At 24.4% G+C, this 1139371-nt stretch overlaps 28 protein-coding genes, 2 long non-coding RNA genes and 2 other non-coding genes across 89 annotated transcripts; 12 read left to right on the top strand and 20 right to left on the bottom strand.

The window, feature by feature from the left end:
* Nucleotides 1-3484: 3484 nt before the first annotated feature.
* On the bottom strand, nucleotides 3485-3793 carry LOC107965470 (the record flags this gene model as incomplete). The annotated part of the gene is made up of 1 exon (XM_016915994.2): nucleotides 3485-3793. A coding segment is annotated over one exon (309 nt), but the record flags the coding sequence as incomplete, so codon positions are not given.
* On the bottom strand, nucleotides 3662-166044 carry LOC409711 (kazrin). 21 transcript variants are annotated; one of them, XM_026444916.1, is made up of 19 exons: nucleotides 165660-166044; nucleotides 154630-154768; nucleotides 72929-73077; nucleotides 63120-63232; nucleotides 36572-36977; nucleotides 33848-34213; nucleotides 32661-33049; nucleotides 25179-25385; nucleotides 22243-22603; nucleotides 19981-20070; nucleotides 17614-17830; nucleotides 16905-17193; nucleotides 15797-16144; nucleotides 15042-15165; nucleotides 14741-14885; nucleotides 11121-11310; nucleotides 8955-8981; nucleotides 5981-6001; nucleotides 3662-4027 (listed from the first exon to the last, which is right to left on the bottom strand). In XM_026444916.1, the coding sequence occupies exons 3-19, from the start codon at nucleotides 73020-73022 to the stop codon at nucleotides 3794-3796; spliced, it is 3621 nt and encodes a 1206-aa protein (XP_026300701.1). In that variant the 5' UTR covers nucleotides 73023-73077; nucleotides 154630-154768; nucleotides 165660-166044; the 3' UTR covers nucleotides 3662-3793. The 21 variants fall into 21 exon arrangements, 19 of the variants coding, with proteins under 19 accessions (XP_026300701.1, XP_026300703.1, XP_026300699.1 ...); XM_026444918.1 differs by lacking the exon at nucleotides 72929-73077; XM_026444914.1 differs by lacking the exons at nucleotides 154630-154768; nucleotides 165660-166044 and adding an exon at nucleotides 151830-151969.
* Nucleotides 166045-167696: 1652 nt separating this feature from the next.
* LOC413878 (glutamyl-tRNA(Gln) amidotransferase subunit A, mitochondrial) lies at nucleotides 167697-169426 on the bottom strand. The gene is made up of 2 exons (XM_397317.7): nucleotides 168799-169426; nucleotides 167697-168744 (listed from the first exon to the last, which is right to left on the bottom strand). Exons 1-2 carry the CDS (start codon nucleotides 169322-169324, stop codon nucleotides 167714-167716), a joined length of 1557 nt encoding a protein of 518 aa, XP_397317.2. The 5' UTR covers nucleotides 169325-169426; the 3' UTR covers nucleotides 167697-167713.
* A 1482-nt stretch (nucleotides 169427-170908) lies between these two features.
* LOC410100 (eukaryotic translation initiation factor 3 subunit B) lies at nucleotides 170909-174305 on the top strand. The gene is made up of 11 exons (XM_393588.7): nucleotides 170909-171080; nucleotides 171302-171497; nucleotides 171558-171870; nucleotides 171958-172314; nucleotides 172402-172544; nucleotides 172614-172749; nucleotides 172828-173023; nucleotides 173112-173292; nucleotides 173367-173607; nucleotides 173694-173802; nucleotides 173883-174305. The coding sequence occupies exons 1-11, from the start codon at nucleotides 170945-170947 to the stop codon at nucleotides 173981-173983; spliced, it is 2109 nt and encodes a 702-aa protein (XP_393588.2). The 5' UTR covers nucleotides 170909-170944; the 3' UTR covers nucleotides 173984-174305.
* Nucleotides 174306-174467: 162 nt separating this feature from the next.
* Nucleotides 174468-177688, bottom strand: LOC413879 (CDP-diacylglycerol--glycerol-3-phosphate 3-phosphatidyltransferase, mitochondrial). Of its 2 annotated transcripts, none has more exons than XM_026444940.1 (8): nucleotides 177672-177688; nucleotides 176382-176577; nucleotides 176191-176313; nucleotides 175844-176121; nucleotides 175491-175759; nucleotides 175174-175410; nucleotides 174879-175088; nucleotides 174468-174808 (listed from the first exon to the last, which is right to left on the bottom strand). In XM_026444940.1, coding segments are annotated over exons 1-8 (1518 nt in total). In that variant the 5' UTR covers nucleotides 177674-177688; the 3' UTR covers nucleotides 174468-174605. The 2 variants fall into 2 exon arrangements, with proteins under 2 accessions (XP_026300725.1, XP_397318.4); XM_397318.7 differs by lacking the exon at nucleotides 177672-177688 and adding an exon at nucleotides 177018-177170.
* Nucleotides 177689-178101: 413 nt separating this feature from the next.
* Nucleotides 178102-183232, top strand: LOC551100 (endophilin-B1). Of its 7 annotated transcripts, none has more exons than XM_006557542.3 (9): nucleotides 178102-178256; nucleotides 179037-179178; nucleotides 179252-179380; nucleotides 179479-179641; nucleotides 179733-179796; nucleotides 179886-179921; nucleotides 180233-180423; nucleotides 181888-182023; nucleotides 183019-183232. In XM_006557542.3, exons 1-9 carry the CDS (start codon nucleotides 178194-178196, stop codon nucleotides 183130-183132), a joined length of 1038 nt encoding a protein of 345 aa, XP_006557605.1. In that variant the 5' UTR covers nucleotides 178102-178193; the 3' UTR covers nucleotides 183133-183232. The 7 variants fall into 7 exon arrangements, with proteins under 7 accessions (XP_006557605.1, XP_016771796.1, XP_006557606.1 ...); XM_016916307.2 differs by lacking the exon at nucleotides 183019-183232 and adding an exon at nucleotides 180517-180540 and having other exon boundaries at nucleotides 181888-182026; XM_006557543.3 differs by lacking the exon at nucleotides 179886-179921.
* A 306-nt stretch (nucleotides 183233-183538) lies between these two features.
* Nucleotides 183539-184951, bottom strand: LOC552726 (40S ribosomal protein S18). Its single transcript, XM_625101.6, has 4 exons — nucleotides 184812-184951; nucleotides 184266-184451; nucleotides 184047-184148; nucleotides 183539-183752 (listed from the first exon to the last, which is right to left on the bottom strand). The coding sequence occupies exons 1-4, from the start codon at nucleotides 184899-184901 to the stop codon at nucleotides 183585-183587; spliced, it is 546 nt and encodes a 181-aa protein (XP_625104.2). The 5' UTR covers nucleotides 184902-184951; the 3' UTR covers nucleotides 183539-183584.
* Nucleotides 184952-211769: 26818 nt separating this feature from the next.
* On the bottom strand, nucleotides 211770-217152 carry eve (segmentation protein even-skipped). Of its 2 annotated transcripts, none has more exons than XM_006557536.3 (3): nucleotides 215534-215617; nucleotides 214901-215082; nucleotides 211770-213798 (listed from the first exon to the last, which is right to left on the bottom strand). In XM_006557536.3, the coding sequence occupies exons 1-3, from the start codon at nucleotides 215541-215543 to the stop codon at nucleotides 213016-213018; spliced, it is 975 nt and encodes a 324-aa protein (XP_006557599.1). In that variant the 5' UTR covers nucleotides 215544-215617; the 3' UTR covers nucleotides 211770-213015.
* Nucleotides 217153-246323: 29171 nt separating this feature from the next.
* On the bottom strand, nucleotides 246324-247845 carry LOC550981 (coatomer subunit zeta-1). 4 transcript variants are annotated; one of them, XM_006557547.3, is made up of 7 exons: nucleotides 247727-247827; nucleotides 247528-247637; nucleotides 247068-247313; nucleotides 246868-247001; nucleotides 246701-246791; nucleotides 246558-246566; nucleotides 246324-246467 (listed from the first exon to the last, which is right to left on the bottom strand). In XM_006557547.3, the coding sequence occupies exons 2-7, from the start codon at nucleotides 247612-247614 to the stop codon at nucleotides 246420-246422; spliced, it is 615 nt and encodes a 204-aa protein (XP_006557610.1). In that variant the 5' UTR covers nucleotides 247615-247637; nucleotides 247727-247827; the 3' UTR covers nucleotides 246324-246419. The 4 variants fall into 4 exon arrangements, with proteins under 4 accessions (XP_006557610.1, XP_006557612.1, XP_016771931.1 ...); XM_006557549.3 differs by lacking the exon at nucleotides 247528-247637 and having other exon boundaries at nucleotides 247727-247845; XM_016916442.2 differs by lacking the exon at nucleotides 246558-246566 and having other exon boundaries at nucleotides 247727-247825.
* Nucleotides 247846-248207: 362 nt separating this feature from the next.
* LOC100577145 (sulfide:quinone oxidoreductase, mitochondrial) lies at nucleotides 248208-251090 on the bottom strand. Its single transcript, XM_003249091.4, has 9 exons — nucleotides 250869-251090; nucleotides 250074-250188; nucleotides 249854-249962; nucleotides 249549-249773; nucleotides 249278-249478; nucleotides 248982-249191; nucleotides 248718-248904; nucleotides 248413-248659; nucleotides 248208-248328 (listed from the first exon to the last, which is right to left on the bottom strand). Exons 2-9 carry the CDS (start codon nucleotides 250184-250186, stop codon nucleotides 248256-248258), a joined length of 1365 nt encoding a protein of 454 aa, XP_003249139.1. The 5' UTR covers nucleotides 250187-250188; nucleotides 250869-251090; the 3' UTR covers nucleotides 248208-248255.
* Nucleotides 251091-255484: 4394 nt separating this feature from the next.
* LOC410174 (cyclin-T) lies at nucleotides 255485-274451 on the bottom strand. Of its 4 annotated transcripts, XM_006557556.3 has the most exons (8): nucleotides 273771-274449; nucleotides 271699-271909; nucleotides 271499-271622; nucleotides 271250-271295; nucleotides 269591-269681; nucleotides 269296-269493; nucleotides 266269-269208; nucleotides 255485-256052 (listed from the first exon to the last, which is right to left on the bottom strand). In XM_006557556.3, the coding sequence occupies exons 1-8, from the start codon at nucleotides 273914-273916 to the stop codon at nucleotides 255981-255983; spliced, it is 3828 nt and encodes a 1275-aa protein (XP_006557619.1). In that variant the 5' UTR covers nucleotides 273917-274449; the 3' UTR covers nucleotides 255485-255980. The 4 variants fall into 4 exon arrangements, with proteins under 4 accessions (XP_006557619.1, XP_393658.4, XP_006557620.1 ...); XM_393658.7 differs by lacking the exon at nucleotides 255485-256052 and having other exon boundaries at nucleotides 264763-269208; nucleotides 273771-274451; XM_006557557.3 differs by lacking the exons at nucleotides 255485-256052; nucleotides 271699-271909; nucleotides 273771-274449 and adding an exon at nucleotides 270770-270894 and having other exon boundaries at nucleotides 264763-269208.
* Nucleotides 274452-274866: 415 nt separating this feature from the next.
* On the top strand, nucleotides 274867-278376 carry LOC552703 (KAT8 regulatory NSL complex subunit 2). Of its 6 annotated transcripts, none has more exons than XM_006557552.3 (8): nucleotides 274867-275480; nucleotides 276328-276460; nucleotides 276618-276726; nucleotides 276810-276978; nucleotides 277229-277544; nucleotides 277634-277756; nucleotides 277825-277965; nucleotides 278048-278376. In XM_006557552.3, exons 3-8 carry the CDS (start codon nucleotides 276627-276629, stop codon nucleotides 278294-278296), a joined length of 1098 nt encoding a protein of 365 aa, XP_006557615.1. In that variant the 5' UTR covers nucleotides 274867-275480; nucleotides 276328-276460; nucleotides 276618-276626; the 3' UTR covers nucleotides 278297-278376. The 6 variants fall into 6 exon arrangements, with proteins under 6 accessions (XP_006557615.1, XP_006557614.1, XP_625082.2 ...); XM_006557551.3 differs by having other exon boundaries at nucleotides 276552-276726; XM_625079.6 differs by having other exon boundaries at nucleotides 274876-275480; nucleotides 277244-277544.
* Nucleotides 278377-283568: 5192 nt separating this feature from the next.
* On the bottom strand, nucleotides 283569-290195 carry LOC552697 (zinc transporter foi). 5 transcript variants are annotated; one of them, XM_026445071.1, is made up of 11 exons: nucleotides 287432-288140; nucleotides 286472-286536; nucleotides 286079-286319; nucleotides 285818-285987; nucleotides 285444-285656; nucleotides 285200-285329; nucleotides 284819-285088; nucleotides 284575-284751; nucleotides 284322-284509; nucleotides 284057-284233; nucleotides 283569-283916 (listed from the first exon to the last, which is right to left on the bottom strand). In XM_026445071.1, the coding sequence occupies exons 1-10, from the start codon at nucleotides 288138-288140 to the stop codon at nucleotides 284087-284089; spliced, it is 2310 nt and encodes a 769-aa protein (XP_026300856.1). In that variant the 3' UTR covers nucleotides 283569-283916; nucleotides 284057-284086. The 5 variants fall into 5 exon arrangements, with proteins under 5 accessions (XP_026300856.1, XP_026300855.1, XP_006557622.1 ...); XM_006557559.3 differs by lacking the exon at nucleotides 283569-283916 and adding an exon at nucleotides 289849-290195 and having other exon boundaries at nucleotides 284087-284233; nucleotides 287432-288150; XM_006557560.3 differs by lacking the exon at nucleotides 283569-283916 and adding an exon at nucleotides 288231-288285 and having other exon boundaries at nucleotides 284087-284233; nucleotides 287432-288150.
* A 201-nt stretch (nucleotides 290196-290396) lies between these two features.
* Nucleotides 290397-291009, top strand: LOC107965474. Of its 2 annotated transcripts, none has more exons than XR_001705467.2 (2): nucleotides 290397-290637; nucleotides 290748-291009. It is a non-coding gene; the product is annotated as an uncharacterized LOC107965474 (long non-coding RNA). The 2 variants fall into 2 exon arrangements; XR_001705468.2 differs by having other exon boundaries at nucleotides 290398-290637; nucleotides 290760-291009.
* A 1101-nt stretch (nucleotides 291010-292110) lies between these two features.
* Nucleotides 292111-293939, bottom strand: LOC409202 (40S ribosomal protein S9). The gene is made up of 4 exons (XM_016916361.2): nucleotides 293864-293939; nucleotides 293306-293539; nucleotides 292926-293112; nucleotides 292111-292332 (listed from the first exon to the last, which is right to left on the bottom strand). The coding sequence occupies exons 2-4, from the start codon at nucleotides 293526-293528 to the stop codon at nucleotides 292161-292163; spliced, it is 582 nt and encodes a 193-aa protein (XP_016771850.1). The 5' UTR covers nucleotides 293529-293539; nucleotides 293864-293939; the 3' UTR covers nucleotides 292111-292160.
* Nucleotides 293940-294602: 663 nt separating this feature from the next.
* Nucleotides 294603-298467, top strand: LOC411790 (mitochondrial glycine transporter). 4 transcript variants are annotated; one of them, XM_016916360.2, is made up of 8 exons: nucleotides 294603-294666; nucleotides 295162-295254; nucleotides 296574-296692; nucleotides 296783-296867; nucleotides 296950-297129; nucleotides 297318-297489; nucleotides 297576-297835; nucleotides 297929-298467. In XM_016916360.2, exons 2-8 carry the CDS (start codon nucleotides 295201-295203, stop codon nucleotides 297953-297955), a joined length of 897 nt encoding a protein of 298 aa, XP_016771849.1. In that variant the 5' UTR covers nucleotides 294603-294666; nucleotides 295162-295200; the 3' UTR covers nucleotides 297956-298467. The 4 variants fall into 4 exon arrangements, with proteins under 4 accessions (XP_016771849.1, XP_006557627.1, XP_006557629.1 ...); XM_006557564.3 differs by lacking the exon at nucleotides 297929-298467 and having other exon boundaries at nucleotides 297576-297921; XM_006557566.3 differs by lacking the exons at nucleotides 294603-294666; nucleotides 297929-298467 and adding an exon at nucleotides 295391-295428 and having other exon boundaries at nucleotides 295048-295254; nucleotides 297576-297921.
* Nucleotides 298326-302647, bottom strand: LOC411791. 2 transcript variants are annotated; one of them, XR_003306032.1, is made up of 8 exons: nucleotides 302296-302647; nucleotides 301934-302182; nucleotides 301595-301801; nucleotides 301361-301522; nucleotides 301107-301288; nucleotides 300919-301007; nucleotides 300719-300829; nucleotides 298326-298721 (listed from the first exon to the last, which is right to left on the bottom strand). It is a non-coding gene; the product is annotated as a luc7-like protein 3 (transcript). The 2 variants fall into 2 exon arrangements; XR_003306031.1 differs by lacking the exon at nucleotides 298326-298721 and having other exon boundaries at nucleotides 299382-300829.
* Nucleotides 302648-303438: 791 nt separating this feature from the next.
* Nucleotides 303439-309770, bottom strand: LOC724464 (cuticular protein). Of its 2 annotated transcripts, none has more exons than XM_006557535.3 (6): nucleotides 309632-309770; nucleotides 305971-306214; nucleotides 305194-305295; nucleotides 304560-304748; nucleotides 303855-304088; nucleotides 303439-303778 (listed from the first exon to the last, which is right to left on the bottom strand). In XM_006557535.3, the coding sequence occupies exons 2-6, from the start codon at nucleotides 306211-306213 to the stop codon at nucleotides 303563-303565; spliced, it is 984 nt and encodes a 327-aa protein (XP_006557598.1). In that variant the 5' UTR covers nucleotide 306214; nucleotides 309632-309770; the 3' UTR covers nucleotides 303439-303562.
* Nucleotides 309771-314081: 4311 nt separating this feature from the next.
* On the bottom strand, nucleotides 314082-317076 carry LOC413688 (DNA-directed RNA polymerase III subunit RPC5). The gene is made up of 8 exons (XM_397129.7): nucleotides 317026-317076; nucleotides 316529-316788; nucleotides 316259-316452; nucleotides 315959-316131; nucleotides 315679-315883; nucleotides 315344-315546; nucleotides 315094-315257; nucleotides 314082-315016 (listed from the first exon to the last, which is right to left on the bottom strand). Exons 1-8 carry the CDS (start codon nucleotides 317074-317076, stop codon nucleotides 314749-314751), a joined length of 1518 nt encoding a protein of 505 aa, XP_397129.4. The 3' UTR covers nucleotides 314082-314748.
* A 497-nt stretch (nucleotides 317077-317573) lies between these two features.
* On the top strand, nucleotides 317574-322766 carry LOC413525 (vacuolar protein sorting-associated protein 18 homolog). Of its 2 annotated transcripts, XM_026444977.1 has the most exons (19): nucleotides 317574-317866; nucleotides 317987-318170; nucleotides 318246-318403; nucleotides 318517-318693; nucleotides 318801-318848; nucleotides 319096-319285; nucleotides 319379-319500; nucleotides 319595-319810; nucleotides 319927-320043; nucleotides 320131-320243; nucleotides 320315-320426; nucleotides 320498-320680; nucleotides 320761-321078; nucleotides 321153-321288; nucleotides 321352-321567; nucleotides 321638-321789; nucleotides 322014-322111; nucleotides 322173-322484; nucleotides 322555-322618. In XM_026444977.1, the coding sequence occupies exons 1-19, from the start codon at nucleotides 317786-317788 to the stop codon at nucleotides 322616-322618; spliced, it is 2997 nt and encodes a 998-aa protein (XP_026300762.1). In that variant the 5' UTR covers nucleotides 317574-317785. The 2 variants fall into 2 exon arrangements, with proteins under 2 accessions (XP_026300762.1, XP_026300763.1); XM_026444978.1 differs by lacking the exon at nucleotides 318801-318848 and having other exon boundaries at nucleotides 317583-317866; nucleotides 322555-322766.
* LOC724157 lies at nucleotides 322664-325428 on the bottom strand. Its single transcript, XM_016916299.2, has 7 exons — nucleotides 325293-325428; nucleotides 324833-324987; nucleotides 324426-324576; nucleotides 324147-324356; nucleotides 323847-324056; nucleotides 323410-323745; nucleotides 322664-323258 (listed from the first exon to the last, which is right to left on the bottom strand). Exons 1-7 carry the CDS (start codon nucleotides 325348-325350, stop codon nucleotides 322870-322872), a joined length of 1509 nt encoding a protein of 502 aa, XP_016771788.1. The 5' UTR covers nucleotides 325351-325428; the 3' UTR covers nucleotides 322664-322869.
* Nucleotides 325429-325439: 11 nt separating this feature from the next.
* Nucleotides 325440-327845, bottom strand: LOC100576734 (odorant receptor 13a). Its single transcript, XM_026444979.1, has 5 exons — nucleotides 327132-327845; nucleotides 326726-327029; nucleotides 326280-326540; nucleotides 325762-326125; nucleotides 325440-325590 (listed from the first exon to the last, which is right to left on the bottom strand). Exons 1-5 carry the CDS (start codon nucleotides 327349-327351, stop codon nucleotides 325537-325539), a joined length of 1203 nt encoding a protein of 400 aa, XP_026300764.1. The 5' UTR covers nucleotides 327352-327845; the 3' UTR covers nucleotides 325440-325536.
* Nucleotides 327846-328073: 228 nt separating this feature from the next.
* LOC412007 (facilitated trehalose transporter Tret1) lies at nucleotides 328074-331483 on the bottom strand. Of its 3 annotated transcripts, none has more exons than XM_395473.7 (5): nucleotides 331286-331483; nucleotides 330675-330854; nucleotides 329882-330078; nucleotides 329096-329402; nucleotides 328074-328716 (listed from the first exon to the last, which is right to left on the bottom strand). In XM_395473.7, exons 1-5 carry the CDS (start codon nucleotides 331359-331361, stop codon nucleotides 328088-328090), a joined length of 1389 nt encoding a protein of 462 aa, XP_395473.4. In that variant the 5' UTR covers nucleotides 331362-331483; the 3' UTR covers nucleotides 328074-328087. The 3 variants fall into 3 exon arrangements, with proteins under 3 accessions (XP_395473.4, XP_016771786.1, XP_026300761.1); XM_016916297.2 differs by lacking the exon at nucleotides 330675-330854 and adding an exon at nucleotides 330323-330441 and having other exon boundaries at nucleotides 331286-331304; XM_026444976.1 differs by lacking the exon at nucleotides 331286-331483 and adding an exon at nucleotides 330323-330441 and having other exon boundaries at nucleotides 330675-330803.
* A 2603-nt stretch (nucleotides 331484-334086) lies between these two features.
* Nucleotides 334087-711783, top strand: LOC411617 (inactive rhomboid protein 1). Its single transcript, XM_016916296.2, has 16 exons — nucleotides 334087-336116; nucleotides 366188-366424; nucleotides 485854-488745; nucleotides 652405-652743; nucleotides 654187-654373; nucleotides 656326-656415; nucleotides 694370-694680; nucleotides 695044-695130; nucleotides 695833-696006; nucleotides 700757-700940; nucleotides 701697-701933; nucleotides 702062-702088; nucleotides 702748-702938; nucleotides 703625-703921; nucleotides 704444-704597; nucleotides 709829-711783. The coding sequence occupies exons 3-16, from the start codon at nucleotides 485885-485887 to the stop codon at nucleotides 710258-710260; spliced, it is 5571 nt and encodes a 1856-aa protein (XP_016771785.2). The 5' UTR covers nucleotides 334087-336116; nucleotides 366188-366424; nucleotides 485854-485884; the 3' UTR covers nucleotides 710261-711783.
* LOC102653697 lies at nucleotides 526829-528087 on the bottom strand. Its single transcript, XR_407512.3, has 2 exons — nucleotides 527733-528087; nucleotides 526829-527066 (listed from the first exon to the last, which is right to left on the bottom strand). It is a non-coding gene; the product is annotated as an uncharacterized LOC102653697 (long non-coding RNA).
* An 11346-nt stretch (nucleotides 711784-723129) lies between the features above and the next one.
* Nucleotides 723130-725084, top strand: LOC409198 (26S proteasome regulatory subunit 6A-B). The gene is made up of 3 exons (XM_392722.7): nucleotides 723130-723308; nucleotides 723708-724841; nucleotides 724912-725084. Exons 1-3 carry the CDS (start codon nucleotides 723267-723269, stop codon nucleotides 725020-725022), a joined length of 1287 nt encoding a protein of 428 aa, XP_392722.1. The 5' UTR covers nucleotides 723130-723266; the 3' UTR covers nucleotides 725023-725084.
* Nucleotides 725085-725397: 313 nt separating this feature from the next.
* Nucleotides 725398-726649, bottom strand: LOC411778 (RNA-binding protein 8A). Its single transcript, XM_395245.6, has 4 exons — nucleotides 726351-726649; nucleotides 726064-726210; nucleotides 725666-725927; nucleotides 725398-725571 (listed from the first exon to the last, which is right to left on the bottom strand). Exons 1-4 carry the CDS (start codon nucleotides 726409-726411, stop codon nucleotides 725541-725543), a joined length of 501 nt encoding a protein of 166 aa, XP_395245.2. The 5' UTR covers nucleotides 726412-726649; the 3' UTR covers nucleotides 725398-725540.
* A 536-nt stretch (nucleotides 726650-727185) lies between these two features.
* Nucleotides 727186-728951, top strand: LOC411779 (testis-specific serine/threonine-protein kinase 3). 3 transcript variants are annotated; one of them, XR_003306041.1, is made up of 6 exons: nucleotides 727186-727356; nucleotides 727461-727630; nucleotides 727797-727946; nucleotides 728009-728290; nucleotides 728415-728594; nucleotides 728661-728787. XR_003306041.1 is itself a non-coding variant. In XM_026445019.1 (6 exons), the coding sequence occupies exons 1-6, from the start codon at nucleotides 727201-727203 to the stop codon at nucleotides 728766-728768; spliced, it is 909 nt and encodes a 302-aa protein (XP_026300804.1). In that variant the 5' UTR covers nucleotides 727186-727200; the 3' UTR covers nucleotides 728769-728951. The 3 variants fall into 3 exon arrangements, 2 of the variants coding, with proteins under 2 accessions (XP_026300804.1, XP_026300803.1); XM_026445019.1 differs by having other exon boundaries at nucleotides 728138-728282; nucleotides 728661-728951; XM_026445018.1 differs by having other exon boundaries at nucleotides 728009-728282; nucleotides 728661-728951.
* Nucleotides 728725-732004, bottom strand: LOC409199 (glycerol kinase). Of its 2 annotated transcripts, none has more exons than XM_392723.7 (10): nucleotides 731603-732004; nucleotides 731069-731327; nucleotides 730767-730984; nucleotides 730447-730647; nucleotides 730258-730368; nucleotides 729935-730191; nucleotides 729621-729826; nucleotides 729381-729518; nucleotides 729239-729316; nucleotides 728725-729164 (listed from the first exon to the last, which is right to left on the bottom strand). In XM_392723.7, exons 1-10 carry the CDS (start codon nucleotides 731681-731683, stop codon nucleotides 729067-729069), a joined length of 1647 nt encoding a protein of 548 aa, XP_392723.3. In that variant the 5' UTR covers nucleotides 731684-732004; the 3' UTR covers nucleotides 728725-729066. The 2 variants fall into 2 exon arrangements, 1 of the variants encoding a protein (XP_392723.3); XR_407514.3 differs by having other exon boundaries at nucleotides 728881-729164; nucleotides 729381-729522.
* A 1026-nt stretch (nucleotides 732005-733030) lies between these two features.
* LOC411780 (zinc finger protein 578) lies at nucleotides 733031-737347 on the top strand. Of its 2 annotated transcripts, none has more exons than XM_006557572.3 (12): nucleotides 733031-733287; nucleotides 733977-734209; nucleotides 734280-734453; nucleotides 734585-734773; nucleotides 734875-735203; nucleotides 735276-735517; nucleotides 735643-735823; nucleotides 735895-736132; nucleotides 736227-736367; nucleotides 736446-736565; nucleotides 736646-736801; nucleotides 736857-737347. In XM_006557572.3, exons 2-12 carry the CDS (start codon nucleotides 733988-733990, stop codon nucleotides 737088-737090), a joined length of 2226 nt encoding a protein of 741 aa, XP_006557635.1. In that variant the 5' UTR covers nucleotides 733031-733287; nucleotides 733977-733987; the 3' UTR covers nucleotides 737091-737347. The 2 variants fall into 2 exon arrangements, with proteins under 2 accessions (XP_006557635.1, XP_006557637.1); XM_006557574.3 differs by lacking the exon at nucleotides 733031-733287 and adding an exon at nucleotides 733337-733557.
* Nucleotides 737348-810453: 73106 nt separating this feature from the next.
* Nucleotides 810454-810589, top strand: Mir3756 (microRNA 3756). The gene has a single exon (NR_039449.1). It is a non-coding gene; the product is annotated as a microRNA 3756 (primary transcript).
* A 22706-nt stretch (nucleotides 810590-833295) lies between these two features.
* Nucleotides 833296-1012327, top strand: LOC725840 (lachesin-like). 2 transcript variants are annotated; one of them, XM_026445142.1, is made up of 11 exons: nucleotides 833306-833886; nucleotides 910136-910227; nucleotides 935712-935738; nucleotides 951759-951865; nucleotides 964100-964285; nucleotides 981741-981824; nucleotides 993527-993650; nucleotides 999144-999281; nucleotides 999394-999513; nucleotides 1006590-1006757; nucleotides 1011758-1012327. In XM_026445142.1, exons 2-11 carry the CDS (start codon nucleotides 910158-910160, stop codon nucleotides 1012045-1012047), a joined length of 1314 nt encoding a protein of 437 aa, XP_026300927.1. In that variant the 5' UTR covers nucleotides 833306-833886; nucleotides 910136-910157; the 3' UTR covers nucleotides 1012048-1012327. The 2 variants fall into 2 exon arrangements, with proteins under 2 accessions (XP_026300928.1, XP_026300927.1); XM_026445143.1 differs by lacking the exon at nucleotides 935712-935738 and having other exon boundaries at nucleotides 833296-833886.
* The last annotated feature ends 127044 nt before the right edge of the window (nucleotides 1012328-1139371 follow it).

The raw sequence follows: 1139371 nt of genomic DNA, 5'->3' as shown, positions 1-1139371 counted from the left end.
TATAAAACATTTGAAGAACGTGCACCGTCCCGCGAATAAATTCATGAAATATTGTTGCCCATCGAATCTTATTTAATCTTATGTATTGACGGGATGTGTGACGTTATAACCTAAATTAATTTATTCAAATAAATTACTTAGGTATATAACAGACAAAATGAATAAATTACACCCTCATAGTATTAATTCGTCATTTATTGATCACTAAATGACGATAATACTGAAACTCCAAGGGTTAAACAAATTTACGGATCGAAAAAAATCTAATTTAATTATATAATTTATAACTGAATATAAATACATACAATAAGAAATTCTACGAATAAATATTAATTATTGAAATTTTTTTTTTATCTACAAAATATATCGTTTCGTTACGCAAGCGTTCGTAATTAGAAGAATAAATCTTGACGTGCGATTCGATTCCGGCAATTTTCTCTAAACTTGAGTCAAAATATTTTACGTTGATATTAATTATTATAATCGTTTTATAATAATTAATACCGTATACATACGGCGTATATAAATACATCGTTGATTATAATCGACACATGCACGCTTTTTCTTTTTTTTCTTTTTTTTTGTTTTTAACAATTATATAATTAATTACATCATAACACGTATTTTTTTAAACGATGATCACCATTCGAACTCTGGTGTTATACTCTGGTGTTTCTGTAAATAATATTACTTAATTCGCTTATCTATTATCGTTTATTCGCAAACATCATTTACCTATGTGCGTTGGAAGAGATAAAAGAAAAAAAAATATTTTATCTCTTTCTCTCGCATATCTGCATCTAACTTTCGTTTCGTTATATATTATGTACAAGTATTATGGAAACGAGAATGCAGGAAAAAATAGGTTTCTCGAATAAGATTATGCACGATTTGTATTCGCAAAAATGCAGAAATGTGTATATCATATTTCGATTATTTTCTTTTCTTATTTCTTTTTTTCTTTTTTATTTTTTTTTTTATTTTTTTAAATTTTTTTTTACATTAAAACTGACTGCAGTTTGGTCGTCGATTTATTTTTTAGCTAACTATTCTAAATTTCTTCATCGATAAATAAAATAGGTTTTTACCTATTCTGTTTTTGTGATTTCTCTCGAGAAACAGTGATTGGAATGTATATATATATATGTATGTATATGTGTGTATGTGTTCATTGAATCTGTATTGAACGTGTTCGAATATAATAAATTTGATGGAAGCCCCTGCATGCTTCTATTTCTTTGATTTTTGCAATTTTTAAGTAGATACAGATAGATTTAACTTGCAATCGAATCATTAAATATTATTACTATCAATATTATCAATATTAAATAATATTTATATATTATATTTAATATGTATATTATTTATATTAATATTATTAGAATAATTATTATTAATATTGATAATATTAATTATCAACATTTTTTATAATAATATATCAATTAGAATATACAGAGTATCTTAATTACTTGATGAATTTTTTTTTTTTTTTTTTTAATCTTTTGAGCTTTTATTTCAAAAGATCAAGAGCTTCCAAATTCGAACAACAGTCTTATAATTAATTCCAGAATTCAATGCTGATTAAATAACTTCCTAACATTATGTGAAAAAGTGACTGATATTATGTGCACGAACGCGGCTATTGATTATGTTATTATACAAATGAAAATTTTGAAATGGAATGAGTAATAAAATTCGAACTCGAAAAATCGCACAATTGATGTACAAAGTACAATTCTCTAATTGGTCGTATAAAAATTTCGTTGAAATTTGTGTGTTTAACAAAAATAGAAAATAAAGCAAAAAGTAAAGATATAATTAAAATATAGAAATTGATAAAAATATAATAAAATATTGTAAATATATTGTAAATATATTCTCGAGTAAACATTATATTTAAACAAAATAATTTTTTCATTTTTCTCAATGAATAATTTTATTATTTGATGAGAATTGTTTTTTTTTTTAAATTCCACAAATTGTAATTTTTTTGTCTTCAAATAAAAAAGAATTAATTAAATTAATAATCAAATATTTAATTAAAATAACGATTCACAAAAAGATTTTAATCTTTATCTTAAATTTATTTTTTTCTTTTTTATGAGAATTTATGAGAATTCTTTTTCTTTTAAATGAACAAATTTTTTTTTTTTTAAATACGATTTATGACTATAAGATGAAACTCAATGAATATTAACCTATTATTAAATTAAAACTTTAAACATTTAATATGCATCGATCTAATACTTTGAGTGCTTATACACGCAATAAAAGTGTAAAACAACATATTAAAAATCGGGAATTCCCAAGTAAATAAATTTATTATTAATTAATAATTTATACCAAGATATTCATATCATTATATTATATCAACATATTTGTAAATCATGATGACGAATTAACTCGTTTAATGGATTAAATACTTACAAAACTGATTTTTAATTATACATATTTGGAGTGCATTCAATTAATTTATAGGATAATTCGCTTCGTGATATTAAAATTAATCGAAATTAGATGGAATATTCTCTTCCTCGTGACAATGTTTCAAATCCTTATGTTATGATACAACCAGAGTCGAGGTTTCTTGTTTTAAAATCTCTTTCATACGATAGATCGAATTACTTTTCAACTAATCATAGTTTCGAACGTTCGAAATAGATGATTATTATTCTTATGTCCCCGTATAGGCACAACAGGTTTTTTTCATTTCAAAGTTTGCCGATTGTTAACACAATTATTTTGATCGTATTATTTTTGATACCACGATATGATACTATTAAAATTAATTAACCCTTTCACCTTTATCGAATTATTTTAATAATGTTAATAATTTTATGTTGAATTATTATGTTTATGTTAATTTTTATTATAACAGAAATATAGTTTTTACATCTAATATTCTATATAATAACAGAATATAAATTATTTGTACGAAATAAGGATGATAATATAGAATTAATAATATGCTTTATGATTTTTTTAAATAGGTATGATATATATTATAAACATTATGTTATATTAGAATTTGTGTTATAATAAAAAATATGAATTCTCTTTTAATCGAATTAGAGATTTCGAATGATTTAAGGGAATTGTTGCAATATCTTATCGTATATATATATATATATATAATTTAATATTAAAATACATTATAAATAATACGTATCGTACAAAGTTTCATGAGTCAAGTTACAAATATAATAACACAATAACAAGACAAATCTCAAGAAAAATCATCGAAAATGTACATCAATTATCCCTCTTATAAATCATAAAACCATCGATTCATTGGTGAAAGAGTTAAGAATTCCATCATCCAACAATCCCAGTTCTCGTTCCAAGCTAAATCACAGCTCAGGCAACACCCGATTTGTCACCAACGAAAGAAACACGGTAAATAAATAACGCCGTTGGAAACGAGATCGTCGCGAATCGTCATCGTACAATAACACGCCACCTCTGTGTACATTGTCGAAGCCAGCTAAGCCAGATAAGTCCTGGGGCTCGGCTTTGGATTGCCGGAATCGTCTTTCGTGGTGCACGACCAGGCTTCCTCGGCCAAGCTTCCGTATCTTTGAACACCAGGGAACGGCGGCCCGGTGCTTTGAGGCGAGTAATAGCCGCCCTTCAACTGATAATAATTACCAGTCTGTTGATATTGGTATTGGTCGCCGTGTAGAACGTTGCTGTATCCGGAATACGAGCCGTATTGCGAGGAGGAGTACGACGAGGAGTACCCTCGCTCGCTCAAGCTTCTATAAGGCCCCGAATGTTGGGGCCTACCCTCCTGTCAAACGGGGGTGCTCACTGCCGCGCTCGTTATATAGTCGATGTCCCCTATGCTCTTCACCCTACGGTGTCTCTTGTTGCCCGTGATGGGTCTGGGCGGCAGTTGCGGGGGTGGCGGTGAGTTGCTCCTGGCGCTGCTCATGTACTGGCTGGCGAGGCTTCCGGTGTCCGACGAAGACGATGGCGAGGCCTTTTCGCTCCTGGGACGTAGACCGAAGGCTCTGCTCAACGATCCCTGTTGATAGAAGTGAATTCGTTGAATCAGTTGGTTGAACGTTTCCAATTTTTTACGGTGGCCTCCATCTTTAACGTAACATGGGAAATACGGTAGGTCTCATATATATTTGAATTTTTGACTGTAATTCCTGGACAATATTGAAAATTTTTGAAATATAAAGGTTTCCATTCATAGATCAATTTTTGAACTATTTACATGTAACAGAAATTTTATTGATTTCTAAGAAAATCAAATTTAATTCAATTTAAAAGATATATCGTTTGTAATAATAATAAAATACGAATGGAGAGATTTTAATATTTAGATTAATAGAGGATTAAATTTTTTTTACAGTGATAAACAGAAAACATTAAGAAAACGTTTAGAAAATTTTTCATTCACAAATGGAAATTATTATTTCTTTTTCTGTAATTTGAAATTATATTTTCTTTTTTAAAAATTTTTTCTTTCTATTCTATTAAATATATATAGAATTTTTCAATTATGTTTAGGAATTACTAGAGAAATTTTCCAACTATGCTGATATAGAGGCCTACTATATTTCGAAAGATCAGTGGATCTCGACTTCCTCGAGGGGACGATGCTACGAGCAAACGAGCTATTGAGGTGTTCAAGATGCCGGGTCTGTGAAATTTGAGAATAGAAGAATTGTATGGAAAAATGATTGTTTGTAGCTGAATTGGTTGAGTCTGCAGTTTCGAAATGTTTCGAAACTAGATTTTTTTTCATAACTCTTCGTTTTTTTCAAAAGAGATTCGAGAATTCTTGTTGTTTTACGTAAGTTTCGAAACAGTTTCGTTGGAAAAAGGTAAAGAGGGAATGAGGGATGATTGAGTGCGATCAGAAGCTAGGGATGCATGTGCAACGATAAAGTAAACAAAAAAGTTTCTACTTTTTATTATTCTAATTTTTTTTTTTTTTTAAATTGCTCGACTAATTTATCGAATAACATAAGTCATCACGATCTTGCAAGGTTGAAAGGCTAATAATAATTCATCACACTAAAAAATTCATCTCGACAATCGGTCATTCATTCATTGAAAAAAGGATAACTAAAGAAAGATTAAGAGAATTAAAGAAATGATTATAATTTTCTAAAAAGGAGAGAAAAGAAAACAAGCAATGAAAATTAAAAGTATCTTGCATGTAATGAAAAACGTTAAAGAAGAATTAATCAAAAATTGGCTAATGAGGAAAATGTAATTATTGTGAAAAATTTTCGACTATCTATCTTATTGATCTTATAATAGTAATTAAATAAATAAATATATTTTTTGAACATTTCTTTATATATTATATAACGAAAATTATTTTGGAAACTGTAATAAAGAAAATTAATAAAGGAAAAAAAGTTAAAAATTGAAATTACTTTTTTGATATACTAGAAAAATAATAACATAAAATATGAAATAAAATTATTAAAAAGGAAAAAAAATTAATATAATATTTTAATTATTTTAAATTAATTAATAATTTTTTAAAGTTTTTTTTTTATTTTAGATAAAAAATATTTCAAGATATAGAATTAAATGACATTATATATGTCTTCATTCATTTAAAAATAAGATATAGAAATAAATAGTTTTTTTTATAATAATTAAAAATGTTTATTCTCATATAAATACTTAAAATATTCATACTTATACATTTTTTTATTCCATAAAACTTTATAAAGTTATTCTTTACAATTCGACTAAATTAATTTAACAAAAATTTTTGCTATTTCTACTTATTAATAATAAAATTTCAATAATTTATATCATATTTATTAAATAGCCTGATTAGCCAATTTTAATGTGATTATATTTGTAAAAAATTCTAAAAAAAAAAAGAGAGACAATTTAAAATCGATAATCACAACTACGAAATAATTCATAAAGGGAGAAGATTGCAAGAAAAGAATGAAAAAAGTATCAGTCATATACGCAAGTAGATTATAGACAGGCATACCTGTGAGCTCTTCCACGACAACTAGTAAAGGACGAAACAAGGCGGATTAAGAACCCACATCGTGAATTCCACATTGAAATCATCAGTTTATATTTACACAATAGCTCGTCATTGTTATAATTAATTATCTTTAAATTGCTAAAAATTCGAGCATTCGTACGCTTTGCCTTTCGTATCCTGTTTTTTTTCTTTCTTTCTTTCTTTCTCTCTTTCTCTCTCTCTCTCTCTCTCTCTCTCTCTCTCTCTCTCTCTCTCTCTCACCCCTTTTTTTATTTACTACAATAATCAACCTTTAAAAACAGGACACTCTGGTTAACATACATGAAAAAGGAGAATGTGATAATCGATAATCGTTGCTTTTGTATGTACAGTGTATACAATATGGCGGCGATGTATCAGCCTTTAAAAGAAAATTTATTATATAATTGTTAATTGATAATTAAGAGTCGGCAAACTACACTTTGCATCGTAGTTCATCGAACATTTCTAACTAAAATAAAATTACAAATAATAATTATTTAAATAAAAATGGAAGAAAAATTAAACTCAAATTTTTGACGCAATTCTATCCTTACTTTTATGGAACATTATATATAATTGATGAATTATTTTTAATTAAGATAAAAATAAAAATGTTAAATTATACGATAAATTATTATTATTTGATTTTTATCATAAAAATAAACATAGAATATAAATTAAAATAAAATATTTAAAAATTAATTAATTTAATTTTACAAATCATTCGCGATCAGTTGAAAATATAAATTAAATTATTATTTTCGATCGATCGAATTTTTCAAAAGAATGAGAGATTAAGATTAAAAAAAAAAAAGAAAAAAATTGCATTTCTTCTGAGATTCGATGAATTACGATAAAATATGTTCAATATATAGTTCGTATATATATATTCATTAAATTTGACTAGATTAAGCTCATCTTTTGCGAATTTCCACGATGACGTGCTATAATATAATTAATTCGCTGCATTCGTATTCGAAGAGAATCGTCAACGATAGTTTACAAGTTTTATAAAGATGGATAACTAAAAGTACAAGGGTCGACTGTTTTGCGTAATTCCTACAAATGCAGGCGATACGATTACGCTCGCACCCCTGAATCAATCAGTCTTTTTCTTTTTTTTTTTTTTTTTTTTTTGAAGAACAATTCCAAATTATGTCGAAATCGAAAAAGAAACAAAGTTTATCTCTCAGGCTCGTCGGACTGACGACGAAAATTTTCCACGAATTTTCATTTAATTCTTTTCGTATATCACATCCCCGCAAGAAAATATTTAGTTTTTATTTAGTTTAGTTTTTAGAAAAGCAAAAATAATATAATATAACATATTTTTTAGAGATTATTCTGAGCAATGTATGTTATACAAAGTGTTAATATATTCATGAAAAGGTTGATCCATTTCGCTTCTAAATTCTTAATAAATAAACCTCAATTGGAATTTTTATTTTGAGTCCTAGAATTGATACTTTAAAAAAGTTATTTTACGAATATTATACATATATTCATGAATTAATTCTTTTTTCTCGAAATATGAAAGTGATATAAATTATAAATAACCAAATATTACTCGAGTTGTTTAATTTTTAATAATATTTATTTCCAATTATGTTCTATACTGATGTTATAATATTGATTTACGAAATAATTAATATCAGACACGTAACTTTTCTCAATGATGTACATGATTTCTTTGTCGTCATCAATGTAAAATCAGAATAAAATATTTCGGAATATCTTGAAAACGAATTAAGCCATGATAATATGACATCTTTCACTCAAAATGATCCCTTAAATATGTTGGTAAAATTTATTGATTTTTATCTGAATATCCTATATATGAAACATGCAATTCTATTCAGTTTCTATCGAATTATTTAATTCTTAAATGATTAAGAATTAAATTAAACAAAGCATTAAATTTTTTTTTTAGAATTGATCAGTAATTCGTATTACTGTAATTCGTATTATTAAACAAAATTAAAATATTATCTTAAATATTGAATTGAGATTAAGTTAAATCGTACTTTAATGGGTCAGAAGATATTTCACGCGATGAGATGAAATGAGAATTGAAGATTTTAGTTTGGTCAAATGGACAATTCTCTTGTGGAAGTGTGATATGATGGCGACCATTACGTACGAATTGTTGTAATGCCGCGTACTCATTTACTCGTATTTTCGAAGTCCGTACGATCGAGGTCGAGATCCATGAGAATCGTCTAAATCTCAGCCGAGTGTCCAATTAATCATAACATCATGGATCGAAATCCAAACGAGCATTACAACATTATTTGAATGGATTGTCGCAAATTTTTTTTTTTTTCTTTTCAGACACTTCGCCAAAATCCAGACATTTGAAATTTTACGAGGAGACATCCGAGAGGGCGCGAAAGATGCCTCCTCGTATTGAAGAATGCTCAAAGACATGTGCATGAATATCTACTATGCTCTCGATAAAAATCTGGAACGTGTAAGATCGCGATGAATTGCTTCAGTGAACGAAAGTATTTATTCGAAGTATCATCCATTAGAATATTTTTGAATTTTCAATAATTGTATATCCGAAAAATAAATTCTATTTTATTAACAGAATATTTTTAAATTAAACTACGCAATAGCAATCATCGTTTCCTTTACTCCTTCCTTCACATAGCTGCTCTCTCGAAGCTTCCTCGTATTTATATTAACTTTTCATAATTTCAAACTTGATGTATAAATAAAAAAAAAAGAAGGATGATCGTAAGAAACGTATAATTTCTTATATAAGCAATCAAAAGAGGAAACTTCGAAGGGGTAAATGAACGCAACCTGAATCGGGTCATCAAACTCATCATTAAGGGGCCTATATGACGATATATTGATGTACACACAAACGTGGCGAAAGAAACGATGAATTGATACAGATCTAGATACACATATACGTATATAATGAATATATACATATATACCGAACCTTTTTCAAGTAAAGAAGACTGCAGGTCTGCGACGATCCACAGGATGCAGGGACAATGATTAACGTTAGGTTAAGCACATAGCTCACAGCTTTTAACCCTTATCGTATGTTTAAGAATCGGTCACACTTGTAGCTATAGAATAGTCTCTATTTTTTTTTTTTTTTCTGGATCCTTCATTTCGAAATCGTTAATCCTTGGTTCACGTGGAAGAACGACTAGAAATTTAATATACATATTTTCCTTTTTTATTTTCTCACTGGATCTCTTCGTGTTGCAATAACGACGAGCTTCGTGGTTTTTTTTTTTTGGAAAATAGCCAATAATGAATAAAGCTTGATGCTTGCGTGATATTTAGCCGTTAATAAAAAAGTGATGTTCTTCTGGGCAGCTTTGTTGGTATAGCTATTCGAGATATATATATATATGTATTATATATATATATATTCCCTTGCGTCTATATCTACAAAGTGTACGCTACTTTCGATAAGGATTAAAGTTTTATTCGAGGTAATAATATCGAGAAAGGGAACTTTTGTTTTTTTTTTTTTTCTTTTTTTTTTTTTTATCTGGTGGAAAATACTGCGCGAGCGTCCTTAACTAAAGCGATGCCATGCAATCGTGCTAATGAGAAAATCAAACGAATAAAGAAGTCGATATATGTATATATATATATATATATACACAAACGAAACGATGAGAAATTAATACGATGATAATTTAGAAATGTGTATGAAAATTCTTAATCAGCAGTGGCTCGATTTATGTTATGGAATATCAAAAAAGAAAAATATCAAATAATTTAAATAATAAATATACAAATTTGATAAAATCGATTCGAACAACTGCTGTAAAAATGATCATTACGTAATATTTGTCAATGATGGCTCTCAAAATGTACTTTGTTTCACTATTTCTTCAAAATTTATTTTATTATATGTAACGATTTTAATTAATTAATATATTATCGAACATTGTCGAAAGTCATCCATGACTGTAATAATAATAATAATGATAATAATAATAATAATAATAAATAATAATAATAAATAATAATAAAGATGATGATGATTACGATACGCCTTTCAAAGCAGATCGCTTTTAATCGAATTGTTTAATTTATAATTCTTTTGTAATATCAAAGTATATGAATATTCCCTAATTAAAATATTATTCAATGTTATATAAAATTTTTACAACGTTAATAATATATAGAAACATCATCACGAATAATATTGTTTTAAAAATAAATGCATTTATCAAGAGTTATTTTCTAAAAATATTAATAAATATGTATTGAATCTACAATTAATTTAAATTTACTAAATACTTCGAAGTTATTAACTCGAATCAAATCATATAAATTGCAAATCTTTCTCTTTAAAAAAATGTCCTTTGTTTCATTTCGATACGATTTTTCGTTTCCAAGATATCATTGTTCAAAGCGAATAATATTTTTTCGTTATCTCTCTCACTCTTATACACGGCGCTGACCTATCCAAGCTCCGCGAGCATATACTATACACATAGCGATTAAATAAACAGTGAGTCAGCGTTTTCTTTTACTATTACTACTAGTTGTACGTATTTCTAAGGAAGAAATGTAGGTTATCGCGCCATTCATTACTTCTTTTCACTTCGGAGCGATTCTTAAAAATCAAATAACTCAAGTTCTTGAATTGAGTCATCAAATTTGCCAAAGCAAATAGCATGCTTTTATATACTCAAACTATTCTATTCTAAAATAATATAATTTCTTATCGAACGAAAACAAAAGATATCTCGTGTTTTCTTACTTACTGTATACAGTGAATCTATATTTAAAATATAAATCAAAGAATTAAAAAGCAAAAAAGAAAGAAAGAATCAAAGAAATTTGTTTCGATTAAATCACTCGATCCTCCTCTTACGCAACGTATCTGTTATTTTTCTAACAGCAATGTAAGGAAACAACAACAAATGAATAAAAAAAGAAACTGATTAAAAAGATAGGAAAAGATAAAAAAACGCGTCCTGCAATTAGCGATCTGCAAAGAAAACGAATCGTGTCCTGCATCAGCTCGAGGAAGAATGCAAGGAGAAAAAAATAAACGGTAATAAAAATACCACCGAGTTCCCGGTGCAGTGGTGAATGGACCAGGTGTCTTTGAATCTATACGGTACGTTACCCTGAGGCTGGATCTGCGTCTATCGACCGTGCCCGAGTGATTGGCCGTCATGTGTAGGGCGGACAGGGAGCTCTGATGATGCTGAAGGTGCAGCGCCCTGCTTCCACGACCGAGGCTACCACCCGCGCTCACTGTGCTCATAGGACGGCCACCTCCGGTGCTGTTCCTCGGGACCACCTCCAGCTGACTTCTACACACACGCACACCACGCGTTCATGCACGCCTTTCTGCGTACCACGCATCCTGAACCCGCTTATATGCACACACCTTGGCGACACCGCGGACACACACACGTTCGGCACGTTTTGCAGCGAACCTCTCTCCCATATTTTCATCTTTGTCTTATTTTATTTTATTCTTATTTCTTTTCTATCGTTCTTTCGTACGCGCTTCGTACGTAATAACGCTTGACTTTTCTCTTTTCTTGTTTCTCTGAGCACAAAGGAGTGTGAAGCTATGGGAAGAAGAGGTGTGATTTGCGTGATTTCGTTTAACACGTTCCACTGAGCTATGAAACTGAGATTATTATGGGAACGAGATGTTTTATTAGTAACGAATAGAAGTATTCTTTTCTTGAATCAAGAAAATTGTAATTTTGCATATTTGTTAGTTTGTATGTAGCTATAAGAAGCTTATTCAGAAGTTATATGATAGGTGAAGAGATTAGATGAGTTTGATGCATTTGTTTTAATCTCTGAAATTACTTGATATTCGAAAAAAGCATAAAATATTCAAAATATAGTATTATGATATTTAAAAAAAAGAGGAAATTCTTTTTTTTTTAAACGTGAAACGTGTTAATATTTGGCAAGAATAAGTTGTAAAAATTTGGAAATAATGTATAATAAAAGATATTCTGAAAAGAGGTACGGAGTTGTTATCTATAAAATTTGGTAGAAGAAGAAGTATAACTAGTTTTTAGCGGATGTGAAGAAATTTCGTATTTCTCTTGTATTTGTGGAAAGGGCGGGACTTGGTATTCTAAGAAAATTGAGTCAAAGTTTGCGACAATCCAATAACAAGTCCTTTTTTCATAAAGTGAAAAACTTTACTATGGCGGGAACGGTGCGAGGGGGGGGAAAAAACGTGAAAGTTAACTCTGAAACTCTTGTCTTGGCACACAAAATATATCGTGATCAACATCGTGGATGGATATAGTTGGCATAATTGAACAGTGGCTCGCTGCAAGTGCTCGACAATAGAGAACGAGATATGTATCATAATGAATATCTAGTTACAACATAAATATACATACACAAGCATTTTGTGCACCATCGATATATAAGAATGTATATAATGGATACGCAGCAGGGTCGTTCACGAGGGATCGACCGAGGCGCGTTGCTGGTCGGTCGATTGGAATAAACACCGAACAATCAAAAAATGTAAATATCAAATTAGAAAAAGATGAAAGGAACCATAATGCATTACTGGTGTAATCCGTGACAATTCCATCAACCCCTTTTTTTAAACTTTACCCCCCATCCACTTCTTACTTCAAATAAGAAAACTTCAAGAGAAATTGGATTGGAGTTTATTTTTACTAAAAATACATTTTGAAAATCTCTTGATACTGATATTTAATAAAATTCCAAGTAATCGACAGAGATTGTACAATTGGAAGAGCAAGAGTCCAGGTTAAGAAGAAGTCTAAACTCTTCAACTTTCTACAACATCTTTGGAAGCAATCTTTAAATATCCTAAAGAATTAAGAATAGCTTAGCCATGAATTACACCAGAAATTACTAATATTAACTGTGTGCTGTACATAGCGCAGTGCAGTGCAGGCAGCAGCTGTGGGCTACGGCTCAGCTATGAGAGACATTACCGATGGATCCGCGATCGAGTGGACTGCAGACCCAGCGAATCGCTGCGGTGCCGAGTACAATGTTATTATCAATAAGAAGAATTCCATCGAGTATATTGCATATGTTTGTATATGTACATTATGTCGAGATTGTACTGTACTGTATATACGTGTGTGTATTCCCGATATATCCAAGTATGGCGTGTGTATTACGGATGAGTACTTACTATACTAGGAACCCAGTCGTAAGCGATCTCGACCGGATCGTTCATTTTATATAGGATATTTCGCCTAAAGGGGTCGAGATTGCTTGGACTGGAAATGCACGTTTACCTCTTTTATATAGCTCTTTTTTTTCTCTCTCTCTCTCTCTCTTTTTTATCTTTAACGTGTGTTTGCAACATCGTCATGTCAGTGCTCGTCCCCTACTCGAATCTCTCCTAATGTCTTTATGATATGTATTAACGTCCAAATATGTCGAGTCTGAATGTCGAAACGAACAGTTACCAATAATCTTAATTCTAAGCTAATGCAAAATGATTCTAAGAATTGGAGCAAGCTTGTCGTATTCCAGAATTGGAAACATTGTATCAAGATTAAAATAAGATTATAAAATGCTTGACCCCAATTTTTAGAATATCTTTCTCTTTATATGTATAAAGTAAATATATTTTTGAGGAATAACCGAATTTTTATAAGGTAAATCTTAGAATCGTGATTTAATCTTACTTATCTTGTGCACATCTTGATTATTTACAATATCTCGATAATTGTTGTAATGTTCTATTAAAAAAAATGCTTCGACTGGAAGCTGAAATTCTTAATATCCTAACCCTAATGATACTAATGCAAATTACTTTTTTTTTAAGCTCGCCCGTTACTATGTACAATCCTCGAAGATAGGAAGTTTATATCATATCGATTAAACTATAATAGTCCTTTTCGAACGTGAACATCAACGAGTATATTAAATCGGTAGAAACCCTGAAAATGTGAGGCCTGAAATCGAGTCGACTTTCGTATATGTATAATAACAACAGTTTCTTTTTTAAAGCTAATCGTTACTTTGCAAAACACATGAATATTATTATTCCCGCGATTATTATTATTTCAATGCTTCTTAACGAACGTTTTCTCACTCTTTGGTTAACCAAAATTTATCCAAGATTAGAGAAATAACGTTACGTAGGTACTCGCGTTTTGATCGTCTCTATGCGTATAAACGTGTACTAACTATTCCGTATAGATAATTGACAATATTTCAGCGATAATTCCTAAATTATCTTCTATTTTTCCGTTAGATAGAAAATGATCCACGAGATCCTCTAAACATCCTATCATTTATCAAGCGAAATTTCGATTTAATCGATGCACTTCATCTCTACGAAGCGACTTCATCTCTAAAATATACTGGCAAGCTGCGATATTAGATTGTCAAAGACGTATATTTTTTTCTCGATTCTGAAAGAGGGAGCATTCGCAGAATGTCAAAGAATTTCTACAATTTTACATCTTCTATATCGAATTGATCGAATTAATTAATTATTTCTTTCACTGTCAATGTCGTCCGGTTTACTCTGATTTGAATGTGATTATAACGACAGTGAAGTATTATGTTAGCGTGAGCTGAGTGCTTGAATAGAGCAACCTGTCGAGGGAAAATAAAGAATAATTAATTGAAATGAGAGCACGAAGACGAGGATGAATCGTGTTTATCGACGTCGATCTCGTTTGCCGAACGAGGGACGACGTTTATTATGTCGATTAGTGAGCGTTGTCCAATGTGGCCTCTGGATGATAGTAGACTGAGTACCTTGCTGGAACGACGAGGGCTTCCAATTCGGCGGTGAGGTGTCGTCTGATCATCTGTTTAGCTGGTGGTATACCCAGGGCTGTGGCCATGGTATCGCCGGTGAAGGATGGTTCTAACACGACCAGAGCACCGTGCACACCCGAATCTGTATCGTTAAAGTAAAGTATTCTCTTAATACTTTTGCTTTTATCAAGATTTTTTTATTACTTAAATCTAGAGGAAAAATTTTGTCTGAGAAATCAAGAGGATTTTATGTTTCATATGTTTGTGATATTTGTGAAAAGATTTGTTGGAAGGCTACCTTTTAAATTCTCAGCATATTCAGTCAGATCAATATTCCTCGCCCACCGAATGAACCTTTGGTTCGTCCAAACCAGAGGATCCGTATCCACTTGCTCGCACTGGTGTCTTCTAACTGCGAGTGCCTATTATAAAAATACAAAGTGTTTCTTATTATATTATCTGTTTGAATAGAAATAATTTTGAATAAAATAATCTTGAATTAATAATTTTTAATTATTGATAATGAATTTATAGTTATTTTTCATAATATAAAAGATTTTCTTAAAATTAACATCAACATTATTATTTTACAATAAATTTGCAAGTAATCATAGAATTGCAAATAAATTTACTTTACATTACGAAGTGTTTCTTATTATATTATCTGTTTGAATAGAAATAATTTTGAATAAAATAATCTTGAATTAATAATTCTAAATCAATCTTAAATTCTAAGGTTAATAGATAATATATGTTACAAATAATTCATTTAATTATTGATAATGAATTTATAGTTATTTTTCATAATATAAAAGATTTCTATAAATTAACATCATTATTATTTTACAATAAATTTGCAAGTAATCATAGAATTGCAAATAAATTTATTTTTCAAAATAGAAATTAGTATCTATTATTACAAAGAACTTTGTACATTAGGATAAGCAGAAAATTTATTTTCTAAGGAAACACAGTTTTTAAAACATTTTTAAGCTCTTTTTCTCCAAAAAGAATTTTAAATCAATTGAATTACTTAAATGTATTCGTTCTCACCTGACGATCGTAGTTCAGCATTCGCAACAGATGAATTCCGTGCACGATACTGGCCTGATGAAATTTCCTGGTCACCCCGAGCAACTTCTCAAGTTCCTTTTTACTCAGATGATCGAGCATCCGTGCGTCCACCATATTAGTCGCGAAACTTTCGGAATATTGAGCGAGTCCAAGGTCAGGCAACCATTCCGAGCTGACCCAAGTGTGACCCAATTGAGCAATGCACGGGTATCGAACGAGACTCGGATGTCGATGCTCCTCGATGGCTAAACGAAGCTTCTTCCTGTGAAGGGGATGTGTCACTCCGAGACCGGCTTCTAATTCTGCGTCGCTTAGCTCCAGCAAAACCTGGAAAGAATATATCATAATTAGAGAAATTATCAGCGTATAATTAATTTTTAACGATTTTATTCAATATTTTATGTTAACTTAGCTAGTCTTTCAGATACATTAAAGAATTTTGTAAGAAAAGACACTTTTTTATTATTATGTATTTTTATTTATTACAATTATAATACAATGATTTTTTGATAAATTGGTATTATTTACCTAAAAAAAATGAATAGAGAATTTATCATATTGATTGTCTATTCATGAATATAAAAAGTCCTATTTCAAAATTCGATACATTTAAATTACTACTTTATTTTACTTTACTTTTTATTATTTATATTAGAAAAGAAATATCTGATGTAGTTATTTATATTCTGTTTGTTTGAAATATATAGAAAAATGTGAGATATGAGAAATAAATATTTGGATAAAAATCCACAATCTATTTTACTAAAGAATAATTAAAAAAGGCTACAAGTTTCTTCAATATTAGATATTCAATTCAATCCATCAATTCATGTATATTATAAATTATATAAAATATTATAATATATAATATATATAATATTATATTATTAATATTATATAATATATTATAATATTATAAAATTTATAATAAACTCCAAAAGTTTTATTGATTTTCAATTACAAACACGTTATTCTTGGAGCAACAGAGCATATCTTACTTATATCTTTTTTATTCAGGACGCAAGAAATGTCTCGTTCGATTTACAGAATTGCAATCAATTTTTCATTGCTCTGAGAGCCCACTCACCTTGCCAGATTTAACGTTTTCAGCGCATCGCGGGCCATACTGTGGCATACCAAGGGCAACCTCTAACCAAGCCAACACAGTCGGTGCCCTCCATCGTTCCATGGGCACGGATGCGGCTTCTCTGAGCAAACGAAGCTTCTCCGCGTAGCCTTCCTCCGTGAGCGGTGACCATGATCTGTAGGGGTCGAAGCCGTCAGAGCCCTCGTTACTTCCGCTTCCGCCGCTCGAGTTGTTCGCTGCCTTTCGATGCCGCGTACGTGCGAACACTCTGAAAATCGAGACGAAGAAACTGTCCTTGAGCTAAGAAGATGCTATACACTTCTGTGAAAGCACTAATATTCGTCTATGTATAATGAATCCTCGAGAAGATAAAATTAGAACAGAAGGTTTTTCTTAACGTGATAATAATTTAGAGAAATTGTAAATTATGTTTGGAACGAGTCTTATATAACTGGTCTATTAGAGAATTGAGAAATGCTTCTTAGTAAAATTTTAATGGATAATTTAAAAGAGATTGTTAAAATGATAATGAAACCGTTTAATTTATTAATAGACTGGTTACAATTATTTTATTCTTTTTAAAAATAATTTCCTTATTAAACGGATAAAATCGCGAATTAATTCGTGTAAATTCAAAGATGATTGACATGGTTGGGAAGATATGTTAATCCCGTCGAACCGATGCATTATGGCAAATGCAGTCACTCACCTCGAAATAGAGCCCCAAGTGCCTCCACGAGTGGCAGAGGAGCGTGAATGGGCGGCAGGTGCCGCGACAGGTGTGTTTTGCTTGTTTCTCCTCGGCTCTGATTCCAACGGGCTTGACAACTGTTCCACCGATCGCGATAACGAGGAATTGTCCATAGACCTCGAGAAAGCGTTGAGAGGCGACAACGTTGGGCTGCAATCCTTTGGCGTTGTAGCTGCTAAAAAATATAATATCAACGATATATATATAAAGCAATAGATTAAATTTCATCTTGATGAATTCCTTTCTTTGAATATAGACGAGATATATATTCATATATATTTGAATATAAGAATATTGCTATTTATTTTAACATGATAATGTTAATGTGAATGTACAGAATTTTAATGTATCTGTGAGGATCCATATACTTGTGGAGGAACGAGTCTAAAAGCCAAAATAAACGCAAAAGTTGGTAGAGGTTCATTTATTAAATTATAAGCAATTAGAGAGAGGCTGAGATAGAACGAGATCTTTCTGTCTCTCTCGCACTCTATCTCGTTCCCTCTTCATTTAAAGCAAATTGCTTAATTAATAAATTAATTAATAAACCTCAATTTTTGTATTCTGATACTTTTGTTTTTACTATCGATTTGAAAAGTGTCTCAAATATATATTAATTTTGTATTATTATATTTGGATCACTTAATTATAGATTCAATATATTATTCAATCGTGAAAACGATTATTTTAAGACACCACCTTTTTTTAAAACTTGAAGAATAAAGATAAAATATAAATCAGATTAGAAAGGTTAAAGACTTCCAAATCTTTGAATTATATTTTGTCTCTGTTTCTCGAATATTAGCAGAAAGTGGAAAAAAAAAATATCCTCTCGAAACAAAATTATTAAATCTTTCTTCTTATCTCTTCATCCTTATTTTTTTTTCAATTTCTTCTGACATGAAAATCATTACTTTAATCCTTCGAAATTTAACGATCAAAAATGACTCAGCCATCACTCAGACAATGAGAATTAACAGGCATACTTGTAGCAACTTTCCCACGAATTTTCCTTTCGTATGCACTTGACAACATTCGATGCAACGTAAAGAACACACAGCGTACCGAGAATATTGTACAATATTTCTGCACGCAGAAGCAGAGTGAAAATTTCGTTGGTATCTCGCTTCATCGTCGAGGCAGACCGTTTTCAGAGCTTAGATGTTCGTCGAGGCAGGACGAAGGGTCTTTGATGAGATTACGATGAAAGTTTAGAGGAGGAGTTTCAGGAAACGGAGTGAAATGAAACTAAATTGTAATCGAATCAGCGGAAAGCGAGCCTAATTTTCCACCATTAAATATAAGTGGAAAATATAAATGTATATGTATAAATATATATATATATATATACTGTTAACGATATCGCGTTGCAATTTTGATTTTGCAATGAACATTCTTGGCCAGCGTGTAGTATAATATCCGGATATTATGAAATATTTCTGACTGTTCCAATGTGCATGCGCATGCATCGCATCACACAACGCACAATTAACCGATTGTTAGAGCGAAACCACGACATAATGGACCTTTAATATTAATTGTTTGCCGGATTGAATGGATAAATAAACGAGCGACAGAGATTGCAATTCTTACGATCAATGACCATTACTTTCAAAGAATCTATGATTATGCATACACATATATACGTACCATGAATTGCAAAATTACTGCTTTAAAGAATTTTGCAATTCTCTTCGTGGAAGTTATTTTAAATAATCGACAATAATTTTCCTTTTTATAATACAATTTTTCATGAAATTGTTATTCATGTTTTTAAAATCTTTAGTACAGTAAATTAAATTAATTAAAATTAATTAAATTCTTTTTAATACTCATATTTGTTGTAGTTTCTCTTTTACAATGAATTTTATATATTTTCGAACTCTCTGAAGTACTGAAATTCTCTTAATTAAAAGAAATCAAATCTAATTTTCCTCAATATTCAAATCCATCTCGTATTCAATCCTGCTCCCTAACACAAATTTCAAAAGATCGTTTCAAGGAAGAAGCGTACATTCAAATCGTAAAAAAACAGAGCCGAATAAATAATCGAGAAAAAGAAGAAGAAGAAGAAGAAGAAAGAAAGAAACACAGTTTGCAGGATACTAGATATTTAGTATTAATAGACAAGAGGAGAAACACTGAGAAGAAGAGAGAAAAGAGAAGCAAAGGAATTCTTCAAAAGGTTCAAAGGGAAAAGAAAGAAAGAAAGAAAGAAAAAATACAAAAAGAGAGAGAGAAAGAGAGAGAGAGAAATAAAAGGAGGACGACGATGAAGATACGGATAGGAGACGACGATCAACGATTTATGTTTTGGACACTTACACTGGTATATGTGGGATGGTGCAATGGAGGAAACCACGGAGATGCTGTCCATGTCGAGGCCGCTTCCCTCGACCGTAATTGTCGGTGTGCCTGCGCGGAAATATATAAGTAAAAAAAAAAAAAAGTATTGCGTTCGAGATCGACATCACTTCTCCGTATTTTCTCTGTATTTTTATTCTTCTGGTACATGGAGTGTAAAAAGGGAAAATTGGAGAGGATTTAAACTTTCTAAAATCTCTGTTCATTAACATCCCTATTGTTTTTTGAACCCGAATAGAAAACGATTCGTCGTCTAAAATCTAAACTAAGATTGGATGAGAAATTAGAATAAATGGATTATGTATTGGATAAATAGACGAGATTAAATAGATTGTTTCTAAACTGGTTAAGAAAATTTGAAATAAATTTGTTAAGATTTTAGAGAATGATCTCTTAAAATTGCTTTTTTTGTTTGTTTTTTATGTTGCATATTTCGACTGTAGTGAGTGCATATACCTTGCAATTTTTAATAAATATCATTCAAATGTGTAATAATTTGATCAAAATAATTTTGTGCAGAGAATTTATTAAAATTAATTTTTCAAAGGTATTTTTCACTGGTGAGAAAAATAATTATTTGTCATCAAAGCTATGTCAAAGCTATGTTTTGATATAAAAAAGTTAACAAATAAATCTTTTTGTCAGACACAGAAATTTAAAAATATCAAAAAATCTATGTCAATGATTTGTAACAATTATAACAATGCATTAATAATAATATAATTAATATTTCACTTTCTGTTAAATAATATATCGATTGAGCTTAAACGATTATTAATTAATTGTACAACGAAGAGTATTTTTGAAATTTTATATCAATACAGATATACACAAGAAAAAATTATGATAAGTTTATTTTCCTTGATCTTTATAATATAACATGCAAAAAAATATTTTTCAAGTATAGAAATATCAATTTTTAAAAAATAAGTTTACAAAGTTTGGTAAAAATTCAATGAAATATATCAAAATTATATAAAAACATAATTTTAATAATATTTTCAAATTAAAACTTAAAAATTTTTTTATTTTAAATCTATAATAAAAGAATAATGAGAGTTACAATATCTATAAATTCTTTTATTACTTCCTTGTTTCAGAATTTAATTGAAAAACGTTGGATTAAAAAATATTATTTAATTTCACTCATATATATAAATCAGTTAAAATAAAATTATACAAAAATATTGAAAATCGTCGATATTTTCGTAAAACACAATAAAATTTATATATAATATCTATAAGATATCGTATAAACAAAAGTTATTAAAGTTATTAAAAAAAAAATTAAATGTTAAACAAAAAATCACATCATAAAGTGTAAATTATAAAAATAAAAAAGAAAGAAGATTTTTATTTATCAAATATATATATATATATATATATATATCCGCTCTGATCTATCGACAAACACGGAAAGATTTACGGACGGATTGGGATTAAATATTTTGTGTAACGTCTAATTCAGGATCCGTGCACATGCATCAGAATCACAGCACGTACTGTGAGTTTGTTCTAAACCAAATCGATCAATCGCGTGCTTTAATGCACAGCCACGAGGATTGGTTGAATAATATACGAAGTAAATGCACTCGATTAACCGGCCACCTTCGATTAGCATTCGTGGCTGATGGAACTTGCCCTTCTCTTCTCTCTCTTTCCCTTCCCCCCTTCCTCCTCGGCGGATCGACGGATGCGCCGTAATGCGCTTTAACAAGACGATTAATCTCGCCGACCGTTGCACCTTAAGCGCAAGAAATCATCGTGATCCAACCGCTCGACACTCTGATGAATAATAATGGCGATTGTATTATACGCGAGATAGCTTAGCCGGCAGGAATGCTACCTCATTTCCTCGAGGAAGAGGGTGGATCACAATGGCCGAGATTCTTGATGAATAATCCGGAAATCATATAAAAATATGATTCTTAACGAGTCTCGTCGATGCGTTTCGCATTAATTAATTAAATTGTTGAATTATAATTATCAAGTGATAAATGACCCCATTTTTCAAGCCTTGTATATCAAAAATACTATAATTTTTTATTTCAATAATAAAATCTTGGAATTAATAAAGGATACGATCTAGTTAAGAGTTAATTTAAAACTTCTAATCTTCAATTTTATATAATGAAATGATATAATGAAATGGATATTGAAACAGTATGCACAGGACAGGAAATTAACGACGCAACGCGAAACAAAGATGTAATAATGCCTTACCATCCGTGGTAGAATCGGAAAGATTCCCACCCACGCTGGTCGCGCCACCGCTCTCCCTGTCGCTGGATCCACGAACCCCGCTATCCGCGCTGCAACTTCCTCGATCGCCCGCCTGCCCGCCGGAAGAGCCAGCACCTGCCGCATTGCCGACGTTCCCAACGGTCACTCCTAGCTCTGTGCTGCCTAATGGCGGTTGAGAATTCATATGAGGGATGATACCACAGCCACCGCCGCCGCTGCTGCTTCCTGCGCCCGGTGTCGCGGCCCCATTCACGCTGCCCCTCGGGAACGAGACCAAGGATTCCTGGTCGCTCAAGCAGATACCACCTCCACCACCTCTTTCCGCCAATTGACGCTGCAACTGTACGTGACAGTGTTCGAGACAATGTTAGACAATTCTTGGGATGGATCTGTGAGGAAATTGAACGAGGGAAAAGATATTTTTGTGGAATGTAAAATTCTTGGGAATTTATTACCAATATGTATTCATTTGGTAATAATTTAATTATTTGTTGTTTATGGAAAAATATTTCATCCAAGAGTTTTTATGCTTTTATTAAACAGAATCACGTATTTTTTTAAATACAGGTTATTAAATAGTTAAATAATTATAAAATTAGAGAAAATTAAAGAAGTGTTTGAGACAATATTAGACAATTCTTGGGATGAATCTATAGATCTGTGTGTAAATTGAACGAAGAAAAGATATTTTTGTGGAATGTAAAATTCTTGGGAATTTATTACCAATATGTATTGATATGGTAATAATTTAATTATTTGTTATATGGAAAAATATTTTATCCAAGAGTTTTTATGCTTTTATTAAGAGTCGTGTATTTTTTTAAATACAAGTTGTTGTTAAATAGTTAAATAATAAAGAAAATTAAAGAAGTGTTTGAGACAATATTAAACAATTCTTGGGATGAATCTATGGATCTGTGTGGAAATTGAACGAGGGAAAAGATATTTTTGTGCAATGTAAAATTCTTGGGAATTTATTACCAATATGTATTCATATGGTAATAATTTAATTATTTATTGTTTATGGAAAAATATTTCATCCAAGAGTTTTTATGCTTTTATTAAACGCGTATTTAAGAATCGCGTATTTTTTTAAATACAGTTTGTTGTTAAATAGTTAAATAATAAAGAAAATTAAAGAAGTGTTTAAGACAATATTAAACAATTCTTGGGATGGATCTATGGATCTGTGTGGAAATTGAACGAGGGAAAAGATATTTTTGTGCAATGTAAAATTCTTGGAAATTTATTACCAATATGTATTCATATGGTAATAATTTAATTATTTGTTGTATGGAAAAATATTTCATCCAAGAGTTTTTATACTTTTATTAAACAGAAACGCGTATTTTTTTAAATACAGGTTGTTATTAAATTATAAAATTAGAGAAAATTAAAGAATTATTAAAGAAAGATTATTAATTTAAGAGATATTTTAATAAAAAAGAATATCGTTTTAAAAGTTGAAATATATTCTCAAGTAATCATTTATACGAAATGACAATCTAAATTTATTAATGTATTAAAAATTTATATATTTCCTTTTTCATCATACATACTTTTCTATGAAATATCTTTTCATAGAACAAAGTTAAAAATTTAAACAAATCCAAAATACAATTATAACTTAATAATTTATAAGTTTATTATTTAACTTGTTGTAAAATGGATATAATAATGAAAAAAATTATTTTCGAATTTACACATTATATAAATATAAATAAATCTGATTTGATATAATTGTAAATAATTCCATCCAATTTGACTTTTGCTCGGTTCAATTTACCATCATCATCGTATCGATCGCGGTATAGTTAAACCGAAACTCTAAACTAGAAATTTTCGGCTCGTGCGTGACTTTCAGTCGACATAGCCATCCCTCGAGCCATCAGTTTTAAACTCGTTACTCGTCAGACCGTTTATGCACAGCGTGAAGAACAATTTCAGGAGCCTCAAAGCGGGCTCACCCCTCGTTTAATTGCATGCGAGGGTGAAGAGATGCTTCTTACCTAACTGCACGTAATAATATTAACATCAATCGTTGCTGGTCCAATCTTTCTCTCCCCCCGTCTGATCGTTTTTTTTTTTTTTACGATACCGTGTCTCTGTATCGTCTTTCGATAAAAATAGCATCATTCACGCGTCGAGTGACACGATAATTTTTAGGAATATTTACGTTCAGATGGGAAAAAGTGAAAAGTTTTTTTTTTTTTTTATAGATCGTCAATGATGTAAGCGTGAATCGAAGCGTGTGTATGTAAATTTACATTAACCTTTCTCGTTCAACTATTCGAGAATCTAACGGTGAAAGAAACAAAGGAAAATACTTTTAGCAGTTTCCACGCGGTGGAAAATTTCTTTGACGCTTCAGGGAGGAAAAGTGTGTTGATAATAATAATTTCGATTTCTTTTTTATCATTATTCAATATCGAAATCATCCTAATAAATAGAATTGTTATCATTCGTAAATAATACTTCTTCATCATGCATAGAACGAAAGAAAAAAAAAAATACGAGACAATTTAAAGAAAAATCCCCTGAAAATTTAGCCGAATTAGCAGTTTAGACCCGTTTCACCCGAAAGCTGAGTCAACGAAATTCGAGCAAATAATCCAAAGTAAGCTAAGCGACAGTCATTGCGTAAACATGAGAAAAAAATGTTACTGCTGACTCGAGGGAATCGCCATTCTTTTTTTTTTTTCTCACTCTTTCGAACCTCTCTTTGCAAAACACTTGAACACACAACCCGGTAAAAGAGATTAAATTCATCAACTCGACTCCCCATGGTGCGCAATAATGCACACACGTAGGGGACACGTAGCCAGCTCGAGAAAGAAAGAAAGAAAGAAAGAAAGAAAGAAAGAAAGAAAACAAGAAAAGAAAGAGGGAGAAGAGAGAGAAAAAAAAGGGCTCACCTCTTTTATAGTCGCGTGTGCGTGCGAAAGGGCGGCCTCTTTGTCGGCCAAACTAGCCGCGAGGCTGAGACTTCGATCGGCCTCGTCCCTCGCAGCCCTCAGAAGGCTCCAGCGTTCCCTCTCCCTCTCGCGCTCGCGCTCCTCCGAAGGTATGCCGACTCCTTGCTGTTGAAGGCGTCCTAAAGTCGCCTCGTTCTCTCGCATCCGCTGTAATCAACGGTCAAAGAGACCCATATCCGGGCAGTAATTCCACCCGAGAACCACCACCGTTTAACAATGCATGCAGCACGCGCACAAAGTGTCAAAGAGTCCCTTTGAAACAGTCGGAAACAACAGTGCGCAATGTATGATTAAAAGTTGAGCCGAGTAATTATAGCGAGGGGGGGTCGCTGCGAAATCGTTCTACGATGTTTCTTGATTAATTGGGTTCGAGTGCGTGGGATATGTTTATGAAATATATATTCTTTTTTAAATAAACCACGAATGGAAAGTACAAAGTATATGAGTTTACGAGTATAAATTCGTTATATTAATATTCTGTTAAGGCATTGAATATAAATTTATGTATACTAGCTTCCCAATTGACTTTTCCCAATTTCCCCTAGATCATTAAATCGAGCACAGTGACATCTTTACGTAGATTTCTGAAACTAGCGAAACTACCAGATTATCAATAACCACAATTATTCCAAAAAATTTGTTTCCTTAATTATTCTTGATTCCTTATATTCGTTTATTTTTCATTATGCGTTTTGAAAATTTTGAAAAGTTAAATCTAACCTAAAACTCAATCTCTCGTACGCGTCTTAGAGAATCACCAACTTTTCCCAAAGAATTTCCCCTAAATCTTTTTTCGACACGGTTGATCGACAACACGGTAACACGATACAGCTGCAACTTGTCACTTATTTACAGGTGTCATGTAGCTTCACCTATTAGCCGCTAGGATATCGGCTACGGAGAACTTAATCCACTTATCTCTCCCTCGGGCGCAAGGAAGTTCACGGTACGTATAACAGGTGTTGCTGCTGGTTTATCGGTTAAAGTTTGGGACAACGCGATTACTGCCACTCGAACGGGTCGGTCAGGTGTTGCCCGTTGGCGGGTCAACATTTTCGAGTTAAAAACTATCGATGCATCGCCGGTCACACAGCTTTGCCGGCTGTCGCGTGGAAAATTGTTTGCGTGTGAAAGTACGAAAAGTTTCGCGTATGCCCGAAATCTCGAATTTTAATCCATTTAACGGTCACAATATGCACGATGTTAATATATTCGTGGAACACTTTTGGAAGATCGGATTACAGAGTACGAAAGTTAACTCGATCGAGGCTTGTTTATTAATTTACGTTGTAAGCAATTTAAATTTGCTTTCAGACGAACAGAATGAGATTTTTGCTTCGAAGTGTACAAAATACGTGTATTTTATTTATTATTATTTTTTTTTTAATAATTAGCAACGTAATAATTTAAACTTAATAAGTGATATTTGCCAAAAAAAAAAAAGTGAATTGAATTATTTATATTTATTTTTATCCACTAATCTATTTCATTTTCGAAAAATTATTTTAAATCTCATCTAGGTTGTTTCGAAATTACTATTATTACTTCTATTCCTGGTTGTAGATTTTTAAATAGAAATTTGGATTTTTAGATCAATTGCTAAAAAAATTCATTGGTTTAAAATATGTGGATATCTTTTATAGTCTACATTCTATTTCTGAATAATAGTTCCATTTCGAAAATTACATTAGCAGACACGAATATAAATCACATCATTTCTAAGAGTTCACGTTTATGACCGCCCTGGCAAGATTCTACGAAATTCTTGTAGACGTTTAATGATGTAAGAAGAACCTTGGAAGACTGCCTTTTATAAAACATTCTATCGCTGCTATTTTAACTTTTACAAAGATTGCTGGATTATATTTTTTTTTGTCGTCATTAATTGTGAGGAAAATTTATAAGAAACTTATATTGAAAATTTTTGTTCTGAAAATTACGGAAATCCTTTTTTAAATTTAGTAACAAGATTATTATTATATAAGATAAATTACATGATTTTGTTGTTTTAACAAAATAACTTTTTACTTACGATATTCAATATTCTTTCAAATTACAGGCTTAAATCTCATATTTAAGTCATAAAACTTATGGCTTTTTATGCAAATACATACTTGTTTTTTATTAATATTATGTATATATTTTTCATATTTTTCTTCTTGTATCAATTCTATTTGCTGATGATAATTTATAATTTCAAATGCTTGAACGTATCAATATTTGCAAATATTTTAAGAGGCATCTCTATAGCAAGATCAGGACAGATACTCAAGCAAATTTAAATTATTAAATTATTCCTATTCACTTTATAATGCAGCATTTTCAATTTACAAATAAAATTATACAAATTTATCAATGAAAATTTTTTAGTAATACCAATATTTTGTAAAAATACATGTAATATATTTCTATTATTCATGTATCTCACATAAATTTTTTTTATTTAAATATATTATTTATAATTACAAAACAATCATTACACTTTACATCTTCCTCTCTTTAAATTAAATTTTTCTTTAAAGAAATTTCTTCACATATCTTCACTATATTAATTCATTACATCCGTAATCAAAAACTATTATAAAATAAATATTAATCTATTTCTTTCAATCCGAAACTGCAAAATTTAATCAATCTTCAATAACTTGTTCCAATTCCAAACTACGTAGAGATTTTTACGTTCATTCTGAAACGTGTTCCTAATTCATTATGCAAATGTTGCACGTTTATCACCAAGCCGTCTCCGCAGTAATCAATTCCGCTTAAATACGGGGGAAAAACATGGTGTATACATCATGAGGCTGGCGGATAAAAGAGCACAACGAAGATTTCCACGTGCGGAACGGTGTCACGTCGTTGCTCGTTCCTGATGAAGTGGATTATGCACGATGCGACAAGACGCGGAAGAGGATAAAACAGAGGGGGAAAATTGAAGAACCGTGGCCAGGGAGGGGAGGGGGGGGGCGAGTGGGGAATCTGTTCTAAGACCTCGAAGCAACCAGCATTTCCTTTCATGTCCTATTATGCAGAGGCACGAACACACATTGGAAAATGTCTTACGGCTCTTTGTCGACGATGTTTAACGCGATCGAGAGAGAATATTAAAACGCGACCGATCCCTTCTACGATTCCTCACAGGATTGATTTTTCTCCTGATTTATTCAATCAAACCTCTTTCTTATTCTGTATATTCATTGGGAATATCGATCGACGGAAGGATCCATCTTAATAAAATTTCGAGTTTAAGAATTGACAAATTCAGATTTGCTTCCAGATCTATTCATTGTTTGAAATAATTCGAATTTGAATGATGGTGGTTTATGCTTTCGTACGTAAGCTCGATGTCTTTGATAGAGCAGAGATATATAAATATTGTTCTGCACGAATATTTTTATTTGAAAATTAAAGATGAAATTTTAAATGTCTATTGTGATATTGTTATAAATCGAGAAAAATGTAATATGATAAGAAAGAAAAATAAGAATGTCATCCATAATTCAAAGAATTAATCTTAAGAAGAAAGAAGGGATTTACACTAATCTATTCAACAAATTTTCTCACAGGAATTAATCAAATTGGTGTCTCGTTGGCTTCCGTAGTTTTGTTTTCGAAACGACGACGCGACATCACTATGTTCTTTCGGCTTATAAAGCATATTTACGATCGTTGATATAAAACGTGCTACTGGATATTAAAGTTTGTCTTTCTCCTTGCAGAGGATCATGTGCATGATGCATCGCTGTGTCCTTAAGAAAATCCTTTTTCTCCCTTTCTCTCCCACCAACCCGAAACTCATCGTTTCTCGCTCGAACTCATCGACAGGCCTCCAGATCCCCGAGCTTTTTGCAAAGGAACATTAAATATGGTCGATCTCGCGATACGTGCCGTTATTAATCTTCTCTCTTCTCTTTTTCCCGTATGCAAGAGATCGTTCTCAGGAAGAGGGATAAAAAGAGAGAGGAGGAAGGAAGGGATTTTCAATTTTCCTTACCAAATACTTTAAACGGCCTGTTTTGTACTTCCTTCTTATTCTGTACTTTCTTATTCTCATCGTTCTTACTTGGATAGATTATATTATATACACAGGATGATCCAAAAATATAGGAATTGGAGATTCTTAAAGTAATTTTAAGCAAATATTTTAAAAAATTCATTTAACGAATTATTAAAAAGCACTGCTTGATTACGTGTAATCTTAGTCGAGCCGCTAGCGTTGGCTACGTGCCGCCACTGAGCACGAACAAATCCAAGCAATATACGAGGAATTTAAATATAAGGAATATTTTTTTATCAACAAGAAAAATTATGTCAAATGTATAAATATAAATATATAAATTTCAAATATTCACGAAATTCATAATGATTCTTTACAGTAGCAATTTTTTTTAGAAATTAGAAGTATCTATTCGTATGAAAATTTTTGCAATACTTTAGTGAATAATGATAGTAAATTTTGTAAGGCTTTCATTTTTTTAATTAGAAGATAGTACTCTTCACGGTATCTTTCGATATTCAATTCTTTTGAATTTATTTAAGACGTTATTTGTACGGTTGACTTAAATAAAAAAAGATTTGGCAAAATCATATGAATCATCAATCAAAATAAATAGTGGAAATTAAAGACAACCGATTAATAATTTCATTAATAATTCATTTTTAAATTTTAAAACAGGAAAAATATTAAAAATCGCGATCAGTTCTGATTCTTTGTGGCTCTAATCCTACTTACGTTGCTTACAAAGAATTACGAATATCATTACCATCACACCCACGACCTCAAGAACGATCTTACCACTATCCATTTTATTATCCACCACTTGAGAATAATTCTTGAGAATTATTGAGAAGAAAAAAAAAAAACAGGAACACCGAAAAGGATGGCTACGTTCCAGGCGATCCGCGTTTATTTACGGCCGGAAATCGGCGCGGGTTGTTCATTTGGCGGAATTGGAATGACCGACGACGTTGCGTCGGGTCGTCGCCATTGCAACGATAACGGTGTCGGGAAAATGAGAAATTCCAGCGAGTTTAATGAAAGTATTTAACAGGCAAAATTGCTGTACCGGTTTCCGTGTTTCCAACCCGCGAACCGGAAGTTGACGTGGGCCACGGATGAAAATTGAAATTGCGTTTTCACCGGGTATTCGTTAAATAAATTTTTTTTTTCTTTTTTCTTTTTTTTTTTGTGCGCGCGCGTTAAACTCGAGAGAGTTATTTTTCTCTTCGACTAATAACGTCGGGTCATAGCGTGGCCGCGTCGAGATATTTAAAAAAATACTTGGAGCGTTAAACATCCTATTAGTTCTGTTTAATTATACTTTCTTTTTTTTTTTTTTTTTTTTTTTTTAACGAAGTTTACAGGCGGTGGGAGCTTGGATCTTTTGAATTGAATGGAATTTAAATTGAAAGGATGTTGTTTTTATTCGGACGATTTTTGTTGATAAAACTGTGTTCGAATATTGTATGGATTGGACGAACGATTGTATTCCGTTGTATTAAAAATATTTCTTTTTATATGCAAATCTTTTTTATCCTTTCTAAGATATTTTATTTTTTCTTCAAAAAAGTGAAATTTTATGTATTTTATATGTAATAATGATCTTTCTTAATTTTTTTATTAATTCTATTTTTTGAAATGATTTATTTGCAAAATATTTAAGATGAAATTCAATTTCTATTTGGAGAAAGTTATTTAATTATTTGATGCATAATTATAAAAATATATTCTGTATATAAAGAAATCAATAAAATTTATCAAATAAATTTTAATGTCATCATAAATCTAAATAAAAGAATTTTTGTCATGATTCATTATAACGAAGATTTCAATAAATAACTTAGAATTTTTTCAGATTTCTTAAGATCCAAGAATATTAAAAAAAAATAAAATAAAAAATATTAAAAAAAATAATTGTAGATATGAATGATCCAGATTAGTATAAAAAATATGTTTTTTGATAAAAATTTAAATTATTTAAATTTATTAAAAATTTATTTAAATGATCCTACAAATAAAAATTACAAATTAGACAAAATTGCAATTTTGTTATTTTATTCTTGTGACATGCAAAATATTTGGAGAAAGAGATGATTCTAGAAAATAATTAAGTGAAAGCTTAAACGAAAGCTGATGTGCAAGAAATAAATTATAAAATAAAATTAGTTGAAATTTCTTTATTAAATTGTAATATAATTTAATTTTCTTCTAAATGGAGCAATGCATCTATAAAATATAAAATTGAAAGTATAAAGTATAAAATTGAATTCATTTATAATTTAATAAATAAGCTTCTAGCAACATCTTCACCATCAATTTGTAATTTTTAGAATCACTCTTCATATTTTTTATCTGCTTCATCAAATATCCTATAATATAATATATATAAATATTTCTTTTATAAATAAATATGTATATTTATAAACACATTGATGGATAGAAAATTATAGTAAATCATATACAAAAAATTTTGAAATATAATATTTAAAAAAATAACAATTTTCTTTATATATTTTTATATTTTTCAATTTTATTGATTTTACAATTTAAAAAAAATTTTAAATTTGTATTTTTAGCTTTCCAATTATGCCAATATATTCCAAAAAAACATTTATCAAAAACATTTGCCTATTTTTAATCTTATATATATATAAAAATGAAAAATTCAAAATAATTTTGATAAATTTGTCTTCTACCGTCAATTGAATATTGTAAATGTTTTTAAATAATAAAATTCATATAATATAATTCAAAATATGATATATTAATTAAAACTAGTCTTTTCCAGTTTTTTTTTAGGTTGCAACCCTTTTATATAATATTCAAATGATTCATAATTCTCTTTCTTTCTCCACATAAGACAAGGAAAATTAAAAAAATTTAATATTTACCAACTTTATTTACAGAATGATTAGCAGCATTGTTTTTGAGTTAATTAGAAAAAGGATCGTTTCTACAGAAGACGGTAAAATAATTACGTTCTTATGCGTCATACACGTGACATTAGTTGCTTTTCTCATATTACGTTTTAATTTTCTTTAGAATTGCATGATACGAAACACTTTTGTATATTATAGACAACGAAAAATTATATCATAAAAATATATTATTTTTTGTTATTTTAAAATTATTTTGATTAACAAAAATTATTCCATTAAATCATGAATGAATTTTGGACGTGAATAACGATTTTTCCTTTAATGATAGACAAAACCATCAACTAAAAATAACAGCAACTACTCAAAAATCAATTTACAAGAAGAAACTCACTCGCACAGATATAAAAACGTAAAATAAGATTCTACGAATTTATTTATCTAACAAATTCATATTTTTTTTTTTCACGCGTCATGAAAGCACCACGTTTCTCAACACAGCGTTGCACGCATGCAAAAGCAATTTTTCTACGAGAGAAGGAGTATTACCTGTTCGTAGTTCCTGATAAAGTCCCGTAATTCTCGCTCCTTGTCCTCGAGGGTGCCATAGAGTGCTTTCATTTGATTAAGAAGATCGAACTTTTCAGCCTTGAGCCTCTTGCGATCGGCCTTAAGTGCCTGGAGGGCTTCTTTGGCGTGTTGCAGTTCCATTTCAAGAGCAACAAATCGTGCCTCGTCCTCGAGTGCCGCATCCTCGGAGCCAACCTCGCCGCGTGCCGCTCCGCTGAATAGCAATCTTCTCAATCTCGCTACCTCAGCTACCAAACGTTCGTTCTCGAGCCGTAGTCGCCTCGTGCTGGCCAATTCCACCGAACCGGTGCTACCTCCCCCGCCATGAATGTTTGATAATCTCGACGCTACCAATGGATCACCGATTCCTGGATCAAATATCGATATTTTAATCGTGTGAATTTAGGTTTAAAAAGTGCGAGAGTTTGTGAAACTTTTGTTTGGGTTTAATCGATATGATGCTATTGAGAAATTCGTAAAAACAATATCAAATTCCAAAAACTGAAGGAGTATATAATATAGTATATAATAAATATAATAGTATATAATAAATATTTATAGATGCAATCCAGTTTGCAAAAGTTTTCTTTAATTTTGTAAAATTTGAAAAGCTTTTCCCACGATTTCAAAATAGAAAAACAATTACAGATTCCCAATAAAAGAAAGATCGCTTTCAAACAAACATGAAACACCTAAAATTCGCAAAGCAGCCCAAGGAGCAGGCCAAGATTCAAAGAAAACAAATTCTCAATAAGGAGAAGCAAGAAAGCTTCTTACTCCTCAAAGAAACTCTCAACTCGTATCTCCCGTTTGAGACATTTTAAAAAAAAGAATCACAAAAAGAATTCATCATCGAGCATAGCTCCACACCTGAAACGTGCGTTCAAAGAACTTTTCAATCACAATGCTCAACGAGGACTCATATCGTTCTCAATAACCCAGAGAATCCAACGGAATCTCGAAAAAGCCCTCCTCCCTTTCCCCTTCCTTGGCCGTAACTCGTTCGTTGGAGAAAGAAACGTGGGACGTTTATCTCAAGTTCAGCTCCGTTTAATTCCGTCGGAATGGTCGGAAAATGGTGGCGCGCCCGTTCGTTGGAACAATCGACAAAGGGGCGAAGGGGCTGAAAGGGAAGGGTTTCCATAATTAAATGCAGGGTTACCCACCCAGGGAATTAGCCGGCGACGAGGGTCTGCTGCCCGGGGCTGGTCCAGGTGGTTCATTGTCCTCCTCGGCCCTCGCATCGCCGTCCACGAGATCCTTGTCGATGTCCTTCTCGTGGTCGTTCATCTCCTTGGTGGATCGCAGCGAGTCGCGATTCGTCGATATCCGAAGCCTCTCGACGCTGGATCGATCGGTGGCGCCGCGGTGAAAGAACGTCCTGTTGCTCGATCCTCGGTCGGGGCTCGCGCTTCCGGAACGGGAGTCCACGCTTCCGCCGGAACCGCCGAGCCGGGTCTTCTCCAGCGCGGGGGCGTACGGCCGTCGAGCTTTCTCGCTTGGGCTGCGACTCGGCGATCCATTTCGTTTCTCTGGAAAATTGGGGATGCGTTCGTTGGTCAGTGATCCTTGAAAATTCGTTTCAACAATTCTCTGTTTTTGATGATCTTGGAATTTTGGATAATTCGTGTAAATAATGAAGTTTTGTGGATTGTAGCTAAGAATAGACATTTGTTAAATGATTTATTTAGTATTTTAGTATTTTATTTTGATAAAATATATTCCTATTTTTTGAAATTTATATTAGTTATTATATTGAAATTGGATAATTTTAAAATGGATTTAGATTTATTTAGATTTATTAGTTGTAATGATTTCTTAGTATTTTTTGAGATGATATCTTTTTAAATAGTTATTTTCATATTGAAGTTTATGAAAATGTGAATTGAATTTATTTTTTAATATTAATGCGTATTTGTGGAAATAAATTAAGTTTAACGTGATTGATGATTGGATATGGAATTTTGTTTTTTTGAAACTTAATGCTTGGATTAATTGATAAGAAATTTGGAAATATGAATGAATTTTCTGTAGATAATATATGTATTCTTTTCTTTTCAAATTTAGAAATTGAAAATATAATAATTTTGAATATTTATATATCTATTTTATAATCTCTTTCTTGGCCTTAGAATAAGTGGATCAGACAAGTTTCCAAGTCTCTCGGGAAAATAGTGGCTCATGGGTAGTCATAAAAATGACATCAAGTAACTGTGTGATATATATAGAAAGTACAATATGTTCCGGAAATCGAGATAAAGTTTTAACCATGAACTATGCATGAACACTACTTTTGACTTATACTATATACAACTTTAAACAAAGAATTACGTATGTCGCCAACATTTATGGAAAAACTTTGATACACGTACAAATATTTTCTTGTTATATTGAAATCTATATATAATTTATAGTTTGTTTTTTGAAGTTTTGATACAATAAATATTATAATAAACAATGAATAATTGTAATATTGATAAAACATTTATTAATAATATAATGTTCAGTAATGTTTTAAAATGTATTAATAATTCTTGAATCTTATTTTATTTCTTTTTTTCATAGATTAATAAAATTAATAAGCGAGATGACTTTTGAAAAATTGATTTTTCTATAGAAAATGGCCAAATTATTTGACTGATATCTATATTGTAAAATTTTAAAAATGTAATCTATAATTCAATTAATAATAATTTTTTAATTTTTCAATATTATTAACTGTTAAATTTCATAAAAATACTTATATATATATCTAAAAATACATACAGTGACATTTCAATATCAATAAAAAATAAACCAGACCTGACATTTTTAAAACATCAATCAAAACCACAAATTTCCTCGCGCAAATAACTTTCACTTTCATCCAATATAATAAAAAATCTCTCACCAATCAAAAACAATGAAACTCAAATTCCAAATGATAAATCTATAAAATTAATTCTTTTTTTCTATTCACAAAATTAACTTTGAAATCTTTTATTAATAAGCAATAAAACTCAAATTCCAAATGACAAATTTATAGAATTAAGGATTCTCTTTATAAAAATCAATTTTCTCATCAATTAGAACAGAACTCAAATTCAAATGACAAACCTTCTTCTTTCTAAAATTAGTTTTCTTTTCCAAAAATCAAATTTCTTATCAATCAAAAAAAATAGAACTTAAATTTGAAATGATAAGTCTAAGATTGATCCACAGGATTAGCTTCAAATCTCTTAGCAATCATAAGCAAAATAACTCAAATATCAAATGACAAACTTAAGATTAATCCTCTTTTTTCTATCTAAAACTAGCTCTCTTTATCGATCCAAAAACCAAATTTTTCATCAATTAGAAACAATAGAATTCAAGTATCAAATAATAAATCTATAGAATTGATCCTCCTTTTTCTATTCACAGAGTTCTTATCAATATAAAAATTTTTCAAAAGGCAACAGAACTCAAATTCTAAATGACAAACTTATAGAATTATTCTTTCTCTTGCTATCTAAGGCTAAGCTCTTTTTAAAAATCAAATTTCTCATCAATTACAAGCAATAGAACTCAAAACAAATTTCAAATGATATTTAATGAAATTTAGGGTTGATTCACAAGATTAGCTTTCAAATCTCTTAACAATCATAAGCAATAGAATTCAAATTCCAAATTCAAAACAAACCTATACGATTTTGCTTTTTATCTAAAACCAGTTTTCTTTATCGACTCAAAAACTAAATTTCTCATTAATCAAAAGCAAGAACTTAAATTTCAAATATCAAATATAACTATAAAACTATAAAATTGATCCTCTCTTTTCTAAAGAACTCTCATCAATATAAAAAATATAAAAAGCTTCCAGCTTAGAAATAATCGGAAATAAGAAAAATTCAAATTGCAAAATGACAAACCTATAGGGCTTGCGCGTCGATCGATGGGACTCGTCCTCTCCTTCCTATCCACGGGGCTGGTTCTCTTATCGATAGGGCTGGCCGACTTGTCGCTGGCCGAGCTCCTCTTCTCCACGGGGCTGCTTCCGGCGCTCAGCCTTTTCCCTTCCTCCTGCGACTGTTGTTGCTGCGAATCGCCACCCTCCTGTCCAGGGCTGCCGCCATTGTTCGCAGCGTTGTTGTTGCTCGTGTTACCACCGTTGTTGTTCCCAGCTCCGTTGTTATTGTTCAACACGACCGGCAAAGCGCCACGGACGTCCCTCAGCTCGCCTCGAAGCGTGGCGCACTCGCCCCTCGCTCGTTCCAGCTCCCCGTCAAGCCGGGCGCCCGTCGCTGCGTTCTCCTCCACCATCACGCGAAATTTTGCCTGGAAACCGAGGGAACAATGCACGTTAGACGGTGGCCGAAAGTGGGAGAAGGTTGAATATTGGTTGAAAGGGGAGAATGTTAATTCCCCGGTAATGAGCAGCAGCAGGAGTATCTTGTTATCCCCAGGAAAGAATTATTCGTTCTATTGTGGATGCGAAGAATGTGAAATCTGTTTGAGTTGACAGATGGATGGATTTTGTGGATATTTGTATTCGATGTGATAGTGATGTGGTGAAAATTGAAATGGAATATATCTGAAAATAAAAAGTTTAAATGTATCATAGGATAGAAAACGATTATTTTTATATTAATAATTTAAGAAAGGAAATTTTTGAGTTATGATACTTATAATATTTATAATATTACATGATGTATATAATGTATTGTAATGATTGATCAATTTATTATTATGATACTTATAATATTTATAATATTACATGATATATGTAATGTATTGTAATGATTGATCAATTTAAATCATTTAACTTTATATAAATATTATAAAACTGTTGTATAATCTTGGTAAGTGTTTTTCTCGAGATTGTTGTATTTTAATAATTTTATTATATCGTTAAATAACTATGTTCATTCGTTATATTCATATAAAATTAAAAATTATCTTCTTTGTGTTTAACTGTTATGACTTGTTATAATTTATATCGTTTTCTAAATTCAGATAAGAATATTTTATAATCATATATCATAAAATAAATTTATTGTAAACAATTGTATAAAAGCTATTTATCATAAAGATTCCAAAAATTAACATAACTTTTCTAACTTAATAATGTACTGATATCATCCCTGTCAGATACAAGAATGTCTTCTTACAGGAGTAAGGAGATGAGATGAATTTCTTTATATTATTTTTCTTTGAAAAAATTAATTAAATTGTTTCTAAGTCTTTAAAAATATTCTAAAAGATTTACGTAAGATTTTCAATTTTAGTTTAAAAGGTGAAAGAAGTTCAAATATTTTACATATATTGAAAAAAATGCTAAACAGGACATTGTAAACTAAAGAGCAAGTAGTTATTATAAGTGATACAATCTTTTATTTGAGAAAACTTTGATTAAAGTTAAAATTTGTTTGAGATAAGAGTTGAATACTTAAATTTATACTATACTTACACGAAATAAAGCGAACAATATAGCGGTTGTAATATGGTATTAGACTAGTATCGATCTTTTGATGAATTTTAGACTTTTTAGCAGTAAAATTTTCTAGTTAATTCTTTGAACTATAAAATTTATAACTTCGAGTACGTAATAAAACAAGTAATAAAAGAGTTTCACTACCACTGAAAGTATTGACTCCTTATTATCTATGTGAGACGTAGGTAAAATAAATATTTACTATTTTATTATTCACTTTTTTATTACTGATCTCTAATGCCATTATTTCAGAAATTATTGTATTTTATAAAATTTATTTATTTTTTAAAAACGAAGATTTTAAAAAATTGAAGTTTTAAAGAATCACTAAAAATATTATATTAATTTTTCAAAAATAATAAAGAAAAACGTTTTTTCCTTTATTTGAAGTTCTTAGATAAAAGAAATATGTGGATTAAATCAAAATCAAATTTAAATCATTAATGTATCGAGTTTCGAAAAAAAAAAAAATAAAAAAATAAAAATTGAAATTCTACATGATCCAAAAATCTTCTTCCTTGTACAAAGAATCATAAACCTCCCCAGTAAAAATCAATCTGCTTGACAAATGCCAACTTCCATCACTCAAGATCTCAATAAACATACATCGTGAAGAACCTATCAAAAACCGATTACTTCCAATAAAATTTCGTCTAAACTTAAAAAAGTTTTTACTCAAAAGTTTTCTACGAATTTCCAGATAAAATGAAATAATAGACGCAAACCCTTATTTGCTTACGTATAATCAACGTGAATAAGAAGGAAGAAAAAATGCAAAAAGAAAAGAAAGGAACGAAGGAGACAGAAAGAAACGTTTAAGCGAAAGAGAGAGAGAGAAAGAGAGAGAAGGAGAGAAAGAGAGAGAGAGGAAGTATTGAAAGTTCCATGAAGTTCCGACAGGGGTCTATAACGGTCCCTGGAAACTACGTTATGCACCGACGTTTCGCCAAGTTACGAAAACGTTAATGCCGGAATCGAAAATAAAACGAACAAACACCGATACAGAGATAAAAGTGCAGAGTTAAAAGTTTACTACGACGCGGAGCCGTGCAATATTTAATAAGCCTACTGTGGTGACCGTGGAACACGAATCTCATTGTAAGCTCCCTATTATACCGGTCGTTCCAAAACCTCTTTGCGCATGGCTATATTAACTGTACGTAGAAGTTCGTGCCTGGTTTCCCTCGACACGTGATCCCAGTCACGGAACAAAAGATCGCACATATGTTTAATGTATGCTTGCTGTGAATCGACGATAATAGATGTGTGGACGAAAGGAAGAGAGGAATAAGGTGTTGGGGCCAAATTTTTATAGATTAATTTACTTATCTATTGCAATTAATTTATTTTTAGATGAATGAAATTTTTCATCGAGAATGAGAATTTCGTGTATTATTGGTTGATCGATTAATAATGAAGTTTCGTGAGAATTTATTTTGATTGGACGAAATATAATATTCGATTGGTTTCGGAGAAATTGCGATGAATTGGTGAATAATATTGTTATCGAATAAATTTTGAAATTTTTATTATTCGTTAGCTCGATTCACGAAAAATATTATCTATATAATTCGAAAATTGAATTGGAATAAATAACAATATATGATTGCTTTTTAAAAAAATTGCGATAGATTGAAAAATGAAATTATCAAAAAAATTTTTATTAATTATTACTTTTATAGTTTCATTCGATTGATCAGAAAAGATGATTAAAATAATTTTAATTTATTTTAATTGAAAATAAATAATCCTTTATTAATATGATTATATTTGATAAATACGAGTATTCAAAATTAATTTTTGAAAAATTTTGACAAATTATTATAAAAAAAACTATTATCTTTTTGCGAAAATCTATTTTAAATTTAGAACAAATAATTGTCGATCGATATAATAATCTTTAAAGAGAGTGTTCGATTCAATGACAATTGAAGTAAGGCAGTGATGTGACCAAGTCTCTAGATAAAGCCAATTCTCAGGAATTATCGTGGAAACTCTTGAATGGAATAATAGATAGGACCTCTCTTGTTCTGGCTAACTCGGCAGCTAGTCCATTGAGATAGGTCAATGATTACGGAATGTAGTTGGTGCGGTTAGATGGGAATATTGAAACGGCCATCATAGGGATGTCTGAAAGGCACGGTAACCGAAATCAATAAAGCATAGTATGACGCTTGACCTTCGAATTGAGTATCTTCTATTGTACAAACAACTTCTATATATTATCATTGGAAACTCAATCTTGCAAATAAACTTACGAATTCTTCTATCGTTATAGTTAATAAACGATAGATTTAATGCCAACTTAAAAAAATGAAAGATATAGGAGGTCAAATATTAGATGTAATATTCTATGAACTTTGAATAATCGAAATACGAGATGAAAATTACATTTTCTTTTTTAGATAAAAAATTCTATCTTATTAAATCTCACAATCTCGATATAATTTGTAAACAAATTTGAATTATCTAATTTTTGAAACACCTACTTCTCTTTCTATCTTACTAAACTTGGCATTTATATTTTATAAACTCAATGTGAAATAAAATTATTAAATAATTATCATACATATTTCTCAATCTAATCGAGTTTTTCATTCTCTCTGAAAAGCAATTAATCATCAGAAGGTGAAAGAATCAACTGTCTCGATCTCGTTACACGGTCAACGACGTTTGATCATAATCCTCGTAACAGGCTGATCAACCAACCGAGATTGCATTTTCGATCAGATAAGAAGCAAAAAGGGGAGAGAGAATAAAAGCAGAGAGAAAGAGAGAGAGAGAGAGAGATTTGATGGGCAGCGGTGAACCAGCATCGTTGGCCAAGTTCCAGAGACACAAAAGGGTAGCCGGTGAGGATAAAGGCATCGCGAACTTGTTGCGTTCCCAGAGGCGCCTTCCGTTTTCCTTTCGTCGCACCAAAGCCACCCTGACGACTGTATTCACGCCCTTTTCACACCCTTGAATCGTAGGATCGTCGATAAATTTCTGTTCAATGGAGCTAGGCTTCGCGTAACTATCTCTACGACAGGTTTTCACCACTGGTCTTTTGATTCTTTAATCTCTTAATCCTTCAGATCTTTCATTTTACTTTATTTTTATTTCAGAAATTGGTAGTAGTAGTAGTAGTGGAGTTGAGGATACGCATACATTAAATTTAAGATTCTATTTAATTTTTATTACTTTTAACGGAGAATTAAGTTTGAATCTCTTTTATTTAATTTCCATCTCCTTCTCTTCCTTTTAAGAAATAGATAGTATATATATATATATACTTGAGTCGAGTAGATTGAATTTGAATATGCAAAATGCATATATAAAGAGACACAAAATATTCAAATAATAATATGTATGTTATGATATTTAAAAGTAATAAAATTTCTATTTAAATCTTAATTTTCATGAAAATTTGATTTTGCATAAAAATCCGTGGCGTGTTAATTAAACGTGAGTTTAATAAATTACAGGCGTTCAAAAGACATAATCTAAACGACAAATAAATAAATTTCAATTTCAATCTTAATTTTTCAAGAAACATAAATCACGATACTCGTAAAAGTTAAAAATGATAATGTTAGGGGGAATTGCAAAGAAGTTCTGTTCATTCCGTGTAATCCTAACAATTGGAGAATTTTTATCTCGCAAGAAGATAAATAATTCATTCAAGCATTCTTCCGTATTACTTATCCCCGCTTTAATTCCAATTTAGATCGGACATGGAATACAAATTTTTATGGAAAAATATCGGATATAACCAATGCACCCTTCGGGATTATAGGGGTAATTATGATCGAAGGGTCTGGAGTTACGTCTGCGACGACAACAGAGTTCAATCTGATTTTTACGAGAGATTTTCATCTCGTGGCGCAACGCGCCATGAAATATGCATTACATCCGCGATTTCACGCTCGTATTGAATTACATTGGTGTTGACTTTTCTATCCATCTTTATCACACAGATTTTCTCCGTACGAATATTTAATATTGAATCTCTGTGTGCCAATTATTGCGTGTTATAATAGTTTAGAAAAATTTTAGGATATAATTTTCGTTTTTGATCGAATTTTTGGAAATTTTCCAAGGACATCTCGATATAATTTTTACAGATATTCTACGATTTTATTCAATTAGTTACTCTTATTGTGTCGTACAGAATGTAATATAAATATTACAATATTAATTTTACTTATTTTTTAAGAGTGTAATAATATTGTATATACAAATACATATTTTGTATATTTTACATAAACAACAAATAAATAAATATATCATCTTCTTTTGATATTAATTTTATTTGTATGATAATTAAATATTATTAAATTTAATCATATTCTAAATAAAACTTTTTGTTATGATATAACATTGAAAACTGGTTAAAGTTTGAACAGTTTATATCAATTTTTCAATTCATTGAAAAATTATGATTTTATATATAATTATAATTTTATGTAGATTAATTTACACTTTCAAAATATTATATAATATAATATATTTTGAATAACATATTTCTTGCATATTGTTGCTTTGACATTGTGCATATAATAATTGATCAATAATTATATACAATAAATAATAACAATTAACAAGATCTATTTAACATTTAACAAAAGATATAAATTTTAAAAATCCGAATTTGTTTTTTCAGTAAAAGCTAGTAGTAACATCAACAATGACGTGAAACACAATACCACAATGGATAAAATATGAAGAAGACAAACTACTACGGTTATAGTTTACCACACGACTTGGTCACAACGCTGTTTGTGCTCTACATGCTCAAGGAGCGTACATACGCACACACGGTTGCAGCATCCGCGGTTAAACGTTAGTTGCCAAGGGTGGTTATCAGCAGTTTGCTTCTCGTATATAGGTCAACGTTTCAAAGATTATACATCTTTCATGGGAAATAAAACCTTCGGTGGTTCTGCAATCGAGCCGATATGCGGTCGATGGTATCGACGTTATCGAGAAACCGAAGAATCGATACCGTTCCGCTATGCTTTTCTTTCTAATTGATTATTGATAAACTAACCGACGAGATGCAGTTCCTGGTATGGACTGGTATTGTGACTTGAGCAAATCGAACTGTGAGATTCACGTTCGTCGATTAAACTCTTCGATTAATATTTTGGAGAAAGGTTCGAATAGGTTAAAATTGGACGATAGAGGAAATGAAAAAAAGGATATAGTAGAAAATCAAGCTTTTTAATTGGAATTGTATTAAAGTAAAAAGATGATTGTTATTTCAAAGAAACTTTTTTGAAACATTTTTTTTATATAATAAATATATAATAATAATTTATGAATTATTTAAAGTGATCATGTTATATGATACATTTAAAATTTCTAATAATGAAGAACACTTTTTAATACTTTAGATTTTTCAGATTTTGTATGTAAAATATAATTTTTGTAAAATTAAGTTTTGAATTATTACAAGTTTAAGTTGAAGTTTTAATATTTCTCTTTGAAATTAAGAGATTTATTAAATTAAGAGAATTATTTCTTGGAAAGTGATAATTTTTTTTGTTCCATTTCAAATCTAGTTGAAATTTCTTAATTTATAATTATTTTGATTAAATAATATAATTTAATTATTAAACCATTTATAACATCAATGAGAATAATAATTTTTTGATCAAATTCAACATATAAGAGGAAATAAAAGATAAATGTATCTATTATAAAAAGCAATTTTTGTTTGTTACTATAAAATGTTTAATAAAATTATAGAATATCAAATTTAATTAATCAAATTTCTATTTATCCATTTTTAAATCTACTATAGAATATTATTTCAATGAATGAAAAAAATAAAAACAATTTATTCCATAATTTAGTAATTCTATCTTATTGCACAATATTGAAGTGCAAAAGAGGAAAGATGAAAGAAAAGAAATATTTTAGCTTTTTAGTTATATTTTAGATTTCAGAAGGTTAGGTCTTTTGAGAATTCTGTTGGCGTGAATCCTTCTGGGAAATGTAGGATAGTTGCCACAATTTATTACGTGTGATGTAGAAATTTCAAGATCTTTCTGAATATAATTTTATCGCTATTTTCTCTGAACTGTTGTCGAAATTTATTCTGCATGCATTTTAATTCTTATTTTAAATTCTTATTAAATATCTATTTGTTCTATAGTAAATATACTTTTCAAATAAAATTTTTCAATAAATATTACTTGTTTTAAATATTTTTGTCAAAGTAATTTTAAATAATCAATTCATTCTCAAAATTTTCAATTAATCCTAAAGATTAATTTTTTAAAATATGTGATAAATATTTAATTCTTTAAAAGTCAAATTATCAAATATATATACACAGGTATTTTTTAAAGATTTTTAATTAATAATAACTTCGATTTTATTTCTTCATATTCTTTATTTGAATTTTATTGTTTTTTAACAACACTTTATTATTTAAAATTTTATTTCTAATCGTGACAATGACATCACGTTTCAAGTTATCAATTGACATTTTTTATTTCATTTCTTGATGATAAAAGACGAAAATACTTTTTACATTTTAAAATTTTTAAGTAAAATATACGTATGCAATATTGCCCCTACAGATTACTCAATTTTTACAAATGTCGTGTTAAAAAATTTCTATAATCGTCAGAACGAATATGAAACATGATAAAACCAAAAATTACTTTTGGTATGGAATTTCACTTCTCTTATTTCAAATTTTTACATTTTTTCGTCACTTTTTTTTTTGACTGATGTCGCATACAGAAAGGAAAACTCATTCAAAATTCATTCAGATACAAAAAATTTGCACGAGAAATGTTCCACATATTATAACGAATGATACAGTAATTATCATGTTCGCCGTTGCATAGAGCAAGGGAAATAAGGGTTGAACGAGCAAAAACTAAGAGGAGCTGTCGGATAACGAAGAAAGAAGGGAGGGGAACCACTCGAATTTATGAAATTGCAATTTCAGCCACCAGTTTCATCGCACCCGGACCAATTTATCTCGTAACGCGGCCAAGGAAACTAATCCTTTTCCTTATTCCCTTGGATTTTCTTTCTACTGACAATCTTAAGGATCCCTTGCAAAATTTAATTAGCGAATGTATTTTGGAGAGAGGAAAAAAGAAAAAAGGTACATGTACATTATGCATTATGTATTAAAAAAAAAATCTGGAAATTTTAAGAAAAGAGATAATAACGATAAAAAGAGAAATATGAAGATTTTGTAATGTATATAATTTATTTTTAAATGATAAATGTAACCTTACCTTAGTTATTTTTAAGCCTTGAATTTTAAGAGAAAGTTTTTAAGGGAAAGTTTGTAAGTAAAGTAGATGAAGAGTAAAAAGAAGATAAACAAGAAACGTGTATTTTATTATGTTTAATAAAATTAAAATTAGTGAAACATTAGTTCATTCATTAATTAAATTTATTACATGTTGTTTTATCTCTAATGTTGTCTTTTCTCTTTATTGTTCATGTAATCTTCTTGGAGATAATTGTTTAATAAAATTAAACTTGCTGAAACATTATTTTTCATTAATTAAATTCGTTGCATATTGTCTTGCCTCTTTAGTTTTCAAGACTGATGTTCTTGGAGATAATTGATTGAACGTGAATTTAAATTATATACTATATAAATGTTTGAAATCATTTTTTTACTTATAGCTACAATGCATTCTATTTATTTTAATAATGATAATAATAGATTTTACTCGAAAAAATTTTCTGAACTAACAAATTTCTAATCTGAATTTTTTTTTCAATATTTTTGAATAGTAATCTATAAATATTCCAGATTCTTTAATCATAAGATTTAGATTTTTGGAAATAAGTGATATAAAATTGAAATAATTTCTCTTAAATAAATAATCATTAAATAAATATATCATACTCAATTAATAATTTATTATTTAAACAACAATTTATTATTAAAAAATCTTATTATATTATATATTTGATGTGAGGACTTACAAAATCTAAAATGTTTTCTGTTTCTTAGAAGAAACTTTTTATCATAAAAATATAGATTTTCGAGAAAATAGAATAAAATTTCTACAAGATCCAAATAGCTTCGATTATTTTGCTTATGGTTCTTCACAACAATAGCAAATTGTCATTGTTCCAACAGTTACGCAATAACTATTCATTTCGTTGTGTTGGTGCCAAGACACATTTAATTCCGGGCAGGATACACGAAAAGCATAGTTGTACGTATAAAGTACGGAAGAATTATGGCCATTCATAACCGCGGGAGCTTACAGAATTAACAGGAACGAGGCTGCGTGACACGAAACAACAGGAAACGTGGACCGCCATGCTATTTAAATCATACGTCCCTTGACGAGGCTCTAATGTAGGTCAAACTCAAATTACACGCGACAAAGTATCTCGTGGTGTAATTTCCACAAACATTACCTTGTACCTCGTTGAAGAAAATGTTAAATTTCCAAGAAAATTCGAAAAAAGTTCCCAAGATTTGATGATACTTATAAAAAGTATCACAGTGGAAAAGTGTGATTTAATTTTAAAAATTAGATAAATAGAGTGAGATCTCTATGTATGACAAAAATTTCATTAAAAATTTCCAATGTATTTTATACAACTTTTTTGTTAATTTTTTGAGAGACATTGATACATGTGCATATAGGTTTAATTTTCTTTTTAATTTTTTAAAAGTATTTCAAAATATGTTTCAATATTATTTGTCATATTTAATATTCATTGTTATGTTTTAAATAAATTTTATAATTGTATATATTTGTTGTTCATCACGTTATTTAATAATAATCGAATCTAATGAAATGTATTGAAATTAATTTGCATTCGTGAGTGTAAATTAATTTCAATAATACATGTAAATAATTAAAATGTTATTTATAATTAACATTATCTATAATTTTCTAAAATTAATAATTTTTTTTATTCGTCACATTTCCTCTTCCTCAATGAAATAAGATATTTTCCTGATAAAATATCCTCTTGAATGTTCTTTTCATCCCTTGTATTTAATTAACCTTCACGAACCATTTCTGTCTCTTCCATGCTCTACATTCATTTTTTTTTTTTGTTTTATTACCTTTTTTCCAATATAATTAAAAAACTACTCTTATAATTAACACACATTTTTAATAATAAAATATTAATATTACATAATAAAATATTAATATGAATATATTATTGTATAAAATATTGAAAATATAGATAATAATATAAAAAATAGTTAATAATATAAATACAGTTAATATTATATATAGATTATATGATTATATAATAAAAATTGAAATTATATTTATTTTAATTATTACGTCGATTAAATTGTAGCATTTATCCTTTTTTAATGTATAATATATTAGTTAATTAGTTATATAAATAACATCACAGCTAAAATTAATTACTAATTTGAGATTTCATTGGTATCTGAATTTGTTTTCACAACTTAACAATTGATATTAATATTAATTTAACTAAAATTAATTATTAATTTGAAATTGTGTTGACATTTAAATCCGTTTCTTTTTACATTTAATTTTATTTCTTTTTTATTTATATTTATCTATTTAAATAATTAATTTTGTTTTAAATTAATTATTTTTTCAATGTAATTATAATATAAAATATTAAAATTATTATAACTATTAAACTGGAATCATTTAAATTTAACATTTAAATTATTAATTTAAACTATATTTTAATAATTCACTTATATAATTAAAAACACAAAGTTAATTTATTCACTCAATTTAATTCTCCATTTACTTATTCATATTTTAATTATAAATAATACTTTTCTCAATGCCAACATTATTCAACGTTATTAATATTTTTATTGTTTTTAGCTAGTTTCTGCTAAATAAAGATACAAGAAAAAAAATTTGAAAGATTTGAGAGATTTGAAAGAAATCCAAAATTAGAAAAGAATTGTTGTATATAGTATCTTCATAATTTTTATAAAAATATTATTTAGTGGTTAAAAATATCATTTGTTATATTTAAATTTTTACATAAAAATAAAACATTTGTATGAAGTCGTGTATATAAGAAATATAATTGGCATAACTTGAAAAATTGTAAAATCAAAGTTTTTGAAGCTTCAAATTTCATTGCTATAAACTGATACATTAAAGGAATGAAGCTGGCAATCTTCTTATCATAATTAACATTATTTATTCTTGATTTCTATTATAATTATATCACACCTATTATAAAATATTATAAAATAAATATTTCTGCGAGATCAAATTGATGCAGAAAAAAAAACGAAGTACAAGTAAAACAATTTAAAACAAAACAAAAAAATTAATTGACATTTGTCTAAAAATTTCAAGAAATGATTTATTTTCATAACACGTATTAAATTCGATTCAATTGTTTTTCCTTTATTTTCCATTTTCACAAATAATTTAATCAATACACTCACACATTACATAAAAAAAAAAACAATTTACGAATCAAATTTTATAAAGAAACATATATTGGAACCTTCTCCTCCATCAAAAGTGAACAAAATTAAGGAAGAGTAAACGTCACGATCAATCCAATTAATTCCTACCGACTTAATCCCTCGCTTAGAGGCCATTGTCAAAGGTCTTCTTGCAACGATTCTTGTAATTCCAGAAATTACTTTTCCACCGTCCTTATTCCGGATATTCGGCTGGATTTCCGCTTTCTCGCATCGCGATTCATCGGCGCAATTAGAAGGGCGGGGATGGAGATTAACGCCGGATTATAACCGGATGTGCCAGTTTAAAGCCGAATCGAGGAGGAGGGGAAAGAGAGAGAGAGAGGTTGGAAAGCTCGATACGAGGAATCTCGGCGAAAGCACGATGACATTTGCGTTTCTGGAAAACAATTGAATCGGTGGCCGCCGTTAATTGGAGGAGGTTGGCTAGCTGCATTTATTACAGAAACGTCGTAATCATTACGAAACGACGTGCTCTCTGCACTCTTGGCCGTCTTCTCCGCCACGTTCTCGTTTTTCCTCATCCCCCCCCCTCCTCTTCAACCCTTCCAAGTGTACGCCTCTTTTGCGCTCGTTTCATCCTACTTTCGACCTCTGGGTTAAACCGTACTGGCTTCTTCCACATTGTGGTTTCAATGGGCGCGGTCTCAATGGGTTTTACCCTTTCGTTGTGTTTTAAATTGGGCGCACGAGGAATTGGGAGAGTAATGCGGAGGGCGATGTGTTCTGATGAGTTTCTTTCTCGCCAAGATGGAAACACGTTGCGGTTTGCTAAGTATTTGGGGTAATTTGATAAGGGTGTGTGTGTATATATGTGTGTATATGTGTGTAAGGGAACGAGTCTTGTACAGGATTTGGAGCGTTTGATTTATGTATGGAGCGATTAAAGTAATGAGTTTGAGAAAAATTTTTGTTACCGTGTTTTTGATCTTTTAAACGTTCTGTTGTGATTATTTTATATATTGTATAATGCAATATAATGAGAATATAAGAATAGTATGGTTGGTATTAAAATACAAAGAAAAAGAGGGTTTATGTTTATAATGATGAAATATAAATGTGTGTTCTTTTGTTTGTATGAATTCGAGTCATTAAGAGTAATTTTTATAAGAATTAATTCTTTGTCTTAAATTATATTATGATCTTTCAAGATTAAACATTTCATGCAATTTTGAAAGCTGCTCCTTGCAAATTTTATTGTATCTTGTTCGTTGATTCTTTTAATAATTTAAAGGCAAGGAGTTAATTATGTTTTTTAAATAGTTTTTTTGTATAAGAAATTAGTATTATTTAATTTTATTTATATTTATTATAATGTATCCATGTATATTTTTTTAAACAAGATTAGATTTTGTTTACATTAACTAGATTATAAATTCGTTTTTTGAAAATCTCATTTCTTTTATATTTAGCTTATGCAGTAAAATTGATATCATTTTCGAATTTGAAAAATTCGCCATAATAAATGGTATTATTAATGAATGTGTTGAAAATATTGGTCAAGAAATATGAATAGATTTTAAAATATAAACTGTAAGTTATTTAAGTAAAAATTTACTATTAAATATAATTTATTCGTCTGCTTAATTTTTACTAAAAATAAATTTTCTCATTTATTTAGCGTTTCATAAATAGCCCATACGATAATACAAAAACACATATCAACAAACAACAAGGAAGATTAAAAGGATACTGCAAAGAGCACAAAGCAGAAAAAATATAGAGCACATAAAAAAGAAAACATTGTAAAAAAACATAGCAATATTACAACAGTAAAAACAATGAATTTAACATATTTAACATGAATAAATAAAAAAATATTGTAAAAATATGTATTGTAAAATACATTATTTTCTTATTTTTCACATTTATCAAACAGTATCCCATATTTATTCTTTGAAATATTTTTCTCAATATTTTATCTCAACATTTCATCATCCTGATAATATACACGTCATATTTCATTTCTTGTTTAATATTATCCGTTATTTCCGTAGACGAATGCAGAAAATTCGATAAATCTAACTTGAAGAAATTTTTCAACATACTTAAAATATATTTTAATATCAAGCTTTAAGATCTTTTCTCATCCATGCGACACGAATTAAATCCGAAAACTCTGGTGACCTCGTTTCCTGAATGGATCTTCCACCTATTTTTCACGATTGTATCGACCATAAAAGGATTTTGCAAGTACTTCTTGCAAGCTACATGGTGAACAGTAATGATGGATTCAAATTCGGTACGTAGTTAAAATTCAAATAAAAAAGAATTTACTTCAGAGGATTATTATTTGGAAATATTAAAATATAATTGTTTGTTTTAATATTGATAAGTATTTGGACTTTTTGTAAGATCTTAGAATAAGTTTCGAAAATCATATTTAAAATACAAATTTTAAATATGAATAAATGATCTTGAATAACTTCAAAACATATTTAAATCGATGAATTCGTCATTGGAAGTCTATTTAAATAAAAATATATAACTCTATTAAAAAATAAAGCAATTTTTATTTGAAATATCTTTTCCCGAAAATAATTTAAAAAGTAATGGATCGCTTCAAATGGAACATCTAATATTTATACTCATATTTATAAATTGCTTGATATAAAATAAATCGAATCTTTCATAAATAATCGAATTATAAGAAATCAGAAAGGTTGAAAAAATTAAAAATTAAACAATAAATAGAATTACTGTAGCTTTGTTTTAATTTTCGAATTTATATTTATAAAAATAATATTTGATTTGCAATATAATTTCGTTAAAGAAGCTAAAGGAGAAGCGATATTATTTCACGAAACAGATATATAATATCATTTATTAATGTACAATTAAATTAAATGCCCTTTTCACGTGGTGGAAAGTATCTGTAACCTAACCTAACTTATTTACGCTCTCGTCCCCATCACTACTGAACAAGAACTACTTTTACAAGAATGCAACGCATTCGAAACGAATGTGTAACGAGGTGGAGGAATCGAGGGTTCGTCGTTAGCAGTGGGAGTTAATTATAGACATCGGGCGCATAATTTCGGCCCGCGTTAAGTTTATATTCATCTGTCACGCTCTGAAAAGGTTCATTGCACCCGGGGGTTAGAAACCGTGCGCCGACTGATACGGCCACAGTTTGCGAATTTGCAATTAAATGTTTCGCCCGTCGTAATTCCTTGCAGAGAATTATGCTACGCGCCTTTGCTCGGCTAACTAGGGGGAGGGAGAGAAGAAGGAGGGGTGCACGCTTTGATCTCCTTTCCCGCGTTTAACGCTTTGCCTGGCGAAGTTATATTGCGACAATAACGCGAATCAACGAAATTTTGCTTTGTTATTTAACTGCCAATTATTCTCGATCAGAAAATAAAGTTTAATAACAAATATTATATATTTTGTCTCTTTATTTTGGGCTAGTTTTTCTTTACATTTTTTTGAATGTGAGAAAAATGTCTGTTTTAAGTTATATATATGATTATATAATTTGAAAGAGCAATAATTAATTTGGGAAACTATTGAATGATAAAGTAGAAATGTTTAATTGACTGTTTGATCAAGAAGAAGAAAATTTTGAAGGTTTGATAATGGATATTAGATAATATGTCTTTTCATTCTGTAGATAATAGATTTGGATATAAAATTTTTAATAAGAATGATTTAAAGGATGAAATGTTTCTTAAAAAAAAATTATTTATTATTTGATACAGAATTTTAGAGATTTAATAACGAATATACTATACGTAATTTTATGTCTTTTAATATTCTATAAATATAATATAAAAGTTGAATTTTTTTGAAATATAAGAGAAATCTTAATTTTAAATATTAAAATTAAAAGAAGCTATTTAAATAAAAATGTTAGGAATTTTTATTTGAATTTTGTTGAAATTTTTATAAATTTGGAATATTGGAAGAATTTTATATAAACCTAACTTATATGAATATTATAATGTTGATAAAAAAAATTTAATAAAGAATATATTACAAGTAATTTTATGTTTCTTCATCCTTTCAAAAAATTTGTGAATGAAATACTTGAGAATCTACAACATCAAAAATATTTCTTATTAATCATTGGAAGACTTATAGTACATTCAAGAATTTAATCCTTACCTTCTTAATTATCCTAAAATTAATTCTCAACTACTATAACATCAGTATCAATTATTACTGTATTTATCATGATTCTATAACAGTAATTATTTAATTTGATAATTCTCAACTAAATTAAAAATATTTTAAATAGTTAAAAAATATTCCAACAATTGATACATTTTATCATCAACATTTTATTAAAATAAGAGAAGTAAAGAAAGAATATATGGAAATTTTAACCGATCTTAATTTGATGGCCGGAAGATTCGACGATCCAAGACTTTTGCCCATTACTCTACTCCCACACGACGTGTATATGGGCCATATGAAATGCATTATACCGAACGATCGATTCCGTTGCATATTCAACGGCGCTCGAGAAAGAGAGAAAGAGAGTAAGAGAGAGAGAGAGAAGCGGAGAAAGCTAAAGGTGCATTGTTAACGCGCGTATAAAGTGCCGCGTGCTCAGTAAACATATCGGGAAAAGACTACTGGGTCACGATGTCTACTGCCTTTTTAATCAGGTACATTATCACCGTCGTAATTTCCAGGCGAAATGCGTTCTAATGCATTAGCGCGACGATTTCCGTTTCCGTTGCGAACCCGTGCTAAAATTCTCCGGGGAAGTGGCCTCCTCGAACACGAAGACGCGTGAGATGTAAGGAAGAAATTTGCGCTGCGGTTCGGCAGAGTGCTGGTTATACGGAAGTGGGTAAATGGAAACCGATGGAGCAAAATTTTTCACCAACGAAACTGGTGCTTTTTTGAGAGTGAGAATTATAGTGGTAGTGTAGTTGGATGGTAAAAAGATTTTTTTTTTTTTTTTTAATGGAAACTTTGATATAGATATAATTGTTACATTCGATGGAATAAAATTTTAATGGATTTTGTTGGGATTTGTTATTAATTAAGTAGTTTTTAAAATTAAATTATCATTATAGATAGGTATATAAATTTTGTAAATGAAATCATAAAAATTTCAATACTTAGAATATCGAAATACGAATTTTGAATCAAGATATAATATAAATTTTATTAATATTCAACAAGGATCTCATTGCATATTTTGTTGCAAATTCCAACAAATTTGCATATTAAGTATTAATGATTTAGAGAAAAAGATTTTATCAATAAGAATATGAAAATATTGATTTTTAATACGAAGAGTATCTCTTGATTCTGAATTAATTCTTAATTGACATAATAAAAATTGTATTTTTTATAGGAATATTTTGTGACGTATAATATCAATAAATTTCAAAATTAAAAATATATGGTATTAATATAAATTATCTTTATAAATTTTATTATAAAATTATATTAAATTTTAATATAAAAAAAATGTGTTTTTCATATAATGATTTGTATTAATATTTGGACATCAATATATGACATACGAAATTATTACTCCGTATATTTGTTCATAACATTACTTAATTAATTATCATTAATAAATTTCATTTATTTAATAACAATTTCTCGTGCATGCAATAAATTAATGATGAAATTTAATCACAAAATCAGAAAAATATTTGAACACAACAATTTATTATAGTACATATGTGTAATGTACAATATTTATAAAAATAAATACAAAATCTATGTTTTGTATATATATTAATTTTCATTATCATTTAATTTTTTTTTATTGTTCAAAAAAATTATATGTATTAAACAAATTAAATATATATTTTTAATAACAACATATTAAAAAACAATCGATAAAACTATTTATAAAAAAATATATAGAATAATAATCTCGTACACGATGATACCCAAATATAATTCACTAAATCACTAAAGTCACTAGAGTCACTAAATCAATCTAGTTTTGAAGTGTAATATACATATTTAAATGTTATCATTATAAATGTTATCGAGAAACTATTAAATCAAGTAAAATTTCTACATTAGAAATCAGTTGCAATTAAACGAATTGCACAAAAAAGCAATACGAATAGAAATATCCTTCGAGATGGAAAAAAGGAGAAAAAAAATGTAAAAGACGAAAAAAAAATTCCTAGTAAATAACATTCTGCTTGAACGTGCTAGAAACGTTAATTTTCTCGCGGATTATGCACACCATTAAATGAGCAATTCTCTGTTTCGTTTTAGCCGGAAAAGAGGAATCCAGAAAGAGAGTCCACGTTTCAAATGCAAATAGAAACACACCTTGCTTTCGAGCTTAGCACTTTTCAGAGGAACTTTCGCGTTCGATAAAGAGTTCCGAAAAGCAATTTGACGAGTTGCAGCGACGCGGTGTGGCGTGTCTTGCAAACAGAGAGGAATAAGTATGACGAGGAATGATGAAGACGAGCCATAAATTATACGTAAAACCGAATTTCACACTTTACGAGTTGCACGAGGCAAATTGTGGCAAAAGTTGTATGTTATGAATTACATTTATATCTTAGTCTAAATTTCCTACTTGCTTTGAAGACAATTGTTGTGACGAAAATTATTTCTTCTTTAAAATATTTTAACGATTTAATTTTAACGAAATAGTTAATAGGTTAATAGATTATATATAATATATATATAATATATAGAATATATTTGTAAATTATTTTTGTATGTGTCTTTTATAATGTAGATTTTACAAACAAATACAAAAGTTGTTGTACAAAAATGTCGATCAAAATTTATTTACTAAACAATTTAATTTTATATCGGATAAAATTAATAAAGATAGTATCATATTTAATTAATTCTGTCTTTATTTTATTTTATCCAAGATAAATTTCAATTGTTTACAATTTAATAAATAATTCTTAACCGATATTTTTATATATCAATTTTTATGTTTATTTATTCTATAAAATTAACATCTCGTATTATTATTATAGCATTATTTATTGATTATTTTAGATATAAGAGAAATTAATAAATTATTTAAGCGTTATATAATATTATTTACCGATCACATTAGATATTGCAAACGTAAAAAAAAAATTATTTTTGATAAAGATTCATCTTTTATTAAAAAGTTTGAAAATAAATTTTTGAATAATTCATTAAATAATTTGTATAGAATTGGATTATACTTGTGATCATTTATAGGGAAACAACAATTTCCTTTTCTTGATGATCTTTAATGATTCTATGATTATTATTATACATATTTACAATTAGCAGTTTGAAGAACGCAGAATGTAAGGTTTTTATGCTTCGTATTTCCTGTAGCTATTCACGAGAGGGATAGAGAAGGATGTATACACAGATAGACAGGTAGATAAAGAAGAGATGAATGTGCATATAGAGGAGTGTTTCGAGTGGTCTTTTTCCTCCGTGGCCTGATTCAACTCGCTTCACCGTTGCAAAAATAAAAGAATGCAAATTTAATTACCGGAGTGCCAGGACAGGAATACCATTTCACCGGTACATATACCCATGACATTTCCCGAAATTTTAATTGAAATTAATCTTGTCACCATATTTCACCGTGTTCATCCCTTTTTGCAAGATATCCCAACGCTGGCCCGCGTGTAATGTTATTATATAATATTACAGTGAACAAGAATGCCAAAGTGATTCGCGTTAATTGACACGACAGCCACGATATAAATGGATAAATTACCCCTTTTAGTAACGCTTTAATTTTTTTCATCCCCTCAACATCGATTTAATTATTCCTTCGTTCTTCGTATCTAAAGGTGATTTAAATATATAGTTAAATGAACGAAATTCAATTGAATTTTAATAATATTTTCGTAATTTTTTTTTTTAAATTTTATTTTATACGTAATTAATAAAAATTATTATATTTTTATATTTTATATTTTCGTCTCGTTCATTCTTAAAAGTTCATATCGTCAAAATTGAAAGAAATCCTTAAACTAGATCAAGTTTAAAATTCCGGATTATTAATTTTTTGTAATTTTAAAAGAAGAAATAAAAATAAAATGCAAAAAAAACAAAGAAGAGAAAAGAGAGAAGACTCTCTTTTTTTCAATTATGCAGTAATAAAGTGGCTAAATCGTTTTTATTTCCGCTCGAATAATCGTACAAATCTATGAAAAAAAAAAAAAAGAGAGAGAAAGAAAAATCAAATTAATGCGTTACAATTTATGGGGCTCGATTCTTCGCGTGCGTGAATTCACGCGTCGAGTATTATGCGTGCCTTAACACTGGCCGTAATGGATTAACCCCCTTTCGGATGAGCCTTTTATACAGAATCGTATTCCCAACGCGATTCTCCGTTGCATGGAAGAAAATGTCATCCATCACTGGGTCTGTCTCGAAACTGTTCGTTCCAATGTGTTCGAGAAAAGGCTTGACAGACGAACAGGATTCATGTTCAACATAAGCCGATTTGATAGGGAAAAGAAGTGTCTGTATCCGTTTCGCAGCACGTACAGTTAGAGATACGGGAATGAGATTGTACAGGATGATTCAGGAATACATATATTTAAGTGAATTTATTATACATTAAGTTAAGATGAATAACTGTACATCAGATAAAATGAGTCATATAAACATATGTTAATTTAATTATTTTTTTAATTATATGTATATATTCAAAGAAAATATTCAAAATGTCCAACTTAACAGAACCATTTTTTGAATAATATTAGTGAATCGATGGATTACATTTATGTAATAAATCTCTTTATTTTTTAATTTCATTAAAATTTTAAAATTTTTATCATTGTGTAAGAGAATTCATTAATACTGATCATTTCTAGTTTATGATTTGTACAATTTTGATAATTACAAAGATTTGCTAATGTGTTAATTACATTGTTTAAATATTCTTCAAATAATAATATTTCACAATTCATTTGTATATAATAAAAATATAATAAAAATCTAATGGTTGAAATTAGATATCAAAATTTTTTTTATCATCCAAACATTTATTCATATATTCATTTTTTATTCATTTTAATATATATTCATCTTTTGAAATATGGACATGTGTTTATGAATCATCCTGTACATTCGGTTCTTCAAGGATAAGTAGTATTAGACTGTCACTGAACGGACAACGTTCTACTAGCTACGATTCTACTAGGAATGCTAATATAAACGTGCATCTGTTGATTTTAAATTTTTATTCAGTAATTTTTATTATATTTAAAAAAATGTTTGTGTCAATTATTTATAATTTTTATTTTTATTTGATGAAATATCACGTTTGAAAAATATATAGAATTAAAGAAAATCGAATAATCTGATCCTATAAAATATTATGTAAAAATAAAATCTTTAATTATAAATGATTGATGATGTTTGGTAGAATTAAAAAATAAATTTAAATTATATGAATTCTTTAGATTAAAGATTGTGTTTACACCTGCAAGAAGAATTTTTTTTTCCTGTTAATTATTTATAATACGAAGAATTTAAATTTTTCTTTACGAATTTTTAATTTTTATATTTTTTTTTAAAAAAATAACATCACAAAATCCACGATCACAATTCTATTATCGAAAAATAATTTCTCGAATGGCAATTGAAATGCGATGTTTCAAGCATTGGCACAAAAATAAAAAATAATTAAAATAAATTCCCAAGATTCTTCGAGAAATTTTCAACGTTGTGAAGCATCGCCATATCCATAAAATCGTGAAATGTATACGGTGAAAAATGGAAAGGGAGGCGGAAAGAGAAGAAAAAGAGCACGACGATTCATACGACCAGAAGCATAGTAGGATACCACTTAGCAGCTCGATGAATACGCGCCACACGAGGAAAAGGTTGGTGGAAAAGAGGGTGGTGGAAACGGGGATGAAACGGAAGAGCGTCTCCTGATTTTGCATTTTTCATTTAGGCTCCTTTCGGATGAAAACGCATTAACTGGTACGCGAATAGAGCGTGAATCATGCTTACACTCCGCGCGGATCAACGGTGCACGGAGGAATTAGTGGACTCGAAATAATAATAACAATACAAACGGCATTTTGTGCACACGCGTAAGCAGGAATGTGGAAAGAGGGGCAAAAAAATATATTCAAATTTTTTTATTCTCCATTTGAACTTCACTCCATTCGCCTGCTTCGTTCTACGCACGACTTTTGATTTTCGGTGAAAATAGAAATATTTTAACCGAAATATATTTTTAAAATAATAATATTCTTTTGGTATGTATGTGTTATTAAGTAATTGGAATTTATTATAAATATTATTACAATTTTATTATAAATATTTACATATATACATATTTATTATAAATATAACTGTAAATTTTGGAAATTATGAAATGTTAGTATAAATATTTAAAATAATATTCATCATTTTTATGTTATAAATAAAACGATTGAGTTAAATAATATTAAAATGAATAATATATTAAAAATAATAATATATGAATAATAATATATTAAAAATATTTATTATTTAAACATCTATATCCTTAAATTTATTCCTTAAATTAATTTACAAAATACAACAATTTGTAGAAAAAAGAAAATAATCAATCATTTAATAATCAATCACAATGAATAAATATTTATAATAAAATTTATAATCTATCGATATCCTCAATGCTGTTATAGCGATGAAACAATCTTGATATATATATAAAATGAAGGAAATAAGAATTATTTGTCCAGAAAACAAAGAAAATAATTTCTCTTTATTCGAATTTGTTACGATAATACAACGAACTTAAATTTACAAAAAAAAAGAAAAAAAAATCGATCGTCACGATTTTAAATTCGAGATTCTAGCGTAGTTTCACCTCCCTCCCCTCCTCCCGAATATATCTCATCTGTGTTATTGATCATTCCGCCGACAAGATTGAAAATGTGTCTTCCCCTCGTACAATTTCCTCGTCCACGTCCTCGTTTTTGTCTCATCTTTTTGTTAATTTCAAAAAGAATTGTCGCACGAATTTTCACCGAGAATCGTGATCAGAAAGCAAGACGATAGATCTCTTGACCGGAATAAAGCAGAAGAGAAGACGAAGAAAGAACGGTAATGGTATTAAAGATAGCGCTTGGCTGGGCATCGATGCCTGATTAGTTATTGACTTATACCACTTCTTCCTCGTTTCCAACGGGGGGAATCACTGTTGTGAGGAAATCTCTGTCCGTGCAAGAAATTATTATCTAATTTTGGAATTATTTCTACCACTGTAACGTTTCTTCGCGAAGATTTTGATCTTCGAATCAAAAATAAATCGAGGGATAATCTTGGTTGTTAGGCAATTAAGAATTGAAAATCGTTTTTCTCGGTCGACAGCTGAATTTGTCTTATTGAAATTATTTTATAATCGAATTTTATATTATATGTTATTTTTTTTCTTTTTGTTTTATATCATTGTTTTATTTACATATAACAAACTGTAACGATTGCATAACAATTCGATGAAATTATAATTTCACATTAATTTTTTATTTTATGTATTATTTAATATTTATTTTACTGTTATTAAAATACGTTATTGAATTATGTAAATAAAGATGGTACAATTAAAAAGTTGGCATCTATTAATAATAGAAAGAAAAAGTGTTAATCGAATATTTCTAAAAGGAACTAAAGGCGAAAATAAACACAAAAATTGTATAAAAATATCGGTCGAAACTTATGAAATAATCAATTCAAATTTATGTTAAAGAATACGAGATAGAACCATCTCGCTTGATCTGATGCAAATTTAAATCGCTCGCGACTTAATAAAATCGACATTTTCGTAAACCAATTTTTACATTTTGTTTGTTTCATTTTTTAAAATGAATTCTCAAAAAAAATATATTAATATTCCATATATCGGCAATAACGATTAATAAATTATCGAAAAATATTAATTATAAAAAAACAGAAATAAAAAACGCTTCAAAAATAAGTCAGGCGTCATTAATGACCGAATTTGACGTACTTTCGAAATGAATGAATACACACACACACACACCATTAAATTCTAAAGAGTCAATTTACCGTAATTGCACCTAAATTGCAACATTCAAAAGAAAAAAAAAAAAAAAAAAAGGCACTATCCCCATCGTGATTTCCCACGTGTCAACACGATCCTAATATATCCTATCCCACGTCCTATGACCCGTTCAAATCGGATCGAACAATGGCCCGCCCTGATAGAGAGAGAGACCCGATTTGATTTTCGAACAAAGAAACGCAACGACGCGTCCATCCCTCCCCCTCGAATCGAAACATCAACAACCCGCAATCCCGCAATCCAATGGAACTAATTACTAATCACGTGTCGGCCGTTTAATCGTGTTAATTTCGGACTAACCGCAATAATGGCCGGGCAAGATTCGCCGGATAACGGTGTTCAACGGTGCATGTGATCCGCGACGTTTCGTTTAATTGCCTCCCCCTTCCGCCATTTCCTTCAATTTTTATCATTTTTCCCGGCCACGGGTTGCGATTCGCCGCCGAATGCCCGTGAGCAAAGGGTGGAGAGGGGGAAGGGTGAAAACGTTGGAGAGTCAAATGGGGAAAAAAGAAGAGAAGGGAAAGGAAAACAAACGAGTGGAAAATTCACGAATTCGCGTACGTGAGACGTGTTTGGTTTATTTCATTTTGGGTGGAAAAAAATATACAGTGTACAGACTGTTTGATAAAATCGATCCATTGGAAAATTTTTAGAGAAATATTGGAGATCTAGAAATTATCATTATTTGATCTTTTTTTTTTTCTGATCATTCTTTCTTTTCTCGAACAAATTTCGAATTGTTCGATGGAATATCATGTCTCCACATCAATGTGAGATTTTGATTTATGTGTATATTATGTTTTTCTATTTTCTTTTACGTTCGTTTCTTTTACGTTCTAATGTTCGAATATTATTACGAATTACATAGAAACGTAAAATTTAAAATACATGAAATAAAGTCCGGTTAGAGAAGTGATTCATAAATATATTTCTTATTTACGGGAAAATGATATTTCTTTTTCTTGCAAAGTGCGTGCTGGAAGGCTTGCCTTGCTTATTCTTACGACCAGTTTTTTCCGTTCGAATTCATTACCTCGGAGGATTGGAACAAATAGTATATTATACACACTTCTTGTGAAACGAGATGTGTTACAAATATTTGAATCAGAGTTATAAATCATTCAATGGATATATATATCATTTGGTGCAAGAGATATGTTTTAAAATAAAATTATAGAAGATGTATATAAGATCAACGTAATATTTTTTAATGGAATATTGTAATGATTTCATCGTTTATTACATTCTCGAAACGATTAATTTATAATATTTTACAATTTTATCTTTAATTTATATCAATATTAAGATTATCGTAATTTTATATTGTAATAATAGTTTAAATATTTACTCGAGATTGTTATAAGTGAGCTACATTTACATACTCAAAAAATTCTTTCTTATTACAAAAAAGAGAAAAAGAGCAAAATTTTATATCCTTCCAAATTTTCGTATATAATATTTTCCATTAATAATTTCCAAGATATTCGGCACGGATCGATTCAATTTGGACAGGCCGTATATCGGAGGAAAGGGTTGAATTGGCCGTTTTAATTAAATCAATAATAAAAGGATAAATAAACTGCGTGATTCCGCGCGGACGAGTTTCCATCCCCCCGATTTTCGCGCGATGGAACTCGTTACACGAGTCGATGATAATTAAACGGAAATGGCGTTGAAGTGTATCCGATATATCTATATAAATTTTTCATATATATATATATATATATATATATATATATATCAACCCCCGATGGATTATTGATTCGATGATTCGCGAGTGATTATTAAAAGCGCGGGGGAAAAATATCATTGGGATCCGCTCGATTTATGCATATTAAAATTAATATTCGTAATATTCACGAATGTGGAGGGACACTCGAGGCCCGATTTATTAATATTTGAATATTCGTAGTGGGGCCACGATTCGTTAATAATTCACCGTGAAAATGATCGGTATTAATTTCGGTATTTATGTAATGTTTAATTAAGAGTAAAGATATTTGATTCTTTCATCATGGTTGAAAGTGTGTTATCGAATGCTCGCAAGTTTAATTTATTAATATTTGTAATTTGTGAATGGGAAAATTTTGAATAGATATTTAATTGTTCATCGTATTATTGGTTTCATGGTTAATTTAACGATATCTATTTATTACTCATATAAGATTTTAATTTTATGTATATATTAAAAATAAATTATTATACGAATTATATAAATTATTCAATTAAAAGTAAATATATTTAATCCTTAATTTTAAAAAAATATATTTAAAAATAAAAGATATTAATATTTAGAATAAAATAATTTTTCTCAGATTAAAAAGTGTATTATCATAATTACTAAAATTCAAAAATTGTTATTTCAGATGGTTAAAAATTTGTTTTTATTTCTCTTTGATTGCAATTTGTAATTTGAACATTAAAAAGAAATTATTATTAACATAAAAATAATTCTTTAATAACTATGGAAGTATGGAAGTATTAATATTTTCTTTTACGTTCACTGTGTATAAAATATACAGTGTATGAAATATCGAAAGTAATTGTGGGACTCACCTGTGCATCTGCGAGGATGCGTCGCATCAAAGCCAAGGTGGGGTGCGTTGTGAGGTCATCCTGGAGGGCAAGTGCTTCACCTTCTTTGTTTAAGCGGTTTAAGGTATTGAGGGCTGAAACAGAATACAAACAACCTCATAACGTCATCTGGCACAATGGATATAAATAAAAGAATGTAAGAATAAAAGGTAAATATCGTACACTTGTTCCAACATAATTTAAAATTTACAATTTATCGACATAGAAAAAAAGAAGAAGAAGAAGAAATATCGTTGCTTGTACTTTTTCAATTTGATTTTATTTGAAATCGTTTTTATCTTAAAATTGTAATTTTTTTGAATTATTGTTGCAGCATGTGTACGAAAGAGATGAGAAATATAAAGAATGAAGAAACAGAATGTATAAGCAAAAGCGAAATTCTACTATCTTCTCATTACTTTTATTTGAAATGTAATAAATTGTAAGTTTTATAAATTTCATGATAAGATTTGTAATAATAAAAAAATTGATTGTTTAATTCTGATTGAAGTTTATCATTATTTTCATGTTTTACTTCGATTTAAGTGAATTTTACCAATTCGTTCTCATAAATTAATTGAGGAAAGAAAAAACTTTTTGAAATTTAAAAATAATTTACCTTGTTTTATAAGACAGAATAATTCAAACAAGCGAAAAATTCGTGAAACTTCTTCAATCCTTAAGTGAACTTTACAATAATCCCAATCCAACGTTCTAATTTCCAATATTAAGAGGATTTTAATTATTTTCCTACATTTTTTTTAACCTCTAAATGCAAAAAAACATTATAATTCTTCTTTTTATCATATATAGCGTTATATTGAGAATCATAAGATTATTTGAAACATTTCATAATTTCACTTTTATAAATTGTTATTCTTAATTGTTTCTTAATTTCAAAATAATTAATTTTTGTAACATTATTGCATATTTTATATTCGTTTTAATTTATAGAAAATGAATTATTGTATATTATCTTTAGATATAATAAGTAATATCCAAAAAGAATTAATAAAAAAATTAATATCTAAATAGAAAATATTACAAATATATATGATAAGAAAGTAATTTTTTTGTTTTTCTAAAAAATATTTTTATTTAAAATGGGAAAGTCAGATGTTTCTTTATATTTTATACTGATTCAAATGATCGAATTAAATTAAAATAAATAATAATATTTAAGCATACTAAGCTTAAATTTATTTTCCATAACTTTATATATTAAAGCTACTATATAATATTAAATATTTTGGGTTTCTGAAGCAAAAAAAAAAAAATGATCCTAATTTATCAAATTATAACATATCAAAACTTATAAAAATTAATTTTCTTTTGAAAAAATTTGAAAAAAATTTTCTTTATCCTGTAATTGTGAAAAATATTTATTAATTTCTCATAAAATCGATCAAACCGCTTTAATCAACCATATCTATCGAGTTTGTTGGTCAAAGGTTACCACGAAAAACTCGATACTAACTACAAAGTCTTATGAATGTTCAATAAAGGAAAATTTTACTGAAAGTTTAAACAGTTATAAATAATTTCAAACACTTATAGATCAATGAATTTCACTCAAAATGTTGTGCTCGTTTAATTAATAAAGTTTATACAAGCTTTTGAACAATGATTTATAATAGTCTATTCTGAGATTTTCAATAAATAGTGTAACGATATTAATACCTTGATCCAGTTACTTCCTATATGAAATTTTCTTTCACCATTTTGTGCAAGATAATATAATATGATTTATAATTCGTAAAGTTTGCTAATAAATTTTTGTTTACTTCATTTCAAATTTATTATTTGTATTAGATTTATACTCAATTTAATTAAAATTTCATTAATAATTTTAATTTAATTATATAAAATAGTCCAGATATTTAATACAATATAATTATTGATTGAACAATTGTTAGAATTTTTTATTTTATTATATGTATGTAATAATTTTAACAAATTTGTTTTATTAATTTATATTTTGAATTATAAATGAAATTTATTTGATAAATAAATTCATTTAAAATAACCATTATGAAATATAAATTCACATTTATAATAATAATAATAATAATGAAATAGTTTTCATAGAATTTTACCATTAAATTATATGAAAATTGCCTGTATTTAAATTTAATTTATAAAAACGTGGAACATAAATTACTTTTACAACCAGATATTTTCCAATCTTTTTTGAGATCACGATCTTTTTTTATAATAGTCAAATAACTTTCCTCGTTCATTCTCATAATTACACAGTAATGCATTTTTAGTAGAACGAAATAAATATAACGTTTCACTTTGATAAAAATTTTTAGTAAATACGAAACATTTAAACAATATAACGTAGTCACGAATCTTTAATATTTTTTCAATATTCACTCCAATAAATTATAAGTTATTTTCATTCATTGATTTTTACATTGAAATAAATTGATAATGCTGAAAATTTTCCTCATTATCGCTAAAATATTTAATATATAACTATTTGAAAATCAAATCTTTTTTAGAAATGACAACAAATATACTATACAATATATTATAAATTATTTTCATTAATTAATTCTTACATCGAAATAAATTGGTAAATTGTTGAAAATTTTATCACCAAAAAATTTAATATATAATCCTTCGAGGATTAAGTTCTTTTTAGAAATGAGATGACAAATGTTTTTTTAATGACAAATTACATCGAGAATATTTATGCATTCATGAAAAATTTGAATAAAAATCTAAAAGAATTATCTCTTTCATACGCTCAAAAACATTGGATGCAAAAGAATAAAAATAACCCAAGAATCCTCAAAAACCAATTTGCTCCCTCCTCGCGCAAATTTGAAATCATAATCGAGCCAAGGACACAGGGGCAAGAAGCATGGGATCCCTGCCAGCAAGATGGCCGTCGTCTCGTTCATCTCGCATTACCGAAGTCGTTGCTGCGACGGGATAATTGAATTCTCGGAGCATGGTGCTCGTGGCGCGAAGGTGGAAAGGCCCGAGGGGTGCCAAACTGTTATCGACAAGTTCGTGAGAGGAGCTCGTTTCGGATACAAGGGCAGAGGACGTGGCATCCTTTTCTCACACGTGCCCTCCTATATCGGCGTCCGACTTTCTCTCGAGCGTGCTTTGATGTAGAACTCGTGCGAGAGAGAGAGAGAGAAAGAAACTTCCGGTTCTCGAAATCGTTCGAGACCGTTTGACTCGTTTCGGACGGATTTCCAAAGCGTTCGTGATCACGATCGTTTGTGCTTTCCTATCCTGTTCGTGGTGGAAAGTTGGAAACGCGTGATACTTCGCGGTATAAACGTAGGGAACTCGATTTTATCGTTTCAGATCCCGATTCTAAAACGATTCTGGGATTTTAAGGCTTCGAAGCAATTGAGATTTTACGAGGAGAAATTGGAGATTGATATGGGTATTGGAAATACGAACGATTCAATGGGTCGATCAGTAAGGGTTAATTGATGATTCTTGAAATGATTTCAAGCAACTTTTTTCTTTGGGGAAATTTTCGTCTTGGCTTTGTTAACGAGTTATTAGCAAAAAATGTTGACCAATCACAGAGCGTGTACACGAACGAACAATCGAAGTGACATGTGTCGAGTTCGACAATTCGCTAACAGTTCAATCGACGTGATAAATTTATGTGATCTGTGTTTTTTTTATTAATAATTGATTAGAAATGAATATTTTTGTAAAAGAAAAAGTTGCTTAAAATCATATCAGGAAATTTATTTATATAATACAATAATTTTTATTTTAATGAAACTTTTTGCATGCAGAGTATTATGAATTATATATATAAAGTATTTTGAAGTTTTGAAGTTTCAACATTTTGTCGAATTTTGAATGTAACTTATAAACATTTTTTAGATTAAGATATATTTTTTTATACTCGAGGTAAAAGTCTAATGAAAAATTAGAAAATTGAAATAGATTAGAAATATAACATTAATTATTGAAACGTTGAAACCGAATTGAAAGTTAAAAGTTATGTGGGAGTTCGAAATTTTGGATCAAGATGAAATGAAAGGCATTTGAAGAATTTGATATTCAAATAAGTTAGAAACTTAGAAATTGAAATTGATTGGAAATATGATGCCAAGTTAAAATATTAAAATCTGTTGGGAGTATATGGGAATATGGGAATTGAAATTATAAGAGAGTTTAAAGTTTTGGTAATAGAAGTGAATTTGAAGAGTTAGATATTGAAATGAAGTTTGAAGGTAGAAATGAATTGAAAATCTAGAGTTTTGAAAGCTAAAATGAATTAGAAATGTAATTATCAAACTAAAACATTAAATTTAGGTATGTGAATATTATGTGAAGATTTAGAATTGAAGTGAATTAAAAATATAATATTAAGCATGTTAATTATATAAATGTGAAAATATGGGAATAGAAATTATGAAAAAATTTAAAATTTTGAAAATCGAGATAAGTAGTGCATTTATGATGGATTATACTATTAAAATAAATTGTGAATTCAGAATTTGTAATTTCTAAATTTCAAAATTATGAATTTTGAAGTGAATAGAAATATAATACCAAGTATAAACGTTGCTGATATTGGATATATGGAAATATGAGTATTGTAATTATGTGAGAGTTTATAAATAGAGCTTTAGATATTGAAACAAGTTAAAAATTTAGATATAAATTAGAAATTTTATTAAAAATTTACAATTCTGGAAATTAAAATGGATTTGAAATATGATATTAAGTTAGAATATTGAAATTGCTTGGATATATAATGATATGAAAAATTGAAATTATTGGAGAGTTTGAAATTTTAGAAATTAAAGAAATAATAAATAGAACATTTGAAGAGTGAAATACTGATATGAAACGAAAATTTAGATCAAATTGAACATTCAAAATTTTGGAAGTTAAAATGAAAATAGGATATTAAACCAGAAATACAGAAATCGGTTGAATGCGTAGGATTATGGTAATAGAAATTATGGGATAGTTTGAAGTTTTGAAATTGGACATTCAGACGTTTAGATAGGAGTTAGAAAATTTTGAGAAATACATTGAGAATTTGAAATTGAAATTGGTTAGAAATTACAATTAGAGAACTAAGATTAAAATTACAATTGAGAATTTAAACTTTTGAGAATTTAAAGTTGAAATTTAATGAATTTAAAAATTGAAGAATTGACGTTAAAATAAGATGAAAATTTTAAATATGGTAAAATGGATAAAATAATTTAATAATTAAATACTGTAATGTATTAAAACTTTTGTTAATATTTATATTTCAAAGTTATTCCAATAATATTATTGGATTTATTATTTTGGAATACAATAAAGTATTCATTAGAAATACAATAACAATACAAAATTTTATTTATTATTATTATTTATTTTTTTGTATAATAAACGAAAAACTAAATAATATGAAAATGTTACATTAAAATATTTGAATATTAATTGTACTTCATTAACTTGTAATTGTATTTTAGAATCAAAATTACTTGGAAGTTTAACATATTTGTGGAAAATTGTGGAAATTTTCAGATAAATTTAATAGATAATCTCTGATTTTCAGAGAATCAGATATTGAAATGAATTCGAAATTATTGCAATTACAAAGCAATTTTGTTTTTTTGAATAAGAAATAAGTTAGAAATATCTATTTTTTATTAAAATTGGAAAACTAAAAAAAAAAAAAAAAAAAACGAATATTGAAAGCAAGTAAATATTTCAAAAATCAAGTCAATAAAAAAAATTAATATATAAATTGAAAAAGATAAAAAAAGACAAATAATAATGTGTAATGTATGTAAAATTAAATTCCATGTGTTTCTAATTAAAACTATGAAACTTCTTATTAATATTCTTCTTCTTCTTATTAATATGTAACATGTGTATATTCTTTGTAATTTGATACATGTAAAGTTTTGTTAATAATTTACATAGAGATTAATAATAAAGTGAATTTGGGAATACTGAAAATCCAAATTTCATTACAAATTTTCATACACGATATTGAAATGAAGACAATGATATAATGTACATATATATAACTGAGAATTCATGAATAAAATAAAGTGATGAATAATTAAGCAGTTCATGAAACAGTAAAATAACAATTACTTATGCAAGTAATAATCAATATAATATATGATCAAAGATATTTTGCAAATATGAAGGAAATTGAGTATAAAAATATAAAACAAATATAAAAATCAAAGATATAACTTATTTTGATTCATTTTCTGATTTTTTAAAAACCAAAGAATTTATATTATTATAAAATAATCGAAATTTGAAAATATTAATAATGATTCAAACTATATTGTATTTTTAATTATGATATAATGATGAAAAATAAAATAAATCTATACATATATATTACAAGATACTTGATATTTATTATTAAATAATAAAATGGATTTTAATCTGTATAAAAATCTTACCAATTTCAATTATTTTGTAATATATCTGCTACTAAAGAAAAGAGTGAAAATATAAAATATTTTTATTTTTCTTCCCCAAGCAGTCTCAATATAATTATCAAGTATTCCCATCACAAAATTTCTCGATCGATCATCCAACTACATTCTATGAATATTTTTCGGGCAAAATTTCATCTCGTAGGAAGATTCTGACCTCTGGTAATTTCATTTTCCACCTTGTCGGACGAAACAAATAATTCACAAGGTAATTGCATTAAGTTTATCCCGCTCGCACCTACGCCCTAGATGTAACATCCTTTCATCAAGAAGTTGCTCGTACCGAGTAATTAAGCGACGAGATAAGAAATTCGTTTCGTTGCGCTTCACGCAACGAACCTTTAACATTCTGGCTTAATTAATTTTCAAATTCGAGCAATTACAGTATGGCCGAAAGCGAACAGCCGCCAATTACACGTACAACGAAGTTAACGGAGAATTTTCTCTCGTGTGAAAAAGATTGTCATTTAGATGAAAATCAAATGTTTATTAATATTTTGACTTTTATTCCTGTTTTTAAATACGGTAATATTTTTATTCGTTATAGTTGTTTGATTGGATATTGGTAACAAGATTTGGATGAAATTTTTAGATCTGGAGCAGATATCCCGGAAATTCTAGGATTTAAATATTAATATCGTTTTTCAGGAAATGAAATTTCTAGGATATTCTAAGATATTTCTAGGATATTTCAAGACAGTTTGGAGTAGAATTTAAAGGTATCATTTTATTTTATGGATTTGAAGATGTTATTTGATCGTTAATACTGCATGAAAATATCAAATAGGAAAATATATCTTGTAAGATATTTTAGTTAAATTATCTTTGCATCGAGATTTATAAGAAATTTTATATTTTAATTTCGCTTAAGTATGAATTTAAATATTATACGTTTCTCGTTGGAGTAGATTTAAAAATATTAGAGAATAAAGTTTGTCGAAACTACAGCAAATTTTATTCTCTAATATTTTGCCACAGCAAACTTTATTTTTTTTATTTGCAGCAGAGATTTATAGGATAATTTTAAATGATATTGATTTTGTCATCATATGGATTTAAAATTTCTACATTTTAAATATTAACATATTAAATATAACATATGAATTTAGAATTGTATTGATATTTGTTACAAGATATTTTAACAAGATTTATAAAAAATTAAATTTGAATATTATCTCTAATATTATCTATATGAGAATATAAATTAATCACAATAATTAAAAAAATTTTATACAAAAATATTCAAAGATTAAAAAAAATTTTAATATGATACTTCATTTCGTTATATAAATTTAAAAACATTATACAAAATTATACATAGAAAAAATCTTACAAAATATTTCTATAAAATTCTTTAAATATTTTTTTTATATTTTCATAAAAATATCAGGATATTGGATAGACTATCCAATTTAACATATTACTAAATTTTCTACCAGTTAATTCGTCTATTCAATATTACATTTCATAAATAACAAATAGAAAATTTTAAATTTAATAAAACTCGAAAACAAAATTATAACTATTAAATCAAACTGTACAGACAATTGTCAACTGTGAACAATGTCACATGTTATACGAGATTATACACATTAAGAAAATGAAATGTCAATTAAATTAAATTAGCATCATCCTCGTTAAATATCCATCAAAAGTTTTACTTTTATACCATAAGAAACTTAGAACAAGTTAAAAGAATCATCATGATCCGTCTTTATTTTTATTTTCCATCTATATTCCATTATAACAGATGATAGTTTCTCGTTTGCACTTAAGTAAGACGGCGAAGTACACGCATCGGGTTACGGTCAGGCATTAAAGCACATAAAGGACTTACGTAGGCAACCCTCCCAGTCGGTATATAGGTCTACGTGCAAACACGCGAGCACGTTAAGTGCGCTTGCAGCACGAGGTCGGTATGAGACCAGCAGGGAACCGCGAAGGGGTTAGTCTGATATATGGGATAGCCCGATATTATACGGCTGTGCACAGCCGGAGGAATATTCTTTACGATCTTTCATGGAAAATGAAACCTATTCAATACTTCAAGATATGACGAAAGTTGAATGGTGAACTTTTGGCGCGCGATTCAAATGATGCACGTTGATGGAAGGTATTCTGATAAGTAATTTCAGATATTTGATATTTTGTTAATATTTAAATAGTGATACGAAAATAGAATCATTAAGAGAAATAAGCGAAACGATATTTTTTTAGATTCCAATAATAATAATGAAATAAGAGAGGGAATATTTAATGCGACTGTTTAAATATTGGGAATATTTATGCAATTTTAGCGTGCGAATTCAAATGATTTTCTTACATAAAAGTTAATAGATTTCATTCGAAAACAGAAAGATTTGTAAAAGAAACAAAATGAATATTTTTTGATAAAAATTAAAGGATGGATCATTTATGTAATATGATCATTTCAATTTTTTGTGATATTTTATAGAAAAAGAAATCTTTTTAATAAATCGAAATATATAAATGTAGTACTGAATATTTTAACGTGCAATTTGAATGATTTTTTTATTATTATTGTAATTAGATTATTATTATATTATTCTTAAAAAGAATAAAGTTTTTATAGATTTAAATGAAATTAAGGTAATTATAACTTAATTATTTCAATTATTTTTATTATTAATAGATCAATTAAGACCTTTTTTATTATACATGGATCCTCAAGAGATGACATTGAAGTTTTTCTATACCGTTCTTTTTCTTTTTTAAATAAATCTTCGAGGTTATCTATTTATGTATACGCTTATAACATCTTTTATCCATCCATTCCTTAAGCTTAATAAAATAATGATGCGGAAAATGAAACAAAAAGGGAAAAAAATTAAAACGTTACCTTTACTTTTTCAAAGTTATATCGAAAATAATTAAAATGCCCATCAATCTCGATGATCCATCTTATATAACTGTATCAAATTATCTCCTAATAAAAACAATAATAATCAAGAGTATAAATAAATAAAATACAATAACAGCTACAAATATAAAAGTAAAATGAAATAAAAAGAAGAAAAAAGGAAAATTAGAAAATATAAATCAACAAAGCAACAGCTACATTCTTTCTTTCCGTTAAAGAAAAACGCGATTTTTCTAAATAAATCTATGCATCTTTCTCGCAAGCGATTCACTATTTTTTTTTTTTTTTTTCAGAAGAAAAGCCATTTTTATTAGAAGAATTCTTCGCAGTTTCACCACTGCGTCCACTACCAAGTTATTGTGCTTTATGAGGTAGCAACGGCCAATCACCAAAAAAGCCCCATGTGCACCGCGGTAATCCCTGTGCCATTTATTTTTCCCCGCAAAACTCACCTTCCTCGAAGGGTTGCGCCCGTTTAGCGAACGCCCTCGAGAAAACGCCGCGCGGCTTCGAGGCATCCACGCCGTTTTCTACGGCTGCGCTCATTTTTCTGAGTGGTCCTTCACGGAGCTTGTATTGCCGGGATGGATAAAGGGACCATCTGAAATTGACGTGACACTCTACATCTTTGTCTAAAGAAACCGCGAGGTATACGAAGCGAGAGCTTTAAATAGGAATCTCCATTCGGCATTCGGCCCTGTAATCATTTTCTTACTCGTTAATTGATCGTATAAATTCAGAGAGAGAGAGAGAGAGAGAGAGAGAGAGAGAGAGAGAGAGAGAGAAAAAGAGAGAGAGAGATTGAAGAAATTATAAATTAAGGATAGATTTGATTTCTTCATATTCACATATTTTTGATATCTTATTTTATTAGATTTGAACTTTAGGAAATTAAAAAAATGTTTGTAGATTGTTTAAAAAAAGTAATGAAAAATTTATAATTCAAAATTTGAATGGTAAAAGATGATAAAAAAAAATTATTTTCGATGCAATTCGAAAGAATTGGTATATTATTTATTCCCCTGGAGGGAATAATTAATTGGATTAATTACTTTATTATAAATAATGAAATATATTTTCTCTTATTTATATTCTTTTTTTTTTTACATCATTTATTATTTTAATTTCCTAATTCGTTTCATAACAATAGAAAAGCAACATTTCCTACACGATTTTCACTTAATGTCGGAAATGAAAAAATTAATTTTGTTTCACATATATTATTTTCAACTATACGTATAATTTATTCTTTTCATAACAATGACGTTCTGCAATCTATTACTCTGCTATGTGTCATCTTGCCAACCGAACAATGCGTTATATTACATCATGATAGATATTCGCACAATATACCCGTTAATTCCTATTCTTCAATTAAGAATTTCTCTTTAATTAAATGTAGATCATCTGATTATGAGAGAAGAGATCACAAGAGAAGAATCGTCAAAGATGGAGAGCAACAAAGGGTGAAATCATTGCATTTTAGATTCTCTTCTTTACGTCACTTAAATAAGTCGCCTTCATAAATTTTCATAATGCAAATATTCAACGATTAATGAAATATCCTTACAAAGATCGCTTTAATGACAAAAATTAATAAATCTTTAATATTTACTTTTACTAAAAGACAAAATGTTGAATATTAAGAATATTAATGAATTTTATTATTTATGAAAAATATGATTATTAATTGATAAAAAAGATTTAATTAATGAATACATAATCTTAAATAAGAAAGATTCTCCAAGAAAAGAGTTAATTATAATTAACAGATAAGATAGCATATTTTAATTAAATATTCATTTTATTATTTATATATTTTGTTACTATAACAAGATAAAATATAATAGATAAAAAAAATTGAACGAGTTAGTTCTTTTTTTTATTGCTATGTTGATAGATTAAATTAATAAAACGAAATTGTAAGTGAATTACAATATTTAAAACAATATATTACATAATAAACATGAAGTCGAATAGATGTTTGCAATAATTATATGAATCTCTAAAAATTGAATTATATCAGAAACATTTATTTCTTTAAATAATCTGATACAAAAATTTATTTTTACAAAAAAAAATTGTCTAAAAAATATACCAAGTATTTAAACTTTAAATTTTCTAATAAAAAATTAAATTGAAAATATTTAATCAATCCTGTATCTGCTAATTTAATGGGATAATTGCTTAACAATTACACGAAACTGACTAATATTTACATATAGGCTAAAAGCTATGGTAAGTCTTATTTATCGACTAGTCGTAATCATTATAATGCGAGCTTTGACAATTTATAGTTATAGCTTGAAGGGAACAAGAGCAGGGTAACATCCCCTAAAAAGGAAGCTTATACCTCCCCTACGTTACGAGATAGGGTACTGTGTGCATTCACTTCCTCCCTCGAGAAGAAACTCGATATTCGATCGTCATAATTTATGATTCTCGATCGTTCAATAAATCTTCGTTGTGTACGATCAAATTTGCTCATTGATTTATAACTTAATTAATTGTAATCACAGGAACAATAGCTTAAAATATCGTAGAAGAAAAGTTGATAGTCAAAAGAAAAATTATTTATTTTTCTTTTTTAAATTGATAAATAATGTATAACTATTTTTATAAATTTTAACTATTAAATTATTTAATGTTTATATTTTTTAATTAATAAGTTTTATATATTTAATTTATATTTTAGATTTGTTGAGACTTATTAAAACTTTCAGGAATTTTAAATATCATGTTTCGTTTCTCCATATAGTAATTTAACATATTTCAAAATGCTTTATTTATATTATAGATTTATTATTACATAATATTAATATTCTTTTATATGTAATATATTTGTTATTTATAGTTAGATTCATATAATAATATTTATATAATCACGTAATCAGAAAATGTAATTATTATGATCATTTAATCATTCAAGCAATCATAAAATATCCATACGTTATATATTACATCATATATATATAATTATATAGCTATTTAATAATATACATAATATAACAGTATAAAAATTTTTTACATTAGATGATTATAAATAATTATCATCAATAAAGAGTATTAATATGACAATAAATAAGTCATAAATAAAAGAACATGAGTTTAATGATAATTTAAAGAGTCACAGATAGATTAGAATTAAGGTGAAATAACATTACTGCAAATATACAAACATGTTATAAAATGGGCGAGTAATTTCGATTATTACGGGCAAACGGCTGCTGTTGTCACGTTTATTCCAGCCATAGCTATTTCTAATGTGCACGACCCCCCGGAGTTCAATTCTGAAATGGACATATACTGGTTTGCCGATCCCTTTTGTCAAACGGAGGGAGTGCTCGGTGGATGACAGTTTCATCTACAGAATCGAGACCAAAGCCTGCACAAAATACTGATTTCTCTTCTTTTTACCAGGTAAAAATGTTGTCTGATATTTGTCCATGAAATATTTTTAAACTATTATGATATAAATATAAATATTATACGTTATATATACATATAATATAACAAAAGTCTAATTTTTAAATGTTTTTAAAATGATTACAACATATAATTACGAATATTACATTATAAAAGATAAACTGAATACTTAAAAAATTTATAACAAAAGTTTAATTTTTAATCAAAAAATGTTTGTTGTTATTTCTATAAAGATGTATTATATTATGCTACTATTATATTTAAACATCATTATATTAACTCTTTATTTTTATTATATTAATCTTGTATTCTTGTTATTATTATTTACTTTAACATAAACACAAACAATAAATAAAATAATTTATAAGAATTTTCATAATATGCATAAGTATATCTATACAACATAACCTCAAAGTGTCCATAACTCAAGATATTAACTAAATACGACATAAATATAATTTTGGTTGAAGAAAGAAGAATTTCTATATACATAAGAAGAAAAGAGTTTAAGTTGATAAAAATTTAAGAAACTTTCTTCTCTCATCTAATAAAAAAACACAAAATTCAAAATTCAAACCGAACGAAAGGAAATATTTGATTTTCCAGGACGAAACAAATGATTTCGAGACAGGAAAATCTCGTTAGAAAATTCCATTTTTGTGCAAACAGTGAATATACCATTCCATCGGTATCTATACCATTCCATCGACTCCTGTTTCGCGTGGAATGCAAGTTGGATCCTTCCTCTGTCAGAAGTTTCAGAATGGATGATAATTCTTGAAACAGAAGCACCTGATATACGTGAACGCGAAGCGAAAACTCGCGAGACGTAAATTTCGTGGATTGGCTTTATACCAGTTCGCTTGTACTTCGTTGCCGGGGGATTTGAAGTGTAAAGTTGCTTCTTTGTCAATTCATCTGGATATACAGTACGTGCGAAGGGTATGAAGGAAAGATTAACGAGATTTCCCCTAGGAATCAATGTATTGCATTTCGAATAAGAAATCGTGACTTTATTATTAATTTTTAAATGACAAATGAGCATAAGATTATATCCATCTATTTATTTAGTTACTTTTTTTGTTTTTATCTTTTTGTCATAGATATATGTATACATGTACTTTAATGTGTTGATATTAAAAGTTTTTTCTATTATTTTTCTATTATTTTATGTATTTTCACTATATTAAATTTTTATGCTCATAAGAGAGTACTATAAAATGATATGATGTTTAATGAATAAACTTGGATCTAATTAAGTAACATGGAATTAATATGTAAATAATATACAATGTTATTATTATCTAATACTATTGTAGTTATAAATATATATATGAAAGTATAATATAATAATATTATATATGAAATTATATAACATTACTAGCAGTGAGTAATTAATATTAAAATAATATGTAATAAATATAATGATTTACAAATTCTTCTTTTGTGTGTAAATAAATTGCATACAATAGACTATATACCTTTATTATTCTTAGGTAGATATGGCTTTACATATAATTAAAGGCAAGAAACAAGAAGTTAATTTTAGTCAAATCATTTCTAGTGTTTTTCACAAATAGAAAATATAAATATGTATAAAGCAACTTAATAATGTATAGAAAAACTTAACGATGCATTAAAAATAGAAAATTGCTAAAGGATAAATAAATTATGAAGTTTAAATTATTGGCAAATTAAATGATGAGTTAATAAGTTATTTTTACTTATCCTTGAACTTTTTATAGTAAAAATATCAATATTTTTAAATAGGTTAACAAACAATTATTGATATGCATTATTGAAGCAAAAAAGTGAACTTTAAAAAGAAAATACTACCAAAATAAAATAAATGTATATTCTATCTGTGTACGTAATAAAATATCAAGTTTCTATTTTCTAACATAATACATTCTTAAATAAAAAACAATCATGCTATATAGAAATTTATTATTACAATAATTAAAATAGAAGATTTTAAAAACTAAAAAAACTATTAATTATTATTGCTTTAATAAATATAATGGATATATTCATTTATGTGTTATAATATATATTGTTATATTCACATTTTATTATTATTTCTTTAATAAATATAATGAACACAGTCATTTATATTGTTATATGTATTTACATTCTAAATTTATTAATCTTATATAGAGTAAAAAATTAGATGAAAATTACTTGATTTCATTAATAATCTAATCATTTTTTTCTTCAATGCTATTTTCTTAATTGTAACTTATAAAGAAATTTCAAGTTTATATTCAATTACAAATTTATATTTCAACAATGTCATGAAATATCACCTTATAACAAATTACTATACAATAACTTTTTAATCATAAAACGAAATTATCCTTTTATCATATCTATCATTTCATTTAAAAGAATATATATTTTCAGATTTTAAAAGTATGTACAACAAAGACAAATTCACAACCGCCTGTGAAACATTAATTCTAATCTATACATTGCAGATTCCCACTATCTCAGAATAGGGTGGATAATGCCTATGTAATTTGTATTTACGAGCCTCTGCAGAACCATTGCATCGTATTGCTCAATGGACCACACATCCTTTTAAAAGAATTATATCGATCGATCGGTCGTACAAAAGGCGAAGGGAAGGGTGATCCATGATTTCCAATGACACGAGAAATTTCTCGCGTCGGGAAATTTTCATTGCAATTTTTTTTTATTATTCTTTTCTTTTTATATTCGAATCTCATTAACAGAAATAGGTTCGTCTCGTATAGATCAGCCAGAGTGCATGATTTACACTAAGGTTTCGCGACATAAGGTAATATCTAGGTCGACCAATCCTTGAGGAAAGTTAAATTAGAATTAATACGATTAAGGAATAGTAAACAGGCGTCGTTTCTTTTATTCAGTTACGTTATGCAAATATTTTTCTCCTCGTTTATAATAGGAAAAATCAAATTAAAATTAATAATAATACGTAACGCAATGATATGTATCGTGTGCAGTATGATTTTGAAAGTCTACAAAAATATTAAAATTTATTTATAATTCAATTGTTTGTAACTTAATAAATAAATCTTAATCAATATTTTTGTGCTTTTTTTTTAACTTCTAGAATCAATTCTATAAAGATATTATATATATAAAATTATATAAATGAAATAAATAATATAAATTTGTAATGTAATATGATATAATAATACAATGCTAATATAAATTTTCATTTTAAGAATATTTAAAAAATTAAAAAATTGGATATCATAATTTTTATTTGTTTTCAAAAGAACAAAAAGATGCTTCATCATCAACAATTTTTGTTATTTAATAGATTTAAATTCTTTTTTACAAATTTTGTATTGTACAAAATATTTCTTTTTTTACATTCGTGCGAGTAATATCTATAATTACATTACAAAAAAAGTTATATTTATTTCAAATAGTAAAATTTCATTATTGTGAGTATTTTTTTTTTTTTTTTTTTTTTTATAACGATGAATTTATCTCATAGACGAGAAACTAGATTTATTATCCCGAACAAATTATTTTATCTTCCTTAAATATCTGGGTTAATTATTTTTCGAGTTATTTTTCGAGTATAATTACATCTGTACATTGCAGAAGCTCAACAAACGAGAATAAAGCCCTTCGAAATAGGTAGGAAATGCTCGAGTCCTCAAACTTAATCCCAGTACACCATTAACAATTAATTAGCGACCTCTATAGCATATTCCCTTGTATTACGTTCGCTAAATAGAAATAGGTCGTGCTTGTGCAAAGAAAGTTTTCCGTTCAATCTTTTTCCAGCCTTTTCGAGAAAGACCCTTTCTTTTATTCAAGGAATCCCCGCTGCAATATCTGGCTTCGAGTTAGATTTGGGTTACAAGTCTGTACACTTGTACTCGTAAAAGAATACAAAGGATTAAATTTTTGAACGGAATTTACATCGACTATTATGCTTCTCTATCTTGTTCATTCATCGAAGGAATTTTTTAATTTAAAGAGAGATATTAGTGAGATAAGAAAATATGCGAGAAAGAAAAAGAAAAAAAGAAAATGGTAATAAAGTTTGTAAATACTAATCTTAATTTGTAAAAATTTTAAAGATACTTTTAAAAATTGTATAAATACTTTCAAAAGAATGGAATGTCGATCTGTCTTAATTTTATTTATTTATATAATTATCGTATAATTCATCGTATAATTTCTATATCTTGTTCTTTTTAAGTTTGCTGAAAAAATTATATAAATCTTTTTATCGAAAATATTTTTCATTTGATCGATGGAATTAAATGGATTGAGTTACAAAAAAGAATTCTGATAAACAGAATTGATAAAAGATAGTTCATTGATAGATTTATTTCTTGTACATGTTCAAAGAATGTTGTTATCGTATTCCGTGTTACATGCGTAATCTCATTTAATATTCATGAGATTCTGTGATTTAATTATCACAACTGTAGACCGTTCTTGCAATCTTGCGAGTGTAAAGTTACATTTGAATAAACAGAAAAAAGCTTTTTCCTAACATTTCTTTTTCGTTTTCACGTATCGTTTATTTTAATAGTTGAAAATTATGATAAGAAAATTACTCGTTACATTATCTTTTAAATAATTGAGATCTTACGAAGAAATATTATTAAAGTATCCAATGACAATTTGTTCCTTTTCTTTTTTATATAGATTTTATTTTATTTTAAACATTTTCAATGATAAATTAGATTCATATATACCATTTACATTATTTTGATTTTAAATTAATTATAAATTAATAATTCGTGAACATAGGAGTGTATATGTATATATTTATCTTCAATTTTATAAAAAAGATTTTGAAAAATTTATTAAAATATTAAGCATATTATTATTTTGTTTTAAATTTTCAAAAAGAATTCTTCCTTTTTCTTAACATTTTAAAAAATTTCTTATAACATTAATTTAGACTTTAATAGCAATAATAATTGCTACAATATTCACTCTTTAATATTCTACGGTAAGGAAATTAAAAAACTTCACTTTCGTTAAGAAAAGCGAAACGAGGAATTTTAATTAAAAATTATTATGACGTGATACTTTCTTTCCGCAAAAAAGAATCACGAATTTTATTAGTTTATTCATAATACAAAAATGAACATGTAAAATATAATAGATATAATAGATATAAGCTAATATATTCCAAGAATTAATGAGCTTAACGAATTTAAGTTAAGTTAGAATTTTATAACCTAGAAAAATTCTTTCGCGAAATTATTATAATATCTAACATTAATATTTAATCAGTGACAGAATTAGCAAAGATCAGATTCTACAATTGGAAAAACTTCAAATTTTTAATCTAGTTAATGTAATATATTTAACGTGATAATTTTAAACGCGCCTTTAGGGTTGAAATTATTACACACAAGCTTACGTGGGACGACTAACAATGTCGTATAACCTCGATACTTGAGAGAAAGAAAAAGAAAAAAGAATATAACGAAAACTCTTAAAGTGTTTTCTTTGCGTTTTAAAGAACATTTCATCTTTGTGACTTCCCTTTCATTTCTGTTTGAGCAAAAACACGAGATGGAAGAAAGAATAAAATTTGAAAAAGGCAAGAAACGGGGGGAAGAAAGAATTCGGATGGAGCGTGTAAGAGAATCACGTCGTGGATTCCGCCTAATGTAAAAGTAACGTAATAATTAGCGGGTGGGTAGCTCGCTAATTAAGGAGAAAGCAGAAGAAATAAAAGACTGCCTCGTTTTACCGGGGATAGTTAAAACGCCGCTTTCGTTCGCGCCTATTTTCCTCAACTTTTCCTATGTTTGTTCTTTCCACGCCTATTCGGGTGCATCCGACACCTGTTCCTTTGACAACTCGACGCTATTGAATCATCATAATTGTCGTTGAAAAGGAAAAATACAACAAGGGGAATTCGACACTTCTATTTACAAAAACTAGCAAACGAAGAAATTATGGATGATGATAATTAATAAGTGAAAATAATATATTTATAAATTTTAATGTGAAAAAAATTGTATACTTTTAAATCACAAAAAGGTAAAGATATCAAGAAAAATTCGACAATTAAATTTAGAAAATAATTTACACAAGTTTTAACTTAGTAATAACTTTTAAAATAAAATATGAGATTCAAGAAATTAGATCTAAAAAAATAACAAAACTAAAATTTGTAAATTGGAAATTGAAAAATTATAAATAAGAAATTATCAAATTAAAAATTACGAAATCAAAAATTACGCAAATAAATTAATATTTGAATTGATTCTTATATTACAACAAAGAATTTTCAATGATTAGAATATCTTTTAGTCTTTTTAAACATAATCCTTAATAATAAGATCAAAATTTTATAAAAAATCGTTTCCAAATCGAATATTTTGAATTTTATGAATTTTATTCGTGAAATTAAATTTTTCTACTATTTTAAATCTCAATTCCCAATACAATTAGTTTTTCCATTTCGAAGCAAAGATAAAGATTCAAACTTATCAAATTAAATTTAATAGCTAATTACAACATTGATGTTTTAAATTTGAACTTAACATTGATACAAAAGAATAATGGAAGGATAAATTGTCCAGGAAATGAAGATCAAAAGATCAAATATGGAACAGGAAATTAGAATCAGAGTGAAGAAGGACAAAGATGTCTGCACAGAGGAACAGTGCACTTAAGCTCGAAGAAGGAATTCACGATCAGAGTGGTGTTCTCGATCAACCTGCTTGATTTATGTCGCACGAGAACAATAAGCGTTGGAACAATCTGTCTCGCTCGAAAGAGCATTCAGGATGAGCCTTAACGGTGAAAGCTGGACCGGAAGGATCGACGATCCGTGACCACCGACACGACAATGCAAACGGTACCTAAATCTTTTCCTAGCAGAAAATGCACACTGATACTTTCAACGCGACACTATCGTTTCGATAGGGAGAAGATTTGTAGGATAATAACGATTACAAAGTGATATAAATAGAATTGTGAATTATTTTATCTATTATGCAATTATATATTTATTTAGAAATTTTTAAACTTTTGATTTTAGAATTTTCATCTCCCAATTTTAAAACTTTTAAATTTTTAGGTTAGGTTAGATTATTTTTCTAATTCTTTAGATTCTTTTTATGTCATTAATTCTTATATCACTTTTAGATTAAAAATTGTTAAATTAATTATTTTAAATTACTATATAATTTTAAATATATATATTAATTATATTATATTAATTATATTCACACTTTTTGAATCTATTAATTTCCAATTAATAAAAATCCTTATTATTTGCTATCTTCTAATCAGATCTATCTTAATAAAACATATTATATTTTCCAAAATCTTAAATTAAACTTCCTTTATTTTTCTCTTTATTTCTTTTCTTCAATATTATCCATTACGTTATTACATAGAATCAAAAATAAAATGTATCCCGATACGATCATTGATCCAGTAAGGCAATTATCGCAAACCATATCTGCAAAAACTCTTTATAGCTATAATATAAAGTCTGTTGGTGTGACACGAGATGAGAGAAAGGTAAGAGGAAAAAAAAAAAGAAAAAAAAAAAGAAGAGAAATGGAAAGGTGCAGAGATACTGGCGCACATTTAACGGATGAGAGAAAAATGACATGGACGTGAAACAGAGATGAGTGAGGGAGAGCGCAGCCACAAAATTCATGAATATTTATACCATGGTTATATCGTAGGCAGTAGCATGCGCTGAAAAAAGAAAAAAAGAAGGAAACGAGTTGAACGAAGCGCAAACGCAGAAACTAGTTGGCACACCTTATAAAACGATTTTGAATTTAAATATTTATAAATACTAGATAAAAATAATTAATTATTTATTACTTTATTTTTCTCTTTAAATTTATGCGCAGAAAATTTAGAAAAAAAAATCCTCTCCAATTAGAAATTATTATAGATTAGTACTATATTCTAGTAATCTACTTCGGATTTGTTTGATTTAATAAAATTTATTCCATCATTTAATAAATACGAAATAATATCAATATTCATTAATTATATCTATTAATAATAAAATATTTTATCAAAATATTTGCAAGTTAATATTATAATCAAAATAATTGAATTAAATTTGTAAAATAATCCAATTCAATTTCGAAAATTTTCATAATGTTGCAATTGTATTTGAACAATTGATTTTCTAATGTGTACAATTAATATATTATTTATGATTAATCGAAACAATAAATCAAAAATAGAGAAATAAATAATTTCGAAAATGATCAAAAGTCGTTCAAGTTTGATTGCTATCGTATTTACAGGGATAATTTTGATCAATTTGAGGTTAATCAATTCGATTTCAAAATTGGATTCACGTAATGATATAAACAGTGGTTTTATAATGATGAAAACAAACAATTTATCACCCTCGAATCGATAACTTGATTTAGTATTCACAACATGTAACGAATCGTATGAACACTTCTCTAATTATAGAATTATTAGCTCTTATTAAGGTAATTATTATTAACGAAATCTATTATTAACAATTGTTATTGAAAGTTCTTATCTTTGTTTTCATGTTCGTTAATTCGTTGCAACGATTTTAATTGAATTAATTGATTACAATAGTGATCATGATCGTTATCTATAATAGAAACTCTTTTATAATAAAAAAGATATATTGGAATGTTAGAACAAAATTTTACAACATGATTCGCGAAATTATTTTTATTTAATTTTTGCATAATTTTAAGAAAATAATTACATGAAAAAAATTATAAAATTATATTATATGTATTAAAAATTAATCAAATTCAAGTATATCTTCAACAAATAACATGTTTATATTTCTTCTAAACTTTCTCTAAACCTCTTATTTTAAATTACACATTTAATTTAAGTTATATTATATGTATTAAAAATTAATCAAATTCAAGTATACCTTTAACAAATAACATGTTTATATTTCTTCTAACCTTTCTCTAAACCTCTTATTTTAAATTACACATTGTCATAACCTAAAAATTTTTATACCAGATTATTTCCCACATAATATTAAAAGAGCAATTACAATAATAAAGTAAAATTATAAAACTATATATATTAAAAATTAATATACAAATTCATTTAGCAAATAACATATATTTCTTCTAATCTTCCTCTAATAAACCTCATTTTAAATTACACATTACCATAACCTAATAATTACAATATCTCTGCACCATACAATTTCCCCTATATAATAATATCCAATCACTATAAACAATTCAAATCACACACTTCAAACCGACAACTATCGAAACTAATTACTCCTTAAATCAAAGCTGATCGATCTTTATCAATTTTTCATATCATCGTCACCACGATTTTCCTCTCCAGGATAAATTTAATACATAGTTCGAGTTCCACACGAATGATGCTTTATCATCACGTACACGACGTGTCGTGAAAGCTCGTTCCCTGGAAGATGCACTAAATTGCTTCTTAATTGCTCGCCACCAACTTGCCTCTCTACGTGTATACACGTGTTTGCCCCTCCCTCTCCCCTTGTACACCGTATGCCTGCGCGTAAGCGAATGAACGAGGGACGACGAGGACGGTGCGAAGATGTAGAGGAAGAAAGAGAGAAAAAGCGAAGAAAGCTTGTATGCAAATCCGTTGCATCGGTCGGCGCACGAAAGGTTAACGTAATATATATATATATATATATATATATATACGAAGTTTGATCGTGTTTATGCGATTGGTCGTTTCAAAAGGCGTGGGAGACGGAGCAATTACGACGTCAGGATCCAATCTGATTATATTGTCCATTTCCTTAATGAAACTGGCATTATCTTAGAAATTATAGATCGAGACTCCGTTTACAATTAGTTTAACCGTTCAGCTCAATCGTTGACTCGATCGTTGACTGATTATCGAGTCTCGTTTATGGGGTGTGATATTATTTATTTGCACGAATACATGCGAGAATGGTGTTACTCGTATTTCAAATAATACATTATGAAGTATCATTTTCTCGTATTCATTTGAATAGCAATTGACTTATTTTCATCGTTGCCTTTTGTCTTGCAAAAATCTTTGTCGTTAAAAATAGAGGATAATGTCATCCCTATTTTTTCATATCGCAAGCTCTCTAAGAATCCACATATTGTATCACACATTCATTTTGTATGTAATAAATATATCTATTATAATGTTTATTTTTTTGTAAGAATTACTTGATCTAAAGAGATGTAAAAATGATATAAAAATGATATATATAATGAGCTGGCGAGAAAATTTGTTCTTTTTTTTAAAAAGTGATTTTTTTTTTTAATATTTTACCACGATTGAAACACAGAGAAGAGAGAATTATGATTTCAGAGTAGAAAATAAATATTTCTTGGATATTTAAAAAATATTGATTTAATATTTAATTTAATTTAATTACAATTTTAATTAACAATTATTAAATCTTTATAGAAACTTTGATCATAATTCTCAGGAAATTATATGTACATACCTATTGATAAACCTCTTCCTGGAAGTCGAAAAGTTCGCTAGTACATAACGGAAGTACGGTTCGTGAGTTCATTAATAAACATATGAGCCTAATTATACGGAACACAAATTAAACGATTGATATAGATGCGTTCGAATAAAATTCTCTTCTATAAAACGAGAATTTCGCTATACTCATTATCATCCTTGGATAACCAAAATTATTCATAAATTTATCATAATATTATTTTCCCTTTAATAATTCAACTTTGAATCTCACCAATAACTGTCAAATATAAAATGTATCGTCCTCGAAAAAAATTTCAATTCAAACAACGATTCTTTCTAATCAACTTTCATAAAATATTATTCTTTACTTCCTACAAAAAAAAAAAAAAGTTCGATCGTATCTCTCGAATCGATCAAAATAAAAAAAATATTCGCTATAAAAAAAATTAAAATTTCACAAAAAAACTTTCATTCCCAATTTTCACGTAACAAACTCCTCGTACGTTTTAATCGTACGATCACTCTCTCGCATCCAGCATCAATTCTGGATTCTACACGCGGCACGAAATATGATATCCCCAAATACGACGCATGTATTAAATGTCGGCGGTGGTTCGATCAGTGTACAACGCGACACGAACGATTTCCGGTCTCCGTAAATCCAAAACGGAACATTAGTGTCCATCTGGGGATGTTAAATTGCGCAAAACGTGCACCGTGATTGCAGGAAGCAATGCACGTGACGCACAATGACGGGCGATACAGTTCACCATTGCGCCTTCGCTGAATGTGAATATTGTATGAACCTTGTTGTGTATAGGAAGTTCATCGTGCTGTCACATCGTGTTTCGATTTTTCTTTTTTTTTTACGATTTAACGAAACGCGAGAAATTTTCGTATTCCAATATTCGCAAAAAAGCTCGTTAAACTCGATTTCGGAAACAAGCGCAAGTAAGGTTAATCGGTTGGGATTTATATTCGAGTTTTTTTGAATAATATTAAAATTATAATCGAGAACGGTTTTAAAACCACGAATTGGATCGAATAAATTCGATGATAATACTTATAATGAAATCATCTTAGATCGATATGAATTTGAACGATTTTGAAATAAATTTAATTTAATTGGATTAAAAATACTTTCCCTCTCTCTCTTTTTTCACATTATGCAAAATTATTCCAATCAAAGTTTTCTTCCTAAACAACAAACATATTGTAAAAAAAATACCATGTAAAAATTAGAAATTCTAATTAAGAATCAAGAATTATATTGTATCCTCCTTTAAAGAAATTACATTTCATATGCATCAACCTATAATTTTATTTCATTATTCTATACTATATAATTTCCATTTTAATGCTTGTTCATCAACTTAACAACTTAACATTTCCAATTCTCGTAAACAAGGAAAAAAAAAAAAAGAAATATCAAAGCAGAACATCCAAAGCATCTTTCATCCCGAAGATCATTTTCGAATTTCGTGTCGAAATAACAAGCTAACTTAATTCAACGTGTTGTAATAAATCTTGTGGCAAATCTTCTTGCATCTCCTCTACAACAAGAAAAGTTTTTCCAAGATTCCATCCATGCCTTTCCATCCATTAACGTACGACGAAACTCAGGTGTTCGAGTTGGAAAATATGCAAATGAACAAGACACATCGACGAGAGGCGAGTAAAAGCTGCACGGTGTTGCGTGGAGATTGAAGGGGGAATGAGTTGCGTCATATTCTCGTCGCGGCATTGAAAACGAGCAAAAGTACCGCGGGCCATTTAAGGTACTTGTCTCGTCGTGTTCCCGTTTTACGGTAAAGGTTGCGCTCTCGCAACACCTGGTGAAGGTTTCCAGGGTGAACAAACGTACGCGGCGTGGTCGAAACGATCTTCGATTTTTTTTTTCTTTCTTTTTTTTTTTGAAGGTCTTCACGAAGGTTGTACCTCGAGGTGATTCGGATTCTGTTTTCCTGTTTCTCGTCGCGATTGTTAATGGAAATGGATTGGAGGAAAGGTTAATTCGATCGATGTGAATATATGTGAAATGACGATACATTCGAAAAGGAATTTTAAGGTGAGTTTTGACAATCTTGAAAATTTTGTTCGATCGTTATTTAAGGTAAATTAATGAAATGAAACGGAGGCAATTCTGTTCTGGATCTTGTGTCCGCAAGCGAGACGTTGAATTCGCTGATAGTCTGTAAATAATGGAAGACAAAGTCTGAGACAATTCGAGCACAGTGTACGAACAAGTATTTTGCTTTGCATTGGAAATGGATGCATTCGTCTGCATGATGAAGATACGTTAAATTAGTAAACGAATTTCTTTATTTTTAGAAGCTTTTTCAGATCAATCTTCACAAAATATTTAAATTCGAAAATTATTTAAGTTTAATTTTTTGGAAGAAGATTCTTTCTACTTTGCAAGTTAAAATATACATGTTATTAGATAAGATTTCAGAAACCAAAAATTGAATTTTTCTTTTTTTAGATGCTCATGATTATTCGTTTGAAAGATAAAGCGAAACTTTTAATCCACTTCTTCATTTCCTGATTATATTTCATCGATAAAAATGAAATGCAGATTTTGAGTCTAGAAATATATTAAAATATCTGAAATTAATATTTTCGACAAAATAATTCACCGAACCTTCTATCGAAATCCTCATAAATAATTCGAATTATAAAGAATATATTCTCCAACCTAACAAAATATTTCGACAAACACTTTCCATTCCAACGTTCTTACCAAAATTCAACCACGATCAAATGCACGATGCGTATCGGAAACCTTACCCTTACGCGTCATCTTAAGTTCCCGATACCCCTTGGAGAAGTTACACGCGTTTCGCCCCTAATTTATACCGATGGCGAAATTCAGACAGGCCCCGCCGTTCCTCGAAAGATCGCGGAGACACACCGGAGAATAAGTAATGGATGTAAATACAAGGAGAAATCCCTACGGGGCGGTGACGATCGATATGCAGATACCCGATTCTCATAAATATTAATCAAAGCTTCTGTACATCCTTGCCCATCTCGATTTTCCACTCGGTCGTCTCTTTATTATTATTACCTTTATTGTCGTGTCTTTCCTCTCTTTCTCTCTTTCTCTCGTTTAATATCGAGGAAATTAAAAAGGAAAGAAAAAAAAGAAAGAAAGAAAAAAGAAGGGAGTTGTAATGTTGCATCTTATCGGGCGCAAGGAAGTGTCGACCGAGATTCCAGTTCCGAGCAAGTATCGATTTTTCGGTGACACGTAGCAGGAGAGGAGCCGGTGACACCGGTAAATTCTAATAAATATTTATTGCCCTGTAAAGCTGCATGCAAATATGCACGCGCGCGCGCGCGCGCGATGGAATCTCGATTATCGAAATACGTGTTAACTTCCGGTTATCTGAACATTCGACAACGTGAATCCTGGGGGGATGGCCCCGTTTCTTTCGTTTCGATTATGTTTACACCCGAGGGAAGATTGATTGGTAATTAAAGTGGATGAAATAATGATGAGCAAGTTGAATGGAGGTTATGTTTGATCGAATAGGCTGGGGATTAATTAAGTGGTGTTCTGATATTGATGGATGTATGAAGGTAGATTGGAGAAAAATGTTGGTGTAGAAAAAGTATGAATTATGAGCAATTTAGATGAAGAAAGGGAGAAGATGCAGAGAAACAATTTGATAAAAATAATTATTTTTTAATCTTTAAAATTGAAATTTTTCAAACGTGTTCCAACACCGAACACTGTGATTAATATTTTATGATAGATGTTCAACGAGCAATTGGAAACGATTATTACGATTTAAAATTGAATAGCGTGTAGTGAAAAACATTTCTGAGAAAGTCGTCGCAGGAGAGTGAAGATGTCAAAACGTTTAATTCGTCTCGGGTTATAAATAATCTGGACGACGAAGAATGAGCGAAGAAGAGTCGAGAGTTGAAACATAAATGCATTCTTAAAAATACATTTTTTTGTATATAATGTAAAACTAGATTAAGAAATAATTCATAGCCTGAAAGGAATTTTAAATTTATATAAGTACGTTGACCTATTTCCACATTTATATAGACGCGCCGTGAATTTTATTATAATTTTAAATTTTTATTACAATCTCTTTCACTCGAGAAAAGTGCATTCGATTAACTTTCTGTATGGGATTAAATTTTCCTCTTTTTATTAAAAAGTAAAATTTATAATTCGCTGTTAACGTTTTTTATTCCGTGTTACCGATCGATCATTATTACGACGATTTTTTTATTCATTAATCTTAAAAAAACACAAGTTTGATTTATAAAAAAAAAAGAATTAAGATCGTTAAAAATCAAAAGCGAAAAAAAGAATTTTTATCATTGAATAATAAACAAATAAGATTTAAATTATACATGCAAAATCGAATAATCGAAAGAAAAAAAAAAATAGATCGAATAAATTCATCGTAAATGCAATTCAACCAATTCTCATTTTCTCGCCAAGACAATAAAACTAATCTAAAGAAAGACAGGAAGACAAGACTTTTGAATATAAGAACAAAAATCGGAGAATCTATACATAACCTGTACATAAAACTAAAAGTAAGAAACACGCAATAAGAGTGACACAAAGCCATCCAATAAAGAACGAGAAAGACGTCACACGACTCGTAAACGAACGAGACATACCCAACAGGAGGACGTTTCGCGACGTTTATCAGTTCGAACTTGACGACCAGATAAAACGAGCAAACGCGTCGACGCGAGGATATATGTACCGGGTGGCTCATAAATAAAACAATATTCCTATCGTACTTCAATGTAGATCACATCGAGGAAAAAAATGTTATTTAACCGAGGATAGAATTTCACCGATTTTTTCTTTTTTTATATGGATTAAAAGATCACAAAAATGTATATTAAAAGTGCCATCAAAATTTAATCTGACTTAATCTCCAGAGATTAACTTGAGAAAGAAAGAAAAAAGAAAAAAAATAGAGAAAATTATTTGTTCGTTTATATTATTTTTTAAATTTGTTATTATATTTTTCTTTAAATTTTGTCAGCTTCCAAGTACCATTTTTAATTTATATTTCTAATAATCTTTCTATATAAATTGTCGACACATTTACAATTTACAAATCACATATTATATAAAAAGAAGAAAGAGTAAAAAGATTGGAAGAAAGAAATAAATATTCTACGACTCCACAGAGATGCTACCTTTTTTAATTTATATATTCACGATCTTCGTAACGCATATTTCGTGACTTCATCGATTGAACAGTATTTTTAAAATATATACGCATTTACGAGTCACCCTGTATAGAAAAAAGAAATAAACATATTCCACAAAGACATCTCTCTTTTAATTTATATTTTCATGACGTATATTTCGTGATTTCATCGAACAATCTTCTTGAAACATCAATACTTATGAATCACTCTGTATAAAAAAAAAAGAAAATAAAGAAGATCGAAACGAACATTCCAAAAAGAGGTGATCTTTTTTAATTAATATTTTCACGATACAATCTTCGTGACGCGTATTTCGTGACTTCATCATCGATTGAACAGTAAAGTATCGATATACGCGCTTACGAGTCACCCTGTATAAAAAGAAGAAATGAACATATTCCACAAAGACATATCTCTTTTAATTTATATTTTCATGACGTATATTTCGTGATTTCATCGAACAATCTTCTCGAAACATCGATATTTATGAATCACTCTGTATAAAAAGAAAATAAAGAAGATCGAAACGAACATTCCAAAAAGAGGTGATCTTTTTTAATTAATATTTTCACGATACGATCTTCGTATGACGCGTATTTCGTGATATCGTGATTAATCGAACAGCGTGTTCTCAATGTGTCGATACGGATTTACGAATCACCCTGTATAAAAAGAAGAAAGATAGAGAAGGAAGAAGTCACCGGTGAACATTCCACGAAGGCACGGCTCATCCAGAGCAGAATCGTTCCCACGGTTCGCGAATCCGCTTGGAACACCACGCCGCTCCTCCTCCAATCGCGTTTCCACTTCCGTTCATCTTGGTAATTATTCATTGATGCGGAAACACAATTTAAAAGCGCGACACTCTCCCTCTCCGCTCGAAAGGGGGAGTGGATTAGGCTGTAAATCGTTCGGCCGATGAATGGAGGCACGGTACGTGATTGGTGTTTATTAATTCACGTGTCACGATTTTGGTTAGCGGTTAGTCTGGGACAATGATGAACGTATATTCTTTCATGGATTGTTATTATTATTATAGTTGGCGGTGGTGGTGATGATAACCTTGGTTATGCATTGATGCGGTAGGAGAATGTTCTGTGACATGTGTGATGCAAACGATGTGGAATGGATGATATAATTGTACAGATAATGATATTTTGTGTTACATTATGTTCGTATATCGTGATTATTGATGATTATTGATATGTATACTTTTTTTATGTTGATGAAATTTCTACGTTAAACAACACTTGCAGAAATATTTGAAGAGTGATCGAGTTAAATAATATTTTATATTTGTGTTTATAATATACAGATTTTTTCAATTTCCATTATTTTATTTTCCAAAATAAACTTTGACTTATTTGCAAATCTATCAATTGACACATAATTATACCTAATTTTCTGATAATTTTCAATTGATAAATTTTGCAATGTCAATGGAAAATAAATCAGATTACACATTTCTTAATGTTTGACCATTACAATTATAAATGCAAATAACAAAAAATATTTTTGGGACATCACAATATAGTATTAGCTTATTGTGATGAAACTATAGCGTTCGATATACATAATCAATACGATAGAGTAATAATTTCTGATACATAAATGATGAATATCAATGCAAATCATTGCACAGATTTGAATATAGGATCGTTGATGATAAATATATTCTTTCATTCATTATTATTATTAATCTTGACTTGTATGAAGATAATAGAAGAATATTTTGTGTGAAAAAATGATAAATATGAATTTTTTGAAAAATTTTTATTACGATTTAATTTTTAATTCATTTTAATCCTAATTAATCTTTTCAATCTTTTTATTATACTTCCATTTTTAATTAATTGATCAAAATAAGATTTGTGATGTAGATAAATAAGTTCCCTTTGTACGAAATGTTTTTACTTTGAAGAAAATAAGAATCCATGGAAAGTGAAGAGATTAAAAAGTCGGGTAAAAAGATTTTGATGTGTATCTGAACAAATGGAAGTGGATGAAAATACGAGTTGGAAATGTAGAAGTTTAATTTAAGGAAAAGTGAGAATAAGAAGTAATAAAAGGAAGACATTAAAGTCAAATCGAAGAAAGAAAAATTGTGCAATGCAACGGAGCAAATAAATGAATTTCTTCCCCGCGAAGTTTAATTCCTTTTCGCAAAACGGAAATAGTTAATAGAAAAAATAAATAATTAAAAAGTCAAAGAAGATAAAAGATTGTACCGTAAATGGGAAAGAAAAGTTAAGTAAATGAATCGAGATGAGAAAAATAAGTTGAAAATATGGAATAATATCTTTTCGTATGAAGATTGTTTTTGTAGAAAATAATAATGGAACATGAGAAAACGAAGGAAATTAAATTGAGATATCACGAAAAATCTAATATATTCTATCTTATTTTTTTCAACCTAGTTTACATAATGAATTGAAAAAATATTCCTTCTTCATTATGGATACCTAGAGCTATTATACAATTTTTTAATAAAATTTTCTAAAAAAAACATGTCACAATTATACCTTCTATCCAATTTGTATAAAATAATTATCAAATATTTGTTGCAATAAAAGATAGAAATCTATTATAATATCCGATAAAGATATCAATTTATATGAAAGCTTCTATTATTCACTATCTTCATCTTTCCAATTTTGCACAAACAGAAAATCTGATAGGAAAAATAAATTCTTTTATTTTTCCCCAAGTGAAATAAATCAACTTAAAATCAATTATAGATATTGCGAACGAAACAATCAAGGTATAAAGCTGTTAATAGATTTTATATCTCAATTACACAAACATAAATCACGTTTGTTTCATAATATATATACGTGATAGATACGTGTAAAGATTTAAATTGCACGCTCTACGTATCGTAGATGACAATCGTACGATGAAATATAAGATATTTAAAGCGAAAAATATTTCTCAATTATTTTCATATTCTAGAAAAAAGCTTCCAATGCTTTCAGTAATTTTTGAAAAATTATCAACATCTTGATTAGAAAAATCTACAATTGATTCTAATGATGATAAATTCACAATACACTTTTGTGATCATAAATTAAAAAGTATATATTTATACTTGAATTTTATTTTTATAATAACTCATCAAACATTTGGCAAACTTGCTCGATTTTTCTTTGAACACCCTATATGTGCATGCAAATCACACTGTAAGTTATATCTTATCGTAAGAAAAATGTGATAAACTATTATATCATAATTTCCAAATTTCTTCCATATAATAGCTTCAATCAAAACGAGCATTATTTGCATAAATAATTTTTCCAACTTCTCTATTAAAATGCAATTTTAATTTAAAAGAGTATTTAAAAAGGAGAGGCAATAACTCAAGATTGGTAATCCCGTTGTTCTCAAGCAATTACCAGTTCCATCGAAGGGAATGCAATTTAAGGACACGTTTTTCTCGTAATCCAGGAACAAAGATGCACTATTTGTTGGGGCAGATAGAAATGGAAAAAGTAGACGAACCAATCGTAACACATTTATCAGTAGAGTCACATTTACGATGCCCAGGAGTCTGCGGCTGAAACTCGATTGACGAGAAACAAAGTGGTGGCGATTCTTATATCCGATTCTTTTCCTTTTTTTCTTCGGTTTCTTTCGCCACCTCCTCTCGCAATTCCATCCCTTTCAATCCCCACTTCTCACGCGTTTTTAATATCTTAGTCTCTATCAACTTCCTCCCTATCTCCGTCATCCTTTCCACAATCTTTTCTAATCTACTTTCCACGACTTCTTATTTTTCTTCTCATCTCTTCATATCTTCTCCTGTAATTTTCTACTTTATACATATATTTTTTATTCTGAATTTTTTTATTCATTTTGTTTTAAATTTTACTTGGCGAGAGAAATACATGAATTGTATTATTATCATCTTTATTTCGAAATTTTTCTGCGTTTTCAATAATTGATAATTTCGTTTTTTATTTTACTCAACATTTCTACTATTTTTTAAAATTTTCCTTCTATTTTTTTTTTTCATCCGATATTCCACATTCTCTTTACCATCGTTCTAAAATTTCGCTCCTTTCAACCCTCACCTTTCCACCTTTTATCCTTTCACCAATTTTTTCCTCCAACATCTCTCTCTCTCCCTCAATTCCCAATATTCTACAATTCCTTTTATATTTTATACGTTTCTGATACGTTTCTTTTTCAACTTTCCCTTATCTACACGGTTCCAGTTCCATTATTTCGACAATATATATTTTCCACCATCCCCTTTTTTTTATTTTATATTCCCCCCTTTCGTGATATCCTTCCCCAATTTCATTTCTTATTTCCTTATACCTTTTGCCCTCCATTTTTATTCTACCCCATTCTCTCTTTCCACTCAATATTCCTCTTCTTTTCTCTTTTAATTTCTCTCCATTTTCCTCCTCTCTCTCTCTCCCTCGATTCGACTCGCTTATACTCGTAATATTGTTTATTCTGTCCCGTTCACCAGACCCACTTGTAACCCATTGAAACAACCACGATACGATAGAGAGGAGAGCAGTGGCACACAAGTTAAATCGAATCTTTCCCTACGGATGTGCCGCCGAGCAAGATACGCGGTATCGATTTGCGACGAGGGAAACGATAGGATCGAGACAAATAACACGGAATTGCACGTATATTAAAATTCTTCGCGCCCCGGGCGAAGTGCAGATGTATTGTCGGAGGGGAAATAAGTCGGTCGATAAAGGAAATTATTCGCGGAACGAGCGATGGAAATTAGATCGATATCGCGTGGATATGGATGCCATATTTGTGTAAATATTTGTGTAATCCCTCCACCCCAATATTCTTCATAAATAAATATATTCGCGAAATTATATTTTCGAATCAATTACATAAAATGTTTTATTTTTTTATTTTATTTTTTGAATAATATAAGATTAGAATGCATGTTAATGGAATAACATGTATAAATAAATAAATAAATAAGTAGAATTGTGCATATTTGAGGATCAACATTTTTGGGGAATAAATGTAAAAATGATATTAATAATAAAGTTGAATTAAATAAGCTTCGATATTTGTTTCGCTTTTGCAATCGATACTTCAAAGGCGTGACAGGGATACGTTAAGAAACAATAAAATCTGATGTAATAATCAATTAAAAATCAAGGGATTCCATGGGAGTGATATCGTTGAGAAATATTAAACGAAGAAAAATGTCCTTGTAGCGTTAACTCGCTTCCGTTTTATGAATCCACTTGTGCCCCATCTGGCGGAAGGGAATCTTGCCACGCAAATGATAATGATGAAACAAGAGGGTGACATTGATATAATCGGCTAAACTGAAAAAGTATTTGAATACTATTACTTTAATATAAAATTCTAGTTTTAACGAAAGTTGTGTGCAATTCAAATCGATGGAACATCTTTTAAGAGGGGAGGAGATGTGATCCCCAAATTTTCAGAATTGTTCAAAATTATAATTCATTACATTTTATAAGAAATTTTATTAAAGATAAAAAACTAACATTTCTTTAAGAAGTAAAAAAGTTCCCTTTAAAACTCTTCAAAATTCGAATTTCTTTCGAGAGAGATGTCAAAGTGCGCATGCACAAAGTTTTAATTTCTAAACGTAAAACGTGTTCACTCTCCAATTTATTAGTTTCAAACAATTAAAAAGAACAGATTAAAAATTCTTTCCCCTCAGAAAATATTTTATCCATCCAGCTTGATAATTGAAATATCTTGATTGAAAATTTCCTTTCTAAAAAAAAAAGGAATATCTATAACTTACAAATTACTGACCATCATCATTTTTTCTTTTTTTTTGTCATCCCACAACCTCGATTGTTCCAAGAAGAAGATTTCTTGAAGTGGATGGACCGTAAATAATAACGTTTCACTTGAAAGCACGATTCGTGCCACGCCGTTAAAACGTATCGGGGCGTAACCGAATCCTGGAGCCAGGATTTCGATGAGATTACACCATGCTACGCCGTTTTCATTGATTAAAGAAAGAAAAGAGGGGAAAAAAAATCACGAGATGCATTGTTAATCCAGGTAACAAGATTGAAATCGATCGAGATAAAGCAAACAATCCCAAGCCACTTCATTTCGTGTCCGCGTTAAAAAGAAGAAAGGAAAGGGGATAAAAAAAAAAAAAAACGAGAAAAATACTAATATTTACGTATATATATATATCATCTTGCGGCTAGCATTGTCAATTTTGTAAATCGATTCGTTGCACCTCGTTGAAATAAATTTTTCTATCGATTGATTATGCCACCATTGATATTTTCATTTGAATATAAACAGAATGGAACGTTCGATATTCAAATATTATGAAACGATATGCCAATTAGACAGTATCTTCTTTTTAAAATGCGTACCATCCTCAAACAAATCCCCCGTTGTATTTCGTCGCAACGTATATAAGACTGCAAACATGCTCGTATTCGACTAATATTTGCCTCGAGCAAATAAAAAAAAAAAAACTCAACATTTCCGATACGTCTTCTTTGTAACCAGAGTGGATAAGCAAGGCAGGTATATCTCTGCCACGTCGATTTTATATTATACATACAATACGATCGAAATATTTAATCATTTTCAACGTTGAAAATCGAACGTTGAAAGCTGTGGATTTAATTTGGAGAGAATAAATGTAATTGTAAATGTATTTTTAAGAACGAAATAAATATACAACGCGTGTGTAAAGAGGATGCAAAATTTGTATTTATTTAAGATATAAAAATTTTGTCACTTTTTTCCATCCGAGAATTAAAAATTTCTATTTCATTCATTCAGAAGAATAGAAACTGGAGATATAAAAGATTTAAATATTTTTCTATCGATTTTTCTTGATAAATATTGTACGTATAATTTTAATTTTTGTTCGATTCAAATGTGATTTCAAGATGTGAAAATAATGGCCAGATATATTTACATTTACTCTTTTTTCGATATAATCCGTCTCGTATTTATGACGAACTTTTTTCTCTTAGCTTCGATAAATTCGTCCCAGAAGAATTTAAAAATTTCATTCGCTCGTGCAACTTTTTCCCCGATTTCCTCAATCGTTTTCTCGTAGAAGATCACAAAATTGTTGTTTCACTTAAAAAAGAAAAAGGAAAATGGCACTTAATAGCTGTAAAATTGCATGATAAATTTAGAAAACTGTAATATCACCATCTTTTACACTATTTAATTTATGGAATCGATGTAACTTTTGTTCATTTTTTTTCACATAAAATATCTTTCAAAAACTTTTAAAAGACGCTTCAATTTATTAATCTTAAAATTATTATATTATTTCAATTTTTCTACGTCAAAAATGTATAAGTAATAATAAGGTTTCACGACGTTCTAATAATTTAATAAAATTCTTCACATTTAATTAAACGTAAAGTGATTGCAATTATCTTTACAACGTTTGAATAAGATTATTCGAAAGATCGAGTTTAGGGAGAGCCATTTCGCTGAAGATTCTCGTTTCTGATATACACAATTCGAAACGAGTTTAAGACACATGAGTAGAACGCCTACGTTTGCACTTGGAACTATACGATCCTACACACGTCGGGAAGGAAACTCGACGACTTATACACGAAATGCAGTTTGTACGTTGTATAGAAAATTTTCACGCTCGAAGAAAATTGGCCTTGAAACGTTTCTAAGATTAAAAAAAAAAAAGATATTATTATACGCGACACGTTTTTGAAAATCGTAAAAAAAGTGTTAAATGGGACATTAAAAAAAAAAGAGAGAGAAGAAAAATTATTTTAAGTCATTCGAAACGAGATTTCAAAATATTTTTCAGGATTGTTACAATCAGAAATTGTATATCTCATTTTATGTATCAAGTACTCAGTGTATTTTATCTTTCAATTTATTTTATTGTTATAATCGTTGCACTCACTGCTCAAAGAAAAATTCTGTTCAAAAGGATTAGATTTAACTCTTAACTGTTACATTTATATTTGATGTTTTTAAGATCGATTCAAAATTCTTTATTGTTTCGTCGAAAGATTTTCAATCGAATCATTGTTATCAAACATTAAAATGAAAAATTGAATAACGTGAAAAACTATTTTCACGCGAAAATAAAAAAATCTTCAAACATACACTATCACAAATATTATTTATAAAAATCGTTTCCTCGAAGATAAAAAAAAAAATTCAGGATAAACCTGAATTTTACTATTTGTCCAATTTGCGAAAAGACAAAAATTCAAAAAAAAAAACACGCATATTCATGTTTCACCCTTCCCATCTCTGATCGAAAAACCAACGAGAACCCAATTGACACGGGATCTTGGAATCGAGCGGAATTAAACGTCAAAACCAAAAAACCAGATTCGAAAACACGAATCGGTGGACAACGAGAAAAAAGAATTTCTCGAAATTCATCGAACACGTATTTCATTACACGTCGCAACGTTGTTGGGAAGGCAATTTTCGAAGAACGAAGAAAATTCGAGCAAACGAACCATGAAAAAAATTCCATGTACGATACGTTGCCCCAAGCCGAATTCCGTTAGAAAGATTAATTGGATCTCTCTCTCTCTCTCTTTCTCCTCAGTTAAAATACACGCCAAGGAGACCTTTTCAAAGCTCTCGAACGTTCATACGGTTTTCTTCCATCGGTTTCGGTATTGATTCGCCTCACGTACCTTTTTCACGATCGTAGGGAAATCGATCCGCACTGTTAAACCGCGTACAAATCGTCAACTCGAATGATGAATATCGAACGAGACGAGGAACGGCAACGTTAAAGGGTACACAGCATCGATGAGAAGGAAAACTGTTTAAACGTTTGAACAGTGGCGCACGGCACGAGCACCGGTTCGTCGACGACTGAGGACAGCGGAGGCGAGATGATGTCGGCCGACCTGACTGGGCCCTACATCGGGCCCTCCGCGTGGTGGGGGAGTCCCCTCGTTTCCAGAAGCACCCGAGCAGCCGCGGCTGCGGATCGTGGCAGGGTTACCTGCTGTCGGGGAGTAAGGAACGGCCGAGGTACGCCGAGTTATTATTAAGGTTATTATCGTCATTATTCGACCCGGTTTTTGCCTGCCTCTCGTCCACCATTCGAGACGGATAGAATTCGATGAATCGGGACTTTTGGGTAAATGATAATCAGGGAACGTTGTCGTCCAAGGATTTTATGTTTGACGTTTGTCGATGTTGACGGTTATCAAGTTGCGTAATGATTTCGTTTTAATGTTTATTTGTATTATTCGGTGCGTTTTATTACTTTTTTTTTTCTTTGGAAAAGGAAATATATTATCAAGGAATTTTAGTTTGTTGAAATTTGTGCGATACGGATATAAATATATATCTGATGTGTATGATTTCGAAATTTGTTTAAATCTGAAATATCTGATAATGAAGAAGTTAATAACAGTTGATAGTTTTTGATTCAACATTTTTATTATATTATATTTTAGAAATATTTTAATGATGATCGAGAGATTAATGTTTTTTTTCTTTGAGAAATTGTTTGAAATACAATTAAAATTAAAATACAAATAAAATTAGATGTGATAATTGAATGGACAAAAATTATTATTGTAAAATAACAATAAATAAGGTATAATATATTAAAGTTAGATGTAATTGAGATGATACCCAGGCAAAAATTGAAGTTAATAAATGTATACATCATTAATACACAGATTAAATATTTTGAAAAACAAAATAATTGAAGAAACAGAATAATGTAAAAAAACATTGAAATGATTTATTCTTACGAAATTATCATTAGGATAATAATTAAAATAATTAATAATTCGTAATACTGAAACAATCGAAGAATCATTATCTATAAATAGAACGATCATTGAGCTAAATGAAATCAGGATAAAAATTTTAATTCGTCACAGAAAATCTTTTTCATCGATCTTCTATATTCTTCCAAAAGTATAATAATCACGCGGAATCAGATCGGATTTACAGAAAACAACAAAAAACTCGTTCAGAACAGAAATTGAAAATAAGACATTGACAAGACGGCCATATTATTTGATTAACGACGTCGGGGTGTGCAATTGGGGAGAGCTAGAAAATATATATCTTTAATATAAAAGCCGAGATAAATCCTCGCGGCTTTTAATTAAACTGAGTCGCCCTTTGAGGCGCAGATGTTTCGGTTTTAAAACGAAGGTGAATATACACATATATATCTTGTAACAAAACAAAAAAAGGAGGAAGGAAAGAGGGGAAAAAAAATGAAATAAAATAAAATGGAATAAAATAAAAGAAAGTGAGAGAGAAGGGAAATAATAGAAAAGAGAGAGAGAGAGAGAGAAAAAGAAGCAGAGTAACATTGCAGAACACCAAACACCTGAGCCGAGACCGGTTCACGATATCCACTACCTGACGCCAAACAATACATTATTGTGGGTGCACACCCGTGTCAGCTTGCATTCACGAATGTACACACACGGAACATTTCATTCGCGCCTCTGGTATACATTTTTCCAGTGTTAATGTAACGACGATACCGCGGATCGAATGGCGGCCATTGTCTCTCTTGATCATTCTCTCCACGACGTGCATTATGTTTCCACGCGTTACAAGTTGCGTTACTATCGTATACGAATTCACGTATTTATGATTTTTTTTTTTTCTTTTCTTTTCGTTTCGTTTCAATCCTCGTATCTTCTTCAATCCAGGTCACTTCCTAGCTGAGTAATTTTTTTTTTATCCCTCGAGAATTTAAAGATAGCGATGATATTTGTAAAATCTGTTCACGATTAATTTATTCCAGAGGTTATTAATATATTCTCTCTGTTTCAATCTGTGTCACGTTATTTAATAGTACTTTAACGGTGAATATTATAAAATGGAAATGTAGAATATAATAAAGGGGTAAAAGGGAGCAATCATCATGAGAGTTTCTTTAGAAAAATATGTTGGTATGATTTATCGGTGAATGTAAAAATATTGTTTTACTCGAGATTTGAAGGAAAAGAAATTTTTGTAATTAATTAATCGAAATATTAGAATTTCATGGTTGTATTAATTTAATTTCTGAAAAAAGGTGTATGATAATTGGAGAATTGGCGGGAAAAATAAATTTATCATTTAGACGGAGATACGAATGAATTTCCAATTCATTTAAATAATTTTCCAATTAAAAAACTTTCTTTTAAAAGAAAGTAAAGGAATTAGAAAGCTAAGAAAATTAGAGAAACTTTTAAGATAAAGAATTGCATTCTAAGATTTTTTTTTTGATTTCTTGAATTGATAATTCTTATAGATTTGGAGTAATGAATGAAACAGTGCTTTAAAGAAACGAAATAATCAATTGCTTTGATGAACGTCGGTGTTTCGAAGAAACTATTAAAAATTTCCTATATTTCCTATATCTTTCATTTGTAATTTTCATTATTCAATTAAAATCCTTCAAATTTTTTTCAATTTCGAAATTCAGTAAGTATCACTTGTTTACTCACTTTCTTATATCAAAATTAATTCAATTTCTAAATTAATAATAATTAACAAATTTCTTCGTAATAAGAATCAAAATAGAAAGGCGTATGTTTAAGAGAAATCTATTTTTTTTATTTATCTAATATTAAAAGCCATCCTGTTAGTTCGAATCTTGTTGCGATTTAGAGCGATTCGTTTCGTATTATACTTTTCAATCTCTTACCTTACCTGGCCTACGAGAATACGTATGAATTGAAAAATGAGAGGAAAAGCTGTAGAATTTTTTTTCATTGAAATGAAACTTCTTGAATGGATCACACTCACCATACGTATATCTAGAGTAGTATACCAGCTTTTTAAAATTTAAAATTCTAGCTTTCTTGAAAGAGATGTTGGATTGGCGTATACATACCTGAAACATAAAGAAATAATCAGTCAGTAATTTAATTACGTTATTCCATTTCATTATTTTTATTTTATTTAAAATATATTTATTCGAAAATATTATCTTTCGCGTGTTATTGTTTCAATGTGACAACAAAATATGACGTTTATCTTTTTATCTCAGAGTAAATATTTTTATCGAAACAAGATATGAATCGAGCTTGATAAGGGAAATAATAAATTATAATAAATAGCTGCTTATATTATGAATTAATGATTTTTTTTTGAGCATATATTTTTGAGATAATATTTTCAAAAAGAAAATTCAATAGTGAAAGAATGATATATGATTTATCTTCTTATAAAACTGAGATATTTATAGAAAATAATGATTTTTTTTTATTGGAACCTAATTTTATCTAATTTTATTTTCAAATAATTCGCGAATATAAAAATTATAATTATTCAATTCAATCGAATAACAAATAAATTCTTTTTTTAAAGAGGAAAACTCTTCAACAATTTCTATTTCTAAATTTTGTAGATGATTGTATAATAAAAGAAGAATCTTAGAAGAATGAGTATTGATCAAAAAAAATCTCATGACATTCTTTTCCAGGGAGAAATCCTCTTGAATTCATTTTTATCAAACAAATTATACAACCCATCTAACAACTCTTAACAATTATTTGCAAATATTCAATATTAACAACGTTGCACAGATTAGTATAAGAATAATTCTTTACTTTACTACAATACGTTATTTATCACGTTATTTATTTTTCTATCGCATCCAGTGGCCACCTAATCGAAACGGTTCACGTCAAACAACAAATTGGGCATATCCCAACTAATTCCTCGGCCAATAAGATTTGCGTTATCGGCACTGCAAGACACTCTCCGCTAATTCTCAAGCTGTTCGAGCCCTCTCGACTTCCTCGATCTTCTCTCCAACCCTTATCTCGAGTAGAAAGTGGCAACGAGGCGCGATGCCAGCTCGAGCCAATGCTTTTCCAATAAGCTGGTGAAATTCTGTACGAACGAGAGGTTTGAATCGTCGAAAACGGTTCGAGCTCGAGAGACGAGAATGTTGGGAGGAGGGAGGGAGAGAGGGAAGAGGAAGAGGAAAAGGAGAAAAGGATGGATCCGGGCTTGAATAATGCACCACGCGTATATCCTTCGTCGGACTCCTCTTGTGTCTCTTTGGACTTTCGACAACAGCGTGAATCAGCTTTCGCGAATTTCTTATCCCCTTTGTCTGCTTCTAACCCCCGTGGCTGTCAAAAAGAGCAGGTTGATTTTTAAAAGGTGGAAGGAAGGAAATTGCCGGCCAACTTTTCGGTCCATACGCTCTTTGGAATTAAATTTGCCCCGTTATTTTCACCAAAGTTGGCTGATGTAAGGAGGATAAATTGAAACGTTTGAAAGGTGACGAGAAGGTGAAAAATATGTCGTGAGATAAAATGAAGAGATGTACAGGGTGTTAATACATTTGTGAAATAGCTTTGAAAGGTTCGTTCTAGAGCTATGATTAAAGGATTTAAATGAAATGATGATCTTAAGCACAATATAAAAATATTTCAAAATTTACTTTACTTTTGACCATCGAAAAAATTGCGAGTGAAAAATAAAAATAAAAGTAATACGAAAAATGAAAATGTCTAATAAATATTCTATACTCTTAACTCTTTTTTTTTAAAGAGATGGAATCAATCAATCAATTAAAAAATAAATAACAATATAATTACAAGAAATATATAAAATTATAGAATTCTCTAGTTCATGGCAAACAAATTGATCAAAGAATTTGTTCGATGTCGAAATCCTTTGACAAAATCGATGATTACTTTTAAAGAAAAACACAAACTATTTAGCTAAGTTTGCGTGATAATTACTTCTTATTAATTCCTTTTACAAAAATAATATAACGATCTAATGTTTACGTTTATGAAATTTTAATATCAAAATGAACTTTCTTGCCAAAAAAAACAACCAAGTTAACGTGTTAAAAGATGAATAATATAATGGCGTCAGTTCTGACGCTTATTGGCGCAAAATTCAAGCGTCTTGCCTCGGTAATAGGAGGGGGGCTGACAAGGGGTAATAAAATTTATGAGAAACATGTAGTGGTATAGTAAATATCGACATAGGAGGAAAGAACACAGCAGCGCACCGATGACTTTGTGAATTTAAGTGCACTCGTATTTATGTACCTACAAATTATACAGGACACTGTGAAATGTTCGAAACCACCCATACATAAATCGATATGTCCATTCTCCGGGGAGAAGCTGTAAATTCAGAGCACATTATCGATTGATCTTAACATCAGGATCACAGTCACCCTCGCCATTATGCTAATAATGCAATTCATTTTCGTGGAATTAAATGTTTAATCTCAAAAACAGTTGTTAATAAGAATAAAATGTATTAAAAATTAAATAATATCATCAGTTTAATATTGTTGTTATTATCTGTATATTGTCTATTCTATAATAAAAAATATAGAGAAAGAAATAAATTATGTAATTAATATGAAAAAAACTTGTAATAATATGTTTGCATATTATTATAAATTATTGAAGATATGATAATAATATTATAATGAATTTATTCAAGTTACTCAAGTTAATAGAATCAACTTCATTTATGATATTCATCTCGCATTAAATTTTTAATTAATGGAGAAATAATTACATTAATAAAAATTAAGAAATTTCATTCATCATTGACTTATTATATTTGAAAAAGATAAACGCGAAAAAAAGAATTGAAACAAGATCTAAATTCAATAACAAATTTCACTCATCATCATGAAAGAGACATTTCACGTATCTTTTTATTTTCTTCTACAAAAAAATATAAAAACCAAGAAAAAAAAAATAACTTTGAAAAAAGAAATTTACAAATAAATCTTGCAGTTACATTGATCACCGAAAATGTTCACGAAACCAGGTAACAAATTTCACCCATCATCGGCTTATCGAAACCGAAACAGAAGCACCCAAAGTCCCGTTGCCTTTCTCCAAAAAGAAGGAGATCAAGAACCGATACGTATTTTTAAGGGCTATCAGTGTCTCGGAACGTGGCTTCCTCCCTTCCCTTTCCAAAGAGCCTGGCGATCTCCAGATGGGCTCGTTAAACATTGCCCACGGAAAACAAGCCCACCCCTCTTGTCTCTCGTAGCAAATGGTACAAGGTTTCGAGGAGCAGCTGTCGTTCCACGGTAAAAACCACGGAGGCAACCAAGAACGTTCTCCTCGTGCTCCTTGCGAGCATCTGTATAGACTTACATACACAGCTTGTATCCGGAGGACTGTATGCGCGCGCATCCTATTGGCGAGGTCGGTACGGAAGGTAACTTCACCACCTATGAATAACATGGAGGTGTTTAACGAGATCCGACATGTTTCACGTACTTGTGAACTACCCACGCTCGATTTTCTCGTCACTGGCAGATAACGTTTACACACATATATATATATATATATATATATATATATATATATATATATATGCACGAGACGATCCTAGAAATACGAGTTGGTCGTGAATCGTGAATGAAACGAAGCGACGTTTTCTCTTCGACGTTGTACTCGTACGAAATGTAAGTAGTAGATATTACGTAATCCAAGCGTGAGAAATATCTATAAATATACTGTATATACATATGAATTGATGTTTGCAAGAAAGGTTTTTTTAACGAATTTCCAATATTTGATGGGCATGTAGAACGAGTAAAGATATAATAGATTAAAGCATATGCATGCAGAAAGGACTTAAGATAGTCAGATTGCAAATGGAATATAAAGATTCTATAGAGAAACGAAGAAAATGTATATCAATGAGATATATACCTGGAAGACGTATTCTGTGGAATAACTTTAATAAAATGTTACATGTTACATTCAGGATCAAATTTGATTTCATTCAGTATTTAATAAAATACAAAATATATGAGGTAATAGAATTATTTATTTTATTAATCTTCTTCTTGATAAATCTGTTATTCTATATATTATATATATCTATCTAATACGTTTTTATTCACCAACAAAATAGTTTAAAATCTTTCAATTTACAATTATAATAAATGCAAATAACATAACGCAATCCAATAATATAACATTTCACTGAAACTAGTTTTTGAAATGTTATATTCTAGTTCGATATAGTAACGCTTGAATAAATTTAAAAACAAGTTTGATAAGTAACGATATTAATACATTAATCAGAGTTAGGCATCAGACTTATAATTAGCTATTTATAAGTTTCTAATAATTAATTTAATTCAAATATTATATGTGAAAAAATGAATCCGTTCTATATTAATATAGAAAGTAAGTATAAGTCTATATATATATAGTATAGAAAGTAAGTACTTATTTATTGAATAATAATATAGACCGGGATTATATTGATAATTATAAATTGACAAGGAGATTTTAATTAAGATTTATTATTGGATTTTCATCAAATTTCATTAAATAGTACATAAAAGCGTAGACAATAATTGAATTTAAAATTAACAAATGAATAAATAAATAATAATGTATCGAACATAAAAACAAATTTAAGTGTTTATTTTAAATACTTTCAAAGATTGATATAATCTTAAATATTAATGCAATTTATATATAACGTATCAATGTGTATCTATCGTTGATTGATCTTACAAATTCTTTTTAAAAATCTTCCTCCAATTTATAACATATAAAACTAAATTGAAATAACGACTTCCCATAAAATTTAATTTTTCTTAAACAATATTTAAAATTATTGATATTCCAACTGAATCAATACATATTTTTCATTGATCCATAAACAGAAGAATAATCTTTTGTTTTCACTTGTACTTGATTCTTCTGAAATAATGATATCGCATGAAAATAATTGCAAACATACGCATATCGTACAAATGCAGTATTGTATTATTTTTCAATAGACGTTGAATCAAAGCTAACAGTCATATCTACTTTTATACATATTATGGATTAGTGAATAGAAAGACATTCTTTTGTCTTTCCTGCGATACATGCAAAATGCACACATGTTTGAAATAATAACGTGCCTTGAGAATACTTGCAAATTTCGAGGTTGACACATTCTATATTTACCGAAACCAAAACTGGATTAAGGCTAAGATATGATGTAATTTTGTCATACGTGGATAGAATAATAGTTAACGTTTCCGTTTTTAATACGTAATGATATTCCATGGGAATACTGATAAACTTTCAAGTCGTATATCAACAATGATACGTTTTCCAATAGGGACCAAATCAAAATCAAGTCGTTTTCTCGGTCGAGGTAACGGCACTCCTCGGGAATACCAGCAAACATTAAGATTAAGTGCAATATTTCAGGTTTTCTGAAGGGAATCGTATCGAAATTGTCGAAATTATCTGGATGAAAATTGCCTTTTGTCTTCATTTCTGCAAGATTTTAATAGAGAATAAATCAAAATTAATACTTCTCATTGATCTATGAGAGACCTAACTTTTATGCCAGAGAAAGATTCCAGCAATATATTTCTTTATTGGAAAATTCACTGAATTTTCAGTAAAATTGAAAGAAAACAAATTTGTAAATTTTTCAGAAAAATAACTTTTTTATCGGAAAAATCTTTTTGAAAATTCCAAAAATTTTAAATTCCAACATTCCAAGTTTCTGCTACAATAATATTCGAAAAATCAATTTTCAAAACTTTTAATTTAATTTAATTTTCTTACAATTTATTCTCGACATTGACAATCTTTTCTCTAAAAATCATAATTTTCAAATATAAATGTGTATATGATATAAAAAAGAAATAAAAATTTTTATACTTTCTAAAATGGAATGATCGAAAGATTATCCATTAAATCATAAAAGACATCATAAAAGAAGACAAATATCTTCACCATGATAATTGGCCGTTTGTCTAGCAGATAAATTATATATCATATTTTAGTTCAGAAGCAGAAATAACGAGAAATAAGATACGAGGGAACGAGTTCGATTCCTATTTCGTTAAATCCTTCTGGAACGGATTAAACGGAGAGCCATGAGATTCAATTTGAAATGAGGGGGGAGGAGGGCAGTTCCCGTGGGAACATTGGGAGGAAAAATAACAATAATCCATCGGTGGAAGTCGAAAGTAGCTTCGCGTGTCGTTAATTCTCATTGTCCCATTCCGAGGCGATTAACGAGTTCGATAAATTGGGGCGGGAATAGCGTGGCAAATGGATTAATACCGCGCCGCAGTTTGCAGTTTTGAGGCGGATTCGACAAGTTCGGAGTGGAAAAGACCACCACCACCGCGCCGTTCGAGGGAAAATTCGTTATTTATGAATTCGGAAACGCCTGAAATCCGAAAGGTCCAGGTGAAGCCACGGGGCACCACCTGCTGCCTTCAGGGACGGTCCACGCGGGCCACGTGGGTCTCTTGTCCAAGATTCGTGAAAAACTGCCCGGGACCCTCGTTCGAACACCTGCACGCCGAAAATTACTTGGCAAATATCGTCCACGAGGACGGAATATTTCGAGAAGCGTTCTTCTCGAAACACTTTTACAACGTGGAGATTGTTGATAATGTTTGACATTGATAACAAATGTTGAAAATGTAAATTTTTATAGAGAAGTATTATTAATTATTGATTGATTATTATGGTTACTTTTTTTAGAAATTTAATATGCTCGATGAAAACAAATTTTTTGAATCAGTTAATAGTTAATGGGCAAGCAACGATATGTAATATTTTCGAAGAATCAAAATTCTGGAAATGAAAATTTGATATACGAAAATAGTTGAGACTTATTTATAAACGTTTTTGTTGGGAAGAATGGAATGGAGAATGAGGTGGTTCTATCTCCGTTTCGTTTAATACAATATAAACTTAAAACGTTTATAATTCTATAATTAAATTTAAGTTGCAAATATTAAAGAAATCATCTTTCGTGATGATTTATAATCGAGTTGGACTTCGGTTATAATTATAAAAGTTAATAATATATTATTCTAAAGTAAACACTTAAAATAAGAATTAATTGGAATTACCTTATTTGCTTTATATCTATTTATTTGCGGAAGCATTAAATAGTAAAAAATAAGGAGAACAAATCTGAATCTCTGTTTGAAGAGTCTGATATCCTTCTAGATGCTTATGACAATTGTAAATAATTAATAGGGAAAGAAAAAGATACGAGATGAAGTTTCTAATTGAGCAAAAGCTTCAAATACTTACTTTCTCGGCTTAAAGATAAATTTAATCGTTCACCAGTGAATTAATTTATCCCGAGACAGAAGCAAAATAAATTCCTTGGAGCGAGCTAAGCTCGATCGTAATGAAGATATCGATCGCTTTGTGACCGTCTTTTCTCTCTTATCGTCAACTCAAATACTCTTGTTTTAATTACGCGCGATTTATTCCGTAATTATGGATTCCAAGCCCCTTCGTCGAACTTTCGATACGATAAACAATTTATTAATTATAATAATAATTATCATACTTCTACAAAAACGATACAAATCGTGAAATTTTTATATTTTAAATAATAATGTACTGAAATATCATATTGTTTATATTAATGAAGTGTAATATTTCGATAAAAGATGTATATTTAATTAAAATGAATAACCTAATAATCTAATTTAAACAATTAATTAATATTCTAAAATTGCATCAATTATGAATTAAAAAGTTTGTTAATAATAACTAATTCTTGTTTAAATTGGATCGATGATTAATTTGAAAAGCAATCTCTTATAAATCTATAACACACATTTTTCCCTTTTTAATTATTAAAATAATAATAATAATAACAAATCTTAAAATAATTATTATTTATTTTAATAATACTTGTACTTTATCAGAGAAAATAATATTTCTTTGTTATTGAACAATCATTAAAGACAAATGACCAAAAATTTCCCATTAAATATAAATAAACTTTTGCTCTTTCTGACAAGAAGAAAAATTAATTTTTTTTGTCAAAATTATTTCATATCATATTATTTATATTTCAAACCTTCAAAAATTATATTTAACAAATTTCATCGCATTATCAAACAAATTAAATATCCAAACAAACTTGACCGATCCCCGTTATAGATCACGTTCATCGATCACCGATTAATTCGAAAAAGAGAGCAATAAACGGTGCGTATTTGCGTAACAACGAAAGCATTCGAGCTTTCCCTCCGTAGTACAAGTCACGTTTATTACTTTTCTCGTCAGACGCAATATCCTCTGTTCCATCACTTTGCGTAACTTCACGAGACGATGGCAAAAGGTCGGCGTTACTCTTGAACTGAAATGAAACGGAGGAAAAGCTGGAAGAAAGGAAAATGGAGGATGGAGAGGAGGAAAACTCCGGAGGAATCCACCGGATATCGTATTTTCTCGCAATGCATTACACCAGACTCTCGTTCCCTCTCTCTCTCTCTCTTTCGCCCGCTCGTCCATTCTCTCGCTGTCTCTCTCCCTCTTTGTTTCACCCTCGCACCCGACGCGCCCTTTTCGTTTGGATCCTGTACCTCTGGCACGAGTGGAAACGAGGTTAGGGGAGAATGACTAAGTGCGCGCGAGGGGTTAGGTCATGTGAAGAAGGGTGATCGAGGGGTGGGATCGAGCTTTCCTGAAATTTCCCTAAGACTCGTTTAACCTCCTTCCAAGGCGTTCGAACGACGTGTTCTCTGGTGAAAGAGAGAGAAAAAGAATTTGCATGGAGAAGAGAATCGACGATAATAAGTATGCAAAGGTTGTAGATTTTCATATAAAACAGATATATTTATTATTCGTTGAATGAAGAATGTAAGTATGGAGAAATGAATCGTTTAAAAATATTTAATTTTGCGTCAATTTGTTTGCGAGTGAAACGAATTTTTTTTAATATGATAATTTATTATAATGATTTGAATTTTGAAAATTCTGTTTATACTTTTCCATATAGGATAATATTAATATATAGATTTATGTACAGTTATGTACAAATTAATAATAATAATTAAATTTATGTTCCATTCTATTTTTCTCTGAATGAAACGATTTTTTTCATATAAAATAATAATTTTCAATTTAAATATCCATATATTTCATTTTGTCTATTTATTGCTGCTATTAATTTTAATGAAATATATCGTGTATAACGTTATTAAGTTATTCGAAAATTAATTACAATTTAATTACAATTTTAGTATGATGTTTTAAATTAATAAAGTTAATATTTTAAGTTTAATCAAGAGGAACTTATTTAATTAAAATGAAATCCATCATAATTTACACGACACTCTAATGAAGTACAAACTCTTCTTTCTCGCTTCTCTTTACGAAATTTGTAATCAATATTTTAAATAACTTGTTCTTCTCTCTTGTAAAAACAATCTTAAAAATCTTTCTCTCTTCTTGTTCAATAAATCATACTGACATCAAAATTATATATTTATATATTGCACGAAGCCTTAAATATGATATATTATTAAAAACTACAATTTTTTTCTAGTATCAAATTATTATTTCATAATTTTCAAATTAATATAAAGACTATAGATTTACAACTATTTAAGAATTATTTTAAATCTAAGAATCTAATGAAATATTCGTCACAAATAGATTGCAGATGTTTATAAGAAATTTAAATGTACATATAATATCTATATACAAAATATTTAAACTAATATAAATCATCACACGAATGAATCAAATTTTCATTTTCATTTTTATTTTTATATATTTCCATCTTCTATAATTTTAACGAAAATATAAATTTACTCGAAACAATATAATCATAAATAAATAAATATTCTTATCGTGAATCGTGTGAGAAAGCATCGACAATTGATCACGCAATTATGACCGAACACTTAATCCTTCTTCCCGATTTTTTTTTCCTTTTTTGTCTCGTTTCCAATCTCGTCGCAATCACCGTTGAATTTCCGGCAAAATCAGCCTGCTTTTCCGACTCGACGCTCGTTTCCATCGACGTGTTTTCGAGCCACCCTATATTCGATGGCGAGGGTGGTTGGAAAATCGAGGGGTGGAACAGGGTGACTAACTGCACGAGCATAGAGGAGGGTGGCTAAGAGTACTTGCCGCGAATACCAAGTGTCTCTAATACAGGGTGTCCCCACGAAATATTTGTGGCACACAGCTCCACTATCGCGAATCCTCCCCTTCTCACTTATGTTTTTAATGGGTTCGTGTTTCTGGTCTTCTTACACCCCGGATCGAAGGAATCGTGATATAAATTACACTCGAAGAATAACAAGGGTCCGATATTGGCGCAATATCCAATTAAATATTAAATTTGTCGACAAAAATTCATTCCTAAAATAAATTTAACAATATTCATTTTATAAATACAACGTATCTTTGCACTTTGTACAATTTATAAATTATTTTATTATATAATTTTTCTTTAAAAAATTTATCCAACTTTCCGTCTAAAATAAAAATTACTTGCGTATCATTTTTCAAGTGTTATTTTCTAGATTTATCGTTGGAATACTTTATATCCTTTTTTTAAAAATCTTTCTATATTTCTTACTTAACCAGTTATGTATATAATTGTAAGCACATGTAATACCACAAATATACGATGTACAAAATAATGGGATAAAATGAAAAATATAGTTTATTGTTAATTATACTTCAAATAAACTATTGTATTTTTAATTTCGTTATATCATTATTACAAGCAAGCATCGAATAATACTTTATTTACACCGGGCAGTTATTCTTAAAATTTACAATATCGAATTAAAATGAGAAAATGATAAATGATAAATTATAATCCTCTTTTCATAAAGATAGAGAAGAAATCAATTACAGTGTGACAGAGTTAATCTCAAGGTAAATAAGTAATCAAGCCCGAGAAATTTATTTTTCGGTTAACAGTCCGCCAATATGGATCTGAAAGCATAATCCATCAGAGACGTATGTATCAACAGCGTTGAATGGAGCCACGTAACACTCGGCACGTGAAGAACACACGACCCTCGCACCCTCCATTCTTCCCCCTTCCCTTCTCTTCTCATTCGTCCCTTTGTCTATCAGCTTCCTCTCGCTCAGATTCCGGATACCTTTCTGTTATTTTATCACCATTTTCCCCGATATAAGATTTTTTACGTATTACAATTTTTGAAATTCACTAATTTATTTGATCATTTGAATTTATTAAGACTGCGAGAAAAAGAAAATTATTTTCAATTACTTCTTTCTTTTTCTTCATTCAAAATATTCGCAAATGTGAATGAAACAAATAATATTGGAAAATTTGTAATCTATTCTTGATTTAAATAAAAATTAAAATACAAGATTAATGAGAATTAATCGTATAAAAAAAAAAATTGAACGATTATGAAAATATCGATAATTATTCTTACAATTTTTTTGTTTTAACATCGATTTAAGAGAGATCTGAACTACGTTTTTATTTTACATCGTGAAACGTGTCTCATTAAAAAATAAGGTTCTTCGATATGGATTCACATTCACGAAGATTCATCATTGGCGAAACGTCAACTTACATTCATTCCTTTGTGGATAAACCCGTAATACAAACGCGTGAAATTGATTTATTGGACAGAAACTGATGAACGACTCATTCCCTGCATTACTTTGCAGAAACTGGTCTGCCGTTAACAACGCGACACAAGGGACAGTTCCATGACTCACCCTGAACTGTTCTCTCCCCTTCTCCTATTCTCATAGAAATGTGACTTTCGAAAACACTGATACATCGAAAAATTATAGGATACAACATTAAAATGATTGTAACGATAATCAAATCGTTTTCAAAGAAGAAATTTTCACCGAGCCTTCGTATGATAAATGTCTTTATTTAAATGATAAATTGATAAATAAATATATCTTGTAACGATAATTGATGCAATAGAAATTTTTTTCATTAAGATGATGATTGTATAAATAATAAATTGAATAAATAAATACAGTTGTAGAGTTAATAATCAAATGATCGAAATCAGTTTTTTAAAAGTTGTACGATGAATCAAATGATTGTAATAGAAATCTCTTTTATTTAGGTAATAAATTATTGATTAACAAACTTTCTAAAGCAACATATAATATTCATTCATTTCTGTTTTCAATTGAATAGTAAAATCACATGGTGATTTTAAGCATTTTTTCAGCAATAATGCGTGTAATAAATAATTTAGAAAATAGAGAAATTTGTTTACATATATTTATTATAATATAAGCAATGTAGATTGAGAGAAATCTTGTTCTTTTTTTCATGAAATGTAAATCATATAAACATATATTTCTAACAAAATTTCTCACAAAGATTTTCTACGAATTTAGAAAATTTATATAGAGTAGAAAAAATATTATTCTTATTTTAATATTAATTTTTATTTTTCAATCATTACATTATGCACACAATATTGTCAATATATTCGTCGAATTCGTTTTTAATATTTACCAAAGATATCGATATCCGGAAAACAAATGTTGTTTTTGTCACTTGATGATTAATATCTCCGATTCTTTAATCATTCAAAGTTAATTTTTTTCAAAGTTTTCCATATCTACGTATCTGTATTTGTACTTCTAATATTGATTTACATTTAATTATCTTTAATCGCATTTCTTTGTCATCATATATAAAACAATTGTATTACATAACCCGTCATTTTTTCTCGATATTTATAAAACAAATTTCAATAGTTATTCGACGCAAGATTCGTCGCTCATATTAATACATTCAATATTTTTCCAACCCTTTAATTACAAATCTCTTTCGGACGAATAAACAATCGTTTCGTGTTTACCTTTCAAATTTTCGGGGTTCGTGAAACGAAATGTCAATGATCGTGTTCGATACATGTTACGCCATTTGCTTTCGAAACACCCTATAGACCAAGCCACCCCACCGCCAGATATTGATTTAGTATTAGCAGAGAGAGCGAGAGAGAGAGAGAGAGAGAGAGAGGGAGAGGGAGGGAGAGAGAATGAGAGCCCTCCACCATACAACAGAACCATTCTGTCGGTCTCATTTCTAGCATTCAACCGGCGTGTTCGCCGCTTTTTTCGAAAACGAATTCGACAAAGCGTGCATCGATCACAATGCCACGTGTTTGTAGGCTTACTTCCGGGTAACCACTTTTCTCCACTTTTCTCTCCCCTCATTTCTCCCTTCATCTCCGAGCCTTCACAGGATTTGTCTGCGTTTACTTTACTCCATCATTTCCACTTGCAATCCACTTTTAAATACTTTTGAATTTAACGTTCCTCCAGATTCTTTGGAGGACGATGGAACTTTAATTTTTTGCCTGGTTTTTGTCTCAAAAATCTACGTTTCAGGGAATGTTTCAAGTTTCTTAATATTATGAGGCTTTATCTGCGCAAAAATAAATCAATTTATCAATAATATAGTATGTTCTATTTTTATAATATTGTCTACTAACATAAAAGATTAGTTTCTTTGTTTTTAATTTTTAAAATTGTCTTTTGAAATAATGTCTTTAAAAATAAAAATAATAAAATTATATAATGATGATTCATCTTTAGCATATATGTGCCAAAATCGAACAAAGTTGTATTAAAAGAAAATTCAAAACCAAATATGGAAAATAAATTTTTTTTTATACATCAAAAATTATAAATTGAATTAACTAAGCTGGAAGTATTGCAATCTTTAATTCTTCTATTATATTCAAAACTATATTAAATGCATAGTATAATAAATAATGAAAATACAAAAAAATCTCATGATCAAATTCGAAGAAATAAAATATTTAAATGATAAATACCAAACAAGATTAAAAATTATCCAAACAATTTGACTACAAATCTATATTCAGAATATTTATCAGGTTTCATAGGAAACCTTCTTACAGCAATTTTCTTCCCTGATCTATCTATCTCTACATTTTAATTATAAAGAATAATTATTGTACAAATGTTTCCTTAAGAAAATATCTACGTTATATATAATTTGATGGTTACAATCATCAATTGGCTAAATCAAATAATAAAAATAAATTTTACAAAAGATTCTAACCCTTCTCAGATATCAATACTCTTTTTTTATAATAAAATATTAAAAAAAAAATCATTGATCGATCTTCTTCTAAAATTCCACCGAATCTGTTTTACAAATAAACTTTCAATTTTTCACGTGATAATTGCGTTCTTCAACCGATTTATATATTCAAAAAAGACTCTTGAACGCGCAAATGTCATATCGACACTTTTTTAACGTCTACTTAATGTCTATCTATTTATACCCAATTCTATCATAATTTCAATGGAAGAAGAAATTCTGAAGCGTAAAAATTTAATTCAATTTCTCGCCTCGCGTTACGCGTTACGATCGGTATACGTGTAATCCAGGGGAGGAACGTGGCAATAACGATAAAAATAATCGAGAATGTGCGGCCAACGCGATGCCTCTCGGCCATGGTCACGTATCCATTCGGTTCACAAGAACGAAAACTCGCGCCATATCGCGGCCTCAGATTCCTCCGTCCTTTGAAAAACTGGACGGACTTTTACCAGTATAATCCATAAAGATGGGGAGATCGAGCCCGGTCACAGGGAAGAAATTCACAGGGAAAGGATAACTTTTCCAATCACTGTGGAGATTCAATTTACCAAAGGAGGACTGCGAGATCGACGCGTTTTAATCGAAATGAAGGGAGATTCGAAATCCTTGGAAAGTTTTGATGATCGAATATACAGTGGACGATCGAATTACGAATTTTCGAAATTGTTATTCATTTCGAAGTTTCAACGTGGGTCGGTGTAGAAAGTATATAATTAAATGTCTATTCGGATCGTATTAGAGGATGTTTATGTGTTTATGGGAAGTTTAAATTAAAGTTTAAAAATGTTTGCAGATATATATAAGATTTTTTATATAATTTATTCTCGATTTTCTCAATAGTTTACTTGTTGTTTTATTCTTTAACTTTTGAAAACTATTTCTACTAAATTTTGTATATTTTAAATCTATTTTTCCTTTTTTTTTTGAAGATTTTAGATTAATTATTTATATTGTAAAATATGTTTATATATATTAATATAATTTTTTAAAAAATAATTATTCAAAAATCCCTTGCATGATAATTTAATATAATTTCATAGATCTATCTTTTATAATCAAATTATTATTCTTTCACAGAAAAGAAATATATTTATTATTTAGTCACTTAATAAAGTATTAATTATTGTTACAAACATAAAAAAATTAATAAAAACTTTATGTTTTTATCTAAAATCTTCAAAAAGAAAAAAATAATAATAATTTAATAAAATATACAAAATTTATAGAAATTGCTTTTAAAAAATAAAATAAGTAAAATATTGAGAAAATTTAGAATAAATCTAGTATAAAATATATTACTAATATTTATCATATTTGTATAATAGAAAAATCAAAAAGTGAAGAGATCTTTTGATCTTCTAATTAAACGAACGAGAGTATTAATTACACTGCAATTAATATCCTTCAAAAGTATCATTGTGTGTTCAAATGTAAATGTAAATATTTTTTTTTTTTTTGCTTAGCCTTCTTTTCTTGTGATCCCTAATTCCCCAAAAAATACTTCATTATTTTAATTATCTAATTGCCAAAGATAAAATCAGATTTAAATTTTTCTTTAATTCCTCGATCAATATTATATTTAAATCAAATGATCTTTCCAAAGTTTAATGAAAAAAAATATATAAAAATTTGTAAAATTAAAAAATTCTCATATTATTAATAACACAATGATGTAAGGAAATCCAAAATGGTGTATACAAGAGAAAAACCTCTCCCAAATATTAACCCTTGATCATCTAACTTGAAAAAACCAAAATTTTTCCAAGATTTCTTTGCTCTACGCAAAACACGTATATCTTCGAGAATTAAAAACAAAGCAACTGAATTAAATTTAAATGACTCCATCAACATGACAATACGAGATTTAAAAATACCGTGACAAAGGATTGTAGGATCGAAGGAAATTCAAGAACGAAATAGCAATCTTAAAAAAAAAACAAAACCAATTATTTCCTCCATAGTACATAATTCAATCTGAACAGATGTTTGCAGCGCAAGAACAACATTTCGTCTTCTTAACATCCGTGTAGAATAGCCAGGTGGTGCCAATCCACGGAGCAGAAAGGCACGCGAAATTGAAAAGATTCTCCTCGATTTTTCCTCCCTGCATTCCTCGTGAGCAGGGCGCAGGGAATCCGAGGATTTTCAATCCTCTTCGGGATGCACGATTTCACCTGACGAAGCGGAACGATTATCCTTACTACGGAGAAAATATATGCCGGGGGGAGGGAAAGAGCTTATGCTTGTGTGTACGGAATCAGTGGCACAACTATTTTCTCTACAAATGGATTTGTTCTAAAAATTCCTTCTTGAAAGATGAAATGCTTGGTTGAAATAGGTAAAGTCTTAATGGATGATTAATATATAATGGATAATAAAGATGATAATGGATGAGAATATTTATTATTAATTTTAATAGATAATATTTTATACACTTGTATAAAAAGTGGAAAATAGAATTTTTGTAAATATGATTGAAGAAAGATGGAGGTTAAGATTAGAGATTTGTCTTATTCTTTAAATAGAATGTTACATTTTATGCATGTGTCATATGCATAAATATATAAAGATCAGTTTAATCTTAACATATGAAGTTTTTATTTGTTATATATAGAATTAAATGTATTTAATTAACATTTTATTTATATAAATCTTTTTCTTGAAGTACTTTTTGATCTTGATAAAATTTAATTATTTAAGTAGAGATTATATATTTTAAATTACATCTACTTTTTTTTATTACATTTTTAATATAGTTCATCCGTTATATAACCTGAAACATCAGGTCGAATAATTTCTTTTCATAATTTTCATAATTTTTATTCTTTTATACATATTGTTAAAAGACTTTCAAATGTAAAGTAAGATTTAATTTTCTCTGATATGAAAAATTTTGCTGAAATAAGAGATAAAATAATGATTGAATTAGTAAAAGCTTTCAAAATTATTAATAATTTTTAATAATATCTATGGCAGCAAATATTCAGATCATTCTTCGAAAATATATATTTATATATATTTTAAAACTTTAGAAAATTATAGAATATTTATACAATTATACCTATTATATATATTTTTTCTTTTTATCTAAAAAAATTAAATAACTAAAAAATTTTGTTATTCTATTAATATTGTATAATTTTACAATAAAAACATATTCCAAAATAATTACACATCTCTAATATACTATAAATAGAATTTTTCCTTAAACTTTTGTAATAAATCCAAGAAAATAATTCAAAAATAAATCGTGAAACATTGATAATAAACATTTACTTTGAATATTCTTAAAATTAAAATGAATTTTCCATTACTCTTTCGAATATAAAATACAAATTTATTCAATAAGTATCTAGAATAAATAAACAGAATAATTTTTAATTACTAAAACTATTATTTTTCACAGGCAAAGAAAAGAGAAACTAAAAACTAAAAACAGATTCTTCCAATATTTCCATATACAAAAATAAGAAAGAAGCACAATAAACAGCAATCATAAATAACTGACATTTTTCGATATCATCCACGAAATTGAAATGAATTTTCATTCGTTTCCACGTAAAATTGATTATTATTTAAGCCATCATTTAATCCTGCATGGCTCCAAGCCGCAAACCCGATTAATATTTCAATCCTGCTATTAGACAATATTAAACACGATATTCCATTACGTTGCACACGTAGTATCCCAGAAACAACTTGTTTGTGTTCGAGGCTGTATCCCCATTTATCGCGGAAATCTCTCCGTTTTCGTTTGCTCTGCCCGACTCGAAACAACAGCTTTGCGATACATGGATTTCCGTGCACGAATGATACTTTCATTTCACTCAATAATAGTGTTTATGTCACGAATTTCATCGTATCACTGTTGATTCAACACAGGGCATTATTTCCCTGGGCGATCTTTCCCTTGGATCCGATGATTCTCATCGAGTAGAAGAGTATTACAAACTTTCTATAAACAACGCGTCTTTCTTCATTTTTTTTTCTTTCTTTCTTTCTTTCTTTCGTTGAGAGAAAACGATTGAATCGTTTTATTAACGTTAATTATTATTTAGAGAGGTGATATTTTTTTCTTCGATAGATTTTAAATCTTTGTGACAATGTAGAATATGGTGGAATATTATTTTGAGGAAAGGATGAGGAAGAATTGAAAATTTAAATTTCGAAAAATGGTACAGCTGTTATTATTGGGCCGAATCGATAATAATTCAGTCGTTATTAATTTTTAAAAACTGTTGACAATTTAATTTTGACGATGATCGATTATTCATTCCTCACGGGTATTTTAGTTTTTCCTTTAAAAATAAAATTAAAATTTTGTGTAATAAAAAGTTCATTCGTTCAAAATTAATTTATTTATCTAAAAAGTATATTGATTGAATTGTGAATTTAATAAATCTAAAAATCTATTTTTGAAATAATGATAATAATAAAATTTTGGAAATTTAAAAATGTTAATAAATATTGAACGAAATGAAGTACTTTCATAAAAATAAATTAAATTTGTATATAATTGTAATTCACATTGAAAATAACAATAAATTTGAAAAATTTGAAAACATTAAAACTGAAAGAAAAGTAACTATTGATCTAGAATATATACATTTTAGCAGAAAAGGTAATCAAATTGTTAACTGAACGAGAAATTTTTTTCGTATTTGCTCTTATTAATTTTCAAAATATACTTTCAAGTATATTTGAAACCGTTGAAGAATTTAAATTTAGATTTTCCTTCTTCTCTAATTATAAGCCATTAAAAGTCGTTAATAGATTTCGAAAATCTATCCATAAAATATAATTTCCAATTAATTTCTTCCAGATAATCTCCGAAACGAAAAAATTTAGATTTATATATAAAAAAAAAAATCTATGACTAATTTGTTTATCAATCACTTGTAACAATAGAATTTTAATTAAAAAACCATGGCTGTGCGTTGAAAGTGAAAAAATGGAAACGAGAGTTCGGATCTATTTTCATCCCTCCTTTTTTTTCCTGTCCAATTTCACGAGCACACGAACAAGTACTTTTTCACAGAAGCATCATACGGAACTAATTTAGATATAAAGAGAAAAATGGTATTGCGCAGCAAGTCAATTTCCTTGCTACAGACTTATCTTTTTTTTAAAGAAAAGAAAAAAGAAAGGAGAAGAAGAAGAGAAAGAGATGAAGAGGGGAAAAAAATAACAGTAACAGATTCGCGCAAGGATGAAAATCCTCGTGAATTTACGAGCTCGGTGGAACAACGAAATTCACAGCCGTGAAATGGAAGAAGAAGACGAAACGTTCCGAATGGCAATCGCGTTTGTTTCCTGAGAAGAAGGAACAGATGGAGAAAGAGGGTAATCCTTGGATAATCCTAATCGACGGATTACCACCTCTGGGGAGGAGGGGATGTGAATGGTTCGTTCAACTTTCCATAACAATTTAATGATGATCTACTTCCATTATTTATATTTCGACATAATTTAAGGATGAAGTTTAATCCTTTAATAGTTTAATCCATAAAATAATTATAAAAAGATGATAATGATACGATAAGAAATTTGTAATAATAATAAACTTCATTTAATTATGCATTTTAATTTTCTATGACCCTAATGTTTAATGACTTTCACGATTCGTACTTTTATAAATTAATTTTACAAATGCAAAGATGAATTTTAACTGTATGAAGAAATAATAGGATATGATATAATAATTAATGGATATATTATGAAAGTTACAAATTTCAGTTAATATTAATATAATAATAAAGTTTCGTTTAGTTGTATGATTTATTCTTTTCCATAATGTTTTAATGATAATTTAATTCTGTAATTTATATTTCTGCGCGTGAGAGAGGTCCAATGAAAAGCAAACACACGTTTATTACAATTTATTTTCTACCATTATTTTATTTCTTCATTGTAAACTGAATTTTGTAAATAAAATTTTATGAAAATTTGTTACTTGCTATTTAATTTATGAATTAATTAAAAGAAATAAAAAATTATAATTCTATATTTAAATTTTCTATAAAAACACATGTTGGCTTAAATTCTGATAATCTCTTCTGTTTCTCATTGGACTTTTCAAATACATTTAGAGATGAGCTTTAATCAATTAATATTAATGTAATGATAAATTTTCGTTATATATTTATACAGTTGCTACAAAAATTATTATAATTAGATTATGCAAATTCATATTTTCACAATTATTAAAAAAAGAAAGAACATTTCATTTATCTTATGAATAATACTATTTTATGTAAAGAAATAGAAGGGAAAAATATATCGTATACATATTATATATTAAATTTTGTTAAATTTCGCTTAAAAATACTTTCATATAATTGATTCGATATTATCAAAACAAGATTTGATAAAAATTCTTCGTTTGAAAAAAATAACAACACGTGCAAAAGCTTTCTGTAACCGCTATAGGTGCAATATTAAATGTTACACGATCCAGGGAAAGAAACTAAACTAAAAAAATATATTCTCAATTTTTCATTCAATCGAAAAAGTCGAAAAAATATTTTCGTTTATCGAGAAATTTTTTTCCCGCAAGATCGGGGGGGGGGGGAAAAAAAAAGAAAAAACAGAAAATTTATTTCCACGAGAAATTTTCATCTCGCAAAATCGAAAAAAAAAAACTTGTTCACTTTACAAAAGACGAAACAACAAACATTTCAAACGCAATCAACGTCACTCGAAAATTCCTTTCCGCTTAAAAGAACGTCTCCTAAAAATTACATTCCTCTTCCTATATACGTGGCATCCAGGATTCTTTAAATTATTCTAATAAGCCAGAATAGGTGAACACGTCGGAAAACATTTCCAGGTCGTGGCGAGACATGGAGACGTAAAAATAATCGCGACAGAGAGAGAGAAAGAGAGATTCTTTTGCATTTTTCAACGAAACAACGTGGAGGAGAGGAAAATTAGTTGAAGGGAGAAGAATCATTTTCACACTACATTTTAGAAAGAATAATAATGGAGAATTTCTTTCAATGGTCTACGATTAACACGATCAATATTATTGTTGATGTTACATAATCTAATAATTGTCAATATTTATTGTTAAGATAAACATCAGTATTATAATACTGACAATAATATTATTTGTTGTTATTAATATCTATAATTGGCAATATTATTTGTTTCTTAATTCCTTTCTTACTAAGGATGTCTTTTCATTTTCTAAAAAAAATCTTGTCCAACATGGAGCAGAGTAAAAAGCACTTTTATTTCTTTTGTACCTGAAGTAATTCAAAACGATAATGCACAATTCTTGGAAAAATAATTCTTCTCTTTAACTGGTATTCAGTAACACAATGCTCGTTGTATCTTACGAATTAACTTTTATCCAATGGACCTTTGTCCAATTTTTCCTTTGGTCCTTTGGCAATTGTTGAACGAGATAGATTTTAAGAAAGACATTGCGTACCGAGATATCTCGCTCTTCATAGCGAATATAATGCGCGTATTTATGTTTTTTTACAAACAAAAAATTTTGAACCGAAAGATATTCGCGTTTTGTCAAAATTCGAAATGTCTACTGATTTTAAACAATGCCCGAATCACAATACCTGCGAGACTTCAACCAAAACAGACAGAACAAACACGGTGTGGTAGATAAAAGCGTAGCTGGCGGCCTTAAAACCAGTCTATGTATATATACATATTGACAGAGAAAATTTTGTTTTTATTTCTATTTTATTTGACGTTGCGTTAATCGTTTGTCTGAATTATTAGAAATATTCAGAATACTCACCTTTTCATAATTCTGTTTGGTTAGGACTGAACCTCTTAACCCTTTAACCCATTTTAGCATTTAACTGTATATGATATAATAATATGCATGATTTGACTGTACATTGATAATTAATTCCAAGGTATCTTTTCTTATATTTATAAATAATAATACTGTAAGAATAGAAAACTCTTCGGTATCATTCTCTATAAATTCTATTTTTTGTTACCTTAGCTCTTGATTTGACTGTACATTGATAATTAATTCCAAGATATCTTTTCTTATATTTATAAATAATAATACTGTAAGAATAGAAAACTCTTCAGTATCATTCTCTATAAATTCTATTTTTTGTTACTTTAGCTCTTGATTTGATTGTACATTGATAATTAATTCCAAGGTATCTTTTCTTATATTTATAAATAATAATATTGTATGGATTAGATTAAGAAAACTTTTCAGTATCATTCTCTATAGACTTTATTTTTTGTTACTTTATCTCTTCATTAAACTAATAGTAATTTGAAATATTTAACAATAAGTATAAAATTCTGTATCAGGAATAAACTGTTACTGAAAAAGCTATAGCTTCTACAAGATAATAGACAATACATGAAGAGTATATATGTATACATTCTGTAAGCAGAAAAGAAAAAAAATTCCAATCATTATCAATCTTTATATTAATGGAATTAAGAGTTTAATACATTTAGTATTAAGAATGATAAAAAACTTAGAAGTAGTTAAGAACTGTTGTAAATATATTAACATTAATGTATTAAGATTTTATCTGTTTACAAGACCTGCATTAAGAAATAGAATGATTCAGAACTAATTCTGTATTGGTACGGTTTAGGTATTGCAATAGCTCAGCTATTGTTTCTCGGTTCTATAGATTATTTATTAACGTGACTTTTATATTGAATTGTCTATAAAATGGATATACAGGCTAAAGAGGTCAAATGTCACCGCTCTGTTACACGAATTGCAAAATGGAAGATCTCCTTTGTCGAGCAAATACTGATAAAGTCAGTTTCATATACATGCTCTTAATGTTTTAATTCATCTCTCTAAGAATAAGTAATCTTTTCTATAAATTGTTTTGAATAATACAAAAGGAAAATTGTCATAATTTGATGAAAAATAAAATACAATTTTTTGCTGTAGATCATGGATAAACATTGGCCCATATTTTAGCTTAGTTCACGTTAGATGCGGAGGAACGACACTATCTGTACTTACACAGTCTGCGTGCATAATCTACTGGCATTGCTCGACTGACACACAATGTACGCGAGCAATGTCTGTCAGAGAAGATGAGCGGCAGAGGATTAATATCTAATCTATAAAACTTAAACCCAATACGAAAGCGAAGTATTCATTCATGTTAGCGCAAACAATTTCCTTTTGATATAAATTCTGATGGATCATTGATAAAACCAATAAGAATATTATTTATATTCTTATCGATATGATATGATTCATGTACAAGAAATTGATTCATTAAACCAAATTATATTCATCTGCAATTAATTGTAAATATTATTATTTGTTGATGAAACAATTGTTCAAAAAAAACTAAACTACTGGCACAGATCTAAGACAAAAGTAATCAAATACATAATTAATTTACGTTATTAATATTTAAATGATGTTGATTCATTTTTACATATGTAATATTATAAAGAGTCAACATCTCTCCAGTTTATTATTATAATTGGATATAAAATCGTTTAATTATCATTATACAACCAAAAATCAAATTATTTTTCTTACATTTATAACCACACCACACTGCCCCTCAAAAAATTAGAATTGGAGAATAGTTTGGAGAAAATTAGAAATTATCTCGATCCCGTTTGTAACAATTACACAGCGTTAATTGATGCAAATGAGAGGCGTCGAAGGCGATTTATTATAGCGACAGGGCATTAGTTATTCACCGTTTGCGGTGAAACCAGGCCGAACGTCCGTTATCCGTCGTTCCGATTTTACTCTCAGGATCTATCGATCGAAACCGGGCTACGCTTCGATCACGACTCCGGCTGACTTCCACTTAGCTCTTCCTTCGACATACCGATCAAACTGGTTCGACCAGGCGTGCATACACGTTGTGGATATCTTCGTGACGAGCAACCGTGTACGCGATTAGCCACGGATGATAATGCTCGCTGATTTAACGCTGATCCATTTCTTGTGTACTTGTTTATCGATCTGCGTATCGGGAAACTTTGGGTTACTACGTTATTCAGGATGACACGCGTTAAGTAGGCTATAAACCTAGGAGAATCAGATTCTGCCAGTGAAACGAGATTAAGATGAGGATGCGGAGGATGAACAAGATGTTTTTTTTCGTTCGTTCGAACCCTCTTTGGAGAAAATCAATTTGGAATTTTGTTAAGTTATATTCTAGTTTGTAAATGTTAGATAATTTATAGAAAAATATAAATATATTTGTGAATAAGTATTCCAATTTGACCGAGTTGATAATAAAAATATCTAATTGCTGAATTAATGTAATTATTTGTAATTAATTTATAAGAGTATTTAAATCTAAACTGAACTGTTATTACATAATCGTCTTTTTTCTAAGTTTCTTAACGTAATTTTAAATTCGTAAACAGAATATCTCTTAATAGCAGAAAGATTACTGAAAAAGAAAAGCTTCCATTAAAAGTAAAAAATTTTCTCACTTTAATTGCTGAACGTTACCTCGTAAAAATTATCTCGTCAACCGAAAGGAAGCACCTCGAACCAGTTTTTCTCTGCAAACCGCAATACACCGGAAATAAAGCGATTCGAGTACTACTCGCCGTGATCATCGAGAGTCCAGAGATGGGCTCGTATCCTAGTGATACATTGACATATGGAAGGGGCAGGGAAAAATCGAGAGAGAAAGAGGGAATGGGAGGAAAAAGTCGCGAGAAAAGGGTTCGAGTATCCTTTGGTATGCGTTTAACCCCTGAGAAAAAAGACAAAAAAGGGGGAGGGAGAGAAAGAGAAAGAAATTCATCGTGAATCCACTTTTAGAGAAAACGGCTTCGGGGGGTAAGGGAGGTTCAAAAGGCTCGAGTATTGTTTACCCTGACGTGGGGTGGCCTCGGGGAGAGAAAAAAGGAGAGGGAGAGAGAGAAAGGAGAAATTCGACTCGATAAAGGGATGACAAGGAGGGCCTGCCTCGAGTGCCTGACTTTTTCCCTCCCTTCTTCCTATTCCGCGAATGAAAGGCGTGTAAACGAATGAAAATGAGAGGAGGGGGTGGGGGTATTGGACTGTTCCTCGCGATTCTTGTCCGTTTTTCCTGGGGCGACGATCGAGAGACTCCAAGTTAAGATCGATTTACTCGTTCAACGGGTAATTGAAGGTGGAAGGAGATGGATCCGGCGAGTGTTTCTTAAACAGTCGAATGCGTAACGTGTCAATGATGTTCTCTTGCGACGATTGTAAAAGGGAATACTAATATTAATATAATGCAGATCGCGTTTGATATTATTCGAATAATTTAAAAAGATGCTCGCTGATGATCTTCTGCTTAAATCGTTAAAATGGATATGTATATAAATCGAATCGAATTCCTACAGATATACTCTCTAAACTAGCTTTAAACCACAAGAATTTACCTGGCAATCTATCACAGAAACTAACCCAATCCCCGAAAGAACGTAACCATCCAAACTATAACCACTCAAACGTTTCATTTTCGAAATATCAAAACCTCGTCTCGATAATTACATCTCGATCGACCGTGCGAAACTTTCCTCCAAACCCGCCCAATTCCGCGTCCTTCATAGCTCGAAACACGATTTCACCGTTGAACAGGGATCGCCTAACCGCTCGTATCGCCGATCCTCGCGCAGAAAGTTAGAGGGATCCTATCGCCCCATGGTGCTCCCTGTGCCTGGACACAGAAAAGAAGAAAAAAAGAGTAGAAAAAGCACGTACAGAACTATTCACACTGGATCCCGCAACCACCACCACCACCTCCACCACCACCACCAGCATCGGCAAAGCCAACTTCTCTCTCCTCGAGTCACCTCCTCCACTTCTGCATATTACATACAAGCAAACACGGGCACGCAGCGTGTCCATAAAGCGACTCCCACGCAAACGTTTTTCTACGTCTGCACGCGTGGGTGTGCATGGACGAGGAGAGGCGAGGAACGGGGGATATATACACAGGGGTGGTTCACAAACCAGCTAGTAGGGGTAGTTCGGTTTAGGGGCCGCTGTTGGTTCGGCTCCCTCCACAGCTGCACTACCACCACACCGTTTCCCCTCCACCACCGCCACAATCCTGCTCCCGCAGGGGCGGAACTCGATAGACTGAGGGGGATGGGGAGGGTTGCCTGTGGAGCGATCAATACCACGGCGGGTTGCAGGGCGTGCAGGGGTTGCTACGTGGTTGTGGCACGCGCATACGCTGCCATTCCTCGAGTGGGACAAGGAGCGACGATGGAAGCGAGAGAGAGAGAGACGGGACGCTATCCGGGCAACGGTTGGAGGAGAAGGAAGGAGGATCGGACGAGTGTGGAACTGTTGATTCGTGTTTGAAATACTCGGTTCGGTTTTAAAGCGATTTCGCTAGTTTATTAAGGATCGGAGGGATGATATCCTCGCGTGCTGAACCTTTCGAGCTCCTGCTAGGAATCGCTAGTGCCTGGCACTGCCATAATGCTATCGAGAGCGGATTACAGAGAGGGTCGGTCAGGACAACGCTGACGTATGCTCGACTCGTGACACTTCACTCGCATCATTTCACGATTTTCACGAACGTAAATGTTGAAATACGCGTGTTTCGAGTTGATATTTTTAATTGAGTTTGAAAAATTCGAAGACTTTTTTTTACGGGGAAATTTGTCGTTCAACGGATTGGATAAATTGACGATTCTCAAATGTTCTAAGGATTTGGGCATCGATCGATTTTACGGCCTCGTTAACGCTCGACATTTTCGTTAATTAATCCGCACTCGATAAGCTACTTTCGAAAATTGCTCGCATATATATTCAGATTTCCGGACACGTTTATTTACGTCGAAATATTTTTAATTAATCGAGTTACAACTTATGTTAATAACGAAATAAAATATTCGATTCGACATAATTGTATAAATTAAATCATTAATTTATTGATTTTTGGAATTGATAAGTAAATTCAATCGATTTTATTACACTTGAAGTCGAAAAATATCGAAGAAAGTCGATTTTGATTCGAAATTCGTTATATACGTTTTATAAGAAATATTCATTTAATTTCGACAACAAACACGTTTGACGATAAGTTTGATAAGAGCATGGGATATTTTGCGAGGAAAGGGAGAAAGAAGGGATTTTTATCGACGTCAATTTCTGAAACGAGGTGTATCCTTGTTAAGGGGAGACCATTCAAAAGAACGTTCGTGTGTAATGAGACATGTGCCCTTTAGCCGTGCAGCGCATAGAAGTGCAGTACACCCTTGTCAGTATCAATAGACACGTTTTCCCTCTAACAGAGCCACTGTGTTCCTCTTACCTCAATTTTCCTTTGCCTACTACATACTTTTCATTTCAGAATCTTCGTGCGGACAAAGGACGTGAAGTACGTAAAAATTTTATATAACAATTCTCTTATCTCCTTTACAAATAATATCTCAAATAATATCATTATATTGCATACGAAAAAAGTTTGAAATGTAAACCATCGTATGTAGAATTTAAAAATAAAATAAATAAAAATTAGATTGATGAATAATGAATAAAATTACTATTTGATATTTAATTTAATTTAATTTCGAATTAGGAATAAAAATTGGAAAAATATTCGATTTTAAAATAAATTATTTTTTAATATGCGTAGCTTATATTGGATTTAAACTTAACGTGAATGAACTTGTTATAAGTGCAATTCTATGCGCTATAGAGAGGAGAATAAACGTAGCGGTGCAGACACAATAACGAAATTGTCTATAGTCCAACTTAACTTCATTTCAACTTGGAAGTACATTGAACAAATCGTAACAACGACTATTCCCTGCTTATCGAACCGAAATTTCGCTGAAACTTGTCCCGAAAACAAGCTCTTTAATTCCAACCGATTGTCAACTTGAATCAGACAAAACTATGCATGCGCATAATATAATTGTATAACTATACGTAGACAGATCTGCTGTGTAGGATTATTTGAATTCAAGAAGAAATTTAATATTTTCCAACACTTTTATCTAAAAAATATCGAATATTCATTATAAAATACTCCAAAAATTAATTTCAACAAATTTGTGCAATTTTTTGATAATAAATAATTCAGCAATCTTTTCTCATATTTTTCTCTTCTCTTAGATAAAGTAGATATTTAATCTAAAAAAAAAATTTCAATATTTCAATTTGATTGATGTTACAAATTAACATTACGCGATAAATATTTATCAAATTATTTTCCCAATTTAACAATAACTCGTTAAAACTTTTAATAAACGTTCCTCCCTAATCCCTAATTCCACCCTACCAATTTAAACCGACCCACCACGAAACAAGGGATGAAGAAGAAACATCCCCCGTTAAACAAACGTAAACGCGCGCGTAAGGCGAGAAAATGTTGAAACTCGCGGCTCTCGGCCTCGGCCCATGCCGCATAGCACAAGGTGACCATAAAATCGTGGCCATACTGTACCTTCTTTTCACCACGGTGATCCACGCTCAGGTATTAGCTCTAAGCCTCTTTACGAGCCGGGCGCGACAGTGAAAGAACGAGCGAAGAAGGCAAAGCGGGGAACGAGCACGATTCGACACTAACGCGGAAGCAAAGGGAGGGGAAGAAAAAAAGGAGAGAGGAGGGAAGGGAACGCGACGACGAATGGAGAAAGAAGGAGGAAGGAGGAGATGAGTGAGGTCCGCTGAAACGACCTGTAGGGTACGCGGTCCTGGGATACCTGTGGCTCCACGCGACCATCGCGTCGATGCCTTTTTTTCCCCTCTTTCTCTCTTTCGCCCTTTGTCCATCTTTCTTCTTTTTTCCTTCCTTTCGCTACCCTTTCCATCGAACGGCTCCTCTTTCACCGCGTCACACAAGTCGACGCGAGCATTATCGTATAATGCGAATATCGACCGCAGATATTCGAACACGAGTGGTTTTTTGGTTTCGGTGAGAATGGTTTTTCTTTTTTAAATTCTTGTTTTTTGTATATTTGAAAGGCGAGGAAATTTGATCAGAGAAAAATTAATTGTGAAACGCAAAGAGTTGTGTAGCGGAGAAAACTTTGCTCTGGAGGAGGAAATTAAAGTTTCGAATGGGTTTTAAATTTTTTTTTTTTTTAGTATTCTTGAATGCCATTTTCTATATATCTTTCTCTTTTTCTTTTTTAATTTGCAAAAATGATTCGAATGGGCTGTATACCAAAATAATTATAGAATAGATTTTAAATTCTTCTATTTTTTCGATTATATATATTTTTCAAATTTTCAAAAATCATTTAAAATTAAAAAAATTAATATATTTATTAGAGGATATTTGCACATTCTATTTTCTAACAAAGTGTTTTTTTATGAAAATGAATATGAAATATAATATTTAATAAATAGTACATAATGGTATGATATATTTTTTATATTTAATCTCTATATATATATATTTAAATAAAGTTCAATAAAAAAATCTAATTTTGTATCAAAATTGTTTCATAATATAGGCAATAAAAGTATTTTTAAATTTTCAAATTGAAGTTCTTTTTTCTTTTTTCCTTTTTTTTTTTTTTTTTATTATGGTGTGGTGTCGATATTTTTCCGTTCTTTGATCTATTTATAAACGATTGTATACGTATCTATCTAAAAACATTGGACCCGCGCGAATAAATAAACGGATAAATTCAACAATCAAAACATGAAACGTGAAACATGAAAAACTATACATTCGAGATTTATTAATCAAAGTGAAGTATTTACGAGGCACGACTGAAATTTCGTGGTCGCAACAAGAAATTCGATCACTTCATTCATTTTGTTGATTGCGATTGACCAAACTGTTAATATTCTTTCGATCGTGATTGTTAACAAAACAAATGTTGCAAACAATGTCGCGTGATCGAGTTCCTCGTTGTCATTTTAAATTAATGAATAAGAATTATGTTTTTTTTCTACACGTTTCATGTATATAATGTCTAATATAATTGTCCACGAGAGTGTAATGTAATTTCTCAAATCGTACATTAATTTTATATAACATATTTTCGAAGCGAAAATGTAAATTTTTGAGGTAAGTAATATAAATTTAGCAGATATCAGATTAGTAGTACAGCAAAATCGAAATAAGAATTGAATTTTTTATTTATTTGGATCAAAAGATACATGTTAATGATTCATATTACTTGTATTAGAAAATTAAAATTAAAAAATTACATATATAGATGTAAGATAATTAATGAAAATAGATAAAATTTAATAAGAGAAATTGAAAAATTGAAATTATAAAATATGAAAAAGTTTTCAAATCTTGAAACCGTTTCGCTATTTTTGCTATTTTTATGAATTAAAATTTTCGAAACAGAGATAAAAATAATTTACATAAATAACTTTTGAGAATATTCTAACAATATAAATTTATTCTTATTTAACTAATAATAGTTAATAATCCAATTGTAAATTTTATATTTATTTTAAATAATACAATTTTATTATTTCATTACAGTGTGGAGAAAAAAATAAATTTCCTGCGGAAAAAGCCAAAGAAAGAATTTCGAAAGATCGTAAAATCTCAAATTCGAATTTTACAAATTCCAGTTTCGATTCATCTTTAAAAAAGAAAGAACATCGAAACAAAATTTTAAAAACAAAATTATATTATTAATAAAATTTGAAATTTTTAATACGAAATGCAAACACAAAATTTTCATAATGAGAATTATAAATAAAATAATATGAAAACAAAATCGGAAATATTAGATGAATTTCGTAAAAGAGAAAGTAATAGAAGTCCGAAATCGAACTCAATATTTCAAAAGAACAAAGGCCTATCGAGTGCAACGACGACCTCGATATCGCCCATAAATGGGGTAGTTTCCAATCAGGCCGTCTTACGTCGAATTTCCAAGTTTTAATCAGGCTAGATTACGTTTCTATCAATCTGGAAGATCCTCGATGTAAAAAATCGTTTCGAAAAGTTGCATAGAAATTTCATTAAGATCGTATTTCATGGCGAAATGAAGTACAGCAATTAACGATTGTTTCATCGAATATCTAGACAAGGCAAAAGTTATTATTCAAGCTTTTACTATTCAACGGCACAATCAGAAAATTAAAAGCAATTTTTACGTTGTTACGGTATTATAATATTGATCATTAAACTCTATCATAAAGTAATGAAATTCTTTACGAAAATAAAATTTCTAAATTATCTGAGATAAATTTAAAATTATTTTAAACGATATACATCTATAACAGAGAACAAGAAACAAATTTTACTCGAAATTAAAATAAAAGATAACTATTTATTTCGAATTGTTATTTCCAATATTGTTATTTGAAAATATCAATTTGAGATAATAATAATAATATTGAATTTATTTTAAAAGAATGTCAGAATAATCCAAAATAAAAGTTATAACATTGTATCGTGCAAGTAAATATAGCAATTACCCAAATATACAAATTAATTAAACATTGGTAATATTTATTTTTATTTTTTATTCAAATTCTGAACATGTAAAAAAAATTATTTAAAATACTATCTCAAATTACCTAATTATTTTAGCGTTTGTAATTTTCGAACGTGTCCAGGTCTGCTATAATATTATTTTTTTAATCGAAGTAAATATGGTGATAAAAGAAATTACAATTCCGTTACGTGTCAACATCTTTACGAGGGAAAAATTTAATACGGAAAAAAGGAAGTTTGATGAATAACAAAATAGCAGAGGTTAATGGGGCGATAAAGATATACCTTTTTTTCTCTGGGAATTTACTAGCGAAAAGAAAAATGAAATTTTTTTACTACGGTTGAATTATTAATACTAATTAATTTCTACAACAAGCGGATGAAAGTAGTTTCATCACGCATTCATTATTCTTCTTTTCGAATTTATGAAGTTTTAATAACGTCAAAGTTGTCACATTCTTTATGCAAATTGAACCATTTTTTTATGGACGATTTTAACGACCAAAAGCTTAATTATATCGACGATAAAACGAAGATTTTAAAAATTAGGAGAAAGACATTATGTATAATATATTCAATAAAGTAAACATTTTACTTTATTGTAAATTAATTTTTATTATTATTTTCTTAATTTCTTTATTTTTATTTATATCGTTATTTTCTTATATTTATACAGCAATATGAAAAATTATATTTTTGATTTACAAACATTTACATGTATTTAAAAAATTCAAAAACATTCGTGATATTTTTTTATGAATATTATTAATTTTGACATTGAAAAACAAAAATTAATTTCTTCAGTTTCATATGAAATAAAAAATTTATATCGCAATATTATTTATATATTGTGACATTGGAATCTAAAATATCTATCCTTATTCCTTAACCACTCAGAGATAAAAATTTTCTGATTTTTATAATAAAAAATATGCATATCAAATTTGCTCTTCTTTTCCATGTATTGCCATTTTGTAGCCCAAATATCATTTTCATTTTTATTCATTTTTCATACCATGTAATAAAATATTCATACCAATATCACGAGCTTTATCCAAACTTCCAAAATTTTAAATTCTCAAATTTATTCCAGATTCATCTTAAATTTAAAATCGTGATTCTGAAAATTACATGAAAAATTTAAAATTCTCATTTCAAAAATTTTACACTCTCAACTTCGTCCAAAAAATTCACTTTAAATTGTAATTTAAAATAGTAATTCTCTGAAAATTACTTTAAAATTTAAAATTTAAAATTCTCATTTTATGCGAAACAAAATCATAGAAATTTGCAAGCAAACGCTACTTTGACTAAGAAACTCGAGGATTCTTAGTCGAAATACTTTCTGATCTCGACTAAGTTCTGGTCTCGACTTTAGAAACAGACAGGGTCAATTATCGTGCAATTTATAACATCCTTTGAGAGCAACATCAATGCATAGCACTGTGAATCGAAGCATGTGCTTGCGGAAAGCCTTCGAATAACATCGTGGATGCATATGTGATCGGGCTGAGTGCATCTTTCGGTCCCTCGCCTCGAACGAACCAACACTGGTCTGACTGGAAACACATTTTCCCGATCGAGATTTCCACCAGTCATCCACCATCTTAAATATTTGCACGCGTTCGAATATGAGCATTTTAAAGAGTTCTTCTGATCTCTCGAAATATTTCTGTATTTCGATGATTTTTGATTAACAGAGTAAAAAAATGAAAGATCGATTACAATATATTTTGAATTTCCTTTAAAACAATTACTTCTAATAATTGTTTCATATTTGTAATATAATTATTTTATATAATAATTTTTTGATATAATATCAGTCAAAATTCAAAAATTTCAATATCATCAAGATATCATACGAGAATTTAGAATTTACTTGGTCGAGCTTTTATAATCATTTCTTAAAATTTGTTCCATGCAAAAAATTGAATCTTTGTATAATGTAAAAGCTAATATTGAACGAATGAATTTATTCATTAATAATTTTTTAAATTATACAATTAAATTAAAAATAAACTTACTGTATATATGCAATTTATTCACACTTTTTAAATCATATTTTAGTTAATACTTACTTATAAAAAATTTAAGTAAACACATATAATATGTATGAAATATTTAAAATAATGATTATGATATTTAATGAATAAATAAAAATATAAATCATCATTTTTTTCTAGTATCTTAATGAGATTGTTTCAATAGAGAAGATCCAAAATAAAATTATAATTGTAAAAATTAGATGTGACTTATCAAATTTTTCTTTTATTAATAGAATATATTAAATTCTTCTTTACACAAAAATAGAAGCTTTCTCACTCATCAAAATTAAATTATCGATATCCGCGAGTAAGTTTTTCTTTTTTAAAAATTGATAAAATATATTTACATGGATCGATAAAAGGAAAACGATAAATTCGTAAAAAGGAAAAAAAAAAAAAGAAAATATATCTCTTCCGTGAAAACTGGGTTACGAAATTCGCACGATGAAGATCGGACAAAAGACAGAGCGTTCGATAAATTAATATCGAGTAATTAGTTTGAAACTCGTAATTAATAACTTAACTCTCGGCCCATCGGATCTAGGTCACCGTTGATGCAATTACATTTAATTTCGTTACAAGTTCGGGAACATTAACGCTTCGCCTAACGTGCACTCGGGAGAGTAAGCGGCAATCGTTCGCAATCGGTTGAAATCTTCGATTCCTCTACCGCGATAAAACCTCTTTAACGATTAATAATTTCAACGTCTTGTAATTTCATACGTTCGACACCGTCACGTGAGTCACGAATAATAATACTACGATACAACTTTCGTTATGCAATATATTCTAACGTATCGATGTTTTGTATCGACCAATTATCCGCACATTAATTTCTTACTTACTTACTACTTCGTGATATAATAGATATCTTTATATCTTCCAATACAGTACCGAAAGTAAAATTCAATTTATTTAAATCATATATCGAAATATATTTATAATGTGTCGATCATTGAAACATAAAATGTTTTAATAAAAATCGAACATTTTGATTATATATACAACATATTGAAATACTTATTTCAATGTAAATACTAATTTCAATATCTCAAATAGATATCTTACTTGAATATATATATATATATATATATATATATATATATATATATATATACAATGTGTCAATTGAAATTGAAATTAAAAATTCCTCACGATATTGGAAAATTTACTAGTATTAAAACAAAAGAAAAGAACAAAATTATTTGCAAGATGAATATATATATATATATATATATATATATATATATATATATTTCCTTGTACATTCGCGCAATTTAGCCAACTGTGGTATACTTAATATAAAACGAATACAAATTCAAAAATCGAAAACTCTAAAATATCCTCCCCCCAACAATTTCAATTCTGGAATATCCACAATTCCCCTTTACCAGTTTTGTTTGATAAGAAAACAAAACAAATGAAAAACGCACGGCGGGGAGGAGGAGGAATACATATTCACATATCGCGCACGATGAATAAATAAAACGACGATCTGAAATTTCGTTGCGTTTCGAAATTATCCGGTGTACACGTGCACCATGCCCATACACACGCATCTTGCGCGCATCAAGCGGGGACGGATGGACGGGCAAGAAATTAATTACTTTTTTGCGCCGGCGACCACGGATCCGCTCGCGTGTCGTTTTACAGTCGGCGATCAAAAACCGCCGAAAAACCGTCCGCATCTCTCTTTATTCGACCATCGAAATTACGGTGTGCTCTATCCGGGCACAAAAATTCACCGCACCTCTCCCTCCTCCTCCCCTCCCCCAATCCTTGCCGCGATTAAGTCAGCCGATGCGCTTTGACATTCGAGCACACTGCCAATAAACTTGATCCTTCGTTCGATACAGGCTTCCGTTTTACAGGTATTTTACGATTTTTTCTTTTTTTTTTTTTTTTACGATAACAATATCCGATCGTTACTTTAATTTTTGAAATGGATTTTCCTTTCTTTCTTTTTAATACATTATATCTGAAACTTTAGTACTTTTGATACTTTTTATCCAAGATGATATTAAAAATATGTATTTTTATTTTATTAAATTATTTTATTATATTATATATTGGATGAATTCAATCGAAAATATTAAAAAGATAAATAAAGATTGAGAAGAAAAAATTAATTTTTAACTTGAACACAATCTATATACGTATAAATCAATTTGTCCCTATGCCTAGTTTCTTTTCACGAGGAAGAAAATTAGCTCCCGGGTTTAACAAAGATTTACGTAAAAGTAAAACGATTCTTAGGTAAAAGCACCTGCCGTGATGCCCGGTAGTATCCTACGAACCAATTTATCCAGGTGGAAGGTCGGCGATCATCTTGGCTCGCGTGCATCAGCCGTTCATGATGCACACGGTGCAAACGTATAAGCCGAGAGAGTGCAGGATGACTGCATCCCCCGCACGAAACGTAAACGAAACTTAAATGAATACCTAAATTCCCCGAGTCACGCGAAACAGTGGATCGTTCGGGGCTGAGCATTGACTTTTAGTTTCAACTCGACGTTTTTAGATAATTTTATCGTTCGTTAACTTTTATTTTATTGTTTAGGGAAAATTATTGTAATTTTTCTTTCTTTCTTCACGATTTATTATTTTTTGTTGAAAGTTTAAAGTTTGTTATGTTATTTCAAGGAAATTTTGTAATTTGAATAACATTTTTTTCGAACAGATTATTTTTGAAATGGATTTTATTTTGGTTGAATAATTTTATATATAATAGATCTTGAAAGCAAAGAATTTTATTCGTTCAAAATATGTGAATCGAAGCAACGATGCTTTCAAAATTAAAAGTCAATTGTATTAATTTTGAATAGTATAAAATGTATGAAAATGATTTGAATATTAAATTGCTCTCAAATTTTGTTGCTTTCAAGGAAGTTTCGTTAGAAATTCTGACTATGAAATATGGAAATAGATTGCACAGTATATATTCTGAATGTTAATTATTCAGAAGAATTTTAATAACGAATGAATTTTCATCTGAGAGAGGCAAGGGTTAAGTGATAAATTTTCCTAATCATTAAATTTTTAAATCTAATCTTTAATTAATCTTTAAAGAATGGAAGATAAAATTAAACTATTCAACTTAAAAACCTCTGTTTTATTTATTAATTGTACAAATAGCCAAACTAATAAATTTTTTTAAATATTATTTTATCCTATATATACCCTAAATCGAATATAATGAAAAATAACAATTTCTTTTGTAAAAATTCGATACCAAATTATTCTAAAAACAACATCGAAAAATATTCTTCGAAACAACGACCAAAAGATATATCGAAATATAATTTCAATCTACACTTCATCAACTTCAATACCCTTTCGTCGGCTACAATCATTTAGATGATTAATCCCTTCACCGGCTTTATCATCCTAATTGTCGATCCTCGCTACCGTGTCTCATAATTTAGATACAAAATGCCATTGTCTCGTGTATGACGTAATCGTTATCTTTTAAGAACGAAAGGGTTAAGGGCGGTGATTACGCCTGGCAGGAACAACGCTGATAGATCGTATGTCCCAAGGGTGTAAAACACTCCCTCCTCAAGAGGAGTGCAAGTACCTTCAACGGGTGAACAAGCATGATGCTGCAGCAAGTATAAAGCGCTATCTAGATTCGCCATCCCTTTAATTACACCCTCTGGTTCGAGGTGGCCTTTTTTATTCTTCCCTTCGAAAAAAGAAGGGGAGGATATTAGGGGCTCCTAAATCTCGTATCACACGTATGATTTTTATATTTTTCGAAATGTATCTAATTCGAAACAGATCGAAAATTTTCGAATATTTTAATCATTTCTGACGTGTTCTTTTTTAATGTAAAATATTAATTTTAACCAGAATTTGAATTTTTAGAATTTGGATAGTCAAATTCAAAATCTCTTACCTTTTTAAAAATATTTTAAAAATATCTCGTGAAAAATTTTCGACAAATAAATGTGATAAAAGATATTATAGATATTAATAAAGTTAATTTCTGATTATTTAGATACATTTAATCATTTATTATAAATACATGAATTTGAAATTCATTGTTCAAATTGATTTCAATTTGAAATCGCTCCCAATTAACATATTGTAATTCGACAGCACAGTATTAATTAATTAATTAAATGCTCTTAAAGCTAATTGCCGTTTTAAGACATTAACCTGTAATTAATAAATATTCTTTACGAAGATAAAGTGTTATCCTGCAAAGATATTATTCTATCTGCATTCGCCATATTTATTATATTCCATTTCCTATTATAAAATCCTACAACAGGAATGATGATATAATACAGGATTAATATACAAATTGTGGAGAGAAGGAATGCCCCTGTCACCGACAGGATCGAAATGGATGCAATTGAGAAAATTGCCGGGATATCGATTCCACCCTCGTATCAGCAGGGGATGCTGGATGCGAAATGCAAAGTTAACGCGGAGGAATCTTCCGGTCTAACGCCGGCTGACGTGGTTGCATGCCACCAAAATAAATTTTCGCGTTACCTGCCAGATATTGCGACGTTATTGCAGATTTTTCGGAAGGAATACGTGGATTATTGAAATTCCATCGATACAAATGCCCCTTTATTTTTAGGTTATTTGCTATTTATTTCATTTTTAGATTTAGATTAAAAGGATGATAACAAAATTTTTGTTTTTATTTTTAAATTCATTCTAGAATATTCAGTGTTGAGTTAAATGTTCCATTTAATATTTTATTATCGATGATAATAAAATATGTATAAAAAAAATCTTTATATAAGAAAATTCGTTTTTGGAGAATCTGATTTTAATGAAAATATGTGTATACGTACAATATAAAAGATTGTGCATACACCAATTTGTTTCTCAATGGAAAATCTATTTGAGTGTGTAAAATCAGTTTTATATTTTTCATATTTTATATACAAATTTTCCTAGAATTATTTTTATAACAGGATAAAATGGAGCATTGAAATCTAATTAGTATTACGAGGATAATACTTAATACTTTAAGGTTTGATTTTCAAGTGACTCAAAATAATATTCCATATAAACAAAAGAATTATATTCATACATAACTCGTTATAGTCTAATCATACTCATAATATTTCATTAACGTAATATATTTTTCTTGTTCAGAAAGAAAATATTAACAAGAAATATTGTAAAAATACTAACGTTTAATTAATTTGCAATTTTGATAATGGGACGGATAGATTAGCAACAGTCCATCACTAGTGCAATATGTCAAGAGCATCGTACAGATCCTCTGCAATTAATACTTTATACTTTAAGGTTTGATTTTCAAGTAACTCAAAATAATATTCCATATGAAAAGAATTATATTCATATATAACTCGTTATACTCTACGTAATCATAATATTTCATTAACGTAATATATAATTTTTCTTCTTTAGAAAGTTATTAACAAGAAATACTAAATTAATTAATTTGCAATTTTGGTAATGGGACGGATAGATTAGCAACAGTCCATCACTGATGCAATATGTCAAAAGCATCGTACAGATCCTCTGCAATTAATACTTTATACTTTAAGGTTTGATTTTCAAGTAACTCAAAATAATATTCCATATGAAAAGAATTATATTCATATATAACTCGTTATAGTTTAATCGTAATCATAATATTTCATTAATGTAATATATAATTCTTCTTCTTTAGAAAGTTATTAAGAAGAAATACTAACGTTTAATTAATTTGCAATTTTGGTAATGGGACGGATAGATTAGCAACAGTCCATCACTGGTGCAATATGTTAAGAGCAATCGACCATCGTACAGATCCTCTGCAAACTTTCTTCCATTCCGTTATCACCGCTATTCCATCGGAAAACTTTGGCAATTCACTGGATTTATCATCGAATCCCTATTCTTATTCTTACCCCAACTGACTTTAAAATTTACTATCGCGATCGTCTCCCTTAAATAATCCCCCAAGATGTTTCGTCTTGATTTCGTTTGAATATCGATCTTCTTCTCGCCAGATTTATCAACGAACGGAAACTTGATAAGAAGATAGTACCCCTCTGTCTCTGTCAATTATTTTTACGAGTTATTAACTCTCCCCTCGACTACCGATAATTCAACGTCTAACATTAAAGAAATCTCTTTCTAAAATTCTATATCTTGGAAAATAATTTATCGATCTCCTCATTTTTCTACTTTACTTAGAATAAGTGAAGAAAATATTTTTGTAAATATTTTATTCGTAATTACGAGGAGAACTTAATCACTTGACGCACGATTAATAACGAATAAACAAAGAAAGCAATTAAGCACGATTTTCAAATATTCCGTAAATTTTTTCCGCGTTTGTCATATCAATTCTACGAAAGTCGTCGCAAACGTGTATTTGACAGATCGAGATCAAGCTTTTAAAAATTCGCGAAACAACGATGAGAATTCTCACGAATTCTGCCCGTTATCGAAAATTCATCAACGAACCGATGCGAAATTCCCAATATTTTTCCTCCTCGCTCTATCGCATACTCATTAAATCTTATCACAGATCGTTGAATTCGTATCGGCAGCTGTATCTAATCGTACTGCATAAAAAATATCACAGATATCAATCAGGAAAGATATGATATTGTCATTGTAAATTAAGAAATTTTATTCTGATTATCGTGTTATAAATAAAAACTTTTACTTTCTTCTTCTTTTTCGAAAATCTATCTTCCATCTACTTTCTTATCTACTTTCGATAAAAATGCTAATTTAATATAAAAGTATAAAAATATTCTTTAAATAAGATTTTAATTAAAATTGGCCTAAACAATTTGAACAGAAGAATCAGTTCAATGTATAAAAATTAATTTTTAAAAATTGCTATTATATCTTATAAAGAAAGAAAAAAGAAAATTTGTATCCGAGTCTACAAATTTCTACGAATAGCAATATTTCTTTACACTCTGTCTAAATAATTTCTAAAATTTCAAAAGAAAGAGAGAAAATATTCAAATCGTTTGCAATTTTAGAAAAAAATTAAAAAAAAACACTTTTATCAATTACCTTGTATTCCTTGTTCAAAACAACATTCGTTCCTAATTCGGTACGGAATCACTCGCCACTGTAATTAACCCGAAACTCACCATTACAAATGAGCGGGATATTCGTGGAACAAATGGGACCGACACGGTCCGATGCGCTTCTGATTTACGGGGCCGCTTAACGCACGATTAGCGGGCGCATGAAACATCAGAGAGAGGATGCCGTTTCAACAATGATAGGAAAACAATTGGGTACAATTCGAAGACTATTCGATCGGGTGTGGGATCGAGATCGTCCGTTCAATAGAAGCCGCGAAAATCCGTCCGGTGAAGAGGGGGGGAGGGGTTGAAACGCTGCGGTGGCCGATCGACCGAGAAGGGTAGTTATTTTCGACGCACCGCGTGGTGTAGACTCGATTTCAGGGGGTTCATTGGCGAAATGAACGTGATCCGTGTAAACGCGGCCCAGGGGGTGAAGAAACTGTTCAATCTGTCGGCGACCCCGTAATTATCGAAGGGTGTTCCGTGTTGAGGGTGGAATCGAGTATCGGTATGGGTTAAAAGTAAATTGAAACCGTGGATTAAAATTTTTTTACTTAACTTTCGAAAATATTTATTTTAAAATAGTGAGTAAAGTGGCATTTTATTTTTTTCATAATTAATACGAATGAATGAAATGATTCCTTTTCCCTCTTTTTGTAAACGATGATAAGATGAATACAAATAAAATTATGGAGTATATATAATATTATATTTATGTAATTTAGTTTATGAGGCAAAAATATGAATTAATAGAAGAAATCTATTTTTTTTTCCTTATCTATGTTATAATATATATGCTATATTTTATTATAAAAAGATAACGAAAATTAAATCTCTGATTCTTCAAAAGAAAATCTGAGAGTATATTTCGTTTAATTTTTATTTTTCTCATTTTTTTCAAAATATTCTTCTTCTTTTCTGAAGTAGAAATTGTTCGATAAACAGATAATTACAAACTTACGTTTGTAATTACGTCATTACGTTTCATAAGCATAATTTCAAGAATGAATACTCAAATCCAGGAAATAAAAGCGGAACATTTCACAAACAAGCTATTGAATTTCCCAATCGATGACCAAGAAATCAACTTACTTTTCGCCACGTAGAGCCAATTGAGTATCAAGCCGTAAATTCACCTCTGGCCAAGTTTAAAAAGCATTCTGCGCCATTGGCACGATTCTCAATGAGGAAAGCTGCGTTTCTCCGGAATGATCGATCCGCGAATCGTTAATTGGATAGACCAGAGAATAGCCCGAGAGAACTCTTGATCCAACTTTGGAGAGATCGTTCGATAGGAAAAAGCAGACCGGTTTTACGATTCGAGGAAGGGACAAGGATTGTGATCTGTGAAGAACACTGTCAAATAATTGTTTATGGAAAATATCCCACGACACGATCGAATAAAATCAATTATCTCTTCACTGTCGCTTCGAAAAATAAAGATATACATTCTTTTCTGTTAAAAAAATATTTTTGAGCTTTTTTCACGTACGTTGTTTGTCATTAGTTTGTTTGGAAAATTATCGAAATGCAAAGATAAATATTTTATCTTTAAATAATTGATGCAAATATTGAATTTAGAATTCAAGAAGTAGTAAAAAATTGAAAGAAAAAAAAGATGAAAGTTGAAAATTGTTGTTGATAATTATAAACGTCTTATATTTTTCAAATTTTTTTGTTTGTTGAGAAATAAAACGATTTATTTAAAAAAATCTTAAAATTAAAACCTTATAATTCATGATTTAATGAAAGTAAAGAAAAATGTATAAATATATTTTCAATAATTGAAAAGTAATTCTGAAATTCATTTGTATAATTATTTTTCTTGCTATAAAAATAATGCAATATATAAATCATTAAGAATACAAATCTAACAACGATAAAGATATGCATAATTCATATTTCAACTTTGATTAAAAATTATACGAAATTCTAACTAGAAAATTTTTCCCAAAAATAAATACTACAAAATATATAAATATATTCTATCTATTAAAAAAAAAAAAAAACCACTAAGTCACTTTCATTATTACAAGACTTAAACGCACACAATGATTAAATATAAAGAAAAAAAAATTCCAGACTCCACGAAAATTCCGGATATTATTTCATTCTCCCATCCATCCAAACTCCTATTACGTAATCTCGTTCCTCGTTAACGGGGTTCAAGAGGAGGGGAAAGGAAAAATTGCAACTTTTCGCAACCCTCAAACCGTGCAGCCTCCACCCTGTGACAAGAAAATATTTTCTCTATCCGGCTTGTAAACACGGAGCAAGATTAACCCGTGGGTCTCTCGGTTCAAGGGTAACTTTTGGAGGATTGTTGGCACGGTAGAGAGGACGACGACGAGTGAATCAATGGAGGTTGATTGGCCTGGTCGACCTTCCACGAGGTTGGCCGATTACATGGTCCATCGTATAACTACAGGCCACAATGACACCCGTGATTTTCGACTTGAACGGAAGGGTGGCGGGGTGCACGTGCGTGGTGGCCGGCTTTTTCAAGGGCCGAAAAGCCCTTTAGATATGTATATATGTATACATATATGTATACACCACCGAATCTCTGTGTGTGCGCAGCGATAAAATCTCGCGTTGGAACAACCCCCTCGTCAAGGGAATGCTAATTCGTTTTGTAACGAAGAATTCGGTTCAGGTGTACGCGCACCTCATTCGATTACAGTTCGTTGCTATCATTGAATTTGTGGGGATTCAATCTGCCAGTCTTTCCGCCATATACGGATTCCTGATTCACCTGTTTCGAGTTCCGGTATTTCTATCGATAGCCCCCTGTCTATCTCGTAAAATTTTTCCTCTTCTTGTTGTTGTTAGATGTTTGTTCTTAGATTATTTCTTTCATATAGAATTTTATCTTAGAGGATACACATGTTATTTGCGATATTTTTATTTTTTTTTTTTTTTTTTTGCGTTATTTTTTCAATTATGGTAAAATTATTAGATCGTTATGCTCATTGTGAAGGGAAGTTGTTCTTATTTTTTTAATTTCGGCTGGTTTTGTACAATCTGGACGCGAAATACACAATCGATGATTTGTCTTAAATTTTTATCGCTATAAAATAATATTTTTATGAGCTATAAAACGATTTTATACTTTTACTGGATCGATTTATTGCAGTTGCGAGTGCAATCTTGGAAAAATATTTAAATAAAACGTGTAAAACTATAATTGCATGATTTCTATAAAACTTTTTTCATTGTTTATTTTTATCATTCTATCTTTTAAAAATTGTTATTATAAAATTATTTAATTCTTAATTATTGTTTTTTTAATGGACATAACATAATTTAAATGAAAAGAAATTCCACTTTTTGAAAAGTAAAAAGTGATTAACTTACATATTTTGAAAATAATGTATTTTGTAGAGGAATTCAATCATTATCAAAAATAACAAGAATTAATATTAATTAACTGAATTATTTTTTGTAAACGAAAAGAATCACACAATCTCTTTCAAAATTATTGCCTAATCTAATAATTTACTTATATTTCAATTTAAATAATCTTATTATCACCACAAAAATTAAATTAAATAAAATTTTATACAACGACAATTTTCATCAAACAAAGTGCAACTTCGATGAAATATTGATGATCCCGAGAATCGCGTTGAAAAATTTTTTCGCGAAATAAGACCAAATTTCGAAAATGAATGGCGCAAACTTCTGAATGAATTATTAAACATTCCATCAAAGATCGTATTATTAAAAATTTGAACACAAGGTTATCGTACTTACGAGACCAATATCCCATTTTGATCTAACGATGTAATATATGTACATACACGATGTTTTAGCTGAAACTAAGTACCTCAACGCTTGTTACCACATGCTTCGTGGTAATAGATGACCGCTCGTTTTGTGGTAACCCATTAAACTCTACACGATAATGAAATCACTTCCCGCTGCATCGTATCGTATCAAACAGAAGAATGCATAAATGTTCCGCGTAGATAAAAAAGATGTATTATATTAACAAGAAATGTCGAGCAATATATAATTTATATTAATGCGTTTTATACGTTTTCTTGATAAATCGATAATACGTAGAGAGAAGAAGATTGACAGGGAGAAAGAATTGTTCTTCAGAATTGAGAAAAAACACGTATTCGTATATAGTTCAATTCTTGACAATGACCTAATTTAGACACGATATATCGATTCTCGATATGGGTTGGTGTCTTCAAGGTACAAATATAGCTTTTAGATATATTCAATAATGTTTATTCGGGGTACGCGTATTTTATTAACACCATATAATTAATTTGAAAGTTTATATACTCATTTATCTATTTATAATTTAAACATATCGTATAATATTAAATTATCCTATTTTATTAGGCAATAAAAACTGTTAATGAAACTGTTAACTGTTTGTTAAGTTTAAATTTTTCACATCAATAATAAATTGTTTATTACTATAATTTCATCCGTTATAACTGTTACTAATTTTTGTATTTGATGAAATAAATTTTATAATTAATGAAACAGTACTCAAGCTCAGAGTTATTCATTTCGAGGTTCGAGTTAATATCTATTAAATATTATTCCGCGTTACTTAAATATTAAATTTTTAATGCTTTTTTTTTTTTTTTTTTTCTTTTACATTTGTGAAATCAGCTATTTCATATCCGATAATTCAACAACCGTAGAACATTAATTAAAAAAATTAACTTATTCTAATTATTCTAATTATCAATTAATATAAAAACATATAGAGAATCTATACAATTTTTAATTACAATTAAACGCATAATATTACACGATAATGAATCAATCCAATTCTTTATTTTTTTTTATTCTACACAACATCCTACGAGCAATTTTGACTATATCGATTAATGAAACATTACATTAAAATTGCATTAAAAAATTACCTCATTCCACATATCAAATATCTTTGCAATTCTTTTTAAAAAGATTAAATATATTAATTGGATTATTATAAGAGGAAATTCGTGGAATAAAAAGGGGGCGCGCGTCGATAAAATTTTATGGCAGAAAATTTCACGTTTAGAATTACAGAAGACCGCTTATTCTTGTTCGTGGAATTACACGGAAGAGTGAAAGCGGTCTTGAACGATGAATTTCAAGACGTGTAACGTAAAACCGTGAAAAATTCGCCCGTGCGGGCAGTGGCCACTTTCCACACACCGGAAACCTTTCATTGCCGACAATTCAGACAATTCGTCGGTGACAGGTCGGATTTGTTGCGGACCGTTTATAATTCCTGGTGTTAGCGCACAATTTGGTGACGTAATTGAATTTTCATATTATCATTATCATGCGTCACGTGACGCTCGCTTTCCGATTTAGATGACCCAAAAAATTCGCTTTAACCGATTATCACTATCTGGTTCAAGTGAAACTTCGTTGTAACATAACCTATATTTTGAAATAAATAAACGAAACGAGCATTGTAACTAATGAAATGAAGAAACAGATTTGTCAGATTTGTCATTAAATTTTAAGAGTTTAGATGATTCAAAAAATTGTCTTGTAATATTATAAAATAATCTGTATTTTGAATCTAACCTAACCTATATCGTGATTCTTGAAAAGAAGAGAGTTTTTTTGACAATTTGGAAATTTTGTTTTGGAATTTTTTTCTGTAATAAGAATATAATTTGTTTATTATAATTTTAAAGTTTCTTTATTTATGTTTATTTCTTTATTTATGTTTATTAAGAAAAAAATCTGAGAAGAATTATTTAATCGTTCTTATTATATCTAACAATGGAATTGGCAACATTTTATTATATATGGGTTTTGAATGAGCAGCGATTAAAATTACAAAATTAATAGATATGATGAAAATAATTATATATGTATAATTACGTTTCTATTTTAATGAAAGTTAATATTGATTCTGTCAAGAACACTTGTACATTTTGAATTGCAAAAACAAATAATCTGAAACCTGTTAATTTGACTAGTTAATTGTAATAATAATGTTAATTATACTATATTTTCTACTTTTCTCTCTATTATAATTTATTATTTTTCATAAAGAAAGAAATATGAAATTCCATTAATGGTTTTTAAAAAATTTTGCATTCTTAAGCCTTCTTTCTCAGCAATTATGGATTAATATTATTAATAAAATTTTGCAAAATTTCACAAATTACAAGTTATTTAATTAATCCATATTATTAATATGAAATTATAGAAACTACAAAAATCTATGATCCATAATGTGTTTGATGTGTTAAATTATAATGAAATCGTACTCTTTAGAGAATGCGTATTATTTTTCATAGAAATTTAAAATTTAAAATAACGTTTTTTCATCCATTTAATATTTTCATATTTTGCTCCAACCTAGTAACCCTATCCGTTTCCATTTCCATGAAATTATTATACTTCCGTGAACGATTCCGATGTAAATATTCATATTGAAATACAGAGAGATTTTGTTTTGGCTGTTAGCTTTGATATTTTTGATAGAAGGAATAAATACAGTAATATAAATAACAGCAATAAATAAATTCTGTATAAAGGATATATGCACACATAATATGAAACATATTATAAGGATAATAAAACATTCCGATAATGGAATATTCGGCTGATAAAGAGTTCGAATAATGGATGGTTGTAATGATATTTGAGATCTGATTTTACATTTGTTTTTTCGTGCAACTCGAAATATTACGTTTCGCTTTTCCTCTAACAAAAACATTTATATTATTATTAATACGAAATGAAGCTTATTACCTTATCTTATCACAAAAACTATACGATGCAATGACAATTATATCATGTACAAAAAACAAAAAGAATTTGATGAAACTTTAAAATATAATGAAAAAAAAAAACACATTTAAATAATCAGCGATGAAATTATTAGATTCTAAAGTAATAATTAAATGTTTTATTAAATATTATTCGTTTGTATCAATTTAAAATTAGCTTAAAATTATTGAATTATAAATAAATTATTATTGTATTATTATTATTATACTTGTTATATTTATTTTCTCCTACAAATTCTAATTGCAATAATTATAAATCTTGTTATCTTTTATCTTGATCTTGTTTTTTAATAAGAATACACAAAGTGTGTACAAAAATTATAGAATATTTTTTATTTTCTTATATTACAGCAATTTTTTCTATTGGGCCAAATAATGTAATTAATAACATTCTCCATTGTTAATTCAAATTTTATATCCAGCAAATTTTAATGAAAATTTGCTCTTAATTATCATCACAAATAAAACAACTTATTAATTGTTAATTTAAAAAAAATTAAGATAAAATTAAAATGAAAATAGCACACTATATACATATATAATATATCTTTATCTTCATCTCCAAAAATCTTTTACTCATTTTTCATTTATTTTTTCAAAAGATTGTGTAAAGCATTCCGTTTTAACGACGACTAAAAAACAAGTATTCACTAAAATTATCGCCGCACATAACCTATGAATCGTGTAATCGTAAAATTTGAAGTAATAATAGGGAACACTATCAGTAACACGGCCTAATAGAAAAGAATAGGTATAGAATATTATCGATATCGGAAAACAAAAAACATTCCATAAACTTTTTGTCTCGTATCTCGTATTCTTTTTCCCAGTCAAATTCTTTCTCATAAAACAAAACGTTCCAACGTATCGTTTAACCTTTTCTTAACGAACGAGACGAATTTCTTTTTCTCGCCAATGAACATTAATTCAATAAAATTACAATATTCGAATCCAATTTTCAAAATCCACGTAAAAATTATTTTGAGGCGAAATATCTTATTATTCTCGAATCATTTCAGGAACACTGTAAGAAGTTGAATGAAAAACATTCGTTCAAAATAAAATAACATCACTGAGAACAGATATTAATTTTTTCTTTTTTTAGAATAATTCCAACACGCATCCCTTAAAAATGTTTTGATCGTGGAATCCTCGATATGCCGACACAAGTAGCGCGGCATAAAAAAAAAAAAAAAAAAAAAATGGGACAAACGGATGACACACTCACCGAGGCCGAGCAGATTGTAGCAAAGGCGACACAATAGCCATCGACACCACAGGAAAACCCTCGGTCTGCCGCGTTTCGACGCGACCACGGTCATTGTTTCGCGCTCGCGTTGTTTTTTACTCGGGGATAGTTCCGCCTTAAAGTGTATCCTATGCCTGATCCACGCATAGAAGAACTGAACGTACTGAAATGGCCCACATATTAAACAGCGGCATATTGCCTGGCCTGATGCATAATGTTGAACCATTGGGAGAGAGCGGTGTAAAAGAGGAAAGGAGGAAGAGCGTGTGTGCACGAGGCGGAGGAACAGGGATGGAAGAACGAAGGAACGAGCCCGTATGATTCCCCTACTTGCGAACGAATGAATGACGCCATTCGTTAAATTGCGACTAAGATCCGGATGTGTCGAATATCGAGTGTTTGTCAAGGCTTTGGGAAACACGTTGGAATATTTCACCCCCTCGTTGTTCACGGATAAGGCAAAAGTCTCGTTAAGTGTCGCGACGATTCCGTTACGAAAGTCTCCATGCGAAAATACGTGGATGGACATGTTTCATAGAAGGATTTCGAGAGATGTGATAGATTGAAGTAAATTTTTGTTACAAGGTGACGTATTTTCTTAAATTTCTAGTTGGTAAAACTTTTAAATGGCAATTATATATTTTAAATTAATGAATGGTTAGTATTTTATAGAAATTTAGAGTATCTCATTAAAATAGAAGAAAATAATATTTCGAATTAATTTAATTTAAAGAATGCTGCGCCAACAGGAAATAGCAACATGGAACACACACAGAATGGAAAAAAAGACCAGAGGAAAACATCGCGTGACTTGTCATTATAAGTTTATGACGCGGTTATTCTCTTTGGGAGCATGCACTTTATAGAACGTATTATCGTACTATAATATCCTTGTCTCTCGAAAAGCAAAAGAAAAAAAATTCATAAGAATCCTGCGCGTGTTGAAGAAAGAACTGGCAAAAATTTCGCGGCCTCCATTCGAGAAATAGAAAGCAATACAGTCTCACTTACGATCGTTTTTATTTGAATTGGAAATAATTTTCTGTTGAAGAAAAATTCTCCGATTTATAGATCGTTCTTAATTTCTTTCTTAGAGATTAATGCTGTTACAAGAGAAACGTCATTATACGGTATATAACGAGAATTATAATTTTTGTTTTCTCTGGTACATATATTTGTAGGATAAATGATACAATTTTTTTTTTAATGAAATTTTTGAAGAAATAATAAATGATAAATTATGGTTAAAAAAGAAAATGATTCTAATTGTAATATAAAAGGAATTCAATCTATAAGTAAAATTTTTAAAACTTTTAAAAATAAGTAAGATATTCTTAAGTAAGTTAAATTTTCAAAAATAATATATAATTGATAAGTCCATGAAGTTTTGTAAAAAATTAAATGAAGAGTATTGCGATATTTTTTTGACTTGAAACTATGTATTTAATTTCAAATAAAGATATTTTTTAACGACATAATTGACAGCATATTAATATTGAATATTAATCCTTTGAAATTTATACAAATAATATTTTTGAATTTCATATTCACATAATTATTTTTCGAATAAAATAGAAATTTTAGAAAATAATTTTTAGCACAAAGATATTTTACATTTTTTCCAATATATAAGGAAGATTTCTTCATTTCTTGAAGACTCAATCGATTATTCTATTGTAAAAAGCATTTACAATCTATTTCTCATCTTCGTTTGAAAGCAATAAACGAAAAGTTTGGTTCAAAACTTGGATGAAAAAATCGATATTTAATAAGAATATTTTTAATATCAATTTCAATGCTATTTCAGATATATAATGATTATGACTAGATGGCTAATGCGTGTTTGAAACACGATATTACCGGAAGACATTTTATGCCAGATCGAACAAGTAATACTAGACTTGTGGTCTCACCGCGGATCTAAGGAAAAATTCTAAGTCAAAGATTGATTGATCCTTGTTCAGTTTTCACTAATGCAGAATCGTTAATTTCAAGCGAAAAATTAAAACAATTTTTTCGTCGATCTTGAAACAATATTTCTAATATTTCTTTCCATCTACAAAAATATTTTATTTTCTTTCTTTTTAAAAAATTAAAATTTTTATTTTTTTTATATTAGATATTAATTATATAATTAATATTATCCTCATAATTTTAATATATTTTTCGAAATTATTTAACCCTTTTAAGACAGATATTTCTTTTTAACAACGAATATTACGATAGTATGAAAAAGAATTTTAATATACAAGTAAATAACCGAATTTCAAAAGTGGCCAATTTAAACATTTTTTAAATTTTCTTAACTTCAAGAATTTATTTTGAAAACATGTTAATGTAAATTTTCACGAATCACGTTAAATTATAAACTTATTCATAATCTGTACAAGAATTATATTTCTAATATTTTTAGCATGCAGATTAACAACTTAAAACTAAATTTGAGATGGATATTAAATAATAAAATTTAAATAATTTATTTTCATGAATTAATAATTCAATAATTTATAATAATTAAAAAAAAAAAAGAATTAAATTTTAAGTCAAATTTTCAAAACTAAAAACCTATTAAATTATTATCTTAGAATGTGTTAGAAAAATTTTCTGATCCTTAAAAAAAAAACTCATTTTGTTATTCTGTTAATCTCAAAAGGGTTAAAATTACCGGGCATTATAATTATATTTTTCCGGTTCCAATTGCATCAAATCATATTGTTAGTGAAATATTAAGATATCTGACATTATTAGACAGATGATACAACGTCCTTAAGATACTTACCTAGTTATTATTTCGCAGAGAACAAAAATGTGGTGATTACTTCAGATGATTTCTACACGTTGCGATGAGTTCACAACCGCGAAATAAGACACTCTGGTACACAACTACACTGCCCACCGACTTCAGAAGTGGTTTCTTCCTGGATAAAAATGCATTGTTAGTACAAAGTGTATCAGAATTCATCTTCGATATTATACAAAAATATTGGAAAGATTTAAGAAACGACAATGTTTTACGAATCTTTTATTTAATATTAATATTTTTTTATTAAATATTGCGTATGAAAGAGTCGATTAAGTATAATTTTTGAAAAATTATAATTAATTAATAAAAAATAAATAATTTAAATAATTAATTTTGATAAAATTGATTTGCTTTCTATGTAACTCTTATTGACATTTTTGAGAATAAAATTATCATAAGTTTTATTTCATCTTTTTTTATTTCTTTATTTTATTATTTTATGTTATATTCTTAACACAATACGAATAATTACATTTCTATTCTAATAAAAGTCAATATTAATATTAATATTATAAATTATAATTTCTTAAAATTAACGAAATACTTTATCAAATTATCTAACATTTCTCGATAATATTTATATCTTTCGTGGAAAATATGAAAAACAAATTCTATTTATTCAAAATACAATAGTATAATTTTCTATTCCATCTTATTAATCTTCCACTACAATCAATTTATTTACAACGATCATTAGCTTTCAAATTTAAAAATTATCATCAATTAATTAAACTCTTCCTCCTCCAGCGAGCGAGAAAAAAAAATTCTGCTCATGAAGAGTCAACGAAATTAAAAAAAAAAAAAAACACTCGAGGACCACTCGAGGGAACGATCGCTCCAATTTTTTTCCTTCCCAGGTGAAGCAATTTAACCGTACACGTTACAAACGAGGAAGGGTCGTTGCACTATTAACTCGGTACGCCTTAGTTTTGTCTAGATACTCGGCTTCTTGACCCTACTTTGCATCACGTGCCAACCGGGATCGGGTACCATTTATCCACTCCAACCGGTTGCCGATGCTGTAATTCAAACCGCTTCGAGGGTTGCCATTGTTAGAGAACAGAGACATCAGTGTTGCCTTTGAAGTTGGCGTAAATAATAAACGTTTTACTAGGAACTAAAAATACTCTTTGTCTATCACCAGAGATGGAGATTCTCTCTGTATAATTTATACGTTCTACGATTGGCCGAACGATCGGAAATTATCGTGGAGATACAAACTCGAGGAGTAATTACACGATCACCTATTTATAAGTGGTGCAAGAAATATGGGCGGGAGATTGGTTTAAATGTCAATTAGTAGTACCGATTGATTCAATAACAAACAATTATTGTTAGGGTCTGTTATGCTGGCAACGCTCTACTTATCGGTAGGGAATGGATTCTGATTCTAATCCTGATTTAAGTCTTTTTAAGTTTTTATATATTCTCAACGGGTTTTGAAGAAATTGTATATATGCGTTTAATATATTCGAATAGGATTGAATCTAGAAGCGAAAACAAATATAAAAGTTAAATACGAGTTGGTTGAAGTTTATATATTATTTTAGTTATAAAATAGAGAATAAAGGATTTAAACTTAATTGTAATTTGTATATTTTGATCTCTAAAATTGACTCTCCAAAAAGTAAATATTTTAATATCCTCATAAATAAATAATTTTGTTTTTTATAGTTTATGTTTTAATGCTTTTTATTTTAGAATGCTATATTATTATTATGCATAGTTATATTTTTATTAAAATCCTTTTTATGTTATAACAGTATTAAATAGTATTAATACTTCATTTTATATGAATTTGTTAAAGAATAAGCAATATAATCAGATTGTTAATTTATTGCAATGATAATATAAAAAAAATTATAATTATAAGATAAGTTAAATTCCAGTTTAAAATTTAAAATATTTATGTTCAATTTTCCTATAATAACACATCGTATTAAAATTAAATTAAAAATATTTGAAAAGACATTTAAATAATAATCTCGAATAAATATAATATTTTTAAAATTATTATAGAAAAAACTCCAAGTATTTTATTATATTAGAAATGCATTGTAAAAAATTAGCCTAATCTTTTTAATTCTTCCTAATTTAATTAATAAAGAGTTCATGTTCATATGAAAGAATTTCACAATTTTAAACTTAACTCTAAAATATATAATAATGTATCATATATTACAAATGATAGATAAGAAAACATAATAGGCAAACTATTAAAATTTAGTTCATATAAAACAAGTTACACTATGCATTATTTATCTGCAAAAATTAATTTACAAGTTAAACAAATCATTCTATAGAACCAATACAATATTTTCATATATATTGTTCATTTAATTATTCAAAACACATGTATTACGTGTATTATTTTATGTATGGATAAAATTGATCCATTAAGTAAATTTTCGAAACTTGCAACTACTTGCATTTCAAAATTGAAAACGAAAACTTGACACCCAAAATATTTAAATGCCTACACAAACAAGCACAACGAACAAATTACTACATCTCACTTAAATGAATCGTTTGTATCATAGAATTTATAACTTTAACGTGTCAAACTTGATCCTATTCCCATCAGAACTTTTGAGAAAAGATTTTCTATCTCAGACTACACAAGACTATACGTACGAAAGTCTAAATGCACCTGAGAATTATACCTTACATATTTTCCTGCATTTAACGACTCTTTTTCTTTTTTTTTTTTTTTTTTTTTTATCAAAACACGTGGGAAAAGGGGATGAAAGATCGGGTGGCATTTATCCGTTCTATCCATTCGCAACGTCGTAATTCAAGCCTCAGTGTGGAGGGTAACCATTGTCAACAGAGAAAGATATCAGTGACAGTGAGTTTAGGTACTTAATAGTGAGCCTATCAAAAGGGCGAAGCCATTCCGAGCCATACGGTGATACGTATTGTCCGTAAACGTGCCTTTTGTACTCCAATTGAACTACGAATGGATCATCTGCGTCAAGGTACGGCACATTCCAGACCTTCCCTTTTGTTTACCACGGATAAGGACGAGCAGGAAAAGATGGATATATGTATATAGATACAAATTCTCGACTTTTTGCATGCTTGTTTCCTATATTGGTACAGATAGATGATGAACACTAATACAAACATTGCCTAATTTATTTTTTTTTTTTTTTTTTGGTTTTCTTCATCTCTTTGAATTCTTGATTCTTTGGTTCGAATAACGATGTTTTTGAAATTATAATAAAAATTAAATAATTAAAGATTAATATTGAAATGTTTTGTTGATCAATTTGTTGAGTTATTTAAGGAGATATATAATATAATTTAACGAGATTTATAATATTTATTACAGAGATGTAGCCTTTGTGCAGAATTTTCAATGAGAATCAATGAAATACAAGTTTAATCCATTCTTTGTCACACTATTGGTTATTTAATTTTGATAATAAAAAGATTTCAATTTCTGTATTGTTTTTTAACTTTTATACAATTTTAAATATTGACAAATATTCTTATATGAACCTATTCATATTTCTATTAAATATAAAAACTGAAAACTCTGAAAATGAATAAAAAAGATAATTAGAATATTATTAATCTTTCAAACGAAGAAAAATCCTATAAGTATATCTTGAATACTTTATAGATTATAAATCTAGATCAGTGGATCAACAACACATTTAATTTACGTTAAATTATATTAAATTTGTGTTACATTTCAATTTCTCTTTATTTTATACAAAAATAAATAAAAATATATTTTTCAATCTAATTGAAATTTGTTTTAATAATAGATATTGTAAAAATTGGAAAAAATCACTAAATTGAATATTTACTTCAATTATTTTTCATTCACTACTGCAAATTTTAACTGCAGTAAAGTTCATGAATGAAAATTAAATATAAAAATTTAAAGTATAATAAAATTTTATTATATATATATCCTCTCCTTTATTTATTTGAGAAACCTGATCAATAAATACAAAACTAATAGTATATAATGTTATGATTAACATTATATCATAACAGATAGCAAAGAATCCTATTTTTAATATTTCTAATTAAAAAAATAATACGAAAACATTAAAAAATATGAAGATGAAAAAAAAATGAATAAAATAAATATAAATGTATTGACAAACTTATAATCATAATGTTTCTTATGTTAAAAATATATTATTTAATATCTGAAAACACATGATATTCATAAATTGAAATATGCCAATTGTTTTGATTTTTAATGAATTTTTTTGAAATATGAAATAAGTTATTGTTTTATTATCTGAATTCTCATATCTCCCTATTAATATGAAAGATTCTACTGTATTGATATTCGTTTCGTAACAAGTTAGATATTGGTTCTTCCTTATTTTCTTTCTCTCTTTCTTTTCATTTTTTTTTTTTGTTTTTTTTATTTGAAAGAAAGAAAAATGAATATCTCAATTTTTCAAATTGACTATAACAAATGAAAATATTTTACGTAACAATTTGTATTTTTTTTTTTTTAGCACGCAACGCAAGAGAATTATTTTCTTTTTCACTTTTAATTTGAAAAAAAAATTTTTGAAAAAAAAATAAAATGAATCAGTAATATTTTCCAAATTGAAAATGAAAATATTTTTCATAACAATTCATAACAATTCATAATATTTTTTTTATTCGAAATACGAGAGAATCATTTTCTTTTTCTATTTCTTTTTTCTTTTTTTTTTTTTAAAGATAGAATGAAAAATGTCAGTAATATTTTCTAAACTGCGATATTTTCTGAAATGAAAATGTTCTTCGTGTGCTTTATTTTCCTACATACATCATGGAGTATTTTTCATTCGAATAAAATAGAATAAGCGAGAATAGTATTTTTGAAAATAGAAAATTGAAAATATTCTTCGATAATAATTTGATAACTTTATCGGAATTTATTTTCGTTTTAATGTGCAAACACAAGGAAATCATTTTTCACTTTCTCTTTCGTTCGAATAAAACAAAACGTACGATTAATATTTTATAAACTAATACAATTGAAATCATTTTCCATAGCAAATATTTTTTGTCTTTTCAATAAAAGAAAATCTTTATTCAAATAAAATAAAATGAACAAGTGATACCTTTCAATTCTCTCTTTCTGTTTTAAATTTAAAAATATTTATTTTTCGAGGTGTATATAAATAAAAGTATAACTTTTTGAAATTATAAAAACAATAAAAATTAACTTTTGCAATTATAAATATTGAAAGATTTATTTAAATATCTATATTCGACGCAAAGAGGGTGTAAAAAGAATTATTTGACGCAAATTACTTGGGGAAAATTTAATTTCAAGAAAAAGTGAATAGATACCAAATCTCTAAGTGAAATTTAATATTCAGTTGTAGACACAAGTCTACTGTGGTAAGAACGTATAAAAATACACATGATACGAAATCGTGCGTTTTCAGGCCGCACATTCTGACCTCTCTAAATATAATTCTCATCGATAAAAGTGAATTTTAACTCACTTGAAATTAATTTCGATAAATAATGTAACATGACTGTACAACATAAATTGAATAAAATGGAAACATCTTTCACGATGACTCGAATAAAAATAAAAAAAAGTGACTCGTCCTGTAACAAAATCTCGAATTGAATGGGTACAGTACTGAAAGTATCGACAATATTTTTTCAAACAATATATTCTGAGATGGAAAATAAACTTGAAATCAAAATGATTTGATGCAAATTTAATGGAAGAGGAATCAAATCATGAATAAATTTATTACTTATTTGATTTTTCCCTTTTCTCAAATAAAATTATTTATTTGTAGTTCCTTTTTAAATATTACATATTTAATCAAAATAATTTGTCATTACTTATTAATATATTAGATAAATAATCTTATAAAAATGATCAAATTCATAAATGCATAACATTTACAATTTTAAAACAATTTATCAATTGCAAAATCTAAATATAGTAGAAAAAATATAATAATATCATTCAATTTTCATTCACATTTTATTTTCAAATCGCTAAAATATAACTGTTAAATAAAATAATAAATGATAATCAAAAATATATTTTGAGTTGTTCTATTATTTTGTTGATAATTATGAAATACTTTATACTTTTGATCAACAGTATAAAGCAAACATAAATGTAATGGCATTAACCCATTAAACTCTAACTCAAAAGACATTTCACCAGATATACCAATTTGATGTCTTACTACTCTCTTTTCTCATTCCCTTCAATTTACTTCATACAGAGTGTTAAAATTTTACACACTCGTATAACAGTAATAAAGATACAACTATAAAAAGAATGTTTCGGCTTTATTTATTTTTCTTTTTTTTTTTTACACACTCGCATAAAGGTAATAAAAATACAACCGTGTATAAAAGAAAATTTTTCCCTCATTCTTTTCCATTTTTTGCGCAACACTTTTCTCTATACGCAATTACATTAAACGAGTCATAAAATAACAAAAAAAGGAAAAGAAAAAAAAAATAGAAATCTATCGTGCCCATCGTACTCGTGATAACGAAATTAGTCGATTACCAGCAATTTGACGGTCTGTTATCGTTAACTTGTTACCTTTATTTCTTTTCCACGTGCAAAGGCATGGCTTACACACTCGCCGTAACGCAAGCTTTTCAAGTCGTAATGCACGTTTTTTTGTCACGGCACATAAACGAAGATTAGATTTAGCCTCTGTCTTTCCGCAAAAACAAGGTCGACGCAAAAACAAAAGTACATATACAAAGACAAGAAACAGCCTAACTGGTTCAAATAACAATGCCTCTTGAATAAGTATTACTTTGTTCAGAACAAAGTTCAGAACCGGAAACATTATTTTATATGTTCTATAAAGTTTCAATGACTATATTATTCTATGTATATGCATCTATAGTATACAAAATTATCTATATCCTGTACAGAATAGTATACATATATATATATATATATATATATATATATATATATAATTATTTTTCCATATAATATATTCGCAAGATATTTTTATAAAAAAAGAAATTTTATTAATAATACTATAATCTATTATTGTAATATTATTAATAAATTTTACAAATAGATATACATTGAATAAATTAGCACAAAGTTGTACACAATAGTTATAATTTTATAATTTTCATACTGCATAAATCGATTAACTGGGAAAAGATTGTTCATTTGATTAAAATCTTTACAAGGAATTATTTTCAAATTAAAAGTTATATTACACGAGTTACAAGTTACAAAATTACAAAGTTATAAAGTTAGTCAAAGTTCTAATGTATTCTCTCACGTAATAGCAACAACTTTGATAAGGAAACAAGTGAAATTCTACAAGTGGATAACTTGCAATAATAATAACTTACAAGTCAGCTGATTGTTTTGTTTGGTATTATCACGAAACGATTGCTGAATTGATTAATCCCTTTCCCTTAATTATCGATTTTTTTTACTTTCAGCAACCATTAATACTTAACTTCTTATAAAAATTATTCGTTTTCCAAGATTTGAGGGAACGTTTTGTTATAATTTTATAGTCTGTAAAGTTTTAATGAATATTTATGGAATCTTTTCTTACAACAGACAGTTTAAAATTTATATATTCGATAATATTATAATTAATTATTAATTATTATGTAATTGGGTAATAAAAATATGTCTTTGAATCCTAGATAAAAGTTCTATCATTTTTCTTTAAAAATATATGCTGAAAATATTTATTGAAACTTTAAAATTGGTAAATTATGATAAATTATAATTAGAATTATGCATTTCTGCACAACTTTTATGTTCAATTAAAATTAATTCAATTCTCATTCTCTTGAGAAGCTTTCTCTTCAGATTATTAATCTGAATATTATTCTGATTAGATATCTGAATTAGAAATCTGAGTAATCATCACGAGAACCGAAAATAAACAATTAATTGAAAAAAAGATTTTCTACACTCCAAACTCATCATTTTCATTTTGATCAAACAAGTTGACGTTTCTTTAAAAAATTAAAAGCATTAATTTATCAAATAACGTATACAAAAATTTTTGAAAAAAATTGCAATTGATCAGAATCGTGAAGAAAATAATAAAAATCGCTTTTTACAATTTTTTTATCTAAGTCTATAATCATAAGTTAAATAATTTTGTAAATGTATCAATTATATATCAATTATATACATGCTTGAAATTTTATCAAAATCGACAGATGCAGAGACAGGCAAAAAAAAAGAGAATGATAATTGAATGACTTGTAATTGTTGATTCAAATCATTCAAAACTATTAAAAATCTTTCAAAATCTTAATCATTGTGTATCTCTTTCTTCCCGAATGCGTGGAATAAAAATCATCATCAAGCAATATCTAATATCCTCCGGAAAAAGAATCGTTATCATCAAATTTCTCTCATCGGAGGAAAGCTGTCACTGGTTTAGAATAGAAAGAACTTTGATCGTGTATATAACGTATGGTGTTGCACGAGAGCAATCGAGAGATGAGGACGCAGATTCTTGGGAAAGTTTATAGTGATCATGGTTAAAGATATTAAGGTCGAGCGTAAAGCAACGATGTAACTTTCCCTCGAAACCTTATATTCTCATATGGCATGAAAGCCGATCAATATCCTCAAAATAGAACGAATGAGCACACGCTTCATGTCGCGCAAATAGAAAGAGAAAGAGAGAAAGAAAGAGAAAGGGAGTGGAAAAGCAAAATTTTCCGAGCCTCTGTTCATCTAATATCGACAGAACTCCATTACGAGGAGGGCGAGAGTCAGGAATACATGAATGGCAATAAGGGTGCAGTGCAAATTGGTATTTCGAAAATGTATCAGAAATACGCGGTTTTCTTAAAAATTCAATGATCTCTGTTTTTCTTCTCCATTTTTTTTTTTTATTATTATTATTTCAATCGTGTCAATATATCATACGAATTATATGTGAATTATATTATATTATATATTTTATTAATTTATTAATTATATATATTATATTATATATTTTATATCAGTTCTATGTAAAATAAAGGAAAATAAAGAGAAATGATGCATTTCTTTCCGTTACTTTTCGTCATATTAAACTTTTAAATTAGATTACTAGCTACGTGAAAGAATGAAGAAAAAAGATTGTATTAACTCATAAACTTGATTCAATTTGGATCGTTTTCGAATCAAACAATTTGTATTGTCAAACAAGTTTTTTTAGAATTATTTTTTTGAAGAAAAAATTCATTTATATTTAAGCTTTTTTTAAAGATAAAAAGAAAAATTTATTATATTGTGTTAACTCAGAGATTTTATATTTAAATGATTTTATTCGAGTCATTTTCAAAATATGTATTTCTAAAAAATTTTATATTTATTTCTGAAGTTTATATTTTTTAAGTTTAAGAAGAATATGAACGATTAAATCGTTATTAGTGTTTAAATTTTTCTCAAAGATGAAGGAAGAATGTTAAATTTTAAATTAAATAAATTAAAAAATGTTTATGTACTTGAATGAATTTTCATTGATCATTCAAATGTATTAAAAATATTCATTATTAATTTAAATTTTTCTTAAAAAGCAATAAAAGAAAATTATGTGTTATACGAAAATTTTATTATCTTTTTAAGTTATCTCTTTTCTCTTCATTCAAGTTATTTTTAATCGAATTATATTCTTTTAAATTTGAAAAGAATACTATTTTAGTTTCAATTTTATGCTGTAATTTTTCCTAAAATGTTAAAAATTTTTATTTCAATAAGAACAAATTTAAATTATAACAATTCAAATTGTTAAATAATATAATAAAGTGAAAGTAAAGATCTTAACATGAAATGATTCTCAAAAGACGAAATTTATTTTGTTTATATTAATTTATTAATAATTAAATTAAATCAAATTATTAATATCAAAACTTGATAATTATTATTTAATTTAATTATGATAAAATAATTTAGCTAATGATTTAATTTATAAATTTAAAAAAATGGAAATATTAATTTATTTTTTCAAAAGAAATTAATTTTTCTATAATTAAATATTCTATAATTAATTTCTTTTAGTACCATTAATATTTTAACTTATTCTTTACAGTATTAATTAAATTAAATAATATCTATGGAAAATTCTTAAAATTTAAATTAATTCGAAAAATTAATTTAACAAGAATATTGTATATTATTAAAATTAATAATAATATATGTGATGTATATATATTAAAAATTTTTAAATTATATAATGCATTTATAAAAATTTTTGAAATTTATGAAATAAAATTCTATACGAAAACTGTTTGTATTCATCTGTGTAAAAAATCAAAAGAATAATGCAAATATTTTAATTAATATCGCTAAATGTATTTTTTATAAGGATATTAATAATCATATTATTTATTTCATTCATTAACAATCCTATCTGCTCGTTCTAATCTCTCTTTCTCATATCAGAAATATTGTAATAAAATCACTTATTCCGTAAAATAAATTCGAAAAATTAAAATATGAACTTGTAATTCAAAATTATTTATTATTCGTAGATTATTCAGTAAATTTGAAAAAAAAAAAAAACTGAACCGAAATGCGATTTGCATTAAATTACTAAATCATTGTATTAAATTAATCGAATAAAACAATTATATATATATATGATAGATGTTTCTACTGAAAATTTGATTTTCTAATTTTTTATTTTATTTTACTATTTTATTATTCACATATAATGATATTGTCATTTACTATTGTGCAATATATGAAAAATTTTAATATCTAAGTATTATACATTAAATTATCATAAAATTTATTAAAATTAATTTAAAATTAAAAATTAAAATTTAAAATTAAAAACTATTTATTATAATAATTATGATATATTTGAAATTTATATTTAAAAAATTTATTAAATTTCTTATAAGTATAAAAAATTATGCATATATTTCAAATCATAAACAATGCATGTAATTACATGTAATTTTCACTTTACGCAATTCCTTTTATATCATTGAATAATTTTTATATATTAATATAAGTTAATTTATGGCTATAATTATAAAATATTTACCTTCATATCTGACACGTTTAATTGGAATACCCTTATTTGCGCACACACCTGTTTAAATTCCCAATCGTCCGTATTCTGCGCAACAGAAACGCGCCTACACTATTCCAGAGAATCGCAAGAATTCGAGATCTCGATCTTCGACACTAACGACACAGCCGATACTATTTTACATTCAAATTACGACACTACCGATCTCGGCGCGAATCCGACTACGATTTAAACCGCGCCACTTCAACATTGTTCCATATTCGACATATTCGACCGAATAACCGAAAAAAAAAAACAAAAATTAAACAAGTAGAACCGAAGGAGAACGAGAACGAACAGGATAAACCGATTCAACAAAAACCACGATTCGCGACACTGACGGTTCGAGGTCGTCACGACGACTGGCGGAATCGTCGACAGAGAGCGACACGACAGCCCTCGGCCGGGTTAACGCATGCGCCCTTTACACCCTGTGCCCAACCCTATTTTTCTAAAGACCACCCTTATATTATAAATGTGCTTTTGAATATCTGCTTTCTTATTTTTCATTGCTTTAATATTGAAACATTCTTGATGCATGTCAAACATTACATAAGAGAAACAATTTCTCTAATGCAACTTTTTTTCATTGTCTTTGCTTGGGGTTGCTTCGTACAATGACACATATCATTCATGGATAGCATCACGATCGATTTAATTCATAAGAGGCAATATCGATTAATTGAAATTCGAATCTCTATTTTGCAAATTTTGTATTTGTGTTGATAAATTATTTAAAAATTTATTTGAATATTTATAGAAAATATTACTTAAAGTTAATACAAACTTCATATATGTTTCTATTACTTTATTATTTATTTTATTATTTTATATGTATATGATATAAATTTATTTATAAATTATAATAATTTATAATAAAATAAATAAAAAACGTAGTTACAAAAATCAATTTTATTATTTTGGTGCTATTTTATCAGTTGAGCAACATTAAAGTATACAATTTTGTTTTTTGAATATATAAAATATATTTAAATATTTACATTTATGTAATATTCTGTAATTTTTATATTTTTCTAATATTCTATAAAATTTATTTTCTAATTTTTATAAAATATTACCGACAGAATTTTAATTACGATTTACCTAAAATTTTTGCATAAATCAAAATTGATTGTGAATTTAAGAATTACAGTATTTTTAATAAATACAACATTTGATTCATTAAATCTCTCATGTACAAATCTTTTAAGAATAATAGGTATCAAAATATCAAAATATTCAGAATATTCAAAATATTTACTATTCAAATACAATATTTTCGAATGAAAAAATATTATTAATCATATAATCAATAAACTTAATAAAATATAATTATTTAATAATTAATAATATATAAATATAATTAATAAATCAATAATATTCCTATAATAAAAAATAAAAAAATAAACTTTTTTTTCTAAATTATTGCAAAATTTCTATATATCATTATAATAACATAAAATAAAATATAATGTAATATTAAATTTAATCAAATATTAGTATTTATAAATAATAAAAAATTTAGATATTCATATTTCCATCTTTCGATCATGATGTTATCTACTTTACATTGAAATTTTATCGTTTTTATATTCCAAACAATTTATAATCATATATATATCACTTTACATTTATTTGTAAAACGCGTAATATAATAACAGAAAAATCCTTTATTATAGTAAGTAAATGCGACTTGATTATGACTTGATTATTAACGAGTAGAATTTCAAATACAAATATCTCATAGAGTATAATTTATATTTTACACAATCACAATCATTTTTTAAAAAATAATTACATTTATTTAAATTTCATCAATTATAATATTATTTGAAATTAAACTATAAAAATATCAAGCATTTTTAATATATGAAATATATATATAAATTACATTTTATAATATAAATTAATTTCCAAATTAATAATTAATAATTATTAATCAAATAAAAAGGAAAATTGAGAATTAAATAATAAAAAGAAGATATGGAAAAATAAAATGAATCAAACAACATTTATATAAAAATATTTTATTCTAACAAATAAATATCCTTTAATTCGAGTTTTGGAAACTGTACTCTTTGTTCAATCCATTTTGCTACTGTAAGAAGTATTTTTTCATTAAAAGGAGATGCCATAAGTTGTAGGGATAAAGGTAAATTATTTTTAGAAAGTTTAATTGGTATATTAACAGCTGGTATACCTGCCATATTAGCAGGCTGTGTACAATAATCTTGAATTGAACACTGTGTCTGATTATCCATTGAAATAAAATCATTATATTTAGGAGCTTCTGTCAAAGTGGTAGGCGTAAGTAAAAGATCAATATTATTATTCCATATTGCATTGAAATCTTCTGAAATTAATCTTCTTATTTTCATTGCTTTAACATAATACTCTTCATAATTTTCTTCCAATAAGAAATAATTTCCAACCAAAATACGTTCTTTAACTATTTTACCAAAACCTTCAGATCTCGTTTTTTTATACATATCATACACAGAATTCCATTCATTTGATCTATAACCATATTCTATACCATCATAACAAGCAAGATTGCTAGCAATATCACAACGATTTAAAACTGAATAACACATTATAGAATAATTGGTATATGGCAATGATACTGTAAAAAGTGATGCACCACCTTCTTTCAAATATTGAGAAACTTCATCCCAACATTTTTGTATTTCAGGACTTAAATTTTTCTCTTTATATTCTTTTGGTATTCCAATTCTAAGATCACTAATATTTATTGTATCTGCTATTTCAAATGGTATATATTCCTTTTGTAAACAAGTAGAATCAAGTTTATCTGGACCAGCTATAGTATTTAGTATTAATACAGAATCATCAACATTCCTTGTAAGAATACCAGGTACATCCATTGAATTTACAAGAGGAATAAGTCCATAACGTGATACTAAACCATAAGTAGGTTTTAATCCAATTAAACCACAATAAGATGCTGGATTTCTTGTTGAACCTCCAGTATCAGAACCAATTGCTCCATAACAACTTCCACTTATAACAGCCACTGCAGAACCACCACTACTACCACCTAAAATTGGAATATTATAAAAAAATTTGAAAAAAGGAATTTTGTAACATATACCTGCTATATGCCATAAATTTGCATCTGTATTTTGTTTTATACATTCTTTGTGTTTATTACAAGAATAAAATTTTGTTAACACATCTGAATTCCATAAGTTTTTGGTTGGTCCATAATATGAATCAATAGTTCCAGAACCCATAGCAAATTCATCAAGATTAGTTTTCCCAATTAATACTGCTCCAGCATCTTTTAAACGCTGATATACAGTAGCATTATATGGAGGAATAAACTTTGATAACATCTTTGATGCACAAGTTGTTAAATGTTCCTTTATACAATAATTATCTTTAATTGCAATAGGAATTCCATCAAGTCTTCCCAATAAGTTATGATTTTTTTGTCGTAAATCTGAACTTTCAGCATGTTTTTTTGCTGTTTCATCAGTAACAGTAATGTAAGCATTTAAAGGTTTAATGATTGATGTAACTTTAACAGAAGCTTTTGTAATGTCAGATGGACGTACATCACCAATACTTATTTTTTGACTTACTTCTTTAATTGATGTAGTCAATAATTTATTCATTTTTTTTTTTATTAATAATAACAAAAATAATATATTCGTAATAATAACCTATACATGAAATAACTTACATGACATAACCTTATTTTATTTTACCGGTAAAAGGTATTTAAAAATATATTACTATACAAATATAATTTTAATTCTTAAAAAATTAATAAAATTGAATTGAATTTTAAATTGTTGTAAAAATATATCATGATTATACTAAAAATAATATTAATTAAAATTATATCATAAACTGATTAAAAAATATACATAATTATCATAATAAATAATTTATAGCACAAAATAATTCATTATTGTATATATTATTATTACATAATTTATTATTATATTATATTCTTTATAAAAACTATTTAATAATTATATAATAATTATAACATTTTTTTTTAATAACAAAAAAAGTATTCATTAAGATAGTAATTATTAAGATATAAATTAATAAATGAATTATTAATTTTTAAAAACTTATATTACAATTATATTATATTTGAAATATTAATATATAATAATATTTATATATTTTTATAAATATTCTGATTTATAATAGGAATACACTAATTTAATAATTTTATAATTACTTCTTTATATTCTCATTTTATTATAAAATATTATTTATGCATAAAAAATATGATATTACAATTAAAGATAATTTTAAATTACTTATAAGTTACTTTACAAATATTTTAAACAAATATCTTATATATAATTTTAATTATTGATAATTAATAATAAAATCATTTACTACAACTAATTTAAAATCATTTATAATTAATACGAAAAAGAACACTTCAATAAAATTAATCTCAAATTATGTAAAAAGAAGTAATTTTTCATTCGGTGCCGATAGTTTAAAAATTTAAAAGTTAATATTTAAATTTTTCAATTATCATATAAAGATTAAATTTATCTGTTAATTATTATAGTATTTTAATATTTCGATTGTACAATTATTTACTTTCGATTGTACTATTGTACTTATATGTACTTATCATTAGTTGTTTATAATTTTCATTCAAAATTATTTGATTTAATTTTCAAAACTAAAAAATTTTAATCTAAAAATTAGCTATGTTTAATTTTATTTTAGAAATGTAACAAAAATTTAAAGAAAAATTATGTCTTAATTAAATAATAATTTATTTTATTAAATTATTATATATAAAATTATATGTAAACTATATAATTATATATAAAATTATAGTTCATGAAAAAAGTTTTTATCATATGATAAAATAAACAAATTATAGTATTTAAATTTATGAATATTCTATAATAATATTTTTAATATATTCCATTTTCCAAATATTTAATAATTTAATAGATATTTTATTATTAAATTATATAATTAATCATCATATAATAATTAATCTAATTAATTATTATTTTTTTATATGTATAAAAATTTTTATAAAATATATATTTTTTTATAAAATTGTTATAAAATTATTATTTACAATGAATGTAAATAGCAAATATGAAAATAGAAAAAAAAATTGGTTAATTTTACTAAGAAATGGGTATATGTTTGACTTCCACTTTTCAAAAGTTGCATTCAATGCAGAAAGACAACATGCTGCCATTTTCATTTGATTCTCTATAAGTTCAGAGGTTTCCAAGATGGCGAAGAAAATGTTAGCAGATAAAACTCCTCAAAATGAGGATAATATTAAAAATAATGATGATACATTTAACGAAGATGAAGAACCAAATTTTAGTGATCCTGAAGGATTTATTGACGATATTACTGACGAAGGTAAATAAAATTTTTCTTCAATGACAAGACAATTAAAGCTATGCTATGATGTCTGAAAGCATGGCTACGTATAATCGCAAATGTGGCATGCATACCTAACCTAAAAAACCACGAGTGTTTTATATTTTTCATTAAATATTGTTTTATAATTTATATTAAATATAAATTTTTTTAACATTTTAATATAATACTTATATATTTTTATTTATATATTTTTTCAGAATTACTTGGCGATATTTTGAAACAAAAACCCTCAGAGACAGATGGAGTAGAATCAGTAATTGTCATTGATGGAGTCCCCCAAGTTGAACCAGAAAGATTGGAAAAACTTCAATCTGTTATTAGCAAAGTATTGGGAAAGTTTGGAACAATAGTAAATCAATATTACCCCAAAAATGAAAATGGATATACGAAAGGGTACATATAATGATGATATTCTTATATTTCAAAAATTATATGTAATTTATTTCATTTCAGATACATATTTCTAGAATATAACAATCCTCTTAATGCCTTAGCAGCTGCGCAATCTGTAAATAATTATAAAATTGACAAGCAACATACATTCAAAGTAAATTTATTCACTGATTTCAAGAAATTTGAAGAAATTCCAGATGAATGGGAACCTCCAAAACCACAAGAATTTAAAGCAGCAGCTGATCTTCATTATTATCTTTTAGAACCAGATGCTTATGATCAATTTTGTGTGCTTTGTGGTAATGGTCCTTCTGTTACTGTTCAAGTTTGGCAAAATTCTGCCCCTGAACCAACGTTACTTGAAGAACGTTCTGTAAGTTATTATATATTTTATTTAATATACATATATCGATTTTAATCAATAATTTATTGGTATGAAATTTATGTATTTTTCACATAGCGTTGGACAGAGACATATGTTAAATGGTCTCCATTAGGAACATATTTAGCAACATTCCATAAATTGGGTGTTGCATTATGGGGTGGCCCTCAATTTTTGCAACAAGCTAGATTCAGCCAAAAAGGTGTTGAATGTATAGATTTCTCTCCTGGCGAGCGTTATTTAGTAACATATACTCCAAGAACTGATCTTGGTTCTGAACAAAAACGTCTTGTAATTTGGGACATCCTTACTGGTCAAGAAAAACGTGCGTTTTTCGCAGATGGTTCTTCAGTATGGCCTATTTTCCGTTGGTCACATGATGATAAATATCTTGCTCGTATGGGAGAAGATATTTTGAGTGTTTATGAAACACCTGTATGTATTTTTTCTTAATATTATGATTTAATTATTTGATAAATATTATTGAATATGTTATCTTTGATAAATTCATAAATATTACAGTCATTTGGATTATTGGATAAGAAAAGTATAAAAATTCCTGGTATCAGAGATTTTAGTTGGTCTCCTACAGATAATGTTCTTGCTTATTGGGTACCAGAAGATAAAGATGTTCCAGCAAGAGTTACTCTTCTCGAAATTCCAAAGTAATAACTCTTAATATTATATAATTCATATTTCATAAATTATATAAATAATTAAATATATATTTCTAGTCGTAATGAAATTCGCAACAAAAATTTGTTTAATGTGGCTGATTGTAAAATTTATTGGCAAAAATCAGGGGATTATCTTTGTGTAAAAGTTGATCGTTTCGCTAAACGTAAAGAAAAGACAGAACAAAAATACACGGTATTTATATTATAAAATTATTAAAATTATTGATATTAAAATGTACAATTTAATGAAAATTTATATATTTATCTATAGGGTATGTCATATAATTTTGAAATTTTTCATATGAGAGAAAAACAAATACCTGTCGATAGTGTTGAAATAAAAGAACCAATTCATGCATTTGCTTGGGAACCTGTGGGAAGCAAATTTGCTATTATTCATGGAGAAATTCCAAGTGTTAATGTTAGTTTTTACGAAGTACGATATGGTCATCAACCAGCTCTTCTCAGTAAGTTTTTTTATAATAATTATTTCTTGAATTTATCAATATTTTATTATATTATATTATATATATAAATATTTATTCTATTCAATAGAAAAATTGGAAAAAAAGGCTTGCAATCATCTATTTTGGTCGCCATCTGGTCAATTTATTGTTCTTGCTGGATTAACAACCATGGCAGGAGCTTTAGAATTCATTGATACTAATGATTTTACTATCATGAATTCAACTGATCATTATCAAACTTCAGATGTAGAATGGGATCCTACTGGACGGTAAATATTTATTTTAATATTTATGTTTAAAGTCTTTAATTATAAAAGTTGCTTAAGTATGTATTTCTTTATAGATACGTGGTAACAGCTGTTTCCAGTTGGAAAACCAGTGTGGATAATGGATATTGGATATGGACGTTCCAAGGACGTATATTAAAAAGAGTTAATCTCAATCAATTTAATCAACTCTTATGGAGACCAAGACCACCAACATTATTGACACCGGAACAAATTAAAGAAATTAAGAAAAATTTAAAGAAATATTCTGCGCAATTCGAAAGTAAAGATCGTATGCGATTAACTCGTGCTTCAAAGGTACTTATATTATTATATTATTATATCATATTATATTAATATATATTTATTATAAATTGTACATTTACTATAAAATTATTTTTTAGGAATTAATTGAGAAACGTTGTGCAGCGATGAAAGCATTCGAAGAATATCGTTCAAAACGCATACAAGAATGGAATAATCAAAAGAAGAGACGTTTAGAATTACGTAATGGTTTGTATTAAAATGAATATTTTTTCTAAAATTTAAAAGTATTTTACTTTTTTTTTTTACATTTTTTAATTCTTTTTCAGGTATTGATACAGACGAATTAGATTCTGATTCCAAAAATGTAGAAGAAGAAGTAATAGAATTTTTCGTCAAAGAAGAAACATTTATCATCGACGAGAAATAAAACTTTGTGGAAGAAGGTTTTATCTCTGCCATTTTTGGAAATCTCTAGTGCAAAACCAATACAGTCATTTGTGAAAAGTGATATCAGAAGTAATTATCTTCCAGAGTCACATAAAATTGTGACTCTCCATAGTGAACTAAAATGACTATTTTAAGTGGTTATGAACAGTTTCTCTTATACTATTTCTGCATCTCAATTGGAATTGCTTCCACCTTTCCGACGTTGCGTATGAAACGTCGTAAACATAATACCATAAAGTTTTATCACGTTCCATACAGGATAGTATGTCATTCAACAAATAATTATTATCAGTATAAATATATACAATGTACTTTATTTATCAAACCCATATGGCATAATCTATTTAGTTTTATATATTTATAAATAGAAAAAAATTAAGATTTTTTTATTTATATCTTTTTACTAATTTTAAATGTGCTTAAATGTAAATGAACAAATTGTAAATTATTAATCTAAATCCTTATTCTTTTTTATAGTTTTTATTTCATATAAAGAAATTGGAAAATAATTAATATGAATAAATATTCATATATAGGTTTTATGACTTAGATTACAATGATCATTCCATGAATATAATACTAAAGAATAGATAAATATAAAATTAAAAATAGTATCGAAATAGAGCAACAATAGCACATACCCAAGTCGGAGGAATTCTATCTTGTTCAAAAAATGTTTTATTCGTTACACGTGTCGCACACGAAAATAAACGTTCATGCTCTTTTTGTAGTTCATGTTGTAAATTTTTATTTTTGGTTAAAATAGCAATTTGGGTTTCTAAATCTTTGTTAACTGATCTATAACCTAAAATCAATATTTTTTTTTTCACTCTTATTATTTTAAAATTAATTTGTTTTTAAATTTTAGATTTTACCAAAATTAGGAGATCCAATAAGAGTAAGACAGGGTTTTTCTTGATTTGGTAAGAAATACCAAAGTCCTTTGGCATGATAAGTCCACCCTGGTCTAATAAATTCCCATAAAGTTATTCTATTTTGTTGTCCTAATTTATTGCAATTTTTAACAAATGATTCCTCTAATTTCGTGTATGCTGCTGGGATACAACCAGCAATACCCTTTGCAGCTGTATAAATGTAACATATTATATTAACTATTTAATTAAAAAATTAAATAATTTTCATTTGTTTATTTTTAAAATATAAACTTACAGAAGAAACCATTAGTAGATGGATGTGCTGTTAAAAGATGACATGTTGCTTGGCAATGTTTAAGTAATGCTTCACTATATTCTGAAGTTAAATTGAAATAACCAGTTGCTAATTTAAGAGTTGAGCCTGGTGGAGCTGTCTGTAGAAGTTTACATGTTATTTGGCTATCATGATAAATATTTAATTGACCCATTTGTATTAAAGGAAAAACCCAAGTATCTACATCTAAATTTTTTTCTACGAAAACAATTTATTTCAATTATATTTCAATTTGAATTTACTTTTTCATAAATATACACATAGTTAAATATATATACCTATTTTTTCAAGATCAGAAGATTCTTCAAATTGTTTCTGAAACAAAATTCTTATACTATATGCTGCTTCTTCTATAAATGTGATAGGATCTTTAAGAGGATCAATTTTCATAGAATTTAATATTGTACTTCCATCTGATTGAAGCACAAAACTAAATTCTCCTACTTTTTGAACTAACTCATCATAAAAATCACAAAGTTCTTTACAATTCTCAATCAGAAAATAACGATCTTGTCTATTTGTAAAATAATCATTACTAAGATTAGCACTAAAAAATAAAATTAATTTAAATATTATAATTTTTTTATTTAATAATTAAATTTAAAATAATTTTAAATAATTAAATATTTACCCACTAATTATTATATCATCATCTATCATATATAATTTCATATGTTGTAATCCTATTAATTCATTAAAGCGATCTGGAATAATCATTTTTAAGAATCCACGAAGTTTAGGAGTATGATATAAAAAAATCTGACAACTATGGCTATATTTTCCATTAAGTAATGGTTTCAACATTTTACGAGAATTTAATTTACCTCTGGATCCTCTCATAAAATCTAATAAAATTTTAACTTCAACATTACCATTACTTGAAATTAAAGCTTCATTAATAGCATTTACCTATATATAAAAAAAATTATTTATCATATTAAATCTTTAATTAATATTTAGATTTTGAAATACACTTACTAAATTAGATTCTAATTTTCCTGTGCCTAAATATAATGATGCAAATGTTATTCTTTTTCTTGCATTTTTACATTTTTGTACAAGAACAGAATAAAATACATTTGGTTCATGAATTATTTTGACCTGAAATAAATAATTTTTATCATATATTTTATAAATTTCTTTTAAATTAAATACATTTATACATTCACCTCAGATCCTCTTAAGGCAAAACAAGGTGTATTTTTATGTAACCATGTTAATGTATGCAATTCAGAGTGTATTGTTTCAAATTCTAAATCTTTTTCTTCAGTTGTCATAGTAATTGAAGTAATATTTTTTATTATAGATGAACAAGAAAACTTTAATTCTATTTGATTTGATATTAACAGTTTCTTTGTATGAAACCTAAAATTCATTAAATCATAAAAATATTAATTTTTATTAAGAGTTATTAATAATAATCATAAAATTTATAACAGAAAATATAAAAATATAGCAAATGAAATATTACATAACATAATAAAATCATTAAAAATACATGAATTTCATTCATAAAATCAATCAATTAATCTGACAAAATTTTCATAAAAATTAACAACATGTACAGAAAATATATTAACATGTTACAAATTAATCGTTATTAAATTTATTTGTCAAAATAATTTTCTTTTAGAATTTTTTTTATTATCAAATAAAAACTTGTCAAGTCCATAAGATATGTCATAACATGTGGTTAATTCTTATGTCAAATTAACATATATAGGTTAAGCTATCATTGTTTGCTTTAATAAGAATGAAATTTAATAAGACATCCATATTGCTTGAATCTTTTCAATTCTACTCACCACTTTACAGTTTTAGGAATTAAATTATGCATGAGTAGATTCTTAAATAATAAATCATTAATAAATAAACTTTAAATTGCAAATAATTCTTTCCTCCTAACTAGAAATTGCAACATGCGCAATCTTCTGGACTTTTATCGAATTATATGTAAAAATATATTCGCACGTTTTTCTTTTACTTTAGATTTAAATACAAACATTTTTATGACAAATTATAATATATGTTCATATCAATTAATTCCATTAATATATTAAATATTCATAATAAGATTTAATAAAATTTCTTTACAATATAAACATAAAATATTTATATTATGTCAATATTTTCTAATAATTTCAATTTTAATAAAGTATTAAATTTGTCAAATAATTTATTTTTTAAAATTTCATTTTGTATATTTTTAAAAATATAAAATATTTATAATATAATATATATAATTATAGTATAATTATAATTATTAGGTTAGTTAAAGTATTTTTATAGAACTTATAATAAATTATTAATGTATTTAATTCATATAAATTTTAATTCAAATAAAATTAAAAATTATATTTTTAATATTATCTATATCATGCAACTTATTTAATAATAATTTATATTTTTTCAATCACTAGATTATGAATTCTTATACAAATATTTCTTATATTACATACATATATATCTTTTTCAAAGATGAATATAATTTCTATGTTGATCGTAAATCACAAAGAGTAAAAACACACTTTTTTTGAGATCGCTATTTGAGATATGAAATCCTATAAAATGTAATGTTTTCTGTGATAATACCTACAAACGTGTGATCTGATGAAAAAGAGATGGGGCTACTTATATATTCTATTATGAATACAAAAAAAATTTTTCAACTGTTGGATAATTCAGTATTCACATTCATAATAGAACATATAAATGGCACCATCTTTCTTTCATTAAATGTATTTGTAAGTAATACTATTGTAACGAAAAATGTGCAGTGGATAGCAATTTGTCAACTATCGAAAAGTCACGTGACTATCCCTCTTAAATACTATATATGTATATATATATATATATATATATTCTTATATAAATTGCAAAGGAAGCGCCTCTTCACGGAGATACTTGGAATTAGTGATCGATAGAAAATAAAGAGTGTCAGAGGTGATTGTCGAGGATTCACATCGAAATAGATATAAAAAATGGATTTAAATGTTAAAAAATTAGTAAAAGATGCTGGTGCTGCACTTAGTAGGGTTGTGCAGGTAAGATATACTTGATATAATAATTGAACAGATTTTTGTTGATAAAAGAATATATTAGTTAAAGTACTTGTAACTGAACGCTGTCACTTCTGACATTTTATATCTTTTTCAGCGAGAAAAACATTTAAATAAAATAAGCATTACTTGACACTTACTATTTTATTTATATTCTATGAAATAATTAACTTTTATTTGCAAAACATTGTATATTTGTTTATTATTTTTTGTTTATATATTAAAATTAATTTTTAAAATATAAGGTTAGTAAATATATCATTTTAATGATTGTTTGTATTCTATATTTTTTATCTTTATTTCCTTACTTTTTATATTTATTATAGAATTTCTTAATTTTAAATAATTTCAGAGAATAGATATGCAATATATGTATATTAATTAATTAATCATTTAATGACTCAGAGTATATCAAATAAATGTAGATGACTAAGTAAAACTGTTATCTATTTTAAAATTAATGTCATTATAATTTAGTTAAACAAATATATTTTAAGAAAAATATAAAAATATAAAATTATAAAATTATATTATTATAAAAAATTAATATATGACAATGTAAAACATTATTTATAGTATATATAATATAAAATATAATATATATATATAAAAAATTATTATAATTTTCCAAATTAAAAATGTTTATTTTTAATATCTTATATAATATAACATTATATGATTTTTTATTATAATTTATTATAATAATTGAATAATAAATTATAATAATAAAACATCATATAATGTTTAAAAATTTTTTTTTTTTAGTTAACAGAAGAAACATTAGGAACATCTGAAAAAACTGAATTAGATGCACATTTAGAACATCTTGCAGATAGAGCAAATGCAACTAAAACATGGACTGAAAAAATTCTTAGGAATATGGAAGCAGTACTTACTCCAAATCCAGGTAATATAAAAAAATTATATGATAATTTTTATATATAATATAATATATTTATAATATAATAAATTTGTTACAGGCAATAGAATTGAAGATTTTTTTTATGAAAAAATTGATAAGAAGAAACCTAACAGATTGAGTAATCTGGAATATGTAGGCATGGATATGATAGAAGCAGGAAACAATTTTGGTCCAGGAAATGCTTATGGTTTGTATAAATATTAATTTTATTTTTTGATTATTTTGTAATTTCATTTTTCCTTTATTTTATAAATATTGTAAATATTATAAAAATTGTTATTTTAGGTAGTGCATTAAATAAAGTTGGACAATGTCAACAAAAGTTAGGACAAATTGAAAGAAGTTTTATTAAAGATGCTGCAATTTGTTATATACAACCTTTAAGAAAATTTTTAGAAAGTGAAATGAAAACTGTTACTAAAGAAATGTCAATATTGGAAAATAAGCGGTATATATTTTATTTTTTCTGCATATTTAAATGTTTAATATATATTAAATGTTTAGTATTAATTAATTAAATTATTATTTATTATTTTTAGACTAGATTTAGATGCATGTAAAAATCGAGTAAGAAAAGCAAGAAGTATGTTGGGTCAACAGAGTGTAAGTTTTATCATTTATTATTTTAATAAATTATATATGTTATATATGTTTACAATGTGCTTTGTCCTATATATTGCTGCATATCATAGGAGTCTGGGGTATCTCCTGAAGTATTACTTGATCAGGTATTAAAGGAGTTGATACCTTCAGTGATTCAAAATTTATAATAAAACCTAAATTTTCTTTATATATATTTAATATATATATAAATATATATTTAATATTATTATGATGAAACTTTTAAAATCTCTATATATATATTATATTATTTTATTATTTGCGTTATAATAAAATTCATAATCATATATATTTTTTATTTTAAAATTCATTTCATAAAATTCAAAAATTATTTTTATTTTATATTTATATTTAAGTTATATAAAAAATTGTTGATATTCAAAAACAAAAAATAAAACTATTTATTATATGTACTCAGGCAGAGAGGGAGTTGAGAGTAGCACAATCGGACTTCGATCGTCAAGCAGAGATTGTAAAGTTATTATTGGAAGGAGTTTCAAGTTCTCAGGCAGGACACTTGCGTTGCTTACATGAATTTGTTGAAGCACAAGCGCGATATTATGCTCAGTGTCATGCAACAATGCAAGATTTACAACGAGAACTTGCTGGGTAAGAAAGAAAATTTATTTTCAAAGTTCGTTTTTTTTTTTTCAAATATTATTTCATTATCCTACACATTACTGTACAACTATCCTTATACAGCTATCCTACTCTTTGGTGATCCGAGTGAGTAATGCTTAATAATTATTGAATGTTATGTCACATATGACATGTAAAAGTATTTAGAACAAGCTTATAGAACCATTACTCATTCGCAAAGATCATCATATATTAATTTGTATTGTCTAAAACTTTGCTTATTTTTATAAATGTGCTATATGTAATGTTTATTTTCCTTTTTTCTTTTTTTTAATAATAATTATGTTACCTTAATTGTAGATCCTAAAATAAAAACAGTTATGTATTTGTTGCTCTAGTTCTGTGCTTATTATACTTATTTATTCTTTCAATATATTCTTTCTATTTTCTATCTTTGCCTGCATGATTGGGATTCCAGGACACGTCAACCAAGTCCTTTGCTGCGACTCAACAGCGAAGATGTGATCGAGTTAACACCTTCAAATTCACAATCCCAAAATTCCTCTATACATCCACCACTTGCTGGTTCTACCTATGTTACTGCTACCTTTGATACTGATATCTCGAAAGTTTAGCTTTAAGACTAATTAATCGCGTTAATGAAAGGCAATAATTACTTCATTTATTTATGATCTGAAATCATAAATAAAAGCTTATAGGGCATTTCTTCCTATGTATACATAGATATACATATATTCGTTAACTTATACAATTTTAAAAATATGTTGAATGATTCTTAGTCTATTATACTATTGCATTATGAACTTGTAACTCTCAAAAATCAGTAAATAAATTATCTTTATGAAATGTTTATTTACTTTTACACAATAAAAGAAATAGACAATTATATTAGCTAATAAATAACAAAATTAGGAAAAAATTTTTATTAGATTTTTTTTTATTTATTTAATACTCTTACTTGTTTAATATATATTTAAATCATGTTCTATTATGTGTTGTCTGTATAGTTGATTAATGTTTGTTTGTAATGCATGATGCTAAATTTCTTTAATATTAGCAAATTATTTGTTAAAAAAGATTAGAATTCTTTTTCCAAATCTTTTAATATGTTTTTAACATTATTTTTAGATTATTATTTATTGTTTTCCTATTTGCCAAATCGCTTATGCTTCTGTATGTGTACTAATATAATTTTACAATAATTTTAATATTTATTTATATATCTAGTATATAGATTATATAAAGTATAGTAATAATTCAAAATAAGAATTTATATTTCTTTTTTTTTTTTTTTTTTTAAGTTCTTTGAAAAAATTAGAATATTTTATCAATTTTTTAATTTAAAAAAAGAACAATATAATTTAAATACAATTAAAAATTCCAAAAACAATTTTACATACTTGCACAAATAGTCGATTCATTTTAAAACGCATGTTCACCAAACTCATCCAAATTGTAATTTATCCTACCCAGCTTATCTGGGGGTCCTTATCATCCGACTACCTTATCAACATCCAATGTATCAGGGAATGATGATGAACAACTTGCAAGGGTATTATGCGATTTTTCTGCGAGCAATTCTGAAGAATTAAGCGTCGTACAAAATGAGGTAACAAAATTCGTGATTTAGTTAGAAAGAAGCATGTTTGCAGCATAGCTAAATAAATGCTATGAATTGTTAGTTGAAAGTGAGTTCATTTATTAATTCAATTAGAAGTAATTTTTTTCGTTTGAAAATTTTGATATAATTAAGTCAATTTTATAAAATTTTATTCAAATTTTATTTCAAATTCAAATATATAACAATGAAATCTCATTAATAATAAATATTAAAATTTTATGTATTAGAAATTTATTAGAATTTATAAATCTATTTATTAGAAATCTATAAATAATTGTGCACTTTATATCTTAAATTCAGTGCAATGCAAATGTATTTTTGATTTATTATAAATATAATAGAAAGATAATAGTGTTACTTACATAAGAATTTTTTATGATATATTCTCATATAGTTTAAATTTTTGTTTCTATAATGTAAAATAAAGATAGAGTGCTTAAAATGAATAATGTAAATAAATTTTTGTAACAAAAATAAGATGTTATAAAGCAAAAAACATATATATATTCGGATTGCATATAATACTCAATTAGTTTAAGTCTCCGTTTTAAAATAAACATTTTTATATACTTGACATTAAGTCTCTAAGAATTTTGCATGATATTTGTAATATTTAAGTATATGTTTTTAATAATAAATGTATAATTCGTTTTCCTATTTTTGTTAAATTTTGTTTTTGATGCTTAATATATATATTCTGATTTTATTTGTATATTTGTTTCTACATAAAAAAATTAATGTTATATATGTATATGCATATAAAAAAATACATATATGCATTTATTCAAATTTTGCATGTAATAAATAAATTATCATTCATTCTGTTATGTGTATTTTATTTGTTCATAACCTTAAATACCTTTAGTTTTTTTATAATTTTTATTTTTATTTAATTCAATTAAATTTTTTGATATTTTGAGATTTATCAAATTAAAATTTTATGAACTTGTTTTAATATTTTATGAAATTCAATTATCTTATAGGTAATTACAGTTATTGAAATACCTGGTGATGAGGACTATGTAATGGGGATAAGTGGATCCAAACGAGGAAAAATACCCGTAGCATATTTAGAATTGATTAATATTTATAAATGAAAAACTTGTCAATAATTATTCTTAATGAATATTCCTTATACTTATACTTTTTGCTTCTACTTTCTATTTAAATTAAACACTATAAACATTTTATTTTGTACAATAAGTTTTAGAAATAACTGCCAAAGTGTGATTAATCAAAATCACATTTTAGGTGTATTTATTTAATTTTTTACAATCTAAATATATAATGCAATATACTGTACAAAGAAAAGAACTGAAAATTATTAAAATTATTAAAATTGCATATTAAATAAATATTTTTAAATTATGAAAGCTATTTTGAAAATGTTTCTGCAATTATAATTCAGCTGTTATTTAAACAAAGAATATGTTTCATAAATATGAAAACTGTATTATATTGTCTATAATAAATATATTATTCAAAATAATTAAAATAAAACCATTAATGTTATTTTATTAATTTATTGATAATCAAAAAAAATATAAAATTACTTCTTTTTCGATACACCCACTGTACGTCCACGACGACCTGTAGTTTTTGTATGCTGACCACGTACACGTAAACCCCAATAATGACGCAAACCTCTATGAGCACGAATTTTCTTCATTCGTTCCAAATCTTCACGAAGTTTTGAATCCAAATAAGAACTAGTGAGCTATAAAATATAATATAATAATTGAATTATATAATTTTTTTAAAATAATAATTAATTTATAAATCTTGGAATTTATATGTTGCATAATTAATTAAGTTTGAACATACTATTTAACTTATTGTTAAATAGCAAACTATCATGCAGTTTCTCTAGCACGAGCTACCAATTAATCCATATACAAAGTACATATGGTTAGTCGTGAAATCGTGCTTACAAAATTATTTAATTTTTTTCATAAGTTTACAATTAATAAGTCATATCAATATTTTGTAAGAATTCTATAATTATACATACCTGTGAATATTTACCATCTACAATATCTTTTTGCCTATTCAAAAACCAATCGGGAATCTTGTATTGTCTAGGATTAGCCATGATTGTAACAATTTTTTCAACCTTATAACAAAAAATATCAGATAAATATATTATTTATTGTTAGTTATTATAGAAAATTTGATAAATTTTATTTTCTATTTTCTAAAAAATATATAAATTATTTAAATTAATTCTTACTTCTTCTTCTGAACATTCTCCAGCACGCTTATCTAAGTCAATGTCAGCTTTCTTTAAAACTATATTAGCATAACGACGACCAACACCTTTAATTGCTGTCATAGCAAACATAACTTTTCTATTACCGTCAATATTCGTGCCCATGACACGAAGAATATGTTGGAATTTTTCCGGAATGACGAGAGACTGAAATATAATGATATATCTATTAAGTTTACAAATTAACCTACATGTATCAATATTTATAGTATTAGTTAATTGTTCTCATATTTATTTTAAATTATTAAAAATTATATGAAGATACACAAAATATAGTATGAGAAACAATTAATTAAAGATAATTTTCATATATAACAATCATAAATTTAAATTATGCAATAAAGTGAGTGATATGATATTATATAATTTTCATTTAAAAGGTTATAAAATATCTTTATAATTGGTTACATAAATAATTATTTTATAATTTCTTATTTAAAAAAAATATATTTTATATAAGATTCTATTTAAAATTAAGGATTTAAAACTTTGACATAAAATACTCACCATCTTGCAAAACTGCTTGTTACTGAAAGAGACAAAATCAGAATTACACTTTTCTTCCTGTAGAGGGCATTTATGATATATAGTGAGCATTATAATAATTTAGTAAAATAAAAATATAATTGGAATAAAAATTTATATAATAAAATTGCATGTAATAATTATTATATAATAATTATTACATATGTTATTATTTCATAAAATAGAAAATAGATAATAAATAATTTTAATAAAAATTGTAAAATGATATTTCATTATAATCTTGTTTTTTTAATATAAAATAATATAACAATATTTTGAAATTTCCAATATAATATATTTAAAAATAGCGACATATTGAAAATAAAATAAATTATAAATATAAATTATAAAAATAAATTAATACATAATTCAAAAGAAGTATACAAGAAATAATTATTTTAGAATAGTATAATATCATGAAATTATTGATTTTATGCACAATTTTATAAAAAATTATTTAAAATCTAAATTCATAATTTTTATTATATGATAATTATATATAATATTAAAAAATTCTTTTTAATATATTATATATCTATATATATATTTATTTCGTATTATATGACGATAGATGGCGCACTATGTACTATATTTGAAAATATTGGATATGCATAGAGTATAAAATGAAATACAATATATATTATTCATACATGTATGTACTTTTTAACGTTGTTTTACAAATATTTAAAATTGTGTTTTTATTAAATATGAACTATTTTTTATGTGCAAATTAAATAAATTATAAAATATTACAATTTTAAAGTTGTAAAAATCTATAATAATTAATATAATTAGTAGTAATAATAATAATTTTAGTGATAATCCAAATAACAAACAGAATATCATGATTTCTAGTAACGAAACATTATTTCATCAGATAAAAAGGATCATTTCTCTTTTCAATAACATAAAGAAATTCAAAGATAATTCATTAATAAGAAAAAGTTAGAATTTTGAAAAAACTGTACGTATTCGTCATATATTTTTTATGAAATAAAAATAATAGATATATTAATTTTGAAACAAAATAGGTTAACTTTAAAAACTAAAATCTTAAAAAATTTAAAAAACAAATAAAAGAAAAAGTTTAAAATTTAGAACATAAAAATTTAAAATAAATAGATAAATATAAAATATGCATACAATATTCGGTATACGAATATTTATGTTTCGTTTATTCTAATTTAAGTTCGATAAAATTTCAATGGAATTTATCGTTACCAGAACTTAAATATCATTTAATATCGAAAAGGGAGTGTTTTAGAAAAATTTTCGAACGTAATACAATAAAATCTATCTCACGGGTATAGTTACGATAACTCAATAAAAAACAAAAGAGTAAAAAGTAATCGTGTATGTATGTATGAGAATTGCCGTTTTCTATAGGATACGATTTCCTGCTTGGTTTTCCAACGTTTTCCTTCTTTCATCCTTGAATCCAAGAGGGTGGAGCAAAAACGAGCGTCGAGAGGATAATAGGAAGAAGAAATTCCGAGGTATGATACCCCTCTGATTCGTTTTACGATGGTCGTTTCCTCGAATTAGGGCGGAATAAGAAAGAATTCGTGAATCCGCTGATCTCGACTAACCCTCTTTTATCTTGTTCGTTGGAACGTGGAATATAAATATAAATTTATATACATCAAATATGCAAAAGTTCATGTATACAAATGCACGATCATATATTGACTTAAAATTAAAAAAAAGAAGTTAATACAAAATTTTTTTATAGAGATATCAATGCATCTTCATTGATAAAATCATAAATTAAATTAAAATTATGCGATGTTTAATTTATTGTAAAATAAATTTGCTATTAATGCATTTTCTTTTCTTAATTCTTTTATTATCATATTATTTTTCAATTTATAATTTTGTACTATCTATAAATAATTTACAGAAAATATTATCTATAAAAAATATTTCAATATTTAGAAAGAAATAAGTTCAAATGAAATAAAAGTTATTTTTCTAAAATTTTAACTTTTAACTTTTGAAAAGTCAATTTTATAATTTTAAATATATATATATATATATATATATATGATGAGAATAAAAATAATATAAAACAATTTTTTCAAATAGATATCTTAGAATTTCTTTATATTTAATAAATGTATAAGTTAAAATAAAACATTCAAATAAAAATTTTTTTGATTTTAAATTTTTAAAAGATTCTAAATCAATTTATTTAAAAAAAAATAATAGAATTTTATTCATAGAGTAGCAGATGAGATTATTTACAGATCATTCTTGCTTTTTTCTTTTTATAGTGATATAATATATCATAATTATATAATCTCAGATATTAATAAAATGTTAATAGGTAGTGGGAAATAGATAAAGCATTGTAGAAAGAGATTTAAACTTAAGAAATTCTTGGGATTCTAGAAAATGAAAAAATTTTCAAAAATCATCGTTCGAAAGTGTTAACTTTTACCATACGTGAGATCGTGATGTTTGTGACGAATAAACAGTAAGCTGACTATTCTAACAGAATGAACATTCAACAATACCTATGGTCACTGGCACGTGCTGACATATGGGCTTTAGGGCTTTGTCGGTATCCAGTGGTCTCTTTGCGGGGGTGGTAAATGGGGTGTCATCGTGTTAAATGGCCCTGACACCCGCGAATCTATTCAAGGCGTGCCTTTAACCAAGATTCAAAACCAATTCTTGCGGCTAATTTCCACCGTTTATACGTTTAATTGCTCTTTCAAGCCACCTGGACTACCAGCAATGCACGATCTCGTTCAATAGAGTTTCAAATTGTCGCATTTATAGTTTCCTGAAATCTATTGATTTCTATTCCCTATTCGAAAGTAAGATGTTATTTGTCATACCATCATATATCTTTTATTGATCCGTGAATTGAATATTTTGTGAAATCTAATCTAAAATTTAAGGTATATTATAACATTCTGGAAAATTTAAGTTATATTAAATACATTTATGTTTTTAAAAATAAAAAATAGATATTAATTAGATATCTAACTTAATTCAGTTTAAAATTAAAATTTTTAATCAAAATTAGATTATTGATTCCAACTTTGTAAAAACTTAATTTTCTTCTTGTTATGTTTATAAAGAAAAATATAAAAATATATTCAAACATCACATTTTTGAACTTTAAACTTTAGAAAAAGGAAAATTAATTATTTTAATAGATATAAGATATTATCAATCGATGATAATAACTAAATATATTGATAACTAACTATTTTGAACAAATTCATGTGAAGAAGAAATATTTAGATACTTTTAACAATCTAATTCTATCATATATACTATTATATATTATTTTAAGTAATTATTCTGTTAATTATTTCAAAAATAGACAGCAAAATCAAAATTGTAATTAAAAAATTGAGATTGCTTTTGTGTTTGAAAAAAGAGAAATCTGTAAAATTGCAATGCGGTTTTATGACGTTGAATGAAAAAAGTCGTTTCTGTGATGAACAAAGATCTCGGAGTATACATCATCTTTTTGTACTTTACATCTTTGTTACCAAGGTCGTTCTTTTTTTTTTTGAAAATCGACTTTCGAAACAGCTACTGAACGCCCTATTACCTGATGTTACTCTTCCTGTAGGTAATAACACACTCTATTACCTAATGTTACTCTTTAGGTAACAGTCGTAAATGAAGTAACGTCTGTAACGTTAAGATAAATGTGCATAAATCAATCGATTTGATGGCGATTATTATTTGAAGAATTCAGAGAAAATTCAGATAAAATGATAAAATTTTTTAATTTAAAAAATTAATTATTTTAATAAATATTTTAACTTTTGTAAAAATCTTTTAAATATTACAACACATATATCGACTATTAAAATAATTATCCATTTTTTTGGATATAAATATAGATATGAATTTTATGTTTATTTTATATTCATTTGCTATGATTTTTAGATAAAGATATTTTCGTTTTTTTTTTAAATCAATTTTTCCTTCTTTTACATCATTTAATCTAAAATTTCGTTAGTTTTCATCAATTTTCTTTTTAATTAAGTTTATTTTTTGTAAAATTCTTATCTTGCTCGAAATATAAATAAATATACTATTAAAAGTTAAAAAACGAATTAATCAATTGCAAATTTCTTTATTATATTTTACCCTTGGTCTTCATTTAAGCATATTCGAAAAAAAGAAAAATTGATGCATGAACTATTACCTCTTTATCCAACATTCATTCATCCGAAATGATGAGAAATATTAATATAATTAAATTCGCAAACGACTATTATCAATAAATATAAATATAATTCGATCGATATTTTTATTCATACAATATTTATATTTCGAATATCCTATCCGATCGTATCCATTTTAAACAAGATATTTCTATTTTTCATGATTGATCAATTTTAAAAAAGAAAACGCAGCTGCGAATCGATAGTGTCGCAGCACGTACAGCAACTTTCTACTCCTCATGGAGGTATGATCGGCAATAATGCACGGTACGATCGTGTTCAAACGGTGACCGTGACGAAAGCTGGTTTCCCAGCACGATACCATTTCCAGCAGCCTCTTCTGCTTTGCAAGAGCCACCCGCAATCTTTGTCGGCAAACAGGATCTCGTAAATTATGGTAGGGATGTCTCAATGTTGGCAGGACCCTCGTTTAGTATTGTCTACGAGGTACCGACGCGTTAGACACGCAGCCTGAAGTTAGCTGAAATAGCTCTTTCAGACTGTGGAGACCGACGCAAGAACTATACTGCTATCAAATATTTATCAAAATTATATTCTTCGATCCCGTACGAATTCTTTTAGATTTTAAAAATAATTTCGTAAGAAGCATTTTCTTTAAAAAAAATTGCTCCAATTGGATTCGTCTTTCTTTCATCTATTAGTAGATTATTTTTTCTCTTTTTTCAAACTTATTTCAAATTTTTCTTATGCATCTATCGAAAAATTAATCAATATATTGATATATTTTATTATTAAGATCAAATTGAAATTAATGATGATGCTTTCTTTATATAATTTTTCATTAAAATATCAGAATTCTAAATTTATAATATAATAATAAAATTCTTATTTTTTATAAATTACTACAAATTTTATCACCTTCGATGTGATCAATCCAATTCGATAAGAAATATCCCATTTCAAATTCTCATAATTTTGTTTATTTCTCACAACGAAAGGAAAATTTTTAAACGCACCAAACGTCCAAAACGCTAACCCCGTCTTCTGCCCGATTTCTCCGCCTCGATTTCATCCCCTCCTTTATCGTTCTCCTCCGATAGATACGTTTCCACGCGCACACAGTGATAACGCTCATTGCCTGTATACTCTTGGACACAGAGGCACGTAAGGTTGTGGGCTATAGGGGCGCAGGTGGCGGCGCTCAAAGCCAATTATGCGAACGCGCCCCGACGTCGGCGTCGTTCTCGCAAATCCCTATCCTCGCGTTTAAACCCGCGGGACGTGAGCCAGCGAGAGAGTGGGAGAGAAGTTTAACTTGTCTACGCTATAACGGATTAACGGCCGCGATTTATTCGCAAGTAATTGCTTTCGCCCTTTAATTAACTCGCATTTATTTCACGTAATGGCGACCGCTTGCCAGACGTACACGGACTTTTCAACGGGAAAGAAGTCTTTTCACCGTGGAAACGCGTTTCTGAACTCCTCTATCGTTTACGAATTTAACAGAGAAGACGTATCTCTAATCTCCCTTTTTTTAAAAAAAAAGAAAAAGAAGGGGGAGATTTTGTCTTTCGAATGAAAGTATAAATACGATAAGTAAGATAATAATTGTAATATATTGGATGTGATTTAAATGTGATTGTCATTTTTAAAGATTTTATTTGTAATGTAGTGAAACTTTTTTTTAAGAAAAACTTTTTAAATAGAGATTTTCTTTGAATAGGAATTATAAAATAAATTTTTTTTATTACAGAAATAATTTTGTTGAATTATTCAGTATTATAATAATATTAAATAATATGTTTTATTTTATGTAAATATATTTGTAGTATCTATTTAACAGTTTAATAATTTATCTATTTTATGGAATCTTTTCTAATAAATGTTAGAGAGAAGAAATTAGTTTTTAAAAACTTTTCAATGATAAAGCTTCTTTTCGTAAAAATTTCTTTTCAAAAAGAAATATTCTTTTAAATAAATTAAAAAATCTTCTTAAAAAATATAGAACAGGAAAAAAATAAATAAAAATGATGATGAAATAATAATGAATTTCAACAATATTCTTTCACTAAAAATCTTTTTATTTAATGGACATTTCTCATTTAGTGAAATTTATTCTGATCCATTATCAATAACAATATCTTTTATAAAGAAATATATAAGAAATGTGCTTCCAAAGAAATTTGATTAAAATTTTTGCACATAAAATAGTTGTTTCTGTGAACTTATTTTATACTACTATTACACTACTTATTACTTTTTTTTAAAATTAATTGTCTGTTCAAAATCTTCTTGTTTCTAAACTTTTTAATGAAACGAAAGAAAATGAAACAATCTATTTGCCAAAAAAAAAAAACTAAAGAAATTCGCTGTTTATACTTGGTGCAAAATTTCAGTAAAAAAGAAGCTCGATTTAAAATAAAACTCTCAAAATTACCTGTTTTCTTATCTCATTTGTTGGAGTACATTTCATATATACCTAGAGTCCAGTGTTTCTTAAAAAGATGGAAAAAAATTTAATTATCAATATTTGTATATACAATATTTCAAAATAAAAACGATCTTATTGTAAATAATTATACAATTACATAGTAATAATTTATTTTGCTTTGAATGAACATCATTCGAACTCGGGAAACGTGTTTCATAAATAATTCTGTCTTGATTTCTGTCTAGTTCCTCGTGTGTCATGTCATAAAAATATATTGTAGAAATTATCAATGAATGAGAAGTGGAATTCGATTGTGAACATGGCATCGTTTGAATCCAAAAAAAAAGAAAAGAAACAGAGAGAGAGAGAAGAAAAAAAGATCAAATCTTGGACAAACTAGGAGACTCACGGTCGCCATTTCCAGAACGATAAAGCTTCTTGAGGGTTGACTCTTATCTTTCCTATTATCGATAGTTGGCGAAGAACCAATATGGCCACAACACAGTCGCCATGGTTACTTCAGATATAGTTGGTTTAGGAACGGGGATCCCATCATCCGTGTTATTATCATGCTTTGCTATAAATAAGAACAAGCTACTCTCTCATCTCGCTCCAAAGATCTTCCAATCTGTTTTATCTTCGACGATTTCTTGCGAGAGAAATTATACCTCAATGTGATTATCGGAGAATGAATTGTGTACTATCGTTCGAACAGATTTGTGTAAAAAAAAAAAAAAGAACAACAAAACTAAATATATGGAGCGTGATTTAATATTAAAATCGTCAAAAATAATTTTATCACATGATTCATTCAAAGTCATTTCGTTTTTGTCTGATAAAAATTCTTTTCGAATTTTCATTTTTGCATTCGAATATATATTATTTATTTTTTTTTTTTATATTAGATATCTATTGTAATTAATATTTTCTTATAAAGATGTAATATGCTTCTCTGAATTTTTAAATTTTGTCGAGAATGATTATTCAAATTTTCTATAAAATTATAATTATTTCTAAAAAAAAATTGATAAATTTTTGAAATTTTCTCGTAGTCAATAAACGTAATATTAATATTATATATCTCTTATTACTGATATGAAAAAAATTGTACTAATTTTACAATATCTTATTAAAATTTCGAAATATTCGAGAAATTCCATCATTTATATTATTTTCACATTAATTTTGTTTCGCATATTCAAAATTTCAGATGATAATCAAACTATATACAAGTTCAATTTCCTCGTCAAAAATTTTCCAACGATTATAATCAGGCAATAGATAATCAGATAATTAGAAATCGCGAATAAATCCTGGCGGGGCGAAGGAAATAAAGTTCTAGCGGTGTTCACGCGTCTGACAGGCGATTCGGCCATCGCTATAGTGAATCGATTGCGGGAATCTTTTCAGGGGGTGCTCTTTCAGAAAATGAAAAGGCCGGAGGGCGATGATATCACTGACGAGAGCCGCCGTATTGGCTGCCACCCAATCCAATTGGGTTGGCATACTCCCTCTGAACGAGTGATAACAGTGCGTGCCGCCATCTTGGCTATTATGTGCTCACGAACGGACTTTCGTTTCACCCTCTAACAGGGGTTCATGAGAAAGATAAGGAAGCTGCAGTAATAACACTGACTTTGTACCCAGTTTTCTTTTTTTGCACACGTTCAAAATTTTCGAAATTGAAAATTTCGAATATTCGTTGGTAATATCTTTGATAAATTCATTTAAAAAGGTAACATTTGACATTAAGTTAGTTTTTAATTAATGATTCCTCTTCTGTTGATGATTGTGATAATTCTAACTTATGTTTTTCATAACATTTTTTCGAGATATGATTTTAAAAATGCATTTTTAATAAATGATATTTCATTTCATATTTAGGGATGAATTGTTAATATACTCATACTTGATTGAGAACACTAGCTAATGTTAGCAAATATCTTAATCTTAATTAAGAGAATGTTAATATATTTAAATACCTTTGAAGAATTCTAAAGATTGAAACAAATACAAAAATATTAATTAAGACTTATTTCTTCAAATCATAAATTAAAATTCGTTTATATTGAACAAAGAGAGATGGAAAGAGAATGACTCTTGCCACACATCTTACTAACATTAATAAGTTTTGGTTAAGAAATTTGATGTACATCTCATCTCTATAATTCTTAAAATTTTCCTTTCTACAAAGAATAGAATAGAAAACTGTTCAATTTGATCTTTGATTAACAGATTAAGTTTGATTATTAATAAATTCTTTCTTCAATATTTTGTAATGCATAAATTTTAAAAAGAGGTTTCCTCCAATTTTGAAACAGTTTAAAGATTCGAGCAATTCTGTGTCACGATGAAATGTGGAAGGTCCGGATAAACGAAGACACATAGCAATTGCAGCTCGATAAAGTCGATCCTGTTAGGATCGTGAATCACGAGGAGCAGGGTAGATGGTAGATTTATCATTGTCCACGTTCTCGTTTCTTTGCTGGACCAAAGACATGATATCTACCGATTGTCCCGTCTCGTTTCGTTCTTTACAACGAAAAATAATCTCAATTTAAACAGCTACGATTACAATACACAATGCTAAAATGTAAAAAGAAGCATAGCTTTTAATTCTTTTCAATTTATCTTCTTTTTCTTTCCTTTTCATACATGATATTTCTAATTATAGAAATTGTATACTGAATTTATTAAATTTAATTTGTAAAATACGAAATTATCAGATTAATTAAAATTAATTAGCAATTTATTTATCTTGATTAATTTTTAATATTTTCCATGTACAATAAAATTTCATTTGTCGAAAATTTTCCATTACTATATTAAACGTGATTTTAATTACATATATTTGAATATTTAATATGATTAAAAAAAAATAAGAAGAAATAATACTCATCCTATTTTCATTTTGCTTTTAATGTAAACTTTTACTCTACTATATATATATTTACTGAATAAATAAATAAAACAATAAAACTTTATTTATATAAAGGCATTTGACTTCATTCATGAGAAATTTACAAGGATAATATAAACTAATATATAGATATTATATTATATAGATTAATACATTATTACATTCTAAAGTATATATTATTATGTAGTATATAAATTATGTAGTATATAAATATTTATGAGAGAATTAAATCAACTTTAGATATCAAAACAAATATATAATAATTGATAAATAAAAGTGTCAATTGATTTATTAAATGAAATCAGACGTGAATAAGCAGAGAGAAAGAGAGAGAAAGAGAGAGAGCTATGGAAGTGTAACGAAGACAGAATGACTTACTCTGGTTTCCTCTAACGCAAGCTTCATTCGCTTATAATTCAAAGAATAAATTTTAATTTTCGACATTTTTCTATATTCATTTTCTGTATTCTTCATTTTCTATTTACTTGGATCCTTCAAAGACATTCCATGAATATATCAATCCATTATAACTAGGACATTCATGTAACAATCTGTCAATTATTACTACTTGTAGTTTTTCATTCAATAACTGGATGTTAAAATAAATGGATACAGATTTAATTATGTAGATAGATATTATTACTTATTTTTCGAATCATTTGCTTAATCATTTATTTTTATTCGTAGCAGATGTTCATGTAATTAGATTGGCGTTTAACAATTCAAACAATAGTTCACTCAATCAATTTGAATCCTGATTAAAATTTCAATAAATGAAATTCTAATAAAATGAAATTTTATTGTAATATTTCTTGAATTCTTGAAGGAAAAATCACAAGTAAGTGGAGAAGGAGACGAACTACTATTATATGAACAACGTGGTTATTAAATTATTCATTCTCCAATGAAGTTCTACTTATATTTCTACCTTTCTATCTGATCTATTGAATCTTGAACTCTCATCACGATCATATCCATTGGAATAAAAATTCCTAACATTGTCGCTACACGCTCTTCTCCTTTTCTACCACGATTTCTTGAAGAAAATTGTTAAAATAAAAAGTAAAAAAGCATCGCCATCTTGAAAACTTTTAATTGCTTGCTGCGAGGATAACATGGTGCACGTTTCGAAATACAATTTTTTTGTATGCTGCATTAACTGGCGACAATGGCTCACGTGCCCTTGACACAATATTTTGACGTGCCATCGTTACAAGTATCCTCGCCCAGGAGGTGGGCCATGTTAATCCTAAAAACGAGAGAATCTTAGCCGTTACACTCGATCTGGTGAAAGGACTCCTGGGAATTTTCACTTCGACCTCTTTCTGATTTTGCAGATTAGACCATGTCTCCCGGTGTGATTGTTGTGACTACTCTAAACACTGTTTTGTCAACGAAATATCCTCCCACTTTCGGATAATCTAATCGAGAAACTTTCCAGTTTAATAGTAGTTCGATTTTACTTTCTCTTTAAGCGAATAATTGAAAGTCGATTTCATTTCATTTTTCTCTCCTCATATTTCGAATAATTTCATTTCAAATTTCATTTTTATTGTTCATTATTGTTTCGTTGATTCGTTGAATGAACGTAATCGAAATTTACAAAGGATTTCCAGTTAGAACAAGTTAGGAATTTAAAGTCTGATTTAGTAGATAATAGAAATTTATCGATATATAAATAGATAGTTGTTTCAATTTAAAAAAAAAAAAAAAAAATTTTATATCATTTTTAAATAAAATTTAAATGAAGAGACGTTGAAAAAATATCATACTTTTATCTATTTTTACGAGATGAGAAACATTGATCTAGATTTATATTTGGTATTTTTAGTAAAGTTGATATTTTTTTCAAATTTCTTTAATTAAAATCTATTTCAATGTTTTTTTGTAAACGAAAAGAAACTTTTTAAGAGACAAGCACAATATTATCAAAATGAATCAGTAATTCAATCATCTTCTTGACTTTCATCACCTTTTCAATTTTAGCAGAAAGGAAAAAAAATAGTAAAAAATTTAAATATTCTTTTTATAAAAATTTCAATTCAAAAGTTCATCAATTGCATATTGCAAAAAATTGTTCGGACAAGCAAACATTTCCAAATCGGATAGATAAGAGGTGAAAGAGGCGATGCTCATAGGATTCGTCCTTGGAAAGGTTGCAGTTCTCGATCTTCGTGAAAGAAAAGTTAAATAGCGAAACTGGGTTGGTGTGTCGAGAACAATAAATCTTCTTTTCCAGGGGGGGGGACTCGGTCAATATTTCCAAAATATTTAACAGGCTTCCTGCGGTGTGGGCACGCGCCACTTTTAGATCCAGCTTCCAGCTTTTCCTTCTCTCTCCTCTTTTTCCGGTGTCGAAGAAATATTTTTATCTTCCCCGATTTGTAAACGAACGGCCTTGGCCGAAAAAGAAAGTTTTATTGGGGCATAAATACTTCGTTGACCAGCTCAAGAAACATTTATGACCCTTTCATTTTTCTCCTTTGTCATTTCTTGCTCCCTATTTGAAAATCCTGCTTCCGAATATTTATCGAAGAATTAGGCTTCTGTTTCTTCTCATCTCTCTAACGAGATTTTAAAAATTTCCCTTTTCTACAACACATTTATGTATATAATTTTCTACTGCATTGACGAATATCGATGGATTATACATCTTTAAGTGGATAATTTCTTATTTTATAAAGATATGACGAATAATAAGCATTCTCGTGTTCTTTGAAATTTTGAAAGTCGTTGGTTGAAGAGAATAAGAATGGTTACAGTAAATCTGTCCATTTGTTTCATAAAACGAACAAAGGGTACATCTTATTATGTATCAATTGAAGTGAAATGACGTCCATTATACAATTCGTCTTTCAAGAAGTAATATTCTAACGAAACTTTTGACATATTTCATATCCATAATCGTATAGATAATAGCCCTCGTTAATCATTGTATTTCGATACAAATCGTTTCTAAGAAGCTAATTGATGTTTTCTCTATTGAAGATTTCTTTGAAAACCGCAAAAGTGTAAAGAAATTTCAAATTTGCAGTTAATCTTCTCATTAAGTCGAACGAGTCAGCCTGTCGAAGTAATTTCTTTCAACAAAGATAAGAATGAAAGAAGGATGAAATTTTTTGCTTCCTTATCAAGGATTAATATTTTTTAACGATTTGTTTCACCGTTTCATAGGTTTCACGCGTTGCTCGATTGATTATTTTCTAGATATTTTTCACAAGCGTTGACATTCTATTCTAATAAAAAAATTTCATTAAATGCCGAAAGAGTGATCGATTTAATCCTGAATGGAATTATCAATTGGATTGTAACGGAGAAAAGTGGCGAGTTTGAAAAATTGGAATTTCGAAGATTGATTCGTAGAAGCGGGTGATAACTTTTGCAGAAACGGGTGACTGAAAGCGTGCACAGAAATATAACTCGTAAATCTTGAAGTTGCACTTTCGATTTTTAGTGCTGTCCCGCTCACTCACTATTTCTGAAACTTTCATCCCTCAAAATTTGACCGGTATCAAAAATTTTAGGAGACAGGTAATTAATTGAGAAGAAATATGAAAGAGACCTCTGTGTTTAATATTTATAAAAATAGCTAGGTAAATGATTTCTTAAACTATTAATACAAAGATTAATAAATTTCACTACGAGATATTTTCATCGCGAACAATCGAACAAATAATATATTTTTATTATATTTTTTTAATAAATAATGGAGAATTACCATTGAAATGTTAAATTGATTAATTGAATCGTAAATTTTTTGATAATTATTGCGCAGCAATGTGAATTCAATATTGAATATTTACGTACAACTCTTTCTCTAAACTTTTTTTTCAAAGATTTGAAACACAACTTTTTATAATTTTCAAATTATTAATCAATAGTTTAAATTTTTTGCTGCTAAATATTAAAAAAAAAAATGTTCCTTTTAATTTCCTTTTAATCCTTGCTACAATAGTTTGATCAACAGTGAAATTATAATAGTGAATCGATATTTTGACAATTGCGTTTAAAAAAAAAAAGAACGATAATAAAGAGAAAGTTAAATCTGCATAATAAACTTGCGTAATAATCTACGTAGAACCGTGTATGATTGAAGTTAATATACTATTATACTTGCACAATATGAATATTTCAACAGTCTCTTAAATCTCTTCACAATTCTTTGCAACTTTCTCCACAAGGCAAATCCTTTTACAAAATTTTTCTTTTCAATTTTAATAAAATACACAGGTACTCCAAACGTCTAGACAATTCCATTAAAAGTTAAAGACCCTCTTAAAACTCTTTTCAATAGTCATTAAATTAAACAAGATTTCCCTTCAACGAATCTTTTCCTTATTCCTTAAACAATAAACGCTAATCTAAACGCCAATCCTTCCCAGCCTAGAAATCTGCGGAAACAATGGCCCATCTTCCTCATCATGTTCTACCTAGCTCTCCCCCCCCGCCGTCCTCCTCCTCTCCATCTTGCCTCTCTCCCCCTCTTTTCCACCCCCGTATCGTTTCGTGTTAACTTTCGACAATTTTCTCAAGGATAATTCGTCGGCTGAAAGATGTAACGGAAATGAGGGATGAGGAAAATGTGAAAACGGAAAAATGGACGGTGCTCGAGGGTTGGTTTGCGTGAAAGCTACCGTGCGTTCAACATTTTGTTGATTTACGAAAGTTTCATAAAGCACAAGGTAGCCCCATAAAATAATAAACCATCTATTAGGCCGTTTCCTCAACGAGAGAGATTGTTAAGAAGGTTGCACTGTTACGGTTATAGGTATGGCGCATCTTACTTAGGTACGACCAGTAGAACAGCTTCTTGTTATTTACAACGGGTGGAACTAATTCGTCGAACCGTCGGAAGATGGCAACTGTCCAGCCTTTTTCCCCTTGATTTCCTTATAAAATCTTGTTTACCATTTTATTTCATACACTTTTCAAATTCTCTCGGATAAACCATTTTTGTTTTGTATTTTTATTTTATACATACATTTAGTTAGTATAAACTTGCGATGATGGGCTTCAAGGATATAGGTTATGTCTGAAACGAGTGGAACATGAACTTTCTTTTCTATGCTTTTCTATGATCATTGTTTACTGTTTTCAGAAAATTGTAAATGATAAAATCAATTTATTATGCTTTATAAACTTATTATTTTATCATTTCAAATATCAATTATTATCATTATAATCGAGCAATTTTGTGAAACTGAGAATAGATAAATTATATCAAAAGTTATAATAAGTTATCTGCTAGAATTTTTTTTTATCGAAACAATAAACAAAAAAGTGTACATTCGATTTCTATAAAACGCATATTCGACGAGGAGTGACAGTTAAGACTGTACAGAGATGTGCAAGAGACGAATGCGCGTCGTTTGGGCGATGTGTAAAAAGGTTAAGTAAGCTAAAGCCGCAGATCTCATCAGGACATGCGTGGGTCGATCGTAAAACGAGACGAAGGGCTTCTCTCGCGCTCCTCCCTCCTCCCTCCCCCTCTCCCGCAGTGGAACCTAATAAAGGTTAGAGAAGAGAGAAGCAGAGAGGGGGAGAGAGAGAGCAACATACAGGGCTATAGGTGAGTTAATTCCATCAAGGGTGACCTGATTCATTATCCAATATCGGATCTCGTAAATCCTGGCTAGGCCAAATAAATTATCGCCCTGAAACCGTCGCTCACTTCCAAGGATTTCCACATCGGACATCTGTGGGCGCTGTGTTCGAACCTCCCTATCTCCCGTTTGATCTCTTATTAACCGACCACGATTTCAACGATGTTGCGCCCCGCAAATTTTCTACGAATTTCTCTTCATTCATTCGTAAAATTTTATCAGTAGATTCGTATTAATCGAAGGATGTATATTTTGTTTCTCTTCTTTCAATGTATACATAATGATCTGAAATATCTGAAATTCGATGGTCTTCCTACTATCTGTTTATTCCTTTGTTTTATTATTAATTTAATTAATTAAATAAAATAATTTAATTTATTTTTTTAATTTAAGAGTAGTTTATATAAGAAGTTGAATAAGTAAGTTAAATAAAAAGAATGTGAATATTTTTATTTTTATTTAAGATATTTTCAGAGAATATTCTTTATAAGTAGATTTCTCAATAATTTATTAAGTTATAAATATTTTCTATTGTGTTTTAATTTTCGTAATATCGTAAAAATGGTTAAACTGATCGAAAGTTTAGATTAGAAGCAACTCAATCAAATTTATCGATTTCAATTCATGAATCGATACGTCGATCAAAGTTTTAAATACTACTTTTGATACACTTTTTAAATTCTCTCAAATAAACCATTTTTGTTTTGTATTTTTATTTTATATATATTTGTATTTTATATATACATTTATAGTAAGTAAACTTGTGATGATGGGCTTCAAGAATATAGGTTATGTTTCAAACGAGTGGAACATGAACTTTCTTTTCCACGCATATGATCATTTACTGTTTTCAGAAAATTGTAGATGATAAAATCAATTTATTATAAACTTATTATTTTATCATTTCAAGTATTAATTATTATCATTATATTCGAGCAATTTTGTGAAACTGAGAATAGATAAATTATATCAAAAGTTATAATAAGTTGAATAAGTAAGTTCAATAAAAAGAATGTGAATATTTTTATTTTTATTTAAGATATTTTCAGGGAATATTTTTTATAAGTAGATTTCTCAATAATTTATTAAGTTATAAATATTTTCTATTGTGTTTTAATTTTCATAATATCGTAAAAATGGTTAAACTGATCGAAAGTTTAGATTAGAAGCAACTCAATCAAGTTTATCGATTTCAATTCATGAATCGATACGTCGATCAAAGTTTTAAATATTACTTTTGATATCAGTTTTCAATAAAAATTCTGCTTAAAGCAATATTAAATCAATCTTACCAATTATATCGAATCAATAACTGACCGATACTTTTTATCGAAATCAAATTTTGCCTTATCTTGATCTTTTCAAATATTTATTCTTTCATTTTGTCGAATTATTGAGAAGTCAATAAATGGATGTTTAGAAATGAATTTCAGGTATCGAAATACCTTTTGGATAACTGTTTAACAACAGGTGTCCGAATCATCAATCTCGACAGTTTTTTAATTTAAGAATATATAATATTTTTAGAACAATCAAAGGCAAATAAACAAATAATAATTTTTATATTAAAAAAAAAAAACAGAATATTTCTGAAGAATCCTTAAAATTGACAGAATGTCAAAATTCGACGATTTTGGTCTAGAAAAGACACACATTGGCTAGGAAGACACACATCTGTTCGTTTTTGTGTATTTATGGATTGTTCTTAGAAATTGAAAAGAAAATGTAATTTCCTCATACGAAAATTATGGTACAATCGAGGCAGTTTGTTTGAAAAATCCTGTCTATAAGGTTTATGCATTTATATCTTCATTATTTATCAACACTTCCACTAAGTTTTCTTGATTTTATATCATTTAATTGAAAACACGTGGAATAGATCAAACATTCTTCATTGATTTTTCATATTTAATATTTTTTTTAATATTTTTTCATATTAACTCAAAAATATTAATAATTTCATTTATTATGTATATTTTGTTTTTAATAGAATAAATAATTTAATGGAAGCTTACACTAATGTTTACTTTAAAAGATTTTTCTCAACGACAAAATGAATATTAGATGTCAATGAATATATTGATGTTTGCAAACAAAAATAATTAATAAAAAAATTATAAGATAATTATAGTTTTACAAATTGTTTCGATAAAATTATAAATTGGTTTTCATCAATAAATTTAAATGGAATATAAATATTTGATTTTATAGTAAATAAATTGAAACCAGTTGATTTCCCAGATAGGATGTAGATGCATCTCTTGCATTCTTATCTCAGCAAAAATACTGAATAAAACTATTTTTAAAATACTTTATATTAAATTTATATTACATTTATAACGTAAATAATTAATTAAATAATTCTTAAAGATTTGAATAATCTTCTAATGATTTTTCATTTTTTGATCAAACATGACATAAAAACAAAAAAAAAAATATAATAAATTTATATTTTATATACTTATGTCTCTTTAAGTTAATAGTATTCTTGAATTTAGTCACATTATTTTTGTTAATTTTTTATTTTTCTTTGTTTTGTTTGATCAAACAATATCAAAATGTCCAACTAATTCTAATAGGAAACATCATATTTTACAGTTATAAAGAAAGTATACTAAGGGAACTTTAATGGTTATAAAATAATGAAAAATATTTGAGTAGTAAATCTTCAAATAGTTTTATTTTGGTTTATTATCTGTCATACCTTTTCCATTCTTCCCTCATTTCTCTTTCATTTCTATATCTTTTGATGATTTTTCAAGAAAATTAGTGACACTACACCATAATATTTTCTATAAAGGTAAAGGAAAATAAGAAGAAATTCCTCGCTTGAAGATTCGATTTTTCTCCTTTTACTACTAATTACTTGCAATCCGTTTTTCGATTTTTAAAATCCATTTTCGACATTTCATTACTTTAGGACAAGTGTATTTCCTAGTATGTACTAGTGTCTATGAATCTTTGTTTGCAAAATGAATCAGAAATTACACATTTTGATCCATACTGTATTACATTAAATATATTATTAGAACAAAATATTGAAATCGAAGACTTTATAAGATTCTATGTATTGTAAAATGTCATATTGAAATTTTTTCAAAATTAAGTTAAAATTTAAAAATTTTTATTTTTTTAATCATCATTAGAAGAAATATTCTTAAAAAGAAAATAAAAAAACAAAATATTAATACAACAATATTTGTAGAAAAATTTCAATTATTTTTAGAAATTCTGGAATCGAAAGTCTCAAATAATTGAGAATTCTATCTTTCAAACATTTCCCTTTTAAATAAAGGATATAAAAGTATACAAAATTCTCATAATTTCGAAAGAAAGAGAGATAAAAATATAAAAGATTAGATATTCATATTTCTTTCTCATACCAGATGTTAATTCTAATTTTCCACCAGGATGCATAAGAAAGCAGAAATATCGATTTTTGAAATTAATTCCCACAGTAGACGGTACCAGTTACCGATAATCGATAAAAGTTCATCGAATCGGCATAAAGGAAGTTGAAAAGATAGGTCACGGTTCGTATCGAGGATCAGCTCGGAACTGATACGGCACAGTTATTTATTGGCACCCGCCACGCATTAGGATTCGGCATGCTTGCCGTTTATGAGAGAAATATTATGCTCGTACCAGAGATCGAATTGCCGATTAGAAATGCAGATCTTAAGCGTGAAATTGATTCCAAGGATCGCTACGAGGTGATCCTATTGATTATCATTATTTGTCACTTTCCTCGAATTCGACGCAGATTTTAGATTACAAATGTGAAAAATTCGATTCGTCTTTTGATATCAAAGAAACGTGTGTTTTATATCGTGTAATATGTTCGACGTGAATACTTTAGAACCTTCGAGATTTTTCGTAAATTTTTCGTTAATTTGAAAAATTAACGTCGTGAAAATATAAATTATATAAATATTTTTGTATTATAAGACTTTTCATTATATTCGAAAATTTGTAAATATTTATGAATGTGAAAATTTTAATCAAGATTTTTAAATTTTAATTTTGATTCCTTAGAAAAAAAAAAAAAGATTGAGAATTTTAAAAATTTCGAATTCGAATTTTGCGAATCTAAAAGTCAGATTTTGACCTATTTTTATCTTTTACTCGATAATATCGTAAAATTTTGAATGTAATAAAAGCGAAGAATACTTTGCTAAATTTATAAATTTTATAATTATTGAATTAAGCGACACGATTCGAAATAGATACGAATACTCACGTTTGAAAATATTTGAAATTTCTTTAAAATTTTCGTAATTAAACAAAGCGTTAATATTTTTATACACCAATTTTCGTTTTATTTGCTTTAGAATTTAATTTCTTCAAAAAATAATTAACATTAAATTTCATTCTTTTTGATATTTCTTAGAACCTATTTTTATGTTAACTCTCGTACAAAATATCTCCGCGTTTCAAACTTTTTAATTAACTTTCTGTCGCGTGGATCGATAAAAATCTACTCCACTCGTAATCTTATCCTTCTATAATCGTTTAATACAATATTTACTCCAAGCTGGACTCGCAAAAAGTCAGTTGTTTTCAGAAAAAGTGACTGTTTTACTGAGAGAAAAATACAACTTGGACGAAACACGCCGTAAAACTGTGTGAACTGTTCCTTCATTCTTCTCCTCCAAAATTCTCGCGACCCTAAGCGGTACTATTTTTTCTGGGTCAAAAAACTGTGCATCGGATCTGTTGAGGGAGAAAAAAACGGTACAAAAACTGGAGCAAAAAGTGTCTGCAATGGAAACAGAAATGGAGCTTCCGTGCTCGGTTTCCGATTCTGCGTGAAAAAAAAAAAAAAGAATTCGGAAAGGGTTAACTTCTTCGAACGAGCGCTAACAGGATGTTTTATGGCTCTCATAAAGGCTCTCCGTTTTTTTCTTCCGCCTCTTCCTTCTTTGTCGGAGGAAAGACCGACCGAGCAGGTAAATCGTTTGGTTTGTACCATTTATAGCTATAACCGGCTATATAACGTGCCTCGTAGCTTCTGTTACTTAACAGGAGGGTTTCTATGGGGGTCGTAGACCCTAAGTCGAAATATCATGGGGATTTAATTGAGAATAACTTTGTCAAAAGTGTATTATATTTCAAATTTTATTGAAATAATAATACCTCTTTTGTACGAAAAATTTAATTTTAACGTATATAAATAATTTTGTAGATATATTAATATTTCGGATAGATGGATGATAAAATGATAAAATCGAACGGAATCTAATTTTTAATTGGATTAATTTTCCTTAATTATTAAGAATTTTAAAAGATTGAAAGAGAATAATGGATAACGGATCTCAAACTTAATGCAATAAAGTTCGAAATATTTTTATGGTGTTAATATAAATGGAATACCGTTTCGAAATCGATTTTACCTAGATAAATAAAGATACTGTTACCTTTGTTTACTGTTTACCTAGATAAATAAAATTACTGTTAAGGGAATTCAGCTGTTTACTTATTAACCTAACCTAACTTGTTAACCCAAGACGTATAACCTAAGATTGCGTTGGTTGAAGTGAGACAGGAAAGATAATGAAGACAGAGATATTCCTTTTTGTTTTCATTCTACTTCCCGCTAATAGAAACAAATTGTTACAACAATTGTTTATAAGTTAATAAATAAGACTGAATTGATATTTTTATATGCTATCTTTTGTACTTGCTCGACCTTCATTTATTAAAATTCTTTGTCTACAAAAATACGCACAAACTTTTGACACTTTGTACGGATCGAGAGAATATTATCAAAAGAGGAATTTAATAAATTTTTCCTTGGCGATATTGTAAGGAAACGTTGGAAGGAAAAGTTGGAAGGAAAAGTTGAAAGAAATGCCATGCTTTTCATAATGGTTCAATCACAATGGGCCATAGGTCATTTTATAAGAGACGCCACAGGATATCCTATAGTGGACTCCCGCCTCTACGCTTTCACGGCTAATAGGATGCTTCTTTCAGCAGTTTTGACTTTTCAATTAGCCACAGGTTCTCCTTCACCCAAATATTGTGACTAATTTTCTTTCGTTATGGAACGTTAAAAATCTCTAAAATTCAGGAAAGACGAGTTTCAACGCTTCGAATCGATGATTTTTACGCGGATTCGTAATGCCAGAAAATACTGAAAAACTTTAAAATATCGAAAAATTGAAAAGAACAAGAAAACAATGATTAATATTCAATTTAAAATTGAAAGGAAATTTTTAAAATTGGCTATTAAGATTAAATTTTTATCGTATATTAAATATATCTCTTTTAATAAATCGAAATTTGATTGAATATATTTAATTGTTTATACATTAATAATACAAAGCATCATTTTTATAAAATTAACTATATTAGACTATAATATTGAAAAGGTTCTGAATATACTGATTCCAGATATTACTTTAAATTTGAGAAAAAAAATATATAATTTATAAAAGAAGATTAATAACATATTCAAGTCATTCTTATATAAATTATAAATAAAACAATATTTATTATAAATTTTCTTTCATATTAAAACAAAAGAGGAAAAAGAAAAATCTTACTCCCTGCGAAATTTTTCATTTCTTTTTGACAAACACCGTTTCATCCATACTTCGTTAAATACTTTTTCTCCCTTTAGCGTGTCTGGGACGTGTAAAATTTGAAATTCGATTCGCAAAGGATACGTTCCTCTGCCTCGGGGCTACCCCTGTTTCAATGTAACTCGTGCTACGCTGTAGCTTCAGGCGCAGACATGTAACCTCGTGGATCTTAGCCACGGGAGGTCTATGGAGACGTGACCAAAAGCTGTCAACATTTCTTTACGCCAACGAGACAAACTCGATCACGGTTTAAAATTGGCCCCCAGAAAGGGCCCCCTTTTCTTCCGATAGGACAAAAAAAGATTCGGCTTGTGAAACGCTTCCTGCGGTCGGAACAAGACCCATCGAACCCACTTACGATCGCCGATAACGAAACAGTGATTCTGTTCTCCTAACAAGCGTTTACATTTGTTCGATTTTTTCCTTTCTTCATCTTATAAGGAATTTTTACTTAGGAAGGAAGAATTTATTCTTTATTTGATAAAATATTTGTAGATCGAAAACGAGATTATTTTATTCAATATCACGTTAAAGATGTTAAAGATATTTAAATGTCAAAATTCTTTGATGTTTATTTTAACTTCAGAGAAAATCATTTTATGTGTTAAACGAATTTATATTAATATTAAAAAAATTGCAATATTTTTCTTAAAAATAAACATATGAAAAATTGTAGTTAAATTAATATTAAATAAAATATTTGATTTAAGTTTGATTATTTTTATTTATATTATCATTACCATATATTATATCTTAAATCGTGTTGAAATAAAATATTAAAATAACTATTTATAACTTAATTTATCAATTTATCGATGTGTAATACTCTCACAAATTTTAATTATTTTTAATTAAATTGTCATAGAGAATAAAATTTTAAATAAAATTTTTCCTACTATGTAATCATTCGAAATATTTGCAACAAACGACGTTACAATGAATTTCGCCTGTACGTACACGAGATACTGTGAGAGCGTCAGATATGACCAACACTTACTACTTACTGTGCATCATGGCGGCAGCCAAAACGTGTTTGAATCACTTGGTCGGTAAAGAAATATAACTATCGTTATTATTTCGTTTCGATTCGTAATTTCGATCTGAGAATTGTTTTATATTTTATTTTGTTCAAAATATTTTGTTCTCTAATAGTAAAAAAAATTATCAAAATCCATTAAAAAATAAATTTCAAATCGAACGATCAATCTCACGATCATCAGAGAATTAATCTAAAGATTTTGTACAAAAAAGTACACGTTATGTTACGTGAAGTATAGAAAATTCTATACAGAGCGTGTTTCCATAAATAATATTACGGAGGAGGATAAAAAGTATCGTATGCTTATTATCTTGACGCAAGAGGACTGTTCTCAATCTACCCCTCGCACAACATTGCAAATAGATTGTTAGGAAATAGTCGTTTAAACGGCACCTAATGGCTCGTCAGATAAGATAATCCAATTCCACGATCGACTGTGATTCCTCGAAAGATGGCTACCATCTAAACTGGAGGGTGACGATCTATCGAAGCGAGGGTTCTCGATGTAATTTCGAAGGGACGAGCTTGTATATTGGGGGAGGAGGGGATGATCCTTGTATCGAAGGTATAAATTGGATATTAATATTTGATGAACTCGTATGGATCGTGGGATAGGAAGAAAATGATCGATCTTGCGATAGGGATTCATTTTTATTCACGTATGTACATTTTCATAAAAATAATTTTCAATGTATATGCTTTATTTTAATAATTTTTGTTAAGTAATATTTATTACAGAGAAAAGATAGATCATAAATAAAATTGTATTTAATTTTTTGTATTATTTCTATCATTTTTCTATTCTCTTAATTATTAATATAATAATTATTTTAAAATAATTTGAAACAAATTAAAATATTAAAAATTTTTCAATAATGTAATATCATTCTCTTTATCACAATTAAAAATTCTTTTTAACGTTATATCTCTACTACGACTAAAATCAACTATTTCTTGAATAAAAGAATGGGGAAAGTGCTTGAAAAAACACAATAAAAAAAAAAAACTATGTATTTATATATATACGTTTCTTAACGATGAGCCAGATGAAATAGTGTGAGGGACGTGAGAAATAAAGTTTGGAGAAAAAAAAAAAATGTTGGGTGAGAAAATTGAAGACACTAATAGTTACCTCTGTGACTATTTGACCATTGAAAAGGCTAATCGCTTTACGGCAATAAGTTTTCGCCTAGATAATATAACGCTTAAATATTTTATAATATTCTTAGACAAAGCTTGGGTATCTCCTCTCGGTTGATAGTCTTTCTCTAAAATTTTTTCGATAATTTTTTTACAAGCGACCAACAAAACGGCTCCTTTTATATTTATGACGGTAGATTAGCGTGGCGATTTTTTTTTCCCTCCAGGTTAGAAATTTTATGTTTTTATGAGTGCAGGCAGGTATCTTGTCTCCTCGTTCCATCATCCTCCTGTCATTTCTATCTTGCATCCACGCAATTAATATTTCTTATTTTTTAAATTTTTCTAATACATTTTTGATTTTCCAATTTAAATTAATTCTCTTCGAAATTTTCAATTAATTCGTAAAATTGTATGATAATTAAAAATTATCTCTATTTACGCAAAGATTATCTTACTTCTATCACTTTATATTTGATCATTTTAAAAATAATGCAATTTTTTTGAAACTTAAAAGAAAGATAAAAGTGTAAAATAATGATAATCGTTATAATAAAAGTTTCACGTTTCACGAGAAATTGTTTCACGCATTCTATCCCAGAAATCCTATCCCAATGCAGTTCCCCAAAATGTGTTTCAATTCGGCCATGTCAAATAAGGGGAAACGGGTGATAGTATACTCATAGTTAAACCCCAATGGGTCGTTAAGCTGGTGGCGTTTATACAGAATTATCTTGTTTTCCCATCAGAATCGTTCGAAGAGTTAATTGTCTACTGTACCCTCAAGTATAACGTAAACGATATCTCTGAGATCAAATGAACTCGTAGTTTTCACTGTTTATATTTATGCAATGGCATCTATTTATTGCTATCATTGTTATTATATGGATATAGATTCGATCTATATTGCACAATAATCATATTGGTCATATTACTTGGTCTTTGGTGCAATACATATTCATTTTGTAAATAGGCTTCGATTATTGTACAAAATTTCTTACAAAAGAAAGAAGAGGAAGGATTTAGAGAAAATCAGCATCGATTTTGGTAATCCTTTTAGAAGAGAAAATAATGAAAATTTTCAATGAAATTTTATTTCTAAAGCTTCTAAAAATTTAATATGATATAATACTGCGTTCTATAATTTTTAATCATTAAAAGGGAAAATAGAAATCTCTTTTATAGTTCTTGGACAGTTTGAAAATAATTATAAATAAAAAAATCGTGATAAATAATTTCATAAAATTTCATTAAAAAAATGTTATAAGCCTAAAAAAAGACTTGTGAATTTTTTATTTTTTGTTTATTTAAATTAAACGAATAATAATAATACTTAATAAAATATTTGAGAATGAATTATGAAACTGCGTAAAAAATATTTTGAGCGATATAAAATGCAACTACGCAATATACCATCATAATAGATCTATGATAATAATTTATGAAATTGAATCTATAATTCCACTTTTATTAAACGCGTATTTCTCTTTTTCTTTTTTCAATTTAATTCCTTCTTCTTGACGTCAGATCGTTTTAAGCGAAATCCATTTCATTCCTTATTCATAAATATTAATTGTCTATTAATTCATATTCAATTTTCATTTCCCGTCATTATACCGATTTTCAAATCGCTATTCATATCCTAAGAGTACGATTATTATACAATATTTTCTTATGACATAAAATGAATCAGAATAAATGAAATATGCAAATACAGAAAACTTCCTGCCGAGACGGCAGAGACGAGAAATATCGATTAAACGAAAACGAACGTTAATGGAAAACATACTCAATATCTTAGAGAATACATATTATTATACAATAATATGTTTCTCTTTGCTTCTTCGTATACCGTTAAATGATTCGGAATAAATATGCACACTTGTTGTTTTTGCATTTAAAACAATCCATCAAACGACAAAAGACAATAACAATGTTAAAGTTCATCGAGATTTTTATTCTAGTTTTGAATTTTAATTATTAAAAAAATAAAATTTTCATTATACTACGTATAAAATCAAATCCTTGATATATCTCATTTTTCTATCATAATTTCTCATAGTTTCCTCTGTTTAATTAAAAATTAAATTATCATTTACGTAATTAAGTTTATAGTTTTTCTTTAATAATAATCGCAATATTTTTAAACGAAAATTTAATCATTCTCATCGGACAATAAATTATTAAGAAAGGATAGATATATCGTATAAATATCATTTTTTTTTATTAAGTTTATCGGGAAGACAGTGTATATATGTAATTATTTGATTACAATGAATACAAGCTATTAAGTTCAACGATTAATTTTATTGTTGTTCACATAAAATATAAACAAAACATAACAACATAGGAATAATACAGAAATTATTTAGAATAAGTACAGAAACATGTACATACAATATGCTTAAGTAATAATATTTCTAAGACACGAAGGAAAAAAAAAAATAAATAATATAATCTACTTTTGGGGGTAGCAAATATTATTCCCTTGACACATGACACGTAAGTAAAGTAGGAAATAAATACATAGAATTTAAAATCACTTCCTATAATATATATATTTTTTATTTATTTATTTATTTATATTATTTCACTATGAATAAATTTATTTCTTAATTCGATTGTATTAATTTTAACAATTTTGCGAAATCGTACGAATTTCATTTTATTATTGATTAATTACCTAATTACCTGTAAAACGACTTATTGAAAGTTTAATAATTAGATTTTTGTTTATTATTCATTTATATTTATTGATTATAAAATGGTCACATTATTCGATTATTATATATTTGGTACAAAATAGGTCGAGGAATCAGAACAACCAAAAGATTTATCAGGTATGTTTCTCTATTTTCTTTCTTTCTTTTTTTTTTTTTTTTTAAGGTAGATACTATACGCAAATTAATGAAATTCAACAGCTTGATAACTTAAACGATTTTTGTGACTTTTTGGTGTAACTGTAACTATACATATATATATATATTTTCTTTTTTTTTTTTTTCCGAGTACTTATCTTACATATATATCTTATATATATTTATATTTATTCTTTATGATTTTGCCTATTTTTCGAACGAACACGGATACTTAATTATAAATATTAACAATATCGTGAATATAAATACTTTGGTGTATAGACGATTGATCGCGATGAATATACATATATATATATATTGCTCTAAATAACGAATGGATTACGTACAATAACGATACAACGTATTCTTCTAATCGCAAATACTTTCTACAAAAGTTTATCAGATAGATAAATCGATTATAAATTAATTAAAATTCTTACGTTCTTATGTATAAATAATCGGAGGTAAAAAAAAAACGTTAAGCATCTAATTATATTGAAACATTTAACTACTTACTTTTGTATATATATATATATATTACAGATTCGAATTATATAAAATTCGGACGCCGATTTCGTATTACCGTATTAAATTATTAACAGGTACAATTTTCATTTTACGATTAATTATTATTTACATTCGCATTCAGTCTCGATCCTATTGGCAGTTCAACATTCATTCCCATTTATCTTTCACACAAAATTTACTACAATTTCGATTCGAATTATAAATAAAAAAAGGTTCTCGGCTTCTTCAACAAAGGTTCTTTCTTTCAAAACACATTCTCACGTTGTTCGCAACAGTATGTTCCTAATATGTATAATAATAATGTAAATTTCAATATAATCAGATTAAGAAGAATAAAAAAGATTAAATTATTCTAAATCTGTGTATCTTTGCCTAAAAAAATTTCAATATGAATAATCGATGATAAAAAAATATAAAATAATCTGAATACGTCAGATTAACGGTATTAAATTAAACGTTCGTCAACGCTTCGTTAACAGTCTTTTCGAGTTTTTTTTATTATTAATTTCCTATTTTTCTCTAATAAAAGAAATTCCTTCGGTGCGACCAGATTAAAAATCGAATATCTTGGTACTCCAATATCAATTTTTCTTTTTTTTTATACGACATGTATTAAATAAACACCGACTATGTACAATACAGTTATGTGTACATATACATATATATATATATATATACACATTAACACAACCAGCTTTGAAGAACTTGATTTTTTGCTTGATATTTTGAAAAATTCAACGGGGAACGGTTCCCCGTCGTTTTCTCCTACTCTTGCGGTTATTATTCGAACCGGAGAGGGGAAAAGGAGAGAAGAGAAGGAAAGGAAAGAAAAGAAAAGAAAAGAAGGAAGAAGAAAAAAAAAAAAAAAAAAAAAAAATATGGAAAAAAAAAAAAAAAGAAGCACGTCTTCCGTCCAATCGTTCTTACGCCCTCTCGGATATATCGTTCTTGTATGGCTGGAATAACTTTGGTGGTTCCATCTTCGTTGGGGACGCCATTATAGCACTGTACGTATTCTTCCCCTCGAACACACCGATCGTTTGAATGCTGCCCGGCAAACCGTTAACACCGATCCCGGTCGGCTGTACTTTGGATGGTACTTGTTGGTTGACGACGACGTGGGCCATGGAGGGGGATGGGGGAGCACTCTTCCCGTGCTCCATGTGCTGTTGCCCGTTGTGGTGGTGCGGTTGCGAGCCGACGCAGTCGCAGTCGCTCGACGCGTCCGAATGGACGGGGCTCATCTCCGAGTGCAAGCTCGGCCTGTACGTGGTGTTGGTGGTGGATGCGTTCGAGGGTGGGCTGTTCATCTGGAAGGCGGTGTTGCCGACCGTGGGAACGCCCAGCCCGGACAAATGCAGGGGTTGGAGCGAGGGGTGAGGTTGAAGGATGTGGGGGTGCGCCGGGTAAGCGGCCGCCGTGCGCGGATGGGGCCTGTGCAGCGCAGATGAGCCAGTGCCCGTGACGGGGGACGGGTACGGCGTGTACCTAGCCGCGTAGTAGGCCGCGGCCGCGGCCGCGGGGTAACTCGGGGCCAGGTGGGCCGCTGGTATGCCCGGTGGCCCGTGGTAAGGGGGCGGTGGCAAGGTGGCCGTCGCCGCCGCGAGGAGGGTAGCCGCGAGCGCTGGATCAGTGTACATTGCGTAAGGCCAGGCCATGGCCATCCTTTGACGCTTATCTTTCATTCGACGATTTTGAAACCAAACCTGGAAATTATAGAATTGCTTACTTTGGATGTATTTATTATTGAAATTATGATGTATTAATATATCATGTTACGACAAAAGAATTAAAAAGAATGTTTGAATTTCAAGTATTTTACGATATATATATATATATATTTGTTGGAGATTTTGTTGTAGGAGAAGGCTAACGTTTCTACCATTTAACACCTCGATCATTTCCGTCGGTAGATGGTTTTATAGCTATTGTGCGGTCAAGGTAGCGCGAGATGAGAAATTAAGGGATCCATTAAAGTCAAAGGTAACCCGGGAAAAACCGCTAATTAAAGCGCTTAACACCTCGGACCGGATCGACCGGTCCTCGCCCAAAGAAATTAAGAAGTCACGGAAAAAGGATCAAGGGGGGGATCGAGGCGAGGAAATTTTTGTTTGCCCTTCGTGATTGACTGTTTGCTCGCCTGTTGGAGAGAGAGAGAGAGAGAGGAGAGTAAAAAGAAAGGAAGAGAAAGAATCGATAACGGGAGACTCTTCTTCCTCGTCTCCACCTCTTTTCGAATCATAATCGACAGTTTAAAAATAACTAATTTAATAATTTCCCGAAACTCGGCTCGATAATTAATTGTCTCGATAAATCCTTTCGTTTTTAAAAATTATTTTTAAAATGTATTTAAAAATGTACGCTCAGTTAGTCCAACGAAATTAACATTTTTAATAATTCTAATATGTATACGAGTAGCTTCATAGTTTTGAGTCTCTTTGATTTAGCGTGAAATATTCGAATTATCTTTTTTTTTCTTTATCGTTCGATAAAAATATATTTGAACAAATTTTCGTTCCTTCGAACGAAAAATTGTATAAAAGGAAAAAAAAAAAAAAAGATTTATCCTGTGTATTTTCGTCACTGTCGATTACAGATATTAATTAAACATGGCTAGGTGTTAATAAAACATTTTTCTATATGTATAGGCCGGAAGATGAGCTCATTGTTTACCTCATACTTTACACTGAACTTCATTACGTTTACTTATCCTCGATAAATATTCTATTCGTATATTGTAGCGGATATGGTATGGAAAGCGATTTATCTAAAAATTGATCGTTCGAGTAATTAAAAGCTCTAAGCTACCTTGATTGTGGATTCCGGCAGGTGTAATTGTGCGGCCAATTCACACCTCCTTGGCCTGCTCACGTAATTCTCTCTGTGAAACTCTTTCTCTAATCTCGACAACTGTTCCCTAGTGAAAGCTGTCCTGTATCTTCTGATATTCGGGTCCATTGAGGACAACGATTGGGTCTGCGATGGTGAATCTGAAGAAATTGACAATAATACATACTTGTTAACTCGATGTGTCACAATAATAATAATAATAACAATAATAATAATAATAAAAAGATAAATATCAATGTAACATTATTAGAAAATTAAATTTTTAAAAATTTAAACAATTTGACGATCCTTTGAACAAAATGATGATGCAAACGGATTCGAAAGAAAGAAAGATCGAAAGAAGGAAAAGAAGATGTGGAAAAATATTTTGGATGGAGAAAATCGAAAAATTTCCAGTGGAGTATAGAGCGAGTATTTATCGTCGGGCACGCTACAAATTTGTCTCTGTCTGGAAGAATGTATTGTCACGTTTTCGCGATGCGGTTACACACAGCCGAACGCTTTAAGGTGAATGGCAGTGGGGGGGCCGTGTAAACGAGATGAGAAAGGACGAGAGATTGAAAAGATTTCAGAGGGGCGTTTGAACCTCACCTGAACTCATTTTCGGCAGTCCCACAAATCTCTTTTATCGCAATTTTCCTCGGTTTGCCGATGCATCTACTCGTTTTCTCTTTCGTGGGATAAGAGGATAAATGTCCCTTCTTCCATTTCCACGACTAGGTATACACCTAAACAAATTTCTCGTAAACCTTCGAAAACAAATAATTCGAATTAATTCGAACTATTCGAACAAATGAGAATATTTTCGAAATTGTTTCGAAAATTTATTTAACGACTTAAATAAATTAAGCAGAGAGAGAGGAAGGGAGGGAGAGAAGGAGTATATTTTACGTTTCAACGTCTATTTAAGAAATTATTACCTAAACAAACTTCTTGTAAATCTTTGAAAAAAAAATTTGAAATCTAATGAATATCCAATGATACGATATATTTGTCATGTTGTGACGTTCGAATAAGTTTCGAAAATTATCTAACGATTTAAATAGATTATAGAGACAAAAAAGAGAGAGAGAGAGAGACGCAAAAAAAAAAAAAAAAAAAAGCAAATATTTTATACTTCAACACGTATTTAACGTGTTATTATTTAAATAAACTTCCATTATCGCGAAACTCCGAAAAAAAAAATTTGAAATAATGAATATTCAATAATATTTGTCATCCTGGTGTTTGAATGATTTTCGAAAATTAACGATTTAAATGATCGGGATGATGAGAGGTAATGAATTAGAATGGGAGAAAAAGGAATATCGGTGCTTTTAATGTAAATCTCAATCGATGAGAAATTACCCTGTTTGACGAGGGAAAGAGAGAGAGAGAGAAAAAGGCATCGTGATCCGATGAAGATGTATATTAACCGATCATCACACCCGATTATTGTAATTCCTGATACGACAATAAAATTTTTGAAAGGGACTTGGCCATGATCGACCATAAAATGATAATAATTTACTCGATAGATCCTACTTTCACGGGCGAAGGGATTGTACGTTAACAATAAGAAACAATGTCCGTTTATTTATTTTCATGACCGTTCTTACGTACAGTTCTTGAATAGAAAGGCCACTTGAACCTTGAAAATATATCATTATGTATTACACTCGGATCCATTAGCGACGAAACGTCCATCCATTAACGATGAATCAGATTAATTAATTAATCGCGATTCCCCACGATCATCCGGTGAATATTTTATTAGCTTAGGGTACAATGGATCCGTACTTATTACAAATAAGAAGATAATTTTTCTGAAAGAAAATTCTTTTACCTGCGCCGAAAACGAGAGATAATTTATTGTTATCTTCTACCTGCCTGGCGTTCGTTCATCGAAAGAAATCGAGACATTTTTAGCGAGCCGACGAAAGAGGGGAGACGGTTCTTTTCTTTTCTTTTCTTTTATTTCTACTCTTCGAATTACTTCGAATGAAGGCAAACGACAAAATCAAGATCGATTTTCTCCTAAACATTTTAAAAACGTGTGTCATGGGAAAATTCGTGGACTAACCTTTTTCAGGTGTTTTCGGCATGTTGCCCGGCGGTGGACTTTCCGGAGGACTGAGCTGATACTGAGGCGGTACGAGGTCCACCACTATCGTCTCTTCCTCCTTCGGATCCCTTTGCTCATCTTCAAAATTCCTCTGATAACCTTGCATTCTCTATCCTCAGAATCAGAGAATCTCACACACACACACACACTCCCTCCCCAAAATATACGCACTCGTTTCTTGAGAGGTCACTTTTTTTTTTTTATTATTTTATTCTTTTACTCTTTTTTTACTCTTTTTTTTTTTTTTGATTAAATACACTACTACCGTTTCGAATGAAATGGAACTCGACAATGTTATTTACCTGAGAATGTCATTTCACTACCGAAAAAACTTACGTTAAAAGGGGGTTGTTTTCGTGGAGAGAGAGAAAAAAAAAAAAAAAAAAGGGGGCCGAAAACCAAAACCCTTTCGAACGATGGACTTTTAAACTTTTTAAAAAAGCAAGTATCGACGACGCGAACGATACTCCGAGAAGAGAACTAATATGAAATGAAGGGACCAACCAGAGAACCACGCACATTTATACAACCTTGCCGTCGGCGAGGAGCCATCGTTTCGTCACGGTCCGTGATTGGCCGCTATCTTGTGCACCGACGCCTCATTGGTCGCGAGGGCCCCGCGGCTCTGCCTATTTTCTCCCATTCAACCCTGCTCTCATCTCCCTCTCTCCGACCGAAGATGCATTTTTTTCACTCGAGATGAGCCAACAGCAACGGCTTATGCATGCAAGCTCACGGAAATTATCTCGTCGTTATTTCCTCGCGCAAATTTCGGTCGAATTGGCCCTCCGTGAAACTTCCAAACTTCCGTTGATGAACTTCAATTTTGCAAACGGATGTATATATTCTCTCTCTCTCTCTCTCTCTCTCTCTCTCTGTATGTATGTATGTAGTAAGTACCTTACCTTGGATTATACACCAGGTTCTTATATTATTAAGAAAAGAAATTTGAAAATTGGTGATATTTGAATGACAGGTTAGATTTGAATAATAATTTACGATTTAAAAGGAAAGTAAGATCCTTTCCTCTTTTCGCTTCAAATATTTCGGAGATAAAAGAGATTGCAGATTGATTTGAAGGTCGACTTAAGAGTTATTCTGTCAGAATTGTATATATAATAATGATTTACAAGGATATTTAAAAGAAAAGCCTACTGGAACGTATTCATTATTCTTCATATATGAATATTTATTTCTTTTTTTCTTCTTTTTTTTTGTATGAAATTATATTATAATTTATAGATATGTATTAAGTGTCTAACTTATGTTTGCGTTGTTATTAGGATTAGATTTTGAGAGAAAATAAATCTAAATTTTCCTATCATTCTTTCTCTAATAATGAATATCCAATTTTTAATCAGAGAAGAGATTTAATTGATTCTCATATTTCGAAAATCTAGATTAAACGTATTGCGTCATTAAATGTAATAAATCTGATTGTTGTTAAAATACAGTTTTATAAAGTATAATGATATTTTATTATTAAAAAATTTATGAAGCAATTTAGGATTTTTTTATTAAATAGATCTCTCGTTTATTTCGTTTATACAAAATTAAATTATATTTTCAATTAATAATTCGAATGTTTTTCTGATCTAGAAAATAAAATAATAATTTCATAATATGTTTGTAATATTTTTCTCAATTTTTAAGATTTTTAAAATTTCTTGGAACGACAATTTGAAAGCAATTTGACATTTGCTACGATACTTGTATACTAATAATTGAAAAACGATTATCGGCGTGACTGTTAGCTTCAAATCATCTCAAAACAAGTATAGGGACACTATATAAATACATGGATAAAGTAAATATGATCGACCTTTTGTATTCTATAATGCAGAATCCGTTATTACATCAGTATTTTAGTCTGTCATGAAACTTTTATTCCTACAAAATTTTTCCCTTTTTTTCATTTATGGATCTCGTATTCTTTCCTTTATTATAAACGTTGAATAAAACATAAATAAATAATCCATATTTGCCTCGTATTTTTATTTATTTTTAATCAAGCTTGATTTACTTATTTATCATCGTATGAATATAAATTTTAATAAATCAAAAATTTTTATAAGACTTACAATTTCATTTATTTGTTTTGAATCTATTGTGCTATAAATCATGATGAATTCAATTTAATTGAATTGAAAATTTATGTTAATTCGAATTATTTGCCCCGTATTCGGATAGATTATTTTACAATTATTTAAATTTACAATAATTATCTTCTACAAAGCAAAGTTTTTTTACGAAATTTATAACTATGCACCACAAGATGTTATCATAAATCATTCGATCAATCAATTATCTCAGACGTTATGAGACAAAAAATATAAAAAGTATAATCTTATCTTTTCATCTTTTCGATCATATGCATATCCATGGAATATCTTTATATAATATTTATGTAATTATGATTTAAAGATTGAATTTTCTTCTCTTGAAGCAATCACAATTGAAAAATTATTAATTTTTGTATGTCAAATTTTCACTTGTTAAATTCGAAAATTTCGATAAATTCTGTATAACTCGGATTTTAGCTCCATCTTTGAAATTTGAGATATCCAGATATCAATTTTTTCCAATTTGAAGACATACACATTTTCAATTAAATATTAATTTAATATTTAAATATCTAAATAATTAAATTATTTATATATTTGAAATGCAAATATTTGTGTAAAAAAAATATCGACTTCGTATTAATATTTCAATATAAAAATATGGATAACTATTTTCTTTATAAAGATATATTTTATTGAAAATCACGTATTGGCAATAAAAGAAATTCGGAAAGTAATTATTTTCAATCCATAAAAATACCTTTTCTTTTTGAAAAAGCATCAGAAAGTTACAGAGCTATTGTAGCAAAGATAGCCTAAAGATGGTAAATTTTTCTCTAACAAACTCGACGTGCAATAACGTCATAAAAAGCAAAGAATTTCTGACTTCCTACCACTATTACGGCGTTTTCTTCAAGCACGATTGTCCTCGTAAAAACTTTGCTCTATTTTAAATGACTGTACGATTGTAAAAATTGCATCGTTTCGTTCCTCTGTTACGTCTCCTTTTCCTTTTCCCGGTGCATGCAAACGAACTTTCGTAAAACATTTATTTTGTCTACCAAAATTTTCCTGGAAATAACAGCAACGTTAGGTAAGAAGGAATAAAAGGTTGATTACTTTCAGTTGGAATAATTTCATTGTGTAATTTATAATAGAAAATTGTTATTTATGATACTTGTACTTATCTTGTTAATTGTTCCTGTTTAAAAATTGAAAATAGATTTTATAAAAAAAAGAAATTAAGAAAATTAATAATACCTTTGTAACAATTTGACCAAACTTGTTCAAAATTTACGTAACTATTTCAAAAAATTTCGCCATTTTTCTATTGTATATTTGTATAGCCTTTGTACAAGAATCTAGAAATCAAATTTAAATAAAAATAATGAGAAAAATGTCACAAAAGATAATTCAAAATACTGCTTCAAATAATATTATTATAATAAATATTCTACGTACAAATGAATATTATTAACATTACAAATGAAATTTAATTTGAAATTATAAGATGAATGAACATTATTTAAATTATAAAATTAAAATAAAATATATATTTCAAATTTAACAATTAATTAAATTACATATTTGTAAATGTTTATATATTGATTTGGTAAATAAAAGTCACTTTATTGACACATGTGATATCATATGGTTATGATTTAAGTCATTAATAATAATAATAAATAATAATTTCACTTAATTTAAATAAATAATAAATAAATTTAATTGTAAATAATTATTCTAAAAAATCATTAAATTTATTATATTTTTAAATATTCTAATTTTTTATTTGACTATTTTTATAACAGTTTTTACATAATGCAGTTTTTTTATAATGCTTTGATAATTTTGAATATTGAGATAAATTATTGAGATAAATTACACGATATTTATATTAATATTATTTATTGATATTATATTTAAAAAGTTTTTGCTACTCATTTCATATTTAGTTACTATATCTAGTTACAAAAGTTATATTCATGTGCGATTCATGGTCATTATAGAATACAGTTATATAGAATAAAGCCAGTTCTCTACAAATATTAATATTAAAATAAAATAAGTACTTACTCGAAATTTATTAATAAGCTAAAATTTTAATAAATATCTATTATTTTTGTTATTAGTTTTTTAACGATAATGATATTGACGATATTTATAATAAAAATTTTAGAAAAAATTTCGTTTTAATTAGAGGTAATAAAGTTATGCGATTGTTGCGCCGCCTAGCGGAACGCGTACGTATTAAAATCTATTTTCATTTTCAGGTGACATTCTGCAAGTCTAGAGCCAAGCGTCAAGTGAAGCTCGTTACTCGCTATTTAAGAAACTTAAAATTTTTTTCCATTTTGTAACCTTTAATAAATTTTTTGTATAATAATTATAGTGTATTGAATGTGTAGTGAATATATAGTGTATACGAATGTGCAAACTGTTTATGCCGGAATTTATAGCTTTTGAAAAAGTTTGATTCTGAAAATTTTTTTAATGTGAAAGTATTTTTGTGTTTTTATAGTGATAAATAGTATAAGTTATTCATTTGTTTTTAAAAAATAATTCCATGGATTCTCCAAAATAAAATGATATATGTAAATAATTATTAAATTATATACAAATATGTCAGCCATTTTTACTGATATTTCAATTTATTATAAAATTTAATAAGGGAAATTTAATAAGGGAAGGAAAATTTAATTACATCGTGTATATGATACAATAAATTTTTTTAGGAAGAAAAAAATTAAGAAAAATTATATTTTTATTTTCATATAGAATATAAAAATAGAATATTTTGGTAAAACACGTGGTGATACTCGATAATGGCGTTGTAGACAGACAAGTATGGCCGTTATCACACCACGTGTTTTTAAATTATTTCTATCTCTATAACAAAATTTATTATTGATATTAATTATTATTTATTATTAAAACTAAAAATAATTTTACAATTTTCCTTGATTGCTTTCCTTAATAAGGAAGTCTGTTCTATCGCAAGATGAAATTTTTTTTTAAATTATTTATTTTAATTTTTAAAAATAATTTTAAATTTTTAATATAATAATTATTATTATAAATTTATTATATTATTTATTATAAATTTATGTTATTTTAATTATTATAAATTTTTAATTATTATTTAAACATATTAACATATATATAATTTTATAAATTTAAAACATTTTTATAATATGTGTATAATATATTTTTTTTAAGCTTTCATTAAAAGCGAGAAGAAAAAGAGAACGAAATTGAGAATACTTTTTTCGACTTCTGATAAAACGTATCCTTTTATATATATTTTTTTGTTTTACTTTATTTGTATGAATTTTTATAAAAAAATTAATTACTGAATTTCGTTATTAAAATTTCAAGATAATTATATCAATTATTTTAGATTAAAAAGTTAATTTTAAATTTGATTTATTTGAAAACAAAATCTTAAAATATTTGTTTTCTTTTACTAATTTTTGCACATAGAAACCACCATAATTTTTTATATTATATTATATATTTATAAAGTGAATTAAAAAAATTATTTTTCTTTATTTTTATATTTAATAAATTACACAATGATTCACTCATTTATGGATAATATTTACAATAAAATATCTTTCCATTAGACATCACAGAATAGCATAGTTATCTTTATTACAAAAATACAAAATATATATATATACAAGAAATTAGATCAATTTTTGTTTTCTATTCTTCCGTCCAGTTTTCAATAGAAACAAAAGAAAAAAAAAATAACACGTATCACGCATGTGTCAATAAATCATCGATAAAAATTCAGATATGGAGTGGCAATTTCTAGGAAAACGAGCGCCATGTTCAAAATTGGATCAGAGATTGCTAATAATTTTTGCACGACCGGGACCGTTCGACGTTTACGACGACACCGAAAAACTCTACTTCGCGTTAATCTTTAATCAGCCTTTTTCATCACCTACAAACTACGAAGCACGGTTTAATTCGGTTTTAATTCCCTGGTTGCAAGAAAAATGATACATCATGCTATGTCAATGAATGTTTACATTAATTGTTTACTTCGTGAAATAAAAAATAAAAAATAAAAACATTTGATGATCTGAAAAGTAGAATCATGACTGTTTTTTTTTTTTTTTTAATAGAATCCTTGATAAAAGAATCATTGTTTTTGTAACTTCAATTTATGTTCAAGATCCTGATGCACATGAAATCTTTCATTTGAAAAAATTTGAATAATCTTTAAAAGAAGAAGAGAAGTTTCAAATTTATATTAGTGTCGAAAAATTAATTACTTTTATATTTAATATAAAATGGAATATTTATAAAGAAAAAATAGAAACATCTTTTAGTAGGATAATTTATTTATTTATTTATTTATTTTCTTTGAAACAACTTGAAATGAGCGTCTAAAAATTTAAAATTCAACAAACAAGATGAATATCAGTCAGTTTTTAATTTGAAATTGACAATTCTCTCGCGTCGAGAAATTTTATTAATATCAAATTTTTTCAATTTCGTTCTAATTTCATTTTTCAAAACATATATATTCATTTTTTCATATATTTTTTCATATATCTACTTCCATTCCGCTTTATCCTCAATAAGTATTCATATTTGAAATATATTTTCAGTTGTATCCTTATTATATACCTGGTGGTGTAACAACAAAGTGAACAAGTTCATTTCAAACCAAATCTAAAGTAAGTATTCCATAATTCATTCTCTGGGTAAGAAAAATTTAAATATTGACCTTTAAAAAGACCGATCGATAGGCAAAATGGGATCGATCTTTTTTTCAAATAATGAGCATGAATTTTCCTGCATATTTCACAGCACAATAACTTTTTGCTTTTAGTTAGAAATACAGCCAACAATTAAATTTGTAGTATTTTTTCGTTGTTCCGTTTTGCTCGTCCAGTTCCTCTCAATATTCGAAAAGAAACATTTCTATTCTCTCGTTGGTCAAACTTGAAATGGACGACGTCCATGAAAATAGAAATCGCGATTAAAGCCACACATTTTATGAAACTTTTACGTCAGAATAAACTATGGATTTAATAGCTCGTTGTAGATGAAACGGTTGAATTATTAATGAAACTTTTCACGTTTACAGAGGGGAAGGTGATAATATATCAATTTGATACTATAAAAGTTATATTTTTAGTTTATATACTGTATTTTAATTGTATAACACTTTATTGTATTGTATAAAAAAAATAGGAATAAAATTTTTTGAGACATGGATATTAATTGATAAAGTTAAAAATAATTAATTTATTGAAGAACTTAAAAAAAGGAAACAATATGTCAATGACTTAATTTATAAAATATTTCCAGCTCAGCAAATTCTTCAATATATTATAAAAAAAAATTTTTCTCAAAAGAATAATGCTGTGACATTAACTTTTGAGATAATGACATTTTTAAAAGATAGTTATATAACAATGTTCAAAATTGAAGAATGATTTACAAAAATAAGAAAAATTAACTAATATAAACTATTTAATTTGCAAATCTTTATTATAGAATTTGAAAATTTTTTCATCTCCTTTGAGAGATGAGTTTTAAAGAATTAATTCAACAATTCTAAAGCTAAACACTAGTGCAAAGACACCAAATCAATTACTTTCCAATTTATTTATACAAGAAATAATTGTTTTTTATCTTTTTTATCATAAAGATTTCTTTATGGTTGAAGAAAATCTAAATAAATTTTTAATGATTATTTTTGTCTGATAATTAATCGTACTAAAATAAAATAAAAATTATGAAAATTAAAACGTTATTATATGTGTACGAATATTGAATCTGATCGATATTTTTCTGTTGAAGAAACTTTATTTGCATAGAGATATATGTGAAATTGTAGAACGATTGATTTGCGAAATTTGTGAAACCAGCATGGATTTCAGAGCGTTTTATGTGTTGGACAATCCATAAATGAATTGATTTTTTATAAACGTCATTCGAAATCGATGATAAAACGAGCTTTTCAAGGAAATGATTGATGTTGCACGTGAGAAGTCAAGATATTTACAAGCCTTTATTAGAAACATTATTTTTAATGTAGATTGTTATGGAAATTATAAAATAAATTGTTATAAAATTATTGAAAACAATATTTTTGTATGAATTAATCTTATCCTATTTTAACAAAAATATATTGATCCTTTTCTCTCCATTTTCACACAGATTTAATAAACATCTGTATGTAAATATTTTTTCATTAATATATTTTTTTAAATTTGAAAAAAAAAGAGAGAAAAAATTAAATCATTATTTTATAATCAATACAAAAAGTGAAATGATAATAAATTAAAAGAATGATAATAAGAGAAGAAGATTCTTATTCTTCATTAAATAGTCTAAAATTCATACACAATTTAAAATAATAATATATCTACAATTTAATTACTAATAATAATTACAATTACTAATAATAGAAAAGAAAAAGATTTTTGTATAATGATGAATAAAATATCATCTATTTAGCCTTCTTTATCCATTCTTTGTTTATTTATCAAAATTTCATTCAAAATTAACTAAATCATTATCAATAAATTTTACAAGGATACGAAATAATAAATAATAACGGAAAGAAATCGAATCCAATATTTGGATATTTGAAGTTTGGAAGCGGCTGTGTTGGTAGTCGCGCAACCGTAGTAGAGATAATTGGTGTGAACAGCTTGTGCAGATGCGGTCGCAATCATGCCGCTGATTAAACGGTTTGATTAAGCGCCTAATTTACTTGCGTGTGCGGTGTAACGTTGGTTTATGCGAAATCTATACGCCACTCCCTCCCCCCTCTTCGCTCCCTCCTCCCTCCTCGTGTGCGTGAAAATTACGTCCACAACAGAAGATCTACAGCCATCGACCATCGGTGTGATGAGCTCGTTTCACGTGTTTTACGTTCTATCGAATAATGTTACCTATTCGCACGATCTATCTCCTGATCATTGTACCTCAAATGCAGTATGTATCGTATGCTTCCATAAGCGTATACGAGTCGTATATCGTTTCATAAAAAAAGAAAGAAATATGCAGATATTAATATTTGTTTAGAAAAAAATTTATTGCAGTTTAGAAATATTTGAGTATAATTATTCGATCATTATTTGCAAAAGAGAGGTTTAATTTTGTTAAATTTATGTTGTACAAGGAAAAGTATTTTGAGTTATGACAAAAGAAAATCATTTGTCTTATCTTAGGTTATTATTTGTGTACTCTTTTGAATACTCTTACAGAGAATCTCTTGCTACAACATACCCAAAATTAAGCAAATTGTGATTTCCTTTTGCAAATAAGTATCAATAATAGAAGAATGATGTATGTACTATTCAAAAGTTCTACATCAATTGATAAATTAGAAGAAATTATGATATATGATATTTAAAAGAATTATTAAAGAAAATAATGAGAAGAGAAAAGTCAAATGCTTTAAAGATATATTCAACTTTTAGTATTGGAAATTTAGTATTGATATTATGTGATGAAAAGAATGTACAAATGGAAATACTTAATGGAGATATGTTTTCAAAGAATTTTTTTGTTCGAACAATTTTAAAAGTTTTTTTTTTTCTTTATTTACTCAAATAGAAATAAATGATCAACCTTTAAAAGTTACACCTGCAGTATTCAGGTAATATTTTCTAAGGTCAAGCTTAAAGTAATATTAGGTACTAATAACGAGTCCAGTAATATCTATAAAATTGACCAGTCTCAAAACAAAATTGCCTTTATTCGACAAATCGGATTAGCTGACATCGTTTACAAACACAATAAAATTGAAAAAGTTTACTATTCTTTACCTGATCTTTTAACATTTAATCGGATAATAGCCGTAATTATCAACCAAAATTCCTCTTACAACAAAGAAACATTTTGAAAGAAATTTTAAAATCAATATAATATTTAAGATCCTTAAATATTATTTAGGTATTTGCCAAAAAAAAAAGGAAGAATCTCCACTATCTATCCTTCATACTTGAATAGCGTAGTACTTGAATAGTTTCTGGTAGATTGAAAATAAAGTTGGTTGAAAATTACTTGTAATCACTTCAGAAAAATGGAAAGATTATTTACAACGATTGTAAATTTAAATGTGCTATAATTAAAATATTTCAATGAATTAAGTTTGATTCTGAAAATGTAAATTTGAATTTTTTACTCTTATTCTTATTACATTAAGTTAAAAAGAAATAGAAAGAAGCATGAAAGAAGGATGAGATTCTAGATTTTCAGAGTTTGACATCAGACTCTGATCTAATAAAAAAGAGAAAATGCGTTACATATTCGTGTAATTTTTAAGATAAACTTTCCTACTCAAACACCAAAAATATATTTTAAATAATAACGAAAATGAAATTGTTATAATTCAATTATTCAATTATTATTTATAAATATCCTTTATTCAATCACTTCAAAAAATAAATAATGAAAAGAAAATCATTTCTTAAATCTTTATCATTCAAAGTTCAAATTGATTTAAATTCTAATACAATGTTCTTACATGAAAATAAAATAAAACCATTTTAATCTACTCTTTGAATATTTCATAATATTGTTACTAAAAAAGAAAAAAGAAGAAGAAGAATTAATAAATTTAATAATAAAATACGAAGTTAAAAACGTTTTAATCAAAGTTCGATTAAAATCTCGCGTTACGTTAAATCCACGAGAATGGAAAAAGGAAGAAGAAAAATACGCGGGCAATTGAGAAAGGACAGGACAATTTGGCCAGAGTGAAAAAAGGCCGATAACATTCACGGGGAACAGTTTTCGAATTAGCCGCGCAAACAACGCCTGATACACGCGTATATCACGGTGAAAGCACCGTGCACGGCGCATCAGTTGTTGCAGATTATTGGCTGGGCACGTGGTGTAGAGTTTGAATTAAGCCAATTATCGGCGAATATCGAGAAATTAGTGTATCACGTGGCAGAGGGAGGTTTATTGGGCCAACGAAATGCGGCTTTATGAGCATGCTAATGGGTTTGTAAATGTCGGAGTACAGGTGGAAAATACATCGGAGTCAGCTGTTTCCCCGATAAACGCTCGAATTAACGCGAATTCACGCGTGCAACCCCCAATAGAAACTCTTTCTCCGTCACCTCGATGGCCAATCTACGCGTCCACTCCGATTACTTGGGCGTTTTCACTTGCCTGTTACTCTGCTTAAAATTTAAATTTCGTAGCTTTTTATCTGATCTGGTATCTATAATGTAGATATTGTTAAATTACATGAAGAGAATTTTTGCATGAATTTTGTTAAAATTTAGATAAAGTAAGAATAATAAGATGATACAATATGTAGAGAAATGTTAAATTAGGATTTTTAATTAATTGTACATATATGTTCAATTTTCTTCCTTTTTCCCTTATTAAAGTTTTGAGATTGTAAAGGATTTTAAATTCCTATATATATTTATACAGAGTACAATAATATTTGAACAAGAAAGAAGATTTATCATTCAAAGTGATCTGAAATTAAAATATTTGTTAAACTATAATTAATAAAATTTAACTAATAATTTTTAGGTTAAATATGTGGAGATGTAATATAATTCCATTAAAAGAACAAGCGATTTCCAACTTATCTACTTATCTTCCCACGAAAGGATTAATAAGGGAGTGAAACTATTGAGTAATAATATGAGAATCAAAGCGTCAAAATAAGCTTAGCCAAGGCTAAGCTAAGAAAGTTTCTCGCAAAAATGATTTACAATCTACTCGTTTATAACAATCATCGTGGTTCAATGGTTGCCGCGCTTTCTCCACCTAAACGTCGCTTATTGATATTTCGACGATAATTCGAGGGGTCGAACCGTTTACGAGATCCAGACCAGCCGTTTAGCCTGTGTTATGAAGGATTCTTGAAAACGGACAATAAGTATTGCCAAATTTGAGAAGATTTGCTTTGTGCTTTTGATCATAATCTATTTAACGATCCCAACCATTGTTTTTTCAATGGTTTTGTGAGTATATTTGCACGTCTTCGAGTACAACCGTGAAGCCTTAGCGCAAACCTTGAAGAAATTTGCTTTTAAAATCAATGAAATAGGACTTCTTCCGGAGACGGAATCCTTCCAATCCTTACTTTGAGGAAATACACTGGAAATCCTGACTTGGAATAACATTCTGAAACTTTTTCATTTAAATTTATAATGAATCAATTTTATTGTATGATAATTTGTACTGTAATAAAATTTCAAGTAATTATTTTATCATTTTAAGGAAAATGTATATTATCAAGATTATTTTAAACAATTTTTTATATATCTATACAAAGACTAGCATTGTATTAATTAAATAAAATAAAATATTGATATTTAATTCTTCCCTATTGTAAATATTTGAATCTGTTTCAGGAAATTTTAGTTTTTAATATTTCGATCTTGATTTCTATTTCTGAAAACATTTTCTATATTATGGAAGGGTAAAAATAAATATGAAAATAATTAGATGCTTTTCTACTTCTTTTTAATCAAAGATATAACTTTTTTCTCTCGTGACAGGAAAGTGTTAATTAAATGATATTCAATAAAAAAAGAAGAAATTGTAAGAACGGGTAACGGTTCGTTCCCAAGGCTTTACCGACTTTGAACGAAAGTAATTAAAAAAGAAGGTGCCATTTTAACATTTGGGTAGGCACTTATACGTTGATAAAGGGAAAAAATCGGAGGAAATACTCGCATATGGATATACTTGAAAAGAGTCGTGCTGACTTCTTCGTATTCTCATTTCTATCGTTGTCTTTTGCAGTTGTCTCTCACGGTACGTGACTACTCGAAACCCTCGAGCTAATCGTTTAGAAGAATCGTTTAGGAAAGGGTGAAATGAAATAAAAAGTATATATATATATTTTAAATAATAGTGATTTAATTTTTGTAAAAAATTGTAGAATTTTAATTTTATAACGATTTTCCAGAAGGAAAATATATATTTGGAATATATTTTATTTAGTTTGCTAAATTATTCTCTTAATTTAATTTTGTACAGCTTCAAAAAAAAAAAAAAAATAACAAGTTTCAACGAATTTAATATTTTGTCCATAAATTTTTTGCACTTAAATTGTTATAATTTATCGAGATTATATAATGAAGAATCATGTTCATCTTGCAAATATGCTTGGATTCTCTATTATTTTGAAAAATGAATATTTTTCAATTAGTCAATGATTTTCAATGATTTCTACAATTTTTAATATTAGACTTAAAAATTCATACGTTGAATCATTTTATCATTGATATCCAATAATACTACCTGTACATTGCGAAACAATACCAGCATGGATCTTCTCAAAGTATATATAAAAAAAATTATCACTTTCTCCAAAAAATACTCGCATATCCACATGTTAAATCTATCAAACTATTAATTGGTTAATTCATATTAAATCACGCTTAAGTATTTAATATTTATATAAAATTAACCTATTATAGAATCCAATTCAACTTTCAATAATTATTTCTACAAAGAAATGAAAGTGAAATCTTATTCAGCTTTAACAATAAAATAACAATAATATATTATTACTTTATTATTTTACACTCTTCGATATCACTTTATATCAAATTCGAGAGAAAGTGGGGAAAAAAAAGTGATCAGCTCGGAACACGTGTACGTACTCTCTCTCTCTCTCTCTCTCTGATTCCCGTGGAAACCATCGAGGAAGGTGGCAGAGAGCGTAGGCGGCAAGATGAAAGGGACCACTCGATCCGCGTTTTTCAGCCGCACGCTTACGAGATCTTATGCGTGACGTATTCGTCCACCACTACGGTTACACGCGTGTACGTGTGTCACATCCACGCGAAGGTTGGCCGTATTTAGTGCATCGGCGCTAATTGGAAGACGCCACAAGAGGATGAAACTGAAGAACACCCGGTAGCGAGCGGTAAAACGTTCGAATTTCGAAACTCGAGAATCCGGATGTCCGTTTTTTACTTCATCCAAATCTTCTTCTCGTGTACTCTTGACTCTCCTACTTTCAATCATTCGTTTTCGTATTGGCAACAATTAATTAATTGTTTCGAATTTTAATTTTATTGAAATAATTTATAAAGATAAATATTCGTTTAAACGAATGATTACGTATATGTTGAAATAAACAGCGCGTTGAAGGAGAAAAAAAGGAAACGAAAGAACGAAAATAGAGGGCCGTTTTTCTCTTGCCGATGCTCTCGATGCAGTGACTTTGGGGTAACTGATCGCATTATTGTTTGGCTATATATATATATACGCAGGTAGATGGAACAATGTTAAGAAAGAATAGATCATGCTATCTCGCTCTGTCAATTTGCGCTCTTCTTTTGTTATTTCGAACAAGGAAGGGATAACAATGTAGTAATTTTTCAAGTTAATAAGATGGAAATAATTGGAAATGAAAGATAAAACGAAGGAAATAGTGCATTTAGACGAATTTTAAGTAAAATAAATTTAAATATTTTTTTTTCTTTTTTTTTAACAAATTTGGTAGATAAATGACGAATTATGTATTATATATAAACGTATAGAGAAAATTTGCGAATAAAATTTTGTATATTATTCATAATTTGATTTATAACTTTCCAATTATAATAATTTGATTTGACATTTGAATTTTTGCATAACTCGTCAATAATTGATAGTTAATAATTTATTAATTACTAGATCTAGAATAAAATTCCATAAAAAAAAAAAAATAATAACACAAATAATTTGGTGAGATGAGATACAGGAAGAGAGAGCAGATAAAATTAGAACGGAATTAGGCAAGCCACTTAAGCATCTCAATTGAAAAGCACTTCTGCATCAAGGTGTTCCTTTTTTTTTTAAGGACCGAATATCCTGCTTCCCTATTTCCTGTTCTTCCTTCTTCTTCTTCTTCTTCTTCTTCTTTTTTTTCTTTCTTTCGAATGCGTTAACACTCGAGGAAAAAATTTGTTCTCATCTAAGCAATCTCTTATCGTGACAGACGGATGCATCAAAGTGCAAGATGCGCATTATGAAGGAAATAACTTCCTAGGTTTCCTACACGAAATCTCACTTTCGGCACTCTCAATAAGCGACACCATGTTTGATTATCTTTTTACAGGAAAAATCTTTATCTATTTTCTATTCTACATAATTGACACTAGACGCAGATATTGCTTCTTAAAATTAGTTGCAATGTTAAAGAGAGATATATATCTGATGCTAAGAAAGTCTTTGTTAATTCTTTTTCATTTCCTTCGTTAAACATTTCTTTTTTTTAAATTTTTAAACGAATTCTCTAGAATTTCCAATTTTCTCTATCGTTTTCTTTTTATTTCCCTTTTTTGATCTCTCGAATTCTTATCTTCGCCAAATTCTTAAATAGATTAAAGACAAAATTTGTTCCAAAAACTAAAATTAACACGTTTTTTGAAAATGATCGTGAAAAAAGCTGCTTAAAACTTATTCGAAAATCTTGTTGTATGAAATCACGTTCAACATTTTATTATTTACATTCATACATAAAGTAAAAATTTTTCCAGAATTATTTTTCAAAATTTTTCCGAATTTTACTTACAAATCCTCCAATCCTATTATTTTGCACCAAGAATCATAAAATCTCGCGCGAATCTATACTCATAAAAACTAAACCCAGCTAAATGAAAATTTTTTTCCCAATAATACGCACATCTCGCCTATTCCACGTGTTCAATCACGTATATTGCATGATGAAAGCAAAGGGTTGAACTTCGTTTCACGTGTTTTTTCGACAAACAATAATAACTTGTTGGGCAAAGCTGTATCATGGCTGCCATTATAACCAGCTATGGAGTGGAAGGCGCGCTCTGAAAGGGAAGGGGAGGGAGGGGGAGGAATTTATTCCCAGACATAATATCGAGTTTATAACCAAGTTAGCGAAATCGGCTTTCGCACCCCGCTTATTCCATAGCCGGAAATAACGACGGTGCAAGGACTATGGGAAGGGGGTGCAGGCGGTGAACGGTGGCTTGATTAAATTAGGGGATGATCGCGCGAAATTAGAGACATTAAATTCTATACTCTGGCACGGTCGATCTCGCCAACATATTCAACTCTGTTAAACTTTCCCTGATTTTCCACTCATATATACACACACACACGTATTCACCTTATGCCGTGGAAATCTTCGAAATCTATTTTTTTTTTCTCAATCATGGCTTTCCCAAATTCTTAACTGGATTAAAGTGGAAAAAATTTGTTTGAGAACGAATAAACAGTTCATTTATTCTTTTTAAAATTTATTTGAAAATCTATTGTCTATGCTTTGATCAATCTTGTTGTATGAAATCACATTCAACATTTCGTTATTTACATTCGATTAAAAATTCTAGAAATTTTCAATAATCTTCAATTTCATTGGTTGATTCATTTTTCACTTTTAAGTTAAGATATAGAATTTTTATTAAATTGAAATTAATAAGAAAAATTTTAATAGTTTTTTAAATTATTTGTATTATTTTTTTCAATTTTTAAAAATAATCAAACCAACGATAAGAAGAAAAAAAATAGGATATCAGATTTTTCTTCTTTTGAAGGCGGGGGAGGGGGGAGTGCTAAATGAAGACGTTTCACACAGTCGAAGCGACGATTATGAAAATAAATCGTATCGAAGTAAAAAATTGCACGAGTGGCATGCTGCATCTGGTCGAGAGGGATAATGCGAATCTCGAGACTTGAGATACTCGTGAAGTTTTCGTCGTATAAAACGAGTGAAGAGGTTACGATTGGCTGTTGAAATTGTGAAAGCTTTACGACGTACCGACAGGGAGATTGACAGACTGTTTACTGTCAGACAGACATACGACATCGCTATATAGGCTCGTTAATGGTACTTCGTCGCTTATTGCAGGTTTGCTTTTCCACTCGAATAGCTCGGCAGACTGATAATGTTATCCGATCGCTCTCTGGGAACTATGCTATAATTGGGAATATTGCTTTTGCAATGAAATACCTGTACGTATTTACTTTTGTTATTGAAAATTGAAAAAAAAAAAAAAGAAAAAAAGAAACATTAAATTTCTTTTAAACGAACTCCCTTTTCACGTCGATTTTAATAATCTTGAAATATCATTCAATGGTGGTCATATTTTTTTCGTATCGATTTACTCTTTTATGTGTTCAGAATGTAATCGTTCAATTTTTGTTCGAAATATTTTTCAATACTATGAAAAATAAGTGAGATAAATTTACATACAGCATCTTCTATATACATATTCAATTTCTAAGAATTAAGAGAATTGTTAGAAAGTGATTAATTTTTGGCAAAATTAAAATATTAATCACGATTATATAACATATAACATATTTTTTTCATATCAATTTAGTCTTTTATGTGTTCAATTTTTTGTTCGAAATATTTTTCAATACTATGAAAAATAAATGAGATAAATTTACATAGCATCTTCTATATACATATTCAATCTCTAAGAATTAAGAGAATTATTAGAAAGTGATTAATTTTCGGCAAAATTAAAATATTAATCACGATTGATTAATATTTTAGTGTAAATATATTACTTGCATCGATAAATCCAAATTTCCTTATTTTTCTAATTCTGATTTCCTAATTTTCTGGCTCGAATCAAAAATATATAGCGTAATAAAGCATAAAGCTTGGCGGATAATAAGATCAAAAGGAAATCTGAAAAGATAAAAACGAGGGAAGGGGAGGAGGGGAAGAGATAATAAAATCGATCCCCGTTCTTAAAAGTCTCGTGATTTTTGCGTTAATCTTTCAAATATTTCACTTTAATTATACGGGAGGAACGAAGAAAAATGATGGCAATGTAGAAAGAAAAAGGAAAGTGGGTGGAATAGCCGAGTCGAAAGCAGAGCACTGGATTAAGTTACCCTCTCAGCTTAGGGAATATAGGTAACAGATCGTTAAGGAGGAAGATCGAGGAGGTCTGGTGGTGAAATTACATTTTTTAATTATGGCCGGAGCAAGTTCATAATTGGTGCTCACTACGCGGGGGATGAAACTTATTAGCAGGCAAGGCTTTACCGCCCTGGGGGATGTAACACGGCCGGCTTGCGGAAGGATAACGCCTCTCTACTTCCAGGGACGCGTCAGGGCATCTCGGAGAGCCTGCAAAAATATGCACGAGGTTAATTAATTTCTCTCACTCGTTCTTCTTAATTTCCCCTCTCCCTTGCTGTTCCTCCCTTGCATAAAATCTAACGAATTATAAAGAAACTTTTGTTTAATTATGATATATAATAGATATTATATGCACAATACTTATCATATTTATAATATTACGAGATTAATTAATTTCTTTCATTTTTTCTTCTTAATTTTTCTTCTTCCTTGCTTTTGCATAAAATCTAACGAAAAAAAAATTTTTGTTTAATGATATATAATAAATATTATACTTATTATATTGCACAATACTTATTATATTTATAATATTACCATTAATTAATTTCTTTCACTCTTTCTTCTTAATTTCTTTTCTCTCTTGCTCTCTTACTCTTGCTGTTTCTCTTTTGCATAAAATCTAACGAATGATAAAGAAATTTTTGTTTAATAATATATAATAAATATTATATGCACAATACTTATTATATCTATAATATTACAAGGTTGCATAAAATCTAATGAATGATAAAGAAATTTTTGTTTAATGATATATAAATTAAAAATTTCTTTCACTCATTTTTTTTTAATTTTTCTTCCCTCTTGCATAAAATGAATGATAAAGAAATTTTTGTTTAATGATATAAATTAATTTCTTTCACTCGTTCTTCTTAATTTTTTTTCTTCCTTGCTGTTCCTCTTTTGCATAAAATTTTTGTTTAATGATATATAAATTAATTTCATTCACTCGTTCTTCTTAATTTTTTTGCTTTCTTGCTTTTGCATAAAATCTAATGAATGACAAAAAAATTTTTGTTTAATGATATATAAATTAATTTCTTTCACTTGTTCTTCTTAATTTTTCTTCTTCCTTGCTTTTGCATAAAATCTAACGATTAATAAAGAAATTTTTGTTTAATGATATGTAATAGATTATATATACAATACTTATTTATTTATAATATTATCTATAACATAATATTAATAATATATATCTATATATCATAATAATATATATATATATATATATATATATATATATAACATAATATTTTATTATATCTATAATATATAGTTAATTAATTTCTTTTACTCGTTCTTCTTAATTTTCCTTCTCTCTTGTTGTTTCTCTTTTGCATAAAATCTATGTTTAATGATATATAACAGATATTATATGCACAATACTTATTATATCTATTAATTAGAAAAAGTATTTGTGTTTACTAGCATTTGTATACTAATTAATTTAGTAATATTTATTTTTATATGATTATTAAAATTTGTTATTACGAAAGTGGAAAAATTGTAGAATAGTAATAAAAAATATTGAAGATTGAAATTATGTACAAATATATATATATATAATAGCTGAACGTATTCCTTTTTTGAAAAATAAAATATTTACAAATAATATTTCTTTAATTAAAATAAATATTTTCATGAAATATAAAATATATATATATTATCCGTATATTTTCACAACATAAAATATTCTATTCTTCCGAAAACATTAGCTTAAATGGGTTATACTTCGAATCTAATATTTATAAGTAAATGGTAATTTAATTTCCTCGTAGAAAAATATTTTAATCCACTGCAATAAATAAACGTTGGAGATCGCGTATCTCTAACTCAAATATTCAACTATAATTCAATAACGAAAAATACGAATCAAGGAATTAAAGAAACGTGCAAAAAAAAAAGAAGAACGATTTATGAATCTTCCAGCTGTTTAAATCACAATTCCTCGAATAGTTAACAAAAGTTCCACGATATTTTGAAAAATGATGACAAACGGATCGAGCGAGGGAAAGGGTAGTAGCTGCCCTGACACTAATCCAGAGTTAGATGGCAACATTTCCTCGTAGACGAAGAATATACGAAGCTTGTAGTTGCATGCTCGCTTCCTACATACTCACGTATATATATATACAACGTAAAAATCTTTGTACATACATATTTAAACGCGACAGTGTTGCGCACGTTACGAACACACGTTGGATAAGATACAGAGGGCGCTTTAAGGTTTCTGAAAACGCATTTCATTTTTCCATTTTCGTTTTCCTCTTTTTCTTTTTTTTTTTTTTCCCCTCAACGAAAACATTTGAAAAAGCACAGGATGAAAATGACCGTACCACTCGAATCCGCGATGACACGTGTTTGTACACCGAAGAAACTGGTCTTCAAATCAAATTGTTGCTTTCCATTTTAAATATTAAACACGGGAGGTGTTAATTTCGTTGATTAACGCTAGCCAACTTAGTAACATAGAAAAGTTCTTTGTGCGCTTCAGGAAGCCACGAAAGACTCGTGAAGGTAATCATTCTCGCGTTAATGCTGTAAAAACGTTTCGAGGAATTCTTTTTTTATTAGCCTGAAAACTATCCTGTTGTCTTCGGATATATAGGGTGGATCGATAATTCTCATCGTCTTAATACATTGATCAGTGAGAAAGAAAGGATAAACTTAATTCCAATAATTTTAAATAAAGTAATCTTTTAATCCTTGAAAAGGCTGGCACGAGTGAAATTCCATCTTAAACAAATATTATCATTATGTAACTTCTGATAGTTTCCAAATAAATAATATTATTAAGTAATGGAAATTGTCATTATTGCACACAGGTATCTTCGAATCCAAAGTTTCCTCAAATTAAAAAAATATTCCATATTTCATAAATATACTTAATTGTTATTTAAATATAAATATCGGATCTGAAGGAAACTCGATATATTCCATTCCATTTGAATTGATAATGAAAGAAAGTCGACATTCTTTTTTCTTTTTTCCTTCGTTATAACGTTTCCTTTCTCAATTCCTCCCCTTCTGTTTCCACGACCACCGAGAGGTTAAACGGGGGTTGAGTCTCGTTACGGCTGCGTTGTCCTTGTGTAAGTAAGGGGAAGTGCATGAAGAAGTAAATAGACAGGTGGCGTGCACATGTACACAAGGGTATCGTTGGTGAAGGGTCGATGGCGTGGTGAGAGATTCACGGGTTGAAAGGGTAGCAAGGTGGTGGATAGCAATAAGGTGCTGGGCACCGCGCTGTTACGACCCCTGATCTAGTGATGTCATGTATGAGGAAACAGCTTCGTGTAGCTCCCACCTTGAAAATTATACGAAACACTTGCTACCCATTTCATCCGATTTTCCATCTTAATAGTTTCAACGCTTTGATGAAATGCGCAATAAATCTTCCTTTTTTTCCTTCTTCCCTTATTTTATATTAAGATAAGAATATTGATCAATTCAGAGAAATAAAAAAGAAAAGAAAGACACTTATTATATGAAAGAAATATTTTTATATTAATTCTTTTCAAAGTAATCTCGCGATCATTTATAATTAATGGACAAAAGTATCTCTTCTCTAAATGAAGATAATTCGAAACGGAAATAATTTAATAAATGAGTGGATGATAATTTGAAAACATGATTACATGGTTGAATTTGCAAAATTAATTTTCCATTTAAGAAACTCTCTTATAAAAAAAAAAGAAAACTCTTTCAAATGAATAGAAGAGAGAAATTGCAGTGATATTTTTCAAATGAAATTTTTTACGCGAGATAAAAAAACTTGTGTGTTGGTGGTCGAGTATTTGGAATGGAATAAGCGGTAAGGTGTGGAAGATATTGTTATAGCATTCGAGATAGTAGCACGGTTTATGTAAACTGCATTTATGCAGCTTCTGAATTTAATTATATTCGGACGAAACTATCGCGCAACCCTGGTCCTAATTGCCGAAATGCTTACTAATTAACAAGCTCGCACAGCCCAGATCATTATATCGGTTACTGAATTCTAAACACTACGTTTTACCACCTACGTACATATTATACTCATCCAATCTTTATCTTATATATATCCCCAATAAACATAATAGAGAATTAACGTTTTTGTTTCCATTCGAAACAATAATCAAAATTAATTGAAATGAAAGAATTCACGAATAAATAAATCAATTTACAAAATAATATCTGATAAATGATAAAGGATGATAAAAATAGCTCAAGAAAACCAACAAGTTTCAAGTTTGCTTTACAAAGGAACAAGAGGAAAATTCATCTCAGAAGAAATAAATCGATTGAAACGGAATTTTTCTCTTTCCTTAAGAAAAGAATTGTATATAAATAAAGATTAAGTGAAAAAAAAAAATTTTCAGGATAAATTATTATTAAAACTTGGCATGGTGGGGAATAATCGAGGAAGGTAGCCAGTTTCGCAGAACGATTTCCAAGGCGTAAAATCTTGAAAGGAGCGTCAGGTAAAAAGGAACAGCCGCCGGGGGCCATGATGGCTCTGACCTTTCTCGCTTATCTGCGAGGCCAGAGAGAGAAAGAGGGAGGGAGAGAGAGAGAGAGAGAGAAAGAGATATCCCGGGTCAATACTTCTCGGGAGGGTTTCCACGAGAAAAGAGGGGATTGCTTCGCCACCCCTCGTTTCTCTGCTCGCCGACGATTGGCGGTGGCAGGAGGCGGGATGCTTCTACAAGGGTGGAAACAACAGATAGATATTTGATTGTACGAAACAACTTTACTGAACCATCAGACTACGCTTACGTTTGCATCCGATAAACTGGTAAATAATAGAAGGATATATCATTCTTGGAAACACAGAATTTTCTAGTATTATCATTCACACTTTAACGTTTTCCCCGCATTTTATAATATTCGTATCTCGAAGCAATGGTGTTGTAATGCTGATTCAATTTTTCTAATTCCTTCTAGTTTTCTTCAATTTTTCTAGTCTTCTTCTTCCAGTCACTTTAGAGATGTAAACAAGATATTTCATTACATCGATTCACAAAATAAAACGTTTGTTGACAATTCTTCTTCCATTAAGAAGAGAGATTTTTTTTAAATTTTATACAAGTTATTTTAATTAGTTAGAATTCGATCGTAACAAATTCTTATATATTGTATTTCGATTACAATTCTCTGCAAATTCAACACGTCAAAATTAACGAAAAAACGTTTAAATCTTACGAACAAGCTTATTCCTCTTATTATTCCCGTCTCTCATCGAGGAATATTTAAATTTAATTTCAATCATCGTGATTTATCTTTTCTCGGTTAAAGCTGGCGAGAGCGGAAAACGACTCACCACACCTCGTTCCAGTGCTCGACGACGATTGGTTCTGGCAGATCCCGGAGGATGGAGATAGAGAAGGTAGCGCCAGAGTGGAAAACGGTTGCGGGGATGTCTTCGAGGAAAGAGGAAGGAAGGAGGAGAGACGAGGACAATGATCCGCCCTTGAGAACGAGGGTTGAAACGCCTCGTGAAACGCCATCATCAAGTATTCATAAGCAGCTTGTTTATTATACTTTACACAGGATTCCTTTGAAATAATTGGTGCATACGAGCTTACGCCAGAAAAGAAATCTCTATTGAAATTTAATATTCACTTTCTTTGCTGTGGCAGCACTTGAGAAATATGAATTTTATGTTTTGAAAAATATATAATATTAAATAATATATTTGATAATTAGATATTGAAAATTATTGATTCATAATTATTTACAAATATCAAAGTTTATAAATATTTTGATACTTAATTGAAAATTGATGAGATAAATAAGTATTTATATATTTAGAAAAAAAATAATGTTCAGTTATATTGTATTAATAAATAACGTTGCTTGATGTTTATTCTCTTTAGAGATATTGTTTATAATGAATATGAAATTTTTCATCAACTTTTAAATTAATTATTGAAATTTTTATAAGTTTAGAAAATTACTGCTATTAATATATATATATATATTGCATAATATTAAATTTACTAATAAATAATGTATATATTTAAATACAGAAAAAATATTTCTTCACTTTACTGACTGAATGTAAGCAAAGAAAAATAGTTGCTATCGTTAAAACTCTTTTTATTTAATTATTAAACAAATTATTTTGTTTACTATCTATTATTTTGTATTTTTCTGTGCAAACTTGAAATCTCTAATATAAATTAGATTCTTTTTTATCAAGGTATCTACCATTCAGCTGTTCCTGTCTATAAAATTGATGGTTCTGCGAGATGACTCTTTTATCCTCTCTTTCAGTAACTAATGATGTGGGTTGAACGATGCTCCATCCTACAGGCACAAGGAAAATGATCGTCATCCATCAACATCGAATCGATACCATGACACCCTTCAATTTTTCTTGCAGAGAGAATAATTCTAATTCAAAAGAAAAAAAAAATTATTTAATTTATTCAACTATATTCCTCAATTATCTCTTCAATTTACCTATCATCATTTAATTTATTAAATTAATTCATAAAAATAAGTTTTTAAGAGATATAACTTTTCTTAAATAAAATCTTCCTCTTCCCAAACTATAATAAAGAATTTACATTTTCCAAATTGTATCATTCACTATATTTAATATTCACAAAAAAGATCCTCTTTTAATACATCTTTTAAATATCTGTCTCTTGTTTAAAAGTTATTTAATTTAACCAAAATCCTCCGAATCAATTTCACTATAGCGAACGAGAAACTTTCAATAACGTTCGTTTAAGCAATCCATAATCAAAGCCATATCGAATCCCATTCGTGTGCAATGATTAAATTTCACAGACGAGGGATAATTTCGATCGGTTTTAATCACGTTTCACTTACAACCGTGTCGTTTCCGCTTGTCATCCATGGGCAAACGGCAATTTGGAATCTCCGGCTCGCATAAAACTCGCAAATGGCGTAGCATATGTGGGTATAACACTCCCCAATGTGCTGTATAAGGGTGTTGTCACCACCGGTGGCTGTGTCCGTTTTGTCATTGCAATTTGATGATCCAACGTCCCACCGGGGTTACATAAATATTTGCCTGGTAATCCCTTCATGAATCCACTTGCCTTCTCGACAGCGTAATCCCCTTTGTTCCAACTTTTACCATCGCACCCTTTCGTTTTTATTGCAATCCTTGTCAACGATGCTTTCGCGTTCTGGGATAAAAATGTTGGCAATTGGATGGATGTGTATGATGAATATCTAGTATTTTATTTTCCATGTAAAATACAAAATGTTACACCTTTGTCTTTCGTATTCTTGATTTTCTTTTCTTTTTTTTTTTAATATAAATAAAGTTAGGTGTAAAATTGTAGAATCGTACTGAAACATTTTGCACAAATTGTACAAATTGCACAAAATAATAAATAAGTAGAAAATTTTTTCTTAAAATAAATTTGAAAAATTTCCAATATTGAAATTCTGAAGTGTAATAAATGGTAAATTTTGAGTAATCGAAACTGGTTTAAAAAATAATTATTATTCATTGAATGAAACTTGAGATTGTAGATAATTAAATTACAATAATTTGTGTAATTGTTTTGCCTGTAATTCAATATATCATAATAATAAAAATTAATGGTAATAATAATTTTTTTAGAGTGTGAATCGTCATGGACAATAAAATCTGGATCACAGATTTTACGCCACATTAATTTCATTAACAAGACTCAACCCTTTCCACACCCCTGTTTTCTGGACAACAGCAGGTATGGATTACCCTTTTGACAAGTGCAACAGATCCCCCCAAAATAATAAACAGGATTGTTACCATATGTAAAGAATATAGATGATGTCACGAGATGACAATGAGGATGAACAACAACTTATGTCGATCAATTTATCAATTTGACGTTAACCATTATCATTTGTTATTAGAATTATAAAATTCTAATATTTTTCGTTATTTCGATATCTTTTTAAAGATATTATAATAGTATCATCATTTATATCATATTTACATCATATTCGTATAAAATATTGAATATTCTTTATTTTTAAGATTTTCTGATATATTTATATCATTCTATATACTTCTTTTCTTTGTTTTCTTTTTTACTATTTTAATGTTTTTTGTGTAAACATAATTTCAATATTATTTGTCAATAACAATAACATATATAATACTAGTGGCATATGTCAATAAATTCTATAAATCCTCATCTAATCCCATTTAAAGCGATGATCATGTATAATGCAGTAACTTCATCTATCGGATACAGAGTCATTGAAACATGATTAATGGCTTTTATGTTTCTCTCGTCTTCTCTTGACGTTATATATTCCCATAAGAGAGTTATATCATGAGGATTTATATCGTATATTACCTTTATACGAATTTTGAATTTCGTAGAGTAAAATAAAGTTTTGATAAAAAAAATTTAACTATCTGTAATATGAAATACTATCTTTGTATAAAATTTCACAGGCTGAGAATTATAAAAGTATAAGCTCAACCATTAAAAAATGAAATTATACTATAATTTCACGTTATTTTAAATTACTTTACAATCAAATACAATATCAAAACTAGAAAATATGAAATTTTTTTTAAATATCAATTTATAAACTTCTTATGTACATTATACCATTACTCTTCTCAGTTCTCCATTTCTAGAAGACAGAAATAAAAATAATATTACAATAAAATGAATAAAGTGAACCATTATAAATCTTTCTGTTTTACCATCAAAGGATAAATCATTATAGTCGAATCAAAGAAGCAACGCTGGATCAAAAGTATTTCGTTAAATATTTCTTTTCACGAAAAGTGCAAAAGTTGTAGAATTAATTTGATCGCGAGACCGGCACACGACTCTCCACGTCAAAGTGTCGTCGTTATCAACGTCTCGTTCACCTCTCAGCTGACATACAATAAATCGTGGATCGACATCCTGCCGCAAAAAAATCGCGCCAGAGCGAGAGAGAGAGTGGTCGTTCTCTCCTGCAATCTCCAGGAAAATGAACGCCATAAATAAGCACGGTCGGCCAATAATTCCGTCGCGATCGAGCAACAAGAGTTTTTCATCGGTGCAGTCAGAAAGGGGTGGCGGACACGAGTGGAAGTAGCGATGGATGGAACCGACTCGATTCCTTCCTTGTCTCGTTCCATTTCAAACAATCCAAGGATCCTCTTAATTGTATTAATATTATTGTAAAAAATTTTACAAATTTCAAATGGAAAAAAAAATCTTTTTTCATTATAACAATAAAGAAATTTGAAACGGAAATGGAATTTCATAAGTAAATTTTATGAAATTGAAAGTGTCTAAGTTTGTCTTATATATACGTGAAATTTTAAAATTATAAAAATTGTTTATACAACTTATCACTTATTAATAATAATTGACAGATTAGTGATTTATAGGTAAATTATATTATAATAGTGGATTAATTAATAGATATAATAGTCTGAAAATAAATTATTTAAATGAAAACATAGTAAATTTTTATATTACATATATATTTATGAATAATATTTGAAGATTTATCTAGCAAAAATTACGTATAATTTTAAAATTAAATTTGACATTATACCAATGCTTATGTAAAGAAATAAAAAGATAAAACCTATAATTCATAATATTTGCACGTTAGAAATAAAATTAAAATGAGTTAAATTAAAGATCGATGAATTTTTTTTTTTTTGATATGAATATAAAAAGTGAAAGCTTAGGACAAGAGGATGTTGATCCCATCGCTAGCAACAAGGGCAAAAGTGCGATTGTAGCAGAGGTGGAGATGCCAATGGTAGGAGGATAGTACGACGTGTATTGTAATCAAATCTAAAATTCCCAGCGCGGAGGAACCCAATGAAAGAGTAACCAACGGACACAATCGAATCGGGCTACTAGCTTGTCACCTGACTTCAAATAAGCGACCACTGTCCCGTGCTCTCTACATGCAGTTATCTGCACACCTTTAGCCCTTCTTCCACTATAGCTCGACCTCAGATTTCCCTCGGGATTGAGAACAAAAAAATTATCATACCCCTTTGTTTTCTGGAAAGAGTTGAAACAACTCTCACTCCTTCAAAACTTTGAAAATTACAGAAAAGTTTATTTTCTTAATGATAAGAGAAAATATATTTTTGAAATTGAATATTTGTCTCAGTTAAATTTTACTTATTTTTCTTATCACTTTAAAAAATTGAATAGAAAAACAAAAATATATATATATCTTGAAAAAATAATTTGTGAATTAATATTTTATTTATAATCTTTCATTAAACCTAAGATATTATATCAATGTTTTGTTTCATTTCATCATTCATATTTGATAACGGTTAATGCTTAAATAATTAATTGCATGTTTTTTGATATACTTTAGAAGATTACAAATAGCGAAACAATAGATTCAAAACAAACAAATTATCAATAGCATTGTTTATCGATAGAATGACTCAAAATTTTTTATTGAATCAAATTTTCGCTAAATTCCACATTGTTAAGAAATGTTTAAGAACATTAAAATATTTCCATCATATTAATATCAGGATATGTATGCCAAATGTAAATAAATAATGAAAGAAAGACAGAAATAAGAAATGAATTGAATAATCAGCGCTATCTCTAGATTATCATACAGAATTAATATAATATAAATAAAGAACATATAATAATGTAGAGTAAGAAATAATTGTGAACGCCATCTTTTGAGTACCAAAAATATTTTTTCGAAAACAGGATAAAATAGAGTAAGAAATGAGAATCAGCGCCATCTTTTGAAGTTTTAAAAAAACTTTTAGAAAGATGTCTTTGACATTCGAAAAACGACGTTGATAGTCAATTCTTACATTTTTTTTTTATTTATTTATATCAATTTATAAATCTAACATTCTAGATGGCGGATTTTATAATTCGTTTATATATTTTTTAAACATATTATATATATTATATTATAATTTTTTAAACATAATTTTTTTTAATGAAATTATAGATATAACATAGTGATTATTTATAGCATATACTCTTTATAAAAAAATTATTAAATCATTTGTAGCAAAAAATCAATAATTTCAGAGATATTTAATTATTATAAATAAATATTTCAAATTAATAATTTTTCAATTTACATGCTTAAATACTTTTTTATAAAAAAATGAAATATATTGATTTATGCAAAAATATATAATTCTATTTAAAAAATAAAATTCTCTATGTATCTAAATACAAAAAAAATTAATATCATAATATAATTTCTTTGATGCATTCAAAGCATTTCTTAATAGTATTCGAAATAAATGAAATATTTTAAATATAAAATTAAAAAAATAATATAATTAAATAATTTAAAAAAAAAATTAAAATTAAATGATATTTATTATTTAGAAATATTAAATTTATAAAATTTAAACAAAACTTTCAGAACATATAATAAGCAATTTTTTACTTTTTTATATTTTAAAATAATATCTCGTACAATTGAATATTTCATACGATTTTTTATACATAAATCTTATTTTAGTAATGACCACTTGAGTTGTTCCTTTGCAGATTGCAAAACCTAGAACAAAAACAGAATATTTAATGACACAAATGAAAATCTTATAAAAAAGTGTTGATAATTCTGCCTTCTAGGATCACAAAAACTTACAATCAGAGACTGTGCGAAGAATGTAGAATGATGCATGAACACAAAGTAAAAAAATCGAAAATGTTTCTATGTGGTATAAATGGACATAAACTTTGCTATGCCATTAAATCAATAAATATACTATACCTAATACTAAATATTACCTGTGCGACTGTTTGTTCTCCAAGTGGAATGTCATCGGTTCTTAATGCCACCCTTTGAACTACACTTGTGGCATCAGCATCAAGAATTATTCTAAAAAAAGATTACATAATTATAATGTTCTTTTTATTAATGTTAATATTTCATTTCAATATACATTTTTATTTACCCTCCATCACAAATTTCATCCATTGCTAACATAACTATATCTAAACTATCTAAAACAGCTTTCTTTTCAACATTTTTTCTTAAAATTTGACTTACTGAATCATATAAACAATTTAATACACTCATTAAAATCAACTAAAATAAAAATTAGAAATTATTTAAATAGAAATATATTTTATCATTAAAATAAATAATATATACCTCATTTTCATGAGAACTTCCCATAACATAAAAATATAAATCTACATTACTCCTATAAACACATGTTAAACCATCCAGCATAATAATTTCTGCATTTGCTCTGTGTGTTTTGTTGAAAAGATTTTTTTCAAATGTCTTTTGCTCTTTTGATGTAGGAAATATATTTTTATCATAATATTTAGCTAATATTCTATTGCCATCATTGTCCAGAATGGCCATACCCTTAACAGTATAAAGCGTTGGTTCCTATAAATATAAATATTTTATATTAAAACAAAATTCATAAAAAAATCTTTCCCATGTATGCACCCATGTTGCACTCAAAATTTTGTTAATAATCACGCATGCTACAATGAATTAAAAGAGGTTAGGAAAATTTTCATTTAATCATTGTCTATAAATAACAATACGAAATGGGAACAGATATGGAAAATAAACTTAAAATCAATAGAAATCATACGCGTTGCCGAAAATCGCGATCCTGGTCACTCTGAAGCATTGAAGGGAGGTTATGTTGCACGACTTTCGATGATCCAGCACGATTCATGATTATGATTGCACGAGACAATACTTACATCAAGAATATATTATTAAGAAATGGACTTTGCTATGCAATTTATGTAAAAAAAAAAAACGTAAAATGCACATTAAAAACCTACCAATAACTGACCATCCATGTTTACATCAAACTTGACGTGTCAATATCCAAGCAACTACATGAATTGGATTTTCTAATCGAGTAATTCGATTGTTAGATATATCGAAATTGTTATAATATAATTTTTAATTTCTAAAGAATTATTATGTTCAAATTAATAAAATATAGATTATTTAAATTATAAAATTAATAATAAATATTCATTAATAAAGAAATAATATTGTAATAAATTTAATATATCATTTATATATGTAAATATAATAAAAATATATAATAAAATATAAAGTATTTAATTATATTTTAATTAAAAACATCACAAAATGAATAATTAATGAAATAATAATTATTTTGCAATAATTATTTATAGGAAGAAAAATGGACATTTTTTATTTTATCTTTCAAATATATATATTTATTTTAATATATATAAACTTGTTAATAAATTATTAATTGTAGTAGGTTTTTAAATATTATATACAACTAAATCATATTTCAAATAACATGCATTTTTCATTTGATTAAAAATTATTTTAATTTTTGACTTCTTTCCTTTTTATTATTTCTGAATATTTTCGTAAAAATTCAGGTCCATCCCATTTGCCACTATAAATTATAATAATATTACAAAATTATATTTATTCTTTTCTATAAGAATCATGAATTCATTTTTATATGTAATAAATTTACCGAGTCATTAAAGTCCAATATAAAAGCGGAAATATATAAGCCTTAAGTATAAATGTGAAAAAATATTCTCGGCCTTGATTTACTGGAAAAGTTTCCAATGGTTGTAAATTATAATCAAATTCTGCTAATATGCACTTCTTATAACCAGTAACTAAAGGACACGATGAATAACCATTATAAATCATAGTCATTGGTTTACCAGCTAAATCATCCGTAATATTTTTATATAATACTTTTCCTTGAGCCGCTATAAATAAAAAAAATTTTAAATAATCTTTCATAATTATTAAAAAATTATATTATACCTATTGCTGCCATCGTTTTAGAATTTGGAGCGCTAATACAATCTCCGATTCCATATATATTCGAATATTTCGTGTGACGCAAAGTTTTAGGATCTACTGATAAAAATCCTACTTCATTCGTTAACGAAGGATGTCTTTTCAAAACATCAGGCGGACCCATTGGTGGACATACATGAAGTAATGAAAACTAAGTAAAAATATGTTATGAGTTATAACTTGTCTATTTATGATATATATATGCATTTTACAAATAATAAAACATACCTTTTCGACAAATGTTTCATTTGATCCATCTAATTTTTGAAATACAGCTTCTTCAGTTGCAGGATTTATTTTTACAAGATTTGTTTGAACATTCACAGTAATATTTCTTTTTTTGCAAACATCCCAAAGTGCATCAGCATATTTTTTAACTCCAAATATAACTGGTAAAGCAGTATTATATACAACTTTTATATTATCACGTACATTTTGCTTTAAAAAATAAATATGAGTATAATATACGTACAATATAATATACATTCAAAAATTTAAAGTAATCTAAACATAATTATATTTACTCTTTGAAAATATTCTTCTGCAATATATGCAATTTTTTGAGGTGCTCCAGGACACTTAACAGGACTATTTGGAAAGGTAAATATTGCAGTACCATCCTTAATTTTTGTAATTTTTGGAAACACATTTGTAACAGTATCAGATCCATAAATTGAACAAACTCCTGACATGTTATTTTTAAGACTTTCTACTAAACCTGGTATCTATACATATATATAAAATAAAAAATGCATTTTTATTCGTTTTAATATAAAATAATTTGTCCAATCTCACTTTTTCCCAATATAATTGTAAACCCATTGCAACAATCATGATTTCATACTGTACAGTGTCTCCATTGCTCATAGTCACTTGATTTTGTGTAGGTTCAAAACTCATTACATTATCTTGAAACCATTTTGCATTTTTTGGTAAAGTATCTTTCATTGGTTTTTTTGAATCTTCAAAAGATCTTATACCACCACCAATCAAAGTAAACATTGGTTGATAATAATGTATCTAAAAAAATATTATTCTACTTAATACAAATATACATAACAAGAAAGTATACAATAATTAAAAAAAAATTAAATAAATACCTCATTTGGTTCTATTATAATAATTTGATTTTGGCCTTTAAATTTATCAACAAATTTTGCTGCCATGCTGCAACCTCCAGTACCACCTCCAACTACTAACAATTTACACCTAAGATATTTTTCATTAACATTAATTCTCATATAGGTGTGAAATTTTTAACATATAAATTTTTATATATATATATATATATTTTTTTATGTAAAGTAGCATATTACTTACGAATGATGAACATTTCTATATTTATTTTTAATTAATATATGTCTTTCAAAAAGTTTCAAATTATAAATTTTTAAGCAAGATATAGTAGAACGTAAATTTCTAATATGACTCATTTCTGAAAAAATATATAAATTGAATAAATTATAAATATATTTATCTAAAAAAGAAATAAATTTATAAATTTTAAATTATTGACCTATTTTGAAATCATTAATTGAAATTATAAAATTAATTAAAATAATGAAATTCAATTGATTAAAATAATTGAAATTAATAAAACAATTAATATTTTAAAAGATTTTAAAAGAAAATAATAATAAATCATTATCATATAATTATAAATGATTAATGAAAAAAAGTAACCAGTGTAAAAATTCATGAAATAACTTTTTTTTTACATGTTTTATCAATACGGATTAACTTTACGAAAATCATTATGATATCATCTGTTTTTAATAGATTGAAATTAATGATTAAAATCTAAAATTCACGAAACACAAAAAATTTCATTCATTATAAAAATTCAATCAAAGAATCACAGATCGTATTATATCATCGCATTATAAATTGTCGAATTCATTTGGAAAAAAAGAAATACATTATTGTTTCATGACCATTATTGTAAATTTTAAAAATTTACACGATCATGATATCATATTACGTATAAAAAACAGAAAAATTTTTATTTTTTTCCATCATTTTTTTATAAAATCTAGCACTTGCGAGAAAAATATTAGAAATTAATAGTATGAACATTCTCTATATTTCTAAAAACTTAAGAAGCAAATAAAATACCTGTTTCTTTTTAACAGAAATGTCAAACGCTCAAAGTTGAAACACGTTTGTCGAAATCAAAATTGAAACACGTTTGTTGAAATCAAAGTTGAAATCCCTTTAAATTTATAAATACGTTGTTTTATATCTTTTAAATTATAGCTTAATGCGATATTTAATTATATGTACTATTTTTAATCATAAACAACCAACACACAGTATTAAAATCTATTACAAGAATCTACACACTGTACGATATGCACACTATTAAATAGTATCTATTTAATCTTAGAAGAAATGCGCATGCGTACTTTTGAATTTCGAATAAGCATTAACCTATTCTATTTTTTTTTTTAAATTAATATTTAAATATTATAACATAACTATTTTTTTCGACTTATAATCATAAAAATAAAAAATCTTATTTTATTAAAAATAAATTTTATTAAATTATCATTTGTTATTAATTAATTTATATATCTTACTTGTAATAAAAATTCAATAAATTAAAATATTGTAATATTTCCCGTTTCTAATATCAAAATATATTAATATATTAATTATAAATTGAATTGCTACCGAAAGGAATCTTTATTTAAAGGAAAAAAGACAAAAAATCAATTTTTATAATACTTTCCTTCATTAATTTTTATATTGAAAAGTACAAAAAAAAGAAAGTTTAAGATAACTTAATCCTAGTAAAGACTATAGTAAAAGATAAAAGTAAAAAGGTAAAATAATAAAGACATATAGACATAGTTCTTTTAGTCATTCTTTTGCTTCTCTCTTTATTAAGGATAACATTTTAACGCCGCCTAAAACTAGGCAAGCTTAACTCAGATCTTGAAAATCATCAGTCATGAGAGAGAACACAAAGATTTTTCACATTTTTTAAAAATTTTTCTTAGAAAAGAAGAAAGAAAGAATATATATAAACATATATTCAAGATGAATGTTCATTCATTATGAAATAACAATTGCACTCATAATTAAAAAAATGTATAAACCACTCATTAATTACAGAGCGAACTGAGTTGAAAGAAAACCGTACAATGTTAACATTTATTCTATTTTGAAATTAACTTTTCAAAATTCGTAATATATTTATTCTTTTATTATTATTATTATTATTATTATTTCTTTAAATATAATTATATAATTATATTTATTCAATAAAGAAATTTTCTCACGACCAAAGACTTCCAGATCGAGCGTGTATCCACAATACGCAGGCTTCGTGGCATGCATATGAAATACAAATGCATGACAAACGATGATGATGACAATAATAATAATAAGTATACACTCTTCACGAATTGTCGCTTCTGTTTAATTCCTTAAGAATAAATTTATTTACATCGCAGACACGGTATTTTTTCGATTATTTTCTATTCGTCTTTTAAAAAAACTTCTTAATCTTTTATACCGATCAAATTCGTGTATGTTTTTTTTCTTTTTCTCTTCTTTTTTTTTTTTTTATTCTTCTCTTCCGAAGAAAGAAACGGAAGCGATTGTTTCCAAAGAAGAAACATATTTTTTCGTTCTAATCGAGAATTTATAGCTAAATTTAGACTAATGATCTCAAGCGAGTCCGTTTCGATCTACGAAAAATCGATCGATAAACGATATTACTTATTCGGCAAAACAATGCCGAGCATTCAACATTATTTCAATTGGAATTTTCTACATAATTATTATTTTTTCTTTCTTTCTTTCTTTTTTTTTGTTTTTTTTGTTTTTTGTTTTTTTTTTCAATTTCACTTTCACCGTGTCGCTGAACTAATAAATGGCGAAACAGTTGTGTTACAATTATTACGCATTATTACGCTTGAATTGAAAAACGATTAGCAATAAACGTCGTTTGTACCACACAGCCAAGAGAATACTAGAAGATGTGTAACTACCATCATTTCTTAATGATTAAAAAGAGAGATGTGTCGAAACGAAGAAATTCTTGGTGCAATCACTCTATCTGAGATAAGTATATAATAACGTTTACATAAAAAATGTAATTGATTATATTATATATACGTGTTAAATTGTAATTGTAGAGCTTTGAATTATACTCTCGGCTACGGGACAATAATATGATATGTCGACACGATAAAATAAACTCGTCGTTCCCACCTATCGTATATATAATAAGAATGAAAAATATTCTTGCAATATTATTCAATGAACGACAAGCCGGTATTATTTTATCGCGCCGAGCGAATGTCGGAACATTTATTGCTAACATACAATTTTGTTCTCTTCTTTTTTCTTTTTTTTTCTTCGTTGAACAATCGTGTCAAAGGCATTTGACATAGTATAGTTGAAATACGATTCACGAATCTAAGTTTACATTCGATCGGCTTATTTATAATCAATAAATACATTTCTCCGTACACGTTTCTCGAACTTGGTGCAATCTTCGATATGCACAATAAAAAGAAGAACGACGAAGAATGGCTATGTGTGAATTGTCATAAAGTTCACAAACGATAAAGGCATTTATCGTTTTTGCCTTATTATTTGTTACAATGTGTGTTGTGTGTTATTATAATTATCGTTATTTAATTGTTAATTGATATTAATATTAATATTATTATTCTAACTGCTCGTTTTTTTTTTTTTTTATAAGATAACGCAACAAATGCTCTCGGGTACGAAATACGCGTGATGAAAACCAGTGATAACACATTTTCTTCTATTTCCTTTCGATACAGTACGCACGGCCGTTCGCAATATAATTGATACTATAATTCTATTATCAGTTTCTCTTAAAAAATAATACCTACGGAGAATAGAATCGAGTATTAACTGTGTGTTTGCTAAATATACGCGTGGTTCCTTTATTCTTTGAACGAGTGAAGATAATTAATGGAATCTGTTTCATTATATCATTGCGCGTACTGTAACTTGTACCATTACTCTGTTTCTTTTTTTTTTCTTTCTTTCTTTCTTTTTTAATATTCTTACGTTTTGTGTGGTATAACGCGATTGTATAATCTTATAGTGTGTCGAGTCATTCATTTGGTTTATTTTGGCATACAAAATAATTTTATTTACAGTCTGACAATAATATTAATTGTTTATCTATAGTCCTTTATACTAAGTGGCGATAGAATAATTCAAATTACTTACTATATTATGCGGTCTTTTCGGCTATGTACATAACAAAACGGCACGAATAAATATTATTTGACATGGACCAAGTTTTTCTTTCAGTGTGCACGCTCATTGCTTCGCACAAACGATTCGTTTCTTAGGGACATTCGAATCTAGTAGAAAGGTATATATTCTTTAAGAAATTATTCTCAAAGAGTGAAAATAAGGTGGGCCATTAAAAATACTAATTATATTATCATTAACAACTATGGAACTATGGTACTAAATTTTCATCGAAACGAATCAATTTTTATGATTTTAATTCATTCAAAAAGAAATAATAATATGGAGATATGATAATAAAACGAAACTTCGTTAAATGCATTACATGAACAAGTAACAAGAATGAAATGATCTGTTATTAAAACGATGATAATGAGAAAATGTATATAATTAAACGGTAAAATTATTAGATTCCTTAGCTTCATCGAATAAGAACATCAGCTCAAAGCATTGTTCTATTAAATAACGAAGAAAAACTTGTCACTTAAAATACGTACAAATATTCTATGTTCAGTTCATCATCAATCTTTCAAATCTGTTCAATCACGTCCCTGTCTAACGAATCGATCGACGATCAATTTTAATACTTGTGAATTTGATAATGCATTATGTTCTTTGATACGTAGGGGGAGAAAAAATGGCAGTTCAACGGAAAGGAACAAGTGGAAAGACGAAAAAAAAATTAGCCCTCGAAACGAAATCAAAAGTTCGATACATATTTCATTATAATGAAAACAAATATCAAAATTCGAAAATCTTATTTTTTTTACCATGCATATAACATAGTAAATTTATAAAATAAATATTTATACAATAATCGTTTAAAAAACGATGACAATTATAGCAAATAATATTTAATAATATTGCAAATAATATATCACGAAAGTTTTTAAATTCGAACGTTATTTTACAGAGAAATTTATCTAACTCAAAAATCCTAATTATAATGAAAGTTTGTTTGTAGATAAAACACTTATATATGGAATAAATTTTTTGTCGCTGGAAAAACTTTTTTGAAGAGATAATATCAATTTCTAAAAATTTTAATTCTTGGAATTATCTTTTTTTCTTTTTAGCTAAAATTGTTGCTCAAAACAATGAAAAAATTTTAAATAATCGAAAATTGAAATTGATTTCATCTCAAAATGAAATTTTCTATCGACAAAAAAATTGTTTCATGTATAATCTATTATGTACTACGTGCACATAAATTCCTATTAAAATTAAGATTTTTGGATCGATTCCCTGCAAGATACTTTCATGATATGCAAAATATCATTTATATCGAGTAGAACTTTGAAATTGATCCTGAGGGCTATATATCGATACGAGACGCATTCTTACGAGTATTTTCACGTCAATGAAGAAGAAAAGAATTCATCTCGTATCTCGTAATATATGTACTTATATAAAAAAAAAAAAAAAAAAAAAAAAAAAAAAAAAAAAAAAAAAAATCCAATGACCAAGGATGAAGTGAAATTTTCTTTTCTCTTAGCTTACCGCATACCTAATTTCACCTGAGTAAGAATATTATTTTCCTTTCTCTTTTCTTCTTTTCGTTCTTTTCTTTTTTCTTTCTCTAGTCAAAATCATAAATCGCTGATCGATTTACGTTAAACTTTGGCTAAAATATTATAAGGCGCCAAGCCTGCATCTTCACGAAGTTCTGTTCCTCGAGGCAGCCATGTACGAACGATCGCCGCGAAGAAATGTCCCCTCCCTTTTCAATTAGAGGGCTACATAAAAAACAGCTACGAAGATATCTCCCTCTTGATCGTTTGGGACGAGTGTGAGAAACGAGGGCAATGATGAAAGCTTCATAGATGTTCGAGTCTCAACACAGTTTCAATGAAGACGACGAGGAAGCAAAACAAGATGAATTCCTCCTTTTAGGCGGATATCAATTGTTGCGCTTGGTCGCTTCGGATGGCTTCCTTGAAGAGATTTTTACCGACATCCTCTTCTACCGATGTTCCGATACTACGAGGCGTGAGATTGCTGAGATTGCGACAACTTGCTGGAACTTTTGTGATGGCTAGATGTGTGTTTCTCCTGAAAATACAAACATAAATGTGGTGCTTGATTTTTTTTTTTTTTTTATAATATTACAAAAGAAAAGAGTTTAAAAAATTAATATAATCAAAATAATTGGTATATTTGTTGTTTCTCGTTTAAATGCAAACAAATCCCTCTTTAGAAGTTTCCTTTAGAAGAACATAATTCTGTTCTTGGCAATTATTCCTAAGAAAACAACTTCATCAATTAACGATGTTCATCAATTAGACATTGAAATTCTTTTCTTTTATTTTTTTTTTTTCTTTTCTTCTTCCCTCGTTGTAGAATAAACAAATGAGGAATGCGCTATTTGTACTATAGTTTATTATGAAAATTCAACGAAGAAAAATTAATGTGAAGTGCGAATGATTACTTATCGAGATACATTAGCAATTCTACTTCTACCAATAATGAATAAATTAAAAAATTAAAGAACAAAAACATATTTCCTCGATGCATGTTTCAAACACGTATAATAAGTATCCATATAATAATAAGTGAATGAATAACACTATAAATTAAATTAACTATGATATTGATATTCCAATCGATATTTTGAAAAATAAAATCTCAAATGAGAATAAAAAAAAAAAATGGATGAAATCTAATTCTTGTGAATATGATCGACCAACGATTAAATAATAAAAAAAAAAAAAAAAAAAAAGTGAAATAAAAATCATGAACGATGTTAAAGCTTTTTCAATTATATAAGATAACAATTACAATAAACAAATACTAATGCTTACTCCGAAAAATGAAATAAAGATCAAATACGTAAAATTGAATGATTCGAATACAACAAGAAATGTGCCATGGTAATACTAATAAATTGCATCCAATTCTCAAATTGAAATTTGAACTTTTCGAATAAGATTTAAATAAAATGGATATTAAAACATAATTCTTGGAAAAAAAAAAAAAGAAAAAAAAAAGAAAAAAAAAAAAGAATTGAATACATGCATACAACACAAAAAGCATTGGTACTGCGCGCATGCTCATGCAAAATACACGCACACAATACATTCGTAACAAATAACGATACAACAATAGCATCGATGTTTCGACAATAATAATGTAGGCAAACATCATAGATACCCTCCACCAAGCGAGATAAAAATCAAATAACATGTTTTTCTTTTTTCTTTCTTTTTTTTTTCTTTTCTTTTTTTTTTTTTTTTTCTTTTTTTCTCGAAATTGGCCGTCATTCATATACTGAGAACCATTCTTTTTACGTATGATGGCATATAAATGAAGAACTTTTACACATGATAATAATCGTATTACATACTGATAGCTGTGATATAATGTTAGTACACAAAAAAGATGCGGCGAGATGTGGTGTGCGATATTATATCTAAAATATATTCAAATATATAAAATATATGTACGTATATACATGCACATCATTTATACACGTATATTTGTCTATGTATATGTGTGTGCGTGCGTGCGTGCGTGTGTGTATATATATACATACATATATTATTTTATATGGTGTGTTAAGAAAGAGAGACAAAATAATCACTAAGGTACTTTTCGTTTCCACAGAACGTTTATTTCCGTTGATTAAGTTCTTTTCTTGGTCGAACACGTGACGCGTACGATTCCTGCCGTATAATATGTAATAAACCGCCAACGTGTCGGGATATATAACAGTCTATGATATTTTATAAAATTATATATAATATTATCCTCTCTATAAAATTAAAATATTATATATAATATTATATATGTATATATGTATATATATAAGCACCTGCGTAATTTTCTGCGCGAAAACAATGGTTCCGATGATCCAAAATGTTTTCAATGCCGTTTCTTGAATAACCCACGTTCTTCTTGTGATAATCTTCTTTCCTTTCGTTTATCTTCGTACGCTTCAAATCGCATATAAAGAGATAATGAGAAATGTCGAATGAACATGAACGTATTTTTACAAAAAAAGATAATATCATATGTATTTAATATACGAAATATCCAATTTTTTTTTTTTTTTTTTTTTTAAGCGTATTTATAGTAACATTCAAAAAATTCTATCATCACACATTTGTAAAGACGCAGGTGTCTATCGTATATAGAAAAAAGTGCAGGAAACGTACGCGACAAGTGATAGTAGATACATTGTGTACAGTATTGATGCAGTGTTCGCAATGTTATACATCTTGTTCCTCTTCTATAGTTGAACGTTTCGTAAACATCATATCACTCATGTCGATTCGCTGGTCACATACGTGGGCTCATATTAATTATTATTATTAATTTTAATTATATATGTATATGTATATATATATTTAAATATATATATATATATATATATATAACTCTCTTTCAATTTCTCACTATCGGAGAGTACAAAACCTATATAATTTACCTTAGCAATTATTTTGTCCTCCATACAACTTGTACAATTGCAACAATTTTAACTAGGCCGATCCTGATTTCTCGCAATTTTAATAATTTTTTTTTTTTCTTTTTTTTTTTTTTTTTTGTTTTACTAACATCACACATATATCCTGTGAATCCTACATTGAATCTTTATTTTTATTTTTTTTTTTTTTTTTTTTTTTTTTTATTTTTTTTTTTTTTACAATATCGTTTTGATTATATTTATGATTCGATTAAAAGCTAAAGCTAAGAGGTTTTTGTTCTTTCCGTTTGCTTGAAATATATTCAGGAAGAACAAAGCATTAAATGATTCAAATAAGATAATAATACAAGATAATCAAAATAGAAATATATTTTTTTGTTCGTACAATTGTAGTCGATTAAAACTAAATTCGACATTTAAATTTATATATCATCTACAATTAATTAATTAATTAAAGATGTAATTCTGAAAATAAAAAGTATAAATCAGTTTAATATATATATATATACATATAATAAAATACAAATTTTTGCACACATTCTTCCTGAATGTTCTTTCTCTTTTTTCTTACTTTTTTTTTCTTTTTTCTCTTTTCTCTTTTTTTTTTTTTTTTTTTTAAATTATACTTCATATGTGTTATATGTTGCTTCGAACAATTTATGTGTTGTTTTACGTATCGACTGAACAATTTGGTGTTTCATACTGTTTTAACAATCAATCGCGATATTTCGTAACAAATTTTACGAAAGGCCCACGATAAAGTTTTAAAAGTATACACGTGCCTTTGAAAAACATTTTTTTTTTTCTCTCTTGTGCAAATTTCTATACATTGTGTATTCATCGTTCTTTTAATCCATCAGTGACACATGAGAAATAGTTTCGTGATATTTTGATGATATACATATATTTCTTTTTTTCTTTTTTTCTTTTTTCTATTCTAATTTATAGAATAATAAAATTCTTTATCCCTCGCTAAAGAACAATATAAAATGAAACAAAAAAATTTGATACAGAATTTTGCACTGAGAAGCCTAAAAAAAAAGAGGTAACGATCATAGCAATCACACAGTACACATGTAATGATTTAAGTTGAAAATACTAGGTACTAATTGTGACAATAATTATAACAATAACAACAATATATCGATGCGCTACACACTAGCGCGATAAATTCTTATTCGTCACAATGGCAAATCACGATACACGCGTGCATATACGTGCGTATGTGTATATATTTTACGTAAATATAAACGCATTCTTCATATATACATATATATATATATATATATATAAATATATATATATATATACATTTCAATATATTAATCACACTATCTCTCTCGCTCTCTTTCAACACGTTCCTGAGATAATATCCATTCTATATCAACGATTATTTTTATTTTGTTGCACATATATATACACATATAATATATATATATATATTATATGTGTACAATATACATATATTGTCAAAAACGCGAAATATTCAGAAGAATTTAAAAAAAAAAAAAAAAAAAAAAAGAAAGAAAGAAAGGAAAAAACTACGCCACGATTACTCCAAATAAATATAAAAAAAACAATCTAAATACATTTACAAGACGCTCAGTGATCAAAGCTCGAAGCATTGTACAAGAGAATGTAAAAAATAAAAATCTATAGATATAGGAAATATAATTCTTAAGTAATCCCTTGAATAATAGACCATTTCACTTCGATAATATTTTTAAACTTCGAATACAAAAACTACTTGTCTCCGATTCAATGAGCTTCGTGTGGAAATCTGATCATCTCTTTATCATATAGAGTGTAAGAAACTAAAAGGCTATGCATCCTTTATCTGTCGTGTGTTTCCATCTCGTTAATCCTTGACACATAATCTATTTTTAATCCTATAAAAGTTTGTAAAAAAATTTCTCTATATTATACATTCGTGTACATACAGCTATCTGAAGTTCGCAGAAATGCCTTTTAAAAGGAACGAGCAACTTGAAGATATGCTCATCGATTCGATGCAAACTTAACAACAAGCTACGGAGAATTAAAAAAAAAAAAAAAAAGAAAAAACGTCGTTACATCGTTCTTCTGATTTTTTTTAACATTAGAATTACCAACCTATTATATATATATGTATATATGTATATTATTATATAGATTATATTACATAAATATATTATATTGACATCCTGATTAAAAAATTTGTTAATTCCAAATTTTTTAATACTATAAAAAAAAGGTTTCTTCTTTTTCTTTTTTTTTTTTTTTTTTATATGAAACATATTCCTTTTTTTAATTAAAAGTATTTTTATATAAATATAAAGTATTAATTTGTAAGACACCTTTGGAGAATCGATTTTAGAAGTCAAAACAATTATAAAAATGTCGATTAAAAAAAATCTATTCGTGTATCTATTTATTAAATTATAAAGAATTATAAAAAAAAGAGCTGGAAATAGAGCGACTGGGTGATGAAAATAGATTTTATTCTATCTTAAATTTAAATTGTAACTTGGAAAATAATTCTCAACCGACATTTATATATATTTCTATGTTTGTTTTAAGTTCTAAAATTGATTCTCCAAAAATATTTTACAATATAAAAACAAAAAGTCTAATATTTTTGGTAATTCTAATGTTGAGATTCTGATGTAGACGAGTAATGTACGCAATTTTTCGTTAATGATGCTGAATAATTTGAGAGAAATTTATATTTCTAATGATATAATACACAAACTTGCAATCTTTGTAATTAAAAATAAATAGTTAATATACAGAATCATATTTCTACTTAGTTTCAAAATATAATTTCTATAACCTATTTTATTTTGAAACTTAAAATATCACAGTAAAATAAAATAATAAATATATTTTAGTGAGAAATAAATTTTGAATTGTTTTCTATCTTCTATAGAAAGAGATATGTAAAATTTTGTATAAAAAGAATATTTAATATAGATGGATACATTTTTGATTAATTGTAAACATATCAAATAATATTTAATCGACATGATAAGATTGCAATAATGTTATATCATTAATTTTTGTATAACATTCAATATTGGATTGGCAAATATTTTATTTTGTGTTTTTTTCAATATATTTATATTGATGACATAAATACAATGAACTCCAAAGAAACTATAATAAAATTACTTGAAATGTAGCAGAAGATTATTAAAAAAAATTTATATTAAGAAAATGTAAAATAATAGAATTTCTTATTATTACACATGGAAATAATTTCAATTTCTTTTAATCTACTAATTACATGAATTTTTAGTCAAAAATTCATTATCACATGGATTTTAATTAATTTTAATTAGATTTATCTTAAATTCTAGAATAGAATGGAATAGAAATATCACGTTGTATTTAAAAACAGAAAATTTCTGAATAAATAAATTAAAAAAAAAATAATAATAAATTATTATACAAAGAAATTAAATTTTTCTCCTATTAATAAATCAAAAAAAAACAAGCAAATTTTTTTAATAACCAATCTTTCCAATAATGAAATTGTATCCTAAATGTGCAATGCATCATCAGCAATATAAATATGTTAAATCACACAGCATCATCAATGTAAAATTATAACATATAATTCAAAAATGATCAATTATGAATATTTGTTTAAATTTTGATGATAATATTTTCTAATTCGGATACGAGAGAAAATGAATAACGCGATATTAACAAATATATATATATATATATATAGTCGTCGTCGTATACTAATAATAAGAGCAAATTCTATGAAGTCTATCAATTATTTCACTTCACGTGAAAAGCATCTAATCATAATTATATTCCGCAATCATTGTTTAACAATCTGTACTTTAACAAATGGCCGTACAAACGTATCGGTATCATTCAAGAAAAATTACGTAGAAATAGAATGTCTCGAAACCTAAAGACAGTCATATCGGAAGTTGCATTTTTTTTTTTTTTTGAGCGGTCGTATTCAACATTCTTCATTGTTGTTCAAATTTATATCGTTCATTCATCAATGCAACTTCCTATTTCACGCAGAAGAATATAATAACCCTTTGCGTTCCTTTTGTGAATCCTAAGATAATCTAAATATGCTATAATATTGATACATTAAGCATTGTACTCTAAATTTCTTTAGATTTAATTAAAGAAATATATATATATATATGCAAACGTTACATTGGATGGCGGTTTCGGTGCTAAGATTAAGAAGGAAATAGTATCAAGAATAAGAAGGGAAAGTGTACAGTAAAGAAAAGCATAATATTAGCTTAAAAATTAACTTCGATTGACTGACACGAAGCAGCAAACAGATAAATCGGACTGCAAAGGGTTAGTCGGAAATTATTTTGTTAATATTATTCCATTCGCATATAAAAAACAATGACAATTTGATACAATGTGTTAGTTTAAACAAAATTATATGTATCTTTACAAATATATATACGTACATCTTCAAATTCGTATTAATAATACATTTATATTTTCTGAGCACTCTCATCACTTTCACTGCATATAATATACATTAATTCTTTTTTCTTTTCAATTATTATTTTTTTTTATTTATTTTTTATCTTTATTTTACTTAATTTTATTCCCTTAAGTAACTTTGTTGTAAGTTGTTCTAACCGTTTATATAAGATGTGTCTAAAAAATAACGAGACTAATTCCATGCAAATCTATAATATATTGTATAAAATATGAATAACATATATATCTCTTATTTTATTTCAGTATCAATAACTTGATAGAGCTAATTATTATAATTATAGGATAGGAATGAAAATGTTATGAAAATTAAAGAAATATCAAGCAATGCTTAAATTGCAAGCACAAATTTTTTATGATATTTATATGATTAGAACGTTCTAAATAAAACTTTAAAAAACAAAATTTATTCTGGATAAATATGAAATGAATTTATGATTCTCATCATATGTAATCATTTAAGAATTAATGATAATGTTAAAATGATCGGGAATGAAATAAATTCATATCATCACACTGTTTAATGCACACTTTGAACATGCGAAAATTTGACGCAAATAATTTTATTTAAAAAAATTTTATTTAAAAAACAAAAGAAATCCAAGAGTTTATGTACTTTGATCTTCTTCAATATATAGAAGATAATTCAAAGTAACAAGTGATGAAACATGAATTTTTGAATATAATTCAAAAATAAAACGTCAAAATGGAACACACAAGCAACTCACCACCATACTTAAGAAAAATAAAAATGAACGAATTGAAAATAAAATCTATGTTCTTTTATTTTTTTCAATTTTAAGGATATTATTCATAAAAATTGCGAAGAATATCAAATAGATAGAAAGTAAATCAAATATTGTCGTTGAAAAATTGAAAAATTAAAAAGAAAATATTCAATTAAAATTGCTAAATTTAAATCAGAGCATTATTAGGATAATGTGCTTCTTATGAATGAGTTTCATAAAAAAAAAAAAAAATTGCTGTTTTTTTTATATTCTGTTTACTTTGATTTGAATCGATTTTTTTCCAATTATCAATCTCTTATCAGTATAATATTAATCATTTGGTTGTGATCAATGAACCAAAACGAATTCCAAAGAAGATTTTTCCAGGAAATCAATGATAACATCAATAATTGTTTTGAAAGAGATAAGATTAATTTATCAGTAAGTAGCAAATATTTTTAGTCTCATTAGTTTCTATACACACCTTACATATCCGAAATCAACGATTTAATTTCGTAAACGCAACACTGTGCACACCACCCTTTCTCCGAAACCCTTTGCCAGCAAAGGAATATTTTTCTAACTACTAAGACGAGTTTTATTTAAAGTAGTTTTGCAAAGATATTTACTCTTTGATTATCGTTACCATGATACATAAAGGAAAAAAAGAAGAAATAAAATTAAGAAAGACTACTTTTTCTCGATTCTTTAACATTGAGCATTCGTTAATTAAAATCTATCGACGTTTGACCATAAGCGCAAAATATAATTACCTTTTCATTCTCTGGCAGTGTTTCGTGCATTTATCTTCACGACAACTTTTTTTCTTTATTTTTCTTGTTCCCATCTTTTTTTTTTTTTTTTGAATAAAAAATTAAAAAAAGAAAAAAAACAAAAAGAAAATGTTACCTCGAAGAAAATTAGTAAATATTCTTGAAAATTATATTTTTTTTTTTTTTATATTATAGAATTAATTGAATTGAAGTATAGATTAAAATAAAAAAAATGGTTGTCGTGAAATTCAAGGACCTACCTTGAAAAATATCTCACGAAGTATATAATCGAATTCTCAATTCACTTGACAAAGAATGATATAACCCAAAAACTTCTCTGATGTTTTTAAGATAAAAATCTATTTTTTTTTTTTTTTTTTTTTTTCGTTTTCTTCCTATATATAGCATGTCATTTCGCGACTTCATCATCTTCCTGATGCAGTTACTTGATCTTTCCAAAATCGCGAATAGCTCGCAATATTATTTTTTTTCTTTTTTATTCTTGAACGAAGGCTCACACTCATTAACTACTCTAAGGAGATGCGCTACAGGTACAAAGGTGGAAAGATCGATAATTTGTAACACTAGGGGAATAGAGATCGTACGATGTCATGCTGCTACTTCTACCATTCACAAACTGGAAGGGAGAAGAAGAGAGGATAGAGGCAAGGTGAAAGTGTATTTTTTTAAGAATAAAGATTGATTCTATGGGAATTTACAGCCACTTCCTCTTCTCGTTTTACATCCTATTATTTGCTTCTTCCCAAAAAATTGTTCCATTATTGTAATATTTAATAATCTATTGAAGGATTAATCTAATACCTTTCAAAAAGATATTTACAAATATAATGATATTTAAACTCAATGTATGCAAATACATTTAAATATAAAATCATCAATTTTATATTATGTTAACATTGCAGATCGGATTTTCTTCTTATAATGATACAAATTCTATACCTTAACAAGTAATTATAAAAATTTTATATATATCCTATATATGAATTGATATAATTTCTTTCTGTAATTTGTAGATTTTTAATTACCTGAATTAAAACCGGTATCATACATATTTTAAAGGTAAGTACCGACTTTGATTCTACACAATATTTGTGTTAAATATCCAATTTTGAATTCTAACATATAGAATTCATATATAAAAATGAAATATTGCACAGTTACACATAATATCTGTGTAAAATATTAGCTAACATAAAACAGGAATGAGAGAAAGAAGACAATTGCCGGATAAAACGACAATGAAGCAAGAAGTGGCTGTATTATTCTAATTTGGAAACTACCTTTGAAGTCCACTACAAGACAGGATTTCCGTACGAACGTTATTCCGGTGGAGGAGGTGGTGGTGGTGAGGAACTAGGAGGTGGTCCGCTCGGCAATGGCGGTGGTGTCTTGGGTTCCTGCCGAGCAGACGGAACTGGGATCATGCTCTGATTGTGTCGTATGTTCGGTGGTAACGATGGTGGTGGTACGGACGTATCAATGGCACCATCTGGTGTCATGATAACGTTACCCGCCGGATACATTGGGTATTGTTGCTGATATTGCGAGTAATACATGACAGGATCGTAAATGTATCCGGCAGGATTGAATATTGAGGGTGGCGGATAATTAGCAAAGAAATAAGAATCTGGCTGCGATTGATTTACATGGCCAGCCCTTGAGTAGCCTGGATCACCACGAGCTGAGGATGGATGGGGATGGTGTGGGTTACGGGCATTGTTACTATTGTAGGTTTCTTGCTGATAGTAGCCGTCGCGCTGGCCGGGAGCACTGTAATGGCCCGCCGATCCTGCTGGTGGTGGACCACGCCCGATATACTGGCGGCCGCCTCTACCGCCTCCACGTACCTTGTTATTGCTGCCTGAACTATAATGTCTGCCGTTCTGCCGCTCGCCCGGTCGATGCTGTCCGTAACCCGCCGAAGAGACCTGCGATTGCTTCTTTGCTGGTGGAACACTAGTTGGGCTCTCCTTCATTTCAGAACGATCGCGTTTTCGATTCTCATTGGCGAACTCTGCAGGAACGATGGTACTTGAACTGCTTGTCGTCGAGGGTGCACCGGAACTTCTCGAGATCCCATCCGTACGAATTTTGATTTTTAACGGAGCCTGAACGACAGAATGGGCCGGCGAACTCGACACACTGTCGGTACCTTTCAGTCGTTCCTTAGGAATAATAATCTTGATACTTGTGTTTTGAGGAGATTTATTCTTATCAGTTGGCACTGTACTTCCAGCAGAGCTTCCTGTCGATTCAGTACTTAGATTTAATTTATCTTTAGGAATTGTAATTTTTATAGGTACCGCAGGTACAGCCTCTTCTCCTTTCTCTTTATCTTTATCCCGATGTTTCTCTTTATCTTTGTCTTTATGTTTGTGTTTATGCTTCTCTTTGCTCTTTTCTTTGTCTTTATGTTTATGTTTCTCTTTTTTCTTTTTCTTTTCACTTTTGTGGTGTTCCGATTTCTTTTCTTCTGCAGGAGGTGCGACTGTTATAGTTGTCGATGTTGGGACAGAAAGAATGGATTCTGTAGTAGTTTGTACAGGGCCAGAGATAGCACTTATATCAACAGTTGAAGCTACCACAGGTTCGCTGACCGATGATAAAGGCAAACACTGATTTTGAGCAGATTCTTGTTGCGTAAGCATCATCGAATGAGATACAGGTGGCTGATGTTGTGGTTGTGATGTTTGTTGTTGTTGAAGCTGCTGCTGCTGCTGCTGTTGTTGCTGTTGCTGCTGTTGTTGTTGCAATTGTTGTTGAAACTGTTCTTGATGAACTTGTTGTGATGGTATTTGATTGAATGGTTGCAATAACGATGGCATAGTTGGTAAAGGTTCTTGAAGCAGAGCACTTATACTTTGAGCAGATTTCATTGGTGACAAATATTCGCTTTTAATTTGAGAATGTTCAGCTTTTATCGACATATCTGTCTTATAAGATTCCTTTTTAATTTGGAATTCTTGAGGTTCTTGCTTTACTATATTATTAATATCTAATCCATTTGTCAAACCTTGCTGATTCGAAGAAAGTTGTTGATGTGTAGGTATAGTGCCAAATCGTGATATTGTTGGTTCAGAATCAAATGGTTTAATGAGTTCTGGTGGTTTCATATCGTTTGCAATTTGCGTAGCTCTGCCATTCGCCGATGGATTGTCTCTAATAGGTTGTATCAATTCTGGTACTCTACCAAGCATTTTAGCAGCTTCAAAACTGGATGTATCATCCATTTTCACTTTCACTTGCTGTCCACTTTCACTAGTGCTACCTGTACGATGCCGTTTGTGGGACGTTGTGGATACATCGCTAACCGATCGTTTAATTGTTTGTGTTTCTTGTTGTAAACCTGGTGGACTTGCAAAAGGTGATACTATATTAAAGCCTATCGATGTATCTGGTACACGTTCTTGTTTAGGAACTTTTGCAGCCGAAAGTGGCGTCTTTTGTTTAGTTTTAGGCCTCTGTGAATGAGATTCTCGAGGCGTTGGTACTTTTTCTGGACTGAATAATGATTTCGGTTTACTAGGAGGAGTTTGTAACACATTCTGTTGAATATCGGACGAACCTTTATCTATATCATCATGTCGCGGTCGCTTTTCAGTTTTTGGATCGTCAAGATTATTTAAAGATGTTAAACTTGATGATTGTGAATTATTACTATTTTTAATTGTATCCTTTAATATCTGAGATACACCATGAGCAGTATGTTGACTGGATACTGTCTTCGAAGTTAACGGTTTCTGAGTAAGTAATGAAGTTGAAACCGAGCTACTCGGAGATTTTTCTTGCGAAAATGAACTTTGGCTAGTACTCAATTTCACATCAGTAATTGAACTTGTACTAGTCTGTAATTTATCTGATTGATTATATTTTGTATGGTGTGATGGCTTCTGTGTATTTGAAGTATAAGTTACATCAATCGATGGTTTTGGTGGAGGTAATGGTTTCTCAATAAGTTTTCTAACTTCCTCACATCTCTGTTCCAATGAATCAGATTTTCTTTGTCGATCGATTCTTGTTGGATCTGGATATTTATATGGTTTTTGTTCACAATCTTTTCTGTGTTCTACAAGTTTATGCCTTGGATCATACATTCTCTTGTCATGACCTTGATGTTTATTCTCTACACCACTTAATCTGTGTACACTATGATTATTATTACTAAGTTTTTCTTGTATATTTCCATGAGATGTTGGCTCTTGTAATGTTCCAATATCTGATCTATGAGTAGAATCGTTCAAAGAATTATCCAAAGTTGGTTCCTTCGGTACAGCATGACTGTGAGAATGGAGAGTACTACTACTACTACTACTACTGCTACTTGTACCAGTATTTGAATTGTACTCTCTTTGCAACCTTTGTCTATTAGGATCGCGTCTTGGTTCTCTAGCTTGAGTACACGAGTGCCTCTGAGGTACTGGTTGTCCAACTTTTATATCTGGTCTATGATGATGATTATGATGAAGTGTTTTCTGTCCAAGAGGCAATGGATGTTTATTTAGCACATTTGTACTAGATACAGGTTTATGGTGATGTGAATGATGCTTATTAATATCTGACACATGACTTTGCGCAACTGTTACTGGAGCTGATGCTTTCTCTCTTTCCAAACGTTCACGTTCTTTCTTTTCTCGATATTCCCGATAATCTACAGGAGGTCTCGCAGGAACAGGAGCATTTTGCTTCTTTTCTTCTTGTTTCTCCGTTTGATGAGGTCGATTTGTATGAAATGTGGGTCCACCATCGACCGTCGTCGCAGGAGACTGTACCTTGCGAGGTTCCGCATCCTATAAAATATTAAATAAAATTTATATTAATTTTAATATGAATTGATAATTGTTGTAATAAAATTTAATATGATATAATAAACTTACAAAGGGTGAATTTGGTAAACTAGGATGATTAATGCTTGGACTTTGATTTGCAGATATGCTCATTATTTTTCTTTTTAATCTTGATGGACATTTATCAAATATATGAAGAAATTCGGCTGTAAGTTCTTGTAAAAGTTCCGATGTCACAGTTCTGTCGACGTACCAGAACCAATGTTTCCCTTCAGTACTTTGTGGTATCTATAAACAAATAATCATAATATTGAAATTAATCAAATACTTTTCGTGGAAAAAATGGAATTAAAATACTGTTTTATTAATATATAATGATATATACCTCCCAATTAGACCATTTACATGCAAGATGAATACAAAAACAGGCGACTACTGTTGGTTTATATTGCAGACACATGGTCGTCAAGTGTAAACTGAAAAGGAAAAATTTTTCTATAAATCAACATGAGAACAACAATATATCTTAATTGATATTTTTTGATGAAATATAACCCAGGGTATAAAAAGAACTGTACTATAAAAACAATGTACTAGTTCCATTAAACATGGGTAATATCAGAATAAAATCAGAACGAATTTCTTACGAATTATTGAAAATAATTAACAATATTTCCAATTATAACTTTCGTAAACGGAATTCAATTCCAAAGAGTACGTTTCCAAAACAGTTAAAAAAGAGTATATTTGAATGTAATACTTTCAATATATCCAAATGCTTGATGAGCTATACAAAAATTTCTATATAGATATTATTATCTAAAAAAATATTTATGCAATATTTTTCTAAGTGATAATATAAATGTAAGCCCTAAGACATTCTGTTATATCGTAACAAATTTATCAAAGTTTCCTCTAATATAATCTCATAATTCATAATGATAAAAATTATTTTAATTCAGTAGAATATTTTAGTTAATATTAAATTGTATATAAAATATTCAATATTGAAATAAATTTTCAAGTTATTAAATTTTTCTTAAACAGAAAATATATTTAAAATAAATATAAAAATTTATAAATTTAATGTATTTTCATTAAAAATTATTTCTTGATAAAAAATATATATATATTAAATATGATATAATATTATGTAATATATAAAAATGTCAAAAAAAAAAGAAAATAATTTCAATTTTTTGTAACAACAGAGATAAATTAGGGCTTAATCTACACTAATACTTTAGTCGCAATTATGATCTATTTAAATATTATTCGAATAATAATATTTAAACAAATTATAATTAGACTGCATACCATACCATAATGGATTACTAATATAAAATATATTCTAATAGTATGGTTATTTATCCTTTTTTGTATTGTTAAATGTTTTTGGACATTCATTCATCATTACACTATTTTCACATTCATTTCATTCATTCTTAATTTGTTTTGTGCATCTACAGCTTAAAAATAAGTGTATATAAATATAAAAATAAAAATTGGACAATATACCGTAATGTAAGAGAAAACGATCAGTCCTTAAGAATATTTCATTTACCTTCAATTAAGCAATCCTCATCGTGAACTTAGTTTACGAAATAAACTTCGTTTCGCTTTGGCATACGTTCTCTTTAGAATCAGACATTACCGCGACTGCAACGCAACATTCCTCCCCAAAAGTTACTGTTGACATTTAAACATTCGCATTAGAATTTAGAATAAAATATGAAATCAAAGTAAACTTTTGTATACTAAATTTTTATTTTATATTCATACTTTAAAATTAATAATTAAATTTACTTTTTTTGAACCAAAGAATGTCTATTGACATATTTTTGTATTTATAAAAAATATAATAAATATTAATAAATGTAATTTTATTTCACGTTTACTTTGCTTTCTAAAAAGAAAATAGGTCAGAATGTTGCGCCAGTGGCTATTGCCTGACAGTCTTAGTTTGGAAATATGCTCCAGCTGGCATCTATTTGACCAGAAGACTGCTAAGAGTAAGAGATACTAGGAAATAATGTGTAGCCACCTGTTAGATGCCATGAAGTATGAAGTCTGGGCTAAGTCCTTGCTCGCTGTAAAAAGAGTTAAAATAACTGAATGAAAGTTTTTATTAATTATATTTGAAGATCTAATAATTATTAGTAATGTAATAATTTATTGAATTATTTAAACTTACTATTATAATAAAATTTTCACATAAAATATAAAAAACTAAAATCTAAAAAAAAAAATAATATTATATAAATTTCTGAACATAATTTAAACATAATCTTACCTTTAACCAGTTGACAACATCTAACAACATGTGTGTGGGGATGATCAATGGCGACATCAAACCCCAATGTTTGCAGTAGAACATTTTCATTGAAAACCAAGTCTTGAGCTTGCTCAAGATATTGCTATAAATAAAATAAATAGTTAATACTTACATATTTATTATAAATATGTTAATTAAATTTAATTTCTTATATTTACCTCAGATCTGACATCAGGTGAGGGCTGATCTCTGTGGAGACACATGTGAGCTGTTTTGATAACATGTTCTAACTTGCGTGGTTGTTCTTCGACTTTTGCTGCCAAAAATAATGCTGCTGCTGCAATTGCATTCCTGTGGAAATGTGACAGCGAGTGGAATACGTAAAACCTGTGCATATATACTATTGCTGTGTTGATACATAATTGTGACCTATTTATCTAATTAAGGAAAATATATTTAATAAAACATTATATTTAATATATTATTAATTGCATAATAATAATAGATTATGGTTTATTATATGGTTTATGATTATTTCTTTTAATTATAAAAATTTAAAAATTTTTGTGCTATTCAATATAGATTTATTTTAAGAATTATCATTTTTTCTTAATGCATTTCCTCAATTATATTTCAATATAGTTATATAATTATTTCACATAATTAAAAAACTTTAAATTATTTAATATTATAATATGTAAATAAATAGAATAATGAAAATAATATGTATGTATTATTTTAAATATTTTTCATTGGAGTATTAATCATATATATATGTATGATTAATACTATACATAAATTTATATAATTATCTACTATGCAATATTTTAATTTTAATATTACAATTAATTTAAATAAATATTATTAAAACAATAAAAATGATTACAACATAATTTAATGATTTCCTTTTAAATAATTAAATTAAATGGTAAGATTAAAAAATAGAGGCTACAATAGATTATATGTAAAAAATTTTATTTAATTTGCTTATTACATTAATATGAAAAACTTAATAAGAAAGTCATAATTTTAAAACATCAACTTCTAAATTTGATTTGATACTTTATTTATATCATGATCTTCATTTATGGTTTTTATTATATTATTAATTTTCATATCTTATAGTATTTATTATTCTATTAAAAGAAGAATATATCAATTAAGAATTCAAACTAAGTTATAGTACAAAAAAACTTAGAATACAAAAATAAATATTACACTATATATTATGTATTTTATGTAATATAAATATTATATACAATATAAAAATAGTTTACTAATATAATTATTTTTAAAATTATTATTTCATTAATCTCTCATATTTATAAATTTTTAATTTAAAATAAAATTGAAGACTATGTTGAAGTTCTCACAACTGGAAAGATAATTAAGACATTTATAACTTTCAAATATATATCTGAAACATAAAAATATTATAGAAAATATAAAAGTTTTCTATATATTATATTTGTAAAAATATTCTATAATATATTTCTGAAATAAAAAATATTATTATATATTTGCATAGTGTAATTAGTACAAGTTTAATATAAAAAATAATATAAATTTTATAATTAAACAATGATCCAATATATTAAATACTTTACTTTAAAATACTATTCATTATATGTTTATTAATCTAAAAAAATATTAGCAATATATGATAATTCAATATTGACAAATTTGCGTTAGTTCTGATCTGATCATAAACATTACTTACATATAACACACACATATATATGTATATATTTATGTATATAAAAATTAAGATATAAAAAAAGATATAAAAAATAAAATATACTTGCATAAAAATTATAAGCAGAGATTGTAGCTTTGGTTGGTAATACTGTCAAATTTAGCTTAGCAAACAATGCTCTTTTCATGACCCTATTCTTTGTTCTCCTTCTTCATCAAAAAATTCTGATGGTCATTTTAGTTCATTCATATTATTTTATGATCAATATAAAAATATTGAATAGCACAAAAATTCCGAAATTCATTGTATATTAAAACTAACAATAAGAAGTTCAATATGGAGAATCGTAATCATGACGCGTGACCTCTTCTTTTGCACGTCACTCATGTTTACAACACGTTATAAATTTTATGTTCCTTTCGAAATATGAAATATTAAAAGATCAGTATGAAGAGAATATAATCACATGATTATATGTATTCATTTAAAATAATTTAAATGAATAGGAGAAAAATGAAAAGAAAATGATTATGGGGATAGGGGGTAAGGGAGGTTGAGAAACACGCAACTAAACATGCACTTTAAAAAGGATACACCACAAGCCGCTGTCCCATATCCTGAATGAAATTTGCTGCCTGCTGCCGGTAGCTTAGTTCCTTATCCGCGTCGATGCCGCATCTTCTGCTCGGCGTGTTTGTAAGCTGTTCTTTCGTAAAGTACCATTTTTCGTCAGCCGCCATTTATATGTACACACAACACGGTACTAACGATGCGCACTTCACGGCGGTCGCGATGGTGGCGGCGAGCACACAAGGCATGCACAACAGCAACACGTTGAGAACTTCACGTCACTACGCTAACCGGAAACTCCCCTCCAAATTCATACCCATAGAACTTTTCACAGTAAAATAATCACATATTAATTATTAAATAAATAATTTTATAATCTTGCTACTTTACTTCATAGATATTTAATTGTCTCTTCTATAAATTACTTTTTGTTTATTTTATGTATTTTGCATTTTATGCAAAAGTTCCATTTTGAATTCCGGAAATAGTATCTTCTTTTTTTAAATTATTTGATACGTATCCAACTTCACGGCACTGCTTTAGAATTATGCAGTAGATGAAAAACCAACTTCAGAAATTCTTCAGTACTTTTACATATATATTTATGACAGATTGTCGTAATTTATAGGTTAATACGAAATTTTGCAATACCGTTAAAATTATTTTATGGACGTTTTTTATTATATTTGTTTAATATTTTACAAAATAAGTTTTTTTTCCGTATAATAACCATAATAAATTAATAATATCAATTTTTCGAAGTGCATTACATTAATGAATTTATTTTTGATAATTTGTTATAAAAACCGCTTTTTACGTAAAGTCAGTAGATTTTCTTAATCTCAATAAAATTTTAACAAATTTAAAGTCGATCGCAATTTCATTATTATTTAAAACGCGATATATATTAAATATCAAGGATAATTAATTAATATAAATTACTATACAGAAATATCTTCCGCATGCATTTTTATATTATTGTACACCGATTTATGAACTTTTGGCAGGCCATGAGGTTGGTTATATAAAAAATTATATTATTTCAATATTAATTCACTATATAATTTAATAATTTCAATTATAATAATAAAATAAAAATTCTATATTTTATAGTTGAGGTATTTATATCCATGTAATAACTTTATATACTATTGTAATTTACCCCATTTCATATAAAAAAATTAAAAAATATTACTTGTCATTATGTTGCACAAGAAGTTGCAATTTTTCTAACACAATAAACATGTAACAAACTAGTACTGTTTAATTCGAAATAAATATTAATTTTTTATGGCGAGCACGTTACATTGGTTTATTTTAATAAACACGCGTGCATAACGTAAAACCAACTTGGCTAATATTTTATGACCAACGTCATAACCTACCTGAACTTTTTCAGTCTATGATAGGTATGAATCACGTAGTTTATCAATTAGAAGTTTTGAGCTTTCAACTCCCGGAAGTGACGCAATCGTTGAGCTAGTATGTGCACGCAACCAATATTACCCTTGTAGTAGCGTTCCGTTATCTTGATCCTATCGAAGGATCCAGTGTTGTCTTTCGAATATTTAGTATTTATTCAGATACAACTTCAGACTTGCACAATTGTTAATATTTTACGTTTCACAACATAATCTTTTTTACTCTTGAAATAATCAGAAATACATCGATGGTGATAAGCGTGATTGGATTGGCACTGCCTTCCTCTTTGAAGATTTGATATAAGAAATCACAGTAAGTCTCTAAAAAAATTATATTTCGCGGCTTTCTTAAGTCCCGCTTCTTTCGTTTTATTACAATTTTCACAAAAACCAATCACATGTCCGTTTCATTCGTTCGAAATCCGTACATACATCAATGAAACTTCATTCAACATCTCACGTACAAAATGGCGACGATTTACCACTTGTTACAAATACACATTGTATTAAAATTTTATTTTAAAAAAATGATTATAAATTTAGATATATATAATATTTTATATATATTATAATTTTTATATTCAAAATATATTCTTTAAATTGGAAATTATTTTAAATTAATAATATTAATAGAGTAATTTTGATTTCCAATGTAAGTTATCGCGCTAAATTTAAAATTATAAAATAAATATATACATTGTAACATTTTATTTTAATAAAAAAGTAATTTACAAAATATAATTTTTTGATATTTTTCAGAATATTATGAAAAATTAATATTTCATAATTTTTAATTATTTGATATGTAATTTTTTGAATATTTGAAAATATATTGAAAAATGTAATATCAAAATTTTTATCTCGTAAATAATTATAATAATTGAAAATATAATAGGATTTTATTTATATTTATATAGGATTTATATTTATCGATTTATACTCTGTTAATTTCTCGATATTATTTTGTATTCGATATATATTCATTATAGAGATTATACGATATTATAATCGCAGCTTGCAATTCTTTCGTATTTTATATTTCACATTTTTTTTAGACATTTCTCACATACATATTTAATATATTATAATATTTTTTTATTTTTTTTAATTTATTAATAACTTATTATTAAATTATTAATAATAGATACTTAAAATTACAGAATGCTAATATGAAGTAGACACTTCTCAATATAATTTATTCTGTCACTTGAATTCTTCATCAAATACAAGATTACATTATAATGTTAAAAAATATTAAAATCTAGCATTGAAATTGGATAAAAAAGATATTTTGTATGTATCAAATCTAAATTTAATGAATTTCATATATTATATATTTTTTATTATATATAAAAATTTTTTTAAATATTATACTGAATTTTAGATATACTGAACTTAAAAAATCCAAATAGTTTGTATAAAGTCAAGAGCTAGATATTCTTTATTACAGATATTTGAAATGCTATTACTTAATTTAAGCCACTATGTTAAAAAAACAGATTCAAGTACTGAAGATACTGAAGATGAAGAAGGAAAAGTCAAAGCATTAGATCCTTTTAGTAAGTTTTGATTAAATATTCTTTTATTTTTATAAATAAATTAAAATTTTTGTAAAAACTTTATATAAAAAATTCTTTTTTAGCTGAAGTTGATGCATATAAAGTAAATGCAAGTGGACGTGATATTTTGGATTATGCAAGTTCCTCTGATAGTGATGTTGAACCTACAACAGTGAATGATACTTTAAGAGGAAGTTATCTTGACGATAGTGATAATGAAAGTTTATACAGTGCACAAGAAGATCCTTTAAAGTAAGAATATTCTTATGTATGAATACTTACAATTATATATATATATATATGTATATATATATATATATGTATATATATATATATATATATGAAAATTTTATTAATTTGTTTTTTCTGTAGAATATCAGCTAGCTTGCTTTGGCTTGAGCAAATTTTAAAAATGAAATTTCAATTATCTGTATTTTTACTTATATCTATTTTGTAGTTGCTTTTTGCAAAAATGAAACAGTAATTTCTATTGAATAATTAGTATTAATTTTTTAAGGCATGCTGGAATTTTTACTGCTGAGGAGGTGATCTATATTGCACGAGAAAAACTAATTAGATTACAATCACTTTATATAGATCAATTTAGAAGATTACAATACATATTAAAAGAGAAAAGAAGAAAATATTTACATGCACTTAAAAAGGAAAAGGAAACATTATGTAGTATATATGATCAACCGAAAGAAACTGCAAAAGAAAAAAAAATTTATGAAAAATTGAAAGCCTTAAATCGTTATCATAGACGTAGTGGAGTTGAAGCTATACTATATAGAAAATCTTTAGAACGTAGAGCACAAGTAAAATACAAATTTTATGATTTTATATGATAAATAATATCATATAGTATATATATGATAATATTAAAAATTATATATTTTTGTTACAGGCAACTGTAGGTCCTACACAAAAAATACCAAGTATATCAAAATGTATTTTTACAGAAGGTGGAGTAAAATGTGGAGAAAAAACCCTTCCTGCTGCAAAACATTGTCGCAAACATATTCTTAAAGTAACATATTTATTCAATAATATCATATCATATAAATACAAATTGAACAAATTTTATCATCTTAATAGGATCAACATCAAGTTTTGTTTAAAGCATGTGGTGCAGTTCGAGCAGATATAGAATGTCATGAGCCAGTACCAGTGATTTTTGATACAAATTGTGTATTTCATATGAATTTACCATCTGAATGTAAATTGGAAACTATGAAAGTAAGATTTTAAAGATATATTTTCTATAAATGTATAAAACAATATGATGCAATATTAATTCTATTTTTATTATAATTATTAGTTTAAAGAATCAAAACCTGAAACACAGGAAATATCAGCAATAGATAATCAGTCTATAGAAATTGATGTGGTAGGTGAAATTCAAGAAATTGATCCGGATGATGACATGGCAGGATTAATGAGAGAGATGAGTGATGCTGCACACATGAAACCAGTATTTAATGAAAGTTTAAATAGTGAAGCTAGCACAGATACAGCATTTAGTTTATCAGCTCAGATGAGTGATAAAGATGATCTTGTCTCTGTTTGATAAACTATTTTGTTTGTTATAATATAATTATTCTAATATTTGTATAAAACTTAATATTTAAATAATATTTATAAATTTTATTTGACCTGTATTATTAATTATATGTTAAGTGCCTCAATATTAAAAGAATCATATTAACTCATATAACATATATAACAACAAAAGATTGTAAAATATTATAAATATAATTCACAAATATAAAAATTTTTTTTTTTATATATATTGTACATACATACATACATACATATATATGATTTTAAAAATAAGATATATCATTTTCATTTGTAAATATTACATGATCATTGCATAATTTTAAAAATAATAAAATAATTAATCTTAAATATATAATATATATATTATTTTTTATTGAATTTATTTCTTCATTATTTATAATCATATTAAATATTTTTTAAATATACAATTAACTTAAATACTAACTATTATTAAATATAAAAAGAACATGATTATCATAGTTTTAAAAAAAATTTTAAATAAAATATTAATTTACAAATTATTTTTAGTTTGAAATTTACAATAGATTTAAAAAACATATATTTATCTTATTATATTTCATTTAATTATTTTTTAATTTGATTTTTAAACATTTAAAAAAATATAATTTTATTTTTGAAAATTTAATCCATGATATAACTTTTATAATGAAATTAATTTATAAATACAATTATTATAATCCAAATAAATATTAATTCTAAAAAATAAATTATAATATATTTTCTAATTTTTAAAAATATTTTATTAAAAGAATTTCAAAAAAATGCATTGAATATTATTCTGTCTTTTTGTCTATGATTGAAAACATTTTACAATTCATAAATATTGAAATATCATTTAATAGAAGAATATTTGTATAATTGAATATTTGAAACAAATATATTGAACTGTATTTGTGGTGACATCTCTCTACTCAATTGTAATTTTTGTGATAGGCAATTGTATTAATAATGGCGGAGATGATTGAAACTCTAAATTAATATTTTTGCATAAATTAAGTATTTGAATATTATAATTTTTAATATTGTATTAATGATTTATTATTATAAAAAAATAATTAATTTATAATTCATAGATATAATACAATGATTTATAATTTAATGATTATTATAATTATAATTATAATTTAATTTAATTATTAATATTAATTTAATAATTTAATTATAATTTATTAATTAAATAAATATTATTTAATTAAAATTTATTGTTCTTTTAATATTTGTGTACTAATATTATGATTTGTTAAATTATATCAAAATTATTATTAAATTAAAAATTTTTATTTCGTATTAACGAATTTTAATTAATTTTCTAACAATAATTCATATATTTTTATTTTTATTAAAATTTGCAATCGTTGAATGTACATATATATTTCGATGCTATACAAATTGTTCAATATATTTATATCATATTTTTTGAAATTATAGAAGTAAAATAATAATTATAATACTTAATAATATTAATAATTTTAATTAATATTAATATTTTATTAAATATTATTATAATTAATATAAAAATTAAAATATTAAGTATTTCATATATATTCATCTGAATTTTTAAAGTACATTTTTGATCAAATTTATGAAATTTTTCAATGAGAAAAATAATCTGGATAAATTAAATAAGTAATATTAAATTATTTCTAAGAATTTAAATTTTAATTTAAATTGATCTAAATTAAAATTTAAAAAATTAAAAAATATAGTTTAATATATTAAGACATTTTTAAAAAATCGCTTCTGAAGATGAAAACAAATACAAAAATTCATTGAAGTTTATTTATTATATTTATTATATTTATTATATTATTATAAAAAGATTGCAAATGTTTATAAAATAATATAAAATAATATAAAAATCTACATAATATACATGAATGATATAAATATTTAAAATATAATATTTGAAGAATAAAGCAAATCTTAATTTAAACTTCATTTCTTTTTTCATGTTCATAAAAATTTTATTTCACATAAACATTCGAATCCGTATCTGCTTATTAAATTTAAATTATTTACATTATGATTGATACTGAAGACATGGTTGGTATTATTACATTGCTACTTCATTTAATAAATAAATATCAATTGTTATTTTTATATATTAACTTTTATGTTTTCATCTCTAAAATCGATTTTTTATGAAGTATTCTATGAATATATTGACATTTTATACAGGTTTTATTATTAAAAAATTTTATTTAATTTATAAATTTTAATTATTATTTTCTTCTATTCACCATTTTTTACAACATTTATATATATATACTTCCATATATTGTACAATAAATTATATTGTTTTGATAAGTATTTATCTTAATGAAAAGAAATATTTATATAAAATTAACCAAATTATTTTAGAGTTTGAAGTTTAATTTAAAAATTAATTATTACTCATAAAAATTAAAAAATTTTTTGAAAATAAAAAAATATAAATTTTTCAATGTTGTTATTAATTATTATACTATTGATTGAGTTTTACTTTTATTTCTATTATTATTCTACTACTTGATATTTCTAGTACTTAATATATTTAATGTTCATGAATTATACAATTTTACAGATTGAATTTAATATAAAAAATAAATAAAAAATTCGACATATTTTGTATTCTTAATGTACAATATACAATAACAAATATTGCACATGTTTGGAATACAATTAAAAAAATTTAAATCTAAATAACTTAATTCTAAAATAATAATCCTAAAATATTCAATAATTTTTATATGTACTAAACAATTTTTTTAATGAAAACTTTTTATAACTCTAATTAATTTTATATATAATTCTCTAATTAATTTTAATATATAATGAAATATACTTTCAAATAATGTTTTTAAATTATCTCTTCAATTAATAAAATTATTATTGGCCATAAAATAAACAATAATTATAAGATTGTATTATAATTTAATAAAACATTTATTAATTCATATTATTAGAATCAAAATTCATCATTTTTATTATTAAAAAAGAAATACTGAAATCTCCAATTTTTATATATAATCCATATTTTATAAAATGAAATATAGAATGCTATAAGATAATAGGTTTATTCTATATTTAATTTATGTGTATAGTACATATGTTATGGAATATTATTACATAAATTATTGATAAAATTTATTAAAATTTATTACTGAAAAATAAATTCATTTTAAGAAATAATAAGAAATCAATAATTTAAAATAATCTTTTTTTTTTTAAATAAAAACCATTTTACTATCTTTATATTATATTATATGTAAAAAAAAAAAATCCTAAAATCTTTCAGGATATATAATAATATAAACATATTTCAAAAAACTAATGTTTATGCTTAGCATTTAAATTTTTACAAAAAGCGCAAATCATTTAGTTAAATACATCAGTATTAATATAAGATATAATTTAAGAAAGTATTTTGCTTATAAGAATATAACACTTTTTTTCAATTTTTACATTTTCTGTAAAAAAATACATTGTCATTGATCATGGCATTAATCATTAACATACAAAAAAAATAAGTAACTTACATCATTTAATTGTTTAACACATTGAATGCCATGTAATTAATCAATTCACTTAATGTGAGCAAGATTGTGAAACTGGTATTCAAAGTGTTACAATACATTTTTTAAGTAACAAAAAAATGTGTAAAATATGTATGTATATATTTTGAGAATGAATATTCCATGTCATTAGCACAATAAATGTATATATATAGAAATAATTTTATGATAATAAAAAAATTTTGTTAAGATAATTTTAGAGAACCAAAGATATTTCAGTATTTTTACAATTATAAATAATAATTTCTTTTACATAAGTACAGCTAAAAATATTTAGCTTTTATATTTTAATTATGTATTATCTTACGACATGCAGATATGTACATATAATTGTAAGTAATCACCAATTCAATGATTGATAATTACTGTGGCAGTATAAGTATTTTTAAAATTTTAATATATTCAATCATGAATAGTGATTTACCGCCTCTATTTATCTGCATCAATATATTTAATGAAATTATTTTGTGCACAAGTGCATTTATAATTGTACAAAATTAAAATATGTTGTTTAGGTATCATAATAATCTTGTTTGATAATTTGTTAATTACTGAAACACAAACTTATATATATATATTTATAATATTTAAAATATTGTGCAAATGCAGAATAATTACAATGAAATAACTTGAAAAAAAATAAACATAGAAATTTCAAAAACAAAATTGTAAATTTTTATAAACTTATTAAAATGCATTTATGATCAATTGATAATATTTTCTATAATTTGATATTAATTTAATACCATTGTTTTTCGTTTTTGATCTTATAATTAATTTGATTAATATATAACTATTTCGACTTAAAATTATTATAAAGTATAGAGCACTTTGTTAACTTTAATAATACATTTATGATAGAATTACATATAACACTGACTCAATTATAAAATATTTATCTGAAGCATCATTTATTTAAATTGTTGTATCAAAATAAAGAATGCAATTATTAAATATATCACAATCAAACTTGTGTACAAATACACTGACAACTCTAAAATACATACATATTATGTAAATGCCAGATATCTGACAAGTAAAGAGGTAATGCAGATTATAATTAATCAATATATAATTTTTATATAGGGTGTTAATATATTCGTAAAATATCCGAAAAATTAATTCTGAAGAAACAAACAACAAATAAAAATTGATACATAAAAATTTAAGTTTATTTATTAAGTTATAAGCAATTTAAGTTTGTATTAAATGAAACAAGATAAAAATAAAAACAGTAGTGTAATGGAGAAAGTTTGATTCTCTTTCCATTTCACTTCTTTCAATTTATAATTTAATAAATAAACTTTAATCAACATTTTTGTCTTTTTTTTGATCTCTAGAATTGATCCTTCAAAAATATTTCACGAATATATTAATATCCTGTTATAACAATTAATACATTTTTATAGTGATTCATATTTAATCTAAATATAAAACCGAAACAATTATATTTTCTATAGAAAATTGAGTAAATTTAACTAAAAATGTTTTAACTAAAATAATTGTCAATTTTTCTTACATGCATTTAGTTGGTGTTACATGTGTTTCAGTATTACATTTTATGATTTAATGATTTCAATATTAGATTTCTAATTTTTTTATAATATTTTTTTATAATCATTAATTATCATAATTATTGATAAATTAAAAAATAAGAAAAGAAAAAAATATTAAAAAAAATCGCATGGTATTTTTGCAAATTTATATGATTTTAATAATAAAATATCAAACATTATTGAGTAAAAATTGACTACAATTATCTATCTTTATAATAACCTATCAAAGAAATTGTAGAACATTGAAATTTTACTGAATTATCTGACTGTTTTTATTACTTTCAAAGAACGCAATATCTCAAATATAATTTTTAATAAATATACTTCAAATATTGTCGTTGCATTTGAATTACCTAACTTTCTTTAAATTGTTAACTCATTTATTCTTGTGCACGGAATACTCTTAGTATCGTAAAACATTTAGCATTTATTTTATTATAGTACATTCTTAAGTTTTTAACAACAGACAATGTTGTTATCAACAAGAAATCTTATGCTAAATGTGAAAAGAAAAAAAAATTAATTTGTTTCTATTATTATAACAGTAAATATTTTCGGTAAGAATGCACAGTCAAAATTTTATTGACTTAATAGATGACTGTAAATATGGATCTATAGAAAATATTGCAAGCTTACCATTCAAAAAAGTTGTCAGTCTTTATAAATTTAATCACTGAATATATTTTTAAGATCGTGTTCATAGAGTGCTATAATTAACATTATTCCAAGGCCACATGATAGCCCTAATGCTTGTAAAATACATTGCCATTGAGAGCTACGCTCTACAGAGTGACTTGAAGATAATTCTGGAATCTATATAAATATTTAATAGTCAATTATAATTATCTTATTACATTAAATAAAAAAATTAAATAAAAAAAATATACTATACACTACTTACCATGTCTACTAAAGCTATATATATAAACATTCCTGCAGCAGCTGCAAACATCCAATTACTTATAGAAGGAGTACTTCCTAATAATACACCAAATATCATACCAAACAAACAAAGTACAGAAGATAACAGATTATAGAAAACAGCTTGTTTAGCGCTCATACCGGCTTTTAATAAAACCGCAAAATCTCCTATTAAAACAGAAACAAAATTTAGTTAAAAATTCAAAATATTTAATATATTTAATATAATATACCTAATTCATGAGGTAATTCGTGACAAAATACAGCTATTGCTGTGGAGAAACCACCCGCTATATTTGCTGAAAAAGCTGCACCTATAGCCATACCATCAGTAAAATTATGCAAACCATCACCCATTACTACCATCCAAGCAACACTCGACATAGATTCAGGTGCAGAATGAACATGACCTAAATAAATTTCATTTATAAAATATATTACAAATAAAATAGTATATTAAATCAGAGTAGATAGTACCATGTGAATGGGTATGACCATGATGTTTTGTTTCATGTTCACGTATAATAACAGTATAACTTTCTGATTCATTTAATGGTATATCTGCTCCATCTGTATTTTTCTTAGTATTTACTATTGAATCGTCTAGTCTCCAATCTTTACTTGGTTTTTTTTCTATATCATTCGTCATAATTTTTGAAACTGAATTACAATTTGATGTTAATGGTTTTTCTTCTTCTATCACAGGAGGTCTTTCATGATTATTATGTTGACGATTATGATGATTATCTGAATAATAAATATTCTTTTATAATAGATTATTTATACTTTTAACATCGTTCAAAAAATAAAATTAAAAACTTTAAGTCAATTATTTCAATAAAATTTTTAATTAATTACCTTGAATATCTGTGCTAATTTCACCATAACAATATGGGTATGATGAATATTTATGTTTGCAAAGTTTCTCTCCAACAACATTACTATTTGGTCCATCAGTTTCTCTCATTACTCGAACACGTGGTGGAAGCTAAAATTCAAAATATAAATAGTTTACATTTATTTAAAAATAAATATATTTTACAAAAATTTATATATTTTTATTCATGTTTATTTCTAATGTTAATTTAAACGAAATAATTACTTTATTACGGCGTTGCCGAAGTTTTCTCCATTCTGCTAACATTGTTAAAGCTTTCTCGGTAAAAAAAAATAATGCTAGTCCCATCATTGCAACTAATCCTTTCCACATATTCATATTATGTTGCTCTTTAAAATTCATATTATGTTGCTCTTTAAAATCTAACTCAACATGATCATTATGAATATATTCATGATTATGATGCGACATCATTGCCTAAAAAAAATAAATTTTTTTTATATAATAAAATATATAATAATTATATATTAAATATATATTAATAATTAAATATATAATAATTAACTCAAATTAATTTCGTTTATAATAAAAAATTTTTAGAGTATATCTTATATCTTATAATATTTGTTATATCTTACATGTGGCAAAAGATGAATAAGAGCATCACCGCATAATGTTCCTACAGCAAGAGCAACTAAAAATTGTAATAATTGATGATAATAAATTTTACCCATGAAAGGTATAACAGCAACACCAAGTAAACCACAAAGACTGATTATTAGAATACTGATTGTTGAGTAGGCCCACACTGAATAATAAGAAAATTGTATACTTAAAATTATATTAATATTTAAAATATAAAATTTTTATTAATATTCATATTTATATTGATTATATACCTTGAACCATATTACGAGTTATATCTTCTCCAAGATATTTGTTAATTGTTGTTAGCTTATAATTCTCTGGTACACGAATACATCCATTTCTCTCTGAGCTTGATTCACCAGCTAATTGATAAACAAGAGCTGGACATACACGTTCAAAAAGCCAGCTTGGTAATGTTGAATTATTATTAGTACTCAAATTGTATGGCATATCTCTTGCAACAGTACTTAATAATTCTTTACTACTTAAGCACTAAAATATTGATACAGTTATTTATAGAATATATTTAATTAAAAATTTAAAAACAAATTAACAAAATTCAAAAAATTTGTTTAATTTTTTACAAATATATAAATAAAATTATACATGCAATATTACAATATTAATTATTATAATTATCTTACCCGTTCTTTTTTAATTCCATTTTCATATTCTGGTAAACCATTATTTTGCAAATTCTTTGACTTGTCTATAACAAAAAAATTCATATAAAAATTTATACAATAATATATTATTCAAAAATTTATTTAATAAAAGTTTTTTAATATAATTATTAAAAGTTATTTAATAAAACTTTAAATATTGTCTAATATGAAAATATAATTCATATAATAAATAAAAAGTGTTTAAAATATGATATATAATACATAAAAAAGAAGATATTATCTTATTTAAGATAAAATATGCATTACTTAATAGAATTTTAATAAGAATTTTGTAATATGATTTTACTGATAGTAAAAAGATGTTGGATATCTACATAGAGGATAACATTACATGTGATATGATTATTTAACCATTGATATCTCATGTAATCAACAAGAATAGTATCAAATTTTGTTTACTCATTCATAATTATAAAATAAATGTTGCTGATTATTTCTATTTTTTAAATATATTTTTTTTATTTTATACATTGAATGCATTTCATTTAAAATATTATAAAAATATTAGAGTTCAATAAAATCAATAAATAACTCTATAGGTCAATTGAAAAGGAGTTTGAACTCTTAAGTTACGCTAAATTATAAATCAAGATGATTCTTATATTGAATAAAGATAAAATATTATCAGATATATATATATATATATATATATATATATATATATATATATATATATAAGAATAAATAGTTTCATATCTTATTATGATTGATAGGTTCATAATTGATAATTAAAAGTCATATACTGGTATTAGCTTTAAAAGACAATATTTATATAAGTTGATCTTGAAATAAGATTTTATTTTCATTTTTTAAACATATATATTCTTTTCTTTTCTTAAATATTATTAAATTAATACAAAATTAAATTAAAAAAAAATATTTCTAATAATGAATAATCAATAAATGAAAAAAATTTACCGAGTGGATTTTCATTGTGACTAGCAACAATATTATGATTTTCTAAACTTGATATATCAGTTAATAATCTCAATAATCCTAATTTTTTTAATAACTTTTCAAAACCTTCCATTGTTATACTTGTACCATCTCCATAAGTTTCAAAAATTTTCTTCATGAAATATTTTTCATCTAAAACATCTACATCATTTCTTTTTGTCCTGATTTTATTAAAAGGACTTTGATTTTTGTCAAATTGTATTACATTCAATTTACTATTATGTGTAATTTCAAATTGGCCTAGTCTTTCTGATATTTCTATATCCTTCAAATTTGTAGAATCTTGTTTCATTATTGGTATGTGGTTATTTTGAATATTAATTTCTACATTTTCTAGATTTTTCTTTTTAGTATGGACTTCATTTGTGGCAACTGACATCAATAAAGTAGTTTTGTTTCTGGTATTTTTATCTAATATATTATAAAATTTAACAGCACCATTATTATAATCATCTAAATTATTTAAATTTAATTTTCTCACATCCTTTTGCTGTATTTCTTTGAACTTCATTAATGACCAAGATGGTTGTAATTGTTCATTAGGTCGTAATAATTTTTCAGAATTATGAGTTGTTTGTCCTGAGGTTGAGAATTCAGTATGTGCTGAACATGGAGTATGTGCAGCACATAAAACACAAACTACACAAACTGTGACAAAATGATGTGACATGTCGTATATCCTGTAAAATGAAATAAAAGATTTTAATTTATATACAAATAATTTATATACATATGTATATGAAATATAATATTTACCAACCTTTATCATATTTTAGTTTATTATGTAATAATAAAATTATTATTATTAATTACTAATTTATTATAAAATGAAATAATATTAAAGATATTCAAATTACATATTTTTGTATTATAATCTATTCATCATTAGAAGAGAGGTAATAAAATACATCAAGTAGTTATCTATGCACAAAATGATAATAATGATAAAATTCAATTTTAACTAATACTATTCTTAAGTTATTACATAAGTTATCATTGTAAACATAAAATTATGTAGATTATAAACGTAAATTCAAAATATAGTGCAGTTAATTATCTGTATTATTATATCTCATAATTTTTATTATAGAAAATATTAATGATGATAAATAATCACAAAATTAATTTTTTCTTTATTTAATATTTAATTTTTTTATATAAAAATAATAAATATAATTTATAATTTTTATAATTGCAGAAAAAAATTTATCATTGTTTATTATAAAAATATTATAATCATAAATCATATACTTGTCATAATAAAAACATAATTCTTTTATATAAATTTTACAATAATTTTAAAAACTGTACAAGAAATATTTTTCAACCTCTTTTTGCATTACAACTCTTAAGTGAAAATTCTAAAAATATCATTATTTCTATTTATAAAAAAAATAGGTAATTAAATTTCAATCAGCATATTATTAAATGTATTATAAATATCAATATAATAGATAAAATTGACAGAATAATTATCTATAATAATAATTTGTTATTAATTTAAACTTAAATAATAATTAATTTTATTTTAAAATGTATTATGTTATATTTTTATAACACGATAAATATAACAAAGTTTAATTTTAAAACTTTGATCAATTTCTCAATATAACTTGAAAATTATTAGAATTATCATATTAAATGAAAATCAATTATTTTATCATTATTTTTATTATACACTTAATTTTTTATTTTATACAAAAACAATAAATGTATAATTAATTTTTCTTACATATATTGAAATGTCATTTAATTTGAAATTTAAAAATGAAAAAATTAAAATTGTATATAAGAATATTTATACATTTTGTCAACTTTTATTGATAAGAAATATATAAGGAAAGAAAAAAACTTATTTCTTCTATAATAAATTATTTTCAATTATTGTAGTTCATAAATTAGATATTATGGTTTAAATATAAAATGAAAAAATTGTGAATGCATATTAGCCTTCATTCGAAATATGATTTTAACTAAACAAATAAAAAATAATTACAACTATAAGAAACACATGATGTACTAAAAAATGAAAAGCGCGCATTTTATAAAACAAATCTATGTAAACGAATCAGGATGCGTGCGCGCTGTATCATATCCGAAATAGTCAATGTTCGATGTTGCAGTCGCTCCTTCAAAAACCGTATTTTTAGCTGTCAAAAAGAGAAGGAGATTCGTGGTTATCGCCCTCCTTGCCCTACCCCGCATTACGGATCCATGACAGAATTTAGAATTTAGGTTAGAAAGGCGGTCTCTTGCTTTAATATAAAAAAAAAGATGTGTCAAATTTTAATATGGAACCCAGTTGTTTTTTGTCAGTATACGATATCTGATGAGGGGTTACCGGATTATAGTATGATAACACACTGTCATGTAATTACCTTTATTCGATCAGTGAAACAAAATTCCCGCTAGGAAGTAGCATATGTTAATTGATCGAAACGCGCTCACTAGCTTGCGGAAAGCTCGCGAAGTCCCACGTTAACGTAAGAAGAATCCTTCGTTATTCTCCTCTATCCCCTTTCTTCTCTCCTCAACCAACCGTTGATCACCAATCCCGCCGCGTGCAACAAGTATACTCTGAACATAGCTGAATATTGGACTTCGACAAGATCGACAAACCTTAAAAAATTCTTTAACGTTACGTAATCGTAGCTAAAGCAACACTATCGTATCTCGTTAGGTTTCAAATTTCAAGTCATATTGCCAACACTGTTATCATATCAACTCTTTGTTATTATGCCATATTCAAATCAATTACAGTAAGAATTTTTAATTATGTAAGTTATCACTTGAAAATAATAATGGAAAAAATAAAAAATAAATAGAATAAATATCTTTTTTTAAATTAAATTTTATTTTTTATAATAATATATTGTTGTAGTATAATGTATTTATCTTTATTATTATATTTATTAGATTGCGTAATCATATTAATTGATAATATATTTATTAATATATAGTAATTATTATTTTTATTATTCAATAAATATATAAAATATATCACAATGTACTTTGTACTTTTTGATAAAATTAAATTAAAAAGTTACGATTATTGTTATGAACAATCTGTTTTCGATTTGGATAAAATTTTGTAAATTTTAAGAATACCATAATATATAATATATAATGTATAATATATAGCATAATAGCATAATAACATGTAATAAGTAAGTAGATATTTTTCATTTATTCATGTTGTATGTTTTCATATTATATATTCAAATTTAATTTATTTGTAAAACGGTTTGTTTTATATTTTATAATTGAATATCATAAGTTTTTGCTCCAGGAAATAAAATGCTTGCAACCGTTTTATCCCAACTTGCAAAAATCAATGATCTGCTAGAACATAACGCTGCGACCAATGCTTTTTTAAAAAATATAATAAAAATGCCAATTGATGTAGAGAAATATATGTAAATTTTGAAATTCAATTTAATGACACATATATATTTTTATTCATGATTGTAATCTAATGAAATGTTCACGAGTGGTTTAAGAAATAAAAAACTATTTCTTAAAATTTAAATTTCAAAAAATTATCTCGAAAATAATTTAAAATATTATTGAATTGAATATAATATTAAAATCTAGTTAATGAAAACTTTTCAAATTGGAAAATTTAAGAAATTATTTATTTGAAAAAATATCAATATTAAAAATATTATAAATAACATATTTAACATATTTACATAACATATTAACATAACAGATAACATTTTTTTATTGCAAAAATAATTAATTCCAAATATTTTTAATAATAAAAAAATTTTTGATACGGATTATCAAGAATGTTCATGTCACGTAAACGTTGATTGCTGCGATATTCTCATATTTCCATATGTTCAAGCATTGCAGATATATATTATCTTTTCTTTCCTAACTTCTATTCCTTAATTCCCTATTTACTACTATTTCTTCTTTATTTCTATCAAGAAATTCTTCTTTTAACTAATTCTTTCAATATTAATCGAAATTATATAACATTTCATTATAAATAAAGTACCTAAACAATCCTTTCTATAAAAATATATATATGAAGCATTATTAAGAATTAATAAAATTGACAAATTGATACAACTATTTTATTAATAAAAATTATACACATTAAATATTAATATGATAAATTATGCAATATTAAAAATATTTAGTATTTTGAATATTTAATCAAATTTTCATATAAAATAATGAATAAATAGTAATTCAATTTCTAGATATTAAATACGATATTGATACAAATAAGATATTATATAAATAATAAACTATATATTAATTACTATACTAAAATTTGAGAATATTTTTCAGCAAAATCAAATCATTTTTTTTCATATATTATTATTAATAATATTTATTAATAATAATGTACTAATAATTTTATTATTATTATGCAAGAAATTTTTATTGGTTAAATTTATTGTACTATAAATTGTAATATAAATTATAATATAAATTTATTATACTATTGTTTTCTTAATATTTTTATCTTTATATTAGAATTAAACATTTATTTTTTACTCGTTATTGAATATAATATTTAGTTGATAAAATTTTGTATTACATATAGAAATGTAAAAATATTTGTTGATAGATAATGGTAAAAAATATAATCTGAAAATCATTTAATATTTAACAATATAAAATTTAACATTTAAAGCATACTTTTATTAGATAAAGTATTACAAAAAATTATTTAATCTTCTTCTTCTTCTGGAGCAGCTCCTCCACTTCCTTTACGCAAATTCTTCCTCTTTACACGGCCAGGTCTACCACCACCAAATGGAGATTTTAGTGAAAAGTCAATATGTTTTTGTGAATCCAATCTTACAATAAAAGATGGAATGTTCACCACTTGTTTGCGTACTCTGAAATAAGATATAATAAGTTACATTTTATGCATTATATTCTTATTTCTCAATATTCTGTATTTTTAGTATTTCAAAATATGAGTTTATAATGCTATTTAATATATAAAAAAAATATACCAATTATTTTTAAAATGAATTTATATCCATTAATATATATATAACAGACGTTAAGTGTAGTTTCACTAACACTTAAGTGGCCTGTCTGAAAGAAAATATTATAATATGTATTGCTCCATATTCTTGAGCATCTTAGCTACCCATCCAATATTTAAGTCACATTTTTTTTTATCATTTTGAAGAAATAATCAATCAGGAAAAATATATGAATACCTGCAGTAGTCAAAAGACTATTACTATCATATTTTATAATTAAGTAAAATTAAAAAAAGCGATTGAAATACTTGTTTCAAAAAAAAAAAAATAAATAAAAATTAAATGTTTCCAGATATGAAACCAGATAAATATTTATTTTTATTTGGTGATTAATCAGGAGATTAATATTGCCTTAAAGATTAGAAAAAATCTGTACATAATCAGATATTTCTTGCCCATTTTTTAAGGCATATAAAACTAAGTTTAATAAAATTTACCTAATATGACGTTGACGAATAAGTACACGAGCATGATGTATAGACTTGGCAAGCCCTAATTTAAATACTTGAGTTTGAAGTCGTCTTTCTAAGAAATCTTCAATCTTCAAACCAAGAACATAATCAAGCTTCATACGGCTTTCATCTAACACTCCAATTCTTACCAAACGACGTAAAAGAGCATTTCCTAATAAATATATATTTCAATGAATAAAATGTTAAAATATGAAGTAATAATATTAATTATATGATTTTATCAGTAGAATATATCATCAAAACTATCAGACAAGAGGTGTCAAAAATATACATTCATCATAATTATTTTACCAAAAAGTCTTAAAAATTTATTGACTTAAAAATATATAGAATTTATTTCATACCCTCAAATAAACGTTTAGGATCCTTCTCTTCTAAAGTAAGAAGTTCTCGAGCAGCTTTTCGGATATTTGCTAGAGTATATTTAACTCTCCATACTTCACGCTTGTTACGAAGACCATATTCACCAATAATTCGTAATTCTTGATCTAAACGAGCCTTTTCATAAGGTCTTCTTGGAGTAACATAAGTTTTTGAGAAAACTGAAGGTATTCTTCCATTTACCATTTTGTACAATCCTGAGATGTATTTAATAAAAAAAAAATATTTCTCTTATATATTATATATGCATCTTTTAAAAAAATAAATTTATTATAATTTTGTGATATATTTTTTATATTGATATATTAGATATAAAATATATCGAATGCATGTAAAACTTATATTAACATTATATTAACACGTGTACATTTAAAGATAATTAAATGTAATTAAAAAAAGATTTAATTTGTTTAATAATTCTTTTTAAAAAAAGTTAATAAATTTCATAAATCCATATTATAAATATTAATTCTAATTAAAATAAATTGAATTTTTAAATAATTTTTAAATAAATATCATACCTTACTCTCAATCGCACAAGAGTAACGACCACACTGCGTTGGAAGAAAAGTCGAAATGGCCGAACTCATACTGTAAAGTTATAATTCTAAAGCGAATGCAGCGCTTAAACAGGAAGTTTGATACATTTTAACTAGCGGGTTTTTTAAAAAACGTACAGAAATATTAATGTTTAGTAATATCTTATATAATATTAAATTATTAAATATTTTGATAAAAAATCTACTTATATTACTTACATTATTATATATAAGAAATGCTTATTTAGTTCTTATTTATTATATTTGAATAAACATATTAACAAAAAAAAAATTTAATATTTTTTTTAAGTATTTAAAATTATTTGAATATATTTCTATTTTTTTTAAATATTTTTATAATATAATTTTCTTTATACTATAATAGATTAGTTTATAGTTATATTTTAGTTAAATAATTCAATATTTCAATATTTAATGAATGATATACATGTATATATTTTATCAATTTTTGTATTATAATAAAATTTTTGTATTACATTGAAAAATATATTTCGTATTTCTATATAAAATAATTAATAAATTATTTTCATTATTTTTTAATTATAAATATAAATTTGAAATAAACAAATTTATCCATTATTTATTTATATGTATTTATAAATATATTATGAAAAATATTGCAAACAAATTTATTTTGAAACAATTTTTAGATAAGAAATTAATTTTATAAGCCTTGTGATATTTTTATAGAATTTTGTATTCTTCATTGTTGTTGATATTATTTTAATTCTATTTTTGTTTTAATTTTTTATTTTTCATATAAAGTACGTACAAATATAATAATAAAATAACATTTGCAATATGTATATAGTATTTTATAGCAAGCAATAAAATTGTTTTTATCTAACTTTTTTAATTCTAACCTAATATAAATTTTTATGAATATTCGAAATTTTGATATTTATAAATTCTTTGATTAATTATAAATATATCACATTTGTTATAGAATATTATGATATATACATGAAAATTTAGTATTTAAAATAAATATTCATTTTTTTTTTATATAATATTGTTCCAATAGAATAAATTTAAAAAAATTTTTTTTAAAACTTTTTGAAAAATTATTTCTAAATTTTATAATAATTAAATGTATTTTATTAAATATAAAAATAGGAAATGATAATTTGAGATTAAGATCAATAAATAATATAGTTTGTATTTTTATATTTGTATATGAAATATAATAAAACGTTTCATATTCATAAGTCACGTTTAATTCACGTTTCATATCAAGTCACGTTTAATTCACGTTTCAGTTTAATATTTTTTGATTTTTTGCTGGAGAATGTATCGATATGCAGGGTTATTCTATTGACCCCGAACATAATGAGATGAAGATAAAAGAAGATGTAAGTAACAGTCACGTTTATAACATAGTCAGTATCTTGGTGACATTAAAGTAAGCATTAAGAAAGTATCTTTTGTTTCACTATTGTGTTATATTTAGAAATAGTTCAATTTATTATAATTTCATTCATTTTTAAGCTTCCAATAAATTTTATGTTATGGAGATTTTTGGAAGTGTAAGTATTTCAATTTTATTATTTTTGAATAATAATTATTATAATTTTTTATTTTTTATATAATGAATTTTTTTTTTAATTGTAATGAAAATGTCTGATAAAGGGTAAATATTATTATAGGTGAAGCTATATGACTGTTTAAATAATTTTATTTAACATATTTGTTTTATATCAACAGTTATCTTTTAATAAAATTAATTATAATATTTTATACTTATATATTATATTATATTATATAAAAAATATAAAAGTATTGAAATAAATATATTAAGTAAAGTTATTTTGACAAAATTTATAACTTATAAATTGAATAAAAAGAGAGAAAGAAAGAGAGAAAGAGATACTAAAATATTTGAATAAAAAATACCTCTAATTAGAAAAAGAGGTGTACTGGATTGGAGATGATTTATGTGGAGCAGTATCCACCATTTAGTATCTCATGTGTTCATTTGCATTATGAGATTGCAAGTTTGATGTCCCAAATTTACAAGTATAAGCTGAAAAAGAAAATAAAAAATTATCTATTCTACGACTATCATAAATATTGATCTGTTATACAATTAAATATATTAATGATTTTAATATTGAAAATAGTATTTAATAATATTAAAAATGAAATTTTAATATTTAAAAAAGTATTAAAATACAATAATTATTAGAAATATTATATTTATGTCAAACTATTAATTATTATTAATCTTTTTCATAAATTAATTATTATTTATCTTTTTTATAAAAAATGATCATAATTTATTGTTTTTATACTTTTGAATATAGTTTATGACTAAAATAAATATTTAATAAATAAAAAAAAAATATTATTTTGTAATATATTGATGACCCAAGGAATTGCATTTATAGATAATTATATTGACCTTTTAAAGGAAATTTATAACTCACGTGAGCAAACTCGTGCAAGATATGACATATATTTATTACAATAATAAGAATAATTTATGTATTAATATCTATATCTATTGTATGATATTTTTCATATACATTATTTTTTTGATTATTTTTATGAATATAAATACATTTTTATAGTATCTTAAAAATATTTAATTAAAAATATATCGTTTATTAAATATATTTATATCGTTTTTTTTAATATATTTTTGAAATCGAAATTTTTTTTTTTTTTTTAGTATCCTATTTTGAAATCTTTTCTCGCGGGATCATTATCTGGAACATTTTCAACTATTTTATTTCAACCATTAGATCTTATTAAAACCAGACTTCAAAGCAAAGTAAATCTTCATCTTGAGTAAGTGAAAAATTTTATTTTCTTCATTATTTTATAAAATTATATATAAAATTTCTTAATTATTACTTTATTGTTTTATGTTTGATCTAGTACTCCAAAAACTAATACTTTAGGTACAGTAATTCATATCATTAAAAATGAAAATATACTTGGACTTTGGAAAGGTATAACTCCGGTAAGAATTTTAAATTTTAAATTTTAAAAGAATTATAAAATTTAAAAATTTTATCAAGATATATTAAGTAAGAATTTTTTAGTCCATTACAAGAGTTGTACCTGGTGTTGGATTATATTTTTCATCATTACACTGGTTAAAGCATACATTGCATGTAAAAGATCCACTCACACCTACAGAAGCACTGTTATTAGGCATTACTGCAAGATCTATGTCTGGAGCTTTATTAATTCCAATAACAGTAGTAAAAACACGTTTTGAAGTACGTGAAATTATTATAAATATATTTACATTTTTTATATAATATATTATACATTATAGAAAGAAAAATATACAGAAAGTAAAATTAGATATGTGATTAGGCATAAAAATACTAATACTAATAATCTAGAATATTCTACTTAATACGAGTTGCATGAAATTACGAAAATATTGATTTTATTTTCACAGAGTGAAATTTATAAATATAACAGTGTAGGAGAAGCATTGAAAATAATTTACAAGCAGGAAGGAATAAGAGGTCTTTCGAGTGGATTAGTACCAACATTACTAAGAGATGCTCCTTATAGCGGCCTTTATCTCACGTTTTATACACAATTAAAAAATATTGTTATAGAAGCAGGTAAATTTTTCATTAAAATTAAGAGAAGTCTAAAATCAACTTATTTTTATAATAATTATATGTTTTAATATAAATTTTGTTTTTAGATTTGTCCTATGTCAAATCATCTGCTCCAATTCATTTCAGTTGTGGAATATTAGCAGGAATATTTGCTTCTACTATAACACAACCTGCTGATGTAATCAAGACAAAAATGCAATTATATCCTAATGAATTTAAAAATGTTCGTAACGCAGTTTTTAGGATTTACAAGAAATATGGTATGTTAGGATACTTTAAAGGCATTGTTCCACGAATATTGAGAAGGACATTAATGACTGCAATGGCTTGGACTGTATATGAAGAGGTAGCAAAATTATTAAATCTTTTAATTTTTTATTATTAAGACAATATAAATTCTAAAACAAATTATACGAATTAAATGATATATTATTTTTAGGTTACAAAATTTATGGAACTTAAGTAAAATTTTTTCTATTTAATGATATAATTCTTTGATTCGTTGACATAAAATTTAAAAAAATGAAATAATTTACGCATGATAAAATCAGTCATTCAGCCAATACGAATATTTACACTTGATATACAGTATTTTAGTTTTATACAAAGATAATTTGATTATCTTATTATTAGCAAATCATTGTATCATAGCAAATATTACTACTATGTACAGTATTCAGATAGAATATCCTATCGCTCAATAGTATATTGTTCATGTATATACTTATTTAGTAAATTTTATAATTTAATGTTAAAGATTGTACAGTATCTCTATTATTTTGTTTATAATTCTGACTATTTTAATGTTTTGTATGTTTTTCAAAATAACCTGATACTTTTATTGTAGTACTGTTTTATTAATTTTAATTAACAATTTTAAGAGTATTACAATGCAAATTATAGACAATTTACCTTGATATTTTTTATCATATGTAGCCTAGAGTAACATTTGCAAATAAGAATAAATTACTAATAAATCTGTTTTTAATTTTTTCCCTATATCATAATATAATGTTGATAACAATAATTATGTATTCAATTCTTTTAATTTTATGATTTTTCTTGTAATTAACTTCAAGAAAACGCGATGTAATAAAAATGAACCAAACGCAGGTGTATAAAATTCATGATTGGAATTTTTAGATTATGCAAAATCTTTACCTCAATATTATATTAAGCAGTGTGCAAGTGAGCCTGTTGCATTGGTTACATCTCCATGGCATGTCTTCTGTCTGAAAATAGACAATACAACTTTCAAATGTTGATGATCCTTATTATTTTTTCTTTCATATTAATTTAAGTCGTTACCAAACAGCAGGATAACGTACTCGTATATTATTTGTTAACCTTGACCTAATACATGACATATTTAACAAAAATATCATACTTCTGTCGGCTACATGTGTGAAAGGTAAATTACATAATTAAAATTGATCATCTTTGATTGTGATATTGGAAAAATAAAATTATTTTTTAAATTATATAAAATTAAAATAAAAAAAATTGATATATATTGCAAACTGTTATTAAGCATCACAGAAATAATAAATGATAAATATTATTGATCTATTGTTTGTTGATAGAAAAATTTAATACAAATTAAGAAATTTATTTTTTGTTTTGTACAAATGTAATCTATACTAAATAATATTTTCGTAAATCTATTTTTAGTAATGTCATAAAAGAATCTAAAATATAACAATATAAGTGAAAAATGAAAATCTATCATGATGAAGACAGCAAATTTTAATTTTGTAATTTTGTAAACAATTAGAATCTTTCACTATTAAGATTCCTTTCATCCCAATGTAACAATATAAGATGATCGTTTTTTTAAAATTGTTATTTTGATATTTTGTTTTTTCTTAAAAAGATTTTTTTTTTTAATTTAGTTGGTTCAGAAAACAAATTATTAAATGTATATAAATGATTTATTATGATTTAATATGAAATACACAAATGTAGTACGCGCATAAAGTATGAGTTCTCTATAAGCCGAAATGAAGGGCGCGACAAAAGAATAAGATATGATTAAAGGAGATGTCCTCGGAGCACCATAAGATACATTCCACGTGACCTGTCATCAACCTTCAAATCGCTGTACCATGATACTATGAGATTTATATGTATACGACTTTCTAATAGAAAAATTTGACCGAGCTTCGCCATGTCCTGTCTCTCAAAACTAAAAATAATGGAGAAAAAATGCATGCAAAGGGAAGAATGCATCATATATGATACATGTTACTCGAACTTTTACAAATAAAGTTCAAATGACGACGATAAGACTATATGCCAAAATTACATTCTGAATCAATAATAGCCACATGGCTGTTAAATAAATATACATTTCTGGACTATACATATGAATCTGTTATAATAAACTATTACTTTATTCTCTTAAATTCAAATATTAAAATTGTTCCTTTTGAGTTCATAGCAGAAATTTTCCCTGACTAATTGATAATTTTTCGATTTTTAAATAGAATATGCTCCAATAAATTGCAATCAGGGAATAAGGAAAGTAAGAGTAGGAGATTATTATCATAACTTTATAACTTTATAAGCACTCGAATATCGTCGAAAATAAAGATCACCATTTTGAAAAAGTCTAACTTTCCTAATAAAAGGACATGTTTGGTATTATCATTCCGATATAAATACCTCAGAAATGCGTAGTAGAAGCTAGGATTGTATAGTCACAGTCACACAGGGCACTGTTGTGGCAGGTCTACGGAAGTAGGCACTGTTTCCTCCACTAAACCACTAATTTCTTTTCGACAAAAAAGCTATGCAGTCGTTGAAATTATATAATTGATTTACCCTATGAAGACATTATACCGATCAAAGCAAGCATAGGTATACCTTCTCCTATCTTGCTCTGTAGACAATATCTATAATACTACATGATAAAAATACCTTTCGTATGGGAACAATATTACTATTCCTTGCTCGACATTACCTCGATGCACCGTTTTTCAGTAATATGTTACATAGAGCAAGCTCGTCACTTTCAAAATTAAACGCTGTACAAACAGGTCCATATGAAATTTAGTACAAGTGTTTCTCCGATTAATAGGCAGGACCAGAGACTGGCTCGCTGTGACTATGCCATTCTTCAAAATTACAGATAATTATCATGTATATATTATGTGCATCTAATGAAACTCACCTGGTAAAGAACCTGTACAGTAATTGAGACGAATATGCTATATTGTTTAGTGCATACCTGGCTTACTTCTCACTCACTAACCAATCAAGAGTTGTTACTTGTGACTTCGACTTCTAGATCGATGGCGTCGCCGGTTGTGATGACTCGAGCTTCGATGATCACGATTTCCTAAAAGCATGTAATAAATTTCTAAAATTCCTAAAATTTTCTTATTTGATAATGATTAAAATTTTATAATGTATGTTATATTTAAGTACCTTTATCTCGTGCATGACGTCGGTGATCATCATCTCGATGTCTCTCATGTTTATCTCTTGATCTACTTCTACTTCTGTGTCCCGAATTTCTGAATACAATTAGTATCATGAAACATTATTATATTTTACATTTGATAAGTTAAGAGGAACATTTTAGTAATTTTTTTTATTTTAATTTTTTATTTTACCTATGACTGCCTGAATCATGTCTGCCTTTATCATCATCGCGTCTACGGCGTTTATCTCTTTCTCTATCTCTATCTCGATCATCTCTTCTTCGTCTATCAAGTTCTTCATTGGCACGTGCTCTTTGTTTCCTATCTTCTTCTCTTCTTTGTTCTTTTTCATCTCTAGCTTTTTCACGTTTACTCTAAAATTGTTTTTATAATAAATATTATTTTGTTATTTAAAAAAATCTATTTGTATAAAAATTATAAATTACCATAATTTCTTGAAGAGCACTCTTTAATCTAGCATATCCAACATGTTGTTTACCCATTAGATGATCGTCAATTCGTTGTTGTGCATCTCCAACAATAAGAAATGCACCACATACATCACATACTTCCATTTGTTTTTCTTGTGCAGCAGCTAATTCGGCAGTCTAAAATAAGTTAAAGTTTAATTTTCTCTGTTCTTTCTTTACAATATTAATATAATATATAACAATATTTACCTGATTATAATGACTATTGTCATTAGATTTCCTTAATGTTTCTCGTTCTTCTTTTAATTGATCACATAATCTCATTAAACCTTGAGCTTGTTCCACATTACCTTGTATACCACTTTGTTCTGCTTCTTCTACTAATTTATTAATTTTCTCAGTTAAAAGTGCAATTTGTTCTTCATTTCTCTGAGTTTGTGCTGGTGTTAAAGTAGGCTAATAAATAAGAATTGATAATCTTTTCATCACTCATTTTATCAATGCATGTAACAAGATTATTTATAATTAATAAAAAAGAAAAAGACCATAATATTTTAAATAACAAATGATTATTAGAAATTTATTTACCGCTTCAGTTCTTCCAATAAGAGCTAATCGTTGTTTTCCCTTTATTATTTTTCTTTCGACTTCATTTAACATACTTTGACAAAATCTAATAAATTCATCTTCATATTGTTGTTTTCGATATGAATATGGAGCTTTTTCGAACAGTTCTCTAGCTTCATCATCATGTACTCGAGAACATGCACCCAAATCAGCTCTTGTATTAACAAATAAATCATGAGGACAAAATTTAACTAAATATAATTTACAAAACTGAAATAGAAAATAAGAATTCAATGAAAACTCATGATGAAATGTCAATACTCCGGAATTTGACTTTCTTAATGACTAATGTCATTGAAATATCAACATTTTCAAAAACTTACTTCAGGATCTTCCCAATTAAGTTCTTTAGGTTTTTCATTAGGAAGAACATTTCTGTTTCTTCCCATAAGTTCATCAAGCAGGGCAGCAGCAGCAGCAGCAGCCATTTCTAAAATTCTTTATTGAATGTCGTTTATTAATGGTGTATGAAAGCCCACTGATAATTTTTATGTTGACACTATTAAATTTATCGAGTTTGTTTGTATTTCACTTGAAAAATGTGATAAATGAAATTGTATAAATTCATTCCAAAATAAAAAGAGTACACAGCAACACTAAATCACTCAAACGAAGTGATATCTTGATTCTAACCCTGAACCCTTTTTTACTTCAGAAGGCGGTAGTGTAGCAAACAATATGGCGAAATTCATAGAAATACTTACATATTACATGAAAGCAAACAAGAGAAAATCCAAATTTGTATTCCTTCAATTCAATAAACAATGCATATTAAACGAATCCTAATTTGTTTTATATTTCAATTGTCTATTTTTTATTTAATATAAATATCTTAGAAAATTTAAAAAAAATATTATACAATATAACGCGAATCACACTATACGCTCTCACAATCTTCATTACTACGTGATATAACATGAAACATCAATGTTTTGTTTCGCTACAACAAATATACAATATATACACATATATTTATTTTGATATTGTTTTCTTTATAAAAATAAAAAATAATTGAATTATTTTTAATTATATTTGATACATAATAGTTTATCAATTAATTTTTTTATATATTTCTTATTACATAAAACTCTAAACAGATAGTTGACTATTTCTCCGTACAAATTTAAATGTATTTCATTTAAATTTTATATCATTTTAAATTAAAAAGATTATTCGGTTTTTTTATTTTTTTAGATATTTGTTTAAAAAAATATTTTTGTTATTAAAAATAATGTAATGACAATTTATTAATTATCACTTTTGAATTAATATTGATTATACATATGATCATAGAATGTACAAATATAATTTTACATTCAATATAATTAAATACAATTATCAATTATTTTCAATTTAAAAAATATTAAAATTTTTACAGAATAAAAATATGGAAATGATTAATATTGGACAATTAATTAAGAACTATAAACTATATTTTATTTGAATAAATAATAATTATCCCGAAGTGTTTTCTTCCTTCTTTTATAATTTTAACGCAATATGAATGATGAAACCACACGTAATATAATTAACGACAGATTTGTGACGATGAATGTAACAATGAATGACAATTATCAAATGAATGTCGTATTATTCGTATTCTTCATCATCAGGTCGTACTTGAGGGAATCTTCTCACAGGTTGATGTTGAGGTTGCGGGCGTCTGTGCTGAAGCGGAATGTTCACTTCCTCGGGACTACGGAAAACTTGATTCACTGGTAAACGAAATTGTGGAAGACTGGTTGACTGTGGACGCGCTGACGGTGGAATACTATTCAACGTAGCCGATTGTGGATTCGCATATATCTACGTACATATATATTTATTATTTATCTTATCCTTCATATCATTTCAAACAAGTATTATTTTAATAAAATCTTACTGGAGTGGGACGGCGAATAGGCGCAGAAGGAGTAATCTGATAATCGCCAATTTCACGCTCATCCGGGTGAATGTCTGCCGGGAAATATCTTTCACTGTATCTCAAGGTCACATTCGGTTTGTTTTCAGCTTCAGCCAAGTTCAATGGTTTATAAAGATATTCGTTAACGAAGTGATATTGCGAGCTTTTCTTACAGTTTATGTCCCCACTTGGTGGCATGCAAATCAGATGAACCTGTAATAGAGACACACTGTCGATGATCCCGGAATTTAAAGAAAGAAAGCGTGGAAATATTTCATGGAATAGACAGAGAAAAACAGACGCGATACATTTTAATATTTGTTATATCTTTACCGAGAAAAGGAATGTGACTCGATTAACCCGGAAATGCATAACAGTATACGAGTATTAGATAGCTGAACAATTTATGATTAGCCTCTATTTAATCGAATGGAGAGAACCAGAAATGTTAGGGCAAAAATGCATGGCAAAGTATATGAAGAGAAGTGAAACTTGTTTATCAATAAATGTTTGAATTTGATTAGTTGTATGGTCAAGAAAAATATTTATATTCGGTGAACGTTTTCACCGAACAACTAGAATTACATATAAAAGATCACGATTTGTGTAATTACGGAACAGGTATGGAAAGTGTTTCGCACGTTGAAATATAAGAAAAATAAAAGTTATATTGTTGAAAATTACCTGATGGAATGTAAATCCTTCGGGACAAATCCAAGAATGTTTCGCATTATCTTGACAATAGTGGAAGACCTCGCAATTAAGATCTTCATCGGCATAATAGCCCGTTTGTTTGTTCACACAATCGAATTTACTTTGCGGTAAAAGAAGGGTCAAACGATCGGGTTCTTCTTTTTCTTCAAGTTCTTCCTCCTTTAATTTTGAGACACAATTAAACGCAATTATGTATTTGAATTTAATAAATAAAATTGTTTGTATAAATTGTTTTATTCTTTTTTTATAATATTCGTTCGAAATATAGATTTTTCGAAGTAATTTCAACTCAATTATCATAAAATGATTATTTCGGCAATCATCGTTTTTTGGGATAAAGATATAATTATTCGAAATCACATGCAAAAAATAAAACGATTTACTTTTTCGCGAAAACATTTCTTTCTTTTTGATGTAATTTGCTATTACGTAAGCTTATTGTATGAAACTGAAAATAATAGATGTAAGAATTTCTTATACTACTTTCACTTATTGTAAGATATAAAACGTAACAGTTTCATCTGTTACAGCTTCCAAAGTTTTATAAAATGTTCTTTCTTCGATAGATATTAAAAAGATTTTAAATTATAAAAAAAATTATTACTTTTGGATTTTGTGGTTGACCACCACGAAGAATACCACGCGGAGGTCCATTCACTCTGATACCTGTTTGATCGAGAGATGCTGCCGATGGTTTGCGATAAAGCTATAAAGAAAAGAAAAAGTACTTCCTGGACAATTTAAAACAATTTAATCTATATTTATTTTGTGTCTATTATTTTAAGTTCTAATACGAGTGTCTAAACGACATTTCGATAATATATTTATAATATAATTATTGTTCATTATCTTTATTATGAAAAAAATAAGTAAATACGTTCAGTATTTAATCTGGAAATTTTTTACTGTAAAAATTTGCAACATAAAACGTTCAACAGAAATTATCTTCAAGTCGTTTATAGGTTATCATACATAGGATATCTTTAAGACTTCCAGTAAGAAGTTTTTGAGCTGTCTAGCTCATAAATAAAATATACTCGTATTCATACTTGTGAATGAAAAGTAATCGAACTCTTCCTCTTCAAATCATTCAAATGGAAGAATGAATGGAAGAAAGAAATCGTACGATTTTATACGATTACTTAATAAATATTATATACTTTAAACCAATTGAAAGTAACTTATTTTTACGTAAGTTGTTACGTAATATGTTACGATACAAAGTAATTGCGATATAATGGCGTAATATACTTTCATTGCAATTAATAATATTAATCGAAAAATATATTTTATACTTAAATTTATACTTATATTAAAATATATATATATAATAAAATTTATTAGAAATTAGAATAAAACATACTTATCACGAATACGTTACAATTTTATTGCTTACAGGTTGTTGACTGCTTGGATTTCTGTAGGCAGGCGTTGGAGAAGGGGTAGGTGTTACAATGTTATCCTCGTAACTGTTATCGCGAAAACCTTGACCAGCGTTAAGGCCGGACGAGTAGAGTGGCCCTAAGCTGGGCGATTTGCCGGGAAAAGACACTCTTGGCTCCAAATCGTAAGAAGCTTGCGCTGCCACGGTCGCAGTTAATGCCGCAAGACACAGCCAATACATTCTATGCAAATGGAAAACGAGAGAGTTTTGTTAAAGTGATGGCCATGTCGATTTTTCACTCTCTCAAGACGACGAGATGGATTTTTATAAATATATATTACGCAGAGAAAATTTATCCTATTTACGGTGAACATGTGGCGAGGGAAAGCGACCTTGGTTTTTGTTATGCCCTCGATAAAGTATGGTGATCGGGGGGGACGAAGTGAAAAGCGACGTTATTTCATTAGATAGATTCACGTAAAAAACGATGTTAATCTTTCGTAAAATATTACGAACGTGATATTTAATTTGATCTTTTTTATTATATTGCAAAAGTCTGTCACAAATTGTCATCAAGAATTTTTTTGTATTGGTTGATGATTGATGATTCCAAATATAATAGTGATTCCATTCGATATTAAATAATTAAACATTGATGATTTCACCGGCAAATAGATATCAAAAATGAGGAGCAGCTGTTGGAGAAAGAGGAGTATAAGGAGAAATATGATGAATCATCATTTAGAGAAAAGTGATATCTTAAGTTAAGTTTTAGCAGATTCATTCGCAGCTGACCGTGTGCAAATGCATCGAAAGCATAGATGTCGATGACCTAGAAATATCTAGAGCTAGGAGAAATGTGGTGAAATAATTTAATCTATATATATATATATATATGTTCAAAGGAAATTGGTTAACCGACAAATGTATTTCAACGGATGAAATTATCGTATTTATCAAACACGGAAGAAATTCATTCGCGTCTGTCGAATCTTTGGTGAAGATCTATTGTTTGCCTTGAATGAAACACGTGCGTTTACACTTCTATCGATAATGATTGTGGAAAGCACCTTACTTTCTAAGTACGTAAAACATGGATAGTGGTTTCACGAATCGTTGAAAACATCTCATTCGTAACGGTGATGATGATGTATGAGAGATCTGGGGCTTTCGATAAAAAATTTGAAAGGCTTGATATTATATACTAATTTCTCGTTTGTTAAAAGAAATTTCTTGTATATTTTTTGCGCAACTATAACAAATGTAAAGAAAAAAAAAATATCAGAAAAAAAAAACGATTCAAACGATTCAATAAAATAGATTGCAAATAGACATCGTTTTATTCTTTATTTTTTCATTTCTTATGGATTGAGTGTTTCGAAAATTTAAAAGTTCATTAAACAAAAAAAATTCTTTTATTTCATTCAAATAAAAATAATTATTCGCTCAAATTAAACTTCATTGCAAAGAAATATCACTGTGAAAAAAATTACACGCTAAGATAATTTTAAATTTTAAAATTAATGATCTATATTTATCAGAGAGATATTAAAAGTAAACGTAGAGATCACTGGTGGACATTGCTTTCTTTAAAACGAAAACACGATATGGAAAATAGTGCTAACATAACGTTTCTTAAACATACAAAGGTCGAATGTAACCCGGTTTTTTCCTCTGCTTTTTTTTTTTTAATACAACTTTTACGCAACCTGTTTCTCAAATGATCTCGGGTCATCGGCGTAATTTCTATACGCCGATTTACTTGATCAAGCCGGTCCATTTAAAGAAACAAAATGGCCGTTAAACGGCGACGACAGGGTGTACGGGGGAAAGAATGTAGTTGTTGCTCTTAATGAGAATCTTGTCTTTACTAGGCGCAAGTTCGCAAACCGGCCGATCGTTAAGATATATAGTCGCAAACTTGGTTCGATCGGTAGCTCGAGTGAAAGTGAGAGGGTCTGCGTGTAAAAATGTGTACTACTCGGAGAAAAATGGGAGCGTGTATCTGTCTTGAGCGTTGCGAATTAAGTTATGGTGTAAAAATATGCAGATCGAGAAGCGATATCGTACAAGGTAGTTGGAAAGGAAAATGATTGCGAGTGGTGATACGAAAGAGGAACCATCAGGAATTCGATCATTTCGATTAGTTTTTCGTGCTTCTACGTCGGTTTCTCTTATTGAATCGTTGATTCAAGGAAAATAGTAGAAACTTTCTCTACATGATGGATACATGATCAAACTTAATAATTGGAGCAATTTTGGAGAAATTATTTTGAACGAGTAATTGGAAGAATTTTTCTTTCTTTTTTTTTTTTTTTCATTAAGACAAATTTATTAGAATGGCCAGTTTTAATGATGATTAATATTTCCTTTCTCTTCGTGAAATGAATTACACTTGTTTCAAGATTAATCTTTAAGAAATTGAAAATAATTGTAGAGGTATCAATCATGTGGCTTTGAATATGGATTTAATTGAAATTAATTTGTATTTGATTTTTATCAAGGTATATATTGATAAATTAATATGATATATTGAATCATTTTAAATGCGAAGAGATAATTAGAATTATTTACGAATTCGAACGAATTTTAACGATTTCTTAATGCAAATTTACTTTTTGTTTTCGATAAGTGAAATAGATAAAATGATTGAAATTGAAAGTTGACGAAGATTTTTTTCAAATTGTATCAAAGAAAGTAATTGCATAATGAGTAGAGAGATAGTTGTCAGACAACTACAAACGAGAAGAACGCGGTGGTATAATATAATCAGTGGAGGGTACACATAACTGGTCGGCCAGTTGTCGCACTTATATATGCTATTAATGGAAATCTGGAACGGATTTTATGCGTGATGACATTTTTTTCCGATTCCATGAAAGAAATCTTGTCCTTAGATCTGTGTTTAATCTTTAATTCTCGTATATTGAATATACTATATGATACGTAATTCCAGAATTTCAAATATGCAAAATATGTATTTCGATCGCCTAGAATAAAATGAAATTTAATTATTTTATATTACGTATAGTGAATATAGTTAAAAGTTTGAAAAGTGATATTATAGAGATTTACATTTTGTTTGTAATATTATTTGAATAAAACATTACTTTTAAAATAAATTGTATTGAATAATTCATAAAAAACAATATAATGTTAGCAATATTGATCTACTAATATTATTAAAATCTTATACATAAATTCCTAACTGCAGTTCCTGCTCGCCCTCGCACAACCGGTTTCCTTTCCCGTTTCCAAGGCACGTGCCATAATCTTTGTTCCTTCGTGCATAACGATAATTTCGCAAAATTTTTCATAACATTTCATGAGACGTGTGTAATATCAAGATACATAAGATACATTAAAATTTATTACGTTTATTTGGATACGTTTTAAATTCGTTTCGAATGGTATATATCCGCACGTTCAAAAAAAAAAAAAAAAAAAAAAAAAAAGAAAGAACACCAAAGTAATACACAGATGAAAATTCAGATGATAATCATCGGACATAAAGAAAACACTTTCACTGTTCAAGTTTTCGTCACTAATCTCACATTTTTTTCCCCCGATGTTCCTTCATCCCTTCTTTACTTTTTCTTTTCTTTTTCTCTCTCTCTTTTTTTTTTTTTTTTAGAAACGTACTTTTTACCCCACTTACCTGTCAACGACGAAGGTAGAGGAGTAACAGCACGATGAATGGATTGACAATACACAAGCTTTATCTTGGCCGGCCGGTTCTTCATTCTCTTATATAGCGTGTCTCGCTGAAAGTTACCTCCACCAAGTAATATCTGGGTTTACTTTGGGGTAGTGGGAGACACTGACCGATGTGTATTGTAAAAACAAAGGTGTTCTTGAAAATTTTTGGTTCCAAAGATGATCTTGAACGAGAAATAATTAGGCTTATAAATGTTATACATAATAATATAAGAGCATAATTGTAGATTATGATAATTATTAGATTCATAGATTGTGAAATGATATGGAATTAAATAATATGGAATAATATGGAATAATAACGTGCAATTTATTTCGAATTTAAATGGACTGATATGTAATTGAAACAATTCTGATAAAAACTTTCTAAAGAACTTTTGAAAGAAAGAATTGAAGTAAAACATAATATTTCAGAATTGTGCTTAATAAAGAAAAGTTTGGATTTTAAGAAATTGCGTGGAAGAGTAGTTATTTTTAGTTTACTATTTATTATTTTTTTGCTTGTTAAAATCTTTTCTTTCTGACTTTCTATTTTCATTTAATCATTAATAAACTGTTTTAATTTTATTTGTAAAAAAAATTACTTTCATCCAACTTTCATCCAGTTTTTTTTTTGTCCATTCATTTTACAAAATGGATAGAATATACAGAAATCTCAAATGATATTTTAATTTCTATTTTATGATTAAAAAGTTTTTCGAAACACAATTCATGAGATAGCTTCAACTTATAGAATATGTGACATGTAGATTGTAAAAAAAAACAGAGATAATCTTAATTATGTTGAACACAGAATTTTCATGTATGTAATAAACCTACTAAATAATCAAACATCCTAGTATGAACATGTTTACAATATGATGAAGATGAAACATAATAAGTATTTATAATTCTATAAAGTGAAAAAGAAAAGTTGTCATCAAGTTGGAAACTTTTAAATGAAATTCCTCACAATTTTTTTTTTTTTTTTACATAAATGGCGACAATTTATCAATAGAAATGGAAAGATAGAAAATAACGTATAATTATTGGCAATGTATACATATTTGTACATTAATAAATATTTTTTCGTGGCTAATGAGATTTTAACTAACGAAGCATCGGAAGAAAAAGCAACAAATTGATTGCACGGTTGAATGCAATTCTTACATCACCGATAGCTAAAGTCTTTTGATATTTTTTATCTCCATATACATAAGACTTCACACCGGATCGTTTCCGTAAAGTACTTTCAATACCAATGGGATCCCAATGAAATCGAATGAATTGACTTTCGACCACGCACTACATGAAAATTTCTTTTCAATAGTAGGTCGTTGTATTTCGATGTCAAATTTTACAATGTTGATTTTATTTGTATTCAATAAACGTGACTTTAATTCTGATATACAACAATGAACTTTTATTTTCAACATATAATGTCTTATTTTGTTCATTTTTTTATTCTATACTTTTCATTTCATTCTTTCATTTCTTTATAATTATGATAATTAATATATATAATATTATATTATTTGTAATAAAGTTATATGTATATGTATATTTATGATAATTATTTTCTTCTTTTTTTTTTTCTTTATAGTTATGATAATTTTTAAAAAATTTTAAAGCTAAAGATTGACGTATTAATGAATTAACGTTACTTTTTCGCATATAACTTAATCTATTTTCTATGCATTTTTAAATTTGTTTGCGCACGCTATAAACATAAGTTTTAATTGCTTTTCATCTAAATCGTACGTTGTACACTGTGCTACTAAAATGATGAAAGTAGGTGGATATACTTAATTTGATAGCCTTTCACGCAGAATGCTATTGTATCTTAATCGTATTTTCAAAAAAATGTTGTATTCTTTTTATATTTGTTTATTTTTATTTTAATAAAAAAAATTCAATTTATTATTCCAAAATATTGATTCAATGTAATATTATGTAATAATATTACAAAATATTAATACTGTATAATATAATCGTATAAATGAATCATTTTAACATTACTAATTAATTCAATTAACCGATCGAGAATGCTGACAGGAAGAGAAAAATTCACATCCGTTAAGAAACTTTCAATCTCTTTTCTTCATTTTCTTGATTCTTTGGGAGTGTAAATTGTCGCTCCTCTTCGTGGAATTCAATGCACTGTTTAGCGTGTAATTTATTGAAATTGTATGGAAATGGATCGCGTGGACTTTCTTTCTTTCAGAGACGTCCATCGAAGGTCATTGTTTTCACTTGACGGAAATCCAGGGAGTGATTACTTTCGATTGAAGCCATCGACAAGATCGTTCCAGGATTCGGCTGTCATTCACTTTCTTCGGCTCTCCTTGTTCTTTGAACAGTAACTTTTCCATTTCCTATCAACGTAGCTTTTAACATACAAGTAACTGTGTATCAGTATATGTTTCTATCTAAATAGAAAATAAAAATTATATTAATTTTGTCGAAAATATCTTCGTGTATTTATTATATATTTTTGTAAGAGACGAAAACTAGCAAAGAAAGATACTTTTGTTGACACTCGTTTTTATAGGCTATGACGAATAAATGTCAATAATAAAGATATCTTTTTTTTGGTTATAATTAATTATATAATTCTAACATTATGCAATCAACTATTCAATCATTCATCAAACGATTAATATCGTATTTTTGAATTTGTTCCTCGAATAAAACAAGTTCCACCTACGCATTCGGCATTACTTTGTCCGAACGATCAAACTTTCGATATATAACGGTTAACACTGTCTGTTTCCTCCTATATACTTCAAACCTCGGTGCGTTCGTTCCTTAGAAAATTGACCTCGTCGAAGAGAATTGACTTTTTTCAGATATCGAACCGGTTTCTACTACAACTGAATTTAGATCGCGAAGTTAAAGAATAAAATGTATTCTTATATGGATGATTAATGTGTACTTAATCATACACGTATCGTCCATAGTTGTATAATGTATTAACTTTTCATTGTTCTCAATGAATCGTTCCTTTTCATATAACTCATCATTAAATATTTAATCTTAAATCTTTAATTTTCATATGATTAAGTTAAAATTTAATTTTAAAAAATTAAATTAACTATATGTATATTCATTTCTTTACAATGCAAAAGTATATAAATGTCGAAAGTATATAAATGCCATTATGAATACTTAATAATTGAAAAATAATTTATAATTACATATTTTTCTATTGATTAATATGATTTTAATGAATAAATATAATTATTTGTCAAACGATTTTATTGTAATGACGATACGATTTGTATTACATCATAAATTACTATTTCAAGAAAAATTTCTCTTATTATTTATAGGAAAGTGATATTGATTAGATTAACAGATATTTGGGTGTTTTAAACGTATAAAAATAAGAAATACTTTCACCAGTTGTCAGATCTATAGGAGAAAGTATGTTCGCCCTCCGTTTCGCCCCTATAGTAAGCAAATGGACCATTAAAGAAGAAAATGAGGAAAACAAGATGAAAATTGTAATTAATAATAATAATAAAGCGGAAGTATATTATTGTTTAATATTAATGAAACTTGTTTCATTTTGTTTAATTTTGTCAACTTCTTTTCATATTCTATTTTATATAGTAATGATTAGGTGAATGATCGCCATCTTATAGATACATAGATAACATTCTTCTCATTCACAAGATATAATTTATATTTAATACTTTGTGATAATTCTTTGTGATAAATATAAAAAAATGAAATTATAAAAAATGAAAATATAAAAAATGAAATAGTGCATTGTTTTATTAATTTCGAAATTTATTTTTTAAGAAATATACCAGAATTTCTTTCTTAATTTACTATAAATTTTGTAATTGAGTAAACAAAATTACAAGGAAAAAAATCTTATGCTTCTCTTTTTATTATTTTTTTAAAATTATTCTATAAATTAATTGCAATAATGTATTTTGATTAGTAATATTTTGAAAAGATTTGAAGAAAAAATGAAACTTATTAATGTATTAAAATTGAATTTATAAATCAAAATTTTAATTTTTTTAAAAAAATTATATATATATTATATATTTATTGTCTATGATTAATGAAATATTTGCATAACTGTATTGAATTTTATTAAAGTTTTACATAAATACATTCTATATATATTAAGAGAAAGAAATAATTTTTAAAATATAATAATAAATAAAATATAAGCAATTTTCTTTAATAAACTTATTATATCTATTTTTTAAAAATATTTATTTACATATTCAAATTTGAATAAAATTAAAATTAAAATTTTATATAATATTATTAAAACAACAAATTAGAATAAATAAAGGATATAAGGAATTCATGGAAATGTTTTTTATCTACAAATATATAGTATTGCATATCATAAAAGTATCATAATAATAAATAAAGTACATATTGAATAGATTTTGTCAGATTTTGATATTTTATATATATTTCTATGCAATATTAATCATGATTTCACATTATACTCTTTTTATTGGTAAAAATATTTTTACTAAAGTAAAAAACATCAGTCATTTCTCAGTCAATGTTTTCAGTGCCTCATCGATCAACAATGTGGCGGAACTATTGGAAATAATAAATGAATGTTTTTTACAATTTTGTTATAGTAATCCGGTATTCATTCACTGTCGACAGTGTAACATTTCTTAATAAATTTTTTATGTTCATCATACATAATTGAAGAAATATTTATCATATTAATTTTTGTACATTTTCAATAAACAATATTTAAACAATGTTTAAATAAAACTGAATTAAATTTACATTATATACGACATACAGAAACCAAAGATACACTTACTAATTAAATAAATAAGTAAGGTAACAAAGTATAAAATTTTTCTATAAATATTTTTTGGAATCTGTATTGTCGTTTGCTATGTTAGTTAATGAAGACTAGAATATATTTTCTAAATAATTTAAGAATATAAGTATATCATACAATTTTGTAATGTATCGAAACAAGTATTTTGTAATAACATGATCCAGACGATTTTTCGTAATTTTAAATACATCAACAATATATGTATAGTAATATCATACATTTTAATGACGCAACTTTGGTCACGTGGTCTCAGATATTTTGCGAGATCGAATAGTTTTTTTATGTTTCACTGGTTCCGTTGCACTATCATTATCGGATATTGAAGAATCTCTTAACGTTTTTCTTCCGCGTCCCACATTTCTTTCTTCATTTTCAGATCCAATAGATTCTCTATTTGATTTCCGCCTTTGACGTTGTGGAATTTGATTCTGAACTTCCATAGCTTCGCGGATATGTTTTCGTTTTGCCTCCCAAAACATTTCTTGTCTTTGTGTAATTTCAGGATATCTATTAAAAAAATTTAGTAAATAGAATAAATTTAATATTTTTCATTCCCATCTATAATAATATAAAATTATTGATACCTTTCAATAAACTCTTTAGTAGGTGGAATAATTAAATGCCATCCTTTTTTAGGTTCATGTACTGCTAAATTTGTAAATATTTCTTTAATTTCGTCAGGAGGTAATTTAATAACAGATGAAATTGTTTTCCGATCTAGGAATTCATGTTCCGTAAATGATAATAACTGAAATTATATAAAACAATAATAATTGTTTTAAAAATATAATAATAATTTTTTTTTATAAATCATTTAATGGATATAACACTTACAATATAATCCCTAGCTCTACACATAAATTCTGCTGGAATGCCATTCTGTGATGATACAGTATCCTTTGGATATATAAGTTCACTATTTACAACCCAATTTCCTTGTACTAAAACTGCTACTTGTTGTAAATATTTTAAAATAGCTGCTGTTTCTTGATCTGGTGATAATATTGATCTTAACTGTGTAAAGGATATTACTTTAGCTATAACAAAAATTTATTATTAAATTTATTAAATAATAATTTAAATATTAAATATATTAAATTTTAATATAAATTTAAAATAAATTAAACTTTAATATATTAAATTTTAAACATAGATTTTAAAAAACTAACCATCTTTCATAAGTATTCTAATTTGATCAAGAAGAGGTAAAGTTCTAATATAATTAAGAGATGTAACATAATTGGAAACATCTGATTTTAAATAGTGTTCTTCCTTTATACGTGGTGCTAACAATTCTAAATATTGCTCAGTTGATACATTTAATGTATTTACAGTTTCTTCAGTAGCAGAACAAAACATTTCTAAACGTGTAAGCTAAAAATATATGTTAGCAATTAATATAATAAATATTTCAATAATAAATTTATAAAAATAAATAAAAATATTAACCTCTGATTGAGTGCTATTTACTGGAACATAATTTGTATGAATCCATCTTTCTTCTAAACTTTTTTTAGTATGATGTTGAAAAGATTGTTCTTGCATCTTTTTCATAAATTCAGGTTTCTGTCTAGCAAAAGTTACACTAACTTGCTTTGGACCTTCTTCTTCTTCATCATATTCTATATTATAGATTATTATTAATAAATAAATTATTATATATATTATAATTATTATTAACAGATATCACATAATAAATTATATCACATAAATTAAACTAAATCAATAAAAAATTATTAAGATATTTACCTTCACCCATATTTTTGGCATCTTCTCTTACACGTTTATCAGTTTTATCTAGATAACTAAATTGGGGCCGCATTTGAATAATTCCTCTCAATGGTGTTATATGTAATTCTCCATCTTGAAATATACCAACTCCATAATTAGAACAATTTGGTAATGCTCGAGAGGATTGTAATACTGTTTTGTCCATAACATTACTATAACATAAAATTTATAATATGTATAATAAAATAATTAAATAATTTATTTATGTAATTATAATTTTTCAAATACCTATCAAATGCTTTTTCATCATCTTCTTGTTCAAGTAACTTTGAATCTCCATCTGCATTTATTGCAATTTGCTCACCTTTACTCTGGTCATAATTGACACTATGTGTATCTATTGCTACTTCTATGAGAACTTCCTGATTTTCTGGCTTTATTGAAGTTTTTAAGAATGTTGCATTGTCATAACCTTCCTTTGCGGGCCGGACAGGATATTGAAAAATAAATAACTTATCTGCAAGTGTTTTTGATAGAAATACTGGAATCTGAAAGAAATTCTTTTCTGCATATCTTTAAATATATATGTATTTTTTATATTTTTATTTTTTTAGTTTATATAATAAAATATAATTGTATAAGAAAAATTTATTTAAAAACAATAAAAATACATAAATTGTTATTTATTATAATAATAAAAAATTATAATTATAAATAAAATATAATTTAAATGCATAACCTAAAATTAACCTAAAAGTAAATAATATAGGAATGTATTTACATACCTCTTTAACCACTGGATCGCTTTCATTTTCCATTGCATTAATATTAGACATTTAAATAATAAATATTTTATATTTATTGTTTAATGCTATTTAATGCTTTTAATACAAACACTTGTTTTCTACAACACGTTTTTAAAGTAGATAGTTGAGATAAAACATATGTAATAGATAGATAAAAACAGTATATACTATCCAGAAATTAAAGTGCAATATTTATATAAATTTTTTCATTAATTATTTATAAATATAAAGCTATATAATAATAACTATGAATATTAAATAATATATAATATTAAATTATTTAATTTTCATATACATTTTTATCTAATGTTTCTATAAATGTATAATTTTGTAATGTTTGCACTTTATCACTGCTACCAATGCAACTAAATTTCACAAGTTGTTGTCAGATACTGTTTCGTATTGGAAAACGTGAATTTAATGTTTATAAATTTAAATATAGTGATTTGATTTGTTATAAACCATATTTAATTTAAAAATGATTTATAATTATGTGTATAATAAATTATAAAAAAGTTCAAATTTAAAATTTAATAAGACTTATTATTATGATCATTGTCATAAAAGTGCACTAAAAATTCAATACGGAAATTTTATATTATATTAAACAGCAATATAATTATTTTAATTATGTTTAAGTATAATATTATAAAGTATTATTTTTTGAACTATCAATTTTAATTATAATATATTTATTTTAAATTATAATTAAATAAAAAATATTAAATAAATTAATAAAATGACATCAATGTTTGATCAGTATGAACAAGCATCTCAAAGATCAAAACAAGTACATATGCCACCAATTCGTCCAGATATTGTAAGTTTATATGTAGTATAAATTTTATTTAATTGTATTAACTTTTCTTTCTTAATATTTATAATGCTTTAACTTTTATATTAAAAAATCATTTAAAGGAAAGTCCTATTTAACTTTTAGAGTACAGCTGGATTTATCCAAATGAAATTTCAAGATGATGGGCCAATATTTATTAAGCAAAAAGTTAATTTTTTACCATCTGACAAAATTTTACATTTTGTTGTTAACAATAATATTATTGTTATAGCCATGGCTAATAATATTCTTTTACGTATTGACATGAAACAACCAGATTCTCCTGAAGGTTTATTTCTCCTGATATTTTTAATAAAATTTCATAATATAAAACATAAATTCATATAAAGATATTTTTTTTCAGAAATTGATATATCCAAATATGCCATAAATATGGATATGTCAGGAATGTTTCTTGATCCTTTTGGTAATCATTTATTAATAGCTTTAGTTTCAAAATCTCAAGATAATCCTCCTCCTGAATTATTTTATTTACATAGAAAATCAACAAAATTAAAACAGGTAAATATAATATAAATCTATAAAAAATATAATATATCAAATATATTTATTTATCAATTTATATAAATATTCATTTTTAAAAGAAATATAGTTTCCAAGATTTATTCATTTAGGCAAGTAAATTCAAAGGACATGAGATCACTGCTGTTGGATGGAATTTCTCAAATTCTTCAGATACTACTACAGGTCCAATCCTTTTAGGAACTTCAAAAGGTCTCATTTTTGAAACAGAAATTGGTTTAGATGGTGATAAAATATTTAATACAAGCTTGGAACAATATTGGCGTCAGGTATAAATAAAATATAGAAATACATTTTTAATATCATTGTCAATAAGCATTATCATTTCATAATAATAGAAGTGTTTCCTTTATACCATTATTCATTATGTCCAAAGCTTCCTAACTATTTACCTCTTTATGGTGTCAAAGAGGTAGAAGGATTGGTGAGTTAGAAATTATACTTTTTGCATGTGCGATACATCTGTATGCTAGAAACACAGATATTTATGAATTCTTAAAAATAATTTGATAATAATGAAATAAATATTTATATAAAATTATAATCTTTAATTATTTTAATCTATGCTTATTATAAATTTTGCTGTTTTCATATCATAATCATATTTTATATAATACAATATTGTATTGTATATTTATGTACAATTAATATTTAATTCTTATTTATTTTAGGTATTTGATATAGGAAAAGATAGTAAACCACCAATTACTGGTTTAGAGTTTCATAAAATACCAAATACTGACAAATATGTGATTATTGTTACTACTCTTATGAGAATTTATCAATATATTGGGGCAGTACAGAATCCAGAAGAAAAACCTTTATTGCAACAAATTTTCAATAAATATTTAAATGTGCAAGGTAAATTATTATTAGTATACATATATAATTCATTAAATTATATTTATAATATTTATAATTTATATGATATATAATCAAAATAATTTTTTATAGAAAGCTTCAATGAAGTAATAAATCATTTATCTTATTCTAAAATTCAATTTTATTATCCTACACTTGGTAGTTTACCAAAATCTTTTGGTTGGTTAACTGAAACTGGTATATTATATGCTCAGGTAATTTTATTGTTATTTATCTTGAATATATATTTTTTTATAAATTTTATCGTATATAAATTTTATTTTTAAATAATATATATTATTTATTTAGATTGATCCAAAAATAGATCCAAAAAGTGTATTAACAAATCAGCAAATGTTAATTTTTCCTGAAGCAAGTCTGATGGGAAGCAATATATCAAAAACAACTTCTGCACCATTATCTTTTGTTTTTACAGAATTTCATGCACTATTACTTTATACAGATCGTGTAAAAGGCATGTCACTTTTGAATCAAGACTTAATATTTGAAGACATTTATAATGATGTATGTAATGCAAAATGCAAAATTATAACAAAATTATATAAAAACTAATATTATTGATGTAATTGTTATAAATTAATAATATGAATATCATAAAAAAAAATATTTAATTTTTATAGGCAGTAGGAAAACTTTTAAACATTACTAAAGATTATGTAACACGTTCTATATGGGCTTATAGTGAAAGGGCAGTATTTAAATATAAAGTTAATAAAGAAGACAGAAATGTTTGGCAGGTAAAATGAAATGTATATAATGTTCATTCATATAATGTAAATTAATAATTAATAATATGAAATAATATATATATATCATTTAAATAGGTTTATGTTGATAAAGGCGAATTTGAACTTGCAAAACAATATTGTAAAGATAATCCAGCACATATAGATCAAGTACTTGTAAAACAAGCAGAAATGCTTTTTAAAAATAAGGAGTAAGTTAAACATATAAAGAAGTGTCATTTATTTGAAACATTATAAAATTATTTTATATTTTATGTTATAGATATGAAAAAAGTGCTCTTATTTATGCAGATACTCATTCATCATTTGAAGAAATATCTTTAAAATTTTTACAAGAATGGCAAATAGAAGCTTTAAAAACATTCCTTAAAAAGGTGTTATATTTATTACTTTAAGCAATTAAATTTTTAAAAATGTTTAAAATAATTGAATTTTTTACATTCAGAAACTTGAGGGATTAAAAACACAAGATAAAACGCAAATAACCATGATTGTTGTATGGGTAATTGAATTATTCATGAATCAAATGGGCGTATTACGAAGTAACAATACATCTTATTTACATGATTCACAATATTTAGAATTACAAAAACAATTTGATAGTTTTCTTGCAATACCAAAAGTTGAGGTATTAATTAATAGTCTATATCTTCTAAATATTTTTCTATTAAAAAAAATTTGAAATAAAAAAAATTATTTTAATTTTAGGAATGTATAAAAAGAAATCGTAGTACTATATATGATTTAATGACAAGTCATGGTGATAAAGATAATCTTATTCGTTTAACAATAATGCACTGTAATTATGAAGAAGTAATACGTCAACATTTATATAAAAATAATTATTTAGAAGCTCTTGAGCTTTTAAAGAGTCAAAATAATAAAGAACTATTTTATCAATTTGCTGGTATTCTTTTACAAGAATTACCACGTCCTACAATGACTGCCTTAATATCACAGGGTTCTTTATTAAAACCATCTAAGCTTCTTCCAGCTTTAGTATCTTGTAATAGTGATGAAAAACATGTAAGATATATATTTTTTTTAGTTTTATGTAGATTTTAGATTTTATAACAATTAACTAGTATTTAATATTATAGGCAAAAGAAGTAATCAGATATTTAGAATTCTGCGTTTATAAACAAAGCTGTCAAGAACAAGCAATTCATAATTTTTTATTGTCTTTATATGCCCGTTATAAACGAGATGAAGTAATGCGGTATATTAGTTCTCAAGGTGATTTTTTAAGTGATATATTTTCATTAAAAGTGTAATATTTCTAATGAAAATTTAAATTAGGACAAGATATAAATATGGTACATTACGATGTGCATTATGCATTACGATTATGTCAAGAAGTTGGTTTAACAGAAGCTTGTGTACAGTTATCTGCTTTACTTGGATTATGGACAACAGCAGTTGATTTAGCTTTAACAATTAATGTTGATCTTGCTAAACAAATAGCTGCTATGCCTTCAGATCATGAATTAAGGAAAAAATTATGGTTAAAAATTGGTAATTAAGAATATAAATATAATTTTAAATTTTATATTTTAATCTAAATTTTTAATTATTTTAATTTTAGCTGAGCATGTAGTTCGAGAAAAAGATGATATTCAACAAGCAATGGAATTTTTACAACATTGCGATATAGTCAAAATAGAAGATATACTACCTTTTTTTTCAGATTTTGTTACTATAGATCATTTTAAAGATGCTATTTGCAATTCATTACAGGTAAATAATTTTACAAATAATATATATGATAATATGATTGTAGTTTTGATAGTTTTCTTTAATAATTATCAATATAAATTAGAAAGAAAAGCAAAATCAATTTTTAAGAAACTTAAAATCTTTTTATTTATTGAATGTGATATACAAATAATTGAAAAAAATTAGCTAAAAAATCTTTATTATTATTATTATAATTAAATATTTATTAATATTATATTTAATAGGAGTATAATCAGCATATTCAAGATTTAAAGGAAGAAATGCAAGAAGCAACAAAAGCAGCTGAACTTATTAGAAAAGATATACAAGAATTTCGAACGAGGTAAATAAATAGAAATAATGATAAATTATTTATCATGATAATATTATTAAAATATTTTTAGATGTACATTCGTAAATACAAAAGATACATGCAATACGTGTAATGTTCAATTACTATTGCGACCTTTTTATGTATTTCCATGTGGACACAGATTTCATAGTGATTGTCTTGTAGCTGCATTAACACCTATGTTGTCAATGGATCAGAGAACAAAGTTAGCTGATCTTCAACGACAACTTACTGCTCTTTCAAACAGACCTGAAGATACTAGATCAGTTGGATCTGTATCTTTATCTACAAAAGATCAAATAAAAACTGACATTGATGAATTAGTAGCCTCTGAATGTTTATACTGCGGAGAACTTATGATAGAGTAAGTTATTTTATTAATTTATATTTAATATTTCAGATAGATTAATATAAAGTCCATATTTTATATTCAGATCTATAGATAAACCATTTATTGAAGAAGAAGATTATGAAAGAGTAATGAAAGAATGGATATGAAAAATATGAAGTATTTTAAAATACTTTAAAACTTTCTACGTTGTATAAATGTATTTATTTAGTATATATTGTATTTTATTCATACTTAAAGATTATTTATTTCATACATGCATTATAATTATTTGTAACTTAAAATTAATTTTGAGTATATTATTAAGTGTGTACATTCAAAAATATAAATTTTTAAATCACATTAAAAAATATTAATTTAATATTTAAATATGTTCAAAATAATAGATAATAATAATTTTTTAATTCAATCCCAAATGTAATTCTGCTTCTTTATTTCTTTTACTGACAGCTTTATTTCCATAAATATAATATCGTAAAGGTTTATTTGTCCATTCTTCTCCATAGTTATCTATGCCTATTCTACGACATTTGACAATGTTGATTTCTTCTATTGTATCACTTTCAATCCACAAACTTTTCCAAGAGCATAAGGAATATTTACTATGATTTTTATGAAGCTGGAAGGCTATACATAACTTTGATGGGCCATTACATAACTCATATGTTTTTAAAACTTTTGAAAGTTTTTTAGATGTATTTGATAATCCCTTTGAAGTTCGTTGATTAGTCATGTATTCAATACCTTCTAAGGGTTCAACAGCTCTTATTAAAACAGCACACCCTTCACCTAAAATCTTACCAGATTTTTTTTATGGAAGAGAATTAAATATTAAAATGAAAATCATCATTAAAATGATTACATTTAATTATATTTTTTAATTATTATATATTATAAGCATGTTCTTCACATTTAATATCTCTATGACTAACACTAGAACTTCCTAATACATAATATCTCCACATTTTTTGTTCATTATTTGAATCATCAGAATTTGCTGCTACAATAGTAGTTGACTTTATATGAGGATCACATTCTATCCATAAATCACTACATTCATAAATCTTTTTTTGATTGAAGCTATCTTCATCAATAACAAAAGCTGTACAAATTTTAGTTGGACTGTTACAAAGTTCATATCTTTTAAAGCTTCTGACATTTTTTACAATTTTCTTTTCTTTTTTATTTTTTTCTGATTGCATATTTCTTAGTAATTCCATATAATCAAGGCCAAGCATAGGTTCAACTGCTTTAATTAATACATGTGCTCCTGACTCTAAATATTTTTTAATACCAACCAGTTTTTTTTATCACTTAATATAATATTATATTGATTTTGTTTGTATTTTTTAAAATTAATTTTTATTTTTCACTCACCTTGGCTAGATATGTTGAAACAATGATACATTCCATATGTCATATATACATATATGGTACCTGGTGGCATATACATTGGTATATTGCGAGGAGTAACTTTATTTTGATATGTATGAGATGCTTTATCAATTACTCCTAAATATCCTTCTGTTTCAACAATTCTACCTTTTAAAATAGTTCCATTTTCTAAACAACGAACTAATATTTTTCCTGAATGTATAAGCATGTATTAATATTAGATTAATATTATATTAATATTAGATAATATTATATATAAAAATTAAATAATTATTAAATTACCTAATAAACTTTGAGCTAATTCTTCACAGGGACAATCAAAAAATGAATATGGTAGTCTATTTGAACATATTTCTTTTTCCCATACAGTCAATGGAGGATCTTCTAATTGTTTTAATTCTTCTTTCATCATTTTAAGATCCACTACTGCTCTTGCTTTATTTTTTGGAGGAGGCATATTTAATTCATATTCTTCATTAACTTTCTTTTTTCCTATATACATAAATTATATAAAATATATATCGAATATAAAATGTAGATATCACTTCTAAAGAAACTTACTATCTCTTAAACTTTTTAAATTAAGTTTATTTTTTTCATTCTGCTCATGATTTTGAACATCTTTTGATGAAGAATTTAATATTTCTGCTACATTAGTTATTTTCTGATTTTGTAAATTTTTATTTTTGACCAAAGAATGATGTTCAGTATCCTATCAAAAATATTTTATTTTATTTTATTTAAGAATAATTTAAATAAATAATTAAATAATTATATTAAGAAATACAAGAAATTATACATAATTTAAATTTAATAGTTTAAAACAACACTTTTAAAAAAAAGAAAATTTTTATTATTCAAATTTCATATTATTCTTAATAGAAAAAGAGATATTAAAAATTAAATGTTAAAAAAACTAATATTTAATTATCAAAAACAATAATTTTAAAAATTAGAAAATAACAAACCTTTAAGTTATTTTCCAATTCATCTTTATTGAATTCATTATTTCTTTTTTCGGCAGAATATATCTTTGATGTTGATCGTATTCTCTTCATTAGTAAGATACAAATCGTGGAATGAAACGTTATACAATTGTCAAACGTTTGCCGATTAACGATTTCTATAGAAAATAAAATAAATTATAATATAATTTTTAATATTGTTAGGTTAGAGCGATTTATAAAGATTCAAACGCAATGAAGTTTTCCCGCAAAATATAAACATCAATGTTACCACTTTAAAAATAGTTCAAATAATCATGGATGATCATAGATAATTTTTATCTATTTTATTTATGTATATTATTAATTCTTATATTGAAATATGTAAGAAAAAAAACATTACTTTAAAATTTAATGCAAAATGTAAAATAAAAAATAATATATGCGAATATAGCTTATTTATAGCAAATTAATTAATACATACGATTGCTTAGTATTCCACGATTGACGAACGTTTTTAGATTGGATATTATGGACAACATTCGATTGAAAAATAACGTCAGGTATGATAAGAAATTAAAATTTACTTCTTTAATTAATTACAAAATAGTATCTGAACTATTATATAAAGATGTTACACGGTTAGAGATGTACATTTGATTATCTTTTCTATCATTTGTTTTTAATGAACAAAATCGTAGATAGCGTTTATCATTTTTTTTTTATGTTCACTGTTGCATTTGTCGTAATAAAGTAAAATATGAAACACTAGTGTTGAATACCTGAAATAATTTTTATATATTTATTTTAATTTTACTAAAATTTATAATAAAGTAAAAATAAAATTTTCGAAATTCAATAGTTTACTATGAAATTTTTTTATTTTGATTTTTTAAAATTTTTTACGTTTTTTCTTTCTTCTTTAAAAAAATTAATAAAATATTTTTACTTACATTTGACAATGTACAAATAGATAATGTTTGGAAAGTTAATGCCGTGATTCGACAATATTGTTGCGACCTAACAATCATAAAATAAAGATATTTTTGATAAATCGGGGGAAGATTGTACCACGGTATATTGAGATAGATTACGTGTCCTATTTCTTGGCTTTCTTGAATAAGAATTTCACCAGGCCAACACCATAATAAAAGTTGTATTCCCATGGAAATGAAATAAGATATAAATTTCAGTAGATCAGCATTCGCTGAATTATTATCGAGTACTGCGTATCCACTTAAACAAATTTCAATTCCGCTCGTAAGAAGTTGAATAAAAATGATGGGAGTAAATAAATTATTCACATTATTCACCACACTGTATAAAATTAATATCATTATTAAAGATAAAAATTAAAAAAAACTGTTATAATTTAATAGTATTAAGATATACTTAATAATATCTATAAATATATATATATATAAAATAAAGAAAAATAAAAAATAAAATTGAAATTGGAAAAAATATTTACTGTATTAGTTGTTGATGATGACGAATACATTTGATTAGATCTACTTTTAATTTTCGCATGTAATTAGGATTGCAATTTATTTCAATTCCAATATTATTGATCCAAATATTGATCAATTTAAATTGTCCAGATACATGTAATATAATAGTCATAAGCGAAGTGTCCAAGCCAGAGATGACAGAGGCACAAATTGAAGATGATATAATTTGATAAAAAAATACAATTTCGAAGCTTGGAGATGCGGAAATGTCTGTTCCATACCTAATGACAATATTAAGGTATTATAAATTAAACAGGACAATTACTTAAAATATTTTAATATTCATATAAAATAATATTTATATAACATTTTATAATTATAATAAATTAAATATTTTAGTATAATAAGTCTTTTTATTCAATAAACAAAGAAGACAAATATTTTAATGGAAAAGGATGATCTGTACCAAACAATAAAAGGTAAATGTCGATTATTTTCAGTGTTATTGGCATTATATTCGAATTTAAAATAATCAATAGCCGCAGCAATAGAGAATGTGAATACATTGCACATGCAAGATGAATAAAAAATTATCGAAAAAATTCGTGCCCAATAAGCGAATTCTTCGTAAGGTCTTTCTTTAGAATCATTAGAAGAATTCCACAGATTTCGTATTTTGTAGTAAAGCGAATATGTTTTTTCTCTTCTCGCTATTAGATATATCATTTTAAATAATACTTGTGTAATTGTTGTTAAAACACATCCTATCCCTAATTTGAGAAGAAATTTAATTTTTATTATGAAAAGATAATTCGAAGAAATGTGAAATTTAAATATATTTAGTTATTATTATAACTCTATTAAGTACTTACCTGCTATGATTTTTATATTTTTCCAATTCATTACTATTATTATAATTTGAGGTATGAAAAAACTATTAACTATTATTAATCCAAATATCAAACGAACATATGCAAATATTTTACTGAATATTGAACTTTTCTCATCGATAGGCCACATTCCAGCTATACTACAGAAAATCTTATTTGGTAGTATATAATAATCGATCGATTTATTAAACGGTTTTTTCATATTTTCCCTTTATACAAAATTTGATGTTTGCAAGTAAAATATTTCCTTATATGCGCATTTCAACAAAGCTTCTTCACAGGAAATTCTTTATAATTTAAACTAGATAAAATTATAGATACCAAAACATAGAATTTTATTTCCCTTTCATTCAAAACATGTTCAATATTATTGTTATCGTTTTGTATATCCTTCTCTATTTCATATGATTTTTTATTTACAGTGTAATGAATAGCTAACGTTGTAGAGGGAACGAACATTGTAGTCGTAATATAGTTGAAACTTCACTCTGTGTTTAGTGCGTATCGAATTGTAATATTCTATAGATTCTTTAAGAGAAGAATAGTAACAGTAGAGTTATTTGTAATTTTTTGTGATATCTTTTAAGAAAAATATAACTTCATTAGATCATACATGAAAGGTAAAATAATAATAATAATAAATTTAGATTAATTTTTTAAGATTTAATCTTAAAGAACTTTTTTCATATTTCTTAAAGATATATTATTATGTAAGAATAAAATGAAAAATAATAAAAAAAGAAATGAATTTTTTATAATCTAATTTATAAAATACTAATTTATATTTATTTTTATAAATATAATATAATATATATTTTATATGTACAAATTATGTACAAGATATAATTTTTTTATTTTTGATTTATTTATATTTATAGGTAATATTAGTATTAAATAAAAGAATATAAATTATAAAATTAACAATTTTTAATGTATTATTATTTTTTTATTGACTGTTGTTGAATTTGTAAAAGACTTTGGCCTTTTGTTTCTGGGATGAAAAAATAAATATATGGTATTGAAATTGATAGGCAAATACTATATGTCCAATACACAAATTTATCATCAACCAAATCTAAAAAAGGTTGGTAAGTTTTTGTACTTGCAAAAGATAATAAAGCGTTTATAGAACTTATGAATAATGAAGCTATGTTTTTCAATTTTGCATTAAACATTTCACCTAAAAGTGTGTTTGGAATCGGCATTAGCCCAGAATAAATGAATAAATTAAACATTAACAAAGAAATGATCGGTAACCATGTCAAATTTTTAGAATCATATTCTAATGAAAGAAGATGAAAATGTAATCCTAAAAGTGCTAAGGATACTGATGTTCCTGTACAGGATATTATTAATAAATATCGTCTACCTAATTTGTCAATTAATAATGTAGCTAGCAAACCTGAAAAAATCGTAGACAATGCAAGAATTGTCACTATTAAACTAGGTGTGATGCTAATTTTACTTTTTGTCAGAATTATTTCTGAGTAAGAATTCATGGCACTGTATCCACTTACATAGGAGAACAAGTAGAGACCAATTATGATGAAAGGTTTCTTTAAATTACCTGAAATAAAATAGAAAAAAATTTGAGATTGATCATATATTTTGTCATTAGTTATTAGTTTTTTCGATATTTTAAATTTTCAATACGAGAATAGAATAGAAGTATGAAATTTTTTAAAGTTATTCGAAATTAATTCACAGAAAATAAGGGAAAACTAAACTATCAGAAATATAATTTTTAATAGATATGACCAGGATAAGTTAACGATATTAATTTCAAAGAAACAATTTCAAATATTTAATAAATATATCGAAGTGAAGTGTTAGTAATGAAAAACATGGAATTTCTGGAACAAATTAAACTTGTTCTTTGTAAATGGTGAATTCTTTTGTTGTTAACTTTTATGAAAACATTCAAGTAAAAAGAGAATCATGGATACTTGGTGTGAGGAACTCCTTCAACTTTAGGAAAATATTAGTTTCAGCTCCGTCGACGAATTCTTGAAGATCTTGCATCTCGGCTTTGACGTCAGCTTCTCGCCTAAACCACTTCAAGGATGCCTCGGCCTTGTCGATATCCCCATGCAAGAGGTAATGGTATGGCGATTCAGGTATCAAACTGAAGAGGATCATGAAGAGGATATTCGGAACGAGGCTCACGTACCCGAACATCTCCATGGACAGATAAGGACCCATTGCATTGCCCAAGAACATACCAATGGAAGACGCATTCACGTTCATGGATATCTAAAGACGTGACCACAGATATGATTTTATCAGATAGAAATATTCATATGAGTAAAAAGAAATGTATCTTAAAATATCAGTTTATGAAACAATTTTTGACTCCTTAAACATTATGGTTTATCATTGAAAATACTATGTTTAATATAATAGCTAGTAAATTTTATATGTACAATATTATTTATAATAATTAATATTATTTATGTAATAATACTATAATTATTTTATTATATTATTGTACATATCAAATTATATGTGTATATCAATATATGATATATTCATATTTTTATAACGTGAATGTCTCTCATTTTTGTAGAGTATTGATTTTGATATCACGTTTAAGAAGTTTAAATAATTTAATTGAAATTTAGGAAATAAGATTATCTAATAATTTTTGACAAAAATAGAAAGAAAAGAAAATATTTTTTATTCATTTTAATCTCAAGTAAATGCTCATTATTTTATATGATATATGAATTTACCAGTGATCCACGAATTTTGGGATTAGCAATTTCACTTAGATATAGAGATATTGAAGACCATATCATTCCTGATGCGATTCCTGAGCAGAATCTAGAGATGTAAAGCCATATGACCGATGTAGCACATATACTGAATATCCAGCTGATTGTCATTGGTAGTGCACTAAATAGAAGCACTATTTTTCGTCCCATATATTCTGAAAATTATGTTATGACAAATTAAAATTACATTTACCTGAGAACAAGATCACCACAACTCAGTCACCACAATTAGTGGATCACTGAAATTTTTAATTTTTTATTTCTTATACATTTTATCTCGGGATTTTTTTTTGAAAAATCAGGAATATGTTTTAATATATTTCGAGTATATGTACGTATTTCAATAATAATTTCTTATCGATATTACAATTATTTGTTTGCATTTGCTTTTCTACGTACCACAATTTCGTATCATGTTTTTCTACAAGTGCTGAGTCGTGGCTGCCTTGTTCTTATTCAATTCTCGATTAACAATGTTGATCACCATTGTTTGCCTTGCTTGGTTACTTGATCGTGTGCTGCAAGAGAGTATCGATCAGATCAACTATGAATATATATGTACATGTGTTTATAAAAATTATTGAACATTTCTGATATATTGAACAATTTAAATTACACAGATTTCATTTATTAATTTAATCTAATACATTACAGACATCCTTCAAGTTTAATCTTCATGATTTGCGACTGAAGAGGGCAAAATTAATAGATCAAGTGAATCTTCTTTCTGACAATGAAGAAATGGCCTTACCTTGACACAGTGCACTGAGCAAAGCCCCGACGAAGCGACCAAGATTTAAAAGGGATGCTACCCAGGATGCTTCGGTATCTGTCAGTCTCAAAGGCATGTTCGCTTCCGTTGATGTCAGTTGAGCCAAGTATGGCGATGCCCAACCATTCGCGAGACCACTTCCGATAATAGCTAAGCAGACTGTCACAAACGGCCATGAAACAGTTGTGTCAACGGATGCGAGAGTAATTTCATTAGCTCATTCATAGACATAGCTCTACAGGCATCTTGTGTATGGAATACGGCGCATTTTGATGTATACCAGAGATTGTATTAGAATGTCTTGATCAAGTTTAATGTTAAGCAAACATTGCTTTTGAAACGTGAATTTTCAAGAAACATGATTTATTTGATTTGACAATAAAATAATATATAATCGTTTAACAGAATTATTAAATTTATAAAAAAACTAATAAAATTATTAAAATATTTTATTTCTATAATTATTATAACATATGCAGTTAATCAAAATTTATATTAATTTTTATTGTTTGTTTTTATATATTCTATTATATTTATTGGCATTATTGTTAAATTGATAACTCTATTATTATTTTTGTTTTAATACTTACGTATAAATGCAGTCAACTGTTGTGGCCAAGTTGTGATCTTTTTATCTGCATCTTCTTTAGGATTTTCAATGGACATTTTGTTCTTGGGATCAAACGAGATCTATCCTATTAGGTTGGGTGAAGTTATCGAAACTGACTCATATAATTCATGAATCTTATAGCAGGAAGACATTAGTCGAGATCGGAAGATTTGCATCTCGATAAGATACTTGATATATTTATGCCATACCCATGTGATCTTTATGTATGCTATGCCTTCATGTATGTATATTTGTTTTGCGAGCATGACGCATAAAAATTCATTATCTTGGAAATTTCTGTTACATTTAGTTAGATTTTTCTTATCTTCGACTATACTTTTCTGGTAATAATCAAAGTACGCTTTGAAATTTCTGAAAGATATCAAGTCATATAAATATTCATCAACCAGGATTGACAGTTTTGCACCGTTATCACAAAATCACGTTACAAATAATTAATAGCAATATTAAGAATTACAGTTTTGAAATTTATTGCAGCCATAGAGAAGATTAATGTGTGAAGATGAAATTATATCATTTGAGAACATTGGAATTTAATTAAAATTATTTTATACAAAAAAGTACAAATATTATAAATTAGATTAAAAATTTTATATATTATATCATATTTTAAAAAATGTTATGAGATATGTAAAATGTAAGGAAAAGGTAAAAATGAAAAAATATAAAAATCTTTTTGATTTTATATTATTTCATTGCAAAATAATTAAATTTTTTTCATAAGAATTTTTCATATTCTTGATAATTCTTAAGAAGATTAATATCATAATCATCACTATCGATATTATAATTTATCATTCACCATATATATTTGCAAAATTCTGATTGATATTAAATTGAACGAAAATTTGACGATTCAACATTGTTTTACTGCAAATTCAATATATATATATAAATAATTGTCAATAGTAATAAATTTGATAATTAATAATATTAAATTTTTTCTTTTATTTTTATTTTTTATGATTTTAGAATAAAGAACGTTTAAAATGAGGAAGGAACAATGTTTATCAAGCGATACAAGCATTCCAGATCCTTTAAATTTTTTTGTAAAGAAATTCAAAGAAACAATTCCTGAAAATAAAAGGTAAGATTTTTTTAATTGTATCATGGACAAATTAGGTTTTATTTATCTAATATATTTTATTTTTATCATTACATTATCTGTAATTTATATTGTAAAATATATTGTAAAATATATGATTTTATTTACATTATTTATTATAATTGTCAGTAAATTAACCGCCAAAGAAATGTTAATGCTATTGACTCCAACTTATAGTCAATTAGATTGTTTACCAATCTCAGAAAGACATAAAAACAAAATAAATAATAAGGAAAATCCTAAAATTTATGATGATAATTATGAAAAAATTGATGAATCTCTTAAAAAAATATTTGGTAGGTTAAATAAATATATTAAATATATTAAATAATAATATATTTTTAATTATATTTATATATCATTAAATTGATATTTATATATATGTATATCATACCACAATTATTTTCATTGTTAATTATAACTTAAAATATTATTTGATAAAGTATAGTAACAACAAAATATTGTAATAAGATAATTGCAATTTAAAAGAAGAAGAAAGTGAAACACTATCTTCCACTAGTATAACAGATGAAGAATTATCGTTTGATAGCATGTGGCTAAAAAAATATTTTAAATTGCCATTAAAGATGGCGATAAAAGAAATTATATCAAAGAAACCTTATGATCCTGTTGGTTATCTTGGATTTTGGTTATTAGATTATAGAAAATTTCAAGAACGTAATCAATGGCAATTAGAGAAAGATAATGAGCTATATTATCTCCGATCTTTAATCAAGGAAGAAGTATATTTTCTATATTTATTTAGTGATTTTTATATTATATTTTATTATATTTTATTTTATATTTTTTATTTTATTATTCTTTTAATTTGTATTTAGATATATTTACTAAGCAATGTTAAAGATATATTAAGATATACTTATAAATTTTTTAAACTATTATAAATTATAATATCATTATTTTTTTCTCATTAATAATAAATAAAAACAAATCTCTTATAAATAAGAGGTAAAAGAAGATAGTTTAAAATAATGTTTCAGATACCTAAAGAAGAAAAAGTTTCAATAGATAGAAAAGAAGAAGAAGAAGAAGAAGAAGAAATGCACGATTGGAATTTTAAACATTACAAGACTATAGTGAAATAAAATTATAATAAAAAAGTTATCTTATCATTTTATAATCTTTTTTATCATTTTCAATATTTATAAAATAATAATATTAATATATTTCGATATTAATTAAATTATACAAAAGTAAGTTTTCATTATGGATAATGAAATTAATAACTTGATTATTAAACAAATAATAGAATATTAATTGCAATGAAAAAAAATAATAGGAAGTTTTGAAGATACATTTTTATATCATATCATTGATATGAAGTTTTATTTATTTTTCTATATCTATTCATTTTATAATATATATATTTATATTTATATTTATAATATATATATATTTATATTTATAATATATATATTTATAATATACAATATATATATATATATATATATTTGTATTAACAGGTCACTGTCTGACCATATGATAGTGTTCATCCCTTCGATCGACGGAACAATCCCTTTAAATTTCAATATATCGTTCCTAGGTGTCTCGACATTCGACTGTTCAGGAAATCGCATTCGTACAGTCTCGTGTATTTCCGTCGTCGGGTCGCGGTTCCCATGCGAAATTGTGCTCAGTTCGAATCGCGCAGCCGCCCCCATAGTTTGGTGCGCGGTTAATCGAAAAAATGCACTAAATCGCGAGTTTGGATGGAAAGAAAAGATTTCGATTTTGTGCGATCAACATTGCTCCAGATATAATGAGAATTGGCTAACAAGAGAATGACGTTAGCACATCTCGATGCGAATGATATAGCGAAAGTCGCCTTGAGTGCGATTCGATTGTTATTGACGCGAGGGTTGGTTGCGCGGCCATGCCAGTTGTTGGGTCAATGGCTTAGCCGTCAGATGGCGCGGTGTTCGTTTCGGTCCACCCTGCCTGCGCTGGAATGCCCTCAGCGAGGAGCTTGTCGACGCTGCCGTCTTTCGTGGAGCTTTTTTCCACGCCACGATCAGGTGACTGGGCCAAGAACCTTTTTAGATCCTATCACCCGTTTCCTAATCACTAAGGAACATTTGTGAATAGACGTGTAATTTGGGAAATGGATATGTGAACGCGCCAGCCGGGTGGTCCACTTTACGCGTACGGAGGTGCTGTGTTGTGTTGTGCACCAGAAGGCGGTTCCAGTGCACTCTACTTGATCGTATCTCATCATTTTATCGTTCGACAGTGTGATTATGTTCAAGATCCTGTGTTACTTGTATTTCAAAGCTGTGTTATAATCGACGATTATTAGCTAAGAGAAGAAGACGAGGACGCGGCGGGCGACCGAGTTAAAGCAGAACACGGGAGTGTCGTCCACCATTTTGGCTGCGCGAGGTTATTCGATGTGTGCACCATTCTCATCGCACGTTCGTTGTTTTCGTGCTTTGCATCACATCAAATCATTCACGATGCTTATCGAGTTATCTTGTGAATCGGGGAACGATTGGAAATAGTGTGTGAAAAAGTAATTGTAATAAGATGATCTCCTAAAATCGACGCTAAATGGAGCAAGGCGAGGGCTGTTTTCCTCGTCGCAATCTCGATGCTGTCAGCTGGTCATCGAGTGGCAATGCTGGGAATTAACTGAGATCCGTGGAATTCAATTATTGTGCGATCGGTACGTGTTACGAGTGATGATAAAATTGAAAAAAAATATTGTGGATCTAGGAAGTAAACCACAGTGGAATAAAATGATGTCGCTTTGAAAGTGGGTTACTATAAGTGCCGTCCCTGCTACTGATGAAAAGCGACGTTCGCTTTAGGATATCCTGTGCTTCGTTATTGTCATTTATATTTGGTTCTGTCGTATTTCTCGATACTGATTAATTTGTGAGCTCGTTTCGGGATTGCAGCTGATCGACATACGACGTGTCCGAGGTGGCAAACTGTGTGGAGCATCTCGAGTGCCATTAACCTCGTTTCGTGGCCACCTCGCGGCGAAACGACTCCCGTTCCGCGATTTTTCTGCGGACTTATGTTCTCGAGGCCCGCGTTTTAACGGAATGGGAAATGGGCGCCGTGATTAACGATGAGGAATCTGCTATGGGACGAGTCCTGGAATCGTGGCGTTTGGACACGATCCGTATAGTAAATTCTCTGTGTTAAAACGCGGGAAACGATGAAGACATTCGCGTTACTTGCGGATTCATATCGAACTGCGCGCGTGTCACGATTGTAAGACGATAAAAAGAAGCGTATTATCGTCGTTCTAGTGTTCTTAATGACGTTTTTTTTTTTCTTTTGATCATAATGATCGAATATACATGGATGATGTTGTTATGCATGCGGTGAAATAATGTTTTGTAGGTAGGAATAAACAGTGACGGAAGGAATGGTGAGGAAGGAAGGAGGATAGGATGAACTTATTGTTATCACGGATGAAACGAAACAACACGATGGAAACGAAGTGACTATACTTTTTTTTTTTTTTCTCTTGATCTCCTGGATGGGATCTCCCATCGACGTAGTTTTAGATGTATCGTGCGATTATTCGACTGAAGTGAACTGGTTCGGTGTGCTCTCTCTCTCGATCAGTGTTCCGTGTGTGTGTGGCGTTTTTGCCGCTGTTTTAACGAGGATTACGTGTGCTGTGCACGTTACTCCAATCCATCAGAGACATGTGAGTAATGTTATCAGAATTTCTTTTTTTCCCGCTGTCTTGATAACATTTTCAATGGATAACGTACATTGCTAAATATAATTAAACGATTACTTAGTCAAATATTTCCCGGTTGATATTCCTTCAGATATTTTATTTTTCATTTTTTTGATACTTACATGAAATATTGTAAAAATTTATGACACATAATATATCAATAAATTAAATTTATAATTTATTCGAATGTATTCTCGCAAATTATAAATCTTTTTTTTTATGTATCTAATAATATGGAATTACGCAATAAGTTTTTAGAAATAGAATTTTTATTTTTATTAATAAGTAAATAATTAATTTATTTATTAATTAGTTAATTGCATAATTCTGCAATACATTTAATCTAATTTGTTATTAGATGTATAAAAAAATATAGTTATAATTTGCGTGAGTATATTCGAATAAATTACAAACTTAATTTATTAAATTAAAATAACGAGTTTTTATACAAAAGTAAAACTATTCTTAGAGAATAAATTGAACGAGTAAAAAATAATGGATATTAAAGAAAAATGATACAATTATGTAACACAGGAATAGAATACATTATTAATAAGAAATAGTTTTTAACATGTTAATTTTTCTTTTGTTTTAAAATATAAACAAAAGTAATATTCATAAATTTTTATGAAAAATTATTATTTTAATTCTTTTACAATTAATTTAAATTTTTTAATTGTTCTTATAGTTTAGTCTAAAAAATTTATAAAGTGAAAATTCATTTTTTCATCATTTTTTTTAACATTTGTGATTTGTATTGATTTAAAAAATTTTATTTTTTAGTTTTGTTATTTTATTAATATTTATTTTAAAATCAAAGTTTAATTAGTGTCAGAATATATATTTTTTTAATTTACTATATATTTCTAGTAATTAAATAATATATTAACAAATATAAATACGTGATTCAGTAATGGATCTAAATTCATTTTTATATGATTAAATGAAGTTGTTAATTGTTTAATATCAGATGTTTTTTTAAATTTATCATGATATATTTGTATAAATTTTATAAAGAATTTCATTTTAATTTTCAATCAATATTTTTAAATATTAGCTGATTATAATAGTTTGGATTAAATTTGAATTAATTTATTTAATGAAAGATTATTTAATTTTATTTCTTATTTATATTCTATATGTCAAGTGATAGATGGATCTTTATAATGTAAAATATAAAATTAAAACGAAATACTATGAAAGTAAATAATTTACACTAATCATTATCTATGATCTAATAATTTTAATTAAAAATAAATGAGAACAGAATAAATCAAATTATAATAGACTATAGTTAAATTGAATTGTAGAAGAAAAACGAAATATAAGGGAATTTCAAAGGGAAACAATCTGTTTAAGATCAGACATATGATAATCCTATGGAAAGTTTTGTCATTTTCTTTTTTGGATTATTTTTTTTACAATTCTATATCTTACATATAATTATCAGATGCTATATATCATCATCGCATTCATTATTTATTTATTTTTAGAATAAACCATATTATACGAGAATTATAAAAGTATTAAATATGATTTTCAAAAATACACATTGCATTAATCAAAAGACAAAATATTTGGAAATCAAAAATAAAAAGTTTAGTTTCATTTATTATAATTTATTTAGATTATCAGGTTTTGAAACACAACTTGAAAAATAATATGCTTTAAAAATAAATCAAACTCTGTATTCTAGTTTTTCTAAATATAAAGAAAAATTACATAGCATGTAATTTTAGAAATTCTTTCTTTTGGAAATATAAACATTTTTTTCACTTTAAAATTTTATATGAAGTATCATATAAATAAGTAGAATTATAAATAGGTAATTATAAATAAGTAGAATTATAATAGTATCATATAAATAATAGAATTATAAAGATAATACTTTACTTTGTTAGAAATAAATGTTATAACAGAGCAAGTCTTAATATTAAAGAAAACTTATGCTTACTAGTAGTTTATTTTTATCTAGAAGTTTGACAATTCAGTCTTATTAGAATGGTTTATTCTAATATTGAATGAAAAAATACTCATTTATGCAAAGTCAAGAAATAGTAGAGAATATCAATGTGATGTTTGTATTATTGCAAAAAATCACATAAAGTTTTTATATATCAAAAAAAAAGAATTTTGTACCTTTTTTTCATCTTTCAAGAATAGAATACAGCATTAAAATTTGACTATCTATTCTCTTATTTTAAACAGAAAATTATATTATCAAATATAAAATCATATATCAGTGAACGCTACTAATATAAGATGAAAGATCTTCTATGAGATTTGATATTTTAATGCAAAATAATGATTTGTTATAATTCTTATATGTTATAACAAAGAAGTAAAAATATTTACAATAACTACAGAAACTATTTGCACTTGTTCCCATTTTCCAAAAAGTATTTCTTTAATAATATTCTATATTTCATTTCCAAAGTAAATTTTTATAATTATATCAAAAATATATCAATAAAGTATATGAAATATAATATAACTTGAATCTTATATGAACACTTATTATTATACATCAATATAATATAAGATAAATATCAAGTGTAACAATGTTTTGCAAATACTTTTCGTAGTGACAATAGCGTTTCTATTTAAAAATTAATTTTTATAACAATTTCACGATCTTTCCTTACACCGGGTGTCTTCGAGTGCTCGCCAAAATGCGAAAAAAAAATTTGTTCAAAAACTTTTCCGCCATTATCCCCAACCCATACTCGCCAAACATTGAAATATGCATGGGGGAAAAAAAAGTTCATACCAGACTATCCATGTGGAAACAGCCGTCCGTGCACTCTTTACATAAAGTGTTTCTCTGTTGCGGGAGTTGAGGTAGTTGTTACTCCTTTATGAACGCGGATGGCTTTTATAGAACAACTTCCGCGTATTGTCTTCTTCATAATGTAACGATGGAAATGTTCTCGCGGAAAGACTCTTTAATAAAATGCCCGTTTATCGCCGCTTTGCTGAACCTTCGTTTGTCGTTGTCCCCGCGACATCCGCCGACGCGGTCGTACATTGAAAGTTTAATGTGAAATCATCGAACATGGAAAGTTGGCGGCATTCCAGTTCCTCCTGCCGTCTCTCAAATCCTCTCCCCTACAACCCTTTATACAGTACCGGTTCACGTAACACGTGTTCAACTGTGTATGTGACATACGTTGCGGGATGCAATAGGTTGTGCTGCACAACTGCACATGGGACTGAATTATTTAAAATGCAAATTGAAACTCAATATTATTTAGGGCTCTCGATGGCTAGATGGATCATTGGAGCATCATTGCGTAAAAAATTGTGCGTAAAAGTTTCTATTTTTTAATTAAAAGTATCGTCGTATATATTGATTTACGCGAGATTATATTTTTGAGTACTATTTAGATTTTTTTTATATTTAAATTTTATATGAAAGCATACTTTAGTTTATAATCTGTTCTTGGTTAATTATCAAGTTATTATAATTGAGTGATTTGTGAAATTTTATCGATAATATTGGTTTAGTTATTCGAGAGGTTCTTAATTATTAATTGAAAGAATTTATTTTGTTAATTATTGTAATATGAAAAGTGCTTTGGTATAGATATAAGTATTTTTTATTATTTGGTTTATTATTTGGTTTATTTCAAATTGTTGGATCAAGAAGAATGTTTTTATATTATATACAAATAGAGAATTTTTGTTGACAATGACATTATATTTTGAAAATACAAATAATAAATTGATGTAAATGGATGATAATAAAAGAGACGTGAAGTGAAATTATATTTTCTATTCAGTTGTAAAACGTGTTAAATGATTAAGGAAATGATAATTTATTTTCACGTTTTATAGTCGATTGTGTTAGAAAATTAAATAACTTTATCTAGTTATCTGAGTTTGATACTATTCGCAACGAAAAATTTAGGTTCATTACTTTCAAAGGATAATTAGAGAAAGAAGGCTATAACGAGATTTACATCCATATTATAGGGAGGTCTTTCAACAAAGCAAATTTCTTGGAGAAATTCACTTAAGATTGCTATTATTCAGAAAGTATTAAGAATATAACAAGTGGCATGTAGAAGTTTGCAACAGATTTGCATTACTTTTTTTCTGATAGAAGTTTTGAACCAAAGTTAGGAAGTTTTGCATAAAGTGTTTTCAAATTTCCTCCTAAAAGATACACTAAAATTTTTTGAACCTAATTTTCATAAATAGCATGAATTTGTGAAAAATTTCTATAGCAATTCTTCTTCTTCTCTTCTTTATAATTGTATTCGTTTAAATGAGTTTAATAAATTGACAAATATATTGAGAACATTCAAAATTGAAAATCATGGATACATCTATGTCTTGTTTTTTTAACTAATTATTAGTTGATGTCTAGAAGAATATATTAATATAATTGAAAAGAGATATAATCAGTTAGATTATTCAAAAATTTATTTAATTTCAAAATAAGAACCAAATAAAAAATAATAAATATATATGTTTGATATAATTATAAAAGAAATGAGAAATTTAATTGCCAATTTATCATTTGTATGACACATTTGCAGACTGATAGTTTTTTATATCGTGTCCCTTCATTAGGATGAATTTTTCTAGGACGAATATTTTTTTGATTAACAATGAAGTTAATTGCAGGAAATAATTAAGTTCTAATTACCAGGTCTTCAGATTTTAATAATTTCATTTGTGATATATATTAGCACTCTTTTAATAACTTTTTGTAAGTATTCTTTGTAGTGAAAGAATAATTGATGTCTATTTAAAGATACAATTGTATTTTATAATATTGTTTGACTTCTTTTTGAGGTTATTTATTAGCAGAAAAATCTCTTGATTCAATTGGCTGACCTACTTTAATGTTAACTTACTGTATTCATTGCATTGCCCATTCGTCCTTGTTAATTGTTAATTTTTTGATTTGATTATTTTTAATAACTTTGGATTGAATTCATGAAAAATTATTGTATAATTACTGATAATTTTTTTATCACAAGTTTTTTTTGATATTTTTTCTTCGTGATCCACAATGGTAATAAAGGAAATATTAAATTGATTGATCTTTAAATTTTTTTAGTAATTTTTAAATCATTTCGCGCTTATTTTGTCCTTTTATCAATTTTCGATATTTATATTTATTGCATATATAAATTACATGCAAATTGTAAAAAATTGGATATCTTTAAAATTCAAGAAAATATTATAACTATTTTGATATCTAAAAGAATTTCATAAAAATAATATTTTTGAAGAAAGCTATATTAAATATATATGTAGAAATAAAATTTTCCAAATCTTTATAAACAGTTGAACTCGATCTAATATTGAATCCACCTAAACGAATTATTTCTTTTTTTAAAAATATTTGTGAAACTTTTCGAAAACTCAATTCACTTATTTTACAATATACAAAGTATTTTTTATCCTATTATTATTCTCTTGCAATTTCGTTTTACCGTCGCATAGAATATATATTTTTATTCAAAATGTGCAAAAGATACATATCGAGGGAACGATGAGACTTGACATCTAGATGATCATACCTTTGAGACTTGACATTTTGCTTGCAGTTTCCGTTAATATTCCAAGAAACTACATATTAAAATTTCATGCAAACTTTTCCTCCTTTCCTACAATTTGACAGAAACAAATCACTGTACAGAAATATTCCTCCTAACGAGAGGAATAATGGCATTTTTCTCATACATCTTATTCCCCACATTTTCATCAATCGTTTTAATTACGCAATCGATTATCTGTAGAGCAATGAAATTAATGATTGTTAATGCACTGTGCTACATATTTAAAAAAATCAATGAAAAAAACAACTCGCGTGTTTATTGACCGTTCCCATAGTGAATAATTTAACATTATTCTATCGCGAATAATAGTTTCGTTGATATCTAAATACAGGCATCAAAAATGTAAACAAGAATAGCAGTAAAAATGTTTTTAACAATATTCTTGGGTCGATATTTAGATTTAAAGGAACTATGAACCAATACAAAGTCTTAGAATTCTTTTTTTCTAATTTCTCTGTAACAGTTACTAGATTTTGTTAAACGAGATGAATAGGATAATATTAGAGATATGCAAATGAACAGTATATAGAATCTAGAGTAAAATTAATGATTGAAGTTAGTGTGTGAATTAAACGTGCATGATTAATTGATTTGGATGCATATTGATGATTAGCTTTGCTTTGAATATTTACTTTTAATTTAATTATTAATTACTGTATCGAGTGAGTTAGAGAAAAATGAAAGAGAATTTAATTTCTACTGTTCCCTATTTTTTTAAACAAATCTTCCAAATCTTTGAATTATTCACCAATCATTTGAAAAATTTCATATTTGAAAAAACTCAAGTATCTCTTTTTCTAAACCAAGCGAAATATCAAAAAGAAAAAGATAATAATAAGACGAATATATCAACCACGTCCAACTAGATCCAGGACAATCCATCTTTTTATTAACATTTGTCATCGACACTATTCCTCATCGACCACAAACTGTTCACCCCTCTTCATCCTCGAGTATCGTGCTAGGCCAAGATTTATGAACGGTCCAAAACAGACGTAGATAGGCGGAGAAGAAGGAAAATATTTTTCAGAACAAATTTTTTCTCTTTCCCTCCCATGATATTTGAAGTTAGCAACGTTTGATGCAACATTTCCTATCGATAACGACGCAAGTGCACATTTAGCACGGTATTCAAGCGGATAGGTGTCGGATGGAAATGTGGGTGGGTTGGATGAACGTTGGAGGGTATATCACGGCCCGTTTTCATTTTGCCAACTGAATATGATTTGCCATGCGGATGGGTATGTAGGTTACCGCTTTCGTACTTTCAGCTGTGCTGTAAACCATTATAGAGGGTGGTTCATAAATATATGTCTATAATTCAAATCTATAAAATAAATAATAAGATATCGTGCGAACATATGCCTTAGCCGTATTTCAATTATAATTTTTAAGTTAACTTGTGATTAATAACATCCATTAAGACGTTACGATTAATTCTTACGCTGATCATTTCAATCAGAATATAAAAGATTTGAAATAGAAGTTTTCTTCTATTAATTTATAGTTTTGTATTAAATTAAGAATAAGTGAATTTTATTTCATGTAAGTTTCAATAAATTATCGTTGATTCATCCTAAATATTCAATTTTTAATAGATATTAAATATATAAATTGATTCACAAATGCATGTTTATAAAGAGATAAATCTACACATTGAAAAATGTCATGTGAATATATATAGTTAGTTGTAGAGAAAAAGTTCCAAATATCTGCTTTGTGCTTTAACATATGCTATTTTTGAATATATCTTAAATTCATTTTTTATAATTTTTTGTAAATTGTTTTGCACATTATTTCCTTAGATTGATTATAAAAAAAAAATTAACGGATCAAGAAATAATGGATAAAACATTCTCTTTAATCATAATTCGAAAATTAACAATAATATAGGTTAAATAATTAAAATAAAAGTTAAAATTTTTTCAATTGTGATTAAATTGAATCCTCAACAAATATTCTTATTGAAAATTAGCATCACAGATATCAATTTCATTTAAATTTTTCCTAAAAGAATTTTTCAAAGTTACAGAATTTTATTTCTTAATTTCAATCTTCTGAATTTTTATATTAAATTCTCAAAATATTGTTATTAATACAAATTAGCGATAATTAATTGTTATTAATTTATTAATGATATATGACACTAATAAATTATATTTATATATGTAAATCTCTCTTAAAAAAATTTTTCGAGGTTATAAAAATCTAACCTAACTTCGAGTTCTTGAATTTTTTTAATATATTAATGATTTTCAACTTTCAATTAATAATATATATTCACGTAACGTTTTATTAGTTATTTTAATATGCAAATTTAACTCTTCAAATTATGTATTTATGAATCATTCTATACGGGAAATGGAGGATATTCCTCGAGAATAAAACGAGCGATGCTTCCTGTTCGAGGTCACACGTGAAACTCGAGAAAAGATTGTAAACATCTACTAATGATTCTACTAATGGTTCTATTTTTGAAATACCAGAGACAGATTGGAGAATTATTGGAATAATGGTTATTTATAATTTATAATCGTTCTAGAATTTTGGTATCTTTCGTATCTCTTTGAGATATTTTTATTTCTTTTTTTGAGAAATGTCAGTGGTGTGTGTAAAGGATAATTAAAGTCGTGTTGGTAATTGGATTTAGAGAAAAAATATTAGTAGCGATAAGATCTTTAATTTGAGGTGAAGTTAAATTTTAATAGAAAATCTGTATACTTCCATTAATTTTGAAACACATGTTATTTGTATTTATAAAGGCTTGAAATGTTTTGAATTTATAATACAATTCTTCAAAGTTCTTTCGCACGATAATTTACTATTTTTTAATTTTTAATGTGACAAATTCTCTAATAAGGATTTCATTAAACATTTTCCAATTTAATGCCAAATAGAAAATGATTTAGCAATAATGTTCAATATATTTTAGAATGAATATTATAAAATCAATATAAATTAAAATTATTAATTAAGAGATTTAGCTATTTTATTTCATTAGTTTGAATTTATTGTTGAAGTCTGTAATGTAATTGGAAAAGATATTTAAGTAAATTACTTATATTTTCTAAGATTTTGCATTTATATATATTGTTAATTTAATTTTAAAACGTATTAATTTTTAAAAATCAATCTCATAATATTCCAATATATACATATAGTTTTAATAATAACAAAGTACAAAATCATTAAAATATTATTAAATTATCAAAATTAAACAAATATCCTGATGCTAATCCTTATATTAATCATATAAAAATGAATCTGAAATCTTATATGTATTTTATCTTATTTTTAAAAAAGGCAATTTGTACTACTAATTTCCTCAATCATCTCAATCGAATAATTTGATCTTTGGAGACGAAGGAACAAGAGATTCTTGTAGAGATTAGTCTTAAACAGTTGTGTCGATACAAAGGCATTTGACCCCAACTTCTGTGGCGATGAACTTTGGAGGGAGTTATAGATCAGTCAATTCAGTCAATTGAATGAGAGACACTCCAGTCCTCGAAGATATGGACTTCAAAGAAACTCATAGCTGAATCGCTTGGCTTGATGTTTTATTCGAGATATTGTATTTCTCATTGTCGTATCGTTTGTGTGCTATATCTTGAACATATTGCGATCGTGAAACTATATTATTATTAAAGTTTCTAAAATTAGAAAAATTTCAGAGAAATTCAAGAGCGGATAATATATTTTTATAAAATGAATTTTATCGAATAATATCGTCCTTAAGAATTTTCCGTCTATTGAATAACTTCTATGGCCTTTTTTTTGAAAAATTTTTTGACTTTTCTCGTAATTAATTCCTTCAAGTAACTTTTGTCGGTATTCAATTTCTGTGTGCATCATTCAATTTTTCTCTATTAAAAATATATTTCAATAAATGGAATAAATGAAAATGGAATATCTGATGAATAGGAATAAAAAATTTCAGTTAGGATATGATATTTTATGAATTATAGAATTTTACTTTCAATATTATCTTTTCACTGACTAATTTTAAATGTTTCTCTTTAATTGTTTTAAAAATTAAAAATTATAAAAATATAAATCTATAATATACGTATATATGAATACTAAATTTGAAATAATATTATAAAAATTATATTTCAAATAATTATATAATTATATTTTCGTTTCAATGAAAACCAATATTAATTTTGTTAATACGTTTATTAATAATCGTGAAAAATTAATTATTAATTTCATCAATACAAATTTATTAGTAATTGGAAAATAAAAAATCTGAAATCAATCATTTTGTTTTGATAGCTCTATTGTCAACATTTAATTTTTAATTTTAGTAAAAATTTAACTAACAAATAAATCTTGATCTAAACACACAACAAAAGTTAACATTATTTTTCAAAAAGATTTATGGTTTCTCTAAAAATTATTTTGCAATGCAATAATATAATTATATAAATGCAAAACTTTTGCACTTTATAAACGTGTAAATTGTAACAAATATTAATTCGCGTTAATTATAAACTTCGATTTCTTTGGAAATAATTTTTCATTTGATTTAATTATGAATAAAAGGGGGAATAAAAAAAGGAAAATTATAATTTGAGTGGAATCATCATATATTCCTCGTGAATTTAATTAATAAATAGTCTGTTGGTGCCTCTTTTCCATGCCCTTCCTCGGTAGCCTTCGTTTTTGCACGCTCGTACAGAAATAGGAATACGATTGCAACAAATTGAATGCTTTCCTCCTCTCTCTCCTATTCCATCCCCCGTTCTTCTTCATTTCCTTTCTTTTCTCTACCGGTCGGTCTTTCGTAACGCAAGCACTTCTCGTCTTTTCGTTCTTTCATTTTCTACTTTCTGGTCCTTTCTTTTAATTGAGACTGCAAATCTGAACAGCCGGCCCCGAACTTTACGACTTCGCCTGGTAATTCCGTTTCTGTTTAAATACAATTTTAACCCCTTTGTTTATAACTTTTCAACTACTTTATTTCCTGCTTCGTAGATGTTTGAGTTGTGATATAGCGAGCCCATTCCCGACAATTTAATATTAAAGTTGGAAACTATCAGTTATAGTTAGGATATACAGCTTTGTTCATAAGTATTGCTAGAACACTTGATTTTCAACTCGTAATTCGCGAAAAGATTTTTAGAAAGTCGCTACTGTCGCTTTTTATTATTTAATTAATAACTTTTAGCATTAACTTTAATATAATTAAATATTAAAATTATCATATTTTAGAAAGATATCAAATTTTCTTGTTATTTAATTCAATATATAAATAATAATGATAATTATTATAAATTTCTATATAAGAGAATTGCGAGTTACTACAAAAGAAATTTTCAATAAAAAAAGAAATGAAAAAACATAGTATTAAAAAAATAAACTTGAATATCTGTTGAGAAATGAAATCAACGATTCAATCAAGACTTTGGAATACAAGATGTATATATTATTATTTTATTATTTATTTATTATATTACTTATTCATGTATATATATATTTTTACATATATTTTTATATGTACATAAATATTATATTATATTATTATTATTTAGAATTGATGAGATTACATTATATATTATATTATTTAGAAATAACGAATGATTTATAATTTAATTATTATAAATCACAAAAAAATTAGCATAAATAATATAAAACACATAAAACAATATGAAAATACTTTCACGATTTTTTAACATAAAATATCTATTATCTAGTAATATCTAGTAACAAAACTAAAATTTATAATAAAATATTTAATAATAATAGTAAAATTTTATTTATAAAGTAAAATATAGTTTAAAATAAAACATATCTTAATTAATAGAAGATGTTCTTTTTTTAATTTTAAGTATATATAAATGGAAAGTTATTTTCATCATGATTCAGATTATTAGAAACATTATACAGCGTCGAAAATAGTGAAACATGTGCCTTTCTACGATATCGATTACGTACCAAGACAATCCCGACTTTGCATAGTCTCTACATTTATGTACATAACCTGGCTCGTCCTTCGTTAGCAACGTTTGTCTAGATTAATAATCCCTATATCCTAGCCTAGGAGTCTTTGTTGGAGTTGCATTTAAATGTTTACCGATTGTAAATATACCGATATATGAAAGAGATGAAATGGATTATCCTCGGTCCTTTCTACTGCGCCAATGAATATTTCAGATACTATCGTTTTTCCTTTTTTATTTTTATCTATTGTCTTCGATACATTTGTCTTATTCGAGAAAAGAAAACGAATCGAAAAAGGAGAATTTATCGATAAAGAAATTTTCGAAACAGAGAATGATTTCAATTGAAAGTTTTGATCAGATGAAATTTGACTGAATATTTTTTAAGAAAGGAAAAGAATATTTTTTAAATACTTTTCACATTGTTCGTTTCTATTAAAAAGATTTCTAAATTTAAATAAATGAAATTGTTTGAAATAATTATTCAAAATATTATTTTAAAAGTTTCTGCAAGTCTGTTAGAAATAATATTATCTCAGTCTGGCTTACATTGATATTCTTCTACTTGATTCTCTAAAGATATTGTAACTATAACTGTAATATAAGTAATACAACTGTAACTATACTTGTAATATAAGTGAAAGAAAAAAAAGAGAGAATGTATATTTTTTCTTAGCCAGACAAAGCTACAGATTATATTTAATGTAGTAGAAAATGGATTATAAAATATATTTGTGTGTGTGAAGAAGGATAGTGAGATAAATCCATCTGGTGGCAAATATAGGAAGTTACATAATATTGCAATTATTGGCGTACAATTTGATGATTATTGGCAATTATTATTTTTTTTTTAAATTTTTTTATATTCTTTTTCCATATTTTGAAAATAATCGTTTCAATTTCGAATAAAATTGATCGAAATCTAATAATTATATTCAGTTGCGTGAAAAATTTTGTCTTGGAAAACTCAGCGAAAGATTTCAAATTTTTGATTACGAAATATCATGGCTTTCAGCCTATAATAGCTTTAATAATTTTAACGTAAACTGGAATAATAGTAAATTGAACGAGCACAAGCGCGTTATCCAATTTCGAAAATAATCTCTCGTCGTAAAGAGGAGTAATGAAACAAGTTCGTCGGTAGTTGGCCAAGGAAGTTGGCCAGCGTCGTAAAACACGCGGAATTTTAATGAACAAGTTGGAAAATTTCAGTGAGGAATAAACTACGCCTCTCTCTCTTAAGCGTTCGTAGATACTCTCAAATTATAGTGGAAGTACTGGCGAGTGGAACTCAAGAAAACGATGCCAGATGGAAAAGACCATATTTTGCTTTATTACAGAATATGTACAGGGGACAGGGTTTCCATCCCTCGTTTCTTATAGTTCTAAACAATGCTTTCTATTTCCTCTATGTCTTTCTAATATTTTATTTCGATCGCCTATAGTATTTGATCTTTAATTTTTCAGATATTTTTCAACCACGATTCTTTACAAATTTCAAAGTTGAGTCTTTGTTGAATTCTCTTGAAAATCAATTCTTCTAATTCATTTTGTGTTCATTTTAAATAATAATTTTCAGAATAAATTCTTCAAAATTATCACCAATATATAACTAAATATATTCAATTCAATAGAATTAAAGATTCAATATATTCGTTTTAATTAGATTTAAGATTTTAAATATTTCTTTTTAATTCACATCAGATTAATAAATTACACATTGCGTGCACATTCAAAAATTATATTTATTTCATCTTCTATTAAATGTGTATTTTAAGAAAATAGAATTGGATGTCACGTCCTAAAAAAGATCGTAACGTGTCATATTGAATGAAGGAATCGATGTAATTTTGAGAAATTTCTTACGTCGTTTGTAAATTATTAAAATCGGTTGGATCATCGGAATGGAAGAAAGTCTGACAAAATCATTAAGGAAGTATGGTTCAAGTATCTCGAACAACACCGTTATTAGATTCTTGAAACGTTTCCTTGACCTGTTTACACTAGCAGTTTTAACAGTGGTACGAAGAAGGCTCGTGGCGATGTAGTTAGCTGCATGAAACTATTTTGCACAGTTATCGCAGGCTCGAGTGGTTTCTTGAACATTGTGAAACGAGTACACCGTGTCCCCGTATTATTTCGAGTCTTTAAATCTATTTCTTCTGATAAAAGTCGAGTTTTTTTCACTATGAAGATTTTTTCTTCATTCGATCTCTCAACTTTTGAATATTTCTCTCTTTCCTTTTCTTTTTCCTTTTTCTTTTTTTTTTTCGTTTCAAATTTCAAACGAACTCGCGACATAGTAAAATTATCAGATTCGAGGGGAAATGTCGTTGTTTGTACAGTTTCGAAATAAAAATATTAAAGGGATAGAACGTAATTTTAAAGTTGGGCTCTTCCTGTTTTTATCTGGTAATACTAGAAACGTTGGATTTAGTTTAAATACTTTCTTTTTTTTTTTTTTTTTTTTTGAAAAAAATGCTTCTATCATCGTCCTGTAATTTTAGAACAATTTTCTATTGGCTCTTTTTAGACTTTTTCCATTTACTTAGTGTAAATCGATATTCAAGAACTCGGTAAAATATTATTTTAAGAAATGGATAGTAAACAGCGTACTTTATTTTGTTATGTGTACTTTTGAAAATAAAATATTTTATTTGTTGGAAAAAGTTTTTGAAATAATATTTCATTTGAAGTATGTTTGAAAATATTTTTGGTTTTATCTTAAATATTATTGGCAGAAATAATAATATTCAATGTATTTATTTTATTCTTTCCAATTTCTTTTCTAATATCTCGTGATGTATATGTATTCTCTTATTTAATTATTATAATTATTTTTGTGTTCTCTTTCTTATTTATTTTTATTTATTATTTTTTTATTATTTCATTATTTCGATATTTTCATTATTTTTTCATTTATTTCGAATCACTTGGGTAATTAAATATATTGTAAAGTAATAATTTGTGCTTAATAAATTTTTCTCTTATCTTATTTTTTAAATTAAATTATTTTAATATTTATTAACAAAACTGTTCAATATTTTAATATTTTTAGTACATTTAAAATGTTAAATTTTAGAAAAATTCATCCTAGTGATCATTAATCTTACGTAGATTTCATAGAACCTTAAGTTTTTTAAAGTCTACACTTTCAAGAAAAAAAAAAAAAAAAGAAAAGAAAAAAGAAAATGAAGGAAAAATCCAATTTATCAGGTTAAAGATTCATCAACATAATCGTTCGATCAGTCTAATGCTTTTCCAAAAGGTTAATGACCTCAATTACTTGGATGATTTCCAATTCAAACATTTACCTGTGCCTGATTCGCGAGTTGATTGACACACGTCCAGTATGGAATATTGTACGGTTCGAATACTATTATTAGGCAAATCAAACGCATCGTTGCATTGACGATATTCTGCACTGAGTGTCGTTTCTCCCCCAAGCGTGTCTCGGTCTCGTTAGCTTCGTATAATCATGTTTGTCCAGATTGCAGTCCAACTGCAACCCGTGGTTAGTGTGCATTAGCGTACGATTCATTATTGCGAGATAACGATAATTTGACAATACAGTTAAGTTACAATGATGTAGACGAAATTTGTTTTAAACGTGTTTGTTCTTCCCAATGAACCTTATCAATTGCAATTATCTTATTCTCTCTCATATTGGCAACATTTTAATTCTTCACTGATATTTAGAGCTCGTAATTTTAGACATGTAAATACGTTATTTATTATTTTTGCGAAATAAATTATATGTTATTGTTTATTGTGGAAAAACATTTAGTAAAGAAAACAAAAATATAATAAAATAATAAGAATAATGTTTTTTTATTTTAAAAAAATAAAAAAATAAATGTAAAATAAGGTACAAAATATTTGATTTTATATATAACATCATATTATTAGAAATTTAATTATGCATGTAAAGCAAGATAGATGTTCATTGGCTTAAGACAATCATTGGATTAAGCAATCTGTATTCATTATGTAAGCTCTGTGACAGACTCGTCATTTGGGGGATTAATCCTAAAAGTATGAATAAAATTTAAGCCTGATTTTGGAAACTCTTTTATATTGTTTATAATTTAATTGCATAATTTAAAAATTAATATAATATTCTTTTTTAATTGTAAATCCATAAGATTTATTTTGAATTTTTCAAAAAGATAAATCGTAATAATAAAACGTAATTAAAAGAATTTTCCAATAATATGAATTTGCATAATTGATGTGATTAAAAAAACAACGATTTTTAAATTATTTTTAAATTATTATCGCCAATGATTTCAAATAACATCGTAACTGTATCTGCAAATATACATTGCAAAAATAGATGGAACGACTGCCATCGAATTCATGTTCTTCAATTTCAAGTTTGAAGTTCAACTTGAAAATTTGGTTATAACTTGGTGAAAGCCTGGTTGCTAATTAAGCCGATTTCCTGTAAGATTTAACCATAATTAGAAAACTTTGTCATGTTTCTCTGTTTATTATCAAGTATCTTTTTCGATCTTCTTCTTTTTTTTTCAACTTCGAACGTGGATGAATTATAAAAGCTCATACCTTCGCTCGAAATACAAGAGAATCGAATCTTTACGATCTCGAAACTTGTTTTTTTCAACACCATTTTTTCGAAACTTTATATTTTATCAGGCAAGCACAGTTGTTAAAACTGCGAGAAGATCTTTCATATTTATCAGTGTGATGAATTAGTATGCTGTTTTTTCTATTATATATAAAATTACTTCTTCAGATACTTTCTCTCCTTTAATTATCCTGGAGTCTTCATTTTTCTTGAACTTACATTTTAATTGCTCTCTTGAAACATAATTTTTCTTTTTCTAGAGGATTATAAAGATTGAAATATTTTTTATATTTTTAATATTTTTCTTTTCAAAAAATTATACGAATAGAGAATTTTAAAAATAAATTGAAGAAATTAATAATAATATAAATATAAAAAATATTAATATAAAAATAAAAAGTGAATATATTTTATTACTTTATAAATTGAATTACAATTAATTCTGTTTTCTCATCTTTTTACGAATACGTAATCCATATAATAATTTAAATTAAACATAATAAAAAATAAAATGATATGATTTTATATAAATGTAAAAATAAATATATAAATATTTAACATATAAATAGATATTCCTATCTTGAAAAATAAATAAAATAAAAATGTTTATCTGTGATTAATAAAGAGTATTAAAAGCAAAGTTTGTGCTTATATTAGGCTGCAAAAGAAGAGTATATTAAAAGACATGAATGGATGTTTTTTTAGGAATGTTTGCAGACTTGATTATTGATTTAGGAAGATAAAAAACTAAAAAAAAAATATGAATCATTTATAGCCATACAAATCCAGAGAATATTTAGTTCAATAAAAAATTATTATTGCAATAAAATTTGTTAAGACTTAATTTAAATAACAAATTTTCAATAGTTAAAATTAGGTACAGATTAATAAAAAATATATAAATACAAAATATGATAGATATTTTTTAATTGATTTTGGATGAATTTTATGAGAATCGAAAGAGTCTAAAAAATTATAAATAAATGAGAATTAATTGTACTGTATTCTATTAATTATATTCTATTAAAATCTAAATAGAACGTAAAAATATTTACATATCAAAATATATAAATACAATATAGTATAAAAATTATACAAATATAAATATTCACAAAATCATTTCATAAAATTCAAAAAATATTCATGAAAATTATTTCAAAATATATTTTAAAATTTTACAATAGTATACAAATCCATATTCACAAAGTATAAAATTTAAAATCAAAAAATCCTATAATTTTTCTCTATTTAATAAATTATTTGAAAATATTACTCACGAAATTTCAAAAATATGCAAAATATACAAATTCTGCAAACATTAACAAAAAACAATATATATAAAGTACCACGATCTCTTTAACATAAAATTAATCATTTATACATTTTTATTTTTCCTTATCAGTGGGCAGACAAATTATCTGGAAATGCCACTATCACTATGCCTTGAAATGACGTAATTCATAAGCATCCATACACAGAAGCAGACCGGATGTAGGGCGCATAGTTCCGCAAGAACGGAGTTAGCATTCACGTAATCCATGGATCCTGTTTGCGAGGTTTTATCGAAGGGCTGCGAGAACTCGATAGGACATTAGGATATTGCGAACGAACGAGCCACACACCGTTATTCAACGGCAAATCGAACACCGGCCGTTCCATCTATGCGACCTTCCTCATACCGTTCGTTCCAATAATTCATCTTGGTAGCATGTAATAGCTGTATGTTGCGGAGATACCGAGAGCAAACCGACCAACTCTGTCTTCAATAGAACTACCATGCTCGATGTTTCTTGGATACAGATGCTCAACCAGTATAATAATTTGTGAGTGCGAGTATCTCAAAGTTGCGTGGAATTCATTTATTTCGTTCTTTGTTGGATATCGAGAACTTTGCTCGAAATATCGCGTGAGAGTTGGTGATTTAGGATTGATAAAGAACGTTTGGTCGTTGTAAATAGAATGCTATTGATCCTTTAATTTAGCTTTTGGAGAGGGATTTTTATTTATTTTTTTCGATTAATATTTTTTTTTTATTGTGTGTGAATAGATATTATTAAGTGTTTTTTATTAACTCAGAATTGGAAAGGAACGTTGATTGTTATTAATAAAAAAAAAAAGGGGATTTTATTGATCTTTTTTTATTTAGAAAAATATTTTTATTTTTTGTAATGTTGTTTTATTAATTGTAGTGGATTTTTATTAAAAGAGTTTTTTTCGATAATTTTAGGATTGCAAAAGAACATTAGTTAACTTTTTATTTTAAAAAAGAATTACTGATCGTTCTTTTCTTTTTCTTCGAAAAGATAACTTTATTTTTGCGTGTTAATAAGGTAAATAGTGAAAACGTTTAAATTGTATAAAATTTAATATTTCTTTGATAATTTTCCTAATTTCATGAATATAAATTATTTTGATATATATTGAATAAACATTAATCACACAAAGTGTTAATATATTTGTAATATCTTTTAGAAAGTTAAGATTGAAACAAAATATAATTAATAAAATTATTGTTTGAAGTTTATTCATTAAGTTTATAATATTATAAATTATATTGTAAATATAATATAATAACTTAATAAGTAATATTATTTAATCCAATATATATAAGCAATTATTATAATGTTTTAATTTAATACAAAGTTTAATAAAAAGTAATAATTATATCGGTAATTTTCTAATAATAAAATCATAATCTTAAAATTTAAATCAACAGCAAAAATATATCAAATACTATTTATAATTTAAAAATCTATAAATGGAAAAATGAAAAATTTCAAATTCAATTTTAAATAGAAGAATATTTATATACTCGAATATTAACCGAATAATATTGATTAAACGTGAAACAAAATAAAAAAGAATCGACAGATATTAAATGATGTTAATAGAATGTTAAAAATTTCTTTTCCGTAAAGAAAAGAAAATGAGAGACCGTGTTTCATCCCTCTGAAATTGTCACTTCTTTATTTTAAAGGTTAGGGCGAGCTTTCACGATAAAAGCTCGATAGCAAGGCGGATATTTGTCGGTCGATAAGATAGGTCGTTTTAATGGTTACCAGGAAACTTTTTCACAGATGCTGAGTGCTCGATAAACAGACGGTCTTTATTTTGGCTGATTTAGTGGCGGCTATGAATTTATGCTATTTCCTTATGAGAATACTTCTTCACTTTGTGGTTTGTGCGAATAAATTTAAAAAATACGGAATAGCACGAAACGAAACTTTTCAATGCTCCATTTTTCAAGTTTCTTTAGCCTCTTGCTAAAGAGGCATTCTTCATTGTTATTCTTTCCTTGATAGACATATAATGTGATAAGATAATCGAGAAATCAAAGTATCGATTTTTCTGTTAACAGAGAAGTTTCATCATTGAATGAACCATATATTTGTAAAATATATTATATTTATGATTCATTCGTAAATTAATATTTGTAAATTATAATTAACGATGATATTGTCATTATTGACGTTTATTATTAAGAAAGAAAATATAATTTACACTAAAAGTTTTAACAAATAAAAAAAATGATCGTATAATTTTGATCGTATTCAAAACATTTAAAAAACATTTAAAGCTTAATCACTTTGACTAATGTATTTCCTATATAGTAATTCCAGTTTAATCGATTAATTAAAACAGAGAAAAGATTTTAACGGCAATCGAGCAATTTGTAGTAAATTAGTTCGTAACATATAATACAATAAGTATTGTTTTCGTAACACGAGCCCAATTCCCATTGTTTACATTTTCTAAAGGAATTTAATTGACTGTTCCAATGAAAATTACTGTCCTTTTTTTTTTTTCTTTAAAATCATTTCAATAAAATGGTTTATCGCTAATAAATCTCTATGTGATGAATGTAAACAATTTTTATATATAATTATATTGGACGAATAATAATGTGAACGTGAACGATAAATTCCCTTAATAAGTATATTTGAAAGTTGAAGGCGTGAAACTTTACGTCGCTGGTACACGGTGGCCGAAATAGATTTAATTAAATTTTAACGAAATTTATGTAACTCTCAGAATAATCGAGGAAGATGTTCACTTTGTAATTATATACACATTAATTATTTTCGTGGATTGAAATATTGATCGATCAAATTACGGAGTAATTTAAATATATACAGAGTGTTAATAAAAATATAAGGAGTTTAAAGAATTGAATCATTGGATCAAAAATTTTTTAAAACATTTAATCAATTTTCAAATTCAATTTTTTAAAAATGACATTCTACATTTTTTTTAGCATATACTTACACACAATTATTTATTCAATAATTCATTTATATAGAACCGAAAATCAGCTAAATTTTCAAACTCAATTTCTTCAAAAATGAACTTACTTTTGCACTTTTTTTTTGTACTTCTATATCATTGCTTACATCATCACTTAATAGATTGTGATGTATTTGTAAGTAAAAAAAAAACACTTATCATTATTAAATACTATAAATATTTTCATGTCCTTCACTTCTAAATCTTACTTTGTATGCTTCACATATACATGCATACATTGACAACTAAACGTACGCTCCTTTTTTTCAATTTTGAGATTCGAGACGAGAAGGGAGATATCGGACGTGAATTGATTTCGTCTCGATTTTCGTCTAGTCTTTCGCGAGAAGAGTGCTTTCTTCGCACGTATGCACGTTTCATCAATGTTATATAAGTATGAGAATGCTCGAAGCTCGAGAATGGATTTGATGCACGCGGCAAAGTGGTATCACTGGCCTCCTTTTTCGTGAAATCGATACACCACTGTATCGGCTGCACGCGTGTATTTTACACAGGTGTCTGTATAGGAAGAGGGGAGGAGGGGTGGTCTGTGTGTACTACATCCGGGGAAGATGGAGGGATGCTTTACCTTTTCAACGAAGGCGTGCCATTTCGCTTTTCCCTTCTATCGTTTCTCTTCCAAACTCTGGCTTCCTCTCCTCGCTTCGTGTCTCGACACCGTTACTTTACAACCTTTTTCCTTCGGAAAAATCGTTCGAATATATCGTTGTTCGAAACTTCTAACGATCCGAAACTACCTTCTTACGAGTATCACGCCTCTTGAATAATATATTTTCATCCCCTTTCATCCCCGCGAAGTGAAAAGGAGAAACCAGCTTTGAACGATTACAATGATCAATTTGTAGTTGAATGAATCTTGAAAATGATTGGACAAAAATTGGTCAAAAGTGACATAATTTTCTTTATTGTGGTATTTGTTCGAGTAAATATAATCGAAATAGAAAGTTAATGAATTATTTTAAAGTAATAATGTAACTTGATAACTGTAACTCGAATTTCCGATATCTTCGTGACGATTTAATGGCGTGAGAATGGTTTATATTACCCACGATGGATAATATTAAAGATAAGAATATTAATGACAAATATTTATTTCTCTCATAATTCATGATTTATTTTAATTTAAATTTCTTTATGTTATATCATATATCACGTTAAACGAATATATACGTATACAGTTCCTTCATTACATATTATTGAAATTTCTTTGAAATTCTTATCTTTATCCGTTTCAAGAAATTTGTCTCAGAGGTATTCTACAATAATTCTAATCTAATTCTTAAAATTATTTTTATTCTTCTTCCATTGCTAAGACCGTAAAAAATTAACTCTCATCATCTCTCGTAACAAATAATCATTTCGACAATTAATTTCTGACGAGCAGAATCCCGCGATCCCTTTCTTATCCTCGACTAATCCCCGACAAAAACACAGGAAAAGCCCCCTCTAACAATTAGAAATTGCGAATGAGCGAATACCTCGCAATGGCTCCGTATAATCCGAATAAAAGCTACGGGAAAAGGTAAGGTGATGAATTATTGCCATCCGTGGAAGGTTTGAAACGTACTCCTCTCTGAGCATCCTTCCAACTAGATGCCATCGTGCATCTATCTATTCGTTCCGACAAACTTCTGTTTCGACCGATTCGAAATCTCGTATCCGATTTGAAATCAAACTTTTTAATGGAAAAGACGGTTACGACGGTTATTTTTCGAAAAATGACATCCACGGAGTTTTCCACCCCACTTTACCTTTCCCCTTCGAGGTGGACGAGGGACGGGAGGAGGGGGGAGAGGTGAGGTGATTTACATCGTGGAAGGTGTCACGGGAAAACCAGGAATATTACCGGTTTCTGCAGGATGGTGGTCATGAATTATCCTGAGCTGCGTGAAATATCTCCAGACAGGTCTCCAGGACGTTGGTTGTAAGACCTTAATGCCATTAGGAATTTCGCCGCCCGTACACACAGTCAGTTGAATTAAGCCAAAGAAATATTTTCGTCATCCGGGATATGTAACTGAAATGTCGTGTTAAGTTTCGTACTACGTGCCACGTTTATATATATATATATATATTCAATGCAATCGTGTTGTTAAATTGTGCGGGGATTCGCGATTTTTGCGAGGGAGGGATTAAGTGTTTTAGGGCGTCTGTAAGGATTAATGGAAATTTGGTGGAGGGAGAGAGGTTGGGAAGTTTCGTTCTTCTTGTTCGAATTTAGATTGTTCGAATTTAGATGGATGCGATTTGTCCAAATGATTAATTATTATTTTTTTAATATAGAGAGAGATTTGATAGAGATCTTTTTTAGATATTTAAATATTCGAAGATTTATATAATTATTTCCATTAAAAAATTTGATGTAAATATAGAATAAAATAATCGTTTGGATTTTCTATCTATTTAAGGGTCGATGGAATATAGACAATATAAGTAGCAAGTGATATTTTTATTAAGAAATCGTGAGATTTCTTTTAATTTTTATAAATATTTATGAGTCTAAGAATATTATTAAAATTTTATTAACATTCTGCATTATAATTCTGTGACTATACAGAATAAAAAAAAATGATTTCAATAAATATGATTCAATTTAATAAAGCTTATTAGAATAATAAAAAATTAATATCATTTCACTCGAACAATCGTTTCAAAAAACATTTTATTGTAAATTAGTTCTTCTGTAATTAAATTAAATTAAAAATAAAAAAAATAAAAATATATATATATACCAGTATATATTATTAATAATTTATTTGGGACATCCTCTATTTTATTACTTTCTTGATGGTCAATGAAAAAATTTAATACGCAATGATAATATAATTTCTGAAAAATTTCATTTCTTCCATTACTTTTATATCTTGCACTCTCGTGGGATTTGCCACGAAGAAACCTGTTCCTTATTCTTTCTTCGTGGCTCACCCTACAACTTTCCAAAGTGTCGCATACTCATAAGAGTATGTGCTCTTTGTAAAATATTAATCAGTGAAATGGTTATTGTTCCGTTTTCAATTTCCTTTCATTTAGTCGTTGTTGATTTTATGCGCTGCGCACTCGTTGTACTTTTTTCGTTATATCAATTTATTTAATAATACAGGTATTGAACGGTAAATATAAGGTATATTTGGCTAACCTCTTTCCCACATAATTAATCTGACGAAGCATTATTTTCACAATCCGACAAAATTTGGATACGTATCGATGAAACTAGGTCATTAATATAAAAATTCTTATCGAAATATTAATATTATATACATAATATACATTATTATGAAACTATTCGAATTATAAATAAAACTTTTAACAGTAAAAATATACACGTTAAATTTACATTTGCACATTGTATAAAAATTGTAAATCTTAATAAGTGAAATAATCTTTAATGTAAAGTTTCAATGTTTTTTTTGTACAGTGTTTTTGATTGTACGAGATAGAGCAAAATTTTAAACATACAAAATGAGATTCAGATTTTGTAACATGAAAAATAAAATATATTGCCAATTATATGTAGATAATCTCTAAAATATAAAGGAATATCGAAAGAGAATTTCACTCCCTCAAAGGATTTTCTGTCAAAAAAAAAAAAAAAAAAGTTATTCCATTATACTCTATATACACACGAATTTTCACCAGAATTTTCGGTTTAAATAAATCTCTCTGTAAGATAGCATTTGAATATTTTCGTGAGCTATTGCATAAATAGGATATTTATGCAAATTCATATTTTTATGAACGTAAACGCGAAAGTAGAGTGTTTTACATTTAACATTTTACGTTTTTAAACCTCCTAAACAGAATTTTTCTCGTTTATGAGAAAAAGTTTTAAATTTCATTTTGAACATAGAAATTATAATTATTATAAATGAATGAACGAATATCGTATGGATATGACAAAAAACTAATAAAAATAATAAAATGTTAAAATAAAATAAAAAAAAAGATTGAAAATATAAACGTATGAATATTTCGAAGTTGTAACTTATCAAAATTATAAAATTAATATCATTATATAATTCTTCCTATTTCTTAATTACATTTCAATTTCTCTAATGTACACATAACCTAAATATATTTATTCTTTTAATAATCATTATTATTTCATTTAAAAACCAATAAAAACTACTTAATAAAAACTATAAAAATATTCCGCGATATTGTTCCGTATTTAATAATCGTGACGATCGCACGAAATAATTTAATAATTCCTGGAAATGAAATTTCGTAGCGAGGTCGGTATTGTTTTGCGTTCTCCTCGAAAATTCGCGGAACTTTCACGAGTTTTTAAGAGGAAAACATATTCGTATATACGTCCGTGCTTTCCCTCGAAAATTCAATCGGCCGATATTGAAATATCCAACGAAATTTGATTGAATCACTGCTGTAACTCCGTTCATGCAGATTCGTTGATTAAACCGAGGTAGTCGAAGCTCGCATTCGCGTCGATATCGACTGTATGGATATTGAGTAGTAACTTTCCACGTACTGGAGAAGAACGATTAGTAAAGGCAAATTGCATATTAATGGCAATATTCAATGAGACTTATAGCAATCTATATTTGGCTATTGGCAAAACACGCTGTTTTCCTATTGATATTTTTGATAGGTAATTTTTATGATAATGGAAAAAAAAAAAACGCCTGAATATAGATTTATGTAGCCATTTAAATAGCAATTTTTATTTTATCTTTTATGGATTCTTTTTATAGTTTTTTTTTTTTTTTTAATTAATATTTTGAGAATCATATGGGAATAGAGAAAAAGAAAATTGCTTAATATATCCTTGTTTGATAGAATTTTTGGATAGATTAGGATGAACATATTTGACAGAAGTAGGATACAGATGATAAAATGATTATGTCTTTGTTAAATGAATTCTTTAGAATTCTTTAAATAAATTAGAATCTTGAAATATATTTGAAAAGAAACTTTAGGGAAAAGAAAATTTAGGGAATTAAGATGGCCATTATATATTTATTTCAGATTCATTAGATTCTTTGATAGATTAAATTTTTGTCATCAGGATTATGATATGTCTGTCATAAAAATAAGAAAATATCTCTATTTTTTAGACTTTTTACATAGATCAAGGTTAAGTTCATATAAGATGCAAATATTTTTATATTTGACTGAGAAATCAATGATTTGAAGTTGGATTTTATTAATTTTTGATTGAAATAAGATACAAAACTGGTCATATTTATTTGTTAGAATTATTTTTATATGAATTATGGTTGATAAATATCCAGATCAATTCTCTATCTATTCCATCTTTAATTAGATAATTCAGAAATAAGAAAATAAAAATTATTAATTTTTTATATGACAAATTTCTTGAATGCTCAAATGGATTAGGATTGTTTTCATGATCCTATAAGACATACACAGAAAATATCTTTAATTTCAAGGGATCAACAATTTCTAGGTATAATATCTAACAAATTCTCTCCTTATTCAACTTCTAAGTTATTAATTTAATTAAATAACATATAATATAACTTCCCAATACACCATCTCGAATAACAACTAATAAAACACTTAAATAACCAATTAGCCAAAGTTCTACCACCGTTCCTCTCTGAAAAGATCAATAGCACTACGGTGCACGCACACGTTTATCCAAGATTACGCTCTGTTTGCAAACTGCGCACCCTCGAAAATGTGTAAACGTCAGGACGATGCGATGAATGTATCCGAGCCCCTCGCTTTATTTTTCCTCGCGGCTGTGCCGGGCAATTCGGGTGTAAGTGGTGGCGCCAAACCCTCGTTCAAGTTTAAACGACTTTCGAACCTCTTCCAACCTCTTCCACCCATCAGCCGACGCGACTGTCCCCCTTTGTAACAACTCAGTTTGCAAAGTCGAGATGCTGGCCGATAAAAGTTACGTCGTTTAGCGAGCATCACGTTCTTAACCGAAGCGACTCGTCGATTCCTCGTTGTCGTATTGGGCGAGGAGAAATTGAGATAAATAGGATTCTTCCTTTTCTCCCTTCCTTCCTTCCTTTCTTTCTTTCGTTTTTTCACACCTCGAAACGAGATAAATTTTTATATCCCGCCCTCTGTTCCTTCCTTCTGCACCTTTCTCAAAGAGGGTGAAAGGTAATGGGAAGTTATGTCGGGACGTCGATCGATCGAGGCTGCCACACCGTTAGCAGTTAAGTTTTCAGATAGAGGTGAACGGTCTCGACGATCATTGCCCATTCAGATACGCCCTCGGCGTTTTCTTGAAATGTTGCCTTGGCGACAAGGGCTTAACTTGGGCCTCGCAATAGAAAATGTTTAGTTAATTTAACTTTCGGTTGATATTATCGGATAGTAAATGGGATATAAACAGATTGGGGATAGATTTAGATTGGGTTATTCGATGGGAGGCGGTTTAAATTAATATAATAATCGAAGCTTGCGTAACAAGGGTATTGAAAGATTTTGAAAAATCTGATTTTTTGAATTTGCGTACATGTAATGGATTATAGCAGAGAGAATTATTTTCTTCGAGGAAATAAATCTCTTTGAGAGTGAGAAATTAAATTTTTTTTCATGTTTTGCATTTCAATTTCAACTGGAAATATTTTTTATAATAAGTAGAAATGTTCAAAGTTGGATATTTTACAGTTTAAAATAATGAAACTTTAAGGATTAATTTCAATTTAAAATGATATTCCATTAATAAATAATTGCTTCATATATAATTTCGTATATGTTATAGTTTTCTATATAAAATAAAATTATGACTGTCGACGAATTTTTTATATGAAGTTATTATTTGTATTTTATATAATTTGTACCACGAAGATTATTAATGAACTATTATTTATGAATGTTTACACATTTAAAAATCTATAGAAAGGTGAAAAATATTCATAATACATATTGATATGATATTCGAAGGATAAGTCAAGTCTCTATTTGAATTTCATTTTTTTCAATTATCAATATCACGTTATATCATTTTATAATTAATTATCTTAAAATAATAATTACCAATTTTTTTACCAAATCATTAGAAAATTTTATTTGTCAACTAAATGAAAATTATGTAATTACAATATTTAATATCTCAAAGATTCTCGATTAAAAACAATTTATCTTCGGATATTTAAATCCTCTTTCGAGGACAAGTGTCGGCACGAGGTCTTTAAAATTATTGATTTTCGATCCGCGGACCAACGGGTTAAAACGAGGTTAATTTTTTTTTTTTTTTTTTTGCCGCGAAATAGAGGCAAAGCTTAGAGATAAAATTGAGCATGTGTGCCGAGCGTTTAATAGGTCGATGAGAAATTTCCTTGAAATTTCTAATTAAATTTAAATTAAATTTTAAATCGTTCGAAAAAAGTAATCGAACATTGAAAAAGAGATATTATTTCGAGACATTTAGAGAATTACCATCATCCCCATGTAATGATACAGTTATTAATTTTTTCCTCGTTGGATACACGCTTTTACGAGGAAAGAATCGTGTGTGTTCCACGATTACATAGTGGAAACTAATAAAGAAACGTTGATATCGCGTGATACATGGAACATGCGAGGCCCGGTTTTTTTGCGTGAATTTATGTTAATCCCGATCCCCGATGGTGAGCCACGATTTTACCGAAATATTAATCTATCCGTGTATCAACCCCTTTGTAAAATGTTAAGCTTTAAGGGTTAGGGTGTACGGTTAAACAACATGGCTGCTCGGCTAATGAAATTGCTTGTACCTGTGATAAAATCGATTAAACATTCAGCTTCTTCTTGGGGGCCGGGTTTATATTGCGTTAGGTGTAAAGAAGGGTGTACACATTAGCATTTTAGCTACATCGAAAGGTATACGAGTGGTGTATACTCTTCGTGCAAACTGACTTTGATCCATAATAGCGTTAGAGCGTAATAATATTATTATTTTAATAATAAGGATTCGTGTTACATCGTATTGAAGTAGAAATATTTTTCGAATATATTCCATGGCGTATTCAAATAATTATAGAATAATTATTCTTAAACCTGAACAATTTTGAACAATTATACATCACAACAGATTATTTAATTATTTAAATTTGAGTCGAAAAATTATTTCAAATAGTATTATTTCTTAAACGAGTCATAAATTAAATGGACCCTTAAATTCGAAATAAAAATTATTTCCAATTCACAAATTCGCATTCTTCGATTGGATCGATGAGGAAAATTATTATTTTTCACGTTATGGATTCAAATGAAGTTCGAAGACTAAAATGAATTAAAGAAATTAAGGGTATTTGAAATTCCGGGGGCGTGTTTCAAGATTCCGTTTCAACACACGCTTTCAAGCGTCACGATTCCCGGAACAAAACAAATCTTCCTCTCGAAACTGGTGTTGCTTTCACACAGGCTGCTGGTAATTACGTCCCCGCACCTGACAGTTATTACAGCCCTGTACCGATGTTTCGCATGGTAGAACCACGTGGAATCCGTGGATATTAACGAGAAGGACATTAACGGGATGATGAAATGGTGCACAAAGGAAGGGTTAATAATTGTTATTATGTGACGAGTTTCCTTGCCCGTGTGTATATACGTGCCGAAGATGAATGGAATAATGAAGGTGTTGTGAAAAGAGAAACGTTCAAGCTTGTGATGCATTTAATTTATTTGCCGTCTCTATTATTCAACTGTCTGGCTATGATTAAATTTCTTTATTATATGCCGAGAGAATAGAAGATTCGTCGTGTTTGATCGAAACAATCGATGTCCTCATCGCTCGATATTCGAGGGTCTCTTTTTAGGGAGAATAGCTTCGATTTATTTTTTTTAAAATTCTAAAATGAATTATTGAAATGTTTCAAAATATTGTTTTATGTACGATTTTGATTATTATTTGAAAAGCATGAAATTTAACGAGGATGTTAAATGTGCAAGATTCGAGATATTTTTAATTTTTTCGTGAACGATTCGTGATTAGATTATTTAGAACGCTGTATTATCTATGATCGTTTAATTCGAAGATGATTTGTAATGATTGAATTTAAAAGTCGATAGATTGGAAAATTTTTAATAGATTTAACTTTAATATTGAGATGAAATTTTGATCAATAATAAGATAATATTTGTTATCCTTATATATTAAACACAATAAGAGAATTTTATTTTTTATCGTTTCAATGAAATCATAAGAAAAAGAGAATATTTTTATTTTATTTTTAAATATTTAAAAGATTAAGAAAAATTGCAATCCAAATAATCTAATTTTCCAATTGTTTTAATTTTAATTAATCTCGACAGAATCTCAATATTTTAAAAATTCAAGAATTTAAGATTTTTTAATTAAATTCAAAATGAAAAAAAAGATAAAGAAATCTCATTATCATTAAATAAATTATACTCGATAGATTAATAAACATTTTTTTTCAATTGTTCAATCGAGATTCTGTACTTATATAATTATAGTCCTTTTATTTCTGACAAGAAACGAAACACTGTATAAGGAAATATTGTAAGCGATTGAAAAATTGATTCCAAATTTTCGTAAAAGCTTGTAACGTATTCGCGGGAAACATCGTTTCCATCTCTCAGATTTCTCTCCCCAAGAAAAATTCGTCTTATTCGAAAAGAAATCCATCCGCTTTCACGTTTCTCACGTGTTCCTTCCTCTAATGCTTTCAGAATTCTTGGCATGCGTAGGCCGAAGGAGGAGGAAGGGGGTGAATTGAACAGGACCGAGGAGCATGGTGTAGTGCTCGTTTTGGGGGTTGCTGGCAGATCAAAGGACGCGAAAGAGGGTCTGGCCGCTCTCGAGCGATTCGAGGGCCGGTGAGCATCGCGACGGGGCGAGCAACCCCGTTGCCTCCGCCAACGTCTAACAACCCTCCCGTCTGTCACTGTCGACGAACAACAGAACAGGTAGGGATGCAGTTTCGTTCAAAAGAATTTCCTTTCGTGTATTAGCTTGTAAGGACAAACGGTGGATCTGGGCGATGAACTTTTAACTTCGGTTCAATTTCGTCTTCCCTTTCGTGCTCTTTATTTTGTTTGTTTTGAAATGAAACACGACAGAAGAAATTGAATAAAATAATGTTACGACTTGGAATATATGTTTCTCGATGATATGATAATGCTTTAGATGAGAATCGAGTGATATTCAAATATAATAATTTGATAATTTTAAAAATTTTTAGAGATCAACTTTGCTTTTTTTTTTTTGAATGAGTTTGTGTAATTTTTAATGCATTCATCGATGCAGCACGTTGTTCTCTTTGGAAGAGTATTAACCTATTTTCAAGGAAAAAGTTTTGGGAGATGCTTCGACTTGGATAATTTTTTTGAAAAAATTTATATTGTTCTATATTGATATGATATGATACGTTGAAAATTATTCGAAAGAAATAAAATTGATTTTTATATGATTTATAATATTTGCAAAGAAAATTATTAATATGAAATTATGCATTTTTTATTTCATTTTATGGAATTAACATGGAAGATCAGTTTTTAACGATATTAGAGAATTCTATATCGTATCTTTAAAATTTTCTCTGTTTATTATTGTATATTATTATGAATAAATTGTTTATAAATAAATTCTTATGGAAATATGATTTTATCAAAAAGGTAATAATAAAAGTTTTTTATGATTAAATTATTTTATTCATTCTAGAATTAAAAGTAAATTATATTTTTTAAATAATGATTTTAATATAATTACCAAAATTTATCTTTGTCTTTATTGTTTTTATAATATTTGAAATATATATTATGAATTACTTAAAATTATGAATTACTAAGTCTCACTACTATAAAATAATTAAGATCACTCATAATTTCCAATTATAGAATAAGATATAATGATTTATGCAGATTATTAAAAAAAAAAAATAATAATAATAATTATATTCTAAAATATGTATTTATAGTATTTAAATTTAACGATTTATAGAGCAATGATTATTTTAATTTATAGATCACCTTTGAAAATTATTTTTAATGATTTTTACCATTTATTTCAATATAATTTCATTACTATACTTTATATAAGAGGATCAAAACGACTTTCTTACTTAATTCAAAATTTCCATTCTTCTTCTATTACAATAAAATTATTAGTTAGATTTTCAAATTTTTCTTATTTTGAAAAAAAAATCGTAACTCAAAAGATGATTAAGAAATATCTCATTCTTAATAATACTATATTTATGAACAAGAATATACATGTATATACGTGATTTGTTATTCAAAACTGCTAAGGCATTCAATTCTCATTATTTTACTTACATTTTTTTTTCATTCTCACAATTGTGAGAAAATTAAACATTTATTTGGAAATTGAAAAATTCAAAAGATCAAGGCGTCATTAGCAGCGTTAGGCCCTCAAGTACGGGCATCGTGGCTTGTAAAGTGAATTTCGTGGTTTAGCATGTCGACCTGACATACCGCCATGGAACGTTTGGCGACATGGCGACCACAATTGCGGCTGTGTCGTTCTAACACCTTCGGTAAAAGCCACATTATCTATGCTGTAATAAGGATTCTAATGTCACGGGTGAGAAATATCTGTAATTGACGTAAATCAAAGGATGAAACATGACAAAAGGAACGAGATGGTAAAATCGTGAATAGGAATAATATTATAAAAATGAAAAAAAATAAATAAATAAATAAATGAAAATTCAAAGAAAATATGTTTCTGCTCCTTTGCATCTTTTGCATGAGATATGGTTATGATGAATGGAAAAGAATTTTTTTTCAAAGATTATTTACAAACGTTAATTTATAATAATGGAAAATATATTTTTCTTCAAGAGTTTTTGAGAAATATTGATACGTATATTTCTGAGATTTATTTAATTCAAATACGTTTCTAATATACAAAAGATGCAAAGATAAAGTAGCTTAATATATTGTAAATTAATTTTCTCAGAAATTTCAAAATATTTTCCAATATTATATATCTTATTTAATATATCTTTTATTTTTATTTAATTCAAGTATTCAAATTTTAAAGAATGTAAAGATAAAATGATATATTTTTCTCATCTAAATTTTTATTCATCCCAAACTCGAATTTAAAGAATGCAAAAATATTTTCTAATTATCTTAAATAGATATAAATCAAAGTTATTTTTTGTTCGATTTTAATAAAATTCATTTCATATTATTAAATAACAATTTAATTATTTTTAGTAAAGCATATATTTAAGCATATACCTTTTAAAATATTATTACCTATAAATGGTAATAGAAAAAGATTTCTGGACTCGTTTTGAACACGTTCTACAAAAACAAAAGATGTGGAAACCGCGATCGAAGTGGAGCTGGCTATACAAGGGTAATCGCGGTTCAAGGCTAATCCAAAGTTCATTCGTTCCCCGGTGCGCGTTTCGCGTAGTTGATTTCTCGTTAAATCGCGATTGTGAAATACTTTGGAGAAGTTTTGTATTTAAAGAATGCTAAATTATTACCAAGCACGCGATTGTATCCCAGTGGTGAATGCCAATCGATACCGCAATGCTACGACGGTGTTCCATTTATATATAACTCGCGAGAGAAAAGGATAGATATAAATTAATATGCATTTGATTGAAATTTGTTTCTTGCTAATTATTTAATATAATTAGTGTATTTCCTTCTCGAATTTTTATTTCATAATAATAAATGTATTAATTGAAGAATGACATTGTATACAATAATACGTATCGAAAATTACGATTCAGAGAGGAGGTCGATACTTCGTGCAAAAATAAATCGAAAATGTAGAAATGAGAATTTTTGATACGAGGTCTCGTTTTTCAGAAAATTCACTTTCTGAAATTCTATGCGAGAGCACTTGAGAAGTTTTGGCAGAACGTATCTCTTTGTATTTGTGCCAATAACTCGAAAGATAATTAGACGTAATTATAGGAACGATAAGAGATTGTACATTGTAATATATGAGTGATGGCATTGTTTAAAATTATGAATACAACGCGAAGAAACATCTCCAATCGTTTCTCTCTCAAGTGCACGCTCATGGAACTTCAATAATTAATTTACTCGAAAAGGAAGCTTTATATCGAAAATTGTCATTCTACATTTTCGACTTATTTTTGAACAAAGAATCATCTTCTTTCAGTTTATATTGCTTATTATGCACATTCTGACGCAGATTATCGGCAAGTTATTAAAATATTCGCGAACAAATCTAAAAAGAAAAAATTATCGATGATCATAATAAAATTCGATTTTATTGTAATTGTAATGTATACGAATATTATATGCATGTTTGGGGAACAATGGGGCAATTCATTTGCATTTATAATGTTCACGGTACGGATTGTGCTCTGGAGAGCGATAAACATTATATAATAAATCGAGGAACGTAATGGGCAGTCGTAATTGGCCGTTACATATGAGTAATTTGTTTTATAGATATATAAGACCGACCGTTTTTTTTTTATTACACTCTATGATGAATTATAAATCAGATTTTTCAATTCTTTTCTTGCCAAGTCTGAGAAAATAACGACGTGACGATTGTTAGAATTCGTTCATCAAATTTTTTTTTTTCTTATTTTCAAAGTCTCACTTAAAGAATATAATATTATGAACGCTTATGATTATCTTCTTTTTTGTAATTTACGAAATAAAATAAATAACAACGAGGAAAGAAATCTTTTATTTATTAATTATATATTAATTATATATTAATTATATATTAATTATATTATATATAATTATATTATTATATATTATATTATATATAATTATATATTAATTATATTATATATAATTATATATTAATTATATTAATAATCAAATAAAGCGATATATATAATTATTTAACTTTTTACAAAGAAAATGTTGAACTCGATAATCTTTTATAATTAAAAAAAATACCCTGCTATATTATATATTATTAAAATTGCAGGTTTCGTTTAATTAATTAACTAATTTCTATTCCTTTAAAAAAATTAATTAATTTATTTATTAATGAAATAATGCAATAAAAATAAAAATAAACGAAAATATTTCTTTGATCTTAATAAAATTCCCACGATAATTTAAATTTCAATAATAATGTTTATTAAACTTTTTTGAATCGAATTAAAAGATCGGATCGAAAAGAAGTATTTAAATTCGCCCATTTCTCTTTCAATCTCCTTTCGTCAAGACTACAATAGGACCCAGAGGTTTTATTTACGATTTTATTAGAAACCTACCCCGTTCCTTTGTCATGCGATAACGAATAGGGGAATGGAAAAATAAATCATTTTTGATTGCACGACCGTCGCGTTAAAATCCATCGATTTTATTCAACCAACTCGAAGAATGGAAAAAAAAAAAAAAAAGAAAAAGAAGAAAAAAATGTTAGGAATAAATGAACAATAAGTACATCTGTCGAAATTGGAATATAAAATTATTTACAAAAGATATTTACACGCTAATGTATGCTTAACATTAACGATCTGTATTTCTGTTAATTGTAAAAGAAACGAGCTTGAGTTTGTTTCTCTCAACAGAGTGTTTATTTTATATTATTTATTGTGTTATTTACAAATATGAGCAACTTATTTAATTAACTTGATGTGTTGAATGGATATCCTTATGCAAACAATTGAACCAACGAATAACAACAAACTTTTGATTCATCAAAATTATTTTTATTCCAAAAAACATTATTTTTTAATTTTCTTCAAGTTTAATATTATTTATCGCAAGCAATTATCTTTGTAATCTTTACAAAAATACTTTTTATTTCGAAATATGTTTCTAAATGATAACATTAAGATTTCTATCAATGAATCAAACTAAAAGAATTAAAAGATTAAAGGATTTGCGAGAAATTTAATTTATACGCATCGAAAGAATCGCGAAATTTAGATTAACGAAAGGAAAAAAAAAGTAATCGAGGGACGTTTGTCTTATTTCCGCTTCGAGTAACAACGAAAATGAAAGTGCTTCCGGTTTAGTCGATCAATGGATTGAAAAGGGAGAAAACTTGCTGGGGTTCGCAAATTGCAAATCTTTCTATATTAATCAATATAGAAAATGAACCGCGAGTCAGAGTGAGTCAGAATGATCCGAATTCAAAGTCGGAGACAATTTATCGTTCCATTCTATTCTATTAGAATATCTAAAACTATTTTATTTATTATCATTCGAACATGGAAACGATTCATTCTTATTGTATATCTAAAGATTATTTTAATGTTTTTATAGATTAATTAAAAAAATGACTAAAGACAATATTATCATTTATATATTTTGAATAAAACTATTTTAACAAATAAACAAATAAAATGAAATTAATTTAAAATTATTATTATAAAAATATTGATTTAAAATTAACGTATTCCAAAATCCAAGAATAATGTTAAATTTGAATTTTGTAATATCTCGTGAAATTATTGTTGAAATTCGCGAAAGATTCGATATAACTAATTGAAAAAAAGTAATTCCAAATTTTAAAATGTTACTTTTCCCTTTTAAAAACTAATCCCTCGATCTCAATTATTCTTTAAACTTTTTATATATTTTTTTATATTTCGTTATTCGAATTATTCCAATTCGTTATAAAAAAAAGTTTTAACATTAACACAATTATTCTCGCGAAACCGCCTATCACTGTCCAATCCGTGCAGATCTCTTTCGAAAAAAGTTCCATTTCAAACAACACGATAAAACTGCACGTATCCGGAGAAATATTTTGGTAGCCGCGTTTCACGAACGATTCACAACGAATAAAATAATCCTACAGCCCCTTTTTACAACAGCCCCGTTGAAAGAATACAGATTTCCCGGCTCGACTTGCAAAGGGGGTAGCCGAGCAATTCAGAGAAGCGAGCTTTGTTAGACAGACGTGTCCAGGGGTTGGAACCCATTGGTTGCAGGTTCGCTCATCAATCAGTGCGTTTAAAATGAACTGCGCACCGTCAAGCGCATTTCACCCTCTCTCTCTCTCTCTCTCTCTTTTTTCATCCTTGATTCTTCTTTTTACGCTTACACCTTTCTCTCTCTCTCTCTCTCTTTCTCTTTCTACTCTTCTATCGTCGTTCGATAGATTGTAGTAACTCGGTTGAAATACAAGAGGGAGAAGGAGAGAGGGGAGAGGAGGGGGAAAAAAAATCTCGATTTTTGCTAGTTGCTAGTCCACGAACGAACCGTAAAATTCGCATTCGATGGTTAATTGCGCAGACTTGCAGCTCTCGGGGAAATTGATTCGTTCACCCCCCTCCCCCTCCCCCCGCCGTTCCTCCGGCTCTCTCGCCCGAAAAAACCTCCAAAAAATGGGCCTACGTGTTCGTGTTTCTACCACCACTTTTTTTTTTTTTTTTTTTTACTCTCCCGGATTTTTTTTTTTTTTTTTTTTCCGCCATGGCGAAATTTCCCGCATTACACGAGATTGCATCGGTATGTCGCTATTGAAAAACGGTATAATGGCTGTGAGTAAATGAGTTTCGTTTCGTATACAGCGCGTGTATATCAGTTTTCCACTTTCTCATTGTAATTAAATGGAGTTTCGCGTGTAGATTAGAGAATTTTTTTTTTCTCTCTCTCTCTTTTTCTCTCGTGCATCGTTGCACGGTCCAGTAGTGGTCTCCGACAATGAGAAACAAGTTTTGATACGTGATATGAACGTCGTAATTTTTTTTCTTGGAAAATTTAGTATCTCCTTATACGTATAATGAAAAGTTTTTTTTGAATCTACGAATATATCTAGATAGTTGTTGATCTGAAAATTTTCTTTTTTTTTTTTTCAAGGATATTATTGTACAAACAAGTTATTTGCAAATTTATTGAAGAATTAATAGATACGTATCTTTTTATTATTTTTCAATATATATTTCTTATTATTTAATATTAAAATCGAAAAATATTTTATCAAGGATGTATATATTGCTTTCAACTTTTGAATTTAAAAAAAAATTATAATAATTGTTTGTTTCTTGGTTATTTTGCGAAAAGTTCTTTCAATGTAGAAATATAAACCAGAAATACAATAATAACAAATAAAAAATTCGAATTTTCTCTTTGACTTTTAATTAATTAATTTGATATAATCGCGAATAATAAACGAAAAGTACGAGAATATAATTCGTTGGAAATTAAATCGAGGTTAAACGATGTATATTTAAACTGTCTCGAAGTATGTAAAGGATTTTACATACAGTTTGAAAGATCAATCCTTAGTGGAAAGTATGATGAAAGGAGAGGTTTGTAAGAGAATAAAGGTCAGGGGTAACTGAAACGAAGGAAGGATTTTATTATCTGTTAAACACGTGTTTATGTTTATGTCTCATTTTTAGTTTACACGTCTATAAATATAAATAGGGAGAGCGAGTATAATTTTAAACATTGTCAGTTTTCTTTCTGCACGCGAGGATTAAAAATAAAAAATTCTAAAATATTTTTTTTTTATGAAAAAAATTGTGCAATATATTTTTAATCAAAATTTATTGATATTAAAATTATATCATTATTAAAATAACAAGAGAGAATAATAATATAGAAGAGAAAGGATTTTAAAATAAAAATAAAGAAAAAAGTTTAAGAATAAACAAGTTTGTTTTAATCCAGTAAAAATATTTCTATTGTTCACAAACAATTTTTTAATAAAAAATTCTTTAATAGAGTCTAAGATATAGTAATATTTTGAATATTAATTTAATAACTGAGTTAAATGAAAATAATGATGTTATAGCAGAGAAAATTATAACATAAAAGAGGGAGAGACTTTTATATAATGAAATTTCTATAGAATTTCATAGAGGAAAAATTGTATAGAATAGACAACGTATTCAAAAGGATTGAAACAAGTTAATTTTTAACCATTTAGAAGAAGTTAGAAATTCTTTAAACTCCGATACGTGAACGTTCATTATCATGGACGTTCATTATCATTATCAAAGGAAGGCTCGAAGAGAAGATTCCAGATAGGATGAATGTCTCAGAAAGTTGGAATACTTTCTAGAGACAAAGTGATTAGCTTCTATCGATGAATAAAGAGGAATTTAGAGGCAGGGAAGTTCATTTTAATCGTTGGAATTTCTGGCCAATTAATTTTCTTCGAACATTTAATAATTTGTGCATGAATTATGATTATTAGATTAAATTACATTCAGTACTCCTTCAATTTTTGAACTTTAATCGATGTTATTTTCATGCTTTATCTTTGCTATATTTTTTTCGTTATATTTTTCAACTTCTTTATTACGTTCATAAAAGTATTAATTGTGTTAAATTGATGGAAACTCGATTTATAAGATACATTTACAAAATAAACAAATAATCTCTTTACAGTTCGATAAGTAGTATAAATCAGTCGTGATTAGACAAGTAGAAGAGAAGTAGATAAGACCCGTCATACTAAGAAAATAAGAAGAAACCAATAGAAAATATAAATCAAATAAGATATACATACGATTAAACAAGTAGTATTAGTCGTGAAGAGATAAATAGATGATAAATAAATGATATGATATTCATACCTAGATTGAATCATTTTTATAATAATTAAAAATCTTTATTATAAAAGCACAGATTTCATTCTATAAAATAAAGTTCAAAGCAAAAATCAAAATTATGTTAAAAGGAAAGATATTGTCATTCAAATAACATTACTTAAAATAAAGTAACAGACAATAATTTTATTTTAATAAAATATTATTTTAAAACAAAGATATAACAAAGAAAAATTGTATTTCGATATAATTTTATTTGAATACAAACATTTATCTAAATAAAAATCTGTGTTTTAGATATTGTAAATACTACCAGCATTATTCAGAATGTTTACGTATGATTCAATTTCAATTTAATTAACAATATATAAACCGTGTTATCTAAACTATAATAAATTCAATCGAATAAATTAATTCATTGATTAAATAAATGTCTGTCGATCGCGTGGATGAAATGATCGATTCGATTCGATTCGATTCGATTCGAGAGAGATAGAGAAAAAACAAAGAAAGAGAGAGGTAAATTCAGCAGCAACTCGTGTTATTGGAATCCGTACTGATTCAATCGTATTTTTCGGATCAAAGTGTATTATAGGGGAGGTCGATACTCGACTTATAACCCGGGTAAATTGCATAGCGAACTAAGCTCCCTAAGCGAAGCGGCTCGATCCACCGTTAGAAATTACATTATGTCCCCGAAGAAAAGGGGAATTGTACGATTCCGCTTCTCAAGTTCGCTCGACTTATTCGTCGTAAAACCGTTATAGCCCGGTGATACGAGAATTTACATTTTTATCCACGTTAGCTGGAATTCCATGGCCTTAAGCTGGATTTCTCTTTATTGCAAAGATTTTTATTTTAAAATCTACGAATCTACTTACGCGCCCCGATAAATGGTGTATAATTTTAAATATCGTACACGCGCGAGATTCTCATTGGTCCAATTGGTATCGAGTTTATATCGATGCGAAATGTGAGAAAAAAGTCAGATGTAATAAAATTATGATTTCTGATATTGATTTTCGCAGAATAACAGTATTTTAAATAAGAAATTACATTTTGACAAGCGTAAAATGTTTTTCATTTTGATAATTTTAAATGTCTATCCAAAATATTTCTAAATTGGAAAATTGGAGTAATTGTGATATTTGTGAAATGTTAATTAAAAAATTTTATATTGAAAATTTGCGTGCGTAACGAACATTTGATTATTAATTTTCGTGAAATTTTCATGATTTTTTAAAAAATTAATGCAACCAAATTTATTTATTCATTTCTTTTTAAAACAATATCAACGATTTAAACGTGTGTAACACGAAAATAAAAAATAAATAAGAATAATTCGTCAAAACAATTCAATCATAAAACGGAGAGAAGAACCATTGAGGAACAGTTTATCGTGGGAAGATAAATCGTTTTTACACTCCGGATAAGTGAGATAGAACGTTATCCAATCGCCATTCGAAACTTTTAAACCGGGCCGGAACAATTGTTCCGCCATCAACTTTCCTTACTTGCCCTGAATATCTGAAACTGTTGATCGAGACGAAAGCGTGGAAAGTGTTAAAATGGTCCGCAACGCTCGAGATGGATCGAATCCTTCCTCGCTCGTTAGATGAGGAGCCACATCGATACCGAATAGAAGACTCATACATCCTAAAGGTAAATTGCATCCTAAAGGTGAACTCACGATAGTAATTTACTGTGGAAAGTAGGTCCCGGCCGAGCCATAATGCTCTTTCATCCGCGGAAGACAATTTAAATTGTCTGAAATCCGTGGTGGAATTACAATCGGCGAATTGCACGAACATTTTGCTCATTCTTGTCTTCATTGACATTTTCATGTTTCGGCAAATTTTTAGTTAGATCTTATACGTTCGTTCGTTGTTAATTGTGTCACTTTTTGAAAAAATACTACGATATTGGTATTTATGGGTATTTGTTTATATGGGTATAAGATTTGAAGGAAGAGTGCGAAATAGAAGATAATAATACGACGTTTTATTTATAATTTTCGGGTTTTCTTTTTATATTAGATTCAAACTCGAAGAAAAATTAGAGGTTTCTTCTATGCTCTGAATAAATAGAATGGACGATTTAGATTCGATACAGACGAACAATATTTATCTTTATTATTTTTTAATTGCAAAAATAAATGAAAAAAAATATACATAATCTAATATACAGAGAAAACAAAAAAATATACAGAATTTTTTTAAATAGATTTATATTTATGTTTTTAAAATTCGTTGATTACACGTGACGAATTCTTGACTCTGTGAATATTGAATCTCTGAAGAGTAATTTTTTTGTTTTCTTATATTTTAAATTTCTTTTTTCTTTAAAATTGATCTTTTGACCAATCAATTTGGCTATTTAAATAAATATTTTCTGAAATATTATTCTCTTTAATATTATTAATTTACTTTAATTTTGTATGTTGCTTTTATAAGTAGAAATATCATCAAAAGTTTCATCAAAAGTATTTTTTTTTTATTTTTATACTTTTATATTTATATTTTTTTATTTTTATTAGATATAAGAATTTCTTAATTATAATTTTATCTGAGAAACATAAGAGAGCATTCATTTTACTAAGTTTTCTGTATAATATGTATGGATTTATTTTTGTCAAATATTATCTTATACTATTAAATTCAGATCAATCCTAGAAAATGGAATAGTTGGACAAAGAATGAGAAAAGATTAATTAAATCACTATTTCTGAATTAATATTTGAGAAGCTTATCTAAAAAGAAAGAATTTATCGAAATAAGTGAAGTTATTATAGATATCTATAATATTAATTCTGAAATAATATTTTCAAAAGAATTTTAGAAATAAATTTTTTATCAAATATTTTTCATCAAATATTTAAAATAAATGAAATCAATATTGATATTAAATAGTATCAATTTTCAATTCATAATTTTGAATTAATTGGATGTGAAGATGGTATAAAAACATAGGAATATATGTAAATAGTGAAGATTTTGATAATGAATGTATACTCTTTTTTATAAATTCAGTGAGGAATTAAAAGAGTTTAATGCTCGCATGTTTGTTATTGACTAAAAATAGAAAAAGTCGTGTTTGATATGGTAATTTGTGTACCAGATCGTTCTTCCTTATTTGTTATGACTAGAGTTATATTCGTAATCGAAAGAGAGAAAATTCGTGCAAAAATTGGAATGATAAACACAGTGCTTCTTTTAAATATATTTTTTTGTTAAATAATGAATTTCATTTATGATAGATAAAATCTACGCGTGAATTTAATTAATTTGAAAAAATTTTAGATATCAATTACTTTAATATACGAATACAATTTTAATCTAAAATTTGAATATTTATTTTAAAATTCACTCAATTAATTAGATAGATTCGCAAAAAATTTTCATATCGAGAATATTATATACATTGCATATAACATTTCCTTTCTTTTTAGAATCACATCTTAATGCTTGTTTTATTAATTAATTTTCATTATACACATGTTTATATTCCAAATATATCGAATAAATTATTTTGTTGAAAGCATATTTTCATTAAAATTATTTATTTATTTTCACTTATATGTAATTAATTATATAAAATAATATATTTAACGCATTGATTGAAGTGGTCGGCAATGATAAAATTAATTAAAAATGTTTATTGTATTAAATGTAATAATGCTTATCAGTAAATTTTACAGAATCTGATTAAATTAAACAATTAAATTTTTTAGATTAAATTCGATTCTTCTTCTATTATTCATATCGTTCAATTTACTACATTTTAAATATTTATAAAGTCAAATATTTAATTTAAATAATTAAATAATTAAATAAAAAAATATTTATTAAAAATATTTAAATGATTCGAAAAAGCATAATATTTATATAATATATTTCACATAATTTTAAACACTCTCTCCTACATCAATACAAATATCCGACAAGATATCCAAGAAGAAAGCGATTTCGTTTGCTATTCTTTGCAATTCGCAGAAAAAGTCGCAGAACAAGAAATTAATCAATCACGATCGATCGATCCATAAGAAAGGGGGGGATCGAGATCGCCTTTTCAATACTCTTTTTCAATCTCCATTACAACGTAACACCATGCTGATACATATGTACCGCACTTGCAACGATTGTTTCCTCGATATTCACCGTCCCTGGTAAATGGAAAAAGCACGCTCGCTCTCATCTTTCCAACGTTCAAACGTATCGAGGGTTATAACCCCCGCAAACATTGCTCTCGTTGCACATAAGTATACTCTTGGACTACGCCAAGTTATCACGAGCGTGTGGGTAGCCTTGAAGGGGGGAAAGGGGAGGTTTCAGAGTCGAGTCGAGCGGATGTTTGCGTCTGGAATAGAGCGGAAACGGGGCGTCGTTTTCGAGTATCGAAGACGTTGGCTGCGACCAGCCAGTGAGCCTTATCTCCGGCCGAGAGAGGATTTTCTCCATTATATATACGTTTCTAACCATGACTGCACAATCGCGCCGATGCTCGTAGCTTGGTCACATCCATTGTAAACAGAGCCATTTGTCAGCTGGCGGTCGTGAAACGCAAACTATAACCCTTCCCAATCCTGTCCTCCTTCCTTTCGAACGGCCACGTGGACGAGAAGTTTCACGCTCATCGACCGCCACAGACAGATTCGAATGAACCTCTCGAACAATGGGATTATTGGTCAGAGTGTGTCCATTGTCCAGGCGCCACGTGTGGACGCGGCTTAACGAGCAATCCTCATTGTTCCTCACTGGCTGAAGCCCGTGGCCGCTTTAATAAATTTTCACCGTGCCGTAACACCACCTTTTTTTTCTCACACATGTGGAAATATTGCCGGGGATGATAGATCGAAGGTACACGCGAAGATTGGGGGAAGATTTGGGGGAAATTTCCGGAAACTTGGATCTTGTGGAGGGTGATTATACGTGACGTGCTGAGAGAAAAATTCCGAGAGTTAGGATTTATACGATAGAGGGGAGAGGATGGTTGTTTGTACCGTTTTCGTTTCTCGAAGGGGCGAACTCGAGGAGTTATTGCTGATGGAACCGAAATAGCGAGGTCGTAAATTAACGCATTCGGAATGTTGTTACATGAACATGGTCATAAACTGGGATATAAGGCAGTAGTAAATAATAAAAATATCGAGATCGATAATAATGTTACAGTTAGAATGGTATTGTAAATTAGAAATTATTAGGGACGTTGGAGAAGGAAAAAGAAGAGATTTTGGAATTTCGATAATTTTATGATTGTATTATTAAATACTGGAACAGATAAAAGTTAGGATAGAAGTGAATGGAAAATGAGTAATTAGTGAAAAGGATACCTAACATGTGAAGAGAGAAGAAAAGAATAAGACATGTTATTTTACACGTTATTTTATAATTTATTTTCTACATAATTTTTTGTTGTTTTTAAGAAGCAATTCCAAATTGATATTGTATTGTAAGAAAATGAATTTTTAAACCTGTCCTTTCTCAAAAATATTAAAAATGACATACGGAAAAATAATTTTTTAAAAAATTGGTTTGAAAACTTGTATAATAGAATGAATTTTTAAATTCCAAAAATTTAATATCAAATGTTGTCATGATGTTTTTTACCAATTTAAAAATTAACTCTTTCGTAGTTAATTTTCTCCAATAAACTCAAAATTAATGATATTTATATATGCAACACTCTTTTTGAAAAAAACAACAATAGATATTTTCGTTTTATTTTCACACTGTGTAAACGTGTAAACTTTAATATCTTCTAATCGATTTCATCTCGTTACTATTTCGACTCCATCAAGTGTACATTCAGAGTACTCGTGTAAAATTCAAATATCTCTCAAAGTTTTCTAGTCACAAAGTACTCGATGAATGTCGAGTGAAGTTCTTGATGTGTACACATGCGAGAATTGCATCGTATGATCATCAAATTTAACAATATTCTACGCTCGGAGACTTTTTTTTAAAAATTAAAAAAATCACTAACGTGTGAAAAAAACCCTAAAACGGATCGCAATTCGAAATCAAAAATAAAGCGATTTTTAATTATTCGAATCTATATGAAGAGAGAAGAGAAGAATAAGTCTAATATTATACACGTTATTTTATAATTTATTTTCTACGTAATTTTTTTTTGTTTTTAAGAAGCAATTCCAAATTGATATTGTATTGTAAGAAAATGATGAAGTTGTATAAAAATTAAATTCATATGTGTATTTGAATTTTTAAATCTGTCTTTCTCAAAAATATTAAAAATATTAAAATGACATATGGAAAAATTTTTTAAAAAATTGTATAAAAAATTGTATAAAAATAATTTATAAAAATTTAATAATAAATTTATAAAAATTGTATAAAAATTTAAAGAACTTTGAAGACTTATTATTCATTGTTATATATGCTAAAAATTTGACAGAAAGATGTCGAAAGGTGTAAAATCTATAAATAATCGATCGAATATTTTCTTGCAAGCCGACACGAAATCCCGAAATCACAGCGAGCGTTTAAACTTGCAAGATGCATCAAAGTTAAAATATAATGTGCACCGCGCCATTTCTTGACGATTTCGAGCACATTATCAACGGCTGCAGATGCTTTTACCGGCTCGTTTATTTTACGCTCGATATTATTTCTCTTTTCATGCGACGAAGGCGCATGATAAATGAACCGTGGAACCGTGAGGATTCAACTCGAAAACTTTTCCTGGAGCGAATATCAGGCCGAGATAGAGGCTATTTCATGGAAGACTGATTCCAAATTTAACCTTCATTCTTGTTTATTATCCTCCATCTTGCCCGTCCAACGATACAAATCCAACGAGTAAACGCGATTCCTTGGCGGCTACGTGTTAAGCTTTCGGTTATCCGGAGCCAACCGATTTAACGGTTAATTCTTATCGAGTCGGTTCGCTCTTTCAAATGAACAAGGGGGAAAGTTTCTTCGTTTTTTACCAACCAACAGTCTTGGGTTTCCTTCGCAAAGTTGCGAAACAGAGGGAATTTTTCGCGATCCGATACCAACCAAAGTCCACTTGTCTTTCCAACCTTTAATTGCTATCCAAGTTTCGTATCGAATTTCGATCGAAGCTACACCGTTTCTTTCTTCTTCCCTCCGCCATGTTTCGAACGATCATTTTTTTTCAATCATTCGCTCGACTAATTAATGTGCGAGTTTTCAGTAACAAATTATAATCGAAGCTAATAATAATTTTATTTCGGTAAAAGGAAATAATAATTTGTAGAGTAATGAATTAATTTTTTTATCAAATATTAAAATGTACTTTAAAATGTAATGATTTTGATTTTGTTGGAAAAAAATATTATATAAATAATGTAATTAATTTTCCAATTTTCTTCAACGTTTAACGCAAAAATATTCTTCTCTCAAATCGAAATATCGAGTCAAATTATTTGAATATTTTTCAATTGATTTGAAATTATTTCACAAAAAGTTTAATGAGTACAATCTGACAATTCTTCTCTTTCAACGAGCAAAATAACAATATTTTATAATATTTTATTAATTATAATTATATAAGCTCATTACGTGAACTTTTCTTTCCTCGAATTCATATCAAATATTTTCCAGATGTGAAGAGATGCACAATATAAATTAATGAGAGAAAGATCTGGGTGAAATTGATCTTTTTATCCACGGGAGATTAAACTATTGACGATTCGAAGGCAAACAAGGGACGAATTTATTAAAAAAATTTCGATACCCGAGAATCTCGTTGAGACGGTTGAAACTTTTTCCAGAGATCTTTCTTTTATTTTTCGGCGTTTTAAATCGATTAGACGTATCCAAACATTTTTGTTCCCTTTCCTGAAGAACTCTTTCTCTTTAGGAAACGAGAATTGGAAAGTTTCTAGAAACTGGATCAGCTGATTGTTCACCAAAGGCTTGAAAAACTCGTTGAAATGTAGAGGTCGACAAAGCTGCCTCTCTCGAGTATCGTTTCACTGGGGTCACGAGTCGTTCTGATCGAATTTGATGGTACTAGTAATATTCTGACACATCTACCAAATCTTTATACTTGCATGAGCTTACATGACCTTACATTTGCACTCTTATGGCTGTTGTGATAAACTCATGATTTCTCTTAAATTGATTCTCGTTTTACTTTTATCGATTTTAATAATAAAATTTTAGATTACGTGTTGCAAGTTTCTTAAACGTTAAATGTATACGAATAAAGATATTATTATAAATTTGCATAACGTATGCAATATTTGTATATATATGTAATACACATATTTACATAGCATACATTATCTGAATCGTTAGAAAAAGAAACAAAATTATAACGTCGTTTAATAAATAAAATTACAAATATTTAATTCTTAATTCAAATTAGTTACAAATTAATTTTATTATTTGATATATCATTTTATAAGAATCATTCTAAGATTCAAAAAATATATATACAACTTCCTCATTTACAAGTTGTTTTTAATTTATTAATTAAATTTCAGTATATTTCTTCTATTTCTATAAGTTGAAATTCATATAAAGACTCGTGTAAATATCTTGAATATTCGTGATAATTTATACTTCATATATGCCAACCTAATATCAGAGACAAGTACTGAATAGACTTAATCATCTTATCCTATGAAGATCCATTGACGTCCCATGGCGGGTATATAATGTACTTATAGTTTAGTCTGTGCAGCCAAAATACCCAAAGGGAATCTTGCAAGGTTTAGTCTGAACTGTATACGCATGATTCTTAGTTAGTATCGCTTTCCAACTAATCTTTATAATATAATATATTTAGTGAAACATGATGTGGAAACGAGATCTTGCCTCAAAGATTATTTTGATATATTACACTAATAAATTTGATAATTAAATTTATTAATAGTAAAATTATATGTAATGTAATTGATGTAATTAAAATTAATTCTATAAAATTAAACAAATTAGAGAAGCTAAATGTAATAGTAAATAGAAATTATAATTTTATAATTAATTATGTGTCATTTATATTAACTTTTATTAATTCTATATAAGTACTTGAGATTTTTGAACATTTATTTTAGAAATTTTAAACATAGCTTGTTTTACGTGAATTAATATAATGAATTATTCATAAATGGAAAAATTTTCTTTGTAGAATATTCTTTTCTTCTTCTATCTAAAATATCCACTTTTGTTTTCCAATTAAAAAATTTAGTAATATCAATACAAAGATAAATCTGTGATAATTCTTTCCAAGATAATTCTTTTAGGAATTATTTCAATAAATTTTAAACAATCTAGATTGTTGTTGATCCTCCTAGAAAAATGATTCATGTGAATTGTTAGAAAAGATGGAATAATCAATTTATATCAATATCATCTGCGTGATAAAAGCAATTTCTTCCTGGGACATAACTTCTTTTCACTTTTTTCCATTTTCTATTCTTACGATGATACCGACTATGTCGTTCAGTTTCATTTTCAGGGAAATGGTGGTCATTCGTATATCCGACATAATACTTTAGATGTATTGTTCACAATTGCGTTTTACTATCTTTTATTATTTTCCCTTTGTTTACGAATATTTCATTGAAATATGTAAAACGGGAATGTAAAATGCATTTTAAGTTTACGTTTATTTGAAGCGAAAAGATATGGTAATAACTTTTCTTAAAATTGCTTTGAGACGTTTATTGCAAATTTTTATTATTCTAGAGTTATTATTGTTGAAGTTTCAGCAGATAAAATTTTTTTTTTTAAATTGCTTGATTGGCTAATTAAAAACATAGATAATTCAATTAACATAAACAAAAAAATTTAAATATTTGTTTTATCAAAGAATAATATTACTAATGTGTTTTTATTCATGATGAAATGAATAGCAATGCAAATATTAAAATGTAAGAATTTTTCCAAAAAAAAAAAAATATGATTTACATTTTGGAAGCCTTAATATTAAATTGAATTTTTATGGAAATAAATATTTTTCATTTAAATATTTTTATTTTAAATAAACGAAATAAATGATTGTGTTATATATTTTTCTTTTCATATCAGTTTTATTTGTTGTTTTAAATATTATGAATAAATTTATTTGTAAAAATTGCAAATGCCACATCCATAGAGAAAAAAATGAATGATATTGAAGCTTTAATTCCCAGTTGAAATAATGCGAATAATTTTTTATTTAAAATTAATATTAATTAAATCAATTAAATTCTATTTTTATAAATAATACCAATTTATCAGGAAATCATAAAAAATCATGTTATAATATGCAAATTATGAATAAAATCATTGATATTTATATATAATATGAATATTCTATATAATTTGACATATGACATATTTTCTACACATATTTTAACGAGTTTTAATTATATAAAATTCCAATTTTATTTCAATCTTTTCCTCTCTCGATATTTTAATCACGTTTATGTCTCTAAATTTTTATCAAATCACAATAGAAGCAGCGATACAAATTTATCGAAAATTATTGAAATCATATCAAGGAATCTATTTCTTTCATTCTTGATAAACTCTATAAATTTTAAACAGCTATAAATTGCAATGTAATTGGCTGACAATTGTAGAACAAAATTCCTAATTAGAAAAATTGTTCCCCAATTTTGATTTTTTAAATAGATGTAATTGGTTATCATCATTCGTTATTCTAAAAAAAAATTCGCTCGAAATATACTTAAAAGGAGTTTTCAATGTGAATGTAAAATTAGACCAGAGTGTGTAAACCGAGAATATAAACTCAATTAAGGGTACGTCAATCTTAGTGGAGCTCGTGATTCAATGAACCAACAACCATCCGAGGATTGGAATTATTCTGTATTCCCATGTGATCCAAAATTCAAACTGAACTGTGTGATGTTCATCTGTGACAGAGATAGCATAGGGATATCGTCTTATCGAATTTACACTTCAGTGATCTAAATGGCATGATAAAAAAAAAAAAGGAAAAAAATGTAGTACATATTTTTATTTTGAATTATTTATCTATTTTTGACAATTGTTATTCTATTCTATAATAATGAGATGATAGTTTAAAAATAATGTAAATTGTATATAATAAAAAATGATATTTTGAATTAAAAAAATTGAGTAAAGTAAATTTTATATTATTTGTATTGATATTATGACTAAAATATAAAAATTCTATTCAAACTGAAATTTTTATTTTCAAGAATTTCTTTTTATCTGTTATCTCATTGAAATTTATAGCTTTTATTTTTTTTAAAAAATCCCAAGTTTCCATTATAAATAGAATTTGTAAAAATTTTCCACAATTCCAATATTCCAAATTCTGATTACATTCTATTGAATTTTTTATAAAAAATATACATTCTGAGATAGAAGATGATTAATTGTACACATATAATTTTGCAATATATAATTATTTTCTCCATCGTTCTATTTTTAACTTCTTCAAATCACTCTTTTATATTCCTCATTGTCTATTATATTTAATAAATTTCAAAGTAAAAAAAAAAAAAAATTATCTCTCTAAAAAATTGATCTAATACCACTATACAACCTTGCCATCTTCTATAGAGGATAGAAAGTAGCAAAGAGCGGTTTTTATAGGATGGACGAGGGTTATTTAGTCTCTTAACGTCTCTTAGATGCCATATTCTTTCCTCCATTAGGGAAATGAATTTCACTTCCGATCTCTCTTTCGATCAGCCTTCTATGATAGACTCAAGAAAAACTCGCTTTCTGGACATTTCTAACCCCTCTGTAAGCATGGTTCATCGCTCATAGATGGAACTTTTTCCACCTATGGAAAAAATCTCTACCTCTTCCTCAATTTGTAGAATATTTATCTCATTGCCATTCGATTCCTATTGTTAATTTAATAGCTATTGTTAATTATTAGATATTTACAAAATTTCATTGAATTGTGAATTAAATAAATTGGAACCTATTGCAAGTGAATAATTTTATTTTTTAATAGATCTTTAAAAATTAATCTTTATATATATTAACTAAACTTTTATATTTAGATTATGCAATCTATGTATTCTTCAATATTCTACAATTCTTTTTTTTTTTTGATGAAGTAATTGCAATTTAGATATTGCAGCAGCCCCAATTTTAGTAATCAAAGTAAAAAGTAGTCGTCGAGGAATAAATTTATTTTAATTAACGCGTTACACGTTAAATTAAAACAAACGTTTATCATCCATTTACCATTTAATTAAACAGATATATTTAAAAGGTTCAGCAAGCATGAAAATATTTTCTGTAAATATACGAATTGTACATATGTATTTCTCTATCGGTGAGTATTCGATGCAAGGACCAAACGTTCGATCGATACATTTTCACGAACAATGCGATAATTGTTTACCACCCTTCTGTTCGGTGAAATTTGAAGGGTTTCCTGAATGACGTGAACGCAGCTGTGGAACGAGTGGAGGGTATGAGAGAATGTATTAGTAGGCCAGGGTAATTGTGCGATGGGGTGAAGGTAAAAATCGAGGTGGAAAGTGTACGTGACCGGATTGGGATTCTGGTGGATGGGGAAGATGGGGAAGAGGGTTGGGGGTGGATGGAGTTAATTTTGATCTCTCGTGGATGCATTAATCGTCGAGGGTTTTTTATTTGTGGAATGTGGTTGTTGGAAGATTGGAAGATTGGGTTGCAGATAGATTTGATCGGATATAAAATAAATCGGGAATGTAAGTTGAATATGGAATAAAATCCATATTCCGAATGATGGATGAAGAGGAAACATTTTGGAAATTATAATTTAATGTTATTCGCTATTTATTTTTGCATTTTAAGTAACTTTATGATTATTGGCGAGCTTTTCGGTTATTTTAAATATAATAAGAAGAACATATATGCGCGATATTTATTTAAAAATAATAAAATGTGATTCATCGAATAATTTCTTAAATCGATTGATTTCAAAAAGTTGATCTTTGAATTTTTCTTTTATTTTTAAAATAATTACGTTAGTATTAATATAGTATCACGTTGGATAATATATGAAATGTACTTATTTAAAAATTTATTATATTTTTCTTTCTTCTTATTATTTTTTACAATAAATGTTTCATTTATTTTAAAATGTCGTAAAAGAAAATAAAATCCAACAAACATTTATAATTTATCTCATGATACAAAATAACTTCTTAATAGAAATAATCTTTTCTTTATTATTCACTACAACATAAATATCGTGATTATAATATTATTTACATATCATTTAAAAATTACTATACCACTTATACATTAGATTAAATTAGATTGAGTTAAATTGAGTTAAATTATTCACGTATCCATTGTTCTATTCACTCCTTCACTTAAAAGAAAGAAAAAAAAAAAAATTCAATCACAACTTGATGGTTCGAGGAAATGTAGTTTCAGCGAAGTGATACCGGTTTTTGATACCGAGAGTGTGCTTTAATTGCAATAAAAAGAGCGTAGGAAAAAGGTAGAGAGTGCCTTTTCTTGCTTTCGGTAACGGATTTCACCGGTACACGAAACATGGTTTAGTGTTCTAATTTGCGTTAGAATCGAGATTTATAACCTCTTTTTTTTTTTTTTTTGCATTTATTCAACAAACACCAACGGTTATAAATCTCGAAATACGTATCGAATCATCCCTAATTTGCGATCTTTTCGTTCTCAATTATAAAGTTATATAAAAAAATCGAAGTTCAAGGTTCGATTCTTAAAGTTAATATCCGATATTCCGTTTCGATTTCACTGGAGGAATCCATTATTGAAATCAGAAGTTGCGCGCTCTTTTTCTCCTCCTTTATTTTTTTTTTTATTTTTTTCTTTCCCACGTCAGGAAGAGAGTCATCGTCTTCAAAATAGAAACTCGATCGATAAGGAAGTTACACCGAGACTAATTGGATGTCGTAAAGTTGGAATATCGAGATATCGGGGAGGGGAATATCGAGATTCGATATGTTATAGGCTCTGACGTGCGACCATTTTTTTCTTTCATCCAAGTTTCATCCAAGAGTTGCTTGTTCTATTAGTTCCGAGGAAGAAAGTTTTTATGGGTCGCAATTCCGGAACGCCTACTTTCCCCTCTTCCCATTCTTCTCCTGCTTGCTGCAATCATGAAGGCTTCCGGTAGATTGTTTGGTTGCATTTATACGGGCGCAACTTGGAACTCTTGGTCTTTATTTTCATTAAAAGTCGGTGAATCATTTTGATTTTTATATCGATATCTAAGGGTAATCGAATTAAAGGGAAATTGCAATATCTCGTCGTTTTTTTTAATGAAAAATCAAATTTTCGTGGAAATATTTTTTAATGAAAAATATTATATATGCACATATAAATTATATATATTTTCATCCAAAAATTTCAGGATATATATATATATATTTTTTAATAAAATTTTAATATACAAGTTATTTTAAATTTTAAATTTCCATCAATTTTTAAATAAAATTGAGCAATGAATATAAATAGAAATATAAAATGATATCATAGATTCTTTTATCTAACGTGAAAATATTTTAATGTATTAACAATCATATTGATACATATTGGTCGAATCAAAGATTTGTTTTTTTCCCTACACTTTATTATAAATAAATCAATTAAATCTATTAATATAATTATTTAATTTATTTCAATTTGTTGCATCCATTTCGATACTTGTTCTTCCATAATATATTTCTATTTGCAATTTTCACAATAGTTACAATAATTAATTAATTTATAATTATTTATTCAAAACTAATTAAGTTCAACAATATTCTTGCAAAAAGCAGAGAGCAACACATCCGTTCTTCTCCGTGTCCGGAACACAATTCCGTTAAATCGATATTTTGGATATCAATGACAATCGATATTGTCATTTCTTGCGTTGCAGTTCGTGTTGGCCAAAACGTTTCACACTATGATTTATAAAAGGTCGTAACGATATAATAAAATATCGTCAACATTTTTTTCATTATTTTTGATTTTTAAACAAGTTTAATAATATAATGATATTTATACAGAAAAGAGATAGCAGATGTGTTAATACTTATAAATACAGGAATATATTCGTTTTTTAACGAGTGAAATGTCACGAGATGATAGCATGGTCAAAATATAATCTGAATTTCACAGATTGATTACATTTATTTCAATCGTGCCATCGTATCAAAAATATTAAATTATGAAATAAACGCGTGGAAGAATTTCAAGCTTTTTTTACCTATCGATTTAATTTTAATTTTAACTTATCGATATCCCTTTTATATCCCGCTTGAATTTTCGTGTTGAATTTTATATACTGATATAATGTTATTCCAATTCTGCGTACATGCGTATCATTGAGAATTAAGTTTAATCAACTGAACGAGATGATTTAATGATGCTGGTTTTCAAAGTTTAATTGGTTTGTAAGCAATACTTTATACTCGTATTTCATAAAATATGTCGATGCAATGAATGCCGACGATAAAATCGTGTTTATAAAACATACATTTTTAGAATATATATAATATATAATATTATTATTATTTGCTTGAAAATTGAGAAAGATTTGTATTTGCATATCTAGTTAATAAAAGTTACTGATAAATAAAAATAAGATAAAATTATTAGATATTAATATATAACAAATAATAGATGATAAAGATCGAGAAATATTATGAGTATATATTAAATTTAAAATTTTTAAGGAGAGAAGATTATAATTACCAAAATGTTATTTTTTTTATAGTTTATCAAATTTTATTTTATACTTATATCTCATTACTCTAATATTTTTATTTTAAGAATTTAAAACAACAATTTAAATATTTTTTATATTTTGAAAGTACTCAATAATTAAAATTAAATGTATAAGTTATTTTTCAAAATTGAGCGGAAAAAGCATCCAAAATCTTGAAATAGGATACGTACAGAAAATATTGAAAATGATTTGGAATCTTAATCAAGAAGAATCTTAATGAAGAAAAAAAAAATTATGATATAATTATGGCATCTCATTTTTAATTTTGTTAAAAAATATATACAACTAAAATTTATTTTTACAAATTTATAAAATATTCCATGTCATGTAATTCATGACTAGAATATTTTATTTTAAGAATTTAAAATCACAAATAAATAATTTAAATATTTTGAAAGTATTCAGAAATAATTAAAATTAAATGTATAAGTTATTTTTCAAAATTTGGCAAAGAAAACATCCAAAATCTTGAAATAGGATACAAAGAGAAAATGTTGAAAATGATTTGGAATCTTAATCAATTAATAAAGAAAAAAAGAATTATGATCTAATTATGGTATCTCATTTTTAATTTTGTTAAAAAATATATACAACTAAAATTTATAAAATATTCCATGTCATGTAATTCAATGACTAGAATATTGACTGCTTCCTATATAATTTTATAATATTGTATTAGAAATTAATATATAAATATTATTACAAATAATAAAGTTCTGTTAGAAAGAAAATTTTTTCCAAATATATTTTTTCTTAATATAATTGTAATATAATTGTTCTTGCGATACGATAGATTCAAAGACAATTCGATAAAAATTTAAGAATTTAAGTAACATGAGCACAAATTCTAAACTCTAAAATATGGTTAACTCGAGAATTCAACGTGGTGAAATTGATAACCCCTGAAGTAGAGAGACTTGAAACTTCGATATGAACTGACCTGAAAACCCGGGACCTGACGAACTCGAAATAATGGAACGGAAGGGACTCGAAACAGGGAGATTTAAAGATCTTCGAGGGATGAAGGAGGGATGAAAGAGCGAATTGAGGTAGTAATATGTTAATGAATTTTATAAAAGGAACATTTTGTGAAATAAGAATTGCTTTAATATGTAATACGTATCTAATGAGAAAACACGACTTTAAAGAATCTTGATAATTTAAGATAAATTAAACAGAGATTTTAATAAATCATTGAAAAAAAGAAAAAAAAGATAAAATATATAAAAAAAAACTAGTAGTCTGAATTTTTAAAAAAATTTTGAAAAAAATATTATATATCTATGATTAAATAAATACATTGACTTTATTCTTTTTGATTATTCTCTAAATATAATATAATTATAATTATAATTTGTAATTTGTAGAAAAATATTTAAATAATTTGAAATGTTTATTTCTCTCATTAAATCTTAACCCAGTTTAAATAATTTTCTAAAAAGAAACAAACTTAAGAATTTTAATAAAGTCGAAATATTTTTTAATTCAACAAGATATCTTAAAGTATTAATTCAATAATTTTAATAATTTCTCATATAAAAAAAACCTGGAGATTTTTTTTACAACTACAATATTTATTGATATTAGAAATATTATTAATCTTGTATAAGTTCTTAGATTTTTTTTTTAACAATCATATTCGAATTGATTACCGAAATCGTTCCATTATGTTACTAATTAATATTGACGACAACATTGTCAATGCAGTTATAATACCTCACTTCTTTTAAATACCCAGCAACTTTATTATACTTCTTTATTTTATCAACCACAGGTCCTTAAACAGATTTCTTAATTGCAACAATTGTTACAAATATTCAAATTAATTATCACAATATAATACAAATTTACAATACTTGCAATATACAATCACATTATATATATCAGATTTCTTAACAACAATCACTGGAATATTCGAATTAATTATCTTTTCAATGCGCGTGACAGTAATTTCATTATAAAATACTCGCGATACTTACAATCATCGGCCGATATACGATTGTACAATTGTATACAGATTTCTTAACCAGTCTCCGCCACCAGAATATTCGAATTGATTATCCCGATCGTTCCATTATACCAGCCGGAGCCGTAATGTCGCGCATTAATGAGTGCAATTAATCCGGCAGAATTAATGCGAGCGACAGCCGTCACGTATATTCGCGTTCAATGCAGAAGCGAGAAACATCGCCTCTACCCCCTGCCTCACCCCCAACCTCACCCTCCCGCGATATTATTTATTACCAACGGACGGCTCGCGTTATATTTCGCCCACCCGTTATACCGCGCCACCAGGAGGAAGTGCCTTTTACATTTCCCGGTTTGGACGTTGCATTTAATTGCATTCCCTCGTCAGGTATGTCGCCTATGAGGACCCTTATTTTACGCCGTTATTACGAGCCCCTGGGTCTTCGCCCTATTCGCCACCGACAACGAACAGGAATTTCTCGTTTTGACAACATAATAGTCGCCTCTCGCAATCGTCCTTTTTTTCCTCTCTCTCTCTCTCTCCCCTTTTCTTTCTCCCCTCTCTCTCTCTCTTTAATTTCCAACACAGGGCAGAATTTCGCGGCATTTCACCCCCACGAAAATCGCTCGTTCCGGAGATTGCGACGAAAATATTGTTGATTCACGGCACGAACGAGGGCAGCTCGTTGATATTGCTTGAAAAATTCAGAAAGGAGAGGGGGAAAAGAATAAATCGGTCCAGTCCAATGTTTAATTATCGAGTTTTAATTTGTATTGGTACAAATACCGGGGGCGGTGTAAGATCGAGGAAATCGTTGTTCGAATCTTTTCGTTTCCATGCATTTTCCTTTCTTTCTTTTCTCCTCGCTTTTGTCCTTGCCATGATAATATTTTATCGCGCCCCTACGGCCGATCGATCGGTTTCGAGTTCGGTAAACGCGACAATTTTACAGCCCCTATACAACGATCGTGTTTATACAGGAGAGGAAGTGTATATATATATATATATGCGCGTGTATGTGTGTGCATGTGTGCGTAAGGTTCGTTTCGATGTCGCGTTAAAAGCATTTCTCTTTTTCCTCTGACGTGTAACTATGGCGCATACAAGCGGACGAATCGCCCGTGTTCTTGGTCGGTCTGCAAGGGCGTGGTTTACTATGGATCGCGATGGAACATCGAATTGAACCGCGTTTTAATAGTGGTTTGTCGCGATGGATACACGAATGGTTAGGGAAAATCGCGGCTCAGGAGTGATTCGCCCGTGGATTACTCCTATCCATCAAAATGTCAAACTTGCTGTCTGTTCCCGTGTTACGGTTTCTAACTTTTTGCTTCATTTTTTGGTTAAAAACGTGTATTTTTTTTTTTTTTTTTTTCAGGATTGATCTTTTGCACTTGTGTAGGGAATAACTGTGTATCTACGCGTAGATATTGTGTATCTGTTTCAAAGGAATTGAATTCAATTTTAGACTTCTAATTCTACATTCTGGAAAAAATCTATAAAAATTTAATTCACGATTGTTTCTAAAATTTAAAATTATGTTAATATTATATTGTTTAATTTGTATAATATATCGAACAGTTTCATTAAATACTTTTAAATTTAATTAGAGCAATTTATGTAATAAAAATATTATTACCTTAATTAAGTTACTTAAGTTTCTTGAGATCTTGATAGTTAATGCTTTTTACAGTAATTATCCTACAATTCTATTAAATTCTTTTATTCATTTCAATTAATTCTTATTCATTCAATTAAAAGAAAAAGATAATGTAATAAGTTAGTTGAGGACTAAAATAAGTAAAAAGTTCGAGTAATAAATTATTATAATGGTATAAGCTGTAAATTGGTTAAGAATATCAGAAAAGTCAATGTTAATATCATAGTATTATAGAAATTTTATCAAAAATGTTACAGGATATTTAATTTTGCCCTTCTTTTGTCAGAACGTGAATAGATAAATTTCTTTCAATACGATCAATGTTATTTGCTTATTTTTATTTTCAGATAATATAACAATGAAAGAATATTTATAACGAAATTGATCTCCAAAATAAATACTACTTAATTTATTGATAACACGAATAAATTATTATTCACATATTTCTCATTCTTTAATCCCATACTCAAATTCTTTTTAAAACTTCTTGAGATTCAAAAATGAAGAATCCTGATGTTATATATTAATATTATTTATTGGAAGTATCGTTCCTGATATAATTGGATTTTATCTCACGAATTAAATGATCTCTTTGTTAACTAAAACGAGAAAATAATTAAGCGGAAGAGATGAAATAACCGCGGCCGTTCGTGATGAAATATCGCGTTATTATGCTGGGAAGGTTGCCTTAAATTGAACAGGTATTTGACAGAGACGGTGACAACTGTATTGTGTCGTGCACGCGTTGCGCTTCCGGTACCGGATAGAATAATACAGGAAACAAGCGCAAGACAAAAGGCCAGCCAGAAGGCCTTTAGATGAAAGTGTTTCATAAATGCGCAATGCATCGTGGCTTCTGTCGGAAGCATGGAAAATGAGAATATTCGCCCCTTGCAAGTATATTAATTACATTAAATTCTTTGATCTTCTATATCCTTAAATTTCCTTTCTTTTTTTTTTTTTTTTTTATTTTTAACCTTAATATATTATGTCAATAATATAAACGAAATATCACAATAAAATATATATTAAAATAATATATTATTGCAGTAATACAATGACAACGTCTTATATTCTTCATGACAAAATATTTCTTTATTTTTATTGTCATTTACTGGATAGTACAAAGTTTATTTGAAAAATAAAAAGAAGCAAATGCAAAATAATTTGGTAAAATCGTTGAATAAGTGATATTCAATTATAGAAATAAACAAGGCAGTATACTATATATGCGTCATATTGCGCATGCGCAAAGTCGATATTCGGCGAATCGGTTATTTTCGGCAGTTTCCGCCGAATCATCGGTTGAGCATCGCATTGGCTCCAAATTCGCAATCATTCCACAATTATTGTAATCATTCAAAGCAAATAATTAATCGTTCATAATCAGTAAACAATCGAATCGAATCAGAAATGATCTTGATCCTTAGCAAATCGATTCCACGATTAAATTAAATTATCATTTAATTTGACCGCACTGTGAATGCTCTTATTGAATTGTGAACGATATTAATGATATGCCTGATTTGATGTGATTTGTACTATTAATTATATTATTAATATGAATTAAATTTAAACAAACTAATTTTCTATAATACGATCAATAATTAAAAATTTTTGCTTATTGCGGTCCCGTGAAGAATTATTCATATTATTTATAAATTGTAAACGTTCTTTACAAATATTAAAATGTTCTGTCCATTACGACGAAATATCATTTACAATATATAAATAGTGAGATATCTTGCGAATCAAAATCGTGAAAAAAGCAAAATCCATTATTATCCAGAATTATAAATATAATTTAATAGCTTTATTATGCTTTTAAGAGAGAAAAAAAGAAATTCAGATTTTCAGCGAAAGGAAAATCGAGTCAAAATGGAAATGTTATTAACCATACTGGGAAATGTCGTTTCCCGAGTTTCCACTTACACTCACGATGAAAGAAAAGCTTTTAAGGGCAAGGTTCTAAGAGATGTAAGACGTCATTACGTTACCTTGACTAAAACTTCACCTTTTGTACGAACTGGAACTTTCGGTTTGAGTATGCTGGTTAACATTGTTACACGCTGTTATAAATGTAAGAAAGCTCGTGTAAGATGAGATCTTACGTAGAACACGATACATTGAGGTGTATATATGTCGTATTATGAAAGAAAGGCGTTATAAAGAGGTGTAATTTTATAAAATATAAGGCACGATTGTGAAATTATACATAAAGTACACTTTGCTTTTTTATTAACCTCTTGTCGATGTTGCCAGCTGAAATTTTCGTAATCTGATAGATTCTAGATTTAAATACCAAGTAAGAATATTTATGACTGGAATGACAGTTGTATGTTGTTGTATACTATTCTTTTAAAAAAAATATTGAAGATATAAGAAAAATTTTTTGTGAATTTTATTGATAATTTTATTATTATTCAGATTTATTGTTAGATTTTTTAGACAGTCAATTAACTTTACATGCAAAATAATCAAACAATAATGTAAGAATATCAAGAGAAAAATATGAAGCAATAAAGGAAAATAATAAAGTCTTAAAAAGAGGAGTTTTTGTAATAAAGAAGAATAGTATCAGGATAAGGAATATGAATAATAAAAAGGATAGTATAGGAACATGAAAACAGAAATTCCAGATATAGGAAAAGTGCAATATTATTATACTGACTTATTGTTCTTACTACCAGAGGGACGCAAGCTAAACATATTCTTTAAGTACTCGTTCTTCATTTGTTTTCCGATGTATCAACCAAATATTTGGAATTATTTTCTTAATTGTTATATCTAATTTTTGTGCAAGTTTTATTCCGAAAATAAACGAAAATTAACGTCACAGATATCAATAATAATTTCATTCACATTTATATATTTTTTACGAAAGAGTCTTTTGAATCTTTGAGGTTATGAAATTCTAACCTAACTTTTGATTACATTCTTGAATTCTTGGGACATGTTAGTGATTAAAACTTTTGTAGATCTCTTTGATCTGATTTTTGACGTTTGAGATATGATTCTGTGTAAAAATTTTTACTGATGAGTTCTCTTACAAGTCCAAAAAAAAATTCATTCTTTTTTCTTGATATTTTGAGAACTAACATTTAGTAAAGTACAATAGAATAGAACTTTTATTTAGCAAAAAGAAAAGAAAGTAAGAAAAAGAATTTTAACAATCAAATGATAGAGATAGATAAAAAAGATGAAAAAACGAATTTAAAAAAAAACTCTTATCCAATTTCATAAATTTTAATTTATTAATTCTATATCTAATATAGTTTTTCTGCAATTTAAAATAAGATTAATATTATAATGATATGTAATAGATATATTTAAAAAAAATTAAAATTTGTTAAATAAAATGTCTATAAATATTTTTTTTCTTTTTTGGAAAAAGATATAATTGTTTTTGATATAAATTTTTCAATTTTAACAATCAATACAAAATATAATTTATAATAAAATACAATTTAATCAATTATATGTCATAAATGATATCTTATATGAACGAAATTTAGTTTAATGACCAGTGTGATCATTTTCTTTAAAATAGTTTCTGTCAACCGATGTAATCGTAGATATATCTAAAAAGTCCATTCCGAAGTTTCAACTATCTTCCAATGTTCAGTGTCCATCCTGGATCAAGGACGAAATAATTTATCATTCCATTCTACACATCTTTTCTGCAATGGAGTCACATTCTACTGTGACAAAAATGGAACTTTGAGAAATTTCTGCTTTCAAGGAAACGATCCTATTACGGGGAAGGGAAAGGGTAGAACTGTAGTAGTGAAAGAATCCAATCTTCAAAAATAACGCAAAACCTGCAAGAAAGACATTGTACTAATATAAAAGCAATGAAGTTTGAAGAAAGAAATGCCAAGAAAGGGAATTCCAACAATGATAGACATTAAATAATGTAGACTTATCAGAAAAAAAGAATTAGAGACATAAAGAAGAAACATTATTTGAATAAAGTTTTTAATACATTATGTATTTTTAATACATTAAAAATACTATCATTTTTATAAAATACTATGATAATATTAAATTAGATATGAAATGAATATAAGAATGATAATTTAAATTTACATTATAAAAAGAATATGTTATAAAAAAATAAAATAATAATTGGAAAAAAAATAATCAGCCGAGAGAAAAATCCCATAATATTTTATAACAATATTTCTATATTTATTATTAGTATATTTCTATATAGAAATATAACTACTTTCTAACTATGTTGGTATAAAAATTGTAATTATCCAATAAAGATTTTGTTTTTTTTACTATTTCTATTTAATAAAAAAAACTTTAAATTATCTCTTTCTTTTATCTTTCTTTCTCTAATATTTATTTGAATATTAAACTTTATATTAAACTGATTTAACATCTTTCTGTGTTTATAATATAATATCTTAATGTAACATCTCAAAAATTATTAGTTATTTTTAATAAATTTCGTATATTTGCATTTAACCAAAAAAATTATTTAATAAAGATAGTAGAACTATTTTCAAAAAAAAGAATTAATATGAAAATAGAAAGAAAATTCAAAAATTTCAGTGAAATAATGCAATAAAAGTAGCTTGTAAAAGAACTAATTATAAAGGAATAAAACTGAGCGAGAAAATTGTAACAGATATTTTATCAAAAAGAAAAATTCGAAAATACAAAAAGTAACATAAAGGTTTTTGCTTGTAAAGCACTTTCCGGAATCACTGTGAATCTGTATAATTATACCATGTTTCATTTGCAACTTAAAACTGATAACATCTACCAAATGTAATTTGTAAAGTAATTTCAAAGAAGAACTAGTTAGCTTGAAAATATTAAAAGACAAATCTTGACAAGATAGCAATTTTTCTCTGAAAGTAATTTCTAGAAATTAAGAATAACTACTTTTTATTTTGCTCTTTATGTTGATTTAAATGTTTCCTGTTCTGAAATTACTTATCGTAAAACTTTTAATATAAATCTCATGATTGATATAATTTATACCAGTAAAATAGAATAATATTAGAAAAAAATAAACAATTAAAATAATCCAAATACTTAAGAGTAAACAAACAAGAACAGATCATGTTATCATATTACTAGTAATAAATATATTATAATATAAATCAAATATTGCTAGTAATAAAATATTTTCTAAAAGAGATATTAAAAATATTTTTATTACTTATCAAATGATCAAAAAAATTTTCTCACATAAAGATACTTTAAAACTCTAAAGTATATATATATAGAAAATAAATAAAAATATATAAAGAAAATAAAATGTAAAATTTAATGGAAAATAGATTTTCGATAATTACAGCAACATGTATACACATTTGTAACAAGGGATGCTATCTTACAAGGTGAACTAATAACGTAGCTTAGTATTTTCTGAAACGCAAACCCATAATTGTGGTTCATTCAATCATGATAGTGGATGTTGCTGGAAATTGGACGCTCCTCCGCTTCTCATTCTCTTGATGCGTTACCTGATCCTTTCGTTGCCACGCTAAAAGCAAGTTTCTGCGACACAATCCACAGTTATACACAGAGGTTAGGTGGTTGCAACCTTTTCGACAAGAAATAACGGTGCACATAATTCCACCTGTATAGTCCCCCGCATTTTCACCGGAGTTATTCGTAAATTACTTCACTTTGCGCAATGTTCATATAAATTTCATTTTATTCTGAAAGAAAATTCTTCTTTTTATCCTCATGCGCCTTCTATTTTCGTATACGACGTTTTTATACGATGTTTAGAATGGAACAATGTATTAAAACATATTTCTTCTCGTTTGTTAACTTTATTATTAACTTGTTGATAATTGATTGTTAATTTTGGTCAGAAGATTTTTTTTTTTTATATTTTGTTGACATAATTTTAATGTTTTGATATTACGTCGATTCATAAGTTGCAAATTTGAGAAAGTTGAATTGTAAACAATTTGTAAATATTTTTCAAAAATGTTTTTCCGTTGTGATTAATTAATTTTTTTTTATTTTGTTTTTTTTTTATTAGATGTAAATATATTGAAAGACAAAATATAATATTGAATATTGTCTATATAAATATATTTTTTTTCAATCATATTACTATAATATTAAATTTGATAATATTTAATTAATTTCTTTAGTTTTAAATTAATTGAATTTCTTGCATCTCTTTCCAAATTTCGATATTTTTTCGTTAATGAATAGTGAAATAAATAACAATGTCAATTAACATTATTCATAATGAATTTGTTTAAATAATGTCTATTATTACAAATTGCAGTTAGTAATAATAAATAATAATATTTATTGATTTCATGTAGTAATAATTGATTCGGTACATTAATCGACCATAAATTATATTTACATAGAATAATAATTATATGTAACAAAAATAAAAATAAATATAAGATATAAAATATATTGATAAAACGTATTATTAAAAATATGAAAATAAAATGAATTATGTAATATTTTCTGTAATTTTTTAATTTAATCCTCATTGAAATATTTGTTATGAATCATATGGAAGAGTTACTGAAATCTGTTCAAAATTTGAATTTATCTTGTGGAATTATTTATAACATATATTAGCAACGAAGAATTTAATAATACGAATACTAAAATTAGTTAATACATGAATTTATGATTAGTGTGAACATAGATGAGGAAACTTTTCATTTTATCACACATAATTAACGAGATAGAATTTAATAACGATTATGAATCTCTAATGACATTCCAATTTAACCTCATTTTCTCACTTACAAATGAGGGAATGTATAAATATTTATAGTAGCAGCATAACATTAAATTAAATAAAGTTAATCAAAATATTCTTTAAATTCAATATTCAAAACTATAATAAACAAATTAATTTCAAATAAATTGCTTTTGATACTTATACAAATTTAAGAAAAAGTTATACGATATGTAAAAAAATAAGAAAACTACAAGTAAATGAATGGATTAAATCTAAAAAAATTAGCAATTTAAGTGACTCAAAGCGAATATAAATTGACTTTTCATCCAGATTCTTATATTTAAAATTTTAACAATTTTTAACATAAACAAAGCAACTTCATTTCTTGCTTTCAATTCTTCTAAACATAAAGATACACTAATTTACCATAGAAATTATAAAAAAATACTGAGTTTATAGATAAATAAATATAATATAATCATAAAAAAATATTGATTTTGTAAATTATTTTAGAAAGAAATCATCAATTCAAGTGATAAGTTAACTTTTTCTCCCTCAAATCTATTAATTTATACTTATAAAATTTAAAAAAAAAAAGTAAAAAAAATGAACGCAAAGCCAAGGTTTGTCGAAATAAAATAGAAATCAGAATAAATAGTGATAAATGAGCAGGAAGGGGAGTCGAGTTGTAGGCAGACTTGGAAGGAACAAAGACGTAGATCGTTTAAAATAGGGGTTGTATCGAGGGCAGGTTTCGAGGGGTGGCTCGGACAAAGAGCTGGCATCAACGAGTGCTTCGATTCCTTTCCCCTCCCCCCTCTTCCTATACGAAAACGCATTCCACCAATCACCGACGAAATACATACACGGTGACCCGAAAATATCGAGCCGGTCCTGCCCTTCGAAAACTTCCCTCTCTCAGCAGAATGGCTGTAGGGTCTTTTCCATGAAATCTGTACGGTGGTTGAAGACGAACGGTGCCAACTGTACGCCTCGAAGGAAGAGGAAACCCCCCCCCCTCCACGAGCTTTCTCGATCGTAAATTTTCCTTTCTTCGTATCTTATCCCGGACGATATAGCTGTCGTCTAACTATTGCCAGACTCCATAAGGAAATCTGCTTTCGCCAGTCTTCCATCCCTAATGTCTAATACTGGTAATGGTATATCTCGTGAGATTTTGTTTCTTTTCTCTTTTATCCGCCGTTTTCGCGTTATCTCATCGGTTTTATCTCGAGGTCGTCGCCCGATCGAACATCCATTCGAAGGGGTGACTCGTGTTAATAGATACTATTTGTTCTTTGGATTCGATATAGGTGGAGTTTGAATAATAAGGGTGCGTGAACATTCTAGCTGCCATTTTGGTGATATTCAGATATCCAAAGATTTGGATTACTTTCGATATTATCGGCTTGGTATTATTTTAGTAAAATAAGGAAATCCGATTATAACGGATATTTGTAGAATTGAATTCGAGTTTTGTGTAACCGTTCGATTCCTTTTTTTTCTCTTTTGGATCGATTCTGTGAGAATTCGAAACCCATTCGCCATATTGTTATGAATTATATCGAGGATGGTGGACACGATGACGGATTTACAATTGTCGATCGATCCCTGTTCTGGAAGCCGAAATCGGGGGAGAGAATTTTCATCGATTTTATTCCACCACCGTGAAATCAAGGAGGGACGAATTCCGTGGACAGAGCGCCACTAAAAATTTTATCTCTCGATAAAAAATAGAATACACGGATTGGAATGCAGGCTTCAATGGCGGCGGTTTATGCTCCGCCGGGAATATGTGTTTTCGCGGTGAGAAAATTAAGAATTTGTAGGAAGAATGTTCGTAAAATCGTAAAAAAAAAAAAGAAGAAAGAATAATAAAATCAGCGATGTTGCGTTGCCCTTTATTATTATTTATGAGGTGTAGGAAATATTATATTTTAAGTTTATGTTGGAAATGATGATCGAAATGATTGTTTTTTTATATTTAATCTTCTAATTTATTCTCATGTTCAATTTTATATCAGAAATTTTTTCAACATTAATATTCATACTAATTTTAATTTTAATCTTACTGTTCTTCTCATAAAGTGAGATAGAAATGTTATACGACAAATATATTTTAAAGAAATGATGAATGTGAACTTTTTCATATCATTTATGAAATGTCACTGACTTAAATTAACATATAGGTTCTTTTTTTCCTTTTAAATTAATCAAATTAATTAAATTCGATTTGTTATTTCCAATTTCCATTACTCAAGATGTCGAGGAGGTTTTTCAAATACATCTGATCAGGATGAAATTTTAGAAATAAGCATTATTTTGAATCAAAATGTGCTTAGTTATATAAAATTGTTAAATTGTTTTTGCTTTCGTATTATTATATAATTTTATAAAATAAATTCATTCCATTCCATAATACACTCTATGCTATATTTTATCTATATTATATTATCTATACTATATTTTATCTATACTATATTTACCATATCATGGAATATCATGACGTATCACCGAAAAGTTTCGTAGAAAGGGAAAGAAATACGTTGAGTGTCGGGCCACTTTATTCGAGTGCACACGAAGCTCCCAATTTTAAATAAACTTTCCACTATTTGACAGCCATTTTTTTTTTCCAGATCAATACAAAATGCATCGGAAAGCCATCTTTCACCGTTTCTTCTTTTCCCTCAGTTCCCTTCGTCCCGTACACACTCCAAGTAGATTGTGCATGGTTGCTGGTTTGCATATGCCGTTCACATGCCATTTCAGCAACGTCATGGTGTTTACATTCTATTATACTTGACGCGACGTCTGTTCGTATTCTCAACACCAATGCACGAAACTTTCTATTAAGATACTTTTCCACGGGAGGAGGAAGTTTAACCATATATTTTTCTTCAAGCCTCCCCCAATCGTTGTTTGTATTCTCGAACGATGTTTTTATACAGTGATACGGATTTTTATTTACTCGTTTTTCTCCTCCTCCTCCTTCTCCTTCCTCCCCCTCCCCTCCTCTCTTCGTGATGAAACGCGATATCAAAGAGCATAGAACTTAGTTCTTTCCATTGGAAAATCATGGAAGAAAAAGTTTGAATCAATTTTGCATTTCGTTTCTGTTGCAGGTACGATTTGGCGATTTCTCACAAAGACGTTGAATGATTCGAATATTCGTGAGTGAAAAAGAATTCTAAGAAGGAATCGAATTAAAGCAATCGATTCTATCCGCTTCCGAGTGAATAAGCATTTTATGGTAAATAGAATCTGTACAGTTTAAAAGTTAGATTTTCATATTCTGTAAAACGATAATTTAATTGTGTTTAATTTTTTAATTGAATTTTTTGAGTTTCTTATTTATAAATTTAATTATGCATCAGAAAAAGAGTAAATTAATTAGTATAGAAAATTTAATTATAAGAAATATTAAGAAGGCAGAAATATTCTATTAATTTCATGGGACAAGAATATTGTTCTATAATTCTATATAAAATCTTTCAATTGAAAACCTTGAAATATAAATAAAAATTACAAAACAATAATAACACACAAATAAGATTAAAATTAGAAGGAGAAACTAGTAACAGGAAACAATTTATACAATTACTTTTTAATTCTCAAATTTGTATAATAAATATATTTATAACAATTACAATACAGAGAAAGAGAGAACTATTCAATTAATATGAATATATTCTGCTGAACACAATTCTCCATTAAATAATATTTCCAAGCTTAAACAAAATCTGATTTCCATTATTCAACAATGTTTTATTATATAAAAATTCAATATAATAGGAAACAATTTATTCCATTATTTAATTTTTAATTAAACAGAACCCTTCCTCACGTTATTTATAAATTTACTTCTAAATTAATTTACTCGCCAGAAAAGAAAAAAAAACGTTTCTGATCTTCTGATTTTCACGCTTCTCTTTATTATTCTCTTTTCGCGTATATTTTTCTCAACTATCCAGACTATTTTTTGCCCGTTTCCCAAACTTTATTTCGATATCGTCATCGACATTACGATACAGGAGGGGTACGTGAAGTGGACGCTCAATAGAAACCGCTCTGTTGACCGGAATTAAAAGGATAATTAACGTCGCCGGGCGAATGCACGCGATTAATTAGGATAGGTACCGTGACGGTTTCACGACAAATTGTTTCCCGACCACCGTCCAACTTCCCTTCTTTCCTCGTTTAATTTATGCGCCACGATTCGATTTCCTCGCTAATTGATTTCATTCGCGCGATACCGATCCGATTAGCGACGCGGCCACTGCGTGATCCGATCTACGATGCAAATCTAAATACCACTCGTGACTCTTGTGTAATCTCGGCCTCGTATTTTTGATCTTTTCGAAACTTCGAATTTTGGGAAAAATTGAGAATAATTTTCTGGTTGATGAATTTTATTAATCTACTTATTAGTTTTATGTTATCAATCAAACTGATAGAATTTTTATACAGTATATGTGTTTTAATGTTTTGTACAGATATGATTGTAATTAAAAGTATGTAAATATTGAGTTATTATCATCATTTTTTTAAAAATTTCATCAATATGTATTTTTTTTCATTGATTTTTGGTTGATTCGATTAATTATTATATTTTTTATAATTAGAATATTGTCCTAATTCGTTAGAATTATTAATCTTTCATTTTCAAAAGCCAATGTTAATTTTGTTTTAATGAACGAAATGTTTGAAACTTGCTGTTTTGATGAGATTTAATTATAATTTTCCGCGGATTGTTTTATAAAATTCTAGTTTCGAATCGTTTTTTTTTTGTTTTATTTGGCACGGAAGCAATTCTATTTTCAAGTGTCTGATTATGAACGGGTTTATTCTACTTAACTAGTGCGCGTTGCATCAAGTGTTTGACTATATACGATCTTACTTCTACTTACTTTTATTCCACGCGTGTTATTTTTGATTGTGTATATTTTTTATCTTTGATTTTCGATATTTTTTACACATATATTTTTATGTTTACTGCTGATTTTTTATTGCTTTTTTTTTTATCGTATCCATTTCATTTCTCCTTTATTTTTATATGTTTTAAAAATCTTATTTTTAGACAAAAATTTAATGTCTTTTTTTATATAACTTTATTTATTTTCTTTGTTTAAATTTATTCTATTTATTGTATTCTATTTTAGTCTACTATTTATTTGTCTATATTTTTCTTTCTCTTTTCAGATTGTGGAATTTGTTATACTTTTTTGCATTTATAATTTTTTTAATTGTCTAATCATATATATATATATATATATATATATATATATATATATATATATTCTTCTTTAATATTGTGTATATTTTTATATAATTCTTTACATTATTCATTTTATTGTTTTTATCATAAATATTTCATATTCCCACATTAATATTATTACATTTCGTTAAATTTTTGCATAAAATATCATCAAATTAATTTCACTGTTTACACAAGAATATTTTCTTCCAATGTAAGATGATTTTAGGATTCTTAAGAAATCATGCATTTTATGTATTTTATGTCGATAAGAAAAAAAGAAGAAATGAAAATAGATCCAAATAACATATTTATTTATATATTCATTTTCGTAAAATTCTCTTTTAACCATTCACTGGATCGTCAAGTCAAAACAACCTCAACAAGCTGTGAAAGTAAAGTCCCTCCTTGTCCATTGGACGAGCACGATTGGAAGTACCCTTGGTCGAATTATCCACGCTTCGAAATGGCAGATGGTTTCAGTGCACTTCACGTCAAAGACACGATTTACATCGAGCAGATAATGTTCGATATTTCAACCTTGGCTCCCAATTCACTACCTACACAGTACCGTAAATCTTCGTGGCATCGTTCATTAAAAATTCACACTCAGTTATTAAATTTTTTTCTCCTTCTGTTCTCTTACACGAAAGATGTGTATGTATACGAATCTGTCGAAACTCGTTTACTGTCAATTTCTTCCTTTTTTCTCGTAATGCATCAATGCGATAAATATTTGCGTGCTTAATAGATTTCGATGGAAAATTTCACGTTTGCGTTTGGATCAGTCGCTTTGAGAGATTCACGAAACGTTTATCTTGCGGTGTAACCAATTTGTGGCTTTTGTTCTGTAATTACACCGTCCACCATAATTCGATGTTAAGCAGAATCCCTTCGCCCAATTCAATAGCATCCACGTATCGTCGATTATATAATGACAATGGGAAGAGAAATATTATAGGTTGATTTATTTCTGATCTATAAAATATTGAATATTTTATATTTTTTGACAGTCGGTCGAGTTATATTTTAGCGATTGTTTTTAATAAAAATTCTGATATAATAAAATAGATAATTCTGAAATTTATATATGTATTATACGTAAATGATTGGAATATAATATTATGAAAATAATTAGATGTAATTATGTTTTTATATCTAAAAAAGTTAATATTAATTTTTTAAAAATATCTGTAATTTCAATAATTTTAAATACAGAAATTTAAGATTAATCGATTTATATATGGTTTATGTTTATTGAGAATTTATAATGATACAACTTTTATTATTTAGTAATATTTTTAAGATTTGTAAAAATTTTTATATTAGAAAATAAAATTGATTTCTTAATTTATAAAAATTCTAAGACTTTTTAAATTGATGTATCTAATTTCAATAAATTAAAAATATTATATTATTTTTTTTGTCAAATTAACTTTTAAAAGATATTTCGTTTTTTTTTTTAAATTAACATTCTAATTTAAGAGATTTTTAATTCTCGAAAAATTTTATAATCATTCATTATGTTGCATTCATATATAAAATATTTATTAAAAATGTTATATATATAATAAAAATAAAACATCATTCGTCCATTATCAAAATTACATAACATTTTATTTTAATGTAATAAGAATTTGCTTTTAAATTTAAAATCCTTTTCTCTAAAAAATTAACAATAAAAACAAAATTTAATAAAATTTAAAAACTTAAAACATCGAATTCTCAAAATCATATTACACGATTCGACTCCATATTCATTTATTTCCTTTCATTTCCCTTAACGCCCCAGACTTAAATATACGTTCGCCTAGAAAGCAAGAATTAACATTGGAAAAACTAATCCCGTCCGAAGGGAAGCGAGTCGCAATATCACTGTAACAATCGGCGTAATCGCGAGTTCGCAAGCAGAACGATCCTCGAATATTCATAAGCGGTGGAAGAAGATCGAGTTCCATGGGAAACAGGTCGAGCAAGCAGCGTAGAAAAAGTAATCCACCGTTGGAACTCGAAAAACCTACATTCTTATGTCCACCGGTGGTAGTCATCACCCTCGTGGACCTATTTACCTTCTCGTAGAATGCGGTGCGATCCCTTAGAGGGCGAAGGTGAAATTTCCTTCTACATTTCTTTCATCACAAGAATATAACGTAAAGATAAAAACCGATAGAACGAGAGCCGGCATGAATTTTCAAATCAAACTTTTCTAACTCTTGCGTTCTCTTCCCTCAAGTGCAAGTTTTCTTGATTGAGCGAAATTAGAGGGACCGCTCTTACCGACCGGTGCATCTTGGTGGGATGATAAATACAGTCCAGGATGTGACGATATAGAAGGGAGGAGTGGGGGAAGATCTGTAGGCGGAGAACGCTTAGCTTGATATTGATCGACCTTCTCCCTCCAGGCCCGTCTTATCCTTTTCCATGCTTCCTCGCTCTTTCTCTTTCTCGCTCGCACACGTTGCAACTACAGGCTGCTCCGTTTCCGTCGATCAACGTGGCTGTTTCTTTTCACGCCTATCCTTCGGGGGAAAACGTGGACTTTTACGATGTTGTCTATGGGCGCGATATTAATACTGTTTGTGCGATTTTTATTTTATGGATAGGAAGATTATATGGAGGATAGACATATGGAGGTATATAGACGTTTCATCTAGATACCGTGAAATATCTTTTGAAGAAAGAAGGTTATGAAAAAAGTTCTGATAAAAGTTATATGGTATTATATATTAGATTATATATATATATATGTGGAGATTATGCATGCATAGAAAAATGATTTTTTATTTTTTATAAAAAATTATTCCATAAAAGAATTCTTCATATTGAAGAATTAATTGTTGATTTAAAAAAATATTATAATTTGAAATTATGAAACTTATTATATGAAACAAGTAGAGTATAAATAAATAGAGATATCTCTTCATGTGTCCCTTGTTTTCATACGATAATTCTTATTCATTCCAAATCTAAATATTTTCTAAACTAATAATTTTTGACATGATTATGATTCCAATTACAAATTTAAAATTAATATATTTCCTTTTTAGCAAATAATTTTTTATATTTTTGATATTTGATATAAGACACATTTTTTATATTTTTTTTCTTAAAAGATATTTTATTACAATACATTTAAATAAAATAAAACAAACTAAAATTCCTTCCTGAAATTTTTAATAACAAAAAAATTTAATTTCAAATTTTGTGTGGAAAAGATAGTTTTTGTAAAATTATTTTCGAGAAGTCTCAAGAATTTTAAAATTCAAATATCTTTTTTAGTTTTATTTTTTTTATAATTTTAGAAATTTGTAAAATTATTTTACAAATCGAAATATCAGTTTCGATCTTTTTAGACATTTTAAAAATAAAAATTAAATCGATGTTTACACGTTCTATTCAATAAAATGGATCGTAGATCGACAATTTTCCATGCTATCTTTATCCATTGCTTCTTTAAACTTCTCTTAACTGAAATTTCCTTATCCAAAGGCACAAAGCCTTTCTCTGATACAATTTTATAACGTGCCATTGTCTGAACTTTTTCATGGTCGACGTATAAACTCTTTTAGATCTTTTTTATTTATGAAGTTTCAATACTTACCTTTATCGCGAATCGTTTCAATTTCTTCTTCAAAACGTAATGTACACACTGTAACGAAGAAATCAACATCGTAATATCGTAATATCGTCGTTTTTAAGATAAATATTATGTTTTCATCTTCTTTGTTTGTGTATTTTACACTGTAATCACTAAAATGGAGAAAAATAACGAAAACTATATTTAATATAAGATTGTTAACTTGCTTTGATTACATCATATGATAACTATATTTATGCATTTATGAAAAGTTCAAAATGCACATGATATGTAAAATATCCAAAATAAAATGTATATTATGATATATATTTAAAGGATTCATAATTAATAAAGTCTTCGAGGATTTATTTTAATATTCTAATTGTATATGTATTGAAAAATATCTGAATATTTTCATCCCTTTATAATTTTATTTTGGTTTCGTTTATACATAAAATTTTGGAATTAAATTTAATACCTTTCCACTAAATTATAAAATAGGAGATTAACTTGCACTGGAATTATGATTAAAATACTTTGAATTATGTAAATTAGAATTACTCTCAGAATATTCAATCATGATGCTATGATACGATGATTAATTCTATCATTCATATTTCAAAATCACGTCATATCATGTTATTACAATAATCATATAGAACCAATACACTACAATAAATCAATTAGAGATTATAGTGTGTTATGCACAAATATAATCATATATAATATCATAAATTTAATTCTATCTGCTGTCAATTATGTCAATTATATAAACTTTTTGACTTCAATGAATACAAATATCTTGTTATAAAATTTATTTCAATTTTTCTATCATGACGTTTTTAATTAAATTATTATTATCGTGTATGATCATATTCATATTCATTCTATGATTTTATTTTGTTATAATTTTTATAGTTTAATGAAATTGAAATTTATAATATTTTATTTTGTGTTAATTAATTATCAAGTTGTTTATATATAGGTTATTTTTTATATATACAATTGCAATATATTTTGTAGAAGATAATCTCTGAAATTTCATGTTGTAATTCAGTGTATTTGATTCTGGAAGAGTCGATTAATTCCGCGCATGTAACGTGAAATTCAATACCATCCAAGTATGTAGTACCATTTCATTAATCTACTTGTATATTCATCTACAAATTCAACGAATAAACCGAATGCGTAAATTAATGGTAAATCAGAGAGATGAAATGAAAAGCATTAGAGATTATACAATTTTCTTTAATTTCATTCATTTCGTAAATTTATTAAGAGTAATATTTTAAGAGTATAATATTTCAAAACGAAAAAAAAAAAAAGAAAATAGAAATATTTTTCAAATATTTTAAAATATCTTAAATCTCTTTTCATTATGTTTATAAAGATATGCAACAAAATTTTCAAGATTTTGATAAAACAATACAGAAAAATAAACAGTCGACTAAACTAACATATATTTTTCAACATATATTGATGTTAATCGATAAATTGTCAAATAAAGCTAGACATAATAAAAATGATTTATTAAATTTTAAGATACTATCTTTAATTTCTATTTTTATATTAAGAAAGATATATGATAAATATTTAATGTTCGCAGTTTGTGATTAAAATCAGTATCTTTGCCATGCAATATTACAAACAATTTCTTGACAATTATTTTATTAATAAATTATCAATTTTATTTATTTGTAGTTTCTTTTCATTGCATTACAGCAAACTTTCTTAAAATTATGAAAAAAAAAAAATATATAGATTATACTATTATTCAATTCTAAATTCATAATTGAAAATAATTTGAAATTTATTTTTATAAAATATATCGCTATATCAAAAACTTCTTATTAAAAACAATATTTTTGTCATAAATTATCAAATTTTTTTTAACATAGATATATTTTTCTAACGAATGAATCCCCAAACGAAAATATAAAATGACAAAATTGAAAAGTATATCACTTTCCAAAAACTTTTTACTAAAAACAATATTTTTGTCATAGACTATCACGTGATATAATTTTTTGACATATATTCCATTAACCAAACATACCTATCGAATGATAAAATTGAAAAATGTATCAAACTATCAAACTTCTTTTTTTTTTATTCGAAAACAACATCTACATCATCAACTATCACGAAAAACACGTTTTCGATATATATCTATATTACTAATTGATAAATTTTCAAATGAAATAACCACGAGATATAAACTGTTAACACAATATTTCATCCGAAACCAATAAAAGGTTGATAAAATTTTGAAATATTCTATTTCATACAACAATTATGCAAAGTTTTCCAAAATTAAAAATAATATTGAAAATAATGCTCTCTTAATCATTCCAAAATGAAATTATCAAATGATAAGATATATCGTTTCTCGAACTTTTCCATTAATATCTTTATCATAATATCACATGTATTTCGCGAAGAAATTCCTAAATGAAGCGAAACCCAGCGAAAGATGGTTGATAAAATTTCGAGATATTCCTTTTCATCGCGCTAATAAATGCACACGGCAATTATGCGAAGTTTCCCGAAGCTATGGAGGAGGCGACACAGTGTGTCCTTAATTCCATCACTCGGTCAATGCATGCCCTCGGGCGTTGGTGCATAAAGAACTTAATCAGGAGACTTCCATCTCTGTTTTAACGTGAATGCAACTTTCCCAGAGCTCCAGAGAGTGGAAAGTTTCGATTCTACGCCGTAGTTTCGATTCTCTCCCCCATCCAAGACTTCTCTTGAACTTGCAATTACAGGAGCAAAGAGCAGAAGATCGCGGCTGGAACAATTTTGGACAATTTTCCATTCTACCATTTTTCCATTTCCCTTCCCTATTTACTCGAATTAGCTAAAACGTATAGCTCGCCCGAAGAGCTAATTAGGGATCATTAAGTTTTTGGGGGGAGGAATTTCAATTTTCGCATCGGTCATGTCGATTCCCTTCCAGAGCTACGAGTTTCGAGGGGTCGTTGAATCGTAATGACTTTTCGCGATGAGTCTCACTAATCATGGCGAAATTGCTTGGCCTCGTTCAATTTAGAAATTATGCGATTTGTCATTCTTCGTTTTATACGTGTACAAATGTGTAGAAAGAAGTTTTCTAATTGAAATCTCCTTGTTTTATTCCGTGTTTGTAAAACGATTTGCTTGATTAAAATTTATTTATTTATCGTACAATTTATTTTTCGAGAATCTTTGCTACAGGATTATTGAAAAATATTTTAAACAATGAATATTAAAATGTTGGAATAGTAATAAATTTATAGAGTGTTAATGTATTCATGAAATTTCTTTGAATCTGGTTGATATAAAAATTGGTAAATAAAAATATCGAAAAATATGATTTATTTATTAAGTTACGAATAATTGAAATTTGAATTAAATGAAATGAGGCAGATATAGATAATCTTAATTTAATAAATAAATTTCAACGATATTTTTGTATAGAAATTTTTGTGTTTATTTTGTGGAATCGATTCTATCTCTTATATAAATATTTATACAATTTTTTAGAAGATTAATTTAGATATCAAACAAAACAAACATTGATATGCAAAAATGATTATAATACAAATATTGGTTAAAAGTAGTTTATTAAATTACAAACAATTTATTTTTGTATTAAATGAATTGATATGTAGATAGAATGAGACAGTTTTATTTTCATCGTGTTTTATATAATTAATTTATTAAATTGTTTGTAACTTAATAAATAAATCATATATCAATACTTTTGAATAGCAATTTTTATTTTTATTGTTTATTTCGATGCTTAAAATCAAAGATCTGTGATTATAATATTTAATATACTATATACTCACTGTAAAATAAGTAAAAAGAATAGAATACAATTTTTTTAATTAAAAAATTCAGTTTTAAGAAAACATAAAACATGTATCTTATTAATTCTTGACTAAAAATTTAAACATGTCCGAATTAAATTTTCTAGAAAATGATTTAAAATTTTATTTTATATTTTTAATTTATTTTCGTATGTAGAATAACTTTCTATCAATCATCCTTGCATTCAATCACGAATAAACGAATTTTACAATTTTTTAATTAACAAGTTTTGGTTTTTAAACTTGATTTTCCTGGGAAATGGGATATTATGTGAAAAAATTCTTATTTTATATTTCTAATTTATTTTGTACTACAATGTGTACTACAATTATTAATACATTCAATACATTAAAATAATATAAAAAAGTATGTTATTCAACACGTTAATAAAAATATTATCTAATATAATATTAAATAACATCTAACATAATGACATAATACGTTATTTAATATAACAGTAATAAAATGATATTAAATAACACATTAGCAAACTATTAAATATATTTATTATCAGTGACCTTAAAGAAAGAAGAAATGAAGAAATGAAGAAAATAATTCTGAATCTGGTGTACGAGAAAAATATGTAACAGCTTTTACTGGCGCGGGACGTTTGAAATAAAATACAATAAAATGGAATACGATTTATTTCCCGGCCGCGTTTCCACCGTTTTTCAGGCTTGCCCTTAATGTTCTATGAGAAATTGGCAGTGAATGTCCTGAAACGTTGCTCCTGCTGGATGAAAGGATCGTTTAACGACTATTTTTTCGCGCTCCATTAAATACATTGTTCGTGTCACGAGGGGTCTGTCTTTAGAGAGATTTTAAGGCGTATTTACAACACTAAATCAATCGAAGCATGGCTATTATCGTTGATTCATTTAACAAGAAAGGAAAGTTTGTTCTGTGAAAATTATAAAGAAAACGTTATTATTATATTAATTTATTGAATATTAATTTATGTTCGACGCATATTTTTGTACAAATTTTGTGATTATAACTGGGAAGAACATTTTCGATAAATTTCGATTATGGATATTTTGTTAATATTCAATTACATTGCATCAAATATTGTTTTATCAAATAAATTTATCGAATGATTATTTCGCAAAAATATAAATTAAAATTAAAATTTTAATCGCGAAAATAAAATTTGTTCTGATGGAGGAAAAAAATATTGCAAAATTTTAATCAATTTGAAAAAAAAAAATCGTGTTTCTCTTTCATAAAATTGAATTACAAGGTAAATTTGTATTTCAAGAAGCATCAACTTGGTTATTGTGCAGTTATTGTCATTATTTATTATTTTTTATTCCAAGTTTTTCAACGAGATATTGAAAATTTTTATTACTAAAATAAAATTTATTTGTTCTACTTTGATGTATAAAAAAATTTAATCATTTTCTATCAACAAAATCGAATTGAAATTTACAATTTTTAATTCCATTCGAAAATTTATTTGTAACGATCTAATCGTTTAATGCCATCGTTCGTTCGAATCTATTTTTCAAAATAATATATTATTCGAATATAATCTAATCAATGACCCACGTTTTTATTCGAAGATTAGCATTGATTATAAAGAACAATGGATCCAGCAAAACTAACATTGTCCAATAATATACAATGGCCGGTATAGTTTAAACTCAGGATATGCTGAACTATCATTGTCCGAATCTAGCATAGTCCATATCCAACGCAATCTAGATTCAACGTATGTCGAAGTTTGGGGACATCACCTATAACTGATGTGTCCTGAATTTCATCTTTGCTAAATTCATCCTCTTCCCTTATGATATATACAAAATTATATGCATCCCGCTATGCTATTTAAGCTTCTACAAATATTCATAATATTCATGTTATTCAAATTTGATTAAGGGATAATGATTTCCTTTCTTAAGATATGATAAATATTAATATTGACAGGATTGGTTATAGATATTATAGACATATTAGAGAACATGCGATATCGAGTCGTATATATTTTTAAATTTATCTGTATATAATATCTGATATCGACATTTTGATTTACTTATTATCTGTAGAGAAATAAAATGTTTCGAGAGAGGCAGCATATTCTGCTATTGGCTTTCCGCATAGGCGGATGCGTAAAGGTTATTTAAAGATCAACTTAGTTTTTTCAAATGGAATCAAAGTATTAATCCACGTGTGTTTAAAATATTATATTAATTTTGAAGATATTTAATTTAAATTTTGTTTAAATGAATTTATTGTTTAAAAAGTAAATTTAAATTACATACAAAATTTAAAATATTTCTTAAGATAATAATTTTAAATCATAACATGAGATATAATATTTTTAAAGTAAATAACAAATTTTTCAGTTGTATTAAATACATTAAAAAACATATGATTGAATTTGAAAAGAGAAAAGTTGTTCTCAATATAAAAAGAATTAATAATTTCACTTTTATTTAAAATGTTTTTTTACAGATTACAATTTTCTCATTGACAAGATTTAAACAATTGTGAATTTTTTCCTGTTTAAAAATTGAATTAAAATTCAGAGAATAGATTCAAAATGAATCAAAAAGATTCGATTAGATTAAAACATATTAGCAATTGAATCATTCTATCTATTTTAAAAGGAACTATCGTAAATACTATTTATAACTATTTAAAAGTATATCGTTTTTTACTTATAGTAGATTTAAAAAGTGAAATTATTAAAAGATTTTTTGATTAAAAAGATTTAATTTAATTTTCTTTTTTCTCCATCAATTTATAGTAATCTTTCTTATCTTCGTTCAGAAACTATTCAAGTTACAATTATTCATAAATTTTATTATTCAATAATTCAGAATCGTAATTATATTATATTTTTCAATCGTCAAATTATTAGACATGTTGTAATGAATAATATTAATTCCACGATTAAATGAAAGAAACGTGTTAATGAGCGATAATAATTATTTAATAGTCGCAAATTGGTTGGCATTATCGATTATCCATTAATTTATGTATATCCCTGGAAAATACAGCCGGTTAACTATGTATTCAATCGAATTTAACTTTACCTATACTCGAAACTTTACACCCTTTGTATGCACGCGATGTTGTGCACAATTATACGCGATGCAACTTCATCGAAACGATTCATAGACACGAACGAACTTAAACCGAAAGTGAGTGTATGTGTATGAGAGAGAAAGAGAGGGAGAGATTCAAAAGAGAAATCAATTGAACGAAGTTGAATATTCTTGATCATTTTCATGGAACAATAGGAGTTTCATGGAATCTGTTCGTTGTATTTGTATAACATGAGGATCCATTGTTGAAATTTTGGGAACCATTAGATATTTTCATTCAATTCTCTCTCTTTTTTTTTTAATATCATTTTTTCATTTCATATAGTATTTTCATGATACTAAAATTATTCGTTATAGATTTTAACTTTATATTAATCCTTCTTGAATACATTATATTCTTGATACAAATGATATCAAAAATATTTTATATATTTCTTCGACAACTCTCGACAATAATTTTTAAATCATTGGCTATAATTGATATATAATTCATAATCGAAAATTGGCACAAACAATATACAATATTTTTATTATTCTTAACATTCTTCTGTTACAAGATTTAAAGTTGTATGATTGTAAATTTTAAAGTTATATATGCATTTTTAAGAAAAGAAGAAAAAAAAATTCACATGTAAAAAATTAATCAAAAACAATTTATCTAATTATTTCTTTTATCGTAGAGTTTGTTATATAAATTTAAAAATTCAGCTTAATAAAATTTCATTTGTTTATTTTTCTAATTCAGTTATTTAATATCTTTTATTAATATTTTTACGAGATAAATTGTTTCCAGTTTCGTCCAAATTATTTCTACAAATTTAACCTCCTAATTCAATAATTCCAATCGTTGATAATAATGTGTTGATAATAATTCTTTTTTTAAAAATATAATTTATTTCTACACGTTTTTAAAATATTTTCACGCGATTGTGAAAAACTTTGGTATATTTCCGTTGAAATATCCCTCCGGAGGGCAAGGGAAAATATTTAAGGATCTTTTTCTTGCAGAAAGGATAGAAGTACTCGTTCAACTCGATAAATTTTAAATCACTTTATCTCCGCGATACAAAGCTGACAGAGTCATTGTATTTATCCCTGGAGGTTGCACTTGCCCCAAGGATACTACGGTGCATATTTAACGTTGGCTCGCAGACTGTTTAATAATGTGTTATGGAAAGATTAATGCGACCGTGCTTTGCTAATAGAACGATGCGATAGTCTGTAATTGGTGGAAATTATATAGAGTGTTCCAAACGATCACAGTACCTGCATATGATTATAGGGTATGATGATTATATGGAGTTTCAAATCGAAATGTTTGAATTTCTGCGTATCCTTTGACTTTCACAAGTAGTCAAGCTTTAGTAGTGTGCTTTGTAGAAATTTAGAATAAGAAAAGAGGAATTTATAATTTACTTTTTCTAATGAGAAAAAATAAGACAAAGATAATAATAAAAATGTTGATATTCATCTTTAGAAATGATAGACAGGAAATTTTAAATTTTAAAATTCTTCTCTCTATAAATTATATTTATAAGCTATAAAATTTTAATATTTTTTTTTATATTCTCACTTCATATCTCAATCAATTGATCAAGTTTTGATTAAAACTGATTAAATTATTATTACTATATATATCAAATGATCAATAAGAATTACGAAAATAATTACTAATGCTAATCTTATTCGAGAAATTTGTTAATATTTTGAGTATAATCTTCGACAAGAATGATAGTTTCAATTTGAAAATATGGATTATATTAATTATTCGTATGAAAGTTTCAATTACACTCCCTTTCCTCTCCTAAAGTTTCCTCGTATTTATTTACGATCTATATGCGTGTGCACACACGCAATGTGTTCCATAAACACGCAATGTTTGTCAACGATATGGCTTACAATTAGGTGTTGAAAAATTATTGATTAATCAATTATACCAACAAAATTGTTTGCAACATTAACTATTCTCTATTACGCGATTTAGCGAGTATATACTACGAATTGTAAACCATTTACATATGAATTATGCTTAGAAATTCGGTTTATGCTATATTTTCGGTTTATCTGCTAGTTTAGTGTTGAAATCAAATGGATTAGATTACGTTTAAATTATATTACAAGAAAATATTCTGATATATGCAAATTTTTATGAAATTCTGTACAATTGATTATTTGATAAACTCATAAATTTTAATGAATTTTTTATTCTAGTTTTTCATTTCAAAAGATTGCCCTTTTTATTATTCAAGTTGTTTACTCTTGGTGAGTCATAAATAACGAAAGATAAATGAAAAATAGTGACTGAAGATTTGCAATATCAATGAGGGAAAAATTTTCAAAAATATCAATTTTTCACAATTATTAAATACTCAATAATTAAAGGTTCCTCGAAACTTTTTTAAAAATGATATAAAGCTGATTTTTTATTGTTTATAATTTCAATTTCTGAGCGTTTAAATATTAATAATCACTCGAATAAATGAAGTAATTGTTTTTTGAAAATAAAGAAATAGTATAGAAAATTTTTAAATAAATTTAATATACAATTTTGTAAAATCATAATAAATGTCTATTAAATATAGATATTTTCTTAATGATGAATTTTTCATATTCTTTTTAGAATAGGAAACTTGGAGTAGAAAGCATAGTATTTCTATAAATATTTAGCATTCTTTATGGTGTAATTTAAATTGAAAATTGCAAATTTTTTATTTAAGAATGCAATTATTCTTAAATATGCAGATAGCAACTGAACATTGAAAAATCATAATTCTTAAAATTTTTAAGAAACCATTTAAAGCTGTTTACTTATATAAAAGCTAAAAATGAAATTTTAACGTTATCAGTATATAATGGCATTTAAAAATATTTGATTATGGATTCTTTTAGTAGTCACATTTTAAATAATAAATTATACAGTATTAATCTTGACAACTAACTAATGAATCGATAATCAATAATGAAAATAGATAAATAACAGTATAAATATCTGTCAATAAAAATATTGAAATTGCAAATAAAAATTATTACAAGCAAATTAAATAAAATTTAATAATAGGATTAATATTAATATTATATATTCTTAATTAGGAATTATGTTAAAAGTATTTATAAAACATTTTCCTAATAAAACTAATATTACCAATACATTGCATCTGATAATCAATATTTGTTATGAATTGTTATAATAAATAATAATATAATAATTATACATATCTTTCATAGATGAAATTGCAGAAATACCTACAAATATTTAATATATATAATACGATTATTATTATTCTTCTTATTTACAAAATAACTTGCTACGTATCATCTAAAATAAATATTTTATTAATTTTTTAAATAAACTCATTGAATCAAAATTTTAATAACAATCTACGAATATAAAAATATTTATATCTATAAAATTTATATTCATAAAACAAATCTTCAATCTCGCTCTAGATGAAATCACGACAGGCAATAAATATTAATTTTTTCCAGTAAAATATTTTACTGTTACTATCGTCAAATCAGAAATACAAAAACAAAAATTATATTCACAGTTATTTTTTTCGTTGCTTTTTTTTCGATTGACCAAATCTATGCCAATGAAACAATAATAACAAACAAACAAAATAAAACTTACTAAAAGTGCAATCAATATTCAAAATATCCAATCAAATCTCGCATAGACGAAACGATAGAAACGTTCACAATCCGTCCAATAAAGCATTAACATGGCATTAGTTAAGTTTCCGTGGATGTAGCCCCCGGAGCGAGCCAGATACTTTCCCCGCGATTGTGCCCTGCCATTTGCATAGCAGGCTCGAATCTTCGATTCGACGGCCGCATTCTCGCAGGAATATGCATTTCTCCCAGGTATACAGCGAATTATAGCGAGGGGGGAGGGGGAAACTAATGGCTGGCACGCCGATTAATTGACAACTGTCCTGTCCACGTCAGTGGAGGAAGCTTTCTCGGGCAGCCGATGATTCCGGCACGCATAGCAAGGACTGAGTGACTCGATGTGTGTCGAGTATCGAAATCAATTCGATCGGCGGCAAATTAATTGGCAACGGAGCGTGTCGCCAACTGCGTGTACCGTGCACAGAGATTGCCTTGGCCGAGAATTGACGTATCGCTCTCGGCAGAGCTGCAATTTCCGGATTACTCGAGGGCTCCGGATCCGCGAAAATTTCGTACCGTGACGGCGTACTGTTGTAATCGAACTTCCGTCGAGCAGAAGAAAATCGTGCGCGGATAGATTGCGTGCGTCTCTATTGTGCAATTTTCGGTTGGCGGCGATGGCGTTCGATGGGATATCGAAATACTTGTGTGTGCGTATCGAATTTTGGATTATGGTTATTTCGATATCTTGGATGGTATGTAGACAGTATGTGGATGGTATATTGACTATGAGAATAGACTATAGGTAGAAGGAAGTGGTACGGTATATATATGTATATACGTTGCAGTAAAAGCCTGAAGCAAATTTATCTAAGATTTTAGCGAGAATGTTTTAAGTTCCTAACAAATGTATACGCGATACTGTTTGTTACAATAGATTAGTGAAAATATCAACTAAATTTAAGATAAATTTATCGAATGATATTTTCATTTATACTGAGTTAGTTATTTTGTAAATAAATTATTTTTGTTTCAATATTGAATTAATTCATATTTAAACAACAATTACTGTAATTATTGTATTATCATACTTATTGTACCAACATCCAATCAATTATATTATGGAATTTTATTTTGCGTGTAGTTTTGTTAAATCAGAAAATGTACATATTTACTAGTCAAAGTTTATATTTGATTGATCGTGAATACATTTATTTTACAAATTATTGTGTATATATATATATACACTAGTAATTGTGTTTACTGAGTTGACGTTTCTACTGCGTACGTATACATTGGATGTTCGGTTATATGTTTATTTAAAAATATAATATATGCACAAAAGTTCGTAGAATGTTTCTTGTTTTTCTATATTAAAAATATTGCAGTGATTTTTTTCTGTTGAACCGTGTGACAAATAATAGTTTAAATTTTGTGATCATATTATTTATGATTTGAATGTAGAGATGATCTTTTTAATTTTTTATAAACAAATAATTCTTTTGAAGTAGAAATAAAAAGTATTTTGAAGATTATCGAAATGAAGATACACCACACAAAATATTAATATATTCATAAGATACTTATATTGATTGAAAGAAATTAAAACAATTGATCTATAAAAATGCCAATTGAAGCCAATTCAAATTATAAGTTTTGATTTAAGTTCGTATTAGATGAAGCGAGATATGAATAGAATGAAATCATCCCAAAAATCATTTATTAACGAGTTGTTAATGAAAAATATAATTTTGTATTTCGAACGACAAATAAATTCGATTTATTCTACATGAATGACAACTAATTAATTTATTCATTGTTGATGAATATAATTTAAATATCATAATTATAATATATATACATAAATATTTAACATACTTGTTTGAACACACGATGCTTAAACTTGTTCGTTTCTCGCTCGTTGGTTCATACCCAACACTATCGGTACTCGCTCTGTAATTCGCCGATATTTCTCGTTAATAGCTCGTTAATGAAGCAAAAACGGGAATTTCTGCAAAGGAAAAAATTGCTCGAAATCACTTCAGCAATCAGTTAATCAGTTAAATCTTCTTAATCTGACTTTTCCGATATCCTGTGTACAATTTTCAAATTTTTAATTTCTAATCAGGGATGAGAATGAGAAGCGAGATTATTCTTCTAACGAGGCTGTCATCGTTCGAAGTTGATTCTTGAAGGATGGCAGAAAGTTTTGCATGCAATTTGTGGCAAAAGAGATGCATTCGTACGAAACTGATTTCGCGGCTCGTTGAGTCACATTTTTCGAGGAACGTTTATTGCGAAATTATAGCTGTCGTGAAATTTATTTCCGGCCAGAGTTCCGACGGATTTCCAGCCCGAATTCGCATTCGTTTATGCCATATACCATTCCATTTTCCACGGCGTGTACGGCAACCGATCCACGGTAACAATCCATCGTTCAGAACACGTTTAGCGGAGAAGTTGCTTCGTTAACTTGTTCAAATGTCTCTCGTTGTTGCTGATATTCCATCCGACTGTCCGGTTTTAACCTATTCGACTGAATATTCTCGAAACCGACCAAATGAAGATATTTTATGCTGTTAAGTCAGCATAAATTGAAGACTTTGCAGCAAGTGAATGGTATCTCCATATTCAGAGAAATTAGAAGAATTTATAAAATTATTGCTTTAACTTAATGCTAAGAAAATACTAATTAAATATACATATATATTACTAATTAAAAATTTTTCTTGGTTTTTGCTACATATCTGTTTAAGAATATTTTTAGATAATTATTAACAAAACTTTGTATTGAAAGTAATTTTTATTTACAGATAAATGATAAATAATTCGTTGAAGACTCATTATCTGATAAATTTCATAGAATCGTATTTTCTGGAAATAGATTTGTATCTATTTTCTTTCTCTCATTGTTAATTTCTTTCAAGTTAAAGTAAAAAAAAAAAAATAATTAGCACTTATTTATTTGAACAATAAAACGTATAATTTATTGATTTATTATCGATTAAATATGAGAAAAATATGTTGATATTTTCTATAGATACCAAAAATGGAATTAAATCTAAAATAAATCGTACATTTTTTATTCGATGTTCATAAAATTTGGAGCAAACGATGTGGAATATTTGTTTACGTATATTACACATAATAATTCGAAAATCGTCGAAAAATAGAGGATTGCGGGATTTTAAATGGTTTTGGTGATTTCTAACCAATATTGTTTATTTCCTCGAGTTTTAACTGAAATGATAGTTTGCTTGTAAAATTAATTTTTTGTGTTAAATTGAAAGGAAAATATTACGAGCATGATTAAGTGATTTTTTTTCTTTCCTTAAGGAAAGTAAGTGTGATATAGTGCTAAATTATAACAACTGAAATCATGTTTTATGTATGTATTATATGCTTCATTATATATATTATATGCTCATGGAACTTTACAGTTAATATAATATAAAATTTCATAAAATAGTTATCAAGATATATATTAATGTTTTTAAATATTTAAGATATTAGTATAATATTAATAATATCCTAAGTTTAAAAAAAAAACTATATTGTATCATAATATATAACTATACTGTAACATATAATATAACTATACTGTATCATAATATATTATATCAAGCAATAAAACAGAATGATATGATATAATCTTATTTATTTTAAAATACAATATAATATGTATAATATTTATTGATATAACGTACTATAATGTTATACATATTAATACAATTACAAATAATATTGCACAATATAGTAATACTATTATATAATAATAGATAATAAAAGTAATACATGATTTTTTTAAATTCAATTCACATTTCCTGTTACAATGTAAATTACACGATACATAATATCACAAATCATTCATAGCAAACACCATTGACCATGATCATATCACCATGTCTAATATTTTTACAAAGAACAAACTGTCCGCAAACTGAAATATGCAAACAATGCGAATCAACGTATCGTAAATCAAAATATATATTTCACTATCGTTCCTCGACATTTAAACTGACCATTTCCAAAAAGCACACGTAACCGGTTTGATATCTCCTCCTCCTCCCCTCCCCCTCCCAACTTGGAATCTTTCTTCTGAAATGTTTCCCGCATTTTCATCAATTTTTGATGCATCATGTAAATGGATGGCCACGTATGTCGTGCACAAGACGCATAAAAGCGGGGGGGAGGAAAAAGGGGGAGAGGGAGATAAGAAATATGGGAAATTTCCCTTTCCTCTCGCAGCTAGGAATTTCACGATGACTGTTCTTTTATCTGTAAGGGGGCCAGAGGAATAATTTTATCCCCGGCCAACTTTCCCCTTCCTGCGTATCTGGTCGAGTACACTCACGGATGCATAGAATTTTTCAGCGTACGAGGAAAGAAAGTATCCCATTTACCTTTTTCTATTCACCGGCGATGGCAATTCAGTTGTCCCTGTGGAATTACACAGATTACGACGGATAAATTTTCTTGGTCAGCTATAATTGCGTCTGATCCCAATTTATTTTCTGATTTTTTATGAAATACTCTCATTTTCGAAATTTCATTTGTGAAAGATGAACGTTATCGCTGTGTTCTGTTGGTTTTTTTTCCCTTTTTTTTTTTCTTTTTTGCGGAAAGGATGTAAGAATATTTGAGAATAAAACTTTCAAGAGTTGCTCTTTTGAGAGTACTTTTTGCAAGTGGAAAATACGAGAGTGATTATTCGAAATTTTCATTTTCAATGCAATGCGTTTTGTAAAAAATACTTTCTCGATAACTTTACTCTCGAATTTGGATTTATATCTTAAAATGATCTCGAGATTCTTTTTTTTTTTTTTTGTAAATAGATATCGCGTGTTGAGATTATCCTAAAGTAATTTTCACTTTCGAAATAATGTTCATTTCCAAAAAAAAAAAAAAAAAAAAATATTCTCCATTTCTCGAAAATTTCACTCTTAAAATAAACGTGCACATCTTAAAAACATGTAGGTAGTTTCTTGAAGGAAGAGGGTTGTAAAAATGGAAATGAGACCCGCAAATGGAACATATTTGGACGTGAGTAAATGCATATATGTATAATATTACGGTGCGTATGTTAGGACCATATTTAAAATCTGGGAAATATTATATGTGTATGGTGGGAAGAAAAAAATAATTTTTTTTTTATACAGAATTTTGCCTTGATTTTTTAGTCATGCGTATAATTCTTTAATTTAATTTTTTTTTGTATTTTGTTTAAGTAATAATAAATACGTTTCTTATTAAAATTTAAAATTTAATTTAAATAAAAATTTTATATATTATATTTCTAACTGTATTATTTCTAATTACTGTATATATTTTACTTCATATCATTATTTATTTCATTAATTGTGAAAGAATAGTGAATAATATATTTCATAAATAATATAGAATAGTATAAAAAGTATTTGCATATTTTAAATCATTTAATTTTTTCATATAATTATAAAAATTTGATATTATGAAAATAAAATATAGAATATAATAAAAATAATAATATTTCTGTATAAATGCATGTTGACACAATATTGAGAATATAATTTTAGAAACAAATGGTGAATAATTTTTTATATTAAATGATGATTATTTATATTTATAAATTGTTCAATCCAATGATTGTTTTCCAAACATTTCCTTTTTTTTTTTTTATTAAACACTATATTCATACAGAAATCAAATTTATAAAATAGGTCAAATATTTCATCGAAATATTTCATGAAGAATATTTTATTTTTATATTCAGATGTTGAGATTTATTAATAACTTCGTCAATAAATTAAAATGATCTCGTATGATAATATCGATCCCAAGCGAATCGAAATAATTGGAACAATTTTCTTCCTCCAGATTGAAATAGTTTAAGATATATATGGATATTCGTCCTTTCAATTTAAACGCATTACCCATGCTACCCTACTTTTCCACTCGATCATATATCTTGAATGCATCTACGTATGCTTGGCAAATACAAAGTTTCTAGAAAGCGTCCCCGAGGCAAGGAAAAGAAAGAGTGTACGTGTACAGGACAAGGTCGAAATGAAACATTTTGTTGACTCAACTCTATCCAAGGCGATGCTTAATGAACTATTTCTTCAAATCTCTACATTCGTATATCACCTCGCCTCTCTGTGAAAACGTATGACAGAAATATTGTCCCGATTTTTACTGGAAACTCGAAAATGTGTACAAAGAACATCCTCCATACTTTCAAGATGTATGGCATTGCTTTTGTGTTATGAATTCGTTTTAATTCGTGACCTTTGAGCCTAACCTAATCTTCTTTGTGCAATTTCTTCTTTTTGTTAATACATTTTGATACATTTAATATAATTTTTAAATAGTTTTCCACGACTATTATAAATTACAACATTTATTTAATGAAATATAAAGAAAATAATAATGTAATAAAAAAAAAAAAAAGAAACTTTGAATTTTTCCATCCCTGAGAATATTTTGTTTACCATCAGATGGTAAAATCGATTGGTTCGACTGATTAATATTGTGCATTCAGTGCATCGTGCTTCACAATTTTATAGTTTGATAATTATAGTTGACTTTATTATTTTTCTAAGAGTTTCAATTTGCAGCGAGTTACTTCGTTTTACTTTGACGTAGTTCATTGGGTTTTTCTTGGTGAAAAGTTTCGTTCGGTGAATTTATGGTTATTTTAATTAAGGTTGGGCTAATTGAAGGGTAAAGAAAAGGGAAAAAAACGAAGATTATCATAAAATAGTTTTGTTGAAAAAAATAATTTTTTTCAAACTTGCAAAGAAAGACAACACGTGATGAATTAATTGTTAATAATCATAAAATAAAGTACACTTTAATTAAATATAAAAAGAATGATTAATAAAATAATATTTGTTGTAAGGTAATCTTAATTTTACTAATTGGAAAATCGTAGAAGTGAATATTTCTTGATTTTTTTCTCTTATCCATCAATTGTTATTATATGTTTTTATAAAACTCATTCAAATTCTTTTTTATATTTTATTAAATATTTAATTTAATATCTTTGTTAAAATTTACTAAAGTTTATTGAAATTTATTTTATTGGATTCTGATATTTATAAAAATAAAAATAAAACTCTAATAATGAATATGACTATAAATAATTAGAATCAAAATTTGTAAATCTTAATTTCTTTCATATAATTTAAAATTTAATTTTGTTAAATAAAATTTTTATTTATCTTTTGTAATTTTTTTGTTTTTTTAGTAGTATATATTTTTTTAAATTTCTTTTTTTAATTATTTAAAAAAGTTGTAAATAATATATAAACATATTATAATATATATATAATTTTATTCTGTATTTTAATTTCATAATGATAATAATTTTCTATCGAATATAGTTGAATTCAGCGACATATTTATTTGAATATTTCAAATGTTTTAGATAATTTTCAATGATAATATATATCTATTATTTCCATTAATATCTAAGTACTTGAATATCATTGAGTTTATTAATAACAAGATAATTATTATTCATTAAATTATTGATTTAGATTTAATCAGTAACATATTACTTACATATATTCTCTATTCATTCTTAATGAAAAATGAAATGAAATAAGTAAATGGTGTCCCATTTAAAATACAGTCATACTAGAAAAATGAAAAATTTTTCAAAGTATGAAAACATTAATAAAATTTTTATAGACAGGAAATTATATTGGAAGTTACAAACTAATGAGTACATTTCTATTAAGATAAAAATATAAATAAATAAAACATATAGTTAATTATTCCATAATTCCATAATTAAAAATAAATCAATCATATGGATAAGTAAGTAAGAATAATAAAAAAATAAATTTTCATTTTTAACTGCTAATGCTTTACATGTATGATTTTAGTATACTAATTGTTTAGTATAGCAATAATTAATATATATCTATTAAATAAAATAGATGATAATAATTTTATACATTTCTATATTCGTAGGATAAAAAGATATAATGTTATAATTGGATATTTAAAATATATAATATAAACATAAATGTCTGAATTTTTCATATTACATAACAAGATATTACGAAAATCTGTTAATCTTTCGCAGTTAACGATACGATGAAACTGATGTTTTCATAAATCTGTCAGAGACAAATAGAATTATATAATAAAGTTACGTATCACGTGAATAGGAATTCATTTAATTTTCTTCATCGATGATTTTTCATTTTGTTTGTTTATGTGAGAAGATTTCACAACAGATTTTCAGAATTTCAAAATACACAACAATATATCTATTATATAATATATATCAAATGTTATGAATTAATTTATTCTTTATTGTGCAAGAAAAAACAATGAATTGAATAACACTATTGTAAAAAAAATATACACGCAAAGCAAAATAATCTATTGTGGTATCCGAATAATATAAATCTGTAAAAACAGGATTTGTATTAAAAACTACAATATAACCAATATTCATTCACCAATATCAGTATTTTTCAGCTTGTTATGTAAAAAATTATGAATATCTAACTATAACGAGTGCTTTAATATATTAAAAAAACAATCAATTCAATAATACTTTTCTAAATGCATATAAATAATAAATAATAAATAATAAATAATAAATAATAAATAATAAATAATAAAATAATAAAATATAAATAATAAATAATAAAATAATCATGATTATAATATTGTACATATAATAATTCATTTGTACTAAAATTCGTACTAAATAAAAGTATGGACCACTATTCTAATTAGATAGAAGTACTTCAAACTTTAATTTTATAAAAACTAGATTGTATTGTTAGTCAACAAAATGGAGGTTACACTAATTTATGTAACAAAAATAAATGATTTCATAGAAATTTCGTAATTTTCTATTGAATTATATTTTTTCTTTTCCAAATAAATGTTATATTTATTTTTTGAAATATGTGACACATGACCAATTAAAAATTCGTAAACAACAAAATCATAGATTAAAGTTTGAAGAAAAAAAACAGAAATGAACAAAATTTTAATGATTGATAATAGAAAAATTACTTCTGAGTCACTTTAATAATCTATTATTCCTATCAAATATCAAATTATAATAGATACGAATGAATATTATTCACTCATTTTAAATAAACTTATTATTTAAAGTAACTTTATTCGAAATTTTAACCAGATTAATTATCAACTGTGGAGAAAAATGTATGCTAACTAACCGGATATACCGAAAAAAATTAAAAAAGTCGAAATTTAAAGGATTTACTACCATTTGATTCATACTTTTCAACGCTTTTAACGTTTTCTACCGTTGCAACACATATTTTTTCTATCCATCCACGATCATCCCATACATTCGGACGAAAAATTTTTGCCCGAGCGAAATTTCCAAACTGGCGCAAAGGCAGACAGTGGCAGTTTCGTAGAAAACAAGGCATAGAGACGCTCCGTCAATTAACGGTGTGGTCCTCTGGCAACGATGCATCAAAAGCGCATTGCGAGTGCGCGTCAAAATCCGAATCCATACTTTTCCCAGTTTCCAAGGCGCGAAAACTGGGTCGCTTATCCGCGCCATCATAGATTAAACGGTGGATCAGGGCCGGCTCGTTGTTACCGCGGCATTAATAATTATTAATACCGGCAATTATTGTGCCATGCTACCGGAGATAAAGCGGAAACGTCACATCCGTATCCCAGTTGTTAAAACACGATCGAGAATGCGCATGTGCGAGAGATCTCCTTGTTATTTGTTTTTTTTTATTTACAATTTTCACAAATATCAGGGGATGTCTCTTCCAATTTTTCTGATCTTTGGCTTTCTTTGAGCAACAGCAATTGGTGAGAAGAATCTATGACATGTAAGATGTTGAATTTTTAATGCGATTTGATTTATTGCAGGAAGATTTTTGATAATTAATTTTCGATAATTACTCGTATTAAATTTATATCCTTTACACACGAGGAATATAAAAATTGATATATTTCTATTAATATATAGAAGTATTTATAAAGTTATATTATTCAAAATAAGGTCAAACAATCCTGCAACAAGATAATTACTGCAAAATTATATTTCAAATAACAATAAATTCTTTTCAAAAGTGTCTATATCTCGATCAATCAAATTTCGAATTTTCGAAACATAAAAATTCCTGCATTTCTCTCTGAAGCCATTAAACACCATCCACACAATCAAGCAACACACGACAAAGATCATCATGTACCGATTGTTCTATTGTTATCCCAAATCATCGGTCCTAATGGACTTATTTTCCTCGTTGAAACGGACGCCATTGTGACCAAAATTCAATTCGAGTACTTGAGAATTGGTGTGTAGTCGATTTGCCATTGGCATGCTCTCTTTGTTAATTTTGCTTTGTTCGTCCCTGTACACAACATCTTCTCATTGAGAAGGAAAATTAATTTTTCGCGTTGGAGCATTGGACAACCAGGTGGATTCCACCGGTTTTCTATCCCAAGGAAAATTTCGCTAGGTTGTCCAGGTTGAACCCCTTCGTTTCCTCTCGAGTGGAAGTAATCGAAATTCGATCTCAGATCCGGATCAGAAATGAAGGGGCCGGTTATCGGGTTCTTTGGTTGAAACGCAAGGGTGTAGAATGATTGGACGAACCGAGGGTGAAAGTAATTCGATTCTGTTGCTTCCAACATATTGGATGATTGGAGGGAAATTTATGTGATTCGACTCACCCTCGAGTTTCGATTCTCTCCCTCTCTCTCCCTCTCTCTCTCTCTCTCTCTCTCTCTCTGTTTTTCTCTTTGGTTGGATAGAAAGTTTGAAAACGCGGTTGAGTTAAGGAAATGGTAGACCATTGTATCCTGTTTCTCTCCTGTTCTCTCTTGTTCGTTCAATCGTGATGGGAATTTCCTAGATTTTAGTGATTTTTAGAGATTGATAGGCAGCTTTTCATTTTGGGTGATTGTTTGTTTGGTGAATTGGCATCGGCTTTTGGATATTGGATAGCTCCAGTTTTTTGAATTCGTGATTTATTTATTCGTTGCGCTGTTGTGTTTCGTTTAAAAGCGAAAAATTCATATCGGGAGTATTTTCGTATAAATGTAATTTTTATTTATAATGATATAATTTATAATTATAAAAGTGTTGGCATGTTTGTCGTAGATTTGAAAATATTAATTGAGTAATATAAGACACGAGATATATAGAGGTATATTAAAAAAAAAAACATGATGAATAGCTTTCAAAATATAATAAATATAAAACAAAGAGTTTGATTCATAAAGATATTTCATATCATAAAAAAATAAAGTGTATCAATAGAGTTTTAAGATAAAATCGTAAACTTTTAACATAAAATAAATAAATTCTTAATATGAACCTACGCCCATTATAAATAGCGATAAGATAAAGTATCTACTTCACAACTTTGATTAAATTCATATCCTCTCTATAAGTATTTTAACAAACGAAAACAATACTTCCAATTATACTCGAACGTTGATCGAATAAGTTCGAAACTTATACGAAAATCTTACCAGGAATTCTCTGACCTTCTTAATCATTTTTTCTAATCAATTAAAAAAAAAAGAAATAAACTAAAATCAAACATTGTAAAAAAATAAAATATATAACCTAAATTTTTAAAAAATTACAATTAATTAAATCAAATATGTTATTTATACAATTCTGATTTCTAAAATTTAAGTATTTGTAAAAATTCTGATTTTTTTCATTCAAAATTCAAAATTTTTGCAAAACAAAATTGATTCACATTCATAAATATATACACATCGAAGTTGATTCAATCTATAATTATGAATCATTCTATAACCAATCGTAGAAATCTTGAAAAATACATATCATTGACAATATTAATGTACCCTTATAAAAAAGCCGCTAATAAAAGTCACTTTAAATTTAATCTCGAGAAATGACTGAAACTTCAAACGCGCCTCTTAAAGCATGTAACCAGCCTAATCTCGTAGCAAGGACTGGACACCGAGTACTTTGTGTCAATTGGGCAGTCGGAAGAGAGTCGTTTGCGTGTTCAAATATCTCCAAATTCTCGTATACGAGTCAGATGCGACGTTTGGCACATGTAGTCGAGAAAGATGTTTGTGACAAACGAAACTGGACGTGGATTAGGTGAAACTGCACGCAGTTGTCCCTTGAGAATTCTAAACAATAGGAAAGAGAGAGAGAGAGGGAGAGAGATGGAGAGAGAGAGATGGAAACCACGATGCAGCAACGCGGCACTCGAGCACGTTTGTTAATTAATGTTAATTAATTAAGGAGCCTTGCTGTCCGACTGCAGGTACTTTTTTCTGCAATATATAACCGCCAACGGGATTACAATGTTCTTGCATAACCACTAAATCGTTTCTGAAATTCCTCGGGGCTATGCCGAAACTTTGAGGACATATAGTTTGGAAATAAGAATCAAATAAATATTAAAAAATATTGTGAAATGTTTTTATCAAATTTTTGGGATCTGAATTATTCTAAGAAAGAATTAAAATTTAAATTTAAAATTGAGTTGATAAATAGTTATACAGTACAGTTTGATTAAGATTATAGAGACTTTTAACATAATCCATTGTTTAAGAGCAATGTTGTAATGTTTATAAGTATTTTAAGATTTTATAGAAATAATAAGAAGTTCATTTTTGTTAGAAAATATTCATGAATTTATAATGTATGTAGATTTATGAGTGTTTATATCTTTCTTTATGAATTGTTTTCTTTTTCTTGCCACTAGAGGGACATACATATCGAGCGCTTTTCTCGTTAGTATTTTTCTTTATGGGAAATATTATATTGCTCATATACAAAAAAATATTAGGTGAATATAAAATTAAATATAATTTTGTTATATCAAACTTTTTGTATCTTGACAGTTATACAATAATAATTATTCAAACAAATTTTATTTCGTTCTATAATATATTTTAAGTGATATTTGTGTGATATTGAGTGAATTTTGTGTGATAAATATGCAAGTTTTTAGTATAATACCTGTATTATCACATAGAATATCTGATGTTTTCTTTTATTATGATATGGCTTTTTTTTTTAATTCTTTTTGCAAATATAAAAAAAATATAATTATTTTTTGATAAAAAAACAATTCATAATAAAAAATTACTTTTACAATTGAATTATACATTTATGTATTCAACATAAATGTATAATTTCATTTAATTTTCAATGAAATAAAATATTCATAGTATGAAAAATAATTTAGATAATAATAATATAATAAACATAATAAAGGAAATCATATAATAATAATATAATTAATAGACAAATAATTATAATTACTATTGATATATTTCATAACAATCATAGGCTAATGATAAATTCTTTTGGATAATAACTAACTAGTAATAGAAAACTCTAATACGAAAGATTTATTAATATACTATGATATTTTCATCTTTTTTATAATTTATATATTTTATTTCTAACATTATTTCACATTAAAAAAAATATATCTGCATTTAAATAATAAAAACTCTTTATTTTTTTTATTTATTTTTTTTATTTATTTATTTTCTCCTCACATATATGTTAGTTCGACAAATTAGAAAATCGTCGTAAAATATACGAATGCACATGGAATCACGACTTCAGATCTTCTTTGGATAAGAATTCTCAATCCGAGCAGAATATTGAGCAAGTCACACGAATCGAGATGGATGTAAAGCCCTTAAACCTGCCAGAAAAGATTGCATTTGCCTCGGGATCGCAGTACGTCTGTGAAATTAGTTCGGAGCTAACAACCTTCCGACTAGCTAGAACAGATCTCTTAATTAAAGAGTCACGCGGATGAATTGGCCACTCGAGCGGCGAGATCCGCTGCGAATTCACCGGTTGAAATCGAATTTTCGGTGGAACGTTGGTATTTTGGAAATTGGTGGAAGTATATTAAACTTCACAAAGACATGGACGAATTTTTTTTTCCCCAGTTTCTAGTCTATATTAAATTCTCCGTTATAGTAATTTATTTAGATTCAAACTGATAAATTTTTCGTGGAACATTGGTTATGTTATTAACCAGTTTGTTTGTTCATTGGATTAGAACAATATTTCATTTCATTCAAACTTGCCTTTCAAAATGTCGTAAACGAATGATTGCATAATAAAAAAGAGATTGTAATTGCGTATCTCAGAATATTTTCAGATTTTTCGAAGCTATTATTTAAGATAATAAAAAATAATTGTAGATTAAAAAATTGTTTATGAAAGACACAATGGAAAAGAGTTTATTAAACTCTTTGTTGTATATTTAACATAATATTACATGATAAAATTTTGTACATGTCAAAGCAGTTAATTTAAATTAACGGAATTAATAAAAACATTGTTAATTTGAATTAATTTTTTTTATAATAAATTACTTGAATTTATTATCAGATTGAGAAAACAATTCAAATCAATTCTATAGTCAATTTCATTCGTATAATTTTAATAACAGAAAATCATAAAATTTAAAATCACTCTTGTAAATATCAATTTTAAAAATTTGAGTAATGAACTGCATTAAAATTGAGATTAAGTAAACTACTTTTATTTTGAAATGGATCAAGATTATCGAATTTAAAAAACATTGATTTGCTTTGAGATCGAACAAACTTGTTGTGAAATGTTGATATTTTGGAAATTGATAAAAGTTTGTTAAAATTTACAAATTTTTAGTATATATTAAATTCTCTATTTGTTTGGAGATTAAGTATTCGAGTTTATAAATATTGATTTTACACAATAAATTTTTCGTGGATCGTTGATATTTTGAAAATTGATGGAACTTTGTTAATTTCTACAAAAATAAATTTTTTTTCCATCTCTGTTTTGTAAATCTTGTTACTGTAGCACTCGTTAAGAATGGATCAAGTATTCCAGTTTACATAGCCCGAATTTACATGAAAAATTTCTCGTGGAACGTTTGTATTTTAAAAATTGATAAAAATTTGTAAAGAAACGAAACAATTTTATTTATGTATAACAAAAACAATTTTATTTTTGCTTTTTGTTTACTGTTTCTAATATTAAATTTCTATTGAGCAGTTTGTTTTATATAGAATTTGTTTTTTTGTTGTGAACTTTTTGTCGTAATCAAATTTTTGCAGGGGTGTCGGTATTTTGAAAATTGATACAAAAATGCAAAACTGTGGGAGAAGAGTGGGATAAAAAAATATGTTTTCTCTTGTTTCCATGCATATTACGTTCTTCACTGTAGTATATTGTTCAATAGATCAAGTTTGTACGTAGTAAATTTCCTGCGAATTTGATTTCTGATAAAATCAAATATTTGTGAAACAGATTGCATTGAATTTCAGAAATCGATCAGAAATTGTAAAATTTTGCATAGATATTGCAAATTCTTTTTCTTTTCAAATCTTCAATATAATTTAATTGATCGAAAAATAGATAGAAATTTATTTTATCTATAATTTCTCTTTTCTAAATTTTGTGATCAAATTTTCATATTATAATAGTATTTTGAACATTCTAAATACAGTTTTTATTTTATTTTATTTATACTATTTATTAATATGAATGAAATATTAATAAATTTTATACATGTTATATTTGATCTATATTATTTTATCTAAAAATAAATATAAATTGTTAATAAAATAAATATAGTTTTTAATTTAATGATTTTATTTAAAATTTTTATATAGGCCATCATATCATTGACAAAATGATATTGATGTGCAAATGCAAATTTGACATTTTTCGATTCGTCCAATTATCATTCTGAAAGAAAATTCATTTTGAAATTTTGGTCTTAAATAATCGAAATGAAGTAAGGGATTATATTTTATTCTATAATTATTTCTGTACAAAATACCAATATTTTTAACTATCGAATATCTTTATTATATTTTCTATGCAAATATTGTTCATCCAATATTCTGAGGATATTGAAATATGTGAGAAACTAATAATAACTTTTTATGCATATATGTATAGTGATCGAAATAATCAATAATTGAAGTATTTTGTGATTCGATTTGATATTATAATTCGACATTTTACATTTCTTGAATTTTTTATTTTTACTTCTATTAAGCATTGGATTAATCGTTTTTTCCAAACTTTAAAAAAAAATTTTTCTTTTCTTCTTGGAAAGAATAAGTTTCTTTTAATATTTTCGAATATAAAATTTAATGATAATTAAATGATCGAAAAATTAAAGTATTCAAATATATATAATATATATAATAACATTTCATTTAAAAGATTTTCAATTGTTAAAATATTTTTGTACTTAATAACTATGGAATATTAAAACTAATATATATAATGGAAAATATGAAATTTCTTTCAATCCAGTTCTCTTTTTAATAATGCTTCGAACATCGTAATTTCAATTAATTTAGTCAAAGGTCAAGGCCTTAATTCTTTTTTTTTCTACTGAATACGGTTAACTGATGAATCACCCGATGGACCTAGTTTCTTTAATGAGGAGAATAAAGTGAAAAGATACATTATTATTACGATTTCATTATATTTCTCAATTTTTTAGTTCATTTAAAAACGTTGACGTGTGATCTGTGTCATGCCTAACCCATTTAACCAAAAAGACAGGACGTGCGTCATATGAAGGAATTTTAACTTGTTAAAGGAATATCAGTTTCTGGAATGTTAGTTTCAAAAATTCATTTCGTTGAAGCTATAATTTTTTTTTATATAATTAATTAGATAAATTTAAATATCTCTTTTAAAATATTTATCCGTAAAAGAAGAGATTAAAAAAGATCTGAAAAAATGAAATACAAGTACAATAGAATCTTCCTTATTTGGATAAGAGAATTTTTGGATAATAGAATAATCATTTTTGTTATATTAAAAATTTATTTAATTGAAAACCAACAAAATTGATACTTTCTTTCGTTATTTAAATATTCTTTTTAAATTATAATTTTTTTTGAATATATAAATAACTGTACAGAGTTATATTTTTTTGTGCTTTAAATCGTCAAAGCATTCTTTCAAATATCTCGAATAGTTTGGTCTGAAAAAATATGTCCTTATATTATTTTCGCTTTCTACTTCAGTTTATATAAAATTGATGTTATAATTTTTATTGCATTGAAACGATTTTACGAAATCATCACATAAATTTCTTCAGTTTCATTTAATGAAAGTTTTCTCCATGCTCTTTTCAACCTTACTTCTTTTTAATGGAAAATTACGCATCTGTCATCGTGAAAAAAGCAATCTTTTAAATTTATTTTTTTAATGTTAAAACATCAATGAAAATAGTCGACAAAATAAGCGATAATAGATTCGAGAATAATCTGTTTCTGTAAGCTATCCTTCAATTAAGGATTCTCGAATGAATTATTTCTCACGCTCAAAAAAAAAAAAAAAAAATATTTCAGAATTTCTAATGTAATGATCAGAAAGGATCGCTGGAAATCTCATAAAGTAAAAATGCAATAAAGAAAAGAATTTCTACAATCAATGCATCGTCGAAAGGATAAAACGATTATCGTCGTTCAACCTTCGTCAACCCGAGATCCGTTTTATCTCAACTCGTTGTCAAGAAATCGGTGTAATTGAGGTCTGAATTGCGGGCTATCGTGAATGGAAAATTCGCAATGCGAAGAGATTTAAACCGCGTGATTATGAGTTGATATCTGGGCTATTGTAGACAGACATAGGATAAGAATGGAGGAAGAAAAATGGGCAAAATTGGGGGTTGCCAACTTGGTCACGCGAATCACCCTTTAACTCGCGGGAAGACGAAACGTTAGGATTTTTAACGAATCCTACTGCCTTCTCTCTTTTTTTTTTTATTCCTTCGAGGTACACACGTGTTACGAGTCACTTTCGAGACGAAACTAATCCTTGGGAACGTTAAGATAAGTGGAAATGTTGGCAAAGTTGAGATTATGAACGAGAAAGGTGTAATTTTTTCCGATCGTTGCAGAAAATATGAAGGAATTTGCAATTTTTTTTCTCAGATATGTTACTCAATGTTCTTACGGTGTAATAATTACTGGTTACGAATCGATGTTTTTGCAAGTGCAAAGTATTTCATAAGTAAAGATAAAATAATTCCATCTTTTTTTCCTTTTTTTTCGTTGCTAATAAATTTGATCTTTACGTGTAAATTAATAATGTAATTTAACTTGGTGAAATAGACATCAGAATATTAAATTGAGATTATTATTTCGCTAATATTGAAATTTAAATTAATAAATAAAAATTTAAAGAAAAGAGGGTTTTGTAGGCAGTAAATTTTGTGTTTAAAAAGTACAAAATAGAATATCAATAATGCTTCGATTTGTTTGAATTTCATTTTGATATTATTTATTTATATAATATGAGGTTAAGATTATCAACTTATCATTTTGTAATAATTAATTTATGTATTTCGTAATGAAATGTTTTTCCTTGAAAGATTATATAAATGCTTAACGTGTTTACAAAATTACTTTTATTAAATTAATATAATATATCTGATGCAATTGCTTTTACTCAAAGATTGCATAATATTAAATTTAATTTTTTTTATTTTATATCAAAGATAACCATAACATTAGATTTTGTTTACCTAATATGTTATTATATTTGTGGAAATATTATATAATTGGAAAATAAATTCCAATATCGTTTTATTAATATTAATAGCGAAACATTATTGTGCCATACTCATTCTTAACCTATAATTTTCCTATAATGCGAATCAAGGAAATATCATAAAAGAAATTGCATCATTATTAAGCAAAATAAAACTTCAAAATCATATTTTAATATAATAATTTTAATTTTTTAGTAATTTATACAAGTTAATATATTCATGAAATATATTTGAAAGACTGACAAACATAAAAGATATACAAAAATATTTTTGGACTTATTTATTAAAGATAAATTTGTGCCAGATGAAACAAAATGAAAATAAACAGTAATGCAACAGAAATAGAATCATTTATTCTCTTTCCTTCTGGTTCCTTTTAATACAAACTTTAGTTGTTCATAATTTAATAAACAAGCCTTAATTATTTTTACATATCAACTTTTGTATTTATTTTGATTCTAAAATTGTCACACGAATATACTAATATTCTGTACATTTTATAAGAAATCATGATTCTCATTTACAAAATGCTTTTTTCTTATTTTTCCCCACTTCCTTATATTTAAAAAAAATATAAGATTATTATAATATTACGTATAACAATATTGTCACGTAACTCCACGATCCATAAATTATTTCGATAAAATCGTCGCATTAGTAACAGTTGATGGTATAGTAGGGGGCAATGGAGGATGGACTCGAGAGTTGTTATCGCGACTTTTCGCGATTTATAGCAGAGTCGTGAGGTATACGCAAAAAGCACGTACCCGTAAATTCTGCGGTTCTAGAAACGAACTAGAGAGAAGGAAGTAAAGGAAAGTAGGGAAAGAAGAGCAAAAAAAAAAAAAAAAAAAAAATAAAATGATTGCGTCACGATAACATCCAAGGAATCTTTGCATTTTTTTTAAATGTCTTTTTAAATCGTTCGCCATTGTTGGCTTGTGGTAAGTGAACAGCAATTAACGCGGAGTAATTAGTGGCAATCGGTGGGTGCAATTAGTTCGACAGTTTTATATTTGCTCGTCGAGCGCCACTGTCGAGCGCTGGTGGCGCTTTTAATGAACCGACACGCGAGAAGTTTTACGCGTGGAAAAAAGCCGCGGTGAAAATTGCTTGCTTGTGGTTATTTCATAAATTTTGCAATATCGCGGCTTGGAATCAACTACAGTTGGGAGGGATGTTGCGATTTCGGTGTGTTTCTGATTCTACAATGATTCTCGCCAAAGCGTATACCGAAGCCAAAAGATAAATTAGGTTATGAAAAAACTGTGTTGCGGTAATTCTTGGTAATCACATCAATTAATATGGGATAATTTCGCGATATTAATGGGAGTGATAATTGTGAATTATATTTGACGGAGAAAAATGTAAAAGGGCATTTTCAACAAGAATTGTAAGGTAGATTTTTGTGTACAGTGGAAATCATATTGATAATCATTCACAATTTTAATTCTATTGTTAATTACTAATATTAAACATAAGAAAATATGTAACACATATCTTGAAAATTATTTCAATTGTTTCGTTTTATGAGAATATTCAAAGATTTTTTTGCATTATTATAGCATATTTGAAATGAGAGTGAAATGTTGCAGATATTGCTTACCATTTTTTATCACTTCATTTTATCTTGTTTATCTTGTGAAATAATTATTCTATAAAAAATTTTCATGTTAAATTTAATTTGAATCAGATTCTTTAATTTTTCTAATTTTTATATTTATATATTTTAAAATATAATAATAAATTTTTCATTTGATTTATTTAATGAAAAGTACAATCATGATTATTATACAAATAATATATTATATATAATATTATAAAATTTATAAAAATTATAATATAAAAAAAATATGAAGAAATTTTAAAATTCTTTCCATTAGAAAAATTAAATAATAAAATAATAAAAAAATTAAATACTAAAATATTATTATTGCGTTCGATCTTTCACAACGTTTCTTTATTACACAATTTTTTACAATTATCACTTAATTTATTTATAATTATTAACACTATACTTATTTATTTGGCAAACGATAATATTCGTTCAAGAGGAGAAACACAACCATTCTATTCCGTGTTCAGAAAGCGACTGAGTTTTAATCAATATTTCCAATATCAACCGATGTTATTAACCTCTGTCGTGATTGACTATGATATTCTATATTATTAAACCATCAAAATGTTATTAAGTATATTTTTAATTGTTTTTAAGTAGTGTAACAAATTTTTCTAGATCATTATATATCACATCATTTCAATGATTTAACAATTTACCATGAATATCCATTTAATGTTCTGATTAATCGAAAAATCGTGCATTATCCTTCTACTTAAATGCCAATTGCACGAAAGAGGGATGGAATGATTTATGAGCGTGATATGTAATCTTTAAGCATCGCGTCGACTGTCAGCAAGTGCATGCATCAACTGATCGTTAAAAGCGATGACAAAGAGTGACACTGGCTTCCTGGTTGACGGGGCCACCCTTCGCTATCGGGGATGAAAACGCCAGTCACGCATACGTGGACAACAAATTTCTCAGTAACCATTTCCACGATATCTGCTTTTATCAATCGCCCCAGTACACGTTTCGTGCAAACGTGGCTTTCATTTCTAGCTGGGGAATCATCAATCTTTTATGACTCGTAGACATTCGGTAATTTGCACAATAATTCACCGTCGTGATGCTAAATAATATTCTAAATAACATGTGCATAATTACGATGCATGTAATTATGAAAATATTTGAACATTATCTTAGTTGTTATCTTTTAATTTCTTTTATATTGAAATTATTCTGAAAAAAATTAAAATCTGTCGCAGTACTCTTCGTAACAGAAAAATCTTTTCATAATAAAAACAAAAAATTCGAAGTATTGATAATATTTTTTTTCACTTGAGAATCGTTGCTTTTAAAGAATTGTAATGGTATTTTTGATAACATTCTTGAAAAGATTAATGACTTTTTAAGTAGAGCATGATAAACTTTTTTTATTATTGAGCAATTTATTTGAAGGAAAAATCTTTTTAAAACAATCAAATCAATGGTCAAAGTTTTAGTATCTTTTTATTTTTTAGATTAATTTATTTATTAAAATATTTTAGAATTATTTATTAGAATAATTTAATTTTGCAATTATTGCAGTTTTCTTTATAATAGTAGAATTACAATAAATAGAACATTAAATTCTAAATATTTTGCAATTTAAAATTTTATTACATCTTCAATTGTTACATTTAAAAAACGAAAAATTTTTGAACATTAAAAATAAAAAATTGTTCATTAATATTTCATTAAAAAATTCATACACTTTTATAAGTCATACGATAATACATGTTTAATTTCAATAACGTTCAAATTATTTTATGAGATTTATATTGATTGTTTTGTTCAGAAATATAAATAAATAAATTTTGTAAAAATTTTGTACATTTTTCAGTTTATTATTAATTATTAATCTTATATATTTTAAATCTGCGATAATTGAAATATTTACAGATTAATATTTATTCAGAAAAATCATTACATATAAAAATATAATAAAAAAGTAGTAGTAGTAAAAAAAAAAAAGAAATCTTATATATATGTAATCTTATAATACGTAGAAAAATTTTTTTAATGAATGGAACATCATAATGAAGAAATGAAATTATTCTTAAAGTTTCTTTTCTTCATATTTTTAAAATTTAATATGATACGAAAGAAAAACTTATAATTAAAATAAATCTATCTAAAATCTATTTTTAATAATATTCACAAAAAATGTTAAAATAAATTTAATTAATAATGTTTGTAAATTTTAGTTATAAATAAATCGAGATACGATTGATTAAATTATTTTATTAAATACTTTTAAATGTTAAAAAAATTTAAACAATATTTCAACTTATTAATTTAACTATTTATTAATTTATAATTATAATTAAATTATTTTATTTATATAATACGAGATCTAAGTTGGCTAGAAATTTAAGAATTAATTTTAAATATAATAGGGCATTTTAATTGCATCCATTTTGATCATCATTGAATGTAACTTTAAAGAATTCCACTAAAGAACTACAGAGAATATAATTAAAAACTTAAGGTTCTTTCAATGCAATCGATAGACTTTCAACGATCAAAGTTTAGTTCTTGATGAAACAAGATAACTTTATTATTTTCGAAGATGCATCATGATTCACAAGTGCTTTTCTTTTTTATCTTCAATTAGTTATATAGATTCATGGAATTATTTATTAAAATTTTCATCAAGTATTAGTTTAATAGAGAATCGAAATCAATAGAATTTTAAATAAGGAGAACGATATTCAAGCTGTAATGATATTCAACTAATCCATTCAAGTATAAACAGTCTCTTTATCTGTTGTCGTTGATAGTTCGTGTCAATCTCAAACTAATAATCTCAAACTAAAATCGTATCGAATTTTATTCGTTATAATTTTCAAATAAACTCATAAATTGCATGTTGCATAAATTTTATCTCTAAATTCGTTAAATTTATTTTTTCGCAATAAAATAAATATTATTTTTCGAATCGATGATTATTCGTTTTCAAAGACTAGATTTACTTTACGATATTTATTATATATAATATATTATTATTTTAATAATTTTAATAATAAATAAAAGATATATAACTCAAAAATAAAAGATATACAAAGCAATATGCATAATAAGAAAATCTCAGATATATAATTTACAGTGATTTCGATTTCACAAATAAAAAAGATTGTAACGGAAAAATAAAAATAATTGCAAAATAAATGTTTTCCACATTAATAAAAATACATAGAATATGAAACATTGAAATAAAAATAGAAAAATTTTGTATTGTATAGAAAAAAATTTCTATTTATAACAATCTATTACATTATTGTTCAGAATTTTGTTATTTTAAGATTCTTAAATAATATAAAAGCTAAAAATATATAATATTCCAAACAATTATATTCTATAGAATTGAATAGCTGAAAAATGTATAATTATGTAAATTTATGTTAATTAAAAAACATAAATTCTTAAGAAAAAATATAATTGTACAAATACAAAAATTTAACAAAAAAAATTCATTAGTAAAATTATATTGATATGAATAATTAGTCATGAAAATTTTAATGCATTATGTTATAAAGAAATTCATTTAATCCTGATTTTTATAAAAGTTTATGTTTAGCAAATAATTATATTTGCACAAATCTTTTTCATGAAATAAATCTAAATGAAATCCTCCAGTTTTCATTTCATTTTGTTATCTTTTGAATGCAATTTCATCTGGGGATATTTTTTAAAACAAAATAATTGATGATAAAAACTAAAATCTGCACGAATGCATGAATGTAAATAAAAAGTATTGAAATATTGATTTCATCTTTTCAAAATTATGTTATTTCGTTGGTAAAAATTCGATGAGATAAAACTCACAATCACATAATCATTTATTGTTTAGTATTAACAATATTTTTTTTAATTGAACTCGAGATATATAAAAATTTTTATCATTAATTACATATTTATACAATATTTCAAGAATCAATCTATCTAATAATACGCATTTATTTTACCCTAAAACGATTTCTAGAAATAAAACAATAATACAAGAATATAATAATATCTTGACAAATTCTTTTGTACAAAATAAAATAAAAAAAGCAATTGAAAAATTTAGAATCAATCAAACAACAAACAATAATAATATTAATTCAGTAACGATTAATATTTTCAAATTTATCACATTTCTTTGTTCCAAATTTTCCAAAAAATATATTTCGACGTGAAAATTATTCGAGTTTACTTTAATAATATTTCCAATTCTGTTCCCCCGTTTTTCCGACTCTCCAAAAAAATTTCCACAGTTTACCGTATCTACAATTAAATCACACGAGCGGTGGGATTTTTAAAAAAAACAGACGAATCTTTTCTTTTCCATCTTGACGTCCGTTTAAATCGTGGAAACGATTACGCGAGGGGCAGAAAGAATGGCGGCTGATTTTTCAACGAGCGGAAGTGGATGAAAAGGATTTGATGGCAGACGAATCGATTGATCTCCTGTGAGGGAATCAACTTCCGCTTCGATTTTGGCAAAAATCATATTGGCTCGCGTGCATTGGGCATATCAATTTGATCGTGATCATCCCTCGTGTCACCCTGATAAGCGTCAGCTCTCTTATATTTTTCTCTTTTCCCTCTCGCATATTTTTTGGTAAACTTGTCAGTTTTATCGAGAAGTGAAAACGTAGTTGCTGAAGATTGATTTTTAAAATTTCATCTAGGATGTCCTGGAATTTAATAATACGCTTTGAACGTATCTCTGTAAGAGATATTTTTTAATAAATTGGTATTTTAGGTGGATTGTAATTAGGATATGGGTTAATGGCTCACTTGAGGTTGAAAAGAAATCAGGATTATAGGGGAAATATTATTTCAGGTGTAAATAGTAAATAATAAAATTATACTTTTAAATTATAGATGTGATTTTGAAAATATTTCATATGTTGTATTTAGTTAAAATTGATTAATTGATTATACAAAATAGTTTAGGATTATTAGAACTGAATTTCTCATTTTTAAAACTTTTAGTTTTTGATATATATATATACAAATATTTTTTTTATTTTTTTCCATCTCGTTTGAAAAAAAATATTTTTAACAATTTTTTAAAATATCTTTCTGGATAATTAACACATTTCAACGTTGATTCTGAACCATAGTTAACCGGACTATTATAAATTTGATTGTATTAAAAATTTTTAAAAATTCCAGATTTATAGACTCAATCTCTTTAATCTTTTCGATATAGTTAATATATATGCGACAAGCAAAAGTCAATTACCAACATCAACCGTCGGATTTTTTCGCTTTGACGTAATTGGTGGCTATCGTTTATACGATACCTATTATTTCCACGGTGTCAATTTCTGCGGTATCAAAACAGTGGCTGACGGTATAATAAAGCTACGTTTTAACTTTGATGACACCGGAACAGTGAATTATTGAAGTTCACAAACGGTGGATCAACCAATTTGTGATGATATTCACGAAACATTTACTATGTCGAGGCACGAATATAACGAATTTCTAAATATATAAAACGTGAAATATTTCATACATTCGGAAAAATTATTGATCTTTAAATATTTTTTTTTTTACTCGAAACAATTATTATTATTTTTTTAATATTATTTAAATTATGTAATAAATTTGTAAATATAATTAATATTCGAGAAATAATCTTGTTATTTATCGATGCATAGTTAATTATTTTTATTTCCAAACAATTAATTTCTTGATTATTTATAGATGTGAATATAAATCATTTCTATTAATCTATGATCTAAATGATAGGAAATTTTTCTTCCAAAATTACACAAGAATGACAAGATTAACAATTAAAGTATCATTATACGTTAAAAAAAAATTATGATAAATTTCTATAATTGTATAATTATTATATATATCGAGAAGATTAAATAATTTGTGAGATTAATAACGCGTTTCATTCATAATTTTGCAAAATTCGTGAAATATTATATATCAGTGAAATTATATGTAATTCCAAATTCGATTAAAACAAAAACAACGAATAAATCCAATCCAGTTTGTCTTTGCTAGATTCCCCTCCCTCTACCTCTCCTTTCCCTCCTTCGCCAAACCATCGGAAGCGTGGTTCCGACCTACAAATGGAAACGCAATCACTCTGGGCATCCAGTTAATTACCGATCAAACAATATATCATTCGAAAATAATTCTACACCGCAACGAGTGGAAGATTTATTCATTGCCGCCACAGTTCCTTCATTTTCACCCGCCATTAATTAGTATCGTCCATGCAAAACGCTTCTCTTTAAAAAAAAAAAAGAGGAGAGAATGAAAAAATACATGCAAGGACATTTTCATTCGTTTCCAATATTGAGATGTATCTGTTAAGAGGATGAAAAAAGAATTTTTTTTACTTAAGAAATGTTTTAAAATATAAATAATTTAGTTAAATTCAAGAAAATTGTTATTTCTTACCATTATGTAATGTATAATCTCGTTTAAATAAATTTTATAAAAACACTTTTTTGATAGTTTCACTCTCAGATATTTGTTAATTATAGTATACGTATACCTTTCACTAATTATCTAGAATATTCTATCTCAAAGATTTAAAATTACGATATTTAAATTGCTAAAAAAAAAAAGAGGAAGGAAAAAATAAAATTTCGCCCATACGAGCGTTTCATGGGAACACAGATCAAAATCATAAAAAAATATAACGGTATTCTAAAAAAAGGGAGGAAAAAGAATCGCGTAAATTCATCGATTTTACCGATTCCCATTTCACGATATGTTTTCGCAACGACGAACACGATAGAAAAAAACAAAAAGGAGAAAAAAAAAAGAGGAAAAAGAACATGTAAGTACACACATACTCACGTACACACGCGAAAAAAAAAGAGAAAAGAAAGAAAACAAGCAATGGATGTCAACACAGCGTGGTGGCTAATGAAGCGTTAATAAACCCTTTTATCGAACGAACAGCCCATTTTTTCCAGAGAATAAAATCCGAACTGACAACTAAAAATACCCAACCCCTATTCTGAAATACATTCGCTGAATGCTCAATGAATGGATCATTCTTGTGTGCATGTCTCTACCTCGTAGTAGTGATGAAAGTAAGTTGGTTGTGAATTTAAATCAAATTACAAATTATTACCAATGTTTGAATAGAGTGTTATTGTACAAACATGTTGTTCAGATGTTATTCAAATGTTTCAATACAGTGGAGTTTATGTGAAATTAATTAAACGAAATTTTATATAATGTCTGATTATTCGAATTCATATAAAATGACAGAGTTTTTATTATTTGAATAAGCGTCTCTCCGTTTATTTATATAAACGTTTTTATAATATAATGTAATTGGAAATGTATATCGTATTTATGGTAAATAGAATAAAAAATTAATTGATTAAATATTATTATGCAAAATTGTATTTAAATTTATATAATATATTATTATATATTTTAAAGAAAATATTTGATGAAATCTTTTTATGCGAACGTGAACTTTTATTAATTAGACGGAAGATCACAGTCCATAGGGAAATTAGACTTTTATTATATGCGAAAAGTCTAATTATATGAATGTGCTTATAGATAAATTATAAATGGAGTGTTTATGTATACAATAGAGTATTTATTATCTAAATATGAATGTATTCAAAAAACTCGAATATAACATGAATTATAATATGAATTTCGATTCTAAAACTAGATATAAATATAAATATTCAAAATATTTATAAATCTATGTAACTGAATATCTACATTCAAGTTTTTTTTTGTGATTTCTCAAATATTTTTTTTCTATATTTTTAATTTTTCTGGTACATTTTTGTTCAAATTAAGTAAATTATATAATTAATAATTATAATAAAGTATTAATTAAGTTCTTTTAAATTTAAATTAAATGAATGTACAAGATGTTCTGTTATTCATAATTCATAATTCTGTTATTCATAATTGGATAGAGAGGTGATTTTTTAGAAAAAATAAGTCGAAAAGAAAGAATTCAAATATTATTACTAAGATATAAAATTTTATTTTAATAATAATATGTCAAGTATTTGATATTTATAGTATTATATTTATAGTAATCCTCAGAATTAATAAGAATTAGAATATAACTTATCCATTCTCCTTAATCATTAATTAAATTTTAAAATTTTATTTACAAATATTTCAATATGAAATATTAGAAAGATATATATCATTTTTAAAACATATTTATCACTTTTGATTTGTTTAAATTATTGTTACAAGTGAAGATTTAATAATTTTCTTAATTTCATTAAAAACATAACACGTGATGCTTCCAAGGAAATTAAAAAAAATAAATAAATAAAAATATTTTCTGAAATAGATATAATACAACTCATTGTTATTTCACAATGTGCAAAGATTAAATTTAAACAAGCGAAAAACTTAAACAAGATATTGATAACTTTTTCGACAAACGAATTCTACTCTTAATTCCACTCGAAACTACTTCTTTCATCCCCCTCCTCCTCACAGAGATTCAAAATTTACCTCCTTTAAACTTCCCTCCTCCTTCGAAATTTCACTTTACAAACGATTCGAATCCAATTTGTTAATGTTCGAACCTATTTACGATATACTTGATCCCCATCTCTCCATCTTATAGTCCTATTGACACGCGACGAGGTGGGTGGTGTGCAGAGATACAGGCGTGCGCCACGTCGAAACTTTCGTGATAACGGCGCCCGTAACGCTAAGGTGTAACTTTGAACGTAGTTGCGCACCACGTACACCCGTCTGATTACCCTGCAACGTGTACAACAGTGTGTATACATACGGGGCTGGTGCATAAGGGAAGACTCTGCTGTGTCTATCCGCGTCTCTACGCGCGTGTAACACACCCGTCGCCCCGTCTTTTCCACGCGTGCACATGCACGAAACCGATTGCGCCGGTATTGGAAACAATATCACGTGGCAAACGTGGCTAACGAGACTGCTGCTGCGGCTACAGGAAGCACGATCTTACCGACAGAATACAGCTTCCGTTTTGTAATTAGAGGGAGCACCGCGTGTATTCCAACAGGAGATACGTTTGCGTGTGCTTCGAACGTATATGGCCAACAGAAAGAGAGAGAGAGAAAGAGAGAGAGGAGAGATTAATTCCAAAGATAATTAAAACGGAACCGGTTTATGCGTTATTTTTCCCCCTCCGCTTCTTTTATCGCCAGTTTGATTTACGAAGACACTAGTACAACCCCTCCTCCACCCTTGTGGCGGCTGTATAAATTTTACGTTCTTTTTAGCCCCTCTTGGCCGCCGTTCGAACCTGTTCCCATGGTCGTTCTGGAAATTTAGGATGGCCACCACCGAGCGGTCGACGAGCTTTCGACCCCTCGGTTCCCATTCTTTTCTTAGAGGGTGTTTCGAGGGTTTCATGGCTGTTACGATGCAACGCGATAAGGGAATTCGATGTGATATGTTATCATTATTATTTTCGAGAAAGATATAAGTGAAACATTTCGTTGTGAAAATTTTATGAATGATTCAAAACAGATGAGATGTAGTCTGCGTTTATTTGATTTTTTCCTGGAGATTTAAATATGGTAATTTGTAATAGTTGTTCCACGAATTAAAAGAACTGAAGAAAAAGTTAGGTTAGGATATTTTAATCTTGAAAGATTATCATTTATATACGTTGTATTAATTATTATTGCTCTCGATTTTTTTGTAGACAATTTTAATTGGATTTAAATTTATTTAACTATTTATTATGTAAGTTAAAAGTTTGAAATTATAATGTATTCTATAAATTAAAAAATCGAAGCGAAAATTAAATTAAAAAAATTGGAAGTAGTTACAATTGGAGAAGTGATTTTAAATTTTTGTTGAATATATAAAATCAAATATTTAAATCGTTTTGTTAAATATAACACTGTTGATTCTTGTCTCCTAATATCGAACGTTTAGAGACACGGTTGCACTTAGGACGATTGTTTCTTCGAAATAGTAAAGTCAAATGTTGCGGTCAGTGTAATTTAGGTCGATTGATATTTGACTTTTAAAATGGAGAGATCTCGATATTTGTCTTATTAAATATTAAAATATATTCGGCGACAAAATATATAAATTGTATCGAAATATGTATATTTTGTTTATATATGTATACATATATAAATAATTATTTATTAATCAAAATAAAATTTGATACAATTTATATATGCAAATTGTAAATCATCTATACATTTTTAAAAAATAATTACAGCGACATCTATTTACAAAATAACGTATAAATATATATTCTTTGAATTTTTTTAAATCATTGACAAATTAAATTAATTGAAAAGGAAAAGAAATTGAAAAGGATAAAATTATTGAAAGCTACGATTTATTTCTTGCCGTAATATTATATTATTAAAAATATAATTATCATTATTTTATATTTACTAACCTCTCCAATTTCTTCAATAAATTATTTCTGTTATTAAAAATTCTTAGTAACTTTCGAATATCCTATATTCAATATCTATTATTAAAAATTCCTAGCGTTATATTTAATTTTGAAGTATCCTTACGATCTCAACTTACAACATTAATGAACGTAAAAAAAAAAAAGAAAAAAAAAAAAAGAAGTTAATGGAAGCCAGTGAAAGCGTAACACGATTCATCCGGGGAAATGGAGAAGGAAATCGCACGCAAGAGGATCGTCTGCGATTACGTTTTCCAGAATAGGCCAGCCGGAAGACTCGGAGAAATCCTCGGGTTTCCGGTGATTGCGAGGAAGCGAAACGAAAGTAAAGAGGGTAGAGGGAAGATTTTCAGTGTAATTTTCCTTCGTCCTTCAGCCTGCTGGATATTAAAAAACAAAAGAAAGCTGTGAAATGGGGGAGAAGAATGACTATAGCGGGGGGTGGTTGTGGGCGTGCATGCAAATACTAGGTCATACATAGTTGCCAGGACAGCAGTTGCAGCGGTTTGGTCGTCTTTCTTTAGGAAGATAGGGATCGTGGTCGATCTATCAATGCCACGTTTAGTCCCATAGTCAACGCAGAAACGATATTAATAGTCGTTCTAAATACTGGACGAGTGTTTATCGAGGAATTAGCGGCACCGATCTGAAGAATTTGTGATTTTAACGGTGGAATAAAATCTTTTTCTGGCGAGGATTATCGATTTCGGCCGGCTTTTACACGATGTCGAGGACATTTTTATCACGCCAACTTTCTTTTTGTTCTCTCAATTCTCTAATGGTTGCGATTGAAATGTGTTGAAGAGGATAATTCAATTGTCAAATAAATTCTGACTATTATTGTTTTGATTATTAATTAATCGTAATTAACGTGATATGTAAATTCATCTAATTTATAATTCTGTGAATTTTTTATTTATAATGTAAATCATATAGAAATTAATATAAAGGTTTAAAATTATAGTAAAATATTTAAACGAAAATAAATAAATTTTTTCTTGTATAAAAGATGAATATTTTATTATAAAAATTGTACAGTTGTTTTAATAATATACACATACATATAAAAATTAATTTTATAATTATCTTTGATGTGAATTAAAAAAAAACTTGTAAATAATTTGAATAAAATGATAAATATACTGGTTATATTATATATAGAACAAAAATTCGAAATAATTACGCGTAGTCTCGATCTCATCATATTTCATCGAATCATGAGATGTATAGATAACCCATTGTTAGTTTGCAATACATACAGACATGTCTATGATGAAGGATCACTTGATTCTAATTGGTCAGGAGTGATGTATCCTGAACGAGATATTGGAAATATGAATTTCAGATATTGAAATGTATATGATGGAATATTATGGATAGTGAATATAAAATGAATATAAAAGAGAAAGAAAGAGATCGATATATGGATAGAGAACTACTTTCTGGAATTATCTTTCCAATGATGAATCAATATCATAATAAGAAAAAAAGGTTGAATTATATTGTAATGTAAATATTTTAAATTAAGAAATAAAAATCAAGAGAAAAAAGATGAAGTATATCATTTAATATACGGTAACCCGATTTTTTCGATTATCTGATTGTGAATGGCGTAAAATATGAAAATCTATTCTGACAAATCTCACGAGGCACTTTTTTAGCACTAAACTATGTTGACTATGATTGATTTGTGTGCTACATATTGTTATACCAATATTGTCATCAAAAATGACTTTGTGTACTTAAAATTTTAGTATTTTTCGTAAATTAATTTTCTTTCTTTCATCAATAAATTTATTTATTCTATCATTTTTTCATCGAAATCTTAATATTGTTCTTGAACAATAACCTCTATAACGAATAAAATAAAAACAGAATATAAGCATTGAATAAATTTTAATATATAAATTGAAATAAATTATAGAATTTTAATAATTTTCCATTACAATCACAAGAGAACCTATAATCAAAATAAAATAAAATAAAATTCTTGTAAATTCAAAACTTAACTTACAACTCGACTTACAAACTCAATAAATATTTGATTTCCAACGTTATAAATAAATAATCGACGATCCAATTTTAGCGAAACCTGACATAATTTCTTTCTACGAAAGATGAATCGCAAAAAATCATCCCCTTCAACGGATGAAATAAATTCATCATCCTGCTGCAACTCAATCTCTTGCAACTTTTATAAACGAGACAATCGATGAAACGCAATATCATAAACCCACCCTCCTCGCGCATTTACATATGCAAATCTCGGTAGGAAATCTCCTCGGTCGGTAAGGATGGAATTTTCCTTCACCGAGAAGGAAATTCTCTCCCGCTATTTTATTTATATATACGCGAATTCGTAAGTAAATTTTCGCCAAGAGGCGAAGGTAGGTAGGAATCTCTATATAGCTTTTCGCCACTCTCAAATCACTTTTCCGCGCGCACAATTGTTAATGGCGGGGTTAACAGCGCGCGGGGAAACACTGTAGCGGTGGGGGTGGTAAAAAGCGCGGCAACCGCGATGACGATGGAAGAAAAATGATATATTTATGAGATACGGCAGGGTCGTTTCCGCTTCATGCAAACGAGGGCGGGAAAAGTGTTTTTGAGATGCCCTGCCCCCTCCCCACAGGCCGTTCGAGGAGTAATAACTGGCATGCTGAAAAGTAGGTCGTTCGGGGACGCGAAAGGGCCATAACATTTTATTTGTTGACCGTGTAACTGTACCAAGGCATACGTATCGCGTATTCTCTCTATTATGGAGTTGCGTTGCCCGCCCCCTGATAAACTGGGTCGGCCATTGTTCCATATTATTTATCACCGTTCATTAATTCTTCCATTCGAACGACCTTCCGATTCGTTTACAATCTCGATCGAAATTATGTTTAAGAAGAAAGAGAATTTTTAAAATTTGTGCGAATTTTTTAATAATGTTAAAGTTTGATAGGATGTTTGCTAATATTTTTGTTCGAAGTTTCGATCGATTGGATTCCTTGGAATATTGATTAACGATTAACGTTTGTCTCGGTACAAAATTTATTTTTGTTTATTTTGTTACTGTATTGTAAAATTATCACAAGTATAAAATATATAGAAACATATAGTATACAAGATATATATCAAAAATATTGGAATCCGTTAACTGAAGATTTCTGAGATTTTTGTTAATTTTAAGTAACAAAAGATACTGGACAATCATTGAGTGCATACTCGAACTGCAAGAGTATTAGTTATATGCCATCAATGAAGCACTAATTTCATTTATTTTTCGATAAAAAATTCGATAAAAAATTATATCGAATGTTTATGTCATAAACAATGAATAAATTATAATATTCAAATAAGAATTAAAATGAGTACTTTAAAATAAGTATAATTAAACATAAAATAATAACATTTTTACACATAAACTAAATCTTAATATTTGAAATAATCTCCAGTTTATTTTATTATTTAATAAGTTTAATATCAAAATAGTTTATTATCAATAATGCAACAAAGATACTAGACATAACAAAATGTATAACATGTATAAGATAAGTTATATAACTTGGCGAGTTATATGACATTTTAAACAAATAAAGTATATACTTTATAATATTACAAAATATATTTTCAAATAAGAATTTTAATATATTGCACTGAATCTTAAATTTCGAATTTTAAATAAAAATTGCAATTTTGTCATTTAAGTTTAGTTAATTATATGTAATAAAATTATTGTCAATTTAAAAAATATTTAAAAAGTAATCATAAGATTTATAAATTATTTATTTAATAAAATTATTTATTTATTTAGATTTTTATTTATTATCATTTGATATACCTTCTTTAAAAATTTAATAAATTAAATTTTACTAATCTTAATTGTTATCAAATAACCAAATCATTAATCTATTTATTATAAAATATATATAAATATTTTTTTATTGAAAAAAAAAATATTAAAGAACACTTCAATATGTACAATGCTTGAACCAATTACTCTCATCAATCCTAATTCATCAAAATTAAATATAAATCAATTACAACGTATATATTCGTTATAATATAATACTTTTTATTCAAATTATAAAATGAATCTCTTTTAAACATTTCAATTATTACAATATCATATCATCCTCATAAAATTTCATCCTTTAACATCATCTAACAATCTCGCCAAATCCTTCCAAACACATCATCGACATCAAAAAAAAAAAAATCCCATTCTGAAAACTTCAAATCTCGTTCATTACCCTCCAAAAAGAATCTTCTCCAACCAACTTAAAAATGAACAAGTAATGATCCTCAACATCCCCTCCACAACATCTCTCTACAATTTCCTTAAAAAAAGAAGAACTTCTCGAGTTTTAAGCAACATTTAGGAGTCCCCATCAATATTTTTAGATATCTCTCTCCCATAATACGTTCTCTGGGCTTCTCTGATGTGGGAGCTCGATTGTAAAAAGCCTCCCCTTGCCGAAGATGTGTAGTTGGGCGAGCGCGATGGGGGTCGTTGGATGTCGTTCCACCTCTTCGAGAGAGGACGTGAATTTATCGAGAGGAGACTGGAAGCAATCGGCGATGAAGCCCATGGGCGTGTCGCTTATTATACTTTCTTATTATTTATCGATCCCCATAAATACCGATTCCAACGATGGCTCGAGATTTATGGAGGTCCTGAATTAGTGTCACTATTTTTCATCGGCATATTAATTTGGACACGGTTATCCTCCCTTCCCTCTCCCCCTCCCTCCAGAAAGCATCCTAAGGGGATGGAGAAATCCATTAACGGTGATCGCCTCCGTGGTCCTGATTCTTAGCAACGCTAAAACGGCGAGATAACACGAAAGGAAGTCGGGTCGATGATTACCCCGAGCTTTTATCCAGTCCTTTCGGGCACGATAGCTGGTTTAGTGGATTATAATGATGTTATTCGAAAGAGGTCGGGGAGAGTGAAGGGTTGGCGATATTGTTACGACACTCTTCTGTCGTTTAGATTTCTTTCGCGGAGATGATGGAGGATGAATTGGAACGTGTACATATACGCGTGTTAATATAATATTCGTGGAAATCTTTGGAGAATCGATTTTAAAACGAAGTTAAATTAATGAAGCGAGATGGAAACAGAGTATATAGAGATTGGTCTTGAGAATTGATTTAGTTTCAAAAAATATCCCGTGAATATATTAAATATCATGTACTTAAATTGGAATAAATGAATAAATTATTTAAGATATTGTTAAAAATAACTCGTTTCAACAAGGATTAAAATAATTCACGAATATCATTTGTATATTTGATATGATTATTGGATTATTTATTTAGCTATACATGCAGTATAACTTTATCCAATATACACCAAAAATATTTCTTTGGTTATGGTACGGATTATTTTTATAAAACATATATTGTCAACGTTTAATTTATTTTTCTTGATTAATTATTTTTTGTCAAAACTATTTATGCAGCTATAGCTCTTAGCATAATTTATAAAAGGTTGAATTCTCAAAGTTTTTTGGAATATTTATCTAAAATGTCTTTAATCTTTATATGTAGATAAAAAAAATAAATATTATTGAAAGATTTGAGTTCTACAATCGGAATAAGTTTTTTTTTTCGTATTAAATAATATTTATTATATATTATTAGTAAATTCATTTGAAAAATGCATAAAATCTTCGATATATTAAATTGTTATAACGATAGAGAAAATAAAAAATGGCATTGATTGATATTGACTTTTAGGCATATTGACTTTTTATATTCGTTTGAATAAACTATTTATTCATGCAAATTTAGAGTGACAATTTTTCATCAAGTGTATATTAAATGAATATGTGCATGACTGAATAAATACCGTAGAAATATTCATCTAGATGAAAATTAATCTTGTTTCACTTATTTCACTTACAATTAGAATTTATATTTGAAAATATATAGAATATATTATAGAATATAGCCAATATATAATAATTTCAAATTTTTATTTATTAATTTTCCTCTTCTATAATTGTCAAGTTTAATTGTTTAAGTTATTCATTAATACAGAATTTGTAAAATGAATTTTTATAGTAATAAAAGAATCGCAGCAGAGATAAAATACGCAAATATAATAAGGAATTTTAGAAATAAAGGAAATGCAGATGAAAAAAGAAATTTCAGAATTAACAGAAAGATAAAAAAAATTATAAAAAAATTCCTTATAAAAAAAGGAATTAAAAGTTAAAATATGAATATTAAAATAAAGAATTTCAACAATATATTAAATTACATTAAATTAGATGCTATAAGAATCATTTTAAAAATAAAAAAACAAAGAAAATATGAATTATAAAATATATTCTATTAATTTTAAATTTCTAAGATAAAATATGGATATTAAAATAGTATATTTTGACAATAAAACGATAAAAACATTAGAAAAAGAATTCCAGCAATAAATAAATTAAAATAAAGAAATATTAATACATAAAAGAAATTCTTGTAATAAATAAGAATAAAGGAGAATTATATAAAAGGAATTTCAATAGTAAAGCAATTTAAATAAAAAAGAATTTCAATAAGAAAAAGAAAAGGAATTAGATAATTAAATCCATTGAATGAAGCATCAAAAGGAAAAAGGATCCAATAACAGAAGAAAAAAATCGAAGAAATAAATAAAAAATACAACCAACAAAATAAAATATTCGTCAAATCCTTGCTATGGTGATAGAGCATACTATAAAAAAATTGATAAAAAAAATCCCTAGGACGCCCTATGCATCCACTATGTATTCATAAAACGATGTTAAAATTCACACACGTAGTTCCCTCTTGAAATGACGAATATTTCATTTCGTATTTGCCAAACGACGAATGTAGATCCAACTTTTATAACAAATTCCCAAACCAAACACAGAAAACTCGCCATTTTTCTTGTTCCAATAGTGAAAAACCACTTTTGAAAAAATTCGATCTCTCCTTTTGAATCCATTCGTCATTGTCCAAAATGGCGATCATAGAAACAACTATACTTAAACGATCTGAATATACTGAATATACGGAGTGTCTAAGTAGTCACTGATTTCTGCGAATTCAACCAAAGAAAGAAGAAGAAACGAGTATGACCGAGATATCGATATTTGATAAACGATACTCGGTAAAACGATAGGCGTCGAATAGTACAGACGATTGCAAGACTTCAAGAATTGGTATAGGAACAGCTTAAGTGGACGTTTAAATGGGCGATAGCACGTATATTCGTCGAATACGGTGCTCGAGATTCTATCGTTACACTATCGAATTGATCGATCGATTCTTTCTCGACGCATCGCTAATGACGGCCATTTTGCCGGTTGAACGCCTCGTTTCGAATCGGTTATACATTGAAACTTGGGTCATTCCGCGACATTGGAATAAATGGCGCCTACAGCATTGATTTAATACGGGGCGCGTTATTATACGCGCGCAGGCCAAGGAGGAAGCCAGGAGTAAATCTATCAGTGGGAATTATCCTCGTGCTCGAATTTGAATTCGCTGTTATTTTCCCTCAATGAAATACGACCACCGACGATATTTCACGTCACAAGCTCGATGCTTGTGCCTTTAATAATCGCCCGGATGAAAGGGTTGCGCGTCACGGATACAACGATAATCGTGGAATACGAATTCTTTTACCCCTTTTGGCCTCTTTTTCGGTGTAATTCACCGAGTAATATAACAGTGCATCGTTAACTGCACTGGTTTTTCTAACTTCGTTAAACGGTTCTGATTCAGATAATAGATTGATGTTGTAATTTTTGTCGAATCGTGAAAATGATAAATGTTTGAATAAATTTGAATTATATTTCAATTTGTTGTTGTTTCATTTATTTTTATCCTTAATGAGTCTAGGGAATAATTGAAATGAAGTAATAGATTAGTAATTTTGAAAAGTTTCTGGAAAAAATATTTTTACAATATTCTATTTATTATGTGCTTTTTACGTACTAATTAATTAAGTCAAAGTATCGTCGCTCTGAAAGTTTTTTCATCTATTCTTTTTTTTAGAAGTTTTATATTACGTTTAATATTTTTCCATTGTTCCATTTTCAAGCTTTGGTTTTGACTTACTGTGAAAAATATGATATAATATTGTAATATGTATGTAATATTATTAATTGGTAAATGTATAAAAAAAAAAATCAAAAAAAATTTAGCTACTATTAGAAAATCAGGAGACAATTAAACGTTTCTAAATCTTGACTAATGTGAATAAAAGAACTTTTATAATATTCTAATATATAATATTTGATATTATTTAATAATACTTATAAATATAAGAATTAGATATGAAAATTGAATATAATGAAAATTAAATATAAAATTTAAGAAAAAAACTTGTAATTATTACTTTAACTCATTTACATAACCACATACATATATATATATATATATATATATATATATATATATATATATATATATATATATGTATATATATATATACATATATATATATGTATGTATATGTATATATATGTATATATATATATGTATATATATGTATATATATATATATATATATATATATATATATATATATATATATACATCCTTGATAACTTTTAAATTACATACATTGATCAATTCAAATATTATCATATCGTGCAAAACAATTAATTTAGGTTGTTTTCATTATCATCAATTATTATATATTTCATTGTTATTATAGATGAATATATTTAGATGTAATAATTATTTTTATTATAAAATATTGGATATTTATCATAAAAATAATCATGATGTATATATATTTTTAAATTATTTGTGTAAATTATTTATATACTTTTATATTAAAATAAGAAAGATTTAATAAAAAAGATTTATAAATTTGAACATATTTTTCGTATCATACAAATGATCGAATGATGCAATAATTATAATATTAAATTAAATTAATAATCATAATATTAAATTTATTATATTGTCACGATATTATCAAAATTAAAAGTTTTAATATACGAGACATTTTTAGTTCGTATATGCATAATAATTATGATTATGAATATTTAAGTAGCTCGTATAACTATTACAGTTCAATATACATAAATGGAAAATGCTTCTAGATTGCATAATATATGTTTGCTTTTAGCGAATAACTATATAGATGTGTTGTTAATGGTAAAAGCTTTCGTTAAATTGACAAATGAGAAATGGACAAGAGAATCATCGTAATTTCTATTTTAAATCAAACATGTTTCATTAAGCTTACAAATCGTACGAATATCATATTACATTGATAAAACATAATGAAAATTCATTTTCTTTTATTTTTTTTCCTAAGAAAAATTTACATTTACAATTTGAAAGTGGAGGAACGACAAAGTTAAAGTTATCTGAAAAAAGATAAAAAAAAGGGAATGATCGATGAAAAATCTATTTTTCTCGATAATTTCCTTTCAATTTCGTTGCAATTTAATTCTGCGACGAAAAGTTTCGGTGAGAAAGAAAGCGCTCTTTTGTTCTGCGCGTAAACGTCCTGTTAATTCAAGGAAAGCTCCATCGAAGGGAACACAATTAGGAGAAGAGCAACGAAACAATACGATAAAGTGCTTCGCGATCGAAAGGAAAGAAGGAAAAAAAAAATGATCGTCGAATAAAGAACAAGAGGCGTTCTTTTAAAAGATAAATTAATAGATCATAATTATCATTAAGTTGAAATAAATTTAATTTTAAATATTTTCATAATCCATAGAGTTTACTTGTTCAATTTTAAAAATAATGATTTCACGTGTGAAGAGATATTAATTCTTTATTGATTTGTATTTGTTTTTAATGAATTAATAATTTTTCGATTTTATAACATATATCGAAAATATAATTTTTGTATAGAAGATACATCGATTCATTCATTAAAAAGCATATAATTCTATTTAAAAAAATAAAATTGAACTTTACAAATGTAATAAAAGCTTGTAATAAAGCTTTATTCGTCCAACTGTAAAAAAATTAATTAGTAATCTCTTTAAAGTCAAGTTTTTAATCTGAAAACATTCTTTAATATTTCCATAAACAAGAGAGATATTCAATATTAAGATAAAATTTTATTCTGATTTCTTCGTACCTATTTTTATTACCTTAATTCTGGAATTTTAATAACATTTCAGCCATTGCGAATTTTTGCAATTAGATGAACATGAACGTTTATAAAATATTAAATATGTTTTAAAGATTACTTCCTTTAAAATTCGATTCTAAAAGTCAAAACAAAAATTAATATAAAAAACAAAAATGTTGTTTGATCTTATTTATTAAATTATAAACAATTTAAGATTGTATAGACTCTCTTTCAATAATTTTTGTATACCAACATTTATTTTAACCTCTAAAATTCATGCTTCAAACTCAATGTTTAATGAATATAAATTAATATTCTATATTTCATTATTGTATATATTTATAATTAACAACTAGTTCACCAATTTCCAAGTTTAGATTTCTAAAATTTCACCAATACCAATAATTCCATCACTGTCACAAAATCCAGGCTCTAAAAACTCTTCTCTTCATCGTTCGACTCTTTCGAACGAACAAACAATGAACACGGATGAAGCGAGAGTAAAATAGAAACGTAGTTTCCACTCTAATAGCTTGTCGTAAATGCAGGGTATTCCGCGTATCGGTTTGCCTCGAAGAGTAACCGCAGTTAATGGCGACAGCCTTCGCAGAGAATATCTTCATATAGAAGGACGAATACGGTTTTATGGAACCGTCTTTGGCGCACGCATTTGTAATTGTGAACTAAGTTGGAAACGATTCAATGTTGCACACATTTCGACTGTCTTCGAGAGAAGTTTCTGGTGCAACTTTAGCCATGTTGCTGATTAATTTAGTAACTTGATTAATTTTTTAACGAAAAATTACAGAACGATGTAATCCATGTTGCGAGAGAATTTTGTCGGTAAATGTGGGATACTTCAAGGTTCTGTTCTATACTACTGTCTATGTGGAGAAATTGAGAGTTTGATTTATGATGAAAAGAGAACTTGATAGGGATATTGATACTTTCCTTTAAAAGAAGGAAATTGAAACTTTTCATTTGTTATCGGATAACCGAGAAAGTTTCGTCGTTCCTTTGTCGTGAAAAATAGAGGAGAGAAGAAAACAAATTTTTATTCGATGAATTAAATATTTTTCCGTTTAATTGAAGAAAAGAAATTGTTGTTAATGATTTTATGAAAATTTTGGAAAGTGAAAAAATTTTTTTTATTTTTAATTTTAAAGACGATTGCTTTGAATAATTAATAAATCTATAAAATTTAATGTTTACTTTTTTATTACATTTATTTTTTTCTCACACTCGAGTGAGAAAATTAAAAAAAAATATATTTTTTTCTGAGCAATTGCAATTTTTCCAAAAATTTTTTTACACGTCATGTAACAAACTCTTTTAACTTTAAAAAAAAAAACTCATTGATGGAATTTCAAAAAAGTTATTGTATTTTAAAGAATTATTGAATTTTATTTTAATTATAATTCAGAAGTAGATTCTCAAGGGAATAATAGAATTGAAAAAAATATTTTCATTTACTTTCTTGGAAATTTTTTTTAATTTTATTGTAATTGAGCACAATAGATATATGTAGAAATATTCAATTTTAAGTTTAATCCAAGATATAAAATTTTAAATCTTAATAATCGTTTGCAGTATAAATATAAATTTTATAAAATTCATTATTCTATTAGACATTTTTTTATCAAAAGAAAAATAGAATATTTTTGATTATCTAATGTAAGGTAAAACAAAAATTTAAATATTTAATTTAAATATTTATTTAAAGCAAAATATTTTTATGATTCTTATCTGTGATTATTTTTTAAAATTTTTTTAAACAAATAATTGTTTCAATATTTGTTATTTGATATTTTAATATTTTTTCATATTAAAGAAATAAAAAATTTGTTTTTCTTTGAAAATTTTTTTTTTAAAATCAACTTTTTGTTTTTATTATTTTTTATTTGAATATTTCTTTTTTTTATATTTTGATAAAAAATTGTATTATTGTTTCTTATTATTTACAATTATTTAAAATTATATTAAATAATTGTAATTATATTTAAAAATGTCAATTATTCAGAAATAATTCCTCAAATTTATTTTATTTCTCTTTTTTCTTTTTTTTATTTTCATTTCAAATAAAATATATTCAACCGTGTTGACAATGTAATCATAATACGATCATATATAAATATTATAATCATGTTATCATCATATTTATCTTGTTTTTTTCACAAAATGTCAACTTTATTTATAATATGAAAAATAATCTGAAATTTCATCTAAAATTTTGATACACAAACTCTACAATATTATAATAAATATAATAATAATAATAATAATAATATTATCATTATTATTCAAGTTAAAATTTCGTTTCGTGTTACGTTTTCTATATAAAATTAAGTTTTCGAAGACAGTTTTTTGAATACAAATTTATAATATTATAATAAATATTACAATTATATTAATGTTATAATATTTTGCTTTATTTTTCAAAAAATTACTTTTATATATTTTCATTTCAAAAATTTATTTTATATTTTTTTTAAAAAATCGATCTCATTGCAATATTTCTCGATAAATTTTTGTTTGAATTACGAACTTCATAGTATTACGATAAATAATATAATTATATTACAGTAGAAACATTTTGATTATCTGAATTAATTGAAAAACAAATCCATTTCGATAAGCGATTTTTCGAATAATCAATTAAGAAGAATCAAATCCGTCAATTAATCATCAATTAAAAATTTAGAATATTATTAATTTAACAATTTTTAAATATTTTCATACATAAACGAATTTATTACACGAATTAATACATAATTGCAAAAATATAAATAATACATATATGAATGTATTACAGAAATATTTTGCAAAAAATTAATTCTTTTTAAATACCGTTTTTCAATTTAATTGTAATATGATACATCTTCAGATAATCATTTGAATAATCAAAAGTTTAAATAATCGATATCGCATTATATTCTTAAACTATATTAAAATTTCATTTCATATTTTTTTCATTAAAAAAACTTTCTTATCTTTTATTTTTTCTCAAATTTTCAACTTTTTCCATCAAAATACCAATTTTATATTAGAATAACGATTATAACGAGGGAACAGATTCATTTGAATAATTGGAAGAATTTGTCAAACATTGTTAAATACATCAATTCAAATACATATTCATAAGATATTCGTATAATCAATTAATAAATCACCAAACTTGGAATAATCGGATATCTTCACTGTATTACTACGTCAAAACTTTTATATTTTATATTTTTCTTCTCAAAAAAATCAACTTTGCTAGCTTCAGATTTTCAACTTATCGAAAGCCTTATCGAAATTCATATTCCCCTTCACGACAGCGAAAAGAGAAAAGGATATCGTCCACGGATCAGAAAGGCTAGACCATGGATACTCGATAGCCAGATCCAGATCCCCAATTTATAGCGTGTCGACGTTTGTTCTTGTAAAAACTGTCCTCGCACTCTTTTACCTATCGTTCCTGTCCCCAGGACTCTCGTCGTTACTTCTGCTTCACAACGCAATTTTACGAGGGAATTTACGCGATTTCCAATACAAAGCTCGTTCCAGTTTTATCGTTCCACGGCCGTGTCGTGAAGAAAATCCGTTCTGGTGCCCCCTCGTTGCCCGTTGTCAGTCGTCACGATTCTTCGGCCGATCCCACGAATTACCATTCCGCCATTTTGGAATTTCTCTTGGAAGCCTCTGCCGTAGACGAGATGGAAACGATCATCTGCAATGCAAATGATTTGATAAACTATGGATAGATAATCTATTTCCGAAATTCTGAATGTGTTACGAAAGTTTCGAAGCTGTAACTCGTATTTGGTCGTCTGATATGTTTTTGAATTTCCATGTTCAGTCCAGGATTTGGAAGGATGAAAGAATAATCTCGAGAGAGGATTGATTAATTTTAATAGGAAGAGAAAGAGTGAAATATTTTAAACGTAACATGTTGGTTGTTCATAATTGAAAAAAGTGAATTTTATTTGCTTATTAAATCTCTTTCTGATGTCTGATGCATATTGTTTGAAACTTATTAGTGTCCATCGAAAAATTGGCTATATAAATAAATATTTCTATTGCAATGATATTTTTTTTAATAATTTAAGATTATAAAGACTATTGAATTAAAAACAATTTTGATAGAATAACATTCGTTTTAATTGATTGTATCTCCAATCAATCAATTCTGACCATTTATGGATATAATATGTTAATATGGAAGATACTAAGATATAGAAAAACGTTAAAATATTTCAATTACATTAGCTTATCTTTAATTATTCAATCAAATATATTGTCTTACTAAATACATCAACCTTAATTATATATTTTGCCCGCACAATTGCCTCGACCTCTTTCTGTTCTATCCTCCATTGTTCACATTTCTTCGATATAAAAACGAAACAAAACTAAATATCCAAAAAGAAAAAAAAAAGGAAAGAAAATTATATATCCGAATATATTCAATTACGAATTCAAAGCGCCTCGATTAATGTTACAATATCGCTTCCAACGATCGTCAGCTCGCGTAACGTCCAACGTTCCATTGAAGAAATTTACGAGAGAATTTTCCTCCCTAGGCCCGTAACGGTAAGAAAGTTGAAGTGCCCTCATAGTCCTCGTGGAAAGATTATCCTTGGGCCGTGCCACGTTCCTTTGTTATGCATGGAACGAGGACGCCCTCGTGGACGACGCTAAAACGGCCCTATTTCTTGACAATCGCCTCCCCCTCTCTGTATCTTATCCGTAAGGTAACCTTCTTCCTTGCCAAACACGAGATCCCATTCCTTCGTATATATATGTATATACCTCCGTTTCCGCATTCCTCTGGTTTTATATCACGGAGAAAGATAAGAGGTGCGCGTACGTTTCTGAAGGGGATAATGAATACGCGAGAAGCGTTCTTTTGAAAGAGGAAAAAAAAAAGAAAAAAAAGGAAAGGAGAGGAAAGGAAAGGAGTTGGTTCCTCGTTCGAATAAGTTTGGATTCTTGCACACAGGGGAGAGACTTTTGGGACGAGTTAATAGCAGCCATGGGCTTTCTAGATTTACTCCGTTCTGGGTTAAGTCGTCGTAATTGCCCTGACAATTTTTCATCCATCTTCCGCTTTTCGCTTGCTCAAGATGGAGGGGTGAACCCTCCTGGGGGTTTATTCTCGATCGTTAGTTCTCGCGATTTTCTGATTATCAATGGAGGAATTATTATAAACGCGTGTAAATATAGGCGAAATGAAAAGCTGATAACATGATAAAATAACATATATGTTTAATAAGAAGAAAAAGAATCATCAGAGATTAGTATAAAAATCGAGATATTTCTTATAAAAATTGATATTATTAATCTTAACTGTTTTTATATTTATCACTGAAAATGTGCAAATAATAAAAAAACGTAATTGAATATATAATCTTACATCATATAAATATATGAGTATATACATATAAAATTAAAATTTAATTTACATAAGCGAATACACATAGATTGACTAAAAATTGATTAATATAAACACAGAATGTTAATATATTCGTGAAACAGTGAAAATTGGTATACAAAGATGTGAGTTAAGATTTATTTTATTAAGTTACAAGACAGAATCATAATTTGTATTTGTTTTGATCCTTAGAATCGACTCTAAACATGTTGTATGACAACTATAAAATAAATCACACGATCTTGCTTCATCTTGCTTATAAATCACATTAACTTTAGCTCTGAATTGTATTCAATTACATTAATTACAATTTTACAATTTCAAACCGTAAGCTTAAATCGTTCAAAAAATTAGAATCCAGAAACCAAACGACAATGGTACACTTTCAAAAGAAAGAAAGGAAGAAAAAAAGAGGAGAAAGTTGTGTCGAAAATCTAATCGAGACCCAATGAAAACGGGTCCTCGCCTCCGGTCCGTATCTCGTTACAGTCGGATTACGGGCGTTCGTTGTAAAAGGGTTGATTCACCTCTCTACTTTTTATCTTCCCATCGGGCTCGTTACCCATAGACCGTGGGAACCCGTGAACCGTGCAACAAAACCGGGGAAAAAGGAAGCGACCTCGGACGTATCGGCCGTACAATCGATACGTGCCAATAACCGCAACGACGACGCGCTCTCGTCGTAATTTGCCGTCTCTTATTTCCGCCCTCATTAACCACCGCCTCTCCGCCCGACGGAACGGATATATATTGTCGGCGGAGATTTTTCAGAAAATTGGACCGATGTTTTCTCTCCTGTGCACTCGATACGATTACAATGCAAGACGATTCTATATACGCGGTTTGCATAGCATGATGAATAGACCGACATCTTGCGACACGTTGTTACGCGTTGTCCAGTCAAGTCTGGTTTCCGTTGTACGGTCGAAATAAGATTCGTCGAGCAATTAGTTGATTTAACATGACGGAAATTAAGAGTGGAATATAACTAATGTGGTGATTTGGTAAATAATAATTGGACGATTATTTAAATGTTATTTTATTACGGTAATAATTTTTTTGCTGTGATATTGGCATTAGACATTTAAATGTTTCGTGTAATTAATTATAGTATAATGTATATGATTGAAAGTGAAATTTATATTTTGATTATAATATATTGGTATTTTTAGTAAATTGTTAATATTCGAAAAAAATTAAACGTATTTCATTTCTAAATGAATTATTAGTTTATTTAAATGAATATTTGGTTCATACTATTCACCTTTAAATAAATTGTTTATCTCTATCCAATATTAATTTCTAATACTTCAGAAATTCAGTTGAATAAACTGTGTACATTATTTAGAATAATCGAGTTCTAAAGCTGCATTCGATTCAAAAGATTTTAATCCCAATTAGGATTTAGTTTACGTTAAGCGCAATAATTCGATGATTAATAGTTTATCTGATATCCAGTTATCGTTATTATCATATTTAATTTTATTTTATATTATATATAAAATTTTAACTCTATATAATAGCTTTGAATAATAATCATGGTTATTCAGTAATCAGTAATTAGCAATTCTATCTAATAAATATCTTCTATTTTACACAATATATTAATTCTAATCTAACTTCTTGAATTTCTATTAATGATTTTCTATAAATATCATATCATATTATTAGATATCAAAAAAATACCATATAATCCGTAAATATATTATTTCGTTTTACGAAAGGAAAAAAAAAAAAAAACAAAGAAATTTCAAAACAAAAACCTGGACTTATCGACTTATTTTATATAGTTCTATTATTCCATCGATTCTTCTTCTTTATCCATTCCCATTCAATTCATAAAACTAGAAGCTGGGGAAAGAGAAAAGTGTTCGAAAAATTTCTTTTATCTTCGCCCGAAATAGAATCGGCTCTCGACCCATGGATGGTGATAATAATAAATTCTGAGAGATTCGTTCAACGATGTCTATTCAAGCAAGCTTGCCCAACTGTTGGCGGATCAGAGGAACGTCACCCTTACCGGTATCCCTCGATCAATCAAGGAAATCGTATTCGAACGGTCTAATAGCCAACCGATTCCTCGAGATTGCTATTAATTCGTTCAACGAACCGAGTTGCATCCTTTACGATCGTCTATCCTTGGCTCTGGTTGCCACCGCCGCGGCATTCTGGCCTCGCTCCAAATCGAATCCATTTAAATACTTGGCCGTCTTCCCCTCCACCACCTTTTAATTCCTGATTTTATGAGCTCCTTCGATCGTTAAAACTTGGTGAAAAGGCTATTAATGCACCGAGTGTGTTATTCTTAAATTGTTTCTCGCCCCCGAGAGACATTTTGATGCATCTTACGGTTCGTTTAGTTCGATTTTTATCACGTGACGTGGCTTCCGTGTTATAGCGATTTAATTGTGTTCGTGAATCAGGAGGACTTTTTTTTTGGAATCATTTAATTTTATGGATATTTGGACGATGTCGAATAGCATTTAGGTATTATTTTAATAATTATCCTTTTGAAAATAAGTTTTTCAATTTTTTTAAATTTTTTTATTACGTGATATAAATTTTATTAGATTTATTAGATCGAAACGTTAAAATTAAAATTTTAAATATATAAAATAAAATAAATAAAGTAAAAAAAAAATCTGGTTTTAATGAAATTCAATCTGAAAATTAATTTAAAGACGCAATTGAATTGTATATAGGAAATATTGAAATTCTGTTGAAATTCTATATTCTTGCTTTCATAAAAGCGATAATTGATTAGCAATTCGAATTTCATGTTTATTCGTGTTTATGTTTCAAAATGATTTAATGAATTTTATAAAAAATTGACATATTTATCTGAATAATGTTCTAACTTAAGTGACATTGAAAAAACATTTTGAATAAATTTGATTAAAGGATGGAGTCTGTTTAATTTATATATTAAATAAATAAGAAATGCAATAAAAAAGTTAATAAATTCGAATGATAAATTTGATTAAAAAAATAAAAGTGAATATACGTATTATACAAATAAAATTTAATTTCATTAAATATAATTGATAAAATATTGATGGATAATTCGAAAGATAAATTTGAAAAATGAAAATGGATATATTCCATCCGTTTTTTAAATGAGACAAATTTAATTTTATTAAATATAATTGATGAAATTTTTATAATTATTCGATTTTAATTTTTCTAATTTTTATAAAACAAGGCTATATCGTTTTATAAATCTTTATTACAAATAACAATAATAATTTAGAAATCCATAATTCAATATTAAGTTAACAATTAATACAGTGAAAATTCTAAATGAAACACACACATATTTATATATATTGATTGATTGATTGATATATTGATATATCGTTTCAATTTCATCAATCAATTAAACTTTAAATGCATTAATCACGAATCAAAGAAAGAAAAATAAATAAATAAAGAGCATCGATCGCTAGAATTTACTTATAACGCTAACAAATTTAAATTTCCCTTACCTTGTCATTCTTATATCTCCTTATAGAAATATATTCGCATTATTTCGAAAGCATTTCATTCGAAGCGAATGAACGTTTTTATGAGATAAATCGCATTATATCCAATCACCAGCTATCCGATGAAATTTCTACTTTTAAATCGAATCGTGAATCGATATTCGTCATCCGATTAGATTTTAAGAAGCCTTCTCATGTTTGAAATTTTAAATTAAGAAAAATTAATCTCGATTCTTATGAATTAAATTATTTGATTTCATATATGTGTTTATTTATTATTAGATTAATTAATTTTTATTGATAGAAATAAAATTAAATATAATTTCGTGTTCATATAAAAACTATTTTTTTTTTTTTTTAATTCATATAGATCTAGTTTATGCTTAAGCATATCAAATTATTCGACTCGTAAGATCGTATTTACACGTATAATGTTACTTGAATTCAAGTATGAAGTAATGAAGTTTGTGTTCATATAATTACTCGAGTTATATATATATTAAATCACCAAACTTCTGTATATTCGTATAAATTAGGTTACTTTAAATTTATGTTTATCCAAATCAATTAAATTGCCTCGAAATTAATTAAATTCGTGTCACTTAGTTATAAATACATTAGTCGAAATATAGTATATAGCAAAAATAGCACAGAATATCAATTGCTATTAATTATTTCTATATACATACATATCAAGATAATATATAAAGATAAATAAAAATGTACAAAACATCAATTATATTAAAAAAAAAATATCTTATTAATTTAAAAAATTAAAAAAATAGAATATCGGTGAACACAAACAAAAGTGAAATTAAAAATTATTAGCTAGTTCAGGATTTATCGTTATCTCGAAAGAACCTAAACTTCGCTCGAAACTTTCGATACAAAATCCATAACGCCAACACGGCAAATTTTTCCACGTAAAGATCAATCTTCCGTTACTTTTACGCGAACCAACACTCCTTTACGATCTTTATAAGAACTCTCTTCGATTTTCCATCACGATCAAAGTTCCATCAAGAGAGAGAGAGAGACACCCATACCACCGGAACTTAACTCTCGCAAACAACCCCGCAAAAACGTATCCGCTGGAATAAAGAAAACCGGGTAACAATGAACCGTGGACCCGTCCGCGAAATATCAGAGGCGAGGAAAAATGGAATGGAGTCGAATGCCCTTATTTTCCATGGATACATCGGATTTCCAGAAAGGAAGGATAGGAAGGTCCTGATGGTGGATTCGAAAATATGGTAGGGCCCCGCATTATACGGAAACGAGGGAAGAGAGCTTACACTTTGACGTGACGAAAGTAAATGGCTTCGGCTCAGCTGTCAACGGCTCGTTGCCAGAAATAAGGGTGAGCGCGGGGTGAATTTTCCACCCTAAAAGTTTCGGATAAATAGAACGCTGGGCGCCTCGACGTAATGCTGTCAAGGGAGGGTGGCCGAATATTTTATATAATGTAAATATTTCTGGGATATAATGAGTTGAATCGAGTTTGTATTGCTGGACGATTCGAAACTTCTTTATCTGTTTTTTCTAATTGAAATATTGAATTTTTCTACGTATCTTTGTTAATTTAAAGTGATACTTTTAGTTGTTGATAATTTCTAAGGATAAATTTCGTTTAAAATATAGGATATTTCTTGCAATTATGCTAAATCATAATTTTAAAATAATAATAGAAAAAATTTATATAAAATTTTAAATAAAGTCAAATAATTTTATTTCACATGGTATATATGCTTGATTCTAAAATGGAAAAGTTCAAAAGATTTTAATAATTTCTTTATTTTCTTCAATAGAGTTATATATTTCATTATGAATAGGATATTAATGTATTTAAAATATTTCTAAAGGATCAATTTTAAAACAAATACGATACAAATTGTTATACAATAATATCGATTGAAATTTATTTATTAAAATAAAAAAAAATTTACGTAAGAAATAGGATGAGATAGTCGCTTCTCCATTTCCATCTTTCATTTAATGCAAACTTTTTGTATACAAATATATAAATATATTTACAATATTTCTCATATTTTATATATTTTATATAAGTTAAACAAAGATTAAGAATTATTTAATTTCAAAAAATTTTTTCTATGCAAGTAAAATTATTATTTATACTATTGCACTAATTAATAAAAAATATTATCAAAAGGTTTGATATAACTGTAATTCAAAAATTTTAAATTAATTTTAAATTATACTAACTAAGTAAAAGTACCCTCAAAAATATATTATTACATATTTCTAAAAAATTAATCTAAAATATATTTGAATTTAAATGCTTTGATAAAACGTATATAAAATTCGTTAATTTTAATATTATAAAAATCCAATCAGAAACACAATCAGTTCACACGCGTGATACACGAAATTTTCACACGCAAATTTTACCACGAAAATCCTCGTGTGGTCGATTAAAGGATTTAATGCCGATTGGAATCAACCGCGACTCTAATGGTACAAATCGTATTCGTAGCAGGACAATAACGATTACGTCTACTTTTCGAGCGTGAAGATTTCGCGCTGTAAAACCATTAAACGTTTAAACTAAAATGGACACGGTCGAGGTAAAACGCGGGAAATTCGTGTTCGAAACGACGCAATCGACGATAGATTCGCTCCGCGCATTGTTCCACGGGGTATAACAGCTTCCGTTATTGGATAATACTTGAGTTACACGTGTTTTGATTCGCTCGGTGTCTATTTCGCGCATGGTAGCTTAATCAATTCGTAATCGAGGGTAAGTGACTCGAAATGATCGCTCGTTCGAGTACTGGAAGATGAACGGATGAGAATTTCGATCATTGTCATTAGATCGTGGATTCGATGTATTTCAATGGTAATTTCATCATTGATTTTCCAACGTCAACTTGTTCCTTTGTTTCCTCTTTGCTCGTTAGTCTCGTATTGCTTTTTCATTGACCTGTTTTGGAAATAATTATCAGTTTTAAGGCAATTAAAGAATGACGTAAATCCGGTTATTGCAAGATTATGATTATTCTCCGTTTGATCGAAACATTTTTATTTTATTTTATTTTTGTAAAATTTTTATCGATTAACATTTGTGAAAGCGGAAAAAATGTGCGTGTTAAAATTATGGATTTTAAGATTTTTTTGTGGAGAACTTTAAATATTGAACGATGAAAATTATGTTTAATAATAAAGCAAAAATAATATATATTATAATTTAATATGATAACATAATTAATAATGAAACAATAATAATAATTAAAATGATGTAAATTTGATTTTGTTAATTATAATTCGCTGTTTATTTTATTCTGATAATTTTATTTTACGTTGGATTCGTTTCAATTAATATATAATAAAAGAAGAAAATATATCATAATATGTACATAAGTAGATAGTTTGTTTATCTGTAATTTCAAATAACATGATGAAAATTGCTTTTAATAATAAAATAATAATAATTATAATATAATATAAATACAATTACATAATACAATACAATATTGAAATAATTATAATAACAATTAATAATTAAATAATAATAATGATTACTTTGAATGATCTTGATTAAAATTACAATATCTCTCTGTAACTGTTTTTATTAAGTCCATTTCATTTTATGAATTTAGAATTTTTATTAAATTAAAATGATTTAAAATTTTTATATAAAATTTCATGTAACATAATGGAAAATTATTTTCAACGATAAAATAATAAAAATTATATCATGAATTTTTAAAACTTTTACTCTCTGTTTTCCCATTTTATCTTAACTTCTCTTTATTTCCAATTTTCCCATAATTTTGCAAATATATTTTTGATTACTGAAATATTAAATAATATAATGAACATTATATTTATAAATATATTTATAAATAATTATAAAATAACTAAACAAAACAATAATAATTTAATTATGTAACATTATTCACTTTCTTTAATTTTATTAAAGTTTTTCCTATCCTAATACTGATTTATTGATTATTCATTAACTATATTATATATTCACATGTATTCTTCACATTATTTCTATTTTTCTCTATTTTTTTTTTCTATTTCTTTATATTTCTCTTTTTTTTTTTATTATTGTTATTTTATATGTTTATATGATAAGCATGTTCATTTTTTCTTCTCATAATATTATTATATTATTATTAAGCACAGAATATATTATATCTATAAATTAATACTATCTAATAAATTAATAATTAATTAATATTATAATTATAATTGATAATTATTAATCATTATAATAATAATTATTAATTATTTCAATATTATTATATTAAAATTTATTATTACTATATTAGATTATATTATTATATTATTATACATTGTTATTATACATTGTTAAATTTATCAAAAATTCATTTATATTCTGAATTCTTATCGTTTTATTTCTAAACTTTCTTCTTGATAAAATTTGATAAAATTTACAATAATAATAAATGAAATCAAAGTATCGATTTATTTTCCATCTCATCTTTTCAATGTTTATTTGTGTTAATTTGTGTAAAATTATTTTGTTATATTCTTCATTTCTTCTACTATTCTAAGAATTTCTATAGGAAGACTAAAGTTTTTTATACTTAGAATTCTACTTTGCATTCTAGTAAAATCTACATTTGAAAAGAAGAAAAATATTCATATTCTTATTCTTCATTCATTCAATTTTGAATACAAATTACTGAACGATTTTGTACATTTTATCGGGTAATATCAGCGTATTATCTTCATTTTAATAATACAGATATGTTATAATAATACATTATATTTCATGATATAGAAATATATGTATTAATTGTATTAATTATTTATTATGAATCTTATTCAAATAATTATTTTTATTACAATTATATTTAAATAATGTTTAATTAATAAATTTATTTATTAAATTAATAGCATGTATATATTTAAATTAATTTTTCTATTATTTTTTCTATTAAAAATTCATAATAAAATTTTCAATTACATTTTCTGGTGCTAATATATTCTACATCCAATATGTAAATGTTCATAGCATAGAATTCTATTTATCCTCCTATAGAAGAATAAATATGTTTATAAAATCAGTTGTTTATGATGTTTATAATGTTATAATTGTTTAAAAATGGAAGATCGCTTTCTCAACATATTAAATATACTATGATGCTTAAAATATATTCTATAATTTTTCACGTCACTGTAATAATAACGAGGATATTGAACATTATTATTTTATTATTTTCTTAAATTAAATGCTTTTTAATTTAACTTGTCACAGCGTCAGTAAAAACTGTGTCACTGGTGATCACTGGTGACCCTGACATTCAATTTCTTAAATACTTAATAATGTTGGACTAACATTTTAACTAAGAATTATTATTAAATTTTTATTTAATTTTTATTTAAGAAAATATAATAAATGAAATTATAAATGGAACGTGTATTAAAATTATTCTCATTTCAAATATTACTTCAAATTACTTCAAATTAATTATAAAATATTAATCTTTTATGGAATTTCCACAATATTATTTAATAAAAATTCAATTTTTCACAATCAGGAATTTTCATTAGCATAATTTCAAGATATTTATAAAATCCTAATTCACTTTTTTACAATGAAATTTTTATGAAAATCTAAATGGATTTATTTCACGCCATTCAGAATTAATGATCTCTTAAACTTGGCTCTTAAACAAACATCAGAGCGATCGATCTAAAATCATAAAAATGATGTGGAAAGTAACAGTGTGCTGCTGGCAAGAAATACCATCGAATTTCTTGGTCGCGGAACGATGATCTCACTGCTCTAAAACACAGAATGAAACCGAGCACTGGTCGTTTGCCCGTTATTTTCGTCGACGCAGTTACCCGGAAAATTTGCATCTTTTTCTGCACGTCCTTCGTGGCCGTGGCTTCTTTTCATCGTCGAAGAAACGACTTAGAAGCGGCCACGAGATAGCGCTGCGTGGCAAATTTCCTGGTGGCTCTTATCACGAACAGAAAGGTACGTTCGTCGTTTGCAACCGTCGTTTTCTTTCCTGAACGAACGTTAACTCCACTCGCCGGAGACAAATACTTTTTATTCTGGTTTTTCGAAACATTTCTGTGGCAATATTGAGACTTTGATGCAAGAAAATTCTTATTGAATCTATTTTTTGTTTAATTATGATTAATTTTGTTTAATTAATATTTTGAACAAAATTATCTTTTATATTTAAAATATTTTTTTAAATTATCATATATAATTTTGATTTTTTTCCATGTAAATGGAAGTACTATGAATATATAATAATAAGGTTATACGAAATCAGCATCTCTAACCCCTGGTTAATACCCATCTGTTAATTACCATTCTATAACTTCAGATTTATATACTATTAATGAATCTTCTCTGTTAAATGTGTAACATTTCAAATTTCTAATCTATTTCTAATTTCATTATAACAACAATATTTTTTTTTGATTTTATTATATTTGTTATAAATTTTAATTTTACAAATATTTAATATATAAAAATTATAATGATACATATTTAATAATTATAAGATAATGTTTCTTCGTTGGTTTATTTTATGTATAACTATTTATGATCATTTATGATTACATATTTTAATTCACATATTTAAATACCTTATATTAATTATATAAACTATTTAATCATATATTGTATGTAATGTTTTCATTGATTCCATTAAAGGATAAATGAAATTTAATTTTATCAGTTTACATCATAAATTTTTCCAGATCTAACATTAAAAATATTCTTATATATTGAAATATTCTAATTACTATAATCTTTATTAGAATTTATCATATCAATTTTTATTGATTAAAGATATCAGATTAATCATAATTTTTAGTATTCAAAGTTTCTATATATATTTTATTTTTATATTATTACATAAAATATACATATCGAATATGACAATGATTTTCTATTGATTCTAACAAAAGACATTCTACATAATTTAGCTTTCAAATATTCTGACAGGATTCAAATATCTTTTTACACAAGATAATGCTTCTTTATTGATTTTATTATAAGATAAAAGACATATATATCATAATTTTTATTATTCAATTTATATATTTAAATTATTTAAATTATATATAAATTCTATTGGTAATTGATTACACAATATTTTTCTATTTATCTTATTAAAACATTCAATATGTTTAAATATCTTTATACATAAAATTTGCTAATACATTTGTTTTATCATACTAATGTAATAAACATAATATAATAATATATATAATGTTTTCTTACTGATTCTCCTATAGAATTCTATATAATATAATCTATATATAAATCTATACATAACTTTTGTAATAAATTTTTATAGTATTTAACAATGCTTTTTTTATTGCTTTTACTATACACAATGTGTTCATGACATTCCACATCTGTTCCTATCATAAACCTTTTTCTCCAAACATATAATGTCAAAAACATATATAAACTCTGTTGGTAGTTGATCATATAAGACACTTGTATCGCCACTTTTGAATCCTTGTCAAACATGTATACGTATCAGGGAACGCACCATCCATCGACGATATTTTCCCTTCCTATTGGATAACGTCAAGGTTTACGAAGAAAATTCGTAGAAATCCAGAGACCCCAGGATCGTTGAATATCCAGGCCCGTCCTCCGTGGAAGGAGATTTGACAAATGGTTTTATCCGGCAGTTGACGCCTCAGTTGACGCGCGTACGTGCACGTGACACGTGTCGCGTGTGTCGCCTCGTGTGACCCCGGCCTCCCAATAGGGAACCTGAGAATATGTCATTCCTCGACGTTCGTGAAATGGATGGTGCGGCTTGACGCCATCCTCGATCCTGAAATTTTGGACGACCAACGGGAGTTGGAAGGGTGGAAGGGTGATCGCGTTGCCGATTTGACAGTCTTTCGTGAACGATTCTCGTCCGGCGAAATAATGCGTCGACAACCCGATTACGTATTGAATGAACATCGATCTAGATTCAATCCGAAAGCAATTTCTTTTTGAGTCGCGTCGTGAGCAATAAATGGCTGAATGATAACTTTGCCTCCTGGCAATCGATTTCGAATAGATGTGAATTTTCTTTTTTTTTTTTTTTTGGTTATTTGATTTTTTTTTTTTATCAATTTGTTGAGAAGATTCTTTAAGACAGGAAAAATGAATTTTTGGTTTGTTATTTTTGATTATTTCAAAAAAATTTTTTTGGAGATTAAGTTTAGGAGACAAATATAATCTGCTTTTTTTCCATTTATCCATATTTAGATATTTTTATAGTTTTGTAATAACGCATATAAATGATTAAAATCCTTTCAAAATTTGTTGATTAGTAATATTAAAAGATTATTAATTAATTATAAACTATATTTTTATGAGTTTACAATTATACGTTGAATACAATAATAAAATAATTCAATATAAAATTTGGTTCTTTAAATAATATTAAAAATTATTTCACAAGTAAGTCATAATGAAAAAATAAAATAGTAAAATTCGAAGAAATTAAAAGTAATATAAAATTTTACAAATGATAAAATATCATTTAAATATGATATTAAATATCATTTAAATATCATTTAAAAAATATCATTATATATCATTAAATTAACAATTTGCTTTAATTATTATTCTGAAAAAATAAAATTAAAATAAAAATAAAAATAAAATTTTTATAATAAAAGAATTTAAAATTTTGATATATAACTACATAAATGGAGATATTACAAAAATATTATATTAAAAAATAAATCATTAATCGTATTCATTAACAATAAATTTTTTAAAAACTTCCTAAAAGGAAATTGTTTTTTTTCTTTCTTTTAAATATATTCTCTCGTGCATAAATCATCGAATATTTAATAATATGTTTTTAGATACAAATAAACATTATTATTGAATAAATAAATATTATTATTATAATATGATTATAATTGATTTGATGCTAGTTAACTATTTATATTGTAAATAAATAAAGAGTAATATTTAATTCCTCAAATTAAAAAAAATTTTTTTAAAATTAGAAGAAATATAATATTACAAATATTTTTGTTTCTTTAAATCTTATATAATCTTATAAAATTTACAAATAAAATAATTTTAATAAAATTAAATAAGATAAGAAACCAAAATATTAAAAAAATAAATTTAAGGTTATGTTTAATATCATCAAATATCTTATAAATAGTAATAAATATCTACTTTTATTCCAATCTTATCAATCATGAATACAAATAAAGAGCAATAAAAGTTTACATTACATTACATTTTATATCCTATTTTCTAAAAAAAAAAAAAAACTAATAATTTTTATCTGCGTCAGCAACACGGCTTACTTTAATCGCGATATTCTTTTTACTATACCACGATTAAAGTAACGCTTCAGTAGAACTCCACAAAGCGGAATAGACTTAATAACCGTCTCTCGCAATCTCTCCTGGCTAAATTTCGAAATAATCTCTCTAAATACGCTAAACGCAGGCTCGAGCCTCTATAATCCGAGCATTTGTACCGAGGGTTAGCTCCTTGTTCTCTGAATTGTTTCGCAAAATGCTTAATTTACCGATGTCAGCTGCAACGGGCGGAAAAAATCGCTCGGCTATATATGCAACATCCGACCCGATGTTTTCGCGTAGCTGCGTACAGTAAACGGGTGGAAACATTGCGCGAGAGCCATCTGGTAATAATGTTTGGTTCGAGAACACGCCGAGCTACGACTGTTTTCACGGCTGTTCGAAGCGGGAAGAAGCTTGGGTGAAAGAGCGATCGAGAACGAACGCGGTGAGGTGGAACGAGGATGAAAACAACGAGGCGAACTCGCTAATTGCAAAAACTGCCTGCAGCGTCGTCCAGCGTTGGCTTCACGGTTGGTTTCTCGGACGTGGAAAGAAACGAATAGGCCCCTGAAACATAACTATTCGGCCAACACGTTGGAAATTTTCTATGATTTATTCGTCCGTGCGTCGGCCGAGTAAATCTTTCTGTTTAATTCATTTTAGTAATTCATCGGTTTTGATTGTTATGAAAACTCTCGTATTTGAATTAGTAAAGAAAGAGAGAAAAAAATGAAATATATTTTTTAGAATGCATAAGGTGATAATTTATTTATATTCGTGAATTTTAGAGAAAATAAACATTAAAATTGGTATATAAGTTATAAATGTTAGTTGAGGGTTATTTGTTAAATTATAAAAAGTTTATAATTGGTATATAAGTTATAAATGTTAGTTGAGATTTATTTGTTAAATTACAAAAAGCTTATAAGTTTGATTAGAAAAACAGCTTCAAATTGTTATTTCAATTATATATAATAATTATAAATATTGTATTATTTGTAAAATTTTTTAAATTTAGAAAATTTGATATTATTATATGTCTTTTTTATTAAAAAAAATTGTAATTCAAAAAAGTTAAACTATTATTGAATAAAAATTTGGTTATATAAATAATTATATTTATTTAAAAAAAAATTCACTAAAGTGACAATTTATTTTAATATTAAAGGAACCTAACTAAAGGAATTTTTTTGTTTTTTTAATTAATTTTTAATTAATTAATAAAAGTTAATAATTTTTTTAATATTGATATAATGATGATTATAATTATGTCATTCTTGTATTTCAAGTCATTTTATTATCAAAATCTTTTTTCAAATATTTTAAATATTTCAATTAAAAAGACATCTTTATTTTAGTTTCCTGTGAAAAAAATTCTTCATATATACATATATTTAATAACAGATATTGGGATTGTAACAAACATTCATAAATTTGATAAATTTTTGTAATTGAAAAATACAAGAAAAATATTTATTAGTTTTAATTCTGATAAAATAAAGTACTTTAATATAATAAATTTAAATAAAATGAGAATAATGTACATAAGATATTTTTAAAGTAAATGAATAATAAATAGAGTGCAAATATTCATGCATTTGCTAAAAAATTTGAATGTACAAAAATGTATATAATATGCAAAGATATACTTAAAGTAAAGTAAAGTGCTCATTATAATATTTAAAGAATAAATTATTTTCTTTGAATTCATGGAAATATCAATTTTAAACATTCTCGATTTAAATAATCTTTTAAAAGCATTATGAAAAAATTATATATTTTATAAAAAAAACTATTGGTGTAATTAATATTGTAATAATCAATATTTATAAAATTGAAAAATTGAATGCATAACATTGATCAAAAAGCATTATCATATTTTAGATTTTTCAATAGCATTTCTTGTAAATCTCTAGAATATTAGACTTTCTCTTTAATTTCTTATATAAAAATATAATTTTAGAATCTAAAGTATAAATATATCATAATTTATTATTATTAAGAAATTATATTTATTAAACAATAAATATAATTAAATAATAGTTAAATAAAAAAGTTTAGCAAAAAAGAAATATATAAATAAAATAAAATCAACATTTAATTTAATATTTTAAAATTCAAACTCTAAAAGTATATGCAATATAATGTAATATTTTAACAAAAAATTATAGAGAAAATCTCTTCTATACATTTACAAAAAATATTACTAGAAGAATTGAAGTATGCTAATACCTTTGTTTGATATTTTATATATATATATATATATATATATATATATATATATATATATATATATATATATATATATATATATATGTATATATATTTAATATAAAAATTAAAATAGAAAAAAAGATTAATTAACATTATCGAATTTTAAAGTTTTAAACATGGAAAATATGATTTCTTTCTCATTGTTATTAATTTGTTTATTATTAATATTTTCATCGTTATTAATATTATTTTGCAAAAATTTTTTAAATATTGCAAAAATTGTAATATTTTTTCAAATTTCCGATTTTTTAAATTTTTGTTTCAAAAAGAAAATTAAAAAGATTCAGAATTGGTTCAATTTCTGGATATTATACGATTTGTGGAAAATGTAAAAAAAGATATATATATATATATATATGTGGTTCGTGAATTGTTCGCTCTTTTGTGGAACACCAGCTGCGTTTTATCTTCACGACACCAGCAACGCGTGCCATTTTCACGTTCTGCAAAGTTTTTCCACTCTTCCACCACTGATAGACGCATTGCGTCTCTATTTCGTATATTAGCGATATCCGCGATAAATGATACTTGCACCTTCTGTGCAATTTTTTCATTATTCGAAGGATCTTTAATAATTCGTGATATATTAATATGATTTATTGATAATAAATGAAAATTAATGGAAAAAAATCTAGTTTTTGTATTTTTTTGATTTTTTGTTACTCTGGCTGAAAAAAGTATTTTAATTATTGTAATCTCACAATTTAGATGCGATTCATCTGTAAAAAAATTTTTGAATTCAGGATAAATTAATTGTTAATTATTTAATATTTTCTTGTGTTTCAATAATATAATTTTTAAACTTTTTATTCAGAATAATTCCATAATTATGTATAATATCTGAATAATTAATATTTTTTATCTTTGATAAATTTGGAGATAAACAAAATAATGTTTTATTGCAGTTTTATATCATATTAGAAAAGAAATATTTTTAAATATTCTTAAAGATTATTTCTTTGATGCAATATTCTATAAATTTATTCATCTTTAAATGTGGATTCAAAAAAAAAATCAATAAAAATTGCTAGAAACTTGTACTCAAATACAATAATTCTTGAATCTAAGAAATTTTTATGAATATAATATATCTTTTATATAAAAAAGTGTTACAAAAATTTTACAATATAATTATTTCTGATCAAACATTATTATAAAATTTTTATTGTATTTCTCATTTATAGATTATATTCTTGAATTTTATTCAATTACGAAGTATTCTATGTACATATATGTTTCAAATAATCATTTAGAATAAAGAATAAAAAGAAAGTAATTTTTGTTCAAATTCTTTCAATTCTTATCACCAAAATAAATAAAGACAAGAAAAATAACTGAATGCCTGCAATAAAACATTATTTGTCATAACAAAACAACGTTTGCCACTTTGTAGAGAAAACAATGATAGATATATAAGAGACACGTTAAAAAAAAAAAAACATTCGTTTCACGATTAAACGAAACGTTTGCAAATAACAGAAAGTTGAGCGATGATCGACATTTCAATCAAGCCATCATCCCCTTCCGCCTGATCAATTATACGATTCATTCTACTCGCGTGTGATTGCATCCTTTGTATCCTCTTTTCTAACGTATCACTAATGTACTAAATAAAATTTTTATCTGCAACCTATTCTATTCAAATATCTTCGAATTAACGAGTCGATTGTTGAAATTATGTTTAAAGGAGAAACGTTTCGCGGGAAACAACTAGAGATAAGGGACATCGATCAGTTTATAATTACCAAGTGTAATCATCTTTTAATTAAACCCCGTTTCGAAAGAGTGCTTGGTTAAATAGAAGGGTAATTAAGATTGATGAATAGTACGCTATAAAGAAGACAACTTGGAATAATTATGACACCGAGAAAATTGAACATCATCCGGTTAATCTGTTTTCTTATTTATTCGATGGAAAATATTGTGAAGATGTATTACGTTAATTTCGTTATTGTTTTATTAAATTTGTTTTATTGGATTAGCGGAAATTCTCTAATTTAATTAAAAAATAAACGAGTATTTAATTCGAATAGAATTATGCTTCAGGATAGTAGCGTCTGATTATGCATTGATACTTTCTACTTATCCATACAAATATACAGATATAAATATACTTTGTTCTTTCTTTTTTTCGTATTTGAACTATTTTATTAATTTTATATTTAATGAATTGAATTAATACTAATTTAAATAATTTAATATTGATTTAATTTTTATATTTCTTCAAATTAATTTTACTTATTTATTTTTAATATTGTAATGTAAAACTGTAATATCTGTTTGAAGCATAGTAACTTATTATCATGTAGTTATTGTTATATAATTAGTAATAATGTTTGTAATTTAAAATGAAGAAACAGCAAAAAGATAGAAAAATTATATTAAACATAATTAATTCAATTATTCGAAATATAATAATTTTTACTATTTACATTATTAATAATACACGTGAAATATGATAAAAATGCATATATTATTTTTTAGAATATTGATATTTTTTAATTGCATTACGTTTGAAACATATTTCGAATATATTTAACGAGCTTATAACGGTTGACTTTTATTGGATTGTTTTGAAACTTGGCAACATTTTTTTGACAGTCGATATATTCTGTTTTATATTGACGAGATTGGAAGAGGATTATTTATTATCACCTTTTGTCAAGCATCGACGTGATAAATTCGGAAAAATATTAGTTGGACATTAAATTCAAAAATTAAATAGAAAAATCCTATATAAAAACGTATCGTTTCTTTAACAAGAAAATGTTATATTTGTTTTGCCAATGAAAAATAAATATAAATAGAATTTAGCTGGAATGTTGAATGTCGTCGAGATATCGATAATATGCATACAGCTAAATTATCATATCATATTTATTAATTAATGATATAATCAATAATTAGATAGAATGATATTAATATTTTATTATTCAATAATTACAATTATTAATTATATTTTATTTTAAATAAATTTATTTATCTGAAAGTAATAACAATATCTTAAAGAAAATTGTGACAAAAATATTTACATATTCAATAGATACAACATATAGAATATATCTATTTTTTATTTTTTTGAAATTTTTCTTAATAGAAAAGCAGACTCATATTAACATATTATTTTAAAAAAATTATTATCGATAACAAAAAAGAATTTTTCAAGAAAAAATTATTATTTAATAAAAATTAATAATATTAAAATAATAATTTCTATAAAATATTTACTATCTGAATATTTCAAAAAATAAAGAACATCTTAAAATTTCATTACACATATAATGCGAGAAATATTTAAATAATTTCAATTATTTCAAGTTCGTGCAAAAAACATACATAATTGAAATATATATATATATACAAAATCAAATAAATATTTCAATGTAACACAATTTGAGAAATAACTTTTCATTTGAAATATCATTTTATCAGCACTGAATGAAATAGTATCTTTAAATATTAAAAAAACAATCATCCAATATCTTCAAATTTTCATTTTTCTCATCAGATATTAATACTTCTTTCAACAACATGTACAATATATCATATTTAAAAAAAAATAAGTAATACTGCAATACAAGAAGTGAAAAAATAGCATTTCTGGATCACTATTGGATCCATTTTTATTTTAATTTTCAATTCTTTTCACATTATTTTAAATTTTTTTCTAAATAATTTTTCAAACCTTTTCAAACAATTCAGCTAATTTAATTGATCAATAAGACAATAAAAAAAAATAATCGTGAATCCTAATTCCAATTCATGCAACGCATAGTAAAAGTTCGATGGATTCAAATACCAGGTACTTCAATACTTTTTGGGGAGGAGGATTTAAGCAGTGATCGATGAAATCGTTGTATTTCCTGGCAATTCGTTGCAGGCTTGCCAGCGGTTACGAACGACCGCACGCGTCACTCGTTCGTACACGTTTGGTCCAACGAGCGAAACGCGAGCGAGCATGGCCCCAATTAATTTGCAATCGATTATACGGGCCGCGTTTTAACGTCACGTAACAAGCAATTCGTACCTGCCTCCCGGCTATATTTCTATTATGCATTATGTTTTACCATCGAGACATTAAAGGAGGATACGGGTTTAAACGCGAACAAAAGGTAATTTCGATAACCCCGGTTTGCTTTGGGGTAGTAGCGTCTTTGTTAGAGGATTAATTAAGTATTATATTACATTAAAAATTTAATTAATTTTTTTTTTTTTTGAATAACCATTGAAATCAAGCTGTATAGAAAGTATATAAGAAAAAAATGTTCGATATTTATCACGATGGAAATGAAATATTTAATAAATGTATACTTTGGGTAAAGATAAAATATCTGTTAAATTAAGACGAATAAAATTCGGATTCGAAAAAGAAGATAATTAATGATACGTACAATTTAGATTTTGTTTATCGATACAATAATATTCTCAAATCGTCGTTAACTTTATCATTAACAGCGAATCATACAATTTCAGATGTCCTGACAGCGGGCCCCGGGCCACCAGGATGCCGACAGACGACGACTATGGCCGAAGAGAACGTCTCCTACTGCACCAACATCCGATCCCTCAGTACGGGTCCTCGTCATCACCGGTTCCAGGATCGAGTGGCGGAACGAGTGGAAGTGTCGGGTCCCAGATCGGTTCCACTAGCTCCTCAGATTGTTACAAACAAGCGCAACAACAGCAAACGAACGATCTACGCACGAGCGTGTCGAGCGTCGCCAATCAAGATCGTTACCAATCGGATCAATCCTCTCAAGGGAACGAGCACGTCGATTATGGAGTCCGGGAGCGAATGTCAGGCATCGAGAGGCACGATAAATCAACGGACAAGCCGACGATCGACGACTTCCCCAAGTCGTGCGCGGAAACTCGTTCGATACAGTCGAGTTGCGAGCGATTCGGCCATTATCAGAGCCAAGAGAGATTCGGCCAGCCCCCTTTGCAAGCGCATCACCAGTTCACCCCAGGGAGAACGAGCAACTCTGGCCAAACGTTGCCCCAAAACGTTCTTGTCGACCGTTTTCCACGTTTCAACGAGCTCACAAGCCTCCACGGTGACCAGAGATTGTCCTTGGCCCCGAGCGAACGTTTCCAACCGGCCACCACCACCGAGCTTCGATTCCATCACCTGGCCAACGAGCTGGTCAACGCCTCCACGGGCAACGAATACGCGAACACGAATATTTTGGTGTCGGGATGCGCGACCAGTCCATTCTCGTCCGAGACGTTCCCCTCTCCGCCATCACCGGCACCCGCCAACGACCGTTTCATCCCACCACCACCTTTGTCGCCTAGCCCAAGCGAGAAGTACGCCTCGACCCAGAGTCTGGCTGGTTATCCTGCTGCTGATAGGATTTTGGCCCCAGGTTCTCCAAGCACCAGATATGGCGGGGGCACGGCACCAGCCTCACCGATGCCAGCTAAGGAACGATTCTCCTCGGCGGAACGATTATTGGCCAATCAACAGTCGTCGAGTTCTATGCACGAGTCCAAGGATCAGCAACGATACACTGGAACAAACGATCGCCTGTTGTCCGGCTCGTCACCGGTGTTGGGAAGTCTACAAGCCGGTCTACAAGGGGACAGGAACGGAATATACACAACCGGCAAGGATACAACCGCATCGAGATACGGTGCCATTTCTACGGACCGTTTGCTCTCCTCGTCACCTATACACGCCCCAGTGCCAGAGAGATTCGCGAGCAAGTCGACCGACAGGTACCTCAGCGATTCGCCTGTACACGAACGATACCATCGGCAGGAGGCGACGGTATCAGGTATCCACCACGATCGTTACTCGTCGATATCGTCGAGCGCCGAGAGATTCCTCTCGAATTCGCCCAATCCGGAGGCCTCCCATCAGCGATACTCCACGTCGACGGAGAGGTCTCTGCAGGTGTCGTCGAACGGCAACGAGCAGAGACGTTTGTACACCGATCGTGGGGTCGAGACGGTTTGTCAAAAGTATACGGACAGATCGACTGGATCCCCCGCGCCTACGGATTTCAACAGATATTCCAGCTTCCAGGAAGTGGGGGGCACACAGTCAAGATACAGCACAGGTGATCGTTTCAACGATCTCGCGATACAACGTTGCGGCCAATCGCGAGCGAACGACAGATTCTGCGTGCCCAACGATCGTTACCTGGTTAGCTCGTCACCAGGGCACGACGGGAGGCTGTCCGCCAATAACGACGTGGCCAATAGATACGTCGTTTCGGGATCGTCGACGGAACGATTGCTCTCTGCGACGTCCTCCTCGTCCTCCTCCTCGACCGACACCGTCTCTCGTTATCACTCCTCCTACACGAACACCACGGCAACGCAATCCACTACGTCCAACGATCGTTTCACATCCATCTCTCCCACTCCCGAGACGGCCAATACGAATCTCCGCTCGGGAACAACCGGAACGACTAGTTGTACAGCAAGTTCCGGCTATCAGGCCGCGACAAAAACAAGCGTCGTGGACAAGTATCTTCAGGTGTCGAAGTCCGTGCAGAGTTACGGAAGCGATCGTTACACTGTCGGCAATCCTGGCGACCAGTTCGACACCAGGCTCGGCCAGGATCGTTACGACAGATTCTCGAACTCTGCCGCGAGCACGGATCGTTTCACACCTTCGTCCGGCACTCCTGATCGTTTTCATTCTGCCACTGATAGATACTCGCCTGTGCGCGCCGCTGACAAGTATCTGTCCCTGCCCAAGCCCAAGGATCGATACACTGGTCGCATAACGCCGATCTCGTCTTGCGGCACGTCGGTAGCCGCCACGTCCACCGATCGAACTTACGGATCGAGCACCGCGACAGGAAGCTACGTTCCGCCAACGGCTCACACACCTGTGGAACGATACGTGCCTCAACCGCCCCCGGAGGTCCTCTACCCGGACAGATACGTGGACAGATACGTGCCACCGTCCGCGCACACACCCACCGACCGTTACGTGCCCACCAACGATCCAACCGACCCTTACATGAGACGGGATCTCGGCTTCCATCATCATTATCGGCTACCGCCACCTGCCGGTTATCCATACCATCAATCGCACTTCCGGCTTCGCGGTTTCGCGTACGCGTCGCCTGGCCGCCTCGGTGGTAGCCCAGGCTCGAGCAGCTCGAGCAGCTCGGCGTCTAATCAGAGGGATGGCGGGTTCTCGATGTCGCCATTGTTGCGACCCAAGGTACGCGCGTCTGCGGTCGAATTCCCGACCACGTCCACAGGTGTCGTTACGCGCCACGTGTGCACCAACCCGCCATCTTGTTGCAACGAGGCGTCATCAAGCGGAAGATCTTGCTGCCAGGCGATTAGGAGATCATTGCCACCGGGCGCGCTGCCGTCGATATCTACGCAGTCTTCTTGGTGAGTTTTTGTAATGAATCTTTTTTTTTATTATTATTTTAATTATTCGTAAATTATTTCAGAGATATTTATTCGTAATTATTAGGTATATTATAGATATATTATTGATAGATTATTCGTAAATTATTTTAAAGATATGTACTTATCGTAGATTTATTTTTCTTTATTTGAGATCATATGAAGAGGATAAAAGAAATATTTTTACATTTAATTTTTTTGTAATAATTTTATAGGTGATACAATGAATGAAGAATAATTTATTATTTATATAACTTATAAATAAATATAAATATAAATAAAATATAAATTAAAAATAAATTATAAATATAAATAATCTACAAAAACTTCTTTTGTTTAAAATTGTTGCAAGAAAATTCGACATACGAATATTTTTTTCATTTATTGAATGTAAGGATAAATAATGATTTACGTAATATAAGATTAATATATTATGGAATCTTTATAAGATTGATTCTAAAACATATAAGAAATTTGATTTATAAATATGTCAATTAAAATTTATTTATTAAGTTATTTATAAGCAATTTAAAATTTACATTAAATGAAGCGGAGATAATTTTATCTCATTTTCGTTTTATCTATTACAAATTTAAATGAATTTATAATAAATTTCATTTATTAAGCTTCTAATTTAAATTAGTAAATTATGGTAAAATAATAACTTCTTATTACAAAACATGTGTAGATCAATTTTGTTTTCTTTAAATATAATTATGAATTTTTTAGATAATCGATTTAAATTATTTTTTATAATAAAAATACCGATTTATTTATAAAAAAAATTAAAAATTATTAATATTACTAATTTTTATTACATATAAATAACGTAATAGATTTTTGTAAGGAATGTCTGCATTGATTATTAAGAAATATGTGATTCCACTTAAACAAAAACATCTATAAAAATAATAATAATATCAAGTTTATTCTCCACACTACAAAATCTTTGGACATTTTTTTATACAATAAATAATATAAAAATTATTTGAAATGATCGAAAAATTTCGAAAATTTTTTACAATAAAACATAAACAATTTATCAGACTAAAATATTAATCTTTATTACTTATCTTCCATCTAATCAACTATATTCGATTCTATGCCTGACACTCAATCAATCAATCAATCAAATGGACACTTTTTCCAAAATGTATGCTTTCTCTTTTTTATACAATAAATAATATAAAAATTATTTAAAATAATCGTTTTCCTCCATAAAACATTTGGAAAAATTGAAAATTTTACGAAAGCATAAACAATTTTCCAGATAAAACAAAAGAACTCAAAGAAATAAATTTTTAATCTTCCCCAAAATGAATTATCCTTCATCTAATAAATTATACCCAATTTTATGTTCGACACTCAATCGATCAATCGTAATGGACACTTCTTCCAGAATATACATTCTCCCCCAAATAAAAGAGGAGGGTACGAAAGTAAACTCGAAAGATAGATAAATCTTCGTTAACGACGGAAGTTCTTGTATTAAAGTTGAATAGATTTTTCTGACCTCGGCCAGAATTACGGGAAGAGATTTCTGGTTTAATTCTCGTGGGCGAGGTAACCGGCGGAAAAAATTAATTGCCACACAAATGGAAGTCAGCAATGGGTATAAAAGGAATTGTACGTGGAGATTGAGCCCATGGATTAGGGAATACATGGATCCGGATAATATACGTGTCTCGTGTAATCATACCGACTTTGGAATAAAGCTCACGAATTAGAATAGGTGAGCCTTAATTGCGAGATGAATGTTATTTATGGGGATGGAAAGTGGAAATCTTGTACGCAGCAAGGTTTTGTCGTAATATAGTCTGAAACTGTGCGAGTGGCGCATTGTTCTCATTTACCATGAGGATGGATATTAGGAAAACAAGCGTTTCGTAGCAAGCATAATACATACATATTATCATGGTGTTACGTTATGGTGGAAATTGAGTGCTGTAGAAAGCTCTCGTTGATTAACTCGTTGATTAATGCTATGTTTTCTTCGTGGTTCTACAGGATGGTGCGTGTAAAGGGGATTATCCTAATACTTTTGATATTTATGAGTGTATGCATATAATAAAATTGCTTAGAGGTTCTTGATACTTTGGCAGATAGCTGAGTGGTAGATAATTAATGCAGAGTGTATATAAAAGTTTCCAAAAGTTAATTTTCAATTTTCATATGTAATCATGAATAAAACGTTAAATAAATAAAGATTTTAATTTTTATTTATATTTTAAATTTAATGAAATTAAAAGAAATATATCCATTTGATATCTTATTGTTATTTTCATTACAAAATTCGTCGTCTGTCAATTTTTCATTCTCAATTATAAAATGTAATTTTAATCTAAAATTGAAATGTGATATTATAAAAAATTATATTAAATGACTTTTTTTTCGTTTAAACGATATAATAAAAAGATTAAAATAAGCAAAATAGAATTAATCTAACAAAAAAAAAAATAAACAAAATATATAATTCAGATATAGTCATATTTCAATTTCCAGTTTCGCTTCTGTATTGAGTTTTGAAGATATTTCAAAGTATAGTTGCTACAAAAATGATAAAAGCTATTTAAACTTTTATACAAATAAATTCCATAAATATTACTTCATTAAAATCTTAATATAAATTTTATGAAAATTTTTCATAAAAATGATTATGTTTTTATAAGAAAGAAAATATATATTTTATTTTAAAATTACAGACATTATTCTTGAAAATCGATAATTGTAAAAATAGCTTTGCTTCTGGAAAATTTCTATTTTTAAAACTTTGTATAAATAAAAAAATACATTAATTGTAATATTGTTGATCTTTTACAAACGAATTCCATCATCGTTACATCATAACTGTTACATGTTACATGTTAAATGAAATGAAATAAAATTAAATTAAATTAAGTTTTGATATATATATTATTTTGTTATAGTAAAAAAATATTTATAAAACAATACACATTTTCCTTTATCTTTGATATTTTGATATCTCTAATTTATAATCTCGTTTCTTATAAAAAATATTTTCTTGCTTGAGAATTCGAATAGAAGAGAATATTAAAAGGATTAATAGCGCTTTTATTTTTTCTATTAAAATACTCTTCTGTTAAAATCTCTTCTGTTAAAATAATCTTCAATGAAATTGATTGATAATTGATAGTTTCAAAGGATTAAAGCTTCCATCGAGATTACATTTAACAACACACAATTTAATTGGAACAGCTAAAGTATTTTGTGAATTTATGGTGCTCTTAATATTCCAATATTGATCACGTGCTAAATGTTTGATCATTAACGTGCAAGTTTGCGTGGCATTGGACTAATTTGATTAAATCGAGCGTGTGACTTTAAATTGAAACATATTAGTTTCTGGAAAGGGGTATCGTTTTCGAGCAATATTTTTTTCATCAAATTTTTATACCATAACATATTTGATAGTTTTATAGATAGGAAAAATATAATTTTTAATTGGATTTTTTTAAAAATGTGATAGAGATAATTTCACAATGTTTCAAAAACGTGTTTTTGTTTTTTTTTTTCGATCGATATGCTATTGCAGTAGATATTGAATTTTATAGATAAAAAAAACTTCAATTTCTAATGTCTATTTTTGGAGAGAAATTTTCGATGATATTGTTTCGTCAATTTTTATTACTTTATAAATATTTAATTCTGTCAAATAGAAAAAATTTCATTGAATTATTTTCAATAAGAATTTTCAATATGAATTTGTAGAAATAGAAAGTAAATTTTCATCATTGTTCAATATTTTTTAATATTTCTTTCATTTATTTAATATATGAATATTGAATATTCAATCAATTCTGTAAATATAAACAATGCAATTTTGAATCATACCTATATACAGTTTTTATATTTTTCCAAAATAAATATTTAATTGATTAGAATTCTCGATATTAATTTTTAGAAATTTTCATAATTTTATTATTTTAATGAATGATATAATTGAGAAGACAATTTTATTTACTATTTCTATAGACTAATGAAAAACGGTTAATTCAAAGATAAATTTAATATTTATATTTTTTTAAACAATCTATAAGAATTAAAATTAATTTTAGATTTGCCTATATCATTGCACACAAGTTTTTTATGATGTATTTATTATTGTGCTTTTTTTTATGTTAATATAAAACATAATATAAAAAAATTTGTAAATATAATATATAATAAAAAAATAGTGTATAGAATAAAATATCTAATATAGTGTGTACAATATCCAAAGTACAGTATTCAATTATAATAATTGAAATATAGTAACTGGCTTTTGAGAACAAATAATGCCTAACTCTCAAAAAATTTTCTTTTTATTTTCATTGTTATTTAAAATTATTTTAATATCCAATCTGTAAAAAGAATTTCTACCAATACAAAAATAATGTTATACTTAAAATATATTTAAAAAATAAAAATTCATTATCAAATTCTGAAAGTGATATTCTAAAAAAGATATAAAAAAAAAATATCCAATTATCAAATAAAAAAAAAATATCAAATACATACAGAATAATTTCTAATTTTACACAAATGAACATGATATCACAGGATTCGGCTATGGTTAATGATCAAGGATCACTCGGATCAGGAACATGGCGCCTGGTAACAGGAGAAAAAGCTCGCGAGGCGTTTGATGAGACTTTGTTTCACGGTTGATAATCTCTGTTTAAAGCGTTATCTAAAAATGAACTGGAATGTAGGCCGTGTCCACATTTAGCAGTCGCACGGAAGCCGCGAGCACAGAAAGGGTCGTTACTTCTGTGGCAGTAATCAGGTTAATGGAGTATCGTGGCCCACTTTATTTTTTCATCTTCATCGGCTTCGCGCATCTCTCCAACTTTGCTGCCTCCCTTTTTCCCGTTTCAAAGTCAATGATGCATTACCATCCAAAGATTTCGCCCATCTCTTGGAATCTTGGAGATTTTTTTTTTCCTTATTTTTTTTTCCTTTTTTTTTTTAGAGAGATATTGTCTTGTATCGTGCACGCCTATGTTTTAAGAAAGAAATAAAAATTTTTCAATCTAGAAAAGGAAGAGAGTATTTGTAATAAGGATGTTGCCAAGTGACTCATCATGGAATATGTTATAGGGTATGATGAAATCAAATTGATCGAATTTATTGAGATCAATCACTTCTAAGAAGCTTAAGAATAATGTGGATAAAGATAAGGATTCTTTGAAAAATTGAATTCATATCGTAATATCGATATTTTGTTGTAATTTCCTGACTTTTTAATTTTTATTTATTATTTTAATTGATTCTTGTTTAAAGCGATACGGATTTGAAATGATTTGATTTTAACATTATCATTTAAATTTCAGAAATATATAATATAAATATATAATTCTTCCCTTAATAAGTTTAGAAATATGAAAATATTTAAACATTAACATCATAATACCTTCAAATTTAATGAAAAAAAAGATATTATAATAGATATGTAAAATAAAATATATTTTTTAAAGGTTGTAAAAATCTCTACTAAAAAGTATTTAAAACTTTATATAATAGAAACAAGATGAAATGAAATAAATATAATACATTTCATACAAACGGTATAAAATCAGAAAGATGAATTCCAAGCTTTTTTGGAGACTTTGAGAAATTATATAATCTCTTCTACACCATTAATCACATAATATTACACTTCTTGCGAGCATCATCTCATCCAAATCCTAATTTCCAAAACTACAAATATCTCAAAACGAGATAATACATCTTCCTTACCACTTTAATCAAATAAATTTCATCTTCAGAGAACATAAAAAAATACCGTTACACCATTTATATAAAACTGTATCCAAATTTTAAATTCTAAACTCATTACGATTGTTTCTACAATTGGATGCAATTTCAATCGTGTCCCGTAAACCGATAATTCCCCCTTAAAACCGGTGATGTTTAATTAGAGTTCGCGTACGTCAGCGAATTTTCACGGAGCTGGAAAACACGGAGGAGGATAACTACGCTCTACGCCAGTGTGTCGAATGTCTCGTGAGAAGGAAGGGGGAGGGGATAGGACAGACGGTATCCCGAAAACTGAAGCCAGGAAAGGGCGATTCCTTTCGTTCTCCGAAGGGTAGGAAGAGATTACGTCGGCAGGCTCGTTCCGCTGAGTGTTCAGTTTGCTTTGGGATATCGGCTTCACCCTCGCGAGTTTGCCGAAAGCTTTGTGCTGGTCAAGCCGATTGTGACGTCCTCCCCTCCATCCATCGTATCCCTGACGAGGAGGAACACGCCAGTTCGATGGAGAAAAGTGTCCCCTCCCCCCTCTCCCCCTCTCGTGAAAGAAGTTTTCGCGTTCAATCTCATTGTCTCTTGTTGGTGTTGTTCTACGCATGCGTGTTGAAAAAGATGCAAGAGTCAGGGCTTGTAGAGGGCTTGAATCTTTTTCCGTGATGAACGATCTGCTTGGTTATCGAATTAATTCGGAATTTTGTTGAAATAAAATTGATATTTATTTATTATGTCATTGTTAAGCAAGGAGAGAATCCGAGAAAAGATATAAAATAATTCAATGTATGAGAGTATATGTTATATGTACATTTAGATAAAAAAATTAAGAAACAAAAAAAAAAAGAAAATTTGTGAATATATTTGTATTTTTCATTCTCTGAGATGAATAGATCAGAATTAAAAATATCGATTAATTGTTTCGTAATATAAAACTTCATGAAGATCAAGCAGAGATAAGAAATATAAAAAAATTTGAATAATTAATTTATTTCTTAATTTTTTTTAATAAGTGTATATCTGTTAAATAATATTTGAAAACGATTTGAATGGATTAGATTAAATTTATGTGAGGAAAAATTTCTTGATTCAAAAGGAATAAATGATCTTCTTTCTTTTTTGGAAAATGTGCAAATATTTTTATTGTGTTTCGTAATCAATAAATCGTGTTTTTATTAATAGTATAATATTAATTATTAATAATATTTATATTAATAATATAATATATTATTTTGAAATATGTACTAAATCAGTTATTATACCGATAGTGATTTAGATAAGATAATCTAATAATTGGAAGTTATAATATATTATTTCTTATATATTTTATTAAAATTATGTATTATAAATGTTTAATATTGAAACACCAAATAAGATTTTCTATCCTAATATCAAGTTTTCTCAACAAATTTGTTTTTGCATATATAATTTCTTCATTTTTTCTTGAAGCTCTTGAAAGCTCTGTAATTCTACTTTTGACTTTTTGATCCTACTTTGACTCACTTATAAATTACTAATTAAGATGATTTTAAGATTTTAAGATTCCACATAAATTAAATTTATGAAAAATAAAAATAAATAATAATCTGAATATTTTAATATTAATAAAAAATTTAATAAGACAATATTAATATTCGTCAGATTTGAATGAAAGCAAAAAGAAGATAAATTTTTGGAACAATCTATGTACAAATATATCGGCGAATTCTTTTGTCTTCTTGTCTTTCTATTCTTATCTATTTTCTGTTTTCAATGTTTTTACTGTCGAGAATGAGATATCTCGATTTCACAGTGTTGTACATGCAAGATATCTCGCTATCATGATGTCGTTTGTAGGATGACGTATAAACCAGATATCTCGTATCGCAATTTTCGTTATTGCTTATGGAAGAGAAAATTTTACAAATTTTTTTTAATGCAAAATGTTTCATCCGCAAATTTGCTAATAAAAAATTTATTTAAGATATTTTTAAGATATTTTGAATAGAGAGTATAATAATCAAATATAGTAAATTAAGAATATTTTTTGCAAAATAATTTTTATTTTATACATATTATATTCATTTTGTATTATCAAATTAATATGCATCTATTAGTAGTCAAGAAATAAAGAATATAGGTATAGTAAATAAATTATAATATTTACTATATACATATGTTTTATACTATATAATACTTTTAATACCATAATTTATACCATAGTAGTTTTTAATATTGTTTTCTTCGATACGTCGAAAGTTTTCAAATTTCAAAAAGTTTCGTAGAATTAATAATTATTTCTTTTTTACTTCGGCATCTATCCGCATTTCCTTAACTGGAATAGTTTCCGGTTGTTTCCGCTTCCGTGAATTCGAAATTTCGTTGCTTGCAGGCACAACCATGAGATTCACACAGTGGATTGTCGATTAACCGGATGGATTTTACGGTTCCTCGATTCCTCGAATGCTCGAAAATAAAATAAATTCGTTCTTTCGATTCGTTATTGTGCTAAACCAAGTCGTTTTTAATCATTTTCTCGGTTAACCGTATAATGGTCCTTGAATTTCAAGTATGTCACTTTTATTATTAAAAATAGAATGGATGTAATAACTGTGTTACGTTATCTATTTAACTCAATGAAGATAATATATAATTGTAATAATATAATATAATATATAATTGTAATATAATTGTATAATTTGATAATAATGCATTCTCTTGAATTAATTAGAAAATTTAGAATTTACTAAGGAATTTCAAATAAAATCACTAAAATTTATATTAAATTGATTCATTATAAACAAAGTCTGTTAAATAAATATAATAATATAAGATATTAATTAATATATTGAGACACATTTTGAAGATTTCAGAGTCAAGAAATGTCACAAATATAAAACGATAATATATGAAATTATAGTTTATTTATTATAAATTGTATCAATTTAAATTCGTGTTAGACAAAGCGAGATAGAAATAGAGCACAGATAGAGTATTCATAAGTTGATATTTTATTAAATTTTATTTTATAAAATAGCTTTCTTTGTATCTTTTATTCTCTCCAGTCTTCTGATAATATATTAATTTTTATGTAAATTATCATATTTGATATAATATTACAATTTTAATATAAATTGTACAAAGTATAATTACAATATAGTTTCATTTTTTATCATAATTATGATTTTTACATCATTATGAAAGAATCATTATATTTAATTTCTCATTTCAATTTTACGTTACACCTTTTTTTTAAGACTAAGAAATCAAAAAAATATAGAATAATAAAAATATAAAAAAATAATAAAGAATTCAAGAATCATTGCAATGTTAAACGAATCGTTTCACAGTTATTATTCTACGTTCATTGATTCCATATTGAATTTCTGATCCGAAACAAAACTTGGAAAATGAGATTTCACGATCATATTTCACATCTCAGATTTCATCGTAAATAATGGCTAAAAAGAAAGAAAGAAAGAAAGAAAGAAAGAAAGAAAGAGAAGGAATACTTAAAAGCAAGGATCACGCAATGGGCTTGAACGAACTTCGAGGTCCTTATTATATTTCATCTTTCATGCATGAGAATTTTCGTTCGCTTTAGCCTAGTTTTCGTATTCGCAAGTTTCATCCTCCCTTGCTCCATCCCTATCTTTCCATGTTAACAACCCGAAAGATCAACACGTTGAAAGTTCGATACACCGGGATTAACGAAACGATTAGAGCGACGTATTTCTGACATTAAGATTTATAGAATTATTTAGAATTATAGTCACGTAATCGGCTCTTCAATGACATATAGTAGAAAAAATAGCTAGTATTTATGTATTTATCGTTTATCGCGGAATTTGTGTTTTATTTTGTTCTTTCGAAATAGATTTATTGATATTAGTTAAAAAACAAATTGATCGTTTGCGAAAATATATATTCATATTTCTTCAAAATTAGTTGGAAATAAAATTAATATAGGAAGAAAATATATATCGGTGAAAAATAAGTTTTTTTTTCTAAATATTTGTTTGCATAAGAATCTAGTAAAGATAAAAAAATATAAAAAAAAGTGCAAATGATTCTTTCTTAATTTTTATCAGTAAATGTAAATCTGAGATGATAGAAGTTGAATCTCTTTATATTTAATATGTGGATATGAATGGAAATTTCTTATAATTTTATTTATATGGAGTATTTTAATAGCTTAAGTATTATTTTAAGTATCTCGATTATTATTGTTAGTGTTAGGAAAAAATTATATGATATAATAAGCAAACAAAATTTTTTGAGGTTATGTTTCTCGAGATTTCATAGACATCAATATGTTTTTTTCAAAAATAAGACTATATATTTTTATCTTCATAATAAATTCAATGATTCGAAGTAAGAAAAATTCCGAAATACAATTAATTTTCCTAAAACATGTTAATTTGTTCCGTATTTCCATATCGAAATTGTATTAAATGAAATCTGATTAATAAAAATCAGAAGAATATTAACAATAAGTTTATTGTTATTAAAGCGATGATAATTTTAAGTTTTTTTTTTATTTAACACGATTATACGGAACAAAATTTTAAAATTAACTTTAAAATTAATTAATTATATAAGTTTTATTACATAACATTATAAATAAATTTATTAAGTTGTTATAAGAATTATCGTAATTTTTTTACTTTATTGGAATCGTGCTATAAGAGGATTGATCGTATTTAAGAAGATAGATACGAATGTGAATGAAGCTATTGAATAAAAAAATTGGCAAAGGAAAATTTATTTAAAAAAATATTCAAAATGATGTTCACTTGGACAAATATCTGCAGCTTTATGAAAAATTTTCATAAAGGGATCATAAATTCAATTTCATTGATGGAAAACGAAAATATTATGAATGTGAAAAAAAGTGTAGTAAAAAAAATTGAGGGATTAAAACTTAACATTGTTTACGAAAGCTGTTTCGTTAAAGAAAAAAAGAAGAATTTGAACGGAATAATTTTCCAATGGAATGCGCTTGCTAACTTTCATCCTGATGAGAACTTTTTTCGTTGGAGTATTGAGTTGTTTAAACTCTGGGATTTCTGATCAAATATTTATACGGTTCATTTGCTTGTGTTTGATGTGGTTTAATCGTGATTATATTATTTTAACAATATTTTGTATTTGTTATTTTGCTTTCCTGGTTCGTCGATGAACCTCATAAGTCATTAATTCACACACACTATTTTTATAAAAGATTATTATTTCTAATTTATTTAATTTTTTTTTTTCATTCTTTGATGAATTTTACAGATTTATAAATATTTTTGCAATGGTGAATATTTTGATGAAGATTAACAAGGCATATATAAATATAAGACTTTTTCTAATATTTTAATACAATAATATAACAGAAACAAAAAAAATTAATATAATTTAAAAAAAAAATTTTTGATCAATAATATTAATTAAAATACTTACAAATATTTTTATATATTTATTTTTTAATATATTTATTTTCTTTAATTATAATCTTTTTTTATACATTTTATTTTATTTTATTATTATTATTATTATTATTATATTTTTTGATAAGAAAATTATGAATATCTAAATTTTGAAAATAATATCAATGAATTTCGAGCAATAAGATTATTGATTTTATAAAAAACTAACTGTTATTTCATTAGAATTTAATTTTTATTCTGTATATGCATATATGTAGAATATATTATTTGTCATCTTTTAATTTCTATTATGCAAACATTTTTAAAATGTTAACTTATGTTAAATGTTTACTTATTGTTACTCACAATTGATCGTACATCATTTTAATAATACATATTATTAATATCAATTTGTTTTATTTTCATTTCTGAATAGTAAACAGATTTTATAAATTTACAAATATTCTTTAGATTATTATATCATTATTATTATCATTCACTATTATTATTATTATTCACTATTTATATTTTCATTAATACATTATTTTAATAACACATTATTAGCATTTCATTTCCTTTTCATTTTTTTAAAAAAAGATTATTTATTAATAAGAAAAATTTCTTGTCTATTTGATAATTCTTTTCATCGATTGTCGAAATTAACATTTTACTAACATTTTCCATCAGTATGATGTATAAAATGAACGAAACTAGCAAGACTACTTGGTATAGAGGAAATTTCGATGGAACAAACGAATTGAAAATTACGCATACGTAAGGGATGGTGAGTTAAACTCTGAAACTCTTTGAATATTACAAAGTATGGATGATTTATCAAAATCTAAAATGCTAAGCAGTTAGTATCTCTGTTTGCATAACTGTACGAAGCAATGCAGCCTCTGGATGCAGTTATGAATTTATTATTCGATACTATTGTAGAAATTTAAAAGCTACGTAGATCTTTTGAACCCTGATCTACATAAGAAATTATGTTTCTTTTTTTTAGTAATTTATAATAATATTTATTCAATAAATTTTTATCAATTTGTACATCATTATGTTTTTCGAAAAAAATTAAGAAGATCAATTAAGGAAATAAAATCTTAAATTAAAAGAATTTTTTTAAATTATAAAAGACATTAAATCGGTTTTAAAACCGATACTTATTTTTATTTTTTAATAAAATTCCAAATTTCAAAAATCTTGGTTATAAAAATCCAAGAAAATTAAGATTATCTACAGATTTATTCAAAACAAAATTTTCACGAAGAAATTATCAATAATATCAAGTTTATAACAAATGTTTATTACATTTTTCTAATAAATAACGCTTTTTAAAAATTTCTATTAAAATCTTTAATATTATTTCAATTGCACGATTTCGATAATCTCTCAAAATTTTCAAGATCGTGTTAAAATAAAATTCATGACATCTTTTAAAATATCATCCTCTCTTTTAAAATTTTCTATCTCCTATTTTTCTTTTTATCACTTTTATCACTTTATATCAAACACAAAATTTCATCGCTAAATATAATCTATAGAAATTAATCCACAATATTCATATTTAACTCGAATCATGCGAAACACAATGGCCAGGATACGTTCGTATTTAAATGGAACTCGTTCCATCAACAAATCAATTTTCCACAAGGCGTCCGTGAAAGAAGACCAATCGATCGATCCAAGATACAACAAGAGCATGGCAAACAGGGTTCTGTTTAATTAAACACCTCGTTGCCTTGCCAAGCGTTCAAAGCACCCGCACAGCCACGCGAAGCGCAAACACTCGAAACACAGAGGGAAACGTTTTCGCATCGATTTGCGGGAACCGCACGCAAGAAGACTACACGTTTTCGCGAAATTATTTCAACAAGATTGTAGCAAATTGAGGAAACTTGGTTGAAATAATAATAATAAATAGAGAAAACCTGTACGTGTATATTGTGTTTGGTTCGTGTTAGGCTTCAAAATTTATATAATTTAAATATTCTGCTACATATACATATTGTTAAAATATTTTATTCAGTATTGTATTATAATTCAAGATATGTTAAAATGTTTAAAGTTCTATACGTCTTTCGATTTGGAAATAAAATAAGAAAAGTTTTCTAGCATAAAAGTTTTGAAAAATAACAGAACAGATAGTAAAAGTATCTGATTTAATACTTTATAATTCAAGATATATTAAAATATTTGAAATTCTATACCTTGTTTCTTTGAAATAAAATAAAAAAATCATATGAATCATTTATTTTCTTTTTCTTTTTTCTTAAATTTTCATAAGCAAAACTTCTGCAAGTAATATAAATATCTCCTGTCATCTTAAAATATTTGATTTAATATTTTATTAAGATTCATTAAAATTTGAAGCTCTACACTGCTTTTTTTAACTTTGTAAACTTAAAAAGCTTTGTAGATCTAATTTAGATTTAAATCATTATTTTTTCCAACAAATATAGCGCAAAAAATTATAATGCTTCAACTACTTCAGTTTCAAAATCGTAGATAGTATTTTTTATCTAAAGAGAAGAATATGTAACTTTAATCGCTTCTTAAAATATTCTAATTATCCCCCTACAAAACTCCAATCAATAAATGTCAACATCTGCACAAGATTTTAATTCTTCCAAATATTTTACATTTATTTTTCAAAATTCAAAATGCGCAATACGATTTTAATTTTTCAACGAATTACAGCACAAAGTGCCATCTTAATCGATGAAACATTGAAAAACTGATTGCTTAAGCGGCCGATCGATACTTTTGTTCTCTATTTCCGTATCTCATCAATCCTCTTGGGGTAAATCAGGAATTAATCTGGGCGACTGTAACAGGCTCGATGATACGAGGGGTTTAACATCGTAGAGGGTGAAGGCTCGTTGGGCCAGGTACGGTTGGTTGGAGCGAGGCGGAAGTCATAAGGGGAAGCAGGGGCTGGCATTGTCTTCCGGAGGCAAGGAGGTTCCACGTGCTGTTGGCAACTTGGATAATTATGTCGTGTCCGCGACTCCAGCCAATCCTGTCACACGAAATTGCAACCCGACACCGGTCCTTCCCTACCAGCCTGAAATCTGCTGCCACGATATACATATAGAGAGCAAGGGAAGATTGGATCAAATGCGAAAATAAAAAGTAAGATAAAATCTTTTGATTTGGAGATTCATTTTTGAGAAAATCAAATTTGAATTGGAAATTATAAATACGGAAAAATTACGTAAGTGGATTTTATTAATTGAAGAGATTAATTGGAAAATTATTATAAAATTTATTATTATAATATTATATATATTATTTATAATATATATAATATATATATTATATAATATAATATTTATAATATATATAATATTATATATAATATATAATATATATATATTATATATAATATTTATTATTATAATATTATTTTATGATTCGAATAAATACAGTGTAATCCTTTCTTTTAAGCTTTCCTGAAATGTCACACATATAGCATGTTGAATAAAATTATATATAGATATATGATTATGATTTATTTGAGAAACATCTTTAAAGATTCTAGAAATACCAAATCAAACATAAAAACAAGAATGTTAAGTTATTTATTAAGTTATAGACCTTTTTGTCGTGCTCTATTTAATTACAAACTTTAATTACCATGTTTATTAACTTAATAAATAAATTTAAAATTTGATATTTTTGTATATCAAATTTCATTAATTGCCAAATTTATCTTAATATCTAGAATCTTTTAAAAATGTTCTGATTAAATACATTAGCATTCTGTGTATTTCTTAAATATATTTCCGTATTTCTGTATTCAAATTATCATATTATATATTTAAAAAACGAGAATTTCAAGAAAAGTGTTTATTTTACACTTTTTCTTATTTTTACACAGTAGAACAATCTTTTTTTCGCTGATTTTCTCGAGAGCGAACATTTGAAAACGAGAAAAATATTATTTTTTCTTCTACATATATAGAATCAGAACCCTTTTCTCCGTGTTTTATACTCGTTGCTTTCAATTAAGCCTTTTATTCGGCACCCTCCTGAAAATTGCCCGCTCCTGAATCGACCTGCTGAATGGTCCGTGTTTTGAAAACAGGACGATTATGGTTATTAAATGGTCGTCCCCTTTTCATCCCTGCTTCTACCCTCTGTGCATCTACAGGCGATATTAAAATCGTGTAGCCAATCCCCAACTCTATAGAGAAGAAGGGAGGGCAAATTTTTCCAATGTGGAATGGAACTCGATTAACGAAATTGGACGACGATGTCGCAGGTGTTGTTAATGATGACTTATTTTGATTGGTCGCGTGGAATATTGCCACTTACTTGAGCTCCAACTCAGGAGGGACATTTGCCAAGCAATTCCATTTAAATAGAAGAGAAATAGGAAAGGGGTCATTCTTAGACCACCGGCGATATTTTCGAATGGTATTTCTCAGCTCTCGTTGCAATTCTTTCTAGTCAGATACGAGACTGAGTAATCTGAATTGAAAAAATTAGTTTAGAAGAATGATCGATTTAATGTTCAATATATTGGCCAAAAGTATTTGGATACGTGTTTATTTCTCACAAGATATATTTTGATTTCGAAATTATGGATATTAAAGGATAGAAGAATCTGAAATGATTAATATATCATCATATTAATTTAAAGAATGGGTCAATAAAAGATTATAATAACAAAGAGAATTTCTTTACTGTTTCAGAAGCTGTATTTCTCAGAGATTGTTTCATTTATTATTATTTACCATAATTATTTTATGGTATTATTAACTATTCATTTTTTTTAAATATTTTATTAATATAAAAATAAATACAAAGAAGCTGAATCTATATCAATAATGGATAAAAATATTAATTTATTCTTTAAAAATATAATTCAAATAAATTTCTTAAAATTAAATCAAAAGTTTTAAATTTTTTTATAAGAAATAAATTTAAATATATTAATAATATTTAAATTATATTTATTAAATTATATTTTAAATTAAATATTTAAAATATATGTATATATATAAAATGTTTGGAAATGGATTTGGACATGATCCAAAATGACACGTTTTTTCAGAAATATTTTCGTAATAAATCTAAAGAATTTTTACATTTTTCGATTCCTGTCGTTTGTTTCTGCATCAACTGATTTCGATGAAATTTTGAAACATATGTGCTGAAATAAATCTATAAATCTCAAATAGTGTAGATATAAATCTACAAAATATATTTCAAATTTTTATTACAGGTTCAGGTAAAGACAGTTTTTACTTTTTTTTTTCTTTTACAAAATTTTTTTTTAAACGTAATCCTTTTAGTAATATAATAATCCTTTTATCTTCTCGAAAAAAATTCAAATCTTCCAATATTAAAAAACTTATTCTGTTCTAATTGATAGATTTATATTTTAATAATTTTCACAATGGAATATTCTTACTATTATTTTTAATAGGATCTTTCGTTTCATTAAGCTTTTCATATATATTCATTACAAGAAAATAATCCTCTTAATTTTTGTTACTTTGGAGAATCTAATCCTATTAATCTGGAAATGGATTAAATAAATTTAATTCTATTGATCGATATATCTATAGCAATATGTTTTCTACCATTTTATTATTATTTTATTATGCTGTCGTCCAAATAATTTTCATTGTGTTTCTCTTAATTGATACAATTGATTACATGCTCTATCACTATCATTCAAATTGTGATAATTGATATTAGAAATTAAATTCTATTAGATATTTACATGTTATATGCGATCCTTGAATTAATTCTATCGCAAAAAATATGACGATAACCTAACCTAACCTCTTTAATCTATTTGGATTATTACGATGTGCTATAAAACTCCATAATCATTGAATTTGCTCGTTCTAATCATCTGGAATTAATTTTTTTTGCGATTTGTTTGACGAAGAAATTATATCCGAGATACGAAAGCGAGTTTTTCTTTTTTCCCCTAGAAATTGGGTCGAAAGATGTTTTTAAATGGAACATTCTGAAAGCTTCCTAGAAGGTAAAAGTTGATGGCTGGATCCAGTGTCAGAGTATGAATCACGTTTTATATCTTTCGTTTCCTTTTCTTCCCCTCTCCCTTTTTCTTTTCTTCTCTCTCTTGAATACTACTAGAGATCCTACCCTTTGAAAGGAGCAATCGAGTTAATCGTCGCTCGAATTTCGAAGTCCTAATTATGCGTACTGGATGGGAATCCAACTAGTCGGTTTAATTACTCCCGATAATCGAGTAGATCCTTCCTAACCTCCTTCTCAAAGGATCCTGCAGAACAGATTGCACCGACTCGAGGTGCTATTCTCGATATCGAACCGGAAATCAGAGAATATAAATGAGAGACACCTTCGAGGCGCCATGATTCCTGTTTGAGTAGAACTTTCTCGTTGGAACGTCGGGAACAAGATTGCTTGAATTATTTCGAAATTCTCGAAATTTTGACGAACTTATTTTTCAACGAATCTTATAACCTTTTAACAAATTTATTTTGAATTTGTATTGTTCAAATCTTTCAACTTTTGAAATTTTCTTGCTTTTTCAATTTATGTATATTTAATTATTTTTTTAAATTCATATGATTAAATTAAATTATAAATCTGTTTAATAAAGTTAGAGAATAAGATTGAATTATTTCGTATCTTTAAAGTTTTGAAGTTTTTTAAACTTATATAGAATTAAATTAAATTAAAAGATCTTTGTATTTTGAAGAATATTATATTATATACTATATATATATATATATATATATATATATATATATATATATATATATTAATTATAATGAATAACATACTAAAAAGAAGATTAAATATAGATAAATATATTTTATATTATATATTATGTTTCTAAGATTTAAAGTTTAGATTTTGGTTAGATTAGGTTTAATATAAGTTTAGATTAAATTAACTCAAGTTTAATATAAGTTTAATTTAACTTTAGATTAAATCAGATAATAACAACAATTATTATTTTGTTCAGAGTTTTATAATACACTGTTATATTATTTAATATTAATTTAATGATAATCTAAAATAAAAATTTGGTTTTATATTTCTATGAATTAGTTCAGATTTTATTTAATGTAATCTAATATTTCTATCTAATTTATAAAAAGGCAGAGAACAATAAATAATGAACAATGATTAAAATCTTCTGATCAATAAAAATAATGGCTTCTATAATTAAGTTAAAGTATGTTAAAATCAAAATTGTTAAAATTGATTTTTTTAAATTATATAATATCTAATCATCTAAAAGATCTTGTAAAAGATATTAAAATATTATCAATATATAATAAAATAAATAATTAATATTTTTATTGATATTTCGAAAACTAAAGTCAAGCAATGAATATATGTGTAAGAAAAAATTATTCAGAATCTTAAATTATTTTGAATAGATTTCAAACTCTTTTAATAATTTTCCAATTTTTTTCTTTTTTGAAACGTTTACTATTATTTTCATAACCTTATTTCATTTTCCAGATAATTTTTGAATTCTTCGACAAATAATATAATGTTCATATAATGAAATCATCGATATTTTCTTTTTCTTGCAATGTTCGGAAATGAATTTAAAGTATGTTTGAAATGAAATCATCTGAATGAATGATAGTCAAATGAAATCGGGCTAAGGGAGTAATTCGCATGCAGAAAGAATTCTTGATCCAAACGATATTTCTTTGGAATAAGACGTGATATCATTCCTTTCATATCCCATTAAATGAAATTCACGAATCTTTGAATCAAATTTAGAAATGATTTAACGTAAAACCAAATATGCTTTAGACTTAACAGAGTTGCATACGTAATTGACACAATGAGACGTATTAAAATGAAAAATATAATGAAAAGGAATATTCTTCAATGCTATATAAAACTTTATGAAATAAGTTCTCTTATGAAATAAGAGAAGCGAAGCGAAGATTACAAGGGTCGATAATTCATTTAAAATTAAAAGATTAATTTATAACTATGTTAGAATGCTGCAATTATTCTTATAGCGGGGCCATTACAGGTTGAACATAATGGAACGTCAGAAATTACACGCAACATCAAGCCATTGTCATGGCAACGGCGTTCGCTTCTCTGTGGTCACTACATAAACTAAAGCGGGTGGCTTGCAGGGGTGGAAACTCTGTCCAGGGGGTGGCTTTACTACTCCATAAATCGCAAGACATCGGGCCGGCCGTGTTTGTGACATTATCGAATTCAGTGTGCAACCAGATATTTATTACACGTGCAACAATTTACAACCACGCTCTGTTCATTTCTTATTAGAAAACTTTTTTGTCTTTCAAATTCTGAAAATTGAAAAATATATCAAAAGAAAGGAACCATACAATATATGTATGTAATATTTTAGAATTATGAAATTTATTTAAGAAAATAGAGAGAAAGATTGACATTTTAGAATTTTCCTTCGATAACAAATATTTTTATTTGATTATATATTGATTATTATCGTTGTGGAAATATGTATGAGAAGTTTGTAAAAAATAAAGTTGAAAGTTCTAAAATCCGTGGAAAATTGGAATAAGAATAAAGATTCTTGATGACACACAAATATTAATAAAAAACATTATATAAAATTAGCAAGCAGAAATTTAACAAATATATATTGTTTTAAATATTTTTCATTATATTTATTCAAATTATTAATAAAAAGAAATATATTCAAGCTTCGATTTTTATTGCACTATTTTTTATTTACTTTATTCTATTCTTATTTCTCTATTTTATTGTATTATTATACATGTCCAATTTCATTTTATATTTATTTATTCTCATTGATTAATTATGAATCAACTGTACAAATAAATATACCATTCATCATAAAAATCAGAGAAAAATATCCTCGTCGTTTATTATTGTTTAAAAAATTATTCTTTACGTTCTAAAAAACGATTAATAAATATTTTCTTAACTATTAAACATTCGTATTGAGATCAAAATCAAACAATCTTTGAATCGATACCTCTTGAATTTGAATTATTTAACGATTCAAGTCATCCCTAAGGGATACGTGTGTTCTATCACAGTTTAGAGTAAACCATTCGCTTAGTATAATGAATACTAATACGCCTCTTGCATCGAGCTAAGTCTAGATAAAGGAGACTGACATCCCTTGTTAGTTTGTCGTTGATTGAGCAGGGTATGCCGGAAGAGGCGAAACTTTTAATTAGTTACTGATCCCTCGGACAATATAATTCCTTCCTGCGGAAGGGGAGCATGACAGAAATAAATTGAAATTGCTTCACTCTTACTGATTTAACATACTTTTGGCTAATTAGTTTGGCTTAACGATTGAGAAAAATCGTTTCGATCGAACGACTAAATTCTCTAGTCTTCTAAATGGATTACCTAATTTAACCGATCCAACAATTGTCCGACAAGGGGATGAATATCCTTCTATTGGATAATTGGTTTTTTGAATAATTTTAAAAGTCCAGAAATAATCTTCTATCCTATGGATAAATTTTGAAGAATTTGTATTATCAGATTATATATAGAATTATCGGATTATTTAATTGGTTTTTGTAATTATTAAAATTGTAAACACTTTTGCAAATTAATATTGATTTTTGTAATGCTTGAAAAATAAAATATAAACAAATATATAAAAATAAATATTTATATATAGACAGGATATATAACAAATTTCTTACTTACAATATATTTAAAATTTTACTAAGATAATTATATAATATATATAATATATTTTATATATTTATTTATAATTTATGTATATTTACACACACATTTCATATTAGTAATCTAACTCTAATCTTCTAAAATTTCTTGTCATTAATTAATTATTTATTTGATAATATTGAACGCAATCTATCAATCTTTTTTTAATAAATTATTACTTTTTTTAATTTAGTTCAAACCTAATTCTGATTTTTTGAAAGATTATTATTGCGTATTATTTATTTATTGTTATTAACGACATACTCTAATTTTTGGATATATTATTATATAGAATTTCTTTAACTCCATAAATATGAATATAAATTTGTATATTAATTAAAATTAATAACCTGTTAATTCATTGATATTGTTGCACAGAAAGAATTTTTTAATGATAATTTAAAATGTCTAATATTTTTGTTGTATTTTTAATTCCACAACGTTTAAATTTTAATTAAAGAATCTTAAGAGATTTTCGTGTATCTCGACGAATAAATATATTTAAATAAATATATTTTTTATAAATGTTTAAATAAATTTATTTTTTAATAGATAATACATCAGAAATACGCATGAGCTCTACTTTGTGAAATAAAGCTAAATCGAATAGTCTATGGAATATTATCTATTCAAAGGAGTTATCTGGAACATCAACCAACAATCCCTTTTAGTCTCATATTCCTTTGTGCATTGCATTATTCTTTATCTTATTTTTCACCTGTGTCATTATTTATCTCGAAAACCTCTTGATATTTTCATAGAGCAGAAAACTGTTGTACAGAAAAATTCTTTATCATAGCTGACAGTTTCCATTAGGAATACTAATTTTAATCTTCTTTGTTCCTCTCTGCAATCCTTTCTATTATCCATTTGTGTTTCGAATCACTCGAAGCGATCTCTACTTAATTATGCAAGCGCGTATCGATGAAAATGGCGATTGTTCCAACTGTTAAGCTAATTGTAAATCGTCCAAATCCACGTTAACCTCTTGCATACGAGAGACGGTTCAGTATTCAGCCTTCGATACTATATCTTTTGACGGGGGGAATAGAAGGAAGTGGAAACGCGCGGAACTCGTGGAGAACTTTCCTCGAGTTAATCCGCTTGAAGGATCAAGGCCTTTGGATGCGTTTCGAAACCCTCTGGTGAGACATTTTTCATGGAAAACGAAACGTACATACGCGTTCCTTCCCTTATGAAATTTATTAAACTTCTAACTATCCGTGTCACTTTTCAATCCTTGATTCCGCGAAAGAGTAACAGGAGTAGCTTTAATTATTCGAGGTAATTAAATCTGAATAATTTTAATAATCTTCTTATTCGAATTATTCGTTGGAAGTATAATAAAATATTGCAGTGATATGATGGCTGTAGGAAATATTTAAAATATCATTATCGATGGAAAATACTTTGAAAATCATATTAAAAATATTTTATTAATATAATCATCTCTAAAAAGGAGATTTTCTTCAATTTCTGATTTTGAAATATATATCTTGTCATAAATATCATTGAGTCATTAAATATTATCCATTAATATTTAATTGTCGGAATATAATTATTATTTAATTCTTATCTTATACAATTCGAAATAATTTAAAAATTATTAATTTTAAATAATGTAATTTTAAATTAATGTAATTTTAAATTACAATTTTTTTGTGCATGCTATTAGTTAAATATATTACATCAATTAAAAGACTAAAAAGGTTAGGTTAGAATTTTGAAAAAATAAAAATTCTTTCATGAAAAATTTGCTTTTCTTGTACAATAAAAATATTCTAAATTAGAAAATTTACAAATTTTAAAAAATTCTAAAATTCATCCTCGGAAAAAGAGGAATATGAAAGCAATTGTAAAATCAAAAATTTCTCAAACGTTTCGAAATATATAGATATATAAATATAGATATTTAATATTTATATACGAAATATGGATATTTAAATTAATCGTAAAGAGAATAGCACATGTCTAATAATATTCCATTAAAAAATTATCCTTAAAAAAAGAAAAAATACAAAATACAAAATTTTCATTTACCACAGATTAATTTCCAAAAATTTTTGATTTTACGTGAACATAAACGAAGAAGGAATCATCGATCTCGTTGAAAAGTAATTAACCGTCATCATTATCGCTAAGGTGACAACGTTGATACTCGGCCATTAGAGTTTCTACGAACGGAACTAACTACATCAGAGTTTCTCTGTGAATTCTGACCCTCCTGGACACATTTATGGACAAGATAATGGCAGAATTGTCAGAGGGGAATAGGATTGCGATGGGCTAGCGCGAATATTCAGTTATAACTGCGAGGAAACCCGCAGAATCCGGCTGCGGCGATCCTTGTATTATCCTCTGCATTTCTACGCGTTAGGATTGAGACACAGAGATCATTGCCATAATCGTGGGACGTGCATACAAGATAGCCATCGTGGAACGAGCGATTTGATATTTCGCGGATCGTCTCGGTTTAGAGACGAGCTTTTAGCTTGATGAACGATTAATTTGAATTCTCGTGTGAACAATTTGAAGAGTCTTGAATATATGTTTTTGAATGCTTGTTGCTTAACAAAAGAGTTCTGTTAGAGTTCTGTTTAATTCTAAGAGATTTTTAGTAGATTGGAAATATTAAAATGAAATATACAGTGAAGATATAGTGTATCGATAATTGACGATTTTTTGCATTTGGATAATTAAATTATTTATATATTTGTATAATTAAAACATATTGCATTTGTATTTCTAATACAATTTGTAAAGCATTGGAAAATTTAAAAAAAAAATGACAAAAATATTTTATATGTGTGTATATGTGTATTTTATTTCGTACATATATGTCCATTCAAAAGTTTATATTATTATATTATTATATTTCACATAAATATATAATAATATATTTATAATATATTATATAATATATAATATATAAATATATTTATATTATTATATTTCACATAAATAGTACAAAAATGAAATGAAAAACTTAAAAAATATAATGGAATATTTACTTACTTTCATATTTTTAATTTATAATTTTTTATAATATATGCTAATTAATAAATTATTTAAAGTAAAAATTAAATTTATTATATTAAGGAATTTATTATATTAATTAATTAATTATATTAAATATATATTAATTATATTAAAGAATAATGAAAAAAGAAATAAAAAGAGATATGAGTTAAATTTAAAACTTTATTCTTTAATAATTAGCTGGAAGTTTATAGCATTCTTCTTCGAGTTATATTAAAAATTGCGAAAAAATGATCTCACGAATGAATTTTTCAAACTTTAATAATATTAAAAAACAAGAGTCGCTTAAGAAATATTCGAATACATTCACATTACATTTTTATTTAATTATTAAATTAATTTTTTCCATAAAAAATTCTACATATTCTAAAATCTTACGTTATTATTCATTGTGTATATAGTTTTAAACGATTTAAATTAATGTTTGATTATTAAATAAAGTCAATTTGGAGATTTGAAGATTTTTAAATAATATTCCACAAATTTGTTTCTTTATAATTTCACGATTTTAAAAACTTGACCTTTCTGTTTCATAGAATATTTAATTTCTTACTTTTTTCCATGGACTAATTTTCCAATTTTTCTTTTCGAGTTTATATCCGATATTTGTAAGATCAGAATGCTGGATTTGCTCTCGAGATTTCCACAAATTTTCACTATAAATTTTTCCGTATAAAACCTTTTGCTCGTAAAACGAACAGATGCAATGCAAAAAAGTTTAAGAAGATTATTCAAATAGCAGAGATAAATGTTTCGAGTCGCCTAGGATATGTAAAAAACTTTCAAATATTGGTTTCGATTTTACGAAAAAAGTGCTCGATGTTACAAGTTGATTTGTTAAAAATACTTTTTGATACAATATCTCAATTTTGTGTGCAGTTTTGAAGTGCAATTTTTAAATCAAATTCAATCAACAGTTGTTAAAAAGAAAAGAAAAACACTTTTACATACTTTTATTATTTATTATTTTTATATCGGAACATGCAATGGCTAAGTGCGTGATTATTTTGATTATTTTTTTTTTATTAATGGTTTGATCAGAATTGTTTTTATTGTTGTTAATTTTGAAAAAAACTGATAATATTTCATTTTTTTTTATATTTCTTTTTTAAAAAATAAAGATTTATTTTAGATATTAAGAGATAAACATTATTTATTTGTTATTATTTGTTATTTATTTATTATTGTTGTTTGTTCTTATTTTCTGAAATAAATAATTATTTAAAAACATATTGATTTTGATAATTTTATTATTATTATTATTATTATTATTATTATTATTATTATTATTATTATTATTATTACTATTATATTTAAATTAAATTGCATGAATTGTATGAAGAAAGCAATTATCATTCATCGAAATTCAAAAGTATTCTTTCATTTGATAAAAATGAATAATAATATAATAAAATATAATATACATAAAAGAAGTTGAAAGTGAATTTGAAAATCTATCTAAAAGAATTTATATTACAGAAAATCAAATATATTAAGTTTCTTCGAAATTTTGTCATATATTTTCGATTTATTGATAACAAAAATTTGGCCATGTTAAATGATTGACGTACTATTTATGAGTATTTAAAAAAAAAATAAATTTCTATTATTTACATGTTTTCATTGAAGAAAATTATTTGTCAAATTATTTGTCATCGATCATTGTCATTTCGATTCAATCGAAACACATTACTCGTCCTTCCTAATTTATGTCGATATCTGGTAACTTCGATGGCGTCCACATATTCAGTAATAAAGTTTGATAAGCCATCCATCCATCCATCAAGATGAACCACGTATAAATCATTCCTCGCTGGAACAGTGCATTGATTGAGATGTCTTTATATTTAAACAGTTATCAAAACACGTGTACGAATTCTAGTAACTCTAGTAAATTATTCAAAATCAAAAATGCAATATACAATTGAGCTTAAATGTTTCATATATATATCATTATTTCTTCAAATATTTTAGCATTTTAACATTTATGATTTTATTTAGAATGAATATAGAATTGTTTAATACATTTTTGTGATAATAAATTATGAATATCAACTTTTCAATATGAAATGTATATCTGTGAAAATTTATATTGCTCAATTAATAAATTGAATAATTTAATATAAAATAAAAAAATGAAATAATAAATTATTATAAAAATCTCTATTTTTTTAATTAAATATATATCTGACGAAAATTTACTTATCAATCACAAAATAATGTCTTAATATTTTTTAATCCTTCTCTAAATTTACAATTTCGTTAAATTTAAAAATTAAAATCATATCAGTCTTAGATAAAGAGTTTTAAAATTAAATTTTAAATATATCCAAACGAAAATTATTTATCAACTGCGAAATAATATCTTAATAAATAAAAAAATAAAAGAAAAGAAAAAATTCGCAATGAATTTAAATTAGTAAATTTTCTAATTTTTTTTTTTAATCATGATATGATGATGTATAACTCGGTTGATTGGAGGCAATACTTTGGAATATTCCGTGATTGTCAAGGTATTTGCACGGTGCTCATAATTGTCCAGGATTTTGACCGGCCGATTGAAGCGAGCTCTCGCAAGAGAACGCATCGGATGCCAATCACCGACATCATGTATGTGTACATATCCCCAATGTTCGATGTACACATATCAATTTGCATTCAGTATAAATAAGTCGCGCGCATGTTGTGTCCTAAATGCGCCCGTATGGATAACTCGAATTTACCATTGCGGCGTAACGTGCAAATCAGCCGTCCGATAACAGCGACAGCATCCACCTGAACAATAATATTGTCCGCAAAACAAGTGTACGTATGATTTATGTTCGTCATGCCTGGTTAATAATGAGCACTATCGTGTGTATACCGTGTGTTTTACCATTCTTTTAGGAATTTCTTCTAGGAAAAAAAAAATGAATAATTACACATATTATAGAGTAAATAATTTATTTGATCAATATTTAATTTATGCTTTGAGAATTTTTGAATAATTTGAAGATATTTTTTTTAATTGTTTTTTTCTTTTTGTATTAAAATTTATTGATGAGAGTTGATTACTTCTTTTTTTTGTTATCAAGAAAATGTTTGTCGCGTTTATCTGATACTTTTTTATTGTTATTTTAAATTATTATTTTACATATCTATTGATAATTTTATATAACATGGAAATTTAATATTTTTAATAATCGTATATAATTCTTATATCGTGAAATATTTATTAATTTGTGATTAATCCTTGATTCTTGGCACATTCATATTTTTGATAAATATTTTTCATATTTAAAAAAAAATTATTGAAATGAAAAATATACAGATAATTATATAAATAAATAAAGATTTAAGTTTTAAATATAAGTTGAAAATATAGTAATTTGATCACTTTGTATTTTTTTATTAATTTTTAAAAAATTAATTGATTGCTTAATAATTGGAGAAATGCACGATAACCGTGCTATTTATCTTATCTTATCAGATGTACGAAGTAATTTTTTTTATTTTTATTAGCTTAAAAATTTTTTTAATTTTTATAAAATTAAAATAATTTCAATAATTCTTCAATTCGTAAATTTTTCATTCATAAATTTTTCAATATCAATGATTTCTCATTTTATTCAATCTTTATAATTTTTACAAAATATATTGATAACAAATTTCAATAATCATTGTTAATTTTAAATAATTTTAATTTAAAATATTTCTTTTTATTTTTGATACTAACAATTTTAATGTAAGTTTTATATATTTTATTAAAAATGAAATGAACGCAAAGAAAAATATAAAAAGGATGCGTTTTATCGACAACTATTTATAAAATTTTTCTAAATTATATGGCAAAATAAATGACACAATATTTCTAAAATTAAATCTTTCTTTCTGTATATATGTTTAAAATTGTCAATTAAAAGATATATAATATATATAAAATAATAATACAAATTTTTTTATTATTTTATAATATAAAATATTATTGCAAATTGTAAAATTAAAAATATGTGTATATTAATATTTCTATATTACTAATTTATATAACATTGCTCAAATAACGAACAAAAAATTGACAATATACAACAGAAATTTTCATTTTGGAAAATGAAGATAATAAATAAAAATGTAAAAAATTTAGTATTATATTTAGTCTTCTATAAATATTCCAATTAATAATTCAATAACATTAATTAAATCAAACAAGAATTAAAAGAAATAATATAATTATTTTCATATTATTATTTATATTTCTCTGAAGTAATTAAATATTTTAATTAATAATTTTCATATCACGTTTCTTTTAAATTCTCTTAAAATTGTAATTTTCTCATATATTGTTAAAAATTAAATATGATACTTCCTTTAATCAAATCACTCAGCAATTCATTCCATCAAAGAAGCAAATTTATTCAAATCTTCTTTTTCTATCAATTTATTTCAATATAGAATATGTATTCATTCGAGAATCTGATTTGTAGATCAAGAAGTTCGTTTTCGTTTCTTATCCCCTTTGTACGTTTGTGGATTTTATAGGGATATCCAAAGGGGAATTCGCGTAACAAAATGTATGCGCGTGTATCATTTCATCTTCTGTGTAGAGTGGAATTCTTAAAGCAACCAAAGCATCACGATGTTTCAAGGGTTGCTGTGCGAATTTACGGAGTGTGCGCTATTTCAAATGTATACGGCGGAAATATTGAAGTTACGAGAAGCTAAAGACGCTTTTAAAATTTAAATTCTAAGAGAAAATCGCGTGTTTCGTTACATTTAGACTATGAGAGACGCGATCATACTTTCATATTTCTCTTTTGTTAATATGTTTTTTGGACAGACATATTATCCCTTTATCATGAGCTAAAAAATTTACTTTCTTCTTTCATGTTTGAAATATTATAGTCAACAGTTATTTACTTAATGATAACATATTAATATATTAAAAAATCAGTTGTTCTAAACTAATTGATTTTCTTAAAAATATCTTTATTAATTCTTTGATAGTAAATAACTTTGAAAATATTTTGAAATTATTTTTTTTAATACGAATAAAATAATTCCAAACATATATTTATTAATTATTTATTAACATAAAACAATGAAATTTGCAAAATGGTGTACATATTATTATTAAAAACGTAAATAATAAATATTCCATTAAATATATTCCATAATCATGAAAGAACAAAACAGAATCTAAAAACATTCAACAAAGAATTTATAATTATGAATAATTTCTTTTAGTAGAATAATTTAATTAAATAATTCAATTTCAAAATTTATATAATTTTTCTTTACTGCATTTAAAAAATATGCAATCTATATTCATGAGTGTACATAGTTTATGAACTATCTTATAAAACATAAATGATTAGATTGATACAATGTATGATTTCTATTTTATGATAAAATGAGGACAAATTTCAACCACCTGTCGCGTTCAGAAGGTCTAATCAGTAACTTAGCAGATCGTCGCGTCCACCTGTCGGATTTCCTCGCGAAATGTCCGACACATTGCTAATTAATTGTCCGCAGTTTCGATCAGTCTAGGCACTATTAAATTAGGTTGCGTGCATCGCCTATGAAATTCGACGTCGATGCGTTTAACAATTTCGCATTATCCTCCTTTATAATTACATGCATAATTACATAATGAATTTAAAATTCAACATTTTTGCTTTTTAAAGCTTTATTTTATATTTTTACATTCTTTTTTATTTTTCTTTTATTTTTATTTTATTTTTATCATTATTTTTTAATGATTTTTCATAATCTTTTAATATTGCATTTTTATATTCAGAATTCTTTTTTCTTATATTGATAATAGAAGAAATGAAAAGTATTCTATTTTTTTAAATGCTATTTTTTTTTAAATATATTTTTGAAATATATTTTTTCTAATGATAATTAAGTGTTTAAAGTAATAAAGTATATATGTTTAAATTAATTTTGAATACATTTTTTATTGTTTATCTTTTTATATTATTTATATAATATTTTTTATTATTAAAAGTGAAAAGTGAAAATATTATATAAATATAGTAAAGAAAACTGTTATAGAAAATGATCATTTTTTACAAGTACCGTGCTTACTTTCACCTGAAGATTGCGTAAGACATATCTCCCTCCTTCTCTGATCAGCATTTATTTCTTTTCTTCGTTCCGATCATGGAATTCTGAACAAGCTATTCTTGTTACACTGGTGATCGTCACGGTTGTTAGTGTCCTCGATATTCTTTTTCTTCGTTTCTATTCTATCGTCAATGCCGTTACACTATAGTAAAATTATACAATATATTTTGAATAAAATTAAAATTGTCAAATCTATTTTCTTCGTTCATTTTATTCAAACTTTATACAAATTTTTTTTCAATTTTTCTTCTATTATTTTTATTTAATCATAATTGATTGAAATATAAAATAATATAAAAAACAAAATAATAATATATGTATCGAAAAAGAGTAAATGAACATAATTAATAAAAAATTAATATTTATTAATAGTTATAGAATAATAAACAATAATTTTATTCTTAGTAAAACTTTAAAACAATATTTTAAATTTCATGGGAAAGTGAATTGAAATGATTTGAAAGACAAGATTATATATAATAATCCAGATTAGAAAAAGTAATGATCTTATTTCAACGATAAAAACTATTACTTGAAAAGGTTATGTATTAAGATCGATCCACAGTTGTCGTTAGTACGAAGCATTGTGTCGTGACGAACACGTGTATTCATTTACTGCGCATCTTGTCTGCGCAGTTAACCGCAGACCATGGTCAGTGACACAGCTTGTTGATCGTATGATAAATTTTTCCAATTATTTCGGTAAATATTATGGATAACTAGTATACTGTGTAACAAAGTTTTTCCGATGAAGTTCAAAGATATGTTATTTTTTTGATGTGTGTCGTTTCTACTAATAATAGTACATCAGAGGAGAAAATAAAATGCAATGAGTGTTTCAAGCGAAAGAGGCTACATCTTGTGTCAAAATAGTGCAGATAAACATATAAACAATCTTTTTTAATGTAAATTTGTATTTAATTATTAAATATTATTGAATGTTTAAATATAATTACACACATATATATAATAATTACATACATTGTTCTTAAGTTTTTAATTTATTATATGTATACATATAAATTATTTTATATATTTCAATGTTCTGTATATCAATTTTAGTGCATGAAATTAAATTTATTATATTTGATAGAAAAAATGGCGACAAAGCGGTTTTATAAAAAGAATTAATATATAATAAAAAGAAATCGATTTTTTATTTTTCATAGTAATTTTGAAATGATTAATATATTTTTTTGTAAGTCTAGATATATAAATATATATAGTTTTTAATAATAAATAAGTAATATTTAATATATTTGCAATCAATTAATAATAAATTAAAAATGTTATACAACTACATATTCAAAAATATTATAGAAGAAATAAAGTTACTTTATTGCAGTTTACTGCAAAAATTCGTTCTATCATATCAAAAGATAAGATAAAAGAAATTTATCGCAAGATAATTTTTATGATCCTTATTTCAGATAATCGTAAGATTTAAATCTAACGATTTAAATCTGTATTATTGAATCGCTTAGTATGCACATTAATCAATTTTTTTTTAGAAATGATATTTGAAATTAAATAATTTGTAATAATTATTGAAGATTATAATACAATGAAATAAAAATTCTATTCATAGAAAAAAATTTTATATTATTGCTCCAAAAAATAAAGTATGTATATTCATTCAGGAGTATTTGAAATATATATTAACAAGATTAAAGATTTATCGATATTTTGTCATAGAATATAATAACGTATATTTATTGTTATAAAAATATTGAAATATATATTTTTATTTTTTTTCAATCAAAATTAAAATATACCAAAGAACAATGTATGCTAATATTACAAGTTTAATTTATATTGATTATTAATTATCTAAAGTATGTAACATTGAAATATTACAATGTCTGTTATAAAAAAAAAACATCACATAAAAATTTATAACATAAGATAGATTCTAAGACATAATTAGTTACGAGATTAAAAATGAAATAAAGTTCTAAGTTTTCGAACAAATTCTTTTCGACGATTACTTCGTTCAGTGATTTCTAGTTTCTTCCTACCTGCTCGAGCAACAAAATGTGAGTAATAAAAATGATATCATTGTATTTTATATAATCTTAACACGTCATACTATTTATTTTCTATAACTTTTGAAAATATTGCGTTTCATATAAATTATCTAGACAAAAAAGTAATTTTAATTCTCAAAATATCAGTTTCTTTTGTACATTAATTTTTTTATATGAAAATGATGGAATTTTCGGAATGATTATATATAAGAAAAATTGATAGCAATTTTTAATTCTAATTATATTATAATTTTATTATAATTATAATATTATAACTTTATTATAATATAATAATTACATATTATAATATAATATTAATATAACATATTACAATAATTATAATATATACCATAGAATTTTTTTATTTGAAATCTATTTTTATCTTTTCAAATTGATTAAAATAATTATTTAAAATGATGGAATAATACAATTATATAACACTGGTACGATTTCAATTCAATACTTTCTAATTTACACATTTGTATATATTAAGTCTAACAGCCATAACAATAATAACAATATTAACACATATGTGTCAAGAGGTTACTATTAAAAGTTGAGGTTACTATTAAATTTTCATCGCAGTTATATAAAACATATTTTTCAATAATTATTACAAAATTAAATTTGCTACATAATGAATTAAAAAAAATAAATTGTATAATAAATTGAATCTGTTGTATCGTGAATTTTTTTTTAATTATAATATTCATATCAACGTGTGTTCTTTTTTACTAAAGATGATCGTGACCAGACTTAAGATATTGTTTGCGGTTATATGTACGAATAATTATATATATACGAATAATTATATCGTGCAGTGCATACTATAGTGGTCATATTTCACAGAATTTAGCCGGCACTCTGTGAACTGCAGACATCCAGGAACCTTATCTATGGATACATGTCTGCAAACAATATCCATGAGTCTGAACACGGTCCTATGTGTAGGGCGGATATTAACGAAACTTGAAACGAATAACAATGCCAATTGGCATCGTCTATATGTATTAAAGCTCGATGCAGATGAGCAATACGATTTTACACTGATGACATTGCGTCAATGAACACGACAATATATAACTATAACGAGTTTAATTCTATTTTAAAGTACGAAACAGAATGTGAAATCAATAATTTTTAACATATTTGATATATGAATTTATTTTGAAGAAATATTAAGGATAATCAATTAAAATTTTTATATTATTGTAATAGTAAATATATTTTATACATTTGCATATAATGAGGAAATGTAATATGTTTTGCTACAATGTGTTATATTCGTGTTTGTTTTTTTTTTTATCAATGTTCACAATTAAAATAGAATTGTTAATAAATATCATTAGAAATCTTTGATTAGATTTAGAGATTCAGTAATATTATTCAAACAAAATATTAAATCTAATATTAAATGAATGAATGATTAATCAAGTTTAATTATTTTTAAATTTTTTTAAAAACATACATTTTTATAAACATTCGTAATTTATTCATAATAATATGTTGTTGCATAATTACTATAATACTGAATAAATGTATAAAAAAAGTTTCAATAGCGAATGTATAAATAGGAAAATACTTATTTATAATTCAATTTTATTAATTACTACTTACTAATTACAACTTTATTAATTACTATTTTTTTTAATATTTTTATTTCTCTATATGATACAGAATTTAAATATTCTAGAATAAAAATATATCATATTTAAAATATTATCTTTTATATTTATTATTTTCATATTTTTTATTTATTTATTTTAAAATTTAAATAATTACTTATATACATTTAATTTTAAATCTATGTTTTTTTATTAAAAATAATAAAATTGAAAAGCAAACTATTTAATGTATGCTAAAATTTTCTATTTTCATACAAATATTCACAACTTTCTCATATATTCTAAATAAATCTGATTTTCCTAACTATATATTTAGAGAAAAATGTAAATCTTAAAGCATTACCAATGCAAAATCATCTCAATCATTATATCACTTGTCTATTTTTAATCAATCGAAATCAAAAATATCATTGTACATCACTTGTTAATCTTAATCTTGCTACTATATATTTCTTCTCTTTTAAAGCCTTGACAAATTCATTCAGTGGGCAAGTACCGGATACTTATACAATATTGAACAATTGTCGTAATACAATTGTACAAAATAGCAAGCGTTGCATCTGCGATCGTCCAGCACATCTGACGGCAATGCGCATCGTCGAGGATGGTAATACATGCAGGTGTTGATCCCATTTCCGGCCGTGAAGCGGTTAACGCCGCCATGAGTCACGTGCGTTTGATTTACTCTTCTGCTTGCACGTATTCCCTCCCTCCCTCCCTCCCCCTCCTCTCTCTCTCATTTGACCTTTAAATTTCCTCTACTCTGTATCTCCCTTTCTCTCTCTCTTTCTTTCTCTTAACTATTGATATTCATTTCTCTCTCTTGTCTCTCTCTCTCTCTCTCTCTCTCTCTCTCTCTCTCTCTCTCTCTCTCTCTCTCTCTCTTTCTCTCTCTTGTTTGTCGTGGTTCTGTAGATAATTTGGAGAATTCCGTTAAATCATGTCAGGTTATATCGGGTCAGGATGCTTCCATGTATCGCTTCATCCTTGTTTCTCTACGACTAACCGGACCTCATCGGTGTTCTTGCATTTCCTGTCTGTGTGTTGTGATGTCGTTAATCGCATTATTTAATATGACAAGTCAATTCGAAGTTTAATAGAATTTAGTTTGCAATATATTTCGTTGATGATGAAATTGGTCGTTTATATTTTAATAGAGTTTACTGGTTTTATATTGGATTTGTGAGAAAAATATATATTAATGTTGCTGATAATTAATAAATCGATTTTATTGGAATGAAATGATATTAAATTTATTTTTGAAGTCATGTTGAATAGATGAATATTTAAAAATTTAGGAAAAATATTTGTTTAAAATAGAGTAATTCGAAGTTATCAATTGAAATAATATTTCTAATCAAATAATATTTCTTTCTAAATTCGTGAAAAATAATTGTTCGAAATATTTTAAGTTTATATTGATCAAATTCTTCGTTATAAATCCACGCGAATTTCTCTTACCACTTGAAACTTAACTCATTCAAGTAAAAATTCAGCTATAACTTTAAATATACCTTTTTTAATCGACTATTTGATTGTATAAACCACAATTGCACCGAACGCTGCTACGATATACTAGTTTAATTTCCCAGCAATTAACCCTTGGGCTGACAAGAAGACTATTAAGCACACTGCCAGTCCCAAGGGTCTAAAAATTACCCAGCAAATTGCGTCTATGTTAAATTGTCTGCAATATCCATTATATAATTCGTGAATATCAAAAGCATCCTCTATCCTTACCTTATCTCAAAAGGTTTACTTTTTGACATAGCTTATATCTTTTATGAATATATATACATATACATATATATGTATATATACGTATATGTTCCTTTGTATCAAAAAAAAAAAAAATATATATATATATTATATATGTGTATAACGTTTTACAATTTTAAGCGCGTTAGTTTGTCAAGCTTTACTTTCTTTCTTCCTTATATCAGTTATCTAAGCCAGTTTTCTCTTTCATTCACGATAGGGTGAAAGATACGGAAGGGAGAATAGCGATAGGATCAAGTTCAATATATATAAAGCCATTTAAATTGAGTTCCACATCTATAAACTGAAGTAAAATACTGAAGTTGAAATATTTCAGGCTTTTTTACTTTATACAAAATCCTTGATATTTATTATGGAATATAATATTATTTATTTATATAATCATTTTGGGTTTATTTTAACAAGCATGATTTGTTTGAATTATATTTTCACATAATAATCATTTTAATGTTTGATATAATATTACTTTCTAGTTAATAATTGAAGAAATTTTAATTATTAATTTATTTCTTCCCAATTAAAAATAATATAATAATAAAAAAATAATAAAAATAAAATAATTTCTAAAGAATTTTTCAAATTTTTGATGCTCGACTTTTAAAATTTGTCAAAAAATTTAAGAAACATTCAGTAAAAACTTCAAAATTAAGAAATAAAATATCTTTATTTTTCATTATTAAGTTAAAAAATATGTATATTATATCTGTAAAATATATTTAGATTGAGTAGTTAATTTAAATTTTTTTTTAAACAATCGATTACTTAGAATTATTTATAGATTTCCTTCTATTAATAGATATATTGCATAGTGATCAAGATACATTTATTATTGTATCCTTTTTGTAAAACATTTACATCTAACACAATATTTATTAAAAATATACTTATTCGATTTTTTGTTTTTTGAAAGCAATAGAAACTAATTCACTAATTTTCTTTTTATTTTCATTGTTACTTGAAATTATTTTAACATTTTGCTCGCAATAAAATTTCGATCAATACGAAAAAACATTGTTATATTTAGAATACATTGAAAGAATAGAAATGAAGTATATAAAAATATTCGTTCTCACAAAAACTTTGATATTAATTGTTAATCGATACAAATATCTTATAATCCGAATTTAATCGGTATATTCGAATCTACTTACTTGTGATACGCTCAAACCCATCACTGGTTTATTCATATCCCAAGAGATTGAGATATTCTCTTGGCGGCAAACTGGTGTTAAGTTATTTCAACTGTACAAAGCGAAACTGATTTCGAAATTAAACGTACCTATGGGCAAGAAAGGTCGTCGAGGGTGGGAATTGCGTTTTCACGAATGAACGCGGAGTGGAAAACCGAGTGCGGTGTGAACGACTGGCCTGGGAATTAGGCGTATAGATGCAGCTGCCTCCTTTCAAAGTGGCTGTTGTTAACTTCGACGAGCGAGTATTTGTAGTTCTCGTCACTGGCAACTTGAAGGGTTTCATTGTTTTTTAATGCGTCAAAGAGGCGGAGGAAAGGATTTCATGTCTATTCGAGAATTCCCTTTTTAGAGGGAAATTTCTAAGTTTCCGCGATATCGTACCAATTGTTGAGTTATTTGTCATTGTTCCAAACACATTCTTGATGACTTGAATAAGGTATTACTTTGTGTTATAACGGGTTATTCGTGGAACGACTGTCTCGAATATTAATTGTTATTGATGTTCAGTTTTTGAAGAGAGTGAAAAGCGAGTATATACTATTTTGAAGACATTTATCTATTTGACGAATTTTAGTTTTTTATTGCGTATATTGAAAATTGGTTGGAATTGATTGAATAATTATTATAAATAAATATTACTTTTGTATATTCAGGTTGTCACTACAACTGGATACATAAAATATTGTAAAAATTTACAGATAGGTTTATTTTAATTTGATTTATTTTTTGAAAGTTATTTTGTATTAGAATATTATATCATATTTAATATAAAATCTTTCAGACTACTATTTTAAATTGTAGATGAAGATTTAAAAATTATTTCATATTATTTCACAAATATTTCCAATATTTTGTATAATAATTTATTAATAAATAATATAATAAATTTGCAAGTAACTGTTTCATAATATTATATAATTGAATAGATATTATAACTTGTAATTTATAAAATTTATTTATATTATTATTTTATTTATTTATGCAAAAAAATTTATTAATATCGTAACTCTTGCAATAATTTGTAAAATTATACAAAAAGGCTTAAAATATTTCTTCTTCTTATTTTTACATTAAATTCATATTCAGACAAAAAAGAAAGATTTCTTTTTAGAATAAACAAAATTTATTTTATTATGAGATTCGTTAACTTTAAATAATAGTGTATCTTACTTATCGTATATTAAGATCCTATAAAAATCTTAAATTTCAATTTGAATTCATATTTTCGATCCAATTTCAATAAATTTGAAAAATACAGTGATAATAATGTGTCTTCAAAATAAAACCTGTTTTAAAATTTTTGCCCAAAAAAATTTAAAATAATAAAAATGACTCGAAATATGTAATCGGATATATGTTTTCAAGTTTTCCTGCTGCATCACAATTATAGCGTATTTAATTGGTTTTCTTTGTCTTGATGATCCTTTAACGAGGCAAGTTTTAACGGACAGATCAATATTGTCAAGCTTTACTATTGGCGGGGTCGCCACTTCGTTATTTATTCTTCTGATTTGAATAAAGCCACCGGAAATGTCTTCGTGCCATCCCCGCAAACACTTGGTGACTTCGACGTAGACTTTATAATGTTGCAGTTGGTACGCGATACTTTCACATAATCCTCGCTCGTAGAATTCTCGAAACTTTCTCGTTATCGATTCCAAGATTTTGTCTATACTTGGAAGTCTAGGTAGTTGTTAAGATCTGAAAGTAGAATTTTAAATCCGTTAGCTTATATATACGTATCTCGAAAAGTGAAAGAAAATAAGAAAATGGCTAAATAGTAAAATTTAGGAAGTTTAAAAAAATTATATACAATTATTCATTAAAATTAATTATATTAATAGAACGATATAATCGAAGAAAAATTAAAAATTCATTAAAAAAGATATATTAGAATCTGATATATATGCAACACCTTGATTAAAAAATTTTCTTTGATAAAAAAGTTTATTTTTAATTTTTCAACAAAAAAGATATGTAAAGTTAATTTTTAAGGCATTGTAAAATTTTAGAAGTTTTAATTTTCTCTTTTTTCTTTGAAATGTTTCCAAACATATTTTTCCATTTTTTAATTCATACTTTTACATTATACTTTTATATTATCATAGTATCTTTTCCTTACTTTTATATTATAAATTTATTTTGATATATTTTAAAATTAATATATAAAATGTCATAAAATTATTTATTTCAAGTCTCGTTTCTTTATCCAAAATTGTACAAGAAATATATTATTTGCTGAAAATACTAGATTAAATAACAAAAATTAAATTATTGAATAAAAATCTGTTAAATCAACAGAGAATAATAATTTTTATTTTAAAAATCATGAATAACAAAAAAGAAAAAAAAAAAGAAAAATCTTACTTCTACATAATCTTCTAACATAATATACATATACTTCTTTCTCTCATTACGCAAATCTCCTTATATCCCACAAGTCTTTCAAAATTATCCAAATGCAATCTCTAAATGCACACCGCCAATTCTTAAAAAATTCAGCGCGACAAGCGCGAGAAGGACGAGAGATCGAGCAGTAGTGTAAATAAGTGTAAAGTGTGAATAAAGTAAAAGGAATCAGCACGGTCCACGGTCACGGAAACCGCGGGGGGAATTACATTTTCCCCTTGGCCGTTCGTCAACGGCGACAACGAAACTCGTCTCGATTTTCCAGGCAGGGAAACTCGTGGCGACCCCCCCCCCCCCTCCCCCCTTCCCCCCGTCCACTCCGTTTTAAAAAACGGAATTATTCAAGAAAAATTTGCGGGCGTCATCGTCGGCCGCTGCGGAAGATTGTTATCGTTGAAAGCCGCGGCCACGTTTTATACATATTTACCACGCTAATTACACAGTGCGCCGCGGAGAGACGGGATCCGCATTACGACGCATAAAAGATACACGAAAAGAGGGGGGGTTGAAAGAGGATTTACATTATACCCCGTTAATTTCCATCGTAAAAAAGGACAGTGAGTATTCACGGAAGGCTGGAGGTGATTACCAAGCTGAAAGAAACGAGTAAGAGAGAGAAAGAGAGAGAGAGAGAGAGAGAGAGAGAGAGAAGGAGAAAAACGTTACCCACGGATGGAAAAAATATTCCTGTCTTCTATAAGGAAGATAAGGGATATTCGCGAGAACGAACCTCGAAATTATACGATGCACAACGGTTTTTCATCCTTACAAAGCGAGATCGAGTTTGAGGGGTTGGAGGTTGGAAGAGTTCTCGATACATCGAGAGACACGTATGAAATATTCATGGAACTGTACGAGTTCACCCCTTTCGTTATAGTGAATCGAAGGTGGAATGGCGGGGATATCGGTCGACGTTTCACCCCCCATAGAAAGTCTTGTTTTCGAGAGGGGATGCAAATTGTGGACTCGACTCGAAACGTCGCGCTCGTTCTAAATCGAATTTCAGATAAATTCTGGGAAACTCGAGGGGATGGTTTGCAAATAAATCACGGCATAAAGCGCGGTGATGGAAATAAAATTTCGCGGTTGCTTGTTAGTAATTTGGAACGTTAGTAGTAATGAATTAGATAATGGAGGAGTTAGTGAATTGAACGAACGTGAAGAGGGTAATAGATAAATATTGTTTCTGTTACGTCGACAGTTTTAAAGAATTGAGTAGTAGATTTTTGGTTAAAATTTTAATTTTTAAAGATTTTTAATCTTGCGCAGTGAAATTGTCTGTAAAAGAATCTGTAATGGTTTTATTCTTTTTGATAATATATAATTGTGTATAATAATGATTATGTTAATTTGGAAAATTTATCATGTAATAATGTAGAGAATTTTTTATGGCTGTGTTTCTTCAAATTGTTTAATTTATTAATCAAATAAAACAAAATTAGATAGATATAAATAAACTTATAATTAATTAATATATGATAATTAATAATTAGTATATTTAATTCCAATTTATCTAGATATATAAATATATATTTTATAGAAAATAATATTAATTACTGATCTATTAATTTTATAAAAATAAATAAATACTTTTTTATTAACAATTATAATTTCCATACTCTACTATTATATATATATATATAAAATTACATAATATATAACATGAATATAATTATAACTTTCATATCATCAATATCACCATTTTATCACGTATTAACATATCAGATAAGTGATATTATAATGAAGATACATATATGTTGAAAGGAAAGTAAAAATCGATACCTATAATTAAAATATTCTATTTAGCATTTTATCTTTTAAATTACTATGTAAGCACAGATCTGGATAACAGTTTAACTTATATTCTAAAATTTATAAAAAAAAAAAAAAATAAACAAATTTTCTCGAATAATTCAAAGAAATATACTTTGACTAAAAAAATCCATAATAATTTTATGCCTTTTTATACTGTAATAAAAACGAAAAAAAATACACTATTGTGTCCAATAGTTTACAATTCATTCATTCACGATTTATTTATTTTTATTCATACTCATTAATTTTTACCATTTGTCTCTCAGTACTCGTTGACTCGTTGATATAATTAAAGAGTTCGATTCCTGATAGATGAGATTTAGCCGAGATTTTATCTCGCGTGGTTGGTTTGATGGGGATGAAGAATGATATTACAACGCATTACGTGCGTGCAGAGATATCGTTTGTAAAGAAAAACGCACGATGCGAGGAGAAAGGGAGGACAAATTTATACGGGGGACAGATTATCTTGATATAGTGGATTAATATTTTTTCGCGTTTGTCTGTACGAAATTTGACCTCGTACGAGCTAACGAATTGAGGAAATTTTTTTGCGAATTTGGAAATTTTTTCGCATGAATTTAAAATTTTCGAAATTTTCAGTTCTAAACGTATGAAACATTTAAAAAGAGAGAAATTTAAATTCAGAAAAAGAGACGTAATTAATTAATAGTTGATTGATATATATGAAATTTTGTTTTTTTCAGAATTTGAAAATGATAGACTAATATATTCGTTAAATTTTGCTCTATTATAAATTATTATTAATCATTCGTTTCAAAAAAAAAATTTGTTATAAATTTGAAAGTTAAGAAAATATTTTGATTTATATAATTTTTTTTATGTGCTTAAATTTGTTATATATTTTTTAAAAATATTAAAATATTTCGAAAAAAATTAGATAATTTTCATAAAATCGATAGATTGTATTTGATTGATAAATTGGTAAATTCTAAATGAATATTTGAAGATTCTTTTGAATTCTAAAACCAACGATATATTCGTTACACAAAGAATATACAATATTGAAATTTTATTTTTAGAATCATTTTATCATTATTTGAATGAATTGAACAATGAATTTTTCATTTTTCGATTTTTTATCGATGTTTGAAATTTAATATTGCAAATTGAAATGTTTGTAATACAATATGCATTAATAGCATATTTTCAAGTTCTATTGGAAACCATAACGAATCTCTGATATTCGTTCATTTATCACGAAATATGGCTTCTATTCGAAGAATTTCTCATTGAAATGTAGAAAACATTGATGTTGTAGGAAGGGAAACCTCTGTGCATGGAAATTAAGACATGTTTGTGCATGTTCATGACAGACCATACAAGCATTTCGCGAGCAAACATGCTTGATTCGCGGTTTCTAAAGCCACCTGTGGGAACGTTCTTCGTGGATGATGAGTAAACTTCGTGTTTCACATTGGGAAGAAACGTATAGACGATGAAAAAAAGGACAAGTTATCAACGATGGTATTATATAATTCCTCGTTTATTTCTATATTACGTGAAAATTAACAATTTACGTAAGATACTGCATTATCATGCTGACCATGAAGGTATTAATTGATATTAATTTTCTTTTGATTGGAAAAAATTTATAACTTTGCGAATATTAAAATGCTAATAACTAGATTAAGATACGTTATTCATCTCATGAGAATCAAATTTTTATGAAAAATATTTTATGCTTTTTTATTTATTATTTATTTATTTTTTAAGATACTATAAAATTTCTTATTAATATCGTGATAAATTGTTAACGAATCATTACGAGCATGAATTATATTCAAACTGTTTCTCGAATATTAGGATGCATTATTTAGTTTTAGAATTATTGAAGTCATTACAGTTATAATTTCAATTTTTGTTTATGAAATAGAAATTCAATATTTTATGATATGTTTGATTTTTTCATTAATTAAATATTAATTTTCGAAGTAAAAATATCGTTTTCGTCGAAATTGTATAAATATTTGACATGAAATTCATAGATATTTAATAATATTCATTCAAAACATAAATTTATTTTATTATTATTATTATTTTTTTTTTAGTATTGAAATATCTATGTATAATATTTTAAAATTCAGAAAATAAAAAAATAATAACATTTCATAATCATAATATTCAAAATTTCAATTTTAAAATAATTAAATTGAAAATATAATTTGAAATTTATATTATCATATTTAACCAACACTTTAGGACATAGTTATCCCACGTAAAATTAATTCGATATCTCAGATTAGTAAGCAGTAAGGCAAAAACTTTCAAACATAAATTATCCGTCATAAATAAATAACAATATTTCACAAAAGCTAAGCTTTCCAAGACGCGCAAGAAGATACACAAATAATACAAGAATAAACACAAGACATAACATTAGATTATCGCCGTGGATAAACAATAATATTTCTCCCCGATCTACAAAAGAGTTAAACTCCGAAACTCGCAAGAAAATACGAATAACCCTCGAGCCACACGAATACCCAAAGGTACATCGATATTTTGAAAAAAAACATGCTATTTCATCACCCTGGATACATTTCTACCCGAATAACCAGGAGGAAATTTCTCCATCTTTGTCCATTCCGCGTTGCAGAACAAAAGCAGAGCAAATTGTACGGTCATAAGGGAGACGGGAACCTTTCCGCAGGAAGCGGAGTAACGTTAATTAATTATTCTCGACGAGGGAATCGGGCGTGGTATGCCATCGTTACCCGTTGAAAAATACAGTTTCGCCTCGGATAAACGAGATAAACCCTTTCCCTGACCCCCCTCCCTCCCCCATAAGCGGCGAGAGAAGCGGATAAATGGCGGAATTGCGACGGTGACCCCGAATAAATGTGGATTGGGGCGAGACAATGAACGTGTCTGACGATAATCTCGGAGGGAATGAGTCTGGGATTTCTTTTGGTGAACAGGAGGAAAAAAAAAAAGAAAGAAAGAAAGAAAGAAAGGAAAGTAAAGAAAAAAATCCGGCATGCTTTTGTTGCATGCACCACTGCAGAGACCAGCTGACGCATGTAATTACTCGTGAACCCGCGATCGAAGGCTCAGAGTGCGCCCTAAACGGTTTCCACTGTTCGGTGGAAACGTGCGCGGAGAGAGGGGAATTGCGATGAAGTAAGATGGAAATCCGTCGCAAGTTATTTCGACTGATCGTCGTCTAAAATCGTGAAGAAATCTGGTGACTGTTTCTCTTATATAGGGTGACATATTTAAATCGAGTTATTTGAATATATCTTTGAAATTATTGATCCGTATTATAGGGTTGGAAAGTTTGTGCAATTTTTATTCATGTTTGAATTGTAATTTTTGAACTGTTTTTTAAGAAATATAATAAGAGAAATTCGGATGTGTGCTAATATTGATCTTTAATCAAATAAATATCAAACCGTAATTTTCATTTTGCAACATTGTACATAAATGAACAGAATACGAGAAAACAGTGTTCGATTCTGCAGAAAATTAAATTTCAACTACATATTCATCCCAAATTTTCCCTTCTTCGCGTTTCTTCATTCCATTCACAAACATTCTCTCGCACGGACCAAAATTTAGCTTAATTTTTCGTCGAATCAAATCCATCGTATTTTCAAATTCCTGCACGTAGGTAAACGCAGACGAAGAGCATTTTGTCGCGATGGGGTGGTAGAATAAATCGATAATGCAGGGTCGACGTGTGCCGGGACTCGTGGCATACCTGCATCCATTCCGCCAGTTTCTGACTCACTTTCCTCGATCCTCCACGGTTAAAGGATCGTGAGCACTGCTATCCACGGATTCCATAGACGTTGGAAACATTCTTCTCGTGGAGAATGGTCGTTGAAGTATTAAAACGAAAAAATGAGGGAAGGGGGTGGATAAAACGAGCGATCTTTTCATAGGCTCCTTTGACTTCTCTCTTCGTTGCATCTCAAAGGATTCGGGGGATGGCGGAAGGCGGATAAATGTGTACAGGGATAGAATAATATAGGGGAATGAAACATTGAGATTTCTTGTTGTCCAATCTGATGTTTCAGAAATTGCCCATTTTCTGCTTTGCTTGATATTTATAAGTACAATGTGGTTTATGAATAAAGCAATTGGGTCTCGAAAAATTGTTCTTGTTAAGATGAAGAAAGATAGTAGTAAACCTCTCGAGGCCCATACATTATATTAATACGCATAATTTCGAAAATTTACCACGTAGTTTATATTATACAAGATGATATGTAACTTCTACTACGGTAGAAACGAAGTTAAGAATTTTTGAGTCAAATTATTTAAAATTTTTTCGAAATTGTATTGTAATTAGCTAATTTTTCGTGATTATCAGTGATTATTTTGTGAAAAAATATACATAGAATAAAATTTTAAGTTTTTGTTCTTGGAGAAATCGAGATCGATTAATTTTCAAATTCGATTTTTTCGAAAATTAATTTTTAATTAAATGGAAAAATATATTCCATATTTTTTACTCATTTTTTTTCACATTTATAATAATCTTTTATCAGCAATTCATTCGATATTCCATATGAATTTGCTAATTTTACTTTCGAAAAACTTTGAAACTTGATTTATTCGAAAACGAAACCTTTCACATAATTTCGTTATTCTTGATTTTTGTTTTATTTATATAGCTATAAAATCTTTCTGACTTCATTTGTACCATGAATTTTGAATCATTCTATATAACGCAATTTCGTCTATATTCGTTAAATCCAATATTCATCACATCTTTTTCGACAAGAAAATATTTCGATATTCGTCTAAAAATCCAATATTCGTCACCAAATTTTTTACTGCATGATTCACTTTCTGCTATCACGATTTTTCAATAAAGGTTAAATTTCTGCGTAAAATTTTATTTATTTGAGAAATGCGATTATTCTCTTTTTTGTTATTTATTTATTTATATTTTGTTTTTGTTAATTTTTATTGGAAAAATTGATTCTATATATATATATATTCATTTTTCAATTCGATATTCTTCTGTTTTTCAGGAATGAATTAATGATTAATATAGACTTTCTGTTGTATTTTTCTTTTATTTGAAAAAATATAAAAGATATTAATTAAAAATTATTTACAAATATAAATACTCTAACAATTTCTAACAATTCTACATTTTTTATTAAATATATGTATAATATATATATATGCAATTTTTCAATTTGCAAGAAATAAGATAGAAATACTTAATATGAAAAATGTTAAATCGCTGTTAATTGAAAGCTAATTGATATTTTATATCATTTTTGTATAATTCGTCAAAATGAAGATTATTATATAAAATTTGTATTTCATATAAGAGATTAAAATTATTAATATTATGTTCGATATATGTATTTAATATGAGATCCAAGAAATATATTAATTCATGCGTTCTATAAAATCATTTTATTAATTAATATTATTAATCACTTTTATAAATATTAAAAAATATTTTAATTTAGAAAACGGTTGGATTCACATATTGGAAAATAATTTTTTTTTTTAACTTTTCAAAATCTATAATAAAATGTGTTATATTATAACAATAAATATGTCATATTAAAAACATTATAATGAGAAAAGAAAAGTATTATTTTCATTAAGAAAAATTAAACTATTAACATAAATAAACTATTCTTTTTCGTTTAATATTTTCTCTAAAAACTTTGTAAAATATAATACTATCGATATATTATTAACATAATATTTTAATAACAATTAATTAATATTTTCAATATTTTTTTGACTCTTCCTTTAATCCTTCGCGATTTTCTTCCTCGTTCGATCAGATCGAAAATTAAATTTCGAACGAAACAAAAACAAATCCATCGTCACACACGTCATAACGAAGAGTTTCGTGATTGCGGTTCGATCGATACGCTGCATTGTCTCATGGTTGAATTATTTACTGTGAACTTTTCCGGCCGCCAGGCAACCATTCGAGACTTTTCGGCCACTTTGTTCTGGAATATCGACAGAAAATGGACAATAGAGATGGTCGGTTTCGCGTTTTTGATCGAACACAAAGATGTTTCAATTCTTAATTGGCGCCGATGCGTTTAATGATATATCGAGGATGTGCTATTCATCTCGATGGAATGGTCGTTTGTTTTATGCGAATTCCGTTATTCGTGATTTTTAAAAATTGCTTCAAACTCGTCATCGACCAATTTGAACAGAGTTGTTTTCTATTATAGAATAACAGTATTAATTTAATTATTGCGTCTTTGAAGTAAAATTAGATATTTAATTTTTAAATTAGAAATACTTCATATTTATACTCGAAAAAAATATTTTTATTTAGTCGAAAAGTTTGAAAAACAAACAAAAATAAGAGGAAGAAAATAAAATATGTATAGATATTTGTTAATAAAAGTTTTTTAGGTTATAAAATAATATATGTATCATCATTTAAATAATTTTTTAAATTTTATATATATAATATAATATATAACAAATTTTAGGTTTGTTACTTAAAAATGCTTAGAAATTAAAGAAAGTGATATTTGTGAAATTTTTTTTTTTAATTTTTACAATTGATAAAATGTACACTTTATACATATAAAATTTGTATATGTATATTAAATCTTTCAAAAATTTCGATAAAACGAATCTCCATATTTTGAAGATTTTGTCTTTTTTAAAAAATGTATAAATCTTATAAATAATATTTCTCATGTCGTTATAACTTATTATATAAAGGATATAAGAAAATTAATATTTCCTTTTCACTTTATATCAATCGAATTTAACATTCTCACGAATTTGATATTTATATCACTTTACGAATCATCTGAAGTGGATAACATGTTTTATAATACAAAACCATTTTTCACCCTCTTGTTCCCCAACTTCTCGATAAAGTGCAAATATATTCACGATACTCGTTACTTCCAAACCGGATCTCTCAAGAAAAGCAGACTACGAGAGAGAAAAATCCTTCGAGACCATATACTTGGTCTATCGATTAGCCTCTCCATTTTTGCCTCGCAAATTCGGCTAGATTTAAAAAAGAAAATCGCTTCTGCTATTATTCATGCGGCGGTTGCGTCATTATCTTTGGACATCTTAAGTGCTCGTCCTCGTCAAATCCACGCTTATTGATTTTACCTTTTAAAAGAGGTGGCCATATTGAAGGAAAGATATACAGGGTGTCCATACGATCTTGATTTTCTCGACGAAATATTTAATATAATAGTTGAAAGACGCCAAAGAATGATCTTAGCGTTATTAATTTCGTGAGTGGAAAAGTTATATCAACTTTGTTCTCTTGAATGGAATTATATATATTTTTAATCAGATTCTCTATAAAAAATTATCAACCCATCATATAGCTTATGATTATTTTACCATACATTTCAATTTGAATTTTGTAACAGATTTTATTAAAATTCTCTTATAACAATAATTATTTTTAATCAAAATATTAATACTTTATTAAAAAAAAAAACAAAATTAATCTTCATATTTTCATTTACACATTCTTTAACAACATCGACTTTCGTCTGAAATTTTTAATTTGAATAATAATAATAATACCACGAATAAAAATACGTGAAAGTCAGGTGAGACACCCTGTACATGCATACCTAGAGGGGGAAAGGTTGAGTGGGATCAAAAGAGGGTGGCGGATAGCTCGAGAGGAGGAACGAGAGCGGAAAACGACGATGAGCTCTAATTGGATTAAAATTTCATCGACGAAAGGGGGACGACACTCGATGCACAGTTTTCTCACCACTTTTCGGTTCGGTTTAGAGGCCGACTTTCACGTTGGATTACGAAATAATAGACGGTGGGGTGCTGGTGCTCGGTCGCAAGTGTATCACGCGCGTGTGACACACCCCTCCCTGTTACACACGTACAGGGAATCCGTGGTTACGAGGAAAAAGTTAATGGCTTCGAAACGAGAGCATATTGCCCGGCAACGACGACGTGGCCGGCCTCTAATTTTTCGCTGAATTGGACAATCTGTTTAGGACTTCTCTTTCCAAAAGCTCGATCGACCGAGTAACGTAATGAGGTTGTACTCGAGTATCCGTGAAAACACAACGTTTCGCGAAAGTGAACGTGCAAACGGTGGATGAAAATTGTTGCAGGGATGAGGAAAGTTGTTTGAAAGTGATCTAAGAATTATGTAGTTTGTGCAAGGGTTGGTAAACTTCTTTCGTATGGATAGGATATTGGATATTAGAATATTTTTTACAAAGGTGTGTGATAACTTGATTTTTCGGATCATTGAAGCTTGGAAGCGAAGTATTGAAGCTTTTAAAATTAAGTATTTTCGAAACATAAAGTGCTTATTTTTTTTTTTCCTTTCCTTTTTTAATGTTTCTTAGGATAATAAGAGATCTTAGGATCTCTTGAATTTTTTTAAATAAGGAATTCAATTAAAAGGGATTGCATTTTAATTTTTTTTTCTCAAATATAGATTAAAAGTGAAAGTTAAGATGGATTAAATAAATACATAAATTAAAAAAGAATTTTTATTTGTAGAAATTCTTTTATATTGATTCACACTTATTGTGTAGTTTAGTAGAAGTAATTGCTAAATATAAATAATTATATTTTAAAATTAAATTTAAGACTTCATTTATTTTTTACAGATGATTGCTATAATTTTTTTGAAAATATTATCCAATGAAACATAATTTATTATATACATTATTATTATAATATAAATAAAATGATATAAATATTTTAATATTGAAATATAATGTCCAAAGATATATAACAAAGATTTTATTTTACATTTTACATTTAATTAATATTTGTTTCACAATTCTCACAACTTGATCAAATCCTGTTCCTTAAAATATAATTATAATTTAATTGTTTTTAAAATTCATTCTATTACATCACACATCTCTCCACTTTTCTCTTCCTCATTTCCTTTCCAATATCTTTTCCAAGATTTACAAAACTCTACTCTGAAATTCATTTCCCTTCATTTCAAAACTCTGTCTTGAAATTTAATTTATTCAAATTATCTCCACCCGAAAATTTCCAAATGTTTCACTTTCATTAAATCTGTAAGATTTACAAAACACAGAAACTAAATTAAATTTCTTTCTGTCTATTAAAAAAAACATTGCTCACCTCCATTTTGAAAATTTCCAAATATTTCAGATTCATTGCATGTCTAATATTCTTCATCCCAAGGTTTATACTATTATGAAAATTTTTTTTCTCCATTATAAAATTCTGTATTCATAATTCATTTTTTACCTCTATTCTAAAAATTTCTAAATTTTCTATTTTCATCGTCTCTAATATTCTTTGTTCCAAGATTTGCAAAATATTAAATTTTTCAATTTCATTATATCTCTAATGTTTTCCATCCCAAGGTGTGCAAAACATTATTACATGAAATTCCTTTCTCTCCCTTACAAAATTCTGTATTCAAAATTACTCCAATATCATCATCTCCATCTTGAAAATTTTCAAATTTCCAAATTATCATCGTTTTTAAGATTTCAACTACATCATACAGCATAATCGAGGATAATCGTGGCTCCATAAAACAGCTCGAGAGTCGGCATTAGAATTCCCCTTAAAGGCGTCGTAAAGAGGGAAAATACCTCGTGGAACGCTCACGAGGATTGTTAAATTGCATCTTTCGGACGTTGCCACTCGTTTCATGGATCACAATGGACTTTTATCAGCCGTGGCACGTTTTGAGCCACCCTATAGGCTTCTTTAAAGACGTTTCGGCTAAGCTTACGCGGCTTTTTACCGCGATCCGTAAGCAAACCGTGTTTCACTCGTGTTTTACGAGCAAAATAGAACGAGGGTGCGGAGCGCCATTACGCTTTCCTCATCGGTTTCCTTTATGGATGTCGAATTCATGGCATCTTTTTTCGACAAAGAAAGATATATGGACCCGTAAAGATGATGTTTTTCTTCTTCTTCCTTTTTTTTATTTTTATTCCTCCGTAAAAAAGTCCATCCCTCGAATCGAAACGAGAATTTAACGAAAGTGTATCTTCGATCTACGCCACGTGTCTACGAATGATTCGTATTTTGGCGATCAAAAATAGAAAAAGAATCTCGATTTATAGTTTCATTTCTTCTTCTTTTTTTTTTTCATTTCAAAATTTTATTTAAAACGCTTATAGTTATTTTATTTTATGGTAAACTGAGAAATCTTTTTGAAAATATCAATGGTTTTTATTAAATTTTGAAGATTTTCTTTACGATTTTGAAATCGTATAATTTTTCAATGTTTAGAATTAAAATACGAAATCATTTGTGATTTTTAATATACACAACATTTGTAAAAAGAAGGTGAAAGAGAGAATGGAAAGTATAAAATGAAATTCTTTTAAAATTAAATGAACAGCTATTGTTGTTTGAGTTTATGAAAAATGCCAACTTTTTTATGCAATTTTAAAAATTACGGTTAACGAGGTCCATTCGTGAATATAAACTGATTTTAATAAAATTTAGGTGTGATGTAATTGACAAAAAAATATTAACAACAAGATAGATATTTCTTTTAAAACAGAAAAATAGAAATTGAAATAATTATTTGAATAATTATCAATTGTTATTATTAGAACTGCACAATAAAAAATCAAAAAACATTAAATTTTCATTGTCTTCTGTGTTCGACTGTGTTCAATAAGTTCAATAATTTGACGAAAAGAAAATCATATCGCAGATTTTTATAGATCATCGGGATAAAGGAAAAATTTTATTCTTTCAGTTTATAGTTCCACCACGAAAAAAATTTTTTAGTGTCTCTGCAATTGATTGAATTTTTCAAATTCTTGAAAAGAAAATATTTGCTACATGATATAAAAACATCATTCAAGACCATAAAAATTACAGAATAGAAATTTCACTTTTTATGTTGATGATTATACGATTCTTTTTCTTATAAATATAACTGTTTAAAGTATCGACAGTTTTTCAATAATTTATTTATAATCGATTTAATTTTAATTGGTTTTAATTTATGTGTATTTAATTAAAACTCAATGAGAAATTAATCGATGATTATTAATTACACTAATTAACAACACATTAAGGTATTTAGTACGTTGTGCGCACTCTTAAATTATGCTTCTCTCGAAGAAAATGAAACGAAATTTCGCAGTGCATAAATTACACTCTGCGTTTCGTTGCCAATGTTGGAAGCAATTTCCTTTCCGCACAAAAGAGAAATGGATGATTTCAATTTCGTAGTCGATAATGTATAGACAGGGGAACGGTATTACAGACCATTACTCTCTGTTCCTTCGAAAATCTCGGTACTCTGCTTGCAAGCTATACCGATCAGCAGAATGTTGGCTAAGAATGTTCTTTTCATGCTCTTTCTTTCACCATTTTCTTTTTTCTTTTTTTCTCTTTCTCTTTTTCTTTTTTTTCGTTTGCCCTTCTTTCCTCCTTCTTTCATGCTTTCCCGCACTTTCCACCTCTTCGAACTCCATTTCAATGAATCGGTAGGAAGGGGTTGGGAGATTGTAGTTGGTCGATGTGAAGACTTTGAAAGTGCAGAGCCATTTTTAAAAACTTTGGAAAAATTAATGTTAAAAGTATGAAATTTGTTATTGCTTTAAATGAAAGGATACAAATATGATATTTATAATAGGATACTTATTTTATTATTTGTTGTTGTACGAATAAAAAAGATTGAAGAATGTCATAAATATAAATATCATGCATCTTACAGAATTTTTGATTTCTTTACTTTTTCTAAATAAAAATAAAATTGGATTAGTAGAAATTTGGATAGTAATATGAAATAGATATTATTGAGAGAAAATTTAAAAGAGTTTTATTATACATAATAAAATAGCATCAAATTAAAATTAGAAGAACAATTTATTTTGTTTTGCAACAATTGCACATGTAATTTATTGTTCTTATGTATTGCATTTTCTGATAGGCTTTCAATCATAATGGATTTGTAATTGGTACAATAGACATTGCCTTTAAAATCTTTAGAAAATTTAGAAAAAAGAAATTTTTAAATTGATAAATCTTTCTCTCAATTTTTGACAACTTTCTATTCTCAATCTTTCTTATCCTCAATCTTTCTTATCTTGCACCAAAATTTCAAAAAAGAAAATACTCTAATAACGGTACAGTAACGAATCACAATTTATCATTATTTATTAATTAATTAAAAATGAAAAAAATATATATATTTTTTTTTAGATGCGAAAGAATAACATGATTCTAAATTGGTATCGTATAAAATAATGACAGCTTTGAAATTTGCAATAAATCAAATTTGTAAAATTTTCACGAAACGATGCAAAATATATTTTTACGTTATATTTTATGTTACATGTTGTAACTCAAAACTGGTCAATAATAGAACTGGCCTTTTGTTACAAGTTTTTCGTGTGTTTTTGCGTACAGGAAAAATCAAACGAATAAAAATCGGATAGAGAATCGGGACATAGGATTTTACGATAGAACAATCGCTTTTGTTTACATTCGATATATAGGGAACAGAATCGCGAGTTTTGCAGAAGATTTTTTGTTGTTATCCATTGTTGTTCAGCAATGCACGCTTAATATGTTAACTCTCTCGAGGCTAAAAGAGTGTTTTTTGTCGAACGCAAAGATTGAAACAATTAATCTGTGGAAAGTAAAAATATAAATTTGGTTGGAAGATTTCATAAATGATAGGATTTATAAATTTGTAATTCGAAAAAGTTCGAAAAAAATTTGGAGAATTTGAGAAAAATTTGAGAGATTTGACGATTCGATTATTTGATTTAAAATAATAAAATTTTAACAGGTTTAAAAATTGCAGAAATTGTGGAAATTTTAATAAAATTGAAAACTTTATTTCTAAACTTTAAAATTAGAAAAACTGGAGAAATGAAAATTTTCAAAATTTCGAAAATTCAAATTTAATTTAAAATTTCGAAAATTTCAAAATTTGATAGCTCGAAAATTTACTGAAAACTGAAACGTAACTTATAATAGATAATTAGAATAATCGAAAAATTCGCAATATAATTATCCAATTTTATTAGTTTCTGAATATTCATAATTTTAAATCATACAAAATTCACTTACAATCTTCCAATGAACTCTTCACGTTCTCCGTCCATCTTTCAATCCAACTATGCGAGCGATTTCAATTAATCCTCGAGAACGTGGTTTGGATAAAAAAACGCGAGGTTGAATAGAAAAAAAAAAAGAAAAAAAAGAAAACAAAAGAAGAAAAACAAAAAAGAAAAACCACAAGAGAACGTTCAATCGTCTGGATTGGTTGGTTAATGGGCGCATTTCCCGCGACTTTGCTATTTTTTCACAGATCCCGCCGAATTTGCATAAACGTTTGAAGGGCCGCCCAGTTCTTGTTTGCTCGGTGACCGTGCCTTAATTGAACAATCCGATCAATTAGGTCATGATCTTTGCATCGCGAACACATCTGGAACTTTCCTCGTGGATTAATTAGCAGAACGCAGGGGATGAAGAACGATTTATAAAGAGAACTAATTAATACATTCCACTCGTTAACGCGCGAGCGTGAAAATTAATATCCTCACGCCCTTTAAGTGGAAAAATAAACGATGATGTTAAAGCTCCTCGATTCGGTGCAACTTTCCTCGAAACTTTCGATTTGGAATCGCGTCGACGTTTCTCTCGTAAAAATTTCTCGATTTCACGTGTTACGCGTTATTTTTTAAGTAACACGAAGAATTTGTTTGTTTTGTAAGAATCTTTGTGAAATATCGAACGATTTAATGAATCACGTGTTCATTGAAGGAATAATATAATAGTTTTCATAGTTCATCTATGAAATTATTTAAGGATTTTGAAAGGTTTTTCATTTAAGGGGAGATTATTTTGATAAAATGATATGAATTTCATTTATTTTGTTCAAAATATGTTTATATATTATTATTGGCAAAAAGTGCTTTAATATGTTAAAATTAATAAATGAATGTTAAAAATGATTTATTAATTTTTTTTATACAAGTAAAAAGTTCAATGTCTAAATTTTTTATTTACAATTTTATTACTATTATGATTATCATTAAATATAATATTATTTTCCAATATAAATTATTGACTTTCTATACAATTTTTATTTCTATTTTTTTTTCTCTTTTTGAAAAAAATAAAATATATTTGAGTTAAATTTAAGTTTAATAAAAAGTTCTTTTCTTGAAAAAATATAAGAATATTAAGAGAAAAACAAATATATAATTTAAATTGATAAATTTATAGAGAATTAGGAAAATTTTTAAATTTTCACTAAATATATGTAGAATATTTTATTTTGTCTTTTATATGATATATGATAGAAAATCATAAACTAATTTTATTGTAAATTACATCATTTCCAGAGAATTATTCCCATATAATTTTTCTGAAATTTAAAAAACATAAATTTTATTGTTTTTTGTTAAATTTTTTGACGAATATTTCTAAAATTTCTGAACTCTGATACAAATTACAATGAAAATTTTGCATAATAAAATTTTCATTTTTATCAGTATCTGAGTTGAATGGTAAATATATCATTAATTGAGCTACATAGAAAACAAACTTTTCAAATTCATTGAGAATAATTACTTGGTTTTTTAAAAAAGTTAAATATTAAATTATGCATTTTGACCTTATAATTAATTAATAAAAAATATCTCAAAAAATTAATTAATCGATCAATTTTTAATAATTCATTTTAACTAATTTTATTTTATTTAATTAAAAATTAAGAATTTGAAAATTTCAAATTTTAAATATATAGATTTAAACAATTGGAATGGATTCCAGTAAGATTTTAAAATCTTTATGAATTTGAAAGATTCGAACTCAAAAAATTTAAAAATCCCAGAAGTCAAAAATTTGATAATTTTAAAATCCTTAAACTTCTAAAAGCTTAGAATTTTAAATTGAATAAAATTCGAAACACGTAATATTCGATTCGTTCGATCAAAAAGTAAATTTAATCAATCACAAAAAAATTGTGCATCGATCACAATTCCAAATTACTAAATACCCATCACAATATCACCATAATTTATCCTTCATTTTTATGTCACAGATACAAATTATCCAATCATGATCTTCTTGCAATTTTTCGATAATATCAAATACCCATTACGATATCGCTATAATTTATTCCTCGTTCCACAAATTGTAATCCAATCGTAATCTTCTTGCATTTTCACACTTTCGACAATATCAAATACCCATTACGATATCTCATACACGCACACTCACAATTTATGCTTCGTTTTTATTTCACACAAATTGTAGTCAAATCCTCCTCTCTTTTGCAATTCCAAGATAAGTGAAAGGATGACGGAAAGAAGGAGAAGACGAACCGAATAGCAGCGCAAAGATCCTCACGGGAGAAGGTTAAATCCTTCCCTACGAGCAATCTTTTGTATCTCGCCCTATCTTCCACGGACCTTAATGGATCGGCGTGGCTGGTTTTACGCTGCACCAAGGGGTTGTTTTCCGACGGATTCTCTCCTCTTCCGGCTTTGTTCGCCTCTCGTTCTTCCCAGCGAGCCACAAATTCCGGAGTTTTATGTGTCTGTCGGTTGCATTCGCCGAATCGTCGAAATGCGACCTATCTCGATGATAAAATTTTGTTTGTCGTTTGGAACTTGTACTCGATGCATCGCTATTTTTACGTGTAAATATAGTAATATAATAACGGATGGATAAAAATAAGTTTAAAATCGGTATTTATGTAATATTATTTTAAGAAAGTTTGGAGAATTAAAAATTTGTATTAATGAATTAAATTACGATTTACGTGTTTACTTAATACTTGAGATAGTTTGATACTTTGATACTTTGAGGTAGTTTGTCTCAATGGATATTGAGAGATGATATTGAAAAAAATGATGGAAAAGTGTGCTCAGATGGAAAAATGATTCATAGTCAATTTTACAAATTTTATTTAATTTAAATTAATGTATTCTCGTGTATATATAATCGATGGATATATTGATATATCATAGTTTAATCATCAATTTTCTCAATAATAATAATAAAGAAATTTTATTCTTATTAGAAACATATATATTCTTTTTAAGAATATATTTGTACAAAGAAATTGATCTTTTCATAAAACTGAATCCACTCACAAAAATCTCGGCAACAATCATGGCTGTTGAAACGATATCGAATCATTTATCTGTCATTCATTTATCATAATATTAACAACGAATTTTCATTTTGATGCACGATCTATTTTCAAACCATTTCGATATATGTTAAAATATATTGTTTTCTACTTTCTTCTTCACCAAATATTCGAAAGAAAAATAAAAGAATAAAGACCCACGTCAAAAATTAATAACAATCACATCGACTGAGTACACTAGAGAGAAAGAAAAAAAAACGAATAATCAAGAAACTCCATGTTCCATCAAAAACGACAAATAGCCTGCATGATCTGCACGCGGTTATGGATGTTCGATTCGATGGAAGGGAGGATCACCCCCAGGTATCGGGTTTTCAGAGCGAACGTCCGGTCTGGATTGTATCGAGGAAGGAGATGGTCGAGGACAGGCTGTCGATAACATCGACCTCTCCCTCCCTCCCTTTCTCTCTCTCTCTCTCTCTCTCCCTCCCTCGACTTGGCGGTTCCTTCCGTGGCGAAATGGTTGTACGGACTCTGTCGCGGAAATCCGGTTCGAGGATCCATTTTCTTCCGGGATAAACGTCACCGGCCGCTGTTCCTGACGCTGGAAATTTCGGCCCGTTGGCTCGTGAACGTTTGTTTATTTTAAACCAGGAGGGAGGAAGGAGGATTACGGTGGCCACGCCGATCGGGGAGGGGGAGAGGTTACGCGCCCCTCGTTTGTATTTCGGATACGGGCGAGCGTATTGGCTGGAAACATACGAGTGCCGCAGCAGTCTGACAACGGATAAAGGTCGATCCTTGAAACGTGTAAACGCGTATTTTTCTTTTTTCTTTTTTTTTTTTTTTTTTTTTATCGTTCGAGTAAATAACACGCGCGCTCTTTTGATTGTGTTTATGGGGTGGAAAATGTTGTGACGGTTGACGGTTTGGGGTTATTTGTACGGGAGAGTGGAGAATTGGATAATTTGGGAATCAGAATTTTTCTATGGGTTTTTAATTTTTAAGTACAATTTCTAGAAAATGATTTGATTGTTGATCTCTTTTGTGGAATGGAATCTTTTGGATAGAACCTCGGTGGCATTGAAGTTACAATTAGGTAAAATTAAATTATGTTAATTAAATTAAATTAAATTATGTATATTTAGTTTTTAGATTTTCAATTTATAATCTCGTTTCGTATGAAAATGTATTCAGAGAATCAGAATCGAGAGAATATTTATTCGCAATAAATCATTTTTAAATCGTTTAAAATATATTCTTATTATTCTTAAATATATAAATATATAAATATATAAATATAAATATATTCTTCTTAAATATATAAATATATAAATATATAAATATAAATATATTCTTCTTAAATATATAAATATATTCTTCTTAAAATATAATTATGTAGATATTGTTATAATTGGCTATAATTGAATTTTAAAGCTTAATGTATGATTTATTTTAAAATATTATATTTTTATTTTTATCAAAAACTAGATGATGATTAGTAATAATTATATGATAATAATAAGATTTGTATTTAATATTTTTAAAAATATATACATTTTGAATTATATTATAAAAAAAACCAAATAATCGATATATCTTAAAATTATAATTAAATCAGTCAAAATATAGTATAATCTGTGTAAGATGTACAAATTAAAGTAAAAAATTATGACATTATTGTTTGATAAAAGAATAAAATAGAGGAATGGTGCAGTGGAAAGAAAATCTAGTAATCTCTTTGCCATTTTAACATTTTTTGTTTTAACAAAAATTAATCCAAAGCATATTCTCTAAACGTGTAAAAATATGTTGGATACTTTTATAATACCAGATTTTTATAATGAAGTTATTCCTATTAAAATTAACCCGAGTTAATAAAAAAACTCGGATAAAATTCACGGATGATTAAATTATTAAGTATGAAACAATGTTTAAATTAAACATAATATTTCGTTTAATTTTCCTTCGAATGTAATATTCTTTTAAATATTTCATGAATATTAGAAGTAGATTAAAATTGCATCTCAGTTTCGATATTTAAAATTTATTTAATTCAAACATAGACTCGTTTCGAATGAGATTATTCGAAATATTGTTTAAAGATATTTTATTTTGATAAAAATTATTTAAAATAATTCTTTGAAATAATAAAAAATATATAATTTCAAATAAAATTTTTCTCACATTTGAATTATTTGCATAGAATATATGTAATCATTCATATATTATTATCAATATATTTTTTTTAAATTCTTTTTTCTTTCTCTTTTTAATAATATCTTGTTTTTTCGTCTATACATAAGAAATGGCTATTTTTCTTTTTTTGATTCATATCACGATATTAGAACATTGATTTATACTATCTCTCGAACGCAAATAGGAAAATCAATTTGGAAAATCGTGTGTTTAAAGCTACTCTGTGTGAATGCAAATAAGTTGACTATACGTCACGCGTTCTCGCGCAAGCTGAAAAGGAAAGATAGGATTTTGCTTGTACTCCTTTGGGAATAGTTAGAATATATTACGTTTAATCTATCATCGTGTCATCGATTAAGTTTTCCTAAATCTATTATTCGTACATTCTTCTTACGGTCTTAAGCACATTTTGAAATTTTTGTATATAAAATGGCTCGTGTAATTAAAATAAAAATATAGATTTAACTTTCGAAAATATTATTACGAGTATCGAGATTATACAGAATATTGATATGAATCATTTCTTGGAAAATCGATTCTATATAGATCAAAATAGATACAAAATTTGATATACAAAAATGTTGATCGAGTTATTAAATTATTAACAATTATAAACAATTAACAATAAAATGAAAGATCTCGTATTATTTATGTCAATTTTAGTGTTAATTGATAATAATAACAGTATTAATTGGAAAAATAATGATCGAATGTCAGTATTCAGAATTAGATTTAATGGAAATCTATATCTAATATTAATTAAAAATAAAAAATTATATATAGTCAATTATAAGATCAAAATTACAGTTATATCAAAATTACATGAAGCGTGTATTATTTTAATACGCATGATAGAGTGGGACGGTTCTATATTTGTCGCTGTGTCACTCTATTTCCATCTTGCTTCATCTAACGTGAATTGCTCGTAACTGCGTAAATAAATCTGAAACAACATTTTTGCAGACCAATTTTTGTCTTTTTTTTTTTTTTGGCTTCTAGAATTCGCTGCTTTGAACGTGTTTCACGAATGTATTAACATTCCCAATTATGCTCTATAAGTTTGCATTGAAATCAAGATATTCGAGGTAAAACATTTCAAAGCAATAACGAGAATTCTATAAAATAATTTTAAACGGAAAATTCCAAAGGATTTCAAGTATCGGCGTAATAATTCGAAACTTCGACTCGGAGCAAGTTTCTTTGCATCCACCGAGTGTTGTTAAGCTCTTGTCTCTGTTTAAAGCACACTGCATCGTGTAACGATGCCATTTCGAGTGCAATCTTCTTCTGTTTATTGCGCCCGTATTTTATCTTGGAATTTCCTTAAGCACGCTTGTTGCTGAATTGCTTGCGCAATCATTGAGTGTATAAATTGGGGAAAATTATACCGTGGAAATTAACGGAGCATTAAAAGGAAACGGTTGCGATGGAGCAATGAGATTATTTGTCTCGAGGGAAAAGTGTTATGAGAAAAGCCTTTTAATCGAATTTTCATTGAAAGATATCGATAAAAAAAAATATTAATCTTTCGAATTATAATTTGAAATGCTCATTGGGAAAAAATTGATTCAGAGATTTATTTTGATTGCGTATAAATGAAATTTTTTTATAAAATTGTACGTGTTTAAAATATTTCGGGAATATTTTAGATAAATGGATTTTTAAAAAGAAAATTTGTGCAATTAAATTTTTATTAAATAGAGAAGATATATGTATGAATTTTTTTTCTTTTTTTTTTTTATTGATGATTTTTATTGATGACAAAATACAGAGAAAAATATATGCTTCGTTCATAATTTTGAAAATCTTCTAAATCTGAATGATAAAAATATATGGACAAATATTTTTTCAAAAACTATATTTTTACATCAAAACTAGTGATGCAAGGAAAGCACTAAAAAATTTTCTTTCTAAAATGTTGTGACATCAGATAAAAAACATGATATATTTGCCATTTCCATATATCAATTTAATTATCTATTATAACTATGAAAGAAAAGTTAAAAATTTTGATTATATGGTGGTCTTATTTTTCTTACCATACAAAAATACCAAATTGATCAAATCAAGACTATTTATTTGATTTCTAAAAGAAAATGAAATTGATCTTTTGCATGATTTATTTGTATTAAGAATCAACGAAAATGTTTAATATTATTAAATTATATATTATATAATTATATATAATCAATTGTTATAAAAAAATTTCATTTTCTTAAAAAATTATTAAAAGTAATCATTGATCATCGATGTTTAATATCTTAAATGTTAATATAATTAAAAAATTTTTAAAAAATTCCAAATTTTTCTATTTTCTTTTAAGATGATTAAAAGAGATAAATTCTTCTACTAAAAAAAGTCTCCATAAGATGAAACCTTGGAGAGAAATTTCGCAGCATAGTATTTTTTAAAATCGATTTACATCGATTTACACATACAAAAGACAAAATTTAATCAGTATTAAAATTTTCTCAGATTGGAATTATTTTATTAATTATCTCTTATAAATAAATTTTTCTAGATTATTTTCAAATTATCGATAATTTATTTTGTCTGTTTTTTTTCAAATAATTAATTAAACAAATAACAAATTTAAAACTATTTCAAATATATATTTGTTAAAGAAGAAAAATAAAAATCTGATAAAATATATATTATACAATCAGAAAAATGTATTACAATCTGAAAGTAAGTGAATCTTCAGAAAGTGAATTGCAGAAATAAATCGAAAATCCAGAATAGCAATTTTTAATATAAGACTTCGTTTTCAACAAAAATCATTTATAAAATTCTGTATGCGTGCACTTTAGAAGTAAAACATTTTTTTTACATTTTTATTTGTATTTTTAAATAATGTTATGACTCGTTACAATATTACGATTCATTCTTCGCAATTTTATTACGATTCTAGTTTTAATGCACGCGCATGAAATTATTATTCTCTAATATATTTTTCTTTATAATTATTCCAATTAATCCTACTATCAATAAATAATATCAAAGCAAAAAGTGTCGAAGAGATAAATTTTCAACATAGCTCCAATTCTCCAGAATAGAAATCAATCGAATCCTCTTACCACAAAGATTCTGTTATATTATCTTATTCCAGCAGCAACAACGAAGAAAGTGATCAACATTCTGATATGCTAATAATATTCTCTACGAGAAAGATATTCGACAAGCACAGAAGGGCATCTCTCGAAAACGCATTTCGGTCGTCTCATCGCGGCCGAAACCGCACTCATCCTCACGATACACACACATACACACACATCTTTCTCGCGCCTTGAACGCTTGTTATTCAAACTCTTTCACCCCAGAAGCTTCCCATTTCGCGAGAGACTGGCGGATCCGGGGAGGATACAACGAAGGGTAAGGGATAGGGTGAGTGTGAATTATGAAGTTGAGAACTCGGACAAAGGAAGAGCTTTGTGAGCTGAGTCGTATGGGGTCCCAAAGAGGGATTTGCTAAGACGGTTTTCCACCGGGCAAGGCTGTCTCGAGGGTCTTCTCCGGTTTGGATCGAGCTTAAATATGGCAGGAACGATGAATCTTTAAGAACCGTCTGCCTTCCTCGGCTCCTTTACATCCAACTTCACCGCAAAAGACCCTCCACTGTACACCTCATATTACTGAAATCGCTTCTCAGATTTTGGGGATGAGAGAGAGGTAGGGAGAGGGCGGGTTCTTCTTTGGCTCGCGATTAAGTCACTCTTCGATGTCCCTCGATGAAACTGTATTCTAAGTAGCATTTTAAATGTGAAAGCTTTGAAATATGTAAAGTGATGGATGAAGTTTTAGTTGGCTAGGTTTGATACTTGTTACTAGGATGCTTAAATGATATGTTTTAGGAGATACTGATGTTTATAGACTTATAATTTTTTTCTCTTTTCGTTTCTTTTTCTTTCTTTTTAATTTTAAATGTGATTTTTGAATGTAGTTATTAATGAAATTTTAAAGTTATTATATTATTTGTGTATAATTGTGTAGAATGATTTTATATTAAGAAAAGGAGTAGCTTGGATAGTATATAAGAATAGAAGAATATTTTTTTATTCTGAGATATAATTAATTATTTTTTATATCTATTACTAACCAAATTTTATGTATTCTTTACAATAATTGTAAAATAATTTTTATATGAAGAAATTTCGGATAGTTGGTAATATAGTTCGGATAGTTATTAATATAGATTAAAATATTATAGGATAAAATGATTTTATTCTGAAATCTAATTATTAATAATGTTTCATATTGTTTTATTATACAAGAAATATTACAAAATTATATATATATGTATATATATATATATATATATATATACACACACACACATAATATTATACATATATATATATATATATATATATATATATATATATATATATATATTATACATATGTATATATTATAATTTATATTATTAATGAAATTTTAGAATATATTTCTTAATTATAATAATTATTAAAATATACAATAATTAATGTCAAATGATAAAAGGATATGAAGAATAATAGATTTGAGAACAAAATCATTATAATATTTATTTTAATATTTGAATATTTTACTAGTTTATTCTTTTTTTCCATAAAATTAAAGATTTCTTATCTTTCATATTATTATTCCATATATTTCAAATTTTTAATTTTATTATGAGAAAATTATTGGAATCAAAGATTAAATAATATCGAAAATTTCGATTGTTATATATAATGTAAAAATTATCATTGCAAAATAATGAAACAAAATAAGAAATTTTCAATATTATATATTTTTAACAAATAGATATTTAAAAAATAAAATTGTGTTTTTTATTTTGTTTAAAAAACATATATTATATTTGCACAATTTTTTTTAAGAATAATTTCCAAAATATTGAAAAGAACATATTTTTTTTATATATTGTTTAATTTATTCAATTTTTATATGTGAATGATAATCGATAAAAAATTTAAAGCAAATATTTTTTAAAATATAAAACTATTTTATGTATTATATATATATATTAAAAAAAATTTGTCATTTCCAAGAATGTTTTCAAAAAGACATAAACTCAAGAAGAAAATGATTAAAATTTATTGAATATATAATAAGTTAAATATACATATGTAATAATGTAATTTAATACAATTATTTTTTAAACAAAATGTTTTTCTTGTGTAGTTTCTTTAAAACATTATGTTATTATTTAGTTGAAATAATTCTTATTTGATACTTATGAAGAATATATTTACATATATATTTTGATCACTTAAGAATATGAATATTTATTTATTTAATTTAATATTTATATTAAATGATATTTCTATTAAAATGTTTTCTTAGATAATATAAATAAATAATAAAATAAACGAAGAAATTTCTTAAAAATGTAAACATTTTAACAACATTATCTTTATAATTTAAAAGAAAATATAATTATAAAATGCAAATTGATGGTTTTAAACTCCGATTGGTCTTTTCAAAATTTTAAAGCTTTAAGAGAAAACTCTCAAAAATATAGTGCTAGTATAAAGTATAAAATATTCAAAACTATCCATAATCTTTCTTGTTCTTCGTTCTCCATCACTTTATTACGCCTCCAACTTTATTATAGAAATATCTTTTTACTACCAAACCACGTCAACAATCGTTTCATTTTTATCACTATAGAAGACAAATGTCTTGCAATCAACTTTTCCATATATTTCTTGATTTACTAGGCATTGAAAAATTATCTCATACCTCATCTTATATCAATCTTCAATCTCACAGTTTATTTCTTCCCATTTCTTTTCACTTTATTGAAATATTTCCAAATCTGAATCAATTTGAAAAAAGATTATTTCTTATAAAATTGTATATTATATTATATATTTGTTATATTATACATATATTACAATTTGTTTTCATTTTTAAAATATGAAAATTGAATGCAATCAAGCTATTAATTTTCAATCTTTGATTCATCATACTCGAAAACATAAATTAATAAATTTATTCCAAAATCTAGTACATATATATATATTTGTACATAATGTACACATAACATAAATGAATATTATAACAATGCAATAAAAACTTAAATTGTTTATACTTAATAAATAAATCCTAAATTTTAAATCCTGAAATTTTTCTATACCAATTTTTGCTATGGCATCTAAAGTAGATCGATGTATATATATCTTTAAGTTCCAAAATATATTAACAGAATTGTTTTTTCTCGTATTCGATAATTCTAAATATCTAAGATTCTTGTATTTCTTCTCTAACACGTTTCTCACCAATTTTTTCAAAAATATACACACATCGATTTCCTCGAAATAAAATCGAATTGTATTTTCCTACAAATTCTTAATTCGTATTCATATCGAGGTAAACGGGTAGATACAATTCGATCAGTCGAATATACGACTCGTTCGAATGTCATCAGGCGCAGCTGGGACGCCGCAAATTTTATTCCATCGTGCTTCCTTCTTCGCTTTCCCTCGAATTTTACATTCGCCTCTTATGTGACCGAGACAGAGATATTTTTAGGAATATCGGCCAACATCTAGAAAGTGTATAAGTGAAAACGCAGGTATTTTCTGTGCATCGATCGTTTTCGCACCGAAACCGAGCCTATTCTCGAGCTAAATCGATAAAAATTGAATGTCGAAAAGTGTGTTTCTATAAAAGATAATTTATAAGGCAGAGATAATTTCATAAAGTCATTTTAAATGATTTCATATAAGGAGAAAAGTTTCGAGCAGAGCAATCTATTTCTATCTAGTAAGATAAAATTTTATACATACCAATGATATAATGATATTTATTGAAAAAGAATTATATAGTTGTCATAAATTTATATTTTTTGATGTATTAATAAAAATCGTTGCTATTCATGTTAATTTTCGTGTCGATATCGAGGTTGTTGTTTATTTATTCTTATAAATCATAATAATATAATGACATATTGAAATACAAAAATAAAACATACAAAACAATTCTTAGACAATTCTTTCAAATTCATCTATCCATTTAAACTCTACATTATCAATAATGAAATGCAAAAATAAAAATATACAAAACAATCCTTGGACAATTCTTTCAAATTCATCTATCCATTCAAACTCTATACTATCAATAAATAATGACATATTGAAATGCAAAAATAAAACATATAAAACAATCCTTGGATTGTTTCAATTCCTTCAAATTCTTTCGAATTCTTTCAAATTCCTTTTATCCATTCACACTTTATACTATCCACGAAAATTCTATCATTCACAAAATTCCTAAAATTCAAAATTCATCTTCTTAAATGGATATAAAAAATGAAACATATAAAACAATCCTTGGACAATTCTTTCAAATTCATCTATCCATTCAAACTCAATACTATCAATAAATAATGACATATTGAAATACAAAAATAAAACATACAAAACAATCCTTGGACAATTTTTTCAATCCATTCATCCATCAATTTTTCTATCAATTCTTTCTATTTATTCACACTCTACTCAATGAAAATTCGATCACTCACAAAATTCTTAAAAACCTAAAATTTATCGTCTTAAATGGATACAAAAAATAAAACATATAAAACAATCCTTGGACAATTCTTTCAAATTCATCTATCCATTCAAACTCTATACTATCAACGAAATTTCAATACTCACAAAATTCCTAAAAAACCTAAAACTTATCGTCTTCTGAATGGACGAAACAAATCTAAAAATTGGATTCAAAATCATTTCTTACCTTGATTTCAAGAAACGATGCTTCCCCTTCCGTAATCTATACCGGCATTATTCATCGCGTTCGATAACTGTAACCAAACGCGCAAACGACTATTCCTGACTTATCGTCGATGCTAATGTCCCCATGCTATTTCTGTGAAAAGAAGCAAATAAATGGAACGTGTGCGGGATTGTGGCGACTATCATCCGTTTCCAGGATGGAATATTAACCATTGCTTCTGTGGTACGGATGAAAGCTCTGTCTGGTCATGTAAAGGAGATAGACAGAGGGAGGGAGGTGTGTGTGTGGAAAAGAACACTGTGGAAAAAGAGGGAGATAAAAAAAAATGGAGACAAATAAAGGATACCGTTCGAGACCATTTCTCAAACGTATCAAATGGAACGGCGTTGAATTGTACAAAAAAATGAATAATTATTCGTTGGTTTGTTGGCCTTTTCTCATGAACGTGATTCTTCGCGTTGCGGTAAGTATATGCTTTCAACCGTATTTTGAACCGAATTGTATCGGTTACTGTTAATGCAGTTCGTACAATGGCCGTTGGAAAACGTTTGATTTATGCGCGAAGACGCCGGAGGAGGATGATATTTATGAGCAACCTCTCTCTCTCTCTCTCCTTAGTTTCCTCTTCTGCCAAGTATCGATAGAGTTTCCTCAAGAGGATTACTTTAACAGCTTCGTGGCGCTCGGGTTAGCGATAATTCTGTATTATATTTTTCATTGAAAAGCCATTTCATTAATCGGGATATATATATATATATATATATATATATATATATATATATATATATATATATATATATATATATATATATATTTCCTTTGTAAATAACAGGGAGGAAATGAAGTTTCAGACTTGACGAGAATTTCAAGCGTAATTTTCGTTGGCGAGGGGTATTTATATTTCTAGAAACGTTAATTTTTTTTTTCTTTTTTTCTTTTTTCTTGCATGCACCGTAACGTATTTTGAGGTTTCCGTAGAATTTTAATAAAGAATTTTTCTCGTGCGAAAGGAAGTAGCAGAAAAGAATGAATTAACTGAGGCGTGTACGGGTATAATTGTTTAATCCTCGTGTGATTTTTTTTTATCCTTCTGTAAAAATTTTTCTATTTTTTTCTCTTTTGCAAACATAAGTTGTGAAAAAATAAAAAGTTAATATAATACGTTTGTAAGTTTAAAAGATAATATATGAATACAGTCTTTTTATAATATGGTCCATTTCGGAAGAATATTATAAAAATATTACGAAGGATTTTTTTGCAATTTTTGTGTTGTGTCATAACTGTATTTTCATAATCATGTGATAAGAGAACTTCAAAATTTTATGTTCTAAACGTTCTAATAAAAAACATATTTTTCATTAGATTAATTTTGTTATCAATTATAAAATATATTAAAGAAAAAAAAAGTAAATTATATATATTGAATATTATTAAAATTACAAAGAAATTACAATTATATGAAAAAGATTAAAGAATAATCTTTTTATTCGATAAATTATTTCAAAACGATTATTAAATGAAGAAATTATAAGTTACATTCAAAGATTTGTTAAATAATTTTTTTAAGATTTAATTTTTTTTAAGATTGAATAATTAAAATAGTAGTAAATTATAAATCAAATCAGTTAAGAAATGAAATTATAAAATTTAATGAAATGAATCATGTTTTAATACAATATTTAAGAAAATGATATAATTGTATCTAAATTATATTATTAATTATTACTAATATTTCATATAAATGGAATTCATATGTAAACAAAACTCCATCATATTTAAATTCAATATTAGAGAATTTCGTAGCTTTTATAAACAAAAATTTCGAATTTTTGTATCATTCTATTTCCAATACTATATTATAATTAGGATTTTTATACAAAATTTCAATTTTCAATGATAAAATAATAATAAAGGAGGCGATATCACATTTTATTCGAATCCTAATTTTTCCATATTTTACATTCTTTGAATACCAATAAAAAATATATAAATTTCAACAATTCTAACCAATATGAAATACAAATTTCATTTTACTTTGAGACCATTTAAATAAATACAAAACTATCAAATTACCTTACAACAAGAATTTAACTCTTATTAAATCACGTTAAATATCACCAAATATTACCCTATTTACATAAAATAAAATACATAACACACACAATATATATATATATTGAATTATACTATATATATATATATAAATTTACAGTCTAATCATCCTCGTATCAATCGCTCTCGTTCAAAGTAAAAATCGTTGGAAAATAGCCACCTAGAGGAGCCGAGGCGTGTAAATCGCGATGCACAATGATTCATTGGCCGGTTGACCGGGAATCGATGCCCTTTCAGGCTTCGCCTCGAGACACTTGCAGAGGGTCGTGGAGGAGAGGGAGAAGGAGAGGATTACAGGAAAAGAAGAAGAGGAAATTTGCCGGCAACACGCGCAACGCTGTGGAAAAACCGAGCACACTACCGAGCACCGTTGGTGCTCGTAGTTTACAACCGGAAGTGGTGGCGGCCGGTAATAACCAGACAGCGCGCTTTTAGAGAGAACATTTACGAGCATAGATACGGTACATCCACCTTTTCCCTCCGCCTATATATTATTTACCATATCGCGCATCAACGACGCGCGGAGACCACTCTTGCTTTTTTCCTAGCGGAAGATACATGGGCAAAGATGTAGACCTCATCCACGGATCGTAAATCTAGGCGAAGAATTTTTGGCGTTGCAGGGAGGATTTCCGCGACCCAGGATAATTTCTTCGTCTCTTGTTACCTCGAATATACAGAGATATTGTTCAATAAACGTTTCCTTCTTTCTTCATGATTTTTCTTCTTCTTACTTTTTTTTTAATAACGCAATCGTGTTTTACAATTTATGTAGAATTGTTGTGACTTTTTTTTTTTTATTATGTATTGGTATTATATATTGATATATGAGATTTATTAAGATGTAAAATGTTAGTAGAAATAATTTTAGAAATAGGTTTAGATTGATATTTGTTTTAATATATAATATAATGTGATTTTTAATTTGTTTTTTTTTTTTATTTCTTGTGCTTGTATTTTATTCCAATGCAATTGAACAATTGCGTAAAAAGTTTATTATCGTATTAGATATATTCTTGATATATTCATAAGTAAAGTTAAGTAATAAGTTGTTAAGTAATAGGTAAGTTAATAGGTTGAAAAATTAATTAGTTAAAATTTCGAATAAATAATAACTTTTTATTGACTGTATTTAATTATCATTATTTGATGCTTTGAGCAATCAATTATTTATTATTTAATATTATTGAAGTAATTTAATCTTCAACTGTTAAAATTTTATTCATAAAAGATTTTTAAAAGATAGGTTCAGGAGAAATAGAAATATTTTATTCTCCATTTCTCTTCATTTAATGCAAATTTTAATAATTCAGTAATTATATTTAATAAATATTAATTTAATAAATAAACCTTAACGATAATTATGTATATCAAATATATATATTTTCTGTTTATTTTAATTTCTAAAATAAATTATATCCAAAAAACCTAGGAATATATTAATATTTTATATGTATTCGAAAGTTACTACAATCATTGAAAATTTTTTTATAATCACATTCTTTATAGTTTTTTTCAATTCAAAGTTTAGTTTCAATCAAAGTTCTATAACAGATTTGCTGATTAATATTTTATATGTATTCGAAAGTTACTACAATCATTGAAAATTTTTTTATAATCACATTCTTTATAGTTTTTTTCAATTCAAAGTTTAGTTTCAATCAAAGTTCTATAATAGATTTGCTGATAAAATACAAAGTTTTTCTTTGTTTTATTCTTTGAAAAAAAATCTAATAAATAGCTAATAAAAATCTAATAAAAAAATTTTTCTTATTCTTCTTATAACGAAAAAAAAGGAAAATAAATTAGTAATTTTATTCAGCCTTTATTTCTAATTTTGACGCAGAAAAATGTCTAAAATTTTGAAACAGAATTGAATACAGTGTATTAAGTTTGAAAATTGAAACGTTTGTAAAAAGTTCGAATAAAAAATTTATATTTTTAACAATTAAATAATTTTTCATTAACAACAATATAAACTCAACAATTTATTAATTAAATATAATAATAATAATTTTTCGTTTCCTACAAATTATTTTTGCGAATCATTAATTTCACAAAGATAACTTTGCCTTCTTTTATTATCTATTAATTTTAGTTCTATTTATATTTAAAATTGTTAAAATTTTGATTTTTACCATCTCAAAATATAACAAAAAACTCAGAATTTCTGTGCTCCACGACTCTCCTCCATCCTTTTTCGGTATGCCTTTTGAAAATACCACACACGGTAGAAACATTTTTCCAGAGCATCGTGTTACGCAATTAGGAAAGGTGAATTTCCGTGTTTCTGGTTACCCACTGTTTTTACGTTCTCTCTTTTCTTTCTTTCTTTCTTTCTTTCTTCTTTTTCTTTTCAAGCACAATACATTTGACACGTTTTGGTAGTTGGCCAGACGTTGGATAATTTAGTAGGATTTTGTTGAAAATTCGTCGAACCGTAAAATCTGGGTATTGCAGTCCTTTTCTGAAAATTTCATGTCTTCTTGCTTATATCGTGGATCCTTGATTAAATCTTCTTACCCTCATTTATTCGTGAAAGGTTCTTGCGTTATTTACGCACTTACACCGCTATACATTACGAAGATGTATGCACGCTTCTATATCCGAGGAAATACGAGATGTTACTCTGCAACCGGTGTTTATACATTCACTTGCGAAATTGCTTATCGTGCAGGTTTTCCAGCAATATTCGAGAAAAAAATTGATGAATTAATTCTCCATTCAAATAGAACTTTCTTAAACTTTCTGAATTTTTTTTATTTACTTAAGATCTTTGGAATATTTGTGTATTTTCTTTAATTTTTTATTTTTCAGAGAAAAATTTTTTTATTTTCAATTTACAATATTTTGGAATATATTTATATATATTTTTTTAATTTTCTATGAGTATATTCTATATCGATCACAGGAAAATTTGGTTAATCCTCGATTAAATAGATTTTATTATTGATTAAAAAGGAATTAATTAATGAAGAGTTATTCTATGTCTGAAGATAAGTTAAAAATAATAAATAGAATACGATTTTTTATTTGAAGAATAATTTTCAGAAAAATTTTATGATTTGAATAAATGCATGAATATTTCTCTACTTAATATAAAAAGAAATAATTTTTTTCTTTTACGCCTTTCTGAAAATACTACTTATCAATTGTTTATAACATATTTTAAATTTATATTTTAAATATAGAGTTTTGAACAAATATATATAGAGTATATTCGTGGAATATCTTTGAATAAAGCTCATTCTATCTCTATCTTATGTCTTGTCTCTGTTCTTGTCTATTTGACTTGTAGAATCTAAACTTTTCAAAAATATTCTATGAATATATTAATATCGTATGTGCATTATAAATAATTTGAAAATAAAATTCAAGGTATATATATAATATAATATAATATAATAAAGAATAAAGTTTAATATAAATAATATAATATAATATAATAAAGAGGAAAGAAAAATATAATATGAAAGAATATAATAAAATTTGAATACACAACAACGAAAAGCTCGCATTACTATGGAGCATATTTTCAATAATGAATCGTGAATGTTTGAGGAATGAACGAAACGGAATAAAAACGGAATATTTATTTTAAACAATACTATATAAATACAATTTTCTCCATATCGTACTCCATTATTGAATTATTTCAAGCATTACTCCTGAAGTCAATTAACAATCAAACTCTCTCTATTTTTATATAATATATTATCTCAAAATTTATTACAAAAAAAAATTTCCATTGTTTCCTTTCTAAATTAAAAAAAAAAAAAAACGTGAAAAATAAGTTTCTTCTTTCCAAGCAAATATCAATTTCATCATAAATGGAAAATATTTTATTTGCAACTCGTGCCTTCACATTTGGAGCTGTGGTAACGAGAGTAAGATATTTTATTTCGAGTACGTGGACAAAAAGTTGTTTCGTAAACCGTTGGGCAAAGGGTTGAACCACAAGTAACCCACTTAATACTCGGGTTCCAAACGTTGGCCAAAGTCTTACCGTTTCCTGATAATTGGATCGGCACGATGATACAATGAATATTAACGTTCTAATCGTTTAAGCTTTGTGCAGATCATTGTTATCTATCAAAAGATACGTCAATAGCAAATCGTTACTTAAAAGTAATCACGTTTGTGGAAGTGAATTTAAAAATAGCAACCATTGAATTTGAAACTCGCGAATCTTTATTACATTTGCATTACAATATTATATTCATCCTTGTAAATAGAAAAGCACACAAAAAAGTAGAATTTAAGATACTTTATATAATAAATGTATACATATACATTGGAGGAAGAAAAAATTCTGAATAGGATATTCCCGTACAGACTCTCAAGTAGAGTGTAACATTTTAACGATCTTTCTAAAAGTTATCTTCGAGATTCGAAAAAGTTAACTGGTTCGAGGAATATCTCTTCGTGTTCATGACGTATACCTCTCGATCGTGACTGTCATAGTCCACCAGAATCAAGATATTTCCAAGATACTCCTTTGAAAGCTGGAGGAGCGATAAGTAAAATAAAACAGAAAGGAAAGAATAAATCTGACGTGATTTTTAAAAATGCCCGGGAAAGAAGTGGAAGGATTCGAAGGCTGGCTCGGTCGATAATGTAGCCGGGACAGGAAAAGACACTGAGGTGACAAATGGGAGGAAAAGAAAAATCGGCCGACAGCAGTGTTGAAAAAGGAAGGAGGGAAAAAGCTGTGTGTGGCTAGGGATGAAAGTTCGACCGTGGAAGAGGGGATTGCAGGGGAGGGCGGGTGGAAGGGTTAAAAGGAGGACGAGAATAAGGGTGTTGGAAGGATACGAGGTCTGGCCAAAGTGGTTGGCGTGACGGTGGGTAATTACACGACGAAATCTGCAAATGGATAGACACACATCTGACAAATTAGTCGTGATAAAGAGGAACTTGTCCTTCTGGGTAACGTTTCTCGGCCGCGAAGGAAATTTTTGCAACTCGAATCTCGTCCGTGATAAAGAATATGAGAATAATGGAAATAAGAGAAAAAAATTTCAGATGAATATTTGAAGATTCTTGTGTTTTATAAATTTTTATATTTCGATGTTAAATTCTGAGATTAGTTTTGTGAAATGAGAAATATTCAGGAGTGTAAATTTATCGATTTGACCTTGAAATATGTTACTAAAACCATCATTGTGAACATCATTTTTCTTATAAATTTTTTTGAGTTTGTCTTACGAATATATTTATCGTGAATTCTGATATAAATCATATTCCTATTTAACATAACTTAAACAATAAAAATAAAAATAGATTATAAGTTAGGTTTCATTGGATTATTATATAATAGTGACTTAAATAATAAGTAATGGATTATATATAGATTATGTCAGTTTATTAGCTTTATTACAATTACAATTGAACGTGGTGTGAATTATTTTTCAATTGATTAAATTTATAATTTCGTTATGATTAAATTTCTTAACTTTTTAATATTTTTATTATTTTTATTATATAAGTTGACATATATAAGATAAATCTAATAAAATGTCATTTGAAAGAAATACATATTAAACATCCAAGTACAAATATTAATAATATCTGTTATAAGAAATATGGTATGTATTATTAATAAATTATAAATCTTATATTTATTTAAAGTTTTTTATAAATATTTCAAAAACTAAAATTACATAGAAAAATTTTTGTAGAATAATGATCTTGATAAGATATTTCAAACATATTTTTAAATAATTACCAAGAGTTCTTATTAAATTGAAAAACAATGATTTCTAAAATAGTACATTAATAAATAATAATAAACATTAGATATATTATAATATATTTTTATAATATAGAAATAATTAAATATCACAAAAAATAAATATTTAATAGAAAATATGAAAAAATATTTCAGATAAAAATTTAAATCTAAAAAGATGGATTATTTTAATAATTATTTATCTTTTTGTATTTTTTTTTTTATAAGTTTTAGAAAGATTATACAACTTTTTTTAAAAAATGAAAATTTGTCCTTTTTGTTTTTTTGTAGAATTTTTATGACTGATTTCTATATCTTTTATATAAATTCTTCCAAATATATTAATTTTCAAAGTGAAAATTTCGATCTTCATTTTCAAAGCTTTGAAAATATTAATAAAATTATAATATAAAATTCATAAATACATTTAATTCATTTAAGGATTTATTTCTTTCATATTTATCTTGTAATGGAAAATTGACTTCGATCAAAATGATTCATTTCCCTTACAATAATGCAATCGCTAAAAAATTTCAAAAGATTTTCAGTAATTAATTTATTTACGATACTATTATCTCACATTAAAAATTTAGCATAACAATTGTTAAATTTTCTATATTTTTCTCGAAATAAAAATATAGACATGTGAAATGAAAACATTATTTATCCATGTATTTTTTAAACAAACATCAATCGTTTTAAAATACACACGCACGTCAAATTTTCTTTATATCGAAACATCTATCCGATTTTTCCCCCTTTGTCAAGATTTTACGCAGGAAACCATTTGTTAAAATGTTGGTAAAATTCATGATAAGAAAACCGCAAAATATTCTTGTTATCTGGACTCTTTATTCACGTGGAACACAGTTTATTAGTCAAAGAGTGCAACAGCATTCTCTACCTTCCTCTATGGGGCTTATCTTTGGGTTAGAAAAATATGGTTCCGATTTTTGTTGCTTCTGTTTTGTTAAGGAGTTATTCTGAAATAACAAGCAACTATGAATGAGAAAAAAATAAGAAGAAAAGTCGAGGAATATATTGTGGAATAGAAAATTCAATGAAGAATTTCTTTCTCTTTGTTTCTCTCTCTCTCTCTCTCTCTCTCTCTCTCTCTCTCTCTCTCTCTCTCTCTCTTTCTGTTTTTCTCTGAGGAGAATGATTTAATTGATGACTTGATTACTAGCAAAAATATATACATATATGTACATTATGGCTAGCAAAGAATTGATTCGCATTCAGTTAAATGAATTTCGTTGCATCGTTAAGGGAGAAGAAAAATAAAGTTTCGAAAAAGTTGTAACTTTAATTGCTATTCGTAATTGAATATAGGAGATTCATCGTGACGAATAAAGATAATATTTTTATATCTGATGTTTATCAATTTTCCGAGTCTCTGTAAAAGTTTCGTTCGTATTTTGTAATTCCGGATCTATTGTTTACGATAGTCTTTTAATTTTTTTTTTAATTGTAATATTTTAATTGTAATGCAAGATTTTTATATTTATCGTTTGATTTCGATCGAAATTATACTTCGAAATGAATTTGTATATATGAATTTAAATCAGTTTTTGTTTTGATTTCATCTTTTTTTCTTTTAATTGATTTTAGTTAAAATGAAAAGAATTCGAATAAAAAATTTTAAAAAATAATATTCTTGATAATATTTCTAACAAAGTTATATTTTTTCCAAATTTGACTTCATATAAAGAAATTTCTTATATTTTGATTATTTTAATATTTTTATTATAAATTTATTATTTAGTTTACAATTTATAGAAAATTCATTTATAATAAAATAAAATTAGTAAATTTACTATTATAGTATTAGTATTAGTATTATTTATTAAATTAATAATTAAATATATTTAATTTATTAATAAATAATTTTCGATTATTTTTTTATCGTTTTACATTTCAAAAAATCTGAAAAAAATTTTTCAATATTTATCGAAATTTCTATTTATTTATACAATTTTTATTCCTTATTAAATCTCGAAAAGCTTCATTGCCAAAAATAAAAATCTCTTCAAAATAATTCAGAAATAAAATCAAGTTATCCAAGACTAGATGTGTAACTAAGTAACTTTTTCAACTGTTTAAATTCATCATTTGTTAGCATGGTCGATCGAAACTTGTTTTTTCGACGTCGATAAATCCATCCTTCCTAGATATATTTATTATTCTGGCATGATTGTAACAGTAGTAAGAGAAGTAGTAAGAGAAAGGTTAGTAATGAAGTCACGTAAGTTTTCTCAATGCAAATACGTGTCTCCACGGAAAATAAATCCTTCTTTGACGATATCAACAGAAAAATATCGATATCTCGATAATTCGCGAATGAAACGTACCATGAAATTATTCCCGTCTTCTCTTTCGTTTGACCGTGATCCGTTTTAAAGAAAGATCGTTCCTTCTTTCGCGTGTTTTATTTCACGATAACTCCCCTCCCTCCATCTTCAACCACTTACCTAGCTGCACTTGACATTTAATCTTAACTTGGTGGCCCACGATAAGTAAAAGAGATTTTTCATGATACATTACGTAAAATTGATGTTAAATATAGAACTAAAGAATAATTTATTTTTATTTATTCGAATAAATTCGAATAAATAAGATCACTTATATTAAGCCTTTTAATTCTATTTCATTATATTGAATATTATATTGATATTGAAATCTTTAAATAAATGTGATTTAAAATTTTAATAGAAATATGATCACTTTAAATTGCTATGTAATAATATGTAAAAATAATAAAAAAAAAATATTTTTTTTTTAAAACGCTTTCTTTCTGAATTAAAGCTTTATGAGTTATTTTAAACGAAACTTAAACTTGTTACTGTTATTAGATAGAGATTTATTTATAGTTCATATTATGTAAAATTTTACTATCTGTAAGGTATTAATAAATTCTGTGGGATATTTTTAAAGAATCGATTTTTATTAATATAATTTAATCGATATTAATTTAGTCAATATTTTTATGTTTGTTTTTATTTTTTAGAATCAATCCTCCAAAGATATACATATAATAATATTATTTTGATTGTAGAAATCTAATCTATTCTAATCTAAATCTAAAAAAATTATTGAATACGTCAGATTATATACTCTCGAAACAAAAACAAATTTGAAACTTTCTACCATGAAAAGCAAGTGAATTATTAATTGCTTTTTAGATAAAAGAAATTTTAAAGAAATATATTTCCTTTCATTTTAGAAATAGAAATAGCAAAAAAATGATATTATACACTCTATAACTTTTCAGGGTAATTTTAAAACTTGGAGATATAGGATGCCAACAAATAAGTTTATTTGTTCTAGAAATAAGTACACAACTATAAAACGTAAGAGTAATTCACGAAATTCTCCAACTTTTCCGTTGCGCTTACATCCGGTCCAGCTTTTATCGAATTTTTGCTCGCCGATTCTACGGTAGATCCTAGGATGCTTGTTCCCAACACTCAGCAGACGTGATCTGAGATCAAACAGAAGTCTGCTGAATTAGATATGGTCGATAAATTTTTTAATCTATAGTCTTTGCGGTAAGTCAGGAATACCATACGATTTTTATCTTTCCTTTTACTACTCCATTCTGATTATTTCCTTCTGCTATAAAATTTTCAATTTAATTTTTTCCCCTCAATTTACCCTCGTATAAAATATCGAAAGGTTTGAACCTATCTATTATCCGATAAATTTTTTCCTTTTCAAAAATTGGTTTTCCTCTCTTTGAGTATTTTGCTTTGTTTTAATACAGTTTTAATACAACCGGTGAAATCGTTTGAATTTCAATAATATCTCGTTTCTTGCACAATTAACATGAAAGTTCAATAATTGGTTATTTGTATACTTCGAAATTTTTTTCTCATGAATATTATTATTTATTCTGATTATTTATTCGATTATTCCTATTTTTAAATTGTAATTTTTCTTTTTAATAATAAATTTTTTTATCATATATTGTAATAATAAAAGTATTATAATAAAATTTATTTTATATAAATTACATTACTTCGAAACTTGATTGTTTTATTTATAAACTACGTTATTTAAATTGCAATTTTTTATTTAATTTAAAATTTTTTTATAACGATTAATTATAGTTTGTTTATAATAAGATGTTTAATAAAAATATTTAATAAAAATGTGCTACTGAAGTAAATTAATAATAAATTTATTATCAAATTATTTTTTAGCTTTTTATTTTTGCAATTATTTAAATTATGTTTAATTAATAAAAGTATGGTGAAATTACTTAATTCACTAATTTTTTTATGTATTTTTATTCCTTGCATTATTGAGCAAGATTTTATAAATAAAATAATCCATGCATTTCGTATCTTTCTACAATACATGATATTTTAAACAAAATTTTTCTTTTATTATAACAATTTTGTTATATATTGAATAAAATATGATATTGTATAATATCTTAACAATATATAAAACTATCATGATTTTTTATTTGTAAAATATTCTGTAAGTTTCAAACAATATATTCATACCATTTATTCATTGAATTTTTATTAATAAATGAAAAATTTTTTCAGCTTAATTATTATAAATCTATTTTTTACATCCATTTATAGATATAATTTAAATTTCGTGATTTCGATTGTTAATAAAATATCCAGAAGAAATAGAAAATCAATTCTCAAAATATAGAAGAATATATTATATCCCTTAATTCAAAACTAAAAATTTCTACATTTAAATCTTCTATACAGAAACCTGTCATTCTTATATTCAAAAAAATCAACTCTCTGACTTTGTTAATATTTCTTATTGATAGTTTTCAATATATATTTATGGACAGAAATAATTAGAATTTTTATTTTTTCTTATTAAAATTGTTATCAAGGCACGTAAAAATATTATTTATAATAAACTGCAAAAACAAATAAATTTTATCGAAAAATTAACTTATAATTTATTGAAAATTTTTTTATCTATACTTCTTCTATTCGTATCATTCATTTTAAATACCTCAAAAAAAAAGTACACTCACAAATTTGTTAAATCTTTAATAATAAATTCGAGAAAAACAAGAACTTTAATTATCTTAACGATCTCATCGTTATATCGAATTATCGAATTAACGTATCAATATTATCTTTATATAAGGATATCGAGTTACATAGTCACAACATCTCCGTCTCTCATGTTTACGATAAATTTCGTTAATCACGTTCAGTAATATTCTATCCTACTGCTCCCTCCAAATAATCCTTACTGGACACAAAGTCACTTCTCGAGTAACGATCCAACACTCACAGGTTTATCCCCGGTGTCGCGTGTACACGGAACGATTCGAATGGCCAATAACGTCTAACCGGTGGTCGCCGATAGTCAAATAATAGCCGACGAAGCAGGGAAACCAAATCGATCGGTTCTAATCTCTAATCCAAGCCACAATCTCGCGAGAATATGGTTTTGGTGGCGGCCCTATCCCAGGATTCCGTGAATGGTTGGCATAGTTTTGGACCATGGTATTTAGTAATTAGCCTATTGCCATCGTGCCCTCGTGCTTATCGTGCTTCCACGCTCCAGAAACATGATCTTTCTTTGGAAACGTGGAAATTCGCGCGATTTTCACGACATTGAACATTGAAGAAATTCGAGGATTCCATCTTGAAATTGATTATGATTGATATGAACTCTTGTAGGATAAATTGTTTTCAAATATTCGTGGAATACCGTGACGTTATCTGCTGTAATCAGCTATATAATCGCTTATTATTCGAATTAGGCGTAATTGTTTGATTAGTTTAAGTTTTTGTTGTAAAAATTGATTTTTAGTTAGTAATTTTCTAATATGATTTCAGATATGATATTTATTATTTTTATTGAATTTTAATAAATTCTTGATAAAGCTTAGATAATAATTTATAAATTAAGTTAATTTTAAATATTTAATTCCGTTATATATAAATTTATTTTATATGAGAGATTCGTTTTTGAAATTTAGTTCACAACGAGTGATTTGAAGTGGATAAATTTGCTTCGTCGATCAAAAGTTGTTTCGTGTAAATGAGGCTTTAATGGATAATGTTGCACTGTAAAGTGTTAACATGATAGATATAAATTTATAGGATAATTTGATATTAATAATTATAATTTTATTAAATAACAAAATAAAACATGTAATCAATTATCTTTTCACATAATTTTCACAATTTAAATATTTAGGTTTTAAGACTTAATTTTTGACTTTTTAATTAATTATTATAATTTATCGTTATTATATTCCATTATCAAGATCATTATTATATTCCTTTAATCATATTCATTTTTTGTATTCTTTATTCGAATCATTTCCCTCACAGTTGTGTCATCTATAGAGTATAATAAAAAATATAAAATTAAATTTTTCACGATACCGCTGAAAAAAGTAATTTAATATAAAGAATTTTTTTATGGATAGATGCGTAAAAGATATACACAGATTAAATTTATTTTATGGGATCATATATTTTTAATTCATCAATCGATAACAGTTCACTATTTGTAAAAAAAAAAAAAAAAAATAATATTTTTACAACAAAATATATTGAATTAGGACATATTTCAATTATGATCTTGCAATGTTTAAAGTTATAAAATATCAGGAAAATATAAATACAAGAATTTTATTGTTTCGTATTTTCTTTGTCTTCCACACATTAAATCTAAAAAAATTAAATTTAATCTTCCATAAATCATTTCTTGTAAATAGTTTTTAATCCATATTTTATGTTTATTATTCTTTTTTATCGTTTTGGATTCTGAAAAAAAATTCCCATATACTTACTGAAATATTTATTTCATTATACAATCGTTTGTTCGATAAAATGTTTAAAAGATCTATCAACAAAAATAATAATTGAATCTTTTCGAAATGAATTCAGAAATGAAATTCTATTTCAAATATAAATGATTCAGATTAAAGTAGAGGATTAAAGTATTTCATAAACTAATAACCTTTGTCATTTTTCTATAAAGAAATGTAGTATATTTTTCTGGAAAATGTTCAAATATTATATTTAAAAAAATATAATTTACTTATCATAATGTAAATTTAGCAATGATTTCTATCAAGATTTTCTCGTATCGTTTATTTTTTTTTTTAAAAATTCGTCTTTAAACTGAAATAAATCATTCACATGGGATAAAAAGTAATAAAATATATTTAAATTTGCTTTAATATTTTACTAAAGTAGAATTTCTTTTAGAAAACTTTTGACAGATTTTAGACTTTTGACATTTCTAGAATTTTTGCCACATTATTATAATATATATTTTTTATAATCATGATTCTTATTTAAAAAAAATAGGTATAGATATAGTTAAATTTATTTATAATATTTTATTATAATGTAAATATTCTAATGTAAATAATATAAATACAAATTATGTAATAATATAAATACAAACTAAATTATGATAATATATATATATACATGTTCATGTTCATATAAAATATAAAAATATATAAACATGTGTTTCCATTCAAATTTTTTAGGACATTATTCATTTTTAATAAAATTTCAATTTTTTTTATACTTATATAACAATAACTTAACATAACAATAATTTACACTTTTTTTATCTTTTTTTATAAAATATAAATTTAATGTCTATTAAAAATTACTTAATGTCCATAATTTTCAAACAAATATAATAGTAATAATTATAAAAACTTTTCAACACAGATGTATATATACATATAATATAAAAAAATATAAAAATATTTCCATAAAATTTTGCAATATGTTTATCCATTTTTCCATTACACATATCCCTTCGCGCTCGAGGGAAAGAATAAATCCAATCCTATTTGGCGTATAGAAACACGAACGTTGAATTCATTTCAAACTCTTGTTGTTTTCTTTCATTTTCTTCTCCCCCTTTTTATTTGGAACGAATCGGTTGAAATCGAGACGTTTAATTGTCGCGGAGTCACATTCTGTCAAAGTGATCTTTTTCCTCTTCTCCCATGGTCTAAATTGTTCTTGTTAAATCGGATAACAACTTTTCAACAACCTTTCAACAATGGCCGTCTGGTTTTGGCGCGTTAGAAACAATGAAACGACTATTGGCAAGGCGATCCTTTGCGTAAAGACAATGACTAGTAGAGCGAATTTTTTTTTTTTTTTTCACTGCTGCACTTTGCTTTTTCATAAAATCAATTTCGAAACGAAATTCGTTTCGAGAAAGATGTTGTGTAGTTTCGTGTAAAATGATAGAAGTGATATGTCTGGTAATTCTTTTATGTCTTTTGAGAAATCAATATATAGGCCATCTGAATATTCCATCTAAATATTGGTGATATATCAAAACATGTATCAAAACAAATTTGCATGGTATCGAGTAACTTTGTATTATTTGATGTAAATAATTTTTTGAAAGATAGAAATCATACGAAAATCAACATTTTTAAATTTTTTTTTTTATATATCTTATTTTAAGATATTTGGAAGATTATTGGAAGTCGACTCCAAGGGAAAATAATCATCGATTAATCACGAATTTTATTGTTAGTTTGAGATTTTTGTTTTAATTATCTGCAATTTATAATTTATAAAATGTGTTATTCAAAAGTAGAAAAAATAAATATTTATCGAATATCGTGAAATTATGAAAAAAGCATATATGCAGAAAATTAAATATTAATTTTTTACAATCTTATAAGCTGTAAAAGATTTTCAAAAAATTAAAAAAGAACATAAATAATATATTCGATCGCCCATATAAAATAAATTAATTTCCTTTTCTGTTAACTTTCAATAACCTTGAATGATTTTAAATAATAGATTATTATAGATGTTTTAAAATATTTTACTAAATGAAAAGACACTGCTTTATTTCTTCTATTAAACATTGTTTTCGTTAAATTAAATTACTTATAATACTTATAGATTATATAGATATAAATTATACAGATATAGATTAATAAGTTTCAATTCATATTTTTCTATATTTAATTTTTGTATTTGTTTTGACTTCTAAAGTCAAATTTTCATATAAATATTTCATAAATATATTATATTCCATTTGGTATAGTTTATTTTGAAAATTTTGTTGAATATTTTCATATCAGTTTTTTTTATATTATAATTATCTCTTTTAATTAAAAGTCCAATTTTTTTAAGATTGAGAAACTAAAATTCTATAATGAGTTAAAAGTTTTGAAACATTTTTTATGAATGAAATTTTAATATTCGATATAAATTTCAAATTTTAAACAATATTTTTTAGCAAATTATTTTTATCATATTTTATATGTTTCTATTATCTATTATAATATTATAAAGTATCAAGTTAAAGTTATTACTTCATATCTTTTAATTCTACTTAATTTCTTATTATAAATATTCTAAAAGTTTAAAACTATTATATATTTGTTATAAAAATAACAGTCTTCATAAATTTGTTCTCAGAAAGGTTAATTCGAGACAAAATATCGTAGAAAGTGAAGAAAGGTAGATGCTTTGCTTCGATACTAGCTTCACAGACTTTTATGTAAAGAATGAACTTATTATTGGATCAAGGGATGAAGAACGGAGGAGATGAAGGGTGATAAGGGAGTGAATGAAGCAGAAAGTGATAAAGAAATAAGGAAAGAAGGGGGAAGGGTGAGGATAATGAAGCAAAGGATATGATTCTAGATTGTAAGTCGAGGAAGAAGACCGAAGTTTCTACCGCATAAGTTCGAATAGTCAAGGAAATTTCCTGTAACTTCATCGATATTTTTTGGTTACTCACCAAATACTTCTTAGCTTTGTGAATATCCAGTCGACAGGAATGATATTCCAGGAAAATTCTCGGCCCAGACTTTGGCACAGTTCGAAACATTCACAGAGGTGTTCTCTTTCCCCTCTCGCGGTAGTTACGAATTTTGCAGAGAAGAAAATATTTCTATCAGAATTAAGATGAATCTTGTAGAAATATTGCATTTACAACCACCAAAGGGAAATTCATAGTCAAGATATTTCTCTTTTTTTTTTTTACGCGCCTTTGCGAAATTTTTATTATATTATTTTATTTTACGTCAACATCATGTACTATTTTAAATTTTTTACGTTCAAATTTATTGGAAAAACGTAGAATAATTCGAATTTTTGTATCAAAAAGTTTTTTAAATCTTAAATCTTTTTCCTAGTTTTAAATTTCACTTTTTTCAAATTTTCTTAAATTTAAAATGCCATTATTTTTCAACATCTAAATATAATTTTATTTTATTTTTGGAAATTTTTAGAAAAAAAATACATCAATGGATTAATATTTTTAAAATATTTCTTAATTTTTAAATTCTTTTAAATTTTAAATACAGAAATTTCACTATTTTTCAACTGGAATCAATTTACAAAAATGTTTAAATTAAAAAATTACAATTTATACAAATTTTTGATACTATCATAATCGTTTTAAATTGTAATAAAGTTGTAATATAAATTAAGTTAAAAAAATAAATGAATAAAAAAAAATTATAAATAAGAGTTCAGGGAATGAACTCTTTTGATAAAAGAGAGAGAAAATTCAATGGTTTGAAGGGAAAGTGCGGATTCTAGGGGTCTAATTGCACGGAAGAAATATCGAATCGCTTTTGAATTATTCATAGCAGTTGATATTCTTTGATTTAACCACCGTTTTGGGTTAGGTCAGGATTGCCGATTGAAGAATTAATGGACAGAAATGGATTCCCCGACAATTGATGTTTGAATACACTTTGACGCTGTTCTCACTTATTCCCTTTCATTGATTTATTTATCGTTTCATTAACTATCGTATTATTAATATATACGACAATCTTAGGAATTATAAATAATATTCATGATGGAAATAAGTAAAAATGGATCAAGAGAAAAGTAATAAATGAACCAAAAATGATAGAAGTTTTTAAATTAAAGCACATACATTAATGTATTCTATACAATTCAGAATTAAATTGCTTGTAATTAAATAAGCTTCGATCAACATTTTTGAATAGCAACTTTTATATTTGTTTTGATTCTAGAATTTAATTTATGTAACGCTCTTAATATTCACCATTGTGAATAAATGAAAGAAATATAAATTTTTGCTTTTTTTATAATAAATTGATATTTAAACATTATTATTGGCAGTTTTTATTAATATGAAAAGGAACATCTTTATCCGTAATTTTTAATTAAATTCAATTAAAATTTTACAAATATGCTTTTGAACAACAAACTTCTGATTTAGAATTTTTATATACTATTTTTATAGAAATTAGAAATATTTGGATTCATTTCTCTTAAAACTCTGATTTTTGTATTATTTTTTCAACAAAGAAGAAATTTATAAATCAAATAATATTATAAATACATATTGTAATATTTGAATAATATAATTATTAAGAATTTGTTCATGATTATATAAGAATCACTGTTCAAGATTTTCATTCTTATAATGTGAAAATTGATTGATAAAATTAAATATTTAAAAAAATAATTCATCTACTATTTCTTGAAATATATTATCAATAAAATTATAAAAAAATAAATTGGAAAGAAGAAATAGTTAGAAGTGAAATTAAATTTTAGCATTCTTTGAAACTTTCAATCAATATAATTCTATAAGAAAATAAGAAAAATAAACATCTAATATCGATCAAGAAATTTTATCTCAGATTTTCTTTTAACCAGCAGTTTTATTTAGACGTTTCAATTATCCATTCCCATAACAACCACTCGTCTTACACGATAAAATTTAATCACAAGATCCGCCAACCTGTTTGAGAAGAGAAAAACGGAACTCAATGTCAGAGGGGGGGAAAAACGGGGGTTATTTAGTTTTTTTTGTTTTACGAACAATGGAATGACAAAAAAATGAAAAACACGCAAAAAAAAAAAAAAAAAAAATTGAAATGAAAACTAAAAATACAAATGACTGACATCGTTGGATGGAAGTGATGTTTGCGGTGCGAAACGTGATCGCATGAATTTTCACGCTTGGAATTTTCACGAATATTTTCGAATTTCTTTATGTTCCTTCGCGTCATGTCCTGTTGAATTGAAAATAAGCTCGAACAAATGTACATCGACGATGATTGTTGTGTTGTGTTGTCATCGTTTTTCTTTTTTTCTTGCTATAGAGACATGCAAGAAAATTTCCACGCCGATATGTCACTCCGCTCTATTACAATACGAGGTGATCCGTAATTCTTGGTAAGAAAGTGAATATTTTTTGAACGTGTTAATGGTTCAATTAATAACACAACTGACAATTTTACAAATATGAAGAAATTCGTATCGCTTTGTTAATCTCGAAAACATTTTCGATTCCCAGAGAGGGAATTGTTTCGAGCTTTTTCCAAAGTGCCTATAAATTATTTCCCTGTTAACTTAACCCGTGGCCGTTTATTAATCGAAGCTTTTGTGTAATAAACTCGTGCACGAAATATTGAAATAACATCCAATGTTCTCTGTCGATCGATTTATTCCAGTCCTTCTGGAAATTTTCTTTTTAATATTTGTAATGTAAAAATATACAGGATGGTAATTCGCGATAAAAATCAAGGAGATACGAGGTTTATTCGTTTTCGAATAAGTTTGAATATCTTTTAAATATAAGTGAAATCGATATATAAGTGAATTAATTTTTGATAGATATGAAAGAACTATCGATAAATGATTACTCTACATATGATAATAAGCTAAAAATATAGAATAAAATTTTATCGTTTAAATTTTTGTTTTTGAAAAAAATTTTTATTTATTCTTTAAAATTTAATCTATATTTAAAATAATTATTAATAATTGATTCATATATTAAAAAATTAATTGATTTCGTTTATTTTGGAAAAAGTTGATTTATTCAAAAACAAACTTTTCCACGTAGTTTTTAATTTTTGTCTTATTTTGACTCATGAAATCTTCCTGATCTCATTTGTATCATCAATTATTCCATTTTATATTCTTATGCTTCACATTGTTTTTTAAAAGATTCATTAGAAATTTTTAATAATTTTAATTATCATTCTATATTGAAATTCGGTTCTTTTTTGTAAAAAGATTTTTTCCACTATTCTAAATATATTTATAAATTTAAATATATTTATAAATTAATATTTATATATTATTAAATATATTATAAATATTTATATATTATTAAATATATTTATAAATTTTATATTATTGAAAATTTTCTGTTATTTTCAATTAAATATTTTATCAGAAGTTTGTAAATTTCTCTGGAAATTCTTTATAAATTTTCTATTTTATCGTCTGGATAAATAGAATATCCTATATTTTCATATTGGTTTTATGAGAAAAAAATTTATATTATGAATGGTAATCGCAAAGTGTGTCAATCCATAAGAAAGATTTTACAATTTTGAATTTATTTGCGAAAGATTTATGTGAATAATTTAAATAGAAATAGGGATTATATCGAAAAGAAATTTTCTACTGTACAACTTCGTGTATGTTTTATTAAAAAAAATTTAACCAGAATATTTATGTAATCAATTCACATAGAAGTAAAAATTATAAAAGTTTGTTTCTTATATTATCATTCATAATAAACATTAACAGAAAATATTTTCAATTTTGTATTATGCTATTAAAAAGAATTTTAACTATTACATATTCTAATATCATTTATTATCAATTCCACTTGAAGAAAGAACAAATTTATTATATCTCATATATATTTATATAAAGGATAGTATATACATATATATAAAAATAAAATTTTTAATATAATCTTTTAATATAAATCTTTTAATATAAATCTTGCTTTATTTACTTAATAATGATAAATTTTAATTATTCTACAAGTTATTCTATTTGTCTAACCATGTCTTACATCATGTCTGGCTATAACCAAATTATTTCACTTATCTGTCCATATAATGATTGGATCAATTTACTTATTTGTTCATTATTGGTTTCATTTCATCTTTTGAAATCTCATAATCTTAATTTTTTCACAGAATATTCGTCATAAAAAGAATTTTTACTTTGAATTTAAATTTAGAAAAGATTGCAACAAAAATTAATGAAAATTGTTTTAATTAAATCGAAATATTAATTAATTTATTCATCAAATAATAAATATCACTATGAAATAAATTCTTTTTAAATTATTATTTGAAATAAATTACTGCCATATTTGCTCGCAATATAATTCCTTGTATTATTCTATTGCAAATATGATATACAATATATGTTTTGTGTTTCAGGTGAGTATCCATGTTCGACAAAGTTCACTTTTAATTAAACAGCACGAGTGAGTATACATCAATCTTAATTTACGAGTGGGAATAAAATAAATTGCGCGAGTTACATTCGTGATTACAATAATACACGGGTCAAACCATCGAGATACACGTATAATGAAAATTTTACGAAAATATCGTATTGTTCCGAACATATTTATACATTTAACGATACCTCTGTAAATATATTTTTTACGGTTGAAGAGCGATATTTTATAATTCCTGCTCATCAAAAAAATATCATCTCTGTTCGAGCGTAATCTCGAATATAATGCAATTACATCATTCGATATCATCGACAAATGATCCTTTATTTGTTGTTGTTTTTTTATTATCGTTTTATTTATTTAAACGTAACATGATTTTAATGGTTTAATGAATTTAATCTGTCCAATTTTTCGCCGCTCAATGTGCAAAATTATTTTTATTTTTATGTTCTTTTTTTTTTTTTTTTTGAATAAAACAATTGAATAATTTTTGGAAAAAGAATATTTATATATATTTGGATATATATGGATTTTTGACAAATCATTTTTAATTAATCATTATATCATTACATCATTACAAAATATATATAGCATATTCTGTAACTTTAATTATTAACCAAACTTTTTCAATATTCTATGGATTTGCATAAAAAAAAATATTATATGAAATTGTATGCAGATTATTTAAAAATTTATTAAAAAGTATGATAATAAATATTTTATACTGTTTTGGATATATATAATATTATTATGAAATATTATTAAAAATTATTATGGATTATTTTTCTTCACTGCAACAAATTTTTTGACATGCTAGATTACGTGCTTGATAATAATAATTCATCCATAAGGATATTTTAAAATAATTTTAATCAAATATGTTCAAATTCGCAATTTCAAATTTATTGAATAATTAATTTAAAATTAACTCAACAGATTTTGATTGAATATAAGATTTTTTATCAGATTCGTATAATTTAAAATATTTATAATATTATAAATTTCTTTTAAAAGAATTTTTTCTATAAAAAAAACAACTTGAATTATATGTTTGATAATTACACTTTTATAAAATATATTATGATATAAATATATCTCACAAATTTGATTTTGTTTCATTATCAATAGATTATTTTTTATTATCAATTAAACTAACAATTAAAATAAATTACTAATTTTTTTAATTATAAAATTTATCTAATTATCAATTTTTATCTTTTTAATTCAATATCTCCAAATTAATTTGTTTACTAACTAATAGCTAGTTTAAATTGCAGATATTTTTATAAATTATGTTTCAAAGTATTTCACAAAGTATTAATTTATCAATTTTATTATGATTTTAGCTATTTTTTTATACCTTTTATACGCATCGATAATTGATTGTTTGCAGTAACCAAGCACGGGACAAACCACGTGTTGAATTTCCCTGTAGAATTGCTCAACAATCCTCTACAAATCTATCGACTACATGTAACAGAGTTTCCGAATATACGCATCCTTGCACTCTTGTATCTAAAATCGATTAAAAAATATAATATTATGTGTAATTATTTAGATATTCTTCTAGTTTTGACAAGTGATTCCATTTGTACAACTAATTATCTAGAAATTAAATTCTGACACCAATTTTAATTGTTATTTCAATGACAAAAATTTATTCAATTTTTAATTTTATAATTTTTTGATAATAAAATATTAAACTTGGAATATAAATAAACAACAAGTATGTTAAATAAAAACGATACGAATAAATTCGAAAATATCTAATTTCATAAATTTTTGGTAATAAAATTTTAAGCTTGGAACATAATAAATCGCTAAAAAGTTATATAATTGAATTTGAAAATTTAAAAAAAAAAAATTATTGATTTATTTCAATATAAATATGAGACTAATTAGATTTTCAGGTATTAATATAGAAAAAAGTAAGTTATTATATTTTGCAAAATTCATGATGAATCGATCCATTTAAATTCTTAAAATTTTGATATGAAATATAATTAATATTTCACTTATTATAAATTAAATAATTTACAATTAACTTAGATAGAGTTGATATCAATTGTTTCATACATAATATTTTTAATTAATATTTAAAAAAGTTCATTTTTGAAATTTATTTTAATGAGATAATATATAAGATAAGAAATTTTTTACTTCGTTATAATTTAAAAATTTAAAATATTTTGATGATAGATAATATAATATGCACAAAATTTTTAATATTTAGGAAAAATTATTAAATTTTAATTTCTCTTAGAATTTATAAATTTGAAACATATTTACATCTTCAAGAATGATATTACGATATCTAAAATTTAATTTATCTTAATTATTTAATCAGATATTTCGTTTAAAAAATTTATCGAAATTTTAAATTCTATTTTTATCTTCTTAAATCATAATTTAATCTTAAATCAAAATTAGAAAAGAAATTTCATCTTCAACGAAAAACCTTCGAATTTCATTTCATTCAGTATTTTTATCTCTCAATGAAATATTTTATTCAAAAGAAATTATCGAACTTTTAGATTTAATTAAAATTTAAAAATCTGAAAAATCGATTTCCAATAAGATGTATCAAAAGAAATATCTTAACTTAAACGAAATTTAAATACTATTAAAATTAAATAAGACCTGAAAAATCATTTTTCCCCATTTTCTTATTTCTCTGTTACTTTCACATTTGAATAAAAATTCACGCAAATTCGACGAATCATATTCTCGCAGTTGTCTTTTACTTTTCAAGGATTTTCGATATTCATAATACTACGAATATTTATGCAAATTAAACCTTGTACAATTATAGACATAGAATTGAAATAAAAATCTGTTCCATTTTTAAATATTTCATATCTTCTTTCATATCATATGCATAATAATAAAATAATTCGGTACATTTAAATTTTCTATAAATGCATAAACTTTCGTAATATTATATTCATAACTTTCGTTTTATCGAAATCCATTTTTCTTCACTTCCATGCAGGTAAATACTCTATATAAGAGGATTTCACGAACGAATTTAATTATAAGGGATTGTTGGAGTTAACACGAGTCCATTGGGTTCGGTGAAGTTGTGAAGTGATCATACGTCTCCCTAGAGAGGAAGCACATGTTCGCCCCCATAACAATAGAACACACGGTTTAGGTTAGACAGCGTGATCAGATAATGGAGTACCAAGAGTGCATTACACTGTATAGTCGAATTATGCATTTCTGAGGGTCTGCCGCATTTGCTTGTCTCGTACACGTGTGTGTACATTCGTGTGTTGATCTCATGCGCAGATGTTCCCTACCGAAGTTCAATTATCCGTAATATTAATTGAGAAAAATTCGTGCATTCGCAAATTGAGGATTTTCAAGAGAAAAATATGACGTAATGATTTTTGGTAATTTTATAAGTTTAATTCCTCGAATATTATCACGTGTTTTTTATTTCACCAGCGTGAATTTTTTATTGTCGCATTTTATTATTATTATTAGATGTTACATTATGCCTTTATATTGCCTTTATAATTACATTAATCTATTTTTATTATATTATATCGTTATGCTATTTTTTCATTTTTATTGTGTTTTATTACATTATTTTGATACAATATTAAGAATAGAATAATTATGCAAGATAAATATGCAAGCCATATGCAAGCATAAAATAAGATCATTTGAAAATAATTAAAATTATTTATTGTAAATTATATATTCTATGAATAAAAATTTTATATATAAAAGAATAGCATAGAAACTCATGATTAGTAATTTTTTTGCAAGAGGATAAATAGGAATGTGTAAAGATCAATTCTATTAAAAAAGAAATATTAATAAATATTAATCACTTATAATAAAAAGATTATTGTTAGATTATATTTTAATTTGAATTTTGTAAAAACTTATCATAAAAATTTAAAAAGAATATCGTTTTGCATATATTCATAAGTTCTACTAAATTTAATTTAAAATAAATTAATAATTTTTTATTACAATATTTGTTTTTTCAAAAATTACATTAACATTCAAATTAAAATACATTCGTATTCTCTAAAGTTAATAATTTTTTACTATTAATATGACTATAAATAATTCAATAGTTTTTTTTTTAATAAAAATGTATATATTCATTTCATCTAATATGAATTTCATCAATTTAATAAATAAAAATAACTTAATAATTAAACCTTAACATTTTTTATATTTTTTATTATTTATATTAACATTTTTAAATTTTATATTTACTTTACTTACTAAAATTTATCTTCCAAGGTGTCTTATGAATAATATCAACATCCTGTATATTTTTCTTCCTTCTTTATTTAATATATATTTATATTCGTAAGATAAATAAAACTTGATATATTAAATATATATATTTAATATATTTTCACGAATAAAATTCAATGTTTAGTTATAAACAAATTATTCATAATAAATTATACATATATTAATCGGCTTTACGATAAAAGGATTGAATGAACAGACTAAATCGGATTTTAATATTTATTAAAAATAGAGAAAAACGAGATATTTAAAAATAGAAAATGAAAATCATTTTTTATTTATCTTATTTCTTAAATCATTCGAATTATGAATCGAAATGAATTATGAAATGAAATTTTTTTTTTTAAATTCTTTGTTCAAATAAACTAAAGAAAAAAAGAAGAAAAAGAAAATAACATCTAAATTAAGTAGAAGAAATAATATAAATATAAAGAGATTTCTTGAAAGAACAAAATTGTTTTATGTACATAATAACTCTATACAAACTTCTGTTGAAATAAAAATTTTTAAATTAGAATTAAAATTTTCTTGTAAGACATAAAGATTTTTGTATAGATATGATTTTTACATAATTTTCTATGAATTACAATATAATGCTAAAAATTATTTTTTTCTACAAATTTTTTACGAATTATAATTTCCCATATATAAATAAATATATCGACAGAATCAATACGCAAACAAATATTCGTTATTTTTCATATACAAATTTTCGTATCAAAATATTAATTACTCGAATGCTAGAAATTCCGCTATATTACACAATTTTACAGCCATCGAGGAAAAATAACGATAGATTCCAGGTAATAACCAGGATGAAACTTTCATTTATATGAAAACTTCTTTCTTCAATTGACAGTTTATTAACGACGCCTGAAGCGTGAGTGGAAAAAGTTGCGAGGAAAATGGTCAAATGAGTTTTCAAGTCCTTCCTTTGTTCCGTCGAAACTTCCAAGGAAAACAACAATATTTTTCACACGTTCTTTTCTCTCTGTATTTTCGTTCGACCCCCGAGGAAAAGAATAATGCCATCCCTTTAGAAGGATTTCTACCTCCTTGGATGTAGAAAGCTCGGCATATCATCATCCTTAATCCTTCTTTTTCTTTCCACCCCTTATTTTCACAAGGTGTGTGGCAACACGTCACTCACGAATATTTTATAGAAAGTATGCGCATATATTTTCGGACGAATTGCCAAGGAATTGCCAACTTTCTCGAAAATCACCGCGCAACTTTTTTGTTCTTTAACTTGTGGACAAATTAGAAATTTGCCTTAATGCGTTCTTAATGTCTTTTCGTCGTTCTATAGTATTTTGCAATCTCTATCGCATCTATTTTCTTTGCGAATTTCTTTTTATTTTCGGTGAAACATCGTATTCGTATATTGAAAAAGTTCGATTGCTTGGTATATCGCTGGGTATTTCGATGGTTTTTGTATATTTTCATCTGCGCGAAATAATATTGACAGATTAATCCGAGAATTGAAAGAAAAAAGAAAATAAATTGTATATTTTCATTGATTATCGGGGAAAATTTATTTTTCCAGATCTAGTTTGAGAATTTCGAAAATATCGTAAAAATGATTAGATTCCCGATGAATTTAATTGAACGTGAAGTATCAAGTGAAAGAAATTATGGAAAATTGTGAATTTTCGTCGGATATTGGAAAAAAAGAAATTGTTCTAAAAATTCCGGAAATATTGGAAAAACGTTAGTTCGCATAATATATGATGATTTGATTCGTTTTTATATTTTCATTCATTAATTTTTATTTTTTCTATCTTTAATGTTTTTTTTTTTTTTTGTAAGTAAATCATTATTTTGTAACTATTTCTTCAAAATATTCAAATTATTCTTTCATAATTAATTACTTAAAAAAAAAATTCAATATATATGTCCTCAAAGATTGGATCTAAATTTAATTATAAGAACACTTTCGTCTCTTCATAGTTGCAAGCTTTGTTTAAGAATTCGGCCAAGAAATATATCCGAAAACTTCGAGGAACTCTCGCGGAAGCACTGATGGAATGAGGAGAGTTTGAATTCTTCTTAAATTCGATACAAACTGGAACTCGATTGCCTGTTTGCAAATCCTTGATCGATATCCTTGCCTCGATATTCTTCATCGTAAATTTAATGCAAGGCATTTCCGCTATTCTCGAAGCCCGGACCCAACAGCCACTCTTCGCTTAATGCATACTTATTATGAAACGATGAAACTTCTCTCGTAACGTGCGACCAACTTTCCGAAAATTAAACTTGGGGATTAACATTTGGATGGGTGAAACACGAGGAACTTTGGTGGGGCATGGTGATCACGTGATCACAATGTTTTCATCGTAATTACACGAGATGCCGCCACTGATGTTGGTTCAGTTGAAATTTCGATCGCATAATTTCGAAAGTGATGTAACATTGAATTGATTAAAAATATTGTATATCATGTTGTTGCAAATGAAATGACCGAATTCTTAATTTTTTAAAATTTTAAAGAAAATTCGTTTAATTAATTCGATATATCTATGAAAGAGGTTAGATTAAAATTATGTGTATTAGAATTGAAATATTTAATTGATTATATTGATTGGATGTTATTGATGAATTCTTGATTCATTTTTTATGTATATTTGCTATAATTTAATTTTTTTATTTATTTCTAAGATATGTTATTTTTTTATTTTTTAATTTTTTCATTTATTAATGTTAGAAATTTTGATACATTATATTAAATTTTAAATTTGTATAATGAAAATACTCGGTATTAAAACATAGTTCATTAAAATATTATGAATTATATTTATTATGATATCTTCTTTTTTATAATAAATTATATTTAATTAACTTCAAATATAAAATTAACGTACAACAAATATTCAACAATATTATTTAACAATATTATTTAAAAGTTCTGAATAGTTTTATTTATGAAATAATCATTTTTTGTATCCAATGATATATCATAGGCAAATCTAGATTATTTTATATAATAATTTAAAAATAATTTTAAATAAACTTATTTATTATTCGATAAGTAATATATTTCTGTCAAAGTTTGTTTTTTATTTGATCAATTGAAAAAATTTGAGATAAGGAAAATATTTGGAATAATCAATTATTTGAGAAGATAACATATTAATGAAAAATTATTAATTTAATGGAAATAACATTCAGAATACGTATTGAATAATAAATATAGTATAAGTAATTGTAGCAAAGATATAATAATATTAATTAGATACAATAATATTAATAATATTAATATTAATAAATATTTGAAATTGTATATTAAGAAAGTAATTATTTTTATCGAAATCAAATATCAATAACAATAAAAAATAAAAAATAATTTTATCGTAGCTACTTTATTTGCCAGATTAATAATCAGTTTTTTTTCTTTTCCTATATCTATAAAAAAGAGGATTTAAATAGATTTTTGAAAATAATCGCCAAATCGCAAAAAAAAATATTGAAATAAGCTAAAAATGGTTTTATTATTTGGAAAAATTTATTCGCAAATTTTATGTTTTGAAATAATCAATTCATAACAAAAATTCTCGAATTTTTTAAATAGATATTTATAATTATTAATTTAAATTCTACATATTACACTTATAGCTAGAAACTTATTCAATTAAACTGTACTTACATAAATACTTACAAATATTTTTTGTTTATAATTTCATTTGTGTAAAATATAAATATATTTTAAGTTTTTTTCTGTATAATCAATTTAAAATATTTATAATAATAACAATATAACAAATACAATAAAATTAAATTAAATTAATCAAATATATTTATAATTATAATTATAATTATAATTTAAAATCATGTGAATTATTCTTTACAATTATCAACATAATATTAATCATTTCATAAAAAAAAATTTATCATCAAATTGTTTACCTTATTTGGAAATTTAATATAATATTATCTTTCATTACACTCTTAATGCTTCATATTCAAAAACTCAAATATTTTCAAATAATTATGATGTTAACTTATGATGTAACATTTTATTCTATATTGATAAAAATGTATCATATTATGAAAAAAGAATTTTAAGACCCTTAAAAAATTATTTCTTCAAATTAATCAATGAAGTTTCACATTTTCCTATGTACAGAATTTTCACATTTTGTATTTAGATTTTTTCACAAATAATTCTAAAAATACTTATCATGTATATTATTCTTATATTATTCTTCAATTTTATATAAAATATTCCGATTTATATAAAATATCATGTTTTATTATTTTCGTAATTCAATTAATGATTCGTCATAAGGAATTATTATCCTCGGGATCGATTATTTCGTATCTCTTAAGAATTATGGTCACTTTATTAATAACGGAAAAGAACTTTGTATTTTATCGGCGAACTTATAATAGAACTTGTCTTCTCGAAACTTTGCAAAAAGCCAATAAACCGTAATTAAATTATTTTTCAACTCAAAGAATATTCAATTCCCGTGCATGTCATAAGCTTCAGCTAATAACAAACTCGGTTCGACTGTATCGGAATAAAATGAAGGATGGAAGAAGCAATAAATATGGAAGGTTATCGGTTAAGAGAGGAGGAACGATTCCGTGCATCGCCGTGGGCAAACTTATCGCCGATACGAAAATTGATGGAGCACGCCGTGGCGCGTTAATTGCATCGCAAACTCGTTAATTATGTACGCGAGTCGGTTCACGGAAATTTGTAATAATTTAACCTGAGCCATGGGTTTCTGACAGATCTGATCGCTAGATAGAGAAATTCGAAACCGAATTCTGAATATTTGAATATATTGATAGATGTACAATGATTCGTGAAAATGTTCAACATTAATATTATTTTGCTAAGAAACTCTTATTATAATAAAACTTTGTATATGTAAAGATTAATGAAGTAGAGATTAATGAACTCAGGTTGATCAGGTGAATTAGATCAGGTTAGAAGTTATATTTTTTTTTACAAGTTTTCTTATGAAATAGATATTTTAATATCTATGTATTGAAAATTTTATTGAAACAAATTATTTTAAGTTACTTATTAGGAAAGATTAAATTACTTATTAGATTAGGCTAGGATATTATAATTTTTTTAAAAATTTAATGAAAACAAATTATTTTAATTATTGTTTAGAAAAGCATAATGAAAATGTAAATAAATTAGACATTAATGTAATAAATTAACAAAACAAAATTTTAATTAAGAATGTAGTATAATATTATATTTGTAATATAATTATGTTATTAATATTTATATAAATGAAAAATATGATAAATGTCATTTAATATTGTTACAATGTTATTTATTGAATAGTATTCAGTATTACAGTTAATTATTTTATAATAATAAAAACTTTTTTAATGTTGAAATAAAATATTTGTTTCTATCAATAAAAAAATTTTTATTTTTATATTTATTATCGATTCTGTTCAAACTAAAATTTTTATTTCCAAAGAAATTTTCTCTTTATGCTGTTTCCTTTTTCATTAAACTTATAACGTGAGAACTTTTTTTTTATGAAAGTTTATTATTAATGGAACTTTCTTTATTTTTTAAAAAAAAGTTTCATAATTATTTTTTAATTTAAAGTATTTTTTACAAGAAAAAACATTGAAATTTTAACAAAAAATTTTATTCCATTGTTACAATAATATTGTAAAAAAATATTCGAAAAGAAATCATATATTTTATATATATTTTATTGTTAATAATTCATTATATATATTTGTATAAGTGTTTAAATATTTTTATTAATCATTGCATGTGTAGTTGTAAATCTAAATCAATATAAAAAATTCGTTCATAGGATTCAAATATTACTAGTAAAATATAATATTTCATTTTATTTATTTAATCCTCATCGTTGATTCCAATCTCAATTAATTTGTAAATTTTAAAAATATATTTATAAATAATCCAAATGAATTGAATTTCTTATAATAGCAATAATCAGATCATGAATCATAAAAATATATTTCATTGAATTTTTATAATTTTTTAAATTTACTAATTTACTAAATAAACTAATTTTATTTTATTTTTCACTTATAATTTATAAATAATATATTTGGTTTACAATATAATTTCATTAAAAATATATAATGTCTCTATAAAAAAATAAAATATATAAAATAATAATATAAAAATAATATTATTTTATGAGATTTATATTCATTTATTAGTGTATTTTCATAGTATGAGAATTGCAATATATAAGAATTACTTTCAAAAAAAACAAAAAAAAATTGATTTCAGATGAATTTCAAAAAATTTCTAATAAATTACTCATAATGTATCGAACTTATTCAATCAATATTCGAGCTTGGAAATAATACGTGCATGTGAAATCTTCAACTTTAATCCCTTGACGTAAAAAGATTTTTATCTTTTTTATTTTTTTGACGTTGATTAATTATAGTTAGATTAAAGAGCAAAGATCCAAACTAGATTCGAACCAAACAAAAAATTGCAATCCAATCCCTTATCTTTTCTCTCCATATTTTCTCTTTTTTAAATTCATCAATGATCATTAATCTTTTATCGTTAATTCGATTGGACTCGATGACAAAAATACATTAAATTTTATTTTTTGCAAGATTTATGAAAGAAACTTTGTCATATTCTTTCATCGTATTTTTTTGCGTGATCAATATGATTAATTTCTTTCAAAATCTATCAATTTCTCTCGTTGAAAGACAATTAGATATGTAAATTTTGACACTTAATATTTTTCACAAACAAATCATGGATCAAGGCAATCAAGGATTGTCAGTATTCGAAATCCGAGCTTCTTACATTAGAACTAAATAATTACATAGGAAAGACTAAAAAGAATGATTTCATATGATAAGTTTCATTTCAAAATTGCATTAAAATATTTTTGTAATAAATATTTCTAAAATAATAATTTTTTTATCAGTAATAAATGACTCAATAGTTTTTTTGTAGGGAATAATAATATCTGCATTAATTAATTTATTAAATAATACATAATTCCAGAATAAAATATATTTTCCAAATATTCATTCGCAATGAAATTAACATCATATTATATATCTTTAATATTTTTTATATCATACAACATTTTTTTTTACATAATTTATGAGTCATTTGAAATATTATAATACTCACCCTCTATAAGAAGTAATTATAATTTCATCATATATTTTCATATAATTAGATCTTGTCAATTCGACAGGAATTAATTTTGGCTCCTTTATCGCCTTGGTCGCAAGACCGTGAACTCAGGTCGGCGAACAATCTCGAAAAGCTCGACTTCCGCTCGATACATTGTGTATAATCCGTTGGCCGTTGGCCAGAGGCCGGCCATTCGACAGATTCTGTTTCTCCGCGTTTCGTCGATTGCACATACTGGCATAGAGATTACAGCCACCGCCTGATGGATCTCGTATTTCCCAGTTTCTCTTAGCTCGTTAAAAGTTTTCGCCCGTGGGGGAAAAATTCGATATGGCTGCACGCAAAGCTATACGTTTGCGAGCAGAAATCCGTTCTGCAAAATGTGACTGTGAAAATATCGAGGAAATTTTTCTACTAATATCCCGAATGGGGAAAATCGAGAATAATTTTGTAATGCGAAAAATGGGGGATAATAAGATGAGACGGATATTGAAGAATCGAGTGGAGGAAAAATTTTGAATAATTTCAAGTTTATTTGTTAAGATTTTGTTAATATTCAATATTTTCGATAAATAATGAAAAATAAAGGATAATTTAAAGTTAAATTAAAAATTTTGTAAAAACGTAAAATTGAATGTGTGATTGATTACAATTAGAATTATGCATTTCTCTGTATGTGTAATATTCGATTATAATGAATTTTAATAAAAATTATTGATAAATAAAATGGAATCTCTATTATTAAAGAATTAATAAAGAAAACAATGAGTATTTGGATAAAAAAATTCTCGAACTTGGATACATTTGTTATACGACATTCCATATTTATTAAAAGATTTAGAATTCCGTTTATAAACTCTATTTACATGAAAGAAGTTTTATTAATATAATGGCTAATCATCTTTATTATTGTTGAATATCATTTCATATGTATAAATATTATTAACGATACAAAAAATAAATAATTCATTAAACATTACTTGATATGCATTTTAGAAAAATGAAGTTCTTTTATTACATTAATGAAATTTTATTAATTAGATTATAGATGATTTATTATGATGAATTATATTATAGATGAATTACATTAGATATGATAATGATAAATTATTATATAATATATAATAATATGAATATGTTTGTTTTTTATCTATATGTTATATATCAATATTAATTTTGTACATTTATAAAATACTGTTGTATAACTGTACAAAATTAATATTGATATATAAATGTATACAATACTGTTTTTGTATACTTATTAATCAAATTAGAAAAGATAGAAGAAAGATATAATTTATTTATTGACTAATTTATTATTTAGTTTAATTTACATTAAGTTAATGCAATATAATAATAAAACTTATAGATAAAATTGTTTATATATATAAAATATAAAATATATATAAAATATAGATATTTATTTGAATAACAGAATGATTCAGATAAATAATAAAGATTTTAGTAGTAAAGTTTTCTTCATCGTAAAAAGGAATCAAGATTCAAATGTATACATAAATTTTAATCTACATAAATATAATAGCACACAAGATAAAATAGTAATGAATAACTTTTTATTTTTTACACGAAATATTTTTGGATTGCACAGAGCATAATGGATTGTACATGGAGTACAATTTTTATTTACATGGAGATATTTTAAAAAGATGAAATCAATGCTCAAAGTTTCAATTAATTTTCGTTTTTTTAAATATAACTTTTCAATATCGAATAGAACAAAAATTTAAATTAAAAACTGTTCATAATTTGTTTTATCAATCTGTTGTAAAAAAAAAATTCTCAAATAAAGTTGTTTCAAAAATTGAAAAAATTGAAACAACTTAAAAGATTTATTTCATCTCCTAAAAGAAATTTCAATAAGAAAATTATCTATTGGGTAATCTATTACGTTCTACATTATATAAACAAATTTTCATTAAAATCAGAATTTTTCAAGTTAGGTAAATTTTCTTAAAAAAAAAATGTTCGAATATTTTCGAATAAATTGTTATATATAAATTCTAAATATACACAACATAAATTTTATTTAATGACGCATAGATCGATATAGAACATAATTATTTCTTAATATTATTATTAGAAAATTTGATAACTAAATATTGATGATAGGTTATCGATATTTTGTTATTAAATTTTTCGCTGATCTGAGAATTAGTCGGAAATATTCAACATTGCAGAGGACACGAGAAATTTCAATGAACTGATGTCCACGTTGGTTAATCACCTTTTCAAGCCCTGATTAACACTGTTCGAATCGATTGCTCGCGAAACATTTATTTTGAACAAATTTGGTGACGTGCCTCCATCAATCTCATTCATTATCGAGAGAGACTGCTCTATCTATTGGAAAATTCGAAAAAAAAAAAAGAAAAAAACAAAAGGGATTACTTTCTTTCTTTGAAAAATAAAGAAATGAACAATAAACGCGTTTTAATTACGAGGAATATCACTCGCGATTTCTTTTGTCTGATATTTTTTTCGTCTGATAAATTTGCGCTCGTGAATGAAAAAAGAAAAAAAGAAAAAAATTTGTTTCGTTCAAAGAGAAATTCACGTTGAAATGCATCGTGATAAAATAGTGAACTTGATTCCCTTGGAAAAATATCGATGACACTGCTTTGAAGCATTTCGAAAAAGGCAATGGAACCGAGAAAGGGATAAAATAGTCTTTTTCAGAATTGAAAGGTTTGAGATTGTAAAAATTTTAATAACCTTGATATTTTTGGAACACATTTAATGTCTGAGTTTTGTCTGTGATGAATCATGATATTCAAAAATTATTTTTTTCATGTTTGTGTTGTTCATAAATTCTGTTGAGTTAGATATTGTTCAGATTAATAAGAAAATTAATCTTTATTTTGAATATAAATAACAATATAAAGTGATGATATATGTAAATTTCTAATGTAACTTTGAAAATTTTATCATATCAAAAAATAGAGAAAAGATTTGTTATGAAATAGAAATTACATATTTTTTATATATATATAAGCTTATATATAATCAATTTAATAATATATATGTACATATATAAAAACAATAATAATGATTAAAATTTTATTAAAAAAAATTCATATGATATGGAAACCATTTTTTTTTCATATAAACTTGTAATAACTTATTCAACTTATTAATTAAATTATATAAAAAGCATTAATAAATCGATAAAGAGTCATTAAAAAATATGTATATATTATTATATAATACGAAGCATTACAATTCAATTCAAAGGATTAAGGATTTAAAATTTAATTAAGAGAATCATTTAATAATTTATTTATTAATAAACAATATTTCTTTTAATTTTATTTTATATACAATCCTAATCGGAGATTAAAATAAATTTTTAATAAACAGATTTTTAATAAAATCATGAAAGAATTTTTAATATGTTATAAGAATTATTTCGTCGAGATCTTATAGATCTTAATTAAGTATTAAGTAGATTCAATTAAATAAAATCACTCTTTACTTCAAATTATCTATATACAACTTTCCATACGTGTCATTTTTTATAAAAAATTCCATATATTTGAATATTTTTTTTAAAGCTTGACTCGTTGAAAAGAAAAAAAAAATCCAATATACCCCACTCTCAACTTTCTATACGCTCGTCAAGACAGCCTTCACATCAACGATATCGGAAACAATATCCCCCATCAAACTGCTGTCGAGTGATCGGAATCCTGTCTAAAGTGAAATCCCCGACAGAAATTGTTCCCGATGGATCCATTCAGATTCCGAAGGTACAAGGTACCGATTAATTACACAACGCGTTATCAGATCCCGTTGCACATTATCAGCCGCCCACGCACAAATCTGTCATGCTGTCGGATACTCTCGTCTTCTATTGAATCGATGTCATTGTGGATTTGGCCTGGCCACCTATCCTTTGAAATAAGGTTAAACAGAAAGAGAGAGAGAGAGAGAGAGAGAGAGAGAGAGAAGCGAGGTACAAAAGCATCGCTTGTTAATCTCCGGAAAATCTTAATCTCGGGTTCGAAACGCGAAATCGATATTATGCAAACTGAGGCCGATAAATCGGTCGGTAAGGTTGACTGGTCGGTAAGGCCCTTCTTTACCCTGAAATGTCGATTCCGTGTATACCGATCGATGCCGCGATCCTTCCTCGATTGTTGTTAATCGTTATGGGAAAGCCTGTGTTAAATTCGTTTTATCGCACGGTTTGAGTGATATCTAAGCGATTGGATTTTGGACGACTGTTTCGCGAGATGAGAGGGAGATTGAAATTGAAAAGGTTTTGTGGCAGGGAGCGGAGATGGAAGAAGCGATATGTTTGAAGTAAAATAGGAAAATAGGGATATGTTTGATGTGAATGGATTGTTTTTGTTGAGAAACGAGATGTTTATTATCAATCCTCGTTTTTTTTTTTTTTTTTTTTTTGGTCCTTTGTAGAGCAAGATTTCAAAAAATTGAGGATTTTGGAAAAATTGAGGTTTTTTGCGAGTGAGCTGGACGAAGTGATAGGTTTGAAGTGAAATAGGAAAATTTGATTGAAATGTTGGATATGAACCAAACATGTTTTTACTAGAAGATTGTTTATTGTCAATTCTCTTTTTCTTTGATTTTTTAAGAAAGAATAGATAAGAAGGAATAATATGTTTATAATAAAATAGAAAAATTTGATTGAAATATTTGATATGAATAAATTGTTTTTGTTGTAAAACTTTTTATCGATAACCTTTTCTTTTTTCTTTTTTTCGATTTTTTACAAAGGAAAATTTAAAAAGTTGAAAACTTATAAAAAATTGAATTTTAGAAACGTAATTTAAATAACATTAACAATAAATAAATTTTTATGTTTTAATTCAATTTTTTTTTAATAATTCTTTTATTGTTATAGGTTTTCTAATATTTTTAATTTAGCATATATGTTATTTAATGGATTAATTTCACATACTGAATTTTGTTCTATTACTTTTATGATTAATATGATTAATTATATCATTATAAATATTATTATTATGATTTTCAATATCTGATATGATTTCTCACAAATATTAATTTCTAAAAAAAAACAAATCAATAATGAAGATGTATATAGATAAGCAGATACAGCAAAATTATTGTTATACATTTTGATTAAATTTGAAAATTGAACTATTTATATAATAATATGGAAATGTTCTTTACTATGATCATTATCAATCAAATTTCTCGTGATTAATCATTAAAAAAGTTTTTTAATGCCATAAAAGATCGTTGCCTCTTTGAAAAGTCATTTGATGCTTTCAACGATCATACGGTTAAAAATAAAGCTATTTTCCGTTTCGAAACCTTGGAAAACTTCACCTCGAGTGAACTTTACGTGCCGGCCAATTTACATAATTAAATTGCTTCCAGTTTCTACTTTGCGAAGAGTTGCCTCGATGCAACAGTTAACCTAATAACCAGGCTGTTTTTTAATTTCCATTCTTTCTATTAGACTTTTGTAAGAATCCTTTCTCTCCCTTCGCAATGCAAGGGCCAAGAAATCATACTGGTCTAATTTCGAGTCCACTGGTATTTTTCATTAAATTTTCTTTTGCACATTATTATTATGTAACTTGCATTCGAATTCCTGAAAACGTGCATTTCTTTGCAAAGATTTTATTAACAAAAAATACGAGCAAATATGTATAACTTTTTAATTGAAAGTATTATTTTCTTTCTTTATTGGAAGATGATTATTATAAAAGATTTGTTTGAATAAAATTGTTAAATATACTATTAAATGATGCATAAAAAATTTGAAGAAAAAATTTTGATCATTTTTTATCATTGCTTCTTTAATTTTTAAAAATAATATATTTTAAAAAATTAAATAGTAAATCACAGTGAATAAATAATTAGTTTATTAAAGTTAAATATATCAATAAATAATTTATTTCTACTTATTTATTTATTTATTTATTTTGATTTGAATATTTTAATGATACTTGTAGATATGTTTATTATAAATTTTATATATGTTTTACTGTCAATTTTTCTTTAATAGAATTTATAAGAATTAATTGAATGAATGTTTTTTTTTTTGGCAAAAAATAATTTTTGAAAAGCTTGTTTTGAAACACTTAAAAAAATTTATTCATCAAATTCAAATTTTAACTATTTAAATATTATTATAAAAAAAAATTTCAACTTCGTCAACTCGTCAGAAAACTTTTCCATTGTTAAATAACAATCTCGTTAATATATTTTATATCTATTAAAACTACGCTATTATTTTCTTCGCCTATTTTTCACATAAAAGATCAAATTTATAAATAAAAAAAAACTAGGCATAGACATATAAAATTTGTCAACGTTGAATCTATAAAACTTAACCTTCGATTGTTTACAGCAAAGTTACGTTTAACCTCTATCCCCAGTGATTCGTTGTCCAAGGATTCGACGTTCGATCCCCCCCCCCCTGGGACATAAATATTCCATTGGAAGTCAGAAGCATCCTTAATCCAACAGTTTTGTCGCTAAATTTATCCCTGGGTATAAAGAGCTTATCCTACCGGCTATCTATCTCGCCTATCGACGTTGCTACCGGCTTTTTCTCCCCCCTCAACCTCCCTCACAACCCTTCACCCCATTCCATCATCCCCCTAGACACGGAAAGGATGAAACGACGGTGTCCCAAACCTCGTCCATTCTCCTTCACTCGATCATCCGGCGATCGATTCATCCCACTGGATGGTTAACCAACGTTCTGGAAACGCGATAATCAGTAACCGACACGTCTTACCGCGTAATGCCACAAAGAAAATCCATGGAGTGCATTTCATTTTATCGTGACCCTGTTCGATCCGTGGTGTACACCCTCCTCCACGCTGTTCTAATCTCATGGCGATCGGGGATTCCGCTCTTTCGAGCCGGTTGAATGTTCATTAGAGCTGATGGAGAAGGATCAGGAGAAGGTGAATAATATGGATTTCGCCTGAGACTTTTCTCTTCCTTTTTTTTTTCTCGTTCGAACCAAGTTTATTCTTTTAAGCTAAACGTTTGTTTGATTAGATTATATTGATCCTCTGTGTAGGTGCTGAGAAGTAATTTTGTTTTATTTAGGATATTTAGTTTGGAAGTTGATCTTATTTTGTTTACATATTTTTGTTTTTATTTTATATATTTAGGAGAAAGATTTATAAAGAATGAAAAAATGTTGTTTCTTTTTATGCAAGATTTTTATTGCATCATTGATGAGCAATTTTTTGTTGTTACACTTTAATATATTTTTTTTCAATGTGTTGCAAAGTGAATATTGTTGAAAATTATTTTCTATATTTTAATGAATATACTTTTCATTAATAGCGATTTTATTCATTAATGGAAAATAAATATAATAACAAGATCAAAAAGAAATTATAAAAAAAAACGTGTAAATTAAAAAAAGAATAATAATAATATCAACTAAGTTAAAAAATGATTTTTTATTATATTATGTAACAATTAATAAATCTACCTAAAAGAACTTTATTTATATAGATCAATATCAATGGATGGATGGTTTATACATATATAATTTATACATATATGATTTATTTATAGTTTATCATTATCACAAAATTATAATTATAATTATTATAATTATTTAATTAACAATAAATAACAGATTATTTGAATAGTATATTTGTATAACTGAATAATTTTAATAAGATTATAAAATAAATTAAAATACATATATTAAACAATAAGTAAATTAGTTTCTCGCATTTAATTTTTATTTTAAAAAATATTGACATATTAAAATATGCACATTAAGTAATACATATTAAATTACAATTATTGTTGATAATTTGTATTTTTATACATTTTTATGATTTATATATATTATTATAAGATATTTATATGTTTTCTCAAAGGAAAAAAAGATATATATATTAGAAAATTAGAAATATTTTAATACGATTGATGACGTATATAACATTAAAATGATGAAATAATGGAAAATCAAATGCAAATTATTTGAAGGCGCACACGAATACATAAATTCTTCGTTATTAGTTTCTAACAATAATAAAAATTCATTTCATCATATAATTTTCATCATTATATAATTGTCAATTGTCATTACTAATCATATTTAAATCTATAATATCCCTAAATTATCACAATTATATTATTTATTTATTATTTATATTTAATACATTTATATTATTAAAACATGCATATATACTTTAATTTTTCATATATTCAAAATTTATGATAATAATAATCTAATAAAAGATTTTAAATTATTTATAATATTATTTTCATCCCATATTGCTTTTATCCTTATATTCCAAGATTCTAAGTTAAATATATGTATACATACACTTCCTCCATTCACTCGCTTTTGAGCAGAAATAACTTACTTATTTATCGATTCATGTATTCAAACTGAAATTTCAGTTTATCGTTCACGAAGTTCCTCGAATCGTCTTGAGGGTCACATTTGCTCTTCTTGATTGGACATAGAATAATCGTATTTCGTGAGGCCTGGTTTGGGATTTCGTTTACCAGCCAATTAGACGTAGGTCGACGGAAAGAGGAGTAGAAGTCCCGATAACCGGATAGTCGGATATCCAGATAAGCAGGCTTTCACGTGGTGTCGTGTTGAATTTATGGAGTGAAGGTATTCTCGACTCGTAAATTCAGGTGTACAGGTTGATAGGCGTAGTCACGAGGAAGCAACCTTTCCACTTCCGGTTACAATCGTTCAACAGTGGGATAGGTACATTCGCGTGTGACCTTATCTTGGATTGTTGTTTTAATCGCGCCATATTCTTCCGGAAGGCGCTCGATTATCCGAACGAATTGCATTTCCGCGATGAAATCGATAATTCGATTCGAAAATTTGGATTGTGAAAGAAATTGGTGTCGTGTTTTAAAGATATATCGTGTTTTATTAATTATTTGAATTTGTAAGATTATTATTTCTTTATTGATATAATTTTAACTCGTTTTAATCTATTAACTATATATAGTCATCATATTTCATTTTTGCGATACAATTCAGATAAACATTTTTAAAATAAGATAATATAGTTTAACAGATTAAATATTCATAAATTTATTTTTTGTAAGGATATTGGTTTCTTTGAAAAAGAATAATAAAATAACAGAAAAAAGATAAAAGTAATGATAGGCAAAAAATTTCTTCAATGATATTTATTTTTTTGAAATTTCAGAACCATCGAATTTTTTTTATTATTGATATGATAGATAGATCCAAACTTATTTATATCTTTACATCGGGTACAAAAAATTAATAAAAGTTAGATAATTGATAAAAATAGTAATTGAAAGATAATTAAGAAAATTTATTTTAATAAGTTTTATTTTAATAAGTTTAATTTATTAATATCAATTTCTGCAAATGATTTATACAATTCTCTAAACAATTTCAAAATTAAAATCATTTTTGTTTTTACAAAATATCATTGTTTTTCAGCAATAATGTAATCTCATACAATCATTAATTCAATTAATAATTCAGAAAGACATTAAAAAGTGTTCTTGTTTTGTTTTATAATATATATATACATAAGTTTTAATAAGTTTTTAATCATATATCTATTTCAATAACTGAATTTCTAATTTTAGAAATTGATAAAATAATTCTATAATAGTGAATATTATTGTACATAGATACATTATATAGAAAAAATCATAAGTCATTCTCTTTATTTAAAAAATTAATTATTTTCTAATATAATTTTTTATGATAAATATATGAAATGAAATTTTTTTAATCAGAGAAAAAGAAAGAGAAATAGAGAAAAATTGATAAATAAATTACATAAATAATTTTCATTCTCTGCAACATTTTCAAGATTTCTTTCTAAATATTTTTAATCTTTTTTCGTAATATAATAAATCTGTTTCAAATATCTTCACAGAATCTAGTGCTAATAAATTGGATGATCTAAGAAAAAGGTTAAATTATGCTCTCTGGATTAAAATAATGGATCATTGATTTTAAAAATAAAATTCAGTTGTCTTTATTTTGTTCAGTTGTCAATTTTCCATAATAAATTTCCAGACAATAAACTTGAAGAGTTTGAAATAAGAATTTTCAAATATACAATAAAAAAAATTATATATGTACATTTTATATGGAAAAGTGATTTATGATGATATATTTCTCTCTCTTATTAAATTGATTTAATTTTATATTCATAGAATCGACATTACTTTTTCATCATTCTATCAATAAATGTGAAGATAACTTATCTATTTGTCTTCATGATATGCAATAAATAAAAATTATCACTCGAAATAAATCTTGCCTTTGAGATTTATAAGATTCTAAATGTATTTTTATTTTGAAATAAAAGTATATTTTAATCGTTTATTTTGTTGTATTAAAGCAAACGAAATCCTCGGAGAATGAATGAAACGAATGATTGATCGAATCTAACGACACTAGTTTAGCAATATTCTGTACGATTTATGTTTCGAGAAGCAAAATGACATTTTCGATGCGTGCCTGAGGGAAATCATAGAAACTAAACCATGTTTCCAACATCATACTGTATTACATACTCTACCATTTTTGCTTTTCATCAATATTAAAGCATCTATGAAAATATCTTGTGATATGTCTCTTTAAATAATATCTTGAGTGATTCGTCATATTTTTATTAAGATTTATCATATTTTTATTGCGAAAATTCCCAGGATGAAAATCACGAAAAGAGTTAACAAAAGAATATATTTATGTTGGTGATATTTTATACGATTTCTGAAAATACGATTTTCAAACATTATATTAACAAAATTTTAATGATTGATTTTTTTTTATTAAAAAATTTATTTTCAAATAGAATTGGTTAATTTCAAATTTTATTAATGAATATTGAATATTGTTTGCAAAAGTTTGAGATTAAAAATATATTGTTGTTACATACTCTTTGCATTAATCTTAAATGACATTCTATATTGTTTCATCATTAATTTAGTTCTCAAAAATCTATCTTAATCATATTATAAATCTAAAATATATAAAATTTAAATGTAATCAAAAATATATATAAATACAATAAAAGACGAATATCTTTTTTTTCCACATTATTTACAATATTTCTTACCATACCAAGAATTCAAACAAAAAATCCAATACTCATATCTTGATTGACCAAACATAATTTTCAAACATTCTTCAAAAATATAAGTTTCGAATTGCGGATTTTGAATATTTAATTTAATAATAACATTTTAATGTAAGTTATAGTAGAATAAATGGTGAATATATTTCAATCAATAAAGGATTAAAAGAAGTTTGAAATGACTTTAACTTCATTACAAAAGATAATCACTAATATTTTAATAATTATTAAAAAACACAAGTTTTTTTTAATATGAAACAATTATTTAAATTTAATATTAATCTTTATCAAAAATATAATTCCATATTATAATATAAAAATTGAAAACAAAAATCGATTAAACTTCTAATTTATAATTCACAAAATTAAAAAACGTAATTCACAATATTCGCAAAGATATATCGATTCAATCGAATAATATTCTTCATTATTCGATTTCTCTCACATAAAACTATCTTATTTTACAATAGGATTCACAAATATATCTCGTAAACATCGTATTGGTAGACAACGGCGCGGCGTCTTAAATCAAGCGCAATTCCCAAGCGGCACGAAAAAAGAAAAAGTGATAGAAAGAGAGCGAGAAGAAAAAGGGAAGAAATAGGTGGTTCGTCTTGGTCAACTCGGTGAAACAAAAGAAAGAGAGGGAAAAATTCGAGGGAATCGAGTTTAGCAAACATGTAAGCCGGGTGGAAATTGCGTTAACTTCCAAGTCAATAAAAGCTTTTCCTCCAAAGGATTACGTGAGACTCGCGTGAGTTTAATTGACAGATTTCTCGGATGAAATAGCTTGAATCGCGAATAAAATTCTTTATAAACTAAGAAGAGCTCATAAATTTTATCGATTTCACTTTTTCATTTTTTGTTTCTCTATCTTTTTTTTATTATTACAACAACATTGATTCGTTGTTTGTTCTTATGAAAATCTCAATGAAAAATTTCGAAAAAAGCGAACGATTTTTTATATTCAACTAGTGAAAGTTAAATTTTTTCAATTTTCGAGATCGTTTTTTAACTTTAATGTTCTTATTATGTGTTATTTAACTGTCTATTTAATCTGTTATATATATGCTTTATCATTATTACAATTAGATGCAGATAAAATATTAACATTTAATTTATTTCAATCATTAATATAAATTAATATAAATGACAACAATGATAATTATTTAAATAAAGAAGTTAAATAAAAAATGATATAATTATAATTTAATTATAATATTATATTAGGTTACATATTTTCTAAAAACATTTTTATTATTCTACACATAAATCATTTTTATACTTTATTTCATTTGTTCTGTTTATGTATATACATTTACGAAAGAACAATTTTGTTTTGTATTGCTTTATAAATAAAATTTTTTTAAGTTCCATCTTTCATGAACGAATGAAATTTATTTTGAAAAGAATCGGATAGAATAGCAGTATTATAGATGAGTTTTTAGTTCTTAAACAAAAGAATTCCGTAAGTTCGATTATCTTTGGTTATTTTCGGATAGTCTCGGAGCGCGACCTAACATGATTCGTGTCACCGAACTTTCTCCATCCGGTGCCTTAACCCATTAGACTACATGGTTCCACGAATACAGCGCGTCTTTGCGAACTATCTTTGACTCGAGTTTTAGCATCCTTCGGAACGAGGGAACCGCTTCTACTTCAATGGAAAATTGATATTGTCTAGGAAAGTTGGGATTGGTGGAGAAAATTTCTAAGTTATATTGTTTCGACGTTGTGCGAAAAGTGATTCGAGAATTTGTTAGATCGTATCGTTCGATAAATCGAGTGAAAAAGATTCAATTCGACTATAAATGAATTATAAATTTTTATATTAAAATAAAAAATGGTTTAAATATTGAACAAACAATATGTAAAAGATATGATATATTATATAAGTTATATATGACAAATTACTAAATATATAAAGTTTCGATATTGTTAACGTGTATTATAGAATTGTAAATCATAAAAATTATCGCAATATCATAAAAATTTAAAAAAATTCAGATTAATGGATACAAGTGAAGAAGATTTTTTCATGTAAAATTTATTTAAATAAATAAAATTATTATTCATGTTTATAGCATTAATTTCAAAATAATAAGAAAATTAGGGAACGATTCTATATAATTTGAAAAATAATTTTAATTTATATTTACGTAATTCTATATTATATCTTCTTAAAAAGTATCAGTAATTTTTTCAGAATTTCTTATTATAAATTAATATCACTTATTTAGAAAAATTAATAAAAGAATATCTATCAAAATATCAAATGTCACAAAATGTACTTGGAATATATTTAAATTTTATCTGATATTGTATCATATTTCGAATTTTTATTTCATCAATGCTTGAGTCTATTACTTAGACATTATTATAAACTATATGCAAAGAGAATTCTTTTATAATATTCAAGCGTTCGTCATTCAATTCAATCTTTTTCATAATATAAAATGCACTATCAACATTTTTAAATATATTTATTATTAAATTGTAATAAACAGCAACGAATGTTGTATTGAATATTATTGGATATTATGCAATACAAAGATTATTACAAAGTACTTGTGTTTTCATGTGGAATATCTCGGCTTATTCCTTTCCTAATGGCAATTTCTGATATAAACGTTACATTATTCATGCATCGAATATGGTTTGGCCGCGATTTTAAGTTCTGGGCCAACCTTCCAGCTGAATAATTAACGTGAATAAGTTACCGATGGTGCATCTTTGCCTCTTTGAAACTTTTTATCGAATGTTCGCATCAGATTTGTTCCATTCTTTTTCCATCCCTTCGATACGTAACATAAGAATTCGAGTATAATATCAAGAAATAAGAAATGAGAGAAAGGAAGCTGAAAGAAAACATATAGATATTCTATAACATCTATATCTGGATGATTTTCTTTTATTTAATGTGAATTTTTTGTGATAGGAATTTTCATATTCAAAAATATTTTGATTATTTTCGAAATAGGAATAGAATATTAGCAAATAATTCATGGTTAAGATTCTTTGGGAAATTTTAGAAATTGAAAAGAATTAATGATTAGGAGGATCAATAATGAAACGATTAATAAATGTTAATAAGATTTAATAAAAAAATAAAAATACTAAATTTTAATAAATAGAATATTTATCGTTATGGATAACGATGTTTTTCTAGAAAAATTTAAAAATTGAAAAAAATGCAATAAAGTTTCATTGTTTTATAACAATTATAAATATAAAATAATAATGTTTTAATTGAAACGTTAAAATGTTGATTGAAATAATAAAAGTGATAATGATAAAATTAGTTAATCGACTGAAGTCATGTGGAAATTATTTTGATTGAATATCAAATATGATATTGACAAAGTTTTATTTTAAAAAAAAAACATCAAAATTTTAGAAAAAACTTTTAATTTTATATGTACATACATAAATAATAAATGTATTGATAGAATATTGATATATTGATAAATCCAAGATGCATACTCACATTTAGTTACAATTTATTTCACGTTCTACTATATCAGTATTCAGAATTCAAGTATCTCTCAACGTAATCAGGAACAATTCTAAATATCAATACATTACAAGAATTAGGTTATATCGTTTTATAATTCAAATATGTTCATACATTCTATAATTCCATTTAACATTTAATATTTTATATTTGCAATGATAATATCTACAGAGAATTCAAATGAAAATTTTTCATTTCTTTCAATAAAAAAATTTCATGGAAAAAGATCTGTGAAACTTTATAATAAATTTTATTAAAAAATAGTATTTAATTAATCACTCTGTGTATGTTTAATGTATTTTTAGGGTTTAGATTCTGCCTTTTTCTTTGTCATGTATAATATATTTATTTGAAGAATTGGAATTCAAATATATATTAACTATTATTTCAAATTAATTGCAAATTAAGAAAATATTTTAATTTTTCGTTTTAGATATACCACTGATTATACCTATATTTTTTCATTAATTCGAAACATCTTTCATGGATGAAACAAAAAATCATTTCTCTGTGACAAAAAAAAATTTCAAATTTCAAATCGCGGTGACTAAAACAAACGAGAGAATTCATTCAACCCCCGTTGAAATTATCAAATAAAATCTGTCTTCTCGATGATCAAACTGAAAGCTCGTTTCCACGATAAAGACATTTTCCACCCGTGTGTTCCCATGAAAACTCGATTTCTCTCACGTAACTCTGCTTGGTTATAATAAACGCGCGTTATGCATACATCCTCTCCATGGGAAAATTGATAACGCGAATTCGGATAACATCGTTAAGCGTAGTTTTATCGAAACGAAAGTTTTGTTTAGAAGTAAAACGACCGTGGAATTTTTCCTTTTCCCGATTTTCACTTATGGAAGATATTTTACCAACTTTCTGACGATAATAACGTTATTCTTCTTTTCAAAGAAATCTTCGTGAAGGGGAATTTGTTTCTTGTTCGAGATTTATATTCTTGCGTTAACCGTATCTCATCTGTCGATGTCGTTTTCGTTTATTCTGATTTATTATATCGTTTTTCGTTTTTAAACTTTTGTTTGTTGTTATGTCTCTTTTTCAGTCAATAATCGAGAATTTGAATTTTTTTTTATTGTTGAGGGAGAAACATTCATTCGTTAAAAAGTTTTAAGTTAAAGAAATTAAATAAATTTGAATGTATATAACATAAAACTATAAATATTATAATAATCTCAGACAAATTAATGTTTGCATTTTTGCATGTTAATCAAATAATTATAATTATTACAATTATTATATAATTTTTTTTTAAATATTAATTGTATTTTTTGAAATTAAAATTAAGAATTTAGCAAACAATTAAATTTGATTAATTATTACTATTACTATATTTAATTATAATAATTAAAAAGACAAATTCACAATATATCCAGATTCGTGAGATTTATTAATGAGAAATACAAATTTTTTTAAAAAATATCGAAATTCTTATTCTCGATTCTCTACTTTATTCTCTTTTGTTTTTGCAAGCATTTATATCATTTTTTTTTTCAATTTAAATTCATATAAAAGAATGTTATAAAAATTCTGATTATTCATAACAATTGATTAATTAGAATTTAATATTTTTTATCATATATTCTTTTTAGAATAGGAATCATTTACAATAACTTTTTTCTTTCTTAATTCAATTGATTAATTCAACTACTTGCAACGGAATATATGATAAATATTTAATTTTTCATAAATACAAAATTGTCTCAATTTTTTTCTATTCTAAAATGTATATGTTAATAATTATTAATAAACTGTTCAATAATAATAAAAAAAATAATAACAATAATTCTACGTAGATTCGAAAAAAGAACATAATCTTTATATATCGTAAAAAGTGATTAAAAATGATATTAAAATGCAAATTAAAATAAAAATTTTGAGAAATAATATAAAAATAAATGTAAAAATAAGATAATATAAATATAAATATATCAATATAAATATTATTCTTAAATATTATCTTAAATCTTCTAATTAATTATTTGATATAATTAATTTTTCCATGAAAATATTGTTGATTTCATTATTTTTAATTATTTACTTTATCTATATTGCACTTTTATGGAAATATGTGTTAATTACATTAATGCAAGAGAAGCTTGGTTTAATTCCATTAATTCAAACATGTGAATGCATTGTTAATCATTCAACAGAATCGTTTTGTCATTCTATCGTTAATTCCTCTAAAATATCTTGTAATTATAGAGCTGGTATCGATCGTTAACAATGATAATTAATCATTAAACTTGAGCAGATTAGAGAGTTGTAGTAAATTATGAACCATCTTTGACATAGTGATTGATACGTAGTTAATATCTTACTAAGCCATCCAACTCATTTAATATTTATTTAACGATTAAATTATAAAACATTAAAAATGTAAAACATTCAAAAATAGATTAATAAGTTTACTAAAAATTTAATGAAATAAAAATTATTATTGTATATTAAATTTTCCATTTTTCAAATATAAAACTTTAATTATGTATAATTTCTTTTAAAAAAATATTATATATCATAAATTTAATTCTTGGATAAAATTATCCAAGATATATAATCTTATAATTTTATAATCTTATAATAATCAATAAAATCTTATAATTTCTTTGTTTAAAATATATTTATTTATAATATACAAATATATCATATATTATATGTTAATAAAAAGTAAAATACTAAAAATATCAATGAAAATTGTTGTACATTATTCATAAAATAATTAATGACAGTAATTGCTATATTTAATTAAAATAATAATAATGATCAACAAGTTTCATTATTTCAAATTTATAAAACTTGTCGGTACTAAAAATAGAAAATCATTAAAATTTCTTTATAATTAGATATAATTTTTTATACAACGATTTTATCCAAGTTAATTAGTTAATTAATTAGTAGATTTAATTTAAATAACTATAATTAATTCAAATAATTATAATGATTGTAATATAATATTGATATGAATAAATATTAATCATTATTAATAATTACATAATGAATAATAATAATCGAATTAATCATAAATACTATATTTCAATTTTATATTTTAAGTTTGAATATTAAATCTAGATTAATCATTAAAAATAACAATAATTTATAACATTATTATATTATAATTATATATTATATATTTTTTCACTTCCTATCAGATTTTATTATATTCTACGATTTAGAAAGAAATAATTATTGCGAGAAAAATATTAAACAAATATTTCAAAATAGATTAATAAATTTATGTTTAAATCAAGTGACTTATATAAATACACAATAATATTTATATAGATAATATAATAAGTTTTTTAATTTTATCATTAATTATTTTTCGTTATTTAATTATCCTAATTATTTATAAATAAATTCATTTCATTATTTCATTATTATTTATAAATAAATCATTTAGTTTAATTAATACTCTAATTCGAAGAATATATTGAGAAAACTATTCTTACTTTCTTTCAATAATTTAATGTTATTTCTAATTTTAATTTAAAGTTTTTAAGTTATTCATCAAAATTAATATAAGAAATTATTAAAATATAAATTATTTAAATAAAGAAGAATATCAATACAAAAATGTAAAAATATATTTAAAAATTATTATTAAATACTTACTCTCAACACATTATTATCCTCTAATGGAAAACTCTCGAGATTTTACTTTTAAATATATTCGTTACTCTCGTTTACATTAGAACTACATATAAATTTCATAAAAATAATGTTTTACGTAAGTTTTTTATTTTTTTATTTTTTTTTTTCAATTACTAAAAGCAAAAAAAATGATCAAAAATATAAAAAAATGTATAACACAATAATTTGGCTTGTTTTACAATCATAGCGATTACATTATTCGTAACGTTACAACAGTATCATACAATGCGAAAAGATTTGCGGCGCGAAACTAATTCGCGGAAGTCTCTGTTTCGATGTACCATTAACGTGGCATTAAAGCAGAATTCCCCGAGTTCGAAAATTTCATACTCTATGCACGTGCAAAAGTTAACCACGCCGGGGATTAACTTCGCTTACAACCCAATTTTCCAACTTTGTATATTTCATGCCGCGTTACTGTTACACCCGTTTTCTCCATGACTTCGCCCAGTTTGTCATATTTTCCGCGAGTTTCTACCTGGTATTATTGCTATTTTCTCTTTTCATATTGCCCCCGTCCGCGATTTATCCCTCCTATCGTTTCGACCAAAACACATGCTATTCAAACACTCGGAACAACAACTTTATTATTGAAACTCCTAAAATGTAGAATACAAAAAAACGTGGAATTAAATTTTAAATGCTTATAAATGAATAAAAAATAATTTTGAATTTTTTTTTTAACGTTTGTAAAAACACTATGCGATGAAATGATAGCTTATATTATATGTTTTTCGAATATCAATAATTAATAATATAGATAAAAATATTGATTATTAATGTTTCTCGAGGTTAATGTAATCTTCTGGAATATTATAAATATTATTTAAGAAAAATATTAAGCTTAGTAAGTTTGATTTATTTATATATAATAACAGAATCATTGAAGATAATAGAACTATTATATATATAAAATATTATGCACTATATTATAAAATATTACTATATTATGAATTATATAAAAAACTATATATAGAAACTATATTATATATATAAAACATATTAAAGAAATGTTATTGTTTGACAATAACATAGGAAGAATTTTTTATACATTTTGTGCTTAATCCGAATTTATTATATTAAATTTAGGAGGAAATAAATCAATAAAAAAATATCGATTTTTTATATATTAATGAAAATATTTCAAAGCTAATAATTTTTCCAATATTTTTGTCAATCATTTCATAATTTCTTTATAAAATCAAATTATTTCATCATCATGGATTTTTTTTTAAATATGCCATTTTGAAATTATTTTATTTTTAACATTTGATTTTATTTTTAAATTTGGAGATATATTATATATATTCGAAGAATTATAAAACGTATTTTCACTTTATAGTCTTCAGTTTGAAAAAAATAAACTCGAAGTTTCGTAAACTTTCTTTTTGTATTATATCAAAAATATAATAACTTTAAAATTTAAAAAAGTTTGACAAATCGATATATAAAATATTTAAACTGCAATACAAGTAAACTTTTCAATTTTTGTAGAATTTTTAATAATTTGATATTTGTATATTTCAATTAACAATAATTTATAGTATATAAACAATTATAATATATTTAATTTAATTAATATATTCGATGAATGTCTAGATATTAAAAAAAAGTTGATGTACAAAATTATAATACTCTTCATGGACATAAATGAAAACTATAACAATTTAAATCTTCTTACAGTGACTCCTAGATTTAGATAAAACGATATCAAGGATCAAAGATCAAGGAAATGTGTTTTTTCTCCTTTTGGGAAATCCAGTAATAGCTATATCAGCAAGTAATAAATTTTAACGGATTCGAGCATTATGGACAATGTCTTTATACAGACAATATTTTTATCATAGGGAAAATCGATATTCAAATCTTCCAGTAAGCTTTTAGAACTATCAGAGAACTTCCTAAAGCTCTGTCATAGTTTCTCAAGAATAAAACTGTTGTTCCAACATTGAATTAATTTCAAGAAATAAAATCTATTGCTCTTTGAAAGTTTTCATTCATTCATTATTATAAAAGGTATGTTTATAATTCTAAATTTAATAAATTTGACAAAAGATTGAAAAAATCTGATAATGAAATTTTTCTTTTTTCTTTTCTAATACGATTTATAAAATTCTGAGACAGAAAATTAATTATGTTTTGTGAAAAAAGATTTAAATTCAGACATAAAGGGGAACAAATTTGGAATAAGAAGTGGAAAAATTTTTCAAATAAAAACTTTTATTTAATCATATTTCTCGATATAATTTAAGTTTTTCAAGGTAGAAAAGTAATTCGTGAAATTGTCTAAATAATATCATCTGAGATAACTTCTAAGTTAATCAGGGATGAAAAGAAATCAAGGAAATTTGGCACGGCATATATTTATCAAAATGAAATTTTTATCATTCATTCTAAAAATGAAATAACTTGCATAACTTTCAGAGTAGAAAACTAATTCTTGAAATCTTCTAAATTTGTCTGAAATAAACTTCTAACTTCATCGCAAACGAAAAAAAATCAACGAAATTTGGCGAAAAATACATCACAATTATTATGAAATTTTAATATAAAAAATATAAAAATTTGATGATAGAAAACATTTTATCTCTATTTATTCTACTTAAATTAAATAAGATAATTTATTAACTTATGATTAATTTATTTCATTACTAAATTATTATTATCATGTAATTTATTAATATTAAATCTATAATTTATTTTACTTTTATTTTTCAATAAAAATTTCAAAATATTATTTTTTTTCATCATTTTTAATTATAATATTTTATAAGCTGAAATTTTCAATATTTTACTCATTGTAGACTGTGTTTTTTGATATTTTTATTCTGATATTAAAAATATTTCTTCAATCATGTAAAATCTTCCAAATAATATTTTTTTTCATTTTTTAATACTATCAAAATTTGAAGTGTGTATTCAAAAATTGTAATTCGAGATTTTAATTATTTTATTTCATTATAATCTCTTTTTTCAATATTTCATGTATAATATTTTTATATTTTCTTAATGACACAATAATTCTTTTCTTTTTATATTATATTTTATATTACTTTATCATTTTTTGTCAAAATTTAGAATATATTTATCTTGTAAGAGATTTATCTGAGATTTTCAATATTCTATTTATCTTTTTATTTAACTTGAAATTTTAAAATATTAATTTTTTAATATGTGTAAAAAATTATTCAGATATTTTTATTAACATTTTTAAATATTATTCTTTTTTTTTACCACCATCAAAATTTATAATAGTATTTTTATAATAATATTTATTTTAAAAATTGAAGTTTTATAATCTCATAATAGTTCCTGAATTTTTTTTTTTTTATTATTTATATGTGATTTTCAATATTCTATTATTATACCAATCATACAAATATTCCAAAGATATTATTCTTCATCATCATTTTCCATCAAAAATTATAATGCTATTCAATGTAATTTGTAACCTATAATTTTCAATATTCTTATCAATCAGAATCTATGATTTTTGATATTCCTTTAATATATAATATTTCCTCAAAGATGAGAAACCACGTAGATATCATTCATCCTTACAATTTTCCATCGATATCAAAAATTTTCTTCTCGAGATGAAACTTATATCTCATTGCATGCGTTATAGCTCTCCATTTCCTCTCATTTTACTATTTTTCCTTTCGTTGAAACGTGGAAAAAATTGAATATTCCCAGTGACTTCAACCAGAAATATTTCGTATTTTCACGATCGATAACGGTATATCGTTTCAAAGCTGGTTCATTCTCTGTATCGAGTTACAATTATATACTGTGTCCACGTTTCCATTCGTCATTATTATCAGTTTCCACGCGACGCGCATCTTTTTCGTTGATCGAACAAACGCGCTACGTTATTTTCAGAGGGATTGAATAGTTTTGCGACCGTGTCTCGCGATCGCAGTAATAAAATCTAAAAGGGTATACGTGTCGTGTTGCTTGAAAAAAATTGCAACTTGCAACGATTTATACGGATAGATACGGAGGTCAGCTGAAAAATAATGCATACTTGTATAATTCTGAAATAAAAGAACGTAAAGTGCATCCGACACATTATATCAAAATGAATGTTTTTCCTTTACGAGTGCACAAAAAATGGTTTTATTTATTTTAATTTAAAATATATCATGAGTATGATATATTTTACAATAGAGATTAGTATTATTGATTATTAATGTAAATTCATGTAAATCATAAAAGCTTTCATACATTATGGGTTCAACTAATAAATTATGTTATTGAAGTTGTTAGATATTGCGTAGTTTAGATAGTTTAAAATATTGTAAGGTTATTATGCGCATGCGCATAAGGCAAATCTATCGACAATATAGAAATTAAAGGACGACCAAAAAAGCGTGCACGCTCGGTTATTAGTAGCGGTTATTAGTAGCACATGAGGGCGCATCGATCGTTATGAGGGCCTATTTCCAAAAATAACTTATTAATAAGGATTGAATTTTATACGATACGTTATGAACATATAAAACATAATGGATATATGAAATAATTATTTTATTAGCGTTACATTCAGTTTGAAGAAATGAAATCAATACTTAAAACAATCATATACGATAATTTATATCAATATTGATTATATAATAGTGATAATATTATTATATCGTATACGATTTTAAAAGAATTGAAATAGATTACAAAAAATTATCATAAAATTTTCAATATTTTTTTCATTTGTTTAAATATAATTTTGTAATAATAGTAAATAAAGCGAAATTTTACTGTAATATGTTTAAATTTTAATGTCCTGTTATCTTTTTAAAATATTTTTAACGAAATTTAAAAATATAAAAAAATGAAAATTTGAGAATTAATTTCACGAATTTAAAGTGATTTTACGTTGAAAAAGAAAATCTTGGCAAGATTGCATGGATAATCTAATATATTTTGTATGTAAGTAATTTTCCATTAAAATCGATATTTTATTATTTTATTAATAATTTTTTCAATATAATATAAAAAGACTTTCATAATTGACTATATATACATTTAGAAACATTAAGATGATTTTTAGAAATTAAGTAATCGTGAAAAATTATTTGAAAATTATTTACATTTATAGTATAATGGTATTATCGAGCATAAGTAGAATATATGAATTTTTCATATTTCTTTTGAGCTAACAAATAATTAATATAAAATAATTAAATATATATGAAATCATTATAATGATCAATAAAGGATATTATTAATATTAAACATATTTAAACATTATTTGTGAAATAATAATTGAAATTTATTGATTTTTCATAATTAAATATCATTAAAAGATTAAGAATTATTTAAAAATATATGAATAATAAATTTACATTAATTCTTATTAATTTCAAGAAATTTTTAAAAAGATTAAACTTAGAATTTTTTTATGTGATTCATAAAAAAAAATTTGAAAATGATTAATAATATTGATTTGATTTACTTTGAACGAGATTAAAGAAGGTGATATTTATGATCGAGTTTTTTATTATTATTTATGTTCATTTAAATAAACATAATAAAACAATTTTAAATACTTCCGATTTTTAGTTCATTTTTTGCAGAATAATTAAAATGTTGTAAAAATATTCATTTAAAAAAAAGCAAAGAAAATAGAATGTAAAATTAAATTATTTATATATTTATATATTTAAACGACATAATATATAATTAAATACGTGCAGGTGAATTTTAATTCCCTGATGAGAAATCAGGAATGAAAGTAAATAAGTGAAGCTAGCTTTCCTAAGAGAATATTTAATGGAAATTTCCTCTCGTCATTGCAATAATAACGAAGCTTTAAATTTTCATTAATTCGTATAGCATAGTATACCGTAATTTACATCCCTTTAAATATTAACTACCATTAGTATCATGTCCTATAATAAAGTTTCTCAATGCATCTCCCCTTTGAAATATTTTAACACCTTAGATTCACTTTAATTAATCTCGTATCTTAACATGTTTCATACTAACGAATATAAAAAATTGCAATTGTATTGTTCATTTCTCCTAATTGATTGAAATTATTCAAAAGGAAAAATAAAAAGTATATCTCCACATTGTTGATCTTACATATTGCAGCTTTAATTTCCACATATTAATGGAAACAATATGGAAATAATAAATGTATTTTTAAATAGAAAAGTAATAAATAATTTTCAAATATTATTAAAAATTTATTAAAAAATATATAAAAATTTTATAATAAAAACTGCTTTAAAAAACCGAAAGCATGATTAATGTTTCCCACTAGCAATGTGTCAAAAAAAAAATCGTTCGTTTTGAATAACATATACACTTAAAGAAAATAATTTTTTTCGAATCCACCATTAGCTAAATCCATGTTAGATCCGCGTCGGTCGACAGTGTAATCTGCACTACTGCCTTGTCCGTACAAATATCGACCGACTCCACTTGTGATAACTAGAGTGGGGATAACGGCGAGCATACACGAACCGCGGCGATTTTACCCGATTGCAGCTAACTGAAGCAACTCTGGGTCAGGTCAGCCAGGTCAATCGCCTCGACTGTTCGTGTCGCGAGAGAGATGTCGTCGATTCGATCCTTTCAATCGCTTTGGTTGCACGAGAAACGAGACTGTCGCAATCTGGGTCCTTGGAGACAGTCATTTAACATTATTCTTTGAATAAGACGAAATTTCGATGTATCTAAAAGCAGTGAATTAATTGATAGCTAACTAGAGATATTTGGTTCTCTAAAATGAATTTGTAATTGAAGATCAAGTACTTTTATCAAGTATCAGAATAATTATATATATATATATGATTCGATGTTTATATTTTTTTTTAATTAAATAGGAAATTATATCGTTTTGAATTTATGAAAATTAATTATTAATTCAAGAATTTAAAAGTTTATTTGATTGAAAATAATATTTGATATTTAAAAATAGTGAATTAGTGAAATAATTTCTATCTTTTAAATTTGAATTTATATATTCAAGATAATAGTTTTGTAATAATTTTCTTAAATTTGAGACACAACAATATTCTAATTATTTATAATGATCAATATAATCAGATTTTAATATTTTTATTATTAAAAAAAAGGATACCAAAATTTGATAAAATAAAATTTCAATATTTATAATCGAATAACATTTCATTCGAAATAAATTTTTTTTTAAATATAATATATATTTACAAAAATTTTTTAAAATTTAGAATTGAATCTATTTTTATTTTTACATAAAACATGGTCGAATTCTTTCATTTTCTTGAATCTTCGAGCTATTTTGTATTTGATTATTCATAAATTTATTTTTATCATGAACAATAAATATAAAATGATATGTAGATAAGATTAACTATTAATGAATTTATGCAGTTTATCATGTATTTTAAATTACTTGAAGGATAAAGGGAATCTGTAATAGTTTCTAGAACAGTTTTCAGGGCATTTTAACTCGTATAAAACTTTGAAGTCATGCAATGTCCTCACGTAAGCTGTATCTTTCGATTATTTAACAAGAGAAGCATCAAACAACAAAAATAATTCCTGCTCTTCCACTCAACATGATCGAATTTATTTTCCGCTCGTTTGAAAATTGAAGTATGTCGTTATTTGACGATATTGACCTGTTTCGTTATTACATCGAGTCACGATTCGAGTGACAATCATCGTAATTCTTTGACGACAGGTACAAGTAGTGTAATTTATTTTTCATTTCGATTTCGAGATTAATTTTTATCGAAAAAAATTGAAAACATTATTGAATATAATATAATAACATATGTACTGCATTTTATTGGTTTTATTGATGGATAAAGTATTTTTAATATTTGTAAGAATCATGAAGAGAGTATAAAAATTGAAATATATGAAATCTTTTTTGAAAATTAGATTGAAAATAAAAATAATAAAAGATTTCTTTCGATATTTTTTACAAAAAATTGTGAAATTTGAATATTTTAATTTTTTATTCCATTTTCGAAATTTTCATTTACAAAATTGGAATATTTAAAAAACATAAAATGCATACATAACATAAATTTTATCGATTTTATGTATGATATTATTAAAATATGTGTAAAAAAAATTAAGAAATATGTTGTCTGATATAGTTCTGAAATTTATGTTGAAAGCAGTCAATAATTAATTTCACGATAGTTTTATTTATTTATTTCTAAAATATAAAAATATGAATATGCTTCTGTTACGTATTTGTGTCTGTCTGTTTTACAAAAAAATTGTGCGATGGAAAAGTTTTTATGTTTCTGAAATTTGTGCAAAAAAAAAGTTATATTGAAAATGGTCAACATATAAAAACAATACTTTAAAAATAAAAATGTAATTTTAATACATCTGTCTTCCAAAAAATCCAAAAAATCAAAAAATTGCATATTTCTGACTTTTACAGATTGACTAATTTTTTGCAGAAAATCATGTCGAAATTGATTTATGAAATTTATGAAATTAACAGAAGACAAAAATTTCAAAAATAACTCTATAGATTTTCTTTTTTTATATTTTCTTTTACAATTAATTAACATTACTGTATAAATTCTTCTTTAATTAAAAATATTTTAATATTTTGAAATGTACGTAAAAAACGTATATTTGAACAAAATGAAGTTTTTATCCTTTCATTCCATTAAAAAAAAATAAATTATTATGATAACAAACTACGATGATTCTCGATCTCTTCGAAACACATAAGATTTTTAAATTTCATTTAAAAAATTAAAAATACATAGAATTTAAAATATTTTAATATATTATTTGCGAAAAATAACAATCACAGTATGAATGTATATGACAGCTATATTGTGATGTTCCAAGACCTACTTGTTGTATGCTAGGATCCCGGAAAGGAAGATCGTATTTCCGGAATTACTGGCCAAACAGGAAAACCTGTCAGTTGTATCCGAGAGCTCAAATAACAATAAAGAAGTATACGGACGATTTAACCGTTAAACTGAATATACCAGTAGTTCTCAACTTTTTTCAAAAAAATTTTGTCACACAAAATCAAAATTCAAAAAATTCCAATATCATCAAGATCGTAGATATATAGAAACTTAAAATATTTGTTTTCTTAACTGTAATCCATTTGTTATATATATCTGTTAAATTATTTAAATTTATTAGCTTTCAAGAATTTTCATAAATTATATCTTTTAGCTCATCTTATAAATGCAAAATAAAAATAAACGTGAGAAAAAGGAAGGGAAATTTTTCAACGATAAAATAATGCAAAATTTTTTTGCAGAAAATCTTCAAAACATAACAATAAATTAAAATTACAATATCATGAAGAATAAATGAAACGGTATATTGATCAATCAATATCACTGTATATTTTTTCCTTTTTTTTTTTCTTTTATATATACAAATTTTCATTAATTACGTATAAAGACGTTGAATTTTCAGAGTAAAATTCATACGATAAAATCATCCCTCGTAATTAACAGGCAAACGAAATGTTTTGCGGATCGTTTAACGATTCGCCACGGGCAAGGTATTAAAGTTCATGGACATTTAAATTCCTCGCGGCTCTGCCCTTTAATTTTATTACTTCTGGATCAATCCGAAAATCCGTCGAACGGTCGAACATTATCGGGCAAATATTGGAAAACTTATTAACGGGATTGGTATACCGCGATGAACAACGAGGAGGAGGGGAGAAGGGTATACCTGATCGATTAAACTTTCATTGATTTGCAAATTATTTTCGCGTGTGAATGTTTCCTATTGAAGCGAAATTTTGTTCCATTTAAATCTTTAATATCGCTTACCGAGTTCTCCGCGTTATTTATTTTTCGTTTGCAATTTCGTTTATACGTATCATAGGATTAAAATCTTATGTAATTTTTCCTCGAAGGAAAAAATCATATTTCCATGAATTTACTTTTTACCTTATAGAGATATTTTAATACAAATTATACTTCTTTTTATTTTTTCTTTTTGAATTAAAATTTGTTTGAAATTAAATTTATACATATTTATTCATTTCGAATAATATTTACTAATTTTTTTTTTTTTTACATTAAATAATTTAACTTTGCAGTAGTATAAATTTTAGAGAAAGTTGCTTCATGATTTCTGCAATTTCAGTTATTTTATTTGTGAAATAAAATATCGATTTTTAATCCTGCAATAATGCAGTATTTTTTTAAATTGTTTTATACTCTGAATAATACTTTTTTAATACACAAAATTCGCATTATATTCACTTAGTTTTTAAAAGAAAGTTATAAATTTGTAATAGGTTTATAAATAACAAAACTAATTATTTTAATAAAATAATCCTATATCAAAATTAATTAAGATGAATTTGAATATATATTAGAATGTGAAAAATCGATTGATGGTTAAAAAAAAAAGGATTAATAAGAAATTATATTAATATTATTGTTTTTTCTTTTTCATTTTAAATAAAATTATAATAATTTTATTTAAATTCTAATAAGAAAAATATTCCAATATTTACAAGTAATCTAATAATTGCTATTTTATTTATTTTACTTGATAAAAATGTAAATAACTTCTAAGAAATAATGCATAAAAAATTATTATGATTAGAATTAGAATTTGCATATAGAAAACATATTTGTATATCACATATTTGTGTTTCTATTATAATATTTAAAAATAAATGTTAAAATGAAATTGTATTTTGAACATTCAAAACTCGATTCTCGATTGAATGAAAAGTAAAAAAATTAATAAGATTTCTATCTAACCTAATAGATAATAAATAAGATCGTTAATAATAATATTAATAAAACCAACAAGTTATGATATAATTATAACTTTAAAATAACAGTTACAAAAATATTATGATCGTAAACTTTTAATTGATTACTCGATCGGATCAATTTTTTTCATTCATGTTCGAGGCATATAAATATTTTTAAAAACTTAAATTATAAATTAAAAAGTTCAAATTATAAGTATATATAGAAATCTTAAAAATTCGTCCAATTCAAAAAATTGAATTTAATTCGAATTCAATCGAGATAGATTTAAATTTAAATAGATTTTAATAAAGAATTTTTTATCTTACAAATTTATCCCATCGAATAATTTCATTAAGAACGCCAGTCAAAATTCCAATGGATGTAGAATCAATTCGATTAGATAACACCTTACAATCGCACGATATCTGATGGTGTTCGAAGATGAAATTGTCTCGTTAAAATAAGATGGTGCTGTTACGTAGGCAAGGATATCTGTCGGACAAATCGAAATTTCAGCCGGAAGTGCATATCGTGATTAATATCGGGCCGGAAATGAACCATCGCGAGGGAATGGAGCGGCCGCTTCCTTGACAATGTCTTATGGGTTGATCCACTTCCTCGAATGATATCGTCAATGATTTATGAACCACTAAGCTCCATCCTGCATGATCTCTTCCATTTGACCTCACTTTATCAGAGTAGCATCTGTGTAAACACCCTTTCTCAAGACTGATTGGATATTATGTATAGATAAGGGTTACATCAGGCTACTTATCTTTCTAATAAAGTTTCAACCCTCGAGATAATTTTCATAGATATTCTTAACAAGCTTGTTCTTATAAAAAGGACTTATGTACTTTGATAATTATTAGAGTGCAAGTTTTCGTGCAAATGCATGTACTCATAGGGTAAAGCAATGAGACAGAAGTATGTTTTGTGATTAGATTTATGATTTTAAAAATATGTCTCTTACACTTTTCGCATGATACTTTATATATTTAAGTTAAAAATATATGCAAGAATATATACATGTATATATTATTTTCTGTGTATGATGCATTATTAATCAAAAATCGTATTAATCGTATTAATCAAATTGATAATACAAAAATATTATAGCAATAATATGCTAATGCTGATTATGTGTCACATTACTTGGTAATTAAAATGTGTTAAATTTTAATTTTTATAGATAAATATGAAAATACGAAAAATTAAATTGTAAAACTAAATTTTTAAAATTAAATAGAAAATAATTGTTTCATAATAAAATCTAATCTAACTATTAATTTGCATAGATTTTAATTATTCTATAACTATTCTATAACTTCTATAATATCAATTGAATTAATAATCATATCACTAAAGAGTAATTTAAACTTTATTGAAAGAAATAAGAATGAAATTATTATACATGAAAAAATATTAAGAAAAAAATTATATAAAAAAGAAAATAGTTATAATAAAATTAGAATATAGTAGCTTTTTAACAAATACTTCAGAAAATTTAATTATATCATTATATTATTCATTCATAATATCGTTTTATATTTACTCGTCTATTATATTCCTCATCAATATAATTTAATTCAATAAATAATATTAAGTTATCAAAAAGTTTTTTCGTTACATGTTGTGTTTTATAACACAATACGATTAATTATTTTTCATTAAATACATTTAATTTTCTTCATCTGAATATTCTTTTTATAAAATTTATCAACTAATAATATTAGAAAGTTATAAGATTAAATTATAAGCTATTCTTTTACATTTTTAAATCAAATGAAAGAAAATAATTAGATGATAATTTTTTTTAAAAAGTTCGATTCATTATATAACATTAAATTATTTTGCTAAATTAAATTATTATTTATATTAAATTAAATTATTTTAAAAAAATATAATAACAAAAAATCTATAAAAATAAAATAATAATATAAAATATTAAATATTAAAATATTTGTTACAATGTGTATAAAATTACATTAATGATCAAATACTAACAAAGTATGAATGTGATAAAAATTTTTCCTTTCTAAAAAAATAAAATTACAAATATTTCAAAAAAAATATAGATCTATATAGTAAAAAAAAAAAAAAAAAAATGAAAAAAATTTTTAATATATTATTAACTTAATTATTTCTATAAACTCATTTAAAAAATATTTCCAAACTAACCTCTACCTCTTTCCGCCCCTCCTCTCCCTTCTCCTTTCCTTTCCAATATTATATATTATATAATATTGTATATAATATAATATATATATATATATATATATATATATATATATATATATATATATATATATATATATATATATAAAACAACAGATTTCAAGTCGATTCGTAAAATTTTCATCGAAAAATTTGTTCAGTTTACAACGACAGTAGAGGAAATAGAAAAAGGGGGCAAAGGGCGAGAGTCGGGAATCGAATCACGACACACGTATCAGAGGCGAACGTGTCGAATCCTTGTCGGTTTGGAAAAGGTCTTCTCTCGATTTTCTATCGGGTCCGATAATAAAGACAGATCGCGGGCCACGAAAAGGACTCATGCGTGACAGAAATTTCTAATGCTGTTTGACGAGCATTCCCCTCTCCACGCTCTATCTCCCTCGATGCATTCGAAATTTCTCTTGATACTCGCGTGGGTCTTTTTTCCATCGTAACTTTATGTACCACCTACGAATCCCAAAAGGAAGATCCTTAAATATCGACCGTCGGTAAATTCGCTGAATTTTCACCGGGTACGAGCATTCGATGTGAAGAATATACATTGAAAGAAAATTGGGAACCGATTTTATTGAATGGAATATTCGAAGAGGAATGAAGTATTTTGAGAGAGAAAGAGATTTTGATAATGAAATTTGAAAGATGATTGAAAAATATTTTAATACTTGTTAACATTTTTTTTTCGTGAAATGTAATGAGATAAATTGTGTGTATATTAAAGCTAATATTTTTAAGACAATTTTTTTAGTTGTGACTGTATGATTATAATATTGAAATATTGATCATAAATAAAATATATTAAAATTTATTTTTTATATTTATTATATTTTAGTACTTTTATTTTGATGGATAATTTAATCAATCTGTGAAAATAATTCGATTTTGGATTATTAAAACTTATATAAGATTTAACAAATGTTAAATTATATTAAAATACAATTTTAATTATGTATATATCTACTTATATTCATTAAATTACCTACTTCAATTTTATTGATTTATATAATAAGAAAAAATTAAGATCTATGATATCTTTTATTATAAATGAGACTATTTTTAGAAAATTAAATAATTAATTTCATTAAAAGCAAAGAATATGATTGTGGAATATTATATATATTGATTATGGAATAGAAAATATATAGAAAATATATAGAATAGAATATATATAGAATAGAATATTATAATATCGCAAAATTTATATTCAGCATTCGAGCAAAAATTGCAATATTAAAATATTAATTATGAAATAAAAATTGAAATATTTTTTTAACCAATAATCATCTCTATTATAACTAAATTTAAAAAAAAAAAACAAGATTTACTTGTTAAAAAAAATATTATTTATTTAAAGAACTTAGTACTCAATTAATATTTTATCATTTATAATTTAAAATTTTTCTTAATATTTGTATTTAATTGTGTAATCAATTTTCATCATACTAAATATTTTCGTTTTCATTCCAAAATTCAAAGTTATTGCTCTCTTTATCAAAAAAAGAGAGCAAAGATTTTTCAAGTGTTTCTTCTTGTTACTTATTTCTTGCTTGTCTTTTTTTTCTTTTTTCATCAATCTTCTTATTTAGTTTTTTTCTTTATGTGTTTCTATAAATATCTCAACAAGCACGATCTTTTATAAAAGTGTTTTTATTTATTGTTCTCATATTTTGAAATTATAGTTACAGTATCCAATATTTTTCTTAGAAGAAATCGATTAACGAATTAAGAAATCGACACAAAAATTAATATAATTCTAAATCTTTTGTAATTTAAAATTATTTCTCTAAGTTGGAAAAAGAAAAAAAATGGATTTTTGAATATTCAATGAATAAAACAAATTAAATGAAGTTTTCATGAATACTTTCAATTTGTAATATATATAATATACTTTTGTTCTAATTATTATATTAACATATTTCATTCTAAAAAAGAAATTTCCTCATTTAAATCAGAATAAAAAAAATGCATTAACATATTTCATTTTAAAGAAGGCAAATATTTTCTCATTATTCTAAATCAAAGTAAAAGAAATGTATCAAAAAATAATTAATTATAAAAAATATATATATACTAAAATTCTTGGTAGTTTTATTCTGTTTAAATTTATTTTGAACAAATAATAGATATATTTAAATATAAATATATAAATATACATTTAAATATTGTTATATTTTTAACACATAATTTAACATATAATGTACATAAATATATAATTAGTTTCATGAATTACATATTATTTAGATATTTGATATTTTTTATACTATAAGATAAGAACAAATTAAAAAATTCTTTACAATATTTCTTTTTAATTTTTATTAATCAATAAAAAAAAACAATTTTTTCTAATTCTTAAAATCATTTTGTAATCCATTTCAATAAAAATAATTTCTATAAAATATGATTTATTTCTTACCTTGTAAATATAATCTTGTTTTGAAATAAACTTATTAACTTAGGACTCTCTAAAAATCAATAAATATTTATTATTTACTATTTTAAAACGATATTTTAATGATTTAAAAATAAAACGTAATATATACTGCATAACTTATTTCATCTCATTCCAATACAATTATAAAATTAAAAGCAAATTTATTTTCGACCAATTAATCCCTAGAAAACACTATTAATATACTTCTAATCTATATCTTTAAATCTGCATTATCAGTTCCAATTCCTTTTATTATATCACGATATATTTTTATTTACATCATTCCACGATAGAACACAGGCTTTAAATTATAATTTTCGCCGATCCTTCTTGCGAAACGAGTTTCTTCCCTTACGAAAATAAAATCCCTCGACATCCTTCCCTTCTTCCTCCACTGTCAGTCTCACCAATTCTTCTTCAACTTGAAATTTCCAACCCGATTCAGCAAGAATTCCCGCTGGTTGAACGTCCTCCCCTTTATACATGTATTTTTTCCCTCTCTTTATCTCCCTTCTTTTCGTATCCAAGGAGACAGATTAAACGAGATTAGATCAGAAAACGAGGGTGGAACTTTCTTCCATAGCACCGTTAATTTTCGATTTCAATTCTCGAGGCAGACCAATGCGTTATGTCGCTTTCTTGCAACCCACGCCACGATCTGTGACCAACCAATGCTCGTAATTCATTCCGAAATTGCATTTTTTTCATGTTTACGCCCTCGAACATTGTCGTTTTACTTTACTCAATGTTAGAAGTATTGATCGATTTATTGTTATTATCCGAATTGGAGTTGGAATTATGATATATGATGTGATGAGAATTGCTTTTCCTCAAGATTTGTACTTGGTTGTTAAGAAAGATCCCTCTTGGTTCTGTTCTGATAAGATTTTCAGAATTATATTAGAATAATGTGGAACAAAAATTTCATTTGAATATATTTATCCAAGATGTTTAATTCTTTCTTTTTTCTTTTTAAACTCTATTATTGAAAATTTTTAATAATATTTTTTATTTCCTTAAAAAGTAAAATTTTTATGAAATGAAAATAAGTATTTTTATTTCTTCAGAGATTCAAATTGTTTTGACGATGGTATGGAAATGGAATAATTAAATGTATTATATTACAAATTTTTTAAAATAAATTTTTCTGTAAAGCAAGGGCTACTGTGATATAGAAAATATTTTAATAAAATTTTTAATATATTGAAGAAATGTAAAAAGAGAATGAATAGTGATAAGAAAATGGAGAAAACATATTATTTATTAAAACATTTATTTTTATCTCATTGTTAATTATTTATTTTCAATAAAAAAAGTTAATTTTATACTTTATGAAAAATTTATATCAATATCAAGAACAGTAACTACTTTTTCTCTTTTATATTATTTCTTTGTTATGTTGTCTAATGAATAGTATAGAAATTTTCTTACAAATTTTATAAAATGTAATATATGAAATATAATTTTTTTCTTAATATTTAATCAATTAGCATATCAATATTTAATAATGTAAAAATTCATACACATTAATCATTGAGAAAGAACTTTAATAATATATTTGATAAATTATTAAATTATTTTTAATCAAAAAGATAAAAGAATATTATGTGTTTGAATAATAAAAGCAGAAAATTGTTTAAAGATAAATAAGAAATATAAATTATTATTTATTATGTAATAATTAAAAAAAAATATTCTGATGTTTTTAATTTTTTAATTTTTTTAATTTTTTATGTATGCATTTAAATTTTTTTTAAATAATATATAATAAAATATTTATTGCATATTATTATATATACAAAAATACTATAATTATATTATATATAGAAATACATATAAAAATCATAAAATTATATGAACCTATATTTTGAATTTATTATTATTCTTTTATCTTCTTAATTGTTCTTTACAATTGAGATTGATAATATTTTCTAGTTTTATTGTTATATCATATTATAAATTAAAATGAAATTGTAATGAATCTATTTTAAATATACACTATTTAAATATCGAAACGTATACGTAATTACAAATTAAATTTCTGATTGCAATATTAAAATCGTGTAAACAAGACAATTTCAGTTTCATTAATCTCGTTAGAAAATTCGTATTCTGTTTGCATTTTTTACAGTTGCAACTTGATCGAAATTGCAATTTTTTTCGAACAATTTTTTTGCAAAAAATCGATTGGATTGTTTGCTCGTTCAAATTTACGTAACGAATTCGCCTGCTAGGTAGTTAAATTTTAACTCTTTTTTTTTCAAATTTTTTAAACTTGTGATTTTTGTTTTCGAATATTAATGAACTTTGTCATCGTGAATATTAATGATCAAATTAATAATCGAAAAAACAATAAAATTTACGAGCCTCTCACTTATTCCCAACTTTTTTCTTTGTATCAAAAATTTATTTAAATTAAATTTTTTATTTTATCTAAATTGAAGTAATAAATTAATAAATCAAAACTTTATGTGTAATATAGTAGTCCATAATTTATGATACAAAAGATTCTATAGTTCAAAATAAAACTAGAAAATCCAGAATATTCAAACGAATTGTGTGAAAAGTTTCATTTTCAAATCAATCAAATTTGTAAATTTTTTAAATAAAAATAATAGAAGCTTATTTTTAAATATGAAAATAAGCAAAAAACATAAAATATATTTTTTCATGTAAAGATTTTCAAGAAAATTTATCAATTTAAAAATTCATCAATTATATAGCCTTTCAATTTTTAAAAAAAAACAAAGATTTTGAGCGATAAAATGTCAAATTCTTCTTAGCTTCATATGTAATCATTTGACGATAATTCATTCAATTAAAAATTAATTTCACTTGTATTTGAAAAATTTTCAAACTTGACTTAAAAAAAAATCTCAAATAAAAAAATTTTATTCCATATTTACAATTTATTTTCTCATTTTTATTATAAATTAACAAGCATTCTGTATATTTTCATATTTTAAATGATAAAAAGAAAATTTGTATATCGGTAAAAGAGAGGCTGAAATAACCAATTGACAGGGAATATTGAGAAATGGTTAATATTTCAATATTTTGTGCACGAGTTTGTCACACAGAAACTTCGATTAATAAACGGCTATGGGTTAAGTTAACAGAGAAATAATTTATAGGCTCTCTGGAAAACGTTCGAAACAGTTCCCTCTCTGGGAATCGAAAATGTTTTTGAGATTAACGAAGCGATTCAACTTCCTATATTTCTTCATATTTGTAAAACTGTCAGTTGCGTTATTAATTTCCATTAATACGTTCAAAAGTCGAAAATATACAGTTCATCGTTTATTCGATTATATTTCGACGATTTTTCCATTAAAATTTTCTTCGAATAATTAATTATTCGAATTGAGAAGAAAAAAATATCGTATAGGAGAGAATAAGTTTCATTTTGTATAATTTTCACAATGTACAATCCATTATAAAATTTTTATACTTTACACGAGTTCAATGATAAAGAACAACAAAAATTTTGTTTTTAATGAAACTTTTTGCGTATATAGTGCATAATAAAGTTTTTCTGTTTTAGTGAAATTTTATCTATTTGAAGAGGTGAGATCTCTGAAAGTTTCAGTATTTTCTTTTTTCGTTCTTTAGAATACTACTTGCTAATGGTAAAAGCAAAACTTTTTTCTTTAAAATAATTCCATAAAAAAGTGACATTTACCAACTTTGATAAAAGACATAACTTTCCTTTTAATTCTTTTATTATATTCATAAAAGTTTATATTAATAATTGTGATCATGTGTCTTTTCCATGTACAACAAGAGAAAGCAAAAAATTAATTCACTTTTTCAAATTATCAAAATTTAATAAAATTCTAAACAAAAAATTTAAATTAAAATATAATTATATAAATAGAAAAATTTTTTTACCATTATATAATTTCTTTACTATATATTTCTTTGAAGAAATGGAATTAACTTAGAGTTTTATTCTTTTTCTTTTATGTTTCAAAATATAATTTATTTACATAATATTTTAATAATTATAATAATAAAGCTTGTTATATAATAATATTAATAATATTAAATTATTAATTAATTTTATGTATTATATTAATAAAAATATATACAAAATACATTTATCTTTAAATATATAAAATATTCAGATTGTAATAGTCTATTATTGTATAAAGAAAATATTTTCAAGCGAAATTTTATTCGAAACATGAAAAAATACTTTAAAAGATTATCCTTATAAAAGAATTTTCCGAAATTACTTCATGCATAACCATTATATTTTACATACACATAAACTTTCATATGAGAATTTTCGAGGAATAGAATGAATTTCTATTTCCTTTGTAGAGTATCGTATTCTAGACTCTCGTGACTGACTGTATCCGCGAGAGAAGTATCCATATGATATCCATGCAAAGAAATGAAAATTGAACGAAACAAGGGATAAAAGATTCGAAAGAAGAGATGAAAGCGAGATACTGTTCCGGTCTTATTTTCTATTTCGAAGACATCAGCAATATTGTATCGTATCCGATATACCAGCTCTAAGGTATCGCCCTTTGTTCTGTCTGCAACACTTATCGGGTATCCGATATTTTCGGGAAGCGAGCTTTATTGTTGGACATATTGAGCTTAACTCAGTTCTTCGTCGCTTTGACAACGTTATCACGTTTAATCTACCTGCTATCACATTCCTATTTGTCAATTTTTCCCGATCAATGTGGAACATTCGCATGTAGCAATAATAGAATTCTTCTCGAGATCGATTAGAATTTATAATTTTATTATAATATTACAATCTCTTTCGATTCTTAATAGCAATTTTCTTATTCATCGTTTGTAATATTGATAGTGAAATTCTTGAGATTGATTGGAATTTTAACTTGTCTGATGTTTATATTTGTATTGTTTAACTTTATTTATTTTTTTTTTTCTAATTTAATATCTCTTTCGAATCTTTTAATAAATATTTGATGTAGATCTTCTTCGTCATCTGAAGAAAGAATATCTTATTATTTACTTTTATTATTTTAGTTTTTTCTTTTTTTACACATTTTTTATGCTTATAATCAATTATATATATAATCAGCATACAAAGACGATATAAAGACATTATATTGGCTAACATTCATTTTCAATCAAAAATTCCAGTCAGAATTATATCTAAGTTAATTGACCAATAAAATATTCGCTCTTTAATGATGTAATGAAATTAAAAGGAATTCGAAGATACATTGACATTGTAAAAATAATAATCTTTTGTCATCAAGATTTTTAAAATTCTTAATATCTGACATAGAAAACAATCTTCCATACTCGATAAACTTCAATAATTTTTATACGTATACATTTAAATAAATTATATTCGATTATTCCTTTCTAAAAACATCAAAAGATTTACTTTCAAATCTTATAAAAAAAATTTACCAAATCCATTCGTATTCCACTCATATTCTTTTCTCAAAAGAATCCTTAAAAAAAAAAAATACAATTCTTCTCAAAAACATAATAAAATGACCATCAATGGTAAAATATTCATATCCTAAAAGTTTCTCTATTTCTCTGGAACTCGATATTCGTGTTTTGCAATCGATTAAACGGGAAACAGAGAAATCGAGCGTTGCAACGGACCAAAATCGAGCAACGTCGAATTTTTTCAGACAGTTTCGGTCCGTCTATCGTTTCCTCGTTATCACAGACGCGATTGATAGCACGGTTGGCTGCGGTGTACCTTAACACGGCCGTCCAGAAGCCGCAAATAATAATTACGATCGCGTGTTAGCCGGTTATTAGCACGAGTACCGGAAACTGCTTCCGTTACTAATGATTATGTTCGTTATTCAAGTACCACCTACTAACGGTGCCACTTAATCAGCACCACTTTGCAAACCCGTTTAGCCTTGGTAAATCGCGGCTGGTTGATGTGAAAATGGAGGACGAGTGGCACGTGGGGTGAAACAACCCATTGGTCTCCGGTGAAATCACCGGTTTTACGTTTAAATCGTTGGAATCGTTGGGTGTAAAATTCGGTGATAGCGTGACGTGAGAGGAAAATAAGCGTTTCGCTTTGTTTTTCATGGTTTTATATTTTAGGATAGGCGTAGATAAATCGAGTGAAGTGAGAAGTGAGGAAATTATTGACTGTATGTTTTTGTACTCTTTAAAGAGACAGAGACATCTAGTGGGGAAATATTTTAACAAATGATGGGCCATGATGCCATTCTTTATAGATCATTGTAATATTATTGTTTCATTTTCATATTACGCATCTGTGGCAAAAAATATTCGAACATCCTTTAAAATTTATTTAGATTTAAGTTTAAATTTTTATAGATTTTTATCATTTTTCTATCATAATCGATTCTATTGTTTTAGATTTTAATATTTAGATGCAGCAAATTTCATTTAAATTATTGTAATAAACTTTATCAACGCATATTTTACTTATTTAATTTTCAAGTTTCGTTAAATTACAAATATATTAAACATAATACGTATAATGTTTGAATAAAATATTTAATTTTGGAAAAATGAATATTTCCTATTAATCGAATAATAGGAAAAAGAAAAACAATTTCATGACAAACATATATTTTTTCAAAATAAGTGAAACAATATGATTCCACTGATTCGTGAAAGAATCATTTTAACCAAAATTCACATACACGTGTACATTATTATTTATTATTAGTATTTATTAAAATAATATTCCCTATATCTGCAGTAATAGTAGCATTGCGTAGAACATTACTGTAATTGATGTAAATACATTGTTACGTTGAATATTAAGAGAGAATAATGTCTCATAATGTACATCAATTCGTTATAATTGCATCGTCAAATTCTTTTTAATCATCAAGAGACATTGAAAAGAAAAAAAAATGACATCGAAATATAAATCAAAGAAAAGATTTTACAAAGAAATAATCTTTAAAATTTCTTATAAAAAGAAGAAATGAATATGATTTAAAGAATTATTTATAAATATATAAAAGAGATTATAAGAAAGATGTTTCGTTTTATATGAAAAAGTTTTTTTACAATAAAAAAAAAGAAAGAAAAAAATAAAAGAAATTTTGAATTTAGATTTATTAATATTAATTTATTTTTGATAATATTATATAATAAAATATTAATATATATAATATTTAAAAATTAATGATAACTAAATCAATTTAAGATACGATTTGATTAACTAATTTGATTATCAATTAAAATTTGTTTAATGTAACTTATTTCATATCAATGATATTTACACATAACAATTTGAATAGTTTCATTTACTGATTGTCTTTCGTCATACCAAATACAATTAATTATTATGCGAATTAATTATCAGAAAATATGAATTTCTTTTTGCAATAAGTTAATTAAAGATAGAATTAGTACAATGTTTCTCATTATAGGATATTGTACATTCTATAAAGAAGCAATTTGAATATTTTAAGATTAAAATAAAATAATTAAAATATTTTTATGATTAAGCTAAATATTTCTATGATTAATTAGTTAATATTGAAATTAAGATTGGAATAAATAGAATGATTCGAAATTAACTTAATTTTGATTTAATTAGAAGACGTCAACAAATATCCATTCAATGTTTTGTATAGAAATCAATAAAAAATAAAATAGTTGAAAAATACGAATATTCAAAGTTATTTATAGTTTTGCAAAGTATAAAATAAAATTATATTTATTTAGATTTCAAACTATAAGATAGTCTTCTAGTTATTATATATTGGAAATCCATAACTTTAGAAAACATCATTTTAAGACAGAAAGTTTATGTATATACATCTCAAGAATGCATTTACTTCTTCAAGATATTTCAAAACTCTCAAACACACATCTTCGTGAAATATATTCTACTATTCATAAATTTTTTTTTTATTTCACAATTTCTTAACTTTTTTCAAATAAAATACACCAATGTTGTTTGTGTATTATTATATAATAGAACAAGTGATTTTCATCGCAAAATCAAATTATTAAAAATCAATATATTAATTATATAATATAATTTTATATAATATTATAATTTTAATACTTAATGATACATTTAAAAATTTATTTTTTTAACTGTTCTAATCTTTAGAACTATTCTAATAATTATAATATTTTATTATTGATTGATATTGTGCTTTAATCTAATCTCTTTATAATTTAATTTAAAAAACAAGTTGGCTCAAGAATTATTTAATTTCAAAAATTTCGCGTACAAAATCAATCAAAATAAAACTGTAAAGAGATAAAAATATTCAGAATTCGATATTTTCATAAAAATATAATAATTTTTATATAATAAAATTTGTGATAATTTTCAAAACATGATGACATTTTAATAAAATACTAAAAATCTATGACGCCAAGATATCATTATAAGATAAAAAGTTGAACGATATTTATAGAATATTAATATATAAGATTTTTATGCCACTGAAACAACATTAAAAAAATTTCTATTGCTTCTTGTTGTTATATGTTTTCAAATATTACAACAAATATTTTTTTTTTATTTCATAACCAATTTATTTTAAACTAATAACGATGACTAAAGGAAATTTACTTTTTGCAATTAGATTATTTATTGTTATTAATTTATTTATTAGAAAAAATGAAAAATGTAAAATTTGACTAACTAATAAATTCAGAGATTATTAAAAATTCAGAGGTGTAAATTTATGTATTTTATTATGTGCAATAAATATATTAAAGTATGATGATTTATTAAGAAGTAGTCAGATTTAGAATATCCACTTTAAGGCACCGATCCTATTTTATTAGAGATCCTATTTTATAAGAGACTAATATAAATTATAGATTAAAAATATCTTCGTAAAACGGCTGTTATTTATTATTTTTATTTATGAACGAATTATTATTCTTCGAATAATAATGTCGATTTTAATTTTAAACATTCAGTCATTTTCCAAAAATAATCTCACTAAAAAATATTCTCACAATATTAACAATTTAGTAAGTGAAATGAAATTTTGTAGATATTTCCAATACTATTAAAAAAATAATTTGTTTAGGTTGACAACAATGAGTTTATGGAGCCATCGAATATCATAATTCTATTTTCCAGTTCAATGTTTCGTAGTTATTGTCCATATCTGGTTTTTGACGAGAGTACAATCGATTGAGTGACCATGAATTCGAAAGCGTTTACCTTTTGTCAACTAATTTTCATTCACCAGAACAAATCGACCATCTCTCTAATCGCCAATACACTATTTTCGAAATGACTTGGAACATTTAACAAAAATCAAATAAACATTTTTTTATTTCAAAAAAAATCAGAATTCTTTTAATCTTTATATAAGAATTGTGAAAGTAATACAGGTTCATCTAATAATTAATCTGGTTTGAATAATCCTTCAACTTGTCAAAATTTTAATTATTGATGTATCTTAGTCAATTGATTGACTAAAATGTCAATAACAAGAGTTTTTAAAATAATTGAATAAGAAGAAACAATTTTTTTTCAATTTTTAAAAAAAATTTAGAACCATTTCATGGATTGTAACCTGGATTGTGATTTTTCTTTCTAATCGATGTTAAATATGAAAATCTATCTACAATATTATAACAGATTTTTATTTTTATAGTTAATAGTCCGAATATATACAACTGCAACTGAATTTAAATAGAAAGAAATTTTTACATGTAATACTTTATCGAAAAATATTGCAGATTTTTAATTTTTTAGAAAGGATTAAGAATAGATATAAGTTCAAGTTCAAGAAGTTATACAGTAGAAAGAAATTCAGAGATTGTAACAATGAAAAGGAACAAGATAAGGATAGCAATTCAATATTTAATATACGAAGGTTATTGTGGCGCTGCAATCGTTTTGCGATCTCGAGATATCGATTACTGTGACCTTTGTCTTTTTATTTCAATTTAAAAGTTTTCGTTTGATTGATTGTTTTTTTTTTATTATATAATAAATATTTATATGCATTCACGTTCAATAAATATATAGTTTATCAAAGAAAAATATTCTCTGATATAAAAATATATTTTTCAATACACAAATCTTAAATAAATTTAAAAGAAATATTTGTTCTATATTGTATTTTTTATATTAAATTTTTCTCGTTACTATAATAACTTTCATCACTTTCTAATCATGAAACATATTTTATTTAATAAATATAATCTATCTATCATATTACATAAAATTGGAAATAAAAAATCTAAATGAAATTACTTAGATTAGAATTATATTAAAAGAAAGTACATTACAAATGAATTTATTTTATGAAAAATCAACAAGAAAAAATGTTTAATAATTATTTATTTTAATATAAATGCATTATAATATTCTATATATAATATAATAATAAATGTAACAAAATTGGGTTATAAATTTTTTATCTACTATAAAAGAAAGTTATATTTTAAAAAATATGAAAAATAGTTTTATTTCAATAAGTTTCATACTACAATTTTCGAAATCAAAGCAAAAGAATGAATCTTCATAGAACGAATAAACGAAAAAACATTCTTTTAAATTTTATCGTAAAGCAAATAAATTCATCGTTTAAATTTTCTTGTATTGAATGAAAAAAAAAAACGAAAATTAAAAAAAAATGAATAAAATGGAATTAAAACAATTCGAACTTATTAAGATAGATGAAATATTTTTGGTATGTTTTCAAGTTAAAAACGCGAAACGATACACATTCGTTGTAACTCTATATTATCTCAGAAATGTTTTATTTTCACGGATAGACACGTAAAGATATATTTTTGCTTCTCTTTTACGAGTATATGCGAAAATATATTTTCGTGAAAATCTCATCTTTCAAACGGTCAAATCAAATAATAAAAATGGATATCAACGTTAGATATTTTCGTTAAAAAGTTTAACTCTTTAGTTTAATATCTATATTTAACAATTTTGGAAAATAGAAAAAATTAACTTGAAAAATCAGATTTTCTTTTTTTTTTGCTCATACTAGAAATCAAACAATAAAATAAAGAATAGTTCGAATATTCTTATATCTCGGTTTTTATAGTCTCAATAAAAATTATAAAGTTTAGTGTTGGAAAATATTACAGTAAATAATATGAATATTTGCAACTTAATAAGATAAATATAATTTTTTTATACACGTGTTGCAATACAAAATACACATATAAGAAATAGAAATTGATTTATTTTTTTATTTAAGAGTTTTTTTTTTATATTACATCATGAAAGAAGATCTCAATGTGTAAATATTTAAGTAATCAATTATTCTGTTTATCTTATTTTCAATTTATTTTTAATTCCCTTCTTATTTTTAATTTTTTTTTTTCTTCTTCCAAATCAAATGTATCAAATTTTTATTTTTAAAATATCTTTTAAAGATGTCAGATTCTGTCAATGAATTCACAGAAGCAAAATGATAATAATTAGAAAGATTTTCATAAGTAAGTACTTGTCAAATTTATAATTCATCCCTTAATAATAAATTGAAAGATGAACCAGTGGAAAATGGCAATTTCATATACAATTTTTCAGACCGAATAATATTTCTTATTTTCATTTTAGCAAGGAAAATTATAATTTTATGTGCATTCTTATTCCATATCTCTCAGTTGTTGCTTATATTTAAAAAAGAAGAGAATGTAAATTGTAAATTTCCGGCGATTTCGATGATTTACAGTAAGTTCTTTCGCTATCCTTATGCAGAATGCAAATTTTATGGATGCTCTTCAGATGGTTGTTTGTTTTAACGCAAAGAGAAATGCATCGACTGATTTATGGAAAATAAATGATAAGTAACGAATAACGAGGCTCGATTGAATTATAATTTTTTTATTGTTATAAAATAGAATACTGAGAATCGAAGATATCATCAGTGAATTTGGCGATAAAGAAGAAGAATTGTGAAGAAGTGAGAATTGATGTATTAATAGTAAAAGACATTATCTTGAAATGAAAGAAATATTATTCTCATGAAATATTCAACAATTCAGATAAAAATAGCAATTTAAAAACAACAAATAATTGCAAATAACATGGTAATTTAAGATTCTATACAATTTCTTCTTTGTTCTTGAATTGGTAATAGTCATGCAAGCAGGTAGCGTGACTATAAATAATAGAAAAAAAAAGAAAATTTAAATATTAATTTAAATTTTCATACTGAATTTTAAATGGAATATTTAATATATTTCAAATAGAAAAATTTAATTAAAAATTTAATTAATAAATTAATTATTTGAAATTTTTTATTTATTTATTCCAAAGAAATCATAATTATTATACAATTATATCCAAGTTATCTTTAATTTCATAATATAATTCATATTCTATCAAAAACAATATTTTTTGATTTTTTATAAAATAATAACTTTAGAAAATTAATTGCAAATTTTAATTTTTTTGCACTCACATAATTAATTTAAATAACTTGTAAATTATTTATTTTATAAAAAAAATTTCGTTACAAAAATCGCATAATATAAAAATTGATTTATATTTACTATTTGATTAATAGAATCATATTAATTTTTAATAAATTATTATTCTCTATAAAAAACTACTAAATCACTTTTTATAATAAAAAGCTATTAATTTAGATGATTTTTTAATTATTTTACTTTGAATTTTCTAAAATTTATCATATTAAAGATAAAGAAAATATTGGTATATAAAAATATTAGTTATTAAATACTAAGTTTATTTAGAATGACACAGCTTTATTTCAATAATATCATCTTATTCTATTTCCATCTTCTTTCATTCAATATAAATTTTAAATGCTTATAACTTATAATAAATAAATCTCAACCAATATTTTTATATATTAATTTTTATGTTTATTTTGATTTTTAGAATTAATCCTCTCAAAATATTTCAATATATTAAAACTCTCTTTCTTTTTCTCTCTCTCTCTCTCTCTCTCTCTCTCTCTATATATATATATATATATATATATATATATCATTTGAACATATATTTCATAGAACTTTTATATAAAAAACATTTTTTCATATAACAAATAATCAACGGATTATTTAAACCGATTGCATTATCTGTTTCGATCAAAAAAATTCAAATAAATAATAATCGTTATTAAACATCGTTGCTCAGAATTGAAACTGTAGCATATCCAAGATTACTCAAATTTAGCATCGAAAGATACCCATCTCTACATGTCCAATGCCAGCTCGCCCAACAGCTGCAAGTTTTTTCTTAATTGCCTTTAACGATCGCGTCCCTCGAAAATGGGAAAGTCTCTGCTTCTAATTCCTCCTCTATGTCCCCCTCCACCTCGCTGCGTTCCAGTTAACGTTTTTTTCCACGGTTCCACAGCTGGCAGAAATTCTAAAGACACTTATTTCGTGAGCTTTGGCCGCCTCCTTCGTGTAACAATGACTGCACTTTGCGCGAGGCCCGCGCGGCAACTTGACCCACTTGTCGCCCCCCCCTCCCTCCCTCTCTTTCCTTCCTATTTATTCTTTAACCAGCGCCCGCACACGATTGACACACACCATAGAACAGAAGAGCGTGTGCAAAAATTCTCACTGCTGTTTTTTTTTCTCATTCGAAACACTAACTATTATCCGCTTTGACAGCTCTGATTTTTCCATTGCGTGCAAGTGATTCGTAATTAAATGGCAAAGTTAAATAAATATGAGTATGTATGTGTGTTTTTTTTTTCATAGCCTTGAGCTGTATGATTCTATGAGACTTGTAACGAAATAAAGATTTTAAAAAAGGACAAAACGAAACTGTAGACTAAAGAGACCATTTAGTGAAAATTTAATGGCAATAAAATCATTTTGAGTAATTTTGCAGGTATTTTTTTAATTAAATTTATATAGAAAGATGATTATTAATTTTTTTTCTGGATAAATTGTTTTTATCTATATTTATATACATTTATACTACAAAATTTTTTATTTTTATACTAATAAAATGAAATGCTTAAATAAATTATATTGTTTGTTGCAAAATAATATTTTCAATAAACATTTTCCGTATTTTGAAAAAAAATTATTGCAATGATTTGTATAAGTAAATAATAAATTAAGTTTTATCTTAAGACAACGTAATAATGGAATTATTTCATGTTTCTTTTCTAATTTTTATTGGATTTTTATCTAAAAATTTATATTTTTATAAATACAATTATAAATAAATGAGATCTAAATAAAGAATTATTTCGCTTTTTAAAATTTACAATATTTTCCTTATGTAACTTCTTAGAGTAACTTAGAATTTACAATTTAAAATTTATAATAATTAGAGACAATTATTATTATTGAAAAAACAAAATTTAATGTTTTTTAATAAATAAAATGTTTAATATCTATATTGGAATCAAAATTCAAAATTTCTAATTATTTACATGAATTTAAAAAAAGTTAAAAATAAAAAATTACTAAATTTCACTTCATCTCCATTTCTCTAACCAATATATAATCTTCTGAATGAATAATATTCATATAGTTATAAACTAATTTGTCATTTAGATACTTTCTTTCTTGATACAGTGATTTTATTTTCGAACAGAAAATAAAATAATCAGTTGGAGAAAAAATTTAGAATTGAATATAGTAATATTGAAATTCATAAAGTGATTGCATGATTTCCTTTAATAGAAAATAAAAATATTATTTAAGAATATAGAGATTCGAAAGGAAGAGTGCAATTAAGAAAAATATAAGAAAGTACGCAATTGAAAATACAAAAATTAATACTTGTGAGTTATTTAATCTGATCAAAATAAAAGTTGGTAGGATTCTTATTATTATTAGTTAGCTTATGTTTAATTTCGAATATAAGTGGCGTAATTATGCGAGAAATAGTAAGGATAGTGGTAATAAAGAAAGTTAATTCACGTTTTGTAATTTATAAGTGATACGAAATATGTTTAAACTTGCTGTAATTTAAAATACAAAGTATACAAAGATTAATACTGCAAAAATTAATACTCAGAAAGAGAATTTCCAAAAAGAATTTATATTCACAAAGTTTGTTGTACAATTTCAACATAACAAATTTTTTTAAAAAAGAAGACAATTCTTTTTATTTCTATTTTTATATTATATTATTTTTATTAGAAATATTAGATTATAGATGAATATAATTAAAAAAAGTAAATTTTCTATTAATTTGAAGATTTCTGTAATTAAAAAAAATTATTAATTATTAAATTATTTAGCAATACAAAAATTTATTTTTTTTTATGATTTAATTAAAATTAATAATAAAAAGAATATTTTTTATGTTATATATATGAATTAAACAAGTCTATTTTAATTTGTAGTATTTTTCTTGTTAAATAACATAGTATTTTGCCATCTATTTCATTTTTCTATTATAAAATATTTTTATAAAATTTAAATTTTGTTTTAAATTGTAATAAATAATTCTTAGTTAAGTTAGGTTTTTAAAACAATAGATTGGATAGAAATTTTCATATACTTCATGCGAATTGAAGTAATAAATTGTGATATTAAAACCGAAATGATATTAAATTGTATAATATATTGCAAGTACATATATTATAATAAATTATACATAAAAAAATTTTTTTTATTAACATTATAAATATCAATTATTATTATGAATATCATTTTAGGAAAATGAAAAATTAAATTTAATTTAATATTTTCAATATTATTTCCATTTTAAAACTCATATTCTAATATTTTATTATTGTATTAATATATATATTGAAAAAAAAAAATATATATATATATACAAAGCACGAAGAAATAATAAAAATTTGAATTTAATTTCACACTCAAATTTTTATAAAACTTTACATTTTTTAAAATAGATAAATTTCATAGAATTAAATTTTATCTAATATCATTGTAGTCACTAATAGCCTCACAAATTACATATAACTGAAACTTCTAATAAAAGAAGCAAATAAAAAGAAAATTCGTTCCTCGTTTCCAAACTCTTGTTCAACGAGATCCTATTACCCACGCCATTCCTCGTCCTTTTAACCATTATTCGAATTGACTTTCGCTCAACCCCGTTACTCGTTAATCTATAAATCATCCTCTTGGATGTCACTGAAATAACGAGCCCCTTTTAACAAACAAGAAACTTAATAACTGTGGCCGGTGCAACTTTCGTTCCCTTCATTCGTCACATAAACCGGTGAAAAATCTTAGCAACCACCAGTTTGTGTCCACCAAAAAATGAAACTGGTGTAAGAAACACAAAACTCCGGCTAATAAAACATCGACATCAAGAGCACCGGGCAAAAATAGTTGCCGTAGTTTTTCGCGCTAATTCGCGCTCCTGTACTTTTTGCGCCATTGTGGACAAGTTTCGTCTGTAGAAGAAGTTGCCACCTCGGCCATTGGCCAATCCACCAATCAAAAAGAATATTATTATACTTTGTTGAATCAATTATGCAATTATTGTTATTATATTTTTGAAAAAAATGTAGTGATAGTATACATTCTGTGATTTTCAAGAATAATTTATCTAGATTTTACATACGTATCCATATATAAAGTATCTCTTTATCCATCAGAGTTAAAACGAGAAAAATGTTTATGTTGACAAAATGATAGCACATGTATGAAAAAAATAAATTAAAGGAGATTTTCGTTTCGAGAATGGAATACTCTTCTTATTATGCATTTTCATAAATTAATCTATCGATCCCATGAAAATTTAGTTGCATTTCAATATATTGTTTAACAATCTTGCATTCAACTTAAAATGGAAAAAATGTTATAGAATCTATTGTGAAAAATTCCATAGAATTTAATTAAACTTTTGTCTATTTCTCACATTTCTTTTTATCTTGTAGAGGTAAAGGATAAATAAGAATGAAGACAAAAAAGGAAAATTTTAAAAATTGTTATCACTTCAAAAAAAAAGATAGAATCAAAATATAGTGGCACATTTATATTTGTCATTCGTTTTTGAAAAACGAATGAATGAGTGAATTGGAACATACAATCGAACTTTTTTTTATAAAAATTAACAAAAAAAGGGATAAAAACTTCAATAAAAATTTACTTTTATTGAGAAATTGTAATTGTAAAATAGGCAGAGAGCGAAGAACTATGCAATAAGAAATTTTTTGTAACGAGTATTGGATTGTTTGACGAATATCGTGTCGAAAAAATTTGGTGAATATTGGATTTTACGAATATGGAGATTCCATATAGTGACAGTGCAAAAAACACAATTTTCATTTTTCGCAAAAAAATAAATTTTTTCTTAACAAAGTTAATAGTCTTCGATATTGTTATTTTGCTCATGCTTGAAAATCATATCAAGCAAACAATTTGCAATTTAATTTCATAATCTTATTATAAAACTAATAATCTTTCGAATAAAGTTTAATCAGCACAGAAATGCAAATTTTTTTTAACTCGAACAATTTTCAATTTTAACTACGAAATATAAGAAATATTCATTAATAAAGTAAATCATAGAAAATCTTATCTTAATCTATTAGTTATATATCTTATATAATCTATTAGTTTTATTAAATCTAATCTAAACCATATAAAATGGATCGTTTCTTATTATATATTTTCATTTCATCGATCCACCATGCAACATTTTCGATTATAACATTGTACATCATCTGGTTTAAGTTTCGACATAAATACTTCGAGATGTCATCTTGGAAGCGTGTTTCGTTTCGTTAGGATGGTGCAGGCCGGAAATTAAATGTAGATACTTCGATGCTTATTTCCAATTTCGCAGTTAATAGCTAGTTTATCAAACAGTATTTGCTGCTCATATCAAAATTATGTATATAGTATATAGTATATAGTATATAATTGAAATCTTTTATTATTTATGAATAAATATTAAAATCAATAAATGTCGTATTATATACAGGAAATTAATGTATTCGTAGTATATCTTGATTGAAAGAAGAATTGATTTTTAGAGACCAGAAAAAACAAAGATTATTAAATAAACAATTAAACTAAGCCAGATATAAAAAAGCTCTATCTCTCTTTCTTTCTTGTTTCATTTAATTAAAGTTAAATTGATTATAACTTAATAAATAAATTTTAATCGAAATTTTTGTATAAATTTTTATGTTTGTTTTAGTTTCTAAAATCGATTCACCAAAAGATAATATATTTCAATAAATTAATATTTTGTATATTTGTCATTTTAATTTTTGTCATTATAATCAAATAGCACATTATACTTCAATTATTGGATAATAATTTATATTTATGTTTTTCTTTGAAAAATCATAAAAATAAAGTAAAATAAATTTCATATTAAATATACATACATAAATTTTCTGTTCTGTATTGGAAACAAAAATCCATTAAATGAAGAGAAATTAACAATGACAACAGCTTTTATCTTCATTTTATTCAAATTAGTTAATCATTGTTAATGATCTTACTATTATGTATAGATCGATATTTTAGTATTTCATATTTTTATATTATCTCATATTCTCTATTCTTCTCTTCTATATTATCGTTCAAAAATATGTACTTTTTTTATAACTACAAATATTTGTTTAATAATAATTTAAATTCCTTATAAGAAAATATGTGCAAATTTTTTAGAAAAATTTTAATTAAAAACAATTTGACGTGCTCTTTTTTTAAAATGTTAGAAATCAAATTTTAATATTAATTTAATAATTCATGTATTACCAATAATACAATGGAAAACTTATATTTTTCTCTCATTTACATATCCATCATTTTTATTGTATTTACAAATTTTAGCATTTACTATTAATTTTTTCATTATAAAGTTCCATTTTGTTATAAAATTTCGCATAAATCTTTTTCTGATTTTGACATTTTTTTCTAATTCCAAATTTTAACCAAATAATCAACTAAATAAAATTTTATTTTTTGAATAATTAAATTGTTCAGATTAAGTAACTTAGAATATATATTCGTTACATTTTTTTTTAATTTAATAATAACTATCGTATTAATAGTTTATATTATATATCACACGAATTCCATAAAATTGGCATCCATTTAAATAAAAATTCTTAGTTCCAAATTTCTTAATCCAAACAAATCTTAAATTTTTTCATACATTAAACTTCACAATGATCGGTATTATATCAACGACTTACATATTCAAATTGAATCGATAAATTCAAGCACAAGTTCGGATGACCTTGTCAGAAATACAGTCATACATGCCACAACGGCAATCAGAGACGACTAATTATGCACGATAAACAGGTGAAGTTGTGCTTTTCCCTCTCTAAACCGGATGCTTCTCAATTATCGATCTTTCGTCCTTATGACTCCATAATTAACAAGGATAATTCGTGTGCCAATACATTGGTTGGTTTACTTGTAATGAAGCTAATATCTAATCGAAGCTAATATTGTGTAGACCGTAATTAAATGCACGATGAAACGGACCGTATACATATGATTGTCGATATTGATATACAAATGCTGTCTAGTGATCGAGATGACGAACAACAAATGTGATTTGCATAATACTTGAATTTTTGAATATTTATCAGAATTAAAACATTGTTGATTGAAAATCAAAATATATATTTGAAAAGATAATTTGGAAGGAAAATAAGATTTTTTATAAAATTTATTAATAGTTTAAGACATATATTTTTATAAAATCGACGAATTTTTATAATTTTTGTTTATATCGAAGGAAATTGGTAGACCAATTTTTCAGTTTTTAATTTTTAATAAATTATGTGGACAAAATTATAAGAATTGTATCTAGTAATTATAATAAAAAATATATAATATATGATAATAGTAAAAAATATATATTCGAATATATCTAGTAATTAAAAAAAATGTTAAAAGAATTATATAAAATATTATTTACCTTTATTTCATAATAAACTAAAGATTTTTTAATTAATTAAATAAAATAATAATTAATAATAAAATAAAAATTATATTTAAAATTATATTTAAAATACATATGTTAAAATTTCACATATTTTATTATATTTGAAATTTCTTTAATAATATTAGTATAAATTCATTCCATTATAGAAAATATATATATTTTATATTTTATATATATTTACATTAAGAAAAAATAACTTAATTTTTAATATCGATATGTTTATTTTATTTTAAAATATTTTAATATTAGAAATCTTTTAATCATACAATTATTTTACAATATATTCATTTAATCTTATATTATAAAAGGTATAAAAATATTTATGTAACATTTATAATTTTAGGAATAAATTTATTTATAATAATTAAATTTTTTAATAAATGGAAAAGGTAATGAATACATCAACCTTTATGTAAATACAAATTTTATGAACGCGACTAAAAATATGGAACTCGAATAGATATCTCGTTTAAATATCACAGTGTATATTTTACTTCGGATACTTTATACCTTCTTGTATATCACGTATATTTTCGTATATTTAAATTTTCGATAAATCCAAAATAAAAATGATTTAAATTATTTGATAAATTCGAATAAATCCGAATTTTCAATGTTCGTACTCTAGTTGCGAAAATTCAATTAGTGTTAATTGATATCGCGTAAGAATGTCAATTGAATTAGAATTTTCCTGGCTTTTGAGAGCAACGAAGAGTGAAAAAATGCAAGGAAAAATTATAACATTCTGCAATAAATTCACAGTACACAGACATCCGCGTCAATATGTATGCAAATTCGAAAGGGAACTCGGTGACTGCTGTTTTAATATAAAATTCCCTAGAAAAAGTTCGTACCTTGTGAAATGCTACACGTAGTGAATTTCCACTATGCATTGGAATAAAAATTGATCCGTGTAATTATAATTGAAGAGTTTACGGCAATAAGGAATCTCTATTTTTTTTATTTTTTTCGTTATTTTAATTTTATGTAAAAAAAAATAAATAAATAAAAATAAAAAATTTTGCAATGGTGTTTGATTTAAATTATAAAATAATCTTGCACACATAATAAAAAATGTACATATATATATATATATATATATATATATATATATATATATATAAAGTATATTACCTGATTTTGAAATTTTGATTTTTTCAATATTATTACTAATGTAAAATTATAATATTTATTATGATATTGTTAATGAATGGACGTCTAAGAATAAATGAAAATCAACTTATTAAATGAAATTATATATTTTTTGATACATCAATCGATATATAAAAAAGTATTATTCATATTTTATGACTAATTATGATTAATTAAACATATATGAGTTAACAGTTTAATTTATTAAATTTAATTTAATTTAATTTTTTATAATGTCGATTAATACATTGATTAATATATTAAAAAATATATAATTCGGTTTAAAAAAACAAAATTGACTTAATCATATATATCTATTCAGAATATATTATACATTAATTTAAATTTTTTGAAATATTTTTCGTTACGAATTATGAGAAAACGAGCATATCAAAATGAAATATTCTGTATATTTAATTATAGAATTGTAAAACAAATGTGAACGCATATAAAATAATAATAATAGCGTGACAGAAAAATAAATAAACGAATATGTTTGATGTTTCCATAAAGAAAAGAAAAATTTTATAAATCAGTATTTTGCACGACGCGTTGCAACATTTTGGAGCAAGAAAAATGGACGAACCGTATACCAACAATCGTGGATTTATTTCTTCGAATCATCAATATTTGCATTTCTTTTTTTTTTTTTTTTTTTCATTTTTTCTGATATATCATTAAAAACAATGGAGATATCATAGATTTAAATATTAATTGATTATAATAATTCTAAAATATAAATTAAAAACTGTTTCAAATTATGTTCTCAATTGTATATTAAAAAAAATTAAGTCTGATTAAATTACTCATTTCAAATCCTAAATAAAATTTCTTATTAAGAAACCTACTATTTAACAGATTAAGTACATATTGTCGAATAAAGCATCGTTCTATTCATTCTAATCCGACTCGAAAGCATCGATCGAATGTTTTCGAGGTCGATGCACGAATGAGGAAACCGGTGAAATATTACAAGGCAACGCTCTCTACCTTTCTTATAAACCCATGCCTCTTTTTCCCGACTAATGGACGATTAAATTAAAATCGAGAATTTATCGAGATTCCTTGGACTACGATAGTATAATTTATATTCTTCGTGTACAGAAGAGGTATCATGTGATTTTTCTTTTTCCATACAAGAAACGTGTAAAAAGAATAAAAATGGCGGCAATTTGTCTTTCTTGCATCATATATTTCGCATAATATTAATGCATAAATATGAAAAAAATTTTTTCCAATATTCAGGAAAATATTAGATATTCGTTAATACATTGGTTGATCGACTTGTCGACAATAATTCGCTCCGTTTTCATCGATTCGATAATTAATTCCTTTCACATAGTTATTAATTTATCGATTATTTAGTCAAGGCATTAATTAATTTCATCTTTCATTCGATAAAATTGTATTAAGAGGGGTTAAAATTGAAATTGTACGTAGACGGGAAAATAATTAATATACATAAAAGTATGTATAGAGTATAAATGAATTTAATCATAATTCTTAATTTGTCGGTTACCACAAAACGCCAGTATTTTAAACAATTTTTCAATTTATATTTAATTTATTCGTTTTTATTATATTTATTTATATTATCGAAATTATTTTAGGTTTTTATATTTATATATATGCTATATGTATATATAGCAGAAACATTATATAGAATTCAATTCAATAACATAATATATTATTATATTATATAATATGATTATAAAATATAATTAATATTATTATGAAATATATATATATATATAGAAGGTTATACAAAAAAATAAAAAAACGTAGTGGTAGAAAATTTTATTTTTCGTTTAGTTAAATGAATCTAATGATCCAGAAATGAAGACATTTCAAATGTTACAACACTATTTCTACTTTTTCAAATTGTTTTTATACAATTTTATACAATACTTTTCAAATTGTTTTTATATAATTTTATACAATACTTTTCAAATTGTTTTTATATAATAATCAATGCGTTCTTTTATTCTTTGTAAATATATGCATTAATTATTTATGTCGAAATTTGATTAATTTAAAAGATATAGTAATTTACTTGTATTAAGTTATCAAATTTTAACAAATGAAAGAGAAAAAAAGCAAAAAAGCAGTATTTTTGTTTTTATGCTTGTTTTATCTTTCTAATCACGATAAGTGATTAAAATTTAAAAACTAAATTAATTAATTTTTGATATAAATACTTTTTTGATACGTAAAAAAATATATAATTTCATTTAGAAAATAGACATATTTTAAAATCTTTAAAATATTTCCATTTTGAAATGAAACATATGCTTCAAATAATATATCTGTCTATATAATTTTATCCAATGAAATTTTGTTTCCCTTATACTTTCATAATTAATTTACTTTTATAATTAATAGCTTAATCTGATTGAACTTTATATACCAAGATAGAAAATTTATTTACAAAAATTATTTTGATATTTCTTATATGACGTTATTATTTATCTATTCAGTTTTAAAAAAAAATCATAAATACATTGTTGTATTTTATAATTATTGATTCACTCTCGAATTTGATATTTAAAAATCTTTAAAATATATTTTTTTATATCTTTCATATACAAAATTATATTTATACCTTTTAACCAAATAATTAACAAACAAAATTCCCAGAAACAACAATTTTTTAAGCAATTTCATATATTCATTTCGTATCCCCGCAGAATAAAAAAGTGAAATAATAACCCAAAAAAAGTAGGAAAAATTACGCAGAAATAAAATTTAGGATTAAATGAAAAGAAACTTTTCGGATAACTCACAGAGAAAGATTTAAAATCGTTGGTTCGCTACAGTTTCATTAAAAAATCATGATGCTTAATTACCAGGGCAACAGATTGCATAAGATTGACCCTCTAACGTGCAGCACGAAGGGAGTGAACGTGCAGTGGTTGAGCCTCGGGATAAACTGTTGGAAAAGCATAACGAGAAGGGAGAAGAAAAAGGAACGAGATGTGGAACGGCACCTGCTACCTCGAAAACTCAGAGAAATGGCTTGTCATCTTCGTACGTGCTCGTTTCTTTGGAATATTCAGACCGTTTCGATGAACAAAAGGTTCTATTAATAAATTAAGAAAAAGATATGGTTCCACGGCCACGTTTTTATCTCCCTTAAAACTTTGTTGATCTTTCATTTGTAGATTAAACCATTTTATTCTCAGATGTTAAGCAATTATTTGCTTTAAAAATATAAATATAAAATGAAATATGAAAACAAAATTATTTCGATTATTCGTAACTTTTTATTACACGTTATGTTTATTAACATTGATAGTGACATAACTCAAAATTTTAGAAAAGAGATTTTTTAAATTTATATTTTTGAAAGTATTAAATGCAAGCTCTATTAATTATTAATTAATTATTGGTTTTTAATAAATTTATATAGAAATATAATATTGTATTCAATAAAATTTGTTAAGTTATGTTATTACCAATGAAAAACAACGGTATGTGCATATCGAATAAAAAAAAAACTTTAATTAATATTTTAAATTTTTTGAGAGTTTAGAATGATAAGAAGAAAATAATTATAAACATAAATGATTCAGATTGTGAAATGTTAATAATGAATAAGAATTATCTACAATAGTAATATTATGGTTAAAATCTGAATTTGATTAATGAATTTTTTAAAATAACATAAACCAAAAATTATGTTATTTTCATTAATTTTTAATTAAATTTTTATTTTTAGTAAATAATGTTTTTTATTATACATGAAATGTAATAATTTTGATTGAAATTTTAAAAGAATTAAAATTTAAAACTTTATTAAACTTTATTTTTTCTAATAAAACATTTTTATTTTTATAATTTTATAAATTGATTTTTATAAATTGATTATTACAATTCAATTTCATATTATTATATAATATTATTATCATATTATTATAACATATCTTTTTTTTAAAAGAAATATGATTTTTATGATATAAAATATGATGTGTATTGAAAATTGTACATATAAAAGTTTTATAAATATATACAAATTATTCATTTTCAATTTTTTGTACAATAAAAAAATTAATTTATTAAGAAAATAAACATTGAAGTTATGAAATATATACGATATCAAAAAAATAAAAATAAACAAATAAATTTATTTCATCGAAAATATCATAAAATATCGAGAAATTAAAATCTTTTCGCATATTATATTTTAAATTGATTCCATAAATGGAAAGCTCATAATTTTTTTTATATTTCCAATTATCTCTACTTTTTCTTTTTAAAAAAAAAATATTGTTGTTTCATATTTAAATAAGTAAATGTTATAAACAAAAGAACAATTTATTCTTTATAAAAAAAGAATTGATATATCAGTTCAAAAAAAAATTCGAAAACGAAAAATTATCGACAATTCACTATTTGGAAACGATGAAAATGAATTCCACGTGTAGTAAAAACAGAGAGAGAGAAAGAGAGAGAGAGAGAGAGAGAGAGAGAGAGAGAGAACAGCGAAAACGATTTACAGAAGAGGCATAATTATGTCTCGTGACAATAAAACTCTAATATCCGGGCATGAAAACGAGGTGTGGGCAATACACAGCTCACTTTTTCTATCGAGAATGTGGGACATAGGAACAGAGAGCAGAAAGCGGAAACTCGGTCGGTCGCCGAGTTTCCCGCGCAAACTCCCTTCCCTATCGTTGAAAAACGCGTTGCACCGTTCTTCATTGCTCTTAAAATTTTTTTCCGTCAATACTGATGATTATTTCTTTTTTCGACAAGAAAAAAAACAACATCCTCAAATTTTTTTCATCGATATTTTCTTTTTTTTTTTTTTTTAATATCTTTTTTGCTGAAAGATGGATAATGATATATGTACATGGTTCTCGAATTTAACGATAGTGAAACAATATTAAAATTAATTATTCGAAAAAAATTGTTCTTAGAAAATAGTAGTTCTTAGTAATCGAAAAATGTATTTACAAAATTTATTGAAATATGAATATAAATGCTTATCTTTATATTGTTTTTCGATCAAGAAATATTTAATTTACAGAGCATAATAAAGTAACTGAAATCAATCATATGTCAAAGTAGTTAAACGAACGAGAATTGCATAAATATCATATATAAAAAAATACTTCAGGATTTATATTTGAATATTTTTTTTTTATGATGTATATAGTGTACATATATATATAAATCAATTTTAAAATTTATATTTTTAAAAACTCTAGAAAAATATAATCATAATTAAAAAATATATATAAAAAGACAAGAAATTTCAGTTTTATATGAAATTAAAGATGGAAAGAAATAAAATAAAATTTATTTGAAATCTTATTTATTTATTTTTCGATCAATTTTATATATGCAATTGAAATCATATACTTATTAACTAAATTTTGTAATTATGATATTTTCATTTTCAATTTCAATTAATAATATTCAATGTTTATATTTTTGATACAATATTATGCAAGATAATAAGAATTCAGAATTTTAAGGATAATACATATATATATATATATATACATTTATTATGTTAAATGAAAAAAATATATATTTTAATAATGAATCTAAACTTAATATTTTCTTAATATTTTTTAAATTATTTTTTACTTCTTTTTACTTCTTTTTTAAAAAATCTTCAAATCAAAATAATATAATAAATATATATTAAACTGTACTAAATTATTGATATACAACAATTATACAAATATACATATTAAATGTAATTATTTATAATATTGTAAATCAAAATGATCACCATATCAATAGATATAATATTCCTAGATATTCTATAACAAAATTCCAATCATTTTTCAAAAAATATAAAAGAGAAAAAAGAATTTTTTTTCAGATATTCGATTTTTCTTTTGCATATATGTACAATAGTTGTCAATATGTTCATCGATTTGGATTTCATGAATTTTTCAGTATTTTATAGTTTTTTATATTTTTTTTTTTTGTATTTATAAAAAAAAATCGATTTTCGTTACTAAGAACTTTTTTTCGAGTGTTGACACTATATGTGTTAAAAATCATAGAGTAATAAATATATATTTATAAATTATTATTATACAATAATACATCTGAATCCAGTTTCTATATAAATTTACGTTATAAAGCTTTCAATATTTGACATTTAGTTTATAAATTATATACACGGAATCGTAAGCGACAAATCATATAGAAGTTTCATATAAATTCTGAATAAATATTGGACATGTTAACAAAGAAAATCAAAGGAATGCAATTTTGTTTAAAAAATTTATTAAAAATAATTATAGTTTTTTTGATATAAAATGTTAAATATTAAATGCACGGATATATTCCGTAGATATAAATCAATCTAATATAAAATAAATATAAAAAAAAAATGAAAAATTTTTTTATTTATCAAAGAAAAAAATAGCAAAAAAAGAACAAATAAAGTAGTATTAATTAAACATATAATTGATTTTAATTTCAACCTATATGGTAAAATCAATTATATATTATTCAAAAATTTGAAAGTATTCATATTTTTAATTGAAATAAAAAATTTTTTGTAAATATTTTAAAGATAACTATTATTCCTTTTAATGATTATAATAATAAATTGGATATTTTTAATGATATTAAATGATAAAACAAATGCAAATTTTTCACTTTTCGTTTTATACGATTATAATAGATAACAAATAAGACAAAAGTTACAAGAATTATATATTCATGCTTTCGATGAAGCAAAAATTTATATATAAAAATAATATAAAAATAAAAACTTGTATTTTTAACAATAATCGTTTATTATACGATTATGTATATACCATGGGTATTTTTCCTCTATATGAAAGTTGACATACAATTGTGTCACGAATTTTTTCAAAAAATATTTCTATATATTCACTTTTCCTTTTGCATACAACTACTATTCTCAATATGCACATTTTTTATTTATTTTTTTATATTTAGGAAAATCAATATCCATTATAGAACATCTTTTCATTTTTGAAAATGTTAACAATATCTTCAAAATTCGTTGAAATTAATAAGAATACAATCTCTCAACAAATTATCATATACAATTTATCTATATTCTCGTTGTTGATTATTATTCAATTCTCATGTGAAAAATCATTTCGAAAGTATTTAATCGCTCCAATCATCCAGTCGCTTCCAATCGTCGAAAAATCTCCTCGAATCACGTATACAACTCGTCTCTCCCTCTCAAACCATCAGAATCTCGCTTATTGGACTTCCGTGGTGGATCTGGTCGATTGTTGTCGAGCTAACTGGCACCCACGTTTCCCGTGGAATCCCGTAAAAGAATGCTGGGACACGAAACCGTCGAGTCATGAATAGATGAGAGCCAGATAAAAATTGAAAAGTTCGCCGCCTCTCCATAGGGATCCTGTACACAAGCCAGAACACGAGAGAGCCCGTCACTTTTGGCTACTTCTGACCCGTGCAGGGCTTATACTTTCCCTGTTCTCCTTTGCGGGATTACGTCGCCGGGGTTCATAACCGGTGCACATTCAACCACGAGAACGTTTCAACCGCGATTTCCGATCTGGCCACAGAAGAAAGAACCTCTTTACCGCTCTTGCGGCTACCATACCGTAGTTTTAATCATTTCCATGCGATCCACGTTGAAAGAAAACGAGATACGCCTCGTTGCTGGACTAAAATTCGCTCTTCCCTCCTGGGAGGTTGATTTTAAAAAGTTTTTTTTTCTTTTTTTTTTTTTTAGGGCAGATATAGTGTTTTATCAAATCAAGAAAGATAGAAAGAGATTTTCTCTTTTTCTTTTTTAATTTAATTAACGAACCTGAGATGAATTAATTTTTTTTTTTTAAGATTGGAGATTCTTTTCTTTTGTGTAGTATAAAATTAATATTGAAAAGATATGTCTATTTTAATTTTGATTTATAATTTCTTAGAAAAAAATGTTCTTATTTTTTGAAATTAGTATAATTTTTTTGTTAAAGCAAGATTTTTAAATAAATATAAATTTAATTATGTATAATATAAGAAGACATTTTTTATTATATTTTATTTATATTGTATTTCATTTATTTTATGATTTTCTTTTGAAAAAATATGAGAAGAAAAATTATCAATATCATATTAATAAAATAAAACGTTTTAAATATGTAAAAATTATTTTTTATTACAATGAACATAATCATTTAATTAAATATAAAAATTATTTCATATGTTGATAATTTGTTAAGAATTTCATTTTAATCCACTCCATTTTTTAAAAAGTTTTAATTTTAATTCTAGAATAAATAATGAGATTAGATTTTCAATAGAATTGATCAATTTAACTTGTATGACTTCAATATCTATATTCATTCAAAAAAAGAAAAATCAAATTGAATTTACAATTTTGATTTCTAGAAAATTATCTATCTATTATCTATCATTGGTCTGTAGATGAAAAATATATAAAAAAATATATTATATTATATATATTTATATAAAATATTCAAAAATCTACAAAATCACATGCAAAAAAACAGAAAAAATACAGAAAATATCTAAAATATATTATACATTTATAATACTTAAGAAATAGGCCAAATTCTTGTGTCAGATCTATTTCAAAAAAATTCTATAAATATCACTATCTATATATATATGCATCAATTCTATACATATCATTATCTATATACCCAATTTCAATTTTCAAGAAAATTAAAAAATTATCTCGTAAATTAACAAATTAACAAATTTTCAAAATTAATTTTCTAGGCAACCATCACCAGGATCCGGCACAACCGGCACGTCCACAGTTTCCTCGAATGCTCCGGATGGAGAAAATGGCCAAAGCATCAATTTATATCCGGTGGGAAGCGTGGGTCCAACACCAACGAACCCAACAACGGCTACACCAATCACGACCACGGCAACAATATCATTGGCCACCCCTGGAACCAGAACCCAAGAACCTGGACCCAGTATCACCAGAAGCGTATCAGCACCCACTGCACCTAGGCCAGTCGTCCAAGTGGCTGCCAGTACCTCCAGCAACAATGGCACACAAAAACCGAGATTGAGGAGGACTATGAGTCGCACTGAAGCTATCAGGAAGTTAGTTCATATGATTACATGGTATTTCTTAACATGCTGCAGATCATACGGTATCAAATTTACTTATATAAGTAAATTTATATATTTATACTTATATAAGTATCCTAATAATTGTCATCTTAAATTTATTATATAAATACATAAATCGTTTAGAATAGCTTTTCTCAACTTGTTTTACTTATTGACTCAATATATTTATTTTTAATGATACTATGATAATAAATATTTATAATATAAAATTTTAAGAAATCTGATAATTTATAATTACTATGTATAAATGAATAAAATTATGAAATAAAATTTGAAAATAATTTCTGCATATATAATGCTTTAAATTAAAAATGAAATTTAACAACTTATTATTGAGTCATAATTTATAGGTTGAAAAATGCTGATAAAGATTATATTATATTAATGAAAAAATCTCTATATTGCTTAAAATTTTTTATAAATTATATTTTTTATAAATATTTATTTATGTATTTTGGATATGAGAAATTAATTAAAAAACAAGTTGAATTTTCTTATAACTCCATTAAAAAATTGTTCATTAATATGAATATATTATTATCAATACTATTATCAATGTTTCCAATATTGATGATTGTTATTATTACAACTTATAGATCAGATAGAAAAATTACAAATTTATTTTTAGCATCAATTTTCTATTTTCTATTTACATAATCGAGTTTTGAAAATATATAAAAATAATTGATATGATAATAATTTAAAAATTGAATATATGAATTAAAAATATTCACATTTTTAAAAATCAAAAGAATCAAAGATTTTTTAATATATTTTTTGTAATATTAAATATAATACTCGATGATATTTATTAGTTATTATTAGAGTAAAATAACAAATTTTATTGGAAATATTCAATTATTCCATTTATAATAAATCATTCAATAATCGTCAATTTTTATTTGCTACGAATTCATAGAAAAATAATTTTAAAAAATTGTCATCTCATCCTTTTTCATTTTCTATTTGAAAAAAAGAAACTTACTCATCATATTAATATATGAAAAATATATAAAAAGTAGTATATAAAAGAAAAATTATAAATCAACATTATAAATACAATAATGACTTTAATTTTAAAATAGTTTAAAAAAAAATATTAATACAAAAATAGTAAAATAATTCTCAAATTGTTAAATTATCATGTTAAATTACTACGATTTAAATATTACATTCAATTTCCGGATTTAACATCACCATTCGATTCAACCATTATTTCCACGTTTCTACTTCCAAACTTATAACTCAATGCACTATTCACACAGAGGTATTCAAGGAGCGTTTTTACGAAATTAATCAAGCCAATGTCCAATCTTTTGTTCACCTCTTATTGCCCCGATAAGGGGATGGAACGCGTCGTAAATAGATCTTTTCGGGCGAATAACTCGAACGGCGCTTTATTTTCCGTTTTAGCTACATCAGACGCGAAACAGCGCAATTCTTTGGGGTGGACGAGGAATCTGAGGCTGTGGAGAGACAACGATGGCTCGATCGGAGACGGAGAATGGCGTCGAGGAAATACGGTGCCCTTGTTCCGGAACACAGACCACCGGATCCTGATATCACCAGAGACGTGCCGGATATTACGGATGTGCCAGAAGTATGTCGGATGTTTATTAACTCTGCTACGTTTCGATCATTCTTTACTCGATTTTTCGCCGTTAAAAGAATTTCTTAAGTTTCAAGAGAATATGAAATAATCATTAATTGTAATTTTATACGAGAAGTTTCTTTCAGAAGGTAATTGATTCTACTAAATTTTTCAATTTCATTAGTTCAAGTTCGTTAGATACAGGATTAATGTTCGATTGTTAAATGATTTATTTTTATAAATATGTTTAAAGTTATGTGTACAAAGTTATAGTAATGTACAAAATTGTATTAAGTTATATTTATTAGATATTACTATCTTGATATTCATTATCATTATTATTGGCAAAAAATATTTGATATGAAATTAAATAGTTTTAGATTCTGAAAAAGAGCACATTCTGATGTTATTAGTTTTTAGATGGATGTGTTAAGAACATATGAAAATTATTAAAATAAATTAATTTCTTTATAGAAATATATTCACTTTTTATAGTTAATTCTACAAGATTCTACAAGATTAATTCTAAAAGATATAATGTAGAAAATATTTTTTAAATTGAAGAAAAATATACAGAAATATATTAATTAAAAAAATCATAATAAAAAAAGAATATTTGATTTCTTCTTTTATAAAAGATATAGATTGTTAATAAGATAAATTATTGACAAATTGATATTACTATTACATATTCAACATATGAAAATTGAATCATGAATTTTTTGTTTCTCAAATATTCCATTTCATGCCAGTTCCAATATTTATAATCATTTGTTATTTTCATTTTGTTTTCATAAGATATTACGTACATTTCTCATTCATTATTTCATTTCAACTACATTCTTTATTCTGAATGAGGTAATTAAGCTCATTAAGCTCGTTATATCCCTACATATAGAAGATATAAAGTTACATTTTACGCCGAAGTATTAATTTTAGAATCAAGCAGTTTTATTCTCCTTGATGAGTAGTAGTATCATAAACTCTTTTAAAACTTTCTTTATTCTTTATCACTCTTTACAATTCAATTTAAAATTTTTTTAATTTTTGTTTAAATTATTTTTGTTATATAAAAATTAAATTCTATTAAAATAGATCCATCTAAATATCTCATCTCAAAAATTATTGAAAATATCGAAAAATTTTTTGAGCAAAATCAAATAAAATAATTGAATGTTAATAAAATTTAAGATAAATATTAGATAAGAAAAATATAAATAGAATTGCGTGTTTCTTCATATAATAATTTATATTGTATATTATATTATTAGAATATATTTTAGCTTAATAATCTTTTAAGCAATTTATTAGTTATGATTCTATTTAAAAATTAATCTCCAAACATCTTTTTCTTTTAGTAAAAATTATTTTATCATCTCTTCAACTATTCATATTTTTATCCAAAGTTTTATTTTATAATAATTTTAGAAATATTCTTTCTTTTTTTCATATTATGAATTTATGTGTAAATTTATTATTTTTAACGACAGAAGATTAAAATTTTTTTTTTCACGATATATACCCGATACACTTGTCGAACTACTATAATCTACAAAAAGGCAACGTTATCCTCTCTTCTTGTAAAGTACAATTTCTGGTGTCTGGCGGAGATAAGAAAGTTTTCGTTCACAGGCCTCGAAGACGAAAAACGTGTCATCTTGAAATATCGAAAATTTCCTTCCCTCGAAGGATAAAGATATTATAGCACTGCGAATTTACAAAAGAGAATATCGATCGTCCTCTTAAATCCATCACTTTATCTTTCTATTCGCCAATTTTTATTAACGAATTTGTTTAATTACATTTAATTAAAAACAACTTTCCTTTGCTCTCTCGCAGAATTTTAATAATCGAGTTTTCCAATGCTTTATTCTGTCGTTACATTAAAAAATACAGAAATAATGTACGAATAAAATCAGATATGTTTCTATTTGAAATAATTAAGAACTCTTTTTATTCAGGGTGTTACATTGAGAAGATGGCAGCAACCTGTAAGACGAAAAGATTCTGTGGCCAGAATGACGCTTTCGGGGCTTCATTATGTCGTCGAGGTAAGTTCTTTTTTTTTTTTTATTATTTAATTTTTACACGATATATAAATATAATATTAAATGTAAATAAACTAATATTCACGCAAATATTTTGATGTTATGATAAAATTGAAATTCTATCAATTTAAGTTAATAATTATTTTTTAAGAAAAAAATATTTCATTTATAATATTTTTTGAAGATTTATTATGCATTATCTTGCATAATATTTAATGGTATTTAATATATAAAATTTACGAATATACCATAAAGATATTGAATTTTATTTAATTATGAAATCTAGATTAAAAAAAAAATAATAATGAACTATAATAATTGATTAAATTGAATTTAAAGAATAGAATTTAATAATAGATTGACTAGAAAAAATTAGAATTCAATATTTTATTTAATAATAATAATATAAAATTTATAAACAATAAATTATAAATTTCTTTATAATTACAATATTAAAAGTAAAATTCAATAACAAAAATAAAAAAAAAAATAATGAATTAATTAATGAAATGAAAAATTCTCATGAAACTAAATAAGTATATTTTTCATAATTAACTGAGAAATATTTTATAAAATAAAAATAAAATAATATAAAATAAAATATCTTTAATATTTCTAAATCAAAATACTTTCAAATTTGAAAAATTTATCAAAAATTAAAATTAAAAACTTATTGAATCAATAATTATTAATTATCGCATAATCGTATATTTATTTACGTACATTCAATCTTCCCTTTTTAACGTTAAATCAGAATAAAAATTTTAGAAAACTTTAAAATTTTCTAAACATTATCAGAAATGAATCTGTCCCCCTTCTTGTTTCTCAATTCTTTCCATCAAAGTATCATCGTACACGAATCACGCAAGACACTTCCCATTAAACTCCAATCAGAAAAGGAACCCATCCAGACATTGGATAGTCACGTTTCCTCCGACAGGAAACGAAATATCGAACCGTTCGCATGTTCTATTTCCCGTTATTACCGATGGAGGAATCGAGGTAAATGAGTAAACAAGTTAATCAACGTTTCGTTATCATCAACCGATGTACTATTCGATCGCGAAACGGAGGCTAAGTTTCCTTCCAGACGAGTATGTTTCAACGGAAATCGGCGCGATCATTAAGCTAACGAGCTTACCCCTTTCAGTTTCTAACCTGCGTCGAATTGACTTCGATATTTGGTGAATTTTCACCTATTCGTGATTTCTACCTGATCTACTTTGATTAAGAAATCCCGTTTCGTGATATTTTAAATTTGTTATTATTCATTTTTCTCTTTTTATTCCTTTTTTTTTTTTTTTGTTATTATTTTGTGGAACACAAAGATTTTTGATATTATTCATACTTTGACCAAATGAAATTCATTAAAAATAATTTTTTTAAAAATATTGTTAACTCCAACCCATTCCTGAAGTTACGGTATATAAGTAATAAAAATATTTATTACAAAGTTCGTTGTTAAGTTCAATTAACAAAACGATCAAAGGCAAAGTCTATATGTCAATGTCGGTTCACGCTATCACTAAGGTTCGAAATTACAAGTTCGGAAAGAGTTCTAAGTTCAAATGTTCTTGAAAGTTAGGGAATTCTAACAGTTCTCGCAGTTCTGGCAGTTCTCGAAGTTCTCTTTGGTTCTAGTGTTTTAGAAGTTCTGACAGTTCTCGAAGTTCTCGTTAGTTCTAATGCTTTGGAAGTTCTGTTAATTCTCTAAGTTCTCATTGATTCTGTGTTTTGGAAGATTTAGTAATTCTCGTTGTTCTCGATGTTCAAGTTCTGATATTTCAAAATTTCTCCTAAAGACTGGTATTCTCTAAACTCCCCTCCATGTTCATCTTGTGAACTTGTAGGTCTTCAATGAGGTACATAAGTGTCCAATAACATGTGAATTGTGAACCAACCTCTTAATTAAGCGACACCTCCAATCTAAAAAGAATTTTTTAGGATGAATTTGAGAGACTACTCACAAGTCAGTTATTTTCCTAGGAAGCTGTTCCGTACGTTTGCAGTAATTCTTCTCAGGTAGGATGATGCTGATTGCGGTTGAAACTGACATAGTTGGAAGTGTCAGGTTCCAGGATTATATTGATATTCTAGCCGAATTATTTCTAAATATACAAAACGAAGTTATCAAATTTTCTCTCAAAATCGGCATTGTCCTTGCAATATCACCCTGTGCCATCTGTTCATGTTTGGACACCATCTGTTCAGTGTCTGAACGAATATACTTTTTAAAATTTAAAATACTATGGTATAAAATGCAAAAAATCAGTTTGATATAAAGTAAACATATTATATGTAGATTAACTTAGAATAAAGAATAAAAATAATTTCAATTTTTTTTTATGAAGAAGAAAAAATGAAACTAAGAACTAGAAATATAATTAACGATTTTAATACTTTATACACAACATAATAAAAACAATTGTTTCTTTATAAATTTAAAATAACGAATATTTTGTTCAGAATTTCTATCAATCAAATAATTTTTAATTATCATTCTACTTTTTTTATGTTTTTTTTTGCAATATTCTAAATTTTAAATCATCTTCTTTGTATTTATTTCATATAATGATTTAATATAATCATGTTTTTTTTGTATCACAGTATTTCAGATTTGAAAAATTACAATATTTTTAATATTTTCAATGAGTTTGAGAACGAAATTTTTTCTTTAACTTTTTTTCTAGGAAGTAGAATAAATGAATTTTGTTAAAGAGAGAGAATTGCGAGTTTTCCAATTCAGAAAGAGATTTTTATCGATGAAATTCGATTTGGCAAATGTTTGTATTAAAATTGTTTCATTCTTGAAAGTTTCCTGAAGATATACCTGAAGTTGCGATTAAATTATAAAATTATAAATTATAAATTCGGTAAATAATTCTAACGTTCTTAATAATTGAAATTTTTTTAATTAGAAAAAAACTTTATAATTAAGTAGGATAAAGTATTTTTTATTTACTAAGATGTAAATGTAATATTGGAAATAATTTCAAAATTTATTAAATAACCAAAAAAAAAATTTTAGACAAAAATTAGATGATTTCGAAGCATATAATTTAATAATTTGATTTAATTCTTTTTTCGTTAATGAATACGTAACAAATATGTGAAGGTCAAGTTATTTTTTTATATAAATAATAATATACAAATAAATTATATGTATATTAAATGGATTAATGCAGCTTGTTATTTTCTTTTGTTTTGTAACTTGTGTGCAATTTAAATAATGATACGAATATGAATTGTAAAACATTTAATTAATAAGACTGATACATTGGATATTCATGTATTGTATCGACATTGTATGATATGCTGTATCATAATTTGCACTTTCTATGACTATAAATATATTTGAAAATATATTTGAACTGTCAAAAATTGCTTTTCAAAATTATTTCATCAGTTAGTGGATATTATGTTAAAGTGTGTATTTATAATATAATTAATAGTAATTATTTTCTAATAATCCAAATGACTCTCGAGAACATTTTTTTTTTTTACTTTCAAATTTTATTATTTGCATCCTACAATATTTTGATATGCAACGATGTAATACTTGTTCAACATTAATAAACAATATATGCAAATATGCAATAAATGGATATCAAACCAATCAATCAAAATAATATATAATATATAAAAATAATTATAAAAAAATAATACTAAAATATAATATATTTTCTCGAAGTTATTCAACTTTTATCCAAAATATTTTTCATCATCCAAAACAAAAAAAAAGATTTCAGATAACAAAATTAATTGGATCATCCTATATATATCTCATTTTCTGATCGATTAAAATTGAAGATGAAAAAGCGTATGATAACGAAATTATTATTTTTGAAGTAACGTTTAACTTTAACGAGAATTTTCGTTAAGCGAAACGATTATCTTTTTATTGAGAGTTTGTTGAAAGTACACAACAAGTTTCTATTGGATAAAACAATCTCGTTTTCCATAAGTTCCCGCTTAAATTTTCATCGCTGGGAACCAACTTCAACTTATCTCGTATCTCCCTGCTTAATTACTTTTTTGACTTTGTTTCGAATTCCATTCAAGATACCTTAGCCAAGATATGAAAAGTGCTTTCGCGGGTCCTGATAAATGGAACTTTGTGCCTCCTTGAATTAATAGGAACGAAGATGAGAGAACGAGAAATTATTGAAAAGGAAATTGCGAGCGATTGAAAAGATATTGAATCTGTCTTCCTTCTTCTATAATGATATTATTTTCTCATTTTTATTATCAAAAATATAATAATAATTTTGTTATTCTCACATTCTCGTTCGATGTTAACAAATATATATATTATATATTTTGTTAACAAATATAAATATATATATATATAATATAAATATTATCAACAATATTAAATTGAATTAAATTGAAATATTGAGAGAAATAATATAAAACGAATTTCATTTATTTTTTTACTTCTATCGATTAACAAACAGAAAAGAAATATAAGTGAATTGTCGATTAACATATTATAACTTATTTTTAAAAAAAATGAGTAAATATGTACGAAAATTTTATTAATAGTGAGTGATTATTTTTTTATTATAATATTTGCATTTGGAAATAATATTTCTATATCATAGAATACTGCGAAGAATTAATTTTTTTTTTAATTGAATCTGTTTGAAAACTGTCAATACATAAACGATTTTTTAGAAAATCTAATTCGTGATATTTTGTTATAATATTTTTTTTAATATTTTTGTTGCTTTTGTTTCGTATTTTTCTAAAAATTTATTGTTCTTTGGTAACACATTGTAATCCATACTCGTCAATTTTTCTTGGATTGAAGATTTTTTGAATGAGATTTATTAAATTTTTAATTTTTCTCTAAACGAATATCGTAGAAAGATTATGATTAATTATTGATGCAACAATAATTAATAACGTGATAAAATTATAAAAATGTTTTTTTTTTTAGAAATGAATCGAAATTAAATTTTTAAATTCGTGAAATTCGAATCTGAAAGTTTATGAAATCTTAAACTTTCCTGAAAGTTTTGATTACCTATATTATTTTATACAATGGCTATAAAAATATTTACACAGATATTTCAATATGTCACGATTACATCAGTTGGGAAACACTGTTCTAAAGCACAGAGATATCTTCCTTTGCCATTCTTTTTTCCTTTCATTGGCTTTCAAATTTACTGTCTAGCAAGCAAATCTCACGTCTGACTTGCACGGGAGAATGGTACTTGTGTCGCTTTACACCGAGCTGTGAACATAAGCTTTTATGTACAAACCCAACGGAGAGAAGTTTGTCAAGAATGAGCCTGGCAAAGAAAGTAGATTTAAACTGGAACGTAACGGTAGCATGTAAATCCTCTTTGACACTTTGCTTCAACGTTTTTTGCCTTTACTGTATCTTTTGGTGACTTGGGGAAACGAATTTACAAAATTGTTTCAGTATATGTATAAACGGTATACATTTCCGGAAAAATAATTTTAAAGAAAATTTAAAAGAATGTTTCTAGAGATTAAAATATATTAATACTTATTTCTTAAGTTATTTAGTAAGTTATTAATAATTTAACTTTACGTTAGATAAAACGAAAGTGGAAAGAAAGTGAGATAAGTATGTGACAGAGATATTATTCTATCATTATCTCATTTTATCTAAATTGATTATAATTTAACTTTTTTAGGAACATTGATGCATAAGTATATATTTACTTTTCTTTTTTCTTTCTTTTTTAATTAAAATTATTCTAAGAATCTGTTGAAAAATGTTTTACAATTATTTAATAATAAAAATAAAATAATTAATTAAATTTTTTAATAATAAAAATAATAAACTTGAAGTACTAATAATATTTTATTTTATTTGACAATCATTGCTTTGAAAATATTGTCTTTAATATTTTGTAATGTCTCTGAAATTTTTGTAAAAATTTTTGTACCAATTTTAGAATCCTCCAAAGGTATATATTAACAACAAAGATATATAATATGAATTTATATTATATCTAAATCAAGAAATTTGGAAAAATAGTTTTTTAAATAACAAAAAAATTAATTTCATTGTTACATATATATATTTTCCAAATTTTATAATAACGTTGTCATATTTATTATATATAGCAAATATATCAATTAAAAAGAATAAAATCATTATGTTTTTTTTATATATATAATTTTAAAATTAAAATTACAAACATTCAATATGAAAAATAAATATATATATATATATATATATATATATATATATATATATATGTTTGTATACTTTTGAATGGTGACGTACAAGCAATTTAATTTTGCACTGAATAAAGTGAAACGAAAATACAATATGATGAAGATATAGATATTTCATTGTACCATCGTGTCATTTAATTTAATGAAAAATTAATCTCACTCAATGACGAATTTTTTATAAACTTAATATTATAATACTATAAATTATTATAAATTAAAAAAAAAATTATTTTCAAATTCCGATATGTAATCTTATTTTTAATAACATTTTATGTCCATTATGTCAAAAAAAATAATAACCAATAATCATTATAAAAATTAATTTAAAATATATTTTATTAATTTCGAAAGAATTAAGATTTATAAAAAAAAACAGTTTTGCATATCAATTTTTATATTTATTTTAATAATTATTTTAATCATTTTTAACTTTTCTATTATTTATATTTTATTTAGACATTCTGTAGAAGAAACATACTATAAATCTACAAGTTTTTTATCTACATAAGTTGCTGTTCTGTGTTCGAAAAAAAAAAAGAAATTTGATTGTTTCAAACAACTTTTATAAAATTTCTTTAGATAATTAAAAATGTTGCAGAAAGAAATGTTACGAACTTCGATTTATTTGTAAAATAATTTATCAAGAAAATTCTTTTGCACTTTAATTAATAAAAAATCTTTTCTCCATGAATAGTAATGTCTATATATGTACATATACATATATTAAAAAATTTAAGTTTATATTATTGATTTTTTAATTGTCTAATAGATCTATTTTTGGAAAATATTTGGAAAATATTTCTTTATATATATTATATGAATCGATACAATTATAAATATACGATATTATATTAGCCGATGCTAATAACTTAATTGCTTATAATTTAATAAATAAGTCTTAATCATTTTTCATAACAATTTTTCTGTTTGTTTTCATTTATTTATTTTCTAAAAGTCTTCCATGAATATATTAACATTCTTTATCTATTACATATACATATATATATGTATAATTAATTAGAATATGTGATTCAATTAGTGTTATAATTTTTTAAATGTCTATTTTTTAAAAAGAAATTACAAATTTTTGTTTAATTGAACATAATTAGTACAAATTCATTCAATATATTATACAGGATATATTAAAAATGTAGAAACGGTTAACTGAAGATTTGTAAGATAATTTCAAGCAATATTTTTTTTTTACAAAATATATATATATATATATATATATATATATCACAAAAAAGAGCTTTCATCTTCAATTATAAATGTTCATCTTCAATTCAATCTCAAAAAGGAAAAAAAAATAATTCATCTCTTCTAATCTTTATATATATTTATATATGTAAAAATTGGAAGATATATATATATATATATATTTTATATATGTATCATAAAAGAAACCTTTCATCTTCAATTATAAATGTAATACAATCTTAAAAAGAAAAAAAAAATAATCCATCTCTTTTAATCTTTCGAAGCAAATGATTATATACATCTTAAAATTTCATATCCAAAACATAATTTCTTATTCATTCAGATATCCCACTGCATTTGAATAAGTTGAATCACCTGGTTATCGATGTAAGCGAGATCGTGGAACAGAATCCAGGATTGAGCCTCCGTTTTAACTGGGCGGAAATCCACGCTTAATGACCCGTGATACCTCGGGAATTCTGTTAAATGCACGCAGCCAGCTACTGTTGGAATCAGCCGCTTCGATCCAACGATTCGACCCGGGAAGTCCCCTCGTAATCGATGGATTATTTGGCGAAAAGTAGCTTATCGAGGAGGAATGGAGGAGAATAGCATTGCTTCCTTAATAAATAATCACTTGTTCGCGAGAGAAACGTTTCCATTAACGTTTAACGAACCGAAAGATATTTTCCAAGCGGTTAATGGCGCGTTCTTTGAAATTGTTTTTAAATTATTGGATTATTATCGATCTCAAGAAATTCTTTATGAAGTGATATCGGGAAGATTTATTGTACTTGGTAAAGTAAAGTAATCACGATACTTTTGATAGATTGTCGTTAGATTATTTTTTAAATATTTTTATTTAGACATAATTTTTTATTTTTTTTAAATGTGCTAAATATAAGAAATGATATTAAAGAATTTTCTTATGTCTAACTTTTTATAAATTTTTATAAATGCGTATGTGTTTTAATATTATAAGGCTAATAGAAATATATAAATTTTTTTGTTAAAGATTAAATTTACACGGAATTCTAAAATATTTATCAGTTTTTCTGCAACAATTTAAAAAATTAATGAAATCAGCCTATATAACAATAGTTACAAAATAATTTATATAGGATGATTCATATAAAAATAATTTCCTAAATATTTTTCTCATTTATGATGATACAAAATATTTTATGCAGTTTGTATTTTATCTTTCCAAATTTTTAAGAAAATATTTTATTTTAATAGGATTAAGTAGATTCCATTTTTCTTCCTCATTTCTTCGAAAATTTCTTTCCTTTTATATTTCCATATGTTTTCTTTAAATTTCTTTAAAAGTATTTTCGAAGGAAAAAGAATATTTTATTTCAATAGGATTAAATATATTCTTCCTTTTTCTTCTTTCAATCAATTTCTTCGAAAATTTCTTTCGTTTTGTCTTTTTTTAAATTAGAAAAAACATATTCAAAGGAAAAAAAATGATTTCAATAAAATCATATAGATTTTTCATTTTTCAACACATGATCAATTTCTTTGAAAATTTCCTTCTTTCATTCCACATTTTTAATGAATTTTAATAATATTAGCGAAAAAAAAATATCTCGTTTCAATAAATTTAAATTAAGTTCCCATTTTTGTTTCCCTAATTGATTTCTTCGAGAATTCCTTTAGTTTCTTTCTTATTTTATCTTAAATGTTGAAAAAATATTTGCGAAAGAAAAATAATATTTTATCTAAATAGAATTAATAGAATAAATAATTTTATTTTCTTCCTTGTAAGTTATAAAAAAATATATGTTGTAATTCTTGAAAAAAATATTTATAAAGAAATAAAGAAATAAATTTTATTTTCAAAATTATAAACTACTATATTATTTCCTTTAATTGTTTCTCACACTCTTAAATTTTATTTCTTTTATCGTATGTTTAGAATTATATTAATACTCAATTTGCATTCTGTCAATTATCATATCTATGCAAATCGAATACAAATATTTTAATAATCGATAGTCAAATATGTGAATAAATTAATAATAATATTATTAAACTCTTTGTAATATTTATATGTAATATATTATGTAGCTCATAATTCATTCAACTTATTATATAATATATATATTCTAATATATAATAATATCACATGATTCTATTTAAAAAAAAAATATCTTTATATGATTTCTATCTGTAGAAGAATTATAAATAATGCATAATCTAATTCCTTACATTAAACAATTTGTACATTTCTTATATAAATAAAAAAAAACTCTATATAGCATAGATCATCAGATTTAAATTTCACAAATATCATAAGAATTATAATTGGTGTGTAGTACGTGCAAAACAATAATTGGAGCTCACCATTTATTCGTTCCATTTCTAGTTTTCTATCTCTCATTGCCCAAGTCGATAGTCCTCGTATTAAATTAGACTATGTTTGTAGAACCTTGAAGGAGATAGCGAATAATTATCTAGTGAAAACCCGTGAACAAATTAGTACCGTTGCCCTTCTATGGAGAATGTCTGTTTTATTTCAATTATTATTCAGAAATTGAAACTGGTAGAAACGATGATGAGACCATCTCTAAGAATCAATAATGTTTAAACTGAGGTATAGATTGTTGGTGATACGAATTGAACGAAGTTTGAACTTGGAAAATGGATAGAGAATAGAAGAGATGGAATTAAGTCTCGTTACAATTGCAAAGGGAAAATTGATTTTTTCTGGGAAATTTCATGTATACATGTGCGCGAATGTAAGTCTTTGCACACGAGAATAAAGAGCAAACCGAAGCAAACTAGAGCAAACAGTGAGGAAACGGAAAGAAAACTGAAAGGAAAAATTAATCGAATGGCGAGTGTGAGAATAATTGTGCAAACATACCAGGAGAATCGAGTTAATTATTTCTCTGGCTCGTTAGCAAATACAACAAAATCAATTGCAATTTGTAATTCTTATTAATAGATAATATTAATTTAAAAATTAATAATAAATAATAATATATGAATAATGTATGAAATCTTGAACTTTGATATTTATGAAAAAGAACTGAATTTATATTTACAAAAATTTTTAAAAGTTAATTTAAATTTTTTATTTTCTCCTGCACTGATATAATAATTTTAATAATGTTATCTAATTAATTAATTTTTTATTTTTATTCCATTTTAATTTTTATTTCACTTAACTCTTCGACTCAAAAAATCAAAAATAAATTTTTTAATAATTTTTTAATATTTTTGATAAGAATCAAATTCGAAATATAATAATGACTTATTAAATTTATTTTTATTTTTATTTTTTCTATATATTAAATTCACAGAATATATATTTGTATTTGTCTAATAGAATGACATTCCTTACTAAAATTATTTTTGACAAATTTTTAATTATTTAAGCATCGATTATCTTAATTTCAGTTATCTAATATCTAAATGATCAATTAAACAGGATTAATATTTAATAAATGTTAAACAATATAGAACATATATAAGATTGTTTATTTATATTTAGAATACTTCTTGGTATTCATAAATGTAATAAAAAATTTTTCATTTTTTTATTAAATATGCATTTTTTATATGATGAACTGATATTTGAAAATTATTTAATTTTTATTTGTTATTTTAATAAAATATTATTTTAAATTTATAAATTTTTTTATTTATGTGAAAAATCAAATTTTATCCAAACAATTATTTCCTGAATTAATTCCGAATAATTATTTTATTGATTAAAAAAAAGAACAAGGAAAGAAAATTAAAAAGATAACAATTATTAAATTTAAATGAAACAAAAAATTATATTGTAATCGAATACATATGAAAATCTTGTATGATTACGGCATTATTGTTTGTTTGTATTATTTATTAAGCTTAATTTAAAAAAAGAAAAACAAGAGAGAAATGTTTAAAAAATGAAAATTATCAACTTCAAACGAAATAATGAAATTATCCCGTAATCGAATATACACAATGAAACAATGGAAATTTTGCACAATTATGAAATTATTGTACTACCTATTGATTTAAAAAAAAAAAGAAAAATAAAAAAAAGCGATAAAAATGAAAATCATCAATTTCAATTTTAACAGAGAAATTATACTGTAATGCAATATACACGAACATGAAAATCTTGCATAATTACGAGATTATTGTTTGTCCTGTATCAGCCTGTTGTAGTGAACTGAATAAATGTAGATTCACTGTTGTAATTTCGACTAGGGAGGAAATTGATTCCCGACAGAATTCACCTATTGTTCTTGTATTCGAATGCGCCCATTGTAACGATATTCTGTCTCTTCTCTTCGATCATGTAGTATTTCCATGTCATCCTTTATTACCTGTTCTTTGTTCTTTCGCGTATATAATAGTCGTACATTCAAGCCTGTAAATGTTGTAGAAAAAAGAAATGGATTTTCATCATGAAGAATAATAGAAGTAAGAATTTTTTGATCGATGATTCTTGAAATTTGGTCAAGGTTTTTTACTTTTCGATAATAAATATGATTTTCGAGATATTTTTTTTTATGATAAGAAACAAATTATTTTTATTAATTTTTACAGAAAATCATATTTCTTTATGATTATTGTAATTTTTTTTTAAATTTGTTCCTTGTATTAAAATAAAATCTGATTTTATATTCTTTTTGTTATTATAATTTTGTTATAAACTTTTTAGTGTATTGAAGTATACGAATATAGTATACGAAAATGAAGTTATATCATATTTATTTCTTCAATTTCATGTTATAAATTATTTTTTAATTGCGTTTTAATTACTAAATTCTATAGCTTTTTTGGTTATATATACATAATTCAGATTGGCATAATTTGTAGAATATTATATTATTGATATATAGCAAAATAATCTTGTAGAGAATCTAAATAATTTTCAATTGCATGTTTCGTAAATCTTTCAACATTATACATTTTTACATTTTTTATCGCATTTTATCATTTTCCAATTTCTAAAATATTTCCTTTTTCGGTTTAATATCTTTTATTAATATATTATTTTTAATATTTTTAATTCTGTAATTCTTTTTAATATTGTACATGATATATTAACATAATATCAATTTCATAATACAATATAGGAATAGGATAATAGGAAAAAGATTATAGAAAAAATGATGTACATGAAATAACTCAAATAACTCGAGCATTATTTTACAGACAAATTCACTTCACCCAAAAATTCTGATTTCAATGAAAATTTGTGTACGCGTATACCATATCAGATTGTACATAAAATAACTTTCTTTCAAAAAAAAATCTTTTTGATGGAATGAAATTCATTCTAGAAGTTTTATTATTCTTTCATATTTTTATTATTATTTTGTTAGGAAATATTTTTTATAACAAAATAATAAAATATTAAAATACTGAAAATTTTATATGTAATTTTGTAAAATTTTTCTTAAAAGAAAAAGTTATATTTGACGAAAAAAACTAAAAAAAAAATTAAAACTTTAAAGATTTATTTCATTCTTTGACAATTTATTTCACTAAAAAGAATCTCGCAATATATATATAATTCCAATATTCGTATTTTATAATAATTACAATTATTATAACATAAGATTAATATTAATATATTTTTACTATTAATTATTTCGTACATATATAGAGTAAAAATAAATTCTATTGATCAATATATATCTACTACATGTCTCTTTGTTTTCATAATAGGAAACAGATAGGAAACTATGTAAGGATAGTAGAACTTTCGATAGTAGAATGTTTGAATACTAAATCTTCCGATGTTATAGAGCTTTCTATATCCATATTAATAAGGAGACAAAAGTAAGAGAATTTCCAAATAATAGAAATCACTTTTTTTTATATTAAACTTCATTTATTCAAGTAGAAATCAATAAAAATAACATATTATTTCAATATTTCCTATTGGTATTAATATTTGAGGAATTTACATATTATATATCATTCTTTACAGTATTTCTTTGTAGTTTTATAATCTGTGATTGTAGATTTTTTAAAATTATTTTTGTATTTTGCATTTCGATAGTTAAAATTAATTTATAATAATATTTAACAACATATATACGTAACATATGATATACGTAATAATAAGTTTTTCGTTTGTTATTGTGTTATTATGTTGTTGTGTCGCATATTAAATTAAGTATCAACAAATTAAAACTTCATATTAAATTATTACGAAAAAAATTATTTTCGAATAGAAAACTGTATATAAAATTTAAATATCGATAAGAAATGGTTATTCGAATAGAACAAAATTTTTAGATAATAGAATATTAAATTATAATAAATTATGCGAATATAGGATATTATATGTTCAAAAATATCGTGCATCTAAAGATTAATTCATTGATACCTATTTTAAATCTGGAATTATTGTGAAAGTATTTGTTGTAAAATTTTATTAAAAAAATTTTTAACGAAAAATATATACTTGAAAATATCCATATTATTTGTTCATTGTTATTATTAAACAAGCGATATTCATTTGAATACAACATTTCTTTTTGCACAAAGTAATAAATTATTATTGAAAATTATTAATTCTAATATTCGTTAAAAACATTCTTTGACTAATGTCGTTAACCTCTAATATTGTATTATTTATAACAAAATAAGTAAATACATGTACAACATACATAGATTTCAACAAGTTCCAATAAAATTGATGTTCATTTAAAACATATAAGTAGTAAGTGAGTAAATAAATCATACATCTACACAACAATTATCTTTTAAATATTATACATTGTGAGAATAGCAAATACAGTCAAAATATCTTGAAATTGCATCGACAGATGGCAACAATATCAAACATTTTTTAAATACAGCAGACATTAATAAATTAACACACAATAAGTGCAGCAAAACTAATTTCTATGCACTGTGAGTGTTCATGTTTTCCAGATTTAAGAAAAAAAAAAATCGAATCGATATGATATAAATCACCGCGAAACGTTCAATTAAATTATTATTTTCTATTTTTTCTAGTGAAATATTTTAAAATTCTATCGGCAAATGGCAGCAGCAATCAAAGACATCAAATATATTTTTTTGAATTAATAGATTAATACACAATGAGTGCGATAAAAATAATTTCTATACATTGTAATTTGCTGATTGGTTTTCAAACTTAAAAAAAAAGAAATCGATTTTTAAGACGTCGTAAAACGTCCATTTGCATCTTTTCCATTCTTTTCTAGGTCACGTGCAAAATATTCTAATGCGCCTTTGTATATACAAACGACACACTTTTCTCGAACAGCAAGGCGGAACCAAGATGGGGCGGTGATTGTCCGGCTTGTTTCAGTTAGTAGTCGGAAGAGCTAAGTGGCAAGTTTTGAAATACGGTCGACTGTAGCCTCTGTATAACTTTAGTAGACCAAACTTCCGGTGGACAATGTTCCCGTACGGAAAACGGGGACTCGTATGCGCAACGCGTTTCCTCTGTTTACTATGAAGAAAGCCAAGTCCCATGGCTGTTGTTTCCTCGCTAATATTTGAATTTTCTACCAAAGACACGACTGTTATGTGAAAACGGAAAAGTATTATTTAGTTTTAATGAATATATAATTTGCAGTTGAATATATAATTTTGTGATAAATGAATTTATTGAAATTTGAACTAAAATTTATAAGAATTTTTATGGATTCTTTTTTATTTAATTAAGAAAAATGTAATGAAACTTCTATTCTACATATTAATATTATAGAAATTATTCAGATGAAAAAACTTTAGAAATAATTGTCTTTTCTCGTAATTATTACATTTGAAAGAGAATAATAATTATATTAATACATTAATATTAATTTAAATATTAATTAGAATTTATCTATAATATTTATATTAACTTATTTAATATACAATATCTTTGGAAACTCAATTCTAGAAATCAAAATACAAAAATTAAATATATAAAAATATCGATTGAAATTTATTTATTAAATTATAAACAATTCAAGTTCCCGTTAGATGAAATAAAACGGAAATAGAATGCGATAGCGGATAGAAATTAAATAATCTTACTCTCTTTTTCGATTTATCTGATCTTCAAACTTTGATCGCTTATATGAATAAACCTCAACTGACATACTTGGGGATCAATTTTTGTATTTATTTTGGCCTTTAGAATTTGCTCTTTAAAGATAATCTCACGTATATATTAGCATTATGTATACAGATTAAAATCTTAATTCCGGCTTCTCATATTTCTATTCTATATTATATTCCTATTTTCTTCTCTAGTTAAATAATAGAAAAATAGTCTTCTAACAATATTATATAATACATATATACTTTAATTAAAACTCTCAAGTCTAAAAGAAAAACTTCAAAAATTATCAAACCATAAATTGTCACACTAGATAATCCGCATTTAATCAATTCAATTCTTAAGAACTTGAATATACTCGAAAAAATAAAAAATATAATATAATTATAAATTATAACACTCACTTATTAATTACAAATAATTCATACTTTATATTTGAAAATTTTAAAAAAAGTTTCAAAATTCGATCCTCCATTCAAATCATAGCATAAACTAACATCCAAAACGTAAACTTCGAAATATTAAAACATGAAACGGTACAACGTTTAACCAATTCCAATTCCAGCATCATTCCGTTAAAAGTTGAAAAATATCCTCGGGGAAAAATTTAAGTGGCCTGTATAACGCAAATATTCTATTCAATTTTCCGTAGCAACGATTACCATGTCAACGTTGACATTCTCCGTTGCATCGTCAGAGAATATAATACTCGGTTGGAACCGTAACAAAAGGTTGTAATTGCGATCAAATCGATCCGGTCAGACAGTTCGATTTTCCCTCGTTGAACGTCGCCGACGCATACACTCGTTACGAACGCCAATTCTCCCTGTTCCACAATAATGAAAGTATAAATATTCAGGGAGGAAGCGGGGCATGGCATCGCGAATCGATACAATTCATTACGATATCTCATGTTGATCCCGGTTACGCTCGATGCCACGCACGTAAATGCGTAGACGGAGATATCTCTCGTGTCTATCGAGCGACATGCACATGCATTTAAATTGCCGAAATTATAGTATCGGGCCAACGGAACGGAATACGGCCGGATCTTAGCGGCGTGGGGGATGGAATGGCTCGAGGGGGTGGAAATATTGAATTATTTTATAATTGTGTGACACGTGAAAGAAACAAATGATGTATTTGTTTTTTTTTTTTGATCGATAAATTATTCTGTATAACCAGTTATTAAAAAAAAGGAGTAATGATAAATAATATTGTAAACAAAAAGAAGAATAGTAATAGAAAAGTAAATGAATTGTTTCGACTTATTCTAGTCAGATCATTTTGTGGATCAAATGGTTTGAATCTTAAATCTAGTCTAGTCACTAATTGGGAATTTGATATATCTATAAATGTACACCATATATTTGTGATATATTAGAGAATACCAAACATTAGTGTTTTGAATTGGAATATATATAATATTTCTAGGAATTTCTTGGAATTACTGGCAGACCTCATAAAATCCAAATTAGCTTTATGATAGCTTTGTATATATTTAATTTATTTATATAATATTTATATTTATTATACAATGACAGTTAAATTTTTCTATTAATAAGCCAGTATATTTTATCTAATTTAAGATCGAACGATACTGATACATATTTTCGATTAACGATGGAATCAAGTTCAATATTTTAATATTTCAATATTTGTGTCATAATGAATAATAATATTTCTAAAATTTTCTTCATAAATTTATTTTAGAATTTCAAGATTATTTTATTACACATAAATAAAGCATTATAATATTAATTATAATATATTTCTATTATTATATCATAATACTATACTATAATACTACATTAGCTACAATATTACATTAGCTACATAAATAATTTTGAAAAAACCATTAAAAAACATTATACAAAAATTATTCATTCATCTGATTTGTTTTTTAATATCAAAAATTAAAAATTTCCTAGATATAATATGTTTTTTAAATGATTTATTTTCATAATATTGTTAAATTATAACATGTTTAATTTAATTGCTTTTTTTCTTTCATTTTTTGATATTTATATATTATATATAATCTTTAAATTTTAAGAAAAAATATAAAAATAATAATCATATTACTCTTCTTTATATACACATGTGTAATTTTTTTAGACAAGTATTTATTTCTTGTATTTTTTTCTAACTTTTTCTAATATATATTATTTGTATCTATAATGAATGTGTTATTTGTAATTCTTATTAATAATTATCTATCAATTCTTATCAATACACAAAAAAAATAATAAATGATAAAATTTGTTCAGATGGCAACAAATTGAAGTGAAAATGAACATGAATTTAAATTATTGAAATTATAATAATGTGCAAGAAAATTAGAATATAAATGAATCATTGGTATCTTATTGATAGAATGGTTTGAAGAGAGAAAATGCATTACACGGAAAAAATAATGGTATTGACAACTTGAGTTGAATTTTTCCTGTATAATTCGTATAACGTCGATATTGGTTTGATAATTGAATTGGATTTCTTGTTTTTGTTATTGGAAATGTAATCTAACTACTTTAATTTTAATAATTTTCGCATAATGAAATTATAAATTTGAAACATGAATCGACAATACATTTCAAATAATAATCTGATCTACAAAATTTTGTTGATGAAAAAATAAACGATTTTAAATTTTATCTTATCTGTAATACATGAATATTAATAAAAATGTTAAAAAAAATATTACAATATATTTACGGATTTATTCAAAATTTATATATAATTATAAAATTTAAATGAAGAAAGAAATAGTAATGAAAAAATTATTTTAAAAATCTGTATTAATGCCATAATTATATTTATTTTTAATATTTTCATCATTGTTATGCAATATATTAAAAAATTAAATTCAATAATCTAAATAAATTGAAAAAAATTGCAAATGATATATTATATTATTGCAACATTCATAATTAATATATAATAATCTTGATAATTTTTTAAATTTCTTTTTAACATAATTGCATTTGCATTCTAATTTATTTTAAAACAGTAAATAAAAATAATAATAATTGCGTGGACATGAAGTATATACATAAATACATACTTATACATGCAAAAGTTTTAGTTAATTAAAAGATAATTACTAAAATTAATAAATTAATTATATAAATTTTATAAATAAAATTTCATATAATATTAAATAAAGTATAATATATAACTAAATATAAAAATGTATTTCTGTTTTGCATTAACGATGATATAATTCAAAAAATTTTAAATTTGCTTTCATTGAGACTATATCTTTTTTTATATAAATTTATCAAAAATAATTTACCACAATAAATAATTAATTAATAATAATATTTAATAAGATTTATATTTAATATTTTCAACAATTTAAAAAAAAAACCTCTTCTCTAAAATTTATATTTTGAATTATGTCAATGCATAACTTAAATGCTAAACAACAATTAATTATTGCGAATAATTTTATACTATAATACTGTTAATATATTATAATAATGTATAATTCAATATATATAATATATACGAATCTATAAATCTATAAAATAAATAAAAAATATTGATGATATTAATAATAACAATATAAATAAAGAATTTAAATTATTAATAAAGTAAATATATATTATTAATAATTATAATTATAATTAAATAAGTGTAATTAATGTTTCTCTATTAATTTTTTTTTAACAAAACTATACAAATAAAAATGTTTATATAAATTTGTAAATATTTTGAAGATTTTTGCAAAAAGAACAAACTTGGATACCCGATATCAATATTTGACGAATAAAAATCATATTGCCATGTTGGTTTTCCGAGTGGTCAAACTGAGCCGAGTTTTTCATTAAGCTGAATTCGAAATCTTTATGATTTTGTCCATCTGCATCTATATTTTTTATATTTTATATTTTTTATGCTTGAAAAGATTTCCAAACTTAAGACGTATTAAAACATATTAAAAAATCGTATTAAAAAATTTTTAATTGATAATATATCAACTTTTAATATATCTAAATGCTTAATAAACTTAAGATAACAGATTCCCTATTCCATATTTTTATAATTATTAAAGTTGTGCATACAATATTGATAAAAAATTAATTTAATTTAATTTAAAAATATAATTTAAAAAAGAAAACAAAAAATTAAGACTGAAAACTTTTATTATCAAAAATTAATTTTATAAATCTTTTACACAAAAAAAAGAAAGATTAAAATTTTTTTATTACTAAATAAAATAAAATAATAATAAAATTTTGATTTTTTCGCTCTAATATCCTTTTTTTCCTTTTTTTTTATATACTCTCTTTATTTTATAATGTATTATTTTATAATATTCTATGTATATTTTACATGTCTTTTATTTATTTTTTATATAGTATATATACTCTTTCTCTATCTGTTTGTCTCTTTTTATTTGTCTATTTACCTATATATCTATTGATTTGTTTATCTCGCTCTCTCTTTCTCTCTCTCTCTCTCTCTCTCTCTCTCTCTCTCTCTTGCATGTGTTTTATTGTGCTCTAATGTATACTGTATCTATTGTTTGCTCATTTTCCCTTCTCGCTCTCTCTTTTGTTTTGTCTGTTGTCTATCTATCTGCTTGTCTATCGATTTTCTGCATATATATATATACATATGAATGTTATATTTTATGTTATTTTGTTATATAATATATATAATATAAGACATATAACTGGAATCATTATTGTTAATTTATACCGATTTTAATGAAATATTTCATATAAATTTTATACTATATGACTATATGAAATTTAATATCATATATTATATGATATATTTTATATTAAATAATTTCAAAAAAAATAATTTACCGCGATTGATTTTTTTTATAAATGTATATATAGAGAATATTTAAAAAAAAAACCTTAGTTTTTATTATTTTAATAAATAATAAACCTTAGTTTTTATTATAATCCTCTATTTATTATAATCCTCTAAAAAAAAAATCTTAATACGTTTACATAAAAAAAATCATTAATTTAAAAAATATTTTGATTTGAATTTTATAAATATTATTACAATTATATAATATATTTTCTTAAAATTATTATATTTTTATCGAAAAAATTTTTCATTAAAATTATTCATTTATCAAATCAAAGTTATTCTGTTATCATATAATACATATTATAAACATGTATTTGTTTAATTCTATATATATAATATTTCCTCTTTTTTTCTTTCTTTCTATTTTTCTTTTTCTCTATTAATCAGTCTATTTATTTATATATTTATAAATGCTATGTGTAAATCTATGTGTATATAAATGTTACTTTGACATACAGGATATTAATATATTCGTAAAATATTTTCGGAAATTCGATTCTAGAAATAATTAAAATCTGCATTAGGCGTTAAAAATTCTTCGATTTGTTTTAATTTTTAGAGCATTTGAGATTTTCAATAATAATTTCAATTTTACCAAATTTAAATGATATTATACTTATAATGTATAAGAATTCATAAATAGTTTCTATCTATTTTATAGTTTGTATTTTATGATAATATTTTGTCATTACTTCTTGATTGTAATTCGAATCTAATTTATAGAAATTGTTGTCTTCAATTATCATATAAAATTTAAAAAAGTGTTAAAAAAGTATTCGAGTTTCATGCGAAGAAATCCACGATTTTATTTCTCTCTATTTCTTTCTTTTTTTTCCCCGTATTTGAATAGATATCGTGCGTACATACAGATGTGTATCGTGTCTGCATAAACCATACGACACGATCGTACAATATGAAGTATCGTTAAATCCCATGCTTTTAGGGGGAAAAAACGTAAAGAACAGGATATCTCTGTTGGTTTTCAAGTTAATCTACTTTGATATTTAAACCTTTTAATTGAATACTGTGAGGTAAATGGAAAACGTTATTGTAACAACGATGTTTTTATTCCACGATCTTTTTAAATAAATTATGCAAAATGAAATTGGAAGATATTTTCAAAGTTTGCTTTGTGATATTAACTTTTGAAGCAATAATTATCTTTAAAATTATAAATATATATATACATAATGTTGAAATAAAAATTTCAATACTAATATTATTTTTAGAAAATTGACAAATTATTTGCAAATTTTTTTTCTCTCTTTTTTAAACTTCTAATGCTTATATTTTCTAGCAAAATCTATATATTTATAGAAAATATACAAAATCCTGATTATGAAAATTTCTATTTTATCTAAATACCAATTCATAGTCTATTATTCTATTTTATTTTAATTCAATATATAGATTCCATTATTGTTAATAAGCGAGAAATAAGTGATCTTATATGAAAAAATAAATAAAGAATAAAATTTGTTTATTTTCAAGAAAATCGACAAGATATACGAATACAATTTCTTGATAAATAGAATGATGATAATTCAAATAATAAGAATTCAAATAAATTCGATAATTCAAATAAAAGAATTCGAATAATCAGATAAAATTTTCTTTGTATAAATATAATTCTAAATATATTCCTTGTATTGCGCATTTTTAGAAGATTATAAGCGCAAAAAAAAGGAAAAAAATATTTGAAGCAAATAATATAAAAAGACGTTTATCATATTTTGTCGATTAGTAAAGCAAATCCATTGCCAACTGTGGTTTCAAAAGTTGGTTTTTAAACTGGAGAGGTTGTGTCTCCAAGGAATAAGAACTGTGTTCCATCATAAACTCCTCGTGGCGCAGTTATATTTAGGCCACGCTAATTTTTCGACCTATTCCCCATTGGCTGAATGCCGCGGATTTATTCCCCCAGAAGTTGTGAAGGATGCTGGTTTAAGAAATAAATTTAAGGCACCACTGGGTGCAGTAGGACGCGCGCTGTTTGCTTCAGGCGAACTTTATCCCTAAACTTTTCAGAAAAGGAACAAAGAAAAAAAAACATTGGTTTTTTTCACTCCACTTATTTTACCCTGCGAAACGTTTTGTTTCATAACTACCACTTTTTTCTTTAATTTGAGACTCGCTGTTACGAAAGTCTATTTTTATTGTTTCGTTTATTTTTGCGTCATTTTTTTTTTTTGTTAAAAAAAAAGAAATTTGGTTATACTATAATATTATTTAAAAATAAATAAATGAAATGAATTTGATATCTAATAATTATTTAAATGTAAATTATAATGATTAATAAATTTTATTGAGAAATTGTTAAATTAAATTAATTCTTAATCTACTATATCGAAGATATATATATGATGGAAATGAGAAATAATAATAAATAAATTTTAAGAAAACAAATCTTAAATATAATAATAACACGATCATTTTGTTTTTTTATTATTGAATTAATTGATTTTTATTTATTTATTTTGTCTTTTATATGTTAATCATATAATATAAATTTTTTCTTATGTTGCAAACATTCACAGTTCCAAATTTCAAATTTTTAAAGTTTCTTTTTCTTTCTTCAAATTTGTTTTTGAAATCAAAAAAATACAAAACCATTTTATTATTTATTAATATATAACAATGAAAAATACAATATAGATGTTTCAAATATCCATTAATATTCTGAAACTATTGATCTTATGATTATTGTACAATAACTTATTCTTTTCTTGAAAATTTTGAATAAGTTTTCATTTTAATATGCACACGCAAAAGTTTTCTTTTATAATAGAAATAAAAAACATTTTTTAAATTAAAAAACATTATTAGTGAACAACAGTTATTGTTGTGAAAGATTGTTTCATTTAAATTTCAATCATTGTTAAAAATCTCTCTACAATATATAAAAAAATATATAAATCTTAATATTTCATATTTCTACTCTATCTCATAATTCTTTGTATTTAATCGAAAATAAATCTAAAACACGAGGTATTTTCGTATAACATATTTTCGTATATCTTACAATAAAATATATAGAATTTTTAACAAATAAAAAGAAATTTTGAAAATTCAATCATAAAATTAAAAATTATATTATTGAAGTAACTATAATAATGTTATGTGTATATACATATTTATATATTTTTTATCGTTTAAAATCGATAGTAGCACAAAGTTTAAAAATGTCTATTCATTTTCAGAAAATTTAATAGCTTCCATAAAGTAATTTTTTTTTTACGGTGGAATAATAATCGATACAGTATTTCGTGATCTCACAGGAACATTAAATAGATTACACTATTAGATTCGGTAAACATCCCAGAAGGACGTTTCGAAATGTTGGTAATCACGACTCTGCACAGTAATTTCATGGAAATTCTCTTATTTTTCCAATCGTTCTCCAAATGAATGTTTGAGCGTAAAACTTTCTCAATCGTTAAATCGCAGCAGAGCAGTAAAAGAAAATTATATGTGTCTCTTTTTCGAGATAGAAATGAAAAGTGATACACAAATAGATCACGAAAGAAATTTGAACAATTTTTTATTTTTTAATGAAATGTTAATGAACAATTTTTTTATTTAATAAAAATTTATGAATGGAGCAAATTATTTTCAAAATCAAAATATTTTAAGAAGGTGAAATCAACACTCAATATTTCAATCAGTTTTTATTTATTTATTTTTTAATATAATTTTAAAATGATAAAGTAAAATTGTTTAGAATTTAATATTCTTTCTGTTGTAAAATTAATTCATAGATAAAATTATATTCAGAACATGAAAATTTGTTGAACTTTGGGGATTAATTTCATTTTATTGAAAACATTTTATCTATTTATTTACATACATTTACTTATATATATATATATATATATACTTTTTTAAAATTTTCAAATTAATTAAGTTTTTTTGTAAAATAAAAAAAAATTGTTTAAATTCGTAAGTCATTGTATTTAATAATATACAAAAATAAAATATTAATAACAATTATTTTATTCAATGATTATTCTAATAATAATGATCAATAAAATCAAATAATCGAATTTTCATAAAAATTTAAATAATAATTTAATTTAATTTTTATATGTAATATGTAAATATAGGAAGAATGAAAATAAAAATATTTTATGTTTTTGATATATTGTTCTAAATATCAACATAAATAAGAAGTAAATCATGTTTTGTTTATATAACATTGTTGATTCTTATCTATGATAATATTTTATTATATTATTATTAAATTAAAAAATAAAAAATTTTATATGAATGACACATTATTATGATTCATTTTATAAATATGATTTTTTTCCTTAAAATATTTTATAAATCTTAACTTATAAATCAATGTCAATTTCTTTTTAAAATATAATATTAAATATGTTCAGAAAGAAAATATAAAATTAAATTTGAAATATGAATACATTATGACAGAATGATTTATTTTTTTACTTAAAAAATTAATATTACTTTCTTATATGCAATATGATATGATTCTATTATACTTTTATTAAATATCTGTTTATTATTTACAAAATATAATTTGTTCGAATATTGTATATTTTTACGCACATTTTAATATACAAAAATTTACATTAAAATTAATAATTGAAATTATTGTGACCTGACGATTTTTATTGAAACAAGAAAGTTTTGATTACGATGCACAAAAGATTAGCAACTATGATGTCGCAATATATAGTTATAAAACAAATGTTTTCCAACGGAGATGCACGGTACACATAGATTAAACAGAGTTTAACAATAGACCAAGCTACCATCCGAACGCTTTTCGAAACGGTATTGTATAATTGAAAGCAAACACGGTCGAACGATCAATAGAATAATTAAACTCCGAAATGAATAATTAGTTCGGCGCTTACGTTTCCAAATTTCTGAATTTACTAAGTACTTACTGGACGAGAGAAAGGTATATATTTCTTTCCATTTAGAAATAATTCGAGAATTATTATAATTTCTGTTAATTGAGAGATTCATTGTAAGAGGAAATTATTTTAAAATATTGAAAAGTGAGATTTTTTTTTTATTATTTACTATTAGTATATTTTATGTATTAATTTTAGCATTTCTTAGTGTTTCGTTAATTATTTCTTAATTTAAAGAAACTATGTAACAAAATTTTTAGTAGATAGCAAAATTTTTATTTAAATTTTTGAAGAATTTTTCAAATCCGTAACTGTCTAAATGTTATTACACTAAAATTTTGCATCAAAATATCAAAAAAATTATTATCTATCTTGATAATGAAACAGAATTTATGAATTTATTGTTATTTCATTAATCAAAACTAAAAAAATATATATTTTCTATACATATCAAAAAATAGCATTACATTTGTATTCTATCATAGTAATTCAAGCACATTTAAAATCTACAATAAATTCATAATAATCTAAGTATATATATAATATACATAGATTTATATATATGTCTATGTATGTTATAATAATAATAATCTAAATAATAATCAATTAATAATAAGTAATGATCTATTTATATTTGACTTAAAGAAAACTTGCATTTAAGAATACAAAATATTTTGTATGTATATTACAACAGAAAGAAATCTGTTCTCTTTTGATATAAAATTCTTATATTACTTAATTATAATTAAAAAAATATTATACAATATTTGTCTATTTCTAATATTTAATAAAAGTAAATTATTATTTTTAAAAAAATATTTACTGATTATTATATATATATTAGCCATTAAATATATATCATATAAAATTAGTTAGATACTAAATTTTTATCATAATAAAATATTGAAGATAATAAATGTATTTATATATATTTTATAATGTAAATATATGTAATATATGTAAATATATTTTATAAATATTATATTAATGCAGATCATTTTGAAAATTTTGTATATAAATTAATTTATATTTTGATTGAATTTTATATATATATAAATATCGTATATATTATGTATATATAAATAATAATAAAAATATATAGATTTAATTCGTCAATTCATTATTTTTTGATATATAGAATCTTTTCTATTTCCAATACTCTATTAAAATTCTTTACCCATAAACTCAAAGTATTTTGAAGAATACTCCCAATTATTTCTCCCCTTAATTGACAAAGAAAATAACTTATTCTTAAACAAATACTTGCAACAGCGTTTGTACAATGTAGAACGAGAGCGTTGTGAAAATTTTACAATTCTCGAGCGTTTTGCCAGGGAAAACACTAAAGCAGGTAGAATTTTTAAAAAGTTGCTGATTCAGGGGAACAATGTTACCTGTTAACTTTTCACAGAACGAGGGAGAAGGTTAATGTAACACGTTGGTTCAACAATCGACGAATACACGATGCATGCAAGTTTGTTACAGCTTAGTAGCTTGTTTAACATTTATTAAAAGTTTACGTATTCCATACATATATCGCTCGACTTTTCATTCCCTGGGAATGCAATTCGTTATCTGGCCAGATTATTTAAATTCGAACTTTTAAAAATTTCCTATTTCAGCCCAGAATATCATTCGTCTATGTATGCTCTTTGTTATTTGCATATTCTATATTTCCAAGTATATTGGATTGTGAATGGTCTTGTAAAAAATATATTCTCATACGAAAAAATTTCTAATTATTTAACAATTTTTTTATTTAATTACTTTTATTTAATTATGTAAATTTAATTATGTTATTAATTTTCGAATAAATTATATTATTCGATAATTAATTTTAAAATCAATATATAATCGTAGAATTAGTATCGTAAAATGGTATGAAATCAATATTGATTCGATTTTATATATTTTATATATTTATCGTTTCTCAAATTATTTTTTATTTATATTATAATTACATTGAGATGCTTTGTATATATAATAAATAATAGCAATAAATTAATACACAAGACATGTAAAATATAAAAAAAATATTTCAAATTCCTAAACAGGTCGTAAAATATTTTTAAAGAATCATCAGAATTATTTTTATTTATTATTATAGAAAATTTTATAGTAAAAAATTTTAGAATTAATTTTTTTTTAATTTTGTATTATTATACAGAAATGCAATAAATGGAAGTAATCAATGATTTAAAAATTGAAAAAGAATTCTTATTAAGAATTTATCGTTAGAATCTTAGACATTAAATATTATTTATAATATTATTATATTACATTATATTATTAAATATTATATTTCTATACGATAGATTTTTAATATTTCATCTGATATTTCATTAATATTTCACTAGTACTCTCACCGAACACTTAATTTACCCTTACAAATAAATGTTATATTCGCTGTATGCAATTGAAAGTGCATTTTTATGGAATTATGAAAGGAAAGTGGGTCGCAGCTTATTTGAATTTAATAAAAGGAAATCGCATTTCAAACAAAAATATTGGTACATAGATTTTTATTGAAAAATTTACTCATAATTTCATTAAAACTTTTTATGGTCATTTTAAGATCAAATAAATATAACAATCATTCAATATTTGAAAAATTTCATCTGAAACATTTCCGCAAATTTTTTAAAATTTATATTATTTTTCAGTTTCTTATTTAAACTGAGCAAAAAAGTTTATTATATTATTTTTAAAAAAAAATGTTTTTAATAAAAATAATTTATTATGAATGAATTTATTAAAATTAATATAATGTAATGATTCATAATCCATTGATGATTCATTTCATTTATAATATAAACATGAATCGTTCAGATATAATTAACCAAAATTTTATATTGTAATAAAAAATGAAAGTAATATGTATACATAATTATTAATAATTTGATGATTTCTAAAGAATAAAGAAAAAAAAATTCTAGAAAGTATTTTGTATTTTTTGGTCAAAGAATCATATTAATTAATACAACATATAAAACATAATAAAACTTTATATATCACCATAAACTTTTATATATCACCATATATGTAAAATTCTAGAAAGTATTTTGTATTTTTTGATCAAAGAATCATATTAATTAATATAACATAATAAAACTTTTCTTTTATTATATCACCATATACTTATGTATATATTATACGTATATAAATCTATATAGTTTTATGTAAACTTTTATTTTTCAATTTAAAAGAATACAATCCAATGACTCTTAAGAAAATATATCTATCAGTTAATTTGTAATAAGCATAAAATATTTTACAGAATAATGTTCTCAAAAAATTTAATAAGATAAAAATTAAATTAATAATTAAGTTTCCTAAGAAATTTATAAATATAATTAAAATATAATTAAAAAATTAAATTAAAAATATAAAGATATTAAAAAATTATAATTCGAGAAAATTTGGATTAATCTATTAATTTATATATCTTATAGATTTTGAAATATATCATAGAAGACAAGATTTTAAATGACTTTTTCTTATATAGAAAAAATAAATTTATTGATTAAAAATAGTTTTTAAAATATTTGTAAAAATCATCGTAATCAATATTTATCTATTAAGATATAATGCTTTTAATTGCATGAATTTTAACATATTTATCATCAAAATTCATGAAAACATCGATATATTTATTAAAAAATTAATCAAAATTAAAATATAGTATATAAATTAATCAATATTAAAATATATCCATATAATTATAAAGTACATTGATAAGAGGACAAAAATGATATTTCAAGATAACTGATTTTTTATTTATTTGTTATATTAGAAAAATATTTCAGACGACATACTTCTCTTTTATTATCCAATAAAAATTCGGAACATCAGTTAAAAAATAATGAAATTGGAGAACGAGAACACACGGTTCACAATCCGTAGGATCGAACCGAAGCTTGAAATTTACAACTTGTGCGACGCGATAATATATCTCCATAAACAAGGATTTGCATCGCAATGCAATCGTTTTCATCCTCGACAAATTCTACAGGACTTACTGCAATGAAATTTATTTGACAAGTTTGCAAACAAAACGTCATACAGTCTACGGATTGACTTTTAGATTATGACATGTATAAGTTCAATGAAAGATACAGAAAGCATATGTTTTAACATAAAAATTATAATTTATATTATATTTTAGATATCGAATTCTTTAATATTTAACTTTATTTTATGATTTTTTTTTTTAATTGATGATATTAAATTATCCCACAAGTAATTTTGAAAGAATAATTGCAATAAAGAAATAATGATATTTATTTTTATATTTTTATATTTTAATTGATTAATTATTATTTGTGATCATCATTTTTTGAAACAATTCTTCTTTTCAATAAATTTCAATAAATTTTTATTTTTTCGATTAGATTTTGAAAAAAATAAATATCAATACTTGAAGAAATATTTAATAAAAAATTATATTAATTTCTCTTTTTACTGATAGCAATTGATCCTAAAAAAATCTTAACCTTTTTAAGAAAAATCTTTTTAAAAAATCTTTTTAAAAAATCTTTTTAAAAAAAGATATTTTTAAGATAATAAAAATATTTTAATTATAAATTAATATTTTTATCAATTAAAAGTAATTACTATATCAATTATTAATATATTAAATTTATCAAAATAACAAATATTAGATTTCTTTTTTCTTTCTTTTTAATAAATCTCAAAAGCATGTGTTAGTATCTTTATTTAGATATATTAAGTTATAAGATTAATTTGTCAAATCTTGCATCAAAAAAATAAATGAATTTTTATTTACATCCTATTATGATAAGAAAAAAAAATAAAAATTTAAAACTTAATTATGTATTATATTAGAAATCCATGATACTAATTAAAAATAATAAATAAATAATAAATGAATAAGATAAATAATTAGTTATATAATTTTATAATTATTTAAGTAAGATATATAAGTTAATAATTATAATGCAAATTATGCAAATTATCAATTTATTTATGTTAAAAAATGAAAAATAAAAATAAAAAAATTAATGTCTATGAAAGTTTATAAATATAAACAATTTTGGTTAAATTTCAAATTTCTTTTTTGAAGTGACAATATTTCAAACAAAAAGAAATTTTTTCTATTTATACTATACAATATAATTTTTTGCATCTCAATTTCACCAGAAATTATATTTTACTTTATACATAATTTTTATTTTAATTTAATTATTTTAATTTTAATTGCATTATTCTTTCCATTAAATAACAATGAAATTTTTTAAATTGTTGTGTCTTTTGCATACAAAACATTCTCAAAAAATATATAATTATATTTTCAAATATTTAAAATAATTACATTCTCAAAAGAAATTTTATATTTTTGACAATTTTGTGATGCAATAATTAATGAAAATTTTTTAACTCCAAATATCTTTACAATTTGTCTATATGAATATTGAATAAATTCTTATATTTTATAGCGAAATAAATATTACATAGATGATTTTTCTGTATGAAATATTTCTCCAAAATATTGATAAGTTTTATCCATCTATCAAATCTACTAGATCAGTTCGATAGAATTTTCTCTAGTTTTATTGATTATGTTTACCGATGAATTGTGATATGAACTTGTATTTTGTTAATAATGAAAATGAATATTCTATCAATGTTCTTATTTCTAAGTAAACTAAATATCATGTAGACTTAATTTCCATATAAAGCATCCATATATTCATGAGTTTTATCAATCTTTCAGATCTATTTACCGAGTTCTGAAATGAAAATCTTCTTTAGATATGCTAATTATAAATATTATTAGCTAATGATTGTTATGAACTTTTATTCTATAATGAAAATAAGTTAAAATATCTATCCCTCGAAATAATTAAATATCTTAGTAAGTCACAATATAATTGATACAATAATTATTATACAATTAATACAATAATATTAAATATATTATAATCAAAATTCAGATTAAAATTGAAACATAATTTATCTTTGTCGAATCGAAACCATAATCTTTGTTTAGAAACCAATCTGTCTCATCTTATAAAGGAAAAAGAAGAAGAAAAAAGAAAAGAAAATCCACAAAAATTCGACATTTATTTCAATCGATGTAACTGATAAACGATGCTTTTTTTCATGCTTTTTTTTCCGGGGGAAGGGAAGAGGGGGCGTTTCCCTTGGATATATACGACACTGCTTAATTGCGAGCAAGAACCGACCGATAGGGCAATTAATGGTTCAGGGACAAGCGGGAGGGGTCACGACAATATAAAATCCCATCAGATGGGCTCGATACGGTGCAATAAACATGGAGAATGTTAATTCCGGCATGTCGGGCACGAAATTAAATTCCATTCCATTTTAAAGCCTTTCCATTCGACCAGATTCTACCCTGTTTGTCGATGTTACGTAAATTCTGGCTTCTTTCATGCACTTTGTACCTTGTATTTTTTTTTTCTTTTTCAATTTTTTTTCTTTCTCTCTCTTTCTCTTTCCTGTTTCTCTCTATTAACTTGTTCGCGTCGCGGTATTTGTTGTCGTTTAAGTTTGTTGATTACTTTCAGCTATTTTCAGTCTTCACTCGAACATGATGATTTTGCCGACTAGGATGAATTCCTAATTGAGAAGTTTAATTCTCGTAGCAACTCTCTACTAATATCGAATAATTTTAATTTATTCTTAATTATAAAAAAATAAAATTGTTCTTATTATTTCATTTTTTTTTCCTTGGAAGAAAAGGGGAATAAAATTGTTAAACGATTCCATAATCTTGTAATTGCAAATTTCATTTTAATTTCAATTATTAATAATGCTAATAATCTATACTATTTTATTTAATTGCGTGATTCAAAAATAATGGAACAATAAATAAATTTCGAATATACAGAACTGATTTTACACAAAATTTTTAATTTGATTTGATAAATTATTAATAATTTATTACAATAATACGATTTAAGTATTTTTCTAATATTTCTTATTACTATTGATTTTTTTCTCATAAAAACAAGAATCATAAAATAGAGAATTATTATTTGTTTTAGTTTATTTAATGATATTTACTTATTTTAATATAAATACATATTTTATAAAGATATTATAAAACTTCTAGCTATTTAACTCAATGTTAATTTTTCTCTCTTTTTAATCTGAAAAGGGGAAATTATATATTAATACAAAAAGAAATTGCAATTTAAAAAAGGAAAATAATTTCTTCTAAATAAGATAATACTTCGTTAAATTTTAATAATTTGTATTTTTTCCCTTCGATGCTTTCTTTAAAATTTTAATGTTTCGAGAAAACAACATTATAACTTTATTCTTCAACAATATTAAAAATTATTCTAGATGAGGATTTTTCAAAGTTTTTTAAATCAAAAAAAATAAAAAATACTGAAAAAATATATTTATTAATGTTTTTTTTTTTAATAATTCATTAACAACGAAATTTTTTTAGAAGGATAAACAAAATAATGAAAATTTTTGCAGAAGAAAATATTGTATGAAATTATCTCAGAAATTCATATTTTTGGGATATTCTGTTATTCATATATATTCATATTCTGTTATACATGCAATACATGAACTCAAAACATTTTTGTTTTTAATTACACCAATCGTTATAATTACACGTATCGTTACTAAAATTTTGCCAAAATTTTGAAAAATATTAAATATAAGTCTTATTATCGATTATTAATAATTAATTAACGATTCTCTAATTTAAAATTTTTTGAATTATATCTACCATCAATATTGAGCAATGCATCATCTCTCACGATTTTACGATTTTACGATATTTTTATCACTATCCCCGTTCCTCTTCTTTTTTCCACCAGCGAAGATGAAAGAGAAAAAGGGAACAAAGAAGGAAAATAGTAAAGGGGCAAAAGAAACAAAAGACTATCAATTATACCGAGTGTATTTCTCGTGAGGATTTAATTTTTGAGGTCGCATCAGTCTGGATTTTAATTGGAATAACGCCATTCGCACGGCACTAATTCGTATTAATTCCTGGTCCTTAATAACGGAGAGGTCCGTTGCTCGAGCTGCCGAACTGATGATATTGGATTACACCATTGATTCGTCATTAATATCGATCACCGTTGCTCCACAAGCGACACGCTTAATGAGTTCACTAGAAGCGTTCGTTGTTCCACGAACACGATAATTAAACACAGATCTACATAATGGTATAGAAATGCACCATCTCTTTCTCGCCTCCCATTGTCAGAGGGATCAAACCATTGAAAAACGAACAATGATTTGTTTTGGAATAACCGATTAATTCGAATCTCGCGCTCTCCACTCACTTGTCAAATTCGAAACATTGATTTTCCACGTTTTTCAAACACAAGATTCTTCTGTATTGTTGGATAATTTTTTTTAAAGAATTTATAAACATTTGATTATCTCGTTAAGTAAAATTGATAATTGTATTATACATATTATATATATAATATATTAGTAGATATATTAGTAGATGGTGAATGTTTTCTACATGTTTCGCATGTTTTTATGGGAAATGAATAAAGCAAAGAAGAAACAGAAATAAATATTTTGTAATTAAAAAATTCTAAAAATATTTTTTATTTTATATTATTTATTTATATAGTATATAGTATAGTATTTATATATTTATATAGTATAGTGTTTTACACATTTTTATACATGTTTAGAACGCAAAAATGGATATATTATTTTCCATGTATATGCATTATTTTGTGTTATAGAATATTCATTTCATTAAATTAATTTTATCCACCGATGAATATTGGTATTATAATTATGTAAAATCGATAATAATAATAATAATATATAGTCAGTGCCGATTGTGTGATATGATCCATGTTAAATTTTGCATTCTCAAATTGATAATTGAGCGTTAAATTTAAGCATCAGTTTTGAATTTAAAAAATTGTAATTCGAAGAAATAGAATATTATTAAGATAAAATTGAGTTAAAGATGAATCCATTTTCATCAAATAATGAAAATGAATGAATAAAATATTTATTGCAAAATTTGCAATAAAAAAATAAAATATAAAAAAATTGTAGTTAAATAATGCATTGATAATATTACTGATTATATGATAAAAAGATTTTTAATATATAAATTAGATTTTATCGACAAATATCATTAAGTCATTGAATATAGAAAATATTTGCAATTAATTGTAACTTATATTAAAATAGTAATTGTTGATATTTATTTATACATAATATTTAATATTATATATTCGATCAATATTACATGTTTAAAATTTTATATCACATATTAGAAAAATTTCTCAGATTTCATGATTATATATTTTCGTATAAATGACATAATGACATATAAATGACATATTTTTTATATATTTATCGTACATAAAACATTCAGTTTTGTTATTCCTTTTATGATAGAAAAATACATAGAGAAATAGAAATAAAAAAAAAAATTTAATTGATTTTAAAATAATAAGAAATTATTTACATTTCATATAGAATAGAATATAATTATTTATAAAAATATATATATATATATTTTTAATTGGAATAAAAATTGGAATTGGAATAAAAAAATTGTACTTAATATAATTTATCTAAAAAATATAAAGTAAATATTAATTTATGTACAGAATATTTCATTTTAATTTATAAATATAAGAACTGTTTATTATTCAAAAAAAAAATTTTAAATGGAATATATTTTTTTTTGAAAAAGAAGTAATTTATCTGTTCTATATAAACTGTTTCTATATAAACTATATGAAGGTTAACATTATTTTTTTAAATAAAATTTAAATATAAAATATTAAATATATCTAATTTTTGATGTATTAATCATTTTATCTCAGTATTCTTTACAAATATATTAATCTATTTACAAACAAATTTTGTAATTTCTTTTGTGAGTCAATTATAAACTGCTCAAGTATATTGATTAATTAAACATATAATCCTCTTTTGCTAATTATTAATCATATGACACTTCAATTTCAATATGTCTTGTATATACCGATTCAATACAAAAATAAATTTTATCATTTATCTTATTTATATTATAAATGATTATATTACAAATATATTTTAAATATTTTTATTCTAAATAAAACTCTATCATATAATAAAACAAAAATTTTTAAAAAAATTCTCCAAAGCAACACAGAATTTTTAAAATCCTCGATTGAAAGACCCATCACTTAATAATATCAAACAATCTTTAGTAAATATGTGGCTTAAAATGTAATTCTAACACATTAACTTAAAGTCTTTCGTTCTTCAAAAGGGTTGATACAACCACGTTCGATCGAAGAGAAAAGAAACGACACGTTGTCGTGACAGGTTGTTAACGCCGGATAAAGTCTCGAGATATCCATCGTATGTGAAAGGCAATTAAAATCTGGGATACGAGAAAAGGAGAACATAGAAGGTTAACTCGTGTGCAAGAGAGATTTCGCGAGGAAACGTAATCAACGTGGTAGCTATTAGAGGGGCATTATGGTTCGTCGCCGTGCAAATTAATGTGCACACGAGACACGACGTTAGTTACGCTCGCTCTGTTTTCTGATATGAATAATTGCACGGTTAATTGCATAAAATAATTCCCGAGGTTGTTATCGACCGCCGGTAAAATAGCATTACGCCGGTTCCAATCAATTGGCTGGTATTGTAGCATTGTTGTAACAGACGTAGCGGCCCCCCTAGTTTAATATTAATGAATGATGGTTATTCTCCTCGAAATTAGCAACCTATAACAGGATCATAGATATACACTATGTTCTAAACGGAAAATGTTTCTATTTCGAAATCCTGGTTAATTGTTTGATTAATAAAAGCAATAATATATAGGTAAATGTTATTTACAATGATAATATCAGCGCTAAATGCATGCTTGTTTGCTCATGAACATGATAGTTTGAAAAGATTGATGTTGAAGAAAATGATAGATTAAATAGAAGATAATCGGTGGAATAAAATAATAGATATAGTATAAATAATATATTAATGTATAAAATATATTAATAGTATTGTAGTAATATTAATAGTAATTAATAAATAAATAATAATAGTGAAATGAAATGGTAAAATAGAATATAGACATTGTCATTTATAGATATTGAGATATTTTCTAATTTAATAGAATATGATAATTAATTTATATTATGAAAAAAATTATTAAATGATTGATATTTTGTATTTGAATAAGATAATAGTATTAAATGTGTAACAAAGATTTATGAAAATTATTTTTGCAAGTATATATATTATATATAATATTATAATAAATTATGTGAATTTTAAATTCTATAAAAAATATTATAATAAATTATGTGAACTTTAAATTCTATAAAAAAAATTTTTTTTACAAATTAAATAGATGACGAAGGTTGAAAATTATATTTGATTTGATAAAATTAATTTAGATATATGTGAAACCTAAAAATAAGAATGCCAAAATTTAAACAAAAAAAATAAATAAACCTTTAATTCAATTTTGTTAATTATCGTATATATAATTATTTATTTATCGTTATCATTATTGTTATCATAATAATGAATATACAATAATTAATATTATTATAATATTATATTATTATGATATTATTATATCAATAATATTAATTATAATAATTATATTAATTATAAATTATTAATTATATTAATTATTAAACATTTATTATTATATAACCAATTACAGTCGATAAATTCAATATTATAATATTATAATATTATATATACAAATTCTTTGCAATTCTTTCTTATAAGATTTCAAAGGAAGATTTTAATAATTTTTTAATAATTTTTCTATTTTATTATAAAATTCTTATTTCTTAAATATCCCAATATATAAATATGAAAATATATAACTATTTTGTAATTGAGATGCATCAAATATATTATAAAAAGAAGTAAAATAGAAAGAGTAGCATTCAACGAAATATGATTTATTATTGAAATGGTAGAACTGCTACAATAACAATGGAAGATTCATTGAGAGTAATTTGACTTTTCAATTTATTATCTTATTTACGACGATCACTGCGTACGGAAATCTAGTAATTTCAAATAAACTACGATCTTAATATTTCATTCCATGAAATCTCTCGAACGATAAAAGTGAAATATATTGAGATTCTCGGCATTTCGCATCATTTCTGCTGCAAGACCTATATTAGTTTGTAATTGTATCATGACCCAAATATTTATAACATGAAATTTTTTAAAACTTAATAGTTTATTAAGTTTTAAGTTAATTAGTTTATTAAGTTAATTACCATATGATATATTTCAATTAATTTCGAGTAATTAAAGAGTTCAAACAATATTTGTTTCACAATTCATTAAAAATTTAATGCCAAATTCAATATTGCAATATGATCCATGTTGAAAAAAAAAATATCGAATCGTTAAACTCTTTCATTTCGAGTATGGAATTATGCATAAATAACAAAATGCATAAATTAAACAATTCCATCAAAAAAACAAAATCATTTGGTTTTTATAAATTTCTAATAATAGATTTTGATATTAATGTCAAAAAATATGAAAAAAAATTAAAAATTGATTGTAATTCCGATTTATTTTTAAGATATTCTTAATTATATTTAAAGAAATTAAATTTAATTTTATGTATTTACTTAATACATAAGAGAATAATGTATATTTAAATATTTCAAAATATTTAAATTTTATTTTGCCAATACAAGATCAGATATATATTATATTTAATTAATTTAAATATGATTAAAAGTATAATAATCATTAATTTTTGTTGATGAATTTTATATTTTTGTTACAGTCGTTGACTCGACCACGGCCCCGAGAGGGATCACAAGCAAGACCCGAATCACGAAGCTTCCCACCAAGCGTGCTCACTTACATGGCGAGGTCAGAATCAGCGACGTCACCGGAAAGTGGCCAGGACGAAGAGGAATCCTTCTTTGACAGGCCACCCCCGCCCCCACCCCCGCTTCCACCGCCTCCTACGCAACCACAATCTCAGGTCGAGCAGAGTCTCGGTGGTCTGGTGAAAGACGAAGAGGACGGTGCAAAAGTCGCGGATCTGCTCGATTCCGCGGGTGACAGAGAGACATCCGAGGAATTGGTCAGGTAAGGCTTCAGAATATATTATGTTAGCAATAATATTTTGTTTATTGTATATAATATATATACGAAAGTAATAACGAAAATTCAAAAATATTATAGCTCTATAGATATCTATTATTTAGAAGTTATAAATTTTATATAAGATGTTTAGAAATATATGTTGTTATTTTTAAGTATACTCTTAATTTTCTTATTTTTAATCATAAATTTTAATTATAATAATTCTGAATTCTTCAATACAAAAATGGGTTACTTATAATATAATTATAGAAATTTATAAGAAATTAAATTTTACTTTTTTTATTTTAAATGAATGTGATTTAAAAGAAGAAGATTGGTAAAATAAATGGAATAATTATTTCGCAGGTTTGCTCCACAAAAAGATGAGAGGACGGCAATTGATGGACAGGTCAGAAGATCTCGTCACATCTCGAGGGACCATTACATTTCAAGGTAAAAACTTTTATTCTTTTTATCCTTGAAACGAATACATTTTTGAACCATTCATATTCATCAGTTAGATATCATTAATATATTAACTATTACAAAAATCAATAAAGATCGACAAAATTGATTCTATTTAAATTAAATAAACAAATATTTTTGTAAAATATTGATATATTTAATATTATTACAATTAGGATAATATAATATAAAATATAAAATAATAAAATAATAATTTTTTTCTTTCTTTATATTTATATATTTACAAATTAATTAATTCTTCATGTATCATACATTATTTTTCATGTAGATGAATTCTTTTGATAATCGATATGTTAAACGATTCACGCGAAAAAATTTCGTATGAGATATTAAAAAAATTAAAACATCTGTGTCTAATATATAAATAAATTTATAATTTAAATATAAAAATTTTTAATAAATTTAATCGATTGTAAAAATTAATGTAATATTAAGAAATTCAATTTCAATTCGAATTCAATTCTTTGATACAATATATTAAAGTAGATTCAATATATTTTTACTGTACTATAATATGATTAAATTTATAAAAAAAAAAAAAAAATCAATCGCGAAAGTTGTACGTTGATCCTCGATTTTGGATAAGAAAACATAAAAGTATCCAACATCGAGTTTAACGTATTATAATCTACAACAAGAAGGAGATTACAGAAAAACGAGTTGAGGCAGGTTGAGGTATCATAGCCCGTTGGCCGAAAGTACGAGGGTGCGGCAGGATGAGGGGGTGACTCTTAGGAAGGATTTTACCGGTCCTACGAGAATTTCTCCAAGTACCATTGACCGAATATTCGACAACAGCAACAGGAGGCAATATGGCATGGGTATCGTTGGAAGATACTTGGGGTGAGTTTCCAAATATATCCTTCGAGGATACTTAATGCGGCTAATAGTAAACATCAATTTGCGGTTTGTTTATCAAATAAATATTTATTTTAATACTCATAAGAAGCTAATGAATTTTTAATTTAATTTTTTATATTTATTTATATATTATTTAATATAGTTAAATTTTATTATTTTATTAATACGTCTTTATAAATGACAGAGAGAGAGAGAGAGAGAGAGAAGAGAAAAATGAAATATACAATAATTCTTTCATTAGAAATATCGAAAACATTAATATATATAATATTAGAGTAACATCAACACAATATAGAAAATATTAAATATTATACATTAGTTAGGGATAATAATTAAATGTTAAGTTAAAATTATATTTTGAAATACTTATTTTTAAAATATTTTCTTATACATTATTAAATTTAACTTATTACATATAAATTATATAAGATTATTATAAAAAAAAATACAAATCAAAAAAAATTAAAAAATATTGCTTAAATATATAAAAATGCATGTGATAACATGAAATTAATTAAATATAATGAAACTGTTCTTTATATTTACATATATAAATTAACATAAATTTATAAACATTCTTTTTATTGAACAATTATTTTGTTTATATGAAAATATTTTATTACAATACATTGTTATTTGATGAAAAAATATTGCAAAACTGTTCTTTATTAATATATTAAATTATTATTTCATTTAACATGATTAATCTATTTTTTATCTTTTATCCATATCTTTTATGAAAATATTTATTTTATCTATGAATAACACGTTTTAATAGATTTCTAAATTGTATATTTTTATACTATAAAAAAAATATTATTTTAACAAATTAAAATAATATCTATAAACTAAATTAAATATAAAAAATTATTTATTATAAAATTTATATAATTAATTTCCTTCAATCATTCTTATTTTAATGTTTTAATAAAAAAAAAATTCAAATAATTAAAGTATAATTCTTCTAATTAATAACATCGCTATTAACACAATAGCAGTAAAAAATATAAATAATCAACAATATAAATTTAAACAAAATAGAACTTTTATATAGAGTAAAAGATACAATTGATAACTTTGTTCGAAATCGATATCTCATATCGTTTCTGAAATGTGAAAGTTTAAAGTATATCCATACACATAAATATAGACACGAAAAGATAAATGGGATCGAATTCGTGTGACCTATATTCTTTCCTGAAAACACGCAATAATATGGAGAAGACGTTGAGTCATCGCCTGTCACTGACCACTGCGTGCTTATGAAACTTGCGATAGGTCAGTGAATGCGTGTGAGGAAAAGGTCTGAAAATAGCAAAAAATTACGATTCTTTTTTTACAATGATATCTCAAGAACGAGAAGTCGGATCGATATGAAACAAAAAAGATTTTAAAAACGAAGATTTCCTTTTTCTTTTAATTATAAATTTATTTAAAAATTGTCACTTGTTTTTGATTAATAATTGAATAAAATTTTAATAATTATCATGTTGAGATGAGAAAATTGGATTAAAACAAGAATATTCGAGTTATAATATTCGATTGAATTCGTGATTAATAAATAATCTTATTATAATACTTCATAATAATATTCGTCACTTGTATCGAAGCTTTATAAAGTTTTGATCAAAATTTACATAAGAGAAAATTGAATAGTGGAAATATTTTATATTTATTTATTATCATTATGAATATTGTGTCAAATAATTATATCATAAATATTTTATTGAACATGGAATCTATAAATTTATGTTCTAAATATCTATAAATATTTTATAATATAAATTGCGTTATGATATTCAATAATTTTTAATAATTTATTATCTTGTAATATTTTATCTTTGAATTTATTCGCAACATGAAAAATATGTTAACACAATGCGATTAAAAAATAAAGTCGTCAAAAAATAAAAAAAAATTAAGAATAAATCAAGCGTTATTATTATTAATTTAGAATTTTCTCGTATAGATGTGCGTTTAATCAGATATCGGTTAGTCATTGTATATTAATACGATTGTTGTTCCACGTTGATGAAAAAATTGATTTTGAAATGATTGAAATAAATGAATTTCTATAATTTTATTATAGATAATAATAACATAATAATATAATAATTTTATTATAGGTTAATTTTATCGACTGATATTTTTCTCCTCTTACTTTTCATACTAATATATAATATATTTTAATTTCAGATTTGTAATTAATTTCTAATATTTTCTGATTAAAAATTTAGAAATCTTACGAGACTCGAATTCTTGAAAAATGCGTCGATCAAAACGATTTAAATTTCTAAAATAACATTTTAAGATTTATAATTAATTTCTATCATTTTCTATTCTAAAATTTTCTATATTTTATTCTATAATTTCGAATTTCAACAAATAGACCGATCGCAAGGCCAACTCTTGAATTCTTCAATTAAATTTATTATTTATTGTAAAATCTTTATTTTTAAAGTTTTAAAGTTTAAAGATAGAAGAAAAAAGAAGAAAAATAGGAAAAAAAGAAAAGAGGAAAGAAAAAAACGAAAGAGAGGACAAAATGGAACTAGAGGATGGAAATTTGTCTTTTCTACGTTTATTTTATACCATTGCCCCGCGGATAAGATGATAACGCGGTTTTATTGAAACAACTTTCTCGCTCTCCTTCATTTTGTTTTAACGATCGCACGAAGGTTTTGTCATGTAGGTACGACCCAGTTTGAGATACACGCAGAACACAAATAACAAACGTGGATAAACGGCAAATGTCAGAAGTGAGAGGAAGGAGAAAAAAAAATCCCGTGACAGCAAAGCGTCTTGCTAGGGTGGCGTGATATTTTAAAAAAATGCCAAGAGGGATATAGTTATCCATCATGCGGTATAGCTTTCATAGCTGTCAGATTTCTGTTCGCTTGTCATGAAAAGTTATTATTTATTGACAACAACTCCATAAAAATAGATAGTAACATAGTAACAGATAATATTCGTGGATTCATTTGTATTGATTATAAATATAATTATTAATTTTGCAAAACAAAGAAAAAGGATATTTAAAAAGATTATTAAGATTGATGTTATAAAAATTTTCCTCTTTATAAAAAATACGTGTTATCTTTTTTGAAATGTCTTCTTAAAGAGAAGATATTATTCTCAGATCCAGATATGATAATGCTATAACATTTTACTGAAATTATCTTCAGTTATTTAGTTACAATCTTCTAAATGTTGCCTATTGTTTCAAAGTAACCATTCTTAAGCTAGTTTTTGAGAAGAGATAAAAATTAATGGATTTAAAATAGAAGATAGAAGATATCGCAAGAATATATTTGACCAAATTTAAATGATGTTGAAATTCATATAACGACGTTATATTTCATTTCCATAATAGTATCATATATAATCAGTAATACATATTCATAAATCTCATTGCCAAATCGTTTGTTATTGCAATTGAATTAAAATTGATACTGGAGATAAAATATAGTTATATATTTGAAATAGCAAAATGATGTTTATATAATATTGCCAGATCTTGAAAATTGAGATCATTCATGTTACTTTTTAAACATTTTTATCTTATATAAGTTAAAGAAGATCAAAAAATAAATTAATTTTTATAATAATTTATTTTACTGATATTTTATCGGAGATTATAAGGATCGATTTAGAAATAATAATCGAATTTGTTTAATACACTGTTTGTATATACTATTTGTATATATATGTACTACTATTTGTATATATGTATACAAAAAAAATAAAAAAAAAATAAAAAAAATATAGATTATTACGCAAATTAATCCATTAGAATGAATTTAAATTAATTGTAACATATTTATTTATTATATATGTTAAATTTTATATGTAAATGATAAATTTTGAAAGAGTAAAATATAAAAAGATTTTAATGAGAAGGAACTAATACGAATACTTTTTAATACAGTTATTATTCATTTGTTTTATAATTAAAATATGAATCGTAAATTAAAAAATTTTTAAATATCATAAAATTTTTTATAATAATTTTTAAATAAAATAAAACAATATATAATATAGAATATAACGTAATAAACATAAAATAATATAAATTTAATGAAAGTTTTATTATATCATAAATATGTTTAACTATATCTTTTATATAAAGATTATCTTTTAATGATAAAAATATAAAGAAAAATTTTATATTAATAAATTCCTAATTTATTTTATAAAATATTTATTTTAATTTATGTATAATCTAAATAATATATCTTGTATATCTTAATTCTATATCTTAATAATATATTAATTCTATATTTATTATATAAAATTCTATATATATATATATATATATATATATATATATATAGAATTATTATATATATATTGTATAAAAAAATAGAAATAAAATTGTAAGAAGAAGAAATAAAATATAAGAAATTTGATAAAGGCTTAAAAAGAAATTATTTAAAATAAATTATTCAAAATTCTGAAAATTAAAGAATAATAATTTAAATATCAAAAATTTATAAATATACAAAATTTGTATTTATTTGTATTATAATAGATGTATATATAGCGAACTCAATATTATATTTTAAAATAATTTTTATTTAAATTGAAAAATGAATTGAATTGAAAATTTCAAAAAATAAAATTGAAAATTTCAATTAAAAAAATAATAATTTAAATAAAGATTTATATTAACAAATATTTAATATTTCGAAATAATATCTTATAAGATATCAAAATTATTCTGTGATTGCAGAAGGTCATTTCGAAAGAGCGTGTCCCAAAAACCAGACGTCAGAAAACAGCTGGACGATTTCGAAGATCATCGTCCTTATTTTACATATTGGATCACCACAGTTCAAATTCTTATTTTGATAATATCGTTAGCATGTTACGGTTTCGGGCCTGTGGGTATGGATCTCAGTCATAGATCAGGCTTGGTAAGTATCTGAATTTTTAATTTTCATTTTTCTTAAATTTAAAAAAAAATTCGAAAAATAATATAATCATATACTAAAATATAAAATTATAAATTATATAATATAATAAATTCTAAAATTTTTAAAAGAATAATAGAAATAAATAAGATTCAGAATACATATTATAAAATTTTTTTTACATTTTTTTTTAATTATAATATTCGGTATTTGATAAAATATTCGTATTAAAAAATACATAAATTTAATTTTCTTAAAAAAGTTATTTATTTATTATATAATTATGAATTATATAATAAATTATGTAATTTTTAGAAAATATAAAATTTTTAACTTCTTGCTTAGTATAAAAATTTCTTTATAATTTTCCATTTTCTTCAGCATTTTTATCAAAAGTTATAATATATAATTTAATCTTATTAAAAAAATTATTTTAAAAATATAATTTTTAGAAATGATATGATATAAAATCAAATCTTTAAAATATTCTAATTCTAATAGATAATAATTTATTTATAACTTCATAAGAAATGTGAAAATAATTAAAAAGTATCTAAAATAAATATACATAATTAAATCATATAATTAAAATAGAATAGAATACGAAATAGATAAAAATAACACGGTACATTTTGATAAATATAAAAATTTCTCCATTTTTTGTATCATTATTATCAAAAATGCAACGTATCAAAAAATATCAGGAATATTAATTTGTCAGAAGATTAAAATTTTATGATAATTTTCAATACACAACAGGTTCTCGTTACCAGTCTATCGTTGCAACAAGTGGACTACCAGGAACCAGCGAATTTCTGGTTTGGTCCGAGGGCCGCTGACTTGATTCATCTGGGGGCGAAGTTTGCACCGTGTATGCGCCGCGATATTAAAATCCTGAAGGAAATCGATGTCTGGCGGGAAAGGGAGCGGGACACTGCGTGTTGTATAAGGAACGATGATTCTGGCTGCGTGCAATCCAGCAAAGCGGATTGCTCTGTGAGTTGTTATTTCGTTTCCGATTTCGAAAATTAAATATAACTCGAATCAAATACATATATATATATATTTCATCCTTCCTCCGTTTGTGTTTATAATATAATCTTCTCTCTTTTGCGAACCAACTGGTCCGGGGATTGAGATCGACTGCCACGGTAAATTTATTTCTTTTTTGTTTTCAGCTGTGTAGATATTCAAGTTTGATATTGATATATATTTATTTATACTATATTACAAATAAATATCGTATCGTATTTGCAGATATAGATAAATAGGTTTATTTTTGCATATCATCGTCGATCATAAATTGTTAAATATTAATACGATTTTGAATATGAATAAATGAATTTTATTATTATTATTTAGAAAATTGATATTCATTGATGAAGAAAATTATAAATCATTTTAATAAATTATGAATTGTAATGATTATTAATGATTCATGATAATTATTATTAATTATTAATGATAATTTAATCATAATTTATTAATAAATTATATATGAATTTCTTATAATATTGTAAAAATAAAATTCGAAATTCTAAATTTTAAAATTCTATTAATATATAATATACATATATAATGATATTAGTAATATATAATAAATTATATAATAAATTTTTTGTTCAAAATATATAAGTGACCGATGATTTATGGATGAACATCCATTTCAAAGGCATCATCGTTGATTTAAAAAATTACTAAAATTAAGAATTAATATTGAAATGATAATAAGTTTGCATGTATCATAAATTTTTAATTTAAAATTTTCTATTTATTGTATTTTATGAATATATTATGATTATAAAATTAGAATACGATATCTACGTGGAAAAAATGGGGACCTGGGGACAGTGGACCGGGAGGACGCATAAGTGGATCAGTTTGCGGGTTGGATCCAAAATTCTGTGATGCTCCAGCAAGCATAGCACCTTACGAATGGCCAGATGATATCACCAAGTGGCCCATTTGTCGAAAAACTAATCCATTCAATCAACGATTTAGGTAAATTCGTTATCCAAAGATCCAACTTACATCATTTACTTCATCTTAATATATTCAATTTTTCAAAAAAAAATTTAATTTTGTTAATTTTAAAGAGAAGTTGTTTTAAATCTTTAAATATAAGTTAAATCTTTTCATTTGTTGAATTTTATTTATTTATAATAATTTTTGTATATTTAAAAACTTTTTGAATAACATATATAAACCTATATCTATTTTTATATTTTTATATTAAAATCATTTATAAAAAAAAATTTTTTTTCTTTATATCTTATATAAAAATAAATAAATAAATTGATATGATTCATTATTCACATACGAAAGTTATTTTTTTATAAATGATTTTAATATAAAATAATTTCCAGAACATTAAAAACTAAGAATTTTTATTAATTGTGTAAATATTTCATCAAATATTAAGAGATATTTTCATATTTATATAATTTCTTATTTTTACATAACTTCAGAATCTTAATTTAAAATAACATGAATTCATTAAAAAAAATCTATCAAAAAACTCGAAAGTTGTTTCGTTAATAAACACTTGTGAGAGTGAAAATTGAACAGTTTTATTTCCAAATAGATTCACGCATTTACATTTTTTAAAACTCTTTTTACTGAAAAGATTCTTTCACTAACTTTTTTCATGAATAATATCGAGGAAAACGTTTTGGATTACTCAACAGTAGAAACGGAAGTCAACGGGGCAATGGAAATTTCCCAGTGGGTCGATACAAGGATAAGATGGCAGAGCACATGGTCTGCGAGGTGATCGGGCATCCATGTTGCATCGGGATCCACGGGATGTGTCGCATCACCACGAAAGAATACTGTGATTTTGTACACGGATACTTCCACGAAGAAGCATCCCTCTGTTCTCAGGTCGAGTGTTTGCACGATGTCTGCGGTATGATACCCTTTCTTCATCCCGAGTGGCCTGATCAATTCTATAGGCTCTTCACCACCATGTTTCTTCATGCTGGGTATGTGGAATATTATTTAAAATTATTTATATCAAATAAAATATGTATTTAAATTAGTACATTTGAAAATATTTACTTAATTCTTAAAAATATATCCTTGGATGGTATTTAAAAATGATTATATATCTTATCATATATTTCTTTATGAAATATGTTTTTTTTTTTATGTAATATATTTATATAAATGTATACATTTATATTTGAAAATTATTTAATTTCTAAATGTTTTCTTATCTTATATTAATCTAATCATCTAATTGAGCATCATAAATTTGAAATATTATCTTCAGAATGTGAAAAAATAAATATTTTAGACTTTTAATAAAAATAAATAAATTAATAATTAATAATATAATTTATTTAAAAAATTGATTATCTTCAATTTGAGGGTATTATAATTTAATCAATCAAAATTTAAATCAAATATAATATGTCAATCAGTACAAATTTAAAAATGGTTAGAGAATATTTTATTAAAAGATAATTTTACTAAATTATTGCTTTTGTATATTTTATTTGCAGAATTCTTCATCTATCAATCACGTTATTGGTTCAGTATTTCTTAATGCGGGACTTGGAGAAGTTAACTGGCTCGTTGCGTATTGCTTTAATTTATTTCATCGGAGCACTTGCTGGAAACCTGGCCAGTGCGATATTCGTTCCTTACAGGGCAGAGGTAAGATACATTTTAATTTATAAGAAAATTTTGAAATACATGAATATAAGATTTATTTTCAATTTAATCATTTTTTCATATAGAATAAATTATATAAAATTCAAATCATTTTCAATCAAAATTAAATTGTTATATTGATTTGAAAAATTCTAGGAAAAAATCGTTTATGTTTCATATGCAATTCAATTTGATCTTAAATAAACTTAAATAAATTATATAATTTACGTGTTACTATCTAAAACAACATTTTTTAAATATAAAATCATTATATATATTATTTTAATAATTTATATATATATATATATATATATATATATATATATATATATATATATATATAAATTTTTGAATATAAATTAAATATCATGCTTTTAATATTAACTTCAAAATTTATTTCATTTCGGTTTCATACAGCAAATTCTATAATTTGTAATGATTTATCAAATCAAATATCAAATTAATTAAATAACTTATAAATTATTATTAAACAATATATAACATGTTATAATTTATTTATTAATTTGTTAAGAAACAAAAAATTTATAATATAATCAAATTATTCGTATAATAAAAATTCACTTAATTAATTTCCTTCTACAACGATTTTTTGTTTAATTTATAAAAGTTCATATGGAATTTTACAAAATATATTTTCCAAAATATGTAATATATCAAATGTTTTAAATTTAGTAAGAATTTTATAAAAATTGTAAATACTATTCAAATTATAAAAATATAATTCAAATTATAAAAAGATCGATTAGAATTTAAAAAATAGAGATACTATTTAAAATTTCATTCATATTAAAAGTTAAAAATTAAATATTCATATCGCAAACCCGTGATAATTAATAAATTCCAAAGATAATAACTTTCTATCTAGACAATCTTATACATTCATATTCATATTCAGAATTTTCATATCTATCTGAAATAAAAATTAAAATATTAATACAAAAAGAGGAAGAAAATTATGCGGAAGAAAAATTTAAAATTAATAGCCATCGAATAAAGTCATCAAAATATTATACATACATGATAAAAAAATGCGATTAAATTACATTCCATGACATATACATCATAAAAACAAAAAGTCTTGTACACTATATATTAGACCGTATCACACAGAAGTTTTAATGAATTTTTCATAAAGCATTTAATGCACGCATTTCATTGTATATCACCGATTTAATCGGATCTTTGATCCTAATCAAATGAAATAATTGATCAGAGATCATCGTTGTAGCGTAACTCATACCTATGAAAAGGTAACACGATCATGAGTATTTTCTTTACGTCATTCCTCCTTGATCTTATTGCCCGACAGTTTACCCTCTTAACACTTCAGTAAACTCTAAGTTATACATCAATTCTATTCCCTCTAGTCTTTCTCTATTCCGAATGTTTCTCCTCTATCAGGAACGTACACTCGTGAATTAAGGTGTCGTGGTAGGTGGAATAAAGGAGGGGCGGACAGAAAGCATCGTTCCTCGAGAACTAATACCGTCCAATTTGTTCTAATTAGTTTGGTTAAACGTACCTTCCGCTCGAGGGAGCTCCGCCTCCTTCACCCTTTACAAGGTATAGTGTTAATTATTGTTTCACCTAGACTATTTGAGGAAACATGGTCGCAGGCATTAACGTCATTCCCGTTGCGTGGATTATCGATAACTCATATCATTCAACAACTGTGTTTATTGCCGAGGTTTATATTAATCCTTTAAATCTTAAAGGAAGTTATTTGAAAATTATGAAACTTATATGTAAGAAATAAATATATAAAGCATTTTTGAAGAATCGATTTTAAAGGATAAAATAAATATAAAAATTGGTATATAAAAGTGTTGATTGAAACTTATTTAATTCTTAATTTATTATATAATTCTTAATTTTAAGTTTAATTTAGAGATGACTATTATTCGCCAATTAATGATGTAAAATTTGATTGAAGATAGTAATATTAACAATATTATAAATGTATTTTCTCTCCATTTAAACAACTATTTAAACAACTATTTAAACAAGATCTTTATAAAAATTTATATTTTTCAAAAATTCCAAGATTATTTTTGGAATCAAAAATTTCAATAATAATATTTTTAAAAGTTTTTAGATTCAATTATAAATATAAATGACAAAATTTTATTTGTTATAAAAGTATAATTATTATAAATAATATTATTATAAATAATAATATGAGAATAATAATAATGAAATTCAAGATTTGTACAAAAATCCGATATTCAATTAAAAATTTGAAATTTTATAAAGTTCAGATTTCAAAATTTTAACTTATTTTATGTTTTTCATATTTTTATTCTTAATTTATATTTTATTTAATGCATCATCTTATCCATTCTTTCATAAATCTTTTTGATATTAAATCCAAATAAGAATATTCCAATTAAAAGATATATATATAAAGTAAATGAAAATAAATGAATTAGTATTAATTAATTAGTATTAATTAATTTAAATTATTATTTTACGTTTATCGTAAACATGTATCATCCAGTCTTTAATCATCCAGATATAGTGCTCTATATTGTAAAATTGACAATTGACAATTGTTTGTGCATATTTGGTAAATATCTAAAGTTAGTAATAATATCGAAGAAACTAATTTTAATTATATCTTTAATACTAAAAAATAAAATTATAATCGTCTATTGCTATTGAGAAATGTTAGAAAATCTCAACTCTTTATTAGATATAAATTTTAAAAATAAAATAAATATTAAAAAGAATTCATAAAAATAGCAATGAATTATATTTAGCAAAAAACTTTTGAAATGTGAGAATGTCTAATCGTACTTATAATAATATTTAAGTATTATACGTATAATTTAAAATACACATTTCATTTCATATATAATTACAATATATTTTTATAAAAAGTATAAAATATAAAACATATATTAACATATTTTAATATAAATAATAATATAAAAATATAAATAAATAGATATAAATATTATAATATAATATGAATAAAATATATAAATAAATTTAATATAAATAAAATAATATTTATTTCATTAAATGAAATAAATTACAGACAATTAATAAGTTAGATGAAATAAAAATGAATTTATTCTATTTTTGCCTCTTTCAATATAGATTTAAATTGCTTAGATTGTAAATTAAGAACATAGTATTTTACAAAAGTATTACAAAAATAATAATATTTTTAATAAATTTCATTTTGCGTTTAATTGAATTTTTCTAGAGATATTGGATTCTATCAATGAATATCTCTCAAAATACCTCTCAAAGAATTCAATCATTCTATATTTTCTGCCCCAAATATTTTGATACATTTAAAATTTATATATAATATAAAATAAAAAATAAAAGTATTATATAAATAATTTTATCAAATTTTATATGAAAAGAACTGCATAAGCATAAATATTGTAAACTTTAAAAAATTTGTAAATTTTTGCCAGTAATATTTTTTTAAAATTAATATATTATCAGACAAATTAAAGTAAATGTAAGAAAGAATTAATTTTTGAGAAAATCATAAAATTATATTAAAATTTTAATAAATTTGAATAAATTTTAATAAATTTGAATAGATATAATATAATATATATAACATAACAATATAATAATACAATTTAATATATATAATATAAATTTCATTCTGCATAATCATAATAGAATACTATAATAAATAAATATTATAAGCATTGAATCAAATTAGAATCAAATTCTAATTTTTTTAAATTTTTGTTTTTTTTTTTATTACTCATATATATTTATTTTTTTTTCTTTTCCAAAAATTCAATATACTTATTATATTTATTTTCAATGAATTATTATATAATTATAAGATTATTATATAATAACTACGGAAATAAAACATCTATTAAATAAAAGACATTAAATAAAAATAAAAAAATAATCAAAAATTCATTTATTATTTTGAATTATTATATAATAACTATGGAAACATTCATAATAAAAAACATAATAAGAATAATTATTAGTTATTATTAAAAAGTCATTATAATCTCCAATTTATTTAAATTTCAATTGTTAATAATCTCATTATACATACATTAGATTATATATTGTATATAAACCACAACTTGATCTCATATTTTTATTTTATTAGCATTATTTTTATTTTTATTTTTATTAGCATTATTAAAATTAAAATAAATTGAAGTACTTGTAAAAATGAAAAAATTAACAAAATATCTGTTGTCAATTAATTTCTCTGTTAATTTATTTAAATATTAAAGTTATTTAGATATGTATAAGATTTATTATAGAATAAGAAAGATTTAGCAAGGATATTAAATAACCATCAAACATTCCTTTTGATAATTAACAATTTTAAATTAACATAAAAAAATTCTTAATTTTCAACTTTTTTATATTTTATATATTAGTATTTATATCATTATTAATATTATAAAAAGGGAAAAATAATCAAAATATTATCTAATAATTTTATTATTTTTGATATTTCATGACATACATCATTTCAAACATCATTATCATTATTTATAATAATTTTATTAATATATTATTATATTGTTAATATTAATATTTGTAATTATTACTGTTGTATTTAATATAATTATTTGTTAATATTTGTAATTATTATATTACATTAATATTAATATTTGTAATTATTTTACCAATATTATATTTGTCTATTATCTGTTCTTTATTAATTATGATTAAAACTATACTTTTATATATCATAAAGTTCATTTCGTAATTTAAATATAATTATCTAAAACAGATTCAAGACATTCAACCAAATACGTCAGGAAACATTACTGAACTTCATAGTATAAGAGAATATTTTAATAGTTGGATTAAAATCGAAATCCGCAATGAATAAATGTATTCAAATGTAGTATTCAAATATTACAGTATAAAGGCTACTTTATTCAAAATTTTATAACTAGACTATGGATGTTTTATATATATAAAAATGGTCTTGTTTTATATAAAAAAAAAAAATTTATGAAATTATATGAAAAATTCAGAATATAAGTATAAAAATACAGAAAATACAACGTATAAAAAATTTATATGAAACTCAAACTATAATTATTATTAATTATTAATATTTATTGATTATATTCCTCCTCTTGGCTCTTATTTCTTTATTTCTGTTTATAAAAATACTTTTTACACAAATATTCTTAATTAATTTATAATACTTGAATATCATTTCTAAAATGAAATAATTTATACAATTTCAGGTCGGGCCAGCAGGAGCACATTTTGCCCTCCTCGCAACGTTGATCGTCGAGGTATTGCACTGTTGGCCGATGTTGAAGCATCCACGACGAGCCTTATCCAAGCTGATTTTCGTCCTCATAGGCTTACTAATCCTTGGCATTCTTCCATGGGTGGATAACTACGCTCACCTATTCGGTTTCATCTTCGGTTTCCTCGCCGCTTACGCCTTGTTACCATTCATCTCGTTTGGCCAATATGATCGTCGTCGCAAGATCTGGTTGATATGGATCTGCATGATCCTCATCGTCGTTCTGTTCACACTTCTTCTAGCTCTCTTCTACAACGTGCCGGTGTATGAGTGCGAGGTGTGTAAACTGTTCAACTGCATCCCGTTCACACGTGACTTTTGCGCTTCGCAGAACATCAACTTTAAGCGGGAAGAGCCCGTATGACACACGGGGCCGTGTTTCGAAGTCGAGTTCGAACCATCGTTACACGTGATCGAGGGTCAAACAAGGCCCTATACAAGCTTGATCGTGCTGGCTCTGCTATTTTCAAATCGATGCGGAAATCACGATTGAAGGATTGAAAATAATGTTGTGAAGAACCTGACGCCAAGGAATCCGGAGATAACTCGTCCACGACGAACGACACTGCCTTAAAATAAAATAAACTCCACCGGGATCCTCGGTAGTCTCTTTAACCGTGTGTTCCGCGGTGGGATGTAAATATTAGAGAAGAAAAAAAAAAAATAAAACGCGCCTTTAATGTAACACGACTATCGTTACCAAAGATCGTGGTACGAGGGTGGATGTCTATTGAACAGTGAAAGATCGTGATAAAACGTGATGGATCGAAATGGAAGAGTGATGCATACGAAACGAAAGAAGAATCGTCAAATATTTAGAGAAGGCTTCTGACCCTCTTCGAACGTTTAGAAACGAGAAAATGAATACACGTGTATATATATATAAAACGAAGACTCTTGTTACTTATACATATACATATACAAGCGTAAGGACGACTTTAGTAAGTTTAATTTTAAAAAGAAGAGAAAGGGGGTAGAGAGGAACGTTGAAAGTGTTTAAAGCGTACCTCCCAAGCTGGAACTATCTGTGATGGGTGAACACACGATTGTCTTCGAGAATATTTTTCATAAGAGAGAGACAGAAAGAGAGAGAGAGAGAGAGAGAGAGAGAGAGAGAGAGAGAGAGAGAGAGAGAGAGAGCGAGAGAAAAATCATTCAGAGAGAAAGGATCTTATTGCTGATGAATCGGATAAACTTAACTTTCCGCAAGATTTGAATGATGAAGATAAACGATCGAAAGAAAAAAAGAATCAAGAAGAAGACGACATCGAGAAGAAAGTGTTGTAACGATAAAGTAAATCCCGTGATGAAGAGGAAAATAAAAACGAATCAATTTTTTATAATGGTGTGCGAGAGCGGGAGAAACTGATGAAAGAAGCGATTATCAGAGAACACTTAATCAATTTTCACCTTGTACATAATTATAGATGCGATCGGATGGAGAGAAACAAGGAGTTGGAAATGAAAGAGAAAAAATAATGGACGAGGAAATATGCAGGAGGGGCGATTAATTGCGTTCAGATAGGATAAAAGAAAAAAGAGAGGAGGCAAAAAACAAAAGAAAAAGAAACAAAGCAACACTGTGACATTCGTGAATGTGTATTTTATTATAACGGGTATGTAAATGTAAGAAACGAAGAAAAATTGTCTGTGAAAAGGAATGAGAGAGAGAGAACGAAGAATAAAAGAGAGAGAGAGAATGAATCTATTCGTCTGCGTCTTAATCGCGTGTAATCGATGATAATTGAGTATGTACACACGAGAAATAAAAATAGCAATAGCGAACGTGATGTGCCACAATGTGGAGATCGTCGCAAAAAAATAAATGTGAAAGTGATTCGAGATAAAGAAAAAAAAAAAGAGAGAAAAAGAAAAAAAGAAAAGAAACGCATTTCTTCTAAATATTGTATCGCACGTTCGTGATCTCTCATTCATTCTAACGTAGCATGCTCGACAAGGAAGTCGATTAAGGTTTCGTCGACGCAGCTACGTCGATCGGTTCACGGGAATCATAGAAACATGCCAGTGGAAGGAAAATGTGCTTTCTGCTTTCGTATCTTTGTGATTTTTTTAAATATTGGTGATAAATGAAAATTTGAAAAAAATTTCAATTTTTTTAATCTTAAATGAATTGATTGTTTGATAAAATATTTAAATTATTTTATTAATATAAAAATTTTTATTATATTTTGGAATATTTATTTTTGTACTATTATTTTAAAAAATATTTTATTTATTATTATTGGAGAGAAATAAATATTATTTTATGAAGCATTGAAATGATTTAGGAATATAAAGATTATTTTTTATTATTTTATCATTTTGAAAGTTTAATTAATTAGAATTAGCATTAATTCATTAAGTGGTATTATTAAAAATTATAAATGCAAAGTGAATTATATAAATATATATCTTTCTCTTTAAATATATATTATTACAAAATATAAAATTATTTTATATTATATTATATGAATTATATTATTTCTTTAATAATACATATCAAAAATTTTTTAATTTTTTACAAATTGCATATCATTATCATTATATATAAGTATCTTTGTTTGAATAAAAAAGTTTTTAATTTTTAAAATTTTACCTGAAAAAATTGATTATTTCATATTTAATTCTTAGATCTTGAAATATTTATTTATTATTTATTATAAGAATAAATAAGTATTATTTTGATGTATGCAGTATTAAATCGAATTGAATATATGCAAGCAAAAGCATCATTTCCTTCTCTCAATAATTTCTTCGTACAATTTTTAAAAACGTAACAAGAATAGTATCATGCTTATCGATTCTTAGCGATTTCTTTTCGAATTTCATAAATTCGAAGGCATGGTTTTCTATCCTCGTATGTGTTGAGCATGCCACGAGAAAACAGTGATTCGTACACGATAATGTAATAAATCGATAATATTCATAATCACTCGAAAATATTCATAAGTGTAATATTAATCGGAATAACGTGACAATTATATCGAGGTATAAACCTACTTTTTCAAAAGAAAAAAAACTTATTGGTAAAAAAAAAAAAAAAAAAAAGAAGAGAGAAAAGAAAAGGACGCGTCTCTTATAATGATATATTAAACGCATATAACGATTTGATTATTCTTCATATAACCGATAAACGATTTTTATACATTTCTCTGCGTATAATATATCGCTAGCGCTTGAACGAAAAAAAAGAAAAAGAAGAAAAAGTTTCAAAATTTATGGCGAAATGATTCTCTTTTATTTTTCATCGGTGATGATTAAGAAGAGATAAAGGAATATTAATTTAAAGTATTTAAATTAAAATATTTTCTGGCTTGAGTATACATAATATATATAATCGTAAACAAACTTGTAAACGAAAAAAAAATTCTTGAAAGTACAATGAAAGCCATGATTAAGTATATTTTACTTCGATTCGTATGTATATTCCCCCTTTTTTTCTTTTTTTTTTTTTTTTTATACTTGATCAATATAATAAAATCAGAGAGTTAACACCCTCTGTAAATTAATGGCAAATGCGACAATTACGATAATCGAAAACCATGCTCGATGAAGGAAAAAATAATTAATTCATTGTATCTCTCGACCAAATCTCATATTTTTCAATTTAGAATCGTATATAACCCCTTCATGCTTCCTTATCGACTATTTTTTACCATTTGCCCGACCAGGCTACGCACAAGTTTCTACGTAACCTCCTTAATGACCGATTAACACGAATTTACTCGTGTTTCTCTATGCGAACAAATCAATATTATAAAACAATTAAACAAGAATTAATGAAAGTTAGCTCAAAAAGTTGTTTAAGGCGTGGTTTAAAACTAGTTTTTTCTCTTTCATAAAAATTATTCTTATCTTGGATAAAATCAGGTCTAATAATGCAAACGAATAATGTTCCTTGATTAAATGAATATTCAATGTGTAAAATTTTAACGAATATTTCTTTCCAATAAACATTTTTTTTAATTTTTTCCAAAATAAGATTAAGTGGCTGTGAATATGATACAATTAATTAGAAGAACTTGATTAAATATCGCGCGAATTTTTCTAGTTTTCTAGACAAATCTTTTTCTAATCTTCTTTTAAAAGAAATGAAAGTCTGATTTTTTTGAGAAACGTTATTTTTTCAAGAAAAATTTTAAAAAAATTTTCAGTTAAATTTATTTTTAAATAAATTTCTTTTTAAAGGAATATTTTTTAATATATTTTTACAAGGAAAAATATGTAAAATATATTATAAACATTGATAAATTTATTAAATTTAATTTTATTAAAATTTTTAGTTATTTTAAACTTTATGAAAAGTATAATGTATAAAAATCCGTAATACTTTCTTATATTATATAAAATTTTGCAAAAGAAATTTTAATTGATTATGAAAAAAATTACAAATTTCTATAATTAAAGCAAGAAAGAATAGCACGATAGAATAAGATTATATCTGACCACGCACACAATATTTATAACTTGTATCGATTTCGTGTAAATTGCAAAAGTAAACAATTTTCTGTAAACACATTACTCACAAGTATACATCACATGATATCATATGTAAAACTATTTATCTATACTTTCTATCATTTTCTATTCTACCATTAATTTCTCATAGAATGAAAGAGAATGAACATTAATCAAAATCTGTCTTCAATGATTTTTTTATTGTAAATGATGAACTTTGAGAATCATAGCTAAATTCATTTTATTGTGAAATAAATTTATCAATAAATAAAATCATAAAACTAAATATAATGATTTAAACGAATCACTAAATATATTTCATTTTAAAAGATCATTAAAGGATTTGAATTATACAATAACGAATTTTAGCGGAATTTGAACTTCTCATGATGGTACACGCATTAACAAATTACACTCGAATTGAAACGATATTTTGATATTAGAAAAATATTTGCGTTGAAAAAGATTGGTTAAAATTATTATATATATGAAAACATTTATTTGTGTTTTTTAATTATTCAATGAATACAATATTTGATAGAACAGTAGAATATAAACTAAGTTAATAAATTATATATAATAATTTTCAAAATTAAGAATATTATTTGAATTAAGTTTTTGATCAAATTTTTAATATTTTTATGTTTTATTTATTGCATTTCTTAAATAAAAGTGAAATGATACATGTTATTTTATAGAAAAAAATATAAATAATATTTCTTGAATTTTAGTATAATATGAATTTTTTTAAATAATATTTTGTTAAAAATGAACAACTGAAAAAGATTTAAATTAGTCTAATGATGAAGACAATAATATTTTATTTTTTGTTGTATAAATTTTTTTATATAATATAATATTTTTATGTATAATATAATGTGATTCAGTTTTATAATAAAAATTTGAATTAATTAAAAATAATACTATAATATAATCTTAAAATTTTAAATATAATATATCTTAAAATTTAATATCTTTTAAATAATTTGTGAAATAAAATCTAAATTAATGTTATCTTATTGTTTTAAAAAAAAATATTAAATTGTTAAAATCAAAAGAAAGTTGAAAAATTAATTTTTTTATCCAGATATAAAATATCTAATGTGTTATAATTAATATGTTAAATGTTTAACATGTTATAACATTAAAATAGTAATATAATTTTAATATTAATTCCTCTTTTTTCATTTCTAATTAATACATTTTTATATATAATTGATTTAATGATAATTAAAATTTCATTGGAATATTGCATTTTCTATTAAGAAAACATTGTATCATTTTACTTTTTCCATATCCAATCTCGACAAAAATTAACACTTTCGTTACTACAAACATACATTATATTATTTTAATTATTTTAATAATAGTATTAATTTTATTATTAAATTTTTTTTCATTAAATTCATTGTAGTTATATCCTTACATTTAAAAAGAAAATATTATATTTTTATAGATTTAATTAATATTTTTTTATGGATTCCTTTTGCATAATTAAATTAAAAGTTAATATCAATAAATTTAATAATAAATGAAATTATTGAAATAATAAATTTTAATTTATTCTATTTATCACAAAATCTATAATTTATAGCTTATTAATATCATTGCTTAATAAATTTCTGTCCAAGAGGTACCGATAATTATTTTAAATTTATAACAAAACTACAAACAAATCTAAAGAAAAATTTTATATATGAAACATAAAATATTAATAGCAACAAAAGTGTTAAATAGTCGAATGAATATAGTACAAATCCATCCATTGTTAACAAAATCAGATAGACAAGATTAATTTTATTGCAATAAAAAATCATGATTGTCGATCGACAAGAGAATATAGTTTAATCAAGAATTTGTATCACGATTTCACGATAAAATAATGAACGGCAAGCGTAAGAATCATTCGTTTGAAAAATTTGAGAAACTTTGTGATAAATGATCGAGCAAAAGGCGAGAAAAAGCGAAAAGGGTTAATAGAAAACGAAAATGAAGATAAGGATAGATTGTGAGAAATGGAAAGATAGGAAGGGGGTCCAGAACCTTTGAACACTCAGAAATACACATACAGGAGACACGTAAAACACGTACTTACCATCAACACACACTGAAATTTTCGGATTATATAAATATATAAATATATAAATATGAGTATATATAAATATAACACGTATACATAAAGAAGAAAAAAAATAAGTACGAATTAAGGACCGAGGTGGACCGAGGTGACGATTGTCGACGAGCAACATATTGTTATTATTGTAAATGTGTCATATACAGGTAATAGCATGTCATACAAGTGAGAAAGAGAGAGAGAGAGAGAGAGAAAGTGTGTGTGTATATGAGAAAAAAGAGAAAATGAGAGATGGATGAAAAAACTGAAAATAAGAAGGAAAAAAAGAAAAATTTGAATGAAAGAAATCTGAGAAATACCTTCGATATTTCCATACCGATCACGGCGAGGTGGAATATCGTCTTTCGCCTGCGGGGACGATCGGAGTTGACTGCGTTATATTTGCCTAATCTTCAGAGAGAAAGCTAAAATTCTAATATAATTTCATTATTTTATTTATTAGTGATTATGATTATATTAAAGCTAAAATTCTAATATAATTTCATTATTTTATTGATTATGATTATATTAAATATGTTAAAATATATTATTAAAAATATTAAAATTTATTATTATTATCAAAATATAGAATATTTTTTTATTAAAAATTTTCTTTTTTTAAATTTTATAAAGTATTATATTATGATAAAAAATATCTATTTAGATATCTTTTATTGTAAAATAAAAAATGTCTTTATTTTAAATTTTAATATTATAATTTATTATTCTAAAATAAGATTTAAGATATTTCATTATGAAATATATTTTGAATTTTTTTTTTTCCTAAAATAAATTTTGATGTAAATTGGTTATTCTGAAAGATTTAAATTATTTTTTTATTATTATTTTTTGAAAGATAGTTTTGAAATAAGAATAAATATTTCATTATTTTATATGAAATATTTATGAATATTAATGAATCTCCTATCGATAAAAAATATAGTAATGTATGGAACAATATGAAAAACTTGAATCATTTTTAAAAATATTAATATTTATTCAATGTTTTGCATTTAAAAAGTATAAAGTATATGATAGAATATAATACATACATTTTATTGAAATCTTGATATTTTAATAATTTTAAGTCTATTATACACAATTATCTCTTTAATCTTTACATTGAAAAATTTCTTATCAAATTATATATTTATTTAATAAATTGATTGAATATTTAATGAGTTCATAAAAAATAAGCCAAAAAACTGATCAAACTAAAGCTCTCATAATTTACAATTTTTTTGTCATTCTCTCCGCAGATCAGGCAATTTAAAAAAGTGCTTGACAATGTTTAATCCAACAAGAACCATCCGATATAAAGATTGTATTCGTTTGATCTACTTTGATTAAGTTCCACAATAAAAAAACAAAAGTAATAATATTATTAAAAAATATAAACAAAATGAAATACGCGAGTTTCTCGATTTACTTATTAACGATACATACAAAGATCCTCTCGACGATTCGCTCTCGATCTGTCTTGAAGAGGATGATATTATGCATACAAACCAAGTAAAGTAAAATAAATAAAAAAAAAAGGTGAGAGAGAGAGTGAGAAAGAGAGAGAGAGAGTAATATGATAATGCACGTACCAAGAAGAAATAAATGAAAAAAAAAAAAAAGAGTAATAATGTCTTGTAAATAAAATGTATGCGTCGAAAATGGACCAAGGACCTAAATAGTGCAGCTCGTGTAAAATTGATATCCCGATCTCGCTAAACGTAGACGAGTTCGGCTGGTAGAATCGTTAAGTAAAGCTACAATTTATCCTAATATTGTTTAAAAGCGGTGTCGAATATTCGCGATCTGGAATTTTCTGTGCATTGATCATATCAAATATTTCTTATTCGAGATAGAAGATCGATGGACAAAGGTTAGAGATTATTTGAATAAATCTTAATCTTTGTTCTTGAGAAAATTGTAGATTTAAGTTTTGATACATTGTAAATTTCATTAGAAGTCTTAGTTTAGAATTTTTATACATTGTATATTATATATGATATATTATCGATTTTCGTAGTTTGAAGTTCATTCAGAGTTATATTAAATTAGATATCATTAGAAAATCATAATTCTCTGAATTTGTTAATTGGCAATACGCATTGCTTCCGGAGAATTTTCAGCTTGAACTTTCTTATTCTTGAGGTAAAACGTATATTGTTAGAAATATGAGAGAAATAGGTGAAAATAAGAATTTATTAAAAAATTATCTACATTTTTTAAAATATTTAGACAAAACTTTCATAATAATTAACGATATCGTTCGATTATAAAAGTTTGAAAGTTTGATATTCAAATGTTTCTTACCAAGAATAGAGAAATGCATCATAATGATTAATATTCCGTCTAATTTAGCGAACAATAATTTTACTTCCACTATTTTGTGTGTAATTATAAATCAAAGAATCAGTGACATTTAATAAATTAAAATTCTATTCACAAAACTCATTACAAAATATCACATGATATATATCTTGAAATGAAATCAAAAAAACTTACAAAAAATTTTACAATAAAAAAGAAATTTTTATGACTATAAAAATTGCATAATCTTCCCTCGAACAGAAGATCAATTTTTTAAATATTCAAACATTTACAATATAAAATTTTTGATAATTGCAATATTACGAAGTAGAAAATTTACAATGATGAAATTTTACAAAAATCTTGAAATAAATAAAAGATAATTTATTAATTAAAAAGAAAAATTTTTCTCGTTATAAAAATTTGATATTCTTCGAGAGGAAGATCATTCGTTCGCGATTGGATCTTTGCACGTTAGATCCTGGATCGTGATTAAAAATTCGATACCGGAGACAGAGCGAATCCGTGCGAGAGAAAATTTATTTTAATGACAGTCCTCGATCCCCTTTTATATATATATATATACATATATATATAAATATAAATATATATATATTTATATATACATAATATATAATTTAAGAGATTCCACCACAGCCGCGCGGTATTATTTTTCTGTATCCCTGTATCTATAACGAGTGATATAAGCGTTAAAGACAAAAATAACAAAAAAAAAATTATGAATTAACGATGGACTAAGGGTTACGAGTAATAACGACTGTACTAATTAAACGGTTAATTAATTATGATTACTTCGCCAGGTATTTTTTCGGTTTCATCTAGTAATCGGTAAGGTTTTCGATTACGATTATTATTACTGATCATAAACGATGCATTGTAATTGTCGCTGTTATATACAATACATACATACATGCGTAATATAGACGTATACGATATGTGCACACGTGCGCACGTGCGCGCGTCATTTAAACGCCTGTGCACATATGTATATGTGTATAAATCCTTGAACAACATATTAATTTAATAACAATAAAGAAAAACGTGAAACTCATCTGATAGATGTGTTTTATATTTGCCTCTTGTCGTTTTTTATCTGAATATTATCAAAATATTTTATTTTTATTAATATTTATTATTTTTTTTCTTCATTCATAAATCTTCGTTTATAAATCTTTTTTAATTATTTTATAATAATTATTATAATAATAATTAATAATAATTCTGTATAATAATTTTATAATTTTTTAATATATTATTTAAAAAATATAAAATAATTATAATTTTTTATAAAGTATATAAAATATGTAAAATAAATTAAATTAGATTAAGTTTAATTTTAGTTAGTTATGAGATTAAATTATAGTAATTCATAAATATCATTCACATAGTGACATAACTTCACGATTTCTTTTAATTTTAATAATCGCTTGAATTTTGTATTATTTAAAAAATCTGCTGTCTAATCAAATTTAAAAGAATTATAGGGAAGGAGAAAAAAATTATAAAATTTTAGCTTCAAGTATTTCTTAGTTTTTGGGATATTAATAAAATCTTTCAATATTATATTTCGAAAGCTGTTTATACAAATATTGTTAATACATCGAATATTTATCCAAATACTAATATAACAATTTTTATTATAATAATTGTCGATGTGAAATATCGAGTAACAAATATTTAATTTTTACATCTTCTTACAGTATCTATGTGTCCATGATGTCTAATAATTATTTTTCTCGTTTATCTGAATTATCTATACCAATTATTCTTTTAATTCTTTTAATTCAATTATTATTCTTACATCTAATAGAGCTTGAGAAATCGACCGATTATTAAATTAAGATTTGTATATTATCGATCTTATGAAATGACAGATATATATAAGAAATATCTTAAATACATTAACATATCAAGTATCAAATATCAATGCGTTCAATATTTTTTATATTGGATCATTGATGACTTGAAACGCAGTATCATATTTTTCATTTTTCGTGAAAATTCTTCTATTCGTTATTTATTATTCATATTTTTATTATAATTATTATATTATATAAATTTAATATTCATATAAATTTTCTTTTTTTTTTTAATAAACCAAAACTTATAAAATATTCAAAGATATTTTTATGAAGTAAAAAAGAAAATGCCTATGTTTCTTACATAAATTGAAAAATACACAAAATATGAATATAGATAAAAATATCTAACTAGAAATATTGTGATTATTGATACTATTTGTTGGATTCTAAATAAAAAACTTATCACATGCATTTATATTATGTAGATGATTTATATAGTATATTATATAGTATTAGTAAATATTCATTGATAAATTTTTTTATAATTATTTTTCTTGATAATTATTTTAACTTACTAACTTATTGCATGTTGATCTGAATAGATATAGAATACAGAAATTATATATTTACCGCTTATAAATCGCAAAATTTTCTCTTCATTAACACTTTCAATTGTTAATTCACTCCATAGATCATTAATTTAATTAAATTTAAATTAAAAAATCAAATATAAAATGTCAGAAAATATTAATCATCATGATTATAAGTTGTAATAATACTTTTCAATATATTTTGATTGAATTTCAAATTAATGAAGGCTAGCTAATTCAGTTTCATTAATTTCAATTTTAATTTTTTTTTCATTAATCTACTTAATTGTAGTTATGAATATCTAATAATTGTCTAACTATTTAAAAAAAAGAAAGAAAAATCTAATAAATATGAAATTAGATATATTATAATATAAAATTTTTAATTAAAAAAAAAAGTTCAAAAGAACAATATAAAATGTTAAATAAAAAATGACGAATAAAATCGAAATCTTTAATAATCAAAATCTGGATTAATCGAAATTTCGAATAATTAATAATACTCATTATATATATTAGAATTCATAAATTTTTTTCATAAAATTGTACAAATGTACAAATTGTACAATTGTACAATAATTTTAGGTTAAGTATTAAATGGTCAATTATAATTTTCTTATTTTTGCCTTTTTATCTTTGCCCACTCGGTAATTAGATTCTTTAAAATCTAAATATATTATTGACGAAATTATTTGTCAAACTATTTGTTAACTTTTTTTTTAACTTTTGTTAACTATTTGTTTTAACTTTCTTCATTTATTTCTCATTAGAAATCCTTGCGACAATCAATTATAAAGAAATAATTATTAATCACCGATAATTTTTTCTATATGCAATTACATTATTAGATTGAAGAAATTTTTTTCGTTCAATAGCAAAATAAGAGCGGACTAATTGTTTCTAGTTATTCTACATTCGGTGATATTAAAAATACATAGTTATAATATATTCACATATGCAAGTTAATATTATAAATATTCATGATTTTTGCAAGATATTTTGGAAAACAACAAGTATATAAAAATGACAATTATTTATTAAATTATAAGTAATTAAATACGTTAAATGAAATGAGACTGAAATAGAGCATAGTGTAATGTATGACAAAGTTAGATTCAATAATCAAACACAATACATTTTTAAAAATTTTGTTAGACAAATAAAATATTCGAGAAAATTCGAGAAATTTTTATTAATTTGTTTTTAATGAAAGTACTTTAACAAACAATATAAAAATAATTACAATCAAATCATTTCAAGAAGTCTTTAATTTTTTTTTATATTATATATTTTTTAATTAATATCAAAATATTTCTGAAATATTATTTATATGTGTATTTTGCGTAAATTTTGTTGTTAATTTATTATCATAATTAATTGCCAATGTTTTTATATTATACAAAATATAATACAAAAAAACTTTCAATATTTTTAAATAATTAAGATTTTCACAATAAAAATCGAAGTTTTTAATACTCAAAATTTTTTAAGCAGATTCAATTCTTCAATTAGATTCGAAATGTTTTAAATGTTTTAAAACATTATTAGAACTATAATCTTCGGATTATATGATAAAAATTGTATAATCTGATTCTTTTTTTTAAGTTTTTGATTTCTTGCTGAATTGAAAAAAGTATTTAGAATAGGATATATAATTCCATATGATGATAGTTTTATATTTTAATCAAATGCAATATATTTCAACATATATATCTCTTATTTATTATTTATTATTTATTATTTATATTTATTGTAATATTTAATATATTTTTGCAATAATATGAAATTATCTATATTTTTTATAAATCTTTATACTATATTTTTAATCTTTTTATACTATATTTTAAATATAAAATTTTATATACCTAAAAATTATAAGCTAATTAATTTTTGGACATAGATTAAAAAAATATAGAAAGGAATCTTAAAATAGCAGAATGAACCATAGACTTGATAAATAAAATACTTACTAATTCAGTAAGTGAAGTGAAATTCTGAATTGATCAAGATTTATACAAGATACAAATTTACGGAAGATTTTTGAGTTTCAACATTTAAAAAATATTAAATTTATTAATATAAATGGCTACTCTTGAAGACAAGTCTCTTTGGGAAGATGGAGAGGTATAAATTGTAAATTTATTTGATATAGGTTAGGATGGAATGACAAGCATATCTAAATCGTTTAGAGTTTGATACATTACATATAAAATCTCTAATGCAAATTACTTAAAACAAAATAAATTTTACTAAAATTAAAAAATATTTTTTAATTAAAAATTGCATTATGTTTTAAGTAAAAAGATTATATTTATTTTTTATTTGTATATATTTATTAACTTAATTAAATATTAATTTGCAAATATTAGCAAGCTTTTAAATTTATTTTTAAATATGTTTTAATTATGTTATTTTTAAATATGTTTATAATTTATATCTTATGAAGTTTGAAAAACTAAGATTATATAATAAATATTTAATAATAATATAATATAATAAATATTTTTATAAATCTTTTTATAGGAAGCTTTGGGTGAGGATGTTTGGAGAATGTCTACAGATGAGATTGTCTCTCGTACACGTTTATTAGACAATGAAATCAAAATTATGAAAAGTGAAGTGATGCGCATTTCTCATGAACTTCAAGCACAAAATGATAAAATTAAAGAAAATACTGAAAAAATTAAAGTAAATAAAACCTTGCCATATTTAGTATCAAATGTTATAGAATTATTAGATGTGGATCCTCAAAATATTGGGGAAGAAGATGGTGCAGTTGTTGATTTAGATGCACAAAGGAAAGGCAAATGTGCAGTTATTAAAACTTCTACTCGTCAAACATACTTTCTGCCTGTAATTGGACTAGTTGATGCAGAAGCTTTAAAACCAGGTGATTTAGTTGGTGTCAATAAAGATAGCTATCTTGTACTTGAAACTTTGCCTGCTGAGTATGATGCAAGAGTAAAAGCTATGGAAGTAGACGAAAGACCCACAGAACAATATTCAGATATTGGTGGTTTGGATAAACAAATTCAAGAATTAATAGAAGCTGTAGTTTTACCTATGACACATAAAGAAAAATTTGAGAATCTTGGTATTCAACCTCCCAAGGGTGTATTATTATATGGACCACCAGGAACTGGAAAAACTTTATTAGCTAGAGCTTGTGCTGCACAAACAAAATCTACTTTCTTAAAATTGGCAGGACCCCAACTTGTTCAAATGTTTATTGGAGATGGTGCCAAATTAGTGAGAGATGCATTTTCACTTGCAAAAGAGAAAGCACCTGCAATTATTTTCATAGATGAATTAGATGCAATTGGAACAAAACGATTTGATTCTGAAAAAGCTGGAGATAGAGAAGTGCAACGTACTATGTTGGAATTATTAAATCAATTAGATGGATTTAGTTCAACCGCTGATATTAAAGTAATAGCAGCTACAAATAGAGTAGATATCTTAGATCCAGCTTTATTGAGATCTGGTCGTTTGGATAGGAAAATAGAATTTCCGCATCCAAATGAAGAAGCTAGAGCTCGTATAATGCAAATTCATTCGCGAAAAATGAATATGTCTCCGGATGTTAATTTTGAAGAATTATCAAGATCTACCGATGATTTCAATGGCGCTCAATGTAAAGCTGTTTGTGTGGAAGCGGTATGTAATATCTTGATATATAAAGATAATAGAAATATTTTCTATTATCATCGTTTTTTTGTTTTTGTAGGGAATGATAGCATTGAGACGCAATGCAACAGCAGTTACACATGAAGATTTAATGGAAGCTATTAATGAAGTTCAAGCGAAAAAGAAAGCTAATCTTAACTATTATGCCTAATGTGCTTTTGATTTATTTATTAAAATATATTTTATAATAAATAAAGATAGAAATTGTAATAATTGTAAACAAAATTAAATTTCAAGAAAGTAATCTTATTTGTAAAATAAACAGCTCAATATGAGTTAAAATTTATAAAAGAATTTAGTATATTTAATTCACAACTTCAATTTACGATTTTAAAAGAACTTATTTCACAAATTTTATATGAAATACTAACAATTTAACTGTTAATGAAATATAAATAACTGTTGAATAAATATAAATAATATATGCATAGATTATTTGAACTTCAATATTTATAAATCCTTTCCAATTTATATTATTAATTATAATATTAATTTTAAATGGATAGAATTTTTAAAAAATGATAAATTAATTTTCTGTAAACTATATTATTTCCAATATTTTGTTTTTTTTTTTACAATATCTGTGAAATACAAAACAATCTTCCTTATTTAAAGTAGTTATACATAAAGGAAATAAAAGTTATTTTTTTAATAATTATTGTTCTTTTTTCATCGTCTTCGATGACTTCTCTTCTTAATTCTGTAAATAAAAGAAATGATTTGTTAATAAAATTTAAACAATTACTATATTTTAAATGAAATTTTTATATACTTTTAATTAAAATATATCTTACTTCTTTGGTCCTTTTACAAAACACCAATCAACTGAAATAGGTTGTCCTAAAATTTCTGTTCCATTTAAAGCATCTTTTGCTGCTTGAGCTTCTTTAAATGTTTCATATTCTACTAGGGCATATCCTTTTAAAAAACCTGTTCTTCTATCCAAATTTAAATGTAAATTTTTTATTTGACCAAATTCTGAAAATTTATCTTGAATATCATCTTCTTGAGCTTCTTCATGCACAGAATTTATAAAGAGAATCCAACCTTCTACGGCTAAAAATTATAAATATTTTTTTATAAAAATGTTAAGTATCAATATAATTTTATTTTTTTTATAATTATATTATATTTCATAATTATAATTATGAAATATTTATTCAAAAATAAAATATATTAAAAATTTTCTTACATCTTTGTGGACCTGGTTCATCATCATCTTCTTCAACAACGTTCATTGATTCATAATGACCAACATCATCACGAGTAGATACTAATTCTGCACCATGTCCTCTACCTTTTCTTCTTTTCGCTTTTTCTTTTAAACGTGCAATACCTTCTAAAATGCGAAAATAAAAATACTAAAAATATGTATTTATGAAAATATGTTTTAGTCAAATTAATTCTAATTTTAAGAGGTTATAACAAATGACGCTTATGTATAACCATAAAGTTATTTTAAAAAATAATCAAACTTACGATCATCTTCATCATCTACTTCAAATTCTTCTGCGTTATCAATATCTAATACATCTGCCATAATTAAATTATTATAAGTTTTCTTTTAATAAATATGTAAGCACAATATTTCTAACAATCGAATCAACACGTAAGCTTGACTAAATGCCAAATAGCGTGTTTACGATTTTGGACACAATATATAATATATAATCATTAAATATACATTATTTAGATATACTGAATATATTTACATAATTAATAAATTGATAATTGAAAAAAATGCTGATCTGATTGATTACTTCTAGAATATATCCCGACAATCAATTTAATCATATATTGTATATTTTATTTTTATTTATTTAATCTAATATAAAAGAATAACTTTATTCTGAATAATTAAAATAAAATTTGTAAATATATATAATTTTTTATTGTAAAAAGAAATAAATTAATAGTAAGATAAAACTATTTTTAAAAATTATTATGTATTATAAATAAATATATATATATATATATTTAATTTTTCAAAATTAGTTTATTATATTTTTCATGAAGTAATAACAATATTAATAACAATAGTATTTCAAATGTTCGTAAGATCGATCTTTTAGTTTTACTATGAAGAGCATCGCGCCAAATTTCAATCCATAGTTTCTAAATTGACAAGTTATGAAACTCTAATTTTTTCAATTCCAACATTTTCTTTAAAAAATTTATTAAAAACATGTAATTTAATAAATAAAATGACATCGTTGCAAGTTTTAAAATTAACACAAGAATATGAACAACCATAAACAGTACAATAATGCATACATATATGTATATTCATTATGAATTTAAAATGTTACAATAATAATTTATATATAAAATGGCAACTGCACCCATAACAGATAATTCCCCAAAATCTTTATTAAAACTTGTAGAAGATAAAAATGACAAATCAGAAAAAAAATTAACCATTCTTGAATCACATGGATATACTCTTGGTAAAACAATAGGTGCCGGTTCATATGCTACTGTAAAAGTATGTTATATATATATAACATATATATTAATATTATAAATCAATATTAATAATCATATATCATTAATAATAATATTAATTATTTATAATTATATATATAAAAGATAGCAAAATCTGATCGACATGATTGTCAAGTAGCAGTAAAAATTGTTTCAAAATTTCAAGCACCTGGTGATTATTTAAAAAAATTTTTGCCTCGTGAAATTGAAGTTGTCAAAGGTTTAAAACACCCAAATTTAATTCGTTTCCTTCAAGCGATCGAAACAACTCATCGGTTAGTCAATTTATTATTTAAAAAAATTACAATACATATTTTTTTTACTAATTATATTTAATAAATTTAATAAATTATAAGATTTAACATTTTAATATTTATATCTTCATTAATTATATTTAAGAAACATAATAAAAATATATTTAATAAATAATTTAACATTTAGCGTTTATATCATTATGGAATATGCTCAATGCGGTAGTTTGTTGGATATAATAAGACGTGATACATTTATCGATGAATTACGTAGTCGTCGATGGTTTCGGCAATTATTAGAGGCTATCGATTATTGTCATGGACGTGGTGTAGTACATAGGTAAAAATTTGATAAGAAATGTTAAGTGCCGTCACATATTTAACTACATTATTTTATTTAAGAGACATCAAATGTGAAAATCTTTTGATGGATCAGAATTTTAATATTAAATTATCTGATTTTGGATTTGCACGTGGGCAAATGAAAGCAAAAAATGGAATTAATCCATTAAGTGAAACTTTCTGTGGCAGTTATGCTTATGCATCACCAGAAATATTAAAAGGTGTTCCATATTTACCTCAACTATCTGATGTATGGTCCATGGGCGTAGTTCTCTATGCAATGGTTTATGGTCGACTACCGTTTGATGATACAAATTACAGTCAACTACTAAAGGTACCCAGGTACATTAAAAAAGAAAAAAAAACGTAATAGAATCTAGATTAATTTAAAATTTTATTCATATAATGGTGTTATTTAATTAAAATTTTTATGATTTTCTATAATATTATTTTCTTCATAATACAGCAAGTACAAAATAAAGTTGTATTTCCTAAAGAACCAAATGTATCTCAAGCTTGTCGTTCACTTATCTCACGAATACTTGTTCCACAACGAATACGGATGAATATTGATAATATAAGAAATGATACATGGCTTGCTGAATCTCTTGTTACAGTTGAAACCTCCACTACTGATATTCCAATGGTAATATTTATTTTTCATCCTTCTATTTTATATTAATTCTTAATGAAGTTTTATATAATTTTAAAGGATACTTCTACAATACGAAATGTAAAAAAAATAACAAATGAAAGGAACAAAGAAACAAAAAATACAACTGATATTGGAGCACAAATTATCGATAAACGTCAAACATAAACATTCCAGATGAAAACCATAGATGTCCAAATTTGAAATAGGTTCCTATTTTATCTTCAAGCAATATTTTCTCTGATTTTTCATATTTCATTTAACATTAAAGTTATCACAGTATTATGGCACATTTATTTATATTTGTTCTTTAGTTCATTCTTTACTTATAAATAATATTACTTTTACAAAGTTTAATGATCAGTATATCAATATCAAATAATAACCTAAATATTTGTTAGCAAACAGGACCTGCCCAAATGCATTAGTTGAGATAAGTACAGTACATGGTACTGTACTCGTTCAGTCATAACATAGAATGATATTTTGCAATCATAAGTAAAAGTAATGTACTTATCATAAAAATACCTGGAGCAGTTGCTTTGTGAATATTCTTTATATTATCTACAAAAAAATGATCTGATGTTTTAGATAATTTAACAAAATCAATTTTTATTGAAAAAAAGAAAAAAACATACCATTGGTATTAGAAACTGGTTCCCAACCTAAACTACGATCAATAGCCATTTTCCATTGTGAATATAATATATCTCGTTCTAAATAAAATTTGATTATTTTTAATGAATTGAATATAAAAATTAGAAAAAATTAGTAACATACCATTCTCAGATATTGAAGGTAAAAAGATATCACTTGGTACAGCAATATCAAGTTTTACATCCCATTTTCGTATACCATCTGCATTTCCTGCAGCAATTGCAACTCCAAGTGCAGTAGTTTCACACATTAAAGGCCTCACTTTCTTGTAAAATTGTTCAATTAATCAGGTATTTTTTTTTCTCTATTTTGTTTTTTTTTTTATTATAAGAAATAAATTTTTATGAAAATTAGTACACTTACCAACTGGAATTCCACAAATATCTGCTTGCATTTGCATTAACAAATTATTAGTAGTCATAGCACCATCTACTAACAATTTAGATAATGTTAAACCTGTGTCTTCTTTCATAGCTTCCAAAATGTCTCTTGTCTGAAAACAAACAGCTTGCAAAGCTGCCTTTATAATATGTGTACTATTTGTATCTTCAGTAATTCCACATATAACGCTGAAATATTAAATACTTTGCAAGGAATATGTGATAGTAAAATTAATTATAATTACTATTTCCATATTATGATATAATTATATAATATTACATTATTATATAATTTACCTTCTTGCATCTTTCCTCCAATATGGAGCATATAATCCAGCAAATGCAGGTACAAATGTAACACGATTATCAGTTGGAATTTGTTCAACAAGAGATTCAGATTCCTTTACATCAGATAATACTCCAAGATTATCTTTTAGCCATTGAATAACAGCACCAGCTATAGCTACAGAGCCTTCAAGAGCATATATTGGTGCTGCTTGTGGTCCTAATTGATAAGCAACTGTTGTCAATAATCCATGAGATGAATCTACAATCTTCAAAATTATTTATTAATATTTAAATTATAAAGAAATTTTGAAGAATAATAAAGTTAATCTTACAGCAGTTCCAGTATTATATAAAAGAAAACAGCCTGTGCCATAAGTGCTTTTTGCTTGTCCTTTTTGTAAACACATTTGTCCTACTAATGCTGACTGTTGATCACCTAAACACTTTATATAAATCAATATTTATTTATAGATAATTATTATCTCATTTTGTTTAATATATTAATTATAAAAAATGCCTACTCCTGATATTGGTACACCAGATAAAACTTCATCTTGTATATAACCATATATTTCTGATGAACTACGAATCTCTGGTAAAATTTCTGGAGGTATATTAAAAAATGATAATAATGTTGGATCCCATTTTAAAGTTGTGATATTCATTAACATTGTTCTTGAAGCATTTGTAACATCAGTGGCATGAACACCTCCAGTTAAATTCTAGAATATATATATAAAATTATTTGATAACAAATTTTATTTTTATATCTTTTATATAAAAAAATACTATATATAATGTATTAATTATATATTTTAATAAGTAATTGAATTAAACTCACCCAAATTAACCATGAATCAATTGTACCAAACATGCATCGTTTTAAATCTAGAGCCTCACGTACACGAGGTACATTTTCTAATAACCATTTTAATTTTAAACCACTGAAATATGGACTAATTGGTAAACCACAAAGTGGTTTTAAATAGTTTTTATTTTGATTACGTATTTTTTTTAATATATCATCTACAATTGAAGTAGTTCTCATATCCATCCATACTATAAAATAATGAATATAAATATTATTTTTACTAATAATAATTATTATTAATAAACAAAAATAAATTTTGTATTAATAATTACCTATAGCATTATATAATGGTTCTCCAGTAATGGAATCCCATACAACTGTAGTTTCTCTTTGGTTTGTTATACCAACTGCAACTATATCAGTGGGATCTATGGTAAGCTGGCGTAAATTAAATATAGTCTGATTAAGACATTCTCTAACTGCTTTTAATATTTCTATAGGATCTTGTTCAACCCATCCTTCTTTTGGACATGTTTGTGTTATTGGAACCTGATGATATGTTAATACTTCAGCTGTATCTGCAGCAAAAACCTAAAATAATTTGTACATTATTAATAAAAATATGAGTAAAGAACTTTATACAAATTATAATAAAAAAATTAATAAATTATTAAATTTAACTAAAAATAAATTTAATAAATTCTTTTTTTAATTTTATGTATGTAGAATATGTAGAATAATAATAGAAGAAAAATACATTCATATTTTAAAAATATATTTCTTTATTAATTTTAAATCATTTTTAATTATAATTATTATAAATTAAACTAATTTAATTACATAAATAATTATTAAAAATTTAATACCAAAAATCTAGCACTACTTGTCCCTTCGTCGATTGCACCGACGAGGGGTCCATATCTACTTGTCGACTCATTTTTGTTCATTTCATAGAAGACTGTTTGAATACTTGTTATTAATTACAATTTTTGATTTATTTGTTGTCAATCGGCAAATTAAATAATTAAGTGTCACAATCATGAATATGAATAAATAATGAATGGTTTCAAATTAATATTAAATTAAAGAAATTAGATAACTACAATAACTTTTTTGATAAAAATAAGTATCTCCAACTACGCGCACGTTGTTGGCTGTTTTTCATCGATCGCCTCTGCTTCAAAGAATAACAATTTCCATGCACCAATGTTACAAACTGATTGTCAGTTTCCATTTATGATTATGTTTAACATAGAATGGAGCATTACTATTTAAAAATTGGCGGTGTTTCATTAACTATATCGTATTTTGAATGTCTATCTACAGAAAGAAAAAAGTAAATATAAAAGAAACATTGTGATTGGTTCATGGAAACATTCTTATAGAATAGAAAAAAAAAACATTACTCTTCTATAGCTATCTAAAAATTTTCACAAATAGATTTATTTATATAACCTATAGTATTTGGCATATCTACAATTTGTGTGCTTTTCTTTACATTATATTTATTTTTTTAATACATTATGAATAAAAATTTTATAAATTTAGATAGGAAGCTAATATTATTTTAAATATTAATATTTTATATTATTCCACAATAAAATATTAAAAAATTTTTATTATTATTAATTATTTTTCTTTAATTTATATAATAATATCAATAAATCAATAATAAATCAATTTGCTTACAGTTTAATAAATTAACCTTATCTATATTTTATCTATATTATCTATATTAATTTATCTATATTAATTAATTTATAGATACACAATTATATGTTTATCTTTTATTTTTTATACTTAAAAATTTTGGAATTTTAAGCAAATATATTATCAATTAAAAATGTAATATAATCCTGTTAAATAATTTTTTTTTGTTTAAAAAATTAAATTATACAATGTTAATTAATATTGTTATAACTTATAATTATAATATAATTTGTAATTCAAATAATGAGATGCACTTATTATTATTTAAAATGAGAATTTAAGTTCACCAACAATAAAATTCAACATAAAATTCCCTGGAAATTCATGTAACAGATATTAACGTCAAATATGGTTACAATTTAATTGAAAGAACAAAAATAAAAATATTTTATATTAACTACGATACATTTCCATTAAACTATTTAAATTTAAATTATACATATAAAAAATGACTAAATAAATTTTAAATAAAAATTAATTTTTATTAATCAAAACATTTATTTTTTAATATCAATATGTTCAAATGTCAACGGATTTTTCAAAATTTTATACATTTTGGAGGGACTAAAATGCTGTAAAATATGGCTGAATTACGCGTAGAAATGATCCGATAGAGGGCATTCGACGCGTGCATACGCAATCGCGTTCCTCCACCTAACGCGAAGGCGACATCGAATTGTCGTTTACGTTCTAAAAAGTGGCAATCATTTCGAAGTGTATTTTTCGTTATACTTTCATCGCAATCATCCACCCTACCTGTCATGAGGACTTAAATGGCATCAAAACCCATTTGCCGTTTTGCTCGCTGCCAATCGTTCGAACGGAGACACGAAAATTTCAAGTCAGTGCTGGCAACTTTTTACATTTATTATAAGGCTTCATTTTGACGAGGAACGCAGGCAAATATTTTGTTTACTGTTCCTCACACGTTATTGTTAGGGTTATTGGATTTTAGCGGTTACTTATCGATGCGAGCAAAGAACAGAATGCTTCGTTGCATGGAACGACGAAAGCAATCTTGTCAGACGCTTCATCGCATTATTTCTTATTCCTTTACTTATAGAATGAATCGTCGGATACGTTATTGTTCAACAATGCAACAATATCAATGGTTGCTTTCTTCTCAGTACACATCATATGCTATTACATAAGGAGAGACCATTATAAAAATTTTATTTTAATGAATTTTATTTTTGCTTGTATGAAAATTAAAAATTATTCTGCGAAATACAAAGTACCACAATTATTACTTTTAAAATATAATTCACTTTATTATGTTTAATATTTTCTTTTTTTAAGTTTTAATATTTTAAAATTTTTAAAAATATAATACCAACAAATGTTGATATAAATTAAAAATAAATAGAATTAAAGAAAAAAAAAATATAGATATATATGTCTATATATTATATATATATTATATATATATATATATATATATATATATATATATATATATGTATTTATTATTATTCTATCATATTTTTAAGATTGAAATCATATTTTTAACATATATAATTATATTTGCAGTTGCCAAAAAGATGACAGCTGATTCAGAAAAAGATAGTACTCATTGTTTAATATGTAATAGTAAAGTTGGTGTATCTACTAGAAATAGTATACGAATCTTTAATGAAAATTCTTTAACATCATCTGAAAAACCACTTGTAGATACTATTTGTACTGTCTTAGAAACAGATTTAAATGAAGAGAATGTGCATTCTCTTGTTATATGTAAAAAGTGTTATAAATTATTTAATGAGGTAAATGAGATATGAATTATTATGTTTTATAAAATTATACATAAAGTTAAAAAATAAATAACATTTGCAGATTGATGAACTTGAAAATCGACTATCGGAAATAAAATTAGAATTATTCAATAATTATAAGAAAACTATAAAAAAATTATCTGATATTCAAAATGAGGAGGAATATAATGATCATGATTACATAGAAAACATAGAAAGTCAAGATACAGATGGAGAAATTAAATATATAACAAAAGTAACGTATAAAATAAACTCATTTAATTAAAATCTAAATATTAATATTAATAATTATAATTTAATATATTTAATATATTAAAATTAAAATATATTAATTTTATTATAATTATATTAAAATTTAATGTGAAGGATGAACAAGAAATACAAGACATGGAAGGAGAAGAAGAAAGATTAGAGGAAGAAGAAGAAGAACCTTCTTGTGAGCCAGAGGAAATCATTCTTAAAGTTGAACCTATACCAGAAACAAGTAATGCTGAGGAAAGAAAAAGGATAAAACGAACAAAAATTACACCAAAAGTTGAACCTTCTCAAGAACGAGTAATTATCATATTACTAATTTATATTACCATAGAAATATAAATATATAATAATTTATATTAATACAATAATATTTCTTTATTTTTTATTTGCTTTTCTAGATTGTATCTAGAGATGGTTCTACATATACTTGTTTGTTATGTACAAATGAAGAAGATAAAGCTGTAGGAGATGCAAAATCTATTATTGCTCATGTAAGAAGTGTGCATGAAACTCGTTTATACATTTGTGATATATGTGGTGACGATTTTAAAAAAAGAAATGAACTATCTGTTCATCTTGATGATCATGTTGCTAAAGAAGAAGGAGATTTTCAATGTGAAATATGTAATAGAATATTTAGTAATTTGCGATTGTTTAGAATTCATAAAAGAATACATTATCCACAAGTAAAATCTTGGCCATGTGAAACTTGTGGTAAACGATATAGGTAAACACAAATTGCAATTTTTAAGTGATATATAGGTTAACTTATGTATATTATAATTTATTATATTTATAGTTCCAGAAATTTATTAGAGGAACATATCAATACACATACAGGTGTTCGTCCATATGTATGTGAAAATTGTGGTAAAGATTTTGCTTCAAAATATACTTACAAAGCTCATGTAAAAACACATGAGATACGACCTCGTCCATATGAATGTTCACAATGTAATAAAACATTTTTAAGTCAACAAAATCTTAATCAACATGAAAGAACTCATAATGGTGTAAAAGAATATGTTTGTCACCAATGCGGTATGTTTTGTTTATTTATTTTTCATTCATTTTTTATCTTATGGTATATTTATTAATTTTTTCTATATTTTTTTTGTAATATTTGAAGCAATTTTATAATATACATAAAAATTATAAAATTATAGGAAAAGCATTTGGATCACCACATAATTTGGAAGTGCATAATATAGTGCACACTGGTTACAAACCTTACATATGTAGAGTATGTGGTAAAGCATTTGCCCGTAAAGCTGAAATTAGAGATCATGAAAGAACACATACTGGAGAGAAACCATATCAGTGTGAATTTTGTGGAGCTACATTTAGGCATGTTTATTTATGTATTTCTTAAATGTATATTAAATGTAAAAATAATTTATATTTTTATAATTTTTTAGTCAACGATCAAATTTACAATCGCACAAACGTGCAACACATTATAATGATAAAAGGTATAAATGTGATGATTGCGGAAAAGGATTTAAACGGCGAAGATTATTAGACTATCATATAAAAGCAGCCCATACTGGTGAAAGACCATACAAATGCGATATATGTACAGCAACATTTGTATATCCTGAACATTTCAAAAAACATATGCGCATACATACTGGAGAGAAACCTTATCTTTGTGAGGTATTTAAAATCGTTTATTTAATATTAACTTAATATTTTATTTTTATCTGAAATTTTATCTGAAATTATTTATTTATTTTATATGAAATTTTAGGTTTGTGGAAAAGCATTTAATAGTCGAGATAATAGAAATGCACATCGATTTATACATAGTGATAAAAAACCATATGAATGTCTTGTATGCGGAATGGGTTTTATGAGAAAACCTTTATTGTATGCTCATATGCAAACTCAGGTTGAAGTGATATGATATTATAATAAAATTTTTTTTTTATCCAAGAGTTATGATACGAATATTTATGTAAATTTTTAGGGTCATTTAAATGATACTATTGTGGTCAATCAACCGCGACTCACTACAGAAGATGATCAAGTCATAACAATTTCTGATGGTAATGTGGAATTTTTAGTGGATGAGGCAGAAAATGATCAAGTAATAAAATATATTTATCCTTTTATTTTTTATCTTATGGTATATTTATTAATTTTTTCTATATTTTTTTTGTTTTTTAGTTAGATGAAAATGATTTATATGTGACAGAATTAAAAGATCATGTTATTATACAACAGCAAAATGAGGATCAAATGTATAATGAAGAAGATGTATTAAATATTTCAAAAGAAGAAAATGTTGCAGATGAAGAAGTAAATCATCTTGCTGATGGAGAGGTATATACATGTTCAAAATATTTTAATATAACAAATTAAAACTTCATAATTTTAGATGAATTTTGTGGAAAATGAAGTAATGGAATGCAAAGTTGAAGATTCAGAACAAGTAGAAGAAGTATACAATTATAATGAAACTGAAGATGGGGAAACAATAGTTGTACCAACTATTTCAGAATATAAAGAAGAAGAAGATGAGAAAAATGCCGTTCGATTAGTGCAAATTCGATTTCCAACATCGGTTGGTGGGGAAGGCCGAAGTTGGTTAAGCTTAGTACAAAATACGTGAATTTTTGTCATTATGTACCATAGCTCTCTGATTAGGAAATCGCTTTTTTAATAAATCTTTAAATCAATATTAATAAAAACGTACTAATATACATAAACGAGTGGATAAAGAAATTTTGCCTTACACAAGATGGAAGTATAATATTACATGATACAAATGCGATTTAATTGCAATATCATGTGATAGATTCATGTTTATTTATATGTATGAAGTTATATTATTCTTCTCATAAACAAATAAATAAAAGATAATTCTAACTATATAATTAACATAAATGGCAAAAAACTTAAAGCAGAGAACATTGCATCACGTTTAATATATTAAGCATATATTTAAGTTTCATTTGGGAAAGATTTTCTCAATCTAAGATGACACAATAGAAAAAAATTTTATTATAGGGCAAAAATGATATTAAAAAATAATATACAATTGGATATCCGATATAACTATTTATAAAACCAGTCAGTAGTATAATTTTAATTGTAATTTAATTCTTTTAAGTCGCGTTTATGTTTATGTTTCTTATTTCTCTCATATTTTATAATGATTACTGCACGTATTAATAATACGTGTAAAATAAATCGATGAAAAGTGTAGTAATTGATTTCAAAATGAATTAAGTATATTAATTTCAGACAGTACATTATTTTGTACATCTTAATAATAATTCTCATATTGGCGTAATTTTCTAAATGTATTATATTCATTTTCTTGATATTGATATTTTTTTATGCATTTAACATAAATTATAGTTCTTAATATCTAATAAGAAAGTTTTTTAAGATTAAAGTAATTAAAATTTTATAAATACTATCTTTAACTTATGTTTAACATTGCTTCCATAATTCTTTGAATTAATTTAATTATTTTACTAAATAAAATTCCAACGAAGAATGTTTATTACTATTTTTAAAATTTTGAAATAATATGTTGCATCATTTATATGTAATATGTCATTGTATACATCACATAAAAACTTATAAAATTAATATTATAAAATGATGTATTGAATATTTAATTTTTACGTATTATTAGTTAACTATTATTCTTTATAAATATTAATATAAACATGTACAAATAAATAAAATTATAATGTTCTTAGATATTGTTTCTTTTTTTTTTTACTTCTTCTTTAATTAATGTTGCGATGATAAATAATATGTCGATACATATAAATCAAATTTAATTTGAGATTAAAAAATGAAAGGATATAATAATTCAAATTCAATTATTTAAAGATAATTCATAGATGATCATTAAATGAATATTGGAATCAATTCTTATATTACAATAATAAATGATAGAAGTTAATAGTGCATGTGTTTTGCAGGAACGTTAAGAGGATGGTTTTGACAAATAACAGGAAATTACGGTGCACTGAGATACTCTATTCAGCGATTAATTGTTACGCTATTGTAGCTTAAGCCATCAAGCAGCATCTCGTGGCTCTCAATAAGTTAAATTGAGTGTGAATAATATTCGAATTCGCCAGTCTCTATGTCGAGGATTCGTACCTTAATGCCTCTTTATCCACTCCAGTCTTTCAAAACGAACTAACACAATAGAATTTAAAGATATTCAATTTTTCATAAAGAAATGAGATTTTAATAGTCCTTCCTCAATAATCGTTATTTTTGAACTTATATGTGAGTACATTAATTTTATGAAATTTTGTTTAATACATTATTATTTGGTTAATTTATTCTATTCGAATTTTTATTTTTATTTATATAAAAAATTTATATTCATTTTAGTTTAAAAAAATCTAATTAAGAAGCATTAATAGATACAATAAAAGAGAATATAAATATCTTTTTAAACTTTTTAATAATAGAAAATATATTCGTTTAATTAAATAAGTTTAAACTTCGATAAAATGTAAGGTGAGTGGATTTAGGAAAGATTTACAGCAGTTGCTTCTCGAAAGAATAATTTACTCCTTCTAAGATGCTTAGGAATTCTCTATTCATTCGCAAGTGCACGAATACATGTCGCTTCTCACATTAATTAATCGACAAGTCTAATTGAATTGCCTTGTCTATAAACCGCCATTTTAATGTATCCCCAATGTTCATCAAATTTACATAAATACATGATTGTTTATTAATAAAATAATTACATTTTACTTTTTATATTATATTGTAATAAATATAAATGTATGTTATAAATAAAATTTTTAGAGATTTAGCAAAAAACACAATATTATAGAATTTATTATATAATTGTATTGTAAAATTTGTTTTTATAATTTATAAGTTTTTTAAATATATAATATATTTAAGATTTATAGAATATAAGAGATTATTAGAATAAAAAAGAGATATTAGAATAAAAATGAGACAAACATATAAACAGAAAAAAATATATAAAAGATAGAATCTTAATGCTTTTATATTCAAAATTTCATATTTTACAAAATTGAGCAAACAAAATTAAAAAAAAAAAAATTAAAATTAAAAAAAAATTATCTTTAAGCCTTTTTATGTATCTATTTATAAAAAAAATAATTTTTTCTGTGTTTGGTTTGAAACATATTTCAAACGAATAGAATTGTGAAACATATTGTATAATTTTTTGTAAATTAAATAATTATATGACAGAAAACTTTTCTAAATAATGATATCGTTAATCATAAAATACCAACGTATTCTCTTTTACATTCCCACATCGTCGCTTTATCCTTCTACAAAATTTCTGTTTCATTCAGAATGATACCATCCTCTATCCTTTCGTACGTGGTTTCTCTGTTTTCCCAACTTGAATCTTTCTCTCAAAGTTCTTCCCTTTTTCCTCTGAACATACACTGCATGCAAATGTATGTATTATTGCGACATTCCACAGTGATTAAGCGCTGTGTCCAAAATGAATCTTTAATGAATCTCTCCAAGACTTCAAACTAACGTTCCTTAATGATAATGTTATCATACATTATTTATAATCATAGTAATACAAATAAAATTATAAAAAATAAAATTTTAATTGAAATAATTTTATGTTTGGACAAAAATTTAAGAATGAAGATTCAAGAAATTGATAAATATATTTGGAAATATTATAATTGCAGAATGGAATTATAAATGGAAATTTAGAAATTAACATATTTTTATATGTTATAATATAAAGTTATAATATAATGATAATATAAAATACGATAATATTTATGATAATATTTAAGTATTAATAAATCAATTTTTTTATTTAACATAAAACTTAAAAAATTATGTTTCACAATAAGATAGAAAATTATAGTTTCTCTTTTAACGAGAAATTTTACTATTTTTCCTTTTAATCAAAATTTTGAAATTTAAGTAGATTTACATTATTTGATATATTTATCTACTTATATATTATATTCATAAATATAATAATATTAAGTAATAATTTATTACTTAATTTTATTAGAAAATTATTAAAATCCGAAATTGAATAATATAAAAATTCTGGATAGATATTGATATAAAAATTGTTATCTTCGTATTTTATGTATATATATATATATATATATATATATATATATATATATATATAATTAAACAACTAAATATCATTAAATAATCTACATCTATATATTTTTTTTATTTAGAGTTATAAAATATATAGTAAAATTTCTAAAACGCGAGAGATATATATATTTATACAAAATCAAGAGAGCAAAAAGTTAAAATTAAATTAATAGTTTCTATTTTAATATTATAGAAAATAATATTATATTATTTAAATTTGTTATTTTAAAATAAAATAAATAACAAAAACATAAAAGTTTTTTTATTTTACTTATTATACATTATATATATAGAATAATTTAAAATAAAAAAATAGATAAAGTTATAATTTAATCATCAGAATCGCTTAAAATTAAATTCCATTGATGTCGCTTTTTGAATGTAGTTTTTCTATCCATTATTTGATAATATCTTCTTATGTATGTTTGTTATTTTCTTAAGAAAAAATTTTTTTCTATATTTTTTTATCTTTAATCGCGTTATATAGAAACAATCGCACAATTTTTATAGAAATAGTAATTTTTATAGCATGAAATCCTTCTATATTATTATAAAATATAATAAAATACATTAAAAATCAAAACTTTATATGTAACACTTTGTAATGTGAAATAAAAATAAAATTCAATTCATTATTACAAATTATTTTCATATTTTCTTCAAATCCGTATCTACATATTTCTCTTCTCCCCTCATTTTATTTCTCTCTTCCCCTTCGTTTTTCTTTCTTTCATCTATTTTCACATCGCGCGTAAAAAGTATGCAAATGTACACGGATATTATCTCAGACTACGTGTTTTTCAAGTATCACGTGTAGAATGAGCGGAAACTCTCGAGAGATTTGTTTTTTTTTTTACCGATGTCGATACACGTAAGATATACAAAGACGGCACGGGAGGGAACATACGATGAGGTGGGAACGAATACAGGTCTCGGCCTATCCATACGTCGACTCGATCCTACGATCCTTTGATCCCATTCTGATTTACTCGTAGGTGGAAGTGTACTCGTAGGGATCGGGAGAAAACTTGCCGGAAGTACAAGTTCGTCGTATGTTGTCGGAATTTTCATCGTCTACGGTTCGATACGTATCACACAGTGGCTGAAGTTGCTGGCAGCCGAGATTTTCGTGACATTTGTTCGCGTTCTTCGCCAGATTTATGAACCATTTTCACGACTTACTTTCTTTCCCCGCGGATTGACGCGGGTGATTCTCGAAGGGGATAAAGTTCTTTGTGGGAAATTACAGAGAAAACGCGGCGTGAAGATTGACCGACGTTCCCTTCAATCTCTCAAACGAGGATCATAAGTTTCGAAGTTTCGAAAAGTTTTAATAAATAATTATCGCTCTTTGTAGCAATGAGATTTTTCACTTAATTATAGTTCAAGTTTTTGTTCAAAAAAAATTAAAAACGAAATTTATTTGTATTTTTATTAAATAATTTGAAAATAATAATAGAAGAGGGAATTAATTTTTTTTTCTAATAAAAATAATATAAAAAAATATTGTGTATTGATATTGTGTATATTATATTATATAATTTCGAAAAAATCGAAACGGATATATCATGCAGAGAAAACTTTTTCAATTATTTTCGTTATTAATTTTTTATATTTTTTAAAATTTTTATTGTGTATTTCTAATTGCGATATAATTAGTTATATTTTTTGGAGTTATCGATTGTTAGTTATCGATAATCGTTAAAAAAGTATAAAATAATATAACTTCATTTATTAGTTAGAATTGATTGAAAAAAATGTTAAATTATTCTTGAAGTGAATATATTTGATCTTTTCTATGTAATTTTTTCCATTAAGATTTCAAGATTACATTCAATTTTTATATATAATTCTATAATCTTTTTCTAATCATAGAGAAAAGATTAAAAATATTAGAAGATTCTTTAGCTAATTTATTAGATAGTTACATATAAAATTTTGCGTCCATTCAAAATTTACTTTTTAAATATAAATCATTAAATAATTTTTGTTATAAAAATAAATTGTATATTATAATTTCGATATTATTATTCATATAATTGAATTGGATGGTTTTTCTTTAATAATAAAGAATTCAAAATTCATAATGAATAAAATTGTTAATTATCATTAATAGAAATAATTTTTTTAAATTTTTGAAATGATTATGTGAAAAGAACAAGCAATATGTGGTGAAATATTTAAATTCTAAAGTATAAACGTAAATATTAAAGTAAAAAATTATTAATAATAAAAAATAACAAGATTAAGATTTTAATTTTAATAATTTCAATTTTGTTTTTAAGAATATATTCTTAAAAATATATGAATATATGAATATAAAAACAATTGAATTTGTTAAATTAAATTTTAATAATATTTTTTATGAAGTTATTAATAATTATATAAAAATTTTATTAAAAATTCATTACATTTATTTCATTTATAATAACAATATGATAGATAATATTAAATTTTTAACATTTGTGATAGTTTTAGTAATTTTATATAATGATTGGAATATGTAGAAGATGAAGATATTTATTATTTATTAAGTTATAAAAAATCGAAGTTTGCAAAGTTAGACAAAGCGAAACGAAAAGAGAATGAAATCTCTCTTTGTCAGATAATATATTATCTATTCTTATTTCATCTAACGTGAATTTAAATTGCTTGTAATTTAATAAATAAGTCTCAACAGATATTTGTGAATTTTGTATTTGTCTTAAATAATTTAAAATGATTTAAAGGTATCAAACAAATATTAATATTCTATATATCGATTTCTGACTAATATAGAAAAAAAATAATAATAATTAAAATTATTAATTCTCGTGTATCCAAAAGTATTTCACAAATACACTAATATTTTATATAAATAGTTTTTAGATTTATCATGTTAAAAAATATATGAAATATATTTGAATATTAATTCTATATGAAATATAAAATTGATATGTATTGGAAATGTAAATATTGGTTATATCTTCAGAAATTATAGAAAATAGAACACGCAATTTTCAGATATAAATATTAATTATGTTTTATATTCACATTCTTTATAATAAAATTCAGTGTTCATATAATTTTTCTGTTCTTATGTTATATTACATATTCATTACATGTGAAAATAAGATTTTGATTATGAACAATCATACATTTGAAACGCTTTAATCGAATTATATATTTTTAATACGAATTATATTTTCTCAATAATTTTATTGCGATCTGTTTTAATTACACGTCGAGCAATTCCCTTCTTCGTCACAAATTCTCCATTGGATAATTTAATCGATTAATTATGTGTTAATTTAACAATGGGCGAAATTAAATGCTAATTCCAACTATAATATTTCATTATCTGATTAATAAACATAATATAATATTAATTGATGAAATATTTGCTAATAACAGTAAAATGTTCACATTGTATCTATTATTTTATATGTAAAACGAAAATATAAAAAGAAGATGAGAAAAATTTCAATCCAAATTATAATATAATTATTAATTAATTATAGTATAGTATAATATTTGTAAGAAATTTAAATTTAAAAAATATAAAGAAATGTATGATATGTGAATTTTTATATTTTATTCATAAATCTATATTTAATTTCAATTTTTATAATTGAATTTATAAAAATATAATATTCATAGTTTATAATATTTATAGTATTTAATTTAAATAATTATAAATGTTTTAATATTTAAATCTAATTATAATATTTATTATAATATTTTTTATGTATATATCAATATAGTTAATATAAGAGAGAATCAGATAGAGAATGTTAAAGAAAAAAGATTTAAAATTATTAAGAGTTACAGTTTAACAAAAATGAAATATTTTACATTATTCAAAATTACTATTATAATTATTATTTATTAGATTTTTGTAGCTAAAGTGATTAAATTCTTAATAATTCTTAATTCTTAGATTGTTAATAATGAAAAATAATATTAATCAAAATTAGATTTAATACAAATTTAATACATCTTTTTCAAAAGATTAAAATTATTATAATTGAAATATTTCATTAATTATTATCTTTTCTATTTATTAGAGTAATATTTAATAATTTAAATTTTTCACACTAATACCAGATTGTTTTTTAAATGCAAATTCTTTATTATTCTTTTCAACAATTTTTTTTATCATCTTATATGTTATATTTTAAATTTGTATAAAAAAAGCACACGAGAAAACATTTATTATATAAAAATAATTTTAAAAATAATTTTAAATATTATATAAAAATAAAATTTATATTTTTCTTTTCTAAAAATAAAAGTTCTAGAATGATCGAAGATTATAAGAAGAAAAATTTAATAAGCCAAAATTTTCTAATTTTTATAGTATATCAATTTTACAGTTAGATTTGTCAAATTATTTTTTTCGTATACTTTTAATGAAATACTTATATTTGAAGTTTATTAAGTTTTTAAACGAATTAATAAAAAACAAAAAAATAAAATATTTTTCAAATATTTTTATGATTTTAGAATATTTTTCAAATTTTCTTTAAACTTTAAATTAACATGCAACAATTATTGTTTGTCAGAATATTTAATAAATATGAAATATTTCACAAACAATAATCTAACACTTATTTACTATTATTCCAAATATTAATTTATTTTAATATTTATTTTCACTCTTTAATCCTTTTACATTCTGCATTTCTTTTTACGCAAAAAATTCTACGTCCTTTCGGTTTATATCACGATTTTCGGTACACCCTATACAGAAAGTTTCAACATACATCCCCCCACGCCATTTATCGCAAAACAAAGCTCTCATAGGTTTTGCGCGTTACAAAACCGCGTAAACCTCGTATAGACGTTATTTGAGTGTATCGGTCCGCATTACATACATTTTTTATTGTGGTAGTGCAAAAGCGTGTTACCGTGTCTGATATTATTAATGATCCTTCATAAGGATCCCGATAATGAATCGGAACTCAACAATCAAACTATCCCATCTCACGTACAAAAGTAAAATTTGCGGATTCTGCTCTTCTTTTTTCCTCCCTCTCCATTTCCTCCAATTGCCAATCTCGGCTGACAATGGCATAATTATATCGACGAACATATCAAGATCCACCGGTCTCTTCTCTCGAGGATCTTTGGATGGAAATCGAGGATCTCGCAGTAGAAATGTTCATCGTGGTTGGAAGGTTTGATTTTGTCAAGGACGTACGCGGACAGGAAATTTATAGGGATTTCTTGCAAATCTGCGCAAAAGCCTGCATTACCCATCGACGAGTACGGTGACGATGACGACGTTTAACTTTCAATGTCGTCGGCCACTGCAGATGTGTGCTTAGTCCTTTGAATCCATCTGTCGTTCGCAGTTTCCCCATTTTTAATTGAATTTTTTCACTCGCCAGGGAAGTAATTTATCCTTTTTATCTCCGAGCAGAATCACGGATTCCAATTGAAAGAAAGTTGAACTAGTGTCTTCCCCAGATGGCCGGTCGTTTGCCAGGGGTGCTCCAAAACACGATAAAAGGAATTCTTCAAAATCGTCGCGGATATTTCTGATGACGATACATTTTTTAATAATTATGATTCTTTGTGATGCGTATTGTCTGGTTTTCAATACATTTTTTGAATCGTGTTTGTCTGAAAACACGTTTTGTCGTGTTTTGAAAGAATGATGTTGTAAAATAATTTTAATTATCATAATGAAGGGTAAAATTATTTAGAATAAAGAATTTTATTTAGAACTATTATTTAGAACAAAAAAAAATGAAGAATCAGAAATGAAAATTTTTATTTAAATAATAAAAGAAGATCGTATATGATATAGATTTAATAATGAAATTAAATTATTTTAAATATTTTTTTAAGTTAGTTTTTAAAGCGAATATTTTTCAATAAATAAAATTGAAATGGTATTGATAAAATTATTTAACAAAATAATTTGTTTTTCAAAAAATTTGCATATTTTTTTATTTAAATGAGAAATTACTTTTAAATAGATATATTGTTATTTGCTTATTTGTGAGATAGATAACTCGTGCATTGTATTTTTTACATTATTACAAATATAAAATTACAAAAGAAGTTAAAAATTAAATAATAAAAACTACACTACAAAGTTAAAGTTTATATATACTCATAATAAACAACAAATTAAGAGTTATTCTTTTTCTATAATGAAATATATGAGTAACATAAAATTTTATTAAATTTTATTATATAATCTATGTTTTCAAAATTCTTACATTTAAATAAATTTTTTATCTCTGGAATATGATACATATATGAACATACAGAATATATTTCTAAATATAATTAAAATCAATTTTAATAAACATCTATCATCTTATCTATCTTTATTTATCTATTTCGAATTTAATATTATAAAATATTATATATTAAAATATTATATTCGAATAATTTATAGATAAAAATAAAGATTTTATTATAATTGTGTTGAGCATTTATTTTTTAAATTATTTATTTCATATAAAATAAAGAATAAATATATTCTTATATAATATTATAAATATTATAAATATTATAAAATAAAATAAAATATATAAATATTATAAAATAAAATAAAGAATTCAATTTAGAATTTATGTTATGAATATTATAAATATTTTGAACAATTCTATTTTAAAAAAATTTTAAATTACATTATTTTAAAATTACATTTTAAAATTATTTGAGAATTAAAATATGTAAATATTTTATGAAATATATGAAAAATAAATAAATGTATTTGTAATTAAATGATTTGTTCAATATTTCACGAAATAAATTATTTGTTATTTGATTTCGGTGGAAATAATTAGTTTCTTTATATAATATGTAGCGAATATTTATATTATTATTGCTTTTGATTAACAGTATTAAACACTTATTATTAAATGTTTATTATTCAATATGTATTCTAAAAATTACTTCAGAAACGAGTTTTCCATTATGTAAACGTTATTTCTCCAAATAATTGTTTAATTTGTTATTTTTTCAAATATTTATTTCAAATTATAATTTGTTTAATAATTTATTTATCAAATATTTGATTATTTTAATTGATGATAAAAAATAATAAATAACAAATAATAAATTCCATTCTACATGAAAAATATTTTATTTTATCATACAATTAAATCAACAAGTGTATAAATACATAAAACAAGAAAAAAATTTAGATTTAGATAAAAAAAAAAATAATTTTGGGAAATAAAAATTTCAACATAAGAAAACAACTTTATATTTTGTTGGTTAAAGTATATTGTTGTTGGTTAAAGTAAGTTCTAAAATGACAAATATTAAAAATAATTTATATTTGAAATTACGACTTCATCAATTAAACCAATCCAATTCTTACGTTTTATCGTAATTTTAAATAACATCATATTTTATATGTTACATTTCAATCTAATTGTCGAACACTCTTATATTAATCCCGATTACAATTAATAAATTACCACACACCTCTGAAGTAAGGAAGCTTCGTGTGGTGAGCCGCAACAATCGATTGGTACATCTCATGATGTAATCCTATTTACCTCGTTAAGAGAGGAGCGCGTTAATTTCAGGTGTCTTTGGGCTCGTGGCCAAAGGATCCTTCGTCCTTTCCACCTGGAAGGCACGTAGCATAAAGGTTCTTCGGTATACATAGAGTCGTCGCCGTCGCTAATGGCATTCACCGCGATTTCCACACGGTAAATTAGACTCGGGATGAATGTGACTTTCTTTTCCCATCGGCAGAGGGCTTCTCTGCTACGTGCCAGTTGTCGACGGTCGCAAAGATCTCGAAAGAAAGAGAGACGTCGTCGTTGTCGTGTCGCCTCTCGAAGAGGAGACCATTCAAGAAGAAGAAGAAGAAGAAAAAGAAGAAGAAGAAGAAGAAAGAAGGGGGATGATGCCAGAGACACAAAACGTGTCCAGGGAATCTGTTCGAGAGATGGGGTAGCTTTAATGAGGCGAGACTGCCGCGAAGAGTATCACCCCAGAAAGAAGATTTAAAGTTTAGACGTCAACTGTTCTCGAATCTGGCCGGATATCGCGAGTAAATAATATGCTAATCCGTATTTTCACTGTTTTCTCGCTTCGATTCCTTGTCCTTCTTGGTTCGAAAAGTATCGTATCATTCGTCCTCTTTTCTTCTTTCCTCTGTCTTCGTTGGGCCACAGTGAGAGGGGCCAGGACTAGCTCGAACCCCTTCGACTCCTCTCTAATCTGAAGAAAAGACTAATGCATGTTATTCAACGAGGGTAGAGAGAAAGTGTATAGGATATCGACTTTGGACCCGTCTCTCGAAAGATTTGCGATGGATAGGAGAACGTTTGTAGCTCTTTTCGCTGTAAAATAATTTCAAAGGAGGAGGATAAAGCCGGAGGACTTGATCTGAGGCAATCCTCTGTTGCTTCAATGCTGGATGAACAAATTAATGGAGTTGAATACACGTGAACGGTACGATTTGTTGATCCGTGACAAGGATTTTGCGAGGGAGGCCTTTTTTGATGATGGATTTAAAGGGAAGATAAAATGTACTGGTTAAAATATCAAAAATTATATCTTTCATTGTGTCTATAACGTTATTTATAATTGATTCCATGAAATTTTTTTTTAATTTTTGCAAAGTTTACTTTTTGATGTGACATGTATTTTTATTTTTATTAACTTTTATTAATTTTTTAAATAAAATCTATTTTCTCGATATAAGAAGAAATTTTATTATTGTGAATACATGAATGCTATGTATAGAATGAAATGTATGTATAGTGTTGTAGTAAAAATGTAGATATTTTCCTTTCGAAATAGTTCTCTTGAGAAATTATATACTGATGTTGTTTTCAATTTTTGGTTGGTCGACTACAATTTTTTAGATTTCTATTGCTTCAAAATAATAAGTTTTAAGATTCTTGATTTTTTGAAAGAAAAAAAATTTACATGAATATGGTTATTCTGAAATCACAGAAATATATTTGATCAAATTTAATTGACAAAATTTCCATAATATTATTAGATGTTATTTCTACTTCATTTTTATAAAATACTCTTATTAAATTCATCATCAAATTGTTTACTCCAATCGAATTGATGTTCAAAATAGAATAGAAATAGAATACACATTTCTAAATAGTAAATATTGTTTGAAATATTGAATCGATATCAGTTTCATTACTTTTTAGACATATCTTATAATTTTATAAATTTTATTTTTAAAAAATACATGTCATTATATAAAAATATAATTTAGTATTTTTATTTTAATAATTGTGGATTTTGTATAAAAAAAAAATTAATAATAATAATCTTGTGGCAAGAAGAAATCAAAATCATTTGTAACAATTTTAAAATAAAAAAATAAAAAAAAATGCTTATAAAATTATTTCTTTGACTTAGCATTAGAAAAAAGATTAACTGAAAAAATATTAATTGAAAAAATTTATATTTTCATATAATAAATAGAAATTATTGAATTAAGTTTCTATTTTAATTTTTATCGAATTTTATTTATTGAAATAAATAATAAAATATAAAATTCCATTATTTTTTAAATAAATAATATCATCTTCAATTAAATGCAAAATAAAAATTTTCAATTTTTATTGTACAAAACAATTATGATTTGCATTCTGTAAAATCTATAAATTGTTTGCTTTTTATCAATATCAGCATGCATTTTCACACGATATAAAAATTTTCTTTAAATATAAGTATATGTTATTGTAAAAAATGGATTTACTTTTTTTTTCTTGCAAAATCTCCAGTTATATAAATTTCTTTTCAAATAGAAATCATAATAAATAATTATTAAATGAAATAAATAATAATTATTTTAATTAATTAATTTTCTAAATATTCTAAAATTATAAATACATTAGGAAATTGAATGGAAAAATTATACATTATATATGACACTACAGAAGAAATATTTTCCCTGAAATTCAAAGATTGGTTGGAAGAAGAAAGATTAAATACTACAATGTGTATTGTACAATCATAATTGTTCATAGGAAGTAGGTTTTAACAATTCTATTGTACTATGCATTATTCACGTGGCACTTTTCTCGCATTGTAAAGTGCAAGGCTAAGGTGCAGGGACTTTTTTCTACGTATCCGCGAGGGTTCGCTAACTTTTTCTGCAGAAAATTCTTAAAAGGTCGTTGAATGTCACTGTTCGTGCGCTCGTCTATGTACAGACCGTTTCAAAATATATACAGCTATAAAACAATATTTCTTTTGTATTAATAAAGAAGAAATTCTATATTCTATAAAATAAGTTTTTTTTTGCATAATTTTTTATGTTTTTATAATTTTATGATTTTATGAAACATAAATTGATAAGGATTATAAATTTATTTTTATCATATAGATATAATGCTTGTTATGAATTTTATAAAAAAGATTGATTTCCTTTAAAAAGAAATAGTTATATAAATATGATTAATATAAATATGGCTGAGTTTAATAAATGTGCAACTATATAAAAATATTATATATTATATAAATATTTCATATTTTCATATTCAATACAAATAAAAATTCGATTTATTTTAGCAATTGATAAAAATATTTATTTAGTCTATAGATTTTGTTATATATTTTATTTTATTTTCAAATAATTGTTAAATGATATTCTATTTTATTAGATAGAATAAAGAGAAAAATTAAATTAAATTATATATTTATGTAAAAGTTTTAATAAATTTTTATTCTTTTTATTATTTTTTATGCTAAATTCTTTTCATTATATATATATTAAATATATATGAACATATTTTATTCATATTCTTTTTTTATTTTAATTTTTCTAATAAAAAAAATATATATAAATTTTTAAAAAAGATGAAATTCATTTCATTTTTTATAGGTCCTCGTATTCTTTTAAACTATTCTCTATATCATGTAAAAAGTATAATTTAATTTATCTTATATTATATATTAAATTATTTATTTATTTTTATTATTAAATATTATATTATTAAATATATATTATTAAATATTATAATATTGTGCGTATATTATTTTAAAAAAAATTAAATAATAAATATTTTTTAAATAAATTTTTACTTATTTTTCTATTTATTGTCTATTCTCTACACTATAATTTTATATTTATATTAAATGTAAAATATTTATTTTATTTTTATCATTAATTGTACGTTAATTAAATATTTTTCAATCTTCGACTTAAATATACACTGTGGAACACACTGTATGCAACGTGTATCGATGGAAAATTACGAAAAGAAGAGGACTTATTGAACGTAGCCGTGGACTATAAGAAAACTTCCGATCCGGGTACTCCATTAAAATCAAGCTTCCTAGAGAAATAATTTTCACATATCAAGACGATCGCCAATGCACAATCATTAATATTCAGCGAAATTTTTATTCAGTTCGATTTTTCATCAAAGTAATTATTTATATATACGCGAGCTATGATTAATAAATTGAAAATATCTTTTAATAATCAGTCTTTTTTTTATTATGTACCCGCAAGCTATGATTAATAAGTTGAAAATATCTTTTAATAATCAGTCTTTTTTTTATTTGTTTGTCATTTAATAAACAGAGCTTTGAGACTTCGTAAATCTTTTACCAGGAATTTTAAGTAAGCGATTTACTTTAAAGACAGACATTTTTGTATTTCTTATTATTTTTTTTCATTCTTTTTATTATGTTTTCTTTTCATTATATTTATAATTAATTAATAAAATGAAAATTAATAAAAAGCAGAGAATATCTCGAGTGTAGATCGATAAATTTTACAAAAGTATATTTTCTTTTAAAAGGAGGCTCAGAAATTCAGATTCATATTACATTTCCTATATTTTACATTGTAAAGAATAAAATTGCTGTAGCAGTAACGAAGTTTAATTTTTCCTTGTTACAATAGAGGCTATACGCAAGCCTTCTGAAATTTAAATTAGAATTTTAAATATTTAAAGTTTTCTCATTTCTTGTTTCGTTGTTAAAATTTCCTTATAAATATTTTGCTTCATTTTCTTCAACCGTCGATCTTCATATCTTTTTTTACTTATTTTGACATAAGACCTCGTTTGAATAAAATATATGTAAAGAAGAATTTTCGAATTTAAATAGATTTAACTTAAAATAAAAATTTATAATACTGGATATCTCGATATTTGTTAAATATATATGAATATCTGTTATTTGTGATAACTACATATATAAAATAAATCGATAAGAAAAAAGAACAATATTTCGTCACAGTTTTTATTTTCGAAAAAATCAAATTTGAAAATTTGTCAAATATAGAAAAATATGACTAATATTCAATGAATACAGACTGTCAATTATTATACATTCAAAAATAAACGAAAAATTCAGAGAAATCCAAATTGAACAGAAGTAGTTAATATAATCAAATAACTCGTGTATTCGATGAATTTTTAAATTTGATATTTGATATTTTGAAAATTAACTTTGAAAAAAAACTAACTTAAAATTAACTTTTGAAAAAAAAGTTATTCTTCATTTTTCATTTATTTTTACACATAGAATAATTTTTCACTGATAATCCATTCGTATTCAGTTGATTTGTCAAATTTTCTTATTTGTCAAATTTCTTTCTATTCTGTTAATATTTAAATTTGATTTTTTAAAAAACGAAACTTAAAACGAAAAATTACTTATTTTCAATTCATTTTTATAGGTTTTTTGTTTATTTATTATCATCAATTATTGAACATTCTGTATATTCGATTTTTTTTTACTTCAATTTTTACGTGATTAAAAAGGAAATTAGTTAACTTGAACAATTTTGATCGATGAAGATGATGCACAGAGGTAATGAAGGATGACGAAATTCCTCGTGAGTGGAATTTTAAGAAGTATACGACGGTAATATTCATAATTTTATTATTATAATATTTTAGATTCAATCCATTAAGAAGATTTTTCCGTGTAATTCAACTTTTGAATGCGGTAATACTTTAACAATTATACAATGGTATTATATTCTCAGACAATTATATTACGCTTGATCTCTTAATTAGAGAAATAATTTTATATAGTCATAATAGTTAACCGCAGGAAAGATATACTCCGCTTTGCACGAAGTTAATTAACTCATTGGACAATGAAGTTCTAATTAACAAGAAGGAGTATTACATGAAAATGGGATTTCATTTTAAAATCGAAAATTAAATTACCGTTGCCATTTGATATTCTTAAAAAAAAAAAGTGCTATTTCGAATGGTAATAAAAAAATAAAATCCATTAATGTTATTAATTTATCGTTCATTATATATACATAAATTAATATTGATAATATTTTGAAGAACATTAATAAGTTTTTTATCAATTTAATTATTTAATTCTTATTGCTATGAAAACCATATAACTAGATATTTGAAATTATAAAGTAGAAATTTATTTTCTTCAGAAGTTAAATGAAGATAATCATACAAACTAATAACTAGATTATGAATTTATAATATAAATACATATTTTTGCATATATATTTTGTATAATATATGTTATATTTACTTTGTTTGAATGAAATGAATTAATATCTTATATATTTTTTTTCACATATTATTTTTTGTATATTAATTAAATATTATAGAAATTTAATAAATATTTCGAATAAAAGTTCTAATTATGATATTTTAATAAGATATTTGAAACTATCAAAATTCTGATAGAAGGATTATAAAATATTCTAACATAATATTGATTTTTACTTTATTATATTTTGTATTATGAAACAAGTATTTTGAAACAATTATGAAACAAAACGAACAAATTTTCAGATGATATTACTTCATAAATAAATAATATATAATAATAAATAATATAATATAAATAAATAATAATAAATAAATCTTAAACTATTATATACATTATATATTATATATAAATCAAAATGATTATTACTATATATTTATTTATCTACTTGTATAAAAATCCGCGGTCTAATGAACAAAACAATTTAAAATTAAAGACAACAAAAAAGATTTTCTTTTTAGAACTTCCATCATTACAAGTCGTTCATTAACCGAATCGACATTAGGATCTCTGATCGTCAGTCAATGTGGATCAACCGAAGGAACGAATATAAAGAGACGAAGAACCCCTTCTTCGAGTAACAGGAAGCTTCTATCCTTGCGGAGGTCCCGTGTCACGTTGGCGGAAGTGGAGAACTAGGATGGAGGAGAAGGAGTAGTTGCGGATTGAAGCCGCAACCAGTCTGCAGTATATTCTTATGTAGGCCTATTGGAGCAGAGTTTCGGCAGCTTCCAGGAAAATTTACGAGCTTCGAGCTGATGGGGTTTCCGTGCTTCCTCCGTGAACCTGCCACCTAATATCTTTACCGAGCCACCCTCTCGATCTCTCACCCTCTTTACTTTCCTTCCGCCACTCTGCTCGAACGTATATAATCGAAATACACCCCGAACACCAAGGCATTGCTTTATTATTTCACCCTCCGGGCCAGGTTTCTTCTCCATCGGACCGTGTAATGCAGTTGTGCGTTAAATATGACGAACGTTTGACGGAAATTGTATCTATTATTGTAATAGCGTGTTTGTGGAGATGTATTATATATTTCGGTTTTAGCTTGGTTGATTTTGACAAGGAAATTCTAGATTTATGCTGTGATTAAATTATAATTAGTGGAATTAGTGGAAGATTATTATCGAGTACATTATATTATATGTTATATACAGTATTCTTATACATTATTTTTCTGGAAATTTGATAAAGTATTTTATAAGAATAGAAAAGTAAAGTTATCTGATTGATAAAAATTGATTGAGGAAAATTAAATATACAAAATGTACAATGTGCATATGATATGCAAAAAGATATAAAATATTCAAAGTAATGTAGTAGAAATATTCTTTTGAAATTATTCTATTAAAACAACTGTTATCCAAATATTCTATGTTTTATTTGCTCTTTTTTTAGAACAATATATTTCCTATTTAAAGTATTATGTAAATATATAAATAGCATATATAAGAATATACATATCATGTTTATATTTTTTTTACTAACGCGAAATTTATTCATAATGACTCAATATAAAATTAGAATCAAAAACTATTTATAAGAATAAATCTTCTCTATTCTTATGAGTATACAGAAATAAGAAAAATATCTCGAATTAAATGTAATGAAAAAGTTTGAAAATTTAATAAAAAATTTTATTATTATTATATATATATAATTTATATATATATTTATATATATATATAATATATATATTATATTATATATATTTAATATATATATATATATTTAATATATATATATATATTTAATATATATATTATATATATTTATATATATATAATATATAATATATATATATTTATATATATATATAATATATATATTTTTTTTCATAAAAAATTTATTGATACTTTTTTTCAACAAACTGACATTATTTTTAATTTTGATTTTTATATATGTTGTAAATTCTCTTGAATAACCCTTAAAAAATTTTCATCACTTATTATTGTTAATAAATTTATTAATTATTAAATAGAATACGAAAAAATATTTTGTAATAAAATTAATATATGTATATAGTTATATTCGGTAAATTTTATTTAAAATTTAAATTTCAATACAGACATTTTTTTTTGCATTTTTATTAAATAGTTTGAATTAATCTAATCTATTCTATCGTGGCTATAGATTAGATTAACTTAAATTCTATTATTTTTTTTTCTCTTTTTCGTTTTCTATCTTATTTTTTATTTACAATATCATTTTATCAATAATCAAGTTTTATTTTATTTCTTTCCACTCTATTTTATTCATTTTATTACATTTTATTTTTATTTTTGTATCTATGTTTGATTTTAATCAAATAGATTTATCTATCTTTTCTTTTCTTTTTATATTTTATCAAAAATTTATCACACCAATTTAAAATAAAATTATTGGAATTCTGAAACTCTTTATATATATAATTCTCTCTTTTTGTATCGTGTATTACCTCTTGATCCACGATGAATACCACGAGTTTGTACACACAGCTGGATCATTAAGAAACGAGTTAGATGGGAAAGAAAAGAGGTGGAAAACTTGGCCACCGGTCGATCTTTCGCTTTAAGCGCAAGTTTTCTCTCTTATTTCTTCTCGTTGTAATTACAAAGATTTTAAAAGATAAGAAACTTGTAAATTCTTTCTTTTTCTCTTCTTCTAGTATTGTAATTTTTAAAAGAATACCAATATTTTTGCTCAACTACTTTAATTATTATTCTATTGTATTCGTTCTTTTTTTTTTTTTTCTAATAAAAAAATACAAAGTTTCTCGTTCAATTTAAATATTAAAAATAGAAAATATAAAATATTGGAAAGTAAAGAGATAAGATGAAGTGATCGAAAGAGATTTTCTCTATTGTGATACGATATGGAGGAAGCTGTCAGAGTTTTGATCGAAAAAGGATATCTAAATAGGATGTAGGGTGAACTTCAAAAACAATCTCGCAAATCCCTTAAGTTTCATAGGAGATCATCAATACTTTTATTAAAGAATGGATCATGGAAACAGTAAAGAATTTTGAATAAATATTACATGTTATTGAATTATCTCATTCGGATTATATATATATATATATATATATATCTATTTTTTAATAACATTTCATGTTTGTATAAAAAATAAAAATTTTTATTATTTGAAAACTTTCTTGATAAATTATATAATTCTTGATTCTTTAAAATTATGAATAAAATAAATAAAATATATTCAAATAATATGTTCATATAGTTTAATAAAACAATGAAGTATTTCTTTGTAAGTATTTTTTGTTGAAGATCAACTATATTGGGAAGATTGGATATTGATTTTTCTTCAAGGTTAGGTTCTCAAGATACATTTGAAACAAAAATAACTTTGTTAGATACATATCTTTATTGAAATTTTAAAATAACATCTATATGTTATTAGTTTAAAGTGAAACAAATGCATACAAGATTTTAAAACTTTTCCGTCAATTATTAAATTAGAAACAATTACTCTTTCCTTACAATTATACAATTTTCATTTGCAATAAAAAACATTTCGTGCAATTCAATAATTAAAAGTGAAGAAAATATTAAATAAAATTAACATTTTGAATAATGCAATTTAATGAAGATAATATCAAATAAAATTGTATGCATTTAGAATTTTTATATTGTAATAATCAATATATATATTGAAATTATTTTCACATAATAAAATATTAAATATTAAAAATTCTTTAAAAATAATAAACTTTCAACCTTTAATATATTAAACTTACTTGCCAACTATTAAATTAAAGTAATAAGTTAAACTTTTAATACATTTTCCTCATAAGATCGTTACTTAATCTTAAGGAATTTTCTCACCGTCAACAAGCAATCACTCTTAATCAAGAGAGGGATGCTTTCTATCTTAAAATATGAATCGATTGTGGCCTTGATTATATATTTAGTTGCCCAAATTGCAATAAACAATTACAGCCTAATATGGGGATAATCGAGTAATTATTATAAAAGCCTTCATCAATCACCATCATTTGATAACCGCCGATAAAGTGATTCTATTTCGAGAAGTCGAACCACGCCTATCCCATCCTAATCGTTACCTGTCTTAAAAAAGAAAAAAAAAATATTACAGTTATCTATAGGCTTAGGTTCATATGATAAGGCTCATTCCACTATCTATAATAGTATTCTATATAGCAGTTAAGGGGTGAATTTATTGTTCTGTTTCCACCAAAGAACCCTCCATTTCCTTGGTTATGTTATAAGTCACTTATAATTTGGCAGATCAGTATATTTAATCAACAGGAAATTAAATTATGCTAATTTTAAGGCATTATTAGTTACTTGCTATAAATTGTTTTAATGTAAAACAATTTAAAAAACCATAAGATACAATTTAAAGTCAATACATTAAATTTTTTTAAATTTAATTTTATTAACATTATTATTAACACTGTAGATTCTCATTTTTGTATATGATTTATATTATTATTATTATTCTTAATTTATCGTTATATGTAATGGAATATATTACAATTTAACAAAAATTTAACAAGAATTTCTCAAGATTAATACGAGAAAACAGAAAAATGTTTTTAAATAATAGATTCGAATAATTCATAACAATTGCAATTTAATTTTTAAAATTTTTTATTTTTTCTTCTTCTTTGTTTTCCCATTGAAAAATTATATTAATTTATTTAAAATAATCATCAGTTTCTTAAATAGATAACAATTCTCTTTCTCTCATAAAAAAAGAAAAATAATGATAATTCAAATGAATTTATATACATCTAATTTATATTACATATTTATACATCATTTGAGTAATAAAAAATGTATAAATATCTTTATATTTAAAATATAAATTTTATTAGGTTTTAAATTTTCTAATATATATAAATATGTTTCTATATTCACAAAAATGTTTATATATCTTCTTTTATAGTAGTTTTATATAATACGTTAAACCAAATAACTGTATTATATGTAAAGAAGCTTAGAAGAAGCTCGTATTATGCTTTGAAATCCTCCCATCGCAATTGAAATATATCGCTGAAAGTAAGAGCTAAGACCGCAAAGAAGTAAAGTTGTTTGTACCTCGTGACTACGATTTATTCATCTCTTTACAGTTTCGTTTTGCGCTACAAGATGAGAAGAGGTTCTGGAATTATTAAAAGCAGTGTATCGATCATGAAACCTGTTGATCCGTGAACGTATACATGTACAATATATGTATATGCACAATATTCGAGTAGCAGTGTCATTATACTACAGTTTTTTTTTCTTTTTTTAGAACTTTACACAAGAGTTTAATTTTAAAAGATATTAATTCTTAAAATTAGATAATCATATTGAAAAATTTAATATTCGATAATTGATTATTAAATAAAATAAAAATATAATATAAATATTTCTATTATAATTGAAATTGAAATTATGAATTAAAAAAATTATAAAAATATCTATTTAAAATAATAATACAAAAATAAAATTACAAAGTTAAATTATGCATAAAAAACAACATAATTGATTTTAATAGAAAATGATTAAAAAAATCAATCAAATTCTAGTAAGATATTGATGAAATTTATTTATCAATATTCGAATACTTGAAAGTATTATTCTCGATTTAAAGATATTTATAAAAAATTAGATTCGAATCTTATGAAGTTTAACTATTTGTCACTTATCATTTTTATTTCAAAAACTTGGTTATCATGATATTATCTTGTTTATTTATTATACAAAATTTTATATAGATAATATATACAATAATCTAATATTTGGAATATATGTTTTTTAAATTAATTTTCTATTTTTAAATTATATTAAAATATAAATTTTTAATAAGATAAAAACAAAAAAAAAGCTTATTACATTTTTCTCGTGTGATTTTCAAAAGAAAATTAATTTTCTAAGTTATCGCAAATATAAATATTGTTATCACTAGCGGCAAGATGTTTGTTTCGTTATTAAAGCTACCTATCTTGTTTTTTCCTTTTCTGATTTATATTTTTCTCTTCCATTCCGGATGGAAATAAAACTGCTTCAACAAAAATTCAACAACTTTCATAACTCTACAATCTCTACCACAGGAAATTCCATCAAATGAAATCGAGTTTGCATTATAATCAGTTTCACTGGCACGCTCTTCGTCAAGAAACATTCCCTTGTTTTTCTCATTCTCAGAAAAATCCCACTTCACGATGAAACGTGGCAAATATATTATATTCGGTAACAAATATCTCTTTTTTTTACAATAAAATCAATTTTCGATATGCTTTGATTAATTTCTTAAGAAAAAAAAAACAGTAAATTAATATTACTTAAAAAAACATTTTTAAAGTATATTACTTATAGATTATACAGGTAATAAAATAAATAATATTAATTTTTAATTTTTAAAATTTTTAATTTTTTAAACTATAATAATGGACTGATGAAATTGATATAAATTCAATTATATTATAAATAAAAATAAGAAATTTATAAAATTATTCTTCTTTACCTAACCTTACCTTCTTAACCTAATATTCGATAAATAATTGATTATTAACCTAAGTTTCGAATCACAAAAATAATAAAAAATATTGAATTTTTTAAAGAGTTTTGAAATTTCGAATCATTCTGAAAAAATATTACATTCCAAAATATTAAAACCATTTCGATTTCCATCATATCATATCATAATTATATCATATTTCCATCATGAAATATCAAAAGAAATTCCATCAACATTCCAAAACACTAAAACCATTTTGATTCAATAAATTATAGAAATCAAAACCGTTTCATCTATTTAAAAAAATCATACCAATGTTTCAGATTATTAATATTGATGTTTATAATAATTATTAATATTAATATTAACATTAATAATTATCTCATCTTTTCATTTCCACCGAGAAATCACAACTACTGAAAACTACAAGAATGAAAAACTATACGAGGAATAACAAAAATTAAAAAAATTAAAATATCTATCCATCGAATATGAAAAAAAAAAAAAAAAACAGTAGTAATCACAAATCACCAATAATCGCCAAATCGCTAACCCATCTTCCCGATTTCCATCGACGACCCTCACCCATCAAAATAATTCAAGGACCTAATCCTAAAATCACTGGACGGTCGATGGATCGTTCGTTATCAAGCGACACTGAATCATTGTGCGATGGGAGGAGGAGGGCTCGTGATAATTCGTCGCAGGTATACGTCGTCGTGAAGATCGGTGGCCCTGGATAGAGACAGTGGAAACGTCATCGCCTCGTCGTAACGGGCGGTGTTCGACGAAGAGAAAGAGGAGGGTGAGGATATGGCTCACTCCACTTTAGCCTCCTCGAAGAGAGCTCGTAGAGATAAGCCGCCGCCCTCACGATTGGCATGATGGGACACCAAGACGAGCAAGAGCCGAGACACGGATACGAAGTATGGTCCGTGTGCGCGTTTCGGTGTGGATGGCCTCCCTTGTAACGGGGGGGTGGTGTACGCACGATAGAGGTACATGGAGTCCTCGCATCGCACCCTCATCTACCTTGAGGAACTCCGTTGGGGCTTTCTCGGAACGAATAAGACGTATCCTGTGTTGGCAAGCCGGAGACACGATGCCTGCCTCTGTTGTAGGTCTTGTAATGTAATTCGCGAGGGTGCGAAACCTTGTAGGGTGGAGCGTAAATGTTTTTCGGCTTGCTTTCGGCCGTGCTTCTGATTGTTCTCGATGGGGTAGGATTACCACGTGAGATGATTTTGGTTTCTCGATGGACATTGATGGGAGGGGGGGAAGGGATATTTCTGACGATTTAAGATAATTCTTTCGAAGTTGAAGTGAGATGAGACTTGGTTCAAAATTTGGTACTGGAATTTTAAGGGAAGAGAAGAAATTTTGGAATTAGAGAGATTTCAAAGATTTTATATATCTGAAGTTTATTTGATTTTTCTTTTAGATAAAAGAATATATATATGAAGAATTTGTATAGGAAATTTTTCCAATTATAAAAAATTAAGAAAGAAAATTTTTAATTAAAAATAAATAAGAACAATTTAAAGAAATAAAAAGAAAGAGATAGTATTCAAAGATACATAATTGAAATAAGATAATAAATTATAATTTGAAATAACGAATTATTTATTATTTTACTATTTTTACTTTTCAAATAACAAAAGAAACTTTTATTTCGTATAAAAATATTTATAAATAAATTATTTATAAACAATTTTTTATTCGAGTTAATTTACATAAATAAATTAATTTTATGGAAATGAATTAACATATTATCATGAATATAATATATTATTAATCTTTGAATTTGGAAATTTTTACAATATAATTATATTTGTTTTCAAAATTATTCTCATTTTAAACAATTTGTCACAGATAAATTATCCATATTATGATAAATTTGTAGCATAGCAAATAAATCTCTAAAATTAATTCATTGAATATGAATCAATTGAAGTAAAATGTAAATTCGTATAACAAAAGATTAAATTATTATTATTATTATTATTATTATTATTAGTCAGATATTTATATTAATGTATATACAAATTATTAATTAAGAAAGTTTTATCTTTTTTTATGATAGAAAAATATATATAAAATAAAATAAAACATTTCTAAAACTGTTCTACAAATAATTACAAATGATTTTAAATTCAAAATTAAGTGCATGGTAGATTAGACATTTAATATTATATATTTCACATACATGTATTGTTCAATTATAATGAAAATTATGGTAAGATTTTTTTCATACAAATAAAAAATAAATAAAATACAAATAAAATTTTTAAATCTTTTCATGAAGATCTTTTTTTGATTTTTCTTTTGAAGATCATCTTATCAGAACATCTTTAATTTTCATGAAATTTATTCATATTTAATAAAAATGATTCTTTTTTCTACATTGTGCAAAATTAATATAATCAAAATAATTCTCTTTTTTAAATGATAATGAATATGTTAAACAAAATAAAAATAATGATTAATAAAAATATTTTCCATTTTATGTATCTTCCTTTTCTTTCATCAAAAAAAAAAAAACGAAACTTTTTTGATTATCTGATTATTTAATACCAATTATTTACCAAAGTAAATGAAGGATGAAGTAAACACGTGTCACATCTTTCGCGGATATTTTTAAGCGAATATCTTCTTTTAAAAATACCGAGAAGATAAGGTGGCATTGCTGTTCCATTCTGACATCTTCATTCTATTTCTCTTCTCTCCCAGCCTCCGGTCCGTGACTCTTCCACGTCTGGGATATGTAAGTGTATGCAGAAAAGTCGGATACACTCCTATGTGAAATCTGAATAACGATCAAGCCCAGAGAAGCTAGGAGAAGGTGTCCAAGTGACGATTCCGCAAAGGACTCCAAATAGTGGCTCGTATTTTACACATCCCTCTTTCTCTCTCTCTCTCTTTCATTTTCTCTCTCGTCTTATTCCTTCCAATTTATTTTTTCATATTCAACGAAAAGAAGAAATCGTCACAGCTACTCGGCCTCGACGCTGCTTCTTCAAACGTAAAAATTTCAATTACAGATTTAGGAATCTCTCTCTACAAGTTTCCATAGGAAAAGGAAAAGAAGAGAGAAAGAGATAGAGAGAAAAAAAAAAGATAGAAGGAAGAAGATAAAGAAGTTCCAGGGAAACTTGAAAAACTTGCAAACGCAAGAATCGATGAAAGTTTCCACGAAATTCTTATTCTCTTAATTGCTTCCCCTTCGATCTTTCCAACTTTTACGATTTTATAATATCGTCGAATCGTTGATCCTAAAAGAGATATTATATAAGTCTTATTTTTTATAAAAATATATATGTATATATATATATATATATATATATATATATATATATATATATATAAATCGAGACGAGAAAATTCCAACGAATTCAGGAGTTGTGCGTTATTTTAACTTATTCCAGAAGTCTTGAAGATAAAAGAGATCTTCTTCATTTTTATATTTTTCCCTCTTTGGAGATCGTTCCTCAGAAGCCCACGAACCGAGAAGGCAGAGACAAGCTCGATACGACGCAGAAAGGACGCGTATCCTTTAGAGATTCGTAAGGATGCCTTGACACACGTGTGATAAATAATTCTGTTTATTGACTTTTCTTTTTTTCATTCCTCAGTCAGGATTTCTTGCTTGCTCCACATAAATCTTGCGCTTTCAATTCGCTCCGCGCAATGTTACCGAGTAGAGATTCTACTCGTGTTTTATGAGATTCCAAATGTTCCAATTGCGATACATTAATAGACAATAAATTGCTCTTAGTCTTTATATCGATATCTAGTTCTCTAAATAATCTTTTTATTTGTAATAGAATTTCAAATTTATTATTTTTCTATTGAATTATTTTGAAATTCAAATAATTCGTGCTTTAATATTACACTTTTCATTTACAATAAAAATACTATTCTTATTATCTTTTTTAGATGTTTTTGGTCAATTTTTTTGTTTATTAAGAAAAAGAAGAATAAAAGAGCAAAATTTTGTTGCAGTTAATAACTTTAATACTAAAATACACAGTAAAGACATGTGATCATATAAAAGTTAAAAATCATTAGATAGAGTATATTTTAAGAAATAATATTTATTTCTTTGTGAATAAGGATAGTTTTTCTCATTTCTGTTGGATAAATAACAATCATTTTGTTTTTATTTCGTAGTGAATAACATGTGAATGTGTTTAATATTTTTATTGTATCATTTCAAAAATTGGAATATTTTTAATAAATTTTATTTGTATTTAAATCTTTATTAGAGATTTTTATGTGACATGAAATTTTAAATTTATTGTTTATTGTTTTTTCCAAAACATTTTTAAAATTGATTAGGATCATTTTCTATACTAGTTAATAATATGTGCTTCAATTTTATAATTTTTATTTGGGATAAAATTGGAAATTTGAAATCACATAAATTACAATATAAAAATGAACTTGATACAATATAGAATGGAATCATAAAAATTTATATATAATGAAATAGAAGTATTTTGAAATAATTTTAGGAATACAACTAACAATACATGAATATTGATAGACTATTGAATCACAAAAACTTAAATATATAAGGTTATTTAATCTTATCTCACAAATAAAAATATAAAATATAGAATAATAATATAGAATATTATTGCATATGTATTTATGTAAAATTATTTTGCATATTATTTATGTAAAATATGCAAAATATTAATAACTATGTTAATATTGATACATGGCTGCGAATTATGAAATAGGAAAAGATTATATTTCCGGAGTTACAAAAAAATTCAGAATTGTACTTTGAAAGTCAAAAACGTATCATTTAAAAATTCTTTATTGTGTTAATTAATTTGTAAATTATAAACTACTATTGTTAAAAGTTAAATCCAAGAAAATAAAATAAAATAAATTTTCGAATAAAAATCAGTATATAATACAGATTTCATAAATTTTTATGAAATAAAATTTAAAAAAAAAAAATTAAATTATAATTTAAGAGACATTAAAAACGTTACGTTCGATATTTTCTGAAATAACTGATAAAATATAAAAATAAATAAAAATGTAATAATTAAAAATTAAAATAAAATACACTAAGAAATTATCATATTCTTACTAATCTATTAATACTATTTAAAATTAAAAAATAAAGAAAAAAATTTAAATAAACTTTGAAGAAATTAAATAAATTAAATTACTTGAAATGTGAAATTTTTTCAAAATTTTGAAAAAAATAAAACAAATTAAATTACACTTAAAAAACAATAATGCAATATTTCCTAAATATATTCTGATAAAAGATAAAAATAAGCTTCTCAATACAAAACAATTTTCTCAATAAAAACCAGCATATAATACAGTTCTCAAAAAATTGTCACACTCTCACGAAATAAAACTGTAGAGATATAAAATAAATTAAATTACGTGGGAGACGCGTGTTATCTTCAATATTTTCTAAATGTTCTCTAACTTTCATATAAATTTACGTCAGAGCTAAACGGTTTCCCATCGCGCAGAGTCGTAATAAACGCGAAAAATTCTCGACTCCATCGTACACACGTTTTATGATCCTCTTGTTGTCAAGACGAAGGGAGGAAATTTGACAGCAGTACAACGTCATTTCGAACCTTTTCGATGTAACAGCGACGTCGCATCTACCCTCTGCAATCCTCGTATAAGCTTTACGATCGGTACGTGTTTCTTCAAAATGCGTTTCTCTTCACCTTAACTGTCACGCTCCTTCGCCGGCTGTTACTGTTGAAATAGTGAGAGAGAGTAGTAGATGGTGTAGACAGCAGAACGAAATCACTACTTAAAGTCGAAGCCTCGAGTAATGCGCCGTATAACGGCGAGGCGAGCTTATTCCATGTCCGCATCTTTAAGAGATAAAACATTAATGTTTTGTGGAAAATTAGCGGTAGCAATATGAGGAGTCCGGAATTCCCTCGGAAGATTAACAAAGGAAATGTTTTAACGAGGGAATATTATATTTTCTAAACAATTTTTGGGATTATTAGAATTGTTGGACGAGATCATGAATCGAAGAAATATTGATAAATGATACAATTTGATTTCGAAAAAGTTTTTACAATTATAGAGTATGTTGAAAAAATATAAAAATATAAAAGAATAATAATAATAAATAAATATGATATCAGACTCAGAAAAATTTTGATATATTATTTTATAATAAATTATATTTTATTCAAGTGATTTTTTTTGAAAATTTTTTTCAGGGAGTGAAATCAATTTAAAATTTTGGTATTTTGAATATAATTTCGTTTATAAATATTTTTTACAAAGTTTTTAAAATTTGAATTATTTATAATCATATCATTATAAGATTTTTTTTAATAAAAAACAAAAATATTTTTATTTGGGAAAAAAACAAAAACATTGAAATTTTAAAAATTGATTACATCTTTGTGAAATAATATTTTGTTAAAAAAATTATTTCATGTAATCCTGTGTGTATGTATATATATATATATATATATATATATATATATATATATATATATATATATAATGACTATAGATTTATATGTAAATAAATTTATCTTTTTTGATAAATTTTTTTTAATTAATTATCATTTTGTAAATATATAAATATATTAAATAAAATTTCTTTTATATTTAAAAAACTAGATACCATTCTCATTTTGTTTTATCCATTCTATATTTTAATAGCTTCACAATTTTTTCAATCAATCTAGATGAATAAAAAAAATTTCTATATAGAATTTATTTGTATTTTTATTTTTGTCTATTCTTTTATTTTAAAATAAAAAAATTTTTTACTATCGTGGAAAATTATTTTATCTTATTTTTATCTATTTATTAGCTATATATTAAAGCTATATATTAGCTATATATTAGCTATATATTAAATATCTATTTATAATTGAAAAATAGTAAATGATATGATTTTAATAAATTTTATGTTTTTAACACTAGATTTGCGGACATTGACTATATCTTTTTTTACTGAAATCCGTTTTTTTGACGGGTATGTTAAAATATTTGTAAATTTTTTTGTAAATTATTTATTTAAAATCTATAAATTTTTATTTATTGTTATTTTCAATACATTTTTCACATATAAACTTTATCTTGAATGTATATTTTCCGTATACATACTTGTTAGATGAAATATAGTTAGATCTCGGATACTGAATTGAAATTAGTATTTTATTTATCGTGTTGGCCACTGCCCAATTCTTCAGCTAATTGAAAGAGAAAAGTCTTTTGAATTTTGTTTATTCTAGTGATCTCTTTTTTTATAATAATCCTGGCATTGATGACTGCCAAATCCAGAAACAATTATAAAACACATGAAGAGGCTATCTACGGAATTCTGCTTTTACAATATTTTCTTCATTATCAGCATTTTTTATTTCACTTTTCAATATCTGAAATAATACGCTTTTTTTTTCTTTTACGATATGTATAATTTTCATTCCCACTATCGTAAAATTCTTTAATTTCATTTATATTGTCAAATTCTTTTTCACTTTTGCATAATTCGTTTATATCAGAATTCGATCCAGATTGATCTTCATTTATGCTGGTTATTATTATATTATTCTTTTTTATCAATTTTATGTTTTTTGAAGAATAATAATATGAATAATAATATAAATGTAAAAAAATATATTTTTTTGGATAGGTTTTAAAAATATTTTGAAAAATCTTCACTTACGAAAATAAATTTTTACTAAATTTCCAAATAGTACTTATTTTTTTTTTTTTTTACAAAATGCATTGTTGAAATTATCTCTTACGTAAATCTATTTGTTTTATAAAATAATAAGACAGATTCACTTACAAAAATTATTTTTTTTCTCTATAATTCACCGTTAAAAGGATTATTTGTTATCATATTATAATTATAAACAACTTATTTGATTATATATTTATTGCTAAATAATCATTTGCTTGTTGGTGTTGTTTTTTTATTCATTGTTATTTCATTTTTATTATTTCGTAATAATTGATCTAAAATAAATTAACCTGTTAAATTGACGGATTTTCGTAAAAATAGATATACAATATCTAAAAATAATAAAATATAAATGTTTCAAAGAAAACGAATAGAAATATATATTTGCTGTATTATATCATTAAAAACCAATATATAATGTTTAAAGAATAATATTTGCATATTCAGAATTTTTAAGCATAAAATCGACGGATTCCGTAAATCTAGTGTTAATGTATAGCAGGATAAAATTCTTGAATAAAATATTTATATTTTTATTAAATAAGAAAGAATACATAAAGTTTTTAAAAAAATTCATATTTTTAAAAAATCAAATTAAAATTATTAATGAATAATTAATTTAAAAATAGATTTATTATTTTATTTTTAAGAAGTTTAAAGATAATTCATATACAATTGTGTTCCTTTCAATGGATTAAAAAAATATTAGACCGAACGTACAAATAATTAATCATAGCAGAATATTCGGTTGACCGCTTTTACGATCATTAATTTGGCGACGTAAACAAGTCGGATGCAAGCAAGTTAAATGCTTCTATTAAAAAAAAAAATCAACAAGAAACATGAATTATCTAAAACAAAAACATGAGAATCATACTTTACAAAAATAATATAAATTAAATTTATATTTTTCTTTTCTTAATTTTAAAAATCAATAAATAATTTCGCATATATATAAATAATTCTTAATTTTTAATTCTTCTCTAAAATATTCATTTGTAGATTCATTTCATCATTCTATTAATACAATTTGATCTAACAGAAAGCATCATGAATATAATAATAACAAACAATAATAATTACATTTCATATCACATGTGAAAGATACGATTGTTGATTCATGAAAATTCTCATTTATGTTCTTATAAAATTTTTCTCTCATCTTTTTTTGAAACATTATCGAGTGTTAAAGGCGACAAACTACTTCCAACCGGAATTGCCCCTTTTCCTCCTACTACCAAAGTCTGATTCCTATAGCTTGCATCGATCTATAATTTAATGTCATGTCGTTAATTTAATTTTATCCCTGATATGATCATTTTTCACCGAGAGTGGAACGGATCGTTAGTGAGAAATGGCCGGCAATATCAATTCCATATAATACAGTTTGGTTAGATTCTTCGTGTAAATTATGCACTTAATTTAAGTGATCAGAACCACCTGTTCCTTGCCCTTCGATTATTATCCACTTGGATTGATACTTTTTTTATTTATAAAAAGTTATTAAGTATTTTATTTATAAAAAGTAGGAATGTATTAAATTGTTTTTTTTATAGATCTCTTGTATTTTTCTAGATTTTTTATTGATTTCATTTTTTTAGAATAATTATTGAAGTGAATTATATTTATGCATTTTAATGATATTTTATATATAATTTTATATTTAAAATATCAATGTCAGAGTTTTATATATCAATGTCCTTGAAATTTATAATATACATTTTATTTTGTCAAAATGTTTTTAAAAATTTTTTAATATTATTAAAAAAAATCGATATTTTTATATAGAATCATGAAATTATTCTATTTCATATTCACAATTAACTTGTAATTTTGTAATTTTTCTATTATTATTAGATAAATAAATATAATATATAAATAAATTTTGTTCAGGATAATTAAAGAGAATTCATATTCTCTAAACTAGAAAAAAATTAAATGTTCTAACATTTACTAATCAAAAATGAAATAAATCATATAATTACATATAATTATCATATAATAATATATTCTACATGCAATCCTATATAAATCAGAAAAAAATTTTGGACAATCTAATAAAAATATAGTAACGTATATAACAAATAAAATTTTTTTATATCTGAAAAATAATAAATTATATTTATAAAATTTATAAAAACTAGAACAATATTTAAATAAATATATGCAATATATAAAAAATGAACTTTTTATTTTTAATGAAATTTTTTAAATATGTAAAACATAATAAATAACACAAGATATTAATATATAGAAAATCAATTGTAATTAAAATAAACATAAAAGTTGATATTGAAAAATGTCAATCAAGTTTTATTTATTAAATTATATATATACAATTAAAATTTAATTGACGAAGTGAGAAGTAAAGATAGAATGAAATGTCTCTATCTTTATCACATTATGGTCTCGTTCTATCTTCATCTCGCTTCATTTAACACGAATTCAAATTGTTTATAACTTAATAGATAAACTTTAATCGACATTTTTGCACACCAACTTTTGTATTTGTAATCTTTAAAATCCTTCAAAAATATCTACCGAATATATCAACATTTTCTGTGTAAAAAAGTAAAAAAAAAAACAAATTTTCGTATAAGAGAAAAGAAATGTACATATTATGGCAATGAAATTCCATGTGGTTACGTGCATCGTCGCGTCGTATAACATGCAAAAGGAGGACCAAGATATCACGTGGAATCTACGTTCCGCCTTTCTACCGGAATTTTCGGCTTCTGGATGATATCAACGAGTAAACTTCAAATATATTGTTGGCCGTTAAAAGTGGATGAAATTGTCTTACGCGACCGCACGCGATTAGATCCGTCTCCTTACGATGGAAAATGTTATCTATTTAATTTCCTTTTCCAAGCCTTCTAACACCTTTGCCAACCCTTGTTCTCTTCGCTCAATGAGACGAGGGAGGGTGAATATTCTCTCTATCGTTTCGCTTTATTCTTTATTTTCCCACCCTAGACGTTCTACAGACACTAAGCCTGCGGCAGGCAGTCTTGAAATGTCTTGCGAAATTACAAGGGGGCTCTGACGAACAAGTTTCGATGATCGTTCCTTGTTATTGTTACTTTAGCTTCGTTATTTCTTTTCTTTTGTCCTTTTTCTTTTCAAAATGGTAAAATCTTTCGAGCAAATTACGAATCTCTGTAATTAACTTGTTAACTATATTTGATGAATATACTTATCATAAAAATAATAATAATTTTTTTGCGTTATGATAAGTGGATATATTCGTGTGAAAAAAAATTATTTTTTGATATTTGAATTAAAATTTTAGTGAAATATTTTAAAATGTTTAATTTATATATTATTAATAAATTATTTTACTATAATTTATATTGTTATTAATATATTTCTTAATATAATTAATGTTTTTTTTATAATTATATAATTATAATGAAAATAAACTCATTTAGAAGAGAATTTATTCTGTTTCACGAATATACTTGTCTTTTGTTAATTTTAATTATAAAACTTTATAATCAATAAAATAAAATTATATAATAAAGATTATCTGTTCTTTTTATACAATTCCGAATTCAATTTCGCCGTAAAGTGACGTCTTGAAAGACACGACTGTAGTTATTTGTGTTAAGATTAACGTTGCTAATATCATTTCGTATACATCGTTTTAGTTGATTTGTTTAATCTCGAGACAGGAATTCTTGAATTATATTACGAGAAATTTATATTGGAATGCAATTATAAAATTTTTAATTTGCCAACGAAGAAGATTATTTAAAAAAGATTATTTAAGACATAAAATATGAATACATATATACAATAAATTATCTTCGTATAATTAATTTTATATAGATATTCATTCATTTATTGAAAATTACAAAAGAAAATATTTTTACATATAGAATAAAATAATACAGTTTCGAAAAATCGATTTTAAACCAAAATAAATATAAATTAGTATATAAAAATATTGATCAAGCCTTATTTATTAAGTTTTATTTATAAACAATTTAAATTTACATTAGAAACAATTATTTATAAACAATTTAAATTAGAAGCAAGGATAGAATATAAGATAAAAACGGAGATAGAATGAGATCGTGACAAAAACTTCTTACTCAATTTTGTTCTCGCTTTATCTAACCTTCAATTACCATGTATATATATTTATATTTACCTTTGATTTGCTTTTAATTTTGCACAAAATTATATAATATTATAAAATATTATATTAATGTGAAATTAATTTTAAAGCGGAGCAATATAAATAATATATGAATAATACAAATAATCATACAAGATAAAATAATAATGAAATATAATATAATGTATATAATATAATATAATATAATAATAAAAATATAATATGTATATTATAATATATATAATATAATATAATATGTACATTATAAAATAAACAATACATGTTACAGATTATATATTTTTGTTTTAAAAATTAAATTAAGTTTTTAAACAATTAAATGATGAATGTAAATATTATATCGAATTCTTCGAAAATTACTTAGATAAAAAAAAATAAAAAATTTGCAATCTTATATATTCTTATTATATATTTATACTAACTTCATTACTTTCTTATTCTAATTATATTTTTATATTTTTTACTTGCTTTATATAAATTCATCCTTTCAAATATACATACAATTATGAATCAATTTGTAAAAACATACCATGCAATCGCTTCAAGCGGATCAACGAAACACAGACTTGTGTATTCGACAAGTTTACAGGTTGATCAAGTGTATACAAAGTTCACCGGATATTAAAGCGAATGGAATAATATTACGTGACGAGAAAATAACGAACCAGGTTTCGGGTTAGATCCAAGTTTTCTCTCCTTTCCAAGTCACCAACAAAAAGTCTCCGAAGCAAAAGAAAAGAAAAGAAAGAAAATATACGTTTCCGTGCTTTTTGTCCATGTTATATTCTATTCCATAGGCGACGAACTACTCTGAATTTTCGTATGAAAGGAAACATACGGACCAGACTTTACGTATCTCGTTACTGGGTTAGAACTTTAGAAATTTAGCGGAAACCACGGTGACTTTCGTAGATATACTATCTTCACATGCTAACTTTTAATAACCAATGTATTTATACGCATATTATACGATATTTATACGTTAATAATTTGCCAATTCATTCAATTAATAGATTGAAAGTATATATATATATATATATTTCAATTATTTTTAAAATAGTTTTTTGTAATATTTATAGTGTTAATTTCTCTAATTCATATCTGCACTGATTATAATTTGATATAATTTTAATTTAATTCAATCGTGATTATTATATTAATTAGATATTATATATATATATATTAACAATTATTAATAATATTTTATAATATTATAATTTATATGGAATTTATAACATTAATTTTTTGAATTCATATTTGTTATATCAGTCATGAATATGATGAATATTTTCAATGTTAAATATTAATAATTGCAATATTTATATAAAGTTTTGTTTATACTATTAATTTTTTTGAAATTATATCTGTTATGTTTAATCACAGATATGTGTAATCTACAGAAATATTTTTAGCAATATAAATTATCAAATATAATAACTATAATAATTTTTATAACATTTAATAATAATAAATTTTTGTCTATTATTAATTTTGAACTAATAATATTTTGTAAATTTTTATTTTAGCTTTTTTGATATGGATTTTTTTCGTTTAAAATAAGTATTTTAATAAATAATAAATATATAATTTCATTTTTGAATTAAATTCTTAGGAATATTTTCAACAGTAGAATTATTATCTATATCGATTTTTTAAAAAGTTAAAATTTTTTTTCATAAAATTTCATTAAAATTAAAAAAAAAAAGGGAAAATTGATTAAATTTGTTTTTTAAAATCAAATAAGATATAGTCTATATAAAATAGAAAAGAAGAAAAAATAAAAATATTTTTTAAAAACAACCAACTATTTATTTTTTTGTAATCTTAATTCGATTAATTTTTAAAAATTTAATTTAATTAAATCTTGCAACTATTTTCTTGGATATCAATTTAATTGAAGAAATTAATTGAATTTTATCGAAGAAATATAGATTTGATTTAATTTTTTTTTGCACATTAACTCATTTAAAAATAAATTGATGGATTTTATATAGCAAATTCATTTATTTTTATAAAATAATATTAGTATAGTATCAAAATGATTTTTAAGATATTAAAATTATTTATGGCAAAAGAAAAAAAAAAGAAATAAATTTAAGAATATAGTATTTTTTTCATCGTTGTGATATTAATTAATAATAATTTTATTAAATATTTTAAAAAGAACAAATATAAATTTGCTAAATATTGTCTCAATTTGATTGTGCGATGAGTATAAATTGTATATTTAATGTACACATTATTAAATGTATATCTAAAGTGTTAACGTATTAAACATACATATAATGTTTCGTTTTGTATGATTAGTCAAGAGACTATTGACTATTGATCTTTAGGGAATAGCTATTATCTAGAATCTGTTTAGTCAGAACTAATATCAACTATTGACTCTCAAGAAATATCTGTATTGTCTGTAATTATACATAGTGCTTGAATATTAGAAAATATTATTGTTTAAAATGAGATTAAATGATCAAATAATTATATGAATATTTATATGAATATCTTTTCAATATAAGTTTATAGTTCATATTTTGTAAAAATTTTTGTATTTGATAACGTTTCAATGTTTTGTTTTAATAACTGCGTAATTGAAGGCCAAATTTAATATAGAAATTGTAGAAATGTATGTTTGATATTAATAAAAAATATAATTGATTTCATTAATTTATTATTTTACATTTACATTTTATAATGTAATATCTTTTAAAGTTTTAAAAAATCTTTTAAAACTTTTTTTTAGCCTTATTATATTTGATATATAATATAATATATAATATTTTTTTAAATAATATATAAACAATTATAATCAGAATTGTATTCAAATATTGATTCTAATTAGCTAATAGTTTCGATAATCCGAAATATTCAATAGACAGCATTAAAAATATTTTGATAAAATATTATTATGATCTTGTGATAATTTATTATGATTGTAATATTTTTTTATATATTTTTTACATAATACGTGAAATATTCATATAAGATATTTTCAAAAATTTAAAAGAAAGTTTCTTTTACCATTTCAATATTTTTGTAATCTATAAACAAAATTTACAGTATATTATTAAATTATTATAATATATAAAATAAAATTATTATATTATATTATAATATATAAAAAATTACAAATGTAAATTTAAAAATAATAAAAGACTTGTAAAAAGAGATTTAAAATAGAATAGATTTGTTAGTATAATATCTATAAATATATTTATATCATTTATATTATTATTGTTATATTTTCTTAATAGAATAATCTAATGATAAATCTCAATATCAATCAAAATTAATCGACAATACAATTATTATACAATAATGTTAAATAATAATCAAATAACTAGTAAACAATTGAATTAATTAATTAAAAGGACACATTTGAAAGAATCTTCGAGAATTTAATTATCATATTATTTCTTTTTATACTTTATTTGTACAAGATATGTATGAAATGAAGCGAAGGCTAGAGAATTTTCTTCTTCCGGTTAATAATTTTCGAACACTTGTCGCTTTTCGAGGAATTTACGTCCAAGTAATAAAGAACCATCGCGAATATTTTCTATCGATTGCCTTTCGACGTTTCACGAGATCATTCGGTCGAGCTATCTTTTGGAATTAGTTTCCTCTTCCCGCGAGTTTCAACGATCACAGGATATTATTTTTCCCGGCACTTTGGAATATTATTTAAATTGGAATTACTTTTCTCATTATAATCCACCCAAGAGGAAAATCTTCTTTTCTAGTGGCTTACTTTTACTATTTTCTTGAGAGAAAAAAGAAAAAAAAAGAAGAAGAAAAAACTTTATTTATGATAACTGACAACGACATAGACGTCTCCAAATATATCCAACAATTTTCAATTCTCTTAATTAATCGATTAATATTTCAACAAATTAGTATTATAATAATTTTTGTGGATAACGTATTAGATGATATATGACATTGTATTTCGTTTGGAGTTTCTTTGAAATTTTAATTGATAGTTAATTACATTTTTACAATTTTATTATATAGATTTATTTATATGAAATCTTTTTCAAGACTTTTTGATAAATTATTATTGTTTATCTGAAAATATGAATTGAAAAAAAATCGTCCTTTAAATGTAATGTTTAATTATTAAAATATTAATATTTTATTAAATATTTTTCTAATGCATCTTCATTATTTAGAATTTTTTAAAAAATTTAATATCAATATCAGAAATTTTATTTGGAATATGATAAAGTTAGTAAATAATGTATAAAATATGAAAAATATGTATTTGCATAAAAAATCCATAATTTAATAATAATTTTTAATTTAATTTTTATCCATCATAGAACGAATAAAATTTATCCAAGAAACTACATTCTCCAATATTATATAAATTAATTTATATAATATTCATCTACAATTCTTTTATTTTTCTTATTTTTCTTTTGCATCTTTATAACATATTTCTGTGTATCAAAGAATTCTTTTTCTAAGAGATTTATCTAATATATTACATAATTTATAATACATTGTACCAATTGTGAGCTCCATTTATTTTTCATAATTTTTTTATTTAGTATCTTATATATTAGAATTTTAAAAAATTTTAATAATAAAATAAAAGCTTGTAACGATTACTTTTGCAGTTTCTTGTTTTTCGTATTTTGGAGGAAAGGTGACAAAACTTTGATAAAAATTACCAATCGTATTGGATAAAAATCAAAAAATGACAAAGAAAAGAATAAATATACTTGTAATCGCGTATTCATGGCGAATTGAGGACACGTTGCGACGAAATGGCGGCTTTGGTTTCGTTTTGTAACATTTCTTGACCAACGTGGTCCACGGAACGAAGCTTTCGCGTTTTTTGCAGATTGATATATGAAGTGACGTTAGCGACACCACTAAAAACCAGTGTACTACCAGCAAGTAAGCATCGATATACAATACCATTCACGTAAAAACAGTGTAAGTGACCGAATGTGAATGCATATCAAGTGCAACACGGTACACTGCGTTTCGTGAATACGAAATTAGGCTGCTATAAATAAAAACCAAACAATGTTGCGTGCGATCACCAATCCCCTGCAGATTCTGCAGACCCTGAAAGATTTTCATGTTAATTTTGGAATAATTCTGTTATATATACTTTTTATTAATTCGAAGTATTGTTAAATATGACAAAATATTTGAAAAAGTTTTTAAAAACAGACATTTGAAAGAAACTTATTGGAAAAAACTTAAAATTAATATATTCGTGAAATATTTTTGAATAATCGATTTTATTGATCAAAACAAACGTAAAAATTGGTGTATATAAATATAGAAAAAGAGCGAGATCCAATCCAATATCTTCGTCAACTTGTTTTGTTTTTGTCTCGTTTCATCTAAGTAAACTTCAACAAATATGTGAAAACAAACTTTTATGTTTGTTTTAATATTTACAAATAATCCTTCAAAGGTATCCTATGAATTATACTTTTAAAAAGCATATCACATTCTTGTTAACACAATAGTAGGATTACAGTTGTGGAAGTAGAATACAGTACTTAACCATCTACTACATATTCCAAGACCATGTTATTACCACGAACAAACTTACGATGGCCAAGCACATTTGCACTGTAACAGAATGTTGCATTGCGGAGAAGTCTGTATGCATTTTGAACGCACATTAAAATAGGATGTGGTTTTTTATGTTTTATTTATATTCATTTACATCAAAGGATTATGAAATGATAATCGCTTTCAAAAAATGTTTCATTACATTTCATAAATAATTCGAAAAAAAATTTAAGCATTATTATTTTCATTATTGTAAATATAATATTATGTTAATTAAAAATATATAATTTGTTTTTTGAATTCCCTTTAATATCTTCTATAATATAATAAGGAGAAAAGATAGTTTTATTTAAAGAATTCAAAGTGATCTTATTTTTATTATTAAAACAAATTTTCGAAATTTTTATTATATTTCTTGAATATTAGTATTTGATACTAAATTAATAAATTTTTATTAAAAATTTTTCTTATTACATTGTACTACATTTGTATTATTCCATTGTACATTTTTCAAAAGCCAATAATTAATATAATGTCTGATTTGTGCATAAAAATTAATAAAATTAATTTTCTACAATTTCTCACCTTCAATCTCAATATTATGTTCAAAAAAAAACAATATCCTGGTAAATAAATATCCTTAGAAATATTTTAAAGCTGCAGTGGCGCACACAGATTTGCAAGAACAAAAACGAAAAAAAAAAGAAAAATAAAAAATAAAAAAAGAAAAATATTTCGATGCTCTTTTTTTGGTATATTGCGAAAAACAGGCATTTCGTGGTGAAATCCAGCCGTATTAATGAACGCATCACGCCGCTCGCATACAGGTGTGATCATTAATTCTGTTAAACAGCGATAAATGACGAGGACGTTAAGTGACGTTGACCCTGTTTTAATAATTGTCACGTGCATCGTATATCGACCAGATCTCTATATCCGCGTTACGTCACGATGGAATAAAATGGATAAATCAGGTATTTTTGCCCGACGGCCAATTTATGAACAATTTCGATGGAATAACTATTTTAATTGCGCTTCAATTAGCGCCGATAATAATCTTGTTACGGGCATGATGGAGAAAGCAATCTGCAATGGACGGTTTTCACCATCGATTCGCGATATTGTTTAGATGCAACGAAGTTGCGTGTTGTTGAAATGTTTTTGATTTTTATTGTCGTTCGCCTATTTTTAAAAGGATATTTGAAATTTGTCAACAATTTTTGATATTTTTAAAATTGTGACTTGTTCTTTTTTTTTTTTAAATATAACGAAAAATCATCTCAGATAAATTTTTTTATTGTATATATTTGTCGAAAAATATAATTCTTGTGTTTGATGAGAAAAATTTATTATGAAACATTTGTTCTATATTTATAGAAAAGTTAGAATTAAGATTTAATAAAGGAGTTTTTCTCAATTTTCTTTAAATCATGATTTCTTTTAGTAAGAAGTTAAATAATTTGCAAACGTACTATGTTTGAAATTTATTCTAAATTTAATGAAATAAAGAAAATACATTAAAAATAAATATTTAAGAATATTTTTTTTCAATATCTCTCTTAATATATATGTTTAATATATAGAATATCTATTTTATCATCTAATATCATTTATACATGAAAATAATAGAAAAAATTTAGATAATAATATATGTCCTATTTGATTTTGTTTTTGAGTTATAGCAAATATTTTTAATATCTGATGTATATGTACTTATTAAGACATTAGATATCAAATTATTGAAATATCATGTATGAAAATAATAGTACTTTTTGATAATGAAGAAATGATAATCTATCTATGGGCTTGCTTAATTGTGTAATAATACTAAAGCAAGATGTCAGTATGCACAGCGTTTTCCCATTTGACATCTAACGCTCTGATGATTCATACGTGACATGCTAACAGGAAGTGTTTACAGAATTAGAATACAAGATTCAACATCAAATATCCAGTTCTCTTTATAAATAATTACATAAAATTAGTTTAATTATTTTATTATTCTCTTAAAAACTTAAAAATAATTCAAAGAGAATTTATTTTTATCATATGTTTGTATAAAATTCCTTATATATTTAGATGATAGAGTGTTATCGAATTTTAAAGAATATCAATATATGAGAGATATATTTTTTTTATTACAATATGGATGAAGTAGCTTTGGAAAATTGATTATTGAAATAAACATAAAAATTTTAAACGATTCGAAAAAAATATCTTATTTAAACATAAGAAAAAATATAGTATATTATTTACAATACAAAAATTATGTTATATCGAACTATGAATTCCATTTTAAATTATTTAATTTTACTTATACATATTAATGACAATGAAATAAATGATTATTGTTTAACTTTTTAGAAACATATTTTTCTTGTTTGTCTAAATATTCGTAAATAATTCATTTCATTATTTGCAATTCATCTCGTCTTATATTTATTTTATTCCAATCTTAAATTAAATGGTATTCAATTTTTGATTAAGAATATAAATCTATAGATTTGAAACGTCACGTTGAAATTTCAAACAAATTGAAACTGTTTGATCGTATTAATAGATTTCCGTGCGTTTAACTTGGAACAGCTGACTTAACGTATTAACCAGTATGTCTCTTTGCACGAACTTTGCGGAACATTCAATAATCGGTAAATTTGCGCATAGAGAGTTGAATTTCGCTATCAACTATAATATATCAACTATAATATTTTGTGATTTACCAACTATAACAATATTTTCATCTTTAAAACTCTATATAATATTAAATAACTTAAAAGTTATGTATTTACTCAAAAATTGGAGAAAATGGATAACTAATGGATATTGATTTGATATTTTCTATAAAAAAATTTATGAAAAAAGTATAAAATAAAATGTAAAGTATTCTATATAAACTTTTGTCTAATAATAATAAAAATGTTTTTCAAACCTTAAAGAAAAATTTGAGAGCTCATGCCTATTTTTATTATATTATATTACCTTTTTGAATTCAGAAATATTTCTTAATTTATTATTTAGTGTCTTTATTTTGGGACAAAATATTAAATTTGTAATAGCATATACTTATATGCTATTACATAATAGAAATGCTTCATTATTCAAATGCTTAATAAAATATCTATTTTCGTTATTATCAAAATACAAATATAAACTTGTATAAATTTCTTTTAAATATTATAGAACTTATGTTGAATTATAGTGATGTCTAATTGTACAGAATAAAAATATTTCATTATTTCATTATTTTAAATTATCTTAATATATTAAATATAATTTTTACTCAATAAAAATACTAAAATCGGAAAATATAAAAATTTTTTAAATATAACTTATATTATTATTCTCAATCTTGAATACAATTACAATAAAATAAATCGACAATCACAGAGCATGTATATATTATCGATGAACATATAATATTTCAATTATTTGTTCAAACTCGACTCTTTGTGATCGACTAATATTTTTTATATAGTCGTTAAATAAAACTGAAACAAAAATTTTCGAGAAGAAAAATATGTTTAAAATCATCTCAGAAATTATAAATTAAGCTTTATCGATCGATTTCTGGAACATTATATATGTATTTTATATAAAATGAATATTTGAAAAATATATCATTCAATTTTTTAAAAATATTTTGACGTGAAATCAAGCTATATTTGAAATATATTATCTTCAATGTATTATTCAAAATTATAAAATTATGAATATATATCATAGCTATAATTTTTGGAAGAGTTTTATATATTCATGATTATTCATGATTCGATTAAATTTCTAATAATCATATCTCATACAATATTTTCCATTCAAAATGTTAATTTTATTATCCACAGTTTCCTTAAGTAAATATTTTATCGCTTATATACTATTTTCCTTTTGACATCCTTAATCCTATTATTTTTATTATATTGTATTATATTGTATTTATATTATATTATATTTATTATATTGTATTTTAATTATATTAGTTTTATTATATTATATTTTATTTATATTTTATCTATATTGTATTATATTATATCATATTATATTATATTATATTTTATTATATCTTATTGTATAAAAATAAGAATAAGATAAAATTCTTGAGTCAAAGGGTTAACATTTCTGCACAAGATACCTATTTATTCACAGAATATGAATATATATAGAATACTAGTAACTTAAATGGATACTGAAAACGGTACATACGTTAAGACTGTACGATATCGCGGAGAAAACACGGCGCCTTTTTGATTTTAAAACGGAGTGATCGCATGCCGGTGACGGAGATGACTGCACGAACCGCTGATACTCCAACTATGATTCATCGGTGCTCGAATGTCAATCACCATTCACGCACAAATCACTTCATAGATTGCTGGTGGATAGAAGACTGGAGCCTGATTCTGCCCATGCTGGACAGATGTTGACAATAGTTTTGCAGAACGTGAAAAAAATCCTGGTAAATGAGAGAAAGTTTTTAGAACTAATTCTTTGCGTTGTGGGAATGAATTTTGAGGATTCATAGTTTGATTTTCAATGTTATTATATTAAATAAATTTTATTTTCAATGCTATTGATATTAAATAAAGATTGAAATGATTGTTTCTGGAAATGATTGAATTATTATTATTATGTAAAAAAATAATTGTAAGTGAGGATTAAATAATAAGATTGAAAGTTTTTAAATTAGAATTTTTAAATTGTCTATGTAATGAAATATAATGAAAAATAAAAATGTTAAAATTTGTTTTAAATACATTATTATAAATAATATAATATATATTATAAGATTATATTTTTTATCGTTTTATTAAAAATGTGAAAATGCATAAATTATTAATCCTTTCTTTTTTAATGCATGTTAATAATATTTATGTTACAGGGTAATTATAACATTATATTATATAATATTATGATATGATATTATAGCATTTCAAAAATTAAATTTGTTTTTCTTTCATTTATATCTATTTTTTCTTTTATTTATTACAGCTCATAATTATTATAACAATACTATGTTCATTATTGAAAACAAAATTTGAATGACTTAAAGTTCTAAATGAATATGAAAAACAAATATTAATAATAAGAAAATATTTCTATTTCATTTTTCTTGTTTTATATTCATTAATTGCATTTCACAATTAAGAATGTATAACTTGTTTTCTTCTTTCTACTTCTTTCTCTCTTTAAAGAGCAAAACAATAATTATTTTTATTACAATTAATAATTAATAAAAATATTGTTACATAAGATTTTTTTTGATTTCTGGTATGCGGTTTACATTACCGAGAAATGTGTAATTCGAAGGTCTACAATGCAAAAGCTTGCCAGAGAAAGATACGAGCGTTTCTCTACGCTCAGAATGCTATGTGAAATCTAATGCGCGAAATAACTGAATAGAACAAAAACAATTTTAATTTTAATTCCTCTAGATTTATATTTTACGAATTTGTTCGAAATTTGTAATATTCATACCCAATATTCTTTCAGTATCGCGTGACTAATTGAAAATTTGGGATGAGATCGTTGAACATTATGATTACATTTGAATTCAATTATATTTAACTATATTATATAATTCTTAAGAACTCTTTCCTCCTAGTAAAATAATATGAATTTTTTTTATAATTTTTACAATAAATTTAAAAAAAAAATTTATTTTGTTAAAAGTACTTTGTAAAATTGTTCAATATTGATTAATAAGTTATAGCTATCGTAGAATTCGACAATTCTTTGTAATTACTTGAATTTTTGCATATTTTGTATCAACATCATGATATTTTAATAAACATAATATATTTTTTATATTTTTATAAATATCTCAAATGAATAAAACATTAAATAAATAACGAATAAATGAAATTTTAATATTATACACTTGTAAGAAAAGTAACATAATATTAAAATTTTTAAGAGAAACGATATTGAACTGTATAAATTGTAAGTATATATCGCAGAATATCATATGTAATGTTATAAAAATATAATATCAAAATATCAATAGGAATTTATTTATAGGATTCTGCTAATAAAAAGTATAAGTAAAAATAGTTTTTTTTATTTCAATCATTTAATAAATGCAAATCTTGAGTTATAATCACTTATTTTTCTAATTTGCGATATAATTTTTAAAAACATTATAATAAATTATTAAAAAAAGTAAACACGATAATTTTTTTAAATGTATTAATCTTTCTAATTGGATAATTTAAATTCTTTATAAACTTTGTTTTATATTAAATTAAATTTGTTAATAATTAATTAATAATTGTTTAAAAAATATTAAACAATTATTTTAGTTAAATAATTATTTTAGGAATAATTAAATTACTTGACAATCTTCGATTAATTTTTGAGTAATCTGATTATTATTTAATCATCATAATATGTTACTTTTACTATATTTTTAATATATACTATAGTAGATTTATTGATTTATTGATTATTGATTTATTGTTTATAATGAGTAAAATATTATTATATTAATAGAATTATAAATAAAATTTAAAAATAAATATTATAAAATAAATAAAATTATGAATATAATTGTTTTGTAATAATTTCTTTCTTAAAAAATTTTTTTTTGTTTTATAATAAATTATTTCAATATTATTTAATAAAATTATTTAATATTATTCTTACAATTAGTATTTTTATATTTTGGATACATGTAGAATAATAAATTTAAAAAAAAATTAAAACTTTTATGTAGAGATTTATAAATTTTAAAATTCTAAATCTTATAAATTTAAAGCTATATTTAACTAAATTTTACTGAATTAAATTTTAACTAAATTTTTCATTATATAATGAAAAAAATTGTAAGAGAATAAAGCTGTGAAGTCAGTTTTGCGGTAGATTCATTATCAATTGATTAAAAAGAGAAATGGAAAGATTATTTCCGGCGGTGACTCGCCTCAATTAATATTACAATCCACTTCGTTAATTGAAATGGATCTTCTGATCCGATTTTTCAAATTTAATTCGATAATACTTCGTTATTTTATCCCATTGTATTTTGTGAAACAATTTGCATCATTTTGATCATATTATCTTTATCATCCGCGAATACTTCGATTTAATTATGCACAATGGCGAATAATATATTTAATCGAACATTATGAGTGGTCTCGATCGAGTGTAATAAGAAAAGAGTTGGTCACGGATAACAAGGATGACTTGAGACGATGAAAGAAAGGTATAAGCCGGATTACGTTTTCGTTTCGAGGACGGTGGATTCTTAATTATCGGATTTAGAGCTATATGAATGTGCATGTATATACGCTGGAAAGTCTAATGGAACTGGGACTCGATTAAAAATTACACGGATCTAGATTGGAATTTCAATGAACGTTAAGGCGACACTGCTTATTGCTATTCAAGAAGAAGATATTGGAGGAGATTGTTTATAATCTTAAAAATATTAATTTTTCATTTATTGGGAATTTTTTTCTTTTATCGTATTTGAGTGTTATCTAATCTAGAGTATAATCTATTTTTAAAGTATTATCTATTCTTTCTGGATCTTTTTTCAAAATCTGTAGAATAAGTGCTAGAAATTTGTTTTAATTCTTTTAATTATTCATAATTTTGGAAATATTAATTTTTCATAGAAATTTTTTAAAATCTTTTTAATTGTTTATGATTTTAAAATTATTAATTATATTATTAACTAATTTTTTTTCTATATAATTTTCTATATAATTTTTTATATAATTTTCTCAATATCTTCTTCAAATCGTGATTTTGTATGATATTTGATAAAATAGATGAAATTTAGATGAATTAACAAAGTTTCTTTCGAGAAAATTTAAAATTATTAAATTAAAAATTGTAAATTGTAATAAAATTGTAATAAAAAGTATAATATTTTTAATTTTATAATTAGAAAATGACAATATAATCTACTTTCAATCATCTCATTTGTTTCAAATGCTATTTAACGCTTAATGATTATTAAATAACTAATAGTATATTTAGAGTGATTAAAAATCTGTCATAAATTATAAGAACGAATGAATAAATATTATGTGATAAATTGCATAGAATGAATGCATAGAATAAATTCGTGATTTCATTCATTGCGATAAAGAGGGAAAAAATTTTTATATATTTAAAATTTGTTAACTTCAAAAAATAATAAAAACTATTTTTTTCTTTTAAAGAGAGATATTTAAGTTTTTCTTAAAATATCAAAGTAAAGAGAAAAAATTAATTTTTACGTGTTCAAAATTTGTTAATTTTAATAAGTAATAAAAATACATAAATATATATACACATATATATTTTTTTAAGAAATGCTTAATTTTTTTTTTTGTAAAATTCATTTATGATAATGTTACATGCATTGTACGACACGCGTCATAAAAAATTAAATATACTACATAAGATAAAAAGAAAAAAATATAGAAAGAAAAATTTACGTTGAAAACGAACAAGAATTTGTTACATATTTCTGTCTTTGAAATGCTTGTGTTTCAAAAGTTAGGAATGGAAAAATGTACTGTGAACGAGGGAAAAATTTATCTTCAACTTTTCATATGTTTCAAATTAACTCTTCTTTCTCCGACTGAATTTAAAAAATTTAAATATTTGTCCCAACTATAAATGAAACATTTTCAAAAATTATTGAATACAGAATATTGAATTAATATTTAATTATTTCACGGACAATTTGCATATAATAAAGTAAAATTGATCGTATATATATTTATAATTTATTTACGATTTAATTGTCATGGATGTATTTGTTATGCTTACATTTATATATATATAATACAATTGTCATCAGATAAATATGCTTGATTTTAATTAATTTTTCCAGAAAAAAGTTTTTTAATATTTATTAATAAAAGTATTTATTAATAATGAATTATAATTTAACATTTATTTTATTGAAAAAAGAATATTGTATATATTTTTTGTATAAGTAAAATTAAATTAATAATGTATATTATGTACATAATATTTATTAACTAATATAATAAAATAAAAATTAGATGTTCATAAATATATAGTAATATGCGTTCAAAATATCAAAATTGATAGATGTGTTAATTTAAAGTAAATTTAAAGACATTCTAAAGATAAGAAAGGGTGAATGAAATAATAAAACAGAGTATAATTTTTATTTTTCAATGTACTTACTTAACATAGCAAACTTAGAAATTTCCCAGGTGCTTCATACGGTCTCAATAACAACGAACTTTCGTTTCTGTGAGACCTAGCAAAGTAGAAATAATGAATCCAAAAGGACTTTTCAAACTAGCTTATTGCAGCTAAGTGAATATTTAACAATCCCGCGAGTAAGCTTTTAATATATGTATACATTTGTATACATCCATCAATTTATTATCAATAAATTAATTTTTGAATATTACAAAAATGTGAGATGCATTTATTTACATTAAGTTTTATATATTATTCAATAGATTTCAATAGATTTCAATAGATTCAAAAGATTTTGTGATTTTGATTTAAATTTATTTATTTTTTAAATAGAATCTTTGTAAAATATTTCTGCAAAAACTTTTACTTTATATTTTCAATAAATTTCTTTTTCTTTTCTATTTTTTGGGAGAAATATTTTTTTGTTTAAAAAAAAATTATTTTTATTCTGACATTTGAAAATAATTTTTTCTTCTTTACTTCGACAGACTTTTTTTCTTTCCTTTCCTTTCAAAGAAATTCTTTTTCTTTTCTTTCTTTTAGAAAAGAAACTTTCTTTTTTACTTCTTCAAAGAATTTTTTCTCTTTATCTTTAATGATTGTTTTTTTCATCTTTTTCTCTTTTCAAGAGGATTTTCTTTCTTTTTTCCTTTGAAAGAAAGGTTTATAAGAAACGATGATTTTTGAAAGAATTATTTTTTTGATCTTTAATCTATTTGTCTAATTCTAATTGATTAGAAAATTTATCTTAAAGAAAATTTTTAAAAATTGTGAAATTAAAAATTATACACATATTAGCTATTCATATGATGCACTATAATAATGTTTGTAAGAAACTATTGATTATTCAAAATATAAACGAGACAGATTGAACTTCTTAAATATCTGGTTAATTGTTCATTCTAAAGCAGAAAAAGAACTAATAGCAACGACACGAAAGAAATCTCTTTGCTTTTCAAATGGAGCGCAGTTCTATAGCAATATATTTCCTGTTTTTTTTCAAAAGTTTGAAAAATAGGTCAGGAAACATCAGCATGATTAAAATGGCAACATTTTAAAATGCGATTGACTTTATAATAATTTATTAAACAATTCTCGATAATTTAAATTATTCACAGATAATCAATAATTTCTAAAAATTCAATATTCATATTATATTCAATAATAAATTACATGAAAATGATTATTCACTTTTTTTTTATTTTATAAAAATATTATAAAAATATCAAATTTTTATTTTTTAACAATTAGATTAAAAAGATTGTGCAAACATGAAAAATTAATGACAAAGACTTGTAGAGAAATATTTTTTTTAATTTTATTCTTTATTATTTTTAATTTTATTTATTAATTAATTTATACATATTTTAATTAAATCTTTTTATTTTAAATCATTTTTATTTCATTTTATGATTAAATATATATATTTTTTTTATTTCGTTAAAAAAAAAAATATTTGATTTCCAATTACATCAGTTATTCCCTTAATTTTAATATACATTATATCTTTTTATTGAATCAGAATTTTACCCTATTAACAATTATTTCAAATAATTTGTATTAATAATGATCATGGCATGAGCAATAAAAGCGAAACACAAAATCAATATATTAATATGAATTTATTTGGAATAATTTCATATTTAATAATTTTAAGTATTTTAAATATTTCATCGATTTATTAAATAAGCATTATGATTTGTAACATGAATGTGATATGATTTTGACTATTTATTAAATAAATATTTTTGAAATCTTATTTTGTTCGATTTGGATTTATTCAATTTAGATCATATTATTTTATATTTATTTATATTAACCATATTCTTCTATCTATTGAGATTTTTTATCTTCTTATATTTATAATTATTTTTTATTAACTTACATATTTTTTAATTCCTAAATCATACAATAATCAGAAAATCAATAAAAATTATATTCTTTTTTTTTCTGAATTACTTTTTTTGAATATATTTTGCATATATTTTAAAATATACATATCAAGAGTATTTTATAATTTATATAAATAATAAAAATATTTCATGATTTATGTACATTTATTATATTTATATCATATAATCTGATGATTTCACAAATATGAAAAATAAAAATGTCAAAGAAAAATTTATATTATATTATATTGAAATGTTTTACAGATACTTACTATTGAAAAAAATAAAATTAGAAATTAGTGAAATTTATGAATATTAAAAAATTAATTTAAAAATTTAAATAAAATAAAATTAATTAATGAAATTATTTATACGTAAGTATATATATTTTTTTTTGTTAAATTCAATTATAATTTATTACAATTTAAATTATTATTATAATAAATAATGAATTATAATTATTAATATTTAAATATCATTATATATTATTTATATATTATATTTTTATATTTATCATATTTTATTTTTTTAATATCAGATTAAATATTCTTAAATATTTAAGATTTGCATAGTATATTAATATATGTAATAGCTTTAAATCGATTTTGAAAGGCAAAATAAATATAAAAGTTGATATATAATTTTATATATACATATTTTTATATATACATATTTTATTTTAGTCGAAGCTTATTTATTAAGTTGTAGCAGTTATAAGCAATTTATATTTATTGGATGAAGCAAGACAAAGATAGATATATCACAACATCACAATTTTCAAATATTTGCTTTATTAAATATAATTTAAATTGTTAATTAAATTGTTATAAAAATATAAATTTAAATTGTTTATAATAAATAAATTATAACAAATTTTTGTATAATTTTTATAAAAATTTTTCTAAAAACTTTTTGTAAAATTTATTAATTTTTATTTTTGTCTTTAATTAATTTTTGTCTAACTTAACTTTCCAAAGATGTTATATTAATTTATTTTTATCTATTAACTTTCCAAAAATGTTATATTAATTTACTTTCGTCTATTCAAAGATATTATATAAATATATGAATATTCTGTATAATCAAAATTTAATTTTTGAATACATTATCATTTTATTTTTATTTATTTGAAATATAAATTAGATAATTATTTGGAATTCAATAGTATTCGATAAAATATATGTTTAATACTATATTTTTTTTTGTTTAATAATCCAATATGTGATATAGATCTAATTTAAAAAACAATGAATTGGAAATAATTTATTCATTAATATTTGATGATTCATTTTTCGAGAGTTAATTTTTTATGAAATAATCGATTTTTTTTTCATCAATAAATACAATATTATATTTAATAAGATCTAGTTTTTTTAAAAAATTAAATTATATTATTTTAAAATTACTTTTTAAATTTTCATGAAAAATAATTTATTCTTAAAAATGACATAAATATTTCATATGAAAAATAAATTAATGTATTTGCATAATAATGAATAATTTATCATTTAATAAAATGAATTATTTATTATTTAATTTCAATAAAAATAATTGGTTTCTTAATATTGTCAAATGTTTATATTATTGTTGTTTTTTATTATCGATCAAAAAAAATCGATTATTATCAATTATGTTTGTTATTATGATTGTTATTACATTTATTATTTTATATTTTGAATATTATTTCAGAAATAACTTTTAATTAAGAAATATACATTATTTTTATATTCAATTCTTTAATTTATTATTTAATAAAATTCCTCAAATTTTATAGTAATATTTTCTTTTAATAAACTAAATAAAGAACATAATATCAATTGAAATACATTATTTATCAAATAATGTTTAATACTAGTGTAAATAATTATTTTTAAATTATTATTTAAAATATATTTTGTTTAAACTTATAGATGATAACAGAATATATATTATAATTTCTAATGAACGTTTTTCAATAATATTAATAATATTATTGATAAAAATAATTATTATATAATATTAAATTTTGTACAAAAGTTCTTTTTCTCTTTTTTTCTTTCATCTCTATTTTCTAAGATTATGTTCAATTATAAAACACAATAATTTTAAATATCTCACTTAGATATTTACAAATATAAACAAAAAATTATTTCAATACCTGAATGCTGAGAAAAGTATTAAAAATTTTGCACATATTAATACATATCTAATAAAAAAAAGAATGTATTACCTTGATTAAAATACTTGAATGCAGAAAAAACAATTTAAATCATTTGCATATACATAATAAAACTTATTTTAGAAAATATTGTTCTATTATTCTTAAAATATTGAAAAAAAGAATAAAAAAACAATCCAAACATAAATACAATTGTCACATTTCTTTTCGTGTTGAAACATTTAAAGAAGCTTCTTTTTCCGCTCAAACAGTTTCTGTTTCGAAGAAGAATCGTCCCGTGCAGCGATCGGGAAACCAGAAACCGTTAGTTCCTCTCCACTAACGAGATAACCAGCTCCGGTTGACCGAAAATTTTTTTTCTCAACATCCGGCCTTCCGCCAAGGTAACCTCCTGAAAGGTTCAAAGATAACGGGTTCGTTCGAAATGACATACGCGACGCGTATGTCTTACAGGTCACCACCCCAAACAAGAACTCGCAAGATGGCGCTGGTTCCACGCTCGGCTCGCTCGCACGGGCGCCGGCTCAATGTACCAGAGGAAATCGCTGACTTATGGCTTCACCGGGGAGTCGTAGCTTTTTTCATAAACCCCGAGTCAACCCCCAACCTCGCGACTCTTTTACATTGTACCCAGATTTCAGCGATTAATTTTCCCCCATTGTGCCGTGGCGCATCTCTCGCCACCCACCGTTCCATCCTTTCTCCCCACTTCTTTCCATCCTCTTTCTCTCAACGCTCTTTCGACCTCCCAATTCTCTCTCTCCCCCCCTCCTCTCTTTTCCTCTTTCGCGTTCCCTTATTCTTCGTCTCTTTTCGCCTCACGTGCCGGTGGCAAGCGTTTTCAACTGCGTTTTCCTCTTCTCCATCGCGGGATCCGCAACCTACGCCTCCTCTCTACGGCTGCACAGTCCGCATTGTCATTGGCAAACAAATCTCAATGGTAGTATTAAAAGTATCCGCTCTAATGGAACCTAGTATCCGTTCTACAAAAATTCTCGTTCCATCTATACCTTTCTCTCTCTCTCTCTCTCTCTCTCTCTCTTTCTCTCTCTCTATCTTTTGTTTCGTACGTTTAACCGTTTCTTCCCGTGTGCTGCTTTCCCGCGGTGGGATATTCAAGGATATGTCTGCGTGTGTCTGTGAGTGCGTGAAAGGTGGAAAGCGTGTAACTTGGGACGAATGCATGGCGAAAATTTCTGCTAACGTCGGGATAATTACTCGCGTTGATAGTCGCTTGGTAATTGTCTGCTGTAATCTATGGTTAAACGTAAGGGGTTGGAAGAAGGGGATAGTGCGTGAGCGTCGATGGGTGCTCGATCTCACAGGACTCCCCTGATTATCATGTCGCTCTGTCAACTATTACACTATTTCACTATCCAAGCTGGCGTGCTTTGACTTAAGGGAAATCGATTTTGTGAGGGAATTGCGTGTCGTGGATGGTTAGCGATTGCCACACGTGCGATGCACGTTTTGCCTAGATATTTATGAGTACAAGGAGAGACGATTATTTCGTCAGGTGTGAAGGAGTTTGATTTGTTTTCTGATGCTTTTGTTAAGAATCGCGAAGGGAATATATTTTATTTTTAATCGTAGTTTAATATTCGATGATCGGTTAATTAAAATTGAGATTGTATTAATAATTAAATTTCAGATGTTTTAAATTGATAAAGTAAATTATCTATATAAATAAGGAATAATAAAGGGAAAAAGAAAATGCATTATATACAAAAAAGAATAACTTCATGTAATTTCAAATTAATAATTTATATAATAATTTTAGATTTAATCTAGATAATATTGCAATAATATTTATTGGATAATATTAATTAATATTAAAAAATAAAAAAAAAAGGCAATAATTTTATAGATTCTCATATTTATAATAAATAAAGATGTTATAATGAGATTTTTAGAACATATTTATTTTTTATATTTTATAACAAAATGTTATGAAAATCTATTAATCTCCCCAGTTTTTTTTTAGATAATATATATTTATACATATTTATAGATATAATATATATTTTTATATAAATAGTATATATCTATAAATATATCTTAGAAATCATGAATTTTAATTAAACTTTTTAATAAATTAACATACATTGTTTAGTAAATTTTAGTATCTTATTTTATAAATGTTGGTAGTTATTTTATTTTTTCCGATTTTCAAATAATTATAATATATATATATATATAGTATTATATATATAATATTTTAAAAATATTCAGCAAATATGTGTGTGTGTATGTGTGTGTGTGTATGTGTAGAGAAAGAGAGAGAAAAAATAAAATTTATGGTTATTATCAAAATGATTAAGAAAATATAATTATATTCTAATAAATTAAATAAATAAATTAATTAATTCAATTATATTTTAAATTTTATTTTTAAATTAAACTTAGAAAAGATAATTTTTGTCGAATAAATTTTTGAGTTGAATCTTATTATTATTATGTAATTATGTATATATGTACTTATATATATAATTAATTAATTTTTATTTTTTACTTTTAATATTGGCAAAATTAGCAAAATATGTTTATTGCAATTATTAATTATTTACATTAATATTTAATTATTAATAAATGTGAAAATAAAATGTTAATTAATTACAAAAATATATAATTTACACTTCGTTAAATTTTATTCATGTTACATCAGTTTATAAGAAGATACAAAACAAAAGAGGAATAGACAAGGAAATAAAATAGATTATAAGCAAACGAACAAAAAATTAAATTTCATTTTAGAAGATCTTATAGATAAAATTTAAAAAATTATACTTAATATTTAATACTTTTAATGTATTTGATTTAGATTAAAGTAGATGATTTGTATCAGTAAAAAAGATTATTTAATTTATTATAATAATCCATGATATCAAAAAATTCCTATTACATGTATTTTTCACTTTTTAGAAAAATACATTTTGTCCCATTAATAAATATTATATATTAATTTTATTGAATAGATTGATATTGGATACGAGTAATATAAAATAAGATAGATTTCATAATTATTTCTTTAGGCATTACAATTATAGTAATATTAATTTTTTTCTTCAGTATATAAATATAATCTTATTACGTTAAATTTTACATTGAATCTAAAATTAAACTTTGAAGATTACCCAATAATGACAATACAACAAGAAATATCTGCTATATATATACGTATCACATAACTATTACGTGATTGTCCATAAATAAGTGAGTCCAATTTATAAATCTATATATCCCATTCATAAATATGATGAACATTGGAAATTTAAATTATTCAATTACTATATTAATTCATTTCATTATTTCACAAAACGTTTCGAGAAATTAGAAAAAATTTTGGTTTGAATCATTGTTAAAAAAGAAATTCAATTTCGATCATAGAAAGATTAAATAATTACAATATTCTTTTTTTTTTTTTTAATAATATTCTATTCATGCCACCTCTCTTTTCTATTTGAACTCCATTATACGTTCAACCTTCTTACATTGTAATCTGAAAACATGATTCCGATATAACATTTTCTATTATGATATTCTTATAACACAGTTTCCATATTGCACGGTTTAATAAACTTCATATATTTCAATCCTCATATAGCACGAATATTTCCATCACATTTCTTGTTGACATTTTAAATTTTCAAGTTCCGAAATTTTACTTAATGCAATTTTGACACAAAACGAAAACGAATTACACGGTTAATTCGTTTTTGTTTTAGAAAAATTGATTGTATATATTTTTTTTCTACATCTGAAAATATCATTATCAGAAAATACAAGAAGAAATTTACAAAAAAAACTTACACTCAATGTTCAATTTTTACAAACAGAGGTTTTTACAAACAAAGCCCCATTTAAAAAAGATTATTCTATTCAAGAATTACCTCTTGATTGTGTCACGATTTCGGGACCACCTAGTATTAATCGACGTGTTCACACTCGCAATGTATCTTAACGCACGAGTGTAAAGACGAGCGATTATGGCGACTTATCGCTCGGGGGTGCAATACCGAAGCGTAAAACTGTAACTATTGTTTCCACCCTCCTTCGCTCGAAATGTCGCCCCATTGTTTAGATTTTTTTTTCGCAAGGATCGAGGCGATCGTAATATAGAGGGGATGGTTGACGTGGTTTGAATGCACGAAGAAAAGCATACCTAGCCCCCTCTCTATCCGTATCTTCTCGCGTGGCTCGTTCTAAGAAACTAGCGTCGAGGATGGTGTGGTGAACAATGTCTTAAAAATACATGTTTCTTTCTCTCCTACTTTTCACAACCGAGTAAGTATGAATCTTTTGAAACCGAGATGTGGTTTTCCTTTCGGCTTAGAGGTTCTTGAATCTCCCTTTAAACGTTCCAATCGTTGGAAATGTGATAAGAATCACGTTAACATTTTTGACACTCCTCTTCTTCTTGATACTTTTATGATGTAATTGTTACGAGCATTTAGAAATTATCATTTATCTGATGTTTGATTATTGCAATTGAATTGCGTTAATATAATAATTTTTAAAATAATCTAATAAATATTTGATATTTTTATATATTTATATTTCCAATAATAACGAGAAATCAATAATTAAAATTTAATTCTAAAAAAATTATTATATTGTATAAAAATTATATATAAAAAATTATATATATATATATATATATATATATATATATATATATATATATATATATATATATCTTTTATAATATAATATTGTTATTTATTCTGTCGATTTAATTTAGATTCGAATATATTAATTATTATATAATTTCAAATTTATTATTGTAATAAAAAATTGATGATCACTATATACAAATAACAAGAAATTTAATATCCTTAAATCTAATTAATTACCATCCATATACTATAACAAGTGCAATAATGTGCAATAAAATGATTTTGTGATCATTACACTTTCCAAGATGCGTTATGTTTCCTTCAACTTTCAATTTTTCTAATTTTTAAGTTTAAATTGTGAATTAAAAACATCGAAATATCTTTACCGTTTCAATTTCCTTCCTCTCGTACGAAGAACGCAATATACACGGGTAAAGTTCGTTTCATAAAAGTTGGCGGCAGAATAGAGAGAGACAACAAAAAGTGAAACCGAGCTCAATCATCAAAATCTCCCGGAAGCGAGTATAAACTCTGGAATGGATCATTGAACGACAGCGGTGGCGGGACGATAAATAGCGTAATTGTGCCGATGTCTTCCTCTTCTTTCGTATATGTGGATGGATTCAATATCCATCCTCGGAGATACAGACGCAACCTCTCCATAAAACGTCAAGATCTTAACTGAGATTGAGATCGTAACGTCACTGATGGTTCCACCGATCTCGTCTTCTGATGCGCGCAGATTTAGATCGGTATTGTACTAGTGTCACCTGTATAAACGTATGCAGTATCGAAGAAATATTCCGATGCATTAATTCGTAAATTTCTAGGCGTTATATAGAATTGAAACAGAACTTTTACGATTAAAATTTTGAGTTTAATTTTTATTTATTGAATAATATTTGCTTTGCGTTAAATCAAAATTTTCTTTTTTTTTTCTTTATATAAAAATGCATTTTTGAGATAAAATAAATATATAGAATAAATAAATGAATCATGATCGTGAATAATGTAAATTTGTTTGATGTAAATCGAAAAGAGATATTAAAAACTAAATATGAATGAACATGAAATATACTACTGATAGTTGATTCTATATGTAACAGTTAAAAAAAAAGAAGAAAATTGTGTTATTCTATATAGAATAAACGAAAAATGCAGAATAATTTTTTTTCATTTAAAAATTAATTTTCAAAAAAATCGAATTTGAAAATTCATTCTTGAATGCAAATTTATTCAAGTGATAAAATTTTATTTTTTTAATTATTGTCGTATATAGAAATATAATCTTCTATCGATAATTTATTCGCATCTAATTGGAAAATATTCAAATTTGATTTATTCAAACGAAGTATTAAATGAAAATATTTTATTTTTTTTTTTCAATTTATATTTGCATATAAGAAGAATATCTTATCCATAGTTATTCAAGATTTGTAAGATATCTTTTTTAATAAAGCTAATATTTTTTCAAAAATATAATAGATATTTATAAATAATAAATCATTTTTATTATTATATAAATAATTATTGAAAATTTTCAATATAAATGTTCCTATATAAGTTGTATATAAAAACTCTGATAATTTCTATCAACATTATTTTAAATAATATTGTCTGAATAATAATGTATTTGGAGGATTAATTATTAATAAAAGAGTAATATTTTTTTCCAAAAATACAAATTGTCCTCTTTTATATTTGATTGTTTAATCAATCTAATCTTAATTTATAAACTTAAATAAAACAATAACACTTGAATAGATAATTTGATATATTTAATATTATTAAAAATTAGTACAGAATTAATTATTTTTCATAAATAATAATTTTTATATAATATTAATCCAATATTTTAATATTTGTTATTTAATTTCATTAAAAAAATTTACAAATATAATTTTTCTATATAAAATTTTTATTCTATAATAACATCTTTCTTATATCCAATATTTAAATATGTACATCTCTTTTCGTACTTTTTAACTTTTTAACACTTGTTGATTTGACAAAAAAGAAATAAAATCTGTGGTTCTTATATATACACGAACAATTTTATTATCTGTTATTATTTATTTTCTCAGAAGAATATTAAACGATTCCCGATAATTTTTCAATATTTCTTTCCATTATTTCCTTCAAAAAGAAAAAAAGACCAAAGGATATATTTCTCTATAATTTTCCAAGAGATTCCAAACAGTTGGACAACGTTTCTCGAAGGAAGGAAATACGGAAACACTTTAAGAAACGACGATAAGGAAGTCAATTAAGCGGATCGGAGTTTCTTGACAAAAGTAGCTCCTCTGGTTCTTCGATCCGTCAAATTAAAAAGGAGTCTAAAGAATAAAACATTCCACGACAGGGGAAATCCCGAGAGTTCGATTGCAAAGCGGGAAGGAAAAAGAAGGAGTAGGTAAAGGGGGAAAAAAGAAAAGGAAGGAAAAGAAAAATGAAAAGAGGAGGATGACGTATTAGCATTCATTCGATCGGATCTCTATTGTTCATCCGGTAGTTTTCCAGCCGTTCTTTCAGGAACGTCCAGACGACAATGGGCTTGTTAATTAAACAGGGCAGTCCTTCTTACGCGTTACCTTCAAATCCTCAAGAGTTCATGGGTGTCCTTTAACTCACCGTGACAGAGGCAGAAGCTCTTATGCAAACCGCAAGGTCCAAGCTGCTCAGAGTCGGAAGAAGCTTATTATGGTCATTTGCCATCCCATTTAAGTGGGTGTACTGAAAATTGTCGTAAACCCTGAAACGACAGTGTCGCTATCTCGACAAGCTGACTATCTATTCGTACAATGAACTGCGTTGATTATAAAACGAATCCGTAAAATTACGTAGGAGCAAACGCTGGATTATATCTTCAGAGTATTGCTATTTCGTTTTTTGAAGATTTTTTTGAGTGGCATGTAATCGAACTTTTATTCTCTGATCTAATGTATCGTTTGTCATTTCATAGTATTTTTGAATATTGGATCGATGCATTAATTCAGAAGAATTAATTATTTTTCATAAATAATAATTTTTATATACTATAACAGTTACTATCACAGTTTTAATTTTAATATTTCGAATATATTATGTAATTTATTGTACATTATACTGTATTTATAAAAGAAGTATTTTTTGTATTTTTATTTACTATTGTATTTTTTGTGCTAATACTTAAATAGAATAAAGATAGCTAATTTTTTAACAAAAATTAAATCAATTGAAATATAATTAATTATTTTAATCATAAAATAAAGAGAAATTATTTTATGTAAGATATATTAAAAATATTAAAATATTTTAACTTAATTTAATTGGAATACAAAAAATACAAAATATGTAAAAATTAGGATTTGAAGAAAGTAAATATCTAATAAGAGGAGAAATATTGATAAATCATATATAAAGTTAAAAAATCTTATTATATGTATCTATTATTTATTGTTATATGAAGATTTTTAAACATATAATTATATGAACATTTTAAAAATATAAATATAAATATATAAATATAAAAATATAAATATTTTTAATTAAAATTTTTAAATTTATAAAAATATAGAAATAGATATATTTTTTAAATATTTTTTTCGCTAAGATATTAAATTTTAATAATAAATTTCTTGAATTCTGCAAATTTTATATTTGTATTTATTATAGAGAAAAAAGTATATATGTAGAATTTATATAAATGTAGATTTATGTAATGTAAAATTAAATTATTAATAAATTAATTATATTTTAAAAAATGTAAAAAATTTAAATTTAAAAAATTAATTAAATACATATAATTCTAAAAAGTAAATAATGAGTAATAAATATAATGAAAATGGAAACATTTCTTGTATTCTATTTTCAAGTAATACACAAAATTATTTTATTGCAATTTATGATTTTATGATATGAAAATTCTTTTATCTCTATTATATCATTCCAAAAAATTTAAATTACACCATAAATTTATTAAAAATATGCATTTAATTCTTACATTTAAATAATTAATCAAAGATTAGATAAAAAATTATATATTAAAATTTGCATATAAGAATCATATTTCCCAAGAAAAGATAAATAAATAAGAAATCATTTATGTCGATATTTTTCTCCATTCGAAAAGGGAATAATAAAATCGTGGAAAAATGATTGTGGGAATCGAAACGAGGCTCACGTTGCCTTCTGTTCACGCGTCACAAAGCGTTGAATTGATTTATTTCGCGCGTGAGGAGTCGATCGACCATGAAGTTATTAATTTCATCCCCATTCTACCTTTTTCTTTTTTCTTTTTCATGAACCCATCTTCCAGAATGGAAAAATCTGGAAAGTCTAGCGAAAGTCGATTCAAGGCGATAATAGCTTGTGTCAGGTTGATAAAATCTTACAATTATACTGCAGACTTTATGTTATAGATTTTCAACTAATATGCAAAAAATATATCGTATCAATGAAATTATATGTTAAATGTGATATTTATACAAATATTTTAGTTAGTAATTTTATTTCATTTAATAATTTTATTTTATGTAAATGTAGTTGATTAAAATTATAATATTACATAAAATTTTTAAAATATCATAATTTTTTAATAAATTATTATTGTTTATTGGGAAACATTTTCTATAGAATGTTACATAATATATTGATTTCCTGCTATTTTCATAAATATATTCAAGACTTTTTCAATTTTTATATTGTAATATATATTATGTTGTGACACATATTTATATTGTAAATATAATAATTTTTTTAAAAATATTTAATTATTATATAAATAAAATTATTAAAAGAAAAATATAAAATATTCATTTATGTTGTTCACTTATGTAAAATAAGTATACAAAATATATCGGGAATCCGTAGTTTATTCATGGTAAATCACCCCTTCTATCGATGTTTTGTATTATTTCAAAATTTATAATAAAAAAAAATATGAAAAATATTGATATTTTTAAATTTTTATTTTTAATTTTAAAACGCAAAACATGAATTATCAAAAAAAAAATATAATTAATTGCAAAAGCTTGAAATTGATTTTATATTTTTGAATATTTAAAAGGAAAGAAAAAGAAAATGTGCGGTTTAAATCGGTTAATGGTTGACCTATTTATTTACGTTGGACGATTATTTATAGCAGAAATTAAAGTGGAATTAACTATATGAAGTTTGAAAAGAGTAAATAAGAAAAATTCGTAAAGGAATAAAAGAAAGCATGAAGGAATATGAATTTTTAATGTATGCTAATTTTAAAAATATTTAATTCTCGATTATTCTTAGTTGATAATATAATATCTTTGCAAATAAAAAATATTCTTATGTAAAAAATATTATAATATCATAGATAAGAAAACATTTTTCTAAAAAAGTTATTTTAAATATTGTAATTAACTTTTAATATCAAATTCATTTTTAACAACGAATTCTCAGAAGAACAAGAAAAGTATACAAGGATATAAAATTTTAATCTGGAAAATAAAAATTTTCATATAATTTTTAAGATTAAAAAATTAATTTTTCGAAATAAAAAAAATTGTATTTGAATACGTTATATTTTTTTAAATTAAAATAAGAAAAAAGTTCTATTTTGCAAAATTCAAAGCTTCGTATTTTTTAAATAAATTCAATTAGCAAAATGAGACTTAAATTCTTCCCAATTTTATATTATATTATATTATATATTATTTATTATATATTTCAGTTTGAAGAAAGCATCGAGATCAAAAAAAGATCAAATCGATTTGATGATGTAGAATAACATTCTTTACATATGTTATATTATCTTAAGTATTATTATATCATTCATAAGAAAAATACATTTTCAGAAAATCATTTAATATTGTACAACAATCTCATGATAATAAATTCATTCTCTAAAAAATCACGTTCAAAAATATAGGTTAAACTAAGAAGGAGGGGTGGGTTTAAAAATTAAAAGGCCAAATGAGCCGGAAATCGTAATTGCACAACATACTAGTAAATTTCGATGAAAACACGACCCTAAATAATCCTGAAAAAGATCTCTGCCCTTTAAACGTCCGGCACATTTATAGCTAGGTCCATGGAACGAAACGTACTAGTTGCAATTAATGTTTACTCGAGTAAATTAATTTATTTGACTTCTTGGAGGGACAATAAAGTGAACGCTATTTTCTTCCTCCTTATTTTTTTTTCCATTTTCTTACTTTTTTTTTACCGACGATCTGCGTTCACCACGCGCCGTGTAATTTCCTTTTCTAGTTTATAGTAAACGTAGAAAGGGAAACTTTGTCTCCTGGCGCGGTATACATTGTGTATAAGAGGAGCAAACTTTAAAGGGAAAAATTCACTTGTGAAAAGAAAAGTTTATATCGCGCTGGTTATGTAAACACAAGAAATCATAATTATGCGTTTCTTTGGACAACAATACTACATACATAACAATAATACGTACATTGCGTCTTTTATATTCACCATCCACGTTTTATTCGAATTAATCGCACAAGAGTCTTATTCAATGTCAAATTTTTCCTATTTTCGAACATATACTACGAATATTCTGTAAAATATTAAATATATTCGAGTTTCAAAGCTGACAATTGGTAAAGAAGAAAACTCAATAAATAAAGCTAAATTTTCTAATAATTTTAATATATGAATTTAATGAAATTTTAATATTAAAAAATAATTAATATTTTTAAATATCATAATAATGTATTATAATAATAAATAAAAAAGATGAATGAGAAGTTTATTCAGGAGGAAGAAGAATGATAATAGAAAACTCAACATGAAATAAAATAATTGAGTGTGTGAAAATAGATATATTTTTTGAAAATAATTTGAAGACTTTGATTTTGAAATTTGTTTCTTATACATAAAATTATATATATTTATGTAAGAAGAATATTATTAACTTTATGTTTCAAATTACATCGAAAATAATAAATAAAAATTAATTAATAATATTATAATATAATATTATTAAATATTTATAAATGTCATAAATTTAATATAATTGATTTACAAGGAGAACTAATTTACAAGTTTTTAAATGTGTTAAGAAAGAAATTTCTTCTTATAGTACGTCATATATAAAAATCACAATATTACGAAATTTAACGAAAATATACGATTTTTGCCATTGGTACGAAATATGATGTATGATTTTTACCAATGTTAATATATAAATAATAATTAATTATAATATTAATAATTTGATAATTTTTAAAGTTTTATTATTAATATATGCTTCATTATCAATTTATGATGATAATAAATAATTGAAAATAATTGATATATTTTTATTAATTAAAATTAGATTTATATTATTTTATATTATTAATTCTTAACTTATTAATTATTTTAAAATTATTATAAAGTGGAAAATTATTAATAAGTGAAATAAAAAAATTAAGAATAGTCTCAATCAGAAATAAAAATTATAGTTTGTGCTAAATACATGTAAAAATAGGAAGAACTTTTTTAAGTATTTTACTTTTTTTAATGCTATAGATTATTTGATATTTTATTCAAATTGATATTTCAAATATTTAATTTTTCTATTTAGCATAATATTTTATAACAATACATAACTTATTTCATATTATTTTTACATAAACATTTGCTAAGTTTTCAAATTTATTTTCGAAAATTGTTTAATTTTCTTAAAATTTATTTTTTATTCTATAGTAAAGTATTTATTATATTATTAAAATATATTATTAAAATAAAATATTTATTATATTATTTTATTTTTATGATACAATGTTTTAATACATTTGGATCAATCAAATATAAATCAATCATAAATTTTGCAATGACATAATAATTAACTTGTATCTTGCGAGTTATGCGAGAAATGAATATTGTTTAATATTTAATATTAAACTTTACAAATAATTATTTTAAAGATAGAAATATTTTCAGAATTAATATATCAGTTCTTTGTTTACTTATTACGAGAAAAACTATAATTATAATTACAACATATATAATCAAAATAAATGAATTATAATCTTCTTTTTTTTATTGAATTTATGTTATTTATTTATTGCTGAAATTATACAATATATTATATAAAATTCGTATTTTATTGTTAGTATTATTTTAAATTATTTAAAATTTACGTGCTTCTTAAAATGAAAGAAATTTTAAAATTTTAATACGAAACATTTTTAGAAACTTTTTTCATCTTATCACGAAACGTAATTTGACATAATTAATGGTAGTCGTTACTAATATTTTGTGGAGATCATTTAACCCAATTTTATCTGACTGGCAAAAGATTGTAATCAATTTATTTCACAATTTTTCATGATTTATAAAGGGTAAAATATTCTTATTTTCTTTGCAATTATTTTCACATTAAATTTAAAGCTTTTAATGCGATAAATGAAAGAATTTTTAATTATAGTAAAATATAATTTATTAAATTCAAATAAAAATTTTTCATTTTTATTTTATTTATTAATTTAAAATTCTATTGTTGTTATAATGAAATCATAAATTTAATGTGAGATAATCTTTAAAGAATTACTATAGATTATAACAAATACAAAAAAATTCAATAAAATAATATAAAAATTACACAATATATAAAACTATTTTCTGAAATATTTTTAATTTTAAATTGAATCAATACAATTTATAGAATACAATTTTGTTGAAAAAAATGTTAAATTTTGAATTATTAAAATAATATATAATATTATTAAATATTATAATATATATATTAAATATATATTATATATATTAAACATATATTAAATATTAAATATATATATATAAATATATTTTTATATATTTTGTCTAATGTTTAATCTCAAATAATAATATAATTATTACTATTACTACTAAAAATATAAATTTGAATAAAATTATTATTGTAATAAAGTATAAAGTACATATAAAAAATTGAAATCGCTTTTCTATTTTTAGCTATATCGAATTTCTATTAATTATTTTATTATAATTTCTATTAATTCGAAATTATTATTACTATAAATATTAACAGTGATATTAATTGAACTTATTATATGTTAATATTGTTTGTACTAAATTTCTGATCGTTTTTTAAATTTTTGAATAAAATATGATTTATGTAAGATATGATTAATGATTTCAAACTTTTTTTTTTATTGTAATATGTAATATAGTTATACATATTTATAGTTATACATATTTTTTATAATATGAATATAAATATATATCTATTCTTTCTTTTTTTTTAATATATCTTTTAATAAATTTTTTAAAATATATTTTATAGTACACTTTTATGTTTATATCTATATTCATATTTTATGAATCATTCTATACAAATGTTATTAAAATGGTTAAGAATTTTTCAAATTTCAAATGACTGATATAGACAAATATTTATTTTCTAGACATTCAAATTTAAACGATTTCAGATTTTAAAATTATAGAAATAGTAGATGCGAAAAAATAAATTTATATTGCATATTTATAATATGTAATATAAATAATTTTTGATGATTGGATTGTTACAAGGATTGTTACAAAATTACAAAACGATACTAAAAAAAATAATAAATTTTCTTTATGCTGTATGAAATACGAAAATTTTATTTCAATAAAGTTATTTGAAGAGTGTAATTTTCAAAAAAAAAAACTGAAAAAAGATATATTGTCTCAAAATTAATATAGCTTTTTAGTGTTATTTAGTGTAAAATATCAATTCTATTGGAAGAGATAGGATTTAAAACTTTTCTTAAAATCCTAAATAAATCAAAGACTATTTTGAGAATATCAAATTAATCTTTATATGAAAATGTTATATTATATGAAAAATAAATTGATATGTAGTTTTGTTTTATGATTTTATTTCAAAACACTTTTACAATCAAATCTAAACGAAAAATAAAATTTAATACTAATTTTATAACATAAAGTAAAGATATGTAAACAACTATTAATTAAAAAATAATATTTTGTTCCTTTGTATTTACAAATAAAATTGAATTAAATCATAAAACACAAGTTTTAACTAATTTAAATTTAATAAATTTTGTATTTCATTAATCATTTAAATAATGCAAATATATTTTTAACTTTTAAATGAATATTGATGATTCTCATTTATATAATATATTTGCATATAATTAAAAATATAAATAATAAATAAATTAAATATTAATAATTTCATATCAATATACTTTATCATTATCTTTCATCGATGAAAATGCAAACTTTTAAATATTCCAAAAAAATTTTCATAACAAACGATTCATACAAATTAAAAATTCATCAAACTTTCCTTATTTCTAAAATCTTTATTTTCTTATTTCATTTTCTTAGATTAATTTTTGTAATCACATACAAAATCTCATTAACTCATTCATCTCCTCAAGTAACTTCCCAAATACAAAGAAATCAATATTTTTTTGAAAATATTTGAAAAATAAGAAAAAAAAATAACTCACGAAATTATTTCAATAATCAAGTTTTCTTTCCCTAACTCGTTGTGAAAAAAGCTTCGAAGCATCCACGACACGAAAAAGATGGTTTATACGAGAGGGGGGTTGAAAGTAAAAATTCGACGAAATAATATTTCGATGATATGCCGAACCACGTCACAGCTGCGGCGCACGAGCAACGGCTCCCTCGTCCCGCGTCATACAAGATTGTTAAAGCTGAGATCGGAGGGCGAGATTGTGGGTGGTTAGCTGCTGGACCCGACGCGGGGGCTAGTGGTGGAACAGCTGGCACATACTGGCGACAGCCCGCCCGTCACTAACTCAACCTGGGATACACACGCGCCATGTGCGCTAGATACAAACTTCATTGATGTTGGGTGAAAAGAACGACTGAGACTTCCGTCATCCTAGCCGCGTCCTCGACTTCGGATGCTTCGAGACTTTCTTTGGATTAACACTTTCGTCCCTCTTTCTTTCGAGGGAAGATAATGCTCGTCGATGTTTTTCTTTCTTCTTTCGTCTCGAAGATGTGGATGAAAAGTAGAAAGTGTGTATGGATGAAAATAGTTGATGAGTTAAGCGAAACACGGATTATTTGAATGAAAAAAAAATTTTTTTTTTTCTTTTATTATTCTATGATGGATTTAACTTATTGAAAAATAAATGAATTTGATGAATTTTTTAAGTGTTTAAAGTATTGTAATTAAATAATGTTCTTGTTGATTTTAAAAAAAATAAAGTTTTTTTATATATAAAAAAATAAAAAAGAATTTGCATTAGATTTGGAATAGATTCGAGAAAATTATTATCCTATAAGAATTCTCAATTTGCTCGTTCGTAATATGAAAATTGTTTTATATATATATTTTGAAATATTAATACATTTATAATATAAAATTAAGGAAAAAGATAATATAATAAAAATTAAACAAATAAAATATATCATATATAAGAATATATTTAAGAGAAAACTAAAAATTTATTTGATTTTTAATACACAAAATTAACAAGATTAAAAAAGACAAATATTTTTGATTATTAGAAAATAATTTTGATTTTTTTATTCTATTTTAGTATCAATACTACATATGAAATATATAAGTATTATATAATATGTATATCAATTATTAAAATTTTATTAAAATCCAAAATATATATTTTTATAAAAATTAAATGAAAAAGGAATGTGATTAATCGATATTCAATATAGAAAAAATTCAAGAATAAGTAATATATGTAATATTAAGTCAATGTAAAATGAGATATCTAAGGTTTTTAATAAAAAAAAAGTTTGTGAAAATAGAAAAGAATGTATTATTTATAAATTTATGCATAAAAGTTATTTGATTTCTTAATGAAAATTTTAATAATAAGAGGATTTTTGAATTATATAAATTATTTTCAAAATTTGATTCATATTGATTGATTTCTGAATCTTCTATATAATCTTTTAAAATTTAATTAAAATTTAAAGATTAAAATTAAAAGAAGAAATAAGTAAAAAAAAGTTAATTTTTTAGATATTTTTTAGATATTTATGACTGTTTGTTTTATCAAATGTTTCTAACATTTTAAATAAATAACAGTAAAATAATAAGTATTAAGTATTATTTTAATTATAATATTATTTCTTTTTTTATTAAATTGAATTATTCTTCAAAAGTTTTAGAACACTTATTTTTAATAAAACATATGTATATATTATAAATCACAAATTTTAATTTCATTTTTTTTAATAAAATTTTTAATATATTAGAATTTTATATTTTCTTTATATTAGTATAAAGATTAATTGTAAAACTAATATATTATTAATTATTTAAATACTTTTATTAATCATAAATTAATTTTCAAAAGAAAATATATATCTACATCAAATAAATAAAATTTTTAGATTTTGTTTTACTAGTAACAAATTAGCTAAAAAATAAAAAAGTAACATTTAGAATATATAGTTTATAGAATATAATTGAATATTTTATCTTCTTCGAAATATGAGATATTTTTTAATAAAAATTCTATCAACATTTCACTAAATAATTTTTATCTCATATCGCCTTTGTCATAAGTTTCATATAAAACATTAGATTATCAAGAAAATAATATTTTTTAGATTTTATTTATTCGCATATTATGAAATAACGAGTCGAAATAAACGATGAAAATGAAAAAATATTCTGTAGGAAATATTTTGAAATAATTACAAATCGAGAGAAAAAGAGATAGCATAATGCTATTATTTTTACACCCGGCTCTTTTATAACGTACCTCTATCTGATTACTACAATTCTTTATCCAATTTCATACGTTTATAACATGTTTTCATGGGATACGTAATATATTTCACCCGTATTTTTATACAATTTTTATCACTGAAACGAATGCAATGAAAATTAAAATCGCTTTGAAATAAAATACGAATTATTAAAATTCCATTAATCTTTATCGTCGTTATTATTAATTATTCGATGAGAGAGAGATAAAAAAAAAGAAATTTAGCGAATTGTGTTAAATTCGGTATAATAAACCGACTCGTCGCAGACAGGTCGCTAATTTTTCCTAAAGTAATAAAGGTCTCTTAACACGGGCAGATGGTATGACGCACAAAATGAATCTCACGTTTCTTTTAATAAACGCCTTTGCAAGAACAGTTTCGCGTGTGCACAGACTGCGACTTTAATTATACATGGTACCGTTGTCTAATGAAAAGTGTAGATGAGGCTCGCCCATTTATCTCGCCTACAAAACTCTGCTTTAGCCGGCGGCATCTTGCAGTAGATTAGGGGCGTGCTTTGGTCAACCACGATTCCCGTATCGGGATAAAAACAAGAGTGAGCATCTCTTCGTTTCGCAATTATCAGGACGAAAAAAAGAGAACTAAATAGGCGGTAACATGATTCCATGTTCGTTAACAGAAGAGATAGGTAAAACAATGGGAAAAAATTGTTGGTACAAATTTTCAATTTTTTATTTTCTAGTTTAAATTGTAATTTTCTTTATTGCTATTTTTTTTTGATTTGTGCAAATTTATTTTCTGCCATATAATCGTGAAATTCAAAGATATCGTTTTGTTAATTTTATTTTATTTTTTTTTATGGAATATGATATATACAAGAATCAAAAATTTATGAACTTAGAGTTTATTTAAACATTTTTTTTAATTGATAATAAACGAATAGTTAATATGGATTATAATAGAATAAATAATTAAACAGATGTATTATTTGTGAAATATTATTGTATAATAATAATTTAATAGATATTAATCTAACAAATTTCGAATTAAATTTCGAAGAAATGTTTTTCAATCTGATAATAATAATAAAATTAAACTATAAAAATAAGCTGGTAAAATAATGTCTATAAAAAATAGTGAAATAATCTGATAAAAATATTTTTTTTTAGACATCATGTTGCTTGTTTATGAAAAACAATTTTAAATAATTATAAAATTATTCAATAGATAAAAGAGATATAAAATCGAAATATAATATCGAAATATACAAAAAAATTTAGATCCTTGGAATGTATCTCAACAATTCATTCAGGATAATTTTACATTATAAAAAACTTAATAATAATAATTTTACTAGTTCACATTTTCTGATAAAATTGAGAGATATCGATTTATTCTATCAATTATCATATCTCCTTTTTATATAACAATATTTTTCTTTTAAACAATCATATATTCACAAAATCAATTCGCATCGTATATAAACAATATTTTGATTGAGAAAATAATCAAAGAAATTCATTGAAGAAATCAAAGAAAATTACAAGATCTATATAGTGATTTATATGAATTTTGTATTATATATATGAAATCAAAAACGCAAAAAATTAGAACTAAATAAATAATTTTCTTTTAATATAAATACAAAAAATAATATTTTATTCTTACTAAAACAATAAAAATATAAGTAAAATTCATTCATTATACAGTATAACTTAAAAAGTTACAAGTTAAAAAAACAAAAACTATATAATCATTAAGATTAAAATTTTCATAAATGTCGTTTTTTGGATAGGTTATCAATTGAATTTTTTTCAAAATTTATATATTTTTTATTTATTAATGCATCTTATAATATTACTTCGATTAATTATTAATTAACAAATATTTAACAATAATTATCATTATTGTTAAATAGTTACGATTAATCAATTAACACGCGTGTCGATTTGTAATACTAATTATCGCCACTAGATGACTCCAAAAACTACCGCGATTCTCGTTAGTGTTATTTACATTTTCGTGTATATTTATTAGACTAAGCATACAAATGTCATCTGATTTCTTTCATAAGGAGGATTTCAAAAATAATATTGCAATATTGTTTTTTACAATATTGCAAAAAATTTTTGAAATTCTTCTTATGATAGAAATCAGCTTTATCATTTGTATGCTCAATCTAAAATAATTACATTTGATGATCAAATGAATTGTTCATTGCTGAAAATATTTCTCGCGAAAAAATGCGGATCTGATTAATTGGTTAATATGGGAGAAAATATCTGTTTTCGCGCATATTTTTATTTCTATTGTACTATATATCATATGTACTAATTCGATTGTAATAGAGAGGAGCAATAAGGCAATGATCTGTATCTAAATCTCAATGCATTAGCGTAGAATTCAGATTATTCTATCGAATCGATATAATATAAAAATTTTTGTATTTCTTATAATATATGTAAGCTAATTATGATTTGTAACAATAGTTTAATTTATAAATGTAATTTTGTATTCAAGTAATTAAGATAACAATTATATATAAACGAATAAGTTAGACATATTATAAATATGTTAATATTATATCAAAATAATTAATAGTTTCGAAAATATTTCAGCTTTCAGTCTTAGATGATTATCCCTAAAATAATTTCATATTCAATATATTCAAATGAAAATAATTTTCACGATTTTGAATTATCAAATTATAGCTCTTTCTCCACTGTGTAGAGTGTAGTGTCAGAATTGTCAATAAAGCGTTTGAAATGGAGATAGCAAAGGATCCTAGCGAAGGATCTCTTGCCTTTGCGCTGTCCCGCGAGACTTCTTTTCAGCAATGAACTATACTAAGTACTCTATAGTAAGAGAGTACTAAGGAGAATCGCGGTAACATTTGGAGTTGTTTAATGGCAATTAATATTACAAATTGAGGCGTGTATCAATTTGATCATAATTGCAGAAATTTTGATTTGATCTTGGTGTTTCTAATAATTATAAATTATAATGTAATAATAATTATAATGTACCGATTTTCATTGATCCAAATTAAATTACTATTCATCGCTCATTCAAAATTATATGAAAATAAAAGTTTAAGTCTATATATAATAATAGAAATAATATAATAATATAAAAGAATTAAGATGGTATAATTTATATAATTCTATTTTCATTGTAGTAAATAAGTTTTTGTAAATATTATATGAATTATATGTATTAAGTAAATTATAAGTAACTTAATTGTATTAGTTAAATATTGTATGAATTATTTATGATATATATTATTATTAAGTTAATTTAATTAATAAATAATCAATTAATATAGAATTAATTTAAAAAAGAAATAAAGATGTTTTCTTGAGGTTATTAAAATATTACAACTCTAAAATTTAGTAAAAGTTTCTTTGATATTTCATTTCACATGTAATTCCTTCATACGAACATTATATAATACATTCGTATCATTATACATGATTGTTTATGCACAAGAATGAATTCGAGGCGTTTTTCATCGAAATTCTATAAGAATGCAACTAAAGCGAAATATTTTAAAGAATTATGAAAATTCTTGGAAAGATCTCGTTCCATGGGATTAAAATTCGTTTTCCTGATCCGGGAAACGAGTGACAATTAAAACTGGAAATCGCGTTCGCCTGCTTGCGGATTGCTAATCGTAAAGAAATTAAATTTAAATAAGCTTTTGCTGGTTTACAAAGCGAGTCAGTACAGAAAAGAGGATCTTTAAGCGGCTGATACTAATTGGACGCAGTTTCTAGCGACCACTTTCACAGCCACTCCCAGGGGTACTATTCGTGATCAATTTTAACAATTTTTCTAATTAACTTTGAAAATTCTGCAAAATTGTCCTATCTATGGGAAGCAATGTTGTCAGGATGATCATTAGTTTTGAGTAAAATATGAAGATGAAGAAAATTTGTTGTTTTTGATTTAATAGTGAAGAAATAAGAAGTTATGTAATGTATAATAATTTTGATGTATTATCTTAACTTTAATATGTTGTAGATGAAATTTAATAATTTTGGTATATTATTATGAAGAAACATATATAATAATTTTAAACTATTATGAGTGAATGAAATTGATGTGATATATATAGATAATATATAGTGTAATAATATAATTTTGATATATTATAGAAAAGATATAATTTTGATATAAGAAAAATTAGGAAATGGATCATAATTTTTTAATTTTTAATTATTTGAAAACTAGGAATGATATGGAAAATTGGTAACAATTTGATATACAGTTTTTACACAATAGTTTATTATTAATATATTATTAAATTGAAAAATAATATATATCTTATTAATTTATTATTAATAATAATAAATATAAAACAATTATTGAAAATATTTAGTATCACATAATTATGATAAAATATATTATTTGAATTATTAAAGATAAAAATTTAAAAAATGCGTATATATATTATCAATTGAATATATAACTTGAATATATAACTTGAATATATAAATTTTTAGCAGTTTAATTGTTATAAAAAATTATGATATTTATTCCATTTTTATATTTTTCATTCAGACATATTATATATTGAACTGTTAAAAAATTAAAATTTTTATAGATTAAATGATATAGAGATAAAGGAGTAAAACATGTTGAAATTTTAATACATGGAATATTATAATTTATACATACATTTTAAATATTTCAAAGTAAGTTTTCCAAAATAGAAACAGAATGAAAAAACATACATATATATACAAAGAAAATTAATTGCAAAAAGTTGATTACATAATAGAAGAAAATTTGCACACAACTGATGTATAATATATTTAATATTATTATAAGTTTCTTTCTACATAATTTTGATTGTCGTTAACAAATCGTACAATCGTTTCTAATTATGATTACAATTCTAGTATGGTTTGTGCGTGCGACATCAAAGAAAATTCGGTTCTCTTAATTCGACTCTCTCTGTATCTCATCATACGCGATAATTGTTATATAGTTACTGAATTTCAAAAGAATCTTTAAACGTGAAAAAGCTTCGCACCATTTTTTGCAATATATAAAATATAATATCATCGTTATTATCTAATTATATTATTATATCTAATTATATAATTATTTCAATTATTAAATGAATATTGAATATCATAAAAGAATATTATATCCTTTTAATGATAAATAATTTTAAGAGATCAATTACTTTATGAATATTTTCGCACGTTATGTAATATTAATAATATTGATTTTATGTACAATGGGCGTAAAAAATATTCATACAATTTTCATATTATTTATTTTAATAAAATATTATGAAATTCCCTTTGTTGATAAAATTTTAACGAATAAATAATACGATCTTATAAATCTATAGAATAATTTTTAAAAAATAAAAGAAATATCTATGTATTTGTTGGTAATATATTAACAAATATTCAATCATATTTTATTAAATACATTAAATATTCATTCCGTTAAATATTTTACTGTTATTATTATTAATTATATTATTGAATATTCATTAAATATAATTTAAATATGAAAAAGACCAAATTTGTTTAAAAATATTATGCTGTAAAAAGATAATATAAAATGGATAGGATAATGAACGTAGTGATTTTACAATTTCTCCATTAATTAAAAACAATTTGAGAATAATTGCAATAAAAATTGTATGATATTATCTAATATTAAAAAATATTTAAAAAATGTTTTTGCAATATTAAAATCAATTTGTATTGTAAAAATGAGTATTATAAAAATTGAATCAACGATAATTTTAAATAATTTGGAATTTCTTTTGCAAAAGCGTCTTTTATATTATTGTAGATTAAATTAATATAAATTAATTTAAATTAACTTTCATGTAATATAATAAAAAAACTCTTAAAATTTTTTTAATTAATTTAATAAATTTTTTAAAATAAGTTTTTAATAATTAATAATGTTATGCTTTTTTAAATATTATCTGATTACATTATATTATATATATATATATGTCAATATTATGTTATATATTTATGTCAGTTTATGTCACGAATAAAAAATTCTAAAAAATTCCTCTGATATTCTGAATATATTCAAATATTTTTCATCTAGAAATAGGATATCCTTATTAAAAATTTCATAATAATTTCAAAAAATATAATTTGAAAATATATAAATATTCTTTATTTGAATTAACATTTTTGGAATCGAAAATACAAAATTCTATGATCGCTTTTTATTTTTTAAGGTTTCTTCTAAAATGAAAGTTTATTTTCAAGCAATGTGTTAAAATTAAAATAATTTAATTAAAATACTTAATAAATATTAGAATATAGTAATTTGTATGGTAATTTCTATAAAATTCTTTTTTTCGTTATAAATATTTATTTAAATCTTGAATGGCTTAATTTCTATAAAATATTTAAAAAAAATATCTAAAATATCTCAAATTAAAATATTTATTTGGAATATTATTATCACATCATGGATTTTTATGCATTTATAGAAAATTTGCATGTACAAAAATATAAAAAAATATACATAATATGCAAAATTATATGAAATATTCAAAGTTATCTTAAAATTTAATTAGAACTAATATTTGAAATAATGAAATAAATTTTTATTCAATTTCCATTTCTTTATGTTATTTATCAAAATTATTTTGTATAAAAATCTTCAGTTCAATTACATATTATTTTATTTCATAATTTTTTATAATCTACTTCCTAATTTATTATGTACATATAATAAAATAATTTTGTTCTTGTTATTTTAATACAAAATAAAAATTATTGCATATTATTTTCTGTTATACTAAAAAAATTATTTATTTATTTATTTATTTATTATTATAATGGAGAATGTATCTTTCTTTTATATATAGAAGATTCTGTAGAATCTATAAAAAAGTTTATATCATTATCATCATACAATAATTGTATTTTGTATTTAAATTTATCTCAATTAATATCAATTCAATAGAAAATAAACTAAATGAAGGATTCATTTAATATTTTTATGAATTGATTTTGGTTAAACTAAATAAAAATGTATCTATGAGAAAAAAAGTTATATAATATAATAATATAAAATTAAAGTTATATATAATATAAAAATATAATATTAAAATTATAAAATTAAATATTAAATATTTTAATTTATAAAGTATTAAAAAATTGCATGATATTTAAATGAAATATATCATTAATTATTTTTTAATTAATAATAAGCAATAGCTTAAATTTTAGAAGTTAATTACTGAAAGTTAATTAGAAGGATGAATTCTATAATATATATGCATGTTAAAGTAAATATTATTGAAGTTAATTTCTCTAAATTCTATAATTGCATAGTATTGAAAATATTTTAGCTAATATTCCGGAAACTAATTAACTAAAGTCCATATATTAATTATAAGAAAAAAATTGGTCAAAATGTTGCCACTGAATGTTGCCACTATTTTACATCTATATCATTAAAATTATTAAGATATTAAAATGATCAAAATCATATCTTTTTCGAATATTATTATTCAATAAATTTTACTCAAAATAATTAATGAGAAAATATATAGTCTTAAAAAATTCCAAGAAAATTAATATCTATCGTCTTAATTATTAAAAAATAAATTAGATTTCGTATTTCATAAATAATGATTATCAAAACTACAAAATAATAAAAAAGAAAAAAATTGAAATATCTCAATAATTATCTCTTATTCCAATTTCAAGTAAAACTTGTCCAATACGTGTATTAACAACTATTTCGCAATGCCAAATGATTGTTTGTCCCCTATTATTCCTACTTTTTTATTTTTTCCTAACAAAAGGGGAGGAGCTCCTTTATCATCAATTCCTTGCGTCCTTAAAACTTTCAGCATCCGTTCACCGAATCTATCGATAAAAATCGTCGAAACTACTTCTCAGAAATAGTGTTCACCAGGATAACGCCAGCCATTCCGAAGTTGCACGAGTATTCTTCAATTTCTAATAGTTCTTATGCCTTTAAACGCGTGTGCACGAGGCTAATACGCGACATCAAAGAAACTATGCTGGGGATCGGTGTCGTTTAACACGTTGCGACGATCCGCATAGACATTTTCCCGGCGGCGGTAATTGCTATGGTCCGGCATCCCTGTGTACAGCCACGCGACCCCGGAAAATTAAGAGCAAATGGAGTTTCGTTCCGTGGCTACGTGTATTGTACGAGCCACGCCTGGCTCCTAGTTATCTGCTTTTCCCTTTGTCTAACGGCCGTTACTCTTTTTAGCAGCCACCTCTTCCATCGATTCTTTTTTGTCGGAATTATCATGGGAATTCCATTTTAATTTTGGTTGAGACAATTGGATCGATGTTAGGATGTCTGAATTCTTAAATATTTTGTGAAGAATTATTATTTGTTTAAAAAGAATTTATTTATTAAGAGATATTTTTATTATTAACACTTTTTTATATTATTATTTTTTATATTATTATATATAAGTATAAATACATATATTATATGTTTTTATTTTTATGTTAATTGTACTTGTATGATTAGTAAAGTTAAATATTTATAATTTTATTTTTATCATAAATATTATGAATATGAAATTTTGGTTACTATATAATAATAAAAATTGGAATTATCTTGAATTATCCATAGAAAAAACAGGAAAAATTTTGATATGATATAATTTTAATAAAATTTTATATTTATTTATCTATTTCGTTATTATTATTTGTAATTTAAGATAAATTTTTTGCAATTTAATTTTCAAACAAACTAAACAAAATAAACTATTTATATATCAAAACTATTTATAATAACTATTTATATATCAAACTATTTATAATATCAAAAAACAAATTTTATGATAAATAAATGCACATAATAATTTAACATCAAGCGCTATCTATATATTAAAATCGAGTTTAGTTATACATGATCTCTTAATACATTCAAATGAAACACCTTTAGAGAGTTAATTCTAGAGGTCATAACAAATGCAAAAGTTGGTGTATAGAAATGACTTACTTATTAGTTAGAAGCAATTTAACTTTGCATTAAATGAAGCGAGGTGAAAATAGAGTAGCAGTATGATAGATATAGACTGTCTCATTGTATCTTCATCTAATGCAAACTTCAATTATTTGTAACTTAATAAATTAGCCTTAATTGATATTTTATATCAATTTTAATATTGGTTTTACTATTTAAAATCGATTCGTCAAGTATATTACAAATATATTAACATTATATATATTATGTATTATATATTAATTAGTTAATATTTATTGCATATATATTCTTTATATATAGAAAATGATTCATCGAATATAAAGATTATCTAAAAAATGAATCCTTATAAAGTATTAAGAATTCCTTTATATTATTATTATTATTATTCTTTATATAATTATTATATATTATTATTAAATATTGAGTATTCACTTCATAAAAATTTACAATCAACTAATAATTAATGTTGCTTATATATTAAAAATTGCTATAATGATCAAATAATCATCATATACAATAAAATATATATTTTATATTTAAGATAAATGTAAAAATAAAAATGCAAGAAAATAGAGTATGAGCCTGTTAATGGAGTCATCAGTAATGCCATCTAGCTAGCTCTTCGACAGCAGAATACAAATCAGAAAATCAGGTTAGAAAAGTATATAGTTAGGTGATTGCTTGCAAGGATCGGGTTACTGTGAAAATCCCTCTGTGGTAAGAATAAAAGAGTTGCGAAAGTAGAAATATAAAATAGCATTTTTATCATTTTTTTAGTTAATCTTTTTTATTATTCTTGGTAAAGTCAATCATATGAAATATATAAAATAAAAAATAAAAAATTTAATTTCTATTCTGTGTACCATAATTGATTATTTTTAACATCGAGAAGATTTTAATTAATATAAAAAAAACAATAACAATTTATCTTTGAGCACTGACTAAAATGCAGAATTTCTGTGTTCTTGTTATTTCAGGATAAATTCAATCCTATTTCCGGGGATCAAATAGGTTGAGTCATTGGATTTGTCCGGTTGATTCTTGAAGACGAACGTATAGATCGATAGATATTTTTACATGTTGAAATTTGCTTTGATTTGGACTGAAATTCACTTTGACTGCGATAATTATAGAATTGAATTTCTTTTTTATTTAAAAATGAAAAGATATTCCTTATGAAGTTATATAAAAATAATTATAAGATAATTCCTTCATTATAAGATAATTCGAATTAAAAAAAAAGACATAAAAATATGAATTTTAATAATATTTTTTAATTGTCAAAATGTTAATTATTATCATTTAAATAATATTATTTTAATATTCCAAAATCTTATTATTTAATATAGAAAAAATTCTTGCTATTAGACTATAAATTAATTTGTATTTATGCAAAATTTAAATATAAAAAATTTACAAAATATAATGACACAATAAAAGACAATTATTCAAAATACAATTTATGTATTATATTTAAATATTAATTTATACAAAATTTAAATATATAAAAATTTACAAAATACAATAACATAACAAAAGATAAAATATTCAAAATATAATTTAAGTTTTGTTTCTTTAGTCAAATTTATCAAAATTTAATTTTGCATAAATATTCATTCAATCTATTTATTATAATATTAACAATTTTTTAATGCCAAGTCCTTATATTTTAAAAAATACTAAAAAAGATGAAGAAAACAAATTATAATTATAATAAATTAAATTCACGCTAAATATGATAGATTTTATTGAGACAAATCATTGGAAATTCTACGTATTTAACTTTTAATTACATTATCCAAATTTCAAACAAATGTTGCAGATTGAAATTATAGTACCTTTGTAACAATCACGAAACGAATTGCTGGCAATATCGAAACGAGTTAATTATTTTCAATACTATTTAATTTGTATAAATCATTTCGATTCTTTTCTAAAGAAAATATCCATTTTGTTATACATCAATATAAATAATCTTAAACATCATCATTATATTCTATTCATCAAATATTCAGATATTTTAATATAATTATCCTTTCAATATACATATATAATCCGTTACAAAAGTCTTCGTAGACTACTTTATAAGATAATTCATCATCCTGGAATATATTTATTTTAATTTTGTATACGTGGAGTACATATGAAGTATATTCAATATACATGAAACAATTTTTTTTTGAGAGAATGAAATCAATTTTCTAAATTTGTTTTGAAAGAAATTTCGATTGAGAATATTTTTTCAGAGATATTTATGTGCAATGTGATAGGGCAATAAAATATAAATATTTAAAAATATAATCATTTAAATATTGTTTTTTCTTGTACAATTAAAAGATAAAATTATAAAAAAAATTAAAAAACAATTTTTAAATTTCAATGATTAATTTTATATATTCAAATTGATATTCTATTAAAAAGAAATTGCTTTATAAAACAATTTGTTGTATGAAATAACTTTTTATACAAATGTTGTATAGTTTGGAGAAATATTATATAGTATGTTTTTTTAAGTTTTTTTTTTAAAGGAAATATTTCGAAGATATTAAAGTCAATTTTGTTATTGTAAATGGAATAATGTATTTTTATGCTAAAATATTATAAAATATTGATTTCTAAATAAAAAAAAACATTAACTATTTATTATCTTTAAATTAATGATTAAGAAATAATTTCGTTTTATTTTTTGAAAATAATTATTTAATATAAAATTGGAGATCTATTATATTTTAAATACAAACTTTCATTAAAAACAGAAATCATTGATTTTAATAACAAAATATAATCCTTGAACTCGAGAAACATGTACAAAAACTTTTGTGACTGATTGTATTATCTTTTATTCATATATACGTCAGAATGTGAACCGATTTAAAGACTTGCTTGAAAGATTTACATATGTATAATTCATTAAATAAATAGGTCAAAGAATATGATTCAACTCTTTTTTTATTTTTAAACATAATACAAATTTCAACATACTCCATTAATAATATTGTTCTAATACTTCTACTTTTAAATATATTAAAAAAAAATCTATAAATTGCATAATGGATATAAAATTAAAAATCAAATAATCGATATATTTTTTAATAATTTTGAATTAAAAAGAGAATATCCAATAAATTATTTTGCAAAATTATTTAATATTTAAATGATAAAGCACAAGTTCAAAGTTGCGATTGCATTTAAAGACAGGATCCTCAAGAGTTTCAGAAATAGATCGCAGAAATTTGTGCTACGTTCGTTTAATCATCTGAGCATATTTAGTTTGAAGAGCAGACCATATGACGCTGGCATATTCAAGATGATGACGTACAGAGTATTATATAAAGTTATAAAACTATTATACTGAGACACTTGAAATTCTTACAAGAACAGATTGTAAAATCAAGCAATTTATTAACCACATTTATAATTTTGACGACAGAAATCGAATGAAATCGAATTAATTTTTATAAATAATTTATTAATAAGTTCAAATAATTCATTGAACATATCCTTGAATTATTTTTTATTTTATATGTTTTTAGTTAATTATATACATTAACAATAATTTGTTAATTTGTTAAAAAATTTCAATTTTAATTGTTATTTTGTATTTGATTAATAAGGAAGAAATTTTGAAGGATTTTGTTTCTTAATCTCTTATATAGAAGCGGATATATTCACATAATAATACAATTACATAATTAAAAAATCTATCACATCAAATCTATTCACAACATCAAACTGAATGACTATATTAAATACTTATATTTTATATCCTATAAAGTATCATATAAAGTGTCAGCAATCAAATTCATAATTCTATAGTTCATAATCTATTAGTTGTGAATTGTGAAATAGAAAAAGAAAATCATATGTTCGGGACTATCGGCGGTAACACGAAAAATTGAGAAAGAATCGTTCTCTATAGTTCGAAGAATAAAATATACATAAACTATTTAAAATGTTATTATTATATAATTATATAATTATAATTGTTACAAATATGTGTCCACTTGAAACTATTATGAATTGTTTAAGAGTATTTGGATATTGCATTGTAAGTGAGTCAAATATTTGAAAAAAAAAATAAATATGTAGCAATATGATTTTGTAATTCTAAGAATATTTATTATAAAAATTAAATGATAAATACATTTATTGCTTAAAAAAAATTGACAATGAGAAAGATACAAATTTTAAATATTCTATCAGATAGTAAATGACTTTTTTTTATCAGTTTTATTATTTGAGATTAAAAATTTTGAAAGTTGTTCTCAAACGAATATATAATTTGAGAATATTCTTGAGACTAATTGTTAAAAGAAATTATTAAGAAAAAGAATTAAATATATGTTTACAATATAAATATAAAATATAAAATATAATTTGTAAATTTAATATATTTATAACTATTAACTACTAAGTAATTATAAATAAAGTTATTCAAATGCAACATTTTACATTATCATATATATAATGAGGTAAAAAAATAAAGAAATTATAAAAATATTAATTCATAGGACTTTAAACTTTTATTTTTTCTAAGAATTTTTGAAAAATTAAATACAACTTATATTAAGTATATGTATTTTAAATTTGAAAACAATATTATAAACATAATAATTATCTAATACTTAATGAATTAATTTTTTTACTTATTAAATATATTTAAAAAATATCCAATTATATTTTATTGTAAAGACATTTATATGAGTAAAGTGAATAAAGAAAAGGGAATTTAGATAAATTTCGTTCATATAAGCGAAATTCCATTCTATTTAAAGATAAAATATAAAATTTAAAATTATTTTTTTATTTAACATTATTTAAAGAATTAAAAAGTACAGTGTGAAAGAAATGTGATTTATATAAGTAGAAAAGAATAATTAATTACATATATATCCAAATTGTAAAGTTTAATTATATATTTGTATAGAAATAGAAGTTCATCGAACAATTTCATGAATAGTTCTAAACAGTTTCAACTTCGAACTTATATATATATATATATATATATATATATATATATATATATATATATATATATATATATATATATATATATATATATATATTTCATAATAGCAAATCTGTTTATTCTAATTTTACAACAAAATAAATGCTGTTCTGTCCTTCTAGAATTTTTTTCTACTTATGAAAAAATAACTTTCTACTTCTAAAAAATAAGTTCTCCGTTTATTTAAATGTATATGAAATAAAAGTTCAAGTATCAAAAATTTTATTTATTGTATTTATTGTATAATTATATTTCAAAGAAAAAACAATTATTGCAAAATTATTGTTAATTTATAATTAATCATTAATTATATATTTTTTATTCATATTATTCAATTTTCATTTTAATATTATTTTAATTTTTAATTCGATTTTTGGTTCATGTGAGAATATTAGATCATTATTCGTGAATTTCAAAATTTGTAAATTTTATATTTATTATATTATGTTTGAATTACTATTCGAATTATAATATTTATTGGCTTATTAGATATGGTATATTTCGCTACGCATCTGTTATCGATTACTCAGCTTATGAATTTCATATCGGTGAGATCCAGAGTTTGTTAATTGAAAAATAAATTTTTTGACAAGTATTTTTTTTGACATGTGTATTTCTTTTGACTTAAAGAATGAAAATAAAATGAATTTTTTCTTTTGTAAGAAATTATAAGAAATTTTATTATAGAATAAGAATATTTCTTAATTATAAGAATATTTTTCCGAAATAAAAGTTGTACTTGTATTGTATTTATTCTGTTTTGAATTCATTTTTGCTGTCATATATAAATAAAATAATTAATTTTGCTTTTTACTATTAATACCATTTTTAAAATCTCATAATAATAATAAAGAAATAATAAAATAGTTTTGTAAATTAAAAAGATTAATATTTTTTTTACCATTGATTAAAATTTGAAAAATTCTACAACATAAAAATTTATTAAGATTTTAAAAATATATATATATAAAGAAAAAGATAAAAAAACATCTTGGATTTTAAATGTCGTGATTTTGAGTAATAAAATTTTAAATTTGATTAAAAAAAAATTTTATCCATCAAATTTTCTATTACAAATGCAAATTAATTATAAAAATAAAATTATCACTCAAACAAAAAATTAGTGCGATATAAAATATTTTCTTGTTCATTTTAATCTTTTGTTGAATCTAATAAAATCAATTTTCAATTTAAATATATATTTTTAGAACTAATTTTAGAACAAGTTCTTTAATTTCTTCTCTTAAGAAAATAATATTCGAAATGATGGTTAATCGATATATACAGGCGTGACGAAAATCGGGAAATCACGATTCTCACAGCTGATTTTCGTTCGAATTACCGGCTGCCTTTCTTAAACGACGTTCTCGCCCGAAAGACGTTGCCTCTTTATGAAATCTATCATCAAGAGCGCCTAGAGAGCTCGGTGTATTCTTGAGGAGCTGGCGTCTATTAATTTTCAGCCAACAGTGACACAGCCCTTGGCGGCCTAATGTGATTACAACTTTCTGGATAATCAGACTTGCGCGAGGGAAATACGCGAGATAGCTTGAAACTTCCTCTTCATGATGATTTGTCCAAGGCGTCGACTAAGAGTTTTAAGAAAACGTCCCTTCTATCAGGTTCATTGGTTCTTACATAAAAGGCGAGACGTTTCTATTTCCCCTGCAGTAAATTCTATCAACTTTTCTAAATCATAAAATATCCTGATCACTTTAAATTAAGAAATCTGTTTCGAAACGATAAAATGGTTATTCGAGAATTGATAATTCAAAAATGATAATGTTTATATAATAGGTAAAAAAATATTTGATATTTATAAACAAAAAATATATGCAAATATATACAAAATGTATACAATTATCTTTGGAGAATCTTTTTTAATATGAAATATAAAACCGAACAATATACGATCAATATCAATATACGAAATTTAATAATAATAAAATTGTAGATAATAATAATACAATAAAATTATATGTTTAATATATGAAGTAATAATAATAAAAATATAAGACTGAACATATTAGTACACGATCTATTTGATAAAATTGTGGATTTTAAGATTTATCGTGGTAAAATTATTTCTTATTTTATTATAATTTTTCTTCTCTTAAATTTCAAAGTACCATGATTGCTTTCAATTATCTTGAATAGTTCTTGATTTATTTAGTTTACTTTTATTCAATTTTTATTCCATCAATTAATCATTCAATTCATCGTTTGAACTAAGTTAATACTTTCTAAATTCTCCATTTAAACTTAAATAATAATGATTTTTGTTTGCTCTCTTTTCTGTACGGATTTACATTTTCTTTTAATCCTCTGAAAACATTAATTCTCCAATAATGGAATCGAAATATATCACAAATGTAAAATATAAAATCTACTTTGGGACAACGAGAATAAAGTAACGGGACGGAAAAAAGTCTTCAAACAGCGTGGAATTGTCATTTTGAATAATATCCAACGAGAAACTCGTTCACGAGCAATTATCGAACAAAAGTAGAATGTATTCTTCTTAGTGCTTGCGCGGCCACGATTTCTTAAATCATAAACGCAATGAAAGTAAAAATCTAAAGAAAAAATGGCGCGTGTCAATACAACTGTACCTTGTAATGAACTAGCTTTGATAGCATTAGTTTTGAATACGATTAAGTTAAAATGTAATCAATTCATTATTATTTATTTGTTAACAATATATAGATTGTTTTGAAAGTTAAATCAAAATATAATTGATTCATTTATCGTATTTTTTTCATAAAATTTTATAAAATTATTATAAAATTAAATAATTTTCTGTTTGATGAATTAATCAATGGTTACATGTTATTAGATATTGATATTTTAAAATATTTTATGTATTTTTAATAAATAAATAAATTTAATAATTTATAATTAAATTTATATTAATATATAAATAAATATAATAATTTTCTTAGTTTAAAATAATATATATTATTTAAAATTATTATTTATATTATTTAAAATAATATTATTAAGTTTAAAATAATATTATTTAAAATTATATAATATATATTATTTAAAATAATATTTATAAGTTTAAAATAAAGTTACGATAAATAGCTGAATTCTTTTGTAAATATAATATAAATCTTATATTGTAAATATAGGGGATTAAAGAAAGAATGTAACAATTTAAAAAATTATAGAATTCATTAAATTTTTTTTTTCTTTTCAAATTTAAATAAGGCATTATTATATCTGATATTGAGCAATATCAAAGCTTAAAATCGTATTATTATACAATATTTATTATTTATTAAAATAATTAAGTTGAACAATATAAAGAATTTCAAATGTTGAAGTAATTTCTAATATCTTTTCTTTTTAAATTATTTTCATATTTTTATTTTTTTTAACATTCTATATATTTTTTGTTTATTGTATATCATATATTAAATATGATATAATAAAAAAAAAACAAAGAATGAAAATTTATCATATTTTTTAACTGATCAATTTTTATAAATAAAATCTATATTTATGCATATAAATATTTATATATTTATAAACTTTGAAGTTTCATGAATTTTTTTTCTGTTTTATAAAAATATTATACCTAACTTTTATAAACTATCATTCTACATTGAGTTTCAATTGATTTGACATTTTGCAGATATTACACCTCATTCTACAAATATGGATTTTCAGAGCATTGATTGTTTTTGAAAGATTGATGCTATTCTCAGATCTGAACGTTCGTATGTAATTTGTGCACTAAGAACTCAAATTCTGTCGTACAACTGCCGATACAAGAAAATTCCTTCTATAAATTCAAGAAATAGAAACTGAAAATATCTTCTTTTATTATTTAATTATTTCTAGAAGAACAATATTGCCTGACTTTAAAATCAAGAAGACTATTCTTTACAATTTCACAATTTGCTGTGCTATAAAATTTTATATTTCAAAAATTATAATGATTCGTTTGTTCAAAAATTGTTTTCCAGTAATAATAAAATATACAAAAATTTTAATTTTACGGTGAGTATTATCTATTCACAGAATAAATATAAGAATACTGCCCGATATAAGAAAAAGAAAATTTCTAGAAATTCAAAAAATAAATATTAAATATAACTTCTACTTTATTTTTAAAATTTATTATTTGCTCTTATAATTCAAGAAGACTTCAAGACTTCAAAATTTCTAAAATACATAAAAATTTAAATTTCACATCAAATATTTCCTGTTCACTTTTTGCGAAACAATGAATTAAACCTACGAATATCTACTTAAATTCTTCATTCTTTTTGCATCCAAACTTTATCTTTCATATTAAACGCGCTCCATCGAGATCGAGTAAAATTCTTAACTTCAATTTTTTATCCTCATCTTTAACTTTTTTTGAATTCCAAATTTCTGTAAAAAACGCACCGATGTCGATTATCTTGAATTCAAAAATATTTTTTCTTTCGAAATCATGAAAATTTTGTTTGCACAATAATCAATTTCGCCGTGTCGATGTAATTTCGCAATCCAATCTTATCTTGTTGGTTGGAAAATTCAAGTACAATTTTCATCAAGTACAACATTTCAACATGATTGACATCGAATCACCTTCCCTTATATTCTCTTCAATCGCTTAAGTAACATTTTTGCATATTAATCATTGAATTTTTAAGAAAATGTGAATATATTGAAGAATTTTAACTTATTTCTTTTTCATATAAAATTTTTAAATTATTATTTTTCTTTTTGGTATAAATGACGAATCTATATTTTTTAGATCAGTTTTTAATGAGATTTATTTTTGAAAATAATAATAGTTATATTAGAAGAAGAATTGTTGTAAAGAAAAAAGTTAAATTTGAGAGATATATTCAATTATTATAATATTAAAATCAAATTCAGAATAATCTCAGAGAATGATATATTATAAAATAATATATTATAACAACATAAGATTGTAATTTGTTATAATTTTTTAATAATTAACAGTTTATAATTAATATATTTCTAAAGAAAATCTATTGAAGCAAGAAAAATTATTATTGATATTTATTATATTAGCATTAATTTCGAATTAATAATAAAATCAATTGAAAATTCGATGTAAAGTGAAAATGATTTCAAAATGATTTTTTTAACTATTCGGTAATATAAATTAATATAAATTAAGTGCAAAATTAAATATCTTTATTTTAACAAATTATCTATTAAAAATGATAATAAAAAGAAATGTTTATTTCAGTCTAATTTTATTTTATTTAATTTTCAATATTTTTGTATATTTAAAAAAAATTAATGCATGGATTAATAAATTTTATTTTCTTGTATATGCTATTTTAATTAAAAATATATAAAGTTAATATTTGTAATAAAAGTTTGAAACAAAAATCAAAATAAAATATAAAAATTATTCAAAAATCTTTTATTTTTAAATTTATTCATTAAAATATATGTTAGATAAAATAGAGATAGAATAAAGTGTAATGCAAATAAAGTTATCTTATAGATCATTAAACAACTCTGATATCATTGTCATCGATTATAACTATTTATAACTTAATAAATAAATTTCAATTTTTATATTTATCTTTAACTAGTTTAGCTTTTAAAATAAATCTTTTGAAGATATATAAATATATTAATACTTTATAATTTATTAAATTTTATATATTATATTAAATATCAGAAAGTCACAAATAGTTATTTATGATATATAGTTTTAAATAATTGTGAATAAAATTTAAAAAAATAATTATTTTTATTTCTCTTGTTTATTAAAATTATTCAATGAAATATCATAAGAAACATTCGAAACCCAATTTAATAATAGTAGTATTCAAATTATAATATCAGCATGCTGTCTTGTCAACAAAATATATCATTATAAAATTACAAAACATTTTTCAAAAAAAGAATTTTTTAAAATAAATATATAATAAAAATTATGAATTCAATACATCCCAATCTCCATTATTCTCCAATCCAACTTCATATGAAACTGAAAAGTTCTAAGGTTAAGATTTCATAAATCCAATAACGATAATGCACTCTGGAAGTCGGTTCCTCTTCTCTGTTTGTAATCGACGCCATCCAACCTCGCGATACGAATTGTCTTCCGCGTTTCTCACTCCGCGTTCCAGTGCAAATTACCAAAGCTTTTTATCCTTTGAAGGACTCTTCTTTGCGATTAGATCAAGTCTGATTTTTCTTTCGCTATCCTCCCTTCGTTTCTCGTTTTCCACTTAGATACATACTCTTCTTTTCTTGTTTTTCGCTTTGACTTTTTCTCTTTTTCTTCTTATTCGCTTCTCTCTCTGTATGTTTCTCTGGTATCCTTGTCTTCCTCTTCCTTCCTTTTCCAATTTTTGCTCTTTGTATTTCTCGTTTCCATCTTTCTCCGGTTAATTTGTAGATGCTCCTTGTATCGATTTCTCTCTTCGTTGTTTCTTTTTCCTTCGTGATTTTCTTCCAAATAACGTGTCACGTAACGAAATGTTAACTATGATGGAGGATATTCGAACAAGAAAGATAATATTTTATAAATCGTTTGTACGTCATCAGTAGATAATTTTATTCTCTAAATAATTAGAATATAATATATACGTTTATTTATGCAAAATAAAATATACACAAAATAAAATTTTGTATATTATATTTTTAATCGTTATCGTTAAATAATTAATAAGATATATTTCCTCAATTATTTGAGAATTATTTAACTTTGAAAATTTTATATTTATATATTTTAAATTATTTAATTAATATTATTATTAATTAATATATAAATATTATATATAAATTAATTTATATTAATTATATATAATATAAATTATTAATTATATTATATTTATTTATATTTATTTTAATATGTATTTTGTATTGTATAGTATATTGTATAATTAATTTATATCGCGAATAATTTATTTTTAAATATTAATTATAATTAATATAAGAATTTCAATATTCGATTATTAAATTTGGATTGGCATTTTAAATTAATTTATGATTTAAAGTTTGAATTCGATTATGCCATTTCATTATTAAAACAACAATTCAAATATTAGAACAAGAATTATTTTAATTTATTTTAATAGAAATAATTATGTTAACTTAGTTATTACCAAAATATCTTCAATAATAGATATATTTTATGTATATTTATTATAGTAGTACATTTTAGTTTTATATTTATAAGTAGATTGCTTATAAGTATAAGATCTTTATGTAAAAAATCATTAAATATTCAAATATAAATATTTAATTATTCACTTATTTATAAGTTTATATTAAATATTTTCGAAATATCATTATTAAATTAGAATAAAATTTTTTATTCTTTTTGTCTAAGGATTAATGTACATGCATAAAAAATTCCAATTCTTTATCAATTTACTTAATAATAAGCAAATTAAGAATTTACGACTAGAGAAAAATAAGTGACAACGAAATACCACTTATATGCTCTTCCTCCACTTTGTCTTCTGTTTTTTCCTATCACTTTCAACCTATTTTTTTCCATTTTCTTCACTCGTTCTCTCTTATTTTCTTTTGTTTTCGCTTTTAAGCCTTCTCCATCTGTTTTCTCGACTTTCGATTAGCTTCCAGTATCTCGCTGTCCTTCCATTTCTCTTTGCCTTTATTTCTCCCAATCATTTCTGATCATTTTCAACATCTCTATATTCTGTCACTTCAATATTTTTTCTCTTGTCTATCGCCATCTCTCATATTCACCTTTATATTTCGCTTCATTATTCTAAGCTCCGTCTGCATTTTATTAAATTTCCTAAACCCACCAAGTTTCACTTTTCATCTCGTCGTCTTCATTACTTTGTCTATATTTTTCCTTAAATATTCACTTATCTTCGCGAGACTTATCACATTCACTCTTTTCTCATATTTTATTTTAAATATTACATCCTTCTTCGTTTTTATCATTTTACATCTTTACCTTGTTCCATAATAATAATCTAGATTATTTATAAAGTATTAATTTTGTTTCGTAACTGTTTTAAAAATAGAGAATATTATTAATTGAAATTTAGTTTCTATGTAAATGGATACAAGATATTTCCATTAAACGATATGATTCTGTTATTCTATACTGATATTTAATGATAAAAAGAGATAAATAAAAAAAATTCTTACATTAATTATTAAAATTATTATAATTAATCATATAATAAACCATAATACATACATGAAAAATATTAAAATTTCATCATAAAAATTAAGATATATTGGAATTTATTTTTATTTTTATAATAAAATTAATTGATTTACAATAAATAAATTTAATATGAAATTATGAAAAGATTTTTCTAAAAGAATTTTTAGAAATTGGTATATTTTGTATACATATATTCAGATTATTTAATTATATCTTTTTATTATTCCTTATTTTTATTTTGCTTCTACAATTTATGATTATTATCCTAACTATTAATGACATTTATCATCATATCATATTCATCATTCTAACTATTTCCCAAAAATTTCACCACTTCTTTTTTTATTTCCACCTGATTTCTCCTCTTATCGTTATTTTCCCTTCAATTTTTCATCTCAATCATTATCTTTCCATTCTTTCCACCCTCTTATTTCCACATATTATCTCTCTTTACATTTTTATCTCTATTACGAATAGAGAAAAAATTAATTAATATTCGAAGTAAATGAATCTTTTTTTATTATATTTTGAATTATAAAATAATAGATTTTAATTAGAATTGAATGATTGTTAAAGAATTCTGTTTGATAACTAACAATAAATTTGATAATTAAAAATATTTTATATGATATTTATTTATTGTTTTTGTGTATTTTTTTGTTACAATCTTCGAATTTTTATTTTAAATTCTTTTTAATTCATTGGAAAAAATATTTAAAATCTTCAGAAAATTTTAAGAAAATTGAGTGAAGAAATTAAATAATGATAATCACTTTTTCATATTTTCTTTGTATTAAAAAATATTTGAAAAATGATTCAAAGAACATAACAAAGTTAATATAGACATTATAATATAGACGTTAACATAGATATATTTTTTCATATTCATATATTTTTTACGTTTCAGAGAAAAAAAAATTAAATTATTTTTCAAATAAATGTTTTTTTCTTTTCTCACACATATTATTTTTATTATTAAAATCGTTAATACAAAATTAAACGCACAAAATAACATTTCAAATAATTATTTTTATTATTTTTTTTAATCAAAAAGTTATAATAGATAATAGAAATAATTATATTTTAAATCAATATTTTTAGTTGTATTTAACATTATAAATATTATTTTCTTTAAACAGAAGTATTTCCAATACCTTAATAACAATCGATGAATATTATTAACTTATAAAATTCAAACTTTGAACAAGCTACATTTCATATGCATCGAGTACTTTAATATTCCTGAACTATGCTAAACATACCGTTCACTAGCTAGTAGATTATCCATGACTTATGAAGTTCTATTATTATAATTATAAATTTTATTAATATTTCATTAAAATAAAATTTAATAATCAATTGAATCAATGTGAAACAATCTATGAAATTTTTTAAATATTCTTAAATTATATTGAATGTTCTATCTACATTATCATTAGCTACATTATTCATAACGATTTATAACGAGATTCTAACATTTTTGTTATAAATTTTATTATTTGAATTTCTTTCCTTTTTAATAATCGATAACAAAACAAAATATTATGCCTGACAGAAAATTTAGTTGTATATAACAATATATGAAATTAATTTATTTTATGATGTAGATTTTAAAAATGCTTTATTTAAAAAATGTTATGTTATAAATATAATATGCTCTTAAATCAATCCGATGTAAAAAAGTAAAACATATTCTTGGACATATAATTATTAATTTCAATGTCAATGATATGAATATGGGAAACATTACAAAATATTAAAGGAAATTTTTAATTATATTTTCCTACATCTACAAAAGTTTAAAAAATTTTTCTTACATTTAGTTCATATTTAATATTTTTATACGTTTCATTGTACTTTTATTATATTATTTAAAAAATTATAATATTTTCATATTTAAAAAATTATAATATTTTCATATTTAAAAAATTATAATATTTTTAACGAAATTCGCGTAGAAAATTTTTAAATAGAAAATATCAATTCTTCTAATATTTTTAAATTATCTTAAGCGATAGTATCATAAGATATAATAATTAGGGTTTCTAGGATTTCTGTTTACTTATTCAAAATTATTATTAAAGATATTCTTAACAATTTACAAATTAACGATATTTCATTGATTTTCTGAAATATAATTATCATTAAAATATACGAATAAAAATAAGAAATAATTATGTAGATTATAATATTTAGTTTTTTCAATGAAACCTATTTATCTTGTGTATTATATCTATCTAATGTATTATAGGCAACATTTTTATTTTAATCACTTTGAATATAAAAAAATAGAAAATCTTCCATCTATAAATGATATAAAACCATAATAAAATAACGATAATTATTAGCCATGATTCTAAAACCGTTCATTGCCCAAAACACACAAAGTTTCAATGTCCCCATTACAAATTTTCCCAAACAATCACCTCTATCCAATAGACAAACAACAGACAAACTCGAGCGCCATCAACCTACAAAAATTCCTTGAATATTTCCAAACTATGCTAAACGCACCCCCAATTTCCCCCGTCATCGTGTCCACCGTCCCCAACGCGATCCACGATGTCTTCCTCAGACCGTGTCTCGCCCTCTTCCCATCAAACTCTTTCTCTCCCCTTTCCCACTCTTTCTCTCTGCACCCTCCGTTAGTCCCATTCTCGCTACCGTCCCGATCCACCCCTCCCCCTCGTGCTCATGTGCTCTTCGTTGCTCCTGCGCTCGAACGAGTTTGCGCGCCTCATCCTGTACGGAAGAGGTCTCCTCGACGAAGGAGGACCGTCAGGATCCCGATCAGTTTACCGGCATCCCTCAGTCTGTGCGGTATACGTGTCCAACGCTCGATCCAGTGCACTTGATCCACGTGCGCCCGCAAACTCGTGCTCTACCTCCTGTCTCTTTTTCCTCCGATCGTGATGACGGACCGATCTTCACATTCGAGGAGCAATGAGATCCACTCGAGACCTACCATTGAGATATGAGAAATTTCTTCTTCTTCTTCTTTTTCTTCTTCTTTTTCTTCGGGGATAACGTGGCAGGTTTGAGACAAATTCATTCACGTAGGAAACAAAAGTTCGAATCGTCAGAGGATCAACGGGAGTTCTTTAACGTGGCATGGGATTATTCTTGTTCATTGACACGGGTCGTTGAGAAAGTATATCAGTTTTCGAAGAAGGAGAGGGATTGCTTTGACAGTAAGTTTCTGTGAATTGAACCGACCCGTAGAGGTCGATGGAGCCGAAGATTTATGCAAGTTGGAGCGGAACTAACGTCTAGCTGGTGATAATTCGATTGCGGTTGTGTTAATGGAAGACTGATCGGAGGAATGAGGAAACCTTTCACTGTGAGTAAAATTAACACATGCAAAGGGATCGATTGGGTTGGGAAATTTTGAAAAAAAAAAAAAAAGAAAAGAGGATGTAAATCTAATATAAACGTGGTCGATACCACGTTTCATTGAAAGTTAGTTTTGTGGCATTTACTCGCTATTGAGCGTGAACGCGTGATCTTTGTTGCAATAGGGAACATTGCAGCGGATGCAATCGTATCCCTCCCTCGATCATTCTGTTTGAACGCAGTCAGCTTTTTATGTCAGCCGTTCCATCATCACGATCGGGCCCATTTAAGTCGGATACATCAACATCGAGATTCGATTTAGCGAAAACTTAAATGATAATTCAAAGTATACCAGATCTTTCTTAAAAATGTTCCGAAAAATTTTTCTATGGAAGAAATAGATGGGGTTATTTTTGGAATATGATTGAATTTTAAGAAAACTTTTTTCAAAAATTGTGAAACTCATATTAAAATATTCGATTTGATTGTACACGTGTCTTTTGAAGTTATGTTTGTTGGAATTCGATATGTATAAATGTTGATGGAATGTAGAATATCTTGAAATTTATGTAAGAAAGAAAGAAACAATTTTGTAAAACAAAAACATTTATATAAGTTTAAACTTTGTTTAGTTTAAAAACAATGTGAATGTAAAAATGGTTAACTTTTTAAAGAAGTAAAAAGAATTAAAGTCTTTTGAAAAACTTTTTATTTAGAATCTTTCAATAATAAAAACAAAAAAAAGTTCCCTCGAAGTACTAATATTTTATTTTATTCGATAATTAGTTTGAAAATATTGTAATGATGTCTTTGATGTCTAAGATTAAGATAATCTTTAAAAGATTAAGATAATTTAAATTATTTTTTCGCATTTAAAAAATGAAAAGTATTATTTCTTTTAGACATAATAAATTTATTATTTAAAAAATCAAAGAATTTTTTTAACTTGTTGATTATTGTTTACTCTTCAATCATATTTATTTTAAATAGATATTGTAATGTCAAATGAAACACGTGGTTAACAGATATAACTTAATATAATTAATATAATTAAATTATCCATTTTTCTTCTTATAAATTTTTCTTTTTAGAATTTAGATTTCTAGATAAGAACTAATAATTTCAAATTACTTTAATTAATTTTTAGAGTTTTTATTTTTAGACTTAGTCAAATCTGTTAAGAACAGAAAAAAAATTATTTTTAATTTATCAATTGCATTTATGTAAAATATATTTATAAATATATTTGTAATATGAAAAAAAGTTATTATTCAAAAATTTTTAAATGTCAGAAAAAAATAATTTCTATTGTAAATGTATCAAAAAAATAATACAATTTCCAAATATATAATTCATTTCTGCATGAGTTAGAAAAACACCGAAATCATTATAATTTACTATTTTATTTATTAATTTATTATTTTTTATTTAATAAGAAAAAGTATTTCATGTTATTTAAATATTTTAAATAAGTTAAGAACGAGAAATTAGAATCTACTTTTTTTAATTATATTATATGTATAATAAATAATTTAATTAAATAATAATTAAATTGAAACAGTTTATGGTTTTTATTAAAAAATATATAATTGAATTGTGTTTTTTAAAATGTACCATGTAATGTACATAAAAGTATCCAACGACTTTTTTATTTTTTAATGAATTCTTTATTTTTAAAATTAAAATGTTAATATGTAAAACTTATATATAAAGTAATTCTTTTTATTAAAATATTTTAAGAATATAATTTTAAGAAAATAAAATTAGCACTTTCAATGCGTTTTGTTTTTTTTAAATATAAAATATATTTAATATTTTATACTTAATATAATATTTATAATAATGTGAAATACCATAATATTTTAAATTACAAAATATTTAGAATTTAATTTTTCACATTATTGTAAAAAATTATTTATAATTCTTATGTAAAATTTATTATATATATATAATATAATAATTATATTTATAAAAAAAATATTAAAAATTTGTAGAATTGATTTCTTAAATAAATTCCTCATTAATAAAAATATTACTCCATATATAATTTATTAGACACACCTATTGTCATGAAACTCAAAATTTTTTGATTAAATGAATTATTCTATACAATAATATTGAAATACTTTCATAAACTGCATAATATTATATTTTTGGAATCATATTTTTACATTGTTCAAAAATATACTAAATGCAGATATTTATGCATTTATAAAAATTTTAATTTATATTATTAAATTTATATAATTAAATTTATAAAAACTATAAACGTAAAAAAAACATACAAAAAATAAACAAAATGCATCATAATATTTAAAAAACAAAATTTTTATTTCAACTTCCCATATTTTAGTTTTAATCATATAAAATTTATTTCGCTTCGCATAGTGATTCATAAAATTTCCATCATTCGAATATACAATAAACATTTAAATAAAATGAAAAATACAAATGCCTAGCCAATAAAAAATATTTTAATCGAATATAATAATTACAAACAATTTCTATGAATTTTAACAAATCTAACAATCTCCCGATCACCCTTCACAATCGTATTTATTATCTCGAAAAACACATGAGGACTAAAGCAACAAATTACCATGGAACGCAACATGGAATGAAACTAATTTCCATCAAGAGGCCTCTTTTCGTGATTTCTCCCTACAGACTAGTCCGTATGTCTTCTTCCTCTCTCTTCCGCTGCAAACTTTTAAGCAACCCCTCCCTCGTTCTTTTCGCGCCACGAAACTCTCGAAATCTCTCGAATTCGTCCATTCGTCAATCCGTGAAAGAGCGATCGCGGGAACATTAATGAAAGTCGGTGTCCGCGTGTGAAATTAATTTAATTAAAATCACCGAATCGGCGCGATACTCGACTCACCCTGTAACGAAGTAGACTCGGAAGTTCGCTTGGATTCTCCGAATTTTCCGGACCCGAGAGATTTTCTCGTTTCTCGGGCACACGTGTATACGTGTCTCTGGGATAGAAAGTCTAATTACTAGTACTTTAGGGATTGTCATGGTATATTTTTTTATTTATCGATTGGAAGGATATATTTGTTGTTTATTATTAAATTGGGAATTTATGTAAATATATGTAATATGTTATATATAATATGTAATGAATTTATATAATATATGTAAATACATATTGAGATTATATTAGATATCGTTTTAACGATGTAAATGAAAATTTTATATATTTTTCATTTGATGAAATTGAATTGTTATTTGTATGATAATCAAATATTATAAATAAATTTGAAAATCGAATGAAACTTTGGATGATGTTATGATGGATGATAATGTTAAAAATTAGAAAAATTATAAATGGTTTAAAAAAAAAAAAGAGATTTCAATATGATTTTTTTTTTAGCTCACTTTTTTTCAATGGAATCTTTAATTTCTGTTTTTTTTTTATCATCACAAATAATTGATTTATCAATTACATATTTATTTTAATTATATTTATTTTAATTTATTTTAATTTAATTATAGTTTTATCGATTATATTTATTATAATCTATTATAATCTATTTAATATTTTATAATTTCCTATTTTATCTATAAGAATAAAAATCAATTGAAATAAAAATATAATATTCTTATAATACTTGAATAATCAAATATTCTGTTAATCGAAGTTCTAATAATTAATTAACATCCAATTTTTTCTTTTGAATTGATGTTTTGATATTCGATCGTTTCATTAATATTACTAGATATTATTATTATTAGAATTACAAATTTATGATATTCATTTAAAAATGATACATATAAATGATTAAAGTTGAATTATTATAAAAATGTTAGATGTTATAATTATCTAATAAGAAACTAATATTAATTTTACCAAAAGTTAATTTAGAAACTTTTAATAATTAAAACAAAAATTAAGAACTGATCTGATAATTTGATTTCATAATTCCAATGTTAATAGCTGTTTTGATAATTAATATCATAAAATTATACTATAATATTTATTAATAATATTATACATTAATTTTATTTTTTAAACTTGATTTTAAAAAATTTAAATTGACAATAATTTAACAAGTGTTTCTAATTGGGTCTTGCACCCTATTTTCTCTTGTTGCCTCTGTTCCCATTATTCGATTAAAAATCAAAAAGTTAAAAGTCAGAAAGTAAAAGAATAAAAAAAAATAGATAAAAATTTAGAAGGGGGAAATTGTTGACCGATTTTTGTAGACTTGCTAGCCAGAAGTGTGCATCGAAACGCGAGGAAAACAGCGGTCGCGAAGTCCTTAGGCGGAATATAACCGAAATAAATGGCGGAAACGCCGCGAGAATAATTGGATTGGTACTTGTGCTCGGTGTCTTCGTTATCTTTTTTAATTGAGACACATTGTACACAGAGGCACGCGTCTGTGCTAGCATTGCTACTGCTGCCCTGAAAAATATACGAGAACGAGCTTTGTAGTATCGAGGAGATGTATATATATACATGTATGTGTATGTGTGTATGTGTGTGTCGGATCTTTTGTGAAAATTAAAATTCAACGGAGCTGGCGCGTCTTTCGAGGCCTTTCGATCGTCTCTGTAATTTACGATAATTGAGCAATTAACAGGAGCTCTCTAATCACAGGGGATCGCGTGAAACAATAAGCGGGGAATTGATTTACACCGTGAGCGAATATTGTAACTGCCAGATTTTTCTGCCGATTATTTTCCTTTCGTATTTTCTTGGCCAAGCGTTATATTCATCCACGTGGGCGGGAGAGAAACACGCGGAACGTGGATACGCAAAGACAAGAGGGGAAATTTTGCAGCCTCTTGCATCACGTGTTTATGCCTCGACAATTCTGAAATGTAATTCATGGCATGATGCTACGATGGTTAGGTTGTTCAAATTGAAGTATGTTTTAATTCTATTTTGAATTATTATTGAATTGCGGAAAGCATTGTATCGATTTTTTATATGTAAAAATAAATCAATTTATTATATATAATATCCGTTTTTAAATCATTCGAAAAAAAAAATTTTGAAAAATTGTTATTTGGTTTATTAAGTATCTTTTGCTAAAAATTTAAATAAAATAGTTCATGAAAATATTCTAGTACTATTTACAGGAAAATTTAATCTAGAAATCTTGATTTTTATGAAAGAACTTTAATGATTTTAAAATGTTTATGGTAGATTGCTATTTTATATGAAAGTTCATTTAATTCTTAGGAATCTTAGTTTTTATAAAAGAATTTCAATGATTCTGAAATATAATTTATACCTGCAACAATGTTGTATCGATTAGATTGAATTATTCAAATGAAAAATGAATTTATGTGTATAAGAATAAATCAATTTACTTATAATGTATAATCCATATATTTAAAATTTTTTAAATTATTCGAATATTCTTTAAATAAAATTGTTATTTAGTTTATTAATAAATAAAATTAGTGTTATTTTTGTTAAAAATTTATGTAAATAAGAATAAATTTATGTAACAAGAGTATTTCATGATAAATATTTGAATACTACTTTACACAAAAATTTATCTAATTCGAAGATTTTAATTTTTATGAAAATTTATGTGTAAAGTATATATTATATATATATATATATATATATATATATATATATATATATATATATATATATATATATATATATAGATATATTATATATTATATATAGATTATATATAGATTAAATACATTTTAATAATTTTAATAATTTTTTTTTTGAGCGGAAAATTTTCTTGAGGGAATGAAATCCATCCTAAAAGTTTTAGCATTCTTTCATGTTTTGAAAACAATTTCGCTTGGAAATAGTTTTTATAATAGGATGATAAAGCATTAAAATTTGAGCATTTTATGCATTTAAAATTTTTATTATATTTTGTAACATTATAAAATTATTTTAACAAACAAGAAAGTCTTGAAATTTTAAAAATTTATTTCATTCTTTTAAAATGATATCCCGTTAAAAAAATTCATATAATCTCAATATATTTTTTATAGCAATTGCAACAATAGTATAATGACTTAACATATAATATATATATATTAATTGATAACAGATTTATTTGCAAATATTTGAGTTATTTGTTATTTTATCATTTATCCATAAATATATAAATATATATATATATATATAAATAATGTTTTGGTATGTTATAATTCAAACATGGTAAACTATTTATTGAAATGTAAATTTATTCATGCATTTATTTCAAAAATATAGAAAATATTTTTTTTCACAAATTGTTGCATTCTTTCATTATACTTTCTTCTACAGAATATTAATATATTCATGGAATACTTTTAAAAAATGGATTCTAAAAGCCAGAGCAAACACAAAAATTGATGTACGAAAAGTTTGCATTAGACGAAGAACGATAGAATATAAATGCTTTATCTCTGTCATTATTCTATCTCCCTTTCGCTTCATCCAATACAAACTTCAATATGTAATTATTATTATTATATATTATTATAATTATATAATATATAATATAATATTCAATAAATAAGCCTCAAAATTTTTGTATTTCAGTGTTTATTTTTACTTTTAAAAGATGTTTCACGAATAAATTAATACCTTATATATGATATAGACGATTGGAAATATAAATTTTCTTGTGTCACGTCTAATTGTTACAACGGATTTGATTTATACTAAAATATTTCATAAATATAGTATATCATCCATATAAAATGAATTTATTGTAAATAATGAAATTATTTGAAATTATTATATGAATCAAAAAATATACATATGTAAAACAAAACGTTCGAATTAATTCAATAATTTGTGATTCTAGTAAAATTTATGATATTTAATGTTATTTGAATAAGTTTATTTAATTCTCTTTTGAAATTTTTTTAGCAAAAAATTGAAAATTTCGTATATTTTGGATTAGTTTGTAACTTTGATTTTATGATTCATGAATAATTTTACGAGTTTGACATTTTATTTTGAAAATTTTGTATATTTTAAGAGATTAAATATTATCGAAATAAACTTTTATTTATTTTTTATTTAATATTTTTTATTGTTTTATTTTAAATGATTATTTTATTTGTATAATATTGTATTTGGATGGTGAATATTTTAATACTTGTTATTTTTCAATTGTAAGAAAGTAGGTTATCTAGAAATGAATTGCACTTTCTGATGGTACGAGATTTAAAGTTGCATAGCTTTACTTAAAATAAACTCGTTTAATCGAAATAAAAACCTTTACAATTTATACGATTTTCTCGATGAATTATTAGATATTTTGTTCACTGTTTTAAAAATCTGATATTTTATAAATAATTATAAAAATAATTAATAATAATTATAAAAATAATAATAATAAAATAAATAAAATAATAATAAAATAATGGATATATATATATATATAGATTAAAAAATATCGATATAAAAGAACTTCTTTAAAATATAAAATTGATAAAATAAAAAGTTAATAAAATATTAATAGTTTTAAATGATATTTGTAAAATTAATATATTGTTAATGTATTACAATAATATTATATATTTCTTTTTAATATAACAGACTGTATGTAACTGTTTATCGTTAAATTTAAAACGGCAAGAAGTTGATGTTTTCCTGAATAAATAAATAAATAAATAAATAAATAAATAAATAAATAATGTATATCTTATTAATTTAAAAATATCGTTTCAAGCTTTTGCAATAGAATTGACTATAAAGAAATGATATTAGAAGTCAGATGAGAGAAGAGATTGTAGCAAATAATTAAGATAATATAGAAGAAAATTTTGTGAAAACATGGAAAATAAAATAAGAATATTACAGAAATAACTGCAAATATTATTACAGAACATCACAGATAGAAGTAGTAATTTATATTCATCTACAATAGAACTCAATTAACAAGCTTAAATGGCGGACAAACATTCTGGATAAATTGAGGTCTACCAGATAATCAGAAGAGAATAACTAGAAACCAACATTTTTTTTTGCAAATTGCTTTTTTTTACAATTTATTTTTACGTTTTAAATATTTATGTATAATTAAACTTAATATATATCAATTAATGATATCTAATAGTAATTATCTAATAACTTTAAAAAATGATTAATAATTTGACAGAAATATAATGTAGAAAATTAAAAATCTCTAAATAAAAACTTTCTATTATTAGAAATTTAATTATTTCATTCATTTATTTTCATTAAATAAATATTTATCATATAGACGTTTTATTTCGTGAAGATTCTATTATATAAACAATATATTTCTTATTATAATTTCTTATTATAATTATTTCTTATTATAATATTATGAAAATATAAAATATTTATTTTTATTTATAAAATGAAATTTATTTATTAAACTAATAATAACTGATAATAATGATGAAGATGTACTATCTTAATTTGGAGCCATTTATAATTTTCAGAAATAACAATTTAATCCATAAACATTGTACTATATACAATATTACAGAATTATATGTAAAGAAATTATATAATTTAAATAATTTCTCTTAATTTAAAGTTCTATTGTATTGAAATAAGAATAAATATTATAAATAAATATTAAATAACCAAGACTTTAAATGATTGAAATCTTAGATAATTGATCTGAATAATTTCTTTAATCTAATTAGAATTTTCTTTTTATGTGAACAGAGAAATTTTATACAAAAAATGAAATTATCTTGGTTTTTCTTTGTTTTGAATTATTGGAATATCCCTTATATATTCTGTAAACTAGATATTCTCTAATTATTCTGTGAAGCGTAATAAGATTTATTTTTTACATACTTTCTGACACAAAATAGAAATTATATTTAAATATTTATTGGTATTTGCTAAAGATATAGAAATAAAATAAAAAAAAATTGATCTAAAATGTCTAAAAATGTCTATAGTATGTAAAAAATAAATGTGAAGAAACAATTTATGAGACACATGAAGGATGATGTTGAGAGACATAATCAAGACTCCATATACTCGTATTATTCAGAAAATAAATTATCGCTATCAAGTAAAATATGGAATAATATCAAAATAACAATATATTATTATAATAAATATGTAAAAATATTATAAAAATGAATGGATTTTATGTATCGAATTTAAAGTCGCATATATCAATTATAAATTATATTTATAATTATATATATATTAATAAAAATAAAAGTTATTGGTTTTTATGTATGAAACAAATTGTTTATTCTTATGACAAAATTTTGAAAATAAAAAATAATGAAATAAAAAATAATTGAAAATAAAATTCTAAAAATAATGAATTCAATGAAATCGTTTTGAACTATTATTTGATCTTTAAAACTTGCTTTAAGAAATTATTTAAAAAAATGATACTTTATTGAATAGTCAAGAAAATAAGATAAATAATGTTAATAATAACACAATTTGATTCATTTTTTAAAAATATTATGTATATTACAAAATAAAAAATAATTAAAAGAAAAATTTATTCTTTTTGATTGATTACTTAAATAAATAATGCAGTTTCTCATGGAGTTTTTTCAATTTTTTGACAATATTTTTATAGTTGTTTCACAAAAATTTAAAAAATTATGATTAATAATGTCATTACCAAATTTAAAATGATAAAAATCAATAAAATAAAAAAAATAAAAAAATAATTATTACTGTATAATTTAATAAATTTTTTGTTTCGATACATATACTTCTTCATATCTATCTTCAACTATTTTTAAGTATTTTTAAATACAAACTATCCAATTCATATTTGATGTGTACTTGATAACAAAAATTTATTAACATCAAACATCATATTATTGGTTTCGATGATTTAGAATGTATGGATGTAATTGACTATGCATCAATGAAGTTATACGTTGTAAATATAGATAATCACAATAGAACAATCCATTCACATATTATGTTGCAGCAAATTCATGTAAAATTTACAAGGTATTGTCTATTATATATATTTATAATTAACTGCATATACAATATGTACTATTGGCTAATATAAATGAAATGAAATATTAGTTTGTCAAATATTGGTCCTTAATTATAGGAATTGTATGTAAAAATTTATGAAAAAAAAAAAGAATATTTTTTTGATACGTAACTTTAAAACTTAAAAAAAATAAAAATATATTTTTCTCAATATCGAATCAAATTATCTAATTTTATTATTATCAAATTATATTTTATATAGAAAATTGAGATGTTTATGAGATATATTATGATCAGAATTATAAAATCGACATATTATATCGATATATATATATTATGCTGTAGAATAAACAAATGATTAAATGATTATTAATTTGATTACAGTTAATTTTACATTTTACTACTTGAAAATGTATACTATATATATTTTGTATTACTATATGTATTACTATTTTGCATTTATTATTGAATCATTCCAAAAATAATGATTTAAAAATCCAATTTTATACAATTGGATTCAATTGTAAAGAATAATTTATTAAATTTGTAAAATAAAATTAAATTATTTTATAACTGCAATTTAACTTTCATTGAAGCATTAAATAAATGGTATACAAATTTGATAAAGAAACAATCATCATTTAAATTATAAAAAAAATAAAAATTGTAAAAATTACAACAATATTCGATACACAAAAACAAGGAAATTGTTCTAACATTAACAAGATATTTCTTATTTTGTTATATTATAAAATTTAATATGTAAATCAAAATTTTTGAAAATGTGGATCTTGAAAGAATTTTGAAAGAAATCTTTTTGAAAGAATTTTTATATATTTTTTAATAATCTTTTAAACATTTTGAAAAAATTGATTATATAATGAAATAGAATCTTCAATAGATATTTTTTTCAGATTTTTCAATAATCTAAAACACTAAAAAAAAAAAAAAATAATAATTATAAATATAAACAATATATGAAAATTGCTTATGAGAAATAAAAAAAATGTATTTGTTCATGAAGTAATAATTAATTAATATTTGAGCAATATTTTAATATACCTTTTTAAAAAAAATTCAAAAGAGAATTCTTTTGTTTAGAAATGAAAAATGAGTTACAAAATAAAATTAAACATAATTAGATTATATTGATCTTTTTATTGAAATTTTATTTATGATTTAATATTATTATTTTACTTATGATTTAATATTATTATAATTGTCTTAATTATTAGATTATTACTATATTATACTATTAAAGTATTAAAGTAATTTTCTTCCTTCTTTTAGCATAAGTTGTTCATGTTTAAGGATATCCTTTTTTCTGCTATTGAATTATATTTGTTTGTAGAGAATGTAGAGAAGCTTATGCTTAAGATTATTTTTGTGAATAAGAAATATTTATAAATATGCTAATATACTATTCGAAATTACTGATTACTATTCAAATTTTCTAATTTTATTAATTTTATTAATTTTTTAATATTCAAAATTTTCTAATTTTTATCTCTTTGTTTACAATCTTGATGATCCTAATATTTCATAATATGAATTTGTTTTGATACTCGTTTTCATATGACATAAAAAAATAAATATCATTTAAAAAATGAAAGACTACTTTTGTTTTTCGAAAAATATTGCAAATTTAAAAAATTTACATAGACTATTACATTTTTAAAAAATTTTTTTTTTAATTACATTTAAAAGAAAAACTTTGACTAGTATAGAAGGATAAATAAATAAACATATTTTTTCAGTGAAGCAATTTAAAAATTAATATATTATTTGTAAAAACAAATAATTTTTCATTATTAATACTTAATAAAAAGAAATCTTTCTTATAGTCTTAAAAAAAAATTTGATTCTAAAAAGAATTAAATAATATTACATTACATATATTATATTATATGATAAATAACATGCTACTTGAAATAATATTTTGAATAATCTTATTTCTTCATGTATCTATATCATAGATTTATCTTTACCAATCAATTTACATACAAAAATGGATTCATCTTGGATTTGTTCAATGCTGCTAATCATAACCATAATATTTCCCTCTATGCTGAAAGATGCTCGATTATTCCCCTCGAATCATTAATTTTCTTAATTGTTAAGAAAATCGCACCATCTCGTATCCCATCCATCCGTTTCCGGTCGCTGGAAGGAACAACAAGAAACCGCGAAATTCGCGAGAGAACGAATTAGCTTCCACGTTCTATTTTACGTTCTTTGCGAATCGTTAGACCCGTTGTTCACCAACGTACAAATTCGCCTTATAAATCTCATGGTTGTTTCATGGTTCCTCGGATCTCGAAGAAGCTTATTAAGCTTGCGAATTTAAAATTCGATTCGAAAGTTTTTTACAAGGCCTCAACGTACAAATCAAATATAAATCGCGATTCATCTCTTTCCAGAAATATTTTCCATTGAGAATAATTAAAATTTCAACAAGATTATGCACGATTCACGATTCCTGAATTTGATATAATTTCTTTAAAACTATAATTATTTTTTTTAGAAGAGACAAATTTTCTTTCTTTTTAAATTTAAATGAATAACGAAAATTTTTTAAATCAAATTTTTTATAAAATAATTTTATTTAGAAATAATTGTAGCAAATTTCTGGATTTTATGATATAATATTCAAATATGTAATCAGTAACGATCAATCATATTGGAATAAAATTGAAATTAATTCTTTTCGTTATATTACAAGCTCGATTTTAAAATTTTTCGAATAATTTATTTGCTAGTTTATTCGATAAAATTAATTAAAACTATGAAAGATGAACGATAAAGTCGTTTGGTCGAATCGTGAAAATTATTTTTTCATCATTACTTCATCTTGAATTTTTATTTATAGTTAATATATATATATATATATATATATATATATATATATATATATATATATATATATATATATATATATATATATATATTATATATAATATCAATATAATATATAAATATATAATATAAATAATATATATATAATTATACTATAAAATATAACAATCAATAATAATATAAAATATTTAATATATATATATAAATATCAAATTGATGAATCTTATTAGAATCTTATTAGAAAAAGAATGTTCTATCTTCATTTCTCCATATTTTTTGTTGCATTTTATTGCCATCTCGATTTATCTAATTTCATTTGACATTTTTATACATAAATTTCTATGTTTGTTTTTATTTCTAGAATTGACTCTCTAAAAGTATTATATAAATATAATCATATTTGCCATTTGCCAATTATATATAAAAAAATTATAGAATATATATTATATAAATCATATATACAAATCCCGAATTAAAAAAGGCTTATAGTGATTTATAAAACATTTAATGATTTGCACAATATTCAAAATCGTAATATTTATTTTATTCTAACAGTAATGATATAACGATGATATTATGATAGAAATAACGAAAATAAAAAAAAAAACATTATTATTAGAAATACCAAAAAGTATGAAACCAAAAAGTTCGTCTTTATAATTTCTTTATTTTGAAACACATGAATTGACCAACTGCTTAAGTTGAACGCCATCAAAACAAAAAAAAAAAAAAGAAAAAATCGAAAGGAAAGTTAATCGGTTCCCTTGACAAATTTCTGAAACCGATCGAATATTCGCAAGGACAATGTGGCTTGCTAAAGTTCATTGTATTTGGAAAGAAAAGAAGAAAGGAAGATGAGGAAGCAAAGTTTCACAATTCTTTGAAAAAAATATAAAAAATTCGATATAAAAAATTCTGATCCAATTGAGATTATGAAAAAAATGGGTGTGTTTCTATTTATTTTTGGTCTAATAGTAATGAGTTAATTTCTTTTTTTCGCTATGTGTATGGTCTATTGTTTCGGATTAACTAAGTTAAATTGCGTTGCGGTTTACGGTTTTTCCGCTCGACAAACGTGCATCGATAACTCGAATGTCTACGTGTTCTGACAAATTGAAACAATTGTTGAGGATATGTAATGATAATTAATAGTTTAGATTTGTTAGCTATAAATATTTGATAAATATTTACAAGAACGTGAATTATTTTCTGTGATCTCGATGATTTTTTTTAATTTAATTAATGATTTTAATATATTGTCAAAATTATCATATTGAATGGCGTTTTAGATTAGATAATCGTTAGAATAATCGTTGCTTAGATTAGATTAAATTTGGTTATTTATTAAAAAATTATTAATAATCTAATTTAAGTTAAATGAAATTCTGTATAAATCATGAAATTAAATAAATAAAGAAACTAAATAAATTTTTGTTTAATTCATCAATTAATTTACGTTAATTTTAAGTTTACTTTAAATTCACTTAACTATTGACTGATTTAATTTGTATTGAATTTGAACAAATTTTTTTAATTTGAAAATTATGATTACTAATTTTTTATAATGTAAATTTGATTAAAACTAAGCTGATTTAATTTAATCTAAATTATTTCGAAAAAATTTTTATCTATAATTTTTTAATGAAGAAGAACAGCCAAATAAAATCTTTATAACACAACTTAGAAAAATAATCTAAATAACATAATATATTAAAACATAATCAAAAATAATAATACATAATAAAATAATAAACATAATCAAATAATACTTTTTATAATAATAAAAATAATAATCCATATGTAATATATAATAATATATTTATAATAACTTACAATAACTTATAATATATAAATCATGAATATAGAATTATAATTATTATATAAAAATCTATAATAGCATATTTTGTTCTTTTTTGTTTCTTATTTGTTTTAAATGTTTATATCATAAACAAATTTTGAAAAAATTCATTATATTTTGAAATGATATATTGAGATGTCTCAAATTTCTTTTTATTATTATATATTAGGTTTCAGAAGTAAAGACTTAAAAAATATACTGATTTATTTTTATTTATATTTAGTTTTTTTTTACATTTTTTAAATTCTAAGTATAATAAATAAAGTATAATTTATTATTCAAAGTTTATAGACTATAATTTTAAAATTAATAATATTTTAAAATTAATAATTGGAATAATTAAATAATTTCATAAAAAGGTTAACAAATGATTTAGAAACCATTTCAAATATTTTGCGTAATGCAATAAATAAAACACTTTAAAAAAATAAAATAATTCTATATTCTATAAGGATTTGATTTTAAATGTAAAATAAAATTAATTAAAAGTATTATTATAATATATTCAACTTCAATCACTCCCTAATTTGCAAAAATCATGAAACTTTTATAAAGATATATTTTATAAAGAAAATGTATAGTAAAAAGAAATGAAAACTTTTAGGATAATAGTTAAATTTTTAGGATAAATTAAAATTAATTGTTAAAAAGAAAATTGTAAAAATTTTTATTTAAAGCAGTTTTATAACATAATAACGAAAATTAAATGTTCTGCAATTGATATAGTTTAACAATAGAAAAATATAATACTATATCATAAATTCAATCTAATATATTAAATAGTGCAGCATTTCCTAACATTTATTGAGAAAATTGAATTTCTTCTTTTTAACTATATAAATTGCAATTTTTTTTATTTTTATTTTTCTTTTTCTCATAATTATTTACATAAAAATGTATTTTTAATAAAAAATATATTAAAATTGAAAAATTTATTATATATATACAATAAAATATAAAACATTCAATATATATGATCATGATAAATTTTTAATATTTTTCCACTATGCGCTATTATATGTCATAAGTCAGTCTCATTTCGTACACCATACTGCGCTAAAATAAATAACTAAGTGCTAAAAAAATAATTTTTTATTTAAAAATTTTTTTCATAAATAATTGCAAATAAAAGTAATTTGAATCACTTTCCAAAATATTAATGTTTCAAAAATATTAAAATTACATATTAAAAACTTAAAATAAATATAAAAAAAAATATACAAGTTAAAATCAATAATCAAAAAAACTAAAAATAAATTATTAATTATATGTAGAAATTTATAATTTTAAAAAAATAATTTAATAAATTTTATTATTAGAATTTTTGCTTTTAGTGAAATAATGAAAAATAATGAAATTTTATATCAAAAATTATTTTACGTAATATTTAAGTAAAAAATTCGTAATTCACATTTTTCTGTAATTTTCTCATCGATCCATTATATTCAACTCGATAATCATTTGCATAAATGGGTCTTGGACAGAATAACCTGGCTAACGCTTTAATATCATTGTCAAGTTTTAATGATATGGAAATAATATTTTATTATTGTATAATGTGGAATGAACAGATCGAGCAAGAAAGTTTTCCTCTTTTCCCGTCTTAATCGATTTAATGATAAGTGGTGAGCCGGTGATTAAATCGCAAAATCGAGCAGTTTGTAGGTCTTGAACAGATGGAAGATTTTATTCGATATTTTATTCGATTTTATAATTATCGAAAATTCTATAATTTTATATTAAGATATAATTGTTATACTTTATGATAATCTTTATGCTTTATGATATGATAATTTTCATTAACGAATATAATAATAATTGTTATTTAATTCTTCGAAAAATTGAATAAGAAAAATAAGATATGTATATAAAAGATATTATAAAAAAGATGAAAGGAAATTAAAAAATTAGAAATATGAATTAAGTTAATGCTATATTCTTATTATCAGCTTAAGTTTTAATAAAAAAAATAATAATTTAAAAAAAATGATAGATGAAATAATTTAACATAACATATAATTTATAAATTTCAAAAATAATAAAGGAATAATATAGATATTATAAAATATAAATTTAAAAATTTATAAATCATAGTATATTATAAATATATTATAGTGATTAAATTATTATTAATATACATTTTATCATATAATATCCTCTTATCATTCTTGAAATTCTTTTCGATTTTAAGAAAAAAAAAATAAAGTATTTAATTTTGAATTTTTTTCAAATATTTTATATATTATGTTATACAAAATATATTTTAATAATATATTTATGGAATATCTTTGGAGAATCTATTCTAGAAGTGAAAACAAAAACAAAAATTGGTATATAGAAATGTCAATTGAGGCTTAAAAAATTACAAACAATTCAAATTTACATGAAATAAAACAGAATTGTAATAAAGTAATTTCTCTTTCTATCTTACTTTATTTAATACAAATTTCAATTATTCAATTTCATTTAATAAAATTTTAATTATTTAAAATGTAATTGCTATAAATTATTTTTAATTATTAATTATTAAATTTTGATAATTGTTAATTAAACTATCGTTATCAACTTTTTTATTTTGATCTCTAGATCTTTAAAAAAATATAAAATATTTCATTTTTTTATTTCATATAATTGATTTTCACAGTGAATTTGATGTTGATAATTAAATTTATTTATAAAAGATTTATTATAAATTGGAGAAGTATTATTTATTTTAATATTACAATTAATGAAATAAACTATTCATTAGATAATTTACAAAATTTAAGAATATATAATTATCGCATAATCACGATATAATTAAAAACCAATTGTAAATCAATTGTGGAATTATATAATTAAATTTCTTATCTAATCTATCATAACTATGAAATCTATATTCCAATATGTTATATATAAAATATCGTTACAATCTTGTTCATACATTTTAAATTAAAAATATTGGAAATAATTGGGAAGTTGAGAATTATAATAATATATTTATTAATTATAATAATAATAATAATTATTATTATAATAATTATAATAATATATTATAAATATTATATTATAATATAATATAAATTATTTTGAAATTTATAAATTTATATTTATAAATTGATGTTTAAAAAAAATATATAGAAAAAAATAATTTTTTTGTTTTAATATTTTTGTATATTTTTAAATTTTTTTAGTTTTAATATAGTATTGATTTAAAAATAACTGATATTAAATAATTTAAAATAACATAAAGTTAATATGTTATATATTATTAATAATATTTGTTATATTAGTATAGTATAATATAGTTTGTTATGAAAAGTACAATTAATTCTATTTTATTCTTACTTATTAATTTTAATATTTTTGTTTCAGTTCAAATAAATAATTACTATGCAATTACAATTATAAATATATTTATAAATTATATTCTAAATCCATCAAGATTTCAAATTGTGAATTTTTATATTATTTACAAAATTTTTATTCACTTTTTTATTCTTTTTTAAAACGAATTTCCATAAAATTTAATTGGATCGTATCTTCTATATTAATACTTAATTATTATTAACATATAAATAATATAACATAAAATATCATTTTTTAAATTTAAATATTATCAATTATAAATATTATCAATCAAAAGTTCATACAATAATCTAAATATTATAAACTGCATAATTTTAAACTATTTAAGAAGTTTTATCCAAAATCAAATTTCCAATTTGATCCTTCCTTTTATACTATGAAATATCTACAAATAGAATCCATTTCCATTTTCTCGGAATTGTTCAACAAGCGACGATTAAAGTAATGGACCATTTTTTTTAAAAAAAAAAAATCCTGTCATTTCAAAGTATCTTTCAATTCCACGAATATTGGTACACGATAAAATCTGATGCATTATCTTCCTGTGCCACGGCAAAAGAATTAATTGTACCGGTCTGAAAATTAGCTAGTCCGGTGCGTCGAGAGAAAGAAAAAGAAAGAAAAAGAGAAACTATGCTTCTACCATATTTCAAAGAAATAGCTGAAACAGTCCATCGTGTCGACATATTCCCGAAGAGGACCCCGATGAAACGGTGTATTCACATCCAGAAAACTCGATTCCTTTGAGCTCGTTGTTCTGGTGCTTTTCTGTTCTTTGCAATCCTACGATTTATCTCGACGCCCGTTTAGCCACCATTTCGCGGACATAGGAGAAATAACGTTGACAAAACCTATGGAAGATATGAAAGGCAATCCCGCAATTTTCCAGAAGTGTTTCCGTGTGATAATTATTTAACGACTATGTTCTTCTGAAACATGAGTTAAAAATTTACTCTAGATGACGTGAAAATATGCAATAGTTGCATCTCTATGTATTTTAAATCTATATATTATTTATATCTTGATCTATATCTTAAATGGTTAATTTATTGTTTTAAATTGTCAAAAGAGAATTTTTGAGAAAAAAAGAAATTATTTGTATTTTAATATTGGGATACTGGTAATGTTATTGAATTTATTATTTTGTTATTATTATTGTTTTTTAAATTAATTATTTTATAAATATATAATTCAAATAAATTTAATCTAAGAAAATGTAAACATTTTCATATATTCAATAAATGATGTAAATAATGAATTATGAATTTAATAATAAAGATCACATTAAAATTTTATAATAATAAATTTTATAATAAATTTAATATTTGATTATATATAACTAAGTTCTATAATTAATAACAAATTCTATATAAATAATTAAAAAAACAATAATTTTTTAATTATTGTTGTGTATTATTGCAACACATGAGTGATATTTATAAATGAAGATTTAAATAAATTAATTATTAATTATTTGAGAATATATATAAAATAAGTTTCAGAATATTTATATATAAATATTTGAATAATTTAATTTAATGATTAATTAAAATAATTAAAAAATAAAAGAATATTATTTTTTTAATAAAATATTCTAAATAAATAAAAATAAATATTTCAATACATTTTTATTGCAACAAATAAATTTGAAAAATTAAAAAAAAATTATTTATTAAGTAAAATATTAAATTTTTCAGTTTTTATTTATTGTAATAATTTATATATATATTTAGCAAGAATTTTAATTATTTGAAAAATAAAAACATAAAAAAATGAGATATTAATTAGAAATATATTAAGACTTATACAATATGCTATATTTAAAATAACAATGGTTGATAATTAACCGCAATTAAGCTTTCAACTGCGGGTGAAATAAAATAATGTTGGCTTTAAATCTTTAAAATGTTTCTGTCCAGAGGAATTTCTGTAATCTGACTCATGTTCCTTTCGAAATCGTGCAACTTTTATCTCATTTAGCTTCCTTCAGAGATAACAATGACAATTTCAAGCGACTCGTTTCATGTTAAAAGCTGCGATACATATTTTACTAGAAGCAAGTTGGCTATTCTTGCCATAAGTTATTCAGGATCAAAATAATCTCAGAGATTATAACATGTTAGCTTATGAAATTTGTCTCCGGTTGAAAGATTATATTGAAATTAGTATCACGCTTCATTTGTAAGAACTCAAAGTGTACTTTTACTCTGAAAAAAATTAAAAAATTCTTTTCAAATGTTTTGTGCATATAATTATCTAAGAGATCTTCTTCTTTCAAAAAATTGTTTTTCTAGCTTCAAAGCTACAAGAGCTGTACTAGAAAATATCATTTATATTTAATTAAAAATATTTAATTCATAAAAATTATTTTACAAAGATAGTAATAAAATTGAGAAATGGCAAGAAATTACATTAAAATTTATCATGAATTAAATTAATAAACAAATATGAAATTGATGTGATTTCATATAAAATAATTTTTGTTACGTATAAAATAATTCAAAAAAATTATTTGAAAATTTTCCAATTAAAAAAGATAGAAAAAAATTATATTTTAAAATATTTTTTAAAAAATATTTTCATCTAAGTTTTATGTTTGATTCTATAAATTTCAATGGCATTAATAATGAAAATTATGATAGAAGTAAAGATCATCTATTGAAACATCGAAATTGTAGTTTAAAAATAAAATTGATTTTTATTTTATTTTATTTTTGATATTCCATATTAAATTAAATCTTTTGAAATATTAAACTGTATCCAAAAATTCTATATGTATTGTATATTCTACATACTATTGTATATATATATATATATATATATATATATATAGAATAGAATTTTACATAGAATAGAATAGAATATAATAGTGTAAATTCATTTTTCAATATAAAATAAAATTATGTTATAATTATTTATAATATATATTATTTTAATCTATTAAAGATCAATGAAATAATTTAATTTTTATATTAATTTAGTATTTTTTTTAAATAACATAATAATTTGATATTTTATCACCAAATGCGAATAGAACATGTACATTTTACTTATTTTATTTGTTTTTTTTTGTTTCATTCGATATCTAATTGTAAGATGTATCTAAAACATGATATGAAAATCTCATCTTTTATAAGAAATATCTGTCAACAAATTATTTTTAAAACATTAGAAATTTACACTTTTTGTTTATTTAACTATCAGAGATCTCTAGAGTTATGTTAATTCTTAACACTAGAACTTTAGTTTTTAAGACAAATGTTTTTAGAAACTTAAAATATGCGTCGTAGAATAAAAGACAAATATTTCCTTCTTTTCTTTAATTTATGATAAGAATTTTTTTTTCTTATTTTCAAAAATCAAGAAAAAATGTTGTAAAAAATAATTTTCAAATTTTTGTGAATAAATAACGTATTTCACTTTCAATTTTGTAAATAGATTTTATATAAGTACCATGTACAAGAATGAATCATTATTTTTTATTATTAAAATTTAATTTTTACGAAATAAATCTTTTGTATTGAATTCGATTTAAATTTATTAAGTACAAATGAATTTAATTCCATTACTATTTATTAAATTCGACAATAAGATTAATAAATTATTATTTTATTCAATAAGAAAGGATATAATAAAAGAATATAAAAAAAATATATAAAGAAATCTACTCTTTCTCAATTCATATAATAAATGTAAGTAGGAAAATATTTTGTATGCTATTCTCATCATTATAATTCTCAATCGTTGATATATAAACAAGCAAATAAGAAAGTGTTTAAAGAATTGAAGATTTATTTATTACATCCGAATTTTTACTATCATACCGATATCACATATTTTTCCGTGAGATACGAAGCGTGTCCTATCCATGGAACAACTTCTGAAAACATTTTTCTACTACATTAAAGCCTCGGAATGCGATGAACGTATCAAAGAATCTTGACTGTGTACATTTCCTATTTATCGACGAAGAAATGAAGAATAAAACGCTGAAAATCAAAAAGACGTAGAACGAAAGCAAAAGCGAATTGGTGATTGAGAGAAAGAGAGAGTGGAAAAAAGACTGGAGAAAATTGTAAACGAAATTGCGATTTTCGTGTGTTTATTATAAAAATAAAAACGTTAATGGCGGGAAACCGTGAGCACGAAACTCGTTTCACGAGGAAATGAATAACGATTGCAGATAGGGAATCGGTATCTCTCGATGTTCATTTACCGGGAAAAAGATCGTGTTTTCCGGTGTTGTGGCAATTTCAGATTGAAATTCTCTCTTCTTTTTTCCGTCTTATCTCTCCTTTCTAAAAAAAAAAAAAAAAAAAAAATAAAAAGAAAAAAAAAGGAAAAGAAAGAAATATTTGATAAACGGTATGCGTTTAATCAGATATGCGCTGATTTCATGGATGATTTATTCCTGAAATGAGAGAAACTCGATTAGGTGTGAGTTATAATTGCGATGCTTAAAGTATTTATCAAAATATAATTAACAATTCTAGAAAAAATATGGAAAATTGAACTTGTATAGGATGAATATAAGAAAGGCGATAAAATTTCGTGACTTGTAATTGGAAATGAGAGAATAATTTTGTTATAATTAATTGTTAAATTATATATATATATTTTATTTATTTATTATTATATTTATAAATTCATTTTAGTTTTCATTTATATTTGGAAGATAAAAAAATAAAATATTTTAATATTTGTTATTTGAAAAATATTAATTCATTGAAAAAATAATTTGTGACAAAATAATTTTTATCGTTCCGTTTGATTAACGTTGATTTATTTATTTATTAGTTCTCATCCAATTTTTCTTATATCTAGATTTTATTTTCTTTTATATTTTTTGATTTTCATATTTCTTACAAAATATATAATACATATAATATAATATAAGAGATGAAATATGTATTTTATATATGAATTTTGTTATTTATTATCTTTTATTTTAAAAATTTTACTATGCAGTATTATTTCTTTTGAATTATATTATTATTTTATTTATTATTATTTATAAATGTATATATATATATATATATATATATATATATATATATATATACATTTGTAAATATATACAATATATATTATTAATAATTTATTTCTCAAATAAGATTTTAAAGTTTTTTTAAAATTATATTTATTTCAAAGAAATTTATTCTATTTGTTGTTATTACTTATTATTTATATCAATGCTGTTTTTAATCTAATATTAAAAATATTTTAGAAAAGATATTTTTGAATGAATTCTTGCATGTTTTTTTTTATTTATATTATAAACTTAAATTAAATTCTCAATATGTCATTTTAATGGTTTTAATGTGAAATTAGAAATATTTAAAATATGAAATAATTTTTTTAAAATTAATTCGATAAGAAATAAAAGAAGAAATAGATAATTATTTTAATAAAAAATAAAGGAAATAGAATTTTCAATTATTCGATAGTTTACTTCAAAACTAAAGTTAACATGAATCTATAATCAACGAAGAGTGCTAAGTTTATATTACAGAATATAGTAATAGATATTAATTACATAAATCAATTAGATTTTTTAATCAAGATTTTTTTTTTCATCTAAGATAACATTAATATTGAAAAATACAGCTTCTTTAATACAGAGCACAAGTTTTCTCTTAAGGAACTTTAAAATAATTTTTAAATTTACCATGATGAAAGAAATTGAATAAATTATAATTGAATAAATGAATTTTATTTAATTACAAAACATTCTTTAAAGCGAAAATAAATTGCTATATTGCATTATTTTTTTAAAATATCGAAAAAGTATTCGAAATTTCAATAAAACTTTAAAAAATTTTATTCTTTTTTAATCACTTTGTGTCACATATTTGGTTTATATACAATATATACACATTGTTTTTCTGTCTATTGAATTGATCATGAATCAAACAAATTTTTTACAAAAAATTGATAGAATATTTTCATTTTTCTTTTAATTCTTTTAATTCTTTACTTATAGAGATATTCAAATATAATACAAATATTTTTTTCTTTTCTATTTTTAAAGTTATATCTAAATTTTTTGATAATTTATTAATCAATAAATAATTTTTTTTATATTTTATTTTTATTATTGTTTTATATTTGATAGAAATTATATAAATCAAAATTAAATAAATTTAATAAAGAAAAATCAAATTAAATGAACAAAAATGTTGTTAACAATTAAAATATTTTTGTAAAAGATATGCAATTTATTAATTAAACATTATTAATTATTAATTATTAAAAAAATATATTTAAACAATTTCAGAAGAGAAAAAAATTTAGCAGTTTAAAAAAAACTAAAAATACTAATTTCAAAAAAATACTAATCAAATGCTAATGAAAATTATTTTATTATTTGAAATGAATTAAGAATGATGAGTTTTCAAATCATTCTTGATTTGAAAACTGTTCTTGATTTTTCAAGATTTTTCAATTCTTGAGAAATAAAAAATCAGATTATATTATGGGAATAATATTGATAATATTTAACAAAAATTAAAATAAAAATTTAGATTAAATATTTATTCGTATCTAATTTAAAATATTTAAATTAAAAGTACAATCTTAATATAAAATTTTTCTATCAAAAAATAAAACAATATCAAATGTAATAAATTTAATTTTATATAAGAGCATAATGTATCTAATATGAATATCTAATGCTTTTATGATAAAATTTGTAATTATAAAAAAATTTTTTGTGTCTTGAATTGATCGTATTCGATTGATCATATACCGAATAGATAAAACTGATTAACAAACAATTAAATTTACAATCATTTTTCTAGATTTAAATTTTAAGAAATAAGAAATTGTAAAAAAAAAGCAATTATAAAATATTTCAAGAAATCTTCGAAAAATAAAATTCTCGAAAAAAACTTTCCTAGATAGGATTAATCATGCGTTAAAACGCATTATTCAAACAGGAAATTCGATTGATGCCGAATTGACATCAATTTCACCAATATTGATACCATAAATATAGAATCGGACAATGGTCTAGGATTAATGGCTATTGTAATGACCCTTAATGCTCATGAGCAGTTTGGCTGCAAAGCCCTCATAATTCTCACGAGACGCAAACGTTGCTAATTTTCTTGCTTAGAGATTCTTGTGCCGCAAACTTACCCTTTTGCTCTATAAAAACGTAAATTACACTCACGAAAAGCGAGATCATCGTTTTCATTCTTATCTACCATGCCAGAGCTCGATTCGTGTGTGCTATTGCTGGTTGAGCTTAAGCAATTTAATGGATTTTCAAGATGGTTCATTGTATTGGAATAAATATCACTCTACGTGTTTTTCTTGAGAAGTGACAAATAATAGACAATAAATAATAGACAAATTAATTTGAGAAAAGACGGAGTTAAGATTTAAATAATTTCTGAGATACATGCTTTATATTTCAATGATTAATTTACCTTAGTAGTATATATTACTCTTACAAATGAAAATTCTTTTAATTAATAAGTCGAACTGACATAACACGTATTTCATATTTTTTTGAATCATTACACTTTTATCTCTGTAAAATTCGGCTTATATTTTATTGAGATGTTTTAACACATTAAACTCTCAACTCGAATTTTAATATAATTCGAAATTTGTTAGATAACAAATTATTGTATCAATAAGAAAAAGTTTTGAAATATTTCTAATTTAGAAATATTTGAGAAAGAGTCTATAACGAAGAAAGTAATTAGCTATGGATAAGCTATGGATGGAAAGTAATAAGCTATGGATCTTGAAATAAAAATTCTTCAATTTATTATTTTCAAAAATATTCCATTTGTCTAAAATAAAATAATCAAATAAAAAAACATAATATTAATTATACATTATACATTAAATATCTGAAATATTTATTTATAATTACTATTCGAAATAAATTTTAAGTCAAATTTCTTTTTAACAAATAGGATCCAATAAATCTCGATCGCATCTAATAGTGATTTTAACCACTGCTTAATTTGAATGATTACCAACAAAAGGTTACTATAATTTCCCATAAACCTTAGAGAATAGTTTCCAAGAACTACAGAGAATAGGTTAATTTACACGGAACATGTACCTAATTGTAACATGGCTGCTAAGAATGGGCAACCGCTAATAACGTACGAGTCTTACATATACAAGGTGTTAATATATTCATAAGTGTTAATATATTCATCAATTCTAAAGACCAAAATAAAAACAAGTTGATACACAAAAAAAAGGCGATTGAGATTTATTTTGATAAATTTTGATACATTTTGTAATCTTAAATTATTTACAACTTAATAAATAAGCTTCAATATTTTCGTATCAACTTTTATGTTTTTAATCTTTGAAATTATTCTAATTCAAAGGCATTTCGTGAATATATTAATATTGCATAAATATTAATGTTTCGATAGCCTTCCACTATCAGCAGTTTTGCCTTTGATATCAGCTATATAATCTTTCAAAAGTATCGTTTAATTATAGATATAAGATAATTTCCAAGAACCGCAGCGGCTGATGAATAATCTATTGCGCGTCAAAGATAATCTGATGATTAATTTTAGAATATAATATTATACAAAATATTAATATGTTCATATTATCATAACATCTTTGATCGATTCTAAAAGCCGAAATGTAAAATTTTCAATCGAGACTTATTTATTCAATTATAAGCAATACAAGTTAATAAATTCATCGTAAAGAAAAACAAAAATAGAGTTTTTTCTTTTTACACGTTATTTAAAATATTTTAAGATACGTATAATAATTTATGATTCAAGATCATTGAAGATCAATTCCAAGAAAAAATAATTTACTTCATGTAAGTAACAGAACTTTTTCGAAATTTTTTTAATTGTTAGATACTTTAGATGAATCTTCAAATATAAACATTTATTATTCATTTTGTACAATAAATATTATTGTTAATATTACTTGCAATATTTTATTTGTCCACATGCAATCTGTCTTGGATATAAATTATTCATTCGATAATCTATTTTTTTTGAGATCGAAAATTCTCTGTGAAGCATTTAAGCACAGTAATAAAGTGAAGCGATTCGAATCAATGAAATTTAGTCGTGACAAGTCAGTTTTTGACAAGATTTAGATATGGTAAGATTTGACGAGAAATTTTTATTATTATTAATACAAATTTTTCATAATTTATGCATAATTTATGTTCAATTAAAATAAAAAACCAATAGTAAACAATTTATATTAAATAAAATTTATTTTAAATAAAAATCAAAACATATTTAAATTCATATAACATGTAACAATGAAGCAGAGTTTTAATTAAATGTGTAGAAAATTTTCATTGAATCTTATGGAGAGTTTTAGAGAAATTTTTGCAGAGTTACACAAGAATTCAAAATATAATCATATTGCAATTCAGAGATTCACACAATTTCTAAAACAAGATTGATATAAAAATTCAAAAATATAGATTTTTAAAAGTGTTCGTTTTATTGAAAAAAATCAATATTGCAAATGAATATTTCAAATAAAATATGTATTATTTTTTTTATTTTTTTCAAGAAAGATCATTTGATTAATTTTGTATAAAAGATTGTTAATAAAATGGACTTAAAATTAACAATTAACATAAGTTTAGCAAAATGCATGTGTTATTTGCGTAAGATGAATTAGAATTTCGCGATACTAAGTTTGAAGTATTCATTTCGACATGCAACTATTGTATTACACTTAGAAACAATTATTGCAATTAAATTGTTTAAAAAACAAATAAAAATTTTGAGAAATCGAAAAATGATTAACAAAAATGAACTTGTTAAAATTTTCGTAATAAAAGTTAATAATTATAAATAATTTCTCTTTTAACAAATCCTTAATAATTAATTTTGTTCGAAACATATGTAAATAGATTTCTGTTATAAAAGAGATTATAAGAGAGAACAATATTTTATTTTTCAAATTTAGACAATAATTTTAATTAAATAACATTCAAATGATCAAATATATAGTTAATATATGATAATCTTTCGAGATATGATAAATTAAATAAAAAAAAATAAATTGAATATAATTTTCAAAAAAATACTATTAATTTCATTTTAAATAAAATAGTAACTTTCTGATTAATAGTTTTATGAAAATTATAATAATTTAAAAAAATAAAAAAATCATTTTGAAACGTATTATCTTATTATTCTCAAAATAATTAAAATATTAGTTAATGAGACACATTTACCTTATCTATCTAGAAATTTTTTCATCGAGTATATATGTAAAAAAAAAAAAATAATAAAATAAAATAAAATAAATTCCTTCTTTTCCAGACCACTCACTGTAAATTTCCATCGCCATCAACCATAAAAAAACGCAACAACGGAAGAGGCCATTTTAATTTTTCGCTCCTCTTCCCTCCGCTTATATCGGCTACCGTTCATATCCGCAAGATCGACATTCATTTACCTCGATTTTTGCATTTCGGACGGTGGCGTTTTAATCTCGTGAACCGTGGTCCGATAATAGCGTAATCAGGAGATCGCAATTAACGCACAACGGCTATAAAACGGCGGTGTAAATGAAACTTATCAAACGCGATAAATTTTTCTCCCTTTTCCTAACAGCGAAATAATATAGACCCGGCACGGGTAGCATAAACTCGATATCAGTTGTTAATTTTCCAACAGTACAGATACAAGAGACACTCAAATCGGTATATGCGTAACAGCATTTGCTATCGATATACATATATCGTTACGATCCACGATATTCGGTGATACAATTTGTGGTATTCTCGTTATTCATGTGTATTACGCGAATAAATTGTGGATTTGGAAAATTATTCTCATACTTTTCTATTCGTCAAGCAGTTTTTTCTTTTTTTTTTTTAATAATATCGTAGCGTGAAATATGTTTCGGTTTAAAACGTTTCACACGTACACTCCCGACTATAAGTACATGAAGACTTCTATATATAATTTTAATCTATTGTAGTTATCTATTGTAGAAAAAATTATGAAATCATTAATAAATTTTAGTAAATTTTATGTATTTTGTATTGTTTTTTTATATTAAAATATGTTTTATTAATAATATATTTAATATCCGAATATTAATAATAATAATAAAATTATTATATGATTTAATAAAATTAAATATTTTTTTCATATTTTTAATTTTAAATATATAATATTAAAAAAACATTTCGTTTTTTTATAATTGTTTCTGCTATCTTTTTATATCTTAGTTATTAAAATTTTATTTCATAGAATATATTTTTGCATTTGTTTATAAAAGTTATCATATTTCTGATTATAAATATTTTGTTTTTAGATTTGTTTAGAAGTTATCTAAAATGATTCTATAATTATAAATATACCATATAAATTTTTAATTTATTTAAAGAATATAAAAATTTAATTTACATAATTTAATGTCTATTATTAAATATTTATTTTTAAATGTAAATACATATATGATAAAATTGAACAAACATTATTTTATATAATAATAATTTACATTGTATGTCAATCATCCATTAATATGTTTGTTATCATATGTTACACATATGTGATATCCCAGAATTTTCTTCAAGACGGACATTATTTATAGTTTTCATGAAAGTTTCTTATATTTAATAAAATTTTTCATGATAATAGCGATTAATTATAATAAATATATTCAATTTTTTATTTTTTTATATTACATAATATTATTATTATAAATATTTCTTTGTAAATACTAATATTAAAAATAATTAATTGAAAGTTTGAAATTATCTTTCAAATTGTAACTAATTTTATGAAAAAATAATTAATAATAATTTAACAAAATTTAACAAAAATTAAATATACGTTAACAATGTTTTAATTTGAAAAAAAATGAAATTTAAAATTTTAAAATTTTTTGACTCCATATATGTTACTCCATATTGTTAAACTTTTGGTCGATAGTGTGTACAACATATATTCTGTATGCTCGATCCGCTTGAATAACGAAATCTCCGTGGTGAGTTTTCAGTATTTTAATGGATCCACGAGGTTTGAAACCACGTAAATTACATGATGATGGTAGAAACTCGATTTAACTAAATGATCAAAAAAATGAGAGTCTGTAAATTGAACTGCACGCATTTTAAAAATTGATGAAATCTTTGGAGAAAAGATTTATAAAACGAATATTCTGTAAAATTTCATTTATTTGAATTCTATTTTTTCGAACGATATTTTCATTAATTCGAATGATCTCTAATTTTGATCTTTAATTTCCTATTATTATCTGAATGTTACAAAGAATATTTGCGAAAAAATTAAAATGGTAATTTTTTTTCTTTCAAGTTAAAAGAAAACGAAAATTAAAAATACAAAAATTACTTGAGTTGCTTTTGTTATTGATTATTAAAAATAAATGAAAACAATTTCCTCCTTCAAAACATTTTTATCGATTTATAATTTGAAATAAAATTGAAAGATAAAATAAAAAATGCAATTTCTTTATTTTTGATTTTTGTCTTTGGTTTTATTTCTACTATTTTGATAATGAAAAATGTTTGTTTATAATATTATGAATAGAAATAATATGTTCTATTAAAATATTCTATTAAAATATTCAAATAAGTATTTGAATATATGAGTATTTGAATAATGAAGATTCTATTTTAATTATATAATATAATATACTTCTCTCTCTAAATGATTAATTATTTCTGCTGAAATTTTGACATGGATGGATGCATTAGATCTCGGAGATTCGTGGAAAAAGACGCGAGAAAATGGCTTTTGTGGCAATTCTACAAGAGTAATGTCCCATCGGTAAATTCGCCAAATGGAGATAACGAGGACTGAATGAAGGTTGAACCACTTATGTTCACATTTATGGTCGTTTCGTGAGACACATTGACAGGCTATGGTTGATCTTTTTTACAGCATTTTTCGACGACCATGCCTTTGTTCCTTTTAGTGTGATATGATCTTTGTTCTCTCTTGAATCTTTCATTGTAATAATCCTAAATTCTTGCGAATACAACTGAAACTGAGCAATTTTATTATCTAATATTTTTTTAATCTTTTCAATTATTAAAAATTATTACGAATATAATAAGTGATTTTAAATCTATTATTTTTTAAATATTTTTTTCATAAATTATAATTTTAATATTGTTTCGAATTTTTATTTATAATTATTAAAAAGATTCTGTTCTTTTTTGTTCATTATCTATAATTTTCATTTTATTTCAGATTTTTAATTATAATGATTAAAAATTCTTGGATCTTTCTTTTTTATTAACATTAGAAATCCCAAATAATTAATAATTTAAAAATGTTAAATTTATTGTTTTTTTACGTTTTAATATTTAAAAATATGTAACTTTTATATATATTATAATATATCTAATTATTTTTAAAATACTGTTTCAATTTTATCTATTTTTGTATATTTAACTATATATTATAGTAAATTCTAATGTTAATAAATTGTAGTTTTATATTATTGATAATATTGATATTATTAAGAATTGAAATCACATTGCATTCCAAGAATTTAAGAAAGAATGTTAGATTAGAGATGATATTAACGCAGAAAATTTTTCTATCTAGAATCTATTAAATAATTACTATTGATATTTAAAACATTAATTTCAAATGAATAATAAAATTAATTAAAAATATAGTTTCAATAAATAAATAATAATATAATTCCAATAAATAAATAATTCTTAATTTTTTATCAATAGTGTATTTCGAATCCTTGATTTCATATATAAATATTAATACTAATATAAATTAAAATTAAACAGCTAAATATTTATATATTTTATTTTATATATATCATTATTATATATTATTTTAATTATTTTTAATATAATAATTATAATTTAATATTATTATTGTTATTTTATATTTTATTTTATATTTTATATGTTATTTTATTTTTTATTTTACTTGATTTTCTAGTGATATTGAATATGGAATGCAAATGGAACAAAAGCACGAATTAATTTTCCATAAATCGAGCCGATCGAAAGTATTCCCGATTCGCACAAGTAATTATAATGACATTATTCTAACCAATGATGAGAAATAACAGGAATAATCGACAAGTATAAAATTCTTAATCGAATACTAATTGGAGAATAGATTTGCATGAATTTGCTTAATCCAGAAATGGAATACATTTTAGCCTAAGTCTCTTTCATTAAATCGTGATCAATGGAAGATACGTAATAAATAAATAATCTTGATTCTATAGATAGCATACATTTGAAATTCGAAATATAATTTATCTCATTACAATGTATAATGCTTTGAAATACAATTTATGTTATTTTAATAAATATAATAAATAATCAATTTTTAATAAAAGAAAACTATTAAAATAATTTCAAAGATTTATTATTTTTAATTATCAATATATATCGATTTAATTATAAATACTCGTGAACATTTAAATTTGATCAACGTTGATTGAATAAAGCGTTAAGATGTTGATTTACCATAGCGACTTCTTATTCTGGACAATTCCTCCATTCTTTTGTATACATTTTCCCTTTGGGTCAAAGCGTAGAGATATAATTCACACGTTTTATATACCTTTTCCCATAAATCTTTTGAGGAATTCCTTATCGTTTGGCGGTGCCACATACTGTGTGCAAACACAAGTTTTATATGTATAAAATATTTAATATAGCTCGTGTCGTGAAATAGTTGTGGTTGCTTTAAAACGTATAAACGAAATATAAGCTAATAAAGAGATATATAGTTAACCCTTTTTTCTTCTTTTTAGAATAGTTAAAATTTAATTTAGAAAATTGTCTTTACATTTCACACTGTAATTATATTATATAATTACATTAATAATTTTAATATAATATAACATAATTTTTGAAATATTTAATAATATAATCTTTAATTTTAATTTTTACAATTTTTTGTTTTAATAAGAATTCTCTAAATACTTTTCTTAAAAATGATATTATTTTCTCAATCAATAAATATAATATCATCCTATATTTTTTGTTAAGTTTTAACAATTCTTAAAATGAGATTTTTTTTATTTTTTTACAATAATAGATAATAATATTTAGATAATCACATGTTTATTAAATGGAAATGTTAATAATTGAGTTTCTATTATTATTCTAGATTGGTTGAAAATTAATTACCTATTCTAATTTGTTTTGTTCTATTCTAATTTCTTGATAATTTTAGCAATGTATAATCAAATAATAATTTCAATTTTTTTGGCATTACAAAAAATATCTTTCTTTTGAATTTTTAATTGTTCTAATTAAATTCTTTCTTAATTATTACAATAATTTTTTCTTTTATCGATATATTTCCTTACTTTCTATTTATTTTTTTATAGAGTAAATTGCAAAATTATTTAATAATATAGAGTTAAGTAGCAAACAAGTCTATAAAAATTAATGCATTATAATATTCCATAATTGAGAGAATAGAAAGTTGATACAATAGAATTCTATATATATGAACTTGTTAGATGACAAATAAGTTTATATACTATATATATAAACCAACCGTTTATAAACCAAAATTCATGATGCAAATAAAATCAAGAGATATTATAGAATAAAATAAAAATCTGGAATAAAACAAAATTCTGTTTCATTTTTGAAAAAAATGAAGTTAAAATTCAATCACTTACATATCACGTAAATAAATTTTAATTTACTTTTAATTAGAAACGACTAGATAATCATTACTATATATTCTATATATGAAAATAAGTATATAAGTTTTTTTTTGTTTGTTCTCTTTTTGAAAAATTCGATGTGTATGTGTGTATGTGTGTGTGTGTGTGTGTGTGTGTGTGTGTGTGTGTGTGTGTGTGTGTGTGTGTGTGTGTGTGTGTGTGTGAATATTAATATATGTATATGTATTAGTTGTTCGTTTAATATGTTTACAAATCATATCAATATGTCGAACATTACAAATATCAATATATGTCAATCAGATGTCAATTTTTACAATTGAAAATTAATCAAATTTAGTTTGTAGTTAATAAATTTTAGTAAATTTGATTTTTTCAAAAATAAAGATTTTAATTCAATAACAATTGTCAATTTCTATATCTTTAGAAAACTGAGTTCGTTGGCTAATATTGACTTACAAAATACATTATAATTTCATTAGTTTTGAAGATAGAATAATAAAATTTACAGAGTATCTATATATATAGAGAAATATATAAAGAATGTAAAATTAATTTACTAAAAATACTTGAGATTCTTTTTACATTTACATTAATAATATAATTTCATCATTCTTGATTTTTTATTTCTATTGACATTTTATTTTGAATCATGCTGTCTTTTTATTTGTCTTACTTTGACTATATAAATAGATTATATAATAGAAATGCATTTAATTTTTAACAATCTATGATTTTTTATATAATTCATATTTATAAAAGAGGATTTTAACATTTTTTTTAAAATACGTAATAATCGTCAAATATTGGAAATAATAATTATTTTAAATTTTGTAAATTGCTTATTGTTTAATGAAATAATTGATGAATGATATTGTATGAAAGCTATATATCATAATGATAGCACTTAAAGATATTAAAACTTTTTGAAAAATAATGTTTCAATAGAAATTTTGCAATCAAAGCTGTGAATTTTTTTAACATAAATTAATATGAAAATAATGTATTTAAGAAAATATTCTATTTTTTTATTTTATTTTCTATATATTTAAGTCAGAAAATTCAATCAAAAAGGAAACTTCATAGAAACCGTTTCTATTATGATATTTATTATGATTATTATGTGTATATTTATTATGATTATGATGTTATATAGAGCTTTATTATTTATTAAAACATTTATTTTTATATATTTTATTTGTATTAAAGCAAAAATTTTGGATGTTTTATCTATGAATAATCTAATAATATAATTAAAAATAACCTAATAATATAATCGAATAATCTAATAATCAAATAATCTAATAATTTAAATATTTAATTAATTGAAATTAATTAACATAATTTAAATTTCACTTTTATATATTTTTTATTTTAATATTATCTTATTGTAAACTATATTTAAACATCATATGTAGATGGAATAAATAGAAGTTATATCATTCAATTTTGTTATTCTATTTCATTCATTATGTATAATAATTACAAATATTAAGCAAAAATTCCATGTAGCATCTCTTTTGCAGAAATTAAAATACATAAAAAAGAAAAAACATTTACATACATGTATATACATGTTATTTGCAGTATAGGCAAGAATTTTTCTGCATGATTATAAATTAAAAAATGATAAACAACAAAAGAATGAATAAAAAATTTTGTAATGCATCTTTCAATTTTTATTTTGTGCTAAGAATTTAAAATATATTTTCAATTATATTGAACAGCATGTTATAAAGTGTTTATTTGGCGATGATTTAAATAATAAGAAAGATCTATTTTTTTTATTTGAGTCATCCAAAAGCTAAACTGATCGATTTTCTAAATTATAAAATAATGAAACGAAGTTATATTACAAATATTATTCATTTGTGATTATTTGATGCGAAAAAATAATAAGACTAATAAAAATACAAACATATATAAGACTGCAAATTTAATTTTCTTTTTCGAAGAATTATTCAATATACAATGTAGTATTTATACATCACTAGGTTAAATCAGTCATACAATATTAATTTGCCGCATGACTGCAACTGTCCAAAGCTTTACATCGTGAGAAATTTTTAATTAGTCGAGTTGTCCAATTGTGTTCGAATGCGATTATTGTACGAATATCATTCGAGTACACACTTTTAATGGGCTTCAGCACGAAATTTCTGAAATGAAGCTACAATTGGATCGATTTATCGTCCATTCATGTTTACGATTATTTTGCTTTATTCGTAGAAGTTGTAAATAATGATGGGATCAAATATCTCGCAAATAAATATAAACTTTGATTGAATTGAATCCTTTATTTTGGAGAATAAAATCATTTTAAAAGTATTTTAAATACATTCGAATCTATATAAGATAAATTTTAATTTTTTGTGAATAGTTTGAAAAATAGAGATAATATTTTTATATAAGTATATCATGAGACAAGATAATAATAAGAATAATAAAAAAATAATGTAATTATATATAATAAATTCTTTTTTTTAAATAATATTTGAAGATTATAATAATATTTCAATACATTGAATTTATATTGGTCATCAATTGTGAAAGAATTTAGAAATTCATTAATTAAATCATGTTTAATTGTTTTATCATTAAATATCAAAAGTCAGGTTGGAATTATTTTTAATTATGGGACTAAAAGTTGATGCAAAATTAAGAGTGATAAAAAGATAATTAAGTATGGAAATTCCTTCCTATCTAAAAACGTATGTGCAGATGCATTATCATGCAATGATGCAAAAAACATCTCAAGGTATTATGCATGTTAATAAACGATGATAACGGTTTCAACTAAAAAAAAAAAAGAATTCTTACATATTTAATTATTCTTTTTATTCTCTTGATTCATCTATCTATCAATAAACTTTTTTAATCTCAATTAAAAAATTGAAATTAAAAGATACATGATTTCAATTCGTAATTGATATTCAACAAAATATGACTATATGACTATATGATATAAAGCAATTAAACAAAAGCAGAATGACTTTTAAATTGAATTCTTGGAAGAGTTAGTTTTAAGGGAGAAAAATAAATACAATATTCTTATTTTATATTTTTATTCATCTCGTTATTTTCTTGTCATATTTTGTTTATTACATTCGTATGAGTATACATATTTAAAAAATAATGAATCTAATCCTGATTCTAAAAAATAATGAATTTAATCCAATATTTGATAATATCATACAAATAGTATAAATATTACAGTATCGATTTTAATTCGATTGAAATAACAAATAAATTGATAATGAGATTTGAATAAAAATTATGTACTACTATTTTGAAAATGAAATAACGATATTAAATAGTATTATTATTCAAATTTAATCAATTAATCAATTTAATTAAATGTTTCCATATTCTTTTAATCTAAATCTGTAATGACTTTTTCTCTTTCCAAAAATCTTTTCATGATCGTTTCATTATTATTTTATAGTAATAAGTAACATCCAGAAAATTGAAAACAATAAAAATATTTTAGTAATATTTTAAATTGTGAATTACAATTATTTGATTTAATATTTAGACAGTCTAATTTATAAAATTATTTTTTTATATACTTATTTAAAATACAGTTATCAAATTCTCTATGTTTACAAATATATAAAAATAGTTGCATAATTTTTAATTGTTTTTTGCATAATAAATATTTGTATAGTTTCCTAAAAGAATTGTTTCGAAATATATAATATCATAAAGAAAAAGAAACACTTACATTTTATTAATTTTTTATTTTAATAATTATTTTTTTGTATATAAACCTTTTATAAACAAAATAACATTTATATACTGTTCCATATTCGTTTTCTATTTTCTTATCTTATCCTAATAGATAAAAAAAGTAATGTCACTAACAATCTCACTTTATATATCCACATTTGCAAGGAACTCATGCTTCTACTCTCTGAATGTTCTTTCAATTCTATTCCTTCTAGCTCTTTCACCTTTCCAGAACTTCATTCTTCGCAATTTGCTCTGATATTTCGACGAATTCGAAGTAGAATTTCCCGCCGCATAGAAGAGAAAAAAAAAAAAGAAAAGGAAAAGAAAAAGAAAATCTTCGGCATCGGAAGCCTTTTTTCCCCATTTTTACGATCGCCGGAAACGGAGCGCGCTAAAGGACGTGACTGTCAGCACAAAGTTTCAAGGAGTGCGTGTTACAAAGAGCTCAAGCCAAAGCAAAAACCTCACCGGATAAGGATCTCGAGAACTGTCAAATTTTCTTCGCCAAACTTCCTCTGAAAATACTCTTGAAATAATGTAAGCCAGAAATTTTCCTCCGTGTATAGGGCACACGGCGGGCGGTTTAACTTTCGCACCTTCTTCGTACGAGATCCTCGAAAGAGGGTAACGTAAAATATCTGGGTAAAGGAGCGGCAGTGAATTTCGCGAAATATGCATGCTCGAAAAATTATTCGAAAAATTATTCTCATCGTGAAATTGCTAGTCTTGCTAGGGAAGGGGAAAGAGCTTTTTGGCAAAACTCAGGAATGCGTGAAATTTATTAAAAATAACTGTAGCTTTGGGATGCAAGATATTTATAGTATGAATATCAAGCGCATGGGAATGTTAAATCGCGGATTTGATACGAACAAGAATACAAAGAAGAAAGAAAAGAATAATTTGAACTTTTTTTTTTTTTATTAAAAAGAAAATCTTAAAAGCAAAATACATAGCAATAAAAGCTGTTATACGTAGAAATATCGCGAAATATTAGATAGGAAATATTTTAAAAGGTAAAAAGTAAAGGTGTTTCTTTGCGAACACTTTTGTCTATTTAATACTTTTATTTAAATATCATTTTGATTTTCACTATTTTTCTTTATGATATACAAAAGTTTAAGTTATTTTTTTTATAATCTTTTTTATTATTTTTATTATAACTCTGTTATACTTCGTAAATTAAATTATTTATATATTTTGCATATATTCATTCATTTATATTCTTTTCTTCACATTCTCTAACATCACTTTATTATATCATATAAATATTATATCATGTGTTATATTTATATCATAGTATTTTACATTTAAAAATTATATTTCTTAATGAATTTCGTATTAAAAATTTTCTCAGAAATAGTTAAAGTATTTCAGAATAGTTATACTTTGCATGTATAAGAGAGAGAAAGAGAGAATATAAATTTATTTAAATTATAAACAAATATAATACTCGGTATTGAATTTTAATTAAATTTTGTGTAAATATTATAATATAGTTTCTTTTATTGATGTATATTAATAATTTTATTATTGATTTTTAAATAATAAAGACATATTGGATTGAAATTTATCTTATATTTTAAAATTAAGTTACAAAATTCAATAAAAAAAGTTTTATTAATATATAGTTTAATTTATGTTTATTTCAAATATTTAATTATCAGATGCATTGTTTCTTTCAAATTATACGAGTAATTAAAATTTCTTATTTTTTATAGATAATTATTGCAATTATTATCAATCTATCTTGATTTTTAAGTTCCAACATAAATAGAATATATTTTGAGCATAAAATATATTACTTGAAATTCTTTTTCCTGATTCATGCCATTAATGCAATATACATGGATAAGGTAGAAAAAAAAATAGAAGATAATATAATTTGTAAATCAATATATATCAACAATTAACAATAAAATAAAATTATAACTTGAATTATTATTGTAATTCAATTAATTGATAAAACTAAAATTAGTTTTCTATTGTTAAAATTCTTGTTTTTTAATTATGTTATTATTGTTAATTAAATTTAGGTCTGAATTTTTTGGGTTTTTTGTATAAATAATTTTCGTCAAAAATTCTATCTAAGAAATGTATAAAAATTTTGAGAAATCTTCTTGAATTTTTTTCTGAATTTCAAAATTAAATTTCTTATTCCTTTCATTTCTTATTTTTTTTTTTAATATAAGAATTTGAATCAATTTGAGTCAATATTCTTATATATTGGAAATAAAAATTGATAAAAATTAACAAATAAAAAAATGATAAGAAAAATTATTTTTCAATGATTTGATATGTTATTTGAAATGTTATTTGAATAATTTTTAAATATATAAGTATTTTTTTCTATATCGAATAGTTTATTTATTAGAAGACCAATTAAAGAAACTTTGAGAAATTTTCTTAAAATCTCTCTCTATATAAAAATAAAATAAAATTTATTATTTTTCTTATTTTTCTTTAATCAAATAATAATATTGATATTATACTTATAATTAAATTATAATATATATTATTACATATAGGATATAATTGTATATATATATATTTTTATATTAATTTTATTTGCATGGTATTTGATTTTGTTTTAATTGGATAAAAATCCATAATCTAAAAATAATCAATTTATAATTTGAAATTTTAAAACTTATTATATAAAAGATAAGGAAAACATAAACAGTAAAGCATCGTATTTTCTTTGTTTTTCATATGAATTTTTCATAAATAATAATATTTTTTAAATTCTTGATTTTTCAACATAAATAGCTTAATATCTTTTTTTATAAAAAATAATGAATTGCATCAATTAATACAAAAAAATTATAAGATTCCATTGAAAAAATTCAGCGACCTATGTTCTTTATATTCAAAAAAACTATTATACTATAGTACTGCATAATATGTTAAACAAAATTTTTTAAATACATTTATTTCATATTAGTTCATTTATTTAAATAAAACAAATACTTTATATATATATATATATATATATATATATATATATATATATATATATATATATAATTAACTTTAAAACTTACATAAAAATCTGTTAATAATTCATAATGATAATTTGTATATGTAATTAATATTGTAATTATAATCATAATGTAATTAATATACAAATAAAAATTATTTTCATTTCATTATTTCATCGAAAAAATTATTTTCTATTTAAGCGGAAGCAAAGTTTTAACGAGCAAAGAAATTACTCAAAAATTATTTTCCAAGTATCAAAAAAGGAGAATTGTAAGAAGTGGAGAAAAAACGTTCGATACACCGTGAAATATTAAGCTGTCACTTTCAAAGCAGACATAGTCTGATTGTAGAGAACTCGACAGTCAAAAAAATAAAAATCGAGTCAGATAGTATCACACTTTCGGACGATATCGTATGCGAGAAGGTGAATAACCAGGATATGTGGAGTAAGGATACTTATTCAAATATTTATAGCGAAACGTGAACGTATCTCGACTTGGACCGACTTTGACATTAAGAAAATATACAGGCCGACACCGTGGAAAAGAGAAACATAGAGAAAAAGAAAGAGAACTTAAGAAGGATTGGATTCATAAGTTACTGCATTAGAAATTCTTGCGTGTTAGATATACAAAGTGATATTAACAATATTTTAACGAATCTAATTTATTTAATTTATAATTTACATCTCATTTATAATTAGGAAAATTTTTAATAATTATTTAGAAATTTATTCTCAATTTGTATCTATTTTGAATATGTTGTAAATGTAAAATTCAATATTTTGAATAATTTTTTCTTAACATATAAAATGTCTCAATTAAAAGAGTCATTATTTTTTTTTTATTAACAATATTTTTAGCGTAATGTTACAGATTTCAAAAAAGAAATAATTTGAAAGAGAAATTTTTTTTTGTTAGTTTTATCATTTTTTCTTGAATATTTTTCAAGATATTTTTTTATATTGAAAATATGTATTTTTTAGTATATCTTTAGAATATAAATAATTATATTTAAATATGTTTGAATTATGATTTTGAAATGAAATTTGAATTATGATTATCATTTTGAACAATGTGAAATAAAATCATTAAAATAATATCCAAATTTATTATATATGTTATTAAATAACATTCATCAATAGCGATATAGTTTCTAATTCGATTAATAAATATTACGATCATTATCAATCTCATTATTATAAGCTTTATTATAAGCTTAAAATACTTTAAATTCAAATCATATCAAATTATATATATATATTATATTATATTATATGTATGATTCGATCGAATATGATTTGATATTAATTTTTTTCCAAAAAATAGAGTATGATTGACAAATAAACAAAAATTTTTAATAAATTTAATTGATAAGTGTTTGTGACAACTAAAATCATCGAACAATTATTATTCAGTGAATAGAACGGAAAATTATATATTATTTCGCATTTCAAAAAAAAAGATCAAAGATTATATAATGTTTTCAAATTGTATAATGGAAGAAAAGAGATTTGTTACATAAGCGAAATATATGAGAAAAAATTTGAATTATTATAGAAAATATTATAAAATAGTTAATTATAATTAAACTGTGAATTTTTATGAAAAAAATTAAATATTTTTGAATTAAAGAAATGAAATTTAAATAAAAATTTGTTTTAATCTTCAAATATTAATTTGTAATATTATACTTTGAATATTTTATATCTCTTTATGTTTATGTATATTTTATATCTCTCAAATATATTCTACAGATTTTTAAATATTTAAATTTTGTATATCTATACAGTTAATTTTAACTTAAATCATATTATAATATAAATTATAAATGATAATATTTAATTTAATTTACATTTACATTACATCAAAATATTTATAATCTAAAATGTTATTTTATTAGTTATTAATTATTATATTTTATTAATTATAATTAATTAATTAAATTAACTTCTGATTAAAATATTGAAAATAATAGTGAGTTTATTTAATAATGACTAACTATAGATTGATGGAGTGAAGAAAAATCTAAAAATCTACAAAAAATTAAATAAATTATTTTAGCAAAGAAAGATGATTATTTTTTGCTATATTTATATGATTTCAGAATAAATTTAGAACTAATATTGTAATAAAATCAAAAATGAAGAAAGTGATCCAATTAGATTAAATATTGAGCATAATTGTAAATTCTATTTATAATTCGAATATAATTATCACAGATTAACAAATTTTCATTGATACTGCTTAACGTGTAATAAAACTGATATTAATTCAATTGATTGTTTTAATTTTTTTTTTTTTTTGATTTAATTTATCTTAAATTAATATCAAATTTTTAATATGAATGTAATTATTTTTTTTTAATCATTATTTTTATTTTTAAATAAGAATCTAATAAAAATTAAATTATCATTTTAAACTTTTTTCATTTTGTTTTGAAATTGTCTTGAATTTTTAATATAATTATTTTTTGTTATTAAGTTTTTATTTTTAAATAAAGATGTAAATATTAAATACAATAAGTGATCTATCTAGTTATTATAATCATTTAGAAAATTACAATTATAAAAAATTATATATAATTATATAAATTATATAAATTATATATTATAAAATTATTATCTGATATTTTATCAAGATATTTGCTCAACATAAGTTTAAAATTAAATTGGATAATAAATCTTAGTAAATAATAAATATTATATATATAATATTATAGTTAGTATAGTATATTAATATATACTATTTACTAAGTATTTATTATTTACTTATAATAAATATATATCTTAGTAAATAGTATATAGTATAATGATATAAATATTAAGAATTTTTTAAATATGTAATAGAATGTATTTTATACTTTTATATATATATATATATATATATATATATATAATTTTATATAATTATATAATTTATAATTATATGAATTCAATATTTAATATTAAATTCCATGTTTCTTTTTCATAATATGAAATTTTTATAGATATATAAAAATATTATAAAATATAATATATTTTATTTTATTAATTAATACTATAAAAGTTATAAATATAAAAATTTTCAAATCTTTTTTAGCTAACTATTATATATTATATATTAAATGTTAATTAGAATATAAATGTTTTTGATTAACAAAAATTTTTTGAATGGCAGTTCATATAAAAAATATTATTTTCTAAAATATCTAAATATATGTATATGTAAAAAAAATTATTTAAAAATTATTTTTAAATATTTTTATTTTTAAATATATTTTAATAATAATTATTATTAATAATTATTTAAATATAATTTATCTAATATTATGGAAAAAAAATGGCAAAAAATATTATATGCATAAGAAGTAAACACGAAAATACTAGAAATAATACAGAAAATATATTCATGCATTTTTACAACAGATGTTGTAATCTGGTAACAGGATATTCGTTATTTATTTTATTGTCTCTACACCAGCTTGAATGAGGTTTTTAAAACCCCATCATTTAACAGAAATTCGTCAGAAATGTTTTTGCAAAACGTTGTTCACGAACAACAATGCAAACTTGGCGTTGCAGACATTTATCATAAAATACGACCTCGTTGCTCAGTTGGAAGTCGAAAGTAGAAAGGCCATGCACATAGTCCCATATGAGAATTCACAAAAAGAAACAATATGATGTTCTAGTTTTGGCATGACGTAAATTTTCATTATTTAAAAAAAAGAAAGACAAAAAGTAAATAATACAACAATGAAAAGAAGTTTACAAAATTTTAATTTTAATTTTAATTAATATAATTTTGATTAATATTTTAATAGATAATAATCGATTGAGATAAATAAATTTATTAATTTTCTTTTTAATAAAATTTTTTGTTTTTAAATAAACAAATATATCTATCTATCTATCTATATATAATTTTAAGAATCAATAAACTTCGATTTGTTGATTTTATAGATCATCTAATATTGATATCGTCTTTATTAATTATTATTAGCATACTAGGTTTATGTAATATATATATATATATATATTAAACTTTGAATTTTTCATTAATTCAAAGAAGTCTAGATTTGTAAATTTTACTCAAAATTAATAATAAACAATAAAGACGAAATATATACATGGAAGATAATAGATATAAATATATGTATTTTAAAAATAAATGCATATTTTTTATTAAATTTTTAATATTTCAGATAGTTTTAAAACAGAAATTTTCAAAAATATATTTCATCAATTAGAAATCAATTAAAATCAATTAAAATTAGGAAATATACATATACATATATAATAATTTAAAAAATATATATAAAATATAAATATTATTTTCTTCTAATAATGTAAATATTGAAATCATTTTAATTACAACGTAATTCAAAGCAACATTGAAAATTCTATTATAAAAGAAAATTAGAAAATTAAGAATTAAGAATGTTAGAAATTAATCAAACAATCTTAATATTTTAATACTAATTCTAAAAAAATTATGTGAAAAGTGAATGAATATAATTAATGACAAGTCTCATTTATATATTATTATATTATATCTTACATCTTTTTGTCTTTATTTATAATTAATATAATTAAAATCATAAATAAATATAATATTAATAAATTAATATATATATTAATATATAATAATAAAATCATAACAAATATAATATAATTAAAAAATTAAATTTTAAATTTCAATATTAATTATTTATAAAGTGTGATATTTCTTATATTTCCAGTCTAATCGTAAACAAATATAATTATATTATCTGTAAAACAACTTAGTTTAATTTCAACGTAAAAATACTTGATTGATCGCGAATTAATTTCTCTTTTCCGCTGAAATTTCGTTTCAATTACGCGTCCTCGTAAAATTTACGAATGGCTATGAAACGGAAGAGGCTGAAACGTAGAAATAAATTCCGCCTATGAATCTCAATAAACGAATCTCACGTAGCATCCTCACTTCTAAATTACTTGATTCTTACGATGCACGTACGAACACTTGATAATTCGATTCTCTTTGCGTCAATATCGGGATTGATTGCGTTTCCGTGCTGCATATTCTGACGAATGCGATAATCGGTCTGCGAAACGATGCCCACTCAAATCATGATGCTAGGCAAGCTTTCTGTCACGGAATTTCAACGTGCAGAAGGAATGACAGATCCTGTTAGCTCTGCTATGTGTTCAACGATTAAAAATAAAAAGGAAAAAAAAGGAGAGGGAAAAGATATTCAATATATTTATCGAACATAAAGATTTTATTTATCGTAATTGATTGTGAAATAATTAAAAATTTAATTGTTAAAATATTTTTTAATGAAAATTTTTTAAATTTTTAAAATAATATTTGGAATAATTATAATATAAAACATTAAAATATAAACATATTATTTATATAATAATCGTAATAAATATGCAACTATATTATTTAAAAAAATAAAAAAAATAATAATACGACCATTTGATACTGTATACTAAGAAACTAATTGTTTTCATCGAAATGAAATAACAACAACAACGAACAAATGATTTCTTTTTTCCAAAACGACAAATAAATCATTGAATTGCAAATTTATCAATTTACTTTTTTCATGCGAAAATACATCATGAAATATCCGTATCGTCTCAAAACTAATTCTCAAAAATCTTTAAAAACAGACTCTCTGGCAAAAAATCTAGAATAAGAAAAAAGCAAATCTCTCTCTAAAATGAAAGCAATAATTCGTATTATTTCAAAATTTAAATTATTTCTCAAAAACTTATTTAAAAAGTAATTCTAAAACAATATAATTCCTTTTCGCAACAAACATACCGTAACCCAAAAATCCATTTAATCGCCAAAAACCTCGTAGAAACGACAAAGGAAAGATCTCATCCCTTAAAATGAAAACAACCATTCCTTTCCCATTCTTCCCTCCTATGTCATTAAAAACAAGCTCACCCTCTTCATAATCTCATCCCACATCCACAACCCTTCCACTCGAGTCACAAATTAATAGTCGATTCATCGTGAAAGCCATATACCAAGGGATAACTCCAACATAGGCGAGGTAACGAGGACAGAACTACCCTTAAAAACGAAAATCTCGGTCGCGAAATCAATTAGGAGCGACCCCTTCTTCTACTCGTTCATTGTATCAAAAACACGGACATGCAAGATTGGACGCGAGCATCGTTGCCGTAGGTAAGGAATACTCCCCTCTAGAAAGATTTATGAACAACAGAGCGCCCCTGACTTCGACACGAGCCAAATCTATAGACGACGTCGGTGCTGGTGTCGTCGTTTCCCCCATAGGAAGCGGCCAACGAGAACTTAAGGATGGGGATATATACCTGACGTCCCCGGGATATATATCGCCCGGTGGATCTCTCGACCCGTGCTCTGATTTATTTTACGCCGACGAGCTTCCGCTTTACACACCCCCTTCCGCCCTTCTCTTGTCTGTGATTCCGAAAAGTCAGCAGACTGCTGGCGTGCAACGCGTAACACCACGCGTGTGTACGAGATTTAGGGAATTTCGGGGATCCTGCCAAGACTACGAGATAAATACCTCTCGCGTGTCCCGCCAATCTCTTCTACTGCTATGACAGACAGACCCGTGTATTGTTTCGCGTCAACTCCCGAATTTTATCTGGAACGATGCATTATGGAGACTATCTGTATTAGGATTAGGTTGAATTCGATATGTGAATTGCAAATTCAAAACAATCATGTATCTTTCGTTTCTATTATATTAAAAATGTTAGTCTAAAGAAATTAATATTACTACTTGTGAAATGTGTTTATGTTATGTAAATTGGATTTTTTTGAATTAAGATTTAATATTGAAATTAATAAATTTATATAGTAAGTATGATAGATAGTCATAGACATTGTCAAAATCATAGAGATATATGATGCACTGTGGAGCTTATATGTATTACAACTAGGAATGATATAGTTATAGTTATAATTCCAAATTAGTTTTAAATACTTATATTTTATTTTAAGAATTGAAAATGTTACTTTGAAGAAGTAATATTTCGATGAATTGTGATTTGAAATGTATTTATGTTTAAATTTAAATATTGGAATTAGTAATTGTAAGTTTTGAAAAAATAAAAGTATCTTACATTATAAAATTTAATCTTTTTAATTTTTTTATTTTTAATGAAATGTTATGAGTGTGTAGAGCATAATGGATTATATATGCGACAATTTTTTTTTAATGGAACATTAAAAAAAAAAGAAAATGAAATCAACGCTACTTTTTCGTTTTTTTAAATATGATTTTGTAGTGTAAAAAATTTAAATTATGAATTATGTTAATTTTCTGAAATTAAAAATTAGAAAATTTACATCGCCTTTAAAGATTTTTCTATGTGCAACTCATTATAAGTAATTCAATAAAATCGAAATTTTCGCATAAAATATAATATAAAGTACAAATATTTCTGACTATAATATCAATTATTGATGTATATTATTTAAAATATCAATTATTTCTCATCTCAATAATTAAAATGGTTTTAATTCAGGAATTTTCTAGTAATTTTGATTAAATTGTTAAAAATACATATTAAATTGAATGAATAAAAGAAATGAATTCTTGCAATGCGTAGATTTCCGTAGATTTTTTTAAATTGCAATCTCTTTTACGAATCACCCTTTCACATTTACGTAAAAATAACGTGAAATATATGTTTTTAAATTCCTAAAATTGCTTTTTTTTAACATCGATTTCATAGAAAAAAAGAAAAATAATTATCAAATATATTTTTCATATCATTTATAATAAAAATTATATATTTACAATTAAGAAATATAATAATCTTTGAAAGATTGTAAAGATTGTAAAACATATAAATGATATAAATTTTTATATCATTATAATATATTATATATAATATATATTAAATCTCTTCATTATTGTATCGCAAAATTTAAACATCCTTTCGATTCGCACAATAGATTTTTTTTTTCCCTTGGCGACGATTGTTTTAGATTTCAATAGGACTTGAATAGAACCATAAACTTTGAATTCAATGTTCGTGAGAATAGATGGAAGTTTCGAGGTGTGAAACTTGATGTGAAACCGAAACTGGTCTCAGAGGACTGAGTATAGGGTTCGGCGCGTCTGTCGGATGTTAATCTTGCTCACGAGGGCTGACTAATAGAGCGGACTGCGATGAACGAATTAATCCATTGAAACATTCTTGACTGTGAATTATTTAACCCTTTCCTGTCCCAGTTCTAAATCAGATATATGTTTCATGTGATATTTTATGCTTTTGAATCCAAAATTAGTATTTTAACGTATATCACACGATAGTACATTTGAAATTTGATATTGATAAAAAGTGAAGATTAATAAATAAATAAATAATAAATAGTAAATACTAAAATAATTAATAAATCTTAAAAAATATATATCATAAATAAATGAATAATAAAAAATAATATTATTATTTATTAATATTTATGTAATATTATTTAAATTATATGATAATAATATTATATATTAAATATTAATATTTAATATTAATAATTCTGCTATATTTCTGGATTTATTTTTGAAGTAATTGTGTTAAATAAGAAATGTTGAAGAATATGTATTTGATTTCTCATTTCAATTCTAAAAAATTTTTTAAAAATATTTAAAAATCATATTGTTTATTGAGAAAAAATTTAAGATATAAAAATTCAAAGAAAGAATTAATTAAAATTATGAATGTGATATTACATTTTAAATAAATAAAAAATAAAATAATTTTATTATATCAGTTAGTTCTCTTTATACACAAATATAACATTTTGAAGAATAATACTAATTATAGAATGTTAGTTATAATGCTAGTTATAAATTAAAAATACAAAAAACTAAAAAATATAAAAATTTATAAAGACTATAGATCTTAAAAATTATAAACTTTAAAAATTAAATTCTTATCAATCTATATTTTGTTACTGATAATATTAAATTCTTATATTAACATTTCAATTAAATGTTAGCAAATTTTAAAAATTCCCTAATAAATTATTAACTCATTTAAAAATTAATTGGACTATGAAGGATATTTCTGTAAGAAAAAATCAAACTAAGGAGATTAACGTTGTTACATTAGATTATAATATTATTTTATTTATTTTTTTGAATTTTACTTATTTAAATAAAATTCAAAAAATTTAAAGGATAAGAGAGATCATGATTAAATACAGATTCTTAGCAAAAATTATTGCATTGACATTAAAATTTTACATTTATTTTACATTGACATTAAAAAATAAAATATTATAAAAATTTTGATAAAGAATTCATCAAGAAAATAAATAATACATAAATGTATTTGCTTTATGACAAATGCTGAATCGTTTTGAAAAATGTAATTTTTGTTGATCTAAATTATTTCAAAACTATTTGATAATTTCTTAATAAAATTTAAAATCCTGAAAAAAAATATAATTATTCATATCATTATTTATTTTTTATTTTTTATTTAATCGTAATTTTATTTTATTTCTTTTTTATTTTTTTTCTTAAATAAATAAATGTTATAATATAATTTATTTTGTATTTCATGATATGAAATATATATGTAATTCAAAAATTTTTTAAATAACTATAATTTCATTAAAAATATTTTTTTTTTGATACAATTTCATAATAAAGATTGATACCTTTATATTATGATAAAATTGGAAAAAAATATTTATTATTAAATACGAATAATTTTTCAACAACAATATATAAAATTTTTTTATAAGAAAAGATTGATTAATGAATTAAATAAAATTAAAAAAGAATTAAAAAGTAAAAGATTCAAGTATCCAATTTTTCTCCATTTTAATAAATTTGATTAAATATTAGCAATAATTAAATATTTAATTAACATTTTATTAATTTATTTAAATATAAATAAATACTAAATCATAAATGAAATTGACATTTTTTATTAATGTATAAATAATAAAATTTTTGCTACTATACATAATTTTATTTGCAACAATGAAACAGCTAAAAAATTACAAAAAAATGATTTCAAAAATTTTTTATCCATTACGAATTAATATGCATTTAATTAAAATTATATAGTAAATTCAAATGATGTATATTAAAAGAATATTCATTTGAAACATTTGGTATAAAAAAACTATATTTTAAATCTATCTCTAAAAAAAGTTTTTCAATGATTGAAAAAATGATAAAACATTGCATAGAACTGTTATTACTATATATTTTGTTATATTATTTTTCGTCAAAAATAAAAATTGCTAAAATAAATACAATATTTTTATAAATTTATAAATTTTTCTTTTAATTTTAATTTAAAAAAAGTAATAATAATTGTATCATTCTCTGTTAGAAATTTTCATATTCAAATATTCAAATTTATAAATCTCGTCAAACTTTAGTAATAATTAACAATTTAATCAACGAATAAAGCTATTTACAATTATCATTGTACGATTATTACAAAATTTATTACCATTATCAAACTAATACGTTTAATTATATTTTTCAATCTTTCTAACAATTTATATACGCTCCGTTATATTCATGTTTTTTTCGTTAAAAAATGGGAATTTTTAAGGAAGAAAAAACTCCGATTCCTTTTAACCATTTTCAAAATCAAAAAGATATTTCATGCACCCTTTACAAAGCAAATATTTTTCACGCAATAAAATTTACGATTGAAAACGCGTAAAAAGGACACACGTACCACTCTTTTCAACTCTTAAAGCGGCCCTTTAACGATCAGTTTGATAAAACATTGTATGACACAGTGTTTCAACGTCAAAAGAAAGAACAAAAAATGAGAAAGAGTGAGGGAAAAAAAGAAAGGGCAGAAAGGGTGAGATCCCTAATAGAAATTCACTTTTATTAATTACCACGGTAAACCTTCCGCTATGCCACGAAAAGGGGATTCATCCTTTGACTAGAAAAAGGATGCGTTATAGGCAGATTAAAAAGAAAAAAAATAAATTCCATAAAGATCGTGTTTCTTACAAGCCAGGAGATAAACACGTATTACTTCCGGATCCTTTGCGGTTTGTAATGCAATGTTTTCGCAATTTTTCGCTCTCCTACGTCGCTGATGATCAAACATCCCGTTGTAAAACTTCTCTCTTTTTTTCTTTTCTCTTTCTAGATTTTAAGTTCGTCGCGTGTGTGGCGCCTCCTACCGCGTTTGTACTTTGGAAAGAGGATAGAATTGAAGTCGCCACGAAAGCGTCCTCGAGGGGTTAAAAATTTTAAACAAACTGCGAATCCGCGAGTTTTCATCTGGTCAATCTATGTGATGTGGTTGGATCTGTTGGTGTAATTGTAAAAATTGGACGAGTTTCAAAAGACATTGAGTTTCAGGAATCGTATGTTGTTCGATTATTTTTTTCTTTTGTTGTAAAATTTCTTTTGAATAAAATTGAGTGTTAATTGAATTTATTTGAGATAAATTTCTATTCGAATTATCATTCAAAAATCATGAAATTTTTATTATATTTTTTATTCGACATTTTATTTGAATAATGATATATTCGAAAGACAAATTATTTTTATTAAATTATTTGTATCATATAAATATAATTCATAATTGCACTATTCGTAAGTAATTTAATAGAAATTGGATATTTTCCCAGATAAATTTTTGTTTATATAATTTTTCGAATGAAATTTTTGTTTTATTTTTTATTTGTTATGTTACTTTATCTTAAATAATAAGGTAAAGTATTTGAATAATAATATATTTAAAAGATAAATTATTTCTATATTTTATAAATTATTATAAATATTTTATATATTATAACTACATACATATAAATAAACATATATGTATGTATATGTATTATTTAATTATATTTGTTATTTGTTCTTTGATTTTACTAAAAAAAATAAAAATGATTTTAATGGTTTTCTTTTATCTAAGATATTTCTTTTGGCTAAATCGAAATAAATTGTATATTCCTTCTTTTATATTTTCAGTTACATAATTCTTGATCTGATAATGAAACCTATATTCTTTACGTATAATTTTATTATTCTTTATCTTTTATTCTATATTACTTTAAAATAAGATTATAGAATTTATTTGTATATAGATTGGTTTGTTGCAATTATATTTGAATTTTATAAAATATCTGGTAATTAAAATCCTTATATATTATTTATCTCAATTATTCTTTTACAAAATCTATAGATGAAAAATTTAAAAAATAAAAAAAATCTTTTTGTGATACCAACAATAAATTCACGAAACTATTATTTCAAATATATTTTCCCACGTTCCTAAATCTAAATTTCAGATTTTACTACTAGTTTTCGAAAATGGCCGGAAAATCGTAAAAATACCTCAGTCTGAGAATGTCAACTTTCGGACGAAACGAGAAGAACAGAAAGAAAGACAAAGAATGGGGAATAGACGAGAGACAGGCGAAGCCGGGAAAAGTTTTTGGGATCGAACACGACTTCCTTCGCAAATCTTCTTTCTCAGCTCCATTGTGAGAACGCGATCTCAGTCGCGTTTGTTTTCGCGATCCACCCCTTCTTTCCATCTCTTCTCAACTCTTTTTCACTTCGTTATCCGCCTCGTAAAATTTATAAACCAACTATGGCATTTGAGAGTTTTCTTAATTTTCTGCTACGTTAATTAATCGATCATTAGTTGCGGAATACGAGGAAATATTATGATCATTAGTCAAAAATGTCAAAGAGAACTTGAAAGTACCATGACGACTTTCTCTTCGAAAAATAAATCGACGATTCATATTTTTCGCGGTAAATAAAGTAGATAAGTACGATAGACTTTGGAAAAAAAGAAGTATGTCTATTTTACGATTCTTCTTCTAATGTGGCGCAGATTTAACGACGTGAATCGAGATGAAATTTGGCTACAATGTAGTTTCGATTTGAATACCAACCATTTATTTTCTTTATCAGGTTTATCTGAGAATGAATATTTTTTTGGAAAAATATTATTTTGTTTTTAATTTTTATAGTTGGAATATTTTTGTAGAGAATAATAATGAAAAATAAAAAAAATCTTATACTAAATATTTGTAAAAAGATACCATCTCTTAATTCTAATTATTTTTTAATATGTTATTAAGATTATCATATAATATTGTGAAGTATTTATTTAATGGTCATTGTTTATTTAAAAAAGTTACTAACAAAAATAATTTAGATTAGGTTAGATTAAGTCGTTATTTATTAAAGTTATTAATCTAATCTAAAGCGTATCTAAAGATATTAATTTAATCTAATTAAACGTCTTGATTACATAATGGAAAATATTTGTGTCTCTAAGAAGTGTCTTCTTCTAAGAAGTATGATGTATGTATATGTGTAAGAGAAATCTGTGATAAATTGAATTATTATTAAGAAAAATTGTTAAAGATAAAATTTTATTATTACGTGAATATTACGAATGTTTGTAAATTACATTATTGATACCAAGATCTATTGAAAGTAGAAATATATTCAAGTGCACGCGTAACCGATGAATATTCAATCATTTTTCTACAAGAAAACTTGCATGAAAAGCAGCTATTTTACATGTCGATTTTTTTTTTGAACAAAACAATTCGTCTCTCAGATTTATATTACTTTTATATTATTCAATATATTTTAAAATCTACATTATTTTATATATAATAATGATGTAAAAAATGATATAAAAATGTAGAAAATATGCAATGTAAAATATATTTTTAATAATTAATAATATAATAAATAATAATTAATAAATCTATTTATTTTTATTTAATTAAAAATATTAAAATTTAATCTATGTAAATTGTAATATTCATATATTTTTTCTTCTAAATATCTTAAGAATATTTAATAACCTGTAATTATCTTTTTTATTTATGTCAATAATACAAACTTAAAAAAAAATATGCAAAATGAACAAAATAATAAGTTTAATACTATTTATATTACACTTCATAAATATTTTATTAGTAGAATATTCACTGGAATATTTTATCGAAGATACAGCAAAATAAATTTTATTTAATAATAATTTCTCAATTATTAAGACAGTTAAAAAAAATTGAATCATACAAAATATCCTAAGAATTGATATTGTAATTTTACATTCAATGAATTGGAAAAAAAAAAATTAAAAATTTTTTAATTTAAGGTTCCATTTTCAAATCAAGTTTGAATATGTCAAGTTGAATATTTCAAATATAAGTGAAATTGTTTAATTCACAATTAAATACGAATGAATTATTGATAGATGATTATTTTACAAATGAAAATAAAAAAAATAGAACTTTTTTTATTTAAATATTAATTATCAAGAAAGTCAAAAATTTATCAATTATACACAAAATCTATGTTCAATCTCAAAAACAAGGACTTAAATGATCAATATTTCTATTATTTATTCCTTTTATTTTATATTTTTCTTATTTATTCCTTATTTTTTTCTAATATTAAAGAATATAAAAATATACAAATATATAAATAATCTTTTTTAAAACATTTACAAAATTTTGAAAAATATATCTAAAATTATATATCATATATATTATTATAATTTCAAATTTTATTTTATATATATATATATATATATATATATGTATCATGCCATTTTAACATAACTTTTAGCCATGTTAAATAATACTTCATTTATTTATAATCGAATAAAATAAAAATATTACGTATTTGATATTTTCGATAAAAAGAAGTAAAACAAAGATAAGTACATAACATAGAAAATTCGCACACGGTAGCATTGTTGTTTCGTGTACAAAAAAGCATTGGAGGATTGCAAAAGCTATTTTATCAGTAGTCTGAACTTCTATCAAGATATGATAGAAATACCATGGATGATCGTCGTTATTCTTTTTATCGCAGATTTACTTCATGGTGGGATCAAAACTAGCCAAGAAAGAAAAGCGGACAATAGCAAAGAAAAACGGAAACAGGCTTTTGAGTATCGTGTACGCCATTGAATTTCCATCTCATCCTTTTCTGTCGGTAAAGAACCTTGACCACGTACTGATCAAGCCTAAAAACAGATAATGGAAAGTTAGGTGAATGAGTTCCTGCAACAAACTTCTTACTTTCACGCGATGCTTTCAAGAATAATAGAGCAGCTTTATTTAGCGAATGTATGTGTACAATATGTGTGTATGGTAAAAAGCAAAGTATTTGGCCATAAGAAACGAGAAAAATTGAATTTATACTATAAAGATCTAGAAATAATGTTGCAAAATCCAGAAATATATATAATAGCTGTAATGAAAATATTCGAACATTTTTTTATTTTTAAACAATTTTCTATTCTTAACGATACTTTAAGTATGCAAAATATAATGAATTATATATTCTATTTTTTTTTTTTTAATGTTTTCGTTTCTTTGAATATAATTTTATAATATAGATATAAGTATAGATAAAGGAATTTTAATTTTATAATTTTAAATTACGAAATGTTAGATTTTAATAATATTTAATTTTTCTTTTGTACATTTTTTATTTTTTAAGTAAGTTTTTAAGATTTATTTCAATATTTATTAAATTCTAGAAAAAAATAATTATAAAATTAACAAATAAAAAGTTGAAAGTAAACAATTTTATTAAATAAAATTTATTAAATAAAGAATTTAGAAAAAATTAAATGTCGAAGATTAAGTAAATAACCCACTTTACCGAATAAAATAGAATAAAGAAACCGAATAAAGAAAAAAATTTTAACATTTTAAAAATAAATAATTAAGTTTTTTATTGAATAATATACTATATATTTAAAGTTATAAAATTTTATTCTGAGATATCATACAAGAATTCTGAAAAGAAAAATATTTTAAAATAAAAATGCGATATTTCCTATCTTTTGATATTCTTAAATTTTTTTTTGTCTTAATATTTAATATTTTTACTAGTTCAATAAAGCGAAAAAAAAATGAATCTAAGTATATGAATTAACTATGAATCATAAGAAAGCAAGCACTTTGTATTCCTGTATTACGCGGGGCAATGTATCACGTACACGTTTATTAAAAGTGGAAATGGGAGAAATTAGTTCCTTTGTTGCACACGGTGCGCCAGTGTACAACTGCATTTATGTGTGAAATATTGCTGCCGGTAGCAAAATTAACGTTAAGCCGTGCAATTTATAACGTGTAATAGTTTTAAAGTAAACAGAATCCTTCTTTTTTTTTTTATAAATTATTTCAAGAATTCTTTAAAAAACTAATAATAATATCATTATGTATAACATTTAATATTAAAAATTCGAATAAAAATTATGTATATAATACGTGAAACGAATAAACTTTTTGCAATTAAAATTATTAGTAAAAATTCAAGTTATAAATTATAAATTATAAATATTAATTTTTTTATATAATATTTAATATAATATTTTATATAATGAAATAATAAAATAATGAAAATTTTAAAGTGAAAATTCTAACCTAAAAGTTTCTTAAAAATCCAATAATTATTAAGAGATCTATCCTTTCAAGGTTAGATATAATTTTTAAAGTGAATATAAAATAAAGATACCTTTATTTTTTCAATGAAATAAATTTTTCTATCATATTTCTATTATTTTCAAAATTCTTTCTTTTACAAAATTTTATAATTATATGAAAGTATTATTAAATGTATATAATAATACTTAGATTTAATTATTTAATTTCAAAATGCTATATAAATATTATATAAATAATTTTTGTAACCATAAGTAAATAAACATCAATAATATTAATAAAATATTAATGAATAAATTTTATTGATATATATGCGAAAAATAAATATTCTTAAGTCTTTCTTTTTCTTCTTTTTATTATTTTTTAAAAAATTTCAAATGTCTTATATTACAACTTTTTCTCATTATTTTTATCATTATCATTCATTATCATTTTATTCTTTGCCATTATCATTAATATTTTGAAATTGTAGTTACATACAACAAATTTATATTCTTCACTTTTTTAAAAATTATAAAATAAATCAAAATACACATAAAAAACGTTCATTAAATAAAAATATATTAATATAAACAGTAACTATTATAAATATAAATCTAATTTCTTAAATTTCATTTTATTTATTATATATATCATTTATAAATTATAATAAAAAATTCTACCATTGTGTTTCAAAACTTTTGTATTTTATTTTACTTCGTATTTCTTGTATTCCTATATCTTTCCCATTTTAATTAATAAATTATTATACAAAAGATTAATAAATAAGTCAAAAGAAAGTAATCTAAAATAAAAAACAAGTTCTAATTCCAACATGATTAATCAATTATCCACAACGAACCTAATCTAACTTTCTAACTAAATTTCAAAGAAAATACTCCAGAGAGGCATATTTTACCCAAAGAACGCAAAAGCTTGAAACAAAAGCTTGAAACAAAACGCGACACGAGAGCGAATGCGTATTTTAACGGTGATAATTCAAATTAACCGAGTTAAGAAGACCGTCACGTCGTCGTTGCAATGGCGTAACGGGTCGAGACCGGGCAATTGCACAGGTTAAAGCTCCGAACATCATTCGGTACGCAACGAAACAGAGCCGGTTGGATCGAGAACGAGGAAAACAAATATGCGTCAGCCGGAAATTTATCCCCCGGAACAAGCGGCATTAATTTTCCCGCGGGTATACAAACGGGTCTCGAGTCTCTCTTAAAACATTTTCAAACTTGTCCGGATTGTTCGCTGTGAGTCTGTCCTCTTTTTTCCCTACCATGAGCGTATAATGGCCAATTCCAACCTCATTTTTTTTTTAACCCTCCGCCCTATTCACCAACGACAATTCAGACGTCGAGGATGACGGAGGATCCGTAATCGTAATTTGTTTGCAAGGGCTTTCACCGTGCCGCTTAACGTCATAAACGAAGAGAGAAAGAGAGAGAGAGAGAGAGAGAGAGAGAGAGAAGGAAAAGAGAGGAAGAGGTTAAAGAGAAGAAATGGAAGGAAAAACGGCGGATCAAACGGATAAAGCAAGAAAACGCGTACATTGATAACTTGGAAAAGTTTTCTATGAAAATTTTCTCCTAATGAGAGAAGGAATATCGAATATCGTAACTAATGACGCGTATAATCCTCGTTTTCATTTGTTTTTTAATATCCAATAGCGAGTATGATTAGAAGATTAATAATGGATTGAGTTTTGAGAAGAATTATGTATTCAGGCATATTTTAGTTAAGAGAGTTTAGTTGAGATAAGTAAGTGATATTAAGTTAAAAATATTTGTTTTAATGCGCAGCAGAACAATTAATGTTTATTAAATAAAATAAAAAGTCAGTAAGATGGATTGAATCATAAAGAACTTTTGTATTAGATGTATCTTATTTAGATACCAATGAAGATCAAAATGGAATGGTAAAGTGAAAATAAAATTTCTTTATTTCTTATAATGAAAAAAAGGAATATTTTATCATAACTTGAAGAATTGAATTTATCAAACTGATAAATTTTATGAGTACTGTAAAATATCCAAACATTCTATTAATTAATTAATATAAATTATAATTGGAATTTCTGCAGAACAAAGATCTCATTGAGATAAGAGAATATTCTATTTTTCGCTATATAAGATGTAAATAAATGTAAATAATATAAATATAAAAATTATTTTATTCATATATATATCTAAATATTATCTAATTATAATTAATCATTGAATTTTACAATAAATTGAATTAGATATAGTGAATTAAATCTAAATTAAAGCTTTATATCCTACTTAATATTATTACTAATAATTATTAAAATATAAATTAATATATTTATTAATATTTAAATAAAATAAAATATAATAATTAATAAATATGATTAAAATAAATTTAAAATTTGTTGTTTCTTCGTATAATTTGTTATTATGCTTTTTTATTATTCTTTTACTTTTTTTTCATTCAATACTTGTAGGTTATTTCATATTAATAATTTTCTCACTAAGATTTTTTGCAGAAAAAAAAGTAAATATTATTATGAAATAATAGTCAGATTTTTCATTTTTATATTTCCTTTTTTTCTTCAATTCTTTTATTTTAGTTTTCTTTACATTAAGTGTTCTAATATTGCCAAGATAATATTTCATTTCTTTTTTTTTTTTAAATATAAGTGATTCGCATCTTCATCCATGATTTTTGATTGATCATCAATCATTGCTTCCTCTAATGCACTTTTTTCATTTGTATACATTCTTCATCAATAATAGTCTTCTCTGATATCGAACAGACATCACATTGTTATGTAACTTTCTTGAAGCAAATTGTTCTTTGAGAAATGTCAAAGATTTTAAATGATTCTTATGTATTTTAGTTATTTCTTTATTAAAAATCCTTAAATCTTATCATTTTTTTTTTTGGTTTTTGATTTAATTAAGAATAATAATAATAATATATAAAAACATCTTTTTAAAATTAAAATTAATAAAAAATTAATAAAAAATAAAGAAAATAAAAGAAGTCAGAAATAATAATTGATTCTACATACATATAAGACATTTTTATAGATTTTTTTCAATAGAAATATCATTTAAATCATTTATAATTTTTATAAAGTAATTATATATGAAATTTCATACGCTATAAGCCAGATAATCGAAATGCATACGAAATTATTTTGATGAAAATTGTATGCTTATAATAACTAATAATTTAAAAAAAATTATAAAGGACTATTTTAAATCTTCAAAATCTTTTACATTATATTTCAAACATTTCAGATCATTATATTATATAATTACAATATCTTTCAATAATATTGCATCATCAAATATAATTAATATATTGATAGGATTTTTACTTAATAATGTTCATCGCTTTATTTTGAGGTGACTATGAAATCATTTTTTTGTTCTTAATAATACATCTGCAATAGTAATGGACGAATTTTTTTTATAATTTTTAAACAATTTTATGCTTTATTCATATATTTGAATATCCATGACATATCAAAAGAATAGAAATCTGGAATCGATACATTATTAATACATTGTCATAACATCTATATTGGTATTATAACATCAAGAAAATGGAAATTATTCGAACCGATATCAAAACCTTTAGTAAAAATGTTGCAATAAAAGCATCAATAAAAGCATAAAAATTCAATAAATATATATATATATATATATATATACACAATAAATTATGAAAATATTTTTATATAAACTAAATTAATAAGTTATATTATTAAAATTAATAATAATTTTATTTTATACAAAATATTATGAATATGTAGATTACATATGAAACAATTTTTTTTATTAAATATCTCTTTAAAGAAACAAAATCAATTTTTAAAAATTCAATTTATTTGTTTATCGTTTTTAAAATACAATTTCATAATAATGAATTTCATAATGAGAGAGATCAAAATATTAAAATAAAATACTTGAGTTTTATGCTTAACATTTTAAAAAATATTTTCAATCAAAATTTATATCTACTTGCGAGATATTTGATATTCTTCTCACTACTTACTGATTTCTACGAATAAATCGAAATAATCGTGACTCAATCAGTCGATCCAATTGTAACTCCGTTTTAGAAGCATTGAAGCCTACTAAAACTGTATATTCGAGTAGTGTTCGTACAATAATTGCGTTTAAGCACAATTGGGCAACTCGGCCAATTAAAAATTTGCCGTGATGCAAAGCTTTCGACAGTTGCAGTCATACGGCAAATTAATACTGTATGACCGATTTAATAGTGGATATCAAAGGAGCCCGGTACAACAATGGTCGATCGTAACAGTGGCGTTGTATTCGAAATTGGAAACGACGCGCACACGAGCCATTGCTCTTTCGATAAAGTTTGAAATGTGGCTGAGATGGTTCTCGAAATGAAAATGTTACGAAACTCGTTAGCTGATCGTTCAATAATTAAACATGCAAGCTAATAAAACTATATGTACTATAAAACTATAAAACTATATGTATAGTCCATAAAAAAGAATTTCAATGTTCATTTCAACTTGAAAATTTTTAAAATATTGAGAAGAAAATTATATTTATTCTTAACTAGGTAGGTTTTTTTTGACTTACGAGACTTAAAAGTATGTATTATAGATTGATTGTATATGTTATTACTTCATTGGATTATAATATTGTTTTTTAAAATAATTTTACAGCTAGTTGAATTTAAAATTTATTTATCATTATTATTGTAATGTATCGTTATGATTGAATATATTTATAGAAATTATATAGCTATCTAAATAAAATATTCTTATGTAATAAGAATAAGATAAAGAATAAGATATTAAAATAAACAAAATTAATTATTTTATTCAAAAATTAAAAGTAATTTAATAATTAATAATAATAATAATAATAATAATAATAATTAAAAAAATTAAAATTAATGCTATATTAATGCAAAATTAATTATAAAGCTGGAATATTTTTTTATTTAAAAGTTGAATTTCAAATGATCCAATCATAATTAACTAAAAATTAATAAAAAAACATTTCAAAATAAAAATTGATGATATTTTATTGATTTATGTTTCTTCTTATTCGTATGAAACATATAAAAATTATACAAAATTTGATCTAACATTTATTAATTAATTATTTTCTCAAATTATAAATAAACAAAATTTTGTATTTAATATTTAATATCAAATTCCATAAATATCATACTATTACTTAAAAGAAATGAAGCTTTTAAAAGTATTGTCATTCCATAATCTGAATATTCGTAAAGTGATGTTATTAAAATAATATCAGGAGAATATTTCAAAATAATTAAATATCTTTATAATATTATGAAATTTTAGAAGATGTTCAATTCCTAAAAATATATATATATAACTATGTTTGCTTCTTTTTCTAAAATTCATTATTAATAATCTGTTTATGTTGCAATTTTTCGGAAATAATAGCTTTATCAAAAGATCATAGTAAATATTTATTTGTGATGTGATTCTGTATTTGTGAGATTATATAATTACTGCTCTTTTCACAATTCTATCCCTATAGAATAGAAGTCTATGGAATTTGAACATATTGTAATTAAGATGAAGATTGATAAAATAGAAATAACAATGCAAAATGAGTAGTTATTAGAAGAGAAATGATTTTTATTAAAAATTTTCAATATTTTAATAATCATTGTTTATTATATATTATATATTATATATTATATATTATATATTATATTAAAAATATATCACAATAGCTATATATTAATATATCATATATATTAATATACACATATATAATATTGTTTTAGAATTTTGAATAGATAACAAAAAATTCAAATCTCATACAAAAAAATGTTATTATAATAACATTATATATTATAAAATAACAGTAAAAAATACGGCAAATATTAAAAAGAATCTTAATCTAAATTTTATATGTAATATATTTTTATACATATATATATATACACACATATACATATATTACATTATATGTAATGTAATTAATGTAAATAAATAATAATATAAATAATAATTATAAAATAATAATATAAAATGTGTATGTGGTGTATAAAATGAATCAGTAAAGGAAAAAGAAAAAAAATTCTATCTTCTTCAAAATAAAACAATACAATACAAATAAAATACAAACTTCAAGACAATGAGAAAAAATCGAAATTGAATTATTTGATAATAATTTCATATTTAAAATAATGAATCTTTATCTTAAATTAAATAATTAATCAAAATATTTCATATTATAAAATATTATAAAATATAAATAAAAATTATATAAATAAATATTATAAAATATAAAATATTAATTTCTAAATTTAATTTTATTTACAAAATAAATAAAGAATTTAAAAAAAATTCCAAAAATTCTTAAATTCATTATTCGAGAAATGATTTTAATTTTTAAAAATGTTTTTAAGCATGAAATTTCAATTTTTATTTTTTGAAAGAACTTTAAAAATATATCTCTTTCGCTCGAAAATTTTTTGAAAACATCACTTATTTTCGAAATTCAACTTATTTTTCTTTTCAAATAATATAACAAGACTGTAGAGTTTCAACTCGTAATTAGGTAATTTTATTGAAGTTTCTTGCTCTGTTAAAGTTCTTTCAAGAAAACAGCATAGTATCGCGTTTCACGCGACTACCATAATGAGTAGCATCATCGGTAAATAAGTGCAAAACTGCGAACTTCCCCTATCGCGTAGAAGCATGCTAAAAGTAATTAATTAACCTCTTTTTGTATCGCGGGTCAATCTCGAGCGAAGTCGACTTGTTTGTTCGTTGGAAGTATGGTTAGATCACGATTAATCTCATTACACATGGGTCACTAAACTTTTTGTCAAGTAATTGGGTTACCATTAAGCGTTACACCGTGCTGAATATTCAAGCGATTCATGGTGAATTATCTACTCGCGAAATAACGTATTTCTTGCGACACTGTATTTATGACTTGATTTATTCGTACCATTAAATAAATAATATATTTAATTCTTGCTATGTCACAATAGAAGAAAATTGATTTTATATATATTATTTTAAAATGCACTGTCTATTTTAAAATTAAATTTAGCATTGAATTTTATTTTACTTAATATTTTATTATCTCAAAATGTTACTTTCTATTAATTAATGTTATTGATGTTATAGTTATTTATTTCTTATTTGAAATACAATTTCTAGAATTAAAATTAATTCAATATAAAATAGTTTATTTGAAATTAAAATTTGAAAATTATGTTTAAAATTTTTTAACGAAAGTTAGAAAAAAATAATTCTTATAAAATTATCATCATATATTAATTAAATAATAATAGAATTATTATATATATATAATAATAATAAAATAATTATATAATATTAAATTTCAATATCAAAAATTTAATTTTATTATTATTTATTATTTTTTATAAATTAATTATATTTATTATTTTTTTATCCCAAAGCTAAAGAAAAATTAAAATTAGAGATTAAAATTAAAATTAAAATCATAATTAGAATTATAATGCAAAAAGAGTACAATTGTAAAATAAAATTTTTCAAATAATAGCAATTGATATTCTTTTAAATCAGTTGAAATCAATTGAAAAAATACATCTGAAAAAACAAAATTTTAACTACTCTAGATTAAAATTATCTTCGTATCCCATTCTCTCTATACATTTACATTTCTCTTCCGACATAACGAATAATCTTTATCAAAATGTTCATCGTAATTTTTTATCCATAGCTGGAATGAATACTTGGATTTTTTTTATTCCTTTCACGAAAACCATTTCAATTATAATGTGATATTAGTTTTCAAATAAGGCAAAGACTATCCAATATCAATTAATGTCCATCGGAATGACAGAAGGCTTTTCTCTCTTCTTCTTGCCATTTCATTCGTTTCGACGTTTTATAATACCATTCAAAAGTCGGGAACTGCGTTATGATACCGACTGGGATTACATTATTTTAATGAAAAATATCGACAGAGCAGAATTTAACGAGAATAAAACGTAAAAAGACCAACTTCAAACTTCTAGTAACTTTGTCTGTAATTATTAATTGATCGATGTTACTTAATCGCAGTGTTTTTCTTCTTCTTTTTCTTCTTTTTTTTCTATTCATTGTTATTAAATGTATCATAGAAATACAGCATGGAAATACATCACGTTAAGCTTCGAGAGAACTTTATCGAATTTTCTATTGAGAAATTTATTTTAGGATTTAGAATGGCGTATCGAAGCAGATATATTTCTTTCAATCTTCTTTGTATTAGTGGATTGGTAAAAAATTAATGACAATCTTTTTAAGTCGCAATATAAAAGACCTTTAAAAAGATAAATATATCGAATATATTTGTAACTTTATATTCAATTAAAATAAAAATGTGATGATTTAAATAAAATTTAATAAGATTGTAAATTTTTATGTAAATTCATATATTGTGTATTTATATATTACATATAGAACAAAGTATTTTGATTATTAAATATATAATGAGATTTTTTTAAGATTTATAATTAATTTGGATATATATATTATTTGTAAAAAGATATAGTAATATAATAATTAAAATAGTAATGTAATAACAAATATAATAATAATAATATAAAAATTATTAAAATTATAATGCAGTATTGATATAAATTTAAATATATTTTTAAACATCTTTTATGATCACCTTTAATTTTAATAAATCTTTATTCGATAAAAAAATAACAAATTTATTTGATAATGAAGCTGAGTTCATCTATTTTCAAAGTATAATTAAAAGAAAAAGAATTTAGTTTTTGCACTGTTTGATTAATGTAACTTTCTTTAAAATTAAACTAATGTTTAAATGTTAAATTAAACATCTTAGCTACGGAATGAATAAAAAATAAATTTATATCTTGAATTGCTTTCATTGAAAGCATATCTATATATTAATCTAAATTTAATTATTTTTAAATCAATTTGAAATTATTACATATACATATACACTTTCTTTTTCATTAATAATTCATGAATTCCTTATTTATATACAATATCATATGCTCACACTTAATAATATTTTTAGCTATATCTTTGAGCAACTATATTTTTTGTCTATTTTTCAATTTATGTAAAAAGAAATTAAGCAATTGAGGAATAAATTGTAGATTTTCAATCGAATCTTATGAGAAACAATCTTATCTTATTTAGAAACAATCCTCTAAAGATCTAAATTTAATAATTCTGAATTTTAAAAAAATTTTCAAAAAAATTTTGTAAAATTAACTATATCAAGATTTATTTATTTATTTAATTTATGTTTTATTTGCATATTTCTTCATTTATCTGCAGATATTGGCTCTTGTTTTTCATTCCATGAAAGACACAATACTTGTCCATAGATTCTACTACTCGTATTTTATCTTCTATTATTTGCAGACTATCTGCGGACAAAGTATGCGGATTATATGCACATATATATCCACGAACATTTGTCTCTCACCTTTGGACAAGGTTTAAAAATAATCCTAAAATTTGATATCGCGTATCCACAAAAAATAATCCTAAGTTTGATATTGCGCGCAAAGTCGACTTCCGCTATCCGAAAAAAAAAAAGTAATCGCAAGGGCGCAGGATATAAATCCCGTTTTAATCGCGAGCCAAATTAAAATTCCACTCGGTAAATCACTTTTCACATGGAAGGTAAGGGAAAAAAGAGAGAAAAATATATGGAACGCGTCACATTTAGGCGAAACTTCTATATACAATCTACGAAGGATGAATTTGGGAGGATGAATTTCCCTTTTTCTAGGCGGTTGATTGTTCCTGTGATTTGATGAACGAGCGAACTTTATTTGAAAATTTCCTTAAATTAACGGATTGGTGGAACGCGTTTAAAGAGGCTTGGCCAACTTTATTTCACATTCGACACGAATGAAATTTCAAATGTAGATTAGCTTCTTGCGCGGCTCTGTTTCCGTCTTAAAGAGATACAGAAACTTGCGGGAGAAGAATTAAACAGAAAGTCGATGCTGGTCGCTTTGACAAATATTTGGACGAGTCTTGAGTGTACAATGTTATTTTTGATTTCTTTTTATTTTTGATTCGTGCAACTTCTTAATTCGGAGATCCTCTGGATAAATAATGTTCGTGAAAATTATTTCAAAGATATACTCTGATTTGATTTGATCTCATTTCATTTTGTGACAACTCGTGACAAATTAACATTGTTTTCGTCGATACAATTTGAATTGGAATTTATGTTGATATTATGTTGATACTATATTTTCTGTGATATAATTGATTATACTCAAATTAGATTAATTATATAATATACATATATTTTATCAAATTTTTAAAGTTTTGGACTAGTAAATATGTGTGTGAAACGTATCTATAATGGGATTTGCTTTACTGGAATTTTTGTTTTATTATTATTTTATTTATATTCATATGAATAATATAATATATATATATATATATAAATGAATAATATAATATTCTATTATGATACTATAAACATGTAAAATATTTATATTTTCTTTTATGATTTATGAAATAATGAAATCTATTCACAATAATTTCATAATGAATAGTAGAAAAATTTAATAGAATAGTAAGTATTAACATCTATTGAATATATTTTTTCTACGATAATATTTTATAAAATATTTTAAATAATATTCAAGAAGTGAATAGTTAACGTAAAATTATTTATATAAATAACAAAAATAGACTATTTTATTTTAACATATTTATCAATTTTGAAAAAAGAATTTATTTATACAGAACTAATTATAAATTAATAGTTATAATTATAAATAATTAAATAATTATAAAAATAATTTAGTATAAACCAAAAGATTTTGAGATTTTGAAATTCATAGATTTGATTTCTTTAATTTTATTAAGAAAGAGAAAATTGAATATTATTCTTTTTTTCTCTATTTTGCATTTTTTATAAGAAATTATCTATAAAAAATCTTAATTAAATGTTAATTATACTTTTTTTTCTATTATATTCTCTTATGAACATTTTTGTCCTTTAATTAATTTCTATAGTAAATATTCTATAAAAATTTATCTAAATATTCATATTCAAGTTGCAAAATAATATAGAAATGATCTTTATTTAAAATAAAACATAAAAAGAACAAATTATATTTAAATAATTCATTTATAAATTTTTATTGTCCATTTATTTATTGTAAATAATAATAGAAAATATGAAATAATGGAAATTATCAAATCAAGAAAAATAATATATTTAAGCCTAACACTAGAAAATTTTTAAGAAAATTTTTATATTATTTGATTTTTTTTATTATTAATTTTTAACTCTGATATTTTATTTTAATTTTATTAATTTAAAATTTGATAATTTGTAGAAAAAAATTTTATTATTATGAAAAAAAATAAAAAAGATGAAAGAGAATAAAAAATTCAGATTTATTTGTAAAATTTTCAATATTATAAGTATTATTTGTAATGCGTAATAGATATATTCATATACATCAAAATAACAAAACATATATTGATCAATCTATAATAATTTTAAAAGTTCAGAGTGTTTGATTAAACTTGATGCAAGCTCTGTATTTAACTAACTACAAACTATTTATTTACTCGCACAACTTCTGATCTCATTGAAATATTGTATATTGTCGTTTTATATATCCGTTACTTTATTAAAGTTATTTTATTTATTTCACTAAGTAAATTTATATATATTTATTAATAATACACAAATTATTTCATACATTTTTAAATTATTGATTTGTTACTATTAATTTTTTGTTTTAACATTTTTTGTTTTAAAAAAAAAAAATTTCTTATAACTCGACATATATATATATATATATATATATATTTTTATCGTGCATATTGGATTGTTTTCGGATTTTTAGAAAAATCTTTATAAACTTAGAAAATAAAAGATCAAAGAGAAAAAAAAATCGTATCACATAAGATGTATCTTATCACGAATATCAAGAGAATTATGGTAATATATTTACGATAAAAACTTTTTATATGGAAATAAATATAGAAATAAATATATATATATATATATGAAACTGAAAATATTCTCTTTATTACATATATCAAAATTTTATAATTGCAATTGTAATTCTTATTTTAAACAAAATAATCTTTATAAAGAAAAAAAGATAATAATAAAAACAAAAAAAGAAACAAGAGATCATTTTTATTTTTAGAAATTCTATAAAATAAAATTTGTAATAGTATGTTAAAAGTACACGTATTTACGATTGTAATAAGTTGCATGTATATACATAGTAAAATCGTTGAAAATGTCACACCTGTTGCCCTATAAGTTATACTGGATTCAAAAGTCATATGGACTGATAACATATTTTTCTCTTTTAATAAATAAATAATTTTTCAAATCTTTTTCTTACTACGAATAAATATAAAATTAGTATAAAATATATTGATTAAAAAGAAATTATATTGTAAATTCTTCTTATGCAGTTTGATTATTTACAAAAATAAAATATTATTCTATAATTTAAGATTTTGAAAATTTTATATTTAATATTTATTTATTAAGTAATCAAATTTTATATTATAAAAATTATATTGAAATATAAATGAAAAAAATATTTAAATTTTATTTAATTAAAGTACGATATATATATATATATATATATTTATATTTCTATATAATAAATATTTTTTAATTAAATGTTAATATAATTTTGATATATTTTCTATTTTATCAGATTTTCTATTTTTTATTCAATTTGAAAATTGAAATTTTAATAAATATTAAATTAATTTAAAAAAATTTTTTAGAAATCTATGTTTATAATATTTCACGTATAGATATAAAAAGATATAAATCTATATAATTAATTATAATGAATTTGATATTTTTAAATTGAAATAATACACATATTTCAACTTTTTTATTTTAATATAAAATCTATTTTTATAATATTTATTATGAAAATTCATAAATTGTGGATTATTGATTTGAATTTACAAAACGAATTTCGAAAGAAATAATCATATTGATAAAGAAAAAATTGGATTATTTAATTACACAAGAAAGAAATATCAAATGGCCATTAAGATGCGATTTAATTTCATTAGATTTTTTTCTATAAAATTTTTTTAAAATTAAAATTTACGTTAATAATTGAAAAATAATTAAAAATCAAAAACAGTATTACAGCTGTATTATAATGCAATAATAAAAATGCAACATTATAAAACTGTAGAAATTAGAATTAAGTAAAAATTAGATAAAATAAGAAAAATTAAGTTAAATAAGTATAATTGAAAAAATATAATTTGAATAATATTATATGTTATAATAAATAAAGCAATTCCATTTATCTTCATATTAAAATAAAGAAACAATATACAAAATATCAAATATATAAAATATTTTGTGTTTTATTTCAATTTGAAGATGTAATATTTAACTTAATGAATAATCAATATATTCAACGTGAATAATTTCTTGAAAATTCATTAACAAATCATTTTGTATGAGAATTTGTTTATATGAGAAAATTTTTTAATACGATCGATTTACAGATTGACTATTCAATAGAGACAAATATATTATTTTTTAGTCGAGATCCAAACTTCTTTCTTTCTAATCAACTTTCTAATTAACCAAATAATTAAGATAAAATAATTTAAATCATAAGTAATAATAAATGTAATAAAAAAAATATAATAATAAATTGTTTTTTTATATTTTATAATATATATTTTTTACATTTTATTTTTATCACTTATGCATAATAAAAATAGTAATTGATTTTTAAAATTAATTTATTTTACTTCATTCTTATATTTATTTTTTCTACTTCATTCTTTCTTCTTTGCTTATTTAAAAAATGTACATAGTTATTGTAAACTATTGTGAAATATAAAATATAATATTATTTCAAACAAATATAAATTTTTTATATGATATAAAAGTGTTTTTATAATATTTTTTAATATTATAATAATTATTATTTTAATATTTTACAATTTTTTATCGTTCGATTAGATTTCAAATTGTCTAAAATTAATGTATTTAAAATCGTATCGTAGTATTAAGAATATTGATTTTAATATATTTCAGTTTAAACATAATCACTATTATATATGAATTTTTTAATTATATATGTAAAGCAAGGAAATATATTATATAATTATAAAATTTTATTTTATTATTTATCATTATCAGTCATTTCTATCTTTCATTATAATAATATCCATGACTAAACTTATCTACAATTCAATATTTCTTTATGTAAGATTTTTATGAAAAAAATAGAAAATATGAAAATGATTAATCTACCATTTAAAAAATTATATTTTATTCTTCTCTGTTAAAATAAATTATATTTATTATCGAATTTATTGTTATTAAATAAAAAAAGTAGAATTCAATGCAGTAACATTCGAACTATATAATTGGGAGATAAATTTATTCGAATTATTATTATTAAGATAAAACTAAATTTGTTAGTATTTTATGAAACGATTAAAAATTAAATAATTTTCAATTATGGATGTTAATGGAATATAAAATAAATATAAATTAAATATATTATTATTACATTTTTTTAAATAACAAAATTTAGAAATACATTAAAAAGAAAAAATATAAAAAATAAATAAATCGTTTTTAGATATCATTTTAGGATAATTTCCAAAAAAATATAAATGTTACTAGAATTGCTATTTTATGAATTTTGTATCCAGATAAATCGATTGCTTGAACATTCAAATTTTTATATTATAATATAATAAATTTTATATTTTCAATATATATGTTTGAATAATCGATATTCTATTATTCTAATTCTATTATTCTAATTCAATTTAATTTATAAAAATTTAATTTTCAAAATACAAATAATACAAAAGATCAAACTTGAAATCGAAACTAAATCCATATTTCTGTATTTCATTTTCATATCTAATTTCGCTTTTCATATTTTACAAAGAATCGCGATAGCTATGTAATTTTAATCTTTACATTTTAGTTTCTTCTTGCTTAAAGTTCTTAATTTATGTTTCTATTATTCTTTACACTTATGCGACTTGTTTCTGAAAAATTAGACTCAAATTAAACCCAAGTTTTTTATCCTTTTTTTCCAGATAGTTTTAGTTTTATGCGAGTTAACTTCATGAGTTTTACCTTCATTTTCTTAAATCTCTTTGTCCCGAAATTATAATATATAAATGATATAATTTAAGTCAATATAGAATTGTGTTAAAAGAATATTTGAATTTTATTATTAACGAGAAATTGCATATTTTATGAGAAAAATAATAAAAAAAAATGACGAATAAATAGTAAATTTTAAACAATGGAATATTTAAAATTTTTATCTTTGAATATTAGTTAATCAAATAGAAAATATTTAAAATTAAATTAATAATTTTAAAAATTCTCAATTTTTTAAAAACAATTAATAGTTTTAAATAAAATAAACTTTAATAAAGTTGATATTTTTTATTTTTTTATAGTTCAGATATTAAAGATATTTGGTTATATAATATTAGTAGTTGAAAAATTTGGAATCAATTTTCTAATTGTAAATAGATAAATTTATCTCTAATTTTATTAATAAATAAAAAATTAAAAAATATCAAAAGTAATTTAATCTTAATAATTTCATCTTATTTATAAATACATTTTATATATATTCTTTATATCATATAAATTTTTCTCTTAGAAAACATATTATAAATTTTTTCGAGTTACAAAAAAATTTTTAATTTAACTTTTATTTGAATTTTCGTATTTTTGAAAATATCAAAATATTTGCAGATATCATACAAAAAGAATACCATATAAAAATGCGATTGGTCGCAGTTCATGAAATTGTTATTGAAAATAATTAATAATTTTGTTTCTATTTTTTCTAATTTTAATCAAAATATTCGACAAATTTTTTATTAAATAACAATCCTAATAAAAAGATTTTTATTTTTGAAAGTTATTTTTTTCAAAATTTACAAATTATAAAATATAAAATTATAAGATACAATAAAATGAAGTCTATTTATATGAATGAAACTTTATATTATATTATGATAACTTTATATATATTATATATATATTGTTCAAATTTTAATTGAGCTTTTCCATATTTAAATCAAGCATTTATGTGAATTTTCTTTACAATATATTTAGAAGTACATTAGAAATGTACATTAATTAAATCTATAACACAAAATAAATAAAATATTAATTTATTCAATATTAGATAGTTATTATTATAAATTTATTTTTAAATTTAAAATATTTGATATATTATTATGTATTTTAAAGAAAATGTTTCATAAAATCGTTATATAAATATAAATTTCTAATTAGACGAAATATTATAACTAGTGAAAGAATTACATACTATATGAATAATTTAGTTAAAATGAATGAACATGTTTGTCCTTTCATAAATGAAAATCTATTATATTTAGATTTTTAGAGATCAATTTCATTTCTTTAGAATAAATTTGAAAAGTAAAAAAAAAGTTTCGTAATTCACACATATAATTCGTTTATTTATTTCCAAAATTTTATAATTTTTTGAATTTGCGGAACAAAAAATATTATATGTATGTATATATATATATAATTTCAGAAGCTAGAAAATATTGAAAATGCAAGAAAAATTGCATGTAAAGAATGTATATAAGATTAGAAGATTTATATTAATGATAAGTACAAACAAATAAAGACAATGCAATCGAAAATTATTCAATTATAAAAATTATTATTCATTATCCCTATAATTACAATTTTAATTTTAAAAAAATGAACATTGGATATCAATAGTTTCTACAAATCAGTAAATCAAAAATAGAAATACCAATATTTTGATTTATGCTGTGCAAAAAAGATTTGGAATTTAATCAATAAATAAATAGAAAATCAAATTTCAAAATAAATATTGATTAATAAAATTTAAATTATGCTACAATTTTCGAGCATTAGATATTTCAACAAATAATGACGCTGCAGAAATTTTCACATTCAACTTTAACTACTTTACAATGATTACTAGTGACTGTATCTTCAATTTCTAAAAAGATGGAGGATTAGTTTAGATTAGATGAATTTAATTTTTGTAGAAAAAAATTTTTTTTTGTAGAAAAGAATTTTTGGAATAACTCAATATTAAATATTTCTTTAGATATTATAGAATAAAATCAAAATAATTTAAAAATATTAAAGAAAATTCTTTATTCTATTATTTTATTTATCGATAAAATATTAAAAAAATCGTTAATTATTTATTCATATAAAATGATATTTAATAATCAATATCTAATTAATCGATTGTTAAAATATTTCCTGAATGTTTAAAATGTTTCCCTGAAAAAGTAGTAAAGAATAATAGTTTATTTTATATTTTTACAAAATATTTTTTTTGTTCTATCGATTCGATTTAAAGTTTCTTTCAGATTTTCAGCTCTACTCGAATTGAACTATAATTTACGATAAAAAAAAGAGTTCCAATTTTTTTTCTTTATCTTTATTTTTTTTTTTTTTATTTCCAACAAGCTCCTTTTACTGTACCTCGTAAAGAACGAAACGAATTGGAATTAAATTAAAGTAGATTGCAGATTTTCTGCCAATATTTCGCACTTAATCAAGTTCTGGTCGAACGGGATATAGCCATTTGAAAACCACAACGAGATATTTACTGATGTCGTATTAATTAATATCAATAATGTGTTCTGAATAATTTTAAAAAGATCATAATTAATAATCATAATAAAAAAAATTTGATTTCGATAATATATAGTTCCACGAATTCTGTTTAAATCTAATATATCTTTGTTTTTTCAAATACGAGAAAATATTGTATACGAAAATTGTAAAATTTAAAAAATATTTACACAATATGGTAATAATTCTCTCTTTATACAAATACATGCAAAACGTAATCTATATAAATATAGAAATCAATTTTGTTTCTTTAAATGGAATTCAATTTTTTATATTTGATTTCGATAAAATAATAAATATCAAGTATATAAATACTTACTAATTATTACATTTGAAATTCTTTATTTTTAATGAAATTTTATAAATATGTAAAATATAATGGGTTATATAAATTTTAACAAAATATTATTTTAAAAAGATGAAACCAATGCTCAAAATTTTAATGTATTTCAACATAGGGAAATAAAATAATATTTTAAATTATAAAATATTGTGCTGAGATAAAAGAAGAAAAATTTCCAGACAAAATTATATTCAACAATTTGAAAAAATGAAACTATTTCTAAAAAAAATAATTTTTAAAAAAATTTCTCTATATATAGTTCATTTTATTCAAAATCAGGATTTTAAAATCAGGTGAATTTTATTGTAAGATAATGTATGAAGACTTTTGTGAGTAACTTTTATATACATAATGTATATTTCTGAGATATTTGAATTTATTTTATTATTTTCATTAAAAAATTAGATTATAATTTCGTAATATTTGAAAAGTAAATACATAATAAATAAATGTAAATAATAACATTTTGAACTTTCGACGTCTGTTGATATATTTTTCATTTTTGTTAGTAAATATAAATAAAATGATTAACAAAACTTTGATTCGAAAAACAATTAAATCGATAGATTTTCATGGAAGAAATAAAAAAATTTTAATCAAAGTATAAAATTTATATAATAAAATTTAAACTGATTCATTCGCTATTACACTGAATGATTCGCTATTACACTATTACATTACACTGAATGATATAAAAAAATTGAAAGAAATAAATAATGTTGCATTAAAATTCTATATCCAATGCAAATCATAAAATTATAGTTGCATGACTCATGTACAAATAAATTTTAAGATGAATAAAAGTTAACAATTTAAGTTAACAATTTAAAGATTGTATCAATATATGAAGTTCATTTTGAATATTTCGAACATTTATCATATCCAATGAAAGTATTAATATGAATTAAATATCTCAATTAAAATATCTCAAAAATAACAATTTTAATTATAAAAAAAATATATCTTTATTTTTTTTATATTCTCTATATATATTTTTTATTAAAATTTAGTATAAAAAATTCTTCGATAAAAAAAATTATTTTTTAGATCTCTTCTCATCATTCTGAAATGTTGAAAATATATTGAAAATATATATTTATAATATAAAAATTATCAAAATAATTTTTATAATACGTATTTTTTTATATTCTACAATTTTTCTAAATAACATTTTCTCATATTATTTCAAATAAGAAAGATATTTGACAAAATTTGCGAGAATATAATCGATTTCAAGTTATTTATATTCGAATTCTATATTTATTTATTTTTTGTAATTTTTGTAATTAATTCAACATTTAAATGAAATGAATGTACTATTTGCGAAATTTCAATACGCAAACAAAAGAAAAAAAGTTTTAATTTACGTTATTATAACGACAATGAGACAGAAATTTTAACAAGTTAAAATTAATTATTCCATTCGTTAATAAAGAAGAAAAGAATTAATTGTTGTGATTTAATTATAATGGATCTCATACATTTACCTTTTTTTACCTTCTTTTTTCGTACATTTGATTAACTTTTTCCATTGCAGGTGGATCGATGACCGTGACAAAATGGTGGATCGGCGAAAAGCGCTTCTAATGGTGTTAATAGCTCTCTTAATTTATCCAAACGACATTTTCGGTAAGTTATTCATAAAAAATTTTTAATAAATAAATTTTCATAAAATTCAAAAATTTCATATTCATAAAATTTTTAAACGCTCTCATTTTATAATATACAAATATATTAGAAATATATATAATTATAAATAATAATATAATCAATTTTTATATTAGGTATTTTTTTTATGTAGATATAAAAAATTTAGAATTATTTGATATATTATATGATATAGCTATATTAAATTTTTTTTTAATTTTGTTATTAATTCGAAATTAATAATATAAATATCAATCATTTAATTACGAAGGAAAGCAATATCTATTGAATAATTAATTCGTCATAAATCGACTTAACAATTTAATTTTCGTTTTAAGTTAAATACATTGTTAAATATGGATATATGATATTGCATACATCTTACACGAATAATCGGATAATGTTATCAAATATTACATGTAGATTGTTTGAAATAATATCTTTCAATCTGAAAGATTAAACTTTAAAGATTCCAAATTTCAAGATTGACAAACTTTATAATTAAATTTGAATTTTTCAAATTTTTGAGAAATTTTTATTATTTATTTTTCTATTTGCTATATGATATAAAATATTTTTGAAAAAGACAAATTTAGAATTATTAGGAAATGGAATTCTTTTTTTTTAAATAAATTTTTTATCAAATATCGATTCACTTACATTATTCATATTTATATATATTAGAGAAGTAAACAAATGGAATAAAAATAAAATAATCAAAGCCTATTTAATACCTTCAATTAATTTAAAAGATCCAACATGATAGAGAAACTTCTCTTCTCCATAATTATACCGTTCTAAAATAAATCCTCCAGTAATAAGTCATTGTTCGTTCTAAAAGCAACTGATCGATAATTAATTTCGTCTCGAAGAATGGCCATCCTTTTATTCTATATCCTTTTATTAATATTCTAAATACCGCGTATTAATAAAATTGATAAATTGACACACTATTTAAATTATAATTTTAATTTCACCAAAATGTGTTAATACAAATTTGTGACAATATTCTACTGCTTTTAATCCGAAATCATAAATCACATTTGAACATCGTGCAATCAATCTTGCTTTTATACAGAAATACAGTTAAATTTCATTCGAAACAATTAAAATAAAACAATTAATTATATATGTACCGAATTCTTTTCATTTAATCATACGAGCAATTATTGCCAAACTCTCTTAAAAAAAAAAAAAAGAAAGAAAGGAAAGAAAAAAAAATCGAAATAAAATTGTCTTCCTCCAAAATGTTCAGCAACCAGTTTTCGAGACCGTTGATTGCCACTCTTTCGACGAAAGTCCTCCTCGACGAGGAATTTTCAAAAAACCGACTGGAAAACGACGAATGTCGTGGAGTTATGATGCATCACGAACCACACGGCCAATTTTGCAACTAAGCCGTTCACTTCACGACCACCTGTAAATACAATACCGGAACTAATCCGCTTTTGAAACGCACCCTGTCACCGACGATATACGCTGATATTGGCCTTACGATCTCTCTCATTCAGGTGAAATATTACTTTTTTTGCGGATGCAAGCTATGCTGTCTTTTCACAGACAAACAGGATATGAATCGCGAACTTGGCGAAAATATCAATGATCAGAAGAATACGTTGCAAGTTTACACGGCAATGACAATCATTTCTTTTTATCTTTTTTTTGTTTTCTTTTCATATATCTTTTCTTTTTCTTCTCCTTCTTCTTTGAATTATCTTATTGTTTATTTTTTGTTTTATAATTTATTTATATTATATATTTAACGAATGAAGATTATCAAATGATATTTTTATTCATAGCAATTTTATGTTCGTGATTTATATCTATAAATTTGTAGAATATTAATATTTGGGATAATTTTCAAAGATCGATTCTAAAGATCAAATCACAAAAGTTGACACACATAAATGTTAGTTAAAATTTATTTATTAAAGTTTGTATTAGAAACTTTTTTTAACATATTACTTAAAATTTGATTATTTATTTTATGGCAGCATTAGAAGCAACTTGATTTATTGGATTGTCAAAGAAAGAAAAACAAAAATATCGAAATTATTTTTAAATTAAGTTATATTTCAATAAACTAAATCATTTTATAAATATAATCTATTTTTTTTTAATGGAAATTAAAAATCTTTTATTTTTAAAGCTTCGTTTGGTGAAAATTTTTTAAATTTTTAATAAGTTTCACTAAGTAAAGCATCATAAATCTAGAAAATTATTTTCGAAATTAAAAAAGATAAACATCTTAGATTTTTAAATAAATTAATTAATAGTTAAAATTGTGTAAATATTTCCAAAAAGATATCATTTTCTGATTTTGATGATTTAATGTTATGTTATCAAAAACATTATACTGAATAATGGTTTTATTTATTAAAAAATTAAATTACAAATGTTAACATACATAAATATTAATTAAAATTTATTATTATTTATTAATTTAATCTAACCTAAACACAATATAAATCGTAAAAAAATTTAATAAATTTTTGTGACATCAATTGATATTTAAATTTAATCTTATCAAATTAAAATTAAATAAAAACTTATCTAATTAATAGATTTAATAGTTTGAATTTGAATTAGTTATTTAATTTAATTGACTATTAATTTATATTAATAAATCTGATTAAAACTAACTTGATCTAATGTAAACTTTTAATTTCAAAGAAAAGTTTTTGTTAATAACTTTTTAATGACTAACGACTGTTAAGCAAAATCCTCATAACAATTCAAGTGATGACAAAAAATTATCGAAATATATAATAAATATAATATATTAAAAATCAAAGAATAATATCTTTTTATAAACAATTGCTAAAATTATTTATCTTCAATTTGATAATGTTACAATGTTATTATGCAATAAATGAAGAACATAATAAAACATAACAATCGATACAAGTAACTCTGTATAATAATATAACAAGTATAATTCTGATAATAATGAAAATATACGAAATCTGAAGATGTTCTATCTAATTTTTCTGATTTCTCGTCAATTTACGATTTTTCCATAATACAAATGCAGATATAAAAAAAATAAGAATTATGTTTTCAGTTTCTCGCTTAAGTTATTTCGAGATCCATTAAGTAGATTTCTTATGAAAGCGTGTAACACGAGAGGGCGCGCCCTCTTCGATTCAGTATACTAGGGATGAATTGCGACTTTAACTTCAACTTTTCCTCCGCTTCATTATCCGTTAATTTTACCGTGAAAGTTAATGAATAATTGGAGCAAACGCAATAACCTTTGCACAGAAGCTTCGTACACTGAATGAAACTCCGCCGGCTTTGCTTTAGACGAAATCAATTATCCTCGAGCCTCCAAGCGACATTCCAGTTGAATTTTCCAGTGGTAATCAGACCGTTTGGTAACCATTCATGGAGAGATCATCGTATTGCAACCAAGTGTTTCTAATTAAGTCCTATTCTGTTCTTTGCTTGTACCTTAAACGATATTTAAATAGTTATTGAATAGAGATCAGATTCGATTATGAAATAAAGATTGGAGATTAAAATTGTGGGGACAAACTTGGATAATATTTAAATAAAATATTTGAAAATTGATTCGTTTAGATATAGAATCAGAGAAGAAGAGATATTTGTTTTATTTTATATAAAAATTATGTAAAAATAAAAAAACAGTTCTTTTACATGATATTTTAAATCATTTATATTATTCTATTATCTGGTTATTTGAAGTTTTATTATTATTTCTAAAATAGTTTAGAAATTAGTTTAAAATATAATTTAGATAGTTTAAGAATATATTATGTTAATATTATAAATGCATCAGAAATATATTTCCTCAATATCTTAGATATAATTACAAGGGATAAATAGAATGGAACTAAAGAAATTTTAAAATAAAAAAAAAAAAGGATAAAATAAAAACATCATAGCTTATTATTTAAAATTAAAGTTATGAAAAGTAATTAAATATTTTTATTATATTTTATTATCTTTCAATTTTTTATTATATCAGAAGAATTAAATTTTCTAATATCTTTTTATAAAATATTATAATTTTTTTATCTATTCATTTATATATTATAACACTTTTAAAATATTAATTTATTCACTTATAATTATTTTTTTATCTTTTTTGAATCCTTTTTTCATTATCCTTCACAGAAGATAATTGTCGAGGTTAAATGATATTCTCGTTCCAAGAAAATACCAAGAGAAATAAAGTGACCAATATCCATCAATATTAGCATCTTAATTTAAATAAAATTTCAAAAATATTTTTTTAACTGTACAAATATACGACGATATCGTAATCCACATTTCTCGTCAAATTATATTCCCACAAAATTTTCACAGAATTACCCATTCATCTCTATGTTGTTTTACGCAGATTAGAGCAGCAGAGAGGCGCAATTTCTCTAAGGTGCATCCACCACTGATTTCAATTATTCTTTGACGATTTCACGGCCCGTGTTTCCACGCAATTTACAACCGTGTATTGCAGTCGCATTTAAGATCTTCGTAGAAGATGCATAATGCTTCCAAAGTCGCGATTACATCGAATAGTTCACGACGTTGGAACTCGTTTGAAACAAGCATCGGGGCTTTATTGTAAGCGTGGAACTACCATTTCGCGATCACGGTTATTTCGAGTAGTTCCACATTTCGAGGCATCCACCCTTGCAATAAGTGCAGATAGCATTATCTAGGAAGAAAGAGGAAGCAGGGGTATACGAGGAATGACATCACTTGACTCATAGAATCGAGTATCAATTCTTATCGAAGACAGCAAAGCAAAATGAATGCTATATCTTGGAACGTTAATTAAATTGAGTTTCTTGAATCAATAATCTTGATTATATAATATTATATAGTTAATATATTCGTGAGAGAATGTAGGATATCAAAATAAATAAAAAGATTGGTATACAAAAATAAGATTTATTTATTAAATTATACAAATAATTGAAATTAGACGACGAGATAGCGACAGAATGACAGAAATAGGGCAACATGACAGAAATAGAAACGTTTCATTCTGTTTATACTTGGTTTCGATACAAACTTAAATTGGTTAATATTTCCAATTAACATATTGAATTTGAAAAAAACAATTTTTGTTTTGACTTTTAGAAAAATATTTCTAAATATATTAAAATTCTATATAATTGAAGATTTTGTATCAAGAGAAAAATCTATTTGTAAAAATTTTTAGAAAAATAAAAAAGTTGTTTTTAAAACTATTACTTTGATAAATTAAAAAAAATATTTTTATTTTTTATTAAATTGATAAAATTTTATTTCAAGTTTTGACGAATTTTTCAATTTTGAAATTGTTCATGATTAAAAACTTGTACTAAAAAATTATTATTTTTTATTAACATTAAATAATAAAGTATAATTAAGTGTTATTAGTCAAAAATGGTAAAATCTAAAAAAATTGTAAATCAAAATATATGTCCTTAATGATAGCTCCATGTTTATTATATAAAATCTATAGTAAATGAAGTTAAAAATCTATACTAAATCATTTGTTTTTTTAATGATATTTTTGTTCACATCATATGATATAAAAATTTTTCTAGATAATTTTTATATTTGAAAGATATATTTTCATTTTTTTATTTATTTTTTTTATAGAAATATATATCTAATAGAAATTATTTTATGATAATTAATTAAATTATAAATGAATTATATAACATAATTATTTTAATCCATTATTAAATTTATTAGAATTTTCTATCACAAATAATACGATTTTAATTATAAGATTAGAGTTATAAAGATTAATATTTTTAACAATTGTCTTATATATTATTTATAACTTGAAAAATTATTCAATTACTCAATTTTTTTTATTTTAATCAATTGAAATTTAAATTACATCAGTAATGTTGAACAACTTGAGAAAGATCATTTTAAATGATTACTGAATAAAAGTAATGTTTTAATAAATTTTATAGTAAAATATAATAAATGTAATAAAAAATATAATAAAATTACCAAATAAGATGTTATATAAATAATATATATATATATAAAGAAACTGTAATTTAATAAAATCTTCAATAATGAAGAAATATTATATAACTTCATTTTTCAGGATTTTTAAAAATTTAGAATAAAATAAAAATAAAAAAATTTCATGTAGATAATATATATTTAATAAAATATTATTTTATTTAAAAAATATTCAACTTTAATTAAGAAATTAACATATAATTAAATTTCGTTAATAAAATTTATATGTTTCTATACAAAAATTCACTATTGTTTCATGTTTTTCATTCGACTTTTTCATTATGACTTAAAAGATTTTGATATGAAATAAAATATTTTAATATTCGATAACTTTTTACCATAACTTTTTATAATATAAATTAATCAATTTTTAATTTTGATCAATTTAATCTGTAAAAGTTCAATATTTTTCGTTAGTTTTCTTTTGTATAACGAAATAAACGATTTATATTATGATACATATATATTGTAGCAAAAAAAAAAAAAAAAATTGTAATTCTCTTTTTTTTTTAACACTTTATCACACAATTCTCACACAATTCTCATACCAGATATAATAATAAATAAAAAAAATTCGTAAATTTTTTATCTTTTCCGTAATTTATTTTTTATTATTTCAAAATTGTATATCATAAATACCAATAATAATTCAAGCAAAATAACAATTGTACATCTCCGGATTATTGGTCTGTTCAGTAATCCTATAGAATCTAAATCTCCATTCATAAATTATACAAAAGTATCTGAGTAGACGGAAGGGGTTCGAAGAGATAAAAAAATAAAAAAAAAAAAAGAAGGAAAGAAAGAAAAAAAAACTCGAGTAAATCATACTTATACAAAGCGAGTCTCCCAAGTGAGGGAAGACATTTATCAGAAATAATAATTCCGGTTCCGGTGAAGGGTGACTGTTGAAAAGGGCTATGAACGAAGGGTTGAGCATTTTTCGTTATATCGAATATCGAGCGCTAATGGCCGACAGTGAAAGGGATAAATAAGGTCCTGAAGGAACGTGCGAGATGGTGAAAGGAAACTTCCGGCCAATTGGAAACTTCTGCTTATCGGCTGCTTAACGAACGACGAAGCGAAAGGAGAGAGGGCCATTCAACTCGGCCAAACTCAAGAATAAATTAAGTTGAGTCAATTCCGGCTGCCACTTACCGACTTCTTCGAGTGTCGTTCAACGTTTCGTTTTGACAGCTGCGAAGAAATTATGTTTTCAAGCTCAATTCAAGTAATAGAAGTGAGGGAAATAAAAAGATAAACGAACAAAAAATAAAAAATTGTCAACAAAATGATGTCTTTTTTTGTTAATATAGACAGAGCTATATTATAAAGCTACGTACTTTGTTAAGTTATTATATTATATTGATAAAATGATTAAATTTTTAATAAGATATTTTAATTTTTATTTTATATTAATTATAATTTATATAAGATTTTTTCTATTAAATATAAAATTATTAGCTAAATAAATAATACATAATATATATTAATATATTAATTATATAATTGCTTGATTTATTTTTTTATATAAAATTCATATTCGCGTTGATATTGATTTATTCGAATTCTATTCATAAAATTATAAAACGTAAATTATCACTCATTTTTTTCCTGAAAAATATATAAAAAATATTTTTTCACAAAAACATTCCTATTCTATTGATTCTAGATTTTAAAATTATAGTGTATAAGATGATCATTGAATTTATATTAACACAAGCTATAAGATTATAAAATCTAAAACAAAAAATATAATTTAAAAAAGTTAAGATGATTTTTATATTTTTTTTAATGAAAAAATTATCTTTTGTAACATTGCAATTTAATTTTTAATTTAAATGGTTTTTTCAAATTATTAAAAATATCTAAAAATTATAATTGTATTATTATTATTTTACTATATATAATTTATAATTAAAATTTAAAATAATTTTTTTTTAATTCGATTATGAATTTTTACTAATGAGTATTTACGTAAGAATCAATATTCGAAAAAAATTGAATTAAAAAAGAAAGAAAAAGTACTTTTTTTTACATAATATTTATAATTATTATTTTAAAAATTTTAAAATACTATCAAAAGTTATTTTATTAATTATTTATATGCATTATCTTGAATTTTTATTTTCTAGTTTGTTTTAAAAGAAATTGAGTTCTCGTGATAAAAATTATTTGATATTGCAAGTCATTTGAATAATATTGTTTCCCACAGTTAATGTTATCAAACTTCATATTAAAATAAAGAAACACGAAATTTATATTTTATTTAAATTTAAAATTATGACACTCCATTTAAATAAGTCTTTAGAAAAAGTTCAGAAGCAAAGATAATGAACGACGCTCACGTTGAAATTTTCCAAGATTAATCAAAAAATATCGCCGTGTTATAAACTTTATTATGAAAAAATAAAAAAATAAGAAATAAAAATAATCAATGGAGAAGAAAGTTATTGCGATCCTAAATGGTTTTGCAACTTTTGGCCTATTCTGTATTATTACTCCTTCCGTCTTCTCTTTTTTCCTCTTTTTCTCACCGGAACAAAAACCAATAATTAACTGCGAATGCATATTTCATTCGTGACTTGTTCCTTCTCTCCTACTATCTCTCCGTTTCGAGAATAAAATTATGAGGATTTATGTTTTTTAAGCAACCTTACTCAATTGCTCTCTACGGGAGAGGAGTACGTAATTCTTCATTTTGTCGTTAGCAGATACGTTATGAAATTTCGTATTAGAGCTTTCGAAATTAAGAGATCGTGCGTCACTCGCAGAACTGTTAGAAATTTCTCTTTAGTACGAATTTATATCTGTACGCGCGGCATTTCATTCTCATTTCAGTGATATAATTGTTTGGACGAAGTTCCAATTAGCATGAGACTAGGAAGATCATAATTTTTGCACACTCTTGCACTGTTTATTTTTTCATGATGCGTCAAAATAGTTCATTATAAACGTAATTTGCATATTAAACTTCTCGAATAGACACCTTTATGGAGGAAAATAATAAATAACTTTGATCCATATACGATGAAGCAATGAAGCGCAAATTCTATGATTACTTTCTAAATTTAAACGTATTGCTCTTGTCGCATATTTATTTCAAAATTTTTATAATTTATGGATCGAATTTTAGAAGTGAAAAATGATAAAAGAAAAGTTTGGAATAATTTAATATGAAAAAATATGGATAAGAAATTCAAGAGAGATTTTTTTCGATATCTAAACTTAATATTTTCTAAAAATATTTTATCTTAATTCAAATTTATAAAATTTATTTATAATTATGACATCAATTGAATCGATAAAAAGAAATTATTGAATAAAAAATCATTGTATCGATCATTCATTGTGAATTTAAGTGAAAGTTAAAAAAGTTTGATCAGCTTGTTAACTTCCATTTATATGCATTGGAATGGAAATATCATAATCAGTCAAAAAAATGAAATACAAAAAAATTTATTTAAACTAAATAAATCTTGATAGAATGAATATTTAATATATAAAATAATTTTTTTTTTTAATCTGAGATGAAATCAATACCAAAAAATAACTTTTTTTTTTAGTGACTCTAAAATATAATTCTTTAATGATAATAACTCTTTAATAAAATAAAAAGTTTTTAAAAATCTTTTAAATAAAAAATAAAAAAATTTAATTTTTAATATTCTATTAATATATTCTTATAATATAATATTCTATTATTATATTAATAATAATTGTAAAAGAAGTTTCCAGAAAAAATTATATTTAAGAAATGAAAAAAATATTGAAATTTACAGATTAACAATTTTATTCTCCATCCAAAAAGATTTTGATAAAAAAATTACTTCATATAAATATAATTATACTCTATAGTATTTCATATAAAATACTTGATTTAAAAAAATTAAATTGTTGACTTTAATAATATAATTTGTTAGTTGAATTTATACAAAATGATGATTTTTGTGATTGATTATCATAACAAGTAATAAAATGTTGGTATCGTATTCTATTTTCTTAATATAAAAAAAATTCCTTAATCATATAAATATAAGTAAATATAAATATAAGAAAAAAACTCTTAGAAATATTAGGTCTACCGGAAAGTTCTGTCCGAATCTATAAGCACATGTTTATTTATTGCATGTTCGGCTCTATATTTTTATCGCTTAATGTATACATACTGATGTAGCAAATAAATTATAATAAAGTTGATTCACATTAGTCTTAAGTGTGAAACGATAGTATATCCATGGCGACTGATAAAGTTCATTTACGCCACTGTATTTTATACGAATTTCAACAAGGAAGAAATGCTACAGAAGCATGTAGAAATTTATTGAAAGTGTTTGGTGAAGGTACAGTTTCTGATAGGACATGCAGAAGATGGTACGAAAAATTTGAAACAGATGATTTCGACCTTTCTGATAAGCCACGTTCTGGGCGATCATCTTTTATTGACGACGATATTGTTAAGGCAATGTTGGAGCAAGATCCCCTGACAACATCGGAGATCGCAGAAAGGCTTAATTCAGCTCAACAAACCATTTCTGACCATATTCGGAAGATAGGATTGGTGTGGAAATATTCAAGATGGGTGCCACATGAATTAAGTCAGAAAAATTTGGATGATCGAGTTGTCATATGCACATCTCTGCTTGCTCGGAACAAAATCGAGTCCTTTTTGAACCGGATGATAATTGGGGATGAAAAGTGGATTACATACAACAATATTGTAAGGAAAAGGGCATATTGTGAACCCGGAAAACCTAGCCCTTCCATCTCTAAACCAAATTTGACTCTGAATAAGAGAATGTTGTGTATATGGTGGGACATTCGAGGACCAATACATTATTTTAAAATCAAACGAAAAGCTCAATTCGGAGAAGTATTGTCAACAACTGGATAATTTAAAGACAGCGGTCCAAAAAAGGAGGCAATGTTCAATAGGAAGGACATCATACTGCACCACGATAACGCCAGATCATACGCTGCTTTAGGGATTCGTCAAAAAATTGCAGAAGTAGACTGGAAAATTCTGTCGCACCCACCATATTCCCCGAACATAGCACCCTCTGATTATCACTTATTTTTATCCTTACAAAATTTTTTGACGGGCAAAAAATTTAAAAATGAAGAAGATATCAAACAAGCACTGGTTCAATTTTTCAAAAGATGAAACATTTTTCAAAAATGGGATATACAAATTGCCCTCACGCTGGCAAGAGATTATTAATAATAATGGCAATTATATTATTCAATAAAGTTAATTGGCGGTAAAAAAAATTTGTATTTTGTTTTATTCCAAAAACGAACAGAACTTTCCGGTAGACCTAATATAAATACTTTTTATTTGTGTCAGAATATTTTAAAAATATTTAAAATAATTTTTTTTTAAATCAATAATATCTTATCAATATGATTTTCTATTATTTTCATTACACGTATAATGAATATTAGAATAAGTGATTCTAATAAAATTGTCTCTATTATCAAACATTTCGATAGAAATTGATTTACTACGAAATATCAAAATGACTTGCTCCACTATAATACATATTTCTAACAGAGAAAAATGTTATCAATGCTCGTAATTCTACATATGACAACCATAATAGTGGCTATTCCAATCATTGATATCCTTGGAAATAGAATATGGGAATGAGTTTCAAATGTGTCGAATAAGAAGATAAACTGTTGGAATTTTGATTTTGCTTTTATCCGATTCACATTCATTTGAAATTGTACTATTAACTTAATCGTATAAATGTTCGATTCTATAGGCTTCTTTTCACACAATAATAATTCACGAAAATTTGATTCGCTATGTATTTAATCACTCTTTCACAAAACAATTGATAAATTCCTACATAATGTCATATTATATTTAGTCATTGCAATATCAAATTTCATGGCACAATTCTTATTGAATTACGAAGCAGCTTTTTTTTGAAATAAAATACATTCCAAAATTATCATTAGATTATTCAAGAGAATAAAAGTAAGAAAGCTTGAGATTCTAATCATATAATATTTTCTTCTTCTAATCAATTATTTTTCTGGTTATTTCATTATTTTTTAATATAATAAAAACTTTTTTTATTAATTAGATTCGCATTTATATAAAATGTAATTAAATAAATCATGTTAATAATATAATATGATTGCTGCAATAAATAATCCTGCCAATCAGTTATAGTTATCTGCCTATTTGTGCAATTATTTATTTTTTAATGCAAAAAACAATAATCTGTTAAAATTAATAGACAAAATTTATGGATTGTACATAATTAATATTAAAATGAGATAACGATGTTATTTTCAATAAAGATAAAGATAAACAAGTATTCATGACGAGAGACGAAGTAATCGATTAATAATGGTGATAAATAATTTAATGAAAAAAATTACTACGAAAATTCGAGGAAATCGTCAATTTATAATATTAAATTTATATATCGAATTCTTTAGAATTTCACGTTAAATTAATTAAAGAAATCAAAGAATAGATTAATAATTAATTAATTAAGGTTTTAACAACAGATTTCTTCAATGTTAAAACGAAAAAATTAAGGACACAATATAAAAAATATATTGAAATCTTATGAAGAAAAGTAATATATATATTTTAATTTAAAAAAATCATTTCTTTTTTTTATTTATTTTCTTTCTTATTCATTTTGCAAATGAATCTTACTTTAAAAACACATCTTTTATATTTTTAAAAACGAACTTTACAGTTGAGAAAATATTTTCATTTGTTTCATCATGTTTTATCAGCTTCGATTCGAAGAAATATCGACAGCAAACCAATTGAATTATAATTCTGAATCTCATGAAATGAATGTTTCTCTAGGCATACACATACAATCGATATCCATTATATATTTAAATCAATCAAGATTCACCAATCGTTATATTAACCATGTTCAATAAGAAACTAGTTACATTGCATAAAGAAATATTGAGATAAAATTTCTTGTTTTTAAAATGATATCTTCATTTATCTTATACCATACGATATTTATAATTTTTTCCAAATTAATAATTTATAAAATGAATTTATTATTCATTCGTTGTAAAACCCTCAATTATTTTTGATATTATATTTGGTAATCATATTTTTTATGGAAAATATATTTTCATTTTATTTGCTTTTTATAAAAGTATATTTAACAAAGAGTTATTTTATAATAATTATCTTTATATTTTTTTATATTCACATGCATGAGGTATGAAATTATTTTCAAAATTTAGGTTAAATTATACATAGATTATGCAATATAATTATTTTAGTTATTAAAAGTTTCTATTCCACGCGGCTCAAAAGTTCTAAATAAGTTTTCTTTTATATGGTAATTTATAAATCGCAACATATGATGGATATGCGCAATGAAAACATTCAGATGACTATAAGATTGAGAATCACGGTTTCGATTTCGCATATTCTTAGTTGTTACTAACTGATTTTCTTCGATTCGAGATAGTTAACAAAAGATAACATTCACAATATTTTAACAAAATATAATATGCCTGAATATAACTCTCAAAAAATGAATTATTCTAGAGAGGTAGAAAATTGTTGATAAAATTATTCTTCTTCGATTTCGCTCGTTTCATAGATAATAAGAGAGAAAAAAATGAAGTTTATTTGTTACAACCAACAAATAGCAAAAAATATTAGATCAGCCTTTAAAATACAATAATTATTTAAAACATTAAACTAAATGATTTGAATTTTTTTGAGAAATATAATAATTATTACATAACATATAAAAAATTTTTTTTAAAAATTCAATCGCAAAAAAAACAATTTTTAAAAAATCATTTTTAACAATTTTATTTAAGTCTGAAATAAAAAATTAAACAATAAATTTTGTAAATTTATATCAGTTAAATACATGCTGAAAATTTTGTCGAAATTGATCGATATAGAAACAAGATATACAAAACCAATAAATTTTAAAAAACGATATTTTCTCTCTTTCTTTGTATCAACATCGAATAATTTTAATGTTTTTTATAACATGTTATCGAGAGTAAGATTTTGAAAATCTTTTATCTTATATATAATTGATAAAGGATCATGCTTTCTGCTTTGGTATTATTACATTGAATTCTGTCTATACGCATGTGTTCATACCAATATATACAACAGTATGGCCATTTCTCAACTTGTTTATATAAACACAGTATAGCTAGTGAACAAATATCGCCATACTTATTGTTATCCAACCATAGTGAACCTGGACATTGTGCAGATCCGAAAGAAAAATATAAAACAATTCTTGATCGAAATTACAATGATCGAAGTTTTCTCATTGTAAATATACATGTAAAACTCAATAAATGTACAATATTTATTATATAATGTAATGATTATGTATTCACAATCAATTAAATATAAAGTTAAAATTGTACGTAAGCAAATATGTTTTCACATTTGACTTAATAAAAATATTCACAAAATAAACCATTATGATACGATTGGTTGCACAGATAATATTGCATACGTTTCTCTGGTTTTTTGTTTTTTCGCAATATATGTAATGATGTAAATTACAATGATTGTTTGTTCTTTACGAATTAATTTAATATTTAATACTATTTACTAAAATAATAATTATCGTTTTGCCGGGAAAAAATCTATTTCAATCAATTTAATTTTGAAAACATTGTTTGAATTTTAATTGAAATTTATTAATGAATTTTTTTAAAATTTAATTAATACTTTTATTGATCTATTATAGCAAATACATTTTTTGATAAGTGAATATATTTATTATAAATACAAAATATTTTTATTGTATAAATATATATATATATATATTTTATTGATATTTTCATTAAAAATTTATTTAAATATATACATTGTTTAAGTATTTATATTTGTACTTATAAAAATTTATAATAACATATAAAAACAGGATGATGATTATTTAAAAGAAAGATAGTAAAACTAATGATAAGCATGAAAATGTTTTAAAGAATTTTCAAATTGATTATTTCAAAATCACATTGATAATTTTAAAATTATTTAGAAATAATTTATTTTTAAAATACTATAAATAATTCCATTAAATAAAATATTTCATACAAAGAATTAATAAATTTAATTTGCATTAAATGATTTATTTAATTTTACGAATTAAATTATTTGTTACTATTATTTTTTAATTAATGGACGGAAATAATTAGTTTTTTAATATTCAACATCAAATATATATTTTTTTGTTAATAAACACAATTACATTTATTACGATTATTATTATATTTATTAATATATATTGTTATTTCAAAAATAAGTTTTCCATTAAAAAATATACATTTTCTTTGGCTTGAATTTAGTTGATCAAGTAAAGAACATAATTTCAATTGAAATATATCATTTATATCATATATATCATCGAATAATAAATAGCATTATTTGAAATAATTATTTCTAAATTATTGAAATGTGAAATAAACTAAAGCAACCACTATCCGTGCAAAATTTCGATAAATAAAAAAAAATTTCGGATTCATATATGTTTATATGATTTTTTCATTTTGAAAAAATTAAAATATTTTATCAAAATTTGACTATTTATTTCTGAATTGAATTCTATAATTTAATTAAAACTTCTCGAACAAATAATAAAATTATAATTTAAATTATAATAAACTATAATAAGGTATAATAATCAAACTATAAATAATGACAAAAGAAATTTATTAAGAATTATATAAATATAATAAAAAAATATTCTCAAGTGAATAAATATCAGCACCTGCCATTTTATCAAATGAAACAAAGTTTTCAAAATAATAAAAATGGATAGTCGCGAATTTGTTTCGCACCCGTTTATAAAATATTCACGCTGAAGGCACACTGAATTTCATAAACCTATGTTTTTGCCTCCTATATCGATGCATTTTGCTATCGATATTTACATTTGTGCGACCGAATGCACTTAGCATGCACGTAAATGTGACAGAGTTGACTTGAAATCGAACTCACGCTCGTGTCTCCTCTCATTCGCTTTGAATTGATATCTCGTTACGATAGATAGAGGAAGCAAATAAAATACCAAAACAAAAAACAAAAAAAAACGAAAAAAGAAAATCGAAGAGAGATGAACGAAATTAAAACGAAAAAAAAAAGGAAGAAATATGACGTGAAATACGCGAGAAAAATTAAAATGAAATAAACGAAATAAATCATGGAATTATGTGAGAATGTGAAATCGGGAAGGCGGAAACAATTTCTAAAGTTGTGACAGATAAAGGAGAGAAATGTAAGATTGTGAGGAAAAAATATGAAAAAGGTAAAAAAGAAACGAGATGAAGTGGATCGGAAAAGAATAAAAGAGTAGGTGGACAAGCACGACAAGAAAGTAGAAAATCGATTCATTAGGAGGACGGAACTTTTGGCCGAAGATATTAAAGAAACTAAGATATAGAAAAGTAGGAAAAAGTTCCGAAACGGGGTAGAGAAAAAGATATGAAGAGAAACCGAGAAATTATCCAAGAACTGGAACAGTTAAAGTTAAAGAAATATTAAAGTATAAGTTACAAAATAAGATAATCAAATATTCGAAATTAATTTAGTAAATGTCATACAAGTCATACAAGGAATACAATACAAATATAAATAAAGAAATGAATTTTTTTAAATTTTTCATGAATTTGGTCAATAATTGATCACAAGTTTAAAAAAAATATATTTAATTTAAATCATTTTTTTACATAAAATTTATTAAATTTAAATTAAAAAATTAATTATCGATATTATTTATTAATTACATTTGATAATTAATTTCGAATTAATAGAAAAATTAGCAGAAAATCGATTTTGTAATAAGGAAAGTCATTTTCTGCTATTAATTTAATATTTCTGGTTTTTTATTTAATTTTGTAAATATTAAGAAAAATTGTTATTCAAATATTATAATAATATATAATAATATAATAATATAATAATATAATAATATAATTTACTCTTATGGAAATATTTTTAAAAATTCGCGAATTTCATACTTGAAATTCATTTAAAGTCTGTTATATTCTTAAATAACGTGTGCAGCTTCGTGGAATATTTTGCTACGCTTCTTTGCTCACCTACTATCAGTATAAGAATTCAAAGCGTTCGCATTGCTTTGCGAAAATATTTAACTTAAAATTCTAAAGTTAATTTTGCTCTATGTGTTTAACAGGTACGTGTACACATGGTGCGGTTTTTTCATCTTTTCTTGACTATTATATTTCCATTTATTATTTTGTGCAATTATATCAATGAATAAATGAAATTCGATAATATGAATAATATGAAATTCAATAATAATCAATATGAATATTATTTATGCAAATGAAATTTTATATTTTAATATGCCTGATTACTTAAACGTTAGTTATGTTCTTATTAAGCTATCGTTGAACGTCATTTCATTATATAAATGTCTTTATTATAAATAAATATTATAAATATATAATTGAAAATATATTTTTATCTTTAATACAAAGTAAATAAAGAAATTAATCCATTAAGTAATTATTGTGATTACAAAATTGTGCTTGTTATTATTTAAGATGTTTATAAAAATAAAAATTTGAATAAAAATCTCTTATTTCAATAACCTTTAAATATTTTTTAATCAATGTCATTAATTATTTAAATTTAAATTTTTATCAATTAAATTATTGAAACACAATTTTTTGTTTCCTATAAACTATATAACTTTTTTTTATCACTTTTTCTTATTAAGTCTCACAAACATAATTTTTCACAAAATCTTTTTGTTAAATCATATTTAAATCATAAATATCACTTTAAAATTTTAAATAATAAAATAAAATAATTTGTTATACATATATATATAAAGAACAATGACAATTATTAAAATATATTGAAATTAATTATTAACAATCAATCTTTCATAAATAAATATAATTAATTTTTTTTATTTTATATTTTTGACTATCATGAAATATTGAATATTCAATAATTGAATATTCAATTTCGTAACATATATATAATGCATAGCTTTCATCATTCAATACATTTCAAGTTATCAAATTCTTTTTATCTGCATAATTTTTATATTCGTTGAACGAGAATGCTGAATTCTCGTTCAACGAATACAAAAATTTCCTAAAAAAAAAAAAAAAAAAAGGAAATCATTCCACTCATTCTTTTATTTTTTATCAAGATACGCTTTTTCGACTGCGTTTATTTCAAGAAGTTAAAAAATTAAAGTCTAGTGACGCGAACGAGTTTCCATGTAGCGAAAGGAGCCGGCTGTAAAATGCTCTCGAACTAATTTCGGACAGCTGTACACGGTAGTGAAATGAAATCTCGTTTAATTTAATTCTATGGAAATAATTTCATGCCAGTTTCGCGATATTGTACCACGATACCTGATTCTTCTGCAATTAATTACTTACGCTTCGAAATATTACCAATTAATCAACGTTTTATGTATCTACTTAAGATTCTATGTGTCTTTATGATATTTCATATTTATGTTCTTTGCATAAAAATAGAATAACATATTTAAATAATATTAAATAATATTAAATAATATTAAATTTAATTATATTTTTCTCTATATTTAAAAAAATATAGAGAGAAATATAAATATGAGTATAAATTGTATGAAATAGAATAGAAATATGAGAAACCAAAGACTTTTGACTTATATATAGTATTGTATATAGTATATATAGTATTTAATAATGATTTCAAATATGATAACTAAAATATTCTTTGATAGTAACTGTTATCAATAATTATCTCTTTTTTGTTTAAGAAATGTTTTAACGACTATAATAAAAAATTTCGACATGCGCTTAAAATAAAAATTATTTTAATTTATTTTGTGATTTTCAAATAAGCAGAATCATAATAATTGTAATTTTAATAAATATTTAATAATTATAATTTAATAAAAATTCTTTAATAAAAAAATTTAAAATATTCGTGTTTTATGATATAATAATCAAAAGTGAAATAATAAATTGATAGATATATAAAATATGTAAAAATTTTAAAGATGAATTAATGCTGTTATTGACTTATCGTGATTGTGCGGATCGAAAAAACAGAATTTATTTGTTGTAAAATGAAATAAATTATTTCATTGTATTTATATATATATATATATATATATATATATATATATATATATATATATATATATATATATATATCTATTATGCTTATACATTAATGAAACCCTTCTATTATTAACATAATTTCCAACTATATTTCCACTATTTAAAAAAAAATCTTATATTATTGTCCAAATTTTTATTAATCTGATTTCGCCTTTATTTAAAAAAAGTAAAAAAATAAAAAGTTCTGTAAATATATAACATTTATATTCATGATACATTGATATGAACATATTCCATATGAAAATCTTCAAAAAATTTCACTTATTTATTAGCATTCTAAAGTTTTATATAAAAAAATGAAATCTTATATTTATAGATATCTCATATTTATACCCTTTTCTCCATATTATTGAAGAAAATTAATGGAAAGATAATTAATAAATTTGAAATTATTATACTTATATTATACTTAGAATAGAAACTTAATTCTGCATTTAATGCAATGCATATTCGTTCTATATCCAGAACTCTTCGTTTCTTTCATAGCAAAAGATACCTAGATTACGGGACAAATAACTCACGCGAAATCCTTCCACGGTTTAATTAAAGTCATATCTTCTGCAAAAACACCAAGGTTTTTTCCATGCAAGAGCCAAATTTTTGACTGAAAAGGCAAAGAAAAGGATAAAAATAAAAAGACTATCTTTAATTCTTTCAATGCATATTAAACGTGAATGAAAAATTATTTCATTTATTATTATTATTATTTTTTATTATCTTTTCGTGACAATCTTTTGTTTAATTTAATCATAAATTATTTAATCTTAAAAAATTAAAAAAAAATATTTAAGTATATAATCATGATAAATTATATTCTTTCTCAAAGAAATCTTATCTTAATTCAATTTCTAAACTAAAATTTTACATCTTAATCTAAATTTAAAAATTTTTAAATTTTAACCTAATTTTCTAAATCTTTAAATCTTATTTTAAAATTTTTAAATAATTTTTTTAAATTTGTATAATAGCCTATTTAACTCTAATATATTTTTTATATTTTTTCCTATAACAAAATGAATTATATTTACCTATATTCTATATACATATATTCTATATACATATATTTTTATTAATGTTACACATTTTTAATAATGTTATTGTAATTATTTAATATTTGAATTAATTTATATTGAAATTTCTTCTATATACAAGACATATGTTAATACGTTTTTTATTTATTTTATAAATTTAAATATGTAAATATACATTTATAAATCATTCTGATAATCTAATAATATGATAATAATTATTAAGATTTTAAACTACATATGGTAATAACATAATGAAGATTTTTTTGAATTATTTATTTTAATTTATAATATTTTTCAATAATCATTCGTTTTTATTAAAATTCTGTTATGCAATTTATATTATTACTATTTTTATAATGAAAACTCGCGTACACTTTGTCAAACAGAAATTTATATTTATTTTTCAATGTTTAAGATTAGAAAAGATAAAGAATTTTATAAATAATTTAAAATATTAAAATTTTTAATAATTTTATAAATAATTTTAAATATTATAATTTATTATTTTTTATAATATTTAATTTTCAGAATATTGTATTTCTGATTATGATATTAAATATCTATATGATGATAAAAATATTCTATTATGATAAAAATATTCTATAGTTTTTCGACAAGTACTTTCTTAAAAAATTCTCAGAATCTATTAACGGATTCAAAATTATATAATCTCACTTAAAAGTTCATCTTCAAATCTTCTCTACTATTTCTTTTCCTATTAAAAAGTAATTTATATTTCTTTAAGTTAAATTTTTGACTTTCTTTAAAACACTTTTTTAATTTATAATTTCAACTTTTTATGATATATTCCATTATTTTTGGTTAAAGGAAACACATATATCGGACATGAAAAATTAAAAAGAATAAGATTTATTAAATTAAGATTAAATTGTTAATCTTAATTATTAAATTCAAATTATCTTGGAATTTTTTCAAAAAAATTATAAAATTCGTAATTTCTGTATTTTCAATACTTTAGTTAACATAATATATTTCTAGAGTGAAAGAAAAGATTGATAATTTCCTTTTCTCTTCTCTTTACTTGTCTATGATTTCTCTAGAAATTTTCTATATCGAATAATCAAATAGATATCCTACATCACTGTCATATATTCTCTACATATTTTCTCTACTCAAATAAAAATTTTATAATAATGTTAGCGTGAATCTCTTTGAATTCACTTAATCATGTATATCACTTAACCGAGAAAGGCATAGAAAGCAATGAAAACTGCAGACTGGCGCGATACCGCATTCCATTCCCTTTTATTATCCCGATATTGCATATCACAGATTTACGTTTCGCTCCATAACATATTCTTTTAATATTGTTTACGATTCGTTGCAGCGTGATCTAGTTTTCAATTGAAGATAATAACAGTCGAGGGAGAAATTTTTACTACGCCTCGTATTTTTCAGAGAAGCGAGAATAAAAAAAAAAGGTGAAGGAAAAAATTTGAAAGAAAAAAATAGAAATAAAGAAAATAATCAACAAAATAGTTTTTATTCCGATTCAGAGATAATATTATATTCTATAATTCATAGACAGACAGAGAGAGAGAGAGAGAGAGAGAGAACAATGAATATATAGGTGATAAATGGATTAATAATGTCGAATAAAAAATATTTATTAAAAATAAGAATTATCTTTTTTTATGTCCTATAAGACGTTGAATGATTCGTGAAAATATATGAATATTATTTTATAGATTCATTTAATTCTAAAATTATAAAATTCTGAAGTTAATATATATATTATACTAATACATATAACTATAAGTTGATCGATACTAAACTTTTTTCTATAGAATAATAATTATATATAAAGCAATTTTTTGTCAACAAGAATAATGATAAAACTTTGAACATCTTACGATTAAAAATATTAGTCTATTAATATTTTTTTATCATAATCATTACGAAAATCATTTATAAAATATTTCGAAAACAAAAAATGAAATTTTGATTATTAAAAGAATTTCGTTCACATGATATTTCGATGAAAAAGATATATAAAATGATTGACATTATATTATAGGATGTTGATATAATTGATATAAGAATATCTTTTGATTCTAAAGATTAAAAGAAAAATATTGATTGAGACTTATTTATTAAATTATAAACAATTTAAGTTACTTTAAGTTTATAGAATGAGACATATCTATTTGTCTTTATGAACATTTCAAAAACGTTTTATGACTTATACATATTTGTATAATTTGTATAATTTATTATATTCTATATATCCGCAATCATTTATAAATATTTTATTAATATTCATAAATGTTTTTAAAAAGAAAATTTAAATTCAAAAGTTTTGTGAACCGTTGTATATGTTTAAAACAAGAATATACATATATTAATATATTCTTATATTTCATGCAATTAATATTTTTAAATAATGTTTTATTTAAATTAAAATATAAATTCGATAAAAATAAATCTTTATGCGTTTGTAAAGAGGAATAATGCCTCGGTTGCCGCCATAAATCGCTCATATTCACGGATTTATCAATATATAATGCAACAGACAACTATCTTTCACAGCATCCAAACTTTTCACGAACAGCTTATTATCGAACTTTCCTAGGTAGCTTATTACCTATATTAAATATCGTAAAATTCTCAACTTCCGCGGAATGTTCGCGTCAGCGTTAGATTAGCATCTTGGATGAAACGTGCACACTTCCTGTTTCGTAATAAGACATTTTATTCATGGCGCGACAAAAGTTTAATGTATTACGTGTTTTCTTTTTAACAAAAGAAACTTTTTTTATAAATGTTCTCACGAATTTTCTTTATTTTATAATTGTTTCATTGTTTATCTCACTTGATGGAAATAATTATATTATTATGTGAAAAAATAAAGTATCATATATCCAATATTTCTATGTTTAATAGTAGAATATAATACAATAAAATTATAAATTCTATCAATATTTCATATTTTGTTTCACGATTCCAAAAGATTTGAAAATGTTTTTGAAAATATTTTTGGCAAATTAATTATTATATAATATAATTATATTAATATATTAATTATATAAATATATTAATATAATTATTAAATTGTTATGCTTATATAAATCGAAATTTTTATGAATACAATTATGAATACAGAAATTAAATTTAAATGAAGATCTATTAATATTATTATTTTTTAAATATCAATCTTAACTTTGAAATATTTTGTGTTTTTTTATATATTAATTACTTATAAATTAATAAATAAATTTTTGTAAACAATTTAGATTTGTTTTGTTTTCTCTATCTTATTTCTAAAATTAAGTAATTATTCAAAGATTTTGAATAAAATCTTAGAAATTTGGAAACAAATTTTGCAAATACAATAATTGCTTAATAATAAATTTTTTATTCATTTTGTATTTCTAATTATTATAAAGACATAGTGTATATATTATAAAATATAAGTGAAATAATAATATTAAACTATAATTTAGATAATAGGAGTTCAGCAAAATTCAGATAATAATCAAAATAAATACTATATATTTATAATATATACTATATAAATTTCATTCATGTAAATAAACTGCAATTATAATTTCTATTATAATTTTCTTTAAATATTTAACCAGTTCTATAATATATTTATTATTATAATTTATTACAAAAAATCAATTAATATTTTTTCCTTAATTTCTCGAGAAAATTTTATAAAATATTAAAATTTTAATTATTTTAATTAAAATATATAAATTTTAATTAAAATATATAAAATTTTATAAAATATAATTACGAATTCGAAATATGATTATGTTCTACATAAATTTATGTGAAATCAAAATAATGCATTATAAATAATTTAAAAAGCGTAGAGATCGTACAGATTATATTAAGGAACAAAAGGATTTGTTTTAATATTTCGTCGTTCTGATATTTCGATATCGATATTCGATAGAAATACGAAATTGATAAATCAGCCCGATGAAGCATTCGAACACTTCTGGTATCTCAAATTGAGCGCAAAACTTTCATTCTTCTTTAAATTTCATTTTAGTCAAATTGTATTTAATATTATAGTTGGTTCTCCTTTAACAAATGTCAAAAAAAAATAAATTATTTATCAAAAAGAATTTATTTTTAAATAGCAAAAAAATATGAATTGTAAAAAGTATTGGGTTGGCAACTAAGTAATTGCGGATTTTTTTTAGAAAATCAAAGACAATTTTTTTATGGAACTAAATAACTTTATTCTGTAATATGTTGCCCATTTTGATCAATGACCTTTTGCCATCTTTCAGGCAGCATCATAATCCTACGTTCATAAAACTTCTGGTTTTTATTAGCAAAAAACTGAATCAGGTACGATTTGATATCATCATCATTATTGAAATTTTTACCATTCAAGGAGTTTTGTAAAGATCGAAACAAAAAGTAATTAGATGGTACAAGGTCAGGACTATATGGTGGATGTGGCAAAACATCCCAACCAAGCTCCAATTTTTGCCGAGTGACTAAAGATGTGTGTGGCCTTGCATTGACATGATGGAATACAACACCTTTTCGATTTGTCAATTCGGGCCGCTTTTCTTCAACTGCATTGTTTAATTTCGTTAGTTGTTCAATGTAGACAACAGAATTGATCGTTCGGTTGGGTGGTAAGAGTTCAAAATAGACAATTCCTTTGTAATCCCACCAAACTGATAACAACCTTCTTTTGATGAATACCAGTTTTTGATGTTGTTTGAGCTGGTTTACATGGCCTGCTCCATCTTTTCCGCTTGATATTGTAAACAACCCATTTTTCATCGTCAGTTATCAGTCGTTTTAAAAATGGATCATTTTCATTACGCAAATCGCAGCTGTTAATGCGTTGCGTTAAATGCTTTTCTTTTAGTTCGTAAGGAACCTATGTATCGAACGCCAAACGAAAACTACGCAACCGATCAAAAAATTTTTTTTACTGATTGACAGCTGAATTGCCAACTATCAAATAACAAAATGTGTTTTACATTTGGACTACGCCAGCAAAATTCAACTGGAGCCATCTATGAATGATATCCGCAATTACTTAGTTGCCAACCCAATATTTCGAATCGAACATTTTATTCAATATTTTCAAATATTTCATTAAATCTACTTTTAATATTTATATACAGAGATTCTTATTTCTTCTACTTATTTAAGATCGCTATATATCAGTGTTTTCCAATGTTTTTTTGAAGTATGATCTTCTTTTATAATAATTATTTGCACTTTTTTGCCTTTTTTTATAATTACATAAAAATTTTTTAACAGGGAAAAATAAATATAATATTTTATTTTTAGGGGTGAATCACATACATCACATACAAGGTCCGGTAAGAATATATATTTTGAAATATTAATCGTAATAAAGTGGTAGCAAATATAAAATGTTTATATGTATATGATTAATTTTTCAATGCTTGTTACAATCTATTACAATATAATTTATTGTATTCATACAAAGATATGTTACAACAAATAAATGTTAAAAATTTTCATTAAAATTAAATATATAATTATCATATATTGTTAATTGGAATAAATAAAAATTATTATAGCTTTGAATGTCGCTATTTATAAAAAATATTATATACATATATTCGAGAATTCAATTTTTTCATTCCAATAAGAATATACTATATATTATAAGTATATTAGACTGTCTTATAAGTTTTTTTCGCACTACCTTAGAAATGACTTAACTGGTTATTTATTTTTATATGATATATAGAGAAAAAAGAGAATCATTTTTAAAAAGATTTGTCACTAGAGATGTTTTTAATAATAGACTTTCAACTGTTGCGAAATTGGACTTCATCTGAAGAAAGTTCTTTTGCCTATTTAATGGAATTAGTCTATGATGTAGTCTATGAGCTTTTTTTCAAAGTAAAACCATCAATTCTGCAAAATATTGCAATCAGTTTGATAAATTTGAAAGACGTCATAGCAGAAAAACGGTCAAAATTGGCAAACCGACGAGACCATCACGATAATGCAAAACCGCATGTTGCATTAACTATAAAGATTATTACAGTTTGATTGAGACATTGTATTTTCTGTACTCCCCAGATCTTGCTCTATCCGACTACTAATTCCTGTTATTAAAAAATTTTCTCCATGATAAACGATTCTAATCCGTAAGCAAAATAAAAACGCATCACGAGGAATATTTTGCAAATAAACTCCAATAATTTTAGAAAAAAGAAATAATGAGGCTTCCTGAGAAATGAAAAAAGATGATAGAGTAAAACGGTTCATATAATACAATAAATCAATCTTAAACGACAAATATCGTCTATTTATTTCGTATCAAAAAAAACTTATAGGACACCCTAATATATAAAAAAATATATAGATGATTAAATTTTTTATAGAAATGTGAAATGTCTTTCAAATTTCTTCTCTAAAATAAATTTTTTTTCTTATCTTTCTTATATCTTTTATATTTTTTTCATATTTCCTAAATCTAAGTTTCGAATCAATCTAATAAAAAAATAAAATATTTTATAAAATACATTTATCCCATAAAATAATTGTTTTGAATATAACACAATAACGATTTATCTCATAACAACCCAATAAATTTAATTTATTGATTTGACCTAATTTTAACAACATTGTTCTAGTTTTTTTTTAAGTTTTATTGAAAAATATTTAATCGGAAAAACATATTTTTATTTACTTGGTCTTGAATTATACTTTAAGTATTTCACTATTGTAAGTTATCTTTTAGGATTTATAACTCTAGCTAATTAAATTTCATTGTTGGCATTTTATATTTTAACGCAATTTTATCATTCTAATCATTTTTTCACTTAAGATATCAACAATTTTCCTAAAATTTACAATACAAAATATTTAAAATTATGTAAGAACATATACAACATAGAATACATCGAATATGTACAATTTCCTCTTATTTCTTAAAAATAAAGAAGATATTATTTTAAGTTTAAAACAAACAAGATTAAAACAATCTTGTTTTGTGACGAAATAAAGCTTCAAAAAAAAAAAATCAATATTTTCAAGATTCATAGAAACTATTACTAGATAATTTCAATTTTTCTCAATTTTTCTCGAATTATAAATATTTTTTTATCCATTTTATTTGCAAAGTATAAATAATTCTACGTATATACGTATGAAAATGACTTGCATCATCATAGATGAAATGCAAAAGAAAAAAAAATTCAGACTATTTTTATCCAGCTTCTCGAAAAGGAAAAACGGTGAAGAAGAAATGTAAGATCGCTACTCGAGAATTAATGCCAACCTTAAATTACAATAATACGAAACTCTTTTCCCGTTCGAGACTCAATACAGAATTTTATTCCTATTCTTTGCCGAGTGAACGTTTATTTCCCGCTTTTATTTCCACGTAATGCCGCCACCATCAATTTACTTTTACCCCCAGCCACTCACCACTCCGCTTGTCCCACGGCGATTGTCACTTCTACTTATAATACTTTCCGATCCTATTACCTCTGTTATGAGACAAATAGGTCAAGCTTGCCTTCTCCAAAGATCCCACGGCTCGACTTCAGGCTTATCTTTGGAACCGGAATTCCTCCTTTCTATCCTTTTGTCGCGCAGTTTACCTCGATGCCTCCTTCTCCTCTTCAACTAAAAAGTGTCGTACCTCTTATTTCATTATCCCGCCTCTTAACTTCCCCTTTCTTCTCCTTCTTTTCACTATCTCCGTTGTTGTCGTTTGACTCGTTTGTTTCCTTCCTACCTGTGCACTTTTGACGTGGCGCGGAAAAGAGGTTTAAAAGTCTGAAGGAGGAGAGGTTGGACAACATCGAGCTAATTATTGTAATTTCATGCCTTTGGGATACGATCTCCCACCGGCCGGCTCTAATTGGACTTGCGCTCCGACTTGTCGACAGCAGCTTTTGAGCGAGAATTTTACGCGACAGCGCAACTCAAGATTTATTCCACCATTTTTTTTTTCTTTTTTTCATTTCAAAAATGCGAATCTGATAATTGTCGGGAAAATGAAGTGACGTTTCTTTTACCGCATATCTCACTTAAGTGTAGCAGAATTTTTTCTTTTTCAATCGTGAAGACGCGAAAAAATATTTTATATGTAATTTGAATAATATTAAATGATTATATGTTTTTTTTAAATATTACATACTTTTTGAATTATTGCATTGCGCAGTTCATGAAAAAATATATTTAGATATTTATTAAATATTTATTATAATATGATCTTTAAGTGATCTTAAATTCTAAATAAATTAAAATTAATATTTGAGAAAACTTTTTAAAAACAATTGAAAAAAAACAAAAATATTAATTAATATTATTCAATACATATTTTCAAAATATATTCAAAATATATATAAAATACTTTTTATGCGCTTTCACAATTAAGAAAGATATTTAGAGAATCATATTTAAACACTCTATACTCTTCGTTTGTGAAAAAAAATCGAAAAATGTCATATATATATCAATAGAATGACTTATAAATTTTGTGAGATAATAATGTTGAATGATAAAGAAAAAGGAGAGAGTGATTTAATTTTGTGTAATTAAAGATACATGATTAAATAATGTGAAAATGGTTAAACTTTAAAGAATGTGATAAAACAAATATTATATTCAATAAAAAAAAAATTGAAGATATATTACAATATAATTTAGTTTATTATATTCTTTTATTATATATGAAATTTTTACTTGAAATAAATTATTTTGTAATATGCAACTATCTAAAAAAGACGTTTTAACAATCAATTTAATTTGGCTGTTATTACTTTCTTTTAAAATATCTAATATATAAATTAATATCAAAAGATTCACTTAAGATGCTGAAGAATGATTTTTTTAATTTAAAATTAAAATTTTTTAATCTGTGAAAATATATTGTGAAAATATATATATTATAAAGTAAAAATATCTAAAATAGCCTAATGAAAATTGAATCGTTGTCAATTGAAAGATAATCCATATTTCTATATTTAATTGATCTTGCAATAAAATGAAATTATTACATTTTATAGAGAATAGATAGAAATTCAAGGAACATAAGATGTGTAAAAATTAGAAATTATTGGGAAATTTTTGAAAAAGTTATCTCTAGCATCTCAGTTTTTTTCTCAAAAAAAATTGATTAGTTTATTTATAAAAATATATATTTTATTTCAATATATAAAAATTTGCAAAATACATGATATATTATATTAAATATATGATATAAGATTATATTTATTTATTATATTATATTTTTTTTATATTATATTAGAATAAATCTCTATTTAAATTCATTTTTTTAGATATGTTTCATAAAAATTTGATTTTATGAATAATTGAATTTTTATTATTTAAATTATCAAGCATAACTTTATTTATATGAATAGTATAATCAGAAATATATGAAATATATAAAATATATGAAATATATTATATATCTACAATACAAATTAAAAAAATTGATTCATCAAGCATTTAATTCATTTACAGTTATTATTATATATGTAAAATAGAAATTCTAAATTCATAATATTTGATATACTATTATATATTTTAAAGAAAATTTTTCATAAAATTCTTTTGTATATATGAATGTTAATTTCTATTAATTGAATGAAAAATCATAGCCAGTAGAGGAATTAGATGAAATCCTATTATATAAATAATTTGGTTACGTGAACGTGCTCATCTCTCGACAAATTCATATAAATGGAGTTCCGTACCAATGATAGTTGAAACTGCTCTCGATCCTGAATATCATCAGAAGATTTAGTTAATACTAGGGAAATTCTCGTAAATAGTCTAACGCAACCTTGTTATCAAATGCATTTCTCATAGTGAAATCGACACAATGTCGATATAGAACCAACGACCGAGGATTCTGATATATCTCATGATATTTATTAACTCGAGCACGAAAAATCAAATCAAGAAACACAATTTTATAAAATAAAGATTGATTAAATTGCAAAAGCAAAAAATACAAACAATAGAATGATAGTAAAAATGATATGAAGACAACAAGAATTAAAAATGAAATTTTTATATAATTTTAGTATAATTTTGTTATGTTCCAGATGTATGCAATACATATAATCGCTAGAAATATATTAACTGAAAAATTTTTTTTTATTTAATAATACGTTGAATGTCATTTGGTATAATGTTGGATTGTCAGCATTTTGTGTCACTTAGAACAGTCTAACAATATTATATATAATTATATATAATATTAAATTATTTTTACACATACCTTTATTTATGCTATATATATATGCTATGTATGTAGCTATGGAAATGTTCTTATAATTTTGTATTAAGATATTTACAAAAATATATTTCTTTTAAGAATATAAAAATAGTTTATTTCATATTTTTAAAATATTTTATTTCAGAAGACGTTCAGATTTTCAGATATTGGATAAACAATTTCTTGAATTTCGCAAATTATATGTTATTTACAGGAAATATCACACAGAAATTGTAGATAAATCATTTTAGGAATATCTATATAAAGAGAAACAAAATATTATTAAGAAAAATGTTTGAATTTTATTTAAGTTAAATTATTTAAATATATTTTTAATCAGATTTTAGAATAAATTATATATGCACAGAATTTTTAAACTTACTTTTATTGAACATAAAATACAATTATCACGGTCCAATAAATTTTTGAAAGTTTACAACTTTAATTCAGAAAAGTTTACAAGTAAAAAGTTCACTAGAAAAGTTAAGTTCTCTTCTTCTTTTCTAATTTTCGTTTGTATGAAATTAAAATTTTAATATTTTTTTTTCCAATATTTTTCTAATTAAGTAGGAAAGTAATAAATTTTAATGTTTATATGTAATGTTATTAATGATTATATTAGAAATATATCATTATTAAGCATTTTCTCTCATTTGTGAGCAATTATACTTATTTCAAACATGCTAGGCAACTTGAATCTTTTATTTTTTAAAATATTGAATAAATTAAATAAAACAAGTTTAGTATCGTTAAGTAAAATATTTAAAATTTTTTCAATAAAAATAAAAATTCATTTTAGAAAAAATTTAATAATGGAATTTATCCACAATTCTAATTCATATTGTCTACGGAGAATTAAAAATTTTTGTACTCTAATTCGTACAATTTTTAATATATCTGAGTATTGTTTCATATATGAATCATTTCGTGTGAATTTAATTACATTATTAATAATACAATTATATATATATATTAATATATTCATATTTTAATTATAATCTACATTTTTCCAGATTATATAAGAATAATTTAAAATATGATGATTAATGCATAATTAATTTGTGAAAAAATGTTATTTAAACTTTTTTCAGAAATCTCCAGTTAATCGATATTCTCATATTTTTGAAATGTATATTAAATTTGTATTTCCTAGCAGTTAAAAAAAAAATTAAATATTTACAAATATTACATATGTTATAAATAATACATCATATTATTATTAATTATGTATTATTATTATGTATTATAATTATTAATAATAGATTTAAGATTACAAATACTCACATATATTATATGTTAATTATACATGAAAATAAAATAAGAATAATTTAATTGAATTAAAGATATAATTTTAATTGTTTAAAGAAAAGAAAAATAGTTGAAAAAATTACAATTTATAATTATAATAAAATGAGGATTTCTGTTGAAGAAATTGATTAACGAGATTTAATTATACAATTGAATATTACTAATGAATGATAATAAATATATAATATATACATAATAAAATATTTATAATGAAATAATTATAATGTGAAATATTATAATGTGAAATTTTGTTATAATTAATTATTTTTTCAAACATAATTTTTTATAATTAATTGAAATAATAAGGATGAATAAATTGACTTCTAATAATTTTTTCCAATTATTTAGTTATGAAACAAAAAAAATCATACTTTCTAAAACATTGTTGTTACATATTTAATAAAAATATGTAATTTCGTTTCAAGTATTAAAATATAAAATAACAATAAAAGAAAAAAATAAATAAATAATTAAAATAACGAGTTTGAGAAATTAAGACTAATGTATAAAATGCATAAAACAGTGAAAAGTACAACGTTTAACGAGCTTGCAACGCAGGTTTTTAAATGTGAATAGAATGGAATAAAACACGGGAATTAAATAAAGGCAAGTTGGAACAAGAGAATTTTATTAAAATGAAGCGAAAATATGTAAATGTATTTGGCAAAATAATTTAATTCAAAATAAATCTGCAATAAACAGTTGATTTAATTTAGTCTGTGCAATATTTGTACTTTGAAACAATTGCAACTTATTTGCTACAAAAAGAAGAAAACTGTTTAATAAAAAGAAGATCAAGCAAGGAATCTGATTGTCGTGGTTTTATATCGGATGTTTCTTGTTTCTTCTTTTGGATGAAAACGATCGTGAACGAAACTCGATTTATTTCTTAGACATTGACAAAAAAAGTATCATTATTGATTGATAACAGAAAAGCAAATAAAACGATATTATTATAGTAAAACGATATTATTTTTAAACTTTCATATTATAATATTTCTAGTGAAAAAAAATAATATTTATTTACAAATTACAGTATCAGATTAGCAAAAATAGTTTCTGTCACTTGAAAATTTAATTTAAAAATTAATTTCTGTCATTTTAATTTTCTTTATTTTTATTTACTTATTATTTATTAATCTTGGTAAAAATTTTCGCTAAACATAATACAAAATTCATTAAATATATTATAATTTTTTTTAAATGTTGTGATATAAATATAAATCAAAGAAATATAAATAAGAAAAAATGAATAAAGAAAAATATTAAATCTACATGATAAAAAATAATTCCAAAATAGATTAAATTTATATGTCATCTTATAAAAAAAAATATAAATAAAAATATAAAATGATAATTATAAAGAAATATTTAACTGAGAGAAATTTCAAAAAAAAAAAATATTATTATTATGAAAAAAAATATATATAAAAAAAAATAATTATTTTTAAAATATTTCGTATTTAATATGTATTATATTATATTATATGTACATATATTATTTTATATTATATATGTATTCTATTTTAAGTTTTTATATCAACTTGTTTTTACCTTATATATATCTTAACATTAAATATATTGTATTATTCAATATTATTGCATATTATATATGCAATTAATGTTTTGCTTTTTTTTACTTTACTTTATTTTATATCATATTGATAATTAACATTTGCAAAAATTTGATTTACAAAAAATTGTTGTAGCAATTGGTCAAAAACTTTTCATTAAATAGAAATATATTCTGTTATCAAATATTGATAAATACTTTTCTAAAAAATGTAACAATAATTCTAACAATATTTATAAATAATTAAGTTTATAATAATTTAAGCATTTTTAAATATTTTTATAAACAAGATTAGCCTTTTTTGGAATTGTTCGAATAAAAAGAACAAAAGCATCGAATCTTTCTGTACCAATTAAAGCATTCAATAATTTACTTTTACAACTTCTAAAACTTCGATGGTTGCTTGGAATGCTATAAACGATGACAATTATTCGAAATAACGATAGTTCTTTTCTCAAAATACGTTTATCTCCAAACAAATTTAAGAAACAACAAAACTTCTTTTAACAATTGAAGTTAATAATTAAAAAAATAAGAAAATTTCATTCAGAAAAATAAATATTAAACTGAAGAAATAAATAATATTAAAAAATTTTAATTATTTTTTTAAAAATAATGAATAAATGAAAAATTGCAAATTTCATTTTTTATTAAATGTAAATTTAATAAATTTTTTATTAAATATAAATTAATTAAAAACAAATTCAAACAATTTTTCAATATTCAATGTTCAATTTAAATTGTTATTAAATTAATTATGATAATAAATTATATTTATTGTGAAATGAACTAAATTGAAATAAATTAAATTTAATTATTATTGTTTTTATTTTTTTATATTGTTTTTATTATTGTATTTATTGTTTTTCATTATATTTATATTTTATTTAGAATATACTTTAAAATTTATACCATAGATATGAAGAAAAATTTGATGAAAAATTTAAAACGTATTTATAAATACATATCAACATTAAGAATAGTGATTCTTGTATAACATAAAAATGTTTTATTAAATCAAATATTTCATTTACTAATCTAATAACTTTGTGTTGATGAATTTTGCAATCAATACTGAAAAATGGTTAGAAAATTAATAAAAGAATATTGACACTTTATCAAAAATTTTAATATTGATTAAAATCATAATAAAATCAGAATGCTTTTAAATTCTGTTGTCCCAAATTAAATTTTATTATAAGAATAAAAATAGAAAATAAAATTTTTTTAATATTAATTATAATATCTTATAATTTACTGCAATTTACAACTTCTAAAAATCTTCGATAAATGTTTAGAATACTATAAACAATAATAATTATTTGAAATAATGATGATTTCAAAATAAATTAATAGAATCTATTAAAGAAAGAAACTATAATAAAATATTTTTTAAAAAAAGCTTTTATAAGTCATTATTTTTCAATTATAATATGATTTTTATAATTTTCTAACAAATTTTTTCCAAAATTTATAATTTTAAATAAATAAATTTTCTTTTCACATTCGATTTATCCTCAAAGCGGAATACAAGAAACCTGATAAGATAATATATAAAAACGATAATATTCCAATAACTGTCTTTCAGTTTTATCTTAATATTTTAATTACGTGATACAAGTATCGCGTAATTATTAGTACTATTATTATTATATGTAATTTATACATGTAATAATGTAATTAATATATTTATACATGTAATTAATATACTTAAATATATTATACTTAAGTATATTAAATTAATTGATATATATTATCAAATTATTTAAATTAATATTTAAATTAGTTAATTTAAATATATTGTCGCGGGATTTATAAACAGACTTATTCTGAAAAATACCTCATAGAAATTCTTTTATTATTCTTTATTATTATTTCTTTATTATTATCGCTCGCAGACCTCTACAAATTAAACCTAAATAAAGGATGATGTTATTTGATAAGACTATCGTTTCTAAGAGTTTAGTCGACACTTATTGTATAATTTTTCCCCTTTTTCTGACTGAAGCAGAGCTTGATCCCAAAGGTGAGATATTCCAAACACGATTTATATTCAACAACAATCAACATCATTCCAGTTTCAGGAATTTTCCTCTAACTCGGAGATGTCGGGAATTGGGCACTAATCGCGATAATTAATTATTATATATATTGCCATCCAGAAACTGAGATCTTTCCAATTGAACTAGGAAGGGATTTTTTTAAGTTTCACTGATGAAGAAAATTTCACTACAAGCATGTGTAGTCTCACCACCGGATATAATAATTAGTTTGTAAACACATCATGATTACGAATATCGTTACTAGTAAAGAGAGCGACTCATTGTGAACACATTGTAGTCTGACCGCCTGATACGACAATAGATAGTTTCTTTGTTTTAACTACGCTGTTAGACATGATCATCTGCTATATTCTGAGAAAGACATTCTCTTATAGACACGCAGTGTACGCGTCTATAAGTATATGCGAGTGTAATTGCACTAATACAGTTCACTCATCTTTAAGAAATACATTAATAGTCACGAACAATAACTTTTTTACACACAGATATATATTTCAGTCGAAAAAATATTCGATACATATATATGCACTTAACATCCACCAATTCTACTTATTTTTACAATATTTTTATTTATTTTTTTATTATTATTATAATACGACTATTGCGGACATGAACAATATATATATATATTCGTAAGATACATGTAGAGAATCAATTTTAAAGGTTAAAATAAACATAAAAATTGGTATATTGGTATAGAATTTCGATTGAAACTTATTTATTAAATTATAGATTAGTTTGTATTTAATGAAGTAAAAAAATAAAAGGATATAGTGGAAGTAAAAGAATATATCTTATTATACATATATTTAAATAATTAAATATTAAATAATTTTATATTCTACATTTTGCTTCATATAACTTAAACTTCATTTCAAAGATTCTCTAAAAATGTCTTATAAAAATATTAATACTCTGTAAATTCTTTAGGCGAATAGTATAATATGATATTTAAAAAATTTTTTTTTATAGCAAATGTGTATATATCACGAGAAATATGATACTTTCAGTTTTAATGTTTTCGAAGTTTTAACTTTGGGTATTATAATTTTAGTTGTTCAAAGTTATTTTATGTTTTCATTTTCCAATTTGAATAAATTATAAGTGATGATATTATTCTATTTATACCAAATTCAAGTTCTAATAGTTTTTCATGAAAAAATAAATTTAAAATATAGAATAATGATTTTTCATTTTCGAAGCTTTAGAAAAAAATGAACTTTTAAAATTCTTCAAGCATGCACTTATTACGCTTTTTTTTTATTAAAGGATTTGTATATGCTGAAAGTCATAAAAATGAAAAAAAATTCATAGAGATATTTAATCAAGATAAAAAATTCATCTATCGTGATTCGATAAATAACAATTTGTTTATGATAAAATAGACACTATTTTCAACAATTTCTTTATTAATGTATGTTATAGTTCATTATAATTAATGTTAATTAACATAAAGTGCAATCGGTTTGCCAAAAATTTTCAAAATTTATTTTTTCAAAAATGAAATCTCAAATGAAGAATCATTCTAATTTTAATTTATTTTTTTAAAAAAAATCATGTACGGTTTTATTATTCTTTTTGAAATATATTAATTGTTAAAATTTTGTAATTCATATATCAAACAATTGATAATTAATGATCACATATTGTCATGTCACTAATGCATACTTGTAAACAGAATTAATATTACATTATCATACATTATTTTTTTTACAAATAACATGAAAACTGAAGTCGATTATCTAAAAATTATTCCTTATATTTCAAAATTATTAAAATCATTGAGAAAAGAGCTAATCTACACTGATTTCTAATAAATAATCGTTTCCGATATCCGTTATTTGAAACAGTTATATATTCTCGAAAGCGAAATGCGAGGAACAAAAATATAAAACATACATCCACATAATTAGAAAATTTATGGGTGAAGACTCCAGTTGATGGTTAGGGCTAATAAAGAGTACCCTTTAACATCATAGGAAATGTGAGGTATTTAATATTACGTAGTATCGTGTAGACACGGTTCGTTTCTGTATCAAATTACCCTTGCGCCGCACGCCACGAAAATGAAACATGAAATTCGATGTATAACTGCACTGCAAGTACAAAGCACCTGTACTGCGACGTTTTGCATCTTCGTGCAGAATATCGTATCAACACGTATCAGGGATGTGAGTGTTCACGTTCTTTGCAAATAAATATGCGCAACAATATTAATATAATCCGTTCCCCCTGACGAATGTAAATATCAGATGGAAATTTCATCGAAATCTGTGAGTGAACGTAGCGCGAAGTAAATAACAGAAAATCAATTTCTACGTTCTTAATGTTACCGGTGATTGAAATGTTTCTTAGAATAAAATCTTCTCTATGTGTCTGCTTTCTTGAACATCAATAAGAACTGGATAAATCCAGCACCACATTTCGAGTATTATATTCATTAAGTTGTTTATGTTTGATAATTAATTATGAGATGAAAGGGAGTATTTAATGGTTTGATAATTTAAATAATAGCAGTTTATTTTATACAACAATTTGTATAAAATAACAAATTTTTTTAAGCTAGAAAGACTTTATGAGAGATTTATCAGAGATTTATCATTTTTATCACAGAAATAATTTGAAATATTATTTATTTAGTAATATTTATTATGTTTAATTTTAATTTTTAATAAAAAATGATATTTATTATGATAATACATGAGATTCATAAATTATATAATTTAATTATAAGATTCATCAAGTTTTTATTAAATGTAGTTTTTTTATAATATATCTTAGTCTTAGAAATTAATTCGATGCCTCTTTAAAGCAAAATTATTGTTTATTTAAAAAGAACTTTTATTCTTTGAAATATTCTCTATTATTTTTATAATTTTATTTGTCTCTTAAATATTTTTCAAATCTTTTAAGAAAATTTTTAATATAATTATCGATGATGTTTTTTATTTTTTAAAAGTGTATTTGTACATGAAATTAAAATGATCTCAATGGATAATAGTAAAATGAAGTCAAATTGAATTAAAAAAAAAAAATTATTTATTATTTTTTTTATCTTTTTTGTAAAATGATATCTGAAAAATTTGCACAGAAATTAAATTCTAAATCTAATAAATAATTTAATATTCGTGTTATAATATCTTAGTAATGAATATCTTAATAAAATTTAAATTCATTGTTAAAAAATTAAAGATTTTGAAATATTTTTATATTCTTTTAAAAAAAGGGACAAGAATTAACAAGGCTTTAATATTTAATACGAATTATTTACGTAAAAATAACATTTTAATAACATTTAATTTTGATACACGTTTAAATATAATGTATTATATTACAGGATGTTATCATATTGGTATAAATCAAAAAGAAAAATTCGATTGAGAAATAAATAATAAATGATATAAATGAAGTTCAACTAACTTAATAAAACATATTCGAATTTTTAATTTATTTGAAAATAATATTCTGCACAAAAAAATTATAGATTTTCTTCTTATTTCTTTATATAGATTTATTTCATTTTTCGTTTATTATATAGTTTATATCCTAGTTTAACATCATAGTATATGTATCTTATATTTTTATTCTTTTTTTAAAAAATAATTAGTTTTATCTTACCATCTATTTAAGAAATTAATTACGCTTTCAACATTTTAAATGCCATAATTACATATATCATTCTGCACATGTTGAAAAGAATTCGCATACGTTAAAGTCAAAAACAATGGTAATGCTTACGTCAGGATCACGAGATATTATTCAGTATATTTTACGAAGGGCAGGATAATGGATTCGCATAAATAAACGTGCGCATAGTGTAGGGGACGAAATGGAAAGAGGAGAAAGAGAGCAACATCATACCTACGCGAAAAATATTTGAAACGTCGTTCCGCACAACCGAGCCATTAAATAATAAATAACGATTCCGTGTTAAGTACAAAAATAATTTAACAGAAGCATTAAATGTAATATACAAGTTTGAATGTTATTCCGTTTTCGAAATAATCATTTTATTGATTCTATTATTGTATTCTTCTTGTTTATACATCGTATACTCGAATTATATTTTCGAATGCAAAAAAAAAAAAAAAAAAAAGGATATTTAAATGTTTTTGATCAAAAAGCAGTAAGTTTTTGGATAATATTATCATTCTTTCTTATATGTATCGATGGCTTAGATATAATATAATTATATATAATTATATTATTGTATCATCTTTTTTAGGAAATTTGATCAAATAGAAATCTTATTCTAGTTCTTTATACTTCATATAAAATCATATTTATATTTATTTTAAAAATTTATTGAAAATTTTTTGTTCATTGTATATTCCTAAATAATTATATATTATATTCTTTGAATCAATTTTAAAATTTTTTTTAATCAATTTTTGAATTTTTAAATCTATAGTTTTCAAAAATACTACAAAAATAGATATATATTATATAATATTCGTGCAATAAGTCATCAATGTTTTCTTCAATTCATTAGTTTAGTTATTAAATGATGTTTGATAATCAAATTAACTGGTCAAAATTAATTTTTAAATATACAAAAAAATATATATTATTAATATATCTATGTATGTGTGTAATATAATCCAAGTAACCATGTATTAAAAATCTTATACATTAAAAGTCTTATACATTAAAATCTTCTTTTTAAAGTTTATAAATTATATAAAATAAGATCTATAGATAGATAATTAATCGATAACTGATCATATCAATCAAGAGAAATATTTTTTAAGTTTATCAAGATACGTTTAAATTTCAAATTTATCATGAAAATTATCATGAATATACGATATCTTAAAACATTTACTACTTAGAATTTATTTTAAATCATTATAATAATTTTTTTGTAAACCAAACTTTGAATCAAGTGATTAATTCATATTAATATGTAATTAACGTGTAAGAAAATTAAAAAAAAAATTGATCATGAAAAAATAGTAAAAATTATTTTTTACAATTTTTTTATCTGAATTTGTAATAATAAAAAATTAATCAATATTTTTGTAAATTTATTATTATTAATTATATTATTATTATCAATTATATCAATAAATTTACATATATGCTGAAAATTTTGGTCAAAATTGATTGGTACAGAAATCAAAAAATGACAATCAAGAAATATGAAAATCTAGATTTTAAATAGAGCTAAACAAAATTCTGTTTATTAAATAAAATTATTATATTATATATAATTAATAATTCTTATTTTAAAGTATAGATATAATTTTGAAAATGAAATATTTTATTTGCATTTAAAAATAAATTTTTAAAATAGCATTTGAAAATAGTATTTTATTTAAAGAATATTAAGAATCTTTAAATATTGTCTTGAATTAATTTATTTCTTTTATTTTAAATATTAAAATGATTCAAATTCAATACATTTTTGAATATAAAGTTTTTTAATTTTTCTTTATACATATATGTACTACAGTATGTATCGAAAATCATAGTATAATTGACTGATTTTTCTTAGTACAAAAATATTTTTTATCATCATTATTTATTTATTTCCATCTCAATTTTTTTTCAGTATCTTTGAATAGAAACTCTTAGGTTTTACTAAAAATAAATCGGAAAAACATTACTTATAAAACAATACAATACTTTAAATGGGATTAAAGCATTTTATGTCATATTATAATGTTATTAAAATCTTATTAAAATAAAATATTTGAAATTTTATTATTTTAATTACCATTTTATTTAAGCCGAAGAAATTCAATAATAAAAATTAAGTAATATTTAAAATATTTATTTCAACAAATATTAATAAATTAATCTCGTATTTTAAAGGTTGATCAAATATTTTTTGTCATATAGTTATCAAATAGTTGTATGTAATAATAAGAAATACTTTTCTTTAAACTTATATTCGTCATTTAAGGGTCCTAGTTACAAAAAATACAATGATGAAAACTATTTCGCTGTCTTTATTTTTAAAATATTTTAATCTATATAATTGATTTTTCTGGTCGAATACAAAATTTTCCGTTTGCTTATGAATTTATCTCGTTTTTTGCTCCTTAGTTCGATCATTCTTCACCCAAATATGTCTGGGTTCTATAATAAATGAATGTCTCTAAACTATACTAAACAAGTTATGCAAATCTGTGAGAGTTTTTCACATGCATCGTATATATCTGTTTCAGGCGGTGCTTTCCCACCCGAATTCGCCGCCCCTATCTCGAATCTAACAGTGGCGTTAGGAAGGGACGCAACTTTTACGTGTCTGGTCAAACATTTGGGAGGTTACAGAGTAAGTTTCCCCCTATGAAAATTCATCAACCGCTGATGTATAAAATTCTTGCAACGATAGCGGAATATGTTCTTTAACCATCATTTTTACTTATTTAGCATATTTTTATTTTAATCTAACATAATGTTTCAATTATTGTGAAAAGATTGAAAATTTTGTTTTATATTAATTATAAAAAAATATTTGCATGCACGTTTATTTTTTAATAGAATAGTTTTTTATTATTATATATAGATTTTTTATAGAAATATTATTGTAATAATTAATATATTTAATTAATTAGTATTAATTATAGTATTAATTATAAATTTATCTCTTAAGAAATATAATAGGAGTTTGAGAAAAAATTTATTGTGAATCATAATTATAGAATTGTGATTGATTTTGTTTTAATATATGAATATTAAATGGATATTAATAGAATATTAATGGATATTAAAAAATTTTAAATGGAATTTAAAATGATTAAATATAATGATAATTATTATTGTAAGTGCTTTCGTCAGATTTGAATTCTCATAACTATTGAGAATTCACTTTGTTTTGTCACAATTGGCAAAGTAGAATATAATTTTTTTTCATGAATTTAGAAAATTTAGAAAATACCTACTATGACATTTAATATATATATATATATAACCTTTTTTATATACTTTATTAATAAGAATAATATATTTTATTAATAAGAATAACATATAATTTTTTTTTATTTTTTAAATTGTTTTTATATTTTTGAATTTTTCAATTGAAAGTAAATTCTATCATATTAGCAAAATAATATATAATTATATCAATAATATAATTATATCAATTACAAATTAATATATTCTTAAATTAACTAAAGAGAATAATAATATGAAAAAACATTTTATGTTTACAATTATATGTTTACAATAGGAAAAAATGTTATAAGTTATTAATTATATATGATCACATTTTGAATTGAAGAAATGTTATTCAAGCTACAGAATCGATTAAATTAGAAACATTTAATTTCAAACAAAAATATGAATTTTTATTATTTGCAATTAATTGTATTTATCTTAAAAAATAGCATAATATATATATTTAATAACTTAGGTAATTTATTTTAAATTTCAAAATTTGGAAATAAATCACATTATTAAGTTAAATTATTATTATTATTACGAATATATTGCCCAACTAAAAAATAAAAATTTCAAATTTCTTGTGAAACGTTAAAAATTAATTTTATAAAAATTATTCAATTTAATCAAAAAATTTCAAAATCTCTGTAGAATTTCAAAAGTTAATTTTGTAAAAAATATTTTTTTATATAATCTGAAAAATTAAAATCACATTTTTAATCTTATAACTTTTGATTTTCTGTTTACAATATTAAAATATACATATGATATTATTTATTATCGAGATATTATTTTTTATAATATACAGTTAAACACAAAAGTATTCATATATACCTGAACTAAATCAACAAAATTTTTTGAACAAAATATATGACAAATACATTAAATATATCAAATAAAATATTATATGCAGAACATAATAGATTATAAATTTAACATAATAGATAAAATTTTCAATTTAAATAAATTTTTTTTTTAAATGATATAAGATTTCATATTTATTGAAAATTTTATTTATTTCCAAATTTTATATTGAAAAGATTTATAACATATTATGTATAATATATTAAATATTGATATCATATTTACAATTTTATATTTACAACAAACAATATTCGACGACCATTTTTTAAGAATCGGTCGTAGCGAATTTTATATCACTCTCTTTTGTCCAAATAAAATGTCTTTGTCGACAAAACCAATTTCTCAAACAACCTGTATACCAATAAATTCCACAAGCACTCTTCTTGATTCGATATCCTTCCTGCTGCCACATCCTTATGTTTGAACACAAAAATAGAACCATTTCCCCTGTCGTATTGGATTTCATATCCGCAACCATGAAGACAATTTCATTACGCATCATCGTGATGTACTTTCCCTATAGAAAAGAAAGTATTATAAGGGGAGGAATAACAATTTGAAAAATCCCAACTTCTTTCTTTAATGAAGTCAGCGTTGAACAATATAAATTTAATTACATCTTTATCCGTGTTGCCACATTACTGGATTATTAACATTTTTCTTCAGAATTCTTAAATAGTATTATGGTATACATAATTGTTAGAGATATATTTTTCTCTTATAAGCCGATTATTTCAAACGAAATAAAGTTATTTACTCAATCAATTTAATCCAATTGAATATACATACATTTTGTCTATACATTGCATCATTTTTGTAAATAATTGTGTGTTCCAACAATACCATAAAATCGATTTAAAATAAAATATTTAAAAGATAATTAACTTTTTTTTTATTAAAAAACAATTTAAAATAAGAATCAATTTTAGAAGTCAAAACGAACATAAAAATTAATCTATAGCAATGTTATATAGTCTATAACAATCTGAGATTTATTTTTTAAATTATAATCAATTTAAATTTGCATTAGATGAAACAAAACAAGAATAAAATACAACAAAGATAAAATGTGACGATCATGTAATAGAAACAGAACAATCTCTCTTTTTTTTCCATCTCATTTTATCTAATACAAACTTCAATTGTTTATAATTGAATAAATAAACTTTAATTTTTATATACCAAGTTTCATAATTGTTTTGATCTATAGAATCAATTTTTTAAAAATATCTCACGAATATATTAATATAAAATATTAATATTCATATATTCATAAATAGTATTCTGAGAATCGATTAAACAAATGTAAAAGTTAATATATAAAAATATCGGCTAAAGCTTATTTATTAAATAATAAGCAATTTAATTTTTTAATATAGAAGATTAATTTTTTAATATAAAAGAAGATAGAGATGATAAGACATATTTTAGTCACATTTTATCTATTCCAAAATTTAATTTTTTATTATTTAATAAATATTATCCGATATTTTTATATTTTAATTCTTTATTTCAATGTTTAAAATTGATAAACTATCCAAATTATATTACTTATAACAATATTAATATATCATAAGTAAAATAATTAATTAAAAGCGCAAATCCTTTTAAAAGTATAATGTTTAATTAATTTAAAAAATAGAAGAAGAAAAATAGAAAAAATAAGAAGAAAACTCATTACAATAAAATTGCATACAATAAAATTATTTCTTTATATTTAGTTAAATATGATTTCTGAATATCATTTTATTTTACTTTAAAATACGACTATAGAATAATTTATAACAAAATTTTAAATTCAAACAGAGTTCTGCATCTATTTAATTAATTTTATTAATTAATTTCAAAAAAAAGCACTATCAAAATTTAAAGAAAAGTAGAATATAAATCTAATAAATCAAATATATCAAGTTAATTGGAATCAAATTATAAATTTCCAACATTAGAGAACATAACAACAAAAAGAAGAAATAATGAGAAAAAGATTTACAGAAGAATTAATAAAAATAATTAAAAATATTATATATAAAATTGATGACTCATTATTGTTATTATACAAAATAATTTTTTGTTTCATTAGAATTTTTTATTTTTTAATTACTTTGAATCGATTAAAAATTTAATGGTATATTTTAAATAATCTCATGAAACAGAATCTGAAATCATGCTCTTTTCCTAAATTAAATTTTCAGCGTCCAAATAATAATAAATGATAAGCTATTATAAAATCGTATATTTATTTAGATTAGATTAGGTTAAGCAAAATAGTTTACCAAATTTTAAATTGATGTGTAATAAATTCAATAGAAAATTTAACGTTTTAATTTTGATAATATTAAATATATAATACGATAAGAAATAAAAATACAATAATATAATAAAAATTATAATTACTTAATATATAGGATGATAATTAAATAAAATAACTTGATCATCTGGAATATCTTGTTTGTTTTTCTTATTAATATTAAAATGTGTTCTAAAAATTAAGAAAAATATTGATGAAAATTCTGATCGAAAATTAAAAGTAATGACTTTATAAAGTGCTTATTTTAATATTATTTCTTTTTTTGTAGATCAATGCATAAAGATCATATGAAGATAATTATCTTTTGGAATGAAATCATATATAATAATATAATATATAATTTTTAATGCGCTAGTCAATATAACTCGTTATTTTTACAAAAATTATATAATAAGTTACTTATTATATAATTATGTTGCAAAAATCATTAGAAATCACTAATCTGAATTTTATAAAAATAATTGTTGTATAAAAGATAAAGAAGAATAATTTTTTATATAATAATAATTAAATAATTAAAATAATTAAATACAATAACAATAATTTGAATCAAAAATCAAATTAAAATATCTTTTAAATTAACGAATTTTTAACATAAATAATTTAATAGTTTTTTGCAAGAAAAATATGTATCAATTACTTCATAATTTAAAATTATTTAATTAAATTTTAAAAAAAACCAAGATTCTATAAAAAAATATTTCAAGCCATCGATAATTCTGTTTTATTAAATCAAGAATGGATATTTTCAGATATTGAATTAAATTTTGTTCGATTAATAAATTCGATTAAGCAGAATATATCACTTTTGTAATAGATAGTTTTCCGAAAATACATACTAATCAGGATCATAAAATAATTGAAGTGTTTTTTTTTTTGGTTACATACTAGCCAATAAAAGTATTTGAATACTATTTTGGAAATTCCTACTAAATTCCATCTAACCTGAAGATTCTGATTTTATTGAAACTTTATTTGTATGTGGAACATAATAGATTGTGTATGGAATAATTTTTTTTTAATGGAAAAATCATTTTAGATAAAGAAATAAAATTCATTTTCAAGATTTCAGTATTTTTTTGTTTTGAATACAATTTTGTCTGGGAAATATTTGTTCAAAATTAAAAATCTAAATATTTTATATATTTAAAATTTTGGTATATTTTATTATTATTATATTAATAAAAAAAAGATAGCGTTAAGAAAAAGTTATACAATATTTAAATTATTTAAAAAAACAAAAAACAAATGGAAATCAAAAATGAATGATAAGCTATATACATATAATACAGTGGAATTTTTAATATTCGAAAACAAATTATCCGAATATTTTAATTTTTATTCAATCATTATATTTGTCTATATCTTCTATTATTACAATAAACAAATAAATTAAGTTTTAATATATATATATACATTCTTCTTCGATTTCATATTATTTTTATTATTGCAATATAATATTGATATTCTACATTGTATATCATCAAAGAGGAAATTATTATTAATTATAGTATAGTATTAATTATAAATGTTGATGAAATAAGAAATATTAAAATTAAAAAATAAAAAAATTAAAAAATAAAAATGCAGCTAAAAAGTATAATTTTAGGAAATTTATGATTAACGAATAAAAATATGATCGAAAATACGAAAAATTATTTAAGTAGTTTTAAATTTTTAAAAAAAAATTTTAATAAACAATACAAAAAAATAAATATTCTGAATTTTGCTATATCATGGTTTTTATAATACAAATCAAAAAAATAGAAATGCCAATATTTGGACTTATGCTATGCAAAAAAGCTTTTAAATTTAATCAGTAATTAAACGGAAATTCAGATTTCAAAGCAACTGGTTGGCTAACAAAATTTAAATTATATATGTCACGGTATCTGAGCATTAAATATTTCAGATGAAAAGTTTTCAGCAAATAATGCTGTGAAAGTTTTGATACTCAACTTTAATAAACTTTAATTGACCAGAAGTATTATTTGCAAAATATATATAACGCTGATAAAACAAACTTCTTTTAGAAAGAAATCTTAGTTTCTCATAAAAAAAATTAAGTTCTAATCGTAAAATTAACAAAGACTATATTATAATATTATTTTGTTTGAATGCAATTGATACCAATGCCTTCAGTATTTATTATGATAAAAATAAACAATTCAATTTTTAAAAATGTGAACATAAACACATTATTGATATACACAAATCAACAAAATGTTTGGATAAGATAAGAAATTATTTTTTGAAAAATATAATATATAATAATTATAAAAAAAGATAAATATTCGAAAATTTCTATGTTTTATATCTGTCTATTGTTCCATTAAAATCTCCAATATATTCGTATTTGATAGTAATTCCTGACGCACTGAATATTAATTAACAATACTTCAGAATTTAAATCTAACATGTATAATTTTATTATTAAATTTTATCTAACTAATTTTATAAACTATTTTTTTAATTTACTATTCAGTTATTACTTATTTTCTTTAATTACATTTCTTTATAAATTATTTTGTTTATCCTATATATAAAATTGAAAAAAGAGAAAATGTCAACAATTCTATTCTTTTTTTTGTTCAAATTTAAAAAAATTTGTTAGGAATGAAAAAAAAAAAAGAAAAAGAAAAGACAATTGGATCGAAAATAATCTAAAGAACATAGCAAAGCTAAAACGATTATTGCCTACTTTTCTTAATAGCAATTTTAATACAATATTTTCTATCACTGTTTAAAATTACGGTTTTTAAGTAGAAATGAAACGAGAGTGGATAAATTCTAAGTCGAAATAGGAACAAATTCCATCCTATAATTCTTGTTACATACAGAAAATTTTGTGGTTTACCACAACGAGTCCTGTAAAACGTGTTTCAATTTTAATGAGAGCCAAACGAACGAAAAGGTAATAAAAGGATGTTAAAAATTCAAAAGGGCGTGTTCAGGTGGTGAACACAGGTCGAAGAGTCGTGTAGCAACAAGCCTGTTCCCTCTCGTTAAGAACGCTTTGGCACGGCTATAAAGAGATAAATAATCTGGTTATGAGTGTCTAATGACATTATGCGAGAGTAAAGTGGTAACGAGCAACTGCTGCTAATTTTTCATTTGAAACTTAATGCCGAGCCACTGTAAGTCCGACGATGCGAATGAAGCGTGCATTCACAATTTCTTCCAGATTATTTCATAATTCAATATTTCTCTCTATCCAACGAATATTAGACTAGACAATTAAACTAATTATATATTATTTTGAAAATTCCATTAGGATCGTTGGAGTTCTACATTTATATTTAAATATTTAATATTAGAAAGCATTTTTCATCTGAATTTTTTTCTTCAATTGAAAAAGAATTAAAATTTTTATGGATTATAATATTCTTTAAATTGTTTAAAATAGGAAAAATTTATTAAAAAATTGTTAAAAAGAAAAATGTTAGAATATTTATATTTCAAATCACAAAATCATATTAATTTTACATGTAATGTAATTATTTCTAACTAATTATTCTTTCAATAATAGAATTAAAACATATAAACAATTAATATGATAAGAATAAGGAAAATAAATATTATATAGAGAAGAATTTTCATCTAATTATATATGATATATTAAATTAGTTTATGTTATAAATTATAGATACGATATGTACGAATGAAAAGAAATATATATCATTATGATACTTCATTTTAATTTTAATTTCTAAAATTTTAGAAATATTTTTTTTTTAATATTTACATATAAAATATAATATATAAATCGATACTTGATTAAATTAAAATACTATATTTTAAAATGTAAATTTATGAAAATTTAAATTTATTATGAAAGAATCTAAAAAAGTTATAAATTTTAATTTAATTTTTGATTGTTAATATCTAAGAAATAAATAAAAATAAAATTTTCTTTTATTTGAAGTTTTATTTCAATATTCAATATAAATTATAATTATTATCTTAATGCATTTTCTTATTTAATTTATTTTATTTAATATATTCAGAAAATAAATGACTTCTTTATTTATATATTCTAGTTTCAGAATTATAGTTCACTATTAAGATTAATAGAATATAATAATTATAATAAAGTAAACTTTGACTTGAAGATAAATTTATATTACTAATTGAAAAGTTATATTATTTTGTTTTTATTGATATAATATAATATAATATAACATATTTATTTTATATGTAATATATGATGAAACATTTGATTAATAAAGAAAATTATATTTACTATAATATATATTATAATAAACTTTCCTTTCATAATAGATTTTTAATATGTATAAAACATATATTTAAAATATATATTTTAAATAAATAACTATAAATTAAAATATTAATCTATATATTTTCAACATATATGTAGATAATATAAGTAAATAATAAGTAGTAGATAATATAAACTAACTTCTTTATGTAAAAATTATAATAAAATTTTATACAAAATAAATTGATAAAATTAATGAAAAAATATAAAAGATTTAACATAAAAGCTGAAAAAATATTATAATTCCATCTAATTAAAAGTTCTTTATTTAATACATATATTTCATCAATGAATAAGAAACAATATAGTAATATTATTGAGCTTAACCTCAAAATCCTTAACTGATTATTTTAGAAACATAACTTAAGACTTTTTAAATATAAAATCTGTTAATAAATATAAGTAAATTAAAATAGTATATATATATATATTTATTTATTTAAAAAATATAATTTTTTAATACAAAAATTTATTCATTTCAATTCTTATATAACATATATTATTTTTAAGAATTGGCTTTTATTACATTACATCCAATATAAATTTTCACACATAATTTATACACAATACATATAATTACTTTAAAAATACTTACTTTCTTTATTATTATAATGATAATTTCATACAAATAATATTATAGAATATAATATTAATAGAATAATATTAAAGATATATATATATATATATATATATATATATATATATATATATATATATATATATATATAATATTAAAGAATATAAATTTAATCGCGAAGAACATATAAATATATATAAATATTATATATTGATTGATAAAATTTCCCGCACAAACCAGCATATATCAATATTTTTCATGACCATTCGAAAAACTTCGAGTACTTTCACAAAATAAATTTAAAAATGGTACATGAAGAAAATTATAGTATAAAATGTTATGATTATTTTTATTTTTGATTTGAAAGACAAATGTTTGTATTAAAGGTATTATAAATTATATTTATTTTTTATTTTATATTAATTTGAATTTCTTACTTATAATTTTTAACAATTATAATCTGTTATTTTTATTGTGTTTTTTATGTTTAATTGTTACTTTTCGCAATTATAGATTTTTTATATAATTTTTATTTTTCTTAATTTAATTTATATTTTTTTTTCTCTTTTTTCTTTATTACTAATTAAAATTCTATTTAAATAAATATGAATATAATATTCTGAAATTATATAAAATATTTAAAACTTTTTTAGCAAATTAGTTTTATGACATATATAGGTATAATGCCAATTAGATATAATATCATTAATTTCATTAATAACAAAATATTTTCAAATTTGCTTCTTTTGTTGATCATTATTAAATATTTTTGAATTATATTTTTCTAAAGAACATCAAATTGCTATATTATTTATTTATTAATAAATAATAAAAACTCATATTCAATTTTAATAAAAAATTAATAATTTATAAATAATTTTTAAATAATAATTAATTAATATTTTCAATCAATAATAAATGAATGATTATTAATATTTATAAATATAATAGAATATTGATTATTGTATGATATTTCATTCAAATAATTTATAAAATGAATCATGTATGTATGTATAATTAATACACTATAACACACTGATTGTATTCTAGTATCCTATATCGATATAAAAATATTAATTTAATTTTTATAATAATACATTCTCTTATTAAATATTTTCCTATCTAATAAACATCCATATTTGAAAATTATTTATTAATATTTGAAAATTAAAAAATTTTAAAAAATTAAAAATTTTTTTTAATTGTTTTTTCGATTCATTCATAAAATTAATTCTTTTTAATTGATTATCCGAATAAATTTGTTTCATCAATTAATTAAATCAATTATTGAACGATTTATTGCTCTCACAATAATATAAGATTCAATTAATCTCATCAATAATATGCATTATCCGATATATATTTTGCTCTAAGATTATTTTTTTAAACTATATGTGATAAGGAATTTTGCAATGCTGAAGAGGCACAATCTCGTTGCTAGCCGTCTGCATTTGATTGTACACACGGTAGGAATAAATTTCAATTACATCTTTCCGGGAACGAGAGCCACTTTCCAAAAACAATTTCGAACACCATTACGACATCTCTCGAGCACACCCGGTAACCCCTTTTCTATTAATACAAGCGTTTCTCGAGATCCTCTGTACTACGCCTCTGCGACTTCGCGAGATTTGGAATATTGTAAGGAAAATGCAAATATCGTTCCGAAGTTTGGCTAAGGAGATAGAAGACGCGTACGCGCCGCCTATACGTGTCTCTCCGGCCGTGGCATAGGTATCCGGCTTGTTTGTATTCCGTATTCGGCCTGTCTATAGGGAAATTGCGGTGTTCTCGACCGTCGAAATCCATGAACACAACCCTGCCCTCTGATCGTCCTCGTTTGCTCCGTGTGCTGCCGTCTCATTAACCCTTTCGATCTGACCGGGGGACTTACTCTTGACTAACAGGCTCAATCTGCGTGGCTGTAGTAAATTGCTCGCTAAATTGAATTAGCCGCTTCAAAAACTTGACACCATGGACACATCGTGATTTCATTGCTACTTAAACGCTGTTTCATGGGCGATTCTTCTAGTTGGATAGCTATACAGAAATACATCTGATAACTGAGACGAACTATGATTTTAAATAATTAATGGAATTATTATATAATAGAAGAAATAGAAAAAAAAGTGACAAAGAATAATTTTGCATTGATTGATTCTATGATCCGTTAAAGTTACAAAATTTAATTACGCATTCTTTCTTATTAAATAAAATTTTACAATTTTTTTTTTTTTTGCATAATTGATTTCTCGTATGATTTTGTATATAAAAGATTTGTAGGAAAGTCATTGAATTTGACATGATTAAAACTTAAGATTTTTCGAAATGTTTCGTTTAATTTTGAATATTTTTAATAAATATTATTATTCAATTATATATATTCAAACATTCCATATATTTTTTTCATTTATTACATCGCTTTCAAATATAACTTTATAAGATTATAATAATAATAAAATAATATAAATTAATATAAATGTTATAAATATATTTTATTAATCAATAAATTCATATAATCCAACATCTTTAATTTGATATTTTAATCATTACTAAACTCTCTTGAACTTTTCTCCTTGTAAGATTAAAGATTAAATTTTTCAAGAAATTATTAAAAAAGATTATATTTTTCAAGAAATTAAAATGGTTTTTAAATAAGAATGTTATATTAAAAATTTCGAAATTTTAATTTTTAGTTAAAAATCTTAAGTGATTCATACTATATATATAGACTTTTAGCCAAAATTAATTGATTTGATATTGAGAAGAAACATGATTCTTAGATATTATATAAAAGTATATTTTTATAGAAAATTGATAGAATATGGAACATAAACAGAATTTTGTTTTGTTATTATAATATATTTTATAAGCATATTTTTTATTTTGCATAATGCATATGTTATAATATGTATATGTTTAATTAATATTTGTAAGATTAAATATTGATTATTAGTAATCAGAATATTTAATTGATTTTTATATTAATTCCATAATTAAAATAGAAATCATAGAGATAAGAAGGATATAGAAAAATATATAACATAAAATATAATATGAAAATAAGTAATATTTCAATTTCTTCTATAGCAATTTCAGATTTTATAATTGTTTAATTTAAAAGATCTGTTGAAAAACTATAATTTATTTCATAGCTTCCTTAGAATATTTATTTTAATATATTACATAAAATATTATATTTTTTCTATTTAATTTGTTGAAATTTTTATAAAGTTTTTTAAAGTTTTAAAATTTGATAGAATTATAAAATAATATTTCTTAAAAGAAACAAAATTAAAATTTGAATTTTGATCTTATTTATGAATGAAAAACATCTTATCAGAATTTTTAAAAATCTCCTTAAAATTTTTAAATTTGTTAGCATTACAAAATATTATTTGCAAAAAAATAAAAAATTAAAATTAAAATTTTTTTTATTTAATTTTTTTATGAAATGAATTAATAATTTACTTTTTGAAAGTTTTAAATATATTAAAATATTGATCATATAATAGATAAAATATACATCATACAATATAGAATATTCATCTCAATATTTTATCGTTGAATTTCTAATAGTAAATAAATATTTTTATAGGTTGGCTGGCTAAAAGTGGAAAGTAAGGCAATTCAAGCAATCCACGATCACGTAATAACTCACAATAATAGAGTCTCAGTATCTCATAGTGATCATACCATGTGGAATCTTCATATAAAGAATGTACAACAAGAAGACGAAGGACTCTATATGTGCCAGATTAATACAGATCCAATGAAAAGTCAAGTAAGTTCTTACTATTATTATTTCAAAATTATTTTAAATTTTAAACTATTAAATGTTGCAATTATAAATTTTTTAGTTTTCCTAAATTTAAAAGTTTTGAATAATTGATAATTAATGGCAAAAATTATGAATAATAGTTTATAATAAATTAGTTTTATTGTAACTCTGGAATATTAAAAAAACATTTATTAAATAATTATAAATAATTTATTAAACGTCATGAAAGATTAATATTCTTTAATTAAAATTTTCTAGTCTTAGATATTATTGAAATAAAAAATAATGATTAAAATAATGATTAAAATAATATATTATTTTGTGACTAAATATTATTTGAAACAATCATATGTTATTTAATCATATTTTATTTGTTATTTATTCATTATATATAAATGATTTTTTTTTAATCATTTTATTATTTCATTTTCAAATAATTCTTTTATTTTATTTTTTATTTGAACAATGTCAAATAATTTCTCAAATATTTGAATTCTATTATATCTTTCTATTCTATTATACTATATTCTATTATACTTTTGTGACGAGATTTTTTTCGTTTGCTATATTAATTAAATTATGAATATCTTTCTAACATTGTAAAAGTTCTCAAATTACATTGTAAAGTTGTAAAATTCAATCATTTATAATATTGGACAAATAAAAGTTAATTCATTTAAATAAAATAATTAGTATATTCATTATAATAATAATCCGTTATTTCAAGTTGTTATTTTTTATTTTACTTCAAATGAGTATAATATTTATATAATATTTATATATCTAATACTTTTAATTACTTTTATATATGAATGATACTTGATGACTCAAAAGAAACGAGGCTATTTGTTTAGGCGCAAATGGCTATCAGAGGAGTTTGGTTACTTGCTGTTTCGAACGTTTTCAGTAACTAAGCGGTTGGAATCAGAGCTTTCTGCGCACAGTTTAGCTGGTAGGACGAATCGTGGTAAGCCAAGAAACTTGGCGAAATAACTAATTGGAAACGGTACCACCGACACTATTTAGATCGATAAAGTTCTAGAATGCATATCGGTTTCGGAGAGCATCAATTCCAATTAGGCACCTCTCTCTACGATCTTTTACACGATATCAAATTCCTTTATTATGAGTAGATAAATCTATACATATATGTATTTCATATTCATTGTTATGTAAAATAACAGAATTATGAGAAAACTATTAAAAAGATATATAAATAATTTTAAATATTACAAAAGAGACAATTGATAAAAATTTAAAAAAAATATCTTTACTTTTCTAAAAAAAATAACTTTTGTGAAATTTTTAGAAAATTAATTTTAATGCTTTTTATCAATTTTAATGATAAAAAATTAATTAAATTATAATTTTTTATTAATTTTTATAATTTAATCCTATTATGCTTTTCACTTATATTATGTATTTGTATCTCTTTGAGTTATAAAAAAAGAATTATAACTTTTATGAACATTATATATAATTAAAATTATTCATATATTATGTATTATATAAATTTATTATGTATGTATTTATATAAACGTAAATTTCATTTCAGTTCATATAGATATGATGAAAAACAGTTAAATAATACAAAATAAAAGAAAATTATATTTTCTTATATATATTTTTTTCTTTTTTATTTCAGTAAATTTTTTTTATTTTGAGAATATCCAATAAATATTAGATTTTTTTATCATATCTGTATTGTCATGTATTCTTTAAAGTAACTTTAAATAATTTTAAATTATTTTTTTAATTATTATTATTACTTTAAATTAAAATATTTATAAAATAGTATTTTGAATAATTTCTATTTTAGCTCATTTTATAAATTTTGAAATTAATTAATTTTTGTATATCTCAGAATTAACGATTTTTTATATGTATCACTTTTCTAGCAAATTAATGATAAAGAAATCTTTTTTTACAATCATAGAAAATTTTTTTAAATTTTTATAAGAAAAATAGATATTAAATTATTTTATTTCTATAATTATTATTCGATACTTTATTTATCATTTATAAAGATATCTGCATATTTTTTATTTTAAATTTTTATTATATATTTATTTATAGAATTATTTATATTATGCAATATTAATTGAAGTATTCAATTTCATAAGACAAATTATTTGATAAGACAAATTATCAACGTAAATAATTATTTAATTTCTAATGATTGGCATGATGATAGTTGTTGTGCTATTAGCTAAAATATGGAAATTTGCCAGTATTATCTACGGTGTTACAATCTCTGCAAGGTATCGAAGGCATTTCTCCAGAAGCTCGTAGAAGCACAGCATACCAGGAAACTTAACAAGCCGTCTTTGCCAGTTCAGGAATGCCAGTTCTCGCTCGTGAACACTTTCGAAATAATACTTAGGCTTCAATCATTTTCTCCCTAACGAAGGATAAGCTCTATTAGATGTTAGTTAACCATCTCTTGCATTTTGATTAACAAATAATTACTGAAATCCATTATAAGTCTTTCTGAATCCATTATATAGAATGAATAAAATAACTTTATCAACTCCAAAATAAAATATCTGCATTATTTTTAATAATATTAAAAATTACTTTTTTTCGGAGAAAATATTATAATTGTTATTAATGTTGTTATTAACTTTTATGCAAATAGATATATTAAAGTTTACATAAAGATCAAATTTTTTTTAAATAGAATTATGTAATTTTTAAAACATTAATTGATGCAACATATCTTTATTTTAAATATTTTTATGAATTAAAATAATAATAATTTCTTTTCAAGAAGAATTATTATTTTAAGAAATTTTTTAATTTTAAAATTTATTGTAAAACTTGTTATATAAAAGATATAAATATATTGTTTTTATTATTTTCTATAAATTTTTGCAAAATACAAATTATAATATTACCTAAATTAATTAAGTTTCTATTGAAAATAGAATTATTATTTTTTTGTAAAAAACAAAATGTTATTCAATTATTGTACATATAAATAATCCATTTAAAAAGAATGGTCACTTTCATATAACTTCTGTAAAAAGAAATGATTAATATGTCTGTATTCTATATTATTTAATTTCTATTTAAAATATTTTTTTCTATCACAAAAACCAAATAAAACCAATAAGATATTTAAGAGAAATCATTTGAAATCATTTTGTTTACTTTGTATAAATATCAACTAAATCAAATCATACAACCAATCATTCTCAACCAATTTCTTAAAATTTTATTAATTTCCAATTCCTTAAATGATAAACAAATTCTTCTTTCATTATCCAAATAATAAAAATACTTTAAGAAATAAAAATACAATCAATTCTTCGTTGCATTCTTATTAAAATTTTAAATTTTAAGATTTTTAGAATCTAAGATTTTCTTAAAATTTTGGAATTTATATGAAATTAATAGATAGTTTTTTATTAAATTCGTTAAATTACAACGTTTTTTCAATAATTTTAACAAATAATAAATTATTTTATGGTATGTAAAATCATACAATCGTTGGCATTTATGCTAAATGAAGTTAAATTCTATTATCTATGGTTTGTGGCTATGAGAACAATGATCTGCAATGCAAGCATAAAAATTTATATTTTATCTATTCCATCAAGTTTCTCTATTTCAGACGCGTGGAAAGCAAATAACCTTGTATAAAATTGACGAGGAACGAGACAACCTATTTTTCCACGTTAAAAATTTCAACGCACTCATAAACACAGCATTCATGGTAGAATGAAATTTCACTCTTAGAAAAAAAAACACAATGCAATTCAAATAAAAAGAATCGAAAAAAAAAAAAAAGAATATTGATCTTTAACATCTATCCATAATTGGTGCCAATATCATATTCTATAGTTTTTCTCGAAAGTAAAATGTAAAAACGTCTTATATGTTATATATTTCAATATTTTATATTTTTTTCTTAAATTTTATTTTTAATAAAAATTAAAAAAATTAATGTATTATAGTTTAGCGTGAACTTATTATTTATAAACAATTTACAATTTATATTTGAAGACATCCATATTCTTTATAAAATTTATAAACAATATTGAACAATTATTCATTTTATAAGCTCATTTTTCGTAATCTAATTAAGAATATTAAAAAAAATTAAATAATTAAAGATATTAAAAAAATCAAAAAATAAAACTATATAATGCTATATATATACTATATATATTATATATATACTATATATAAAAATCTATAATAAAATTTATATAGGTATAATTTAATCATTTAAAAAATATAAAAATATATTAATAATAAATATTAAATAATATTATTTTATTTTTTATTGTTACCTATAAAAAAAGTCAGTTTCATTTGATTAATTTTTTATAAAAATTATTTCTATAATAAAATTATGTTTCTATTTAAATTTATAAAAGCATGGACTCGACTATGTCTTTTCAATATTTTATTTTCTAATAAACTTTCGTAATAATAATATTTTATCAGTTTGACTAAAATTTTGTAAAAATTTAAAATTTAATTTAATTTTTAAAAATTTTTCAAAAATAATATATAAAAATATTTAGTTATTCTAATTAATCAGATTTATTATATTTTAAATTCTTCTATATTAATAATTCTATATTACTATTTTATAATTTATTAGTTATTAGATTATAATTTAAAATTTTTTTAAAATAATTTTTAAAAATTACATTAAAAAGATTGTACATATTCAAACTATTTTATTTTCAAACCTATAATTGAAAAGATTTCTTTTTAATCAATCTAAAAGATTATATTTCAATTTAATTTTATTACAAATATAATGCATGTTTCATGAACATCATTTTATATAAAATTTTTTTTCGTTTAAAAATCTTTTTCAAATTTTTCCATAATTAAATTCTTCACTGCTGTAATCTTTCATTATAACTTTTTGCATTTTCCGGTAAAAATATGCTTCTAAAAGTAAAACCTAGTAAGTTATTCTTCTCCGTTGAAGTTTTCCATTTTTGTTTAATAGACGTGAATATATCAAATTGTTCGAGTATAAAATTGATCATAAGTACCATTCCCTGTGACTTTTGCGTCACAAATGACTCCCCGTATATCACGTTCCTTTCGTACATTTCAATCGTACCAGATCCAGAGAAAAATTCTATATTCTCCGTAGGTGCGAGAAAGAAGGAAAGTAGAGGTGCTTAACGAGCTATTTTCTCTAAAGCACAAATGTCACTTTTCATTCCTTCGACTTTCAACCAACCAACTCTTACCCTAGTAGCATCGAACATGGTTGTGCTATACGTACACACACTCGGCAAAGTATATGACCCTCTTCTACCCCATCCTTTTACCTTCGTCTTGCCTCGGTAAAGTGTGATACGGTGCGAGATAGAGTCGAATTTCTCTTTGAGATCTAATTTTCCGACGTTTCAGATTGAATCCAATCCCCATCACACCTGTCCAGGAATCTCCTCTTTCTCTTTCTCTCTATGAAGAAACAATGTAATTTAACAATGTAAATAGTGCAAGAAAAATTACGCGGATTGCCAACTTAAATGTCCATACTAATTCTCGCTTGTTATAAGAGCTCTAAGTAATGAACGTAATGAAGTAATGAGAAATAGTAGTAAAAATGTCTTAGTCAATTGAGTATAAAATCCTTCTAAAGCTTGAATACATATTTCTTTTATTCCTTTTGTTTTTTCTCTTTCTCCTAGTCAATCGGTAGGAAATCTTTCCAATATTTGAATATACATTTTCTCCTGTCTCTTTCACTTCCACCGACGTTAGGCTATCTCGAAATTTGTTTCTCTCTTTCTCTTTCTCTTATTTTCTCTATATCCCTTTCTCCACGCTTCTTGAGTGGTAAAACTTGACGTCATCCTTCCACAGAAGGAGTTCTATGAACAGTTTCGTTTCGGGTAACCGTATTTCCCTGCTCGTTTCCCTGCGACTTCAACGTGCCGGCTCTTTTCGAGCATGCTCGTGCGCGGCTAACAAAATGCGCCACGGTATGAAATATGTTTACAGTGGAGGCGGGTGAAAGGAAATCTCATCCGGTTGCTTTGCGTAATACGTTTAATAGGAGGACAGTCTCTTTAATTATTAATATTCACGTGGTGTTGAGCCACAAGGATAAATTGTTGTCTTTGGGTTGAAAATCTCGGCTATGATATTATTTTCGAACAATTGTCGCCGTTATAACAGAAGGAAATTTTAGACATTCCACTAGGAATAAGAATAGATCCGTAAGGATAACGCAAAGCTTTCACTCGGATTTATCGTGATATTAATACTGTGACAGCGAGATGGTAGATCTTTGAGGATTTTATAAAGATTATGTAGATCTGGATTGTGGTAGATAGATGACATCAATTTGTATATTTCTTCCTTTATTGATCTGTTCTTTCCCTTCTTACGGAATATTGAGATTGGAGAAATGAATTTTTATAAATTATTTATTATAATATTATAATAAATTATTTATATATGTTTCTATATATTAATATTTATGACATGAAATTTGTTTTAAAAATTTTTTAAATATATGATGATATTATTCAAAATTTTATTAAAAATATAACATGAAATTTTAAAATTTCGAAAAAATAATAATTTAAAATTTTATTTGAATTTATTTTATTTTTAAACTTGATTTTTATTATTCCAAATTTTGGAAAAACTTGAAAAAATTTTTATCAAAAATATATATAAATATTATAATTTATATTTATTAAAGTCCATAATTTAATAAATGAAATGTTTAAAATTTTTTTAGTGAAAATAAAAGCTTATTCCAAAGAAATGAAACAATGAAATTTTCTTTTATCCCTCAAAATAACTGAATGATAGAAAGATTGTTAATAGTAAAAAGAAAACATTTCAAAAGATTGATTATATATAAGTAATGATTATATTGATTATCTATTCTTATCTTGTCTCTTCGATTTTTTTTATATTTCATGTTTTTTTTTATGTTTCAGAGAAACTTCAAACGTCTTTAATTATATAAAATTTTTTTTTTATTTAAACTTCTGTAGAACATGTCATTTATAAAAAAATTTGTTATAGAAAATAAATTAGAATTTACTTTATATAAAGAAATATTACTAGTAGAAAAATTGAAATTTTATTATTTAAAAAGAAATTGAAAAGATTTTTAGAAAAAATATTTCTTGATAAATTTTTAATTTATCATCATATATAGTGAGTATGATAAAGTAATTATGAGCATCTCAAAATTATCATTTATTTTATTTAAATTTTTTCAATAGGATATATCCTAAATATCTTTTTAGTTACGAAAATTTTAAGTATTTTTATATATATTTTAATAGTATATTACAAGGACTTTAAAGTTTTTAAAATTTAAAAAAAAATATATATCAATTTAAAAAAAAATATATATCATAAAATTTTTAAATGACTCTGCTTTTTAAATCTAAAGTAAATTTTGGGAATGAATAACAATAATATAAATCTAAAAGATAGTAATATTTTTAATATTTTTTAATATTAAATATTAAATTTTGATTATTACAAGTATAAATATATAATAGATATATATTCTTTAATATAACTATAACTTTATATTTATCTAACAATTTTTTATATCATTATTATACATTATCATATTATAAATAATAATTTGTATAATAAATAAATATTATTATCCTCGATATTATTATTATAATTAATTATTATTTTTAATCAAATATAAAGTAAGTAAATAAGTAAAATTTTGAAGTATTCACATAATAATAATATGCATTATTTATTTGCAAAATTCATTCATAATTGATAAATAAGATTCTTAAAATTTAAATATTCTAAGAAAAATTAAATTATTAAATTGTTAAATTAGGAAATGCAAATGCAAGAATATACAAATGATGAAATAATAGAGAATTTCCGAATAAGTCTGATTCCCACTAATTGTATTTTCTCTTCGTTTCCGTACTGTCTCGACGAAATGTCGCGCTTCTTTCCTTCTAGTTTTTACAATTGTCCCTCTATGCGAAATATATTTAGTTCGTGAACTGCATGTAATTAGTATAAATTATTACGCAATATTTTTTAAATGTGACTCGTTTAAACATTTGGAGTATTTTATTCTTGAGACGAAATAAAGAGATAATTAAAACTTGAGAATATTCAACGATACAGCTTAAATTCTGAAATATGCTAAAAAATATTTTATAATATTATTTTCTTTTACACTTATTAATATTTATTTATGTATATTTTATTATAAACAATAAGCTTGTTTATTAATGAATTGGTTAAAGTATCTACAATAATTGCATTCATAAATGCGACATTTCGTTTTAATTAAATATTTGCAGAAATATTATTTTTTCAAAAAATAATTTTTCAACAAAATATAAAGATATTTTTTTGAAGATATTTTAAAATTTTTCATTATAACCAAATTAAAATATTTTCTATTATATCAATCGAAATTATCCTTACGACATTGTCATCTAGTTTTTCTTTGAAGTTTTTGAAATAAAATAGGTATCGAAATGGATATCGACATAATCATAATAACAAGATACTTATACTTAATCATAACAAGATACTTATACTTTATTATACTTTTACTTCATAAATAAAACATAAAAAATAAAAAACAACATATATAATAAGTTTATAAATAAGAGTTTTTAAGATATTATAATTTTAATTTATTTTTAATTTATTATAAAAACATAATTAAATATAAAAATTTATTATATAAATATAATTAAATATTTGTAAAAAATCAATTATTATAAAATAAATAATATTTTTTAATACTTCAATTATATTAATAGTTATGTTAATAATTAACTTAATATTATATTCTTCTTACACAGAATAATTAATGTATTATTTAATTTATAGAATTAATAATATTACATAAATTACATAATACTATAATATTCAAAAATTAACTATGTCTATTATATAAAAAAATGTCTGTATTATATAAAAAAAATTTTAAAATATCTGTAGAAAATAAATACAATTGAATGCAATATTGAATTATGAATTAAAATTGCAAGGAAGATATAAAATTATTATCAATGTATTTAAAAGAAATTAAAATATGAAATTAACTTTAAATTATCCATTTATACTCGTTGAATTATAGAAAATATCAAATTGAACAATCCTATTGTGGATGATTTTTTCAACAATTATAATATAATATTAATGTATTTGTTTGTGTATTTGTGTGAAAGGATTAATTCTAGAAATTCTAGAAAACAAACACAGAAGTTAATATACAAAAATATCGATCAAGGTTTATTTATTAAGTTAGAAGCAATTGAAGTTTGCGTTAGACTAAGCAAGATACTATAACTTTGTCTTTGTTACACTATTGTTGCATTATTTCATCTAATATAAATAAATTGGTTGTGACTTAAATAAGACTCAAGCAATATTTTTGTATATCAATTTTTCTATTTGTTTTACTCTCTAAAATCGATTTTTTTAAACATTATACCATGCATTAATAATTTGTATATAAGAAAAATAAAAATATAAAAAGTATAAGTTTCATTTAAAAAAAAATAAGATAATGATATTTTCGAGTTTCCAATTTGAAGAAATATTTTTATAAAGAATTTAAATCAATGTTTCTTTTTATACAATCTAATTGTAAGAATTTAAATATTTCATATTTTCCTAGTTTTTTTATCAAAATTCTTTTTATTATAAATAGCTTAATGTTTTTTAGTAGAAAATAATACAATCTATATTAGCATATTAATTATATGATTCCATTTAGAAAAAATATATAATCTAATGACATTGAAATATCCTTCGAAGAATATCATTCAACTCTTATTTTAAACATTTTTCAATATTATTAAAAATAAATGAAATTATCTTTATAGCTAAAAATTAGTTTCATTCTTTATGTAAATATACAATTTTAATTATTACAACACACATTATTAATCACATTAAATTGATTTTCAAATTTTTCAAATTCAACTGAATAATCAAATTTCCTAATCAACTAATATATTTGTACCTAATCGGTCCATGTTCATACACATATTTAAAATACCGCTAACAAGGCACTTTCCAAGATAACCAGTAATTCTTGCCACGAATTAATAACCTCGTACAGCCTCCGGCTATCATCAAGATGAACGATCCTTTAAAAGCTGATTACAAGTCAGCTGGCCTTACAGTCGTTAAACAAATTGATCGATCATACAGCTTTTCGATTAACGAGTATATTTATCAACATCCTCATAGACTCATATCCTATTAGATGATAATTAATTTATGGAATAATGCGAAGTTTCATAATTCACTCGTGATACCGGCAAGTTTATGCGCTTAGGCACGTGTCTACCTGTCACTGAACTGTCACGTGGCAAAGGTAAGAGAGACACACGCGTGCTGAGAGAAAAAGATAGAATATAAAGGCCACCAGAGGGAGGCACTGCTCTCCTGTGTTCCCAAGTATCTCCCTGGTGACGTATTCATTGAGACTGTTTTAAGCAGTTCGGTGACTTGCGAGACAACTCGGTTATAACGATTGAAGTTTCGTCGTAGCGTAGATTACATCCTCGTAATTACGTGCACACCTCGCGGTTGAGGCGTAAGAACAGGTGTCTTCTCCATGTTCTGCTGACTGTTGGCTGGCTTCCTTAAACCTTAAGTGGAGTGTAAAGACATTAAAGACCAAGTCCTTTCGACTGTACAAATGTTTCTCGTCTTGACGACCATTTTGGAAAAGTCGTAGATTGAGGTAGATTGAGATTTCACGTGGTTATACTGTCTCGTTTATATCCACTTGTCTGCGGATCCCGGAAGGAATCGTGATGGATTCGCTAAATAATGTGGAAGCTCGTTTGCTGTTGTGAGATACTCGTAACGTCTTGTAATGATTTTGGTTACTAGGTGATTGAAGTGGAACACGATTAATGAGGATAGTTCTAGATGTATGTTTGAGAGATCAAGTTTTTGGAGGATTGAACTTGAGTTGATTATTTGGAATATACAATTTTTGTAAAAGAAAAAAGAAGAAAAGAAGAAAAGAATTTTCTTAATAAAAGAATTTTTATATGGCATACAATATAAGATTGTAAATATTTTTAAAAAATTGCAATCTTAGAATACTTAAGAATTTGAATGATATTGCAAATTTTTAAATTTAATATATAAAATCGCTTCGATATTGAAATTAATAAAAAAAAGCAAATAGATAAGGTAAATTAATTTTTTTTGCATTTACAGTAACAGAAAGATATATTTATGAAAAATTTTGTTCAAAAATTTTTTTGAAAAATTGCAAATTTTGAATTTAATTTGAATAATGCGATTTTTAACTATGATAAAAAATTTAAATTAATAAAGAAATAAAAGCAATTGAAGAAAGGATTTTTTGTATAAAAGAGTAACAAATATTTGACTTTTAAAATTTGATTATGTGTTAATTTTGAATTTATATATTTTTCTTTATTCTTCTTTGAAGATTATTTATTAGAGTAAGCCAATCTTAGTCCTAGTGAAGATTATAATATTACACTGATAAAATAATATTTTGTATATAGTTCTAAATTACTTTTAAATTAATTTTAAATATTTAATTAATTAAATTAAAATTATTATATTTCTTTTAGTTTAAATTTTTCATAATCATTAAAACTATTATATGATTAAAAATAAGCACTTATAAAGTAAGTTATATAAATTGATTCTTTGAAATTTTAATTCTCATAAATTCCTATAAATATTAAATATTAAATTATTTATATTGTATAAATCATTCATCAATGAGATATTTGAATATTATATGTCAATATTATATATAACTTTAATCAATATTATATGTAGTCATAAACAGTCATTATTATTTTACATGTAAGAACATTCAAATATCCTTCAATTTAAATAAAAAATTTTAATAAATTTTCTATTAATTCTTTCAAACATATCTAAATAAATAATAAATATATCTTAAATAGAAAATACACATTCCTTTACAAAAAAATTTATTATTTCTTCGATTCTTCGAAATCAAATAATAGGATTCATTTGAATATTCTTCGATAAATATATATAATTATAATTTTCAGAAAAAAATTTAAAATCATTTTAAGTGACTTTTCATATAATATATTTAATAATAATATTTCATTGTTTATGTGAAAATATATTTTATTTTTCAACATTTTCTTCGCCAACAATTCTACGCAAAATGATTCCTACACAAAATTCGTTTCAATAACAGCCATCTTTTTACGAAACTTTCTCGAACCATCGTTCAGGAACCATTCGCAAAAAGAACTACCATCTATATACCGAACCATTTCCGAACGAATCTTTCCGCGATCAATCAGTGCGCACCAGGTGTAACAAATCTTCTAACGCAAGAAAACGACGAATGCATCCAGAGAAGAAACTAAGAAAAGATGTTCTCTCATCCCTGGAAATGCACCGATTTTTGAAAAGAGAGAACGATGGGTAAAAGTCAATCGCTTGCACCTCGCATAGCTAGAAGCGAAATCAACCAGTAAATGAGTAATGAACGAACAAATGTAATTTCACGGTGGAAACGGCGAAAAAGAGAGAAAAAGTAGGAAAAAAAAGAAAATAAAAATTTCTCCAAACGTTTCTCTTTACTCACTTGTTCATACGCCTCCATATGGTAGTCGTTTAAAGTGATCAATTTTTGGCCATGAATTTAAGTAAAATTTAATTACGATAAATTTTGTCTACTTTTCTAGAAAAGTGATATCATTTTAAAATGAATAATATTAAATAAAACAGATTGTTAATGTATTCGTGGAATATCTTTTTGATTTTATATTTAAAGAGGAAAATAAATGGAAAAATTGTGCTGATTCAAACGAACTTATTAAACTATAAGCAATTTAAATTTGCAATAGATGAAATGAAATAAATCGAAAAGGCTGTGATTATAACTTAACTGATATTTTTCTATATTAATTTTTGTTTTGGTTTTTATAATCAGCTCTAAAGATGTTTCGTAAATATTAATTCCTTATTATATTTTATCTATTATATATTATCTAAAATTTTAAATAAAAATTAGAAATGATAAAATAAACAATATTTTATTTTGATTTATTTGTGAAAAAATTATAAAGTTAAAAATTAAGTAAAAAGTTATAAGTTACAAAAATAAATTTGCATTTTTTAAAAAATGCTTGAAACTTGATAATTATATTTTTTTTTGTTCATATAGAATCATCTATTGATTGTTTATTAATTGAATTTTGAATATTGATGTACATATGCAAAAAAAAAATGTTAATATTTAGAGCCGAAATTAAAAAAAATTAATTTTAAAATTCTGGAGAAACAGTAAAGTTTGTTTATTTTATACAAAATTAATATATTCGTAGAAAATTTTTTAATTCTAAAGATTAAAACAAGTTAATATAAAAATTGGTATAAAAAATCAATTAAAATTTCAATTAAAATATTCAATTAAAATTTAATTATTAAGTTATAAGCAATTAAAATAGTATTAAATAAAGCAAAATGAATGAACAAAAATGAGTGATGCAATTTTATATATCATACATCGTATTCTTCAGTTTTTGTCTTGTTTTAGCTAATACAAACTTAAATTGCTTATAACTTAATAAGTAAATCTCAATTAACATTTTCATATATTAATTTTCATATTTGTTTTGACTTCTAAAATCGAATCTCTAAAGAATAATGTCTCAAGAATAATTTATAATATTTAATTATATATATTCATTTATAATTTTGTTGTAATAGCTGAAATGCTATTAAAATTCCAAATTTAAGAGAAAATCAATAATAGAGAATGGTAGGAAAAAATCAGAATAGTAAAAAATTTTGTTTTTTTAATATTACAAATTTTATACATCTCACTTAATTATAATTTACTTTATACAATTTATACAATAAAAAAATTGTATATTATTTTTATATATTATTATAGCATGATTTTGCCACTTTGAATAACTCATTTGTTTTTGAAAATATTAAAAAATGTAATTATATAAAAATTGAATGGTTTGAAAATGATTATTAATTAATTATATTCACATATGGAAGAATAAAAAATTTAATTTTTAATTAAATTTAATTTAATAAATTGCTTTAATTTTTTTTAGATAAAATTATCCTCTTTTTAATGCACGAATAAAATATTTCTATAAAAAAATAAACATATAAAAATTATTAATTTTATTCTGTAAAAATAAAATATAATAATCGATTGAAAAACTTAATTTAATAAAATTGTTAAACGAATATTAATATGACAATATTCAATCACATCGAATGTTATTATTTAATGCATGTCAATTAAAAAGTTGTGATACGCTCATTGGTAGTTTTCTTGGCGAATGAAGGAATACACGTGCACCCCTGAGTCGCTTTACAACCCTGTGATATGTTGCTTCAGTGCAAGGGAGGCGAAATACAAGTGGGATTTAGGAGCTCTTACGTTATTCAGAGTCTTGCAAATAGAGTAATGCGCGCGGATATAATTTAGAGATTCAGTAAGAAAGGAAATTTACTTGATGCATTGTGCAGCCGTTAAGCGTATCATTAACATTAAATTCTGGCTGGTTCCGGTGCGTGTCGGAAAATATATCTGGTGGGGGACGAGTTTTGGCATGCCTTGTGAAATATACTGCTCTTGGAGGTAAGGTGCGGCCCCCCGATGCAATTGCACGCTCGGCTTCCACCCTCTGAATACCGACCGACTTATATAATTTTATGCAACCATATTTTTAGAGACCATAACAGATTATATTGGAGTCTATTTAAGTTCATTCATTTTAAAATGCTGTAATTTAGTCGAGATGTAAGGGAGACTGGGCCATACGTGAATACATTTTTCATTTTTAAAATTTTTATATTTGAATTTTAATTACATACTTAGGAAAAGAAATTAAAAAATAAAAGATAAGAATCAAATCAAATCAAAGTAATCAATTAATGTTTTTATTTGGCTAATCTTTAAAAATTGTATTAAATTATATTATATTAAATTATATTAAATTAATATATATGGATTTTTAATAAATATATATATGGATTTTTTTATTTTTTTCATATCTTAGAATATACAAATTTTATTATTTTTTTCAATTAATAAAAATTTTTTTATGTAAAATGTTTAAAAAATTTTAAATATCAAATCAAATATTTTTTGAACAAGAAGTTCATAAGCTAATTATTGTATGCTTAAAAAGTGAATTAGTTACGATGTACTATTTGTTGTTCTCATATGATACATCAGATATTGTATTATCGATATTAGAATTACAAATATACTGTATTTTATTATATATAAGGATTATAATATACTACTATAATATAGTGTTTTAGATATTGTTTTGCTTTATTGTACTTTTATTTATTTATTCTCATAAATAAATTATATATTTATATATTTTTAGTATTTAATATCAAGGAAGAAATGAAAATTATATATAGGCAAAATTATTAAAAACTATATTAAATACTAAAAAATTGTTAAATATTAGAAAGATTAATAGAAAGAAGTTCAAAAAGGATTTGTAAATGATTAAAAACACGATAGATAATATTATTAATTGCACCTCAAAAAGATTGAAACAGAAAATATCATAATAAAACTAGATTTAAAGCGATATTATCATTTTTATTATTGATTATTATACATTTTTATTATTGATATTTAAATAATCATTTAAATATTGCACTTTTGTTCATAAGTTATTAGAAGATATAGATACTTAACAATACATTTCAGAATATGAAAAATATACTATGATAATGTAATATCATATAATAATTATAATAATCTTATAATAATTATAATATATTATTACATTTATTTTCTAAAAAAGTATTTACATTTAAATGCTTTCTAATAAAAAGTAAGAATTTTTTGAATTATTTTGTAAAATTTCATTATATAAATGTATAAAATGTATAAATGTAATAATATATAAAGAGAAAAAGAATATATAAAACTCAATTGTATTTTTACAACAGAAACAGAATTATCAAACTTATTATAATATTAATTTTAAAACCTGAGTCATATGTACATTACATTATAAATTAGAATACATTATTTTATTATATGTATATTAATGTAAATATATTAATTAATTAATATAATTAATTTGTTATAATAATTAATATATTTATATTAGTATATATTTTACATATATTATATATATTATGTACATATTATACATTATATACATATAATATGATATATTATATTATACATTATATATAGTATATATATATATATATATATATATATATATATATATATATATTACAATACTATATAATATAAATAATTAAATACACATAATACATTCCTCTTACATTATTATATTCTTACATTATAATAATTTCATTAATAAATTTTTATTTTTTATTTATTTCCATTTATATTATTGAAATTTGAAATAATGAATAAAATTTGTTATTTATATTATATTATAAATATTCATTCATTTTTTAGAACATTATGTTTTTCTCATAATGTAATTATCTTTTAATCATAGTTTATGGTCACATTCCATGATTATAACTTTTTTTGAATTTTTACAATTTTTAACCAACATATTTCAATTATTTTTCAATTATTTTTTATTGCAATTTTATTTTTAAAGATTTGCATAGTTTTCACTATATACACAGAGATATTTGAAAATTCTACTATGAGTAAACTAATTAATTAATTAATAAAAAAAAACCAGAATGATTAGATAGGAAAATATTTATAAATGTACGAGTTATCAAAAAAATTTTCAAGATCTTTCATTAAAATGTGCATAAAAACTGTAAAAACCCTCGAGGTTTAATTAATCGACGAATACGAAATAATTGTATTGATTTAACACCATCTATAACGAAAATCCATCATAATGTTTTCGGTTACGAGGATTTTATCCCAAAATAACGTCCTGTTGTTATCATTACAACGTATTTTCATTAGCTATAATACGAAATTTGTTCATGTAATATTAATATTAATGCATTCGTTATTGAATGAAATTCAATGTTTTCATTAAAATTTTCATAATATGTTAAAATGTTTATAAAGATATTAAAAATCTTGCTTTGGACTTTTAATGTATTATATTTCAATATATACAAAGTGTTAATATATTCATGAAACATCTTTAGAAGATTAATTCTAAAGGCTATAATAAATAACATAGAAATGTTGCTCGAAATTTTATCATTATATATATATATATATATTATATATTTATTATTTATTATTATATTTAGTTTACATTGAATAAAGCGAAACAAAGCGATCTTTTCTATTCGCTTCGTCTAATTTCAATTGCAAATATAATTTAATATGTAAATTAATGTTTTTATACATTAATTTTTGTCTTTGTTTTGGTCTCTAAAATTAACTTTCTAAGGATCTTATAAATGTATTAGTATTCTGTATATGATATACAATAATAAAGCATATAATAAAGCATAATGCCAGTAATTGATAAAAATTTTTTTTCAGACAGGTATGTTGTCAATCGTCGTGCCACCAGATTTTATTTCTGAGGATACTTCGAGTGATGTCATGGTTCGAGAAGGAGGACAGGTAAATTAATAATAAATCTTTAATTAAATTTATTGTTTCTAATCTATAATTAAATTTATTATTTGTAAGACTTCTATTTTAATTTTTGCATGGAAATAGAATGGTAATAAATAATATATAAATTTTCATAAAACTTTGTATAATTGAAACGAACATTTTTCATTTTTGAATAAATGAAATTAGGAAAAATTTTTAATTCCTATTACTTTTTTTTTGTAAGAAAGAAACCACACTTTTTATTTAAGTTATTGTTTCTATTTAAAATGTTGATGATTCTTAAATGAAAAAGATATTAAGATAAAAAAAAAATTGTATAATATCAGATAAAAATTAATTTTCATGGAAAAAATTTTTTAAAAATTTATCGTTCCTTCAAAATAATTGTTATTCTTTCTTGATATATTTGTTGTTATTAATTTATAATTAAATGTACAAAAAAAGTGACTTAAATAAAAAAGTAGTATAAATAAAATAAAATAAAATTGTTACGTTAGATTAATTAACAATTTCTCAACATTTTATAATATTGACATATATTATGTCTATCTTCCCTCATTAATAATGATGGGGTCAAGTTTAAATGTATTTATTTAAATTCAAATCAAATTCAATGCAAAAGATTCATTTCATAAAAATGGAATATTAAAGAAATAATGATTCAATGTGATATTTATAAAATGAAATATTTATAGACTGATTTTAAAAGAATGAATATTTGTCTATTTCAAATATCTTAGATTATTAGAATATTAGAATTAATCAAATTTTTTATAAAATATGAATAATAATCAAATTAAATATAGAATTATAATAAACAAAATTTCTATAATTTTATTTTAATTTTTCTATTTATAATTTCTATTTCTATTTATAATTGTTTAAAAATAATTTATGATATTATAGTTTGCAAAATACACAAAGAAAAGTAATATTATTTCATAAATCAATTATTTGTCGATTATGAGAATTATATGCAAAAATGTTAAAAAAAATTAATCTTAATGGAATTAATAATTTTTAATAAAATTTTTAATGTAAAGTTTCACATCTATTCAATTAATTCTTGATTATATTTGAAAACATTTTTTTCACTTCTAAATTCATAAAGATACTTGAAAACTAAATACTAATATTTTTTTAAAATAATTAAAAATAATTTGAATCTGCTAATCCATATTTGAAAATTACTTGCTTTTATCACTATAATTATAATTCATAAAATTGCTCTACATAATCGAATTTAATCATCCTAAATATTTTTACTTGACATATTTTCAAATCAATATCTACATAAATTGCCCGTATTACGAAAGAAAAAAAATCCTACGAATATTGATATGAAAGATCATAGTTAATATAATAAATAATAATAAAGATCTCAACTTGTTGCTTGTATACATATTAAAATAGAACATTTCGTAAAAATATGCATTTGACATAACATGTAAATATTTCTGTTTTCCCAAATTTTCTTATCAAATCTGATACAAGAAATATTACTTTTCCACGAAAATTCATCGATGAAATACTTTAAAAAATTCGTTACGCGAAAATCACACGATAAAATTCTATACCTAGTCATAGCAGTGAATTAATTGTACCTATATCGCGTTAGCATTCAATCTCAGTGAAATTCGGTAATTAAAACTATAGATCGCTTACTAAATTTCGCTTGAGCACGATTAAAAAGCCGCGATGAAATGACGACGTAACTCATAGTAATATCCTTTAGGAACGAAAATTCATGTAACGAGGGCGAAGTGGAATTTGTATTAACCCTTGTTTGTAATATGATAAAATCAGTTGTCTAATTAGAGGGGAGAATAGATCGACAAGATTTACAAACTTTACGTATACTGTAATTTGTTAGGAGAATTATTATGAGAACTATTAACTGAAAATAATTAAGAATGTCGTATTTATACGAGGTGTCGATTTTACCTATAAGTTAAATATCTTTTAAAGGAAGAATATTATGAAAAAAATATTTGTAACAAAAGTTATTAGATTGTATATATTTATATAGTATTAATAGTTTCTTTATAAATAAACACATAAAGATCATATGAAGATAACATTCTTTTTTTAATAATGGAATTATATAATTTTTAATATATTGATGAATTTTATAAAAAAATATTACTTTTGAATGTTGTAAATAATGAATGTTGTAAAAAAGTCGTTACTTTAAGAGATATTTTGACTTATAATAATTTTCATAAAATTTCATAATTTTATGAAAAGAAAAAAACGCATAAAATAATATTCTTTTCATGCTTTTTTTGTTTTTTATATAGTAAGTTTTACTTTTATTTAGTAAGTTTTACCAAATATTTCTTAAAAAACTAAAGATTTTTCATATGAATAATTTAATAATACTTTTTCAAATTATATGATTTCATTTAAAAAATTCAAATTGATTTTCATATAATTTTTACATATCAATATATTAAAAAACTATCAATACTACTATCAATGATATATCTGCTTATACTAAACCTTTTTTGTTTGAAAAGATATTTCACTATATTTAAATAAAACAGACACCAATATTAAAGTATTAAAAAAGTTTTATAAAATAGTTTATTATTTGTTCTTAAATAAGACTATTTTATAAATTTTTTTAATATTTTAATTTTTTTTCAATAATAATCAAATAAAATTAAAACATAATGATTTCATTTTTTAATATTAACATTAAAAGAAAATACATGCATAAGATACTTTTTCCATATTTTTTTTAATCTATTATTTTTATAAATTTTCAAGAAAAATAATTTTCTTAATAAGTTTAATTTAAAGTCATTATTTATGAGACAAATTAAAATTTTCAAATTTAAATAAATATGTTAATGTGAAATCAAAATTTCAAAAAGTAATTTCATCGATAAAATTGCTAAAAAAATGGTAAGATATATCACAATTGCCAATCTAATACCTATTTCGTTGCTAGCATCCTGAAACGTGAGCTTTATCAAAAATGAAAATTTCAATTCCGTCGTTTCTAGCTAACTCGACTATTGAAATGAATAGAAGATACACATCCGGTTGATAAATTGCTATTAATTCATATCCTAGCACTAGAATTAAGCAGTAATTATATTTTGATTTTTAATTGATTACTTAAAAATAAATCTTGGTAATCATTACAAATTATTTAATTAATTTTGTACTTTAATGAAATTATTACAATAATCATTACAACAAATAATTTATCCTAACCTTGTCTAACTTTTTACAATATTCGTTTTAAGAAAATGATGTTGCGTATTTGCGTCACGATACATTTCTACTTTATCTGAATTTCAATGAGCGACTATGGCTAGAAACTTTGAAAGTCGTTTCCTGTATCATCCCACACATTTAAGATCTCGGTCGATGGCCTACCTGTGTCCTTAATTTAAAATTGATAAATACATTTTCCAAGAAACGATCCTGCGAAATCTGGAACGCAATTTGCATTCTTTTCTCACGAATTTATATTTCTTTTTAAATTCGTAAAGTCATGACTCGTATCGTCTTATCGATACAAATTTGACTTAAAAAACAACGAATACTTTATTATTTTATACTTAACTAATACCAACTTTAAATTAAATGATCTATATAAATTTGAATATGTGAAAGTTTGCTCTTGATTTTCGTGTCTAAAAGATTACTAATATAAATATTAATGCACAATACATATTATATTTAAAAGTAAAAAGTTTTTGACCAAACATAAGAATATCTCATTTAAAATAACAAAATTAATTAAACAATTATTAAATAATTAAAACCAATATAATTAAAATTTTATTTATAAATTAAAAACATAATTAATTAAAAATAAATGTTTCTGAAATATATATTTATAGTAAATATCAAATGCATAAGGATAACAAATCAGATTTAACTCATCTTCTTTCTTCTAAATTCATAGAAATCATTTGCCTAAATATTTGTCCACATTTCGAATTGCAAATGCTAAAAATAAATATTTAATAGATTTTCCATGAAAAATCTATTGATAAAAATAATATATATATAATTATTGTGAATCAGTGTTTATAATTTTTAATTACTACTTCAGTTATAGTAACTTTTTTTTCATCATACATTTTATTCATCATGTTTTAGATATATACAGAAATTTTAAAATAAAAAATAAAATATAGTAGTATTCCAAAAATAGTCAATCATGTTGAGTTTATTAAATTTTTAATTTTAATTATCTAGCACACATAGATGATTTTTATTATACAATCTTTTTTTTTTTTTTGAATTAAAATCAATGAAGACAGATGTTTAATTGCACAACTCTTTAATGAAAATAAAAAATAACTTTATATAAAATAGAAAGATCATCAATTTTTTTATATTTTATTAATATTAATGATGTTATGTGATTGCTCCTGATAATAAAAATGTGTGAAATTATTATAATTCCTTTCATTATAATTACTAATTAATACGAAATTAAATTTACACTATAAATTAAAATTCATAAATTGTGGTTTAAGGTATACAATGATTGAGAAGTCAATATAAACGGTAATAAGAATGAACTTTATCTTATCTTCATTACGTGGATATTTTGTTTATGTGAATTCTATGAACGAAATCTTATATAATATCCAATTTTCCAAATTCTAGCTGAGCTTCTATTGTATTATCGTCAACCATTATTCCAATTATATAAACGTCTTTATGATATAATTAGATATGTATATTAAATTTATGATACAAAATAAATTTATGATACAATATAAAAAATTAAATCATTAATAACTATCAAACAATTATCATGTTTACAAAATTGTTTTCAAATTTATATTTAATATATTGTTATGTAATTTTAGAGAAAATTAATTTCAAAAATTTCATGAAGTTCTTATATAAATGAAAATTCCTATTAATCAAATAAAATCATCATCATCTAAAAATTAAAAAATTAGTTGGATTTCTATTATATGAGCATATTTTTTCCCTTTCAAGATTCATAAATGGAATTCTACATTGTAATGATGATCTTTTTTCCTTGCTGACAATACAAATAAAATATCTATAATTTTCCCCATTTAAGTTCCTTCATCATTTATATTTTCTCTTGCTTTTCCAATAGTAAAATTTTTCACGGCAACTCTGTTATTAGACACAAAATATGAAATTAAATATCAGAATGATCTATGTTGCTCATTAGAATTCAACACATTCGTATACGAATAGAAAATTGATTATGTATTTTTCTTGTTTTTTTTTCTACTATGTGGAACACTATATGGCTTCCAAAGATAAAAAATAAAAGAGATAAAAAAATTCCACATGGGAAAATTATCGAAACGGAAGATGTTATTAAAGATAATTAAAGATTATTAAAGATATATTAAAGAGCATGAGCCGATGAAGAACCTCATAGCGGAAATGAACGAAATTTTAAGCCGATTTCATTTTTAGATACTGTAAAATGTAGTTCAAATCAATTGAATTCAAGCGTGCACTTGAAAATCAGTTTTTGAATGAAACGTGGATCGAACGGAACATTGACTATTGTCTAATGATAAGTTGATTACGATTTGATCAACTGGAACCCGATATTCTTTAAGCCAATAGAAAGAACTTTATCTTGTCCCGGAGAAATTAAATTGCGGGAGTAACCTCGATTATTCGAACTTTGTCTTTCGTTTCATTTTGTCAGGACAAGCAGTTTTCATCATTTTATACTTTTTGTTTTTCTCTTAAATTGGATAATATTATCAGATTAATGAATTTTTTGCGAAGTGAAAATTCATCGAATTTTTCACTTTGTATTTATATAACATTAAATATCGTTTCTCCAAAATACAATTACCATTGAAAACAGAATTTAAACTTAACTTTAATTAAAAATTCATGAAACGTTTATAACGTAATAAAATTTGGAATGAACTTAAAATTCAGTTTTGAAAATTAAAAATTTATATAATTAAAAAATAATTTCAACCCATTATTTCTCTCAGCTGCAAATGAAATATATCTATATTTGAGATAAAATATTAGGATTGAGTATTTTTTATTTCAAATAAAAAAAATATATAATTATTTTACATAAAATAAAAAATAAATTTGTTTGAAATAAATATATTTGCAAATTAATTTAAAAATTTTATTTGAAAAATAAATTTTCAAATAATTTAAAAATATAAAGTAATTTTAAAGTAATAATAATATAAAATAAAAAAAAACAACAAATGATAAAACTTATATTTTTTTCGTATTTATATGTAAAATAAATTATATATTATACGTAAAATAATTATATATTTAAAAAATAATGCTTTTTCTCGAGAAATTTTAGAAAAATTTTATAATTACTTTATAGTTTCAATAAATAGATTATTTGATATTTGGTTATTCGAATGGTGCAAACATCAAGATAAATATATTTATTATTATATATTTATATATTATAATATATTTGAATTGATATATTTAATAATGATTAATTTATTTTTTATAATGCATACTTTTACATATTTTTTTACATATAAAACATCCATGAAAATTGAAAATTGTTTAATTTTTTTGCTTTCTAATGTATTAACAAAAATTCTTTATAACTGATTATCTGAAAAATTGCTTATTCAAATGAATTAATGTCTCAATTAATTCAAATAATTAATATTCTATTGTAAAATATTTTTCGAATTTCAAAAATTAATTTAATAATCTTAATTTAAAGAATCTAAAAAAGTTATAATAAATCAATTAATATTATATAATAAATTTTTTATTTATTCTTATTATTTTATAAATAATCAAATCAAATTTTTTTTATAGTTACAAATTTTATCATAAAAAAAAGTATATTGATTAATACTTTTTAAAAAATTATTTTAAAATAAGAAAATTATTTTTAAATATTTTTTATTAAATAAATAAATTTATTGCTTATATTTAATGTCTGATCTTTTCATTTTAACAAAATGTATTAAAATTTTCGCAAATATTAGAAATATTATTGAAAATTATAAATGTAATATTTTAATTTCAAGAATTTATATTTTAATTTCAATCTTTTCAAGAATTTAATTTCTTCTCAAGAGATATAATCTGATTTCTCATTTGCCGAGAAATAAGAAATTGAGAAATCCGTTACACTAATAAGAAATACAAGTTTCATCTCAGATCAAGATGTACAAAATTCAAAAGTCTAATACAAGGAAAGATGCTTTGGGCAATAGAAGTTGTAACAAAACATCTTGTATATTTTCATAATGAAATGAGTAAAAAATAAATAAGTAAATATGCAAATTTGTAAATATACAAATTTAAAATTTAAAATAACAAATATTAAAAATTAAACTAATTTATCTTTCAAGTAAATAAATAATTATTTAAGTAATATTATTTAAGATAAAATAATATAAAGAAATAAAATAAAAAAGTATATACATGATAAGATATTTATAATATATTATAAACAATTTTCAAGAATCTGAAATAATATAATATAATATCATAAATAAATAAAGTATTTTATTATTCAATATTCTTGAATGATCTTAAATCATTCTACTTAAGTCACTCTACTACATAATATATAAAAAAATTATTTATTTAAAAAATAAGTTCATCTTCATATGATCTTTATCATATTCATTTCTCAAAAAACTTCACTAATTGTCAAATTATATGCTTCTTAATACTTAATATTTTGATCTGACACATCTTCTAACGCTAATAACAAATAAATAAATCCGAAATATTGTGATGATCTGTTTTATAAATTCCTCATCTTGTATAATAATAATACATTTAATTTTACTTAAAAATAAAATAAAAATTTCATTCAATGATAATTTACTTTTATAATAATTATTAATTATAATAAATTTCAATTCTGATATTAACAAATCACTTATATTTGATGTTTCATTACATTTTCAAATATCTTCTATCATTTCATATGATTCAAAAATACATATATAGGAAGAATAAATTCATACATGTAAAATAATACATTTGTCACTCACCCATTAGGGCATAAAAGAAGTGTTTAGATGCTAATGTTTACATGTCTCTTTCTCTTTTTTTTTTAAGTTTTCTCATACTTTAACAATACGAATTTCGTTCGTTCGTATCGAACACGATTGTTATGGAAATATTCCAATATATTCGTTAAATGTGATATAAATTAATTCATAAAATTTTCGAAGATAACATATGGATATACATATGGATGTAGAAATAATCAATAATTGAAATACAAAATTAAATGCAAAAAAATTGCTTTCGAAAACTAACTAACAAAAATTTAATAATTGTTAACTATAGGAATAATTTTCGTCTACAGTCTAATAATTCTTCTAATAATATATTTGTCATATTTAGTCTATCTTTACATTGTTTTTCTTATTATTGTAATTTTTATTCTTAAATTTTAAAATAATAATTCTCTATTTGTATTGTACACTGGTTCATAGAAATATCTGAACATTATTTTATATAAAAATTAATCTAATTCAAATATTCTGATTTGAATGAAAGATTGTGCGTATGTAGAACACCTAAATAATAAATATGATTTAGATTATATATAGATAAAATATAAAACAAATTCAGAAATATGCATAAAAAGTTATAAAATATTTATTAAAGCACTTGGCAGAATATTTGAACAGTTCATTTTTAATACATTTATACATCTTCAAATTTATTTATTGATATAATATATATATTGTATTCATAAAGAATATATGAATATGTTAAATATTCAAATATTTTCATGAATTATTGTATATTCAATTAAATAATTAATAGAAGAATATTGATGTGAAATAGTTTATTCTGCATACCAATTTCATTCTTATCAAAATCATTGTGAGATATGATTTTGTTCATGTATAAAATATAATTGTTTTTTTTTAAATTAGAACTTTAGAATATTTTTTTTATTATTTGTATAATTTTTTTTAATGTTAGTTTGCATAAAAAGATATTGGATGCAAAATCAAAAAATTAATATCATATACAATTTCAAATTTTATACAATTTTAATATTAACATTGAATTTCATTCAAAATTTTATAAGATATTATAAAATATGTTAAGATATTATGATATGTTATATGATTTTGCAAAATTTTCGATATAATTTTTTTATATATCTCTTTTATCAATTAGTCAATTTTGAAATAGGATCATTAATAATTGATTGCAAAAGTATACTGCAAAATTAGTATTATTTCTTTCAAAAAAAAAAAAAAAAGGAAAATTATTCTATTCTAAGATATGAAAATTTATTCTGCTCCTATGATATATTTTCTTTCACGAAATTTTATTATAGAAGTAAAGAATATTACGAATTCAAACTATTTATGATTTTCTTTAGCATAAGTTATTTATGTTAAATGTTCGTAATTTTATAATTAAAAATTTTAATAATTTCAAAATGTCTATTAAATATAAACTATATATAATAATTATAAAATAATTATTAGATCGGAAAATAAATATGTTTCATTAACTGTTAAACAGAAAGTCCTCCAATAATAATTAAAATGTATCGCATAAAACTTTTAAATTTTAATTTAATTCCATATAGTTCGTCACGGAAATTTTAAAATCATTTAAATTTAAATAAATTTAATTAAATAAAAATAGTTTCTTAATTATTGCTGTACAATATATATACAATATGTATATATAAAAATTATTTATGACTATTATAATAACCTTTTTTAATTATTTAATTATTTTAATATTTATTATTATTTTAAAATTTAAACCTTTAAATTTGATCTTTCTATACTATTATATTATATACTACATATTAATATATTAATATATATTATATACTATATTATATATATGAATAAAATTATTATATATAAAAATTATTAAATAAATAATAATTAAAGTAATAATTAAATAAGTAAGAAACCAAATTGATTTATTGCAATAATGCTAACCAATCAATTTCTTAAAAGATAAATAATAATTATTTTAGCAATAAAATAAATTTTTCAAAATAAATAAAAATGAAAATATTGTATAGTGCATATATTCATAATTAAAATTTTAATGAAAATAATTAATTTTATTTCTGTAAAAAAAAAAAGAAATATAATAAATAAAAGATATATAAGAAAGAAAAAATATGAAATATTGTTTTTGTTTTTTAACTTAAAAAGTTTTAAAATATATAGTTATATCTATATCTATAAACAAATAAATCAAACAAATAATTTTAGAAAATTTCGAAATTTAAATACAAATCTTTGTAACTTGAAAATTTATATTTTTCAATTCAAAATTTATTTAATTGAGATTTGATTGTATATGATTTTATTAAAGACAAAAAAATATTAGTGACTTTTATATAATTATATAATTTCTAAACACAAAATTTCTATTCAGAAAAGCTAAGAATATTTCATAATCTCTTATCCAGTTAGTTGATAAATAAGTTAAATCTTTTTTATTTTAAAAAAATTTTTTGTTAATTATTTTATATAACAATTTTATAATGTTAATAATTTTAATAATATTAATATATAAATTTCAATTCAATTATATCATTTGTATATTACGATTATAATAAATATAAATCGTACAATAAATATGTTCAAATTCAAAATTCGAGTTGTTATCCGATTTTTGTAAAAAAATCATCATTTCATCAATTTATAAAATATAGAAAGCTCAATCAATATAAAATTGATATAAAAAATTCAAAAATAGATTTAATAATCTTTTTATACCAATCAATTTTCATAAAAATATTTTTCTTATAGTTTCAATCCCTTAAGAAATATCCTTCTTTATTCACTTTTTTTTAGAAGAGGTATTTATTTACTCAATGTTAATATCTCTATATATCTCTTATCATTTATATTATATTATATGTACATATCTCTTTATATTAACCATTTCTTTTTATAATCTCTTAGACCCTTCCTTAAATACATTTTTCTCATTTAAATCTCAAACTTTGTATAACAATTTTAACTTTATTTCTTCAATTCCTTATTCATTCTTTTCTGTGATTTCTTTATCTTTTTTTGATCAATTTCGAATTATTCATCGACTAAATATACAGAGAATATCACAAAAATGTAGAAATATTAACTGGAGATTTCTGAAGTAATTTCAAATAATATTTTCCTTTACAAAAATTTTCGGCTTTATTAACAAATTATTAGCAAAAAATATTGGTTAATCACGAAGTGCATAGCCTTCGAGCATTAACTATGTACTGAACAAATTCAAGCAACATATATCAAAAAAGTATGTTGAATATGATTTATTCACTCTTCATGATACAATTCGATATAATTTTTCATCGATAAAAAAATATTTGCTTTTATCGATAAAAAAATATTCAATGTACTTTCTTCGATATAATTATTTTATTTGGATTTATTTATGCTCGGTTGGCATATAATCAAGGCTACGTTATTGGTTAGTGTTTTTATTAATAATTCGTTAACAAAACCGCAATGAAAGTTTTTGTAAAGGAAAATGTTGCTTGAAATTGCCTGAGGAATTTCCAGTTAACGAATGTTGCTACATTTTTGCAATACTCTGTATGTGTAATCTTGAGCGAATAAAATTCGGTTAGGGTACCGTGCATGGATCCTAATTTTTCCAAATATATTTATACGTGACTCGGCCCCACACTGCGGGCGGCAATAACGAAGTCGATTCTCTTTATAATTCTAGTTTCATAACACGTACAGGTGAAGTTAACGTGCCGTGCAAGAGGCGTACCCCCACCCCGCCTATCGTGGAAAAGAGAAGACGGGAAGAACATTGTAATTCGGAAGCCATTTGCAGGAAGCGTCTTGAACCAGAAGTCTGATGGTAAGATTTAATATAGATGACGCTCTTCTACTATTTCGCTGATATAACATGGAATATACAATTATGTTTTCCTCGGAACCAGCCACAGGAGTTGGTGGATTTAGTTCGGTATTTTAATTCCCTTATTTCGCCGCGAACATAGAGATTCGTTCGCGGAACGAACTGCCTGCGGGAAACGTAACTTTTCGAGAAATTGTTAAGTAACACTTTGTAGAACACGCTGTAAGGAATTCGATAGAAGCCTCAAATTTTTATAGAACGTATTCACGATAAAATGCGAGTGATTTTTTAAAAATATTTATTACATATTTATGTTTCAATTCAGATGTCTTATCTTATAAAAAAATTTTATTAGAATAAATTATATAATGTATTCATATGTAATTTCGCATATTATAGAGTAGAAAGGTTAATAATATAATTTCAGATTGCAATATTATTGCATAAATTTTTGATGAAAAACATATGTTTTATTTGTTATTATTCGCTATATTTACTGAAAATATTTTTGTAACTCTCAAATCTTTCTATTTACTATTTATAAATTCATTAATTAACAAAAATATTTCAAAAGATATTACTTTTATTCATAACAATTGAATTATTTTTATCTCAATTATTATTAGCAGATTAAATACTGTTAGAATATTTACTGTCACATTCATTATTTTAGAAAAGTAATTATTTGCATTAATTATATATTTCATAAATATATTTGTTTTGTATGTTTTAATAAAAAAAAAATAAGAAAATTCTTCATTAATAATTATACCAAAATAATAAAATATTTTTCAAAAATTGTAAATATTTATATTTACATATCAAATTGTTTTACTTTTATGGATATTTGATATATATTTGATATTAACGTAGCAATGAAGCACATTTTTAAAGTGAAATATAAATTACAAAATTTGAATAAGAAAAAAATTCTCATTTTTGCGAAGACAATAGAATTCACATTTTTTTTTTTTTTTTTAAGCAAAATCTGAATTATTTCATAATTGAGCATAATAATTTCAAAATATTTTCAGAATATTGGAAGAAATTCTAGAAAACTATAGTGATTATATTTTTGATGAATAAAAAATTTTCACACGTCTAGCTTCAAACTAATTAAGTTTTAATTACATTTTTCCATTCAATATTTATTAAAAGTAACTTTTATCAAAAAAATATTTAAAAATATCAAGTAAATGTCAAAATGAAATAATAAATTTATATTATTCATTATTTATTATTATTCTTATTATTATTTTTTTATAATTTAATAATTAATTTCTAAAAAGAAACTAACAAATTTTTCTAATTATTATTTCTAATTTCTTAAAAATTAACATAATAATTTACATTGAATCTCTTTCTAACGATAATTGCAAAAATTATACAATATTTCAAGTTTTATTTTTTATTCTCGACAATTCATTTTACCCATGCCAAAATTAAACGTTCCTCTACTGAAAGAGAAAAAAAAACGAAAAAGAAAGAAATACACTCTCGAGATAGTGCAGCCCTTTAACAATATCACCGGCCATTCATACAACTCTATTACGCACTCGAAATATCGCGTAATAACCCCGTTGAATACAAAACGCAATCGTTGGATATAGAACGTTGGATAGTCAGCCTGGTGAAAACGATCGACAGATAGTGAATCGTAAAATCGCATAATATTTGATGGATAGAAACATAGTTGCTCCTCCATCATTTCTACGTAGATGTTTCACCCTAAACGATGTATTTAGTATTCACTTCAGCATGGTGTTACTAATAGCAGGCGAATTACAGCGCACTGTCGACGATGTATGCGGGCACACCCGTTGCAACACGTGCTAAGTGCAGTGGCCCTGACTACGTGCAAAGGGGGTAGCTTATTGTTGGCCTACAATGGTGATAATTATTGGATATTGCGGGAGAAAAGTTGTGAACCTGTACAGAGTCTAAAACTCTATCATCCAATAAGACTTGTCCTCAATTTTGTATGAATCAAAACAGAATCATTTATTTTAACATAATTTTGAAAATGAAATATGTATTATATTTGATACAATACATTTTAAATAATATTTGAAAATAATCGAATGTTTTTTCTTTGTGAAAAAAATATTATTTACCGTTATTATTATAATTTGTTTGCATCAATTTTTTGCATACAAACTCTTAGATTTTAAATTAAAGAACGAATAAAGAAAATCCGCATTATATTTTTTAGATGAGCCAATATTTTAAATAAAATCTTATTTTATCTTATCTAAGTATCTTATTTTAAAAAATATTATTAAAATAAAATATTTTATTTTCTTACGTTATACTATTTGTTTAATGTCATTTGTTTCAAATTTTAAATATTATATTATGATTTTTCTTCTATTTCTCCTATTTTGGATCATGATAAATTGAATATTCTTCATATAGTTTTCAATAGTAATATAAGGTTTGAGTTTTCTTCAAATCATTCTGAATTTTCATCCATAACTCTGACTATTCATTTTTAATTTTTAATTTATTGAAGAGATGGGTTTCTTGGCAAGTCGCAAGTTATATTTTTGTAATTACTGACGTTATACCATGTTAATCTAGCCTTGTCGGGAATTTAAACGGAATTCGATGATTTATGATTTACAAGCTCATTAATTAGCGATTTCCGTTGGAACAGCTAACAAGCTGTTCGACGGATTTACGGAAGTTTGCTTTTCAACTGCAGTTTTCCTTACGTAAAATTAATCCCCCCACAGTGTAATAAAATTACGAGGAATTCAAAATAAACAAGTTAAAATATAATTGAAGTGAGGAAAGAATAGTTTCATTTTCATTAACTTTAGGGAATTGAAAAATATTTCTTATAAAGTTATTATTCTGGGTTAAAATTAAAAAAGAAAACGTGATTAAAAAAATATTTTTCTTTTTACACAATAAATATTGATCATTAAATCTTCATCTTTCGAATTTTTAAAATTTATTCTGTTCTGGATATACACAAACATCAAAGAAATTATTTTGTATTAATAATAAATAATAAAATACACAATTTATTAATTTATTCTTCTCTTATTAATAATGAAAAGAATATGTATATTGATATTTTTTTATATATTATTTCATATTATAAATCATTTTAATAAATACAAAGTCATTTTATATTCATATTTTATATATGGAAAACAATAATGAATCCAAAATCAACAATAAATAGTTTATTTTTTATTTGATCCGCAAACAATATATAGAATATTGTTTTGCAAATATTAAATATAATAATTTAAAATTGCTAAAAAATTTTCTTCTACTGTAAGATTTTCAAATATTTTCTTATTACTTACTACAAAAAGATATTTACTTTTGATAATTGTTATATATAATTGTTATATATGTTGTAATTATTCTGATCAGTATTGTGAAGATTTTTTTTATTTGGCAATCGTTGTTCATTAAAAAAATTATTAAAAAAAAATGTTTTTTCGAAATAATTTAGTTAATTTTCATCAAAATTATTAGACAATTGATGGGCATAGATTAAAACTAATCCAAATCATTAAATCTTATAGTTAAATAAATTTGATTAATTTTGAGATGAAATTAAATTTAGAATTAATATAAATTGATTCATATCAAATAAAATTATTTATTTATTTTCTGAATTTGTTTTATTTGGATTGAATTAGGTTAGTTTAATAACTTTTTAATAAATAATAACTACTAATTAAAATTTTCACAAATTTTCACTTTATTCAATGTGATGATTTTGATAATATATTAAAAAATCATTTAAATAGAGAATAATAATATTTTATTATTGTTATTTCTTATTAATAGCTTTTATTATCAAATACCATATTATTTTCTTATTATTCAATTCAAGGATTTTTAACATAATTTCATATAAATATCATACAAAAAATTATTTCGTGATATCCTCAATCATCTTCGTAAATTTGTATTATTTGTAATATTGTAATGTAATTTAGAATATTATAAAATAATTATTAAATTTTATCTATACGAAAAGACGTTCGTTTATTCTAATGAACAAATTACATTATAGTGATATTATATTATATCGTAATGACAGCATCTCAAACGATAAAGTAATACAGTTTCCTTAACTAATTCTTATAACATCTTGAAGAGAAATGACAACCTCGAGCACCTTTGTAAATTTTAATAAAGAAAATTTCTACGTAACAATGGTAAATTTTAATGTCATTAACATTTAGACAGAATCCTGCGATTATTAATGAAAAGTTGAGAAATACACGATATACGTTTACTATTCCAGCGAACGATCATATCATTTTGCGCTATTACGTAATTAAATCAAAGATTTACGAGTTTATGAAGCTACTCTTATACCTCGAAATTTCTAGAGAATCGATGTTTTCGCAAGTTTAAAGCAAAGCACATTAAGAATAGCGAGAGAAAGGATAGGTTGTATCTCTGTGCAATACTCTGGCAGAGAGAAAGAACAGGTGTAACAAATTGCATTAAAACGTTTACTCTCGACTAGTTTTTTCTCAGTCGGTATAAATGAATTTTAGTGTAACGCTTATGAAGTGAATAATTAAAAAATGTTTAAATATAATATTTGTTTGAAATAGACTTTTTTAAGTATATATAAAGTATATATAAAGTTCAAAAATTCGAAAATTCTTGAATAGAAAATATGATTTCGTATCTATACAAAATATTTTTTAAACAATTTTAAGATATTTATTTTGAATTGCATGCAATTAAAATTCATATTTTATTATTATTAAATTTCTTTATAAATGTTCTTTAAAAATTGTTTATAATTCTTAAAATATTATTCATCAAAATTTCTATTTTATTTTTTATTTGTATTACTTCATTTTATAATGATAATTATATATAATTATTTTATTATATAATTCATTTGAAAAATAAATTATTTTAATATTTGTTATTTGATTTCATTATAAAAATATAAAAATATTTTTTTGTAATAGAATAATTTTCTTGTACATGGATCTAAAATAAGTCTAAAATAATATTCATATTTCTTTTCATATTTTTTTTATTTACATAATATCGTTGATCTGAAATATAATGTTTTTTAATTTATTATTTTAGAAAATTTTAATATTATTTTTTATGATCAAAAATTTGATAAATAAATCAATTGAAAATAATTTATTTCTCAAATAAGATTTCATAAATTATTTTCAAACATCTTTATTTTTAATAAATTTATTTTTTATTTTATCTAAATTAATAATTTCTTCTCTTTATATTTTATTTCTATTTCAGATAAAAAAGATCCAATCCTGATATCAAATATGTATTTTAGTAAAAGTTTGCCTTTACATATACAATAATTTTCTTTTTATTCATAGATATGTATAATAAAAATATATAAATATGTATTATATATAAATATTTTATCATTATATTACATAAAAATAATAAAAATCTTAAAAAATTAATAAGCTATTTAATCAGATTAATAAAATCTTTACGAATAATTATCTTATTTAGTGTCCGGAGTGAGCGAATACCAGGGCGAAGAGCTGAAACTGACAAAGATTTCAAGAAATGAAATGGGTGTCTATCTTTGTATCGCGAGCAACGGTGTGCCACCAGCGGTCAGCAAACGTATTTTTATCAATGTTCATTGTGAGTAATAATGATTACACCGTAATAGTGGTTGGTAATTTACTGATCGCATTCTATACGAAACGAAGGGAAATATTATACTACAAATCCTATCTGAGATTCTGTTTCACAGTCTCGCCGGTAATTCGTGTGCCTAATCAACTGGTAGGTGCTCCTCTGAGTACAGATGTGGTCCTAGAATGTTTTGTCGAGGCTTCGCCCAAGTCGATTAATTATTGGGTCAAGGATAACGGTAAGATTCTCTTTTTTGATAATTTCTAATCTTTTGTGTAACATTGCGAGAAATTGAAATTATTGATTATTTTATAATGAAGAATAGGGTAAAATGAAATTTAACTTTTTTATGTTGAAAAAAGACGAAAAGTAAAAATGTTATTTATTGTGAATATTTCTTTCATTTTGTTTCTTTTTTTTTGTTTTGAATTTTAAATAGATCTTTGATTATGAGAAAAAAATATTTAATTGGGAAAATGAAAATGAGGAAGGAAAATGAGATTTTTTTAAAAGTAAATATTAAATCTCATCAAAATAGGATAAAATACAAAATATTCATTTAAAATTATTTAAAATTACAAAACCTTTATTCATGAAAATTATTAATCTATATAAAACTTTAAATTTTAAGATGAAAACTATTAATCAATATAAAATAATTATAAAGATGAATAGAACATTTAACATTTAAAATATAAAACATAAAATATAATTATAAAAACTAAAAATTTAGAATTTTTTATGAATAATCATACAAATATTATCTTCTTTTTCCATGCTGATGCGTTTATATATAGGTCAACAATTAATATGTCTATTCAATCAAATAATTTTAAAACAAAATAAATATGTATATTTCGCAAAAAATATTTTCATTTTATTCTACATAAAATATTCCTTAAATAAAAAAAATTTAATAAATAAAATCCTTAAATAAAATTTATTGAAAAACTATATCACAAAAACAATTCAGACAAGTGAATATTTAAAAACTTGAAAGAGACATAATATAATTAATTTTTTCAATAATCAAGTAGAAATGAAAGACAGTCTTTTAAATTTTTTAAAATCATATGATTTTAAATATAGTAATCGATTTCGACTATAAAATCTATTTATGTCTTGAAAAATTATTAATTTAGAAGATATAATTTAAATTTGTCAAATTTAATATATTAATATATATTATATATTATTATATTAATATATACAAAACAAAAAGAATAGGAGTAATAAATAAGAATCACGTTTTTTATTTTCTATATAACAATTTTTTGCAAACTTCAATATCTTCTAATTTTTTAAATTAATATAATTAATAATTAAATTAATATTTTTTTGTAGAAATATCGATTGTATTTAAAATTACATAATTTCATTTAAAAAATATATGTCATCTTCATGCGATGACTACCTAATAATCTACAAAAATATTAATTACTTCTTTGAAACTATTCAATTCTTTTCTGAGTTTTTTTTTTTAATGATAGATAATTTTTCAATAAATATTTTGTTTGTAACCAGATATCTTTTATGTATTCCATTTTATTTTAATCTAAAATTATCTAAAACCTTTTATTTTATATATACATATAGACATTTTAAAAAAGCTTCATTATTTACATTTTAACTTGAAATAAAAAAAATAAGGTTAAATTGTAAAATATAGTATAAAAATTATAAAATCGAATATTTTACTTATCTCAATATTTTTAATATTTAAGTTAGAAAATAATTATTACACTATTATATTGAAACTTCTACATTTTTTTCTAAATTTTTCACGTTTTGATATATGTATATAAGAAAACGTTTTCATAAGATTGTGGTGAATCACAAAATACTTTGATAATTTAAATTCATGTTTTATTCTAAAAAATAAATTTCATTTTATTTATTTTTGTTTTTTTCTTAAATTACGTACAAATTAAAATGTAATAATCTTATCAAAATCAAATGATTATATATATTAAATAATAATTGCAGAGCAGAGTTAATACAATAAATTCAAATAAATATTTGAAAATTGAAATATTTCCATAAGCAAATATTACTTGAGAATCTATTTACCGAAATTCTATTTACCAAAATCATAGGTAAATATTATTTTCTTATTAATTATATTTATATGTAATGAATGAAATATTTGTTTTTCATTTAATTGAATCGCAACATCGAAAATGAGATCGTTTTATTTTTATTTCTGATTCCTTGTATAACTAAAATTAAATTTTTTTATATCTATGTTATACATATATAAGATATCTCAATATAATATATATTCAAAAAGAAATTTAAATTAATTTTTCATAAATAATTAACTAAAATATGGAATAAAATTTCTTCATTTAAAGCTTTATTATTATTTTATTATTATTTTCAAAAAACAAAATTTTATATAAATATCTTAATGAATTGAAAAAATTGAGTCTTATTTATTAAATTATAAATAATTTAAGTTTGCATTAAATAAAAGGTAAAACGTGAATAGAAATCGCTTTATCTCCTTTACATTGTCCTTGCTTTGTTTCATCTAACATGAATTAAATTGCTTATACTTTAGTAAATAATATTAATAAAGTTGATAAATATTTTTATTTACCAACTTTTGTATTTTTTCGATCTTTAAAAGTGTCGCATAAATATATTAACATATATATATAATAAAAAAAATCATATTTAAAAATAATAATATATGTCTTTCTTCTAAAGAAACAAGAATTTATAATTTTAATTTCGTTAAAACATGCAGAAATCATTTTAAACATATATTATACATTTTTTTAAGCTTTGATAAATATTATTTTCTGAATGCACAATGAAATGAAAAGTAAAATATTAAACATATTCATTTTTATAACAGAAAGAGTAAAACTTAACTATATGAAAGAAGCTTTTTCAGTATTATTTTTTAATTTTTAAATTTTTAAATTTTGTTTAAAATTCTTTAAATTTTCAGTTTATTTTGTATAAAAGTAATATAATTGTTATAAAAATGTAATATTAAATGTATATAATATCAATTAATATTATTTTTCTTCAATTTTCGTTTTATTCTTTGATATATTTTAAGATGCAAAGAATACGCATTATATAATATAATAATGCATTTTATTTATGACATTTTCTTATACTAATCAATTTAAAAGTGCGCTCGATCTATCAATCAAAAATAGGAACCCAAAAATCACTCCGTCAACATTAATATAATTACAGATCGCATCTTATCCGTTTCCTTTAAAAATCGATATCATGAAAAACTAATTTCATACAAATCAAGATCTGAGCAGAAAGCTATCTAGTTTTTCTACTATTTCTGTTATAAAGACTAAAGGATTATCTGATAAAAAGAAAAACTGTTCGAATATTTCAAATTCAATTGACTATTATTTAATGATATTTATATCGATATATAAATAAATGAAGCTATTCGAATCTTATCTCTATATATAATAAAATGAATGAAAATTTTATCTATTTTTCGATATATTTAAAATTTTTATAAATGACTAAATGACTAAAAATCATAAGTTATAAATAAGTATCTGATAATAAATAATTTTTAATAAATGGAAATAGAATAAAAATATAATTTCTGAATATTATAATTGATATAATTTATTTTTGATATATTTTGTCATATCATTCATATGTCAATACTTTTAAATCTTCTATAAATATAATTCTATAAATACGTATATAAATATGTACAGTTGCTCACAAAAATATTTGAACATTATTTAAAATTTGAAATTTATAGTCAATTTGATAAATTTATTTTATCGAAAGATTTTCGATTAGAAATTTTTAATTTAACAAAAAGATAACTTCAAATATTGCAAAACAATTGTAATTATATTTAAAACTTTTTAAAGAATTCAGAAAATTCTTATAGAAAATAAATATAGTAAAAATACTAAAATAATTATCCAAATTTCAATTATCTAAATATATGAAAAGAATATATTTAAACTATATTAAAATATATTAATAATTTTATATGAAATATATTATATATATATTTGAAATAAATTGTAAAAAGATTCTGAAAAATATTATATTAGAAGAATATCTAAAAACAATTACTACTTACTTACTAAAATTAATTTATTTTACATATACTATGTCTTTCATTATGTATATATTATTTTAAACGTTCATATTTGAAAATTATTTAATTTCTAACTGTATTCACAAATTTTCTTTCTAATTATTCGAAAGACAGTTTATTAGAGAAATTTCACTTGTTTTAGATAATCAAAGTTCTAAATCAATATTTAATTAGAGAAAAAAAAAAACAAATTATTAATTGGTACATTTTATATGTATATTCATTTATCTTATAATTCAAGAATTTTCTAATTTATAAAATAAAATATTGATTATTATTGTAGACATAATGAAATGGAGTATTTAATAATTTAAATGCAATTGTGATATAATATATTATATAATATAGAAATATATACAATCTTGATGTTACAATTTACTCATAATATCTTCATTACAATTTCAATATAAGTATACTTATATATTCAAATATCTGCAAATATAAATGAAATTTTATAAATAAAATCATATTTTTATTACAATTTAACTAATATATAATATCCATATATTTCTATATTAAAAATTAGACAGATGTAAATATGGATGTATTATTTACATATTTAATTTTTTCAAATTAAAATTATTCTAAATAAGAAAAAATTAAAATTTCAAGAACTTATAGTAATAATATTTTATTTTATTTAACAATCGTTTTGAAAATATCATCTCTTTGATATTTCATAACAATATATCTCAATCTTGAGGAGGTTGATACGTATTTAAAATCTATATAATTTCCACTCATTTTCATCAGAAATAACGAAATCAAGAGATTATTTATCTTAGCGAAAAGATCACTTTGTAATTAAGTATATTAATTCCTATAAAACATAATCGTTTATTTGCAATCTCTATTTTCGAATATGGAATCACAATAAGAAACAGAATACGTTTTCTATCCTTAACAAATTTAATATTTCCTTGCAGGAAGTTGACAAAAAGTAACAGACGAATGCAGGAGTGAATTACACTCGGCCGTTCGTAAATATATTCTCCGTGCAGTTTGTACCCTGGTACCTGTAGACATACTTTCAGTGCAACTTCTACGAAACACTTCGTCTCAATGTATTCGTATGTAATTTTCACCTCGCATAGAAAATCTGGTAGCCCTTTTTCTCTATTTTGTTTACGTATATACATACAGAATGTTCGAAAAATGTATAATTTAAATTTTTCGAAATAAAATTCAAGCGAAAAATTTCTTTTAGACTTTGTTAACAAATTATGACTTAGAAAAAGCATGGAAGAGATAATTTACGTGAAAAAATAAGTCACAAATAAACAATTTTTTCATTCGACTTCTTTACTTTATTCGAAACTTCGTTTTTGAATAAAATTTGTAAAAAAAATTTTAAAAATTTTAAATTTGAAAATTAAAAAAAATTAAAATTATTCTATATGGAAATAAATAAACATAGAACAAAATTTTATCATTTAAATTTTTATTTTTGTGAAAATTGAGATTAAATAGAATCATATCTTTAAATTTTTTTGAAATTCGATTTCCTCGAAAATTAATTTTTAAATGAAAAAATATATTTTCATATGTAAAATAATTTTTTATCGATAGTTTATTTGTTATAAGAAATTATCTAATTTCTTCAATTATATGTACAAAATTTTCAAATTTGATTCGAAAACGATTTTGTTATTTTTTATTTTTATTTTATTTTGAGCCAATCTGTCTCTTTAATTTCATTTATATTATGAATTACGGGCCATATGTAATGTATATAACAAAGAAATTATACAATCGATAAATTTTCAAATTCAATTTTCTCGAAAATTAATTTTTACATGAACAAAATTTATTATATATTTTTTGCTTATTTATCGAAAACTTATTCATTCTATTCTAATCGGAGAAGTAGCCTATTTTGCTTGAAAACGAAAAAACTAGAAAATTCTTTACTTGATTTATTCAAAAACGAAGGCTTAAATAAAATTGTATTCTATATTTTTGAAATTAAATGAAATCATTTTTCTATCTTGTATAGGACACTCTATACATATAAACAGCATATACGCGAATATTTCAAACTGTAATAAGGTGACTTACGGCACGTTTAAGAAGTGAATTTTCGTATACTTTTATACGTCGTTCCGTATTCCTTCGCTCGTTTGCAATATTCTCAGACGACCTCGTACATATGAATATCTACCTATGTATACACCTTATCTTACACTCCTTGTCCATTGAAATGGTGAGTAGGTTTCTTTTGTAGTGAAAATTGAAGACAAATTTGTTAACCTTTGGTAGTTTTAAGTAGGAAGGAAAAAGGCGAAGGAGAGTGAACATTTGTAATTCAATTGATTTACTTTTGAGGATCTAGTTCAGTCTAGAAGTCTTCATATACTTTACGCGAGCTTGAGTAACAAGTTGTACTACAATATAGTATATAAGTCATGAGAGTTTTCACTTTGTACTTCTTGCTTGCTGAAATTTGTATATACAGAATATTGTTTATCACTTGTTGTTACCATTGGATAATCACTATGTTAATACACGTATATTTTGTACATTAATTAAAGAAATATGTATATATATGTATTCTAAAATGAATATATTAGATGTACCAATGAATAATTCACTTTTTTTTCTCTTATTAAGTTCAATAGAAAATTGATTATTCGGGTAAATTGAGAAATAAAAACATTATAAATATTAGTCAAAACCAATGAAAATTCATTTTTAATAAAAATTTGTTAATATATTATTATTATTATTATTATTATTATTATTACTTGTTTATAATTAATTTTTAAAATTTCAATGTTTCTGTTTTTTTTTTAAATATAGAGCAAAACTTTAAATATAATGTATTTTACTTTTATAATAATAAAATATTCTTAATAAAATATTCTTCTTCACAACAAAAAATAATAAAAATTTAAGAATAAATAAGACTTATTTAAAATATTTTTGTCAAAAAAATAAATTCTATGTATAATCCATTATGGTCCAAATACAAAATTTAAAAATTTTCATTAAAATCAAAATTTTTTTTAGATTAAATGAATTTTTTGTGAGATTATATATATAACTGACAAAAATTTGTACACAATAGATCCGTAAAAAATTTATTTATTTTCATATTACAATTGATACAAAAACATAATTTATATATTAATAAAATATAAATTTTCTTTTGTTTTTTAAATAAATGTCATTTTTATAAAAATTGTCCGTTTTATTTATTGCAGCGATGATAATATCGAGTCAACAACACGACGTGCAAGCAATCATGAAATCACAATTCGAGGTTCGGATGATGTTAACTATTCGCAATTTGCAAAAAACTGACGTAGGTAATTATAAATGTGTGGCCAAAAATTCTCTTGGTGATGTTGAAAGCAGTATTCGATTATATGGTGAGTATTCATGAATTTATTTTCAATCAACTTTATAGATAATACTCTATAACATGTTAAAATAAATTTATTCACAATATTTATAATTAATTCTGACATTTTTCATTATAAAATTAATTTTTAATTTTAAACAAAACTTTTATTATATTGTCTCTTTCTTATTTCTTTTACTTTTGTTCATTTTTATTACTAATAATGATACAAATAACAATAAATAATTATTTTCCAAATTTTAATATAAAAGTAATTTTTTCTTTTAGATTTATATAATTATTATTAATTTTATACAATTATTAGTTAATTTGTATTCAAATTAATAAAGGAAGGAATAATATATGAAAATGAATCTCTTTTTGAAGTTACAATACTTAGATTGCTTATTGCATGATTTTATATTCCCTTTAACGATAATTCTATTTTCAATAGATTCATCAAAATATATATGTACAAGAATAGATAAAATATATAATATAAAAGTTTAAATAGAAATAAGATTAGATTTTTAATTAAAAAAATAAAAATTAAAAATTAAAATACAAATAGTATATAAATTCTATTAAATTTTATGATAAATTCTATATTATATATACAATTATTTTAAAATTATACATGATAACAAACACTATTCTCTAAAGATTTGAATTAATATCTACATTAATATTTGACAACCTCTAATACTTATAATAGATTTTGATTGCTTTAGAAAATGCACTTTATAATTTATATTGTATATCGAAATACATTATCACTATCGAATAATAAAATTATTATAACAAAATTATAAGAGCTTGTTAGTATTGCTAATACTCTATAATATTATTCAATTTATCAAAATAAAGGCCTCTTAAAATTATTTGCATTTTAATTTTCATATGCAAAAAAAAAAAAATAATTACTTTCTTCAGCTAATGAAAAAAAAATTATAGATAATTGTATAAGAAAATGTATATTGTATATGAATATTAAGATTTTGAGTTTAAAAAAAAAAAATCAAATTTCATCATTTTGATTTTTTTTTGAAATCAACTCACATTATCTCATAAAATAAATTTTAATTTTTTCAATAATAATTATAATATTTGATATAATTATATTAGAATAATTTATATTTTATTTATACTTTTATATTTAAAAAAAAAGAAATACAAATCATTTATTATCTTATAAAATAAATTATGATTATTATATTAATAATTATTTTTATTATTTTATTATTATTAAAAATAATAAAATGATCACATTAAAATGATTTGTTCTATATATTTCAAAAAAAAAGTTAAATTGTCTATTATTTCAAAAATCTAAATGCTAATAACTAAAGAAATAAAGATGGACAGACATAATTGGAATAATTCTCTGTATCTCAAATAGAAAAATAAAATTCTATTTTGTGAGGTAATTTAGTTATTTTTTCTCATTCTAATAATAAAACTAAAAACTAAAAATTAAAATGATTCACTATATATTTTTAAAAAAATATATTCTTAAAATATATTCTTAAAATAAAAAAATAAAATCATTAAAAAAAATTAATCAATTAAAAAAAAATCATTTCAAAATAAATTTTAATTATTCCAATTATTACTATATTGGGAGTGTTTACATACTTACAAAAATTTCCAAAACATATATAATATACAAAGAAGAATATTCATTCATTTATAATCATATCAATAAATTAATAAAATCAAAATCTTTTTTTAGATGCTATTTATTTAATTATAATGATGAAGATAACCATGACTTGTCATAACAATCAAAATACTTGTGGGTATTTTGGTGATTCATTTTATCTAAAAAAATCTAAAAAAAAAAAAAAAAAAAAAACAATTCCGCGGAATAACAAACCAATTAATAATAACTAAGATCAGTGATCAGTCCAACGAGTAAAATTTAACAATTGGTGACATTCGAAAATCCTGACGATAACGAGGACAGTTGACTTGTCGAGAACTTACTTAGGTTGATAGCTATTGCAGGAAATTCGTCTCCGTTCTGTGTTATTTTATGGGTGATACGCAGCTAGGCTGGATGGGTTAACGAGTCTTTGCGGAAGATCCGAGTGGAAATTGTTGGCTGTCGGTGCATCTTGGATGAAAGACTGATCGTGATAGAAATAAAAGAAGCTCGTCTCGAACACGCTTTACAAGCATCCTCACTTTTCCACGGAATCCTCTGGAGGATTTTCTTCTCAATGTCTGCCTCCTTTCGGTCAATCCTCATCTTTGCGCATACGATCCTTCCAATCGGGTCAGAGCACTCGAGGGAACACGTGAAGTCGATGCACTCAGCTTGAAGGGTCCATGCCCTTCATAAAATGTCACGTGGATTCTTTTGTATCTTAGGAATCAATGTTGTTATATAAGGATTTATTTAGAATAGTATAGATTCTTGTTTAAGTACGAAAGCATCGGTAATGAGTCGAAATGGGATCAAATTGAATACATGTAGTCTAAATATTATATGTAGTCTAAATAAATACTTTGTTGAGATGTTTTTACAATAATAGTTATATATAGAAATTATATATATATAATTAAATATAAAAATTATTTTGAATTACATTAAAAAGTTTTTTATTTATAAGATTCTTTTATAGTATAGTATATTTTTTAATATCCTTTTATATTTATATTATATTTCTGATTATTTATCATATATATTTATAATATATATATATACATATATATTTACAATAGATAGAAAATATTTATCTTATCTTATTTATTGTTTTTCTCAAAATTATTAATTAACATTTTTTATTTGTTTTTTCTTCATATAATTTTTGGTAATTAAGTTCAAATATACTAATAATCATTCAATTTTTCTATTAAATCATTCAATTAAGATATTTTTCTAGATAATTGTTTATAAAATATATTTCTTTAGATGATTTTTCTAAATAGTTAGAAAAATTTTTATAATTTTTATAACTCAAAATCGAAATATTTCTATATTTGTAAAATAATTCAATTTTTAAAGTATAATTATAATTTATTTTGATTATATTAGATAGATATATTCAATCATTATATTTAAAATATTATGAGTTATAATTGAGTTAAAAAATATTTTAAAAAAATATTAGAAGTCATATTTTTAAATCCTAACAATATAATATTTAATAAAAAACAATAAAATATTTTTAAATATTTTAAAGAATCGTATCTCATAAAAATAATATTCAAAAATTGAGAGATAAGATAGTTTCGCTCTCTCTCTTTCTCTCTACTATATCTATTTATCTATCTATCTCTATATCCATTTCTCAATTTGAATATTGGATTTAGTGATTCGATTAGTAGTCTGATCCGATATTATAAGGCAAGAGCTTAATATAGAAAAAGGAAGAGATTGAGAGTTAGAATATATTTGAAGATTTATTGAAAGATTTTTAGATATTATCTTTCGATAACTAATTGCTAAAATAAAAAATGTTAATATTCGTGATATAATTATAGTGAAATCAATATATATATATTTAAATATTATTCAATTATATTTCAAAAGAAATGAAAATAATCTAAATATAATAGAGTATATGTAGATACATATTTAATTGAAATTTAAATAATAATTTTTTGAAATCATTTAGAAAAATTATAATCTATTATTTAATTTGTCAATTAATTGTCTAATTAGGTATATTGACTATTAATTATAAATTTCTATTGTCTAATTTAATATAATAATGTAAATTTGATAATTAATTTAATTAAAATTTTTTGATATGAATTGATTTATTACTTTTCGAAGTATCATTGAATCAGTTGAGTTGAAATATTTGACTTCTACTGCAAAGGCAGCAAAAAGCTCATGAGAGACGAGAAAATTAGAAAGTAAACTTCTTCAGTATGAGTAGGACTTTAATTAGCTAAAGTTTTTTAAGAGCTTCATTCAGTCAAAGTATTCTCTTCCTCTTGCTGCTTTTATCCAATTTAGGCTTTCTCTGTAATTAATCAAGTACAGGAATACTTTGTTTAGTCACGATCGTAACCAAACTTTATATCAGTTTTGTTTCTGATTTTCTCATAGAGAATTCTCAATTTTCTTAAGAATAAATATCTACTAAAATTATGTATTTTTGATAAAAAAAAATTTTGATTAATTTTTAATAATTTTCATAATTTTATTTTTAAATTTATAATAAAAGGTTTTTAAATTCGAAATATTCATCGATTCATTTTTTTCTTTTTTTATAAAATTATATAATAGAATTCTTTCATAAACATGGAATTTATATAAATATATGTAACATATAATACTTTATATAAATACTTTTACATTATAAATATATATATATATATATAAATTTTATTAATAATAATTATTTGAATTCTAACTAATGTCTTATTATTTAAATTATTACTAAGTACTATACAATTTTGTAAAAATTAAAAATTAAATGAATATTATATGACAAAAATTATATCAAGGATTATAATTAAAAAAAAAATCCATTTTTAATTTTTAATTATTTTCCAATTACTATTTAACAATATTTAATATCCATAAAAAATATATAACATCATCTATAAGTTTTATTATAAATTTTATACAATAAATGATAAAAAATCAATAATTTTGTAATATTGTTCTACTATATATTGTTGTATTGTTTTCTATAGTAGGAGATATTATTCTGTATCTGCAGAAAAAATCAATTTTTTAACGTTTTTCACAAAACAATAATAGATCAATATATTGTGTATGTATTCGTGAATATTCATTATTAACATAAACTTTTCTTTCTCTTTTTTTTTACATTTTAGTATATCTAGTATATATATAATATATATATATATATATATATATATATATATATATATATATATAATCAATCACTATAATAATAATTTTTATAATTGATCAAACGTTTAATTTTTCACAACTTTCATTTACAATTAAATAAAATTCGAATAACAATTTATAATTCTTTCTCTTATCTCAATCTAAAAATATAATATCCAAAAAAGAATGTCTTCTGTCGTTTGTTTTAGAAATCTCGGGCCCAGCAAAAACGCAAACAGCAGCACGACCATCCTTCTACGACGAGGAGGATGAGATCGTGTATGGTTCAGCAGAGATGGAGAAAATGGAGAACAAACCTCTATCCGTTGACAATACGATAAATGGACACCATGTTGGATATCCATCGGTCGCCACACCAGTGCCAACTGTAAGAATGGGTAAGAAAAGGCCAGCAATCGCGAGTTCCAAAGCGGAACATCATCTAGTTTCTAATATTCTCATAGTTTTTGCGCTGATCGTTCATCAAAGATGTCAGTGAATGGACGGATAAAGGTTTGGTTAATCTGTTATATATTATATATATACATACTGAAAATCTTCTAACAGTGTAAGAAAAAAAATCGACGTATGGTGCGCTTTGTTCAATTAATCTGATGCACATGAAACGATTTCCCTGATTGAATTATTTTTACATCGTGATTTTATTTGTGAATGGAGAACGTTTTTAAAAAATGTTGAACTAAAGATTCGTGTGTTGGACGTGATGTAGGAAAAAGATTTTTAAATTGAAAGGTTAAATGAATTTTTATAAAAAATGAAGCGATTTTATTATTTTATTAAAAATTGAAAATTTTATATAGTACAAGTATTAAATATAAATAATAATTTTAAAAGTAATATGAAATTGATATTTACGGTAATGATATTTCAAATTGTTTGAGATTTTGTTATGAATAAATATAAAGTAGAAGTATTTCATAATAATTTTATTTTATAAAATTTTAAAAGATATATTTATTTACGCGAACTTTACTATTTACTATTTACTATTATTTTAAGAAATAAATTATTCTTAGAGTGATTTATATTTTATTTATATGATCAATATCGCATATGACTCACATTTTATAAAATAGTTAGCCAAAAATTATTCATAATTTATTATATATTTACATGTTTCTGTAACCAATAACCTACTTATGCTGATATATTTCCATAAAATGAAATTTTGATATATAATAGAATATCGATTATCCGAACTAATTTTTTTTGAATAAGCGATTTTACTAAGAGAAATGCAAAAATAAACGAATCTCTATTAAATATACTATTAGAAATATGAAATACTCTTTCTATATTTAATAATCGATTATTTGAATAACTAAACTTCGGTAATAGATATTCTTTTGTATTTTAAAAGTGAAGAAAAAATGATATATCATAAATAATGATTTCAAACTTTTATGAGTTTATTTTATTTTTTTTTTTCTTTTTTTAAAGAGTTAAACACTTCATAGCTAATGAGTTAAAAAAGATTGTGAAAAAATTGGCAATTTTAGAATAGAAAAATATCCAAAAAATTAACTTTCAATTCTAGAAATTTAAAACATATAAATTATAAATGTTAAATCATCAAATCTAGATATTTTATTGCTTTCAATATTTTCAAATTTCTTAAAATATATTTCCTATATAAAGACAATTCATGACGAGATATTTCTTGTTATGTGAAACGATGTATCGGCTTTGGTTTTACGTGACTGTATAGTTGACGAATGGTTTCATGGAATTCGTATTTTTACGTGACTGGCATAATGTGATATATCTATATAAATATAGATTAATGTTTTGTTCTTTGAAAGTATTGTAAGTAATTTTAAGAAACATAATCTGATAATATATGTAATTTTATTCAACAAAATTTATTATCATAATATATATCTCTTTTTCTTATTTAATAAGTTAAAATTATTTAATAGAACAAATTTGAAACTTTATCCTATATAACGTGTTTTATATATACAATTCCTATCATTTACCATAAATAACGTTTAATAAAAAAATATGATAAAAACAAAAAAAGATATGATTTTTATATAATATTTCATAAGCTGATGATAATAATTTGACAAGCTACAAATTATAAACAATAATTTATATTTCTCTTTTTACAATTTTTACAATTTTAATTTGAATTTTATCTGAAATAGAATAATGAGATAACTTTGTCAAATTTATTTTGGTTTATTATCATATTTATTATTATTATAAATTATTATATAAAATAATATTTTAGTATAATAATTTATAATTTGTAATTTGTAAAATTTAAATTAATATTACATGTATTTGTTCAATTTTGAAAAATATTGAAAATTGAAAATTTTATAGAAACTACGATGTAAGAATGAATCAAAAGGGGAAATAAACAAAGGTGCAAAAAAAAAGGTAGAAGAAACAAATAAAAGATACAATCCTGGCATACATACGCATACACATTCACACTCTTTATACACATAAAACACAAATACAGTCAGTCACAGAAGTCTTCATATATATAATCTTAAAAGAAAAGAATTAATCCAAAAAATTTTGATTTTAATAAAAATTTATACGTATGTGTTATAATAAAAGCATAATGTGTTATTATAAATTCACAATAATAAATTTCTTTTAGTAAAAAAATTTCTATGATAAAATCCTTACATTTTTATCATTTTTTGATATTCTGTACAATTTTTTCATAACAATAACATTTATAACATTTTTTATAAGGATAATAGAATATTAAAGTTTGAATATTTTACACATTTGAAATTTTGTTTTGTTTCGTTTCATATTATCACAAATCATGATATTTAAAAGAAAAAAAAACATTAAAATTTTAAGGATTGATTTTATGTCTGTAAATAATATCAAAGAGAAAAATTATTTCTATATAACTAATTGTGCTCTTAAAAATAGAATTGTGCTATTAAAAACAGAATTTTTAATAACACAATTAATTATAGTTAAGCTGATATTAAATTATAGTTAAACTGATATTACGAAGACTTCTGTGATTCACTGTATATACGCATGCTCGCGAATCAAGCCAGGTGTACTTCTCAGTTTCAGCGGCAATAAATTCGCGTGATGTATATGTACATATGTTTGTACACGTATCTATGTATCATACACACGCAAGCTTGCACGTGTACATGTGTGTGCATACTGCGACGTCAGGGTAACTAAAGTATCTGTATAAGTAGATCTCATAAGCAAGCGTATAGAATGTATCGCGTTTTTAATGACTGTCGGCAGCTTTTTATGTGTCGAACGAGGAACACCTTGGCTAAGTCTTGAGTATTTTAGCGGATTCCTTCGATCGGACCAAGCGATTTTAAAGTGAATATACGATCATATCATGATCTTGATCAGAAACGTGCGATCTGGACATAATTCGTATTTTCCAACTATTTTTCTTACTTTGATTTTCCTTACTTATGAATCCTTGATTATCCTTTATTACGAATAGAAAAAAAATGACAGAAATATTTTATATGTTTGAATGGCAAAATATGTTACAATATGGAGATATTTAAAGATATTTATTTATATTAATAATGAGTTTTTTTTTAATTAATTTATACAATTGTTTTGAATTCTCAATTATCAGAATATATTTTTAATCAAAGATTTCTTAAAAATTTCAGATTACTTTTAAATTCTTCTTAATATTTAAATTCTTTAAATATATTAATTTCAAATCAATTAAATGATGATTCGCTAATTTCATAGTATCGTAATTTTAATATTGGAAAATAATTGAAAAGGAATATACGTGTAAGTTAAAATCTTTTGATGTTACTTTGATATTTAGAAAAAAATTTTGAATTTTGTTAGAGAAATGAAACATTACAATATAAAAATACTTAATCGAATATTTATCATAAATTCAAATTATCATTGAATTTTTTATAAATTTAATCAAATATTTCTATTTTTTTACTTTTCTTAATTATTGTATTATTCCAGAATTTATTTTATTTTCAAATTAATTTATCAAATATATTTTCAAACATATTTAAATATTATAATAATTTTTTCTAATTTCAACATATTTAAAACATTAATATATTTAAAATTAAAATTTTACGAATTTTTTCTCATTTTATTCCATTTAAAATCTTTTCTTATTCTATTTAAAATAATAATTAATATATATATATATATATACATCAAATAATTAATATATAATTATTATTTCAAATAATAATCAATTAATAATTAATAATCATAATTTATATTTCAAGAAACGATTATTCTTAACAAGTAATCGTTTTCACATTCTCATCAATTTCCATGATCGCACGATCTTTCATCGAGGCATCCTAATCTATATTCGTTCTTTAGATGGACATCGCATCACGTGAATGAGCGTGTTCTGTTTTCCTCTAGATGATTTTAGTTGAATAGAAACGAGAATGAACGTGAAAGAAAACACGTTAACTCATGATATTTTTGTATTTTCGACTGTTGATAGCGTATACTTGTGTTTCCCTCGTTAATCGTTTATTTACTTCGACGGAGGAAAGTTCAGTTTAATCCCTTCGTGTCAGCAAAGAGGTAGGTGAGAACGTGGGGAGAAAGGGGATGAGAACTGTACAGTTAGTCGAGAATCGTGTGATTGGGGATTAAACTGTGACAAGTTTAACGTTCGATTAAGACGTCGATGGACGCTCACGCCTGTGTGTATTTAACACTAAATAAATGAATGTCCTTCAGGTCCTTGTCGGTCTTTCGAGCCTCGAGGACGGCTGAACTATCGATGGGTGCTATCAATAGGTTTTTTTTTCACTAAGAACTTGTGTAGATATACTTCTACTATGGTTTCTATCGATAAAATGATTTATTTTTTTCCTTTTTCTTTTTTTTTTTTGTTTTATCTCGTTTGAAATGGTTTTGGTCTTCATCTTTGGAAGATTGTTGAGGGTTAAAAGACTTAAGGAAACTTCCTCAACTCAAATCGTTCATGGCTATTATCGAAGCATTGATAGGAATTAAAGATAGATTAGAAACTATTTTGTAGGGATTATATTGAAAAATGCAAAGAATCGTACTCTGCTCTTCTTATTTAAAATGTCCTATCTAATAAACTTTAAAGAATGTTTAAAAATTCAAATATAAAAATTGATGAAAATTTAGATATTTTTTTTTTATAAAAATTATATTAAAATTGGTGAAAATTTAGATCATAGAAAATCACATAATATAATTTTTTAACTTTATTTAAAAATTAAACTCAAAAATGAAAATATTTTAAAAATATAAAAGTAGTAGATAGAATATTTTAATTAAGGACAATACTGTGCTTCCAATTTAATTATATATATGTATATTGGAACATTGAAATGCTATAATCTTTTCTTTTTTCTTTTATTTTTCTTAAACTAATTTAAATCTTTATAGAGAGATTATTTTTATAGTAAAAAATATATTCGGTTATTCTAAAATAAATTATAAATAACTGAGATATAATTGTTTTTTTAATTTTTAAAAATTATTAAAATAAAATTATTTTTATTATTTTTTTAATTTCTTATTGATTTATAATTTTTTTAAAAACTTTTCCTTCTTTTATGATTAAAAATTTTAATTAAAAATTGATAATTTTAAAAATATATTTTAATTATGTAGTTATTAATTTCGTAGTTTTTATACGTAGTTTTTTATCTAATGCCTTAACAATTATAAAATTTTCATATAAATTTTATAAAAAAAAAAATAAAAAACGAAATATATATTTTTATTTATAAAACTTTTATAAATAGTGAATTTCAAATATTTAATGTTATATTCAACTTCTGAAAAGTGTTTTTCTATAATCACTTTTTTGTATGCACGCGACGTCATTGTATTGATTCGCTTTTTATTTCATTGTATTATTTCGACATAAAATTTTGTTATTCTGCTGTTTGTAAAATAAATACCAATTCAATCATTTTATCATTGATATATTTACAACATATCACGCTTTAGAAGAATAATAACGCATATGTAAAATTGGAATTTTATTGTAGAAAAACATGCGTTATTTTTAATATCTGTTTGTGATTAATATAACAGAAATAATTAAAATATAATTATTATTGATCTGTTTCGAATATCATCAAACATTTTCTTTTATCATTATTTAATTATAAATGTGATTACATAAAATTATTTTTTTTCTTTTTTTTTCTTTTTTTAAGAAATTTTAATTCCATCATTTTAAATTTGTTTTTAATTCTTTCGTTAACATGAAAAAATCTTTCCCAATTAATCAAATTTTGAAATTTTTATAATTTGTAAAATCAATAATTCTCAAGACATTTTTCACATATATATTTCTTAATTAGTAACATATTATAAATAAATTATTTATAAAAATCGATTATATAAATTTTTATTGATTTAATAATTTATTTTTCTCACAAAATAAAAATAATATTTAATCTTACGAATACACTCAGTATTCTATAAATTCAATCAATATAAAAAGACAGTAGTTAATTTGAAATAAATAGCATCGAAATACATAAATAAATCGAAATTATACAAGTACAGTTAACTGAAAGATTAAAATTATAGAAAATTTAAGATTATTTCATATTATTTAAGATCACAAGTAAAGTATTTGTAATTACTGTGCTCCATAAAATGTTACAAATTGTTAATTTCAAAAGATAATTTAAATTTGTAATGTTTTTTTGTAAATATTATCGAAAAATCTTAGAAAATAAAACATTTTTCATTACATAAAAAGTATATATATTATGTGCATAATATATATATATATATATAAATATATATATTTTGTAAAATAAATGTGTAATAATATGATTGTAAAATAAATTTCATTTTATTATTTTTTTAAACGATAATAATTTAAAATTTTTTTATAATATACAAATTTTTCTTTCTTTGGTAAAGCCTTTTGCTAAAACATAAATATACTGCTTTGTGATAAATGTACAATATATGAAGCACAGTATTCGGCAAGAAAATTTAATTAATTGATGCAGAATAACTGATTTTTCATCCATTGAAATTTGTCTTTTTTACATTTTCATTTGTATACGAATCATTTTAAACATTTTATTTAAAAAAAAATCTACTATAAAAAATAGAAAATAGAAAAAACACTAAACACATCGAAAAATGAAATATTTATTACAAGAAAAAAAAAATATTAGAGATACAAGCCTGTAATACTATATTAAACATAAGCATTATTTAAATCTAATAAATTATTTAATATCTAATAAATCATTTACTTAGCCATTAAATAAATTTATTTTCCGATATGAAATTTCTTTAATTTTCCATAAAAATTCCTTTATTGGGAATAAAATAAAGTTTTTTATCTCTTTTTGGATTCTCCCCCCAAAAATGTTAGAGTTAAAGGGTTGATTCCAAATCTTGCCTCAATATTCCACCTTCCGATACATCTTAGTGGCCGTAATGATCCTGAGGAACTTGTCGGAAGTTGACAGGTTTATTAGTCTAGTCGTGTCGACTAGGAGAGAAGAGAAAAGAATTCGGTCATCGCTAGAAATTATATGAGCGGAATACGGGTTTAAGGACTACGCGAAGAAGATCTTAGTTCCTTCATAAATAAACACAACTGGGCGAACAGCTGGCGCGGACGTAATTCATCGCGAATTAATTTAAGGGCTCTCCCCTTCTTCTTCCTTCCCGCCAATCCTCCACCTCTTCTATTCCTTCGTGCCTTTCCTTCTTGCCTAGGCCACTGGTACTTTCATTAAAGGTCTGCCGGCGCCATTTGGTGGCTCGCTTTATGCTGATTTTATTTCCTTTCTTTCGAGAACTTGAGATCCACGGTAATTGTGCGGTATTATTACCCCCACGGCATAATGGCCGTGTGAAATATAGCCCATCGAATCTATGCTCGGTGCATCCCGTGAAGAGGATTTCACGGCTCGACGAGAATCATTCTCATCAACTGAGAATCCTAAACTCCATTGATCCACGATCATTCTTCTTTTTGAGGAGAGATCGATTCACGACTCTAGCTGGAGAGTTTGTTTCGCTTTTGTTCCGAGATACCATACGAATCATGTTTAATTATATAAAAAAAAAAAATGATTTTTAATCTAGTCTTTTTTTATTCCTTAAAAAGATTTGGTTTAAGATTTAATTTTTAAGATATTGAACATTTATTTATTATCTATCTAAAACTTTGAAAATACGATGTGAAGTGTCAAGAAAATTTTTGCTGATGTCGTTGAAATTTTGACTGAATGGCAATTGAATCGTGTAAATTGTCATCTCTCACATTATATTTCAGAGATCATATTTAAAATCGATAATATGTATGTAATATTTTTTACATTATTAGATTTTCTAATTTCTTTTATTATTTATATAAGCATTTTTTATGATTTAAGAAAAATAGTATTCTATATAATTTATATAATTTATATAAAATATATATAATATATATATATATATGAAATCTTATTTTATATTAATATTAGAATATATTCAATTCTTTAATTTTTCAATAATGTATTTTATTTTATAAAATTTCAAATAATAATATAAGAAAATTAACTAGTTATAATTTAATTATATTATAAATTGATATTTTATAATTATATTACACATTTGCTAGAAAACAATTCAAAAATTATAATTTTAGAGAAAATGATTTTGAATGATTCAAATCGTTAGAAGAATGTATAAGACATTATATCAAAGTATCAAAGTGAAAATTCATCTGTAAAATTCTATTAAAAAAAATTAAAATATGTTTTTAATGTGTAAACAATAATGTTTTTTTTTGTATCAATAATTTCAATACGCAAATTTTGAATTATGTTACTTTTTTAATAAGTAGAATAATCAAATATCTTAATAATTCTTCATAAAGAAATTCAATTCTTTAAATGATATTAAAAATCATTTCGAGCATTTTGCAAATAAATTGATTACTTTTAAAAAAATGAAATAGAAAAATTTTTTAGGAAAACTGAATTCAAACATTAAAAGATTCATATATATAAGATAAAAATAAAATTTTATTAATAATAATAAAATAGTATCATTGAAGAATGTACAACTTATTTCGATCATTAATTTGAAAAAATGAAAGTTCTATAAAAATAAAAGAAATAATAATTTCCAATTTGACTTCTAAAATATGATTTAATAAGATTCAAAAAAATGAAAATATTAATATGGATTTTGATACATATTTTTTATATAATATATTTTACATATATCATTACATAAATATGTTATATATATTTTTTTTTTACTTATTTATTTTAATATATTACATAAATCATGAGATCAGAGTTAGAAAAAATAAATTAAATTTTTCAAATAAATAATTATAAATAAATTTTTTTATTTCTAAAAATATATTATAATAACAACTTATAGAAATAAAATTTTAAAATAAATATTTCATTAAAGAATAATATATACTTTCAATAATAATATTTCAAATAAAGTTTTTAATTACATTATTAACATTATTTAATTATATTCTTAATATAATTAACATTATTATAATAAAATATATAGAAATCATACTATTATATGTTTAAAAAATATATAAAAAAAATCTTTTCACTATCTAAAAAATAAAAAAAAATAAAAAATATAATATAATAAATCATCTTCGATGCTTTTTCAATTATTTATATAAAAAAGTTTTAATTTTTCATTATATTTCATCAAATCCAATAAAATTACGAATAATATTTTCTCATTATTTACCTACTAAATATTAAATGAAATAATATTATATTTATAAATAATATTTGCTTATAGAAATATCTCAATATTTTGTTTTTTAGTTTTATTTCAATTCATTAATTTAAATTTTCCTTATTTTACAAGAAATACATATATTATAATTTATAATTCGTTTAATAATTCATCAGAAGTCGTTGACCAGATGTCTTGCATTTTATATTGTCAATCAATATTAATTACAACGCGGTAACAAGTTGCTCTAATTAGAAATATTTCTTTAATCATTAAGAATTTTTTAATTATAATAATAATAATATTTTTATAATAATATTCTAAATTATTTAAATATGGATAATAAAATTAATGAATAAATAACGAATAAATAATATTATTAAATATTTGTGAAGAACAAAGAATCTTATTTTAGACGAAAATATTCATAAGAATGACTATAAATTAAATGATTAAGAATTATAATAATAATTATTATTATGTGAGAATATTTTATTTTCTTTATTTTGTTTACGTTGTTTAATTTCTTAGAAAATTATTTTAATTGTTACTTATATTTAATATTATTTAAATAATGTAGATAATTGAATTTTTTATTTAATAATAAGTTGAATAATGACACAAATAATTGTGAAAGTTCAAACAATGAATAGTGAATTTTATAGTGAGGACTAATTTAATTATTTAAATTAAATGGTCATAGATTTATGATCATTTTATAAATATTATTTTTATTGTATTATCAACAAAAAACATCTAATTGAATTTAAAAAAAGTTTTTTGTGAAACTAAATTACAAGTAATTTAAAAATATTTTTTATAAAAATATAGCTTCAAGCATAGTTATAGTAAAATATCAAATCCGTAATGTGTTAAGTTGTTGAAAATCTCTCAAGATGGTATGCTAGTTTGAAGTAAAAATTTACTTTAAACTTTAATTTCAGTCAAATATAATTTCAGGCAAGTTGAAGTTTGTTTTCGTGAAAAATCAGAATCTCTATTTGCCATAGACTTTTCTCAAAAACTAATCGATGAACTGAAACGAAGTCTGCTTTCTATTTAATAAATTTCTCGAATCGGAAATGAATATATAAAATAAAGAATGTATAAAATAATATTTCTTAACATTATCAAAAAGTTAAATAATTATTTCATTCTATAATATTTCATTCATTATTAAAATTATATCGCAAAAAATTTTATTTTTTATTCCAACCTCGGTTCTTTAGAAATTTGTAAATAGAATATTAAACGTTATGCTTGTTCAAAGCAAGGTATAATTATCAATGCTGACTCGAGGAAAATCGTATTTAAAATTACATTAAAAATTTCTCACATCAGAAAGAAATATATTTCTTTTATTTCGTGAAAATAATTAAAGCTCGAATAAATTGTGAATTGCGCGAAATCTTTTATATTCACTAAACATCATAATTGAAAGGTATATCAAAGAGCAAAAGCTGAATGAAGTTCTTCGAGAATTCCACGTGGAGTCAATTATTTATTTAAACAAGTTCCCCAACAATTTACTCGTTGGGACGGACTTTTAAAGCGCATCTCGAGCTTGTCGCGCTCGATCTCTGCCTCTCCGATGTTCCCCAAGTAATTTCCTGCGTTTGGTCTGATTTCGAAGCAGAATAGTTTTAGAAAGTTCAACATGATATTAACCAGGATAAATTCTCAGTTTCGGAGAATTAATTCTTCGCTTCGTTCTAGGACAATAATTTTCTGGAAATTTTCTTCAGTTTGCCATTTCGCTCGGTATCTCGCATCTGTCACGAACGATTTGAAGAAAGGCCAGGGATCAAATGAAATGCCGCTCTTTTGATGTCGAAATTAAAATCATCCCTCGATATCGATTTTGTAATCCCCTATTAATTAATTATCGTTAAAGCGTAAGCTGCGGTGAATGTATGCATTGAAAATCGACCCCCGACCAGCAATTATGCTCAATAATTCGTGAATGAATATAATTACGGCACATTTTGGTGTTAAAATTAAATAGATTTAATTCTCAAATATTTTTTCATTTGGAATATTTATTATATTGTAATAAATGTTTATTAATACATTTAAATAGAAACATTAAATAACTGAATAAAAATTCTTTATTTTATTTGCAATATTAACATATTTGAAATTTGAAACTTTGTCTCTTAGAAGACACATTTTACTGTAAAGTTAAATAAATTGAATAGAAATTCTTAAATATTTTTTTATTTAGAACGTTTATTTAAAACGTTTAAGATGTTTGCGAGAAAATTCTTTAAAATTCTATCTCTTGAATTTCATTTGTACATTTTATTTGTAAAGTTAAATAGATTAAACAAGAAAGATTTTATCTGTAGTTTTCATTTGGAATATTTAGAACATTTCCCAAAAATAATTTGAAAATAACTTTAAAATATTAATATGTAATATTATAAGTAATACATAATATTACATAATATGTAATATTATAAGTAATACATAATATTACATAATATGTAATATTATGTATTAATGTGTAAAAAAAATCACGGTATCATTTTCTATCATAATATAGTGCGAGAATAACTAACTATTCTATTTATATGTAAAATATATATTTCCTCATATCTGTCTTCACTACATGCAAATGTTAAATGCATACATTTATTTAACTAGTGTATACATTAACTATGCTCACGCTTTAACCCCAACATATCTTTCTAAACATATCGCTCGACAATTAGAGACGTAGAAAATGTTATTTTTGTGTAATGTAATTAAAATCGAAGAAAGATCGAACATATGCGATGTAGCGTAATCGAAGAAACTTCTAATATAGCATAGATTAATTTTCATAATTTTTTGATCATTCACACTCTGTCTCTATCTTTTGACGTTCTTCTAAGAAAAGACAATATCAGAGTAAGTGAATTTCGCTAGAATTAAAATGAACTGAATTGCAAGAAATATTTGTAAAACAAAACTAGTGGTACACAGAAAGCATGATTATGTTGCATGTAACGAGAAACAACTTTTATTGTACAAATTTTATGAGCATATATTATTTATAGAAGTTGTTTTGTACTATGAATGGCAAAGGAATACGTAAAATATTACACGCAATGATAATATAAAGTGTGAGGGAAATGTCTAAGTTCTTCCAAAGAATCTAATTAATCAATCTTTTTAATAGAATATTTTTATTCTTTAAAAAATAATTTTGCTGTTCAGGATCTGTTTAGAGAAAAAATGTAAAAATAGAACAAATGTTAGAATTCGTTTAAAATAAATACTTTTATTGTAAAACAATTTTTGTATCACACGTTAAAAATGAATAATTTCTATTTTATTTTTTCACTTATAAATAATATTTCTATAATAATAATGAATGAAAAATATATGTATCTCAAAAAATATCACTACATTTAAAAAAAAGAAAAATATTGAAAGTGAAAGTGAATTTTTTATATTTTTTTCTTATTGATATTATTCCTTCGTCAAAAAACATCTAACTTATGCAATCATAAATATAAATATATATTTTACTTCCATAAAATTGATTTTTGAGTATTATTTTTCAGCTTTTAAATTTTTATCCTAATAAATACATTCACTTTTATCTCTTTCATTAATTTCATTTTTCAAAAATTATAGTATTCTACATTATCAAACATGTCTAAAATTCACAACTCTAAGAACACACATGAAATTAATTTTCCAAAAGTATAATCAATAATCAAATAAAAGTTTGAAAGATATCGATATAATATAAAGTTATGATAACAAATTTTGTCATAACATGTTCTTTATTGTTCATTGCATTCAATATTCACGTAAAAACTTTCTTGTAAGATACTTGGATACTCAAGTTAACCTGTAACGGATACACACACGTAAACTTGGATATCTTCGATATCTCTAATGTCTGATCCGTGTCAGGACTATTCTACTGAGGATTATTTGTACATCAATGCCAACTCCGAACAATCTTTGAAAGCTGATGCTTCGAAACGCTTTTCCGATTGTAACAACAGACAATACGAATGAAAGAACTGATTTCTGATGGAGATAAACACGAAAAAGAAATTGTATAGTTAGGTTCTCTAAGAACTGTTGTGTACACATTATCACAGTCAATTCATCTTGTTTTTCAAAACATTTAGTTGGTTTGTAGTTCTCGATTATCTTGAGGTATGATAGCGAATACGGATTTGTGTGGCCGAGAGAATTGTACAGTTAGTTTCATTAGACCGTTACCTGTCGAATGTCTCTCCTGTTTTTCCACGAAGAAACACGACGAAGGGAAAAGAAACTTGTTATTTTGTAACGTGAATGATGCAAAAGTCTCGAGCGAATTTTTAGCTGAAATTGTATAATAGCTTGTATAAAGTATCTCGTTAATTAATATATAGATTTTTGTTTATTTTTTATTTATTATTTTGGAAAATTTATTATTTTATTTTGGTTAAAATTAATTCAAAATAGAAATATAATCATTTATAAAATATTATAATTCTAATGTTAAATATAAATATAATACATTTTACTATATACATATACCAACTACCAAAAGATTCTAATATCTCGGAATGAGAGCTCGGAACAGGTCGGAAAAATTCAGAAAAGTTTGGACGAAATTTTCGTATTACGATTCAAAAGATTTCAATTAATTTGAAAGCGCTTAATGTTAGAGCCAATTGTTTCCGATTATTGTCAAGTTCATTTGAAATTAGATAACCATATGTGCTTATATTCTGAGTCCCAAAATTCTGAGTAATACATGATTATATATAGAGATCTCAATTCTTTGATTTCCAATCTTGCCGAATTGTTTCGGTCAATTCCGAAATTCGAATTTCCAAATCATAAAACAATTTCGTCTTTTTCTATTAATTTATATAGTTATTAAATCAATAGTAAAGCGTCTCTGAATTAGTTTATGCATTATATTATCAAATTTAAGTGTGATTTTTAAATTTTTAAGAGATTAAAATCTCTGTTTAACATCAGAGATTTCAAAAAGGATTCTTGCAAATTGTTTTGAAAATTAAGACACTTTAAATATTAAAAAGTTATCCTATATTTATTGTATATTTATTTATCTATTATTTTTTAATTAAATGGTCGAATAATTTTTGGATAGACCTTAAATGTTTGATAATATTACGAATCAACATGGCTTCCTTATATCAAAATTTCTATATTTTTATAACAAATTTAACGACATATTGATAGAGTGTATTTTAAGGAAGAAAACGCATTATTTACGAAAGGAAGTGTATTTTAAAAAAATTAATGTAAATCTTCGATGAAGCATCTAAGAAGAGTTTATTCGAACAGTTTCTTTTCCTTAAAGTACACGCTACGGATCTTTCGTTTCTGCTTAAATATTGCTCGAGTTCTGCCCAAACCTTTTTCAGTTTGAAAGTTTTTTCTTTTTTCAAAGATACTTAAACTTTTATATATACATATATACTTTTATATATACGGAGTAAATGGACGAATGAACTTTATTTCTCATACTATATAATTATATTTCTTGTAACGTATAAATATAATAGAATTATATGACAATTAAATTGGATGACGAATGTTGCAGATATAATAACATTTTTTGAAGACTAGAAAAAGAAGTTAATTGGATTTCTGTAATCCAGTATATAAACGTGTAATTAAACTTTAGTCTGCAACATAAAGTCATTGATAATTTGTTGATATCGTTGAAATTATTTTGCCATCCTCTAACCGAAAATTAATGTATAATTCAAACATTTTATTGGCTGATGAATTTGTCACGAGTGTCATATAAATTCATTATAAATGATATATCGATAAACAATTTTTAAATTATTAAAATTTTCCAATTAATCGTTCCGTCATTTTCTCGATTGAAGAAAAACGATATGATATTTATTGGCGTAACGATTAAGTTGAATGCGTTTTCACGCAGAATACGATAATTAAAGTTTAATTATTAAACTATGTATATAAACGTTCGTTACTTTATTCCGTAACATTTGCTTCGTGAATATGATATTGTTGTTTGTGTAAGTTGAATACTTACAATTAATTTATATAGAGATTGTATAATCGACACCTTCTTGGTTGTTAGTGAAAGAGGAAAAATATCGAGAGAGATAATTGTTGTGTAAATGAAATGCAAGCTGTATGGTTTCCTATTAGTCTGACAGTGCAATATATGTATATTAGGTGTATGATAATTTTATATACCTGCTCATATAATAATGGTCGTACATCCAAGAAGGAAGTTGACAAATATCATTGACGAATGCAGAATTGTATAAAAGATCAAATGATGCAATGGAATCCTGTAAATATCTGTGAACATATTGTAGTCAATATCAGGAAGAAAATAAAGATAGAGCTTCGTGTGGCATGTGAAGCTGTACGATAAATATTATTTCGACATCTCTGTTTATTGTCGCTTTATTCTACCTGTATTATATTCTAAATTTTGATTTCTTAAAAATTTATATTTATTCGGTTTTCAATTTCGACTGATATTATAAAAAATAAATATTTCTTTATTTATTTATTATTTTAACTTTTATAAAATGAAAAACATCTTTTTTTTTACTATTCAATATCATTTGATTTGGATGATAATATAGAAGAAAAAATAAATATGTTTTTATTTATTCTATTAATTTTTATAAAAAGAAAATAAATTTCACTTTTATAATATTCAATATTAAATAAATTTTTATTTTTCTGAAAATTTAAGTTTTAATTTCATGAAAAATAAATATTTAAGTTATTAAATTATTAAATATTTCGTTACTAATTTTTTCATTGAATTTTTAAAATATCCAACATCAAACAAATTTTTATTTCTTTGTTATGATAACTCTTTTATTTTTAGACATTTAAAGAAATGAAACAAATATTCATTTCATTAACGAAACTAAAATTTTATCCAACAGCTAATCAACTGATTATTTCTACAAATGAAAAAATTGGATGAAGCAAAACACAAGGTACGTATAAACATTCTGTTATAAATGCTAAGTTTATTCTGCAGAAATATTAATTTAAGGAGCGAAACATATTTTTTTACAACTTCAGTTTTCACTTTTATTATTATATAATATAATTTTTCTTTAATATAATAATAATAATATAATAACAATGAATAGTTTTTATACACTTTCTCCGAATTTTACATTCTATTTGATATACGTGGACCGTCGATCGATATAGTCCAGTTATTTGATATCGGATACACATGTCAAATATGTGCTCGTAAAAGGAAGCAAAAAAAGAGCGCATCTTTCAAGGTGAGGAAAATTTCGCGGATGTTTACTAAAAACGGACCACAGATGTAGTAGATATCGTAACTCATGGAAATATTCAAACTATATTATACAAAAATTTATTTATCAAAAAATTTTAATTTTAATAGAAATTGTAGAATATAACGGATTAAATGTGAAGCAATTTTTTTATCAATGAAAGATTTCTTTGAGAAGATAACCAAAATTTTAACATTTTGTGAAATTTTACAACAAAATGATGGAAAATAGAGATAACGATAAAAAGATTAATTTATATGAATTATAAAAATATAAAACTTAAGTGCTATAAATTCGAGAAATAATTGTTCTAAAGAATATATTCTAAAAAAAAAAAGATAAAAAAAATATAATAAATATAATTATTTAAAATATTTTTATCATAAACTTTTGTCAATTATATTAATAGATTAAATATTTTTAAATATATTTATAATATAAATATTCTTTAACGATAATCTGATAAAATAACTCTTCACTGGTTATAAAGTTTAAAATGATTGAATCTTCAAACTTTCTCCGTGGCCTTCGTACAAATCAAACAGTTCTTATCCAAGAAATTTTCTTAGAAATCAGCAAAACTTCACATCCCTAACCTTGTCAGCATTTCTGCTGATTTAAAAAGAAAAAAAAATCTAGAAGAATTTTATGTAACTTAAAAAACTGAGTGAAATATGAGATTTTAAACAAGATAAAGAATTACAATAATTATTATACAAAAAAGAAAAATATTAAATTCATTATTAAAGGAAATAAGAAATTGAGATCTTAAGAAGACAAAGAATTATATGATTATTATATCAAAATGAAAAAACAATTACAGATATTTCATTATCTCTCAACTTATATTACATAGTGTAATTAAATTTCTTTGAATAAAACATTTTAAAATGTTTTAAATTCAATATATAAGAGTCACATGAGAACTGAATATCTATTCTTCATCGTTAATACTTTTCGATACTTCATTGTTTCAAACTTTCAATCTCTTAAGCATCGTCTAGCCTACGTAACATAACACGTTTTAAAGTTATGAAACTTTTAAAAGAGAAAATATTATATAATATACTTAATGTAATGTAACAATGTGCATATCATCTAGTTAAAATTAATATAGAGATAAAAATGATATTATAATATATTATAAGAAAACTATAAAATTTACAAAATAAAATAAAATTAACCATTTTAAAATTATTTTCACTGACAAATAAGTTTTGAAGTATAATTAATATTAAGTCTAAAATTATATTATAACCTGTTAAAACAAAGTATACTATAGTTAAATTTGCTTATTATGATCACTTTGATAATATTTTATAAAAATAATCGGTTAATTAAATTATAAAAAGATAAAAAATGTTTATTACTGAAAATTTTTTCAAATAATTATAATACTTGTGTAATTTAATAAACTTTAATAATAACAATTATATATTTATAGAGAGAAATTTCTTATAATGTTTTTAAAAATAAAAAAATTTATTTAAAAAATTATTAAAAAAATTTATCAAATATTTTTTATTTTATTTTTGAATATTTTTTATATAATATATTTTTATATAAATTATACAAATAAATATTATAATATATTATATATATTTTTTTTTAATTAATATTCTGATTAATTAATGTTATAATTTAATCATATTTTAAATAAAATTTTTACGATATAATATTGAAAAATTAAAAAATTCGGAATAGCTTATCTATAAAAAAAGGAGAAATGCTATTTAAATGATATTGAAACAATATAATATTATGTATGTATCTTATAGAGCGATTTCTTTTTTATCTTCAATTTTTTTTAAAAAGAAAATTTTTGTATATCAATTGAATATTTAAATTTGTTTTAACTGTACAGTCTACTTAATAAATTTCAAAAAATTTATTTAATAATTTATTGATCTTATTCTTATCGTTTATCCTTAAATATAATTATCATATAAATATAAAATTTTAATTATAATAAATAAATATCTTTTATTTTAATTATAATAATAATTAGTTCAAAGCATTCTAATTTTATATAGAATGTTTTGAACTAATTATGATAATAATAGCTAATTGATAACATTATCCATAATTATAATAATCAATAATTAATTATAATATAATATTGATTATAATAATCAATAATTATGTTGTTACAATCAAATAAAACATTATTATTGTAGATATATAGATTATTAGATATATTATTAGATATATATTAGATATATAGATATATAGATTATAAATATTATGGACCAATAAGAAATTCATAATAACTTTATTTTTTTTTTTTTACAAAATGTTTAATTTGTCTTTTTTCTAATAAATTTAAAAATAATTATAATTATAATTGCATATATATCATGTCATTTATTATTTAATGTATATTTCAATTTTTGCTATATATATATATAATTAAAGTACTATCATGAAATATAAAGAAATATACAGGTTTCTAGATCTTTCTGTCAAAATTTGTCAATATATATTATAACATAAAATTAAAATGTTATGCAAAAAAAGTTTCTAAATGATTTATATAAAATGTTACAACAAAAATATAATATAAAAGTAAACGATACATGATAATATTTCTATCATAATTCGATAAAGAATAAAATCAGATTAATATATAAAATTGATTTTTATTTATGCATTCTTGAAAAAAAAGTTTATAACATACAAATTCATAATGAATTAATTATAAGAATCAAAATTAGAAAATTACTTATGAAATTGTTTCACACGTTCCATATCTTTTATATGATAAATTTTACAAACTTCAAATTAAAATATCTTCTAAATTATTTTTCAACATACACTTCAACATATAATAATTTAGTATTCTTTTCGTAAGAAATAACGATATAATAAAAATTGCATTTAATGTTTGCATTTAAAAGATTAAAATTAATAAAATTTCATATGATTCTTATGTGTCAAATTATAGAAAAACTATTAATACTCTATGATATACGTATCATCTTATATCAAACAATTTTTTTAAGATCATTTTTTCTATAAATTTTACATTTTAGATATTAAAAAAGATAATAATAATAATAATAAAAAAATATAAACTAAATGTTGAGATATATGCCAAACGAATCGAATAGTACAGTTCAAACAAGACTTTCCTTGCAGAGGAATCGATTCCGGTGGAAAAAAGTGAAACAAAAATATCCGTGGTTCAATATGCAAAAGTGGGAGGGTTCGATCAAAAACCGAACGTTATTTAATGGTCTTGTCGAGGAATTTCCAAGATGGAACAAGCGGTTACGGATTACGCAGAAAATGAAAATGGCGTAAGAAGATGCACAAGGCAGAAAGGGAAAATTTCTTTCAATATTATTTTAAACTTCTCCGAAACACGAACGAAGGATATTCTCTCACGCACGTGCAGCGTAGGGTAACAGTCAAACACTTGGCACCAGCTGGCGCCCGGTATGTGACATGAATATTTGTTTCTAATAAGATATGCCGAGTCGGCGTTGCCATTTGACGTACCTTACGTTACAACTATTAACTAAAAAAAAGAAAAAAAAAAAGAAAGAGAAAGGAAAAGAAAGAAAAAAAAAGAAAAGAAAGAAAAGAAATTTCACTTTAAGAAACTTTTTTTCTCGAATTTTGCGTTTCTATTGACATTGAAATTCTATTATAGTATTTGTGTTTATATTCATGCTCATTAGGTATCATTTTTATGAATAAATAAATTGTAAAATGTGAATATAAAGTGATAAATAAATGATAAATGATATAAATGAATTCACGTGTAGTTATTTTTGACAAATTTCAATTTTAAAATGTGATTGTATATTATAGTTAAAATAAATTAAAAAATAAAATTGTATATGAAAATATAAATGGTGATACAATTGGTACAATCGTGTAAAAGATGAACAAATAAATAAAAAAAATATACAATAAAATTTAATGTGGAATAATATAAAATATGGAATAAAACATTTTTTTATTTAAACTTTTTGATTTTACTTAAACTTTTGATTTTTGAATAAATCAAATTCAACAAATTTTTAAGTACAAATGAAATTGGCTATTTCCGATTAAATAATTTATTGTTAATTGTAAAAAGTAATTCTACATATAAAAATAAATAAAACATATATAATATATTTTTTTCATATAAAAATTAATTTTTTAAAAAATAATTTTTTAAAAAAATTTAATTAAAAAATTTACAAATTAAACCTTGCTTACCTGTATGATTAATATATGATAAATATTCATTTATATGATTAATATTCATTTTCATATTTAAACGATAAAATTTTTTACTCTTTTATTTTTTGCTTACTTTTATATGTAAACTATCTATCAATAATAAAGTATTAAATGAAAAAATTTTATTCTATATTTTATTCTATATGAATCACTTTCTTCTTTGTTTTACTTCAATAAAACTTATATAAAAAAAAAGTAAAATAAAAAAAAATCACATATAATTTACAAATGACTATAACATTATAATCTTTTCAAAATACTTATTATACTTATAATATTTTAATAATCATTTAAACGAGGAATTAACTTAAAGATGTCTTATTAATTTTTAAAAAATTACTAATATCTATAATAAGCATCATCTTCTACTTCGGAAAATATCAAAGAATCTTTTTCAGTAACGCATAGCATCAGAGCCTCAATATTCCACAAATAAAATTGCGGAACCTTTGTAACAGATGCCCCGACAGAATGGATCACGAATCCTTTATAGAAACGTGTGGCGCCGCATTAACCATAGAATGGATCACGTCTGCTCATGCTCGTAAACCAATGCGTGCTGGACTTAGTTTAGTTGCTCGTGAAGCTTTCACATCGGACAACTTGCCATCATGGATCACATTTTCTACTCTTTTCCTTTTTTCCCCTTCTTTTATGTTATTTCCTTTATGACGAACATCCGAATGGTCACACATAAGACGAACCGTCACGCTTGATGTATTTAAAGATGGGTCTACATTTGTTACATATTGTAGTGTCATATGTTCAATGTCACGTTGTTGGGTATTAGTGTGAACTACTTAGAATCATTGTGTCTTGATGAAACTAACAAAGTAGGCCGTATGTAGTAATTTACAATTTTAGTTTTGAAATATGATTACACAGAAACTATTAACAATAAAAATTCTTATATGAAAATATTATTTATTTATTTGATGAATCATAAGTTTTTTGTTATTAAATAATATCTAAATTATTGATGACAAATGAAAAACGAAGTCTTAAATTATAATGCAATTTTAAAGTGTTTATTGAATAATATTATAATAATAAAATGATATAATAAAATAAAATAAAATGAAATAAAAATAATCTTATTTAAATATAAGGAAGCTAAAAATAATTAAAAATTATAAAATTTTTTGCTGAATTAAGAAATTAAATATATAAATCATTTTTTATGTATTTTTTAAAACATGCTTAAATTTGCGGATAATTGCAGTAATTTTTTATTTGTTAACAAAGAAAAAGAAGATAATATTCTTTATCGAATTTTTTTAATTCTGAAAAAAATATTTATTTTTAAAATTAAAATAATTTAATAGATAGAAACAGAAATGATTTTACTAAAAATTCTCCATTCCTATTAAATTATATTTTTTAAATTAAAATAAAGAAATAATTATCTAAATAAACATAAGAAATCTATTTATTGTCATAAATATTTAATCAAATATATTTTTTTCATAATTTAATTTCTAAATATAATTTCGATTTCATCAAAATAATATATTATTTTAATTGTATTAAAATTTTTAAAACTTGTGCTTATTTTAAGATTTAAAACCTATTAAAAATCAAATATTTCGCAAATATAGATATCAGAATCTAATTTAAATAAATTTTTATATTGTACTTGATTTATTATTATATATTTATAAATAAATATTAAAGTTGATTCCATTATTAATTGCAAGCAAGAAACAAATTATCTAGTTCAGAAGATATATTCTTTTTGAGCATAAAAAATTAAAAAGAAAGAAGTCTTAACTATTATTAATTCTTCAAAACCTTAATAATTTTAAAAAATTTTTCATATATTCTTAGAATGTATTTTCAATTTTGATAAAATTACAAATTATTGTAATGCATCATATCATTGGATAATATTCAATAATAAGTATAAGTCTATTTTTAAATAGCATCAGAAGATTTAGAAGATTGTCCATTTTTCTATTTTACTGGAAAAATCACTGTAGTTACATATACAAATATTCCTTTCTATATATTCATTCTACGTCTTTGATTAAATCATCAAGAATCTTCGTGATTCCAGGGAACTCGATAATTGGCTGAAGTGTAGGTTCCTTGGTAAAAGCTATTCACGAAGGTTTCTTGTTGCGTAAGATTTTATTCGATTTCCTTTAAGGTTTCTTATAGGAATTACAGGAAAAATGTGATATTTGTTTTTTTCCTATTGATCGAATACAGTAGATGAAGTAATCAAGTGTTATAAAATAATGAATTAGCTTGGTTTTTTATTCAAATACAAACAAAGTAAGATATTAATTATTTTGCAATTCAATATAATCAATAATTTTATATTTGTTTTTATAATTAGTTCCTTCTTTTGAATTTCATTTTTGTTTCTCTAATTTATAGATATTTTTCAATCTTAATTTTTGTTTCTATAAATTTTTTTTCATTATCTAATTATATTTTTAATTTTCTTCTTTATTTATTTCATATTATTCGAAAATCTTCATATCTTTCTTTTGATTCTAAATTTAAATATTTTTATCAATTTTATTGAAATTTATGTAAAAAATTTTAAAAAATGAAGAAAAAATAAATTATTATTTAGTGAAAAAAATTGGCAAAAATATTTAATTTTTGATTTATTATATAAATAAATTTCTAAAAGGTAATTTTTTATTAATAGATAAAATTGATATTATGTTAAGATATAAAAAATTGGATAATAGGATAATAATAATGAAAGAATTTAAATAATCAATATATTTTAGATTAGTTTAGTTTTGTTATTTTTTGTATTTATTTTATTTATATTCCAATATTTTTGGTTTTAAAAAAATTTTTACAGTTATTAAATAAGTTTCGTTTTGACAATATTTATTTTTGACAATATCAACCATATCCTCTTTTAACATAAATAATTTAATAAATAATTCTTTTTATAACACAATTAAAAAGAACAAATTTCTTGATTTTTTGAATTATCTATAATTCATAGATATTTCAAAAAATATGATTTCAATTTTTTTTTATTCTTGCATTTTTTTATTCTTTTAATATAAATATTAATTATACGAAATAAATAATTGATAATTGACAAAAGGAATTTATATTAATTTCTTCATAAACTGTAAATTTTTTCAAAAAAAATTTTTGTATTATAATTTTATTAATTTTTCGTTAGTCAAAAATCTCTATAATTATATTAGAATTTAAGATTTAAAATTAAGATTTAAAAAATTAAGAATGCATTATATACTTCCATTTTCAACAGATTTATGTGATATGTATTTCAGGAAACTAGTCAAAAAACACTAATTGACTCTTAATACCGTGTCTATATTCACAATGCTCCAAACACATTTTATAAATTAGAATATTTAATATTAATGAAGAATTAAATTATACTATTTAACAATCTGAAATTATTTATAAACTAACTATATCTAAACAAAATATTTCAATATTTCACAGTATATTTGTATGAATATTTTTATGAGAATTCAATTTATTACAATCTAACTTCACGATAACATAATGTACATTTGTAATTTTCTATTCGAATATTATTTTTTTTATTAAAGTCATAATTAGAAAAAAAGTTAGAAAAATGTCCTTAATTTTATTTTTATCTAAAATCTAGATATTGATAAAAAACATGATTCTAGATTTGATCATGATTATAGATTTTGAATTCTTTATATAATATATATAATATTATATAATAAGAATCTGGAATTTTATATGCATAATTACATATATTTTATATATATAATTTCTCTTGTATAAAACTGACATTTTTAATAAGATAATAATAAATCAATAAAGTAAGTATTTTATTGTTTTAAGTAGTTTAAAGTATTTTATTCTTAACATTAATATTCTTATTAATATTTAATTAAATTAAAAACAAGTGATAACAACAAAGAAAAATTCACCAAAATGAAATAAAATCAATTATCAATTTTTAATATATTCCTATTTGTATATTAAATTAAAATAATAATTTTATAAATAATTTTTTTTAATTTCTTTATTAGAAATGAATCTATCTCTTTCTCTCTTTCTCTTTTGCTATAAGAGTTTCAATTATTTATAATATTGTATAAAAATAAAATGTAGTTATGGAAATATTTCATTTATTTTAGAAATACACTGAAACATAATTACAGAATCACAAACATAAATACAATTTTATTACATTTATGTTATATAAAAGAAACTATTACAAAAATATTTTATCTTTATTATTTTGAATTTTTTTAAATTTATATTTACTTTTTATATAATATATATTATATATATTTTTTATTTATTTTATATTATATATTATATTATATTATAAATATATATATATATATTTTTAATAAATAATATATGTAAAAATTTCATTATTTCAATATTTTATTTTTAGTATATTGAGATATACTATACTATAATGAGAATAGTGTTTTTAATAATTTATTATTTTATTTATTTTTTACTGCTTATGGATACAATTAAGAATGATTGAATTAAAAATGTGAAAATATGATTTTATCAAAATAACTGAACACGAAATTCATTCATTATTCTATTTATTTGAGTAATCAATCTTCAATTACATTTATGAGAAATCAATATTTGGTAATCAGAGCGTAATTATTAGTTTATAGTCGCTATGTAATCATTGATCCTTTCACAATGTTTATTTTGCCAGAAGTCAAACGACTTGTTCATTCGAAAAATGAAATACTAATACTTCTATTTTTTTAAAAAAACTATAGTAATATCAATAACTTTATTATATGATCCAAAATAATAATGAATTAATTAATAAATTCTAATTTAATGTTATTAATATTCAAAGTTACGATTCATTTTTTGCTCTTTTCTTTCTTATATAAATTTTTATTTCTTATATAAATGTTTAATGTTATTTTTTTCATTTATTTAAAAAAAATTTTTTAATTAAAATTATTTAGTTTTTATTATAATATTAGTTAAAGAACAAATTTTAAAACATAAATTAAGAAACATTTTCTCTATCATATTTTTAATAAATTAATTTATATATTCTTTTATTTAGTAAATTAGAAATTCCTACATAAAACGAAGAAAATTATTTCCTTTAAATAGATTCTTGAAATATTTATTCTTGAATAATACTGATTCTTGAAATAATATTTTATTTATATGGATTTGCTCGAATATTTCGAAAATTTATGATAAATTTATAATAAAATATTTTGAATATAATGAAAAAAAAAATTAAATAAGCATATCATTTGATGTAATAATTGATGTAATTTTTTCCAAGCTCAAAATATGAATGATATTTAATAATATATTTAATAAATATTTAATGTTAACTTTGTTCTTTTAAATAGAATTATATTTTTTTAATATTTATATGAATGCAATTAATCATTTTCTATAAAATAAAACTATTAAATTATGCTAAAAAATAACTAATTGATAAAGATATCTTTATAATTTTAATTTCATGAAATCTAATTTGTGAAATATAAAAGGAATTGAAATTATATTCTCTTCATGCTTTCTTTTCTTTTCATATTATTAAATTTATTAAAAAATTAAAATTAAGATATTTCCTAAATTAATAGTTTTTTAGTATAAATAGTTTATTAAGGTTAAGTTAGGTTGGATAGAAAATAATATCGGTTTTTTAACATTGCTACATGATTTCAAAATAAATGTTTGATTGAGTGTATTCTTGTTATCATTTTGAATTTTTTTAATTATTAATTTTTTATTATTAATATTTTTTTATTATTAATATTAAATTAAATCTAATGAATTAAATCTAATGAATTCAATTAAATCTAATAAATTAACAATGGAAAAGAAACAAATATGCAACGAATGGAATTTTTTTGCATGAATTCAAACTTGTTTACAAATCTTGCATCATTTGTCTTTCGCCAATCAACTATACTTTTTCAAATATTTCAATAACTTTATACAGAGAAAAACCTTCGAGAATCAAATCGATATTTAAAAATATTTCGTCAAACTTATTTTTTGGTTCCAGAATTCAAATTTTATATGCCATAAACTCATTGTTTCATTTTTTAACAAAAATATGTTTAAAAACTTTATTTTGATCATTAAAGTTAAAGTTTTGAACTGACAAATGAGTTTTATATATATACATTTGAATATCAATATTGACATTATTTTCTTACCAATAATAATTTTTTATAGAGAATAAATAATAATTCTTTAAACAACATCTAATTATATAAACAATATAATTTAATTTTTGTTTAAAAATTGTTTAATGTTATCAATAATTTCGATATATAAATCGATTTAAATAAGATATTCTGAACAGTAATGAACATGAAAAAAATTTTTATTCGCCAATTTAATGTCTTTCCATTAATTCCATTTCGGACGTAAAATCGATCGATTCGTATATACTAATCGAGCGACATATATGCGAATCTTTTACTCATGTTCCAACTTTGATTAACCTGCCAAGAAGTTACGTTTATTTCAAAGATACTCTGACAATAATTTGAAAGGAGATTGACATACGAGTCTTATTATTAATTTACATACTTGAGGCAAATTTAATAAGAAAAGGAGCGTCTCGCCACGAAAATCCTGTTTCCTTCAACTAATCATTATTATTGCATCTTGATTATTGACATAATTAACACAATTAAGTTTATTATTATAATTAAATTTTTATTTTAAGATATATCAAAAAAATATAAATCATTTATAATTCAATTATTCAATAATTCAAAATAATTATAACTCTTTTTAAATATTTCATCATATTTTCATCATTAGTTTTTAAATTAATTTATTAAATATAATAAAAAATATATGCATATATGTTTCTTACATTTTTATTTCAAAAATTGATTTTAATAATTATATAGGTAAAATAAGTATAAATATTAAGTAAATAAATATAAATAAATATTAAAAGGTAAAAATAACTATTAGTTGAAATTAATATATTTTTTTTCTTTCATTTTTATTTATTTTCGCTTTCTGTTTCATTCTTTTGATTTATTCTTCTAATATATTTTATAAAATATTATTTCAAATTACAAAAAGTATTGGTGAAACTAATTTTAATTTTTTATTTGCGATTATATATATATATATATATATATTTGTTATTTCAAATTCTCGAAAAATTAAAAAAAAATTTGTGTTAGCAATGAATTCTTTTATTCATTATATAGTCGTCTAAATAAATAAAAAATAGTACAAAAATAAAAATCTCTTCCATAGAATTCAAAAATAAAATTTTATTTCACAAATAAACGACCCAAGTTATTCGTGGAGAGTTAAAAAAAAATAAATTATTTGTTTACGATGTCAAGGTCAATCTTGAAATTTTTAAATGGATTATAATTCTTATAGAATTTTAAGAATTTTTTTTAATCGCAGTTATATTAAATTTTCTGATTAATTTAAAAGTAATTCTATAAACAATTTTACTTTATTAAATTTTTAATTTAATTGTCTTTTCTTAGATTTTATTTAAAAAATAAAATTTTTAAATTGTTATTTAAAAAATTTTTTAAATTATATTATATTTTTTATCAATTTTATTATTGAAATTAAATCTATACGTATAAATAATAATATTATTTTCTTTAATGAATTTAATTTATCTTTATGTGTTATAATTTAATTTTTTTTTTAAATTCTTAGATTTAAGGAATATATTAATTTTTAATTTCAAATTTTTGATTGATATTGTATTTAACTTATATCGATCGCATGATTCTATACAAATTATAGAAATTATCAATTGATTAAACAAGTTATATGATTGTATTTTGTATGTACAATGAATATTGTACAATGAAGCTATTATCTCTTGTTAAACGAGTAAACTATTCGCTTTTCCATGTTCAACACAGATGAAAGTAATTTTAGGATGGGCGGTCGGTAAATTACAGTAAAGGACTGCTGTCCGTTTTCGACTATTTGCTCGTCACTTGACACCTAGGAAAATCCTTTCTCCATTTTCTGAGTTTGATTAACTCCGACGATACGGGCAGAAAGGATGGCAGATCGCGAGTATAATTATCAAGCGAATATTTCATGTTGAAAAAAGCTTTCCGACGTTCTAATTTGCAATGCAATTGCGCAGTTTGAATGTTATAGAAATAAAACTCTTCTAACCAATAATCGATGGATTGATTTCTAAGCCGGGAGGAAAATGATGATATAAAATTTACTATTGATTTGAATGTAATTTTAATGTAATAAAAGTTTGATTTAAAATCTATTACAAATTAACTTACAAAAAGTTATATAAAAAATTATATAAAAAGAATATTAGTCAATTTTTATATTTACATTTCGAATTTTTAATTTCTCATAAAATTATAGTAGAAAAATTAATAAGTGAAATTTTATTAGTAAATTATAGTAAAGCTAATAATGTAAAATTCTACTTGTAAATTGAAACTCTACTAGTAAATAAAATTAATAGATTGAAGTGATATTCTTTTAGAATGAAATATGCTGTAAAAGAAACAAAAAATGATTATTGAATTGAATGTGATATTTAATTTATTAATTAAAGATAAATTTACAATTAGTATTATTATTATTTTTTATTAACAATCGAAAAATTCAATGAAAAATGAATACATATCATATTTTTATAAATTTAAAAAAATAAGCAAAAATAAAATGAAATATATTATTATTTTGCTTTACTTCTATTTCATTTCATTTAACGTAAATTTAAATTATTTATAATTTAATAAATAAGATTCAATTATTATTAATTATATATTAACTTTTATGCTTTTATGCTTATTTTGTTTTTAGAATTGAATTGATCTTTAAAATGTTTCAAGAACATGTAATATATAATCCTTGTGTATCAAATTTTTGGTAAAATTTTTTTATTCAAAAATTTCAAATTTTAATATAAAATTTATTACTAAATAATTAACTAAAAAATTAACTTCTTTAAGATTCGAAATATTAAGATTCAACTATATTTTTAAATCATATACGTATCCATATAAATATTTTCTGTATAAGAAATAATTTAATAAAATTGTATATAAGTAAAAAAGTATCTTGTTAGCTGATAGATTTTTATCTTTTCTCTTTTTTTCTATAATAATTTATTTAATTTCAAATTCTAATCATATTGCATTTGTTCATTTTTAATTATCACAAATGACAGAAAAATATGTGCTTCCATTTCTATTGTTTTTTCTTTTTATTTATATATATACTTTTATTTTAATTATATATTATTATATTATATATATAATAATATATATATATATATATAATAAAATTATATATATATAATTTTAAGGAAGAATTGACTAGGATATTTAAATTGATATATTCTGTATATATTATATGTATATATATATATATTCAGAAATGACATAAAAAATATATGAAAGATCACGTTTTTCACTTTTATTTATTAGTTATCATTTATTTTAAATATAATATAATATAATAAAGATAATTCTAGAATGCGTATACATTACACATATATCAAATATAAATTATTTTTGATACAAAATAATGAATGATTAAATTTTGTGAATAATTATCACAATTATTTATAAAATATACTAATATATTATGTCTTATTATTTCTTGCAACAAATATTACTTTATTTCTTATTATATTTTCTAAATTATTAAAAATTATATACAAATTGTCTAATGTTCACGGAAAATTAATATATTCGTGAAATAATATTGAAGTCAATTTCAAAAATTGAAATACATAATAATTGAAATTTATTTATTAAATTATTAATTTAAATTTGTATTAGATAAAGAAGTATAAAAGTAAACAATACAATATTTTGTCTTAATATTTATTTATTTATAATTCAGGATCTTAATTATTGCCTAATTCGAATCCTAAATCAAATTATCAAGAAAATATTAATATAATCCATAATCTCAATAGTAAGTTAAAAACGATAATTCGATTATTAATTGTAGTCTAATTATATTAATTTTAAATCTAACTAGAACCAGAATCCAAAGAAATATTATTAAAACTTATGATAATAATTATAACATATTTATATAAAAATATAATATAAATATTTATGTTATATCAATTAATGTAATATGCTTCACTTATTATTTATATAAAAAAAATATTTATATTATGATATATTATAATATATTATTAATAATATTATATTTATAAAAGACCTATAAAATCAATATTTATAAAAAAATTTATTGAATATTTTTAAATATAAACTAAAAATTTAATATATTAATGGAAAATAATATGATCCTCAGAAACTATACAAAAAGAATAGTTCATAATATTTAAAGAAGCAAAAAAAGAACAAGAATATCACAAAATTGATTATTCATAAATAATAAAAAACAAAAAATTATTTCTTCTAATTTTTATTATACAAAATAATTTTTATTAGAGTAATATCAAGCTATATTGATTGATGCATTAAAAGTATATGATTCTATTTAAAAAAAAATATGTTTAATATGTTTCTGTTCCTGTCTTTTTTTATCTATTATCAATTAAAATATGCTAAAATTATGTCCTTTAAAATTATTTAATTATATGAAACATTTTGCATATAATAATAGTAATATAAATCAAGATAGTATTATCAAATAAATCATCGTATATTTATTCTGGAACTGTGATAAGAATATTTAATCCACAGCAGTATTTTAATGAAAAAGTAGTATTTTGAAAATATTTTCTGGACAAAAGAATTAAAACTAATTAAACTTGGAAAAACTTAAATGAATGTACACTTTTATTCATAAAAAATAATTATTTTATATTTTTTTAAATGGGAAGGATTAATAAAATTAATTTTAATTTAATTAAATTAGGATTAATAAAAATTAATCCTAAACAAACAGAAGGAAAAAACATGCAATATTACAAAACAATATAATATTGAAATTAATCATAATTTAATTAATTAAAATTATTAATTAAAAATAATAGAAGAAATGCAATGTTTGGAATATTTTTAATAATTTAGAATAGTGAATATTTAAAAAATTATTGATGTTTTATCTATTTATACTATTACAAGAGCGAATAATCTATTGTAAAAAGTATAATTTTAATATTTCTGCAGAAAAAAATAAAATTCATTTCCAGAAATTTTTCAAGAAATATTCAATTGAAATCATAATTGAAATATAGGCAAAACTTTTAGAGTAAAATCATTTAATTCATTCTTTTGCATTTTAATTTTATGCTTTATGTTGTATAAATTTTTCAAATATAAAATATATTCAGAGAATGTAAAATGTGATACAAAATTTAAATAATAAGAAAATATCAATTAATTAATTTACAAATACAATATTGTATTGTAATTACAATACAAACAAGATGATTAACTTATATTTAAAAAAAATTTCGAAACACAATTAATTGATTATATTCTATATTGTATATAATATTATAAATAATATATATATATATATATATATATATATATATATATATATATAAACAATAAATTTTATGGACTTTAAGACGAGAAATCAATATTTATTTAATATTATAGTTCCTATATTGCATTTTTATATTTAATTAGATCACGAAAAAGAATTTTAATTTTGTAAAATAAAAATAATTTGGAATACTACTATTTCAAATTATCTGCACTTTAATCCTTACTTTGCATTATTTTCTAATCAAACCAAAGTTTCAAGTATTTTGTTTTTTAATATTATTTAAAGTTTGAAATATAATAAATTATCCCTTACAATTTCATAGTATTATTTATTTCCAATTTTTGCAATAATTTTTTATTCATCTCATACAAAATGACAATATATTGCATTTCCTCTATTTAAATTGATTAGAATTAATATTACCGATTAAATAAAAATATCTACCGTCCAAATTATCAAAATTAATTAGAATTAATAAAAATATCTATTATCATTCTTTCAAATTACATCTGTCATTTCCTTTAAATTAATTACAAAAAAATTACACGCTTGGAAAGGATTCACGTTGAGAGGAAGATCGACGAGCAAACAAATACGTGACCGTTTTATTTTCAATCTTCGAACAGTAAACGTTTTTGCGCCGCCGGTGATTTATACAGTAAAAAACCCGTTGCAGTGATAAAGCGTCGTAAATTTGACTGGTTGGCTGAGTTCACCGTCTTTCCCCCGCGAGTAAAAGTGAGCGCAACCACGATAAGACGATTCCTCGTCCGTTTGTGAGGAAAGTAATCCTGAGTTATGCGATATTTCTCCACCTCGAAACATGTTTCAGCAACCAGCAGCCTGCCCTACATTTTCAATACAACCACGCTATGAAGATAACGGGTTGGCAATGAATAATTCCATACTCGTATCTGAATGGAAAATAATAATAAGAAAGGACAATCATTATTAATGATAAAAAAATTTGACGAAATAAATAAATATATTGATGGTATTCAATTATCTCGAGCATTACTGATATTTTCGCGTCTCTACGAGGAGATTGAATTTTCTGGGTGGTATTTCAGCGAGAAAATAATAGAAAATAAATTCCCTTTACACCACAATGGAAATTTTCTCAGATATTTTGATGGGACGGTAGAACGCGCAAGTGAATGATGTTACTTCGATTTATTACGTAAAATGCAAAAGAGCAAAGTAAAATAAAATTCCTCTGTTGCAGTGAGATTGGAACTCGTGCTACGTTTATAGAACAACGAATTTTCTATATTCCATAGAATGAAGGCCGTGCATAAAATATACATTCCTATCCAACATTTTCGCGACAAAATATATACTGCATAACATAAATCTAAATAAATATTATCGAATATATCATCGAGATACTGAGCTTGCTCGTAAAAATTTTAAATTGCATTACATAACATTTAAAAGTGTTGCACGAATATTTAAGAGAAGGAAATATTAAATGTAAATGTATTTAATACTCTTTATTTTATACGATTATCGATATCTACTTATTATAAATTAAAAAATTAAATGAAAATCATATAAATGATAAAATTTTTAATTTCACAAAATTGTCGATATTTTGAATTTGTTGCCAAAAATTATTATTCAAATTTAAGTTTATCATATTGTAATTCATATAAAAATAGAGAAGATTTAAATCATCATTTTGCCATTCCAAAATTATTTAAAAAAATTTACAAGATTTCAAATTTGTTAATTTTTTAAAAAACTATAATATTCGTTGTTTTAAACTAAATAGTTCTAATATAATTCTTAGTATTAAGAATAATAATCATAATTAATTAATCATAATTAAGGAATTCAAAACAAAAATTTGATTGAAAAATTAACAATCTTTATATTACAAAATTTTCACATAAATATAAAATAAACATAAAACAAAAAAATATTTTTACAACGTATCAATATATAAATATATATTTTAAAATGTATAAAAATAATCAATAAAAAAAATTCAATTTAATAACAATAATAAATTTGTTGCAATATATCCAAATATTTATGTAAAATATTATGTAAATTCAAAATGCATTTTTCTTTAATTTGTCTTAAATCATACCAGTGAATTCTTAATACTAAACGCGTAGATATTAAAAATCTTTATTTATTTCTAAGTGACCTACCATCAAAAGAATCAAAAAGAATTATCATATTTATAATATTTCTATTTTAGATTGATTCTACAATGATTCCTTAAAAAGATTTGAACGTTATAATTTATAATTATAATTTATAATATATAATTTATTATAATATGAATGTTATATGTTTAATTTTAAGCATTTATATCTTTATTAATTAAAAAAAATAAATTCGATCTTTTTATTTTTTCGATAAAATATTTATTTATGAATTCTATAAATATATACAAGTTATTTATTGTAAAGTGATATATTCTTCTAATATATATAAATAATATATATAAATAAAAATAACAAACATAGATTTTTTGTTTATTAACAAAAAATAATTTTCAACATCTTAATTATTTATTATAAACCTAAAAAGATATCAAAATCAATATAAATTTTATAAAAAATTTTATAAAAAATTTATTTTAATTTTATTTATTATCAATTTTAAATATGTGAATATTTTTGTAACGCAAAATATATTTGTAATTTCATTTAATATTTAATATTATTTCATAATATTAAATTAGTTAAATAAATTTTAGTTAAATACTTATATAGTAAAGTACAATAAATCGAATCAAAAGAAAGATTTAAATTTCTTCCATAATTAACAAATTTATATAATTAGCCAAAAAAATCTTCATACATCTTATAAAAATGTAAATATTCAATTATAAATTTTATAAAGAAATAATTCTATTTTATTTTTATTTTATTTAGATATAAAATATTATGACATTAAATGAATTACATATATAGAATAATTCTTTTATTAGTGAAATATTATTACGAAAAGATGAAATCATTCCTTAAAATATCAATATCATTTTCATTTTTATTAAATATAACTTTGTACGAAATAAAAGAAGAATAAAATTTTAAACTTCAAAATATTTAAACTTTACTCTATTATTTAATTGTAAAAAATATTTCTAGACAGAATTATATAAAACATAAAACAAAAACATAAAATGATAAACAAATAATTTATTTATAAATGATTTATATAAAAATAATAAAATTGATAAAAATTTGTGGACTGATTTTAGATACATGAAAAGAATACTTGAAATAAATTGCTTTATAACCGATTATAATCTATAGCTACATCAATTTTCATTAAAATCAGATATTTTACGAACTTTTATAGATCAATTAAGTTAAAAAATATTTTTAAGAATTATTATATCAAATGCCATAATATGCCATAAATGCCATATCGAAATACATCCCTTTTTTTTATCTTTTCATTTATCCTTCAATTCTCAAATCAAAATCAAAATCGTTCTCTAAGAAGAGAAATAAAAAATTTAAGATTGTTCATGACATTTAAACGAATCTCACAGCAAATAAACAAAAGGACCACTAAGAGAGCGACCATACACTGTTGAATATGATCAGAATACATACTTGAAATATTTTCATTAAAATTAAATTTTTCAAGGTAAAAGGAAATTTCCTCATAAAATAAAACGAAGTCTTCTGTGCCTAGTTATAAATTAATTAAATTTAATCATATCCAACATTAATATCCAAAGAATCATTACATCAAATGAAACAAAGTATATTCCCATTTGCCTTTCAATTTCCAGGTCAAAACGGTTCCCTAAGAAGAAATAAAAGATCCAAGATTGTCCATGAAATCGGAACGAATCCCACAATGGACAAGTAAAAGGACCAAGAAAGCGTGGAGAACAATCAGAAGCGAACATCGAAGCGCGGGGGTGGCTGTAGAAAGAGCGCAAGGAGGCGGTGACGTCGCGCTCGAGCTGTGCGTTTAATGAAAGAAGCGCGTTAATTAACAGTCGGTCCCGATCGCGATACCAGAGGCCGGACTATAAAGATAACAGTGTACGCTGGTGCAAGGGGTGCTTCTCTCCCCGAGTAAATGGGGAAGGCGGCTACGCAAGCTTGTTGTTCGAATAGTCGCGGCGCCATATCCGACGACAAAGTCCTGCGACACCATCGGGTCTGGGATGTCGGTTGTTGTTGTTATCTCGAGCTGTTTCCTGGTAATTGTCCTCCCTCTTAGCAGGTACGAGACGGGTTGTTATCTAGTGAATAATTCAATAAACTGTGGTACGCGCGCGCGCGTGCAGAGTTTGTAAAGCGAAAATTTCACGGTTTAAGGATGAAAAACAATGAAACTCGAGTACCAAAGACGTGAGCATTCTCCGCTGTCCCTAGGATCGGACCGTGAACCATTACCTAACCAGGTTTGGACGAAACGTTTGTCTTGTATCCTACCAACCACCTTTTTTCGCTTTGCATCCGCGATGACGATGTTTGTTTCTGATTATCTCATGTTTGTAAACCATACAAAAGAGAGATCGAGGCACGTTAAAATCTTGAATTCTTCCATGGCTGATAGATTCTTATCGTTGTAGATATGAGAAGAAAGATTTTTAATTAAATAAAGAGATTGAATATGAATGAATTTTTCTTTTTGGAAAATTAGTTTGATTTTTAAGATACGTTTTCAGTAAACATTGTTGAAGAATACAGGATTCTAAGAGAATAAAAGAAAATGATTTTAATTTTTGATTGGAATAGTAATGAAATATAAAATGATATTTATTATATTCTGGAAATCATATATCGAATTTTGATAATGAAAAAATAAAACATAACGTAATTTGTGATCATAAGCCTCGATTTTTTGTTAATAAACAAGAGAATAATGATACAATGGTTTGTATATAATAGATAACTATAGCCAGAAACCTTAGTTTCTGTTATGATAAACAAAAAGATAGAAATTTGAGATAGAAATTGGTTTGACAAACTAAGAAAAAAAAACCAACAGTTTCTTGTTATATATATAAAACAATTTCCAATATGAATGTTTCCAAAAAAAGGTCTTTATGTTTGCATACGCGTAATTTTTCTGTCTAGATAGAAATAAAAGAATAGAAATAATTTAAAATATTAATCACATTACTTTTTAAATTTTTATAAAGTTTCTATTAAAATTTTCATTTCATATTTTTTTTTCATATAACTAAACCATTTATAATCAAATGATTGACTACGATAGTTAGTTTTTTAATTTTTATGTATATTTTAATATATCTTTAAAAGAAACAAATAAAAATGTTTTCAAAAATAATACTAAAATATATATGCAATTGAGTATGTTGCAACAAGAGAAAAATAATTTTTTTTTTTTACTTACTATAGAAAAATTAAAAAGATTTTTTAAAAAATTATTGTTTTGATACAATTATTCTAAAGAAAACTAATCTAATTATTGATATACAGAATATTAATGCATTTATAGGATACTTTTGATAGATATAGAAACCAAAGTAAATATAAAAATTGGTTACAAAAATGTAAATTGAGATTTATTTATCAAGTAATTTAAGTTTGCATTATGAATGCAGATGAAATGAGATGTAAATAGAATAAAATCGTTTTGTCTTTATTATACTATCACACTTTATTCTCATTGTGCTTCATGAAAATGAAAGTGTGCTTCATGAAATTATTTAAATTGTTTATAATTAAATTGCTTAATAAATAATTGTTTTGGCTTTTAGAATTCAAAATTTACAATTAATAAAACATATAATTTACTGATTAATTGTTTTATTAATCAAATATACTATATATTTATTAAATACATTGATATTTTCTGTAGACACAAAAAATGTGTTCTTCATATTCGTATTACATATTTATTTTTTACTCAATTTTCATAGAATTTTTTTATATAATTCAAAATTTTTATATAATTTTATGCAATTTTTAAAATTTTTTTATATGAATAAAAATAATTTATGAACAAAAATAGAAAATTGCATTCTCGATTCAAATCTAAAATATAAATACTTTAACGAATCATTTAAGTCACGTAATATAAATTGTATAGAAATTCGTATAGAAATTCAATTTCAAATTATTATTGTCCAAATAATTTTATGTTTTGTACATATGATCATAAAAATACAATATTTGTATCACTATATGAAAAATTCTTTAAAAAATTCTTAAAAAATTACCAAAATCAATCTCAGTAAAATAAATTTATTATTTATCAATTTTTTATTCTATATTAAAATAAATTTTCATTAAAAAACAATATCATTAAAAAACAATTCAACAGATTAATAGATTGTAAAAAAAATTATTTCTCATACCAATATTACAATAAATATATCGAAGTCTCTTCTCCAAACAGAAATGTCTAATAGTTTTTTCAAAAATTTTCACCATGAACGGCTATTGTGACACTGTTACAAGTTCCACAATATCGAAAATTCCACGGGTATCTCCCTTGAGAAGAGATTTTATGACAGCATTGTTCAGTGAGTCTGTAGTCTGTAATGGTACGTACCTAACGTACTGCACCCGGCTGTGGAACAACCTAGAATTTCCCTTAATTTAGAAATACTGGAATTGTATTGTTCTCTATGTGTTGGTCACATTATCTGTGAACAGTACGAGACGAATAAATTATCGTGTTCTTCTTCATAGAGGACGTTATACGTTCTTATTGGGTAAAATGGTATAATTTCTCTATCATTCAATAATTTGTCGCATTTACAAAGGATTCGAAGGGATTAGTGAAAATTATATTACGATCGAATAATGATAAAACCACATTTTACGTTAAACATACAATCGAATCTTTGAAATAAAAGATTCTTAAAAGAGTTTATCGCTTATGAAACAACGATTCTGGTTTCGAAAGGCTTTTTTTTCAATGGATAAGCAATGGCCCGTCAAATAATCATCATATATATATTTGAATCTCATTTGAATTTCACGCAAGAAAATTGGTTCGATTATATATCTATTTTGTTCTATCTGCAATTTATCATACTCTTGTTCATTTATCTTGTACTTGGTACTAAATGTTTACAATATTTTTCATTGTTTCTATCATCTTATGTTCTGATATTTTGTTTTGTTTCTTTTATTTTTTGTTTCTTTTCGAACAAAACAGAATAGTAATTATTTACTATTTATTTATTTACATGTTGTAAAAATTATGAAAAATTATAAAAATAAAAAATTTTTAAATAACATTAAAATTATTTTTTGATAATTTAATAACTAGTTTAATAACTTTCCAATTTTGACATCGCTAATTTTTTTTAATAACTTTAATTTATTATTCAAAATTTGAAAAAAAATTGAAAAAATATATCATATTTTTATTTATATTGACGAATTAAGAAAAAATTATATGTATTTGATTTTTTTTGTGATTTTAAATATTGTGTATTCACGAATATAATATATATATATATATATATATACAAAAAAAAATATATATACGAAATATATATACAATATAATATATTAATAATATATATATATAATATATACAATTTTTTTAAATATATGTATCGGTGTATGTGTTAAGCTGAAAAGAACGAAAATAGTCAATAAGCAAAAAAATAAAGAGCAAAACGCGTTTTGGTTAGTTTTAACGATATTTCACAAGCTATAGACCAATATTGGATTAAATAAAAAAATATTTTTTTAAGCTCTCCTGACTGAAATCTTGTTTCAGTGATGAAATAAAAAGAAAAGATTAAAATGATATTGTTAAAATTCACTAGAAGTTATTAGATATTTACCAATTTTTTAAATAAATTGTAATATTTTCTTTCATAATGTTTAATTATTTGTTAATAATTTCATTATTCGATGATCAAAAAAATTAATTTTATTTTATTTTATTTTCTACATTTAAATAAATATTTCTAATTTTCTTTAACATACAAATTCATATAATCAATTAAATGATTCAAAAATTCATAAATTTTATTTTGTGTTTTATTAATTAAAAATCAAATCAAAATATAATTATCAATAAATATAATTTATCAAGAACAGATGAAGTAAAATTCTATGTTTACTGCAGTGTTTACAAAGTTGTTTTGAAAACAGAAAATCACAGTCAGAGAAGCGTTTAGTAACAAATATAATTACGAGTCTATTTGGTGCGATTGAACAGAATCTTTCGTTGTGAAAACTTGTGGAAAGGTAACTTTGTAAATTTAATATTAATAGAATTTGCATTGTCCTGTTTATACTAACTGAAATTCAAACTTTGGTTATAACAACTTTCTATGGATCGATCTTTATTACAAGAACGATTCATAATAAATATTTTATGAGCTACACTTTTCTTACAAATTTAATTTCTTCATTATTGTAATTACAAGTTTATAACTGTTAAAATAAACACAAAAATTGATATACAAAAGTATCGGTTAAGATTTATTTTATTAAGTATATTAAGATTTATTATTAAATTATAAGAAATTGAAGTTTGCGTTAAATGAAGCGAGATAGAAAGAGAATGATTCTATCTCTTTTATATCTTTGTTATATCTTATATAGTTGTTACAGTCCATTCTTGTCTTAAATTAACTTAAATTGCTTATTATTTAATAAGCAAGCTTCAATAGATATATTTGTATACCAATTTTTATACCAATTTGTATACCATATTTTTAGTCTCCAGAATCGATTTTAAAGATATCGAAAAAAATATTAATATTTTATACATCCTTTTTGATTCCTAGTTAATAGAATAAAATAATAATTAAAAAATTCTTAATTCTTGTGTTAGAAATCTTTTATTAATAAAATTATTACAAATTAATAGATCAATAAAAAATTAAACGAACATAATTATCTGAGATCACGATTTCTATGATTAATATTTCCTTTCGTTATTTAGTATTTATCACTTTTTGAGAATAATAATCATTATTACTATTACATTATTAATTTAATTAAATATTCAAAATGAATTTTAAAAAATAGTAACAGTTTTAATAAAGAAAAAAAATGAAACTTGACAAAAAGTTGATTTGAACAAAATCTATTATTCGATTGAATTATATGGATTATATGAATTATATGGATTATGGATATCGTGATTTTGATGCTAAAATGCGAATAAAAATAAAAAATTATCTGTCAATTATTTACAAAAAAGGATTATTAAAGCAAAAAGGAACTTCTATTTCAATTTTTCTAAATTTTTGATATTTCAGAAAGATCACTCTATAAATATGATTGATTGAAATAAAAAAAATCTGAATAGAAAAAACTATTTCAAAAAAACTGCTAATAAAGATATTGAAAAAGCTTTTATTATTTTCAGATGAAAAACATGAATTTATTTAATTCAATAGTTCTATATATGAAATAAGAAAATGATATATTGAAAGAAAATTTATTAATGTTAAAAAGTTGACACAGTAGAATATAAAAAAAAAATTAAAAAAAAAATAAAAAGAATTTAAATATGTAGATGAATTCTATGAAATATCTTAACTTCAAATTTTTGGTCGATCGTATACATACTTTGATATTTGATATTCAATAAGTAATTTAATTAATTTCATCTAGATATTTATATATATATATATATATATATATATATATATATATATATATATATATATATATTAACTCTATAAAATTTCATATTTAATTATTGAAATTATTGAAAAGAAATTGACGTCTTCATTATTCGTGCTCGCAAATAATTTTTGAAAACATGGAACATTATGTTCCATATATTTCTCAATAATTTCATCGGTCTTTTCATTCCACGAACGCCTCCTTGAGACACAGAATAATTTATTATAAGTATCGACTTGGGGTCATGGATTCATCGTCATAATACTTTGCGACGTAAGAAGACACAGATTGGAGATTAGCGAGACAAAATTAATAGGATTCAACCTGACAGGAGAATACTGAGAACCACCTGGGTCTATGTCCCCAATAACGAACGAGAAACTGATTTTTAAATAATTATCGGCGCTGTTCAACTTAAATTATGAATTATTAAGGACCAGACTCGCGTGGCATCACTGTCAAAAGTATCGATCACATTTTCACCAATATATATAGAGTGTCTTAAAAATGATGAAATATAAACTGGAGATTCTCCAAGTAATTTTAAACAACATTTTCCTTTGCAAAAACTTTCATTACGGTTTTGTTAACGAGTTATTTATAAAAATAATATTGACCAATTACAGAGCGCGTAGCTTAGTCAAGCTTGAATAATATCGACTGAGTACAAATAATATATCTCGAAAAAAGTATGAATAAATATTTTTTTATTAATAAAAAATTATATCAAATTACGAATAATGAATAAATAAATAATATTCAACATAATATATACTTTCTTCAAAATACGTTACTTGAACTTGTTCGACAGAATGTAACCAATACTATTATTAGGTTATACGCTTCGTGATTGGCCAGTGTTAATAAATTTTTGTTAATAACTCGTTAACAAAACCGTAATAAAAGTTTTTGCAAAAAAAACTGTTGCTTGAAATTACCTCAGGAATCTTCAATTAACAGATATTCCAACATTTTTGGGACACCCTGTATATATATATTTTCTAGATAATAGATATATATTTCCATATACATATACATATAGAAAATCAAGTATATTGCGAAAATAATTAATGGCCAAACTTTCATAATTGTGCAGCCACGAAAGACAAAAATAGAGAAGCTGGCAGAGGAAGTGGAATGAAGGAGTAAATCTCGATTTTTGTGCATAGAATCATTAATCTTTTCGTTGATTTCTTTCGTGAATCGTTGGATCGATGTAAATCGGGAAAAATGTTCGTGGAAACATATTCATTTTTCTTCTATTTAATAAAAATTTGTTCAATTAATAAAATAAATATAATATTCAGAAATTTAATTATTTGACTTTTCTTTGTTATTTTTTATATTTTTTTATTATTCATTTTAGTTTATGTTGCAAAATGAGAAATTTTTATGAAAAATTTAAATTTGTTCTAATATTATATTTACAAAAAACAAAAAAAATAGTATTATATATATGTTGAATTAAAAATTGAAAAAATTATATATCATGCATTTTTTTCATTGCTTGAATGAAATAACAAAAATTATAAAAATTGCAGAATTATAAAACATATAATGTATGCGATATGATATTTGTATTGAATATTTATTTTGTATCATATTAGACTGTTATTATTATAATCATTTGGATAGTTTAATGGATTTTAATTGTAAGCATAAAATCATTCGTTAATTAAAATCATTTAATATATTATATTAGAAAGATTACTTTTATTAAATCATAATGTTTTAAGTCATAATTTTATAATAACAATATATTTATTTATTGATTAATATCTGAAATAATAATAATTATTTTATAATAAAATATATATAAATTAAAATATATATAAATTAATTTTGTTAAATCTTTGATAATTATTAATTAAACTGTAAAATATAATGGTTTTTTTATTAACAAAATATCGTGGATTTTTATAAAATTTTGTTTAACGACATTATTTTAAAGTAAGAATGCATTCGTAATTATTTTTTAATCAATATATCGGGAAATTTTGTAACTTTTAGAATTATAAAATTAATTTTAAAATTATGAAAGAGAATTCGAAGAATTTACTTAATATTTTTTTATCATCGTTTCTTCTTTCAACTAAGATGAAAAAAATGTTACGATAAACGTTATTTCATTAAATTATTAAATTCATGTCTCTATTCTGGATCTTCATATAGTATTTATTAATATAATATTATAATTGTTAATAAATTTAATAATTATTATTATAATTTATTAATATCAAATATTTCGACAAATTTTAATTGATATATTAGAAATTTTTAAAAAATTCAAAATTATTATAACAAAATTATAACAAAACTTATTCAAAGAATTAGTTTAACAGAATTTATATTTATTAAAAGTAGAAATCAGATTTTAAATTCACAAAACGAATACGAAACTTTGTAATATTATGAAATTTTTGAAATTCGAAATTTTTATTTTTGTCATTTTTTTTTCGAAAATTCTATTTCTATATGAATTAAAATCTTAAAAAAAATTTGTTATTTATTATTTTTATAATTCTTCAAATTTAAGTTTATAATCAATTAATAGTAACAATAATTATCTTTTTAGCTTGCAAAAAATTAAATATTTATTTTCCCTTTTTTTTATATGAATTATTATAATGCAAAATCATATTAATTGAAATGAATTAAAAGTCTAAACATAACTCAATTAATCAAAGAAAATAAATTTATATTTTTATAGTAATATATAAATGATTTATATAATTTTTAAGTTTTAAAATTCAAGAATCAGAAAAATTTCAAAGATTCGAAATTTCAAATATTACATTTCTAATATTTATATCTATATCAAAAATAAAATAAAAGGAGATAGAATAAATGAATAAACGACGGCGTATCATAAACATATAAACATTTTTTATAAAAAAAAAAATACGATATGCAATCACGATATATTATTAGATTTGAATTAATCCTTCGATAGTTTGATTGATCAATTATCGTAGACATATCAATCTTTATTTTTATCTATATTTAAAAAAAATGGGAAAAAAAGGAAAATAAGTGTATTAATCAATATTTTAATGAAAAATTATAAAATAAGATTTATAATTTTTATAAAATTCACGGTTAAAAATGAATCGCACTTTTCCTTATTTATTGACAAAAGAAACATTTTTTATTTTTGAAAAATATTATTCTCATTAATAATTAAATATTTTTCTAATCAAAAAATTTCATTTCAAGATTCAGTCAAAACTTTTTAAATTTTTGTTATCAGAAAAAAACATCTTTAACACTTAAAATTCTATTTTGGTTTCTTCCATATAATAATTTCTCTTTACATAATCAATGATAATTTATTTAAAAAATTGTATTATTCCACTATTTTCTTCTTACAATATATTTTAAAAATCTCAATAAACTCATATAATGAATACTATCCATAATATTTATTCCAGTAATATTAAAGCCATAATTGCATAAAACCTATAATTACAATAAAATCCATAATCTTTCAGCAATACTGTCGAAGATTCGTCAGAATCTCGCAAGAAATAACAAAATATAAGCTCATTATGTGCCGATCGCCATTCGCTTTTCATTCCCATACCACCCCTTTCTGACATATTTTATTTCCTTCCACTTTTATTTTTTATTGTACTATAAACCTAACGCCATCTGTAAGTGGACCGTTTATCGCAATCTGACACCTCCAGTGCTACGACTAGGTACAGGTACATAGAATATGTCCGCACGTAAACGGTCCTCTATGTACAACGAGCCGCGCGACCACCATAATGCCGTGTAGTATGCCACCGCGAGAGATAACGCGGCATAACCCCAGTAACACATACCGAGGGGTTTGAGCTTCGATGTAGAGGACGTTCAGGAGAAATCAGGATACTATGCTGATTAACGAGGAGCCTCGAAGGAGCCATCCTTGTCGCGCTCGTCATTGTACCATCTTGTCCTTGTATTATGTGAGCTTTTGTTTCTTTCTCGATGATCAGAAAATTTTTCTCGAGAAAAATCTGCTTTTTTGCAGTTTGGATGCACATACACTCGATCTATAAAGATATCTATTATTTACAAAAAAATTTACTTGTATCTTAAAAAATCTGAAAATCTTTGCTTTTCAAATAAAGCGTAATGGATTGTATATGGATTGTATATAATTTATTTTTAAAAAAATTTATTATTGAATATTATTTTTTTATATATTGAATACAATTTGAAATGAAATATCTTTTATAACATAGTAATAGATTAAAATTTGAACATTTTATAATTTAATATTTTGCTCTATCTTATATTTATTGGAAAGTTATATTTAAGAACTGAAAATAATACTGAAATTTTAGGATTGATTTTATTTTTTCAAAATTACTCTATATATAATTCATTATGATTTATATATTCACAATATTTCATAGAATTGTTGGTTTTGATAACAAAATTTATTACTTTAATTTGCATAAAATATATGAATTCTTTTTGCGACTGATTGTATATCGAAGATTCATTTATGATGAATGTGAAAAATGAAAACTGAAGTATGGATTGATGGTTGAATTCGTTCCATTAATTTTTAAAATATAAATGGTTGAATATGATGAAATAGTAGATGGTTAAGTACTACAAATAAATTATTCATGCAATTCATTAGAAGTAGAGATTAAAACGAATTTAGATTTTTCATTTTAAATGTGTATTTGCAATGATTTATCTGCAATGAAAGTATAAAGATTGTTTTCTGCATTTTATTCAAAATAATAAACAGTAAACAAAATGGAATCAGTTTTCATTGAGAATAGGAATTGATAATTCATTCGTAACAATAGTAAATCTAAATTTATCCAATAACAAATAAAATGAAATATTTAAGTATCATATAGTGTTGCCGATAATTATATTAGCAGAATTGAAAAATATCTTTTGACTATTTATTTTGAAATTCTAATAATAATTAACAATAATCTAAAAAGCTATGAGATCAAAAACATACATATTATTTTAAAAAATCAAAATGATTTTGATTTTTTATTGGTCAAAATATTTGACCAATAAAAATTAATTACCTTTCGAAATATTTTTTTGTCAAATTATCAAAAGTATCTCATGAGGATTAAATTTTAGACCATTTTGTTTAATATAATGATTCTAAATCTATCTCTAGTGATTCATCGAATAGTATCATGTTCCGAATTGAATTTACGAATTGAATATCAGAAATAATAGAAAATAGGTTATAATGTTAGTAATTCATTTGAATAGATTTACAATTGAATATCAGACATAATTAGGAATAAAATTAAATTTGATATATAATTATTGAATTGAATATAATGTATTAAATTCGAGTCAATTTCAATATCCATATTTCTTTTGATGTACAAAAAATATCTGTCAATTATCATCTATCACGTTACGTGCAATTTAATTTATGTGCGAAATAAAGCGAAATGACAATGGAGCGACATGCCCTATCATTGTCACTTTATTTGTTTTATCTAGAATAAAATTGCTTATAAATTGGAAAAAACATTTTAAGCGGAAAATTTTGCATATCAACTTCTATGTTTATTTTGATAGAATCTTTCTTTGAATTTTCCATATTGTCTTTTCTACTTTATTCGAAGTTATATATAAACTAATAAAAAATAATATCAATGAATATTTCGAAAAGATTTATAAATAATTCTATGTTGTAAAAAATCGAAAATCTTCCATTAATAGTATTCGAATCTTAAAAATCATAATTTTATAACATTTGAAAATTTCAAATAATTTGATGTAATGCTTATAAATGTGTATTTCATTTATCGAGTATTTTAGATACTATTTAAAAATAATTTTTTATTAAGTCATTGAATATTTGAAGTAATTTCAATAGAAAAATATTATCTATTCATATTTTCTATAAAATAATTGTGATTTGTCAAAATTATTTTTTATGATTAAGGTATTTTAACTCTCTTTCAAACAAATTTCTTTTTACAATTAAAAAATTAATATTAATTTATGATAATTTAACATTTAAAAAAATGTTATATATATGTGTGTGTGTGTATTTTATTTTATTAACATTTATAAAAATATTATAATATAATTTTAATTCAATTTTTAATATTATTATTTTTATTATATAGTATTGTCTAAATATTGTCAAAAAAAATAATTTTCTAATAATCCTATATGCATTAAAATTATTATCTATTTAATTTTTCACAATAAATTATAATTAGTAATTTATTTCTATTATATGATGATTTGATTTTTATAATTATATGATTATTTTATATAAACTTATAATATGATATATTATATATATTATATAATAATAATATAATATTATATAATAATATATATATATTATATATATATATTATTATATATAAACTTATATATGATTTTTTGCTGAATTTTTAAAATATTAGTATTATTTACGATATAAGCTAATATTTACAATGCTGAATTTTAATCTATTTCGTTTTTCATTAATGGTATTTTTTATTTTTGAGAATATTCCTTTTTCAAAATCTTTATGAAAAAAAATTCAAATTTACATTCATATTTATATTATATTAAATTGCATAGATTTAAATATATTTGGAAATACTTTTCTTTTCAAAGTATTTATAAAAAAAATTCAAATCCACTCAAACAAAATTTGATCTTATTTATCGAAAATTTAATGATTATTAGTAACAATGAATGAAAATATAAAATAGAATCTCCATTATTAACCTCCAAATACATTGTTTAAATTTTTTCTATTGTGCATTAAAATTCACAATTAAATTATTTATTAAGACTTTTATAATTTTTAAATATAAATTTTAAATCTTATGAATTTTTTTAAAATTTTCAAATATTTAACTCAAAATATTTAAGATTAAGATTAAACAATTTTAAGAAATATTTTTCAATATCAAAATAATTTGCACAATATTTAAACAATTTTAATACAGAAAATAAATATATAAAGTTCAAGTTTAGAGATTGAACATCATCAAAATTTATATCACATTTCTTATTGTTTTAATTAATCTTCAGCTCGAAAACTAAAACTATTTTAGTAGCACTTTCCATTCATCGAAATTATAGCAATGTTATGAAAGTTTCCTTGATTCTTTTCCACTATCTTAAACACACGTCTCTCGACTTTATTACTCTTCGCTATGTTCCCATTCCAGCTTTTAAAACGTACTATACGCGACGATGAAATTGCAAACGAATATTCCATGACACTTTGTCGTTAGACACGCGTTTTAAATATGGCTGCGATAAAATATAGTATCAGATATGAAACGAATGAAACCAATTCATTATGAAGTCTTTTTGAACTGAAAAAAGATTTACGACATGAGACCATTTTTTATAGCAGTATAAATGAAATGACATATCATTTTTATTCATTTTTATCCATCTTCTTCGTCTCTCTTTCTCTCTCTCTCTCTCTCTCTCTCTCTCTCTCTTTTATTTTTCTTTTACTTTCATTTTCGTTCTATCTATATAAAGTGACAATTCGTATATTTTATAGATTCTCTACCTTATTATGAAGTTTTCTATTAGCTCTCGACAGATACCAGCTTCTGTAACAACAAGCGAGAACGCACCGTTGTCCTTTCTTTTATTTCGTGGCTGAAATGTATCGGGCAGATAACAAAAGCTATGTGGATTTTTTGTTTCGAATATCTCGTTCGATGATGCGACACCATGTGTCAAGAGATCTTTTATTGCATTTTTGCGAAACAAGCGGTTCCACTTCTCTTTTCCATTTCAAGCCGAAAATGTTTGACCGACTTTGCTTTCTCGACATCTCGTACGCATGAAATATTAACGCGTATGATTGACGCGAGTACAAGAAGTTGTTTGTAATCGATTAAGATTTCGTGAATTGGTTTGTGATTATTATATTATATAGGTTTCCTTCATTATTATGGCACAAGTATCCTTTACAATAAGAATAATTTCTTACATTGATAGTTTATAATGTTCAGTTAATTCACTTTTTGAATTTTTCAAATTGTTTTTAATGTTATATACAATAAAAATATATAGTAAAAATTATTTATGTTTAAACATATAAATTTGTTAAAAAGATATTATATTAAATTATGAATTAAAATGAATTAAAATTTATTAAATATTTTTGTTTATTATGTTTGTCCCTGAATCTATGTATACTTTCCAATCTTTAAATTTCTTTTAATATTTTTTTCCTCAAAAACATTAAAAGAAAATACATCATACATATACTTGGTTAATATTTATGGGACATGTTTGAAGGATCGATAAAGGAAAAAGTAAACACAAAATTTGATATTTGATAAAAATTGAGACTTATTTATTTAAGATATAAACAATTTATTCCAAGTTTGCATTAGATAATTGATTTGAAATAAACTTCAATTGCAATCAATTTGAAATAAACTTTAATTGAAACAAACTATAAATTATCTAATAATAAAAATAACAAAAATCGATAATTTTATTATTATATATATTAAAATAATTTTTGTATATCAATTTTTATGTTTATATTAACTTTCTAAAGATACGCTATAAATATATTAATATCTTATATAATGTTTAGCAAATTATTCTTATATAGTACCTGAAAAATTATTATTCTACATATTTATCTATCTATAATTATATTATTGAATTGGACATTTTAATATATTAAAACAGTTATTAAAAATATAATTTTTTTTTAAAAATATAGCTTTCTTAACAAAAATTTAAGTAATGGTAAAAATATTCAGATAATATATGATTAAATTAAATGAATTTTATATTTATATTTATAAATATTGAACTCTAACGATAAAATCAACTGAATACATAGATTTATTACAATAAGTAAACTCTTGTGCTCAAATATTTTTATGATATTAAATTTCGTTATTAATTTTAATTTATTTTTTATTGTTTAGAACATTATTAAAAAAATTTTAACATTTTCAATTCGATAAAATTATGAAAAATAAATACATACATCAATAATATCTATATTTCCATCATAATATTTATATATAAATATAAGTGACATGTTATAATAAGCAAATGACAGAAATTTATACATTTATGGAAAATTTAAATATAGAAAACATTGTAGAATACATATCATATATAGAAAAAATATTTAAGAAAAAAATTCTATTTCATAAATATTTCAATTTTTCATATTTTGATAAAAATTTTAATCTCGATTTTAAAATCGATTTTAAAATCGATATAAAAAATATATTTTCTGAATCTTATACTTTTTCAATATTTTTTTTATTAAAAATCTTATTATATCTTATAATAATCTTATAATATTTTAATAACTTATATAAAACATTATGAAATTATTTTTAAATACAAATATATTTGATTTGAGAATGAATTAGATTTTAATTTTCCATCCATTAAATTTGATCGCAATCGTACACAATTTTTCGATAATTATTTCATTGAAAAATTTCAAACTAGCAATTAATCAATGAATAATGAATAATGAAAAAAATTTATCATAATTGTTAGAAAGAATTGAATTGTATATGAAAATAGATTATTGATAGTAGATTCATTCAAATCAGGAGATTTTTGCATTTTTATGAAATGAAAATAATTTAAGGAAATAATTTAATTTAAATGATATAAAATTTAAGAGATAAGATATTAACAATTTTCTCACATTATAATATATATTACATTATTGATAATTAATTTAAAATTGCTAATTAATTTAAAATTATGAATACTAAGTTTCATAAAATATACATACATACATATCCTATCACATTCATATTCAGTGATATATATTCAGTCTAATTTTTCAATTTATTATCCTTAATTTATTAAATTCCTCGATTATTTTATTTTATTTTTTTTTTTTATGTTTCTTTACAATATAATATATATTCGATACATTATAATATAATTGATAATCGAATGATAATCGAATTAACAGATTCATTCATTCGTTTCAATGATACGATTAAACTATAAAATGATTTCGTCAGAAAATATAGCCACGTGTTCGAGTGCAACTGATCTGAACGCAGGAACGCAATTGATTTTAAAATGTTTAACATAGGTATGTCGCTGGAATCGAATATGTTTATCGATTAATCCACAAGCGTATCTGATTTTAAACAAATTTTAATGTTATAGAGAAAGAAAATTAATCATTGTTTGTATAAGGAAATAGAAAAGTTTCACTGCAAATGAAAATTTAATTATTATAATATTAATATAAAAATATATATATATTTTATTACAGATTTTTTTTATTTAAAATATATGGAAATAAATACTGATTTTAAATTTTATATATGACATATAAATTTTTTTAGATAAATAAAAGTATTTAAATATCTTTTTTATTTCTAATAATATTTTAATAATATATTAATAAAATATAAAAATTATTCAAACATGATTTAAATCTTTCTGAAAAGAAAAATTTTCCTTTTAGATCAAATCTTTTAAAATTATCAATATTTTTAATCAAGAAAACGTCAGATTTTGTCTATTGCATTTTTATTCTATTCTAGAAAGAAAATAGAAGAAATATTACAGAATGTTTGAAATTTATAGATAAACTTAAATATTAAAAATATGATTAAATATTTTATTTATTATTATATATTATTATATATTATTTAAATTTTTCTTAAACATTTTCTACATTTTATTAAATTTCTTTTTTTTTCTAAAATATATTTTACAAGGTTTTTTATAAAATATAAACATGAAAAAAATATTCTCAAATATTATAAAATAGAAACCGAAATGAAAATTTTCTTGATATTCTTATTTCCGTATCAAGATTGGACATTAAATTTAAAATAAAAATAAAAAATTAAATATTAAATAAAATAAAAAATATTAAAATAATTTATATTAAAAAAATATTATCATTCAAATAATATTATATTAATTATATATTTATATTATTTTTCTGTAGAAGTTCATTTATATACTATAGTATGAATATGAATCAATTAAATGATGATTTAATCAAAATTATAATTTTTTTAATATTATTTATTCAATGAAATAGATATATTCTTACTTAGATACATATTTAGAATTATATAGAATTATATATATTTAGAAATATATACAATATTGAAATAAATATACATAAATTAAACACAATAAAATTAATAATAAATCTATACTAAATCTACAGTAAAATTTGAAAGCAGATATACATATAAAAAAAGAGCACGTAATCAAAGATACATTTGTAAATGTTACAAACATTGCTCACTATTTTTAACAAAAGTATTACAAATTCTATTATACGGGATAATTTTAATATAAATTCACTTAATATATATTTTTAAAAAAATATATACAACTTTTGTTATACATTATTAATTTAAATTTAATTTAAATTTATTAATTTAAATTTTTCAGTATGTATATTATATTATAAGTAAAAATATTTATGTTTTTTCTATTAATTAAAAGCATAATTTAATCTTCAAACGATCTTCTATATTTTTTAAAATCCTCCAATACTCAAATACTACTTTATGTTAATGCATTCTTGTTAAATTATTGAAGAAATAAAATAGGATAATATTTTCAAAAACATAAACAAATATTAACAATTTATTTTGTATTTTGAAACAATATTAATAAAATCGTTGTGAATGAACAACTGTCAGAAGATAACGCGGTTGGTTCCCTTTCATCCAGTTTCGCCTCCGTTGCTCATGTTAGAGGTCGTTTTAATGATAAAAGTACGCGCAGGGGTAAGATTAGATGTTCGAAGAAATGAAAGGGAGGAAAAGGTTGGCTCGGTGTGCAAAGATGCTAGCTCATTTTCTAGACGATAGACATTAAGCCGAAAAGATATACGAAAAAGATAGAGACAACTTCTTGCGCGAACAAGTTGTAGGTGGAATAATGAGACTCGAGGCTCGTTCCCAAAAGAATTTTCTCTGAAAATGTTAAATCCGTTTAATATATTGGTGAAAATTAACGAAAGAAAGATGGAATGAATTCGATACAAGAGTGGATTATAAAAATCTTATCTATTTGAATAAATCAGAGGAATTAAATGAGATTAGATATAGAGAAAAAATGCTTATCGTTAATTTCAATTGGTATTTTTAAGTATTAATAATAAGATTTTTTCCTGGAAATCTCATTTTCATATTTTTTAAAGGCTGCTTTTTAAGAAATATCATGAATTAGATCAGAATTCATGGTTTAGAATTTTAAAATTAAAATTAAAATATTTAATTTATTTTTTATAAAAATTATTATTTATAAAAAATATGAAATATTAAATTATCTTATTTTGTGAAAAATTTTGAAATTAATGTATTACATTTTTTAATAAGTTTATTTCATATTAGATGATTCGTTTAAATTGATTTATTCGAATATTTTCGAAATAATTGATGATAAAATAATATTTCAAACAAAAGTTGAATAATTTGAGAAAACATGTAATATAATATAAGTAAATAAATTTTTTTTAAGTGAGCATATAGATTATAAAATACATGTGAATATTAATTTCTTTTTTTTAATAGAATATATTTTTTACAATTTGTCATTTTCTATACAAAAATTAGATTCTATATAAAATTAAGTTAAAAAAACATATTAGTTTTAATATTGTGCATGATGATCATACTAATATATATATGTATATATATATACTTTTTTGAAATTAGAAATGAAAATATCAAATAAAGATTATCAAATCTAATGTTTTTAGATTTTTATTTTATATATATATATATATATATATATATATATATATATATATACTTAAGTTTATGTAGAAGAATAGATAATTCCAAATAATCTAAAACAAATCTAAAATAAATTTAAAGAAATATTAAGACAGATAATTTAATAAAAAAATTTTAATGATCAAATAAGATTCTGTATACAAATTGAAAATCATATATTTGAATTTTAATTCTAGAAAATTAAATAAAGAATAAAAACTAAAACATACATAATATTTCTAATATTACTATGTATAATATTAAAATTAAAATATCTTCTAAATGATGATTTAATAAATATTTTTTATATAAATGGTTTATTTTGTTTAGAGAATATAATATCATCGTTTATGTATTAAAAAAATATAAAAATCACTCTATTTAAGTAAATATTTAACAAAACTTAATGTTCATGTTTTACACATTCAATTAAGAAAAATTCATCGAAATTATTCATTTTTTAATATATATTATCAATAGTTTTATATAATATAAATATCATTTATAAAATTAAATTATCAATAGTTTTAAAAATATTCCAATTAGTCGATTTAAATGGATTACTTCATATATTTCATATTATAACATATGTATAATATAATATAAGTAATATATACATAATGTAAATAGCATGAATAGTTGAAACAACATTAATTCAGAATTAACATTTAATTTTTACTTCTTATATTTTTACAATTATACTTTTATTTCCTTATACTTTTATAATTATTTAAATAAATGGAAATTTGTATCTGTTACATTTTTCAATAAAAGTTTTTCAATAAATCTAAAAAAATTCATAATATCTTAAAATATTTTAAATTAAAATTAAAATAAAAAAAGTTGACATTTTTATTTTATATGTTCGAAATAATAACCGAACGTAAATATCGTTTACAAAATTAAATTCATTTTTTTTTTATTCTAATGCATTCTGTTTTCATTTTTATATATTTAGATAATTAATTTACTTTTAAATTATTTTTAAATTATTTTAATTTACTTTTAAATTAACAAATATATCGGTATTATTAGAAATACAAAATGCTTCATTATTACAAAGAAATAATCAAAAAATTAAAAAATAAATTAAAATCTCATCAATTCATAATTGTCATGTATTTTAAAAACAAAATAATATCCAAATTCGCATTCGAATCACAAGAAATCCACAAGACGTTTTATTTATCCCAAATTCTCAAACGAGTACCAGACAGTTTTTATCCATCAGCCAGATAGCCGACACGTACACGCAAAATTGTCTGGCATAGACGAGCAACCCTCACTCTTTCCATAGGCAAAGGACCGGCGTAAAAACCCACGAGGGTAACGTTCCTTCGAAAAAGTCCACGTTTATTATTTCGAGAAAAGAGCGCGATAATATTTCGCGTGAATTTTCCAACACGGAATCGTTTGACAGCTGTATGGCGCCTCCAACGTAAACCTATCTACCTGGAAGGTGGGCGCAGAATAGGTACGATTGTAAAATGTGCATCCATGTTGCGAAACGCTCGAGGCCGCATCCCCCTCGGAGCGTATATTGCAAGTAATGTCGTGTAAATACAGGACGATATTAAAACTGGCGCGAATTCTCATGGAAAAGGATCGCGTATATCCTTTAGAAGAGGATCTTTCAGAAGACGACGGGTAAGCCTGTATGTCCCCGATGAGAAGTCAAAACAAATATTTGCCACGTACTGGCCAATCTCTGTTATTTGCATGCGCCTTGACTCGCGTGCTACACACAGGGGGATGTATATTGGTTTACCTACTGAAATATTCGATCGTCTGTCGACTAGTGTAAATCTCATTCATAATAATGGCATTTCGCGCCGAAAATCTCTTCTTTTTTTCTCTAGATCGAAGATCAACTTTTGTATCGTGGCGCATTCGTTTGGGATTATTCCGGATGAATTGTGTAGTATTAAATTTAATCGAGTGGAATAAAAATGAGTTTTATACAGTTGGAAGTATGAGAATTTGCTGGTAAAGAGTATTTTATTCCTGGTGGCGAAAAATATGTATGTGAGGTAATTCTAGATGAGATGAAATACGTTTTTAAGAATTATAAGTAGATATTTCAGAATTATGAATGTTATTGAATTGAACAACTTTACATCTAATTGAAGATTTTTTATATGTAATATATTTATAATAATAATGACAAATAAATGTAAAAAAATGAAAATAAGATTTGAGTAAGATGGATCATTTGAACAAAATCATAGAATAAACTAATGGCAATAGTAATAGAGAATATTAATTATCTCAAAATATATAATATATAAATGATAAAAAATGATAAGAAAAGTAAGATTGAAAAGTAAGATATAAATACTTGTTTCACAAATATATTTTTTTTTCTTATTTTTTAATATTTAATCTGATCTTTTCTTTTAATATATATTGATTATTTAAAATTTTATTAATATATATTGTTATTTTAGAATTTTCAAATATCTCATTAATAAAAATTTAATTAATATTTGAAAATATAGAGACGATTGTAATATCATCAATTATAACGTTATACTTAATCAATAAAACATTATAAAAGATATATGTATATTTGTTTGTTACTAAATAAAAAATGAATATAAATTAAATGTAAGAATCAAAAATGAAAAAATGAAAAATAGTAATCACAAGTAATTTATACATTTGTTATAACTATGATATAGAATAATTCTTAATCTAATAAAAATCCTGTGTTTTTTTATTAATTTTTTTATGCATAAATATCATAATTCAATAAATATTTCAATTTCTTAAAATTAAAATTGCGTTATTATCGATATAAAGTGTTATAGTCGCTTCGAAGTATTTCAGATGTTTGTAATATTTTTGTAATATTTTCTCTGTTTTCCGTTTTTTGTTAATAATTAGATATTACTTTATACACAACAAAAATATTTGTAATTCAATAATATCAGATAAATTAATAACGTTTTTGCATAAGAATTTTTGTTATAAAAATAATTCTTACATAATCGTATTCTAATGTCAAAATATATATTATTATTGGTTTACCTTATACTATATCCATTATTTTCGTCAAAAATATTTCTTTAAATAAAAAAATTCTGTGTATGTATAATATAAACATAATATAAACATATATATAAACATAAAATTTAGTGTATAAAAATATAGATTGCTTTATTAAATTAATAATAATATGTGTAAACAAGACAGAAAAACTATAAGATCGCTCTGCTTCCGTTGCATCATTATAATATTTTTTCTGTTTAACATGAATTTAAATTAATTATTAATTATTTATAATCTTTACATTAGATTTTCAATTTTTTTCTATAAAAACTATATTGGAATATCTATAATTATTTCTTTAAGTCACTTATTGATTGTGAGATTATATTTTAGAAAAAATTATATTAATTATTAAAAAATAATGGAAATAAGGTAACGAGAAATAATGCAAATGTTCATTACGAATAAAACATTCTGTGCAACAGTCTTCTAACCAAATTTACTCTATCCAAAGACTTACTATAATTATACATACTGAAACTTGAAACTAGGAAATTCATGCAAGACGCGCACAGAACTTTGAATTTTGCTCTTTCAATTCTACTTTTCCAATTCTGGTTTCATCCGTGAGTATTCAGAATTCTCCTATGTGCATGAATTTTCTTCAATTTTCATCCTAGTTCATTTGATGTGTTCTTTCAAGGTATTCTTAGAAACTTGCAACAATATTCGTTCATAACTTTTAATTATACATTATAATATATTTTTTCTTCTTTTAATTTAATATATAAATCCTTTTATCCAAACATCTTTTATTTATTAAGATGATGCATTTATAAAATTAGACATATTATTTTTAAAAAATCGATATTGCTTTTGAAAAAAAAATATAAAAAATTAACAATGCAATTAATCTTTTAAAGTCGAAAGTATATAGTGAGAATCAAATTGAGAATCTTATACTTTTTTTCGTCAATTATATTGTTTTTAAAGAAAAAATTCTATTAGAATATCGACATTAATTTATTTATTTCAATTTAAAAATTTAAAATATTTATTTTTCTAATTCTGAAAACAATTTTTTAAATTTGCTCAATTTTTTTAAAGAATTTATGAAAAAATTTATCAAAAATGCTCAATAAACAGATTTTCAAAAATTTCAGCTTTTTAATAAATGAAAGAATATGTATAAATATGTTTTTATTGGAAAAAAATTAATTAAAAAAAAATTTAATATATTTATTTTTATGATCAAATAAGTAGAATTATTTTCTATGTTACATAGTAAGTGGTCAAATTTTTCGTAAAGTTAAAGTACTTTTCATGAAATCTTTAAAAATAAAATCTTTATATAGGATAGAGACAAGCTATTTAATACACTACACAATAATTTTTGTTTCAGAAAAAAGCTTTTTTTAAGAAAAAAAAATTTTGAAAGTGATATTATAAGTAGTACAAATTTTCTATTTTGAAATCGTTAACGATAAAATTATTTTTAAATTATTATTCAAAAATTCATTAAGGGATTCAGTTATCCAACAGTGTTATATGGATGAATGTTCGAAGCTGTAAGAACACCAAAATCGTTAAACAAACCACTTTCTAAAATCCGTATAATTCTTCAAAGGACACGTAGCGACAATAAATCCATAAAGCCAACAGATGTAGCAAAATTTGTAATTAACTTTAAAACGATTTCCAAAATTATTCTAATCTCTTTTGGAAAAACATAGTCAACAGATACATATACAGGCTTTAAAGTTTTATTACTTAAACATCCAAATTAAATTGGAAATTGGAAAATGGATAACACGATACCTCGAAGTTATTTCAGTTACACAAAATGAGTTTTAAAATCTTATAATCCAAAATAATAAAAATAAATTATTCAAAGTAAATTGTTTATTCATATGAATTATTGCTAAATTGAATTTTTTTTATTAAATTTACTTATCTCAACGTAAATTATTATTGTTCAAACATAAAAATGTAAGTAGAATACAGGAGAATCAATAAAATTTTGTTATAGAACCGTTTATTCCATCACAAGTGCGATTAAATAGAATTTCAATATATCTCTGTTAAGAACAAAAATGTCAAATAATAATTTAAAAACAATTATTTAATAAATAATGCTATTTATTATTTGATAAATAATATATTTCATTTAAACTGATGTTCTTTAATTAAAAGAATTTGATGTTTTTCTAAATAAATAATATTTAGAAAAATAAATAAAAAAATAATAAAAAATTAAAAATTTGGATTATTTGAAAAAGTACGTTTCCTAATAAAAAGATTCTGAAATAATATTCAGAAAATGATTTACTAATAGTAAATCTTAATTATAAATATATGATAATATAATCAATATTTTTATAATATAAATTGAATAAAATATGCAGAAAATTGTTATAGTTCTTCCATAGTTTTATAAATTTATATAACTCTCATATAGCACGAATATTTCCATCATAACATTTTTATTGATATTCTCTAATTTGTATCAGTTCGTTTAATATTATTATCGGATTATAAACATTTGGTACTGATTCTATTAAAAAATTAATTATTTTCACCAAAGTCAAACAACAAATAACATAAGTTATCAATGGTAAATAATAAATAATTAATAATAATAAATAATTTATTTCGTAAAATTAAATAAATTACTTAATTTTAAATATTAATTTACTTATTTATTTACTTACTTATTTTCATAATATTTCAAAATATATTCGTAAAAAATAAATTAATTTTAAGAAATAATTTTAAAATAAAATTTCTTAAAATTTCCAAGTCTCGTTAAAATTTAGACCATTATAAAGATAAAAAGTCAGCAATTTTAAGTGATAAATCCATTTTATATCATGACAGTTTAACAATATATAATAAATTTTTATCTCAACTTGAAAAATTTTAACTTTCTTCAATCATCTAAAACTCTATTTCTATCTACTCTATCTGATATTATAAATATTGCTAAATTCATATCCGCAATAATAGTATTATAATAGTGAATTGATAAATATATGTATACATGTATTTAATACTTTCAACTGAGGAATATATATATATATGTAAAGAAACTGGTGCTTATGACTATTGACATATTTTTTTCATAATAAATGTAATGATTACAAATGCGGTATGTCTATAGAGCTAGTCTCTCACAATATCATAGCAGGTGATCGTGTCTGATGGTCAAAGCAAGATGCGTAATTACAAAAAAATTATCTATTATCGTATCTGACGTGACACGTAAAATATTAAATGCATTAGAAATGACGATACAAAAATTAATCGAATAATAAATAATAATTATATTTTGATTTATAACTATTTTTAAAAATAAATTATCTCATATTTGAAAAATAATCTATTCTAATCACAACATTAACAATTAAAAATTAATAGTAATTTTTATAAACATATTAAATTAATTATGAAACATATAAAATAAAATAATATCTCATAGAAAAGAATCATTAATATTAAAAATATATTGTTTTAATAAAAAATATTGTTTGAATAAAGATCATTGTTTTGATAAAATATTGTTCTTATATTAATTTATTATAAATTTATTATTATTATATAATTTATATAATTTATATTATATTATAATTAATAAATAATTTAATTAATAAATAATAATAAATAATTTATATTATATAATTTATATAATTTATTAAAAACAATGATTTCATAATCTAGTAATATTATATTAATAAATCATTTAATTTTTATTATATTATTTACATATTAATTATTATTGTATTTATTGTTATTATTATTAATAATAATATGAACTACATTAATTTATAAATCATAAAAAAATAATTTTAGAAAGCATTTATATTAAAATTTAAATTAATCATCTTTTAGTATTCGTAAACACTTATTGCTCGCGAGATAAATAGCTCATTCGAAAAAATTTCTTATGGAAATTCTTTTCTATTATTATCGATTTTCAATGGAACCTTTAACGTCATCCTTTATGGAGCCTAAACAAGGATGATGTTATGTAAGGATAATTGTTGTTTTTTAGTCAACATTTATAATATTATATTTTTAATACATTTCGGCCTAGCCAAATCTCAAGAGGTCTGGTATACTCCAGATACGGTTGATTCAACGACATCATTCTAATTTGAGAAATTTTCTTCTAACTTGAAGATATCACGAGTCAGGCACTGATCTCTATATTATTGATTATTATCATGTCCCACCGGGAAACTATGATCCTTCCAATTGAACAAGGAAGGGATTTTCTGAGGGCACGAGTCTCATTTGAAAGAGAGTCTTATTGTGAACAGATCGTATCCTGACCGATAAATACATAGATTTGTAATAATACGTTCTTTGATCATCACGACCTAACACGATTACTTACTATGGCATTGGAGAAAGAGTCTAATTATTGCTTGTTGTGAACACGTCATAATCTGACGATTATATAAATCAATATTTATGAATTTATGAATTAATGAAAATTGTTTTTTTCCAAAACAATTTTTAAAATAATGTAAATTTTGAATTTTTTTATAATACATTGTTGCTCTTATTGTTTTTCCGAGTTGTTTTTCCTCATAAAAAATAATACACTTTAATACACTTAATTCTGTTCATAAAATACGTAGAATTAGAACCTTTTTCTATTTTAATAATAGTTTATGTTCATTATTTTCAATCGTGTTTCATGAATAATAAATATAAATATAAATAATTGAATATTTCAGCATACTTCAGTCGAACTATGCTTAATAATGCTAATATAAATTGAAATAAGAAAATTATTTTAAATATTTTTTATCATATAGTTTATTTATGGTAAAACAAACACAATGAAGTGAACTATCATAAATAACAGTTTAACAAATGAAAAAAACACAGAAATATATCATAAAAACATATTTAGAATTTATTTAACAATATATTCTTACTTGTTATAAAAATGATCAATTTTAAAAAATTATATATATTATATCATAGTAAATATAATCATAGACATATAAGTTTAAGTAATATTAAACTTCATATTACTTTATTATTACTTTAATATTCATATATTTTATTATTTCTGCTTTATTATTACTTTAGTACTTAAAATACTTTAGAGTGATTATAATATTCAAATTAGAAAATATAAACATTCAAATTATATAGTATTCTTTTCAAAAATTCTTGATATTCTTCTCCATCCACGTTTTAGCTTCTCATCTTGCGACAATCCATAGTTTTACGTTTCTATTTATTTTCATGCCATGGCTATACTTTTTCTATGATCTGGAAAAACGCTCTTGGAAAGATAAAAAATGGGATAAGGAGATCAATTTAGTTGAAACTGGAGAGAATTCTGGATCTTTGAGAAGGATGCTAATAGGGGTATCGCGCGAGGTCAAGGCCCTCCTCGAGACCATGAATTCGTTTTAATAGTTCTAATAGAAGTTCTCTATTGTATTATAACATTGTACCTACAAACATAAAAATTTCAAATGAAATTTATATCAAGACTATATTTTCAATTTTCATTATATATACGTGAACATTGTATCATCGAGTTGTATATTAGATATTAAAGTTATCTATTATGTTTTTAGTTAAAACAAAAATTTTCTGTAATCTTATATGATAGGAATTAACTGTTAATGATAATAAACTGTAATAATAATGATAATAAAATATCATAAATCTTCTATCTGAAAAATCTTAGTATTGCTTCAATCTACAATTATCTGAGCTTGAATAGATATATTCAAATACACGATTTAAATTGAATATTTCAAAATAAATATTCAGTTTTGATTTCAAATTTAACAATATCGCTCTAATAATAAATTTTTTAAGTTTTATTTAGTTGCTAAAATATATTAATTAATTAACAGAGAAACTTGAAAAAATATTATATTTGCATTCATTTAATTTAATTCGATATTGATCGCCTAGAATAATATTAGAATCCTTATTGTAAAAACAATATATACCAAATTTAATATAATTATATGCTGATAGTTTGATTTTTTCAAGTGATTAAAACACCATTTTTTCCTTTTATTTTTATGTTTGAGCTTAATAGTTATATTCAAGTTCATTAAAAGAATGTACATGAATATAAAAAGAATAATTCGTTTAAAATATATATATATTTCAAATATATATAGTAAAGTATTTGAAATTATATAAAAATTAAAGTTTTATATAATATATAATTTTTCTCTCTTTTATAAAAATGATATTTTTATGTTTTTCATAAAGATATGATATTTTTTCAAGTTTTCTGAATTGAAATCTACTTTCAAGCCTTGTGAAGCTTTAGATGAAAAAACGTTGTGTCTGGACAGTCTATATACAACATCGTTATCCAATTGTTTATATATTGGATGTATATATTACATAGAATCTGTTTGTGTCCACATGTTATGTGTTCACATTTAACAATGTTTTTAACCATATTTTTAAATGAAATTACTATTGAAATTATATCTATTTCTTAATTTATGGAAAAAGAAACAAAATTTTATGTTAAATTTTTAGAGAGACATAGATTTTTAATCTTACTAATAAAATTTATTGTTATGGAAATAATCTTATTAGAAAAAAAATCTAAATAACAATTTTAGGATTTAGGAATTTTATAAGAAAATTTAAATATAATCTTGAAATTTGATTTATTCTTCTACAAAAAATTGAAAAGATTAAAATTGAAAAGAAAAGATATTAATTTTCATTTAATAAAATTCCTATTTTTATAGAACTTGTTATATAAAAAAATAATGTTATAAAATATTCATTTAATTTAGCTAATTTAAAATATGTTTTATTTGCAATATTTATTTATTATATTTATGTTTATTTTTGTATTTATTTGCATTTCATTATTTATTTGATTTATTTACAGATCTTGGGTTTGTATTTTATTTTTCATTATTTGCGAATTATTTGCGGACAAATGTATGCGAATTATTTGTGGACATATGTCTTCGCACAATTATCTCTCAATTTGAACAAAGCTAAAGTGACATAAAATTATTTTTTTGAAATAAAATCTTTTTTTTTTAACTGAAAATTTTATTAAAATTGAGAGATATATTAAAAATTTACTTATCCTATATTTATTCTATCTAAATTCTGATTCGATAAGTTTTCAAGTATTCTAAAATATTCATGAAGTTAAACTTAGTTTCTGAATATTTGGATTTGTCTCTTTTTTTATTCATTGTTTTATTTTACAAATTAATGTATAATTTCTAATATATATTTTTTTTTATCTTTGATTTTTCACTATGATTTTCGATAGTTTTATATTATTGTATCACATATTGCAGTTATTTTTAAATATATAAATAAATAAATCAATGTTAAGTAAAAAAACTAACGTATGCTCATTTTTCATTTTGTCACAAAAACAAAATATTAATATTAATATAAGTTATTATTAATATTAAAAAAAGTTTTTTTCATTTATTTATAGACTATTATTTACTATTCTATATTTTTCTAAAACTTTGTAATTTTTTAGAATAGTGATGAAAATGAAAAATAGTGATGAAAAATATATAAACTATTAAATTTAATTTTATTTTATTATTTATAAAATTTTGTTATATAATATTTTATATAAGAATATTTTATATCAAAACTGTTTTCAAAAAAAAAATTTCATTTTGTTTTTTTTTTAATATAACTTAAAATATTTAACTTAAAATAATTTTAAATTATTTGTAAAATATTCGAGATAGTTTTTTATGTCTTTTTTTTCATCCTTTCTATGAATTAATTTTTATAGAGAATTATCAAGATAAGCATTTGATTTTATAATTGTAACTACCATTATTTTATAATTGATTTCCTACGATTATTGGTTAGCAAATTTTATAAAAATTTTATAAAAGAATTCGCTAAAACATTTAAGAAAGAGATAATTAAAGGAAAATCAAATTTCATTTAATATCATTTAACAAAAATAAACCAATCGATACTATTTATATTTAGATTTAGATTTTTCAAATCTTGAAAAATACACACTAAAACCGTAAATAATGAAAAAAACTTTTAGAACGATCTAATAAATATAGAATTTATTTATAATGAAACAATAAATTTATGCATTTAACAATTCTTTCTCAACATTATTAGAAAAAATAAATTAATATGATTTTCAATAATTAATATTAGTCAAAAACACATTAATCATATTCTATTAAAATTCAACTATATTAATAAATTTATTTAATTTTGATCTTCTTAATATAAGTTCAAATATGAAATTGTTAATATATTCATAAAATATTAGAGAATGGATTTTGGAAATTGATACACAGAAATGTCAATAATAATTTATTTCACCTAATAATGTGGATTCAATTAATTCAAATAAAAATTCGAATACTTTATCACATCATAATGATCTTAAAATTAAAAAATCAATTTAAAATTCAAAAAAAGAAAATTTTATCTTAAATTTATTTCATTTGAATGAAACTTTTTAAATCATTTTTTATATCATATAAATAACATAAAAATAATTAAATTAATAAATTTTTTAAAAAATAATTTAATGAATTTAAATATTTTTATTTTTAAATAAAATTTATTAATTATATTTTAATTATATTTTGAATAAATAAAAACAAATTGAATTAGATTTGTCTTAAATTTTTTTTTCTTTAACACATCATGTTAAAGAAAAAAAAGAATTTTTTTAGAATATTTAGGAAAAAGTATTAAACTTCAAATATTAAACTCCATAAGAAAATAGCACATCGATATATTTAAAAATAATAAAGATATAAATATAATATATAAATATATATTAATATTCATATTTATATTTCAATTTTAAATTTCATTTTAAAATCGCCCAATTTCATTAAAATCCTTAAGAAAATAGCATATCAATATATTCATTAAAAAATAATAAAGATATTAAATATACTAATATTCATATTCATATTTTAATTTTAAATTTCATCTTAAAATCGTTCATTAAAATCCATAAGAATAAATAACATCGATCAAAAAACCAAAAAATAATAAAGATACTAAACATACCAATATTTACATATTCAAACTTTAAGCTTCATCTTGTTCACCATTATATATTCCTTATCTTATCCTTAAGTCCAGTCGCGGTCACGCTCTATTCGCTGCCATTACACACGTCCTTTACTTCCAAGCCCAGTTGCATTTTTAAAGACGCAGATAATCCACTCGCAAAAGGGAAAATAGAGGGCGAGAAGAGTTTAAGATCCACGGGTTGGATCCCAACGGTCCAGTCACGGAATACTTTGAGGTTTGATTAAGCCTTGTGTGGCTACTCTCGGTCCACCTGAGTGATGCTAATTAGCTTCTCCTTGCGGAAGATAGTTTTAGCGAGAAAGAGACAGAGAAAGGACACGGTGTTTCATGAATTTTCCGTGCGTGTTGTTCTTTCGCGTCTCTTCTCTCGGGAAACACATTTAAAGTAGAGATAAATCCATTATGCAATCCTTCAGACAAGTAGAAAAGGTTTCACGTGGAAAATTTTTTTGAGAAAAAATATTTTTTTTTTCAGAAACATTTGGGATGTTTTTTTTAATAATAAATTGATTTTGATCTTTTTATTTATTTTTGATCTCTCTATTTATTTTTAATTGAATATTAATATAATTTTGATTTATAGTTTATTTAATATATATTTAATATATATTATTTAATATATATTTCTTTGAAAAAAAACATTTTGATTAATTTTACACAATGAAAAAAAAAATTTAGTTAATTATATAATTATTATAAGTCTTTACATTATTCATAAATTAAATACAAAAAGATATCGTAAAATTAATAAATAAAGTTTGTTGTGAAGAAACTGGAGCATCATATGCACATATATAGTAGCATATGTAGTATGTAACACGTGTTAAAGTATACAGAGAATGTAATAACAGAACTATAATTTTATTTTAAGTGAAAATAAAAAAAAAATAATTGAGGAAAATCTTGCACTTTTTAACAAATTTTATTACATTAGTATACAATTTTTTTCACTGGCGCAAAATATAATTACATATTCTTTTCAAATAGAACTCAACAATCTTTTTTTTTTTTTTGTTTCATAAATTAATTTTTCACAGCATTTTGTGTATAAAAATTATAAGACTTAATAATGTCAAATAATTATATAACATAATTACTTTTGTTATATATATAATAATTTTTACATAATCATATTTTAAATTCAAATTATTATTTTTAATTTTGATAATATCTATTATGATATTATACATATAATATCAAATATTATAATATAATATATATTTATATATTATATTTATATATTAATATATATTTGTTATAAACATATTTAACATACATAACTAGAACATGCTCTACAAGTTTTAGATAATATAAAATCTACTTATTCAAAATTCAATGAATCTAACTAGAATTCCATTCATATTATAAACAGATATTACTGTATTAAATAAAAGATATTAAATTATTTTGTATATTAAAATAAAGATTTACTATATTTACTATTTAAATAAATATTTATTTCTACTCATATATATTGAAGATATTCTAAATTCAGACAATATAAATGTTAATGTGTTCCATTTCAATACCTCTGACAGAACGAAGAAAGTATGTGTATACGTATCTCTGGAAGGAAGTTGAACATAGCTGAACTCACAATGAGTTTTTACAATTCTTCAGTTATCGTAACCATTCTATTTGTTGAACTTTATATAACTTCACGGTCACAATGCTCATTGTTCTGCCTCCTTATCGCATAAAATCTATTTATTGAATTTTATTAAAACTTCTTAAAATCCGTTTTTTTCCTCGACTCTATTTTTTTTTTTTTTCATTAACCATTTTTCTATTATGGAAATAATTTTCATAATTTATGTTAAATATTTAATCCTTTATTAAAAATAATAAATGATACTTATAAATAAAAGTGTATATTATTTATAATAGATTCATTTATGATTATTTAGAATCTCAATTATTCAAAATCTTAAATATTCGGTGTCTTTTTTTTTATTACAGATATATTTAAGAGTAAAACTCTCGATAGTTATTATTGATAATTATTTTTTACTAATCATTCACATTGCATTGAAAATAATTATTCAATAATAATAATTTTCACTAATAATGCAATATTAACAAAAAATAAATTTCGAAAGTTTTACTTTCAAATGTTTTTGTATATAATCCTGTTTCGAATTTCTATTTCTATAATTAATTTTTCCATTAAATTTTTCTTCATCACTTTTTGAGATTGCTAATTATTTGATAATCATATCTGATACGTATATAATAAATTTAATTTTAATACTTATCTTATATAGGATTTTCATTCCGAAAAATAATATAAATAAATATAAATAAAATAAAAATCTTCAAAAACAATGTGTTATATATAATTTCCTATTATATTAACAGAAAAATATAAAAGTACATAATATCATTATTATTAGATTATATAATTATAATAAATACTTAAAACAAAATAAAAATAATTTGTAAAAGAAAATAATTTCTACAAAAATAAAAAAGATGTTTTACTATATTTTATCATATTACTATAAATATTAATACATATTAAAAAATGCATAGGAGATCCAAAAAGAAAAAAATTATTGTCAAAAATTTGTATTTTTTTTCAAGAATAAAATTTTTATCAATAGCGAATAAAATATTGAATATATATATATATATATATATATATATTATATGTATTAATATAATATATTATTATTATATATATATTATTATATTATTATATTTATATATTATTATATATTTATAATAAATATTTAAATAATAATAAATTAATAAATAATTAATAATAAAAAATTAATATTTAGTATTTAAATAAAAATAATTTGTAAAAAAAAACAATTTCTATAAAAAATGCATTTTTAATTATTTCCTTGCAAATCTCGATTATTTCAAGATATAACAAGATATAACGATTTATTCAGACTCTATTTTCCGCTTAAGCCACTTAACTATTCAACTACAATTTTTTTAAAACAAAAAAAAAATAAAAATAAAAATAAAAACCAATTCTTTTTCTTTCTTCTCTAATATAAAAAGATTTCAAAATTCTATCGATTCACAAGCATTCAATAGCAATACATTTGCTGATAAAAGTTAAGAAATAAACTTAACATTTACGAATTTATATATTCTGAAAAAAATAAATTAGAATTAACAATAACATATAAATATAATCATAAATAGTCCATACATCGACAAGCAATAAATTTTTCTCGGAATGCTTACATAAACATCAAGTAAAAATAAAAAAAAAAATATAAAGAAATTTACAAACAATTAATTTATTTCTTAACTTTTATTGATAATATTTATTTTTCAATGTATTGAATTTTAACTCACTCAGAATCGAAATACTGCAATTGCATCGTGCGGCTTCGTGATCCGGAACCAATTTTCTACGCAAAAGGAATTCAACGATGCCTTCAATTCAAAGAAGCTGCAAGTTCTGAAATCGAGACTTTCCATGTGTGTACCGGTTTCATTATTGGTGTGGAACCACGTCAGTGGAAAGTGGTTGACGTTAGATGTCCCGGATAATCGTGGTGTTCCGGTTGCAGAAACTGTTGCTGCTACAGCACCCTCGTCGTAACAGTAGCGCGCAGATGTCATCGATGCACTTCGTGTTTCGAGCAAATGGAATTAATGTCAGGCCACCGAGAACCTCCCATTCGATCCAACCATTTGCATTTGTCAATTATAATTCTATATACAATATCTCTGTCAGATATGGTGGTAAGAAATAACTGTTTTAGTTAAATTCGTGAATAGTAAAGGGAAAGGCGTTTGAGTTTTCGTTTTAAGTTTCACATAATCGCATGATTTTTGAGCGTAGAATTCTCTTTTCGTTTAGTTTATTTGATTACTTTATTCGTAATATGTAATTTGAAATTTTAGATTTTTGTGTTTAATGATAAATTATAAATCAAATATTGAGAAGAATAAGTTAATGAGAAGGGTCATCTTGAGCTCAAGTCAAATTTTTACATATAATAATCCAAAAAAAATTTACAATTGAAATTTACAATGAAAAAATTTTAATTTTAATAAATAAAATTTACGTATTCCTAAGTTGGATTAAATTTTGATATAAAAATAACTTGTTATAGATTTGATTAAATTTGATAAGAATTTTTTGAAAAAAAAAATGTATTCTTTTTTTGAAATTATTCAACTTTGTCTCAGCTTTTTATAGATTAACAATTTAATCAAAATTAATGATATAGTATTAAAGATTATTCTTTTAGCTACATAATAGTTATAAGGATATATATTTTTTTGAAATTCTTAATTTTTTCATCATTTCAGATTTTCATTTTTGAAATTTAATGATATTTATAAAGCGAAAGTTACGTAAAGTTACTTGCATAAAAGTATTTGTTAAAAAAAAAGAAAATTCACTCTTTTATTCTAATAAATAATATTTATTATTTCTATATTATAATATTAATATTAATAATAATATATTAATATTGTTTTTTAACATTTAATAAAAATATTGATTTAAATAATAAATATTATTCATTTATCAATTTTCTAAATATTTTTTTTCTTTTTTGAGATATGCAAATATGCTTAATACTCAATTAGAGTTTCATAATTTGAAAATTTTTCACATGAAAATTTAAACATGAATTTCATAATCTCAAATCAACAAAACAAATCTTGGCTACTAATATAAAATTTTCGCCACTAAATTTCACTTTCTAGATTAATATTAAACAAATAAAAAGAAAATCTAATTCTTAATTAATTTGAACATTCTTGTTAAACTTTTGCGATTAACTATTTTAAAAAATTTATTAATCTCTCTGAGAAATAAAAGACTTGATGTATACGAAAAAGTTCGAATATTTTTGTTGTCTATGAAAAGATTTATTCAATAAATAAAAATCACAGATAAATAGTGAAATAAATTAATATTTTGCATGTCAACTATTATTTTTTAATGGAATTATATTACTTAATGAAAGATAAAATTGAATTCTTACTTTAAATAAAATAAAAAAATAAAAAAAAACGAAATTAAATAATATATAAATTAAAAAAAAATAAAGAATAATAATCTTTTTGTGATAATAAATAAAATAAATAAATAAAAACAAATATATATATACATATATACTATACACATGTACATTATATATACATTAGATATTATATTACATGAGATATATGTATAAAAATGTATAAGAAATTAAATCATTGAATCGTAAACACTAAGTTTCATTTTCTAGTATAAATATAATTTTTTGCTATATATTCATATATTATATCATATATTAATATTACTTCTTCTTTTCATTTAACTTAAAAAACTTTAATCTCATTAACAATATTTTTAAAAGTATTAAAGTAATTATAATCCTTTATATCGGTTTAAATTGTAACAAATTAACAAAAAAAGAATATTTTATAACTTCTAGAGTAGTATAGCTTAGTCGTATTTTTCCAAGAATTTAACTTCGTGTAATCAATGAACGTGTTAAAAACTCTTATCTCGATTTCTCGAATTAATTCATTCTTTCTTAGTATCTTTAGAATTTACAATTTCAAATGAGACGTTCGACTTCCCCTGGCAGAATTTTTCTCTATGAAAGTTCACAGTGAAAACGTAAGTGTCGCGTCTCCGAGAAATGAGATAAAAAGTTTTTATTAGATATGAAAACGGCTGTTGACGTTTCACAAAACTTTTCAGAGAACGTAATCGGGTATTTTTTGAAAGTTTCTACGCTCTTTTCATTCCTTACATATGTTAATATCCCAGAAATTCAACGTTGACTGCGATTGTTTCTATTCTTATCATAATTCCTAATTTCCTCCGTATTTTAAGGTTAATTTTTTTTTAATCTGATTTACGTTAAAAAGATATAGTTATTTGCGATTTATAAATATTTCAATAAAAATAGTAACTTCTGTTAACACAGAAATTTCTTTCTTAAAATTAAAAAGTAACATAAAGTTTGCAATTTTTCATAATTGAACGAACGAACAAGATTTTATTGAAATTGATATGTATTATTTATTGGATATATTTATTATTTTTATTGTATGAAAGAATTTGTTATGATTAAATTAATCTTAAAATAAAACTATAATAATAATAAGATTAAAATTTGAACTTGAATTTTTTCAACTTCTCAAATATGACATTGAAAAAATAATATGTATAAGTAAATAAGTAATATACTCAAAGAATATATTAAAAAAGCATTATTTATATATTTATATCAAATATAAAAAACTGAACAAGATATTTTCTTTTTCTCTTATCTGATTTTTTTTTATTTTATATGTGCAATATATGAGAGAATTAAGTCAAAAAAAAAAAAACAATTTAATGTTCACAAAATTTTTAATATTTTAATAATAGCCTCTTATTTGCTATGATTGTTACAAATTACTTAATTAACAAAAAGTTAAAGACTTTATCTTTAGTTACATGAAACATTTCGTATATATATATGTACATATTCTTATATCTCGAATTCCATCTATTATTCCAATTTTAACAGAGCAAAGGCCTATGCCATTGACGAACTTATTCATCTCTCTTGGTTCCTCTTAACCCATCATTCAACTCTTCTCACTTTTTACCAACGAATCTACGCCATCATCTGTTCCCTTCATCATAGTTTCCCTCTATTCCTGCTGATGTCGCTCGCTTTGTCCTTAGACCTATGCACCGCCCACGGATACTATAGCGTCCAGGAGAGCTTTGTTTTCGTCCAGGTCGAATCCTTTCGACTCGCTTCTGTGATTAAAGAAAATTACTGACCATCTCTTTCTCTCTCTCTCTCTCTCTCTCTCTCTCTCTCTCTTTCTGTTTGTCTGGATAATTACAGACATGGATTGTACAAAGGCTATAGTCACCGTTGCAAGTACCAGGAATTGGTCGAACCTGTTCATGTGGCAAAATTCTGTAGTTATCTAGGCTAGCCACAGTTTCCAGTATGTAGTGTCGGTTGAAGGAGAAAGGTGAGCCGCTTGCGGAACGGTAGCTGGAAAACTTAGATCGACGCGAAGCCCTGGATAATGCTGTTGAGTTGTCCAGGAACACAGTCTTCGTGGACCGTGATATGGAGAGTGGTTTATAACAGTAGCCTATAGTAGTTGGTCCTTCGGTAAAATGGAAACCAAGTGAGAGATTGAATGAACAGATGGTAGTGATAATTCGAGAATACTTGATGTATTACATTGATGTGCATAAGTATTTAGCCATTTGATAAAATACGAGAAAAATTTATAATATCCAAATGTTTTAATGTAAATATTTTTAAGAATAATATAGAATTAAAAATTGATAATATAAATGTAAGACAAATAATAGTCGATAATAGTAAACAAGGAAGAAACATATTATATATATTAATCATAACATTAAAGAAATTATTAAAAAATTGTTTGTAAAATTATTACTTTGATTTAAAAAATTAAAAAAAGAACTTTTAAGAAAGCTCTTTTGAAGATAGATATTTTCTTTTTATTCAATAATTAATAATAATTAATATTGATTTGTTTAAGTTTTTATTTTGAATATATATTTATATATATTATAATATAATATTTATATATTTTTAAATAAATATTTAACCATTTGAAATAGGAGAAAAAGGAGAAAAATTTATATTGTGTTGTAAATACTTCTATTTTAAGAATTGAGATAACTAAGCAATTTGTAGAATTTAAAAAACTTTTATCTAGTAAAATTATTGCTTTGATTTAGAAATTAAAAAAAAATCTTTAAAAAAGATTTTTTTTCAAAATTATTTTCTTTTTACATAAAATTAGGAATTATTGAATTGATGAATTTTTATATTTATTTTTGATAAATTTTTAAAATTTAAAATTATTCTCGATTTTTATTAAAATTTAATTTTCAAATATATAAATTTTAGAACATATTAGATATTAATGACATTAACAATTTGAATAATAGATGGTGTACAATTGATTCTGTAATTTCAGATACTTCATTTTTATTTTCTATTTTATTTTTTATAATTTCTTAATTGATTAATTCATGATTTTACATATATTCCATAAAGTTATATAATATCTTGTAACGACTTGAAGCAATTTAATATGCTAGAGAAAAAGATTATCATCCTATTTTTATTATTATTTATTATTATTATTATTATTATTATATATTATTATATATATTTATTATATTTATTATATATATATATATATATATATATATATATATATATATATACACAGTAATATATATATATATATATATATACACAGTAATATATATATATACACAGTAATATTCGGAGAATAATTTTAAAATTTTTAAAAACAAACATAAAAATTACTATTAAATTAAAGTATATTTAATTAAGTGAAAAATAATACTGAAGTTTATAATTATATATATAATTAGTTAAATTCAATGTATATTTATTTTATAAATAAAGATATTTATTATTTTATTAAAACAATTTAAATTTTCATAAAAATTTTTATAAATTTATTTTATTTTGCAGTATAATCGCGCCCGAAAGCTTTAGAATATTTTTTCTTTATATTCAAATGAAATATTAATATTTACTAAAAAACATTGAATAATTTTTTTTCATAAAATTAAATTCAAACTTTAATTAATTATTACTTATATTCTTTAGCATATATTATATTAAATTAAATATTTTTTCACTTTTTCTATTGTTTATTTTCAATCGCCAAATATTTTAAAATTTTAAGGTGGTACATATAAAATAAATTTAACAAATAAAAAATATAAAGCTTATTTTTTTAAATTATTAATATTCTGTTAATATATTACTAATAATTATTAATATATTAACTATTATATAGCTTTAAACTTAATAATATATCTAGAATTTCCTTAAATAATAAAATTAAATAAAATAGATGTATCGATGATATAAAAGTCTCATTTCGTAAAAGAAATTATAATCAAATTCAATTTAATTAATATGAAAGATATTTTCTAACATTTATTTATTCCAATAGTCATTTTATCAAAGCTACAGAAAAAAGATGGACAGTTTTTTCCAGATGGATTCCAATTTTTCCGCCAGGTTTCCCCGAGAAGTTTCAATTAACCAACATCTGTATATTCCACGTTTTTATAATTTAAAAGCAACAACGTCGTTTCTATAGAAAATATTGGAAAGCTGCTTATAATAAAAAACTCAGTGTTATAACTCGGTACATTCCCTTAGTTTTTTAACGCTTAACTGAAAACGGAAGTCCATTCCTCCAGTTGTATTTCGCATTTCTCACTTTCTCATTTTTCTTCTTTTTTTCTCGAATGGTGTTTCAACCTAGTTTCAGTGAACGAAAAAAATAAAAAATAAAAAAAAAATATCACAGATTTACAACATACACTAAGAATTCCTTTTAAAGTAATTTATTATTTTAAAAAATTGTTAGATAAAATAAAGGATACCTTATCTTTTTCGAAATGATGAATTTATGTAAAATTGTGTGAATGTATGTAAATAAGTATTACAGCATTTTTTTCAAATTTAAATTTATATAAAAAAATCATATGAATAATTTAATTATTTAATAATAATAATAGTAATAATTTTGGGTATAATTTTATTAATATTTAATATGTATGATTTATAATAAATTATTTTTTCTTATGAGATTCAATAATAATCCATCAAATTTAAATTTTGAATTCAAATGTATCAATATCTTATATTGCCAATATAAAATTAGTAAAAATATCTTCAAGCAATTATGCTTTTTTTTTATTTTTTCAACTATTTTATGATTTGATATAATATATGTATATTTTATTTCTATGCAATTTGATACAATTATTATTTAATTTAATTACTATTAACTATCACTATTTATTTTTTCTATAATTTTTGTAATATCGCACAAACTATTATATCTTATATACATATTTGAATATATTATGTTATGATATTACGTATTTTTTATAATTTCATATTTATATATTATATTATAAATCTCATAATTTGTGATATTTTGTTCTAATAATCACAATTATCTATTTTAATCAATTTTACCAATCCAATTATATATCCTATTTTATTATTCTATTATAATTTTATATTTTCCTTGTTTTATTTTAAGATTTTTTATTATTTCTTTGGAAAGCATCTATTAAACAATTTATGATTATTAAGTTAATCACAAAATGCTTAATAAATTTTATGTTTGATACTATCAAAAATGTTTTAAATTTATAAAAAAATCTTAATAAAGTATACTTACTTTTATATTTTATTTAAAAAGAAATTATAATTAATTAAAATTAAAAAATTAAAAGTTAATTAAAATAATAATTATTAAAACACATAATAGTGTAAATCTAAATACATAATTTTACTACAAATACATAATATTGTTACATATAACAATAATAAATAAAATAAAATAAACAATAAAATAAACTGCTTGTAAATATAAAACCTAAAACTGAAATAATTTAATAATTGTAACATGAAACAAATATTTAAAAAATCATAGTCTATCTCTATAAGGGAATTTAATTCTTCCAGATTTATATATCTGATATCGAGTTTTAATTCACTCGTCCCATTGAAACAACAGATAAGCGAAATTTTATCGTAACTTTGTCGTTGCGATCGTGCATTTACATAAAATAAAACAAGATAAAAGGGAAACGAGAGTACGGCGAATAAAGTGGCGCGACACAACACGTGTACATGGGTTAAAAATTATCCATGTCCAGTGATTATCGTCTCGTTCCTTAATCACCGTCCGATTAATCTACATTTTTCAGGTTTGTGTTGTTCAGAGAGCTGGTCATTATGAAATTACCCCGACCGGAGCACGTATCACGAAATTATCCAGGTAAATCGGGCCAGTGACAGTAATTATGTCACCGTCAGGCCGCGTCTATCTCAATTATCCGGTTACATTTCCAAATTTTCGTCTGGTTTAATGGCGCTGCTTAAATTTCGCCGTGAAACGCGCCCTGTTCCCCCGCTCTGTTCCCCCTTTCTCTTTCGTGCCTTCCAGCTAATCGATGAGAATCGCGACAATTAATTCATCTATCCGCTTCCCACGATTTTATTCGGGAAACCGGATGAAACAGATAAAGAAATGTGAAATTTTAATGATAGTATGCCACATAAATTTTGAAGGAACAATCATTCAAGAAAGTCATATTGTGAATTTTATATGAGTTATATGAGTACCTGTATGAGTTTGATTAACGAATTGAGCTATTAAAAAAAATCAATTGAGATTGAACTTTTAGATTTATATAAACTCAAATTCTGAAACTTTGTTTCAAAATACTTTTTTTATTTACTTATATTTATACTTTTTTTTATTTTTTTATTATCAATGAATAATTATTATCTATGGATTATTATCTATAGATAATTTATATATTTTGTCGTAATCAAAATTTATTTGTAATTATTGGGTTGGCAACTAAGTAATTGCGGATTTTTTTTAGAAAATCAAAGACAATTTTTTCATGGAACTAAATAACTTTATTCTGTAATGTGTTGCCCATTTTGATCAATAACCTTTTGCCATCTTTCAGGCAGCATCATAATCCCATGTTCATAAAACTTCTGGTTTTTATTAGCAAAAAACTGAATTAGGTACGATTTGATATCATCATCATTATTGAAATTTTTACCATTCAAGGAGTTTTATAAAGATCGAAACAAAAAGTAATCAGATGGTGCAAGGTCAGGACTCTATAGTGGATGTGGCAAAACATCCCAACCAAGCTCCAATAATTTTTGCCGAGTGACCAAAGATGTGTATGGCCTTACATTGTCATGATAGAATACAACACCTTTTCGATTTGTCAATTCAGGCCGCTTTTCTTCAACTGCATTGTTTAATTTCGTTAGTTGTTCAATGTAGACAACAGAATTGATTCGGTTGGATGGTAAGAGTTCAAAATAGACAATTCCTTTGTAATCCCACCAAACTGATAACAAAACCTTCTTTTGATGAACCAGCTTTTGATGTTGTTTGAGCTGGTTCACGTGGCTCACGATCTTTTCCGCTTGATATTGTTGTAAACAACCCATTTTTCATCGCTAGTTATCAGTCGTTTTAAAAATGGATCATTTTCATTACGTTTCTTTAGCAAATCGCAGCTGTTAATGCGTTGCGTTAAATGCTTTTCTTTCAGTTCGTGAGGAACCCATGTATCAAGTTTTTGAACATAGCCAAGTTGTTTTAAGTGGTTTTCAATGCATGTATGTGATACATGAAGCTTCTCTGCAATCTCATGAGTTGTACTGTGATGATCCGAATCGATTATTGCTTTGATTAGGTCGTCATCAACTTCAACTGGACGACCAGAGCGTTTTTCGTCTTTGAGTGAAAAATCACCAGAACGAAATTTGTCAAACAAATTTTGACACTGCCGTTCTTTCGTCACCATAAACAGCACAACTTTTTGTGAGTTTGCGATGCGTTTTTCCCTTTGCGAAAATAAAAAAGCAAAATATGACGATAATGTTCCTTTTGATTTTCCATTTTTCAACGAACGCCAAACGAAAACTACGCAACCGATCAAAAAACTTTTTTTACTGATTGACAGCTGAATTGCCAACTATCAAATAACAAAATGTGTTTTACATTTGGACTACGCCTGCAAACCTAAAAATTCAACTGAAGCCATCTATGAGTGAAATCCGCAATTACTTAGTTGCCAACCCAATATTTGTAATAAATATTCGTAATTAATAACATTTTTTTGATTCACAAAGAATTCAAAATTTATTTCTTAAAGAAACTATAGTTTAGACAAAAAATCATTTAAAGTTTTCTTTGTCAGATTTTGAATTGAAAGTAAAAAAAAATTTCGAATTTCAAATCTAATGACAAACAGAAAATAATTGATTTGTTAAAATTTGTTAAAATTCAATTTATTCATTAAACAAATGAAATAAACAATTATTGGAAAGTAAATATATCAAAGCAATTAATCAAAAACAAAGTAAATAAAAAAAATTATTTTTTAAGTTATAATTTAAATTTGCATAAATGAAATAAAGATAAAATAAAGATAGAATGAAGCGGCAATGTGACAAAGATAAAATATCTCTATTTTTGTCTCATTGCATATAATATAATCATTTTTCATTAAACTATTTATAAATTTTAAATTTAAATTTAAATTTAAATTTAATATTGAACTTTATAACTTAACCAACATTTTTATATATCTTTTGTATTGTTTTAACATCTGAAATCAAATTTCTAAAATTTCTAAAATCAAAAGTCTTATGAATATATCAATATGTATATAGATTATATTTGAAGATTAAATTAAATATTAATATTATAATTTTCATTCGTATAACAATTATATTAATTGAATGTATTAATATAATTAATAATTCTAATAATTATATATTATGCTAAAATATTTAGAAACATCTTATTCTTTTAATTTATTGGAATTTTTTTAAATTTTATCTCATTCTTTCAACGATTTCTTTTTTCAAATTTTTTTTCAATTTATAAATTTGTTAAAAAAAAATGGAAAATTAAATTTATCCTTTTCATTTATTGATTATCCTCCTCTAATATATCTTCGTTACATTATATTATTTCTGTTAAATATAGCTCAAAATCAATATGCAAATCAATATGTCCTCATTTATATTTCTCTAAGAATATCTTCATTATATATTACGCTTATGATAATTAGAATTTTTTATTGTTAGTATCAATAATTTATATAATTAATAATTTAGCTATATTTTTTATATTTTTATATTATATTTTTGTTTAATTATTATTTCTACTATAATAATCCGATTGACAACATTGAAGTTATTAAAAATTCATAGCTGAAATAAATAAAGCAATTATTGTAAATATTTATAAAATCATCTTATATCAATTAATATGAAAAATTTTAAGATAAATTTTCTAATGATATCAGATAAATATAAAACTATATTTCCATTGAAGCAAGAACATTGTTGATGTTTTATTTTTCTTAAAAAATTATCGCTTATTTACATCGAATATTCTTTCAACTGTTTAAGTCTTTCTATTGCAAGTAATAAATATAAAACTATATTCTTATTAAAATAACATCAAAAAACTTTTTATCGCCTCTTATTATCTTATTATTATTTTTTGTTTGAATAATTTTTCATTTCTCTATTTTAATGCTTCTTTAAATATTTTTCATCCTTTTATTTCTTATTAATTGTATGATATCATTATAATGATAATACAAAATCGTTATGATATAAAAAATAATCCATAAAAAAATAATCGAAAAAAATAAGAAAATAAATAAAATTCGTTATTTTTAAAACGTATTGATACTTATGATGAAAAGTGGATCTTATATATATGATAATCGAGAACATTTCAGAAACAATGGCTTGATAAAAATACATATATAAAATACATGTCAAAACTATAGCTTCAAAAAAGATAACAAAATATAGCTAATCAATCGTAGAATGATTGTTTATTATTACTTTCTATAATATAGCTTGTCAAAAATATAGATTAAATAGATTAAATATAGATTAAATAGAGTAGATTAGAGTAGATTAAATGTGCAAATATATATGATAAAAAGCATAAATTAACTTTTTTATCGTCTCGTCTTTATAATTTTAATATAGTTTTAATATTCATAATTTAATAATTGGCTAAAAAAAATCGTAATAATAAGATTTGGAGGATCATTGTAAGATATCTTCTAGTCTATTTAATAAATTTAATCATGAAAAAATTTTTTTCAGTGTTTGTATAGCTGATTGAATTTTCAAAATGTTCAAATTTTTTCTACACCGATGAATATATGGAAATTATTTTAGATAAAATCTCTTCTTCCACTTTAAATGAAATACTGAAATAACAATTGTCAATTACCAGTCTTGACAATAATCTTAATAATATATTAAAAAATTATCGAAATAAAAAAATAGAATCTTTTTGGCATAATTAAACTCTTAAACTTAAATTGTTAATATGCTATCCAAAATTTATATATTAAAAAAAATTATTGAGAATAATACTATCAGAGAATAATACTATTTTGTATATAATTACTGTTCAATTTTCATATCAACAATTTTAAGAATTAAAACAAATTCGTGATTATAATTTTTAAGCTTCAAATTATTAATTCCAACTATTTATTCTATAAATCATATCAACAATTTTAAGAATTAAACCAAATTCATGGTTATAATTTTTAAGCTTCAAATTATTCATTTCAACTATCTATTCCATAAATAGAATATCTAACCAAGAAATGATTCAATCGATGCGTGAAATATTTTCCAATCACGCAATACGATCATAAAAATTAAATGACAATCGTTTCCAAAGCAAAAACGTATCATTTTCAGATTAATCCCAAAACCATCCATCCATCCTCGTAAACGTAACGATTTACCATATCCGTTTCAATAACATTCGAGATATTTCTCGATGGAAATATCTCCATTGAGAGTGGAACTTTGCGAGTGCCCCCTTAAACCGTGGAATCGGACTACTTTGTCCATAATTTAGTTAAGAGCGTCATGCGTGTGACATGCACGGTATAGAATAGATCGGAACAACCGAAGCGCGAATAGAACTGGCGTGCAGCCAACCCCCTGGTCCAGGATCCGTGTAAGTGACTTATTATCCGCCGTTTATACGCGCGCCCTCTATTAGAATACGCTATACAGCTTGGTCCTGCAGAAGCATACGCCTAATTCTTCTTCGTAATAGCGCCTATCATTAAAGGTTGCGTGTAATTACGCTCATTCGTGATTGTATACGATTCGCCATGACCAGTGTCTCTTGTGGACCAAGTTGTATCCTTTGATTGCATTAGATTTATCTGATTAGATGATTTTTGTTTTATATTACTAGTTATTTGAGAATGAGTTATTAGAATGAAATATTCGTTTATTTTTTTCTTTCTTTTTTTTTCTTTTTTTTTTTTTATTATTTATGAAATTTCTAATAAAATGAATAAAAATTATTATAAATATTATTTAACTTATTAAGATTTGAATTTGATCGATTTTTTAAGATTGTAAATAATTGAAAAATTATTATTTTCATTGATTTTATGAATTTTTATTCGATAATTCGCAGTAATTTAATTAACCTTTCTATTATATAAATAATGTTGAATAATATTTGAATTAGATTTAGATTAGATTTAGAAAGAAAAATATCATTTATTGTGAATACCACTTATATTCATTTTATCAATAAATTTAAATTATCACTAAAAGAATAAATATTATAATTAATAAAAATATGAATTAAAATATATATTTAAAGAAAAATTATTAAAAAAATGAAAGTTTCAGGTTCCTGTGCTTGAAAAATTAGTTTTATAGAAGTAAATATAGAAGTTATCTTTTGATAAAACATAAAATCTGAAAGATTAAAGGGACGCTTTTTTCACAATTAAAAAATAATTATTATTTCATCTCAAAGTAATCTTTATTTCATTATTATTATTATTATTTTGACTTATTGTTACATTCTATTGTTTATTAATAATATGAAAAAAATTTTTTTATTTTTATTTGTTTTTATATAAAAAATTAAAGATTCAGCTTTGTGAAATTTTCTATTTTTTAGCTATATATAGATTTATCTAATCCAATAATTATTATTATATTATTTTATTAATTTTTAAGCTTATTATTGTGTTATTAGACATATTATAATTATGGAAAGAATTTTTCCCTATTTCTATATGCAAATCCAAAATTGCATTAATAATTTCCTTACTTGTAGCATTGGTATTCTAGATTTTTCAATTAATAATTTCATGACTAAATTCGAAATTTGTAGTTCGAAATTTAATTTCAAAATTATCGAATTAATAATTTCTTTTTGTACCATTTTTTTTAATTAAATATTTTATGGATGAAAATAAAAATACATATTTATTAAACATTGTATGTTTAATACATTGTATTAAACATTCGTTTCGGAAAATCATTTATGTTCTTATAATAGGAATTTTCTATATATTAGATAAAATTTTAATACATATAAATAAACTTATGTAGAGATATATAAAATTAATTGACACTATTAGTCTAAATCAGGTAATCAGGTCTAAAAATAAGAATAACTGTAATTTTTTTTTAATTATCTGCACGTTTCAAATTTCATTTATTTATACTATCATTTATTATACTATTATATTATTATACTATATTTATTATACTATTATATTATTATAAATAGATTGCATATATTTATGTATTTCTTATGCAAAATTTAAATATACAGATATCTACATAATGCACATAAATATATAAAATATTCAATATATAGTATACAATACGAATGATACGCATATTCGAAGAACAAAACAAAACTTAATAACAAAATTTTTTAATCATATTCATAAAAATTTAATTTTGCATAATCTAATTATAAATCTTAAGAAAACAATTTATTGTAAATTTTATAAGATTTGAACATACAACTTCAGATTCTCATTATGAAAAAGCTTTTTTTTTCATTCCATCCAATTTCATCCAATATTATTATCCTTAACATTCAATATTATTCAAAAACTTCATTAAAACTATTCATCCTTCTCTCTTTCGCATTCGCACATTTAATTTATTTCTCATGTCCCGTTTCTCGGAACACAGTTTTCCAATTCTCGCAAATTTTCTTCCTTAGAAAAAGATAAACGTAAAAATTTGACGAAAATATTCCCTTCAATCTTCGTCGATCCATGATCCTCCCTTGTCCATCCAGCCTTTTGTCTTTCCACCGTCATGGTTCTACGCGTTTCTAAAGAAATCGTCGTCGCCAAATATTTATTCGCGCGGATTTGAACATCGACGCTGGAAAAATGCGCAAAATTTCTAGCATCCTGTGATCCTTGTTTATAACGATTCGACGGTTAACAGGTCGGTTAAGGAGTCTGGCAAAGAAAAAGAAAAGGGAAAGATTCGTTTCTCGCGGACGAATGGTGAGTAGGCATGCGAAAAGTTTTACACCGGCTTGCATGAAACGGCACCAAGTTCATAGCGTGGTGGAACTTTTGCAACCCATGCAGAGTCAGCTTGGACCGATTTCTTTTCACTTTATCGAGGCGGAACGACACAGGTATACCACTATTATTAAATCCATTCCTCGCTTGTTTAAAATGGAATTGTTCTGTCGCGAAGAATATGCAGTGATATCAACGCTTAGGAATAGTTATTTACATTTTTGGAAAAAGAACTTTGAAATGATGAAACATGCTGGATGAAACTTGACACGGATCGTTTTGTTTAATGTACATGCAGAATATCAATATCGATACATTCATCTCTTTTCTTTGTTTCAGTTGAATTTTCAAAAGTCAATCCGTATTTGATCTCGATTGAACATACTTAAATGTGCATTATTGTAAATAATGTTGATGATAATGATGATGGATGGTTCGTCGGTTGTTCAATTTTGAAGAAATTTTGCGTTATAATTTGAGTTTACGTAATTCTTAAAGTTCTTTTCTGTATAATAAAACTTTGTTTATGTGAAATTCATTTGTCGTAATTGAATTTACGTAATTCTTTAAAGTTCTTTTATTTTCTGTACAGTAAAACTTTGTTTATATGAAATTCATTTGTCGTGTAACAAAATCTTATATTTGATTAAACTATTAAGTGTTATGAGCGTAAAAGCTACATTTATATAATATGATTATACATATCTATAATACAAAAAATTTTTCATTCATATATCATTTTCATTCATATATTATGCTGCTTGGAAAATTATTTCTAAATTTATAATATTTAATATATCATTATGCATTTTAGAGAAAATGTTTCGTGAAATGCTTTTAAATGAATGTTAACTTTTATAAATTGAACGGAAAATCATAATTGGTGGGGATGTTAGATGGACTCTCATTATATGAACAGCCTGGTTATGTGAACGCGTTTGTCTCTCCCTAGATTCATATAAATGGAGTTCTATTGTGCATAGTTACATTAACAAATAGGCACTAAAATAGTTACACGATATAAGAGAAATATTGTGTTGAATGTACTGTGATCAAAACTAATTTTCAATTTTTTTACAAAATATCAATGCTTTCTTTCTGAAATGACAAATCAATATAACAATTCTGTATAAAACAATTCTCGCTAATAGTTATATTTATCTATTTATCTATTTCTCTAAAACATTAATAATTAATATAAATAATTTATATTATCTCTATTTTTTATTAATCTCTAATTCATTTATGACAAATATCTCTAGTTTTTCAATTTTTGTTATATATAATCCATCAAGATTAAAAATTTGTCAATCATTACAAAATAAATTTTACTTGAATTTTGATAACTATTAAATTAGATGATTTAGTTTTCTTTTTTTGTACTCTTTCTTATAGAGAAATGTATAAAAGTAAGAAATGGAATACAATGTTTGAATATGAATTTGAATTATTTATTAAAAATCATATATTGTTATTCATTTGAGAATAATCTAAAAAAAATTTTTAAATAGTTGAACGATACTTGTATTATATTCACTCTTAATGTAGTATATAATTTTCAAAAAATATTCTCTAAAACAATTCGCTAGATTTCGATAGATTTATTTTCAAATGGATACGTATTTAAAAAAAAAAATAATAATAAAACTTATAAAAAATAAAATAGAATGTTTAATATTGATATTATGATTCTTTCTTATAACTACTGATGATGATGAATTTATGAGATTTGATTAAAAATATATTTTTGACAAAATATTTACCATGATATTTTAACTATTATTTTAATTATAATTTTTTTATAATAATTTAGAAATAGACATAATTCAATTTATTATGCAATAATTTTTTTGAATCGTAATTATGATATAAAAATTTTATAAAACATTTTATTTAAGAGAAACTGAAATTTCTAAACGGTGTTAAAAATTTAAAAATAAATTTTATTTCTGTAAAATCATTTTATCCCTTTAAAATAACATTATACTAAAAGAATTGCTTTTCATACACATAATATATTAATACATTCATGGGACACATTTGGAAAATCGATTCTAGACACCAAAATATAAAAGTCGATATACAAAAATGTTGCTATTAAATACAAAAATTTAATTTTGTCTTATAAGATAAAGTAAGACGGATAGAAACAGAACTGTTTGACAATATATTTTAAGATCGTTGAAATCGATAAAAATATAAATAATTAATAAATAATTACCAATTTTTATGACTGATTATATATTCAATTTATCATTAATTAAGAATAAGATGCATAATATGTTATTCTCCTTAAAATTTTTAGCTGTTCAGCATTGATATTTCAGCTGTGTGAGTATAAGTAATTATCGATATCGAATTTTTTATCCGGCTCTAGTAGCTCTATATCCGGTTTCGTTCGAGGCGTCCGCACATGACGTATCGCACTTTCAAAGCATTAGTGTGTCAAAGCTGGTGTGCATCTCGGGAAATCGGATCTTCAACGTCAAATGTATAGAAATATCCGATCGAATACGTCTCGATAGCGACGAATAAAAATTTGTCTACACCCTAGTTCGTATCTTTTATGCGAAATTCGATATTTCGTTTAAACGTAGAATAATTTCATATTATTACAATATTCAACAAGTGGATATTGCAGGGGGAAAAAAAACGAAGTTTATAGTATTATTTTCTAAATATTTTAATTAAGTAATTTTTTTAATTACAAGTTTTATAATTATACTTTAATAACTAATTTAGATAAAAAATTCTAATTTTAATGAAAATTTGTATATATATAAAGTATGATGGACTATATATACATAGAGAAGTTTTTCTCCATGAAAAATTTCTTAGCATCAGTTTCTGAAATTATAACATTTTGTCAGTTTGCAAATTTTTTATATAAATTTTTGATAAAACATTAAAAATTCTGAACATTTACAAAGTTATGTTTGAAAAAGCAAAAAATATACTGAAACACTTTAATTTTGCTTCCTTATAATCATATTATGTCAATTTTAAAAATAAAATTGTTTCGTATACATATAAACATTGTATTGCGCTATACATATTCATAAAATTTCATTAAATTTCATACTTGTTTAAAAAATTAAAAATTTTAATACTTACTATTTTACAAAGGAATAATATTATTTAAATAAATATTTTAAGAAGATGCAATTAAAATTTCAATGCGTTTTTCTAGTAGTGCAATATAAAGCAAAATTTTAAATTAATAAATTAATAAAAAATTTTTATGCAAAACTTTATACAGAATATGAAAAAGTGTTAAAACTTTAACTTAAGTGTTAAAACTTCTTCAAAGAGAAATTTTTTATTATGCTTGATATATAATTTAATATACTCAATACATGCATAAATTTTTCTTAAAATTAAAATTTAATAAGTTTCCTTATATAATATTATTGTAATTGATAAATTATCAATGATGATTATAAAATAATTGATAAAATATGATAAAAAATTGATTTTCTTCATTATATATTTTAAATATTATATCCATTTTATTCTGTATTTATTATATTTGAATTTTGATTTGAAATTTTATAAAAATATCAAATCATTAAATATTAATAATTGTAATATTATTCAATTAATATTCATTAAAAATTAATTTTTTTAATAATTTTTTTTTAAATAATTTTTCAATTCCATAAACATTTATCTTTAATAATTGATTTTTAGTTGTAACAAAATATTAAAAAAAATAATAAAAATAAAAATAAAAATTGTTTCTTTTATTAAAAAAAAAGTTAGTTGAATTTTACAAAAAAAATTTTATTTTCATAAAAAATTCACTTCCAATAATTGATTTTGAATTATAAAAATATATAAAAAAAAACAATAAAAAAATTGTTTTTTTTTACAAATATTATTTTTTATTTTCTAAATCAATAAAATATTGATTTTCAATTTAAAATTTAAAAAAATATGGTTGAAAAAGATATAATTAAAAAAAAAGAAAAAGAAATAAAAAAGATGAAACTTATATGCATTCTTATTAATTATTTTATTGAAAAATTTTTTGAAATTCTTTATTAAAAAATAAATAACTCATTTAATGAACATTTACTAATAATTTGAAAATTTTTAAATAATTTAAAATCTATTTTTAGATTTTTTTTTTACAAATGAAAATATAAAGAAAATTTAATTGATCGAGTATTAGAAATTTCTGATTATTTCTAATTATTAATTATATTAAAATATTATTTCATTTATTTATTTCTAATTTTTCATATTAAAGAAATTTAATATTTTTATATTATAATGAAATGAAATATTTATTTCATTAGTTCTTATTTTGTTTTTTAATATCTTATATAATGTTTTATTATAAAAAGAGTATAATGAAAACAAATAAATTGAAAATTTTTGTTGAAACTTTCATTTAAATTTTATTGAAATCAATTGATGCCGAAACAAGTAATAGACATCGAAATATGTAAAAATCTAATAGTGTAATCGAATATTTTCTATCAGAGATTTTAATTATTTCATAATTCTTTTCGAATTTCTTTTCTATAAAATTAATTAACAATTTTGATCATTGAAATAAATATGGTAATTATATTATCTATTTATCTATTTATATTATCAGAACTGTTTTATTAAATTCACTTTATATCATAGCTAAAAATCAACTACCTTAAAATCAAAACTTTCATGCATTTCTATCCTATAGAAATCAATTAGTCAAGCAGGTACAAATTTGACGAGAAATTTTATAGAATTGCAATCTAGAATATGAACGCCACTGTCCGACTATTTGTCTTTCGAATATTCGTCTACGATCTTCGTCGACATTTATCTCGAGGAATATCGCCGTGGAGGTGAAGTATAAGCTGTCACATTTCCCGTATTGAACATCAATCGAACAAAGGAATCGCAGAAGTTCCGCCCACGTTCTTCCCAAGTCGAGTCGAACATCCATACCGGGTGCATACCCTCACTGAATCTCGCCCTCTTCGAGATTATATTTAATAGAAAAATCATTTGGATCTTATTTCATCGAATATTTGAATTTCGTCCACATTCTGTAACAAATTTTCGTGAATATTTACTAGTAAAAATTTATGAAGAAGAAATTGAATCTTTTTTTAATTGTTTTTTTTAATTATCTCTAGAAAATATTCTAGGTGATGACGTTTAGATTTTTATGAAGTTTTCTAGAGTTTTCTTTTCGAATATTCGATAATGTTTCTCCATTATTTTTGATTAGCAATTTTAAGTTTTAATGACATATTAAAAATATTGTAGAAGATATTAATATATTCTAGATTTTTATATTTATTTATATAAAAAATCTTCTACAATATTTTCTTTTGAATATTTGATAATAATGTTTCTTAATTATTTTTTGGTTAATAATATTTTTGTATCTTGATAGCAAATATTTAATTGAAGATTTATGAAGAAATTCTTTTTCTATAAGTATTGTAGAAAATATTTCAAATTTTTATGACATTTTTTATAAAAATTCTAAAGTTTTCGTTTTGAATATTTAATAACATTGTTTTTTTTTATTATTTTTGATTAGTAACACTTTTTGATATTTATTCAAAAAAGAAATTTTTTTTTCAAATATTTTAAAGAACATTTTAAATTTTTATAAACACATTTTAAAATCTTTTATATATTTTAAATGTCAATATTTCTAAAACAATGTTTTCTAATATATCATTGTTGGTCATTAATACTTTTTATTTAGTTATTTACGTATAATAGATCTACGAAAAAGAATTGAATTTTCTTTTGAAAATATTTTAAATTTTATGAATATTTTTAAATAATATTTATTAATTTTTTTGTGTTAACAATATATTTTAAAACTAATTAAATTTTCTTGATATATAATTGTTAAATTAAAAACCTTTGTTTATTAAAAATAATAACATTATTTAAAAAATTATTATCAAAATTCATTTAACATTTATCAAACAAAATATAAACATAAAAATATTTATAATACTGAATGTACATATTAAAATTATAATAAATTTTTGATTATCGCGTTGATCGATTTGTTCATATATCATATTTCTGGATATTATTTATTTAAACGTTATAATAATTAAATATTTTTACGTGTAATAAAATTTCAATATTCATGATATATTAATATGTTTCAAATGATTGGTGGAAAAAGATTATTTTAAAGAATTTATTAAAAATGAAATAAATTTTACAAATAAATAATCGCATTCAATGAGGTCAAGTCGACGAATGGAAAGGATAAGTTCTATTGTTCTAAAGTTAAAGATGGTCGTAAGAAACGACGACAGCTCGTGCTTCGTTAAAACGTCTTGCACGAATGTCAAGTATTTCCCATGAAATTTTCACCGGCCGAAAATTACGCGGGATTCTCCAGCCCAGTTAGTAATTACGCGCTTGCCAGACGAGTTAACTCTGTAACCGTAAGTGCTTGATATTGTAACCGGTATCAGGACCAGACGTCGCAATCGGTGCATAAAATTAGCGTAATCCGCTAAAAGGAAATATATTTGTTTTCTTGAAGCAGTGCTCGTGATGATGCTATGGATGTTTTTCTGACAGAAATATAAATTTGAAATTTATATTGAAATAACGAAAGACAATTTTCATTTACTAAATAAAATTTTGAGGAATAATTTAGTTCTCTTGAAGTTCTGTAAGTCTACGTAAAATTTATAATATTTAAGATAATAATATTTTAGATAAATTCTCATGGATTTTTCTAAAGTTTAATATTCAAAATATTTATAGCCGCGTTAATTTTACAATCAATATTGAAAAATTGTATTAAATTTTATTCATTTAATTTTCAAATTATTATTTTAAATAATATTTAATGTTAAATACTTAAATGTTAAAAAAATATTACAAAAGAAAAAAAATTAATGAGAAATATATAATTGTAAGGGATTCAAATTACTTCAATTTGTATTCTAAAAATGAAGGATAAAATAGGAACGTCAAATATTTATTTTCTCAAAAAATCTTAAAATAGCTTTTCTTTAAAAAATTTCATGTGAAAAATACTGTATCTAAATATTGTAAATCTTCTAATAAATTCTAATAAATTTTTAAAAAAAATTTTAATTAAGACAAAATGGGACAAATAAAAAATTAGATAATGATAGAAAACAGGATAATTTTTAAGAGAAACAATATTCATTTATTCAGTACATATTCAAGTATTAATAAATAAGACATATAATGACAAACAATATAATATATATCATATATAATAAGAATGAAATATAGGATCTACAATTCCAAATTTTTTCTTTATTTTTCCAAGCTTTTCTCTATTTTTTCAAATTTATTTTTAGCTAAATGAATAATCTAAAATAACGAATGAATAAATTTTATTATTTAAAGCATATTCATAAAGCATATTCAAGTATCTCATATTAAAACTCAATTGTTTTTTTTTCTTTTTATCATTATAATTATTAAAAACACAATGTAAACATAAAAAAATAATCAAATGAACTTTTAATTAAAGTAAGATAGAAATATAGAAAATATGATTAATCTAATTCTCATTAAAAAAAAATCAATTATTTCATTATAATAGTGCATAATATTAATTCTTTTTTTTTATATTTACCTAGTCATTATTTTTTATTTTTTCTAATTCATAAATTGTATTTAAATCTTCATAAAAATATATTTTTTATATATGATTAAATATAATATAAATATATATATATGTACATTTAAAATGTAAAATAATATAATAAAATAATATTTATATTAATTTTATAATTATTGTTTTTTAGAGATTATAATTATAATATTATTTTTTTAAATATCATAATCTTATATAAATTTTAATTAAACTTAATATTAAACTTCCAAAAGTATGCAATAAGAAAAAGTCCGATACATATCCATTTAAATTAAATATTCCATCTATAATTTTCTAATTTTCTATATATTCTATTCTATATTCTATTCTATTCAAATATAATAATATGAAAACTTGATCAGATACTACATTAAAAAAAGAATATAAAATTTTTTTATAAATATTATTATTAATGAAATATTTAATTTTTTATGATAATTAAAAAATTAATTAAAGATAATAGTAAATATTTAAAAAACATTTTAAAAAAATAATAATTTTATTTTAAAACACGAAAAAAATCGTAACTTTATATTACATAACTTATATTACATAAACTGATAGACTTCAAATTAGATATAATAAATAATTTCATCATAAGAAAATTCATAATATTTTAAATAATTATAATATTTTGTTTAATTTTATAAAATAAAATCAAATATGTATTAATATTATAAATTAATAATAAAAATATGCAATAATTATATTGCTTATTTTTAATCTTACAAGAAAGAAAAAAAAAAAAAAGAATATTAAATATCAAAAATCATAAAATTAAGATAGAATATAAATAAAATAATTTAAATTTTAAATCTACCAAATAAGATTAAAAGGTTATATATATTAAAACTACGCAAGAACAATAACAAATGTATAAATATAAATATTAAATATGTATAATAAATATATATATATATGTATGTATTTTGTACATAACTATATTTTATTGGTGTTAAAATTATTTTAAAAAATGGCGTAAAAAAAATTCTCCAAATATTTAAAAAGTAGTTCGTACAGAATTCAATAGAAAGAAACATCATAAAATAAATATTTCCGTTACTTTGTTATTTAAAATATTATTTTACAATTCGAAAAATTCAGATTTATTTTAAAATCTCATGCAATTACTCTTTGAATTCTTAACATTTCTATAATTTTCATTATCATACTTTAAATTCGATGTTTTTCTTCATCTTTATGAATAACGTATAATTTCGAAAATTGTGATTCAATTTCTCCAGTTAATGTTTATTGATTGCGGTTATTTCGCGAGCATATTGCACTCGATGGTGCATAAAAGCGAATCATAGACGGTTGATTCCTATCATATAGCCGGCTTGGAAATTCAGCAACAAGTTCAGCTGAGCAGCGCAAAAAAGGAACATTTTCGTAACTAAATACAAACTTCCGGTACATAAATATTGAGTAAGTATACTCTTCACCACCTGGCTTCGTCTTTCTATACTTCTTTATATCCAGAAACTTGGTGCACTCTACCTAGACACCAGTTTTGCATAAAGCCGAAGAAAAGTTTCTTTATTTAAACATCGTCCATGTTCGCGTATTAAAATTTTTACCAAAATCTATCGCCTCTATTGCTTCCATCCAAGATTGTCTTCGCTTGTCTATAAAAAAATTTTCTCTCTATTATTAGTTTTTGTTGAATTCGAAATATTTTTAAATTTCTAAAAAATTTAATATTAATCGAATATTGAATACTGATGAATAATATTAGAAATAATATTAAAATTTTGATTTATACAGAGAAATAATTTAATGACGACTAAAATTTAACTAAAATCAAGTTTCTTAAGTTATAAGATGAGATTAATTTCTATATATATATAATATAATTGAATAATATATCGTTTAACTATTTTAACTTATCATGGTATCATATTATTTTAATTTTAATAACTGTGCTAATTTTAATAACAAATATTAATAGTAATATAATATATAAATATCTTTCTAAATCATACATGTCTTGAAATAAATCTCTTATGAATATTATCTAAATTTTTTCGGAAAGAGAGTAAAATTTCATCGGCAAAGAAGACGAGACTAAAAATAAGTTCAACGACCTACACGACGAAAGTTTTTTCGAATTTAATAGTACAACAGCTGTTGAAATATGGTCCTCCTAAATCAAGAACACACATGTAGTTATCTAAGTTTTCATTGTTTTTATTAATTCTTTCTTTTTATTTTAATTTTTTCTTTTTCTTAATCTTCGATTAAGAAAAGAATCAGTTTAGTTAATTATTAACAAAAAATAAAAAAAGAGAAATATTATATTATTTCTTCCATTTTTTTTTTAAATAATTTTTAACAGATTATAAATCTTATTATTTTCGATAAATATTATATTCTCTCTATATTATATTAAAAACAATATGGATGAAAGCAATATAAGTGTGAAAAATTTGTTAAAAAAGTGTTTTTTTTTCATTAATTGATTAATTTTTTTGTAAAAAATATTTAAAAAAATAAAATTAAAAGGAACTGAAATAAATAAAAAGTTTCATAAAAGTTTCATAATCCAGATTTATACATTTTCCATTATCCCTTTCTCATAATAAAATTTACATATGCGATACGCATTTGATTTCATCTTTTCACACAGCGATATATATAGATTATAAAGATATACAATACATTTGATAATAAGACATTTATCTAAATCTCATTTTATAATTATTATTATATTATTATATAGTTTTATTATATTATATATTATATATTATATATTATATTATTATATAGTTATTATTATATTTTGCTCAAATTGCAAATAAGCGATTCGTGTAATTATTATATGAATGCTAATCATTCATTTTATGCTTCGTCAACTGTCTTGATTTGAAAAAAATCGTCGGTAACAGACCGATCGAAGACAAGAATGAAATCAAAATCATAATTCTAAATCTTATATACAAGAATTGCTGTCTGAATATTTTTATGAGTATATTTATACTATTGATATCCATCATATATGAATCGTGATTTACAAATGAGTGCTGAATTTACGTGTGAAAGAACGCTTATTTAAAATTTTGTGTGTGAATTGCATTTAGTAGAAAATTAACTAAAAATTAGCTGGTGATGAAATATTGTGATAAAATTCCTATTAGATGCAGTTTATATCGCGATTATTAATGAAACAATCTAATGAAAACATACTAAAACAAAATTGATTACAATATTGCTAAAAATGTAATTATAAAGGAAATACAGCATATTCGAATATCAGTTTATTTAAGATGAATAAAAAATTACGACAAAGGAAACAAATAAAACATAATATTATAGGAAAACTAATGAATTTTCATATTTGAAATTCCCAATAATAATAAAAAATACAAAAATATCTAAACTTTAGTTTAATTGAAAAACAGTATCAAATAATAATTTTATTACAGTGCAATTTAAAATATTCGATTAAAATATTCCAATATATTTTCACTTTAATATAAAATTAATATAAAAATAAAAAAACAAATAGATGATAAAATTATTTTCTCTTATAATCTAATCAAACAAAAATCATTACATAGATACAATCATTTTAAATATCAATTTTAAATGTTTTAAAATTAAATATATGTGTAAGAAATTCTAATTTTTATATTCATACTATTTATTCTTTTCTTTTGTTTTCGCTTAATAATTTATATTACAGAAAAAAAATATAACATTCTTCCAAGTAGATTTTAGAATATTTCAAATTAAATTCATCTTCATTCATATTATAACATTAATATATATAACATTATAATATATATATATAATATATATATAATATAATATATAATATATATATATATATATATATATATATATATATATATATATATATATATATATATATATATATATATAACATCATAAATATAACATTAAAACTTAAAACAATGTGATATTAAAATTTAAAATTATATTTTGTAATTTGTAAATCATCGCAAAATTGAACTATAATTATATAAAATCTATACTATAATTATAAAATATGCAAATAAGTAGATTAAATGATTAAATGAATATTTTATGTGTTTTAACATATATAACTAATTTTTTATTTTGCCATAATAATTAATCATAATAATTTAACCAACATTATAAAAATTAAATAATAATTGAAAAACTTTTACAAATTCATGTTTTATTCTTTTTTAGATTTAATCTGAATAGAAATATAAAAATTATATTTTATCCACAAATATCATTGATTAAATCATTTCTCCTTATTATTATAAATTAAATAATGTGTATTTTACAAATTAAATAATGTTAGTAATTTTCTAAATATTTTACATTTAAAATTTAATATTTCAAATTATCAATAGTATATTTCAAATATGTATTTCCTTTATGTATAAAATATTAATTATTTCTTTTCAAAACAATAAGAAATAAAAGATCGAAAAAGTTAAAAATTTTTATAAAAAGATTTTTAATAAAAGATTTTTTTGAAAACACATTATGTCTTGAAAAATCTATCATAAATCGCAAATTATATATATAAAATTATATATATAATTACATATATAATTACATAAAAAATATATATAATTTTAAGTGAAATAATAAACTTTATAATTTTAAATAATAATAAATTTTTTAATAATATATTTTATTTTTAATGTGAATTATTATATTGTTTTTCATCAAAATTATTTGAGAAATTCATTTCAAGATAAAATTATAGGCAATATAAATGTGTTAAAGTATTGAATATTCTTGATTAGACATCTATGAACAAAAACGAATAAAAGTAAACGAAAGGCATCCGATATTCAATATTAGTTTACATAAATTATCGTATAATAATATCAGAAATTAACATAATAGTTAAATCAAATTCCGTGTTCAATTATATAAATTAAATGAATATTCTTCATATTAAATTCATTTTAATAAAATAATCTATTACATTATTGTATTATTCATTATTAATTAATGATATATAAAAAGTTAATTATTATTATGATATATTATAAGAAGCTTAAGAAAAATGATCTTAAAAAATAGAATAATTATGAATAATAATATTCTTCATTTTAAAAACGAATTTATTCTACAATATTTTATATTGATTTAAATAATTCTTTCAATTTTACTAATTCTAAAAATCACGTCTTAAAATTTCTTTGTTTTTAAATGATTTTTTATACTTTTTCATATTATTTATGATAATGGTTTTAAATTAATGTGTATTTAGTATTTTTTATTAATTATTTATTAATATAAGAAAAATATGATCACGTTGCATGTTATATTTAAAATCGTCCAAAATAATTAAATTTGTATATTAATTAAAATAATAAATAAATTAAAAATAATTAAATTAAATTTAACCTTTATAATTAACAATTATATTTCTACTTATCAAATTATATAAGAAAATAAAAAAAAAGTTTAAAAAATTATATTCAAAAATGAAATTTAACTATTTATTGACAATCTAGATAATATTAATTTTAAAAAAATAACATTCAAATGAGAAAATTACGAAACTATTTAATTCTTTTATTCATCTGGTTTAATCGCAATAATTAAATATTTCCAAATATATCTTCTCTCTTATCTACATTATCACAGACGGCTCACTTCTCATTCACGCAATTGATTTCATCGTATAAAATGTGCCTTCTATAATATACAAGCTCTGCGCGTATATACATGTAACGCGTCATCGATAACCCACCCCGCCACAAATTATTATTCCGTAAAATATTCAATATTACATTCTCTCCGTTAGACTACGTTTATTGCACATGTACACTATTACCCATAAGTATTTGGTCATTTGATAGAATCCAAAAATTTATATCGTGTTTAAATATTTTTTTAGTGGAATAAATGTGAATTTATATTTTTTATATACATATAAAGATATTAAAATATATTATCCAAATCTAAATTATAAATTTATTTTTTAAACAAATTATAAAATATTTCGTTAATCAATATATTAATTATTGCATTCATAAGCAATAATAGCATTAATTATCTAATATAATTTAATAATAAATTATTTTAATATATCTTTCTGATTATTTTTTAGGATAATTTATAATTGTTTATCTGATTTTTGAATATTTTATTTTTATTTTTCGATACATTTCATTCCATAATCCTTTGATCGATAATTTTAAATTGATTGTAATATCTTTGTTTTAAATAATTTTTGCACTGTGCTTAAGATCTTTATTTTACTTATATCAACTATATATTTTATTTTATATTAATTATACATTGTAAATTTTATAATAAAAATGACTAAATATGTAAGTATAAATGGTTTATTATATAAACATTATATATTCATTTCTGCCAAAATTTGAGATATAAAAATTAGTTCTTTGTTCTTTAATTGTTTTTTTAAATATATTATATATATATATATATATATATATATATATATATATATATATATATATAATAATATATATAATAATATATAATATTATATATGTGTATATTTTACTTTATAAATTTATTAAAAATAATATTTTTACATATTGCATAAATAATTTTACAAAATGAATATATAACAATATAAACATAATATTAAATATAAACATAAATAATTTAATTCTGTTGTTTAAATTGCAAATTATTTATTATATAAAAAAAATGTTTTAATCAAAAATTTAATATTAAGAGATTATATATAATATAATAATTAATTTTTTTATATCTCATTTTGAATATTTCAAGTTCGAGTTTTACAAAAATTTAACTTTCACTCTTTTAATAATATGTAATATTTGTTTATAGAATTCAAGAAGATATCAAATATCGAACAAAAAGCAATTAAGATTAATATCTACCTATATAATAGTTATTAAGATACTTTTTGGTAAAAAATTATGGAACAAAAAATAATAAACAACAATGAATTCAATCTCTAAACTCGACATAACTTAATTAATTTCTGAGAATATCAAAAAATGAAATTTATTGTAAGCTATGATTAATTCTTTTATTTATATGAAGAATTGTATCGTTATACCATTATATTATTATATTATTAATTGTATAATTATTTATGTTAATTATAATACACAGTATTTCGAATATTATTTAAATTAAAACTCAATTAAAGAATATCTCTAATTGCTGCTTTTTAATTACATATAATAATTTTAATAACTTTTTTTTATTTTAATTCTTTCAAATAACATAGTCAAATGTTTTATTAATTATTACAAAAAGATTAATTATTATATTGCACACTCACTTTAATATCAAAAAACTTTTGTTCAAAACATTTTTCTATATAACAAATAGTTTACAAATAAATTCAAATTAGCAGAATTAAACAATCCATCTCGTATATCTATATCAATCATACCATTGAATTTTTAAATCCGTTTCTTTTTCAAAAAGTGAGCATACAATATTTGTGCAGTAAGCCATCAAAACGTACATGTCGAATCGTGATCAAAAAAGAATAGAAAAGTGAAAAAAAAAAAAAATAGAAAAGAAAGAAAAAAATACAAGAGAGGGCAAAAAAAAAATGATGGACTTCATTCGTCTCTATTCTGATAACCGAAGTACATCCCGTTGTCGTGCACGAATTCCATCAGATTGTCGGATGATCGAGAATATTCACATAGTTTTGAACGTGGAACTCCGATAGGCGAATAACGTGGTTAAGTCGAGTAGAGTGCAGTGGTAACTATCCACAACATGTCTCTGCTTTCAAGCAGTAAGATTACTTTTCACGCGTTGATTCCTATTATAATCATCGCGATAATTGCATACAAACGTGAACGATTGTTAAATGTATATGCATATATATACTCATCTAATATATTTTCATTTTTTTTTTACCTTTTTTTTGCTTCAAAAGATTTCAGCTTTCCTTTTTTTTTCTTTACAATTAATCTAATGGTCTATCGTTGGATTATAATTTTTTTGTGAATAAATATATGTGATAAGATATTTAAATTATATAATTGTATAAATTATAAAATTATATAATTAATATATAAAATTCCTCACATTTTGTTTCATAATATCCGAATCTAATAAAAGTCCAGAATAAATAACATGGCATCATTATCTATTCATTTATTTTTTGATTGTTAATAAAAAAAATGATATGATAAAGAAATTTAAATTTTATAATAATTAATAATTAGAAAATATTAATCATTAATGAATATTAATCATTAATGATAAAAGATAATGATTATTCTTAAGAATTTGAAAAAATAAATTTTTATTTTAATTCTTATTTTTGATCTACAATATTTAAAAAATATTTAAAAAATAATATAATTTGTTGAAAGTAATTTAACTGAATACTTTTATAAAGTAAAATCATTTTTTATAATTAATTTAAATTATAAGAAATTATCTTTGTTTTTTTTTTAACATAAGTTTATTTCCAGGAAATTAATTTAAAAAAATAAAATTAAATTCCTAAAAATCTTTTAAGATTTAATATAGACCGAAAAGTGACAAAATATGATAATGACAAAGACAAATGAATGATTTATTCTTTTTCTATCATTTCTTTTAAATTTGGCTTGTAAAAAAAATGTACATGTAAATGAAGTTTAGAAAAATATTTAATTAATTTCAAATAAGTTTAAATTAATTAATTAAATACACTGATTATAAAATTATATAAATATGTATGCACACTATTTCATGCTTGCATAGGTATTATCAATCTTTTCATTTTCGATAATACGAAAATATATTTAATACAGAAATTACGATTAATGGAATTTTCCCTCGTTACTAAATGAAAAATTGAATAATCCAAACTCGATAAAAATCTGAATTTTATTCATTGTTCAACGTAACGTGTTTAAAGAATTCCTCTCATGAATGTTGAAAATCCATTAGAGAACGTTCGAAGGTATTCGCAGCAAGAAAATATTCTCTATGAATTTTATAAGTTGCGTCATACAAAGGTTCAAATGGAAACCATGATGGAAATTTAAAACACGTCCAACAGTGAATCAATACAATATTTACAAAGTTACTGGATGCATACAGACCGGATCTGCACTTATCTAGAAACGCTTTGATTCGAAAGCGCGCGTTTGCGTGCTTATACGAGTACAGGGAAAAATGAAACTAATAATGTTTTCGAATGGAATTTTTAAAATCGATTCTGAACCAATACTTAAAAACAAAATCGTTTTTATATTTATTATTATACATTTTTACATTATATGTTTTATTTTATACTTATTATATTTTCTATAATTCATATTAAATTATAAATTATTCGAATAAGATCGTTTTAATAATGAACAAATAAATTGTTATAAAAAATTTAAAATTTGCAAGAACATGAAAACCGAATAATATATATATTTGATGTAATATTATAGCGGAGATTATGGAATTTAATATTACAATGCTTTCTGAATGTTACATATAAATTCTTCTCTACATTAATAATATACCAATTTATTATAAATTCTTTTAATTTTTATTTTATTGATTTTCTTTTATGAATTTTATTATTACAAATTCAAATTAAATACAAAACAATTTTACTAATAAAAAAATGAAAAAATTACATATATTATAATTTTGTTTTTTAATTATTATAATTATTATGTATTTGTTCCATTTGCAAATTTTATTTTCATTTACAATTTCTACTTTAATTACATATTATGAAATTTTATTTCTTAGAAAAAAAATCTTGAAACATCATATTTCACGCCACATACTTATGCAATAAGCGTTTATCTTCAAAAACACTTTATCTCAACGACATAATAAAATTACGCTCCGCTTGGAAACTGTTTGCGGCGAATGTGTGTCATTTAAAATGAATTCTACCAGAGTTTTGTATATTACCATAATAAAATTCGTTTATAAATCACACAGAACCGTATATATTTCATTTCATAATTTTTGAAAACGTGATGAGAACGAGCACGTAGAGAATACGTTTTTTTTTTTCATTTTAATTCTGAACAATTGGACAATCAAGAATATTTGTATAATTGGATTAACTAAAATAAAAAAATTATTTAAATGAAAAATATTATAAAGAAATAAAAATAAAAATAAAATATACTTAATCTTTTTTTTTCATTAATTAATTAAAGTTAAAGAGAGTTAATTATCTAGATTATAAAAAATTTAGAACGATCATAAGTAAGGAAAAAGATCTCTCATTATTTCTTTTAAGTCTAAAAATATGAATATTTTATTACAATAATAAGTTATATTTATATAAATTACAACACGGTAAGAAATTCGCAAATATTTATCAAAAAAATAAGAAAAAAATATCGCCAAACATCTTGATGTCCATCTAACTTATCGATTCCTTCGTTTTCTTCCCTATCCTCAACTGTCAAAAATATCACGATATTCAATCGTGCTATCAACAATTTAACATTATACCAATTTCTTTCATTTTATAATATTTCATGGATCTAAATTTCGTGATCCAAGCAAAGAATAGTTGCGCCTGCGAATACTGTTTCCGTTCTCGGTTGGATAATCCAGAATATTCGTATAGTTTTGCAGAAGGTAGGGGAGGCGATAGGTGAATAAGGAGGTGTGGGTTAGGCGAGAGGAGAGAGAGATCTGTCCGCAACACGTCTCTGCTCTCAAGCGAAGCGGGCTCGCCCCGAGGCATCCAAGTTTACTTACAACTTCACTGCCAACTTCTCAATATTCATCCCAATTATATACCGAAGCTTGCGCGCAATTGCGACGGTATACAAGGCGCATCGCGTCGCGACACCCACGGCTGCTAACATATAAGCACGCTCACTCGGTTCCAAGAAATGATCTCATCCTTCTCATCGCCTCGTTACACCCACTGCGATATTTCCCCTTCGATGCTCGTAGGTTGGATAGTCTACGTTTAATAGCATAAAGAGATTATAATAATAATTTGTTATGAGTTGTTGCTTTATCGCATTGGACTTATGGTTTGAAATAATCAGAAAAGATTTTATGGATAGGTATGTTCTTAGGTCGAAGTTTTTAAGATTTAAAAATTTTTTGAAATTGGAAAAGTAGGATTAGGATAAATGTATTTTTTGAATTTGATACTTTTTACTATAACATGGTTTATCTCTTTTATATTAGAATGATTCTATAAAATCACTCAATAATTCAAACATAATATATTATAGATGATAAAATAAATAATAAAATATATTAACAGCATATTATAAAATTTTCATATTATTATTATTTTATCATTATTCTCACAAAATTAATATCATCAGTCTATGTTTTAAAGAAAAATCTCCTTTTTTATATTACATTCATGTGATATTTTATTGTTAGTGTTAATATGGCTAAAAAATTTTATTACGTTTTTAATAATTTTTCATAATTCTTCATTGCGCGTTTTAAGTCTTTTGATTCAACTTTTCACATGGTAATAGTGAGTCATAGACCTTGCTTGAAATTTGTTTACTATTACTACTCCTCCATTGCGCGTACGCAAGGGAAAAAGTAGGTCACGATGTTTGACTCTCCATTCATACTTTTTGCTATTTAAATATGATATTTTAAAATCGTATATCTTCCAAACCCATTAAAATATCAATTTGAAACAAAATCTATTTTTAATGAAAATTTTTTTTAATTAATTTTTTTAAATAATTGCATTTATAAATCTTATTTACAAATCTATATAAAGAATTTTGATACATTGAAATGTTCTTTTAATATTTATTAAATTTTTATTTATATTTTTTCCTTGATTTTTTTTTTTTTGTTAATGTTTAGAGTAATTAATTTCTTAAAGATAACATGAATATGGAATGACAGGAAATTTCTTTACTTACGAAATTCATAATCATTTAGAAGATAATTAATCTTTTAAGTCAAATATAATAAGATGAAATTCGTAAAAATGCAAATTCATATTATGTATATAAATATAAATATTTCATGTATACAATATTTCATGTATTACAATAAGCATTGTATGTTGATATATGTTATATATTTTTATATATTATCTCATACTATTTATCTATATATTATATATTATTTAATAATATATTATTTATAGATAATATTTATATAATTTATTTACAATAATACAATCTATAATTTATTTACAATTCATAAATCTTTAAACATTTGTTTAATTATGAAATTGAAAATCATAATGGTAATACAAATTTTTAAATTCATATATATTTATAAGATTTTTAAGAAAATGTATAATATCTATATGATATTATATATATATAAAAATAATAATTCTGTTTATATATATATTTTTATTAGATCTTATTTCTAGTATTTTAGTATTGTGTTGGCTCTAAATTATAATTAATATGTTAAAATAATTTAAATTATTTTATTATTATATAAAATAAATAAATAATAAATAAATGTATCGAAATAAATTAAGATATTATTAAATAAATAAAAATAATGTGAATTAATTATTCTATAATTCTATTTTTTATCAATTGAATTTATACCACTGATAATTTCTAAATCTTTCAATTATAATTATTTGTGAAAAAATTGAAGTAAAATAATTATCCCAAAATTCATCATTAAACCTAAATTATCCAAATATATTCAATTATATAAATTATCTAAATTATAAAATAGAATTATTTCATACTGATTAATATTTCTATGCATATAAAAATTTATAAAATAACAAACTTTGTTTATCGAGAATAAGAAAAAAGGATTTTTAAACGAATTTCCAATCTTTTATGATACAATTCTTTTTATTAAAAAATATAATTTTCTTCTTGAATTGAATTTTATTATTGGTTTTCTCTGAGTTTGTCAACAATGTTCGAAACAATAAAATAAGATTAATTAATAATAAGAGAAAAGCGAAAACTGCAAAACAAACATATTCAGTTTTACGAATAAATCAAGGAATTCAACGATTCTTCAATATTATTATACATCTTCGGAGAGTAATTCTCAATATGTCGGCAAAAAAAAAAAAAAAAAGAAAAATTGACTCGCACGATTGCATCTCTCTGTATCTCCATTTTGAATTTATAATGTTCGCATGTGAATATTTCCTCAGAACGAGAGATGTCGCTATCTCGTCGACGCGTTCGCCACTCTCGAGATTTCACCGATTAAACTTTTTGCGGAAAGGTATTATTGTCTGAAACGGCGCGCTGCACTTGACACAAAACTTTCATTTATACGAAGTGTCGGCTTATTTGAATCCCAAATAAGCGCATAATGTATTTATTGCCTTCGCGAGGACACAAAATAAACTCGAACAAACCCGAGATGAACTTGTTGCTTTCAAGCTGATATACATGCTTTCGATATTGACGCCAGTTAACATTTTTCATTGCAAATTTAAAATTCTGCAGCAAATCACAATTATTAGTTCCAAATAAACTTTCTTTTAACTATTATTTCATTCATTTATCAAATATAAATCATTTAAAATTGTATAAAATTTTTTAAAAATTAACGAATTTTCATTATCCACTAATTTTTATTAATCATGAAATATTAGAAAGAATTATTTAAAGTAGTATTAAAAAAATATTATTTCATCAATGTTTTAGCTTCTAGTAAAAATAATGAAATTTGAACTTAAGAAATAATTTATTGTTTGAAATAATTCAAATAAAATAAAATAAAATAACAATTCAAGTAAAATAACTATTATTTTAAATAATTATTTTTCATTTCAATTCAAAAGAAAATTTGTCACATTAAATTCTGTTCTATTTTTAATTATTACTAAATACATTAAAAAAGAAAATATATTAAATATATTTGAAAATATTAAAATAGATTGCTTGTAAGATTTTCCCGTGTAAATTTAAATTTAAATAAAATTGCAATAATTGTTAAAAACAAAAATTTAGCAATTCAACAATTTTTAAAATTTTAACCCTTATTATTTATTACATTAACAATTAGAAGTAAAATAAATCTCTAATGCTCTCATATTTTTATTAAAAAAAATTTTTAAAAAATATATGAAATTAAAATAAAAATTTTCAAAATTGCGATATGCGTAAATATATTTATAAATATTATATATATAAGATATATTGTTAACGTTATTTGGATAAATCGTGCTTCCCATGATGCCTTTGATGCCGAGAAAATGTTCACATAAATTGTCGATGCATGAAACCGGAATCACAAAAAGCGGATCTCATAAAGTATCAAAGTATGAAATATAAAACTTTACTTCCGATCGTGAACGTTGATAAAGGGACTTCTTCTGACGAAATGAAAAACTTCGACACGGAAGAATCATAATGCTTAAAAATAAAATATCCTTAAAAATATTAATCCATTGTATTCGCTACATTTTTAATAATTTCAATTTTTAATAATAGCTGAAAAATTCCAAATAAATTTAACATAATATAATATTTAAAATAAATAATATTTAAAAATCATATTCTTTTTACCATTAAATTGCAAAAGCTTTAAAATTTTAATCTTTATTATTATCGATGTTTTAAGTTTATTAAAATGATTTGCATTGAAGTATTTTATATATTTATTTATCGTTCAAATTTATATAATTAAATTTTACAAATATATTTACAGAAATTCATATCTATATTCAAATTCCATTTATCTTGATTTTATTTTTTGGTATTTTTAAGTTCCGAGAAGAAAGAGAGAGAGATTTAAGAATCCAAATTTTATATTTGTATTTCAAAGTACTAATTTCACTTCAGCATGTTTAAATTTTAAATTTTATTTTTCATTTTCATTTTTAAATATTATTTAAATAGAAGATTTCTCCTCGATTCCAAATTTTGATTGTAAGCTTCGCTATCTTTATCATATCATATACTTTTACTTTATCAATATCATATACTTTTACTTTTTCAATCCTAATTTTGATTCATTCATTCAGTTTCATTTTCATTTCAAATTTCAAACCTAATTTAATTATCTAATTTTATATTCAGATTTTAGGATCTTACCAATTCTGTTAGTTCTGTTTAAATTCTCAGAAATTAAATCTAAAAATCTTATAAAGTAAAAAAATCCAGTATCTTATAAAGTAATAATTGATAATGTGGATCTCGTAAAAATTGAACAAATTCTTCCATTTTAAAGCTCGAAACGAAGAATGCTAATGTAGAAAGGATCCGGTAATGTTACGCGTGATAAGAGTTTTGCACAGCAGGATGTTACACATTGACAAGATTAATTGCACTCTCGATAAAACCGTACAGAGAGGATAAAGTTGCTCATGAAATCGTTACCTGTTATTGACACGTGGTATCGCGATAGCCTCTGGGGATTCTCCGCCGCTCGGATAAATACGATTTACCCTTTATTCACTTTTAAGCCACCCCCAACGCTCTTCGACTTCCACTCCGCGTCCATTAAATAACGACGTTTGAACGAGGTTTCTTGCTACTGAGAAATTCATTATACATTTGTTACTATGATATATTAATGCAATTGTTTGACATTGAAAAATTTACTATGAAATATTCCATGTTGAATATGGTATATCTTATTGCATTTACAAGATATTGTGACAAAAAAAAATTTTACAGTGATAAATTTTTTATTAATAATTTTATAAGTTTTGTCAATAGATGCACTATGATTCTTAAATTATAATCAAGCAAGTAGTATTGTTCTATAGTCAAATATACAGGAAAAAAATTATCTATAAATAGACATTATTATCTATAATATTATTGAAAAAATAGTAAATTAAAAAATTATTTATAATAATGTTTATTTCTTCATTGAAAATTTATTTATAATATTCAAAATAGGTATTGAATAATAAATTTAATATTAATCATATTATTATTAATCTACTATACTAAAAACGTAAGAAATCAGTTGTTTTCAACAAAATTAAATAATAAATAATAAATAACAAACAATTTATTTCCTAACATAATGAATAAGTAATTAAAAATAATTAAAAAAACATTTATTTTTTTTGTATAACAATTTACTTTTCTATATAATATTTCATAAAATATTTATGTTACTTCAAAATGAATTTTAAAAAATAATTTTAAGATAATATAATTTGAAAATTCTTTCAAATCTTCAGATTAAATAAGTTATAGACATAATAAATAATAAGTTTAATAAATAATAAGATAAATATACAAATATTATAAATCAATTGTAAACAAATATACTTTTATTATATAAAATATATCAGATAAATATAATTCAATCATATAAATAAAATACAGGCAGAAAAATAATATATTTTTAACAAATGAATATAATAAAATAATTGAAGATAAACAAATACATTATTCATAGTAAAATCAATAAAAAAAGCTAATTATAGTCATATCAGTAATAAAAGTCAGTTATGTTTCAAACATAAACATAAGAGAAACATAATATAAACACAAATTCGTATACAAAAATATTATTCATTAAATTATAGACAAAAATTTAAAATGTTAAATTAAGCGAAACAAAAAGTGAAACTATTTTATTTTTGTTATACTACTATCTTCTACTACTATTCCAATCCTGTTTCATTTTGTCTAATGCAAATTTAAATTACTAAATAAATTATTACTTAAATTTAAATAAATTTAATAAATAAGCGATATTTTTATACATCAATTTTTATATTTATTTAATTTAGTCTTCAGAATTAACTCTTTGAAAAGGATATCATATTCAATATTCTGATACAGATGGAAAAAATTTTAATTATTGAAATTAAGAATAAAATTATTTCAATATGTTATTTGAATAATTTATTTGAAATATCAAGTAACAAGCAATTAATTATAACGTCGAACATTATATAAAAAGCTCGATATAATATATTGCTTATAACAAATATGAATAAATGTTATTATAAAATATTTTAAAATAATTTTATTTAAAATTTTAACTAATTAATTTTTCAATCTATGTTCAATTTTACAGTCTGAAGATTTTATATAATCACAAAAATGATATAGATAAGTTATAATCAGACATAACATATTTATAAATCTATTATATCTATATATTCGTACAATTCAACCTAATATTATTTGTTTGCTTACGATTTTATATTACTTGTCTGATCATATTTGATTTCTTTTCGATGCATTCGAAAGCATAGAAATCACTTACATTAATTGAATTTAGATATAAAATCATTTTACTAAAAAAAAATATTTTTATATGAAATCAAATAGTAAATATCTAGTGTGAAATAAAATAAAATAAAAAAATATAAAAATAATTTATCTTTCAAATACATTATTATCATTATTTAGATATCAAAAAAAAATGAATAAATGAAATAAAAATCTTATTTAACTAAGAGTTTATTTTTATAAAAATATCTTTGATATAAAAATACCATTACAAACAATCGGACATAGAAACGGTATAAGTTCTTTGTAAATACAACAAAATATCGAATGCTACGTTATTAAACGATATTCCTCTATTCGAACAAATTTCACCGTTTTCACGATGGTCCACTTTATTGTTCTGCGTATAAAAGCCAGAGTAATTGTTATGGATCAGAAAATTCGCGGTAACACAAGTCGAAGTATTACTAAAATTATATCGATAATTCCATTAAATTCTAATGGAGCCTTGCTCCATCTGGCGCATCGAAAGCCAGGATAGTTAAAGATTTTTTTTTCTATTTTTTCTTTCATTTCTATTCCTTTCTTTTATTTCGGACGCAATAATATTTTCATCGTTCCTTCTATTTTGTTTTTCTTCATTTTTGAGCAGCATGTTTTCTTTTTTATCAATTGATAAATTTTACGAATCCTTTTCCTGGTAAAATATACTTGTAGAATAATTATATTTACCAAAGCATAAATGCCCCTTATTTCATTGCAAATATTGTTTTCCTTGTTTCCTATACAAGTTACAAAATTTTCTTTTAACTCTTCATGTTGTATGTAATTCAACGTATATCAATAGATATCATGTATTCAAAATATATTTTCCATTTAATGAAATGTATAGAAATATAATTTAATTGTGAGTAACTATTGCTTAAATAATAAAATTAAAATAAAAACAATTTAAATAATTTCTTTAATACATAATTTTTTTAGTATCAAAATCTCACGTATAATCATTAGAAACTATTTTTAATTTGAATTAATTTAATGAATAATTACAATTATATTTACAATTTTATTTTATATTATAATTTTATTACAATTATATTATACAATTATATAATTATATTTATTATAATTATCATTATAATGACTTTTATTAAGTATAATGACTTTTATTTAGTAAAAAACTTTAAAAATAATTTAAAAATAATTTATTTAATGTTTACATAATAAATAGATTTTTTATATTTCTAATATATAAAAGAAGATCTTCTTCCTAATTATCTCATAATTATCTTTAATAATAAAAAAATATCAATTCTTACTTTTCTTTAATTAATAATTAATAATTTTTAAACGGTATTTTAAAACATTCTCGAAATACTTCACTTACCGCATAATTACAAATTCAGAGTTACTCCGGAAAATCCAATTTCATTTAAGCGTTCTTCAACAATTTCTTACTTTCTTCGATAACTCTCAAACTTTCGTAGACTCTTATTCTTTAACATCCCATATAAATCCCTTCCACCTGAAATACATTCAATTCCTAAAACCCAATCGATTCAATTTAAAAAATCACCAATTTCCAATCTCCATTCGAAATTTAAAAAAAGAAATAACAAAAATTGTACGTAAAATTAGAATCCTCCATTCTTCCAAAACACATTTATAATATTTCTATCAAATTCGTGTCTCAGATGATAGGTGTAAAGAGAAGTCTTAGGGCCAGCTGTCAAACTTTTTACTGTCGCTCTTAAAAAAATATACAGAACGCTATGAAAAAGTAATTCGTTGGTAAGTGGTGTCGTTTATTACACCTCAAATGTTCCACTAATCCTTCAAAAGAGAAAAGACAGAGAGAAAGAGAGAGAAAGAGAGAGAGAGAGAGAGAGAGAGAGAGAGAAAGAGAGAAAGAGAAGAAAATCGGTGGTTTCTTCGTAGCCGCGGATAAAGCGTGCGCATATGCAACCACGACGCGACGCAAGCGTCCGTTCCAAGAACTGCTTTCCCTCTCCCACGTGGCTTGTAAAACCGCATTGATAATATAAAGATCATTTGAAAGGCAGGGCACGTCTTCTGATGTAATATATGCAGGCAAACCGAGTAAAACAAAACAATTCCACTGAAATTGAATACAAATTTTCCCTGGCTATTTCTTTTCCCCTTTCTCCTCATCCCTTTTCACAATTCTATCATTTGTTTATCTCTTTCTTTCTTTCTGGCTTTCTTCTTTTTTGTTCTCAAAATAAATATTATGTATTCAATATACAGAAAAAAAATCATTTCATCGATTTCGATATTTAAAATAAATATGTTATCAAGCATCATTTTGAACAATTTAATCTAAATTTTATTCATGACGATAATACTAAATAATATTATCTAATCTATACTATTTATAGAAGAAAATGTATAGAAATATACATATAGGATGTTAATAAAAAAGAATCCAAACTTTAAGAACTTATAGTACTCATTAAGAGAAACAAAAAATCTTTTAACTAATCTTATTAACATAAAATCAATTTTTATCATTGACGAATATTTGATATCATAATAAATAAATAGAATAATAGAATAAATTTCTTCGTAGTACAATGAATGTAAATAGAAAGATTGATTTAAGAGAACATTAACTAAACAATTTTCAACAATTATTCCTAATTAAAGTTAACTAATAGTAATTCATTTAATATAGAATATAAAAAGGAATATAATTTATTTCTATTTATTGATTTTGAAATATGAAAATAACAAATATGCATTTTGTATATTATATATTGTATATTGATTTTTAATTTCTGTGAATCTTTATTAATATTAATAATTAATGTATTTGTTAATATAATAAATTTATTTAGTACAACGGAAGTACAACAGTTATTTAATTCATCTTGTTATTCCTTTTCTAGATATGCAAAAAAATATTCTTTATAATATTGACTGGTAAAAATGAATGAATCATTTAATATAGAATATAAAAAGCAATATAATTTATTTCTATTTATTGATTTTGAAATATGAAAATAACAAATATGCATTTTATATATGATTTTTAATTTCTGTGAATCTTTATTAATATTAATAATTAACATATTTGTTAATATAGTAAATTTATTTAGATCAGAAGTACAACGGTTATTTAACTCATTTTGTTACTCCTTCTCTAGATATGCGAAAAATTATTCTTTACTAGTAATGACTGATAAAAATGAATGAGATACTCGAAATCATATATTAAAGTGTCCAGCTGAGTAAAGGAAATTGAAATTTCGATAATTTCCAACGCCCTTTTCTCGCATTTCTTACTGCCACGCGAAGTTATTCTCTGATGGGCTAGTAAGTTATTGAAACGGAACTTCCTACTATTCAATCCTTGAAATTAAAAGATTTAATATTGCAACGAAACCTCGAGAATTGTGGTTCTTTGATTTAATTTAATTTCACAAAGAGGAATCATTTATGGAATCATGAGATATAATTATAACATGTACAAAACCTGTTGAAGATTAACAATAGTATTGATGAAATTTTAATTAGTTATTATGATAATTAAGATGTGCATTTTTGCGCTCTATTATATATTTATGAATCAAAGAGATAAAATTTAAATAAAAATTTAATTTTGTTTTTAATTTTAATTCAGTTATTTTTCTTCTCATAATGTTTTATACATTTTATATTTTATTTTGTATATTATTATTTTTTTAAATTTTACCAATGTGTAAACATTTTGAATTCTATTATATAATAATAAATAATTTTTATGAATAATAAAAATAATTTTTATGAATTCCTATAGAATAATAATTATTCTATATTCCCCTAGAAGAATAATTATTTAATTACAAAGTCTATTTCTCTATAGCTTAATTAATATTAAAAGAAAATGATTAAGAAAATAAAAACTTAACTTTATTTTACATTATATTTACAAATATTTAACGCAAACTCAAAATGATGAAATATAGGTTGTTTTTAATTTATTATAAAAAACAGCAAATATAAATATTATTTTTAAAAAATAAGGAAAAACGAAGATAATAGAGGAAAAACTGGCGAGAAAGAAAAATTATGAGAAAATCCGTTTGCATTCGCACAGGATCGGTAGTACACCATATGTGTACTTCCTTGGAAAGATTCATGAGAGAAAAAAAGACGGAAAATAGATATTTAAAAAAAATCTTAAAAGAGAAAGTTCAAGATAAAAGAAAAAAAGAAAAAGATCTTTTTTAAACTAGAAAAAGTATCCAATGAAAAATATTTAAAAGCAATTCTTTTCTGACAGATTTATAAATAATATTAAAAATAAGAACTATAGTTTTATAAATATTACATACAAATAATGACATAAAAGATTGATTACAAGTAATAACAAATAAACAAAAAATTTTAATGCTATTCTTTTAATTTTTTTGTATTTATCAATTTTCCAACAATGTGAATTATAAATCAAATATTGTCTATGTCAGCTTGTAACAATTGCATTGACCAATTGCCTAACTGCGTTTTTAATATGAATTTAAATTGTTTATAATCTGAAAAATAATTTTAATCTATATTTTTATATGTCAATTTTCATCTTTTTTTTAATATCTAGTATGATTCTTTGAAAATGTTCTATAATTTCAAAAAAAATGTTCTATTTATTAATGCAACAATAACTAGATATATATATTTAATTATATATATATATATATATATATATATATATATATATATATATATATATATATCATATATTTAAAATTGTTTAAAACCCCAAAATTTTGTATTACATAAATAAAATTGTATAAATAAAATATGTAATATTTATAAAATTGTACATATTAATATATATAAAATCGATTCTTTTACTTTTCATTAATATTGAAAACTTTATAAATAAAAGAACAAGGTAAATATTCTATGCTTCTACTTAATCTCTAATATTATACATTTCTTTCTTCTATTATTATCATATATTGTTATATATTATTTTAAAATCTTATAAATTAAATCTTATAAATGAAATTTTTATTTATTCTAAAAAGTCATTATGTGCAATGATCATTATTAAAAAGTTAATATTTAATTATTGTCACTTCGCGTTTTGATTTTCTTATTCAAAGTTCCGCATGATTATAATTAAAACTTCCAATTTGTCTTACTCTCAATGGTATAACAGTAAATTCCACAATTTTTTACAGTATGTAGAGTCCAAATGAAAATAGTAATCGCGAAGATAGTTTACTTTAAGTTCTGATTTCCGAAGACGGTTAGGGACGAGCGAGCACGCTTCCAACTTTATTCTATCTTCGAAATTAGTTCAGCCGTCTTGGCACGTCTTTGTCGAGCTGTTGGTGATAAAGTTTAGTATGCTAATTCGTAGAACAGCTGCGCAGCTCCTCCCGAGCAAAATACCAAAATTATTGAATTTAAATTGCTGTAATTAAAATGTCTTACGCTCCTACCGACAAATTTCCAGATTCTTGATATTAATTCCGACCGCTTGCTACCTAACATGGCTGCATTGTGGATACTGTCATATATTAAACGGTATTCAAGCTGTTCCATCTTCGAACCGAGCATTCTCCAAACATTGCTGAGGTAACTTATATCGAAGTATTTGTTATATATCAATTTATTTAAAAATATAAAAATTTTTATCATATGATAGATATTTTATTTGATTCTTCAATATAAAGATATATATTGGAATTTTAAATTAAAATTTTATTGATTGGCTTAGACTGGATTGATCACAATCTAGTTTTAGAGCTATCAATGTACTTACTTAGGAACTCCGCTACTGGTATCAGTGGTCAGAAACTTACTTGAGATCGAAGGTTCCTTAATAACCGCAATGGACGATGCTGGTTAGCACGAATGATCAAGAACTATACACTTAAAAAACGAAACGAATCGAAATATGTGTAGAATTATTTTCTTCAGTTATTTAAAAACTAAATAAACGAAATTTTATAATTATTATTTTCTTCATGAGCAATAGGATTTCCTAAGAATTTTTTTTCTAATTATTAATTTAAAAATACTAAAAGAAAAGAGAAAATCCCTAGAAATCTTATTTGATTTTTAACTTACGAATCATGTTAAAAATCAAAATCAAAAAATTATCATCTTCATTATAAAGTACTCGAGTAATTTCTAGAAATTTCCGAATCATTACTTTACGAATTATTTTATTAAGAAAAAAAATTTTAAAAATCTTATTTTGATGAACAATATTAAAATAAAATCTAATTTCAATAACTTACATAATATCTAAATATAAATAACAAATATAATATATCATATAAAATATCATATAATATCATATAAAAAAAAAATTGAAAAATATACAAAAATAATTTTCATTAAAAATCTCTTTGTGTTCCCTAAAAATACTTTTTCAATTCATTAAAAACTATATTAAAAAACAAAATCGAAAAATTTGACAATTATCATCTTCGTTATGAATTTTAGTAATCCCTAAAAAAATTCTTCGCAATCATTTACTTACAAGCTATTGTATTTAAAAAAAAAAAAAACGAACACTTAATCTTATGTCAGAAAATCTTATTCCAGAAATCACATTAAAAATCTATTAATTTCAGTTGTATAATGCATATAAAAGAAAAAAAAAAATCTGACAAAAATGACTTACATTGTGATCCCTGAAAAATCTCTTCTTGATTATTATCTTATAAACCATTACATTGAAAAGTAAAAAATAAAGCTAGAAATAAGCTAGTTATTTCAATTGTTAATTTACATTATCATATTAATTCGATTCTATCATATTAAATCGTATTAAAAATCAATTAATTAATTTCACTAATGTCCATATAAAGAAAAGAAAAAAAGAAAAAATCCAAAAATATGACAAGAATGACTCATTACGAGTTTTCTATTGTCCCTTCTAGAAAACCTCTTTTCGATCATTAACATACGAGCCGGAAACCGACCCGATCCCATCAGTAATCGACGTTATTGTTTCCCTGGCGTATGGAAAAATGCTAATGTCGGCTGATCGCACGTTAATGACCTATAATGACCGTCTCAATTAGCGAGACTGACCAATTAAGATTGGGCGGGGAGTAGGTTTAAATTCAGTGGAACGGTGTGACTGCGCGCAGCACGAGGCGCACCAGTCCATAAGTTAACGCTCCATCTGTTCGGCGGCCGCTTTTCAGCTTTCATAGAGGAATGAATAGGGCAAGGCTGGCAGCCGGCCAGACAGCAAGTAACTTATTATATCTGGCATTAAATTATTATAGAGCTCGGTCGACAATGGGTACCGGCGGAGTGCATAGGAAACGATTAAACTGAATGACAGATCTAGACTGCTCCATTCGTAATCCACCGCCGCGGCTGCGTTTACATGCGCGCCCTCCCCACGTTTTCTGGCTCGCGTGTATGCACGCGTGGATGAATCCACCATTCCCGGAATTATTACTGTCCTTGCCAATAGAAACAATTTTTTGTTTTTCTTATTTCTTTTTCATTGGTGAAAATTTTCAATGAGTGGCGGACTCTTTCGTCATTTTTCGATCTCCGACCGGGAAATTCGATATTTTCAAGCTACAATCATTCCACTATATGATGCTTTATAACACGATTTGATACGACACGGTGCGTTAATCGTTTGTAAATCACGATCGGTACGCGATTATATGTGAGTTCGATTTATTCATGTAGTGATTTTTGTTGTTTTGAGAAAGAAAGGTTAAGAAATGAAAATTAAGATGGATGGAGTTTTGAAAGAGAAGGTAGAAATTGAAAATCTTCATAGAAATTGTAATAAAATATATTTCAAAGAAAAAATAAATGGTTTCTAAGTGGCTTCATTGATTATTACGTGAAATTTTTTATTTTTTAATATGATAATAAATGCTGCATATTATTTTGCAGCTAGAAAGATATTAATAGCAAAAAATAATTAATTAATTCAAGAAATATTTCCATTTTTATTATTTTAAAAATTAAAAATATTAAACTATATTAAATAATTAAAAAATATATTATTTAAAAAAAATTGATCTTCTAAGATTTTTTATTCTTTTATGAAAAATTAATATTATAATATGCAACTTTCAATTATTATTTAACTTTTATTTAAAACATTTTTTTAATATTATTATTGAAAACAATAGATATAATAAATAAGATTTCAGATAATAAAGATAGATAATTCATTCTATAATTTATAATGTTTTTTACGGAGAATTCAATTCAATTATCGTTTAATTATTTCTAGTATTCTATAAAGACGTTGATGATACTAGCAATACCATCTGTTAGCATTATTATTAACTATTTATACAAATTGTATTAAATTTCTACAATATTTCTACAATATTATCAATGGCAGAGAATCAAAAAGAAAAAGGGCAAAATTTATTAATTTTCTCGAAATACTTTTTAGAAAAAGACTTTTCAAAAAAATTTCAACTGATTGTATATCAATTTTTATGTTTATTTTAGTCTAAAATTGATTCATTAAATATGAATGTACATTCTATATAAAAATATATAGAAACATACATATTAAATTTTATTAAATATATTGGATATTTTTAATTTTTCTAAAATTTAATCTAATCTAATCTAAATAAATATGTATATATGTTATATTAAAATTCAATAAAAAAAGATTTTTCTATTTTTCTTATTATTTTTAATAATTATGGATTTTTAATTTCTAGATAAGATCAAAATTCTTGATTTCTTGCATGATCGGTAATTCAGAACATGGAATACAAAATTATAAATATAACATAGAATATAAGATTTATATAATTTTTATTAATATTTATATTTTTTTTATAATGATAATTTTAAAAATAAAATAGATAACATAGACTCGTTATTTTTTAGAAATTATTTTACGTCTCATGTTCTGTTGGTACAAGAAATCACGCAAGAACTTTATCATTTTATATTTTATCGACGATTTTATCATTATCTAGTTTACCAACAAATAGAAAACAAAAAAATAATAATTTATTCATTAATAAAAGATCATAAATAAAATTATGATATTTAAAAAATGTCATTAGAAGAAAATAATACATTGCAAAATAATTCATTGATTAAAACATACTTTTCAAAAAGGAAAAATATAAATTCATTTTTTTTTATTTTTGTTTTTATTATTGTTATTTCATCTAAATAATTGAAAAAGTAATAAGAACAATAAATAAAAAATACTTTAAAAATATTTAACTTAAGTTAAATAAATTAACTTAAGTTAATATAAAACAAAGCGTTCGATAAGTTAAGGAAAATGAATATTATCAACAGTTAATATAAAAGACAAAAAAAAATTACATCATTTATTGGAACAGTTTACATTACTGAAATCTATATTATTAACTAATGGTATAGAAATAAGTGAAATTATTGAAATGGAACTAATGAAATAGATATAATATAATAGATATAATATGCAAATTATAGATTAGAATATGCATAAATTCTTATACTTAATTATATTATATTTTATAATTTAAATTACAAAAATTTTTTAATATTACTAAATGATGATATTCTTATAAAATTAGTCCAGTAAAAGAGCTTGAAATAAATTTTTATATTACAATAAATCTTATGTGGATAACATTAAATAATATTTATATAATAAAATTATTAACATTTAATAAATATTACATAGTTTGATATATTTTGAATAATATGTATATCTTTTCCTTAATTAAATATTTGAATTTATTTTAACTCTATAGAAATCAATAATTTAATAATTATATATATATATATATATATATATACATACATATACTATACATGTTATATATTTAAAAATAAAATCAAACTTAAATAATATTAACAAGATTAACAAGGTAAAAAAATTTATGTAAAATATATTCAAAAATATTTTATTGAAGAATTATAAGCATTCAAAAATTATTATTAATTATTTTGATAATTAAAATAAATGTTTGAAATTTTTTCCTTTTACAAGAAATCAAACTTTCATTCATTGAACTTTTTTATATTTCTGTTCTTATAGAAATAATGATAAATAAATACATTTCGGATATATTTCCAAAATTGAATTATCATAACACAATTGACAAAATTATAAATATTTATATCTCCTATTTTTCATGAACATATAGTAAAAAATTTCTTATTTTTTTTAGCAAAAACTCTATTCTTAATATTTTATTTATTACAGAATATCTAAAAGCTTTATCTTCCTAAAAAATTTTCTAATTTTTATAATTCTTAAAAATTTATATAAAATACTATTGAAAAATACTATTGAAAAATAAATATTTTTCCAAAGAATTTTCTATTTCGTATTTTTTTCTATTGTTTCTATCCTTGTTAAAATTTTTATTATCAAAATATATATAAATAAGCTACTATTTTATTATTATTTTTAAATATTTTTCTATATTTCGTATTGTGATTAAATTTTTTTCAATAATAAATTATTCAATTTTTAATTTAAAAATTAAATAATTTTAAGAAATGCTTAGGATTGAATATAACCATTATATATATATTATTATATATATTATATATATATATATATATATGTATATATATATTGGTTATATTTTTACAAACATATTAAAAATTAAAAAAATCTGTTCATTATATATATATATTATGTATAGAAAATTTTTTATTTACATATTTAATTTTTCCTTTGTATAATAATTTGTAACATATAGAATTGAGTCTAACTTATTACTATCGCTATTCAAAAAAGTTTTTTTTCTTTTCTTTTTTTTCTCATGTCTTTCAATTTATAAATTAAAAAAGTTCCTTTAGTTATTTTTATTTTCGTTATTTATTTTATTATATTATATTATTTTTATTTTATTTTTATTTTATTTTTTAACTTTCATATTATCATCTTGAAATATTATTAAATAATGTATAATTATTTTAATTTTTTTTGTATTATAAAATTTCAATTTACTAAGTATCATTTCTTTATTATACAATTTTTAACTCACCAAGTATTATTTCTAAAAAGTTTAACTTATATATTTTTTTTTTTTTTTATATTTTAATTCTCTTACATTTTTTGATTTTCTTATATTTTTTATAGCATTGGTAAAATAATTTTGCGATATAATAGCTATTAACAACATTTATCAATCATATTACTACTGTTACACAATACTATTTCTATTGTCTCATTTTTCATAAATAACACAATACTTTAAATATTATTTTATAAAATTTATACAGAATCTAGACAAATAGCATGTACAAGAAGACAATTTTTTTAAATACAAATTGGATAATTTTTGAATAAAAATAAATTATTGATAAAAGATTATTTTGAAAAATAAATAAACACATGAAAAATTGAACACATATATATATACAATGAAAAAATGTAATTAATAAATTCTAAAATTCGTTTTTCATAAAAATTTTAATAATTTTTAAAAATTAATTTTACATTTTTTATTTATTTTCACATGTAAAATAATTTTCTATCAATAATTTATTTATATTTAATAACTTTATTTCAATTTATTAATAATTAATTGGAAATTAATCGATTTCAATTTCACTTGTAAATTTCATCAAAAATTTTCAAATTCCATTTCTCTGAAAACGAAGTCTAGAAAAAAAGTTTTATTCTTTTTATTTTTTTTTTTTTCAATAAAATTATCTTATTTTTAAACAAATTATCCTATATCTGTTTGTATATGTTATTTGACTGAACATTATATATGTAATTAAATATGATTTTGAATATATATATGTAGGATTGAGATATAGATTATTTTTTTGTTCTTTTGTACAAAATATTAGAATTTAATATTTATGGATTCAATAATATGAGAAATACAAAACATGGTCGTATATCAAATGCTTTTCGGCACGCAACAAACACTGACTTTTTCTTTTCCCGATAAAGACGCATCTCCTCCCTCTTTACACACTACATTCGTATGAAGCATGAAATCTACCTTCTCACCTCGCCTTTTTCGCTTCAACACGTACGTTCTACTAGAGCGCTCTCATTCTCTCTTTCTCTCTCTCTCACCATCTTATTACACTTGGCTAAACTCTTACAGAGTTTTCGCCATTGAAGATCTCTAATTATACTCTTCAATGCACACAAACGCTTTTATATACAATCCTTCATCTTCTTCTTCACGAATTACATCGAATTACATAGCATTCGTTTCTCTTCACTTTCGTTACTTGATACAGTCCTAAATATTTTTGTTTTATCTTAAGTTTTGGTCCGAACTAAATTCATTTTATAAATAGTAGGTTTTCAACTTTATATTTAGTATTTAGTATTGATTACATTTCTTGTTATATATTCTTCTATTCTCTTTCTGAATATTCATCAAATTCTTCTTAACAATCATACGTAAGTCATTATTACTTTTATTATAATCCTTAATTATTTCTTGTTCAATTAATAATTTCTTCACTCCGTTTCAATCATTTGAATTCCAAACATGATCTCGAACGGTGTCATTCTTATTGCTTATTGGTAGTACTATTAATGACCATTATGACATTCTGTCGGCATTTTTGTATCATTTATTGTGAATTATTTATTTAATCACAATGTTGTTAAAACTGGTATTATCGTTTGAATAGTCCTTTTAACTTGTCAATTTCCTTTTGGAATACCTATCGTACTGTGTACGTGCTCGATTCCTTCTTTTGAAATTTAGAAGTACTTCTTCTAAAATAAATGCGCTTCCTTTATCTAAAATAATTTATTTTAGATTTCCAAAGATCTTTTTCTGTTCACTTAACCATTTATTATTGTTTTCGCAGTAACAGGTTTGGTTGGATATAGCTATGTGAATTTAGAAAAACAATCAATTACAAAATGTATTAACGCTATATGTGCAGTCATGGGGTAATCGATATGATAAATATTGAAGAGTCTTGAACTTTTCGGCAGTCCCATTAATTTCTGTTTTTTTTTTCACCGGCTTTTCTATTTACAATGATACATGACATAGCAATTAATCCTTTAATTTCTTTTCGCGATATGTAATATTCTTTTATGATATTTATTTTTTTAACATCAAAATAGATATTATCGTGAATGTTTCGGATTACTTCCATTTGTAAACATTTTGATATAATTACATTTTAATTGTTCTCTATTCGCTTCATAAGAATGTTGTTTTCTACAAAATAGTTTTCGTAAGATTCATTTCGTAAAATACATTTAATTGCAAGTGATCTTTCATCTTCTTCCTGTTTTTTTTTTTAATCATGACATGTAATGGATTTTCTAGTACTAGTACAGAAAATCTATTAAGCGTGTCATATACTTTAATCTAATCCCACTTTAGAGGTCTACTGTACATTCGTAATCTTCGAAAACTAGTGTCTATCGCGCTATTTTCAATGAAAACTTTTTTTTCTTTAATGTTTTCTTAAATGCTTCGCAGTCCGTTACAAGCTTAAATTTAATTCCTAGCAGATGAATTCTTAATTTCTCTAATTAATTATTGCTAGTATACTCTATATACTCTAGTTCATACGAATGCAATTTCTTTTCGACATCAGTTGCTTTTTTTTTCCTATAATAATAAACAAGATAAAATTTCTTTTTGTGAATCTTTTGTAATATCATACTGTAACCTTCCTTACGTCTACATGCAATTTGGTAATTGTTTCTGGATCACACATCATAGATGCAATACAGACTTAATTAACGGTATCATTTTTAATTTCATAAACGCTTCCGAAGAAACATTGTTACGTCTCTTTTAGGCCTCTGAAATTTTTTAATTGCTTTAACTTTTGCTTCGCCTAGAAGCAAGAATGCCCATGCATGTTTTTCTATTTTTTGACTGAGATATTCTAATCAATCTTTTAAAAACTGACATTTGTTCCAATTAATGGATAATCCATTATTTTCAACTATATTTAACATTTCTTTCAAATTTTCAAACGCTTGTTCATTATTCTCACCCAATATTACAATATCATCTACATATGTAAAAATTATCTTATTAAATCTTTAAATATTTCGTCAATAAATCTAAGAAAACTAGAGGAGCTAATTGATAGTCCGAATGTCCGTTTTCAAAAACTCAAATTATTCATCAGGTGTTACAAATATATGTACTTTCTACTTTCTTTTGCCATTGGCACATGAAAAAATCCATTCTTTACATCTAAGACTGAAAAAACGCGCATTTCTCAACTCATCGATTCTCTTTTCGATAAATAGGAAAACGATCACGTTTAATTCTCTTATTTATTTATTTTATCACTATAAATTGATACGATCTTTTTTCGAAATTATTATTACTGGATTTGAATATTCACTCTTACTACATTAAATGATTCCATTTTTTAATTTTCGTTATCTACAATGATTCATCTATTTTCTCATTTAATATTAATTTTTCTTTCGGTATTAATCCAGGTAGTTTTAAATAAATAGGAAAATTATTGCTTACACTTATTAGCGTTCCCACATTTGTATTTATTTTACTCATAAATGTATATTTTGATCGTTTTTAATTTGTTCTATTCTTACTTTTAATATTCACTCCAGTCACGTTGTTACACATTCATTAACTTCTTTTTTCTTTTCCTCTTTATCAGTGATCGCGAATGGGGTTTCGTTTGCCAGTTGAACTGTTTGTAACTCTTCTTTTATTTTTTCAATGTTTACTATTTTGTCGTAATCATATATCAATGCTTTTTAAAAAATCTTCGCCGAGAATTATATTAAATTGTATTGTTCTAGCCGACACTATAAAAAATTTGAGTAAATAATTTTCGTTATCTACAATGATGGTAATCTCGAAGATTTTAATTATCTTTTGTGATTGCATTACCTATTTCATTGATACTAATCAGCGTTTCTTTCAATGGAGAATCAGCAATTTTTCAGTATTTTAGTTGTGTAATTAGCGTTAACTTCCCAATAAACGCGTAACTCATTTTATCATTTATTAAATTTTATTGCATTCCGTTCCCAATTGGAAACTTCAAAGATGTGTTTCAATTTGCATAGGTGCAAAATACGTACAGAAATGCACCTGTCAATGTTTTTATTTTTATAATTTTTTTAAATTTATTTTTATGGAAAAAATAAATATGCTGTTAGCATCAATGTATAAGATATACCATTAAATAGTAATGATTCAGAACTCGAGTCTGACAATGAAAATAAAGAAGTAATAAAAGTAATAAACTCTATTAATTAAAACAGTGAAGATGATGATATTTTTGTTTTTTTTTATTTGATTGATTTTGTACCTGTATATGTATAAAGTTCCTATACAGAAACAATCATAAAATGCAATAAATAACATTTCTTAATAAAATTTTATTATTTATTTCATGACCACATTCATTTTTAAGTAGACTAACAGCCATACATATTTTTTTCAACTGATTATAAAAATTCATGCAATAGAGAATTAAGATTTCATAATTTCTGATTTACATTGATCTTGATTTTGAGATACAATTAATATTTGTTACATTCATCTTTTCTATATCAAGGCAGCGATTCGCAATATATCCAAACGTATTGCATTTGAAACATTTTGGTCCTTTGTCTTGCTCTAAACAATTTTTCGCATCGTGATCGTGCATTTCACATATTGCAACGCGACGTCCAAGATTTGCTTAGATTTTCTTTTCTTTCCATCGCATCGTTTCGCTTTTTCATCCTTTATATTTCAACTTTTCTTTCATACGATTGTAAATGGCTAAATCTTTAATTGTTCCAATGTATGTGCTTGATATAATACGAATTTGTTCCTTATCTTGTATTTCATCAATTATATATTCTATAATGCATTTTCTTCCATACTGCTAGCGATTTCTATCATCGTATACATACTGTCGGCTTGTTTCTTGTGATTTTCTCTCATGTTTAGATAATTGTGTGTGAATTTGTGTACTGTTTATCGTCTTTTTAAATTTCTTTCTTAAGCGTATTTTCAAGACTATCCATGATGTAAGCTCTTTTTGTAATTTCTATTATAAATTTTTTAACTGATCTCATCAATATTCTTTTTTCGTATATAAACATTTGCAGATCATTATACTGCAATAACATACCTATTTCTTTCATTTTATCAATATATTTAAGAACTGATAATTTATTGTCACTTATAAAGTGATTCTTCGATATCTCGTATAGTAAACATACTCGATTGTGTTGCCTCCTTGTCTTCAGATAGTTCACACTTTGTTTCAATTTTTTTCTTTATATGGAATTTTCGCATTCTAATTCTTCCTCTTCAGATTCTTCTTTTTTATTGTCTTCTTATCTATTCTTTATATATTGTTTTAATCTCTTTCATAATTTCGGTCGTACTTAAATGTAATTTCGACAATTGTTCCCTTAACTCTTTTATTTTCATTTTTTCTATCTCATTCACATCCAATTTATTTTCTGTGGTTGGATCTCTTGTTCCATTATAATCCTTTCTAGTTCACTTTCTTTTGTTTCTGACTATGAATTTCCACCGCAGCTCACCTCTTAAATGGACAGCATTTGATGCCATCTTTTCATTAATTTTGCCATTTTTTGCATTCAGCACGTTCACAATTTGTTTGTATCCAGTATCATTGATTTTATTTCTTTCATTTTAACTTTTACTTGTGTATTTAGTTGATTTGTTTCCACGAGTATTACACGTGTCTAATCTTTTCACTTATCATCGTCATTACGCCATCTCAATCCGTAATCACTTATTTTGCTTTATTCCAGCTTTATTCCAGCTGAGCCTAATTTTAGGATTGAGACGTAATAGAGTTAGTACTTCTTTGTTCTTTTGTACAAAATATTAGGATTTAATATCAATGGATTCAATAATATGGGAAATACAAAATGTGGTCACATATCAAATGATCTCCGGCACGCATCACACATTAACTTTTTTTTCCCGATCGGGACCTATTTTTCTTCACATACATTCATTTGTTGTAGAAATATAGAATGCCTTTCTATCCCCTTAGCTTTTCATTTCTCCACATGCTTTTAATTCACCACGTGCAATAGCTCTTTCTCTCATCATTTATTTACATATTTGGTCATTCCTACATGTATAATATATGTATAGCCATATTCATAATATGGCTATACATATATATATATATATATATATATATATATATATATATATATATATATGGCTATACATAATATGGCTATATATATATATTCAATTAATAAATTGTGTTATGAAAATAAACAATTTTTTTTTATATTAAGAATTCTGAATATATATCAATTTTTTTTTAAATGAAATATTACATCGAAAGGACAAAATCAATTTTTAAAATCTCAATATTATTTTCATTCTTTTAAATATAACTTCGTAATAGCGCAAAATAGAGAAAAATATTCAAACTTTAATATTCTTTGACTTTATTATAAAAAATATTGATATACAGTTATTTTTTAAATTGTATACAAAACATGAAAAAATGATAAAAATTAAAGATTGATTTCATATTTAAGAATTCAAAAAAATTTTCAAAATTTTAAAAAATGAAATTATTCTAAAAATATATATTTTTCATTAAAATCAAAATTTTTCAAAATACATAAATTTCTTTATGTATTTTATCTTATAAAATATGAATTCCTGCAATTTATTATATGTATGTACATAAAAATATTATTATATTTATTATTATAATTAAAGATTTATTAATAATTGTTAATAATAAACAATATTACATACAATATACAAATATTACATTGCTATTTATCTAAAAATAAAATATTTTTATGTTTTATTATTATCATTATATTATTATTATTATCAATTTATTTAAAAACAATATAATTAATTTTCATTATGATATTTCTTTGATGTATTACATTAATAATATAATTATTAGGATTTTAAATTAAAATTATGAAAATTATTTTATAATTTTTAATGTTAGTATTAATTCTAAAAATAAAAATTCTTAAAATATTTATTTTTAAAAAGAGGAAGTTTGTCATTATATATTTTTTCTATCATAAAAATAAATTATGTTCTTGTATATATTATTATTATTATTATTATTATTATTATTATATATTATTAGTATATATTATTATATATTATTTCATTATTAGCCTTAATATTATCATTTTTCCGATTTTAAAATAGTTTGTAAGAAAATTTTCAAATTGGAAAATATTAAATTGTCAAAAGATTTAAAATTTTTTATATTTTTTACAATATATCTGTGAAGTTATATATATAAGATATAT

Source organism: Apis mellifera, linkage group LG14 (assembly GCF_003254395.2).
Source record: "Apis mellifera strain DH4 linkage group LG14, Amel_HAv3.1, whole genome shotgun sequence".
Classification (NCBI taxonomy): Eukaryota; Metazoa; Arthropoda; class Insecta; order Hymenoptera; family Apidae; genus Apis; species Apis mellifera.
Note: the sequence above shows the minus strand (reverse complement) of the source record. Positions and strands in the feature narration are given on the sequence as shown.

Excerpts from the sequence above, each read along its gene's own strand:
- LOC409711 (XM_026444914.1), bottom strand. The coding sequence starts at position 151,870 with ATGGCTATTGTGTCGCCTTTGCTACAATCTGCTCGGCCTCG. Across the intron at positions 36,978-63,119 it reads GCATCCTCGCAGATGCACAG|GCAAAATTTCGCGTGATGGT; the intron begins GTGAGTCCCACA and ends CTCGGTTTCCAG. Across the intron at positions 15,166-15,796 it reads TGCTGAACTACGATCGTCAG|GCACTCGCAGTTAGAAGACA; the intron begins GTGAGAACGAAT and ends TTTTTATAATAG.
- LOC413878 (XM_397317.7), bottom strand. The coding sequence starts at position 169,324 with ATGAATAAATTATTGACTACATCAATTAAAGAAGTAAGTCAAAAAATA. Across the intron at positions 168,745-168,798 it reads AAATTTATGGCATATAGCAG|GTGGTAGTAGTGGTGGTTCT; the intron begins GTATATGTTACA and ends TTCCAATTTTAG.
- LOC410100 (XM_393588.7), top strand. The coding sequence starts at position 170,945 with ATGGCGAAGAAAATGTTAGCAGATAAAACTCCTCAAAATGAGGATAAT. Across the intron at positions 171,081-171,301 it reads TGACGATATTACTGACGAAG|AATTACTTGGCGATATTTTG; the intron begins GTAAATAAAATT and ends ATATTTTTTCAG. Across the intron at positions 173,608-173,693 it reads GATTAACTCGTGCTTCAAAG|GAATTAATTGAGAAACGTTG; the intron begins GTACTTATATTA and ends ATTATTTTTTAG.
- LOC413879 (XM_397318.7), bottom strand. The coding sequence starts at position 177,049 with ATGCATAATTTAATTCCTAAAACTGTAAAGTG. Across the intron at positions 176,314-176,381 it reads TTGCCTTAAGAGGATCTGAG|GTCAAAATAATTCATGAACC; the intron begins GTGAATGTATAA and ends TATTTATTTCAG. Across the intron at positions 175,089-175,173 it reads ATCTACTAATGGTTTCTTCT|CTGCAAAGGGTATTGCTGGT; the intron begins GTAAGTTTATAT and ends ACATTTATACAG.
- LOC551100 (XM_006557542.3), top strand. The coding sequence starts at position 178,194 with ATGGATTTAAATGTTAAAAAATTAGTAAAAGATGCTGGTGCTGCACTT. Across the intron at positions 179,179-179,251 it reads AGTACTTACTCCAAATCCAG|GCAATAGAATTGAAGATTTT; the intron begins GTAATATAAAAA and ends AATTTGTTACAG. Across the intron at positions 179,381-179,478 it reads TGGTCCAGGAAATGCTTATG|GTAGTGCATTAAATAAAGTT; the intron begins GTTTGTATAAAT and ends TTGTTATTTTAG.
- LOC552726 (XM_625101.6), bottom strand. The coding sequence starts at position 184,901 with ATGCTCACTATATATCATAAATGCCCTCTACAGGAAGAAAAGTGTAAT. Across the intron at positions 184,452-184,811 it reads ACAAGCAGTTTTGCAAGATG|TCTCTCGTCATTCCGGAAAA; the intron begins GTGAGTATTTTA and ends ATTATATTTCAG. Across the intron at positions 183,753-184,046 it reads TAGATGGTAAATATTCACAG|CTCACTAGTTCTTATTTGGA; the intron begins GTATGTATAATT and ends TATATTTTATAG.
- eve (XM_006557536.3), bottom strand. Across the intron at positions 213,799-214,900 it reads TGCCGGAATCCACAATCAAG|GTTTGGTTTCAAAATCGTCG; the intron begins GTAGCTTAGAGC and ends TATAATTTCCAG.
- LOC550981 (XM_006557547.3), bottom strand. The coding sequence starts at position 247,614 with ATGAATCGTGCTGGATCATCGAAAGTCGTGCAACATAACCTCCCTTCA. Across the intron at positions 247,314-247,527 it reads ATCGCGATTTTCGGCAACGC|GAACCAACGCTTTATACTGT; the intron begins GTATGATTTCTA and ends TTATATTTATAG. Across the intron at positions 247,002-247,067 it reads GAAGTTCTCATGAAAATGAG|TTGATTTTAATGAGTGTATT; the intron begins GTATATATTATT and ends TTTTTATTTTAG.
- LOC100577145 (XM_003249091.4), bottom strand. The coding sequence starts at position 250,186 with ATGAGTCATATTAGAAATTTACGTTCTACTATATCTTGCTTAAAAATT. Across the intron at positions 249,963-250,073 it reads TATAGAAATGTTCATCATTC|GTGTAAATTGTTAGTAGTTG; the intron begins GTAAGTAATATG and ends AAAATATCTTAG. Across the intron at positions 249,192-249,277 it reads CAGAAGAATATTTTCAAAGA|CAAAATGTACGTGATAATAT; the intron begins GTAAATATAATT and ends TATTTTTTAAAG.
- LOC410174 (XM_393658.7), bottom strand. The coding sequence starts at position 273,916 with ATGGCGGCTGACGAAAAATGGTACTTTACGAAAGAACAGCTTACAAAC. Across the intron at positions 271,910-273,770 it reads ATGGGACAGCGGCTTGTGGT|GTCACAATTATGTATCAACA; the intron begins GTATCCTTTTTA and ends TTAGATAAATAG. Across the intron at positions 269,209-269,295 it reads GTTTACCAAATTCACCCTTT|GATGCGGAACCTCGCAAGGT; the intron begins GTAAGTTTATTA and ends AATATTTTATAG.
- LOC552703 (XM_006557552.3), top strand. The coding sequence starts at position 276,627 with ATGCTATTACTTAATTTAAGCCACTATGTTAAAAAAACAGATTCAAGT. Across the intron at positions 276,979-277,228 it reads GCACAAGAAGATCCTTTAAA|TATTAATTTTTTAAGGCATG; the intron begins GTAAGAATATTC and ends TTGAATAATTAG. Across the intron at positions 277,545-277,633 it reads CTTTAGAACGTAGAGCACAA|GCAACTGTAGGTCCTACACA; the intron begins GTAAAATACAAA and ends TTTTTGTTACAG.
- LOC552697 (XM_006557559.3), bottom strand. The coding sequence starts at position 288,140 with ATGTCACATCATTTTGTCACAGTTTGTGTAGTTTGTGTTTTATGTGCT. Across the intron at positions 285,330-285,443 it reads TTCGGCAACGCCGTAATAAA|CTTCCACCACGTGTTCGAGT; the intron begins GTAATTATTTCG and ends TTTGAATTTTAG. Across the intron at positions 284,510-284,574 it reads CGAATTACCTCATGAATTAG|GAGATTTTGCGGTTTTATTA; the intron begins GTATATTATATT and ends CTGTTTTAATAG.
- LOC409202 (XM_016916361.2), bottom strand. The coding sequence starts at position 293,528 with ATGGTAAATGGAAGAATACCTTCAGTTTTCTCAAAAACTTATGTTACT. Across the intron at positions 293,113-293,305 it reads TCCTAAACGTTTATTTGAGG|GAAATGCTCTTTTACGTCGT; the intron begins GTATGAAATAAA and ends TATATTTATTAG. Across the intron at positions 292,333-292,925 it reads ATTCGTCAACGTCATATTAG|AGTACGCAAACAAGTGGTGA; the intron begins GTAAATTTTATT and ends ATCTTATTTCAG.
- LOC411790 (XM_006557564.3), top strand. The coding sequence starts at position 295,201 with ATGCAGGGTTATTCTATTGACCCCGAACATAATGAGATGAAGATAAAA. Across the intron at positions 295,255-296,573 it reads AGATGAAGATAAAAGAAGAT|TATCCTATTTTGAAATCTTT; the intron begins GTAAGTAACAGT and ends TTTTTTTTTTAG. Across the intron at positions 296,868-296,949 it reads TTTGGAAAGGTATAACTCCG|TCCATTACAAGAGTTGTACC; the intron begins GTAAGAATTTTA and ends AGAATTTTTTAG.
- LOC724464 (XM_006557535.3), bottom strand. The coding sequence starts at position 306,213 with ATGTATTGGCTGTGTCTTGCGGCATTAACTGCGACCGTGGCAGCGCAA. Across the intron at positions 305,296-305,970 it reads AACCTGTAAGCAATAAAATT|CTTTATCGCAAACCATCGGC; the intron begins GTAACGTATTCG and ends TTTTCTTTATAG. Across the intron at positions 304,749-305,193 it reads GTCAACCACAAAATCCAAAA|GAGGAAGAACTTGAAGAAAA; the intron begins GTAATAATTTTT and ends TCAAAATTAAAG.
- LOC413688 (XM_397129.7), bottom strand. The coding sequence starts at position 317,076 with ATGTCTAATATTAATGCAATGGAAAATGAAAGCGATCCAGTGGTTAAA. Across the intron at positions 315,884-315,958 it reads TAAATAGCACTCAATCAGAG|CTTACACGTTTAGAAATGTT; the intron begins GTTAATATTTTT and ends ATATATTTTTAG. Across the intron at positions 315,547-315,678 it reads TAGAATACTTATGAAAGATG|CTAAAGTAATATCCTTTACA; the intron begins GTTAGTTTTTTA and ends TTTTTGTTATAG.
- LOC413525 (XM_026444977.1), top strand. The coding sequence starts at position 317,786 with ATGACATCAATGTTTGATCAGTATGAACAAGCATCTCAAAGATCAAAA. Across the intron at positions 320,244-320,314 it reads ATGCTTTTTAAAAATAAGGA|ATATGAAAAAAGTGCTCTTA; the intron begins GTAAGTTAAACA and ends TTTATGTTATAG. Across the intron at positions 321,790-322,013 it reads CTATTTGCAATTCATTACAG|GAGTATAATCAGCATATTCA; the intron begins GTAAATAATTTT and ends TATATTTAATAG.
- LOC724157 (XM_016916299.2), bottom strand. The coding sequence starts at position 325,350 with ATGTTGTCCATAATATCCAATCTAAAAACGTTCGTCAATCGTGGAATA. Across the intron at positions 324,357-324,425 it reads TTTAAAAAGTTTAAGAGATA|GAAAAAAGAAAGTTAATGAA; the intron begins GTAAGTTTCTTT and ends TTATGTATATAG. Across the intron at positions 324,057-324,146 it reads ATTAGCTCAAAGTTTATTAG|GAAAAATATTAGTTCGTTGT; the intron begins GTAATTTAATAA and ends TTATACATTCAG.
- LOC100576734 (XM_026444979.1), bottom strand. The coding sequence starts at position 327,351 with ATGAAAAAACCGTTTAATAAATCGATCGATTATTATATACTACCAAAT. Across the intron at positions 326,541-326,725 it reads CATTTACCTTTTATTGTTTG|GTATGGAACAGACATTTCCG; the intron begins GTACAGATCATC and ends TATTGTCATTAG. Across the intron at positions 325,591-325,761 it reads CTATTTGTACATTGTCAAAT|GTATTCAACACTAGTGTTTC; the intron begins GTAAGTAAAAAT and ends AAATTATTTCAG.
- LOC412007 (XM_395473.7), bottom strand. The coding sequence starts at position 331,361 with ATGTCCATTGAAAATCCTAAAGAAGATGCAGATAAAAAGATCACAACT. Across the intron at positions 330,855-331,285 it reads ACAGTTGACTGCATTTATAC|TCTGCTTAGCTATTATCGGA; the intron begins GTAAGTATTAAA and ends CGTTTGTGACAG. Across the intron at positions 330,079-330,674 it reads GCTCAGTGCACTGTGTCAAG|AATATATGGGACGAAAAATA; the intron begins GTAAGGCCATTT and ends CATAATTTTCAG.
- LOC411617 (XM_016916296.2), top strand. The coding sequence starts at position 485,885 with ATGCCGACAGACGACGACTATGGCCGAAGAGAACGTCTCCTACTGCAC. Across the intron at positions 702,939-703,624 it reads CCATTCAATCAACGATTTAG|TAGAAACGGAAGTCAACGGG; the intron begins GTAAATTCGTTA and ends ATTACTCAACAG. Across the intron at positions 703,922-704,443 it reads ACCATGTTTCTTCATGCTGG|AATTCTTCATCTATCAATCA; the intron begins GTATGTGGAATA and ends TTTTATTTGCAG.
- LOC409198 (XM_392722.7), top strand. The coding sequence starts at position 723,267 with ATGGCTACTCTTGAAGACAAGTCTCTTTGGGAAGATGGAGAG. Across the intron at positions 723,309-723,707 it reads CTCTTTGGGAAGATGGAGAG|GAAGCTTTGGGTGAGGATGT; the intron begins GTATAAATTGTA and ends ATCTTTTTATAG. Across the intron at positions 724,842-724,911 it reads AAGCTGTTTGTGTGGAAGCG|GGAATGATAGCATTGAGACG; the intron begins GTATGTAATATC and ends TTGTTTTTGTAG.
- LOC411778 (XM_395245.6), bottom strand. The coding sequence starts at position 726,411 with ATGGCAGATGTATTAGATATTGATAACGCAGAAGAATTTGAAGTAGAT. Across the intron at positions 726,211-726,350 it reads AGTAGATGATGAAGATGATC|AAGGTATTGCACGTTTAAAA; the intron begins GTAAGTTTGATT and ends TTCGCATTTTAG. Across the intron at positions 725,572-725,665 it reads TTTGTAAAAGGACCAAAGAA|AATTAAGAAGAGAAGTCATC; the intron begins GTAAGATATATT and ends TTTTATTTACAG.
- LOC411779 (XM_026445018.1), top strand. The coding sequence starts at position 727,201 with ATGGCAACTGCACCCATAACAGATAATTCCCCAAAATCTTTATTAAAA. Across the intron at positions 727,357-727,460 it reads GTTCATATGCTACTGTAAAA|ATAGCAAAATCTGATCGACA; the intron begins GTATGTTATATA and ends TATATATAAAAG. Across the intron at positions 727,631-727,796 it reads GCGATCGAAACAACTCATCG|CGTTTATATCATTATGGAAT; the intron begins GTTAGTCAATTT and ends TTTAACATTTAG.
- LOC409199 (XM_392723.7), bottom strand. The coding sequence starts at position 731,683 with ATGAACAAAAATGAGTCGACAAGTAGATATGGACCCCTCGTCGGTGCA. Across the intron at positions 731,328-731,602 it reads CAAGTAGTGCTAGATTTTTG|GTTTTTGCTGCAGATACAGC; the intron begins GTATTAAATTTT and ends AAATTATTTTAG. Across the intron at positions 730,369-730,446 it reads CTGGTGTACCAATATCAGGA|TGTTTAGGTGATCAACAGTC; the intron begins GTAGGCATTTTT and ends ATTTATATAAAG.
- LOC411780 (XM_006557572.3), top strand. The coding sequence starts at position 733,988 with ATGACAGCTGATTCAGAAAAAGATAGTACTCATTGTTTAATATGTAAT. Across the intron at positions 734,210-734,279 it reads GTTATAAATTATTTAATGAG|ATTGATGAACTTGAAAATCG; the intron begins GTAAATGAGATA and ends TAACATTTGCAG. Across the intron at positions 736,802-736,856 it reads ATCATCTTGCTGATGGAGAG|ATGAATTTTGTGGAAAATGA; the intron begins GTATATACATGT and ends TCATAATTTTAG.
- LOC725840 (XM_026445142.1), top strand. The coding sequence starts at position 910,158 with ATGGTGGATCGGCGAAAAGCGCTTCTAATGGTGTTAATAGCTCTCTTA. Across the intron at positions 935,739-951,758 it reads TCACATACATCACATACAAG|GCGGTGCTTTCCCACCCGAA; the intron begins GTCCGGTAAGAA and ends TATCTGTTTCAG. Across the intron at positions 964,286-981,740 it reads CAGATCCAATGAAAAGTCAA|ACAGGTATGTTGTCAATCGT; the intron begins GTAAGTTCTTAC and ends ATTTTTTTTCAG.